A 1,003,388-nucleotide genomic window follows, 5' to 3' on the forward strand; every position below is an offset into this window, starting at 1 on the left:
ATTACCAACTTTACATTAAGTAACTATATACTGATACTTATTAATATGACTGAGACTAAACTTAACATGATTTAAACAAATATGAATTATTTCTCTAGCTACGTAGATAGGTGTCTATTTGTGTCTTCTCATGACATTCTATACCAAGATACCTTATATGTCATCCTCCTACACCAGAAACTTCCAGCAATACTCAGCTTTACAATCCTATCAAATCAATTGATCGAGGTCATTCACACATACTCTATTTATTATAACTAATCATAAAACCAAAAATGTTTTGCAAGCTTGCCATGAATATAATATAACACCTATAAGTGCCAAATTATGAATTTGGAATAATATTCCAGCAGCGGCTGCATTCCTTTTCTTTTTATGGCTTTTCCCCTCTGTTTTCCTCTGATCTGGCCAGTAACACCCCTCCTGTAAAAGCCTCAATCTGCACTATGAACCGCATGTGAATCGCACCACATTACACCAAAGAAGTGAATGCACCTTTTATGAGCCACACTCAACCATATCAAATCCCATCCCATCCCACCACACCACATATCACATCCCATCCCATCCCATCACATCACATCCCATCACATCCAACGGCACCAGATCCCATCCCACCCCACCACATCACATCACATCCCATCCCACCTCATCCCATCCCACCTCACCACATCACATCCCACCTCACCAGATCCCATCCCATCCCACCACATTCAATCCCACCCCACCACATTCCATCCCACCACATCACATCCCATCCCACCACATCCCACCCCACCACATCACATCACATCCCATCCCACCACATCACATCCCATCCCACCACATCACATCCCATCCCATCCCACCACATCACATCCCACAACATCACATCACATCCCACCACATCACATCCCACGGCACCAGATCCCATCCCATCCCACCACACCACATCACATCACATCACATCCCATCCCATCCCACCACACCACATCACATCCCACAGCACCAGATCCCATCCCATCCCATCCCATCCCACCACATCCCATCCCACAACATCACATCACATCCCACCACATCACATCCCACGGCACCAGATCCCATCCCATCCCACCACACCACATCACATCCCATCCCATCCCACCCCACCACATCACATCCCACAGCACCAGATCCCATCCCATCCCACCACATCCCATCCCACCCCACCACATCTCATCCCACCACATCAAATCCCACGGCACCAGATCCAATCCCATCACATCACATCCCATAACATCCCACCACATCCCATCCCCATCCCACCCCACCACATCCCATCCCATCCCCATCCCACCCCACCACATCCCATCCCACCACATCCCACCCCACCACATCCAACTGCACCAAATCCTATCCCACTCCACCACATCACATCCCATCCCACCCCATCCCACGGCACCAGATCCCATCACATCCCATCCCCATCCCACCCCATCACATCCCATCCCCATCCCACCCAATCACATCCCATTGCACCAGATCCCACCACATCCAATCCCCATCCCACCCCATCCCACCCCACCACATCCCCATCCCACCCCACCACATCCCATCCCATTCCATCCTATCCCCATCCCACCCCACCACATCCCATCCCATCCCACCACATCATCACATCCCATGGCACCAGATCCCACCACATCACATCCCACCACATCCCATCCCATCCCCACCCCACCACATCACATCCCACCACATCCCATCCCATCCCATCCCACCACATCACATCCCACAACATCACATCACATCCCACCACATCACATCCCACGGCACCAGATCCCATCCCATCCCACCACACCACATCATATCACATCACATCCCATCCCATCCCACCACATCACATCCCACAGCACCAGATCCCATCCCATCACATCCCATCCCATCCCACCACATCCCATCCCACAACATCACATCACATCCCACCACATCACATCCCACGGCACCAGACCCCATCCCATCCCACCACACCACATCACATCCCATCCCACCCCACCACATCACATCCCACAGCACCAGATCCCCAGGGCCGGTCCTAGACGGGGTGCACGGGGTGCAGTGCACCCAAGCGCCAGAGAGGTGGGGGCGCTGAAGCGCCAGAGTGCTCCCCTCCCTCCTCCTCCTCCTCTTGATTGTGTCCAGCGGCGCCTCTCTGCCGGTGTTCTAAGAAGAAAGGCGCCGCTGTATTAACTGCTCAAGCCGGAGATGAGAAGGGAGGCAGAGCGGCTGGTCTCTGTGTGGAGAGAGACCAGCCGTGAGTGATGTCGCGCGCGGGGGGGAGGGGGGAGGAGCGGTCCGTGCTGACACATTCTCCTCCTCTCTGTGTCTCTCACTCCTGCTGCCTGCTGTGTACACTTCTGTTCTCCACCCGGGCAGCGCGGCTGCACACTGTCCTCTCCTCTCCAGCTGCCGCCCGGGTGTTTTTATGTACTGTACCCTAATGGAGGGGGGGGTCTGTACTAATGGAGAAGGGGGGTCTGCCCTGGGGGGTCATTACTAATAGAGGGGGGTCTGTACTAATGGAGGGAGGGTCTGTCCTGGGGGGTCTGTAGTAATGGAGGGAGGGTCTGTCCTGGGGGGTCTGTAGTAATGGAGGGGGGGTCTGTAGTAATGGAGGGGGGGTCTGTCCTGGGGAGTCTGTACTAATGGAGAGGGGGTCTGTCCTGGGGGGTCTGTAGTAATGGAGAGGGGGTCTGTCCTGGGGGGTCTGTAGTAATGGAGGGGGGGTCTGTCCTGGGGGGACTGTACTAATGGAGGGGGGTCTGTACTAATGGAGGGGTGTCTGTCCTGGGTGGGTCTATACTAATGGAGGGGGGTCTGTCCTGGGGGGTCTGTACTAATGGAGGGGGGTCTGTCCTGGGGGGTCTGTACTAATGGAGGGGGGTCTGTCCTGGGGGGTCTGTAGTAATGGAGGCGGGGTCTGTCCTGGGGGGTCTGTACTAATGGAGGGGGGTCTGTCCTGGGGGGTCTATACTAATTGAGGGGGGTCTGTCTTGGGGGGTTTGTACTAATGGGGGGTCTGTACTAATGGAGGGGGGTCTGTACTAATGGAGGGGGGTCTGTCCTGGGGGGTCTGTACTAATTGAGGGGGGGTCTGTCCTGGGGGGTCTGTACTAATGGGGGTCTGTACTAATAGAGGGGGGTCTGTACTAATGAAGGAGGGGTCTGTCCTGGGGGGTCTGTACTAATGGAGGGGGGTCTGTACTAATGGAGGTGGGGTCTGTCCCGGGGGGTCTGTACTAATGGAGGGGGGTCTGTCCTGGGGGGGTCTGTACTAATGCAGGGGGGTCTGTCCTGGGGGGGTCTGTACTAATGGAGGGGGGTTTTCCTGGGGGGGGTCTGTACTGAGGAAGGTCTGTACTGAGGGAGGAGTTTATACTTAGTGCGGGTTCTTCACTGATGGAGGGGGTCTATACTTAGTGGAGGGGGGTCTGTACTGAGGGGCGACTATAGTTGGTGGAAGGGGGAGTGACCCCAACCCTAGTGATGCCAATGCAGCTGCGGGCTCTTCTTTCCCCCCTCTCCCCCCTCCCTCTCCCTCTCGCACACGCTGCTGTACTAGTGAGCAGTGCTTGCCAGCACAGCTGCCCACTATGTATCTTCCCCCGCCTTCATATGCCCAGGGAAGAAACAGAATAGAAAAAGGAGCAGAGAAGAGGATTGTGGGACATGTAGTCCCGAGAACTGGCAGCCCCACTGTAACACGGAAACTGGAGCTCACACAGCATGCTCAGCTGAATGGGAGAGAGAGAGCCAGGAGTCCGGGAAAGCTTTCAGGGAAGTACACCCAGGACTCCAGAGGGAGAGGACATTGCTGAGGGAACCCCATCAGAGAGAGAACCCCGCTGCCCTGCGCCACCAGAGGGAAAGCCACACAGCCTAGCACCATCCCTGGTGGAGAAAGGAATGGAGTCATTGTCAGAATACAGATCTGGGTGCTATCCAGCGGAGTCACCACGGGCAATTCAGAGTGAGCTGACTCCTGATCAGAGGAACCGTTGCTGTATCGCTGGGTCAGGTGAGAGGGTCGATTGGCCATTATTTACTAACGTCCATAGGAAATGCAGTCTCTGACTATCTCCTGTATTATGTCTGCAGTCTCTGATCATCTCCTGTACTATGTCTGCAGTCTCTGATCATCTCCTGTATCATGTCTGCAGTCTCTGATCATCTCCTGTACTATGTCTGCAGTCTCTGATCATCTCCTGTACTATGTCTGCAGTCTCTGACCATCTCCTGTAATATGTCTGCAGTCTCTGATCATCTCCTGTATTATGTCTGCAGTCTCTGACCATCTCCTGTATTATGTTTGCAGTCTCTGATCATCTCCTTACTATGTCTGCAGTCTCTGATCATCTCCTGTACTGTGTCTGCAGTCTCTGACCATCTCCTGTACTATGTCTACAGTCTCTGATCATCTCCTGTACTATGTCTGCAGTCTCTGATCATCTCCTGTACTATGTCTGCAGTCTCTGATCATCTCCTGTACTATGTCTGCAGTCTCTGATCATCTCCTGTACTATGTCTGCAGTCTCTGATCATCTCTTATATCCTGTCTGCAGTCTCTGACCATCTCCTGTAGTATGTCTGCAGTCTCTGATCATCTCCTGTACTGTGTATGCAGTCTCTGATCATCTCTTATATCCTGTCTGCAGTCTCTGACCATCTCCTGTACTATGTCTGCAGTCTCTGATCATCTCCTGTACTATGTCTGCAGTCTCTGATCATCTCCTGTACTATGTCTGCAGTCTCTGACCATCTCCTGTACTATGTCTGCAGTCTCTGACCATCTCCTGTACTATGTCTACAGTCTCTGATCATCTCCTGTACTATGTCTGCAGTCTCTGATCATCTCCTGTACTATGTCTGCAGTCTCTGATCATCTCTTATATCCTGTCTGCAGTCTCTGACCATCTCCTGTACTATGTCTGCAGTCTCTGATCATCTACTGTACTATGTCTGCAGTCTCTGACCATCTCCTGTAATATGTCTGCAGTCTCTGATCATCTCCTGTACTATGTCTGCAGTCTCTGATCATCTCCTGTACTATGTCTGCAGTCTCTGATCATCTCCTGTATTATGTATGCAGTCTCTGATCATCTCCTGTATTATGTCTGCAGTCTCTGATCATCTCCTGTACTATGTCTGCAGTCTCTGATCATCTCCTGTACTATGTCTGCAGTCTCTGATCATCTCTTATATCCTGTCTGCAGTCTCTGATCATCTCCTGTAGTATGTCTGCAGTCGCTGATCATCTCCTGTAGTATGTCTGCAGTCTCTGATCATCTCCTGTAGTATGTCTGCAGTCTCTGATCATCTCCTGTACTATGTCTGCAGTCTCTGATCATCTCCTGTATTATGTCTGCAGTCTCTGATCATCTCCTGTACTATGTCTGCAGTCTCTGATCATCTCCTGTACTATGTCTGCAGTCTCTGACCATCTCCTGTACTATGTCTGCAGTCTCTGACCATCTCCTGTACTATGTCTACAGTCTCTGATCATCTCCTGTACTATGTCTGCAGTCTCTGATCATCTCCTGTACTATGTCTGCAGTCTCTGATCATCTCTTATATCCTGTCTGCAGTCTCTGATCATCTCCTGTACTATGTCTGCAGTCTCTGATCATCTACTGTACTATGTCTGCAGTCTCTGACCATCTCCTGTAATATGTCTGCAGTCTCTGATCATCTCCTGTACTATGTCTGCAGTCTCTGATCATCTCCTGTACTATGTCTGCAGTCTCTGATCATCTCCTGTATTATGTATGCAGTCTCTGATCATCTCCTGTATTATGTCTGCAGTCTCTGATCATCTCCTGTACTATGTCTGCAGTCTCTGATCATCTCATGTACTATGTCTGCAGTCTCTGATCATCTCCTGTACTATGTCTGCAGTCTCTGATCATCTCCTATACTATGTCTGCAGTCTCTGATCATCTCATGTACTATGTCTGCAGTCTCTGATCATCTCATGTACTATGTCTGCAGTCTCGGATCATCTCCTGTACTATGTCTGCAGTCTCTGATCATCTCCTGTATTATGTATGCAGTCTCTGACCATCTCCTGTACTATGTCTGCAGTCTCTGATCATCTCTTATATCCTGTCTGCAGTCTCTGATCATCTCCTGTAGTATGTCTGCAGTCTCTGATCATCTCCTGTAGTATGTCTGCAGTCTCTGATCATCTCCTGTAGTATGTCTGCAGTCTCTGATCATCTCCTGTACTATGTCTGCAGTCTCTGATCATCTCCTGTACTATGTCTGCAGTCTCTGATCATCTCCTGTACTATGTCTTCAGTCTCTGATCATCCCCTGTACTATGTCTGCAGTCTCTGATCATCTCCTGTATTATGTCTGCAGTCTCTGATCATCTCCTGTACTATGTCTGAAGTCTTTGATCATCTCTTATATCCTGTCTGCAGTCTCTGATCATCTCCTGTACTATGTCTGCAGTCTCTGATCATCTCCTGTACTATGTCTGCAGTCTCTGATCATCTCCTGTATTATGTCTGCAGTTTCTGATCATCTCCTGTATTATGTCTGCAGTCTCTGATCATCTCCTGTACTATGTCTGCAGTCTCTGATCATCTCCTGTATTATGTCTGCAGTCTCTGATCATCTCCTGTACTATGTCTGCAGTCTCTGATCATCTCATGTACTATGTCTGCAGTCTCTGATTATCTCCTGTACTATGTCTGCAGTCTCTGATCATCTCCTATACTATGTCTGCAGTCTCTGATCATCTCATGTACTATGTCTGCAGTCTCTGATCATCTCCTGTACTATGTCTGCAGTCTCTGATCATCTCCTGTACTATGTCTGCAGTCTCTGATCATCTCCTGTATTATGTCTGCAGTCTCTGACCATCTCCTGTACTATGTCTGCAGTCTCTGATCATCTCTTATATCCTGTCTGCAGTCTCTGATCATCTCCTGTAGTATGTCTGCAGTCGCTGATCATCTCCTGTAGTATGTCTGCAGTCTCTGATCATCTCCTGTAGTATGTCTGCAGTCTCTGATCATCTCCTGTACTATGTCTGCAGTCTCTGATCATCTCCTGTATTATGTCTGCAGTCTCTGATCATCTCCTGTACTATGTCTGCAGTCTCTGATCATCTCCTGTAGTATGTCTGCAGTCTCTGATCATCTCCTGTACTATGTCTGCAGTCTCTGATCATCTCCTGTACTATGTCTGCAGTCTCTGATCATCTCCTGTACTATGTCTGCAGTCTCTGATCATCTCCTGTACTATGTCCCCAGTCCCTGATCATCTCCTGTATTATGTCTGCAGTCTCTGACCATCTCCTGTACCATGTCTGCAGTCTCTGATCATCTCTTATATCCTGTCTGCAGTCTCTGATCATCTCCTGTACTATGTCTGCAGTCTCTGATCATCTCCTATACTATGTCTGCAGTCTCTGATCATCTTATGTACTATGTCTGCAGTCTCTGATCATCTCCTGTACTATGTCTGCAGTCTCTGATCATCTCCTGTACTATGTCTGCAGTCTCTGATCATCTCCTGTATTATGTCTGCAGTCTCTGACCATCTCCTGTACTATGTCTGCAGTCTCTGATCATCTCTTATATCCTGTCTGCAGTCTCTGATCATCTCCTGTAGTATGTCTGCAGTCGCTGATCATCTCCTGTAGTATGTCTGCAGTCTCTGATCATCTCCTGTAGTATGTCTGCAGTCTCTGATCATCTCCTGTACTATGTCTGCAGTCTCTGATCATCTCCTGTATTATGTCTGCAGTCTCTGATCATCTCCTGTACTATGTCTGCAGTCTCTGATCATCTCCTGTAGTATGTCTGCAGTCTCTGATCATCTCCTGTACTATGTCTGCAGTCTCTGATCATCTCCTGTACTATGTCTGCAGTCTCTGATCATCTCCTGTACTATGTCTGCAGTCTCTGATCATCTCCTGTACTATGTCCCCAGTCCCTGATCATCTCCTGTATTATGTCTGCAGTCTCTGACCATCTCCTGTACCATGTCTGCAGTCTCTGATCATCTCTTATATCCTGTCTGCAGTCTCTGATCATCTCCTGTACTATGTCTGCAGTCTCTGATCATCTCCTATACTATGTCTGCAGTCTCTGATCATCTCATGTACTATGTCTGCAGTCTCTGATCATCTCCTGTACTATGTCTGCAGTCTCTGATCATCTCCTGTACTATGTCTGCAGTCTCTGATCATCTCCTGTATTATGTCTGCAGTCTCTGACCATATCCTGTACTATGTCTGCAGTCTCTGATCATCTCTTATATCCTGTCTGCAGTCTCTGATCATCTCCTGTAGTATGTCTGCAGTCGCTGATCATCTCCTGTAGTATGTCTGCAGTCTCTGATCATCTCCTGTAGTATGTCTGCAGTCTCTGATCATCTCCTGTACTATGTCTGCAGTCTCTGATCATCTCCTGTACTATGTCTGCAGTCTCTGATCATCTCCTGTATTACGTCTGCAGTCTCTGATCATCTCCTGTACTATGTCTGCAGTCTCTGATCATCTCCTGTATTATGTCTGCAGTCTCTGATCATCTCCTGTATTATGTCTGCAGTCTCTGACCATCTCCTGTACTATGTCTGCAGTCTCTGATCATCTCCTGTACTATGTCTGCAGTCTCTGATCATCTCCTGTATTATGTCTGCAGTCTCTGATCATCTCTTATATCCTGTCTGCAGTCTCTGATCATCTCCTGTACTATGTCTGCAGTCTCTGACCATCTCCTGTACTATGTCTGCAGTCTCTGATCATCTCCTGTACTATGTCTGCAGTCTCTGATCATCTCTTATATCCTGTCTGCAGTCTCTGATCATCTCCTGTACTATGTCTGCAGTCTCTGATCATCTCCTGTAGTATGTCTGCAGTCTCTGATCATCTCCTGTACTATGTCTGCAGTCTCTGATCATCTCCTGTACTATGTCTGCAGTCTCTGATCATCTCCTGTACTATGTCTGCAGTCTCTGATCATCTCCTGTACTATGTCCCCAGTCTCTGATCATTTCCTGTATTATGTCTGCAGTCTCTGACCATCTCCTGTACCATGTCTGCAGTCTCTGATCATCTCTTATATCCTGTCTGCAGTCTCTGATCATCTCCTGTACTTTGTCTGCAGTCTCTGACCATCTCCTGTATTATGTCTGCAGTCTCTGACCATCTCCTGTATTATATCTGCAGTCTCTGATCATCTCCTGTACTATGTCTGCAGTCTCTGACCATCTCCTGTATTATATCTGCAGTCTCTGATCATCTCCTGTATTATGTCTGGGGGCTCTTTCTAACAGACTCTCTAACAGAAGCCCTCTCTGTGTGCATCAGAGAGACCCCCCTCCAGGTCTTATTAGTGTACCCTCTTCCTGTATTTTCTTTATTAAAAGATCACAGGAGGATCCCAGGGTAACAAAGACTTCTTAGGGGAGCATCTCTGTGTTTGAGTCGTTGCCATAGAAACATTTGTAAAGGGGAGGAGTTGGTAAGATGACCACGCCCATGTGGGGGCGCCAAAAATATTTCTGCACCCAGGCGCCGGTGACCCTAGGATCGGCCCTGCAGATCCCATCCCATCCCACCACATCCCATCCCACCCCACCACATCCCATCCCACCACATCAAATCCCACGGCACCAGATCCCATCCCATTACATCACATCCCATAACATCCCACCACATCCCATCCCCATCCCACCCCACCACAACCCATCCCATCCCCATCCCACCCCACCACATCCAACGGCACCAAATCCTATCCCACTCCACCACATCACATCCCATCCCACCCCATCCCACGGCACCAGATCCCATCCCATCCCACCACATCACATCCCACCACATCCCATCCCCATCCCATCCCCATCCCACCCCACCACATCCCATCCCCATGTCACCCAATCACATCCCATTGCACCAGATCCCACCACATCCCATCCCCATCCCACCCCACCACATCCCATCCCCATCCCACCCCACCACATCCCATCCCCATCCCACCCCACCACATCCCATCCCATCCCACCACATCATCACATCCCACGGCACCAGATCCCACCACATCACATCCCACCACATCCCATCCCATCCCCATCCCACCCCACCACATCACATCACATCCAACGGCACCAAATCCCATCCCACCTCACCACATTCGTGAGGCTGTTGGAACTCTGTGTAAGTGGAACCAGTCTAAGTGGTGAGTTAAAACCAGAGTTTAAACAGGAGGTTATAACAGGGGTCATAGTACCTGTGTAGTGTGAGTATCTGAGTGTTGTCTGAGTAGTGTGTGTGGATCGTTAGTACTTGTATATTGTGTACTGTATACTTGTGTATTGCGAGTGCATGTAGGTCTGCAAGTGCACGTAGGTCTGCGAGTGGCCTGCGAGTGCACGTAGGTCTGCGAGTGCACATAGGTCTGCGAGTGGCCTGCGAGTGCACGTAGGTCTGCGAGTGCACATAGGTCTGCGAGTGCACGTAGGTCTGCGAGTGCACGTAGGTCTGCGAGTGCACGTAGGTCTGCGAGTGGTCTGCGAGTGCATGTAGGTCTGCGAGTGGCCTGCGAGTGCATGTAGGTCTCCGAGTGCATGCAGGTCTGCAAGTGCATGTACGTCTGCGAGTGCATGTATGTCTGTGAGTGGCCTGCAAGTGCATGTAGGTCTGCGAGTGCATGTAGGTCTGCGAGTGGCCTGCGAGTGCACGTAGGTCTGCGAGTGCACATAGGTCTGCGAGTGGCCTGCGAGTGCATGTAGGTCTGCAAGTGCACGTAGGTCTGCGAGTGGCCTGTGAGTGCATGTAGGTCTGCAAGTGCACGTAGGTCTGCGAGTGGCCTGCGAGTGCACGTAGGTCTGCGAGTGCACATAGGTCTGCGAGTGCACGTAGGTCTGCGAGTGGTCTGCGAGTGCACGTAGGTCTGCGAGTGCACATAGGTCTGCGAGTGGCCTGCGAGTGCACGTAGGTCTGCAAGTGCACGTAAGTCTGCGAGTGGCCTGCGAGTGCACGTAGGTCTGCGAGTGCACATAGGTCTGCGAGTGCACATAGGTCTGCGAGTGGTCTGCGAGTGCATGTAGGTCTGCGAGTGGCCTGCGAGTGCATGTAGGTCTGCGAGTGGCCTGCGAGTACATGTAGGTCTGCGAGTGGCCTGCGAGTGCACGTAGGTCTGCGAGTGCACGTAGGTCTGCGAGTGGCCTGCGAGTGCACGTAGGTCTGCGAGTGCACATAGGTCTGCGAGTGGCCTGCGAGTGCACGTAGGTCTGCGAGTGCACATAGGTCTGCGAGTGCACGTAGGTCTGCGAGTGCACGTAGGTCTGCGAGTGGTCTGCGAGTGCATGTAGGTCTGCGAGTGGCCTGCGAGTGCATGTAGGTCTCCGAGTGCATGCAGGTCTGCAAGTGCATGTACGTCTGCGAGTGCATGTACGTCTGTGAGTGGCCTGCAAGTGCATGTAGGTCTGCGAGTGCATGTAGGTCTGCGAGTGGCCTGCGAGTGCACGTAGGTCTGCGAGTGCACATAGGTCTGCGAGTGGCCTGCGAGTGCACGTAGGTCTGCGAGTGGCCTGCGAGTGCATGTAGGTCTGCAAGTGCACGTAGGTCTGCGAGTGGCCTGCGAGTGCACGTAGGTCTGCGAGTGCACATAGGTCTGCGAGTGCACGTAGGTCTGCGAGTGGTCTGCGAGTGCACGTAGGTCTGCGAGTGCACATAGGTCTGCGAGTGGCCTGCGAGTGCACGTAGGTCTGCAAGTGCACGTACGTCTGCGAGTGGCCTGCGAGTGCACGTAGGTCTGCGAGTGCACATAGGTCTGCGAGTGCACATAGGTCTGCGAGTGGTCTGCGAGTGCATGTAGGTCTGCGAGTGGCCTGCGAGTGCATGTAGGTCTGCGAGTGGCCTGCGAGTACATGTAGGTCTGCGAGTGGCCTGTGAGTGCACGTAGGTCTGCGAGTGCACGCAGGTCTGCAAGGGCATGTACATCTGCGAGTGCATGTACGTCTGCGAGTGGCCTGCAAGTGCATGTAGGTCTGCAAGTGCGAGTGCACGTAGGTCTGCGAGTGGCCTGCGAGTGCACGTAGGTCTACGAGTGGCCTGCGAGTGCACATAGGTCTGCGAGTGCACATAGGTTTGTGAGTGCACGCAGGTCTGCGAGTGCACGCAGGTCTGCAAGTGCATGTACGTCTGCGAGTGCATGTACGTCTGCGAGTGCATGTAGGTCTGCGAGTGCATGTAGGTCTGCGAGTGGCCTGCGAGTGCACGTAGATCTGCGAGTGGCCTGCAAATGCACATAGGTCTGCGAGTGCACGTAGGTCTGCGAGTGCACATAGGTCTGGGAGTGGTCTGCGAGTGCATGTAGGTCTGCGAGTGGCCTGCGAGTGCATGTAGGTCTGCGAGTGGCCTGCGAGTACATGTAGGTCTGCGAGTGGCCTGCGAGTGCACGTAGGTCTGCGAGTGCACGTAGGTCTGCAAGTGCACGCAGGTCTGCAAGGGCATGTACGTCTGCGAGTGCATGTACGTCTGCGAGTGGCCTGCAAGTGCATGTAGGTCTGCAAGTGCGAGTGCACGTAGGTCTGCGAGTGGCCTGCGAGTGCACGTAGGTCTGCGAGTGGCCTGCGAGTGCACATAGGTCTGCGAGTGCACATAGGTTTGTGAGTGCACGCAGGTCTGCGAGTGCACGCAGGTCTGCAAGTGCATGTACGTCTGCGAGTGCATGTACGTCTGCGAGTGGCCTGCGAGTGCATGTAGGTCTGCGAGTGCATGTAGGTCTGCGAGTGGCCTGCGAGTGCACGTAGATCTGCGAGTGGCCTGCGAGTGCACATAGGTCTGCGAGTGCACGTAGGTCTGCGAGTGCACGTAGGTCTGCGAGTACCTGTGTATTGTCTTGTTCTGTACCTGTGTATTGTCTTAAGTATTAGTACAGGAAGCTGTTAGGTAATTTGGACAGGGTATAATCCCCAATCCTCACTAAATTTAATAGGTACGATGCCCGACGGGTGTGGAGAGGCGAATCTTTGTACATCTTCCTGCATGTATGCGTTCCTTGATCATCCGATCGAGGGGGAATACTGCTGTGCAAAATGTAAGCACGTTGTTTCCCTGGAAGCCCAGGTTCTGAATCTGGGGAAGCAACTGTCAGCACTGAGAAGTCCCTCCATACTAAAGGAGAGCCAGGAACGTACACGGCAGGTGTCTGCAGGGGCCAGCACAGAGGCGGGTGGAAACAAAGAGGTGCAGGCACTAGCAAAGAGTAGATGGGTGACAGTCAGGAAGGGTAGAGGGGGAAGTGCCAGGGAGGCCAATCCAGGACTGGAGCATCCCAATAAGTATGCTCCATTGAGTGACATTGGTGAAACCAGTCAGGGACCAGCACTGCTGGAGCTGAGGGGCTCTCCTAGCTGCCGGGGAAGAACTCCTCCAGTGAGAGTGGGGGGGCAGCGAAGGGAAAGGAAAGACAGATTCTGGTAGTAGGGGACTCAATTCTTAGAAGGACAGAGAGGGCAATCTGTAACCAAGACCTGAAGCGCCGAACAGTATGTTGTCTACCGGGCGCTCGGGTTCGGCACATCACGGATCTTGTGGACAGATTACTGGGAGGGGCTGGGGAAGACCCGGCTGTCATGGTGCACGTTGGCACCAATGACAAAGTCAGAGGCAGATGGAGTGTCCTAAAGAACGATTTTAGGGACTTAGGAGCTAAATTGAGGAAAAGGACCTCCAAGGTAGTGTTCTCAGGAATACTACCGGTTCATCGAGCCACACCAGAAAGGCAGAGGGAGATTAGGGAAGTAAACAAGTGGCTGAAAAGCTGGTGTAGTAAGGAGGGGTTTGGGTTCCTGGAGGACTGGGCCGACTTCTCATTCAATAACCGGTACTATAGAAGGGAGGGACTGCACCTAAATGAGGAGGGTGCAGATCTGCTGGGAATGAAAATGGCCAAAAAGTTAGAGGGGTTTTTAAACTAGGCGATGGGGGGAGGGTCCAGAGGTAGAGATAGCCAGCGCGAAAGATATTCCAGAGGGTAGTATTGGGGGCATTAGTGGTAGGTTAACCAAAGCACAAAAACACAAGGCAAGTATAGTAGCAAGTCCTAGTTGCAATCTTAAAACACCCAATACGAGGACAATATGCAAACGGTCTAAACTATGTGGCATGTTCACCAATGCCAGGAGCATGGCGGACAAGATGGGTGAACTAGAGATACTGTTGTACGAGGAGGATTTGGATTTTGTGGGAATTTCAGAGACCTGGTTTAACAGCTCTCATGATTGGCTGGCAAACATTCAAGGGTATACCCTATACCGCAAGGATAGAGAGGGTAAAAAAGGGGGAGGGGTATGCCTATATATCAAGAATAATGTACAAGTGAATGTGAGAGATGACATCACTGAGGGAGCTAGAGAGGAGGTGGAATCTTTATGGGTAGAGCTCCAAAGGGATTAAGCTAAGGGGAAAATAATACTGGGAGTATGCTATAGGCCCCCTAACCTTAGGGAGGAAGTGGAGACAGATCTCCTATCACAATTTGGATTAGCAGCAAGGATGGGAAGTGTTATCATAATGGGGGATTTTAATTATCCAGACATAGACTGGGCGGAGGGAACCGCGCATTCATTTAAGGCTCGCCAGTTCCTTAATGTTTTGGCGGACAATTTTATGGGTCAGATGGTAGACGCACCAACTAGAAAAAAAAAACATTACTGGATCTACTGATTACCAACAATACAGACCTGATCACGGATGTGGAAATACGCGGCAATTTAGGTAACAGCGATCACAGGTCAATTAGTTTCAGTATAAATCACACAAATAGGAAACATAAAGGGAATACAAAGACACTGAATTTCAAAAGAGCCAACTTACCTAAACTACAAACCTTGCTAAAAGGCATAAATTGGGATAAAATATTAGGAACAAAGAATACGGAGGAGAGATGGGTTTGCTTTAAGAGCATATTAAATAAGGGCATTAGCCAATGTATCCCATTGGGTAATAAATTTAAAAGAGCGAACAAACATCCTGGATGGCTTAACTCCAATGTAAAAATGCATATAAAAGCAAAGGAGAAGGCCTTCAAAAAATACAAGGTTGAGGGATCATCCTCAGCATTCAGACTTTATAAGGAATGCAAGAAATGTAAGGGTGCAATTAGGACGGCTAAGATAGAACATGAAAGACACATAGCGGAGGAGAGCAAAAAAATCCCAAGAAATTCTTTAAGTATGTAAACAGTAAAAAAGGGAGGACAGACCATATTGGCCCCATAAAGAATGAGGAAGGACATCTGGTTACAAAGGATGGGGAGATGGCGAAGGTATTGAATTTATTCTTCTCCTCAGTCTTCACGAGTGAATCGGGGGGGCTTCAGTAACCAAAACTGCAGTGTTTATCCTCATGACACATCACAGGAAGCACCTCCATGGTTAACAGAGGACAGAATTAAAATTAGACTTGAGAAACTTAACATTAATAAATCACCGGGACCAGATGGCTTGCATCCGAGGGTACTTAGGGAACTCAGTCAAGTGATTGCCAGACCGTTGTTCCTAATTTTTACAGACAGTCTATTGACTGGAATGGTACCAGCTGATTGGAGAAAAGCCAATGTAGAACCAATATTTAAAAAGGGCCCAAAATACATTCCTGGGAATTACAGACCAGTTAGCCTAACATCAATAGTATGTAAACTCTTGGAGGGGATGATAAGGGACTATATACAAGATTTTAGTAATGAGAACGGTATCATTAGCAGTAATCAGCATGGATTCATGAAGAATCATTCTTGCCAAACCAATCTACTAACCTTCTATGAGGAGGTGAGTTGCCATCTAGATAAAGGAAGGCCCGTAGACGTGGTGTATCTGGATTTTGCAAAAGCATTTGACACAGTTCCCCATAAACGTTTACTGTACAAAATAAGGTCCGTTGGCATGGACCATAGGGTGAGTACATGGATTGAAAACTGGCTACAAGGGCGAGTTCAGAGAGTGGTGATAAATGGGGAGTACTCAGAATGGTCAGGGGTGGGTAGTGGGGTTCCCCAGGGTTATGTGCTGGGACCAATCCTATTTAATTTGTTTATAAATGACCTGGAGGATGGGATAAACAGTTCAATCTCTGTATTTGCAGACGATACTAAGCTAAGCAGGGCAATAACTTCTCCGCAGGATGTGGAAACCTTGCAAAAAGACCTGAACAAATTAATGGGGTGGGCGACTACATGGCAAATGAGGTTCAATGTAGAAAAATGTAAAATAATGCATTTGGGTGGCAAAAATATGAATGCAATCTATAGATTGGGGGGAGAACCTCTGGGGGAATCTAGGATGGAAAAGGACTTGGGGGTCCTAGTGGATGATAGGCTCAGCAATGACATGCAATGCCAAGCTACTGCTAACAAAGCAAACAGAATATTGGCATTAAAAGGGGGATCAACTCCAGAGATAAAACGATAATTCTCCCGCTCTGCAAGACTCTGGTCCGGCTGCACCTGGAGTATGCTGTCCAGTTCTGGGCACCAGTCCTCAGCAGGCCTGTGCTGGCCATCGGGACTACCGGGAGTTTCCCGGTGGGCCGATTGGCAGCGGGCCACTACACTTCAATGACTCTGACTGTCAGTGTCTCTCTCCGTCTGAGCGTCGCCGGGCGGCTCCGCTCCTGCACTCAGCGGGGGGCGCCGACGTCACACAAACACAGGCATCATCACTCCCCCAGGCACTCCCCCTAACATTATAGCCAGTTGGGCGGCCTCTTTGTCCCGGCGCCGTGACGTCACTCATGGCCGGAGGGCGGAGGCGGCCCGGAGGCATAGGAGGAGGCGGAGCCAGGGCGTAGTGTTGCAAGCAAGCCTGCAAGACTGCAACCTAGAGGAGCCGAGGCCGAGGAGGAGGATTCGGAATTTCGGAATCGGAACCATACCAGACCAAGTTGCAGGCAGCCACCAGCAAGTACAGAGTACAGAGTACAGTGACAGAGACCAAGTCTATAGTGTGAATTGTGATTCATCATTCATGTAAGCACTATACTAATAACTTTACTAATAATAATAGTAAGTAACTGAATATGCAGCATGGCGGGGGGGAGGGGGGGGGGTAAATCTGTACTGTAAATGTACTGCCACTGGTCATGGTTAAATTATTCATCAGTTACCATGGCCAGTGGCATTAAATTAATAATTGACCTGTGGCATTAAATTAAAAATTGACCAGTGGCATTAAATTAATATTAATGCCACAGTGGCATTAATATTAATTTAATGCCACTGGTCAATTATTAATTTAATGCCGCTGACCAGGGTAACTGATGAATAATTTATTGCCACTGGTCAATTATTAATTGAATGCCACTGGCCATGGTAACTGATGAATAATTTAATGTCACTGGTCACGGTAATTGATGAATAGTATAGTAATAGTAATAGTATATAGTATAGTTATATAGTAATAGTATAGTTTATATACTGTTTTTGTGTGTGTTTGTAAAATTAAAGTTGGCCGGTCTGGATGAAGTCCAGGGCAAAATTTTTGTCCCAGTCCAGCCCTGGTCCTCAGGAGGGATGTACTGGAAATGGAGCGAGTACAAAGAAGGGCAACAAAGCTAATAAAGGGTCTGGAGGATCTTAGTTATGAGGAAAGGTTGTGAGCTCTGAACTTATTCTCTCTGGAGAGGAGACGCTTGAGAGGGGATATGATTTCATTGTAGAAATACCGGACTGGTGACCCCACAATAGGGATAAAACTTTTTCGCAGAAGAGAGTTTAATAAGACTCGTGGCCACTCATTACAATTAGAAGAAAAGAGGTTTAACCTTAAACTACGTAGAGGGTTCTTTACTGCAAGAGCGGCAAGGATGTGGAATTCCCTTCCACAGGCGGTGGTCTCAGCGGGGAGCATTGATAGCTTCAAGAAACTATTAGATAATCACCTGAATGACCGCAATATACAGGGATATGTAATGTAATACTGACACATAATCACACACATAGGTTGGACTTGATGGACTTGTGTCTTTTTTTAACCTCACCTACTATATGTAACATCCCATCCCCACCCTACCCCACCATATCCCATCCCATCTTACCCCACCCCATCCCACCACATCCTATCACATCCCACCACATACCATCCCACCACATCCTATCCCACCACATCCCATCCCATCCCACTCACCACATCCCACCACATCCCACCCCATCCCACCCCATCCCATCCCATCCCATCACATTTCCCACCATCCCATCCCACCCCACCACATCCCATCCCATCCCACCACATTCCACCCCACCACATCCCATCCCATCCCACCACACCCCACCACATCACATCCCATCCCACCCCATCCCATCACATCCCATCCCATCCCATCCCATCACATTTCACACCATCCCATCCCACCCCACCACATCCCATCCCATACCACCACATCCCACCCCACCACATCCCATCCCATCCCACCACACCCCACCACATCACATCCTATCCCACCCCATCCCATCACATCCCATCCCATCCCACCCCACCACATTCCATTCCACCCCATCCCACCACATCCCATCCCACCCCATCACATTTCACACCATCCCATCACATCCCACCACATCCCATCCCATACCACCACATCCCACCCCACCACATCCCACCCCACCACATCCTATCCCACCACATCACATCCCATCCCACCCCATCCCATCACATCCCATCCCACCACATCCCATCCCACCACATCACATCCCATCCCACCCCATCCCATCACATCCCATCCCATCCCACCACATCCCATCCCATCCCATCCCATCCCACCCCACCACATCCCATCCCATCCCATCCCATCCCACCACACCCCATCCCATCCCACCACATCCCACCACATCCCATCCCATCCCACCACATCCCATCCCATACCACCACATCCCACCCCACTACATCACATCACATCACATCCCACCACACCCCACCACATCCCATCCCACCCCACCACATCCCATCCCATCCCACCACACCCCACCACATCCCAACCCACCCCACCACATCCCATCCCATCCCATCCCACCACATCCCATCCCATCCCACCACATCCCATCCCATACCATCCCACCCCACCACATCCCATCCCATCCCACCACACCCCATCCCATCCCACCACATCCCATCCCATACCACCACATCCCACCCCCCCACATCACATCCCATCCCACCCCACCACACCCCAACACATCACATCCCATACCACCACACCCCCACCCCACCCCACCACATCCCATCCCATCCCACCACACCCCACCACATCCCATCCCATCCCACCACACCCCCCACCCCACCACATCACATCCCACCCCAGCACATCACATCCCATCACACCCCACCGTTGTTTTGTACAATGCAATCCAATGCAGGTAAAGGCAGTGTCTATGTGACCTGTGTTTGGGGTGTTGGTGACTTTGTATTGACACTCTCTGCAGATCTCATGGGTTGTGCGATTTGCATGCGGTGTGGGAAAAGCACACAGATCTCTGTGTTTCCCACACCACATAAGTGTGAACCTTTACTTAGAGTGCCGCCACTCTGAATAGATAATCACAGGGGGCACCTTTGGACAGCAGAATTGTCAGTCTAGGGGGAGAGGAGTGTTTGGCCCCTTCCACATGAAGCGGATCCATTTAGCAGAGTCCACCAGCTCAGCAGGGAATCGATCCATTGATCTCTGATGAGCCGGCGGATGACAGGTCCATCTCTGCTTACTGAGCGGGGGAGGGGCCTGTCAGAGTGCCGCTGATTCCTATGGAGAGATCTGATGAAAAAAGACAGCATGTCCATCAGATCTCATCCAATCCGCCAGAGGGATGGGCGAACGTATCGCCATATGTCTGATTCCAGCGAATCGGAAGGCGAACACATCTCCGCTGACATCCGTCTCCCCATAGGAGTCAATGGACGGCCCACTCAGATCTTCCTGAAAAACAGACAGGAGGATCCGAGCCGGCTTGTCATGTGAAAGGGGCCTTAAATGGACTAGCAGATTTAGCTACACTAACAAATTGAAGCCAAACTCCAGATTTGAAAGCAGCACCAGCAGATCATTTATTTTTCTTTTGGGATGATGGCCAATCATTGTAATCACTCCTGTCAGTGGTATTGGTTTGTCTCTAACTGCTAGATCTGCAGGACAGCTTGTTCTTTTGAAAAACAACAGACTTACTGGCAGGATCAGCCAATGAAAATAGAAAAAAGAAAACCTAAAAAGAAAACAAATACAGCCATCGCATTTAAGAATTAGTAAGATGCAATATAATAAATGTTTGCTTTTGGGTTTAACCACTTCAGCCCCAGAAGATTTACCCCCCTTCATATTCAGGCCATTTTTGGCGATATGGCACTCTGCTACTTTACCTGACAATTGCGCGGTCATGTGACACGGAACACAAATAAAATCAATGTCCTTTTTTTCTAACAAATAGAGCTTTTCTTTTGGTGGTATTTGATAACCGCTGCGTTTTTTTTTTGCGCTATAAACAAACAAATAAAAAAAATTTTGAAAAAAATAAATATATATTTTTATTTTCTGCTATAAAACATCAAATTAAAGAATGTAAAAAAATAAAATGTCTTCATCAATTGAGGCCGATATGTTTTCTGCTACATATTTTCAGTTAAAAAAACCCCAAGAAGAGCATCTTGATTGGTTTATGCAAAATGTATGGCGTCTACAAACCTCGGGATATACAGTATAGTGGAATATTTATTTCTTATTTTTATACTAGTAATGGCGGAGATCACCGACTTATAGACAGACTTTGATATTGGGGCGGACAATCGGACACCCAACTGACACTTTTGACACTTTGTGGGGACCAGTGACACTAATATAATGATCAGTGCTAAAAATATACACTGTCACTGTACTAATGATACTGACTGAGAAGCAGTTAAACATCACGGGTAATAAAAGGGTTACATGTGTGCCTAGCCAGTGTTTTTGTGTAACCTTTACTAAGGAATGTGATGGATCAGAGGTAGTCTGATGTAACCAGAGAGAAGAGTACATTTACCTCTACAGGGATGTGCAATTCCTATCGCCTGACACCCGGGACTTGCAGTTCTGGTCGCTGGGCGGGTCATTTTTTTAACATTTATGCAGCAGGGCTTGTCAGGTGGAAGCATATGGGGGGCTTTGCTGCTTTTACACATCCCACTAAAGTGCCTGCCCCTCCCCCCATGCATGCCCATCCCCCACTATGTATCCCAGGCTCTGCTTACCTATCTGCAGGCCCGGGACCGTCATAGTGGGTGTGGCCAGGTAGAGGGGAGGGAGGAGGGTGGGTACACGTCATCTCTCCTCCCCTTCTTGTCCTGACCCAGAAGACACATGTATGATGTCACTTCCGGGTCCCCAATAACAGATTTCCTGCCCATCGATGGCGGGATGTACAATCTGCCCGGCATTCCCTTCAATGGAGCACAGGGGAGGCGGCATGTCTCCATAAAGAGGACCTGTCACCAAAAAATCACCACATACTCTCTGTCCCCTATGTAATGAAAAAATAAAAAGTTACACCCGAGGACATGAAGCCGATGTTCTCCATTCCCAGTATATGAATGGCTTTATGTACCTTCCAATCCATTTCTATATAATCAATGGGTGTGAATGTATTCAAAGCCATTCATAATCCGGGTGCACACTACAAGGTTTTTTTTTATTCAACCCAGCACGTTGTATGAAAAAAACCGCTCCGGTCACAGCCACTGTACTAACTATGCAATGTTAGTACAGCGATCTCCCCCGCTGAGCTGTTGTGTTCTGACAGAGGGGCGCCCCTCCCCCACCAGAACACTCCGATCAGCGATCTCCACCATTGGCTGATCGGGAGTCATCTGCTGCTTCTCCAGACTTTCCGATTGGCCAGCTTCTGTCGGACAGACTGACATACACATGTGCCCAATGTCTCCCAACAATCGGCCGTGTGTTGCACTGACAGCTCAGGACTTTGCAGGGGGTGTTTACCCGTCTTCCCACCCACATATTTCTTCTGTTATCTGCCCCCCGGCCCCCTCCTCCCCACACTGACAGCAGAAACTGCAATTAGGGGGTCTGGTAAGTGAACCCTGAAAAATGCCGATCAGTCAGTACAACTGTATATAGAAGCCGGCTCTCCCCAGTGCTGACCAGATCTGACAGTACAACTGTATATAGAAGCCGGCTCTCCCCAGTGCTGACCAGATCTGACAGCAGCCTCTGAGGGTATAGCCGGGTACACACAGCCCGATTGTTGGGAGACATTGGACACATGTGTATGTCAGTCTGTCCAACAGAAGCTGGCCAATCAGAAAGTCTGGAGAAGGAGCAGATGACTCCCGATCAGCCAATGGCGGAGATCGCTGATCAGAGTGTTCTGGTGGGGGAGGGGTGTCCCCCTGTCAGAACACAACAGCTCAGTGGGGGAGATCGCTGTACTAACATTGCATTGTTAATACAGCGGCTCTGACTGGAGCTGTCAGGTTTTTTTTTCAAACGCCCCCTATAGGTCATCAGTTTAGTGTTACGGAGGGGGTCTTGTGTTAGAATTATTGCTCTCACTCTGGCATGCGCGGCGATATGTAACATGTGTATCGTAATCAACATTTCCATGCATAAGCACCCCCGACACATGCGCTTACATTCATATATGTGGGGGGAGCAGCAACATTTTTGGGGGTATTTGATATGCTTGGGTGTAACTTTATTTTTTTGAAAAAAAAAAAATTTACTTAATGTTTCTTTCATCACATTAGACAAAAAAGTCCCCAATGTTCTGATTTTTAGGTGACAAGTTCTCTTCATTGAGACATTCCGGGTCTAGAAGTCCCCCCAATGTCTCCTCTGGGCTTCTCTGAATGTTTTGTGATGGAGATCGCATTACTTACCGGCTGAGCTAGCCGGGGACACCGAGAGGCTGACCCGGAAGTGACATCATAGACATCACTTCCTGGGTCAGGACAAGAAGGGGAGGAGAGTGGGTGTGTTTCCCTCTTCTCCTTCCCCTCCATCTCCACAATATATCCCCACCTCCGCCCATCATCATCCTCATCCCTCTCCACAATATATCCCCACCTCCGCCCATCATCATCCCCATCCATCTCCACAATATATCCCCACCTCCGCCCATCATCATCCTCATCCCTCTCCACGATATATCCCCACCTCCGCCCATCATCATCCTCATCCATCTCCACAATATATCCCCATCTCCGCCCATCATCATCCTCATCCATCTCCACAATATATCCCCACCTCCGCCCATCATCATCCCCATCCCTCTCCATAATATATCCCCACCTCCACCCATCATCATCCCCATCCCTCTCCACAATATATCCCCACCTCCACCCATCATCATCCCCATCCCTCTCCACAATATATCCCCACCTCTGCCCATCATCATCCCCATCCATCTCCACAATATATCCCCACCTCTGCCCATCATCATCCCCATCCATCTCCACAATATATCCCCACCTCTGCCCATCATCATCCCCATCCCTCTCCACAATATATCCCCACCTCCACCCATCATCATCCCCATCCCTCTCCACAATATATCCCCACCTCCGCCCAGCATCATCCTCATCCCTCTCCACAATATATCCCCACCTCTGTCCATCATCATCCCCATCCCTCTAGACAATATATCCCCACCTCCGCCCATCATCATCCCCATCCCTCTAGACAATATATCCCCACCTCCGCCCATCATCATCCCCATCCCTCTCCACAATATATCCCCACCTCCGCCCATCATCATCCCCATGCCTCTCCATAATATATCCCCAACTCTGCCCATCATCATCCCCATCCCTCTCCACAATATATCCCCACCTCCGCCCATCATCATCCCCATCCCTCTCCACAATATATCCCCACCTCCACCCATCATCATCCTCATCCCTCTCCACAATATATCCCCACCTCCACCCATCATCATCCTCATCCCTCTCCACAATATATCCCCACCTCTGTCCATCATCATCCCCATCCCTCTCCACAATATATCCCCACCTCTGCCCATCATCATCCTCATCCCTCTCCACAATATATCCCCACCTCTGTCCATCATCATCCCCATCCCTCTCCACAATATATCCCCACCTCCACCCATCATCATCCCCATCCCTCTCCACAATATATCCCCACATCCGCCCATCATCATCCTCATCCCTCTCCACAATATATCCCCACCTCTGTCCATCATCATCCCCATCCCTCTCCACAATATATCCCCACCTCCACCCATCATCATCCCCATCCCTCTCCACAATATATCCCCACCTCCGCCCATCATCATCCCCATCCCTCTCCACAATATATCCCCACCTCCACCCATCATCATCCTCATCCCTCTCCACAATATATCCCCACCTCCACCCATCATCATCCTCATCCCTCTCCACAATATATCCCCACCTCTGCCCATCATCATCCTCATCCCTCTCCACAATATATCCCCACCTCTGTCCATCATCATCCTCATCCCTCTCCACAATATATCCCCACCTCTGTCCATCATCATCCCCATCCCTCTCCACAATATATCCCCACCTCTGTCCATCATCATCCCCATCCCTCTCCACAATATATCCCCACCTCTGTCCATCATCATCCCCATCCCTCTCCACAATATATCCCCACCTCTGCCCATCATCATCCTCATCCCTCTCCACAATATATCCCCACCTCTGCCCATCATCATCCTCATCCCTCTCCACAATATATCCCCACCTCTGTCCATCATCATCCCCATCCCTCTCCACAATATATCCCCACCTCCGCCCATCATCATCCTCATCCCTCTCCACAATATATCCCCACCTCCACCCATCATCATCCTCATCCCTCTCCACAATATATCCCCACCTCCACCCATCATCATCCCCATCCCTCTCCACAATATATCCCCACCTCTGCCCATCATCATCCTCATCCCTCTCCACAATATATCCCCACCTCCGCCCATCATCATCCCCATCCCGCTCCACAATATATCCCCACCTCCACCCATTAATATCCTCATCCCTCTACACAATATATCCCCACCTCTAATCATGTGCTTTAAAATCACCCCCTCTGCTATAATTCAAGTGCCCTGCGCCCGAAAAGTGTCCGTGCCCCTTGAATAGAGGGTGGCAGTGGCAGCCATAGATAGATTGATGCAATGCATGAGTCTATGTATTGGTGATAGAGGGGTGGCAGGAGAGAGGGGGCGGCACCCGTGTGCCCTTAATGCCCGGGCCACCACTGATCACACAGAAAGCCGAACACACAGATCTACATTCCTACCTCTGTTCTTCTACAATCTCAGCTATTTAGCTGTAGGGAGGAATATTGTGAGATATTTGTACAGGTTTTTACTTGTCTATTGATGAATGTGTACAGGATAGAGATTCTTCATGGTCCAATCAGATGTCTAGGAGAACAAGGAGCAGAAATGTCTGGAATGAGCCATAGAAACACATTTACAGGACATCAAAGCCATCCATAAAACTCACCATACATGGTACAATCTCCATCAGATCTATCAACAAGTATGTAGTGGAAGGGCACACCTGATTGTATAGTGATTGGTTGTCTAGTTTAGGTGGGGCCTCATATTCTATAGATTTGGTAGATCTAAAGTGGATTGTACAGTAATGTCCGGTACAAATGATAAGATTTTCCCACAACAAAATCCATGTTTTTTTTCTGACGGACTTGTCTTGCATACAGATGGTGACACAAAGTTGGTCAGAAATTCGGAAAATAAAGAACGCGGTGATGTACAAGACGTATGACGAGCCGAGAAAAATGAAGTTCAATATCCAGTGCGGCTCTTCTGCATGATTCCGAGCATGCGTGGCACTTTGTGCGTCGGAATTGTGTACACACGATCGGAATTTCCCACAATGGATTTTGTTGGCATAAAATTTGAGATCCAGATCTCAAATTTTGTGTGATGGAAATTCCGATGAAAAATATCCGATGGAGCCGACACACGGTCGGAATTTCCGACAACAAGCTCCCATCAAACATTTCCCGTCAGAAAATCCGACCGTGTGTACGGGATGAGCCCAATGGGGGCCATACACACTTTGATGAGATTTCTTTTTCCAATTGATCTCTTCTGAAAGGAATAAACAATCTATAAATCACAGCTCATTCAGCGGATATACCACACATGGGGGAAATTATTCTAATCAAATATTAAAGTGGTTGTAAGTCTCAGACATGAAATATGAACAAAGCACATCCCTCTATAGTGTGCACTTGTCTCAATCCAGAGCACTAAGTGTCATTTCTGTCCACTGCCTCATTCCTCTGCTATCAGCATGAATCACTTCTGACAAGTTTTCCTGACACCAAGAGAAAAAAGGTGACAGGGGAGGGCACATCCTGTGAGTGACAGCCTCAGCTCTCTTCCTGTGTGCTGTGTGAAGGAGGCGTGTCCCTTTCCTCCAATCAGCTCTCAGAGCTCTTGTACAGAGTGTAACTGCAGCTCTCCACTCCCTGCTTTTCAGAGCTGAGAGATCCTGTGTAAATTCTGCACTTTACTATTATTATCATACAGGATTTATAGAGCGCCAACGTTACGCAGCCCTTTACAATATAAAAGGGAGATAGTACAGTTAAAATACAAGAGGGGTTATGGCACATAATACACAGAGCGCCCTGCTCATAAGAGCTTACAATCTAATAGGGTGGGGCAAGTGGTACAGAAGGTTGTAACTGTGGGGGAGGAGCTGGTGGAAGTGATAAAAGATTAGTTGGAGGAGCGATAGGCTTCCATGAAGAGAGGAGTTTTCAGGGGTCACCTAAAAGGCAGACAGAGTAGGAGATGATGACAAATTGGGATGACCACTTTGAATGGATGTAGGAGATAGACAGCTGTAGATAAACAGGTACAACTTATGTAGGAGGATTTGTTTCATGTCTGTGCATCACTTGAGGCCGGTCACTTCACTGAGTATATGGAAGAGTTTACAACCAATTTACACCAACGTTAAAGTGCTTGTACACCCTGTACACCCTGTACAACCACTTGTACCTACAGGTAGAGCCTATATTAAGTCTTATCTGTAGGTGCCGGAAATATCTCCTATATACCTCCACGGTTTACAATAAAGCCGAGCGCTGATGTCTACGACGCATGCGCACTTTAGAAAGGGGAGATGGTGTAATTTCTAAAGGGGTCATGCCGTGAATGGAGCCATGTGTCTGTTATATTGGGGGACAGCGGGATCCATTCACAAAGTGCGATCTACTGCTTTAACCACTTCACCTTCAGAAGGTTTTACCCCCCTTCATGACCAGGCCATTTTTTGCAATACTGCATTACTTTAACTGAAGATTGCACGGTCGTGCGACGCTGTACCCAGAGAACATTTTTGCCTTTTTTTTCTCACAAATAGTGCGTTCTTTTGGTGGTATTTGATCGCTGTTTTATTTTGCGCTATAGAAAAAAAAGACAGACAAAAAATAAAATAAAGTTTTTACTTTCTGCTAAAAAACATTCCAATAAAAAAAAATCTAAATAAAATTGAATGTTTTTGGCAAAAAATTACCCAATAAGAAAATATTGATTGGTTAGCGCAAAAGTTATAGTGTCTACAATCTATAGTATACACAGTGGGGAGGGAAAGTATTCAGACCCCCTTACATTTTTCACTCTTTGTTATATTGCAGCCATTTGCTAAAATCATTTAAGTTCATTTTTTTTTTCCTCATTAATGTACAAAAAGCACTCCATATTGTACACACAGCCCCCCATATTGTACACACAGCACCCCATATTGTACACACAGCCCCCCATATTGTACACACAGCACCTCATATTGTACACACAGCCCCCCATATTGTACACACAGCACCCCATATTGTACACACAGCCCCCCATATTGTACACACAGCACCCCATATTGTACACACAGCACCCCATATTGTACACACAGCCCCCCATATTGTACACACAGCACCCCATATTGTACACACAGCACCCCATATTGTACACACAGCCCCCCATATTGTACACACAGCACCCCATATTGTACACACAGCCCCCCATATTGTACACACAGCCCCCCATATTGTACACACAGCACCTCATATTGTACACACAGCCCCCCATATTGTACACACAGCACCCCATATTGTACACACAGCCCCCCATATTGTACACACAGCACCCCATATTATACACACATCACCCCATATTGTACACACAGCACCCCATATTGTACACACAGCCCCCCATATTGTACACACAGCACCTCATATTGTACACACAGCCCCCCATATTGTACACACAGCACCCCATATTGTACACACAGCCCCCCATATTGTACACACAGCACCCCATATTATACACACATCACCCCATATTGTACACACAGCCCCCCATATTGTACACACAGCATCCCATATTGTACACACAGCCCCCCATATTGTACACACAGCACCCCATATTGTACACACAGCACCCCATATTGTACACACAGCCCCCCATATTGTACACACAGCACCCCATATTGTACACACAGCACCTCATATTGTACACACAGCACCCCATATTGTACACACAGCACCCCATATTGTACACACAGCTACCCATATTGTACACACAACACCCCATATTGTACACACAGCACCCCATATTGTACACACAGCACCCCATATTGTACACACAGCCCCTCATATTGTACACACAGCACTCCATATTGTACACACAGCACCTCATATTGTACACACAGCCCCCCATATTGTACACACAGCCCCCCATATTGTATACACAGCACCCCATATTGTACACACAGCACCCCATATTGTACACACAGCCCCCCATATTGTACACACAGCACCTCATATTGTACACACAGCACCTCATATTGTACACACAGCACCCCATATTGTACACACATCACCCCATATTGTACACACAGCCCCCCATATTGTACACACAGCCCCCCATATTGTACACACAGCATCCCATATTGTACACACAGCCCCCCATATTGTACACACAGCACCCCATATTGTACACACAGCACCCCATATTGTACACACAGCCCCCCATATTGTACACACAGCACCCCATATTGTACACACAGCACCTCATATTGTACACACAGCACCCCATATTGTACACACAGCACCCCATATTGTACACACAGCTACCCATATTGTACACACAACACCCCATATTGTACACACAGCACCCCATATTGTACACACAGCACCCCATATTGTACACACAGCCCCTCATATTGTACACACAGCACTCCATATTGTACACACAGCACCTCATATTGTACACACAGCCCCCCATATTGTACACACAGCCCCCCATATTGTATACACAGCACCCCATATTGTACACACAGCACCCCATATTGTACACACAGCCCCCCATATTGTACACACAGCACCTCATATTGTACACACAGCACCTCATATTGTACACACAGCACCCCATATTGTACATACAGCACCTCATATTGTACACACAGCCCCCCATATTGTACACACAACACCTCATATTGTACACACAGCACCTCATATTGTACACACAGCCCCCCATATTGTACACACAGCACCCCATATTGTACACACAGCCCCCCATATTGTACACACAGCCCCCCATATTGTACACACAGCACCCCATATTGTACACACAGCACCTCATATTGTACACACAGCACCCCATATTGTACACACAGCACCCCATATTGTACACACAGCCCCCCATATTGTACACACAGCCCCCCATATTGTACACACAGCACCTAATATTGTACACACAGCCCCCCATATTGTACACACAGCACCCCATATTGTACACACAGCTCCCCATATTGTACACACAGCACTCCATATTGTACACACAGCACCCCATATTGTACACACAGCCCCCCATATTGTACACACAGCACCCCATATTGTACACACAGCACCTCATATTGTACACACAGCCCCCCATATTGTACACACAGCACCCCATATTATACACACAGCCCCCCATATTGTACACACATCACCCCATATTGTACACACATCACCCTATATTGTACACACAGCACCCCATATTGTACACACAGCACCTCATATTGTACACACAGCCCCCCATATTGTACACACAACACCCCATATTGTACACACAACACCCAATATTGTACACACAGCCCCCCATATTGTACACACAGCACCTCATATTGTACACACAGCACCTCATATTGTACACACAGCACCCCATATTGTACACACAGCACCCCATATTGTACACACAGCACTCCATATTGTACATAGCACCTCATATTGTACACACAACACCCCATATTGTACACACAGCACCCCATATTGTACACACAGCCCCCCATATTGTACACACAGCACCTCATATTGTACACACAGCACCTCATATTGTACACACAGCACCCCATATTGTACATACAGCACCTCATATTGTACACACAGCCCCCCATATTGTACACACACCTCATATTGTACACACAGCACCTCATATTGTACACACAGCCCCCCATATTGTACACACAGCCCCCCATATTGTACACACAGCACCCCATATTGTACACACAGCACCTCATATTGTACACACAGCACCCCATATTGTACACACAGCACCCCATATTGTACACACAGCCCCCCATATTGTACACACAGCCCCCCATATTGTACACACAGCACTCCATATTGTACACACAGCACCCCATATTGTACACACAGCCCCCCATATTGTACACACAGCACCCCATATTGTACACACAGCACCTCATATTGTACACACAGCCCCCCATATTGTACACACAGCACCCCATATTATACACACAGCACCCCATATTGTACACACAGCACCTCATATTGTACACACAGCACCTCATATTGTACACACAGCCCCCATATTGTACACACAACACCCCATATTGTACACACAGCACCTCATATTGTACACACAGCCCCCCATATTGTACACACAACACCCCATATTGTACACACAACACCCAATATTGTACACACAGCCCCCCATATTGTACACACAGCACCTCATATTGTACACACAGCACCCCATATTGTACACACAGCACCCCATATTGTACACACAGCACTCCATATTGTACATAGCACCTCATATTGTACACACAACACCCCATATTGTACACACAGCCCCCATATTATACACACAGCCCCCCATATTGTACACACAGCCCCCCATATTGTACACACAGCACCTCATATTGTACACACAGCACCTCATATTGTACACACAGCCCCCCATATTGTACATACAGCACCTCATATTGTACACACAACACCCAATATTGTACACACAGCCCCTCATATTGTACACACAGCACCTCATATTGTACACACAGCACCCCATATTGTACATACAGCACCTCATATTGTACACACAGCACCCCATATTGTACACACAGCACCTCATATTGTACACACAGCCCCCCATATTATACACACAGCACACCATATTGTACACACAGCCCCCCATATTGTACACACAGCACCCCATATTGTACACACAGCTCCCCATATTGTACACACAGCTCCCCATATTGTACACACAGCACCCCATATTGTACACACAGCACCTCATATTGTACACACAGCACCCCATATTGTACACACAGCACCCCATATTGTACACACAACACCCAATATTGTACACACAGCCCCCCATATTGTACACACAGCACCCCATATTATACACACAACACCCCATATTGTACACACTGCCCCCCATATTGTACACACAGCACCCCATATTATACACACAACACCCCATATTGTACACACTGCCCCCCATATTGTACACACAGCACCCCATATTGTACACACAGCCCCTCATATTGTATACACAGCACCCCATATTGTACACACAGCACCCCATATTGTACACACAGCACCCCATATTGTACACACAACACCCAATATTGTACACACAGCCCCCCATATTGTACACACAGCCCCCCATATTATACACACAGCACCCCATATTATACACACAACACCCCATATTGTACACACAGCTCCCCATATTGTACACACAGCACCCCATATTATACACACAACACCCCATATTGTACACACAGCTCCCCATATTGTACACACAGCACCTCATATTGTACACACAGCACCTCATATTGTACACACAACACCCAATATTGTACACACAGCACCCCATATTGTACACACAGCACCCCATATTGTACACACAGCACTCCATATTGTACACACAGCACCCCATATTGTACACACAGCACCCCATATTATACACACAACACCCCATATTGTACACACAACACCCCATATTATACACACAGCACCCCATATTGTACACACAGCACCTCATATTATACACACAGCCCCCCATATTGTACACACAACACCTCATATTGTACACACAGCACCTCATATTGTACACACACCACCCTATATTGTACACACAGCACCCCTTATTGTACACACAGCACCCCATATTGTACACACAGCACCTCATATTGTACACACAGCACCCCATATTGTACACACAGCACCCCATATTGTACACACAGCGCCCCATATTGTACACACAGCACCCCATATTATACACACAGCCCCCCATATTATACACACAGCACCCCATATTATACACACAGCACCCCATATTGTACACACAGCACCCCATATTGTACACACAGCCCCCCATATTGTACACACAGCACCCCTTATTGTACACACAGCACCCCATATTATACACACAGCACCCCATATTGTACACACAGCACCCCATATTGTACACACAGCACCACATATTGTACACACAGCACCCCATATTGTACACACAGCACCCCATATTGCACACACAGCCCCCCATATTGTACACACAGCACCCCATATTATACACACAACACCCCATATTGTACACACAGCCCCCCATATTGTACACACAGCACCCCATATTGTACACACAACACCCCATATTATACACACAACACCCCATTTTGTACACACAGCTCCCCATATTGTACACACAGCACCCCATATTGTACACACAGCACCTCATATTGTACACACAGCCCCCCATATTGTACACACAACACCTCATATTGTACACACAGCACCTCATATTGTACACACACCACCCTATATTGTACACACAGCACCCCTTATTGTACACACAGCACCCCATATTGTACACACAGCCCCCCATATTGTACACACAGCACCTCATATTGTACACACAGCACCCCATATTGTACACACAGCACCCCATATTGTACACACAGCACCCCATATTGTACACACAGCACCTCATATTGTACACACAGCGCCCCATATTGTACACACAGCACCCTATATTATACACACAGCACCCCATATTGTACACACAGCACCCCTTATTGTACACACAGCACCCCATATTATACACACAGCACCCCATATTGTACACACAGCACCCCATATTGTACACACAGCCCCCCATATTGTACACACAGCACCCCATATTGTACACACAGCCCCCCATATTGTACACACAGCACCTCATATTGTACACACAGCACCCCATATTGTACACACAGCCCCCCATATTGTACACACAGCACCTCATATTGTACACACAGCACCTCATATTGTACACACAGCACCCCATATTGTACACACAGCACCCCATATTGTACACACAGCCCCCCATATTGTACACACAACACCCAATATTGTACACACAGCCCCCCATATTGTACACACAGCACCTCATATTGTACACACAGCACCTCATATTGTACACACAGCACCCCATATTATACACACAGCACCCCATATTGTACACACAGCCCCCCATATTGTACGCACAGCACCCCATATTGTACACACATCACCCCATACTGTACACACAGCACCCCATATTGTACACACAGCACCTCATATTGTACACACAGCCCCCCATATTGTACACACAGCCCCCCATATTGTACACACAGCCCCCCATATTGTACACACAGCCCCTCATATTGTACACACAGCACCCCATATTGTACACACAGCACCCCATATTGTACACACAGCCCCCCATATTGTACACACAGCACCTCATATTGTACACACAGCACCTCATATTGTACACACAGCCCCCATATTGTACACACAGCTCCCCATATTGTACACACAGCCCCCCATATTGTACACACAGCACCCCATATTGTACACACAGCACCCCATATTGTACACACAGCCCCCCATATTGTACACACAGCACCCCATATTATACACACAGCACCCCATATTGTACACACAGCACCCCATATTGTACACACACCACCCTATATTGTACACACAGCACCCCATATTGTACACACAGCCCCCCATATTGTACACACAGCACCCCATATTGTACACACACCACCCTATATTGTACACACAGCACCCCTTATTGTACACACAGCACCCCATATTGTACACAAAGCACCTCATATTGTACACACAGCACCCCATATTGTACACACAGCACCCCATATTGTACACACACCACCCTATATTGTACACACAGCACCCCTTATTGTACACACAGCACCCCATATTGTACACAAAGCACCTCATATTGTACACACAGCACCCCATATTGTACACACAGCACCCCATATTGTACACACAGCCCCCCATATTGTACACACAGCACCCTATATTGTACACACAGCCCCCCATATTGTACACACAGCACCTCATATTGTACACACAGCCCCCCATATTGTACACACAGCCCCCCATATTGTACACACAGCACCCCATATTGTACACACAGCCCCCCATATTGTACACACAGCACCTCATATTGTACACACAGCCCCCCATATTGTACACACAGCACCTCATATTGTACACACAGCACCCCATATTGTATACACAGCCCCAATATTGTACACACAGCACCCCATATTGTACACACAGCACCCCATATTGTACACACAGCACCCCATATTGTACACACAGCACCCCATATTGTACACACAGCCCCCCATATTGTACACACAGCACCCCATATTGTACACACAGCCCCCCATATTGTACACACAGCACCCCATATTGTACACACAGCTCCCCATATTGTACACACAGCACCCCCCATATTGTACACACAGCTCCCCATATTGTACACACAGCCCCCCATATTGTACACACAGCATCCCATATTGTACACACAGCACCCCATATTATACACACAACACCCCATATTGTACACACAACACCCCATATTATACACACAGCACCCCATATTGTACACACAGCACCTCATATTGTACACACAGCCCCCCATATTGTACACACAACACCTCATATTGTACACACAGCACCTCATATTGTACACACACCACCCTATATTGTACACACAGCACCCCTTATTGTACACACAGCACCCCATATTGTACACACAGCACCTCATATTGTACACACAGCACCCCATATTGTACACACAGCACCCCATATTGTACACACAGCGCCCCATATTGTACACACAGCACCCCATATTATACACACAGCACCCCATATTGTACACACAGCACCCCATATTGTACACACAGCCCCCCATATTATACACACAGCACCCCATATTATACACACAGCACCCCATATTGTACACACAGCACCCCATATTGTACACACAGCCCCCCATATTGTACACACAGCACCCCTTATTGTACACACAGCACCCCATATTGTACACACAGCACCCCATATTGTACACACAGCACCCCATATTGTACACACAGCCCCCCATATTGTACACACAGCACCCCATATTGTACACACAACACCCCATATTATACACACAACACCCCATATTGTACACACAGCTCCCCATATTGTACACACAGCACCCCATATTGTACACACAGCACCTCATATTGTACACACAGCCCCCCATATTGTACACACAACACCTCATATTGTACACACAGCACCTCATATTGTACACACACCACCCTATATTGTACACACAGCACCCCTTATTGTACACACAGCACCCCATATTGTACACACAGCACCTCATATTGTACACACAGCACCCCATATTGTACACACAGCACCCCATATTATATACACAGCACCCCATATTGTACACACAGCACCCCTTATTGTACACACAGCACCTCATATTGTACACACAGCACCCCATATTGTACACACAGCACCCCATATTGTACACACAGCCCCCCATATTGTACACACAGCACCCCATATTGTACACACAGCCCCCCATATTGTACACACAGCACCTCATATTGTACACACAGCACCCCATATTGTACACACAGCCCCCCATATTGTACACACAGCACCTCATATTGTACACACAGCACCTCATATTGTACACACAGCACCCCATATTGTACACACAGCACCCCATATTGTACACACAGCCCCCCATATTGTACACACAACACCCAATATTGTACACACAGCCCCCCATATTGTACACACAGCACCTCATATTGTACACACAGCACCTCATATTGTACACACAGCACCCCATATTATACACACAGCACCCCATATTGTACACACAGCCCCCCATATTGTACGCACAGCACCCCATATTGTACACACATCACCCCATACTGTACACACAGCACCCCATATTGTACACACAGCACCTCATATTGTACACACAGCCCCCCATATTGTACACACAGCCCCCCATATTGTACACACAGCCCCCCATATTGTACACACAGCCCCTCATATTGTACACACAGCACCCCATATTGTACACACAGCACCCCATATTGTACACACAGCCCCCCATATTGTACACACAGCACCTCATATTGTACACACAGCACCTCATATTGTACACACAGCCCCCATATTGTACACACAGCTCCCCATATTGTACACACAGCACCCCATATTGTACACACAGCACCCCATATTGTACACACAGCACCCCATATTGTACACACAGCCCCCCATATTGTACACACAGCACCCCATATTGTACACACAGCACCCCATATTGTACACACAGCACCCCATATTGTACACACACCACCCTATATTGTACACACAGCACCCCATATTGTACACACAGCCCCCCATATTGTACACACAGCACCCCATATTGTACACACACCACCCTATATTGTACACACAGCACCCCTTATTGTACACACAGCACCCCATATTGTACACAAAGCACCTCATATTGTACACACAGCACCCCATATTGTACACACAGCACCTCATATTGTACACACAGCTTCCCATATTGTACACACAGCCCCCATATTGTACACACAGCACCCCATATTGTACACACAGCTCCCCATATTGTACACACAGCCCCCCATATTGTACACACAGCACCCCATATTGTACACACAGCCCCCCATATTGTACACACAGCACCTCATATTGTACACACAGCTTCCCATATTGTACACACAGCCCCCATATTGTACACACAGCACCCCATATTGTACACACAGCTCCCCATATTGTACACACAGCCCCCCATATTGTACACACAGCATCCCATATTGTACACACAGCACCCCATATTATACACACAACACCCCATATTGTACACACAACACCCCATATTATACACACAGCACCCCATATTGTACACACAGCACCTCATATTGTACACACAGCCCCCCATATTGTACACACAACACCTCATATTGTACACACAGCACCTCATATTGTACACACACCACCCTATATTGTACACACAGCACCCCTTATTGTACACACAGCACCCCATATTGTACACACAGCACCTCATATTGTACACACAGCACCCCATATTGTACACACAGCACCCCATATTGTACACACAGCGCCCCATATTGTACACACAGCACCCCATATTATACACACAGCACCCCATATTGTACACACAGCACCCCATATTGTACACACAGCACCCCATATTGTACACACAGCGCCCCATATTGTACACACAGCACCCCATATTATACACACAGCACCCCATATTGTACACACAGCACCCCATATTGTACACACAGCCCCCCATATTATACACACAGCACCCCATATTATACACACAGCACCCCATATTGTACACACAGCACCCCATATTGTACACACAGCCCCCCATATTGTACACACAGCACCCCTTATTGTACACACAGCACCCCATATTATACACACAGCACCCCATATTGTACACACAGCACCCCATATTGTACACACAGCACCCCATATTGTACACACAGCCCCCCATATTGTACACACAGCACCCCATATTATACACACAACACCCCATATTGTACACACAGCCCCCCATATTGTACACACAGCACCCCATATTGTACACACAACACCCCATATTATACACACAACACCCCATATTGTACACACAGCTCCCCATATTGTACACACAGCACCCCATATTGTACACACAGCACCTCATATTGTACACACAGCCCCCCATATTGTACACACAACACCTCATATTGTACACACAGCACCTCATATTGTACACACACCACCCTATATTGTACACACAGCACCCCTTATTGTACACACAGCACCCCATATTGTACACACAGCACCTCATATTGTACACACAGCACCCCATATTGTACACACAGCACCCCATATTGTACACACAGCACCTCATATTGTACACACAGCGCCCCATATTGTACACACAGCACCCCATATTATACACACAGCACCCCATATTGTACACACAGCACCCCTTATTGTACACACAGCACCCCATATTATACACACAGCACCCCATATTGTACACACAGCACCCCATATTGTACACACAGCACCTCATATTGTACACACAGCACCCCATATTGTACACACAGCACCCCATATTGTACACACAGCCCCCCATATTGTACACACAGCACCCCATATTGTACACACAGCCCCCCATATTGTACACACAGCACCTCATATTGTACACACAGCACCCCATATTGTACACACAGCCCCCCATATTGTACACACAGCACCTCATATTGTACACACAGCACCTCATATTGTACACACAGCACCCCATATTGTACACACAGCCCCCCATATTGTACACACAACACCCAATATTGTACACACAGCCCCCCATATTGTACACACAGCACCTCATATTGTACACACAGCACCTCATATTGTACACACAGCACCCCATATTATACACACAGCACCCCATATTGTACACACAGCCCCCCATATTGTACACACAGCCCCCCATATTGTACACACAGCACCCCATATTATACACACATCACCCCATATTGTACACACAGCCCCCCATATTGTACACACAGCCCCCCATATTGTACACACAGCATCCCATATTGTACACACAGCCCCCCATATTGTACACACAGCACCCCATATTGTACACACAGCCCCTCATATTGTACACACAGCACTCCATATTGTACACACAGCACCTCATATTGTACACACAGCCCCCCATATTGTACACACAGCCCCCCATATTGTACACACAGCACCTCATATTGTACACACAGCCCCCCATATTGTACACACAGCACCCCATATTGTACACACAGCTCCCCATATTGTACACACAGCACTCCATATTGTACACACAGCACCCCATATTGTACACACAGCCCCCCATATTGTACACACAGCACCCCATATTGTACACACAGCACCTCATATTGTACACACAGCCCCCCATATTGTACACACAGCACCCCATATTATACACACAGCCCCCCATATTGTACACACATCACCCCATATTGTACACACATCACCCTATATTGTACACACAGCACCCCATATTGTACACACAGCACCTCATATTGTACACACAGCCCCCCATATTGTACACACAACACCCCATATTGTACACACAACACCCAATATTGTACACACAGCCCCCCATATTGTACACACAGCACCTCATATTGTACACACAGCACCTCATATTGTACACACAGCACCCCATATTGTACACACAGCACTCCATATTGTACATAGCACCTCATATTGTACACACAACACCCCATATTGTACACACAGCACCCCATATTGTACACACAGCCCCCCATATTGTACACACAGCACCTCATATTGTACACACAGCACCTCATATTGTACACACAGCACCCCATATTGTACATACAGCACCTCATATTGTACACACAGCCCCCCATATTGTACACACACCTCATATTGTACACACAGCACCTCATATTGTACACACAGCCCCCCATATTGTACACACAGCCCCCCATATTGTACACACAGCACCCCATATTGTACACACAGCACCTCATATTGTACACACAGCACCCCATATTGTACACACAGCACCCCATATTGTACACACAGCCCCCCATATTGTACACACAGCCCCCCATATTGTACACACAGCACTCCATATTGTACACACAGCACCCCATATTGTACACACAGCCCCCCATATTGTACACACAGCACCCCATATTGTACACACAGCACCTCATATTGTACACACAGCCCCCCATATTGTACACACAGCACCCCATATTATACACACAGCACCCCATATTGTACACACAGCACCTCATATTGTACACACAGCACCTCATATTGTACACACAGCCCCCATATTGTATACACAACACCCCATATTGTACACACAGCACCTCATATTGTACACTCAGCCCCCCATATTGTACACACAACACCCCATATTGTACACACAACACCCAATATTGTACACACAGCCCCCCATATTGTACACACAGCACCTCATATTGTACACACAGCACCCCATATTGTACACACAGCACCCCATATTGTACACACAGCACTCCATATTGTACATAGCACCTCATATTGTACACACAACACCCCATATTGTACACACAGCACCTCATATTGTACACACAGCACCTCATATTGTACACACAGCCCCCCATATTGTACATACAGCACCTCATATTGTACACACAACACCCAATATTGTACACACAGCCCCCCATATTGTACACACAGCACGTCATATTGTACACACAGCACCCCATATTGTACATACAGCACCTCATATTGTACACACAGCACCCCATATTGTACACACAGCACCTCATATTGTACACACAGCCCCCCATATTATACACACAGCACACCATATTGTACACACAGCCCCCCATATTGTACACACAGCACCCCATATTGTACACACAGCTCCCCATATTGTACACACAGCACCCCATATTGTACACACAGCACCTCATATTGTACACACAGCACCCCATATTGTACACACAGCACCCCATATTGTACACACAACACCCAATATTGTACACACAGCCCCCCATATTGTACACACAGCACCCCATATTATACACACAACACCCCATATTGTACACACTGCCCCCCATATTGTACACACAGCACCCCATATTATACACACAACACCCCATATTGTACACACTGCCCCCCATATTGTACACACAGCACCCCATATTGTACACACAGCCCCTCATATTGTATACACAGCACCCCATATTGTACACACAGCACCCCATATTGTACACACAACACCCAATATTGTACACACAGCCCCCCATATTGTACACACAGCCCCCCATATTATACACACAGCACCCCATATTATACACACAACACCCCATATTGTACACACAGCTCCCCATATTGTACACACAGCACCCCATATTATACACACAACACCCCATATTGTACACACAGCTCCCCATATTGTACACACAGCACCTCATATTGTACACACAGCACCTCATATTGTACACACAACACCCAATATTGTACACACAGCACCCCATATTGTACACACAGCACCCCATATTGTACACACAGCACTCCATATTGTACACACAGCCCCCCATATTGTACACACAGCATCCCATATTGTACACACAGCACCCCATATTATACACACAACACCCCATATTGTACACACAACACCCCATATTATACACACAGCACCCCATATTGTACACACAGCACCTCATATTGTACACACAGCCCCCCATATTGTACACACAACACCTCATATTGTACACACAGCACCTCATATTGTACACACACCACCCTATATTGTACACACAGCACCCCATATTGTACACACAGCCCCCCATATTGTACGCACAGCACCCCATATTGTACACACATCACCCCATACTGTACACACAGCACCCCATATTGTACACACAGCACCTCATATTGTACACACAGCCCCCCATATTGTACACACAGCCCCCCATATTGTACACACAGCACCCCTTATTGTACACACAGCACCCCATATTATACACACAGCCCCCCATATTATACACACAGCACCCCATATTATACACACAGCTCCCCATATTGTACACACAGCACCCCATATTGTACACACAGCCCCCCATATTGTACACACAGCACCCCTTATTGTACACACAGCACCCCATATTATACACACAGCACCCCATATTGTACACACAGCACCCCATATTGTACACACAGCACCACATATTGTACACACAGCACCCCATATTGTACACACAGCACCCCATATTGCACACACAGCCCCCCATATTGTACACACAGCACCCCATATTATACACACAACACCCCATATTGTACACACAGCCCCCCATATTGTACACACAGCACCCCATATTGTACACACAACACCCCATATTATACACACAACACCCCATTTTGTACACACAGCTCCCCATATTGTACACACAACACCCCATATTGTACACACAGCACCTCATATTGTACACACAGCCCCCCATATTGTACACACAACACCTCATATTGTACACACAGCACCTCATATTGTACACACACCACCCTATATTGTACACACAGCACCCCTTATTGTACACACAGCACCCCATATTGTACACACAGCCCCCCATATTGTACACACAGCACCTCATATTGTACACACAGCACCCCATATTGTACACACAGCACCCCATATTGTACACACAGCACCTCATATTGTACACACAGCGCCCCATATTGTACACACAGCACCCTATATTATACACACAGCACCCCATATTGTACACACAGCACCCCTTATTGTACACACAGCACCCCATATTATACACACAGCACCCCATATTGTACACACAGCACCTCATCTTGTACACACAGCACCCCATATTGTACACACAGCACCCCATATTGTACACACAGCCCCCCATATTGTACACACAGCACCCCATATTGTACACACAGCCCCCCATATTGTACACACAGCACCTCATATTGTACACACAGCACCCCATATTGTACACACAGCCCCCCATATTGTACACACAGCACCTCATATTGTACACACAGCACCTCATATTGTACACACAGCACCCCATATTGTACACACAGCACCCCATATTGTACACACAGCCCCCCATATTGTACACACAACACCCAATATTGTACACACAGCCCCCCATATTGTACACACAGCACCTCATATTGTACACACAGCACCTCATATTGTACACACAGCACCCCATATTATACACACAGCACCCCATATTGTACACACAGCCCCCCATATTGTACGCACAGCACCCCATATTGTACACACATCACCCCATACTGTACACACAGCACCCCATATTGTACACACAGCACCTCATATTGTACACACAGCCCCCCATATTGTACACACAGCCCCCCATATTGTACACACAGCCCCCCATATTGTACACACAGCCCCTCATATTGTACACACAGCACCCCATATTGTACACACAGCCCCCCATATTGTACACACAGCACCTCATATTGTACACACAGCCCCCATATTGTACACACAGCTCCCCATATTGTACACACAGCCCCCCATATTGTACACACAGCACCCCATATTGTACACACAGCACCCCATATTGTACACACAGCCCCCCATATTGTACACACAGCACCCCATATTATACACACAGCACCCCATATTGTACACACAGCACCCCATATTGTACACACACCACCCTATATTGTACACACAGCACCCCATATTGTACACACAGCCCCCCATATTGTACACACAGCACCCCATATTGTACACACACCACCCTATATTGTACACACAGCACCCCTTATTGTACACACAGCACCCCATATTGTACACAAAGCACCTCATATTGTACACACAGCACCCCATATTGTACACACAGCACCCCATATTGTACACACACCACCCTATATTGTACACACAGCACCCCTTATTGTACACACAGCACCCCATATTGTACACAAAGCACCTCATATTGTACACACAGCACCCCATATTGTACACACAGCACCCCATATTGTACACACAGCCCCCCATATTGTACACACAGCACCCCATATTGTACACACAGCCCCCCATATTGTACACACAACACCCCATATTGTACACACAACACCTCATATTGTACACACAGCACCCCATATTGTACACACAGCACCCCATATTGTACACACAGCCCCCCATATTGTACACACAGCACCCCATATTGTACACACAGCTCCCCATATTGTACACACAGCCCCCCATATTGTACACACAGCACCCCATATTGTACACACAGCCCCCCATATTGTACACACAGCACCTCATATTGTACACACAGCTTCCCATATTGTACACACAGCCCCCATATTGTACACACAGCACCCCATATTGTACACACAGCACCTCATATTGTACACACAGCCCCCCATATTGTACACACAGCACCTCATATTGTACACACAGCCCCCCATATTGTACACACAGCCCCCCATATTGTACACACAGCACCCTATATTGTACACACAGCCCCCCATATTGTACACACAGCACCTCATATTGTACACACAGCCCCCCATATTGTACACACAGCCCCCCATATTGTACACACAGCACCCCATATTGTACACACAGCCCCCCATATTGTACACACAGCACCTCATATTCTACACACAGCCCCCCATATTGTACACACAGCACCTCATATTGTACACACAGCACCCCATATTGTATACACAGCCCCAATATTGTACACACAGCACCTCATATTGTACACACAGCACCCCATATTGTACACACAGCACCCCATATTGTACACACAGCACCCCATATTGTACACACAGCCCCCCATATTGTACACACAGCACCCCATATTGTACACACAGCTCCCCATATTGTACACACAGCCCCCCATATTGTACACACAGCATCCCATATTGTACACACAGCACCCCATATTATACACACAACACCCCATATTGTACACACAACACCCCATATTATACACACAGCACCCCATATTGTACACACAGCACCTCATATTGTACACACAGCCCCCCATATTGTACACACAACACCTCATATTGTACACACAGCACCTCATATTGTACACACACCACCCTATATTGTACACACAGCACCCCATATTGTACACACAGCACCTCATATTGTACACACAGCACCCCATATTGTACACACAGCACCCCATATTGTACACACAGCGCCCCATATTGTACACACAGCACCCCAACTTATACACACAGCACCCCATATTGTACACACAGCACCCCATATTGTACACACAGCCCCCCATATTATACACACAGCACCCCATATTATACACACAGCACCCCATATTGTACACACAGCACCCCATATTGTACACACAGCCCCCCATATTGTACACACAGCACCCCTTATTGTACACACAGCACCCCATATTGTACACACAGCACCCCATATTGTACACACAGCACCCCATATTGTACACACAGCCCCCCATATTGTACACACAGCACCCCATATTGTACACACAGCACCCCATATTGTACACACAACACCCCATATTATACACACAACACCCCATATTGTACACACAGCTCCCCATATTGTACACACAGCACCCCATATTGTACACACAGCACCTCATATTGTACACACAGCCCCCCATATTGTACACACAACACCTCATATTGTACACACAGCACCTCATATTGTACACACACCACCCTATATTGTACACACAGCACCCCTTATTGTACACACAGCACCCCATATTGTACACACAGCACCTCATATTGTACACACAGCACCCCATATTGTACACACAGCACCCCATATTGTACACACAGCACCTCATATTGTACACACAGCCCCCCATATTGTACACACAGCACCCCATATTATACACACAGCACCCCATATTGTACACACAGCACCCCTTATTGTACACACAGCACCCCATATTATACACACAGCACCCCATATTGTACACACAGCACCCCATATTGTACACACAGCACCTCATATTGTACACACAGCACCCCATATTGTACACACAGCACCCCATATTGTACACACAGCCCCCCATATTGTACACACAGCACCCCATATTGTACACACAGCCCCCCATATTGTACACACAGCACCTCATATTGTACACACAGCACCCCATATTGTACACACAGCCCCCCATATTGTACACACAGCACCTCATATTGTACACACAGCACCTCATATTGTACACACAGCACCCCATATTGTACACACAGCACCCCATATTGTACACACAGCCCCCCATATTGTACACACAACACCCAATATTGTACACACAGCCCCCCATATTGTACACACAGCCCCTCATATTGTACACACAGCACCCCATATTGTACACACAGCACCCCATATTGTACACACAGCACCTCATATTGTACACACAGCCCCCATATTGTACACACAGCTCCCCATATTGTACACACAGCACCCCATATTGTACACACAGCACCCCATATTGTACACACAGCCCCCCATATTGTACACACAGCACCCCATATTGTACACACAGCACCCCATATTGTACACACAGCACCCCATATTGTACACACACCACCCTATATTGTACACACAGCCCCCCATATTGTACACACAGCACCCCATATTGTACACACACCACCCTATATTGTACACACAGCACCCCTTATTGTACACACAGCACCCCATATTGTACACAAAGCACCTCATATTGTACACACAGCACCCCATATTGTACACACAGCACCCCATATTGTACACACACCACCCTATATTGTACACACAGCACCCCTTATTGTACACACAGCACCCCATATTGTACACAAAGCACCTCATATTGTACACACAGCACCCCATATTATACACACAGCACCCCATATTGTACACACAGCCCCCCATATTGTACACACAGCACCCCATATTGTACACACAGCCCCCCATATTGTACACACAACACCCCATATTGTACACACAACACCTCATATTGTACACACAGCACCCCATATTGTACACACAGCACCCCATATTGTACACACAGCCCCCCATATTGTACACACAGCACCCCATATTGTACACACAGCTCCCCATATTGTACACACAGCCCCCCATATTGTACACACAGCACCCCATATTGTACACACAGCCCCCCATATTGTACACACAGCACCTCATATTGTACACACAGCTTCCCATATTGTACACACAGCCCCCATATTGTACACACAGCACCCCATATTGTACACACAGCTCCCCATATTGTACACACAGCCCCCCATATTGTACACACAGCATCCCATATTGTACACACAGCACCCCATATTATACACACAACACCCCATATTGTACACACAACACCCCATATTATACACACAGCACCCCATATTGTACACACAGCACCTCATATTGTACACACAGCCCCCCATATTGTACACACAACACCTCATATTGTACACACAGCACCTCATATTGTACACACACCACCCTATATTGTACACACAGCACCCCTTATTGTACACACAGCACCCCATATTGTACACACAGCACCTCATATTGTACACACAGCACCCCATATTGTACACACAGCACCCCATATTGTACACACAGCCCCCCATATTATACACACAGCACCCCATATTATACACACAGCACCCCATATTGTACACACAGCACCCCATATTGTACACACAGCCCCCCATATTGTACACACAGCACCCCTTATTGTACACACAGCACCCCATATTATACACACAGCACCCCATATTGTACACACAGCACCCCATATTGTACACACAGCACCCCATATTGTACACACAGCCCCCCATATTGTACACACAGCACCCCATATTATACACACAACACCCCATATTGTACACACAGCCCCCCATATTGTACACACAGCACCCCATATTGTACACACAACACCCCATATTATACACACAACACCCCATATTGTACACACAGCTCCCCATATTGTACACACAGCACCCCATATTGTACACACAGCACCTCATATTGTACACACAGCCCCCCATATTGTACACACAACACCTCATATTGTACACACAGCACCTCATATTGTACACACACCACCCTATATTGTACACACAGCACCCCTTATTGTACACACAGCACCCCATATTGTACACACAGCACCTCATATTGTACACACAGCACCCCATATTGTACACACAGCACCCCATATTGTACACACAGCACCTCATATTGTACACACAGCGCCCCATATTGTACACACAGCACCCCATATTATACACACAGCACCTCATATTGTACACACAGCACCCCATATTGTACACACAGCACCCCATATTGTACACACAGCCCCCCATATTGTACACACAGCACCCCATATTGTACACACAGCCCCCCATATTGTACACACAGCACCTCATATTGTACACACAGCACCCCATATTGTACACACAGCCCCCCATATTGTACACACAGCACCTCATATTGTACACACAGCACCTCATATTGTACACACAGCACCCCATATTGTACACACAGCACCCCATATTGTACACACAGCCCCCCATATTGTACACACAACACCCAATATTGTACACACAGCCCCCCATATTGTACACACAGCACCTCATATTGTACACACAGCACCTCATATTGTACACACAGCACCCCATATTATACACACAGCACCCCATATTGTACACACAGCCCCCCATATTGTACGCACAGCACCCCATATTGTACACACATCACCCCATACTGTACACACAGCACCCCATATTGTACACACAGCACCTCATATTGTACACACAGCCCCCCATATTGTACACACAGCCCCCCATATTGTACACACAGCCCCCCATATTGTACACACAGCCCCTCATATTGTACACACAGCACCCCATATTGTACACACAGCCCCCCATATTGTACACACAGCACCTCATATTGTACACACAGCACCTCATATTGTACACACAGCCCCCATATTGTACACACAGCTCCCCATATTGTACACACAGCCCCCCATATTGTACACACAGCACCCCATATTGTACACACAGCACCCCATATTGTACACACAGCCCCCCATATTGTACACACAGCACCCCATATTATACACACAGCACCCCATATTGTACACACAGCACCCCATATTGTACACACACCACCCTATATTGTACACACAGCACCCCATATTGTACACACAGCCCCCCATATTGTACACACAGCACCCCATATTGTACACACACCACCCTATATTGTACACACAGCACCCCTTATTGTACACACAGCACCCCATATTGTACACAAAGCACCTCATATTGTACACACAGCACCCCATATTGTACACACAGCACCCCATATTGTACACACACCACCCTATATTGTACACACAGCACCCCTTATTGTACACACAGCACCCCATATTGTACACAAAGCACCTCATATTGTACACACAGCACCCCATATTGTACACACAGCACCCCATATTGTACACACAGCCCCCCATATTGTACACACAGCACCCCATATTGTACACACAGCCCCCCATATTGTACACACAACACCCCATATTGTACACACAACACCTCATATTGTACACACAGCACCCCATATTGTACACACAGCCCCCCATATTGTACACACAGCACCCCATATTGTACACACAGCTCCCCATATTGTACACACAGCCCCCCATATTGTACACACAGCACCCCATATTGTACACACAGCCCCCCATATTGTACACACAGCACCTCATATTGTACACACAGCTTCCCATATTGTACACACAGCCCCCATATTGTACACACAGCACCCCATATTGTACACACAGCACCTCATATTGTACACACAGCCCCCCATATTGTACACACAGCACCTCATATTGTACACACAGCCCCCCATATTGTACACACAGCCCCCCATATTGTACACACAGCACCCTATATTGTACACACAGCCCCCCATATTGTACACACAGCACCTCATATTGTACACACAGCCCCCCATATTGTACACACAGCCCCCCATATTGTACACACAGCACCCCATATTGTACACACAGCCCCCCATATTGTACACACAGCACCTCATATTGTACACACAGCCCCCCATATTGTACACACAGCACCTCATATTGTACACACAGCACCCCATATTGTATACACAGCCCCAATATTGTACACACAGCACCTCATATTGTACACACAGCACCCCATATTGTACACACAGCACCCCATATTGTACACACATCACCCCATATTGTACACACAGCACCCCATATTGTACACACAGCACCCCATATTGTACACACAGCACCCCATATTGTACACACAGCTCCCCATATTGTACACACAGCACCCCCCATATTGTACACACAGCTCCCCATATTGTACACACAGCCCCCCATATTGTACACACAGCACCCCATATTGTACACACAGCACCCCATATTGTACACACAGCACTCCATATTGTACACACAGCACCCCATATTGTACACACAGCCCCTCATATTGTACACACAGCACCCCCCATATTGTACACACAGCTCCCCATATTGTACACACAGCCCCCCATATTGTACACACAGCACTCCATATTGTACACACAGCACCCCATATTGTACACACAGCCCCTCATATTGTACACACAGCACCCCCCATATTGTACACTCAGCCCCCCATATTGTACACACAGCTCCCCATATTGTACACACAGCAACCCATATTCTTTTTTTTATCAAATAGTTTTTTATTAAAGGTTTTCCAAAAAAAGAAAAATATTTCACAAAATTATACCATACAAAGTATTTCCAGAAATGGCATAACAAGTTTACAAATCATTGGTACATCTCCAATCACTTTTTACATTCAAATCGCAGCTTCTGTATAAGCCATCGTGGATTGATTATAATTAAACATCTATGTTGTCAATCAGAATATTGAAATGGAGAGTATATATCCTAAACTTAAAGAATAAAAAAAAAAGAAAAGAAAAGTTTATTAATAAAGGAATTAGGGACTCTGGCTCCCTATAGCATATCTAAGAAAGGAAAAAAGGCAGAGAAAAGTATACAAGTGTAATTTTTATGCAATTTTTCTGAAACGAATCCAAGGATCCCATTGTTTATTTAAACGATGTGTGTTACCATGTATATTTGCCATCATCTGTTCATATTTAAAAGCCTCATCAACTTTTCTGATGACTTCACTAATATTTGATGAGCTGTTAGATTTCCACTTTCCAGTGATTGTCAATCTGGCTGCCATTAGAATTTGTATCACTATTGGTCTTAGAGCATGAGGGTATTGGTCTATGTTTATGCTTAAAATGGCTAGTTCTGCTTCACCTTTTCTAATGAAACCTGTAATTTTTGAAATTAGTTTGAATATTGCTCTCCAGAAACTCCATAGGTTAGGGCAATCCCATATCATGTGGAGAAGAGTACCTACTTTTCCGCAGCCTCGCCAGCATTCATTGGAGCTGCTGCTGGAAAATTTTGCAGTTAGGTAGGGGGTGTAGTACCATCGAAGTAGTCGTTTTTGGGCTGTTTCCCAATGGGCTGTAGATCTCGTGTAGCATTGGTTAGATTTAATAGCTTCCTGCCATTGTTTATCTGAAAAGGACGTGGAGAGTTCTAACTCCCATTTTTGGTGTGCTGGCAGTTTATTGTATGCATCTTTTTGTTGTATTAAGGTGTAAAATAAGGAAATCCCTTTTTTTGAGGAAGAGTTGTCAGTCCAGTAAGTCCATGCTTTTTGTGGAATTCTAGTAGGTTGCAGCTGGTGAGAGTTTAAGAATGATGAGATTCTTATGTACATATAATAATCAGAGGTAGGAAGAGAATATTTATGGGCTAGTATGTTGAAGGGAATGATTTTCCCTCGGTCAAACAAATCTGAGATTAGGGTTATTCCTTTATGTTCCCATTGAGTTGTTTGTAGATCTTTAACATGTGTGCAAATTGTATTAATTGGAGTGGGAATTTCCTTAAGGTCTGAATTTTGTCTTATATCGGAACGGAATTTCTGCCATGTATCTAGTACTAGTTGTATGATGGGGTGTTTAGATTTGAAGTGAGTATTTGAGAAGGAATTTGCTAGCAATATGGATTTCAGGGAGATGGGGTTCGACCAGGCTTGTTCTATAGTGGCCCAATGTTTAGAGGAATGGTTTTGGAACCAGTATTTTGTTTGATCCAGTAAGCAGGCCGCAAAGTAGTCTTTTAAAATTGGGAGTCCCATTCCCCCTGCTCTCCTATGTCTCGAAAGGGAAGACTGAGAGCATCTCGGTTTTTTATCTGCCCACACAAATTTATGAAGCTGCGATTGCGCTGTTGTAAAAAATTTTGCTGGAATAGAGATCGGAAGAGCTCTAAAGTAGTACAGTACTTTTGGTAATATAAGCATTTTGTATGCCGCCAGCCTTCCCATCCAAGACAAACAGAAGGATTTTAGTCTAGTGAGTTCTGATTGGATAGAGGAAATAAATGGAACTAAGTTCACTTTAAATAGATTGCTGCTGGGTGTCGTTAGTTTTATCCCTAAGTATTGGATGGGTTTGTCAGCCCATGGATATGGAAAGCGTGAGTGTAGGGATTTACGTGTAATTTCTTTAATGTTTATGGCAAGTATATTGGATTTTGATGCATTAATTTTGTAGTATGAAATTTGGTTAAAATGGTTCAAGATATTATGTACCGTTTGCAAGGAGGTGTTGGGATTGGAAAGCGATAGAATCACATCGTCTGCGAAAAGGGAGATAGTGTGTGCTTGTTTGGAGATTATGATACCAGAAATTTCTGGGTGTGATCTAATTTTTTCAGCCAGGGGTTCCATTAACAAAGCGAAAATGAGCGGGGATAGGGGGCAGCCCTGCCTTGTCCCATTAGTAATATTGAAGCTGTCCGAGAACATTCCCTCTGTGTATACCATAGCAGAGGGGTTAGTATATAGTGATAAAATGGCTGAGTTTATATTTCCCAAGATGCCAAATTTGTTCAAAACGAGTTTCAGATATCCCCAGTGGATCCTATCAAAGGCCTTCTCCGCGTCTAATGATAGAAGCAGAGAAGGAGTGCCCAAGGATTCCGCTGCATGAATTAAGTTGATAATTCTTCGTGTTGCATCTGGTGCCTGGCGGCCTGGGATAAACCCAACTTGGTCCTGTTTAATCAAAGTGGGTAGAAATTGTGCTAGTCTGTTGGCTAGAATCTTTGCGTAAATCTTCAGGTCTACATTCAGTAGTGATATAGGCCTGAAGTTTTGTGGAGTGTTGGAGGATTTCCCGGGTTTGGGTAAAGTCACAATTGTGGCTGTTAACATTTCTGAGGGGAATGAAGATGTTGATATGGCTGATGCAAATACATTTAAAAAGTGTGGGCCTAATATGGATTGAAATGTCCGATAGTATTCAGACGAAAAACCGTCTGGGCCTGGGGATTTGTTATTAGGGAGAGATAGTATTGTTTTGTTTAGTTCAGACAAAGAGATTGGTGCGTTGATAGATTGCAGTTGGTCTACGTTTAGTTTGGGCAGTGAGATAGAGTCTAGAAATGTTTGAATTAATTCCGGTGATGGTTGGTGAGTTGTATTGTCGTCTTTAAGATTATAGAGATTATTATAGTAGTCCCTAAAAGCATTAGCAATATCTTTGGGATTAGATAGTCTAATGCCTGTGGTCGGGTGGGAAATAAATGGAATCTTTTGTTTGATGGTTTTTTCCTTCACTTGATTTGCTAGTAATTTGCCTGCTTTATTGCCATGACTATAATAGTTTGCTTTCCATTTTTGAACCGTGTGTTTGTGTTGAGATATAAGTAGCAATCTAAGATCATGTCTGAGTTTATCTAGTTGAGAGCTAGTGGCGGGGTCTGGAGCTTTTTTATTTACCGATTCTAAGTTTTTTATCTGCTGGAGTAGATCAGTCAGTTGTTTGTTCCTTTGCTTTTTGGCTACACTGCTCATTTTCATGAGGATCCCTCATATGTAAGCTTTATGACAATTCCAGATTGTAAAGGGATCTGGCACCGAGCCGGCATTAGTGTTAAAGAATTCGTGCAATTCTTTAGTAATTTTATGCTTTTGGTCTGGATTTGTGTAAAGAAAGGTATCGTTTTTCCATCTGTTTGCCCTTGTCTCGGTGCGAGATCCCTCCACTACAATAGAGACCGGAGCGTGGTCCGACCATGTAATATTGTGTACGGTGGACATACTAACGTTCTGTAACAAAAACCTGTCTACCAAGAAGAGATCAATTCTTGAGTATGTGCGATGCACACTCGAGAAGTAGGAATAGTCCCGCTCTGTCGAGTGTTGACATCGCCACACGTCGTGTAGATTTTCTGAGGCCATGAAGCGCGAAAGGGTTACTCTTTCCCGACTTTTCGGGGTCTCGGCCGAGACATCTAGAGTTTTGTTTGGTATAGCGTTGAAATCTCCACAGATTATGGTGTACCCCTTTTGCACTGCACGTACTCGTTTCCAAATTTTGTTCAAAAAAGAGATTTGTTTCACATTAGGTAAATATACATTTACTATAGTGTATATTGTGTTGTTTATCTCACCAACCAGTATAATAAATCTACCCATGTCATCTACGTCCTTGTAGATTTGACGAAAAGATATGGTGTCCTTGATGAGAATAGCTACCCCCCTCTTCTTTGGAGCATTGGAGCAAATAATTTTTGGAAATTTCTGATGGGAGAATTTCGGAGGCTTGGATATAGAGAAGTGAGTCTCTTGAAGACAAAGAATGTCACTTTGCAGTAGTCGGGCTTCTTTCCAAAGCATCGACCTTTTTTGTGGGCTGTTCAGTCCGCGGACATTAAACGAGGAGATTTTGAACCCCATGTTGTTGATCTTGAAGGTTGATTGAAATAAAGTTCCTAGGATTAGTAACCTTGTTAAACTGAAGATTGAAGTACAGTTCCTTTGTTGAAGAAGTGTTTTAATAGTGAACCAGAGTCCATATGTTGGAAAGCTGTTTAGGTAATGTCTCAGAGGATAGTACAGCAGAAACGAAAAGTCTCTAAGTAAAAATATAGAAAAAGGAAGATAATAAAAACAAAATTATTCGATTCAACTGAATCTGTTGGGATATTATCCCGTAACTTCGGAGGAGCGAAAAGAGAAACCAATAAAGTTCCACGGGTGCACCGGAGCACAACTTTGTGTAATAGTGGTTGTAAATATCCTGAGCCTCACTCAATTGCATCTTGTGGCCAGGTGGGAGAACGTGGGCGAGGTGATGAGGCACTTGAAGGTGGATCTTCTATCTTGTCTAAGATATCCCATTCTTTCAGTAACCATATACCGTCTTCCACTGACTGGATAGGGAACGTTTTCCCATCTTTGGTAATGAGCAATTTTGCAGGGTAGGCCCATCTATAGGTAATATGGTGGTTTCTTAGAGGTTTGGTTATGGTGGCCAGATTCTTCCGTCTTTGCATTGTATATGCAGACAAATCAGTAAAGAATGAAAGGCCTTGGATGCATGGTAATGCGTTGTCAGGATTCCGCATGCATTGAAGAAATTTCTTTTAGTTTGATAGAAGTGAATCCTTGCAATTGTATCTCTGGGCAAATGGTCAGGAATGTGCTTGGGTTTCGGCAGTCTGTGGATCCTGTCGATAGAGAGATCTGTCACCGAAGCATCAGGAAGCATTTCTTGCAGGATGTTTTGGAAGTAAGCGTTCAATTCTGGTGGTTTAACCGACTCGGGTATTCCCCTGATTTTAATGTTGTTTCTTCTCGAACGGTCTTCGAGGTCGGCCATCTTGGACTTTAATTGGTGTATTTCGTCATCTTTCTCATTATGAGCATCAATCACTTCATTGATGGCACCCGCAAACTCTCCCATCTTGTGTTCAATATGGGTAACCCTGCTGTTGACAACCTTGACAATATGGGGTGCTGTGTGTACAATATGGGGGGCTGTGTGTACAATATGGGGTGCTGTGTGTACAATATGAGGTGCTGTGTGTACAATATGGGGTGCTGTGTGTACAATATGGGGTGATGTGTGTACAATATGGGGTGCTGTGTGTATAATATGGGGTGCTGTGTGTACAATATGGGGGGCTGTGTGTACAATATGGGGTGCTGTGTGTACAATATGGGGGGCTGTGTGTACAATATGGGGTGCTGTGTATACAATATGGGGGGCTGTGTGTACAATATGGGGTGCTGTGTGTACAATATGGGGTGCTGTGTGTACAATATGGGGGGCTGTGTGTACAATATGGGGTGTTGTGTGTACAATATGGGGTGCTGTGTGTACAATATGGGGTGCTGTGTGTACAATATGGGGGGCTGTGTGTACAATATGGGGTGCTGTGTGTACAATATGAGGTGCTGTGTGTACAATATGGGGTGCTGTGTGTACAATATGGGGGGCTGTGTGTACAATATGGGGTGCTGTGTGTACAATATGGGGTGCTGTGTGTACAATATGGGGGGCTGTGTGTACAATATGGGGGCTGTGTGTACAATATGGGGTGCTGTGTGTACAATATGGGGTGCTGTGTGTACATTAATGAGGAAAAAAATGAACTTAAATAATTTTAGCAAATGGCTGCAATATAACAAAGAGTGAAAAATGTAAGGGGGTCTGAATACTTTCCGTCCTCACTGTATATATATATATATATATATATATATATATATATATATATATATATATATATATATATATTATGTCATTATTTTTTTTTACTAGTAATGGTGGCGATCAATGACTCATAGTGGGACTGTGATATTGTGGCGGACAATCAGACATTAGCTGACACTTTTTTGGGGACCAGTGACAATTAGGCTATGTTTCCACTAGTGTGACTTTTCATGCGACTTGGGACTGAAAAGTCACATGACAAGTCGTACCCCATGATTTCCAATGAGTACCGTTCATATCTGTGCGACTTTAAAGTAGTCCCTGCACTACTTCGGTCCCACTTTGATGTGACTTGAGGTCCATAGACACAGATGTTGCTTCAAGTCGCGGCAAAAAATTGCAGTAAAATCACAGCAAAATCTCAACTTTGGGGACGCAATAGTGGAAACATAGCCTAATACAGTGATCAGTGCTAAAAACATGCACTGTCACTGTACTAATGACACTGGCTGGGAAGGGGTTAAACATCAGAGGCAATCAAGTGGTATAACGGTGTGCCTATCTGGTGTGTTTGTGTAGTGTGGGGGAGGTGCTTTTACTAGGGGAAGGCATTGATCCTCACATGCAGGAACACAGGATCCATGTCTCCTCTACTGACAGGTCACATTCGGCCTCTGTGCTGAACGATCGGCGGGTGCCGGTGGACATGGAGTCTGTGGTACCTGCAGATCAGCTCCCGCTGTGTGCCCCAGACCCAGAAGTGTTGGATGATGTAATCCAGGGGGGCGGGGCCACCTTGGCGCAGTATACTGGAAGGACGTTATACTGGCGCCAAGTGGTCGGGATCAGCGATAAAATATCTCAGCACTTTTCAGAGGTTTTTCTGCAATTCACTAAAAAATGCTTGTAAAATAAGACGTGTAATTCCATCAACATTTGCCGTATTTATCTCATGAAACTGTTCAGTATTTTATTACATGACAGCACATCCACTGGGATGGATACAGCAGAGAGGGGTTAGAACCCCTGTCAGTTTTTATTACTGTCTGTGGCCCTGTTAGGGAGATTCTCTCTCTCTATTCACAATGTTTCTCCTCATCACTCCCAGTCATAGGGAGAGCAATTCCCCACATCAGAATACAGAAGGAAACTCTCCCCAATGGGACACAGATGGCACAATAAAAACTGATGGGGGTTCTAACACCCCATTACACTGTCCAACATGAAAAAAAAAATAAAGTTTTGCCTTTAGTTACACTTTGAAGTGATTTTTATTGTGATATTTGGTGAAGTCTTTGCTTTATACGGGTCAGTTTCACGGTGTTAATTTTGTTGACTAAATGAATACTATTTTATTCTACTAAAATACGACTAAAACAATTGAGAAGACTAAAATACAAGTAAAACTAAAATGGCCTTTTATCCAAAAGACTAAAACTAGAAAAAAAATGAAATTTGTTGTGAAAATGAAGAGTGGTGTGTAGTCCATGTTCAGACCTTCATACCATCAATAATAACAGATTGGATTTTTCCCTCCAGTATATAATGAGATTGGAAATTGTAGAGAAATGATGAAATAATACATTACAATGTAACCCCTTCAGCCCCGGACCATTTGGCTGCCCAAAGACCACAGCACTTCTTTGGGATTCGGCGCTGCGTCGCTCTAACTGACAATCGCGTGGTCGTGTGACGTTGTATGCAAACAAAACCGACTAAATAGCGCTTTCTTTTGGAGGATATTTAATCGCCTCTTTTTATTTTTTACGCTATAAACAAAAAAGAGCGTCAATTCTGAAAAAAACACATTATTTTTTACTTTTTGCTATAATAAATATCCCCCAAAAATATAAAAAAAACATTTTTCCCCTCAGTTTAGGCCGATACGTATTCTTCTACATAGTTTTGGTAAAAAAAATCGCAATAAGTGTTTATTGATTGCTTTGCGCAAAAGTTATAGCGCCTACAAAATAGGGGATAGTTTTATGACATTTTTATTAATAATTTTTTTTTGGCGGCGATCAGCGATTTGTATGGTGACTGCGACATTATGGCGGACAGGAGCTGACAGGTGGGAATGGTGCTGCGCTAATCCATAAATAAGCCCCGATGCACAGGGCCAATCATGATAGGGTATTACTGGGATGAAAGCTGATCACCGGCACTCAGTATACAATATATATTAAATCTAAGCAGAAAATAAAGGTAGAAGCGCGCTCTGCTCAATCAAACAATAAAGGTAGAAGCGCGCTCTGCTCAATCAAACAATAAAGGTAGAAGCGCGCTCTGCTCAATCAAACAATAAAGGTAGAAGCGCGCTCTGCTCAATCAAACAATAAAGGTAGAAGCGCGCTCTGCTCAATCAAACAATAAAGGTAGAAGCATGCTCTGCTCAGTATACAATAAAGGTAGAAGCGTGCTCTGCTCAATCAAACAATAAAGGTAGAAGCGTGCTCTGCTCAGTATACAATAAAGGTAGAAGCGTGCTCTGCTCAATCAAACAATAAAGGTAGAAGCGTGCTGTGCTCAGTATACAATAAAGGTAGAAGCGTGCTCTGCTCAGTATACAATAAAGGTAGAAGTGCGCTCTGCTCAATCAAACAATAAAGGTAGAAGCGTGCTCTGCTCAATCAAACAATAAAGGTAGAAGCGCGCTCTGCTCAATCAAACAATAAAGGTAGAAGCGCGCTCTGCTCAATCAAACAATAAAGGTAGAAGCGCGCTCTGCTCAATCAGACAATAAAGGTAGAAGCGCGCTCTGCTCAATCAAACAATAAAGGTAGAAGCGCGCTCTGCTCAATCAAACAATAAAGGTAGAAGCGCGCTCTGCTCAATCAAACAATAAAGGTAGAAGCGCGCTCTGCTCAATCAAACAATAAAGGTAGAAGCGTGCTCTGCTCAATCAAACAATAAAGGTAGAAGCGCGCTCTGCTCAGTATACAATAAAGGTAGAAGCGCGCTCTGCTCAATCAAACAATAAAGGTAGAAGCGTGCTCTGCTCAATCAAACAATAAAGGTAGAAGCGTGCTCTGCTCAATCAAACAATAAAGGTAGAAGCGCGCTCTGCTCAATCAAACAATAAAGGTAGAAGCGCGCTCTGCTCAATCAAACAATAAAGGTAGAAGCGCGCTCTGCTCAATCAGACAATAAAGGTAGAAGCGCGCTCTGCTCAATCAAACAATAAAGGTAGAAGCGCGCTCTGCTCAATCAAACAATAAAGGTAGAAGCGCGCTCTGCTCAATCAAACAATAAAGGTAGAAGCGCGCTCTGCTCAATCAAACAATAAAGGTAGAAGCGTGCTCTGCTCAATCAAACAATAAAGGTAGAAGCGCGCTCTGCTCAGTATACAATAAAGGTAGAAGCGCGCTCTGCTCAATCAAACAATAAAGGTAGAAGCGTGCTCTGCTCAATCAAACAATAAAGGTAGAAGCGTGCTCTGCTCAATCAAACAATAAAGGTAGAAGCGTGCTCTGCTCAATCAAACAATAAAGGTAGAAGCGTGCTCTGCTCAATCAAACAATAAAGGTAGAAGCGCGCTCTGCTCAGTATACAATAAAGGTAGAAGCGCGCTCTGCTCAATCAAACAATAAAGGTAGAAGCGTGCTCTGCTCAATCAAACAATAAAGGTAGAAGCGCGCTCTGCTCAATCAAACAATAAAGGTAGAAGCGTGCTCTGCTCAGTATACAATAAAGGTAGAAGCGCGCTCTGCTCAATCAAACAATAAAGGTAGAAGCGTGCTCTGCTCAATCAAACAATAAAGGTAGAAGCGTGCTCTGCTCAATCAAACAATAAAGGTAGAAGCGCGCTCTGCTCAGTATACAATAAAGGTAGAAGCGCGCTCTGCTCAATCAAACAATAAAGGTAGAAGCGTGCTCTGCTCAATCAAACAATAAAGGTAGAAGCGCGCTCTGCTCAATCAAACAATAAAGGTAGAAGCGTGCTCTGCTCAATCAAACAATAAAGGTAGAAGCGCGCTCTGCTCAATCAAACAATAAAGGTAGAAGCCCGCTCTGCTCAATCAAACAATAAAGGTAGAAGCGCGCTCTGCTCAGTATACAATAAAGGTAGAAGCGCGCTCTGCTCAATCAAACAATAAAGGTAGAAGCGCGCTCTGCTCAATCAAACAATAAAGGTAGAAGCGCGCTCTGCTCAATCAAACAATAAAGGTAGAAGCGCGCTCTGCTCAATCAAACAATAAAGGTAGAAGCGCGCTCTGCTCAATCAAACAATAAAGGTAGAAGCATGCTCTGCTCAGTATACAATAAAGGTAGAAGCGTGCTCTGCTCAATCAAACAATAAAGGTAGAAGCGTGCTCTGCTCAGTATACAATAAAGGTAGAAGCGTGCTCTGCTCAATCAAACAATAAAGGTAGAAGCGTGCTGTGCTCAGTATACAATAAAGGTAGAAGCGTGCTCTGCTCAGTATACAATAAAGGTAGAAGTGCGCTCTGCTCAATCAAACAATAAAGGTAGAAGCGTGCTCTGCTCAATCAAACAATAAAGGTAGAAGCGCGCTCTGCTCAATCAAACAATAAAGGTAGAAGCGCGCTCTGCTCAATCAAACAATAAAGGTAGAAGCGCGCTCTGCTCAATCAGACAATAAAGGTAGAAGCGCGCTCTGCTCAATCAAACAATAAAGGTAGAAGCGCGCTCTGCTCAATCAAACAATAAAGGTAGAAGCGCGCTCTGCTCAATCAAACAATAAAGGTAGAAGCGCGCTCTGCTCAATCAAACAATAAAGGTAGAAGCGTGCTCTGCTCAATCAAACAATAAAGGTAGAAGCGCGCTCTGCTCAGTATACAATAAAGGTAGAAGCGCGCTCTGCTCAATCAAACAATAAAGGTAGAAGCGTGCTCTGCTCAATCAAACAATAAAGGTAGAAGCGTGCTCTGCTCAATCAAACAATAAAGGTAGAAGCGCGCTCTGCTCAATCAAACAATAAAGGTAGAAGCGCGCTCTGCTCAATCAAACAATAAAGGTAGAAGCGCGCTCTGCTCAATCAGACAATAAAGGTAGAAGCGCGCTCTGCTCAATCAAACAATAAAGGTAGAAGCGCGCTCTGCTCAATCAAACAATAAAGGTAGAAGCGCGCTCTGCTCAATCAAACAATAAAGGTAGAAGCGCGCTCTGCTCAATCAAACAATAAAGGTAGAAGCGTGCTCTGCTCAATCAAACAATAAAGGTAGAAGCGCGCTCTGCTCAGTATACAATAAAGGTAGAAGCGCGCTCTGCTCAATCAAACAATAAAGGTAGAAGCGTGCTCTGCTCAATCAAACAATAAAGGTAGAAGCGTGCTCTGCTCAATCAAACAATAAAGGTAGAAGCGTGCTCTGCTCAATCAACAATAAAGGTAGAAGCGTGCTCTGCTCAATCAAACAATAAAGGTAGAAGCGCGCTCTGCTCAGTATACAATAAAGGTAGAAGCGCGCTCTGCTCAATCAAACAATAAAGGTAGAAGCGTGCTCTGCTCAATCAAACAATAAAGGTAGAAGCGCGCTCTGCTCAATCAAACAATAAAGGTAGAAGCGTGCTCTGCTCAGTATACAATAAAGGTAGAAGCGCGCTCTGCTCAATCAAACAATAAAGGTAGAAGCGTGCTCTGCTCAATCAAACAATAAAGGTAGAAGCGTGCTCTGCTCAATCAAACAATAAAGGTAGAAGCGCGCTCTGCTCAGTATACAATAAAGGTAGAAGCGCGCTCTGCTCAATCAAACAATAAAGGTAGAAGCGTGCTCTGCTCAATCAAACAATAAAGGTAGAAGCGCGCTCTGCTCAATCAAACAATAAAGGTAGAAGCGTGCTCTGCTCAATCAAACAATAAAGGTAGAAGCGCGCTCTGCTCAATCAAACAATAAAGGTAGAAGCGCGCTCTGCTCAATCAAACAATAAAGGTAGAAGCGCGCTCTGCTCAGTATACAATAAAGGTAGAAGCGTGCTCTGCTCAATCAAACAATAAAGGTAGAAGCGTGCTCTGCTCAGTATACAATAAAGGTAGAAGCGTGCTCTGCTCAATCAAACAATAAAGGTAGAAGCGCGCTCTGCTCAGTATACAATAAAGGTAGAAGCGCGCTCTGCTCAATCAAACAATAAAGGTAGAAGCGTGCTCTGCTCAATCAAACAATAAAGGTAGAAGCGCGCTCTGCTCAATCAAACAATAAAGGTAGAAGCGTGCTCTGCTCAATCAAACAATAAAGGTAGAAGCGCGCTCTGCTCAATCAAACAATAAAGGTAGAAGCGTGCTCTGCTCAGTATACAATAAAGGTAGAAGCGCGCTCTGCTCAATCAAACAATAAAGGTAGAAGCGCGCTCTGCTCAATCAGACAATAAAGGTAGAAGCGCGCTCTGCTCAATCAAACAATAAAGGTAGAAGCGCGCTCTGCTCAATCAAACAATAAAGGTAGAAGCGCGCTCTGCTCAGTATACAATAAAGGTAGAAGCGCGCTCTGCTCAGTATACAATAAAGGTAGAAGCGTGCTCTGCTCAATCAAACAATAAAGGTAGAAGCGCGCTCTGCTCAATCAGACAATAAAGGTAGAAGCGCGCTCTGCTCAATCAAACAATAAAGGTAGAAGCGTGCTCTGCTCAATCAAACAATAAAGGTAGAAGCGCGCTCTGCTCAATCAAACAATAAAGGTAGAAGCGCGCTCTGCTCAATCAAACAATAAAGGTAGAAGCGCGCTCTGCTCAGTATACAATAAAGGTAGAAGCGTGCTCTGCTCAATCAAACAATAAAGGTAGAAGCGCGCTCTGCTCAGTATACAATAAAGGTAGAAGCGCGCTCTGCTCAATCAAACAATAAAGGTAGAAGCGTGCTCTGCTCAATCAAACAATAAAGGTAGAAGCGCGCTCTGCTCAGTATACAATAAAGGTAGAAGCGCGCTCTGCTCAGTATACAATAAAGGTAGAAGCGCGCTCTGCTCAATCAAACAATAAAGGTAGAAGCGTGCTCTGCTCAATCAAACAATAAAGGTAGAAGCGCGCTCTGCTCAATCAAACAATAAAGGTAGAAGCGTGCTCTGCTCAATCAAACAATAAAGGTAGAAGCGCGCTCTGCTCAATCAAACAATAAAGGTAGAAGCCCGCTCTGCTCAATCAAACAATAAAGGTAGAAGCGCGCTCTGCTCAGTATACAATAAAGGTAGAAGCGCGCTCTGCTCAATCAAACAATAAAGGTAGAAGCGCGCTCTGCTCAATCAAACAATAAAGGTAGAAGCGCGCTCTGCTCAATCAAACAATAAAGGTAGAAGCGCGCTCTGCTCAATCAAACAATAAAGGTAGAAGCGCGCTCTGCTCAATCAAACAATAAAGGTAGAAGCAGTGCTCTGCTCAGTATACAATAAAGGTAGAAGCGCGCTCTGCTCAATCAAACAATAAAGGTAGAAGCGCGCTCTGCTCAGTATACAATAAAGGTAGAAGCGTGCTCTGCTCAATCAAACAATAAAGGTAGAAGCGTGCTCTGCTCAATCAAACAATAAAGGTAGAAGCGCGCTCTGCTCAGTATACAATAAAGGTAGAAGGCGCTCTGCTCATCAAACAATAAAGGTAGAAGCGCGCTCTGCTCAATCAAACAATAAAGGTAGAAGCGCGCTCTGCTCAATCAAACAATAAAGGTAGAAGCGCGCTCTGCTCAATCAAACAATAAAGGTAGAAGCGCGCTCTGCTCAATCAAACAATAAAGTAGAAGCGCGCTCTGCTCAATCAAACAATAAAGGTAGAAGCGCGCTCTGCTCAATCAAACAATAAAGGTAGAAGCGCTGCTCTGCTCAATCAAACAATAAAGGTAGAAGCGCGCTCTGCTCAATCAAACAATAAAGGTAGAAGCGCGCTCTGCTCAATCAAACAATAAAGGTAGAAGCGCGCTCTGCTCAGTATACAATAAAGGTAGAAGCGCGCTCTGCTCAATCAAACAATAAAGTAGGAAGCGTGCTCTGCTCAATCAAACAATAAAGGTAGAAGCGTGCTCTGCTCAATCAAACAATAAAGGTAGAAGCGCGCTCTGCTCAATCAAACAATAAAGGTAGAAGCGCGCTCTGCTCAATCAAACAATAAAGGTAGAAGCGCGCTCTGCTCAATCAGACAATAAAGGTAGAAGCGCGCTCTGCTCAATCAAACAATAAAGGTAGAAGCGCGCTCTGCTCAATCAAACAATAAAGGTAGAAGCGCGCTCTGCTCAATCAAACAATAAAGGTAGAAGCGCGCTCTGCTCAATCAAACAATAAAGGTAGAAGCGTGCTCTGCTCAATCAAACAATAAAGGTAGAAGCGCGCTCTGCTCAGTATACAATAAAGGTAGAAGCGCGCTCTGCTCAATCAAACAATAAAGGTAGAAGCGTGCTCTGCTCAATCAAACAATAAAGGTAGAAGCGTGCTCTGCTCAATCAAACAATAAAGGTAGAAGCGTGCTCTGCTCAATCAAACAATAAAGGTAGAAGCGTGCTCTGCTCAATCAAACAATAAAGGTAGAAGCGCGCTCTGCTCAGTATACAATAAAGGTAGAAGCGCGCTCTGCTCAATCAAACAATAAAGGTAGAAGCGTGCTCTGCTCAATCAAACAATAAAGGTAGAAGCGCGCTCTGCTCAATCAAACAATAAAGGTAGAAGCGTGCTCTGCTCAGTATACAATAAAGGTAGAAGCGCGCTCTGCTCAATCAAACAATAAAGGTAGAAGCGTGCTCTGCTCAATCAAACAATAAAGGTAGAAGCGTGCTCTGCTCAATCAAACAATAAAGGTAGAAGCGCGCTCTGCTCAGTATACAATAAAGGTAGAAGCGCGCTCTGCTCAATCAAACAATAAAGGTAGAAGCGTGCTCTGCTCAATCAAACAATAAAGGTAGAAGCGCGCTCTGCTCAATCAAACAATAAAGGTAGAAGCGTGCTCTGCTCAATCAAACAATAAAGGTAGAAGCGCGCTCTGCTCAATCAAACAATAAAGGTAGAAGCCCGCTCTGCTCAATCAAACAATAAAGGTAGAAGCGCGCTCTGCTCAGTATACAATAAAGGTAGAAGCGTGCTCTGCTCAATCAAACAATAAAGGTAGAAGCGTGCTCTGCTCAGTATACAATAAAGGTAGAAGCGTGCTCTGCTCAATCAAACAATAAAGGTAGAAGCGCGCTCTGCTCAGTATACAATAAAGGTAGAAGCGCGCTCTGCTCAATCAAACAATAAAGGTAGAAGCGTGCTCTGCTCAATCAAACAATAAAGGTAGAAGCGCGCTCTGCTCAATCAAACAATAAAGGTAGAAGCGTGCTCTGCTCAATCAAACAATAAAGGTAGAAGCGCGCCCTGCTCAATCAAACAATAAAGGTAGAAGCGTGCTCTGCTCAGTATACAATAAAGGTAGAAGCGCGCTCTGCTCAATCAAACAATAAAGGTAGAAGCGCGCTCTGCTCAATCAGACAATAAAGGTAGAAGCGCGCTCTGCTCAATCAAACAATAAAGGTAGAAGCGCGCTCTGCTCAATCAAACAATAAAGGTAGAAGCGCGCTCTGCTCAGTATACAATAAAGGTAGAAGCGCGCTCTGCTCAGTATACAATAAAGGTAGAAGCGTGCTCTGCTCAATCAAACAATAAAGGTAGAAGCGCGCTCTGCTCAATCAGACAATAAAGGTAGAAGCGCGCTCTGCTCAATCAAACAATAAAGGTAGAAGCGTGCTCTGCTCAATCAAACAATAAAGGTAGAAGCGCGCTCTGCTCAATCAAACAATAAAGGTAGAAGCGCGCTCTGCTCAATCAAACAATAAAGGTAGAAGCGCGCTCTGCTCAGTATACAATAAAGGTAGAAGCGTGCTCTGCTCAATCAAACAATAAAGGTAGAAGCGCGCTCTGCTCAGTATACAATAAAGGTAGAAGCGCGCTCTGCTCAATCAAACAATAAAGGTAGAAGCGTGCTCTGCTCAATCAAACAATAAAGGTAGAAGCGCGCTCTGCTCAGTATACAATAAAGGTAGAAGCGCGCTCTGCTCAGTATACAATAAAGGTAGAAGCGTGCTCTGCTCAATCAAACAATAAAGGTAGAAGCGCGCTCTGCTCAATCAGACAATAAAGGTAGAAGCGCGCTCTGCTCAATCAAACAATAAAGGTAGAAGCGTGCTCTGCTCAATCAAACAATAAAGGTAGAAGCGCGCTCTGCTCAATCAAACAATAAAGGTAGAAGCGCGCTCTGCTCAATCAAACAATAAAGGTAGAAGCGCGCTCTGCTCAGTATACAATAAAGGTAGAAGCGTGCTCTGCTCAATCAAACAATAAAGGTAGAAGCGCGCTCTGCTCAGTATACAATAAAGGTAGAAGCGCGCTCTGCTCAATCAAACAATAAAGGTAGAAGCGTGCTCTGCTCAATCAAACAATAAAGGTAGAAGCGCGCTCTGCTCAGTATACAATAAAGGTAGAAGCGCGCTCTGCTCAATCAAACAATAAAGGTAGCAGCGTGCTCTGCTCAATCAAACAATAAAGGTAGAAGCGCGCTCTGCTCAGTATACAATAAAGGTAGAAGCGCGCTCTGCTCAGTATACAATAAAGGTAGAAGCGTGCTCTGCTCAATCAAACAATAAAGGTAGAAGCGCGCTCTGCTCAATCAGACAATAAAGGTAGAAGCGCGCTCTGCTCAATCAAACAATAAAGGTAGAAGCGTGCTCTGCTCAATCAAACAATAAAGGTAGAAGCGCGCTCTGCTCAATCAAACAATAAAGGTAGAAGCGCGCTCTGCTCAGTATACAATAAAGGTAGAAGCGTGCTCTGCTCAATCAAACAATAAAGGTAGAAGCGCGCTCTGCTCAGTATACAATAAAGGTAGAAGCGCGCTCTGCTCAATCAAACAATAAAGGTAGAAGCGTGCTCTGCTCAATCAAACAATAAAGGTAGAAGCGTGCTCTGCTCAATCAAACAATAAAGGTAGAAGCGTGCTCTGCTCAATCAAACAATAAAGGTAGAAGCGCGCTCTGCTCAGTATACAATAAAGGTAGAAGCGCCCTCTGCTCAGTATACAATAAAGGTAGAAGCGTGCTCTGCTCAATCAAACAATAAAGGTAGAAGCGCGCTCTGCTCAATCAGACAATAAAGGTAGAAGCGCGCTCTGCTCAATCAAACAATAAAGGTAGAAGCGTGCTCTGCTCAATCAAACAATAAAGGTAGAAGCGCGCTCTGCTCAATCAAACAATAAAGGTAGAAGCGCGCTCTGCTCAATCAAACAATAAAGGTAGAAGCGCGCTCTGCTCAGTATACAATAAAGGTAGAAGCGTGCTCTGCTCAATCAAACAATAAAGGTAGAAGCGCGCTCTGCTCAGTATACAATAAAGGTAGAAGCGCGCTCTGCTCAATCAAACAATAAAGGTAGAAGCGTGCTCTGCTCAATCAAACAATAAAGGTAGAAGCGTGCTCTGCTCAATCAAACAATAAAGGTAGAAGCGTGCTCTGCTCAATCAAACAATAAAGGTAGAAGCGCGCTCTGCTCAATCAAACAATAAAGGTAGAAGCGCGCTCTGCTCAATCAAACAATAAAGGTAGAAGCGCGCTCTGCTCAATCAAACAATAAAGGTAGAAGCGCGCTCTGCTCAATCAAACAATAAAGGTAGAAGCGCGCTCTGCTCAATCAAACAATAAAGGTAGAAGCGCGCTCTGCTCAATCAAACAATAAAGGTAGAAGCGTGCTCTGCTCAATCAAACAATAAAGGTAGAAGCGTGCTCTGCTCAATCAAACAATAAAGGTAGAAGCGCGCTCTGCTCAATCAAACAATAAAGGTAGAAGCGCGCTCTGCTCAGTATACAATAAAGGTAGAAGCGTGCTCTGCTCAATCAAACAATAAAGGTAGAAGCGCGCTCTGCTCAGTATACAATAAAGGTAGAAGCGTGCTCTGCTCAATCAAACAATAAAGGTAGAAGCGCGCTCTGCTCAGTATACAATAAAGGTAGAAGCGCGCTCTGCTCAGTATACAATAAAGGTAGAAGCGCGCTCTGCTCAATCAGACAATAAAGGTAGAAGCGCGCTCTGCTCAATCAAACAATAAAGGTAGAAGCGCGCTCTGCTCAATATACAATAAAGGTAGAAGCGCGCTCTGCTCAATCAGACAATAAAGGTAGAAGCGCGCTCTGCTCAATCAAACAATAAAGGTAGAAGCGTGCTCTGCTCAATCAAACAATAAAGGTAGAAGCGCGCTCTGCTCAATCAAACAATAAAGGTAGAAGCGCGCTCTGCTCAATCAAACAATAAAGGTAGAAGCGCGCTCTGCTCAATCAAACAATAAAGGTAGAAGCGCGCTCTGCTCAGTATACAATAAAGGTAGAAGCGCGCTCTGCTCAATCAGACAATAAAGGTAGAAGCGCGCTCTGCTCAATCAAACAATAAAGGTAGAAGCGTGCTCTGCTCAATCAAACAATAAAGGTAGAAGCGCGCTCTGCTCAATCAGACAATAAAGGTAGAAGCGCGCTCTGCTCAATCAAACAATAAAGGTAGAAGCGTGCTCTGCTCAATCAAACAATAAAGGTAGAAGCGTGCTCTGCTCAATCAAACAATAAAGGTAGAAGCGCGCTCTGCTCAATCAAACAATAAAGGTAGAAGCGTGCTCTGCTCAATCAAACAATAAAGGTAGAAGCGTGCTCTGCTCAATCAAACAATAAAGGTAGAAGCATGCTCTGCTCAATCAAACAATAAAGGTAGAAGCATGCTCTGCTCAATCAAACAATAAAGGTAGAAGCGCGCTCTGCTCAATCAAACAATAAAGGTAGAAGCGCGCTCTGCTCAATCAAACAATAAAGGTAGAAGCGCGCTCTGCTCAATCAAACAATAAAGGTAGAAGCGCGCTCTGCTCAATCAAACAATAAAGGTAGAAGCGCGCTCTGCTCAATCAAACAATAAAGGTAGAAGCGCGCTCTGCTCAATCAAACAATAAAGGTAGAAGCGCGCTCTGCTCAATCAAACAATAAAGGTAGAAGCGCGCTCTGCTCAGTATACAATAAAGGTAGAAGCGTGCTCTGCTCAATCAAACAATAAAGGTAGAAGCGCGCTCTGCTCAGTATACAATAAAGGTAGAAGCGCGCTCTGCTCAATCAAACAATAAAGGTAGAAGCGTGCTCTGCTCAATCAAACAATAAAGGTAGAAGCGTGCTCTGCTCAATCAAACAATAAAGATAGAAGCGTGCTCTGCTCAATCAAACAATAAAGGTAGAAGCGCGCTCTGCTCAATCAAACAATAAAGGTAGAAGCGCGCTCTGCTCAATCAAACAATAAAGGTAGAAGCGCGCTCTGCTCAATCAAACAATAAAGGTAGAAGCGCGCTCTGCTCAATCAAACAATAAAGGTAGAAGCGCGCTCTGCTCAATCAAACAATAAAGGTAGAAGCGCGCTCTGCTCAATCAAACAATAAAGGTAGAAGCGTGCTCTGCTCAATCAAACAATAAAGGTAGAAGCGTGCTCTGCTCAATCAAACAATAAAGGTAGAAGCGCGCTCTGCTCAATCAAACAATAAAGGTAGAAGCGCGCTCTGCTCAGTATACAATAAAGGTAGAAGCGTGCTCTGCTCAATCAAACAATAAAGGTAGAAGCGCGCTCTGCTCAGTATACAATAAAGGTAGAAGCGTGCTCTGCTCAATCAAACAATAAAGGTAGAAGCGCGCTCTGCTCAGTATACAATAAAGGTAGAAGCGCGCTCTGCTCAGTATACAATAAAGGTAGAAGCGTGCTCTGCTCAATCAAACAATAAAGGTAGAAGCGCGCCCTGCTCAATCAAACAATAAAGGTAGAAGCGTGCTCTGCTCAGTATACAATAAAGGTAGAAGCGCGCTCTGCTCAATCAAACAATAAAGGTAGAAGCGCGCTCTGCTCAATCAGACAATAAAGGTAGAAGCGCGCTCTGCTCAATCAAACAATAAAGGTAGAAGCGCGCTCTGCTCAATCAAACAATAAAGGTAGAAGCGCGCTCTGCTCAATCAAACAATAAAGGTAGAAGCGCGCTCTGCTCAGTATACAATAAAGGTAGAAGCGCGCTCTGCTCAATCAGACAATAAAGGTAGAAGCGCGCTCTGCTCAATCAAACAATAAAGGTAGAAGCGTGCTCTGCTCAATCAAACAATAAAGGTAGAAGCGCGCTCTGCTCAATCAAACAATAAAGGTAGAAGCGCGCTCTGCTCAATCAAACAATAAAGGTAGAAGCGCGCTCTGCTCAATCAAACAATAAAGGTAGAAGCGCGCTCTGCTCAGTATACAATAAAGGTAGAAGCGCGCTCTGCTCAATCAGACAATAAAGGTAGAAGCGCGCTCTGCTCAATCAAACAATAAAGGTAGAAGCGTGCTCTGCTCAATCAAACAATAAAGGTAGAAGCGCGCTCTGCTCAATCAGACAATAAAGGTAGAAGCGCGCTCTGCTCAATCAAACAATAAAGGTAGAAGCGCGCTCTGCTCAGTATACAATAAAGGTAGAAGCGCGCTCTGCTCAATCAAACAATAAAGGTAGAAGCGTGCTCTGCTCAATCAAACAATAAAGGTAGAAGCGCGCTCTGCTCAATCAAACAATAAAGGTAGAAGCGCGCTCTGCTCAGTATACAATAAAGGTAGAAGCGTGCTCTGCTCAATCAAACAATAAAGGTAGAAGCGCGCTCTGCTCAATCAAACAATAAAGGTAGAAGCGCGCTCTGCTCAATCAAACAATAAAGGTAGAAGCGCGCTCTGCTCAGTATACAATAAAGGTAGAAGCGCGCTCTGCTCAATCAAACAATAAAGGTAGAAGCGCGCTCTGCTCAGTATACAATAAAGGTAGAAGCGCGCTCTGCTCAATCAAACAATAAAGGTAGAAGCGCGCTCTGCTCAATCAAACAATAAAGGTAGAAGCGCGCTCTGCTCAATCAAACAATATAAAATAAATAAATGGATAAATAAGTGGAAGTAGCCGGACTACACAAAAATGATAATATATAAAAACATCAACATCCGTGTTATAAATATGCAGTGTAAAAACTTTGCATATAGTGCAAAAAATAAATAAATAAATATGTGAAGCATTGATCACATACAAACAAACTAGACCTGTAAAAGTGCAATGTTACAATGGATGTCCGGAGAGATCACAAGGTCTGTGACAGATGTAATAAAGTGTCCGGTGCCAACAATAGGCGCTCACAGTTGTATGAAAACAATATTACAGTTCAAGGAAAAGTGACTTGTGCGGCAGAAAACAACTCCAATGCTTCATCAAAGGTGGCAAACAGTGGAGTGGTGCAGACAGCAGAGAGATTCTCTCATCACTGGATGAAATAAGTGGAGAGTGTGAAGTGTGAAGAACAATCCTCTTCATGCAGCAATCCTATATTGGGAGGTAACGGCCCCTCATTACACTGAGGTTACAGCATAAGGCAGTCAGCTCTTGTGGTATCTCCTGTGGGGGTGGGGCCCGGGTCCCGGACTGTCATTCAATATACCTCAGGACCACAGGGGGCACAGCGGACAAAGGAGACACAAGGAGGACATATAGTGCAGTATTTTACAACATTAGAGCTTTATTCACAAATAATAAACAGGGGTTCTCACACAGCGAAGGGGCCGAGGATAAAATGTAACCAGACGAGCGGCGAGCTCATACACTGCTGACAGTGGAAGGTGCCTGTCCCTACGCGTGGCGTCACTGGGAAAATGGGCGTGGTTTACGCGGCGTAGTGGGTGTGGCTTAAATGGGCGTGGCTCAAGAGGGTGTGGTTAGAGTCTGAGATGAATGAGGGATGGAGAGGGAAAGGGGGAGAGAGGGAGAGAGGGAGAGAGGGGGAGGGGAATGACGGGACAGCAGCCCCAGATCCTACACAATAGAAATCTGTGTATTCTAGAAAGATTAACAATCAGCAGATAAAGATACTCCAAACACCTGGTGTTAGCACTTCAATCATCCCGGCACCATGGTTGTTATGGTGTCAGGATGATTGAAGCGCATTATTTCTATTATTACATTGTAATATAAAATGAAATCATTCAACTCACCATAATGCCGAATCAGAGGAATCCCTGAGCGTGTCACCTGCCACGTCGCCTGCCACCAGCAGAGTCCATCCTTACATCAAGTGCTCCCCTCACATCAGGTGTCCCCAGTGGAGCCCCTTACAAATTCCCACAGCGGTGCGGTGCGCCCCCCTCCCCTACCTCAGAGGTGCCCTAGTGTGTCTGCCGGCCGCATGGTTATAACCCCGCCCCTTTCCATAACAGACTTGCAGCGGGGCGGGGGTAGGCGGGGCGAGGCGGAGGGTGGGCGGCAATGGAGGAGCTCTGTCTAGCCCCCCCAGCCGTCTTCCTGAGCTTCTTTAAGATGGTGGCTGCAGACCTCTAGCGGCAGCGGCAGCGGCGGCAAAAATCGAGAACCGGATTCGGGAATGGAGTGTAAATCCCGGGAAATCCTATGCAATGGCTGGGCCTAAACTACCTCAGTCACCACAGCTGTGCGCCCACATTTCTCCTCCCCCCACACACGCTCTATACACACTCCTATACAAGTCAATGGCTGGGCCTAAACTACCTCAGTCACCACAGCTGTGCGCCCTCATTTCTCCTCCCCCCACACACGCTCTATACACACTCCTATACAAGTCAATGGCTGGGCCTAAACTACCTCACCACAGCTGTGCGCCCTCATTTCTCCTCCCCCCACACACGCTCTATACACACTCCTATACAAGTCAATGGCTGGGCCTAAACTACCTCAGTCACCACAGCTGTGCGCCCTCATTTCTTCTCCCCCCACAAACGCTCTATACACACTCCTATACAAGTCAATGGCTGGGCCTAAACTACCTCACCACAGCTGTGCGCCCTCATTTCTCCTCCCCCCACACATGCTCTATACACACTCCTATACAAGTCAATGGCTGGGCCTAAACTACCTCACCACAGCTGTGCGCCCACATTTCTCCTCCCCCCACACACGCTCTATACACACTCCTATACAAGTCAATGGCTGGGCCTAAACTACCTCAGTCACCACAGCTGTGCGCCCACATTTCTCCTCCCCCCACACACGCTCTATACACACTCCTATACAAGTCAATGGCTGGGCCTAAACTACCTCACCACAGCTGTGCACCCACATTTCTCCTCCCCCCACACACGCTCTATACACACTCCTATACAAGTCAATGGCTGGGCCTAAACTACCTCACCACAGCTGTGCACCCACATTTCTCCTCCCCCCACACACGCTCTATACACACTCCTATACAAGTCAATGGCTGGGCCTAAACTACCTCACCACAGCTGTGCACCCACATTTCTCCTCCCCCCACACACGCTCTATACACACTCCTATACAAGTCAATGGCTGGGCCTAAACTACCTCAGTCACCACAGCTGTGCGCCCTCATTTCTTCTCCCCCCACAAACGCTCTATACACACTCCTATACAAGTCAATGGCTGGGCCTAAACTACCTCACCACAGCTGTGCGCCCTCATTTCTCCTCCCCCCACACATGCTCTATACACACTCCTATACAAGTCAATGGCTGGGCCTAAACTACCTCACCACAGCTGTGCGCCCACATTTCTCCTCCCCCCACACACGCTCTATACACACTCCTATACAAGTCAATGGCTGGGCCTAAACTACCTCACCACAGCTGTGCGCCCACATTTCTCCTCCCCCCACACACGCTCTATACACACTCCTATACAAGTCAATGGCTGGGCCTAAACTACCTCACCACAGCTGTGCACCCACATTTCTCCTCCCCCCACACACGCTCTATACACACTCCTATACAAGTCAATGGCTGGGCCTAAACTACCTCACCACAGCTGTGCACCCACATTTCTCCTCCCCCCACACACGCTCTATACACACTCCTATACAAGTCAATGGCTGGGCCTAAACTACCTCAGTCACCACAGCTGTGCGCCCACATTTCTCCTCCCCCCACACACACTCTATACACACTCCTATACAAGTCAATGGCTGGGCCTAAACTACCTCACCACAGCTGTGCGCCCACATTTCTCCTCCCCCCACACACACTCTATACACACTCCTATACAAGTCAATGGCTGGGCCGAAACTACCTCACCACAGCTGTGCACCCTCATTTCTCCTCCCCCCACACACGCTCTATACACACTCCTATACAAGTCAATGGCTGGGCCTAAACTACCTCACCACAGCTGTGCGCCCACATTTCTCCTCCCCCCACACACGCTCTATACACACTCCTATACAAGTCAATGGCTGGGCCTAAACTACCTCACCACAGCTGTGCACCCTCATTTCTCCTCCCCCCACACACACTCTATACACACTCCTATACAAGTCAATGGCTGGGCCTAAACTACCTCAGTCACCACAGCTGTGCGCCCACATTTCTCCTCCCCCCACACACACTCTATACACACTCCTATACAAGTCAATGGCTGGGCCTAAACTACCTCACCACAGCTGTGCGCCCACATTTCTCCTCCCCCCACACACACTCTATACACACTCCTATACAAGTCAATGGCTGGGCCTAAACTACCTCACCACAGCTGTGCGCCCACATTTCTCCTCCCCCCACACACGCTCTATACACACTCCTATACAAGTCAATGGCTGGGCCTAAACTACCTCACCACAGCTGTGCACCCTCATTTCTCCTCCCCCCACACACACTCTATACACACTCCTATACAAGTCAATGGCTGGGCCTAAACTACCTCAGTCACCACAGCTGTGCGCCCTCATTTCTCCTCCCCCCACACACGCTCTATACACACTCCTATACAAGTCAATGGCTGGGCCTAAACTACCTCAGTCACCACAGCTGTGCGCCCACATTTCTCCTCCCCCCACACACGCTCTATACACACTCCTATACAAGTCAATGGCTGGGCCTAAACTACCTCAGTCACCACAGCTGTGCACCCACATTTCTCCTCCCCCCACACACACTCTATACACACTCCTATACAAGTCAATGGCTGGGCCTAAACTACCTCAGTCACCACAGCTGTGCGCCCACATTTCTCCTCCCCCCACACACGCTCTATACACACTCCTATACAAGTCAATGGCTGGGCCTAAACTACCTCAGTCACCACAGCTGTGCGCCCACATTTCTCCTCCTCAGGACCACAGGGGGCACAGCGGACAAAGGAGACACAAGGATGACATATAGTGCAGTATTTTACAACATTAGAGCTTTATTCACAAATAATAAACAGGGGTTCTCACACAGCGAGGGGGCAGAGGATAAAATGTAACCAGACGAGCGGCGAGCTCATACACTGCTGACAGTGGAAGGTGCCTGTCCCTACGCGTGGCGTCACTGGGAAAATGGGCGTGGTTTACGCGGCGTAGTGGGTGTGGCTTAAATGGGCGTGGCTCAAGAGGGTGTGGTTAGAGTCTGAGATGAATGAGGGATGGAGAGGGAAAGGGGGAGAGAGGGAGAGAGGGAGAGAGGGGGAGGGGAATGACGGGACAGCAGCCCCAGATCCTACACAATAGAAATCTGTGTATTCTAGAAAGATTAACAATCAGCAGATAAAGATACTCCAAACACCTGGTGTTAGCACTTCAATCATCCCGGCACCATGGTTGTTATGGTGTCAGGATGATTGAAGCGCATTATTTCTATTATTACATTGTAATATAAAATGAAATCATTCAACTCACCATAATGCCGAATCAGAGGAATCCCTGAGCGTGTCACCTGCCACGTCGCCTGCCACCAGCAGAGTCCATCCTTACATCAAGTGCTCCCCTCACATCAGGTGTCCCCAGTGGAGCCCCTTACAAATTCCCACAGCGGTGCGGTGCGCCCCCCTCCCCTACCTCAGAGGTGCCCTAGTGTGTCTGCCGGCCGCATGGTTATAACCCCGCCCCTTTCCATAACAGACTTGCAGCGGGGCGGGGGTAGGCGGGGCGAGGCGGAGGGTGGGCGGCAATGGAGGAGCTCTGTCTAGCCCCCCCAGCCGTCTTCCTGAGCTTCTTTAAGATGGTGGCTGCAGACCTCTAGCGGCAGCGGCAGCGGCGGCAAAAATCGAGAACCGGATTCGGGAATGGAGTGTAAATCCCGGGAAATCCTATGCAATGGCTGGGCCTAAACTACCTCAGTCACCACAGCTGTGCGCCCACATTTCTCCTCCCCCCACACACGCTCTATACACACTCCTATACAAGTCAATGGCTGGGCCTAAACTACCTCAGTCACCACAGCTGTGCGCCCACATTTCTCCTCCCCCCCACACACGCTCTATACACACTCCTATACAAGTCAATGGCTGGGCCTAAACTACCTCACCACAGCTGTGCACCCACATTTCTCCTCCCCCCACACACGCTCTATACACACTCCTATACAAGTCAATGGCTGGGCCTAAACTACCTCAGTCACCACAGCTGTGCGCCCACATTTCTCCTCCCCCCACACACGCTCTATACACACTCCTATACAAGTCAATGGCTGGGCCTAAACTACCTCAGTCACCACAGCTGTGCGCCCACATTTCTCCTCCCCCCACACACGCTCTATACACACTCCTATACAAGTCAATGGCTGGGCCTAAACTACCTCAGTCACCACAGCTGTGCACCCACATTTCTCCTCCCCCCACACACACTCTATACACACTCCTATACAAGTCAATGGCTGGGCCTAAACTACCTCAGTCACCACAGCTGTGCGCCCACATTTCTCCTCCCCCCCACACACGCTCTATACACACTCCTATACAAGTCAATGGCTGGGCCTAAACTACCTCAGTCACCACAGCTGTGCGCCCACATTTCTCCTCCCCCCCACACACGCTCTATACACACTCCTATACAAGTCAATGGCTGGGCCTAAACTACCTCACCACAGCTGTGCACCCACATTTCTCCTCCCCCCACACACGCTCTATACACACTCCTATACAAGTCAATGGCTGGGCCTAAACTACCTCAGTCACCACAGCTGTGCGCCCACATTTCTCCTCCCCCCACACACACTCTATACACACTCCTATACAAGTCAATGGCTGGGCCTAAACTACCTCACCACAGCTGTGCGCCCACATTTCTCCTCCCCCCACACACACTCTATACACACTCCTATACAAGTGAATGGCTGGGCCTAAACTACCTCACCACAGCTGTGCGCCCACATTTCTCCTCCCCCCACACACGCTCTATACACACTCCTATACAAGTCAATGGCTGGGCCTAAACTACCTCACCACAGCTGTGCACCCTCATTTCTCCTCCCCCCACACACACTCTATACACACTCCTATACAAGTCAATGGCTGGGCCTAAACTACCTCAGTCACCACAGCTGTGCGCCCTCATTTCTCCTCCCCCCACACACGCTCTATACACACTCCTATACAAGTCAATGGCTGGGCCTAAACTACCTCAGTCACCACAGCTGTGCGCCCACATTTCTCCTCCCCCCACACACGCTCTATACACACTCCTATACAAGTCAATGGCTGGGCCTAAACTACCTCAGTCACCACAGCTGTGCACCCACATTTCTCCTCCCCCCACACACACTCTATACACACTCCTATACAAGTCAATGGCTGGGCCTAAACTACCTCAGTCACCACAGCTGTGCGCCCACATTTCTCCTCCCCCCCACACACGCTCTATACACACTCCTATACAAGTCAATGGCTGGGCCTAAACTACCTCAGTCACCACAGCTGTGCGCCCACATTTCTCCTCCCCCCACACACGCTCTATACACACTCCTATACAAGTCAATGGCTGGGCCTAAACTACCTCAGTCACCACAGCTGTGCGCCCTCATTTCTCCTCCCCCCACACACGCTCTATACACACTCCTATACAAGTCAATGGCTGGGCCTAAACTACCTCAGTCACCACAGCTGTGCGCCCACATTTCTCCTCCCCCCCACACACGCTCTATACACACTCCTATACAAGTCAATGGCTGGGCCTAAACTACCTCAGTCACCACAGCTGTGCACCCACATTTCTCCTCCCCCACACACGCTCTATACACACTCCTATACAAGTCAATGGCTGGGCCTAAACTACCTCACCACAGCTGTGCACCCACATTTCTCCTCCCCCCACACACGCTCTATACACACTGCTATACAAGTCAATGGCTGGGCCTAAACTACCTCAGTCACCACAGCTGTGCGCCCACATTTCTCCTCCCCCCACACACACTCTATACACACTCCTATACAAGTCAATGGCTGGGCCTAAACTACCTCACCACAGCTGTGCGCCCACATTTCTCCTCCCCCCCACACACACTCTATACACACTCCTATACAAGTCAATGGCTGGGCCTAAACTACCTCACCACAGCTGTGCGCCCACATTTCTCCTCCCCCCACACACGCTCTATACACACTCCTATACAAGTCAATGGCTGGGCCTAAACTACCTCACCACAGCTGTGCGCCCTCATTTCTCCTCCCCCCACACACACTCTATACACACTCCTATACAAGTCAATGGCTGGGCCTAAACTACCTCAGTCACCACAGCTGTGCGCCCTCATTTCTCCTCCCCCCACACACGCTCTATACACACTCCTATACAAGTCAATGGCTGGGCCTAAACTACCTCAGTCACCACAGCTGTGCGCCCACATTTCTCCTCCCCCCACACACGCTCTATACACACTCCTATACAAGTCAATGGCTGGGCCTAAACTACCTCAGTCACCACAGCTGTGCACCCACATTTCTCCTCCTCCCACACACACTCTATACACACTCCTATACAAGTCAATGGCTGGGCCTAAACTACCTCAGTCACCACAGCTGTGCGCCCACATTTCTCCTCCCCCCACACACGCTCTATACACACTCCTATACAAGTCAATGGCTGGGCCTAAACTACCTCAGTCACCACAGCTGTGCACCCACATTTCTCCTCCCCCCACACACACTCTATACACACTCCTATACAAGTCAATGGCTGGGCCTAAACTACCTCAGTCACCACAGCTGTGCGCCCACATTTCTCCTCCCCCCCACACACGCTCTATACACACTCCTATACAAGTCAATGGCTGGGCCTAAACTACCTCAGTCACCACAGCTGTGCGCCCACATTTCTCCTCCCCCCACACACGCTCTATACACACTCCTATACAAGTCAATGGCTGGGCCTAAACTACCTCAGTCACCACAGCTGTGCGCCCTCATTTCTCCTCCCCCCACACACGCTCTATACACACTCCTATACAAGTCAATGGCTGGGCCTAAACTACCTCAGTCACCACAGCTGTGCGCCCACATTTCTCCTCCCCCCCACACACGCTCTATACACACTCCTATACAAGTCAATGGCTGGGCCTAAACTACCTCAGTCACCACAGCTGTGCACCCACATTTCTCCTCCCCCACACACGCTCTATACACACTCCTATACAAGTCAATGGCTGGGCCTAAACTACCTCACCACAGCTGTGCGCCCACATTTCTCCTCCCCCCACACACACTCTATACACACTCCTATACAAGTCAATGGCTGGGCCTAAACTACCTCACCACAGCTGTGCGCCCACATTTCTCCTCCCCCCACACACGCTCTATACACACTCCTATACAAGTCAATGGCTGGGCCTAAACTACCTCACCACAGCTGTGCGCCCTCATTTCTCCTCCCCCCACACACACTCTATACACACTCCTATACAAGTCAATGGCTGGGCCTAAACTACCTCAGTCACCACAGCTGTGCGCCCTCATTTCTCCTCCCCCCACACACGCTCTATACACACTCCTATACAAGTCAATGGCTGGGCCTAAACTACCTCAGTCACCACAGCTGTGCGCCCACATTTCTCCTCCCCCCACACACGCTCTATATACACTCCTATACAAGTCAATGGCTGGGCCTAAACTACCTCAGTCACAACAGCTGTGCACCCACATTTCTCCTCCCCCCACACACGCTCTATATACACTCCTATACAAGTCAATGGCTGGGCCTAAACTACCTCAGTCACCACAGCTGTGCGCCCACATTTCTCCTCCCCCCCACACACGCTCTATACACACTCCTATACAAGTCAATGGCTGGGCCTAAACTACCTCAGTCACCACAGCTGTGCGCCCACATTTCTCCTCCCCCCACACACGCTCTATACACACTCCTATACAAGTCAATGGCTGGGCCTAAACTACCTCAGTCACCACAGCTGTGCGCCCACATTTCTCCTCCCCCCACACACGCTCTATACACACTCCTATACAAGTCAATGGCTGGGCCTAAACTACCTCAGTCACCACAGCTGTGCACCCACATTTCTCCTCCCCCCACACACACTCTATACACACTCCTATACAAGTCAATGGCTGGGCCTAAACTACCTCAGTCACCACAGCTGTGCGCCCTCATTTCTCCTCCCCACACATCTTTCTAGTCAGGTAGTTGTGTGATGATTGCATAGTTGCCAACATTGAAAAAAAAATATGTGGGACACTTTTTTTTGCTGTAGGCGGAGCCAATCAATAATTAGGAGGCGGGGCATTCGTTTGTAGGCGTGGCCTAGCAAAAAATTATAGTTGCGGCGCGCGAAGCGTGCCGCGGCGAAAAATGGGCGTGGCTTACGCGGGAAAGTGGGCGTGGCTTACGCGGACAGTGGGCGTGGCTTACGCGGAAAGTGGGCGTGGCTCAAGAGGGTATGGTTAGAGTCTGAGATGAATGGGGGAGGGGGAAAGGGGGAGAGGGAAAGGGGGAGAGGGAAAGGGGGAGAGGGGAATGACGGGACAGCAGCCCCAGGTCCTACACAACAATAGAAATATGTGTATTCTAGAAAGTTTAACAATCAGCAGATAAAGATACTCCAAACACCTGGTGTTAACGCTTCAATCATCCCGGCACCATGGTTGTTATGGTGTCAGGATGATTGAAGCGCATTATTTCTATTATTACATTGTAATATAAAATTAAATCATTCAACTCACCATAATGCAGAATCAGTGGGATCCCTGAGCGTGTCACTAGCCACGTCGCCTGCCACCAGCAGAGTCTGTCCTTGCATCAGGTGCCCCCGCCAGAGTCTGTCCTTGCATCAGGTGCCCCCGCCAGTGCAGCCCCCCCTCAGTTAGTGCAGCCCCCCCTCAGTGCAGCCCCCCCTCAGTGAAGCCCCCCTCAGTTAATGCAGCCCCCCCTCAGTGCAGCCCCCCTTCAGTTAGTGCAGCCCACCCTCAGTGCAGCCCCACTCAGTTAGTGCAGCCTCCCCCCCTTAGTGCAGCCCCCCCAGTTAGTGCAGCCTCCCCTCAGTGCAGCCCCCCCCCAGTTAGTACAGCCTCCCCCCTCAGTGCAGCCCCCCCCCCTCAGTTAGTGCAGCCCCCCTCAGTGCAGCCTCCCCTCAGTGCAGCCCCCCCCCTCAGTTAGTGCAGCCCCCCCTCAGTTATTGCAGCCCCCCCTCAGTTAGTGCAGCCCCACTCACTGCAGCCCTCCCTCAGTTAGTGCAGCCCCCCTCACTGCAGCCCCCCCCCTCAGTTAGTGCAGCCCCCCCTCAGTTATTGCAGCCCCCCCTCAGTTAGTGCAGCCTCCCCCCCTCAATGCAGCCCGGCCCCCGCTCAGTGGAGGAGCGGCCGGTGTTCTGCCGAGAAAGTTCCCCTCGGCAATGGCGGACCCCCTGTACTGCGCAGGCGCAGCGCTTGCGCAGTACGGGGCTGGGGAACTTTCAGGAAGACACGGCGCCGGCGCCGTGTCTTCTGCTCGCTTCAGTGGAGAGGGGAGGGGCCGTGCAGCCAAAGAAGCCGCTTCATTGGCTGCACGGATCGAGCCCCCTTCCCCTCTCCACTAGAGGCAGCTAGAGCGGCAGCGCCGGCCGCCATTTTGCTGGAGCCCGCTGCTCCAAAAAAAAAAAAAAAAAAAAAAAAAAAAAAAAAAACAACATTCCCGATTTTCCTTATGGAAAATCCCGATTCGGGACACTCTCCAATCGGGACGAGGGTCCCAAAATCGGGATTGTCCCGGGAAAATCGGGACTGTTGGCAACTATGTGATTGGCGGCTGTGTGCGGCACCTGTGGGCTCCCTGGAGGGTGAAGAGGTCACATTTATACTACAGGAGTCCAAACAAGGCCACACCCTCTTATTATGGGATGTATGACATCATAATAGGGGGGAGGGGACATTTATACTACAGGAGTCCAAACAAGGCCCAAGACAAGAGAGGATGGCGCCCTCTAAGTGCAGCGTGTATCATACAACACATTTATTACAAGGGATTAAAATCAACCACATTGTAAGGTGAGGAGTATTTATTGATTTGTTAGGGTGTTAATACTACTACTACTACCCCTGCTCATATTACTACTCTACTAATACTACCTATACTACTAATACAGCTACTACTACTACATATACTACTATTCCTACTAATACTACCTATACTACTACTACCCCTGCTCATATTACTACTACTCCTACTAAAACTATCTACACTACTACTACCACTCATACTACTAATAATACTACCTATACTACTACTACTCATACAGCTACTCCTACTACTACATATACTATTACTATTCCTACTAATACTACCTATACTACTACTACCACTCATACTACTACTACTCATACAGCTACTACTACTACTACTACCCCTGCTCATATTACTACTACTACTACCTATACTACTACTACTCCTACAGCTACTACTACTACTAATATTACTACTACTGCTACTAATACTACTACTACTTATACTACTCCTACTACTCCTACCTATACTACCACTACCCCTGCTCATATTACTACTACTCATACAGCTACTACTACTCCTACTAATACTACTTATACTACTACTACTACTACTACATCCACTCATACTACTACTACCACTCATACTACTACTACTACTAATACTACCCCTGCTCATATTACTGCTACTAATACTACCTATACTACTACTCATACAGCTACTCATACTACTACTTATACTACTACTTCTACTAATACTACCTATACTACTACTACCCCTGCTAATTCTAACTATACTACTGCTACTACCTCTCATACTACTAGTACTACTACTACTACTCATACTGCTACCACTACTACCTCTACCCCTGCTCATATTACTACTACTCCTACTAATACTACCTATACTAATACTACTACTACTACTCATACAGCTACTCCTACTACCACTTATACTACTACTCCTACTAATATTACCTATACTACTACTACCACTCATACTACTACTACTACTACTACTACTACTCATACAGCTACTCCTCCTCCTACTACTAACCCTGCTCATATTACTACTATTTCTACTAATACTACTACTACTACTACTACTACTACTAATACAGCTACTCCTACTACTACTACCCCTGCTCATATTACTACTACCACTCATACTACTACTACTACTACTACTCATACAGCTACTCCTACTACTACTACTACTACCCCTACTCATATTACTACTACTAATACTACTACCACTCATACTAATAATGCTACTCCTACTACTTCTACTCATACTACTACTACTAATTCTACTAATACTCATACTACTACTCATTCTGCTACTACTACTCATTATACTCATTATTCTAATACTACTACTCATACTAACACTACTACTGCTACTCCTACTACTACTATTGCTCATTCTACTACCACTCGTACTACTACTACTGATATTACTACTACTCATACTAATAATACTACTCCTACTACTCATACTACTACTTCTACTCATTCTACTACTCCTCAGACTACTAATCGTTCTACTACTACTACTCATACTAATACTACTACTCATTCTATTACTACTCATGCTACTAATTATTCTACTACTACTACTCCTACTCATACTACTTCTCATACTACTACTATTGCTCATTCTACTACTATTACTCATTCTACTACTACTACTACTCCTCATACTACTAATACTACTATTCATACTAATACTACTACTGCTACTCCATACTACTTCTCATCCTACTACTACTTCTCATTGCTCATTCTACTTCTCCTCATTCTACTACTGCTACTCGTACTACTCCTACTACTACTCACACTACTTCTCATAATACTACTATTGCTCATTCTACTTGTCCTTATACTACTACTCATACTAATACTACTACTCATACTACTACTGCTACTCATACCACTACTCATCCTACTACTACCTTTCATACTACTACTACTACTACTACTACTACTACTACTACTACTATTGCTCATTCTACTTCTCTTCATACTACTACTTATACTACTACTACTCATACTAGTACTGCTACTGATGCTACTACTACTTCTCATACCCCTACTACTACTACTACTCATACAGCTGCTCCTACTACTACTACCCCTGCTCATATTACTCCTACTCCTACTAATACTACCTATACTATTAGTAATACTACTCATACAGCTACTACTACTACTACTACATATACTACTACTATTCCTACTAATACTACATATACTACTACTACCACTCATACTATTACTACTCCTACAGCTACTACTATTAATTTTACTACTACTGCTACTAATACTACCTATATTACTACTGCTCATATTACTACTACTCTTACTAATACTATCTAAACTACTACTACCAACTCATACTACTACTACTCATACAGCTACTACTACTACACTTGCTTATGTTACTACTACTCCTAATAATACTACCTATACTATTAGTACTACTACTCATACAGCTACTCCTACTACTACGTTTACTACTACTATTCCTACTAATACTACCTATACTACTACTACCACTCATACTACTACTACTCCTACAGCTACAGCTACTACTGCTACTAATACTACCTATACTACTACTTTACCCTGCTCATATTATTTTTTTTTTAATATTCTTTATTTATACCCAAGGGAGGAGTAAATAATCCATTCCATGCTGTAAGTTGTTGAACTTTCAATATATATACAATGGAGATATTTCTCTGCATATGACTCTGGAAATCTACATATTAAACTTTAAGCACCCCTATTATCTCCCCTATAAACCCTCTTCTCCTTTTCTTCTCTTTGTCCTCCTCTCCTGGCCACCAGGGTGTAACTCATTCCTCCCCCTCCCCCTCCTATACCCATCCTTCCCTACTCCGCTCTCCTCGTGGAGGGTCGGGAACCTCCATAATATTGTAAACTTCCAAGACAGGCGGACTCATTGCCCTGTAGTATCTCCCAACAATCTCTTTCCTTCCTCTGAATATACAAAGAAGTTCCATGTTGTCCACATTTCAATGTATTGCTCTTTTCTATCCTGTCCCGAGAACAGCAGATCTTCTATGGCCCCCACATTTCTTCCTTTATTCAGCCCATCCTGTAATTGATGGTGGTTTGGGGTCTTCCCAGCATCGGGCGATACACGCCTTGGCCTCGTTACCCAGATGACATAAGACCGACTTTTTATATGTCTGTAATGGGATTTGTGAGAGATGGAAGAAGGCCGGATCGTCCGGAAGTGGGAAGGGTGTAAACTTTTGGCCAATCCTTTGTACTTCCAACCAAAATTGCCTAATCTGAGGACACGCCCCAAATCTATGGAGTAGAGTCCCCCGTCCCCGGCTGTATCTCCAACATTGATCTGAGGCTTCAGGGAAAAACCTACGAAGCTTCACCGGGGGGTAATACCACCTTGTCAGGAGCTTATCATTGAGTTCTTGGGTTGGCGTACAGACTGATGAGTCCAACCAAAGATATCTTATCTTCTGACCTTCAACTGGCCGAAAAATCCTATTTAGGTCCCTTTCCCACTTTCCTATTCCTGGAATCTCAAAGTTATCTGGGGGGAGGGGCAATTACCATGGTGTATATCTTAGATATTGTTGGGGGAAGGGGCTCTTTCTCTTCTCAGTATAGTTCCAACCTTGTGGGTTCTCCTCTATAATTTATCGCTGGTCCCAATGACTCAAGGAAGGGGCGGAGTTGTAATGCCGGCCAAAAGTTTATTTCAAATCGGCCCCCCAGTTGTGTCAATGAGGGAACTGTAGGCCAAGCGTCAGATTGTAAAAAATGTGATACCTGAGTATATCCCCCTCCCCCAAATACCCTGGAATGCCCCTTTCTCCATCCCTGGCCCAAAACTTGGGTTCCCAAATATTGGAAACAATGGGGGATGTATTGAGGAATATTTGGGGTTCTGACAGATTGTAAAACCTATTCGCAGTGTTGGGCCTATAAAAGGGAGTTTTTTAAGGGAGACCGGAAGAGCTGCATAGCACCAAATTGCTCTTCGTAAGGGAACAGCACTAAATTCTTCTTCCAATTCTGTCCATAATTTATATTCTGTATGTCTACACCAATCAGTGATCCTCCCGACATGGACTGCCTGATAGTATTTACCTACATCTGGGACTGCCAGGCCGCCATATTGTTTCCGTATAGTCATACGGCTTCTACTCATCCTTGGTCGCTTATTTCCCCATATAAGTTTAGTAAAAAGCTTATCGACAAGGCAGTTGGAATATCTATCGGTAAGGCTTGGAAAAAATATAAAAATGTTGTCAGAATACTCATTTTAATAAAGTTACAACGGCCAAACCATGAATGGAGTCCATGTCGCCATTTATCTAATAGGGAGGGAACTGCCTTCTATAGCGGAGGGACATTTACCTCCAAGGTCTTCTCTATTCTTGGCGGAATGTTTGTGCCGAGATATTTTAATGCCGTCCCAACCCATTTAAAGTTACAATTAGGTTGTATGGTTTGCTGTACCACTAGGGGGAGAGCCACGCCCATCGCCTCTAATGTACCACTAGGGGGAGAGCCACGCCCATCGCCTCTGATGTACCACTAGGGGGAGAGCCACGCCCATCGCCTCTGATGTACCACTAGGGGGAGAGCCACGCCCATCGCCTCTGATGTACCACTAGGGGGAGAGCCACGCCCATCGCCTCTGATGTACAACTAGGGGGAGAGCCACGCCCATCGCCTCTGATGTACCACTAGGGGGAGAGTCACGCCCATCGCCTCTGATGTACCACTAGGGGGAGAGCCACGCCCATCGCCTCTGATTTGGCGTACTTGATTTTTAAGTTTGCTAATACACTATATCCTTCAACTTCCTTCATCAGATTCGGTAGCGAAACGCGTGGACTAGATAAAGAGAAGAACAGATCGTCTGCGTAAGCTGAGATATTATAATTACGATCCCCTATTTGGAGTCCCTGGATGTCTGGGTTTTGCCTGATTTTATAAAGTAGTGGTTCTAAAGATCGGGTGAATAACATCGGGGGAAAGTGGGTATCCCTGCCGCGTTCCGTTTGATATTTTAATCGGCTCTGAGTGTACCCCATTAACTTTAACCTGGGCCTGGGGGGTGGAATACACCCCGGCAATCCAACACAACATCTGCTCTCCCCGTCCCATATGCCTCAGCACACCAAACATAAATCGCCAACTGACCCTATCAAACGCTTTTTCTGCGTCGGTGCTCAGAAAAATAGAGGCGGGTTTTTGTCTTATCGGCATGATGGACCAGGTTGGGTACCATTAATGGTGTTATCCCTCGCCTCACGGGTACGGATAAACCCAACCTGCTCCAAATCTACCAACTGGTTCAATAGCGGCTGAAGACGTGGGGCGAGCAATTTGGTGAAAAGTTTTAAATCTCCATTCAGCAATGAGATTGGGCGGTACTCCACACTCCGCAGGATCCTTTCCTTCATTCGGAATAACTGATATGTGCGCCATAAGTGCGTCCGGGGGGAGAGCGGCCGCCCATCCAATCTCATTGAAGGGCTTTGTCATATATCTACCCAGTAATGGGAAAAAGTTCTTCTAATATTAGATTGTAAATCCATCCGGGGCCTGGCGCCTTCCCATGTTTGACTGTTTTTATCACTACGCTTAATTCCTCAATCGTTATGGGGGCCTCTAAGATATTCCGGTCCGGAGAGGACAACCTAAAGAGAGGTGCTGAGAAGAGATCCTCCTCCATACTATCTGGAGATGAGAACCTAAAGAGAGGTGCTGAGGAGAGATCCTCCTCCATACTATCTGGAGATGACAACCTAAAGAGAGGTGCTGAGGAGAGATCCTCCTCCATACTATCTGGAGATGACAACCTAAAGAGAGGTGCTGAGGAGAGATCCTCCTCCATACTATCTGGAGAGGACAACCTAAAGAGAGGTGCTGAGGAGAGATCCTCCTCTATACTATCTGGAGAGGACAACCTAAAGAGAGGTGCTGAGGAGAGATCCTCCTCCATACTATCTGGAGATGACAACCTAAAGAGAGGTGCTGAGGAGAGATCCTCCTCCATACTATCTGGAGATGACAACCTAAAGAGAGGTGCTGAGGAGAGATCTTCCTCTATACTATCTGGAGAGGACAACCTAAAGAGAGGTGCTGAGGAGAGATCCTCCTCCATACTATCTGGAGATGAGGGTATTGATGTCAGATTATAAAGTGAAGAGTAATACTCTGTGAATCTCTGAGCTATGTCTTTAGGTAAGGAGATCCTCTGTCCATTCTCACCCTTTATATGGGGTACGTAGGCTGACCTTCCCTTTTCTTTAATCTTCCCTGACAACATTTTACTCCATGTATCTCCCAGTTCATACAGAACTTTCTTCCCTGACTGTATTGCTGCTTTGGCTTTGTATGGAAGGAGGTCGGTCATTGGTCTCCTCAGATGTACAAAGCTCTTTCCCTACAAGCGGTGTCTGGACTTTCTTGTGTTGTGACTCCAAGATCTGAATTTCTTCTGATAATTTTACTATTTGTGCCTCCCGTGCTTTCTTCATTCGGGAACCATGTTTGATCAACACTCCCCTCGTTACTACCTTGTGTGCCCCCCATATCATGCCCGGGTCACTCCCCGGGGGGTCATTCCTCTTAAAGTATGCTTCCAATTCTTTTACTACATCTTCTCCGACTTCAGGGATCTGCAGCAAACTTTCATTCAAGCGCCACTTCGGGGAGGGAGCGGAGAGCCGGACAGGGAGATGTGGAGCATGACGGGGACCCATGATCTGACCACGTTATGTTTCCTATAGTCACTTCACATACCGAGGATAATAAATAGTGAGGCCCCAGGAAGAGATCTATGCAGGAGGACCGATGGTGCGGGTTGGAAAAGAAGGTGTAATCTTTCTCCCCTGCGTGTAACACCCGCCGTACATCCACCAGCTGCATCTCCTCTACCTTACAAACAATACTCTTCCTAGTGCCACTTGTAATGGAAGAGACCCCTGAGGATGTGTCTACACGAGGGTCCAATGGGGTATGAAAATCCCCACCCACCATCATTTTCCCCTCTGCAAATTCTCACAATTTACTCAAAGTTTTACCTCTAAAAATATCTTGGTGCGTATTTGGTGCATGGAATTGTAGGCTGCACTATATAACAATAAATAATCACACTACAACAGGTTGGAATAAAATTGGCAGCGGCACCTTTATTGGTATTAGAATTAAACAAATAACTTTTTTCAAATAAACCATGAAATATAAATAAATATTCTTTCAAATTAAAACCAATTCTAACTTGCTCAGTCATAGGACTCGAGCTGAAAAATTAAATTCATAAAAACAAGTCCCCACCAGCAGGGTTTTGAAAACAAAACCAGGCTACCCCAGCACCGCGGCCTGTTCAATGCAATTTTGAAGACCTAAATAGAAAATGTCAAGGCCAACATCTGAAAGATGTACACCATCTTGTCTGTAAAGACCAGGAAAACCTCCTTCCAAATCTACGTGACGGAAGGAGATGCCCCCGATTGATGGTAAAAATGTTTCAATTGAATGATTAATTCTCCGCTTTATCTTTTCCAATGGTCTGCTGTCTTTAGAATATAACCAATGCAGGCGAGACACCATTTCAGAGAAAACAACACACGTATTTGGAAACATTAATCTTAAACGATGCAAATCTTGCTTCATTAAAAACATTAAATCCAAAGTTTTTAATCTACCAACATCGTTACCTCCAACGTGTAAAATTATCATAGATGGATAAGGCCAAGAATGAAATAATTCAGAAATGTGAAGGAAAAGATGAGTCCATTGTAGACCACGAATACCTTTCCAAAGTATAACAAACTTATCAGAAGGCAAGGATAAGTTGTAACCATAGCAACGCTGAGCAGCTCTCTTATGAGCCCAGTAAATGTATGAATGACCAAATATCCAAATGCAAGATTTGTCACCTATAATCAAAGAGACAAGTTAGGACGGATGTAAATGCTAAATCTACTAGACTCCTATCTACCTAATCTCATAATAACTTCATCACTCAAACCCAATCTAGCAGCTTCTGTAGCGGCTCCAATTCTGAAAGAATGAGTAGAAAATTTGAAAAGGGAAAGGCCCAAATGAGTAAAACAACGTTTTAAGACTGCTAAAAACTGGAATTTTGTCATAGGAGATGAATCTATGTGAACAAAAAAATGCTGACCTGAATCTGGTCTGGCTGAAAGGCATTTTTTGAGAATTAATAAAGGACAGAGGATGGAGTCACCAAAAGCGAATAGATTGAGCCACTGGCCTTTACCCGATCTATCCATTTTTGATTTTCTGACAAAAACAAATACCTTATCGTCTGAAAAGGATACTTCTGATAAAAACAAACCTTCTAAACTGTGTTTGTTATTTGGTAACATCTCGGATATACGAAAGGCTGCAAAAAACATTAAAACGAATGCAGCATGAAATAAAATAGCTTCGTATTCCGAGATGCAAACAAAAGGAGTAGCCAAACACAGCTTTGACAAAATGTCTAAAGTAATTGGCCTTCGCTTATCTGGAGCCAACTTAACCTTCCGTAAACCCTTTAAAGCTTGTTTAACAGAAAAGAAACTGTTACAGGCTGGGAAATTATTCAGCTTCAAGAAAAAAGAAACTCCTGCTAATATTTTATTAATGTTATTAAAGGAAAAATCCAATTGAATTAATGAACAAAGAAATGCTAAGATCGAACTCTCAGAAGGTGGTAAAGCAGGAGAACCCAATTCCTTATTGAAATTCCACCACCTTTCCCATGCAACCAAATAATTGGTCCATGTTTTTTGAGCAATCAATTTCTTAATAACCTGGATTACTGGGTTTAAATTAGATCCCAAAGATGACTCGGGCAGCGGTACCCAACCAGATCTGCATGAGGCAATAGCTGACTGAAGCGAGCCACCTGGAATCGAGACAAGGCATCAGCGATGACATTAAGATTGCCAGGTATATGTTTTGCCTTAATCCAAATGTTTAATTTTAAACATAAGAGAACTAAATAACACAAGAGTTTTATGACCAGTAACGATTTTGAAGAAAGACAGTTTAAAGCGAATAATACACCTCTATTATCTGTATTGATAATGATTCTTTTGTTTGCTGATCGCCCCAAATTTCCAAAGCCACTAGAACTGGAAAGAGTTCCAGCAAAACTATGTTTTTTGTAAACTTGTTAACAATCCAAAGTGGGGGCCATAGGCCAGAACACCAATGAGAACGAAAAATAGCAGTAAAACCTTGAGAACCAGCAGCGTCTGTGAATAACTCTAAATCTGCTGCGAAAACAAAGTCTTCCTGGAAAAAAGATCTGCCATTAAAATCCTGTAAAAATTGGGACCATACCAGTAGATCATCTTTTAGAGCACAGGTCAACCTAATGTGGGAAAATGGGGATTTTAGACCTGACATAGCCAAGGATAATCTTCTAGAAAATATTCTTCCTATAGGCATAATGCGTGTAGCAAAAGCCAGAAGACCCAGAAATGATTGAAGCTCTTTTAATAAAATCTTTTTTCTGCGCAGGAAGAAGGAAATAAAGGATTGTAACCTGTAAATTTTTAGAGCAGGAAGTTCAAACTGGAATAATTGCGTATTAATTTTAATGCCTAAGAATTCAATAATTGGAGATGGAAAAGTTGTTTTTTCCATTGCTAGGGGGATACTGAAATATTTAGATAAAAGGAAAAATAACCTGAGGATTAAATCGCAAACTAAAGAATCTGGCGGACCAATGAACAGGAAGTCATCTAGATAATGAATTATCCCAGAATGACCCGATTCAAATTGTAGTACCCACTGAAGAAAAGAAGCAAAAACTTCGAAATAAAAAAACAGGACAATGAACAGCCCATTGGAAGGCATTTATCATAAAAGAAATAGCCTTCAAAACAAAAACCAAGGGAATTGTAAGATTCTGGAGCAATGGGCAATAATCTAAAGGCTGATTGGATGTCTGCTTTTGCTAATAAAGCACCCCGACCAAATTTTCTAATAATATGAATAGCATCATCAAATGTGGCATATTTGACTGCAGTAGATAATGGGTCAATTTCATCATTTAGGGATCGACCTGTGGGAAAAGAGAGATGATGAATGAGCGGATAAGAATTAGGCTCTTTTTTAGGTACTAAACCCAACGGGGAAACTCTAAAATTAATAAACGGTGGAGAGAGAAAAGGGCCAGCAATCCTATTGGCTAAAATTTCTTTTATTAATTTTTTCCTATTTCACTATGGAGGGAAACTGATTTCAAATTTTTTGATACTTGACAACCTGTACCCGTGAAAATAGGGAGTTTAAAACCTGTAGAAAAACCTTCAATTAGTAATTGTGCTTTCTCCTTGTCGGGGTACAACATTAACCATGGATGCATTTCTATTGGCCTCACAGGCGTGCAGGCTTTTTGTAGGATCCCTGAGGACTTGATTGCTAGATGTTCTTTTAAAGCATCTGGAGACTGGGTGGCTACCAAAACAAAAAGAACATTCGTAGCGACATGAATTCAACCATTTGTATTGATTTTCATTAAATGCGTAAAATGTTCCTTTCTTATAAACTGATGCTGACGCATTTGAGGTCAGATTTGACTGAGGTTGAGGTCTTGCATATACCGGTTTCTGAGGAGTAATTAAATTTAACCACAGCCCAACATCTTTGTTACCCCATTTTAAATTGGGGTATATTGCAATTTTTTGATGAAAAGATTCGTCATAGTTAAACCATCCCATGCCGCCAAAACTTTTATATGCCTCCAGAATATGCTCCAAATGATGAAAAAGTCCAGGACATTTCTCTGGATGCTTCTCACCCATTATCGCAGAGAATATACAAAACGCCTGCAACCAATTAAAAAAGGATCTAGCAACAGGTCGGCGTCTATCTTCAGCACTATCCTCAGATTTTGTATCCAATTTTATAATGAAATCTTTAGCAATAGGTAATAAAGATAATAAATCCAAGAATTCCCCTTTCCATATTTTTTCTTTTACTGATAAAGGCAAATGAAAACCTAACGGAGACATTTCACAAGGGAGGACCTCTTTAAAACATGTCTCAGAAATAGAATTAGGAATGCATACAGGAATGCTTGTATTTATAGGAATAGGATTAATATTAGCTACAGAGTTACCAGACCAAACATTAGCTGGAGAAGGAGATACGTTTGTAGAGACAGACGTGGAATTATTAATAGCTATATTCTCATTAAATTTATTTAATGACACTAATAATTGGTTAATTCATTCATTTTGAGCGAACTCACCAGCATGACTGTGTTCAGACTGACTGCATCTGACAAGAATTTGTATACCTGGTGCTGTTACTTGACTAATATCTGGACCTGTAAGGGAGGAAAGACATAGGGGCTCTCCCAGCATCCACCCTGGATGGCCTGGATGCGAGTGATGCCGCACTTGTTATCTGAGGTATCTGCCTGGCATGACAACCAGCATAATTTGGCGACTTTTGTATTGTGGATAAAGCCAAATTTGCAAGGGGAGAGTCTGAAGAAGCATCTTCTAAGCTAGGTATCGCTGATTCGTTCCTAATCTGAGATTCCCTGTGAGGAATGGATGAGCGCTGTGTTCTGCCTCTGCCACTGCTATTGCGGCTGGGAGAAGGAGATAAAAATCTTCTATTTCTTTTCCCCCTCCGGTTGCCTCTGTTAACCCCCTGAACTGATTCCTCTTGTTCAGCTATGGGAACAGTTCTCTCCTCACTCACTGCTGCTGTTTCTAGCACAGTACGTTCTGCTGGCGAGCTCCACTGAATGCTGCGAGCCGGTGAGCGCTCCGCTGAATGCTGCGAGCCGGTGAGCGCTGGGCTGAATGCTGCGAGCCGGTGAGCGCTCCACTGAATGCTGCGAGCCGGTGAGCGCTCCACTGAATGCTGCGAGCCGGTGAGCGCTGGGCTGAATGCTGCGAGCCGGTGAGCGCTCCACTGAATGCTGCGAGCCGGTGAGTGCTCCACTGAATGCTGCGAGCCGGTGAGCGCTCCACTGAATGCTGTGAGCCGGTGAGAGCTCCACTGAATGCTGCGAGCCGGTGAGCGCTCCGCTGAATGCTGCGAGCCGGTGAGCGCTCCGCTGAATGCTGCGAGCCGGTGAGTGCTGAGCTGAGGCAGAGGCGGCTGGCTGAGTTCCATAAAGCGGCTTCATAGCTTGCTGTTCCGCCGCTACAGACACCACAGGAGAGTCTAATTCAGAGAGGGCTAAACACCGCTGGAACCATTCATTACCTCCTTCAGCTTCAGCCCTTTCAAGGACTCTTCTTACTAGCGACTTCATGCCCAGATATAGCCTAAGCCAGCCAAGGAAGCGCAGCAGAGCTCAAACTTAGGCCACCTCAGGGCAAGTGTGAGCGGGTCTGTCATACAGAGGCCTATATAGCCTCTTAGTCTGAGGAGAAAACGTTTTTCCCGCTCCTTGCCTCGTGACCTTTTTTTTTTGAAAATTAAAACTTTATAAAATTATTTTTCTTGGCAACCACAATTCCATGATGCGGGCACTTTATTGCGCCCACAGTTCATTCACAGTGGTCAGTGTAACCTTCACACCCCCAATGTGTCCCTCTAAGAATAAGAAGCGTCTATTTATATCCAACTGTTTATCTATGAGAGAGACCAGGAAATATCACAATGTACCACAACCCTCTAGATGTCTGATTGTGGTGGGCGTGTCCGACTTCCGGTATGTGAGGAAGCTTTTCTCCAGAGCTCCGACCGCGTTAACATCCTGACGAATCCTGACGACCTCTAGGTTGTATTATTTGACCCCAAAATAACCGGAAAGGATAGCGGAACGCCTCAGGCACCCAGAGATAGTGAAATACGGGCCGAGTGTGGAACCTACGCCCGCAGAGAAGCTGGCGAAATATGCACATGAGGATTCCCAAGATGGCGCCCGGCTGGGGAGAGCGCGGCCTAGTACAGCAGCCCAGCCAGATCGTGAGTGGACCGAGGGGGATAGAGACTGGCTGGATCCGACAGACCTGCTGGCTCGTCCCCTGCCCTCTCCAGGATCGGAATCTGAGGAGAGTGGCTCCGGTACTCAGGGCGGTGAACTGACGCTGTTACAAATCATGGACACCATTAAGAGCTGCCATGCAGCCTTATCCTCATAAATTGAAACTATCAGAGTGGACTTTGCACTGCTCAAAGATCATGTGCAGAAGGTAAGGCAAAGGGTTACTCAAACGGAACACAGGATCAGTGCAGTGGAGGACGATCTTAACCCCCTATTGTTACAAGTCAGAGACCTGTCGGCGGACAACAAATCCCAGGAGGCCAAACTGGGAGACATAGAAGACAGGCTGAGAAGGAACAACCTTCGGTTCCTGGGATTCCCGGAAGGTACAGAAGGGAAAAACCCGGAGGAATTCCTGCTGTCCTGGCTTAAACAGGTATTTGGGGCGGAAAATTTCTCTCATTTGTTCACTATAGAACGTGCACACAGGATCCCACTGAGAGCCCCAGTCCCTGGGAGGTATCCTAGACCCATGCTGACACGATTTCTGTACTTCAGGGACAAGGAAACCATTTTAAGAAAGGCCTGCAATCTACCTGAGCTAATGCATTACAATAACAGAATCTCCATTTTCCCAGATTTTTCTGCAGCCACCCAGAAACAAAGGGCAGCATTTCAAAGTGTGAAACAGCGCCTGCGGGACCGCAGCTTACCATACAGTATGATTTACCCAGCTAAACTCCATGTGGTTCACAAGGGACAGACACAATTTTTTATATCACCTAGGAGGCGAATAGATGGCTTTTTTTTCTTTTTGGTTTTGGTGTTTTTTTATGCAACTACAGGGCACCATACATGGCTACTGCTGCTTAAGCAATGAGAAGCATGGTTTTAGATCAATCACATTGATCGCAAAATTGGGTTTCGCTCTTTTTGTTTATCTTTTTTCATTTTTGGTTCTAACGTTTGTTCAAGTTACTGCAGGGTACCTTACATATTTACTGCTGCTTAAGCAATGGGAAGAAAGGTTTCAGGGGAAAAAAAATCTATATCTGTATTCAAGATTACGGTATCAATCCATTGCACTCATAGATAAGAAGTATATACTCACATGTTACTCTAGGAGGAAAGATTTAAAGGATAAATGTGTTAAATACTCCCGTGGGGGTGGACATGATGGGGCAATATCGCTCCACATACCAAATTCTGATATTATTATGCCTTGTTTTTACTATGATGCAGTCCCTTAATATCCTCTTGTGGAATGTGAGGGGTCTCAATTCTAAAATTAAGAGAGCCCTAGTATTTAAATATATCCTAAAGCGAAGGCCACATATTATATTCCTCCAGGAATCACATTTAGTGGGGTCCAAAACGCTAGCCCTTCATAGGGCTTTTGTGGGAAGAGCATTTCACTCTACCTACTCCAGTTACGCCAGAGGGGTATCTGTGCTACTGGCTAAGTCCCTTCTCTATACCGTCAAAACGGTTAAATCGGATCCTATGGGTAGATATGTGGCGCTCGCTATAATTATTAATAACCAACCATATACCTTGGTGGCAGTATATATACCACCCCCATTTACAATTTAGGTATGGGAGGGGATGATGGCCGAGGTACTACAAATAGCGGAAGGTCCAATAATTCTGGCTGGAGATTTAAATGCTGTGTTATCCACGGAAAAAGATAGATTTAAGATGGCTGCGGTAGGAGGCTCACCACTAGAGGCATGTGTGAAACCGTATGACTTGGTAGAGGCATGGAGGTGGAAACACCCTGATGACAATGAGTACTCCTGTTTCTCCCCCACCTTTAATACACTTTCAAGGATAGATTTGTGCTTTGTGTCCAGGGACCTGTTACCAAGGGTGTTGGATGTTCAATATCTGCCGAGGGCCATCTCGGATCACTCTCCCATGCTTCTCTCCATAGATATGGAGAAGCCAAGGGGTTATGTGGTGTGGAGGTTAACTCCCTTATGGCTAGAGGAAGAGTGCTTCGAGAGGTCCACTGAGACATCCATTAATAATTTTTGGTTAGAAAACAGGAAGGAGGTCCCGATTGGGGTCACATGGGATGCATTCAAAGCCACACTCCGGGGGTCCATCTCAGGTTTAGTTAAACAACTGCAGTCAGATAAAGGATGGAAGGTTAGAGAGGCGGAACAGTTGGCCACTGAATCTGAAGTAGAATACATTAAAAACCCCAACTCAGACACCCATACGATATGGAGAGAGAACATTAGAAAACTAGACTTGGTGTTAATAGAAAAAACTCAGAAAAAATTACTTTACCAAACACAAAGGATTTTTGAATTTGGAGATAAAAACAGCAGACTAATGACGTATTTGGCGCACTCTCAGCAGGCTCCAACCTCTATCCTAAGAATCTGTGACACGAATGGTAAAATCTGTACATCACATGATGATGTCGCAAATGCATTTTTGTCATTCTATAAAGATCTTTATGAGTTGAGGGTAGACTATGGGTTGGAGGAGGTTCGGACATATCTCGCCCCAATACCCCTGACAGAAATTACAGGGGAGGTAGTAGAGGAACTGGATAGTCAGCTTACAATAGAAGAAGTGCTGTCAGCTATAAAGTCCCTGAAACCTAACAAGACCCCTGGACTAGATGGTTTCCCAGTCGAGTGGTATGGAGCGTATGCGGAAACTTTGGCCCCTAGGCTGGTTGAGATGTACGAAGATGCTTTTGAGGGAGGTATTTTACCAGAATCCATGAGAGAAGCATTGATAGTGCTGATTCCCAAACCGCACAAGGACCATAATTTATGCAAATCATATAGGCCTATATCCCTTATTAATGTTGACGCAAAAATTCTAGCTAAAATTCTAGCGAAACGACTGAATAAAGTGATAGCATCTATTATTCATCCTGATCAGACAGGATTCATTCCTGAGAGGTCGACTACCATAAATTTGAGACGCCTCTATACCATACTACAATCAAAAGGCCCTACTCCTGACACTCGGGTGGTGGTGTCACTAGACACCCATAAGGCGTTCGACTCAATAGAATGGCCGTACCTCATAGCGGTCCTTGAGCGGTTGGGTTTCGGCCCAAGATTTGTAAAATGGGTCAAACTCCTATATGCGGAGCCTCGGGCTAGATTACGGGTCAATAATTCCATTACGGGACTCTTTAACATAGCTAGGGGCACGCGGCAGGGGTGCCCTTTGTCGCCCCTGCTGTTTGCCCTGGCAATAGAACCGTTGGCGGCACTACTGAGGGTGGATAAACAGATCTAGGGATGCAAGATTAACGATTGGGAAGAAAAAACATCATTATACGCAGACGATATGCTTTTATATTTAGAGGAGGCTGAGGGGTCACTACCCATAGCATTAGACAGAATATCTGACTTTGGGAGATACTCCGGGTTCAAAGTGAACTGGAGTAAATCCGTAATACTCCCCTTTGACTCTGCGTGTGTTCCGACGCTCCCTCTGGGGATATCATTGTCCGTGGTCTCCAGGTTTCGTTACCTGGGAGTTGAGATACAGTTACTGATAAAATCGTATGTGTCAATTAACTTGGTGCCGGTATGGAAACGACTGAAGGAAAGTGCACAGACCTGAGCTAAATTACCCCTAAGCCTTTTAGGGCGAATCAATATATTCAAAATGATCTACCTGCCCAGGTTTTTGTACCTACTTTGGCATGCACCGGTATATATTCCTAAGAAATGGTTTATAGAAATAAATAAGACACTTGTCACTTTTCTGTGGGGACCTAAACCTGCTAGAATATCTATGGAGACACTTCACTTACCTATAAGGTCAGGTGGGCTGGCTTTACCAAACCTAAGATATTATTACCTAGCTGCCCAACTAACACATGTACACTGGTGGGGCTTCCCGCCGTTGAACATAGCATCAGTGGCCACTCAAGCGGCCCAGGTTCATTCGTATGAAGCACTAATCAATGTCCTATTTAGAAATGGGCCATACCCAAACAAGGGCTCTAATATTTTGAAACTCTCATATAAAATATTTTATATATGTAATCAGTTAATAGGGGGATCTAGCTTAGCAGAGTCTCCTAATGCGCCGCTGTGGCATAACCCTCAGCTCTTAGAAATAGCCAAGGTTCCGGATGGAGCATGTTGGGCCGTTTACGAGATAAAATATGCACATCAACTGTTTAGGAATGGAATCTTCAGATCCTTTATAAATCTGAAGACTGAATATAACATACCTAATACTTTTTTTTTAGATATCTACAGTTGAGACATACCGTTAGGGCTCAATATGGCGGGGTTGAGGTAAATCTCTCCCCATCAGCACTGGAAAAACTTATTGCTGAAGCCGATCACTCAAAATTGATCTCCAGATATTACTCAGTCCTGCTGCCATCTTCTTCTTTTGGGTTGGACAGGGTGGCTATACAGTGGAAAGCAGATATACCATCTCTTACAGAGGAAACATGGCAGGATGTACTGGACACTACGGTGTCATCAATGATCGCAGCTAAAGATAAAATGCTTCAATTTAATTATTTATATAGGATGTATTACACCCCAAAAAGACTGCACAGAATGGGAGGGAGGGATTCCCCGGAGTGTCCCCGCTGCAAAGCAGAGGTGGGAGATTTCTTCCATATGGTGTGGCGATGCCCCCAGGTGATGGCATACTGGGGGGGAGATCCTCACATATGTGGAGGAAAAACTTGAACTCCCTAATATATCTTCTCCGGCCAGGTGTCTTCTTGGAGACCTGGAGGAGGAGGATCTATCCGCATCACAGAAGACCCTTCTGCGCATATTATTTTGCTATGCCAAGAAGGCCTTGGCCCTCAAGTGGAGGGAGCAGAACCCCCCCTCTCTTGGGGACTGGGTGAAATTAGTTAACAATGCCCCACCAATGTATAAACTCACTTATCAAGCTAGAGGAAGTAATAAAAAGTTCAATAAAATTTGGGGGAAATGGATCACAAATATATCAGGAGAGATTGATGTATAGGAGCTTCCTGGTTATTAAAAATGTGTATGTAAAGGTGTGATAGTTTTGTGGCATGATCCAAACCTATGCTTAAGAAATAATAATAGAGCATACAAAGCTGATGGAAATGTAAGAGACCAACTAAAGACACAGTAAAATGATACATAGGAACAATGTTTATTTTATTTAATAAAAGTGCATTATTTTTATGATGACAAATATTGGATCTAGGTGAATGTTTCCAGTTTACTGTATACTGTAATATAAACGATTGTGCTGTAAAAGAAAATTGTGATACAACGATGTAAAATTCTGTGAACTTCAATAAAAATTTAACCTTTAAAAAAAAAAGGTCTGATTGTGTGCCTGGTATGTACAGGGAACACATCTACTCTGAGGATACTACAGGAGTCCGTCCGTCTTATCATGTGTTTACTACACCAATGTCACATACTGTGTGGGGTACCCTGCTCATATTACTACTACTACTACTACTACTACTACTACTACTACCACTCCTAATACTACTACTACTACTACTATCCCTGCTCATACTACTACTACTCCTACTAATACTACTACTACCATTCCTACTACTACTACTCATACAGCTACTACTACTACTACCCCTGCTCATATTACTACTCCTCCTACTAATACTACTACTACCACTCCTACTACTACTCATACAGCTACTACTACTACTTCTACCCCTGCTCATATTACTACTCCTCCTACTAATACTACTACTACCACTCCTACTACTACTACTACTCATACAGCTACTACTACTACTACTACCCCTGCTCATATTACTTCTCCTCCTCCTCCTACTACTACTACTACTACTACTACTACTACTACTACCCCTGCTCATACTACTCCTCCTCCTACTAATACTACCTATACTACTACTACCACTCCTACTACTACTCATACAGCTACTACTACTACTACTGCCCCTGCTCATGTTACTACTCCTCCTACTAATACTACCTATACTACTACTACCACTCATACTACTACTACTACTACTACTACTCATACAGCTACTACTACTACTACTACTACCCCTGCTCATATTACTACTCCTCCTACTAATACTACCTATACTACTACTACCACTCCTCCTCCTACTACTACTGCTCATACAGCTACTACTACTACTACCCCTGCTCATATTACTACTCCTCCTACTAATACTACCTATACTACTACTACCACTACTACTACTACTACTCCTACAGCTACTACTACTACTACTACCCCTGCTCATATTACTACTCCTCCTACTAATACTACCACTCATACTACTACTCATACAGCTACTACTACCCCTGCTCATATTACTACTCCTCCTACTAATACTACCTATACTACTACTACCACTCATACTACTACTACTACTACTACTACTCATACAGCTACTACCCCTGCTCATATTACTACTACTCCTACTAATACTACCTATACTACTACTACTACTATCACTCATACTATTACTTCTACTACTCATACAGCTACTACTACTACCCCTGCTCATATTACTACTACTCCTACTAATACTACCTATACTACTACTACCACTCATACTACTACTACTACTCATACAGCTACTACTACTACCCCTGCTCATATTACTACTACTCCTACTAATACTACCTACACTACTACTACTACTACTACTCATACAGCTACTACTACTACCCCTGCTCATGTTACTACTACTCCTACTAATACTACCTATGCTACTAGTACTACTACTCATACAGCTACTCCTACTACTATGTATACTACTACTATTCCTACTAATACTACCTATACTACTACTCATAATACTACTACTACTCATACAGCTACTACTACTGCTACTACCCCTGCTCATATTACTCCTCCTCCTACTAATACTACCTATACTAATACTACCACTCATACTACTACTACTACTACTACTACTCATACAGCTGCTACCACTACTACCCCTGCTCATATTACTACTCCTCCTACTAATACTACCTACACTACTACTACCAATTCATACTACTACTACCCCTGCTCATGTTACTACTACTCCTACTAATACTCCCTATACTACTACTACCACTCCTACTACTACTCCTACTACTACTACTCCTGCTCATATTACTACTCCTCTTACTAATACTACCTATACTACTACTACCACTCCTACTACTACTACTACTACCACTACTCATACAGCTACTACTACTTAACTAAAAACTGCAAAGCTGCTATGATGACCATGAAATCATTCACTCTCAATTAGTAGTTAGGTAGCATAACAATTAGATCTCTGCCCCTCCCCCAATTTTGAGGTTCTGGTTGTAGCCTATCACATATATCTGTAAAAATGGGTCTATTCCTAGGGGGGTCTATAGAGTAGACGCCCCCAGGAGAGGATAGACAGCTACTCGTGGTCAGAAGGGGCTCTCTACACCGTTATGTAGAAGAGTTTTATATCACATTTTATTGTGGTGATTTTCATCTATAAAACATGATGTTACTTTCCACTGAGGATAATGGATTGAAGTCCTCTGATAACATTTCATATAAAGTGATCCCTTCAATGTCTGACATACAGATAAAGTATCAATGTTACAAATGTCTGACATACAGATAAAGTATCAATGTTACAAATGTCTGACATACAGATAAAGTATCAATGTTACAAATGTCTGACATACAGATAAAGTATCAATGTTACAAATGTCTGACATACAGATAAAGTATCAATGTTACAAATGTCTGACATACAGATAAAGTATCAATGTTACAAATGTCTGACATACAGATAAAGTATCAATGTTACAAATGTCTGACATACAGATAAAGTATCAATGTTACAAATGTCTTAGATGTCTAACGCTCCTCCGGGGACTAATCGCTCGTCTGTCCCTCCACTGGAGGCAGGATGATTGTCTGACCACAGACCTTTACATAGTGAAGCCTCTGCTAACAAGTGTTAAGTCCCGGCAGCCAGATCACGGCTTGCACCGCCGCACTGCACAGCCGGTCACACACAAGCCGGATGGGGCAGCTAGTCGCTCGTAGTTTACACAATGCTCCCGTTCTGTGTTAGTTCATAATACTGGCAGCTCCAGTCGCATTATCACCTCATGTGCGATAAGTCACAGCCATGCCGCTCCTCCATTGCCTAATGATACTTCGGGGATTACTACACACCGCAGCTCCTCATGTAGTTAATGTCATGCAGAGCTGCGGTGTGTAGTAATCCCCGAAGTGTGTGTGACCGGCTGTGCAGTGCGGCGGTGCAAGACGTGATCTGGCTGCCGGGACTTAACACTTGTTAGCAGAGGCTTCACTATGTAAAGGTCTGTGGTCAGACAAGTATCCTGCCTCCAGTGGAGGGACAGACGAGCGATTAGTCCCCGGAGGAGCGTTAGACATCTAAGACATTTGTAACATTGATACTTTATCTGTATGTCAGACATTTGTAACATTGATACTTTATCTGTATGTCAGACATTTGTAACATTGATACTTTATCTGTATGTCAGACATTTGTAACATTGATACTTTATCTGTATGTCAGACATTTGTAACATTGATACTTTATCTGTATGTCAGACATTTGTAACATTGATACTTTATCTGTATGTCAGACATTTGTAACATTGATACTTTATCTGTATGTCAGACATTGAAGGGATCACTTTTATATGAAATGTTATCAGAGGACTTCAATCCATTATCCTCAGTGGAAAGTAACATCATGTTTTATAGATGAAAATCACCACAATAAAATGTGATACAAAACTCTTCTACATAACGGTGTAGAGAGCCCCTTCTGACCACAAGTAGCTGTCTATCCTATCCTGGGGGCGTCTACTCTATAGACCCCCCTAGGAATAGACCCCTTTTTACATACTACTACCCCTGCTCATATTACTCCTCCTCCTACTAATACTACCTATACTACTACTACCACTCCTACTACTACTACTACTCATACAGCTACTACTACTACTACTACTACTACTACCCCTGCTCATATTACTACTCCTCCTACTACTATTACCTATACTACTAGTACTACTACTCATACAGCTACTCCTACTACTACTACTCATACAGCTACTACTACTACTACTACTACCCCTGCTCATATTACTACTCCTCCTACTAATACTACCTATACTACTACCACTCATACTATTACTACTACTCATACAGCTACTACTACTACCCCTGCTCATATTACTACTCCTCCTACTAATACTACCTATACTACTACCACTCCTACTACTACTACTACTCATACAGCTACTACTACTACTACTCCTGCTCGTATTACTACTCCTCCTACTAATACTACCTATACTACTACTACCACTCCTACTACTACTCCCACAGCTACTACTACTACTACCCCCCCACTCATATTACTACTCCTCCTACTAATACTACCACTCATACTACTACTACTCATACAGCTACTACTACTACTACTACCCCTGCTTATATTATTCCCACTCCTACTAATACTACCTATACTACTACTACCACTCATACTACTACTACTACTCATACAGCTACTACTACTACTACTACTACCCCTGCTCATATTACTACTACTCCTACTAATACTACCTACACTACTACTACCAACTCATACTACTACTACTACTACTACTACTCATACAGCTACTACTACTACCCCTTCTCATGTTACTACTACTCCTACTAATACTGCCTATGCTACTAGTACTACTACTCATACAGCTACTCCTACTACTATGTATACTACTACTATTCCTACTAATACTACCTATACTACTACTACCACTCATACTACTACTACTACTACTACTCCTCATACAGCTACTCCTCCTACTACTAATACCCCTGCTCATATTACTACTATTCCTACTACTACTACTAATAATCATACAGCTACCACTACTACTACTACCCCTGCTCATATTACTACTACTCCTACTAATACTACCTACACTACTACTACCAACTCATACTACTACTCATACAGCTCCTACTACTACCCCTGCTCATGTTACTACTACTCCTACTAATACTACCTATGCTACTACTACTCATACAGCTACTCCTACTACTACGCATACTACTAGTATTCCTACTAATACTACTTATACTACTACTACCACTCATAATACTACTACTACTACTCCTCATACAGCTACTCCTCCTCCTCCTACTACTACTACTCATACAGCTACTCCTACTACTACTACTGCTACTACTACCCCTGCTCATATTACTCCTACTCCTACTACTCATACAGCTACTCCTGCTACTACTACTACCCCTGCTCATATTACTCCTACTCCTACTAATACTACTACTACCACTCATACTACTACTACTAATCATACAGCTGCTACTACTACTACTACTACTACTACTACTACTACCCCTGCTCATATTACTACTACTCCTACTAATACTACTATGACCACTCATACTACTACTAATACTAATAATGCTACTCCTACTACTTCTACTCCTACTACTAATTCTACTAATGCTCATACTACTACTCATTCTACTACTACTACTCATTCTACTCATTATTCTACTACTACTACTACTCATACTAATACTACTACTCCTACTACTACTATTGCTCATTCTCCTATCACTCGTACTACTACTAATAATATTACTACTACTCATACTAATAATACTACTCCTACTACTCATACTAATACTTCTACTCATTCTACTACTCCTCAGACTACTAATCGTTCTACTACTACTACTACTCATACTAATACTACTACTCATTCTACTAATTATTCTACTACTCATACTACTACTACTACTACTACTATGTATACTGCTGCTCATACAGCTACTCCTACTACTACTACTACTACTATCCCTGCTCATATTGCTACTACTCTAACTAATACTACCTATACTACTACTGCCACTCATACTACTACTAATTTTACTACTACTACTAATACTCATACTAATAATACTACTCCTACTACTTCATACTTCTACTACTACTCATTCTACTACTCATAATACTACTACTTCTACTCATACTACTAATCATTCTACTACTCATACTAATACTACTTCTCATACTACTACTGCTACTCACGCTACTACTACTTCTCATACTACTACTCATACTACTAGTTCTCATACTACTACTAATACTTTTGCTCATTCTACTTCTACTCATACTACTACTTCTACTGATACTACTACTACTACTACTTATACTTATACTCCTCCTCATACTACTACTACTCATTCTACTACTCCTTTCAGTACTACTTTCAGTAGTCTTAAACCCAGACACATGATTTAAACCACAGCCTGTCTGGGAGAATCTGGGACAGGTGGTACTCCTAGTTGTATGGAGGGAGGAGAGTATACATTCAACTCATACACAAATACACAACTCATCTGCAAATACAGAGATTGAACTGTTTATCCCATCCTCCAGGTCGTTTATGAACAAATTAAATAGGATTGGTCCCAGCACAGAACCCTGGGGGACACCACTACCCTCCCCCGACCATTCCGAGTACTCCCCATTTATCACCACCCTCTGAACTCGCCCTTGTAGCCAGTATTTGATCCATGTCCTCCCCCTATGGTCCATGCCAACGATCCTTATTCTGTACAGTAAATGTTTATGGGGAACTGTGTCAAATGCTTTTGTAGAATCCGGATCCACCACGTCTCCGGGTCTTCCTTTATCTGGATCCACCACATCTCCGGGTCTTCCTTTATCTGGATCCACCACGTCTCCAGGTCTTCCTTTATCCGGATCCACCCCGTCTCCGGGTCTTCCTTTATCTGGATCCACAATGTCTCCAGGTCTTCCTTTATCTGGATCCACAACGTCTCCGGGTCTTCCTTTATCTGGATCTACCACGTCTCCGGGTCTTCCTTTATCTGGATCCACAATATCTCCAGGTCTTCCTTTATCCAGATCCACCACATCTCCGGGTCTTCCATTATCCGGATCCACCACATCTCCGGGTCTTCCTTTACCTGGATCCACAACATCTCCAGGTCTTCCTTTATCCAGATCCACCACATCTCCAGGTCTTCCTCTATCTGGATCCACCACATCTCTGGGTCTTCCTTTATCTGGATCTACCACGTCGCCGGGTCTTCCTTTATCCTGATCCACCACGTCTCCGGGTCTTCCTTTATCTGGATCTACCACGTATCCGGGTCTTCCTTTATCCAGATCCATCATGTCTCCAGGTCTTCCTTTATCCAGATCCACCCCGTCTCTGGGTCTTCCTTTATCCGGATCCAACACATCTCCGGGTCTTCCTTTATCTGGATCCACAATGTCTCCAGGTCTTCCTTTATCTGGATCCACCACATCTCCGGGTCTTCCTTTATCTGGATCTACCACGTCTCTGGGTCTTCCTTTATCTAGATCCACCACGTCTCCGGGTCTTCCTTTATCTGGATCTAACACGTCTCTGGGTCTTCCTTTATCTGGATCCACAATATCTCCAGGTCTTCCTTTATCCAGATCCACCACATCTCCGGGTCTTCCTTTATCTGGATCCACCACATCTCCGGGTCTTCCTTTACCTGAATCCACCACATCTCCGGGTCTTCCTTTATCTGGATCTACCACGTCGCCGGGTCTTCCTTTATCCGGATCTACCATGTCGTCGGGTCTTCCTTTATCCAGATCCACCACGTCTCCGGGTCTTCCTTTATCCAGATCCACCACATCTCCGGGTCTTCCTTTATCTGGATCTACCACATCTCCGGGTCTTCCTTTATCTGGATCTACCACGTCTCTAGGTCTTCCTTTATCCAGATCCACCACGTCCCTGGGTCTTCCTTTATCTGGATCTACCACATCTCCGGGTCTTCCTTTATCTGGATCTACCACGTCTCTAGGTCTTCCTTTATCCAGATCCACCACGTCTCCGGGTCTTCCTTTATCCAGATCCACCACATCTCTGGGTCTTCCTTTATCCGGATCCACCACATCTCCGGGTCTTCCTTTATCTGAATCTACCACGTCTTCGGGTCTTCCTTTATCTAGATGGAACTTCCCTCCTCATAGAAGGTTCATAGATCGGTTTGATGAGATCGATTCTTCATGAATCCATGCCGATTACTGTTAATGATTCCGTTCTCATCACATTCCCACCAAACTCGGGCAGAACCTTTTTTATTGTCCACACCAGAATCGGATCGGATTGGGTGTTCACACCCATGAGATCCGATTCTGCAAATCGCACTGCATTTTACAAACCGATTGTGGGGTGTCATTAAATTACCATTCACTCCGCAATCAGTTCACATGAGCAGGTTTGCGATTTATCTCCCGTTCACATCGGGCCGGTTGTCAAATCACAGCCTATTGCTGGCAATGGCACCACCCGAATCCCACAAGTGGTTCCTGAACTACTTTTATCTATTTCGGGGGGCAATTTCAATAGACATCTGTGCATGAAGCCGCAGAGATGTCTCTCAAATCGCCCCCCGAAGTCACACTGAAATGCCGGTTTGAAATGGTGCGACTTCAGCTGAAACCCGCATTCAGTGTGACCCCCCCGCTTAGATGGGGGCGGATCTGCAGGAAATTCGCTGTGAAGTTGCACCACATCCAGTGTGAACCGGCCTCATCAAGTGTGAACCGGCCTCATCCAGTGTGAACCGTCCTCATACAGTGTGAACCGTCCTCATCCAGTGTGAACCGTCCTCATCCAGTGTGAACCGGCCTCATCTGGTGTGAACCGGCCACATCCAGTGTGAACCGTCCTCATCAAGTGTGAACCGGCCTCATCCAGTGTGAACCGTCCTCATCCAGTGTGAACCGTCCTCATCAAGTGTGAACCGGCCTCATCCAGTGTGAACCGTCCTCATCCAGTGTGAACCGTCCTCATCCAGTGTGAACCGGCCTCATCCGGTGTGAACCGGCCTCATCCGGTGTGAACTGGCAACATCCGGTGTGAACCGGCAACATCCGGTGTGAACCGGCCACATCCGGTGTGAACCGGCCACATCCAGTGTAAACCGGCCTCATCCAGTGTGAACCGGCCTCATCCAGTGTGAACCGGCCTCAGGGACTTTATTAAATGCAAAACTGTGATTTTTGTGTTTTTTGGTTCAATAAACTTCAATGGAGAAGCTGCAGAAAAGCGTGTTGTGCGTTTTTACCGCCTTTTGCCACGATTTGCATTATTAAATCTGCCCAACAGCAAATTATAAAAATAAAAATAAACAACTAAAAATTCAAATTGCCGTAAAAAAACGCAGAAATCTCAGCAAAAAGCTCTGCAGAAATGCTGAAAAGTGACATGAATAGCTATGAATGGAGCCGGAGCCCCGTTCACACCGGTGCGACTTGTCATGTAATTAGACAGTTCCAGATCACATGACAAGTCACATCCTATTGTCAGCAATGGAACCGATCGAATCTCTGCGACTCCGACTTTGTGCTGCCGCACTGATTGGAAGAAGAAGGTCCCTGCAGTATTTGTGGTGATTTCAGGTGCGATTTCCATAGACATCTGTGTATGAAGTAAATAATGATGTAACAGCGCTCAAGTCAGTGGATATAACAGTAAAATAGCATAGTCCAAAGTATCTGAATGGATTTCTCTCTCTATCTATAGGTAGATGGGTCAATTAATCCATATAGAGGGTAAGAAACAATAATGGTCCATAGAGAAAAAAGTCTATAATATGTGGATTATCCGTAGTATGGATGGATGTGGGAGCCAGGGAGGTCTGTGCAGCCAGGATACCAAGGGCAGCTTCCTGTAGAGTGAAGTCAGCTCTCCATGTGTACATAAAAAATCCAAAAAAGAAAGCGCCTCTTAAGTATCATAGGTTTATTTTGGTATTAAAAGCAATAAAAAACACTTACATAAAAGTTGACGAATTGCAGCTTCCATAGAGAACTGAACCCAGTGTGTGTCATAAATCCAATGGTGTGGGGCTGATGTATGCCGAGCGGACGGCCGCGGACCTCCGCTCGGAAACGCCGGCTGTGTAAGCGGTGATGTGGGGAAGTCACTTCCGCGTTCCAACAGATCACATGGGTGATGACGTCACTCGGGTCGTTCAGGTTCGCTGGGGATCACTACGCGTTTCTGAGCATGCGCGAAGCTCGTAATGAGCATGCGCGCTCCTTTGTCAAGTGTATTAAGGTACTAATACTACCTATACTACTACTACCACTCCTACTACTACTACTACTCATACAGCTACTACTACTACTACTACTACTACTACCCCTGCTCATATTACTACTCCTCCTACTACTATTACCTATACTACTAGTACTACTACTCATACAGCTACTCCTACTACTACTACTCATACAGCTACTACTACTACTACTACTACCCCTGCTCATATTACTACTCCTCCTACTAATACTACCTATACTACTACCACTCATACTATTACTACTACTCATACAGCTACTACTACTACCCCTGCTCATATTACTACTCCTCCTACTAATACTACCTATACTACTACCACTCCTACTACTACTACTACTCATACAGCTACTACTACTACTACTCCTGCTCGTATTACTACTCCTCCTACTAATACTACCTATACTACTACTACCACTCCTACTACTACTCCCACAGCTACTACTACTACTACCCCCCCACTCATATTACTACTCCTCCTACTAATACTACCACTCATACTACTACTACTCATACAGCTACTACTACTACTACTACCCCTGCTTATATTATTCCCACTCCTACTAATACTACCTATACTACTACTACCACTCATACTACTACTACTACTCATACAGCTACTACTACTACTACTACTACCCCTGCTCATATTACTACTACTCCTACTAATACTACCTACACTACTACTACCAACTCATACTACTACTACTACTACTACTACTCATACAGCTACTACTACTACCCCTTCTCATGTTACTACTACTCCTACTAATACTGCCTATGCTACTAGTACTACTACTCATACAGCTACTCCTACTACTATGTATACTACTACTATTCCTACTAATACTACCTATACTACTACTACCACTCATACTACTACTACTACTACTACTCCTCATACAGCTACTCCTCCTACTACTAATACCCCTGCTCATATTACTACTATTCCTACTACTACTACTAATAATCATACAGCTACCACTACTACTACTACCCCTGCTCATATTACTACTACTCCTACTAATACTACCTACACTACTACTACCAACTCATACTACTACTCATACAGCTCCTACTACTACCCCTGCTCATGTTACTACTACTCCTACTAATACTACCTATGCTACTACTACTCATACAGCTACTCCTACTACTACGCATACTACTAGTATTCCTACTAATACTACTTATACTACTACTACCACTCATAATACTACTACTACTACTCCTCATACAGCTACTCCTCCTCCTCCTACTACTACTACTCATACAGCTACTCCTACTACTACTACTGCTACTACTACCCCTGCTCATATTACTCCTACTCCTACTACTCATACAGCTACTCCTGCTACTACTACTACCCCTGCTCATATTACTCCTACTCCTACTAATACTACTACTACCACTCATACTACTACTACTAATCATACAGCTGCTACTACTACTACTACTACTACTACTACTACTACCCCTGCTCATATTACTACTACTCCTACTAATACTACTATGACCACTCATACTACTACTAATACTAATAATGCTACTCCTACTACTTCTACTCCTACTACTAATTCTACTAATGCTCATACTACTACTCATTCTACTACTACTACTCATTCTACTCATTATTCTACTACTACTACTACTCATACTAATACTACTACTCCTACTACTACTATTGCTCATTCTCCTATCACTCGTACTACTACTAATAATATTACTACTACTCATACTAATAATACTACTCCTACTACTCATACTAATACTTCTACTCATTCTACTACTCCTCAGACTACTAATCGTTCTACTACTACTACTACTCATACTAATACTACTACTCATTCTACTAATTATTCTACTACTCATACTACTACTACTACTACTACTATGTATACTGCTGCTCATACAGCTACTCCTACTACTACTACTACTACTATCCCTGCTCATATTGCTACTACTCTAACTAATACTACCTATACTACTACTGCCACTCATACTACTACTAATTTTACTACTACTACTAATACTCATACTAATAATACTACTCCTACTACTTCATACTTCTACTACTACTCATTCTACTACTCATAATACTACTACTTCTACTCATACTACTAATCATTCTACTACTCATACTAATACTACTTCTCATACTACTACTGCTACTCACGCTACTACTACTTCTCATACTACTACTCATACTACTAGTTCTCATACTACTACTAATACTTTTGCTCATTCTACTTCTACTCATACTACTACTTCTACTGATACTACTACTACTACTACTTATACTTATACTCCTCCTCATACTACTACTACTCATTCTACTACTCCTTTCAGTACTACTTTCAGTAGTCTTAAACCCAGACACATGATTTAAACCACAGCCTGTCTGGGAGAATCTGGGACAGGTGGTACTCCTAGTTGTATGGAGGGAGGAGAGTATACATTCAACTCATACACAAATACACAACTCATCTGCAAATACAGAGATTGAACTGTTTATCCCATCCTCCAGGTCGTTTATGAACAAATTAAATAGGATTGGTCCCAGCACAGAACCCTGGGGGACACCACTACCCTCCCCCGACCATTCCGAGTACTCCCCATTTATCACCACCCTCTGAACTCGCCCTTGTAGCCAGTATTTGATCCATGTCCTCCCCCTATGGTCCATGCCAACGATCCTTATTCTGTACAGTAAATGTTTATGGGGAACTGTGTCAAATGCTTTTGTAGAATCCGGATCCACCACGTCTCCGGGTCTTCCTTTATCTGGATCCACCACATCTCCGGGTCTTCCTTTATCTGGATCCACCACGTCTCCAGGTCTTCCTTTATCCGGATCCACCCCGTCTCCGGGTCTTCCTTTATCTGGATCCACAATGTCTCCAGGTCTTCCTTTATCTGGATCCACAACGTCTCCGGGTCTTCCTTTATCTGGATCTACCACGTCTCCGGGTCTTCCTTTATCTGGATCCACAATATCTCCAGGTCTTCCTTTATCCAGATCCACCACATCTCCGGGTCTTCCATTATCCGGATCCACCACATCTCCGGGTCTTCCTTTACCTGGATCCACAACATCTCCAGGTCTTCCTTTATCCAGATCCACCACATCTCCAGGTCTTCCTCTATCTGGATCCACCACATCTCTGGGTCTTCCTTTATCTGGATCTACCACGTCGCCGGGTCTTCCTTTATCCTGATCCACCACGTCTCCGGGTCTTCCTTTATCTGGATCTACCACGTATCCGGGTCTTCCTTTATCCAGATCCATCATGTCTCCAGGTCTTCCTTTATCCAGATCCACCCCGTCTCTGGGTCTTCCTTTATCCGGATCCAACACATCTCCGGGTCTTCCTTTATCTGGATCCACAATGTCTCCAGGTCTTCCTTTATCTGGATCCACCACATCTCCGGGTCTTCCTTTATCTGGATCTACCACGTCTCTGGGTCTTCCTTTATCTAGATCCACCACGTCTCCGGGTCTTCCTTTATCTGGATCTAACACGTCTCTGGGTCTTCCTTTATCTGGATCCACAATATCTCCAGGTCTTCCTTTATCCAGATCCACCACATCTCCGGGTCTTCCTTTATCTGGATCCACCACATCTCCGGGTCTTCCTTTACCTGAATCCACCACATCTCCGGGTCTTCCTTTATCTGGATCTACCACGTCGCCGGGTCTTCCTTTATCCGGATCTACCATGTCGTCGGGTCTTCCTTTATCCAGATCCACCACGTCTCCGGGTCTTCCTTTATCCAGATCCACCACATCTCCGGGTCTTCCTTTATCTGGATCTACCACATCTCCGGGTCTTCCTTTATCTGGATCTACCACGTCTCTAGGTCTTCCTTTATCCAGATCCACCACGTCCCTGGGTCTTCCTTTATCTGGATCTACCACATCTCCGGGTCTTCCTTTATCTGGATCTACCACGTCTCTAGGTCTTCCTTTATCCAGATCCACCACGTCTCCGGGTCTTCCTTTATCCAGATCCACCACATCTCTGGGTCTTCCTTTATCCGGATCCACCACATCTCCGGGTCTTCCTTTATCTGAATCTACCACGTCTTCGGGTCTTCCTTTATCTAGATGGAACTTCCCTCCTCATAGAAGGTTCATAGATCGGTTTGATGAGATCGATTCTTCATGAATCCATGCCGATTACTGTTAATGATTCCGTTCTCATCACATTCCCACCAAACTCGGGCAGAACCTTTTTTATTGTCCACACCAGAATCGGATCGGATTGGGTGTTCACACCCATGAGATCCGATTCTGCAAATCGCACTGCATTTTACAAACCGATTGTGGGGTGTCATTAAATTACCATTCACTCCGCAATCAGTTCACATGAGCAGGTTTGCGATTTATCTCCCGTTCACATCGGGCCGGTTGTCAAATCACAGCCTATTGCTGGCAATGGCACCACCCGAATCCCACAAGTGGTTCCTGAACTACTTTTATCTATTTCGGGGGGCAATTTCAATAGACATCTGTGCATGAAGCCGCAGAGATGTCTCTCAAATCGCCCCCCGAAGTCACACTGAAATGCCGGTTTGAAATGGTGCGACTTCAGCTGAAACCCGCATTCAGTGTGACCCCCCCGCTTAGATGGGGGCGGATCTGCAGGAAATTCGCTGTGAAGTTGCACCACATCCAGTGTGAACCGGCCTCATCAAGTGTGAACCGGCCTCATCCAGTGTGAACCGTCCTCATACAGTGTGAACCGTCCTCATCCAGTGTGAACCGTCCTCATCCAGTGTGAACCGGCCTCATCTGGTGTGAACCGGCCACATCCAGTGTGAACCGTCCTCATCAAGTGTGAACCGGCCTCATCCAGTGTGAACCGTCCTCATCCAGTGTGAACCGTCCTCATCAAGTGTGAACCGGCCTCATCCAGTGTGAACCGTCCTCATCCAGTGTGAACCGTCCTCATCCAGTGTGAACCGGCCTCATCCGGTGTGAACCGGCCTCATCCGGTGTGAACTGGCAACATCCGGTGTGAACCGGCAACATCCGGTGTGAACCGGCCACATCCGGTGTGAACCGGCCACATCCAGTGTAAACCGGCCTCATCCAGTGTGAACCGGCCTCAGGGACTTTATTAAATGCAAAACTGTGATTTTTGTGTTTTTTGGTTCAATAAACTTCAATGGAGAAGCTGCAGAAAAGCGTGTTGTGCGTTTTTACCGCCTTTTGCCACGATTTGCATTATTAAATCTGCCCAACAGCAAATTATAAAAATAAAAATAAACAACTAAAAATTCAAATTGCCGTAAAAAAACGCAGAAATCTCAGCAAAAAGCTCTGCAGAAATGCTGAAAAGTGACATGAATAGCTATGAATGGAGCCGGAGCCCCGTTCACACCGGTGCGACTTGTCATGTAATTAGACAGTTCCAGATCACATGACAAGTCACATCCTATTGTCAGCAATGGAACCGATCGAATCTCTGCGACTCCGACTTTGTGCTGCCGCACTGATTGGAAGAAGAAGGTCCCTGCAGTATTTGTGGTGATTTCAGGTGCGATTTCCATAGACATCTGTGTATGAAGTAAATAATGATGTAACAGCGCTCAAGTCAGTGGATATAACAGTAAAATAGCATAGTCCAAAGTATCTGAATGGATTTCTCTCTCTATCTATAGGTAGATGGGTCAATTAATCCATATAGAGGGTAAGAAACAATAATGGTCCATAGAGAAAAAAGTCTATAATATGTGGATTATCCGTAGTATGGATGGATGTGGGAGCCAGGGAGGTCTGTGCAGCCAGGATACCAAGGGCAGCTTCCTGTAGAGTGAAGTCAGCTCTCCATGTGTACATAAAAAATCCAAAAAAGAAAGCGCCTCTTAAGTATCATAGGTTTATTTTGGTATTAAAAGCAATAAAAAACACTTACATAAAAGTTGACGAATTGCAGCTTCCATAGAGAACTGAACCCAGTGTGTGTCATAAATCCAATGGTGTGGGGCTGATGTATGCCGAGCGGACGGCCGCGGACCTCCGCTCGGAAACGCCGGCTGTGTAAGCGGTGATGTGGGGAAGTCACTTCCGCGTTCCAACAGATCACATGGGTGATGACGTCACTCGGGTCGTTCAGGTTCGCTGGGGATCACTACGCGTTTCTGAGCATGCGCGAAGCTCGTAATGAGCATGCGCGCTCCTTTGTCAAGTGTATTAAGGAACTCAAACCAGGAAGCTTAAATAGCTGAATATTCAGCTATTTAAGCTTCCTGGTTTGCGTTCCCTAATACACTTGACAAAGGAGCGCACATGCTCATTACGAGCTTCGCGCATGCTCAGAAACGCGTAGTGATCCCCAGCGAACCTGAACGACCCGAGTGACGTCATCACCCATGTGATCTGTTGGAACGCGGAAGTGACTTCCCCACATCACCGCTTACACAGCCGGCGTTTCCGAGCGGAGGTCCGCGGCCATCCGCTCGGCATACATCAGCCCCACACCATTGGATTTATGACACACACTGGGTTCAGTTCTCTATGGAAGCTGCAATTCGTCAACTTTTATGTAAGTGTTTTTTATTGCTTTTAATACCAAAATAAACCTATGATACTTAAGAGGCGCTTTCTTTTTTGGATTTTTTATGTACACATGGAGAGCTGACTTCACTCTACAGGAAGCTGCCCTTGGTATCCTGGCTGCACAGACCTCCCTGTCTCCCACATCCATCCATACTACGGATAATCCACATATTATAGACTTTTTTTCTCTATGGACCATTATTGTTTCTTACCCTCTATATGGATTAATTGACCCATCTACCTATAGATAGAGAGAGAAATCCATTCAGATACTTTGGACTATGCTATTTTACTGTTATATCCACTGACTTGAGCGCTGTTACATCATTATTTATTTATGGTACTGTCAGAAGTCTTGTATTGCTGCTGGTCTTAGGGGATATAATTAGTAATATATAGTCATTCATGTGCATTCATTATATGCACCAATTTACATACGTGGTTGTTTTTTGATATTATTACCATTAGTAAATTGTATTACTCCTTTTCCCCACCTCCCTCCCCTTTAGATACATATATATATATATATACGTATTACTTTTTATAGATATAGATATATTTTTTCTTATATTTTGTTGTATTTTATTTATCATTGGTGCCATATAATATAGACCTTATTGAAGATATAGAATTTCATAAATACGAGACATTGGATACTTTATACACCAGTTTACCCCCTGAATTATTTTGTAATTCATCCAAACTTAATCGTCCTGATAGATATACCCTCTGTGGTAAATTTAAGAAATTAGAAAGACTTATCCACACAGCCAACACCCATTGGTGGGATCAATTTTTTCTTAATAAATATGTCAAGGAAAAGATTTCCCCTAGAGGTCTTAGGATTTTAAAAACTTGTTCTTTTTTAGATACTGCTCACAATACAGAATGGGAAAATTTAGCGGAATTCTGCACTACCAAATGGTTAGGAGTAATCATCAGTCAGAGGAATCTTAAATATAGTGAGACGGTACATCAGATACAGATGTTGACATCAGAAATCACCTCCTTTAACCTCAAAATTCCTCCCACCTGGTTAGAGACGCTCATAAAGAACATTAAAAACTAAGATAGGGAAATTCCATAGAGATTTAGACGATTATAGACTAAATAAAATATTTTCTTGGAAATTAAATGACAAAATACCTGCTCTTATGTCCTTGACACCTCACCCTACCACACCGTTTCCCAAGTTCAAAAGCGATAATGTTCCTTATCTATCCTCTCAGTCTGTTTCTGTTAGAGGTACATACAATAACAACAATAATAATAAAACAACATCTGTTTCACGCAGACTTCCAGAAAATAATAATACAATAAAAATAATTTAAAAAAAAGTCTTCAACCTCAAATAGAGTCTCCACACCTGGTTCTAAACCTCGGCCCCACTTATCTATACCCTCCATATCATTAAAACCTGATACTATCCAGATGAATAAACCGTTAATTGATAATAAGGATATTTTACCTATCATCTCTCAGTTTTCTGTACCTCTGATTGGTTCATCCTCGGTTTCCACTTCTACATCTGTAGAAGGCCAAAATTCTGTATCTTTACCACCCATCACTGGGGTAGCTATTCCTCCCCCCTCCTCTAATAATGACAACGCGCTCACATCTTCAGTTCCAGATACACATACCATTCATTCCATTAAATCCAGCCTCCTATTAGGAGATTTTCAGAGCGGTGAAATAGCTTCACACTCGGAGGCCCTCAGTTTCTCCTCTCCTTTTTTAGAAAAGGCCTACACCACAAACAACGTCAAAAAAGAAAACACATAGACGAGGATGTAGAGGAGGACGTAACAAACCTAAAATCCAACACAAAACTACAGAAACGATAAAATTGTTCAATCTATCCTCACATACATTATCTTTAGATGAAATTTCTTTACTTAGCAAAGGACTCACTTTTTCACCCACTACACTACCCAATTCCTTTCTTCTGTTCAAAGACCTCAATAAATTTATCAGGAACCTCACCCTTAAAAGATTTTATAACATCCAAACCACTAAGAATATACTTGCTGAGGGTACCTCTAATGTGAATTTGCCCGCAGTTATTCCCAGTGAGAACACTTGTGAAACATCTGACAGTTCTATCAGTGTTTATGATTCGGACCTCGAATCAGACCCCCTAGCTATAGGTATGGATCTAGAACTACTCACGCAACACCCTGATCATTCACCTCCAGTTAAACACACCAATTTTAAACCAAAATCAGTATTTTATCCCACAAGATCCAAAGGAACTTATATTGAGGCCTTTTACAGAGTAGTATACTCTGAATTACAGAAATTGTGTGAACATACTGACAACACACACAAATATCGTCCTCACAATCTCACTTCTGGAGAAAAGGCTGCACTCCACTCCCTCTCTAACAACTCTGAGATTATCATCAAATCAGCAGACAAGGGGGGTGGACTTGTGATTATAGACCGAACATCTTACATCATGGAAGCATCCAGACTATTGTCGGATCGCATAACATACAAAAAACTCTCCTCTGATCCCTTGCCCCAGTTCAAAGTTGAAGCAGAAATTTTGATCAATTCTGCATTATTAGATGGTGTTATTACTAAAAATGAAGCCTTCTTTTAAAAAAAAGAATTTTATAATACACCTTATTTCTATTATCTGCCTAAGATACATAAAAATCCCTCCCACCCCCCTGGTAGACCTATTGTAGCTTCAATGGATAGCATAACCAGCGGTTTCTCGCAATATGTTGACTCATTTTTACAGCCCCTGGCACAGAATCTTCCATCATACATTCGAGATTCTATACACCTCATGGAATTGTTGGCCCCCTATAGATGGCAAGATAGCTATTCTTGGCTCTCTTTGGACGTAAATTCTTTATATATGTCCATCCCTCATCAGATAGGCCTAATGGCAGTATAACATTTTCAGTCCCTCGATCCCTGTACTAATGGCAAACAAGCCGTTTTCATTTCTGAAGCTACTTTATTTTGTTTAAACCACAATTATTTCCATTTTAATGATGAGTTCTACCTACAGACCCATGGTACAGCTATGGGCACTAATTTTGCCCCCTCCCATGCCAATCTGACCATGGGTCTGTGGGAGGAAAAACACATATGGAACAATAACCCCTTTTCTCGATATATAATTTTCTTCGGCAGATTTATAGATGACATTATTGTCATCTGGGACGGCCCACCATCCTCTATAGAGAGTTTTGTCTCCCATTGTAATGCTAATGATCTCGGTCTGTCATTTACATCTGAACACAGCAAGGAGAGCCTTCCTTTCTTGGATTTAGAACTATTTCACGATCATAGCTCCATCCTTTCTCGCAATTACACCAAACCAACAGCGGGAAATTCTTATCTACATTATAACAGTTGTCACCACCCACAGTGGGTAAACAACATACCAAAGGGCCAATACTGTAGATTAAGACAAAACTGCAGTAGGGAGTCTGATTACATCACTCAGAGTATTCACCTTAAAAATAAATTTCTGGAAAAAGGGTTTCCTGAATCACTGGTTGACCAAGCGCAGTCCACTTATCTCTCTGGAAAAAAACCTAAAACCTCCAAACAGACTGATCATGGCACTGTTCGCTTTATCACCAGATACCACAATAAGCACAGAAAGATGGAACCTATATTCCAAAAACATTGGAAAATCCTTAAACAGGACCCCCTCCTTAATAATGACCTTGGCGACAAACCAAAGGTCACTTATAGAAGGGCCCCAACGCTAAAAAACAAACTAGCACCCAGTAGATTTAAAACCATCAAACCTGAGAGTACTCCTTGCCTTATTCCACTTACTGGCATGTATAGATGTAATAAAGCTTTGTGTAAAACCTGTGCTTTCATAAAACATGGCCAACGCAATTTCCAACATAAGGATAAAACATACCAATTGGAAGGCTTTTATAATTGTTCGACAGATTACGTTGTTTATTGTCTCACATGTCCGTGTAAATTATTGTATGTTGGATGCACCATTTGTCCTTTGCGACAACGATTCGGCAAACATCGCCGTTTTATAGAAAAAGGCTGTGATGAACACAGCGTCCCTAGACATTTTCTTGAACACCATCATCAGTCCACTGCCGGCCTACAGGTATGGGTAATTGAGTCCATTCCACGGAAATTATCTGAGGCTGAGCGTTTTTCTAAATTATATGAGCGCAAAACTTTTTGGATTTTTATTCTGGACACTTTAGCTCCCAATGGGTTAAACGAGGAATTGGAGGTTAATACCATTATTTAGAATGTATTTATTGATTCACTCTAGTTTTCAGTATTTATTCCTTTAATGTATCTAGTCACAGAAATAACATATTTCTGTATATATATGTATAATATATATATATATATATATATATATATATATATATATATATATATATATATATATATATATATATATATATATATATATATATATATATATAGTATTTTATATTTTATATATATATATTTTATATTGTATTTTATATTTTATATATATATATATATATATATATATATATTTTTTTTTTAACTACCAATCACATATGGTATACTTAGCCATTATATCTGCCTTTGGATCTTTTATGTCTTTTGAAAAATTAACATCAATGATTTTTTATTTTTTTTTTTTTATTTAATATATTTTTTATTTTATTTTAATCCGCATATAATTTTTCGATATATTTTTTTGATATATTTCCACACTAATTTGTAATCCATAGAGAATTTATCCTCATCACAGTCATTCAACCTTCCCAGACATTGTTCCTCTTTTCCTTCCCCTCCATTCCGATCGATTCTGATTGGTAATTGTCTTTTATATTCAGCTATTTAAGCTTCCTGGTTTGCATTCCCTAATACACTTGACAAAGGAGCGCGCATGCTCATTACGAGCTTCGCGCATGCTCAGAAACACGTAGTGATCCCCAGCGAACCTGAACGACCCGAGTGACGTCATCACCCATGTGATCTGTTGGAACGCGGAAGTGACTTCCCCACATCACCGCTTACACAGCCGGCGTTTCCGAGCGGAGGTCCGCGGCCGTCCGCTCAGCATACATCAGCCCCACACCATTGGATTTATGACACACACTGGGTTCAGTTCTCTATGGAAGCTGCAATTCGTCAACTTTTATGTAAGTGTTTTTAATTACTTTTAATACCAAAATAAACCTATGATACTTAAGAGGCGCTTTATTTTTTGGATTTTTTATCTGTGTATGAAGAGGCTCAGATCTCAGCCAAGTATCACCTGGAATTGTGCTGACCGGATACTATGAAATCCGGAGACTTCAAGTGAAATCTCACAATATGAAAGTCACATCAATGTGAACCACGGCTTAAAGTGATCGGAAAACTATTCATTCCAATTATACAAATCAAATCCAAAACATTTTCTGTATAGATAAAAAAAAACATTCTAAATACATTTTATTTCTTTTTATAAGTGATCACATTCCCTCTATTCTCAGCTGCAGAAGAGCTGGGGGAGGAGAAGCAGCAGCACACTGGTCTTCCCAGTGAATGACTGTGCAGGGGGAGGTGTCAGGACAAGTCTGATCATTGGAGGAGAGCACACTGAGCTCCCAGCATAGCTAGAGAACTGACCATGGTGAGCTCTCCTGCTTAGTGTGGTCAGTTTTTAAAGCGGTAGTAAACCACTGGCTTTTTTTTAAACCTGCAAGGCAATAGGGGGAAATAACGTGACTTTGTCCATGCTTCCTCTCAAGCAAACACCCGCTAAAAAGATTTATTATTATCCAATAGAAACAAAGCGGAAAGCCCCTCGGAGCCCGATGTGGGTGGGGCAGACACCGGTGCGATGTGGGTGGGGCAGACACCGGTGCAGCGTGGCCCCTCCCCCATAAAACGGACATGTCAGACAACTGTGCTAAATGGGAAAATTGTTCCAAATTCTCCATTGTTCTTTTTTTCCTCCCAGTAGAACACAGATCGGCCGCTTTCAGGTCACAAGATCTGCCGGATTTTATCACCAAATTGTACAAACACCGCGCATGTAATAATACAAAACGTGACTTCCCTTCCCCCACCAGACCAACGCCGGGCGTTCTCCTCTCCTCTCCTCTCCTCTCCTCTCCTCTCCGCTCTCCTCTCCTCTCCTCTCCTCTCCTCTCCGCTCTCCTCTCCTCTCCTCTCCGCTCTCCTCTCCTCTCCTCTCCTCTCCTCTCCTCTCTCCTCTCCTCTCCTCTCCTCTCCTCTCCTCTCCGCTCTCCCTGAGATCACCTTCCAGTCTGAAGGAGGGGTGTGGCTGAGCGATCGAGAGGCGTGTCCTCATCCCTTTATCTCTTTCATGGGAGGATTAGTCACAGCGCAGTGCCAGACTCCACCACTAGGGAGCAGCACTGAGCTCATTTCATACAATTCCATCAAATTCCTTCCAAATACGACTCCTGTGTAAAAGACGATCGCTCCTTGGAACATGGCAGTTTGCGGCGCTTTCCCTGAGCAGATTCCCCTCCCCCTTCCTCCTCCGCTCTCATAGAGCGTGTGTACACCAGAGAGATCACAGTGGGCGCTGGTAGAGGAGCGTTGTCAGGAGCAGCACTTCTGTATTTCTGAGTGACATTGGCGAGCAGCCGGCATGTGACCGTTATCAGAGGGGGGTGAACTCTGGCGGGCAGCGAGGGGCTCAGAGGCGGGCAGTACAGGGGCACCAATCAGTGACATGCCCTGTGTCTCCGCCCCTTTTGTCACACATAAAGACGGCTCTGATCTCCACTTTGAAGCTCGTATTGCATAGAGGGGCCGCCATCCACGTCTTCTGGGCTCACTTTGCCATCTGACTCCTCTTCTTCTTCTGATAATCCCCTCTGGTAAACAATCTCCCTATTTTTGTATCTTTGGGGATCGCTCCCTATTCCTTCCTTGTCTACAGACGTCACTAGAAGACTCGGTCCCGCCCCCGGCCCCGCCCCCGGCCCCGCCCCCGGCCCTCTACTCATTGGAGGAGATTCCCTGCAGCACAAGCCATTGGCTGTACTGAGCTTCATCTATGAAGAGCTGAGAAAACCATCAAGAGCATTATCAACGCCTGACTTCCAATGACTCCGCTATGTAACCCGCGCGTGCGTGGGCTCCGCAAATCATCCAATCTTTTCCCACCAATAAAGGTCTTCTAAATCTTGGAGTTTTTTCATCTTGATCCATCCAATGCTCCCCCCGGCCCCCAGTTTTACTACCAGAAACCACGGAACTCCCGGCCTCCTTCACGCCGCGCTTCTTCCCTCGCTGGAGGCGGATCGTCATTTATTAATACAGGTTTTCCAAGAAGAAGATTTACTGAGATTATTTTTATTTTGTTAGGAAATTCATGTTCTCTTTATTATTAGAATTGAGGATGTTCCTAATCTTAGAGAAAGATCATCAGCCTGGCACTGAGGAGCCGCCAGCGTTCCATAGAAATCCCCTGAGAAGGAAAAGAACGATTGAAAGTTTAGAAGAGGAAGATGATTGAGAGATTCTGATTGGTCACACAAGGTGGTGTTTCTGTGGAGAATGTCGGCCCAACAACAGAAGAATGGAAATGCTGCAAGTCATGAAATGAGGTGGAGTCTTTCTTCAGACATTGGACTTCCATGTGTAATAAACAAGGAAGAATCCAAGGAAAGATGTCCGACCAAAAGAATTCTTCTTCACCAAATCCACATGGAATCTGAAATCCTCACAAAGAGTCAATTCTCATGATAATCGCTAGATTTTACTTACTTTTTTATTTAACATTTATAAAACCCTTTTTACGCACTTGGCGTATTGCGGGCTCTATAGCGTTATAAATCGCGCCTTCAATACGCCCTCAAACATCCGATCCATTTCTCACAGTCCTGCCGGCACCATTTTTTGGAGCGTTGAAGGAGCGTTGTGTTTAATACCCCTCCCCCGCTCCTGCCCATTGAATTCTATGGGACAGTACGACTATACCGCTGGGAATGTACCGCTGCAGCAGCGCATTACAGGGGAGCTTTAAACCCTTTCTCCTCCGCTAGCGGGGGGGGCATTTAACCGCCACGCTGGCGACCAAAATGCGCCTCCTATCCGCCAATAACGTAGCCGTGGCCAATAGCGTAGTTTTACCGAGGACACTATGGGGGTCTCAGTGTGAAAGGGGTCTTATTATTGGAGAAAATCATCATTTTTATATTGTTTTTATAATAAACATGTTGTATTCTATTTTTCTTTATTTCAATAACATAACATGTATAAAATCATTATGCTTCATCTTTTATATGAAATGTTTACAATTATAAATCAAATAATAAAATGTCTATTTTGAAGCCCTTCTGGCCGGCTGTATGTAGAAAGACGTCGGGGGATGGGTTCTGTTCTGCTGATTGGACGTCTATTTTAGTCCATCATTATAACATAAGGGAGACGCAGCGCGGCCAAAGCGAGTGCCTAGTGTCAGTCGGACATCCCGCTCCTCAGATTGTGGTAAGAAGCCTCTGTCATCGCCTTATTGTCACGTGATTGGCTGTGACAAAGCGCAGTTCATCATCTCGTGGACCATGAGGTCCCGTTATACGCCATTTATCTTTTCACACTGACAGGGAGAGCCAATCGGATGTTCTCCCTATATGAGGGGGGTTCTCTGATCATCATCCTCACATTGACTATCAGCACAGCCCCTCCTATGTGACACACCCCCTTCTAAAAGTTATCAGTCAGCGGCCAATCAAATCACTGCTAATAGTCACCATCAAAGTGCCAATCAGTGCCGACCAGAGTGCCTGGAATTGCCCATCTCAGTGCCCTGCAGTAAAACATGTCAGGACTTCAACATCAGTGATGGGCATCAGTGATCACTAGGGATGAGCCGAACACCCCCCTGTTCGGTTCGCACCAGAACATGCGAACAGGAAAAAAGTTCGTTCGAACATGCGAACACCGTTAAAGTCTATGGGACACGAACATGAATAATCAAAAGTGCTAATTTTAAAGGCTTATATGCAAGTTATTGTCATAAAAAGTGTTTGGGGACCTGGGTCCTGCCCCAGGGGACATGGATCAATGCAAAAAAAAGTTTTAAAAACGGCCGTTTTTTCAGGAGCAGTGATTTTAATAATGCTTAAAGTCAAACAATAAAAGTGTAATATCCCTTTAAATTTCGTACCTGGGGGGTGTCTATAGTATGCCTGTAAAGGGGCGCATGTTTCCTGTGTTTAGAACAGTCTGACAGCAAAATGACATTTTGAAGGAAAAAACTCATTTAAAACTACTCGCGGCTATTGCATTGCCGACAATACACATAGAAGTTCATTGATAAAAACGGCATGGGAATTCCCCAAAGGGGAACCCCGAACCAAAATTAAAAAAAAAAAATGACGTGGGAGTCCTCCTAAATTCCATACCAGGCCCTTCAGGTCTGGTATGGATATTAAGGGGAACCCCGGCCAAAATTAAAAAAAAAAAATGACGTGGGGTTCCCCCTAAATTCCATACCAGACCCTTCAGGTCTGGTATGGATTTTAAGGGGAACCCCGCGCCAAAAAAAAAAAAAAAACGGCGTGGGGTCCCCCCAAAAATCCATACCAGACCCTTATCCGAGCACGCAACCTGGCAGGCCGCAGGAAAAGAGGGGGGGACAAGAGTGCGGCCCCCCTCCCTCCTGAACCGTACCAGGCCACATGCCCTCAACATTGGGAGGGTGCTTTGGGGTAGCCCCCCAAAACACCTTGTCCCCATGTTGATGAGGACAAGGGCCTCATCCCCACAACCGTGGCCGGTGGTTGTGGGGGTCTGCGGGCGGGGGGCTTATCGGAATCTGGAAGCCCCCTTTAACAAGGGGACCCCCAGATCCCGGCCCCCCCCTGTGTGAAATGGTAAGGGGGTACTTACCCCTACCATTTCACTAAAAAACTGTCAAAATAGTTAAAAATGACAAGAGACAGTTTTTGACAATTCCTTTATTTAAATGCTTCTTCTATCTTCCTTCATCTTCTTCTTCTTCTGGTTCTTCTGGCTCTTCTGGTTCTTCCTCCGGCGTTCTCGTCCAGCATCTTCTCCGCGGCGTCTTCTATCTTCTTCTCCTCGGGCCGCTCCGCACCCATGGCATGAGGGGGAGGCTCCCGCTCTTCTCTTCATCTTCTTCTTCATCCTCTTCTCTTCTTCATCTTCTTCATCTTCTTCATCTTCATCTTCTCTTCTTTTCTTCTCCGGGCCGCTCCGCATCCATGCATGGAGGGAGGCTCCCGCTGTGTGACGGCGTCTCCTCGTCTGACGGTTCTTAAATAACGGGGGGCGGGGCCACCCGGTGACCCCGCCCCCCTCTGACGCACGGTGACTTGCGGGACTTCCCTGTGACGTCACGGGGAATGCCACAGGGAAGTCCCGTCATGTCCCGTCATGTCCCGTGCGTCAGAGGGGGGTGAAGAAGATGAAGAAGATGAAGAAGATGAAGAAGAGAAGAGGATGAAGAAGAAGATGAAGAGAAGAGCGGGAGCCTCCCCCTCATGCCATGGGTGCGGAGCGGCCCGAGGAGAAGATAGAAGACGCCACGGAGAAGATGCTGGACGAGAACGCCGGAGGAAGAACCAGAAGAGCCAGAAGAACCAGAAGAAGAAGAAGATGAAGGAAGATAGAAGAAGCATTTAAATAAAGGAATTGTCAAAAACTGTCTCTTGTCATTTTTAACTATTTTGACAGTTTTTTAGTGAAATGGTAGGGGTAAGTACCCCCTTACCATTTCACACAGGGGGGGGCCGGGATCTGGGGGTCCCCTTGTTAAAGGGGGCTTCCAGATTCCGATAAGTCCCCCGCCCGCAGACCCCCACAACCACCGGCCACGGTTGTGGGGATGAGGCCCTTGTCCTCATCAACATGGGGACAAGGTGTTTTGGGGGGCTACCCCAAAGCACCCTCCCAATGTTGAGGGCATGTGGCCTGGTACGGTTCAGGAGGGGGGGTGCACTCTCGTCCCCCCCTCTTTTCCTGCGGCCTGCCAGGTTGCGTGCTCGGATAAGGGTCTGGTATGGATTTTTGGGGGAACCCCACGCCGTTTTTTTTTTTTTTTTTTGGCGCGGGGTTCCCCTTAAAATCCATACCAGACCTGAAGGGTCTGGTATGGAATTTAGGGGGAACCCCACGTCATTTTTTTTTTTAAATTTTGGCCGGGGTTCCCCTTAATATCCATACCAGACCTGAAGGGCCTGGTATGGAATTTAGGGGGACCCCCCACGTCATTTTTTTTTTTTTTAATTTTGGTTCGGGGTTCCCCTTTGGGGAATTCCCATGCCGTTTTTATCAATGAACTTCTAAGTGTATTGTCGGCAATGCAATAGCCGCGGGTAGTTTTAAATGAGTTTTTTCCTTCAAAATGTCATTTTGCTGTCAGACTGTTCTAAACACAGGAAACATGCGCCCCTTTACAGGCATACTATAGACACCCCCCAGGTACGAAATTTAAAGGGATATTACACTTTTATTGTTTGACTTTAAGCATTATTAAAATCACTGCTCCTGAAAAAACGGCCGTTTTTAAAACTTTTTTTTGCATTGATCCATGTCCCCTGGGGCAGGACCCAGGTCCCCAAACACTTTTTATGACAATATCTTGCATATAAGCCTTTAAAATTAGCACTTTTGATTTCTCCCATAGACTTTTAAAGGGTGTTCCGCGGCATTCGAATTTGCCGCGAACACCCCAAATTGTTCGGTGTTCGGCGAACTTGCGAACAGCCAATGTTCGAGTCGAACATGAGTTCGACTCGAACTCGAAGCTCATCCCTAATCTCGATAATGAATACACTGGATTCAAATGGTCATCAGACTACAATGCTTCAGATATGGCATTAGAATAATTATTTTATTAATAAATGTGATTTCTTAGTACATTCTTTCTTTAGCTTACAAACAGTTAAAAAATCATAATTGTTAATTTATTTTGAATAATATTTTTATTTCAAATGACCGTTTTTTTTCTAACAATTTAAAATTGTATTTATGTTTCTTTTTACAATAAATATATTTAATTTCAAATAAATAATAATGTCTTGTTTTTCCTTTTGAAATTTCATATAAATAAAAAAATGGGTCTATACACTGTGCTAATATTAATAATAAAAAAATAAGAAACATATTATAAGCTAAATATTCTTTATTATTATTTTCTTTTATCCATAAAATTATATATTAAGTTGCATTTAGAAGAAAAATGTAATTTTTTTCAATACATACAACATTTTAAATTGTATATTTAAACAGTGTAATCTTATATTTATATAATTACATTATAAAAAAAATCAATTATTAATTTTTAGTGGAAACGAGAAAGATATTTAGAGAGCAGTTGATGTTTTTCCGGAGGTGGAAATTCTGCGATGTTTTCTGAAACATTGACCTGTCTGGAATGTAAAATGTTTGATTCCGGCAGTATGGTCAATGACATCTTTGATCATCTCTTTCATGAATGATTGACTAGTTGCTTCATATACTTTGCCCACAACCCAGTCTTCTTCTTCTTCTTCTTCTTCTTTTTGTTGCCTTACTGAAGCCATACCGGTAACACAAAGCCCCTTTATTTTCAATATTTTTTTGGGGTTTTGAAAAACTGCTTACAACCTGTTTATGTTGTGATTGTGGTCGAGGGCAGCAAGTTGTGTTCTTACAACCATGCTGTCCATAGAGAAGCGATGCCGTTTTCATCTATTGATTTCAACACCATACTATGAAACACTTCAACTTCACCTGTATGGTAAAAACCAGAAATCTCATCAAGGTCCTTCACCAGTCTCTGGTCTATGAATTATGACATTTAAGTTCTGGTGAGCTGCAGATCCTTGTGTAAGCCCCTCATATTCCCTCTCTTCATCAGTAGGTATTGGCGTATGTGAACACTGATGATATAGGGAATTTCTATGCCATTCATCTACATTTGCTGCATGAAAACTCATTAAAATCCATTTTTCTTTTAGTAGAATAGGATTATCCTGACAAGTACTGGATGACCACCATCAATGATTTTTGGCTAAAGGAACCCGGCCAGCAAGTTCCCGAATGTTACTTTTTTTTACTTGCAGCCATAAGTTTGGCTCCGATTGATTTCGCCATATGCCAGACATCAAATTCCTGCCTAATTTGTGGGTATTTCTCCCTTATTATTTTTCGTATGGAGACATGTCTGTCCGTTGCAATGATTTTTACCTGCACTTGATCCCTTAAAACACGCTCCAAGGCCACAAGAAATGCCAAGTGACACTGAGGTACAACCAGTTTGCTCCACTTGGAAATCTAAGATGTAATCTGTTTCTGCGTCCATTAACGTATAGGTGCCGTACTTTGCATTGAAGCCAGAGGAATCACATTGTCCATCACCAATCAATGCTACACTATTATCAGCAATTTTTTCAATGTTCTTTGTTCGTTGATTTAACCAATGATGTTCAATAGTTGGGAAAATGAAATCTTTTTTTTGGTTATTATAATGTGTAGTTACAGAAATACCATGCATTTGTACCATATATACTCGAGTATAAGTCGACCTGAATATAAGCCGAGGGACCTAATTTTACCACAAAAAACTGGGAAAACTTATTGACTCGAGTATAAGCCTAGGGTGAGAAGTGCGCAGCTACTGTAAGTGGAAAAAGAGGGTCAACAATGCCCATTTGCAGCCTCACTGTGCCCATTTGCATGCCTCACTGTGCCCATTTGCAGCCTCACTGTGCCCATTTGCATGTCTCACTGTGCCCATTTGCAGCCATAGGTCCCTCGAACTTCAAACACGGTAGTTAAGGGTTCCTAGATGCCCCCTAGCTGCAGCCAAAATTTGGGGTCTCTGGACCCTAAGGGTCCCGAAATGACTGCTGCAGATGGACACAGTTGACCAAATCTGGGGCCCCATATCTCGGGGCCACTTAGTACTAGGCACCCCAACTTTGGTGTACAAACCCAGTGGAACTAACACCACAATATATCCAAAGCTGGGGTTCCTAGCATCAAGTAGCCCCAAGATACAGGGCCCCAAAAATCGGTTCAGAAAATGTCAAGCACTTTTCTGCAGCAGAGAATGACATTTTCCGAACCGAATTTGGGGCCCCGTATCTCGGGGCCACTTGGTGCTAGGAACCCCAGCTTTAGATATGTTGTGGTACTAGTTCCCCTGGGTTTGCACACCATATTTGGGGTTCCTAGCACCGAGGTGCCCTGAGATACAAGGCCCCAAATTCGGTTCAGAAAATTACATTTTTTGCTGCAGAAAAGTGATTGACTGGAGTATAAGCCGAGGGGGGCACAAAAAAGTGCTGAAAAACTCGTCTTATACTCGAGTATAATATAGAAAAAAAACTTTGAACCTTCAAATAATTGGACCCTCTGCATACTATTGTGGATGAAATAAGCGAGTTTCCAGCTGGCATTCGCCCTAAAAATGGTTGGCTTTTCCACCGTTTAAATGTATGGTGTTGACTGCACTCCGCATGTACTATTAAAGCAGAGCCTTTCATGAATATTTTTAAGAGCAATTATACTAGCAGTGCAATGAGGAACTTTTAAGCGATGAGATTGCATCAGTAATCGATCGAGGGATTCTTCAAACGCCAAAAATGTTTTCTGATTTGCCACATTGGCAGGTATTTTTTTTTCTTTGCGCACACATAAATATGAAAGATGTGGTTGCTTTAAATCAAAGTTTAAATGTTCTTCCTCCAATTCTTCCCAATAAATTTCCTCCTCTTCTTCTTGAAACGGATGATAAGATTTGTCTTGATCCTTTTTTTTTTCTTTGGGGAGCAAACGAAATATGAAAATCAATGTTTTCATGGTCAGGCAATGGTAGAGATTCTGGTCCGGTACTTTAATTGGTGATAATCCAAGAAGAAAAACATTTGGATCGTGATGTATTGTGGGCACATCACTTTTTTTTATAAATTCACTAATAGTTTTTAGTGTATAAGTTTCAGAAAACGATGATTGTAGAATATCTTCTTCACTTTGTTCAATTTGGAACAATCCTCGAATAGTACTTTGTGAAGTTGGTATTGGAGTCAATGGAGGTATTTCTACCAATCAGCAGTGTATAGGAACAGAGACTGTAGACGGAGGTATTGGAGTCAATGGAGGTAGTTGAACCAATCAGCAGTGTATAGGAACAGAGACTGTAGACGGAGGTATTGGAGTCAATGGAGGTAGTTCTACCAATCAGCAGTGTATAGGAGCAGAGACTGTAGACGGAGGTATTGGAGTCAATGGAGGTAGTTCTACCAATCAGCAGTGTATAGGAACAGAGACTGTAGACGGAGGTATTGGAGTCAATAGAGGTAGTTCTACCAATCAGCAGTGTATAGGAGCAGAGACTGTAGACGGAGATATTGGAGTCAATGGAGGTATTTCTACCAATCAGCAGTGTATAGGAGCAGAGACTGTAGACGGAGGTATTGGAGTCAATGGAGGTAGTTCTACCAATCAGCAGTGTATAGGAGCAGAGACTGTAGACGGAGATATTGAAGTCAATGGAGGTATTTCTACCAATCAGCAGTGTATAGGAGCAGAGACTGTAGACGGAGGTATTGGAGTCAATGGAGGTAGTTCTACCAATCAGCAGTGTATAGGAGCAGAGACTGTAGACGGAGGTATTGGAGTCAATGGAGGTAGTTCTACCAATCAGCAGTGTATAGGAGCAGAGACTGTAGACGGAGGTATTGGAGTCAATGGAGGTAGTTCTACCAATCAGCAGTGTATAGGAGCAGAGACTGTAGACGGAGATATTGAAGTCAATGGAGGTATTTCTACCAATCAGCAGTGTATAGGAGCAGAGACTGTAGACGGAGGTATTGGAGTCAATGGAGGTAGTTCTACCAATCAGCAGTGTATAGGAGCAGAGACTGTAGACGGAGGTATTGGAGTCAATGGAGGTAGTTCTACCAATCAGCAGTGTATAGGAGCAGAGACTGTAGACGGAGGTATTGGAGTCAATGGAGGTAGTTCTACCAATCAGCAGTGTATAGGAGCAGAGACTGTAGACGGAGGTATTGGAGTCAATGGAGGTAGTTCTACCAATCAGCAGTGTATAGGAACAGAGACTGTAGACGGAGATATTGGAGTCAATGGAGGTATTTCTACCAATCAGCAGTGTATAGGAACAGAGACTGTAGACGGAGGTATTGGAGTCAATGGAGGTATTTCTACCAATCAGCAGTGTATAGGAGCAGAGACTGTAGACGGAGGTATTGCATTCCTGTGTCTTCTTGGGTCTAACTTCCTTTGTACGGTGACATTGGACGCCTCAATGAATTCTTTTATATCTCGGTTTCTCTTTGATTTTCTGAGAATGCGAGTAAATAGTTCCGGTATTTGCTATTTCTACTTGATTATCAGATCGATAAACTCCGTTGGTTGATTAGCACCAGAAGTGTAAATGACACTGTCAGCCAATGTAGAGTCCACAGACTGAGGCCTTACCAGTTCACTGTCACTAACTTCTCATACAGAAACCCTCGACTGATCATTTAGTTCAGAAATAGATTCCATCAATGTTTGAGTTGATGAAGATCTCATATCTATGAAGATTATAGATGATTGTGAAGGAATCTTCCCAGATTCGGTTCTTCAATGTTTTGAGTATTTGTGTTCAGATTCCACATGACAGATTTTTCTGTGTTCTTCTAAGAGCAGAGAAGGGTAATCTGTACTCTTCAGATGTTCTTCTAAGAGCAGAGAAGGGTAATCTGTACTCTTCAGATGTTCTTCTAAGAGCAGAGAAGGGTAATCTGTGCTCTTCAGATGTTCTTCTATAAGAGCAGAGAAGGGTAATCTGTGCTCTTCAGATGTTCTTCTATAAGAGCAGAGAAGGGTGATCTGTACTCTTCAGATGTTCTTCTATAAGAGCAGAGAAGGGTGATCTGTACTCTTCAGATGTTCTTCTAAGAGCAGAGAAGGGTGATCTGTACTCTTCAGATGTTCTTCTATAAGAGCAGAGAAGGGTGATCTGTACTCTTCAGATGTTCTTCTAAGAGCAGAGAAGGGTAATCTGTGCTCTTCAGATGTTTTTGTACCTCTTATTTCATAATCTTCTTCAGAAAAATGTCTTTTGAACAAATTTGGAATTGGGAGAGTTTCATTTTAAAAATTGTTTCAACCAACAATTCTAATTCACCGCTTGGAATGTGGATTTTTTCAAGCCATGTTTTGATTCTCTCTCGATTGCGGGGAAATGAATGCAGTTTAATATTCTCATTTCTCGGGTTCAGAGAACAAGATTTCACAAAACAACTGGGCATTCTGAAATATTTTAAATCATAAATTGGTTAGTTTTTGATATCAAAAAATATAATAAAGTGATTAGGATTGAAGAAAATAACAAGAATTTAGCATGAGCAAGGAATTTGATGAATGGAAGGAGATGGGAGAAATAAGACATAGTAATGGATGAGCGAGGGATGTGATGAATGGATGGAGATGGGAGAAATAAGACATAGTGATGGATGAGCGAGGGATGGGATGAATGGATGGAGATGGGAGAAATAAGACATAGTGATGGATGAGCGAGGGATGGGATGAATGGATGGAGATGGGAGAAATAAGACATAGTGATGCGTGAGAAATATGTGAAGTATAGAAGTGTGTACAAGAAATGAGACAGAGGGATGGATGTGTATGAAATGGGTTTGAGGGATAGAAAAGGGAGAAATGTGAAGGTGGGATCCATGAAAAGATAATATTACAGCTTAGGCAATGTTGTGGGGGAGGGGTGTTTTTGTTGGTATTTTGTAGGAGGAGCCACACAATGCTTTTTATTGCATATAATAACGACAGCGATATAAATAGACATTACTAAGTTTATGTATAAATCTTACAATTTACAGTCATTGTAAAGTCAACTGTAAGGTTTTACTTTCCCTTGTTGTTTTTTTTTAAAAAATGTTGAGGTTGCTGCTCTCCTTTCCACCAATCTCCAGGCAGCAAGGGGGTGGAGTCCAAGCGGGGCAGTGAAGCTTAGTAAATGAAAGCCAAGGGAGGCGGAGCTGTGGTAGGACACGCCCACTAACCCATAGCTCTTTTCTCCGGCTTTGATGTAGAGAGGGTCCTGACGTTCTCCTGTAGTCCTAGGGAGGGGGCGGCACCACACTCCACACCAGGGAGAAAACCGCGCATGACAGGGGGGAGTTACACCCAGAAGAACAGGAAGTGAGGATTTCTAAGAAGAAATAAAGACATTTCCAAGACAAATGGAAGAATGAGATATGTGAAGGAGGACGGCACTGAGGTAAAGGAAGATATTAAGGAAAAAAAATTGTACCTTTACAACCACTTTAAGGCGATCGCACCTGAGCATCGTGGTTTTCAGCGTTTTTTCTGGCGTTTTGTCGCACTTTTGTATTTTTTTGTACAGGGTTTTCAAAGCATTTTTGAGCATTTTTTTATTAGCCATAAAATCTGTTGCATCATTTGTAACCAAATATTTGAGATTTGTAGCTTTTCCAATAGCTTTTATATATTTTTTGAATTATTATTCATTTATTATTATTTTATGTTATGGGAAGGGGTTAGAGTTATGGTTACATGTTGGTTTAGGGTTATGGATTAGGGTTCAATATTAGGATTACGGTTAGGGGTTAAGATTAGGGTTAAGTGTTAGGGTTAGGGGTTAGGATTAGGGTTAAGGGTTAGGTGTTATGCCCCGTACACACGGTCGGATTTTCTGATGGAAAATGTCCGATCGGAGCGTGTTGTCGGAAATTCCGACCGTGTGTGGGCTCCATCGGACATTTTCCATCGGATTTTCCGACACACAAAGTTGGAGAGCAGGAGATAAAATTTTCCGACAACAAAATCCGTTGTCGGAAATTCCGATCGTGTGTACACAAATCCGACGGACAAAGTGCCACGCATGCTCAGAATAAATAAAGAGATGAAAGCTATTGGCCACTGCCCCGTTTATAGTCCCGACGTACGTGTTTTATGTCACCGCGTTCAGAACGATCAGATTTTCCGACAACTTTGTGTGACCGTGTGTATGCAAGACAAGTTTGAGCCAACATCCGTCAGAAAAAATCCTAGGATTTCGTTGTCAGAATGTCCGAACAAAGTCCGACCGTGTGTACGCCCTATAAGAGTTAGATGTTGGGATTTGGGTTGGAGGGTTAATATTTTATTTTTGAAATAATGCATTTAAATTGAACTAAACCCATTCAATTTTAGGCGACTAAAATACGACTAAAACTAAAACAATTCAAATGACTAAAATCAGACTAAAACTAAAAATGACATTTTAGTCAAAAGACTATAACTAAAATGAAATCGAAATTTGATGTAAAAAATGAACACTGGTGACCAAAATGCGGTCCAGTAAAGTTTTCCCATTTGAAATATTTTCATAAACCTATACTGCATTTTGGCCACTAGATGGAGCTGACAACACAGGCATTGATATCTTCCTAACTTTACAGAGACTTTTTTCAGCTCGTACAAATGTTTTGGACATACATTCTGCAATTATTGAAACTTATATATTTTTTTTTCAGTGCGGAATAATTTCATGGAAGACAGACCCCTATACCCCTGCCGGACTGCCTCTTTAAGAAATTGGATAGTATTATCACCTCCTTTATTTGGAACGGCAAGACTGCTAGAGTAGCGAGAACAACCCTACAAGTACCCATTACGCTAGGTGGCCTGGCACTACCCTCTTTTATAAAATATTATTGGGCGGCGGTTCTGGTCACTGTTAAATGTTGGCTCTCTGAGGAGCCAGCCAACCCTGCATCTACCCTAGAGGTGGCACTACTTGGTTCATATTCTGAATTGAGTAACCTGATACATAGGGGTCCTAGGTCCAACCCTTGGGTGACCCCCCTATGTGTACAACTCTTCGAGTGTGGGATACTGTTGCCAGGAAACTTGGGAAACCCCATGCCTGGTGCCCACATACTCTACTCTGGGGAATCCCCCGTCTGCCCCACTTCCGTTCCATCCCGGATCCGATTATTTGGGCCAGATATGGGATCATGACTTTGGAGGACATAGTGTCCCAGGGGCAGTTGATTACTTTTGATGCTATAAAATGGGATCGGGGACTTCCGAATCAGATGTTCTTCCGATATATCCAACTGCGCCATGCTTTTCGCTCCCAATTCCCCTCCCCGGTGAGTTTGGAGATGTCTGAGGTGGAGGATACGCTCCGATCCCCAGATGGTGTGAGAACACTGTCTATCTTGTACCACAAGCTTGCTGTTCTCGACACATCCAAGGTATCTCAATTATTCTTGGTCTGGCAATGGGATGTTCCAGATCTAACGGACGATGACTGGGCGGAGGGAATTCAGCAATATCTACCCCTGATGATCTCATCACAAGATAGATTTATCCAGCTTAAATTCTTACACCGTGCCTATTACTCCCCGGCACGTTTGGCGAGAATCTACCCTGACCGAATGTCTAACTGCCTAAATGTAGCTCGGAAAACGCTGATCTTTATCATTTGGTCTGGTCCTGTCCTAGTGTAGTGGAATTCTGGAAGGCAGTCTTGGCTGACATGAACTCTATAGGTAAAATAAATGTTCCATATAGCCCTATCCCCCTCCTTATGGGCATATGCAACTTCTTAGAGGCCCCTCAGAGGAAAAAAATGTTTGTTTTCTACACAACACTGTATGTGAGAAAGGCAATACTCCGACACTGGAACCAGGCTCAACCGCCTACTAGACAACTTTTGCAGACAATGGTTAACACAGCCCTTCCACTATATAAATTAACTTACCTAGGTAGAAACTCCCCAAAGAAACTTGATAAAATCTGGGCAGAGTGGGTGAAGGCAAAACATCTGACCCTTGAATAAACAAACTAGGAGTCCTATTACCCCTTGAGTCGCTTAATATTCCCGAACCAACCGAAACCTAATCCTATTGTTTATGTCACTGGCTAGACAGGAGATGAGAGGTTGGCAACCCCCCTCTTTCCTTCTCTTCCCAAATAGCACTGAGCCTTTGAACTAGCTGTACCCATTTAGACTACTGTTAGAAATCAATATTTATGAATGGTTGGGTCTTTGAGAACAATGGACATGGATAAATTTATATCATTTATTACTCTTCTATGTACAGAAAAAATTAAGTTTTATATAAGATCTTTATATATACTTGTGAAAGTATATATTTTGTTATAAGCTTCATAAACAGTTCTATGTAGAACTCTCATGTGGTATCAATTAGTCTCACCTCCCCCATCGTAAGAGATAAGGCTACATCCTTTTCCAAAGACACAAAGTTCCAGTATGTTAAGAATAGAAGCTGTTTCTTTACATTACTATATTTCTTGATTAGGATATTAATAAGAACACTGCATTTTAAATGTATATATATACTGATATGTAGTAGGATTTTAGATGTTTAAAGGAAACGTGTATATTGTATAAGTTAAATGATTCTTATTTTAGCTACTCTCACATAGTTCATAGCCCCACCCTTAGGAATGTTAGATTGAGTGACACCCACCTTTTTAGAAAGGTGGGAGGGAAATTGCTCATTCAAAGTTCCCGGTTTTTCTGTGGGACTATAAGGAAAAAACAAACCTTTAAAGCAGCCTGAATAGGAAAAGGGTAAGAGTTGTTTTTTTAGGAGTAGAAAAGCTTGTAACAGGGGACAAAGGCAGACTTTCCCTCCAGCTCTCCACGAGGACACACTCACACACATACATCTCCAGACATTGCTGATATTTTTACACACAGACATATCTGATTTAATCTTCATTTTAGGAATATAACACATTATTGATACTTTGACATTGTTTTTGTAATATTTTGCTATTTTTATTATTAAATCAATTTTTGAGTTTTTACACGAGAATTGAACGGATTTTCTTGGAACTTTTCACATCAATATGAATTACTGAAATATCGTTAATTTTACAGTAATAACACAAATTCAACAACTACTGGAATACTTGTTTATGTCATTTACTGTTTATAATATGTACCTGTTTGGTTTATACCCCTGTTGCTGGATTTCTATCTGTGAAGATTTGTAACACTCTTCCAATGTCTGTTCATTTGAAAAAACTTGAACAAACTATTTGTTAAAAAAATTCATGGGAATTATAGCTTGATTCTATGATAATTGATTTTAACAGGATTTAAATCATTCACATAGTCACATATCACTTTACAGGATACAGACATTATGTATTTAGGGAAGGATCACTGTAGATGCTGAATGTAAAATCGATTGTATCTCTGGGAACATGGAGATGATTATCTATCCAGCTGCAGCCATCAGTCATGTAAAACTAGCGCTGGGCTCTCATATTAGACATCCCAGCATGCATTGGAAACCCCCTGACATTCATCATCACCCACTTCACTGGTATTACCATCCCCCAATCATCACCATGAGAAAATTATATGAACCCCTCCTCTCAGGACTGGCCCTAATCCCTCTTTAAAGAACAATGGGGTGGCCCCTAAAAGTTGCACATCTAGGTGTCCTGGAGTAGTGAATAGAGTGGTAACCTCAGCCTGGACTCCAACCAGGCCACGCCCCCAACTCATTTCACTCCGCCCCCCGGAGATTAGTCACAGGGAACCCATCCCTCTTTACTGTTTCTCTCCTTTCTCTCCCCCTATCCCCTGTTTCCCACTCCTCTCTCTCTCTTACAACTTTCTTATTCCCACTAGTTTTTATTTACTAGGAACCTATCTTTCTAGTGTAGCGCTCCCCCCACAGGAGCCGCTGGTGAATAAAGGTATCCTCCACCCTACACGGCCTGACACAGAATCTTCCACACATGCTGGAGACAAGAAATCAGTCCTTGCAGCTTTGGTTTATTTTATTAGGGGTCTTGAACTTGGATAGGATTGAGGGCAGTGGTGGCTGGTGCTCCATTTTTTTTCAGAAGGGGCAGCAAACAAAATGGCCACCATCCCCCATTCGGTCGGTCAGTCAAACCCCCCCACCCATCGCTTGCTTGTTCGATTGCCCACCAGCCCTTCACTTACCCCATCTAGGCCGCAGGCCACTTCGGCTCCTTCCTGCCTCTCCTCCTCGGAGGCTTCACCTTGTGTTTCCTCCTCGGTGGCTTCCTCCTCAGCGGCCAATATGGCTGCTTGTCCTGTTAGCCAATAGGGTCTTAAGACCTACTTGCTGATTGTGCGGGAGGAGAAGCAGGAAGACAACAGTGAATGTTAAAGTGGAGTTCCACCCACATTTTCAACTCCTCAGAATCCCTCACTAATCTGTGCACTGTAAATGAATTGGATTTTTTTTTCTCAGCACCATCTGTATATATGCTGTATTCATTTTTCACTTCCTCCTCCCTGGCCACAGCCCCGCGTGTCATTTCCGCTCTGCAATGCCTCCTGGGAGATGTTTGTCATCAGTAGGAATCACTGGCCCATAGCATAGTGTTATTTGCAAACCGGAAATGATGCAATGCAAGGCGGTGGCCAGTGACATTTTTAAAAAGGGTAACCAGGCTTTTGTTGCCATGGTTACCAAAGCTTCTTATACACAGTGATGGGCTGTGGGGGAGGCGGCTGGAACATCTCAGCTCTGATTACATACAGAGCCCGGGGGGGGAGGGGACAGACCATTACTAATCATTTATAATAGAGGAATATGATGGGGCACTTTTGGGGAAATTTGATGGGGGTAATAGGATGAGGCAATTTTGATGGGGCAGTTTTGATGGGGCAATAGGATGGGGCAGTTTTGATGGGGCAATTTTGATTGTGGCAGTATGATGGGTCAATTTTGATGGGGCAATAGGATGGGGCAGTTTTAATGGGACAATTTTGATGGTGGCATTTTGATGGGGCAATTTTGGTGGCAACGTTTTGATGGGGCAATAGGATGTGGCAGTTTTGATGGGGGCAATATGATGGAGCAGCTTTGATGGGGCAGTTTTGATAGGGGCCATTTCCACTTACCCTGTGAAGGGGTTAAATTCTCTGGCAATGAGCAGTCTCATAGCTTTCCCAAGCAAAACATCCCTCTTCAGACTCTATAAGAGGAACACACAGATGGGCATGACAGTATGTATCCTCTGATTTTCAGCTTCCAGCTGTGGCGGGGGAAGGAGACAGTTCTGGTGATGACCCCAAATTGGCCCGAAGGGGCCTTGGTACCCTCTGTTCATCCTTATGACTGTCAAGGATTGACTCCCTCTGCCAGTAAGATCAAATCTTCTCCAAAGTCCCATTCATCCAGCATCCGACAGGCTCAGACTGATGGCCTGGGTCTGGAGAGGCAGAGGTTAATGGATTTTGAATGCTCTGTGAAGATTGTGAATACTCTTATGAAGACAAGAAAGGACAGCGCTAACCGTGCCTATAGTAAAATATGTACTAAGTATAAAATTGATGCGCTTTAAATAAATAGTGCACAATATGCTGCTGCGACTAAGCTTAAATCCAGGAATAAAAAATGCATACATGTGAATAAAATAAATACATAATTATGGTGCTAATACATGTGTTAAAATTGCCAAAAAAAAAAAAAAATTGCCAAAAAAAAAAATGCCAAAAAAAAAATCTTCAAATTGGTGATGTGACGGTTAGTATTAATAAAATAATAATGACACTCTGAGTACAATGTCCAGGCCGAGATAAATAGTGGGAGAAAGTAAAAATAATTAAACAGTTCCTTCCCTTAATCCAGATTGATTGACTCACTGGGTTAGATCGTTTGTATCAGGATATTTAGTTTTTCTTGCATCCCACTTCAACAATTATACTGCTGGTGATTCGGCTCTCAGGATAAAGGTTTTATGCAAAGCAAGCAAAGAAAAAATAGATCATTGTGCAGTGAACTTACTAGATAGTACATAAGCAAAACAGAGACAAGAGATACACTCACAAACTCCCGGTCTATTAGAAGCATTCAAATAAGCAGATTGCAGTCAGCCGCTGTGGACGAGGTTTCCCATAGAGAAACAGCTGCTGTTAACCTTCAGGTGTATTGCAGCACTGAACGTCCTAAGCTCCTCCCACGCGTTACATCACTGACACGTGACTTTTTCAAGGATCTTTTTGATCTTATTGATAGCAGCTTTAATTTACTGATTTTTTTATAGCACTAACTATATTGGTATATATATATTTTTAAGCACAATTTATTTATATCACACATATCTATCCACATCAGCGCTTGGTTTTTATTCATTTTTTTATAGTAGAATATGGCATAAATTCCAAGTATTATTGCTGATCAAGATTTTACACTGGACTCTTCAGAAGTCTATTCTGAAATGTCTGCAGGCATGGCTTGATTTAGGTCTATGCGTAAGTATGCTATAGACACACATTTCAGCTATCTCTGCCTTCACCAGCATACAGTGGGCATCCAACACTTACTTATACTGTTTTTCAAGATGCAATTTTGTTGAAACCTTGAATTGTTTCCAAAATGAGATCTCCCATTGCTGTTGGACGTTATTGCATCAGATGCCTTTAATCACTCTGTGGTTCCTCTCACTGAAAACTGCTTTACTGGGGGCAATTACATCAGCCAGAAGAGAGTCAGCATTGGTGGCCTTGGAGTTTAAAGAACCCATACTCGCGTACTTCCCAGACAGGGTGGTACTCATGCCAATACTCAAATTTGTGCCTGAACTGACCTTCAGAGTCCATATCACACAAGAGGTTGTCCTCCTACGCTCCTTTTGGGGAGTTCTTAAGAAATTAGCTGATAGGATGTGGGCCAAGCTTTAAAATGTTTAATCAAGGCGACTTCTGCCATGAGGAAGTCAGAGCATCTGTTTGTCATTCCAGGTGGAACACATAATGATTTTACGGCTTTCAGCAAGATTATTGCCTCTTGGTTGGTAAAGCTCATCTCCTTGGCCTACAAGTTGAAAGGGTTGGCTACACCAGGAGAATCACGGCACTCTTCACTAGAAGGGTCTCGACCTTGAGAGTGTCAGCAGGCCGAGTGTCTGAAACTATCTGCAAGGCAGCTATGTGGGCACCAAAATATTCATATTCATGGCTTAATGACAGTTGAGTTTGGCAGAGGCATCCTGGCTTCTGTTTTTTAGTCAGAATTGAGGAGTGTGTAGTATTATCCCTCCCCTGTTTTGTCTAGTTAGTTCCCAGCTTTGCTGACATGGAGCCATCAGGAAAACGGAAAATTGAATTCAAATACTTACTGTAATTTTCCTTTCCTGACGAGCTCCATGGCAGCACAAATCCCACCCAGCTTGGTAGGACTAGTTACAGAACGCCTAGGCTGTAGGTGGGCTCAAATGTATATGAGTTATGTCCTGGAGGCATGGGGGGCGGAGCCTATACCCAGCTGTGCTGCCATGGAGCGCGTCAGGAAAAGAAAAATTACAGTAAGTATTTGAATTCAATTTTCCATTTTTTAATGCTGTGCTGCAAGTACGTGCCCCTGCATTTGGTTACTACCATTACCATTTTTTAACTTCTTTGGCTAGCCGCTCTTTTTCCGCCTTCTTTGTTATACTTAGCCATACTCAATGTAACGGTTCAGTGATTCTTAGAACTTCAGAATCGTGGCAGCTTTACTTTATTCATGTATTTATTGCATGCATATAATCCATGTTACCATTATGTTTTGCTGCTGTTTGCTTGCCAGTAAATTATCCAAAAAGTTGTTTTAAGCCTCTGTTTGTCTTTTTGACAAACAACACACCTCTTGAAGTGGTTGCAAACCCACAAAAAAACAAAAAAAAAACCTGCAAGACAAAGGCATAATGAGCTAGTATACATAGCATACTAGCTCATTATGAAATACTCACCTTAGATCAAAGCCCCCGCAGCAGTCTCGACACACTTCTCTGCCCAGCGACATGTCTCCAGAGTTATTTCTGAGTATCATGGCCTCCGGTGCTGTGATTGGCCAGAGCCGCAATGACGTCACTCCCGTGCATGTGCGCAGGAGCTGCCGGTAATGGCACGTCTGCTGAAGCAACGGCACGAATGAGCCGTTGCTTCAATGCACATGTGCCGATGATGTTGGCACATGCTGATACAAGGGATATCTCCTAAACTGTGTAGGTTTAGGAAATATCCATGGTAGCCACAGGTAAGCCTTATTATAGTCTTACCTGTAGTGAAAAGTGGTTTGTAAGGGTTTACAAGCACTTTAAAATCATGTACAGTCATTTCTGTGCCAGGGCCGTCCTCAGACAAATGATCCTTGTGATCGCCTGTCTGATTGATGGTGATGACATCACTGAATGGGCTCCCGATCACCTGACACCCTCACGCTCCTTGGATTGGTTATACCAATCACATGGATGTATCTCATACACCTTGCTACACACATATAAAGCAGTCAGTTTCAGACTGCAGACAGACTACCTGGAACTTGTAAGTGTTTCCCTTGATGACAGGACATACATTTCTTGTTAAATATATTTATTGAGTTTTCACAGAAGAAGAAATAAAATGATACAATACATGGATACATATCAATCATCAGAAGATCTTTGCAGTATGATAAAAAAGATAAATAAATAAGTTAATAAAATAAAGTAATTTTAGAGATATCTTACAACCATATTTACTATACACTAGTTGGGATTCTCGATGTAAGATTAGATAAATAAATCAAGTTATTAGACTAAGTATCCATAGGAATATTTTAGGAAATAATAAAAGAAAAGGAGAGGGAGGAGAGATAAAGATGGAAAGAAGGAAAGAAGAGGAAAAAAAAAAAAGAGAGTTTCCCGGGATGATGATCCAGCTCTCATTAGGTATACAAATATAATATATATTTCAGTAATAATATGATATATATCTTAGTGTGGTAACAACAGAGATTGGTCAAAATCTGTAGGGAGGTAGTTTTTAACCCATGGTTGCCAAATTTTGCGAAATGTATTTTTTTTATTTTCTTCAATAGCTGTCATCTTGGCGTATAAAAGTGCTCTGTTCATTCTGTGTTTAGCTTCAGCAAGAATTAGATTTTGGGACTTCCACGCCTTGGCAATCGTTTGTTTAGCTGCAGTGCTAAGTTGGATAAAGAATTGGAATTGAGTATGGGTGAGTATTGTGGGTTTAAGGTTTAGGAGTGCCGTTGCAGGATCTGGAGGAATTGTGATTTCCAGGGCTTTAGAAGCCATAAGAAATATATTCTTCCAGAATTCTTCAATTACGGGGCATTGCCACCATATGTGAAAATGTGTTCCTGCTGTGTCACATCCTCTAAAGCAATTAGGTGAATATGTGGGGACAAATCTAGCTATTCTAGCTGGTACAAGGTACCAGCGTGCTAGAACCTTGTAATTAGTTTCTACAGCAAAACAATTTGGAGAGGAAGTTTTGGCGGCTGACCATATATTCGACCAATCTTGTTTATTAAACACTCGATTCATATCTTGTGCCCATTTAGTTGTGTATGAGGGTAGAAACTCACTAGATATAATATTAAGTTGGAAATATAATATTGAGATAAGTCCTCTAATGTATGGATCACTTATACAAATCCGCTCAAATTGAGTCATTTGATTAAGAGTTGAGCCTGTACTAAGAAGTGGTTCATAAAAATGTTTAATTTGTAAATATCGAAATATTTCAGTTTTAGGTAACCCAAAGGTTTACATAGTACAGGAAAGGTATAAATAGCTTTAGTCGAGGAAAGATTGTATAAACGAGTCAGGTTCGTAGAGGTCCATGCAGAGAATGATCTTGGGAACTTCCAGGCAGGATAAAAGGCTGGATTATTAAGAAATGAAAGCAAGGAATTATGTGTTGATTGAAGATTATGTGCAAATTTACATTTATCCCATACTGCTAGGGTCTGTTTCGTGATAGGATTAGAAAGATGTATTCTATCAGCAGGACAGAGCCAAAACATATTTGCCACTGAGATAGGGTCACTTTCCACTGATTCAATAGCTACCCATAGGGGAGCATCTACAGAAGTATGATACTTGGGTATAAGTGCTAGCTGTGCAGCGTAGAAATAGGAGGAAAAGTTGGGCAATCCCAAACCACCACTCAATTTATTAAGGTAATAAAGGACATAACTCTACATTGAGTAAGTCTAAGAAAGTAAGATGGTAAAGAAATAGGGAGTACCCTAAATAAATATAAGAATTTCAGCAGGATTGACATCTTTACCGCATTAATCCTTCCCAACCATGACAATGATAGAAGAGCCCATTGTTTCAGGAAGCCGGAAGTTTGTTTAAGGAGGGGTAAGTAATTTGCCGCAAAAAGGTCGTTAAGAGAGATTGTGAGTTTTATTCCTAGGTATGGAAGCTGCTTTGGAACCCAAGTAAAGGGTAAGGAAGTTTGTGCCTGCTGAAGTTCTAATTGAGATAAGGAAATATTTAATGCATTTGATTTTGTTGGATTAACATGTAGTCCTGATATTTGGGCAAAATTATCTAGTGTTTTTAGTAGATTAGGGGTGGATATATGGGGATGAGGCAAAAATATGAGAATGTCATCCGCAAAGAGACATAGTTTATGGTGATAACCACCTAGTTCGATACCTTTAATGTCAGGATTGGTTCTAATAAGGTGTGCCAGGGGTTCTATTATTAGGGCAAAAAGTAGAGGGGAAAGAGGGCATCCTTGTCTAGTGCCTCTTTTGATATCAATCATTGTTGACTTATAGCCTGCATATTTGATATATGCTCTAGGATTATTGTATAAGGATGAGACCCAGGTTAAAAAATTGTTTCCAAATCCCCATTTACCAAGGACATATTCCATATAAGGCCCCGTAACCGATTCGAATGCTTTCCTTATGTCTAAATTACAAGGCAAGCTGGGATTCGTCTAGTTTTAGCCGCATTAATAAGTAAGAGTGCTCTCCTGATATTATCTCCAGCTTGGCGTTTAGGCATAAAGCCTGTTTGGTCTTTATGGATTAGTAGGCCAATAATATTATTCAGTCTAGTGGCCAAAATTTTAGCAATTAATTTTATATTGAGATTTAGGAGGGATATAGGACGATAATTAGTCCAGGAGGTGGAGTCAGAATGTGGTTTGGGGATCATTGCTATTATAGAGGTGAGAGTCTCTGTTCTAAATGAGTTACCTTTAAGGATCGAATTGAAGGCTTTAGTTAAGACAGGTTTTAAGATTGATGCAAATTGTCTATAATATGTTGCCAAAAATCCATCTGGGCCTGGTCTTTTATGTAATTTTAAAGATTTTATTGCGTTAAGGACTTCAGTATCTGTAATTGGACATTCAAGAAGATCTTTCTGTTGTTGATCAAGGTTAGGAAGCGTGATATTGGAGAACAGGGTGTCTGCTTTAGTTTTATCAAAATTCGAGGCAGAAGAATATAATTTAGATAACTTAGAGCGAAAAATTTCAAGTATTTTCACTGGGTTACTAGTGTAAGATTCCCGGGATACTTTCAATCTGATAGGTGTATGTATATGTTGTGAATTTTTTTAAATTCTGGCCATAGGTGTATCAGGTTTATTTGCCCTGCGATATTGAACATGCTGGCGTTTACTTATAAGTTTATCTGCGGTATCAGTAAGAAAAAGATCTAGATCCAGGCGGGCTTTTTCTAGTTTGGTACTGTTGGTAGCATTTGGGGAGGTTTGAAAAGTTTGATGATAGTCATTAAAGGTAGATTCAAGTTTTGCAAACAACAGTTTGCGTTCTCTTTTAAGGTTAGTTGCTTGTTGTATCAGTCTACCGCTAATGACTACCTTGTGCGCCTCCCATAATGTAATAGCAGAGACATCGTCTGTATCATTGGATTTTAGGTAATCAGAAAGTGCTTTTTCAATCTCAACACGATGAGAAGGGTGGGTCAGAATTGAATCGTTTATACACCAAGTGGTATCGTGTGATCTAGGAATTGTGGAAGCAATGTTAATGAATACTGCGCAGTGGTCTGTCCATGGAAAAGCAATGATTTTGGATGATAAGATTTCTGGTAACATACTTGACGGGATTAGAATATGATCTATTCGTGAAAAAGAGTTATGCGGATAAGAATAATGAGTGAAGCGCCTACTAATAGGGTTCATCTCTCGCCAAGTATCTACCAGGCTATGAGTGGTGAGTAGATGTTGAAAAGTTAGGTTTATTGAGTTTGTGGTAGGTCCAGGGGGAGATTTATCTAAGAATTGGAAAATAGTAGCATTAGAATCCCCACAAATAACAACAGTACCAAACTTATGTACTTCTATAAGTTGAAAAAGGTGGGATAAGAAAGCAGTTGGGCGTTTGTTAGGGCATAATAAGACACAATAGTAATAGGATTATCAGAAATAAATCCTGTTAGGAGAACATATCGTCCTTCAGGGTCTGTTATTTTGGATACAAGGTTAAACGGAGTGGAACGGTGAAAACCAATGAGAGTTCCACGCTGTTTAACCGTAGTTGAAGCAGTATAGAATTGTGGATATGATGATGAAAGAAATTTGGGATAAACTTTGTCAGTAAAATGCGTTTCCTGCAAACATATAATATTAGCTTTTTTCATAGCAAAAGAGCGTAAAGCCTTGGTTCGCTTATGTGGAGTATTAAACCCCTGTACATTTAATGACAAGATATTTATAGGAGCCATAAAACAACGAATGCGAATATTATAGCATAACAAGCAGAGTACTCACCGAGAGCCAGGATCACCAACCCGAGAGTCAGGAGGGAATAGCAAAGATTAAAGAAAGAAGCAATAGAATAGAAAAAGAAAAAAGGAGAGGAGAATCAAACAAACCCAATATGAAGACAATTTAGCAGTATATAAAGGCTAAATAATAGGGTGTAGGAGCATCTCAGGAGAGTATTTAGAACTCTCTGAGAGGGTCCGGGACCACCAATAGAGACCCCCATAACAATGGTAGGAGTCCTTAGGTGGAATAAAGGGCAACAAGAAATTCCTAAGGGATGTATAACATCGGAGGACCACAGGAACTATTCCATTACTATCGTGGAAAAATTTTGCTTAAATTGTTACAAAAAAAGAAAAAGTAAAGTTCAAAAACTTGAGAGGGAAAAAAAAACAGAAAAAAGTTAATATAAAAAAAAATATATATATTTTTGTAACATAACAGTAGTATGTAGCCATAACTCATTTTAGTCATGAATATGGCCAGTTAATTAACTCTGTCAGCATACTGTGCTGGAAAAAAGCAGCAAGGACAAATAACTAGTCTGGCTTAGATTGTCAGTCCATTGAATCCTCATTGTTTGGTGGTGAATGTTCATATCAACCTCGCTTGTTAAGATTTTGATGGGAAGATGTGGAATAGCTGGGTTTTGGGTCTTTGTTTTGCTGTGTAGAACGAAAAGCTGAGCGCCTATGAGACTGGTCATTTGGTAAGATTGCTTCGGCTAGGCCCATATCAAATAGGGCTGACTTCAAGTCCTCTGAAGAGCGACAAACATATTATGTTTCCAAATGAGTAAATCTGAGACAAAAAGGAAATCCCCATTGATAGGAAATTTGATTTCTCTGGAGTACCTGGAGTTGAGGTTTAAGTGCACGTCTTTTTGCAACCGTTAGTGGGGACAAATCTGTGAAGAGTTGATAGGTATTGCCCTGGAAGCTAAGAGATTCTCTCCCTCTGGCAGCTGTTAGTATCTGTTCTTTGGTTCTGTAAAAGTGCAATTTAGCTATAATATCCCTCGGGGGACCATTTATTTTGCGTGGGGCTAACGCTCTATGCACTCTATCCATTTCGAACCTGTCAATAGGGGTTCCAGGTAATAATTCTTGAAAGAGCGCCGTGATATTAGCCTGCAGGTCTAGAACAGATTCAGGGATTCCGATGATTCGCAGATTCGATCGACGATCTCTGTTCTCTTGGTCCTCTAAACGATTTTGTAATGTAAGGTTTTCCTCTTTTAGTACCTTCATCTCAGACATGTAGTTCTGTGTAAAATTATCAATTTCATCAACCCTCAGTTCTAAGTCAGCTGTTCTCTGACCTAGTTCTCTAATTTCTTTAGTCAGTTTGTCAGTTATATGATCAGAAGTCTGTTTGAGGGCTTTCTGAAGCATACATTCAAATGTTTTGAAGATGTCAGACTGTGTAGTAGCTTGTAATTCACAGTATTCATATTCAGACTCAGACTCACCGTTAGCAGCCTGTGTCTTCTGACTGTGAGGTAAAGATTTTCCAGTGTATTCACCGCTGTGCTGTGGGGGAGAGGATGCCACCGCCATTCCAGCCGCCAGCCTGTGTGCCGTTTCCTTCATTTTTCCTGCTTTAATTTTCGTTTTAGGAGCTCTCAAGGCCATTGTCAGTGAAGCTGACAGTATTAGGTAGGATTTTCTGCAGTTTGGGGATACTTGCTGGTTCACTGGGACCTGTAGTCCTTCGATGAAAACTCCTGAGGAGCGGAGCTCTAAGGTAACATTGTATATAATGGTGTTCCGCGCTTAGGACGGGCTTATAACCAAACTGCAGCCCCCCTAAAAGAGAAAGCACCAATGGTGCGATCCAATAATTGTGTAGTCTGAAGAAATAGGGGATTGGCGCTGTTCACTGATAGAGAATGATAATAAATAAATCAATAAACTATACAAACTCCTAACAAAAGGAAAACATAACACCTCAATGTTGGGTGAGTAAAACGTGTAACACAATATAAATAATTGTTAGAAAATGGATATATGTGCTAAAAATGGTCAAAGGATGTGCAGAGTACCTAAAATGCAAAAGTTGTTTTCACAAAATAAAATTAGTAAATAAAACACCAAGCATTAACAAAAGTGAATGATCAATCAGGTGTATATATAAAAAATACAAAGAGTATGTATGTGTGCAATGAAAGATATGAGTGGGTATACCTAAAAAGGGGGCAAAACACCGTGTTGCCCACTGGAAATTAGTATGTGTACTAGTGAAGCTGAATAGTGTTGAAAAAAATGTAAGAATATATATAAAAAATGTGAGATTATATATAAAAAGGGAGAACGATCGGCATGTAGTGTGCAGACAATCTGAGTGCACAAAAAAACAAAAAGGTGAAAAAACCAAAAAGAAAATCAGAGTCCAAGCAACCAGATCAATTATTTCAAAAAAATATATAAAAAATTATATCCATGAATAAAAAACAGTTCTTATGCAGCCAGCTGATATATCTTCAAAGGTTGCGGATAGGTCTGTCCCAATGGGTATATGCTGTCCCGTGTGGAGTCCCCTCTAGTGCCCCCACTCACCGGAGTGCCCAACCCCTGCAGGGGTAATGAGCATGTAGATGATCCGATGATCCAAGCGGTTGGTATCCCCTTCACCACCTAATTTCCACCTGTGTCACCCGATCGCATGGCTTCAACACACAGTATATAGAGTAGATATATTCTTTTAGGCTCTTTTTTTTAGTGGTCCATTACTTCACGTGGAATGCACGGTGTCAGGTGTCCATTCGGCAAAAAGTCCTATCGGTCCTGGAGGAGTAAAAAGAGCCATTCATCTGCCTGTTTGTTGAAGAAGAGTCAACAATAAGACAATAAAGGGGAGACCAAGAGCCTAAAAGAATATATCTACTCTATATACTGTGTGTTGAAGCCATGCGATCGGGTGACACAGGTGGAAATTAGGTGGTGAAGGGGATACCAACCGCTTGGATCATCGGATCATCTACATGCTCATTACCCCTGCAGGGGTTGGGCACTCCGGTGAGTGGGGGCACTAGAGGGGACTCCACACGGGACAGCATATACCCATTGGGACAGGCCTATCCGCAACCTTTGAAGATATATCAGCTGGCTGCATAAGAACTGTTTTTTATTCATGGATATAATTTTTTATATATTTTTTTGAAATAATTGATCTGGTTGCTTGGACTCTCATTTTCTTTTTGGTTTTTTCACCTTTTTGTTTTTTTGTGCACTCAGATTGTCTGCACACTACATGCCGATCGTTCTCCCTTTTTATATATAATCTCATATTTTTTATATATATTCTTACATTTTTTTCAACACTATTCAGCTTCACTAGTACACATACTAATTTCCAGTGGGCAACACGGTGTTTTGCCCCCTTTTTAGGTATACCCACTCATATCTTTCATTGCACACATACATACTCTTTGTATTTTTTATATATACACCTGATTGATCATTCACTTTTGTTAATGCTTGGTGTTTTATTTACTAATTTTATTTTGTGAAAACAACTTTTGCATTTTAGGTACTCTGCACATCCTTTGACCATTTTTAGCACATATATCCATTTTCTAACAATTATTTATATTGTGTTACACGTTTTACTCACCCAACATTGAGGTGTTATGTTTTCCTTTTGTTAGGAGTTTGTATAGTTTATTGATTTATTTATTATCATTCTCTATCAGTGAACAGCGCCAATCCCCTATTTCTTCAGACTACACAATCTAAGGTAACATTACCTTCACCTCAGGCTGCCGCACATGCGCCTGTGTGTTGTGTGTTTTATTCCTTTGCATTTACTGAGCACATATCTGGAAGGGTAAATATATGAATGAACCTAGGAATAAATGGAACACAGAATTGAACCCCTTGGTACAGCAGTGCATGTTATCTCAGCTTGCAGAGCTTGGATTCATTGAATGAGTTTTCCACAAATGTAAATCTTGCAGAATATACAGCCTCGTGCTACATAACTGAGCTCCATTTCATGCTGAATAAACTAAATTCATAATGGATCTTAAAAAGAAAACTCATTTTAGATTTCTACTCCAAAAGCATTTTATTAAAATAAATTTGATAAAAATACAAAAAAATCTGATTTAAATAAAACAAATCCTTGATGTCTCCCCCCGGGGCCCCCCAGTGATATAACAAGCATGTCTTACTACATATACAGACTGATTTCACTGTTGTGGATAAATTATCCACTTGTTGCCGACCGGCTCCCCCACATTTCCATCATCGAGGTGCTTCATTACCACAAAACAACATACTAGAACGTCGGCCTATTGAAGAGCCATAGCGGGTGTAGGTGCGCGTGCATGGCGAGGGACCCCATGTGCATGGTTGGCGGGCGTGATCACCGCCGGGGCCACCCACGATCGCGGGCACAAGAGCCAGAATGGGGATTTGTGTAAAGAAACAATTCCCTGTCCTGACGGGAGAAGAGACACATCTGCTGTCTGTAGTAATTAGGAACAGCGATCTGTCTTCTCCTCCAGTCAGTCCCATCCCCCCCACAGTAAGAAACACTCATGAGGGAACACATTTAACCCCTTGATCGCCCCCTAGTGTTGACCTCTTCCCTGCCAGTGACATTTACACAATAATCAGTGCCTTTTTATAGCACCGATCACTGTATAAATGTCAGTGGTCCCCAAAAATGTGTCAAAAGTGTCTGATCTGTCCGCCACAATGTCGCAGTACTGCTAAAAATCGCAGATCACCTCCATTACTAGTAAAAAAAGCCATAAAAATGCCATAAATCTTACCCATAGATTGTAGATGATATAACTTCTGCCCAAACCAATCAATATACGCTTATTGTGATTTTTTTTACCAAAAATATGTAGAAAAATACATATCGGCCTAAACTGATGAAGAACTTTGTTTTTTAAAAAAACATTTTTGGGATATTTATTATAGAAAAAGGTAAAAAATATTGTTTTGTTTCATCATTGTCGCTGTTTATTTGTTTATAGCAAATAATAAAAAAACTGCAGAGATGATGAAATACCATCAAAAAAAATCTCTATTTGTGGGGAAAAAGGACGTGAATTTTGTTTGGATACAGCGCCGCACGACCGCGCAAGTGTCAGTTAAAGTGACGCAGTGCCGTATGACAAAAAATGGCCTGGTCATTAAGGGGGGTAAATCTTCAGGTCTGTGGTAATGATATTTCAGACAAATAGTAGGACTGCCCTGTTCTATGACTTTTCTATGTCTTTATCTCAGCAGCTCTGCCAGTCATATTATACTCTATACAAGAGAACTTCCATAAGATGTGCCAAAAAGGAGAAATATGAGACATCATCTCAGAGCTTCTTCTGAATGAATATTCATTGTGAAGTGTTGATATTCAGAAAACCTCCTGATTGGACGGTAGATCTGAGGGGAGGATCTGAAATGAGGGGAAGCTCTGCTGACTTTATCATCCAATCATATACAAGTAAAAATGCTGTTTTGTTATTTCCTTGCCTGTCCCCCTCAGATCTCCAGACACTGAACTTCCAAGTTTACTTGTAGTGTAAAGTGGATTTTCCTTTAGTAAATAACCCCCCCCGTATCCTGACAGTGGGCTCTCCCAATCAGAATACAATAAATATCACTCACAGCCATTGGTGGAAAGTGCTGATCGAATGTTGGATCTCCAGCACGGCCAATCAATAGAAGGCGCTTGTTAGAGCAGCTTGTGATTGGACAGAAAGCAGAACAAACATCACCAAACATTGCCCACTTTGTGATTGGACGGTGGGGGTGGGGCCAGGTGGGTGTCGCCCACTTTGTGATTGGACAGTGGGGGGCGGGGCCAGGTGGGTGTCACCCACTTTGTGATTGGACGGTGGGGGTGGGGCCAGGTGGGTGTTGCCCACTTTGTGATTGGACGGTGGGGGTGGGGCCAGGTGGGTGTCACCCACTTTGTGATTGGACAGTGGGGGTGGGGCCATGTGGGTGTCGCCCACTTTGTGATTGGACAGTGGGGGCAGGGCCATGTGGGTGTCGCCCACTTTGTGATTGGACAGTGGGGGCGGGGCCATGTGGGTGTCGCCCACTTTGTGATTGGACAGTGGTTGGTAAACTCTTATTTGATTGGTAGAAGATATTGCCGATCGAGTCTTAGTGACAGAGGATGTCGATCTGTTATTGGTTATCAGTGGTTCTGTTTGGTATTAACCACTTCATCTCAGGAAGATTTACCCCCCTTAATGACCAGGCCATTTTTTTGTGATTCTGCGCTGCGTGGCTCTAACTGACAATTGCGCGGTGGTGCGACATTCTACACAAACAAATCTCATCTCCTTTCCCACAAATAGATTTCTTTTGCTGATATTCGATCTCTTTGGCGTTTTTTTATTTTTTGCGCTATAAACAAAAAGACAATTTTGAAAAAAGAAAAACAATATTTTTTTATTTTTTGCTAAAATAAATATCCCCAAAAAAATAATTTCTTCATCACAATATTTATTTTACATATTTTTGGTGAAAAAATTCACAATAATCGTCTATTGATCGCTTTGTGTCTACAAAATAGGCGATCGATTTCTGGCATTTTTATTATTATTATTATTACTAGTAATGGTGTCGATCTGCGATTTTTAATGGGACTGCGACATTGCGGCGGAGGGAGACTTTTCTGAAGATTGGTATATAGAGGGTTCCATATAATGGGGGATGGATCGATCGATAGTTGTGTGGAATATAAAGACCCCCGGCCAGCCTGTGAATGACAAGGAGCACAAGGGGGACCCTCCATGTATTATGGGGTACAAGGCCTACAAACACACAGCACAGAAGAAAGGGGAGGGGCCTAGAAAAGCTCTCATCTTATTGGATTGGAGATTTGGGGGTCAGAGGGGACAACCTGCCGAGGGGGAAGATCCAGGATGATCGACATTTACAAAGTATCTGATGCTTCTCCTCCAATCACCTCCATCCCCAAAACCCCTCCCCCCGAGTCCTGCCGGGTCTTTGTTGTGTGGATCCCGGAAGTGGCGGGGGAGGGGAACTTCTCTTTATTAGTGATGATCCCAAACTTGTGTTCTCCAATCCACAGGAGTCCAAACAAGGCCACACCCTCTTATTATGGGATGTATGACATCATAATAGGGGGGAGGGGACATCTCCATCCATGGCCTGTGTGGGGGATGGGCAGGCCTTCTGTGTATGGCTGTGCAGGGGCTCCCAGTGTACATCCCAATGGAGGGAAACCCTGCAGGTGAGCCGTGCTTTTACCACCCCTCAACTGCTTCCTCTTTTATCTGCAGAGGCCGCGGCCGGGGGGGTAAACATGCCATGAATTCTACCCAAGCTCACTTCCACCAAACACCACCCATTCAAGTGAATAGGACTGCAACCATGTGTAACGTATGAGGATGTGGGGTGCTAGTGTGGGGTCCAATCATCTCCTCCCCCGCCTGTCACATGACCTCTGAAGAGCGATCTGAATGTGGATCACTCATCAGAATGCAGAGCGATGTGAATGAGCCCTCAGGCTGCATTTATACCTGAGAACCGCAACTTTCATGTTTTATACAGAGATTGAGATCTGATGTTTTATTATCCAATAGAGAAAATTATCATCTGTTGTATCTTTTATTATCATTTCTTATCATTTGTTATCATTTCTTATCATTTGTTACTACGAGTGTCAGATTTATTATTATTATTAGTGTACGGGGGTTAGAGATAAGGTGAGGATTATTTATTATTTATTTGTTAGAGTGTTAATACTACTACTACCCCTGCTCATATTACTACTACTCCTACTAATACTACCTATACTACTACTACTACTACCACTCATACTACTACTACTATTCATACAGCTACTACTACTACTCCTAATAATACTACCTATACTACTACTACTACTACTCTTACAGCTACTACTACTAACCCTGCTCATATTACTACTACTCCTACTAATACTACCTATATTACTACTACCACTCATACTATTACTACTCATATAGCTACTACTACTACTACTACAACTACAACTACTCCTCATACAGCTACTCCTACTACTACTTATACTACTGTTCCTACTAATACTACCTTTACTACTACTCCTACTAATACTACTACTACTACCCCTGCTCATATTACTACTACTGCTATGAATACTACCTATACTACTACTAATCACACAGCTACTCCTACTACTACTATTACTACTTATACTACTACCCCTGTTCATATTACTACTACTCCTACTAATACTACCTATACTACTACTACTCATATAGCTACTACTAATACTACCACTACTCATACAGCTACTCCTACTACTACGTATACTACTAATCATACTAATACTACCTATACTACTACTACCCCTGCTCATATTACTCCTACTCTTACGAATACTACCTATACTATTACTACTACTATTCATACAGCTACTACTACTACTCATACAGCTACTACTACTACTACTCATACAGCTACTACTACTACTTATACTACTACTCCTACTAATACTACCTATACTACCCCTGCTCATATTACTACTACTTCTACTAATACTACACCTGCTCATATTACTACTACTCCTACTAATACTAGCACTACCACTCATACTACTACTACTCATATAGCTACTACTACTATCCCTGCTCATATTACTACTACTACTCCTACTAATACCACCTATACTACTACTACCACTCATACTACTACTACTCATATAGCTACTACTACTACTACTACTACTCATACAGCTACTCCTACTTATACTACTATTCCTACTAATACTACCTATACTACTACTACCCCTGCTCATATTACTACTACTCCTACTAAAACTATCTATACTACTAAAAAATGAAGGTATGGCTAGACGGGTTACATCAGATACAGCACCTCATCCCAAAATAACTTAGTAATTGATCAATAGTTACATAGTTACATAGTTACATAGTAGGTGAGGTTGAAAAAAGACACAAGTCCATCAAGTCCAACCTATGTGTGTGATTAGGGAGAGCAGGGGATTATAGCGGTGCCAGAGAGAAAAGTATGAAGATAAGATAGTAGATGTAAAATTACAAAAAATACTTTATTTAGCACAATTCAATACATACAAGAAACGATAAAATAATTGGCTGCAATTAACATATATATTGTACATGACCACAATGCAGTAGGGTGGGCCAGGTAGAGACGGCCTTCAAAGCAAGAGCTCAGTTTCCTACATGTTTCGCCAAGACATTGGCTTCCTCAGGCAATGGCAAGAGCTTGTTGCAATATATAAGAATCTATGCATAGAGATCCAAAAACAACATATAAACAAACAGATAAATAGACATTGGGATGTAGGCTGTTCTGAACAATGGTATGTGTTGGAGTACATGGCTGGACTGATTCACAAAGGGAGGTGACCATGCAAAGCCCCAGGATCCCGAACATACCTGGAAACCAGACACCCAGGGGAGGCCCGGCGGGGAGCCCCCAGCCAAGGAAAGACCAGACTGCACCGTATCTATGTCTGCAGGGGGCACATAAAAGACCTGCCAATCAAATGTATTAACCTCCCTGGCGGGATGATTCTGTCTGGAATTTTGTGCTGAAAGCGGTACAATTATTTTGCATGGAGATTTGATGCTATGTATTATAGGCCTGCAATTCTTAGTAATTACTTACTTAAACCTGACCAAACAAGACTCTAGTAGACATCCCAGATGTGATAAAGTTTGAAACACAAAATCATGATTTTAAATCTTTAAATAATATAATTTTATTCAATAATGTAATACAAACTAAAGAAATTTGTCAGACAAAGAGAATTCAATAAACATCCTGAGTGTGATAAATTATGAAGCAAGGTCCAGCACACAGTCCCACCTCACAATCCGGACAATAGAACCTGCTTTCTTTTCGGATTTTTCCCCTTGTCATCTCTGTGTGAACAGCAAACCACGCCCATCCTGGTAGGTGCTGCCTTTTTTGCGGTTGGCGGTATATAGTCCATAAAGTGCCGACCTGTTAGGCGTTCTGGGTTGGCGACACCAACAGCACGTCGTCCAGGTCTGTTCTCATCTACTGATGGCTTCTGGTGTTTGGCCAAAATCTGCTCAGCCGCCTTCCAGATAAAATCTGAATGAAGAAGAGGCCTGTCACTCCCTGCTCGGTACAAGATGTGAGCGTTCCAAAGGCATTGTTCCAGAAGATGCCTGAAAATCTTTTTGTAATATTTTTTCTGCTGTTTCCGCATAGTCGGATAAAAGGTCATTGCCTGATCGGCTCGGTCCACACCTCCCATAGTGCAATTATAGTCTATCACAGTCTATCATTACATCTTTCCCACCTTTTGTGTGGACCGTGGCAGTGGAGGTATTGTGCACAGTGCTCATGAGACACACGTCCTTCTTGTCTCGCCAACGTATTGCCATCATCTTACCCTTCTGCCAGGCAACCATTTCTCCGGGTTTTAGTTTTTTCTTTCCAAACATAGATGGCATGTCACGTCTGTTAGGCCTAACTGTACCATAGTCATCTGTCTTGTTTTGGATCAAAACCTCAAACAGTTCCGGCGACGTATAGAAATTGTCCATGGTCACACAATATCCCTGGTTCAGGAATGGCTCCAGCAGTGTAAGGACAGATGATGTGGCCATCCCATAATTGCTGTACCTGGGGTTGAACTTCGTGCCTTTACCGGTGTAAATGACCGCGTTCCGTATGTATCCGGTGGATGACTCGCAGAGCATGTATGATTTGATGCCAAACCGCGCCCTTCTGCATGCAATATACTGGATCCAGCTTAGGCGTCCTTTGTAGGCCATCAAACTCTCATCCACGCTGACGTCCCTTTCTGGCACGTAGGCCCGCTGGTAATTGTTCCCAATAATTTGGCATACCTCCCAGATTTTTTTTAGCTTGGGCGCAGGATGCGTGGCCTCATCAAACTCTTCATTGTTAGTGAAGTGAAAATATTTCATGATGAGGGAAAACCGGTATTCGGACATCACAGTACCAAAAAACGGAGTGGCCAATAACGTGTTGGTGGTCCAGTACCATTTCTGGCGCGGTTTCCCCACCACCCCCTGAAGAATAATGAGTCCGAGAAACAGCCAGATGTCCTCTTTAGTCACCGGTTCCCACCTTCTGCTTCGGGAATACCTGGCATGCAGCGTAGCGGATTTGCTGCTGTTGGTAGCGATTTGTCTCTATGACAATTTTTTCAATTACTTCCTCTGTGAGAAATAATTGCAGGTATGCCAGAGGGTTGTCCGCTCAACTTCGACCTTCATCCCAGGTGATCCAGTGAAGGGAAATCTTGGGGGCGCTACCTGGTCCGTATCACACTCAATAGGGCACCAAGTGCGCACATCGCTGATGTCAGGTGCAGGATCATCACCGCTGTCATCACTTGTCAGATCAGTGTCAGACGACAAATCTCCCCACGACTCACTATCGCTGAGTTCTGGGAGCAACTCCATGTCGCTGTCGCTGTCATTCAACTGCTCCAAAGGCGATTTTGTAGCGAAATGGAGCTTTTTGGATTCCATCTTCTCAATATTTTATTGGAGGCAAGGGGCACTGGGGCAAGGGGCACTGTATCAGTGAGATCTGAGATGATACAATGTAATCCTCTCAGATTACACGGTATCACCTCTTTTTATATGTGTGTTATTGTGTTTGAACTTTTGATCTTTTTGAATTTCCCGCCCAGTTCCGCTCCCGTGCGCCGCTGCTGCTCGCAGGGAACGGAAATAGGAAGTGAGATGCGGTGATCGTGCTGGCGATCACAGCCGAGGACAGTGGAGGGCATCGCTGGAACCCAGGAGAAGGTAAGGGCTCCGCTGGATGCTCTGCAATGTTACCCCCGAGCGTGACTCGGGGGTTACCGCTCCTGACAGTAAAAGTCAGACCCGAGTCACGCTCGGGATTACCACCAAGGAGGTTAAAGATTAAAAAATAATAATGGCTATACAGGGTTGAAGTGTATGTAATATACACAGTATTTTTAGGACATGAGTGAGGCCACAGACCGCACGTAAATTAAATAGGGCATCAAAGCCTCAAAAAGACTCCGACTTTAAAAGCAGATTGATTGATAAGACGAAAGCGCCTGGACATGGATTGGGAGACAAGCTTGGAAGACTAGTGAAGATAATGGATAGTAATCTGAAAAAATGCATAAAATAAGGAAAGGTTGAAAATAAGCCATTTGACCTTAAAAAAGAGGTAGTGGCCACACTCCTATAAAGGGCTAAGAGGTAATGATAGAAAAAAGCTCACCAAATGGACTATTTATGGGGCATGTAGCTAAGGAAGATGGTTGCTCATATTACATATGAGAAATGATAGTTGGAAAGTAGTCAGTGGCAGAGGGTTGATGCGTCCTGAAAGAGGGTGAATAAGGGCAAAGTTAGGAATAAGGAGGGGGATGGTTTAAAAATGCTGAGGGGTGAAAAGCAGTTGAAAATGACCTTGTCAATGTGTACAGAGCTTGTGCAGGCGCTTGTCATGTCCAGCTGATTGAATGGACAGGCCGGCTTATATATCCCCCCCACACCTGATCGAAGATCAATCAGGTGTGCGGACGCTGAGATGAGGCGTCCGCGCATGCGCACTAGGCGGCATCCTGGAGCCTACAAGGTCCGAAATGCACCGCGGGCGCACGCTCGAATCACCTGGCCTCAGTGCGGCCAATGGGAAGGTGGGAGTCGCTGTCAGAGAGGTCCGATGATGCTGCCAAAACCCCATCAGCTGATGGATAATGGGAGGCAGGGTGGCGCGAGCGGTGCGCAGACGCCGGGGGCAGACAGAAATTGTACTGCCCTGGGCGTCCATACAGACAACAACAGTGCAAGCCCCGCCCACCACCGCGGGGGACCAATGCCCGACCCCCCCCCAGGGATGAATGGGAAACAGGCACTGACGGGAATCCGGGGATGGGGCCCCCCCCAGTTGAGAAACATGACGTGGGGAGAGGCGCCGGGTGCGGGGAAATCTCCCCAAACATCCCAACGGCCCCCCGTGGGTCTGTAGGGGCGGAAGGGACGTCCCTGCGCCTCAGCCCACGTGATCCAGCCACATAAACCATAAGGTGTATAGAGAATAACAGGGTCCCAGTGGGGACATAAAAGGACAAATGAAACAAAAATCTGAAAAAAACTGATAAAGAATATAATAAACTGATATAAACCACAGGGCAGAGAGCAACAAAATATGTCAATTATACAGCATGAAGGAATTAGTGTGTTATACATCAATACTAAATGTCAATAAGAAGAGATACACAAGTCGTTGTTTGTTCTATGGTAGAATGACTAAGACTGTGTAGGAAGGACACAATATCAGACCATGGCAGGAAAATGGGGTAAGTCAACACAGAAAGAGAGGAAGAAGAAAAAAAGGCAAAAAGGAGAAGGAGAAAAAGGGAAGGAGGGAAGGAAGAGGGTGATAAAAGAACTAGAAATGACCTGAATAAGAAGGGAACATATAGCAGCTATGTTCATAGATAAGGATAATAGGACAGAAAGTGATAAGCGGAAGGATATCCAGACTCACAGGAAGGGTTTAAAGCTAATGTGTTCATTAAGCCCAGGAAATTTTGTAGCCTGTAAGGTATGGATCCATCTTGTCTCCAACTGTAGTAATGTGTTATCAATGCTCCCGCCTCTAGCATGTGACGGAACATGCTCGAGTGCGGAGAATTGAATAACGTGGGGATCAGAGTTGTGTTGGGTGGCAATATGCCAGTTAATAGCTGTAGTGGTAGTAGTTTTAAGTAGAGGTTTGATGTGGTCTCGAATGCGAACCTGGAAGGGTCGCTCGGTTTTTCCGATGTAGTACGAGCCACATCGGCATTGAGCCAAGTATACAACTCCCACGGTGGCGCAGGTGACTCCATGTCTAATGCTGTGAGTCAGTCCGTTGGGAAGGACTAGTTCCCTGGAGTTGCTAACAAAAGGTACAAACATCACATTTTCCACACTGATAGGTTCCCGTTGCTATTGGAAACATGCTGTGTATCAACCGAGTGGTGGCTTTTAATGAGTTGACCTCGAAGTGAGCGGGATCTGCGATAGGTGATGTCGGGATGGGCTTTGACATATTTAGAGATTGTGGAGTCCGCAGTTAATAGGGGCCAGAACTGGTGTAAAATATGTCTAATTTGGGTGTGTGGTTTGGAATATTGAGTAATTAGTCGTACCGGCTGTCTAGTGTCGGGGGGTTTGTCAGAGAAGACTAAATCCTTTCTGTCAAGTTTTTTGGCCTCGTTGAAGGCTTTTTTTCAGGAGAGAGTGGCTGTATCCTCTATCTATAAGTCTGCTGTACAGTTCCTGTGATGCTTGAAGGAAATCTCCTTCAAGAGTGCAGTTTCTTGTGAGTCTAAGATACTGGCTGAAGGGAATGCTTTTGAGGAGGGGCTTAGGATGGGCACTGCTGGCATGCAAGATGGTATTGCCCGAAGAGGGTTTGCGGTATAAGGCAGTTTGTATCTGACCATTGGAATGCAGACTGATCTGAAGGTCCAAAAAGTGGATCTGAGACTGGCTGCATTCCATGGTGAATTTGAGATTGTAAGAGTTCTGGGTTAGATGATCAATGAAGAGCGTCAATTCATCTCTGGGGCCTGACCAAAGGAGTAGTATATCATCTATATACCTGTATCAAGATGTTACCTTGGACAGAAGGGGAATGGAATTGGCCATGTCAAAAAGTTCTCTCTCCCACCCCCCCAGGTACAGATTGGCATAGGAGGGGGCACATTTGGTCCCCGTGGCCACGCCCTGTACCTGGAGGTAGTGGGAGGAGCCAAACATGAAATAGTTGCGTGTCAATATGAACTTGAGAAGTTCAAGGACAAAGTCTCCATAAGCCTCATACTTGGGGCCTCTCTCTCGGAGTTGTTTTTCAATAACCAGGATGCCTCTATTGTGTGGGATAATATTGTACAGACTCTCGATATCTAGGGCAACCAGACAAGTATTTTTGGGTAAAAAATTGCCATCAAGGATGCGGAGAAGATGGAGAGTGTCTTTTATGTAAGAAGGCAAAGAGGTGACATGAGGAGCTAAGTACTTGTCAACTAGTGCGCTGGCATGTTCCGTAAGACATTGCCGTCCAGAAACAATGGGGCGGCCTGGTGGATGGTCAGAGACTTGTGAAGTTTGGGTAAGGAATACAAAGTCGGGGTTTTTGGTTCCCTAAGAGCCCTTGCACACTGGGGCGGGGGGCGGCGTCGGCGGTAAAACGCTGCTATTATTAGTGGTGTTTTACCGTCAGTATGCGGCCGCTAGCGGGGCAGTTTTACCCCCCGCTAGCGGCCAGAAAGGGTTAAATACCACCGCAAAGTGCCTCTACAGAGGCACTTTGCCGGCGGTATAGCCGCGCCGTCCCATTGATTTCAATGGGCAGGAGCGGTAAAGGAGCGGTATACACACCGCTCCTTCACCGCTCCGAAGATGCTGCTGGCAGGACTTTTTTTACTGTCCTGCCAGCGCATCGCTCCAGTGTGAAAACCCTCGGGGCTTGCACACTGGGATGACAGCAGCGGCACTTTCGGGGCGGTTTGCAGGCGCTATTATTAGCGCAATAGCGCCTGCAAACCGCCCCAGTGTGAAAGGGCTCTTACATTCAAAAAATTCCATGTATTAGAATCAATCGTACCTTTTTGATATGCTGAGAAAATCAGAATAGAATATCTATACTACTACTACTCATACTACTACTACTACTACTACCTATACTACTACTACTTATACAGCTACTCCTACAACTAATACTACTTATACTACTACTCCTACTAATACTAGCTATACTACTACTACCCCTGCCCATATTACTACTAATACTACCACTTATACTATTACTCATACAGCTACTACTACCCCATCTCATATTACTACTACTACAGCTACTCCTACTAATACTACCTATACTACTACTACTCATACAGCTACTCCTACTACTACTTATACTACTACTACCCCTGCTCATATTACTACTAATAATACTACTACTATTCATACAGCTACTATTACTACTACTACTACTACTTATACTATGATTACTACTACTCCTACTAATATTAGCTATATTACTACTACTCCTACTAATACTACCACTACTACTACTACTACTCATACAGCTACTACTACTACTACTACTCATACAGCTACTACTACTACTCATACAGCTACTACTACTATTACTACTACTACTACTCCTACTAATACTAGCTATATTACTCCTACTAATACTACTACTACTACTCATACAGCTACTATTACTACTATTCCTACCAATAGCTATATTACTACTAATCCTACTACTACTACTACTACTACTACTACTACTACTACTACTACTCATACAGCTACTACTACTACTCATACAGCTACTACTACTACTACTACTCATACAGCTACTACTACTACTATTACTACTACTCCTACTAATACTAGCTATATTACTACTACTCCTACTAATACAACTACTACTACTCATACAGCTACTACTACTATTACTACTACCCCTACTACTCCTACTAATACTACTACTACTACTACTACTACTCCTACTACTACTACTCCTAATAATACTAGCTATATTACTACTACTACTCCTACTACTACTACTAATACTAGCTATATTACTACTACTCCTACTACTACTACTTCTCATACAGCTACTACTACTACTACTACTCATACAGCTACTACTACTACTAGTACTACTACTACTCATACAGCTACTACTACTATTACTACTACTACTACTCCTACTAATACTACTACTACTACTACTCATACAGCTACTACTACTACTATTCCTACTAATAGCTATATTACTACTACTCCTACTAATACTACTACTACTACTACTACTCATACAGCTACTACTACTACTCATACAGCTACTACTATTACTACTACTCCTACTAATACTAGCTATATTACTACTACTCCTACTAATACTACTACTACTACTACTCATACAGCTACTACTACTACTATTACCACTACTCCTACTAATACTACTACTACTACTACTACTACTACTACTACTACTCCTAATAATACTAGCTATTTTACTACTACTCCTACTACTACTACTAATACTAGCTATATTACTACTACTCCTACTACTACTTCTCATACAGCTACTACTACTACTCCTACTCCTACTACTACTACTCATACAGCTACTACTACTACTACTCCTAATAATACTAGCTATATTACTACTACTCCTACTAATACTACTCATACAGCTACTACTACTACTACTCCTACTAATACTAGCTATATTACTCCTCCTCCTCCTCCTCCTCCTCCTCCTACTACTACTACTACTACTCCTCCTCATACAGCTACTACTACTACTATTACTACTACTACTACTACTCCTACTAATACTAGCTATATTACTACTACTACTCCTAATAATACTAGCTATATTACTACTACTCCTACTAATACTACTACTACTCATACTAGCTATATTACTACTACTACTACTACTCATACAGCTACTACTACTACTACTACTACTACTCATACAGCTACTTCTACTACTACTACTTCTCATACAGCTACTACTACTACTATTACTACTACTACTAATACTAGCTATATTACTACTACTCCTACTACTCCTACTTCTACTACTACTCCTAATAATACTAGCCATATTACTACTACTCCTACTAATACTACTACTACTCATACAGCTACTACTACTACTCTTACTAATATTAGCTATATTACTACGACTACTACTACTATTACTCATACAGCTACTACTATTACTACTCCTACTAATACTAGCTATATTACTACTACTACTACTACTACTACTCATACAGCTACTACTATTACTACTACTACTCCTACTAATACTAGCTATATTACTACTACTCCTACTACTCATACAGCTACTACTACTACTCATACAGCTACTACTACTACTATTACTACTACTACTCCTACTAATACTAGCTATATTACTACTACTCCTACTACTACTACTCATACAGATACTACTACTACTCCTAATAATACTAGCTATATTACTACTACTCATACAGCTACTATTACTACTCCTACTAATACTAGCTATATTACTACTACTCCTACTAATACTACTACTCATACAGCTAATACTACTACTACTATTCCTATTAATACTAGCTATATTATAATTACTCCTACTAATACTATGACTACTACTACTCATACAGCTACTACTACTACTACTGATACAGCTACTACTACTACTACTCATACAGCTACTACTACTACTCCTACTCCTACTAATACTAGCTATATTACTACTACTTCTACTAATACTACTACTACTACTCATACAGCTACTACTACTACTATTACTACTACTACTCCTCCTACTAATACTAGCTATATTACTACTACTACTACTCCTAATAATACTAGCTATATTACTACTACTCCTACTAATACTACTACTACTACTCCTACTAATACTAGCTATATTACTACTACTACTCATACAGCTACTACTACTACTACTACTACTTCTCATACAGCTACTACTACTACTATTACTACTACCCCTACTAATACTAGCTATATTACTACTACTCCTACTACTCCTACTACTACTACTCATACAGCTACTACTACTACTACTCCTAATAATACTAGCTATATTACTACTACTCCTACTAATACTACTCATACAGCTACTACTACTACTCCTACTAATACTAGCTATATTACTACTACTACTATTACTATTACCATTCCCAAATACCGCTACAAAGCAAAGGGAGAACGAAGATTCGCAGTCCAAGGACCTCGACTATGGAGCGCTCTTCCTACCAACATCCGCAAGAAAACCACCAGGCCTTCAGAAAAAAACTAAAGACCTACCTTTTCTGAGAAGCTGACATCAGAGAATGCATCCAGCGCCTTGAGGCGATTCAGTTCGCTTTTGCAGCGCTTTATAAATCATTCATTCATTCATTTATTACTCATACAGCTACTCTTACTACTACTACTCATACAGCTACTACTACTATTACTAATACTACTCCTACTAATACTAGCTATATTACAACTACTCCTACTAATACTACTACTACTAATACTCCTCATACAGCTACTACTACTACTACTACTACTACTACTACTACTACTACTGCTCATACAGGTACTGCTTCTACTATTACTACTACTACTCCTCCTCCTCCTACTACTACTACTACTACTACTACTACTACTCATACATCTACTACTACTCCTAATAATACTAGCTATATTACTACTACTCCTACTAATACTACTACTCATACAGCTACTACTACTACTTCTCCTACTATTACTAGCTATATTACTCCTACTCCTACTAATATTACTACTACTACTCATACAGCTACTACAACTACTATTACTACTACTATTCCTACTAATACTAGCTATATTACTACTACTCCTACTAATACTACTACTACTACTACTCATACAGCTACTACTACTACTCATACAGCTACTACTACTATTACTACTACTACTCCTACTAATTCTAGCTATATTACTACTACTCCTACTAATACTACTACTACTACTCATACAGCTACTACTACTACTCCTACTAATACTAGCTACATTACTACTACTTCTACTAATACTACTACTACTCATACAGCTACTACTACTCATACAGCTACTACTCCTACTAATACTAGCTATATTACTACTACTCCTACTACTACTACTACTACTACTACTACTCATACAGCTACTACTATTACTACTACTCCTCCTACTAATACTAGCTATATTACTACTACTCCTACTACTACTACTCATACAGCTACTACTACTACTCCTACTAATACTAGCTATATTACTACTACTCCTACTAATACTACTACTCATACAGCTACTACTACTACTACTCCTACTAATACTAGCTATATTACTACTACTCCTACTAATATTATTACTACTACTACTACTCATACAGCTACTACTACTACTATTACTACTACTTCTACTCCTACTAATACTAGCTATATTACTACTACTCCTACTACTACTACTACTACTCCTACTACTACTACTACTACTACTACTACTACTACTATTACTACTACTAGTCTTACTAATACTAGCTATATTAGTACTACTACTACTACTACTACTACTACTACTACTACTACTTATACAGCTACTACTACTACTACTACTACTACTTATACAGCTACTACTACTACTACTATTACTACTACTACTCCTACTAATACTAGCTATATTACTCCTACTCCTACTAATACTACTACTACTACTACTACTCATACAGCTACTACTACTACTACTCCTACTAATACTAGCTATATTACTACTACTACTCATACAGCTGCTACTACTACTACTATTACTACTACTATTCCTACTAATACTAGCTATATTACTCCTACTCCTACTAATACTACTACTACTACTACTCATACAGCTACTACTACTCATACAGCTACTACTACTATTACTACTACTACTCCTACTAATATTACTACTACTACTCATACAGCTACTACTACTCCTACTAATACTAGCTATATTACTACTACTTCTACTAATACTACTACTACTACTCATACAGCTACTACTACTACTCATACAGCTACTACTCCTACTAATACTAGCTAGATTACTACTACTACTACTACTACTCATACAGCTACTACTATTACTACTACTACTCCTACTACTACTAGCTATAATACTACTACTCCCACTACTCCTATTACTACTACTACTCATACAGCTACTACTACTCCTAATAATACTAGCTATATTACTACTACTCCTACTAATACCACTACTCATACAGCTACTACTACTACTCCTACTAATACTAGCTATATTACTACTACTCCTACTAATATTTCTACTACTACTCATACAGCTACTACTACTACTACTATTACTACTACTATTCCTACTAATACTAGCTATATTACTACTACTCCTACTACTACTACTACTACTACTACTACTACTCATACAGCTACTACTATTACTACTACTAGTCTTACTAATACTAGCTATATTACTACTACTACTACTACTTATACAGCTACTACTACTACTACTACTCATATAGCTACTACTACTACTACTATTACTACTACTACTCCTACTAATACTAGCTATATTAATACTACTACTACTAATACTACTACTACTACTACTACTACTACTCATACAGCCACGTCTACTACTACTACTACTACTAATATTAGCTATATTACTACTACTCCTACTAATACTACTACTACTCATACAGCTACTACTAGTACTACTACTCATACAGCTACTATTACTACTACTACTCCTACTAATACTAGCTATATTACTACTACTCCCATTACTACTACTACTCATACAGCTAATACTACTCCTAATAATACTAGCTATATTACTACTACTCCTACTAATACTACTACTCATACAGCTACTACTACTACTCCTACTAATACTAGCTATATTACTACTACTCCTACTAATATTACTACTAATACTCATACAGCTACTACTACTACTGTTACTACTATTACTCCTACTAATACTAGCTATTTTACTACTACTCCTACTAATACTACTACTCCTACTAATACAGCTACTGCTACTACTACTATTACTACTACTACTCCTACTAATACTACCTATATTATTACTACTCCTACTAATACTACTACTACTCATACAGCTACTACTATTACTACTACTACTACTCCTACTAATACTAGCTATATTACTACTACTGCTACTAATACTACTACTACTCATACAGCTACTACTACTCCTCCTTCTAATAATACTCCCTATACACATAAAATGCGGGGGGGGGGGGTGGGTCACACACGGACGGTGTTTGCTGTACTCCTGGTCTAGGATCGTACTGCTCCCCATTCATTTTATGTGTTGTTGGTTTTTTACTTTTACAAGTGACTTGTTGTTGCTCTGGACAGGAAGTAAGTGGAAATGATTCCAGCAAATCTACAGAAACCCAACAGAGATTTGAACCTTCTTCACTCCTTCAGAAGAAGAAAGAAATATTTGGTTGGTTCCACTTTACAGAGGAAGTTCCTCTTTCTCCAGTCGGGTTCCTCCCGAGGTTGTTGGGGGTTCCTTGAGGAACACGAGAATTCTGCCTCTCCGATGAGTAACAAATCACCACAATACTCTTCTCTCTCTCTCTCTCTCTCTCTTTATATTTCCTGTTTATTAACATTTATTTTCATTACAAATCACAAAACAATCACACAAGATACAAAAATGTATTAAAAAACAATTTACAAAAATCCCCTCCCAAAATAATGCCCCCCCTTCCTGAGCCCCACATATGAATCCTACTACACACACATTACTATCTAATGTATGGATGTTTATTGATTATAGATGAATCCCCTGTATACTCCTCCCCTTTATCCTTTATCCCCCTCTCCACCCCTCCCCCCTAATTATGACTCTATTTTATGATGGCAGTTTTAGTAAATCTCCCCCATTGTCATTCTCTGATGTTCCTGAAAGTCTCCCTCTGGTCTCCATCTGACAAACCTTCACATTGATGACCCCGATCTCCTAACACATCCACTTCCACCCCTTAGTAAGAATCCTTCTCTATTCCTGACCCTCTACTATCTGTTGTAGTGATGTTCCCTTTATCAGACAGATGAGGCCACATGTGGAGTAAACAGCATTCTAAGTCATTGTCATGTAAAGGGTCCTTAATGTCCCCCATAGATGTGTTGGTCAGGCGTGGTGGAGACTTCTCTACAATGGTGGAGACTTCTCTACAATGGTGGAGACTTCTCTACAATGGTGGAGACTTCTCTACAATGGTGGAGACTTCTCCTCAATGGTGGACACTTCTCCTCAATGGTGGACACTTCTCCTCAATGGTGGACACTTCTCTACAATGGTGGAGACTTCTCTACAATGGTGGACACTTCTCTACAATGGTGGACACTTCTCCTCAATGGTGGAGACTTCTCTACAATGGTGGAGACTTCTCTACAATGGTGGAGACTTCTCTACAATGGTGGACACTTCTCTACAATGGTGGACACTTCTCTACAATGGTGGACACTTCTCTACAATGGTGGAGACTTCTCTACAATGGTGGAGACTTCTCTACAATGGTGGAGACTTCTCCTCAATGGTGGAGACTTCTCCTCAATGGTGGACACTTCTCTGCAATGGTGGACACTTCTCCTCAATGGTGGAGACTTCTCCTCAATGGTGGAAACTTCTCCTCAATGGTGGACACTTCTCCTCAATGGTGGACACTTCTCCTCAATGGTGGAGACTTCTCCTCAATGGTGGACACTTCTCCTCAATGGTGGAGACTTCTCTACAATGGTGGAGACTTCTCTACAATGGTGGACACTTCTCTACAATGGTGGACACTTCTCCTCAATGGTGGAGACTTCTCTACAATGGTGGAGACTTCTCTACAATGGTGGAGAGTTCTCTACAATGGTGGACACTTCTCCTCAATGGTGGAGACTTCTCCTCAATGGTGGAGACTTCTCTACAATGGTGAACACTTCTCCTCAATGGTGGAGACTTCTCTACAATGGTGGACACTTCTCCTCAATGGTGGAGACTTCTCCTCAATGGTGGAGACTTCTCTACAATGGTGGACACTTCTCCTCAATGGTGGAGACTTCTCTACAATGGTGGACACTTCTCCTCAATGGTGGAGACTTCTCTACAATAGTGGACACTTCTCCTCAATGGTGGAGACTTCTCTACAATGGTGGACACTTCTCCTCAATGGTGGAGACTTCTCTACAATGGTGGAGACTTCTCCTCAATGGTGGACACTTCTCCTCAATGGTGGAGACTTCTCCTCAATGGTGGAGACTTCTCTACAATGGTGGACAGTGGGGAGAAGGTTCTCCTCACAGGACTATGAGGTCCTTCTTCTTCCATAGGATAGTCAGCAGAGGTGTATAGAAAAGGGGGGTGTTCACTGTCATGGTTCTTGTCAGAGATACTGATACAGATTTTCACCTTCACCTTAAAGACGTTGTAAATCCTCCTGTTTTACATCCTATGTATTAAGGTGAAAAAACTTCAGTCCCCGGCCCCCCGGCCCCCCGTTTTCCTCACCTGAGCCCTAGAAAGTTCCACATTGAGGACGTGCGCTTCCTCTGCACGGGGGAGGGGTGGGAGTCCTGCATTGGCGGCTATAACCACCGAATGCTGGACTCGGGAGCGTGCCCACAAGGTGACCCCCTCAGGAGATCGCTTCCCAGAGGGGGTTATCTAATGGGGGAGGAGCCGAGAGAGCCCCCGGGGGGACCCCAGAAGAGGAGGTTCGGGGCCAATCTGTACAAAACAAACTGCACAGTGGAGGGAAGTGACATGTTTGTTATATAAATAAAAATCAAACCTTTAGTATGACTTTCAGGCTCCAATCACAGCGGACCGCGGGCAGAATCTCTGCAATTCCCAATCACTGCACAATGCTGGACGTGTTTACAATGTCATTACTTCTAATGGAACCCCAATTGTACCCCCATTTTACTGCGATTGTCGTGCTGTAAATTGTGCTGCAAATCACAACGTGTGACGCCGTCCTCCAGAAGATCAGGTTTGTTTTTTATTGCGGCGCGGTTCCCATGCGACAATCACCGCACAATTGGGACGTCATTAAGAAGCAATTTGAAATCCGCAATTCCTCCCGCAATCAGGTGTGAATGGAGCCTAAAGCCGGGGACACACCATCGGATTTTCCGCGGGCAAAGCGTAGGACTTTTCTCCGAAGGGCGTTGGCCAGGAACTCGTCTTGCATACAAACGGCAAAGAATTGTCGGACAACAAACACGAAACGACGTGGTTTTTCAGCTCTTTAGCTCCACCCTTTTTTTTGCAGCTTCTGATAATGTTGTGTTATGGTGAGCATTGCTTCTGAGCATGCGTGTTTATACTTTGGACTTTTGTCCGACGGACTTGTGTACACACGATCGGATAATCCCACAACACACATTTGTTGTCGGAGATTTTTAAAGCGTGCTATCCAACATTTGTTGGTGGAAAATCCAACAACAATTGTCCGATGGAGCGTACAAACGGTCGGATTTTTCGTCACAATTCCCATCAGGAGATCCGATGGTGTGTGGGGCCTTAAGACTAGAAAAACCAAAAGATTTGTGTTGATAATGAGGATACCGGATTCTGATTGGTCCAGCATATAGTAGATCCTAAAGATCTGATAATTGGGGTGTTTAGGGGGGTGTGTCAGACTGCCATGTGACACCAAACTTCCTTTTACATTTGATATGGGCGGCACAGTGGTATAGTGGGTAGCACTCTCGCCTAGCAGTAAGAAGGGTCACTGGTTCGTATCCCAACCACAACACTACCTGCTTGGAGTTTGCATGTTCTCCCTGTGCCTGCGTGGGTTTCCTCCGGGTACTCCGGTTTCCTCCCACACTCCAAAGACATGCTGGTAGGTTAATTGGATCCTGTCTAAATTGTCCCTAGTATGTATGAATGTGAGTTAGGGACCTTAGATTGTAAGCTCCTTGAGGGTAGGGACTGATGTGAATGTACAATGTATATGTAAAGCGCTGCGTAAATTGACGGCGCTATATAAGTACCTGAAATAAATAAAATAATCTGCACATTTCTGGTCTACCAATGATTGGCCTATTAACCAGTTCCCACCCGACCTATCACAATATAACGGCTGGGCGGAGCCTCTCGTCAATCAGGGTGGACGTCACATGACCTCCTCCTGAATCAGGGACATATCTGATGACTGATCAGTGTACCGGCTTGTTGGTCACATGACAGTTGTACCCAATAGGGGGCTTTCTTTTCATGCCATCCATTGTGTACAATTGTGCTGCTAGCTGTGATTGGTCCGTGTGATCACATGGTACAGAGAGGACCAATCACAGCCCATCAGCACCATGTGATTGGCCAATCACAGATAATCAAAACAAAGTGAAGGAATCAGTTTCATTCAGTAAAATGCTTGCTTATAGCAATTGAATGCCCTGTTATAAGCAATCATAACGTGTTAAAAAAATCCTGATCACTTCCCCGGAGTTCACAATGTTACTATCGGAACATTAGATTTTTCTGGTCACAGAGTATTAAAGAAAAAAAATAATTGTACAAAAAAGAAAAAAAAGTATTTGTATTTCCGTGGTGTCACCAGTCAGGTATATGATGATGCCGCTCTGCACCGGTGATCACATGTCAAGAAACTAAATCAGATTTTTTTTTCCATTTCTTCATGTCCCAAAAAAAGACAAAATTACAATAAAAAAAACTTTCCATGCCTCTAACTAAATACCTTGGAATGTCTATTTTCCAATAAAAGGGGTCATTTGGGGGGTATCTGTCCTGTCCTGGTGTTTTTGGGCCTCAAGAAATGAGATTGCCTGTCAGTACATCAGGATCGATCGATTTTCAGATATATATCCCATAGTTTGTGGACTCTATAACTTTCCTACAGACTAAATAATAGACACTGATTTGGGATATTTTCACCAAAGAAATGGAGCAGAATACATTTTGGCCTAAATGTATGAAGAAATATTATTTATTAACAACATTTTATAACAGAAATGAAGACAAATGTATTTTTTTATCAAAATGTTCGATCTTTTTTCATTTATCAAAAAATAAAAAAAACCCCCAGTGGTGATTAGATAGAAAAAAACTGTATTTGTGTGAAAGAAATGATAAGAATGTGATATGTGTAGAGTGTTGTATGACCGCACAATTGTCATTCAAAATGTGACAGCGCTGAAAGGTGAAGATTGGCCTGGGCAGGAAGGGGGGAAAGTGTCCGCTATTGAAGGGCAAAAAAAACCCATCAATGCTAAATAATGACAAAAATACCAAACAATATGAAGTCAAACATGTGAGTCCATCACAGTCCATTAGAGCTGCACGATTCGGGCTAAAATGAAAATCACGATTTTTTTGCTTAGAATAAAGATCGCGATTCTCGTGGCGTAACATCTTCTTTCACATTATACAAAAAAATTGGGCTAACTTTACTGTTTAGTTTTTTTTATTCATTAACCTCTTCAGCCCGGAAGTGTTTACCCCCTTCGTGACCAGAGCATGTTTTGTGATTTGGCACTGCGTCGCTTTAGCTGACAATTGCGCGGTCATGTGACGTTGTACCCAAACAAAATTTACGTCCTTTTTTTCCCACAAATAGAGATTTCTTTTGGTGGTATTTGATCACCTCTGCGGTTTTTATTTTTTGCGCTATAAACAAAAAAATAGCGACAATTTTGAAAATAAAGCAATATTTTTTACTTTTTGCTATAATAAATATCCCCAAAAAATATATAAAAAAACAAATTTCTTCCACAGTTTAGGCCGATATGTATTCTTCTACATATTGTTGGTAAAAAATATTGCAATGAGCGTATATTGATTGGTTTGCGCAAATGTTATAGCATCTACAAAATAGGGGATAGATTTATGGCATTTTTATTATTCATTTTTTTTAATAGTAATGGCGGCGATCTGCGATTTTTATCGGGACTGCGACATTGTGGCGCACAGATCGGACACATTTGACACTATTGGCATTTATACAGCAATCGGTGCTACAAATAGCCACTGATTACTGTATAAATGACACTGGCAAGGAAGGGGTTAAACACTAGGGGGCGATCAAGGGGTAAAGTGTAGGGGGGATTGTCTCACTACAACATGACAGAGATCACTGCTCCCGATGACAAGGAGCAGTAGATCCCTGTCATGTTGCTAGGCAGAACAGGGAAATGCCTCACCCACTCCTCTCAGGGATGCCTCTCAGCTGCAACACTCACCAGCCCATTTGTCTTCTCCTTTCCTGGAGATTTTCCTGGCAGTGTTCTCCTGTCTTTTACTTGCTCCCGTGCCTCTGGACAGGACAACCTCATGTACCATAAAGAAGGTTCCTTGCACAGCTATGCTCAGGCCCAAGGTCACCACCCAGACTAGAGGGGCACCCCTCCGGGGCCAACGACAGCCTAACACTACATCTCTATCTTCCACCTGAACTCCACACTGCCCCAGCTGGGCTGACCCAGAGTATTTGAGAGGGCCTTCCCCCTGACAACCAATCTGTTGGGGATTGGTCGGGGCCCTCATGAATACTCCAAACAGCTCCTCCTCCCCTCCATTCTCCCATTCTTCTAGAATCTTCCACCAGTTTCTAGAAATAGGGGAAGGTCTTAGAGATGCTGCCTGTGAGTCATACCAGCCTCCCTGAGTCTCTCCCCTGACCCAGATAAACCAAAACAACACAGGCTTGGCTGTCATCCAAACCCGACAATTTACCTACACTTAACAAAAAACCTATTCTACTTCTCGCCCACTAGAGGGTGCTACACTAGCATTGCCTCGCTAGTATATACTGTATATATCTGACAGGATGTCATCTGTGACAACTCTACAAGACCCATGGACCTACCTAAGGGTGGTGATCATCTCCCCTTTTCTCTGGTTTTATTCCCCAGAGATCTGAGTATCCTCATTGTTGCTTCACACTTGGCTTGTTCTCTCATGAGCTTTAATTAGTAAGAGGTTACACAGTGATCCTTCTACCATACCTATCTAATTATTCTACTCTGCTACCTATAGCTTTTTATATCTGTAAGAAATGAGATGTTGTATGATCCTCCTGAATGTCCCCCCACGCCAACCTTATTTCTTTAAGGGGTGCGTCCCTCTCATTGCATTATGGTAGATCCTGTCTTATCCTCTCTATCGATGGCAATTTTCTCTTTTGCTCCTTATCTATGTATACTTATTCTATTCTTCAATAAAATGTTTGAACAAGAGAAAATATATGAAAGATTCACCAAAATTCTAATCAGCCAATCAACTGGTAAGAATTATTACACCCCAGTACACCATGATAATTGTATTACATGTATGACCATCTCAGCCGCTTTATCTACTCCATAGGAATCCTCACATTACAGGGAGATGAGAAATGTCTTTATTTTACAATGTATCACCAGCCAGGTTCTTAGGAGTAAGGCCCCTTTCACACCATCAGAACCATCCCATCCACCTGTCCATTTTTCGGGCCTCTCATTGACTTCTATGGTGAGACGGATGTCAGTGGATCTGTGTCCTCTGACACCCACCTGGCATCCGATCCGACAAGATCTGCTGGAACCAGACGTATAGAGATACGTTCTCCATCCGTCCAGTGGGTTGGATGGGATGAAATGGACAGGCGGTCGGTTTTCATGGGATCTCCCCATAGAGGAGAGCGGGACTCTTACAGGTCAGTCTCTGCACAGTGAGCGGATCCCCCCGTGTGAAAGGGGCCTAAAAGTTCAAATGACATTTTATTTATTACAACTTTATTCCACATTAAATTGTATGAAAACCCCTGAATGTCCCTCTGATCTGATCTGCAGTATATGGTCTGCGCTCCATTAAACGTTCCTCAATAATATCACTGCACTAATAGCTGCTTCTCTATTTTCTATTCCATTAATATATAGAATGTCACTCAGTATTATAGAGAATGAAATCCCAATTCCTGCTATGTATGTAATGATCAATACATAGACTGATGATATACAGTAATAGTATCAGAAACTTCCATCCCATCCCCCATTGGGGTCCCCCCAGCACTCTTCAAGGGCTCCTCCCCCCCTGATTTGGGGGCTCCCAGGCTGATCGATCGTCTGATGAGTCCTCCTGTATTGTCCTCCTCCAGCACACAGCTTCATACAAACCCAGTTCTGATCTCTCCTGCAGGGATCAGTCCATGTGGGTGACACGGAGTCCGTGTGGAAAGGCCGGCAGTGACACATCGGGGGAGGGGAGACTCCATTCAGAGAACAAGGATCCCCCCACCATGGGGGAGGGGGAGACTCCATTCAGAGAACAAGGATCCCCCACCATGGGGGAGGGGGAGGGGAGACTCCATTCAGAGAACAAGGCTCCCCCCACCATGGGGGAGGGGGAGACTCCATTCAGAGAACAAGGATCCCCCCACCATGGGGGAGGGGAGGGGGAGACTCCATTCAGAGAACAAGGATCCCCCCACCATGGGGGAGGGGAGACTCCATTCAGAGAACAAGGATCCCCCACCATGGGGGGAGGGGGAGGGGGAGACTCCATTCAGAGAACAAGGATCCCCCCACCATGGGGGAGGGGAGGGGGAGACTCCATTCAGAGAACAAGGATCCCCCCACCATGGGGGAGGGGGAGGGGAGACTCCATTCAGAGAACAAGGATCCCCCACCATGGGGGAGGGGAGGGGGAGACTCCATTCAGAGAACAAGGATCCCCCCACCATGGGGGAGGGGGAGGGGAGACTCCATTCAGAGAACAAGGATCCCCCCACCATGGGGGAGGGGAGGGGGAGACTCCATTCAGAGAACAAGGATCCCCCACCATGGGGGAGGGGGAGGGGAGACTCCATTCAGAGAACAAGGATCCCCCCACCATGGGGGAGGGGAGGGGGAGACTCCATTCAGAGAACAAGGATCCCCCCACCATGGGGGAGGGGGAGGGGAGACTCCATTCAGAGAACAAGGATCCCCCACCATGGGGGAGGGGAGGGGGAGACTCCATTCAGAGAACAAGGATCCCCCACCATGGGGGAGGGGGAGGGGAGACTCCATTCAGAGAACAAGAAACCCCCCACCATGGGGGAGGGGAGACTCCATTCAGAGAACAAGGATCCCCCCACCACGGGGGAGGGGGAGGGGAGACACCATTCAGAGAACAAGGATCCCCCCACCATGGGGGAGGGGAGGGGGAGACTCCATTCAGAGAACAAGGATCCCCCCACCATGGGGGAGGGGGAGGGGAGACTCCATTCAGAGAACAAGAAACCCCCCACCATGGGGGAGGGGAGACTCCATTCAGAGAACTAGGATCCCCCCACCATGGGGGAGGGGGAGGGGGAGACTCCATTCAGAGAACAAGGATCCCCCCACCATGGGGGAGGGGAGTGGGAAACTCCATTCAGAGAACAAGGATCCCCCCACCATGGGGGAGGGGAGGGGGAGACTCCATTCAGAGAACAAGGATCCCCCCACCATGGGGGAGGGGAGACTCCATTCAGAGAACAAGGATCCCCCACCATGGGGGAGGGGAGGGGGAGACTCCATTCAGAGAACAAGGATCCCCCTCCATGGGGGAGGGGGAGACTCCATTCAGAGAACAAGGATCCCCCCACCATGGGGGAGGGGAGGAGGAGACTCCATTCAGAGAACAAGGATCCCCCCACCATGGGGGAGGGGAGACTCCATTCAGAGAACAAGGATCCCCCCACCATGGGGGAGGGGAGGGGGAGACTCCATTCAGAGAACAAGGATCCCCCCACCATGGGGGAGGGGGAGGGGGAGACTCCATTCAGAGAACAAGGATCCCCCCACCATGGGGGAGGGGAGGGGGAGACTCCATTCAGAGAACGAGGATCCCCCACTATGGGGGAGGGGAGGGGGAGCCGGCTGTGTAAGATAAATACCGGGATGACAGATAAATGGCGGCTGTGTTCCCTGAGTCAGGTTATATATGAAATGTTCAGTTTTTATCTTCTTCATTACAAAACAGAATCTCCCCATCCTGTCCTGGTGTATTACTTCATCTGTGATCATCCATTCTCCTCTTGGGTCGGGTTTGTTCAGATTTGTATCTCATCCTCATCCAGAGCAATGTCCCCCCCTCCTCCATTCACAGCAATGTCCCCTCCCCCCTCCTCCATTCACAGCAATGTCCCCTCCCCCTCCTCCATTCACAGCAATGCCCCCTCCTCCATTCACAGCAATGTCCCCTCCCCCTCCTCCATTCACAGCAATGTCCCCTCCCCCTCCTCCATTCACAGCAATGTCCCCTCCCCCCTCCTCCATTCACAGCAATGTCCCCTCCCCCTCCTCCATTCAGAGCAATGTCCCCTCCCCCTCCATTCACAGCAATGTCCCCTCCCCCTCCTCCATTCACAGCAATGTCCCCTCCCCCTCCTCCATTCACAGCAATGTCCCCTCCCCCTCCTCCATTCACAGCAATGTCCCCTCCCCCTCCTCCATTCACAGCAATGTCCCCTCCCCCTCCTCCATTCACAGCAATGTCTCCTCCCCCTCCTCCATTCACAGCAATGTCCCCTCCCCCTCCTCCATTCACAGCAATGTCCCCTCCCCTCTCCTCCATTCACAGCAATGTCCCCTCCCCCCATTCACAGCAATGTCCCCTCCCCTCCTCCATTCACAGCAATGTCACCTCCTCCTCCTCCATTCACAGCATTGTCCCCTCCCCCCTCCATTCACAGCAATGTCCCCTCCCCCCCATTCACAGCGATGTCCCCTCCCCCCTCCTCCATTCACAGCAATGTCCCCTCCCCCCTCTTCCATTTACAGCAATATCCCCTCCCCCCTCGTCCATTCACAGCAATGTCCCCTCCCCCCATTCACAGCAATGTCACCTCCTTCTCCTCCATTTACAGCATTGTCCCCTCCCCCCTCCATTCACAGCAATGTCCCCTCCCCCTCCTCCTTTCACAGCAATGTCCCCTCCCCCCTCCTCCATTCACAGCAATTTCCCCTCCCCTCCTCCATTCACAGCTGTAGCCGAGTCTCCTCCTCCATTCACAGCAATGTCCCCTCCCCCTCCTCCATTCACAGCAATGTCCCCTCCCCCCTCCTCCATTCACAGCAATGTCCCCTCCCCCTCCTCCATTCACAGCTGTATCCGAGTCTCCTCCTCCAGGGTTATATCATAGAAATCTTCATTTCTGATCGGAGCCTTTCCAGATTTTCTAGTCCTCTTCTTGATTCCTTTGACAAGAAGAAGTCGCTGATGCTAGAAGAGAGGATATAAAGAGTCATCAGATCTCAGCTTCATTTTTCTGATCGCTGTATTAGTGTCGCTGGTGACGCTAGTTAGGGAGGTAAATATTTAGGTTCGCCGTCAGCATTTTATAGCGACAGGGACCCCCATATACTATCTAATAAATGTTTTAACCCCTTGATTGCCCCCTAGTTAACCCTTTCACCACTGATCACCGTATAAGTGTTACGGGTGACGCTGGTTAGTTCGTTTATTTTTTATAGTGTCAGGGCACCCGCCGTTTATTACCGAATAAAGGTTTAGCCCCCTGATCGCCCGGCAGTGATATGCGTCGCCCCAGGCAGCGTCAGATTAGCGCCAGTACTGCTAACACCCACGCACGCACCGTACACCTCCCTTAGTGGTATAGTATCTGAACGGATCAATATCTGATCCGATCAGATCTATACTAGCGTCCCCAGCAGTTTAGGGTTCCCAAAAACGCAGTGTTAGCGGGATCAGCCCAGATACCTGCTAGCACCTGCGTTTTGCCCCTCCGCCCATCCCAGCCCACCCAAGTGCAGTATCGATCGTTCACTGTCACTTACAAAAGACTAAACGCATAACTGCAGCATTCGCAGAGTCAGGCCTGATCCCTGCGATCACTAACAGTTTTTTGGTAACGTTTTGGTGAACTGGCAAGCTCCAGCGCCCTAGTACACCCCGGTCGTAGTCAAACCAGCACTGCAGTAACACTTGGTGACGTGGCGAGTCCCATAAGTGCAGTTCAAGCTGGTGAGGTGGCAAGCACAAGTAGTGTCCCGCTGCCACCAAGAAGACAAACACAGGCCCGTCCTGCCCATAATGCCCTTCCTGCTGCATTCGCCAATCCTAATTGGGAACCCACCACTTCTGCAGCGCCCGTACTTCCCCCATTCACATCCCCAACCAAATGCAGTCGGCTGCATGAGAGGCATTTTTATGTCCTCCCGAGTACCCCTATCCAATGAACACCCCCCAAAAAGATGTTGTGTCTGCAGCAAGCGCGGATATAGGCATGACACCCGCTATTATTGTCCCTCCAGTCCTGACAATCCTGGTCTTTGCATTGGTGAATGTTTTGAACACTACCATATACTAGTTGAGTATTAGCGTAGGGTACAGCATTCCACAGACTAGGCACACTTTCACAGGGTCTCCCAAGATGCCATCGCATTTTGAGAGACCCGAACCTGGAACCGGTTACAGTTATAAAAGTTAGTTACAAAAAAAGTGTAAAAAAAAATATATATATATAAAATAAAAAAAAATAGTTGTCGTTTTATTGTTCTCTCTCTCTATTCTCTCTCTCTATTGTTCTGCTCTTTTTTTACTGTATTCTATTCTGCAATGTTTTATTGTTATTGTTATTGTTATTATGTTTTATCATGTTTGTTTTTCAGGTATGTAATTATTTATACTTTACTGTTTACTGTGCTTTATTGTTAACCATTGTTAACCATTTTTTTGTCTTCAGGTACGCCATTCACGACTTTGAATGGTTATACCAGAATGATGCCTGCAGGTTTAGGTATCATCTTGGTATCATTCTTTTCAGCCAGCGGTCGGCTTTCATGTAAAAGCAATCCTAGTGGCTAATTAGCCTCTAGACTGCTTTTACAAGCCGTGGGAGGGAATGCCCCCCCCACACCGTCTTCCGTGTTTTTCTCTGGCTCTCCTGTCTCAACAGGGAACCTGAGAATGCAGCCGGTGATTCAGCCAGCTGACCATAGAGCTGATCAGAGACCAGAGTGGCTCCAAACATCTCTATGGCCTAAGAAACCAGAAGCTACGAGCATTTCATGACTTCGATTTCGCCGGATGTAAACAGCGCCATTGGGAAATTGGGGAAGCATTTTATCACACCGATCTTGGTGTCATCAGATGCTTTGAGGGCAGAGGAGAGATCTAGGGTCTAATAGACCCCAATTTTTTCAAAAAAGAGTACCTGTCACTACCTATTGCTATCATAGGGGATATTTGCATTCCCCGAGATAACAATAAAAATGATTAAAAAAAAAAAAAAAATGAAAGGAACAGTTTAAAAATAAGATAAAAAAGCAAAAAAATAATAAAGAAAAAAAAAAAAAAAAAAAAGCACCCCTGTCGCCCCCTGCTCTCGCGCTAAGGCGAACGCAAATGGTGGTCTGTCGTCAAACGTAAACAGCAATTGCACCATGCATGTGAGGTATCGCCGCGAAGGTCAGATCGAGGGCAGTAATTTTTGCAGTAGACCTCCTCTGTAAATCTAAAGTGGTAACCTGTAAAGGCTTTTGAAGGCTTTTAAACATGTATTTATTTTGTTGCCACTGCACGTTTGTGCGCAATTTTAAAGCATGTCATGTTTGGTATCCATGTACTCGGCCTAAGATCATCTTTTTTATTTCATCAAACATTTGGGCAATATAGTGTGTTTTAGTGCATTAAAATTTAAAAAAGTGTGTTTTTTCCCCAAAAAATGCGTTTGAAAAATCGCTGCCCAAATACTGTGTGAAAAAAAAAAAATGAAACACCCACCATTTTAATCTGTAGGGCATTTGCTTTAAAAAAATATATAATGTTTGGGGGTTCAAAGTAATTTTTTTGCAAAAAAAAAAAACTTTTTCATGTAAACAATAAGTGTCAGAAAGGGCTTTGTCTTCAAGTGGTTAGAAGAGTTGGTGATGTGTGACATAAGCTTCTAAATGTTGTGCATAAAATGCCAGGACAGTTCAAAACCCCCCCAAATGACCCCATTTTGGAAAGTAGACACCCCAAGCTATTTGCTGAGAGGCATGTCGAGTCCATGGAATATTTTATATTGCGACACAAGTTGCGGGAAAGAGACAAATTTTTTTTTTTTTTTGCACAAAGTTGTCACTAAATGATATATTGCTCAAACATGCCATGGGAATATGTGAAATTACACCCCAAAATACATTCAGCTGCTTCTCCTGAGTACGGGGATACCACATGTGTGAGACTTTTTGGGAGCCTAGCCGCGTACGGGACCCCGAAAACCAAGCACCGCCTTCAGACTTTCTAAGGGCGTGAATTTTTGATTTCACTCTTCACTGCCTATCACAGTTTCGGAGGCCATGGAAAGCCCAGGTGGCACAAACCCCCCCCAAATGACCCCATTTTGGAAAGTAGACACCCCAAGCTATTTGCTGAGAGGTATAGCGAGTATTTTGCAGACCTCACTATTTGTCACAAAGTTTTGAAAATTGAAAAAAGAAAAAAAAAAAAGTTTTTTCTTGTCTTTCTTCATTTTCAAAAACAAATGAGAGCTGCAAAATACTCACCATGCCTCTCAGCAAATAGCTTGGGGTGTCTACTTTCCAAAATGGGGTCATTTGGGGGGGGTTTGTGCCACCTGGGCATTCCATGGCCTCCGAAACTGTGATAGGCAGTGAAGAGTGAAATCAAAAATTTTCACCCTTGGAAATCCTGAAGGCGGTGCTTGGTTTTCGGGGCCCCGTACGCGGCTAGGCTCCCAAAAAGTCCCACACATGAGGTATCCCCATACTCAGGAGAAGCAGCTGAATGTATTTTGGGGTGTAATTCCACATACGCCCATGGCCTGTGTGAGCAATATATCATTTAGTGACAACTTTTTGTAAATATTTTTTTTTTTTTGTCATTATTCAATCACTTGGGACAAAAAAAATAAATATTCAATGGGTTAAACATGCCTCTCAGCAATTTCCTTGGGGTGTCTACTTTCCAAAATGGGGTCATTTGGGGGGGGGTTTGTACTGCCCTGCCATTTTAGCACCTCAAGAAATGACATAGGCAGTCATAAACTAAAAGCTGTGTAAATTCCAGAAAATGTACCCTAGTTTGTAGACGCTATAACTTTTGCGCAAACCAATAAATATATGCTTATTGACATTTTTTTTACCAAAGACATGTGGCCGAATACATTTTGGCCTAAATGTATGACTAAAATTTAGTTTATTGGATTTTTTTTATAACAAAAAGTAGAAAATATCATTTTTTTTCAAAATTTTCGGTCTTTTTCCGTTTATAGCGCAAAAAATAAAAACTGCAGAGGTGATCAAATACCATCAAAAGAAAGCTCTATTTGTGGGAAGAAAAGGACGCAAATTTCGTTTAGGTACAGCATTGCATGACCGCGCAATTAGCAGTTAAAGCGACGCAGTGCCAAATTGGAAAAAGACCTCTGGTCCTTAGGCAGCATAATGGTCCGGGGCTCAAGTGGTTAATCACCAACATTGTCATTAATGCATTGGCCTTTTTTTGGGCCATCTATCTATTTTGATTGTTAATTTTTTATAATTTTTATCAAGTGTGGCACTTAAATAAGTATTTTTTGTTTTTTTGGTTGTATGCACTTTAAACTAGTACTTTCTAGCTTCTAGCGCCCCCTATCTATATATATTGATCCATATTGCCAGGACCCGACATTACATTAAACCCGCAAGCAGTTTTAAATGAGATTTTTTTCCTTTAAAAATGACATTTTGTGCAGGGACTGTTCTAAACACGGGAAACACGCGTCACTTTACAGGCATACTATAGACACCCCCCAGGTACGATATTTAAAGGAATATTTCACTTTTTTTTACTTTAAGCATCATTAAAATCACTGCTCCCGAAAAAACGGCCGTTTTTAAAAAAATTTTTTGCATTGATACATGTCCCCTGGGGCAGGACCCGGGTCCCCAAACCCTTTTTAGGACAATACCATGCAAATTAGCCTTTAAAATGAGCACTTTTGATTTTGAACGTTCGAGTCCCATAGACGTCAATGGGGTTCTAACGTTCGTGCGAATTTTCGCTCCGTTCACAGGTTCTGGTGCGAACCGAACCGGGGGGTGTTCGGCTCATCCCTACTCACAAGTCTCATTGGTGGGCAAAGTCTTTCAGATTCAGCATTAGCACTAAATTGTCCATAAGAAAAAGAAACCTTCTATTACAAGTATTAATGTGAATCTTTTCCTGTGTCCCTTCTCTCCTGAATGTTTATCAGAAGAAATTTGCGGTGTGATATGGAAGACAAACTGCCAACCAGATGAACATCTTTCATCTCTGTTCCAGAAACTTCCCCAATCTCCCTCCACCACAAATCCCCGTGCTGGTGCTTGTGCACGCCATCACGTGAGTGCGCTCTGGTGGCCAAAAAAGAGAATGACGTACCTGTACGGGATTTCACTCAGGGGAGCCATTCTGCCGCAAGTAGATCTGCAAGAGCCGGTTGGGAACCGGTTAATGGGACAGCCGGTGATGGGGCAGTGACACAACAAGGTGAGGGATGTGGTGACCGCAGGTGAGTGGATGTCCAGTGAGCGCTGCCATGATGGATCTGAAATGACAGGTGCTCTTTAAATGTAAGGACTCATTCTTGCTGGAACTGATTCAATCATACAGTTTGTAGTGCACATAGATTTGCAAAACAATGGGATAAATGGGATAAAGGAATATTCCTGAACTTTTTATTATCTTGTGGTTACTGTGAAATTATGTGAATGCATCAATGCAGTTGTAGTTCGGGGTCTATATTCATATATAACTTTAGTTATTGCATTACAAGAGACTTGGTAATGGTTTTATGGTGATTACTTATATATATAAATGTATGTTTCTGATCTCACAGACGGTCACTCACAGATGGTCACTCACAGATGGTCACTCACAGATGGTCACTCACAGAGGGTCACTCACAGAGGGTCACTCACAGAGGGTCACTCACAGATGGTCACTCACAGATGGTCACTCACAGAGGGTCACTCACAGATGGTCACTCACAGATGGTCACTCACAGATGTCACTCACAGATGGTCACTCACAGGGGGTCACTCACAGATGGTCACTCACAGATGGTCACTCACAGATGGTCACTCACAGATGGTCACTCACAGATGGTCACTCACAGATCACAGATGGTCACTCACAGATGGTCACTCACAGATCACAGATGGTCACTCATAGATGGTCACTCATAGATGGTCACTCACAGAGGGTCACTCACAGAGGGTCACTCACAGATGGTCACTCACAGATGGTCACATTGTCTCGGGACCATTATGGATAGTCTTTTGTTAGTACCGGATAAAACCAGCTTTTTCTCGCCTTTAGAAGGTCAGACAATAGAGAAGAGCGGTGGACCTCTCCCAGGACATGGATGTGAATGTTCCTGGGCTTTGAACAGACCATCGGCTTCCAGAACTTTCAGAAGTTGAGGGGTCCCCTGGAATTGAATACGCTGTATTTATCCCGTATCATACCATCTGTAATACATCTTTGGTCAAAGCCAAGTAAAACTTTGTATTCCATTCTTTGTGTTGTGTGTTTTAATCCTTTGCATTTACTGAGCACATATCTGGAAGGGTAAATATATGAATGAACCTAGGAATAAATGGAACACAGAATTGAACCCCTTGTTACAGCAGTGCATGTTATCTCAGCTTGCAGAGCTTGGATTCATTGAATGAGTTTTCCACAAATGTAAATCTTGCAGAATATACAGCCTCGTGCTACATAACTAAGCTCCATTTCATGCTGAATAAACTAAATTCATAATGTATCTTAAAAAGAAAAATCATGACAAAGGGGGACGTGGCTTGCGAGCGAGCGGAATGGCAGCATAGATCCGGAGCTCCGCTGACTCCAGGAGAAAAAGCGGCCCAAATCGTACCATCTAGCCCGACTTTTGATCCCCACTGCAGGCGATCTGTGTGAGGATACCACCGGGACAATGTCCAGAAAACGAAAGGAGCAGAGGAAGCCACAAAGACTGACAGACTTCTATGACATGAAGCAACATGACGGTAGGCAAGATGGCGCTGGGTCATCATCTACACCGCTAGGCTATTCCTCTAACAATCCTCTTAAAAAAACGGCTTACTCCCAAATAGATCCACAACAGAGACCCTACATCCACACTCTCCTTCTACCCCCTCAGGCAGCCCAGCTAAGGCTAAATGCAGGATGGATGGAGAGGGATCCCTCGGAGCAGCCAGCCCCGGCATGGATTCAGGGGATGATACACGTGAGCTCCCTGACTCCATTGAAGCCTTCCCCACCATGCACAAGCCCGTGTTAGACACTGTCCTGAAGGACATGCTTTTATCATTAAGAAGCTCACTACAATCAGACCTGACGACCTACATGCATAAGTTTAACACCAGCATACAGGCAGTGGAAACCCGGGTTGAGCATATTGAGCAAAAAATGGGAGAGTATGCTGTTACTATTAATGATTTGGTGGATTCACATGAGGAGAGAGAGGGAGATACTGAATGGCTAAAGGCTAAAATCGCAGACATTGAAGACAGAAATAGGAGGAACAATTTGAAAATTAGGGGGATCCCTGAAACAATATTGCAAGCTGATTTGCGATCTTATGCTTCCTCACTGTTTAAATCTCTCCTGCCTGACCTTTCTGATCTTGAGATCACAATCGATAGAATTCACCGCCTGCCAAAACCATCATACTTATCAGATCACATTCCTAGAGATGTAATCTTACGCCTACATTTCTATCACGCGAAAGAACAGCTGATGCTAATCATGCGTAAGAAAGAACAAATACCTGCACAATACCAACATTTACAGTTCTTTGCAGACCTTTCCCAATATACACTTCAAAAGCGAAAGAACTTAAATACTATCACTAAAGCATTGAGAAACCACAATATCGTGTACAGATGGGGTTATCCTACCAAATTGTCCATCACAAGAGATGGACGCACCCACGTGGTGAATTCCTTAGAAAAGGGACTTGCTCTTCTGGAGGAGTGGAAAATTATCCCTGAACAGGAATCGGGATCTATTCAGTCTCCCAAAGCAGTAGAGCCTGCATGGAAGACGATCACATCAAGGAATGCTAAATCGCACACTTGAGCTAAGATGGTTATCTCATAACCTACAAGTTCCTGGAGTTCAATGCTCACAAGTTTGAACTTTTCCCCCTACAGCCTGAACAGCAAGTGCTGTACACAAACTTCTCTAGTTATCAGTGTTTGGGGTCAACCCCTGTAAATGTTGATACCAGACAAAACTGATCTTTGCAGTATCTTCAAAGTTTTTGTTTGCTTTTATGTTTTCTTCCTTTTGTTTTTGTTCTTGGAAAATGCAGCAGTTGGATCCCATGAGACCACAGATAAATCAGGCTTCCCTTCAACACTCAAGACGATAGGAAAACAACAATCAACCTTCAAATTGAACTTAATCATACAGCATTATGGTCGCACAACAGTGAGTATGTCTTATGCTCCATTACACCATATGGAAAATTCTTCCTGCTATTCTGAAAAAAATCCACTAGAGGGCAATATCTCCTTAAAGTTGAATATCACACACAACTATATTCTTAGCATTACAACACCTTATATATGGGTATAAAAATCATATCCATCAATGCTAAAGGCCTTAATCATCCTGCCAAAAGGAAGTCAATGTGGAAAGAGGCCCTCTCCAACAACTCGGATATTATATGTGTGCAGGAAACACACTTCTCTGCAGATGCTGCTCCCTCTTGCACCCACAGGAACTTTCCTTATGTCTACACAGCCAAGGCCCATAACAAAACCAAGGGTGTTCTCACAGCCATAAGAGACTCAGTGGCATTTACACTTCATGACACCATTGAAGACCCTAGAGGTCGTTACTTAATCTTAGTATGTGACCTTAATTCAATCACATACACTATAGTAAATGTGTATACACCCAACCAACACCAAGTGCACTTCCTCCATAAAATTCTTCGCATAACTAAAAAACATCAAAGAGGAAGAGTGATAATTTGTGGAGACTTCAATGCTACTCCTGACCCAAGCCTGGACTCTTCCTCTCGCTCAAGGCGTTTAACCCCTTCTCTTTCAACCATATTTCACTCACAAGATCTCTATGACGCATGGAGATGCATGCATGCCGGCGAAAGGGACTATACTTTTTTCTCATCTCCACATAGGGTTTATTCACGCATAGACCTTTTCCTGGTAGACCAAGGTACTCTATCTCAAGTGACTTCTACAACAATCAACACCATCACATGGTCAGACCATGCGTCCATCACCCTCTCTTTAAATGATGACTCAATGTGTAACATACCTCACATGTGGCGTTTAAATACCTATCTAATGCAACAGCCAGATTTTAAAAATGTCATTAGTAAGAATCTAAGCGAATTCTTTAGCATTAACGCTTCCTCTGTACAAGATCATTTTGTTTTGTGGAACACACACAAAGCGTACATACGCGGTATCTTTATCCAATTGGGGGCTGGAGCTAAGAGGCAACGGCAACAACGCATAAAAGAGCTGAGAGACAAAATTTCCCAACTCGAATCTTGTAACAAACAAAATCCATCCAATCTAACCTCCCAACAGCTTACAAAACTGCACTATGACTTGAGGCTACTACTACTAGAAGATTTCGAAAAGGCTTCCAAAAAACTTAAAATGACATACTACGCCACAAACAACAAAGCTGGAAAAACACTATCACATAGGATAAAAGGACACAGACATAAAACAAAGATACCTTTCATATTGCACTCCCTTACCAAACACAAGCTATATCACCCCCAAGACATAGCTGATACCTTCAGCCATTACTATAGCTCACTTTACAACCTGAAAGATGACACAAATACTGTACAACCTAGTACCGACGCAATCACCTCCTTTTTACAACATCTAGACATACCTACACTCACACAAGAACACCTTCAGACCCTAAATCGTCAATTCACTATAGAAGAAATAAATAAAGCCATAGATTCCCTCCCCAGCAACAAATCTCCAGGCCCAGACGGATTCTCTGGGGAGTACTATAAGACCTTCAAACATTTATTGATCCCATATATGGAACGCACTTTTAGCGCTGCTGTTGCCTCTGCCTCTTTCCCACCAGAAATGCTATCTGCAACCATAGTGACATTGCCAAAGCCAGGGAAGGAACCAACTATCCCCTCAAATTTTAGATCCATCTCATTACTCAATTCCGATTTGAAAATTTATGCCAAAATTATTGCATCCCGCCTATTGCATATACTCCCTCTACTAATACACCCCGACCAGACTGGTTTCACGAAGGGTCGCCAGACATCTGACGCCACCCGGAGATTGATAAATATCATACATCTAGCTAAGGTGCACAAAAGGCCTTCTCTGCTATTGGCGTTAGACGCCGAGAAGGCCTTCGACCGCATCCACTGGCAATATCTCACCCAGGTCCTATATAAATTTGGTTTTACAGGCAATATATTATCAGCGATCCTAGCCCTATACTCCAAACCCTCTGCACGAGTATTCACATCGGGAGCACTATCCAAACCATTTAACATAACGAACGGCACAAGACAGGGTTGTCCTCTATCTCCCTTAATTTTCAACCTGCTTATAGAACCCCTGGCCATATATATCCGCACCTGCCCTGAAATAAAAGGTTTCACCATAGCTAAATCTACCCATAAGATTAGTCTATTCGCGGACGACATAATCATGATTTTAACCAATGTGGAGACTTCCCTGGCTTTGGTACATACAGCACTGGATATGTTCAATAAAGTATCTTACTATAAAGTGAATGAGAGTAAATCATATATAATGGGTTTAGGCATTGAAGCTAGCCTACAATCTAAATTAAGTTCACAATTCCCATACACATGGGAAAATAAAGGGATAAAGTACTTGGGTATTATCCTTACAGCAACAACGGACAACTTAGTAAGAGATAATTTCACTCATTTCCTAGAAACACTACAAAAGAAACTAGCGGAGCTAACTAGAGTGGAACTGTCATGGGCAGGACGACTAGCAGCATTCAAGATGATGATTCTGCCACAGCTGCTATATCTATTTAGAACACTACCAATTCCTATCCCCAATTCCTTTTTTGACAAAGCACAGGCCCAAATCAACAGGTATCTATGGCAAGGCAAGAAGGCTAGATGCTCCTTTAGGAAACTAACTAATTCTAGAGATGCTGGGGGCATAGGACATGTCATGTTAAAAGACTATTACATAGCGACAATTCTTTCACAAACAAAATTTTGGTTGTCCCAGTCACAGACTCACAGATGGCTAGAATTAGAAGAGGCGCAGACACCTGGATCTAAACTAGCAGATCTTCTGCTGTCCAACAATATCCAACCGCATACCCAGACATACTTCTCACCCACAATGGATGCTACACTAATGGCTTGGAAGCTGTTCACATCGCTAGAATTTCTGCACCAAGCAACCAAAAACATACCAATCACGTTAACCAGTCTCACCTTAGTCATACCAAATCTACACATAACACATTGGGCGCCTAAAGGCATACTAACACTCGAAGATCTCATGCTTGGCACAACACCCAAAACATTTGAGACCTTAAAAAAACAGTATGATCTACAGGAAAAAGACCACTATAGCTATCTCCAGATTTCTCATCTACTTCAAAAACTCACGAGCACGTCCATCAAAGTGCCGTGGCGAGTATACCTCTATTTCACAAATATAAACACCAACATAAAAGGTATATCTTTATTCTACAATCTGCTAAACAATAAAAACGTATTTGTTAAAACCAACAATATTATCGAGTGGGAACGTGACTTGGGTATAACCTTTACTGAAGACAAATGGCAAAAAGCCCTGCGCAACACATTTACCGCTACCAAGTGTGTAGGCTTATGGGAGACTACCTACAAGATAACACTAAATTGGTATTTAACTCCTTACCGAATATCCAAATTTGCTAAACAAGTCTCACCTCTATGTTGGAGACAATGTGGAAATATAGGCACACTATCACATATACTGTGGTACTGTCCAATTATTCGCCCACTGTGGCAAAAAGTGTTTGACTTAATCTCAGCGATAACTGGTTTTAAAGTTACTCCCGAAGCAGCTGTGGCAGTTCATTCATTGGAATTAGAGAGTTTTCCAGTCGTAACTAGGACTATAGTCATCCACATACTACTCAGTACTAGATTGGCACTATTGAGACACTGGAAAGACATTAAACCTCCCACTTTCCAAAAGATAGTTGAACTAACTAATACGCATGCATCTTATGAACTTATGTTTGCAGCAGCTCAAGGACAATATCAGAAATCGCAAACCAAATGGTCCAAATGGCTCTCATGGTATTCCATTCAACATAAAGATCGAAGCCCTTAATGTACCGAATACATGTATCTTGTATATTCACAAAGTACATATTGCTGCCCTTTTCATGTTTTGCTTTCCTTTTGTTTATATCTTGTATTTTCTATTCCTGCTGTTCCTCTTACTTGCCGTTCTCTCCTTTTTTTGAGAACACAATGGTCAAACTACACCCGGTACAACAAAGTTTTAGAGTGCCGGCACTTTCAGAATATCTGCTAGCACCCATTTGGTACAAAAACATGATATAAGTCCCATTGTACATCAAATATGTGTTACTGAGTACAACATGATTCTCACCAATGGTGCACACATACATATAGTAAGTTGAATATTAGTGAACCATTCTGAAATGTACAGTATGGAATTTACCAGTGATGCTACAGAATGTTCGTATGTTCCATAGAATGTTTATATGTTAGTATAAATAAATATGTAATGTTTTTATACATTAATAAAAAACTATTGAAACTAAAAAGAAAACTCATTTTAGATAGATTTCTATTCCAAAAGCATTTTATTAAAATAAATTTGATAAAAAGACAAAAAAATCTGATTTAAATAAAAAATAAAATCATAGATTTCTCTCCCCCCCGGGGCCCCCCAGTGATATAACAAGCATGTCTTACTACATATACAGACTGATTTCACTGTTGTGGATAAATTATCCACTTGTTGCTGACCGGCTCCCCCACATTTACGTCATCGAGGTGCTTCATTACCACAAAACAACATACTAGAACGTCGGCCCATTGAAGAGCCATAGCGGGTGTAGGTGCGCGTGCATGGCGAGGGACCCCATGTGCATGGTTGGTGGGCATGATCACCGCCGGGGCCACCCACGATCGCGGGCACAAGAGCCAGAATGGGGATTTGTGTCAACAAACAAATCCCTGTCCTGACAGGAGAAGAGACACATCTGCTGTCTGTAGTAATTAGGAACAGCGATCTGTCTTCTCCTCCAGTCAGTCCCCTCCCCCCCACAGTAAGAAAAACTCATGAGGGAACACATTTAACCCCTTGATCGCCCCCTAGTGTTGACCCCTTTCCCTGCCAGTGACATTTACACAGTAATCAGTGCCTTTTTATAGCACTGATCGCTGTATAAATGTCAGTGGTCCCCAAAAAGGTGTTAAAAGTGTCCGATCTGTCCGCCGCAATGTCGCAGTACCGCTAAAAATCGCAGATCACCGCCATTACTAGTAAAAAAAAGCCATAAAAATGCCATAAATCTCACCCATAGATTGTAGATGATATAACTTTTCCCCAAACCAATCAATATACGCTTATTGCGATTTTGTTTTACCAAAAATATGTAGAAAAATACATATCGGCCTAAACTGACGTAGAACTTTGTTTTTTAAAAATATGTTTGTGGATATTTATTATAGAAAAAGGTAAAAAATATTGGTTTTTTTTTCAAAATTTATGCTCTTTTTTTTCTTTATAGAGCAAATAATAAAAACTGCAGAGATGATGAAATACCACCAAAAAAATCTCTATTTGTGGGGAAAAAGGACGTGAATTTTGTTTGGATACAGCGCCGCACGACCGCGCAAGTGTCAGTTAAAGCAACGCAGTGCCGTATCACAAAAAATGGCCTGGTCATTAAGGGGGGTAAATGTTCGGGTCTGTGGTAATGATATTTCAGACAAATAGTAGGACTGCCCTGTTCTATGACTTTTCTATGTCTTTATCTCAGCAGCTCTGCCAGTCATATTATACTCTATACAAGAGAACTTTCATAAGATGTGCCAAAAAGGAGAAATATGAGACATCATCTCAGAGCTTCTTCTGAATGAATATTCATTGTGAAGTGTTGATATTCAGAAAACCTCCTGATTGGACGGTAGATCTGAGGGGAGGATCTGAAATGAGGGGAAGCTCTGCTGACTTTATCATCCAATCATATACAAGCAAAAATGCTGTGTGTTATTTCTTTGCCTGTCCCCCTCAGATCTCCAGAGACTGAACTTCCAAGTTTACTTGTAGTGTAAAGTGGATTTTCCTTTAGTAAATAACCCCCCCTGTATCCTGACAGTGGGCTCTCCCAATCAGAATACAGTAAATATCACTCACAGCCATTGGTGGAAAGTGCTGATCGAATGCTGGATTTCCAGCCTGGCCAATCAATAGAAGGCGCTTGTTAGAGCAGCTTGTGATTGGACAGAAAGCAGAACAAACATCACCAAACATCACCCACTTTGTGATTGGACGGTGGGGGCGGGGCCAGGTGGGTGTCGCCCACTTTGTGATTGGACAGAAAGCAGAACACACAGACTGAAATGTGACCACTTCCTGCTGAACCCCTCAGATTCTGATCTTTAACCCCTTCCTTACCGGACATTTTCCTCTTCTTCTTGAACAGCCAATGTTCACCTTTCAGTGCTGTCACACAAATAGAGCTTTTATTTGGTGGTATTTAATCAGCACTGCAGTTTTTACATTTTTTTCTAAAGAAACAAACAATACAGAAAATTTTGAAAGAATTTTTTTTCATAGTTCGTTATAAAATGTAGGAAACCAGAAATGTTTCTCCTTCATTGATGTGCACTGATGGTCACTATTAAGTGGCATTGATGAACACTGATAAGGTGGCACTGATGGGCAGTGATAAGGTGGCACTGATGGGCAGTGATAAGGTGGCACTGATGGCCAGTGGTAAGGTGGCACTGATGAGGTGGCACTAATGGCCAGTGTTAAGGTGGCATTGAGGGGCAGTGATAAGGTGGCACTGAGGAGGTGGCACTGATAAGGTGGCACTGATAAGGTGGCACTGATAGGCACTGATAAGGTGGCATTGATGGCCAGTGATAAGGTGGCACTGATAAGGTGGCACTGATGGGCAGTTATAAGGTGGCCTTGATGGCCAGTGATAAGGTGGGACTGATGGCCAGTGATAAGGTGGCACTGACGAGGTGACACTGATAAGGTGGCACTGATGGGCAGTGATAAGGTGGCATTGATGGCCAGTGATAAGGTGGCACTGATAAGGTGGCACTGATGGCCAGTGATAAGGTGGCATTGATGGCCAGTGATAAGGTGGCACTGATAAGGTGGCACTGATAAGGTGGCACTGATGACCAGTGATAAGTTGGCACTGATAAGGTGACACTGATAAGGTGGCACTGATGGCCAGTTATAAGGTGGCCTTGATGGCCAGTGATAAGGTGGCACTGATGAGCACTGATAGGCGGCACTGAAGGACCCTGAGAGGTGGCACTGATAGGCAGCACTGATTAGCAGCACTGGTGGGCAGATGTTGGGACTGATGTTCCTGTAACAGAAGCCATTTCCCGTCTTTTCTCCTCACACTGTCACCATGAGGAGAAAAAAAATCTGATCCCCGCCTTCTGTTTCCATCCAGGATCTGTTATCATTGGCTGACAGCTGATCACATGGTCAAGGGTTGTTGTGATTGGCCCTTTCCTCTGGTCTGTGGTCAGCTGAGTCGGAAGGACTTGACCATCACAGAGTACACGGTGTGCATGAGCAGAGCGATCACGGGGGGGACGTCTATGGACCCCCTTCCAGCACTGGAAGCCCGCGCTGTAGACGTATTTTGGTGGAAAGTGGTTAAACTCTTCCCCTCCCCCGATTTATAGTAACATGTATTTCAATCTACTGAAAATAATTTCTATTAATATCAGATGATTAAATCCCATCTCTGGTGATCAGAGAAATGTTTCCTCGTAGTGGGATCGCTCCGCACTGCAAGGGGGTCAATTCTCATTTAGGTCAAGGGGGGAGCAAAAAAGATCAGTTTTCCTTCTCCAACCCTCTGCTACCCCAACAGATAGAAGTCTCTTCTACTCCCCTACACTTCATCAATGGACTGTCCCTCAGTGTCCTCACATCCAATACAAGGCTATGGGACCTGCATTGTACATGATGATGTCAGAGGACCTGAGACCACCAGAACATCGGGGGAAATAGATTGCAGGGACGGGATTTACAGCCTGAAGGGAGATTTCAGGAGGATGAAGTCAGTAAATCTGATTTTTGTGACCCCCAAAGACCTAAATGAGCATTTAACCCTTACAGTGCAGGGGGCAGACCCCCCACAATGAATCCTTTTCCCTTCCCCCACAGCTCAGTTTTAGGCTTCATACATATTGGTGCTTTTCCCATGTAGTATAAAGTCTCTGCATATTTCTGCCCCCCCATGTCATACAACTGCTATGTAATCTTCCCTTTCCGGTCACACCGGTCTGTGAGACCATCTGGAATCTCTGAACACAAAAATAAAATGGAGAATTTGGGGAGGGGGGAGGGGAAGGAACTTCACTGCAACAGTTTCACTTTCACTTTACACAGAAAACACCAAATAACTCAGCAGATTGTCCCCGGATATCCAATAATTGTCTGCTGTAGAGCTCCCCTCCCCCATCTGTCAGGATAATACTCAATTCACAGAGAATTACCACCGAAATCCAGACACCCACCGCCGAGTTCCCAACACCCACCGCCTAGTTCCCTACACCCACCACCGAAATCCAGACACCCACCGCCGAAATCCAGACACCCACCGCCGAGTTCCCGACACCCACCGCCGAGTTCCCGACACCCACTACAGAGTTCCCGACACCCATCGCCGAAATCCATACACCCACTACAGAGTTCCCGACACCCACCGCCGAGTTCCCGACACCCACCGCCGAGTTCCCGACACCCACCGCCGAGTTCCCGACACCCACTGCCGAAATCCAGACACCCACTACAGAGTTCCCGACACCCACCGCCGAGTTCCCGACACCCACCGCCGAGTTCCCGACACCCACCGCCGAGTTCCCGACACCCACTGCCGAAATCCAGACACCCACCGCCGAAATCCAGACACCCACCGCCGAAATCCAGACACCCACCGCCGAGTTCCCAACACCCACCACCGAAATCCAGACACCCACCGCCGAGTTCCCGACACCCACCGTCGAGTTCCCGACACCCACCGCCGAGTTCCCAACATCCACCGCCGAGTTCCCGACATCCACCGCCGAGTTCCCGACACCCACCACCGAGTTCCCGACACCCACCGCCGAGTTCCCGACACCCACCGCCGAGTTCCCGACACCCACCGCCGAGATCCAGACACCCACCGCCGAGTTCTCTCTCTCCTCTCTCTCACTCTATGGCGCCGGCATCACAAGTGTGGGCACCTGGCTCTGACAGCTTGCGCCAGTCATGCTGCACCTCCTAAATGGCCAGGCAATCTTCTTGGACCTGTGACATGCCCCAGAAGATTGTAGGGAGGGAGGGGGAGAGGAGGAGTCACCTAGGCGGCTGCCTGAGTGGAAGTGGGAGCAGGTATCTGTCAAAACAAGGTACCTGCACCCCCCAAAAATGACATGCCAAATGTGGCCTAGTAGTGGGGGAGGAATGCTTAACCACTGCCCTACCCGCGTATGTACATATGACATCCACAGATGGGATCTCCCATCCTGGGTGGATGTCATATGACGACCTCGGGTTCCCGGCCATCTAGGGGGCACGCGCGCTTTCACTGCGTTGCTCGGGACCCGGTGCGTGTGCCCAGGGGCCGCGATGTCCGCCGGGCACCCGCGATTGCCTGTTAACCGGGCCGGACCGTGGATCTCTGTGTGTAAACACAGAGATCCACGTCCTGTCAGCTCAGAGGAGACCGATCTGTGTTCCCAGAACAGCGGAACACTGATCGGTCTCCTCCCCTTGTACGTCCCCACCCCCTACAGTTAGAATCACTCCCCTAGGAAACACATTTAACCCCTTGTGTCCCCCTAGTGGTTAACCCCTTCACTGCCTGTCACATTTACACAGTAATCAATGCAATTTTATAGCATTGATCGCTGTATAAATGTGAATGGTCCCAAAAATGTGTCAAAAGTGCCCGATGTGTCCGCCATAATGTCGCAGTCACGGAAAAAAATTGCGATCGCCGCTATTATTAGTAAAAAAAAAATAAATATATATTTTTTTTAAATGCCATAAATCTATCCCGTATTTTATAAATGCTATAACTTTTGCACAAACTAATCAATATACGCTTATTGCAATTTTTTTACCAAAAATATGTAGAAGAATACGTATTGGCCGAAACTGAGGAAAACATTTGTTTTGTTTTTTTTAAATTGGGGATATTTATTATAGCAAAAAGTAAAAAATATTGTGTTTTTTTCAAAATTGTCCCTCTTCTTTTGTTTATAGCGCAAAAAATAAAAACCGCAGAGGTGATCAAATACCACCAAAAGAAAGCTCTATTTGTGGGGAAAAAAGGACGTCAATTCTGTTTGGGTACAACGTCACATGACCGCGCAATTGTCGTTTAAAGTGCGACAGCGCTGAAAACTAAAAATTGGTCTGGGAAGGAAGGGGGTGAAAAGGCTCGGTATTGAACCGGTTAAAGTAAGGTGACCAGATTTTTAAAATGAAATCCGGGGACATTTTTTTTTAAATTGGCAAATGGTAAACTATTTTATAAGAATATTTTCCTCAAATGATATATGCAGCGTATGTATTATATATTCATGGAATGTTTGTATGATATATATGTTATTTCTCATAATTTCTTCAATGAGATCAAAAAAAAAAAATTTCTTGGGATATGACTACCAAATGTCACAAAGATAAGCTAGAGAAAAAACTTGGAGGGGGGATGGGGGGGCGCTACCTGTGCATGTGGCCAAAAAGTGGGTGTGACCAGCAAGTGGGTGTGGTCAACAAGTGGAGGTTTCTTCATGGTGTACAATGGTGATCAGTATATCCTGGCCTCTGTATACCAATAAAAAAGCCAACAAATGCAGCACAGCCCTACACTTCCTTTATACAATTCTAAAAAATGGACTTATAAGTGCAATAGTAACATCTATAAAATAATATCCAGTGCAAATCAGCCCAATGTATTGTAATATAGTAGTGATGGTGTCACCCCCTCTGCAAAAATATTTGAGAATCTGCAGAGCTGCAATATGCAAGAAATGATGAAACCCCCTACATACAATAATAACAGAGATGTAAATCAACTTGTGTATTTGAACATAGTAGTGATGGTGTCACCCTCTCTGCAAAATGTATGAAATATTGCAGAGCTGCAATGTGCAAATAGTGGTGAAACCCCCCTATATATAATCATAATATAATGTACAATTGATGTACATATTTTACATTATATTATGATTATAAATAGGGGGGTTTCACCACTATTTACACATTGCAGCTCTGCAATATTTCATACATTTTGCAGAGAGGGTGACACCATCACTACTATGTTCAAATACAATGGTTGATTTGCATCTCTGTTATTATTGTATGTAGGGGGTTTCATCATTTTTTGCACATTGAAGCTCTGCAATTTCTCAAATATTTCTGCAGAGGGGGTGACACCATCACTACTATATTGCAATACATTAGTTGATTTGCACTGGATGTTCATTTATAGGTTTTATCATTGCACTTATAAGTCCATTTGTAGAGTTTTATAGGTAAAGTGTAGGGCAGAGCTGCATTTTTTGCTTTTTATTGCTTTCGAGTTTTTTTAGTTACATGGTAGTTGTTTTACTTGATTTGTTATGTCCTCTGTATACTGGTAACCACTGGTCCTGCATATTGGTGGTCAGTGTGCCCCCTGTATGCTGCTGGTACGTGCAGGGTGCAGGAGGATGCTACGTACAGGGTGCAGGAGGATGCTACGTGCAGGGTGCAGGAGGATGCTACGTGCAGGGTGCAGGAGGATGCTACGTGCAGGGTGCAGGAGGATGCTACGTGCAGGGTGCAGGAGGATGCTACGTGCAGGGTGCAGGAGGATGCTACGTGCAGGGTGCAGGAGGATGCTACGTGCAGGGTGCAGGAGGATGCTACGTGCAGGTGCAGGAGGATGCTACATGCAGGGTGCAGGAGGATGCTACGTGCAGGGGGATGCTACATGCAGGGTGCAGGGGGATGCTACGTGCAGGGTGATGCTACGTGCAGGGTGCAGGGGGATGCTACGTGCAGGGTGCAGGAGGATGCTACGTGCAGGGGGATGCTACGTGCAGGAGGATTCTACGTGCAGGAGGATGCTACGTGCAGGGTGCAGGGGAATGCTACGTGCAGAGGAATGCTACGTGCAGGGTGCAGGAGGATGCTACGTGCAGGGGGATGCTACGTGCAGGGTGCAGGGGGATGCTACGTGCAGCGTGCAGGGGGATGCTACCTGCATGGTGCAGGGGGATGCTACATGCATGGTGCAGGAGGATGCTACGTGCAGGAGGATGCTACGTGCAGGAGTATGCTACGTGCAGGGTGCAGGGGAATGCTACGTGCAGAGGAATGCTACGTGCAGGGTGCAGGAGGATGCTACATGCAGGGTGCAGGGGGATGCTACACTACTACACTACATTTCTGTTCATGTCATTTCTTTCATATACCGTCCTGCATATCCACCATTGGAATCACCAAAAAATTGGATGGGATATCCATGCCTGCCTGTGGTCTGTAATTAATCACAAGCTGTATACCTTACAGCAGTAGGTGAGCTGCTTGCAGACACAGAGGTGTTTTCACTGAAGACTTCTCCCTTCTCTTGGAATTTTATATTATTTGGTGGCGGGACTGTTATACGCTGACCCATATGGATTTATCACATTCAGCTTTTTGTTTTGTCACCATGTGCTAGTTTTGTTACTAGTCCTTATCCACTTGGACTGTTTAGAGTGTTTTATCACTATTATTTACACTTATTATGTCATTTTAGTATTTCATTCTTTTAGTTATTCAGCCCATGTTGTTATTTCATGGTATGTTTGTTTAGTGCATCTGTGGCCACATCCACTTTGGCCGCTTTCACCTCTCTACTTTAGCCCCTTCCACCCCCCCTTTCCCTTTATCACAGTGCCATCATAGACATCTAATTTGTAAACTCTGCTGCCTCTCTGCATAGAAGCAGCCCCATCCATCTCCTTATCGGCTAGTTGCTGCTGTTCTGTCTGGCAATCCTCTACCTGACACGTCGGTATGCTCTCCAACAAGCAGCAGTGAGTATGCCGTGTTTTCACCCCGATCTTCTGATCTAACGGCACATCTCCTGGCCTGCGGACCGTGGCACTACTGTTCCCCAGACTCCTCTCACCCTCCCAGCATAGGCTGCCAACCTACCCCTCCCCCTCCCAGTCCTGCCGCCCCGTTTCACTACTTCTGAGGTGGTTCTGCCCCACTAAACTGGCGGTCCTCTCCACTTTACTCTGCCATGTCTTTAGAAGGACCTATACCCACCTCTCCCTCATCTCCGCCCCCCAGAACTGCTGCTACATCTCCTGGCACAGAAGTCCCTGCACTGTGCTCCTCCAGACTCCTCTCACTCCCTCCGGGATTAAAGGATAAGTTCACCTCTATGGAAAAATGAATAAATGCTCAGATTTTTGTAGAAAAAAAAGTGCATTTTTTCCAGCAGGGGCCTGGAAAGCCTTGCACCCACCATCGGTAAATCATGCATGCAATGGGGGCTGCTGGGACCTGTCCTCCGGCTTTCAGCCCACACCACTGATTGAAAGCCAGAATACATCAGACAGGCTAGATCTGGCCCTGCCCCTTCCTCCTGCCACCTCCCTGCTACGTAATGGCGGGTGAGGCAAACTAAAATGTCCATGCTGCGCCCGTAGAAGAGAGGGTGCAGTGTTAGGGAATGAAAGACTGGTATTTTAAAAATACAAATACCCAACAAGTGGCTGAGGATTTGGATTTTCAAAAAAGAAATTCAGGAATTAAAAATAAATAAATAAAAAGCGCACACCTTACATACGGAGGTGGATGTGGCATCACTCCGATACTGCATCTGTCCCCCGCTGGCTCCACACTGAGAACTGAATGACCAAACACAGCTGATCACTCCCCTCCACTCTGAGCAGAGAGCTGTGACTGTCAGTCGCTCTTTGCTCTGCCCCTCCAATGCTCCCCGGAGTGCTGGGCTGTGGAGGGGCGGGAGATCAGGTTTTTAGTGGAATATCAAGCCAGCTGCTGGTCAGGCATCTGGGTGGATCCTGACTTTAATCTTGGGATCTTCCTAGAGTTTGTAGCAGCTCTGCAATATCATCCAACAGCGGACTTCACCGGACTGAATCTGGATCACAGGAGGGCAGAACAAACTGTGATCCATAGGAGAAGTACAGCCAAATGAGCCCTGGCCATCCATCTCCTTTAGCCCTGGTTCACACTTGTGTGGGAAGGATAGTCCATTCATTTCAATGGGCTGCTGTGTCTGCATTTTCCACAAATAAGATGCCTGCACTCTTTTAAAAAGCCCAGTGGCAGGGAAATGCGTGGTCTTTTTGACCATTTGATTTTCCTGCGGTTACCACAAACTCAGTATGGGCTAAAATGTGGGGGGGGGTACCATTCAGAATGAATAGCAGCCCCCCACATCTCATAAGAGCAGTGCAAGCTGCAGGCAGGAACAGATGTGATTCCTGCACCTGCAACCAGCCTGCCCAGTGTGACCCAAAGTCTAATCTCATCTATTAGGGGTATAGAAGTGTGAACTGCAGACAGGACTGTTTTGGTACATCATTAGTTACCAGAGAGAGCAGTTGTAGGGAGCTGACAGTGATTGAGGGGGAGGGGGATGCCGAGGTATGCAGTCTGTGTCCTCCAGAGATGGTGAAGACCCTGCAGGTACAGCAGCAGATAGTTGAGATGGAGTGCCGATTGAAGAGTGAGCAAACCTGCTCCCCCTTCAGAAGTTGTGTCTCTATTTAGTAACTCGGAGGCAGTGCTGCTCCACCACCCTGGATCTGCCCTCCGCTCTGCTCCCCTCCTCGGTTTAGGATTTATTATGCCCCGGGTGCAGTGATTGGTTGGTACAGCTGGTCTCTCTATATGTGCTCCTTTGTAGGGGGAGGTCAGTAGCTCCCCAGGGAAGGATGCTGGACGGAGATGCTGATCTCCAATATGAATGTCTAAACACCCCCCCAGGGTTTGGGATTGTACTGCCCCCTCGGTTCTGGCACCCTAAGGCAGTGACCTGAGCAGTGAGAGTGAGTGGAGCTGTCAAGTCCAACCTCTGATGTCAGGGATGGGCGGGGATGATATGCGATGCTCCGCCCCCTTTGTCAGACAACCCTGCATTGACAAACAATGTTTATACTTTTGTGGGCGGGTAGGAAGGTGGCAGGGGGCGGGACCAATTGTAACTACTTTATGTGCACCCACAGCGGTGTATAATAAACCTGAATTATACACCGCTGCTGGCACACATACAGTAGTTACAATTGGACCCGCCCCCTGCCACCTTCCTCTCCGCCCACCAATGTATAAACACCAGCTTTTTGTCTATGCACAGGTTGTTTGACAAAGAGGGCGTGGCTCCACATATCGGCCCCGCCCATCCCCGACATCAGAGCTCTGATTTGACAGCTCCACTCACTTGTGGCCATATACGCCCCTGGCTTGCCCACCAATCCCTGCTATGCTGGATAGATATTCACATTGCTGCATGTCCTGCTAGGGCTAGGCTGTCAGCAATGGATATAGGTGCTGCCCCTGAATCCAGGGACAGAACCGGGGACAGATTTTGTCCAGGGACAGTGTACTCAATCCGGGGACTGTCCCCAGAAACCGGGGACGTCAGGTCACCCTAGCTTAAAGTGGAACTTCCCCATTTGGGTGGAGCTCAGCTTTAACTATATAAATCTTTATTTGTGTCATGTGACTGTAATTATCAAATCTCAGACCGGCATGTTTTATTTAACCTTTTCACTGCCAGAGACGTTTTTTTATTTTTTGCACACATGTTTAAAAATCATTTTAGGCCTGAAAATTACACAAAACCCCCAAATATTATATATTTTCTGAAAGCAGACACCTTAGAGAATAAAATAGTGGTAGTTCCAATTTTGTATGTCACATGTTATTAACACAAAGGATATACATTTCAGTAAATAACACACTAAAGTCAATTTTAGGGCAAACAAATGCAATAAACTACCCAATTTTTTGGTAAAATATAAAAGACGAGGTTGTACCGAGTGAATAGATACCCAACATGTCAGACCTTAAATTTGTGCGCGCCTGTGAAATGCCATCAAACTTCAGTACCCTATATTTTCTATAGGTGACGCTTAAAAAGCCCCCTATAGGTGATCAGTTTAGTGTTATGGAGGAGGTCTTGTGTTAGAATTATTGCTCTCACTCCGGCGTGTGCGGCGATATGTAACATGTGTATCGTAATCATCATTTTCCTGCATAAACACCCCGACACATGAGCTTCCATTCATATATGTGGGGGGAGCAGAAACATTTGGGGGGATTTTATATTCTTGGGTGTCATTTTATTTTTTTGCAAAAAACCCACATTTTATGACTTAATGTTTTTCTCATCACATTGGACAAAAAGTCCCCAATGTGCTGATTTTTAGGTGACAGGTTCTCTTTATGGAGACATGCCGGGTCTAGAAGTCCCCCCAATGTCTCCTCTGGGCTCCTCTGAATGTTTTGTGATGGAGATCGCATTACTTACCGGCTGAGCTAGCCGGGGACACCGAGAGGCTGACCCGGAAGTGACATCATAGTCATCACTTCCTGGGTCAGGACAAGAAGGGGAGGAGAGTGGGCGTGTTTCCACTCTTCTCCTTCCCCTCCCCCCGCCATGTAGCTCCCGGGCCCACAAATGGGCAAGCAGAGGCCGGAAAGCATGGCAGGGCATGGTGACGCGGGGGGTGGAGCCAGTATCGGGGGGGTGTGCGAGCGATCGGGCGGGAGCGCTGCCACTCGAATGCTTTCACCTGATAGGCAGGAGGCTGCCAGTCAGATTTACACCCAATCCTGATATCTGCAGCCCCCAGATTGTGTGTGATCCCCCCGCCGTCAGGTCCGGACCCCCTACATACCTGACAGAGAAAGATCCTTATCCCAATGTGAATGGAGCCATGTGTCTGTTATATTGGGGGACAGCGGGCTCCATTCACAAAGTGCCATGCTTTACCACTTCACCTGCAGAAGGTTTTACCCCCCTTCAGGACCAGGCCATTTTCTGCAATACAGCACTGCGTTACTTTAACTGACAATTGTGCGGTCGTGTGACGCTGTACCCAGAGAACATTTTTGCCTTTTTTTCTCACAAATAGAGCTTTATTTTGGTGGGATTTGATCACTGATTTTATTTTTTGCACTATAGAGAAAAAAAAAGACAATTTTGAAAAAAAATAAAGTTTTTACTTTCTGCTAAAAAACAATCCAATATCTATCTATCTATCTATCTATCTATCTATCTATCTATCTATCTATCTATCTATCTATCTATCTATCTATCTATCTATCTATCTATCTATCTATCTATCTATCTATCTATCTATCTATCTATCTATCTCTCTATCTATATTTTTACTAGTAATAGTGGTGATCAGCGACTTATAGAGTGACTGTGATATTGTGGCGGACAATCGGACACTAGCTGGCACTTTTTTGGGGACCAGTGACACAAATACAGTGATCAGTGCTAAAAATATGCACTGTCACTGTACTAATGACACTGGCTGGGAAGGGGTTAAACATCAGAGGCAATCAAGGGGATAACTGTGTGCCTATCTGGTGTGTTTGTGTAGTGTGGGGGAGGTGCTTTTACTAGGGGAAGGTATTGATCGTCACTTTGCAGGAACACAGGATCCATGTCTCCTCTACTGACAGGTCACATTCGGCCTCTGTGCTGAACGATCGGCGGGTGCCGGTGGACATGGAGTCTGTGGTACCTGCAGATCAGCTCCCGCTGTGTGCCCCACACCCAGAAGTGTTGGATGGTGTAATCCAGGGGGGCGGGGCCACCTTGGCGCAGTATACTGGAAGGACGTTATACTGGCGCCAAGTGGTCGGGATCAGCGATAAAATATCTCAGCTCTTTTCAGAGGTTTTTCTGCAATTCACTAAAAAATGCTTGTAAAATAAGACGTGTAATTCCATCAACATTTGCCGTATTTATCTCATGAAACTGTTCAGTATTTTATTACATGACAGCACATCCACTGGGATGGATACAGCAGAGAGGGATTAGAACCCCTGTCAGTTTTTATTACTGTCTGTGGCCCTGTTAGGGAGATTCTCTCTCTCTATTCACAATGTTTCTCCTCATCACTCCCAGTCATAGGGAGAGCAATTCCCCACATCAGAATACAGAAGGAAACTCTCCCCAATGGGACACAATAAAAACTGATGGGGGTTATAACACCCCATTACACTATCCAAAATGAAAAAAATAAAGTTTTGCCTTTAGTTACACTTTGAAGTGATTTTTATTGTGATATTTGGTGAAGTCGTTGCTTTATACGGGTCTGTTTCACGGTGTGAATTTTGTCGACTAAATGAATACTATTTTATTCTACTAAAATACGACTAAAACAATTGAGAAGACTAAAATACAAGTAAAACTAAAATGGCCTTTTAGCCAAAAGACTAAAACTAGAGAAAAAAAAAGAAATTTGTTGTGAAAATGAAGAGTGGTGTGTAGTCCATGTTCAGACCTTCATACCATCAATAATAACAGATTGGATTTTTCCCTCCAGTATATAATGAGATTGGAAATTGTAGAGAAATGATGAAATAATACATTATAATGTAACCCCTTCAGCCCCGGACCATTTGGCTGCCCAAAGACCACAGCACTTCTTTGGGATTCGGCGCTGCGTCGCTCTAACTGAGAATTGCGCGGTCGTGTGACGTTGTACCCAAACAAAACTGACGTCCTTTTCCCCCCACAAATAGATCTTTCTTTTGGAGGTATTTGATCACCTCTTTTTATTTTTTGCACTATAAACAAAAAAGAGCGTCAATTCTGAAAAAAAACGCATTATTTTTTACTTTTTTCTATAATAAATATCCCCAAAAATATATAAAAAAACATTTTCCCCTCAGTTTAGGCCGATACGTATTCTTCTATATACTTTTGGTAAAAAAAAAAAAATCGCAATAAGCGTTTATTGATTGGTTTTCGCAAAAGTTATATCGTCTACAAAATAGGGGAAAGTTTTATGGCATTTGTATTAATAATTTTTTTTGGCGGCGATCAGCGATTTGTATGGTGACTGCGACATTATGGCGGACAGGAGCTGACAGGTGGGAGTGGTGCTGCGCTAATCCATAAATAATCCCCGATGCACAGGGGCAATCATGATAGGGTATTGCTGGGATGAAAGCTGATCACCGGCACTCAGTATACAATATATATTAATCCTAAGCAGACAATAAAGGTAGAAGCGCGCTCTGCTCAATCAAACAATAAAGGTAGAAGCGCGCTCTGCTCAGTATACAATAAAGGTAGAAGCGCGCTCTGCTCAGTATACAATAAAGGTAGAAGCGCGCTCTGCTCAATCAAACAATAAAGGTAGAAGCGCGCTCTGCTCAGTATACAATAAAGGTAGAAGCGTGCTCTGCTCAGTATACAATAAAGGTAGAAGCGTGCTCTGCTCAGTATACAATAAAGGTAGAAGCGCGCTCTGCTCAATCAAACAATAAAGGTAGAAGCGTGCTCTGCTCAATATACAATAAAGGTAGAAGCGCGCTCTGCTCAGTATACAATAAAGGTAGAAGCGCGCTCTGCTCAATCAAACAATAAAGGTAGAAGCGCGCTCTGCTCAATCAAACAATAAAGGTAGAAGCGCGCTCTGCTCAATCAAACAATAAAGGTAGAAGCGTGCTCTGCTCAATATACAATAAAGGTAGAAGCGCGCTCTGCTCAGTATACAATAAAGGTAGAAGCGTGCTCTGCTCAATCAAACAATAAAGGTAGAAGCGCGCTCTGCTCAATCAAACAATAAAGGTAGAAGCGCGCTCTGCTCAATCAAACAATAAAGGTAGAAGCGCGCTCTGCTCAGTATACAATAAAGGTAGAAGCGCGCTCTGCTCAATCAAACAATAAAGGTAGAAGCGTGCTCTGCTCAGTATACAATAAAGGTAGAAGCGCGCTCTGCTCAATCAAACAATAAAGGTAGAAGCGCGCTCTGCTCAATCAAACAATAAAGGTAGAAGCGCGCTCTGCTCAATCAAACAATAAAGGTAGAAGCGCGCTCTGCTCAGTATACAATAAAGGTAGAAGCGCGCTCTGCTCAATCAAACAATAAAGGTAGAAGCGCCCTCTGCTCAATCAAACAATAAAGGTAGAAGCGCGCTCTGCTCAATCAAACAATAAAGATAGAAGCGCGCTCTGCTCAGTATACAATAAAGGTAGAAGCGCGCTCTGCTCAGTATACAATAAAAGTAGAAGCGTGCTCTGCTCAATCAAACAATATAAAATAAATAAATGGATAAATAAGTGGAAGTAGACGGACTACACAAAAATTATAATATATAAAAACATCAACATCCGTGTTATAAATATGCAGTGTAAAAACTTTGCATATAGTGCAAAAAATAAATAAATAAATATGTGAAGCATTGATCACATACAAACAAACTAGACCTGCAAAAGTGCAATGTTACAATGGATGTCCGGAGAGATCACAAGGTCTGTGACAGATGTAATAAAGTGTCCGGTGCCAACAATAGGCGCTCACAGTTGTATGAAAACAATATTACAGTTCAAGGAAAAGTGACTTGTGTGGCAGAAAACAACTCCAATGCTTCATCAAAGGTGGCAAACAGTGGAGTGGTGCAGACAGCAGAGAGATTCTCTCATCACTGGATGAAATAAGTGGAGAGTGTGAAGTGTGAAGAACAATCCTCTTCATGCAGCAATCCTATATTGGGAGGTAACGGCCCCTCATTACACTGAGGTTACAGCATAAGGCAGTCAGCTCTTGTGGTATCTCCTGTGGGGGTGGGGCCCGGGTCCCGGACTGTCATTCAATATACCTCAGGACCACAGGGGGCACAGCGGACAAAGGAGACACAAGGAGGACATATAGTGCAGTATTTTACAACATTAGAGCTTTATTCACAAATAATAAACAGGGGTTCTCACACAGTGAAGGGGCAGAGGATAAAATGTAACCAGACGAGCGGCGAGCTCATACACTGCTGACAGTGGAAGGTGCCTGTCCCTACGCGTGGCGTCACTGGGAAAATGGGCGTGGTTTACGCGGCGTAGTGGGTGTGGCTTAAATGGGCGTGGCTCAAGAGGGTGTGGTTAGAGTCTGAGATGAATGAGGGATGGAGAGGGAAAGGGGGAAAGGGGGGAGAGGGAGAGGGGGGGAGGGGAATGACGGGACAGCAGCCCCAGATCCTACACAATAAAAATCTGTGTATTCTAGAAAGTTTAACAATCAGCAGATAAAGATACTCCAAACACCTGGTGTTAGCACTTCAATCATCCCGGCACCATGATTGTTATGTTGTCAGGATGATTGAAGTGCATTATTTCTATTATTACATTGTAATATAAAATGAAATCATTCAACTCACCATAATGCCGAATCAGTGGGATCCCTGAGCGTGTCACCTGCCACGTCACCTGCCACCAGCAGAGTCCGTCCTTACATCAAGTGCTCCCCTCACATCAGATGTCCCCAGTGGAGCCCCTTACAAATTCCCTCAGCAGTGCGGTGCGCCCCCCCCCTACCCTACCTCAGAGGTGCCCTAGTGTGTCCGCCGGCTACATGGCTATAACCCCCACCCCTTTCCATAACAGACTTGCAGCGGGGCGGGGCGAGGCGAGGCGGAGGGTGGGCGGCAATGGAGGAACTCTGTCTAGCCCCCCCCAGCCGTCTTCCTGAGCTTCTTTAAGATGGTGGCTGCAGACCTCTAGCGGCAGCGGCGGCAAAAATCGAGAACCGGATTCGGGAATGGAGTGTAAGTCCCGGGAAATCCTATGCAATGGCTGGGCCTAAACTACCTCACCACAGCTGTGCGCCCACATTTCTCCTCCCCCCACACACAGAGCAGGAAGTAGAGTTCCCCCTTCTAGTGTTGTGTGGAATGTGTCCCCCCCTCTTCCCTCCTCTTATTACTGTCCAGTGTAGATTGCGGTGTATTCCCTGTCAGGGAGCCCCACACACTCTCCTATACAAGTCAATGGCTGGGCCTAAACTACCTCACCACAGCTGTGCGCCCTCATTTCTCCTCCCCCCACACACGCTCTATACACACTCCTATACAAGTCAATGGCTGGGCCTAAACTACCTCACCACAGCTGTGCGCCCACATTTCTCCTCCCCCACACACGCTCTATACACACTCCTATACAAGTCAATGGCTGGGCCTAAACTACCTCAGTCACCACAGCTGTGCACCCTCATTTCTCCTCCCCCCACACACGCTCTATACACACTCCTATACAAGTCAATGGCTGGGCCTAAACTACCTCACCACAGCTGTGCGCCCTCATTTCTCCTCCCCCCACACACGCTCTATACACACTCCTATACAAGTCAATGGCTGGGCCTAAACTACCTCACCACAGCTGTGCGCCCACATTTCTCCTCCCCCCACACACACTCTATACACACTCCTATACAAGTCAATGGCTGGGCCTAAACTACCTCACCACAGCTGTGCGCCCACATTTCTCCTCCCCCCACACACGCTCTATACACACTCCTATACAAGTCAATGGCTGGGCCTAAACTACCTCACCACAGCTGTGCACCCACATTTCTCCTCCCCCCACACACGCTCTATACACACTCCTATACAAGTCAATGGCTGGGCCTAAACTACCTCACCACAGCTGTGCACCCGCATTTCTCCTCCCCCCACACACGCTCTATACACACTCCTATACAAGTCAATGGCTGGGCCTAAACTACCTCAGTCACCACAGCTGTGCACCCACATTTCTCCTCCCCCCACACACGCTCTATACACACTCCTATACAAGTCAATGGCTGGGCCTAAACTACCTCACCACAGCTGTGCGCCCACATTTCTCCTCCCCCCACACACACTCTATACACACTCCTATACAAGTCAATGGCTGGGCCTAAACTACCTCACCACAGCTGTGCACCCACATTTCTCCTCCCCCCACACACGCTCTATACACACTCCTATACAAGTCAATGGCTGGGCCTAAACTACCTCAGTCACCACAGCTGTGCGCCCTCATTTCTCCTCCCCCCACACACGCTCTATACACACTCCTATACAAGTCAATGGCTGGGCCTAAACTACCTCAGTCACCACAGCTGTGCACCCACATTTCTCCTCCCCCCACACACGCTCTATACACACTCCTATACAAGTCAATGGCTGGGCCTAAACTACCTCAGTCACCACAGCTGTGCGCCCTCATTTCTCCTCCCCCCACACACGCTCTATACACACTCCTATACAAGTCAATGGCTGGGCCTAAACTACCTCACCACAGCTGTGCGCCCACATTTCTCCTCCCCCCACACACGCTCTATACACACTCCTATACAAGTCAATGGCTGGGCCTAAACTACCTCAGTCACCACAGCTGTGCGCCCACATTTCTCTTCCCCCCACACACGCTCTATACACACTCCTATACAAGTCAATGGCTGGGCCTAAACTACCTCAGTCACCACAGCTGTGCGCCCTCATTTCTCCTCCCCCCACACACGCTCTATACACACTCCTATACAAGTCAATGGCTGGGCCTAAACTACCTCAGTCACCACAGCTGTGCGCCCACATTTCTCCTCCCCCCACACACGCTCTATACACACTCCTATACAAGTCAATGGCTGGGCCTAAACTACCTCACCACAGCTGTGCGCCCTCATTTCTCCTCCCCCCACACACGCTCTATACACACTCCTATACAAGTCAATGGCTGGGCCTAAACTACCTCACCACAGCTGTGCGCCCTCATTTCTCCTCCCCCCACACACGCTCTATACACACTCCTATACAAGTCAATGGCTGGGCCTAAACTACCTCACCACAGCTGTGCGCCCTCATTTCTCCTCCCCCCACACACGCTCTATACACACTCCTATACAAGTCAATGGCTGGGCCTAAACTACCTCACCACAGCTGTGCGCCCACATTTCTCCTCCCCCCACACACGCTCTATACACACTCCTATACAAGTCAATGGCTGGGCCTAAACTACCTCACCACAGCTGTGCGCCCACATTTCTCCTCCCCCCACACACGCTCTATACACACTCCTATACAAGTCAATGGCTGGGCCTAAACTACCTCACCACAGCTGTGCGCCCTCATTTCTCCTCCCCCCACACACGCTCTATACACACTCCTATACAAGTCAATGGCTGGGCCTAAACTACCTCACCACAGCTGTGCGCCCACATTTCTCCTCCCCCCACACATGCTCTATACACACTCCTATACAAGTCAATGGCTGGGCCTAAACTACCTCAGTCACCACAGCTGTGCGCCCACATTTCTCCTCCCCCCACACACGCTCTATACACACTCCTATACAAGTCAATGGCTGGGCCTAAACTACCTCAGTCACCACAGCTGTGCGCCCACATTTCTCCTCCCCCCACACAGGCTCTATACACACTCCTATACAAGTCAATGGCTGGGCCTAAACTACCTCACCACAGCTGTGCACCCACATTTCTCCTCCCCCCACACACGCTCTATACACACTCCTATACAAGTCAATGGCTGGGCCTAAACTACCTCAGTCACCACAGCTGTGCGCCCACATTTCTCCTCCCCCCACACACGCTCTATACACACTCCTATACAAGTCAATGGCTGGGCCTAAACTACCTCAGTCACCACAGCTGTGCGCCCACATTTCTCTTCCCCCCACACACGCTCTATACACACTCCTATACAAGTCAATGGCTGGGCCTAAACTACCTCAGTCACCACAGCTGTGCGCCCTCATTTCTCCTCCCCCCACACACGCTCTATACACACTCCTATACAAGTCAATGGCTGGGCCTAAACTACCTCAGTCACCACAGCTGTGCGCCCACATTTCTCCTCCCCCCACATCTTTCTAGTCAGGTAGTTGTGTGATGATTGGCGGCTGTGTGCGGCACCTGTGGGCTCCCTGGAGGGTGAAGAGGTCACATTTATACTACAGGAGTCCAAACAAGGCCACACCCTCTTATTATGGGATGTATGACATCATAATAGGGGGGAGGGGACATTTATACTACAGGAGTCCAAACAAGGCCACACCCTCTTATTATGGGATGTATGACATCATAATAGGGGGGAGGGGACATTTATACTACAGGAGTCCAAACAAGGCCACGCCCTCTTATTATGGGATGTATGACATCATAATAGGGGGAGGGGACATTTATACTACAGGAGTCCAAACAAGGCCACACCCTCTTATTATGGGATGTATGACATCATAATAGGGGGAGGGGACATTTATACTACAGGAGTCCAAACAAGGCCACACCCTCCTATTATGGGATGTATGACATCATCATAGGGGGGAGGGGACATTTATACTACAGGAGTCCAAACAAGGCCACACCCTCTTATTATGGGATGTATGACATCATAATAGGGGGGAGGGGACATTTATACTACAGGAGTCCAAACAAGGCCACGCCCTCTTATTATGGGATGTATGACATCATAATAGGGGGAGGGGACATTTATACTACAGGAGTCCAAACAAGGCCACACCCTCTTATTATGGGATGTATGACATCATAATAGGGGGAGGGGACATTTATACTACAGGAGTCCAAACAAGGCCACACCCTCCTATTATGGGATGTATGACATCATCATAGGGGGGAGGGGACATTTATACTACAGGAGTCCAAACAAGGCCACACCCTCTTATTATGGGATGTATGACATCATAATAGGGGGAGGGGACATTTATACTACAGGAGTCCAAACAAGGCCACACCCTCTTATTATGGGATGTATGACATCATAATAGGGGGAGGGGACATTTATAATACAGGAGTCCAAACAAGGCCCAAGACCAAAGAGGACGGCGCCCTCTAAGTGCAGCGTGTATCATACAACACATTTATTACAACTGATTAAAAGCACTCAGCATTGTAAGGTGAGGAGTATTTATTGATTTGTTAGGGTGTTAATACTACTACTACCCCTGCTCATATTACTACTATTCCTACTAATACTACCTATACTACTAGTACTACTACTCATACAGCTACTACTACTACATATACTACTACTATTCCTACTAATACTACCTATACTACTACTACCCCTGCTCATATTACTACTACTACTACAACTATCTACACTACTACTACTACTCATACTACTAATAATACTACCTATACTACTACTACTCATACAGCTACTCCTACTACTACATATACTACTACTATTCCTACTAATACTACCTATACTACTAATACCACTCATACTACTACTACTACTCATACAGCTACTACTACTACTACTACCCCTGCTCATATTACTACTACTACTCCTACTAATACTACCTATACTACTACTACTCCTACAGCTACTACTACTAATATTACTACTACTAATACTACTTATACTACTACTACTCATACAACTTCTACTACTCCTACCTATACTACCACTACCCCTGCTCATATTACTACTACTCATACAGCTACTTCTATTACTACTCCTACTAATACTCCTACTAATACTACCTATACTACTACTACCATTTATACTAGTACTACTCATACAGCTACTTCTACTACCCCTGCTCATGTTACTACTACTACTACTACTACCTATATTACTCATACAGCTACTACTACTCCTACTAATACTACTTATACTACTACTCCTATCACTCATACTACTACTACCACTCATACTACTACTACTACTAATACTACCCCTGCTCATATTACTACTACTGCTACTAATACTACCTATACTACTACTCATACAGCTACTCATACTACTACTTATACTACTACTTCTACTAATACTACCTATACTACTACTACCCCTGCTAATTCTAACTATACTACTACTACCACTCATACTACTAGTACTACCACTACTAATCATACTGCTACCACTACTACCTCTACCTCTGCTCATATTACTACTACTCCTACTAATACTACCTATACTAATACTACTACTTCTACTACTACTCATACAGCTACTCCTACTACCACTTATACTACTACTCCTACTAATACTACCTATATTACTACTACTACCACTCATACTACTACTACTACTCATACAGCTACTCCTCCTCCTACTACTACTAACCCTGCTCATATTACTACTATTTCTACTACTACTACTACTACTACTACTACTACTCAGACAGCTACTCCTACTACTACTACTACCCCTGCTCATATTACTACTACTAATACTACTACTACCACTCATACTACTACTATTCATACTAATAATGCTACTCCTACTACTTCTACTCATACTACTACTACTAATTCTACTAATACTCATACTACTACTCATTCTGCTACTACTACTCATTCTACTCATTATTCTAATACTACTACTCATACTAATACTACTACTGCTACTCCTACTACTACTACTATTGCTCATTCTACTACCACTTGTACTACTACTACTGATATTACTACTACTCATACTAATAATACTACTCCTACTACTCATACTACTACTTCTACTCATTCTACTACTCCTCAGACTACTAATCGTTCTACTACTACTACTACTCATACTAATACTACTACTCATTCTATTACTACTCATGCTACTAATTATTCTACTAATACTACTCCTACTAATACTACTACTGCTACTCATACTACTTCTCATACTCCTACTATTGCTCATTCTACTACTACTACTCATTCTACTACTACTACTACTCATACTACTAATACTACTATTCATACTAATACTACTACTGCTACTCCATACTATTACTCATCCTACTACTACTTCTCATTGCTCATTCTACTTCTCCTCATACTACTACTGCTACTCGTACTACTCCTACTACTACTCACACTACTTCTCATAATACTACTATTGCTCATTCTACTTGTCCTTATACTACTACTCATACTAATACTACTACTCATACTACTACTCATCCTACTACTACCTTTCATACTACTGCTACTACTACTACTACTACTACTACTACTACTATTGCTCATTCTACTTCTCCTCATACTACTACTTATACTACTACTACTCATACTAATACTGCTACTGATGCTACTACTACTACTCATACCCTTACTACTACTCATACAGCTGCTCCTACTACTACTACCCCTGCTCATATTAATACTACTCCTACTAATACTACCTATACTATTAGTACTACTACTGATACAGCTACTACTACTACTACATATACTACTACTATTCCTACTAATACTACCTATACTACTACTACCACTCATACTATTACTACTCCTACAGCTACTACTACTAATTTTACTACTACTGCTACTAATACTACCTATACTTCTACTGCTCATATTACTACTACTCTTACTAATACTACCTAAACTACTACTACCAACTCATACTACTACTACTCATACAGCTACTACCCCTGCTTATGTTACTACTACTCCTACTAATACTACCTATACTATTAGTACTACTACTCATACAGCTACTCCTACTACTACGTATACTACTACTATTCCTACTAATACTACCTATACTACTACTACCACTCATACTACTACTACTCCTACAGCTACTACTGCTACTAATACTACCTATACTACTACTTTACCCTGCTCATATTACTTTTTTTTAAATATTCTTTATTTATACCCAAGGGAGGAGTAAATAATACATTCCATGCTGTGAGTTGCTTGAACTTTCAATATATATACAATGGAGATATTTCTCTGCATATGACTCTGGAAATCTACATCTTAAACTTTAAGCACCCCTATTATCTCCCCTATAAACCCTCTTCTCCTTTTCTTCTCTTTTTCCTCCTCTCCTGGCCACCAGGGTGTAACTCATTCCTCCCCCTTCCCCCTCCTATACCCATCCTTCCCTACTCCGCTCTCCTCGTGGAGGGAAGGGAACCTCCATAATATTGTAAACTTCCCAGACAGGCGGACTCATTGCCCTGTAGTATCTCCCAACAATCTCTTTCCTTCCTCTGAATATACAAAGAAGTTCCATGTTGTCCACATTTCAATGTATTGCTCTTTTCTATCCTGTCCCGAGAACAGCAGATCTTCTATGGCCCCCACATTTCTTCCTTTATTCAGCCCATCCTGTAATTGATGGTGGTTTGGGGTCTTCCCAGCATCGGGTGATACACGCCTTGGCCTCGTTACCCAGATGACATAAGACCGACTTTTTATATGTCTGTAATGGGATTTGTGAGAGATGGAAGAAGGCCGGATCGTCCGGAAGTGGGAAGGGTGTAAACTTTTGGCCAATCCTTTGTACTTCCAACCAAAATTGCCTAATCTGAGGACACGTCCCAATTCTATGGAGTAGAGTCCCCCGTCCCCAGCTGTATCTCCAACATTGATCTGAGGCTTCAGGGAAAAACCTACGAAGCTTCACCAGGGGGTAATACCACCTTGTCAGGAGCTTATCATTTAGTTCTTGGGTTGGCGTACAGACGGATGAGTCCAACCAAAGATATCTTATCTTCTGACCTTCAACTGGCCTAAAAATCCTATTTAGGTCCCTTTCCCACTTTCCTATTCCTGGAATCTCAAAGTTATCTGGGGGGAGGGGCAATTACCATGGTGTATATCTTAGATATTGTTGGGACAAGGGGCTCTTTCTCTTCACAGTATAGTTCCAACCTTGTGGGTTCTCCTCTATAATTTATCGCTGGTCCCAATGACTCAAGGAAGGGGCGGAGTTGTAATGCCGGCCAAAAGTTTATTTCAAATCCGCCCCCCAGTTGTGTTAATGAGGGAACTGTAGGCCAAGCGTCAGATTGTAAAAAATGTGATCCCTGAGTATATCCCCCTCCCCCGAATACCCTGGAACGCCCCTTTCTCCATCCCGGGCCCAAAACTTGGGTTCCCAAATAATGGAAACAATGGGGGATGTATTGAGGAATATTTGGGGTTCTGACAGATTGTAAAACCTATTCGCAGTGTTGGGCCTATAAAAGGGAGTTTTTTTAAGGGAGAGCAGAAGAGCTGCATAGCACCAAATCGCTCTTCGTAAGGGAACTGCACTAAATTCTTCTTCCAATTCTGTCCATAATTTATATTCTGTATGTCTACACCAATCAATGATCCTTCCGACATGGACTGCCTGATAGTATTTACCTACATCTGGGACTGCCAGGCCGCCATATTGTTTCCGTATAGTCATACGGCTTCTACTCATCCTTGGTCGCTTATTTCCCCAGATAAGTTTAGTAAAAAGCTTATCGACAAGGCAGTTGGAATATCTATCGGTAAGGCTTGGAAAAAATATAAAAATGTTGTCAGAATACTCATTTTAATAAAGTTACAACGGCCAAACCATGAATGGAGTCCATGTCGCCATTTATCTAATAGGGAGGGAACTGCCTTCTATAGTGGAGGGAAATTTACCTCGAAGGTCTTCTCTATTCTTGGCGGAATGTTTGTGCCGAGATATTTTAATGCCGTCCCAACCCATTTAAAGTTACAATTAGGTTGTATGGTTTGCTGTACCACTAGGGGGAGAGCCACGCCCACCGCCTCTGATGTACCACTAGGGGGAGAGCCACACCCATCGCCTCTGATGTACCACTAGGGGGAGAGCCACGCCTATCGCCTCTGATGTACCACTAGGGGGAGAGCCACGCCCATCGCCTCTGATGTACCCCTAGGGGAAGAGCCACGCCCATCGCCTCTGATGTACCACTAGGGGGAGAGCTACGCCCATCGCCTCTGATGTACCACTAGGGGGAGAGCCACGCCCATCGCCTCTGATGTACCACTAGAGGGAGAGCCACGCCCATCGCCTCTGATGTACCACTAGGGGGAGAGCCACGCCCATCGCCTCTGATGTACCACTAGGGGGAGAGCCACACCCATCGCCCCTGATGTACCACTAGGGGGAGAGCCACACCCATCGCCTCTGATGTACCACTAGGGGGAGAGCCACACCCATCGCCTCTGATATACCACTAGGGGGAGAGCCACGCCCATCACCTCTGATTTCATGTAATTGATTTTTAGGTTTGCTAATACACTATATCCTTCAACTTCCTTCATCAGATTCGGTAGAGAAACGCGTGGACTAGACAGAGAGAAGAACAGATCGTCTGCGTAAGCTGAGATTTTATCATTACGATCCCCTATTCGGAGTCCCTGGATGTCTGGGTTTTGCCTGATTTTATTAAGTAGTGGTTGTAAAGATCGGGCGAATAACATCGGGGGAAAGTGGACATCCCTGCCGCGTTCCCTTTGATATTTTAATCGGCTCTGAGTGTACCCCATTAACTTTAACCTGGGCCTGGGGGGTGGAATACACCCCGGCAATCCAACCCAACATCTGCTCTCCCAGTCCCATATGCCTCAGCACACCAAACGTAAATCGCCAACTGACCCTATCAAATGCTTTTTCTGCATCGGTGCTCAGAAAAATAGAGGCGGGGTTTTATCTTATCGGCATGATGGACCAGGTTGGGTACCATTAATGGTGTTATCCCTCGCCTCACGGGTAGGGATAAACCCAACCTGCTCCAAATCTACCAACTGGTTCAATAGCGGCTGAAGACGCGGGGTGAGCAATTTGGTGAAAAGTTTTAAATCTCCATTCAACAATGAGATTGGGCGGTAGCTCCCACACTCCGTAGGATCCTTTCCTTCTTTCGGAATAACCGATATGTGCGCCAGAAGTGCGTCCGGGGGGAGAGCGGCCGCCCGTCCAATCTCATTGAAGGCCTTTGTCATATATCTACCCAGTAATGGGAAAAAGTTCTTCTAATATTAGATTGTAAATCCATCCGGGGCCTGGCGCCTTCCCATGTTTGACTGTTTTTATCACTACGCTTAATTCCTCAATCGTTATGGGGGCCTCTAAGATGTTCCGGTCCGGAGAGGACAACCTAAAGAGAGGTGCTGAGGAGAGATCCTCCTCCATACTATCTGGAGATGACAACCTAAAGAGAGGTGCTGAGGAGAGATCCTCCTCCATACTATCTGGAGATGACAACCTAAAGAGAGGTGCTGAGGAGAGATCCTCCTCCATACTATCTGGAGATGACAACCTAAAGAGAGGTGCTGAGGAGAGATCCTCCTCCATACTATCTGGAGATGACAACCTAAAGAGAGGTGCTGAGGAGAGATCCTCCTCCATACTATCTGGAGATGACAACCTAAAGAGAGGTGCTGAGGAGAGATCCTCCTCCATACTATCTGGAGATGACAACCTAAAGAGAGGTGCTGAGGAGAGATCCTCCTCCATACTATCTGGAGATGACAACCTAAAGAGAGGTGCTGAGGAGAGATCCTCCTCCATACTATCTGGAGATGACAACCTAAAGAGAGGTGCTGAGGAGAGATCCTCCTCCATACTATCTGGAGATGACAACCTAAAGAGAGGTGCTGAGGAGAGATCCCCCTCCATACTATCCGGAGATGACAACCTAAAGAGAGGTGCTGAGGAGAGATCCTCCTCCATACTATCCAGAGATGACAACCTAAAGAGACGTGCTGAGGAGAGATCCTCCTCCATACTATCCGGAGATGACAACCTAAAGAGAGGTGCTGAGGAGAGATCCTCCTCCATACTATCCGGAGATGACAACCTAAAGAGAGGTGCTGAGGAGAGATCCTCCTCCATACTATCTGGAGATGACAACCTAAAGAGAGGTGCTGAGGAGAGATCCTCCTCCATACTATCTGGAGATGACAACCTAAAGAGAGGTGCTGAGGAGAGATCCTCCTCCATACTATCTGGAGATGAGGGTATTGATGTCAGATTATAAAGTGAAGAGTAATACTCTGTGAATCTCTGAGCTATGTCTTTAGGTAAGGAGATCCTCTGTCCATTCTCACCCTTTATATGGGGTACGTAGGCTGACCTTCCCTTTTCTTTAATCTTCCCTGACAACATTTTACTCCATGTATCTCCCAGTTCATACAGAACTTTCTTCCCTGACAACATTTTACTCCATGTATCTCCCAGTTCATACAGAACTTTCTTTTTTTTTTTTTTTTTTTTAACATCAAAAAGTTTATTTGAAAGTTTAATACAGCTTACAATCAAAGCCATTTACGAGTGACAAATCAGTACAAAAACATATTGCTAATCTTTACTACATTGTTATTTACCATTATTTCTAACTAGGTTTAGTCAGTGTATTTCTCGATTGTTTAATATTTAACTTGTATTATAGCATTACTATATATTATGTAGTATTACATAGTACTTATTATTCACACCTGAATTCTGCTTTTACAGTCAGCTTTGATTTGAAAACCTAGAAATGGATAGAACAGATAGAAGAATAGAAAGGGTATAGGGGTAATAAGGGGAATGTAGGAAGAACTTGTTATACATTATGTTATTATTTCTTATTCATTTGAACTGTGCAGTCTGGTGGAGAGTGGTCACCATGGCTTATCTTCCTCTTGTACTTCTATGTTCAGTTTAGTTTTCACTGTGTCATTAACTCTTCATATGTCTTAGAGAATTTAAAAGCGAACCACGGAGACCATGTCTTTTGAAATTTCTCTGCTCTGTCTGTGGATTGGGCCAGGGTGTCTTTCATCTACTTTTTTTAGCCAGTTTTGTATGGATGGGGGGCTCTTAGTTTTCCAGTTGAGCGGTATTAAAGATTTAGCCGCATTGAGTAGGTGTTTTGTCAGTGATTTTTTGTACCTTTTAAGAGGGAAATTTGATATGTGAAGTAGACAACAAGGTGCATTAAGTTCAAGACTCGTCTCCGTGATTAGCTTCACAAGTTCCATTACTCTGTGCCAGAATGGGCTGATTAGGGGACATCCCCACCAGATATGTAGCAGGGTCCCCCTTTCTTCCTCACACCTCCAGCACCTGTCTGATGTGTGAGGAAACCATTTCTTAAGCTTATCAGGTGTAGCATACCAGTGTGTCATTAGTTTGTATGATGTTTCCTGAGTTTTAGTACTTATTGAGCATTTGTGTGACATCATGCATGCTACTTTCCATTGTTTGTCAGTGATATCTACTTGTAATGCTTTAGACCAAACAGCTTTAAATCTGTCCTCTGTTGTCTCTTTAGACTCTTGCAACCAGGTGTAGGAAATAGAAGTCGCTCTGCTGAACTGTGTGCCTTGTAAGCAAATTTCCTCTAACTCTGATAATCGCCGGAAGAGTGTGGGTTTTCTTGTTTTGTTAGTTATATAGCTGCGCATTTAAAAGTATACCCGTAGAGGAAGCCCCTTGAGGTCATTATCTGTCTTGAGTGTAGCAAAATCCTTATGCCGCGTACACACGGTCGGACTTTTCACCTACAAAAGTCCGACAGCCTGTCCGACATACTTCGGCCTCCCCTTCGGCGGACTTGCGGCAGACTTTCTTACGAACGGACTTGCCTACACACGACCACACAAAAGTACGACAGCCTAGTACGCGGTGACGTACACCAAGTCCGACGAGACTATAAAACGGAAGTTCAATAGCCCGTACGACACCCTTTGGGCTCCTTCTGCTAATCTCGTGTTTATCTCGTGTTAGTAGAAGTTTGGTGAGAGACGATTCGCGCTTGTGAGACTCGTATTTTTCAGTTCGTTTTAACTGTTGTTCAGTCTGTGCTTGTGAGGTTTGTATCTGCTTTTCAGTGCGTTTGGTCAGTTGGCATTGAGAAATCTTTGTTTTATTGGCCGCTCGTTCCTGATTTTCAGGTCGTTCTTCACAGGCCTTGCTGTTCTTCAGTGCGTTCTGTTAAGTGCGTTCTGACCAGCCGACCGTTTTGAAACCATGTTACCTGTACGTACTCGTCGTCGAGCTCGTGCATTGTATGTGTTTGGTGCTGTAGTTTATTCTTCAGCCCAAGACCAGTCCATGAACAGGGCGAGGAGGAGTTCATGGACCAAGAATTGGTTGCTCCAGCGTGACCAGTTCTGTCACATGCCTTTGCTCCGTGAGATCCGTGAGAATAATCCTGAGGATTTCAGGAACTTTCTCCGGATGACGGACCCCGTTTTTGACCGTTTGTTGGCTTTGCTGACCCCCTATATCAGCAGGCAGGATACCTGCATGAGGCAAGCCATCACTTCGGAGCAGAGGCTGGTCGCTACCTTGCGGTATTTGGCCACAGGGAGAAGCCTGCAGGACCTTAAGTTCTCGACAGGCATCTCCCCCCAGGCTCTGGGTATCATTATCCCAGAGACCTGTTCTGCCATCATCCAGGTCCTGCAGAAGGACTATATTAAGGTAAGATATTTTTCTTTTATTAGCATCACATGTTCTTTTATGTAATCTTTGATAATGTAATGTATTTCTTGCTTCAAACACTACTTACCATCATTGCAATATAGTGTGAATGTCCCCTTTTTATCCTCACACATGCTGGATTTTTTTCCTGTTATTTTTTGTCACGCATATATATTTTCCTTCAATAACCTCCCCAGCATGAAGTGATGGGAACATATCCACCTAGTCTACTCATTTTGAATGTATTTTGTTTGAGTGTATTTAGTGTGCTTATACTTAGCAATTATCTAGATTTCCCAACCCCCCCCCACCCTCGTAAAAATTAGCTAGAATGTTCTGTGGTGTTGATTTGTCTAAAGCAAATATATGTTGAACTTTGCTAAATGCATGTGCACTCTACAAGTGCATTTGTTCCAGTGCTTTAGTAAATGAGCAGAAGCTCTGCTGATTTCCATCATCAAATCATATGCAAGCCTCAAAGTGTTTTCATTAATTGCCCTTGCATGTGATTGTGTACTCCTTGCAACATGAATGCCTTTTTACATTACCTCATTTACTGTAAGCTGGTTAGCAACTGCACCTGCAGAGTGCGACAACTGCAGTCTTGTAGCCTTTTTAGTCCCTAAATTCCTGCGTGTCCTAAAAGTAATCTTTTTTAGGGATTTCACAACCCCCTAAAATGTAATCAATGTTCCATCAGAGGGGGTGAGCAATCTGATAAGTGTGCCTTTCCATATTAGTTATTCCAGAAGAATTAAATTATTTAATGTTATACTGATGCTGGGGACTAATGTTTTTAATTGTCTAATTTTCTTGCAATGTTAGCTTACAAATTAATTGATTTTGGTTTTCTTGTTTGATTCCCCAGTTTCCTTCAACGCCACAGGAATGGCAGACTGTGGCATCCCATTTTGCCAGCCGTTGGGACTTTCCCAATTGTGGAGGGGCTATAGATGGGAAACATGTCCACATCGTGCCACCACCCCATTCGGGGTCATACTATTTCAATTATAAAGGGTTCCACAGTATTGTTTTAATGGCGGTGGTGTCGGCACACTATGATTTTTTATATGTGGACGTGGGGAAGAATGGCCGGATGTCGGATGGAGGAGTATTTGCCCAGACGGAGTTCTGCCAGCGTCTCCAGAGTGGTGGCCTGGGATTGCCACCTGATGCGGATAATGTGGAAGGACTCCCCTTTGTCTTCATTGCCGATGAAGCCTTCGCTCTGAGCAACCACCTCATGAGGCCATTCCCCGAAAGAACCCTCACCCCGGAGAGGAGGGTTTTTAATTTCCGGCTGGCCAGAGCTAGAAGAGTGGTTGAGAATGCGTTTGGAATTCTGGCCAGCCGGTTCCGCCTGTTTCAAACAGCCATTAATTTGGCGGAATACAAACTTAATTTTATAATTTTATCGTGCTGCATTCTGCACAACTTTTTAAACAAACATTCTCAGAATTATATAGGCACAGTTGGGCCTGAGGCCGGACTTATAGATGCCAACCTTACGGGCCTGGATACTGTCCGTACTGGCTTGGCCCCCCAAAGTGCCCGTCAAGTTAGACAGCAATATGTTAATTATTTTATGGGTAGGGGGGCCATTGCAATGGGCCAGGATATTTAATTTTTTACAATAAAAAAAATATTGATGAAATCTTGAATTATATTTATTGCTTGCCTTTCTTTTGGGCTGTCTCCTAGGTTATGGTCGAGCAGTTGTAGTGCCAACTGTATTTTCATTTTAAATGTCTAAATAAGCTCCATTGCCACTGTAAACAACTTTTTTACAATTATAACCAAACTGATACTGAGCATTGAAATAACAAACCACACATTTATTTAATTCCTATAAGGAGATGTTTTTATTAATGGTTGTTATGCATTCAGTTCTGCATTTAGTATAAAATGTTCATAGACAAAAATATAATGATCTCTTAATAATTTTGCAAAATATAATTATATTTAAATATTTCTACCTAATCCACAAAAAAATATTTTTGGCTTTTTGATTTTCGCAAACAGGCTTTTTTTTTTTTTTTTTTTTTTTTTTTGTTTTTAAAAATCAACTTTTTTTTTTTTTTTTTTGGGGTTTTTTAAAATCAAGTTTTTTTCTTTTTTTTGGGTTTTTTTAAATCAAGTTTTATTTTTTTTTGGGTTTTTGAGAAAATCAAATTTTTTTTTTTTTTTTTTTTAAACCAAGTTTTTTTTTTTTTTTGGGTTTTTTAAAATCAAGTTTTTTTCTTTTTTTTGGGTTTTTTTAAATCAAGTTTTATATTTTTTTTGGGTTTTTGAGAAAATCAAATTTTTTTTTTTTTTTTTAAATCAAGTTTTTTTTTTGGGTTTTTTAAAATCAAGTTTTTTTCTTTTTTTTTGTTTTTTTTAAATCAAGTTTTATATTTTTTTGGGGTTTTTAAAGAAAATCAATTTTTTTTTTTTTTTTTTTTAAATCAAGTTTTTTTTTTTTTTTTGGGTTCTTTAAAATCAAGTTTTTTCTTTTTTTGGGGTTTTTTAAAATCAAGTTTTTTTATTTTTTTGTTTTTTTTAAAATCAAGTTTTTTTTTTTTGGTTTTTTAAAATCAAGTTTTTTTATTTTTTTGTTTTTTTTAAAATCAAGTTTTTTTTTTTTTTTTTTTGGTTTTTGAGAAAATCAAGTTTTATTTTTTTGTGGATTTTTTAGGTATTTTCGAGAAACAGCCCTCCTTTTTTACATTAGGTTAAACAGCCATTTCTGTTCAGCCAAAAAAATAAAGAGAAGGCCCAGAATGGGGTCAGCAAAACAGGAAATGAAGGACATGATTGATGTTTTGGGGTTTCAAAAAGGGCATTTAGATTCGACCCAAAACATCAATCATGTCCTTCATTTCCTGCTGCATACGATCCAGCCGATTACGCATTTCATCGATGTCCTTATTCCAGGCCATTATTTGACCAATTAGCCGTTGGGCACTTTCTGAGGTGAAATAGTCACTTCTTGTTGTTGTACCTAAAGTGGAATGAAACCAAAAAATGTATTTAGAAATATGCACACATACATAGTTTACCTTACCATAATAAAGCTGTTGTCTCAGACACTGACCTGGTGGGGTGCCCATGTAGCATAATTCCTCCACATCCTCGGGGGTGGCACTATTGCTTGAATGAAGCACAACCAGATCCCCTAAAATAGAGTAGACAAATTACATTAAACAAAAGGCAGCCATGCATAGATTACCGTAAGCTGGTGTGTCAGACACTCACCTGGTGGGGTGCCCATGTCGCCCACCTCTCCTTCCTCCACATCCTCAGTGGGGCTTGGGCTGATTTCCCAATCATGTTTGGCTTGGGGTGGACTGTCTTCTTGTTGGCTGAGTGATTTTTCCCCTATGTGAAACAAAAAATTATTAATCTACTTAGCACACAGATATTTTAGTACATAGTAATTTTCAAACATTTGTAGTGAAGTGGTTTGTGTAGAGTTCCTATTTTACCTCAATATTTAAAATTATAAAGACATATCGGAGAGATAGATATCTAGATATCAATATCTCAAAATATAGTTAATAATCTTTTGATCTCTCTCTCTCTCTCTCTATATATCTGGAACAAAATCTCTAAATATCTAACTAAATGTAAAGAAAAAAAAAAAAGATAACTTAAAATATTCAAAAAGAATGTTTTACATTTCTATATCTATCTATCTACCTATCTCTATATTTCTCTCTCTCTCTCTCTCTCTCTCTCTATCTATATATAATATATATATAATATATATATAATATATATATATATATATATATATATATATATATATATATATATATATATATATATATATATATATATATATATATATATATATATATATATATATATATATATATATATATCTATCTCTATATATATATATATATATATCTATCTATCTCTATATATATATATATATATATATATATATATATATATATATATATATATATATATATATATATATATATATATATATATATATATATATATCTCTAATATATCTCTCTCTATATATATATATATATATATATATATACATATATATATATATATATATATAGATAGATAGATCTATCTATAGATATGTAATGAGGTTTAGTAAAAGATCGTTTAAAACGATGAACAAAAAAATCGTATAGGAAGGAAAAGCACATGGAGCAGTATATAAGGTAATAAACACAAGAGAAAAACACGACAAGTACTTACTTTTTTTCAGAACTTTCCGGATCCGTCTGTATTGATCCGGCTCCCTGAGTTTCAGGTCAGACCATCTTTTTCGAAGTTGATCTCGGGAGCGCTGTACCCCAAAAGATGCCTGCAAAGTGTCCACAACCTTCGCCATTATTTTGGCCTTGCGCAAATTTGGCCGTGCGTACGGCCCATACTTCCCATCATAGTCGTCTTTGTGAAGAATGGCCACCATCTCCACCATCTCTTTAAAACTCATATTAGAGGCCTTAAATCTAGGCCTCACAGATTTGGTTGACGTTCCAGCCTCCGGGCTGTCTCCACTACCTGAGGTCGTCAACATGTCAGGTGTCTCCGCCATTATTTACCCCACTACGCGCCGTAACAAAAAATGGGCGGAGAACATGAGTTAAAATCGAACGTCAGGGGCGGGCGACGCAGGCGGAGTTTCACACATGCGTAGTGTATAAAGAGGGCCCTTGCGCACGTGTCGTACGTACGTTCTGTGCGTCGAATTAGGGGGCGGAGAACATGAGTTAATTTCGAACGTCAGGGGCGGGCGACGCAGGCGGAGTTTCACACATGCGTAGTGTATAAAGAGCCTTGCGCACGTGTCGTACGTACGTTCTGTGCGTCGAATTAGGGGGCGGAGAACATGAGTTAATTTTGAACGTCAGGGGCGGGCGACGCAGGCGGAGTTTCACACATGCGTAGTGTATGAAGAGGGCCCTTGCGCACGTGTCGTACGTACGTTCTGTGCGTAGGTGATAGTGGACCAGGACGTTACAAAACAAAGGTAATTTTAAATATATTTTTTTTGGGTTTTATGGTCATGACTTTGTAGCAAGCGGCCTATATGGCTTGATAGATTGATGAGGCCTACATAGGGAGAAGATGATGAGGGGTTAGCAGAAACCTATAATAAAAGTGTTTTTTGTCTTGTGACTTCATCTTTTCCAGATATAATGAATCCCCTATTTAAGGATCCAGAGTTCCTTACAGCTTTTATTTCTAAATATAGAGAGATGAGGAATTTGTGGGAGGTGAAACACCCTCAGTATTATGCAAAGCATGTGAGGAAGTCAACGCTGGAGAGACTTCTGTCCTTTGTCCAGGCGACCATCCCGGAAGCAACAATGGAGACATTGCTCAAGAAAATTGGGGTCTTGAGGAATATGTATAAGAGGGAGCATAAGAAGATCCAGGAATCAAGGAGATCAGGAGCATCAGCAGATGATGTTTATGTACCCAGGCTGTGGTACTACAATCAACTCCATTTTCTTGATGACCAGAATGAAGCCAGGGCATCACTTTCATCCCTTCCCTCCACCCTTCCCTCCACCCCAGCAGAGGCTGATGAGGAGCAAGCTGGGTCTTCCATCCTGGATGAACCGGATATGACCATCTGGAGTCAGGTAAATTATTTTAACAAATATTTACTGTACTAATATTAATGATGTTAACTGGATGTTATAATTGTCTAAAATAATTTTGCACTCAAAATTGTGTATACATATCAATTGACAGTAGTGGCTAAATATGTTTGGCATCTGCTTGAAATAATTAGGGTGTCTGATTAGACTCTTTTATTAAAGAGATGTATTCACATTGAATTTGCTATTCATGAGAAGCAAACTGTGTGTCATTGATGAACCCAAAAAAATATACTCAAACTATTGTCCTTTTTTTATACACAGGATGAGTTCATCCAGGAGGAATGTGGGGAAAGTGGCAGGCAGGAGGAGACCGGGCCCATGGACAGCCTGGAGGAGGCCGGATTCACCATCATCCTGGAGGAGGCTGGGCCCAGTGTCAGGCAGGAGGTGGCTGCTCCCAGTGAGGTGGCTGCTCCCAGTGAGGTGGCTGGGCCAAGTGAGGTGGCTGGGCCTAGTGAGGTGGCTGGGCCCAGTAGGAGCATGACCCAATCACAAGTGCCTCCCCTCCACCTTCCCAAAAAAAGGGCCAGGAAGGGGATGGTCACACAGGACGCATCCCTGCGCCTCATGCAAGAGGCCACCCGTTTTTTAAGGAGCCCCCCCGAAGTGGAAGAATCCTATGGCTGCTACTTAGCCAGCAGGCTTCTTCAGATGGATTGGGAGCAGCGCCTCATTTGTGAGCGCCTATTTGGGGAAACAATTCATAAGGGGCTGCAGGGCACGCTAACACGAAACACCCAACTACATGAGGCAGCCCCTCCTCCTCCTCCTCCTCCTCCTCCTCCTCCTGCCACAACTGAAACACCAGAGCCACAGCCTCCAAAGAAGGCTACAGGGAAGGCTGCAGGGCAGCGTGGAGGAAAGGCTGCAGGGAAGAGAAGAAAGTGATGACCTGGGTTCAGTCTGGTCTGACAGAAGACGCAGGCTGTTGTAGGACCACAGTCTGGGGACATCTAGATCATCTGCTGGTGCTGTTGATCTCTGGGATTCTTGGACCAGATTGTGCTCCCTCTTATATGGACTCCGCAAGATCCCAATTTTCTTGTACACCGACTTTTGCCAGCGTTGACTTCCTCTTTATTTTATTTTGACCATGAATAAATGGATCTTTTTTGAGTTTAGCAAAAGACTTTATGTGTTTTCTTTGAAATCATTGATTTTACACACAATGTTAAATTAACAAGGGACAACAATCTCATTGAGTTTGAAAAAAACACACCAAAAATACATTACTAATGTTAATAATGTTCAAGTGGTAAGTCTTGAAAATAAAAAAATCTACATAACCAAAAACGGTGCTTTGGGTTAACTTTATCTAAAAACTAAAAAATAATCACTAGAAAAAAAAAATTGAATAATGGGTTCTTTGTGGTAACTTTACAAACCTAAAAAAAAAAAAAAAAAAAAAAAAAAAAAAAAAAAGGGAAAAAGTATTATTAGTATGGAAACATTGTTTTTAAAAAGCATACTATATCATTCATGAGATAAAAGAGAAAAAGAATCCAGAAATCTGTTTGGGAGAACTCTGATTATGAACAGCAAAACACCTTCGTTCTTTAGAGCATTCGTAAAGAAGAAATAAAATGCGCTGCATTCAACGATCACAGATTTTGCAGCGTGATGAATGTGCTACCTACAATACGAACACTAGTTTTACTAGACCGAGTGCTTCCGTTTAGTTTTTGCTTATGAGCATGCGTCGTTTTTTTGTCCGTCGGAATAGCATACAGACGAGCGGACTTCGGGGTCCGTCGTAGTTACGACGTAAAGATTTGAAGCATGTTTCAAATCTAAAGTCCATCGGATTTGAGGCTAAAAAAGTACGTTGAAAGTCCGGAGAAGCCCACACACGATCGGATTACCAGCCAGCTTTAGTCCGTCAGCGTCCGTTGGACTTTTGTAGACGAAAAGTCCGACCGTGTGTACGCGGCATAAATGTTGCCTTTATGTATACAATTCAGTGCTAGTAGAGGTGATCTACTAGTTGGGGTCTGAAGGGTCTTATTCTTAAGTCCTGGTGGAAAGTCAGGATTGTCCATCATTGGGGAAAGTGGACTGAGAACTGATGTCAATTCAGTAGTGTTAGCTATTTTCTGAAATAGGTTTAGTGTAGTACCTGTCAATGGGTGTTTTCTAATTTGCTTGTTGTGAGATTTCCAAGGTATACAAGGGGGAGAATTTCAAAGGGGTTTGGTACAGTGAGGCCTCCAACAAGACCCAGTCTTTAGATTCGGTATGGCAATGCCAATCTATCACCCTTGTGAGGTGTGAGGCAAGATAATAATTGTAAAAATTTGGTATGCCCATACCCCCTTGTTCTTTTGGTCTAGTGAGAAGTTGGAATTTGATTCTGGCTTTTTTGTGTCCCCAGAGGAATTCTAGCAGTACAGATTGCAAAGCCTTAAAGAAAGATTGTGGTATTTTAATAGGGAGGGATCTGAGTAAATACAGCAATCTGGGGAGAATAACCATTTTTAATATCGCCGCCCTCCCGAACCATGAGAAGTATTTGTTGTTCCATTTTTTTTAGGTCTTTCTTTATTTCTTGTAGTAAAGCAGGAAAGTTATGTTCGTATAGGGATGTTAATCTTGGTGTTAAATTTATTCCCAGATATTTGAGGGAGTGCGTTTCCCATCTAAAGGGGCAATTGGTTTTGGTGTTATTCAGGTTTTCGTCAGATAGGGAAATGTTCATTGCTTCTGATTTTGTGTAATTTATTTTAAAATTTGAGAGATAGCCGTAATCGGTAAATTGTTTCATCAGGTTTGGCATTGTTATATGTGGATTAGTTAAAAAAAACAGGAGGTCGTCGGCATATGCCACAATCTTGTATTCCTTATTCGCAACTTCGAATCCTGTAATAGATTTATCTTGATTTATCATTCTAATAAATGGTTCTAAGGAGAGGATGAATAGTAGAGGGGACAATGGGCATCCCTGTCTAGTACCATTTGTGATCAAGACCCTCTCCGATAGCGAGCCATTCATTTTCAACTTAGCTGACGGTTTGTCATAGAGGGCTGATATCCACATCAACATGCGAGGGCCTAGACCCACGTATTTGCACGTGTCTAGCATATAATCCCATGAGACTCTATCGAAGGCCTTCTCCGCATCCGTGGACAGGAGAAGGCCTTCACAGCCCCCATTGTGTGCTGCATGTGACAACAAAAGGGCCTTGATCACATTGTCTCTAGCCTCTCTATTGGGCATAAAGCCCACCTGTTCTGGGCCTATTAGTGAGGGCAATATAGACCTTAGTCTGTTTGCCATCACTTTAGCCATAATTTTCAGGTCTAAATTTAGTAAGGAAATAGGTCTGTAGCTTGTGCACTCCATGGGGTCTTTTCCTGGTTTTGGTATTACTGTAATATGGGCTGCTAGAAATTCATACCAGGGAGGTTGAAGTCAAGGCATTTAAAGCTTTTTGTAAGGGGGATGTTAAAATATTACTAAATGTTTTATAATAAATTGAGGTAAAGCCGTCTGGGCCCGGGCTTTTCCCTGGTTTGAGGTCTTTTATTGCTGACTCAATTTCTGTTTCTGTGATTTCTTCCTCTAAGGGGGATGTCTCCGTGTCTCCCAATTTGGGTATTCCACTCCTAATAAGGTAGTCTTGTATAGCTGTCCTTCTTATGTTGCGTAGGTAAGTTGTACAGTTCCGTATAAAATTGTTGGAATTGTGTCGCTATTGCTTCCGTAGTGACAGCTAATGTCCCTCCTCGTGATCTGATTCCTGCTATGTGATTTTTTGAGTTAGCTTCTTTCAGTGCTCTAGATAACAGCCTGCCTGTTTTGTCACCTGACTCATAATATATAGCTTTTTTGAAGAACAGCATTCTTTTAGATTTGTGCTCAAATATTTGTTGTAGTGTCTTGCGGGTGTCAAGGAGGTCTTTAGCTGATTGTAGCGATAGGGAATGTTTATGACTATGTTCCAAGGCATTCATTTTATTTATCAGTTTATTAATTTCTTGTTCCTGTTTTTTCTTTCTTTGGGCTCCTAGTTTAATTAGTTCCCCTCTAATACAACATTTGTGTGCCTGCCAGATTGTCATGGGATCCATTGTAGGGGTACAGTTGTGTCTGAAATATTCAGACAGTGTTGCAGTTATTTTGGGCATTAGTTCCATGTCTGTTATGAGTGAGGGGTTAAGTCTCCATATATTTGATCTGGGGGCTGGTGCGCTTAAATCTAACGTCAGGGATATCGGTGCATGGTCACACAGAACTTGAACTCCTATTTGGGCGTCTATTACGTTTGGTAAGTCCCTTTGAGTAATGAACAGTAGGTCTATACGTGAGTATCTGTTATGTGGAGCTGAATGATAGGAGAAGTCCCTAGTATCTGGGTGGAGGAATCTCCATGAGTCTATTAATTGTAATGAGTTGAGGAGTGTTTTAATTCTTTTGAGGGCGCTATACTTAATGCAGGATTTCCCCGAAGAGGAATCAACTGCTGGGTTTAGTGGTACATTAAAGTCTCCACCTAAAATGAGTAATCCTGATGTGAACCCTGTCAGTTCTCGTACTATTTTTTGGCAGAAGGTAACCTGGCCTGAATTAGGGAAGTAAACGTTCGCTAAAGTGATGGGTCTATCGAAGTATGTGCCCTACAGAAATATGTATCTACCCTCTGGGTCTATGAGACTTTCTCTTAGGGTAAATGGGGCATCTTTTACCCTAAGAGACTCGAGACTCCCTTGGTTTTAGCTGTGTCATTTGTTGCATGATATGCCTCTGTAAAGTAGGTATTGGTGAGTTTTGGGATGTGCCCTGTTTTAAAATGGGTCTCTTGGAGGAAAACAAAGTGTGGCTTACCCTTCCTTAGTTCCCCGAAGGAGTGTTGACCTTTTCTCTGGGATATTGAGCCCTCTTATGTTGTGTGAGATCACTCTGGGGGATTTCCCCAATGCTGAGTAGGCCATCGGTATAATTGGGTGGTTGAAGACAGTCTGTGAGTCCTGAAATACATTTTTCTGAGATATCTGTTAACGACCAATCTCCACCGTAGTGTGGTAGTTGTTAGCTGGGTGGTGAGAAGGGAGAGGTACAGAGAGAGAAAAGGGGGAAGGAAGAGAAGTTAGTAGATAAAAAAGTAAATATCAGAGGTGAATTCACCTCCTAACAGAGTAAGTATATATACTTTAGTCAATTAACACACTGCACTAAAGTGACTAAGTAGTGTACCGGAGCTTATAAACCTGGCTCAGATACACTTTTGTGGGTACGTGGAAAGTCAGCGCCCGAAAAGAAAAAATTGAAAAACTTGTTATAGACTAGTTAACTGGTAATTCAAATAAAACGGAGAAAAAAGAGAACGGCTCAGCCTCTTTAAGGCAACATTTGGGTTTGGGTCCAGGAAGAACTTCCCGTTCCAGAACCTGTCCCTTTAGTTCTCCTATGGATAGAGAGCATTGTCTGTAACATCCATGGACTCCCGTGTCAGGTAGCTGTCAACATTCAGGGAATAATGTCTGCATTTTCGTAAGTTGGAATAAACGAATCTGCTTGTCTGACCTGTGGTCTATTATTGCCTGTATCGCTTGATTTGTATTCCACCTTTTGAGAGTGTCCGGCATATGATACATAAATTTGTGGGTTATCTTTTGGTTTGGTTTCAAGTCGTGGCTTCTTAAGAAACAGTATGTAGTGAACTACTTCTAGGCCTTAATTGCAGTGTACCAAAGTTAACCAAACATATGAACTTCAACTTGGTTACGTTTGCTTTAGCCGTGAACTGCGATGATTGACGTGGATCTTGTTGTGTCCTTGTATCTCTATATATGGGGAAATTGGTCTGCAGTGAGCATGTAACTCACTGCTCAATCTTTGGTGTAGGAGACCATCGGGAAGGTCCTGGTAGGAAGGGCTCTAGATCAGTTCAGTTTGTGAAACCTGGATGGTGTGGAACGTGATGCAGGGGTCCCCGTTATTGTTCCTCCTCCCTTCCCATGCTTCATTTTCTTAGAAAGTTGTTTATCCGGAGTAGACAAGGGAGAACCTGGAGGGCTTCTGGTGTGAAGGGGCAGAGGGTACTCCTGGTACCATTCAGGTAGATCAATCAGATCTAAGTCCAGGGCTGCACAGAAATCAGGGAGATCCTCTGGTGTGCGTAACACAAGCTGTTTTCCTGAGATTGTGGTTACAAGTGCAAAGGGGAAACGCCATGTGTATCTTATGTCTCTTTCCCTTCATTTATCCAGGAGAGGTCGCAGGGCCCTGCGGTTCCTCAGTGTAATCTGTGAGAGGTCCTGATATAACATTATGTTTGCCCCATTAAAAATGATGTGGTCATTCCTCCTTGCTTTCCTCATGATATCCTCCTTAAGAGGAAAACTCTGTAAGCAGCATATTATGTCTCTGGGGGGAGCAGTATCCGGGCCTCTGGCTCTGAGAGTTCTGTGTCCTCTGACAAATTCTATGTCACAATCCTCCTGTCTCTCCAGCAGACTGTTAAACATTCGTTTCAGTGCAGGAATTATCTGCTCATTGTCTACCGACTCAGGAATCCCCCTCACCCTGATATTATTTCTCCTTCCTCGGTTATCCAGGTCCTCTATGTGCCGGTTCATTTCAATGTGTGTATCTGCAATCTTATCCAATCTGAATAGTTCTCTGTCTCTGTGCCTACCCTGCACTTCTACGGCCTCCATCTGGTCAGACAGCACTAGTAGATTAGACTTTAAGTCTGGAATGACTGCTGAGAACGTTGCTTTAATGTCTGCTGCAAAGCCAGACATGTCGGTGTAAGTGAGGGGTTTGTGAGAGCGAGTCCCGCTCCTACCTGCATCCTCCAGAGCGGATTGTGAGTCCTCGCTGAAGTCCTCTTCCTCCTGCTGAGCGCCCGCCATCTTGTGTCCCGCCATGCTGCCTCCATCCGCGGGTTTAGCTTTGAGTAGCTCTGAGATGCTTCTGGTTGAAGTAGAGGCTGGGGTACGGCGTGTTTTGGGGTGAGAGGTCTGGTGAGTCAGTCTGCCCATCTCCTGACCCAGGTAAGCTGGAAAAAATGCTGTCGGCTGTGTCCGTTCACGGAGCTCCGCTAGTGTGCTGCCATCTCGCTCGCTCGCTAAGCCACGCCCCATACAGAACTTTCTTCCCTGACAACATTTTACTCCATGTATCTCCCAGTTCATACAGAACTTTCTTCCCTGACAACATTTTACTCCATGTATCTCCCAGTTCATACAGAACTTTCTTCCCTGACAACATTTTACTCCATGTATCTCCCAGTTCATACAGAACTTTCTTCCCTGACTGTATTGCTCCTTTGGCTTTGTATGGAAGGAGGTCGGTCATTTGTCTCCTCAGATGTACAAAGCTCTTTCCCTACAAGCGGTGTCTGGACTTTCTTGTCTTGTGACTCCAAGATCTGAATTTCTTCTGATAATTTTACTATTTGTGCCTCCCGTGATTTCTTCATTCGGGAACCATGTTTGATCAACACTCCCCTCATTACTACCTTGTGTGCCCCCCATATCATGCCCGGGTCACTCCCCGGGGGGTCATTCCTCTTAAAGTATGCTTCCAATTCTTTTACTACATCTTCTCCGACTTCAGGGATCTGCAGCAAACTTTCATTCCAGCGCCACTCCGGGGAGGGAGCGGAGAGCTGGACAGGGAGATGTGGAGCATGACGGGGGCCCATGATCTGAGCACGTTATGTTTCCTATAGTCACTTCACATACCGAGGATAATAAATAGTGAGGCCCCAGGAAGAGATCTATGCGGGAGGAGCGATGGTGCGGGTTGGAAAAGAAGGTGTAATCTTTCTCCCCTGCATGTAACACCCGCCGTACATCCACCAGCTGCATCTCCTCTACCTTACAAACAATACTCTTCATAGTGCCACTTGTAATGGAAGAGACCCCTGAGGATGTGTCTACACGAGGGTCCAATGGGGTATGAAAATCCCCCCCGCCCACCATCATTTTCCCCTCCGCAAATTCTCACAATTTACTCCAAGTTTTACTTCTAAAAATATCTTGGTGTGTATTTGGTGCATTCACAGTGGTCAGTGTAACCTTCACACCCCCAATGTGTCCCTCTAAGAATAAGAAGAGTCTATTTATATCCAACTGTTTATCTATGAGAGAGACCAGGAAATATCACAATGTACCACAACCCTCTAGATGTCTGATTGTGTGCCTGGTATGTACAGGGAACACATCTACTCTGAGGATACTACAGGAGTCCGTCCGTCTTATCATGTGTTTACTACACCAATGTCACATACTGTGTGGGGTACCCTACTCATATTACTACTACTACCTATACTACTACTACCACTACTACTCCTGCTCATATTACTACTACTACTAATACTACTACTACTACTACTACTACTACTCATATTACTACTACTACTAATACTACTACTACTACTACTACTACTACTCATACTACTACCCCTGCTCATATTACTACTCCTCCTACTAATACTACTACTACCACTCCTACTACTATTACTCATACAGCTACTACTACTAATACCCCTGTTCATATTACTACTACTCCTACTAATACTGCTACTACCACTCCTACTACTACTACTACTACTACTACCACTCCTACTAATACTACTACTACCACTCCTACTACTACTCATATAGCTACTACTACTTCTGCTCATATTACTACTTCTCCTACTAATACTACTACCACTCCTACTATCACTACTACTCATACTAATACTACTACTACTACTACCACTACTTATACAGCTACTACTACTACCCCTGCTCATATTACTACTACTACCACTCCTACTACTAATACTACTATTATCACTCCTACTACTACTACTACTCATACAACTACTACTAATACCCCTGCTCATATTACTACTCCTCCTACTAATACTACCTATACTACTACTACCACTCCTACTACTAATACTACTAGTACCACTCCTACTACTACTACTCATACAGCTACTACCCCTCCTCATATTACTACTACTACTACTAATACTACCACTACTACTACTACTACTACCCCTGCTCATATTACTCCTCCTCCTACTAATACTACTACTACCACTCCTACTACTACTCATACAGCTACTACTACTACCCCTGCTCATATTACTACCCCTCCTACTAATACTACCTATACTACTACTACCACTACTACTACTACTCATACAGCTACTACTCCTCCTACTAATACTACCACTACTACTACTACTACTACTACTACCCCTGCTCATATTACTACTCCTCCTACTAATACTACTACTACCACTCCTACTACTACTACTACTACCCCTGCTCATATTACTCCTCCTCCTACTAATACTGCCTATACTACTACTACCACTCCTACTACTACTACTACTACTCATACAGCTACTAATACAACCCCTGCTCATATTACTACTCCTCCTACTAATACTACCTATACTCCTACTACCACTCCTACTGCTACTCATACAGCTACTACTACTACCCCTGCTCATGTTACTACTCCTCCTACTAATACTACTACTACCACTCCTACTACTACTACTACTACTACTCATACAGCTACTACTACTACCCCTGCTCATATTACTACTCCTCCTACTAATACTACTACTACCACTCCTACTACTACTACTACTACAGCTGCTACTACTACTACCCCTGCTCATATTACTACTCCTCCTACTAATACTACTACTACCACTCCTACTCCTACTACTACTACAGCTACTACTACTACTCATACAGCTACTACTACTACTACTACCCCTGCTCATATTACTACTCCTCCTACTAATACTACTACTACCACTCCTACTACTACTACTCATACAGCTACTACTACTACCCCTGCTCATATTACTACTCCTCCTACTAATACTACTACCACTCCTACTACTACTCATACAGCTACTACTACTACCCCTGCTCATATTACTACTCCTCCTACTAATACTACCTATACTACTACTACCACTACTACTACTACTCATACAGCTACTACTCCTCCTACTAATACTACCACTCCTACTACTACTACTACTACTACTACTACTACTACTACTACTACTACTACTAATACTACTACTACTACCCCTGCTCATATTACTACTCCTCCTACTAATACTACTACTACCACTCCTCCTACTACTACTACTACCCCTGCTCATATTACTCCTCCTCCTACTAATACTACCTATACTACTACTACCACTCCTACTACTACTACTACTCATACAGCTACTACTATTACCCCTGCTCATATTACTACTCCTCCTACTAATACTACCTATACTACTACTACCACTCCTACTACTACTCATACAGCTACTACTACTACCCCTGCTCATGTTACTCCTTCTCCTACTAATACTACTACTACCACTCCTACTACTACTACTACAGCTACTACTACTACTACCCCTGCTCATATTACTACTCCTTCTACTAATACTACTACTACCACTCCTACTACTACTACAGCTACTACTACTGCTCATACAGCTACTACTACTACTACCCCTGCTCATATTACTACTCCTCCTACTAATACTACTACTACCACTCCTACTACTACTACTACTAATACTACTCATACAGCTACTACTACTACTACCCCTGCTCATATTACTACTTCTCCTACTAATACTACTACTACCACTCCTACTACTACTACCCCTGCTCATATTACCACTCCTCCTACTAATACTACTACTACCACCCCTACTACAACTACTACTACCCCTGCTCATATTACTACTACTCCTACTAATACTACTACTACCACTCCTACTACTACTACTACCCCTGCTCATATTACTACTCCTACTAATACTACCTATACTACTACCACCCCTACTACTACTCATACAGCTACTACTACTACTACCTCTGCTCATATTACTACTCCTCCTACTAATACTACCTATACTACTACTACCACTCCTACTACTACTCATACAGCTACTACTACTACCCCTGCTCATATTACTACTCCTCCTACTAATACTACCTATACTACTACTACTCATACAGCTACTACTACTACCCATGCTCATATTACTACTCCTCCTACTAATACTACCTATACTACTACTACCACTCATACTACTACTACTCATACAGCTACTACTACTACCCCTGCTCATATTACTACTACTCCTACTAATACTACCTACACTTTTAGTACCAACTCATACTACTACTACTACTACTATTCATACAGCTACTACTACTACCCCTGCTCATGTTACTACTACTCCTACTAATACTACCTATACTACTACTACCACTCCTACTACTACTACTACTACTCATACAGCTACTACTACTACCACTACTACCCCTGCTCATATTACTACTCCTCCTACTAATACTACCTATACTCCTACTACTACTACTCATACAGCTACTACTACTACCCCTGCTACTACTACCCCTGCTCATATTACTACTCCTCCTACTAATACTATTACCACTCCTACTACTACTCATACAGCTACTACTACTACTACTACTACTACTACTACTACTACTACCCCTGCTCATATTACTACTACTCCTACTAATACTACCTACACTACTACTACTACTACTCATACAGCTACTACTACTACCCCTGCTCATGTTACTACTACTCCTACTAATACAACCTATACTACTAGTACTACCACTACTACTACTGCTCATACAGCTACTACTACTACCCCTGCTCATGTTACTACTACTCCTACTAATACTACTACTATTCCTACTAATACTACCTATAGTACTACTACCACTCATAATACTACTACTACTACTACTCCTCATACAGCTACTCCTCCTAGTACTACTACCCCTGCTCATATTAATACTATTACTACTACTAATACTACTACTACTACTACTGCTACTACTATCCCCGCTCATATTACTCCTACTCCTACTAATACTACTACTACCACTCATACTACTACTACTACTCATACAGCTACTACTACTACTACTACTACTACTACTACTACCCCTGCTCATATTACTACTACTCCTACTAATACTATCTATGCTACTAGTACTACTACTCATAAAGCTACTCCTACTACTACATATACTACTACTATCAATAGACAAGCTGCAGAAAAGCGTGTTGTGCGTTTTTACCGCCTTTTGCCACGATTTGTATTATTAAATCTGCCCGACAACAAATTAAAAAAAATAAAAATAAACAACTAAAAATGTAAATTGCTGTAAAAAACGCAGAAATCTCAGCAAAAATCACTGCAGAATCGCTGAGAAGCGACATGAATAGATATGAATGGAGGCGGAGCCCTGATCACACCGGTGCGACTTGTCATGTCATTAGACAGTTCCAGATCACATGACAAGTCACATCCTATTGTCAGCAATGGAAGCGATGGAATCTCTGTGACTTTGTGCCTCGGCACTGATTGGAAGAAGAAGGTCCCTGCAGTATTTGTGGTGATTTCCGGTGTGATTTCCATAGACATCTGTGTATGAAGAGGATCAGATCTCAGACAAGTATCACCTGGAATTGTGCTGACCGGATACTATGAAATCCGGAGACTTCAAGTGAAATCTCACAATATGAAAGTCACATCAATGTGAACCACGGCTTAAAGTGATCGGAAAACTATTCATTCCAATTATACAAATCAAATCCAAAACATTTTCTGTATAGATAAAAAAAAACATTCTAAATACATTTTATTCCTTTTTATAAGTGATCACATTCCCTCTATTCTCAGCTGCAGAAGAGCTGGGGGAGGAGAAGCAGCAGCACACTGGTCTTCCCAGTGAATGACTGTGCAGGGGGAGGTGTCAGGACAAGTCTGATCATTGGAGGAGAGCACACTGACTTCCCAGCATAGCTAGAGAACTGACCATGCTGAGCTCTCCTGCTTAGTGTGGTCAGTTTTTAAAGCGGTAGTAAACCACTGGCTTTTTTTTAAACCTGCAAGGCAATGTGATAATGTGCTAGTATGGAGCACAGAGTCCTGACCTCAGACCCATAGAACACCTTTGGGATGAATTGGAAAAGAGACTGCGAGCCAGGCCTTCTCATCCAACATCAGTGCCTGACCTCACAAATGTTCTGGAAGAATGGTCAAACATTCCCATAGACACCCTCCTAAACCTTGTGTACGGCCTTCCCAGAAGAGATGAGGCTGTTATAGCTGCACAGGGCGGAGCCAACTCCATATTGAACCCTCCGGACTAAGACTGGGAGGTCATTAAAGGTCATGTGTGTGGAAAGGCAGGCGTCCCAATACTTTTGGTAATATAGTGTGTGGAAAGGCAGGCGTCCCAATACTTTTGGTAATCTAGTGTGTGGAAAGGCAGGCGTCCCAATACTTTTGGTAATCTAGTGTGTGGAAAGGCAGGCGTCCCAATACTTTTGGTAATCTAGTGTGTGGAAAGGCGGGCGTCCCAATACTTTTGGTAATATAGTGTGTGGAAAGGCAGGCGTCCCAATACTTTTGGTAATCTAGTGTAGATTTGGTGAATCTAAGGTTGATTGTATGGACAGATTGTAAGGTGTATGGTCATCTTTAGATTTACCAATCGCCATGTAAGGTGAGGATTGGTATAAATCAGGATCTGTTTCCACTAATGTGACTCTAAAGTCGCACAATTATAAAATGTGAATTTCCGCTCTCGGAATCAAAGTATTGCGGCGCCTATTCAAAGTGGCAATGATTTGATCGGGTTCTATTGAAATCGAAGGGCTGTGACTTGTCACATGACTCGGGGTGTCCAAAGTCACATGACAAGTCACACTCGTGGAGACGAAGCCTCAATGTTACATTTCTATCCAATCAGACGATCTCTCGCTCTACAAAACTGATACTAAATCTATAAGAGATCGATCGATTGTAAAGTGTGTGATGTGCTGACATAGGGGGGAAATAACGGGACTTTGTCCATGCTTCCTCTCAGGCAAACACCCGCTAAAAAGATTTATTATTATCCAATAGAAACAAAGCGGAAAGCCCCTCGGAGCCCGATGTGGGTGGGGCAGACACCGGTGCGGCGTGGCCCCTCCCCCATAAAACGGACATGTCAGACAACTGTGCTAAATGGGAAAATTGTTACAAATTCTCCATTGTTCTTTTTTTTCTCCCAGTAGAACACAGATCGATCGCTTTCAGGTCACAAGATCTGCCGGATTTTATCACCAAATTGTACAAACACCGCGCACGTAATAATACAAAACGTGACTTCCCTTCCCCCACCAGACCAACGCCGGGCGCTCTCCTCTCCGCTCTCCTCTCCTCTCCCCTCCTCTCCTCTCCTCTCCTCTCCTCTCCTCTCCTCTCCTCTCCTCTCCTCTCCTCTCCTCTCCTCTCCTCTCCTCTCCTCTCCGCTCTCCCTGAGATCACCTTCCAGTCTGAAGGAGGGGTGTGGCTGAGCGATCGAGAGGCGTGTCCTCATCCCTTTATCTCTTTCATGGGAGGATTAGTCACAGTGCAGTGCCAGACTCCACCACTAGGGAGCAGCACTGAGCTCATTTCATACAATTCCATCAAATTCCTTCCAAATACGACTCCTGTGTAAAAGACGATCGCTCCGAGTTCACGCTTCTCCTCTGCGGTGCGTTGTGGCGTGTTGGCTCGCATGTTACCCCACATTACATGTGTTAGCGTGTTGTACCGCCCAACATACTAAGACAACACCCCCCCGACATTCCTGCATGGCAGCCCCCCACAGAGCACATGAAGTCACAGAACAAGCAATGCACCCGGACCCCGAGGTATGAATGAGCCCCTTAGTGAGCAGCGCACAGGAAAAGATCGGAGCGATCGTCTTCTACACAGGACGGGAATTCTACAGAAGCCTTAAAGGAGTTGTAAAGGCAGAAGGTGCATTCTATGTATGAAGATAAAATCCTTCTGTGTGTGGCACCCCCCTAATTCCTTTCATAGACCCCCATCTCTCTCCAGACATGTCCACCAGGGTTTAATCCCTCCGACACACTCCTCCTCAGCCATTGGCTCCCACGGCTGTCCATCAAAGTCAGTCAGCCAATCAGAGGAGAGGGGGGGCGGGGCTGGGTCAGGGCTCCGTGTCTGAATGGACACACGGTCATGTGACTCGGCTGGGGGGCCCCCCATAGAGAGCTGCTGGCTGTGGGGGCACTGAACAGGGGGAGGGGCCAGCGAAGAGGGACCTGAGAAGAGGAGGATCGGGGGGCCGCTCTGTGCAAAACCAACAGAGGAGGGAAGTATAACATGATTGTTATTGAAGAAAACAAGAACAAGCATAGTTCTCATGGACGCCGCTGTATTGTCAGAACGCATCGCGCATGCGCAGTGTGAAATTTCTGGCCACATGGAGCATTCTATGATGGGGAGTGGAATATGACACTACACCACCCCTAGTATACACCCATTCCCCCCTCCCCCGCCCCTAGTATACACCCATTCCCCCCTCCCCGCCCCTAGTATACACCAATTCCCCCCTCCCCCGCCTCTAGTATACACCCATTCCCCCCTCCCCCGCCTCTAGTATACACCCATTCCCCCCTCCCCCGCCTCTAGTATACACCCATTCCCCCCTCCCCCGCCTCTAGTATACACCCATTCCCCCCTCCCCCGCCCCTAGTATACACCCATTCCCCCTCCCCCGCCCCTAGTATACACCCATTCCCCCCTCCCCCGCCTCTAGTATACACCCATTCCCCCCTCCCCCGCCCCTAGTATACACCCATTCCCCCCTCCCCCGCCTCTAGTATACACCCATTCCCCCCTCCCCCGCCTCTAGTATACACCCATTCCCCCCTCCCCCGCCTCTAGTATACACCCGTTCCCCCCTCCCCCGCCCCTAGTATACACCCATTCCCCCCTCCCCCGCCCCTAGTATACACCCATTCCCCCCTCCCCCGCCTCTAGTATACACCCATTCCCCCCTCCCCCACCCCTAGTATACACCCATTCCCCCCTCCCCCGCCTCTAGTATACACCCGTTCCCCCCTCCCCCGCCCCTAGTATACACCCATTCCCCCCTCCCCCACCCCTAGTATACACCCATTCCCCCCTCCCCCGCCTCTAGTATACACCCATTCCCCCCTCCCCCGCCCCTAGTATACACCCATTCCCCCCTCCCCCGCCCCTAGTATACACCCATTCCCCCCTCCCCCGCCTCTAGTATACACCCATTCCCCCCTCCCCCGCCTCTAGTATACACCCATTCCCCCTCCCCCGCCCCTAGTATACACCCATTCCCCCCTCCCCCGCCTCTAGTATACACCCATTCCCCCTCCCCCGCCCCTAGTATACACCCATTCCCCCCTCCCCCGCCTCTAGTATACACCCATTCCCCCCTCCCCCGCCCCTAGTATACACCCATTCCCCCTCCCCCGCCCCTAGTATACACCCATTCCCCCCTCCCCCGCCTCTAGTATACACCCATTCCCCCCTCCCCCGCCTCTAGTATACACCCATTCCCCCCTCCCCCGCCTCTAGTATACACCCATTCCCCCCTCCCCGCCTCTAGTATACACCTATTCCCCCCTCCCCCGCCTCTAGTATACACCCATTCCCCCCTCCCCCGCCCCTAGTATACACCCATTCCCCCCTCCCCCGCCTCTAGTATACACCCATTCCCCCCTCCCCCGCCTCTAGTATACACCCATTCCCCCCTCCCCCGCCCCTAGTATACACCCATTCCCCCCTCCCCCGCCTCTAGTATACACCCATTCCCCCCTCCCCCGCCTCTAGTATACACCCATTCCCCCCTCCCCCGCCCCTAGTATACACCTATTCCCCCCTCCCCCGCCTCTAGTATACACCCATTCCCCCCTCCCCCGCCCCTAGTATACACCCATTCCCCCCTCCCCCGCCTCTAGTATACACCCATTCCCCCCTCCCCCGCCTCTAGTATACACCCATTCCCCCCTCCCCCGCCTCTAGTATACACCCATTCCCCCCTCCCCCGCCCCTAGTATACACCCATTCCCCCCTCCCCCGCCTCTAGTATACACCCATTCCCCCCTCCCCCACCTCTAGTATACACCCATTCCCCCCTCCCCCGCCCCTAGTATACACCCATTCCCCCCTCCCCCGCCTCTAGTATACACCCATTCCCCCCTCCCCCACCTCTAGTATACACCCATTCCCCCCTCCCCCGCCTACAGCAATATTATCTACAGCACAATGGGAAAGCTTCTGTATTTCCGAGTGACATTGGCGAGCAGCCGGCATGTGACCGTTATCAGAGGTGGGTGAACTCCGGCGGGCAGCGAGGGGCTCAAGAGGCGGGCAGTACAGGGGCACCAATCAGTGACATGCCCTGTGTATCCGCCCCTTTTGTCACACATTAAAGACGGCTCTGATCTCCACTTTGAAGCTCGTATTGTATAGAGGGGCCGCCATCCACGTCTTCTGGGCTCACTTTACCATCTGACTCCTCTTCTTCTTCTGATAATCCCCTCTGGTAAACAATCTCCCTATTTTTGTATCTTTGGGGATCGCTCCCTATTCCTTCCTTGTCTACAGACGTCACTAGAAGACTCGCCCCGCCCCCGGCCCCGCCCCTGACCCTCTACTCATTGGAGGAGATTCCCTGCAGCACAAGCCATTGGCTGTACTGAGCTTCATCTATGAAGAGCTGAGAAAACCATCAAGAGCATTATCAACGCCTGACTTCCAATGACTCCGCTATGTAACCCGCGCGTGCGTGGGCTCCGCAAATCATCCAATCTTTTCCCACCAATAAAGATCTTCTAAATCTTGGAGTTTTTTCATCTTGATCCATCCAATGCTCCCCCCGGCCCCCAGTTTTACTTCCAGAAACCATGGAACTCCCGGCCTCCTTCACGCCGCGCTTCTTCCCTCGCTGGAGGCCGATCGTCATTTATTAATACAGGTTTTCCAAGAAGAAGATTTACTGAGATTATTTTTATTTTGTTAGGAAATTCATGTTCTCTTTATAATTAGAATTGAGGATGTTCCTAATCTTAGAGAAAGATCATCAGCCTGGCACTGAGGAGCCGCCAGCGTTCCCTAGAAATCCCCTGAGAAGGAAAAGAACGATTGAAAGTTTAGAAGAGGAAGATGATTGAGAGATTCTGATTGGTCACACAAGGTGGTGTTTATGTGGAGAATGTCGGCCCAACAACAGAAGAATGGAAATGCTGCCAGTCATGGAATGAGGTGGAGTCTTTCTTCAGACATTGGACTTCCATGTGTAATAAACAAGGAAGAATCCAAGGAAAGATGTCCGACCAAAAGAATTCTTCTTCACCAAATCCACATGGAATCTGAAATCCTCACAAAGAGTCAATTCTCATGATAATCGCTACATTTTACTTACATTTTTTTTAACATTTATAAAACCCTTTTTACGCACTTGGCGTATTGCGGGCTCTATAGCGTTATAAATAGCGCCTTCAATACGCCCTCAAACATCCGATCCATTTCTCACAGTCCTGCCGGCACCATTTTTTGGAGCGTTGAAGGAGCGTTGTGTTTAATACCCCTCCCCCGCTCCTGCCCATTGAATTCTATGGGACAGTACGACTATACCGCTGGGAATGTACCGCTGCAGCAGCGCATTACAGGGGCGCTTTAAACCCTTTCTCCTCCGCTAGCGGGGGGCATTTAACCGCCACGCTGGCGACCAAAATGCGCCTCCTATCCGCCAATAACATAGCCGTCGCCAATAGCGTAGTTTTACCGAGGACACTATGGGGGTCTCCGTGTGAAAGGGGTCTTATTATTGGAGAAAATCATCATTTTTATATTGTTTTTATAATAAACATGTTGTATTCTATTTTTCTTTATTTCAATAACATAACATGTATAAAATCATTATGCTTCATCTTTTATATGAAATGTTTACAATTATAAATCAAATAATAAAATGTCTATTTTGAAGCCCTTCTGGCCGGCTGTATGTAGAAAGACGTCGGGGGATGGGTTCTGTTCTGCTGATTGGACGTCTATTTTAGTCCATCATTATAACATAAGGGAGACGCAGCGCGGCCAAAGCGAGTGCCGAGTGTCAGTCGGACATCCCGCTCCTCAGATTGTGGTAAGAAGCCTCTGTCATCGCCTTATTGTCACGTGATTGGCTGTGACAAAGCGCAGTTCATCATCTCGTGGACCATGAGGTCCCGTTATACGCCATTTATCTTTTCACACTGACAGGGAGAGCCAATCGGATGTTCTCCCTATATGAGGGCGGTTCTCTGATCATCATCATCACATTGACTATCAGCACAGCCCCCTCCTATGTGACACACCCCCTTCTAAAAGTTATCAGTCAGCGGCCAATCAAATCACTGATAACAGTGACCATCAAAGAGCCAATCAGTGCCGACCAGAGTGCCTGGAATTGCCCATCTCAGTGCCCTGCAGTAAAACATGTCAGGACTTCAACATCAGTGATGGGCATCAGTGATCGCTGTCAGTGTAAGTCAGTACCGCCCATCTGTCAGTCAGTGCCGCCTGTCAGTGCCCATCACAGCCGCCTGTCAGGACCCATCAGTGCCGCCTGTCATTGCCCATCAGTGCTGCCTGTCATTGCTCATCAGTGCTGCCTGTCATTGCCCATCACAGCCGCCTGTCAGGACCCATCAGTGCCGCCAGTCATTGTCCATCAGTGCAGCCAGTCAGTGCCCATCAGTGCCGCCTGTCATTGCCCATCTCTGTTGCCTATCAGTGCCCATCAGTGCTGCATACCATTGTGGTCTATTGGTGCCCATCAGTGCAGATTATCATTGCTCCTGAATTCTACATATCAGTGCCGACTCATCAGTGTCCATCCTTTGCTGCCTCATCATTGCCCATCAGTAAAGACTCATCATTTACCGTTATTCAATGCAAAATCAACTTTATTTATATCTAACAAATAACAAAATATTATTCCAAAGAATATAAAAATGTTTAAATTTTATCAAACAATAAAAGCATTGAAGGTGATGAAGTTCCATCATAAAATATCTCTTTGTGGGTAATAAATGATGAAATGTTGGATTGTGTGGAGTGTTACCTGACAATTGTCATCTGAAGAGCGACAGAGCGGAGAGAATAACATTGTCATGTGTGGGGGAGGGTGAAAGTTACTGGTATATAAGAGGTTCATATAAAAAATATTCATTTACCTCACAAGAATCTTCTATCACAATAATAAAGATACAAATATATTGATGTTCTATATGTACAATAGTAAAATATGTCATATTATTATTATAAAAGATGCCTGAGAAGAGGAACCTCCAGATCCTTCACAAATAAGACATAGTGATGTGTGAGCGAGGGATGTGATGAATGGATGGAGATGAGAGAAATAAGACATAGTGATGGATGAGCGAGGGATGTGATGAATGAATGGATGGAGATGGGAGAAATAAGACATAGTGATGGATGAGCGAGGGATGTGATGAATGGATGGATGGAGATGTGAGAAATAAGACATAGTGATGGATGAGCGAGGGATGGGATGAATGGATGGAGATGTGAGAAATAAGACATAGTGATGGATGAGCGAGGGATGGGATGAATGGATGGATGGAGATGGGAGAATAAAGACATAGTAATGGATGAGCGAGGGATGGGATGAATGGATGGATGGAGATGGGAGAAATAAGACATAGTGATGGATGAGCGAGGGATGGGATGAATGGATGGATGGAGATGGGAGAAATAAGACATAGTGATGTGTGAGCGAGGGATGGGATGAATGGATGAATGGAGATGGGAGAAATAAGACATAGTGATGGATGAGCGAGGGATGGGATGAATGGATGGATGGAGATGGGAGAAATAAGACATAGTGATGGATGAGCGAGGGATGGGATGAATGGATGGAGATGTGAGAAATAAGACATAGTGATGGATGAGCGAGGGATGGGATGAATGGATGGAGATGTGAGAAATAAGACATAGTGATGGATGAGCGAGGGATGGGATGAATGGATGGATGGAGATGGGAGAATAAAGACATAGTAATGGATGAGCGAGGGATGGGATGAATGGATGGATGGAGATGGGAGAAATAAGACATAGTGATGGATGAGCGAGGGATGGGATGAATGGATGGATGGAGATGGGAGAAATAAGACATAGTGATGTGTGAGCGAGGGATGGGATGAATGGATGGATGGAGATGGGAGAAATAAGACATAGTGATGGATGAGCGAGGGATGTGATGAATGAATGGATGGAGATGGGAGAAATAAGACATAGTGATGGATGAGCGAGGGATGTGATGAATGGATGGATGGAGATGTGAGAAATAAGACATAGTGATGGATGAGCGAGGGATGAGATGAATGGATGGAGATGGGAGAAATAAGACATAGTGATGGATGAGCGAGGGATGGGATGAATGGATGGAGATGTGAGAAATAAGACATAGTGATGGATGAGCGAGGGATGGGATGAATGGATGGATGGAGATGGGAGAATAAAGACATAGTAATGGATGAGCGAGGGATGGGATGAATGGATGGATGGAGATGGGAGAAATAAGACATAGTGATGGATGAGCGAGGGATGGGATGAATGGATGGATGGAGATGGGAGAAATAAGACATAGTGATGTGTGAGCGAGGGATGGGATGAATGGATGAATGGAGATGGGAGAAATAAGACATAGTGATGGATGAGCGAGGGATGGGATGAATGGATGGATGGAGATGGGAGAAATAAGACATAGTGATGGATGAGCGAGGGATGGGATGAATGGATGGAGATGTGAGAAATAAGACATAGTGATGGATGAGCGAGGGATGGGATGAATGGATGGAGATGTGAGAAATAAGACATAGTGATGGATGAGCGAGGGATGGGATGAATGGATGGATGGAGATGGGAGAATAAAGACATAGTAATGGATGAGCGAGGGATGGGATGAATGGATGGATGGAGATGGGAGAAATAAGACATAGTGATGGATGAGCGAGGGATGGGATGAATGGATGGATGGAGATGGGAGAAATAAGACATAGTAATGGATGAGCGAGGGATGGGATGAATGGATGGATGGAGATGGGAGAAATAAGACATAGTGATGGATGAGCGAGGGATGGGATGAATGGATGGATGGAGATGGGAGAAATAAGACATAGTAATGGATGAGCGAGGGATGGGATGAATGGATGGATGGAGATGGGAGAAATAAGACATAGTGATGGATGAGCGAGGGATGTGATGAATGGATGGAGATGGGAGAAATAAGACATAGTGATGGATGAGCGAGGGATGTGATGAATGGATGGATGGAGATGTGAGAAATAAGACATAGTGATGGATGAGCGAGGGATGTGATGAATGGATGGATGGAGGTGGGAGAAATAAGACATAGTGATGGATGAGCGAGGGATGGGATGAATGGATGGATGGAGATGGGAGAAATAAGACATAGTGATGGATGAGCGAGGGATGTGATGAATGGATGGATGGAGATGGGAGAAATAAGACATAGTGATGGATGAGCGAGGGATGTGATGAATGGATGGAGATGAAATGGTTTGAGGGATAGAAGAGGGAGGAATGTGAAGGTCGGATCCATGAAAAGATAATATTCGGTAATGTTGTGGGGGAGGGGCGTTGTTGGTATTTTGTAGGAGGAGCCACACAATGCTTTTTATAGCATATAATAAAGACAGCGATATAAATAGACATCACTAAGTTTATATAGAAATCTTACAATTTACAGTCATTGTGGAGACAACTCTCAGGTTTTATTCACCTTGAATTTGCTGCTCTCCTTTCCACCAATCACCAGGCAGTAAGGGGGCGGAGTCCAGGCGGGGCAGTGAAGCTTAGTAAAGAAACTAAGCCAAGGGAGGCGGAGCTGTGGTAGGACACGCCCACTAACCCCCAGCTCTTTTCTCCAGCTCTGACGTAGAGAGGGTCCTGACGTTCTCCTGTAGTCCTAGGGAGGGGCGACCACCACACTCCACACCGGGGAGAAAACCGCACATGACAGGGGGGAGCTACACCCAGAAGAACAGGAAGTGAGGATTTCTAAGAAGAAATGAGGACATTTCCAAGCCAAATGGAAGAATGAAGTAAGTGAAGGAGGACGGCACTGAGGTAAAGGAAGATATTAATGGAAACAATAATTGTACCTTTACAATCACTTTAAGGCGATCGCACCTGAGCATCGCGGTTTTCAGCGTTTTTTTCTGACGTTTTGTCGCACTTTTGTATTTTTTTGTACGGGGTTTTCAAAGCGTTTTTGAGCTTTTTTTTATTAGCCAATAGAGGAAACTATCATCTGTTGTATCATTTGTAACCAGATATTTGAGATTTGTAGCTTTTCCAATAGATTTTATATTTTTTTAAATTATTATTCATTTATTATTATTTTTTTGTTATGGGAAGGAGTTAGAGTTATGGTTACGTGTTGGGATTAGGGTAAGGATTAGGGTTCATTATTAGGATTACAGTTAGGGGTTAAGATTAGGGTTAAGGGTTAGGGTTAGGGGTTAGGATTAGGGTTAGGATTAGGGTTAGGGGTTAGGATTGGGGTTAGGGGTTAGGATTAGGGTTAGGATTAGGGTTAGGATTAGGGTTAGGGGTTAGGATTGGGGTTAGGGGTTAGGATTAGGGTTAGGATTAGGGTTAGGGGTTAGGATTGGGGTTAGGGGTTAGGATTAGGGTTAGGATTAGGGTTAGGATTAGGGTTAGGGGTTAGGATTGGGGTTAGGGGTTAGGATTAGGGTTAGGATTAGGGTTAGGGGTTAGGATTGGGGTTAGGGGTTAGGATTAGGGTTAGGATTAGGGTTAGGGTTAGGATTAGGGTTAGGGGTTAGGATTGGGGTTAGGGGTTAGGATTAGGGTTAGGATTAGGGTTAGGGGTTAGGATTAGGGTTAGGATTAGGGTTAGGGGTTAGGATTAGGGTTAGGGGTTAGGATTGGGGTTAGGGGTTAGGATTAGGGGTTAAGGGTTAGAAGTTAGGATTAGGGTTAAGGGTTAGGATTAGGATTAGGGGTTAGGAGTGAGAGTCAGGTGTTGGGATTTGGGTTGGAGGGTTAATATCTTATTTTTGAAATAACGCATTCAAATTTAACTAAACCCATTCAATTTTAGGCGACTAAAATACGACTAAAACTAAAACGATTCAAATGACTAAAATTAGACTAAAACTAAAAATGACATTTTAGTCAAAAGACTATAACTAAAATGAAATGGAAATGTGATGTAAAAAATGAACACTGGTGACCAAATTGCGGTCCAGTAAAGTTTTCCCATTTGAAATATTTTCATAAACCTATACTGCATTTTGGCCACTAGATGGAGCTGACAACACAGGCATTGATATTTTCCTAAAATTACAGAGACTTTTTTCAGCTGGTACAAATGTTTTGGACATACATTCTGCAATTATTGAAACGTATATATTTTTTTTTTCAGTGAGGAATAATTTCATGGAAGACAGACCCCTATACCCCTGCCGGACTGCCTCTTTAAGAAATTGGATAGTATTATCACCTCCTTTATTTGGAACGATAAGACTGCTAGAGTAGCGAGAACAACCCTACAGCTACCCATTACTCTAGGTTGCCTGGCACTACCCTCTTTTATAAAATATTATTGGGCGGCGGTTCTGGTCACTGTTAAATGTTGTCTCTCTGAGGAGCCAGCCAACCCTGCATCTACCCTAGAGGCGGCACTACTTGGTTCATATTCCGAATTGAGGAACCTGATACATAGGGGCCCTAGGTCCAACCCTTGGGTGACCCCCCTATGCGTACAACTCTTCGAGTGTGGGATACTGTTGCTAGGAAACTTGGGAAACCCCATGCCTGGTCCCACCATACTCCACTCTGGGGAAACCCCCGTCTGCCCCACTTCCGTTCCATCCCGGATCTGATTATTTGGGCCAGATATGGGATCATGACTTTGGAGGACATAGTGTCTCAGGGGCAGTTGATTACTTTTGATGTTCTTAAACGGGATCGGGGAGTTCCGAATCAGATGTTCTTCCGATATATCCAACTGTGCCATGCTTTTCGCTCCCAATTCCCCTCCCCGGTGAGTTTGGAGATGTCTGAGGTGGAGGATACGCTCCGATCCCCAGATGGGGTGAGAACACTGTCTATCTTGTACAACAAGCTTGCTGTTCTCCACACATCCAAGGTATCTCAATTATTCTTGGTCTGGCAATGGGATGTTCCAGATCTAACGGACGATGACTGGGCGGAGGGAATTCAGCAATATCTACCCCTGACGATCTCATCACAAGATAGATTTATCCAGCTGAAATTCTTACACCGCGCCTATTACTCCCCGGCACGTTTGGAGAATCTACCCTGACCGAACGTCTAACTGCCTAAATGTAGCTCAGAAAACACAGATTTTTATCATTTGGTCTGGTCCTGTCCTAGTGTAGTGGAATTCTGGAAGGCAGTCTTGGCTGACATTAACTCTATAGGAAAAATAAATGTTCCATATAGCCCTATCCCCCTCCTTCTGGGCATATGCAACTTCTTAGAGGCCCCTCAGAGGAAAAAAATGTTTGTTTTCTACACGACACTGTATGTGAGAAAGGCAATACTCCTACACTGGAACCAGGCTCAACCGCCTACTAGACAACTTATACAGACAATGGTTAACACAGCCCTTCCACTATATAAATGAACTTACCTAGGTAGAAACTCCCCAAAGAAATTTGACAAAATCTGGGCAGAGTGGGTGAAGGCAAAACATCTGACCCTTGAATAAACAAACTAGGAGTATAATAACTTCTCCGCAGGATGTGGAAATCTTGCAAAAAGACCTGAACAAATTAATGGGGGAGGGGCAACTACATGGCAAATGAGGTTCAATGTAGAAAAATGTAAAATAATGCATTTGGGTGGCAAAAATATGAATGCAATCTATAGACTGGGGGGAGAACCTCTGGGGGAATCTAGGATGGAAAAGGACCTGGGGGACCTAGTAGATGATAGGCTCAGCAATGACATGCAATGCCAAGCTGCTGCTAACAAAGCAAACAGAATATTGGCATTAAAAGGGGATCAACTCCAGAGATAAAACGATAATTCTCCCACTCTACAAGACTCTGGTCCGGCCGCACCTGGAGTATGCTGTCCAGTTCTGGGCACCAGTCCTCAGGAAGGATGTACTGGAAATGGAGCGAGTACAAAGAAGGGCAACAAAGCTAATAAAGGGTCTGGAGGATCTTAGTTATGAGGAAAGGTTGCGAGCTCTGAACTTATTCTCTCTGGAGAAGAGACGCTTGAGAGGGGATATGATTTCAATTTACAAATACTGTACTGGTGACCCCTCAATAGGGATAAAACTTTTTCGCAGAAGAGAGTTTAATAAGACTCGTGGCCACTCATTACAATTAGAAGAAAAGAGGTTTAACCTTAAACTACGTAGAGGGTTCTTTATTGTAAGAGCGGCAAGGATGTGGAATTCCCTTCCACAGGTGGTGGTCTCAGCGGGGAGCATTGATAGCTTCAAGAAACGATTAGATAATCACCTGAATGACCACAACATACAGGGATATACAATGTAATACTGACACATAATCACACACATAGGTTGGACTTGATGGACTTGTGTCTTTTTTCAACCTCACCTACTATGTAACTATGTAACTAGGAGTCCTATTACCCCTTGAGTCGCTTAATATTCCCGAACCAACCAAAACCTAATCCTATTGTTTATGTCACTGGCTAGACAGGAGATGAGAGGTTGGCAACCCCCCTCCTTCCTTCTCTTCCCAAATAGCACTGTGCCTTTGAACTAGCTGTACCCATTTAGACTACTGTTAGAAATCAATATTTATGAATGGTTGGGTCTTTGAGAACAATGGACATGGATACATTTATATCATTTATTATAGAAAAAGTGAAGTTTTATATAAGATCTTTATATATACTTGTGAAATATAGTATATATTTTGTTATAAGCTTCATAAACAGTTCTATGTAGAACTCTCATGTGGTATCAATTAGTCTCACCTCCCCCATCATAAGAGATAAGGTTACATCCTTTTCCAAAGACACAAAGTTCCAGTATGTTAAGAATAGAAGCTGTTTCTTTACATTACTATATTTCTTGATTAGGATATTAATAAGAACACTGCATTTTAAATGTGTATATATACTGATATGTAGTAGGATTTTAGATGTTTAAAGGAAAAGTGTATATTGTATAAGTTACATGATTCTTATTTAAGCTACTCTCACATAGTTCATAGCCCCACCCTTAGGAATGTTAGATTGAGTGACACCCACCTTTTTAGAAAGGTGGGAGGGAAATTGCTCATTCAAAGTTCCTGGTTTTTCTGTGGGACTATAAGGAAAAAACAAACCTTTAAAGCAGCCTGAATAGGAAAAGGGTAGGGGTTGGTTTTTTAGGAGTAGAAAAGCTTGTAACAGGGGACAAAGGCAGACTTTCACTCCAGCTCTCCACGAGGACACACTCACACACATACATCTCCAGACATTGCTGATATTTTTACACACAGACATATCTGATTTAATCTTCATTTTAAGAATATAACACATTATTGATACTTTGACATTGTTTTTGTAATATTTTGCTATTTTTATTATTAAATCAATTTTTGAGTTTTTACACGAGAATTGAACGGATTTTCTTGGAACTTTTCTCACCAATATGAATTATTGAAATATCGTTATTATTACAGTAATAACACAAATTCAACAACTACTGGAATACTTTTTTATTGCATTTACTGTTTATATTATGTACCTGTTTGGTTTATACCCCTGTTGCCGGATTTCTATCTGTGAAGATTTGTAACACTCTTCCAATGTCTGTTCATTTGAAAACTTGAACAAACTATTTGTTAAAAAAAAATCATGGGAATTATAGATTGATTCTATGATAATTGATTTTAACAGGATTTAAATCATTCACATAGTCACATATCACTTTACAGGATAAAGACATTATTTATTTAGGGAAGGATCACTGTAGATGCTGAATGTAAAATCGATTGTATCTCTGGGAACATGGAGATGATTATCTATCCAGCTGCAGCCATCAATCATGTAAAACTAGTGCTGGGCTCTCTTATTAGACATCCCAGCATGCATTGGAAACACCCGACATTCATCATCACCCACTTCACTGGTATTACCATCCCCCAATCATCACCATGAGAAAATTATATGAACCCCTCCTCTCGGGACTGGCCCTAATCCCTCTTTAGAGAACAATGGGGTGGCCCCTAAAAGTTGCACATCTACAGTGGCTTGCGAAAGTATTCGGCCCCCTTGAACTATTCAACCTTTTGCCACATTTCAGGCTTCAAACATAAAGATATAAAATTTTTATTTTTTGTGAAGAATCACCAACAAGTGGGACACAATTGTGAAGTGGAACGAAATCTTTTGGATTTTTGAAATTTTTTAACTAATAAAAAAATGAAAAGTGGGGCGTGCAAAATTATTCGGCCCCCTTGCGTTAATACTTTGTAGAGCCACCTTTTGCTGCGATTACAGCTGCAAGTCGCTTGGGGTATGTCTCTATCAGTTTTGCACATCGAGAGACTGAAATTCTTGCCCATTCTTCCTTGCAAAACAGCTCGAGCTCAGTGAGGTTGGATGGAGAGCGTTTGTGAACAGCAGTTTTCAGCTCTTTCCACAGATTCTCGATTGGATTCAGGTCTGGACTTTGACTTGGCCATTCTAACACCTGGATACGTTTATTTGTGAACCATTCCTTTGTAGATTTTGCTGTATGTTTGGGATCATTGTCTTGTTGGAAGATAAATCTCCGTCCCAGTTTCAGGTCTTTTGCAGACTCCAACAGGTTTTCATCCAGAATGGTCCTGTATTTGGCTACATCCATCTTCCCCTCAACCATCTTCCTTGTCCCTGCTGAAGAAAAAGCAGGCCCAAACCATGATGCTGCCACCACCATGTTTCACAGTGGGGATGGTGTGTTGAGTGTGATGAGCTGTGTTGCTTTTACGCCAAACATATCGTTTTGCATTGTGGCCAAAAAGTTTGATTTTAGTTTCATCGGACCAGAGCACCTTCTTCCACATGTTTGGTGTGTCTCCCAGGTGGCTTGTGGCAAACTTTAGACGAGACTTTTTATGGATATCTTTGAGAAATGGCTTTCTTCTTGCCACTCTTCCATAAGGGCCAGATTTCTGCAGTGTACGACTGATTGTTGTCCTATGGACAGACTCTCCCACCTCAGCTGTAGTTCTCTGCAGTTCATCCAGAGTGATCATGGGCCTCTTGGCTGCATCTCTGATCAGTCTTCTCCTTGTCTGAGCTGAAAGTTTAGAGGGACAGCCAGGTTTTGGTAGATTTGCAGTGGTCTGATACTCCTTCCATTTCAAAATGATCGCTTGCACAGTGCTCCTTGGGATGTTTAAAGCTTGGGAAATCTTTTTGTATCCAAATCCGGCTTTAAACTTCTCCACAACAGTATTACGGACCTGCCTGGTGTGTTCCTTGGTCTTCATGATGCTCTCTGCGCTTTCAACAGAACCCTGAGACTATCACAGAGCAGGTGCATTTATACAGAGACTTGATTACACACAGGTGGATTCTATTTATCACCATCAGTCATTTAGGACAACATTGGATCATTCAGAGATCCTCGCTGAACTTCTGGAGTGAGTTTTCTGCACTGAAAGTAAAGGGGCCGAATAATTTTGCACGCACCACTTTTCAGTTTTTTAATTGCTAAAAAAGTTTAAAATATCCAATAGATTTCGTTCCACTTCACAATTGTGTCCCACTTGTTGGTGATTCTTCACAAAAAATTAAAATTTTATATCTTTATGTTTGAAGCCTGAAATGTGGCAAAAGGTTGAAAAGTTCAAGGGGGCCGAATACTTTCGCAAGCCACTGTAGGTGTCCTGGAGTAGGGAATAGAGTGGTAACCTCAGCCTGGACTCCAACCAGGCCATGCCCCCAATGCATTTCACCCCGCCCCCCAGAGATTAGTCATGGGGAACCCATCCCTCTTTACTGTTTCTCTCCTTTCTCTCCCCCTATCCCCTGTTTCCCACTCCTCTCTCTCTCTTACAACTTTCTTATTCCCACTAGTTTTTATTTACTAGGGACCTATCTTTCTAGTGTAGCGCTCCCCCCACAGGAGCCGCTGGTGAATAAAGGTATCCTCCACCCTACACGGCCTGACACAGAATCTTCCACACATGCTGGAGACAAGAAATCAGTCCTTGCAGCTTTGGTTTATATTATTAGGGGTCTTGAACTTGGATAGGATTGGGGGCAGTGGTGGCTGGTGCTCCATTTTTTTTCGGAAGGGGCAGCAAACAAAATGGCCACCATCCCCCCATTCGGTCGGTCAGTCAAACCCCCCCCACCCGTCACTTGCTTGTTCAATTGCCACCAGCTCTGCACTTACCCCATCTAGGCCACGGGCCGCTTTGGCTCCTTCCTGCCTCTCCTCCTCGGAGGCTTCACCTTGTGTTTCCTCCTCGGTGACTTCCTCCTCAGTGGCCAATATGGCTGCTTGTCCTGTTGGCCAATAGGGTCTTAAGACCTACCTGCTGATTGTCTGGGAGGAGAAGCAGGAAGACAACAGTGAATGTTAAAGTGGAGTTCCACCCACATTTTCAACTCCTCAGCATCCCTCACTAATCTGTGCACTGTAAACGAATTGGATTTTTTTTCTCAGCACCTTCTGTATATATGCTGTATTCATTTTTTACTTCCTCCTCCCTGGCCGCAGCCCCGCATGTCATTTCCACTCTGCAATGCCTCCTGGGAGATGTTTGTCATCAATAGGCATTGCTGGCCCATAGCATCGTGTTATTTTCAAACCGGAAATGACGCGATGCAAGGCGGTGGCCAGTGACATTTTTAAAAAGGGTAACCAGGCTTTTGTTGCCATGGTTACCAAAGCTTCTTATACACAGTGATGGGCTGTGAGGGAGGCGGCTGGAACATCTCAGCTCTGATTACATACAGAGCCCGGGGGGAGGGGACAGTCCATTACTAATCATTTATAATAGAGGAATATAATGGGGCACTTTTGGGCAATTTGATGGGGGTAATAGGATGAGGCAATTTTGATGGGGCAGTTTTTATGGGGCAATAGGATGGGGCAGTTTTGATGGGGCAATAGGATGGGACAGTTTTAATGGGGAAATTTTGATGGTGGCAGTATGATGGGGCAATAGGATGGGGCAGTTTTAATGGGGCAATTTTGATGGTGGCAGTATGATGGGGCAATTTTGATGGCGCAGTTTTGATGGGGGAATAGGATGTGGCAGTTTTGATGGGGGCAATATGATGGGGCAGCTTTGATGGGGCAGTTTTGATGGGGCCATTTCCACTTACCCTGTGAAGGGGTTAAATTCTCTGTCAATGAGCAGTCTCAAAGCTTTCCAAAGCAAAACATCCCTCTTCAGACTCTATAAGAGGAATACACAGATGGGCATGACAGTATGTATCCTCTGATTTTCAGCTTCCAGCTGTGGTGGGGGAAGGAGACAGTTCTGGTGATGACCCCAAATTGGCCAAAGGGGCCTTGGTACCCTCTGCTCATCCTTATGAGTGTCAAGGATTGACTCCCTCTGCCAATAAGATCAAATCTTCTCCAAAGTCCCATTCATCCAGCATCCGACAGGCTCAGGGTGATGGTCTGGAGATGAAGAGGTTAATGGATTTTGAATGCTCTGTGAAGATTGTGAATACTCTTATGAAAACAAGAAAGGACAGCGCTAACCGTGCCTATAGTAGAATATGGCATAAATTCCAAGTATTATTGCTGATCAAGATTTTACACTGGACTCTTCAGAAGTCTATTCTGAAATGTCTGCAGGCATGGCTTGATTTAGGTCTATGAGTAAGTATGCTATAGGCACACATTTCAGCTATCTCTGCCTTCACCAGCATACAGTGGGCATCTAACACTTACTTATACTGTTTTTCAAGATGCAATTTGGTTGAAACCTTGAATTGTTTCCAAAATGAGATCTCCCATTGCTGTTGGACGTTATTGCATCAGATGCCTTTAATCACTCTGTGGTACCTCTCACTGGAAACTGCTTTACTGGGGGCAATTACATCAGCCAGAAGAGAGTCAGCATTGGTGGCCTTGGAGTTTAAAGAAGCCATACTCCCAGACAGGGTGGTACTCATGACAATACTCAAATTTGTGCCTGAACTGACCTTCAGAGTCCATATCACACAAGAGGTTGTCCTCCTACGTTCCTTTTGGGGAGTACTCAAGAAATTAGCGCATCGGATGTGGGCCAAGCTTTAAAATGTTTAATCAAGGCGACTTCTGCCATGAGGAAGTCAGAGCATCTGTTTGTCATTCCAGGTGGAACACATAATGATTTTACATCTTTCAGCAAGATTATTGCCTCTTGGTTGGTAAAGCTCATCTCCTTGGCCTACAAGTTGAAAGGGTTGGCTGCACCAGGAGAATCACGGCACTCTTCACTAGAAGGGTCTCAACCTTGAGAGTGGCAGCAGGCAAAGTGTCTGAAACTATCTGCAAGGCAGCTACGTGGGCACCAAAATATTCATATTCATGGCTTAATGACAGTTGAGTTTGGCAGAGGCATTCTGGCTTCTGTTTTTTAGTCAGAATTGAGGAGTGTGTAGTATTATCCCTCCCCTGTTTTGTCTAGTTAGTTCCCAGCTGTGCTGACATGGAGCCGTCAGGAAAACGGAAAATTGAATTCAAATACTTACTGTAATTTTCCTTTCCTGACGAGCTCCATGGCAGCACAAATCCCACCCAGCTTGGTAGGACTAGTTACAGAACACCTAGGCTGTAGGTGGGTTCAAATGTATATGAGTTATGTCCTGGAGGCATGTGGGGCGGAGCCTATACCCAGCTGTGCTGCCATGGAGCTCGTCAGGAAAAGAAAAATTACAGTATTTGAATTCAATTTTCCATTTTTTATAGTTGTGCTGCAAGTAAGTGTCACTGCATTTGGTTACTACCATTACCATTTTTTAACTTCTTTGGCTAGCCGCTCTTTTTCCGCCTTCTTTGTTATACTTAGCCATACTCAATGTAACGGTTCAGTGATTCTTAGAACTTCAGAATCATGGCAGCTTTAATTTATTCATGTATTTATTGCATGCATATAATCCATGTTACCACTATGTTTTGCTGCTGCTTTATTGCCCGTAAATTATCCAAAAAGTTGTTTTAAGCCTCTCTTTGTCTTTTTGACAAACAACACACCTCTTGAAGTGGTTGCAAACCCACAAAAAATAAAAAAACAAACAAACCTGCAAGACAAAGGCATAATGAGCTAGTATACATAGCATACTAGCTCATTATGAAATATTCACCTTAGATCAAAGCCCCCGCAGCGGTCTCGACACACTGCTCTGCCCGGCGACATGTCTCCCGGAGTTATTTCTGAGTATCGTGGGCTCCGGTGCTTTGATTGGCCAGAGCCGCAATGACGTCAATCCCGTGCATGTGCGCGGATGCTGCCGGTAATGGCACGTCAGCTGAAGCAACGGCACGAATGAGCCATTGCTTCAGTGCACATGCGCCGATGACGTTGGCACATGCTGATACAAGGGATATCTCCTAAACCATGTAGGTTTAGGAGATATCCATGGTAGCCACAGGTAAGCCTTATTATAGGCTTACCTGTAGTGAAAAGTGGTTTGTAAGGGTTTACAAGCACTTTAAAATCATGTACAGTCATTTCTGTGCCAGGGCCGTCCTCAGACAAATGATCGTTGTCTGATTGACAGTGATGCCATCACTGAATGGGCTCCCGATCACCTGACACCCTCACGCTCCTCGGATTGGTTATACCAATCACATGGATGTATCTCATACACCTTGCTACACACATATAAAGCAGTCTGTTTCAGACTGCAGACAGACTACCTGGAACTTGTGAGTGTCTCCCTTGATGCCATCACTGAATGGGCTCCCGATCACCTGACACCCTCATGCTCCTCGGATTGGTTATACCAATCACATGGATGTATCTCATACACCTTGCTACACACATATAAAGCCGTCTGTTTCAGACTGCAGACAGACTACCTGGAACTTGTGAGTGTCTCCCTTGATGACAGGACATACATTTCAATGCTGTCATTGCATTTGGTTACTATGATTACCATTTCTTTGGCTAGCCGCTCTTTCATTCTTGTATTTATTGCATACATATAATCCGTGTTACCATCATGTTTTGCTGCTACTTGCTTGTCAGTAAATTATCCAGGGAGTTATTTCAAGCTTCTGCTTGTCTTTCTGCCAAACAATACACTTTCTATAATCATGTATATTTTTTTATACCAGGGCCGTCCTCAGACAAATGATCCTTGTGAGCGCCTGCACAGCTACAGCAATGTTATTCATACTTTCTATATATTTTTTTTCATCTCGCCTGTCTTCACTTTTTGTAGAGTCTGTTTTTTGGACTTAAACTCTTCCACTCTACCTCTAGGGGCATTTCCCCTCCTGCTGGCAGAGCTCAGATACAACGTGACAATTTGGAGAGCTTTAACCTCATGATCCACGTTGTGTTTTTATATCTGTCAATGGTAGCCACCATGTGAGTATTTTTCAGATAGAAATGCCATTTTGATGTTATGTTTGCTATTTGTCTTGCCTGCTTTTACTTTCTATATACCATATTTTTTCTGATACGCTGTTATTATATTACCAGATTTTTTTTTTTTTTTAATTCTTTTATTTAAAATTTCACAAGTAAAATACAATGATAACATAAATCAAAAAGAATATGTTTGAACAATAAAATAAACATTGAGGTACATTATCAGACATGTATTTACAATATTTACATAACCCTCCCACCTCCCTCCCAAAACCCACCCACTTCCCTCCCAAACCCACCCACAAAAACCAAATTATACATAACAACAGTAAAGAAAATAAACATCTCACATCAACAACAATAAAAATATCATGAAAATAACAATAAAGATAACAAGAATAATAACAAAACAACCCACTCCCATCCCTCATAGCGAAAATGACAAACTATCCCTATTATATACTCTCCCTCCACCCTATCCCTACACAAACAAAAAACACTCCTAAATTCTTTCTCCACACTGTCCCTTTATCACCATCTGTGCTCACCCTGAAAAACAAAAATAAAAGGTTAATCGTTCAAAACATCAATAACATAATTCACATATTTACATTATATACACCATTGTTTCCACTCCTCCAATTTCCATAATTTCCTTGCATCCTTCTCCCCTAACTTTTTATAATCAAAATATGCGTAATTATAAATCTTTCCTCGGACCATGGCCACGCATTCTTTCACTTTAACTACTTCCTGCTTGAAAATCAAAATATTCCGAACATCCCACAAACACTCTTTAATACAACTCACAGCAATCCATAACAGCCTCTCCTCATTCCTCCCCAGATCACACAAACCATATAATACCATCTCATACGTTACCCTATTCACACCAGTCAACCCCTCAATCATCTTTTCCATCCTTTTCCATATTTTCTTCGCATAGCGACATTCCCAGAACACATGTACCACCCTTTCAATCCCCCCACACCCCAGCCTTGGACACACCTCACTGTCCACAAACCTTCTCCTTCTCTGAAACTCTCTTGTAGGCAAACACCCATGCACCCCCATCCATGCAATATCCTTCTGTCTATTATCCACTCCCTTACAGCACACATTCTTCCAGACTTTCTTACATTCGGCTACTCTTAAATCACCTATTCCTTCCATCTCTTCCCTTTCATTCAGTATCTGCATAACCTTTTTACTCTCACACATTTATCTCGTGTCACATCCTGCAACCCATACCTCCTCATACACCTTTCAATCCTCACATAAAACCAAGGTGCAATAAAACATACAGGTTTCCTCAAATCAACTTCACACAACTTATATTTCCGTAACACACTCCCACATGCATATTTTACCATACACCCTGCAACGTTCTCTTTCTCACTTAATCTCACACACATACTTACATACTTCACCACCAGAAATTTCTCAATACTCACCATACCTTTCCCGCCATTCATTACTCCTTTCATCACTTTCTCTCTTTTCAACTTCTCCATCTTAGACGACCAAAAAAAGGAAAAACACACTCTCATAATTTGTTTCATCACTCTATCTGGAGCCGGAAACACGTAGTATAAAAATAACAGAATCGGAATCACAACAGCCTTCACAATCAACACCTTCCCTTCCAACGATAAAGTCCTTAAAGACCAAAAGTCAATTTTCTTTTTAACTTTCACCAAAGCATCCTGCCAACTCTCTCTCCCATACAAATCAGAATCAAACTTGACACCTAAAATCCTCACTCCTCCCTCACAAAACTTCCAACCACACTGTTCAATCCCCCTCCATACACCAAACAATTTACACTCACTTTTCCCTATATTCACACTGAAACCACTTGCCATACAAAAAATCTCAATCAACAACTTCACTCTTTTCAGTCCTGCCATATCTCTACAAATCACTGTAACATCATCCATATATCCTATTACTTTCAAAACCCTACCACCACTCCCTGGTATTTCCACCCCTCTCACACACTTATCTTTATTCAACATCCTCAACAAAGGTTCAATCACACAAATAAACAACACGGGTGATAACGGGCAACCCTGCCTCACACCCGACCTAATGCTTATATCATTCGTCATCCATCCATTCACCAACACCTTACTTACCATACCTCTGTACAAACACTTAATCCACCCAATCAACACCTCAGGTAACCCCATTCTCCTTAATACTTTAAACATAAAATCATGCGACACTCTATCATACGCCTTTTCAAAATCCACAGCCAACACCGCCACTTCCTGCTTCCTCTCCTTACAGAACCATAACACATCCCTCAAGCTCACCAAACTTTCTGCAATAGACCTCCCAGGCACCGCACACGCTTGCTCCTCCCCCACCAATTTTTCCACCACTGCACGCAACCTATTTGCTAATACCTTTGCCACCACCTTATAATCTACATTCAACAATGATATAGGCCTCCAATTTTTCAACTCTTGCTTGTCACCTTTTTTATACAGCAAAACAATCACACTTTTTGACATAGATTCAGGCATCCTCCCCTCCTCCAAAACTTTCATCACCATCTCATACACACAGTCACCAATCACTTCCCAAAACGCACAATAAAACTCAACTGGCAAACCATCACTCCCAGGCGTCTTACCTTTTTTCATACTCCCCAGACATTCATCAACTTCACCTTTACTCACTTTCTCCCCTAACATACTCTTATCCTCCATCTCCAGACACATCTCCACCTGCTCCAACACTTCCTTCTCAACCTTCTCATCCCTCTTCTTTTCCATATATAAATCGGAATAAAACTTCCAGATTTCATCTCCCAACCTCTTTTTCCCACTTACCACCTGTCCATTCTCATCCAACACACTTGACAAATCCGTCTTCCCACCATATACCTTTTTAAAGAAAAACCGCGTACACTTCTCATCCTTCTCTTTCACCACCATCCTTGCTTGCGACATAATCTCTCTCCCCCTCCGCTCCATAAAGACTCTCAATTTTCCCCTTGCTTCCACTAATTCACACCCCACATTCTCTCCCCATTCCCTTAGTTCTTCCAAATATTCCAATCTTTTCAGCCACAATTCATACGCCTCACGTTCCTTTTTCGCAATCTCACACCCCTTTCTTACAAAAAACCTCTTAGTCTGACCTTTCACCCACTCCCACCACTCGATAACACTTAAAAAATTATTCCTCCTTTTTTTAAGTTTCCCAAAAAACTCACCATACTCTCTTTTCACACCCTCGTCTTCCAATAACTCCACATTCAACTTCCACACACCTTTACCATACGTTACCTCCGATTCCATACTCACAACACACTCGATCCGACCATGGTCCGAGAAAGGCTCCCGCTGAATCATAAAGGATTCCGGCTGCAAATTTTTGGAAATAAAACAAAAATCAATTCTTGATTTCACATTACCCTTATCGCTAAAATAAGAAAAACCACCACCTTCACCCACATCCCTTAACCCAAACAACCGCAAAATCTCACCCAACTCTTTCCCAGATTTATCAACATCCCCACCACCACCTCCCTCCCCACATCTATCCCCATTACGCAAAATACAATTAAAATCCCCCAACACAATAATAGGATCCCTCCCCCCCCAAAAAAACTTCATTTTTTCAAACAATTCCAACCTCCCCTTTTTATCCACCGGTGCATATACACAAAATAATTTAAAACAAACACCCCCATACTCCAAAATAACAAACAAACATCGTCCCACCTCCACCTCCACCTTCCTTAAAATCTTAATTTTTTTATTTTTAATAAGAATCCCCACACCACTATTCCTATTCCGACCCAATGACCATACTGCATCCCCCTGGGTCCATCTTGCAGTATGTGGTTCCTCCCTCATGTTGCAGTCCTGTAAGCAAAAAACATCATTAGCATAGCCAGACAAGATTTTAAAAATTGCTGCCCGTCTAGATGCCGTCCCAATGCTTCTGCAATTGAGGGAAGATACCCGTAAGGCCATAGAAGATTAGGAAGGGATCATGTTCCTGTCACGACTTTTTCTTTTTCCCACCTTTATCCCTGGCCCTAGTCCTTGGTCCCACCCCTGTCCCAAGGCTTACCCCGCCAGATTTTTTCTTTGCCTTCCCCTTTGGCAACCTGCAGTACCCTATCACCTCCTGCAGCTCGGACACCTGACCAGTGCTTACATAGGATGGTGCCTGCGAGGAGTCCGAGTCGATCACCACATCCGATGCTTCAGGGCCTGGAGAGTCCGGGAAGGAGCCTATGACCTGGGAGGACTCAGCCATCTTTCTTTTCAGGGACAGCTGTCCCACCTCCATCTCCTCCTCCTCTGAGTCCTCCGATTCCTCACCGCTCCCCTCCGACTCCCCCTCGGCCAGGAGGTGCCCAGGGACACTCTCCTCAGGTGCAGGAGAGGCCCCCTCCTCCCTTACAGCGTCAACAGGGGAGGGACCTGGCTCACCCTCCATAGGTAGGCAGATATCAGCCCGCACCACCACTTCCTCAGGTAGCACTATGGCCTGCTCAACGGAGTTCACCACGGTTGTTGGAACGGAACCCAGTCTGGCCACATCCGCATAGGACAACACCTGCTTGCCCCCCGCCTCCACAGCTTTTACCGCCACAGCTTCTGGAGTGGGCTCAGACGCTCTGTTTACCTTCGGGCACTGTCTCGCAAGGTGCGTCCTATTACCGCAGATGTGGCAGCTCTTCTTCTCTGGACACTGACCAGCTCCGTGACCCTGCTTGAAGCAATTGCGGCATGTCAACCCGGCCTCGCACTGGTCCTTGGTGTGCCCGAAAGCAAAACACTGCCTGCAAAAGAGGGGCTGACCAGAGTACCACAGGTAGCCACGATTCCTCCCAATGGAAAAGGACTGAGGGGGGTGCCTGACGCCACCGATACCCTCTGGATCCGCCCTAAAGGTTACCCAAAATTTACGCTGCCCATTGAAGGTACCTAGCACATTCGTCAGTTTCACGCCTGCTGAAACTGACTCGCAGTACCGGAACAAAAAGGCAGCGATTTCCCCATCCTGTACAAAAGGATTGTACATATGCACAGTGATGGGGACCCGCACTTTCGTCTCACTCGACAGGAACACGATCCCTTCCAGCATCTCGTCGCCTTCTTTCTCGCTCTTCCGTAGCAAAACTGTCTGCAGATCTTCCTTTTTCCAGAAAGTAACGTCATACATTCCAGTGGTAGGAAAACACTGCATGCAAAAAATAGCTTCTCTCGGCATCCCAAAAAAGTCTTCAATCAACTGCTTCTGAATGAAGTGCAAACGGACATCGTTCCTTCTAGGCTCGGCCACGACCAGCCTCAAAGTGTTTGGTGCGCTCGGCGGCCCCACCATACCTACGCCCACCAATCCCACAGCCAACTCATGGATGGTAGGGAAAGGCGATCACTCTCGTGCACTCACGGTGGCGTCCCCCCCAATAGCAGCATGGGATGCACCCGAAGGAAACACCCCAAGGCCGAGAGGGACTGGCACCGGTCCTTACCTAATGACAAGAACAAGGCAGAAACTACACTTGATCTTAGCCAAAAGGCCGCTCTTTTTCTGCCTTCTTTGTTATACTTAGCCATACTCAATGTAACGGTTCAGTGATTCTTAGAACTTCAGAATCATGGCAGCTTTACTTTATTCATGTATTTATTGCATGCATATAATCCATGTTACCACTATGTTTTGCTGCTGCTTGCTTGCCAGGAAATTATCCAAAAAGTTGTTTTTAAGCCTCTGTTTGTCTTTTTTGACAAACAACACACATCTTGAAGTGTTTGCAAACCCACAAAAAAATAAAAACAAACAAACCTGCAATACAAAGGCATAATGAGCTAGTATACATAGCATACTAGCTCATTATGAAATACTCACCTTAGATCAAAGCCCCCGCAGCGATCTCGACACACTGCTCTGCCCGGCGACATGTCTCCCGGAGTTATTTCTGAGTATCGTGGGCTCCGGTGCTGTGATTGGCCAGAGACGCAATGACGTCACTCCCGTGCATGTGCACGGGAGCTGCCGGTAATGGCACGTCAGCTAAAGCAATGGCACGAATGAGGCGTTGCTTTAATGCACATGTGCCGATGAAGTTGGCACATGCTGATACAAGGGATATCTCCTAAACCGTGTAGGTTTAGGAGATATCCACGGTAGCCACAGGTAAGCCTTATTATAGGCTTACCTGTAGTGAAAAGTGGTTTGTAAGGGTTTACAAGCACTTTAAAATCATGTACAGTCATTTCTGTGCCAGGGCCGTCTTCAGACAAATGATCCTTGTGATTGCCTGTCTGATTGACGGTGATGCCATCACTGAATGGGCTCCCGATCACCTGACACCCTCACGCTCCTTGGATTGGTTATATCAATCACATGGATGTATCTCATACACCTTGCTACACACATATAAAGCAGTGTGTTTCAGACTGCAGACAGACTACCTGGAACTTGTGAGTGTCTCCCTTGATGACAGGACATACATTTCAATGCTGTCATTGCATTTGGTTACTATGATTACCATTTTTTAACATCTTTGGCTAGTCGCTCTTTCATTCTTGTATTTATTGCATACATATAATCCGTGTTACCATCATGTTTTGCTGCTACTTGCTTGCCAGTAAATTGTCCAGGGAGTTATTTCAAGCTTCTGTTTGTCTTTCTGCCAAACAATACACTTTCTATAATCACGTATATTTTTTATGTCAGGGCCGTCCTCAGACAAATGATCCTTGTGAGCGCCTGCACAGCTACAGCAATGTTATTCATACTTTCTATATATTTTTTTCATCTCACCTGTCTTCACTTTTTGTAGTTTGTTTTTTGGACTTAAACTCTGCCACTCTACCTCTATGGGCATTTTCTCCTCCTGCTGGCAGAGCTCAGATACAATGGGGACAATTTGGAGAGCTTTAACCTCATGATCCATGTTGTGTTTTTATATCTGTCAATGGTAGCCACCATGTGAGTATTTTCAGATAAAAATGTCATTTTGATGTTATGTTTGCTATTTGTCATGCCTGCTTTTACTTTCTATATACCATATTTTTTCTGATACTCTGTTATTATATTACCAGATGTCACAGATTTCTCTGACCATCCCCCAAAGATGGAATTTAAATGTATATTCCGAAACATGTTAGGATTTCTTTTGCAGTTATGGCCTCTTACTGTGAGAATAACCGTGTATCATAGAATTCAGCTGTATATTATCCATATATGATTACCATTCATGTATAGTAAATGTGATATTCTCGTCTATTGTTAGACGGTTTTTATCAATAAAATTTGTACTTTTTATTATACTTCTTTATGCTTCTTTCTGGTTTCCAACCTATGCCTATAAAGTCTCAGGGGGCATCTCCTTTGTTTTTTTTTGTTAGTCCTTCCCTGGTTCAACCCCTCTGGTGGTTTTGGAACAAGGCACAGTTCTCTGCCTTGATGAGAAACTCTGGTTGCCAGGCACAACGGCCAGCAGTTTAACCATGGGCAGATATCCCGGACGACACCCCCATATGTAGCGCTACCCCCGCAGGAGCCTCTGATGAATAAAGGTATCTCCCACCCTGCACAGCCTGATACACAGAATCTTCCACACACACTGGAGACAAGAATCAGTCCTTGCAGCTTGGTTTTTGTATTTTATTAGAGGTATTGAACTTGGATAGGGTTGAGGGTATTTATGGGATGCCCACTTGATCAAGGTAGTAACAAAACTCTTCAGGGACACAATTATATACAGCCTGTATACACTCTTCTTCTTCTACCTGCAGCACATGCTTGTAGAACTACAACTCCTAGGACCAGCTGCCACCATTTGGATGATCTAAAAAAGGCTCAGTTAGATCTGTAGCAACCACCCTTTACGGGCAGGGACCAAGGGCCTCTCTAGTAGTGTAGCAAAATGTCCTAGTGCCCAGCTGTCCTCCTCTTCCTGTGGCTACTGATCCCAGTATCACCTCTTCAGGCACTGCCAGCCCACCTGGCTGCAGCTACCCCTTCCACTTGCCCTCCTGACTAAGACTTTACAGTCTTCCCAGACTGACTCTGCATCTATCCCAGACTTCTCTCACTCAGTCCTCTCATGGAATGCTTCTCAGTTCTCGTGGCTGCAACACTCACCAGCCCATTTGGCTGTCTTCATGGGACCCCCCATAATGGCAAGGGGGCGGGGTTATGTAATGGGTGACCCTGCCCCCCTCTGACGTCACGGGGAATGCCACAGGGAAGTCCCTGTCAAGTCCCCGTGTGTCAGAGGGGGGCGGGATCACCGGGTGGCCCCACCCCCGTTATTTAGGAACCGTAAGAAAAGGAGAAGCATCACACAGCAGGAGCCTCCCTCCATGCCATCATGGATGCGGAGCGGCCGAGGAGAAGAAGGGAAGAAGATGCCACGGAGGAAGATGCCGGACGAGAACACCGGAGGAAGAACCAGAAGAACCAGAAGAAGATGAAGATGGAGGAAGAAACCGAAGGAAGATAGAAGATAGAAGAAAGAAGATAGAAGATAGAAGAAAGAATATGGAAGAAAGAAGAAGCATTTAAATAAAGGAATTGTCAGAAACTGTCTCTAGTCATTTTTAACATTTCTGACAGTTTTTTTGTGAAATGGTAGGGGTAAAGTACCCCCTTACCATTTCACACAGGGGGGAGGGCCGGGATCTGGGGGTCTCCTTGTTAAAGGAGGCTTCCAGATTCCGATAAGCCCCCCACCCGCAGACCCCCACAACCACCGGGCAAGGGTTGTGGGGATGAGGCCCTTGTCCCCATCAACATGGGGACAAGGTGTTTTGGGGGGCTACCCCAAAGCACCCTGCCAATGTTGAGGGCATGTGGCCTGGTACGGTTCAGGAAGGGGGTGCTCTCTCGTCCCCCCTCTTTTCCTGCGGCCTGAAAGGTTGCGTGCTCGGATAAGGGTCTGGTATGGATTTTTGGGGGACCCCACGCCATTTTTTTTAGTGTTTGGTGCGGGGTTCCCCTTAAAATCCATACCAGACCTGAAGGGTCTGGTATAGATTTTGAGGGGGACCCCACGCCATTTTTTCTTTAATTTTGGCTGGGGTTCCCCTTAATATCCATACCAGACCTGAAGGGTCTGGTTTGGAATTTAGGGGGACCACCACGTCATTTTTTTTAAATTTTGGTTCGGGGTTCCCTGTGGGGAATTCCATTGCCCAATGCAATGCAATTCATTAATAGCCGCAAGTAGTTTTAAATGACTTTTTTTCCTTTGAAATGTCATTTTGCTGTCAGACTGTTCTAAACACGGGAAACATGCGCCCCTTTACAGGCACACTATAGACACCCCCAGGTACAACATTTAAAGGAATATTACACTATTATTGTTTCACTTTAAGCATTATTAAAATCACTGCTCCGGAAAAAACAGCCATTTTTAAAACTTTTTTTGCATTGATCCATGTCCCCTGGGGCAGGACCCGGGTCCCCAAACACTTTTTATGACAATAACTTGCATATAAGGATTTAAAATTATCACTTTTGATTATTCATGTTTGTGTCCCATAGACTTTAACGGTGTTCGCGTGTTTGAACAGGGGGGTGTTCGGCTCATCCCTACTAGGTAGAAACTCCCCAAAGAAATTTGATAAAATCTGGGCAGAGTGGGTGAAGGCAAAACATCTGACCCTTGAATAAACAAACTAGGAATCATATTACCCCTTGAGTCGCTTAATATTCCTGAACCAACCGACACCTAATCCTTTTGTTTATGTCACTGGCTAGATAGGAGATGAGAGGTTGGCAACCCCCCTCCTTCCTTCTCTTCCCAAATAGCACTGCGCCTTTGAACTAGCTGTACCCATTTAGACTACTGTTAGAAATCAATATTTATGAATGGTTGGGTCTTTGAGAACAATGGACATGGATACATTTATATCATTTATTACTCTTCTATGTACAGAAAAAGTAAAGTTTTATATCAGATCTTTATATATACTTATGAAAGTATATATTTTGTTATAAGCTTCTTAAACAGTTCTATGTATAACTCTCATGTGGTATCACTTAGTCTCACCTCCCCCATCGTAAGAGATACGGTTACATCCTTTTCCAAAGACACAAAGTTCCAGTATGTTAAGAATATAAGCAGTTTCTTTACATTACTATATTTCTTGATTAGGATATTAATAAGAACACTGCATTTTAAATGTGTATATATACTGATATGTAGTAGGATTTTAGATGTTTAAAGGAAACGTGTATATTGTATAAGTTAGATGATGCTTATTTTAGCTACTCTAACATAGTTCATAGCCCCATCCTTAGGAATGTTAGATTGAGTGACACCCACCTTTTTAGAAAGGTGGGAGGAAAATTGCTCATTCAAAGTTCCCGGTTTTTCTGTGGGACTGTAAGGAAAAAAACAAACCTTTAAAGCAGCCTGAATAGGAAAAGGGTAGGGGTTGTTTTTTTAGGAGTAGAAAAGCTTGTAACAGGGGACAAAGTCAGACTTTCACTCCAGCTCTCCACGAGGACACACTCACACACATACATCTCCAGACATTGCTGCTATTTTTACACACAGACATATCTGATTTAATCTTCATTTTAAGAATATAATACATTATTGATAATTTGACATTGTTTTTGTAATATTTTGCTATTTTTATTATTAAATCAATTTTTGAGTTTTTACACGAGAATTGAACGGACTTTCTTGGAACTTTTCTCATCAATATGAATTATTAAAATATCGTTATTATTATAGTAATAACACAAATTCAACAACTACTGGAATACTTGTTTATTGCATTTACTGTTTATAATATGTACCTGTTTGGTTTATACCCCTGTTGCTGGATTTCTATCTGTGAAGATTTGTAACACTCTTCCAATGTCTGTTCATTTGAAAACTTGAACAAACTATTTGTTAAAAAAAATCATGGGAATTATAGATTGATTCTATGATAATTGATTTTAACAGGATTTAAATCATTCACATAGTCACATATCACTTTACAGGATACAGACATTATGTATTTAGGGAAGGATCACTTTAGATGCTGAATGTAAAAATCTATTGTATCTCTGGGAACATGGAGATGATTATCTATTCAGCTGCTGCCATCAGTCATGTAAAACTAGTGCTGGGCTCTCTTATTAGACATCCCAGCATGCATTGGAAACACCCAACATTCACCATCACCCACTTCACTCGTATTACCATCCACCAATCATCACCATTAGAAAATTATATGAGCCCCTCCTCTCGGGACTGGCCCTAATCCCTCTTTAGAGAACAATGGGGTGGCCCCTAAAAGTTGCACATCTAGATATCCTGGAGTAGTGAATAGAGTGGTAACCTCAGCCTGGACTCCAACCAGGCCACGCTCCTAACGCATTTCACTCCACCCCCCCAGAGATTAGTCGTGGGGAACCCATCCCTCTTTACCGTTTCTCTCCTTTCTCTCCCCTATCCCCTGTTTCCCACTCCTCTCTCTCTCTTATAACTTTCTTATTCCCACTAGTTTTTATTTACTAGGGACCTCTCTTTCTAGTGTAGCGCTCACCCCACAGGAGCCACTGGTGAATAAGTCCTCATGCACATGGACATTTTTAAAAACGAGCTGTAAAGCTAGGTTCGACGCCTGGAAAAACCGGCGTTAAAAACGCGATGTTTACCGCGTTTTGCATTAGCGTTTTTCCGCGTTTTTCCGCGTTTTTCCGCGTTAGCGCTAAGTAGCATTTTTCAATGAAAAACACATCTCTCAGCTATATACACTCCCAAATTTCCCACAATGCCACAGAAACCAAAGAAAATATGTTAATGAGCATGTGTTGGTGCCATTTTGGTAGGAGAGAGAGAGGAGAGAGTGTTTCAGAGTGTTTCAGAGTTTTCAGTATATTTCAGTATTTTTCAGTATTTTTCTGAGAAATATGGATCCTGTCATGCAAAAGATCGATGAGGCAATCCTTCTGATTGTGTTGCGGAGGCAGAGGAGAATGAGACAGGAGGAGGAGAGAAGCAGCAGACGTCGATTTTGGGTGCATCCAATGGTATCCAATCGGTTTTCTACGGGGTACTTTGGCAATATTTATTCCCAACTGCGCTCATATCCAACAAAGTTCTTCAACTTTACAAGGATGTCAGTGCCGCTCTTTGATGACCTGTTGGAGAGGCTCAGGCCAAGGCTCACAAGGATGGACACTGTGATGCGTAGCTCTGTGTCACCGGAGGAACGGATGCTAGTGACACTCAGGTAAGTGAATACACATATGGGAAGAGGGGCTAGGGTTACGGTTAGGGGTTAGGGGGTTAGGGGTTAGGGGTTAGGGTTAGGGTTTAGGGTTAGGAGTTAGGGTTAGGGGTTAGGAGTTAGGGTTAGGGGTTAGGGTTAGGGGTTAGGAGTTAGGGTTAGGAGTTAGGGTTAGGGGTTAGGGTTAGGGTTAGGGTTAGGGGTTAGGGGTTAGGGTTAGGGGTTAGGAGTTAGGGTTAGGAGTTAGGGTTAGGGTTAGGGGTTAGGAGTTAGGGTTAGGAGTTAGGGTTAGGGGTTAGGGTTAGGAGTTAGGGTTAGGGGTTAGGGTTAGGGGTTAGGGTTAGGGGTTAAGGGTTAGGGGTTAGGGTTAGGGGTTAGGAGTTAGGGTTAGGGGTTAGGGTTAGGAGTTAGGGTTAGGAGTTAGGGTTAGGGGTTAGGAGTTAGGGTTAGGGTTAGGAGTTAGGGTTAGGGGTTAGGGTTAGGAGTTAGGGTTAGAGTTTAGGGTTAGGGGTTAGGAGTTAGGGTTAGGGGTTAGGAGTTAGGGTTAGGAGTTAGGGTTAGGGGTTAGGGTTAGGAGTTAGGGTTAGGGGTTAGGGTTAGGGGTTAGGGTTAGGAGTTAGGGTTAGGGTTAGGGGTTAAGGGTTAGGGGTTAGGGTTAGGGGTTAGGAGTTAGGGTTAGGGGTTAGGGTTAGGGGTTAGGGTTAGGAGTTAGGTTTAGGGGTTAGGGTTAGGAGATAGGGTTAGGTTTAAGGGTAGGGTTAGGACTTATGTTTATGCTTTACTCTTTCAATAACTAAATTTATTATGTTATCTTAGGTTCCTTGCCACGGGACAAAGTTATGCCTCCTTGCATCACTACTTCCTCCTTGGCCTCTCAACGGTCTCAAAAATAATAAAGGAAACATGTGTGGCAATATGGAAGGAATTGCATAACGTTGTAATGCCAGAGCCAACCGAAGACATCTGGGAATCAGTTGTGGACACTTTTTGGGGAAAAACTCAGTTCCCAAATTGTATAGGAGCCCTTGATGGGAAACACATCAGGGTGAAGAAGCCTCCCCACTCTGGATCTTCATATTTTAATTACAAAAAATATTTTTCGGTGGTCCTCCTGGCATTGTCCGATGCACACCTCAAATTTCTGTTTGTAGATGTGGGAGCATATGGAAGCCAAGGTGATGCCCGCATATTCCGCAAGTCGGCCTTCGGACGTCGTCTACATGAAGGACGACTCAATATTCCTGAAAGCAGGCCTCTACCCTGCACTGAAGAACCCAGCTTGCCATTAGTCATGGTGGCAGATGAGGCTTTTGGACTGGCTGAAAATCTAATGAGGCCATACAGTGGCACTGGTCTCAGCCGACAACAAAAAATTTTCAATTATCGGCTCAGCCGTGCACGCCGTGTTGTTGAATGTGCATTCGGGGTGTGCACGGCCAAATGGCGAGTTTTGCTGACAAGTATGCAATTGGATGTTGACAACGCCATTCAAGTCGTCCTGGCATGCTGCGTTCTGCACAATTTTCTGTGGGACAGTGACAGAAATAATGTTGAACAGGAGCCCATTAGACAACTTCAGAGGGTTCAATTTATGGACTTGCGTTCAACTGCACGTGTCATGAGCATTCTAAACCAATTTGCAGAATTTTTTGAAACACCTGATGGAGAGGTATCATGGCAGAATGATTATGTCTAAAAAATATTTGCAATACATCTACCTTTGCTGTCTTGTGTTTTTTGAAATAAAGCATTTCAAAATTGAAGTTTGTTATTTTTTGGTCCATTTGTCAACGATTGTTCTACAAGTCAATTTGACTCTGCCTTCGGGGTAAGCCTAGGCTAAGCCCAAAAAAGAGCAAGCTTACGCTTGTCCGAAGGCAGAGTACGATAGAGTCCTTTGCACTCTGCCTTCAGGGCAAGCAGAGTGCAAAGGAGTGCTGTTGTGCATCATATAAAAGACTTTTCAAAAAAAATAAAAACATAAATAAAGGATTGGGATCACAACTGGTATTTCAAGAAAAAAAAGATTTTATTTTGTGATTACAACTGGTGATAGGTGGTGGTGGATGGTTGATTGCATTGGGGATGTGGGGATTGGGGACGGGGTAACGGTTGGGCCTGGCGATCACTCCCAAAATCTTGCTGGTAGCGGGGTAGAGGATATGAGGGCTGAAAATGGGAGGTGGAAGGTGGACAATCAGCATACGCTTGCAGGCTATGGTATGAGGTCTGGGACGGCATAGGTGGTGGTTGGCGTGGAGGAGGGGGCTGATAGTGAGAGTGGGGTGCTAGCACTGCTGAGGTCCCAGGGGCCATTGGGGGATCATGAGAAACATTATATGGATCGCATGGAGGTGGCCCGCCACTCAATTTTGCATGTCTGTATTGCATTGCAATACCGTACATGCGATCCATACAAAGTTTCTCTTAGTCTCCCCCAATGTCCTCCAGGATGGAAGCAGGCGCGTGGGTTATTGGTGTCTAAAAAGACATCCATACTGCGCCTCTCCTGCCGCACTTCCTGCAGCAGTGCTAGCACCCTGTCATCGGCCTCGGGATTATAGCCGCCCCTCGCCTGACGTCCACGCCCACGGCCACGAACACCGCCACGACCGCGCTGCTCTCCACTTTGTAAACTGGCAGGAGACGGTGTTTCCACAGCCCTCGATTCCTGCAAAAGAACAAAAATGTTTACATTGACATGTACATGGACAGACAGACAATGAGATAGAAAGGCAGACCGAAGCAGTTACCTCATCTGTGCCCTCAACAACTCCCTCGCTGATCGGTCGTGGAGATCCCGAGGTGATCATTGGACTGTTTGGTCTCTGAAGCTCTGTATCTTCCTCATCCACCTCTCCAAGTCTAAAATTTGAAGTTGTCCTGCAAACAATACATATTGTATAAACGTAACTACTTTAGCCCCGACCATTTTTTTTTAGTAGTAATGGGGGAGATCAGCGATTTTTCGCATGACTGCGACAATACGGCCGACACATTGGACAATTTGGACACATTTTTGGAAAAATTTACATTTTTACAGCGATCAGTGCGATTAAAATTGCAATGATTGCAAATTTTTTTTATTAGTAATGGGGGAGATCAGCGATTTTACGCATGACTGCGACAATACGGCCGACACATTGGACAATTTGGACACATTTTTGGAAAAATTGACATTTTTACAGCGATCAGTGCGATTAAAATTGCAATGATTGCAAATTTTTTTTTATTAGTAATGGGGGAGATCAGTGATTTTACGCATGACTGCGACAATACGGCTGACACATTGGACAATTTGGACACATTTTTGGAAAAATTTACATTTTTACAGCGATCAGTGCGATTAAAATTGCAATGATTGCAAATTTTTTTTATTAGTAATGGGGAGATCAGCGATTTTACGCATGACTGCGACAATACGGCCGACACATTGGACAATTTGGACACATTTTTGGAAAAATTGACATTTTTACAGCGATCAGTGCAATTAAAATTGCAATGATTGCAAATTTTTTTTTATTAGTAATGGGGGAGATCAGCGATTTTACGCATGACTGTGACAATACGGCCGACACATTGGACAATTTGGACACATTTTTGGAAAAATTGACATTTTTACAGCGATCTGTGCGATTAAAATTGCAATGACATACTGTAAAAATTACACTGGCATTGACCTCTTCCTCTCCCTGAGACGATCGCCGGTGTGCCCGCGGACATTGAGTCCGCAGGACCCGCTGTCAGACTCATGGACCTCAAAATGGGAAAGCGCGCCGCCAAGGCGGCAACTTAAAAGGGACGTACAGGTACGCCCATTTGTGCTGCCGTGCCATTCTGCCGACGAATATGTACATGTGGCGTTCGGAAAGTGGTTACAATAGCCATGGAACATACTGCCTGAAAAGCAATGTACATAGGCAAATATATGCAAAAAACTTACGGTCTGGTATGGCTCTGCATATTTTGCCGGAGGAATTGGAGATTGGTGTGGTAAACGTGCTTTTTTTTGGTTGGCGCTGGTGCTCCGCTACGTGCCGCCTTGTCTTAGTCCGTGAGGTCCCTCCTGACACGGTCACGTAGGGACTTCCAGCGCCGCTGCATAATTTTACCTAAAATAACATGGAAAACAAAGGGTTAAATATGCAATCTTCATTTACATTACACACAAACAGATCATGCATTCAAGGAAAATAGACTTACTTATCTCCTTTCTTTCAGAATTTCTGATTTGTTCCCAGCCAGGGGTAATCGCAGCACATATGTCCCCCCAGGCTTTCACCTTGCGGATGTGGTCTCCATGCAGTGGATGTGCCACATCCCACAATTCTGGATGGGCCTGTACCGCATTGATTAATTCGACTTGAGAGACTGCACTAGCACTAGCCATCTTGGTGCCAATATCACCACAGTCACACGGCTGTGCAAAGGACTCTTGGGAAATCTAATGTCCAGACAGGAAATTCCTGTTTTTACAGAGATTACAGTGTCCAATCATCTCTTTTTAACCAAAAAACGCCGGAGTTAAAAAACGCGAAAAAACGCAGCGGTCGCGTTTTTTGCGCGTTTTTCCGCGTTTCGCGTTTTTACAGCTCTAGCGCCGCTCCTCGGAACGCACTGGTCCTGGGTTTTTTTTACAGCTTAAAAACGCCTAGGCTATTTGCAGCTCAAAAATGTCTAGGTGGGCATGAATCCATAGACTAATATAGACAGGCGTTTTTAAGCTGTAAAAATTGCTAAAAAACGCGGCTGTAAAAACGTCCGTGTGCATGAGGACTAAAGGTATCCTCCACCCTACACGGCCTGACACAGAATCTTCCACACATGCCGGGGACAAGAAATCAGTCCTTGCAGCTTTGGTTTATTTTATTAGGGGTCTTGAACTTGGATAGGATTGAGGGCAGTTGTGGCTGGTGCTCCATTTTTTTCGGAAGGGGCGGCAAACAAAATGGCCACCATCCCCCATTCAGTCGGTTGGTCAAACCCCCCACCCGTCGCTTGCTTGTTCGATTGCCCACCAGCCCTGCACTTACCCCATCTAGGCTGCGGGCCGCTTTGGCTCCTTCCTGCCTCTCCTCCTCGGAGGCTTCACCTTGTGTTTCCTCCTCGGTGGCTTCCTCCTCAGTGGCCAATATGGCTGCTTGTCCTGTTGGCCAATAGGGTCTTAAGAACCTACTTGCTGATTGCCCGGGAGGAGAAGCAGGAAGAAAACAGTGAATGTTAAAGCGGAGCTCCACCCATATTTTTAACTCCTCAGCATCCCTCACTAATCTGTGCACTGTAAGCGAATTGGATTTTTTTTTCTCAGCACCTTCTGTATATATGCTGTATTCATTTTTCACTTCCTCCTCCCTGGCCGCAGCCCCGCGTGTCATTTCCACTCTGCAATGCCTCCTGGGAGATGTTTGTTATCAATAGGCATCGCTGGGCCATAGCATCGTGTTATTTGCAAACCGGAAATGACGCGATGCAAGGTGGTGGCCAGTGACATTTTTAAAAAGGGTAACCAGGCTTTTGTTGCCATGGTTACCAAAGCTTCTTATGCACAGTGATGGGCTGTGGGGGAGGCGGCTGGAACATCTCGGCTCTGATTACATACAGAGCCCGGGGGGAGGGGACAGTCCATTACTAATCATTTATAATAGAGGAATATGATGGGGCACTTTTGGGGCAATTTGATGGGGGTAATAGGATGAGGCAATTTTGATGGGGCAGTTTTTATGGGGCAATAGGATGGGGCAGTTTTGATGGGGCAATAGGATGGGGCAATTTTGATTGTGGCAATATGATGGGGCAATTTTGATGGGGTAATAGGATGGGGCAGTTTTAATGGGGCAATTTTGATGGTGGCAGTATGATGGGGCAATTTTGATGGCGCAATTTTGATGGGGCAATAGGATGTGGCAGTTTTGATGGGGGCAATATGATGGGGCAGCTTTGATGGGGCACTTTTGATGGGGCCATTTCCACTTATCCTGTGAAGGGGTTAAATTCTCTGGCAATGAGCAGTCTCATAGCTTTCCCAAGCAAAACATCCCTCTTCAGACTCTATAAGAGGAATACACAGATGGGCATGACAGTATGTATCCTCTGATTTTCAGCTTTCAGTTGTGGCGGGGAAAGAGACAGTTCTGGTGATGACCCCAAATTGGCCGAAGGGCCTTGGTACCCTCTGCTCATCCTTATGAGTGTCAAGGATTGACTCCCTCTGCCAGTAAGATCAAATCTTCTCCAAAGTCCCATTCATCCAGCATCCGACAGGCTCAGGCTGATGGCCTGGGTCTGGAGATGAAGAGGTTAATGGATTTTGAATGTTCTGTGACGATTGTGAATACTCTTATGAAAACAAGAAAGAACAGCGCTAACTGTGCCTATAGTAGAATACGGCATAAATTCCAAGTATTATTGCTGATCAAGATTTTACACTGGACTCTTCGGAAGTCTATTCTGAAATGTCTACAGGCATGGCTTGATTTAGGTCTATGTGTAAGTATGCTATAGGCACACATTTCAGCTATCTCTGCCTTCACCAGCATACAGTGGGCATCCAACATTTACTTATACTGTTTTTCAAGATGCAATTTGGTTGAAACCTTGAATTGTTTTCAAAATGAGATCTCCCATTGCTGTTGGACGTTATTGCATCAGATGCCTTTAATCACTCTGTGGTACCTCTTATTGAAAACTGCTTTACTGGGGGCAATTACATCAGCCAGAAGAGAGTCAGCATTGGTGGCCTTGGAGTTTAAAGTACCCATGAGTAATAATTCTTCTAAAGGATACAAAACGAAGTGTTGGCTTATAAACAAAAGTGTCATAAATATCAAGAGAAAATTAATGTGCAAAAAGAAATAATACTAAATTATGAGTGAATCACCTGTGAGGTGAAATAGAAAGAAAGTGCAGAGCGTTCTAAAGTGCATATAAAATTGCATATACAAAAAATATATATATATATCATAGATATCTATATCTTAAAGGTGATCCCTATATATAAAAGTGCTTGGGGAACCAAATCCAATAAAATTAGTGTAAAAGGAATATATTTGATGATCCGCATAGACAATAATTAAAACACATCCAGAGTGGAAACCTCAAAAGGTTAAAAAACTTAATGTAGGAGAACCCCTGTAAGTGTGCAAACACAGTTACAATGAAGGCAATCAAAGCAAAACACTTCAAAGGTGTATAAACACAAAAAATTGATAAAAACAATCAATAATTAAATTCTTTGGAAAAATTTGCAGCAACAGTTCTAGAAGTGTGTCCCACTGGTGAAGGAGAAAAGTAGTCACAGCTTTCAACCGTTGGTGTTCCGACCTTCACTGCACCCCCACTCGTGTGTACACTTACCGGACTGCCTAACCCCTGCAGGGGTAAAAGGCATATGCAGACAGTCCTGCGATGGCAACAACGGAAAGTGGTCCTCCGTTCAAGGGTGCTATATCCTGCTCCGGCGTGAAGTCAATCCCAATGACAGGTATCCGTGCGAAGTGAAAACAGAAAACACTTCATAGTGTGAATCCATAAAAGGTAGGAATTTTATTGAAAATCCATAAAAATAAAAGTACAATCCATAAACTGGAGCTAAAAAACGAAGCTAAAAACACTGTGCAGATAACCGACTCACAGCCGAGGGGCAGCGTGGTGAGGCGTGCGTTCCACCGCCCGACAGCTGAAAGCGGAACTGACACAAGCTGGAAGAGAGCAGTGCTGACGTGTGCGTATCATGAGGCCACGCCTTACGCGTTTCGTCATCAAGACGTCATCTGAGGCGCGGCCATCTTGGTGCTCCACACGTCTAAATAGGGAAACGGAGGTGCCACTATAGCCAATCGGATGCTTGAAAGCCGCCCCTTTGTCTCCCCATACGAAACCATCCAAATTGCTGGTCTGGCGCCATCATGTGATAGAAATATATAATGGTTTTTGGGCGCCTCCGTTTAACAAAGAAAGATGTAACACAAAAAAAAGTTGGGCAAAAAACGATAAATAAGTGGGAGAATTGAGGTAAATACAAAACGTATTACTAAAAAATATAATATTAAGGACGTGTAAAAAATAATATTTTGTTATAAAAAATTTTTTATTATAAAAAATATATATAGAATAGGGGGTCTCAAAAATTCCTGTTAATATTTATAAACAAATCAGAAAGGGTGTAATGTGCCAAAAAAGATTTTTGGTTGGGGGCCGCAATAAAAATGCATATAAAAATACATATCCAAATCTATTACTATAAATCCACAAAAAATACATATATAATATAGGCCTACATAGAGAATATCTCAATTCATAATCAAGGCCTATGGAATATTAAAAATATTTAAAATTATTTAAATGCACCTATACATTGGTCCCCCGGGACCTTAGGGTTGAAGATGGAGTTATTCCTCAGTTCGGTATGGGTATAGCCATCAGTCACGGTGGTCGCGTTAACTTTTTTATTCAGAGCGTAGTACTTCTTAATCTTTAATTTCCTAATAAACTTTTGTAAATCGATGTATACCTCAAATTTATCAATCCCTTTTTCTGGTGCATATTTCAGTCCTAGATCCAATAACCTGATTTCATCATCCGTAAAGGTTGCATCACTTAAATTGTACGTACAGGATGCAGAGGTCGTATGGACATCGAGATCAATTTTCCCCACAACATCCACGTATGAATCCAGAGGATGGAAGGAATACGATCCTGGAGAGAGAGCCAGAACACCAATTCAGAGGTTACGAAAGAAACAGAGAGGGAAACGAGGAGGCAAGCAGAAAAAGAAGAAGGGAATACTAGGCCAGGGAATCTACAATTTAAGTGATGCAACCTTTACGGATGATGAAATCAGGTTATTGGATCTAGGACTGAAATATGCACCAGAAAAAGGGATTGATAAATTTGAGGTATACATCGATTTACAAAAAGTTTATTAGGAAATTAAAGATTAAGAAGTACTACGCTCTGAATAAAAAAGTTAACGCGACCACCGTGACTGATGGCTATACCCATACCGAACTGAGGAATAACTCCATCTTCAACCCTAAGGTCCCGGGGGACCAATGTATAGGTGCATTTAAACGGATGGTCGAGAATGACCTAGCCAAAATGAGCACAAGAAAATCTAGGAGTTCCCAGATTTGGAAGACGATCAAGGACATCGGTAAAAGGAAAGAGGTAGTAATAAGACCTGCCGATAAGGGAGGTGGTCTCGTGATCTTGAAAAAAGAGGAATACGAAGAGGAAATGAGGAACCTACTGGGAGTTGAAAACACTTATAAAAAATTAAAAAGCAACCCCAAATCACAATACCTAAGAAGTCTGAAAAGATTGGTGAAAAAAGGTGGCGATATGGGCATTTTGAATAAAAAAGAAGCTAGGTACCTGGTTCCGGACGCCACAAAAACTCCTGTTATTTATTATTTGCCCAAAATACATAAGCGGTTGAGTAAACCACCGGGTAGACCTATTATTAATGGATTGGATTCTCTGTTTTCAAGACTAGGAGAATACATTGATCAATTCCTGAAACCACTAGTAGCAAAGGGCAAATCCTACCTTAGGGATAGCACTCAGCTCATTAACGAATTGAGAACGGTCACTGGAATTGAACATTGTCTTCTGGCAACAATTGATGTCAATTCGTTGTATACCAGAATCACACAGAAGGATGGTCTAAGAGGGGTTGAGAAAGCCCTATACGAGGGTTTGGACCTCAAACATGAACAAATACAATTTATTCTGGAAGGTTTGGAATTGGCAATGGGGAGTAACTACTTCTGGTACCAAAAAGATTTTTATGTACAGAAAAAGGGGGTTGCTATGGGCGCCAAGTACGCACCGAGTGTGGCGAATTTATTTATGGATTTATTTGAAGAACGCTACATTTATAACAGCAGGAGACCCGAGATAAAGTTTTACCGACGGTATATTGACGATATAATTATCGTGTGGCAAGGGGACTCCGACTCCTTTGGGAGGTTCTTGGATGATCTCAACAGAAATGTATATGGGATCTCTTTCACTGGTAAGATAGATTGTGACTCGATTGAATACTTAGACCTACAGATTTTCAAACAGGGGGGAGAGTTGGCAACAAGAACTTTTTTTAAACCCACTGATCGCAATGGGTATATACCCACCTCGAGCTGCCACCACCCAAAATGGAAAAAGAATATACCCAAGGGGCAGCTCTTGAGAATACGGAGGAACTGCGATAATATTGAAGATTACCGAAAGCAGACGGACACCCTGATCAAGAAATTTACAGACAAGGGGTATGACCCAGAGGTTCTGGCTAACATAAGAAATGAGATACAGGAATGTGACCGGAATTCCCTGCTAACAGCAGGTAACAGGAAGAGAAGATCTCCAGTAGACGTCTCCTTTGTTACAGGGTTCAACAAACAATACAGATCTTTCGAGCACATTGTAAGGAAGTATTGGCCGATCCTAAGATCCGATAGAACTCTTGGAAACCTGCTGACAAAAAAACCCAGGTTTATCTATAGGAGGGCACCTACCCTCAGAAACCACCTGGTCCATAATGTTATTGATCCCCCCAAGAACGTGAAATTGTTCTCGGATATGAAGGGTTTTTATAGATGTCAAAAATGTTTGGCCTGCCGTGTCAGTAAAAGACAACCCAAAAAAAGAACATCTTTTAAGTCCAGGAGTGGCAAGGAATACGAGATTAGGGAACTGGTCACCTGCAACACCACCCACGTAACCTATATTATTGAATGCCCTTGCCGGCTGCAATATGTGGGCAGGACCACTAGACCCCTTTGTGTATGGATTAGGGAACATATTAATAACATAAAAAAAGGGTTCCCCAAACACAACCTCTCCAGACACTTTGATGAATTTCACCACAGGGACCCGTCAGGCCTCATCTTTTATGGGATAGATACCATAAAAAATCACTGGAGGGGGGGTAGTAAGAGGATACTGATATCGCAAAACGAAACGAGGTGGATACATCGTTTAGATTGCCTTGTCCCCAGGGGTTTGAATGTAGAGATAGATCTTAACTGTTTCTTGTCCAATTTCTAAGGGTCTCTCCTTCACTAGTCTTGTTCGGTCTCTGTATAAGCTTTCAATTCACCACTTTGTGATCGATCCCCGGGTTATATATTCTCATTTACAATTCCACTCAGATCCACTTCAACTATTTGTATTAGTACGTTAGTCCCTGCACTGTATATGGCTCACACTGTACCCCTCCATATGAATTATTATATAGGCCCTTGATCTATTCCTACTAGCGACTATGTTGTATTTTCCTCCCTATTTTTCACATAGATTTTGCATGGATCCCCATTGTCATTATGAATCCAATTAGCACCACAGATTAGAATACAGGCCTTTAATCAATTTTATGTATGTAGATTTTTTGCCCCCTTTTTAAAATAATTTTAAATATTTTTAATATTCCATAGGCCTTGATTATGAATTGAGATATTCTCTATGTAGGCCTATATTATATATGTATTTTTTGTGGATTTATAGTAATAGATTTGGATATGTATTTTTATATGCATTTTTATTGCGGCCCCCAACCAAAAATCTTTTTTGGCACATTACACCCTTTCTGATTTGTTTATAAATATTAACAGGAATTTTTGAGACCCCCTATTCTATATATATTTTTTATAATAAAAAATTTTTTATAACAAAATATTATTTTTACACGTCCTTAATATTATATTTTTTAGTAATACGTTTTGTATTTACCTCAATTCTCCCACTTATTTATCGTTTTTTGCCCCCCCTTTTTTATTTGGAGTCACACAATGTTGGGATATGTAATATTAAATGCATCTGGTATGAGGGGGCATCCCCTCGTTGACTGTTTACCCTTCAGACTTACTCATATTATTATTTTGTGTTACATCTTTTTTTTGTGTTACATCTTTCTTTGTTAAACGGAGGCGCCCAAAAACCATTATATATTTCTATCACATGATGGCGCCAGACCAGCAATTTGGATGGTTTCGTATGGGGAGACAAAGGGGCGGCTTTCAAGCATCCGATTGGCTATAGTGGCACCTCCGTTTCCCTATTTAGACGTGTGGAGCACCAAGATGGCCGCGCCTCAGATGACGTCTTGATGACGAAACACGTAAGGCGTGGCCTCGTGATACGCACACGTCAGCACCACTCTCTTCCAGCTTGTGTCAGTTCCGCTTTCAGCTGTCGGGCGGTGGAACGCACGCCTCACCACGCTGCCCCTCGGCTGTGAGTCGGTTATCTGCACAGTGTTTTTAGCTTCGTTTTTTAGCTCCAGTTTATGGATTGTACTTTTATTTTTATGGATTTTCAATAAAATTCCTACCTTTTATGGATTCACACTATGAAGTGTTTTCTGTTTTCACTTCGCACGGATACCTGTCATTGGGATTGACTTCACGCCGGAGCAGGATATAGCACCCTTGAACGGAGGACCACTTTCCGTTGTTGCCATCGCAGGACTGTCTGCATATGCCTTTTACCCCTGCAGGGGTTAGGCAGTCTGGTAAGTGTACACACGAGTGGGGGTGCAGTGAAGGTCGGAACACCAACGGTTGAAAGCTGTGACTACTTTTCTCCTTCACCAGTGGGACACACTTCTAGAACTGTTGCTGCAAATTTTTCCAAAGAATTTAATTATTGATTGTTTTTATCCATTTTTTGTGTTTATACACCTTTGAAGTGTTTTGCTTTGATTGCCTTCATTGTAACTGTGTTTGCACACTTACAGGGGTTCTCCTACACTAAGTTTTTTAACCTTTTGAGGTTTCCACTCTGTATGTGTTTTAATTATTGTCTATGCGGATCATCAAATATATTCCTTTTACACTAATTTTATTGGATTTGGTTCCCCAAGCACTTTTATATATAGGGATCACCTTTAAGATATAGATATCTATGATATATATATATATATTTTTTGTATATGCGATTTTATATGCACTTTAGAACGCTCTGCACTTTCTTTCTATTTCACCTCACAGGTGATTCACTCATAATTTAGTATTATTTCTTTTTGCACATTAATTTTCTCTTGATATTTATGACACTTTTGTTTATAAGCCAACACTTCGTTTTGTATCCTTTAGAAGAATTATTACTCATACATACACAGTAGGACAGTGCCAATTCCCCTGTTTAGAACAATTTTTCAGCTTGGATTTCACCTCGGTGATTTTCACTTTTAAGGGGGGCAGCAGTCCCGTTTTATTTCATTTCCTAAGCGCGGAACTTCTGTTACTCATTACTCTTAAAGTACCCATACTCGCATACTTCCCAGACAGGGTGGTACTCATGACAATACTCAAATTTGTGCCTGAACTGACCTTCAGAGTCCATATCACACAAGAGGTTGTCCTCCTTCGTTCCTTTTGGGGAGTACTCAAGAAATTAGCCCATCGGATGTGGGCCAAGCTTTAAAATGTTTAATCAAAGCAACTTCTGCCACACAGAATTCAGAGCATCTGTTTGTCATTCTAGGTGGAACACATAATGATTTTTTGAGGAGTGTGTAGTATTATCCCTGCCCTGTTTTGTCTAGTTAGTTCCCAGCTGTGCTGACATGGAGCCGTCAGGAAAACGGAAAATTGAATTCAAATACTTACTGTAATTTTCCTTTCCTGTTGCGCTCCATGGCAGCACAAATCCCACCCAGCTTGGTAGGACTAATTACAGAACGCCTAGGCTGTAGGTGGGCTCAAATGTATATGAGTTATGTCCTGGAGGCATGGGGGGCGGAGCCTATACCCAGCTGTGCTGTCATGGAGCTCGTCAGGAAAATAAAAATTACAGTAAGTATTTGAATTCAATTTTTCATTTTTTATTGTTGTGCTGCAAGTAAGTGTCACTGCATTTGGTTACTACCATTACCATTTTTTAACTTCTTTGGCTAGCCGCTCTTTTTCTGCCTTCTTTGTTATACTTCGCCATACTCAATGTAACGGTTCAGTGATTCTTAGAACTTCAAAATCAATGCAGCTTTACTTTATTCATGTATTTATTGCATGCATATAATCCATGTTACCACTATGTTTTGCTGCTGCTTGCTTGCCAATAAATTATCCAAAAAGTTGTTTTAAGCCTCTGTTTGACTTTTTGATGTCTTGAAGTGGTTGCAAACCCACAAAAAAACAAACAAACCTGCAATACAAAGGCATAATGAGCTAGTATACATAGCATACTAGCTCATTATGAAATACTCACCTTAGATCAAAGCCCCCGCAGCGATCTCGACACACTGCTCTGCCCGGCGACATGTCTCCCGGAGTTATTTCTGAGTATCGTGGGCTCCGGTGCTGTGATTGGCCAGAGACGCAATGACGTCACTCCCGTGCATGTGCACGGGAGCTGCCGGTAATGGCACGTCAGCTAAAGCAATGGCACGAATGAGGCGTTGCTTCAATGCACATGTGCCGATGAAGTTGGCACATGCTGATACAAGGGATATCTCCTAAACCGTGTAGGTTTAGGAGATATCCACGGTAGCCACAGGTAAGCCTTATTATAGGCTTACCTGTAGTGAAAAGTGGTTTGTAAGGGTTTACAAGCACTTTAAAATCATGTACAGTCATTTCTGTGCCAGGGCCGTCTTCAGACAAATGATCCTTGTGATTGCCTGTCTGATTGACGGTGATGCCATCACTGAATGGGCTCCCGATCACCTGACACCCTCACGCTCCTTGGATTGGTTATATCAATCACATGGATGTATCTCATACACCTTGCTACACACATATAAAGCAGTGTGTTTCAGACTGCAGACAGACTACCTGGAACTTGTGAGTGTCTCCCTTGATGACAGGACATACATTTCAATGCTGTCATTGCATTTGGTTACTATGATTACCATTTTTTAACATCTTTGGCTAGTCGCTCTTTCATTCTTGTATTTATTGCATACATATAATCCATGTTACCATCATGTTTTGCTGCTACTTGCTTGCCAGTAAATTGTCCATGGAGTTATTTCAAGCTTCTGTTTGTCTTTCTGCCAAACAATACACTTTCTATAATCACGTATATTTTTTATGTCAGGGCCGTCCTCAGACAAATGATCCTTGTGAGCGCCTGCACAGCTACAGCAATGTTATTCATACTTTCTATATATTTTTTTCATCTCACCTGTCTTCACTTTTTGTAGTTTGTTTTTTGGACTTAAACTCTGCCACTCTACCTCTATGGGCATTTTCTCCTCCTGCTGGCAGAGCTCAGATACAATGGGGACAATTTGGAGAGCTTTAACCTCATGATCCATGTTGTGTTTTTATATCTGTCAATGGTAGCCACCATGTGAGTATTTTCAGATAAAAATGTCATTTTGATGTTATGTTTGCTATTTGTCATGCCTGCTTTTACTTTCTATATACCATATTTTTTCTGATACTCTGTTATTATATTACCAGATGTCACAGCTTTCTCTGACCATCCCCCGAAGATGGAATTTAAATGTATATTCCGAAACATGTTAGGATGTCTTTTGTGGTTATGGCCTCTTACTGTGAGATTAACCATGTTTCATAGAATTCAGCTGTATATTATCCATATATGATTACCATTCATGTATAGTAAATGTAATATTCTCGTCTATTGTTAGACAATTTTTATCAATAAAATTTGTACTTTTTATTAGACTTCTTTACGCTTCTTTCTTGTTTCCAACCTATGCCTATAAAGTCTCAGGGGGCATCTCCTTTGTTTTTTTTGTTAGTCCTTCCCTGGTTCAACCCCTCTGTTTTTTTTGGAACAAGGCACAGTTCTCTGGCTCGATGAGAAACTCTGGTTGCCAGGCACAACGGCCGGCAGTTTAACCATGGGCAGATATCCCGGACGAAACCCCCATATGTAGCGCTACCCCCGCAGGAGCCTCTGATGAATAAAGGTATCTCCCACCCTGCACGGCCTGACACACAGAATCTTCCACACACACTGGAGACAAGAATCAGTCCTTGCAGCTTGGTTTTTGTATTTTATTAGAGGTATTGAACTTGGATAGGGTTGAGGGTATTTATGGGATGCCCACTTGATCAAGGTAGTAGCAAAACTCTTCAGGGACACAACTATATACAGCCTGTACACACTCTTCTACCTCCAGCACATGCTTGTAGAACTACAACTCCTAGGACCAGCTGACACTGTTTGGATGATCTAAAAAAGGCTCAGTTAGATCTGTAGCAACCCCCCTTTTACGGGCAGGGACCAAGGGCCTCTCTAGTAGTGTAGTAAAATGTCCTAGTGCCCAGCTGTCCTCCTCCTCCTGTGGCTACTGATCCCAGTATCACCTCTTCAGGAGCTGCCAGCCCACCTGGCTGCAGCTACCCCTCCCACTTGCCCTCCTGACTAAGACTTTACAGTCTTCCCAGACTGACTCTGCATCTATCCCAGACTTCTCTCACTCAGTCCTCTCATGGAATGCTTCTCAGTCCTCTTGGCTGCAACACTCACAAGCCCATTTGGCTGTCTTCTTTCCTGGAGATTTGCCTGGCAGTGTTCTTCTGCTGTCTTCCACTTGCTCCTGTGCCTCTGGACAGGATACCCTAATGCACCGTAAAGAAGGTTCCTTCTGCGCCCAAGACCAAGGTCACCCCCCAGACTGGGGGGCACCCCTCCTGGGCCACCGACAGCCTAACATTTCTTCTCCATCTTCCACTCAAACTCCACACTGCCCCAGCTGATCTGACCCAGAGTATTTGAGGGGGCCTTCCCGCTGCCAACCCATCTGTTGGGGATTGGTCAGGGCCCTTATGAATACTTCAAACAGCTCCTCCCCTCCCATTCTTCTAGAATCTTCCACCAGTTTCTAGAAATAGGGGAAGGTCTTAAAGATGTTGCCTGCGAGTCATACCAGCCTCCCTGAGTCACTCACCTGACCCAGATTAACCAAAACACAAGCTTGGCTATCAGCCAAACCTGCCAATTTACCTGCACTTAAAGTTTTACTAAACCCAGCAATATAAAAACAAATCATCCACCCCCCCCACAATGCACACAGCTTCTAAATCTTCTTTTTATATCCAAATACTGCCGTTATATACCTTTTTTTTCCTTTTTCTTCTGTATATCATGGTAAACTGCAGGGTCCCAGCGATACTAGAGTGTTCATGTAGGAGAAGATTCCACTCTCCTCTGACCAAACTTCCTCTGTATCAGTATACCCTCACCTGCGATCTAGCCAGCGCTGATTGCCACTGTGCCAATGACATGCTCAGTGCTAAAAAAAAATATATATTTTCAGCATAAAAGACACAACTGAACATGTGCAGGTTGGCCAATGCCTATGTGTTAGCTGGCCTTCCCAAGATAGACAATGAAAGAAGGGGAGGATATTTGAACACATGATAAAACAGACTTTTAACAGTGCAGAGAATTAACCCCTAAAGTTCCACAGTGAGTATAACAAGCATGCTATTCTGCATATACAGACAGGTTTTACTGTTGTGGTTTTAGTAAAAAACCTATTCTACTTCTAGCACACTAGGGGGTGCTACACTAGCATTGCCTCGCTAGTATACTGTATATATTTGACAGGATATCATCTACGACAACTCTACAAGACCCATGGTCCTACCTAAGGGTGGTGATCATCTCCCCTTTTCTCTGGTTTTATTCACTGGAGATCCGAGTATCCTCATTGTTGCTTCACACTTGGCTTGCTCTCTCTTGAGCTTTAATTTGTGAGAGGTTACGCAGTGATCCTTCTACCATACCTATCTAATTATTCTACTAAGCTACCTATAGCTTTTTACGTCTGTAAGAAATGAGATGTTGTTATGATCCTCCTGAATGTACCCCCACGCCAACCTTATTTCTTTAACCACCTCAATACAGAGCACACCCCCTTCCTGCCCAGGCCATTTTTTAGCTTTGAATGACAATTGCGCGGCCATGCCATACTGTAACCATGTCAAATTGTTATCATTTTCTTCACACAAATAGAGCTTTCTTTTGGTGGTATTTAATCAATCCAGGGTTTTTTTATTGTTTCCTAAAAAAAGGTCAAAAATTAAAAAAAATTATATTAGTAAATTTTGTAAATAAGCAATTTTTCTCCTTTACTAATGGGCGCTGATGAGGCAGCACTGATAGGCTGCACTGATGGGCACTGGTGAGGTGGCACTTATGGGCACTGATAATATGTGGCACTGATAGGCAGCACTGATGGGTGGCACTGGAAGGCACAGATAGGTGGCATGGGTGGGCACAGATAGGTGGCACTGGTGGGCACAGATAGGCAGCACTGGTAGTCATGGATAGGCGGCACTGATGGGCAGCAGTGATGGGCATTGATGGGCAGCACTGATAGCCAGCACTGACTGGCATCACTAATGGCCACTGATTGCTGGCACTTGTGGGCACTGATTGCTGGCACTTGTGGGCACAGATTTGTGGCAATTGTGGGCACTGGTTGGCACTGAATGCTGGCAGTGGTGGGTAATAATTTCTGGCACTGGTGGGCACTAATTGTAATCAGGGCACTGATGATCAGTGCCCTGATTTCATACCTAGCTGTCCCCTGTGTGGAGATGCCACTGATCGGCTCTCCTCTCCTCACACTCTGGCAGTGTGAGGCGAGGAGTACCGATTACCAGCCTCTCCGTGTTTGCATGTGGCCAGCTGTTATTGGACCCAGCTGATCACATGGTTAAAGAGCTGTGGCTCTTTACAAAGTTTGGGGTTGTGCCGTGGCCTAGCAACATGGTGCAGCCGTGATCGCCACGCTGCATGCCCCCTGGGGCACGTGAGAGCGGTCGTTTTGGGAGGACATCATATGACATCCACCCAGAATGAGAGTCGCACCGCCCAGCCGTCATTTGATGGTGGGTGGGCGGGCAGCAAGTGATTAAGGGGTACGTCCCTCTCAATGCATTATGGTAGATCCTGTCTTATCCTCTCAATCGATGGCAATTTTCTCTTTTGCTCCTTACCTATGTATACTTATTCTATTCTTCAATAAAATGTTTGAACAAGAGAAAATATATGAAAGCTTCACCAAAATTCTAATTAGCCACTCAACTGGTAAGAATTAGTAAGGCCCCTTTCACGCGATCAGAACGATCGGATCCACCTGTCCATTTTTCGGGCCACTCATTGACTTCTATGGTGAGACGGATGTCAGTGGATCTGTGTCTGCTGACTAGGGATGAGCCGAACACCCCCCGTTTGGTTCGCACCAGAACATGTGAACAGGAAAAAAGTTTGTGTGAACACCGTTAAAGTCTATGGGATACGAACATGAATAATCAAAAGTGCTAATTTTAAAGGCTTATAGGCAAGTTATTGTCATAAACAGTGTTTGGGGACCTGGGTCCTGCCCCAGGGGACATGGATCAATGCAAAAAAAGTTTTAAAAACGGCCGTTTTTTCAGGAGCAGTGATTTTAATGATGCTTAAAGTCAAACAATAAAAGTGTAATATCCCTTCAAATTTCGTAGCTGGGGGGTGTCTATAGTATGCCTGTAAAGGGGCGCATGTTTCCCGTGTTTAGAACAGTCTGACAGCAAAATGACATTTCGAAGGAAAAAACCCATTTAAAACTACTCGCGGTTATTGCATTGCCGACAATACACATAGAAGTTCATCGATAAAAATGGCATGGGAATTCCCCAAAGGGGAACCCCGAACCCAAAAAAAAATGATGTGGGAGTCCCACTAAATTCCATACCAGACCCTTCAGGTCTGGTATGGATTTTAAGGGGAACCCCGTGCCAAAAAAACCCCAAAAAATGGCATGGGGTCCCCCCAAAAATCCATACCAGACCCTTATCCGAGCATGCAACCTGGCAGGCCGCAGGAAAAGAGGGGGGACGAGAGTGCGCTCCCCCTCCTGAACCGTACCAGGCCACATGTCCTCAACATTGGGAGGGTGCTTTGGGGTAGCGCCAACCCTGGCCTGTGGTTGTGGGGGTCTGCGGGCGGGGGGCTTATCGGAATCTGGAAGCCCCCTTTAACAAGGGGACCCCCAGATCCCGGCCCCCCTGTGTGAAATGGTAAGGGGGTACTTACCCCTACCATTTCACTAAAAAACTGTCAAAAATGTTAAAAATAAAAAGAGACAGTTTTTGACAATTCCTTTATTTAAATGCTTCTTCTTTCTTCTATCTTCCTTCATCTTCTTCTTCTGGTTCTTCTGGCTCTTCTGGTTCTTCCTCTGGCGTTCTCGTCCAGCATCTCCTCCGTGGCGTCTTCTACCTTCTTCTCCTCGGGCCGCTCCGCACCCATGGCATGGGGGGAGGCTCCCGCTCTTCTCTTCTTCTTTTCTTCTCTTCTTCTCTTCTTCTCTTCTTCATTTTCTTCTCCGGGCCGCTCCGCACCCATGCTGGCATGGAGGGAGGCTCCCGCTGTGTGGCGGTGTCTCCTCGTCTGATGGTTCTTAAATAACGGGGGGCGGGGCCACCCGGTGACCCCGCCCCCTCTGACGCACGGTGACTTGACGGGACTTCCCTGTGATGTCACGGGGAAAGCCACAGGGAAGTCCCATCATGTCCCGTGCGTCAGAGGGGGGCGGGGTCACCGGGTGGCCCCGCCCCCCGTTATTTAAGAACCGTCAGAGGAGGAAACGCCGTCACACAGCGGGAGCCTCCCTCCATGCCAGCATGGATGCGGAGCGGCCCGGAGAAGAAAATGAAGAAGAGAAGAAGAGAGGAAGGAAGAAGAGAAGAAGAAGAAGATGAAGAGCGGGAGCCTCCCCCCATGCCATGGGTGCGGAGCGGCCCGAGGAGAAGAAGATAGAAGACGCCGCGGAGGAGATGCTGGAGAACGCCGGAGGAAGAACCAGAAGAACCAGAAGATGAAGGAAGATAGAAGAAAGAAGAAGCATTTAAATAAAGGAATTGTCAAAAACTGTCTCTTGTCATTTTTAACATTTTTGACGTTTTTTAGTGAAATGGTAGGGGTAAGTACCCCTTACCATTTCACACAGGGGGGGCGGGATCTGGGGGTCCCCTTGTTAAAGGGGGCTTCCAGATTCCGATAAGCCCCCCGCCCGCAGACCCCCACAACCACCGGCCAGGGTTGTGGGGATGAGGCCCTTGTCCTCATCAACATGGGGCAAAGTGTTTTAGGGGGCTACCCCAAAGCACCCTCCCAATGTTGAGGGCATGTGGCCTGGTATGGTTCAGGAGGGGGGGCGCACTCTCGTCCCCCCTCTTTTCCTGCGGCCTGCCAGGTTGCGTGCTCGGATAAGGGTCTCGTATGGATTTTTGGGGGGACCCCACGCCGTTTTTTTTTTTTTTTTGGCGTGGGGTTCCCCTTAAAATCCATACCAGACCTGAAGGGCCTGGTATGGAATTTAGAGGGACTCCCACGTCATTTTTTTTTTTGGTTCGAGGTTCCCCTGTGGGGAATTCCCATGCCGTTTTTATCAATGAACTTCTATGTGTATTGTCGGCAATGCAGTAGCCGCGAGTAGTTTTAAATGGGTTTTTTCCTTTGAAATGTCATTTTGCTGTCAGACTGTTCTAAACACGGGAAACATGCGCCCCTTTACAGGCATACTATAGACACCCCCCAGCTACGAAATTTAACGGGATATTACACTTTTATTGTTTGACTTTAAGCATTATTAAAATCACATGAGTTCGACTCGAACTCAAAGCTCATCCCTACTGCTGACACCCACCTGGCATCCGATCCGACAAGATCTGCTGGAAACAGACGTATAGAGATACGTTCGCCATCCGTCCAGTGGGTTGGATGGGATTGGATGAAAATGGACAGGCGGTCAGTTTTCATCCGATCTCCCCATAGAGGAGAGCGGGACTCTTATAGGTCAGTCACTGCACAGTGAGCGGATCCACCCCGTGTGAAAGGGGCCTAAAAGTTAAAATTTATTACAACTTTATTCCACATTAAATTGCATCAAAACCCCTGAATGTCCCTCTGATCTGATCTGCAGTATATGGTCTGCGCTCCATTAAACGTTCCTAAATAATATCACTGCACTAATAGCTGCTTCTCTATTTTGTATTCCATTAATATATAGAATGTCACTCAGTATTATAGAAAATGAAATCACAATTCCTGCTGTGTATGTAATGATGAAAACATAGACTGATGATATACAGTAATGCCCCGTACACACGATCGGAAATTCTGACCATGTGTAGGCTCCGTCAGACTTTCGCTGGCGGAACTTCTGCCAGCAAAAGATTGAGAGCAGGTTCTCTATTTTTCCGATGGAAAAAGTTCCTATCTGAAGTGCCGATCGTCTGTAGCAATTCCAACACGCAAAATTCCTACGCATGCTCGGAAACAATTTGACGCATGCTCAGAAGCATTGAACTTCATTTTCTCGGCTCGTCGTAGTGTTGTACGTCACCGCGTTCTTGACGGTCGAAAGTTCAGAGAACTTTTGTGTGACCGTGTGTATGCAAGCCAAGCTTGGGAGGAATTCCATCGCAAAAACCCATCCAAGGTTTTTCTGACGAAAATTCAGATCGTGTGTACAGGGCATTAGATTTTCCTAAACTTCCATCCCATCCCCCATTGGGATCCCATCAGCACTCTTCAAGGGTTCCTCTGTCCCCTGATTTGGCCGCTCCCATGTGGGTGACACAGAGTCCGTGTGGAAAGGCCGGCAGTGACACATTGGGGGGAGACTCCATTCAGAAAATAAGGATCCCCCACCATGGGGGAGGGGAGGGGGAGCCGGCTGTGTAAGATAAATAGCAGGATGACAGATAAATGCCGACTGTGTTCCCTGAGTTAGGTTATATATGAAATGTTCAGTTTTTTTCTTCTTCATTACAAAACAGAATCCCCCATCCTGTCCTGGTGTATTAGTTCATCTGTGATGATCCATTCTCCTCTTGGGTCAGGTTTGTTCAGATTTGTATCTCATCCTCATCCAGAGCAATGTCCCCTCCCCCCTCCTCCATTCACAGCAATGTCCCCTTCCCCCCTCCATTCACAGCATTGTCCCCTCCCCCTCCTCCATTCACAGCAATGTCCCCTCCCCCCTCCTCCATTCACAGCAATGTCCCCTCCCCCTCCTCCATTCACAGCAATGTCCCCTCCCCCCTCCATTCGCAGCAATATCCCCTCCCCCCTACTCCATTCACAGCTGTAGCTGAGTCTCTTCCTCCGGGGTCATATCATATAAATCTTAATTTCTGGTCGAAGCTTTTCCAGATTTTCTAGTTCTCTTCTTGATTCCTCTGACAAGGAGTCGTAGCCAATCCTAGAAGAGAGGATATAAAGAGTCATCAGATCTCAGCAGAATTCTCTCACACTATTTCCCAGCATCCTCCAGGATATCTATTAAGCTCACCACACACATTACAATCTGATTGTACAATCTCTGTTTGATCTTCCAACAAGTATGTAGAGTAAGGATCTGTCTGATTGTATGGAGACTGATATGATAGTTTAGGTAGGTCTTCATATTACATCGTTCAGGAAGATATAAAGCTGATTGTATAAAGATTGAATGGTCAGATTGTACTGTGTGTGATGGATCTTACACCATCCTGTCACCTTCCTGTAGGACTTTACCAACTAAGAAGTGACACTGCACAATGGAGGATGATGGGAGATATCAGATTATAGAACAGGAAATATTCCTCCTCATTGGTCATTTGTTCTGTGATGTCCCAAACCCACCAATCACAGTCACACTTCTCTTTCTTTCTCATCCAATGAGGGACACAGCAGTTCAGATAAGTTTGGGTTATACTGCCACCTACAGGAGAATCTGACACTGGCAAATGAAAAAATTGTGGGCCAGGCCAGGATAATCCCTCCTACTCCCAGCATGCCTCAGTTTTTTGCTAGTGTCCTAGGAGGATGGATATCTTTTCTCTACTCTGATGAGAAAAGTTGAAAGCGTTATTAAACCCATAAGCAAACATTTATTATATTGCAGCTCACCAATTCTTAGATGTGATGGCTGTAAAAGATTTCTTTTTTTGGCTTTCTTCTATTTTCATTTGGTGAACCAGCCAGCAGGTCTTTTCAAAAGCACAACATCTCCAGCAGAATGTATCAGTTTACATGGATGAGACAAACCATTTAACACTGGCAGTGGTGATTAATATGATCAGCTTTTATTTATTCATGAAAAACTTTTATCCCCAAAAACTGTTTGTTGTAACTGACTATAAAGTGTAATCTGGAGTTTGGCTTCAATTTGTTAGTGTATCTAAATCTGCTAATACATTTATCACAACCACTCAGCCGACTAAAAATGTTGTGTCTCACTAATACAGGAGATGTCTTACTGGCCAGACCACCCGGAGATAATAGAGGGAAAAAATACGAATGCAGCCATCACATCTAATGATTGGTAAGCTGTGATATGATATTTTTAGCTTTGGGTTTAATACCGCTTTAACTTTTTTGCATCTTTTTTCTTCCATTCAATAAAGATTAAAAAAAAAAAAACTAAAAAACACTGCGCTTACAAAAAAGACCCCTAAAAAAGTTGCAGTTCAAATCTGCAATATGCACAACAATACAAAAAAGAACAACGAAAAAACTGTGCTATACCATGAATAATATATGCATAGAGATGAATAGATGCAAATAAAAAAAATGTGGGAAAACATCAAATATAAATAAATACATTGAGATTATATAGCAAAATACATTAGACAAAAATTCAAAGAATATCTGAAAAATAATAAGTGCATATAAATCAATAGTGCAAAAACCAAAAATTTGTGAAAAACCATAAATAGTGATGATATATTAGTATCATGTGGCAAAGTCCATAGACCAGAAAATCGGAAAATCTTCTAGGGGAATGGAAAGAGTCCCCTGATAGCTCTTCATAGGGATTAGCGTGGAAAGGTAGGCAATTGAAAAACACCCCTCGCAGTGATCCTCCACCTCCTAAAATGCGCGCTTACCGGATAACAAGCTCAACAGGCTCGTAGACAAACCAGAGACTATGCAGCATGGCAGGTGGTAGGCAACCCAGGCACCTATAGGACCTTATACCCAGATATCCAACCAGCAATAGAGCATCCCTCTAGCAGCGTAGCCGCGGGCATGTATAGGTAGGTACCGCAACCCAAATCACAGACATAAGGACAAAGAAAAAGTGGCCATAGTGTAACTCCGATAAAACAATTTAATAGTTTATGGTAGAAAACTTACAGAATAGTAGTTAAAAAAGAGCGAAATCGCCGGCCGAGTGCCCATTCAAGATGAGATGCAATGACGTCAGAACGTCAACCTCCCGACGTAAGTTTTGTCTGTAACTGACGTCGTCTGGGGAATGGGGGACGCTCTGACTCATCGCAAATAAATAGACAAATGAAACCACGCCTCGTTGTGATCTCTCAAAGGCATAGAATGTGCGTGACAAATCCATAAGGAGAATCGGAGCAAGAATTATCCATGCAGCAGGAAGTAACCCTTGGGCTGCAAATGGTAATCATGTCAAATAGGATAAATAAAAAAGAAAAAACTAAAGACTAAAATGGGTATATTAAACCCATAAAGATATTAAACAGACTAAAATTAGTCCAATGGGTGTTCAGCCATTAGATAAAAACCTACATTCCCACATGATATTAGCAACATAAAACATGCTATAAAGCAGTATGGCCCATCTTGTGGGAAAAATTTAAATGAAGACAAAAATAAAATTAAAAATGAAATTAAAATAAAGTTGGATAGGTAAAAATTATAGAAGAAAAATAGAAAACACATACCCAACAGGGGAAAAGCGATTACATAAATAAATGAACGAACAGGGTGGATGGACACATCCACAGTGGCCATACCCACCATTTGTCATTAGGCTAAAACCACAGTGGCGCAAATATCAGAGTGGAGTATGTGCCACACACTACCATGCCATCTTGTGAGTACATGTGGAATTATCACTTCCAGAAAGAGATCTAATAAATTATCTTAAAAAATGAATGGATATCATTTCCTCTTTCTCCCTTTCCTTTCCTTTCCTTTTCCCTTTTCTCCTTCTGTATATAAAAAATACATATATCAAAATATATGTGTGAACATATTAAATAACGCCATTGAGACATCACAACAGGTTCACATAGACATAAGACTGGGCATCAAACTACAATATCAATAGATATAAAGTGTAAAAAATGGCGATATTAGGCATTGTCAATGAAAGCATTCAAATCTGTCTCTACATTCAACCCAAACGGTGTGTAGCGTACTTGCTCCTTCTATCCTTCTATTAGTGTGTCATTCAGGCTTGTGGATCAACCGATCCAGGTAGATGCTTGCGAAAAGGCATATGCGACAGGTTTAACTGGTTCCTTTCTGACAACCATAGGCAACCTAGGAATTTCGGATGTTCAGGAACTTCTGGTGTTCAGGATGTATATGTAGTCACCTTCCCGGCAGATAGATGACCAGAGGGTATAACTTTTACTCAGCAAGCGTGGAAACATGCAAAAGGAGGAAATCCCACATAGTGCTTGAATCCATAAAAACAGGTTTATTGCAAACCAAACAAAATACAAATCCGGACAGCAGCAGCAATGGTTAAAAGTGATCACAAAAAGAATAAAACAGCGTGGTACCGAAGGGCAAATGGCTAAAAGCAACCCGACATGTTTCGGACAAGAGGTCCTTCTACTGGGGCATATAGCCTATTGTCCGGTATCACGCTTAATATATGGGCACAGAAACAATTTCAAACTACGATCAGCTGTGAACACCGCTGTAGAGCGGACCTCACAGCCAATAAAGAGCCAGCAATGTGTGATTGGCCTGTCACCTAATCACATACGGCTTAGGTAACCAATCACAGTTCCCAGTGCCAGGTCACATGACGGCGCCGTGCGGGATGACGTCATCGCGCACTGGCTCTTGTGCTCCAAGCCTCAGTTCCATACCCGGAAGAGGCAGATGAATATACGAGGTGTAGGGCAGAATAACTCCGCCCAAAAACCCGACTGCAACGTCATTGCACAAGTGAGCCAGACGCTCGTAACCCGGCAGCTTCCTGTGTCAACGGAAGTGCCAAAAAAGCTGCAAATGTGCTAGCAAAGCGGGACAGGCTGCAATTGTATTATAAATAAATATTTGAACAAGATAATATTATGGACCATGGCATCAGACTGAAAATTCCCATCAAGGGAAAAGGTATGAAGTGGAAACATAAAAATATCTAAAAATCCCTAAAGAAAAATGTAAATAATATATAGGTATCATCGACAAAAGTATTTAAATTGTATATATGTTATAAACACATAGATGGTGGTATGCTTATTTAAACTGTATATACATTTAAAGTGTATATATGTTATAAACACATAGACGCCGATATACTTATTTAAACTATGCTCAATCTAGATGAACGAGGGAGGGTACCTTAGTGGAACAATAGACATGAATCAGATGTGAAGTAGGGGGCCAAGTCAGCAATGGATTATGATTTGTTGATGAACGCATTTAGGTCCCATTCAACATTCAACCCGTGGGGGAAGTAACTCTTTAGCTGGAATATCCAGAAGGTTTCGAGTTTGGATACCCCTCTAATCCGTGGACCCCCCTCCAATGTGGGACAAACTTGTCAATGATTTGAAACTTGGTGCCCCTCGGGTTCTTGTCATGATGCTCAAGAAAATGGCGGGGGACACTGTGGTTCGTACAACCTAGTTTAATGGCAGTAATATGTTCACTCACCCGGGTGCTAAACGCTCTTATAGTGCGGCCCACGTACTGTCTGTTACATGGACAGGTAATGAGGTACACTATAAAGCGAGTAGCACACGTGGTGAAGTATTTCATATGGTATATAGTGGAAGTAACCGCAGACTGGAATGTTTCAGATTTCTTGCGTCCGCAAAGATTGTGCATACAGACATTGCATCGTTTACAGGGGTAGTAACCCTTAGCTTCTGGAAAAAAGGATACTTTATTAGGCGGTTCAATGACATTGTGTGAAATATGGTCACGCAAAGATGGGGCTCCTCTAAAAGTAACACCTATGTTAGTAGGGAGCACTGGACCTAGAACCGGGTCATTCTTCAGAACTTTCCAATGACGATTCAGGATCTGTTTAATTTGTCTATGTTGGATGGAGAACTGAGTAAACATCGAGCGTGCCTATTGCAAAGGCCAAACAAAAGTCATAACAGCATAAATACAAAGAGAAGGACACTAGAGGGAGCCTTTCCTTTCTGAAGAACTTTACTTATTATAATACAGAAATTATTAAGCATGGCTACATACACAAAAATTCCTGTAAAAAATCTCATTAATCTGATGGCTGTATGAATTTTGTTCAAACGTATTTCAAAGTTCTGTATACTTTTTACCATTTCATTTTGGACTTCACTGAATGAAAATCACACACACTATTAGGAATTTGTTCATTCAAGAAATAAATTGCCATCCTGCTCCTTCAAATCTTCTTGTCACCACAGACATAAACAAATTTCTGTTTGAACCCATGCACACTGGATGATTTTGCTCCTAGGGGTGTCTGGCATTTTTTCCTGCCTTCTAATCTCCCCTCTATGTAATCCTATGTGTCCATTCACACATAAACTGTTATGCCCCATACACACGGTCGGATTTTCCGATGGAAAATGCCCGATCGGAGCGTGTTTTCGGAAATTCAGACCGTGTGTGGGCTCCATCGGACATTTTCCATCGGATTTTCTGACACACAAAGTTTGAGAGCAGGCTATAAAATTTTCCGACAACAAAATTCGATCGCGTCAATTCCGATCGTGTGTGGCCTGTCCTGACGCACAAAGTGCCACGCGTGCTCAGAAGAATTTCCGAGACGGAACAGCTCGGTCTGGTAAAATGTAGAAATTTGAGTTGTTACTGTATTAATAACTATATTTCAATAATTCATATTGATGAGAAAAGTTCCTAGAAAAATCCGTAAAATGTTACAAAAACAATGTCAAAATGTAGAATACAAAAATAGATTATTCTTAAAATGAAGTTTTAATCAGATATGTCTGTGTGTATGTCTTGAGATCTGTGTGTGTGTGTCTGTGTGTCTTTATGGAGAGCTGCAGTGCATCTGTCCCTCTTCCCACAGCCTGTCTGTACTCCTTCAATTAACCCCCACCTTTTCCAAAGAGCCAAAAAGCTTAAAAGACCGGGAAATTTGAATTACTCCAACATTCCTAAGGGTGGGGCTATATGAAGATACCTAAAATAAGAATCATTTAACTTACAATATATACATTTCCTTTAAACATATAAAATCCTACATATCAGTATACATATATTTAAAATGCAGTGTACTTATTAATATCCTAATCAAGAAATATAGTAATGTAAAGAAACAGCCTATATTCTTAACATACTGGAACTTTGTGTCTTTGGAAAAGATTGTAACTTTATCTCTTACGATGGGGGAGGTGAAATGGTCTATACTAAATTGTATCCATATGTGAGATGAATCTCTCCCAAGAAATGCATACTAAGCCTATACCAGCATTAACTTTCATGAGTATAAAAACCTATATATAACTTCACCTTTTCCATACATAGAAGATACCGGTATATATACATTTATATATATATTTATATATATAATTCAATTATCAGAAGAACTCAACCATTCATAAATTCTGATATTCTAACATTTCCCTCTCAAAATGATTGATTTAAACAATCTTATCATTTTAAATCTATATAAATCTGAAACTAACTCTAAATCCATTTATACCTCAAACGCATCACATCCGTATTCATTCATCCTCAAAGATTGTAAGATAATTGATTTAAATATATATTTTCAAATTTGATTCTGTATAAGGAAAAGTGAATTCATAACCCTTCATCTTCGTAAAAAATATTTTCACCCTTATTATTTTCTTTTTCTTTTACCAAATAAATCAATCCCCTTAATTTCATGATTCATAAATGTAACATTGTTGTACAATACTTTGAAATATAGATATCACTTCAGAAATTTGTTTCATATTTTCCCTCCAAATTGTGTTTAACATATATCTATAATCCATAAAACCTTTCTAATAACCTTTTCAAAATTAAACATAAAATATGTTCTTAACTTCAATTTGTTCATATAAGTGAGATGATTTCAAAACTAAATACATATTACAATGTAAAGTTAATCCTATCTTGTTTATGTATCATTCAGAAAAATGTACTCTGTCTTAATTAACAACAGATGTTCCCTCTAACTAGAATGACTCTATTGTAGGGATGTTTAACCCCTTCAACTCTGAAAATACACTATATATGAGTGTAAAAAATGATATGTAAAAAATATCTCATCTTGATATGATAAACATGTCCTGTCACATAAAAATGATATATAAAAACTGGAATATATATCTGATGGATAAATTATTTCATCAGTAGTAAAAAAAAATCAAAAGTCCATTGTTTTTAGAATGTCCTCTCTTATCAGAGGTTCTCGAGAATTTTTTTCTTCTTCTTCCTGCACTCTGTAAAGTTGGAAAAACTTTATTGAACATTAAAATGACAACAATAATTATAACGAATGAATCTTTTCTGTCAATTCTTCTCCCAGAACTGATATTCTTAAACTTCAAGATTTTGTTCCCATCTGGAAGGTCTAGAAATATTAAATTTCTTTCTTTTGGTGACTTACAAGTCAAATCCTAAAAAAGAATGCAGTATCATTATTGAGAATTTAAATACATGCAAAATATACCTTCATTTACTTATTCATTTTACATACCAAAATTCTAATATTTTATTATGACATACAAACCATATTTTAATAATAACATTTCTAATTACCTTACTTTGCTCTATTTTTCTTAAAATGACCTATACTCTAATTTATTATTCTGTGTATTTAAACGACAGGATGCAATTTCTCTTTTTTTAGTCATAATATAAAATCTTGTTTTCATAAACCAAATAAAAGATTTTAAATTACTCCAGAAGATAAAAGCAAATTGTTTATCCATTCACTTCTCCTCTATAATATTTCAGAGTAATGCGTGCTGTACTGTACTTCTAACATTTTCAATTCAGCATTTTCTGTAGAATTTGTGCTGAATAGTATAACCATTCTTTGGGTAACACCTAGAAAGACCTGTTGAACAATTATTAATATTATTGACAAATTCTGTCTCAAAGCATCTCTCAGCACTTGTTCTAACAATCCCATTTATAGGCTTTCTGAATAAATTTAGCTGAGAATGTTCTGTTATCACATCTACCTCTATGGGTTTAGATTTTAAAGTTTTAAAAAATGGGCAATATTTGTCATATAATTCTCCTGAATGAATTCTCTTAAAAAGAATTTTTAATGACAGATCAGGTGTCCGTAATATGATCATCCTAGATCTCACAATCTTTTCTGTTACTTTGACTGCAAAATAAACACTTAAAAATTCCTTCATATTTGTGTCAAAAGTCTTTTCCATATTTGTCAAACCTCTGGAGAAAAAATTATTATTTTCGGTTCACCATCTTTTACCTGAAATAAAATTACTGAGATGGAATTTTCAGATACCTTAGTAGACAATAAAACAGGCATAGATATTCCAATTTCAATTGTATGCAATGAAACAGCATTCTGCAAATCTTTTTTTAGCATTTCAAAAACATCTGTATGGGTTTGAGACCATTGATCAAACACAACATCTTTTTGTTTCAGGAAATCAAATAATGGTTTAACTTTATCATCATATTCCTGTAAAAGCTCTTTGCAAGAATTTACCTCACTCAAAAATTGATATAATGCCTTGTAAGATGTTGGAACTGGAATAGCAGAAATGTTCTAACTTTTTCCTGTGATAACTTTCTCTGTCCATGACTAATTTGCATATGAAGAAAATTAACTTTGTTTTTCATTAACTGAACTGACTCTGTGTTCAATTTCAACCCTGCTGTTTGTAACAGAGTAAATAACTCTGTCAACAGAGTGACATGTTCCTCTGTATTTTGGGTAGACAACAAAATTTTGTCCACATGTTGGAAAATACATTTTGGTCTAGAAAATTTTGATAAAACTTTCTCCAAGCACTCGTGCACTATTCCGTCACTGATTTCCATTTCTGGAATTATTTTGAAGGCATAAGTTTCTTTATTGAAACTGAAGGCAAGTTTATAATGACAGCTGTTTGTTACTGGTACTGAAAAATGACTATTGGAAATTTCCAGTACTGAAAATACTTTGGCCTTGGCATCCATTTGTGACATTAAATTTAAATTAGGAACAATAGGTTTGTTATTTGTAATGCATTTATTCAGTGATCTTAAATCAACTGATAAAGAATACGAATCATCAGCATTCTTGATAGGCCAAATACAATTATTTACCACTGATTGTGCCTTCTTTAATATTCCTTGTTGTAAAAATGATTGTACAATGTCAGAAACTGGACCTATTGATTCTTGTGGCAACTTATTTTGAATTTGGGGTTCAGGGTCTCGTCCCTCAATTTCTATCTCAATATCTTTAAACAAACCTGTATCCATTTTGTTCTGACTCCAAAGACTTTCATGTGCTCTTACTGATTGTTCCAATTCGAGATTGGTTCCTGTGTGTGGCCAATTAAGATCTGAAGAAATGTCAGCGACTGCTGTACAAATACTTCCAACATTATTGTACATGGAAGAATCTATTAACCTAGATTTGGGCCTAGATGAATCTTTCCATATAGTAGAATTACTTAAATCAATAATCCAATCTAATTTACTAATTACATCCATGCCTAAAATATTCTCTGTATTTTGGCAACACCAGATGTCTATTTTAGTTTTTAAAACTCCTGGAATCTCGAAATTCACACCAGAAACTTTAACTGCAACTGTATTTCCTTTTCCATTGAAACCAATTAAATTACATTTTGGAGAATCAATATTCACATGTAATTTGTTTTTAGTTAAACTTAGTTCAGATCCTAAATCTATTAACCATTTAGTATCCTTGCCCTTTAATAAACCATGTACCCATGGCCTTCCACTTTCATCTAATAAAAGTGAAGTCACATATTTTAATGTTGGAGATGACTCAGAACCTTTTTTCCTAAATCCTGATGGTGATGGAAGTAATCCATCCCTCTCATTTTCATCATTGTTTTTCATATTGATTGAACTGTCATTAACAGTCAATGTACTGATCTGTTTGACTTCTGAAGCATAAGGTAAATCAGTCAAACTATTGTTTGAAGAAGAAAGAATATATTGCTCAGAAATATGTTCTGTATTTTCTACTTTCAAAGTTTTCCTTTGTGTAGTATGTAGGGAAGTATTTCCTGTCTGCTCTGAAACATTAGTTCTGCCTGTGACGTGTATCTCACCATCTCTGGGTGTGGCCTTACACGTGGCACACTGAATGCCATTTTGCTTTTCTTTATCTAAACGGCATCTGCATTCATCAGCTTTATTCAGTATTTTTGTTTTAAGCAAAACTTCATGTTCCTGGCCTATAGACCGCATATCTTGTACAAAAGGCTTCTGCATAGAATCTGCAGTAACATTCATAGAGTCTACATTAACATTAATCTCTAAACTCTTGCTTGACTCTGCTTTAAACGTTACATTATTCTGTAACTCAGACAACTGAATATCCTTTATTTGAATTGCACTCTGCAAATCATCTATCCTTTCAGTCAAAATCTGACAATTAGTACATAGACTATTGTCCTTTGTTTCCTCTTTTGTACCAACTACATTGCTTTCAAAAACTCCTGATATCATTGTATCATAAACTTTAATTAACTTAATCAAATTCCTAACCTGTTTGCTGAATTTCTTAAATGTAAATTTTGACTTTTGTATTTTCATATTAGCCTGTAAGCATTCATTGAACATGTAACACCATAATTCATCACCTTTAACAAACTTTGACAGATTTTTAAATTCTAAATCACTCTCACTAGATAATTCATGAATTAAATCCATAACTTACCAATGTAAGACGGCTTTCTTCATGTAACACGCGTTCCCTCTCTTGGCGGGAAATTACGTCATCAAGAAACAGATTTTTCTTGCACGTGCGCAAACGTCTCACCAATTCTGATGTTTCTTTTCCTTCCAAGTTCAATTCAATGATGCCGAAAATTAGCTTTTTCAATTTCTGCTGAAAGCTTGTCTGAATAATCACTGTTTTTGCTGATATTCCCTCTCGACAAGCGGAAGGAGAAATTATTAAAAAAAAATTCGATATTCGGACAAAAAGAATCTGGCAAAGGCTCGCCACTGTAAAAATCGAGTTGTTACTGTATTAATAACTATATTTCAATAATTCATATTGATGAGAAAAGTTCCAAGAAAAATCTGTTAAGTTCTCGTGTAAAACCTCCAAAATTGATTTAATGATCAATTAGCAAAATGTTACAAAAACAATGTCAAAATGTAGAATACAAAAATAGATTATTCTTAAAATGAAGTTTAAATCAGATATGTCTGTGTGTATGTCTTGAGATCTGTGTGTGTGTGTCTGTGTGTCTTTATGGAGAGCTGCAGTGCATCTGTCCCTCACCCCACAGCCTGTCTGTACTCCTTCAATTAACCCCCACCTTTTCCAAAGAGCCAAAAAGCTTAAAAGACCGGGAAATTTGAATTACTCCAACATTCCTAAGGGTGGGGCTATATGAAGATACCTAAAATAAGAATCATTTAACTTACAATATATACATTTCCTTTAAACATATAAAATCCTACATATCAGTATACATATATTTAAAATGCAGTGTACTTATTAATATCCTAATCAAGAAATATAGTAATGTAAAGAAACAGCCTATATTCTTAACATACTGGAACTTTGTGTCTTTGGAAAAGATTGTAACTTTATCTCTTACGATGGGGGAGGTGAAATGGTCTACACTAAATTGTATCCATATGTGAGATGAATCTCTCCCAAGAAATGCATACTAAGCCTATACCAGCATAAACTTTCATGAGTATAAAAACCTATATAACTTCACCTTTCCCATCCATAGAAGATATATATACATTTATATATATATATCTATATCTATATATATAATTCAATTATCATAAGAACTCAACCATTCATAAATTCTGATATTCTAACATAAAATTAGCGTTCGGAATGGATACAGCACTTTCGTCATGCTGCAATGTTAAAAATGGTTTAATACAGCGCACTCTCTTCTTCTTTATAATGTGACAAGAATGAAGTAGTTTTGCTGCTCATATTCACACAAACTTCTTTCTTTACTATTTATCGGGATTCCCTCAATATATTTTGATTTGTCACATCTGACAACATTATTTTTGTGTTGTATTTTTTTTTTTTTTTTAGGCAGATTTTTTTTTTTTGGTTTGTATTTTTTTCAAGGCTGATCTTTGTTTTATTGTATTTTTAGTTTTACTCCAGAATATTTTTATGTGTGTTTTGTGTGTGAAGTTACCACAACACCATTGATATGTTGTTATATTTAATCTGTAGGAGATTGTTTGGTGTTGTTGCCTCTTGTTAATTTCACATTGTACTTTAGAAATGTACCTGAATCGTCACCAACAAACTGCCTTTTTTGAATGAAAACACACATAGGAGAGTATAATAAAAAAAATTCATTTATTAAGGGCTCACAACTAAGAGGGAGGCAACGCTGGAAAAACAGCAGAAATGGGTGAAGCCTTGGACCCCCAGGGCACACATCAACTATTTTCCAGCAAAATTGGTGGCCTGAGGAGCCCTTATCTAAGGGAGTGCAGTCTGGTCCAGAAGTCCCCAGAGACCTGGAAAGCAGCAGATGACATCTGTGTCCCCAGGCTGTGGTAATACAAGAGACTGCATCTTTGGCCAGACCAGACTGAACCCAGGGTCATCACTCTCTGGTCTTCCTTCCACACTTCCTTCCACGCTGTGGCTCTGGTGGTGGAGTTGTGGTAGCAGGAGGAGGAGAAGGAGGAGGAGGGGCCAACTCACTCAGGTGGGTATTGGGTGTTAGTTCCCCACTCACCCCCTTACTTAGGACTTTATACAGAAGGTCCTCACATATTTTGCATTGACCCTCCTGCATGCCCTGCAGTTTTGTGGCAGCCATGCAGGCAAAGGCCTCTTCAGGAATGGGTAAGGCTCGGAGGGGCGCAGAAGCCTCCTGAATGAGCCTGAGTGCAGAGTCCTGCATGTGAGTGGCCTTCCTCGCTCTTTTGTATGGAAGGCGGAGGGGAGGAACCTGCGATTCGGTCAGGCTTCAAATTGTCCCAGGCTTCTCCTGGCTGACACTTAGCCCCGCCCCCTCCTGGCTGCAACTTAGCCCCGCCTCCTCCTGGCTGCCACATTCCACGGCCTCCTACTGGCTGAGGTCTTCCTGTGTATGAAAAAGGGACATTGTTTTAGTATTTTTTTCATCAATCACATACAATTTTCACCTTCTGACTGTTGCAAATTGAATGTTAACAAATATAACAGACTATCATTCTGAGCCCAGCATTTTTCATTCTTGTCCCAATTTTGGGTGCCCACTACTGTCTATTCATATGTAAAACACTTTTTGCAATCAGCAATTAGTGATCAATAATAACATCTAGTAAACATCATTTATTTATTGACCAGAAATCTGTAGAAGAATGCTATACCTGGCTCCATCTGGGCTCCTCCACTTCTTCCTGGCTGGAAGACCCAGGTTGGACATTGGAAGCCTCAGCTGGGGTGGAAGGAAGAGTGGAAGGAAGAGTGGAGAGGGATTCCCTGACTTCAGTGTGGTCTGAGAGAAATCACAGTCTCTCATAGTACCACAGCCTGGGGACATAAATGTCATCTGCTGCAGCTCCGGATCTCTGGGAATCTGTGACCTTCTTGTGCTCCCTAAGATAAGTGCTCCTCAGGCCACCAATTTTGGTTTTTAAATAGGGGATGGTTGCTGTGAGGACCACCGGCTTCACCAACTCCAGCAGTTTCTCCAGCGCTGCCTGCCTCTTTTGTTTATGATTATAATGGGGATGTTTCACCTGCCACATACAGGGCAGCTCCCTGTACTTGTCTATGAACAGGGGGAGGAAATTGTGGTAGTTGAAGCCATCCATTTTCTCTGCAAGACACAACACAAGACAAACCTTAATGTCAGGCCAAACTCCCCTAATCTTGTTACAATATAGGCTTCAATATCGAAGCAGTATAGGCCCAAGTTTAGATCTTACCTTCGTTATCACGATCGGTGCCTCCGATGCTCCTTCCTCCGCTCACAGATCGTACGTAATACGCACGCGTGTTAAGCTTTATACACACTGCGCATGCGTGTAACTCCGCCCGCCCCTGACGTTGTTTCTAGTCTATTCCCCACCCCTTTTCCTTCCGCGCAGTGGGGGAAGAGCACATGGCGGGGACACAGCAGGTGCATGATAATTACAGCAACGAGGAGGAGGAGGAAAGCCCGGATCCGGAGACGTCCCGATCCAGAAGGAGAAGATTTAAGGCATCAAATATGTCCTTTGGGGAGATGTTGGAGATGGTGGACATCCTGAAGAAGGCCGACTATGATGGAAAGTATGGACCTTACCCCAACCCCAATGTCAGAAAGGCCAAGATCATGGCGAAAGTGGTCAAGAGTCTGCACCGGAATTTTGGGGTACGACGATCGAAAGATCAGCTCAGGAAGCGGTGGTCGGACCTCAAATTACGAGAACATGATCAGTGAAGAAGAAAGATCCGGAGAGTGCTGCAAAAAAGTAAGTAGTTGTGCTGTGTTCCTATTCTTTTTGTCTTTATTACGTTTGTGCTGCTCCATGTGCTTTTCTTAAACGTGTTGTACATTTTAAAATGTCAACTTTCATGTTCATGGGCACATTATTCGTTTGTATCAAACATTTTTCTTTCGGCCTATAAAACACCATTGTTTTGGCCATATGCATTTGGCCACATTTTTTACGCCCTACTTGTATGAAACTAATTTGGTTGTGTAGATGTGTTTGTTACTAGAATGAAATGCAAACTAGATTCTGTGTAAGGAGAGGACACTCACCAGCTGTTTTCACATCTGGACACTGGAGCACTAGTGTGGGACACCAGAACACCATTTTTATTAGGGGGGCCACAAAGGTGCTCCAGTTTATACTATAGGGGGGTCTCCATCTGTGAAGCTTGTACCAAACAGGTAAAGTAATGCAGCTTGACAAAGGACACTCAAAATGCTACATTTTGGAACTCTCCCAAAATATACAATTTTACCCCACTTCCAAGCAATGTTTCCTATTTATAGTTCTGCCATCAAATATCTGTGTGCTAAGTAAACCATTTGTGTTTTACGTAGGGGATAAAAGACTCGGAGGACACCCCTCATCCGAGGAGACCAGAGCCTCCCCTCTGGAAGAAGGGGAAATCCACCAAAGACAAGAAGAGCAGGAGAAAGAAGACGTGGTGAAACTAGTCACCACAACAGGTGAGTGTCTGCGATCACAGGCTCAGGTAAGAGATGGATGCCAGCATATTTTTTATACCTGTTTTTTTTTTTGGTTTCTCTTTTTAGGTGATCGTGATGTTGTGGATCCAGATCCTTTCACATCAGAAAGTGCACAGATCCTGATCGGGGAGATCATGGGGTGTAATTTAGCATTGGAAAACCTCAAGAAAAACATCAATGATGTTATTCAAAAAATAAGAACATCATTGATGTTTTGGGGAGAGTTTAAAACCCCTCCAAATCACTTTCTTTTTTGTGTGCTACAATGTTCAAAATGTTTTAGCTAATTGTAGAAAAGTCACATTTTGAAGAGGCACACAGTGTGTCAACATGTGGTATCTGCCATCACAGGAGATCAATGGACGTGTTTTGGGGGTGCAACCCCTTCCTCAATAATAAAGTAGCTGAGAGGAAGGGTCTTCTCCCCCAAAACACGTCCCTTGATCCCCCCGTGATGGCAGCTAGCACATGTTGACATTGGGAAATTTGTGTGCATCTTCCAAATTTGGCTTTTCCTGGGGTGACTTCACCCCATCTGAACGCAATATCAAACACAGTTCCTAAATACTCATGTCTGATATTGCCTTCAAGTTCTATCAAATGTGAACTTTGTAAGTTCAAGATTTGTGTCTTTCTTGTTGGTTTTACACATGCCTATTTTATCTTAAATGGACATTTCTATTTTTGATAATGCCACCCCAAAAATTGTTATACAACAAACATGTTGGTTTGTTTTAAAAACCTTTTCTAAATGCACATGTGATTGTGCAGGTATTAAAAAGATTGTTAATCAAGAATGTGTGGATTATTGTCTCAACGCTACAACACTTTTGTGGTGATGTAATTGCTATTTTCTGTGACAATGGGGGTTATTTCCTAAGGGCAAATTCACTTTGCACTACAAGTGCAGTTTCAGTGCAGTTTCAGGTGCACTTGTAGTCTTTGCCTTTAGTAAATAACACCCAACAGTGCTTTGTAAGGTTACACAATCACGCCATTTTCTGGACTCACCACATTTCTGTCAGGGTCAGCTAAAACGAACACAAGCAGTAAATGTCACCAAAGATTTGCAAATATTTTTTTTTATTGGATCAAGGTTTCGCAAATTGTCTGGCTTATTGATGGCCCCCCTACCCGCAAAGAACTCAAGGTATCTTAACCGGACATCACGGGCACTCAGGGAGGGCAAGCCAGGACGGCCACTTTCAAGCACCGTCAGGGTTGTTTCATTTATCATTCTGGCCTCAGGCCCAGCTGAGCTAGCATAGTTGGCAGAATGTTGATGTAAAAAGTTATGTAGAACACAGCATGCCAGGATTATATGATTCAGTTTATAGTCTGCCATATGGATGGGTGTAAGAAATAGGCGGAACCGGCTGGCCATGATTCCAAATGTATTCTCCACCACTCTTCTGGCTCCGGCCAGCCAGTAATTAAAAACCCTCTGTTCCGGGGTGAGGGTCCTCATCGGGAATGGCTGCATAAGATGGTCCCTCAGCGCAAATGCTTCATCCGCAATGAAGATGAATAGGAGTCCTTCCACATTGTCTTCTGGAGGTGGCAAGTCCAAGCTGCCATTCTGGAGACACCTGTAAAACTTTGTCTGGGCGATGACTCCACCATCGGACATCCGGCCATTCTTCCCCACGTCCACATACAGTAAGTCGTAATTAGCCGACACCACCGCCAACATCACAATACTATTGAACCCCTTGTAATTATAAAAGTACGACCCCGAGTTGGGTGGTGGGACGATGTGGACGTGTTTCCCATCAATTGCCCCTCCGCAGTTAGGAAAGTCCCACCGCTGGGCAAAGTGGGAGGCCACAGTCTGCCATTCCTGTGGCATGGAAGGAAACTGTTGAGGAAAACAAAAAACAAATTAGTATTTTTGCACATAAACATGGAAAGCAGATTAGACACAAACATTCTTGGCCAACATCCAGATAACATTTATTAAGGAGAATTTTACAACATCAAAGTATAAGGTACACCTATCATATTCCCCGTCCCCCCTCTCATGGGCCATTTTGAACATTATAGGGGGGAAATCTTGGACAGGTAACCCTCTCCACTCATTGAGAGATGAATGCCTAAATAATGGGTATTAGTTGGAACAGCCCCTCCCTAGTTACACTATTGGCAGCGCACTGGACAGGTAAGAAGTGTCATAATACAAAGATATAAATACACACTGTACACATTTGAGCACATTTGGACATTCTGATATTACCTATCAAGATAATAATAGGATACAAAAACTTGAAACAGTACCATTTGAAAGTATACCGGCAGGCCCTTGCGCTACATGCTTTGGGGAATTCATCCATACATCTGACCACAAAAGAGATGGGTATAGTGTGTATGGGTTTGACAAAGTCAGCAGATAGATGATTGAGGATAGATAGAGAATTGGGATCAGCTGACTTAGCAGTTGGGGGGAGGGAGGGTTAAAAATGATTTGGGGACACCACAAAAACAAGCCTCTGGCACTCTGAATTTAAAGCACAAATCACATTTCTAAACATTTTAGGGGTTGCTTGGGGTAAAGCACTACTATGGAGCTGACAAAATACATTGTTAAGTGACTACATGAGGTGAATATAGGGGCAGGAGAGCATGCTGGGGAGGTAAGTGAAGGCAAATATGTATGAAGGACAAAAAAAATAAGTACATAAAAATACAGCATGCATGAGGACAAAGGGGACATTCACAGCATATTCCAATAATGGTAATTAGGGAAAGAGGAAAGAAATAAAATATATTATCAAACATTAAATACAATAAAATGTGATATTAAAGGATAAAAATCTTACCTTCATATACTCCTTCTGCAGGACCTGGATGATGGCAGAACAGGTGTTTGGGATAATGATCCCCAGATCCTGGGGGGAGATGCCTGTCGAGAACTTCAAGTCTTGCAGGCTTCTCCCTGTCACCAAGTACCGCAGGGTAGCGACGAGCCTCTGCTCCAGAGTGATGGCTTGCCTCATGCAGGTATCCTGCCTGCTGATATAGGGGGTCAGCAAAGCCAACAAACGGTGAAAAACGGAGTCTGTCATCCTGAGAAAGTTCCTGAAGAGAACTGGTCATGCTGAAGCAACCAATTCTTGGTCCATCAACTCCTCCCCACCCTGTTCATGGACTGGACTTGTGTCAAGGTCAGGACCCCAACACCAAGCCCCCGCACAGCACGAACTCTACAAGGAGTACGTATACGCAACATGGCTAGAAAATGGTCGGCTGCTCAGAACGAAGTAACAGAACGCACTGAAGAAGAGCAAGGCCTGTGAAGAGCGACCTGATAAACAGTAACGAATGAACAAGAACACAATGACTAATTAAAGTCACGCGTAGCTTGCTTGCACGCACTGAAGAGCAGATACAAACCCACAAGCACAAACTGAACTGCAGAAAACGATCTGAAAGCCACGAGTCTGAAAAAGCGCTAATCGTCTCTCACCAAACTTTTACTAACACAAGATTAGCAAAAGGAGCCCAAAGGGTGCCGCGCTTGGTTCTGAACTGGCCTTTTTTTAGTCTCGTCATACGTGGTTGACGTCACCGTGTTCTTGGCGATCGGAAATTCCGACAACTTTGTGCGACCGTGTGTACGCAAAACAAGTTTGAGCCAACATCCGTCAGAAAAAATCCTAGGATTTTGTTGTCGGAATGTCCGATCAATGTACAACCGTGTGTACGGGGCATTAGAGGAGTTTAGTGACTGGAGAGTTTAGAGGCAGAAAAAACATCTCCAGTGTGTCCAGGAGCAGCAAAGTTTTGTCATAAAAACACTTAATGAATGTAAACACATGTAAATGTGTCTAAACTCGTGGTAATGCTAGGCAAGTTTAGCACTTGAGTGTTAATTTATTTCAATGGACATAATAAATGATTTATTCTGGCCAATGACATGAATGAATGCCCAAATGCTTGACACAGGTAAATGCTGCTAAATACATTACACACTTTTACAATTCGCCACGCGGCCCGCCTGCTCTGAGCATGCGCACGCGGTGCATCTTGGAACTTGTAGTTCCGTGACGCCGCACTGTGCGCAGGCGCGGACGCCCCCTACCCGCGTCTGCACACCTGATCATGATTTGATCAGGTGTGGGGGATATATTAGTAACCGGCCAGTCCCTCAGCCCACACGTTGGACGAGGGACGTGCCTGTAAACTCTCTACACACAGCAATAAGGTAACCCCTTTTTTCTTCATGACACTTAGCACTACTTTAAACTTTCTTTCTCCATAGTCCATCATTTACTGAGTCCCCAATCATTTCTTGTAGGAGTCACTTTGGATCTACTATTCATTTCTCGGCAATCCTCAACATTGATTGTCTATGAGTCACTCTCAGATATATGGCATATCAGGTAAATGTGTTTCCTGTCTCCCTACCAGCTTTATTATTTCCTCCAATATAGTCTGGGCCGCCTCAATTTTTCCTTTTATACCCTTCTTTGCCTAGGACGCACTGCAACTGCTGCCTTTCTAATAAAATAAATCTAAATATACCCCATCTTACGCACTTGATTGCACCAATATGAGATTTCCATCTGGCAGTGTACTCCACTAAGTAAGTTCCCTTCTGATTTTTTCTTCTTTGCTAAACCCATAACGATCATTAGTTTTACCTTTAAAGCAACCTATATTTTTTTCATTCAGGCCCTTTTTCCATTCGATTGCGGATTCCGTTAATTGTTTTGCTGTGTGCATGCATCCATCTACAGGCACTCTGTGCCCACTGCAATTCAGTGTTTTTAAAGAAAAGTGTGAGTCTCTGACATACCCTCTTAAAATAGATACAAATATATATATATTTTTTCGCTTTATGCAACTGATGCATAATTGCATCATTTCTAGTCCCTTACATGTAATGTTTTACATCTACTCACATATTCTCAATACATTCCTTTGTCAGGTTTACTGTGTGCCCCCTGCAGGCACAATACACGGCGCGGCCTGCCCGTTATTCCCCTGTGGTGACGCCTTCCGCGCCCCCTCCTTGGGTGTCGGCGTTTCAGGTACGTTTGCGCTGCCGTGACTGGTGGGGCCGCCTGGGTGAATGATTGTCCAGCCACAATATTGATTTATCTGAGCTTGTACCAAAATACTGCATTGCTTAAATGATTTTGCTCATTTGATGTTTTCCGTATCTCCATATACAGACCCTTTTATATTTTCAATTTCGAGCTCTTGTTCCCTGAGGAAGCCAATGCCTTGGCGAAACATGTAGGAAATTGAGCCCCCACTTCACCGGCCACCTCCATCTGGCCTATTCCACCATACCCTGGGTCATATGCAGTATACATATTCATTTTAAATGTTAATCGATCTAAGTGTATTTTTCTATGTATGTATTATTACCAATAAACTTTGTAATCTTGTGCCTTTTAAAACTTTTCCTTTTCTCTTTGTATTCCTTGACCTTAGCACCGTTATAATCCCCTGTCCTCACATCCACTAGTTATTTGATTATTTCGGGGATGAGGTGCTGTATCCTACGGTACCATCTAGCCAGCACTACACTTTTACAATCTTAAGGCTTTTTTTGGCTAAAATGCTGCCAGGAGGAAGACTTCTAGGAGAGTTAAAGCGGAGTTCCACACAAAAATGGAACTTCCGCTTTTCGGAACCCTCCCCCCCTCCGGTGTCACATTTGGCACCTTTCAGGGGGGAGGGGGTGCAGATACCTGTCTAAGACAGGTATTTGCACCCACTTTCGGCATAGACTCCCATGGGAGTCTATGCCTCTTCCTGTCCCTCCGCGCTGTCTCCTGGGAAACACACAGCTCCCAGGAGAGAGCGGGGACCACTTGGGACGCGCAGCATGACTCGCGCATGCGCAGTAGGGAACCGGGAAGTGAAGCCGCAACTCTGGGACAGGTAAGTGGCCATGTATTAAAAGTCAGCAGCTGCAGTATTTGTAGCTGCTGGCTTTTAATATTTTTTTTTTTTAGATGATGTAGGTGGACCCCAGCTTTAAGAAAACATCCAGTGTGCATGAGGCCTTGGAGATTACACATTTTATTTTGTTTTTAATTCAGATATTTAATTTCTTAATTTTATATCCAACTTTAACCACTTGCTGACCAGGCTATAGCTGAATGATGGCTACAGTGTGGCCAGCTAGTTCTGGGAGGCCGTCATATGACAGCCCCCTATGCTTGTGCTTCTCATGCACCCCCTGGGGAATGCATCCGGAAGTGTCCGTGATAGGTGTAAAGGGCCAATCACAGCAGAATTTTTTCTTTTATTTTTGATGATTTCTTTTATGTCCAGCACTGTGGGGCATCGAAGGGGGCTAGATTATCATCACCAATGGCAAATCTATATATGGGTTGGTGGGAGGAGCTTTGTATCTTCTCTTTGGACAACCCCTCTGCACACAATATAGTCTGGTATGTTCACTACATTAATGATCTGCTGATGGTGTGGGATTGGGATGACTCTTCATTGAATGAATTTGTCAGTTTCATTAACAATAATGAACTCAATCTTTAGTTCAGTCTTTTTTTAATTTCCAAACATTGACTTTCTGGATATCTCCCTGTGTGGGAATCCAGATACTAAATCTATACACACCTGCACTTACAGAAAGCCATGCCCTGGAAAGAATACTCTTTTTGCCACCAGTTGTCACCCATCCCACACCATCCGTGTGATCCCTGTTGGAGAATTCACTCGGACCCTAAGGAATTGCGCCCTTAAACATGACTTTTAACCACTTCAGCCCCAGAAGAATTTACCCCCTTCCTGACCAGAGTACTTTTTGTGATACGGCACTGCAGCGCTGACAATTGTGCAGTCGCACGACCATGCACCCAAAAAACACGTCCTTTTTTTTCCCACAAATAGAGCTTTCTTTTGGTGGTATTTGATCACCTCTGCAGTTTTTATTTTTTGCGCTATAAACAAAAAAAGAGTGACAATTTTGGAAAAAAAGCAATATTTTTTGCTTTTTGCTATAATAAATATCCCCAAAAAATATATAAAAAAATAAATTTCTTTCTCAGTTTAGGCCAATATGTATTCCTCTACATATTTTTGGTAAAAAAAATCGCAATAAGCGTATATTGGCTTGCGCAAAAGTTATAGCGTCTACAAAAAAGGGGATAGATTTATGGCATTTTTATTATAAATTTGTTTTATTAGTAAAAATTAGTTTGAACACATCAACACCGTTAAAGTCTAAGGGACACAAACATGAAAAATCAAAAGTGCTTATATGCATGGTATTGTCAAAAAAAGAGATTTTAATAATGCTTAAAGTGAAACAATAAAAGTGAAATATTCCTTTAAATGTCATACCTGGGGTTTCTATAGTATGCATGTAAAGTGGCGTATGTTTCCCGTGTTTACAGTGTTTACAGTCACTTCACAAAATGACATTTCTAAAGGAAAAAAAGTAATTTAAAAGTACTCATGGCTATAATGAATTGTCGGTCCAGGCAATACACATAAATGTCATTGAAAAAGACGGAATGTGATTCCCCACAGTCCATTACCAGACACCTATGAATACTAAGGGGAACCCCGAACCAAACTTTAAAAAAAAATTGCATGGGGGTCCCCCCAAATTCCATAGCAGGCCCTTCAGGTCTGGTATGAATATAAAGGGGAACCCCACCAAAATGTTAAAAAAAAGGCGTGGGGTCCCCCTCAAAATCCATACCAGACCCTTCAGGCCTTCAGGTCTGGTATGGATTTTAAGGGGAACCCTGTGCCAAAATAAAAAAATGGCGTGGGGGTCCCCCCAAAAATCCATACCAGACCCTTATCTGAGCACGCAACCTGGCAGGCCGCAGGAGAAGAGGGGGATGAGAGAGTGCCCCCCTCCTGAACCATACCAGGCCACATGCCCTCAACATGGGGAGGGTGCTTTGGGTTAGCCAAAGCACCATGTCCCCATGTTGATGGGGACAAGGGCCTCATCCCTACAACCCTTTCCCAGTGGTTGTGGAGGTCTGCAGGCAAGGGGCTTATCGGAATCTGGAAGCCCCCTTTAACAAGGGGACCCCCAGATCCCAGTCTCCCCCCTGTGTGAAATGGTAATGGGGTACAAATGTACCCCTACCAGTTCTCAAAAAAGTGAAAATGGTGAAAATGGTAAAAATGACATGACACAGCTTGGGGACAAGTCCTTTATTAAAAAATTAAAAAATAAAACTGTCCCACAAAGTCTTCTTCTTCTTCTCTTGCTCCGCCGACAGACTGAAAAAGAGAAAAAAAAAAAGCGGGACCGACCCGCCTCCATGGGAGTTACCCTCTTTTATAACTGAGGGCAGGGCCACCCGGTTACGCAACCGTGTAGCCCCGCTCCCCTCTGACGCTACGGGGAAGCCATAGGGATGTCCACATGTGTCAGAGGGGGGTGGTGTCACCCAGCAACATCACCATGTGGCCCCGCCCTCAGTTATAAAAGAGCTGTCACCTGAGAGGACGGTCATTACAGCAGGTGCCTCCCATGGAGGCGGGTCAGTCCCGTTTTTTTTCTTTTTTGGTCCGTCGGCGGAGCAATAGAAGAAGAAGAAGACTTTGTGGGAAAGTTTTATTTTTTATAAAGGACTTGTCCCCAAGCCGTGTCATGTCATTTTTTCCATTTTCACACTTCTTTTGTGAAATGGTAGGGGTACATTTGTACCCCGTTACCATTTCACACGGGAGGGAGGCCGGGATCTGGGGGTCCCCTTGTTAAAGGGGGCTTCAAGATTCCGATAAGCCCCCATCCACAGACCCCCACAACCACCGGGCAAGGGTTGTGGGGATGAAGCCCTTGTCCCCATCAACATGGGGACACAGTGCTTTGGCTACCCCAAAGCACCCTCCCCATGTTGAGGGCATGTGGCCTGGTATGGTTCAGGAGGGGGGCACTCTCTTGTCCCCCCTCTTGTCCTGTGGCCTGCCAGGTTGCATGCTCAGATAAGGGTCTGGTATGGATTTTTGGGGGGACCCCCATGCCATTTTTTTTTATTTTGGCACAGTGTTCCCCTTAAAACCATACTTTCAGGTCTGGTATGGATTGTGAGGGGGACCCCCACGCCATTTTTTTTTAAAAATTGGCGAGGGTTCCCCTTAATAGCCCTACCAGACCTGAAGGGCCTGGTATGGAATTTGGGGGGACCCCCACACAATTTTTTCTTACATTTTGGTCCGGGGTTCCCCTTAATATTCATACCAGACCCAAAGGGCCTGGTAATGGACTGGGGGGGAATCCCATGCCGTTTTTTTCAATGACTTTTATGTGTATTGCCGGGACCAACAATTCATTATAGCCACGAGTACTTTTAAATGACTTTTTTTCACTTAGCAATGTCATTTTGTGCAGGGGCTGTTGTAAACATGGGAAACATGTGCCACTTTACATGCATACTAAAGACACCCCCAGGTACGACATTTAAAGGAATAATTCACTATAGAAACAGACGGCTTCTAGGTAGGGAGACATGGTGGATATATAGGTTACAAACCAGGGTCCCTCAGGGATTAAACCTCAGATGGGACCTGGATTTACATTTAAGTTGATTCTCTTCTGCGCTACCTGCCTCTTCCCTTTTAGCACAATTTCTATTCTCCTACTGGGCATTTTTGCTATTTATTCATTTTTTGTTTTGTCACCTTATTGGACTTTAGACCCCTTTCATACTGAGGTGTTTTTCAGGCATTTTTGGGCTAAAAATAGCGCCTGTAAAGCTCCTGAAAAACCCCTCCCCTGCAATCCCAGTGTGAGAGCCAAAGTGCTTTCACACTGGGGCGCTGCACTGTCAGGATGTTAAAAAAAGTCCTGCAAGCAGCATCTTTGGGGCAGTGGAGAAGCGGTGTATACACTACTCCTCCACCGCTTCTGCCCATTGAAATGAATGGGCACCGCTGCTGAAGTGCCTGCAAAGTGCTTCAGCAGTGGCACTAAATGTGCGCATTTAACTCTTTATTCGTCTGCTAGTGGGGGTTAAAAGCTCTCCGCTGAATAGCACCACTAAAACTATGGTGCTTTACCGTCAACGCCTGCCTGCCCCAGTGTGAAAGCAGCCTTAATGTCTTTTTCTAACTATGTAACCAATTATGTTTGTGCTTTTGATTCAATTTACGTCTGTCCATGTATGGTGTTTCACCTCTCCAAGTAGCTTTACCGTATTTTTCGCTCCATAAGACGCACCTAGGTTTTAGAGGAAGAAAACTGGATTGGGCTCCTGGAGGACTGGGCCGACTTCTAAGTCGGTAACCGGTACTATAGAAGGGATGGACTGCACCTAAATGAGGAGGGTGCAGATCTGCTGGGAATGAAGATGGCCAAAAAGTTAGAGGGGTTTTTAAACTAGGCGATGGGGGGAGGGTCCAGAGGCAGAGCCAGCCAGCACGAAAGATATTCCAGAGGGTAGTATTGGAGGCATTAGTGGTAGGTTAACCAAAGCACAATAACACAAGGTGGGTATAGTAGCAAGTCCTAGTTGCAATCTCGAAACACCCAATACGAGGACAATATGCGACCAGTCTAAACTATGTGGCATGTTCACCAATTCCAGGAGCATGGCTGGCAAGATGGGTGAACTAGAGATACTGTTGTACGAGGAGGATTTGGATTTTGTGGGAATTTCAGAGACCTGGTTCAACAGCTCTCATGATTGGCTGGCAAACATTCAAGGGTATACCCTATACCGCAAGGATAGAGAGGGTAAAAAAGGGGGAGGGGTATGCCTATATATCAAGAATAATGTACAAGTGAATGTGAGAGATGACATCACTGAGGGGGCTAGGGAGGAGGTGGAATCTTTATGGGTAGAGCTCCAAAGTGATGAAGCTAAGGGGAAAATAATACTGGGAGTATGCTATAGGCCCCCTAACCTGAGGGAGGTAGTGGAGACGGATCTCCTATCACAAATTGGATTAGCAGCAAGGATGGGAAGTGTTATCATAATGGGGGATTTTAATTATCCAGACATAGACTGGGCGGAGGGAACCGCGCATTCATTTAAGGCTCGCCAGTTCCTTAGTGTCTTGCAGGACAATTTTATGGGTCAGATGGTAGACGCACCAACTAGAAATAAAACCTTACTAGATCTACTGATTACCAACAATACAGACCTGATCACGGATGTGGAAATACGGGCCAATTTAGGTAACAGCGATCACAGGTCAATTAGTTTCAGTATAAATCACACAAATAGGAAATATAAAGGGAATACAAAGACACTGAATTTCAAAAGAGCCAACTTCCCTAAACTACAAACCTTGCTAAAAGGCATAAACTGGGATAACATATTAGGAACAAAGAATACGGAGGAGAGATGGGTTTGCTTTAAGAGCATATTAAATAAGGGCATTAGCCAATGTATCCCATTGGGTAATAAATTTAAAAGAGCGAACAAAAGTCCTGGATGGCTTAACTCCAATGTAAAAATGCATATAAAAGCAAAGGAGAAGGCCTTAAAAAAATACAAGGTTGAGGGATCATCCTCACCATTCAGACTTTATAAAGAATGCAACAGGAAATGTAAGGGTGCAATTAGGACAGCTAAGATAGAACATGAAAGACACATAGCGGAGGAGAGCAAAAAAAAATCCCAAGTATGTAAACAGTAGGGATGAGCTTCGTGTTCGAGTCGAACCCATGTTCGACTCGAACATCGGCTGTTCGACCGTCCGTCGAATTGCGAACGATATGGGCCGTTCGCGCCAAATTCGTGTGGCGCGTCACGGCCCATAATTCACTGCGGCATCGCAGTGCATTGCTGGCTGATGATTGGCCAAGCATGCACTATGACCCGCATGCTTGGCCAATCACAGCGCCGTCAGTAGAGAGAGCTGTAATTGGCCAAAGCCAGGGTGGCTTTGGCCAATTATGGCTCAGGGGATTTAGTACACACCCCACACTATATAAGGCCGCCTGCACGGCGGCCCTGTGTAGTGTGTGTTCCGGTGTGCTGAGAGATAGAGAGAGAGAGAGACAGTGTCATTTGATTTGAGTTAGATAGATTAGGCAGAACAGTCAGTCAGTTAGCTGCACTTACAGTGTATTGTGTATATATATGCATCCCAGGTGTTGCATATATATATATATATACACTGTATTCAGTTTAGCTAGATCCGTTCCTGTTATCTTCTATCTAGACTATTTACATTTAGTGCAGTGCGTCCTGCTCACAGTGTTCAGCTAGATCCGTTCCTGTTATCTTCTAGACTATTTACATTTAGTGCAGTGCGTCCTGCTCACAGTGTTCAGCTAGATCCGTTCCTGTTATTTACATTTAGTGCAGTGCGTCCTGCTCACAGTGTTCAGCTAGATCCGTTCCTGCTATTTACATTTAGTGCAGTGCGTCCTGCTCACAGTGTTCAGCTAGATCCGTTCCTGCTATTTACATTTAGTGCAGTGCGTCCTGCTCACAGTGTTCAGCTAGATCCGTTCCTGCTATTTACATTTAGTGCAGTGCGTCCAGCTCACAGTGTTCAGCTAGATCCGTTCCTGCTATTTACATTTAGTGCAGTGCGTCCTGCTCACAGTGTTCAGCTAGATCCGTTCCTGTTATCTTCTAGACTATTTACATTTAGTGCAGTGCGTCCTGCTCACAGTGTTCAGCTAGATCCGTTCCTGCTATTTACATTTAGTGCAGTGCGTCCTGCTCACAGTGTTCAGCTAGATCCGTTCCTGCTATTTACATTTAGTGCAGTGCGTCCTGCTCACAGTGTTCAGCTAGATCCGTTCCTGCTATTTACATTTAGTGCAGTGCGTCCTGCTCACAGTGTTCAGCTAGATCCTTTCCTGCTATTTACATTTAGTGCAGTGCGTCCTGCTCACAGTGTTCAGCTAGATCCGTTCCTGCTATTTACATTTAGTGCAGTGCGTCCAGCTCACAGTGTTCAGCTAGATCCGTTCCTGCTATTTACATTTAGTGCAGTGCGTCCTGCTCACAGTGTTCAGCTAGATCCGTTCCTGTTATCTTCTAGACTATTTACATTTAGTGCAGTGCGTCCTGCTCACAGTGTTCAGCTAGATCCGTTCCTGCTATTTACATTTAGTGCAGTGCGTCCTGCTCACAGTGTTCAGCTAGATCCGTTCCTGCTATTTACATTTAGTGCAGTGCGTCCTGCTCACAGTGTTCAGCTAGATCCGTTCCTGCTATTTACATTTAGTGCAGTGCGTCCAGCTCACAGTGTTCAGCTAGATCCGTTCCTGCTATTTACATTTAGTGCAGTGCGTCCTGCTCACAGTGTTCAGCTAGATCCGTTCCTGTTATCTTCTAGACTATTTACATTTAGTGCAGTGCGTCCTGCTCACAGTGTTCAGCTAGATCCGTTCCTGTTATCTTCCTACTGACAGGCAGGCTTGTCTGGTTACAGTATATAAAGCTACCTGAAGAAAATTACAGGTGTTCTATTTGATCCTATTAGTACCACGGTCAGGCAGCTAGACTATTTACATTTAGTACAGTGCGTCCTGCTCACAGTGTTCAGCTAGATCCGTTCCTGTTATCTTCCTACTGACAGGCAGGCTTGTCTGGTTACAGTATATAAAGCTACCTGAAGAAAATTACAGGTGTTCTATCCCAGCTTAGTGCAGCTACAGGCCATTAGTATGTCTGGAAGGCCAAGAAGGAGAGGCAGACAGTCACAAGCCAATAAGAGAGGGCAAGCAGGCTCTGTGTCTAGTGCTGGTCGTGGAGACGGTGCATCCTCATCAGCACGTGGCCATGGGACACGCTTGGCCTTTTTTTCGGCAGCTGGCCGTGTTGAGCCGCAACATGCGGAAGACTTGGTCGAGTGGATGACCAAGCCGTCCTCATCCTCCTCATCCTCTCTCACCCATGCCCAGGGTGCTTTGTCTGGCAAAGCAGCGGCCTCTTCCCTCAGCTCAATGTCATCAGTGACTCCTTCCCTAGCTCCACCATGTCCTCATGAGGATTCCCTCGAACTGTTTGACCACAGTGTTGGGTACATGCTCCAGGAGGATGCCCAGCGTTTGGAAGGCTCTGATGATGATACTGAGCTCGATGAAGGCAGTAACATGAGCACGGACAGAGGGGGTGCCCAAGAAGGACAGCAATCTGGCAGTCATGCTCCCCCTGCTGCAGCATACTGCCAGGTTTGCTCCAGTGATGAGGAGGGAGGGGATGATGAGGTCACTGACTCAACGTGGGTGCCTGATAGGAGAGAGGAGGAGGAGGAGGAGGAGGAGGCGGCACATCACCAACGAGGCAGGATGCCCTCCAGGGGCCAGCCTAAGGGCAGCACATTGACTGCATCACACCCCAAAGCTCCACATGTGCAGGGCGCTGCAGTCTCTGCGCGTTATTCAAAAAGTTCTTTGGTGTGGGCCTTTTTTGAGACGAGTGCATCAGATCGCACCGCTGCTATTTGCAACATATGTCTCAAGCGTATCTCACGTGGCCAAAACATCTCCCGCTTGGGTACCACATGCTTGACCAGACATATGTTGACCTGCCATGCAGTTCGTTGGCAAGCGTATCTAAAAGACCCACACCAAAGAACAAAGAGGATCTCTCCTTGCTCCTCATCAGCTGAGATTTCCAACCCCACTAGACCTTCAGTCCTCTCTGAGACCTGCAGTGAGAGGAATGAAGGTGTAGAATTAGGTGTGTCACAGCCAAGTACTTGTGGGCAATCTGCTTTTGGTACACCGATGTCAGATTGTACCAGGCAAATTTCCCTGCCCCAGCTGCTGCACCGCCGAAAGAAGTTTGCTCCCAGCCATCCACATGCCCAGCGGTTGAATGCTAGCTTGGCAAAATTGCTAGCACTTCAACTGCTGCCTTTTCAGTTGGTAGACTCTGCCCCCTTCCGTGAGTTTGTGGAATGTGCAGTTCCTCAGTGGCAGGTACCCAAACGCCACTTTTTCTCACGGAAGGCGATTCCGGCTCTCTACCGGCATGTGGAAGGCAATGTCCATGCCTCGCTGGACAGGGCGGTCAGCGGTAAGGTGCATATTACCGCTGACTCATGGTCCAGCAGGCATGGACAGGGACGTTACCTAAGTTTCACGGCGCATTGGGTGACTCTGCTGGCAGCTGGGAAGGATGCAGGACAAGGTGCAGTAGTGTTGGAGGTTGTTCCGCCACCACGCCTCCAAAATGCTGATTGTGACACACCTCTCTCCTCCACCCCCTCCTCTTCTTCTTCCTCCATGGCCTCTTCCTCGGAACCAGCAGTGCTCCGTAGGCGTTCAAGGGGCTACGCAAGTACGCAGGCCAAAAGATGCCATGCGGTGCTTGAGCTGGTGTGCTTGGGGGACAGGAGCCACACTGGGGCAGAGGTTCTGTCAGCTCTGCAGGGGCAGGTTCAGAGGTGGTTGACGCCACGCCAACTTAAGGCAGGAATGGTGGTTTGCGACAATGGCACCAACCTCCTCTCTGCCCTCCGACAGGGACAAATGACCCATGTGCCCTGTTTGGCTCACGTCCTTAACTTGGTGGTGCAGCGGTTCTTGGGCAGGTACCCGGGCTTACAGGATGTCCTGAGGCAGGCCAGGAAAGTCTGTGTGCATTTCCGCCGGTCATATAATGCCAGTGCTCGGCTGACGGACCTCCAAAAGGAGTTTAACCTGCCCAAGAACCGCCTAATCTGTGACATGCCCACCAGGTGGAACTCAACGTTGGCCATGCTGCAGCGGCTGCACACGCAGCAGAGGGCCATCAATGAGTACCTGTGCGACTATGGCACCAGGACAGGGTCAGGGGAGCTTGTTTTTTTTTCCCCACGCCAGTGGGCCATGATCAGGGATGCATGCACTGTCCTGTCACCATTCGAGGAGGCCACGAGGATGGTGAGCAGTGACAGTGCATGCATCAGTGACACTGTCCCCCTTGTCCACCTGTTGGAGCACACGCTGCGTGGAATAATGGACAGGGCACTTGAGGCAGAACAGAGGCAGGAAGAGGAGGACTTCCTTAGCTCTCAAGGCCCCCTTTATCCAGACAGTGTTCCTGCGTGCCCGCCGATCACACAGGAAGAGGACGAGGAGGAGGAGGAGGAGGAGGAAGATTGTGTCAGTATGGAGGTGGAGCCTGGCACTCAGCATCAGCAGCAGTCTTTAAGGGATCAGTCCCAAGGAACACATGGACTTGTACGTGGCTGGGAGGAGGTGGCTGCGGACGTTGTTGTCCTTAGTGACCCAGAGGACTCCGGACCGAATGCCTCAGCAAACCTACGCTGCATGGCCTCCCTGATCCTGCAAAGCCTGTGTAAGGATCCTCGTATTCGTGGTATCAAGGAGAAGGACCAATACTGGCTGGCAACTCTCCTTGATCCACGTTACAAGGGTAAGGTTGCGGACCTTATCTTGCCATCGCAGAGGGAGCAGAGGATGAAACATCTTCGGGAGGCCTTGCAGAAAGGTCTGTGCAACGCGTTCCCAGAGACTGGGAGGTTACAAACTCCTGTTTCTGGACAACGTGTTGCTGAGGCTTCGGTCAGTCAAAGAAGGAGCGGTGGAGAAGGTGGCCGTCTGACCGATGCGTTCAGACAATTTTTTGGTCCGCAGCCCCAAGGTATGATCGGTTCCAGCAACCATCGCCAGCGTCTGTTTTACATGGTGCAGGAATACCTAGGGGCAAGATCAGACTTGGACACCTTTCCCACCGAAAATCCTCTGGGTTACTGGGTCTTGAGGATGGATCACTGGCCAGAGCTTGCACAGTATGCAATTGAGCTACTGGCCTGTCCTGCATCCAGCGTTCTTTCGGAACACACATTCAGTGCTGCTGGAGGCGTGGTAACTGATCACAGGGTGCGTCTGTCCACCGACTCGGTCGATCGGCTGACCTTCATAAAAATGAATCAGTCTTGGATCACCACCAGCTACCAAGCACCTGATGCTGATGTAACCGAATAATTTTTTTTGAAATCTCAGATCCCTTCAAAGACGGCCTATGCTGATGCTGAGTGACTATCCCTGAGTAATTATCCTCTTCCTCCTCAATCATCACGCTGATAGCTTGTAAGAACATTTTTGGTTCTGGGCGCCACCACCAGTGCCTAAGGCACAATTTTTCAGCCCCTGTTTAACAGGGGCGTGTAATTACAATTTTTGATGTAATACTTTGCAGCAGGGCTCGTTCCTGCATTCCAACTAGAGTGTCTGTGAGGGGTTGCAGTGTTGTGGCACCAGCACCAGTGCCTAAGGCCCAATTTTTCTGCCCCTGTCTAACAGGGGCGTGTAATTACAATTTTTGATGCAATACTTTGCAGCAGGGCTCGTTCCTGCGTTCCAACTAGAGTGTCTGTGAGGGGTTGCAGTGTTGTGGCACCAGCACCAGTGCCTAAGGCCCAATTTTTCTGCCCCTGTCTAACAGGGGCGTGTAATTACAATTTTTGATGCAATACTTTGCAGCAGGGCTCGTTCCTGCGCTCCAACTAGAGTGTCTGTGAGGGGTTGCAGTGTTGTGGCACCAGCACCAGTGCCTAATGCCTAATTTTTCAGCTCCTGTTCAACAGGGGCATGTAATTACAATTCTTGATCTAATATTTCACAGCAGGGCCCTGTGAGGGCTTACAGTGTTGTGGCCACAGCAACACCTAAGGCCCAAATTTCTGCTGAGTATATAGGGCAGGACCCTACTTTCAAACATCTAACTTACAAACGACTCCTACTTGCAAACGGAAGGAGACAACAGGAAGTGAGATGAAATCTACCCCTAGGAAGGGAAATTCTCTCCTGTAAGAGTTAATATGGGAAAACAATTTCTCCTTTCCACTGATGCTTTCCAATCCTTGTTCCACAAAAAAACCCAAATTTTCAAAAAACATTTTTCATTGGGACAAAAAAGTGAGGTGAAATCTTCTGAAGAGGAGGAAAGACAGCAAAACAAATGTCACAGGGGTGATAACCCTTCCCTATGTTTTCCAAAAAGCTTAGAAAAGATTTTTTGGCTGGAGCTAAACACGTTAAAAATGTTCAAAATTGGGGGGCGTGGCTAGCCGCGGAGCGGGATGGAAGCTTGAATCACGAGCTCCGCTCCATAGCTGGGATATACAGCAACACACAGCTACAAGCTTCTCCCCTCTCCCCGAGTAGCGAGGGGAGAACATCGGGACACGAACCGGCATGTCAGGGAGGCGTAATCCGCCGCCACAACCCCGCCGCCTGACTGAATATTTCGGCCTCATGGAACAGAGACACAAGCAAGATGGCGCCGGCCGCTCTCCGTTCCCAGCCGCACAGCACGGCCATACAAGCAGCGCTCAGCCACACCGCCAACAAAGAGCAGTGCTAACAGGATCGAGGGACACAGAAGACATGGATAGTCTCCCTCCTCTAGCATCAGATCCAACTGAGGCACAGCAGGACAGAGGTAAGAGACTCACCTCTTCTCCCTGCAACTCACCCACCAAAACTCCACAGGCCAAAAAACACCATGGGAACTCCTCAGAATCCACCTCTCTCAGCTCCACACTCCCATCCTCCTTAGCAAATATCCCTGTAACTGACAACCCAGTATCAGAAAGCATGCTAAAGTCGATGCTACTCACTCTACAAAAAGATTTACACAGGGAGCTGCAGCTATCTTTATCACAGGCACATGACAGGCTTGACTGTCTGGAAGACAGAGCTGACACCACTGAGGAACATATATCTGAAATGAGTAAAGCTCATAACGAGCTTCTCGATGCGCACGATCATCACACGGATGAGATCCAAAAAATTAAACTGAAGCTGGCAGACCTCGAGGACAGGTCCAGAAGAAATAATATAAAATTCAGAGGGATCCCCGAGTCAGTGCCACCCAATGAGCTCAAAAAATATCTACAGCAGCTCTTTCTCACCCTGCTTCCTAATCTCTCTCCTCACGACCTACTCATCGATCGTGCACACAGAATCGCAAAACCAGATCACCTGCCAGCGGAGATTCCCAGAGATGTCCTAGCCAGAATCAATTTTTTCCACATAAAGGAACAAATCCTTTACACGGCAAGGAATCTCAAACCCTTACCGGCACCCTACTCTAAAATAGCCCTTTTTGTGGATCTGTCACCAGCTACTATGGAACTACGTAGAGCATACACCCCGGTCACCTCAATCCTACAAGAGCATAAAATTATCTATCGCTGGGGATACCCCACCAAGCTTCTGGTCACATACCAGCAAAAAACAATCCCAATTCTATCACCTAAAGATGGATATAAGAAACTAACAAACTGGGGCCTACTACCCATCCCCGCGACGTCTCACCGACCACACAATCAGGATGCACCTCCGAATCCTCCTGCTCAATGCCAACCAAACAAGGCGGATAAAACCTAATGCTACTTTAGATCTACTAGTCCCCAGCTCAGATATATCCTGCTTGGGCGATTTATTAGTCTCCACCTCCCACCACTTTATAGTGTGCCGTGCACACTTAGTCAAACGCTTACTTATAATTTTTCACTCAATACATTATCTGAGAACTGTTTATATTGTTTTTCTTTTGTTCTTATTTCTAATAGTGTGCAATATCTCTAACGATATTCCATAATCTGTATTTGTCACACGCTGAGTTGCAATGGTTGTTTTACCTTCTTTCAGTTACTAAGAGCTATTAAGTTGTTTGTTATAACTCTCAATTCTTACTACTGTCCAATAGCCATTCTTTATAACAGCCAGCTGTATACAAGATTATAGTCGCGCTCAATTCCTGCAAACCAACCTCTAACGCCTACAATTATGACACTCAAGGTCACATCTATAAACGCCAAAGGGCTTAATTCCCCCTTTAAGAGAAATCTTCTTTGGAAAGAAGCGTGCTCCCAACATGCAGACATACTATGCATGCAAGAGACGCATTTCTCAAACACCAACGCCCCATCTTGTACACACAAAAAATACTCCCAGTACTTCCTTTCCAACAACAACAAAAAAAAAAGTGGGGTAATGATAGCCATTAGCACCAAGGTTTCTTTTACCCTACACCACGTAGTCACTGATGATGAAGGCAGATTTATAATTTTAGTCGCCACTATTGATAATCACATCATGACCCTGGTGAATGTTTATGTACCCAACACCTCACAAAAAAAATTCTACAAAAAACTCAAAAATATTCTAGAACCCTACAAGAGTAACACGTTAATCATCTGTGGTGACTTTAATGACACCCCCAACCCCACACTGGATTCTACCAACTCAGATAGAAGGAGGGCATCTGCTCTCTCCTCATTCATAGATAGCGAAGATTTATATGATCCCTGGAGGTGCATGCACGACGTTGAACGCGACTATACATTTTACTCTCACCCAGGGAATTCTTATTCTCGGATTGACCTTTTCCTCACAAACAAAAAAGCACTATTGGCAACCTCAGAATCAAATATAGGTCTCATCACGTGGTCAGACCACGCTCCAATATCCTTGAGAATATTCCCCCAAACCTGTCCAACGAATCGTTCTCTATGGAGACTGAACTCATCCCTCATAACCAATCCAAAGTATGAAATTGAAATAAAATCCGAGATTGAGAATTTCTTTAAACTTAACTGTGCATCTGTTGAAGATCAATCTATGGTATGGTTGGCCCATAAGGCTTTTCTGCGGGGTCTACTCATCAAATTTGGTGCCCAAGAACGCAGAAGACGCTTAGCGGAAATAGAGTCACTGCTACAAAAACTAAAGGCCTTAGAATTAACAAACAAAAATTCACCCAATCGGACAACTTTTGATGCAATTAGAGACTACAGACTCAAAATAAGTGAACTATTACACAACAAATTTGACTACTATGTCAAACGCTTAAAATTAAATTCATACTCCTTTAGCAACAAATCTGGAGCCTTCCTGGCCAGACAAGTTAAACGTCAACAAACGCGTACAAAAATCCCCTACCTTCTGAACTCAAAAGGAGTGCGCATGTCCAATCCACTGGACATAGCTAACACGTTTGCGTCCTTCTATACACAATTATACAATTTGCAAGAGCAGAGATCCACCTCCCCACCAGGTACCGAAGAAATAGAAGCCTTTCTCTCGTCCATACAACTTCCCTCACTAACTCCCACACAAGTAACCGAGCTGTCCACCCCATTCACACAAGTAGAAGTCTTTAACGCCGTCAAATCCCTTCCACTACACAAAGCCCCAGGACCAGATGGGTTCTCCAATGAGTATTACAAGCACTTTAACGACATCCTCTCTCCCCACTTATGCACCACATTTAATCAATATGCCTCTACAGGGAAAATCCCAAAAGAATGCCTCGAAGCCCTGATAGTAACTCTCCCTAAATCTGGTAAACCAACTGACACCCCAGGGAATTACAGGCCCATTTCCTTACTAAATACAGACACAAAACTGTATGCAAAAATATTAGCTCTCCGACTCTCCAAGGTTATGAATCAATTGATACATATAGATCAAGTCGGTTTTATACCGGGGAGACAAGCATCAGACGGGACCCGGCGATTTATCGACATCATACAATGGGTGGAACATAACCGAATGCCTTCTCTGCTCCTTTCTTTGGATGCAGAGAAGGCATTCGATAGGGTACAATGGACTTACATGGAGGCGGTCTTACGCAAGTTTGGCATATCGGGCACACTCCTATATGCCATACTCGGCCTATACACTTCCCCAAGTGCCAAAGTGTGGACTTCGGGCGTATTGTCCAACTCCTTCAACATTACGAATGGTACAAGGCAGGGCTGCCCACTGTCACCCTTAATTTTTGCCATGATCATGGAACCCCTGGCCCAAAAGATTCGCTCTGACTCCCAAATTAAAGGTATCAACATTGGTACCACTGAACACAAAATTGGTCTTTACGCGGACGACGTAATAATCGCCGTCACTGACCCAAAATGCTCCCTGACCGAGATTCAATATATCCTCGACCAGTTCAGTGCAATATCTTTATACAAAGTAAACCATAGCAAATCCTTTATGCTGGCGCTAGGCCTAGATAAACCAACCATACAACACATTTCAAAATACTCCTCATTCTCCTGGTCAAAAGACTCATCTTTAACCTATTTAGGAATCCGCTTGACCTCACCTAGCAAAAATCTGCTACGCACAAATCTGATAGACCTGGTAGAAAAGCTTAAAAGAATATCTAACGATATACATCATCCCTTTGTATCATGGGCGGGTAGAATTGCATTAGCTAAAATGTTCATGCTCCCACATATTCTCTATGTCTTCCGCACGCTACCAGTGCCATTCCTTTCAACGCAACTACGACATCTCCAATCTCTCATCAACTCCTTTATTTGGCAACACAAACGGGCCAGGATAAAACACCACAAGTTATTGACTCCAGCACGAATGGGGGGATTGGGAGCCCCTAACGTTAGCCTATACTACAAAGCTGTCATGCTAGACCAACTGAAATTATGGTGGCATCCATCCACTCCCTCCAATTGGACACAAATAGAATCAGCAATGCTAACCAACGACCCGAAACTATACCTCTGTGCCTCGCTTCTTGCCCCACACCCCAGACGCTTTCCTATGGACACAATAACAGCCTCCCTAAGAGTATGGACATCTATTTCTCAAATGCTACAGGGGTTACCTCAATCCATTCTACAATTCATCCCACTCAAAGCTTGCTCAATAATTCTACCTGATCTTCAACTATGTACATGGATAGGTATCCACACCATTGGTCAACTCTTCACTGCGTCCGGTCTAATCCCATTCAATGACCTTCAAACTACATACGGTCTCTCACCAAGAACGCTCCATATATACCTCAGGATCAGATCTCTCCTCAATAAAACACATTGGATAACACAAGACGAGATTTTATCTCCCATGATACAATATCTTGCCTCCACTAAAAGCATACGTAAGGGAATATCATATATTTATGGCTTGCTCTCTCAACCTGCTCAGAACTCAACTCAAACCCAAATCTTGCAGTGGTCTAAACACGTTCCTTCAGCCCCTCCGTCTAATCAATGGCACAAGGCTTTATCCTTACCATCTAAACTCTCTCACTGCACCACGCATTGGGAATCTTTACAAAAGCTCTTTCAACACTGGTACTACACTCCCACCAGAATTGCCAAGATGCACCCCAAAACATCTCACTTATGCTGGAGAAATTGCAGTCTTACAGGAACCCTACTCCATATTTGGTGGGAGTGCCCACACCTCAAAGTCTTTTGGAACCAAGTACTAAAAATGCTCCAATCATTAACATTCACAACAAATAATCTATCTCCCATTGACCTTCTCCTGGGTCTGATGATTTCCACATGGCCCAGGAAATTCCAAACAGTGGCCACCCACATCCTCATCGCTGTAAGATTGGCAATTGCAAGGAAATGGAAAAGTATTCATCCTCCTGACATCAAGGAAGTGATCATAATTCTAAACGAAAACTTCAAAATGGAATACGGCTTCTCCAAAGCCCATCTCACCACTGAAAAATTTTTCAAGAATTGGACTTTATGGATCAACGACCCTAGAAGTGTACAGCTTCACTGATCTTGGTAAAAAGCCTCCGGCGGAGGCTCTTTACCACGTGATCAGCCGTGTTCAATCACGGCTGATCACGCTGTCAATAGGAAGAGCCGTTGATCGGCTCTTCCTCACTCGCGTCTGACAGACGCAAGTAGAGGAGAGCCGATCGGCGGCTCTCCTGGCAGGGGGGGTCTGCGCTGATTGTTTATCAGCGCAGCCCCCCTCAGATCACCCCACTGGACTACCAGGAATGCCACTAGGACCACCAGGGAAGGGGCAACGTGGATGGCCAGGTATGTACCCCATGGCCATCCACATGTGCCCAATCAGTGCCCACAAATGGGCACTGATTGGCACTATTATGCCAATGATATGCCCAGCAATGCCCAGCAATGCCCAGCAATGCTATATCAGTGCCACCTGTCATTGCCCATCTTTGCCACCAGTCATTGCCCATCGGTGCCACCTGTCAGTGCCCATCTGTGCCCATCTGTGCCCATCAGTGCCCACCTATCAGTGCCCATCAGTGCCACACATCAGTGCCACACATAAGTACCCATCAGTGCCACCCATATATGCCAATCAATGCCACCTACGAGTGCCCATCAGTGCCGCCTATGTGTGCCCATCGGTGCCACCTATGAGTGCCCATCAGTGCCGCATACCAGTGCCACCTATCAGTGCCCATCAGTGCCACCTATCAGTGCCCATCAGTGCCGCCTATCAGTGCCCATCATCAGTGCCCGTTAGTGCCACCTCATCAGTGCCACCTCATTGGTGCCACCTCATCAGTGCCCATCAGTGCAGCTATATCAGTGCCCATTATTGAAGGAGAAAGCGTACTTATTTACAAAAAATTTAACAGAAACAAAGAAAAACTTGTTTTTTTTCGAAATTTTTTTATTTGTTGCGCAAAAAATAAAAACCGCAGAGGTGATCAAATACCACCAAAAGAAAGCTCTATTTGTGGGAACAAAATGATAAAAAAATTGTTTGGGTACAGTGTAGCATGACCGCGCAATTGTCATTCAAATTGCAACAGCGCTGAAAGGTGAAAATTGGGCTGGGCGGGAAGGTGTCTAAGTGCCTGGTATTGAAGTGGTTAAAAAGGGCCCAAAATACATCCCTGGGAATTACAGACCAGTTAGCCTAACATCAATAGTATGTAAACTCTTGGAGGGGATGATAAGGGACTATATACAAGATTTTAGTAATAAGAACGGTATCATTAGCAGTAATCAGCATGGATTCATGAAGAATCGTTCGTGCCAAACCAATCTATTAACCTTCAATGAGGAGGTGAGTTGCCATCTAGATAAAGGAAGGTCCGTAGATGTGGTGTATCTGGATTTTGCAAAAGCATTTGACACAGTTCCCCATAAAAGGTTACTGTACAAGATAAGGTCCGTTGGCATGGACCATAGAGTGAGTACATGGATTGAAAACTGGCTACAAGGGCGAGTTCAGAGGGTTGTGATAAATGGGGAGTACTCGGAATGGTCAGGGGTGGGTAGTGGGGTTCCCCAGGGTTCTGTGCTGGGACCAATCCTATTTAATTTGTTCATAAACGATCTGCAGGATGGGATAAACAGTTCAATCTCTGTATTTGCAGACGATACTAAGCTAAGCAGGGCAATAACTTCTCTGCAGGATGTGGAAACCTTGCAAAAAGACCTGAACAAATTAATGGGGTGGGCAACTACATGGCAAATGAGGTTCAATGTAGAAAATGTAAAATAATGCATTTGGGTGGCAAAAATATGAATGCAATCTATACACTGGGGGGAGAACCTCCGGGGGAATCTAGGATGGAAAAGGACCTGGGGGTCCTAGTAGATGATAGGCTCAGCAATGGCATGCAATGCCAAGCTGCTGCTAACAAAGCAAACAGAATATTGGCATGCATTATAAGGGGGATCAACTCTAGAGATAAAACGATAATTCTCCAGCTCTACAAGACTCTGGTCCGGCCGCACCTAGAGTATGCGGTCCAGTTCTGGGCACCAGTCCTCAGGAAGGATGTACTGGAAATGGAGCGAGTACAAAGAAGGGCAACAAAGCTAATAAAGGGTCTGGAGGATCTTAGTTATGAGGAAAGGTTGCAAGCACTGAACTTATTCTCTCTGGAGAAGAGACGCTTGAGAGGGGATATGATTTCAATTTACAAATACCGGACTGGTGACCCCACAATAGGGATAAAACTTTTTCGCAGAAGAGAGTTTAACAAGACTCATGGCCACTCATTAAAATTAGAAGAAAAGAGGTTTAACCTTAAACTACATAGAGGGTTCTTTACTGTAAGAGCGGCAAGGATGTGGAATTCCCTTCCACAGGCGGTGGTCTCAGCGGGGAGCATTGATAGCTTCAAGAAACTATTAGATAAGCACCTGAATGACCACAACATACAGGGATATACAATGCAATACTGACACATAATCACACACATAGGTTGGACTTGATGGACTTGTGTCTTTTTTCAACCTCACCTACTATGTAACTATGTAAAACAAGAAAAAAAATATTCTGAACCAGATGGTATACTAAAATATTTACCAGTGCCCATGAAATGCAGCCTTACCTGTGCCAACTCCACCTCGCACAGACTGACATTCCTTATCAATCCGCCTGTCACTCAGAAGACAGAGTGAATAGGCCACTCGGGCTACTCTGTCTTCTGTGAGTGAGTGACAGGCGAGAGATCACCCGGCGTTAGCCGCCGCCAGCCTGGTATTGTAATTGCCCACATTTATGCTTTTTACACCAACCTATGTTGGAGAAGTTATGGAAGCCTGGGGGAACATATTGTACATCTGGTGGGACTGTCAAACCCTTACTAAACTTTGGACTATGCTCTCCAAGCTACTTTTTTCCATCATACTAACTCCTATTCCACTCTCACCTCAAATAGTACTATTAGATATGGACATGGATACCCGGTTCCTGTCTTAACACAGAGTCATCTCCCACATATTCATAGCCACCCGCCTAGCCATTGCAAGAAATTGGAATCCCCCATATCACCTCCAACTCAGAATTTATATTTATTTTAAACAACCATTGCCTAATGGAATATATGTATGCCAAAGCCCACCTACAAATCCCTGCCTTCCAAAAACACTGGGACTCTTGGCTCAAACACCCCAAATACACACCGCTCTCATGATAGCATTATCACACCCCTGAAAGCCTTACACCCTGTCCATACTCCACCTACCACCCCTTTTGATAACGCTCTAACTACTCACTGCGTATTAATTGTGAATGTTTATATCTACTAAGCACATCCTAGAGACCTCTAAATGCATTCTAATGACCTAAGTACACCCTTTGTTGATACATATCCAGTTCTTTAACTGATTGTTCATTTGACAATCGACTGTTCAGCTTTGTGCTTTGTAATTTGAAAAGCTTATAATAAAATTAGGTTTAAAAAAGTAAAACAAGCATAAAAAATGCATTTTCATTTTCTTGACACATTTTCCAAAAACTTGTGGAAAAAAAATGACATATTCAAAAGACTAATTATGCCTCATAGAATATATGTTGGGATGTTTATTTTCCAAAATGGGGCCATTTTGTTAGCATTTCCATTGTCCTGGTGCTCCAAGGCCTTCAAAGTTGTAATAGGTATTCAAGAAATTAGATGTGTAATTTATGTCCCTAGAACACCTGATGGTGCTCCATGCATGTTGGGCCATACCTTGGAATGTATACTTTCCAAAAAGGGGTCATTTGGGTAGTATTTGTACTTTCCTGGCTTGTTAGTGTCTCAAGAAATGATATAGTCCATCAGTACATCAGGTGTGATCAATTTTCAGTGATTGGCACCAATGTAGACTCTATAACCTTCACAAAGAACAAATAATATCCACTGAATTGGGTTATTTTTTTGCAAATATTTGTAGCAGTATACATTTATGTCAACATGTATTAAGAAAATTACTAATTTGCTAAATTTTATAACAGAAATGAAGAAAAATGCATTTTGTTACAACATTTTTTTATTTAAAGTAAACAAAATAGAAACCCAGTGGTGATTAAATACCATCAAAAGAAAGCTCAATTTGTATGAAAAAAGGCAAAAATGTCATATGGGTACAGTGCTGGCCTTGGCAGGAAGGGGGTGACAATGCCCTGTGGGAGAGGGTAAATAAATTGGCGATATGTAGAGACAAACATGATATAAAATATATATCCATTATTATTTTTTGATTTAACTAGTTTGGACATAACAGTCCAGGATTAGATATTTATAGACAATTTGTAGAAGAGAAGAATATTATCAGAATAAAATGAATTTCTCCCCCAGAATGAAAGTAACTATTCTCTACATGAATGGAACCAATTTCTCTTTATTGGAATCATTAATATTAGATCACTTTATAAAACACAATCGATCATCTACACTATTGGAGGATTTCTCTTTTTGTGGACCCCAATTACTAAATGTGACATGAGAAGTGGATGAGGTGGTGTGATCCATTATTCCTGTATAGGGATTGGACCATACACACTCACACTGACCTCTAGGCTTTCACCTCCAACCTTCTGCTAAGTCTTGGATTCAGTTGTGGAGATTCACTTTGATGGTCACAGATAGGGATGAGCTTTGTGTTCGAGTCGAACCCATGTTCGACTCAAACATCGTCTGTTCGCCCGTTCGCTGAATTGCGAACGATATGGGCCGTTTGCGCCAAATTCATGTGGCGCGTCACAGCCCATAATTCATTGCGGCATCGCAGTGCATTGCTGGCTGATGATTGGCCAAGCATGCACTATGACCTGCATGCTTGGCCACTCACAGCGCCATCAGTAGAGAGAGCTATAATTGGCCAAAGCCACAGTGGCTTTGGCCAATTATGGCTCAGGGGGTTTAGAACACGCCCCACACTATATAAGGCCGCCTGCACGGTGGCCCTGTGTAGTGTGTTCCGGCATGCTGAGAGATAGAGAGAGAGAGAGAGAGAGACAGTGTCATTTCATTTGAGTTAGCTAGATTAGGCAGGACAGTCAGTCAGTTAGCTGCACTTATAGTGTATTGTGTATATATATGCATCCCAGGTGTTTTGTATATATATATATATATATATATATATATATATATATATATATACACTGTATTCAGTTTAGCTAGATCAGTTCCTGTTATCTTCCTACTGACAGGCAGGCTTGTCTTGTTACAATATTTATGGCTACCTGAAGAAAATTGCTGGTGTTCTTTTTAATCTATTAGTACCACAGTCAGGCAGCTAGACTATTTACAGTTAGTGTAGTGCGTCCTCCTCACAGTGTTCAGCTAAAGCTACAAGTTAGTTTGATGCGACCTCTGCACAGTGTTCAGCTAAAGCTACAAGTTAGTTTGATGCGACCTCTGCACAGTGTTCAGCTAAAGCTACAAGTTAGTGTAGTGCGTCCTCTGAACAGTGTTCAGCTAAAGCTACAAGTTAGTTTGGTGCGACCTCTGCACAGTGTTCAGCTAAAGCTACAAGTTAGTGTAGTGCGTCCTCTGAACAGTGTTCATCTAAAGCTACAAGTTAGTGTAGTGAGTCCTCCTCACAGTGTTCAGCTAAAACTACAAGTTAGTGTGGTGCATCCTCTGAACAGTGTTAATCTAAAGCTACAAGTTAGTGTAGTGTGTCCTCCTCACAGTGTTCAGCTAAAACTACAAGTTAGTGTAGTGCAACCTCTGCACAGTGTTCAGCTAAAGCTACAAGTTAGTTTGGTGCAACCTCTGCACAGTGTTCAGCTAAAGCTACAAGTTAGTGTAGTGCGTCCTCTGAACATTGTTCATCTAAAGCTACTAGTTAGTGTGGTGCGTCCTCCTCACAGTGTTCAGCTAAAACTACAAGTTAGTGTAGTGCATCTTCTGAACAGTGTTCATCTAAAGCTACAAGTTAGTGTAGTGCATCCTCCTCACAGTGTTCAGCTAAAACTACAAGTTAGTGTAGTGCGACCTCTGCACAGTGTTCAGCTAAAGCTACAAGTTAGTTTAGTGCGACCTCTGCACAGTGTTCAGCTAAAGCTACAAGTTAGTGTAGTGTGTCCTCCTCACAGTGTTCAGCTAAAACTACAAGTTAGTGTAGTGTGTCCTCTGAACAGTGTTTATATAAAGCTACACGTTAGTGTAGTGTTTCCTCCTCACAGTGTTCAGCTAAAACTACAAGCTAGTGTAGTGCGACCTATGCACAGTGTTCAGCTAAAGCTACAAGTTAGTTTAGTGCTTCCTCTGAACAGTGTTCATCTAAAGCTACAAGTTTGTGTAGTGCGTCCTCCTCACAGTGTTCAGCTAAAGCTACAAGTTAATGTAGTGCGTCCTCTGAACAGTGTTCATCTAAAGCTACAAGTTAGTTTAGTGCGACCTCTGCATAGTGTTCAGCTAAAGCTACAAGTTAGTGTAGTGCGTCCTCCTCACAGTGTTCAGCTAAAACTACAAGTTAGTGTAGTGCGTCCTCTGAACAGTGTTCATCTAAAGCTACAAGTTAGTGTAGTGTGTCCTCCTCACAGTGTTCAGCTAAAACTACAAGTTAGTGTAGTGCAACCTCTGCACAGTGTTCAGCTAAAGCTACAAGTTAATTTAGTGCAACCTCTGCACAGTTTTCAGCTAAAGCTACAAATTAGTGTAGTGCATCCTCTGAACAGTGTTCATCTAAAGCTACATGTTAGTGTAGTGCTTCTTCCTCACAGTGTTCAGCTAAAGCTATAAGTTGGTGTAGTGCGACCTCTGCACAGTGTTCAGCTAAAGCTACAAGTTAGTGTAGTGTGTCCTCTGAACAGTGTTCAGCTAAAGCTACCTGTAGAAGGTTGGTGGTGTTTTCCTGATCCTATCACTACCGCAAACAGCTAAAGTATTTACACATTAGTGTAGTGCGACCTCTGCACAGTGTTCAGCTAAAACTACCTGTAGAAGGTTGGTGGTGTTTTGCTGATCCTATCACTACCGCAGGCAGCTAAAGTATTTACACGTTAGTGTAGTGCGACCTCTGCACAGTGTTCAGCTAAAGCTACCTGTAGAAGGTTGGTGGTGTTTTCCTGATCATATCACTACCGCAGGCAGCTAAAGTATTTTTTATTAGAGGAGGACTTCCTTAGCTCTCAAGGCCCCCTTTATCCAGACAGTGTTCCTGCGTGCCTGCCGATCACACAGGAAGAGGAGGAGAAGGAGGAGGAGGATTGTGCCAGTATGGAGGTGGAGCCTGGCACTCAGCATCAGCAGCAGTCTTTAAGGGATCATTTAGAGTTCCAAGAAACACATGGACTTGTACGTGGCTGGGAGGAGGTGGCTGTGGATCATGTCGTCCTTAGTGACCCAGAGGACTCCGGACCGAATGCCTCAACAAACCTACGCTGCATGGCCTCCCTGATCCTGCAAAGCCTGCGGAAGGATCCTCGTATTCGTGGTATCAAGGAGAAGGACCAATACTGGCTGGCAACCCTCCTTGATCCACGTTACAAGGGTAAGGTTGCGGACCTTATCTTGCCGTCACAGAGGGAGCAAAGGATGAAACATCTTTGGAAGGCCTTACAGAACGGTCTGTGCAATGCGTTCCCAGAGACTGGGAGGTTACAAACTCCTGTTTCTGGACAACATGTTGCTGAGGCTTTGGTCAGTCAAAGAAGGAGTGGTGGAGAAGGTGGCCATCTGACCGATGCGTTCAGACAATTTTTTAATCCACAGCCCCAAGGTATGATCGGTTCCAGCAACCATCGCCAGCGTCTGTTTTACATGGTGCAGGAAAACCAGGGAGCAAGATCTGACTTTCCCACCGAAAATCCTCTGGGTTACTGGGTCTTGAGAATGAATCACTGGCCAGAGCTTGCACAGTATGTAATTGAGCTACTGGTCCGTCCTGCATCCAGCATTCTTTTGGTGGTGCTGGAGGCTTTGTAACCAATCACAGGGTGCCTCTGTCCACCGACTCGGTCGATCGACTGACCTTCATAAAAATTAATCAGTCTTGGATTACCACCAGCTACCAAGCACCTGATGCTGATGTAACCGAATATTTTTTTTGGAAATGTCAGATCCCTTCAAATACTGCCTATGCTGATGCTGAGTGACTATCCTGATTAATTATCCTCTTCCTCCTCAATGATCATGCTGATAGCTTGTAAGAACATTTTTGGTTCTGGGTGCCACCACCAGTGCCTAAGGCCCAATTTTTCAGCCCCTGTTTAACAGGGGCGTGTAATTACAATTTTTGATGCAATACTTTGCAGCAGGGCTCGTTCCTGTGTTCCAACTAGAGCATCTGTGAGGGTTTGCAGTGTTGTGGCACCAGCACCAGTGCCTAAGGCTCAATTTTTCAGCCCCTGTTTAAGAGGGGCGTGTAATTACAATTTTTGATGCAATACTTTGCAGCAGGGCTCGTTCCTCTGTTCCAACTAGAACACCTGTGAGGGGTTGCAGTGTTGTGGCGCCAGCACCAGTGCCTAAGGCCCAATTTTTCAGCCCCTGTTTAACAGGGGCGTGTAATTAAAATTTTTGATGCAATACTTTGCAGCAGTGCTCATTCCTGCATTCCAACTAGAGTATCTGTGAGGGGTTGCAGTGTTGTGGCACCAGCACCAGTGCCTAAGGTCCAATTTTTCAGCCCCTGTTCAACAGGGGCATGTAATTAGAATTCTTGATCTAATATTTCACAGCAGTGCCCTTTCCAGCGCCCACCAAGAGTAACTGTGAGGACTTACAGTGTTGTGGTACCATCACCAAAGGCCCAATTTTTCTGGCCCTGTTCAACAGGGGCATGTAATTACAATTCTTGATCTAATATTTCACAGCAGGGCCCTGTGAGGGCTTACAGTGTTAAGGCCACAACAACATCTAAGGCCCAAATTTCTGCTGAGTATATAGGGCAGGCCCCTACTTTCAAACATCCAACTTACAAATGACTCCTACTTGCAAACGGAAGGAGACAACAGGAAGTGAGATGAAATCTACCCCATAGGAAGGGAAGTTCTCTCCTGTAAGAGTTAATATGGGAAAAACTTTTCTCCTTTTCACTGATGCTTTATCACCAATCCTTGTTTCACTAAAAAACCCAAATTTTCAAAAAACATTTGTCATTGGGACAAAAAGTGAGGTAAAATCTTCTGAAGAGGAGCACAGACAGCAAAACAAATGTCACAGGGGTGATAACTGTTCCCTATGTTTTCCAAAAAGCTTAAAAACAGATTTTTTGGCTGGAGCTACATTTTAAAAATGTACCAGTTCAAAATTACAAACCGATTCTACTTAACAACAAATCTACAGTCCCTGTCTTGTTTGCACCGCCTGTATACTGCTGTTCAGAGTATATAGGGCCTGGGGGCCCAACACCTTTCCTTTTTTTAATTTAGGTGCAGGGTTCCCCTTAATATCCATACAGGACCCAAAGGGCCTGGTAATAGACTGGAGGGTACCCATGCCATTTGTCTCACTGATTTTCATCCATATTGCCGGGACCCGACATTACATTAAAGCCGCAAGCAGTTTTTAAATGACTTTTTTTCCTTTAAAAATGTCATTTTGTGCAGGGACTGTTCTAAGCATGGGAAACATGCGCCACTTTACAGGCATACTATAGAAAGCCCCCAGGTACGATATTTAAAGGAATATTTCACTTTTTTTTTTACTTTAAGCATCATTAAAATCACTGCTCCCGAAAAAACGTCCGTTTTTAAAAGTTTTTTTTGCATTGATACATGTCCCCTTGTGATGAGGAGTCTGACTTTTATGCCCCGTACACACGGTCGGATTTTCCGATGGAAAATGTCCGATCGAAGCGTATTGTCGGAAAATCCGACCGCGTGTGGGCTCCATCGGACATTTTCCATCACACAAAGTTGGAGAGCAGGAGATAAAATTTTCCGACAACAAAATCCGTTGTCGGAAATTCCGATCGTGTGTACACAAATCCGATGGACAAAGTGCCACGCATGCTCAGAATAAATAAAGAGATGAAAGCTATTGGCCACTGCCCCGTTTATAGTCCCGACATACAAGTTTTCCGTCACCGCGTTTAGAACGATCGGATTTTCCGACAACTTTGTGCGACCGTGTGTAGACAAAACAAGTTTGAGCTAACATCCGTCGGAAAAAATCCTAGGATTTTGTTGTCGGAATGTCCGAACAAAGTCCGACCGTGTGTACGCCCTATTATTGTTATATTGTCATATTTATATTGTGTGAATGTTATATACTAGTGCTGCAGTCTTCCATATTATACTAGATGTGATAATTCCACCAATAGGGATCAGATATAACAATTACATTCACTACAAAAATACACTTTCATACATGTGAGGAAGGGCAGATCTCCTCCAACCTATTCACAGATACTTCAATCTGTATAACATATGATGTGCAACAAATACATAAACATGAAGCACAACAAAGCTATCTTATAAAATTACAAACATCAAGGAGAAAGTTCATAAATATGAAAAAGCGGCTTTCCTACAACCCATTCACCATTAGTTCCGTCTCCAATCACCATACAGTGACATGTGTAGTAAGACCCCTTTCACACTGCAGAGCCACTAAAGCGTCAGTAGTTTTTGCGGTGCTTTAGTGGTGTTTTCGCTGGTATTTCATGCCCTAATGGGCCGGTGATAACGGGACCTTAACAAAATGAAAAAAGACCAGTTTTGCGGCACTTTCAAAGCGCTTTGGAAGTTCATTTCAATGGGTAGGGGCATTTTGGGAGCGCTATTTATAATGCTCATAACCTGCCCCAAAGATGCTGCTTGCATGACTTTTTCTAACGTCCCACAAGAGCACCGCCCCAGTGTGAAAGCACTCATACAAATAAATGGGAGGCAGTTTTCAGGCGCTATTTCTAGTGCTAAAATGCCTGAAAACTGCCTCAGTGTGAAAGGGGTCTAACAGAAATACCAGAGATTGATCCAGATGGATTAAATCAATGCTGATCATCTTCTACCTCTTTGCAGCAAATTCAATCAACCTCCACCACACCGGTGAGCAAACATGTCACTTACCAAAAGGTTTGTCCCCACAAGCAAGGCCCAGACATGCTTGTTTATATCTTTCCAGCAGCGCCACTCCGCTCAAGCCGGCTTCCGATGAGAACAGACTGCCACGGAATGTCAGACCTCCAGGTAGTATCTCCAATATCACCCGAGGTATCCAGACAATGGCCGCAATCACATTACATAGAAAAGAAAAAGCCTCCATAGTGCATAATCCTTAAATATATATAGAATCACATATTGTACACTTCCATCATATACACGAGTATACACAGAACTCAGAGCACACACCGCTCCGGACTGCAGCCGTGTATGATGGAGTCCAGGCAGTGACATGGAGGCTTTTCCTTTCTATGTAATGTGATTGCGGCCAATGTCTGGACACCTCGGGTGATATTGTATTTTTGCACATTATATGTTATACAGATTGAAGTAGCTGTGAATTTGTATTATTGATCACTATTGGTGGAGTTATCACATCTACATTAGAAGTGTTGGTATTCGGACACATTGTAGGTTGCAGATTTCTCATTTGTCTCATCACACATTTTGTCACTAATGCCCTGTACACACGGTCGGATTTTCCGATGGAAAAAGTGCGATCGGATTGTGTTGTCGGAAATTCCGATCATGTGTGGGCTCCGTCTGACTTTTTCCGTCGGAATTTCCGACACACAAAGTTTGAGAGCAGGATATAAAATTTGCCGACAACAAAATCTGATTGTTTAAATTCTGATCGTGTGTACACAAATCCGACACACAGAATACAGTGTTTTTTATGTGACATGTACTCTATGTTTATCGTGCTATATCTGATTGTTATACCGGGCTTCGCCTCTGGAGGGAGGCCTAGTTGGTTTGCAGGGTGGAAGTCACCAATCCACACCTCAGTCCCATAATGAGGCTTGGTTGTGATGGAAGCCATATAGCCACGCCTTGACTTCATAGTGAGGTTTGGCTAATAGACCTGATGCTGCAATACATGAAGTAAAGATATACAAAGAGGAAGTCACCTATCCAAGCCTCAGTTTCAAAATGAGGCTTGTTTAGTTTGAGATGACAGCCAGACAACCATGCCTCGATTTCACAACGAGGCTTGGTTTACAGACCGAGTTTTTTGGTGCATGGCGCACTGTGAGATGCATTCCGTTATGCCATTCGGAGGTGCTGGCTATTACTATCATGCAATCCATTCGTATGTACTAACTGTTCCTTGATTTTGTGTTTTGGATTTAAACATGGAGACAGGAAGTGATGTCATTTGGGATCACTTCCAGTGTCAAGCAAACTCTGGGGTCACTCTCTCCATTTAAGCAATGTTTTCTGGGGGGTCCACAGTCGAAACGCGTTGGGTGGACCTTCCGCTAACATCGCCTCATGCTTTTACATGCTGTATCAATTTCTTCCAAATGTGAGTGTTGAATTTATATTTTTAATAAACCACCTTCTTTTTAGACGGTATCACGCTATGTCAGCCCCCTTTTTCTATTACACGATACCGTTCCTGTGACAATAAGTTTTCATGCTCCTCGAGACTCCTGGAGCCTTCAGCTAACATCTCATGACCGTCTAAAGCTGATCGACTGATGGAGTTCCAAGATCTGCTGTCCCCCATTGGGTGGTTTGAACCCAACAAGCCTTGTTGACTTGGGTGGTATATGCCCCCCTAAGTCAATATTATCTGGTAAGCCTCCTCCCTCTTTCACGGTGGTGGTGTTTGCTTCCATTTTTTCACTCCAAGGTTCCCAGGAATGCCAGAAACTTCTCACATGTGTATTGGATCACAAACCTAATTGGACTGTATTTCATCATTTCATTCAATTTGGACATTTGTGTGTAGTGCAGTCACTATCTTAGCACATTGCTTAATATCCATTCACATCTATTATGTTAGAGTTTGTGTAATTTTGTCACATATATGTTTGAATCACATACAATTTTCCCCTTTTCTTGTAATCATAGCGCTGCACTTATTTATTTTCTACCTACTTAGCTCTGTGTCTACAGCTGTGCCGGCTGCTGAATTGTGGGGTCACAGCGCAGTATACACTTTTCATCATCCCAGTCTTAAGCCTCGTACACACGATCAGATTTTTGGACGACTGTTCATCCATTTTTTGTGACATGCTAGTCTCATATCGAAAGTGAAGAGGTTACTCACCATACGGAAATTCTTGTCCAACAGAACACAACTTCAGAAGTGATATAATATGTTGAATAGTTTTGTATGTATTCTTTTGTTCTGAGCATGAGTAGTCTTGCTCTTAAAATTTTTTTTGGACAAAAACCGTACTAATTAAACGAAAATCAGATGCTGAGTTCACGTATGATAAAAATTTTATAGTCTGCACATCCAGCTTTTGTCGGACGAAAAATCAGAATTGGCTATCAAAAGGACCATACTAACGGTCCAAAAATCGGCAGATTTTTTGTTCAGATTAACTTCCCATTTTCGTATTGTGTGTATGGGCCTTTTGTCCATAGGGTTCAATATTGAGTTGGCCCACCCTTTGCAGCTATAACAGCTTCATCTCTTCTGGGAAGGCTGTCCACAAGGTTTAGGAGTGTGTCTATGGGAATGTTTGACCATTCTTCCAGAATAGCATTTGTTAGGTCAGGCACTGATGTTGAATGAGAAGGCCTGGCTCACAGTCTCCACTCTAATTCATCCCAAAAGTGTTCTATTAGGTTGAGGTCAGGACTGTCTAGGCCAGTCAAGTTTCTCATTCATGTCTTTATGGACCTTGCTTTCTGCACTGCCCCAAATCATTTGGTGGAGGGGGTTATGGTGTGGGGTTGTTTTTCAGGGGTTAGGCTTGTTTTTCAGGGGTTGGGCTTGGCTCCTTAGTTCCAGTGAAGGGAACTCTTAAGGCATCAGCAAACCAAGACATTTTGGACAATTTCAAGCTCCTAACTTTGTGGGGACAGTTTGGGGATGGCTCTTTCCTGTTCCAACATGACTGCGCACCAGTGCACAAAGCAAGGTCCATAAAGACATGGATGAGTGAGTTTGGGGTGGAAGAACTTGACTGGCCTGCACAGAGTCCTAACCTCAAGCTGATAGAAAACCTTTGGGATGAATTAGAGCAGAGACTGTGAGCTAGGCCTTCTCATCTAACATCAGTGCCTGACCTCACAATTGTGGTTCTGGAAGAATGGTCAAACATTCCCATAGACACACTCCTAAACCTTTTGGACAGACTTCCCAGTAGGGATGAGCTTCGAGTTCGAGTCGAACTCATGTTCGACTCAAACATTGGCTGTTCGCAAGTTCGCCGAATAGCGGACAATTTGGGGTGTTCGCGGCGAATTCGAATGCCGCGGAACACCCTTTAAAAGTCTATGGTGAAATCAAAAGTGTTAATTTTAAAGGCTAATATGCAAGTTATTGTCATAAAAAGTGTTTGGGGACCTGGGTCCTGCCCCAGGGGACATGGATCAATGCAAAAATTTTTTTTAAAAACGGCCGTTTTTTCAGGAGCAGTGATTTTAATAATGCTTAAAGTCAAGCAATAAAAGTGTAATATCCCTTTAAATTTCGTACCTGGGGGGTGTCTATAGTATGCCTGTAAAGGGGCGCATGTTTCCTGTGTTTAGAACAGTCTGACAGCAAAATGACATTTTGAAGGAAAAAACTCATTTAAAACTACCGCGGCTATTGCATTGCCGACAATACACATAGAAGTTAATTGATAAAAATGGCATGGGAATTCCCCAAAGGGGAACCCCGAACCAAAATTAAAATGATGTAGGAGTCCCCCTAAATTCCATACCAGGCCCTTCAGGTCTGATATGGATATTAAGGGGAACCCCGGCCAAAATGTAAAAAAAAAAATGATGTGGGGTTACCCCTAAATTCCATACCAGACCCTTCAGGTCTGGTATGGATTTTAACCACTTAAGGACCGCCTCACGCCGATGTACGTCGACAAGGCGGCACGGGCAGGCAAAATCACGTACATGTACGTGATTTGCCTCCCGCGGGTGGGGGGTCCGATCGGACCCCCCCCGCCGCCCGAGGCGGTCCCGTTCTGTCCCCCGGCGATCAGAGACGAGGGGGAGGCCATCCGTTCGTGGCCCCCCCTCGCAATCGCCGCCGGCCAATGGGAACACTCCTTTGCTGCTGTATGCTAAACAGCAGCAAAGGAAGTGATGTCATCTCCCCTCGGGTCGGTAGTTTCCGTTCCGGCCCGAGGAGAGACGACAAGTATGTGAGTGCACCAACACACACACACACAGTAGAACATGCCAGGCATACAAAACACCCCGATCCCCCCCCCGATCGCCCCCCGATCCCCCCCCAATCACCCCCCCCTGTCACAAACTGACACCAGCAGTTTTTTTTTTTTTTTTTCTGATTACTGCTGTGTCAGTTTGTGACAGTTACTGTGTTAGCACAGTTACTGTTACCCCCCTGTAGGTCTAGGGTACCCCCCTAACCCCCCTAATAAAGTTTTAACCCCTTGATCACCCCCCGTCACCAGTGTCGCTAAGCGATCATTTTTCTGATCGCTGTATTAGTGTCGCTGGTGACGCTAGTTAGTGAGGTAAATATTTAGGTTCGCCGTCAGCGTTTTATAGCGTCAGGGACCCCCATATACTACCTAATAAATGTTTTAACCCCTTGATTGCCCCCTAGTTAACCCTTTCACCACTGATCACCGTATAACCGTTACGGTTGACGCTGGTTAGTTTGTTTATTTTTTATAGTGTCAGGGCACCCGCCGTTTATTACCGAATAAAGGTTTAGCCCCCCGATCGCCCGGCGGTGATATGCGTCGCCCCAGGCAGCGTCAGATTAGCGCCAGTACCGCTAACACCCACGCACGCAGCATGCGCCTCCCTTAGTGGTATAGTATCTGATCGGATCAATATCTGATCCGATCAGATCTATACTAGCGTCCCCAGCAGTTTAGGGTTCCCAAAAACGCAGTGTTAGCGGGATCAGCCCAGATACCCGCTAGCACCTGCGTTTTGCCCCTCCGCCCAGCCCAGCCCAGCCCACCCAAGTGCAGTATCGATCGATCACTGTCACTTACAAAACACTAAACGCAGCGTTCGCGTTCGCGTTCGCAGAGTCAGGCCTGCGAAAACTAACAGTTTTTTTGGTAGCATTTTGGTGAACTGGCAAGCACCAGCCCCAGGCGTCAGGTTAGCGCCAGTACCGCTAACACCCACGCACGCACCGTACACCTCCCTTAGTGGTATAGTATCTGAACGGATCAATATCTGATCCGATCAGATCTATACTAGCGTCCCCAGCAGTTTAGGGTTCCCAAAAACGCAGTGTTAGCGGGATCAGCCCAGATACCTGCTAGCACCTGCGTTTTGCCCCTCCGCCCAGCCCAGCCCAGCCCACCCAAGTGCAGTATCGATCGATCACTGTCACTTACAAAACACTAAACGCATAACTGCAGCGTTCACAGAGTCAGGCCTGATCCCTGCGATCGCTAACAGTTTTTTTTGTAGCGTTTTGGTGAACTGGCAAGCACCAGCCCCAGGCAGCGTCAGGTTAGCGCCAGTACCGCTAACACCCACGCACGCACCGTACACCTCCCTTAGTGGTATAGTATCTGATCGCATCAATATCTGATCCGATCAGATCTATACTAGCGTCACCAGCAGTTTAGGGTTCCCAAAAACGCAGTGTTAGCGGGATCAGCCCAGATACCTGCTAGCACCTGCGTTTTGCCCCTCCGCCCGGCCCAGCCCACCCAAGTGCAGTATCGATCGATCACTGTCACTTACAAAACACTAAACGCATAACTGCAGCGTTCGCAGAGTCAGGCCTGATCCCTGCGATCGCTAACAGTTTTTTGGTAGCGTTTTGGTGAACTGGCAAGCGCCAGCGGCCTAGTACACCCCGGTCGTAGTCAAACCAGCACTGCAGTAACACTTGGTGACGTGGCGAGTCCCATAAGTGCAGTTCAAGCTGGTGAGGTGGCAAGCACAAGTAGTGTCCCGCTGCCACCAAGAAGACAAACACAGGCCGGTCATGCCCATAATGCCCTTCCTGCTGCATTCGCCAATCCTAATTGGGAACCCACCGCTTCTGCAGCGCCCGTACTTCCCCCATTCACATCCCCAACCAAATGCAGTCGGCTGCATGAGAGGCATTTTTATGTCCTCCCGAGTACCCCTACCCAACGAACCCCCCAAAAAAGATGTTGTGTCTGCAGCAAGCGCGGATATAGGCGTGACACCCGCTATTATTGTCCCTCCTGTCCTGACAATCCTGGTCTTTGCATTGGTGAACGTTTTGAACGCTAACATGCACTAGTTGAGTATTAGCGTAGGGTACAGCATTGCACATACTAGGCACACTTTCACAGGGTCTCCCAAGATGCCATCGCATTTTGAGAGACCCGAACCTGGAACCGGTTACCGTTATAAAAGTTAGTTACAAAAAAAGTGTAAAAAAAAAAAAAAATATGAAATAAAAAAAAATAGTTGTCGTTTTATTGTTCTCTCTCTCTCTATTCTCTCTCTCTATTGTTCTGCTCTTTTTTACTGTATTCTATTCTGCAATGTTTTATTGTTATTGTTATTGTTATTATGTTTTATCATGTTTGTTTTTCAGGTATGTAATTATTTACACTTTACTGTTTACTGTGCTTTATTGTTAACCATTGTTAACCATTTTTTTGTCTTCAGGTACGCCATTCACGACTTTGAGTGGTTATACCAGAATGATGCCTGCAGGTTTAGGTATCATCTTGGTATCATTCTTTTCAGCCAGCGGTCGGCTTTCATGTAAAAGCAATCCTAGTGGCTAATTAGACTCTAGACTGCTTTTACAAGCCGTGGGAGGGAATGCCCCCCCCACCGTCTTCCGTGTTTTTCTCTGGCTCTCCTGTCTCAACAGGGAACCTGAGAATGCAGCCGGTGATTCAGCCAGCTGACCATAGAGCTGATCAGAGACCAGAGTGGCTCCAAACATCTCTATGGGATAAGAAACCGGAAGCTACGAGTATTTCATGACTTAGATTTCGCCGGATGTAAATAGCGCCATTGGGAAATTGGGGAAGCATTTTATCACACCGATCTTGGTGTGGTCAGATGCTTTGAGGGCAGAGGAGAGATCTAGGGTCTAATAGACCACAATTTTTTCAAAAAAGAGTACCTGTCACTACCTATTGCTATCATAGGGGATATTTACATTCCCCGAGATAACAATAAAAATGATTAAAAAAAAAAATATGAAAGGAACAGTTTAAAAGTAAGATTAAAAAAGCAAAAAAATAATAAAGAAATAAAAAAAAAAAAACAAAACACCCCTGTCGCCCCCTGCTCTCGCGCTAAGGCGAACGCAAGCGGCGGTCTGTCGTCAAACGTAAACAGCAATTGCACCATGCATGTGAGGTATCACCGCGAAGGTTAGATCGAGTGCAGTAATTTTTCCAGTAGACCTCCTCTGTAAACCTAAAGTGGTAACCTGTAAAGGCTTTTGAAGGCTTTTAAACATGTATTTATTTTGTTGCCACTGCACGTTTGTGCGCAATTTTAAAGCATGTCATGTTTGGTATCCATGTACTCGGCCTAAGATCATCTTTTTTATTTCATCAAACATTTGGGCAATATAGTGTGTTTTAGTGCATTAAAATTTTAAAAAGTGTGTTTTTTCCCCCAAAAATGCATTTGAAAAATCGCTGCGCAATTACTGTGTGAAAAAAAAAAATGAAACACCCACCATTTTAATCTGTAGGGCATTTGCTTTAAAAAAATATATAATGTTTGGGGGTTCAAAGTAATTTTTTTGCAAAAAAAAAAAACTTTTTCATGTAAACAATAAGTGTCAGAAAGGGCTTTGTCTTCAAGTGGTTAGAAGAGTGGGTGATGTGTGACATAAGCTTCTAAATGTTGTGCATAAAATGCCAGGACAGTTCAAAACCCCCCCAAATGACCCCATTTTGGAAAGTAGACACCCCAAGCTATTTGCTGAGAGGCATGTCGAGTCCATGGAATATTTTATATTGCGACACAAGTTGCGGGAAAGAGACAAATTTTTTTTTTTTTTTTTTTTTTTTTGCACAAAGTTGTCACTAAATGATATATTGCTCAAACATGCCATGGGAATATGTGAAATTACACCCCAAAATACATTCTGCTGCTTCTCCTGAGTACGGGGATACCACATGTGTGAGACTTTTTGGGAGCCTAGCCGCGTACGGGACCCCGAAAACCAAGCACCGCCTTCAGGCTTTCTAAGGGCGTGAATTTTTGATTTCACTCTTCACTGCCTATCACAGTTTTGGAGGCCATGGAATGCCCAGGTGGCACAAAACTCCCCCCAAATGACCCCATTTTGGAAAGTAGACACCCCAAGCTATTTGCTGAGAGGTATAGTGAGTATTTTGCAGACCTCACTTTTTGTCACAAAGTTTTGAAAATTGAAAAAAGAAAAAAAAAAATGTTTTTTCTTGTCTTTCTTCATTTTCAAAAACAAATGAGAGCTGCAAAATACTCACCATGCCTTTCAGCAAATAGCTTGGGGTGTCTACTTTCCAAAATGGGGTCATTTGGGGGGGGTTTGTGCCACCTGGGCATTCCATGGCCTCCGAAACTGTGATAGGCAGTAAAGAGTGAAATCAAAAATTTTCACCCTTAGAAATCCTGAAGGCAGTGATTGGTTTTCGGGGTCCCGTACGCGGCTAGGCTCCCAAAAAGTCCCACACATGTGGTATCCCCATACTCAGGAGAAGCAGCTAAATGTATTTTGGGGTGCAATTCCACATATGCCCATGGCCTGTGTGAGCAATATATCATTTAGTGACAACTTTATGAAAAAAAAAAAAAAAAGTGTCACTTTCCCGCAACTTGTGTCAAAATATAAAATATTCCATGGACTCAATATGCCTCTCAGCAAATAGCTTGGGGTGTCTACTTTCCAAAATGGGGTCATTTTGGGGGGTTTTGTGCCACCTGGGCATTCCATGGCCTCCGAAACTGTGATAGGCAGTGAAGAGTGAAAGCAAAAATTTACACCCTTAGAAATCCTGAAGGCGGTGATTGGTTTTCGGGGCCCCGTACGCGGCTAGGCTCCCAAAAAGTCCCACACATGTGGTATCCCCATACTCAGGAGAAGCAGCTAAATGTATTTTGGGGTGCAATTCCACATAGGCCCATGGCCTATGTGAGCAATATATCATTTAGTGACAACTTTTTGTAAATATTTTTTTTTTTTTGTCATTTTTCAATCACTTGGGACAAAAAAATAAATATTCAATGGGTTCAACATGCCTCTCAGCAATTTCCTTGGGGTGTCTACTTTCCAAAATGGGGTCATTTGGGGGGGTTTTGTACTGCCCTGCCATTTTAGCACCTCAAGAAATGACATAGGCAGTCATAAACTAAAAGCTGTGTAAATTCCAGAAAATGTACCCTAGTTTGTAGACGCTATAACTTTTGCGCAAACCAATAAATATACGCTTATTGACATTTTTTTTACCAAAGACATGTGGCCGAATACATTTTGGCCTAAATGTATGACTAAAATTTAGTTTATTGGATTTTTTTTATAACAAAAATTAGAAAATATCATTTTTTTTCAAAATTTTCGGTCTTTTTCCGTTTATAGCGCAAAAAATAAAAACCGCAGAGGTGATCAAATACCATCAAAAGAAAGCTCTATTTGTGGGAAGAAAAGGACGCAAATTTCGTTTGGGTACAGCATTGCATGACCGCGCAATTAGTAGTTAAAGCGACGCAGTGCCAAATTGGAAAAAGACCTCTGGTCCTTAGGCAGCATAATGGTCCGGGGCTCAAGTGGTTAAGGGGAACCCCGCACCAAAAAAAAAAAAAAAAACGGCGTGGGGTCCCCCCAAAAATCCATACCAGACCCTTATCCGAGCACGCAACCTGGCAGGCCGCAGGAAAAGAGGGGGGGACGAGAGTGCGCCCCCCCTCCTGAACCGTACCAGGCCACATGCCCTCAACATTGGGAGGGTGCTTTGGGGTAGCCCCCCAAAACACCTTGTCCCCATGTTGATGAGGACAAGGGCCTCATCCCCACAACCCTGGCCGGTGGTTGTGGGGGTCTGCGGGCGGAATCTGGAAGCCCCCTTTAACAAGGGGACCCCCAGATCCCGGCCCACCCTGTGTGAAATGGTAAGGGGGTACAAAAGTACCCCTACCATTTCACTAAAAAACTGTCAAAAATGTTAAAAATGACAAGAGACAGTTTTTGACAATTCCTTTATTTAAATACTTCTTCTTTCTTCTATCTTCCTTCATCTTCTGGTTCTTCTGGTTCTTCCTCCGGCGTTCTCATCCAGCATCTCCTCCGCGGCGTCTTCTATCTTCTTCTCCTCGGGCCGCTCCGCACCCATGGCATGGGGGGAGGCTCCCGCTCTTCTCTTCATCTTCTTCATCTTCTTCTCTTCTTCTCTTCTTCTTTTCTTCTCTTCTTCTCTTCTTCATTTTCTTCTCCGGGCCGCTCCGCACCCATGCTGGCATGGAGGGAGGCTCCCGCTGTGTGACGGCGCTCCTCGTCTGACAGTTCTTAAATAACGGGGGGCGGGGCCACCCGGTGACCCCGCCCCCCTCTGACGCACGTTGACTTGATGGGACTTCCCTGTGAAGTCACGGGGAATGCCACAGGGAAGTCCCGTCCTGTCCCGTGCGTCAGAGGGGGGTGCGGTCACCGGGTGGCCCCACCCCCCGTTATTTAAGAACTGTCAGACGAGGAGCGCTGTCACACAGCGTGAGCCTCCCTCCATGCCAGCATGGGTGCGGAGCAGCCCGGAGAAGAAAATGAAGAAGAGAAGAAGAGAAGAAGAGAAGAAAAGAAGAAGAGAAGAAGAAGAGAAGAAGATGAAGAAGATGAAGAGAAGAGTGGGAGCCTCCCCCCATGCCATGGGTGCGGAGCGGCCCGAGGAGAAGAAGATAGAAGATGCCGCGGAGGAGATGCTGGACGAGAACGCCGGAGGAAGAACCAGAAGAGCCAGAAGAACCAGAAGAACCAGAAGATGAAGGAAGATAGAAGAAAGAAGAAGTATTTAAATAACGGAATTGTCAAAAACTGTCTCTTGTCATTTTTAACATTTTTGACAGTTTTTTAGTGAAATGGTAGGGGTAAGTACCCCCTTACCATTTCACACAGGGGGGCCGGGATCTGGGGGTCCCCTTGTTAAAGGGGGCTTCCAGATTCCGATAAGCTCCCCGCCCGCAGACCCCCACAACCACCGGCCAGGGTTGTGGGGATGAGGCCCTTGTCCTCATCAACATGGGGACAAGGTGTTTTGGGGGGCTACCCCAAAGCACCCTCCCAATGTTGAGGGCATGTGGCCTGGTACGGTTCAGGAGGGGGGGCTGCACTCTCGTCCCCCCCTCTTTTCCTGCGGCCTGCCAGGTTGCGTGCTCGGATAAGGGTCTGGTATGGATTTTTGGGGGGACCCCACGCCGTTTTTTTTTTTTTTTTTGGCGCGGGGTTCCCCTTAAAATCCATACCAGACCTGAAGGGTCTGGTATGCAATTTAGGGGGAACCCCACGTCATTTTTTTTTTTAAATTTTGGCCGGGGTTCCCCTTAATATCCATACCAGACCTGAAGGGCCTGGTATGGAATTTAGGGGGACTCCCACATCATTTTTTGTTTTTAATTTTGGTTCGGGGTTCCCCTTTGGGGAATTCCCATGCCGTTTTTATCAATGAACTTCTATGTGTATTATCGGCAATGCAATAGCCGCGGGTAGTTTTAAATGGCTTTTTTCCTTCAAAATGTCATTTTGCTGTCAGACTGTTCTAAACACAGGAAACATGCGCCCCTTTACAGGCATACTATAGACACCCCCCAGGTACGAAATTTAAAGGGATATTACACTTTTATTGTTTGACTTTAAGCATTATTAAAATCACTGCTCCTGAAAAAATGGCCGTTTTTAAAAAAAATTTTTGCATTGATCCATGTTCCCTGGGGCAGGACCCAGGTCCCCAAACACTTTTTTATGACAATAACTTGCATATTAGCCTTTAAAATTAGCACTTTTGATTATTCATGTTCGTGTCCCATAGACTTTAACGGTGTTCGCGTGTTCGAACGAACTTTTTTCCTGTTCGCATGTTCTGGTGCGAACCAAACAGGGGGGTGTTCGGCTCATCCCTACTTCCCAGTAGAGATAAAGCTGTTATAGCTGCGAAGGGTAGTCCAAATCAATATTGAACCCTAAGGACTAAGACTGGGATGCCTTTAAACTTCATGTGTGTGTGTAAAGGCAGGCGTCCCAATACTTTTGGTCATATAGTGTAACAGTCCAGGTTTGGATATTTAGGCTCCATGCATACTGGCTTAAAAATTGCTGCCACTACATGAGTTTTGTGTTCTGCCTGTAGAATCAGCTCCATGTTATCCTATGTCTCCATACACATTATGACTAGGGATGAACTGAACACCCCCCTGTTCAATTCGCACCAGAACATGCGAACAGGCAAAAAATTAGTTTGAACATGCGAACAGCGTTAAAGTCTATGGGACACGAACATGAATAATCAAAAGTGATAATTTTAAAGGCTTATATGCAAGTTATTGTCATAAAAAGTGTTTGGGGACCTGGGTCCGCATCCATGGCATGGAGGGAGGCTCCCGCTCTTCTCTTCATCTTCTTCTCTTCATCTTCTTTTCGGGCTGCTCCGCATCCATGCTGGCATGGAGGGAGGCTCCCGCTGTGTGACGCTTCTCCTCTTCTGACAGTTCTTAAATAACAGGGGGGTGGGGCCACCCAGTGCTCCCGCCCCCCTCTGACACATGGTGACTTGACAGGATGCCCCCCGTTATTTAAGAACCGTCAGAAGAGGAGAAGCGTCACACAGCGGGAGCCTCCCTCCATGCCAGCATGGATGCAGAGCAGCCTGAAAAGAGGATGAAGAGAAGAAGATGAAGAGAAGAGCAGGAGCCTCCCTCCATGCCATGGATGCGGAGCAGCCCAAGGAGAAGAAGGGAAGAAGACGCCGCAGAGGAGATGCTGGATGAGAACACCAGAGGAAGAACCAGAAGAAACAGAAGAACCAGAAGAGGAAGAATATGAAGGAAGATAGAGGATAGAAGAAAGAAGAAGCATTTAAATAAAGGAATTGTCAAAAACTGTCTCTTGTCATTTTTAACATTTTTGACAGTCCCTTACCATTTCACACAGGGGGGAGGGCCGGGATCTGGGGGTCCCCTTGTTAAAGGGGGCTTCCAGATTCCGATAAGCCCCCCGCCCGCAGACCCCCACAACCACCAGCCAGGGTTGTGGGGATGAGGCCCTTGTCCTCATCAACATGGGGACAAGGTGCTTTGGGGTAGCTCTCAATGTTGAGGGCATGTGGCCTGGTACGGTTCAGGAGGGGGAGGGGTTTTTTTGTCCCCCCTCTTTTCCTGCAGCCTGCTCGGATAAGGGTCTGGTATGGATTCTTGGGGGACCCCACGCCATTTAAAAAAAAAAATTTGGTCGGGGTTCCCCTTAATATCTATACCAGACCTGAAGGGCCTGGTATGGAATTTAGGGGGACCCCTCTTACGTAATTTTTTTTATTTTGGTTCAGGGTTCCCCTGTGGGGAATTCCCATGCCGTTTTTATCAATTAACTTCTATGTGTATTGTATGACCGGCAATTCATTAATAGCCGCGAGTAGTTTTAAATGACTTTTTTTCCTTTGAAATGTCATTTTGCTGTCAGACTGTTCTAAACACGGGAAACATGCGCCCCTTTACAGGTATACTAGAGACACCCCCCAGGTACAAAATTTAAAGGGATATTACACTTTTATTGTTTCACTTCAAGCATTATTAAATCACTGCTCCCAAAAAAAGGCCGTTTTTAAAACTTTTTTGCATTGATCCATGTCCCCTGGGGCAGGACCCAGGTCCCCAAACACTTTTTATGACAATACCATGCATATAAGCCTTTAAAATTAGCACTTTTGATTTCTTCCATAGACTTTTAAAGGGTGTTCCGCGGCATTCGAATTTGCCGCGAACACCCCAAATTGTTCGCTGTTCGGCGAACTTGCGAACAGCCCATGTTCGAGTCGAACATGAGTTCGACTCAAACTCAAAGCTCATCCCTAATTATGACGATTACACACATATTGTGAGCTCAGCGTTTAGAGGCAGAAAAAATAACCCTTCTGGTTCATGTTTCTGAAAAAGTGTGTATAAAGGGCGCTATCTGGACAAAGGAAAAAAAATTTAATATTATAGTGAATTAATAAAAGTTGTATAAGTAAATCAATAAATTAAATAAAATGTGTGTAATCAGAAAGTGCACAATTCATCAATATACATAAAAGTCCATTAATTTCTATGATAAATGACTCTTTAATATACCGTATATACTCGAGTATAAGTCGAATTTTTCAGCACATTTTTTTATGCTGAAAGTGCCCCCCTCGACTTATACTTGAGTCAAGCACTTTTCTGCAGCAAAAAATTTCATTTTCCGAACCGAATTTGGGGCCCCGTATCTCAGGGCCACTTGGTGCTAGGAACCCCAAATTTAGTGTGCAACCCCAGTGGAACTGGTACCACAACATATTCAAAGATGAAGTTCCTAGCACTAAGTGGCCCCGAGATACGGGGCCCCAAAATCGGTTCGGAAAATGTCATTCTCTGCTGAAGAAAAGTGCTTGACATTTTCTGAACCGACTTTGGGGCCCCATATTTCAGGACCACTTGGTGCTAGGAACCCCAAATTTGGTGTGCAAACCCAGTGGAACTGGTACCACAACATATTCAAAGATGAAGTTCCTAGCACTAAGTGGCCCCGACATACGGGGCCCCAAAATCGGTTCGGAAAATGTCATTCTCTGCTGAAGAAAAGTGCTTGACATTTTCTGAACCGAATTTGGGGCCCCATATTTCAGGACCACTTGGTGCTAGGAACCCCAAATTTGGTGTGCAAACCCAGTGGAACTGGTACCATAACCTGAACTGATTTTTAGGGCCCTGTATCTCGGGGCCACTTGGTGCTAGAAACCCCAACTTTGGAAATTTTATGGTGCTAATTCCACTGGGTTTGCACACCAAATTTGGGGTTCCTAGCACTAAGTGGCCCTGAGATACGGGGCCCCAAATTCGGTCAACTGTGTCCATCTACAGCAATGTCATTTCAGGACCCTTTGGGTTCAGAGACCCCAAATTTTGGCTGCAGCTAGGGGGCATCTAGGAACCCTTAACTACCGAGTTTGAAGTTCAGGGGACCTATGGCTGCAAATGGGCACAGTGAGGCATGCAAATGGGCACAGTGATGCTGCAAATGGGCATTGTTGACCCTCTTTTCCACTTACAGTAGCTGTGCATTTTTCACCCTCGTCTTATACTCGGGTCAATAAGTTTTTCCCATTTTTTTTGTAGTAAATTAGGGCCTCGACTTATACTCGGAACGACTTATACTCGAGTATATACGGTATGCTCCAACACTGTGCTCCTGAAATATGTGCTCCAATACTCCAAACCAATAGTGCTTCACCAGGCATTTGTAAAAAAATCTCTCCAGTATCATATATCCTCCACAATATTCATCTCTCTCCTTCTCCCATCACAAGACTCTGTGGAATTGGCTCTGCCACAAAGAGCCACAGAAGGCAGGTATAGTGTAATAAAGTTTTATTTAGAAGAAAGCTGCACTTACATATGTCCAATATGATACAACCGGCACAAAGGCAGCTCAAGGGTCTGTAGAATCGATCCCACACCGCTGTGTGACTAGTGGCATGTGGCGTGCATATCAACTACCCAGCGGAAGTGGAGGGCTCCTGTCAGTTTGCATGTCAAGCCTCTCTTCTATGCATTTCATGTGTCATCGCGTTTCTGATTGGAGCTTTCTGGCAGAAAAAATGCAAAACTCTCCTAAACTCGTCCAAACTTTGTATAGTAAAATTTCTATAGGAACATTTTTTTCTGCCAAGGGAACTGACATTTTTTTAAGCCCAGTGTGCATGGAGCCTTATGGAGTCTAAAGATGGAATTTGATGACATTCTCATATTTCTATATTATTTATGTGATTTAGATATAAAACTGTCTCAGATCATTATTGTCTCAGTCAGTCCTGTTATACTCACTGTAATTTCTCTATCCGGCTTGTTGTCAGAGCTTCCATCAGATCCCTGAAATGAGGACCCTCCAGATTGTTCCCAGACAGGTTCAGCGTCCTCAGTGTCTGGTTATTTCTTATTCCAGATGCCAGGTGGGGGCAGGAACTGTCTGTCAGGTGATTATTATCCAATCTGTAGAATAAGAGAAGAATGTTACCAGAAGAAAATGAATTTCTCCCCAGGAATGAATGTAACTATTCTCTACATGAATGGAACTCATTTCTCTTTATTGGAATCATTAATATGAGATCACTTTATAAAACACGATCGATCATCTACACTATTGGAGGATTTCTCTTTTTGTGGACCCCAATTACTAAATGTGACATGAGAAGTGGATGAGGAGGTGTGATCCACTCATTATTCCTGTATGGGGATTGGACCATACACACTCACACTGACCTCTAGGCTTTCACCTCCAACCTTCTGCTAAGTCTTGGATTCAGTTGTGGAGATTCACTTTGATGGTCACAGAAGTCTCACTCATGTTGTGGAAACTTCATTGACTAAAAGTGACACCATTGTACTTTGAGATTTCCTTAGAACATCATGGTGGAGAATTTGATCTTATGGTGTGGAGAAGATTTTATTATTACCGTTCTTTATTTGGACCTTTTTTAAATATTTGTACTAATATTGCTGCACTAATTTTATATATGCTGATTATAAATTCTCTTCATTAGTTATCAGTGAAATAGTCTCCATACCATTGTTATATATACACTTATAGGGAGTTTTGTGATGAGGAGTCTCACTTTTATTGTTATATTGTCACAGCTATATTGTGTGAATGTTATATACTAGTGTACTAGTGCTGCAGTCTTCCATATTATACTAGATGTGATAATTCCACCAACAGTGATCAGATATAACAATTACATTCACTAAAAAAATACACTTTCATACATGTGAGGAAGGGCAGGTCTCCTCTAATCTATTCACACATACTTCAATCTATATAACATATAATGTACAAAAATACATAAACATGAAGAGCAACAAAGTTATCTTATAAAATTACAAACATCAAGAGAAAGTTCATAAATGTGAAAAAGCGGATTTCCTACAAGCCATTCACCACTACTTCCATCTCCAATCACCATACAGTGACTTGTGTAGTAAGACCCCTTTCACACTGCAGAGCCGATAAAACAGCCCTAAATCGCTGGTCATTTTTGCAGTGCTTTAGTGGTGTTTTAACTGCGCTTTTCGTGCCCTAGTGGGCCGGTGACAACGGGACCTTAAAGTGGAGCTCCACCCATATTCACCTACCAAAGCTTCTTATACACAGTGATGGGCGGTGGCGGAGGTGGCTGGAGCATCTCAGCTCTGATTACATACAGAGCATGGGGGAGGGGAGAGACACACCATGTACTGATTTATAATTGAGGAATATGATGGGGCAATTCTGATGGGGGCAGTTTTGTGGGGGCAATTCTGATGGGGCAATATGATGGGGCAGTTTTGATGGGGCAGTTTTGATGGGGGCTGTTTTGATGGGACACATTTGATGGGGCAGTTTTGACAGGGCAGTTTTGATGGTGACAATATGATGGGGCAATTCTGATGGGGCAGTTTTGATGGTGGCAATATGATGGGGCAGTTTTGATGGGGCAATTCTAATGGGGGCAATTCTGATGGGGAAGTTTTGATGGGGACAGTTTTGATGGTGGCAATATGAAGGTGCAATTTTGATGGGGGCAATATGACGGGGCAGTTTTGATGGTAGCAATATGATGGGGCAGTTTTGATGGGGCAGTATTGATGGGGAAATTCTGATGGGACAATTTTGATGGGGCAGTTTTGATGGGGCAGTTTTGATGGTGGCAATATGATGGGGCAGTTTTGATGGGGGCAGTTTTGATAGGGCAATTCTGATGGGGCAATTTTAATGGGGCAGTATTGATGGGGCACAATGACGGAGCATTTTTGATGGTGGCAATATGATGGGGCTGTTTTGAAAGGGGGAAGTTTTGATGGGGCAATTCTCAGGGGGGCAATTCTAATGGGGAAGTTTTGATGGGGGCAGTTTTGATGGTAGCAATATGATGGGCAATTTTGATGGTGGTAGTTTTGATATGGTAGTATTGATGGGGCAGTTTTGATGGGGGCTGTTTTGATGGGACAGTTTTGATGGGGCAATTCTGATGGGGCAGTTTTGATGCAGCAGTTTTGACAGGGCAGTTTTGATGGTGACAATATGATGGGGCAATTCTGATGGGGCAGTTTTGATGGTGGCTATATGATGGGGCAGTTTTGATGGGGCAATTCTGATGGGGCAGTTTTGATGGGGGACAGTTTTGATGGTGGCAATATGAAGGTGCAGTTTTGATGGGGGCAGTATTGATGGGGACAATATGATGGGGCAGTTTTGATGGTAGAAATATGATGGGGCAGTTTTGATGGGGCAGTTTTGATGGTGGCAATATGATGGGGCAATTTTGATATGGGCAGTATTGATGGGGCAATATGATGGGGCAGTTTTAATGGGGGCAATTTTGATGGGCCAATTTTTAATGGTGGCAATATGATGGGGGCAGGTTTTATGGGGGCAGTATTGATGGGGCAAATCTGATTTGGCAGCTTTGATGGGGCAATTTTGATGGTGGCATGTGATGGGGTGTTGTGATGTGTTTGGGGCAATGTGATGTGATTTGCTTGTGGTGTTGTGATGCGATTTGTGGGGGGTGCTGTGATTTGATTTGTTGGGGCAATGTAATTCCATTTGCGGGGGATGTTGTGATGCGATTTGCGAGGGTTGTTGTGATGCAATTTGCTGGGGGTGATGTGATATGATCTGCAGGGGTGTTGTGATGTGATTTGCGGGGGTGTTGTGATACAATTTTCTGGGTGCGATGTGATGCAATTTGCGTGGGGTGTTGTGATGCAATTTCCAGGGGGTGTTATGATGCAATTTTCTGTGTGTATTGTAATGTGATTTGTTGAGGGTGTTGTGATGCAATTTGCAGGGGGCGATGTGATGCCATTTGCGGGGGGCGATGTGATGCGATTTTTGGGAGTGTTGTGATGCCATTTGCGGGGGGCGATGTGAAAAAATTTGCGGGGGTGTTCGTTGTGATGCGATTTGCTGGTGGTGTTGTTATGCGATTTGCTGGGAGCAATGTGATGTGATTTGCGGGGGTTGTTGTGATGTGATTTGTGGGGGGTGTTGTGATGCGATTTGCTGGGGGCGATGTGATGCAATTTGCGGGGGTGTCCTGATGCAATTTGCGGAGGTTGTTGTGATGCAATTTGCGGGGGGGCGATGTGATACGATTTTTGGGGGGTGTTGTGATGCAATTTGCTGGGGGTGTTGTGATGTGATTCGCGGGGCTATGTGATGCGATATGCGGGGGTTGTTGTGATGCGATTTGTGGGGGTTGTGATACAATTTTCTCGGGGCGATGTGATGTCATAGAAATTCATCTTTACTTGGTCTACGCCATTTTCAGGTAGGCAATGCAAGAAATAATGCAATTGTAATTTATTTCCTGGTTCCTGGAGGGAGGAGGGGAGGAGAGGTTTGCATAGCTAAGGGGCAGCAACTTCCTCTTACACTGCCATTGCTATGGAAACCTGACCTGAAACCTATCACACTGCTTGTGCTGCACTGAGCATGTGCGAGATCAGCAAGGATGAGATCCAGGAAGAAATACATTCTGGCTTCAGATGCCCACACTTAAAATGGCCACGGCCTGCTGGAAGTTTATAAAATAACAAACTAATGCTATAAACTAACAAAACAGACCTTAGTTTACAGACTAACTTTACTAGAATACATTTAGCTTGTGTATTATAGGGGTATTTTTATTTAAAAAGTTTAAATTTGGCTGGAACACCGCTTTAACCACTTAAGGACCAGCCTCGTTTTGTGATTTAGTGTTTACATGTTTAACCACTTCCCACCCGGCCAATGTACATTAACAGCCGGGTGGGCGCTTTCTCCTTCTGAGTGGATGTTCAGGAGCATCCCTCAGAAGGAGCGGGATCGTGCACAGGCCTGCACAGTGGCGCTATCCCGATGCACTGGTGTCACCCGGACAAGGCGCATCTCCGATCGGCAGGAGTGCTCTGTGATTGGCCCTCCATGATCACATGTCCAATCACAGCCGTCATGTGATGTAAACACAGAGCCGGTTGCTAGGCAATCAGCTCTCCTCTCCTCACACGGAAGTTGTCGGTGAGGAGAGGAGAGGGGATCGCTGCAACCGGCTGGTGATCAGTGAGTATGAGCTGTTTTTTACAGCTTTTTACTCACTGATCATCAACCTAGTGTCACCACACATGTCCCCACACAATGTCCCAAAATAAAAAAAAACACCCGTCCCCCACATATGTCCCATTAAAATCACATGTCCCAATGATTATCTGCACACATATGTCTGTGATCACCTGCGCACATCTGTTCATGATCAATTGTGTACATCTTTGCGTGATCACACAAACCAATTATTATACACTTAACAGAAATTTTTTAACCAAAAACATGTAGCAGAATACATTTTGGCTTAAATTTATGAGAAAACTCGATTTTATTGGATTTCTTTTAAAACAGAAAAAAGGAAAATATTGTTTTTTTTTTCCAAATTTCTGCTTTTTTTTGCTTATATCGCAAAATAACAAAAAACAAAGTCGTGAATAAATACCACCAAAAGAAAGCTCTATTTGTGCGAACAAAATGATAAAAATTCCATTTGGGTACAGCATAGCATGACCACGCAATTCTCATTGAAAGTGCGAGAGCGCTGAAAGCTGAAAATTGGCCTGGGAAGGAAGGTGACGAAAATGCCCAGTATTGAAGTGGTTAAAACAGTTTTTTTTTGCTAGAAAATTACTTAGAACCCCAAACATTATATATTTTTTTTCTAACACCCTAGAGAATAAAATGGCGGTCATTGCAATACTTTTTTTCACACCGTATTTGCGCAATGGTCTTACAAGCGCACTTTCTTTGGAAAAAACACCTTTTTGAATAAAAATATAAGACAACAGTAAAATTAGCTCAATTATGTTTTATATTGTGAAAAATAATGTTACGCCCAGTAAGTTGATACCCAACATGTCATGCTTCAAAATTGCGCCCGCTCGTGCTATGGTGACAAACTTTTAGCCTTAAAAATCTCCATAGGCGACAGTTAAAAAATTCTACAGGTTGCATGTTTTAACCACTTCAGCCCCAGAAGAATTTACCCCCTTCCTGACCAGAGCACTTTTTGCGATTCTGTGCTGCGTCACTTTAACTGACAATTGCACGGTCATGCGACGTGGCTCCCAAACAAAATTGATGTCCTTTTTTTTCCACAAATAGAGCTATCTTTTGGTGGTATTTGATCACCCCTGTGGTTTTTATTTTTTGCGCTATAAACAAAGAGTGATAATTTTGAAAAAAATGCATTATTTTTTACTTTTTGCTTTAATAAATAGCCCCCAAAAATATATAAAAAAACTATTTTTTTCCTCAGTTTAGGCCGATTCATATTCTTCTACATATTTTTGGTAAAAAATTCGCAATAAGCAATTATTGATTGGTTTGCGCAAAAGTTATAGCGTTTACAAAATAGGGGATAGTTTTATGGCATTTTTATTAATTTTTTTTTTAAATGGCGGCGATCAGAGATTTTTATCATGACTGCGACATTATGGCGGACACATTGGATATTTTTGACACATTTTTGGGAAGATTGTCATTTATACAGGAATCAGTACTAAAAAAAATGCACTGCTTACTGTGTAAATGACACTGGCAGTGAAGGGGTTAACCACTAGGGGGCGGGGAGGAGTTAAGTATGTCCTAAGGAATGTTTCTAACTGTGAGGGGGTTGGGCTGTGTGTTGGACATCACTGTTCTCTGCTCCGATGACAGGGAGCAGAGAACAGTGCCACTGCCACTAGGCAGAGTGGGGAGATGCTTGTTTACGTTAGCATCCCCCTGTTCTTCCTCCCCGTGAGGTGATCACGGGTATCCCTGCAGTGATCGAGTCCATGGGACCCACGACCCAACTCACGGAGCTTGCCACAGGCACGCACGCGCCGCTGACTGCCTCTTAAAGGGGAACATACAAGTACGTGATTCTGCCTGTACCTGCCCTTCTGCTTATGTATATCATCATGAGGCGGACAGCAAGCGGTTAAGTTACAGAGCAGGTCTAAGGCTGGAATTGTTGCTCTTGCTCTACCGATTGCAGCGATACCTCACATGTGTGGTTTGAACACCATTTGCATATGCGGGCGCTACTCCCGTGAGCTCGCTGGGACGGGGCGTGTTTAAACATTTTTATTATTATTTATTTTACTTTTTTTTACACTGTTTAAAAAAAAATGTCACTTTTATTCCTATTACAAGGAATGTAAACATCCCTTGTAATAGAAAAAAAGCATGTCAGGACCTCTTAAAGCGGGAGTCCGGCGACCAATCTTTTTTTTTTTTTTTAGGTCATTGAGACACTTTGCTAACCCCAAAATAATACTCACAGTTTGGGTGTAATATTTCCGCCTCTGTCTGTTTTCGTACTAAAGAATAACTTAAAAAATGTGATGCTGGCTGTTTCCATCTTGCTTGTGGACATGTGAAGCCCACAAGCTATGATTTCCTGGATGCGGTGAATGCTGTTCATTCACAGCTAATTCACACGCATGATCATTGTTTTCGCACTGAATCTTGGGAAGCCTGACACTAAGCTACCAGGAGACAGTGTGGCACCAGGGAAAGGCAATAAACATGCCTACTCCCATGGGTGGAGAGACAGGAAGTGGCACAATAAAGTATAATATAAAGGTAATTTCTTTGTGCTGCATTTGAACATCTATGCAATTAAATGAAGGGGGTAAGAATAAGTAAAAAATTTGAGTGGAACCCCGCTTTAAATATGAGATCTGGGGTCAAAAAGACCTCAGATCTCATATTTAGACTAAAATGCAATAAAAAATAGTAATTTAAAAAAATTATTTAAATAAAATGTGCCTTTAAGAGCTGTGGGCGGAAGTGACATTTTGACTTTGCTTTTGCCCAGCAATTGTGTGGAGACGGGTGGGGGCCATCTTCCCCTCACTTGTCTCTATACCTGACAGGAGACAGGACACGATCGCCTCCGCCGCTGCCGATTGCTCCGGTAAGCGGTGGCGGGCACCAGATCACGGTGGGAGGGGGGCCCTCTCTCTGCCACTGATAAAAGTGATTTTGCAGTGAATCTGACACAGAGACCACTTTTATTTTGTAGCGGACTGCCTGCTGAAGATGAGGATACCGGGGTTATGGCAGCTAGCTGCTGCCATAACAACAATATCCTCCTTCAAACAGCCCCCATAAAACTGCGGTGGGCGGTTCGTAAGTGGTTACAAAAAGTAAAAAGACCAGTTTTGTGGCTCTTTCAAAGCGCTTTGGAAGTGTTGCCCATTCATTTCAATAGGTAGGGGCATTTTGGGAGCGCTATTTATAATGCTCATAACCCGCCCCAAAGATACTGCTTGCAGGACTTTTTCTAACGTTCCACAAGCGCACCGCCCCAGTGTGAAAGCACTCATACAAATAAATGGGAGGCAGTTTTCAGGTGCTATCTCTAGTGCTAAAATGTCTGAAAACTGCCTCAGTGTGAAAGGGGTCTAACAGAAATACCAGAGATTCATCCAGATGGATTAAATCAATGCTGATCAACTTCCACCTCTTTGCAGCAACTTCAATCAACCGCCACCACACCGGTGAGCAAACATGTCACTTACCAAAAGGTTTGTCCCCACAAGCAAGGCCCAGACATGCTTGTTTATATTCTTCCAGCAGTGCCACTCCGCTCAAGCCGGCTTCTGATGAGAACAGACTATGCCACGGAATGTCAGACCTCCAGGTAGTATCTCCAATATCACCCGAGGTATCCAGACAATGGCCACAATCACATTACATAGAAAAAATAAAGCCTCCATAATGCATAATCCTTAAATATATATAGAATCACAGATTGTACACTTCCATCATATACATGAGTATACACAGAACTCAGAGCACACACCGCTCCGGACTGCAGTCGTGTATGATGGAATCCAGGCAGTGACATGGAGGCTTTTCCTTTCTATGTAATGTGATTGCAGCCATTGTCTGGATACCTCAGGTGATATTATATTTTTGCACCTTATATGTTATACAGACTGAAGTAGCTGTGAATTTGTATTATTGATCACTATTGGTGGAGTTATCACATCTACATTAGAAGTGTTGGTACTCGGAAAAATTGTAGATTGCAGATTTCTCATTTGTCTCATCACACATTTTATCACTAAGTGTAGGGCTCTATACATAGAATTAGATTATACTATTTGTACTTCTATATCAGACTTCCTGCTGGCGGCTGGTTTTCATTCATTAGATTTTCACAAAGTTGTTCATGTTTTTTAGTGCAGATATTAAATGTTTTATATTTTTTTATCCAGCTTTAGAGAACTGTCTGATATTGGTGATATATAGAGACAACCAGGAGATGAAATATATCTCCATTATTATTTGATTTATGTAGTTTAGACATACACTATATTATCAACAGTATTGGGACGCCTGCCTTTACAAGCACATGAACTTTAATGGCATCTCAGTCTTAAGCCTCGTACACATGATCAGATTTTTGGACGACTGTTTGTCCATTTTTTGTGGCATGCTAGTCTCATATCGAAAGTGAAGAGGTTACTCTCCATTTTAAAATTCCCTTCCGACAGAATACAACTTCAGAAGTAATGTAATGTGTTGAATAGTTTTGTATGTATTCAATGGGGAATTATTAGCATGCGTAGTCTTGCTCTAACAATTTATTTTGGGTGAAAACTGTACTGATTAAACAAAAATCAGATGCTGAGTTCACGTACAATAAAAATGTTATAGTCTGCACATCCAGCTTTTGTTGGACGAAAAATTGGAATTGGCTGTCAAAAGCACCATACTAACGATCATGTTGGATTAGAAGGCCTGGCTTGTAGTCTCCGCTCTAAATAATACCAAAGGTGTTCTATCGGGTTGAGGTCAGGACTCTGTGCAGGCCAGTCAAGTTCCTCCACCCCAAACTCGCTCATCTATGTTTTTATGGACCTTGCTTTGTGCACTGGAAAATCATTTGGTGGAGGGGGGATTATGGAGTGGGGGAGGGGGATTATGGTGCGGAGGTGTTTTTCAGGGGTTGGGTTTGGCCCCTTATAGGGATGAGCCGAACACCCCCCGGTTCGGTTCGCACCAGAACCCGCGAACGGACCGAAAGTTCGCATGAACGTTAGAACCCCATTGACGTCTATGGGACTCGAACGTTCGAAATCAAAAGTGCTCATTTTAAAGGCTAATTTGCATGGTATTGTCCTAAAAAGGGTTTGGGGACCCGGGTCCTACCCCAGGGGACATGTATCAATGCAAAAAAAACTTTTAAAAACGGCCGTTTTTTCGGGAGCAGTGATTTTAATGATGCTTAAAGTAAAAAAAAAAAGTGAAATATTCCTTTAAATATCGTACCTGGGGGGTGTCTATAGTATGCCTGTAAAGTGACGCGTGTTTCCCATGTTTAGAACAGTCCCTGCACCAAATGTCATTTTTAAAGGAAAAAATCTCATTTAAAACTGCTTGCGGGTTTAATGTCATGTCGGGTCATGGCAATATGGATGAAAATCAGTGAGACAAACGGCATGGGTACCCCCCAGTCCATTACCAGGCCCTTTGGGTCTTGTATGGATATTAAGGGGAACCCCGCACCCAAATTAAAATAAGGAAAGGTGTGGGGCCACCAGGCCCTATATACTCTGAACAGCACTGCACTAAATGTAAATAGCAGGAACGGATCTAGCTGAACACTGTGAGCAGGACGCACTGCATTAAATGTAAATAGTCTAGATAGAAGATAACAGGAACGGATCTAGCTAAACTGAATACAGTGTATATATATATATGCAACACCTGGGATGCATATATATACACAATACACTGTAAGTGCAGCTAACTGACTGACTGTTCTGCCTAATCTATCTAACTCAAATCAAATGACACTGTCTCTCTCTCTCTCTGTCTCTCAGCACACCGGAACACACACTACACAGGGCCGCCGTGCAGGCGGCCTTATATAGTGTGGGGTGTGTACTAAATCCCCTGAGCCATAATTGGCCAAAGCCACCCTGGCTTTGGCCAATTACAGCTCTCTCTACTGACGGCGCTGTGATTGGCCAAGCATGCGGGTCATAGTGCATGCTTGGCCAATCATCAGCCAGCAATGCACTGCGATGCCGCAGTGAATTATGGGCCGTGACGCGCCACACGAATTTAGCGCGAACGGCCCATAACGTTCGCAATTCGGCGAACGATCGAACAGCCGATGTTCGAGTCGAACATGGGTTCGACTCGAACACGAAGCTCATCCCTAGCCCCTTAGTTCCAGTGAAGGGAACTCTTAAGGCATCAGCATACCAAGACATTTTGAACAATTTAATTCTCTCAACTTTGTGGGAACAATTTGGGGACGGCTCCTTCCTGTTCCAACATGACTGTGCACCAGAGCACAAAGCAAGGTCCATAAAAACATGGATGAGCGAGTTTGGGGTGGAGGAACTTGACTGGCCTGCACAGAGTCCTGACATCAACCTGATAGGACACCTTTGGGATGAATTATTGCAGAGACTGCGAGCCAGGCCTTTTCATCCAACATCAGTGTCTGACCTCACAAATGTGCTTTTGGAAGAATGGTCAAACATTCCCATAGACACCCTCCTAAACCTTGTGGACAGCATTCCCATAAGAAATTAAGCTGTTATAACTGAAAAGGGTGGGCCAACTCAATATTGAACCCTACGGACTAAGACTGGGATGCCATTAAAGTTCATGTGTGTAAAGGCAGGTGTCCCAATACTTTTGGTAATCTAGTGTAATAGTCCAGTATTGGATATTTAGGCTCAATGCACACTGGTTTAAAACATTGCTGCTACAACAGGAGTTTTGTGTTCTGCCTGTAGAAGCAGCTCCATCTTCTCCTATGTCTCCATACACATTGGGACGATTACAGACATATTTTGAGCTCAATGTTTAGAGGCAGGAAAAAAAACCTTTTGGTTCGTGTTTCTGATTGGAGCTTTCTGGCAAAAAAATGCAAAACTCTCCTAAACTCGTCTAAACTTTGTACAATAAAATCTCTATATGAAAGTTTTTTTCTGCCAAGGGAACTGACATTTTTTTAAGCCCAGTGTGCATGGAGCCTTATGGAGCCTAAAGATGGAATTTGATGACATTCTCATATTTCTATATTATTTATGTGGTTTGAATATAAAACGGTCCCAGAATATTATTGTCTCAGTCAGTCCTGTTATACTCACAGTAATTCCTCTATCTGGCTTGTTGTCAGAGCTTCCATCAGATCCCTGAAATGAGGACCTTCCAGATTGTTTCCATAGAGGATCAGTGTCCTCAGTGTCTGGTTATTTCTTATTCCAGATGCCAGGTGGGGGCAGGAACTGTCTGTCAGGTGATTAGAGGACAATCTGTAGAAGAAGAGAAGAATGTTACCAGAAGAAAATTAATTTCTCCCCCAGGAATGAATGTAACTATTCTCTACATCCGGGATATGTGATTAGCGGACCTCCAGCTGTTGCAGAACTACAAATCCAATGAGGCATAGCAAGACTCTGACAGCCACAAGCATGACACCCAGAGGCAGAGGCATGATGGGACTTGTAGTTTTGCAACAGGTGGAGGTCCGCTAATTGCAGATCCCTGCTCTACATGAATGGAACTCATTTCTCTTTATTGGAATCATTAATATGAGATCACTTTATTACTAAATGTGACATGAGAAGTGGATGAGGTGGTGTGATCCATTCATTACTCCTGTATGGGGATTGGACCATACACACTCACACTGACCTCTAGGTTTTCACCTCCAACTTTCTGCTAAATCTTGGATTCAGTTGTGGAGATTCACTTTGGTGGTCACAGAAGTCTCACTCATGTTGTGGAAACTTCATTGACTAAAAGTGACACCATTGTACTTTGAGATTTCCTTTGAACATCATGGTGGAGTATTTGATCTTATGGTGTGGAGAAGATTTTATTATTACCGTTCTTTATTTGGAACTTTTTTGAAAATGTTGTACTAATATTACTGCACTAGTTTTATATATGCTGATTATAAATTATCTTCATTAGTTATCAGTGAAATAGTCTCCATACCATTGTTATATATACACTTATAGGGAGTGTTGTGATGAGGAGTCTCACTTTTATTGTTATATTGTCACAGCTATATTGTGTGAATGTTATATACTAGTGCTGCAGTCTTCCATATTATACTAGATGTGATAATTCCACCAATAGTGATCAGATATAACAATTATATTCACTACAAAAATACACTTTCATATATCTGAGGATGGCAGATCTCCTCCAAGCTATTCACAGCAACTTCAATCTATATAACATATAATGTACAAAAATACATAAACCTGAAGAGCAACAAAGTTATCTTATAAAATTACAAACATCAAGAGAAAGTTCATAAATGTGAAAAAGTGGATTTCCTATAAGCCATTCACCACTACTTCCATCTCCAATCACCATACAGTGACTTGTGTAGTAAGACCCCTTTCACAATGCAGAGCCGATAAAACAGCCCTAAATCGCTGGTCATTTTTGCGGTGCTTTAGTGGTGTTTTAGCTGCACTTTTTGTGCCCTAGTGGGCCGGTGACAACGGGACCTTAAAGTGGAGCTCCACCCATATTTTTTAAATTTCCCTCCAAAACCGCTGTGTGTGCTGATAAAGAATTGACATATTTTCCCCTTAAACTCACTGTTATATACTGTATAGTAGTTGGCACGTCCTGTCCTCGGCCGCAGCCCAGCATTTCCTCCCCTCTCTGCAATGCCTCCTGGGAAATGTTTGTCATCAATCCCAGGAGGCAATAGGCACCGCTGGGCCGTAGCATCGTGTTATTTCAAAACCAGAAATTACAAGATTGCAAGGCGGCCAGCGCCATTTTAAATAAGGGCAACCAGGCTTTTGTTGCCATGGTTACCAAAGCTTCTTATACACAGTGATGAGCAGTGGGGAGGTGGCTGGAGCATCTCAGCTCTGATTACATACAGAGCCCGGGGGAGGGGACAGACACACCATGTACTGATTTATAATAGAGGAATATGATGGGGCAGTTTTGATGGGGCAATATGACGGGGCAGTTTTGATGAGGCAATATGACGGGGCAGTCTTGATGGGGGCAGTTTTGATGGGGCAATTCTAATGGGGCAGTTTTGATGGGGGCAATATTATGGGGCAGTTCTGATAATGGCAATATGATGGGGCAGTTTTGATGGGGTAGATTTGATGGGTTAATTCTGATGGGGTCAATTTTGATGGGGCAGTATGATGGGGCAGTTTTAGATGAGGCAATTCTGATGGGAGCATTTTTGATGGGGCAGTTTTGATGGTGGCAATCTGATGGGGCAGTTTTGATGGGGGCAGCTTTGATGGGGCAAATCTGATGGGGGCAATTTTGATGGAGCAGTTTTGATGGGGGCAGTTTTGATGGGGCATTTTTGATGGGGCAGTCTTGATGTGGGAAGTTTTGATGGTGGCAATATGATGGGGCAGTTTAAAAGAGGGCAGTTTTGATGGGGAAATTCTGATGGTGGCAATATGATGGGGCAGTTTTGATGGGGCGATTCTGATGGGGGCAATTTTGATGGGGCAGTTTTGATGGTGGCAATATGATGGGGTAGTTTTGGTGGGGCAATTCTGATGGGGCAGTTTCGATGTGGGCAATTCTGATGGGGCAGTTTTGATGTGGGCAGTTTTGATAGGGGCAATATGATAGGGCAGTTTTGATGGTGGCAATATTATGGGGCTGTTTTGATGGGGTAGTTTTAATGGTATCAGTTTTGATGGGGGCAATATGATGGGGCAGTTTTGATGGAGGCAATTTTGATGGGGCCGTTTTGATGGGGGCAGTTTTGATGGGGCAATATGATGGGGTAGTTTTGATGGGACAATTCTGATGGTGGCTTTACGATGGTGAAGTTTTGATGGGGGGCAGTTTTGATGGGACAATTCTGATGTAAAATAGATGGACGCATTATATTAGCAGTTTTAATAACCATATTTTCTAAAATTTCATTTAAATTTCTCTGTATTTTAATCCCGTTACTACCCACTAAACCAGCTGTCTCAAGATCAGACTTTAAAGTATTAATATCCATACTATTAGTTATACTCCCAATTGTGCCAATCCCTCCTAAAATACCTTCAACAATATCACGCTTATTTCTGTTATGATTTCTACTATTAATTCCAAACCATCTTTCAATACCCAATTCCATATTAACCAAATGTCCTTGACATTGTGGAAACCTTGTAGAAATTTTCCATTCTGAAACATTAAAGTTCCACAATATAATGACAAACTTTCCCTCTCTCAAAAGAATTCTGGATTGGAAATGGTTAATCTGAAATGGATTTGCTGAGACACTTTTCTTACCAACACAGAGTTTTCCTAGGAGACATTACAACAACACTTGCCTTCGCACATTTCATTGGATAATTTACTATTGTTATGCAACATTCATATATACCAGTATTATTCAAAGATACTCTCATTTGTTGATAAACAAAAGTATTATTGATCCAATTCACACTACCATAAATTCCTTTATGAATTATCATAGTAGAACTGTGAAGAAAACTTCCCAAAAATTCATCGTTCCTTTTACAAGTTACCAATGAATCTTGAGGTACATATATTTTTGTTTTACATATCAAATGCAAACTATCTTTATCTTCAAAAATGTTTAAAGATTGTGGGAAAATATACATTTCTGGAATAATCATTTTGACCACAGAAATACTAACTTTAACCCTTATTTGTGTTAATTGTCTTGTTACTTTAAAATCCCATGTTCTTACAACATCCCCTTTTTCATCTCTAATTATATTTAAATGTTCTGGATCTAATATTTTTACGAAACTTTGAAAAAGGTAATAAAAGTGATCTAAGGGATAAAATACTTTCCCAGATCTTGACATAGTATTAGTATCATCTCCAGACCAAATTGTTGAGTCATTACTAGGGATGAGCTTCGAGTTCGAGTCGAACTCATGTTCGACTCGAACATTGGCTGTTCGCAAGTTCACCGAACAGCGAACAATTTGGGGTGTTCGCGGCAAATTCGAATGCCGCGGAACACCCTTTAAAAGTCTATGGAAGAAATCAAAAGTGCTAATTTTAAAGGCTAATATGCAAGTTATTGTCATAAAAAGTGTTTGGGGACCTGGGTCCTGCCCCAGGGGACATGGATCAATGCAAAAAAAAGTTTTAAAAACGGCCGTTTTTTCAGGAGCAGTGATTTTAATAATACTTAAAGTCAATCAATAAAAGTGTAATATCCCTTTAAATTTCGTACCTGGGGGGTGTCTATAGTGTGCCTGTAAAGGGGCGCATGTTTCCTGTGTTTAGAACAGTCTGACAGCAAAATGACATTTTGAAGGAAAAAACTCATTTAAAACTACCCGCGGCTATTGCATTGCCGACAATACACATAGAAGTTCATTGATAAAAACGGCATGGGAATTCCCCAAAGGGGAACCCCGAACCAAAATTAAAAAAAAAAAATGACGTGGGGGTCCCCCTAAATTCCATACCAGGCCCTTCAGGTCTGGTATGGATATTAAGGGGAACCCCGGCCAAAATTTAAAAAAAAAAATGACGTGGGGTTCCCCCTAAATTCCATACCAGACCCTTCAGGTCTGGTATGGATTTTAAGGGGAACCCCGCGCCAAAAAAAAAAAAAAAAAACGGCGTGGGGTCCCCCCAAAAATCCATACCAGACCCTTATCCGAGCACGCAACCTGGCAGGCCGCAGGAAAAGAGGGGGGGACAAGAGTGCGGCCCCCCCTCCCTCCTGAACCGTACCAGGCCACATGCCCTCAACATTGGGAGGGTGCTTTGGGGTAGCCCCCCAAAACACCTTGTCCCCATGTTGATGAGGACAAGGGCCTCATCCCCACAACCCTGGCCGGTGGTTGTGGGGGTCTGCGGGTGGGGGGCTTATCGGAATCTGGAAGCCCCCTTTAACAAGGTGACCCCCAGATCCCGGCCCCCCCCTGTGTGAAATGGTAAGGGGATACATAAGTACCCCTACCATTTCACGAAAAAAGTGTCAAAAATGTTAAAAATGACAAGAGACAGTTTTTGACAATTCCTTTATTTAAATGCTTCTTCTTTCTTCTATCTTCCTTCATCTTCTGGTTCTTCTGGCTCTTCTGGTTCTTCTGGTTCTTCCTCCGGCGTTCTCGTCCAGCATCTCCTCCGCGGCGTCTTCTGTCTTCTTCTCCTCGGGCCGCTCCGCACCCATGGCATGGGGGGGAGGCTCCCGCTCTTCTCTTCTTCTCTTCTTCTTTTCTTCTTTTCTTCTTTTCTTCTCTTCTTCTCTTCTTCTTCATTTTCTTCTCCGGGCCGCTCCGCAATCCATGCTGGCATGGAGGGAGGCTCCCGCTGTGTGACGGCGCTCCTCGTCTGACAGTTCTTAAATAACGGGGGGGGCGGGGCCACCCGGTGACCCCGCCCCCCTCTGACGCACGGTGACTTGACGGGACTTCCCTGTGGCATTCCCTGTGACGTCAATCCCTGTGACGGGAATTTAAAGGGACATTACACTTTTATTGTTTGACTTTAAGCATTATTAAAATCACTGCTCCTGAAAAAACTGCCGTTTTTAAAACTTTTTTTTGCATTGATCCATGTCCCCTGGGGCAGGACCCAGGTCCCCAAACACTTTTTATGACAATAACTTGCATATAAGCCTTGAAAATTAGCACTTTTGATTATTCATGTTCGTGTCCCATAGACTTTAACGGTGTTCGCATGCTCGAACGAACTTTTTTCCTGTTCGCATGTTCTGGTGCGAACCGAACAGGGGGGTGTTCGGCTCATCCCTAGTCATTACCCTTTAAGTATATAGCCCAGTAGCTCCTCAACAATATATTACATTCAAAAGTTCCAGTTTTGTTGTTTAGTCTATAAGATCCCTGCATTTTAACAAAATTTGTTTTAGATTCTATTTTAACGTTTACCTCAACATTATTAATACGAATGAAATATAATTCCATACAGAAATCATATCTCTGTCCTACACATACATATCCATAAAATTCTTCAGCTGTATTAATATCAACGTATCTAGAATTATATTCTGTCATTTGTATTAAGATCAATATCTTTATCACTCTTGTCCTCTGTATTAATATCAATGTCTTTATCCCTTTTGTCATCTATAATGATATCAGTATCTAGATCTCTTTTGTCTCTGAATAATGTAATGACTTTGTTGTGTAATTCTTCAATCCTGTTAACCTCTGCATAGCTGGAACAGTTTGTGATATATTTTACCACAGATAAAATTGTCACTAGTGAAAAGATGCATCCTGTGATGATGATAAATCTCTCTTTAACACTTTCTTTGTTGAACTGACATCTTTCTTCTTTTTTTTGAATCCATTATTCCTCCAGGTTAATGAAATATAATTCATTACTAGGAGAAATAAAAGCAGCTTCATTTATCTTAGAATATTACATTTGTTATACCCACATTTTTATTTATACATGCTTTTTCACTAAATTGAGAAATCCTTGTACTAGTACCATTGTCCCTTGAACATCCAAGATGTCAAATGGACCTTCCCAATTACTTTGCCATGGTCCACTTCTCCTGAAACTTTAGTTCCGCCTGTGACATGTATCTCACCATCTCTGGGTATGACCTTACACGTGGCAACTCTTTGATCACCATATTTCTTTCTGTATAAACTTGTGCTAACAGCATCTAGTTTTTGATTTAAATAAATCTTTCCATTCTTAATATTATCAATCTTGGTAAACCGTTTATCTTGAATAAAAGATAATTTTGGTTTTAATAATAAAATAACAAAATGTTACAAGAATCAGATATGTGTGTGTGGATGTAACAACAGTTCTCATGCTGTGTATGTGTCTTGTGTATACTGGAGTGAATGTCTATTGCAGCATCTGCTGGAGTGCATGTCTGCCAAAAAACTCTGTTACAGGCATTCTACTCCTAAAAAAACAAACCCCCTCCTTTCTTATTCAGAAAGGTTCATTTCTGTCTTGTAGTCCCACAGATGCAGGCTCTCAATGAGTATTCCCCCTCCTTTTTAAAAAGGTGGGTGTCATTTCACTCTCAAATTCCTAAGGGTGGGGCTATGAACTACGTGAGTAACCATTTAACTTATACAATCTACAATTTTCTTTAAACATCTAAAACAAATACTACATATCAGTATTAGGGATGAGCCGAACACCCCCCAGTTCGGTTCGCACCAGAACCTGCGAACGGACCGAAAGTTCGCACGAACGTTAGAACCCCATTGACGTCTATGGGACTCGAACGTTCGAAATCAAAAGTGCTCATTTTAAAGGCTAATTTGCATGGTATTGTCCTAAAAAGGGTTTGGGGACCCGGGTCCTATCCCAGGGGACATGTATCAATGCAAAAAAAACTTTTAAAAACGGCCGTTTTTTCGGGAGCAGTGATTTTAATGATGCTTAAAGTAAAAAAAAAAAAAAGTGAAATATTCCTTTAAATATCGTACCTGGGGGGTGTCTATAGTATGCCTGTAAAGTGACGCGTGTTTCCCGTGTTTAGAACAGTCCCTGCACCAAATGTCATTTTTAAAGGAAAAAATCTCATTTAAAACTGCTTGCGGGTTTAATTTAATGTCGGGTCATGGCAATATGGATGAAAATCAGTGAGACAAACGGCATGGGTACCCCCCAGTCCATTACCAGGCCCTTTGGGTCTTGTATGGATATTAAGGGGAACCCCGCACCCAAATTAAAATAAGGAAAGGTGTGGGGCCACCAGGCCCTATATAATCTGAACAGCAGCATACAGGCGGTGCAAACAAGACAGGGACTGTAGGTTTGTTGTTAAGTAGAATCTGTTTGTAATTTTGAACGGGTACATTTTTAACGTGTTTAGCTCCAGCCAAAAAATCTTTTTTAAGCTTTTTGGAAAACATAGGGAAGGGTTATCACCCCTGTTACATTTGTTTTGCTGTCTTTCCTCCTCTTCAGAAGATTTCACCTCACTTTTTGTCCCAATGAAAAATGTTTTTTGAAAATTTGGGTTTTTTTGTGAAACAAGGATTGGAAAGCATCAGTGGAAAGGAGATTTTTTTTTCCTATATTAACTCTTACAGGAGAGAATTTCCCTTCCTAGGGGTAGATTTCATCTCACTTCCTGTTGTCTCCTTCCGTTTGCAAGTAGGAGTCGTTTGTAAGTTAGATGTTTGAAAGTAGGGTCCTGCCCTATATACTCAGCAGAAATTTGGGCCTTAGGTGTTGCTGTGGCCACAACACTGAAAGCCCTCACAGGGCCTTGCTGTGAAATATTAGATCAAGAATTGTAATTACATGCCCCTGTTGAACAGGAGCTGAAAAATTAGGCCTTAGGCACTGGTTCTGGTGCCACAACACTGCAACCCCTTACAGACACTCTAGTTGGAACGCAGGAACGAGCCCTGCTGCAAAGTATTGCATCAAAAATTGTAATTACACGCCCCTGTTAGACAGGGGCAGAAAAATTGGGCCTTAGGCACTGGTGCTGGTGCCACAACACTGCAACCCCTCACAGACACTCTAGTTGGAACGCAGGAACGAGCCCTGCTGCAAAGTATTGCATCAAAAATTGTAATTACACGCCCCTGTTAAACAAGGGCTGAAAAATTGGGCCTTAGGCACTGGTGCTGGTGCCACAACACTGCAACCCCTCACAGACACTCTAGTTGGAATGCAGGAACGAGCCCTGCTGCAAAGTATTGCATCAAAAATTGTAATTACACGCCCCTGTTAGACAGGAGCAGAAAAATTGGGCCTTGGGCACTGGTGCTGGTGCCACAACACTGCAACCCCTCACAGACACTCTAGTTGGAATGCAGGAACGAGCCCTGCTGCAAAGTATTACATCAAAAATTGTAATTACACGCCCCTGTTAAACAGGGGCTGAAAAATTGTGCCTTAGGCACTGGTGGTGGCGCCCAGAACCAAAAATGTTCTTACAAGCTATCAGCGTGATGATTGAGGAGGAAGAGGATAATTACTCAGGGATAGTCACTCAGCATCAGCATAGGCAGTCTTTGAAGGGATCTGAGATTTCAAAAAAAATTATTCGGTTACATCAGCATCAGGTGCTTGGTAGCTGGTGGTGATCCAAGACTGATTCATTTTTATGAAGGTCAGTCGATCGACCGAGTCGGTGGACAGACGCACCCTGTGATCGGTTACCACGCCTCCAGCAGCACTGAATGTGCGTTCCGAAAGAACGCTGGATGCAGGAAAGGCCAGTAGCTCAATTGCATACTGTGCAAGCTCTGGCCAGTGATCCATCCTCAAGACCCAGTAACCCAGAGGATTTTCGGTGGGAAAGGTGTCCAAGTCTGATCTTGCCCCTAGGTATTCCTGCACCATGTAAAACAGACGCTGGCGATGGTTGCTGGAACCGATCATACCTTGGGGCTGCGGACCAAAAAATTGTCTGAACGCATCGGTCAGACGGCCACCTTCTCCACCGCTCCTTCTTTGACTGACCGAAGCCTCAGCAACACGTTGTCCAGAAACAGGAGTTTGTAACCTCCCAGTCTCTGGGAACGCATTGCACAGACCTTTCTGCAAGGCCTCCCGAAGATGTTTCATCCTCTGCTCCCTCTGCGATGGCAAGATAAGGTCCGCAACCTTACCCTTGTAACGTGGATCAAGGAGGGTTGCCAGCCAGTATTGGTCCTTCTCCTTGATACCACGAATACGAGGATCCTTACGCAGGCTTTGCAGGATCAGGGAGGCCATGCAGCGTAGGTTTGCTGAGGCATTCGGTCCGGAGTCCTCTGGGTCACTAAGGACGACATGGTCCGCAGCCACCTCCTCCCAGTCACGTACAAGTCCATGTGTTTCTTGGGACTGATCCCTTAAAGACTGCTGCTGATGCTGAGTGCCAGGCTCCACCTCCATACTGAGACAATCTTCCTCCTCCTCCTCATCTTCCTGGGTGATCGGTGGGCACGCAGGAACACTGTCTGGATAAAGGGGGCCTTGAGAGCTAAGGAAGTCCTCCTCTTCCTGCCTCTGTTCTGCCTCAAGTGCCCTGTCCATTATTCCACGCAGCGTGTTCTCCAACAGGTGGACAAGGGGGACAGTGTCACTGATGCATGCACTGTCACTGCTCACCATCCTCGTGGCCTCCTCAAATGGTGACAGGACAGTGCATGCATCCCTGATCATGGCCCACTGGCGTGGGGAAAAAAAACAAGCTCCCCTGACCCTGTCCTGGTGCCATAGTCGCACAGGTACTCATTGATGGCCCTCTGCTGTGTGTGCAGCCGCTGCAGCATGGCCAACGTTGAGTTCCACCTGGTGGGCATGTCACAGATTAGGCGGTTCTTGGGCAGGTTAAACTCCTTTTGGAGGTCCGTCAGCCGAGCACTGGCATTATATGACCGGCGGAAATGCACACAGACTTTCCTGGCCTGCCTCAGGACATCCCGTAAGCCCGAGTACCTGCCCAAGAACCGCTGCACCACCAAGTTAAGGACGTGAGCCAAACAGGGCACATGGGTCATTTGTCCCTGTCGGAGGGCAGAGAGGAGGTTGGTGCCATTGTCGCAAACCACCATTCCTGCCTTAAGTTGGCGTGGCGTCAACCACCTCTGAACCTGCCCCTGCAGAGCTGACAGAACCTCTGCCCCAGTGTGGCTCCTGTCCCCCAAGCACACCAGCTCAAGCACCGCATGGCATCTTTTGGCCTGCGTACTTGCGTAGCCCCTTGAACGACTACGGAGCACCACTGGTTCCGAGGAAGAGGCCATGGAGGAAGAAGAAGAGGAGGGGGTGGAGGAGAGAGGTGTGTCACAATCATTAGCATTTTGGAGGCATGGTGGCGGAACAACCTCCAACACTACTGCACCTTGTCCTGCATCCTTCCCAGCTGCCAGCAGAGTCACCCAATGCGCCGTGAAACTTAGGTAACGTCCTTGTCCATGCCTGCTGGACCATGAGTCAGCGGTAATCTGCACCTTACCGCTGACCGCCCTGTCCAGTGAGATATGCTGGTAGAGAGCCGGAATCGCCTTCCGTGAGAAAAAGTGGTGTTTGGGTACCTGTCACTGAGGAACCGCACATTCCACAAACTCACGGAAGGGGGCAGAGTCTACCAACTGAAAAGGCAGCAGTTGAAGTGCTAGCAATTTTGCCAAGCTAGCATTCAACCGCTGGGCATGTGGATGGCTGGGAGCAAACTTCTTTCGGCGGTGCAGCAGCTGGGGCAGGGAAATTTGCCTGGTACAATCTGACGTCGGTGTACCAAAAGCAGATTGCCCACAAGTACTTGGCTGTGACACACCTAATTCTACACCTTCATTCCTCTCAGTGCAGGTCTCAGAGAGGACTGAAGGTCTAGTGGGGTTGGAAATCTCAGCTGATGAGGAGCAAGGAGAGGTCCTCTTTGTTCTTTGGTGTGGGTCTTTTAGATGCGCTTGCCAACGAACTGCATGGCAGGTCAACATATGTCTGGTCAAGCATGTGGTACCCAAGCGGGAGATGTTTTGGCCACGTGAGATACGCTTGAGACATATGTTGCAAATAGCAGCGGTGCGATCTGATGCACTCGTCTCAAAAAAGGCCAACACCAAAGAACTTTTTGAATAGCGTGCAGAGACTGCAACGCCCTGCACATGTGATGCAGTCAATGTGCTGCCCTTAGGCTGGCCCCTGGAGGGCATCCTGCCTCGTTGGTGATGTGCCGCCTCCTACTCCTCCTCCTCCTCTCTCCTATCAGGCACCCATGTTGAGTCAGTGACCTCATCATCCCCTCCCTCCTCATCACTGGAGCAAACCTGGCAGTATGCTGCAGCAGGGGGAGCATGACTGCCAGATTGCTGTCCTTCTTGGGCACCCCCTCTGTCCGTGCTCATGTTACTGCCTTCATCGAGCTCAGTATCATCATCAGAGCCTTCCAAACGCTGGACATCCTCCTGGAGCATGTACCCAACACTGTGGTCAAACAGTTCGAGGGACTCCTCAGGAGGACATGGTGGAGCTAGGGAAGGAGTCACTGATGACATTGAGCCGAGGGAAGAGGCCGCTGCTTTGCCAGACAAAGCACCCTGTGCATGGGTGAGAGAGGATGAGGAGGATGAGGACGGCTTGGTCATCCACTTGACCAAGTCTTCCGCATGTTGCGGCTCAACACGGCCAGCTGCCGAATATATATATATATATATACTGCAGCTAGCAAAATCAACTGCCTGCCTGTAGTATGAGAACACCACCAACCTTCTACAGGTAGCTTTAGCTGAACACTGTGAGGTGGACGCACCTCACTAACTTGTAGGTTTAGCTGAACACTGTGAGCAGGACGCACTGCACTAACTGTAAATAGTCTAGCTGCCTGACCGTGGTACTAATAGGATCAAAAGAACACCAGTAATTTTCTTTAGGTAGCTGTAAATACTTTAACAAGACAAGCCTGCCTGTCAGTAGGAAGATAACAGGAATGGATCTAGCTGAACACTGTGAGCAGGACGCACTGTACTAAATGTAAATAGTCTAGCTGCCTGACCGTGGTACTAATAGGATCAAAAGAACACCAGTAATTTTCTTTAGGTAACTGTAAATACTGTAACAAGACAAGCCTGCCTGTCAGTAGGAAGATAACAGGAACGGATCTAGCTGAACACTGTGAGCAGGACGCACTGCACTAAATGTAAATAGTCTAGCTGCCTGACCGTGGTACTAATAGGATCAAAAGAACACCAGTAATTTTCTTCAGGTAGCTTTATATACTGTAACAAGACAAGCCTGCCTGTCAGTAGGAAGATAACAGGAACGGATCTAGCTGAACACTGTGAGTAGGACGCACTGCACTAAATGTAAATAGTCTAGAAGATAACAGGAACGGATCTAGCTAAACTGAATACAGTGTATATTAGGGATGAGCCGAACACCCCCCGGTTCGGTTCGCACCAGAACCCGCGAACGGACCGAAAGTTCGCACGAACGTTAGAACCCCATTGACGTCTATGGGACTCGAACGTTCGAAATCAAAAGTGCTCATTTTAAAGGCTAATTTGCATGGTATTGTCCTAAAAAGGGTTTGGGGACCCGGGTCCTACCCCAGGGGACATGTATCAATGCAAAAAAAACTTTTAAAAACGGCCGTTTTTTCGGGAGCAGTGATTTTAATGATGCTTAAAGTAAAAAAAAAAAGTGAAATATTCCTTTAAATATCGTACCTGGGGGGTGTCTATAGTATGCCTGTAAAGTGACGCGTGTTTCCCATGTTTAGAACAGTCCCTGCACCAAATGTCATTTTTAAAGGAAAAAATCTCATTTAAAACTGCTTGCGGGTTTAATGTCATGTCGGGTCATGGCAATATGGATGAAAATCAGTGAGACAAACGGCATGGGTACCCCCCAGTCCATTACCAGGCCCTTTGGGTCTTGTATGGATATTAAGGGGAACCCCGCACCCAAATTAAAATAAGGAAAGGTGTGGGGCCACCAGGCCCTATATACTCTGAACAGCAGTGCAAACAAGACAGGGACTGTAGGTTTGTTGTTAAGTAGAATCTGTTTGTAATTTTGAACATTTTTAACGTGTTTAGCTCCAGCCAAAAAATCTTTTCTAAGCTTTTTGGAAAACATAGGGAAGGGTTATCACCCCTGTGACATTTGTTTTGCTGTCTTTCCTCCTCTTCAGAAGATTTCACCTCACTTTTTTGTCCCAATGAAAAATGTTTTTTGAAAATTTGGGTTTTTTTGTGGAACAAGGATTGGAAAGCATCAGTGGAAAGGAGAAATTGTTTTCCCATATTAACTCTTACAGGAGAGAATTTCCCTTCCTAGGGGTAGATTTCATCTCACTTCCTGTTGTCTCCTTCCGTTTGCAAGTAGGAGTCATTTGTAAGTTAGATGTTTGAAAGTAGGGTCCTGCCCTATATACTCAGCAGAAATTTGGGCCTTAGGTATTGCTGTGGCCACAACACTGTAAGCCCTCACAGGGCCCTGCTGTGAAATATTAGATCAAGAATTGTAATTACATGCCCCTGTTGAACAGGAGCTGAAAAATTAGGCCTTAGGCACTGGTGCTGGTGCCACAACACTGCAACCCCTCACAGACACTCTAGTTGGAACGCAGGAATGAGCCCTGCTGCAAAGTATTGCTTCAAAAATTGTAATTACACGCCCCTGTTAGACAGGGGCAGAAAAATTGGGCCTTAGGCACTGGTGCTGGTGCCACAACACTGCAACCCCTCACAGACACTCTAGTTGGAACGCAGGAACGAGCCCTGCTGCAAAGTATTGCTTCAAAAATTGTAATTACACGCCCCTGTTAGACAGGGGCAGAAAAATTGGGCCTTAGGCACTGGTGCTGGTGCCACAACACTGCAACCCCTCACAGACACTCTAGTTGGAACGCAGGAACGAGCCCTGCTGCAAAGTATTGCATCAAAAATTGTAATTACACGCCCCTGTTAGACAGGGGCAGAAAAATTGGGCCTTAGGCACTGGTGCTGGTGCCACAACACTGCAACCCCTCACAGACACTCTAGTTGGAATGCAGGAACGAGCCCTGCTGCAAAGTATTACATCAAAAATTGTAATTACACGCCCCTGTTAAACAGGGGCTGAAAAATTGGGCCTTAGGCACTGGTGGTGGCGCCCAGAACCAAAAATGTTCTTACAAGCTATCAGCGTGATGATTGAGGAGGAAGAGGATAATTACTCAGGGATAGTCACTCAGCATCAGCATAGGCAGTCTTTGAAGGGATCTGAGATTTCAAAAAAAATTATTCGGTTACATCAGCATCAGGTGCTTGGTAGCTGGTGGTGATCCAAGACTCATTCATTTTTATGAAGGTCAGCCGATCGACCGAGTCGGTGGACAGATGCACCCTGTGATCGGTTACCACGCCTCCAGCAGCACTGAATGTGCGTTCCGAAAGAACGCTGGATGCAGGACAGGCCAGTAGCTCAATTGCATACTGTGCAAGCTCTGGCCAGTGATCCATCCTCAAGACCCAGTAACCCAGAGGATTTTCGGTGGGAAAGGTGTCCAAGTCTGATCTTGCCCCTAGGTATTCCTGCACCATATAAAACAGACGCTGGCGATGGTTGCTGGAACCGATCATACCTTGGGGCTGCGGACCAAAAAATTGTCTGAACGCATCGGTCAGACGGCCACCTTCTCCACCGCTCCTTCTTTGACTGACCGAAGCCTCAGCAACACGTTGTCAAGAAACAGGAGTTTGTAACCTCCCAGTCTCTGGGAACGCGTTGCACAGACCTTTCTGCAAGGCCTCCCGAAGATGTTTCATCCTCTGCTCCCTCTGCGATGGCAAGATAAGGTCCGCAACCTTACCCTTGTAACGTGGATCAAGGAGGGTTGCCAGCCAGTATTGGTCCTTCTCCTTGATACCACGAATACGAGGATCCTTACGCAGGCTTTGCAGGATCAGGGAGGCCATGCAGCGTAGGTTTGCTGAGGCATTCGGTCCGGAGTCCTCTGGGTCACTAAGAACGACATGGTCCGCAGCCACCTCCTCCCAGCCACGTACAAGTCCATGTGTTTCTTGGGACTGATCCCTTAAAGACTGCTGCTGATGCTGAGTGCCAGGCTCCACCTCCATACTGACACAATCTTCCTCCTCCTCCTCTTCCTCCTCGTCCTCTTCCTGTGTGATCGGCGGGCACGCAGGAACACTGTCTGGATAAAGGGGGCCTTGAGAGCTAAGGAAGTCCTCCTCTTCCTGCCTCTGTTCTGCCTCAAGTGCCCTGTCCATTATTCCACGCAGCGTGTGCTCCAACAGGTGGACAAGGGGGACAGTGTCACTGATGCATGCACTGTCACTGCTCACCATCCTCGTGGCCTCCTCGAATGGTGACAGGACAGTGCATGCATCCCTGATCATGGCCCACTGACGTGGGGAAAAAAAACCAAGCTCCCCTGACCCTGTCCTGGTGCCATAGTCGCACAGGTACTCATTGATGGCCCTCTGCTGCGTGTGCAGCCGCTGCAGCATGGCCAACGTTGAGTTCCACCTGGTGGGCATGTCACAGATTAGGCGGTTCTTGGGCAGGTTAAACTCCTTTTGGAGGTCCGTCAGCCGAGCACTGGCATTATATGACCGGCGGAAATGCACACAGACTTTCCTGGCCTGCCTCAGGACATCCTGTAAGCCCGGGTACCTGCCCAAGAACCGCTGCACCACCAAGTTAAGGACGTGAGCCAAACAGGGCACATGGGTCATTTGTCCCTGTCGGAGGGCAGAGAGGAGGTTGGTGCCATTGTCGCAAACCACCATTCCTGCCTTAAGTTGGCGTGGCGTCAACCACCTCTGAACCTGCCTCTGCAGAGCTGACAAAACCTCTGCCCCAGTGTGGCTCCTGTCCCCCAAGCACACCAGCTCAAGCACCGCATGGCATCTTTTGGCCTGCATACTTGCGTAGCCCCTTGAACGCCTACGGAGCACCGCTGGTTCCGAGGAAGAGGCCATAGAGGAAGAAGAAGAGGAGGGGGTGGAGGAGAGAGGTGTGTCACAATCAGCATTTTGGAGGCGTGGTGGCGGAACAACCTCCAACACTACTGCACCTTGTCCTGCATCCTTCCCAGCTGCCAGCAGAGTCACCCAATGCGCCGTGAAACTTAGGTAACGTCCCTGTCCATGCCTGCTGGACCATGAGTCAGCGGTAATATGCACCTTACCGCTGACCGCCCTGTCCAGCGAGGCATGGACATTGCCTTCCACATGCCGGTAGAGAGCCGGAATCGCCTTCCGTGAGAAAAAGTGGCGTTTGGGTACCTGCCACTGAGGAACCGCACATTCCACAAACTCACGGAAGGGGGCAGAGTCTACCAACTGAAAAGGCAGCAGTTGAAGTGCTAGCAATTTTGCCAAGCTAGCATTCAACCGCTGGGCATGTGGATGGCTGGGAGCAAACTTCTTTCGGCGGTGCAGCAGCTGGGGCAGGGAAATTTGCCTGGTACAATCTGACGTCGGTGTACCAAAAGCAGATTGCCCACAAGTACTTGGCTGTGACACACCTAATTCTACACCTTCATTCCTCTCACTGCAGGTCTCAGAGAGGACTGAAGGTCTAGTGGGGTTGGAAATCTCAGCTGATGAGGAGCAAGGAGAGATCCTCTTTGTTCTTTGGTGTGGGTCTTTTAGATACGCTTGCCAACGAACTGCATGGCAGGTCAACATATGTCTGGTCAAGCATGTGGTACCCAAGCGGGAGATGTTTTGGCCACGCGAGATACGCTTGAGACATATGTTGCAAATAGCAGCGGTGCGATCTGATGTACTCGTCTCAAAAAAGGCCCACACCAAAGAACTTTTTGAATAACGCGCAGAGACTGCAGCGCCCTGCACATGTGGAGCTTTGGGGTGTGATGCAGTCAATGTGCTGCCCTTAGGCTGGCCCCTGGAGGGCATCCTGCCTCGTTGGTGATGTGCCGCCGCCTCCTCCTCCTCCTCCTCCTCCTCCTCCTCCTCTCTCCTATCAGGCACCCACGTTGAGTCAGTGACCTCATCATCCCCTCCCTCCTCATCACTGGAGCAAACCTGGCAGTATGCTGCAGCAGGGGGAGCATGACTGCCAGATTGCTGTCCTTCTTGGGCACCCCCTCTGTCCGTGCTCATGTTACTGCCTTCATCGAGCTCAGTATCGTCATCAGAGCCTTCCAAACGCTGGGCATCCTCCTGGAGCATGTACCCAACACTGTGGTCAAACAGTTCGAGGGAATCCTCATGAGGACATGGTGGAGCTAGGGAAGGAGTCACTGATGACATTGAGCTGAGGGAAGAGGCCGCTGCTTTGCCAGACAAAGCACCCTGGGCATGGGTGAGAGAGGATGAGGAGGATGAGGACGGCTTGGTCATCCACTCGACCAAGTCTTCCGCATGTTGCGGCTCAACACGGCCAGCTGCCGAAAAAAAGGCCAAGCGTGTCCCATGGCCACGTGCTGATGAGGATGCACCGTCTCCACGACCAGCACTAGACACAGAGCCTGCTTGCCCTCTCTTATTGGCTTGTGACTGTCTGCCTCTCCTTCTTGGCCTTCCAGACATACTAATGGCCTGTAGCTGCACTAAGCTGGGATAGAACACCTGTAATTTTCTTCAAGTAGCTTTATATACTGTAACCAGACAAGCCTGCCTGTCAGTAGGAAGATAACAGGAACGGATCTAGCTGAACACTGTGAGCAGGACGCACTGTACTAAATGTAAATAGTCTAGCTGCCTGACCGTGGTACTAATAGGATCAAATAGAACACCTGTAATTTTCTTCAGGTAGCTTTATATACTGTAACCAGACAAGCCTGCCTGTCAGTAGGAAGATAACAGGAACGGATCTAGCTGTACACTGTGAGCAGGACGCACTGTACTAAATGTAAATAGTCTAGCTGCCTGACCGTGGTACTAATAGGATCAAATAGAACACCTGTAATTTTCTTCAGGTAGCTTTATATACTGTAACCAGACAAGCCTGCCTGTCAGTAGGAAGATAACAGGAACGGATCTAGCTGAACACTGTGAGCAGGACGCACTGTACTAAATGTAAATAGTCTAGCTGCCTGACCGTGGTACTAATAGGATCAAATAGAACACCTGTAATTTTCTTCAGGTAGCTTTATATACTGTAACCAGACAAGCCTGCCTGTCAGTAGGAAGATAACAGGAACGGATCTAGCTGAACACTGTGAGCAGGACGCACTGCACTAAATGTAAATAGCAGGAACGGATCTAGCTGAACACTGTGAGCAGGACGCACTGCACTAAATGTAAATAGCAGGAACGGATCTAGCTGAACACTGTGAGCAGGACGCACTGCACTAAATGTAAATAACAGGAACGGATCTAGCTGAACACTGTGAGCAGGACGCACTGCACTAAATGTAAATAGCAGGAACGGATCTAGCTGAACACTGTGAGCAGGACGCACTGCACTAAATGTAAATAGCAGGAACGGATCTAGCTGAACACTGTGAGCAGGACGCACTGCACTAAATGTAAATTGCAGGAACGGATCTAGCTGAACACTGTGAGCAGGACGCACTGCACTAAATGTAAATAGTCTAGAAGATAACAGGAACGGATCTAGCTGAACACTGTGAGCAGGACGCACTGCACTAAATGTAAATAGCAGGAACGGATCTAGCTGAACACTGTGAGCAGGACGCACAGCACTAAATGTAAATAGCAGGAACGGATCTAGCTGAACACTGTGAGCAGGACGCACTGCACTAAATGTAAATAGCAGGAACGGATCTAGCTGAACACTGTGAGCAGGACGCACTGCACTAAATGTAAATTGCAGGAACGGATCTAGCTGAACACTGTGAGCAGGACGCACTGCACTAAATGTAAATAGTCTAGAAGATAACAGGAACGGATCTAGCTGAACACTGTGAGCAGGACGCACTGCACTAAATGTAAATAGCAGGAACGGATCTAGCTGAACACTGTGAGCAGGACGCACTGCACTAAATGTAAATAGCAGGAACGGATCTAGCTGAACACTGTGAGCAGGACGCACTGCACTAAATGTAAATAGCAGGAACGGATCTAGCTGAACACTGTGAGCAGGACGCACTGCACTAAATGTAAATAACAGGAACGGATCTAGCTGAACACTGTGAGCAGGACGCACTGCACTAAATGTAAATAGCAGGAACGGATCTAGCTGAACACTGTGAGCAGGACGCACTGCACTAAATGTAAATAGCAGGAACGGATCTAGCTGAACACTGTGAGCAGGACGCACTGCACTAAATGTAAATTGCAGGAACGGATCTAGCTTAACACTGTGAGCAGGACGCACTGCACTAAATGTAAATATAACAATGAATAAATATAGAGGCTTGTCTTGAGACATGTATATAATACCGTGACCTAAACCTTGTGGTTGCCTACCAACCCCTATAGTCAGCAAACCAAAGAATATGTCCCAGACAGATGGGGACCAAGAGAACAGCGGGGCTTATTGGAAAGGCAATGAAAAGGATGTATATATCAAAAGAAATAATTTATTGTGGGTACACAGTAGAAAAACATGTAGAAATATACATTAGCTTCACCATAGAGTGACCTTGCCCTAGTAAAATATGACCAAAGCCTAGATTGATCAAAAAACGAAAGACACACAGACATGGGGAACAAGTAACAAGACATACAAAAAACCACCGTCCGGACGTCAAAGCTTATTGATGTCTGCGCAAACCCACAGTGAGGAGTATACAGCAATTGCTGAATGAGGTTTTGCTGGAGCAGACATCAATACCCCCGGGGGAGGGGTGGCTCAAATTGTGGGGTAGGGGTGGGGAAGGAGGGGGGGAGGGGTGGTGGAATGGGTAGGGAAGGGGCGAGGGCTGTGGGGGAGAGAGGTTAATGACCGTGGGCAGGGGTGCCGGGAAGAGTCCTAGGGCATCAATTGATGTAAATGGCGAAAATATGCCGGCCTTCCATGTGAAATAGATGGGTTGTGATAACCAGGATTCAAAGTAGTATACAGCTATGCTGTTGTCATATACAGTACTTTCCGGAATGGTGTGGGTACTCCTACATATAGCCTCCCTGTGGTTGGAACAGACAATACTGTGCATGAGCTGCACTACATATACAGATGGCTGTGTACGTTACCACTCCCGGGTCCCAGTTGGGAATCCTTATGTAATGCCGGGTAGCGGTAGCCTCTGTATGTTTTAGCTGCTCCACTGGTCGCTATGAATGGTACCAAGCGCTGTCCCGGTATGGTTGATCACACACCCCTGGATCAGAAGTGTAGTTCGTAGGGGTAGATGGACGGCCGTGCAGCTGCATCTATTTCCTTCCCCACGGTTCGTTCACAGCATGGAGCGGAACGTCCTCTCAATCGGTGAGCCGGCTAGCCCCAACGGGGGATGACAGCAGGCATGACGTCCGGACGGGATGACGTCAACGCGTTTCACAACATAGACTTGTGTAGCTTCGTATGTCTTGTTACTTGTTCCCCATGTCTGTGTGTCTTTCGTTTTTTGATCAATCTAGGCTTTGGTCATATTTTACTAGGGCAAGGTCACTCTATGGTGAAGCTAATGTATATTTCTACATGTTTTTCTACTGTGTACCCACAATAAATTATTTCTTTTGATATATACATCCTTTTCATTGCCTTTCCAATAAGCCCCGCTGTTCTCTTGGTCCCCATCTGTCTGGGACATATTCTTTGGTTTACTAAATGTAAATAGTCTAGAAGATAACAGGAACGGATCTAGCTGAACACTGTGAGCAGGACGCACTGCACTAAATGTAAATTGCAGGAACGGATCTAGCTGAACACTGTGAGCAGGACGCACTGCATTAAATGTAAATAGTCTAGATAGAAGATAACAGGAACGGATCTAGCTAAACTGAATACAGTGTATATATATATATGCAACACCTGGGATGCATATATATACACAATACACTGTAAGTGCAGCTAACTGACTGACTGTTCTGCCTAATCTATCTAACTCAAATCAAATGACACTGTCTCTCTCTCTCTCTCTAAGCACACCGGAACACACTGCACAGGGCCGCCCTGCAGGCGGCCTTATATAGTGTGGGGCGTGTACTAAATCCCCTGAGCCATAATTGGCCAAAGCCTCCTTGGCTTACGGCTCTCTGTTCAGGCGGCGCTGTGATTGGCCAAGCATGCGGGTCATAGTGCATGCTTGGCCAATCATCAGCAAGCACTGCACTGCGATGCCGCAGTGAATTATGGGCCGTGACGCGCCACACGAATTAAGCGCGAACGGCCCATATCGTTCGCAATTCGGCGAACGACCGAACAGCCGATGTTCGAGTCGAACATGGGTTCGACTCGAACACGAAGCTCATCCATAATCAGTATATATACAAATTGTCTCTTAATAATCTCCTAAACAAGGAATATTGTAAAATAAAGAAATTATGATCTTTTAACTCAAACTCAAACTTGTGTGGAGGGACCATTTTGAGGGACAATTTTTTCATACAAGCAACTGCATGTAACAAAATAAATTCTGTTCAAATTGTCCTGTATCATCGATAACCAAAACACTGTTGTGCAAAAGGAGCACAATATACCAAAAAGAAATATCATTTTCTGAATGGCATTCAATACATTTTAAATAACATCCTAGTATCCCTTCTCAAATCACAAGCATTTCAGTACAATACACTTCAGAGGGACACTAACAATCCTTGCTGTGTACTGCCAACAAAAGTTAATTGTAAAACACAAATGACAAAGTAATTTCTTCCTGTCATTAATTCAAATGAAGAATACTTTGTAACTGAAAAAACTGTACCTGCAAACTGTGAATGATATGATACATGAAATCTCTGTCCTATTCCCAAGATTTTACACATTACCTGCATGATTTTACCTATAAAATGGAATCCTCTGTCACTACTAGGGATGAGCCAAACATCCCCCGTTCGGTTCGCACCAGAACATGCAAACAGGAAAAAAGTTTGCTCGAACACGCAAACACCGTTAAAGTCTATGGGACACGAACATGAATAATCAAAAGTGCTAATTTTAAAGGCTTATATGCATGGTATTGTCATAAAAAGTGTTTGGGGACCCGGGTCCTGCCCCAGGGGACATGGATCAATGCAAAAAAAAAGTTTTAAAAACGGCCGTTTTTTCAGGAGCAGTGATTTTAATAATGTTTTAAGTCAAACAATAAAAGTGTAATATCCCTTTAAATTTCATACCTGGGGGGTGTCTATAGTATGCCTGTAAAGGGGCGCATGTTTCCCGTGTTTAGAACAGTCTGACAGCAAAATGACATTTCGAAGGAAAAAAGCCATTTAAAACTACCCACGGCTATTGCATTGCCGACAATACACATAGAAGTTCATTGATAAAAACGGCATGGGAATTCAACACAGGGAAACCCCGAACAAAAATTAAAAAAAAAATGACGTGGGAGTCCCCCTAAATTCCATACCAGTGCCTTCAGGTCTGGTATGGATATTAAGGGGAACCCCGGACAAAATTTAAAAAAATATGACTTGGGGGTTCCCCCTAAATTCCATACCAGACCCGAAGGGTCTGGTATGGATTTTAGGGGAACCCCGCACCAAAAAAAAAAAAAAACGGCGTGGGGTCCCCCCAAAAATCCATACCAGACCCTTATCCGAGCACGCAACCTGGCAGGAAGCAGGAAAAGAGGGGGGATGAGAGTACGCCCCCCCTGAACCATACCAGGCCACATGCCCTCAACATTGGGAGGGTGCTTTGGGGTAGCCCCCCAAAACACCTTGTCCCCATATTGATGAGGACAAGGGCCTCATCCCCACAACCCTGGCCGGTGGTTGTGGGGGTCTGCGGGCGGGGGGCTTATCGGAATCTGGAAGCCCCTTTAACAAGGGGACCCCCAGATCCCGGCCCCCCCTGTGTGAAATGGTAAGGGGGTACAAAAGTAACCCTACCATTTCACTAAAAAACTATCAAAAAATGTTAAAAAGGACAAGAGACAGTTTTTGACAATTCCTTTATTTAAATGCTTCTTCTTTCTTCTATCTTCCTTCATCTTCTTCTTCTTCTGGTTCTGGTTCTCATCCAGCATCTCCTCCGCGGCGTCTTCTATCTTCTTCTCCTTGGGCCGCTCCGCACCCATGGCATGGGGGGAGGCTCCCGCTCTTCTCTTCTTCCTTCTTCTCTTCTTCATTTTCTTCTCCGGGTCGCTCCGCACCCATGCTGGCATGGAGGGAGGCTCCCGCTGTGTGACGGCGTCTCCGCGTCTGACGGTTTTTAAATAACGGGGGCAGGGCCACCCGGTGACCCCGCCCCCCTCTGATGCACGGTTACTTGACGGGACTTCCCTGTGACATCACGGGGAATGCCACAGGGAAGTCCCATCATGTCCTGTGCGTCAGAGGGGGCGGGGTCACTGGGTGGCCCCGCCCCCCGTTATTTAAGAACCGTCAGATGAGGAGACGCCGTCACACAGCGGGAGCCTCCCTCCATGCCAGCATGGGTGCGGAGCAGCCCGGAGAAGAAAATGAAGAAGAGAAGAAGAGAAGAAGGAAGAAGAGAAGAGGATGAAGAGAAGAGCGGGAGCCTCCCCCCATGCCATGGGTGCAGAGTGGCCCGAGGAGAAGAAGATAGAAGACGCCGCAGAGGAGATGCTGGACGAGAACGCCGGAGGAAGAACCAGAAGAGCCAGAAGAACCAGAAGAAGATGAAGGAAGATAGAAGAAAGAAGAAGCATTTAAATAAAGGAATTGTCAAAAACTGTCTCTTGTCATTTTTAAAATTTTTGACAGTTTTTTAGTGAAATGGTAGGGGTAAGTACTCCCTTACCATTTCACACAGGGGGGGGGGCGGGATCTGGGGGTCCCCTTGTTAATTTTTTTTTTTTGGTGCGGGGTTCCCCTTAAAATCCATAACAGACCTGAAGGGTCTGGTATGGAATTTATGGGGAACCCCACATCATTTTTTTTTAAATTTTGGCCGGGGTTCCCCTTAATATCCATACCATACCTGAAGGGCCTGGTATGGAATTTAGGGGGACTCCCACGTCATTTTTTTTTTAAATTTTTGTTCGGGGTTTCCCTGTGGGGAATTCCCATGCCGTTTTTATCAATGAACTTCTATGTGTATTGTCGGCAATGCAATAGCCGCGGGTAGTTTTAAATGGGTTTTTTCCATCAAAATGTAATTTTGCTGTCAGACTGTTCTAAACACGGGAAACATGCGCCCCTTTACAGGCATACTATAGACACCCCCAGGTACGAAATTTAAAGGGATATTACACTTTTATTGTTTGACTTTAAGCATTATTAAAATCACTGCTCCTGAAAAAATGTCCGTTTTTAAAACTTTTTTTTGCATTGATCCATGTCCCCTGGGGCAGGACCCGGGTCCCCAAACACTTTTTATGACAATAAATTGCATATAAGCCTTTAAAATTAGCACTTTTGATTTCTCCCACAGACTTTTAAAGGGTGTTCTGCGGCATTCGAATTTGCCGCGAACACCCCAAATTCTTCGCTGTTCGGCGAACTTGCGAACAGCCAATGTTCGAGTCAAACATGAGTTCGACTCGAGCTTGAAGCTCATCCCTAGTCACTACTGAGGTTTGCTGGTATACCCCAAACTAGAAAAACACGATTAATCAACATCCTAGCAATAATTAAAATATCTTTGTACACAGATCAGACAAGATTTAATTACTCTGTCTACTGTCTTTTCCATTTTGTCCAAATAGAATTTCTCTTTAAGAATTTCAAGCAATTTTTGCTTACCAATGTGATCTAAACTGTTATAGTTAAATTTAGTGAATTCCACCTGTAGGTGTTGTGGTACATTAAAATATGGAAAATCCGTCTAAGTCATGATATTAGATCCAGTTTTCATATACCAAAATATAGATCTTATACCAACCGATGAGAACTCAAAAGATTTGTCACTTTTCAATTCTATGAAAACAAAGGAAAATCTTACATTTGTTTTTTCCACAACATAATTTTGTCCATATTGAGGTTGAAATCACTAATTCTCCAAACAAATCTGCCTTGTTTGCTAATTGAGTACAAAGCTGTTAATTACCCCCTTTTCAGGTGAACTAAACCTCTCAATGTTCCATCTGAACAAAACAAAAAATGAAAATCATAATAATCATAACTTGGAAAAATTAATAAAAAATTAATAATCCAAGGGATTATCCTTGAAAATACTAAAAATATACCAAATAAAAACCACATCTCTGAACCTCAAATCATAACCTTATTATCCATAGCAAAAAATCAATAACCAGAAAATCCTTACCATCCATGCAATTTATTTAAGGACTGCTAACATTGTTTTTCACAGTGTTATATGGTACATATTGATACCTTTCCTGTCTTAATGAACTATTTGCAGTGTGCAATCTTTGCATTTGGGTCTTAAAAGGGAAATTAGTTTGATTATTATGGCCTCTATACCTCAAATTACTACACCAGCGCACAGAATACACTGCATAGTGCCTTGGCATCGTTTTCGGATAATACAACCTCTTTTGTATATCGTTATTATCAGCCATCACACAAAACCTAGCTATGTGACCCTCTCTTTTGCAAACTAAACATTAATGCCGCGTACACACGGTCGGACTTTTCAGCTACAAAAGTCCAACGGACGCTGACGGACTAAAGCTGGCTGGTAATCCGATCGTGTGTGGGCTTCTCCGGACTTTCAACGTACTTTTTTAGCCTCAAATCCGACGTACTTTAGATTTGAAACATGCTTCAAATCTTTACGTCGTAACTACGACGGACCCCGAAGTCCGCTCGTCTGTATGCTAGTCCTACGGACAAAAAAACGACGCATGCTCATAAGCAAAAACTAAACGGAAGCACTCGGTCTAGTAAAACTAGTGTTCGTATTGTAGGTAGCACATTCATCACGCTGTAAAATCTGTGATCGTTGAATGCAGTGCATTTTATTTCTTCTTTACGAATGTTCTAAAGAACGAAGGTGTTTTGCTGTTCATAATCAGAGTTCTCCCAAACTGATTTCTGGATTCTTTTTCTCTTTGATCTCATGAATGATATAGTATGCTTTTTAAAAACAATGTTTCCATACTAATAATACTTTTTCCCTTATATTTTTTTTTTTTAGGTTTGTAAAGTTACCACAAAGAACCCATTATTCTATTTTTTTTTTTCGAGTGATTATTTTTTAGTTTTTAGATAAAGTTAACCCAAAGCACCGTTTTTGGTTATGTAGATTTTTTTATTTTCAAGACTTACCACTTAAACATTATTAACATTAGTAATGTATTTTTGGTGTGTTTTTTTCAAACTCAATGAGATTGTTGTCCCTTGTTAATTTAACATTGTGTGTAAAATCAATGATTTAAAAGAAAACACATAAAGTCTTTTGCTAAACTCAAAAAAGATCCATTTATTCATGGTCAAAATAAAATAAAGAGGAAGTCAACGCTGGAAAAAGTCGTTGTACAAGAAAATTGGGATCTTGCGGAGTCCATATAAGAGGGAGCACAATCTGGTCCAAGAATCCCAGAGATCAACAGCACCAGCAGATGATCTAGATGTCCCCAGACTGTGGTCCTACAACAGCCTGCGTCTTCTGTCAGACCAGACTGAACCCAGGTCATCACTTTCTTCTCTTCCCTGCAGCCTTTCCTCCACGCTGCCCTGCAGCCTTCCCTGCAGCCTTCCCTGTAGCCTTCTTTTGAGGCTGTGGCTCTGGTGTTTCAGTTGTGGCAGGAGGAGGAGGAGGAGGAGGGGGGGCTGCCTCATGTAGTTGGGTGTTTTGTGTTAGCGTGCCCTGCAGCCCCTTATGGATTGTTTCCCCAAATAGTCGCTCACAAATGAGGCGCTGCTCCCAATCCATCTGAAGAAGCCTGCTGGCTAAGTAGCAGCCATAGGATTCTTCCGCTTCTGGGGGGCTCGTTAAAAAACGGGTGGCCTCTTGCATGAGGCGCAGGGATGCGTCCTGTGTGACCATCCCCTTCCTGGCCCTTTTTTTGGGAAGGTGGAGGGGAGGCACTTGGGATTCGGTCAGGCTCCTACTGGGCCCAGCCACCTCACTTGGCCCAGCCACCTCACTTGGCCCAGCCACCTCACTGGGAGCAGCCACCTCCTGCCTGACACTGGGCCCAGCCTCCTCCAGGATGATGGTGAATCCGGCCTCCTCCAGGCTGTCCATGGGCCCGGTCTCCTCCTGCCTGCCACTTTCCCCACATTCCTCCTGGATGGACTCATCCTGTGTATAAAAAAATAAAAAATAACTAATAACTAAATAACTAAAAAATAGTTTTAGTATATTTTTTTGGGTTCATCAATGACACACAGTTTGCTTCTCATGACTAGCAAATTCAATGTGAATACATCTCTTTAATAAAATAGTCTAATCAGACACCCTAATTATTTCAAGCAGGTGCCAAACATATTTAGCCACTACTGTCATTTGATATGTATACACAATTTTGAGTGCAAAATTATTTTAGACAATTATAACATCCAGTTAACATCATTAATATTAGTACAGTAAATATTTGTTAAAATAATTTACCTGACTCCAGATGGTCATATCCGGTTCATCCAGGATGGAAGACCCAGCTTGCTCCTCATCAGCCTCTGCTGGGGTGGAGGGAAGGGTGGAGGGAAGGGTGGAGGGAAGGGTTGAAAGTGATGCCCTGGCTTCATTCTGGTCATCAAGAAAACAGAGTTGATTGTAGTACCACAGCCTGGGTACATAAACATCATCTGCTGATGCTCCTGATCTCCTTGATTCCTGGATCTTCCTATGCTCCCTCTTATACATGTTCCTCAAGACCCCAATTTTCTTGAGCACTGTCTCCATTGTTGCTCCCGGGATGGTCGCCTGGACAAAGGACAGAAGTCTCTCCAGCGTTGACTTCCTCACATGCTTTGCATAATACTGAGGGTGTTTCACCTCCCACAAATTCCTCATCTCTCGATATTTCGAAATAAAAGCTGTAAGGAACTCTGGATCCTTAAATAGGGGATTCATTATATCTGGAAAAGAGAAAGTCACAAGACCAAAAACACTTATTATATGTTTCTGCTAACCCCTCATCATCTTCTCCCTATGTAGGCCTCATCAATCTATCAAGCCATATAGGCCGCTTGCTACAAAGTCATGACCATAAACCCCCCCCAAAAAAAAAAAAAAAAAAAAAAAAAATAAAAATTACCTTCGTTTTGTAACGTCCTGGTCCACTATCACCTACGCACAGAACGTACGTACGACACGTGCGCAAGGCCCCTCTTTATACACTACGCATGTGTGAAACTCCGCCTGCGTCGCCCGCCCCGACGTTCGAAATTAACTCATGTTCTCCGCCCCCTAATTCGACGCACAGAACGTACGTACGACACGTGCGCAAGGCCCCTCTTTATACACTACGCATGTGTGAAACTCCGCCTGCGTCGCCCGCCCCTGACGTTCGAAATTAACTCATGTTCTCCGCCCCCTAATTCGACGCACAGAACGTACGTACGACACGTGCGCAAGGCCCCTCTTTATACACTACGCATGTGTGAAACTCCGCCTGCGTCGCCCGCCCCTGACATTCGATTTTAACTCATGTTCTCCGCCCATTTTTAGTTACGGCGCGTAGTGGGGTAAATAATGGCAGAGACACCTGACATGTCCTCAGGTAGTGGAAAAAGCCCGGAGGCTGGAACGTCCACAAAATCTGTGAGGCCTAGATTTAAGGCCTCCAATATGAGTTTTAAAGAAATGGTGGAGATGGTGGCCATTCTTCACAAAGACGACTATGATGGGAAGTATGGGCCGTACGCACGGCCAAATTTGCGCAAGGCCAAAATAATGGCGAAGGTCGTGGACACTTTGCAGGCTTCTTTTGGGGTACAGCGCTCCCGAGATCAACTTCGCAAAAGATGGTCTGACCTGAAAATCAATATAGACGGATCCGGAAAGTGCTTAAAAAAAGTAAGTACTTGTTGTGTTTTTCTCTTGTGTTTATTACCTTGTATACTGCTCCATGTGCTTTTCCTTCCTATACGATTTTTTATGTTCATCGTTTCAAACGATCTTTTACAAAACCTCGTTACATATCTATAGATAGATCTATCTAAATATATATATATATATATATATATATATATATATATATATATATATATATATAAATATATAAATATATATATAAATATATATATATATAAAAATATATATATAAAAATATATATATAAAAATATATATATATAAAAATATATATATATCTATATATATATAAAAATATATATATATATATATAAAAAAAAATATATATATATATATATATATATATATAGATATATATATATTTTTATATATATATATATATATATCCATATATATATTTTTATATATATATATATATATATATATATATTTTTAATATTTTTAGATATATATATATATATATATTTTTAGATATATATATATATTTTTTTAGATATATATATATATATATATATATATATATATATATATATTCTATATATATATATATAAAAAAATATATAGATATAGATATAGATATAGATATAGATATATAGATAGATAGATATAGAAATGTAAAACATTCTTTTGGAATATTTTAAGTTATCTTTTTTTATTTACATTTAGTTAGATATTTATAGATTTTGTTCCAGATATAGAGAGAGAGAGAGAGAGATCAAAAGATTATTAACTATATTTTGAGATATTGATATCTAGATATCTATCTATCCGATATGTCTTTATAATTTTAAATATTGAGGTAAAATAGGAACTCTACACAAACCACTTCACTACAAATGTTAGAAAATGACTATGTACTAAAATATCTGTGTGCTAAGTAGATTAATAATTTTTTGTTTCACATAGGGGAAAAATCACTCAGCCAACAAGAAGACAGTCCACCCCAAGCCAAACATGATTGGGAAATCAGCCCAAGCCCCACTGAGGATGTGGAGGAAGGAGAGGTGGGCGACATGGGCACCCCACCAGGTGAGTGTCTGACACACCAGCTTACGGTAATCTATGCATGGCTGCCTTTTGTTTAATGTAATTTTTCTACTCTATTTTAGGGGATCTGGTTGTGCTTGATTCAAGCAACAGTGCCACCCCCGAGGATGTGGAGGAATTAGGCTACATGGGCACCCCACCAGGTCAGTGTCTGAGACAACAGCTTTATTATGGTAAGGTAAACTATGTATGTGTGCATATTTCTAAATACATTTTTTGGTTTCATTCCACTTTAGGTACACAAAGTGACTATTTCACTTCAGAAAGTGCCCAACGGCTAATTGGTCAAATAATGGCCTGGAATAAGGACATGGATGAAATGCGGAATCGGCTGGATCGTATGCAGCAGGAAATGAAGGACATGATTGATGTTTTGGGTCGAATCTAAATGCCCTTTTTGAAACCCCAAAACATCGATCATGTCCTTCATTTCCTGTTTTGCTGACCCCATTCTGGGCCTTCTCTTTATTTTTTTGGCTGAACATAAATGGCTGTTTAACCTAATTTAAAAAAGGAGGGCTGTTTCTCGAAAATACATAAAAAATCCACAAAAAAATAAAACTTGATTTTCAAAAAAACAACAAAAAAAAAAAATTGATTTTAAAACAAAAAAAAATAAAAAATTGATTTTAAAACAAAAAAACAAAAAATATTGATTTTCTCAAAAACACAAAAAAAAAAAAAAAAAAAATTGATTTTAAAACCCCCCCAAAAAAAAAAAATTGATTTTAAAACCAAAAAAAACAAAATATTGATTTTCTCAAAAACCAAAAAAAAAAAAAAAACTTGATATAAAAAAAAAAAAAAAAAAAAAAATTGATTTTAAAACCCCAAAAAAAAAAAAAAATTGATTTTAAAACCAAAAAAAAAAAAAAATTGATTTTAAAACCCAAAAAAAAAAAAAATTGATTTTAAAACCAAAAAAAAAAAAAAAAATTGATTTTAAAACCAAAAAAAACAAAATATTGATTTTCTCAAAAACCAAAAAAAAAAAAAACTTGATTTAAAAAATAAAAAAAAAAATTGATTTTAAAACCAAAATAAAAAAAAAACTTTATTTGCAAAAAAAAAAATAAAAAAAATAAAAAACTTGATTTTAAAAAAAGCAAAAAAGTAAAAAACTTGATTTAAAAAAAAAAAAAAAAAAAAAAAAAAAAGCCTGTTTGCGAAAATCAAAAAGCCAAAAATATTTTTTGTGGATTATGTATAAATATTTAAATATAATTATATTTTTCGAAATTATTAAGATATCATTATATTTTTGTCTATGAACATTTTATACTAAATGCAGAACTGAATGCATAACAACCATTAATAAAAACATCTCCTTATAGGAATTAAATAAATGTGTGGTTTGTTATTTCAATGCTTAGTATCAGTTTGGTTATAATTGTCAAAAAGTTGTTTACAGTGGCAATGGAGCTTTTATTTAGACATTTAAAATGAAAATACAGTTGGCACTACAACTGCTCGACCATAACCTAGGAGAAAGCCCAAAAGAAAGGCAAGCAATAAATATAATTCAAGATTTCATCCATATTTTTTTATTGTAAAAAATTAAATATCATGGCCCATTGCAATGGCCCCCTACCCATAAAATAATTAACATATTGCTGTCTAACTTGACGGGCACTTTGGGGGGCCAAGCCAGTACGGACATTATCCAGGCCCGTAAGGTTGTCATCTATAAGTCCGGCCTCAGGCCCAACTGTGCCTATATAATTCTGAGAATGTTTGTTTAAAAAGTTGTGCAGAATGCAGCACGATAAAATGATAAAATTAAGTTTGTATTCCGCCAAATTAATGGCTGTTTGAAACAGGCGGAACCGGCTGGCCAGAATTCCAAACGCATTCTCAACCACTCTTCTAGCTCTGGCCAGCCGGAAATTAAAAACCCTCCTCTCCGGGGTGAGGGTTCTTTGGGGGAATGGCCTCATGAGGTGCTTGCTCAGAGCGAAGGCTTCATCGGCAATGAAGACAAAGGGGAGTCCTTCCACATTATCCGCATCAGGTGGCAATCCCAGGCCACCACTCTGGAGACGCTGGCAGAACTCCGTCTGGGCAAATACTCCTCCATCCGACATCCGGCCATTCTTCCCCACGTCCACATATAAAAATTCATAGTGTGCCGACACCACCGCCATTAAAACAATACTGTGGAACCCTTTATAATTGAAATAGTATGACCCCGAATGGGGTGGTGGCACAATGTGGACATGTTTCCCATCTATAGCCCCTCCACAATTGGGAAAGTCCCAACGGCTGGCAAAATGGGATGCCACAGTCTGCCATTCCTGTGGCGTTGAAGGAAACTGGGGAATCAAACAAGAAAACCAAAATCAATTAATTTGGAAGCTAACATTGCAATAAAATTAGACAATTAAAAACATTATTCCCCAGCATCAGTATAACATTAAATAATTTAATTCTTCAGGAAAAACTAATATGGAAAGGCACACTTATCAGATTGCTCACCCCCTCTGATGGAACATTGATTACATTTTAGGGGGTTGTGAAATCCGTAAAATAGATTACTTTTAGGACACGCAGGAATTTAGGGACTAAAAAGGCTACAAGACTGCAGTTGTCGCACTCTGCAGTTGCAGTTGCTAACCAGCTTACAGTAAATGAGGTAATGTAAAAAGGCATTCATGTTGCAAGGAGTACACAATCACATGCAAGGGCAATTAATGAAAACACTTTGAAGCTTTCATATGATTTGATGATGGAAATCAGCAGAGCTTCTGCTCATTTACTAAAGCACTGGAACAAATGCACTTGTAGAGTGCACATGCATTTTGCAAAGTGCAACATATATTTGCTTTAGACAAATCAACACCACAGAACATTCAAGCAAATTTTTACGAGGGTGGGGGGGGGGTTGTGAAATCTAGCTAATTGCTAATTAGCAGCACACTATTTGGAGTGAGTTTAGGTGGGGGGGGGGGGTTGGGAAATCTAGCTAATTGCTAATTAGCAGCACACTATTTGGAGTGAGTTTAGGTGGGGGGGGTTGTGAAATCTAGCTAATTGCTAATTAGCAGCACACTATTTGGAGTGAGTTTAGGTGGGGGGGGGTTGTGAAATCTAGCTAATTGCTAATTAGCAGCACACTATTTGGAGTGAGTTTAGGTGGGGGGGTTGGGAAATCTAGCTAATTGCTAATTAGCAGCACACTAAATACACTCAAACAAAATACATTCAAAATGAGTAGACTAGGTGGATATGTTGCCATCACTGCATGCTGGGGAGGTTATTGAAGGAAAATATACATGCATGACAAAAAATAACAGGAAAAAAATCCAGCATGTGTGAGGATAAAAAGGGGACATTCACACTATATTGCAATGATGGTAAGTAGTGTTTGAAGCAAGAAATACATTACATTATCAAAGATTACATAAAAGAACATGTGATGCTAATAAAAGCAAAATATCTTACCTTAATATAGTCCTTCTGCAGGACCTGGATGATGGCAGAACAGGTCTCTGGGATAATGATCCCCAGAGCCTGGGGGGAGATGCCTGTCGAGAACTTAAGGTCCTGCAGGCTTCTCCCTGTGGCCAAATACCGCAAGGTAGCGACCAGCCTCTGCTCCGGAGTGATGGCTTGCCTCATGCAGGTATCCTGCCTGCTGATATAGGGGGTCAGCAAAGCCACCAAACGGTCAAAAACGGGGTCCGTCATCCGGAGAAAGTTCCTGAAATCCTCAGGATTATTCTCACGGATCTCACGGAGCAATGGCATGTGACAGAACTGGTCACGCTGGAGCAACCAATTCTTGGTCCATGAACTCCTCCTCACCCTGTTCATGGACTGGTCTTGGGCTGAAGAATAAACTACAGCACCAAACACATACAATGCACGAGCTCGACGACGAGTACGTACAGGTAACATGGTTTCAAAACGGTCGGCTGGTCAGAACGCACTAAACAGAACGCACTGAAGAACAGCAAGGCCTGTGAAGAACGACCTGAAAATCAGGAACGAGCGGCCAATAAAACAAAGATTTCTCAATGCCAACTGACCAAACGCACTGAAAAGCAGATACAAACCTCACAAGCACAGACTGAACAACAGTTAAAACGAACTGAAAAATACGAGTCTCACAAGCGCGAATCGTCTCTCACCAAACTTCTACTAACACGAGATAAACACGAGATTAGCAGAAGGAGCCCAAAGGGTGTCGTACGGGCTATTGAACTTCCGTTTTATAGTCTCGTCGGACTTGGTGTACGTCACCGCGTACTAAGCTGTCGTACTTTTGTGTGGTCGTGTGTAGGCAAGTCCGTTCGTAAGAAAGTCTGCCGCAAGTCCGCCGAAGGTACGCCGGAAGTATGTCGGACAGGCTGTCCGACTTTTGTAGCTGAAAAGTCCGACCGTGTGTACGCGGCATAATGCCGCGTACACACGGTCGGACTTTCCGGCATACTTGGTCCGGCGGACCAGAGTGTGCCGGACAATCCGCCCGTGTGTGGGCGCCGGCGGACTTTTCTGGCGGACTTCTTCCCAAAAGCCCGCCGGACCTAGATTTGAAACAAGTTTTAAATCTTTCCGTCGGACTCAGTTTCGGGCGGAAAGTCCGCTCGTGTGTGTGCTGGTCCGACGGAAAGCCCGCTCGTGTGTATGCTGGTCCGACGGACCAGATACGACACGAGGGCAGGGTATTGCATCTCGCGCTCGCTGCAATAGGAAAAACAAATTTTCCTATTGCGGCGAGCGCGGGGCATACCAGGCCCTTAGGTCTGGTATGGATTATAAAGGGAACCCCCTACGCCGAAAAAACGGCATGGGGTCCCCCCTAAAATCCATACCAGACCCCCGATCTGAGCACGCAGCCTGGCCGGTCAGGAAAGGGGGTGGGGACGAGCGAGCGCCCCCCCTCCTGAACCGTACCAGGCCGCATGCCCTCAACATGGGGGGTGGGTGCTTTGGGGGAGGGGGGCGCTCTGCGCCCCCCCCAAAGCACCTTGTCCCCATGTTGATGAGGACAAGGGCCTCTTCCCGACAACCCTGGCCGTTGGTTGTCGGGGTCTGCGGGCGGGGGCTTATCGGAATCTGGGAGCCCCCTTTAATAAGGGGGCCCCCAGATCCCGGCCCCCCACCCTATGTAAATGAGTATGGGGTACATGGTACCCCTACCCATTTACCTAGGAAAAAAGTGTAAGTAATAAAACAAACTACACAGGTTTTTAAAATATTTTATTAAACAGCTCCGGGGGGGGGGGATCTTCCTCCGGCTTCGGGGGTCTTCTTCCGGCTTCGGGGGTCCCTCCGCTTCATCTTCTCCCGGCGTCCGGTTGGTTCTTCTCCGCTCTCCGGCCTCTTCTCCCGGTGTCCCAGGTCTTCGGCCGGCCCCTCCGCTGTCTTCATGTAGCTCTATTGCCAGCGGAGGTCTTGGCTTCTTGGCTTCTTGGCTTCTTGTCTTCTCTTCTCTTCTCTTCCCCCAGATGTTGACACGACGCTCTCTCCGGCTGGACTGGTCTCTGAGGGCTGCGTTGTGACATATAGGCGGAGACCCCGCCCCCATATGATGTCACAGTCCCAGCATGCCCAGGGACTGTGACATCATATGGGGGCGGGGTCTCCGCCTATATAAGTCACAACGCAGCCCTCAGAGACCAGTCCAGCCGGAGAGAGCGTCGTGTCAACATCTGGGGGAAGAGAAGAGAAGAGAAGACAAGAAGCCAAGAAGCCAAGAAGCCAAGAAGCCAAGAAGCCAAGACCTCCGCTGGCAATAGAGCTACATGAAGACAGCGGAGGGGCCGGCCGAAGACCTGGGACACCGGGAGAAGAGGCCGGAGAGCGGAGAAGAACCAACCGAACGCCGGGAGAAGATGAAGCGGAGGGACCCCCGAAGCTGGAAGAAGACCCCCGAAGCCGGAGGAAGATCCCCCCCCCCGGAGCTGTTTAATAAAATATTTTAAAAACCTGTGTAGTGTGTTTTATTACTTACACTTTTTTCCTAGGTAAATGGGTAGGGGTACCATGTACCCCATACTCATTTACATAGGGTGGGGGGCCGGGATCTGGGGGCCCCCTTATTAAAGGGGGCTCCCAGATTCCGATAAGCCCCCGCCCGCAGACCCCGACAACCAACGGCCAGGGTTGTCGGGAAGAGGCCCTTGTCCTCATCAACATGGGGACAAGGTGCTTTGGGGGGGGGCGCAGGGCGCCCCCCTCCCCCAAAGCACCCACCCCCCATGTTGAGGGCATGCGGCCTGGTACGGTTCAGGAGGGGGGGGGCGCTCGCTCGTCCCCATCCCCTTTCCTGACCGGCCAGGCTGCGTGCTCGGATCGGGGTCTGGTATGGATTTTAGGGGGGCCCCCACGCCGTTTTTTCGGCGTAGGGGTTCCCCTTTATAATCCATACCAGACCTAAGGGCCTGGTATGCCCCGCGACGGGGCTCGCAAGGTGTCAATCTCGCCGATAAAAGCGGCAAGATTGACATCCTTTTCTAGTCCCGTCGCACCTGAATCACGTTCAAAATGAACGGACTTGTCCGTGTGTGGGCAAGTCCGTTCATTCTGAAAGTCCGCCGGAACTCCGGCGAAAGTCCGTCGGAAAGACGGGCGGACTTAGCCCGCCGGAAAGTCCCGGCGTGTGTGGGCAAGTCCGTCCGTTTTAAAGTCCGGCGCATCTGGCGGACAAAGTCCGTCGGAAAGTGTGCCGGACCAAGTAGGATAGAAAGTCCGACCGTGTGTACGCGGCATAAGAGTTGTTTTTTTTGCATATACCTTTCTTTGAGTATATGGCGATGAAAATTTACATTTCTGTTGAATATTACTATTATTCAAATCAACAGACTTCACAGTCAACTCCAGAATCAGCATCATTATCCCTCGCCTCTGACTTTGTCACGTGTTCATAAGCTAAACACTGAGCATGTGCAGAAGACTGAGCTTGCAATAATTGTTAAAAAAGCAATACAACTTTCTTTTTCTTTAAACGATTCCAATAATGCATTCATTTTATGTTCTAATGCATCTTTTTCAATCATTAATTGTTCAATATATAAATTCTCCTGTGTTTGTGCAATTTCTGTTACACTTTGCCTTTGTTTTCCTGGCATATCAAAAACCATTGCATTGAAAACCTTAACTAGTTTCATGACATTACTTAATTTTCTCTTAGATTTAGCTAATGAAAATCTATTCTTCTCAATTTCTTTATTTGCCTGTAGGCATTGATTATACTTTGATTGCCATAACTCAGTGTCTGAAATATAACTGGCTAAACCTTCAAATTCTAAATTACTTTCTTCGGCTATCACATTAATACAATTCATATTTTGGTACTCACCGAATATAAAACTTTTCCGTTATCCGCTGGACTCTAATTAAACCATCTGTCAAGACTTCTGTATTTCCAAAATCCTCTGGTCTTCACACAATCAAACATCAAAAACATCAATCGAGCGATTCTAGGTTCTTTCAATATTTTGCGAAGTATTCCTGTTCGTCACTTTTCTCCCCTCTGATCAACGGAAGAAGTGGCAAAAACTTCTGATGATTGAAACTGGCTGGCGTTCGCAAGAATATAACAAGGTCCTGTATGGCTATAAAGGGGAACCCAGCGCCAACATTTTTTTAAAAAATGGCGTGGGGTCCCCCCTAAAAATCCATACCAGACCCTTATCCGAGCACGCAACCTGGCAGGCCGCAGGAAAAGAGGGGGGACGAGAGAGCGCCCCCCCCCTGAACCGTACCAGGCCACATGCCCTCAACATTGGGAGGGTGCTTTGGGGTAGCCCCCCAAAACACCTTGTCCCCATGTTGATGAGGACAAGGGCCTCATCCCCACAACCCTGGCCGGTGGTTGTGGGGGTCTGCAGGCGGGGGGCTTATTGTAATCTGGAAGCCCCCTTTAACAAGGGGACCCCCCAGATCCCGGCCCTCCCCCTGTGTGAAATGGTAAGGGCCTACCATTTCACTAAAAAAACGTCAAAAATGTTAAAAATGACAAGAGACAGTTTTTGACAATTCCTTTATTTAAATGTTTCTTCTTTCTTCTATCTTTTGTCTTCCTTCATCTTCTTCTTCTTCTGGTTCTTCCTCCGGTGTTCTCGTCCAGCATCTCTTCCGCGGCATCTTCTTCCGTTCTTCTTCTCATCGGGCCGCTCCGCATCCATGGCATGGAGGGAGGCTCCCGCTCTTTTTTTCTTCTTCTTCTCTTCATCTTCTTCTCTTCATCGTCTTCTCTTCATCATCTTCTCTTCATCTTCTTGTCTTTATCTTCTTTTTGGGCTGCTCCGCATCCATGCTGGCATGGAGGGAGGCTCCCGCTGTGTGACACTTCTCCTCTTCTGACGGTTCTTAAATAACGGGGGGCATGGCCACCCGGTGTCCCCACACCCACCGCTGATGCACGGTGACTTGACGGGACTTTCCTGTGGCGTCACAGGGAATGCCACAGGGAAGTCTTGTCATGTCCCTGTGCGTCAGAGGGGGTGGGGTCACCAGGTGGCCCCACCCCCCCATTATTTAAGAACCGTCAGAAGAGGAGAAGCATCACACAGCGGGAGCCTCCCTCCATGCCAGCATGGATGGGGAGCGGCCCGGAAAGAAGATGAAGACAAGAAGATGAAGACAAGAAGATGAAGAAAAGATGGAATGGAATTTAGGGGGACCCCACACATCATTTTTTTTTTAAATTTTGGCCGGGGTTCCCCTTAATATCCATACCAGACCTGAAGGGCCTGGTATGGAATATAGGGGGACCCCCACGTCATTTTTAGAAAAAAATTTGGTTCGGGGTTCCCCTGTGGGGAATTCCCATGCCATTTTTATCAATGAACTTTTATGTGTATTGTCGGACCGGCAATGCATTAATAGCCGCTAGTAGTTTTAAAAGACTTTTTTCCTTTGAAATGTCATTTTGCTGTCAGACTGTTCTAAACACGGGGAAACATGTGCCCCTTTACAGGCATACTATAGAAACCCCCAGCTATGAAATTTAAAGGGATATTACACTTTTATTGTTTCACTTTGACCATTATTAAAATCACTGCTCCCGAAAAAACGGCCGTTTTTAAAACTTTTTTTTGCATTGATACATGTCCCCTGGGGCAGGACCCGGGTCCCCAAACACTTTTTATGACAATACCATGCATATAAGCCTTTAAAATGAGCACTTTTGATTTCTCCCATAGACTTTTAAAGGGTGTTCCGCGGCATTAGAATTTGCCGCGAACACCCCAAATTGTTCGCTGTTAAGCGAACTTGCGATCAGCCCATGTTTGAGTCGAACATGAGTTCGACTCGAACTCGAAGCTCATCCCTAGTGGCAATATGATGGGGCAGTTTTGATGGGGACATGTGATGGGTGTTGTGATATGCTTTGCTGGGGGCAATGTGATGCGATTTGTGGGGGGTGTTGTGATGTGAATTGCGGAGGATGTTGTGATGCGATTTTTGGGGATCAATGTGATGCCATTTGCTGGGGGTGTTGTGAAGCGATTTGCGGGGTGCTATGTGATGCGATTTGCGGGGGTGTTGTGATGCGATTTGCATGGAGCGATGTGATGCCATTTGTGGGGGGTGTTGTGATGCGATTTGTGGGGAGCTGTATGATGCAATTTGTGGGGGGGGTGATGCGATTTGCGGGGGTTGTTGTGATGCAATTTTCTTGGGGCGATGTGATGTCATAGAAATTAATCTTTACTTGGTCTAGGCCATTTGCAGGTAGGCAATGCAAGAAATAATGCAATTGTAATTTATTTCCTGGTTCCTGGAGGGAGGAGGGGAAGAGAGTTTTGCATAGCTAAGGGGCAGCAACTTCCTCTGACACTGCCGTAGCTATGGAAACCTGACCTGAAACCTATCAGACTGCTTGTGCTGCACTGAGCATGTGCAAGATCTGCAAGGATGAGATCCAGGAAGAAATACAGTCTGGCTTCAGATGCCCACACTTAAGATGGCCACACCTGCTGGAAGTTTATAAAATAACAAACTAATGCTATAAACTAACAAAGCAAGCCTTAGTTTACAGACTCATTTTACTAGAATACATAAAGCTTGTTTATTATAGGGGTATTTTTATTTAAAAAGTATACATTCGGCCGGAACACCGCTTTAAAAAAAGAAAAAAGACGAGTTCTGCGGTGCTTTCAAAGCGCTTGGAAGTGCTGCCCATTCATTTCAATGGGTAGGGGCATTTTGGGAGCACTATTTATAATGCTCAAAGCCCGCCCCAAAGATGCTGCTTGCAGGACTTTTTCTAATGTCCCGCAAGCGCACCGCCCCAGTGTAAAAGCACTCACACAAATAAATCGGAGGCAGTTTTCAGGCGCTATTTCTAGCGCTGAAATGTCAGAAAACTGCCGCAGTGTGAAAGGGGTCTAGCAGAAATACCAGATATTCACCCAGATGGATTAAATCAATGCTGATCAACTTCCACCTCTTTGCAGCAACTTTGATCAACCTCCCCCACACCGTTGAGCAAACAGGTCACTTACCAAAAGGTTTGTCCCCACAAGCAAGGCCCAGACATGCTTGTTTATATCCTTCCAGCAGTGCCACTCCGCTCAAGCCAGCTTCCGATGAGAACAGACTGTGCCACGGAATGTCAGACCTCCAGGTAGTATCTCCAATATCACCCGAGGTATCCAGACAATGGCCGCAATCACATTACATAGAAAAGAAAAAGCCTCCATAGTGCATAATCCTTAAGTATATATAGAATCACAGATTATACACTTCCATCATATACAGGAGTATACACAGAACTTGACTTAGATTTGTCTACCCCTGACATGCTCATCGTGTTTTAGTTCCTTGATGATGTACATGTGACCTGTTTTCATGCCCTGCAGTTGTTGGATTTCTCATTGCCATGTCCGGTTATGGCGCACTATATGTTCGGGTACATCTGTTGGCCCCTCTTTGCCCTGCCCGGCGCAGGGGGGCCTCCCAGGGACTCTGTTTCCTTTTTGGGGGGCCTTTTCATGTGGCGTCCTTGCGGGCATCTAGATGCATGGCTCGGCTGCCCTCTCTGCATCGGTGGGTCGCCACTGCATGACCCACCTCTCAGGCCTACGCCTGTGGGGTGCGCCGTGCAGTGATGGCTCGGGGTCCCCCCGTCCTGTTTGACATCTTTTACATATTGCCCCCTTCTTCCAAAAGATCTGAATATACAGTAGGTCCCCTTTTTTGTTTAATATGTTCACATAATAAATATGGAGAACCATGGATGCATCTGTGCTTGACATGATCCTCCTATCCTGTGGTCTTACTATGTAGCCGGCTATTATATTGTTACGATGCTCCTGGCTGCTAAGATACAGTTGGCTGCGCTTCTGTCTCCTCTCACAGAAGAGTGGGAGGAGTTCTGGGCTAATCCTGGCTGGAGTGAGAATGTGGGGATGCCGCAGAGAGTTCGGTGTCACTGCAAAATCACTCTCACCTGGAGGTTACTTTTTCTTTGAGCTCTTCCATGCTAATTGACGTGATCCATGCTAATTGACAGATCAGTGTCAAGCCCGACCCCTCCCCTCTCAGTCTTTTAAATGCTGCAGTGATCAGTGTCAGTCTGTCATTGCCCTGAACGGAGGCGAACCGTTTGGCCATAGATGCTGCAAGATCTGACGCCCACTAACTAAAGAGCCTTATACCGGTATGTAAGCTTTTGCCTTGTCGCTTTATATAAGTCCAGGCACTTTACTTACTTCACATTGATTTACCTTCTCTCACACAGCACTCTCTCTGTTTGTTTGCAGACTCTGCTGGTGTGAAGATCAATGTTCATGTGAGCTAATCAATGACCATTCAATGGGTACCCCACACTCCCTTCATATAGCCCTTTTTTCTGCTCGCCCTAGATTCACCACTGTAAATTTTCTAGCACTCAGGTACGATACTATTTACTGAGCTGACTATGACCCTTGGACTGACATTTTTGACTTAGATAATCTTTAATTGAATACCATATTTTTCATTATCCTTTTCAGACATCCACTTGGGTCTGTGCCTTCCTGACACAGTACCCTCTTGGACGGGCTCTGTGATTCGGTGTCTCTTTTTTTGGGGGTGGATCAGTGTGGGCAGAGTGGGGCCAGCCACACACACCCAGGCTCCGGTTTTTGGATGCATGGTTGGTTATGACATATCCAGCACCGTGATTTGGGCAATGGGTGCTCCAACACTGTCATGTTTGGGTAGGCTGTTTCTCTTGTTTTGGTTTCATAGACTTCATGTTCTCTATGCAATGCTATGACAATATTATGTGGTAGAAAATGTTGTATTTATTTATATTTTTTCCAATCTTGTATTTCACCATACAGTAAGAGCTTGTCCCACGTCAGTTTCAGTCCCAAAATGTGTAGCCTTCGTGGAAGACATTACAAACATCCTTATCCAATGCACATCAGTACAGCCGTGTTTCAGCTTTTTATTGTGTTCATTGTGTTATGTTTATTAACTATGCTAATGTTTGGTATACATATATAATTTTTTCTATGGAATAAAATTGTTTTTACATTACGCTGTTGCCGTTAAAGTTCCACAACCTTATTTGGGGGTATTTTTTTCACCATACACAGAACTCAGAGCACACACCGCTCCGAACTGCAGCCGTGTATGATGGAGTCCAGGCAGTGACATGGAGGCTTTTTATTTTCTATGTAATGTGATTGCGACCATTGTCTGGATACCTCGGGTGATATTGTATTTTTGCACATTATATGTTATACAGATTGAAGTAGCTGTGAATAGGTTGGATAAGATCATCCCTTGCTCACATGCATAAAAATGCATTAGCAAGACATTTTGGACAATTTCATGCTCCCAACTTTGTGGGAACAGTTTGGGGACAGCCCCTTCCTGTTTCAACAGGACTGCACACCAGTGCACAAAGCAAGGTCCATAAAAACATGGATGAGTGAGTTTGGGGTGGAGGAACTTGACTGGCCTGCACAGAGTCCTGGCCTCAACCCGATAGGACACCTTTGAGATGAATTAGAGCAGAGACTGTGAGCCAGGTCTTCTCGGCCAACATCAGTGCCTGCCCTTACAATTGTGGTTCTGGAAGAATGGTCAAACATTCCCATAGACACACTCCTAAACCTTGTGGACAGTCTTCCCAGAAGAGATGAAGCTGTTATAGCTGCAAAGGGTGGGCCAACTCCATGTTGAACCCTACGGACCAAGACTGGGATGCTATTCAAATTTATGTGTGTGTAAAGGCAGGCATCCCAATACTTTTGGTAATATAGTGTAATAGTCCAGTATTGGATATTTAGGCTCCATGTACACTGGCTTAATACATTGCTGCTACTGCAAGAGTTTTGTGTTCTGCCTGTAGAAGCAGCTCCGTGTTCTCCTATGTCTCCATACACATTGGGACAATTACAGACATACTTTGAGCTCAACGTTTAGAGGCAGGAAGAAAAAACCTTCTGGTTCGTGTTTCTGATTGGATCTTTCTGACAGAAAAAAAATGCAAAACTCTCCTAAACTCGTCTAAACTTTGTAAAATAAACTCTCTATATGAAAGTTTTTTTCTGCCAAGTGAACTGACATTTTTTTAAGCCCAGTGTGCATGGATCCTTATGGAGTCTAAAGATGGAATTTGATGACATTCTTATATTTCTATATTATTTATGTGGTTTAGATATAAAACTGTCCCAGAATATTATTGTCTCAGTCAGTCATGTTATACTCACTGTAATTCCTCTATCTGGCTTGCTGTCAGAGCTTCCATCAGATCCCTGAAATGAGGACCCTCCAGATTGTTCCTAGACAGGCTCAGTGTCCTCAGTGTCTGGTTATTTCTTATTCCAGATGCCAGGTGGGGGCAGGAACTGTCTGTCAGGTGATTATCATCCAAACTGTAGAAGAAGAGAAGAATGCTACCAGAAGAAAATTAATTTCTCCCCCAGGAATGAATGTAACTATTCTCTACATGAATGGAACTCATTTCTCTTTATTGGAATCATTAATATTAGATCACTTAATAAAACACAATCGATCATCTACACAATTGGAGGATTTCTCTTTTTGTGGATCCCAATTACATAATGTGACATGGGAAGTGGATGAGATTCAGTTGTGGAGATTCACTTTGATAGGCTCACAGAAGTCTCACTCATGTTGTGGAAACTTCATTGACTAAGGCCCCTTTCACACTGGGGCGGTTTGCAGGCACTATTGCACTAAAAATAGGGCCTGCAAACAGATCCAAAACAGCCGCTGCTGTCTCTCCAGTGTGAAAGCCCAGAGGGCTTTCACACTGGAGTGGTGCGCTAGCAGGACGGGAAAAAAAATCCTGCTAGCAGCATCTTCGGAGCAGTGAAGGATCGGTGTGTATACTGCTCCTTCACCACTCTTGCTCATTGAAATCAATGGGACAGCGCGGCTATACCACCGGCAAAGCGCCTCTGCAGAGGCGCTTTGCGGTGGTTTTTAGCCCTTTCTCAGCTGCTAGTGGGGAGTAAAACCACCCCGCTAGCAGCCGAATACCAACAGTAAAGCACCACTAACAATAGCGGCGCTTTACCGCCGACGCCACCCCCTCCCCAGTGTGAAAGGGGCCTAAAATTGACACCATTGTACTTTGGGATTTACTTAGAACATCATAGTGGAGGATTTGATCTTATGGTGTGGAAAAGATTTAATTATTACCGTTCTTTATTTGGACCTTTTTTGAAAATTTGTACTAATATTGCTGCACTAATTTTATATCTGCTAATTATAAATTCTCTTCATTAGTTATCAGTGAAATAGTCTCCATACCATTGTTATATATACACTTATAGGGAGTTTTGTGATGAGGAGTCTCACTTTTATTGTTATATTGTCACATTTATATTGTGTGAATGTTATATACTAGTGCTGCAGTCTTCCATATTATACTAGACGTGATAACTCCACCAAGAGGGATCAGATATAACAATTTCATTTACTACAAAAATACACTTTCATACATGTGAGGAAGGGCAGATCTCCTCCAATCTATTCACAGATACTTCAATCTATATAACATTTAATGTACAAAAATACATAAACATGAAGAGCAACAAAGTTATCTTATAAAATTACAAACATCAAGGGAAAGTTCATTAATGTGTAAAAGCGGATTTCCTACAACCTATTCACCACTACTTCCATCTCCAATCACCATACAGTGACTTGAACACAGCTTTAAAAAAGGAAAAAAGACCAGTTTTGTGGTGCTTTCAAAGAGCTTGGAAGTGCTGCCCATTCGTTTCAAATGGGTAGGGATGTTTTGGGAGCGCTATTTATAATGCTCATAACTTGCCCCAAAGATGCAGGACTTTTTCTAATGTCCCACAAGCGCACCGCCCCAGTGTGAAAGCACTCATACATGTAAATGGGAGGCAGTTTTCAGGTGCTATTTCTAGCGCTAAAATGTCTGAAAACTGCCTCAGTGTGAAAGGGGTCTAACAGAAATACCAGAGATTCATCCAGATGGATTAAATCAATGCTGATCAACTTTCACCTCTTTGCAGCAACTTCAATAAACCTCCACCACACCGGTGAGCAAACATGTCACTTACCAAAAGGTTTGTCCCCACAAGCAAGGCCCAGACACGCTTGTTTATATCCTTCCAGCAGCACCACTCCGCTCAAGCCAGCTTCCGATGAGAACAGACTGTGCCACGGAATGTCAGACCTCCAGGTAGTATCTCCAATATTACCCGAGGTATCCAGACAATAGCCGCAATCACATTACATAGAAAAGAAAAAGCATCCATAGTGCAAAATCCTTAAATATATATAGAATTAGCCCCCTTCCAATTGGTCCAAAATAAAATACTCGGTGGCAGGACACAGACGCCTATCCCCCTTGTTTGAGGAGGTAGGCTGTTTACACTGGATGGATACAAGATGATATGATGTTATAGAGACTCAGAATATGAATCAAACTGATATAATAATTTTGATGAGAAGTTGCCTTACTCTGCGGTGACGAGTTATATGGTTTTAATTATATATTAGTTAAAGAAAGAAAGCAGGAAACACCCCCCCACTGTTTAAGGGGGAGAGGTACCTCTACACCGCCCGATTGTCCGCTTAAGGGCCGGGAGCCGGGTAGGGGTACAAAGTACTAAAAGGACACACTTACTAATCGTAGAAAATATGAGATAAGGCTGAAATTGGTATAGATATGTAAAGATTTGTCTTCATAGGTCGATTGTAAGCTTATATATACCATAATATTGTAGGAAACATAAGCCGATTGTTTACACATCTGGATAATAATATGTCCTTGGCAATGTAATTTGATGTATGTTTTTGTTTTTGTTTTTGTTTTAAGGAAGAGTCTTTTCTCTTCCTAGGTTGTAAAAATTTAATAAAAAGAATCTGATTTAAAAAAAATATATATATAGAATCACAGATTGTACACTTCCATCATATACACGAGTATACACAGAACTCAGAGCACACACCGCTCCAAACTGCAGCCGTGTATGATGGAGTCCAGGCAGTGACATGGAGGTTTTTTCTTTTCTATGTAATGTGATTGCGGCCATTGTCTGGATACCTCGGGTGATATTGTATTTTTGCACATTATATGTTATACAGATTGAAGTAGCTGTGAATTTTTATTATTGATCACTATTTGAGGCGTTATCACATCTACATTAGAAGTGTTGGTATTCGGACACATTGTAGGTTGCAGATTTCTCATTGGTCTCATCACACATTTTATCACTAAGTGTAGGGCTCTATACAGAGAATTATATTATACTATTTGAACTTCTACAGTACCTGACCGCGAGATTGTGTTTCCAGCGCGATACCATTGCGCTGGTTCTCGGCGACAGGGTACTGTGAATGTCGCGCTGGCTCGCTCATCGGGAAAGGAAAACTTTGTTTTCCTTCCGCGATGAGTGACAGGCAGCGCTGACAGCTGTCTGATATGAATCCTGAGGCGGGAACACCGTGCCAAATTTTAAATGAAAAAACCGGCATGGGTTCCCCCCTCGGAGGCATACCAGGCCCTTAGGTCTGGCATGGATTGTAAGGGGAACCCCCTATGCCGAAAAATCGGCGTGGTGGTCCCCCCCCCAATCCATACCAGACCCTTATCCGAGCACGCAGCCCGGCCGGCCAGGAAGGGGGGTGGGGACGAGCGAGCGCCCCCCCCTCCTGAGCCGTACCAGGCTGCATGCCCTCAACATGGGGGGGTGGGTGCCTTGGGGGAGGGGGCGCCCTGCGGCCCCCCACCCCAAAGCACCTTGTCCCCATGTTGATGAGGACAAGGGCCTCTTCCCGACAACCCTGGCCGTTGGTTGTCGGGGTCTGCGGGCGTGGGGCTTATCGGAATCTGGGAGCCCCCCTTAATAAGGGGGCCCCCAGATCCCGGCCCCCCACCCTGTGTGAATGAGTTTGGGGTACATGGTACCCCTACCCATTCACCTAGGGAAGTGTCAATATAAAAAAAACCACACTACACAGGTTTTAAGAGTAATTTATTAGTCAGCTCCGGGGTCTTCTTCCGACTTCGGGGGGTCTCCTTCCGACTTCTCCCGGTGTTCGGCCTCTTCTCCCGGTGTTCGACCTCTTCTCCCGAGCCCCGCCGCTATCTTCTTCCAGCTCTATTGCCAGCGAGGGGCCCGGTCTGCTGCCGCTGTCTTGTCGCCGCTGTCTCGTCGCCGCTGTCTCGCCGCCACTGTCTTGTTGCCGCTGTCTCTCCGCTTCTTCTCTTCTTTTCTTCTTCCCCGATGTTGACACGACGCTCTCTCCGGCTCGAATGCTGTGTGCGAGCTGCGGAGCCATTTATATAGGCGGGTAACCCCGCCCCCTTACGACGTCATGGTCCCAGCATGCGCAGGGACTCTGGGGCCACGCCCTCTTATGACGCCAGAGTCCCTGCGCATGCTGGGACCATGACGTCGTAAGGGGGCGGGGTTACCCGCCTATATAAATGGCTCCGCAGCTCGCACACAGCATTCGAGCCGGAGAGAGCGTCGTGTCAACATCGGGGAAGAAGAAAAGAAGAGAAGAAGCGGAGAGACAGCGGCAACAAGACAGTGGCGGCGAGACAGCGGCGACGAGACAGCGGCGACAAGACAGCGGCAGCAGACCGGGCCCCTCGCTGGCAATAGAGCTGGAAGAAGATAGCGGCGGGGCCCGGGAGAAGAGGCCGAACACCGGGAGAAGAGGCCGAACACTGGGAGAAGTCGGAAGGAGACCCCCCGAAGTCGAAAGAAGACCCCGGAGCTGACTAATAAATTACTCTTAAAACCTGTGTAGTGTGTTTTTTTTATATTGACACTTCCCTAGGTGAATGGGTAGGGGTACCATGTACCCCAAACTCATTCACACAGGGTGGGGGGCCGGGATCTGGGGGCCCCCTTATTAAGGGGGCTCCCAGATTCCGATAAGCCCCCCGCCCGCAGACCCCAACAACCAACGGCCAGGGTTGTCGGGAAGAGGCCCTTGTCCTCATCAACATGGGGACAAGGTGCTTTGGGGTGGGGGGCCGCAGGGCGCCCCCTCCCCCAAGGCACCCCCCCATGTTGAGGGCATGCGGCCTGGTACAGCTCAGGAGGGGGGGCGCTCGCTCGTCCCCACCCCCCTTCGTGGCCGGCCGGGCTGCGTGCTCGGATAAGGGTCTGGTATGGATTGGGGGGGACCCCCACGCCGATTTTTCGGCATAGGGGGTTCCCCTTACAATCCATGCTAGACCTAAGGGCCTGGTATGCCCCTGGGGGGGGAACCCACGCCGGTTTTTTCATTTAAAATTTGGCGCAGTGTTCCTGCCTCAGGATTCATACCAGACAGCTGTCAGCGCTGCCCGTCACTCATCGCGGAAGGAAAACAAAGTTTTCCTTTCCCGATGAGTGAGCCATCTCGGCGCTGGCTCCTGCGATGGGGCTTGTAGGTGTCAAATCTCACCGAGAAGTGCGGCGAGATTGACACAATATCGCGGTCACCTACTGTATATCAGACTTCCTGCTGGTGGCTGGTTTTCATTCATTAGATTTGCACAAAGTTGTTCATGTTTTTGGTGCAGATATTTAAATGTTTTATTTTTTTATATCCAGCTTTAGAGAACTGTCTGATATTGGTGATATATAGAGACAACCAGGAGATGAAACATATCTCCATTATTATTAGCTTTATGTAGTTTAGACATACACTATATTACCAAAAGTATTGGGACACCTGCCTTTATAAGCACATGGACTTTAATGGCATCTCAGTCTTAAGCCTTGTACACACAATCAGATTTTTGGACGACTGTTCATCCATTTTTTGTGACATGCTAGTCTCATATCGAAAGTGAAGCGGTTACTCTCCATATGAAAATTCCCTTCCGACAGAATACAACTTCAGAAGTGACGTAATGTGTTGAATAGTTTTGTATGTATTCTTTCGTTTCTTAGCATGCGTAGTCTTGCTCTCACAATTTATTTTGGGTGAAAACTGTACTGATTAAACAAAAATCAGATGCTGAGTTCATGTACAATACATTTTTTTTAGTCTGCACATCCAGCTTTTGTCAGATGAAAAATCGGAATTGCCTGTCAAAAGCACCATACTAACGATCATGTTGGATTAGAAGGCCTGGCTTGCAGTCTCCGCTCTAAATAATACCAAAGGTGTTTTATCGGGCTAAGGTTAGGCCTCTGTGCAGGCCAGTCAAGTTCCTCCACCCCAAATTCGCTCATCTATGTCTTTATGGACCTTGCTTTGTGCACTAGCAAATCATTTGGTGGAGGGGGGATTATGGTGTGGGGGGGTTATGGAGTGGAGGAGGGGGGTATTATGGTGTGGGGGGTGTTTTTCAGTGGTTGGGTTTGGCCCAGTGAAGGGAACTTTTAAGGCATCAGCATACCAAGACATTTTGGACAATTTCATTCTCTCAACTTTGTGGGAACAGTTTGGGGACGGCTCCTTCCTGTTCCAACATGACTGTGCACCAGAGCACAAAGCAAGGTCCATAAAAACATTGATGAGCGAGCTTGGGGTGGAGGAACTTGACTGGCCTGCACAGAGTCCTGACCTCAACCCGATAGGACAACTTTGGGATGAATTAGAGCAGAGACTGCGAGCCAGTCCTTCTCATCCAACATCAGTGCCTGAACTCACAAATGTGCTTCTGGTAGAATGGTCAGACATTCCCATAGACACACTCCAAAACCTTGTGGACAGTAGGGATGAGCCGAACACCCCCCGGTTCGGTTCACACCAGAACCTGCGAACGGACCGAAAATTTGCACGAACGTTAGAACCCCATTGACGTCTATGGGACTTGAACGTTCAAAATCAAAAGTGCTCAGTTTAAAGGCTAATTTCATGGTATTGTCCGATTGGGGACCTAGGTCCTGCCCCAGGGGAAATGTATCAATGCAAAAAAGTTGTAAAAACGTCTGTTTTTTCGGGAGCAGTGATTTTAATGATGCTTAAAGTAAAAAAAGTGAAATATTCCTTTAAATATTGTACCTGGGAGGTGTCTATAGTATGCCTGTAAAGTGGCGGTTGTTTCCCGTGTTTAGAACAGTCCCTGCACAAAATGTCTTTTTTAAAGGAAAAAAAGTCATTTAAAACTGCTTGCGGCTTTAATGTAATGTTGGGTCCTGGCAATATGCATGAAAATCAGTGAGACAAACGGCATGGGTACCCCCCCAGTCCATTACCAGGCCATTTGGGTCCTGTATGGATATTAAGGGGAACCCTGCACCCAAATTAAAAAAAGGAAAGGTGTTGGGCCACCAGGCCCTATATGAACAGCAGTATACAGGCGGTGCAAACAAGACAGGGACTGTAGGTTTGTTGTTAAGTAGAATCTGTTTGTAATTTTGAATGGCTACATTTTTAACGCGTTGAACTCCAGCCAAAAAATCCTTTTTAGGCTTTTTGGACAACATCACCGCTGTGACATTTGTTTTGTTGTCTGTGCTCCTCATCAGAAGATTGAACATCACTTTTTGTCCCAATGACAAATGTTTTTTGAAAATTTGGGTTTTTTTGTGAAACAAGGATTGGTGATAAAGCATCAGTGGAAAGGAGAAATGTTTTTCCCATTTTAACTCTTACAAGAGAGAATTTCCCTTCCTAGGGGTAGATTTAATCTCACTTCCTGTTGTCTCCTTTCGTTTGCAAGTAGGAGTCGTTTGTAAGTTGGATGTTTGAAAGTAGGGGCCTGCCCTATATACTCAGCAGAAATTTGGGCCTTAGGTGTTGTTTTGGCCACAACACTGTAAGCCCTCACAGGGCCCTGCTGTGAAATATTAGATCAAGAATTTTAATTACATGCCCCTGTTGAACAGGGTCAGAAAAATTGGGCCGGTGGTGGTGCCACAACACTGTAAGTCCTCACTCGCTCTTGGTGGGTGTAGAAATGGGCCCTGCTGTGAAATATTAGATCAAGAATTGTAATTACATTCCCCTGTTGAACAGGGGCTGAAAAATTGGGCCTTAGGCACTGGTGCCACAACACTGCAACCCCTCACAGATACTCTAGTTGGAACGCAGGAACGAGCCCTGCTGCAAAGTATTGCATCAATAATTGTAATTACACACCCTTGTTAAACAGGGGCTGAAAAATTGGGCCTTAGGCACTGGTGCTGGTGCCACAACACTGCAACCCCTCACAGAAACTCTAGTTGGAATGCAGGAATGAGCCCTGCTGCAAAGTATTGCATCAAACATTGTAATTACACGCTAAACAGGGGCTGAAATATTAGATCAAGAAAAATTGGGCCCTAGGCACTGGTGGCGGCGCCCAGAACCAAAAATGTTCTTACAAGCGATCAGCGTGATCATTGAGGAGGAAGAGGATAATTACTCAGGATACTCACTCAGCATCAGCATAGGCAGTCTTTGAAGGGATCTGAGATTTCAAAAAAAATTATTCGGTTACATCAGCATCAGGTGCTTGGTAGCTGTTGGTGATCCAAGACTGATTCATCTCTATGAAGGTCAGTCGATTGACCGAGTCGGTGGACAGACGCACCCTGTGATCAGTTACAAAGCCGCCAGCAGCACTGAATGTGCGTTCCGAAAGAACGCTGGATGCAGGACAGGCCAGTAGCTCAATTGCATACTGTGCAAGCTCTGGCCAGTGATTCATCCTCAAGACTCAGTAACCCAGAGGATTTTCGGTGGGAAAGGTGTCCAAGTCAGATCTTGCCCCTAGGTATTCCTGCACCATGTAAAACAGACGCTGGCGATGGTTGCTGGAACCGATCATACCTTGGGGCTGCAAACTAAAAAATTGTCTGAACGCATCGGTCAGACTGCCACCTTCTCCACCGCTCCTTCTTTGACTGACCAAAGCCTAAGCAACACGTTCTCCAGAAACAGGAGTTTGTAACCTCCCAGTCTCTGGGAATGCGTTGCACAGACCTTTCTGCAAGGCCTCCCAAAGATGTTTCATCCTCTGCTCCCAAGATAAGGCAAGATAAGGTCCGCAACCTTACCCTTGTAACGTGTATCAAGGAGGGTTGCCAGCCAGTATTGGTCCTTCTCCTTGATACCACGAATACGAGGATTAGGGATGAGCTTCGAGTTCGAGTCGAACTCATGTTCGACTCGAACATTGGCTGTTCGCAAGTTCACCGAACACCGAACAATTTGGGGTGTTCGCGGCAAATTCGAATGCCGCGGAACACCCTTTAAAAGTCTATGGGAGAAATCAAAAGTGCTAATTTTAAAGGCTTATATGCAAGTTATTGTCATAAAAAGTGTTTGGGGACCCGGGTCCTGCCCCAGGGGACATGTATCAATGCAAAAAAAAGTTTTAAAAACGGACGTTTTTTCAGGAGCAGTGATTTTAATAATGCTTAAAGTCAAACAATAAAAGTGTAATATCCCTTTAAATTTCGTACCTGGGGGGTGTCTATAGTATGCCTGTAAAGGGGCGCATGTTTCCCGTGTTTAGAACAGTCTGACAGCAAAATGACATTTTGAAGGAAAAAACTCATTTAAAACTACCCGCGGCTATTAATGAATTGCCGGTCCGACAATACACATAAAAGTTAATTGATAAAAACGGCATGGGAATTCCCCACAGGGAAACCCCGAACCAAAATAAAAAAAAAAAAAAATGACGTGGGGGGGGTCCCCCTAAATTCCATACCAGGCCCTTCAGGTCTGGTATGGATATTAAGGGGAACCCCGGCCAAAATTTTAAAAAAAATGACGTGGGGTTCCCCATAAATTCCATACCAGACCCTTCAGGTCTGGTATGGATTTTAAGGGGAACCCCACGCCAAAAAAAAAAAAAATGGCGTGGGGTTCCCCCAAAAATCCATACCAGACCCTTATCCGAGCACGCAACCTGGCAGGCCGCAGGAAAAGAGGGGGGGACGAGAGTGCGGCCCCCCCCCTCCTGAACCGTACCAGGCCACATGCCCTCAACATTGGGAGGGTGCTTTGGGGTAGCCCCCCAAAACACCTTGTCCCCATGTTGATGAGGACAAGGGCCTCATCCCCACAACCGTGGCCGGTGGTTGTGGGGGTCTGCGGGCGGGGGGCTTATCGGAATCTGGAAGCCCCCTTTAACAAGGGGACCCCCAGATCCCGGCCCCCCCGTGTGAAATGGTAAGGGGGTACTTACCCCTACCATTTCACTAAAAAAGTGTCAAAATAGTTAAAAATGACAAGAGACAGTTTTTGACAATTCCTTTATTTAAATGCTTCTTCTATCTTCCTTCATCTTCTTCTTCTTCTGGTTCTTCTGGCTCTTCTGGTTCTTCCTCCGGCGTTCTCGTCCAGCATCTCCTCCGCGGCATCTTCTATCTTCTTCTCCTCGGGCCGCTCCGCACCCATGGCATGAGGGGAGGCTCCCGCTCTTCTCTTCATCTTCTTCTTCATCCTCTTCTCTTCTTCATCTTCTTCATCTTCTTCATCTTCATCTTCTCTTCTTAATTTTCTTCTGCGGGCCACTCCGCATCCATGCATGGAGGGAGGCTCCCGCTGTGTGACGGCGTCTCCTCGTCTGACGGTTCTTAAATAACGGGGGCGGGGCCACCCGGTGACCCCGCCCCCCTCTGACGCACGGTGACTTGACGGGACTTCCCTGTGACGTCACGGGGAATGCCACAGGGAAGTCCCGTCATGTCCCGTGCGTCAGAGGGGGGCGGGGTCACCGGGTGGCCCCGCCCCCCATTATTTAAGAACCGTCAGACGAGGAGACGCCGTCACACAGCGGGAGCCTCCCTCCATGCATGGATGCGGAGCGGCCCGCAGAAGAAAATTAAGAAGAGAAGATGAAGATGAAGAAGATGAAGAAGATGAAGAAGAGAAGAGGATGAAGAAGAAGATGAAGAGAAGAGCGGGAGCCTCCCCTCATGCCATGGGTGCGGAGCGGCCCGAGGAGAAGAAGATAGAAGACGCCGCGGAGGAGATGCTGGACGAGAACGCCGGAGGAAGAACCAGAAGAGCCAGAAGAACCAGAAGAAGAAGAAGATGAAGGAAGATAGAAGAAGCATTTAAATAAAGGAATTGTCAAAAACTGTCTCTTGTCATTTTTAACTATTTTGACACTTTTTTAGTGAAATGGTAGGGGTAAGTACCCCCTTACCATTTCACACAGGGGGGGGCCGGGATCTGGGGGTCCCCTTGTTAAAGGGGGCTTCCAGATTCCGATAAGCCCCCCGCCCGCAGACCCCCACAACCACCGGCCACGGTTGTGGGGATGAGGCCCTTGTCCTCATCAACATGGGGACAAGGTGTTTTGGGGGGCTACCCCAAAGCACCCTCCCAATGTTGAGGGCATGTGGCCTGGTACGGTTTCCTGCGGCCTGCCAGGTTGCGTGCTCGGATAAGGGTCTGGTATGGATTCTTGGGGGAGCCCCACGCCGTTTTTTTTTTTTTTTTGGCGCGGGGTTCCCCTTAAAATCCATACCAGACCTGAAGGGTCTGGTATGGAATTTAGGGGGAACCCCACGTCATTTTTTTTTTAAATTTTGGCCGGGGTTCCCCTTAATATCCATAACAGACCTGAAGGGCCTGGTATGGAATTTAGGGGGACTCCCACTTCATTTTTTTTTTTTTTTAATTTTGGTTCGGGGTTTCCCTGTGGGGAATTCCCATGCCGTTTTTATCAATGAACTTCTATGTGTATTGTCGGCAATGCAATAGCCGCGGGTAGTTTTAAATGGCTTTTTTTCCTTCGAAATGTCATTTTGCTGTCAGGCTGTTCTAAACACAGGAAACATGCGCCCCTTTACAGGCATACTATAGACACCCCCCAGGTACGAAATTTAAAGGGATATTACACTTTTATTGTTTGACTTTAAGCATTATTAAAATCACTGCTCCTGAAAAAACGGCCGTTTTTAAAACTTTTTTTTGCATTGATCCATGTCCCCTGGGGCAGGACCCAGGTCCCCAAACACTTTTTATGACAATAACTTGCATATAAGCCTTTAAAATTAGCACTTTTGATTATTCATGTTCGTGTCCCATAGACTTTAACGGTGTTCGCGTGTTCAAGCGAACTTTTTTCCTGTTCGCATGTTCTGGTGCGAACCGAACAGGGGGGTGTTCGGCTCATCCCTAACGAGGATCCTTACACAGGCTTTGCAGAATCAGGGAGGCCATGCAGCATAGGTTTGTTGAGGCATTCGTTCCAAAGTCCTCTGGGTCACTAAGGACAACATGGTCCGCAGCCACCTCCTCCCAGCCACGTACAAGTCCATGTGTTTCTTGGGACTGATCCCTTAAAGACTGCTGCTGATGCTGAGTGCCAGGCTCCACCTCCATACTGACACAATCCTCCTCCTCCTCGTCCTCTTCCTGTGTGATCGGCGGGCACACAGGGTCACTGTCTGGATAAAGGGGGCCTTGAGAGCTAAGGAAGTCCTCCTCTTCCTGCCCCTGTTCTGCCTCAAGTGCCCTGTCCATTATTCCACGCAGCGTGTTCTCCAACAGGTGACAAGGGGGACAGTGTCACTGATGCATGCACTGTCACTGCTAACCATCCTCGTGGCCTCCTCAAATGGTGACAGGACAGTGCATGCATCCCTGATCATGGCCCACTGGTGTGGGGAAAAAAAACAAGCTCCCCTGACCCTGTCCTGAAGCCATAGTTGCACAGGTACTCATTGATGGCCCTCTGCTGTGTGTGCAGCTGCTGAAGCATGGCCAATGTTGAGTTCCACCTGGTGGGCATGTCACAGATTAGGCGGTTCTTGGGCAGGTTAAATTCCTTTTGGAGGTCAGCCAGCCGAGCACTGGCATTATATGACCGGCAGAAATGCACACAGACTTTCCTGGCCTGCCTCAGGACATCCTGTAAGCCCGGGTACCTGCCCAAGAACAGCTGCACCACCAAGTTAAGGACGTGAGCCAAACAGGGCATATGGGTCATTTGTCCCTGTCAGATGGCAGAGAGGAAGTTGGTGCCATTGTCGCAAACCACCATTCCTGCCTTAAGTTGGCATGGCGTCAACCACCTCTGAACCTGCCCCTGCAGAGCTGACAGAACCTCTGCCCCAGTGTGGCTCCTGTCCCCCAAGCACACCAGCTCAAGCACCACATGGCATCTTTTGGCCTGCGTACTTGCATAGCCCCTTGAACGCCTACGGAGCACTGCTGGTTCCGAGGACAAATCACAGGAAGAGGCCATGGAGAAAGAAGAAGAGGAGAGGGTGGAGGAGATAGGTGTGTTACAATCATTAGTAGTGGCATTTTGGAGGCGTGGTGGCAGAACAACCTCCAACACCACTGCACCTTGTCCTGCATCCTTCCCAGCTGCCAGCAGAGTCACCCAATGCGCGGTGAAACTTAGGTAATGTCCCTGTCCATGCCTGCCGAACCATGAGTCAGCGGTAATATGTATCTTACCGCTGACCGTCCTGTCCATCGAGGCATGGACATTGCCTTCCACATGCCGGTAGAGAGCTGGAAGGGGGCACAGTCTACCAACTGAAAAGGCAGCAGTTGAAGTGCTAGCAATTTTGCCAAGCTAGCATTCAACCGCTGGCCATGTGGATGGCTGGGAGCGAACTTCTTTCGGCCATGCACCAGCTGGGGCAGGGAAATTTGCCTGGTACAATCTGACGTTGGTGTACCGAAAGCAGATTGCCCACAAGTACTTGGCTGTGACACACCTAAGTCTACACCTTCATTCCTCTCAGTGCAGGTCTCAGAGAGGACTGAAGGTATAGTGGGGTTGGAGATCTCAGCTGATGAGGAGCAAGGAGAGGTCCTCTTTGTTCTTTGGTGTGGGTCTTTTAGATACGCTTGCCAACGAACTGCATGGCAGGTCAACCTATGTCTGGTCAAGCATGTGGTGCCCAAGTGAGAGATGTTTTGGCCACGCGACATATGCTTGAGACATATGTTGCAAATAGCAGCGGTGCGATCTGATGCACTCGTCTCAAAAAAGGCCCACACCAAAGAACTTTTTGAATAACGCACAGAGAGAGCAGCACCCTGCACATGCGTAGCTTTGGGGTGTGATGCAATCAGTGTGCTGCCCTTAGGCTGGCCCCTGGAGGGCATCCTGCCTCGTTGGTGATGTGCCTCCTCCTGCACCTCCTCCTCCTCTCTCCTATCAGGCACCCATGTTGAGTCAGTGACCTCATCCCCTCCCTCCTCATCACTGGAGCAAACCTGGCAGTATGCTGCAGCAGGGGGAGCATGACTGCCAGATTGCTGTCCTTCTTGGGAACCCCCTTTGTCCGTGCTCACGTTATTGCCTATATCTAGCTCAGTATCATCATCAGAGCCTTCCAAATGCTGGGCATCCTCCTGGAGAATGTACCCAACACTGTGGTCAAACAGTTCTAGGGACTCCTCAGGAGGACATGGTTTGGCTAGGGAAGGAGTCACTGATGACATTGAGCTGAGGGAAGAGGCCGCTGCTTTGCCAAAGTACCCTGAGCATGGGTAAGAGAGGATGAGGAGGATGAGGACGGCTTGGTCATCCACTCGACCAAGTCTTCTGCATGTTGCGGCTCAACACGGCCAGCTGCTGAAAAAAAGTCCAAGCGTGTCCCACGGCCACATGCTGATGAGGATGCACTGTCTCCACGACCAGCACTGTTGCCTCTAGACACAGAACCTGCTTGCCCTCTTTTATTGGCTTGTGACTGCCTCTCCTTGTTGGCCTTCCAGACATACTAATGGCCTGTCTGCACTAAGCTGGGATATATATATATATGAATTGATACTGCAGCTAGCAAAACCAACTGTCTTTAGCATGAGAACACCACCAACCTTCTACAGGTAGCTATAGCTGAACACTGTGCAGAACTCGCAAAAAAATAACTTGTAGGTTTAGCTGAACACTGTGAGAAGGACGCACTACACTAACTTGTAGCTTTAGCTGAACACTGTGCAGAGGTCACACTACACTAACTTGTAGTCTTAGCTGAACACTGTGAGAAGGAACCACTAAACTAACTTGTAGCTTTAGCTGAACACTGTGCAGAGTTCGCCCTACACCAACTTGTAGTTTTCGCTGAACACTGTGAGGAGGACACACTACACCAACTTGTAGCTTTAGCTGAACACTGTGAGCAGGATGCACTACCCTAACTTGTCGCTTTAGCTGAACACTGTGCAGAGGTCACACTAAACTAACTTGTAGCTTTAGCTGAACACTGTGAGGAGGACGCACTACACTAACTTGTAGCTTTAGCTGAACACTGTGCAGAGGTCTCACTACACTAACTTGTAGTTTTAGCTGAACACTGTGAGGAGGACGCATTACACTAACTTGTAGCTTTAGCTGAACACTGTGCAGAGGTCGCACTACACTAACGTGTAGTTTTAGCTGAACACTGTGAGGAGGACGCACTACACTAACTTGTAGCTTTAGCTGAACACTGTGCAGAGGTCTCACTACACTAACTTGTAGTTTTAGCTAAACACTGTGAGGAGGAGACACTACACTAACTTGTAGCTTTAGCTGAACACTGTGCAGAGGTCACACTACACTAACTTGTAGTCTTAGCTGAACACTGTGAGAAGGAACCACTAAACTAACTTGTAGCTTTAGCTGAACACTGTGCAGAGGTCGCCCTACACCAACTTGTAGTTTTCGCTGAACACTGTGAGGAGGACACACTACACCAACTTGTAGCTTTAGCTGAACACTGTGAGGAGGATGCACTACCCTAACTTGTCGCTTTAGCTGAACACTGTGCAGAGGTCACACTAAACTAACTTGTAGCTTTAGCTGAACACTGTGAGGAGGATGCACTACACTAACTTGTAGTTTTAGCTGAACACTGTGCAGAGGTCTCACTACACTAACTTGTAGTTTTAGCTGAACACTGTGAGGAGGACGCATTACACTAACTTGTAGCTTTAGCTGAACACTGTGCAGAGGTCTCACTACACTAACTTGTAGTTTTAGCTAAACACTGTGAGGAGGAGGCACTACACTAACTTGTAGCTTTAGCTGAACACTGTGCAGAGGTCACACTACACTAACTTGTAGTCTTAGCTGAACACTGTGAGAAGGAACCACTAAACTAACTTGTAGCTTTAGCTGAACACTGTGTAGAGGTCGCCCTACACCAACTTGTAGTTTTCGCTGAACACTGTGAGGAGGACACACTACACCAACTTGTAGCTTTAGCTGAACACTGTGAGGAGGATGCACTACCCTAACTTGTCGCTTTAGCTGAACACTGTGCAGAGGTCACACTAAACTAACTTGTAGCTTTAGCTGAACACTGTGAGGAGGACGCACTACACTAACTTGTAGCTTTAGCTGAACACTGTGCAGAGGTCTCACTACACTAACTTGTAGTTTTAGCTGAACACTGTGAGGAGGACGCATTACACTAACTTGTACCTTTAGCTGAACACTGTGCAGAGGTCGCACTGCACTAACGTGTAGTTTTAGCTGAACACTGTGAGGAGGACGCACTACACTAACTTGTAGCTTTAGCTGAACACTGTGCAGAGGTCTCACTACACTAACTTGTACTTTTAGCTGAACACTGTGAGGAGGACGCACTACACTAACTTGTAGCTTCAGCTGAACACTGTGCAGAGGTCACACTACACTAATTTGCAGTTTTAGCTGAACACTGTGAGGAGGACGCACTACACTAACTTGTAGCTTTAGCTGAACACTGTGCAGAGGTCTCACTACACTAACTTGTAGTTTTAGCTGAACACTGTGAGGAGGACGAACTACACTAACTTGTAGCTTTAGCTGAACAGTGTGCAGAGGTCATACTACACTAACTTGTAGTTTTAGCTGAACACTGTGAGGAGGATGCACTACCCTAACTTGTCGCTTTAGCTGAACACTGTGCAGAGGTCACACTAAACTAACTTGTAGCTTTAGCTGAACACTGTGAGGAGGACGCACTACACTAACTTGTAGCTTTAGCTGAACACTGTGCAGAGGTCTCACTACACTAACTTGTAGTTTTAGCTGAACACTGTGAGGAGGACGCATTACACTAACTTGTAGCTTTAGCTGAACACTGTGCAGAGGTCGCACTACACTAACGTGTACTTTTAGCTGAACACTGTGAGGAGGACGCACTACACTAACTTGTAGCTTTAGCTGAACACTGTGCAGAGGTCGCACTACACTAATTTGCAGTTTTAGCTGAACACTGTGAGGAGGATGCACTACACTAACTTGTAGCTTTATCTGAACACTGTGCAGAGGTCTCACTACACTAACTTGTAGTTTTAGCTGAACACTGTGAGGAGGACGAACTACACTAACTTGTCGCTTTAGCTGAACACTGTGCAGAGGTCACACTACACTAACTTGTAGTCTTAGCTGAACACTGTGAGAAGGAACCACTAAACTAACTTGTAGCTTTAGCTGAACACTGTGTAGAGGTCACCCTACACCAACTTGTAGTTTTCGCTGAACACTGTGAGGAGGACACACTACACCAACTTGTAGCTTTAGCTGAACACTGTGAGGAGGATGCACTACCCTAACTTGTCGCTTTAGCTGAACACTGTGCAGAGGTCACACTAAACTAACTTGTAGCTTTAGCTGAACACTGTGAGGAGGACGCACTACACTAACTTGTAGCTTTAGCTGAACACTGTGCAGAGGTCTCACTACACTAACTTGTAGTTTTAGCTGAACACTATGAGGAGGACGCATTACACTAACTTGTAGCTTTAGCTGAACACTGTGCAGAGGTCGCACTACACTAACGTGTAGTTTTAGCTGAACACTGTGAGGAGGACGCACTACACTAACTTGTAGCTTTAGCTGAACACTGTGCAGAGGTCTCACTACACTAACTTGTACTTTTAGCTGAACACTGTGAGGAGGACGCACTACACTAACTTGTAGCTTTAGCTGAACACTGTGCAGAGGTCGCACTACACTAATTTGCAGTTTTAGCTGAACACTGTGAGGAGGACGCACTACACTAACTTGTAGCTTTAGCTGAACACTGTGCAGAGGTCTCACTACACTAACTTGTAGTTTTAGCTGAACACTGTGAGGAGGATGAACTACACTAACTTGTAGCTTTAGCTGAACAGTGTGCAGAGGTCACACTACACTAACTTGTAGTTTTAGCTGAACACTGTGAGGAGGATGCACTACCCTAACTTGTCGCTTTAGCTGAACACTGTGCAGAGGTCACACTAAACTAACTTGTAGCTTTAGCTGAACACTGTGAGGAGGACGCACTACACTAACCTGTAGCTTTAGCTGAACACTGTGCAGAGGTCTCACTACGCTAACTTGTAGTTTTAGCTGAACACTGTGAGGAGGACGCATTACACTAACTTGTAGCTTTAGCTGAACACTGTGCAGAGGTCTCACTACACTAACGTGTAGTTTTAGCTGAACACTGTGAGGAGGACGCACTACACTAACTTGTAGCTTTAGCTGAACACTGTGCAGAGGTCACACTACACTAACTTGTAGTCTTAGCTGAACACTGTGAGAAGGAACCACTAAACTAACTTGTAGCTTTAGCTGAACACTGTGTAGAGGTCGCCCTACACCAACTTGTAGTTTTCGCTGAACACTGTGAGGAGGACACACTAAACTAACTTGTAGCTTTAGCTGAACACTGTGAGGAGGACGCACTACACTAACTTGTAGCTTTAGCTGAACACTGTGCAGAGGTCTCACTACGCTAACTTGTAGTTTTAGCTGAACACTGTGAGGAGGACGCATTACACTAACTTGTAGCTTTAGCTGAACACTGTGCAGAGGTCTCACTACACTAACGTGTAGTTTTAGCTGAACACTGTGAGGAGGACGCACTACACTAACTTGTAGCTTTAGCTGAACACTGTGCAGAGGTCTCACTACACTAACTTGTAGTTTTAGCTGAACACTGTGAGGAGGACACACTACACTAACTTGTAGCTTTAGCTGAACACTGTGCAGAGGTCGCACTACACTAACTTGCAGGTTTAGCTGAACACCGTGAGGAGGACACACTACACTAACTTGTAGCTTTAGCTGAACACTGTGCAGAGGTCTCACTACACTAACTTGTAGTTTTAGATGAACACTGTGAGGAGGACAAACTACACTAACTTGTAGCTTTAGCTGAACACTGTGCAGAGTTTGCACTACACTAACTTGTAGTTTTAGCTGAACACTGTGAGGAGGATGCACTACCCTAACTTGTTGCTTTAGCTAAACACTGTGCAGAGGTCACACTGAACTAACTTGTAGCTTTAGCTGAACACTGTATGGAGGACGCACTACCCTAACTTGTTGCTTTAGCTGAACACTGTGCAGAGGTCACACTGAACTAACTTGTAGCTTTAGCTGAACACTGTGAGGAGGACGCACTACCCTAACTTGTAGCTTTAGCTGAACACTGTGCACTACACTAGCTTGTAGTTTTATCTGAACACTGTGCAGAGGTCATACTAAACTAACTTGTAGCTTTAACTGAACACTGTGAGAAGGACGCACTACACTAACTGTAAATAGTCTAGCTGTCTGACTGCGGTACTAATAGGATCAAAAGAACACCAGCAATTTTCTTCAGGTAGCTGTAAATATTGTAACAAGACAAGCCTGCCTGTCAGAAGGAAGATAACAGGAACGGATCTAGCTAAACTGAATACAGTGTATATATATATATATATATATATACAACACCTGGGATGCTGTCATGAGAGGGTTTACCCGTTGGTGGCGCTATCGGTCTCTTGGATCGCAGTACCAGTGTCCACCAGCGGGTGTCTCTCCTGCTGGTGGCACTGTTGCATCCCTGGGCCGTAGTACCGGTGTCCACCAGCGGGTGCACTCCGGCAGTGTGGAGCAAACAGCACACACGGCGCTCAGCTGTGACATGAGTTCAATTACCACAGCCTTATAAATACCCAGCAAGCCCTCATAGGCTTGCCTTGGTATCTCTCTCCCTGTATTCTGACCTTGCTGCCTGTTATTTTTACCTTGAGCCTGCATCTGCCTTGTCCTGACCTGATCTGATCCAATCCCTATCCTGAGGCCTTCCTAGTCCTGTCCCTTCTGTTCCTGGTTACCTTGGAGCCCTGCCCTGAACCCCATCCATCCATCCTCTCCCTGTCCTGTTCAGTTTCCCGTCCTTACCCTTCTGCTGACTTCCCTGTGTATGACCTTGGCTTGGCTTTGTTTACGATTACGGTATCTCCATTTACTTGTATATATTGTTGTTTGTAGTGGGTTGTTGTGTTGGTTTTGCACTGTTTATATATATTGTTGTTTGTAGTGGGTTGTTGTGTTGGTTTTGCACTGTTTATATTCCTTTTACTTATCACTTGTTAATAAACACCATTATTTCACTTACATGTGTTTCTGGTCTCCTCTGTGCAGTCCACACAGTCTGGTCAATTAGATACCCTGACAGTATACCAAGGCCATCCCTGACCAGACGTGGCTGCACTGAGAAACCGTCCTGTTACGGTGGGCGCGCAAAATGGACTTTGATGAAATTGTCTATTATTCTCTGCTGGCGGCAGAGGATAATGAATATTGTTGTCAGACTCTTAAAGATTGGACCCGTGACCAACTGCTGGAAACGATACAAACAGCCCATTTACTTGTAGATCAAGGTCATGCATTATTTGAGGATGTTCAGCCTTTGATCCAATTATGTACAAAGTCAGCCTTGTCATGCACTCCCGAAGGTAGTGACGATTTCTCCCCTCCTTTCAGTTGTGACCAGAGAGAAATCTTGAAGCTTGCCTTCCAGCCTGAAGTCCCGGTGCCCGCTTTTCAGTCTGTGCCCGCTCCCCAGTCTGATGTCTTCATGCCTGCCTCCCCACCTGATGTCCCGAAGCTTGCCTTTCAGCCTGATGTCTTGGTTTCTGCATTTCCACCTGATGTCTCGATGCCTACCTCCCAGCCTGATGTCCGGGTGTCTGCCCTCCAGCCTGATGTCTGGGTGTCTGCCCTCCAGCCTGATGTCCGGGTGTCTGCCCTCCAGCCTGATGTCTGGGTGTCTGCCCTCCAGCCTGATGTCCGGGTGTCTGCCCTCCAGCCTGATGTCTTGCAGCTTGCCTTCCAGCCTGATGTCTTGATGCCTACCTACCGGTCTGATGTGCCAGCTTCCCAGTCTGATGTGCCAGCTTCCCAGTCTGATGTGCCAGCTTCCCAGTCTGATGTGCCAGCTTCCCAGATTGATGTGCCAGCTTCCCAGATTGATGTGCCAGCTTCCCAGATTGATGTGCCAGCTTCCCAGTTTGCTGTACCAGCTTCCCAGCCTGATGTCTTGCAGCTTGCCTTCCAGCCTGATGTCTTGATGCCTACCTACCAGTCTGATGTGCCAGCTTCCCAGTCTGATGTGCCAGCTTCCCAGTCTGATGTGCCAGCTTCCCAGATCGATGTGCCAGCTTCCCAGTCTGATGTGCCAGCTTCCCAGATTGATGTGCCAGCTTCCCAGATTGATGTGCCAGCTTCCCAGTTTGCTGTACCAGCTTCCCAGCCTGATGTCTTGCAGCTTGCCTTCCAGCCTGATGTCTTGATGCCTACCTACCAGTCTGATGTGCCAGCTTCCCAGTCTGATGTGCCAGCTTCCCAGATTGATGTGCCAGCTTCCCAGATTGATGTGCCAGCTTCCCAGATTGATGTGCCAGCTTCCCAGTTTGCTGTACCAGCTTCCCAACCTGATGTCTTGCAGCTTGCCTTCCAGCCCGATGTCTTGATGCCTACCTACCAGTCTGATGTGCCAGCTTCCCAGTCTGATGTGCCAGCTTCCCAGTCTGATGTGCCAGCTTCCCAGTCTGATGTGCCAGCTTCCCAGATTGATGTGCCAGCTTCCCAGATTGATGTGCCAGCTTCCCAGTTTGCTGTACCAGCTTCCCAGCCTGATGTCTTGCAGCTTGCCTTCCAGCCTGATGTCTCGAAGATTGCCTCCCAGTCTGATGTGCCAGCTTCTCAGTCTGATGTGCCAGCTTCCCAGTCTGATGTGCCAGCTTCCCAGTCTGATGTGCCAGCTTCCCAGTCTGATGTGCCAGCTTCCCAGTCTGATGTGCCAGCTTCCCAGTCTATTGTCCCAGTGCCTGCCTTCCAGCCTGATGTCTTAGTGCCAGCTTCCCAGACTGACGTGCCAGCTTCCCAGACTGACGTGCCAGCTTCCCAGACTGTTGTGCCTGCTGCCCAGCTCGAAGTGCCCATGCCCGCTGCCCAGCCTGATGTGCCTGCTGCCCAGCTCAATGTGCCTGCTGCCAAGCTCAAAGTGCTCGTGCCTGCTGCCCAGCCTGATGCCCAGCTCGAAGTGCCCGCTGCCCAGCTTGGTGTATTCCTGCCCGCTGTCTTCTCGGATGTGCCCGCTGTCTTCTCGGATGTGCCCGCTGTCTTCTCGGATGTGCCTGCTGTCTTCTCAGACGTGCCTGCTGTCTTCTCAGACATACCCACTGTCCAGTTTGATGTACCCGATGCCCGGCCTGATGTGCCCTCATCTGTTCGGTTGGAGGCCATGAACTTTGGACAATCGCACCTTGTTGGAGCGTCCGGAGGCCGCTCCTTTAGGGGGGGTACTGTCATGAGAGGGTTTACCCGTTGGTGGCACTATCGGTCTCTTGGATCGCAGTACCAGTGTCCACCAGCGGGTGTCTTCCAACACCTGGGTCCTGCAGTAAGAAGTCTCTCCTGCTGGTGGCACTGTTGCATCCCTGGGCCGTAGTACCGGTGTCCACCAGCGGGTGCACTCTGGCAGTGTGGAGCAAACAGCACACACTGCGCTCAGCTGTGAAATGAGTTCAATTACCACAGCCTTATAAATACCCAGCAAGCCCTCATAGGCTTGCCTTGGTATCTCTCTCCCTGTATTCTGACCTTGCTGCCTGTTATTTTGACCTTGAGCCTGCATCTGCCTTGCCCTGATCTGATCCAATCCCTATCCTGAGGCCTTCCTAGTCCTGTCCCTTCTGTTCCTGGTTACCTTGGAGCCCTGCCCTGAACCCCATCCATCCATCCTCTCCCTGTCCTGTTCAGTTTCCCGTCCTTACCCTTCTGCTGACTTCCCTGTGTATGACCTTGGCTTGGCTTTGTTTACGATTACGGTATCTCCATTTACTTGTATATATTGTTGTTTGTAGTGGGTTGTTGTGTTGGTTTTGCACTGTTTATATATATTGTTGTTTGTAGTGGGTTGTTGTGTTGGTTTTGCACTGTTTATATTCCTTTTACTTATCACTTGTTAATAAACACCATTATTTCACTTACATGTGTTTCTGGTCTCCTCTGTGCAGTCCACACAGTCTGGTCAAGTAGATACCCTGACAGATGCATATATATACACAATACACTGTAAGTGCAACTCACTGACTGTCCTGCCTAATCTAGCTAACTCAAATGAAATGACACTGTCTCTCTCTCTCTCTAAGCACGCCGGAACATACTACACAGGGCCGCCGTGCAGGCGGCCTTATATAGTGTGGGGCGTGTTCTAAACCCCCTGAGCCATAATTGGCCAAAGCTACCCTGGCTTTGGCCAATTACAGCTCTCCCTACCGATGGCGCTGTGATTGGCCAAGCATGCGGGTCATAGTGCATGCTTGGCCAATCATCAGCCAGCAATGCACTGTGATGCCGCAGTGAATTATGGGCCGTGACGCCCATATCTTTCGCAATTCGACGAATGATCGAACAGCCAATGTTCGAGTCGAACATGGGTTCGTCTCGAACACGAAGCTCATCCCTGTTGGACAGCATTCCTAGAAGAAATGATGCTGTTATAGCTGAAAAGGGTGGTCCAACTCAATATTGAACCCTACGGACTAAGACTGGGATGCCATTAAAGTTCATGTGTGTAAAGGCAGGCATCCCAATACTTGTGGTAATATAGTGTAATAGTCAAGTATTGGATATTTAGGCTCCATGCACACTGGCTTAATACATTGCTGCTACTACAGGAGTTTTGTATTCTGCCTGTAGAAGCAGCTCCATGTTCTCCTATGTCTCCATACACATTGGGACGAATGCAGACATATTTTAAGCTCAATGTTTAGAGGCAGGAAAAAAAAACCTTCTGGTTCGTGTTTCTGATTGGAGCTTTCTGGCAGAAAAAAAAAGCAAAACTCTCCTAAACTCATCTAAACTTTGTACAATAGAATCTCTATATGAAAGTTTTTTTTCTGCCAAGGGAACTGACATTTTTTAAGCCCAGTGTGCATGGAGCCTTATGGAGTCTAAAGGAGGAATTTGATGACATTCTCATATTTCTATATTATTTATGTGGTTTAGATATAAAACTGTCCCAGAATATTATTGTCTCAGTCAGTCCTGTTATACTCACTGTAATTCCTCTATCCGGCTTGTTGTCAGAGCTTCCATCAGATCCCTGAAATGAGGACCCTCCAGATTGTTCTTATACAGGTCCAGTGTCCTCAGTGTCTGGTTATTTCTTATTCCAGATGCCAGGTGGGGGCAGGAACTGTCTGTCAGGTGATTAGAGGACAATCTGTAGAAGAAGAGAAGAATGTTACCAGAAGAAAATTAATTTCTCCCCCAGGAATGAATGTAACTATTCTCTACATGAATGGAACTCATTTCTCTTTATTGGAATGATTAATATGAGATCACTTTATAAAAGACGATTGATCATCTACACTATTGGAGGATTTCTCTTTTTGTGGACCCCAATTACTAAATGTGACATGAGAAGTGGATGAGGTGGTGTGATCCATTCATTATTCCTGTATGAGGATTGGACCATACACACTCACACTGACCTCTAGGCTTTCACCTCCAACCTTCTGCTAAGTCTTGGATTCAGTTGTGGGGATTCACTTTGATGGAAACAGAAGTCTCACTCATGATGTTGAAACTTCATTGACTAAAAGTGACACCATTGTACTTTGGGATTTCCCTAGAACATTATGGTGGAGGATTTGATCTTATGTTGTGGAGAAGATTTTATTATTATCGTTCTTTATTTGGACCTTTTTTGAAAATTTGTACTAATATTGCTGCACTAATTTTATATATGCTGATTAGGGATGAGCTTCGAGTTCGAGTCAAACTCATGTTCGACTTGAACATTGGCTGTTTGCAAGTTCGCAAGTTCGCCGAACAGCGAACAATTTGGGGTGTTCGCGGCAAATTCGAATGCCGCGGAACACTCTTTAAAAGTCTATAGGAGAAATCAAAAGTGCTAATTTTAAAGGCTTATATGCAAGTTATTGTCATAAAAAGTGTTTGGGGACCTGGGTCCTGCCCCAGGGGACATGGATCAATGCAAAAAAAGTTTTTAAAACGGCCGTTTTTTCAGGAGCAGTGATTTTAATAATGCTTAAAGTCAAACAATAAAAGTGTAATATCCCTTTAAATTTCGTAGCTGGGGGGTGTCTTTAGTATGCCTGTAAAGGGGCGCATGTTTCCTGTGTTTAGAACAGTCTGACAGCAAAATGACATTTCGAAGGAAAAAACCCATTTAAAACTACTCGCGGCTATTGCATTGCCATCCGACAATACACATAGAAGTTCATTGATAAAAACGGCATGGGAATTCCCCACAGAGGAACTCCGAAACAAAGTTAAAAAAACAAATGACGTGGGGGTCCCCCTAAATTTCATACCAGGCCCTTTCATTTTCATAAATTTCAAATCATTTTCATAAATTTCATTTTCATAAATTTCATACCAGTCCAAAGGGGGCAATTTGGATGAAGCAGTTTTGATGAGGGCAATATGATGGGGCAGTTTTGATGGGGGTGGTTTTGATGGTGGCAATATGATGGGGCAGTTTTGATGGGGCAGTTTTGATAGGGGCAGTTTTTATGGGGGTCAGTTTTGATGGGGGCAGTTTTGATGGGGTCAATGTGATTGGGCAGTTTTGATGGTGCAATTCTGATGGAGGCAATCCTGATGGGGACAATTCTGATGGTGGCAATATGAAGGGCAGTTTAGCTAGGGGACGTTTTGATGGGGGCATTATTGATGGGGGCAATATGATGGGGCAGTTTTGCTGGTGGCAATATGATGGGTCAGTTTTGATGGGGGCAGTATTGATGGGGCAATTCTGATGGGGCAATTTTGATGGGGCAGTTTTCATGGTGGCAACATGATGGGGCAGTTTTGATGGGGCAATTCTGATGGGGCAGTTTTAATGGGGCCAATAAGATGGGGCAGTTTTTATAGGGGCAGTATTGATGGGGCAATATGATGGGGCAGGTTTGATGGGGCAATTCTGATTGGGGCAATTTTGTTGGTGGCAATAGGATGGGGCAGTTTTGATGGGGCAATTCTGATTGGGGCAATTTTGATGGGGCAGTTTTGATGGTGGCAATATGATGGGGCAGTTTTGATGGGGCAATTCTGATAGGGCAGTTTTGTTGGGGGCAGTTTTGTTGGGGGCAGTTTTGATTAGGGCAGTTCTGATGGGGGCAGTTTTGATGGGAGCAATATGATGGGGCAGTTTTGATGGTGGCAATATGATGGGGCAGTTTTGATGGGGCAATTCTGATTGGGGCAGTTTTGATGGGGACAGTTTTGATGGGGGCAATATGACGGGGCAGTTTTGATGGTGGCAATTTGATGGGGCAGTTTTGATGGGGCAATTATGATGGGGCAATTTTGATGGGGCAGTTTTGATGGTGGCAGTTTTGATGGGGGCAATATGATGGTGGCAGTTTTGATGAGGCAGTTTTGATGGGGCAATTCTGATTGGGGCAATTTTGATGGGGCAGTTTTGATGGTGGCAATATGAAGGGGCAGTTTTGAAGGGGCAATTCTGATGGGGTAGTTTTTATAGGGGCAATATGATGGGGCAGCATTGATAGTGGCAATATGATGGGGCAGTTTTGATGGGGCAGTATTGATGGGGGCAACATGATGGGGCAATTCTGATGGGGCAGTTTTGATGGTGGCAATATGATGGGGCTGTTTTGATGGGGGCGGTTTTGATGGATCAATTCTGATGGGGCAGTTTTGATGGGAGCTGTTTTGATGGGGGCAGTTTGGATGGGGGCAGTATTGATGGGGCAATTTTGATGGGGCAGCTTTGATGGTGGCAATATGATGGGCCAGATTTGCTGGGGGCAATGTGATGCGATTTGCGGGGGGTGTTATGAATGCGATTTGCGGGTGTTGTGATGCAATTTGCTGGGGGTGTTGTGATGCAATTTGCTGGGGGCGATGTGATACAATTTGTGGGGGGTGTTGTGATGCGATTTGATGGGGGTATTGTGATGCGATTTGATGTGGGTGTTGTGATGCAAATTGCGGAGGGTGTTGTGATGCAATTGGGGGGTGTTGTGATGCAATTTCCAGGGGGGCAATGTGATGCCATTTCCGGGGGGTGTTGTGATGCGATTTGCGGGGGTTGTCGTGATGCAATTTGCTGCGGGTGATGTGATACGATTTGCGGGGGGTGTTGTGATGCGATTTGCTGGGCGCAATGTGATGGGCCAATTTTGATGGGGCAATTTTGATGAAGCAGTTTTGATGGGGCAGTTTTGATGGTGTCAATATGATGGGGCAGTTTTGATGTTGACAGTATTGATGGAGGCAATTTTGATGGGGTTGTTTTGATGGTTTCAATATGATGGGGCAATTCTGATGGTGCAATTTTGATGGTGGCAATATGATGGGGCAGTTTTGATGGGGCAATACTGATGGGACAGTTTTGATGGGGCAATACTGATGGGACAGTTTTGATGGGGCAATACTGATGGGGCAGTTTTGATGGGGCAATACTGATGGGGCAGTTTTGATGGGGCAGTTTTGATGGGGCAATACTGATGGGGCAGTTTTGATGGTGGCAATATGATGGGGAAGTTTTGATAGGGGCAGTATTGATGGGGCAATTTTGATGGGGCCAGTTTTGATGGAGGCAATTTTGATGGGGGTAATAAGATGGGGCAGTTTTGATCGGGGGCGGTATTGATAAGGCAATTCTGATGGGGCAATTTTGATGGGGGCAGTTTTGATGGTGGCAGTTTTGATGGGACAGTTTTGATGGGGGCAGTTTTGATGGAGCAATTCTGATGGGGGGAATTTTGATTGGGCAGTTTTGAAGGGGGCAATTTTGATGGGGCAGTTTTGATGGTGGCAGTTTTGATGGGGGCAATATGATGGGGCAGTTTTGATGGGGCAATTCTGATGGGGCAGTTTTGATAGGGGCAGTTTTGATGGTGGCAGTTTTGATGGGGGCAATATGATGGGGCAGTTTTGATGGGGCAGTTTTGATGGGGCAATTCTTATGGGGCAGTTTTGATGGGGGCAGTTTTGATGGGAGCAGTTTTGATGGGGACAGTTTTGATGGTGGCAATATGATGGGGCAGTTTTGTAGGGGCAGCATTGATGGGGCAATTCTGATGTGGGTAATTTTGATGGAGCAGTTTTTATGGGGGCAATATGATGGTGGCAGGTTTGATGGGGCAGTTTTAATGGGGCAATTCTGATTGGGGCAATTTTGATGGGGCAGTTTTGATGATGGCAATATGATGGGGCAGTTTTGATGGGGCAATTCTGATGGGGCAGTTTTTATGTGGGCAATATGATGTGCTACGATTTGCGGGGGGTGTTGTGATGCAATTTGCTGAGGGCGATGTGATGCAATTTGCGGGGTTTTGTGATGCGATTTGCTGGGGGTGTTGTGATGCGATTTGCTGGGCGCAATGTGATGCCATTTGCTGGGGGTGTTGTGATGCAATTTTCTGGGGGCGATGTGATGTGATGTCATAGAACTTCATCTTTACTTGGTCTACGCCATTTGCAGGTAGGCAATGCAAAAAATAATGCAATTATAATTTATTTTCTGGTCCCTTTCCTGGAAGGAGGATGGGAGGAGAGGTTTGCATAGCTAAGGGGCATAAACTTCCTCTGCCCACACTTAAGATGGCCATGGCCTGATGGAAGTTTATAAAATAACAAACTAATGCTATAAACTAACGAAACAGACCTTAGTTTACAGACTAACTTTACTAGAATACATAAAGCTTGTGTATAATAGGGGTATTTTTATTTAAAAAGTATAACTTTGGCCAGAACACCACTTTAACCACTTAAGGACCAGCCTCGTTTTGAGATTTTGGTGTTTACATGGTTAACCACTTCCCACCTGGACAATGTACATAAACGGCCGGGTGGACGCTCTCTCCTTCTGAGTGGATGTTCAGGAACAGAAGGAGCGTGATCGTGAGCACGCGTGCCCGAGCAGCGGCCCAATCCCGATGCGCTCGTGTCACCCAGACACGGCACATCTCCGATCGGCAGGAGGGCTTTGTGATTGGCCCTCCTCATCACATGACGGCCATGTTCAATCACAGCCATCATGTGATGTAAACATAGAGCCGGTTGCTATGCAATCGGCTCTCCTCTCCTCACACAGAAGTTGTCGGTGAGGAGAGGAGAGTGTATCGCTGGTGATCAGTGAGTATGAGCTGTTTTTTACAGCTTTTTACTTATTGACCACCAACCTAGTGTCACCACACATGTCCCCACACAATGTCCCCAAAACACATGTCCCCAAATAAAAAATAAAAACACCTTTCCCCCACATATGTCCCACTAAAATCACATGTCCCAATGATTATCTGCACACATATGTCTGTGATCACCTGCACACATCTGTACATGATCATTTGCGTACATCTGTCCGTGATCACACAAACCAATTATTATACACTTAACGGAAATTTTTTTACCAAAAACATGTAGCAGAATACATTTTGGCTTAAATTTATGACAAAATTCGATTTTATTGGATTTCTTTTAAAACAGAAAGAAGAAAATATTGTTTTTTTTTTCAACATTTATGCTCTTTTTTCGCTTATAAAAACGAAGTCATGAATAAATACCACTAAAACAAAACTCTATTTGTGCGAACAAAATGATAAAAATTTCATTTGGGTACAGCGTAGCATGACCGCGCAATTTTCATTGAAAGTGCGAGAGCCCTGAAATTGGAAATTGAAATTGGCCTGGGAAGGAAGGGGCAAAAGTGCCCCGTATTATATAAGTGGTTAAAACAGTTTTTTTTGCTAGAAAATTACTTAGAACCCCCAAACATTATATATTGTTTTTTTTCTAACACCCTAGAGAATAAAATGGCGGTCATTGCAATACTTTTTTTCACACCGTATTTGTGCAACGGTCTAACAAGCGCACTTTTTTTGAAAAGAATCACTTTTTTAAATAAAAAATAAGACAACAGTAAAATTAGCCCAATTTTTTTATATTATGAAAAACAATGTTACGTCGCATAAATTGATACCCAACATGTTACGCTTCGAAATTGCGCCCGCTCGTGGAATGGCGACAAACTTTTACCCTTAAAAATGTCCATAGGCAACAGTTAAAAAATTCTACAGGTTGCATGTTTTAAGTTTTATTATTATTATTTATTTTAAGTTTTATTTTTTATTTTTACACTGTTTAAAAAAAAATTGTCACTTTTATTCCTATTACAAGGAATGTAAACATCCCTTGTAATAGAAAAAAGCATGTCAGGACCTCTTAAATATGAGATCTGGGGTCAAAAAGACCTCAGATCTCATATTTAGACTAAAATGCAATAAAAAAATTGTAATTTAAAAAAATATTTAAATAAAATGTGCCTTTAAGAGCTGTGGGCTGAAGTGACGTTTTGACATCGCTTCCGCCCAGAAATTGTGTGGAGACTGGTAGGGGCCATCTTCCCCTCACTCGTCTCCATACCTGACAGGAGACAGGACGCGATCACCTCCGCCACTGCCGACGGCTCCAGTAAGCGGCGGAGGGAACCGGATCACGGCGGGAGGGGGCTCTCTCCCACCACTGATTAAAGTGATCTTGTGGTGAATCTGATGCAGAGACCACTTTAATCTTGTAGCAGACTGCCTGCTGAAGATGAGGATACCGGGGTTATGACAGCTAGTTGCTGCCATAACAACAATATCCTCCTTCAAACAGCCCCTGTAAAACTGCGGCAGGCAGTCCGTAAGTGGTTACAAAAAGAAAAAAGTTTTGTGGCGATTTCAAAGCGCTTTGGAAGTGCGGCCCATTCATTTCAATGGGTAGGGGCATTTTGGGAGCGCTATTTATAATGCTCATAACCTGCCCCAAAGATACTGCTTGCGGGACTTTTTCTAATTTCCCACAAGCGCACCGCCCCGTGTGAAAGCACGGGAGGAAGTTTTCAGGTGCTATTTCTAGTGCTAAAATGTCTGAAAACTGCCTCAGTGTGAAAGGGGTCTAACAGAAATACCAGAGATTCCTCTAGATGGATTAATTCAATGCTGATCAACTTCCACCTCTTTGTAGCAACTTCAATAAACCTCCACCACACCGGTGAGCAAACATGTCCCTTACCAAAAGGTTTGTCCCCACAAGCAAGGCCCAGACACGCTTGTTTATATCCTTCCAGCAGCGCCACTCCACTCAAACCGGCTTCCGATGAGAAGAGACTGTGCCATGGAATGTCAGACCTCCAGGTAGTATCTCCAATATCACCCGAGGTATCCAGACAATGGCCACAATCACATTACATAGAAAAGAAAAAGCCTCCATAGTGCATAATCCTTAAATATATATAGAATCACAGATTGTACACTTCCATCATATACACAAGTATACACAGAACTCAGAGCACACACCGCTCCGGACTGCAGCCGTGTATGATGGAGTCCAGGCAGTGACATGGAGGCTTTTTCTTTTCTATGTAATGTGATTGCGGCCATTGTCTGGATACCTCGGGTGATATTGTATTTTTGCACATTATATGTTATACAGACTAAAGTAGCTGTGAATTTTTATTATTGATCACTATTGGTGGAGTTATCACATCTACATTAGAAGTGTTGGTATTCGGACACATTGTAGGTTGCAGATTTCTCATTTGTCTCATCACACATTTTATCACTAAGTGTAGGGCTCTATACATAGAATTATATTATACTATTTGTACTTCTATATCAGACTTCCTGCTGGCGGCTGGTTTTCATTCATTAGATTTTCACAAAGTTGTTCATGTTTTTTAGTGCAGATATTAAATGTTTTACATTTTTATATCCAGCTTTAGAGAACTGTCTGATATTGGAGATCTATAGAGACAACCAGGAGATGAAATATATGTCAATTATTATTATTTGATTTATGTAGTTTAGACATACACTATATTACCAAAAGTATTGCGACACCTGCCTTTACAAGCACATAAACTTTTAGTGCATCCCAGTCTTAAGCCTCGTACACACGATCAGATTTTCTTTTTTTTTTCAAATAGAATGTCAATGAACAAAAATAGAATTAAGTTACATTCTCCAGCATGTCATTCATTATACACAGTTGAAAACATATCTGAACGATAACAGTACACTGGTATTTGTGTTTAAATATTTAAAATTGTTAATTGACAGCCAGCTAACAGAATCCGTTTTTGCAGGCCTTTGAGTCATCGCCTTCTATGTGCCATATACATTTCGTTCCTGAAAAGTTTTAAGATTTCTGACTCGCAATACCAAAACATTAGGAAACCCCAAATAAAATAAGGGGAACAAATAGGTTCCAGTAAAGAACTCTACAAAGTTAAGAACCAGTGAAGGACAAAGAAAAGAGTAAAGGAGAGAGGGAGAGAAGAAAGACGGGAAGAAAATATTAGGGAGATGGGGTGGTGTGAAGGGGGAGGGGTGGGGAATTTGACCCAGTTGTATCGATTGCTATTGTGTTATTTTGTTCTATGTGGCCATAAGGGCTACTCCTTCGTCTGAGAGTATGAATATATTCCACAGCCTCCATGTCTGTGAATGTCGATCTTGTTTGTTTTGCGCCATTTGAACCAGATCCTCCAATCTTCTGTTCTCTTCCACCCTGCGTAGCCACATCCCAATAGTCGGCGGGAGCGTTTTCTTCCATAAAAGGGGATGCACGCTTTAGCTGCGTTCAGTAAATGCTGTACTATCGACTTTTTATACTTTCGTGGCGAGATTGTAGTTGCATGAAGCAAAATTAGGGCTGGATCATCACTTATTGTGTAATCCGTGAATTTTTGCGTTATTGTACGTACTGTCGTCCAAAAGTGAGACAGGAGTGGGCAAGACCAGAAGATATGGAGGAGCGTCCCCTTATTTGTTTGGCATCTCCAACATTTGTCAGATGTATCCGGGAAGTACTTGTGAAGTCTGCTAGGCGTGTAGTACCATCTAGTCAAAATCTTATAGTTAAGCTCTTGTATTTTGGTACATATAGATGTTTTTAGGGAGAATGTGATAATCTTTTGTATTTGGGCACTAGTAAACGTACGTTGTAGGTCAGTTTCCCATGCACGTATAAACGTCAGGTCAGGTTGTTCTGAAGGAGAATTAACCAAGGCATAAGTTTTGGACAGAACTTGAGATAAAGTTCCCTCGTCATTACAGTAGCTTTTGAAAGTCGTCAGGTCACGGTTAAACCATGATGGGTTGGGTATCGTACATAGAAAGTGATGTAACCGTATTGCTGTCCAGAATGGAAGTTGAAATTGGCCACTATCTAGTGTCAGGGACTGTATGGATGGCCATTTATTATTTATCAAGAAATGTGAGGCTCGATCTCTTCCTGTTGATCTAAGTGATCTAAATTCTAATCGTTCCAGACCCGGGGGAAAACCTGGGTTACCCAGAATTGGGTATAGAGGTGTGCTATCTGTGGATAAGGAGTTTGCGATTATCGTGGCGTATCCCACTCGGAGTGATGTGCCAATTAGAGGGTGCGATTTCAAAGTCACTGGTAGTTTATCAAAGCACCAGACCGCTCCCTTCAGTGATGTCTCAGATTGTGCCTGTTCTAGTTGTATCCATAGTTTGTTTTCGCTGTGTCTGTTCCAATCTATTATTCTTCCCAGGTGTACTGCCCTATAGTAGTTTTTCAAATCTGGGAGGGCCAATCCTCCATAATGTTTGGGAAGTGTGAGATAGTTTCTACGCAGTCGAGGTTTTGACTTCTCCCATATAAATTTGATGAAAATGGAGTGTATCTGCTTAAAGTATTGGGGCGGGATTTTGATTGGCAATGTTTGAAACAAATATAAAAATTTCAGAAGTATGGCCATTTTAATTAGATTGCACCTGCCAAACCATGAATGTATCCCCTTATTCCATTCTTCTAAAAGTATTTTAGTTTTGGTCAGTAGAGGGGGGAAATTAAGGTCGAAGGTGTGTCGCAGGTCACTGGGAATCATCCATCTGAACTTGAATTGTGACTTTATAGAGCTCAGTCTATTTGGTGCTATATTAATTCCCATGGCCTCCGATTTATCAAAATTGATTTTTAGATTGGAAAGGTTGCCATATTTTTCAAATTCTCTCAAAAGGTTCGGAAGTGACACTATAGGATTGGTTAGGGAAAACATAAGGTCGTCGGCATAAGCAGAAATTTTGTATTGTATATCCCCTATTGTTATGCCTGATATATTGGGATTCAATCTTATATTACAAAGAAAAGGTTCTAAAGTTAGGGCAAAAAGGAGGGGCGACAGCGGGCATCCCTGTCTAGTATTGTCTAGTCTAGTATGATATTGGGAACGCATCTGAGAGGATTCCATTTGCCTTAATCTGTGCTGTGGGCATAGAGTATATGCTAGAGATCCATTGTATCATTTTGTGGCCTAGACCAATATGCTTAAGGACAGCCGACACGAATACCCAGTTAAAACGGTCGAACGCCTTCTCAGCGTCTGTGCTGAGAAAGACGGACGGGATACTTTGTTTGTTTACTTTAAGGATGAGGTTGAGTACCTTGGTGGTATTATCCCTTGCCTCTCGAGAGGGGATAAATCCCACTTGATCTAAATGAACTAGCTTTGGCATAAACTGGGTCAGTCTGTTGGCTAAAATTTTTGTGAAAAGTTTGAGGTCCACATTCAAGAGCGATATAGGCCTGTAGCTGCCACATGCCGCTGGGTCCTTGTCTTCTTTAAGTATAAGTGATACGTGTGCCCGTAGTGTGTCCCTGGGTAGTGAATTTCCCTCACTCAACCCATTAAACATCTTCACCATATGGGAGCCCAAAGTGGTCAATAATGTTTGATAATATTGTATAGTCAACCCATCTGGGCCTGGAGCCTTGCCCGGCTTCATCCCTCCTACCGCTCGCTGCAGTTCCTCTATTGTGATGGGATCTTCCAATCCTAATTTAGCTTCTAAAGACAGTCTGGGCATTTGGGAAGCTGTAAGGTAGTCATTGACCGTGTCATCTGTTGATGGTTTGGTTGGGAGGTTATATAATGAGGTGTAATAATTTTTAAATACTTTCGCAATTTGGGTTGGTGTGGTCTTTTTTTGCCCCTCTAGGTTTCTAATCTGGTGAATGTACGTGTTAAGTCGGTGCTTTTCGAACTGATCGCGCTAAAAGTTTCCCGCATTTGTTCCCCGACTCATAAGATAATTTCCTGCACACTTGTAGGGCCGCTTTAGATCTATATTGCAGCAAATCAAAAATTTGCTTCCTGAGGGATGTTAGATCTGCTTCTATCGATTTGGTCGGTGTTTGTTTGTGTTTAGATTCCAAGTCATGTATCTTGTCAAGAAGATTCAGCAGCAATTGTTCCATTTCCTTCTTAATGCGTGCACCGTGTTTTATGAATATGCCTCTTATAACAGTCTTGTGGGCTTCCCACACTATACCCGGGCCACATTCTCCTGTGTCATTAAGTCAAAAGTAATGTGTAAATTCATTCTGTACATCTGTCAGGACCTCCGGTGTCTGCAAGAGACTTTCATTCAGTCTCCAAAATTTGGATCTAGTTGTCAAGGACGATGACAGACAGTAACACACGGTGATGGGTGCATGATCCGACCATGTGATGTTGCCTATTTCCACCCTGTGGATTGCATCCAGTTGGCAATGGGGGACAAAAAAGTAATCTATTCTCGAGTACACTTTGTGTGGGGAGGAGTAGAAAGTATAATCGCGTTCCCCAGACTGGAGCAATCGCCATGTGTCAATCAGTCGGGCATCATGTAAGTCTCGAGTTATGCGTTTATGTACACTAGATTGTATGGACGAGGAGCCAACGATCAGATTTTCTGATGACCGCTTGTCCGTTTTTTGTGGCATGCTAGTCTCATATCGAAAGTGAAGAGGTTACTCACCATACAAAAATTCTCATCCGACAGAATACAACTTCAGAAGTGACGTAATGTGTTAAATAGTTTTGTATGTATTCTTTCATTTCTTAGCATGCGTAGTCTTACTCTCACAATTTATTTTGGCTGAAAACTGTACTGCTTAAACAAAAATCAGATGCTGAGTTCACGTATGATAAAAATTTTATAGTCTGCACATCCAGCTTTTGTCGGATGAAAAATCGTAACCGGCTGTCAAAAGCACCATACTAATGATCATGTTGGATTAGAAGGCCTGGCTTGCAGTCTCTGCTCTAAATAATACCAACAGTGTTCTATCGGGTTGAGGTCAGGACTCTGTGCAGGCAAGTCAAGTTCCTCCACCCCAAACTCTCTCATCTATGTCTTTATGGACCTTGCTTTGTGCACTGGTCAAAATCATTTGGTGGAGGGGGGATTATGGTGTAGGGGGAGTGGGGATTATGGTGTGGGGGTGTTTTTCAGGAGTTGGGTTTGGCTCCTTAGTTCCAGTGAAGGTAACTCTTAAAGCGTCAGCAAACCAAGACATTTTGGACAATTTTATGGTCCCAACTTTGTGGGAACATTTTGAGAATGGCCCCTTCATGTTCCAACATGACTGCACACCAGTGCACAAAGCATGGTCTATAAAGACATGGATGAGCGAGTTTGGGGTGGAGGAACTTGACTGGCCTGCACAGAGTCCTGGCCTCAACTTGATAGGACACCTTTGGGATAAATTAGCAGAGACTGTGAGCCAGGCCTTCTCATCCAACATCAGTGCCTGACCTCACAAATGTGCTTCTGGAAGAATGGTCAAACATTCCCATAGACACACTCCTAAACCTTGTGGACAGTCTTCCCAGAAGAAATGAAACTGTTATAGCTGAAAAGGGTGGGCCAACTCAATATTGAACCCTACGGACTAAGACTGGGATGTCAGTAAAGTTTGGGGGTGTGTAAAGGCAGGTGTCCCAATACTTTTGATAATATAGTCTAGTATTGGATATTTAGGCTCCATGCACACTGGCTTAATACATTGCTGCTACTACATGAGTTTTGTGTTCTGCCTGTAGAAGCAGCTCCATGTTTTCCTTATGTCTCCATACACATTGGGATGATTACAGGCATATTTTCTGATTGGAGCTTTCTGGCAGAAAAAAGTGCAAAACTCTCCTAAACTTGTCTAAATTTTGCAAATAAACTCTCTATATGAAAGTTTTTTCTGCCAAGGGAACTGACATTTTTTAAGCCCAGTGTCCATGGAGCCTTATGGAGTCTAAAGATGGAATTTGATGACATTCTCAAATTTCTATATTATTTATGTGGTTTAGATATAAAACTGTCCCAGAATATTATTGTCTCAGTCAGTTCTGTTATACTCACTGTAATTCCTCTATCCGGCTTGTTGTCAGAGCTCTCATCAGATCCCTGAAATGAGGACCCTGCAGATTGTTCCCATACAGGCCCAGTGTCCTCAGTGTCTGGTTATTTCTTATTCCAGATGCCAGGTGGGGGCAGGAACTGTCTGTGAGGCGATTAGAGGACAATCTGTAGAAGAAGAGAAGAATGTTACCAGAAGAAAATGAATTTCTCCCCCAGGAACGAAACTATTCTCTACATGAATGGAACTCATTTCTCTTTATTGGAATCATTAATATGAGATCACTTTATAAAACACGAACGATCTTCTACACTATTGGAGGATTTCTCTTTTTGTGGACCCCAATTACTAAATGTGACATGAGAAGTGGATGAGGTGGTGTGATCCATTCATTATTCCTGTATGGGGATTGGACCATACACACTCACACTGACCTCTAGGCTTTCACCTCCAACCTTCTGCTAAGTCTTGGATTCAGTTGTGAGGATTCACTTTGATGGTCACAGAAGTCTCACTCATGTTGTGGAAACTTAATTTACTAAAAATGACACCATTGTACTTTGGGATTGACTTAGAACATCATGGTGGAGGATTTTATCTCATGGTGTGTAGAAGATTTTATTATTACCGTTCTTTATTTGGAACTTTTTTGAAATTTTGCACTAATATTGCTGCACTAATATTATATCTGCTGATTAGGGATGAGCTTCGCGTTCGAGTCGAACTCATGTTCGACTCGAACATTGGCTGTTCGCAAGTTCGCCGAACAGCGAACAATTTGGGGTGTTCGCGGCAAATTCAAATGCTGCGGAACACCCTTTAAAAGTCTATGGGAGAAATCAAAAGTGCTAATTTTAAAGGCTAATATGCAAGTTGTTGTCATAAAAAGTGTTTGGGGACCCAGGTCCTGCCCCAGGGGACATGGATCAATGCAAAAAAAAGTTTTAAAAACGGCCGTTTTTTCAGGAGCAGTGATTTTAATAATGCTTAAAGTCAAACAATAAAAGTGTAATATCCCTTTAAATTTCGTACCTGGTGGGTGTCTATAGTATGCCTGTAAAGGGGCGCATGTTTCCTGTGTTTAGAACAGTCTGACAGCAAAATGACATTTTGAAGGAAAAAACTCATTTAAAACTACCCGCACGGTGACTTGACGGGACTTCCCTGTGACGTCACGGGGAATGCCACAGGGAAGTCCCGTCATGTCCTGTCTGTCAGAGGGGGCGGGGTCACCGGGTGGCCCCACCCCCCATTATTTAAGAACTGTCAGACGAGGAGCGCCGTCACACAGTGGGAGCCTCCCTCCATGCCAGCATGGGTGCGGAGCGGCCGGAGAAGAAAATGAAGAAGAGAAGAAGAGAAGAAGGAAGAAAAGAAGAAGAGAAGAGCGGGAGCCTCCCCCCATGCCATGGGTGCGGAGCGGCCCGAGGAGAAGAAGATAGAAGACGCCACGGAGGAGATGCTGGATGAGAACGCCGGAGGAAGAACCAGAAGAGCCAGAAGAACCAGAAGAACCAGAAGATGAAGGAAGATAGAAGAAAGAAGTATTTAAATAAAGGAATTGTCAAAAACTGTCTCTTGTCATTTTTAACATTTTTGACAGTTTTTTTGTGAAATGGTAGGGGTAAGTACCCCCTTACCATTTCACACAGGGGGGGCAGGATCTGGGGGTCCCCTTGTTAAAGGGGGCTTCCAGATTCCGATAAGCCCCCCGCCCGCAGACCCCCACAACCACCGGCCAGGGTTGTGGGGATGAAGCCCTTGTCCTCATCAACATGGGGACAAGGTGTTTTGGAGGGCTACCCCAAAGCACCCTCCCAATGTTGAGGGCATGTGGCCTGGTACGGTTCAGGAGGGGGGGCGCACTCTTGTCCCCCCCTCTTTTCCTGCGGCCTGCCAGGTTGCGTGCTCGGATAAGGGTCTGGTATGGATTTTTGGGGGGACCCCACGCTGTTTTTTTTTTTTTGGCGCGGGGTTCCCCTTAAAATCCATATCAGACCTGAAGGGCCTGGTATGGAATTTAGTGGGAATCCCACGTCATTTTTTTTTTAAATTTTGGTTCGGGGTTCCCCTTTGGGGAATTCCCATGCCGTTTTTATCAATGAACTTCTATGTGTATTGTCGGCAATGCAATAGCCGCGGGTAGTTTTAAATGAGTTTTTTCCTTCAAAATGTCATTTTGCTGTCAGACTGTTCTAAACACAGGAAACATGCGCCCCTTTACAGGCATACTATAGACACCCCCCAGGTACGAAATTTAAAGGGATATTACACTTTTATTGTTTGACTTTAAGCATTATTAAAATCACTGCTCCTGAAAAAACGGCCATTTTTAAAACTTTTTTTTGCATTGATCCATGTCCCCTGGGGCAGGACCCAGGTCCCCAAACACTTTTTATGACAATAACTTGCATATTAGCCTTTAAAATTAGCACTTTTGATTATTCATGTTCGTGTCCCATAGACTTTAACGGTGTCCGCGTGTTCGAACGAACTTTTTTCCTGTTCGCATGTTCTGGTGCGAACCGAACAGTGGGGTGTTCGGCTCATCCCTACTGCTCATTATAAATTCTCTTCATTAGTTATCAGTGAAATAGTCTCCATACCATTAAATAACAATAGTTCCGCGCTTAGGAAAGAAAGGAAAAAAAGGAGAACTGCAGCCCCCCATACAGTAATTTCACCTAGGTGAAATTCAAATCAACAGATGTCCTAAGAAAGGGGAATAGGCGCTCGTGATACGCATACGTCAACCTCTTGTCTGGTTTACATGGAGTCTTCAGGCAGGCGGGCAGTGGAACGCACGCTCAACCACGCTGCCCTCAAGGCTCTGAACCGGCTTGTGGAGCACTGTTAGCTCCTGTTTTAAAGTTTTTTGATTAATAAATCCATTTTTTACGGACTCACGCTATGAGATATATCTCTTTTTTGATGCATATGGATGTTTAACACTGGGGATACCGTAACACCATAGAAGGATATACCACAGTGGGCTGAGGACCGTTTTCCTGGATTCAACATCGCTGGAGTCTATCTGCATGCCTTTTACCCCTGCAGGGGTTGGGCTGTCCGGTGAGTGAGAGCACGAGTGGGGGTGTAATGGAAGACGGGGAACACTTGCTGCAACAATTTTACAGTCTTTCCATTAGAGGGACACATTCAAGAATTTTTTCTGCATACAAATTTTTTGGGGACAAAAAAATTTTCTTTGGGACATTGTTTTCACTTTGTAAAAAATTCTTTCATATTGTTTTGTCACTTGATTTGTAATTTGGACTTTTTTACGTATTTACGTTGGGGATTCTACAAAAATGGTTTAATAAGTATATCACTAGTTTTTCATACTTGGAATGTTTATAGATTTCAATTTTTGGGTACACACACACACATATATATATATATATATATATATATATATATATATATATATAATATATATATATATATTAGCACATTGCACTTTTATTGTATAGCATTGGTTGGTGGAGCTTTTTTGCACTGAATTATAGCTCTTTATGAGCACATTGGTTGCACTCACATACAATTCTTTTTTATATATGTGTTTTATATATGCATTTTCTTTGGAACCACATTTAATGCACATATAGCAGAACAGCGCCAATTCCCCTTTCTTAGGACATCAGTCTCCATACCATTGTTATATATACACTTATAGGGAGTTTTGTGATGAGGAGTCTCACTTTTATTGTTACATTGTCACATTTATATTGTGTGAATGTTATATACTAGTGCTGCAGTCTTCCATATTATACTAGATGTGATAATTCCACCAATAGGGATCAGATATAACAATTATATTCACTACAAAAATACACTTTCATACATCTGAGGAAGGGCAGATCTCCTCCAAGCTATTCACAGCTACTTCAATCCATATAACATATAATGTACAAAAATACATAAACATGAAGAGCAACAAAGTTATCTTTTAAAATTACAAACATCAAGAGAAAGTTCATAAATGTGTAAAAGCGGATTTCCTACAAGCCATTCACCACTACTTCCATCTCCAATCACCATACAGTGACTTGTGTAGTAAGATCCCTTTCACACTGCAGAGCCGATAAAACATCCCTAAATCGCTGGTCATTTTTGTGGTGCTTTAGTGGTGATTTAGCTGCGCTAGTCGTGCCCTAGTGGGCCGGTGACAACGGGACCTTAAAGTGGAGCTCTACCCATATTTTAAAGTAATTTCCCTCCAAAGTCGCTGTGTGTGCTGATAAAGAATTGGCATATTTTTCCCTTAAACTCACTGTTATATACTGTATAGTAGTTGGCACTTCCTGTCCTCAGCCGCGGCCAGCATTTCCTCCCCTCCCCAATGCCTCCTGGGAGATGTTTGTCATCAATCCCAGGAGGCAATAGGCATCGCTGGGCTGTAGCATTGCGTTATTTCAAAACGACGCAATGCAAGGCGGCCAGCGCCATTTTAAATAAGGGCAACCAGGCTTTTGTTGCCATGGTTACCAAAGCTTCTTATACACAGTGATGGGCGGTAGGGGATGCGGCTGGAGCATGTCAGCTCTGATTACATAGAGCCCAGGGGAGGGGACAGACACACCATGTACTGATTTATTAGAGGAATATGAGGGGGCAATTCTGATGGGGACAATTTTGATGGGGCAGCTTTGATGGGGCAATTCTGATGGGTGCAATTTTGATTTGGCAGTTTTGATGGGGCATTTTTCATGGGGCAGTTTTGATGATGGCAATATGATAGGGCAACTCTGATGGGGGCAATTTTGACGGGGCAATTCTGATGGGGGTAATTCTAATGGGGGCAGTTTTGATGGGACAGTTTTGATACAAGGACAGGTTTGATGGTGGCAATATGACGAGGCAGTTTTGATGGGGGCAATATGATAGGGGTAATTTTGATGGGGCAGTTTTGATGGGGGCAATTTTGATGGGGCAGTTTTGATGGGGGCAGTTTTTATGGGGCAGTTTTGATGGTGGCAATATGATGGGGCAGTTTTGGTGGTGCAATTCTGATGGGGGCAATTTTGATGGGGCAGTTTTGATGGTGGCAATATGATGGGGCAATTTTGATGGGGCATTTTTAATGGAACAATTCTGATGGGGCAATTTTGATGGGGGCAATATAACGGGGCAGTTTTGATGGTGGCAGAATGAGGGGCAGTTTTGATGGGGGCAGTTTTGATGGGGCAATTCTGATGGGGCAGTTTTGATGGGGGCAATTCTGATGAGGCAGTTTTGATGGGGGCAGAATTCATGGGGCAGTTTTGATGTTGGCACTATGATGGGGCAGTTTTGATGGTGGAATTCTGATGGGGCAATTTTCGTGGGGCAGTTATGATGGAGGCAATATGATGGGCAGTTTTGATGGTGGCAATATGATGGGGCAGTTTTGATGGGGCAGTTTTGATGGGGAAATTCTGATGGGGCAGTTTTGATGGTGGCAATATGATAGGGAAGTTTTGATGGGCAATTCTGATGGGGGATATATGATGGGGCAGTTTTGATGGGGCAATTCTGATGGGGCAGTTATGATGGGGGCAGTTTTGATGGGGCAGTTTTAATGGGGGCAATTTTGATGGGGCAATTCTGATGGGGAAGTTTTGATGGGGCAATATGATGGGGCAATTTGATGGGGAAGTTTTGATGGGGCAATATGATGGGGCAGTTTGGATGGGGCGATTCTGATGGGGCAGTTTTGATAGCGCAGTTTTGATGGGGCAATTTTTAATTTGGGAATATGAACGGGCAGTTTTGATGGTGGCAATATGATGGGGCAGTTTGGATGGGGACAGTATTGATGGGGCAATTCTGATGGTGCAGTTTTGGTGGGGGCAGTTTTAATGAGGCAGTTGTGATGGGGCAGTTTTTGATGGAGGCAGTATTGATGGGGCAATATGGCGGGGCAGTTTTTATGGTTGCAATTCTGATGGGGTAGTTTTTATAATGGCAATATGAAGGGGCAGTTTTGATGGTGGCAATATGATGAGGCAGTTTGAATGGGGACAGTATTGATGGGGCAATTCTGATTGGGCAGTTTTGATGGGTCAGTTTTGATGGTGGCAATATGATGGGGCAGTTTTGATGGGTGCAGTTTTGATGGGGGCAGTATTAATGGGACAATTCTGATGGGGCAATTTTTGATGGGGCAGTTTTGATTGGGGCAGTTTTGATGGGGGCAATATGGCGGGGCAGTTTTGATGGTTGCAATTCTGATGGGGCAATTTTTATGATGGCAATATGAAGGGACAGTTTGATGGTGGCAATATAATGGGGTAGTTTTGATGGGGGCAGTTTTGATGGTGGCAATATGATGGGGCAGTTTTGATGGGGGCAGTATTGATGGGGGCAGTATTGATGGGGGCAATTTTGATGGGGCAATTTTGATGGGGGCAGTTTTGATGGGGCAGTTTTTATGGTGGCAATATGATGGGGCAGTTTTGATGGGGCAGTATTGATAGGGCAATTCTGATGGGGGCATATTTGATCGGGCAGTTTTGATGGGGTAGTTTTGATGGTGGCATGTGATGGGGTGTTGTGATGCAATGTGCTCGGGGAGATGTGATGCTATTTGCTGGGGGTGTTTTGATGCGATTTGCGGGGGTAGTTGTGATGTGATATGTGGGGGTTGTTGTGATGCGATTTGCTTGGGGCAATGTGATGCCATTTGTGGGGGGTGTTGTGATGCGATTTGCAGGGGTTGTGATGCAATTTGCTGGGGGTGTTGTGATGCGAATTGCGGAGGGTGTTGTGATTCTTTATTGGGGGGCAGTTGTGATGAAATTTGCAGGGGGTGTTGTGATGTGATTTGCTGGGGGCGATGTGATGCGATTTGCAGGGGGTGTTGTAATGCAATTTGCGGGGGGCGATGTGATGCCATTTGTGTGGGGTGTTGTGATGCAATTTGCGGGGGGTGTTATGAGGCAATTTGCGGGGGTTGTTGTGATGCAATTTGCTGGGGGTGTTGTGATGCGATTTGCGGGGGTTGTTGTGATGCAATTTGCTGGGGTGTTGTGATGCAATTTTCTGGGGGTGATGTGATGTGATGTCATAGAAATTCATCTTTTCTTGGTCTACACCATTTGCAGGTAGGCAATGCAAGAAATAATGCAATTGTAATTTATTTCCTGGTTCCTGGAGGGGAGGGGAGGAGAGGTTTGCATAGCTAAGGGTCAGTAACTTGCTCTGACACTGCCGTTGCTATGGAAACCTGACCTGAAACCTATCACACTGCTTGTGCTGCACTGAGCATGTGCGAGATCTGCAAGGATGAGATCCAGGAAGAAATACAGTCTGGCTTCAAATGCCCACACTTAAGATGGCCACGGCCTGCTGGAAGTTTATCCACCTCAATACCGGGCACTTTCACCCCCTTCCTGCCCAGGCCATTTTTCAGCTTTCAGCACTGTCACATTTTGAATGACAATTGTGCAGTCATGCAGCACTGTACCCAAATTAAATTGTTATCATTTTCCCCCCCACAAATAGAGCTTTCTTTTGGTGGTATTTGATCACCTCTGCGATTTTTATTTTTTGCGCTATAAACAAAAATAGCGTCAATTTTGAATAAAACGCATTATTTTTTACTTTTTGCTATAACAAATATCCAAATTTTTTTTTAAACAATTTTTTTTCCTCAGTTTAGGCCGATATGTATTCTTCTACATAGTTTTGGTAAAAAAATTGCAATATGCGTATATTGATTGGTTTGCGCAAAAGTTATAGCGTCTACAAAATAGGGGATAGATTTATAGCATTTTTATATATTTTTTGTACTAGTAATGGTGGTGATCTGCGATTTTTATCGTGACTGCGATATTTCGGCAGACATATCAGACACTTTTGACACATTTTTACATTCATCCGTGCTATAAAATTGCACTGATTACTGTATAAATGTGACTGGCAGGGAAGGGCTTCACACTAGGGGGTGATTGAGGGGTTAATTGTGTTTCCTAGGGAGTGATTCTAACTATAGGGGGAGGGACTCACAAAGGGGAGGAGACTGATCGAAGTTCCTCTGTACTGGGAACACACTATCAGTCTCCTGACAGGATGAGGATCTGTTTACACACACAGATCCATGGTCCTGCTCTGTTACTGGGCAATTGTGGGTGTCCGGTGGACATCGCAGAAGCCGGGCACACCCATCGGGTCCCCAGTGACACGGTTGCTGCTGATGGTGTGTGCGTACCCCCTGGTGGGCCGGGAAGGCGAGGGCGTCATACGACGCCCTCCCAGAATGAGAGCCGCGCAGCCTGGCCATCATATGAAAGCAATATGTGGCAAGCGGTTAAAAAATAACAAACTAATGCTATAAAGTAATAAAATGGACCTTAGTTTACAGGCTAACTTTTTGTAGAATGCATTAAGCTTGTGTATTATAGGGGTATTTTTATTTAAAAAGTATAAATTAATCCGAAACACCACTTTAAAAAAAGAAAAAAAAAAAGGCTTCCCATTCATTTCAATGGGTAGAAGCATTTTGGGAGCGCTATTTATAATGCTCATAACCCGCCCCAAAGATACCGCTTGCAGGACTTTTTCTAACGTCCCACAAGCGCACCACCTGAGTGTAAAAGAACTCATACAAATAAATGGGAGGCAGTTTTCAGATGCTATTTCTAGTGCTAAAATGTCTGAAAACTGCCTCAGTGTGAAAGGAGGCTAATGCCCCGTACACACGGTCGGATTTTCCGATGGAAAATGTCCGATCGGAGCGTGTTGTGGGAAATTCCGACCGTGTGTGGGCTCCATCGGACATTTTCCATCGGATTTTCTGACACACAAAGTTGGAGAAAATTTTCCGACAACAAAATCCGATCGCGTCAATTCCAACCGTGTGTAGCCTGTTCCGATGCACAAAGTGCCACGCATGCTCAGAAGAAATTTCAACACGGAACAGCTCGGTCTGATAAAATGAGAGTTCGCAATGGATACAGCACTTTCGTCACGGTACAATGTCAAAAAAAAGGTTTAATACAGCGCACTGTCTTCTTCTTTATAATGTGACAAGTATTAAGTAGTTTTGCTGCTCATATTCACACACACTTCTCACAAACTTATTTTGTTGTTTTTTTTCTTGGGATTCCCTGAATATATTGTTATTTGCACATCTGACATAATGTTTTTTTTTTTTGCTTTTATTTTTTTTGTGCTTTCAAGCCATTTTTCCTTTAGATTTTATGTTTGTATTTTTTCCAAGGCTGATCTTTGTTTAATGTTATTTTTAGTTTGACTCCAGACTATTTTTGTGTGTGTTTTGTGTGTGTCAAGTTACCACAACACCATTGATATCTTTTATTATTTAATCTCAAGGAGATTGTTTGTTGTTGGTGTCCTTTGTTAATTTCACATTGTATTTTTGAAATGTACCTGAATTCTCACAAACCAACGGTCCTTTTTGAAGTAAAACACACATAGGCAAGTATAATTCAAACCAAAAATCCTTTATTAGGGCTCAGAACCAAACAAAGAAGGGGGCAACGCTGGATCAACAGGAGAAATTAGCGAAGCCTGGGACCCCCAGGGCAGACAACAATTCTTGAACATCAAAATTGGTGGCCTGAGGAGTCCATATGTAAGGGAGGGCAGTCTGGTTCAGAATTTTCAGAGATCCGGAAAGCAGCAGATGACTTATGTGTCCCCAGGCTGTGGTACCACAAGAGGCTGCATCTTTTGGCCGACCAGACTGGATCCAGGGTCCTCACTTTCTGGTCTTCCTTCCATGCTTCCTTCCTGGCTGTGGCTCTTCTGTTGGAGATGTGGCAGGAGGAGGAGTAGGACCTGGAGGAGGAGGAGGGCTGGGAGGACATGGAGGAGAAGGAGGAGGAGGACCTGCAGGAGGAGGAGGAGGACCATCTGTGAGTTTGCAAAGGTGTGTCTGAGATGTAATTTGGCCCCTCATACCTTTATTAAGAGCCTCCAATATGAGCAACTCATACATGAGTTGTTTTCCCTCCTTCATCCTCTGAATTTTTGAGGCAATGATGGCAGTGAAGTCATCCTCCACGGTCTGTGGTGCTCCCAGGGCCTCTGTAGCCCTACAAAAGAGTCCTATGGCAGCCTCCTCTAAGGCACTCCTCCTCCTGCCACTTTCTCTTTCCAGGGGGAGGTGAGGGACCTGCAGATCAGTCAGCCAGCTCGGCCCAGCCACCTCCTGGCTGAGACTTTCCTGTGTATGAAAAAGGGACATGGTTTTAGTTTTTGCTTCATCAATCACAATCCTAAATTAGTTAAAATAAAATAGAAAATGATTTTGCGCTTTAAAATCTATCACCTCCTAATAAAGTGCATATGATAATTCCAGATATATAAACGTGCAATATCTAAAGGTGCTCCATAGTGCAAGAATACATCAAAGTGCTATGTGCATCAAATACAAATCTATACAAATAAATACAAATTGATCATAATTAATGCAAAGTTCATATAGTGAATCAATATTAAAAGTCTATGTAGTGCTGTTCCACTGGGGTCATTTGATAAGGGTGAAAAAGTGAAAAAGTGGTCTTAGATTTTGTGATCCGGTGACACCGGGCTCTCTGGACTCTCACCTTGGATAAAGTTGATAAGGGCATCAAAACCAGATTCTCTGTTCTTGGTATAAGAATGGTGTAGAAATGGGACTTCTCTGGTGCTGTAGCGATCCCTCTGCTTAGCAGTACCTGTGAGATGTAGGGATAGAGGGGGGGGTTGGCCCACCTGGGCTCCACCAGTCCGGTGGTGTGAACAGGAAGGGGAGAGAGAAAAGATGCCTCCAATGGTGTAGTAGGTTTAAACAAGTGACTATTTATTAAAAGATGAAGTGGTCTCTTACATATAAACAATGCTAAAAACAGCCTTAGAGGTAAAAGAGTTGAGGAGCGGCGTTTGAGACGCCTCCTTACTAGTTTCTGGTTTCGTCTGTGCTCGGCCACGCCCTACGCGTTACGTCACCGCCCGTGACTTCAACTGGGGATCCCTACATCTCACAGGTACTGCTAAGCAGAGGGATCGCTACAGCACCAGAGAAGTCCCATTTCTACACCATTCTTATACCAAGAACAGAGAATCTGGTTTTGATGCCCTTATCAACTTTATCCAAGGTGAGAGTCCAGAGAGCCCGGTGTCACCGGATCACAAAATCTAAGACCACTTTTTCACTTTTTCACCCTTATCAAATGACCCCAGTGGAACAGCACTACATAGACTTTTAATATTGATTCACTATATGAACTTTGCATTAATTATGATCAATTTGTATTTATTTGTATAGATTTGTATTTGATGCACATAGCACTTTGATGTATTCTTGCACTATGGAGCACCTTTAGATATTGCACGTTTATATATCTGGAATTATCATATGCACTTTATTAGGAGGTGATAGATTTTAAAGCGCAAAATCATTTTCTATTTTATTTTATCTTGTTGAGTGAAAGTGAACACTTTAGATTTTGCTGCTATCTATTAAGATATCATCACCACTCATTCGCACTATTTTGCACATATATTAGTTTAGTTTACTACTGTTACATCTACACCACCTATTTACTCTACTTAGCGCGAGGAATTACACCATACCAAATCCTAAATTAGTACTCTCCACTAACATCTAGTTAACATCATTGATTGGACAAGCAGAAATATTTAGAGGAATGCTATACCTGGCTCAATCTGGGCTCCTCCACATGTTGTTGCCTGGAAGGCCCAGGTTGGGCGTCAGAAGCCTCAGCTGGGGGGGAAGGAAGCGTGGAAGGAAAACTGGAGAGGGATGACCTGGGTTCAGTCTGGCCTGCCAGAAAATGCAGCCTGTCATAGTACCACATCCTGGGGACATAGATGTCATCTGCTGCTCCGGATCTCTGCGAATCCTGGACTTTCTGGCGCTCCCTTACATATGTGCTCCTCAGGCCACCAATTAAGATCTTCAAATATGTGATGTCTGCCGTGGGGATCACCTGCTTCACAATTTCCAACAATTGATCCAGCGCTGCCTTCCTCTTTGTTTGGTTCTTGTAATGTGGGTGGTTGATCTCCCACAGACATGGCAGCTCCCTTAACATATCAATGAATATTGACATGAAGTCATTGTCTTTTAATAAGATATCCATGTTCACTGCAAGACACAACACAAGACCAAGCCTAATGTCAGACCAAACTGTACTAATCTTGTTACAATATAGGCCTCAATCTAGAAGCAGTATAGGCACTAGTATGTCTCTTACCTTCGTTCTTACGATCGGCGCGTCCAATGCTCCTTCGTCCGCTCACAGATCGTATGTAATACACACGTGTGTTACGCTTTATACACACTGCACATGCATGTAACTCTGTCCGCCCCTGACTTTCTTTCTAGTCTATTCCCCGCCCCTTTTCATTCTGTGCAGTGGGGGAAGAGCACATGGCGGAGACACAGAAGGTGCGTGCTAGTTACAGGAACGAGGAGGAGGAGGAGGAAAGCCCGGATCCGGACACATCCCGATCCAGAAGGAGCAGATTTAAGGCCTCAAATATGTTCTTCGGGGAGATGTTGGAGATGGTGGACATCCTGAAGAAGGCCGACTATGATGGAAAGTATGGGCCTTACCCCAACCCCAATATCAGAAAGGCCAAGATCATTGCGAAAGTGGTCAAAAGTCTGCACCGGAATTTCGGGGTACGACGATCGAAAGATCAGCTCAGGAAGCGGTGGTCGGACCTGAAATTAAGAGAGCCCGAGCAGTACAGAAAGATCCAGAGAGTGCTGCAAAAAAGTAAGTAGTTGTGCTGTGTTCATATTCATATATTTCTTTATTACGTTCGTGCTGCTCCATATTGTTTTCTTAATTGTTGTACAGTTTAAAATTGAAATTTTAATATTCATGGGACCATTTGAATCGTTCGTATCCAACATTTTTCTTTCGGCCTCTAAAACACCATTGTTTAGGCCCTATGCATTTTCCAATTTTTTTTAGGGCCTACTTGTCTGAAAAAATTTTGGTGTGTAGATGGCTTTGTTAACAGAATGAAATGCAAACTAGATTCTGTGTAAGGAGAGGACACTCAGCAGCTGTTTTCACATCTGGACACTGGAGCACTAGTGTGGGACACAAGAACACAATTTTGATTAGGGTGGGCACACAGGTGCTTCAGTGTATACTATGGGGGGTCTCCATCTGTGAAGCTTGTACAAAACAGGTAAAGGATTGCAGGTTGACAAGGGCCAGTAAAAAAGATACATCTTTGAACTCAGCTAAAATGGACAACTGTACCCCAATTCCAAGCAATGTTTCCTATTTATAGTTCTGCCATCAAATATCTGTGTGCTAATTATACCATTTTTGTTTAACATAGGGGAGAAAAGACTTGGAGGACACCCCTTATCCGAGGAGACCAGAGACCCCTTACCTCTGGAAGAAGGGAAAATACCCCCAAAACAAGCTGAGCAGGAGGAGGAAGAAGATGTGGTGCAAATTGGCACCACAACAGGTGAGTGTCTGCAACCACAGGCTCAGGTAAGAGATGGATGCTGGCAGATTTTTGATACCTGTTTTTGTTTGGTTACTCTCTTTTTAGGTGATCGTGATGTTATGGATCAAGATCCTTTCACATCAGAAAGTGCACAGATCCTGATTGGGGAGATCATGGGGTGTAATTTTGAATTGGAAAATCTCAAGAAAAAAATCAATGATGTTATTCAAAAAAATAATAACATCATTGATATTTTGGGGCGAATTTAAAACCCCACAAAATCACTTTATTTTATTGTGTGCTACAATAGGAAAAACTTTAGAGCAATGTTTTGAAATTACAAATTTGGAGGATGCACACAGTGTGCCAACATGTGCTATCTGCCATCACGGGAGATCAATGGACGCGTTTTGGGGTGCAACCCCTTCCTCAATAATAAAGTAGCAGTGAGGAAGGGCTTGCTCCCACCAAACACGTCCCTTGATCCCCCGTGATAGCAGCTAGCACATGTTGACATTTGTAAATTGGTGTGCATCTTCCAAATTTGGCTTTTCAAGGGGTGACTTCACCCCATCTGAACGCAATATCAAACACAGTTCCTAAATACTCATGTCTGATATTGCCTTCAAGTTTTACCAAATGTGAACTTTGTAAGTTTAAGATTTTTGTATTTCTTGTTGGTTTTACACAGGCCTGTTTTATTGTAAATGGACATTTCTATTTTTGCTAATGCCACCCCAAAAAATGTTAGACAACAAACATGTTGGTTTGTTTAAAAAACCTTTGGTAAATGCACATGTGATTGTGCAGGTATTAAAAAGATTGTTAATCAAGAATGTGTGGATTATTGTCTCAACGCTACAACACTTTTGTGGTGATGTAATTGCTGTTTTGTGAGAAAATGGAGGTTATTTCCTAAGGGCAAATCCTCTTTGCACTACAAATGCAGTTTCAGTGAAGTTTCAAATGCACTTGTAGTATAAAAAGTGTCTTGGCCTTTAGTAAATAACACCCAACAGTGCTTTGTATATGGTTACACAATCACGCCATTTTCAGGACTCCCCACATTGCTGTCATGGTCAGCTAAAACAAACACAAGCAGTAAATGTCAACAAACATTAGCTTTTTCTTTTTTATTTGATAAATGCTTCACAAATTGTCTGGCATATTGATGGCCCCCCTACCCACAAAGAACTCAAGGTATCTTAACCGCACATCACGGGCACTCAGGGAGGGCAAGCCAGGACGGCCACTTTCAATCGCCGTCAGGGTTGGATCATGTATAATTCCGGCCTCAGGCCCAACTGAGCCAGCATAGTTGGCAGAATATTTGCGTAAAAAGTTATGGAGAACACAGCACGCCAGGATTAGATGATTAAGTTTATACTCCGCCATATGGATGGGTGTAAGAAATAGGCGGAACCGGCTGGCCATGATTCCAAATGTGTTCTCCACCACTCTTCTGGCTCTGGCCAGCCAGTAATTAAAAACCCTCTGTTCCGGGTTGAGGGTCCTCATCGGGAATGGACGCATAAGATGGTCCCCCAGTGCAAATTCTTCATCCGCAACGAAGACGAATAGGAGTCCTTCCACATTGTCCTCTGGAGGTGGCAAGTCTAAGCTGCCATTCTGGAGACCCATGTAGAACTCCGTCTGGGCGATGACTCCACCATCGGACATCCGGCCATTCTTCCCCACGTCCACATACAAGAAGTCGTAATTAGCCGACACCACCGCCAACATCACAATAATATTGAATCCCTTATAGTTGAAATAGTGCGACCCCGAGTTGGGTGGTGGGGCGATGTGGACGTGTTTCCCATCAATTGCCCCTCCGCAGTTAGGAAAGTCCCACCGCTGGGCCGAGTACGAGGCCACAGTCTCCCATTCCTGTGGCGTGGAAGGAAACTGTGGAGGAAAACAAAAATAATTTACTATTTTTACACATAAACATGGCAAGCAGATTAGGCACAAACATTCTTGGACAACCTCCAGATAGCATTTATTAAGGGGAAATTAACACCAAAGTATAAGGTACACCTATCATATTCAACCTCCCCCCTCTCATGGGCCATTTCTAACATTATAGGGGGGTATCTTGGACAGGTAACCCTCTTCACTTCATTGAGAGATGAATGCCTAAATAACGGGTATTACTTGTAACAGCCCCTCCTTAGTTACACTATTGGCAGCCCACTGGACAGGTAAGAAGTGTCATAATACAAAGATATAAATACACACTGTACACATTTGAGGACATTTGGACATTCTGATATTACCTATCAAGATAATAATCAAATCCAAAAACTTTAAACATTACCATTTGAAAGTATACAGGCAGGCCCTTGCACTACATGCTTTGGAGAATTCATCCATAAATCTGACCACAAAAGAGATTGGTATAGTGTGTATGGGTTTGGCAAAGTCAGATAGATGATTGAGGATTGATAGAGAATTGTGATCAGCTGACTTAGCAGTTGGGGGAAGGAGGTTTTATAAAACTGATTTGGGGACACTACAAAAAAAGCCTCTGGCACTCTGCCTGAATTTAAAGCACAAATCACATTTCCAAACATTTTAGGGTGTCTTTGGGGTAAAGCACTACTATGGAGCTGATAAAATACATTGTTAAGTGACTACATGAGGTTAATATAGGGCACGAGACACCATGCTGGGGAGGTTATTGAAGGGCAAATATGTATGAAGGACTAAAAAATAATTACATAAAAAACCAGCATGCATGAGAACAAAGGGGACATTCACAGCATATTCCAATCATGGTAATTAGGGAATGAGGAAAGAAATACAAGATATTATCAAACATTAAATACATTAAATACAATAAAATGTGATATTAAAGGATACAAATCTTACCTTCATATACTCCTTCTACAGGACCTGGATGATGGCAGAACAGGTCTCTGGGATAATGATCCCCAGAGCCTGGGGGGAGATGCCTGTCGAGAACTTGAGGTTCTGCAGGCTTCTCCCTGTCGCCAAGTACCGCAGGGTAGCGACCAGCCTCTGCTCAGGAGTGATGGCTTGCCTCATGCAGGTATCCTGCCTGCTGATATAGGGGGTCAGCAAAGCCAACAAACCGTGAAATACGGGGTCCGTCATCCTGAGAAAGTTCCTGAAATCATCAGGATTATTCTCACGGATCTCACGGAGCAAAGGCATATGAGAGAACTGGTCACGCTGAAGCAACCAATTCTTGGTCCATGAACTCCTCCCCACCCTGTTCATGGACTGGACTTGTGTCAAGGTCAGGACCCCAACACCAAGCCCTTGCACAGCACGAACTCTACGAGGAGTACGCATATGCAACATGGCTAGAACAGAACGGCTGCTCAGAACGAAGTAACAGAATGCACTGAAGAACAGCAAGGCCTGTGAAGAGCGACCTGAAAAACAGTAACGAACGCACAAGAACACACTGACAAGTCAATGGTACTTGCTTGCATGCACTGAAGAGCAGATACAAACCCAAAAGCACAAACTGAACGTCAGAAAACGATCTGAAAACTACGAGTCTGAAAAAGCACGAATCGTCTCTCACCAAACTTTTACTAACACGAGATTAGCAAAAGGAGCCCAAAGGGTGCCGCGCTTGGTTCTGAACCGGCCTTTTCTAGTCTCGTCGTATGTGCTTGACGTCACTACGTTCTTGGCGATCGGAAATTCCGACAACTTTGTGCGACCGTGTGTATGCAAAACAAGTTTGAGCCAACATCCGTCGGAAAAAAATCCTAGGATTTTGTTGTCAGAATGTCCGAATAAAGTCCGACCGTGTGTACGGGGCATAACAGAAATACCAGAGATTCATCCAGATGGTTTAAATAAATGCTGATCAACATCCACCTCTTTGCAGCAACTTTAATAAACCTCCCCCACACCTGTGAGCAAACATGTCACTTACCAAAAAGTTTGTCCCCACAAGCAAAGCCCAGACACGCTTGTTTATATCCTTCCAGCAGCGCCACTCCACTCAAGCCGGCTTCCGATGAGAACAGACTGTGCCACGGAATGTCAGATCTCCAGGTAGTATCTCCAATATCACCCGAGGTATCCAGACAATGGCCACAATCACATTACATAGAAAAGAATAAGCCTTCATAGTGCACAATCCTTAAATATATATAGAATCACAGATTGTACACTTCAATCATATACACAAGTATACACAGAACTCAGAGCACACACCGCTCCGGACTGCAGCCATGTACGATGGAGTCCAGGCAGTGACATGGAGGCTTTTTCTTTTCTATGTAATGTGATTGCGGCCATTGTCTGGATACCTCGGGTGATATTGTATTTTTGCACATTATATGTTATACAGATTGAAGTAGCTGTGAATTTTTATTCAAACAAAAAGGAGACAATACGCCCTACTCCAATCCTCCTATCTCAGCGCTAAAGGATATTCAGTATATGAAGATGGAAAATAATGATTGCAATAAACCGCAGTGATTTAACCTGATGTCACCATATTCTGAGTGAGATATCTCTCAGCAGCCACTTAATAAAAAATAGAAATATAAATATGGATGAATGAATGTACTATATGAAACAGCAATTAACCCATCAAAGCAGCGCTATTTTCAGTCCTCAATGCTGACTGATAAAACAAAGTCTTTGTAAATGCAAGCAAAACACATGCAGGCAGGTAAATTCCAACAAAGACACAGCGGTAGGAGCTCGGTCTGGATTCCCTTATATGAATAGTAGATCTGATGGGTGCACCTTTCACCATCTATTGGGACACCTTGTGCTGCACACACCCCATAGGGGTTCAAACTCACCGGAGCCAGGAGGTTAACAAGCCTTGGATCAAATCATCTCTCAGTTTACTCCCGAAGTCCTCCAGGGTTGATGATCAAATAACAGCAGCAATGTCCACATGTAAAAAAAGAGACCCCGAATAGTCCAGTACCGTTTTGATAATTTATTGTAAGTCACAAATCAGAGAAGAAAAAAAAAAAAACTAATAAAGTAAATACACTGTAAAAATCAGTGGGCGCAGTTCCTTACAAAGGATAGCCTTCTAGCTTTCAGTTGGTTGGTAATAGTGGATAACTCAAACTGCTTCTCTCAAAGCACAAGAGTACTGGTTGCAGACTGGATGGATGTTACACACTCACAGCTGATCAGTCCTTCATTCCACTAGTATACAACTACAAGCTTGGAGCGCACTGCGTGTCAGCCAGGCACAGCTGATCCGCACTTCCCCCCTCTCGTGTCTGAAGCTTCAGGCTAAAAGCACATTGCTCACGTGATAACGGTTGCCGTGGTATCGTGCTCTGACTAGTTTCGTCAGGAAGACTTTTTCAAAGAGCATGACTACACGGCTTGTTGAACAAAATTTATCTGAAAACCAGGGGGTGGGGCACAACCAACACTCCACCCTAATGAGTTAATACTTGGCAAGCACTAGGTCTGATTGGAAGGTGCGTCCCTATCTTAAACTGGGAACGTATCCATACTCCAACCAACCAAAAGTTGCAGGCTGCACATTTAAATGACACCGCAGTCTATTTATACCAGAATCTTGCATTACATCTGCAAACTCCCAACTCCTTGTGAGAAACAGTGCCTATGTCCTGGATTAAAACTAAACATCTCCTCTTCCATATATTCCAGGTGCAACTGAAGAGAGAGAGTCGCTTAACCCCCAAACATTATTAGGCTATATGGATGTCGCAGTGTAGTGACCAAGTAATTAAAATACCCATAGTTCCTCACCCAATATAATTATCATATTAAATCAGATAAGTTTATCACATTGCGACATAAAATTGACATAAAATTAACAAAAAATAAAAATGTTACATACAAAATCGCATATAATCACATATAATCGCAGCAACATCGGAACTTGTGATAAAATCACGAAAATAATAATGATTAAAATCTAATCAGATTAAAATTACCTGACATACCTATTGACATAAAATTAACAAAAATTAAAATGTTACATGCAAAATCGCATATAATCGCAGCAACCTCGGAACTTGTGATAAAATCACAAAAATAATAGTGGTTAAAATCCAATCAGATTAAAATTAACTGCACAATCTAAAATTCTACATAGATAGAAAGCGGAAGTTGATAAAAGATTCTCCGGTACCGCTCTGTATCACATAGTTCCATATTGTACATACACAATAAAAAAATATATGTAATCCAAACGGGGCATAGTTATTAAGTTATTAAGTTATCTATACAGAAAACAGATCAAAATCTCAGAGTGAGGAACCCCTCCATTAAAACTCTAATACATTGTGTAATCGTCCACTCTAGTGAACCTAAAAATCGCTGATAAAGCAATTAATATCGAGTTCAATATTTAACCCTTTTGGGCTAAGAGTGTCAGTTAAAAAAATCCATTGAGTTTCTTTTTTTGATAAATTCCTTATTATATTACCCCCCCTCCAAGATTGTTTGATGTGATCAATCCCCCAAAATAACAGTCCAGCAGGATCTTGTCCGTGATGTAATTTGAAATGCAGGGATACGTTATGGTCTTTATAGCCAATAGTAATGTTGTGCACATGCTCAGCGATTCTCACTCTTAAAAGACGCTTAGTGCGACCTATGTACATTAATCCACATGGACAACGCAGGGCATACACTACATGTGATGTATTACATGTTATAAAGTGCTTAATTTCAAATTCCCTATTGTTGGAAGTTGCAGTGAATTTTTCTATTTTTCTCATAGGTCTCGCCACCATTCTGCACGCTTTGCACTTCCGGCACGCAAAAAAACCATTTTGTTCCCAGAAGGTTGGATTTCTCCCGGGGGGATCAATAATCTTTTTGACTATAACATCCCCAAAGCTTGGCGCCTTACAGTAAATGAACTTGGGTTTGTCAGGTAGAACACTTGCCAGTGTCCTATCCAGACAAAGGACATGCCAATGCTTATGGAAAATATTCTCCACCTCCTTGTACTGTGAGTGGAAGGGAGATATGAAACTCCATTCATGATCTAAGTTTTTTTCCATCCTGGGTGCATCTCTTAAACAATGATCTTGAGGGAGAGACCTAATCTCCTCAATAATAGGGTCTAAAAACTGAGGTTTATACCCTTTTTCCACAAACCTATTTTTTAATACTGTAACCTGTTGGTCAAAATCCTCTAATTCGGAGCAATTTCTCCTGACCCTCAATATTTGGCCCTTGGGCACATTCTTCAACCATAGCGGATGGTGGCCACTATGCACTGGAAGATAACTATTTCTGTCGGTGGGTTTGAAGAACACTTTCGTTTGTACTCTGTCACCAACTCTGTAGATGTTCACATCTAAAAAGTGTATTTCCTCAGTGCTCCACTGGCTCGTAAGTCTGATATTATGAGTATTGTTGTTCAAATGAGACATATAATCTTGAAGTGCCAGTTCTGAACCTGCCCATATCAATATCAGGTCATCAATATAGCGTTTGTAATATAAGAGTTCTGGTCGTCTGTCTCTAAAAATCTCTTTATCCTCCCATTCACCCATTAAGAGGTTAGCGATGCTGGGCGCGAATTTCGCGCCCATTGCAACGCCCCTCTTCTGGGTGAAGAAATGATGGTCAAACCAGAAGTAATTGTGAGAGAGACAGAAGTCTAACGCATCTCTAAGAAATATTTTTTGTCTCAGAGGCAGATCTTCCCTTTTACTCAATGCCCAATTGAGTGCTAGTAGAGCATCCTCATGTTGGATAATAGTGTATAAGCTGGTCACATCAGATGTGACCAGATACACCTCATTTTTCCCTGCTAAGCTGATTTCTTTCAGATCCTGTAATAAACTCTTAGTGTCTTTCAAATAGGCTCTGGTTGTGGTTACACTTTTTTGTAGGAATATGTCTAAATACTGTCCTAATCTTGAGGTGACCGAATCAATCCCATTAACTATGGGTCTAGGGGGGGGATTGGTCGAATCCTTGTGGATTTTCGGAAGGGTGTAAATAGTAGGGGTGCGACTACTGCTGGGGAACAGAAATCTTTTTTCTTTGTCCGTAAGGACATGTGAGCGATAGCCAAAATCAATCAGCGTTTTTAATTCGGCTCTGTACTGAGGGGTTGGATCCTTACCTAGCATCTCGTATGTATCTTTATCTGACAACAATTCAGACAGCTGAGTGGTGTAGTAGTCCTTTGACATAATCACCACTCCCCCTCCCTTGTCAGCAGGTCTGATTATTATGTCCTTTCTCGCTTCAAGTGACTCAATGCCTTCCTTAATATATCTCGGGTTCACTTGTTTTTTTGGTTTTAACTGATCTAAATCTCTTAAAATAAGACTTTTAAAAACCTCCAAATGGTGGGAGCCATTGTTGGGGGGATTGAATAAGGACTTGTTTTTTAACCCACTATCCACCGCCAGTGCTGAGACCCCGCTCAGACTGGTTGGGTTCGAGTTTTTATTTAAAAAATGTTTTTTAATACTCAGCCTCCGCACATATTTATGTACATCTATATAGGCATCGAACTTGGTGAGTGGTCTATTAAGGCCACATTTTAGTCCCTGATGTAGGATGTTAGTTTCTTTATGTGTAAGGGGTGTATTACTAACTTACGGTGTATTACTTACTTTTTCTATTGTGTATGTACAATATGGAACTATGTGATACAGAGCGGTACCGGAGAATCTTTTATCAACTTCCGCTTTCTATCTATGTAGAATTTTAGATTGTGCAGTTAATTTTAATCTGATTGGATTTTAACCACTATTATTTTTGTGATTTTATCACAAGTTCCGAGGTTGCTGCGATTATATGCGATTTTGCATGTAACATTTTAATTTTTGTTAATTTTATGTCAATAGGTATGTCAGGTAATTTTAATCTGATTAGATTTTAATCATTATTATTTTCGTGATTTTATCACAAGTTCCGATGTTGCTGCGATTATATGTGATTATATGCGATTTTGTATGTAACATTTTTATTTTTTGTTAATTTTATGTCAATTTTATGTCGCAATGTGATAAACTTATCTGATTTAATATGATAATTATATCGGGTGAGGAACTATGGGTATTTTAATTACTTGGTCACTACACTGCGACATCCATATAGCCTAATAATGTTTGGGGGTTAAGCGACTCTCTCTCTTCAGTTGCACCTGGAATATATGGAAGAGGAGATGTTTAGTTTTAATCCAGGACATAGGCACTGTTTCTCACAAGGAGTTGGGAGTTTGCAGATGTAATGCAAGATTCTGGTATAAATAGACTGTGGTGTCATTTAAATGTGCAGCCTGCAGCTTTTGGTTGGTTGGAGTATGGATACGTTCCCAGTTTAAGATAGGGACGCACCTTCCAATCAGACCTAGTGCTTGCCAAGTATTAACTCATTAGGGTGGAGTGTTGGTTGTGCCCCACCCCCTGGTTTTCAGATAAATTTTGTTCAACAAGCCGTGTAGTCATGCTCTTTGAAAAAGTCTTCCTGACGAAACTAGTCAGAGCACGATACCACGGCAACCGTTATCACATGAGGACGCAGTGTGCTTTTAGCCTGAAGCTTCAGACATGAGAGGGGGGAAGTGCGGATCAGCTGTGCCTGGCTGACACGCAGTGCGCTCCAAGCTTGTAGTTGTATACTAGTGGAATGAAGGACTGATCAGCTGTGAGTGTGTAACATCCATCCAGTCTGCAACCAGTACCCTTGTGCTTTGAGAGAAGCAGTTTGAGTTATCCACTATTACCAACCAACCGAAAGCTAGAAGGCTATCCTTTGTAAGGAACTGCGCCCACTGATTTTTACAGTGTATTTACTTTATTAGTTTTTTTTTTTTCTTCTCTGATTTGTGACTTACAATAAATTATCAAAACGGTACTGGACTATTCGGGGTCTCTTTTTTTACATGTGGACATTGCTGCTGTTATTTGATCATCAACCCTGGAGGACTTCGGGAGTAAACAGAGAGAGGATTTGATCCAAGGCTTGTTAACCTCCTGGCTCCGGTGAGTTTGAACCCCTATGGGGTGTGTGCAGCACAAGGTGTCCCAATAGATGGTGAAAGGTGCACCCATCAGATCTACTATTCATATAAGGGAATCCAGACCGAGCTCCTACCGCTGTGTCTTTGTTGGAATTTACCTGCCTGCATGTGTTTTGCTTGCATTTACAAAGACTTTGTTTTATCAGTCAGCATTGAGGACTGAAAATAGCGCTGCTTTGATGGGTTAATTGCTGTTTCATATAGTACATTCATTCATCCATATTTATATGTGAATTTTTATTATTGTTCACTATTGGTGGAGTTATCACATCTACATTAGAAGTGTTTGTATTCGGACACATTGTAGGTTGCAGATTTCTCATTTGTCTCATCACACATTTTATCACTAAGTGTAGGGCTCTATACATAGAATTATATTATACTATTTGTACTTCTATATCAGACTTCCTGCTGGCGGCTGGTTTTCATTCATTAGATTTTTACAAAGTTGTTCATGTTTTTTAGTGCAGATATTAAATGTTTTACATTTTTATATCCAGCTTTAGAGAACTGTCTGATATTGGTGATATATAGAGACAACCAGGAGATGAAATATATCTCCATTATTATTAGATTTATGTTGTTTATACATACACTATATTACCAAAAGTATTGGGACACCTGCCTTTACAAGCACATAAACTTTAAGGACATCCCAGTCTTCAGCCTCGTACACACAATCAGATTTTCAGAGGACCATTTGTTTATTTTTTGTGGCATGCTAGTCTCATATCGAAAGTGAAGAGGTTACTCTCCATACGAAAATTCTTGTCCAACAGAATACAACTTCAGAAGTAACGTAATGTGTTGAATAGTTTTGTATGTATTCTTTCGTTTCTGAGAATGCGTAGTCTTACTCTTATCATTTATTTTGGGCGAAAACTGTACTGATTAAACAAAAATCAGACGTTGAGTTCACGTACGATAATAATTTTATGGTCTGCACATCCAGCTTTTGTCGGATGAAAAATCGGAATTGGCTGTCAAAAGCACCATACTAACGATCATGTTGGATTAGAAGGCCTGGTTTGCAGTCTCAGCTCTAAATAATACCAAAGGTGTTCTATCTGGTTGAGTTCAGGACTCTGTGCAGGCAAGTCAAGTTCCTCCACCCCAAACTCGCTCATCCATGTCTTTATGGACCTTGCTTTGTGAACTAGTCAAAATCATTTGGTGGAGGGGGATTATGGTGTGGGGTTGTTTTTCAGGGGTTGTGTTTGGCTCCTTCCAGTGAAAGGAATTCTTAAGGCATCAGCATACCAAGACATTTTGGACAATTTCATGCTCCCAACTTTGTGGGAACAGTTTGGGAATGGCCCCTTCCTGTTCCAACATGACTGCGCATCAGTGCACAAAGCAAGATCCATAAAGACATGGATGAGCAAGTTTGGGGTGGAGGAACTTAACTGGCCTGCACAGAATCCTGGCCTCAACCCGATAGGACACCTTTGGGATGAATTAGAGCAGAGACTGCGAGCCAGGCCTTCTCATCCAACATCAGTGCCTGACCTCACAAATGTGCTTCTGGAAGAATGGTCAAACATTCCCATAGACACACTCCTAAACCTTGTGGACAGTCTTACCAGAAGAAATGAAGCTTTTATAGCTGAAAAGGGTGGGCAAACTGAATACTGAACCCTACGGACTAAGACTGGGATGCCATTAAAGTTCATGCGTGTGTAAAGGCAGGTATCCCAATACTTTTGGTAATATAGTGTAATAGTCCAGTATAGAATATTTAGGCTCCATGCACACTGGCTTAATTCATTGCTACTACTACAGGAGTTTTGTGTTCTGCCTGTAGAAGCAGCTCCATGTTCTCCTATGTCTCCATACACATTGGGACGATTACAGACATATTTTGAGCTCAACGTTTAGAGACAGGAAAAAAAACTTCTGGTTCATGTTTCTGATTGGAGCTTTCTGGCAGAAAAAAATGCAAAACGCTCCTAAACTCGTCTAAACTTTGTACAATAAAATCTCTATATGAAAGTTTTTTTTCTGCCAAGGAAACTAACATTTTTTTTAAGCCCAGTGTGCATGGAGCCTTATGGAGTCTAAAGATGGAATTTGATGACATTCTCATATTTCTATATTATTTATGTGGTTTAGATATAAAACTGTCCCAGAATATTATTGTCTCAGTCAGTCCTGTTATACTCACTTTAATTTCTCTATCCGGCTTGCTGTCAAAGCTTCCATCAGATCCCTGAAATGACGACCCTCAAGAATATTATCAGACAGGTCCAGTGTCCTCAGTGTATTATCAGAAGAAAATTAATTTCTCCCCCAGGAATGAATGTAACTATTCTCTACATCAGTGTTTCTCAACCGGGGTTCCGCGGCGATCTGTCAATCCAATCACAGAGAGCTGACGGGTAGATCGAGTCTTGGCCAGCATGCAGAGTAGCACTGTAATAACAGCTCTCTCATAGCATGATCCTTCCAGCCAGCCCCTCCTTTCCTCCCATCCATCCCAGGTGATGTCATATACAAGCACCTCGGGTGAATGGGAGGAAAGGAGGGGCCGGCCAGAAGGATTGCGCTATGAGAGAGCACTTATTACAGCTGCTTCCCGCGCTACTCTGCATTTGAAAAAACTCCTGTACCCTGATGCTGGATTCCCTGCTATGTGACCTGTACCATGTTGTGTGACCTGTATCGTACCCTGTTGAATGCCCTGTACCATGTTGTGTGTGTGTTTCAGAAGAAAAAACGCACATGTTTCACATAAAATAGGTAAATTCTAATATTTATTTCTATTTAATGTTATTTCTAAAAATAATTCATGTTATATCACATCTCACTAATCACACCAATGTTCTGTGAGCTGTAGATCTGAACGCTATTTTACGGGTTCCGAGATATCAAGCCTTTTGCCAGGAGTTCCTCAACGGTAAAAAGGTTGAGAAACACTGCTCTACGTGAATGGAACTCATTTCTCTTTATTGGAATCCTTTACTAAATTTATCGGCGTATAACATGGACCCCAAGTTTAGGAGGGAATTTTAAGGAAAAAACTTTTAGGAGGGAAGTTTAAGGAAAAAAAAACTTACATTTAAATGCCCATCAATGCAGCCTTATCAGTGTCATTGCAGCCTTATCAGTGCAGCCTTACCCCAGTGTCCAGTGCAGCCTTGTCAGTGCAGCCTTGTCAGTGCAGACTTGCCCCATTGTCCAGTGCAGCCTTGTCAGTGCAAACTTGCCCCAGTGTCCAGTGCAGCCTTGTCAGTGCAGCCTTGCCCCAGTGTCCATTGCAGCCTTGTCAGTGTTACTAACTGGATGGACTTAAAATTGGGGCCGCTGAGAACGCAGGGACTGGGCAGAGCGGAGCGAGCACCGCCGAGATTGCAGGGACAGGGCGGAGCGTATCAATCGCTGCCGAGTGCACTGGGCTCCACTCACAGTCATACCCAGTCCCGCCCTATGATGGACATTACACAGGTCCAATGGCAGGACTGGGCGTGACTGTGAGCGGAGCCGAGAGTAGCCAAGTACACTCGGCTATGTGTAAGTAGCCAAGTACACTCGGCTATGTGTATCTCGGCGGAGATCGCTCAGCTCACAATCAGCAGAGATTGCCGGGGATCGACGTATGACATGCAACCCACGATCTTCCCCTGATTTTAAGGGGAAAAAAGTGCGTGTAATACGCCGATAAATACGGTATATTAGATCACTTTATAAATGACGATCGATCATCTGCACTATTGAAGGTTTTCTCTTTTTGTGGATCCCAATTACTAAATGTGACATGAGAAGTGGATGAGGTGGTGAGATCCATTCATTATTCCTGTATGGGGATTGGACCATACACACTCACACTGACCTCTAGGCTTTCACCTCCAACCTTCTGCTAAGTCTTGGATTCAGTTGTGGGGATTCACTTTGATGGTCACAGAAGTCTCATTCATGTTGTGGAAACGTCATTGACTAAAAGTGACACCATTGTACTTTGGGATTTCCTTTGAACATTATGGTGGAGGATTTGATCTTATGGTGTGGAGCAGATGTTATTACTGTTCTTTATGTGAACTTTGACAATTTGTACTAACATTGCTGCACTAATTTTATATATGCTGATTATAAATTCTCTTCATTAGTTATCAGTGGAATAGTCTCCATACCTTTGTTATATATACACTTATAGGGAGTTTTGTGTTGAGTCTCATGTTTATTGTTATATTTTCACATTTATATTGTGTGAATGTTATATGCTAGTGCTGCAGTCTTCCATATTATACTAGATGTGCTAACTCCACCAGTAGTGATCATATGTAACAATTACATTCACTACAAAAAAACACTTTCATAAATGTGAGCAAGGGCAGATCTCCTCCAACCGATTTACAGCTACTTCAATCTACATAACATATGTTGTGCAAAAACACATAAACATGAAGAGCAACTTATCTTATAAATTGCAAAGAACAAGAGTTTATACATGTTAAAAAAGCTGATTTCCTACAACCCTTTTACCACTACTTCCATCACCATACAGTTACTTGTACAGTAATAGAAAAAGGAAGTCCCAGAGATTCATCCAGATGGTTTAAATCAATGCTGATCAGCTGCCACCTCTTTTCAGAAAATTCAGTCAACCTCCACCACACCGATGAGCAAACAAGTCACTTACCAAAAGATTTGTCCCCACAAGCAAGACCCAGATCAGCAGGCAGGAGTGTAGCTGGGACACAAGCCAAAAGGTCTTTACCAGCTGGGCAGCGAAGGTACAGGAACATAAGATGGAAGCAGAATCAGGATAGAGGCCAGAGTCGGTACACAGTCAGGCAGCAAGGCAGAGAAGCACAAGACAGGAAAAGAGTCAGAGTACAAGCCAAGGTCCCAATAGGCAGGCAGGAATACAGAGATTGGTCAAGGGCAAGCCGGGTCAAGCATGTAGGCAGATATAGAAGGTCAAGGCATTTAAACAGAAACTAGCTGAAGACCACTCAGCAATCTGTTCATGCCATAGTTCAGCTTAAATAGGCACCCGTGCACACACTTGTACATGTACGTGTGTGCGTGCTCATGCGCATGCACATTTATTCTTGTGTGCATGCTAATACATTTACACATGCGCGCTAATGCCCATTCTGTATTGAGCCTTTGCTCATAATTATGAGCATGTAATGGCCTTATGGTTCCAACTAAACTTCTTGACAAACTTCAATATACTGCAGTAAAACTGCACGGAAACACTACACTGACACTATTGTAAAACTGCATGGACACACTACACTTACGTTGCACTATCAATATATTCACACTACACTGACACTCTACTCTCACAACAGAATCACAATAGCAAACTATAGCACACTAACTCGCTAGTAGCAATAAACAGTGCCCTGTTCTATATCTCGCCACTCCAAAATCGCACTGCAAATGGCTCCCCTGGGCAGGAACCTTTTATAGTGTGGGGTGAGTCTATGAGCAATGAGCCATGATGGGGCTAAGTCATCATGACTTTCTCCAATCATGGCTCTGACAATGCTCTGTGCCCTTATTTGGCAAAGCCTTTATTGCTCTGTGCCCTGATTTGGCAAAGCCTTTATTGCTTCAGCCAATCAGGGCTTAGAATTCACCATGCGGTGTGCAGTGCATTGTGGGATATATGGTGGGTGGAACAAACAGTTGAACGCCCTGCCAATATGGGTGATCACCAAATGGGTGAATAGCCAATGTTTGGGCCAAACTTTTGCCCAGCCCGAACCATTTGCCCAACACTAGTCTTTTTCCTCTTTCTCTTTCTCCCTTTCACCCCTTAGGAATATCCATAAGCCAACTTTTTTTATGACAGCAGGTATTCAGCCAGTAACTGTTATGCCCTGTACAGTCGGACTTTCCGATGGAAAATGTGCGATCGGAGCTTGTTGGCGGAAATTCCGACCGTGTGTGGGCTCCATCGGACTTTTTCCATCAGGATTTCCAACACACAAAGTTTGAGAGCTGGCTATAAAATTTTCCGACAACAAAATACGTTTGCGTAAATTCTAACCGTGTGTGGACAATTCCGGCGCACGAAGTGCCACGCATGCTCAGAATAAATTCCAAGATGGAACTGCTAGCGTTCGTAATAGATATAGCACTTTCGTCACGCTGCAATGTTTTAAATTGTTTAATGCAGTGCACTATCTTCTTCTTTATAATGCTAGAAGAATGAAGTTGTTTTGCTGCTTATATTCACACAGAGTTCTCACAAACTTCTTTCCTGACAGGCTCCATGGCAGCATACGTGTGGGGGTAGGCTCCGCCTCCATAACTACCCAATAGGACCCCTCTCCCATAAATCTTTGCTCTAGGCTGCTATCCATGTTCCTTTTTTATCCTCCTCCATAGGACCAGGTGTTGGTTCTCCTACCTGAAGGTAAACTCCCTACGATCGATTCAGCCGAGTGCCAAAGATTCCTCCATAAGGCCCTGACTGTTAAGCAGGGTATGGAGTATATAGCAGAGTAGCGCTGAAGATTGGATCGGTTCATCTGTGCACATGGTCTGTTTGCCTAATGTTTCAGGCGACCATTATCTGCTGCCAAGTCCGGTGTTTGTGGATGACGGTTCCTCGGCCCAGGTGATCGTAGGTGGAGGGGTAAGTTTTTTAATTTATATACATGGCAGCATTGTTTATGTGTTGTTGGTACCTTTTCTGTGTGTATATTTCAGATCACTGGTGTCCAAGCTGGTACAGTCGCTTCCTGCGTTCCAGCAGCCGCTCTCTTGTTTCATTTCTGGGTAACGACGTGCGCTCTGTGCATGCGCGGATCGGATACGAAGTCGAGGCTTGGTTCGTGCATGCGCGCGAGTGTCTCGTGTCTGACGTCGGCGATGATGTCACGGGCGCCACTTTTTTAAAATCTGTGGAAAGCTTACAGAGCCCCGGGAATGATCGTTGGGGATATGACGACTTCCCGGGGCAACTATCTTGGTGGTTCAAGGTAAGACAATCTCTATTGTGTGGGGGGTTGAGGTCTTTTGTCAGCCAGCTGATGTGTGAATCTGTCTCTGCAGTTTCCTATTGTGTTGACTCCATGGACTCCTCACTGCCCCCTAGTGGCCAGCCCGCTTGTAGCAGATATGTTTGCAGTTATGCTTTTCTACCTGTACAAGGATTGAGAGTAGGATTTTAGGACACCAGCTGATTTATGTCTCTATCTTTTCTGTGCTTCTTTCCTCACAGCCCTCCTACGTCTGATCCACACCATAGTTCCCATAAGGGAAGTGGATCATCAAAATCACACCACTGGCAATCTTCCTCCAGGTCTAGCCATCATAGATCTCCTTCCAGATCTGAACAGTGCTATAAAGATCCTTCTCACCCCCCTTCATCTCACTCTAGCAAGAGATCAGGAAAATCATGCTGGAGATGCAGGATGCCTGTTCCAGGAGACAAATCTCTCTGTGATCACTGCTTCTCTAAAGCTGTAGATGAGAGGGATGGTGCAGACCAGCATTTAGAATCTATGGTGAGACGGGTTGTGAAAGAATCTCTACATTAAAGAGAGGCTCAACAGCCCCGTAATTCCCCATCAGACCCATTATGCCCTCCAGTGGGTGAAGGTTCTGTACATGAGACATGGGAGTCTTTCCAGCCAAATCACGCTTCTGCTCCTGTTTCAGACAGCGAATCGGATCTGTAAGATCCTGGCGTGGGGTTTGAATATGCTTTAGTTCCTTCTTTGGTGAAGGCAGTAAAAGAGGCCCTGAAGTGTGAAGATCCAGTTACTTCCCCCCCAAAACAGAGAAAGTTTTTCAAGCAGCTCAATAAGGAGCGTCAATATTTTCCTTTTCTCTCTGAGCTGGGCGATGTCATTTCTGAGGAATGGAGCAAGATGGACAAGAAGAGTTCCATGCAGTCAAAGGTCTTGAACTATATCCTTTTAAGGAAGAGGAAGTGAAACACCTTGAATCTGCTCCTTTAGTGGACACAGCACTGATGAGACTAGCAAGATATGTAACGCTCCCCTTAGAAGATACTGTATGTTTTAAAGATCCTTTGGAAAGACGAATTGATTCGGTTTTATAAAGGGTCTACCTGATGTCAGGAATGGCATGTAAGCCAGTACTTGCGATAGCTGCAGTCTTCAAAGCTTTGGAAACTTGGTCTGATAATGTAGATGAGTTCCTAAGAGGTATTTCTACTGAAACAGCGAAAGATTCTCCTATCCAGGAGATCAGGCTGGCATCAGCCTTTCTTGGGGAGGCCTCTATTGAAGTCTGGTTTCCTCCCTCAAGACAGACGTCTACAAAATCAGAAACGCAATTTTCCTAGAAGACAAAATTCTGATCGCGCTAGGGAAGCACGCAGCTACAGACCTGGTCGGGAGTTTTCAAGGTCCTGGAAATCCAGGCAGTCCTCCTTTAAGAAACTCACAAAAGGTGGTTCCTCTGGCAACCAGGACTCCACTAAGTCCTTTTGAGATTGGGCCCGCTCAGGCATGCCAGGTGGGGGCTCGTCTTCGCCACTTCAGGCATGTCTGGGTGGCCTCAATCCGGGATTACTGGACCATCAGGACAATCTCTCCTCCGGTCACAAGTGGGTCTTCAACAATACCCCAAGACTCAGATTTGTTCCCACATCTCTTCCAGGTTCAGAAGAGAAAAAGCAGGTCCTGTTAACCTACGTGAATTGTTTATTGGATCAAGGCGCAGCCGTCCCTGTTCCAGAAAACGAACGAGGCAAAGGCATGTATTCTCCTCTGTTCATGATACAGAAGAAAACGGTACATCGAGGCCAGTAATAGACTTAACCCATCTCAATTCCTTTATCCGAAAGGAAAAATTCAAAATGGAATCTTTACTTACGATTCAACAATCAGTACATCTGGGGGATTGGATGATTTCAATAGATCTAAAAGATGCGCACTTTCACGTGCCAGTGGCAACAGATTTCCAACAATTCCTCCGCTTTTGCGGTAGGCAACCAGCATCTGCAGTTCACATGTCTACCCTTCGGCCTAACAACATCACCTCGGGTCTTCTCCAAGGTCCTTTTGTCTGTTGTAGCTCTACTTCGCATCAAGGGGGTTTGTCTCCACCACTATTTAGACGACCTACTTCTCCTAGCTCAGAACAAAGATCAACTTTTAGAGCACAAGAGCTTAGTCATCTCCACCCTGCAGGAATTTGGGTGGCTTCTGAATTTAGAGAAGAGCCATCTAGAGCCAACTCAATCCCTGGTGTTTCTAGGGGCACACTTCAACCCATTGGAAGGCACCATCTCCCTTCCAGAGGAGAAGATTGGAGTGATTCGAGACAGAATACACACAGCCCTTGCGCCATCTCACCTCTCTGCTCTCCAATGCCTGAAAGTAATTGGCACGATGGCAGCCACCATTCCTATGGTGAAGTGGGCCCAATGGCATACTCGACCCTTCCAAAAAGGGTTCCTTCAACAATGGGATTCTTCCAGCCAAGTCCAGCGCATACACCTTACTCCAACCATGAGAATGTCTCTCCTTTGGTGGCTTCAAGGGAAAAATCTGTGCAATCACCATTCAATCATTCCCATCTCATGGGTCACAATAACATCCGATGCCAGCAATCGGGGTTGGGGCGCTCACTGCCTTTCAGAAGTGGCTCAGGGCCAATGGATTTTCCCTGCTCGAGGGATTGTCTCCAACATTCAACAGGCACTCCTGTCATTTCGCCATCTAATAAAGGATTCATCAGTAATGCTAAGGTTGGACAATACAACCGCGGTGACTTACATAAAGAAGCAAGGTGGAACTCGCAGCAGGTCTCTGTTACAAGAGGTGGAGCCAATAATGAGCTGGGCTCAGAAGTATGTGTCTAACATCTCGGCAGTTTACATTCCGGGGATTCAGAATGTACAGGCGGACTTCCTCTCGCGGGTTCAAATGGACAACAATGAGTGGTCTCTCCACAGAGAGGTGTTCAAGTGGCTTCTGACCCTGGGAGTACTTCCAGAGGTCGATCTGTTTGCTTCCCCATGCAATCACAAAATGCCCAGATACTATTCAAGGTTCAGAGACCCTCAGGCATATGGAATAGATGCTCTCTCAGATCAGTGGAGGTTTCAGAGGGCTTATGCCTTCCCTCCGGTACCGGTGATTCTTCAATTTATCTGGAGGCTCAGAACAGAGAAGGTGGAAATCATTGCAGTGATTCTTTTCTGGCCCAACAGGCCGTGGTTTCCTCTGTTATTGCTCCTCAGTTATCAAGACCCAGTTCCCCTACCTCTCAGGCCAGATCTACTGTCTCAAGGCACAACGTTACACCCATGCCCATCCTGCCTACACCTCAGGGTGTGGTTCTTGAGAGGGAAAGGCTTAAATCTCTAGGTTGTCCTGAAGAAGCTATTCCAACTCTTCTTAGTGCCAGGAGGGGAAGTACTAATAGGGTATATGAACATATATGGTCTAAATTCACTGATCATATGTCTTCCAGGTCAAATCCTTGTAACTCTCCAGCAGTACAGGACATTCTAAGTTTTCTCCAGTCAGGGCTTGACCTATCTTTAGCAGTCAGCTCACTAAGAGTTCAAGTTTCAGCTATCTCGGCCTTCACAGGAGTATCTTGGGCAAATCACGCATTAGTTCGTCAATTCTTTAAAGGAGCTATCAGGCTTAAACCTCAAAGAAGACCTAGGTTTCCCAAATGGGACCTCCCTATTGTCTTGGATTTTCTCTCCAATCTCGGATCAGATCCTGACAAACCTCTTTCCATGAGAGACCTCACGCTCAAGACCACCTTCTTAGTAGCTGTGACTTTGGCTAAAAGAGTGTCGGAGATTAGAAATCTAGGTTCTGAAGAACCTTTTCTGACCTTCTTTCTAGACAGGGTAGTGTTGATTCCCATGCTAGGGTAAAACCCTAAAGTGACCTCAGTCTTTAATGAAAACCAAGAAATTGTACTTCCTACTTTCAGAACAACGGATAATCAGGATGTTCATCCACTTGACGTAGGCCACACTCTAAAACAATATCTGGAGGTCACGACTCCATTCAGACAAACAGAATTTCTTTTCGTTCGTCTCCATGGTAAAAACAAGGGAATGTGAGCTTCGGTCAGATCAATTTCTTCTTGGATTGTGCAGACCATTCAGAGGGCATACAAGGCAAAGGGCTTGGCTCCTCCAGAGGCAGTGACAGCTCATTCGACCAGGAGTAACTTGACCTCGTGGGCAGCTTCTCGGCAGGTCACGCCTGAAACCATTTGTAGAGCGGCTTCTTGGACTTCTATTAACACATTTGTCTCCCTACTGTGTTGAGCCTTCTGCTCTGTCTTCCATTAATTTTGGTTTACAAGTATTGTCGATTGACAATGTAAAATAAAATTTGGTTTCTTTGCTCAAACATTTTTTGCCCACCCGGGTGTGTTTTGGCGAGTTATTTCCCACACGTATGCTGCCATGGAGCCTGTCAGGAAAACGGAAAATTTATATCAAATACTTACCGTAGTTTTCCTTTCCTGATAGGCTCCATGGCAGCAGGAGTCCCTCCCAAATGTCTGGAGTAGGCTAGTTACGGAACATGGATAGCAGCCTAGAGCAAAGATTTATGGGAGAGGGGTCCTATTTCGTAGTTATGGAGGCGGAGCCTACCCCCACACGTATGCTGCCATGGAGCCTATCAGGAAAGGAAAATTACGGTAAGTATTTGATTTAAATTTTCCGTTTTCTTTATTATTTCTCGTGATTTCATGAATATATTTTTGTTTGTCACATCTACCGAAAAAAATTATATTTTTTATATTTATTTATCTTGTATTATTTGTTTTTTTTAAAATCCAGATCTCCTTTTTTTATCTCTAGAATTGTTTTGGGTGTGTTTTGTGTGTCAAGTTACCACAACACCATTATTATCTTGTCTTGTCTCAAGGAGGTTGGTTGTTGTTGGTGCCCCTTGTTAATTTCACATTGTATTTTGGAAATGTACCTGCCTACTCATAAACAAACTGTCCTTTTTGAAGGAAAACAGATAGGCAAGTATTAGTTAAAAAATACCTTTTATTAAGGGGTCCTAACCAAATAAAGAGGGAGGCAACACTGGAGAAACAGCAGAAATTGGCGGAGCCTTTGGCCCCCAGGGCAGACATCAACTATTTTCAGGCAAAATTGTTGGCCTGAGCAGTCCTTATCTAAGGGAGTACAATCTGGTCCAGAAAACCAAGAGATCATGAACAGCAGCAGATGACATCTATGTCCCCAGGATGTGGTCATACAAGAGCCTACATCTTTTGTCAGACCAGGCTGAACCTAGGCCATCACTTTCTTGTCTTCCTTCCATTCTTCCTTCCAGGCTGTGGCTGTGGTGTTGGAGGTGTGGCAGGAGGAGGAGGAGGAGGAGGATGCAACTCACACAGGTGGGTATTGGGTGTGATTTGGGCCCTCAACCCCTTATTTAATGTTTTATAAATTTCCTCACACATGAGGCATTGGCCCTCCTCCATGTCCTGCAGTTTGGTGGCAGCCATGGAGGCAAAGGCCTATTCACAAGTGGGGGTGGCTCTGAGGGATGTAGAAGCCTCCTGAATCAGCCTGAGCGCTGACTTCTCCACGTTCCTCCCCTTCCTGGGTCTTTTGTTTGGAAAGTAGTGGGGAGGAACCTGCAATTCTGTGAGACTCCTACTGGGCCCTGCCACCCCCTGGCTGCCACTTACCCCTGCCTCCTCCTGGCTGCCACATTCCACAGCCTCCTCCAGTGTGCCACATTCTACAGCCTCCTCCTAGCTGAGGTATGAAAAAAGGACATAGTTTTAGTTTTTTCTTCATCAATCACACACAATTTTCATTTCATGACTGTTGCAAATTGAATGTTAATAAATAGAAAAGACTATCATTCTGAGCCCAGCATTTTTCATTCTTGTCCCAATTATTTTTGCCAACTACATCATTTATGTTTTGCCAAGAAATCTGTAGAACAATGTATACCTGACTCAAGTTGGGCTCCACCACTTCTTCCTGGCTGGAAGTCCTAGGTTGGACATTGGAAGCCTCAGCTGGGGTGGAAGATAGAGTGGAAGGAAGGGTTGAGAGGGATTCCCTGACTTCAGTGTGGTCTGACAGAAAACAAAGTCTCATATTACCACAGCCTGGGGACATAAGCATCATCTGCTGCTGCTCCTGATCACTGGAAATCCTGGACCTTCTTGCGCTCCCTAAGATATGTGCTCCTTAGTCCACAAATTTTGGCTGTTAAATAGGGGATGGTTGCCGTGGGGACCACTGGCTTCACCAACTCCAGCAGTTGGGTGTTTCACCTGCCACAGACAGGGCAGCTCCCTGTATTTGTCTATGAACAAGGGGAGGAAGTTGTGATCATTGAAGCCATCCATTTTCTCTGCAAGACACAACACAAGACAAACCCTAATGTCAGGCTAAACTCTCCTAATCTTGTCCCAACATATGCCTCAATCTAGAAGCAGTATAGGCCCAAGATAAAATTGTACCTTCGTTATCATGATCGGCGCTTCCGATACTCTTTCCTCTGCTCACAGATCGTATGTATGACGCATGCATGCTACGCTTTATATACACTGCACATGTGTGAAACTCCGCCCGCCCCTGACATTCTTTCTAGTCTATTCTACACCCCTTCTCTTTCGGCACAGTGGGGGAGAGCACATGGCGGAGACACAACAGGTGCATGATAATAGCAGCAACGAGGAGGAGGAAAGCCCGGAGTCAGAAACGTCAGGATCCCGCAGGCGATCAAATATGGCCTTTGTTGAGATGATGGACATCTTGAAAAGGACCGACAATGATGGGAAGTATGGACCTTACCCCAACCCAAATGTCAGAAAGGCCAAGATCATGACTAAAGTTGTGAAGAGTCTGCACAGGAATTTTGGGGTACGTTGATCCAAGGATCAACTGAGGAAACGGTGGTCGGACCTCAAATTAGGGGGAGCACGATCAGTATAGAAGGATCAGGAGAGTGCTGCAAAAAAGTAAGTAGTTGTCCTGTGTTCCGATTTTTTCTTTTTATTATGTTGATGCTGCTCCATGTGCTTTTCTTTACTGCTATACAGTTTAAAATGGCAACTTTCATGCTCATGGGCACATTAATCGTTCGTAGGAAAGATTCTTCATTTGGCCACTAAAATATGATATTTTGGCCACATACCGTTCAATACCGTTTTTCTGGCCTACTTCTATTAAAAAAAAATTGTTGTCCAGATGGGTTTGTAACTAGAATGAAATGCAAACTAGATTCCGTGTAAGGAGAGGACACTCAGCAGCTGTTTACACATCTGGACACTGTAGCACTAGTGTGGGACACCAGAACACCCTTTTTATTAGGGGGCCCCACACAGGTTCTCCAGTGAATACTATAGGGGTGTCTATATCTGTGAAACTTGTACAAAACAGGTAAGTATTCAAGCTTTACAAAGGACATAAAAAATTCTTCAGCTTGGAACTCTGTCATAACAGACAATTGTACCCCACTTCCAAGCAATGTTCCATATCCCTATTTCTGCCATCAAATAGCTGTGTGCTAAGTATACCTATTTTTGTTCACATAGGGGAGAAAAGACTCAGAGGACACCACTCATCAGAGGAGACCAGGGACCCCCTCCTCAGGAAGAAGGGGAAATCCCCCAAACCCAACCAGAGGAGGAGGAGGGAGGCGTTGTAGAAATTGTCACCACAACAGGTGAGTGTCTGCGACCACATCTTCAGGTAAGAGATGGATGCCTGCATATTTATAATACATGGTTTTTGTTTTTGTTTTTTTGTAGGCGATCATGATGTTGTGGAAGAGGAATGTCATTTCACCAGTGAAAGTGCCCTGATCCTCATCGGGGAGATAATGGGGTGTAATCGAGATTTAGAAAACATAAAGCAAAACATCAATGTTGTTCAAAACAAAATGAAGAACATCATTGATGTTTTAGGGAGAATCTAAAACACCCAGATATCACTAAATTTCTTCTGTTTTTTTATGACTAAAATTTTTTTACGAATGTTAAAAGCCAAATTTAGAAGATGCACACAGTGTGTCAACATGTGCTATCTGCCATCACAGGAGATCAATGTATGTGTTTTGTGGGTGCAACCCCTTCCTCGATAATAAAGTAGCTGAGAGGAAGGGGTTGCACCCACAAAACACATCCATTGATCCCCATTAGGCAATTTGTGTGCATCTTCTAAATTTGGCTTTTACAGGGGTGACATCACCCCATCTGCTGAACGCAATATCAAACACAGTTTGTACATACTCATGTCTGATATTGCCTTCACTTTATAAAAGTTGAACTTTGTAAGTTCCACAGTTGTGTATTTTTTTTGTTTTAAACATGCCTGTTTTACCTTAAAAGGCAATTTCTACTTAATGTGACCTAAAAAAAATGTTATACAAACAAACATGTTGTTTGTTCAAAAACCCTTTTATAAATGCACATGTGATTGTGCTTTGATTAAAAAGATTGATAATCAACAATGTGTGGCTTCTTCTTTTAATGCTCAAAAGCATTTTTTGGAGTAAAGTTGGTGTTTTCAGTGACAATGGGGGTTATTTACTAAAGGCAAATCCACTTTGCACTACAAGTGCAGTTTCAGTGCAGTCTCAAGTGCACTTGTAGTGCAAAGTGTATTTTCCTTTAGTAAATAACACCCAACAGTGCTTTCTAATTTTACACAATCACACCATTTTCATGACTCCCCAAATTTCAGTCATGGTGCTGAAAAATATTAATATTTTTGTCAGTAATGCATTACATACATTAACAATAAAAACAAGGTGTGTGTGTAGCAGACCCACAACATAATAATAATAGTTAGCCGAAAAAGAGATGGTCACCTCATGTGTCAATGAAATTTTGTTTGCACTGTTGAAGAAAAAGGCCAAAAAATAACATTAATAAAAGATAACTGAGGAGACAGCTAAAAGAAAGCTAAGCAGTAAATCAAAGCAAATATTTCTTCAGTTTCAAATATATTTTTATTTAAAAAATGTCTCAGACATTGTCTGGCATATCGATGGCCCCCCTACCTGCAAAGTATTCCATGTATCTTATACGGACCTTGCGGGCACTCTGGGGAGGCAAGCCAGGACGGCCACTTTCAAGCGCCGTCAGGGTTGGTTCATTCTGAATTCTGGCCTCAGGCCTAACTGAGGCAACATAGTTGAAAGAATTTCTCCTTAAAAAGTTGTGGAGAACACAGCAAGACAGGATGATGTGATTGCGTTTGTAATCCGCCATGTGTATCGGTGTAAGTAATAGGTGGTAATTAAAAACCCTCTGGTCCAGGGTGAGGGTCCTCATAGGGAAGGGTCGCATAAGATGGTCCCCCAGCGCAAATGCTTCATCCGCAACAAAGATGAATGGGAGTCCTTCCACATTGTCTTCTGGAGGTGGCAAGCCCAAGCTGCCATTCTGGAGACTTCTGTAGAACTCCATCTGGGCAATGACTTCACCATCTGACATCCGGCCATTCTTCCACGTCTACATGCAGGAACTTGTAAGTAGCTGACACCACCACCAACATCACAATACTATTGAACCCCTTGTAGTTGTAATAGTATGAACCCGAGTTGGGGGGTGGGACTATGTGGATGTGTTTCCCATCAATTGCCCCTCCGCAGTTGAGAAAGTCCCACCGCTGGGCAAAGTGGGAGGCCACAGTCTGCCATTCCTGTGGCGTGGAAGGAAACTGTGGAGTCAAACCAGGAAAAAAAATTAGTCATTTTGCACATAAACATTGAAAGCAGATTAGACACAAACATTCTTGGCTAACATCAGTATAACATTTATTTTAGGGAGTATTTAAAGACAAAAATATAAGGTCCACTTATCAGATTAATCACCCCCTCTAATGGCCCATTTTAAAAAAATTTAGGGGGGAGGGGGAGATGTTTTGGACAGGTAACCCTCTCTACTTCATTGAGAGATAAATGCATACATAATGTGTGTTACTTTGGCCAGCCCCTCTGTCAGGAAAGGTCTTCTCCACTGGTAATATCGATCATTTGGCATGCAGTATTGATGTTCACCAGCAGGTATCTCCTGGCAGTTCGGAGCTGCTCTTTCCTGCAAGTATTCTCTCACCTTTGCGCCGCAGTACTGGCGTCCACCAGCGGTGGAATCCTGGCAGTATGGAGCAGGTATTCCCCTCTGCAGACAGGTATCACCTGACCTTAATTAGCAGAGCTGCAGTATAAATACCCAGCAATTGCAGACTTATGTTGCCCTGGTATTGTCCTTGAGCCCTGACCTGTATCCTGTTACTCTGATTCCTGATCCTGTAGCCTGAGCCTAAGCCTGAGCCTGTACCTGAAGCCTGATTCCTGGAACCTGTTGATCCTGTTTCTTGTCCGTTACCTGAACCCTGGACTCCGGACTCTGAGCCTTGTACCTGACCCGTCCCTCCTGTGATCCATCCATCCTCTCTTGTTCTGTTTATCTCCCTTCCCAGCTACTGATTCCCTGTTTATGACCCCGGCCTGGCTTGACTGCGATTCTGGTCCTCCCTCTTGCTACATATGCTGGTTGGTTTTATATCACTAATTGTTTGGTTGTTCACTCTGTATTGGTGGTGTGTTCACATATGCATTTTCCTTAATAAACTTACTTTCACCTATTTATGTCTGGTTCACTCTGTCGCAGTCACACAGTTCTGGTCACATCTGGTTTATGACAGAATACCAGGGCCATCCCTGACCAGAAGTGGCTGCACAGGGGAACCATTTTGATTCAGTTGGTTGCAAACATGAATGCTGATGAGGTTATTTATTTTTCTCTGCTGGCATCTGAAAGTGCCTGCCACCAGGCTTTGAAAGGATGGTCTAGTGACCAGTTGTTTGCCACTATACGTTTGGCTCACTCCCTGGTCGATCAGGGTTATATATTGTTTGGGGAGGTGCAGCCTTTGATCAAGATCTGTACTGAGCTGGCCCTGCCCTGTATTCCAGAGGGTCATGATGATTTCACTCCTCCTTTTGATATGAATCAGGTTGTATCCCTAGTTTGGCTTTTTGAAGATGATCCAGCCGATTTTTGTGAGCACTATTCAGCCTGTTCCTCACAGGTGATTGCGGAGTGCATTGTGTCTGCTCAGTCGTTTGTTAGACAGGGAGATTTAAAAGCACAGTTTGTACAACCTATACTTTCAGCATGGTCTGACATGATGCAAGCAGCTCCAGCCAAACAAACCACCTCTGCTACCAAACACCAGCCTACCCAAATGTATGTTTCCCCATCACCCATGTCAACCGCAGTTGCAGCTCAGTATATGCTGCTGCCAACCAAATACTCATATCCAGTCTCTGCTCCCTGTACCTATCCTGCATGCAACCCACCTGCCTCTTCTCAGCTGCCTACAAACCCACAGGAACTTCCCCCGGCTACGGTTACCTCTTCTCTGCCATATCCCAATCCTCCTTTGCAGTCTGCTGCACCCCCCACCTACAGAGCTTCAGTGGCTAAGCCAAAGAAAAAATGAAAGTTTTTTCCAACCAGGACGATCCTGCCAGTAACCCAACCTGCCTCCGCACCAGCTAATCCAACCCAGTCTGACATCCCAGTGCCTGCCTTCCAGCCTGATGTCTTGGTGCCTACCTTCCAGCCTGATGTCTTGGTGCCTGCCTTCCAGCCTGATGTCTCGGTGCCTGCCTTCCAGCCTGACGTCTCGGTGCCTGCCTTCCAGCCTGACGTCTCGGTGCCTGCCTTCCCGCCTGACATCTCGGTGCCTGCCTTCCAGCCTGATGTCTCGGTGCCTGCCTTCCAGCTTGATGTCTCCGCTTTCCAGTCTGATGTCTCGGTGCCTGCCTTCCAGCCTGATGTACCTGCCTTCCAGCCTGACGTGCCTACCTTCCAGTCAGATGTGCCTGCCTTCCAGCCTGACATCTCGGTGCCTGCCTTCCAGCCTGACGTCTTGGTGCCTGCCTTCCAGCCTGACGTCTTGGTGCCTGCCTTCCAGCCTGATGTCTCGGTGCCTGCCTTCCAGCCTGATGTCTCGGTGCCTGCCTTCCAGCCTGATGTCTCGGTGCCTGCCTTCCAGCTTGATGTCTCCACTTTCCAGTCTGATGTCTCGGTGCCTGCCTTCCAGCCTGATGTACCTGCCTTCCAGCCTGACGTGCCTACCTTCCAGTCAGATGTGCCTGCCTTCCAGCCTGACGTCTTGGTGCCTGCCTTCCAGCCTGACGTCTTGGTGCCTGCCTTCCAGCCTGACGTCTTGGTGCCTGCCTTCCAGCCTGATGTCTCGGTGCCTGCCTTCCAGCTTGATGTCTCCACTTTCCAGTCTGATGTCTCGGTGCCTGCCTTCCAGCCTGATGTACCTGCCTTCCAGCCTGATGTGCCTACCTTCCAGTCAGATGTGACTGCCTTCCAGCCTGATGTCTTGGTGCCTGCCTTCCAGTCTGATGTCTCGGTGCCTGCCTTCCAGCCTGATGTCTCGGTGCCTGCTTTCCAGCTTGATGTCCCGGTGCTTGCCTTCCAGCTTGATGTCTCTTTGCCTGCCTTCCAGCTTGATGTCTTAGTGCCTGCCTTCCAGCCCAAAGTCTTGGTGCCAGTGTTCCAGCTTGAGGTGCCAGTGTTCCAGCTTGAGGTGCCAGTGTTCCAGCTTGAGGTGCCAGTGTTCCAGCCTGAGGTGCCAGTGTTCCAGCCAGAGGTGCCAGTGCCTGCTCTCCAGCTTGATGAGCCCGCTGCCCAGCTTGATGAGCCCGCTGCCCAGCTTGATGAGCCTGATGCCCAGCTTGATGAGCCCGCTGCCCAGCCTGATGAGCCCACTGTCCAGCCTGTTGGGCCAGCTCTCCAGCTTGAAGTGCCCATGCCTGCTGCCCAGCTTGGAGTGCCCATGCCTGCTGCCCAGCTTGGAGTGCCCATGCCTGCTGCCCAGCTTGGAGTGCCCATGCCTGCTGCCCAGCTTGGAGTGCCCATGCCTGCTGCCCAGCTTGGAGTGCCCATGCCTGCTGCCCAGCTTGGAGTGCCCATGCCTGCTGCCCAGCTTGGAGTGCCCATGCCTGCTGCCCAGCTTGGAGTGCCCATGCCTGCTGCCCAGCTTGGAGTGCCCATGCCTGCTGCCCAGCTTGGAGTGCCCATGCCTGCTGCCCAGCTTGGAGTGCCCATGCCTGCTGCCCAGCTTGGAGTGCCCATGCCTGCTGCCCAGCTTGGAGTGCCCATGCCTGCTGCCCAGCTTGGAGTGCCCATGCCTGCTGCCCAGCTTGGAGTGCCCCTGCCTGCTGCCCAGCTTGGCGTGCCCCTGCCTGCTGCCCAGCTTGGCGTGCCCCTGCCTGCTGCCCAGCTTGGAGTGCCCCTGCCTGCTGCCCAGCCTGGAGTGCCCCTGCCTGCTGCCCAGCCTGGAGTGCCCCTGCCTGCTGCCCAGCCTGGAGTGCCCCTGCCTGCTGCCCAGCCTGGAGTGCCCCTGCCTGCTGCCCAGCCTGGAGTGCCCCTGCCTGCTGCCCAGCCTGGAGTGCCCCTGCCTGCTGCCCAGCCTGGAGTGCCCCTGCCTGCTGCCCAGCCTGGAGTGCCCCTGCCTGCTGCCCAGCCTGGAGTGTTCCTGCCTGCTGCCCAGCCTGGAGTGTTCCTGTCTGCTGCCCAGCCTGGAGTGTTCCTGTCTGCTGCCCAGCCTGATGTGCCCGCTGCCCCGCTGGACACCATGGACTTTCCCCAGCAACGGCTAGTTGGAGCGTCCAGAGGTCGCTCCTTTGAGGGGGGGTACTGTCAGGAAAGGTCTTCTCCGCTGGTAATATCGATCATTTGGCGTGCAGTATTGAGGTCCACCAGCAGGTGTCTCCTGGCAGTTCGGAGCTGCTCTTTCCTGCAAGTATTCTGTCACCTTTGGGCCGGAGTACTGGCGTCCACCAGCGGAGGAATCCTGGCAGTATGGAGCAGGTATTCCCCTCTGCAGACAGGTATCACCTGACCTTAATTAGCAGAGCTGCAGTATAAATACCCAGCAATTGCAGACTTATGTTGCCCTGGCATTGTCCTTGAGCCCTGACCTGTATCCTGTTACTCTGGTTCCTGATCCTGTAGCCTGAACCTGAAGCCTGATTCCTGGAACCTGTTGATCCTGTTTCCTGTCCGTTACCTGAACCCTGGACTCTGAGCCTTGTACCTGACCCATCCCTCCTGTGATCCATCCATCCTCTCTTGTTCTGTTTATCTCCCTTCCCAGCTACTGATTCCCTGTTTATGACCCCGGCCTGGCTTGACTACAATTCTGGTACTCCCTCTTGCTACATATGCTGGTTGGTTTTATATCACTAATTGTTTGGTTGTTCACTCTGTACTGGTGGTGTGTTCACATATGCATTTTCCTTAATAAACTTACTTTCACCTATTTATGTCTGGTTCACTCTGTCGCAGTCACACAGGTCTGATCACATCTGGTTTATGACACCCTCCTTACTTACACTATTGGCAGCCCACTGGACAGGTAAGAAGTGTCATAATACAAAAATATAAATACACGATGTCCAAATTGGAGCACAATTTTAACATTCTGCAATTACCTATCAAGATAATAATAGGATACAAAAACCTTAAACAGTATCATTTGGAAGTATTCAGGCAGGCCCTTGCACTACATGCTTTGGGTAATTTATACAGAAATCTGACCACAAAAGAGGTAGGTATAGTGTGTATGGGTTTGGCAAAGTCAGCAGAGGGGGGGGAGGGAGGGTTCCAAATGAGTTTGGGACCCAAAAAAAAGCCTCTGGCACGTGGCCAGAATTTAAGGACATAAATAACATTTTTACACATTTTAGGGGGTGTTTAGGGTAAATCACTACAATGGAGCTGACAAAATACATTATGTAAAATAAAAAAGGGGTATATAGGGAGCACAGGACTAGCATGATCCAGAAAAAGTCTCTACTGAAATTAGGCAGTCCAAAATAACAAGAATGGTGTTGGTAAGTATGATGGGATGGTGAAGTAATCTTCAGCAGAAAGGGCTGCAACTTTAAAAGACTGAAGCAGACTCTATAATGATACAAAAAACAAAACAAAAAGGCGCCTCTAAGTGCAGAAGATTAACAATTTTAATTCCCCAAAAAGGGTTAAAAACACTTACAGAATGGAAGTGGTGATCAAGCACATCATAAATAAAGCTGCATTGGAAGGGAGGGCGGTCAGAGGAAGCCTTCAGATGGGATGGATGTGATCACTGAACACAGCGGTGAGGGACACAGGAAGCCGCTGTGAAACCGGCGTCATCAGCTGGAAGGGAGACGAACCCGGAAGTGATGTCATCCACAGGGCGGCTCGGTAACCAGCCTGAACCGCAAACAAACAGCCTGGACGGGGATGTGATGTCATCAGAAAGGGACGCGTTTCGGAACCATCAATCGTTCCTTTTTCAACCTATGGCCATACTGATGACTTGAAAGGAATATATACACACCCACTGACAGTGGATTGGCCAGTGGGCGGGGGCAGCAAGGGAACATTTATTAAGTTGTAATCGGTACGTTTTGTGCATGTAAATAAAGGGGAACAAATAGATACCTGCTACAGCATTATTAAAACCATTATAAAAGACATTTAAAAAACGTTAAAAACAAATGTGAAAACGGGATAAAAAGAAAAGAAAGAAATGGGATGTAATGGTGCAATATGTAAAACAGCAATATATAAAAAATAGCAATATATAAAAAATATATATAATATAAAAAACAGCAACCAGTCATGGGGCCCGCAAAACACATGACAGAAGGGAAATGGTGTAAGCGGGCAGGATGATGTCGAAATTAAGCTACAGGCTACTATCAATAATTGATCGATTGATTAATAATTGATCATTAATCATTAAAATGAAAATAATAATGGGGGTAGTGGGAGGAGCCTAGAATACTATCTACAAAAAGGAAGTATCATGTTAAAGTATGGCGCTAACTTCAAAATCTTCATTTAACCCTCCGGGGGCTAGAACATTAAGTAAAAATATCCAGTACATTTCTCTGTGGCATAGGCGTCGGTAACGTTCAGCAGCGGGGAGGTCTTTTGGCATTGCCTCAATAATCCATACTTTAAGGCCATTCGTGGATTTGTTATGGGTGTGAAGGTAGTGTCTGGGAACACTATGGTTATCTAGTCCACCTTCAATTAAACGGCGATGTTCGCCAAACCGTTTCCGTAGTGGTCGAATAGTGCGCCCTACATAAAATAGACCACAGGGGCATGTGAGACAGTAAATGACATGGTCAGAGGAACATGTGTGAAAACCCTTTCTTGGATATGTTTTGCCTTTTGACATAGAACTCTTTCTGGCCATGTGTCACAAAGCTGCAAGTCTTGCAGAGGGGCTTACGGCACTGATACATCCCAGAAATAGCTAGAAACGTGGGCATATGGTGGCCCGGGGGCAAAGGTTTGGCCCTAAGTTTGCTGGTTGCTACCTTGCTTTTAATGTTAGGTGCCTTTCTATAAGCAAACTGAGGTCTATTAGGCAGGGTAGGAAGAAGATGTTCATCTTGTAATAACAAAGACCAATGTTTTTTGATAATTTTTTCCATATGTTTATGATGAGTGTGGAACTGTGTGATAAATCTTAGATTATCTTTCTGGGTATTGGGACGTGAATGAGAGTTCTTGGTGGGCAATGTGGTCTTATATTGTTGATAAGCTGAATCAACAAGATCTACAGGGAAACCTTTTTCAAGGAACTTGGCTTTCAAAATTTCACCTTCAGTGTCATAGTCACTCTTCAGAGTACAGTTCTTTTTAAGTCTACAGAACTGACTCTTGGGTACATTGTTTAGCCACAGAGGGTGATGGCAACTTTTGTAATGGAGGAATGAATTTCCAGCTGTGGGCTTGGTGAAATTTTTTGCATGGATCTCTTTGCCTGTCCAAAAGAGTTCAAGGTCAAGGAAGGCTAACTTATTTTGGTCAATGACTGAGGTGAAAGTGAGGCCCATGTTATTGGTATTGCAATATGACACAAAGTCCGTAAATGTTGATACATTGCCATCCCAGATGATGATCACGTCATCTATATAGCGGCCATAAAAAACAATGTGAGGAAGAAATGGGTTGTTGTTCCATATATATAAATGCTCCCAATGCCCCATGGTAAGATTCGCATACGAGGGTGCAAAGTGCGCCCCCATAGCTGTCCCTTGTAGTTGCAGATAAAAATTATCCTCAAATTTAAAATAGTTATGAGTGAGACAGAAGGAGGTGGCTTCAACGATAAAGGAAGCCTGTCTGGGGTTCAGCATCGGATCCTGGCAAAGAAAAAACTGTAGGGCATTGAGGCCTACTTCATGAGGTATGGATGTGTATAAAGATTGGACATCTAAAGATGCCCAGTGGTAATTATTTTCCCAAGAGTATGGGGTTAAGGTTTCCAATAAGTGAACCCCATCTCTTATGTGGGACTGGAGGGATTGGGCCAATGGCTGAAGGAATTGATCTATGTATTGCGACAGTCCGCTGCTGATGCTATCCATAGATGCCACAATCGGTCGCCCTGGTGGTGTTTTGGGGTCTTTATATCTATACCTCATTTTTCTCATGTAGAGTACAAATCTCTCTGCTCACTATTCCGCAAACTAGAGAAGTTAATTATTTCCGCCAACCAGCAGTGGTGGGATGAATTTTTCCTTCTTAAATATTTGTCTGCTCACATCACCCCTAGAGGCCTTAGAATTCTAAAAACATGTTCCTTCCTAGACCCAGAGTCTCAAAGAGAATGGTCCTCTATATCTGAATTCTGCACGAATAAATGGATCAAAATTATCTCTGCACAGAGACATACTAAATATGAACAATGTATTCAGCAAATAAAAATAGTATTTTCCCAAATTTCAGGCCTCACCACTCATTTACCATCTTTATGGCTGTCTATCCTTACCAAATTAACCCATAAGAAGGAAGACATCCTGATCAAACATAAATTGGGGAAATTTAGCAGAGATTTGAAAGACTACAGCAGCAATAATATATTCTCTTGGAAACGCAAACCCGCTCACGATCTTCCATCCCTTATGGACATCAACCCTTTTGCCCCTATTGTCCCTCGTAAAATTATTCCTCAACATAAAATATCTACTTCCAATTCCACAGCTAATTCTCAGTCTTGTAAACAGAATCAGGGAGGTAGTACTGTAGCTTCGGCACCCACGCCGCCATGTACCATTGATACTTTGGGTCTTGCCCAGCCCACACAGACAACACCTCATACCCCCATCCATATTGCACCCCAGACCTTTGATCCCTCTTCATGTCCAACCACCGTTGAAGATAGTCAACAGAACACCACTGTCAACAATACAAGTATTCCATCCAGAACATCTTCTGGCCCTTTGGTATCCTTTGGCCCCAACTCCTCACTCATGACACCTTTGGCCACCACTCCATCTTCAGAGCCAGCTGCAGTTCCTTTTTTAGTGTTCGACCCTGTTCGGACAAAACCACAAAAAAGAAAACACGCAGAAGAGGATGTAGAGGTAGAGGCAACAAGCTCCACCCCAGACCCGAGCAAAAAGAGAGTACTGTTAAAATCTTCAATCTCTCCTCCCATGTCTTAACTGAAGACGAAATTTCCTTATTAAACCGTGGTTTGAATTTTGCTCCATCAGCTGCACCTAACCCCTTCCTTCTCTTCAAGGACCTGAATAAATTTGTCCGCCTCCTTACCTTGAAGAGATTCTTCAATATCCAATCTAACAAACGTCGATTACATAATGATCCCAATACATCTGATGTGTCCCATAGTACCACTGATGCCCATACAGATAGTGACCCTCTTTCCATTCCAGAAGATTTATTCAGTTATCCCCCCATCTCATTATCTCCTTCAATAGATTATGATAATGACTTTGTGTTGTACACACAACACCTTATGACCTCTCCACCCATCCAAAACACCACTTTCAAACCCTCTTCGGTTTTCTATCCTACCCAGTCCAAAGGCTCATGCATTGATGCCTTCTATCGCATCGTCCATGCAGAAATACAGGCACTGTGCAAAAACAATAAAAAATCCACCTCCAATCTCACCCATCATGAACTAAGAGCTCTCGATACACTCACCAACAATTTAGATCTGATTATAAAAAGTGCTGACAAAGGGGGAGGTATAGTGATACAAAACAGAGCTGACTATGTTTCTGAAGCTATCCGATTATTATCCGATACGAACACATATATTAGACTTCACAAAGATCCCTTACCTTTATTCACCATTGAAGCCTCTTCTTTAGTAAAAAGGGCATTAAATGACAACATCATTTCACAGCAAGAGGCCTCTTTCTTAGTTAAAGAAATACATTTTACTCCTTATTTCTACCATCTACCGAAGGTGCATAAAGACCCCAAAACACCACCAGGGCGACCGATTGTGGCATCTATGGATAGCATCAGCAGCGGACTGTCGCAATACATAGATCAATTCCTTCAGCCATTGGCCCAATCCCTCCAGTCCCACATAAGAGATGGGGTTCACTTATTGGAAACCTTAACCCCATACTCTTGGGAAAATAATTACCACTGGGCATCTTTAGATGTCCAATCTTTATACACATCCATACCTCATGAAGTAGGCCTCAATGCCCTACAGTTTTTTCTTTGCCAGGATCCGATGCTGAACCCCAGACAGGCTTCCTTTATCGTTGAAGCCACCTCCTTCTGTCTCACTCATAACTATTTTAAATTTGAGGATAATTTTTATCTGCAACTACAAGGGACAGCTATGGGGGCGCACTTTGCACCCTCGTATGCGAATCTTACCATGGGGCATTGGGAGCATTTATATATATGGAACAACAACCCATTTCTTCCTCACATTGTTTTTTATGGCCGCTATATAGATGACGTGATCATCATCTGGGATGGCAATGTATCAACATTTACGGACTTTGTGTCATATTGCAATACCAATAACATGGGCCTCACTTTCACCTCAGTCATTGACCAAAATAAGTTAGCCTTCCTTGACCTTGAACTCTTTTGGACAGGCAAAGAGATCCATGCAAAAAATTTCACCAAGCCCACAGCTGGAAATTCATTCCTCCATTACAAAAGTTGCCATCACCCTCTGTGGCTAAACAATGTACCCAAGAGTCAGTTCTGTAGACTTAAAAAGAACTGTACTCTGAAGAGTGACTATGACACTGAAGGTGAAATTTTGAAAGCCAAGTTCCTTGAAAAAGGTTTCCCTGTAGATCTTGTTGATTCAGCTTATCAACAATATAAGACCACATTGCCCACCAAGAACTCTCATTCACGTCCCAATACCCAGAAAGATAATCTAAGATTTATCACCCAGTTCCACACTCATCATAAACATATGGAAAAAATTATCAAAAAACATTGGTCTTTGTTATTACAAGATGAACATCTTCTTCCTACCCTGCCTAATAGACCTCAGTTTGCTTATAGAAAGGCACCTAACATTAAAAGCAAGGTAGCAACCAGCAAACCTTTGCCCCCGGGCCACCATATGCCCACGTTTCTAGCTATTTCTGGGATGTATCAGTGCCGTAAGCCCCTCTGCAAGACTTGCAGCTTTGTGACACATGGCCAGAAAGAGTTCTATGTCAAAGGCAAAACATATCCAAGAAAGGGTTTTCACACATGTTCCTCTGACCATGTCATTTACTGTCTCACATGCCCCTGTGGTCTATTTTATGTAGGGCGCACTATTCGACCACTACGGAAACGGTTTGGCGAACATCGCCGTTTAATTGAAGGTGGACTAGATAACCATAGTGTTCCCAGACACTACCTTCACACCCATAACAAATCCACGAATGGCCTTAAAGTATGGATTATTGAGGCAATGCCAAAAGACCTCCCCGCTGCTGAACGTTACCGATGCCTATGCCACAGAGAAATGTACTGGATATTTTTACTTAATGTTCTAGCCCCCGGAGGGTTAAATGAAGATTTTGAAGTTAGCGCCATACTTTAACATGATACTTCCTTTTTGTAGATAGTATTCTAGGCTCCTCCCACTACCCCCATTATTATTTTCATTTTAATGATTAATGATCAATTATTAATCAATCGATCAATTATTGATAGTAGCCTGTAGCTTAATTTCGACATCATCCTGCCCGCTTACACCATTTCCCTTCTGTCATGTGTTTTGCGGGCCCCATGACTGGTTGCTGTTTTTTATATTATATATATTTTTTATATATTGCTATTTTTTATATATTGCTGTTTTACATATTGCACCATTACATCCCATTTCTTTCTTTTCTTTTTATCCCGTTTTCACATTTGTTTTTAACGTTTTTTAAATGTCTTTTATAATGGTTTTAATAATGCTGTAGCAGGTATCTATTTGTTCCCCTTTATTTACATGCACAAAACGTACCGATTACAACTTAATAAATGTTCCCTTGCTGCCCCCGCCCACTGGCCAATCCACTGTCAGTGGGTGTGTATATATTCCTTTCAAGTCATCAGTATGGCCATAGGTTGAAAAAGGAACGATTGATGGTTCCGAAACGCGTCCCTTTCTGATGACATCACATCCCCGTCCAGGCTGTTTGTTTGCGGTTCAGGCTGGTTACCGAGCCGCCCTGTGGATGACATCACTTCCGGGTTCGTCTCCCTTCCAGCTGATGACGCCGGTTTCACAGCGGCTTCCTGTGTCCCTCACCGCTGTGTTCAGTGATCACATCCATCCCATCTGAAGGCTTCCTCTGACCGCCCTCCCTTCCAATGCAGCTTTATTTATGATGTGCTTGATCACCACTTCCATTCTGTAAGTGTTTTTAACCCTTTTTGGGGAATTAAAATTGTTAATCTTCTGCACTTAGAGGCGCCTTTTTGTTTTGTTTTTTGTATCAAAATACATTATGTGACTAGGCAAGGTGGATATAGGCCCAGGAGAGCATGCTGGGGAGGTAAGTGAAGGCAAATGTGCATGAAGGACAAAAAAAACATTAAAAAAATCCAGCATGCATGAGGACAAAGGGGACATTCACAGCATATTACAATCATGGTAATTAGAGAATGATGAAAGAAATACAAAATAGATTGGCAAACATTAAATACATATAATGTGATGTTAAAGGATCAATCTTACCTTCTGCAGGACCTGAATGATGGCAGAATAGGTCTCTGGGATAATGATCCCCAGAGCCTGGGGGGAGATGCCTGTCGAGAACTTGAGGTCCGGCAGGCTTCTCCCCGTCACCAAGAACCACAATGTGGCGACTAGCCTCTGCTCAGGAGTGATGGCTTGCCGCATGCAGGTGTCCTGCCTGCTGATATAAGGGGTCAGCAAAGCCAACAAACAGTGAAAAATGGGGTCCGTCATCCTGAGAAAATTCCTGAAATTGTCAGGATTATTCTCACGGATCTCACGGAGCAAAGACATGTGACAGAATTGGTCACGTTGGAGCAACCAATTATTGGTCCATGAACTCCTCCCCACCCTGTTCATGGACTGGGCTTGTGTCATAGTAAAAACCCCAACACCAAGCCCCCGCACAGCACGAACTATACGATGAGTACGTACACGCAACATGGCTTCAAAACGGTCAGCTGGTCAGAACGAAGTAACAGAACGCACTGAAGAACAGCAAGGCCTGAAAAGAGTGAACTGAAAAACAGCAAGGAGCAGACAAGAACACACTGAATAAACCAATTGGAACTGACTGCACGCACTGAAGACCAAATACAAACCCACAAGCACAAACTGAACAGCAGAAAAACGATCTGAAAACCACGAGTCTGAAAAAGCACGAATCATCTCTCACCAAACTTTTACTAACACGAGATTAGCAAAAGGAGCCCAAAGGGTGGCGCGCTTGGTATTGAACTGCCCTTTTATAGTCTCGTCGTACATGGTGTACGTCACCACGTTCTTGACGTTTGGAAATTCCAACAACTTTGTGTGACTGTGTGTATGCAAGACAAGTTTGAGCCAACATCCAATGGATTTTGTTGTCTGAATGTCCGATCAATGTCTGATCATGTGTACAGGGCATTACCATCTCTTCACTTATGTGGGGTAAAATGCAGATTAGAAGAGTTAGTTTTCACATTTTTCAAAACAAATCCATTTATGCTATACATATAGTGGATGTAATGGGGTCTATATACTAAAACTGGAGAGGGCAAAATCTGGTGCAGCACTGAATGCCAGCCAATCATCTTCTAACTTCAGCTTCTTCGGTTAAGTTTTGATACAAAAAACTAGAAGCTGATTTGTTTCTATGCAGAGCTGCAGCAGATTTTGCACTCTCCAGTTTTAGTAAATCAACCCCAGTGTGTTCTGGATGAAGCCGTTTCTATGCAGTGTGATCACAAAGGCTAACCGCCTACTGCAGTCTCTGCCGTTTGACAGTTCTTTTTTTTATTACAAACGATTTTTATTGTTTAAAGAAATAAACAAAATAATAAAATATACAGTCTGGTATCAATGTACATCATAAATAATGATCTCCAAAGCATAATAACATAAAAGGTTGTGACAAAAGAATACTTCCAGAGCGTACAGAATATATCATGAAAAAACCCATACATGAAGGTATTATCTATTCATGGTCTAGGTACTTCATGCAGTCCCTAGCTTTATGTCAGTAAAATGTGCTTATGGGATTTCCAAGCCTCCCATCTACGATCAAATAAGTGCATTCTGTCCTGTAGAGTATACAAAATCCTCTCCATAATCATTATCATATCAATTCTATCTTGGATGGAGGTTAGGGGGACAACTGGGGATTTCCAGTGAAGGGCAACGACCCATAGGGTGGATATACATATCGTGTGTATAAGACATTCCTCTTTGCGGAGGATTCCTGGGATAGTTGCTCCAAGTAAGCACATCGGGAGCGTGAGCCTCAGAGGGGTTCCGGAGATTGCAGAGGCGACCGCAGTCACCCTGTCCCATACCGGGGTTAGAATTCTACAATCCCAAAATATGTGTTTGAATGTCCCCAGCAATTGGCAGCCTCTGAAGCACAGTCCCGAATTTCCAGGGTACATTATTTGAAGTCTGGAGGGTGTGTAGTACCATCTAGTGAGGACCTTATAGGCTGTTTCCCTAACCGCTAGTGATTTAGTGGCTTTACGAAGGTTTGCTAGCATGGTCTCCCAGTCCTCCTGAGTAAATTATTCATTACAGTCAGTTTCCTATTTGGTCCTATATAGAAGATCACCTGAAAAACCCAATACTAATGTAGTTTTATAAAGGGTAGAAATGAGACCTTTACCGCTTTACCTTATCTGCATAAAGCGGAGATATTCCCGCAGTGGTATTTGTTTATGTGTGCGGAGGAGTTCAAATGTGGCAAATGCATTTCCAAGTTGGAGGTCTGCTAAGGTAGTCAAAGAGTTAGATTTCCACCAAGCAAAGTTCTCAGGGTGATGAAATGCTGGGGTAAATAATGGTTCCCCAAGGAAGGATGAGGTTGGAGGGGCTGGTGAAATCAATCCAAGTCTAGTTTTATAGCGGTGCCAGAGTGTGAGAGATTGGGAAACTATCGAGTTGAGGGGAGTAAGCTTATGTGTAACATTAGAAGGTGACCACAATATGGACTGGAGGCAGGAGGGTAAAATGGAAACGGATTCAAATCTTACGCATGGAACCTTTGAATCCAGAATGTTCCACTGCGCTATCTGTGAAAATTGTGCTGTCAAGAAATAGAACCAAAGGTTGGGTAAACCCAGACCTCCAGTGGATTGGGATTTATACAGAATGTGTTTTGAGAATCTGGGTCGTTTATTCTGCCAAATAAATTTATTAACCTCCCGCTGTAAGTGTAAGTTTTTGGGATATTGATAGAGAGGGAACGGAAAATAAATAATATCTTTGGTAATAGGGTCATTCTTACTGCCATGACTCTGCCCAAAAATGATATACGGTACGAACTCCAGGTTTTAAGTAGATTTCGTAATCGGGTTACACATGTGGGATAGATAGCAGTGAAGAGAGACAAAAAGTGTGGAGTGATGAGGATACCAAGAAATGGGATTTTATTGTTCGACCATTGGAAAGGGAAGGATCCTCGGAGCAATTCACACTGGGCAGGGGGTATATTAATGGGGAGGGCTGTGGATTTGGTCATATTCACCGTAAGTCCAGATATAGAGGCAAATTTATCCAGTACAACGAATAAGTTAGGAAGGGAGATTTGGGGCTGGGCCAGAAATATCATAACATCATCTGCATACATACAGAGTTTGAAATGGGAAGAACCAAGGGGATAACCAGATATATCTGGGTGCTGTCTAATGGCTATTGCCAGGGGCTCTAATGCAAGGGCAAATAATAAGGGAGATAAAGGGCATCCCTGGCGGGTGCCCCTGCCCAGTGTGAAAAAATCAGAGTTGCATCCCCGTAATTTAATTCTAGTTTTAGGGTGATGATAAAGGGCCTGCACCCCACTGAGAAATTCGTCCCTGAAACCCATCTGTTGTAGAATTGAAAGCATATAAGACCAGAGAACACTATCAAATGCCTTATTGATGTCAAGGCTCAAAAGAAGGACCTGTTTTTTGTGTAGGTTAGCGTCTTGCTGAACATTCAGGGCTATGCGGATGTTATCTGTGATAAGCCTATGTGGAATGAAGCCTGATTGATCGGCCGAAGTCAAGGTTTCAATGATAGTAGCTAATCTATCTGCCAGAGCACGACTAAAGATTTTAAGATCATTGTTAATGACCAAAATCAGCCTGTAGTTCTGTGGGAGAGTATGGTCTTTGAGGGGCTTTGGTAAGAGCGACATGTTGGCTAAGGTCATTTCAGTCGGGAAACATTCGCCTTTGAGGATATTATTAAACATGGTGGTTAATTGTGGAGTTAGAATGGAGGCATAGTGTTTATAGTAAATGGCTGTAAACCCGTCGGGACCTGGGGTGACTGATCGTTTCTGGGATTTAATTACTTTCAATATTTCTTCCTCTGTGAAAGGAGCATTCAGAGCTTATATTTGAGAGGGTGATAAAGACGTTAATGGTAATGAGGAAAGCCAATCATGGGATGTTTGCGTTGGGAAGGAGGGGGGATGGGAGAGTAAGTTGGAATAGAATTGTTCAAACACAGTCAAAACTTCTTTAGGGTGAGAGACCATATGACCTGTGTTATTGCGGAGTTTGTATAAATGTGGAGGATGTATAGTTTGATTCAATTTGCGATCAAACATGGAGAAAGCCGAACTGCTATGTAGGAGAAATTTAGCTTTGGACCAAAGAGCTTTCTCTGTTTTTGCTGACAAAAGGGTATCTAGCTCAAGCCGTTTTTGCGCTACCGATTGTGCGTTGGCCAATGTCGGATTCCCGGTTTGTAGTTTATGTAATTTATCTAGTTCTGTTGTAAGAGTGTATGTTTGGTGCCATCGTTCTCTATTTGTCTTAGAGGCTATGCTAATGAGTCTACCCCACAGAACAGCTTTATGTGCTACCCACAAAGTACTAGAAGATATATCAGGGGTGGCATTCAACCGAAAGTATTCCTGTATAGCAGTGAAAATTTCTTGTCTTGTGATGGGATCAGCAAGTTGGGAGTCATTCAGACGCCAGGAGTAAGGAGTGTCTGACAGGTCAATGAGGGTGGTAGTCAGGGTTACGATATTGTGGTCCGACCATGGACAAGCCAGAATGTCCGAGTTAACAGAATTGGCCAGAATGATGGGGGTGCAAAAAATATAATCCAGTCTGGCAAAGGAATTGTGGGGGTGAGAATAAAAGGTGTAGTTTCTAGCCCCTGTATTATGTGAACGCCATGCATCAGCTAGTTGAAAGGACTGTAGAGATTTAGACATGGATTTGGGAAAAGCTGCCGAGGTGTGAGATGTGGTGTTTCTATCTAATTGGGGGTGGGCTACAAGGTTAAGATCTCCCCCCACAAACATATGTGTTGAAGAGTATCTTTCCAGAGTCCTGAAAAAAGTGGCAAAGAAGGAGGCTTGTGCTACATTAGGTGCATAAACATTTGCAATTGTTATATCCCTTCCTGTTATCAACCCTTTAATGATAAGGAATCTACTATCAGGATCCTTGTAGACTTGTTGTACTTCTAAAGGGAATGTGTTATGCAACAATATAGCTACACCTCTACTTTTGGTCTGATAATGAATGAAGAAAGTCTGTTTGTATGATCTATGAAAAAAAGTAGGGTGATTATTTGTAGCAAAATGGGTCTCCTGTAGCAAAACAATTTTGGCTCCCAATTGTTTGTAAGTAGTAAAGGACTTTTTCCGCTCGTGGAGAGAATTAAAGCCCCGCACATTGTGCGTGATGCAAGTAATTACCATCTATGAGAGATGATCCAATGGAGTTCACCTGAATAGTATAGTGATATCGTTTGTGCTCCGCCCAAATTCTCCACCACAAGGGCAACGCCATATATGAGACATCCCACAACTTGTATGCTGTATTGCTTAATATATAAAATGCCTTGAATGATAAGTTTCAGACCATAAAAAAAGTACAATAAGGACAATGTAGTGTAAAAAAAGGTAAAAGACCATAAAAAAGTAAACTGAATTAAAAAGTATAGAGTAAAAAAAAAGTAACAAAGAACCAGCACAACTAGAAAGAGCTGGTAAAACATTGGGTCAGGTTGCAAACTGCATAATTCTGAAACTGAGACAATAAAACTGTAAGAGGCGAAAATGCCTCTAACTCCAAAAGTCATATCCAGACTTCAAAGAGAAGTCAAGATATGAGTGGAGTGGGGTGACATGGTAGCGACATCCGTCGGAATAGCCGACAACTATTTATGAAACAATGTAAAGCATGTGCATGCTTGTATCATACTTATCAGGGGACTTAACACAGAAAGCACCCTCAATGTCCACGATCAGAGCCTAGACTTAAGCCTCTGGAGATACCTGGAAGCGTGCTCTACCCATTTCTCCATCCAAATGCACATAGATCATAACGTCCACCTAAACACACAAACAGAAGAGAAAAAAAAAAAGGGGGGGTTTGGAGAGTGGTCGTTCTGGTGTTCATCTGTATGCCTGTGGTCCCGTGGGTGGGAATCCAGGAGTCAATTCAAAGGAATCCAGAAGTCCTCAGGCGTGAGTGGGTGTCATCAGTAAGGGAATAAACTAGAAGGTAGTCGCAGGTGAACAGGAAAACAAAGGTTGTTGCGAGGGACATCCAAGAACGGGCAGTAGGTGGCGATCTATCCATAGGAGAGAGCAAGCAAAGTCAAACAAGGCTAAATGGTGAGAACCGAGTCAGCATCCAGAAAAAGACAGGTGTAGGTCAGACTTTCAATTATGGTTAAGAGCATTGTCCTGCCTGACATTCCTTCTATTGCGTCTAGGAGAAGGTGTGCGCCAGATTGGGGTCGATCTTGGGGTAGCGGGTGGGCGAGGCACAGCAGCAGCATCCAGCAAACCCAATTTCACCAAAATCTCCTGCCCTTCCAACAAGGTAGTGGCTGTATATGTAGTTCCATTATAAAGAATGGAGAGTGTAAAGGGGAATCCCCATCGGTAGCTTATGTGGGCAGCTGCTAACACTGTGGTCACCTCTTTCATCTTGCGGCACCTATCCAGGGTCGCTGGAGAAATGTCAGGATATATTTGCACTGGTGTGCCATCCAAGGTGATAGACTGGGAGTTGCGAGCAGCCCTGAGGATCTCCTTTTTGATAAGGAAGTCTTTTAGGCAGAGTACAATGTCTCTAGGGGGTTTATCTGGAGGTGGTTTTGGACGCAAAGCACGATGAATGCGGTCGCAAGTGAATGATTCCACCTCATGGTCTGGAAGCAATTATTGGAATAGCTTGCAAATAGCAGGGATCAAATCAGTGTTAGATTCAGGGATCCCCCTAACCCTGAGATTATTATGTCTGTTACGATTGTCGAGATCTTCGACCTGTGATTGCAGCTGCGTAACTGTTGAGGCTAAGTGTTCATATTCTCTGGAGAGCTCATTATGGGCATTACTGAGCTCATCATGCTTTGTTTCCAAACGATCTGTACGAGATCCCAGAGCTGCAATCTCCAGAGTTAAGGTATTGGTGCTTTTGTGAAGCTCTGTTTGAAATTTACTGTATATTGACTCTAGCCATTTTTCTAAATCCTCTTTTGAGAGAGGGGCAGAGTACTCACTGTCATAAGTTGGATCAGAGTCTGCCTGTGTGTGCCGTGAGGAAGGAGAGGCAGGGCTGCCGGCGCCATCTTGAGCCTTCCGTACCTTTATTGTGATTGCAGCAGATAGTTGGTTAGGGACCTCTGCGCCGTCCGATCCGTTTTTTTCCGCTTTGAAGGCATGCACAGCTTGTTCCTGGGGGTGTTAGGGATGTTTGTGCTAAGTTTCGCCGAATTCTGGCCCCAGGGAGCAGGCTAACCGGATTGAGTAGTACGGAGCTACTCAGACATGCAGCTGATCCCACAGAAGTCGCCGACAGTTCTTATATAGATAAGGGGCAGATCCACCTGGTGACGTCACCTGTTGCCCCCCTTGTGACGTCACTGATCCAGCATGCATCAGTTGGTGACATTTCAATGGGGCAGGGTCACCCGCTGATATCATCAAGTGACTCTGCCCATTAGCTATTTAAGAAATATCAAGTGGAGAAGCTGGCATTCGACAGGGAGCATTCAACAAGGCCAGAGGTTTTTTTTCTTTATTTGGGTCCATCGTTGCTGTGAGCGGCATGATTGACAATGGAGCTACATCGGGGGACATTGTTTTTTTATTTTTTTTAAATAAAGGTATTGTCAAAACCTTTTGTACCGTCTTTATTCTCTTTTTGCACTTTTTTGGTGAATGGGTAGGGGTAAGCGAAGTTAATTTGTGAAACAGGTCAACTCCTGCTGTGGTTTGTCTGTACCTGTGTTTGTCATGAACTGTTCATCTCTTCAATAAAGCAATTTGTTTATCCTCTATGTTGTGGAGTGTGGTCAATACATTTTTTGAGGGGTACTATGTACCCCATACTCATTCACAATGGGGGGAAACAGGATGTGGGGCCCCCCTGTTAAAGGGCCCCTGCTCCAAAACACCCTCCATGTTGAGGGCATGTGGCCTGGTATGGTTCGGGAGGGGGGTGGTCACTCATTCATCCCCCCTTTCCTGACCTGTATGCTCAGATAAGAGTCTGGTATGGATTTTTTTTTAAAAAATGGTGTGGAGTTCCCCTTAAAATCCATGCCAGACCCAAAGGGGAGGGACCCCACATTTTTTAAAAAATGTTCTATTGTTTTGTTTACATTTCAGCTGTCAGTGGGGAAGCCTGCTGACAGCTGATGAGTCATTGGTTGTTAAGGATGCAATGGGCGTCTGCTTAAAGCGGACCTTCAGTCATTTTTTCAACTTTCCATCTATTAAATCTTCTGCCCTTGTTGTTTTAACTTTGGATGGTAAAACTTTTTGCCTGTAAATACCTTTTACAGCCCACTTCCTGTTTCTTGTCTGATAAAAAGCCTAGGCTTATGGCATCATGCACAGCTCTCCCTCTCGTGAGAGTTTACCAGGAAGGGAGGGATAAGTCATAGAAGGGACAATGAGAGCTGCAGGGCTGCAGAGCTGTTGGTGTGCCTCTGTGTGTCTGTGTAAATCCAGGAAGTGAACAGTTAGCAGCTTCAGCTGCCCACAGTTAAAATGGTTGCAGCCAGACTAAAGCCTCATACATACGGTATGATTGTTGGCAGGCGATTGTATGTTGACAGACTGTTGTCCTAAAATCTTACCATTAGTACACTCCTTTTGACAATTGTTGTCCAACTTTCGGCCAACAAATGTTGGATAACGATTTGACATCAGATTTTTGTATCGTCAGTAGACAAATCCGTCACACAAAAGTTGAAAGTAAAAACAAGCATGCTCGGAATCAATGCTCACCAAACACAAAATTAGCATAAGGGGCCCAAAGGGTGGCGCTCAAGAGCTGAAATTCCTCATAGTACATCACTACTTTCGTGTTTGTTGCACTACAATTGTGTACCATTAGTATGCAAGACAAGGTCTTGGCACACACCCCTTTGACAAAAATCAGACGCTCGGCTGGCCAACAATCGTACCGTGTGTACAAGGTTTTAGTGGAGGGAGATTACTAATTGCAGATGACAAGTTATTAGCATTTTTTTCTGCTCCAAGAAGCTAAATAGTGTTACCCTATGTGTCCATGCACACTTCATTAGGCTTATCAGCATTTTTTGAGCTTCAGCATCTAGGAGCAGAAAAAAATAATGATTTTGTAGAGTGTTTTTCCAGCAGAAAAAACTGAATGTTCCTAAACACTCCCAAATGCTCCTAACTGCTTTTAAATTCTACTAACAACTTTTTTATGAGCTTTTTTCCTTCATGTACTGCAAAAATGTTAATTGCTCTGCTAAAAGCTACTAAAATGCTACTAGAAGCTGGCACAAAAATGCTATTATCAGCATTTTTATCAACCGTTTTTTCCTAGCTTTTTTGAGCTTATGAACAATGCTAGTGTGCATTGAGCCTTAAAGAGTAACTTCACTTTCGGTGGAAAAAATAGCAATTAAAAAATAATATAGCATATATAATTGTGACTCAAATCATAATGTAATTAAAAATTACCTTTCCTTTTACAAAAGGTTTATTGACAGTAAGCAAACTGAATATACAAAGAAAGCAAACAGGGCCATTTCAACATTCCAAATAGTAGAAAATGTACACATCCACTAAATAAAATATTAAGGGCATAACCATAGATAGGCCACTACAATCAAATAAAAGGCTGCCATGTAGGATTCAGTGCAAAAAACACAAGGCGGTCAAATCAGCACCCAGGTGTAAATGGCATCAGAACGTCTCCATCACAAAAGGTAGGGAGAGACTACTTCTATTAAATTGGTAGCCTAAACTGGCTGATACCTAGGAATAGGCCGAATGACCCCCTGTTCGGTTCACACCAGAACTTTTGAACATTGCAAATGTTTGAATGGAATAACAAACCCCATTGAAGTCTATGGATCCGAACTGGAAATATCAAAAGTACACATTTTGAAGGCTTATATGCAAGTAATTGGGCAGTGGGCATACAATGATTATGAGGGTCCGGGTACTGCCCTGGGGGACATTTATCAATGAAAAAAGTTTATAAAAAACATCATTTTTAAATGAGCAGTGATTTTCTGATGCTTTAAGTGAAAGCATAAAAATGAGAAATAACAATAGAAATGAAAAATTCCTTTTAATATAGTGCCTAGGGAGTCCACTTAGTCTACCTGAAAAGTGGCACATCTGTACTGTGTATAGAAGCTGCTGCAGCAATAATTGAGTTTATAAAGCCAAAAAAATGACATATTCCCTGCAAGCTTTCTTTAATTTATAAACAACGGCTTGGGGAGCCAGTCTATATGATGAGGCCACAATATAGTGCACTGGAAACAAGATTAGAGATTTTTGGATAAATTCTGGTGTCTCTTCCGCAGACTTTGGATAGAAGTAACAGGTGCAGAAAAATTGGTCTTTGGGTGCCTTCACACCATAACCCTACAGAGGTACTTTTGATGAAAGCAAGAATTACCTTGCTGTCACAAATTGAAATGATATGAACCTGTCAACCAGGTTTTGAAAATTGGCCTTTAACCACTTCAGCCCTGGAAGAATTTACCTTCTTCCTGACCAGAGTACTTTTTGTGATTCGGCACTGCATCATTTTTAACTGACAATTGCGCGGTCATGTGACGTTGCTCCCAAACAAAATTGACGTCCTTTTTTTCCCACAAATAGAGCTTTCTTTTGGTGGTATTTGATCGCCTCTGCGGTTTTTATTTTTTGCTCTATAAACAAAAATAGAGCGACAATTTTGAAAAAAACACATTTTTTTACTTTTTGCTATAATAAATATCCCCCCAAAAAATATAAAAAAAACATTTTTCCCCCATATTAGGCCAATACGTATTCTTCTACATGTTTTTGGTAAAAAAATCGCAATAAGCGATTATTGATCGGTTTGCGCAAAAGTTATAGCGTTTACAAAATAGGGGATAGTTTTATGGCATTTTTATTAATATATATATTTTTTTTAAATGGCGGCGATCAGCGATTTTTATCATGACTGCGACATTATGGCGGACACATTGGACATTTTTGACACATTTTTGGGACCACTGTCATGTTAAACAGCAATCAGTGCTATAAAAATGCACTGATTCCTGTGTAAATGACACTGGCAGTGAAGGGGTTAACCGCTAGGTGGCAGTGTAGGGGTTAAGTGTGTCCTAGGGGCATGTTTCTAACTGTCAGGGGGATGGGCTGTGTGTGTGACATCACTGATCTCTGCTCCGATGACAGGGAGCAGAGATTGAGTGACACTGTCACTAGGTAGAATGGGGAGATGCTATTTACATCAGCATCTCCCTGTTCTTCCTCCCCATGGGGCGATTGCGGGTATCCCTGCAGCGATCGAGTCTGCGGGACCCGCGACCCGGCTCATGGAGCTTGCCACGGGCCACCTCTTAAAGGGCAACGTACAGGTACGTGGTTTTGCCTGTACGAGCCCTTCTGCTGCAGTATATCTGCATGAGGCGGTCGGCAAACGGTTAAGGGTTAATTGTGCCCATGAAACCTATACCAAAAATTTCTTCCAGATGAAATCAACACCCACAACACTAGGCAGCTTAGAAGTCTTGCAGAGCTTCCACATCCCAGAAACACTTAATCAGTGACATCGGCATCAGGGGCTTCATAGCTGCTGGTAATCCAGGACTGCTTCATTTTGATAAATGTCAGCCGCACAGTCTGTGGACAGATACGCTCTATTATCAGTAACAAAACCTCTGGCAGCACTGAATGCCTATTCGGAAAGCACGCTGGATGCAGGGCAGGCCAGGATCTTAATATTAGGCAAGTTCTGGCCAGTGGTCTATTCTCATGACCCAGTAACCCAGGGGATTTTTTTTCTCTTCTCCATGTGATTGAGCTTCTATAACAAGTGATCCGACCATCCCACCAGCAAACACATCCAGTGTGTTGTATCCCATGGGGAGATCCGGAGCCACAGATGATCCATTGATATATGCTTGTATTCCAGCTTGATCTGGTAAGATTCCAATGCATACCGAGATTTAGGCCCCTTTCACATGATTGGATCGTTTAGGTCCGCCTGTCAGTTTTGACGGCGGACCTGAACGGGGGCTCCATGTTAGTCTATGGACCGTCGGATGTCAGCGGAGACATTTCCGCTGACATCCGACCCGGTCCGATCCGCTAAAAGCAGACGGATGGCTCTACGTCCAGGTCCATCGCTGGCGGATCGGATCGGGTGAGATCTGATAAAAACGGACATGCTGTCCGTTTTCATCTGATCCCTCCATAGGCGGCAGCGGTGCCTGACAAGCCCCTCCCCGCTCAGTGAGCAGAGAGGGACCTGTCATCCGCCGGCTCAGCAGAGATCAACGGACTGGCGTAAAAACGGAGTCCGCATCGTGTGAAAGAGGCCTTATTCTCTGTTATCCAGGACCATATATTGGAAGAAGGATTGCATAATTTATGTGACTGCTCTCACTCCTGGGATTATCAACACCAATTGCTCATTGATTATTGTATTATGAACTGTGATACCTACACTTTTGGCTACATTTAAAGGGACTATTTTCTTTTCATTTTTAATTATTCATGTTTTAATTCTAATTTTTTAACTGTTAGTTGACTATTCAGTTGACTACAGTTTTACATTCACCTTGAACATTCAGTTGAGTGTTTACATATCTAGCGCTGCTCACACAGAATATGTTTTTTGGTAATGAACCATAGATATATTTTGTATATATAATGGTTGAAAATGTAGCGCATAACAATTATACATAAATATTGTGATATTTGTGTAAAAAAACATTTTTTGGGTGTATTAACAATAAACTAAAAATCCATATGAAATAATAGTCCATCAACCAAACATGTATTGAGCAAAATGGTTGTCTATAACTAAAATACATAAAAAAGGTGAATGTCCGACTGTTTAAATAAAGAAAACAACCACCAAGTGGTGTAGATCCCAGAATGATGAAATTGGGTATACAGATCGGTCCGTGGAAGTAAAATCAAGGAGGAAAAACATCAGCGACTAAATAGCAAGTGTATGCTCTTACCGGATTGGGTGGACTCTACTGTCAGTGACATAGAGTCATCAAGGCAGTATGCCACACAGGGCAGGTGTGTAGAAATCCAGGTGGTTCAAATCTCTAGGATGCAATCTAGGGAAAAGCCAGGGGAAACTTCCGAATCCACAGCCAAGTCAGGAACATCAAGGTTGGATCAGATCGGGTGGACTCTACTGTCAGCGACATAGAGTCATCAAGGCAGTATGCCAAACAGGGCAGGTGTGTAGAAATCCAGATGGTTAAGATCTCTAGGATGAAATCCAGGGAAAAGCCAGGGGAAACTTCCGAATCCACCGCCAAGTCAGGAACATCAAGGTTGGATCTTGGAAGGTAGATATACCAGGGCAGGATCCCCACTCACATCAGGATAATATGTGGAGAAAAGAAAATTGCTTCCACATGGTGCAGGTAAAAAAGGGGGGGTTTATTTCTAAAAAAAACGATAACAATAAAAAGTGATCACAATAAAATGAGGGCAACATGGAGAGTGATAGAGCATCCCTACGCGTTTCAACCGAAGGATCTTCAACAGGGGCATAAATCACCTCTTCCACATTGCCTATATATATATAAATAAAATAAATAATGCAGGACCAATCATCAAGGAGTATGGTGATCACCTGACTAAAAAATCAGGAACTAAATCACATGAACCAATGGTATACTAAAAATGTGAGATATGTGAGTCAAATAGCCAACCAACATGCAGACCAACAGGTCATATCCCTGTGGCCACAGGCTCACATGGCAACAAAAGGAAATGACGTCAAGTCACAAAGCCTGCAAAAAAGCGGGTCTGGAGTCACGTGGCACACGGAGACTGTAGCACGTGACCGCACAAGTTTAAAAAAAGCCAGCGAAATGTAGCCATATGGGCATGTGACACACCCCGGCATGTGTCCACACTAAACCCATGTGACCGGAAACAAATGTCATTGAGGAAAGTACTAATACTGGGGATTGTATAAAGATCTATGATGATAGCTATAACATAGACCTAGAGCTAATTAACAAAACCCAAGTAAAGATACAAAGAAAAACATTTTTTTTCCCTTTTCTCTTTTGTTTAGGAAAGGGGCAATTTCCGTGGTATGGGAACACCATGGGTGGCAAATTCAAGGAGCTGCATAATAAAGTTACGTTGTAATGATGGAAGCCTAGCATCATTAGACAGATGATTCTCCACAGCGTCAAAGCCCAAACCATGAGGTATGCATGTATAAAGTGCAGCCACGTCTGCTGTGACCAAAATCATTCCTTCTCAGAATTCAACTGACTCAAGCAATTTAATAGTATCTCTAGTATCCTCTAAATATGATGGAGTGGAACGAACTAAAGGTTGGAGATAAAAATCGACATATCTTCCTATGTGGGCCGTAACAGAGTTGATCCCGCTGACTATAGGTCGGCCAGGGTGACAAGGGGGTCCTTGTGGACCTTTGGGAGGTAATAGATGGCCGGAATGCGTGGAACAAGGGGACTAAAAAACTTCTCTTTTTCTTGTTGAGAATCCCCAATGAAAAACCTTCATCAACCAATTCAACTAAAGTCTTTTTATAACGGACCATAGGATCCATGGGAATGGGGCTATATGTACAGGAATCATTCAGAATCCTGTTAATTTCTTTTAAATAAATCTCATTATCTAAAATAACAATCCCCCCACCTTTGTCAGTGAGACGAATAACAAGGTTTTTCCTTTCACATAATTGCTTTAATCCAACTTTGATGTTGGGATTAGTATAAACTTTTTTCTTAGGTTGGGATAATTTATCTAAATCTTGTAAAACAAGGCTTTTGAAAACCTGAATTAGATAATCCCGAATGTACAAAATCTTCATCTCTAGATAGAGCTGTAATTGGCCAAAGCCAGGGTGGCTTCGGCCAATTATGGCTCAGGGGATTTTGTACACGCCCCACACTACAAAAGGCTGCCTGCACGGCAGCCCTGTGTAGTGTGTTCCAGCATTGAGAGACAGAGAGACAGTGTCATTTGATTTAAGTTAGATAGATTAGGCAGGACAGTCAGTCAGTTAGCTGCACTTACAGCGTATTGTGTGTATGTATGTATATATATATATATATATATATATATATATATATATATATATATATATATATATATATATGCATCCCAGGTGTTGTGTGTGTGTGTGTGTGTGTGTGTATATATATATATGTATATGTGTGTGTATATATATATATATATATATATATATATATATATATATATATATATATATATATATATATATATATATATATATAGGGATGATGAGGTCACTGACTCCACGTGGGTGCCTGATAGGAAAGAGGAGGAGGAGGAGGCACATCTCCAGGGGCCAGCCTAAGGGCAGCACACTGACTGCATCACACCGCAAAGCTCTGCATGTGCAGGGCGCTGCTGTCTCTGCGCGTTATTCCAAAAGTTCTTTGGTTTGGGCCTTTTTTGAGACGAGTGCATCAGATCGCACCGCTGCGCTGCTATTTGCAACATATGTCTCAAGCGTATCTCGCATGGCCAAAACATCTCCTGCTTGGGCACCACATGCTTGACCAGACATATGTTGACCTTGCAGTTCATTGGCAAGCATACCTAAAAGACCCACACCAAAGAACAAAGAGGACTTCTCGTTGCTCCTCATCAGCTGAGATCTCCAACCCCACTATACCTTCAGTCCTCTCTGAGACCTGCACTGAGAGGAATGAAGGTGTAGAATTAGGTGTGTCACAGCCAAGTACTTGTGGGCAATCTGATATCGGTACACCGATGTCAGATTGTACCAGGCAAATTTCCCTGCCCCAGCTGCTGCACCGCTGAAAGAAGTTCGCTCCCAGCCATCAGTTACACGCAGAAACCTTCGCCACCTCAACCCTTCTCTTCTCTACTCTGCTACTGATCACCTCTATGACAAAATCTCCCCCCTGTCCTGCCCCAACCTAGCTACTTTCATTTACAACAGCTCACAGTCTTCCTCCCTAGACAAGCTGTCCCCCCTCACTACACGCAGAATTAGGCCCCGACTGCTACAACCCTGGCAAACAGATGACACCAGAAGTCTCAGAAAACGTAGCCGCGCTCTTGAGCGCCTGTGGCATAAGACTAAGACCCAGGAAGACTTCACACAATATAAATCTGCCCTCCTAAAATACTACTCCTGCCTTCACACTGCCAAACAGACCTACTTTATCACACTCATCAACACCTTCTCATCCAGTCCACGTCAACTCTTCTCTACCTTCAACACTCTACTCTGTCCTCCACTGCCTCCACCCACCAACTCAATCACTGCCCAGGAGATTGCCAATCACTTCAAAACTAAGATTGATACAATTCATGAGGAGATCGCCAATGCGCAAAAACCTCCCCCATGCAACACCCCATGTCCACAGATACAGTCATTACTTCCCTCATTCAACCCTGCTACTACTACTGAGGTTGCTAAACTTTTATCTAGCACTCATCTAACCACTTGCCCCCTGGATCCTGTTCCCTCGCAAATGCTACGCTCACCCTCTGACTCGATTCTACGCTCTCTAACTCACATTTTCAACCTCTCCCTCTCTCTTGTGGCATCTTCCCAAACTCTCTAAAACATGCGCTAGTCACCCCCATACTAAAAAAGCCCTCACTGGATCCCACCAATCTCAACAACTTACGTCCCATCTCCTTACTCTCCTTCTCCTCCAAACTTCTTGAAAGACTGGTCTACAACCGATTAAGCGACCATCTGACCATGAATAAACTTCTTGATCCCCTTCAGTCCGGTTTTCGCCCTCAACACTCCACGGAAACTGCTCTCCTTAAACTCTCAAATGACCTACTAATGGCTAAAGCCAATGGACACTATTCTGTACTACTTCTCCTGGATCTCTCTGCTGCCTTTGACACAGTGGACCACCCCCTCCTCCTCGAAAAACTCCACTCCTTTGGTCTCCGTGACTGTACTCTTCGCTGGTTCTCATCCTACCTATCCCACCGCTCCTTCAGTGTCACTTACAACTCTACTTCCTCCTCTCCTCTTCCTTTTTCCGTTGGGGTCCCCCAAGGTTCTGTTCTCGGACCTCTCCTTTTCTCAATCTACACCACCTCCTTGGGTCAGTTGATTGCCTCCCACGGCTTTAAATATCATCTCTATGCTGATGACACCCAAATCTATCTCTCCACCCCCCAGCTCTCTCCATCTCTCTCCTCACGCATTACCAACTTATTAGCAGACATATCAGCCTGGATGTCACATCACTTTCTCAAACTCAACCTATCCAAAACCGAGCTCATGATATTTCCTCCCTCAGGTGCCACCTCCCCTGATCTCCCGGTCAAGATCAACGGCTCAACTATCAACCCATCTCCCCACGCCAAGGTCCTAGGTGTAATCCTGGACTCTGAACTAACCTTTCGACCCCACATTCTATCACTATCCAAAGCTTGCCGCCTCTGTCTTCGCAACATCTCCAAGATACGCCCCTTCCTAACCATTGACACCACAAAGCTTCTAATCCACTCCCTGGTCATCTCCCGCCTTGACTACTGCAACTCCCTCCTCATTGGTTTACCTCTAAATAGGCTATCCCCACTTCAGTCCATCATGAACGCTGCGGCCAGGCTCATCCACCACACAAACCGCTCAGCGTCTGCTACACCCCTCTGCCAATCCCTCCATTGGCTGCCACTCAGTCACCGAATTAAATTCAAGATACTAACTATAACTTACAAAGCCATCCACAACTTGGCCCCTAGCTACATCTCTAACCTAGTCACAAAATACCAACCTAATCGTTCTCTTCGCTCCTCCCAAGACCTCCTGCTCTCAAACTCCCTTGTCACCTCATCCCATGCTCGCCTTCAGGACTTCTCCAGAGCCTCCCCCATCCTCTGGAATGCTCTACCCCAATCCGTCCGATTTTCTCCTACTTTATCCACTTTCAGACGATCCCTGAAAACTCATCTCTTCAGAGAAGCCTATCTGGCCCCCACCTAACAACTGTACATTTATCTTCTCCATCAGCACATCACCCACAGTTATTACCTCTTGTATCTCTTGACCTCCCCTCTTAGATTGTAAGCTCTAAGGAGCAGGGCCCTCTGATTCCTACTGTATCAAATTGTATTGTATTTGTACTGTCTACCCTCAAGTTGTAAAGCGCTACGTAAACTGTTATATAAATACAGTATAATAATAATAATAATAATAATAATCCACATTCCCAGTGACTGAATGCTAGCTTGGCAAAATTGCTAGCACTTCAACTGCTACCTTTTTAGTTGGTAGACTCTGCCCCTTCCGTGAGTTTGTGGAATGTGCGGTTCCTCAGTGGCAGGTACCCAAACGTCACTTTTTCTCCGGCTCTCTACCTGCATGTCTAGGGCAATGTCCATGCCTCACTGGACAGGGCGGTCAGCGGTAAGGTGCATATTACCGCTGACTCATGGTCCAGCAGGCATGGATAGGGACATTACCTAAGTTCCACGGTGCATTGGGTGACTGCTGGCAGCTGGGAAGGATGCAGGACAAGGTGCAGTAGTGTTGGAGGTTGTTCCGCCACCATGCCTCCAAAATGCTACTAATGGTGATTCTGACACACCTCTCTCCCCCACCCCCTCCTCTTCTTCTTCCTCCATGGCCTCTTCCTGTGCTTTGTCCTTGGGAAACCAGCGGTGCTCCGTAGGCGTTCAAGGGGCTACACAAGTATGCAGGACAAAAGATGCCATGCGGTGCTTGAGCTGGTGTGCTTGGGGGACAGGAGCCACACTGGGGCAGAGGTTCTGTCAGCTCTGCAGGGGCAGGTTCAGAGGTGGTTGATGCCACGCCAACTCAAGGCAGGAATGGTGGTTTGCGACAATGGCACCAACCTCCTCTCCGCCCTCTGACAGGGACAAATGACCCATGTGCCCTGTTTGGCTCACGTCCTTAACTTGGTGGTGCAGCGGTTCTTGGGCAGGTACCCGGGCTTACAGGATGTCCTGAGGCAGGCCAGGAAAGTCTGTGTGCATTGCTACCGGTCATATAATGCCAGTGCTCGACTGGCTGACCTCCAAAAGGAATTTAACCTGCCCAAGAACCGCCTAATCTGTGACATGCCCACCAGGTGGAACTCAACGTTGGCCATGCTTCAGCAGCTGCACACGCAGCAGAGGGCCATCAATGAGTACCTGTGCGACTATGGCACCAGGACAGGGTCAGGGGAGCTTGTTTTTTTTCCCCACGCCAGTGGGCCATGATCAGGGATGCATGCACTGTCCTGTCACCATTTGAGGAGGCCACGAGGATGGTGAGCAGTGACAGTGTATGCATCAGTGACACTGTCCCCCTTGTCCACCTGTTGGAGCACACTGCATGGAATAAAGGACAGGGCACTTGAGGCAGAACAGAGGCAGGAAGAAGAGGACTTTCTTAGCTCTCAAGGCCCCCTTTATCCAGACAGTATTCCTGCATGCCTGCCGATCACTCAGGAAGAGGAGGAGAAGGAGGGTTGTGTCAGCATGGAGGTGGGGCCTGGCAGTCAGCATCAGCAGCAGTCTTTAACCACTTGCCGACCGCCTCCCGTCTATATACGTGAGCAGAATGGCACGGGCAGGCAAAATCACGTACCTGATACGTGATGCCTTCCCGCGGGCGGGGGGTCCGATCGGACCCCCCCGGTGCCATAGGCGGTCGGCTCTTGTTTGCGGGCGATGAGAGGTCAGGGGGAGGCCATCCATTGATGGCCACCCCCTCCCGATCGCTCCCAGCGAATCAAATTCTTCCTCTCCCTCTGTAATGTAAACAGAGGGAGAGGAAGTGATGTCATCTCTCCTCGAGCCGGTCTTTTCGATCCGGCACCGAGGAGAGAAGACATCCAAGTAAGTTGCACCAACACTACACTTCCAGTAGAACACGCAGGCACACTTTTCACCCCCTTCACCCCCTGATCACCCCCCTGTACCCCCTGTCACACTGACACCAATAGCAGTTTTTTTTTTGCATTGGTGTCAGTTTGTGACAGTTATAAGTGTTAGGGCAGTTAGGTTAGCCCCCTTTAGGTCTGGGGTACCCCCTTTAGGTCCAGGGTACCCCCTAACCCCCCTAATAAAGGTTAACCCTGTGATCACCCCCCGTCACCAGTGTCGCTAAGCAATAGTTTTTCTGATCGCTGTATTAGTGACACAGGTGACGCTAGTTAGGGAGGTAAGTATATAGGTTCGCTGTCAGTGTTTTAGAGTGACAGGGACCCCCATATACTACCTGCTAAAGGTTTTAACCCCTGATTGCCCCCTAGTTAACCCTTTCACCAGCGATCACCGTATAACTGTTACGGGTGACGCTGGTTAGTTTTATTTTTTTATAGTTTATTATAGTTTATAATAGTTTTAGGGCACCCGCCGTTTATTACCTTATAAAGGTTTAACCCCCTAATTGCCCGGCGGTGATATAAATTACGTTTTTAGGGTCAGATAAGGTCTGCGTCGCCCCAGGCAGCGTCAGGTTAGCGCCAGTACCGCTAAAACCCACGCACGCAGCATACACCTCCCTTAGTGCTATAGTATCTGAGCGGATCGATATCTGATCCGATCAGATCTATACTCCCCAGCAGTTTAGGGTTCCCTGAAACGCAGTGTTAGCGGGATCAGCCCAGATACCTGCTAGCACCTGCGTTTTGCTCCTTGGCCCAGCCCAGCCCACCCAATTGCAGTATTTTTATATCACGTTTTTATATCGTTTGTTGATTATTGGTTATATCAAATAAAATACGTAATTTGATTTGCACTATTGGCATTCTATCTATCTTTTTGGGAACCATCCATGCTCTGGAGACTTGTTTGTGGCGGAGAATTCCCTCTCGGGCTTCTGAACGGACAGTCGTGACGTGGACCATAGAGGATAGATCCCCCTTGAGATCCGGGATTTCCAGGACCAACCATCGTCCAACCATCGTCCATTAAGGATCTCAGGGCCTGTTTGATTCGGTGTCACCGGCATCCGAATCCACTCCTGCTGGTAAGCGTATTCCATCCATTCACTTCCCATGATCGTACAACTCATGATATACAAGAGAAGATTTCTACATCAGTCCAACATTCATATTTAGCCTATGTTTGGGACTCTCTTGTATCAGATTCATAGCCATACATTGGGACTTTACTATATCCCGTCTAATATTCAATTTTTTGGTATTATGCTTCATGTGTTTCAGCTATGCATATATTGGTAATGGTCACCATGTCTGATGTGCATTTTACCATTGGTTATCATTTTTAGCGCTGCATTTCACTTTTACTTCTGTTTACAATATTGGTCATATTTTATGTAGCTGCTTTTCACATTGGGTTAGCGCAGTGTTATTTATATTTTTTTAATACGGGAGGGGTGGACCTCAACGACCAGTTGTTGGTGCCGTACCTAATTGCCCATAAGGCCAGACGCTGGTACAAAAAAGTGTCTGTTTATTTATTTCAATTGGCTTTGCTGAACGCTCATGTGCTATACAGAGCTTCAGGACAGACTGGATCCTTCCTTAAATTCCAGGAAGAGATCGTCAGAGCCCTTCTGTATCCAGACGGTGCTCCACCTCACCATCCCCAACCAAATGCAGTAAGCCGGCTGCATGAGAGGCATTTTCCTTATGCCCTCCCGAGTACCCCTACCCAAAAAAACCCCAAAAAAGATGTTGTGTCTGCAGCAAGCGCGGATTTAGGCGTGACACCCGGTGTTATTGTCCCTCCTGTCCTGGCAATCCTGGTCTTTGCATGGGTGAATGTTTTGAACGCTACCATACACTAGTTGAGTATTAGCGTAGGGTACAGCACTGCACAGACTAGGACACACTTTCACAGGGTCTCCCAAGATGCTGTCGCATTTTCAGAGACCCAAACCTGGTACCAGTTAAAGTTAAAGTTACAAAAAAAGTGTAAAAAAAAAACAAAAAAAAGTAAAAAAAAAGAAAAAAACACAAAAAAATATATAAAATAAAAAAAACAAAAATAGTTGTTGTTTTATTGTTCTCTCTCTATTCTCTCTCTATTGTTCGGCATTCTATACTGCAATGTTTTATTGTTATGTTTTTATCATGTTTGCTTTATAGGTATGCAATTTTTTTATACTTTGTTTTTTTATTGTTAACCACTTTTTTGTTTTCAGGTACGCCATTCAGCTGCAGAGCGGATTTATTTATCTTGACAGCAACAGCATTTGCTCCCACGATACATAAAGCCGTGACTCCAGCGCTGTCGGAGGTGATTTCACCACCACAGTTACATACTTCAGCATATGTGCCAAAGCGTGGGGGCAGCAGTGGGTGGAGGAGCGATTTGCTCCTGCCTTTTGCGGGAGGATGCCCCCATGCTTCGGCATATATATATTTTAGGTAGGCACAGGTTGCGTTAAATGTTTTATTTTTTACTATGTTTTTTTTTGTATTTTGCTTTGCAGGTATGGTAAGTATTACTGTTATACTGTAATGTTACTTTGTTTTTTGTTAACCATCATTTGCTTAGCAGGTACGCCATTCAGTTGCAGCACGGATTTATTTATCTTGACAGCAACAGCGTTTGCTCCCACGATACATAAAGCCGTGACTCCAGCGCTGTCGGAGGTGATTTCACCACCACAGTTACATACTTCAGCATATATGCCGAAGCGTGGGGGCAGCAGTGGGTGGAGGAGCGATTTGCTCCTGCCTTTTGCGGGAGGATGCCCCCATGCTTCGGCATATGTATACGGTGCATGTATGCCCATCATTAGAAGTGGGTGGATGAAGGGAGGTATTCTAAAGGTGGGCATACCCACCGATTAATATCTTTTTTTCGTTCAGCCTACAGGCTGCATGAAAAAAAGTTTACAATGTATGCCCAACAAGGACCAGCAACGTACTGGTATGTTGCTGGACTTTGAGTGGTTATACCAGAATGATGCCTGCAGGCTTAGATATCATCTTGGTGTCATTCTTTTCAGCCAGCGGTCGGCTTTCATGTAAAAGCAATCCTAGTGGCTAATTAGCCTCTAGACTGCTTTTACAAGCAGTGGGAGGGAATGCCCCCCCCACCGTCTTCCATGTTTTTCTCTGGCTCTCCTGTCCCAACAGGGAACCTGAGAATGCAGCCGGTGATTCAGCCAGCTGACCATAGAGCTGATCAGAAACCAGAATGGCTCCAAACATCTCTATGGCCTAAGAAACTGGAAGCTACGAGCATTTCTTGACTTAGATTTCGCCGGATGTAAACAGCGCCATTGTGAAATTGGGAAAGCATTTTATCACACCAATCTTGGTGTGGTCAGATGCTTTGAGGGCAGAGGAGAGATCTAGAGTCTAATAGACCCCAATTTTTTCTAAAAAGAGTACCTGTCACTACCTATTGCTATCATAGGGGATATTTACATTCCCTGAGATAACAATAAAAATAATTTAAAAAAAAATGAAAGGAACAGTTTAAAAATAAGATAAAAAAGCAAAAATATAATAAAGAAAAAAAAAAAAAAAAGCACCCCTGTCCCCCCCTGCTCTCGCACAAAGGCGAACGCAAGCGTCGGTCTGGCGTCAAATGTAAACAGCAATTGCACCATGCATGTGAGGTATCACCGCGAAGGTCAGATCGAGGGCAGTAATTTTAGCAGTAGACCTCCTCTGTAAATCTAAAGTGGTAACCTGTAAAGGCTTTTAAAGGCTTTTAAAAATGTATTTAGTTTGTCGCCACTGCACGTTTATGCGCAATTTTAAAGCATGTCATGTTTGGTATCCATGTACTCAGCCTAAGATCATCTTTTTTATTTCACCAAACATTTGGGCAATATAGTGTGTTTTAGCATATTAAAATTTAAAAAAGTGTGTTTTTCCGCAAAAAAATGCATTTGAAAAATTGCTGCGCAAATACTGTGTGAAAAAAAAAATGAAACACCCACCATTTTAATCTGTAGGGCATTTGCTTTAAAAAAATATATAATGTTTGGGGGTTCAAAGTAATTTTTTTGCAAAAAAAAAATTTTTTCATGTACACAAAAAGTGTCAGAAAGGGCTTTGTCTTCAAGTGGTTAGAAGAGTGGGTGATGTGTGACATAAGCTTCTAAATGTTGTGCATAAAATGCCAGGACAGTTCAAAACCCCCCTAAATGACCCCATTTTGGAAAGTAGACACCCCAAGCTATTTGCTGAGAGGCATGTCGAGTCCATGGAATATTTTATATTGTGACACAAGTTGTGGGAAAAAGACACACTTTTTTTTTTGCACAAAGTTGTCACTAAACTATATATTGCTCAAACATGCCATGGGAATATGTGAAATTACACCCCAAAATACATTCTGCTGCTTCTCCTGAGTACGGGGATACCACATGTGTGAGACTTTTTGGGAGCCTAGCCGTGTACGGGACCCCGAAAACCAAGCACCGCCTTCAGGCTTTCTAAGGGCGTAAATTTTTGATTTCACTCTTCACTGCCTATCACAGTTTCGGAGGCCATGGAATGCCCAGATGGCACAAACCCCCCCAAATGACCCCATTTTGGAAAATAGACACCCAAAGCTATATGCTGAGAGGTATAGTGAGTATTTTGCAGACCTCACTTTTTGTCACAAACTTTTGAAATTTGAAAAAAGAAAAAAAAAAACGTTTTTCTTGTCTTTCTTCATTTTCAAAAACAAATGGGAGCTGCAAAATACTCACCATGCCTCTCAGCAAATAGCTTGGGGTGTCTACTTTCCAAAATGGGGTCATTTTGGGGGGTTTGTGCTATCTTGGCATTTTATGGCCTTCGAAACTGTGATGGGTAGTGAGGAGTGAAATCAAAAATTTACGCCCTTAGAAATCCTGAAGGCAGTGATTGGATTTCGGGGCCCCGTATGAAGCTAGGCTCCCAAAAAGTGCCACTCATGTGGTATCCCCGTACTCAGGAGAAGCAGCAGAATGTATTTTGGGGTGTAATTCCACATATGCCCATGGCATGTTTGAGCAATATATCATTTAGTGACAACTTTGTGCAAAAAATTAAAAAAAATAATAAAAAAATTGTCACTTTCCCACAACTTGTGTCAAAATATAAAATATTCCATGGACTCAACATGCCTCTCGGCAAATAGCTTGGGGTGTCTACTTTCCAAAATGGGGTCATTTGGGGGGGGTTGTGCCATCTGGGCATTTTATGGCCTTCAAAAATGTGATAGGTAGTGAGGAGTGAAATCACAACTTTACGCCCTTAGAAATCCTGAAGGCGGTGCTGGGTTTTCAGGGCCCCGTACGCGGCTAGGCTCCCAAAAAGCCCCACACATGTGGTATCCCCGTACTCAGGAGAATCAGCATAATGTATTTTGGGATGCAATTCCACATATGCCCATGGCCTGTGTGAGCAATATATCATTTAGTGACAACTTTGTGCAAAAAAATAAAAAAATTGTCACTTTCCCACAACTTGTGTCAAAATATAAAATATTCCATGGACTCAACATGCCTCTCGGCAAAAAGCTTGGGGTGTCTACTTTCCAAAATGGGGTCATTTGGGGGGGTTTGTGCCATCTGGGCATTTTATGGCCTTCAAAAATGTGATAGGTAGTGAGGAGTGAAATCACAACTTTACGCCCTTAGAAATCCTGAAGGCGGTGCTTGGATTTCGGGGCCCCGTACGCGGCTAGGCTCCCAAAAAGTCCCACACGTGTGGTGTCCCCGTACTCAGGAGAAGCAGCTGAATGTATTTTGGGGTGCAATTCCACATATTCCCATGGCCTGTGTGAGCAATATATCATTTAGTGACAACTTTTTGTAATTTTTTTTTTTGTCATTATTCAATCACTTGGGACAAAAAAAAAATAAATATTCAATGGGTTCAACATGCCTCTCAGCAATTTCCTTAGGGTGTCTACTTTCCAAAATGGGGTCATTTGGGGGGGTTTTGTACTGCCCTGCCATTTTAGCACCTCAAGAAATGACATAGGCAGTCATAAACTAAAAGCTGTGTAAATTCCAGAAAATGTACCCTAGTTTGTAGATGCTATAACTTTTGCGCAAACCAATAAATATATGCTTATTGACATTTTTTTTACCAAAGACATGTGGCCGAATACATTTTGGCCTAAATGTATGACTAAAATTGAGTTTATTGGATTTTTTTATAACAAAAAGTAGAAAATATCATTTTTTTTCAAAATTTTTGGTCTTTTTCCGTTTATAGCGCAAAAAATAAAAATGGCAGAGGTGATCAAATACCTTCAAAAGAAAGCTCTATTTGTGGGAAGAAAAGGACACTAATTTCGTTTGGGTACAGCATTGCATGACCGCGCAATTAGCAGTTAAAGCGACGCAGTGCCAAATTGTAAAAAGTGCTCTGGTCAGGAAGGGGGTAAATCCTTCCGGGGCTGAAGTGGTTAAGGGATCATTTACAGTCCCAAGAAACACATGGACTTGTACATGGCTGGGAGGAGGTGGCTGTGGATCATGTCGTCCTTAGTGACCCAGAGGGCTCCGCACCGAATGCCTTGGCAAACCTACGCTGCATGGCCTCCCTGATCCTGCAAAGCCTGCGGAAGGATCCTCATATTCGTGGTATCAAGGAGAGGGATCAATACTGGCTGGCAACCCTCCTTGATCCACGTTGCAAGGGTAAGGTTGCGGACCTTATCTTGCCATCGCAGAGGGAGAAGAGGATGAAACATCTTCAGGAGGCCTTGCAGAAAGGTCTGTGCAACGCGTACAAACTCCTGTTCCTGGCCAACGTGTTGCTGGGGCTTCGGTCAGTCAAAGAAGGAGCGTTGGAGAATGTGGCTGTCTGACCGATGCGTTGAGACAATTTTTAAGTCCGCAGCTCCAAGGTATGATCAGTTCCAGCAACCATCGCCAGCGTCTGTTTTACATGGTGCAGGAATACCTAGGGGCAAGATCTGACTTGGACACCTTCCACGCCGAACATCCTCTGGGTTACTGGGTCTTGAGGATGGTTTACTGGCCAGAGCTTGCACAGTATGAAATTGAGCTACTGGCCTGTCCTGCATCCAGCGTTCTTTCGGAACACACATTCAGTGCTGCTGGAGGCTTTGTAACTGATCACAGGGTGCGCCTGTCCACCGACTCGGTCGATCGACTGATCTTGATAAAAATGAATCAGTCTTGTATCACCACCAGCTACCAAGCACCTGATGCAGATGTAACCGAATATTTTTTTTTGAAATGTCAGATCCCTTTAAGACTGCCTATTTTGATGCTGAGTGACTATCCTGTTATGCTGAATGACTATCCTCTTCCTCCTCAATGATCATGCTGATAGCTTGTAAGAACATTTTTGGTTCTGGACACCACCACCAGTGGCTAAGGCCCAAATTTTCAGCCCCTGTTTAACAGGGGTGTGTAATTACAATTTTTGATGCTATATTTTGCAGGAGGGCTCATTCCTGCGCTCCAACTAGAGTATCCATGAGGGGCTGCAGTGTTGTGGCACCAGCACCAGTGCCTAAGGCCCAATTTTTCAGCGCCTGTTTAACAGGGGCGTGTAATTACAATTTTTAATGCAATTCTTTGCAGCAGGGTTCGTTCCTGCGCTCCAACTATAGTATCTGTGAGGGGTTGCAGTGCTGTGGCACTAGCACCAGTGCCTAAGGCCCAATTTTTCAGCCCCTGTTTAACAGGGGCGTGTAATTACAATTTTTGATGCAATTCTTTGCAGCAGGGTTCGTTCCTGCGCTCCAACTAAAGTATCTGTGAGGGGCTGCAGTGTTGTGGCACTAGTACCAGTGCCTAAGGCCCAATTTTTCTGCCCCTGTTCAACAGGGATATGTAATTAGAATTCTTGATCTAATATTTCACAGCAGGTCCCGTTTCTGCGCCCACCAAGAGTACCTGTGAGGACTTACAGTGTTGTGGTACCAGCACCACCACCACCACCAAAGGCCCAGTTTTTCTGGCCCTGTTTAACAGGGACATGTAATTACAATTCTTGATCTCATATATTTTACAGCAGGGCCTTGTGAGGGCTTACAGTGTTGTGGCAACACCAACACCTAAGGCCCAAATTTCTGCAGAGTATATAGGGCAGGACCCTACTTTCAAACATGCAACTTACAAACGACTCCTACTTGCAAACGGAAGGAGACAACAGGAAGTGAGATGAAATCTACCCCTAGGAAGGGAAATTCTCTCCTGTAAGAGTTAATATGGGAAAAATGTGTTTCCTCTCCACTGATGCTTTATCAACAATCATTGTTTCACTAAAAATCCCAAATTTTCAAAAAACATTTGTCATTGGGACAGAAAGTGAGGTGAAATCTTCTGAAGAGGTGCACAGACAGCAAAACAAATGTTACAGGGGTGATAACTCTTCCCTATGTTTTCCAAAAAGATTAAAAATAGATTTTTTGGCTGGAGCTACACTTTAAAAATGTACCAGTTTAAAATGACAAACAGATTCTACTTAACAACAAACCTACAGTCCCTGTCTTGTTTGCACCACCTGTATACTGCTGTTCAGAGTATGTAGGGCCTGGGGGTCCCACGCCTTTCCTTTTTTAATTTGGGTGCGGGGTTCCCCTCAATATCCATACAAGACCCAAAGCAGCTGGTAATGGGCTGTGGTGGGGGGGTACCCATGCCTTTTCTCTCACTGATTTTCATTCATATTGCCAGGACCGGACATTACATTAAAGCCGCAAGCAGTTTTAACCACTTGCTTACAGGGCACTTAAACCCCCCTCCTATCCAGACCAATTTTCAGCTTTCGGCGCTGACGCACTTTGAATGACAATTGCGCAGTCATACAACACTGTACCCAAATGAAATTTTTATCATTTTTTTCACCACAAATAGAGCTTTCTTTTGGTGGTATTTGATCACCTCTGCGGTTTTTACTTTTTATTAAAAAAATGTAAAAAACTGAATTTAAAAAAAAAAAAAAAGTTTATTTTTTTTATATTTTGTTATAAAAAATTTTAAACGGGTAATTTTTCTCCTTCATTGATGTACGCTGATGAGGCGGCAGTGATGAGCACTGATGGGTGGCAGTGATGGGCACTGATGTGTGGCAGTGATGGGCAGCACTGGCAGGTGGCACTGAATGGCACTACAAGTGGGCATTGATAGGTGGTACTTGTGGGCATTGATAGGTGGCACTTGTGGACACTGTTAGGTGGCACTGTGGGCACTGTTAGGTGGCACTGTGGGCACTATTAGGTGGCACTTTTAGTGGGCACTGATGAGGCAGATGTGCCTCTTCCACTTGGGGACCGATGTCCCTCACATCCGATCCGGTGATCGGCTTTTTCTTCTACTCGCGCTGTCAGCGTGAGTAAAAAAAAAAACGATTACCGATCTTTTGTTTACATCATGTGATCAGCTGTCACCGGGACCGGCCCCTTACACAGATCGGTGATCAGCCGAGTCTCAGTGACTCAGTGATCACAACGCGCCCGGCGCGCGCTCTACAGGGCGCACGCAGGGAGCGTGCACAGGGGAGGCCATCATATGACGGCCTCCCGGGCATGTAGGTCCGCGCTGTGGCCGTCATTTGGCTATAGCGCGGATGCCAGGAAGTTAAATTACTTTTATTCCTTTAAAAATGACATTTTGTGCAGGGACTGTTCTATGCACGGGAAACACGTGCCACTTTACAGGCATACTATAGACACCTCCCAGGTACGATATTTAAAGGAATATTTCACTTTTTTTCACTTTAAGCATCATTAAAATCACTGTTCCCAAAAAAATTGACGTTTTTAAAACTTTTTTTGCATTGATACATGTCCCCTGGGGCAGGACCCGGGTCCCCAAACCCTTTTTAGGACAATACCATGCATATAAGCCTTTAAAATTAGCACTTATGATTTCAAACGTTCGAGTCCCATAGACTTCAATGGGGTTCTAAAGTTCGCGCAAATTTTCGGTCCATTCACAGGTTCTGGTGCAAACCGAACAGGGGGGTGTTTGGCTCATCCCTATTCACCAGGCCAGAGATACTCAGTACCTCCCTCCCCGACGGCCTAACACATGGTAATAGCTGGACCACTGATACCAGCCAGTCCAAGATTGCAAACACTGTGTTCCCTGGCCACATCATTTCTCACTACTCTCAAAGATCCTCTTATAATTCTTCAGCACTGACCTCCTTCAAAGTACAAGTCCTGTGTTCCCCGGTCACAGCAGCTTGACTTTAGCTCTGCCACTTTCCTCCTGACTCTTTACTGCTACTTCTTCTTCACCAACCTTCATCTGTGTTCAAGTCCTATGTTTCGCAGTCACAGCAGCCTGACACCAGCTCCTTGATGAAGATTCCTATGGCTCCTCTAGCCCTCCTCTGCGCTCAGCGCACCCCCCACATGGGGATGCCCGGAACACCAACTTAGCACTCCATTCTATCTTTTCCTGCTCTCAGAACTTCTCCCTGATGGCATGTGATCTCAGCTTATATGGGAGGCCTGCCCCCTGCCAATACCAAGAGGTAATTGGTCAGAGCTCCTCACATAAGCTGCCTGCGACTCAGACCTTAGGTCCAACCCCCATTCCAGAAACATCTTTCTGAAAATAGTGGAGGCATCTCTGAATCAAAGTACAGGTGACCACACCCACCACTGCACTGTACACTCTCAATCCCAAAATCAAAACAGACAGGCCCAGTGCACAACATGATCCTGCCTAAATTTACCTGCACACATCCCTAAACTTAGGAAAAATCCTACTCTAGCACCTACCTTCAGGTAGAGGGTGCTACACTATTGTTGGTAGTTGGGTTTTTCAAGTTTGTTCTTTCAGATATCCTAAATCACTGTCACTTTCGATCTCCATTTCCACTCTTGATTGGGTTAATGTATTTTGGCCCCCCTTTATGTTAGCTTGTCCATTTTTAACATTCTATGTTACTTGTCTGGCCCGAGTTCCCAGAAGATTCTCTGTTACTGACTTGTCATAGCACTCTCCTTGAGACTTTTTTTTAATAGTCCCTGAGCTTGCACTTATTTTTGGCAATTTTGCTGTTTCATATGCTTTTGCTGATCTCCCCTTCATTGTTGTTATGTGCCTTTCTTCTCCTCTTTAATCCTCTTCTCCTGCCACACACACTTCCTCACTGCAACTTTATCTTCTGTCTTTTCCTGACACCTTCCTTATCTCATAAAGAGAACACTTGACCTCCTTAGTACTTTTAGCCCAACTGTAAAAAAAATAGAAATTATGGTGCCAGAAATTCCTGGATGGTCAAATGTTAGAAGGGGAGAAGAACTACTGGAGGAGAGAACACTGGCACCTGATCTCAAAAAAGACAGAGAAACAAGAATTGCTTGGACTGGTGGAGGTTGGGCGGGACAGTGGGGGTGGTAGAGAGAAAATAAGTTAAATTGTTGGGAATCCTGACTATCCGGTGTGCTCCGAGCCTCTGCCCCTAGTGAGAAGGGAGGGAGAATTAATGCAGGTGCCGGTTAGAGTCCTACCCTAAGAAGGAAGAGTAGACGAGGTGAAGGCCCAAATGGAGAAGGAAGAAGTCTACTCAAGGACCAAGAATAGGTCAAAAGCTCTAATAAATAAGATCTTTAGTATTAGAAAGGGAGTGGAGGAGGGTAGAGAGGGAGTTTAGGAGGGTAGAGAAGGGTGGGGGAGAAGAATATACTGTGCCAGACACCTAGAAGATCTCTTTGCTCTCATACCTTCTCTCTCGATCTTGGTTCTCATCTGCCTTAGAGGGAAGGTATGATAGCATAACATTTTTTATCATAGCGGGTGTGACCAAGATGGCAGCAGTGTAGGACGCTTGTTGAGGAGCTCTGCATCCATCAGGGGAATTTTATCCTGTTCTCGCAACCTGAGACTTCTAAAAACTGCTACAAAACCCCCAGATCATACTCGACAGGGAATGAGACGGACCCAGAACAGACCGAAGGGACAAAAACAAGGGAGTGCTTCGAAATCTGCCAAGACTCCTGGAGGAGCGGCAGCACACGTGGCCACCAAGTACAGCATGGCGTCCCAGACAGAGGCCTCGGATCCTGTGCTCTTGAAGCAAAGTAAATTTAATGCTCTCATGCGGTGATCACTGGCTGCCAGCAGGGCCGGACTGGGAATAAAAACCAGCCCTGGAAATAATTTCATACCAGCCCCATAGTATTTTTATACCAGCCCAACCGCATAGCGTCGTTATTTTCTTGTTCACAAAAGGGAAAACCATGTATTTTAAAGCACATTTGAAGAGTGTATTATATATAGATAAGAGAGACATGGAATTTACAAACAGCAGCAATTTTTTCTGGAAAAAATCATGCCATTTACTGGCACATTTTTTATTGACACTGCAAAAAAAAGTGCCGTAAATGGCAGGTTTCAGTGCAAATATCAATATTTAAGCTATAAACTGCTATTAGCAATGTGTTAAGTTAAACAAAAGTCAAAAACCATATTTCTCCATTTACATGAAAGTCAGATTAATATAACCCAACACAGAGTTCCCCCAATACATCAGGAGGATTCCCCTTTACAGTGCAAGGGAACTCTGACATAAAGGGGAACATTGCAGATCATGATCTAAGCGGGAACTCTGATATAAAAGGGGGGCACTGGTGACCAGAGACCCCACTTATATCAGAGTCCACTGCATTCCCCTTTACATCAGAGTTCCCCCTTGCACTGTAAGGTGGAATCCTGCAGACTATGATGTAAAGGGGAACTCTGGGAATGTGGGGAGGACTCTGGTGACCAGAGACCACCTTCCGCAGAAAGAAAACACTAAGGTAAGGGGGTTTACTGATATAAGGGGTAAACCTTTATATCAGTGCCCCCTTACAATATTGTATTGACCCCCCCCTCTCAGGTAGGCCTGGCGGCGCTGTCACTGACCTCCTCTCAGGTCCACCGTACAGGGCTCAGTCAGTCGGCTCCAGCTCGGTGGCTCTGGTTTTATCCCATAGTTTCCTCTCCACAGTCCATACATGTCTGACTTCTCCCATGACCCCCATCCCTGCAGCACTCCCACTCTTGACTCCACTCCAGACTGCAGACGTGATATAAGACAAGAGATGGTCAGAGGCTGTGGATGATACAGGAGAGGTCAGAGGCTGCGATTGTTCAGGGGAGGTCAGAGGCTGCGGATGGTACAGGGGAGGTCAGAGGCTGCGGATGGTGCAGGGGAGGTCAGAGGCTGCGGATGGTACAGGGGAGGTCAGAGGCTGCGGATGGTACAGGGGAGATCAGAGGCTGCGGATGGTACAGGGGAGGTCAGAGGCTGCGGATGGTACAGGGGAGGTCAGAGGCTGCGGAGGGGACGACAGGAGGGGTCAGAGGCTGCGGGGGGCGACAGGAGAGGTCAGAGGCTGCGGAGGGGATGACAGGAGAGGTCAGAGGCTGCGGAGGGGATGACAGGAGGGGTCAGAGGCTGTGGGGGGGCAACAGGAGATCAGAGGCTGCAGAGGGGACGACAGGAGAGGTCAGAAGCTGCGGAAAGGACGACAGGAGAGGTCAGAGGCTGCGGGGGATGACAGGAGGTCAGAGGCTGCGGAGGGGAGGGGGCAGACAGGAGGTCAAAGGCTGCAGGGGGGGCAGGAGGTCAGAGGCTGTGGGGGGATGACAGGAGGTCAGAGGCTGCGGGGGGATGACAGGAGGTCAGATGCTGCAGGGGGGGACAGGAGGTCAGAGGCTGCGGGGGGATGACAGGAGGTCAGAGGCTGCGGAGGGGAGGGGGGATGACAGGAGGTCAGAGGCTGCGGGGGGATGACAGGAGGTCAGAGGCTGCGGGGGGATGACAGGAGGTCAGTGGCTGCAGGTGGGGGACAGGAGGTCAGAGGCTGCAGGGGGATGACAGGAGGTCAGAGGCTGTGGAGGGGATGACAGGAGGTCAGAGGCTGTGGAGGGGAGGGGGGCGGACAGGAGGTCAGAGGCTGCAAGGGGGACAGGAGGTCAGAGGCTGCGGAGGGGATGACAGGAGGTCAGAGGCTACAGGGGGGATAGGAGGTCAGAGGCTGCAGGGGGTGACAGGAGGTCAGAGGCAGCAGGGGGGTGACAGGAGGTCAGAGGCTGCGGGGGGATGACAGGAGGTCAGAGGCTGCGGAGGGGAGGGGGGATGACAGGAGGTCAGAGGCTGAAGGGGGGGACAGGAGGTCAGAGGCTGCAGGGGGGGACAGGAGGTCAGAGGCTGCAGGGGGGGACAGGAGGTCAGAGGCTGCAGGGGGGGACAGGAGGTCAGAGGCTGCAGGGGGATGACAGGAGGTCAGAGGCTACGGAGGGGAGGGGGGACAGGAGGTCAGAGGCTGCAGGGGGATGACAGGAGGTCAGAGGCTGCAGGGGGATGACAGGAGGTCAGAGGCTGCAGGGGGATGACAGGAGGTCAGAGGCTGTAGGGGGATGACAGGAGGTCAGAGGCTGCAGGGGGGGCAGGAGGTCAAAGGCTGCAGGGGGGCAGGAGGTCAGAGGCTGCAGGGGGGGAAGGAGGTCAGAGGCTGCAGGGGGGGCAGAAGGTCAGAGGCTGCAGGGGGGGCAGAAGGTCAGAGGCTGCGGGGGGGCAGGAGGTCAGAGGGTGCAGGGGGGGCAGGAGGTCAGAGGCTGCAGGGGGGGCAGGAGGTCAGAGGCTGCAGGGGGGTAGGAGGAAGAGGCCACCAGACGAGTACTCACTGTGGCGAGCGCTGTAACTGTTTTACTTTTAATTATGGCACTGCTCTGTGCCCTCGTGTCACTGCACATGTGCCCGCATTTCTGAGAATTGCCGAGTATGTACGGACTTTCCCGAGCACGGCTAGCTCGGGAAAGCCCGTACACACTTCCGAGAACAGCGCTGGTGCCTGCGCAGTTGCATGTCAGCCCGGAAGCCCTGCAGCCATATTTCTTTCAGGCGCCGCTGCCCTCACAGCGGCCCCAGGGGCAGCCAGACAGCTGGCCCAGTGGGGGATTTACCTGGTATCCCGGTAGGCCAGTCCAGCCCTGGCTGCCAGTCCTTACTCTCGGATCTTACCACCAAGATTGATACGGTTCAGCTGGAGGTCAGGCGGATCTGACAAGACTTTGATAATGGCCTGGAGGAGTGGCAGCACACGTGGCCACTAAGTACAGCATGGCATCCCAGACAGAGACCTCGGATCCTGTGCTCTTGAAGCAAAGTAAATTTGATGCTCTCATGCAGTAAACACTGGCTGCCAGCCCTCACTGTCGGATCTTACCGCCAAGATTGACACGGTTCAGCTGGAGGTCAGGCGGATCCGACAAGACTTTGATAAGATTCGCCAGAGGGTGACGGAGACTGAGCACCGGCTTGGAGATACTGAGGACATGGTCCATGATCACACAGCCTCCCTGAACACATTTCAGGTGAGGGTGAGATCCCTCGAATCTAGAGCCGAAAACACGAAAAACCGAAATCGGAGAAACAATCTGAGGATTTGTGGGCCTCCCTGCAGGATTGGAGGGACCTGACCTGGCTGCGTACATGGAGCGGCTGCTCCATACAATTTTTCCCCAGACAGCCTTCTCGTCCTTCTTCACGGTGGAGCGAGCACACAGGATGCCATCACAGCACGGACCACCTGGCTCCTCACCGCGCACATTTATATTCAGGCTTCTAAACTTCCGTGACCGAGACCTAATCCTCAGGGAGGCCAGAAGGATGCAAGAGATCCGCCATGAGTCTGCTCGTCTGATGTTCTTTCCAGACTTCTCGGTTGACACCCAGAAGCTCCAGAGATCTTTTGATGAGGTGAAACAGGCTCTGAGAGCCAAAGCCATCAACTATAGCATGTTATTCCCAAAGCGCCTTCAGGTGTAAGATGGAGAATCCACACGGTTTTTCACCTCACCAGCTGAGGCCTCTTAATGGCTGAACAGCCTGCCACCTCGCTGACTCAAGAGACCTCCTGCACATTCAGATGACCGTGACCGGGAATCGTGAGTACTTAGTTGTTCCCTCTCTACCACTTACCCTGTCTGATGCCATTCATAAATAAGAACTGTGTGGATGAGTTACTATCCCCCTGCATAAGCCCAGGCACGTGTGAAGGATATGAATCTATCCCTAATTAAGGCATGCGGATGCTGCCAATGTTATGCTGCTGGCACACATGGCATTAATTCTACACTCCTGCTCCCATCAGTCCCCTTCTTTGGAGGTACTGGACTTACCCCCTTCAGTGATTACTTTCAGTTGATGACTTATATATGAACCTGGTTCTCTACTGGGGTATAACAACTTACTGATGGACCTGATGATTGCAGTTTCCTACGTGATCCCTGTGGATTTTGGCTGCTTCATGTCCCAAAGAACTTGCATTGGAAATCTGTGCCCTGGACACTATGCAGAAGTCCGTTTAACTGTCTCCCAACCGTTGGAGGTATCTCCTCTAGACATGGTGTAACTGCACATCCTTTGTTCTGCCCCCCTATAATTTCTAATTCTTTTTCCATCTATAAACTGTTGGCTGCTCTCTGTTCATGACCCAGGTAGCCATTGACTATGGTTTGGTTCGGGATAATAGCATACCCTGGTTTGGGTGAGTGTGCAGGGTGGGGGGAGGGGGGTGTTGGAACGGGTTGAAATGTTTATTGGTTCAAAAGAAGGAATGTTTTAGGGGTATTTGTGTTGCTGCAGAAAATGCTTGTGTTCTCTCTGAGTGCTATAAGGAGGGAGGGTGGGGGGGGGGGGGTGGTGTTGCCTGCTTCCCGGGGCCCAGATGCTTTCCTGTCCCGGCTGTCTCTACAGTGCCTTATTAACTTCCATCCTCATCTATGGCTCCCTTAATAATTATATTGTGGAACGTCCGGGGCCTTAACTCCCGGATCAAACGTTCCCTAGTATTTAACTTTCTAAAATCCCATTGCCCTGACATATGCATCTTTCAGGAAACCCACTTGATGGGTAGCAGAGTACTTGGGCTTAAAAAACCCTGGGTGGGACATTATTATCATGCTACTTACTCCTCATACGCCAGAGGGGTGAGCATGCTTATCCACAAGTCCCTGTCTGTCTTTCACTTTAGTAGATTTGCATCTGGACCCAGGGGGAGATTTGTTAAATTACATGCTGTAATTGTGAATGTACCTATGGTGGTGGTGGGGCAATATATCCCGCCCGCATCTTGACCCTTTTAAATAAGATTACCCAGTATCTTGCTAATATTTCGTGGACAATGTGGTGCTGGCGGGAAATTTTAACATGCCTCCCTTCCCTGCATTGGACAGGCTGATGCCGTGGGGGCCGTGGACTCTCCTCTGTCTCGCTGGGCGTCCACCTTTGTACTCACTGATGTCTGGCGCTGGAAGAATCCCCTCCAGAGAAGGTATACATGTCAGTCTGCCACCTATGTGGCCATGTTCAGAATAGATCTTATTTATGTCAGAGGACCAGTCTTAGCAAAAGTTCAGGAAATATCTATATTATCAAGGTGTATATCTGATCACACACCTGTCCTGCTGCATCTGAATGTTTTGCCAGGCCCCCACGACTGCTTGTGGCATTTATCTCACTTCTAGATCTCAGATGAAAGGGTTGCCCTGCTGCCGAGGCAGATATCACTAGATACTGGAATTCTAATCCCCCTGCAAATGACCCACCTTCTGACTGGGATGCATTTCAAGCCCATGTAAGAGGTTACTACCAGCAGAATATAGGACAGGTTAGACGGCAGTCAGGGTGAGACTTGGTTATGGCAGAACAGAGGGCTACCACACTTGAACAAAACTATGTGAACACCAGAGATGAAGTGATGCGTGGAGACCTGCAGTGTGCTCTGCTCAAAGTAATGCTACTGAGGACTACGTCAGCTAAAAAACTCCTACTTCACCAGTCACAAAGGGTCTTCGAACTGGGTGAGCGGACTGGCCGTCTCCTGGCGTGGCTGTCCAGGGAACAATCGGCCGTGACGGGAATTGCCAACATTAAGAATTCTGATGGACAGTTGGTGTCTGACTCTGGGGGCATAAATGCTTGCTTTGCCTCCTTCTACAGAGACCTATATTCCTCCAGGGCTAGACTCCATGGCTGAACTTCAGGCTTTTCTGGAGGGTGTTCAGCTTCTGGCCCTGACGGAGGTGACCTGACGAAAGACTGGATGCCCGCTCACCCTCAAGGAGCTACAGCAGGCTACTGGCTCCATGCAGGCAGGGAAATCACCGGGAGACGATGATCTTCCAGTAGAGTTCTATAAAGCTCATGTGGAAACACTGGCCTGTAGGTTATTGGAGGTGTTGTCGGCCTCATTTGAGACAGCTTCTCTCCCCCCTCGATGTTGGCAGCTGTTATAGTGGTAATACATAAACCTGGTAAAGACCCCAAGCTATGCTCCACCTATAGGCCCATTTCACTGCTCAATGTGGATGCAAAGATTCTTGTGAAGGTACTGGCTAATCGCCTTGGCAAGGTTATTTTGTCTTTGGTCCACAGGGATCAGACTGGGTTTATGCTGGGAAAGGGCACTGATATCAACCTGCGGAGACTCTATACTGTGGGGATCCCGGCTGGGGTAGATGCAGGAGTGGTTGCCTCACTAGACGCAGAGAAGGCCTTTGACTTGGTGGAGTGGGAATACTTGTGGCTTGTCCTCCAAAAGTTTGGGATTTGCGCCCCAATATATTTCCCAGCTGAGGATGCTCTATTCGACTCCCTCGGCCAGAGTTCGGGCAAATGGTGTACTTTCACCCTCCTTCCCACTCAACCGAGGCACCAGGCAGGGCTGTCGTCTCTCCCTGACTCTTTTTGCATTGGCAATTGAGCCGCTGGCAGAGCTTCTGAGCACCTCTGGAGAGGTCCGGGGTATTTCCTTTCCCCCTCTGGTCGAGAAAGTGTCACTATACGCAGACGACATGCTGTTATATCTACAGGATGTGAGAAAGTAGATGCGCAACTCAAAAGGAAATTTTGAAAATCAAATGTGTGAAAAATAAAAACACCAATAAATGTAATGTCCTGTCAGGACAAATCAACTAACTAGGATCATATACCAGCAAAAAAATACATTATCCTAATGAAACCTGTGTCAAATTGAATGATACATATATGCTGACATAAAAACACAGAAAAAAGTCTATAAAGTGTTCTAAAATCCAATATAGGATGCAGATAGAAAACCCCCACAAAGTCCTTTCCAGAATGGGAACACACACTGTAGCCATCAGATGATAAATAATAGGGAATGCCAGATGGCCGCTTACCAGAACCGTGGGACCTCTATTACAGAGGTCTAATGGGCACAGACAGGAGGAAACACTCAGGCAAGGGCAGTGGGTTTAAACATCCATCCAGCTTTTACTCCTCCAGCGGTAAACACCCGGCTCCACTAAGCCCCATAGGACCCACACAGACAAGCAGGAATGGGGGCTTCCGGAATGTATATCATAGGAACAAAGAAGAGCGCTTCATAGTGCAGTCCATTTAAAATCAATTTATTAAAATGTCCACATGCATATAAACAAGCAAACGGGTAGACTCTTCAAAAACGAAAGGAAAAAACACAGCCGCGGCTCACGCCAGCTGACTGGTATGCAGTGACGTCAAATCCTCTAGCTCTGCCCGACGCTGCGTTTCTCCATACAAGCGTCTACGGGGAAGGAGGTGCATCTACTTTCTCACATCACATTTCCAAACTGAATATTCAGTTTTTTTTTAGATCGCAGCACCCGTCACATAAGCATAAATATTTACTGTAAAAAAAATTTTATAACATTTTTATATATTGGTTTCATTAATATTCTTTGGGAGTAGCGCGGATTAACCACTTTACACATATCTACAGGATACCTGTTGCTCTCTCCAAGCGGCTTTAGCTATCATTGACAGATTTGGATATTTCTCCAGAGTATAAGTGAACTGGGACAAATCGATCCTGTTCCCGCTATCAGCGGGAAATCAATTAGTAAGCCCACAAACTCCCTTGCAACAGGTATCCCGGTTCAAATATCTGGGTATTTATATTCAGAGGGACCCAAAGAAGTACGGTGTTTCCCCGAAAATAAGACCTACCTGAAAATAAGACCTAGCGTTATTTTCCAGGAAGGCTGCAATATAAGCTCTACCCAGTAAATAAGCCCTAGTTTAAAACGCTTGTAAAATCCTATAATCCAATCTATTACAGTAGTATATAATGTACAATGTGTGTGTTTCTGTAATATAATTGCGGAGAAGAGAACTCCGGTGGGTAACAGAAGCGCAGAGCGGTGCTATAACGAAGGTATTTGGCACAATTATATTACAGGAACACACACATTGTACATTATTTACTACTGTAATAGAGTGGATTATAGGATTTTACAGGCATTTTAACTTGGTTCACACTGGGGATACCTTTCAGGTAGGGATGAGCTTCGTGTTCGAGTCGAACCCATGTTCGACTCGAACATCGGCTGTTCGCCCGTTCGCCGAATTGCGAACGATATGGGCCGTTCGCGCCAAATTCGTGTGGCGCGTCACGGCCCATAATTCACTGCGGCATCGCAGTGCATTGCTTCCTGATGATTGGCCAAGCATGCACTATGACCCGCATGCTTGACCAATCACAGCGCCGCCTGAACAGAGAGCCATAATTGGCCAAAGCCAAGGAGGCTTTGGCCAATTATGGCTCAGGGGATTTAGTACACGCCCCACACTATATAAGGCCGCCTGCACGGCGGCCCTGTGTAGTGTGTGTTCCGGCGTTCATTGAGAGAGAGAGAGAGACAGACAGTGTCATTTGATTTGAGTTAGATAGATTAGGCAGAACAGTCAGTCAGTTAGCTGCACTTACAGTGTATTGTGTATATATATGCATCCCAGGTGTTGCATATATATATATATATATACACTGTATTCAGTTTAGCTAGATCCGTTCCTGTTATCTTCTAGACTATTTACATTTAGTGCAGTGCGTCCTGCTCACAGTGTTCAGCTAGATCCGTTCCTGTTATCTTCTAGACTATTTACATTTAGTGCAGTGCGTCCTGCTCACAGTGTTCAGCTAGATCCGTTCCTGTTATCTTCTAGACTATTTACATTTAGTGCAGTGCGTCCTGCTCACAGTGTTCAGCTAGATCCGTTCCTGTTATCTTCTAGACTATTTACATTTAGTGCAGTGCGTCCTGCTCACAGTGTTCAGCTAGATCCGTTCCTGTTATCTTTCTACTGACAGGCAGGCTTGTCTGGTTACAGTATATAAAGCTACCTGAAGAAAATTACTGGTGTTCTATTTGATCCTATTAGTACCACGGTCAGGCAGCTAGACTATTTACATTTAGTACAGTGCGTCCTGCTCACAGTGTTCAGCTAGATCCGTTCCTGTTATCTTCTAGACTATTTACATTTAGTGCAGTGCGTCCTGCTCACAGTGTTCAGCTAGATCCGTTCCTGTTATCTTATAGACTATTTACATTTAGTGCAGTGCGTCCTGCTCACAGTGTTCAGCTAGATCCGTTCCTGTTATCTTCCTACTGACAGGCAGGCTTGTCTGGTTACAGTATATAAAGCTACCTGAAGAAAATTACTGGTGTTCTATTTGATCCTATTAGTACCACGGTCAGGCAGCTAGACTATTTACATTTAGTACAGTGCGTCCTGCTCACAGTGTTCAGCTAGATCCGTTCCTGTTATCTTCTAGACTATTTACATTTAGTGCAGTGCGTCCTGCTCACAGTGTTCAGCTGGATCCGTTCCTGTTATCTTCTAGACTATTTACATTTAGTACAGTGCGTCCTGCTCACAGTGTTCAGCTAGATCCGTTCCTGTTATCTTCCTACTGACAGGCAGGCTTGTCTGGTTACAGTATATAAAGCTACCTGAAGAAAATTACTGGTGTTCTATTTGATCCTATTAGTACCACTGTCAGGCAGCTAGACTATTTACATTTAGTACAGTGCGTCCTGCTCACAGTGTTCAGCTAGCTCCGTTCCTGTTATCTTCCTACTGACAGGCAGGCTTGTCTGGTTACAGTATATAAAGCTACCTGAAGAAAATTACTGGTGTTCTATTTGATCCTATTAGTACCACGGTCAGGCAGCTAGACTATTTACATTTAGTACAGTGCGTCCTGCTCACAGTGTTCAGCTAGATCCGTTCCTGTTATCTTCCTACTGACAGGCAGGCTTGTCTGGTTACAGTATATAAAGCTACCTGAAGAAAATTACTGGTGTTCTATCCCAGCTTAGTGCAGCTACAGGCCATTAGTATGTCTGGAAGGCCAAGAAGGAGAGGCAGACAGTCACAAGCCAATAAGAGAGGGCAAGCAGGCTCTGTGTCTAGTGCTGGTTGTGGAGACGGTGCATCCTCATCAGCACGTGGCCATGGGACACGCTTGGCCTTTTTTTCGGCAGCTGGCCGTGTTGAGCCGCAACATGCGGAAGACTTGGTCGAGTGGATGACCAAGCCGTCCTCATCCTCCTCATCCTCTCTCACCCATGCCCAGGGTGCTTTGTCTGGCAAAGCAGCGGCCTCTTCCCTCAGCTCAATGTCATCAGTGACTCCTTCCCTAGCTCCACCATGTCCTCATGAGGATTCCCTCGAACTGTTTGACCACAGTGTTGGGTACATGCTCCAGGAGGATGCCCAGCGTTTGGAAGGCTCTGATGATGATACTGAGCTCGATGAAGGCAGTAACATGAGCACGGACAGAGGGGGTGCCCAAGAAGGACAGCAATCTGGCAGTCATGCTCCCCCTGCTGCAGCATACTGCCAGGTTTGCTCCAGTGATGAGGAGGGAGGGGATGATGAGGTCACTGACTCAACGTGGGTGCCTGATAGGAGAGAGGAGGAGGAGGAGGAGGAGGAGGAGGCGGCACATCACCAACGAGGCAGGATGCCCTCCAGGGGCCAGCCTAAGGGCAGCACATTGACTGCATCACACCCCAAAGCTCCACATGTGCAGGGCGCTGCAGTCTCTGCGCGTTATTCAAAAAGTTCTTTGGTGTGGGCCTTTTTTGAGACGAGTGCATCAGATCGCACCGCTGCTATTTGCAACATATGTCTCAAGCGTATCTCACGTGGCCAAAACATCTCCCGCTTGGGTACCACATGCTTGACCAGACATATGTTGACCTGCCATGCAGTTCGTTGGCAAGCGTATCTAAAAGACCCACACCAAAGAAAAAAGAGGATCTCTCCTTGCTCCTCATCAGCTGTGATTTCCAACCCCACTAGACCTCCAGTCCTCTCTGAGACCTGCAGTGAGAGGAATGATGGTGTAGAATTAGGTGTGTCACAGCCAAGTACTTGTGGGCAATCTGCTTTTGGTACACCGACGTCAGATTGTACCAGGCAAATTTCCCTGCCCCAGCTGCTGCACCGCCGAAAGAAGTTTGCTCCCAGCCATCCACATGCCCAGCGGTTGAATGCTAGCTTGGCAAAATTGCTAGCACTTCAACTGCTGCCTTTTCAGTTGGTAGACTCTGCCCCCTTCCGTGAGTTTGTGGAATGTGCGGTTCCTCAGTGGCAGGTACCCAAACGCCACTTTTTCTCACGGAAGGCGATTCCGGCTCTCTACCGGCATGTGGAAGGCAATGTCCATGCCTCGCTGGACAGGGCGGTCAGCGGTAAGGTGCATATTACCGCTGACTCATGGTCCAGCAGGCATGGACAGGGACGTTACCTAAGTTTCACGGCACATTGGGTGACTCTGCTGGCAGCTGGGAAGGATGCAGGACAAGGTGCAGTAGTGTTGGAGGTTGTTCCGCCACCACGCCTCCAAAATGCTGATTGTGACACACCTCTTTCGTCCACCCCCTCCTCTTCTTCTTCCTCCATGGCCTCTTCCTCGGAACCAGCGGTGCTCCGTAGTCGTTCAAGGGGCTACGCAAGTACGCAGGCCAAAAGATGCCATGCAGTGCTTGAGCTGGTGTGCTTGGGGGACAGGAGCCACACTGGGGCAGAGGTTCTGTCAGCTCTGCAGGGGCAGGTTCAGAGGTGGTTGACGCCACGCCAACTTAAGGCAGGAATGGTGGTTTGCGACAATGGCACCAACCTCCTCTCTGCCCTCCGACAGGGACAAATGACCCATGTGCCCTGTTTGGCTCATGTCCTTAACTTGGTGGTGCAGCGGTTCTTGGGCAGGTACCCGGGCTTACAGGATGTCCTGAGGCAGGCCAGGAAAGTCTGTGTGCATTTCCGCCGGTCATATAATGCCAGTGCTCGGCTGACAGACCTCCAAAAGGAGTTTAACCTGCCCAAGAACCGCCTAATCTGTGACATGCCCACCAGGTGGAACTCAACGTTGGCCATGCTGCAGCGGCTGCACATGCAGCAGAGGGCCATCAATGAGTACCTGTGCGACTATGGCACCAGGACAGGGTCAGGGGAGCTTGGTTTTTTTTCCCCACGCCAGTGGGCCATGATCAGGGATGCATGCACTGTCCTGTCACCATTCGAGGAGGCCACGAGGATGGTGAGCAGTGACAGTGCATGCATCAGTGACACTGTCCCCCTTGTCCACCTGTTGGAGCACACGCTGCGTGGAATAATGGACAGGGCACTTGAGGAAGAACAGAGGCAGGAAGAGGAGGACTTCCTTAGCTCTCAAGGCCCCCTTTATCCAGACAGTGTTCCTGCGTGCCTGCCGATCACACAGGAAGAGGAGGAGGAGGAGGAGGAGGAAGATTGTGTCAGTATGGAGGTGGAGCCTGGCACTCAGCATCAGCAGCAGTCTTTAAGGGATCAGTCCCAAGAAACACATGGACTTGTACGTGGCTGGGAGGAGGTGGCTGCGGACGTTGTCGTCCTTAGTGACCCAGAGGACTCCGGACCGAATGCCTCAGCAAACCTACGCTGCATGGCCTCCCTTATCCTGCAAAGCCTGCGTAAGGATCCTCGTATTCGTGGTATCAAGGAGAAGGACCAATACTGGCTGGCAACCCTCCTTGATCCACGTTACAAGGGTAAGGTTGCGGACCTTATCTTGCCATCGCAGAGGGAGCAGAGGATTAAACATCTTCGGGAGGCCTTGCAGAAAGGTCTGTGCAATGCGTTCCCAGAGACTGGGAGGTTACAAACTCCTGTTTCTGGACAACGTGTTGCTGAGGCTTCGGTCAGTCAAAGAAGGAGCGGTGGAGAAGGTGGCCGTCTGACCGATGCGTTCAGACAATTTTTTGGTCCGCAGCCCCAAGGTATGATCGGTTCCAGCAACCATCGCCAGCGTCTGTTTTACATGGTGCAGGAATACCTAGGGGCAAGATCAGACTTGGACACCTTTCCCACCGAAAATCCTCTGGGTTACTGGGTCTTGAGGATGGATCACTGGCCAGAGCTTGCACAGTATGCAATTGAGCTACTGGCCTGTCCTGCATCCAGCGTTCTTTCGGAACGCACATTCAGTGCTGCTGGAGGCGTGGTAACCGATCACAGGGTGCGTCTGTCCACCGACTCGGTCGATCGGCTGACCTTCATAAAAATGAATCAGTCTTGGATCACCACCAGCTACCAAGCACCTGATGCCGATGTAACTGAATAATTTTTTTTGAAATCTCAGATCCCTTCAAAGACTGCCTATGCTGATGCTGAGTGACTATCCCTGAGTAATTATCCTCTTCCTCCTCAATCATCACGCTGATAGCTTGTAAGAACATTTTTGGTTCTGGGCGACACCACCAGTGCCTAAGGCACAATTTTTCAGCCCCTGTTTAACAGGGGCGTGTAATTACAATTTTTGATGTAATACTTTGCAGCAGGGCTCGTTCCTGCATTCCAACTAGAGTGTCTGTGAGGGGTTGCAGTGTTGTGGCACCAGCACCAGTGCCTAAGGCCCAATTTTTCTGCCCCTGTCTAACAGGGGCATGTAATTACAATTTTTGATGCAATACTTTGCAGCAGGGCTCGTTCCTGCGTTCCAACTAGAGTGTCTGTGAGGGGTTGCAGTGTTGTGGCTCCAGCACCAGTGCCTAAGGCCTAATTTTTCAGCTCCTGTTCAACAGGGGCATGTAATTACAATTCTTGATCTAATATTTCACAGCAGGGCCCTGTGAGGGCTTACAGTGTTGTGGCCACAGCAACACCTAAGGCCCAAATTTCTGCTGAGTATATAGGGCAGGACCCTACTTTCAAACATCTAACTTACAAACGACTCCTACTTGCAAACGGAAGGAGACAACAGGAAGTGAGATGAAATCTACCCCTAGGAAGGGAAATTCTCTCCTGTAAGAGTTAATATGGGAAAACAATTTCTCCTTTCCACTGATGCTTTCCAATCCTTGTTCCACAAAAAACCCAAATTTTCAAAAAACATTTTTCATTGGGACAAAAAGTGAGGTGAAATCTTCTGAAGAGGAGGAAAGACAGCAAAACAAATGTCACAGGGGTGATAACCCTTCCCTATGTTTTTCAAAAAGCCTAAAAAAGATTTTTTGGCTGGAGCTAAACGCGTTAAAAATGTACCCGTTCAAAATTACAAAGAGATTCTACTTAACAACAAACCTACAGTCCCTGTCTTGTTTGCACCGCCTATATACTGCTGTTCAGAGTATATAGGGCCTTTCCTTATTTTAATTTGGGTGCGGGGTTCCCCTTAATATTCATACAAGACCCAAAGGGCCCGGTAATGGACTGGGGGGTACCCATGCCATTTGTCTCACTGATTTTCATCCATATTGCCATGACCCGACATGACATTAAACCCGCAAGCAGTTTTAAATGAGATTTTTTCCTTTAAAAATGACATTTGGTGCAGGGACTGTTCTAAACACGGGAAACACGCGTCACTTTACAGGCATACTATAGACACCCCCCAGGTACGATATTTAAAGGAATATTTCACTTTTTTTTTTTACTTTAAGCATCATTAAAATCACTGCTCCCGAAAAAACTGACGTTTTTAAAAGTTTTTTTTGCATTGATACATGTCCCCTGGGGTAGGACCCGGGTCGCCAAACCCTTTTTAGGACTATACCATGCAAATTAGCCTTTAAAATGAGCACTTTTGATTTCGAACGTTCGAGTCCCATAGACGTCAATGGGGTTCTAACGTTCGTGCGAACTTTCGGTCCGTTCGCAGGTTCTGGTGCGAACCTAACCGGGGGGTGTTCGGCTCATCCCTACTTTCAGGCAAGGAGAGAGAGGGGGAGAGAAGATGCATTACATGGTAAGACCTACCCCAAAAATAAGCCCTACTGTGTCTTTTGTTGCCAAAATTAATATAAGACTGGGCTTATTTTCTGGGTAACATGGTACCTAGACAACAATCTATAGCCTGTCCTCCAGCAGCTTGCTCATAAATGCAGGGTGTGGAAGAACCTTCCGCTCAGTCCGGTAGGGAGAGTTAATCTTATTAAAATGTCCTTTCTCCACAAATTTCTCTACGTGTTCCAACACTCTCCAGTCCCTGTACCTGCAGTCTTCTTTGCTAAACTTGATCAAATAATCTCATTTATCTGGGCAGGTTCAGTCCCCAGGGTGGCTAAAATAAAGCTGCAAATGTCCCTAACTGAGGGCGGGTTGTCCCTCCCAAATTTCAAAGAATATTACTGGGCTGCACAACTGGTCACAGTAAGATGGTTGTTTACCCAAGATAGTTCAAACCCAGCAGTAAATTTTGAGGCAGCCATCTTGGGATCCTACTCTGAACTCAGCAACCTTGTCTACCGAGGACCTAGGTATAGCCCCCAGGTGACTGCTCCCATGAAGACACTGCTGGCCTGGAAGCAGGTTACTAAATGGCTTGGCTTGGTGAGGTGGGTACCATCTCTCCTTACACTCCGCTCTGGGGAAACCCCTCTTTGTCGCATCTTAAATCTATGCCAGACCCCCAGGTCTGGGCTAGATTCCAGATTACCAAGCTAAACCACATTGTAACCGAATTCCCTCCCTGGCAGAGCTCAAGCAGCAATTCCATCTGCCTCCAGGGATGTACTTCAGGTACATACAACTTAGGCATGCTATGAGGGTGCAATTTCCTGATGGGGTTGCTCTTGCTGTGCACTCGGTCGAGTTCCTTCTAACAGCAGCTGAGATTGACCACACATTATCCTCCATATACTTGAGACTCACCTGCAGAGCCGTCTCGAGTACAGCTAAGCTGTTTGAGGTATGGCAAAAAGATATCCCCGCTCTAACGGAGGAGGACTAGACCTAGGCCTTACAGCAATGCATTCCACTTATGATATCGGCCAGGGACCGATTTGTCCAGCTCAAATTTCTACACTACTACACTCCCTCCATACTGTCCAGAATTTCCCCATAGGTGGCAGATACTTGCCCTAAATGCAGGCAGTCATGGGTATCTTTATTCACATGGTGTGGGAATGTCCTCTCATACAAACGTTCTGGCGGGCAGTCATGGCTGACGTGAATAGGGTTGCAGGTCTGTTTCTAGACAGTGATCCTTTGATATTTCTACTGGGCATTACTGACAATTTGAATACTACCAAGCACACTGGACCATTTCTTCTTTATGCGGCCTATTATGCTAGGAAAACAATGCTGTCCAAATGGAAGCTTACAGAGCCCCCTCAACTTCCGGCACGGAAGGCACTTATTATCTTGGTGCTGCCCTTATATAAACTTACGTATATGGAACGTAATTGCCCCCCAAAATTTGAAAAAATCTGGGCGCCCTGGGTGCAGGCTAGGCATATTACGTTCTAGATAGATCTGGTCAAGATGAGTAGTGTCGAAGTGTGGGTGACAGCTAGAACTACACTACAATGACCACTATACTGTCCTACCTACAGTCTTCCTATACTGACACTACATATATGGTGCTTCTCTCTTCTCCCCCCTGTTTATCTATTCCTCACCTTCTTGTCCTGCCTCAGTCCAGAGGATAGGAGGAAGAGGAGAAGACAATGGCCCCGGCGGCTCACACTTTCTAGTGCTTGTCTCCCCCGTGCTCTGGCCGCCATGTTCAGTGTTTCCCGGCGCACTGTGATTGGGCGTATGGGGGGTCATAGGTGGAGGCGGGACTTCAGGAGCAACCGTGATCGCGGCTAGGCTAGCCCCACATGACCCCCATACGCCCAATCACAGGGCGCCAAACACTGAACATGGCAGCCAGAGCGCGGGGGACACAGGAAATTAAAATTAGGAGGAGGCAGCCAGTAGTGACACTACTGGAACGAAATTGCACCCCCCTAAATGTCGCGCCCGGGGCCACGGCACCCCCCACACTACGCTACTGGGTGTATAGCTTTTATAGGTACCGTTCTATCCTTAATTGCTAAGCGATTCCCACTGAGGACTGTAATAGGAGGCTGAGATGCTGGTATTTGTGGATAATATGCAGCAAGAGGTGAATTAATAATTAACCTGTACGGTTTTAGGGGAAAATAAATGTCAGTATTATCTCTCCTGAGAGGATAACTTTTGTAATGTTAAAATATTGTTTTCGTGTATAATGTTTTACTACTTCAATAAACATTCCTTCTGTTAAAAAAATATCACATAATGTAAGAGGATTAAATAATCCAGTAAAAAGGCATAAGATCTTGAAAGAAATTAAAAAAAGACATGCCGCAAGTATATTCTTCCTACAAGAGACGCACATAGCACAAGATACAAATATTAAATTGTATTCTAAACATCATCCCATATGGTATTATGGAGACTCCCCAACTAAAAAAGCAAAAGGAGTGGCAATAGGAATGGCAAGAGAAGTGAAGTTCTCTTTAGAAGATAGAAAGGTGGACCTAGATGGACAGTTTATATTCCTGGGGGGGAAATTATAGGATATGGAATGTACACTAGTAAATATATATTGGCCTAATAAGAATCCGAGCAAGTGCTAGGAAATCTGATTGATTATAAAAGGGGTTTATTGATCATGGCAGGAGATCTGAACTTCTGTATGGACCCCAGGGTCGATAGTTTGTCACATGCACTGGGGGCTAGAGACTATCAACTCAGGATGATAAAAAATAAGTTACAGGCAGTCCCCGAGTTATGAACCTCCGAACGACTCCTACTTACAAATGGGGGGTGGCGTGACGTTCTGTGCATGCTCGGCCACTTTGACGGCAGGCAGCTTGGAAAACATCGAGAAAACGCCAGAAAGTGACGTCTGCGCATGCGCGGCTACTTGACAGAACATCGGAAAACATCAGAAAACTATGTCTTTGCCGTTCTGTACATGTGGTTCCGACTTACAAACATTTCTGAGCGAACAAACCGGCAGTCCCTAACCCGTTCGTAGCTCGGGGACTGCCTGCATATCAATGTCAAATGGTAGATATATGGGGAGCCCAACACCCTGAGATAAAAGATAATACTTTCTACTCCCCAGTGCATGGGACGCACTCTAGGCTGAACGATATAATGGTGGAGCATAGACTGCTAGAATTAGTAGGAAAAACAATAGAAATAATGTCATTATCAGACCATGCCCCAGTAACAATGAAGTTGAAATTAACAGGAAACCAAGGGAATAGGAGTACTTGGAGATTGAAAGACCTTATACAAGAGAAAGAAGTGGAAGATAAAATAAAAAAGAAATAGAACAATATTTTCACTTAAATTAAACCCCAGGAATAGCAGTGGCCATGATATGGGAAGCACACAAAGCATATATTAGGGGTATACTAATTTCTATAGGGGTTAGGAAAAAAAGAAAGCAGATTTAGATGTACAGTATGCTCTAGTGTTAAAGAGAGAGAGGCTAAAAGATTTAATGGAACAGGAAACAAGAAAAGTCTTAAATAGAGTGGCCAAGGGTAGATATAAATGCAGAGATAAACCAGGAAAATACCTAGCAAGAATATAAAAAAATAAAAAAGCCAAAGGTCTTTTTCGCATAGGACATTTCTTTAATTCAATGGGACCGATTTGACGGGGATATTGTCAAACTGGAAATGCCCATTTCAGAGAAATTCAGATTCTCTCAAATTAGACATTTCCTCAATTCTATCTTCATAGATAAGACTGAACCCCCTAAGTCCACACCTTATGAATACGGATGAGCTTCGAGTTCGAGTCCAACTCATGATTGACTCGACCATTGGCTGTTCGCAAGTTCGCAGAACAGCAAACAATTTGGGGTGTTTGCGGCAAATTCGAATGCCGCAGAAGACCCTTTAAAAGTCTATGGGAGAAATAAGTGCTAAGTGCTAATTTTAAAGGCTTATATGCAAGTTATTGTCATAAAAAGTGTTTGGGGACCTGGGTCCTGCCCCAGGGGACATGGATCAATGCAAAAAAAAGTTTTAAAAACACCCGTTTTTTCAGGAGCAATGATTTTAATAATGCTTAAAGTCAAACAATAAAAGTGTAATATCCCTTTAAGTTTCGTAGCTGGGGGTGTCTATAGTATGCCTGTAAAGGGGCGCATGTTTCCCGTGTTTAGAACAGTCTGACAGCAAAATGACATTTCAAAAGAAAAAAGCCATTTAAAAGTACTCACGGCTATTGCATTGCCGGTCCGACAATACACATAGAAGTTCTTGGATAAAAACGGCATGGGAATTCCCCACAGGGAAACCCCGAACCAAAATTTAAAAAAAAAATGACGTGGGGGTCCCCCTAAATTCCATACCAGACCCTTCAGGTCTGGTATGGATTTTAAGGGGAACCCCACGCCAAAAAAAAAATGGCGTGGGGTCCCCCCAAAAATCCATTACAGACCCTTATCCGAGCATGCAACCTGGCAGGCCGCAGGAAAAGAGGGGGGATGAGAGAGAGCCCCCCCTCCTGAACCGTACCAGTCCACATGCCCTCAACATTGGGAGGGTGCTTTGGGGTAGCCCGTGCCAGCCTCATCCCCACAACCCTGGCCGGTGGTTGTGGGGGTCTGCGGGGGGGGCTTATCGGAATCTGGAAGCCCCCTTTAACAAGGCTATCCCCAGATCCCGGCCCCCCCTGTGTGAATTGGTAAGGGGGAACAAAAGTACCCCTACCATTTCACTAAAACACTGTCAAAAATGTTAAAAATGACAAGAGACAGTTTTTGACAATACCTTTATTTAAATGCTTCTTCTTTCTTCTATCTTCCTTCATCTTCTTCTTCTTTTGGTTCTTCCTCCGGCATTCTCGTCCAGCATCTCCTCCGCAGCGTCTTCTATCTTCTTCTCCTCGGGCCGCTCCGCACCCATGGCATGGGGGGAGGCTCCCGCTCTTCTCTTCATCTTCTTCTCTTCTTCATCTTCTTCTTCATCTTCTTCTTTTCTTCTCTTCTTCTTTTCTTCTCTTCTTCATCTTCTCCGGGCCGCTCCGCATCCATGCTGGCATGGAGGGAGGCTCCCGCTGTGTGATAGCATCTCCTCTTCTGACGGTTCTTAAATAACGGGGGGCGGGGCGCACGGTGACTTGACGGGACTTCCCTGTGACGTCACGGGGAATGCCACAGGGAAGTCCCATCATGTCCTGTGCGTCAGAGGGGGGGCGGGGTCACCGGGTGGCCCCGCCCCGTTATTTAAGAACCGTCAGACGAGGAGAGGCCGTCACACAGCGGGAGCCTCCCTCCGTGCCAGCATGGATGCAGAGCAGCCCGGAGAAGAAAATGAAGAAGAGAAGAAGATGAAGCAGAGAAGAAGATGAAGAAGAAGATTAGGAAGAGAAGAAGATGAAGAGAAGAGCGGGAGCCTCCCCCCATGCCACGGGTGCGGAGCGGCCCGAGGAGAAGAAGATAGAAGACGCCGCGGAGGAGATGCTGGACGAGAACACCGGAGGAAGAACCAGAAGAAAAAGAAGATGAAGGAAGATAGAAGAAAGAAGAAGCATTTAAATAAAGGAATTGTCAAAAACTGTCTCTTGTCATTTTTAACATTTTTGACAGTTTTTTTAGTAAAATGATAGGGGTACAAATACCCCCTTACCATTTCACACGGGGGGATCTGGGGGTCCCCTTGTTAAAGGGGGCTTCCAGATTCCGATAAGCCGCCCGCCCGCAGACCCCCACAACCACCGGCCAGGGTTGTGGAGATGAGGCCCTTGTCCTCATCAACATGGGGACAAGGTGTTTTGGGGGGCTACCCCAAAGCACCCTCCCAATGTTGAGGGCATGTGGCCTGGTACGGTTCAGGAGGGGGGGCGCTCTCTCATCCCCCCTCTTTTCCTGCAGCCTGCCAGGTTGCATGCTCGGATAAGGGTCTGGTATGGATTTTTGGGGGGACCCCACGCCATTTTTTTTTTTGGCGCGGGATTCCCCTTAAAATCCATACCAGACCTGAAGGGTCTGGTATGGAATTTAGGGGGACCCCCACGTCATTTTTTTAAAACATTTTGACCGGGGTTCCCCTTAATATCCATACCAGACCTGAAGGGCCTGGTATGGAATTTAGGGGGACCCCCACATCATTTTATTTTAAAATTTTGGTTCGGGGTTCTCCTGTGGGGAATTCCCATGCCGTTTTTATCAATGAACTTCTATGTGTATTGTCGGACCGGCAATGCAATAGCCGCAAGTAGTTTTAAATGGCTTTTTTCCTTTGAAATGTCATTTTGCTGTCAGACTGTTCTAAACACGGGAAACATGCGCCCCTTTACAGGCATACTATAGACACCCCCCAGCTACAAAATTTAAAGGGATATTACACTTTTATTGTTTGACTTTAAGCATTATTAAAATCACTGCTCCTGAAAAAACGGGCGTTTTTAAAACTTTTTTTTGCATTGATCCATGTCCCCTGGGGCAGGACCCAGGTCCCCAAACACTTTTTATGACAATAACTTGCATATAAGCCTTTAAAATTAGCACTTTTGATTAGTCATGTTCGTGTCCCATAGACTTTAACGGTGTTCGCGTGTTCGAACAAACTTTTTTCCTGTTCGCATGTTCTGGTGCGAACCGAACAGGGGAGTGTTTGGCTCATCCCTACTTATGAACAATGGTTCTCCAATATCATGGATCAGAGGGGAGGTATCTCAATGATCTATTACTCCCTGGTGTGTAGTATTGATTTACCTGCCTATGTCCAGGCTTGGGAGCTAGACATGGGACATACATAGAAGCAAAACAAATGGTTTCAGGCTTTTCAGCGTTCTTATAAAGGTGGTACTACATTCCCTCTCGATTGGAGGATGTCATATGGTGGGCTCAATGTTCCATATCTGGTGGTCATGTCCTCTAATCAGGTCATACTGGAATAAGGTCTTCTGCATGTTGAAGAAATTAACGGGGGACCGCAATCTCGCAAGATCCCACCATAGCCCTCTTGAATCACAAAGTTACAAAGATTCCCAAGCATGTGCCGGCACTGGTCTTCTTCATTCTCCTGGGAGCCAAAATAAAGGCTAGCAGGGGCATGGAAAAAACCTTCTATATCATTTTTAGCAGCAAAGAGGAAAATATCATGGATCATGTTACAAGAACAAATAGTTGCTAAACTGCAGGATAAACTAGTGAAATTTGAGGCCATATGGGAGCCCTGGGCAAGTTATAGTAAATTATCCCTCGGCCCGGGTATCGCAAACACTGTTTAAACCACTTCAGGCCTGGAAGATTTTACCCCCTTCCTGACCAGAGCACTTTTTGCGATTCGGCACTGCGTCGCTTTAACTGACAATTGTATGGTCATGCGATGTTGCACCCAAACAAAATTGGTGTCCTTTTTTTTCCCCACAAATAGAGCATTCTTTTGGTGGTAGTTGATAACCTCTGCGGTATTTATTTTTTGCGCTATCAACAAAAAAGCGACAATTTTGAAAAAATGCATTATTTATAATAAATATTCCTCAAAAATATATAAAAAAACAATGTTTTTCCTCAGTTTAGGCCGATATGTATTCTTCTACATACAGTGGAACCTCGGATCACGAGCATAATCCGTTGCAGGAGTATGCTCGTAATCCAAAGTACTCGCATATCAAAGCGAGTTTTCCCATTGAATTAAATGAAAATGAACATTTTTTCCACATTGACTTCAATGGAATGCAATACTGCATGTGGCCAGAGGCGGGGGGCACCGGAGAGATTCAGAAACGGACAAAAGCACACTTTGGCGGACCTCGGCAAACCTTGAAAAGACTCCATTCACAGGCCTTTCCGAGGTTTGCCGAGGTCAGCCGAACTGTCCTCGGGCCTTTCCGTGCATTTCTGAACGCTCACAATTGGCGACTTTTGGCTCTGCTCGGCTCCGGTCGCGGTACTGCACACCACTTTTGGCCCGAATCCTGCTCATTTTGCGAGACAACACTCGCAAACCGAGTTAGGATTTTTAGAAATACAGTGCTCGGTTTGTGAAGCGCTCATTAACCGTGTTACTCGCAAACCTAGGTTCCACTGTATTTTTGGTAACAAAAAAAAACGCAATAAGCATATATTGATTGGTTTGCGCAAAAGTTATAGCGTCTACAAAATAGGGGATAGTTTTTTATTTATTTATTCACTAGTAATGTCAGCGATCTGTCAGGACTGCAACATTATGGCGGACACATCGGACAACTTTGAAACATTTTTGAGACCATTGGCATTTATACAGCGATCAATGCTATAAAAATGCATTGATTACTGTAAAAATGTCACTGGCAGGGAAGGGGTTAACACTAGGGGGCAATCAACGGGTTAATTGTGTTCCCTAGTGTTTGTTCTAACTGAAAGGGGGAGGGGAATGTGTAGGGGAGATGACAGATAGCTGTTCATACTCTGTATGAACAGACAATATGTCTCTTCTCCCCTCAGAGAACCGGAAACTGTGTTTACGCACACAGATCCCGGTTCTCGATGTGCCGCGATCAATCGCGGGAGCCTGGCGGTGATCGCAACCGGCGGGCACTTGCATCGGCTCCGTGGGTGTGTGTGCCCCTAGTGGCCACAGGGCAAAGCAATGTTACATAATGTCATTTCACCCAGCCATGCCATTCTGTACAACTGCGGCGGCTGGTCGGCAAGTGGTTAAGACACTCCTGGACTCCCACTTCTTCCCTTTTTCCTCTTCCTTTCTCTCTCTTTTTCTCAGGGATACCTCAAACTCCCTTCCCCTACTTCCTTTCCTCTTTTCTTTTTAGTCAACAGTCTGCCTAGGAGGGGGGCTACTTATACCTCCTCTCAAGAGCCAGAAGACTAACCAAGTTGATTAGTTAATTACAGGTTTATAAAAAGAATAGTTTTTTTTAATCTAAACTCTAGACTCCTCTGGGCTATACATGTCTGCAGCTTTACTGTTCTGAGCTGGAGATTATGGGTCACCGATTAAAAATCTGGGGCGTAGTGGCTTAGAGTTTTGTGCTCCATGAGTGACACTGCACACCTACAGCTTGATCCAACGGGGTGGTGTGTTGTTACCTACTCAGGTTTAGGAGCCATGCCTATCGGGTCACTCAGACATTTACAATAGTTTGGGACCTTTTGGACCCGAGATTATTAGCGAGGTGCAACACTGATAGCCACAGAGGTATTGCCTTTTACTCCAAGCCGAAAATGTTCTAATGCATAATGCGGGGGGCGTGGTCTCGGCATGGAGGAGTAAAGCCGTGTTTTCACAGGGCACCCAGTCTGCGGCTCCCTAATAGACCACCCGCACAGCCTTAACGTCTATTTCGGCTTCACAGCGCTACCCACACAGCTGGGAAGGCTGCATCTCTGTATTTCTTGCCTTAGAGCGCAGATGGAGCATTTCCTTATAGACATGTGCAATCAGTTTTGTAACGAATCGAAATTCGGCCGAATTTTGCATCTTTCGGACATTCGGATGCATCCGAATGTCCGAATAAAAAAAGTAACGAATTTCAACTAATACAAAAGAAATTACAGCGAATATAACGAATGAATTCGACATGATTCGGTAATCCGTTAAAGATCTATTGAAACAAAAGGTCAACTCAAAGTAAATCTTAAAGTCCAATCAGCTGATTCATTTTGTGCTGGAGGTTGGATTACTGGCAAAGTGCATTCCTGAGAACTGAGTGAGAAGGGTGTTGTATTGTATTTGAGCAGAGGAGAAGAGATATTGTCATTGCGTGTGTTAATGGATTCAATAAACAAACGACTTTCCAAACTACGAATCATTATTACGAATATATATACATGCATAAATATCGAATTTCAACTTATACGAAAGAAATTAGAGCGGATAAATCCAATGAATTCAACATGATTCGAGATTCAGTATAACGAATATCGACACTCTACGAATAATAACAAATTATCCGAAAACAACTTAACGTAACATAACGAATATAACAGAACGAAATTATGTATTTTACGAATGACAACGAACCGAAACAAAACGAAATTTCCCGTTGTGCACAAGTCTATTTCCTTATACTGAAAATGCAGGCGGCGCCAACCCCGGATCCTGCCAAGATGGCGATGGTATCTGCCACGAGGACGGAGCCTGATGTACCTGCAGTAAGAGGAGAGGGTCACGATCACGGTAATGACATGCTGTTGTTCTCTCCATCTAGTGACCTCTCCCCCTGCCTCCCCCATTCTCTGTCTCTCACATCTCTAGGCAGTCCGGGAGAGGAACCCAGCGGCTCATTACAATGAGCTTCACAGGGCATCCAGCACTCTCAACAACAGAGCTCCATAATTGGTGTGCCTCTGCCCCTCTCACTACAAGCTTCTATGAGTGCAGCCCCACTGACTTTGCCCTTACATGAGCCCCCACCCGCACTCAATGGAGAGCAGGCACTATGGGCGCTCTTACAAAAACTGCCCACCAGAGATGACCTGGACTCTGTGGCATCCAGAATGGAGGCAGCACTCCGTGGAGAGATCACGGGAATTAATCAATCAGTGGCAGAGGTTTCCACACGTGTCACATCGTGGAAACTGACACGGCTACCCTTCACCAAGATGTTACTGCCTTACATGGCACACAAGAGGAAGTGACAGACCAAATCGCACAACTACATTTGTTGTTAGACGATCTGGAAAATCGCAATCGTAGGCACAACATCAGAATCCACAGCTTGCCAGAAGCAACCCAGCAAGCAGACCTCAAGTTGACGGTGACTACTATATTTAAAGACTGCCTGGAACGCCCGGCGGAAACACCTATTGCCATCAACAGAGTTCACAGAACCCTCGGTCCCAGAATCGCAGCAGGGGACAGACCTAGAGATGTCCTCTGCTGCTTGCATAATTACTCCATCAAAGAGTATATTCTTCAATATGCTTGGCATAGAGGGCATATTGACTTTGACGGAGCCCAGGTTTCTCTTTTGCCAGATGTCTCTCGGAGGACCCTGCAGATGTGCCACTGTATGAAACGTCCACTGGGGACGAACAGGGAATCACATATAAGTGGGGTCACCCTTTCCACGTGATCGCAAGGAAAGGAGGACGCACATACACCCTCCAGCAGCCCAGGGAGGGTGCTGAAGAAGATGAAGGAAGATAGAAGAAAGAAGAAGCATTTAAATAAAGGAATTGTCAAAAACTGTCTCTTGTCATTTTTAACATTTTTGACAGTTTTTTAGTGAAATGGTAGGGGTACAAATACCCCCTTACCATTTCCCACGGGGGGGCGGGATCTGGGGGTCCCCTTGTTAAAGGGGGCTTCCAGATTCTGATAAGCCCCCCGCCCGCAGACCCCCACAACCACCGGCCAGGGTTGTGGGGATGAGGCCCTTGTCCTCATCAACATGGGGACAAGGTGTTTTGGGGGGCTACCCCAAAGCACCCTCCCAATGTTGAGGGCATGTGGCCTGGTACAGTTCAGGAGGGGGGGCGCTCTCGTCCCCCCCCTTTTCCTGTGGCCTGCCAGGTTGCATGCTCGGATAAGGGTCTGGTATGAATTTTTGGGGGGACCCCACACCTTTTTTTTTAATTTTTTGGCGCGGGGTTCCCCTAAAATCCATACCAGACCTGAAGGGTCTGGTATGGAATTTAGGGGGACCCCGTCATTTTTTTTTTAAATTTTGGCCGTGGTTCCCCTTAATATCCATACCAGACCTGAAGGGCCTGGTATGGAATTTAGGGGGACCCCAACGTCATTTTTTTTTAAATTGTGGTTCGGGGTTCCCCTGTGGGGAATTCCCATGCCGTTTTTATCAATGAACTTCTAAGTGTATTGTCGGACTGGCAATGAAATAGCCGCGAGTAGTTTTAAATGGCTTTTTTCCTTTGAAATGTCATTTTGCTGTCAGACTGTTCTAAACACGGGAAACATTTTCTCTCACATCTCTGGGCAGTCCGGGAGAGGAACCCAGCGGCTCATTACAATGGGCTTACAGGGCATCCAGCACTCTCAACAACAGAGCTCCATAATTGGTGTGCCTCTGCCCCTCTCACTACAAGCTTTTATGAGTGCAGCCCCACTGACTTTGCCCTTACATGAGCCCCCACCTGCACTCAAGCAACCCAGCAAGCAGACCTCAAGTTGACGGTGACTGCTATATTTAAAGACTGCCTGGAACGCCCGACGGTAACACCTATTTCCATCGACAGAGTTCACAGAACCCTCGGTCCCAGAAACGCAGCAGGGGACAGACCTAGAGATGTCTTCTGCTGCTTGCATAATTACTCCGTCAAAGAGGATATTCTTCAATGGGCTTGGCATAGAGGGCATATTGACTTTGACGGAGCCCAGGTTTCTCTTTTGCCAGATGTCTCTCAGGGGACCCTGCAGATGTGCCGCTGTATGAAACATCCACTGGAGAAATTCAGCGAACAGGGAATCACATATAAGTGGGGTCACCCTTTCCACGTGATCGCAAGGAAAGGAGGACGCACATACACCCTCCAGCACCCCAGGGAGGTTCCCACCTTCCTTAATTCCCTCGGACTGCCATTGATGTCACTACCCAACTAGCTAGCATTTTTCCTGCCTCCCAGCATCAACAACCCAGCGGTGAACCCTTCTGATAGGCCTCAAAGGCTTTGAAGTAACCGCCGATCACAACGCAAAAGACCACAGGTTCCTAAGGACAATGAATTATGAGCCCTTGGAACTGAGTTGCTCTCAAGCAGGAAGATCGTTTCAAATTTTTCATGTTGTCCACCTACACATGTAAGTGTTGCCTCTCATAGTTTTGGTTGTACTTCACCATCTACATTTGACCGGCCGACCGGAAGACCCTTTTAGAAAATGGTCCTTGGTCCTCCTGTACTGTCTTCCCTGTGCTCCCCTGGCCCGTTGGCCTTATGGAAATACACCACGTTTCTATTATTCCGGACTCATGTTGTACAGTGGGAGAGAGGGGAAAGACACATGGTCCTAGTTACCAGACTCACATGAGGATTTATTTTAGGGAGGGTCAGACACATTTGGTCCTACCGCCATAATCTGAGATGACAGAATGTATAGTTATCTACCTAGGGTCCTCATAACTGTTAGATCTCTATACTCTAAGTAGCGCTGCACTACAAAGAAAAAAAAATAGTACACCTAGGTCGCAGTGCCTTTTAGCTCTGATGCCCGGGACTGGAGTTGAGGTGGTTTTTGTGACGGGGGACTGGGTGGTGGCGAGCTGGGGGAAGATGGAGGTTCCCCTGCTGATGGCTCGGCCCTGGCTCCTTCGATGCAACCCCCTTCTGCCTGCCTGGAGTTCTGGTGCAGTGACTGGTTTGTGAAAGCTCCATTATAATAACATCTAGAAATATGTATCTGCTTAGAGATGATGTTCTGTTACAACTGGCCCCTTCTTTACTCTCCCTCTTCCTCCTCCCCTTCCCCCCTCCGCCCCTTCATCCTTCCCCTCACCCCCCTCCTTTTTTGGGGACCCATGGGACAGAGTAACAATTTTTCAATACAAATGCTGTCTAGATATGTTGCTATAATACTAATGGTCCCCCCACCCTCCCCCACATCTGCCTCCTTCTATCTCTCCTCACCCCCTCCCTCATCCACCCCCCCTTCTTATCAACTAACCTGTCTTGGGACCCAAAGGTTGTTCTGGTTGGAACTTGATCCCTTCAGGTGTGTTGACTTGGGTAAGGGACTATGGATCGCTCTCATTGGGCTTAGACCCGGTGGGAGTAAGCGATCCATTCAATAAACAGAGCTGATAACAGGAGATCAGAGATTGATATAGTTTTCTCAATTTAGGTATTACTGAATGTCTTATTTTTGCCTGTTATAATGTTAAGACGTGTTATGTTAAACTGATTGTCACAAAGTTATATATTATGTGTCTTTAAGGAGCTATCTCATTTAAAAGAAGCCTAATGTAATAATGCGGTTCCTGACAGGACCGCTCTTACTGAGAAGTGGGTTGGGGGGAGACTCGTGCTCCGGGAGTCCGAACTCTGAAGTGCCTTACCTCTTCCCCCACTAGGCCCTAGCTTCCCAAATAGGCAGTAGTCCTCCGTTTGGAGACTTAGTTTATTCTTTATTTTCCCTTCTTGTCCTCCTTTTCTTCTTTTTCTCTTTTCTTGTCCTTCTCTGTGCCCCTCCCCACTCGTTCACTGTAACTCTCTTACTCTAATCTGTCTTCCTCCTCCCCCCATCCCCCCACAACGCCAGCAGCTCTGGTTTCTGGCGAGGCCTGGCGACCCGACCCCATTCTATCCGACATGCCTCTGAAGTTTGTATCTTGGAATGTGAAGGGCTTAAATGCTCCAGAGAAGCGTTCCAGTTGCCTCTCAGATCTTTGGAGGCAGAGACCTCAGATAGTGTTTTTACAAGAGACCCATTTTCGGGTGGATAGTATCCCTAAACTCTACAGTAAGCATTTCCCAACAGTGTACCACAGTGCTTCACCCTCCTCAAAATCTAAAGGGACAAGTATCCTCCTGGCTAAAACTTTGCCCTGGCAGCTGGGGGACCACCACGCTGACCCTGAAAGTAGATACCTTTTCGTCAAAGGTACTCCTCAGTCGCAGATGTTCACCTTTGCGAACCTGTATTTGCCAAATGTGGACCAACTGCCGGTACTTGAATCATGCTTGGTAGCCCTGGCCTCCTTCACAGAAGGAACATTGGTGTTGGGGGAGACCTTAATCTTATCATTGATCCCCGCAAAGACACGTCGTCGGGCTCTTCAGCCCTATCTTTGAGGTACTGGAACCGAATCAGGGACCTGTTGCATTCCCATTGATTAGTTGACATATGGCGGATTCTCCATTCGCAGGAGAGAGACTACACCTTTTTATCAGCAGTTCATAACTCATACTCCAGGATTGACCTCTTCCTGGTCTCCCACGCTACGATCCCACTTGTATCGGGGGCTCAGATTGGGCACATTGTGCTCTCAGACCATGCTTCGATCTCTCTGACCCTAAATTTGCAACGCCCAGCTCCCAAAACAGCCACTTGGCGACTAAACAAATCTCTTATCCAAGATCCTGAGGTGAGAGCAGACATTTTGCGAGAACTGAGTCTCTTTTTCGAGAGTAACAAACAATCGGTCCCCAATCCTCTAACTATCTGGTCAGGGCATAAATGCTACATAAGAGGAATATTCATTAAACATGGACACAGACTCAAAGTAGCCAGAGAAAAAAAGCTGAGTTACTCGCAAAACTACATGATTGTGAAAAACGTCACAAAAACCGCCCAGACAGGGCCACAGAGGCAAAGGTAACCAACCTCCGGGAGCAAATCAGGGAGCATTCTCTTTTTAATGCTAAGAATAACCTCTTGAGGATACGCAGAACCTTTTATGAGTTCGGAGATAAGTGCAGCAGAACACTAGCAAATGCGGACCCAACGCAACCTTTCCTACATCCCTGCCTTATCTTCCTCCACATGATCCAAAATTCACAACTCCGCAGAAATGGCGGAGTCCTTCAGGGTATTCTATGAAGCCCTGTACAACCTACATTCTCCTCCCTTGGGGGAACGGAACCAGAATAGTTTAGAATCCATAGAAACGTATCTTGTGGCTGTGGACCTACCTTCCTTCAATGAGGAGGAGATAGATTTGGTCTCACAGCCTATTACCACGGATGAGCTCACAAACGCGCTAGCCAACACCCCGACAGGAAAAGCGCCCGGCCCCGACGGTTTCACCATCACTTATTATAAAACCTTCCAAACTCAGCTGGCAGCTCACTTTGTTACTGCTTTCAATGCCATATTAGATAACCACGCCATACCTACAGATATCCTGCAAGCCAGCATATCTGTTATCCCTAAGCCTGACAAGGACCCGCTTCTGTGCGCAAGTTACAGGCTTATCTCCCTTCTTAATTGTGATATGAAATTATTCACGAAAATCCTGGCTGAGCAAATAGGCTCTGTTCTCCAATGCATAATCCCTCTAGACCAAGCAGGTTTTTAACCATAACAAAGAGGCACGAGACAACACTATTAGGACGATATATGTGGTGGCAAGGGCCAAACGCCTTAACATCCCATTCATTTTGTTGTCTACAGACGCCGAAACGGCGTTTGACAGGGTAAATTGGACTTTCCTCTTGGCCACCCTGTGACGCCTTGGCATGCCAGCTCCCATGTTATCCTGGATATCTGCCATATACTCTTCTCCCACAGCAACAGTTAGAGTAAATGGGACAACCTCTAGCTCCTTTTAAGATAAGCAATGGTACGAGGCAGGAATGTCCACTTTCCCCGCTCCTTTTCATAATTTCACTAGAGCCTTTATTACAACATATAAGGCTTAACCCGGACATCAGGGTACTCAAAACGAGCACTTACCACCATTAAATTGCCGCCTATGCGGATGACCTGTTATTTTATATCTCGGATCCTCACACGTCTCTCCCAATCTTACTATCGGCAATACGTCAATACGGGGAGTTACCGGATTTCAAAATCAACCTCCAAAAGTCAGAGGTGCTAAACATCACTCTTACCTAACCTCTGTTGGCCTCCATTAGCGGCAATTTCCCCTTCCGGTGGTCTCCCCAGGCCATTAAATATCTAGGCACAAAAAACCTTCTGACTTACACCTTATTTATCAACTCAACTTTCAACCACTCCTGAGCATCTTCTCCTTAGACCTAGACAGATGGAAGGGCCTGGCGGTCTCCTGGTTTGGTAGATGCAATGTTTTAAAAATGAATATTATGCTGAGACTGCTCTACCTCCTCCAGGCACTGCCTGTTAGGATACCACAGGACTTCTTCCATAAGTTACGCTCAGTATTTATTAGATATGTCTGGCAGAGCAAACCCCTGAGGCTCAAGAGATCCCTCTTACAAAGAACAAAATTGAGAGGAGGCGTTGGCCTCCCTGACCAAGCTCTATATTACACAGCTGTCCACATGAACAGAGTTGTAGACTGGTGCAGGCACTCATCGCATAAGCTGTGGATCGGGTTAGAACAGGAAACAGTCCCATTTCCCATTGAAGGTCTACCCTGGAGTGGAACTCATTCTTCCAGATCCTTACCTTCCCACCCATTGCTTGAACCCACCCTACAGGAACTTTGCAGATATTTCCAATTGGCAGAGACGCCCAATTATCCTTCCCCACTGACACCCATAATTAGACACCCAGATTTCCAACCAGGCCTCTCTGATAGGTCCTTTAGGCTCCACTCAGATCGGAGTCTAGTTAGAGCCTCCTCTTTTTGTGGGCCCTCGGTATGGAGTGACCTTTCTAGCATATACCCTAGTTTTAACTCCTCCATATTGGGTAGATGGAAGATCTTACAATTGTCACACTTTCTCATATCCCTTCCAGAGGTCAGCGGTTTCTGTAGACAACCAACACCCTTTGAGGAGTTGTGCATGGGCGAGGAGCCAATTCGGAAATCTCTTTCTCATTCTTACAATATCTTACTGACCCATACGTCCCAACAGGACCTCCCATACTTGAGGAAGTGGGAGAGAGATCTTAACATTACGTTTACAGATGATCAAAAAACCCAAATCCTCTTCTTTGCACATAAATCCTCTTTATGTAGCAAATACCAAGAAGTTAAAAGTATTAAGGGAGGGGGCGTGGCTTGGCGCGCAAGAGCGATGGACGCTTGAAACAAGAGCTCCGGCATCCAGGCAGCCTTAGCCCGTCACCTTGCACCCAAAGCACTCGATAATGAGCAGGAGGAACACAGGGACACCCCGCACGAGATCCCGCCGCACATCGGCAGCTTATCAGGGAAGGAACATTGAGGATTTGTTCCGGAATCCCCCGCCAGCATGAGAAGGCCTGATAGGAGCCAAGATGGCGCCGCCGCATGTAGCGGAGGATGACTTCAGTGAGGACTCTCAATCTGCGGCTGAGGAGAACGGTAGGATTACCCCTCACCCCGACCTCCCCCTGACATATGCCGGCATGTCAGGCTTTGCAGCTGACATAAAAGCCACCTTTTCGGCGGCGATAACGGATCTAAAATCCAGCATGTTGATCCTCACAGACAAGATGGCCACGGTAGAGCATGCAGGCAAATGCAGGGATAAGGCTCTTCATCGCCTGGACAGAGTTACCCATACACAGTCCCAACAACTTATAGAGATTAACAAACACCTCGAGGATTTAGATAACAGAGGCAGAAGAAATAATATTAGGGTGAGGGGGATCCCAGAGACTGTGGAGGCTGATCAAATAACCCCAGCTTTACAGAGGGTTTTTAACAGCTTGCTAGAAAGACCAGAGGAGACAGACATTGAATTTGTAAGAGCTCACAGAGCACTCAGAGCAAGAGGCCCTGACAATATGCCACCACGTGACATCATATGCTGTTTGCAGAGCTTTGCTTTAAAAGAAGACATCATGCGTAAAGCACGCAGGAATGATCAGATAGTCTTCAATGGAGAAACCATCATGCTCTTTCATGATCTGTCTCAGATCACTCTAAAGAACCGCAGAGCTCTTAGACCATTACTAGACAAGCTGAGAGAAAAGGATCTCCGCTACTCATGGCGATTCCCGTTCGCACTCATGGTAAATCACAATGGAAGACAGCATACTTTGCGATCGCCAGAAGATCTCCCAGATTTTTGCCAAGCGTTACATCTGGAACCGGTTGAACTGCCAGAGTGGTACCAGGAATTTATGCTACCTCCATTGGAAAGATCCCCCTTCTCATCGCCCGACAAACGCCTCTCCAAGAAGATGAAATCAGCACGCCCTGGAGGTTCACAGGCGGGAACCCCAAATAACAGACCTCATGCTTCCAGGGGCTTTGAAGAAGCCTGATACCATGATTGCTGACCCCAAAGTTTTTTTTTTTTTTTTTTTTTTATACCAACAATCTAAGACACTTTGGCTGGGTTCGTCTTATCTGGTCGAATGGAACTCCACATCAAGAATCAACAACACACTAAGTGCCAGTTCCTGTAGCCCAGCAGTTTTAGATGGAGTTTATGTTTACGGGGACTGTTGCTTTTACCCCCCATGATGGCTCAGGCCAATTCTATAGATAGAATACGGTCGTAGGGCAAATAGAACAGAATAGATGATACTAGCAGGAATGTGCGGTTCTTGAAGCAGCAAGCATTGAGTATGGAAATTTCGATGAAAGAAATATCTTTAAACTCAAAAAAAAAAAAAAAAAAGAAAGAAAAAAAAGGAAAAGAAGGAAAGGGGAAAAAAAAAAAAAAAAAAACCATAGCAAAGTAAAATGCAAGTTATAGGTTTAATTTAAAACCATCTCTAAGGGGAAGACAACAGGATGATACCCCCGCTTGGAGGGGGGCCCTGAAATCTCCCAGGAGAACAGAGACATAACCAAACAATTCATCGACATCTCTACATGTAAAGTCAAATGAGTCAAAGAGATCAGGGGTGGTAGTAAGTTCCTTCATTGTTGCAATTAGGGTGCATTGTTGACCATTAATGTTTACAATATGTTTATTATGGCTGCTGCCGGTTTTTGCTCACAAATTGAGTGTTATATATTTAATTCAATTTAATCTAATTTGATTAGTTGAGTTAACCAAAGTGATTGGGCGGCTGCCAAATCGCGCTCCGACAAAGTGCCTCTTGACAGGAGAGGATTTTCCTGGCAGGAGGTACTAACATTTTACCTTGGCCCCATTGGGTTTCCAAGGAGATCACATTATCTCTATCTTACTTTCTAAGTGCTCTCACTTTCAAGGTACTAATTCTTCGCTTTCTTTTCCTCATTTCTTTTTACCTATACCTTTTGAGGGTAAAGTATAATTTTTTGGAAACTTCAGTTATCTCTCCAGTTGTTGCCTCGACAGCTCTCTCTGGGCCCTCAAGATGGCGTACTCATCCCTAGGACATGAGCCTACAGTGATCTCTCACAACACAAAGGGCCTGAATATTCCTGAAAAGCGCAAGACCCTCTTAAAGGAACTCAAAAAAGGTAAACCTTGTTTTGTGTTTTTGCAGGAAACACACTTCAAAACTCAACAAGTCCCCAAACTGACAGACTCTTTCTTCACACAGGCATACCATGCAACGAATGATTTAGCAAAATCCAAGGGAGTATCCATACTTATTAGTAGGGATGCTTCCTTTGAACTAACTGACAAACTCATAGATCCAGAAGGAAGGTTCATATTCCTGAAAGGGAACTGCTGCGGTACGCCTATTACGCTAGCAAATGTTTATTTTCCCAACACAGCACACCTAACCTTCTGCCGTAAAATTGTTGGACAACTCAAAGATTTTGGTTCGGGATGTATCATTCTAGGGGGGGACTTTAATGTCCCATTGAATCCTCTCAGTGATATGTCCACAGGCAAAACCTATATTACGTACAAAATACTCAAACAAATCAAAACACTACTGAACTCGCTTCAACTAATAGACTCTTGGAGATTCATTAATCCCGAGGGAAAAGATTACACCTTCTATTCCATACCCCACAGCAGATACTCAAGAATAGATTATGTCTTTGTTTCACAAAGAGACTTAGATATAGTCTCAGGAGCTAAAATAGGGATACAGACCTTTTCAGATCATGCCCCAATCTCAATGACGTTGAAGTTCACAGAACACCGACCCAAAACAAATACTTGGAGATTAAATTCAGCACTGTTAACAGACCCAACTACACTCCCTCAAATAGCGACATCACTATCAGACTACTTCAAAACCAACTCTACACCAGACATCAACCCCCTTTCAATATGGGAAGCACATAAATGCACAATTAGGGGAGAACTCATTAGAATGGGCGCTCACCGCAAAAGAGAGAGGGAAAATGAAATTAAATCCCTGACAGAGAAGATTCACGCCCTAGAATCCCTACATAAACAATCCCTGACAGAACATACGGCAATTGAACTCTTAAATCATAGAAAAACACTTCAACAGATCTTCGACACAAGGGCTAAAAGATTCCTATTTTTAAAAAAAAAAATTTACTACGAACATGGCAACAAAACAGGAAGCTTACTAGCAAGAGCCATAAAAAACACGAAAACACAACAAAATATCTCAGGCATACGAACAAAAGAAGGGAAACTAGATATCACTACCGAAAAAATTGCACACCACTTTCATAATTATTACACAACCTTGTATAACTTACCCAACCCACAGAAACCTAGCTCAATTCAAGGAACGAGATTACATGCCATACGTCAATATCTGATAGACTCTAAACTTCCCACATTGTCAACTGAAGATATTACCCAACTAGAAAATCCCATAGAAGCTTATGAACTACAACAAGTGATCAAACACCTAAAGACAGGGAAAAGTCCGGGGCCGGATGGCTTCACAGCAATTTATTACAAAACATTCCAGGAAACTCTGCTGGGACCGTTACTAAGGGCCCTGAACCACTTGTCTGAGCCCAGAGAGATCCCGGCGGATTTCCTTAAGGCACATATTACAATTCTTCCCAAGCCAAACAAGGACCTGACAGAATGTGCAAGCGAAAGGCCAATCTCGCTATTGATGTGAAATTGATTTAAAAAATAATAGCAAATAGATGGAAACCTTTACTTCACGGATTGATAGGAAGCGAGCAAGCAGGATTCATGCCAGGAAGAGAAACCAGAGATAATGTTATCAAAACGCTCAATTTAATGCATGCTGCAGGAGTGCGGAAATTCGAGGGCCTTCTCCTGTCCACGGATGCGGAGAGGGCCTTCGACCGCGTAGCCTGGGATTTTATGCTAGAAACATGCAGGTTCATTGGCTTGGGAAACAATATGATGTCTTGGATCTCTATGCTCTATAAAAACCCATCTGCGCAGCTGAAGATCAATGGCTCCCTTTCAAGTACGGTTGAGATCAAAAATGGGACGAGACAGGGTTGCCCCCTCTCGCCCCTGCTGTTTATCCTAACCTTAGAGCCATTTATCAGACGGATTGTAGCAGAGAGGGCAATACAGGGTTTTGAGGTAGGAAAAAAAGAATACAAGGTGGCGACATATGCGGATGACTTGTTGTTCTTCATAACGAACCCCCATATTTCACTCCCCTCCTTGATAAAAGAATTCTCTATCTTTGGTTATCTCTCAAACCTTAAAATTAATTATGCCAAGTCGGAAATTTTAAATGTCTCGATCCCCACAAATAAATTAGATCTCATCCAGTCAAATTGCCCCTTTAAATGGGTAAGCACAGCGCTTAAATATCTAGGGATATGGCTGACCCTCAAATTATCTCAAATTTTTGAATATAATTTCACTCCCCTATTGATTAACCCAGACTCAGTAAGCCTTGTTTAACACACATAGGAGGTATCATCATCATTTTTCTTCTAACCTGCAAAGGAATCACCTCTTTAAGAGAGGTGTATGGGAATTCACACAATTATAATCCTTTTATAATTGTTACAAACTACATATTTATTTAATATATCTTTTTAATATATTTTTTTCATTATATATTTCTTCACCACCTTTTTTCCACAAATTTTGTTTGTTTATTATTTCTCAAGAACAATGGTGAACTAATTTTTGGATTTGTATCCCGGGAGGTCTAATTAGACTATCACAGTAGACTTTTCAACACATTGTATTTATATTTATTTATATTATGCTATTCACTGTTTCAAGTTTTTGTATAGTTTGTAACAAAGTATCCACATGTTGAATGTGACCTGTCAGCACATTGAATGAGTAGGATATCCCATAGATATTACGAGCGCATCACTTTATCTATTTAATACCAAGAAGTTACCTACAAAATTCTGACACGATGGTACAGGATACCCTCAGTGCTGCCATCCATATTCCCGGAGCACAGTCCCCTATGTTGGAGATGTGGCACACAGAACGGCACATTAATTCACATCTTCTGGGATTGCTCGTCCTTGACTCCTTTCTGGAGACAGGTTTTGGGAATCATTCACAAACTCACTGATGTGGCTCTTCAGAACAATCTAGCGGCAGTACTCCAGAATCTGACTCCGATGTCCAGTAAGCGTTACTGCAAATCTTTGCTGAAACACCTTTTGAATGCAGCTAGGGTGTGTGTCCCCAGCATGTGGAAGCAGCAGTCCCCTCGGACAGTGACACAATGGTTTAGCAGGGTCTGTGATATTCAGCGAATGGAATGCCTTACAGCTGCTCTCAGGGAAAAGGAGGAGGAACATGGCACCTGTTGGACACATTGGGATCTGTTTCGCTTTTCAGATGAATACAACTTTTATACATAGGTATCCAGTCCCTGAATGCATTGGGGCCGCGGGTCGTCGGCCTTGCCGGAACCCTATACCAACCCCCCTTCCTTCTTACTTTCCCATTTCTGTTCCTCCTTATTTCTATCCCTTTCTTCCTCATTTGGCACTACTAGTGTCCTTTACCTTTTTCCCCCATTAATAAGGGGGAAAAAATAAAAAAACCCAGATTGCAGTGTCCCATTTTGGTACCACCCCTATGTTCATAGGATTGAGAACCATAATTTTTATATAATGCAATGCAGAGAATTAATTCACCATAAGATAGAAGAGCGCTATTTGGCCAATAAGGATAGACTGGTATTACACCTCGGGAAGTCAATTAGTTAGTTACATTGCATTGTTGGTGCACCCTCATTTGAATTATCCTTAGTTTATGTTTATTATTTAACTTTGGATAGAGGGCACTCTCTTCTATGCTGATGGAAAAATAAAGCTGGAATCGTTAGCCTATGACTTCCTGCCTCAATAGCACATTTCAATGGAACCATGTCTGCTTTTCAACCAATATATACTTGAATTTCTTTTATTTTTTTGTGTGAAAAACTACTAAAAGAAACAGATAACTGTCATGTTGTATTCTTGGTTTAATTGTATAATCTGCACTCCTTAAATAAAGATTTTTAAAAAATAATGCATAATGCTGTGTTTTAGCTTACGATATGGTGACAACTGACTTACCTTTCCATGATTGTTAATATTTTTCATTCTCTGATCAATAGCATGCAGGCTGATGTATTGATTGTTTACAATTATTTTTCTAACAAAAATACAATAAACATATTGAAAATAAAAAAAAAATAAAAAAGCAACAAATTTAATAGGAAAAATTAAAATGGAAAAGGAAAGTTAGTACATTCAACAACTGAAATAGCCAAGACCTTTTAAAGTCATAGTGCCCTATATACAGTGAGGCAAAAGGGTACATAAGAGGCCAAGTATAAAAGGATTAAACAAATACCTAATGGAAGAAAATCTACCTATCAGAGGAATGATTGCAAGCCTTAGAAGACCCAATAACACAAGAGGAGATCAGCCTAGCATTAAAAAATACAGCAATAGGGAAGAGTCCAGGACCAGATGGGCTAACGATTCGCTATTATAAAGTTTAAAGAGCAATTAATTCCAAAATTATGTACCTATATGAATGGGCTGGGAGAAGGAAAAGGAATGAGGAAAGAATCATTGATGCCTTTTGTTACAGTCATACTTAAAGAAAGGAACAATGCAACTCTGTGTTCCAGCTGTAGACCAATAGTTTTGTTTAATGCTGACACTAAACTGTATGCAAAGCTATTGGCCACCAAAATGAAAGAACTGATGTCTGAGGCTGGGTTCGCCCTGTAACCCGCTGCGGATCGCACAGGAGCGCTGTGTGTCCCTGTTCCCTGTTTCAAAATATAAAAACATACTTGGGGGCACACCCTAAAATGCTTTACATTCTAGATGGTGCTGCTATAAGGCCCCTTTCATGCATTTAGCGCTAAAATTACTGCCTAAATACCGCATGAAAAACGCCCCCCATGTATCTCAGTGTAACATTTCATACTGAGGCGTTGCGCTGGCTTTTCATTGGAAAAAATCCTGCAAACAGCTTTTTTGGAGCATCTTTGAGGCGCATAAAATAGCGCTGTAAAAATGTCTATCCCAATTGAAATGCATGGGAAGCGCTGTAAAACCACTGTAATACCGCTTTAAAACTGCCCAGAAGCTGTGGGGAAGGTCACATGACCTCAGTAAAGTGGAGGATGCTGGGATTCCAGGAAATCCTGTTGAAAAGGGGAGAGGAGATCAGACAGAGCAATACAGAGTATCATGGAGGAGGAATCTGTAGAGATGCAGCCTACAGCTGCAAAAGTCATAGCAGAAAGAACCTCTGGCAGTGGAGATCCAGAGGAATTCATTGACACAATGCGGAGGCACCCAGAACTTTGGGACAAGAAACATGACTGGTACTCCAACTGCTTGAAGAAAAGTGCTGGATGAAATGCTGTTGCCAACCTACATATAGAAAACTGGAATTCACTATCAGGAAACCAAAAAGCTGAGAAATGTAAGTTGAAATCCCAATCTAGTTCCTATTCCCAATGCCGGTATTCTTTATCCTATTCCATGTCTCTGTAGTCCCAAACCCCCAATCATAACCCTAATCCCACCCCTCCTAGTCCCAAACCCCCAATCATAACCCTAATCCCACCCATCCTAGTCCCAAACTCCTAACCCTAATCCCACCCCTCATAGTCCCTAACCCCCAATCCTAACCCTAATCCCACCCCTCATAGTCCCAAACTCCTAACCCTAATCCCACCCCTCCAGGTCCCAAACTCCTAACCCTAATCCCACCCCTCATAGTCCCTAACCCCCAATCCTAACCCTAATCCCACCCCTCATAGTCCCAAACTCCTAACCCTAATCCCACCCCTCATAGTCCCTAACCCCCAATTCTAACCCTAATCCCACCCCTCGAAGTCCCTAACCCCCAATCCTAACCCTAATCCCACCCCTCCTAGTCCCAAACTCCTAACCCTAATCCCACCCCTCCAAGTCCCAAACTCCTAACTCTAACCCTAATCCCACCCCTCCTAGTCCCAAACTCCTAACCCTAATCCCACCCCTCATAGTCCCTAACCCCCAATCCTAACCCTAATCCCACCCTTCCTAGGATTGGGGGTTAGGGACTATGAGGGGTGGGATTAGGGTTTTAGGGTTAGGAGTTTGGGACTAGGAGGGGTGGGTTTAGGGTTTTAGGGTTAGGAGTTTGGGACTAGGAGGGGTGAAATTAGGGTTAGGATTGGGGGTTAGGGACTATGAGGAGTGGGATTAGGGTTAGGAGTTTGGGACTAGGAGGGGTGGGATTAGGGTTAGGATTGGGGGTTAGGGACTATGAGGGGTGGGATTAGGGTTAGGAGTTTGGGACTAGGAGGGGTGGGATTAGGGTTAGGATTGGGGGTTAGGGACTATGAGGGGTGGGATTAGGGTTAGGAGTTTGGGACTTGGAGGGGTGGGATTAGGGTTAGTGTTAGGAGTTTGGGACTATGAGGGGTGGGATTAGGGTTAGAATTGGGGGTTAGGGACTATGAGGGGTGGGATTAGGGTTAGGAGTTTGGGACTAGGAGTGGTGGGATTAGGGTTATGATTGGGGTTTGGGCCTACAGAGACATGGAATAATGTAAAGAATACCGGCTTTGGGAATAGGAACTAGATTGGGATTTCAACTTACATTTCTCCGCTTTTTGGTTTCCTGATAGTGAATTCCAGTTTTCTATATGTAGGTCGGCAACAGCATTCCATCCAGCACTTTTCTTCAAGCGGTTGGAGTACCAATCATGTTTCTTGTCCCAAAGTTTTGGGTGCCTCCGCATTGTGTCAATTAATTCCTCTGGATCTCCACTGCCAGAGGTTCTTTCTGCTATGACTTCTGCAGCTGTAGGCTGCATCTCTACAGATTCCTCCTCCATGATACTCTGTATTGCTCTGTCTGGTCTCCTCTCCCCTTTTCAACAGAATTTCCTGGTATCCCAGCATCCTCCACTTTACTGCAGTCATGTGACCTTTCCCACAGCTTCTGGGCGGTTTTAAAGCGGTATTACCGTGGTTTTACAGCGTTTCCCACTCATTTCAATTGGGATAGACGTTTTTACAGCGCTATTTTATGCGGCCCAAAGATGCTCCAAAAAAAGCTGTTTGCAGGATTTTTTCCAACACACAGCCAGCGCAACGCCTCAGTATGAAAGGTTACACTGAGATACATGGGGGGCATTTTTCATGCGGTATTTAGGCAGTAATTTTAGTGCTAAAACGCATGAAAAACGCCTCAGTGTGAAAGGGGCCTTATGGCAGCACCATCTTGAATGTAAAGCATTTTAGGGTGTGCCCCAAGTATGTTTTTGTATTTTGAAACAGGGAACAGGGACGCACAGCGCTCCTGTGCGATCTGCAGCGGGTTACAGGGTGAACCCAGCCTCAGACATCAGTTCTTTCATTTTGGTGGCCAATAGCTTTGCGTACAGTTTAGTGTCAGCATTAAACAAAACCATTGGTCTACAGCTGGAGCACAGAGTTGCATTGTTCCTTTCTTTAAGTATGAATTTACCAGATAACCGACCACTGCCCAGAACAGAGGGACCCGAAATGCCATTTGTGTTTGTAGCCGATGATGCTTTTGCTATTCATGAACATCTCATGAAACCTTATTCGCTGAGAAATCTAGATACACGAAAGAGGATCTTCAATTACAGGCTGTGTCGGGCACGTAGACTTGTAGAATGCACTTTCGGTATACTGGCGAACAAGTGGCAAATTTTTCTAAAACCAATAAACCTTAATGTTGAAAACGCATGTAAGGTAATTAAGTCTGCATGTATATTATATAATGTGGTGAGAGAGAGAGATGGAGTTAATTTTGAGGATACTCTGTCACACAATATTGAACCTGCCGATTTTCTGCATGTACGTGGACCAATAGTAGGATTCACAATTAGAGATGCTTTTGCAGACTATTTTATGAGTCCGGCTGGTGCACTGAGTTGGCAAGAAAACATGATCTAAACCTTCAATTTATAATCTTTATTGTATTTCAGACTAAATACTTCCTTTGAATAGTTTGATGTATGTTTATTAAAGCCATGTATCTATTCGCTTCTGTTACATGTTATAATAAATTCACTTGTTAATATGTTTAGTGAGTCAATTATATTAAATTACTACATTACATAATAAAGTTACGAATCATATTTCATAAATAGATTAAAGTCACATGTACAATGATGGGATTAGGTGGGTGTTTGGGACTAGGAGGGGTGGGATTAGGGTTAGGATTGGGGTTAGGGACTATGAGGGGTGGGATTAGGGTTAGAGTTAGGAGTTTGGGACTAGGAGGGGTGGGATTAGGGTTAGGAGTTTGGGACTAGGAGGGGTGGGATTAGGGTTAGGATTGGAGGTTAGGAACTACGAGGGGTGGAATTAGAGTTAGGATTGGGGGTTAGCGACTAGGAGGGGTGGGATTAGGGTTAGGGTTAGGAGTTTGGGACTTGGAGGGATGGGATTAGGGTTAGGATTGGGGGTTAGGGACTAGGAGGGGTGGGATTAGGGTTAGGTTTAGGCGTTTGGGACTTGGAGGGGTGGGATTAGGGTTAGGGTTAGGAGTTTGGGACTTGGAGGGGTGGTATTAGGGTTAGGAGTTTGGGACTAGGAGGGGTGGGATTAGGGTTAGGAGTTTGGGACTTGGAGGGGTGGGATTAGGGTTAGGAGTTTGGGACTAGGAGGGGTGGGATTAGGGTTAGGGTTAGGAGTTTGGGACTAGGAGGGGTGGGATTAGGGTTAGGGTTAGGAGTTTGGGACTTGGAGGGATGGGATTAGGGTTAGGATTAGGGGTTAGGGACTAGGAGGGGTGGGATTAGGGTTAGGTTTAGGAGTTTGGGACTTGGAGGGGTGGGATTAGGGTTATGGTTAGGAGTTTGGGACTTGGAGGGGTGGGAACTGGCTCCCTATGAAGCCGGTTCACATATATCCGGGGCAGCTGCGGAGCACACTGCACAGAAACGCTGGCTCCTTTTCAGGGCCAAATTCAGGCATAGAATCGGCCCTGATTTGTCCCTGAAATGGGGAACAGGACAAAACAGATTACAGCGCACACATACATAAATGACATTTATCCTGCAAGGCTAGTTAAAAACACCTGAACATATTCAAAAATACAGGGTTTGGTCTCACTATATGGTCATATAGTGCTAAGCCCACCCTTTAGAATGCAAGCTCTACGAGCAGGGCCCTCCTGTACTTTTGTATTGAACTGAACTGTAATTGTGTTGTCCCCTATACATTGTAAAGTGCTGCGTAAACTGTTGGCACTATATAAATCATGTATAATAATTATAATAATAATAAAGCCTACTTACTGTGACAATTCAGGGTACTTTGTCGCAGTAAGTGGGCTTAGCACTATATGACCATATAGTATGACCAAACCCCCGTATTTTTGAATATGTTCAGGTGTTTTAACTAGCCTTGCAGGATAAATGTCATTTTTGTATGTGTGCGCTGTAATCTGTTTTGTCCTGTTCCCCATTTCAGGGACAAATCAGGGCCAATTCTATGTCTGAATTTGGCCCTGAAACGGAGCCAGCGTTTCTGTGCAGTGTGCTCTGCAGCTGCCCCGGATATATGTGAACCGGCTTCATAGGGAGCCAGTCACATTCTGCTGCTATGCAAATTGGATGCCGGGAAACCCGCATTTAATTTGCATAGGTGTGAACCCGGCCTGAATGAGTTCATGCAGACCAGTCCAGATTTATACCAGTGACAGAAGGGAAAGACAATGGGATAAGAACACTACTCCTATTGCATACAATGAAAGGTGGATAGTCCCCAGGTCTACTCCTGTCAATAGATGCTGAAAAGGCATTTGACAGGGTAGACTGGGACTTTATGATGAGCATAATTGTGAACCTGGGAATAAGTCCTAAGATGTCAGGATGGATTAAAGCATTATATATAATCACCCTACGGCATCAGTAAAAGTTAATAAGAGCTTGTCTCCATCTTTTGAAATGTTCATTGGAACAAGACAGGGATGTCTGCTCTCGCCCCTCCTGTTTGTACTGTCATTAGAACCCTTACTTGCAACAATAAGAAACAGTGCAGATGTAGGAGGGGTGAGGATTGGGAATTAAGAGCATAAAGTAGCGACATACGACGATGATGTCTTGTTCTATTTAATTAATCCTGGAATAACAATACCAAACTTAATAAAAAAAACTAAAAATATATGGAGAACTGTCCAACCTAAAGATTAATCCAGTAAAATCTGATTTTTTTTAATATAAACTTGAGTAAAAAGGAAGAGCAAGACCTAGGAGAGGAATTCCCTTTCATATGGGCAAAAATGGGTTTAAAATTACCTGGGATAAAGCTAACTCCATCTTTAGGAGAATTATACCAAGCAAATTATATCCCACTATTAAAACAAGATTAAAATAGAATTGAATAAAATGGCTATTAGACCTCTCTCCTGGATTGGACAAATAAACACCTTAAAGATAGTAATACTACCGAAAATCCTGTATAAATTCCAGCTGTTGCCAATAGAATTACTGTAGACATATTTTAGAACATTAAAGTCAATGATATTAAGGTTCATATGGCAAAAAAAAGAAACCGAGAGTTCAATACTCAGTATTAAGTAGAGGGAAAATACATGGGGGTTTAGCTGCACCCGACATTAAAAAATACTATGATGCAGTAATATTAGCACAAATGGTAGAATGAACAAAGACTAGGTCCTTATGCACACAGGGTGTTTTTACAGCCACTTTTAGCAGCATCAGACTTTTTTTACAGCTTAAAAACTCCTCTCCATGTTATTCTATGGCCTCAAGCACACACAGGCTTTTAGGACCTGTAAGTGGCATAGGCATTTTCAAGCTGTAAAAAAAACAGAGCCAGCACGTTCTGGAGCAGCAGTGTTAAGCTGTAAAAACACTTGATGCGGCTAAATGCGTGTTAACGCTGTATACTGCATCAAGCATTTTTAAGTTGTAGTAATTGGACTTGAGACTGGAAAATAGAAGAGAAAGGCTGCTAAACGCACATTAACGCCAATGCAAAATGCTTCTAAAAGCATGTTTTTAACAGCTGCTTTTTCCTGGCATCAGAACTGGCTTTGCAGCTCGTTTTTCAAATGCCCTGTGTGCATGAGGACTAAAAGTGATAAAAGGTGGGTGGGGATTGATAACACAATAAGGAACAATTAAAAAATATTTGGATTCCACAAGGATATAGAAAGTTGGATGCAGATACCCATGAATTAACTAAAAATGTATTTAGGACGTTGGATAAAATAAATAGGCAAGGAAAATGGGAATATAACTCACCACTTATTTAGTTAACAGGAACAACATTTTTTCCTGGCCATAACTCACATCGGCACACAGTGGGTCAAGGCCTCATCTGGCGCCCCATGGGACCACCTCTTCATAGCTAAATAAAAGACAGACCCTCCCCCACTGACATGTTCTTTTTTTTTTTTTTTTGGTCATGCTCAGGCCACCTGTGGATCACAGTGGTAAGTACTTTGTTTGCTGCAAGGATATTTCCCCTACCGCACCGCCCCTCCATGTTCAGCCTCTTATGGAGTTGGAAGTACCTAAATGTTGGACGGTAAAGCATCCTGAAACTGGGTGTGCCTTGTGCCAGGTTGCGGGCAATGTTGCTTAGATAGCAGAAATATTCTACAGGTGTGGTATCAGTAAGCTCTGCAATGTCACAATTGGGATTTTTCTCATCTTGTATAGGCAGCATGCCACTCTCCTGGCTTGTTTTCAGTCTGAGATAGGGGGTGGATAATATCACAGAGGGCAGGGAAATGGGCGGCATGGGTTAGTGACTGCCAGTCACCAAGCAGCTTAACCACTTGCCGACCGGCTCATGCCGATATACGTCTGCAAAGTGGCACGTTCCCGCAAATTGTTGTATCAGTACGTCTTCCCCTTTAAGAGCTATAGCAGGCATGTGCCCGCTGTACAGCGGTGGACCCGATGCACGTGGCCATGATCGCTGCCGGCCACCCGAGAGAGTGTAGTAATTACAAACAGCGATATGTCTCCTCCCCCATTCTGTCCCTTCCCTCCACAGTAAGAAACAGTCACACAGGAACACATTTAACCCCTTGATCGCCCCCTAGTGTTAACTGCTTCCCTGCCAGTAGGGATGAGCCGAACACCCCCCTGTTCGGTTCGCACCAGAACTTGCAAGCATTCCAAAAATTTGCTTGAACATGCAAACACTGTTAAAGTCTATGGGACACGAACATTAATAATCAAAAGTGCTCATTTTAAAAGCATATATGCAAGTTATTGTCATAAAAAGTATTCGGGGACCCGGATCCTGCCCCAGGGGACATGGATCAATGCAAAAAAAAGTTTTAAAAACTGACGTTTTTTCGGGAGCAGTGATTTTAATAATGCTTAAAGTGAAACAATAAAAGTGTAATATTCCTTTAAATTTCATACCTGGGGGTGTCTATAGTATGCCTGTAAAGGGGCGCATGTTTCCTGTGTTTAGAACAGTCTGACAGCAAAATGACATTTCAAAGGAAAAAAAGTCATTTAAAACTACTCGCGGCTATTATTGAATTGCCGGTCCGACAATACACATAAAAGTTCATTGATAAAAACGGCATGGGAATTCCCCACAGGGGAACCCCGAACCAAAATTTAAAAAAAAAAATTACGTGGGGGGTCCCCTAAATTCCATACCAGGCCCTTCAGGTCTGGTATGGATATTAAGGGGAACCCCAGCCAAAATTTAAAAAAAAATTGCGTGGGGTCCCCCTCAAAATCTATAGTCTGGTATGGATTTTAAGAGGAAACCCCGCGCCAAAATTTTAAAAAAATTGACGTGGGGCCCCCCAAAAATCCATACCAGACCCTTTTCCGATCACGCAACCTGGCAGGCCACAGGAAAAGAGGGGGGGACGAGAGAGCACTCCAACTCCTGAACCGTACCAGGCCACATGCCCTCAACATTGGGAGGGTGCTTTGGGGTAGCCCCCGAAAACACCTTGTCCCCATGTTGATGGGGACAAGGGCCTCATCTCCACAACCCTTGCCCAGATCCTGGCCCTCCCCCTGTGTGAAATGGTAAGGGGGTACAAGAGTACCCCTACCATTTCACAAGAAAACTGTCAAAAATGTTAAAAATGACAAGAGACAGTTTTTGACAATTCCTTTATTTAAATGCTTCTTCATTCTTCTATCTTCTATCTTCTATCTTCTATCTTCCTTCGGTTTCTTCCTCCTTCTTCTTCTTCTGGTTCTTCTGGTTCTTCTAGTTCTTCCTCCAGTGTTCACGTCCGGCATCTCCTCCACGGCATCTTCTTCTCTTCATCTTCTTCTCCAGGCCGCTCCGCATCCATGATGGCATGGGTGTACGGGGCCTACTATAGGCCCCGTACACCCCTGTATGATTCGGTGATTTTATAGCCATAATTCTACAATGTCTGAAGATCTGGTCATCTGGCTCTTTTTATCAGGCGAGATTTACACCCCGCTATGCAAGATATGGTGTCTACGCTCTGCATACTTCTTCATTTTCCCCTGACCTTCATCTCTACGTTCTCTCCTGCGCAGGTGCTGTTTGCAACTCCTGGAAACTTGCATGCCAGAGTAATCAACATGGCAATCTCTTCCACACGAATGAACAGACCTAGTTTTTTACACAATTCTTCACATTTCCCCTACCCATTAATTCATACATATCCAGATTTTTCACTATTTATTTTTTTCAATCAGATCTCCTTTTTATTATACAACCTTCACTGCATTACCTACGAGCACTTTCCAAACACGGGCATCTCTGGAAACATTATTTATATTATTTCTCAATGTAATTTGCTCTATTTTAATTAATATATAATTATACACCACTTCCAATATTCATTCCCAGATATTCTTTTCTGACAAGCTATGCCCCATTATTATTGTCACAATTATTCCCTTAACCAGATCTCCTTTATTATATGACTTCTATTGTATTACTCATCAGTAATCTTCATATACAAGTACCTTTGTATACATTATTTATACTATATAATACTCAATATAACCTACTCTGTTTCGAACGAATACTGATATACTATATTTTTTAACATTTATCCTCAGGTATCTCTACTCTCTGACAATCCATGTTTTATCATTGCTGCCACATGGAGATCATTTCACTACCCATACATTGTTATTTTATTACCTGATGTCCTCCAGACATTACATGCTGCCTCAGCTCCCGCCACGGGGTTTGTTGTCCCTGGCCCACTCCATGCCATCTGCCATGCGCCACGCTCAGTGTCAGGGTTGGTAAGTGCATATCTGGCCAAATTTTTCCAGCATTTTGTTTTATTCCTCTCTATACGGATTGAGGTTGATTATACGTATATATCCTACAGGATTATTATGCATCAGCTCCTGATGAGTGGACAAAATCATCCACGAAACGCGTCGAGCTACAATTGATGCCAGAACTCTATCCGTTGTTACCTTGATGTCATTAATTTAATAATATCATGACTATATCATTTTGTTATGCAATTTTATTATCAGTTACCGGATATGCCATCCCTGGCACCTATAGGCTATATGTTATCTTATACTAACATTACTTTGACCATGATCTATCCAGTGTAATTATGCATTCTACTGCTTGTACCTTTCCATCGAATATGCCTATAATTTTGTGCCAATTATATATGTATATATGTATGTCTGTATATATACATGAAATTTCTTTACTATATACTTACTAATATTAATAAAATTACAATTTTAATCCTCCGCATTTCAAATCGCTTCATTTAAAGTCCCAAACTCCCTGTTATATAAAAAACTGTCAAAAATGTTAAAAATGACAAGAGACAGTTTTTGACAATTCCTTTATTTAAATGCTTCTTCTTTCTTCTATCTTCTATCTTCTATCTTCCTTCGGTTTCTTCCTCCTTCTTCTTCTTCTTCTGGTTCTTCTGGTTCTTCTGGTTCTTCCTCCGGTGTTCACGTCTGGCATCTCCTCCACGGCATCTTCTTCTCTTCATCTTCTTCTCCAGGCCGCTCCGCATCCATGATGGCATGGGTGTACGGGGCCTACTATAGGCCCCGTACACCCCTGTATGATTCAGTGATTTTATAGCCATAATTCTACAATGTCCAAAGATCTGGTCATCTGGCTCTTTTTATCAGGTGAGATTTAGACCCCGCTATGCAAGATATGGTGTCTACGCTCTGCATACTTCTTCATTTTCCCCTGACCTTCATCTCTACGTTCTCTCCTGCGCAGGTGCTGTTTGCAACTCCTGGAAACTTGCATGCCAGAGTAATCAACATGGCAATCTCTTCCACACGAATGAACAGACCATGCATCCTTCATCAGGACACGATCAAAGGGGAATTTTTGTTTTTTTCTCTGTCACCAGTTGGGAGCCTCACCAGATCCCACGTTACCCTCTTACCGGCTTGTGGCGAGGCCACGGTACAGTTTTTGACTTCCACAGTTTTCTAGTTAGGAAGGACTTTCAGTTTAGGGATCCAAAGCTTGCTATGTTTGGGATGGCTGAGCGGGGTGGGGGGCAAAAAGGTTTAAGGGGAGTTGTTGCTGTTTTTTTTATGTTTTTTTTTCTTTTTCTTCTTTTTATCCCTTTTTCAACACATTTCTACCATTTGTCAAAAGAGAGTCATCACTGGCCTATCAGGTCACCCCCTATAGTGGTTTGTTAATACCTCTGTTTTTATCCTTATTTTTTATTTTTTTTTTCTAATACAAAAAAAATTTATTTGGTCCATACCACCATGCAGGCAGATCCACGCACTTTTTTGTCATGTGCTTGTATGTGCTTTAGGTGGCGCGGCCTATCCGCTTATATTGGTACTAGTTCAAAGGTTCACCTATGTTTCTTTATTACTACATGTTCTAATATGGCACAGTCCCTTAGGATAGTCTCCTGGAACACTAGAGGTCTGAATGCACCTCAGAAGAGATCCCTGGTCTTTTCTGTATAAAAAAAAGTGTCACCCTCACATTATTTGCCTCCAGGAGACTCACCTAACGGGTTCTAAGACAAGGGCCCTAAAGCGCCCATGGTTATCTAAGCTATACCATGCTACTCACACTAACTATTCAAGGGGAGTATCTATCCTCCTGGCTAAATCTCTCCCAGCTGAGATGATCAGTGTTAAAACAGACCCAGAAGGGCGGTTTATTGTTCTTACCTTACAAATTTCCACCATAACCTTTACGCTGGTGAACATTTATATTCCCCCCCATTTTCAGTGGAAGTACTCTCCAAATTATCCCTCCAACTACTGAATAGGCCCCCCGGCCCTCTGCTTTATGTAGGAGATTTTAACGTGGTCCTGGACCCAACAGTGGACCGCCTGAGAGGGGGAGGTAGGTCTTTCCCCTCTTTTGTAGATTGGGCCCGGGTCCATGATCTGACAGAGGAGTGGCGCTGGAAGCATCCGGATGAACGCCATTTTTTCTGTCATTTGGATTCTTTCCATACTATGTCTAGACTGGACATGGCATTTTCACCGGCGGAGACCCTTCCTGTTGTCTCCGCTGTTTCATATCTGCCCAGGGGAGTTTCAGATCATGCCCCTCTATCTGTGTCCCTCCTCCCAGGCTCGGGACCTGCTTTATGGCGCCTAAACTCGTACTGGTTGGAGGACGAGGTGGTACAGGGAGAATGTAGGATGAGCATTTCTAACTACTGGAAACATAATTTAGATAAAGTGGACCCCTCCACGGAATGGGACGCATTCAAGTCTACATTGAGAGGTACCTTTATGTCTATTACGGGGATCTTACGAAAAAATAACCAGATGCTTACTGAGGAATTAGAAACTGCTATGGTACACGCGGAGTCTGATTATGCCTCTAACCCTGCCTCTGACACTAGGGAGGCATGGTTACAGAGCCGTAGGGAGTATGAACTCTGTCTGCTAGATCTCACACAAAAACGCATGTTGCATGTCTCCCAAAAGTCGTTTGAATATGGTAATAAAGCAGGACAGATGTCAAAAATCAGGTATATAGAAAATCCACCCCTTCCTACACCCAAAACGCTGAGCTGATGGAAAATAGAGCTTAAGTCTAAGCTGCTGCTTAAATAATAACAACCATAAATGCAAAAAATTGATTCATCACAATCTCACCCCAATTGAACTCAAAATAGCAGCGCTAAATAAATCCTAATCATAAATAAAATAAATAAAATAAAAGAGTCATGAAATAAATAAATCCACCGGTGATATACCGTATTTATCGGCGTATAACACGCACCGGCGTATAACACGCACCTCAATTTAGGAGGGAATTTTAAGGAAAAAAAACTTTTAGGAGGGAAGTTGAAGGGAAAAAAACTTACATTTAAATGCCCATCATTGCAGCCTTCTCAGTGCAGCCTTGTCAGTGCAGCCATGTCAGTGCAGCCATGTCAGTGCAGCCATGTCAGTGCAGCCTTGCTAGTGCAGCCTTGTCAGTGCAGCCATGTCAGTGCAGCCATGTCAGTGCAGCCATGTCAGTGCAGCCTTGCTAGTGCAGCCATGTCAGTGCAGCCATGTCAGTGCAGCCATGTCAGTGCAGCCTTGCCAGTGCAGCCATGTCAGTGCAGCCATGTCAGTGCAGCCTTGCTAGTGCAGCCTTGTCAGTGCAGCCATGTCAGTGCAGCCTTGCTAGAGCAGCCTTGTCAGTGCAGCCATGTCAGTGCAGCCATGTCAGTGCAGCCTTGCCAGTGCAGCCATGTCAGTGCAGCCATGTCAGTGCAGCCTTGCTATTGCAGCCATGTCAGTGCAGCCATGTCAGTGCAGCCTTGTCAGTGCAGCCTTGCTAGTGCAGCCATGTCAGTGCAGCCATGCCAGTGCAGCCATGTCAGTGCAGCCTTCCCCAGTGTCCAGTCCAGCCTTGCCCCAGTCCAGCCTTGCCCCAGTGCAGTCTTGCTGAAGCCTCTGAGCTTCAAAATCGCCGACCGCGATTTGAAAATGGCGCCGCCGGCGCCGAAATACACAGAGCCGGTCCTCGGCTCTTCTCGGCGGCTCTCGTTTACTTTCGGTTCCACTCGGACGGTGAGCGGAGCTATCCGAAACTAGCCGAGTATACTCGGCTAGGTTCGGGCGGCGCTCGAGTGAAACCGAAAGCCGCCGAGAAGAGCCGAGGACCGGCACTGTGTATTTTGGCGCCGGCGGCGCCATTTTCAAATCGCGGTCAGCGATTTTTTCGTTCTGACAGGTCAGGATCGCAGGGGATCGGCGTATAACACGCACCCGCGATTTTCCCCTGATTTTAAGGGGAAAAAAGTGCGTGTTATACGCCGATAAATACGGTACTTATATACTCACTCCGTCCTACTACTGTGCATCAAATTAATGTAAATTCACAAATATAGTGCGCGTAACCAATTAGGTGAATAATATAACTGTACACAAAAATATATATAATGACAATATATATATATATATATATATATATATATATATATATATATATAAACACCAGTGAAAATAAGTCCACAAATGTGTAAAAAAAAGTCCAAAAAATATTGATCCGTGACGTGATACAGTGTAGATCTCCACTTTAAGTAACTCTTCCACCGCACCTCTGTGACTGTGAATCCACTCCCCTTAGGTTAATACACTCACCAGCTCCTTTCGCCCACACTCTCGTGTTGGGCCACAAAGCTTTATCCCACACAGAAAGGGGAAATAAATGGTCTCCAGTGGCTCACCTTTACATATCCAGAGTGTAATGCTAAAGAGCTCTCTCCACATGAAAAAAAGAAAATGATCCAATAGTGCAATAACGTAATGATATTTATTAAAATAGCACACTCCTCCACCATTAAACTCACATCTTTAAAATTCACTGCAAGCTCAAAACAGCACAGAACAGCAAGCTGTAACAGCACAAACTCCAAACAGCAAAACCAGTGTATGGTGGTTGCGGCGGACCCAGGTACTGCGCTCTCTAATACCCATCTCACCCGATCCCTGGTGTTGCTAGGACCCACTTCCGCACTTCCTCGTATGGCGCTCCCTGTCACAGCGTCCTATGTCACAAGCATTCGATTGCCGTGTAGCCACTGGTGTTTATATATATATATATATTGTCATTATATATATTTTTGTGTACAGTTATATTATTCACCTAATTGGTTATGCGCACTATATTTGTGAATTTACATTAATTTGATGCACAGTAGTAGGAAGGAGTGAGTATATAAGTGTATCACCGGTGGATTTATTTATTTTATCACTCTTTTATTTTATTTATTTAATTTATGATTAGGATTTATTTAAAGCTGCTATTTTGAGTTCACTTGGGGAGAGATTGTGGTGAATCAATTTTTTGCATTTATGGTTGTTATTATTTGAGCAGCAGCTTAGACTTAAGCTCTATTTTCCATCAGCGCAGCGCTTTGGGTGTAGGAAGGGGCGGATTTTCTATATACCTGATTTTTGACATTATTGCTATTTATTTAAACGCGTGCAGCCATGGAAGTCCTCAATTTTCTCACAAACAGACAGATTAATCCAGAAAATATCTTCTCAGCTAATTATGAAATGACGGATTATGAGGAGGATATATCTGGCATGTTAAAGAATTTGGAAAACTTATTGGAAAAACAGGTGAAAACCTGGTGGGTTGTGTTTACTTTTAATCATTATCAGAAAGGGAAGCTGATTTTTAGGAGCCTGAGGTGGGATATCCCTCCCCAGGATGGTCTAGATGACCAATGTTTTATGGACGAGTGGTTAGAATTTTTTAATAAAGTAGGAAGGGAGTTACAAGATTTAGTTTTAAGTAGAAAACAGAGGAAATTAAGTAGAATTAATGAACAGATAAATACGTTACGCAGTAAATTAGAACCAATGAATGAGTCAAATCAGATTAAAGAATTTAATAATACTATGAAAAGAAAGCTCGAAAAGGTGGATAGAGATACACAAAAGAAAAAAGTTAGGAAGTACAACAGGGATGCAGCTGATTTTAAGAACAACAAGATTTATGCATGGCAGAATCCTGTTGTGAAATCTAAGGAGACTCCTATGCAGGATAAAAATAGTATGAACGCAAGTACTGGTCCTAAAACTGACCAGGAAAAAAGAGTGAGGGTGAAGAGTGGTACTGGCAGAAGTGAACAAGGTGGGAGTGGACAAGCATTTAATAATGCTCCTCCGCAACAAAGAGGAAATCAATATAATGACCACCACTACTCACCTAGGCCAAACCTACCCTGGAGAGGAAATTATCAACAAAATCCTAATCAGGGGGAATAGCGGGAATCCCAGTCATCCCGAATGAACTATCCTGGTGGATATTACCCACCACAAGGTCATGATGTATATCAAAACTACCCACCTTTAAACTATGGGGATGGTAGGAGCCCCACTCCCTTATACAATAGATATCTCCCCTTGGATGAGGAGTATCAGGGACAGTAACATCACCAACAAGGCCCTGGAACTTTTTTAGGACAGCAAAGGAGGAGGGGGAGGGGGGACACCGAGAGGAAAGAGTCACCTGATGAGCAACAGGGGAGGGAGGAATAACCTACAGCAATATGTGAACAGGGGAATGGGACCACCACCAAGAAACGAAGGGGATGTCGAGCAGGACAACGTCGACATTCCAAGAAAAAGAATGAGAACACATAAAAACTTGCATACACAATCTAAGTAAGGTAAAATTAAATCCGAAAGAGCAGAACATTTTGAATTTGGGTCTTAAATGTGCACCCAAAAAAATGCTTAACAAATTTCAAGTGTATATTGATACACATAAATTTATACAGACTCTGAACATTAAAAAATATTTCTTGAGCCATCCGCTAGCCCCCAGGAATGATGCTGTATCATCTTTGGGGAAAGTGGATAGTGGCTTAAGGAATAAGTCCGTATTTAATCCCCAAAACTCTAGCAATCACTGTATAGAGGTTTTAAAAAATCTGGTGTTGAATGATATAGAACAATTAACTGTGAAAGAAAATGTCAATCCAAAATATATTAATGAGTGAATTTGATACTTGGAAAAGAAGAATATTATTATTATACGCCCAGCCGAGAAGGGAGGGGGGGTCGTTATCATGGATAAGATCTTTTACCATGAACAACTCACTGATATGCTTGGGGATTGCTCAACTTATGAGAGACTCACCAGTGACCCCACGGAGAATTACAAGGATCAACTCAGCTCATTAGTGGAGTGGGGGTATGCTATAGGAGCCCTAAACACGAGAGAAAGGAGATATCTGGTCCGGAGCGCCTGTAGGATTCCAGTAATCTACACGTTACCTAAAATCCATAAGGATGCTAAATCACCCCCAGCACGCCCCATCGTGAGTGGGATAGGATCGGTAACGGTGAGGCTTGGAGAATATTTAGATAAATTTCTCCAGCCCAGTGTGAAGATTACTAGGGCATATCTTAGAGATACTACTGACCTTCTCCAACATTTGAGTGAGATTCACCTTAACCCCACGGCCGAGACCTATTCAGCACGAGGATGCATCCCTATCGCTGAATTGGGCATTAAGTAGGAGAGAGGACATTCCTGGCATGCAGAAGCATTTTTTGGGTCAGGCCTTGACCTTCTGCATGTCGCATAATTATTTTTGGTGGAATGGCCATTTTTTCTCTCAGCAGGTTGGCCTGGCTATGGGAGCTAGATATGCTCCCAGCCTCGCCAACCTGTTTATGGCTGAGTGGGAAGACAGATACATATTCAGTAGGCGATTGTCCAAACTCAAACTCTACCGAAGATTCATAGACGACTTCCTATTCATCTGGGAGGGGTCTAGGGAATCTTTGGATGAATTTCTAGGCTACCTGAACACCAATGGAAATAATATTAGATTGGAAGCACAAGTGAGTGACATGAGTGTTAACTTCCTGGATGTAACAACTGAGAAAAGAGGGAACACTCTAGGCACACGTGTATTTTTTAAACCAACGGATCAAAACAGCTTTTTGTCCATCAGGAGTGGTCACCACCCTGCTTGGATAAAAAATATTCCAAAGGGCCAAATGCTGAGGATCCGTTGTAAATGCTCTGAACAGGAAAAATATTACACACAGGCCAACATATTAAAGGAGAGGTTCCTACAAAAGGGATATTCGGAAGGATCCCTGGATAGAGTTATAGAGCAGGTGGCCAGTATCCCAAGGGAAGAGTGTTTAAAAAGTAAAGAAAAAGAAATGACTACCTCCAATGAACAACACCAGTGGGGATTTATTTCAAATTATCATTACCAATACAAAAAAATTGAAGATATTTTTAAGAAATATTGGTATATTCTTTGTAGGGATCGCCATTTGGGGGAGGTTCTGCCGGAACTCCCTAGGTTTATTTATAGAAGGGCTCCCAGCTTTGGAGACAGGGTGGTGAGAAAGATCCTTGACCCACCTGGTCGCCCCTCTATAAAAATAGATTTAAATGTTTTTTTCCCATGCAGGAAGTGTGTATGCTGTAGAACAGCTAGGACCAGCAATAGAGGGAGGAAGAGCATCACTAATTATGAAAATGAGACCTTCGAAATAAGAGAGTTCATCACTTGTAACTCGTCGTATGTGGTGTATCTAATGTGGTGCCCTTGTGGCCTGTTTTATGTTGGGCGCACTAATTGACTTCTAAGGGTGCGAATTTCTGAACACATGTCTAACATTAGAAACGGATTTAAGTATCACAGTGTGTCCCTTCATTTTAAAGAAAAACATGATCAGGATCCCAGTCTCCTACAGTTCTGTGGGATTGATATAGTTTATGCTACCTGGAGAGGCTCAAATCAGGTGAGGGATTTATCCCAACGAGAGACTCAATGGATATTCCTGCTTAAATGTCTTTTTCTGAAAGGCCTAAATATAGAATTAGATCTTAACTGCTTCATCAATAATTATTAAATGTATTATTTTTTATTTTTCATTTTTATTTTTATTTTTATTTAATTAATTTTTTAATTTTAATTTTTAATTTAATTTTATTTTATTTCATTTGTTCTGTTGATGATTCAGTAAGATCTATCTTTGGTTGTAGGTTAACTATGTACAGCACTTTAGGGGATACACTGGTATTTTTAAATTTTAATTATTGGGTGAAATGACCTCTAAATAAAATATAAAACAAAAATAAAGAATATTCAGAGTGAATCTCGGGAGATGAGGAGGATATAGGGTTCATATATACAAGTGTGAATGTTTGTCACTGAGAAGTAACAAACCACTGTCCCTCTCAGGTTGTAGGAAGGATATAAATATATATTTTTTAAGGGCAATTTTGAGGTATTTACTGGGTTAATGATTTAGATCCATTCATTGATAGGGTAGTATTGAAGGATCTTTATTTTTATTTTATTTTAATTTGCCATATCTAACCACTGGTTCAAGGGAATGTTGTCCCACAGTTTTTATGTAGTTTTAATCCATATGATGGAGATTTAGCTGTTTTTAAGACTGTGTGTGGAGGAGAAATCCTCATTTTAATATTAGTAATATTAGTGTTGGTATTATTGGATTAAATGTTTTGATATTTATATCAATATTATGATTAATGGAACCTTATTTGCTCTGCTGCATTGTAATAGCGATGTATGGTGCGAGCGGGGACACAGGGAGCTCGCAGGCGCAGTAAGGTTACTTCCGCTCAGATCGGGAGCGGAGGGTATAAAGGAATGATTGCTGTGCCGTGTAGCCAATCCCATGATTAAGTCTTCATGACAAAACATGTCGGGGCGTGGCTACACGGCAATCGAACGCTTGTGACGTAGGATGCTGTGACAGGGAGCGCCATACGAGGAAGTGCGGAAGTGGGTCCTAGCAACACCAGGGATCGGGTGAGACAGGTATTAGAGAGCGCAGTACCTGTGTCCGCCGCGACCACCATACACTGGTTTTGCTGTTTGGAGTTTGTGCTGTTACAGCTTGCTCTGCTGTGCTGTTTTGAGCTTGCAGTGAATTTTAAAGATGTGAGTTTAATGGTGGAGGAGTGTGCTATTTTAATAAATATCATTACGTTATTGCACTTTTGGATCATTTTCTTTTTTTCATGTGGAGAGAGCTCTTTAGCATTACACTCTGGATATGTAAAGGTGAACCATTGGAGACTATTTATTTCCCCTTTCTGTGTGGGATAAAGCTTTGTGGCCCAACACGAGAGTGTGGGCGAAAGGAGCTGGTGAGTGTATTAACCTAAGGGGAGTGGATTCACAGTCACAGAGGTGCGGTGGAAGAGTTATTTAAAGTGGAGATCTACACTGTATCACGTCACGGATCAATATTTTTTGGACTTTTTTTTACACATTTGCGGACTTATTTTCACTGGTGTTTATATATATATATATTGTCATTATATATATTTTTGTGTACAGTTATATTATTCACCTAATTGGTTATGCGCACTATATTTGTGAATTTACATTAATTTGATGCACAGTAGTAGGACGGAGTGAATATATAAGTATATCACCGGTGGATTTATTTATTTCATGACTCTTTTATTTTATTTATTTTATTTATGATTAGGATTTATTTAAAGCTGCTATTTTGAGTTCACTTGGGGCGAGATTGTGGTGAATAAAGCAGGACGTCTCTTGGCATACCTAACCAGACCTGACCATTCCCCCATTTCCATACCACGTATCATTACTGCTCAGGGTACTATTAGTGATAACCCGGGGGATACCCTAGATTCTTTTCTGTGTTTTTACAAAAAGTTGTATACTTTTAGGGTTGATTATGATGACTCCCAGCTGTCTGACTACTTGGCTGACATATCTCTTCCCTCCTTGTTGGATGAGGGATGGGATATGTTAGAGGCACCTATTTCAGTCGAGGAGATTGTTGCAGCAATCTTCCAAATGCCTGCACATAAGACTCTGGGACCGGATGGTTTCCCGACTGAATGGTATGTTAAGTTCAAGGACCTTCTATCCCCTTTCCTCCTGTGGACTTATAACAAAGCCCTAGAGGCTGGGATCCTTCCCCCAACGATGCAGCAGGTTTTGATAGTACTCCTATTAAAACCCCGAAAAGACCCACTTACCTGTGAATCTTGTCGACCAATTTCCCTCATAAATGTGGACGTTAAGATTCTGGCCAAAATATTAGCAAATCGGTTGAATACTGTGGTCACATACTTGGTTAATAGTGACCAGGGTGGTTTTATCCCTGGTAGGTCTACTAGAATGAACATTCGCAGATTGTTTCACAACCTGCAGTATTCACATGACTGCCCTCCTACACGCGCCATTGTGTCCTTAGACACCTGTAAAGCATTTGACAGTGTAGAATGGCTGTACCTTTTTCAGGTGTTACAGAAATATGTACAAGAGAATAAGAAAACACTGCGCTCTAATAGCAAAAATAAAATATATGTGAGCCAGCAGCTGCATACATTGTGACAAACAATAACTGGTAAATGGGAAAAAAATGCAGCGCTAAGAAGTAATAGGAAGTTAGGGTGTAGTGAAACAATTAAGTAAGAGATGCTGTACTGAACAGTAAAGCATATGTGCAAAAACCATAAGTGAAATGAAATGAACAAACACAGTATAAAGTGTCCACATATGGTAAATGGATGATTCCAAACTCAAATTATTAAGAGGAACTGGTATGGACCAAAAAATGATGTGAAACTGGAAAATAAAGTCAATGGTGCACGGTGTGGATCTGCATTGACTTTATTTTCTAGTTTCACATCATTTTTTGGTCCATACCAGTTCCTCTTAATAATTTGAGTTTGGAATCATCCATTTACCATATGTGGACACTTTATACTGTGTTTGTTCATTTCATTTCACTTATGGTTTTTGCACATATGCTTTACTGTTCAGTACAGCATCTCTTACTTAATTGTTTCACTACACCCTAACTTCCTATTACTTCTTAGCGCTGCATTTTTTTCCCAGTTACAGAAATATGGCATCGCCCCCCTTGTGGTAGTATGGATAAAACTACTGTACACTTCCCCAACAGCTCGGGTATGGGTCAATTCATCTATCACGGATCCCTTCCTGATCACCAGGGGCACTCGACAGGTGTGCCCATTGTCGCCCCTATTGTTTGCCCTAGCCATGGAGCCGCTTGCAGTTCGCATTTACTCCTCTCCCAAAATTAAAGGACTCCCAATTGCGAATATAGAGGAGCGCATTTCACTTTACGCGGATGGCACTCTGGTGTACCTGGCACATGCAAATAAGTCTCTGCAGGCTTTGCTGGAGGAGATCAATACTTTTGGGGACTACTCTGGATTCTGGGTTAACTGGGATAAATCCAGCCTTGTCCCCTTAGATGTGAATGACCCTCCTCCACCCGGCCTCCAAGCTCAAGGTGGTGTCCTCCTTTAGATACCTTGGAGTATTGGTCCAGGCCCCCTTATCTTTATATGCCACTAATAACCTAGATCCTTTGCTGTCCCACCTTCAGGAACAAACTAAACAGTGGATGGATTTACCTTTAGACCTCATGGGGAGGGCCAATATTCTTAAAATGATTTATTTACCTAGATTGCTTTATATCCTTACTAATTCCCCAAGTAAAATACCAAAAGCTACCTTCAAACGCATAGATATGATGTGTACTACTTTCCTGTGGAAGGGTGGATCCCCCAAAGTGGCACTTGAGATGCTGAGGCTGCCAGCCCATCTGGCGGGTCTAGCATTCCCTAACTTCTTTCTCTACTATATGGCATCCCAACTGGTGCACATACATGACTGGATGAATCCAGATCCAGCTAATGCCTGTACAACCACGGAGGGAGCTATTGCATCTTCCCTTGAAACTCTACATAACATAATATATAGAGGACGGGTCCCTGACCACCCTAGAACCTTTGTACTCTCCACCTCCCTTTCATTGATTAAATATATTACTATGAAAATATCAAAACATTCTTGGCTGAAATCCCCTAACAACCCCTTGTGGTTTAATCCCAATCTGCAAGAATTGTACTCTCTTCCAGATGCCAACTGCTGGTATTCTAAAGGGGTTAAATATCTATGTCATTTATATACTACACAGGGCTTTAAAACTTTCTCACAGTTACGCAGGGACTTTAACTTACCAAGATCACACTTATTTTATTACTATCAGCTCAGACATGCCATACATGCCCAATTTGGTACCCTAGATGATATCACTGATCTGCCCCCGTTGGAGAGAATGCTCAGGCAACCAGAACCCTCTAAATTAGTATCCACTTACTATGCAGCCTTAATGACTGACTTTAATCCCAGATTTTTATAAAGCACAAGAGAAGTGGGTTTCAATGGATATCTCCATGGTGAATGAGGATTGGTCAGAATTTAGTGACACATATAAAACTTCTGTCATTTCTTCCCGAGACCGCATCATACAAGTTAAAATCTTTCATCAGACCCACCTTACCCCAGCCAGACTGCATAAAATGGGTCTTTTACCATCGGCTGTCTGTTTCCGAGGATGCGGCCAAGAGGCAGACTTCTTACATTGCTTCTGGTCATGCCCGATAGTTAGTGACTTCTGGGAGGAAGTGGGTGCCTTTATATCGACTGTGTTGGGCCTTTCTAACATAATTCACCCGAAGAATTGCCTGTTGGGTGTATATGGTGACTTGTACATATCATCACATGCCAAGAGACTGCTCCGTATACTTTATTTTTATGTTAAAAAATCTATTCTACTGTCCTGGAAGGGTGCACAGACCTCTTTGAAATGCCTATGGTTAAAACTTATTAATGACTCTATTCCATTATATAAATTAACCTTTGAAATTCGGAAAAGGAATAAAACCTTTCATAAAATTTGGGGTAAATGGTTGGTTAGCCCGTTAACTCTCTCTCAACATTGAACATAATTGATCATTGATGGGCCGTGCTCCAGAGACCTTCACTACAAGACCCTTTAATATGGTTATGTCATACAGAGGTCCCTATATCTGCTATTTTTATTATTACCAATATCTCAGACCTTTTGTAACAATTTTTGTCTATAATGACTTGTGTGATCTAATTGCATGTTGGATACCACTTTTGTATGACTAGTGTATCAGATACTCTTGTGTGTTTTTTTCTTTTCTCTTTTATTTGTGATTGTTTTGTGTTTGTTGGTTTGTGCTGAACCTAAAACCAATAAAAATATCTTTAAATAAAAATGTCATTTTGCTGTCAGACTGTTCTAAACATGGGAAACATGCGCCCCTTTACATGCATACTATAGACACCCCCCAGGTTAGAAATTTAATTGAATATTACACTTTTATTATAAACCGAATTCACCAAAGGAAAATTATAGATGAAATAGTGGCGCTTATCCCCAGGTGGGGAGATGCCAGACCCTCTTATCCAGCCAGTGAGCTGAATACAGACGTGACTAGAGAAAAAGTGAAAAAACATATATTGCTAAATATCCCAAAAAGTAAAAATTAATATTAAATAAAATGAATTAATCAATGAATTCAATATGAGCTAATATAAATTATAACACTCAGTGAAAGTGATATACAAATATATAAATCCCCAAAAAATATATAATGAAAATTGAACACAGTAAATATCTATAAAGTCCAGAAACCAATCAATCGTGAAAAAATAAACGTGAAAATAGTTGAAGAAAGTCCTAAAAAAAGTGAGGGTGACTCCAAAACTGCTCAGCTGTGTTTTCAAACGTCCACCACACCTCTGTGACGTGAGTCTACTCCCTGCTGAAATTCAAACTCACCAGCTGTTAAGGCCTCTCACTCTCGTGTTTGGCCTGACAGAGCCTCTAACCCACTTACATGGGGGTTAACATGCGAGCATACACCTCCACTGCTCCATAGGAACACCGCTTTTCTCAGGTTGGTAGTATGACATAAAAATAAAAGAAGCTCCAATAGTATAATCTTGTTTAAAAGATTTAATAACATATAAAACAACTTGAAATGAACTCACATTTAAAATAAAATAACAGGCAAGTCACTTCACGGCAAATGGAGAACTCCCACAGCACAGCAAGCAATAGCAACTGAAATAACAACAGGCAGGCCACGGCGGACCCAGGAGGTGTGTGTGCTCACGTTCTTCTCACCTGTCTGCAGCACTCGTCCCTTCACTGGAGCTCCACCCTGTCCCCCTTCACTCCCTCCTCTAGCACTCGTGTGAGATCGCCGTGTAGCTACGCCCCGACATGTTTCATCATAAAGATTTAATCATGATTAAATCTTTATGATGAAAAAAAAGAGTGAGGGTGACTCCAAAACTGCTCAGCTGTGTTTTCAAACATCCACCACACCTCTGTGACGTGAGTCCACTCCCTGCTGAGATTCAAACTCACCAGCTGTTAAGGCCTCTCACTCTCGTGTTTGGCCTGACAGAGCCTCTAACCCACTTACATGGGGGTTAACATGCGAGCATACACCTCCACTGCTCCATAGGAACACCGCTTTTTTTAGGTTGGTAGTATGACATAAAAATAAAAGAAGCTCCAATAGTGTAATCTCATTTAAACATCCAATAGTGTAATCTCATTTAATCATGATTAAATCTTTATGATGAAACATGTCGGGCGTAGCTACACGGCGATCTCACAGGAGTGCTAGAGGAGGGAGTGAAGGGGGACAGAGCGGAGCTCCAGTGAAGGGACGAGTGCTGCAGACAGGTGAGAAGAACGTGAGCACACACACCTCCTGGATCGGCCGTGGCCTGCCTGTTGTTATTTCAGTTGCTATTGCTTGCTGTGCTGTGGGAGTTCTCCATTTGCTGTGAAGTGACTTGCCTGTTATTTTATTTTAAATGTGAGTTCATTACAAGTTGTTTTATATGTGATTAAATCTTTTAAACTAGATTACACTATTGAGCTTCTTTTATTTTTATGTCATACTACCAACCTGAGAAAAGCGGTGTTCCTATGGAGCAGTGGAGGTGTATGCTCGCATGTTAACCCCCATGTAAGTGGGTTAGAGGCTCTGTCAGGCCAAACACGAGAGTGAGAGGCCTTAATAGCTGGTGAGTTTCAATACCAGCAGGGAGTGGACTCACGTCACAGAGGTGTGGTGGATGTTTGAAAACACAGCTGAGCAGTTTTGGAGTCACCCTCACTCTTTTTTTGGACTTTCTTCAAATATTTTCATGTTTATTTTTTCACGATTGATTGGTTTCTGGACTTTATAGATATTTACTGTGTTCAATTTTCATTATATATTTTTTTTTTATTTATATATTTGTATATCACTTTCACTGAGTGTTATAATTTATATTAGCTCATATTGAATTCATTGATTAATTCATTTTATTTAATATTAATTTTTACTTTTTGGGATATTTAGCAATATATGTTTTTTCACTTTTCCTCTAGTCACGTCTGTATTCAGCTCACTGGCTGGATAAGAGTGTCTGGCATCTCCCCACCTGTAGATAAGCACCACTATTTCATCTATAATTTTCCTTTGGTGAATTCGGTTTATATACATTTTATTGTTAAGTGGCAGCTTTGGTAGGGTTTTGACATTTATTAACATAGCGCGGAGGTGGTAATACAGGTCAGGGGTGGCATAATTTGCACCTGGTTATCTCCGGTTTTCAACATTACACTTTTATTGTTTCACTTTAAGCATTATTAAGATCACTGCTCCCGAAAAAACGGCCATTTTTAAAACTTTTTTTTGCATTTAACCATGTCCCTTGGGGCTGGACCCGGGTCCCCAAACACTTTTTTTGACAATACCATGCATATAAGCCTTTAAAATTAGCACTTTTGATTTCTCCCATAGACTTTTAAAGGGTGTTATGCGGCTTTTGAATTTGTTCGCTGTTTGGCGAACTGACGAACAGCCGATGTTCGAGTCGAACATGAGTTCAACTTGAACTCGAAGCTCATCCCTACCTGCCAGTGATATTTATACAGTAATCACTGTATTTTTATAGCTCTGATCGCTGTATAGATGTCAATGGTCCCAAAAATGTGTCAAATATGTCTGATCTGTCTGCCGCAATGTCGCAGTACTGCTAAAAATTGCAGATCACCGCCATTACTAGTAAAAAAAGCCATAAATCTTTCCCATAGTTTGTAGATGCTATAACTTTTGCGCAAACCAATAAATATATGCTTATTGTGATTTTTTTTAACCAAAAATATGTATAAGAATACATATTGGCCTAAACTGAAGAAGAAATTTGTTTTTTAAAAAACTTTAGGGATTTTTTTTATAGCAAAAAGAAAAAAATCGTTTTTTTTTTTTTAATTTTTGGGGTTTTTCGTTTATAGCACAAAGAATAAAAACCGCAGAGGTGATCAAATGCCACCAAAAGAAAGCTCTATTTGTGGGGAAAAAAGGACGTCAATTGTGTTTGGGTACAGCTTCTCACGTCCGCGCAATTGTCAATTAAAGCGATGCAGTGCCATATCGCAAAAAATGGCCCGGTCAGGAAGTGGGTAAATCCTTCTGGTCCTTAAGTGGTTAAACAGTCTTAGAGGTGGCAGATGAATTGGTTTCTCTCCTATCTGCAGTTCAGCCAGTTTTCTCCTGTGAGGTAATAACTTGTTGCTGTTTGCTCCCCTGCTGTGCTGTGTTCCTGGGGGTTAGACAGTCTGACTGGTTTTGTCTCAGATTCTGTGTCTCCTACCTGCCTCTGGAAGGTGGCCTGCTGCTGCTTCTGAAGTAAGTGGATGAAAGCAAATGGGTCTTAAAGAGACTAGGTACCTATTTTTTCTTGGTGACAGAATTATGTTTTTTTTCCCATATTTTTTTACAGATATGAGCTCCCCACACCTGTAAGTGGCACAGAATATTAGCAAAGGTACAAGGGGGTGGCGTGGAACATGTCTTCAAAAGAGTGCTCAAGGAATGCAAAGTATGATGTTTTGCATGACTTTAGGAGCAGAAGCCCTAAACGCAAACACTACAGAAAACATAAGACTCGCCACTGGTCATCTGCTGACCAGGACAATCTGCATTCCTCACATTCCCACACAGGGCGGCTTTCATGCTCCTCAAGCAGCTCACGTGGCAATGGCTCACAAGTGTTTAAATTAGCACGAAGAAAATGCCTTGCCCAGCCCTGGTTGAATGCTACACTGCATGTGCAGTGACGGTAAGTCAATTGGCATTGATTGCCTCAAATGACAATGGATAAGGAAGTGGATGCACAAATTTCAAAGCCGAGAGGCTGTAGCGGAAAGTATGTGACAAATATCTATGTCACAGGTAAGACGCAGGCACCACCATTGCAAACGCATGCAGATATTTCCAAATGTGCAAAGGAAGGACTTTTTTCCCCATAATGACAGAGTTAAAAGCTCATTGATAAAGAACGGGAGAGATGTGACAAGAAGACCAATTTACAGTAAAGGTCTCCAAGCTTTATCCAATGAAGCTGGCTGATACATGTTTAAGCAATGCACTTCCAGGAGTGGATGGGGCCTGCCAGCATCTGGTGCGCACGTGTCTGCCTTTCAATACCCTTAAGGATCCTATGGATTGAAAGGATGACTTAAGGCTGGTTCACACCAGATACAGTGCAATGCATTATTATTCAAGTCAAAAATGCATGAACAGTGTTTACCATGGATTTCATTGGCCTATGCCACACCAGTGCAGTGTTTTCTAGTACAGTTAACTAAAGGAGAACATGTCACATTTTTTTCTCTATGGAACGCATCTATAACATGGCAAAGTGCATTGAAAAAGCACCTGAACACCTTAAAAATGTGCATGCAGAAAGACCACTTCAACTCAGAAATTGTGGTAAACTGGACCGCAGACTTGCAGAAAATCTATACTGTGGCAAGTTTTTTGCCTGTTGACTAGCAACAGCATTAATGTGATTTTGAAAGCATTAGGAAATGGCCTTTAATTCAAGTGGAACCTGCAGGAGTGGGCATGGTTCTGGAGGACTTGAACCTGGCTGCTGACTTTTGACCGAGGATTCAATAGATCTGGTTCTAGGGCTAGAGAATTCCGGCACAGCCATGAGAGCCTTATGGTGGTGCCACTGGAGGGTGTATGAAGCTTCCACACAAGCCCTTTGTTACATTCCCCATAATGGGAGGTTGTTGTTTGGCAAAACATTGGACAAAGCGAGTGACAGAATAAATGTCCAGAGTGTGGCCACAGTCTAATAAGAGGAAGCAGCCATCATTGCTCAAGTTGGTTGATCTGCAGAAGGGTTCAGGAGGCCAAATCTTGTAGGCCAGTCTGAAATTTTCCAGATCACAGTGCAGGGGGCTCAAATTCCTGTTTACATGGAATCAAACCCAGAGCAGGTTGCTAGACATGTGGAATGTCTTTGAAGCTGGGCCCAACCAGTGTCTTCCAGTGGTTGCCAGGATAGCCTCCTTTTTTTGGAGGGTTTGGGCGACAAACATCAGAGAGTTAGCTGGGACCACCAGATCTCAAGAAGACAGAATTACCGCAAGATTACTTATAAGAATTATACTGCAACAAGCCCATAGTGCTGGTGCCACCAAAAGAACAAATCGGGAGTTTTTCCCCATTCTTTCTAGTACCCAAGTTATCAGGAGCTTTGCCTACTGTCTGGGTTTGAAGAAATTGAATGGGTAAATACATAACAAAAGGTTCAAGATGGAGTCCGTGCAAACAGTTATGGCGATAGTTCAGCATGAGGACCGGTTAAGAGTCAATCGACCTGGCTGATGTATACTTCCATATAATGCAAATTATAAGATGAAACAATCAGCGCCACAAGTAAAAAATATTGTGATGTTTAAATAAGATAACCTAATAATAAATGTGCACAGCTGCTAAACATTCCAAGTGGTACACCACACTAATTTCAAAATGGATTGTAAATAAATAAATGTAGCACTGTGTGTAAAATTATAATTGTAAAGTGCAAATCTCTAAAATAAATAAATGTTACATATAAATGAATAGTCCATAAAATGAAAAAATGAAGAAATAAAACATGAAAAACTCTTCTTATGATCAGTGTATCCACACAATTCCACAACAGTGATTGTTCGTCCCCAAAGGGAGTGCACACCACCACTAGTAAAAATGCGTGCTCACCTCCCAGATGAGTCAAAACTCATACTCAAATCACATAAAAACCTCCAGAGTAGCACCACTGTGTCCACATACACAGTGCCTGGCTGGACGTGACTATCAGCTCCTCCCTTCTAGACACGTATCGGCCAATCACAGGCCTGGAGGTTTTTACGTGATTTTAAAAGTTTTTATCTTGCAACTTGTCTGTTTGAGGGCTTTGAATAAATTTGTATAAGGAGAACACTATGCTCTCTATACTTATTATTTACATCTCCTGAACTCATGGAATCTTGAGCCAAGCTGGGAGATGATCCGCTTCTTTGGATATTATTGAGCTGAGTTACCATTAAGAAAAGAGTCATCTGGATTACCCATCATTGATTGGGAAGAGGACGTGAGAGCAAAGAGCTCGTAGAAGGGGAAACGGCATATAAGTTTTGACTCATCTGGGAGGTGAGTGGGCATTTTTACTGATGGTGGTGTGCACTCCTTTTGAGGATGAACAATCACTGTGGTGGAATTATGTGGATACACTGATCACAAGAAGAGTTTTTCATGTTTTATTTCTTCATTTTTAAATTTTATGGACTATTCATTTATATGTAAGATTTATTTATTTTAGAGATTTGCACTTTACATTTATAATTTTACACACAGCGCTACATTTATTATTTACTAGTATACTTCCATATACCAATCGGTGCGTAACACCAGAGACATCTAGAAATCCTTTTTCAGAGTTTAGTTGACTAGTGAGCAAACATGAAAAACAGTTAGGGCTCAGATGCCTCTACTGTCACTGAGATGGGAGAGGGAAGGGAAATGCGGCTGTGAGGAGAATACATATCAGGAATACACGGCTCCCCTCCCCCCACTGAGCCAGATACCCTATGGTTCAGTGTGCCACAGAAGAGGTGATCAATCTGGATATCGCAACTAAACCTGACTACATGCGCTTTACCCCTGTAGAGGTATAAGGATCTGGTGAGTGTGGAACTGAGGGGGAGCACGAGTGTCACTTCACTTCCCACACAGGATTCACGATTAAGTGTATGCACAAGTCACTTTGGACACCTGCACAAGTCAGTGGCATAGCGTGGGGGGTGCGAGGGGGGGAGACCCCGGGCGCAACATTTGGGGGGGCGCAATCCCATGTCAGTGTGTGTCACTCTGGCTCTGTCATCCTAATTTCTATATACTGTGTCCCCTGCGATCCGGCCGCCATGTTTAATGTCAGCTGGGCGCCCGGCGCCCTGTGATTGGGTGAATGGGGTCATGTGAGGCGTGGAGCTGACCTGTCCTTAATGCTCCTGGAGTCCCGCCTCTGCTATCTTCTTTTCCGCCTCCTCTCCTCCTGACCGCAGCATCTGGGACTTGAATCATTCCCTGTTGGTTGGCAGACAGCCAGTGAGTCTGGCAGTGTGGCAGACAGAGGTCAGATCGATGGTGAGCAAAAAAATAGCAGGTGAGACGAGGGAGCAGCCGTTACTGCAGCTAATCATCCTCTCCAAGGTAAAGCCAGCACTGTGAGTTCTGCCTCTCTCCTCACAAGAAGTGCATGCCTACTTTCCTGGCTTCCTATTGGCTGTGAGACTTGGGACACTGAGCTGCTTCCAGTCCAATGAGTCCATGCAGCATACTGCTCAGAGCTCCTCTGCTGTTCCATGGACATGTGTGCTGCTGTACCCAACATGGACATCTCTGGGTCACTTACTGTGGTATGTGACACTCAGCATGTTTAACACAGTCACATAGGACAAGCTACACTTACAGTCTACACAGTACTACACACATACACAGAGCATCACCCTCCCCCCCCCACTTATTCCAAATGTCCCTCCTCTCCCCCCCACTTATCCTCAATGTCCCTCCTCTCCCCCCACTTATCCCAAATGTCCCTCCTCTCCCCCACTTATCCTCAATGTCCCTCCTCTCCCCCCACTTATCCCCAATGTCCCTCCTCTCCCCCCACTTATCCTCAATGTCCCTCCTCTCCCCCCACTTATCCCCAATGTCCCTCCTTTCCCCCCAATTATCCCCAATGTCCTTCCTCTCCCCCCACTTATCCCCAATGTCCCTCCTTTCCCCCCAATTATCCCAGATGTCCCTCCTCTCCTCCCAATTATCCCTGATGTCCCTCCTCTCCTCCCACTTATCCCCGATGTCCCTCCTCTCCTCCCACATATCCCCAATGTCCCTCCTCTCCCTCCACTTATCCCCAACATCCCTCCTTTCCCCCCACTTATCCCAAATGTCCCTCCTCTCCTCCCATATATCCCCCACTTATCCCCAATGTCCCCCTTCCTCGTCTACGCATCCCCAATGTCCCGCTTCTCCCACTTATCCCAAATGTCCCTCATTTCCCCCCACTTAGCACCAATGCCCCCCTCCCCCCCACTTAGCAACAATGTTCACACTCTCCCCCAAGTTAGAAATTAGCACATTGACCCCCCATTTAGCACCAATGCCCCATTAACATAGCACCAATGTCATCCCCTATCCCCTCTCTTTGCACTAATGACCCCTCTCTCCACTTAACATTGCACTACTACTGTAAGTTGTAGTTGCTTTTGGTGGGGAAGAGATGATTTAGGAGTGGAAGGAGAGCTCTGTACTGGAAGGGGGGTTGTAAACTGTCCTGTGAGATATGCATTCCTGATCCTTGCAATCTGTTCGTAGCACAATCATGAACTCTGCACTCTGTATGCAGTGTACTCCTGAACTCCGCACTCTGTACGTAGTACAATCTTGATCTTTGCATTTTGTATATAGCACACTCCTGATCTTTGCATTCTGTACGTAGCAAACTCCTGAACTCTTCACTCTGTGCAGAATGCATAAGTGGTATTTAACAATGCCCCATTAAGACTCTCCCACTGTTAGGTGGTGGTTGTGGCATGGTTAAGTTCCTGCACCTATTATCTGAGGAAAATAGCCCTGCATATACTATGTCTGCAGTCTTTCACTGTATCTCCTGTATTATGTCTGCAGTCTCTGACCATCTCTTGTATCATGTCTGCCGTCTCTGACCATCTCCTGTATCATGTCTGCAGTCTCTGACCATCTCCTGTATCATGTCTAGAACTACATATTATGCACAACCCTTAAATCTGGGTTATTATTAGGCAGCCAATCAGAGGCTCAGGCTGTGAGTGGGGAAACCCTTTGTGTTTTGACAGCCACAGCACGTAAGCAGCAGCAGAGCAGTCCCTGAGCCCCCCTTCTTAGGTGCTAAAAGTTCACAGGTTAGGGGGCGCAAATTACTTGCCCCGGGTGCTGACAACCCACGCTACGCCACTGGCACAAGTCACTTGGAAATATTGCAATTTGAATTAAAGACTGGACGTTTTATTTTTATTTTTCATTTTTATATATTCACACTTTCTTATTTTCACACTAGTGTGTTGGACTTATTTGTATATATTTTAAACTTTTTATCTTCACGCCAGTGTGTTGGACACATACACAATTTTTTTTTGTTTTTTATGCCTGTATGCACCATCAGGTGTATCATTAATAGGATTGTCACTTTTCAAGCATATGTGTTTGGTATTATATTATGCACTTTTAGAATTTTTAATACTTTGATCACTGGTTCTACACAAATTCCTTTGTTTATATATATATATATATATATATATATATATATATATTATTGTTAGTTATAATAGCACTTGCACTTTTATATGTGAAGTATGATTCACCTTTAAAGGTTCACTTTGATGGGCAGCGCCACTTACCTCTTTCTACTATTTATAAACATTCGCTCCATTATTGGAGTTTCCCGGGGGAGGCAGCAACCCAGCCCATTCCTAAGCGCAGAATCTTACAAATTATATAGGAAAAACAGTTAACCCCCTCTTAATCTGTGAAGGATCTTGGAGTAGTTTTTCATGCCCGAATATGTTAAGTGGTTTTTCAAAACTGCAAAGTTTGCAAAATTAAATTCTGTGTATGAAGAGTCATGGAGACATTTATGTCAGCGAGGGATTGCATTGTCCCCATTGGGACATTTTACAGTGGCCATTCCAGTGCTGACTTGGGCCAAGTGGCACATGGGAGCTTTTCAATTTGCCTTCCTCAGTCAATAGGATGGGCTGCCTATGGATCAAAAGGTCTTTGTGTCTGCACAAATTAGCAAGAATGTATGTTTTGGACACCAGTGTGCCTCTTTTGTGGCATGCCTCTCAGCCCAGGAGATGGAATAATTCTACAGTCAAATGCCAGTCTGCCTCCAGTCTGAGGAGACAGGTGCAAGGGCATTGAAGCCTAGTGGAATGCAGATGCTCTGACTGAAATATATTAAGGCAGTTTTTTCTAGCCTTGTAAGCCTTTCAGGATCTTTTCTCCAAGAGGCCTGAGTGAAGTTGATGATTGACACCAGGACAGCAGTAGCTTACATTGCCCATCAAGGGGGCACCAAGTGTCTGTCTTTTCCTGTTACTTTTCATAACAAACTTTTCACTGGATGGAGAGCCACTTACAGACAATTAACGGCAGTCTACTTAGCGGGAGAGCAGGATTCAGTTAGGCAAATTATTTTCCAATGGACAGAACAAATTTATGCCATACAGGGGCTTTCCACCTGTCGAGGAGGCCTTGGTTTTCATTGCTTCCCCAAATGTCATCAGCACCACCAATACCGTTTCTGGTCAAGCAAGATCTTTTATGCCAACATCAATGGCAGCACCCCAATCCAGTGAGACTCTTAATAGCCTGGCTATTATATCAGCCGGACTAGTGGTGCAGGGATTCTCATCCAAGGTGGTTCAGACCTTGGTGAAGACCACAAGACCATGAACGCTACATATAAGAGGATATGAAGGAAGTTTGTGCTGTTTGCTTAGCAAAGTCTTCTCTCCTGTGTCTCCAGCTCTAGCCAATATCCTGGACATTTTTACAATTGACGCTTGAGGTTGGTCTGGCATACAACTTAATTAAAGTACAGGTCTCTGCCTTTATCCTCTTTTTCAGGCTGCAGATGGGTGGAAGAACCATTGAACAAATACTTCATGTAGGCCATAATCCATATAGGACCACCAAGGAAATCCTTGTTTCCTTCATGGGACTTGGGCTTGGTTCTGAAAGCACTAGTACAGGCATCCTTTGCTCCAATAGCTTCATTTCCATTGCAGTTTCTAGTGGTAAAACTAGTTCCTCTGACAGCGGTTGCTTCAGACAGAAGGATGTTGGAGATTGCAGCACTTTCCTGCAAAGATCCCTTTTGTGTCTTTTTACCAGAAATAGTCATACTATGTCCATCTCCAAAGCTCAATTCTAAAGTGGTATGCAGTTTTCAGGAAAACTGGGGGCAGTCCCTCCAAGTATTCACACAGGGTCACTGAATACACAGCAGGAAGACTTCAAGTACTTACACAAGTTGCTATCAGTGTACATACAAAGGTAAAAAGACGTGAGGAAAGTGGACAATCTTTTAATTTTGCCGTCAAGTTCTTGAGTCCTTTTCTATTAGTGATTAGATTGGCATGCAGGAAGTTGGCCTTTCTGCCCAGGAACAGGTGCAAGCTCATTTGACCTGAGGGATGGCAGCCTTTGGGGCAGTTATGCCAGGATTTCAGTGGAAGATATATGTGAGACAGCTAGCCTTTCACTCGACTTTACAGCCGTGCAGTCAGCAAGTTCTGCAAGGTTTGGAATCAGACATATACATATTTTTTGTCTTTGGCAGCTTTTCTTTGATTGTCAGTGTTGCTTTTCATGTGTTCTCTCTCACCCATTTATTCAGCTAGTTATATCCCGTTGTCTGCTGATGTAAGGTATGACCAGGAATACAGAAAATTGCTTTCAAATACTGTAATTTTACTTTTTTGGCCTGTCCTCACGTCAGCATAGGACTCCCTCCCAAGTGGCCTGTCACAGGCTAGGTTATTGAACACTTCAGTGTCTTTTATTTAGCTATGAAGAGGTGGTCCTATAGGGTGCCAGATGAGGCATTAACTCATTGTGTGCTGATGTGTGGACAGGCCAGGAAAGGAAAATTACGGTAAGTATTTGATAACAATTTTCTGTATTCTCACCAGGGAATGGGACATAATTTGGGGAATGAATTGTCACTATTGAAGTGACACTAAAGATTTGAATATATTTTTTAAAAATAACAAACATGTCATACTTACCTCCACTGTGCAGCTCATTTTTCACAGAGTGACCCCGATCCCCATCTTCTGGGGTCCCTCGGCGGCTGTCTTAGCTCCTCCCCGTCTCTGATAACCCCCTCTGGGAAGCGCTCTCCAAGGGGGTTACCTTGCTGGCGCACTTCTGAGTCCTGTATTCGGCGTCCATAGCTGCCGACTACAGGACTCAGCCCCGCCCCCGACCCTTGTGTCATTGGAGTTGATTGACAGCAGCGCGAGCCAATGGCTGTGCTGCTATCAATCTATCCAATGAAGAGCCAAGAAGACCGAGCAAAGAAAGAGCACGTTCACAACGCTGGACTTTCCAGGGCTCAGGTATGTAAAACGGGGGGCTGGGGGGCCAGTGATCGTAAGATTTTTTACCTTAATGCATAGGATGCATTAAAGTGAAAAGAGATGAACCTTTACAACCCCTTAAGAATACACAGTTGAAAGATATAATAAAAGAAGAAAAGATCTGCCCATATCAGGAATTAAAACACAGGGGTGATTGAATGACACTGAATGAATGGAGGTATTTACAGCTAAAACATTTTGTATCAACTCTACCACAGCCAATTAGAAAGGAAGAGGATCTGCATTTAATGGAACATCTTTGTAATGCACAGGAGACAGTGAAAAACTCTGTAGCACAGATTTATAAAATACTCACAGGCTTGGAAGAGCTGAGAATCCCTCCATTCATTAGAAAATGGGAAAGGGAACATTATTAGAAGAATGACAAAGGGGGGCGTGGCTTGGACATGGCCAAGTGAGGAAGCAGAACTCCAGAGCACATCACATACAGCAGCTGAAACAGCCTGAGCCAGCGGACACCTTGCTCCAACACGGACCACACAGCTAAGAAACAGGGGCACTTCACAGCATGGCACCGGCTCCATAGGAGCATATTTCAGCGGCGGATGGCAGCCACTTGGCGGGACACCTAAGAGGGCGGCCGGGAAGGGCAGCGGGATGGACGATACGGCAGAGACCCGAGTGCAGCCAAAACCAGCTATGTCCCCCATCCAGACTCCACAAATTGTAAGGGACACTGCCCCCCTGACTCCTCTGGCTTTTCAGCCTCACTAGACCAGGGCTCGGACATCTCAGAGCTGGTGGGGGACAGAGACTTAAAACAGCACATATGGTCTCTCCCCGCAAGAGAGGACCTGGACCGCTTTGCCACCAAGGTAGAAAAAGCCTTTAAACAAGACATAGAGCAGCTGAAAGTGGACACCACTCAGCTAGGCAACAGGCTGGAAACACTAGAACAGAAAGAGGAAGAAGCATTGCCTGCCATCACACAGCCAAGGGACAAATGCACAACCCAGGGATGAGCCGAACACCCCCCTGTTCAGTTCACACCAGAACATGCGAACAGGCAAAAAAATTGTTCAAACACCCGAACACCGTTAAAGTCTATGGGACTTGAACATGAATAATCAAAAGTGCTAGTTTTAAAGGCTTATATGCAAGTTATTGTCATAAAAAGTGTTTGGAGACCTGGGTCCTGCCCCAGGGGACATGGATCAATGCAAAAATTTGTTTTTAAAAACGTCTGTTTTCTCAGGAGCAGTGATTTTAATAATGCTTAAATTGAAACAATAAAAGTGTAATATTCCTTTAAATTTCATACCTGGGGGGTGTCTATAGTATGCCTGTAAAGGGGCGCAAGTTTCCTGTGTTTAGAACAGTCTGACAGTAAAATGACATTTCAAAGGAAAAAAGTCATTTAAAACTACTCGCAGCTATTAATGAATTGTCGGTCTGACAATACACATAAAAGTTATTTGATAAAAACAGCATGGGATTTCCCCACAGGGGAACCCTGAACCAAAATTAAAAAAAAATGGAGTGGGAATCCCCCTAAATTCCATACCAGGCCCTTCAGGTCTAGTATGGATTTTAAGGGGAACCCCGCTCCAAAATTTAAAAAAAATGGCATGGAGTCCCCCCAAAAATCCATACCAGACCCTTATCCGAGCAACCTGGAAAAGAAGGGGGGATGAAAGAGCGCCCCCCCTCATGAACTGTACCAGGCCACATGCCCTCAACATTGGGAGGGTGCTTTGGGGTCCCCAAAGCACCTTGTCATCATGTTGATGGGGACAAGGGCCTCATCCCCACAACCCTTGCCCGGTGGTAGTGAGGGTCTGCGGGCGGGGGGCTTATCGGACTCTGGAAGCCCCCTTTAACAAGGGGACCCCCAGATCCCGGCCCCCCTGTGTGAAATGGTAAGGGGTTACCCCTACCATGTCACAAAAAAGTGTCAAAAATGTTAAAAATGACAAGAGACAGTTTTTGACAATTCCTTTATTTAAAGTCTTCTTCTTTCCATCTTCTTTCTTCTATCTTCTTTCTTCTATCTTCTTTCTTCTATCTTCTTTCTTCCTTCATCTTCTTCTTTCTCTGGTTCTTCCTCTGATCCTCTGCTTCTTGCTCCTGTGTTCTCATCCGGTATCTTCCTCCGCGGCGTCTTCTTCCCTTGCCAGACGAGAACACTGGAGCAAGAAGCAGAGTATCGGAGGAAGAACCAGAGGAAGAAGAAGATGGAGGAAGAAACCGAAGGAAGATAGAAGAAAGAAGATGGAAAAAAGACTTTAAATAAAGGAATTGTCAAAAACTATCTCTTGTCATTTTTAACATTTTTGACACTTTTTTTGTGACATGGTAGGTACATCCTTACCATTTCACACAGGGGGGCCGGGATCTGGGGGTCCCCTTGTTAAAGGGGGCTTCCAGATTCCAATAAGCCCCCCCCGCCCGCAGACCCCCACAACCATCGGGCAAGGGTTGATGGGGACAAGGTGCTTGGAAGGGACCCCAAAGCACCCTCCCAATGTTGAGGGCATGTGGCCTGGTACGGTTCAGGAGGGGGGGCGCTCTCTCATCCCCCCTTTTCCTGTGGCCTGCCAGGTTGCGTGCTAGGATAAGGGTCTGGTATGGATTTTTGGGGGGACCCCATGCCATGTTTTTTTAAATTTTGGTGCGGGGTTTCCCTTAAAATCCATACCAGACCTGAAGAGTCTGGTATGGATTTTGAGGGGGACACCCACGCCATTTTTTTTTAATTTTGGCATGGGGTTCCCCTTAATATCCATAGCAGACCTGAAGGTATGGAATTTAGTTGGACCCCTACGCCATTTTAAAAAAAAATTTGGTTCGGGGTTCCCCTGTGAGCAAATCCCATGCCGTTTTTATCAATGAACTTTTATGTGTATTGTCGGACTGACAATTCATTAATAGCCGCAAGTAGTTTTAAATTACTTTTTTCCTTTGAAATATCATTTTGCTATCAGACTGTTCTAAACACGAGAAACATGCGCCCCTTTACAGGCATACTATAGACACCCCCCAGGTACAAAATTTAAAGGAATATTATACTTTTATTGTTTCACTTTAAGCATTATTAAAATCACTGCTCCCGAAAAAAACGTCAGTTTTTAAAACTTTTTTTGCATTGATCCATGTCCCCTGGGGCAGGACCCAAGTCCCCAAACACTTTTTATGACAATAATAATACGAAAAAGGGGGGGTTGATGGTGCTTCCTAGTTTGGGTAAGGGTGCCAGATAATGGTATAACTAACCTTAACGGTGAAAAAATTTTTTTATAAAAATATATTACTCAGTGAGCTGTCAGTACGTGACTGGTAAATAGGCTGTTATTCACTTAAGCAGGACGATCCTGCCAGAAACATGGCTCATCTTCACTCAGTGAGCGTTTACCACTAATAAATATACCCTAATGTGTAAACCTCTAAGTGCATGCTAGGTTACTATCGCTCCAAATTACCAATCCTATATATTAGTGAAAACATAAGTGAATGTGTAAGATGATGCACACTTGTATAGACCTTATTAAAGCACATAAACCTCAATTAGAAACCATATAAGAAAATATACAATAAAAGAATATATATATAAGTGCACAAATGCTTAGTGGTAGTCCATAAATATATGTAGAAACCCCACTCAGGGTTAGCACCCCAATTAGTGAATACGAGTGTTCCAACAGGTCTTGGTGCACCTGTGTGTAGCTAATAGTCCATCAGGTAGATTAAATCTCCATTCATAGTAATTGACATAAAAATGTTGGCTGTGAGTGTTCAGAAATTCCACTTGTGACTTCCTGCTCCCCCTCAAGCATCCCCACTCACCAGATCCCCTCACCCCTACGGGGGTAATGCGCTTATCTTTAGGCCCACCACGGTTGCTCCATCGGTCTCGTCCAAAGGTCTGGGATATTTCACCTTCCTGTAGATGTTATCTCTGTGGTTGGCTCCTCATAGAGGAAAAAAGATATAGGCTCCCATAGTGTAGTAAAAAACGCTAGGTTTTATTTAAGAAACAGCAACTTGATCCAAACAATAACAACTAATTAAAAAATTATATGTATAAAAAATATATTTATAAAATTCCTGGATAGCCTTGAGGCCCTGAAGGGCCTGGTATGGAATTTAGGGGGACCCCCACGTCATTTTTTTTTCTAATTTTGGTTCGGGGTTCCCCTGTGGGGAATTCCCATGCCGTTTTTATCAATGAACTTCTATGTGCATTGTTGGACCGGCAATGCAATAGCCGTGAGTAGTTTTAAATAGTTTTTTTCCTTCGAAATGTCATTTTGCTGTCAGACTGTTCTAAACACAGGAAACATGCGCCCCTTTACAGGCATACTATAGACACCCCCCAGCTACGAAATTTAAAGGGATATTACACTTTTATTGTTTGACTTTAAGCATTATTAAAATCACTGCTCCTGAAAAAACGGCCGTTTTTAAAACTTTTTTTGCATTGATTTTTGCATTTTTTCCTGTTCGCATGTTCTGGTGCGAACCGAACAGGGGGGTGTTCGGCTCATCCCTACTCCCCATCTTCTTACCTCTGTGTTTATTACCAAGAAGGAGGAACCACACTTACCCTCACCAGATTTTACAGATCCCGGAATGTCGCCTGGACAAACCCCTCTAATGCAACATGGCCACAATTAAGGTAGTGTCATACAATGTACGTGGTATGTGCTCTCCCAACAAATGAAATAGGCTGTGGTTAGAATTAAGAAGACTGGGGGCGCAGGTATTATTCTTGCAGGAGACCTATTTCACATACGCTTCACTCCCAAAGCTACCCACTCACTTATTTTCACAATGGTACATGCGCAACTCCCCAAAACCCAAATCAAGGGGTACGGCCATAGCTATACACAAAGATTGAAAATTCCAACATTCAGATAACAGAATAGACCCCCAAGGTCGCTATGTGTTCCTGAAGGGTACTATAATGGGACAATCATACACATTTGCTACATTGTACGCCCCTAATACCCAGCAACTCACATTCATAGACCAAGTTTTCTCTAAGCTGGCAGACTTTCGGGAGGGTAGATTAATCCTAGGTGGGGACTTCAACGTTAGCCCCGACCCCGTGTTGGATACCTTGGCAAATAGATTAACACACTCTCACACCTTTTTTAGACACTTCCAGAGGTCCCTCCAGGGATATATCTTGGTGGACTGCTGGAGAGCACTACATGCGTCTGAAAGGGACTATAGCTACTATTCTAGTGTGCACAAGGTGTAAACTAGAATTGATCTATTACTAGTGGATCAAGGTTCTCTTGACTTGATATTAGGAGCAACCATAGACCAGATAACGATTTCTGATCATGCACCAGTGACACTCTCACTATCCCAAGCCCTGACTAAAGCGAGAACCTGGAAACTGAACAAGAACCTGTTAGATGACCTGGGAGTGGTGACAGGGGTACAGGAGACTCTGACATACTATTTCGCAGATAATGCAAAACTTAATAAAGAGAGGCAGGTGGATTGCCAGAGGGTACTGCAGGCTTTACAGCGCCAAGCTCAGTCATAAACGAACGACGAATCCTGAGGAATTTCGACGCCTGACTGAGCTACGACAGCTTTTCTCTAAATTGCTAGATCGCAAAATAAACCGCAAACTACGCTACCTGGCCCATACCTATTACAAAAATGGTAACAAGTGCGGCAGGTTACTGGCGCGAGCTCTCCGTAAAAAAAGACTCCCAGCACACATGCATAAGCTCCACTCCACTACGGGAGTACCTGCACAACAAACATGAAAAATAGCATCTATGTTTCGTGACTACTACGCAACCTTGTACAATCTGGACTCCACCTCCTCTCCAGCAGATGTAACCAATAAACAGTCTCGTATAAAAACCTACCTCTCTTCAATAGGGCTCCCCACCCTATCCCCGGAACAGGCGACTGACTTGGAATGCCCAATCACTACAGCTGAATTACTAGCCACGATTAAGTTTCTGCCTACTGGCAAAAGCCCCGGACCTGGCAGCTTCACTAGGGCATACTACCTAAAGTTTTTTGACAAACTACAGGCCCCTCTCTGTACCCTCATTAACTCCTTAGCGACCAATGGATTTCTACCACAGGAGTCTTTGCTCGCGCACATTACAGTGCTCCCAAAAGATGGGAAAGACCCCACTCATCCACAAAGTTATCGCCCAATTTCCCTACTGAACACGGACCTTAAAACCTTCTCTAAAATTATTGCTAACCGTTTGAATCATTTATTACCTGAATTGATACACGCAGACCAGACAGGCTTTATAGTGGGAAGGGAAGCTAGAGACAACTCCAACAGAGCCCTCCAGCTTATTCACTGGGCACGTACACATGATCGGATGCCTCCATACTTGATTCTGTCCACAGACGCAGAGAAGGCGTTTGATCGTGTGGACTGGGACTTCCTGAGCGCTGTGCTTGAGGGCACTGGTTTGGGCTCACACATGCTGCGATGGATTTCGGCACTTTACGTGTCTCCCACTGCCCAGGTCAAGGTGAACGGCGGCCTCTCCTCAACGTTCCCCATCTGGAACAGCACGAGACAGGGATGCCCGCTCTCGCCCCTTTTGTTTGCGCTGGTCCTTGAACCGTTATTGCAGAAGGTCAGAGCCAATCAAAGCATCAAGGGGGTGCAGGCGGGCTCCCTCGAGCACAAACTCTCTGCATATGCGGATAACATATTGTTCCACGTGGTGGATCCCCAGGTCTCATTGCTGAATCTGATGGGAGAACTGACTGCATATGGAGAGGTATACAATTTTCGGATAAATTACACTAAGCCAGAAATATTACCAATAACTATTCCATCAACCATGGCGGTCTCCCTGAAAGGATCTTTCCCTTTCACGTGGGCCACCCCCTCCATGAAATATATAGGCGTTCAGCTCACGGACCGACCAGACTCCCTTTATACACACAATTATATACCCCTACTCAATAAGATCTCTCATGATTTACTGACATGGGACAAGGCACTGGATTTATAGCTTATGTACACCATACCCCCTTCCAGCTTGGAGGGGAGGCCTGTCCATATATGGTTCAATAAGTTTTTTATTGATTTTTTCAACAAGTATGTAAACATATAAAAAAAAGAAAACAGAAGGAAGGAGTGTAAACAGTGCCAGTTACCTGACAACAGGCCTCCTGGTATACAAATATTTCTTACAAATGCTGAAATAGTGCAATCGTGTACAAGTGCAAAGGTCACTATAAATAAAGCTTTATGTGAAACCCGTAACCGAGTGTCTGTTGACATGTAAACATTAACTACCCTGGTCAGGGGTGCCCCTTTGGGAGCCTGCTGCACCCCGAGACCCAGGGAGTCTGAAAAAACCAACTAAAACATAGATTGTCAAGAGTATAATTAGTGACAAGATTTCCGATATCTATTTAAATAAAAGGAAATCTTATGGGTTATGTTGCAGCTAAAGGAGAATACAGGAGACATAGTAGAGGAAGAGAAGAAAAACAGAGTAGAAGGAGGAGTAAGTGTAGGATAGAAGAGGGAGGGAGGGGGAGGGGGGAGGGGGGGTGGGGAGACAGCGAGCCTCAGTCTATAGACGTGGCCATAGTTTAAGTCTATGGTCCGGTGAATGTGGAATTTTTTTTTTTACCTCCTATGTGGAGTTCTTAGCCAAGAGTCTCTGTTTGAGTTTGTCTGAGGTAGAGTAATTCCTCCAGATACTCCAGACAAAAGAAAACTTAGCTTGTTTGTCCAGGACTTTGGTCTACATTTCTTCCATGAGCATAAAACTGTTTACCTCACTTACCCATTCTATTAGAGAGGGGGGTGTAGTGGTTTTCCAATGCCTGGGTATGAGTTGTCTACCTGCACTAACAAAAAATTTCAATAGACTGTTTTTTTGTGACTTGATGGTCCCTGGTAAGATGGATAGGAGGGCAATGGAGGGTGATGGCATCAGTGGCTTATCATAGATGTCTGAATAAATCTGGAAAATTTGAGTCCAAAATTGGAGAAGCACATCGCATTCCCACCAAATATGAATATATGTACCTTTCATCGAGATGCATCTCCAGCACACGTTTGAGTTGGATGGGAACATGACCCTGAGAGTAGTTGGGACCCGATACCACCTCGATAGCAGTTTATAGTTTTTCTCCTGTGTATAGCTTGATATGGAGGTTTTGTTCTTAAAAAGAAAGGCTTTACTCCACTCTGCCTCAGTTATTTCTTTCCCGACCTCCACTGACCATTTAGTAGTATAGCTAGGTAAAGCTTCGTGGGTATGGTCTAAGATTGATTTATATATCAGTGATAAGGTGTGTCGTGGAGTCTCAGAAAGTGCGCACAGTTGTTCGAACCCAGTCAGGGGTCTTGAATTTGTCTGGATTTGTGAAGTTTCTTACAATAGGAATTTAGGTGTCCACGAGTGAGCCATGTCACCTTGGAAATAACGTCTGTTGGGGTGGATATAAATGTGCCTAAGGTGTTGTCTACAAATTGACGTGCCATGGGCCATAAGTCTCTGTTATAGATGTCTATCGAGTGGGTTGAGTGGCCTTCCGGAAGATTTGGGTTATCAAACAAGGGGGTGAGGGGGCTAGGTTCAGAGGATAATGAGTGGCTATCTCTCCTATGGTACCAAATCGCCAGGGCATCTCTAGTAAGGGGGGACAATGTTAATAATGATTTGTATGACTTATCATAGCCCCAAAGAAGCGCTCGTAGATCATATGTAGATAGGTCCTGTTCCACAGTTGTGGCGGCTTTGGTCATAGGGCGAGGGAACCACTCAAGGATACGGGATACGACTGCTGATGTGTGATATAGCTCAAAGTCAGGTAGGCCTAAACCACTCTTTGTGATAGGAGAGCATAAGAGTTTATGTTTCAGTCTCGGGTGGTTGCCCTTCCAGACAAATCTGATAGCCATAGATCAAAGGGTGCGTATCAGAGTCCTGGATGTGAGGCCGAATTGCAGAGGGGGTGCCCCTTGCGGCTAAGTGCAGCGTAACCCTGGGAGTGAGACAGGGAGTACGATGCCCAAAGGTGCACGGGTTGCCAGAGCGCTGTTGCTGAGTAGCAGATAGCAGGGAGCTGCTGGGGTGCGCTGGTAAGGTTGAAGGGCAACCGTGCAAGGAGGGATTCCAGGTATGAAGCCGTGGAGCAACCGGGAGCGGAGTCAGAGCCAGGCCAATGGTCATTCAGCACAGGAATCAGTCCAAAGTGAGGTACAGCAGGATAATCAGGAACAGAGAAGGTAGCCGAGCCGGGGGTCAAACACAGGAGGAGGATCAAGGTACAGATGCGGAGCCAAAGAATAGTCAGGTCCAAGCCGGGGTCAATGCAGGCGGAATACTGGAGCAGTCAGGCAAGCCGAGTAGTAACAGGAAGCAGATATCACAACAGGAACAAGGAGCACAGGAACAAGAAACACAGGAAGCTGATGATAATCCAGCAACCAGCATGCACCAGCAGCAGGCTTAAATAGGCAGAAGGGCGCCACCATGAGGAATACTGGCAGAATTACCTGTCCTACGGTTATCACCCTGACAGTGCGGAAATACGCAGAAGGGAGGGCAATGGGTAGGGCTTGGAATAGGTATAACAACTTAGGGAGTATATCCATTTTTAACGTGTTGATACGTCCTACCCAGGACAAAGGCAAATCCATCCGTTCCTCCGTCAACTTTCTAAGTTTTTGGAGTAAGGGGCTAAAATTCAGGGAATATATGTCTGAGGTGGCTCCTTCCACGCATTGCATCACAGTCACGTGACTTTTTCAATCCTTGAAAAAGTCACGTGACTGTGATGCAACGCGTCACGTGACTTTTTCAATCCTTGATAGGAGCCAAGGACGCTCTGTGCAGATCAGCAGTATCACACAGTGTACTGCAGTGAATCTGCTCCTGTCTAAGGCGGCTGACTGCTATAGTAAAACCTGCATATGCCTTATCATTATAAGGCACACGTGAGTGGATTGAAGTTTGCCTGTGTACCTTGGTATCCTAACTATTGCACAATGATTGTTTTTTTCTCTTATCTGCCTGTCAAATGAGATCTGTTTATGATTCTCACATTGGTTGTGAACAGAAGCAAAAGAAACATTGTTACTATAAATGTCAATGAGCACCTTAATTAAGCAAGTGTTTTTAAACAGCTTTGCTAGTGGGACCGGATCAAAGCTCTATACCAATCAGATTCTACACTTGTATAATTGAACCTTCTGAATACATCCCTATATATTTGTTTTTATGTTGATTTTTTATGTGAATTTGTTTTACACATTTGGTGGCACTAATAATTTTACACTTTTTTGATTGCTGGATTTTTTAGGAATTTTACTCACCGCTGGATTTATTTGAGTATTTATATTTATTTACATTTATTCATATATACTCATTTTTATGCACATTGTGAAGCGCTTCAAATATCATTATTTATTCTTTTTAAGTGACTCTGAAAACACTCTCTTTTGATAGCAGCCTCACTTGGTTTTATGTGTAATTATCAGCTATTTAGCATCACAGCGCTTTGTGTTTTATATATTCCTTTTCAACTATAAATATATGTCAAGATGGTATATAACACACAAGAAGGCACAACAATATCAACCAGAGAAATCACCATTGTGTTGGAGAGGTTGTAATATGAAGGGCACTATAATTCATATATGGTGGGAATGTCCTAAAATGCGAGAGTATTGGCAAGAGGTGGAGAAATGTATTGAAGAGGTTACAGGAATTGGAATACCAGACAACCCGTGGTGCTGTCTATTTCATTGTACAGATAAAACAATAAAGGAGTACAGTATTGCCACATTTGGTAAATGCGGCAAAGGGAGTTATCCCAAAAAAATGGCTAGACCCAGAAAGACCCTCAATAAGGGAATATTTTAAAAGAGTCAAGTACATACAGTATATAATATGGAGTACGTATGTAGTAGGGAAGAAGACAGGACAGAAAAATTTGCTGGAATTTGGGAAAAGTGGACAGACTTTAAGAAAACCAACAAATATGTAGAAATATGTGTGGAGTAAGAAACGAGTGGGAGGTAGATGGCGATGAGGAGGAGAGGGAGGAGGAAGGGGAGTCTGGTACAGGAGGGGGAGGGAGGTGGTATAGGGCAAAATAGTAATATATGTTTTTGGTACTTGTGATTTGCTGCTATTTCATTTTCTGTAAATATTTTATATTGAGAGAAAAAAGTAGAGCCTCATATGAGTTTCTTTTTAAATTGGAGTAAAGTGGTGTACATAGTAACACGTATACCTTGATCCACAGTCTGCTCACTCTTGGACATGTCCACCAAATGTGCACCATTGTGCTTGTTTGAGCACAACCATGGAAGCATAATGGAGAATACTGTGGAATAATGCATGCAGAACAGTCTGGAGTATAGTACCAGCTGTACACTATTTTGTATGCTTTTTCTAACATTAGTACATTCTTGGAACGTTTAGCAATATTCTGTGTCATGACCTGCCAGTCCTCTGGAACCAGCGCAGCCCCTAGCTCACTTTTCCATTGACCTCAATAGTTAGTTACTGGAGGTTTTCTCTGTGAGACAATAGTGGAGTATACGAGCGAGATGATACCTGAAGAGTATGAGCATGATTTGCAGATACTTTTTAAAAGAAGTCGGGCTGTAATGTGGAGTTTGCAAACAAAGAAGTTGAAAAACAAAATGTCTAAGCTGCAGGCAGCAACAATGCTCTTGCAATGGAATATTGTGGGAAGATCTGAGAGAATTGAATAGGAGTATCCGCATAGGGAACCTTTCCTTTTCAATCTGCAGTGCTGTCATTTTCTCAAAAATGCAATATGGCAACCTGGAGGTGTTCTTTATACAAATGGTATAGAGCAGGGGTAGGCAACCCCCGGCACTGGCGCCACAAGCAGCACTGGAAGCCCCTTTTGCTGGCACTCAACTCCCTCCCCATCTGCAGAGCAGTGCAGGGAAGTGTCAGTGAGACACTAATGCATTCCAATTTCATAATTCCCTACCTGCACTGAGGGGGAGGCACTGTGCCCCCACACATTGTAAAAGATGGGAAACATTGTTGGGTTATCTTTGCTGTAGGTGCGATCATCAGCTTTTGTGATGGGAAAGATTGGGTGCTTTTTTGCTAGGGGGGTCCCTGTTTACAGGAGGAGGAGGACTGTCATTGGCCACTGCTAAAGCCAATCACAATCCTGCTAGCCCTGTCCACCATCTGGAGGAAGATTATGCGCTTGGTTGCCACTACTGATCTCAGAAAGAAGATATTTCACTGTGATTGAGAAAACCCCAATCAGGTGACAGTTTGTAGAATTACTGTTGAGCTTCTGGGAACTTTGTTGAAATTATTCCTAAACCTTTGCGTCACTTACTACTGAACCCCTCTGCACTCTGTGTCTCTTTAAGCTACAGCCAGTATTCAGCGCAATGAAAATCAAACTCAACTTTTGCTGTGGTGCACTTTTTCTCAGCTGCAGGGGCCCATCTTATGATCCTGCACACAGGCCCACTGCTTTCAGAAAATACCCCTCACCTGAGCTGCTCATTGTGCATCCTATCCATATGCTTGTATGTGACATCACATACATCATACATCCCATACATCCCATACAAGCACGTGGGCTGGATGCAAGAGTTGAATCCAGCAGGATGAGTGTGTCAGGACAGTTAGATGTCTCTCATCTGTGCTTCCTTTCTGCACTCTGCATATCACTCATGTCATAGATGAGAAGGGAGTACAGCGGTGGAGCAGATGAGAAGAAGGGTACAGCGGTGGGGAAAATGAGCAGAAGGGGTTCAGAGGTGGGACAGAAGAGCAGGAGGGTACATCGGTGGGGGAGATGTGCAGGAGGTACAGTGGTGGAAGAGATGATAAGGGGCTTCAGCAATGGGACAGAAAAGCAGGGGGCTACAGTGATGGGGCAGATGAGCAGGGGGGTTAAGTGTTGGGCCAGATGCAAAGGGGGTTCAGTGGTGGGAAAGAAAAGCAGGAGGGTAGAGCAGTGGGGCAGATGTGAAAGGAGGTGTATTGGTGGGACAGATGAGCAGGGGAAACAGAGGTGGGGCAGAAGAGCAGGGGGTACAGAGTTGAGACAGATGTGCAGGAGGTACATTGGAGGGGCAGATGAGAAAGCGGGTTACAGTGGTGGGGCAGATGAGCAGATGGGTTCAGTGTTAGGACAGATGAGAAGGTGATACAGTAGTGAGACAGAAGAGCATGGGGATACATCGGTGGAGCAGATGTGCAAGGAGGTACAGTGGTGGGGCAGATGAGAAAAGGGGTACTTTGATGAGGTAGATGAGCAGCAGGGTAACAGTGGTGGGACAGAAGAACAAGGGGGTACAGTGGTGGGGCAGATGTGCAGGAGGTACAGTAGTGAGAAGGATGAGAAGGGGGTTCAGCAGTGGGACAGAAAAGCAGGTGGTACAGTGATGGAGCAGATAAGAAGGGGGTTCAGCAGTGGGAAATATGAGCAGGGGTTTCAGTGTTGGGGTAGATGAGAAGGGGGTTCAGCGGTGGGAGAGAAGAGCAGGGGGGTAGATCAGTGGGGCAGATGTGAAAGAAGGTGCATTGGTGGGACAGATGAGCAGGGGGTTACAGTGGTTGGGCAGAAGAGCAGGGGGTACAGAGGTGGGGCAGATGTACAGGGGGTACAGTGGTGGGGCAGAGGAGAAAGGAGGTACATTGGTGGGACAGATGAGCAGGGGATTACAGTTATGGGACAGAAGAGCAGGGTGGTACATGGGGCAGATATACAGGGGGCTACAGTGGTGGGACAGATGAGCAGGTGGGTAAATCAGTGGGGCAGATATGAAAGGAGGTGCATTGGTGGGACAGATGAGAAGGGGAACAGAGGTGGGACAGATGTGTTGGAGGTACAGTGATGGGGCAGATGAGAAAGGGGGTTACAGTGGTGGGACAGATGTGCAGGGGGTTACAGTGGTGGGGCAGATGTTCAGGGGGTTACAGTGGTGGGGCAGATGTTCAGGGGGTTACAGTGGTGGGGCAGATGTTCAGGGGGGATAATGATCTGAGGTGTGAAGGTGCATGAACTGGAGCTGATCTGAGGCGTGAGTGCAGGATGTTAACTTCTCACTACTACTCAAGTCATTTACAGCATTTACTTTATAAAAAATCCTTTTTGTGATTGAGAGTGTGAAGTTGACATTTTTTTATTATAAAATTGGCACTCTCAATTGTGCTCAAAAGGTTGCCTACCCCTGGTATAGAGAGATGGTGTACACAGATGGTGTACTGAACGCCCCCTGAAAATGTCATGTCCTGCTTGTGTGATTGGCTCACTAATTTTCCCAGAAGTCTGCACTAAGATACAAGTCAGATTTTGGGCATCCCCGCAACAAAAATGTCATTTTTGGTGAGAAACTGCCAAGGAAATCAGGGAAATCACGTCTAAAGAGATGCAGACCCTGCCACTTTCCTTATTAGAGCCCTGGAAGTGCAGCAGCTGATTGATAATTATAAAATTTCTCCCATTCACATTCACTCTCCACATGAACTAACAGCAATTTCTTCAGAATAACAAAAGCTATGAATCTGCAACAAAGTTTGTTACAATCCCTGCAATGTACATAGATCAACCAGAGCGGAGGATTTTTTCAAAGGGTTGAATGAAGGATCCAGGGAAGGCTCCAAAATCGCAGCTGTATCAAAATCAGTGGATGAAGGATGACCAGGAGGAGAGGTGAGAGTTAGAAAAACACTCATCCATCAAAGTGTATAGGAATGCTTATCTATGCTGATGTGACTTTTGTGACATAACATAAAAGGCTATGGGGCTGAATTCACACTGAAGTTCACTAGGAACCTTTTCCAAAATTGCACTATGCTGAGATTATCAGAGGGACATCATTGACTATAATGCGATTTCCCTTGTCATGCAATTTGTGGACTTCTAAAGTAGCACTGAAGTTGCATCAAAGTCACATCAAACGTGCAAGCAAGCAGCACTGCATAGTCACACTGGAAATTGCATTTGGATAGTGGGAAAACACAACACAAACGTGGCAAAAACACATCATGTGTTATGTTAAATGTAACAATACAGGAAAACCACTGCAAAAATGCAGCAAAAACTCATATGCATTTTTTGTACATTTTTGATACAGAGCAGTGTGAAAGTAACCTAAAGCACACTGGTTTATTCACATATATTCATTCACACCCACTTTATAACATGCACTGAACCCACCCTAATCGGTTTTCTATCAATCAAAAGGTAAAAACCAACTTCATTCATCTCTTCTTTCTGGGTAAGATTCAAAATTTCATAAGAAATGTATTTCTCTTTTGGTTACAACGACCTACCACATGTTACCTTCAGAGGGCGTTGTAGGGCCAAATTACAGTACATAGCTGTCAGCATTAGATGGAGAGGGTTGTTGGTGGTATTCCCACCATTTAAAGCGGAGTTCCACCCTAAAGTGGAACTTCCGCTCATCAGATTAACCCCCTCTCCGGTGCCACAATTGGCACCTTTCAGGGGGATGGGGTGCAGATACCTGTCTAATACAGGTATCTGCACCCACTTCTGGGCATAGATAGCCACAGATTAGCCTCAGATACCCGCCCCCATTGTGTTCTGGGAAACACAGTTCCCAGAACACAACAGGGACCAGTGAAGACGCGCAAGGCGACTCGCACATGAGCAGTAGGGAACCAGGCAGTGAAGCCGCAATGCTTCACTTCCTGAATCCCTGACAGAGGATCAGAGGATGGCAGCAGGGGCAGCCGATCGATCGCTCGTCTCTCGGCTTCGGCTGCTGACATCGCTGGACCGACATCACTGTATCCATTTATTAAGTGTCAGCAGCTGCAGTATTTGTAGCTGCTGGCTTTTAATATTTTTTTAAAGGTGGAGCTCCGCTTTAACCTACCTTTACTCTATCCAAAAATAAAAAAAATAAAAGGTTTTGCCTTTAGTTCTTCTTTAACCACTTGACCACTGAGCACTTAAACCCCTTATCTAACCAGACCAATTTTTAGCTTTCGGTGCTCTCACATTTTGAATGACAATTACTCAGTCATACAACACTGTACCCATATGAAATTTTTGTCCTTTTTTTTCACACAAACAGAGCTTTCTTTTAGTAGTATTTAATCACTGCTGGGTTTTTTATTTTTTGTGCTATAAAAGAAAAAAGACTGACAATTTGGTAAAAAATTGAATTTTTCTTTGTTTCTGTTATAAAATTTAGCAATTTATTAATTTTTCTTTGTACATTTTGGCCAAAATGTATCCTGCTACATATCTTTGGTAAAAATAAGTACAACTTGGTGTATATTATTTGGCCTTTGTGAATGTTATAGAGTCCAAAAGCTATGGTGCCAATATCTGAAAATTGATCACACCTGAAGTACTGATGGCCCCCCGAAAGAAGACATTCCAAGGTATTTAGAAAGCTGCATGGTGAGTTTTTCTGAAGTTGTAATTTTTTCCCACAATTCTTTGCAAAATCAAGATTTTTTTTCTTTTTTTTTCCACAAAATTGTCATATTATCAGGTTATTTTTCACACACAGCATATGCATACCACAAATTACACCCCAAAACACATCCTGCTGTTACTCCCGAGTATGGCGATACCACGTGTGAGACTTTTACATAGCGTGGCCACATACAGAGGCCCAACATGCAGGGAGCACCTTCAGGCGTTCTGGAGCACCCAGGCCAATTCTGACATTTCTCTCCTACATGTAAAAATCAACATTTATTTGCTAGAAAATTTCATAGAACCCCAAAACATTATATGTTTTTTTTAGCAAAGGCCCTAGAGAATACAATGGTGGTTGTTGCAACTTTTTATCTCGCACAGTATTTGCGCAGCAATTTTTTGAACGTTTTTTATGGAAAACTTTAAAAAAAAAAAAAAAACAGTAAAGTTAGCCCAATGTTTTTGCATAATGTGAAAGATGAAGTTACGCTAAGTAAATAAATACCTAACATGTCACCCTTCAAAATTGCACATGCTCGTGGAATGGTGCCAAACATCGCTACTTAAAAATCTCCATAGGTGACACTTTAAAAACTTTTACTGGTTACATGTTTTGAGTTACAGAGGAGGTCTAGGGCCAAAATTATTGCTCTCACTCCAATGTTCACAGCAATACCTCACATGTGTGGTTTGAACACCGTTTTCATATGTGGGCGGGACTTACGTATGTGTTCGCTTCTGCATGCAAGCACACGGGGACAGGAGCGCTTTAATTTTTTTTTATTGTTCATTTTACTTTATTTATTTTAGTTTGACACTTTTTTCCCCCAAAACATTTTTTTGATCACTTTCATTCCTATTACAAGGAATGTAAACATCCCTTGTAATAGGAATATGGCATGACAGGTCATCTTTACAGTGAGATATGGGGTCAATAAGACCCCACATCTCACCTCTAGGCTGGGAAGCCTGAAATAAAAAAAAACAATCCTGGCTTTGATCGTAGCGGTGAGTTGGTAGAAGCACCGGAGGGGGGACGTCCCCTCTTGCCTCCCGTAAGAACGATCAAGCAGTGGAACAGCCGCTATGATCATTCTTATGGTGTAGGGAATCTCCGGCTGAAAAAGCTGATATCTGAATGATGCCTGTAGCTGCACCTATCATTCAGATATCCCTGCACAAAGTCAAGGACGCCATATGACGGCCATCAGGTGGGAAGTGGTTAAAAATTGCAGAGTATTGTGGGGTATTTCAGAGTATTGTGGGGTATTGCAGAGTATTGTGGGGTATTGCAGAGTATTGTGGAGTATTGCGGGGTATTGCGGAGTATTGCAGGGTATTGTGGGGTATTGCAGAGTATTGCGGGGTATTGCAGAGTATTGTGGAGTATTGCGGGGTATTGCAGAGTATTGCAGAGTATTGCAGGGTATTGCAGAGTATTGCAGAGTATTGCGGGGTATTGCAGAGTATTGTAGAGTATTGCAGAGTAGTGCAGGATATTGCAGAGTATTGTAGAGTATTGCAGAGTATCGCGGGGTATTGCAGAGTAGTGCAGGGTATTGCAGAGTAGTGCAGGGTATTGCAGAGTATTGCGGGGTATTGCAGAGTAGTGCAGGGTATTGCAGAGTATTGTGGGGTATTGCAGAGTAGTGCAGGGTATTGCAGAGTATTGCAGCATTGCAGGGCATTGCAGGGTATTAGAGTATGGAAGGATGGCTGAGCATGGATGGATGGATAGCTGGATGTGACTGCAATTGTCACAGAGCAGCGCTGTGGGTACTACAGATCCAGCCCACAGAGCTGCTGCCATCCGATCTCTCCCCCTCTCCTCTCACACTGTAACGATCGGTACACAGAGGGGAGGGAGGAGCCGGCGTCATGACATGACGCTGGTTTGTTTAAATGTGATCGCTCCATCATTTGATGGAGCGATCGCATGGTAAACAGCCGTGATCAGCATGATGCGCTGGGTCCTCTGGACCTGGCGGTCATGGAAGTTCTCAGGTGCACGCCCCAGGGGGGGCGCGAGAGTGGGATTCTGGGAGGATGTCCATGGACACCCACCCAGAATAAGCCGACCGTGCTGCAGCTGTCTTTCGGCTATGGCCCAGTTGGCATGTGGTTAAAGTGGATGTAAACCCCATTCCTGAAAATTAACCTGGGCACATATATATGTAGTGTTTACTTATCTCCAATGCCCTGTGTGCAGTGTCTTTCTGCTGCTTTGTTCCTCTGTTATCAGCATGATAACTTCTGACAAGCTCTTTGACAGAAGCTCTGACAAGCTCTTTGGAGATAAAAGCACCTGGAGATTTGTGTCAAAGTGGGTGCTATTAATAGATTAACAGAAAGCTTGTCTATTCACAGAAAAGCTCTGCATGTTTCTTCCTTCCTCTGCCTATGTGGAGGGGGGTGTGTGCCTTTCCTCCAATCATCTCACACACAGTGTATGCCCAGACTCCACACCCAGTGCTGGAACAGGAAGAAAACAATCTAACACAACGTTCCCTTTCTAAACAGTGTATAAAGCTGGAGACAGCAGATATACATGTACAACGTATGTAGGAGGATTTGTTTCATCTCTGTGTATCATCTGAGGCTGTTCCCTTCACTGGGTATATATGAGGGTTTACATTCACTTTAAGTCTTATCTGATGTATTCAGATAAAGAGATGTGTACAGTCTGCATATAACAGAAAACAAATCACACCGATAATTAGTCATTTCTCTGGAAAAAACACCTGAAAATACCAAATTATTACAGCAATGTGATTATTCAGATTAAATATTTACCCCAAACTCTTGATATTGTGTAGAGCCGGTATAAGTTTCCTCAATCCTTCACTCTGAATATTACATGAATATAGATCTACTTCTGTCTCTCTGCAGGATTGAAGGATAAAAGACAGCACAGAGCAGTCCAGAGGGCTGAGGGGGACCTTAGAAAAGTCAACTTTGTTTGATCCAATACATTGTGTCACCAGAGCCTTATTCCTGCTCTCATAGAGATAGTAGAATACATTAAGAAGATCTCTTTTGTCAGATCTTTGGTCTGAGATTTTCTTCTGGATCCAGGTGATGACATGTCTGGCAGCCTGAGTAGACAATTCTCCCACATGAGACTTTAACATGGATCTAGTAGAAGAGTCTGAGAGACCGCAGAGGAAACGGAGGAATATTTCAGCACGGTCGTCTTTGTAAGATTCAGCCTCATCAAGTGTTTTCTGTAATCTTTCAGGATTATTGTTCATAAAGTGGACAAAAGCAGCAAAAAACTCCTGAAGAGTGAGATGTAAGAAGGTGTAATCCACATCGGGAGGCTGACCAGATTCCATCATGAAAGATGAAAAGACATGATTATCATTTCTCACACTGAATGACTCCAGATGACGATCATCAAATACAATCATGTGATTCATGACTCCATGTTCTGCCATCCACCCAATAGATGTCAGCAGTTCCCGGGCAGTGTGACCACCATCTTTATTCTGGTTGTGATTGGCCAGAATGTTGGAGACAAAAGTCACAAAGAGTTGTGTCACGGTTTTGGGTAATGATGTCATCAGCTGATCGGTGATTGTTGGTTGGGATCTGAAGCACATTGATAACACTGTGCAGATGATCCAGCAGTATGATGGGATATAACAGAAAGTGTACAGCGTGTCATTCTCCTCCACATAATGAAAAGCCTTCTCTGATAATTCCTCATTTCCAAAGAAATTATTGAAGAAGATCCGTCTGTCTCCATGGAGAAATCCCATGATCTCAGCTATTCTCTGGAAAACACGGGTATCCACTGATGCCACTCTGGTTGGACGGCTGGTTATCAGTACAGAGCAACCCTTAAGAAGACTCTGCCTCACCAAACTGACCACAATCTCACCAAAATGTGATCTCTGTTTTGGATTGGACAATTTACTTGATCTGAAATCCATTTGGTGAATACTTTCATCTAATGCATCAAATATAAACAGAAGTCTCTCTGGATCTTGTAAAATATCTCTAATCTGACTCTCCAGATATGGATACTGATGAAGAATCATCTCCTCCAAGCTGACCTCTCCCAGTCTATTAAGGTCCCGGAATCTGAAGAGGAAGAGAAAGGCAAATCTCTGGTAGTGTTTTCCGGTCACCCAGTCATAGACAAACTTCTGCATCAGTGTGGTCTTCCCTATTCCTGGCACTCCGCTCACCATTACTACATGTGGTACACATTGTGACTGGGGGTTCCATCGGAACAGCTTGTTGGGGGAAATGTGTTCCAGTCTAGTTTGTGTTTCCTTCAAGCATTTCTCATGTTTTACCCCAGTCTGTATTATCTCATTCTGGGAACGTTCCCTGAACTGATCGGTGGAGACTACAATCAGATCCACATAACGATCATTGATGAGGAATCTTTGTGGTTCCAGGGTAGTTCCTGGGGGTCTATGCTCCACCAGAGTCTCAGTCTTCTCCATTAGATATTGCTTGTGCTTTTCCTGAATATCTGGGAATATAATGGAAATATTTTATGGATCAGGAGAAGTCAAGAATGTTGATATCATTTTCTTCTGTATTGATCATAATATTAGTATGGTTTTATCATTACTACATTTTTATTACAAATGATTACAATACAGATTACTTTGTGTGGTCATCCATATTACTGGAGAACAGAGATTTATTTTCTCAGCAATATATAAACACTTTTTATCCTTATAAAGACATGACAAGTACAGAAAAATACCGGATATACTTGTCCCCTAAATACCTCTTATGACAGAGAACACACAGCCCTAGACAGTTCAGGTTTTCTATACTCTATTACCTGAAAACCATGAAAGAAAGGAAATGGCGCTCACAGTGATAAATAAATATCTTGATTTGGTTACAGATATAAAATGATGTCTTCAGTGGAAAAACATAATAATAGATTTCCAAAATCAGTAACAAAAAACAATACAAAGCAATATAGAAAGTCCGATGTGACAGATCCCAACACCAAATAAGAGCTTCAATATAGAGATATCTTCTAGTTCTTCTCACCACTGGTGATCAAAGGATAGATGGCAGTTTTCATGGGGCAGTTTTAATGGAGGCAGTTTTGATGGTGCAATTTGATGGGGCAGTTTTGATGGGTCAATTTGATGAGGTCAGTATGATGGGGCAATTTTGATGGGGCAATTTGATGGGGCAGTTTTGATGGGGGCAGTTTTGATGGGGGCAATATGATGGGGCAGTTTTGATGGGTCAATTTGATGAGGTCAGTATGATGGGGCAATTTTGATGGGGCAATTTGATGGGGCAGTTTTGATGGGGGAGTTAGATGGGGCAATATTGATGGTGACAGTTTTGATTGTGCAATTTTGATGGGGGCATTTTGATGGGGCAATTTTGATTGAGCAGTTTTGATGGGGCAGTATGATGGGGCAAGATGATGGGGCAATTTTTATTGGGGCAGTTTTGATATGGGCAATATGATGGGGCAGTTTTGATAGGGCAGATTTGATGGGGCAGTATGTTGGGGCAATTTTGATGGGGGTAATTTTGATATGGGCAATATGATGGGCAGTTTTGATAGGGCAGTATGATGGGGGCAGTTTTGATGAGGCAGTATGATGGGGCAATGCAGTTTTGATGGGGCAGTATAATGGGGCAATTTTGATGGTGGCAGTATGATGGGGCAATTTGATGGGGGCAGTTTTGATGATGGGGCAGTTGTGATGATGGGGCAGTATGATGGGGCAATGCAGTTTTGATGGGGCAGTATAATGGGGCAATTTTGATGGTGGCAGTATGATGGGGCAATTTTGATGGGGGCAGTTTTGATGGGGCAATTTTGATGGGGCAGTATGATGGGGCAGTAGAATGGGGACAATTTGATGGGGCAGTTTTGATGGGAGCAATATGATGGGGCAGTTTTGATGGGGCGGTGTGATGGGGCAATTTGATGGGGGCAATATGATGGGGCAGTTTTGATGGGGCAGTGTGATGGGGGCAATTTGATGGGGCAGTATGATGGGGCAATTTTAATGGTGGCCCTATGATAGGGGCAGTTTTGATGGAAGTAGTTTTGATAGGGGCAGTATGATGGGGCAATTTGATGGGGCAGTTTTGATGGGGCAGTATGACGGGGGCAATTTGATGGGGCAGTATAATGGGGCAATTTTGATGGGGCATTTTTGATGGGGGCAGTTTTGATGGGGGCAGTATGATGGGGGCAGTATGATGGGGCAGTTCTGATGGGGCAGTATGATGGGGCAGTATGATGGGGCAATTTTGATAGTGGCAGTATGATGGGGCGATTTGTTGGTGGCAAATTGATGGGGACAGTTTTGATGATGGGGCAGTTTTAAAGGGGCATTTTTCATGGGGGCAATTTTGATGGGGCAGTATGAGGGGGCAGTATGATGGGGGCAGTATGATAGGGGCAGTATGATGGGGCAATTTGATGGGGGCAATTTGATGGGTCAATTGCGATGTGACAATTTTGATGGTGGCAGTTTTGATGGTGCAATTTTGATGGGGGCATTTTGATGGGACAATTTTGATTGGGCAGTTTTGATAGGGCAGTATGATGGGGCAGTTTTTATGGGGCAGTATGATGGGGCAGTATGATGGGGCAATTTTTATGGTGGCAGTATGATGGGGCAATTTGATGGGGGCAGTTTTGATGATGGGGCAGTTTTGATGATGGGGCAGTTTTGATGGGGCAGTATGAGGGGGCAATTTTAATGGTTTCAGCATGATAGGGCAATTTTGATGGGGGCAATTTTGATGGGGCAGTATGATAGGGGCAATTTTGATGGAGCAGTATGATGGGGCATTTTTATGGGGGCAAGTTTTGATGGGGCAGTTTTGATGGGGCAGCATTATGGGGGCAATTTTGATGGTGGCAGTATGATGGGGTAATTTTGATGGTGGCAGTATGATAGGGCAATATGATGGGGGCAATTTGATGGGTCAATTTCGATGGGCAATTTTGATGGTGGCAGTTTTGATGGGCGTTTTGATGGGGAAATTTTGATGGGGAAATTTTGATGGGGCAATATTGATGGGGCAGTATGATGGGGCAGTTTAATGAGGCAATTTTGATGGGGGCAATATGATGGGGCAGTTTGATGAGGCAATTTTGATGGGGGCAATATGATGGGGCAGTTTTGATAGGGCAGTTTTGATGGGGCAGTTTTGATGGGGCAATTTTGATGGTGGCAGTTTTGATGGGGCATTTTTGATGGGGCAGTATGATGGGGCAATTTTGATGGGGCAGTATGATGGGGGCAGTAGGATGGGGCAATTTGATGGGGCAGTGTGATGGGGCAATTTGATGGGGCAATTTGTTGGGGGCAAATTGATGGGGACAGTTTTGATGGGGGCAGTATGATGGGGCAATTTTGATGGGGCAGTATGAGGGGGCAGTATGATGGGGGCAATTTTGATGGGGGCAATATTATGAGATAGTATGATGGGGCAATTTGATAGGGGCAATTTGATGGGGCAATTTCGATGGGGCAATTTTGATGGTGGCAGTTTTGATGGTCCGGTTTGGTTGGGGCAGTTTTGATAGGGCAGTATGATGGGGCAGTTTTGATTGGGCAGTTTTGTTGGGGCAGTATTGATAGGGCAGTATGATGGGGCAGTTTTGATGGGGCAGTTTTGATGGGGCAATTTTTATGGTGGCAGTATGATGGGGCAATTTGAGGGGGGCAATTTGATTTGGGTAATTTAGATGATGGGGCAGTTTTGATGGGGCAGTTTTGATGGAACAGTATGATGGGGCAATTTTGATAGTGGCAGCATGATGGGGCAATTTTGATGGGGTAGTTTTGATGGGGCAATTTTGATGGGGCAGTGTGATGGGGCAATTTTAATGGGGCAGTATGATGGGACAGTTTTGATGGGGGCAGTATGATGGGGCAATTTGATGGGGGCAGTTTTGATGGGGGTAATATGATGAGGTAGTTTTTATAGGGCAGTATGATGGGGCAATTGAGAGGGTGGCAGTTTTGATGGTGGTAGTTTTGATGGGGCAGTATTGATGGGGCAGCATGATGGGGGCAATTTTGATGGTGGCAGTATGATGGGGCAATTTGATGGGGGCAATTTGATGGGGGCAATTTCAATGGGGCAATTTTGATGGTGGCAGATTTGATTGTGCAATTTTGATGGGGGCATTTTGATGGGGCAATTTTGATGGGGCAGTATGATGGGGCAATTTTGATGGGGGCAATATGATGGGGCAGTTTTAATGGGGCAGTATGATGGGGGCAATTTTGATGGGGCAATTTTCATGGTGGCAGTTTTGATGAGGCAATTTTGATGGGGCATTTTTGATGGGGGCAGTTTTGATGGGGCAGTATGATATGGCAGTTTTGATGGGGCAGTATGATGGTGCCAGTTTTGATGGTGTAATTTTGATGGGGGCCTTTTGATGAGGCAATTTTGATTGGGCAGTTTTGATGGGACAGTTTTGATGGGGGGCAGTTTTTATGGGGCAGTATGATGGGGCAATTTTTTTGGAGCAGTATGATGGGGCAATTTCATGGGGGCAGTTTAAATGATGGAGCAGTATGGTGGGGCAATTTTGATGGTGGCAGCATGATGGGGCAATTTTGATGGGGCAGTTTTGATGGGGCAGTGTGATGGGGCAATATGATGGGGCAGTTTTGATGGGGGCAGTATGATGGGGCAATTTGATGGGGGAGTTTTCATGGGGGCAGTTTTGATAGGGGCAGCTTTGATGGGGCAATATGATGAGGCAGCTTTGATAGGGCAGTATGATGGGGGCAATTGAGATGGTGGCAGTATGATGGGGCAGTTTTGATGGGGCAATTTTGATGGGGCAGTTTTGATAGGGCAGCATGATGGGGGCAATTTTGATGGTGGCAGTATTATGGGGCAATTTTGATGGTGGCAGTATGATGGGGCAATTTGATGGGGGCAATTTGATGGGGGCAATTTGATGGGTGCGTTTTGATGGGGAAATTTTGATGGGGCAATGTTGATGGGGCATTATGATGGGGGCAGTTTTGATGGGGCTGTATGATGGGGCAATTTTGATGGGGGCAGTTTTGATGGGACAGTATGATGGGGCAATTTTGATGGTGGCAGTTTTGATGATTCAATTTTGATGGGGCATTTTTGATGAGTGCAGTTTTGATGGGGCTGTATGATATGGCAGTTTTGATGGAGCAATTTTTATGGGGCAGTATGATGGGGCAATTTTGATATGGCAGTAGGATGGGGGCAGTGTGATGGGGCAATTTGATGGGGCAGTATGATGGGGGCAATTTTGATGGTGGCAGTATGATGGGACAGTTTTGATGGGGGTAGTTTTGATGGGGGCAGTATGATGAGGGCAGTATGATGGGGACAATTTGATGGCCCAGTTTTGATGGGAGCAATATGATGGGGCAGGTATGATGGGGCAGTATGATGGGGGCAATTTCATGGGGTAGTATGATTGGGCAATTTGATGGGGGCATTTTGATGGGGCATTTTGAGGGAGCATTTTGATGGGGGCAGTTTTGATGGGGAAATTTGGATGGGGCAGTATGATGGGGCAGTATGGTGGGGCAATTTTGATAGTGGCAGTATGATGGGGCAATTTGATGGGGGCAAATTGATGGGGACAGTTTTGATGATAGGGCAGTTTTGATGGGGGCATTATGATGGGGCAGTTTTGATGGGGGCATTATGATGGGACAATATGATGGGGCAGTATGATGGGGCAACTTGATAGGGAAAATTAGATGGGTCAATTTTGATGGGGCAATTTTGATGATGGCAGTATGATGGGGCAATTTTGATGTGGCAGTTTTGATGGGGCAATTTTGAAGGGGCAGTTTTTATGGGGCAGTTTTTATGGGGCAGTTTTTATGGGGCAATTTTGACGGGGCAGCATGATGGGGAAATGTTGATGGTGGCAGTATGAAGGGGCAATTTAATGGGTACAAATTGATGGGGGCAGTTTTGATGGGGCAGTATGATAAGGCAGTATGATGGGGCAATTTTGATGGTGGCAGCATGATGGGGCAGTTTTGATGGGGCAATTTTGATGGGGGGCAGTTTTGATGGGGCAATTTTAAAGGAGGGCAGTTTTGATGGAGCAATTTTGAAGGGGCAGTATGATGGGGCAATTTTGATGGGGCAGTATGATGGGGCAGTAGGATTTGACAGTTTTGATAGGGGCAATATGATGTGGCAGTATGAAGGGGCAATTTTGATGGGGGCAGTTTTGATGGGACAGTATGATGGGGCAATTTTGATGGGTGCAGTTGTGATGGAGCTGTATATGGCAGTTTTGATGGGGCAATTTTTATTGGGCAGTATGATGGGGCAATTTTGATATGGCAGTAGGATGGGGGCAGTGTAATGGGGCAATTTGATGGGGCAGTATGATGGGGGCAATTTTGATGGTGGCAGTATGATGGGACAGTTTTGATGGGGGTAGTTTTGATGGGGGCAGTATGATGAGGGCAGTATGATGGGGACAATTTTATGGGGCAGTTTTGATGGGAGCAATATGATGGGGCAGTATGATGGGGGAATTTCATGGGGTAGTATGATTGGGCAATTTGATGGGGGCATTTTGATGGGGCATTTTGATGGGGGCAGTTTTGATGGGGAAATTTGGATGGGGCAGTATGATGGGGCAGTTTTGATGGGGCAGTATGGTGGGGCAATTTTGATAGTGGCAGTATGATGGGGCAATTTGATGGGGGCAAATTGATGGGGACAGTTTTGATAATAGGGTAGTTTTGATGGGGCCATTTTGATGGGGCCATTTTGATGGGGGGCAGTTTTGATGGGGCAATTTTGATGGGGGGCAGTTTTGATGGGGCAATTTTAAAGGGGGGCAGTTTTGATGGGGTAATTTTGAAGGGGCAGTATGATGGGGCAATTTTGATGGGGCAGTATGATGGGGCAGTAGGATGGGGCAGTTTTGATGGGGGCATTATGATGGGACAATATGATGGGGCAGTATGATGGGGCAACTTGATAGGGGAAATTAGATGGGTCAATTTTGATGGGGCAATTTTGATGATGGCAGTATGATGGGGCAATTTTGATGTGGCAGTTTTGATGGGGCAATTTTGAAGGGGCAGTTTTTATGGGGCAGTTTTTATGGGGCAGTTTTGAGGGGGCAATTTTGATGGGGCAGCATGATGGGGAAATGTTGATGGTGGCAGTATGAAGGTGCAATTTAATGGGTACAAATTGATGGGGGCAGTTTTGATGGGGCAGTATGATAAGGCAGTATGATGTGGCAATTTTGAAGGGGCAGTATGATGGGGCAATTTTGATGGGGCAGTATGATGGGGGCAGTAGGATGGGGCAGTTTTGATAGGGGCAATATGATGGGGCAGTATGAAGGGGCAATTTTGATGGGGGCAGTTTTGATGGGGCAGTATGATGGGGGCAATTTTGATGGTGGTAGTATGATGGGACAGTTTTGATGGGGGTAGTTTTGATGGGGGCAGTATGATGAGGGCAGTATGATGGGGACAATTTGATGGCCCAGTTTTGATGGGAGCAATATGATGGGGCAATTTTGATGGGGGGCAGTTTTGATGGGGCAATTTTGATGGGGGGCAGTTTTGATGGGGCAATTTTAAAGGGGGGCAGTTTTGATGGGGTAATTTTGAAGGGGCAGTATGATGGAGCAATTTTGATGGGGCAGTATGATGGGGCAGTTTTGATGGGGGCATTATGATGGGACAATATGATGGGGCAGTATGATGGGGCAACTTGATAGGGGAAATTAGATGGGTCAATTTTGATGGGGCAATTTTGATGATGGCAGTATGATGGGGCAATTTTGATGTGGCAGTTTTGATGGGGCAATTTTGAAGGGGCAGTTTTTATGGGGCAGTTTTTATGGGGCAGTTTTTATGGGGCAGTTTTGAGGGGGCAATTTTGATGGGGCAGCATGATGGGGAAATGTTGATGGTGGCAGTATGAAGGGGCAATTTAATGGGTACAAATTGATGGGGGCAGTTTTGATGGGGCAGTATGATAAGGCAGTATGATGGGGCAATTTTGAAGGGGCAGTATGATGGGGCAATTTTGATGGGGCAGTATGATGGGGGCAGTAGGATGGGGCAGTTTTGATAGGGGCAATATGATGGGGCAGTATGAAGGGGCAATTTTGATGGGGGCAGTTTTGATGGGACAGTATGATGGGGCAATTTTGATGGGTGCAGTTTTGATGGGGCTGTATATGGCAGTTTTGATGGGGCAATTTTGATATGGCAGTAGGATGGGGCAATTTTGATATGGCAGTAGGATGGGGGCAGTGTAATGGGGCAATTTGATGGGGCAGTATGATGGGGCAATTTTGATGGTGGCAGTATGATGGGACAGTTTTGATGGGGGTAGTTTTGATGGGGCAGTATGATGGGGACAATTTGATGGGGCAGTTTTGATGGGAGCAATATGATGGGGCAGGTATGATGGGGCAGTATGATGGGGGGGATTTCATGGGGTAGTATGATTGGGCAATTTGATGGGGGCATTTTGATGGGGCATTTTGATGGGGGCAGTTTTGATGGGGAAATTTGGATGGGGCAGTATGATGGGGCAGTTTTGATGGGGCAGTATGGTGGGGCAATTTTGATAGTGGCAGTATGATGGGGCAATTTGATGGGGGCAAATTGATGGGGACAGTTTTGATAATAGGGCAGTTTTGATGGGGGCATTATGATGGGGCAGTTTTGATGGGGCCATTTTGATGGGGCAATTTTGATGGGGGGCAGTTTTGATGGGGCAATTTTAAAGGGGGGCAGTTTTGATGGGGCAATTTTGAAGGGGCAGTATGATGGGGCAGTTTTGATAGGGGCAGTAGGATGGGGCAGTTTTGATAGGGGCAATATGATGGGGCAGTATGAAGGGGCAATTTTGATGGGGGCAGTTTTGATGGGACAGTATGATGGGGCAATTTTGATGGGTGCAGTTTTGATGGGGCTGTATATGGCAGTTTTGATGGGGCAATTTTTATAGTTCAGTATGATGGGGCAATTTTGATATGGCAGTAGGATGGGGGCAGTGTAATGGGGCAATTTGATGCGGCAGTATGATGGGGGCAATTTTGATGGTGGCAGTATGATGGGACAGTTTTGATGGGGGTAGTTTTGATTGGGGCAGTATGATGAGGGCCGTATGATGGGGACAATTTGATGGGGCAGTTTTGATGGGAGCAATATGATGGGGCAGGTATGATGGGGCAGGTATGATGGGGCAGTATGATGGGGGAATTTCATGGGGTAGTATGATTGGGCAATTTGATGGGGGCATTTTGATGGGGCATTTTGATGGGGGCAGTTTTGATGGGGGCAGTTTTGATGGGGCAGTATGATGGGGCAGTTTTGATGGGGCAGTATGGTGGGGCAATTTTGATAGTGGCAGTATGATGGGGCAATTTGATGGGGGCAAATTGATGGGGACAGTTTTGATAATAGGGCAGTTTTGATGGGGGCATTATGATGGGGCAGTTTTGATGGGGGCATTACGATGGGACAATATGATGGGGCAGTATGATGGGGCAACTTGATAGGGGAAATTAGATGGGTCAGTTTTGATGGGGTAATTTTGATGATGGCAGTATGATGGGGCAATTTTGATGTGGCAGTTTTGATGGGGCAATTTTGAAGGGGCAGTTTTTATGGGGCAGTTTTGATTGGGCAATTTTGATGGGGCAATTTTGATGGGGCAGCATGATGGGGAAATGTTGATGGTGGCAGTATGATGGGGCAATTTAATGGGTACAATTTGATGGGGGCAGTTTTGATGAGGCAGTATGATAAGGCAGTATGATGGGGCAATTTTGATGGTGGCAGCATGATGGGGCAGTTTTGATGGGGCCATTTTGATGGGGAAATTTTGATGGGGGACAATTTGATGGGGTAAATTTGATGGGTCAATTTCGATAGTGGCAGTTTTGATTGTGCAATTTTGATGGGGCAATTTTGATGGGGGCGTTTTGATGGGGAAATTTTGATGGGGAAATTTTGATGGGGCATTATGATGGGGGCAGTTTTGATGGGGCTGTATGATGGGGCAATTTTGATGGGGGCAGTTTTGATGGGACAGTATGATGGGGCAATTTTGATGGTGGCAGTTTTGATGATTCAATTTTGATGGGGCATTTTTGATGAGTGCAGTTTTGATGGGGCTGTATGATATGGCAGTTTTGATGGGGCAATTTTTATGGGGCAGTATGATGGGGCAATTTTTATGGGGCAGTAGGATGGGGGCAGTGTGATGGGGCAATTTGATGGGGCAGTATGATGGGGGCAATTTTGATGGTGGTAGTATGATGGGACAGTTTTGATGGGGGTAGTTTTGATGGGGGCAGTATGATGAGGGCAGTATGATGGGGACAATTTGATGGCCCAGTTTTGATGGGAGCAATATGATGGGGCAGGTATGATGGGGCAGTATGATGGGGGGAATTTCATGGGGTAGTATGATTGGGCAATTTGATGGGGGCATTTTGATGGGGCATTTTGAGGGAGCATTTTGATGGGGGCAGTTTTGATGGGGAAATTTGGATGGGGCAGTATGATGGGGCAGTATGGTGGGGCAATTTTGATAGTGGCAGTATGATGGGGCAATTTGATGGGGCAAATTGATGGGGACAGTTTTGATGATAGGGCAGTTTTGATGGGGGCATTATGATGGGCAGTTTTGATGGGGGCATTATGATGGGACAATATGATGGGGCAGTATGATGGGGCAACTTGATAGGGGAAATTAGATGGGTCAATTTTGATGGGGCAATTTTGATGATGGCAGTATGATGGGGCAATTTTGATGTGGCAGTTTTGATGGGGCAATTTTGAAGGGGCAGTTTTTATGGGGCAGTTTTGATGGGGCAATTTTGATGGGGCAGCATGATGGGGAAATGTTGATGGTGGCAGTATGAAGGGGCAATTGAATGGGTACAAATTGATGGGGGCAATTTTGATGGGGCAGTATGATAAGGCAGTATGATGGGGCAATTTTGATGGTGGCAGCATGATGGGGCAGTTTTGATGGGGCCATTTTGATGGGGCAATTTTGATGGGGCAATTTTAAAGGGGGGCAGTTTTGATGGAGCAATTTTGAAGGGGCAGTATGATGGAGCAGTATGATGGGGCAGTAGGATTTGACAGTTTTGATAGGGGCAATATGATGTGGCAGTATGAAGGGGCAATTTTGATGGGGGCAGTTTTGATGGTACAGTATGATGGGGCAATTTTGATGGGTGCAGTTTTGATGGGGCAATTTTTATGGGGCAGTATAATGGGGCAATTTTGATATGGCAGTAGGATGGGGGCAGTGTAATGGGGCAATTTGATGGGGCAGTATGATGGGGGCAATTTTGATGGTGGCAGTATGATGGGACAGTTTTGATGGGGGTAGTTTTGATGGGGGCAGTATGATGAGGGCAGTATGATGGGGACAATTTGATGGGGCAGTTTTGATGGGAGCAATATGATGGGGCAGGTATGATGGGGCAGTATGATGGGGCAGTATGATGGGGGGAATTTCATGGGGTAGTATGATTGGGCAATTTGATGGGGGCATTTTGATGGGGCATTGTGATGGGGAAATTTGGATGGGGCAGTATGATGGGGCAGTTTTAATGGGGCAGTATGGTGGGGCAATTTTGATAGTGGCAGTATAATGGGGCAATTTGATGGGGGCAAATTGATGGGGACAGTTTTGATAATAGGGCAGTTTTGATGGGGGCATTATGATGGGGCCGTTTTGATGGGGCCATTTTGATGGGGCAATTTTGATGGGGGGCAGGTTTGATGGGGCAATTTTAAAGGGGGGCAGTTTTGATGGGGCAATATTGATGTGGCAGTTTTGATGGGGCAATTTTGAAGGGGCAGTTTTTATGGGGCAGTTTTGATGGGGCAATTTTGATGGGGCAATTTTGATGGGGCAGCATGATGGGGAAATGTTGATGGTGGCAGTATGATGGGGCAATTTAATGGGTACAATTTGATGGGGGCAGTTTTGATGGGGCAGTATGATAAGGCAGTATGATGGGGCAATTTTGATGGTGGCAGCATGATGGGGCAGTTTTGATGGGGCCATTTTGATGGGGCAATTTTAAAGGGGGGCAGTTTTGATGGGGCAATTTTGAAGGGGCAGTATGATGGGGCAATTTTGATGAGGCAGTATGATGGGGCAGTAGGATGGGGCAGTTTTGATAGGGGCAATATGATGGGGCAGTATGATGGGGCAATTTTGATGGTGGCAGTATGATGGGGCAGTTTTGATGGGGACAGTTTTGATGGGGGCAATATGATGGGGCAGTTTGATGGGGCAGTATGATGGGGGAATTTGAGGGGGCAGTATGAAGGGGCAGTAGGATGGGGCAGTTTTGATAGGGGCAATATGATGGGGCAGTATGATGGGGCAATTTTGATGGTAGCAGTATGATGGGGGCAGTTTTGATGGGGGCAATATGATGGGGCAGTTTGATGGGGCAGTATGATGGGGGAATTTGATGGGGCAGTATGATGGGGCAATTGTGATGGTGGCAGTTTGATGGGGCAATTTTGATGGAGGCAGTTTTGATGGGGTAGTATGATGGGGCAGTTTTGATGGGGCAATTTTGATGGATCAATTTTGATGGGGCAGTATGATAGGGGCAATTTTTATAGTGGCAGTATGATGGGGCAATTTGATGGGGACAGTTTTGATGATGGGGCAGTTTTGATGGGGGCAGTATGGTGGGGCTATTTTGATGGGGCAGTATAAGGAGGGCAGTTTTGATAGGCCAGTATGATGGGGCAATTATGATGGTGGCAATTTTGATGGTGGCAGTATGATGGGGGCAAGTTTGATGGGTGCAATATTATGGGGCAGTATGATGGGGCAATTTGATAGGTCAGTATGATGGGGCAATTTTGATGGTGGCAGTATGATGGGACAGTTTTGATGGGGCAGTATGATGGGGCAATTTGATGGGGCAGTTTTAATGGGGGCAATATGATGGAGCGTTTTTGATTGGGCAGTATGATGGGGGCAATTTTGATGGTGGCAGTATGATGGGGCAATTTTGATGGTGGCAGCATGATAGGGCAGTTTTGATGGGGCAATTTGATGGGGGCAGTTTTGATGGGGCAATTTTGATGGGGCAGTAGGATGGGGCAAATTGATGGGGCAGTTTTGATGAGGGCGATATGATGGGGCAGTATGATGGGGCAATTTTGATGGTGGCAGTATGATGGGGCAGTTTTGATGGGGCAATATGATGGGACAGTATGATGGGGCAATTTTGATGCTGGCAGAATGATGGGGCAGTTTTGATGGGGACAGAATGATGGGGGCAATTTGATGGGGGCAGTATGATGGGGCAGTTTTGATGGGACAGTATGATGGGGGCAATTTTGATGGTGGCAGTATAATGGGGCAATTTGATGGGGACAGTTTTGATGATGGGGCAGTCTTGATGGGGGCAGTATGATGGGGCAATTTTGATGGGGCAGTATGAGGGGGCAATATGATGGGGCAGTATGATGGGACAATTTTGATGGTGGCAGTATGATACGGCAATTTGATGGGGCAGTTTTTATGATGGGGCAGTTTTGATGGGACAATTTTGATGGGGCAGTTTTGATGGGGCAGTATGATGGGGCAATTTTGATGGGGCAGTATAATGGGGGCAGTTTTGAAGGGGGCAAGTTTGATGGGGGAGATTTGATTGTGGCAGTATGATGGGGCAATTTAATGGGGCAGTTTTGATGGGGGCAATGTGATGGGGCAGTATGATGGGGGCAATTTGATGGGGCACTATGATGGGGGCAATTTTGATGGTGGCAGTATGATGGGGCAATTTTGATGGTGGCAGTATGATGGGCCAATCTCGATGGGGCAATTTTGATAGGGCAGTTTTGATGGTGACAGTATGATGGGGCATTTTGTTGGGGGCAGTTTTGATGGGGGCAGTATGATGGGGCAGTTTTTATGGGGCAGTATGAGGGGGCAATTTGATGGGGCAATTTTAATGGGAGCAATATGATGGGCAATTTTGATGGTGGCAGTATGATGGGGCAATTTGATTGGGGCAATTTGATGATGGGGCAGTTCTGATTGGACAAGTTTGATGGGGCAGTATGATGGGGCAATTTTGATGGGGGCACTTTTGATGGTGGTAGTATGATGGGGACAATTTTGATGGTTGCAGTATGATGGGGCAATTTTGAATGGGGGCAATTTGATGGGGGCAGTATGATTGTGCAGTTTTGATGGGGAAAATTTTGATTGGGACAATTTGGGGCAGCTCCTGCAAAAGGTCATTACTTTTTTAAAAGATGCTAATTGTAAATGATATCCCTTGTTTCTGTGCAGATATATCAGATATATATATATATATACACACATTAGGGATGAGCTTCGAGTTCAAACAGCGAACAATTTGGGGTGTTCGCAGCAAATTCGAAAGCCGCGGAATACCCTTTAAAAATCTATGGGAGAAATCAAAAGTGCTAATTTTAAAGGCTTATATGCATGGTATTGTCATAAAAAGCATTTGGGGACCCGGGTCCTGCCCCAGGGGACATGTATCAATGCAAAAAAAACTTTTAGAAATGGCCTATAATGAATTGCTGGTCCGACAATACACATAAAAGTTCATTGATAAAAACGGCATGGGAATTCCCCACAGGGGAACCCTGAACCAAGATTTTAAAAAAAACTGGCGTGGGGGTCCACCTAAATTCCATACCAGGACCTTCAGGTCTGGTATGGGTATTAGTGAAGTAAGAAGAAATCCTGGATAGCCGCACCTGGGATAAGGACATCTTTATTGAAGTAAAATCCAACAATACAGTCAAATTCAGAGGAGTACAGGGTAGTAAACTGTAGTTTACTACCCTGTACTCCTCTGCATTTGACTGTATTGTTGGATTTTACTTCAATAAAGATGTCCTTATCCCAGGTGTGGCTATCCAGGATTTCTTCTTACTTCACTGCAACCCAAGCAAAGCCAGCACCTGGAATTAGTTCTCACCAGGGCGGTGTCATCTCAGAACCAAGAGTGTTTGCGAGCTGCATCTCCTCCTTCCTTGTATGGGTATTAAGGGGAACCCCGCGGCAAAATTTAAAAAAAAAATGACGTAGGGGTCCCCCTCAAAATTCATACCAGACCCTCCAGGTCTGCTATGGATTTTAAGGGGAACCCCATGCCAAAATGCCTGAAGGGTCTCGTATGAATTTTGAGGGGGGCCCCTATGTCATTTTTTTTTTAAATTTTGGCACGGGGTTCCCCTTAATATCCATACCAGACCTGAAGGGCCTAGTATGGAATTTAGGGGGACCCCCACGCCAGTTTTTTTTAAATTTTGGTTCGGGGTTCCCCTGTGGGGAAATTCCATGCAGTTTTTATCAATGAACTTTTATGTGTATTGTCGGACCGGCAATTCCTTATAGCCGCAAATAGTTTTAAATGACTTTTTTCCTTTGAAATGTCATTTTGCTGTCAGACTGTTCTAAACACGGGAAACATGCGCCCCTTTACAGGCATACTATAGACACCCCCCAGGTACGATATAAAGGAATATTTCACTTTTTTTTACTTTAAGCATCATTAAAATCACTGCTCCCGAAAAAACGGCCGTTTTTAAAAGTTTTTTTTGCATTGATACATGTCCCCTGGGGCAGGACCCGGGTCTCCAAACCCTTTTTAGGACAATACCATGCAAATTAGCCTTTAAAATGAGCACTTTTGATTTTGAACATTCAAGTCCCATAGACGTCAATGGGGTTCTAACGTTCATGCAAAGTTTTGGTCTGTTCGCAAGTTCTGGTGCAAACTGAACGGGGGGTGTTCGGCTCATCCCTAATATACACATAACAAGAGATTGAATATTTCTATCTACATCTATATCTGAACAGAAACAAGGGATATCATTTACAATTAGCATCTTTTAAAAAGTAATTACCTTTTTCAGGAGCTTTATTGTATTTCTAGATTTATAATCTTTATAAATGTAGATAAACTTTCTGTTTCCTGGAGGGGGAGGGGAGGTTTCCATAACTAAGGGGTGGCAACTTCCTCTTACACTACTGTTGCTATGGAAACCTGACCTACAACCTATTACACTGCTCGTCCTGCTCTGAGCATGTGCGAGATCTGGAGGTGCATGCTGGGAACCAGCATGCATGGAATACAGGAAGAGATACAGTCTGGCTTCAGATGCCCACACATGAGATGAGGGTACGGACCTCTTTTCTCCCTCTCCTATAATCTTATAGTCACTTCAATGACATAATCTTATATCAGAATTGTTCAGAAGACTCTACTGAACAATTCTATAACTCTGATCAGTGGATTACAACCCACTGATCAGAGTTATTAACCCCTAATGTGACCCCCCTCCATGCTGCCACTTCCCTTTCCCCAGCCTCTCTACCTCCCGCACCTCCCTTCCACCTAGAACTACTCCATTCACTCTCCTCTCCCCTTCAACCCCCTTCTCCCTTCCCCAGCAGTGACCCCCCCACACCCAATCTGACCCCCCCAAATTTGATCCCCTGCAGCCACCATCATATTCCGGCATCCCTCCTCTGCCGCTCCCGCTGGCTTCAGGTGCTGCTGGGTGCTTAGGGGGTCCAGATGTGTCCCCCCATCACTCAGATAGCCCCCCAATACCACCCCCACACACCCCGATCCATCCCTACTCTGGCGGCATCTCTCCTTCCCCTCCCACAGCCTGCAGCTTCTGCTCCGGTAAGCTGACAGGTTGGGAATCACAGCGGGGGGAGGGGGAGCGATAGGGGTGATGTTTGGGCTTAGGGGGGCTTGGTAAACATGTGTTTACCATCCCCTAAATGTCGCACCCTGGGCGCATGCAGCGATCACTGTAATTGCTCCAATATGCCCACTGCAAGAAAGATCGTGTGTACAGGGTGTAAGTCTTCTTAATGTTTTTTAAAGAAGATCTCTCTAGTTTGAGAACCCAATGTAGGTATTCCAGGTAGTTGATTGTGTTAGGGAAATTTGTCTGTAAGCTCTGCACACAGCCATATCTCCTGTGCTAATGAGCACCCATCTCCGTCCTAATGATATAACATACCTTTTGATCGTATGTCTCCCCTCTGGTTCCCCATTCCCCAGTAATCAGACATCACCACATTCTTACGTTCTCAACTCCGCATCTCTGCCTCTCTTTGCAGTCTGCCTTGCTTTATTTCCAACATCACAAAAGCTATGACAAACAGGAAGTGATGGCTACAACAGCCAATCACTCCCTCAATACATAATAAATTGAGAAATAAATCCATGGATTTTGTTGTCGGAATGTCCGATCGTGTGTACAGGGCATTACTATGTATCAGACTGTCAGTTTATGAACGAATGGAATCTCTATACAGATTCCATTCAAGTAAAGTGATACAGAGAAAAGGACTATCTTCAGTCCCTTTCTCTGTCTCAAAAAATAGATATGGGGTCTGTTTAGACCTCTGCTATCTCACCAAAGACCCCCCCCAAAAAAAAAAAAATATATATATATATATAAACATTTTTTGTCATTTTAAAAAAGTAAAAATGTTTAAAAAAAAAACACATTAAGACCCCCCAGGTCCTCTCGCACTCACCCCTCCATGGTGACGCCCCCCCGCACTCACCCCTCCATGGTGATGGTCTCCCTCGCACCCCCCCTCCATGGTCTCCATGGTGACGGTCCCCCCATACTCACCCCTCCATGGTGACGGTCCCCCCGCACTCCCCCCTCCACGGTGACGCCCCCGCACTCACCCCTCCATGGTGACGGTCCCCCCGCACTCACCCCTCCATGGTGAAGCCCCCCCTGCACTCACCCCTCCACAGTGACGCCCCACGCACTCCCCCCTGCACGGTGACGGATCCCCCTGCACTCACCCCTCCACGGATACCTCAGCTTCTCCTCCTGGCAAACCTGATCCATCCTGATTGGCCAGAAGGAGAAGCTGGAAGACGAGGGGGTGGGTTTGGGGTGCAATGTTCTGCACCCCGAGCCCAACCTTTCAAGCCAATTAGAGCCTTAGGCTCTAATCATGTGGCTTGAAAAAAAACACATACAAACATATGAGTCTGGCGCCCTGCAGCGGGGTGGTGCCCCTAATGGACCGGCTGCTCTTGGTAAAACCCCTTTCATATGGAGAAAGACTCTGTCAAGCAGATCTTTCTGCTCTGCGGGGGGATCTGTCTGCCGATCTCCGCTGAGCAGGTGGATGACAGGTCCGCTCCACTAATGCAGAGCAGACACGGACACAGCCTGCTGTTCTCTATGGGGCGGTCAGATGGAAATAGACCGCCTGTCCATTTCCATTGGATGCCATCTGATCTGATCTGCTAGATGGATGGAGAATGGAATCCCCATCTGTCAGTTTTTAGTGGACTGGATCGGATGCAGGTGGGTATAAACAGACACATGTCCAATTACATCAGTCTCTCCATAGAGAACAATGGGTGGTCTGATTTGGGTCGCCTGAAAAACGGACAGGCAGACCCAATCAGTGTGCTTGTGTGAAAGGGGCCTGATGCAGTGTACACACGAGCAGACTTTTCAAACCGGACTGGTCCAACGGACCAAGTCCGGCGGACAATCCGATTGTGTGTGGGCTTCATCGGACCTTCAGTGGACTTTTCCAGTCGAAAATCTGACGGACTTTAGATTTGGAACATGCTTCAAATCGTTACGTCGTAACTCCGCCGGACCCAGAAATCCACTTGTCTGTATGCTAGTCCGATTGACAAAAAACGACACTAGTGCAGCTATTGGCTACTAGCTATCAACTTCCTTATTTTAGTCTGGTGTACGTCATCACATACAAATCCATAGGACTTTGGTGTGATCGTGTGTAGGCAAGTCCGGAAGTCTGTCAAAATCCACTGGAAAGTCTGTCGGACCAGTCCGGTCGAAAAGTCTGCCTGTGTGTACACGGCATAAGGCTTTGTTCACCCAGGGCATACACAGCGTACCTTTACAGGGATGTACAGGTGTTCCGTGCCTCTCTGTGCAGGCAGTCCCAATGATGTAATTTGGGATGTAGCAACTGCACCAAAAGAGCCATTGCTCTCAATTTTACATCCATGTAGGTCCGCATGCATGTCCCTGAGCTCACACTGCCTGCATTCCCACCCACACGGATGTCAGATTGGGAACAGCAGCTAAGTGAGGCCCGGAATGATGGAAAGAAGAGGAATAGTGCAGGGTCGGGCATGACAGTGTGTCTAGTGACACACATAGGGTTAATGTTTCAAGGAAAAGTATGGGAGGAGATAACAGGAAAGTAGAGAGGAGTGGCCATATAAAAGGGGGAGGAGCAAAAATGAGGCAGTGTGCTGGGAAGGAGACACGAGGAGGCAGAATTTCTCTGCTCCTCAGACACAATGGCCGACGTCGAGGCGATTTTGGCACGTTTGCGGCAGGCGGCGGTGGTGAATGGATCCGAATGGCTTCACAGCCAGGTCGCAGCGATGCTCGGGGGAGAAGCAAGCCATGCAGGGGGAGAGGGTGAGCCGTCTGCGCGTGCGCGGAGATCGCGGCCTCCGGGCCGTTATTCCCCGGGGTCAGAAAATGGAGCGGGCCGCCTGGCACGGAGCCCGAGGAGGGAGCACTCGACACCGCCAGCCAAGAGGAGCCATACGGTCGATTCAGCGGGGCCCGGGCGAGTTACACGCCGCTTCCCCGCATGCCGGCACTGCACGGAGGGTTCCGAACAGCCCCTTGGCAGCTTTGCACGAGTGTGAGAGGGTGGACAGAAGGGGGAGAATGGAGCCAAGAGCAGCAACGTCCGGGTCATGTGGATCGAGCGGCACCGTGGGTGGGCGGAGCTTACTGGGCGGGGGAGACGTGTCCCAAGATGGCGATGGAAACAGTGCCCAGGCTGGCCCGGTAGCTGGAAGTTCAGGGCAGCGGGGATCAGCAGTGACTCGTCACACAGTGCAGGCCTCACACCAACGTGGGCTTCTGGCCTCCAGGAGGGCTTCTCCTGGGGGGCTACCTCTGACGCCAGTCCCAGTGCAAGGAGAACAGTCCGAAGATGGGGTGTCCGAGGAGGAGGATGAGCCACGGCAGCTGGAACCAGCAAGGGAGAGCAGCACGGCGGCTGTTGGGAGGACTCCTGGTCAGCCCGGTAAGTCTAGCGATAACTTATCCTTTACTAATGCTTTGCAGGGTTTGCTGGGGGGGCTAGCAATGACTGCAGGAGGGATGGTGACACCTTTGCAGAGTGGTGTGGGTCAGGCTCCTGACCAACAACTGGCGAGTACGGCACCCACCAGTTCGGGGTCAGGGGGACAGCTCCAGGAGCTATTGGAGGGTTTAAGGGTCCTGGTTGGTCGCTTTGGAGAGGGAACAGGGCAGGCTCCGCAAGGGGACGCACAAAGGGGACGGGGGGCTGCGGTCACAGAGGTGCCAGCTACCACAACGCCAGAGAAGGTGGCAGACAAGGAAACAGCAGGTGAGAAGGGGACTGCAGAAGCTAAAGGCAGGACTGATGTGGTTAGGCTGGCAGATGCTGCGAAATGCGAGATATATGTTTGTTTTGAAGGCCCGTTAGGGGCCCACTTGAAACCGGAAGTGCGAGAAAAAATTTATAAAGGTGAGTACGTGGAAATTTTCTCCTTGTTGCCATTGGAAAAGTTTAACCTGGATAGGGTTAATCCTGATGATTCCAAGAAGGAGGATGAGGAGAAGAGGAGATATAGACTGATACCGCGGACGTTTGTGAATTGGTTGCAAGCGTTCGCTATCATGGCTAGTGTCATTGGCGAAAAGAACCCCGAACATTGTTCGGGGTTATTTTGTTATATGGATGCTATAGGTGAGGCACATAGAGTGTACGGGGGGACTGCGTGGTTACGTTACGATGAGCAGTTTCGTCAAAGCAGAGCGGTGCGTCCGGCTCTGCGTTGGGACCATAAGGATATTAGCCTGTGGATGAAACTGATGTCATCGGCTCAGTTATTTCAAGGGGGGCTGGGGGTAATAACTCCTCAGGACTACCGGCCGGCAGAAAATGGGGGGTATGCTGGCAGTACAATGAAGGATCCTGTAAGTTTGGGGGGTCATGCAAATTCAAACACGAGTGTTCAGGATGTGGGGGAGCCCACACCCTGGCTCGGTGTTTCAAAAAAGGTAAGCGTGCAGGGGAGTCTGCTAACAAAAGGGAGGACGCCGGTGAAGGTGGAAAGTATGCAGCCTTTCCTAAGTAAGTATCCGGATAGGAAAGCGGCGTTACTGATCACTGAGGGTTTTAGAGAGGGGTTCAAAATTCCGTGTTCACTGGCGGTGGTTCCTCCAGTAGCAAGGAATTTAAAATCTGCATTGCAACACCCGGGGGTGGTGGGGGAGAAATTGGAAAAAGAAGTGGCTTTAGGACGGATGGGGGGCCGTTTGGTGCAAAACCATTGAAAGACTTGGTGGTGTCTCCATTGGGGTGGTGCCAAAGAAAGAACCGAATAAGTTTCGGTTAATTCACCACTTATCATTTCCAAAAGGGGGATTGGTTAACGATTTCATTGACCCGGACGTCTGCACCATGTCATACACCTCATTTGATGCGGCAGTTCGATGGGTCAGGCGCTATCAAAAAGGGGCACTGATGGCAAAAGCTGATATTGAGGCAGCGTTTAGGCTGCTTCCAGTACACCCGGACAGTTTTTGGCTGCTGGGTTGCCAATGGCAGGAACAATTTTATGTGGACAAATGCTTACCTATGGGTTGCTCCATTTCCTGCGCCAGGTTTGAAGTTTTCAGTTCCTTTTTGGAGTGGGTGGTAAGAGAGGTGTCCCGGCTTGAATCTATGATACACTATTTAGATGATTTCCTATGCATAGGCCCACCTTCTTCCAGTGTGTGTGCAATTTTATTGTCAACGTTGCAACACATGGCAGAACGTTTTGGAGTTCCTCTGGCCGCTGAAAAAACTGAGGGCCCCACCACAGAGATTAGCTTTTTGGGCATTGTTATTGATTCAATGGTAATGGAATGTAGGTTACCGCAAGAAAAGTTAGTGGACTTGCAGACGGAAATACGGCGGATCCATGGGATGAAGAAAATACAGCTGCGGGATCTTCAATATTTGCTTGGTAAGTTGAACTTTGCTTGTAGAATCATACCCATGGGTAGGGTTTTTTGCCGACGTCTGTTAGCGGCTACAGCTTGGGTAAAAGCACCGGCCCATTTCATTAGGCTGACTAAGGAACATCTTGAGGACCTAAAGGTATGGTATCAATTTTTGTCGGAATACAACGGGAGGTCGGTGTGGATGTCTGGTCCGGTAAGTAACTTTGATGTGGAGTTGGTTACTGACGCAGCGGGATCTACTGGATATGGGGCATTTTTTAAGGGGCAATGGAGCATGGAACCATGGCCAAAATCCTGGGTGGAAGCAGGTTTCCTTCGTAACTTGGTACTACTGGAATTGTTTCCAGTAGTACTGGCTATGGAATTATGGGGAAGGGCCTGTCAGAATTTAAAGTTGAGGTTGAACTGCAATAATATGGGAGTGGTGCAGGTAGTCAATCGCTTGTCAGCGTCTTCTCAACCTGTCATAAGACTATTACGACAGTTGGTATTAAGGTGAATATTTTCATATACGCTGTGCATATACCCGGGATTAAAAACAAGCTGGCTGATTCACTGTCTCGCTTTCAGTGGGACAAGTTCAGGGAATTAGCTCCGGCTGCAGAAAAGGAGGGGATTCCTTGCCCGGATTGGATCTGGGAGCTGGCCTTGGAGTTGCCACAGAATGGATACAAAAGTCAGTGAGTGAGTCCACATGGTCGGCCTATGTGAAGGTATGGCAGGAATTGTTGGGACTGGTACGGGAAGCCGGAGCAGAGAATGACAGGGGAGAGATGAGATTATTGATCCTTTATTTTGTGTCCAGGAACATGGAAAATGGGGTGGCGGTATCATCTATTGGTAAGAAGTTGGTGACACTGTCATTTCTGTTTAGGTTGCAGGGGACGGAGGTTTGGACGAAGGATTTTTGGGTACGGCAGGCATTAAAAGGGTACCAGAAGGGGCACAAGAAAAAAGACAACCGTAGACTGGTCACTTTTGCCAACCTGTTGGCAATTTGTGAACAGCTAGGGTCGGTGTGCAGCTCAAGTTATGAATGTTTACAGTTTACAGCGGCTTTTTCGCTGGCATTTTTTGGGGCGTTTCAGGTAGGGGAGTTGGTCAGCCCGTCCAAAAAGGAAGCGGGGGGTATTTTGGTACAGGACGTGCGGTCATGCATGGATTGGGTGTGTTTACGGCTGAGGAGGTCAAAAACAGATCAATTAGGAAAAGGCATAGATGTGTGGCTGCATGCCTTGCCGGGATCGCCAGTGTGTCCGGTGAGGACGGTTGGTGATTTCGGGAAGATTAGACTGGTAGGTGGGGGACCATTTTTATGTCATGAGAATGGTGCTTACTTATCAAAGTTTCAATTTGTGGCAGTGTTTCGGAAATGCTTATCGATGATCAGTTTGGATGAGAAGGCATACGCCTCACACTCCTTCCGCATTGGGGCGGCTACAGAATCTGCCAGATGCGGGTTGGATGAGGCAGCTGTGCGGAGGATCGGTAGATGGGAATCAAAGAGATTCCGTTCATACATTCTCCCTCAATTAGCAGTGGAATAAAAAAATACATAAATAAATAAATAAAAACCGTATGTTGTATAAGTTTGGTTGTCACACATAGGTAGTGGGGTTTTTTGTTTGCTGCGTTGGTGATATCACCCTGCCTTGTTGTCTTTTTGTTTCGGATGGAGTGTCTCCACGCCTCGTCTGGATACTGGGACACTCCTACGTTTGTTGGGGGCAAGGAGAGGTGATGTGAGACCAGACGGGCGCCAGTTAGGCATATCGCGAAGGGAGGCTTTTATCAGGTGGCTGGGGAGACCAGGAATGATGTGGGGCAGAGTGGTTTCAGAGGTGGAACGATTTGCGTGGCTAGATAGACCTCCGGATGTGCTGGTCATACACGCTGGAGGTAACGATTTGGGAGTGAGGACGGTCAGGGAACTGATAGAGGATGTAAAGGCGGATCTTTTGCACTTGCACACTAATTATCCGAACACTTTGTTGCTATGGTCTGATATTGTGGCACAAACTTCGTGGTGCAATGTTAGGTCTGTGGTAAGAATCAACAAGGCTCGTATACGAGTTAACAAGGTGGTGGGGAGGTTTTTGGTTCAGCAAGGGGGCATGGTAATTCGCCACAGAGAGCTCGAGATAAATGTAGGCCTTTACTTGAGAAGGGATGGGGTTCATTTCACGGATGTGGGGACGGATCTATGGACCATGGGGTTGCAGGAAGGAATACAACGGGCCTTGAGGGTATGGAGGGGCCCTTAAGGATAAGGTTTCATCCTTTCGGGCTGTGGCTGGTTTGTTGTTGTTGGTCGGTGATGGTAGCGGTAAATAAAAGGTTAAAAGGGGTGGGGGGTCAGCAATAGTATGGCCCCTCCTGTGTATTCCTGAAAGGAATACCGGTATGTTGCACTGCAGGAGGGGGTTGTCTCCGAGCGGCACAGCTGGTGGCCTTATCAGTTTTTGAAACATGTTCCTGCAGTGTACTTTTTTGGATATGTGGTGAAACTGGGGTAGCTCCGTCATTGACCAACAGATTGTTTAAAACATGTTGTTTTATCTGAGGTTATATGTTATTTATATATTTAAGTTAATATTGGAGGTATTTTATACAGTTGTTTAATAAAAGGCTGTTATGGCCATTTATACTCCAGATGAAAGGTGTGGTCTCATTATTTAAGTTGGTAAGAGGGTGGAGTATGGGTGGCTAACATTATGGTATAAAATGGGGTACATCTGGATTACACTAGTCAAGTGAGGCCCGGAATGATGGAAAGAAGAGGAATAGTGCAGGGACGGGCATGACAGTGTGTCTAGTGACACACATAGGGTTAATGTTTCAAGAAAAAGTATGGGAGGAGATAACAGGAAAGTAGAGAGGAGTGGCCATATAAAAGGGGGGAGGAGCAAAAACGAGGCAGTGTGCTGGGAAGGAGACACGAGGAGGCAGATTTTCCCACCCTCCCTCCCTGTGTAATGGTGTTGTTAGTGTTGTTAATGTGTGTGTTTATTTTTCAGGATCGGAAGCAGTTGGTCGTCATGACAGCTGGGTGGTTGGCTGGTTTGTTGTTGTTGGTCGGTGATGGTAGCGGTAAATAAAATGTTAAAAGGGGTGGGGGGTCAGCAGTTAATATTGGAGGTATTTTATACAGTTGTTTAATAAAAGGCTGTTATGGCCATTTATACTCCAGATGAAAGGTGTGGTCTCATTATTTAAGTTGGTAAGAGGGTGGAGTATGGGTGGCTAACAGTATGGTATAAAATGGGGTACATCTGGACTACACTAGTCATGCCTGTGTAGTCATTGCATCCCAATTGATATAAATGGGACTGAATCAAAAAGAATCAGAAATGGGACTGCCTGCACAGGGAAGCATGGAACACCTGTGTATCCCTGTGCGGGTAAACATGGCCCCTCATGAGCGAACACTTTAGTATGCCACATGTGAACGATGCTTTAGTACTAATTTAGCAGGGATTTTGTAAGTTACGTTGTGTTTATGTGCAATATTAATGATTTTAGTGTATTTTTAGTGAAAATAGCGACATGATGAACATTTGCGCAAATATTGCGGGGCCCAAAAAATCCATAGCACTTTTTTTATTCTACAGGTCATGTGCTTTTAGAAAATGTCTAGTTTGAGGGGTCTTTTCAAATTCTGAAAGCTGTAAGTGAAAAATGAAAACCAGGGGGCGTGGCTAGCCGGCGCTGAAGATGGCCGCCTGAATACACAGCTCCTCAGCAAGGGAGAACACCGGAGCGCATAGGACCCGACAAACTCCAAGGAATCACCCCAAACACGCCACACAGCTCCCCCGGGTGCCGACCGACGATGTTCCGCAAGCGGATGGGCGATCACGGCATCAGAAAGCTCACCACCTTCATGTTCCCTCAGGACAAGGTCAGTGTGATCCAAGATGGCGCCGGCAGCCTGACGGAGCAAAGGGAGGCATACACTGATCTCCCAGACGCCATCCTCACAGAAATGGGCACTGCTCCACTGCCCTTATCCCCCACACAAGACCCAGGCTCTGACCCTCTTACCTCCAGCCCAGCCAAAGCTCGGATGCGGATGGATGCACCACACCAGCAGCCTCCTCCTGCTGTGATGATAACACAGGCCCAGGCCTTTACTCCATTCATATCCAATCAGGCCCTGCATAATTCTATGGCATCCTTCCCCACATCTGGTCTCCCAGTTATTGACACCACTCTCAAAGAGATGCTCATGTCCCTACAAACCTCTCTGATGACGGATCTGAGATCCATGTTCACAAAAAATCTCCACAGACATGCACTCTATGGGCAATAGAATATCTACCATAGAGCGGGGCATGACAGACTGCTCCACCACAGTTAATGACATAATTGACGCAGTGGATGAAATTAAAGGGGAACAAGACTGGGTCCGGGCCAAACTGGCCGATTTGGAAGACTGTTCGCGACGTAATAACATCAAGTTGAGGGGGGTCCCTGAAACAGTTCCCCCGGGAGATCTTCTGAAATACGCCAAAGATCTCATATATACTATCATACCTGATGCAGCTCCCAGAGATATCATCATTGACAGAATCCATAGGATTGCAAAACCTTCACACCTCGCAGCATCAGTCCCAAGAGATGTTCTCATGAGAATCCATTTTTTTCATATCAAGGAAAAGATGATGTCAGAAGCCAGATCCAAAGGTCCGCTACCCAGACCGTATGATGGAATCCAGATCTTCCCTGACCTGTCCAAATACACGCTACAACAGAGAAGAAAGTTGAACCCCATCACCAAAGGCCTGTTTAACCACAACATTCAGTACAAATGGCGATATCCCGCGACTTTGCTTATCGCAAAAAATGGCACCACTCATGTCGTCAGCGACCTCATGAAAGGACTGCGTCTACTCCATGATTGGGGTATCATTCTTGAACCCAAAGTAGAAGGACTATCACCTCTGCCGCAACGCACACCCCCTCACAGGCGCACCAACCAGGCCTCAAGAGCGCACCAACCCCAAATTAATGCCTGAACCTGTCGGGTCACAACCACCACCACACTTCTCCCTTGCTACCTTGTATGAATCTTTTTCTTTGGTTCCATTACCTACAAATTGGTTTCCCCCACTTGCGGCATAGCTATACGTAGCATCTTGTTACCCACGCCGCCACAATTTTTGTACCACCAATTTTTGTACCACTCATTTATAGCATACCAGAAGATCTGCTACAGTTTTTTTTTCTCAGTTTCTTTTTTGATTGTTGTCTTGAGGTATCAATCTCACATTTTTATCGTCTGGCCTGCTGACTTGTTGTTTTCCCCCCAACCATCTCCCACGGCCTCAACTCCAGGACATCTACTCCATGACGACGCGCAACAGGATCTCTCCCTCCCCCGTAGCGGAAACACCTACGCTCACATCCTTGAATCAACTAACTGTAAGTGCTATTCATTTCTCTGCATCTCCACCACTCTCTACAAGATACCATGCCATGCAACATCTTGTCCCTCAATGCCAACGGTCTCAACCATCTGGCAAAGCGCCACTCGCTATGGCACACAGCAGTCAAACTGAACAGCGACATCTTATGTGTCCAAGAAACACATTTGCTTCCCACAGCTATGGATCTCTGCTCCAATAGTAAATATCCCCAAATCTTTCACGCCACATACAACTCCAAGAAACGGGGAGTCCTCATTGCCATAAAAAATGGTCTAGACTTCCATCTGATACAGGAAATCCCTGACCCCAATGGCCGTTATCTAATTTTAATATTCACCCTCAACAAGATCACCTACACCTTGATGAATATATATGCCCCCAACACCCGCCAGATGTGTTTCCTTAGAAGAGCTTTCCTCAAAGCACGAGAAGCACGACAAGGACACTTGATCATTTGTAGAGACTTCAACATGGTCGCAGACATACACATGGACTCTACTTCAGCTGCAAAAAGAAGAGAGTCACCCCTGGGGCAATTCCTCACGTCACAGGATGTCTTTGACGTGTGGAGGTGCCACCATGGGTCTGAAAAGGACTATACTTATTTTTCTCCACATCACAAATCGTATTCCAGGATTGATATGTTCCTCACGGACAAGTGGCTACTACAAAACATTGGTGCATCTGTAATCCACACCGTGACGTGGTCAGACCATGCTCCAATCACCATCTCCATCAACGACACTGCACCCCAGCGGAATACGTTCCTATGGCGTGCGAACAATTACATTCTGCAACACCCAACCTACTCCCAAGATATCAAAAAACAACTGCAGGAATATTTTGATTTAAACAAGGGTTCGGTGGGGGACCCCATCACGGTGTGGAACGCACACAAAGCGGTTCTAAGAGGTACGATTATGAAATTAAGTGCAATATGCAAGAGAAAGAGGACGCAGCAAATAGACACCCTTACATCCCAAATTACAACTCTTGAATCCCAACACAAGACCAAACCAAACCCGACACTTCTAGCCCAGCTACTGACCCCCAAACGCGACCTACGCTCCCTACTTCTATATTCCTACGAACAACTCCAACGCAAACTCAAAGCCAACATTTACTCCACGTCCAACAAAGCGGGCAAGAGATTGGCCCAGCGCCTCAAGGGACTTAAAATCAAGTCCAGAATAACCCACTTATTCCACCCCCGCTCTAATGTTAAACTGACTAACCCCCAAGACATAGCGAATGCATTAAGTGAATATTATAGTAACTTGTACAACATCAAACATGACCCCGACACCTACCAACCGTCCTCTGCTGACATTATTGACTTTCTCCACCAAATTAAGCTCCTGACAGACTCCCAATTGGCTTTTCTAAGCAAACCATTCACAGACCAGGAAATCCTAAACACAATTTCTTCTCTGCCTTTGAACAAAGCTCCCGGACTTGATGGGTTCACGGGAGAATACTACAAGCAATTTTCCAGCCACCTAATTCCTCATCTGACAGAATACTTCAATATTGCTGCCTCCTCTTCCAAGCTCGCAAATGAATCTCTCAATGCTATTATTATTACCATCCCGAAACCGGGAAAAGATCCAACCTCCCCTCCAAACTTTCGTCCAATATCTCTGTTAAATCTAGACGTTAAAATATTTGCCAAAACAATTGCCAGACGCCTGATGACGGTAATGCCGGATCTCATCCACAAAGACCAATCCGGGTTCATTAAAGATAGACAGGCTCCTGACGCCACAAGACGGATGATAAATCTGATACACCATATTGAGTCTAGTGGAACGCCTTCTCTGCTCCTATCTTTGGATGCAGAGAAGGCATTCGATAGGGTCCACTGGTCCTACCTACGAGAAGTATTGACCAAGTTTGGGTTTAGGGACTTCATATATGACGCTATAATGGCACTATATACTACCCCATCAGCACAGGTCTACTCTGCAGACATGTTATCACGACCTTTTCACATAACGAATGGCACTCGTCAGGGTTGCCCGTTATCTCCACTGATTTTCAATATGTTAATAGAACCCTTAGCAGAACACGTCCGCTCAAACCCCCTCATTACTGATCTAACGATAGGCAAAATCCAACACAAGATTAGTCTTTTCGCGGACGACGTCATACTGATACTCACCAACCCTAACTCCGCCCTCCCTGCAGCCCAAAAACTGCTAGAGTGGTTTGGACGAGTCTCGTACTACAAACTGAATGTAACTAAATCACACATTCTGGATATTAAAATAGACGCCACCTCCAGACACCTTTTACAGGCGCAATTCCCCTTTGCCTGGGCAGTAAACAGTATATTCTACTTGGGAATTCATTTAACTAAATCAACCAAACAACTCTTCACAGCAAATTTCAAACCTCTCCTAGCCAAATTAAAAAGTGAAACACTAAACCTAACTAAACACAACCTCTGGTGCGGGAGACTGGCAGCGTTCAAAATGATCCACTTACCACAAATACTCTATCTGTTCTGAACTATCCCCATCCCCATTCCTAAACAAAATTTCAAATCCCTACAAACTATGTTTAACAAAGCAATTTGGAACGGAACTAAGCCCAGATGTGCACACGCTATACTCAGACACCATAGATCGGCCGGGGGCTCGGGCACAATCGAATTTGAGGACTATCACACAGCGGCAATCTTGGCCCAAATGGACGAGTGGTTCCAGTCCAGTCCTAGCAAGCTCTGGAGTTCCATTGAGAACTCGACCTTAATCCATCCAAATTTAAAATTTTGGGCGATGAGCATACCCTGGTGCCCAAAAATATCGTCGGCCTTACCTCCTACGATGTTAGCAACAATCACAGCTTGGAAAAAAATACTACACAACGGTCGCGCTGTCCCTGACACCCTTTCCATACCTATCCCGATAGAAGCTCTCCAACATATATCACCCGATCTACACTTAGGCCAGTGGTCCAAAAAGGGTATCAATACCTTACAGGATATCCTTCACAATGACAGTCCGAAACACTTCTCCTGTCTTCAAAGCGAATTCAACCTGCCTCCTTCAGATCTATTCACCTACATGCGCGTCACCCACTGCCTTAAAGCCATCCAATTTCCTCTCTACACATTACACTCCAGTGCCTGGGATTATCTCACGAAACCCTCCCCAAAACTGAAAGGCATATCTCTATTTTACAATATCCTAAACCACAAACTACAATTTACTAAAAAAAAACCCCCACGTACACTGGGAAAGTGACCTAGGACATTCATACACGGAACACCAATGGCAAAGAGCACTTAGGTCTACCTATGTGGTCACAAAATGCTCCTCACTTTGGGAGATAACCCAAAAACTGTCCCTCAGATGGTATCTCACCCCCTCGAAGCTAGCTAAGTTCAGCTCTCCTACGAGCGACCAATGTTGGCGATGCAACTCAGCCAAGGGAGACTTGCTCCACATTTTTTGGTCCTGTCCTCGACTACAGAAATACTGGCAAAAAATATTTCTCATACTGACAGACATTACAAACCAAACCTTACTCCCTTCCCCTGACCTGGCACTACTAAACCTCAATATTGATTCTGTTCTTCCACAATACAGACATGTCCTGACACATATCTTACTCGCAGCGAGACTGTGCATAGCAAGGTCGTGGAAGTCTGACAAACCCCCAACAATAGAACATGCTCTTGACACGGTGAACCTTCATTACAATTCCGAAATAGTGATGGCCTCCAGTGTAGGTCGCTTGAATAAAGAATGGACAAAGTGGAGGCCGTGGGAGTCCTGGACTGGGGCCGAGGCATTCCTCTAAAGTAACGGTAACCTGATATTCTATCTTGACATACAACAATCACCTAGAGTTATGTTAGTTATCAACATTCATACTTACTGCTGATTTATGCTATCGGATTTGCTTTTATTAGATCCTGTCCACAGGAGCAGCTCCCCCTCGGGCGACAAACAGTTCCCAATGGGGTCCCCGAGGGCGACGCTCTAAGCATTTATAAAACATTAGATAATCTCTAACTCGCATATGACAGATCCAAATCTCTGTTCTGTTTTTTTTGTGATATTGATGAATAACTGCTGAGTAATCAATGCATACATTTCTGATATTACTTATTGTCATTGATATACAGTGTACACACTACAAAAACTATTGAAACGAAAAATGAAAACCTCCAGATTTCTTTCTCTTTTGGGTACGTTCAATTTTTACCATTTTACAAACAGGCGCAATTTAAAATTTACAAAATATTTGTTATTTATTAACTCCATACAGGTTAAGCTTTTATATTTAGTAAGGATTTAGTAGGAATTTTGTAAAATTTGCCGTGTTTTTATCTGCTAATAAAGATTTTAGTGCATTTTTTGCAAATATATTGCTTTGATAAACATTTGCACAAATACCGTGGGGTATAACAAATAAGTAGCACCTTCTTTTTATTCTACTGATTGTAAGGATATTTTAGCTTGCTGTCCTTTATTTTAGCTATAAGAATATGTATCCATCTTAGAATAATATGTATATGTGACATCTATCAAAAGTTAGTTTCAAATCCTTGTAAATAACATGATTTCCCCGAAATGACGCATGAAGGTTTTCGCTTGTTTATAGTTTCTGTATGAAGAAATCATGTCTCATTTTTAGGTGGTTTTTAATCATCTGATGTATACGTAATGTCTATATATTAATGAAAGGGTTGAACTTTTTTTGTGATGTTGTTTTGATTATATAAGTGATTGTCTACGGAAGTAAAAAGCAGAACATTCCAGACATTTGACTGTTGTGTCATTATTTTCTCACTGGAATGGTCTCCGGGCCTGATTTGGGTTTGAAAGAACACTCTAGGCAGATATGCTAGAGAAGAGGTTCACTTGCTCCTAGAAGAAGATCGTTAGCCCCCTAACAGAGTTTTGGTGGCAGCGTGTGGGGCGGTCATTGTTCATGAGATGATCATCATCCAAGATCATCATCCAAGTTTCTAAAGTCCGGTGAGTCTGATTTAATTATTATTATTTCTTTCACCGTGACTTTAGTTTAAAAGACCGTTTCCTTATATGGGGTTAACAGAAGGTGTAGTGTTAAAAACATTTATGTAAATGTATGAATCTCGCAGAGATCCGTTCGGGTGACGGAAAAAAGGACTCTGAGTTAGTCCAAAGGACTCTGAGTTAGTCCAAAGGGCTCTGAGTTAGTCCAAAGGACTCTGAGTTAGTCCAAAGGACTCTGAGTTAGTCCAAGGGGTTCTGAGAAACCCAAAGTAATATAATACAGTACTGTAAGAAGTTTTATAAAGATATCTGATAGAGTGTCCCGGAAAAACCCAAACCTCTTTGCTTACCTTATCTATCGCTAATCGCTTAGATTTTTCATATATATAAAGTAAGATAAGATAATGTGTATTGTGTGGATTTTGTCGGACGCTGCAAGGTGAGGTGGAGTCCACCACTGTATTGTTATGGGTCAATCATCAGGGAAAAAAATTCCCCTTCCAGATGTAGGAGAGACATGCACCGTATATACTCGAGTATAAGTCGTTCCGAGTATAAGTCGAGGCCCTAATTTACCACAAAAAAATGGGAAAAACGTATTGACCCGAGTATAAGACGAGGGTGAGAAATGCACAGCTACTGTAAGTGGAAAAGAGGGTCAACAATGCCCATTTGCAGCCTCACTGTGCCCATTTGCATGCCTCACTGTGCCCATTTGCAGCCATAGGTCCCCCGAACTTCAAACTCGGTAGTTAAGGGTTCCTAGATGCCCCCTAGCTGCAGCCAAAATTTGGGGTCTCTGAACCCAAAGTGTCCCGAAATGACATTGCTACAGATGGACACAGTTGATCGATTTTGGGGCCCCGTATCTCGGGGCCACTTAGTGCTAGGAACCCCAAATTTGGTGTGCAAACCCAGTGAAACTAGCACAATAAAATATCCAAAGCTGGGATTTCTAGAACCAAGTGGCCCCGAGATACAGGACCCCAAAAATCGGTTCAGAAAATGTCAAGCACTTTTCTGCAGCAGAGAATGACATTTTCCGAACCGATTTTGGGGCTCCGTATCTCAGGGCCACTTAGTGCTAGGAACTCCAGCTTTGGATATGTTATGGAACCAGGTCCACTGGGTTTGCACACCACATTTGGGGTTTCTAGCACCAAGTGGCCCTGAAATACGGGGCCCCAAAGTTGGTTCAGAAAATGAAATTTTTTGCTGCAGAAAAGTGCTTGACTCAAGTATAAGTCGAGGGGGGCATTTTCAGCACAAAAAAAGGTGCTGAAAAATTCGACTTATACTCGAGTATATACGGTAAATATTATGTAGCCAGAATATGTGGAACTGATTATGTGTATATTAACCCTTGGGTAGATAATCTGGCGGGATGGACTGAAGGCATGAGGAGTAGTGACCCGTTTCCCCGACAGGGTGAGAATGACATTTTTCATATGGACATGGTCAAGGGACTTTGTTTAGGAGATAGGGAAGCTTTCCCATATTATACGGGAGACCCCCAATGGGATAAGAAAATAAGAAAGAGAAGTCCAAATCCAAGGGACAAGGAAGTTCCGGGGTTACATGCTTGTGAGAAGAGACTTAAATTAGGTTTCCCGTCCTTAGTTCCATGTGTATCAGCTCTCCCAGTAGCTCCCTCAGTTGATCCCCCAGTTGTTCCATCACCTCCACCTTATATACTGCAGCCAAATAAGGGACCACCAAAACAAATATACCCCTCGTTCTCAAAAGAGGACATTGAGTTTTTGGCTGCAATTGCAGCAGTTCGTCCATTTGAGAATAGAGTGTCACCTGCAGAGGCATCTGCTTCCTCTGTATCCATTCCACAGCAAGGTGCAGTGGTGGGTCAGGCACTGCCTGTGGTCTTACCAGAGTCACAGGTTGCTGTCCTATCAGATCAGCCACTGCCTGTAGTTTCACAAATGCAACAGCCGATGGGTGCTGCCTCCTCCACAATGGATGAGGAGTTACCTGAAAAGACACCTGCGGGGGAACATAAAATAAAGATGCCCCGTGGACCTTTTAGGGAGGATCCGGCTCAAACCAGGAGTACAACTCAGAAATTAAAACAAGCTGCAGAGAGTGAGATCACACAACACGCAGTTTCAAAACAAACAGCTGACAGAAAGAAAGAGGAAGTAGCTACGCAGCTAGCAATGCAAAGCTTTCAGTTTCTGACTGTCGGTGACATAATGGTGATAAAATGTATCGATATTGAAGATATCAATAGTATTGTCAAACATTGCCCCAAACCTTCCACATCAGCTTTGGGGGCAATAGCTTATTTAAAGAAAGCTTGTAAGGGTAGAAATTATACACAGGAAGATATAAGGATTATTATAGATAGTTTGGTGGGAACTACCTCAACATGGGATTGGACTAAAGTGCCCACCATAGATGTCCTAGAGGCACCCACTACCAAAGCAGAGGCTTATTTACTAAACACTGTTGAAGGAAGGAAACTTATGTGGGAAGAGCTAGAGAAGGAAATGAAGAGAGTTTTCATTAACAAGTCGTCACTCCCTACTGTAGTAGTTTGCAAACAGAAATCATCAGAGTCAGTTTTGGAATTTTGGAAAAGATTTCAGGAGGTCTGGACACAGGATGCCGGACTCAATACTCAGGATGGAATACACAGTCTTTTAATACAGACTTATCTTAGCAACATGGCCCCTAAATATGCCCTTGTTGTGAGACAGCAGATTTCAGATTGGGCGACAAGCAGTATGACTGACTTTCAAAAAAAATTGACTGAAAAAGACGCAGTGGGGTGTTTTGACATTCCCAAGCTAAAACCAGCACCGATACATTACCAGGATAATTTCCCAGGAAATCAAAGGGGAAACTTTTATAAGATAAGGGGACAGGATAGAGGGGGTTATAGAGGTGGATATAGGGGAAGAGGACAGCCACAAAGAGGGGACTTCCAGCAGAGACAACCTAAACCAGGGTGTTTTAATTGTGGGGACCCCGGACATTGGAAAGCTCAATGCCCCTGGTATGACCGAGAGTGTACAAATTCAGGGCCACCGGCTGCACCTACTCCCCCTCAGGCACCACCCTCAGTACAGCAGCAGCATGGTGTTAAGTACCCCATTTCTTGGAAACAACAGCAGTCACAATGAAGCTGCCCAGAAGGTAGTATCCTGGCATTTCCACTTGTCTCTCATTCTTATCATGAACAGCCTATAATTTCATTGCTTGTAGACGGGCATGAGGTACCATTTGTGCCTGATTCAGGAGCAACATGCAGTACCATTAGCAAGGATTTTTATAGGGGAGAGATTGTGGAGGCTGAGCCTTCAATGGGAATAAATAGGATACTCACCAAAACTTTTAAAACACCCCCGCTTTCACTAAGCACCCGTAGTGGTGCCGATTGTAATCTGCAACATTGCTTTAGAATTATTCCTGGTTGTCCCGTGAGTCTCTTGGGTAGGGACTTGCTGGGAAAATTGGGCATTACAATGAAAATTACTGCAAAAGGAGGATTATATGTAAAATCTGACAGGGTTCACCTTTTTACATCGCTCTCACACCCAGAAGAGAAAGATGTCAAATTGAGTGAGGAGGGAGTATGGGCAGTGAATCCTCTTGATGTAGGGTTCATTTCCTGTACGCCCTATAAAGCCACTTTGAAACCGGGAGCTTTACCTGTGTATCATAAACAGTACCCCATATCCAGAGAAAAAGAAGAGGGTATAGAGCCCATTGTGGAAGATTTCTTGAAGAAAGGTATTTTGAGAGAAATCATTTCTCCTTATAACACTCCTATCAATCCTGTTAAAAAGCCGGATGGCAGTTACAGGTTTGTACAGGACCTTAGAGCCATAAACAACTTAGTGGTACCAATTGCCCCAATAGTGCCTGATATGCCATCATTGCTCACCTCCATACCATCCGATGCTGAGTATTTTTCTGTAATTGACCTCTCAAATGCGTTTTTTTCAATTCCTGTGGACGAAGAAACACAGCCACTCTTTGCCTTCCGATTTAAAAATCGGACGCTGACCTGGTGCAGATTGCCCCAGGGCTATATAGACTCACCTGTTGTCTATTCTATTGTCCTCCAAACCACTCTTAGAGCTTGGACACCTGAACATGTTTCAGTCTTGCTGCAGATTGCGGATGATCTGCTACTCTGCAGCTTGACAAGGGAGGCCGCCCTGGAGGATGGGAGAAATCTTTTGAAATGTCTTTTTGAAAGTGGTCATAAAGTGTCAAAGAAAAAGTTGCAATGGTGTCAGAAAACAATTGAATATCTAGGGTTTGTTCTCACAAAAGGAGAAAGAAGAGTCAGTCATAAAAGAGTTACGGCTCTGATGGGTCTGCCCCGCCCACTCAACAGGAAGGACATGCTCACCTTCCTAGGTATGATTGGTTACTGCCGCCAATGGATACCTGTCTGCTCTTACTATGACAATCTCCTGAGACAGGCCACAGGTTCAGATATGCCAGACTGTGTTAAATGGACAGATGAAATGTGTAATGCTTTTGTGTATTTGAAAAATGCTATGGTAACAGCTCCAGGACTCGGCCTTCCTAAATATAATGTGATGTTTTATTTGTATGCCAGGGAAAATTGTACAACGATGGCAGGTGCCCTCGCTCAGGAGCATGGAGGCAAGCTTCGCCCTGTTGCTTTTTTTTCAAAGGTGGTACCAGTACCAGTTCAGGGCATGCCCGCATGTTTCAGAGCTTTAGTGTCTTGTGCTATGTTGGTTGACATGGCTGCAACTTTCACTTTGGGCCATGATACTACTTTGTATACTACTCATAATGTGTCCACATTACTGAGAAATATACATACGCAACATATGTCCGCCCAGAGGTTGAGTGGCTATGAGGTGATACTGTTGTCAAATCCAAAACTGCATATCAAATATGCTTCCCCTAATGCAGGCCCAGCTCCAATTTTAAATGCACTGCTAGGATTAAAAGGAGAGCAGGATGAAGTGGTGCCACAACATGACTGCACCAACCTCATCCACCAAGACACATCTCCCAGACCTGACTTGTCCCCTACTGCTTTGCCAAATGTGCAAAATGTGTATGTGGATGGATCTTGTTCTAGGCCAAATGATCACAAATATCATGCAGGATATGCGGTTGTGCAACTTCCAGATGTTATACTTGGGGCCAAACCTATCCCATATCAATCAGCCCAAGCTGCGGAATTGATTGCTCTCACCAGGGCATGCCAAATGTTTGAGGGTCAAGATGTGAACATTTACACTGACTCCAAATATGGGTATGGCGTGGTATATGATTTCGGCGTCATATGGAGTAGGCGTGGCTTTATTGCAGCTGATGGAAAAAGCATCTCTCATTCCTCTCTGGTAGAGTCATTGTTAAAAGCTATTCAGTTGCCCAGAACTCTTGCCATAATACATTGCAGAGCACATACAGGCCAACAAACAGAAGTAGCTCGAGGAAATGCTCTAGCTGATTCAGCAGCCAGAAAAGCAGCTATCTCTCAACCAGCTCAAATCCAAATGCCAATGTTACAGCCTGAACTATCTTGTTTTGACCATGTACTGTCTGACCTACAAGATTATGCCTCAGAGGCCGACATGAGAGATTGGGAAAAAGTAGGTGCACAAATAGATCCAAAAACAGGACTTTTGTGCAAAGAGGGGAAGGTATGTATTCCAATGGCAAGTGCATCACTTTTTATTGCCTAGTATCATGGAATAGGTCACAGAGGCTGGAAGGCAACTTGTAAGTTACTAGGCAAGGATTTTTACATTTCAGATCTCCCTTTGTTGACAAGGGATTACGTGTCCAGGTGCATTACTTGCATTAGGAACAACCCAAATAACCCAAACAAAGCGAAACACGAACATTTGATATATCCCAGTACACCTTTCACCCACCTACAAGTTGATTTCACACACATGCCCAAGTTAGGGAAAAGACAGGAATATTTTTTGGTGGTCTTGGACATGTTTTCGAGATGGGTTGAAATTTTTGTAACTACAAAGGAAGACGCACAAACAATAGTGAAAATTCTCACACAGGAAATTATTCCTCAATGGGGATGTCCACTTCAGATAAACTCAGACAGAGGTCCTGCATTCACCTCAAAAGTATGTCAGGACTTGGTACACTCACTCCAAATAGAATGGAAGTTTCACATTCCATATCATCCCCAAAGTTCAGGGATAGTGGAAAGGGTAAATAGGACCGTGAAAGATAAAATAAGGAAGGCCACAGGAGGAACCTTTGTCCATTGGAAGAGGGTTCTCCCAGCGGTTTTGGCAGAGATAAGAAGTACTCCCTCCAAAACTACAGGCTACTCTCCTTTTGAAGTGTTGATGGGTCATCCCTTTCCTACTCCCTGGGCTAGAGCACCTCTTATGATAGAGCAGGGGGATTTAGATCTAGTACAGTCAGAGTATGTGAGGAAACTAATTAAAACTTTGGATACAGTTGAGAGAAATGTTGCTCGCACCTCTCCTTTTTCTTCACAGGAACCTACCCACCCTTTTAAAGTAGGAGACACAGTGGTGGTCCAACAGTTGAATAGAAGTAAGAAACAGGAATATCCTTTTGGACCTCCTACTACGGTGATTGCAGTGACCAGAACAGCTATCCTGGTGGAGAATTGCCAATCCTGGATCCATGCCAGCCGAGTGAAAAAGGTTGCCCAAAGCCCCAAGAGCAGGAAGGAGATCTTAAATACAGGAGGCCCTCAAGCAGAAGTCCAAGCAGATGAAGGAGAAGTTCCTGGAAAAGCAGGTCCGGCCAGAGAAGATGACCTCGCTTATTCCACCACAGACTTCTGGCAAGGCATTCTGCCTCCTGTTCCTGATCACCCTGATAGTGTTCCCGCCCATTTGGATCATCACTAACTGTATCTTCCACCCTGAAGATTTGGGTGCGATTAAAAGTATTTGTGGTAACACATATACACAGAAGAACATTACAGTGATACAAGTTAGAAATAAGAGAGACATTGAAGATAATTTTGCTGATAAAATGCTTTTGTTAAAATTTAAATATGCTTATGCTCGGAAATCAGGATTTCAAAAATGTTGGATCTGTAGTAAACTGCACCCTAGCACTGTTAGGATACCCCTAATGGCTATACCTTTAAATATTACTCCCCTGTTGAGAGAAGAGATTCTCCTTGACCTTCTGAATGTCAGCAGAAGAACTAATGACACCATTTCCTTTCACATCATCAATAGAAGTCATAATCCTACCTGGTGTTTTAATTTAGGGAATTCTACTAGAAATGCTCATATCTGTAGTCAATCGGTTTTGAACATTTCTAGTTGCTATGCCCCTAGTGGGAAGTTTTGTTCTCTATATCAAACACACCACGATGAGGTCAGAGTACGGGCTGATTTTGAAAAGATTCTTGCCTCGGAAGATGAAAGTAGTAAACCTGTACAGCATTTGTTTCAGGTTTTAGCAGCAGTTACAGCAGTAGATCAAGAGACTGCTGTGAATACGCCCTTCTCGTTTGGTAACCACACTTATGTTTGTTGTGGAAAGACTTGTTATCCCTGGGATTCCACAAGAGGTCCAAGGCTGGTGTTACCTGGCCTCACTGGTGCCCATAATGGGGGTGATAGTGATGGGAGTCATTTGCTTGAAGCTAGTATACACCCAAGGTATCCATTGAAACATCGTAACAAGAGAGAGTTATTCCTTGAGAAGGATATGGCCTGGGCATGGTTCCCTTCCTGGACAGGATGGGGAATAGATTTGATGAAAAGGTTAAATAATTATTCAGGAATTATTGATGAGATGATGGAAAAGAATTCTGATGACATTTCTAAACTTAATGTTGAAACTAGGGCTATTAGAAAACAACTAGAATTGCATGACTTAGCCATTGAAAGCATGAGTTCAGCCCTTACAGGATTATGTGAAATGACTGAGGATTATGAATGTTGTACTTGGGTACACAATACCAGTATAGAGGTACCAGACTATTATGATGTGATAGCTCAGCATAGAAAAGAGGTGGCCAAGCTGCAACAAGAGGCTCGCAACATAGCCCAGACCTGGAGTCCTTTTGGAAATGTTGATTTTGGATTTGGAGGGATATTCTCTTGGATAAGGGATATTGCCATAATTTTAATTATTGTCGTGTTCTTTTTCCTTTTCCTTTATCTTGTGTACAAGCTTATTATGTGCCTTATTAATAGAGCCACTCGCATTTCAGATTCCTCATCTCCCAATAAAACTTATCTCAGTATGTATCATCAGAAGCAAGCTGAGAATATCGCCATGATAAGGAAGTGAGATCATACATATATATATACATGTGTGATCAAAGAGGGGATTGTAAGGATATTTTAGCTTGCTGTCCTTTATTTTAGCTATAAGAATATGTATCCATCTTAGAATAATATGTATATGTGACATCTATCAAAAGTTAGTTTCAAATCCTTGTAAATAACATGATTTCCCCGAAATGACGCATGAAGGTTTTCGCTTGTTTATAGTTTCTGTATGAAGAAATCATGTCTCATTTTTAGGTGGTTTTTAATCATCTGATGTATACGTAATGTCTGTATATTAATGAAAGGGTTGAACTTTTTTTGTGATGTCGTTTTGATTATATAAGTGATTGTCTACGGAAGTAAAAAGCAGAACATTCCAGACATTTGACTGTTGTGTCATTATTTTCTCACTGGAATGGTCTCCGGGCCTGATTTGGGTTTGAAAGAACACTCTAGGCAGATATGCTAGAGAAGAGGTTCACTTGCTCCTAGAAGAAGATCGTTAGCCCCCTAACACTGATCATGTGCTAAGTGAAAAATAAAAAAGCAAAGGAAAAGGTGCAAAAATGGTCTGGCCACCTGAGTGTACTAAATGGAGCACAGGGCCTGGCAGTGAAAGGGTTAAAGTGACCTTGTGCTTAAAGGGGTTGTAAAGGTAATTAAAAAATAAAAATAAATAACAAACATGTTATACTTACCTTCACTGTGCAGCTCGTTCTGCACAGAGTAGCCCCAAACCTGCTCTTCTGGTGTCCCTCGGTGGCTGTTTCAGCTCCTCCCCGCAAGAACTAACCACCTTAATGCGAGCTCCCTCGCATGGTGGTCAGTTCTTGTGGGCGTGCTCCCGTGATACAGCCGGCGGCTATAGCCGCTCACTGTATCACTCGGGCCTGCCCCCAGCATGCTGCGTCATTGGATGTGATTGACAGCAGCGCGAGCCAATGGTTGTGCTGCTTTCAATCCATCCACTGTAGCCAATCAGCGGCCAGACTGAGCGGCGAAATGGATGTCGGGGGCGAGCGGCTGACTTTTGAGGTAAGTAAAACTGGGGGCTGGGGCGGCGGTATTGTCGGAAGTTTTTTCACCTTAATGCATAGAATGCATTAAGGGGAAAAAAGTTTTACCTTTACAACCCCTTTAACTGAATCAGATAATGCATGTTTCCTGCAAAAAAGAGGGGATTTCTACCTTTCCACACTGTAAGATGGGTGAAGAGAAATTGCCCCTGTAGACTGCAGCAGGCGAGGACTGGGCAAGGGGCATTTCATACCAATCCAGGGCTAATGAGATATGATGGGCTGGTGGATCAAAGACTTTTTATACAAATGATAACAAGTAGTTGACTTTGAACCACACTGGCTCCTTGCCACACTGAATATATTTTCCTTATATACCTCAATACCAACTGAGTCAGGATCAAGGTGGTGGAACACTTTCTGCAGAAACAAAACAGATCATCCATTACCCAGTGTATATATTCTGGAGGCCTGGGACTATCAATAATAAATACTTTCATTTTGAACACAGGTTGTTAAAACAAAGTAACCACTTTTTGTCCTTAGGCCTTTTATAAATGGCCTACATTGAAGTGGGTATACCGTGTTGCATCCCAGCATCATTTTTTTTCAACTGGCGTTTGTCTTTTTAGTAAAAGTAATTGGAACGTCTATACAGCTGCTGGATTACTTTTACAGGTGGGGGAAGGGGGTCCCCCTCCTGCCACCACCTTTACCGGGCTCTGATCAGAGAATCCAGTAAGGATACGACCAGCGGCATACAGCTCCGAGCACACAGAGAGAGGAGTGGGACATCAGAATCCAGAAGCAATGAGGATTTTGTCACTTTCAGTTTCAGTTCTGTTTTTCCTGGTTGGTTACCAGTCTGTGAAGCAGCTGATCAGACCAATCTGTGTCTGATTACCTGCATTGAAGGCCAGAGAAGGGATATGGGTAGGGCTTTTTTTCAGCAGTACGCGGGGGAACGCAGTTCCGGCGCCTCCAGGACCTCCAGCACTAAATGTATGTAATAGCATGGGGTGTGGGGTGTGCTGGAGGGTCTATTAATGTTGGCTGCTGGGGGATCTATTGTCACTGGTGGGGGGTCTTATGTTGCTGGAAGGGATCTACTGTTGAGGGAGAGGTCTATTTTTACTGGCTGTTGGGAGATCTGTTGTTGCTGCTGGGGGGGTCTAATGTTGCTTGGGTGGATATTTTGTTGTGCGTGGTTCACTGTTGCTGCAGGGAATCTATTGTTGTTGGGGTGGAGTCCATTGTTGCTGGGGGAGTCTATTGTTGTTGGGGTGGAGTCCATTGTTGCTGGGGGAGTCTATTGTTGTGTGGGGATCTATTGCTGGGATTCTATTGTTGCTGGCTGCAGGGGATCTATTTTACTGCTTTTCTTTTTATCATTAACATGTTCCATATAAATGATTTAGCACCACAAAATGATACTTGGTTCTGTATTCTCTAAAAGGTGCAATACTGGTAGGTGGGTAGGGGGTGAAATCAAGGGACGGTGGTCAGAGGTGGGTAGGGGGCGGAGACAAGGGGTGACTCAGACGGGGGGTTTTCCTGCACCTATTCTCTGAGAAAAAAAGCCCTGGATATGGGGTCTAATAGATCTCTCCATAAAGAAAACCTGCCATGGCCCACGCTATCACAAGGTATGTTGTTCATCCCTTGTGAAAGCAATAAAGTTGATAAAAAAAGAATGTAAGTACAGTGAAAAGAAATAAAATATATAATCAAATATAAAAAATAGTTTTTAAAGAACCCCGTCCCCTGTGCTCACATGCAAAGGTACACATGTGCACACATTCCCGCACACATATATGTAAACATCAATTTCACCACACATGTGAGGTATTGCCACCAATGTCAGAGTGAGATCTATAATTCTAACATCAGACCTCCTATGTAACTCTAAACTGGTAACCTGTACAGGCTTTTAAAGTGTCACCTATGGAGATTTTTAGGTACCGTAGTTTGGCATTGTTCCACGGGTGTACGCAATTTTAAAGTGCAACATGTTTGATATCTATTTACACAGTGTAACATCATATTTTATACTTTACCAAGCAATTGGGTATTATATTTTGTTTTTGCACACTAAAATTCATTAAAATGTATTTTATCTAAAAAAATGCAATTAATATACTGCTGCGCAAATATTGTGTGACATAGAAATATGCAACACCCACCATTTTATTCTTTAGGGCCTCTGCTTAAAAATATATAATATTTGGAGGTTCTAAGTAAATTTTTAGCAAAAAATTATGATTTTTTTTCATGTAGGAGAGTAATATAATTGGCTAGGACTGGAAATGGTTAAAGGCACAGCTATGGGCGGTTCTGCTGTATCAGCGTTTATTCATGTGTTTGTGTTTTTTTTTTTATAAGAACATTTAATCTGTTCTTCTGCTCTATTTCCATCTTTGTCTATATGTGGGTACACTATATATGTAGATGATGTGTTTGTCTTTGCTCTCTGAATGTGTAACCTTATTGAATGGTATTTTCAATGACGCCGTATTCAGCCCTGACATTTCACACACAGTATTACCTTTCTTGGAGTAAATGATCAAAAACTGAACAGCTGACTTTACACAAATCTGTTGTAATATGTTGGCCAATTTATGTATAATATTGTATTGGAGTGCAATGTTGAGCAGAAATTCAGTTGAATTGTCTTAGTCAACTGAATTTTAACATAGCAAGGGGACACCTGAAGACCCTTTGATGTGTTAATCTTATGCAAGTCTATTTGAACATCTCAAAGGGTGTTCAGGTAGTATCTGTTAATCCAATCTAATTACACATATCTAAGGGGTGGTTTATGACTGCAGCTGTTCACAGCTGGGAGTTGTTGTCTATCTGAAAGACTAAAGTTTATAAAAGACCTGAATGGAGACGGCCAATCAAATTGCTCAGCCATTCAATATCTAGGGAATATAACACGGCATTCAGTCTATAGTTTTAAGTGAGGCTTGTCTGTGTATGGACACACAAACCTAGGAGATGGGTCTCTGAATTATATCTACTCTGTCGGATTTTTCTGTCATCTGTGGACTTAGGACTTTGTTCTGTGTTGGAAGTCAATAAAGTGCATCTCTCTGGAAGAATTGGGTTGCTGCGGAAGAGTACTTACATCATCATTATAATAACCACTAATTGATTAGCGTACCCACTCTACATCATACCACTATCCATCCGATATTATTAAATCACTACATTGGTGCCGTTCAAGTGACCAGAAGAGAATTTTCGGACTTAGTAACAGAAGTCGGTGGTGACAACAATCCTGTGAGGTGGACAGAAGTCTGATGAAGAACCAAGAGCTGTGCTGTGACTCTAATGTCTGGTTGTGACATAAGAGAGTCTGATCTACAAATTTAACCACTTCCCTACCCGCCCATAGTCATATGACGTCCTGGGATGGGATCTCCCATCCTGGGTGGGCGTCATATGACGTCCTGGGATTCCCGGCCACCTAGGGGGCGCGCACGCGCCCGCCGCGTTCCTCGGGACCCGGTGCGTGTGCCCGGCGGCCGCGATGTCCGCCGGGCACCCGCGATTGCCCGTTAACCGGGCCGGCATGTGGATCTGTGTGTGTAAACACACAGATCCACAGCCTGTCAGCTCTGAGGAGAGCGATCTGTGTTCCCAGAACGGAGGAACACTGATCGGTCTCCTCCCCTTGAGCGTCCCCTCCCCCTTCAGTTAGTAATCACTCCCTAGGAAACATATTAACCCCTCCCCGCCCCCTAGTGGTTAACCCCTTCACTGCCTGTCACATTTACACAGTAATCAATGCAATTGTATAGCATTGATCGCTGTATAAATGTGAACGGTCCCAAAAATGTGTCAAAAGTGTCCGATGTGTCCGCCATAATGTCGCAGTCACGAAAAAAAATCGCGATCGCCGCCAAAAAAATAAATAATTTTTTTTTTTTTTAAATGCCATAAATCTATCCCCTATTTTGTAGACGCTATAACTTTTGCGCAAACCAATCAATATACGCTTATTGCGATTTTTTTTTACCAAAAATATGTAGAAGAATACGTATCAGCCGAAACTGAGGAAAAAATTTGTTTTTTAAAAAAAAAATTGGGATATTTATTATAGCAAAAAGTAAAAAATATTGTGTTTTTTTCAAAATTGTCGCTTTTCTTTTGTTTATAGCGCAAAAAATAAAAACCGCAGAGGCGATCAAATACCACCAAAAGAAAGCTCTATTTGTGGTGAAAAAAGGACGTCAATTTTTTTTGGGTACAACGTCGCATGACCGCGCAATTGACGTTCAAAGTGCGACAGCGCTGAAAACTAAAATTTGGCCTGGGAAGGAAGGGGGTGAAATTGCCCTGTATTGAACCGGTTAAACAAGTTGGGAACCCTAGGATTATTCTCTGGAGACTGGAAACAACAAAAAAAGGACTGTGTCGTGTACCAGAAGACCTGAAGTGGAAGATGAAGAGTAACTAATGCGGTGAGTAAAATATTTCCTTTTTTTTTTTTAATTATTAGTAATATAGTCAAAATGCTTACTCAGTGTGAAGCTATTGTCAGTTCTGATAAAGTTAACAGATGGGTATTAAAATGTATTAAGCGCCATGGCGGTCCTTATGAAATTCCATAAAAATGTAAGCAGACGTGGACGATGAAGGAATTTTTAGAGGAAAATGTTTTTGATAGCAAAATTTCAGAAAGTAAAAGAAAAGGTTGTATTATACAGGGCTTGTTATCTTGCTGTTTAACAATGGAAAGTTCTTTGAATAGTAAGGTTGAGGAAATTACCCAGTTACAGAATGCAGTTGATAATAGCAACAATGTTTATGAGAGGTTACAAAACCAATCAGACACTGAGATAGTAAATTTAAAATTGCATGCGGTTACCATTGGAGAAGTTTCACTTGAGAAATGTAAACGTTGTGATGAATTATCAGAGGAAAATGAGAGATTAAAATTAAGAATTATGGAATTAGAGAAGAGATCTCAGGAATGCAGACATGCATCAAATCTTGGATTCCGCAATCTGCAACAAACAGAACCTCATATTAAATCTGATAATTCATTACCAGCTGCCCCCACTGTGACTACCACAGTTTAAAACAATAATAATAATACAGGTGAAGTTCAGCTTGTAATGAAGCCTTTGAAACCAAAATTATTAGACGCAATTCTTAAAGAAATAGGAATGGTTCCATACCATGATTTAAACAGATTTTTTAAATGGTTTTGTGACGTGCAGCAAGTCAGAGATATGTACAATCTCAACCCATCTGACTTAGAAAGAGTTTTGCAACATTCTGTAGGAAGTGGTATTTGGATGAGAATTAAACAGATCTGTATTCAGCCTCTGAGGACAAGGGACATATTACTGGAATTATTATGTGTTTTGTATGGAGTACGTTCTGATGTTACTATTCATGGGAAGATCCAACAAATGCAAAATGAATCTCCCTATGAATTGTCACACAGGATAGCAACTATTATGGAATTATTGGTCGGTAATAATCTTGCATTTGAGCGTGGGGGCTTGATACATATGAGTATGTTTCTAGATGCTTTGCATGAAGATATCAAACAAAATATTTTTTTAGTTACCCCAAATCCTCATGATTTAAAAGACATATTATTGAGAGCAGACCATTTATGGAGAAAGTCAAATGAGCAGGCTGTCAAAATTGATTTAGCCACATTGTTTAGGACAAATACTGAGCATAAAGATCAGAAGATAACATCCTATGATAACACCCAGGGAGGACACTCCGGGTCAAAAATAGGTGATATTAATATGAAAAACGGAGCTGAACAAAATAATAAGAAGAAAAGGTCCAAGACTTGGATACCATTTTATCAGTTAAAACAGAAATATGACCACCTGAAGATTGAGTATGACAAGATGAGAGGGTAACGTGATAAATTATTAGAGCAGTTGAAGGAGGTACAGGGCGTCCTGAATGAATAAAATGTACATTCTCCAGATCTGTTTTTGAATGCAAATGACACTTCTCTAGCAGTGGGGGGTGAATTAGCTTCAAACTGTAAACGTGTAAATAATGCTTTGTTTTAACTACAAACAACGTTTAAGGACCTGGCTAATTAGTTTTGTTGGAGAGTTTTGTCTTTCAGGGACGTCTGAAGATGCTTGCATGTGAATAGCAGAAGCACAGTCTAAAATTGCTGGCTAGTGGGGGAGAATTATGGGAGAAATGCTGAATAGACAATATATCACTATACATGGAATTATAAAGTATTCATGCACTCTCTCGAAATTCATCAAGCAATGGACCTTTTTTTTTTCTTTTTTCTTCAACGCCCTAATTTTTAATTTTTCTCCCTTTTCCTGATATATTTTGCTTTTCATTATTTTATTTTTTTTTTATGTTTTATTTCTTGAACTTTATCTTAAAACCAAAGAGAAGCATTTAAACCTAAAATAATTTTCATAACATCTGTACATATTACACAATGCACATTGATCAATATATTTGACATCTAAGGTGAGATGTTGCAAAATGGCTTGGCATAGCATAAATCATAGTATGTTGGGTTTTTCTAAATTTATAAGAGGGGTGAGTGAAATTCATCACTCTAGTCATGATTTGAAACTTTGTTGATTCAGTTGTTTATAATATGCTAAAGGCTATGACATATATGGATGAAAAAGACCTTTCTACCTTTCATGGTGAAGATACTGGCAAGAATTTCCACTGCCGCTTTGTCTGGATAGAAGATCTGATAAACACTGATGTCAAGCTGATTCTATCTGAACCATCATGTGGGGGCATATGTATATGTTGGTATACCATTCAAGTGTAATTGTGGACTGAATGATCCAAGTAACTGCTTTATTGAAGGCAATGAGGGGTTGGCCTACAGCAAATTACAAAAGCAAATTGTGACTGGCAATCAACAAAGATGGACTCATGAATGTCAAGTGCAAGGAAATAGTTTGCAGCACAGTTTTTACTGCCGTATCCAAACCTTTTCTACCTTGAAAGTGAGTGCTGGTACATTGATAGTTCTTCTTACTATAAAGATGAAAGTAAAGTGTTTGCGTAAAAGCATCTTTAAAAATGGAAAGCTTGAGCCTGGAGATGAAAAAAATCCTGGACTTATGTGGATTGGAGTTCCCAGAGCATACCAAGTTTACTTTCAGTGAGATGGTGAGAGATGTGATGAAGTCAGACCGAAGAATGGACTGTGACATCAGCTTGTCTTTGCGCAATAATCAAGATCTTGATGTGATATAATAAGGCCTAACAGCTATATGGGCCACTGATGTTTACCAAATCCTTTTCTAGTCATGGTCTAAAAGTTATATTATCTAATAACTGTTCCATGGGGATATTTTAGAGGCTGGCAAAGAGAGATGTAACCAGTTTCAACTTCATATTTTATATGAGCCATTATAAAGCATCCAGTACCTTAAATCGTAATGATATTTTTTGTTGTTTGATTTATGGGTCAGTTCTAGTAGTTAGAACTGACCCAAGTGGGGGTATATGTTGTAATATGTTGGCCAATTTATGTATAATATTGTATTGGAGTGCCATGTTGAGCAGAAATTCAGTTGAATTGTCTTAGTCAACTGAATTTTAACATAGCAAGGGGACAGCTGAAGACCCTTTGATGTGTTATTCTTATGCAAGTCTATTTGAACATCTCAAAGGGTGTTCAGGTAGTATCTGTTAATCTAATCTAATTACACAAATCTAAGAGGACTTGTTGATGTTGATATACGGGAGTGCAAATTGGGGTGGTTTATGACTGCAGCTGTTCACAGCTGGGAGTTGTTGTCTATCTGAAAGACTAAAGTATATAAAAGACCTGAATGGAGACGGCCAATCAAATTGCTCAGCCATTCAATATCTAGGGAATATAACACGGCATTCAGTCTATAGTTTTAAGTGAGGCTTGTCTGTGTATGGACACACAGACCTAGGAGATGGGTCTCTGAATTATATCTACTCTGTCGGATTTTTCTGTCATCTGTGGACTTTGGACTTTGTTCTGTGTTGGAAGTCAATAAAGTGCATCTCTCTGGAAGAATTGGGTTGCTGCGGAAGAGTACTTACATCATCATTATAATAACCACTAATTGATTATTGTACCCACTCTACATCATACCACTATCCATCCGATATTATTAAATCACTACAAAATCCTCCTGACAGGAACACCATAATTCACTATAAAAGTGCTCATCCTGAATACCTCATCCAAGGTCTCTCTGTGTCACAGTTCCTTAAAGAGGAGTTCCAGTCAAAAAAAAAATAAAATAAAAGTCAGCAGCTACAAATACTGCAGCTGCTGACTTTTAATTGGACACTTACCTGTCACTGGGTCCAGCGATGCGGGGGATCGAAGCCCCGCTCGTCTCCCCCTCCGTTCGGCAGCGCCGGCATTGCAACTGTGGGCGCCGGGCTGTGGCTTCACAGCCTGGCACCCACTGCACATGCTCGAGCGGCGCCAAGCGCCGTGATTGGCCGCTCAGTCACCTGGGACCTTTAATGGGTCCCAGATGATTGACAGGAGGGAGGGAGTAGAGCTGAGCCCTTCCTGTGCCAAGAGGGAAGTGATGTCACCAGCCCAGGCACTGGAAGAGGCAGACTACGAGGGACCCCCTAGCAACAGGCATTTAGAGGTGAGTAAAAAAAAAATATATACAATTTTTTTGGGTTTTTTTTAGGATTTTTCATGTAGTTTTTTTTTTTGGGTGGAACCTCACTTTAAGCCTCGTACACACGGTTCCATTGTTGGAAGGGGATTGTCTGTTGACAGACTGTTGTCCTAAATTCTTACCATTAGTATGCTCCTTTAGACAATTGTTTTCCAATTTTCAGCCAACAAATGTTGGATGACAGGCTAGTAAATTTTTGGCGGATGAAATTAGCAGAAGGGACCCAAAGGGTGGCGCTCAAGAGCTGAAATTCCACGTAGTACGTCACTACATTCGTGTTTGTGGCACAACAATTGTGTAACATTAGTATGCAGGACAAGATCCTGGCACACATCCTTTTGACAAAAATCAGACGCTCGGTTGGCCAACAATCATACTGTGTGTACGAGGCTCAAGAGTAAAAGCATGGCAGGGGTATGTGCGAGGGTGATTGGCACTTATTGGGGTATGTGGAAATGATTGGGCAGCCACACAATCATCAGATCACTTCCATCTGACCAATAACAGCTGGATTGTCAGATTTACACACACTCCCAGGGGCTGCAGCCACTGAAGTTTGTGTAAACCCTCCATTGCCATGGATCAGTGGTGTTGCTAGGGGGTGCGGGGGTGCAGTCCACACCTGGGTGACACCTTCTAGAGGGGTGACACCATCCCAACTCTCCCGAGGGTAAGTATACCGTTGTTTTTTTTTCAGCTGTCCCAGCCAGAACATCTCAAGTGCCGCAGCCGCGCTGCTCTGGTCTGTGTCCTTTTTCCTCCTCCTACTTCCCTGCTGCTGAGCCTGTCACATGTGTCACTATCTCTGCCTGGGTGGTGTGGCTGCACACTATTCTATCCACTCCAGCTACCACTCGGGATGTGTGTACTACAGTTTACCTAACTGCCTGCCCTGCCCTGGCCCCGAGCTGGTGCTATAACAGTTGGGAGGGTGTCAGCTTGCATTGAGGGGGTAACCACTGACAGCCCAAGGTGAGGTGGGGGGTTGCCATGGTGTCGGCACACCACCCAGTTACACCTGAGAGCTAGTGTGAGACTGGGAGGAGTGTATATGTCTAGTGCCCTGTGCTGGTCTGATAACCAAGGGAGGGGGGTTTGGAGCTGGACACAGATTATATATATATATATATATATATATATATATATATATATATATATATATATATATATATATATATATATATATAGCCTGGGGGTTCTATGGGAGGGGAGAGGGGGGACTACTAGCACAAGTGGAGAGGGGGTCTGCACTGAGAGGATCTATGCATGTGGAGTGGGGGTCTGCACTGAGGGGGTCTATGCTGATGGAAGGTAGGTCTGCACTGAGGGGGATCTATGCTTTTTGGAGGTGGGGTCTAAGCTTATGGAGGGTGGTCTATGCTTATGGAGGTGGGTCTATGCTTATGGAGGGGGGTCTGCACTGAGGGGGATCTATGCTTATGGACGGTGGTCTATGCTTATAGAGGTGTGGTCTATGCTTATGGAGGGGGGTCTATGCTTATGGAGGGGGGTCTATGCTTATGGAGGTGGGGTCTATGCTTATGGAGGTGTGGTCTATGCTTATGGAGGGAGGTCTATGCTAATGGGGGGTCTGCACAGAGGGGGTCTATGCTGATGGGGGGTCTGCACTTAGGGGGGTCTATGCTGATGGGGGTCTGCACTGAGGGGGGTGTCTATACTGATGGAGGGGGGTCTGTACTTAATGGAGGGGGTTATACTGAGGAAAGGGATTCTGTACCTGGGTGGTCTGTACCTAATGGGAGGTTATACTGAGGAAAGGGGGTCTGTACCTAATGGGGGGTCTATACTTAATGGAGGGGGTCTGTACTGAGGGAGGGTGGTCTGTACTGAAGGGGGACTATAGTTGACTGAGGGGGTGACAATTTTTTTTTGCAACGGGTGACACCAACCCTCATGACGCCACTGCCATGGCTATAATATATATTGTGGTGATGGTAAAAAGGTTACAGTCTGATTGTTCGTCTTGGGCCTTGGACCTGATTTTCCTTGGTTGTTTAAAAGAGAAGTATGTTTTTTTTATTTTTTCTGCTTAATCCTAATCCTTATGAGCTGCTAGTATCTACTCTGTATAGGAGTACAGGAGGTAGGGATGATGGAACTGTTTAGGAGTACTGGGGATGAACGGCACTGTATAGGAGTACAGGGGATGGGGATAATGGGATTGTATAGGAGTACTGAGGATGGGGATGAACGGTACTGTATAAGAGTACAGGGGATGGGGATGATGGGACTGCATAGAAGTACAGGGGATGGGGATGATGGTACTGTATAGGAGCATTGGGGATGATGGGACTGTATAGGAGCACATGGGATGGGGATGTAGGGACTGTATAGGAGTACAGGGGATGGGGGTGATAGGACTGTACAGGAAATTAGGGGATGGGACGACAGGACTGTATAGGAGTACAGGGGATTGGGGGATATTGATGACATCAGTGGAGGTGGTGATGGGGGATAGGGATGACATCAGTGGTGGAGGTGGTGGTGACAGGGGATAGGGATGACATCAGTGGTGGTGGTGATGGGGGATAGGGATGACATCAGTGGTGGTGGTGGTGACGGGCAATAGGGATGACATCAGTGGTGGTGGTGGTGACGGGGGATAGGGATGACATCAGTGGAGGTGGTGACGGGGATAGGGATGACATCAGTGGTGGTGGTGACGAGGGATAGGGATGACATCAGTGGTGGTGGTGATGGGGGATAGGGATGACATCAGTGGTGGTGGTGATGGGGGATAATATAGAGAAAGTACTAATGCGCTACCAAAAATCAAGTGTATTGATAACAGATAAGGTGCTAATTATAAAGTGTGTGATATAAAGTGCTTAATGAGGCAAAAAAGCAGCTAAACTTCTGTAGTGTTGCCAACACCCCTAGGTATGTTTAAATATGATAAAGTAGCCCTAATTAATAAAACACATCACTAAAGTGCTAAATATGTAAAAAATAATAATATGAATCAAGGGATCTCTCAAATACTCCTCGTAAAGAGAGACACATATATGTGTGTTCAATATCCTGTAAAGTGCATCACATCCAAGTAATTAAAATCATATATAGAAAAGGTGTAGCGCTAAAGATTATAAACATCACCTCTATTCGTGTACAAAGTTATGCAACTTATATGTGAAATATAAATGTACAACACACTCCTTATAAAACTGTACACAATATATCCATAATGTGAAGGGAAGTATTAGTGGTACTTCTCTCAAAAATAAAAAGTGGAAAATAAAAAAAATTAAGAAGTCCTCAAAGGGTTTAGAGAGTCCTTAAGAAATATTTAACACCCAAAGATTTGTGACAAAACTTTATGTGTGTTGATAGAAGATCCACCACCTTTAAGCTGGAGGCTTACCGGAGGGATTGGACACAACTGGGTGTACACCCACTGCGTCAATCAAGCTTTAAATAGTGGGGACCCACGTTGGTATCTGTGCTCTATACGGGTTAATCCAGGTACCACGGATGCTTAGATGTATTAAATAGAATATGGGAGGTAGATCCACTCAGACATCCAATACGTATATAGAAGAAATGTAAAGATACATAGCGTAATACTGTATGGATAATTTAAAACTAATTTATTGAGAAGTAAAAACACTCACATTTGTGAGGAAAATACAGAGCTTTGTAAAATTGCAAATCTCTGGCAATGTTGGTGGTGTCAGCAGTAGTCCCGACGCATTTCGTCCAAGGGGACATCATCTGGGGTGCTGCACCACCCCAAACATTGCCAATATATATATTCCAGGGCCCCCTTGTTAAGCCGTGGCTCCAATGAGCTCCGTCGCTCGACTGGAGCGACTTCCGGGTTTCCGCAAGATGGCGCCGGTCGCGTGCACTCCAAACCTCACTCTAGAATAGAGGGGATGGAGTGCACGGGTCACAGCGTCTATAACGTGACTTCCGGGTGACGCAAAGATGACGAGAATCACGGGCATCTCGAGCGTCGTTCCTGAACAGAGGGAGTGGAGCGCACGAATCAAAACGTCATGCGCTCCACAGCTCACTGGGAGGTGCCAGCATGAACCGCAACCTCCATTATGGACAGCGTGTGAGTAGAGACAAAGTGTCGTGACGTCATGACGCTGTATCTCGGGTCTAATAACGGGGAAAATTTTGTGTGTGAATACAAAGGAAAAAAAGGGAGAAAAAAAGCCTTATTGGTAGTTAAAAATCTCTCATACAGCATGAAACATAGATTCTTATGTCATTTAAACTATTAATAAATAGAATGTACATCTGGTATGTCACCTATGTCGGGTATTAATAAATGTATGGCACTCATAGGCACCACATCCGACATATACAGAGGGGAAAATAGCAACGAAATTGTTGTAACAAATATTGATATATGCAAATTGGAACCACGGCCCAACACGAGGCTCCAACATAACTAAACATCAAAATTGGCCTATAAATATCATGAAGTCATATTATGAATATTAGTTGGAACTACAAGATACATAATAACAGACATAAATTTGTAAAAAATATATAGTGAACAGGTATACATAGATACGCTATGTATCTTTACATTTCTTCTATATACGTATTGGATGTCTGAGTGGATCTACCTCCCATATTCTATTTAATACATCTAAGCATCCGTGGTACCTGGATTAACCCGTATAGAGCACAGATACCAACCCGGGTCCCCACTATTTAAAGCTTGATTGACCCAGTGGGTGTACATCCAGCTGTGTCCAATCCCTCCGGTAAGCCTCCAGCTTCAGGCTCGGTTCACACTGGGGCGACTTGTCAGGCGACCTAGTCGCCTGACAAGTCGCCTCCCGTTCTGTGCTATGGAACCGTTCTAATTGGAGCGACGCAAGTCGCTCCGACTTAGAAAAAGGTTCCTGTATTACTTTGGGGGCGACTTGGGGCGACTTGCATAGACTTCTATGCAGAAGTCGTCTCGCAAGTCGCCCCGGCAGTCGTTTGCAGGTCGCCTCGCTGAGGCGACCTGCAAGTCGTGCCGCCCGTGTGTGAACCGGGCTTAAAGGTGGTGGATCTTCTATCAACACACATAAAGTTTTGTCACAAATCTTTGGGTGTTAAATATTTCTTAAGGACTCTCTAAACCCTTTGAGGACTTCTTAATTTTTGTTATTTTCCACTTTTTATTTTTTTATTTTTATTTTTGAGAGAAGTACCACTAATACTTCCCTTCACATTATGGATATATTGTGTACAGTTTTATAAGGAGTGTGTTGTACATTTATATTTCACATATAAGTTGCATAACTCTGTACACGAATAGAGGTGATGTTTATAATCTTTAGCGCTACACTTTTTCTATATATGATTTTAATTACTTGATTAGGTCACTTGTATGTGTTAGCTGCTTATTTACATTTCCTTTGACAGCGCAATATTTATCTATATATTTTACACATCCAAGTAATTAACAACTAAACATTAGTGCAATAAAGTCCAATAAAGTGCATCACATCTAAAAAAAATAAGAAAAACTTGAAATAAATAATTTTGTGGGAATAATCAATTTAAGATAAAAAAGCAACCAAAATGAATCTGGTGATTCAGAGAGGTGGTCAGTCCCATATTCAGAGTGTAGACAAAGATGATCCTATGTAGACAAATAGAGATGAGGGGGAAAGGGACGAGTGTGGGAGTCCAATTTACAGATGTAAGATGGTAATGATAGCTTTCTGCAATCCTCCCTGAATAGTGCTAGCCTCTCACCTTGTGGAAAGACCCCAAATGGTCTTGATTGGCTGACCAACATATATAGCAATTAAACACACCAAATAAAATCATTGAATCACAAAGTGTGTAAAAACTAGACTTGAAAAGACTAGAATAATGAAGATAGAACAAAGAGTACAATATGAGGAAAAATGTATACATAATAAAGATCCCCACTGTAGGTGACTGTGGGATAGGGATAACATCAGTGGCAGAGGGTCGACATCAGTGGCAGAGGGATGGCGGTGGGGGGATGGGATCAGTGACAGAGGGATGATTTTTTATGTACAATAAGCCCTGGTTCACACTGATAGCGGGAATGAAATCATACAAGTTCAGCTGAACTCGCACAATTTCATTCCCGCATGTCAGTCCTGACTTTGAGGGCAATTTCAGAGACATCTGTCACAAATGCGGCACCAATTTGGACGGTGCCATTGCCGCTGATTTGGCATATGATTTGACATGTCATAATTGGGGTCTAAACAGAAATATTTCACTTTCGATGTGGGGGAGTGGCATAGCTGCCAACTGTCCCGAATTTCCCGGGACATTCCCGGGACTTGGACTTCATTCCCGGATTTGTGGCGTCCCGGCAAATGTCCCGAAAAATTCGGTTCCGGTTTTTGAAACCGCCGCCGCTGCCGCCGCCGCCGCCGCTAGAGGTCGGCGGCCGGCGGAGACATTGTCTCCGCCGGCCGCCATTTTGTTGGAGTTCAGGAAGACGGCTGGGGGGGGGGGCTAGACGAAGCTTCTGCGTCGCCGCCCACCCCCTGCCCCGCTCCGCCTCGGCCCGCCCCGCTCCGCCTCGGCCTGCCTCGGCCCGCCCCGCCTCGGCCCGCTCCGCTCCGCCTCGCCCCGCCTCGCCTCGGCCCGCCCCGCTCCGCCTCGCCCCGCCTACCCCCCGCCCCGCTGCCAGTCTGATATGGAAAGGGGCGGGGGTTCTAGGTGGGGGGTGAGCGCGCGCACCGCTGTGGGACACGATGTGAGTGGGGGGGGGCACTGGGGACACCTGATGTGAGGGGGGGACACCTGATGTGAGGGGGGGGGGGCACTGGGGACACCTGATGTGAGGGGGGGACACCTGATGTGAGTGGGGGGGGGCACTGGGGACACCTGTGATGTGAGGGGGGGGCACTGGGGACACCTGATGTGAGGGGGGGACACCTGATGTGAGGGGGGGACACCTGATGTGAGGGGGGGGCACTGGGGACACCTGATGTGAGGGGGGACACCTGATGTGAGTGGGGGGGGCACTGGGGACACCTGATGTAAGTGGGGGACACCTGATGTGAGTGGGGGACACCTGATGTGAGAGGGGGGACACCTGATGTGAGTGGGGGGGGCACTGGGGACACCTGATGTGAGGGGGGGACACCTGATGTGAGGGGGGGGCACTGGGGACACCTGATGTGAGTGGGGGGGGGCACTGGGGACACCTGATGTGAGTGGGGGACACCTGATGTGAGTGGGGGACACCTGATGTGAGGGGGGGACACCTGATGTGAGTGGGGGGGGCACTGGGGACACCTGATGTGAGGGGGGGACACCTGATGTGAGGGGGGGACACCTGATGTGAGGGGGGGGCACTGGGGACACCTGATGTGAGTGGGGGGGCACTGGGGACACCTGATGTGAGGGGGGGCACTGGGGACACCTGATGTGAGGGGGAGCTCCGCCGGGGACTCCTGATGTGAGGGGGGGCTCCGCCGGGGACTCCTGATGTGAGGGGGGGCTCCGCCGGGGACTCCTGATGTGAGGGGGGGCTCCGCCGGGGACTCCTGGTGTGAGGGGGGGCTCCGCCGGGGACTCCTGGTGTGAGGGGGGCTCCGCTGGGGACTTCTGATGTGAGGGGGCTCCACTGGGGACTTCTGATGTGAGGGGGGCTCCGCCGGGGACTCCTGGTGTGAGGGGGGCTCCGCTGGGGACTTCTGATGTGAGGGGGGCTCCACTGGGGACTTCTGATGTGAGGGGGGCTCCGCTGGGGACTCCTGGTGTGAGGGGGGCTCCGCCGGGGACACCTGATGTGAGGGGGGCTCCGCCGGGGACTCCTGATGTGAGGGGGGCTCCGCTGGGGACTTCTGATGTGAGGGGGGCTCCGCCGGGGACTCCTGGTGTGAGGGGGGCTCCGCTGGGGGCACCTGATGTGAGGGGGGCTCCGCTGGGGGCACCTGATGCAAGGACGGACTCTGCTCGAACATCTGAAGCAAGGACGGACGGCTGGTGGCAGGCGACGTGGCAGGTGACACGCTCAGGGATCCCACTGATTCTGCATTATGGTGAGTTGAATGATTTCATTTTATATTACAATGTAATAATAGAAATAATGCGCTTCAATCATCCTGACACCATAACAACCATGGTGCCGGGATGATTGAAGCATTAACACCAGGTGTTTGGAGTATCTTTATCTGCTGATTGTTAAACTTTCTAGAATACACATATTTTTATTGTGTAGGATCTGGGGCTGCTGTCCCGTCATTTCCCTCTCTCTCCCCCTCTCCCCCCCTCTCCATCCCTCATTCATTTCAGACTCTAACCACACCCTCTAGAGCCACGCCCATTTAAGCCACGCCCACAATTTCGCGTAAACCACGCCCATTTTTCGGCGCGGCGCGCTTCGCGCGCCGCACTTGTCTGTTTTTGATAGGCCACGCCTGCTGGTGAATGCCCCGCCCCCTAATTATTGGACAGCTCCGCCTACAGCCACAAAAGTGTCCCACATTTTTTTTTTACAATGTTGGCAACTATGGAGTGGTCAGTCTCCCTCTCCCCTGCACACCTCCTATGTACCGGACATGAGAAGTGTTCAGTGACATTCTTCCCCATCATATGGAGGAGACACTGACACAGACTTTGATCTCCCCAGAGTGAGGGGAAGGGGGGAGGGAATTCGTAGGACACAGGAACATCAAAGCCCACTGAAGGAGGTGTTGGAGGCTTGCTGCTGGGAGAACACTTCACTGCTTGTGTCACGCTGCCTCTGCTTCCAGGTTTTAGCTGGGGACACGCTACCATGGAAACAGAGGCATGTGAAGAACGTACTCGCTCTAGATAGCAGCTTGGGTGGTCACCTCTTCACCAAACACACCCACACATCCAAGAGAATGAGGAACTGAAGGAGGGGCTGGATTGAGGAGCAGTATCTACCCCCTGGAAACTTTTGAACTGAGTGAGAACGTAAGAGGCTGATTCTGGACTCTTCAAAGACTGTACTGCAAAAACTAAAGGACTGGGGAAAGAAAGTAATGCAATGCAGGTATGAGGGTAATCTGTACTACCTATTTGAGCATCCCCATACTTCTCCTTTGAAAAATATATTTTTGTTCATTTATCAGATTCTACTTAACCACTTCAGCCCTTGAAAATTTGGCTGCTTAATGACCAGGCCATTTTTTGCGATACGGCACTGTGTCGCTTTAACTGACAATTGCGTGGTCGTGCAAAGCTGTAACCAAACAAAATTGACGTCCTTTTTTTCTCACAAATAGAGTTTTCTTTTGATGGTATTTGATCATCTCTGTGGTTTTTATTTTTTGCGCTATAAATAAAAGGGTGACAATTTTGAAAAAAAACACAATATCTTTTACTTTTTGCTATAATAAATATCCCACATTTAAAAAAAAAATGTTTTCTTCACTTTAGGTGAATATGTATTCTTCTACATATTTTTGGTAAAAAAAATCGCAATAAGAGTATATTGACTGGTTTGTGCAAAAGTTATAGCGTCTACAAAATAAGGGATAGATTTATGGCATTTTTATTATTATTTTTTTACTAGTAATGGCGGCGATCTGCGGTTTTTATCGGGACTGCAATATTGCAGCGGACAAATTGGACACTTTTGACACATTTTTTGGGACCATTGACAATTATACAGCAATCAGTGCTATAAAAATGCACTGATTACTGTATAGATGTCACTGGTAGGGAAGGAGTTAACACTAGGGGGCGATCGAGGGGTTAACTGTGCTCTCTCACTATGTTCTAACTGTAGGGGTATGGGACTGTCTAGGAGGAGAGAGAGAGATAGGTGTTCATACTTGGTATGAACACATGATCTGTCTCTACCCCCCTGAAAGAACCGGGATTTGTGTATTTACACACACAGATCCCAGTTCTCACTCTGTCACAAGCAATCGCAGGTGCCTGGTGGGCATCCTGCCCACCGGGCACTCACATCGGCTCTGGGCACACGCTGTGGGCATGCCCCTAGTGGCCAAAAGGAAAAGCGGCGTAGTCACTGTCGACTGAGAGCAGAGCTAGCGGTCTGTGTGCTCTCGCTGGTCAAACTGGGGTTACATGACTGTTGATAGACGATCTCTACATGCCAAAATACCAGGAAAAGAAAAGGAAAAAAATAAGAAAGATATAAGACCACAAGTCCCAGCATAAAACAATACAACCATACTGCTGGCACACAGCACAATGACCGGAGGTCTATAGTAGAGAAGGGGTTTTAAGTCCAGGGAAGACTGTCCATAGGAGGTGTGATGATTTAACACCAAGAATAGGCAGACAGCAAGAGCTTTAACATGAGCCTGGCATTTATTCAGCAGCATCCATCTTACAGAACTCTCCACAGTTCCCCGCCCCCATATCACATGACCAAAACTATTAACGGTTTCCTAACATGCATAAGAGACTAGCATAACAATTGAACTTGAATTATAACATAAAGCATACACATCATTACATCTTCCCTCTCAAGTATGAAGCATTTAAAATGAGACAAAGTCCCTCCATATCTTTGGTTTAATAGCTCGACCATAGCGAGAGAAAGTAATCGCTGGCTCATTATCTGTAGGATTGGTGTCCAGTTGAGAGTCACTCCCAGGATTATCACATGCTGATACGTTTATACTATCCTCGGTATCCTCAGTAGACTCAATATCCGTGTTTAGGACTTCTGTGCCATCATGGACTTATTCATTATCTCCATTGTCACCCGGTTCCTCTAATGATGTATCCGCAGCAGTGTCTGGACGAAGATGACGCCTGTTTCATTTCAGTTTCTGTCCACACTTGGTCTCGATTATATATGATTTTGGTGAATTGGCTTCTTTGACAATTCAAGCAAGTTCCCATGTATTCCCAGTGACTCTGTGTCACACAGCTTGCCCAGCAGAGAGTGGACGAAGGGATTTTGAAGATTTATCAAAATACAGTTTTTGCCTTTTCATGTTTATGATCCTCTGAGCTGTTACTCGATCCTGTGGAATAGACTGAGGCAGCAATTTCTGTGGTGCAATAGGCACTGTGGTCCTCAGTGTTCTACCCATTAGCGGCTGTGCAGGTGAGCATAAACCATCAATAGGTGTTGCACAATAGTTTAATGCCCCGTACACACGGTCGGACATTGATCGGACATTCCGACAACAAAATCTTCGGATTTTTTCCAACGGATGTTGGCTCAAACTTGTTTTGCCTACACACGGTCGCACAAAGTTGTCGAAATTTCCGATCGACAACCACGCGGTCACGTACACCACGTACGACGAGACTAGAAAAGGCCGGTTCAGAACCAAGCGCGGCACCCTTTGGGCTCCTTTTGCTAATCTCGTGTTAGTAAAAGTTTGGTGAGAGACGATTCACGCTTTTTCAGACTCGTGGCTTTCAGATCGTTTTCTGCCGTTCAGTTTGTGCTTGTGGGTTTGTATTTGCTCTTCAGTGCGTGCAGTCAGTTCATATCGGAGTTTTCTGTGCGATCTTGTCCGCTCGTTGCTGTTTTTCAGGTCGCTCTTCACAGGCCTTGCTGTTCTTCAGTGCGTTCTGTTACTTTGTTCTGAGCAGCCGACCGTTTTCTAGCCATGTTTCGTATGCATACTCCTCGTACAGTTCGTGCTGTGCGGGGGCTTGGTGTTGGGGTCCTGACCTTGACACAAGTCCAGTCCATGAACAGGGCGAGGAGGAGTTCATGGACCAAGAATTGGTTGCTTCAGCGTGACCAGTTCTCTCATATGCCTTTGCTCCGTGAGATCCGTGAGAATAATCCTGATGATTTCAGGAACTTTCTCAGGATGACGGACCCCGTGTTTCACCATTTGTTGGCTTCGCTGACCCCCTATATCAGCAGGCAGGATACCTGCATGAAGCAAGCCATCACTCCGGAGCAGAGGTTGGTCGCTACCTTGCGGTATTTGGTCACAGGGAGAAGCCTGCAGGACCTCAAGTTCTCGACAGGCATCTCCCCCCAGGCTCTTCTTTGTGGACATTTACTGCTTGTGTTTGTTTGAGCTGACCCTGACAGAAATGTGTGGAGTCCAGAAAATGTTGTGATTGTGTAACCTTATACAAAGCACTGTTGGCTGTTATTTACTAAATGCAAAGACACTTTTCACTACAAGTGCACTTGCAACTGCACTGAAACTGCACTTGTAGTGCAAAGTGGATTTGCCCTTAGGAAATTACCCCCATTTTCTCATAAAACAACAATTACATCACCCCAAAAGTGTTGTAGCGTGAGACAATAATCCACACATTCTTGATGAACAATCTTTTTAATACCAGCACAATCACATGTGCATTTACCAAAGGTTTTTCTGACAAACCGACATGTTTATTGTATACCAATTTTTGTGGTGTCATTATCCAAAATCAAAATGTGCATTTTATAGAAAACAGGCCTGTGTAAAACCAACAAGAAAGACACAAATCTTGATCTTACAAAATTCCCATTTGGTAGAACTGGAAGGCAATATCAGACATGAGTATTTAGGAACTGTGTTTGATATTGCGTTCAGATGGGGGGAAATCACCCCTGGAAAAGCCAAATTTGGAAGATGCACACAAATTTCACAATGTCAACATGTGCTATCTGCCATCATGGGGGATCAAGGGACGTGTTTTGGGGGAGAAAGCCCTTCCTCACCGCTACTTTATTATTGAGGAAGGGGTTGCACCCCCAAAACGCGTCCATTGATCTCCCGTGATGGCAGATAGCACATGTTGACACACTGTGTGCATCCTCCAAATTTGGCTTTGGGAAAAATCACAAAAACATTTAGCACATTGTAGCACACAAAAGAAGAAAGTGATTTGGAGGGGTTTTAAACTCGCCCCAAAACATCAATGATGTTTTTATATTTTGGAATAACATAATTGATGTTTTGCTTGATGTTTTCCAATTGTAAATTACACCCCATGATCTCCCCGATCAGGATCTAGGCACTTTCGGATGTGAAAGGATCTTCATCCACAACCTCACGATCACCTAAAAAGAAAGGAAACCCAAAATAAATTAGGTCTAAAAAAAATGCCGCCATCCATCTCTTATCTGAGCCTGTGGTCGCAGACACTCACCTGTTGTGGTGACTACTTCCACCACGTCTTCATCCTCCTGCTCAGCTTGTGTTGGGATTTCCCCTTCTTCCAGAGGGGGGGGGCTCTGGTCTCCTCGGATGAGGGGTGTCCTCCGAGTCTTTTCTCCCCTGTGTAAAACAAAAATGGTATCATTAGCACACAGATATTTGATGGCAGAACTATAAAGATGAAACATTGCTTGGAAGTGGGGTACAATGATCTATTTTAGCAGAGTTCCAAGATGTAGCTTTTTTAGTGTCCTTTGTCAAGCTGCAATACTTTACCTGTTTAGTACAAGCTTCACAGATGTAGACCCCCCTATAGTATACACTGGAGCACCTGTGTGGCCCCTCTAATAAAAAGGGTGTTCTGGGGTCCCACACTAGTGCTCCAGTGTCCAGATGTGAAAACAGCTGCTCAGTGTCCTCTCCTTACACACAATCTAGTTTGCATTTCATTCTAGTAACAAAGCCATCTACACAACCCAATTCTTTGAAGACAAGTATAAGGCCTCAAAATGGTGGCCAAATGCATATGGGCTAAACAATGGTATTTTATAGTCCGGAATAAAAATGTGTGATCCGAACAAATAATGTGCCCATTAACATGAAAGTTGCCATTTTAAACTGTACAACAGTTCCTAAAAGCAAATGGAGCAGCACGAACGTAATAAACACAAGAACAATAGGAACACAGCACAACTACTTACTTTTTTGCAGCACTCTCCGGATCTTTCTGTACTGCTCATGTTCTCGTAATTTCAGGTCCGACCACCGCTTCCTGAGCTGATCTTTCGATCGTCGTACCCCGAATTTCCGGTGCAGACTCCTGACCACTTTCGCCATGATCTTGACCTTTCTGACATTGTGGTTGGGGTAAGGCCCATACTTTCCATCATAGTCGGCCTTCTTCAGGATGTCCACCATTTCCAACATCTCCCCAAAGACATATTTGAGTCCTTTAATCTCCTTCTGGATTGGGACGTTTCAGGCTCCAGCCTTTCCTCCTCCTCCTCCTCCTCGTTGCTGTACTTAGCACGATCCTGCTGTCTATCCGCCATGTGCTCTTCCTCCACTGCGCCGAACGAAAAGGGGCGGGGACTAGACTAGAAAGAACGTCAGGGGCGGGCGGAGTTATACGCATGCGCAGTGTGTATAAATCGTAACGTGCGCGTGTTACGTACGATCTGTGAGCGGAGGAAGGAGCATCGGAGACGCCGATCGTGCTAACGAAGGTAGGATCTAAACTTGGGCCTATACTGCTTCGAAATTGAAGCCTATATTGTAACAAGATTAGGGGAGTTTGGCCTGACATTAGGGTTTGTCTTGTGTTGTGTCTTGCAGAGAAAATGGATGGGTTCAACGACCACAATTTCCTGCCCCTGTTTATTGACAAGTACAAAGAGCTGCCCTGTCTGTGGCAGGTCAGACACCCCCACTATAACCACAAACAGAAGAGGCAGGCAGCGCTGGAGAAACTGCTGGAGTTGGTGACGCCGGTGGTCCCCACAGCAACCATCCCTTATTTAAAAGCTAAAATTGGTGGCCTGAGGAGCACTTATCTTAGGGAGCGCAAGAAGGTCACAGATTCCCAGAGATCCGGAGCTGCAGAAGATGACGTTTATGTCCCCAGGCTGTGGTACTATGAGAGACTGCGATTTCTGTCAGACCACACTGAAGTTAGGGAATCCCTCTCCACTCTTCCTTCCACGCTTCCTTCCATACCAGCTGAGGCTTCCGATGTCCAACCTGGGCCTTCCAGCCAGGAAGAAGTGGAGGAGCCCAGCTGGAGTCAGGTATAGCATTCTTCTACAGATTTCTGGGCAATAAAGAAATGATGTTTACTAGATGTTATTATTGATCACTAATTGCTGCTTGAAAGTGTTTTACATATATATACACAGTAGTGGGCACCCAAAATTGGGACAAGAATGAAAACTGCTGGGCTCAGAAGGATAGTCTGTTATATTTGTTAACATTCAATTTGCAGCAGTCAGGAGGTGAAAATTGTGTGTGATTGATGTAAAAAATACTAAAAAAAATGTCCCTTTTTCATACACAGGAAGACCTCAGCCAGGAGGAGGCTGTGGAATGTGGCAGTTAGGAGGAGGCGGGGATTAGTGGCAGCCAGGAGGAGGCGGGGCTAAGTGTCAGCCAAGAGAAGCCTGGGACAAGTCGCAGCCTGACTGAGTCTCAGGTCCCTCCCCTCCGCCTGCCATATAAAAGGCCAAGGAAGGCCACTCCCAGTCCTGTGCAGGATTCAGCGTACAGGCTGATCCAGGAGGCTTCGGTGTCCCTCAGAGCCTTCCCCACTCCTGAAGAGGCCTTTGCCTGCATGGCTGCCACCAAATTGCAGGGCATGCAGGAGGGCCAACGCAAGATTTCTGAGGACCTGATTTATAAAGTCCTTCGTAAGGGGGAGAGTGGGGAACTGACACCCAAGATGGATGTCATTGAGATGGACCATCCTCCTCCTCCTCCTCCTCCTGCTGCCACAACTCCACCACCACAGCCAAAGCCTGTAAGGAAGCGTGGAAAGAAGACCTGAGAGTGATGGCCCTGGGTTCAGTCTGGTCTGACAGAAGATGCAGTCTCTCGTATGACGACAGCCTGGGGACACAGATGTCATCTGCTGCTTTCCGGATCTCTGGGACTTCTGGACCAGACTGCCCTCCCTTATGATATGGACTCCTCAGGCCACCAATTTTGCTTTTAAATAATTGATGTCTGCCCTGGGAGTCCAAGGCTTCGCCCACTTCTGCAGTTTCTCCAGCGTTGCCTCCCTCTTTGTTTATAGTTGTGACCCCTTAATAAAATATTTTTAGGTAAATTCTACTCTCCTGTGTGTGTTTTCATCAAAAAAGGACAGTTTGTTGGTGAGTATTCAGGTACATTTCTAAAGTACAATGTGAAATTAACAAGGGACAACAACACCAAACAATCTCCTCCTACAGATTAAATAGAACAACATATCAATGGTGTTGTGGTAACTTGTCACAAAAAACACACAAACATTTTCGGGAGTATAAATCAAAATCACCAAAAAAAATAAAAAATAAAAAGAGAAACACAAAAAAAGATTCTACATTAAAGTAAAAAAAAAAAAAAAAAAATATGTTGTCAGATGTGAGAAATCAAAATATATTGAGGGAAACCCGATAAATAGTAACGAAAAAAGTTTGTGAGAAGTGTGTGTGAATATGAGCATCAAAACGACTTAATTCTTGTCACATTATAAAGAAGAAGAGAGTGCGCTGTATTAAACCATTTTGAACATTGCAGCGTGACAAAAGTGCTTTATCCATTACAAACGCTAAGTTTACCAGAACGAGCTGTCCCGTGTCGGAATTTCTTCTGAGCATGCGTGGCACTTTGTGCGTCGGAACAGGCCACACACGGTCGGAATTGACGCGATCGGATTTTGTTGTCGGAAAATTTTATCTCCTGCTGTCCAACTTTGTGTGTCGGAAAATCCGATGGAAAATGTCCGATGGCGCCCACACACGGTCGGAATTTCCGACAACACGCTCCGATCGGACAATGTCCATCGGAAAATCCGACCGTGTGTATGGGGCATAACAGTCCTAGGTACACATCCTGCGCTGTGCTTTCAGTATAATGAGTAGTTCAGGACACAGCTTCTTTCGTTTTTCTGGCCAGCCATTGCACATGACACAAGTTAGTTTTTCTAGGACTTTATCCTGTTTGGTGTCTTGTCTTATCTTCTCCAGCCATACATCCCATATTGGAATGTTCGCTAATACTTTAAGTGCCTGTTCTTCAAATTCAGGTTCATCTCGTGCTTCATGTCCTTCTAGAAACACCCTAGACAGGGTATCTGCCCTGGGAATTTCGTTTCCAGGCTTATACTTTACTGTGAGATCATACTGCTGTAATTTCATAACCATCCACTGCAGACGTGGAGGTGTAGAAGCTAGTGATTTCTGTAGAATGTACTGCAATGGCTTGTGGTCTGTTTCCACAACTACCGGGCAACCATATATGTCCTGGTGAAATTTCTCACATCCATTCACAATAGCCAGCATCTCTTTCTCAATTTGGGCATAATTGGCTTGGGTTGTGGTCAATGCTTGTGAAGCATATGACACAGGATGTCCTTGTTGAGTCAGTACAGCACCTAACCCAAACAGGGATGCATTCACTTGAAGTACAGTGTCACAGTTTACATCAAAATATTTCAGTATTGGCCCTGGATGTTTAGTGATCAGTTTTTGCACTTTGTCGAAAGTCTTTTCCATGTTTACATCCCAACACCAAACAGCATCCTTCTGTAGCAGTGCATGTAGCGGTGCTATCTGTTGAGCAAGGCCCTGAGAGAATTTGGATAGATTGTTTAAAATACCTAGTGATGTCTCCAGCTCCTTTTTAGAGGTTGGGGCCTTCATGTTAAGAACTGCTGTAATCTTCTTCGGATCAGGCTTCAAGCCCTCTTTGGTTAGTAGGTGTGCAAAATATGTAACTTCTTCTACCCCAATTTGCATTATGTTTGGATTGAGTGTAAGATTCTTCTCACGACACCAATTGAGCAAAGCAGTAAGGTTTTTGTCATGTTCCATTTGATCCTTTCCATAGACCAGCAAATCATCAACTATTACTTCAACACCCTGTAGACCAGCGATCAATTTGTGTGATTTCTTTTGAAATATTTCCTGTGCAGATGCTATGCCGAAAGGTACCCTTGTGAAGCGCCATCGAACAAAGGGGAGTTAAAAGTGGTCAAGTAACTGCTGGCTTTATCAAGATGCAATTGCCAGTAACCCAAATGGGCGCCTAGTACACTAAATACGGTTGCTCCTACTAGCTTGTGCACTATATCCTCTATGGTGGGGAGTTTGTAGTGTTCTCTCATTATGACTTTATTCAAATCACATGGGTCAATGCATATACAAATTGCACCTGTGTTCTTCTTCTCCACCACAACCATAGACCTGAGCCATTCCGATGGTTCTGTGACCTTTTTTACTACTCCCAGCTTCTCCATTCTAGTGAGTTCTTGTCTGACTTTATTCACAAGAGTTAAAGGTATTCTGCTTGGGGCATGAATGACATGCTGTGCACCCTCTTTTATACGTATGCGGCTTACACCCGGGAGGCACCCCAGGCCCTTGAATAGATCACAGTACTCACGTTTAATGTCAGCCTCTGTCAGACCTTTGTGCCCACTATCCACAGTCATTATGATCTTCACAAGTCCAATCTCTTTACTTGTTCTGAGACCTAGCACAACTGGGGCTTGTGTTTCTATCACAAACAATTGTAAAACCTTTTCAGATCCCTTGTATGAACATTTTGCATAACAGTGACCCATTACTTTCAGCTTATCACCACCATATCCCATTAGTTTCGGTAGGTCCTGAGTCTCTAAGGGGGATTCATTACTGAGGTGTTCCAGGTATATGTGGCTTGGCACACAATTTACTTGTGCTCCTGTATCTGTTTTGAATGTGATTGGAGTTTTGTTAGCCCCTATCTGTAATGTTACAGTTGCTTCATCTACAGACTGATGTGTTTTTTGTACTGCTGCAAGATATATTGGGGTGAAGTCTGAATCTGACCCTGCATTGTCATCATTGTCCTCTATGGCACTTCCGGTTTGTGAAGACAATTTACACGCCCTGGCAAAATGTCCTCTTTCCTTGCATGTATTGCATATCTGCCCCCTTGTCGGACAGACACTATTTTTATGGTGCATGTTTCCATAATATCCACACGCTTCTTGTGTGTTACTTGTCCCAGTGCCATAGGTGTTCTTTATTCCTTTGTGTGTTCTTTCTTGCCCATATCTGCTGCTGTGATGTTCTATAGCATTAATCTGGAGCTGTGTTCCTTCCAGTAGCTGCATGTCCTTTCTTGAAATTTCATATGCTCTGGCAATTCTTATGGCTTTCTCAAGATTTAAGTCTTCTTCCTGCAGCAGCTTTTCCTGAACTTTTTTAAACTTACTGCCCATCAGAATGCGTTCTTTTATCATATCTCCAGCATCATAGAAAGCACAGTCTTTGGCAAGCAAGAGCAGCTGTGTTACCCATTCATCCACAGACTCACCTCCACACTGCTTCCTCTGATAAAACAGTTTCCTTTGCACTGTGGAGTTTCTCCTTGGGTTGCAGTACGCCTCAAACTTTGCAAACAGTTCCTCTGTTTTCTTTTTGTCCTCTGCAGTGATCTCCCCACTTGCTTGCCAGGCTTGGCAACATCATGTCCTTTTTGTCCCACACATATCAGAAAGTGAGCTGCTTTCTGCTGATCAGACCATTTGTCTGCATCTGGTCCTGCAAACACAAGCTCTATTAGCTCCCTCCATTGTGACCAGTTTTCAGATACATTCCCTGATTCCAAATCCAGGGATGGAATGTTCTTTGTGTTGCTGTTTGCTGCCATAATTCTTCTCACCCCACTTCTGGTACCATGTGATGATTTAACACCAAGAATAGGCAGACAGCAAGAGCTTTAACACGAGCCTGGTGTTTATTCAGCAGCATCCATCTTACAGAACTCTCCACAGCTCCCCACCCCCAGATCACATGACCAAAACTGTTAACTGTTTCCTAACATGCATAAGGAACTAGGCATAACAATTGAACTTGAATTATAACATAAAGTATACACATCATTACAGAAGGTGCCAACATTTTTTCTTCCTAGTGTTCTACTCCTGTAGGTGTTGCTATAAAACCCTGTTTGGTCATGGATAAAGAAGAGGCTGTGTGTCAATGAACATAAGAAATCTTCCTTTATCTTCATAGAATGCAAGAAGGTAAACAAAATCTTCAGCCTTTAGAACCACTTTAAGTGATATTACATATAAGAACTAGGAATATATACATCTTTGTATGTTTCTGATTATTAATTGACAACCACCAAATCTCCTCTATCATTCAGGAACAAATCATCATGATTCCCAGTCCTGTGATCACTATGAAATCTCTGACATGGTGATCATATAGTATTATTCACAAACACATCTGTTGGGTTATGATGTCACAATACCTCCCACAGATAGAAGCATTTTGACATATGAAGTTGGCAGGCCACAGTTTTTAAAGGGCAATACAGTAGTCCATTGGTGAGAACACGTTTTATAGATCCATTTCCTGCAATGAGCTTCTGGCCGTGGAATAAAATGGAATACAATTTAGTGTTCAAGAACTATGAACCTGGTAACAGAAGACAGACCCCAGATCCAGTATAATCGGTGTACATAGATCATCATTTTAATTTCTAAAGATTCAGATCTAGAAGTCCTCAGTGGAGTAGATGTACAAATGAAGTGTAATTATTCCAACACCATCTCCGCACCTTACACAAAGTGATTCCTGTGATAGATACACTACGGGTTTTATTTACCTTTCAGCTCCGGAGTCAGGGAATGTCCGAGTTCATCCAGCAGAATCTGATCCGGCAGACCCTCACCTATAGAGAGGAATATAAGATGATGGCTCTGAGTCATGTATGATTGAAGCCAACTATTCACATACACCAAGCTACACATTACAATTATGTCCAAGCAGCAGAATATAATGATTCCTATGTTACATGTAACATGTCAGAGTAAAGTTCTCCATATTCTGAGCATATATAAATATACAGAAGTGATCTGATTAAGATTGTGTTCTGAATAAGTGTAAAAAATAGAGTTGGAGTGTGATATTGGAGTAGAGAGAGATATAAAAGGGTTCTCTTCATTGCTACTAGCAAGTTAGTGTGCTATAGTGTGCTACAGTGTAGAATGATAATAGTGATAGTTTAGTGTTTCAGGCCGTGTTTACTGTAGTATATTAAGGTGAATTAGCGCACGTTTACTGCAGTATATTGAGGTGGGTTTGTGTATGTTTACTGCAGTATATTACATTTTTACACACAGTACCTGACCGCGAGAATGTGTCTCCAGCACGATTCCATCGCACTGGTTTTCGGCGACAGGGTACTGTACATCTCGCACTGGCTCGCTCATCAGGAAAGGAAAACTGTGTTTTTTCCTTTCCCGATGAGCGACAAGCATTGCTGACAGGTGTCTGGTATGAATCATGAGGGGGAACGCCGCGCCAAAATTTTAAATAAAAAAACGGCATGGGTTCCCCTCCTGGGGCATACCAGGCCCTTAAGTCTGGTATGGATTTTAAGGGGAACCCCCTACGCTGAAAAAACAGCGTGGGGGTCCCCCCAAAATCCATACCAGACCCTTATCCGAGGACACAGCCCAGCCGGTCAGGAAAGGGGGTGGGGACAAGCAAGTGCCCCCAATCCTGAACCATACCAGGCTGCATGCCCTCAACATGGGTGTGGTCGCTTTTGAGGGCTTATTGGAATCTGGAAGCCCCCTTTAGTAAGGGGGCCCCCAGATCCTGGCCCCCCACCCCATGTGAATGAGTATTGGGTACATCGTACCCCTATCCATTCACCTGGGAGAAAAAGTGTCAATAAAACAAACACACTAGACAGGTTTTAAACTAATTTATTAGGCAGCTCCGGGGGTTTTCTTCTGACTTTGGGGGTCTTCTTCTGACTTCTTCACTCTCTTCTCCCAGTGTCTGGCTTTTTTCCCGCTCTCTGACCTCTTCTCCTGGTGTCCAGTTCTTCTCCCGCTCTCCGGTTCTTCTGCCAGGCTCCTCCATAATCTTCTGCTCTTTTGCTGCTCTTTTGCTAGTGGTGGCCCGGTCTTCTCTGTCGTTTTGTTCCCTCTTCTCTTCTTCTAATGTTGACACAACGCTCTCTCCCACTGTAATGCTGTGTGCGAGGTGCGCAACGACTTATATAGGCATGGGGCATGGTCACTGGGTGATGTCACCTGGTGACCCCGCCCCCTTATGACATCACAGTCCCGAGGCATGACACAAACAAATGTAGGGTGCCATCAGACCTGAGGAGCAATACTGCTGTCTGCAGGCGATATCCTCATGCCTTCTTACATTCACCTGATGCCCTCAACATTGGGATGGTGCTTTGGGGTAGCCCCCAAAACACCTTGTTCCCATGATGATGAGGACAAGGGCCTCATCCCCACAACCCTGGCCGGTGGTTGTGGGGGTCTGCGGGCGGGGGGCTTATCGGAATCTGGAAGCCCTCTTTAACAAGGCCCCCGCCCGCAGACCCCCACAACCACCGGCCAGGGTTGTGGGGATGAGGCTCTTGTCCTCATCATCATGGGGACAAGGTGTTTTGGGGGCTACCCCAAAGCACCCTCCCAATGTTGAGGGCATGTGGCCTGGTACGGTTCAGGAGGGGGGGTCGCACTCTCATCCCCCCCTCTTTTCCTGCGGCCTGCCAGGTTGCGTGCTCGGATAAGGGTCTGGTATGGATTTTTTGGGGGACCCCACGCCGTTTTTTTTTAAATTTTGGCCGGGGTTCCCCTTAATATCCATACCAGACCTGAAGGGCCTGGTATGGAATTTAGGGGGACTCCCACATCATTTTTTTTTTTTAATTTTGGTTCGGGGTTTCCCTGTGTTGAATTCCCATGCAGTTTTTATCAATAAACTTCTATGTGCATTGTCGGCAATGCAATAGCCGCGGGTAGTTTTAAATGGAATTTTTCCTTCGAAATGTCATTTTGCTGTCAGACTGTTCTAAACACGGGAAACATGCGCCCCTTTACAGGCATACTCTAAACACCCCCCAGGTACGAAATTTAAAGGGATATTACACTTTTATTGTTTGACTTTAAGCATTATTAAAATCACTGCTCCTAAAAAAACGGCCGTTTTTAAAACTTTTTTTTGCATTGATCCACGTCCCCTGGGGCAGGATCCAGGTCCCCAAACACTTTTTATGACAATAACTTGCATATAAGCCTTTAAAATTAGCACTTTTTATTATTCATGTTCGTGTCCCATAGACTTTAACGGTGTTCGCGTGTTTGAGCAAACTTTTTTCCTCTTCGCATGTTCTGGTGCGAACCGAACAGGGGGGTGTTCGGCTCATCCCTAGATTCTACCTATAACATACTTTCTAGGATGCCAACCCCTGGACTTACACCAGGAAACATATGCTTTCCAGACTCTAAAATAAAATGACTCTGGAAGCTGGCTTCCTTGCATTAACCACTTGCTTACTGGGCACTTAATCCCCCCTCCTGCCCAGACCGATTTTCAGCTTTCAGCGCTGACGCACTTTGAATGACAATTTTGCGGTCATACAACACTGTACCCAAATGAAATTTTTATAATTTTTTTCCCACAAATAGAGCTTTCTTTTGGTGGTATTTAATCACAGCTGGGTTTTTTTATTTTTTGCTAAACAAACAAAAAAGATGGAAATTTTTGAAAATAAAATCATGTTTAATAGTTTGTTATAAAATTTTGCAAACAGGTAATTTTTCTCCTTCATTGATATGCGCTGATGAGGCGGCACTGGTGGGCACTGATAGTCTGCACTGATGGGCACGGATAGGCACAGATGAGGCGGCACTGATAGGCACAGTTAAGGTGGCACTGATAGGCACAGTTAAGGCGGCACTGATAGGCACAGTTAAGGCAGCACTGATGGGGACAGATAAGGCGGTACTGATGGGCACAGATAAGGCGGCATTGATGGCCACTGATGGGCACTGATGGGTGGCACGGATGGGTGGCACGGATAGGTGGAACTGATGGGCACTGATAGGTACCACTGATGGGGGGCACTGATGGGCGGCACTAATGGGGGGCACTGATGGGTGGCACTGATGAGCAGTGATGGGCAGCACTGATGGGCACTGGTAGGTGATACTGATGGGCACTGATAGGTGGCACTGATGTGCAGCACTGTTGTTGCACTGAAGTGGGCGCTGATGGGTGGCACTGTGGGTACTGATTGATAGCACTGTGGGCACTGATGGGTGACACTGGTGGGCACTGGTAGGCGGCACTGCTGCCTATTGCTGTGTCACATTAGATCGCCGTGATCATGACTGATGTCTCGATCACGGCCTCCGGTGGTCAGGTTTTTTTTCCTCCTCACGCTGTCAGCACGAGGAGGAAAAATAGCCGATTACCGGCTCTGTTTACATCACATGATCAGCTGTCATTGGCTGACAGCTGATCATGTGGTAAGGGGTCGGGACTGACCCCTTACTCTGATCTGTGATCAGGCGAGTCTCATAGACTCGCTGATCAGAGAGCGCACCGCGCACGCCCTGCAGGGGGTGCGCAGGCCGCTCGTGAACGGGACAACGTCAATAGATGTAGTCCTGGCAATTTAGATCTGCGCTGTTGCCGTCATTTGGCAATGGCCCTGATCTGAAGGGGTTAATCAAGGTAGATATCACTGAGCCTGAAAGCCCATGATTCTTCAGAATGTGAGTTTCAATAGCCAAACAGTTAAATTCAGCAATTGTAAGGTAGGATGGAACACCAGTCCCTGCGTTAGCAGGTCTGGACATGGTGGTAGGTTCCATGGGGCCGCTACCGCCATCTTTAGGATTTCTGCATACCAAAATCTTCTGGGCCACGCTGGGGTCACAAGAACCAACAACTTCCTTTCTTGCTTGATCCTGCGAAGAAGTCGTGGTAGCAGCAGAATAGGAGGGAATGCATAAATCAGTGAGAACTGATCCCACGGGGTCACCAATGCATCTGTTCTGTATGTGAGTGGATCCCTTGTTCTTGACACAAAGTTGCTGACTTTGTTTTTGAACCTGGACACAAACAGATCTACATCCAGGATCCCCCATCTTTGGCATTGGCCAGGAGGATGTTTGGGTGAAGGGACCAGGGACAACTGCTAAAGACTCAAGTAGTCTGCATGACAATTCTCTACCCCTGGAATGAAGATTGCTGATATGCATGGCACATGCTTTTCTGCCCAGGTTAGGATATGGTTAACCTCTCCCTGGGCTACATGACTTTTGGTGCCCCCTTGGTGATTGATATAAGCCACTGCTGTGGCATTGTCGGATTGAATCCTGACAGGACAAATCTGCAATCTGAATATCCAGGCCCTTAGGGCTAGGCGTGCCGCCCAAATCTCTAGAATGTTGATGGGCAAGGTCCTTTCAGTTCTGGACTGTTTCCCTTGGACAGTCGCCTCTTTCAGGACTGCTCCCCAACCCGCAAGGCTGTCAGCTGTTGTTACCACTTTCCAGGTAACTGGTAAGAAGGATTTCCCCTTCTGCAGATTCTTGGATATCCTCCACCAACTGAGGCTCTGGCGCACCCTTTGGCGACAGACGCATTGGAAAATCTAGTGCTTGGACCTTCTTGTTCCAGGTAGACAGGATACTGTTTTGCAGCAGTCTTGAATGAGACTGAGTAGAGGAATCGCTTCAAATGAAGCCACCATCTTTCCCAACAACCTCATGCAAAGGCGAATAGAAGGACCCTTCTTTACCCTGACCACCTGAACCAGCTCCTTTATGGAACTGGTTTTTGCCTGGGGTAAAAACACCCTCTTCTGGGCTGTATCTATAACCAGACCCAAGTACTCTTATGCCCTGAACACACGGTCAGACTTTCCGACGGAAAATATGCGATTGGAGCTTGTTGTCGGAAAGACATCACCACATTCTTACGTTCTCATCTCCACATCTCTGCCTCTCTTTGCAGTCCGCCTTGCTTTTATATCCAACATCACCGAAGCTATGACAAACAGGAAGTGATGGCTACAACAGCCAATCACTCGCTCAATACATAATGACATCACAGGAAATGACCATATAAGGACATGACCAAATAAAGACATGACTTTCAACACAGGAAAATACAACAACCAATGAACAATGACTACAGGAGTCTTGTGGGCGTGTCTGAGCAGAGACAGGGTGCATGCATGTTTTTAGAAGCCACATGGCTTTCAAACATGGACTCCGTCTCCGACCATAACAACTCAAAAGACTCCCGTATTTCCGTTGATAGGAATCCCTATTATACATTGTTCCAGAGAACAATGTATACCTGGATTATTCTACTGTCTTTGTGGATGAGAGATTATCGGCAGGTGTACACTCATTGGGCCACAAATATGTTGATCAGGCACACAGGGGCAACATGAGCGCACACTCGTTAAACCGATAATGTCTTTGCAGAGCGAACACACCCCCACCAGACGATCATTCTGTGCATTGCACAGGGGCCCTTAGCTGGCAGACATGTCCCCACTCCGCAAACATTTCTCTACATCCCCAAAGAGCTTTTCACTACCAAACGGATCTCAACCAACATCAGTCTGCCCCAGTAAGCTCTTTAGAGCGGCCTGCGAGAGAACGTACACTGGGAGACCCTTATGAAGATACATTAAAATACATCTTCATAAAATTTTCCACAACAATTGTGGTGACCATACTTTGATCTAAGCGGGCTACCGACCTGTCTATCAAGAGCAGGTCCACTAGGTATGCTACAATTGTTATACCTTGAGTCCTTAATCTGGCCAGAGGAAGGGCCAGAAGTTTTGTAAACACCCGAGGTGCAGTAGCTAGACCGAAAGGCAGGGCTACAAACTGAAAATGGAGCCTTTCTACTTTGAAACGCAGATATTTCTGGTGAGCGGGGAAAATAGGCACATGCAGGTATGCATCCCTGATGGAAGCCAGAAGTTCTCCTCCTTGTAGGATGGAGACAACAGATCGGATTGACCCCATGTGAAAAGAGCGGATATTTAGGAACCAATTTAGATCCTTGAGATCTAGAATGCGTCTGACATCCCCATTTGATTTTGGCACCGTGAATAGGCTTGAAAAACCCGAAACCCTGCTCCTTCGTGGGTACCGCCATGATCCCCTTTTTGAGACAAAAATTTGGTCTAATGCTTGAAAGAGAGACTTCTTTTTCTCTGCATCCTTGGACATTTGACCTGAGGAAAACAAGGAGACGGGCTCAGAACTCTAGTCTGTAACCTAGAGCTATTGTGGAGACCACCCATCTGTCTCGAAATTCTTCCTACCAGACCCTTGAGAACTGCAGAAGTTTTTCCCCCACTTGAACGAGCAGGGGCGCCCCTTCATAAAGAGGCTTTAGCATTCTGTCTTGTAGGTTTCCTCCCCCAGGACTTCTTTTGTCCCTGGGGTTGACCCTAAGGTTTACCTCTTGAACCTGACAGTGGAGGCTGTCATGACTGCCTGGAGGCTGATGCCCCTGGCACTAGAGAAAGATCCCGTTTAAATGAGGGACATTTACTCCTTTTCTTAACTGGCAAAAGGGTACTTTTCCCACTTGATATCCTTTGGAAATATTTGTCCAAATCATCCCCAAACAGCTTTTCACTGCGGAAAGGAAAACCAGCCAGGAGCTTTTTGCATGGCACTTTGACTGACCACTTTTCAACCATAAGATTCTACGCATATGCACCAACCCAAGCATCGAGAGGTTTGAAGAATAGAATCTTTGATTGCGTCAATTGCAAAACACAAAGCTGCTGGCAGCTTGGCTAAATCCTGGGCCTGCTGTTCAGGGAAAGCCTTGAGCACCTCTTTCAAATGGTCTCTCAAGGATTAGCATACCTCAATTGCCACCAATACAGGTTGAGCTACTGAACCTGCCAAAGAAAAAATGTTTTTTAACAGGAATTCAATTTTTTTATCAGTTGCATTCCTAAGCATTTGTGCATTGTCAACCAGACAAGTCAAACCTATATTTACAGAGGATATAGCAGTGTCAATTGCTGGTATACTTTACCTCTTAGTAATTTTTTTCCTCCATAGGATAAAGTGTTAAAAAAAATTTTAGGAGGGAAAAATGCTTATCTGGGTGATCCCACTCAGAATACATAAGCTTTTCCAGCAATAAATGGACAGGAAAGGCACGCAAGCTTGAGGAGGCTTTTAGTGACCCAAACTTTAAATGTGGAGCGGACCATTTCAGTAAGAGATTACATCAGCAATTTCTCAGCTTGTGAAGCTTAAGAAGGTCCTTCCCCACCTTGATCCCTTGGAAGAGGAGTTATCAGTCTCATCACGGTCCCCTGAGGGGGATTCATCTTCCCTCTCCCACTGTTCCTCTGTTTGAGGGTCCTGGTGGTAGAAGGGGACCTAATGTGTTTTCTTCCACACTGTGTAGATTTGAATAAAACCGCTAACCTTTCCTTTAATCCAATCAATATCTGAGGTTAAAACCTCCTCAGTAAAATAGACAGGGGCTGAAATGTCGGAAGCAATTGCAACCCCTGACGACCCCGACGGCTCACTCTGACCAGCCTTCCTAGGCCCTAGGGGGGATGGCGTTGCAGAGGGAGGCCTTAGAGCCTGAGGGCGAACCCTTTAAGCCCTTGTTTTTTGGGGTACTTGTACCTCCCCTTCTGACCATAGTGCTAAGCACAAATGCAGAGATATTACCAGAAAATGCACCTACCGCTGAGCAAATAGTCCAGCAACTGCCGCTGCTATCAAGGCTCAGCCTGATGCTTAAGTAAAAGTGTCCTGGAGATGCCTGTGTCACCAACACTTACATGCCCCCCTGCTCTGTGTCCCTCCATCAGCTCAATGCACCTGCAAAAAGGTGCACTTATAGTCTGCACAGCCCCACGTTGTGGACGTTGAAGCATGCCAATGCCACGCTAAGCCACTCCCCCCCTCCGACTTCCCACTGTGCCCCCCCTTCACTTTTTTCAAAAAAGAATGCTTTCCCGCAAAAGCGGGACTCTGATCTGACTGGATCGGCATGCAGGGGGGGGGGGGCTGGTGTGTAGGAGAGGAGGAGAGCTGCTGGAAGAAAAACCACCATTCTATTGCAGTGGTGGTGGGCCATACAGCCGACTGACCCATGCTCCCTCGGCCTCCTGGAGAAAGAAATACTAGTCCAGTTGGGGGATTCCAAAAGAAAAGCCCCCCCTTCCAACTTCTTACCTGAGGCTTGGGCTGGAGGAAGCGTACAGCTTGTAATGACTAGGGATGAGCCGAACACCCCCCTGTTCGGTTCGCACCAGAACATGCGAACAGGAAAAAAGTTCGCTCAAACACGCGAACACCGTTAAAGTCTATGGGACACGAACATGAATAATAAAAAGTGCTAATTTTAAAGGCTTTTATGCAAGTTATTGTCATAAAAAGTGTTTGGGGACCCGGGTCCTGCCCCAGGGGACATGGATCAATGCAAAAAAAAGTTTTAAAAACGGCCGTTTTTTCAGGAGCAGTGATTTTAATAATGCTTAAAGTCAAACAATAAAAGTGTAATATCCCTTTAAATTTCATACCTGGGGGGTGTCTATAGTATGCCTGTAAAGGGGCGCATGTTTCCCGCGTTTAGAACAGTCTGACAGCAAAGTGACATTTCGAAAGAAAAATTCCATTTAAAACTACCCGCGGCTATTGCATTGCTGACAATACACATAGAAGTTCATTGATAAAAACGGCATGGGAATTCAACACAGGAAAACCACGAACCAAAAAAAAAAAAAAATGACGTGGAATTCCCCCTAAATTCCATACCAGACCCTTCAGGTCTGGTATGGATTTTAAGGGGAACCCCGCGCCAAAAAAAAAAAAACGGCGTGGGGTCCCCCCAAAAATCCATACCAGGCCCTTATCCGAGCACGCAACCTGGCAGGCCGCAGGAAAAGAGGGGGGACGAGAGTGCGCCCCCCTCCTGAACCGTACCATGCCACATGCCCTCAACATTGGGAGGGTGCTTTGGGGTAGCCCCCCAAAACACCTTGTCCCCATGTTGATGAGGACAAGGGCCTCATCCCCACAAACCTGGCCGGTGGTTGTGGGGGTCTGCAGGCGGGGGGCTTATCGGAATCTGGAAGCCCCCTTTAACAAGGGGACCCCCAGATCCCGCCCCCCCTGTGTGAAATGGTAAGGGGGTACTTACCCCTACCATTTCACTAAAAAACTGTCAAAAATGTTAAAAATGACAAGAGACAGTTTTTGACAATTCCTTTATTTAAATGCTTCTTCTTTCTTCTATCTTCCTTCATCTTCTTCTTCTTCTGGTTCTTCTGGTTCTTCCTCCGGCGTTCTCGTCCAGCATCTCCTCCGCGGCGTCTTCTATCTTCTTCTCCTCGGGCCGCTCCGCACCCATGTCATGGGGGGAGGCTCCCGCTCTTCTCTTCATCTTCTTCTTCATCCTCTTCTCTTCTTCCTTCTTCTCTTCTTCATTTTCTTCTCTGGGCCGCTTCGCACCCATGCTGGACTGGAGGGAGGCTCCCGCTGCGTCTCCTCATCTGACGGTTCTTAAATAACGGGGGGTGGGGCCACCCGGTGACCCCACCCCCCTCTGACACACGGTGACTTGACGGGACTTCCCTGTGACATCACGGGGAATGCCACAGGGAAGTCCCATCATGTCCCGTGTGTCAGAGGGGGCGGGGTCACCGGGTGGCCCTGCCCCCCGTTATTTAAGAACCGTCAGACGAGGAGACGCTGTCACACAGCGGGTGCCTCCCTCCATGCCAGCATGGATGCGGAGCGGCCCGGAGAAGAAAATGAAGAAGATAAGAAGGAAGAAGAGAAGAGGATGAAGAAGAAGATGAAGAGAAGAGCGGGAGCCTCCCCCCATGCCATGGGTGCGGAGCAGCCTGAGGAGAAGAAGATAGAAGACGCCGCGGAGAGGATGCTGGACAAGAACGCCGGAGGAAGAACCAGAAGAGCCAGAAGAACCAGACGAAGATGAAGGAAGATAGAAGAAAGAAAAAGCATTTAATAAAGAAATTGTCAAAAACTGTCTCTTGTCATTTTTAACATTTTTAACAGTTTTTTAGTGAAATGGTAGGGGTAAGTACCCCCTTACCATTTCACACAGGGGGGGCCGGGATCTGGGGGTTCCCTTGTTAAAGGGGGCTTCCAGATTCCGATAAGCCCCCCGCCCGCAGACCCCCACAACCACCGGCCAAGGTTGTGGGGATTAGGCCCTTGTCCTCATCAACATGGGGACAAGGTGTTTTGGGCGGCTACCCCAAAGCACCCTCCCAATGTTAAGGGCATGTGGCCTGGTACGGTTCAGGAGGGGGGGTGCACTCTCGTCCCCCCCTCTTTTCCTGCGGCCTGCCAGGTTGCGTGCTCGGATAAGGGTCTGGTATGGATTTTTGGGGGACCCCACGCCTTTTTTAACTTTTGGCCGGGGTTCCCCTTAATATCCATACCAGACCTGAAGGGCCTGGTATGGAATTTAGGGGGACTCCCACGTCATTTTTTTTTTAAATTTTGGTTTGGGGTTTCCCTGTGTTGAATTTCCATGCCGTTTTTTTATCAATGAACTTCTATGTGTATTGTCGGCAATGCAATAGCCGCGGGTAGTTTTCAATGGAATTTTTCCTTCGAAATGTCATTTTGCTGTCAGACTGTTCTAAACACGGGAAACATGCGCCCCTTTACAGGCATACTCTAGACACCCCCCAGGTACGAAATTTAAAGGAATATTACACTTTTATTGTTTCACTTTAAGCATTATTAAAATCACTGCTCCTGAAAAAACTGACGTTTTTAGAACTTTTTTTGCATTGATCCATGTCCCCTGGGGCAGGACCCAGGTCCCCAAACACTTTTTATGACAATAACTTGCATATAAGCCTTTAAAATTAGCACTTTTGATTTCTCCCATAGGCTTTTAAAGGGTGTTCCGCGGCTTTCGAATTTGCCGCGAATACCCCAAATTGTTTGCTGTTCGGAGAACTGGTGAGCAGCCGATGTTCGGGTCGAACATGAGTTCGACTCGAACTCGGAGCTCATCCCTATTTAGGGATATTAAAAGTTTTAATTCTGCACTTAGAGGCGCCTTTTTTTCTTTTATTTGTTTTCTATTAGAGATTGCTTCCCTCTTTGAGTGCAGCCCTAAGTGTTTAAAGACCACTTCATCCATTCAACAAAGACACTAAGTGCCTGGTCCTGACATTCTGAGCGCCCCTGACATGCGTTTTATCAGATAAGTATTAGGGAGCTGAGGCACATAGGTTTTTTTTTATCTTAATGCATTAAGATCATGGAAAATTGTTATCAAATACTTACCATAATTTTCCTTTCCTGGCCCATCCTCAAGTCCACACTTAACGGGTTAACACCTCTTCTGGAGCCCCACAGGACCATCTATTCCTAGGTAAATAAAAGACAGCCCCTCCCCCAACTAAGGTGTTCGATAACCTAGCGTGCGACAGGCAACTAGGGTGGGAGTCCTGTGCTGAAGTGAGGATGGGCCAGGTAAGGAAAATTACGGAAAGTATTTGATAACAATTTTTCATTTTTTTTTGCATTGATCCATGTCCCCTGGGGCAGGACCCAGGTCCCCAAACACTTTTTATGACAATAACTTGCATATAAGCCTTTAAAATTAGCACTTTTGATTATTCATGTTCGTGTCCCATAGACTTTAACGGTGTTCGCGTGTTCGAGCGAACTTTTTTCCTGTTCGCATGTTCTGGTGCGAACCGAACAGGGGGGGTGTTCGGCTCATCCCTAACCTGCACCTCTAGTCTAGCCTATTCCATAGCCAGGCTATTAGTAGTCTCATTGAATTGGGGTGCTGTCACTGACCTTGCCATGAAAGATTTAATTTGACCCAAAATGGGTTTGGTGGTGCTGATGATATCTGGGGGAGCAGTAAAAGCCAAGGCCTTCTCAGTAGGCGAAAAGGACCTGTACTGTCCAAATTTTCAGAAGCACCTTTATATTCAAGGACACCAGAGAGAGACCACAATCAAACAGGAAATTCCATGGCACTGTGAACTAATCTTGTATGATGGAGTCTTTGCATTGGTATCCTGTTGCAAATATCAGAAGCTGCGTGTTCAGCGAAGTCTCCCTGAGAACTACAGCTCGAACGCCCCATAGGGCCAATATTGGTTTGAAGCACTTGTTGAAAAATATTCTGCCTAACTGAACTAATAGCTGATTTTGCTTCCCTGACAAGAAGACCAGCCTTAACTGACTGTAAGTGGTTCTCTGTCCTGTGAAAAATTTCTTTGCAAGATGTAACAGTAAAAGACTTTTGGTGTCCCCTTGTCAGGGAATGTAGGCTACTACTGTCATGTTGTCAATCAACCTTACTCAGGCCCCCTTGAAGATCCTGAAAGGCTTGCAATTCTATAAAAGGCTTCCTTCCATTCAAGATACTTGGGGAGTCTGCACTCCACCGCGCTCCAATGGCCTTGCATTTGTTTCTTCAGATTGTGGACTCCCCAGCCCCAGAGACTGGCATCTGGCTTCAGAATCATCTCCTGGGCTGAAAGGCATGCCCCGAAAGAAGCACAGTGGTGATGTCCAAAATTCACGTTCTTGATGAATTTGTATAGGCACAGATTTTCTGATCCATAGACAGCCCAGCTCATAGACTAAAGAAGGTAAATTGAAATGCCCTCATGTGCCACCTGGCCCAAGGTACCACCACTGAAAGATCTTCAAAAGATTACTGGGGCTGTGCCAATTCTGTAAAAGGCAGACACCTGAACTGGAAGTGACATCTGGCCACTGCAAATCTCACATGCCTCTGGTGCTTGGCATTGATCGGTACATGGATGAAGGTCGATTGATACCAACTGGTCCTCCTGCTGAACTGTCCCTGTGATTGTCTGCATGGACTCCATCTTGAAACTCTTGGTGTTTATGAACACATTTGATTGATTCAAACTGAAACAGGCCAGAAGGCTCTAGCCTTAGGTACTAGAAAAACTGGGGAGAAAAGGCCCCAATGATTCAGCATAACTGGCATGATGGCCTTGTAGCAGTATACATTTTTATACCTAATCTTGCAAACATTTTGTCTTCTGAGATCTGTTGGTCATAAATTAAATGGATTCAGTAGTAAACTTTGTAATTTTCCATTGTACAGCCTCCAAACTGTCTTCTGGACCCACTGGTCTTTAGTGATTGTCATCCAAACCTTCCAGAATGAGGTTACAATCATCAACTTCACTCAGGCCTCCTGGCCCCAACTCGAAGAACCTTATTGGATGCATCTTTAAAAGACTTTCCAGCCATCTTAGCAACTTGCTCTGGACTTGATTACATGTAAAAAAATAACTTTGAGGCACCTCCACTGTGATCTGTTAAACCTGCAGCCTATCCTATAAGATTTAGCCTCCTGCACCTTAAGTTCAATAGGCTTGAGTGAAAGATGGTGGCTTCCTCTTACTAGTCTGTGGCCACAGTCCAGACTTTTTCTCCTGTCATTTACGCTGGGACTATAAATGGGGCAGTGGCCAATAGCTTTCATCTCTTTATTTATTCTGAGCATGCGTGGCAGTTTGTCCATCGGATTTGTGTACACACGATCGGAATTTCTGACAACGGATTTTGTTGTCGGAAAATGTTATATCCTGCTCTCAAACTTTGTGTGTCGGAAAATCCGATGGAAAATGTGTGATGGAGCCTACACACGGTCAGAATTTCCGACAACAAGGTCCTATCACACATTTTCCGTCAGAAAATCCGACCGTGTGTACGGGGCATTACTGTACAAAATAAGGTCCATTGGCATGGACCACAGGGTGAGTACACGGATTTAAAACTAGCTACAAGGGCGAGTTCAGAGGGTGGTGATAAATGGTACTATGGTGTATAAATGGAGTACTCGGAATGGTCAGGGGTGGGTAGTGGGGTCCCCCAGGGTTCTGTGCTGGGACCAATCCTATTTAATGTGTTCATAAACAACCTGGAGGATGGGGTAAGCAGTTAAATCTCTGTATTTGCGGACAATACTAAGCTAAGCAGGGCAATAACTTCTCCGCAGGATGTGGAAACCTTGCAAAAAGATCTGAACAAATGAATGGGGTGGGCAACTACATGGCAAATGAGGTTCAATGTAGTAAAATGTAAAATAATGTGTTTGGGTGGTAAAAACCTGAATGCAATCTATACACTGGGGGGAGAACCTCTGGGGGAATCTAGGATGGAAAAGGAACTGGGGGTCCTAGTAGATGATAGGATCAGGAATGGCATGCAATGCCAAGCTGCTGCTAACAAAGCAAACAGAATATTGGCATTAAAAAGGGATCAACTCCAGAGATAAAAATGATAATTCTCCCGCTCTACAAGACTCTGGTCTGGCCGCACCTGGAGTATGCTGTCTAGTTCTGGGCACCAGTCCTCAGGAAGGATGTACTGGAAATGGAGCGAGTACAAAGAAGGACAACAAAGCTAATAAAGGGTCTGGAGGATAATAGTTATGAGGAAAGGTTGTGAGCACTGAACTTATTCTCTCTGGAGAAGAGACGCTTGAGAGGGGATATGATTTCAATTTACAAATACTGTACTGGTGATCCCACAATAGGGATAAAACTTTTTTCGCCGAAGGGAGTTTAACAAGACTTGTGGCCACTCATTAAAATTAGAATAAAAAAAGTTTAACCTTAAAGTGGAGGGCCACCCTAAAAAAAAATTGCATCAAAAATCTTAAAAAAATAAAAAAAAATGTGAAAAAAAATATTAACTTACCTGAAACCCTTGTTGCTAGGCATTCTTCCTAATCTGCCTCTTCCTATTCCACAGCGTGTCCTGCTCCTCGGTGAGCGGCCCCGTTGCCTTCTGGGAACTGTGTGTGTTCCCAGAAAACCACGGGGGCCAGTCACAGAGCGCTGCTCGCGCGTGTGCAGTAGGAAACTGGCAGTGAAGCCGCAAGGCTCCACTGCCTGTTTCCCTTAGTTAGGATGGCGGCACTGGCAGCCGATCCGATGGACGGGTCGGCCTCGGGGGGGGGGGGGCGACATTGTGGGCTCGCTGGACAGGTAAGTGTCCTTATTAAAAGTCAGCAGCTACAGTGTTTGTAGCTGCTGACTTTAAAAAAAAAAAAGGCCGGACCTCCTCTTTAAACTAAGTAGAGGGTTCTTTACTGTAAGAGCGGCAAGGATGTGGAATTCCCTTCCACAGGCGGTGGGCTCAGCGAGGGGGCATAGATAGTTTCAAAAAACTATTAGATAAGAACCCGAACGACCGCAACATACAGGGATATACAATGTAATACTGACATATAATCACACACAGAGGATGGACTGGATGGACTTGTGTCTTTTTTTAACCTCACTTACTATGTAACTATGTACAAGCCTGATGGCCAGATCGCTAAAATTTCTGCTTTCCAGATGTGTCTCTACATGGGTGTTTTCGATGCATTCTCAATGCCTTTTGCCACTTTCCAGATGTGTTCCATACAGAAACAATACAACATTCTACTTTTGTTGACTGCACTAGAATGTGCTGCACTGGTGTGAACTAGGTAATTGTTATCAAAGTTAAACACTGTCCATGCGTTCTTGATGCAGAATAAAAATGCATTGGACTGCATCTGGTGTGAACAAGTCTGCTTTCTCATCCATAGGATCTCTGAAGGCAACTGAATTATAAAAAGGCAGACACTTGATGCGCCCGACATTAGAGGGTAGCATCCACCCCTGGAAGTGCAGGGCATAAACATACATCAGCCATTTTATTTGGATAAAACTTAGAGAACCTGTTACTGTAAATTGGTTTTCTGATGAAGTCTCTGCCATCCTTCATCTACGAGTGATTTACGCTCTGCCATTATAGGTGTTGCTTGTAGCGTGGACATCCTTGTGAGGCAACCTGTGCAATTTCATTTCTCTGCCAATGCAGACTGCATGCAGGCCCAAAATGCCCCCCGAGCTGGGCGAGGCATTTCCTATCAAGCTGGCATAAACGCATGTGAGCCCGTGCCACATGGAGTGCCTGGCCAATTTCCTGGATTCTGTCCCTTCACAGGGTAAGTGGAAACAACTCCTTTAGAGTGTATTGACCACATGCTTAATGAATGTGACAACCTGTTAGTTGTCGTCATCCTTGTAGGATATGCTGATGGTTGGCAGGTTTTTTGGAGCGTTTGCGTTCAGGGTTTCTGCTCCTAAAATAATGTAAAACACCTTAATTTGTATATTTTCCTTGAACCCTCTTTTAAGAACCATGTCCCACATTGCCCCTTCTACCTTTGCTAATCTTCTGTGCCACTAACAGGTGTGGCAAGCTCATATTTGCACAAAATATATGGAGAAAAGCGTATTACCTCTCACCAAAAAACAGGTGTACTGTCACTTTAAGACCCATCTGCCCTCATCCCAGTGTTGCCAACCGCCCGTTAATTTACAGGCAGCCCGTAAAAATCACCCCATTTTCAGGGCGCCTGTGAATGTCTGTTACGGGCAGCCGGTGCCCGTAAAAAAGATGGCTGCGGGCCGGCCATGCAACTGCGCATGCGCCGTTCTGAAGCCTGCAGGACTCGGGAAAGATCGTACAAACTCGGCAGGCCGGCGCATGCGTAGTAATGTAATGACGCCGCCTGGCGCCATTTTTAAACAGAAGCCACCGGCCGCCGCTCGTTCTTCTCGGCGGTTCAGCGGGGGGAGCAGGAGGAGCCATGTTACCAGGCCCGGGCACGGCAGGACATTACGGGGGGGTGAAGCCAGCCCGGACCCAGTAGAGGACTGGGAGGAGGACACTGTGACTGTCACTGGAGAGATGAAAGGGTCACAGTGAGTGACAGAAGTGACAGCCTCTGACCATCCCCTGCCCACAGCCTCTGACCATCCTCTGCCCACAGCCTCTGACAATCTCCTGCCCGCAGCCTCTGACCATCTCCTGCCAGCAGCCTCTGACCATCTCCTGCCCGCAGCCTCTGACCATCCCCTGCCCACAGCCTCTGACAATCTCCTGCCCGCAGCCTCTGACCATCTCCTGCCAGCAGCCTCTGACCACCTCCTGCCCGCAGCCTCTGACCATCTCCTGCCCACAGCCTCTGACCATCTCCTGCCCACAACCTCTGACCATCTCCTGCCCACAGCCTCTGACCATCCCCTGCCCAGTGCCCACAGCCTCTGACCATCTCCTGCCCAGTGCCCGCAGCCTCTGACCATCTCCTGCCCGCAGCCTCTGACCATCACCTGCCCACAGCATCTGACCATCCCCTGCCTAGTGCCCACAGCCTCTGACCATCTCCTGCCCAGTGCCCACAGCCTCTGACCATCTCCTGCCCACAGCCTCTGACCATCCCCTGCCCAGTGCCCACAGCCTCTGACCATCTCCTGCCCACAGCCTCTGACCATCTCCTGCCCAGTGCCCGCAGCCTCTGACCATCTCCTATCCGCAGCCTCTGACCATCCCCTGCCCAGTGCCCACAGCCTCTGACCATCTCCTACCCACAGCCTCTGACCATCTCCTGTCCAGTGCCCGCAGCCTCTGACCATCTCCTGCCCACAGCCTCTGACCATCTCCTGCCCACAGCCTCTGACCATCCCCTGCCCAGTGCCCACAGCCTCTGACCATCCCCTGCCCAGTGCCCGCAGCCTCTGACCATCTCCTGCCCACAGCCTCTGACCATTTCCTGCCCACAGCCTCTGACCATCCCCTTCCCAGTGCTCACAGCCTCTGACCATCTCCTGCCCACAGCCTCTGACCATCTCCTGCCCACAGCCTCTGACCATCCCCTGCCCAGTGCCCACAGCCTCTGACCATCCCCTGCCCAGTGCCCACAGCCTCTGACCATCTCCTGCCCACAGTCTCTGACCATCTCCTGCCCACAGCCTCTGACCATCTCCTGCCCACAGCCTCTGACCATCTCCTGCCCAGTGCCCGCAGCCTCTGACCATCTCCTGTCCGCAGCCTCTGACCATCTATTATCCGCAGCCTCTGACCATCTCCTGCCCAGTGCCCACAGCCACTGACCATCCCCTGCCCACAGCCTCTGACCATCTCCTGCCCACAGCCTCTGACCATCTCCTGCCCACAGCCTCTGACCATCCCCTGCCCAGTGCCCGCAGCCTCTGACCATCTCCTGTCCGCAGCCTCTGACCATCTCCTGTCCGCAGCCTCTGACCTATTCCTACATCATGTCTGCAGTCTCTGAGGGGGAGTCTGGAAAGGAGTCAAGAGTGGGAGCACCGCCGGGATCATGGGGTCACGGGAGAAGTCAGACGTGTGTGGACTGTGGAGAGGAGACCATAGGAAAACCAGAGCCTCCAAGCTGGAGCCATCTGACTGAGCCCTGCACGATGCATCTGAGAGGAGGTCAGTGACAGCACCGCCAGGCCAGTCTAGGGGGGTTGCTGATGTAAGGGGGAGTGAATACAATAATGTAAGGGGCACTGATATAAAGGTTTCCCCCTAAATTAGTAACTCCCCTTACCTTAGTGTATTCACTCTGCAGAAGGTGGTCTCTGGTCACCAGAGTGCCCACCACATCAGAGTTCCCCCTTAGATCATGATCTGCAGCATTCCCCTTTACATAAGAGTTCCCTTTCACTGTAAGGGGGATCCCTGCAGACTCTGATGTAAGGAGGGAACCTAGTGCTAGCTGGGTTATAGTAACCTGACCTTCATGTCAATGGAGAAATATGTTTTTTGACTTTTGTTTAGCTTAAACACATTGCTAATAGCACTAACTATATGTTTATAGTTCAAATATGTATCCTTGCACTGTTTAGCTCTGAAAATAGTAATTTTAGGTACTTTTTTGCAGCGCCAGTAAAAAATGCGGATCTGCCAGTAATTTTCATGATTTTTGCCAGCAAAAAGTGGTGTTGTTCGTAAATTTTGACATCCTGCCAGTAAATTTCACTTCAGGGGGTTGGCAACACTGCCTCATCCACTCACTTCAGAAGCAGCCACAGCTGAGCTCAGGCAGCACTTCTGAAGGCAGATGACAGACACAGTCAGAGTCTGAGACAAAAAACAGTCAGACTGTCAAACACACAGAAGGAAACAGCATAGAAGAGGAGCCAAGACAGCACATCCAGAGGCAGACAAGGGACTCAGTCAGAATCTGAAGGAAGTCCTTTACCTGGCAGGACTGCAGAGAGAGAGGGAGAGAAGCCCTCCCAACTGCAGACCCCCAAGACCATTTACACCATTGCATGGCGACTTGGGATTCCCATCCCGTGCTGCACATCTCCTGCCCCCTGTGACATCATTCACAGATGCTCTCAGACTGTCAGAAAAGCCAGGAGAGCAGTGCGGTGCACTGCATATAAAAAGACAGGAAAATGATGCAATGATGACATTGCAGAGCTTTTATAATGCCACACCAGTACAATGGCAATGTTATTTAACCACTTCAGCCCCGGAAGGATTTACCCCCTTCCTGACTAGAGCACTTTTTGTGATTCGGCGCTGAGTCGCTTTAACTGACAAGTGCGCGGTTGGGCGACGTCGCACCCAAACAAAATTGATGTCCTTTTTTTCTCCACAAATAGATCTTTCTTTTGGTGGTATTTGATCACCTCTGTGTTTTTTTTTGCGCTATAAAAAAAAGAGCGACAGTTTTGAAAAAAATGCAATATTTTTTACTTTTTGCTATAATAAATATCCCCTAAAAATATATAAAAAACTTTTTTTTTCCTCAGTTTAGGTCAATATGTATTCTACATATTTTTGGTAAAAAAAAAATCGCAATAAGCGTATATTGATTTGCTCAAAAGTCATAGCATCTACAAAATAGGGGGTGGTTTTATGGCTTTTTATTATTTATTTTTTTTACTAATAATGGCGGCAATTTTTATCAGGACTGCGACATTATGGTGAACAAGTCGGACAATTTTGACACATTTTTGGGACCATTGGCATTAATACAGAGATCAATGCTATAAAATTGCATTGATTACTGTAAAAATGTCACTGGCAGTGAAGGGGTTGAATGTGTCCTAGTGTGTGTTCTAACTGAATGGGGGAGGGGACTGTGCAGGGGAGATGACATATCGTTGTTCATACTCTGTATGAACACACGATCTGTCTGTTTTCCCCTCAGAGAACCGGAAACTCCATTTTTACCTACAGATCCCGGTTCTCCATGTGCCCCGAGCGATCGCGGGAGCCCAGCGGAGATCGTGACCCCCAGGCACGCACATTGGCCGTCTATGTTACCGACGTAACATGACGGTGATTTGCGCAGCCGTGCCATGTTGCCACAGCACAAATGCGGCGGCTGGTCAACAAGCATCATTTTGCCCATGGCCCTGGCACACATGGCACATAGTTTTTAGGAGGGTTTACCATCCAACATTCAGCCCTGGTTCACATTGATGCTACTTTGAAATCGCGCTACTTCACTTGATGTAGCGCGATTTCAAAGTAGCAAGGTCAGTGCAATTTCAGGTGCTACTTGATAGACATCTGTGTCACTTCATACGTCACTTCATACACAGATGTCTATTGAAGTCGCAAATGAAATCAGCAAAAGTAGTGCAGGAACCACTTTTGCAAATCGGTGCGGCACCCCAAAATCAGTGTCGCACAGATTGGAACGGTGCCATTGCCAGCAATAGGCTGTGACTTGTCATGCGATTTGATCTCTCAAAACGCTCCAATGTGAACCTAGGCTCAGCCCTGGGTCACACTGATACGATTTAACATGTCAAATCGCATGTCAAATGGGCGGCAATTGCACCATCCTAATCGGTGTGACAATGCATTTATGGCACCGCACCGATTTAAAAAAGTTTCTGTACTACATTTTGCGATTTCGGGCTGCGATAAATCTGTGATATAAATCATTTATATCTGTGCAGAAACCTGCACAGAGTCTCTGAAATTGCGGCCAAAATCAGGACTGACATGCGGGAGTAAAATCGTGCAAGTTAAGCTGAACTTGTGCGGCTTCATTCCCGCAGCTCAGTGTGAACCTGGGCTCAGGATCTTCCAACTCCATGAAGGCTGAACATGGAGGGGGAGGTTCGGCAGGGGAGGATGCAGCAAACAAATTACTTACCAACTGCAATCAACAGTTGGCCTGGAGCCGACCAAAACAGAACACCTTAGTTGGGGGAGGGGCTGTCTTTTATTTAGCTAGGAACAGGTGGTCCTGTGGGGCTCCAGAAGGGGTGTTAACCTGTGCTGATGTGAGGTGGGCCAGGAAATGAAAACGGAAAATTGTATACACACCTTTCCGTAATTTTCCTTTCCTGACGCCTTTCCATGGCAGCACACGCTGGGGTTGTGACTCCGCCCCCACAACCTGACAGGATTGGTTAGCTATAAGTTTGAAGGGGAGACACCCCGCTGCATTCTCTGTAAATATATCACCATAAAACGGGGTGGGAATCTGTGTGCTGCCATGGAAAGGCGTCAGGAAAGGAAAATTACGGAAAGGTGAGTATACAATTTTCCGTTTTCCTGACGCCTCCATGGCAGCACACACTGGGAAATAACTCGCCAGTCGGGTGGGTGCAAGAAAATAATATTTATTCCTTATAATGCGGAAGAATTGGCTCTAACAACTGATCTACCGAAGTCTGCCATAGCCAAATGAGCAGAATCTACTCTATAGTGAGAAATAAACATATGTCTGGAGGACCAAGTTGCTGCTTTGCAAATAGTCTCCGGTGAAACCCTGCAATACGCTGCCCAGGAGGTAGCCACTGCCCTGGTCGAGTGAGCCCTGATGCCTTCAGGAATTGCCATATGCCGCATGGAGTATGCCTTCTTGATGGACTTGACTAACCAGGAGGCGATAGTACGTGAAGTAGCCGCTTGACCTCGTCTGTTTCCATGTGGGATGACCATGAGGGTATCCGTCTTTCTAAAAGAATTCGTAGCCGTCAGGTAACTAATGATGGTAGTTTTAACATCCAGGGGATGAGGTTCACCCTGATCATTAGTGAAGGATGGTAAGACAATATCTTGGTTGTAATGGAAGGAAGTTGCTACCTTCGGGATGAAGTGGTCTGAAGGTCTTAGTACTACCTTATCAGGAAAGAATACCAAGTAAGGTTCTGATGCCATCAGTGCTTGGATCTCAGACACCCTCTTTGCTGATGTGATTGCAATGAGAAAGGATAGTTTTAGAGTCAGATCCCATAGAGATATTGATTCAGATGGAGTAAAAGGAGGATTGGTGAAGGCTTCAAGAACTATTGAGAGATCCCATGATGGAAAAACTGATTTCTTAGGAGGTTTGATTTTCAGGCAGGCTCTCAGGAATTGGATAACCAGCGGATGTAATGCCCATCTGGTGCCTGTTTTGGCCGACAAGGCAGATACTTGTACCTTAAGGGTACTTGAACTTAGACCTTTGTTGATTCCTGATTGGAGGAATTCTAGGATTTGAGAAGGTTCTGGAGCAATAGGATCCCATCCCTTCTGCTGCGCCATTCTAAAGAATTGGTTCCAAATTCTTGTATAGGTGGTGTTGGTGGTGCTCTTCCTGGCTTGCATCAAAGTCGATATTACTTCCTGTGAGCAGCCTTGTTCCCTTAACCTAACCCTTTCAACTTCCATGCTGTCAGATGTAGTTTCTCTGGAGCTGGATGTAGGAATTGGCCTTGAAATAGCAGATCCGGAGTTACCGGAAGGAGGATTGGAGGTTGAAGGCTGAGCTGCAATAGGGTCGTGAACCATGGTCTTCTCGGCCAAAGAGGGATTATCGCGATTACCGTGGCTGAAGATCTCCGAAGCCTGGACAGGAATCTCGCAATTAGCGGAGTTGGCGGGAATATGTACCCCAACTTGAAGTTCCAGGGGTGAATTAGACAATCTATCCCCTCGGCTGAAGGGAAAGATGCTCTGGACAGAAACCTCCGACACTTCGTATTCGCCGGAGTAGCTGCTAAGTCGATCTCTGGTACTCCCCATGTCTCCATAAGAAGAGAAAAGGCCTGGAGACTCAGGGACCATTCGTTGTTCGAAAGAGTTTCTCGACTCAGGTAATCGGCTAACATGTTCTGTGCCGCAGGAACATATATTGCTTTTAGATCTGCTAGGTGTGCCTGTGCCCATTCCAAGATAGGGCGGACTTCCTCCATCAATGTGAGACTCTTGGTACCCCCTTGCCTCTGGATGTAGGACACTGCCACCTTGTTGTCCATCCGAATAAGCACGTTCTTCCCTCTGAGGACTGGTGCAAATGCCATGAGGGCCTGGAAGGCTGCTCTGAGTTCCAGTATATTCGATACTAAATCCTGGCCCCGGAACTGCCATCGGCCCTGCGCTGCTTGATCTTGACAGTGAGCTCCCCAGCCGCTCTGACAGGCATCCGAGGTGACTATTATCAGATCTGGGGGAACTATCAGTTTGTATTTCCTGAGGTTGGTCAAGTGTGTCCACCACCACACTGATTGCTTCATTGGTCTGGAGATGGTAATGGTCTGACGCATCGATACTCCATCCCACTGCCTCAGAAAGGAGTTTTGGAGGATTCTCATGTGCCATTGTGACCATTGCACCATGGGCAGGGTTGCAGCCATAGACCCTAGCACACTTAAGCAGATTCTGGCTGGAAGATGCCTTGCTGATAGTAATCTCCACATCTTCTGTACTAGAGGCTGAATCTTCTCCTGAGGAAGTTGTACCATGTTCAATTGGGTGTTCAGATCTGCTCCCAAGAATAACATGTTTTGAGTGGGTTGTAAGCTGCTCTTTTTCCAGTTGACTAGCCAGCCGAAGTCTTGGAAAGTCGTGAGTAAGATCTTCTGATGGCATAGCAAGGTTTCTTGATCCTCTGCCAAGAGCAGGATGTCGTCCAAATAATGGTGGACTCGCAGACCCTTCTCCCTGAGGAATGCAACCAAGGGTAGAAGGACCTTGGTAAATGTCCTGGGAGCCGACGAGATGCCGAAAGGAAGGCACTGAAATTGGAAGTGGCTTTTGTTGATGGCAAATCGGAGGAATTTTTGAAAGGCGGGATGAATTGGAATATGTAGATAAGCGTCTGATAAATCTACTGAGAGCATCCTGTCGCCCAGGTTCACTGCCAGAAGTATAGACTGCAGACTCTCCATTTTGAAGGCCTCTGTTTTTATGTTCCTGTTGAGATTTTTTAAATCCAATACAGGACGTAAGTCTCCGGTCTTCTTCTTTACCAAAAATAGTGGGGAATAGAACCCCCTCCCCTTTTGGTCTGACGGAACTTCCAGTATTGCCCCTTTCTCCTTCAATTCCACTATATATTTTAATAGTAACTTCCTTTTGACTAGTGAAGATGGCAGTCTTGTTGATTGGAAGTGATTTTTTGGAATTTTGCCCATAAACTTCCACTTGTGTCCAAATTTGATCGTGGAAAGAGTTCACTGGTCCTCTATATGGCTTGACCAAATCTGTGCGAAGTCCTTGAGCCTGGCGCCCACCTGTACTGAGTGGGCAGGCGAACTTTCAAAAAGACTTCTGCTGCTCCCCTACCGGGGTAGGCTTGGACTTCTGCATCCTTAGGAAGGAAGGTCTTGTGTTCTTCCAGTCCCTTCTAAACTCCCTACCAGGACGGTAGGATCTAGCTTCCCTATATTTCTCAGGAAGGTTGCGCCTGAAGAAGGAACCCTTTTGGGCCTTGGGTCTTCTATCTGAGGGAATTAATCCCGACTTCCCTCCTGTTACCTTTGAAATAGCGGTGTCCAATTTAGACCCGAACAGGTTTGAGCCATCATATGGAATTCTGCACCAGTTTGTTTTGGATGCAGTATCGGCCATCCATGGTTTCAGCCACAAGGCCCTTCTTGCTGTGACTGAGGCTGGCATTGATCTCGCCGAGGATCTTATAACATCCACTGAGGCTTCTGCCACGAAGTCACCTGCCAACTTGATCTCCTGAAGAGAAGATATTATTTTATCTATTTCAGTACCGTCTTGCAGATCCTTCTCCACCTTGGTTGCCCAACCTGCATGCGCCCCCAGCAGTGGAGTATGCTTTCTTCAATTCTAGATCCAATTTCCGATCCAGAACATCCCGAAAGGAAACTGCGTCTTCAATAGGCAGAGTGACATGCCGTGCAAGACGCATCAAGGAGGAGTCGACTACTGGAGCGTTCATCAATGTTTTGACTTTTGACTCCTTCAGAGGATACATTTTTGTCAGTCTGTTGGTGAGACTGGCCCGCTTATCAGATCTTTCCCACTCATCTTTAATTAGATCCTCCAGTTCACCTATAAAAGGGAAATTCTCTGGTTCTTTCCTTAAATTTGGGAAATATTTCCGGACTTTCTGCGGTTCCTCTTTATCTTCTTCCCAGCCTATCGCTTCTTTGACTGACTTTGCGAAAGGCTGTACCAGGGAAAAATCAAAACCTGCTGACATGTCCTGGTCCTCATCTCCTGAGGAGGGTTCTGATGCCTGGGGTTGGCGGTCATCCGCCACCGATGTGCTAGGCGTAGGCCTATCGATTAGTGGTGCTGTTGTCTCCCTTATGGATTCCCGCACAGATTCTCTTATGAGCTCCGTAGCCATTGCTGCGTCTAGCTCTTTGTCCTTTGCTGCTTCATTGAAGCAGGATCTGCAGACTAGCTTATCTGGCAAGGCTGGTGCGCCGCATACCCAGCAAGCGTTTGCTGCAGGACGGGTGTGGCGGCTTTGGCGGTGCGATGAAGGTGACCGTCTGCGGTGTGACCGACTGTGACGGGAGCGGCTGCGTCTTGAGCGGCTGTGACGTGAGCGGCTATGTCTTCGGTGGCGAGAAGAGGATCTTGAGCGGCTTCTGCGGGACTTCTTGCTTGACCCATGACTTGATCTCCTCTCACGCCTGGAACTTGCGGCTCTTGACCTGGTGGGGCTGCCAAAAACGCAGCGTTAGTGGTTGGCTCTCTTTTTTCTCTCCCCTTCTTCAATACTTACCAATGACGAATAGCCCCTTACCTCGTTTGCTGATGGTGGTCTGCGCGGGCAGTGGTCTCCATAGTGATAGTAGACAGTGTAGACTGAAGGAAAATAAGAGAAAGGAAAAAAATTTTTTTTTTTTTTTAAATCTTACTCTTTCTTTTATTTATTTATTTTTTTTTTAAAAAGGCTAAATCGAATAAATTGACTTACCTGGTCTTGTTGAGTCGTTTTCTGGCAAAGCAGTTGAACGCCGGTGAACATTCAGGTATTTGTGATACTGCTCAGCAAAAACACTGAAATGCCTGTGTTTTTAAATCTGCTGCCGCCGTCGCGGCAAAATGACGCTCCCGCGCATGCGCAGAGCCTCCCGAGCGCCTCGGCGCCATCTTGGAGAAGGGCATTACCTTCCCAAGGCAGAACTAGGCCCTGAGGCCAATTGCAGAGTGGAGGAGGCGGCCTCGGCGGCCATGACGGTTCCTACAGCGGTGGACAGCAAGTGCCAGCAAGCCCCCTAAGCAGAAGAAACACCATAAGCAAGCTACAGGCAAGGTACAGGCAAAAAGGAAAAGGAGACCACTGCAAAAATATGAAGCTTCTTTAAAGCTTACTGTGCCAGATGTCCAGATGCCCCCTGAGACCACCAGACCGGGGGTTCCCTCCATAGAAGCTCCTTTAGAGACTGTACAGGAGGGACTTCCAAACAGGAGAGGCTTGAACCTGCTGGGGTGAGTGCGGTAAGAGGCTTTTTTCTTTATCTTGACAACAGGAGCAAGCTGCTTATCCCAATCTGTCAGGTGAGAATAAAATGAGAATGCAGCGGGGTGTCTCCCCTTCAAACTTATAGCTAACCAATCCTGTCAGGTTGTGGGGGCGGAGTCACAACCCCAGCGTGTGCTGCCATGGAGGCGTCAGGAAAATGTCTTTACAGCCACTTTGAAGTATATTATCACTTCCACTGTCACATTTTGTATCTCCCAAAAAAAGAGACTCTGGCAATAAAAGTTGGTGGGTTAATTTTTTTAATGTCACATGATATTAGTCTAACAAGTTTATAAAATGCACATTTTCAGTAAAAAAAAGATTTTTAGTGAACACAAATACAATATATTGCTCATTGTTAAGTTTGTGGTTATGACATCCAATAGGGTGAAGCCTTAAAGTTGCTCTCCAGCCTAATTTTCACTTGAACTGGTTTGTTTGGACCAAGTTGGCCCAAATGAACTTTCTCCTACACTAGCAGGTACAGTAGGTGACCGCGATATTGTGTCAATCTCGCCGCATTTATCGATGAGATTTGACACCTGCAAGCCCCGTCGCGGGAGCCAGCGCCGAGATGGCTCACTTTTCGGGAAAGGAAAACTTTTTTTTCCTTTCGTGATGAGTGACAGGCAGTGCTGACAGCTGTCTGGTATGAATCCTGAGGGGGTTTTAAATGAAAAAAACAGCGTAGGTTCCCCCCCCAGGGGCATACCAGACCCTTAAGTCTGGTATGGATTATAAGGGGAACCCCCTACACCGAAAAATCGGCGTGGGGGTCCCCCCAAAATCCATACCAGACCCTTATCCGAGCACGCAGCCCGGCCAGCCAGGAAAGGGGGTGGGGACGAGCGAGCGCCCCCCCCCTCCTGAGCCATACCAGGCCGCATGCCCTCAACGCTCTCTCCGGCAGGAACTCTTTGTGGGAGCTGAGGAGCCATTTATATAGGCGGTGACCCTGCCCCCTTGTGACGTCAAGGTCCCAGCATGCGCAGGGACTCTGGGGTCATGCCCCCTTATTACTCGAGAGTCCCTGCGCATGCTGGGACTGTGACGTCACAAGGGGGCGGGGTCACCGCCTATATAAATGGCTCCGCAGCTCGCACAAAGCATTCCTGCTGGAGAGAGCGTCGTGTCAACATCGGAAGAAGAGAAGAAGAGAAGAAGCGACGAGACAGCGGCGAGACAGCGGCGACAAGACAGCAGCAGCAGACCGGGCCCCCGCTGGCAAAAGAGCTGGAAGAAGATAGCGGCCCGGGAGAAGTGGCGGAACACCGGGAGAAGTCGGAAGAAGACCCCCCCGAAGTCTGAAGAAGATCCCGGAGCTGCCTAATAAATTACTCTTAAAACCTGTGTAGTGTGTTGTTTTTTTATTGACACTTTTCCCTAGGTGAATGGGTAGGGGTACCATGTACCCCATACTCATTCACATAGGGTGGGGGGCCAGGATCTGGAGGCCCTCTTATAAAGGGGGCTCCCAGATTCCGATAAGCCCTCCACCCGCAGACCCTGACAACCAACAGCCAGGGTTGTCGGGAAGAGGCCCTTGTCCTCATCAACATGGGGACAAGGTGCTTTGGGGTGGGGGGGCCCACAGGGCGCTGCCCCTCCCCCAAGGCTCCCACCCCCCATGTTGAGGGCATGCAGCCTGGTACGGCTTAGGAGGGGGGTGCTCGCTCATCCCCACCCCCTTTCCTGGCCGGCCGGGCTGCGTGCTCGGATAAGGGTCTGGTATGGGTTTTGGGGGGACCCCCACGCCAATTTTTTGGCGTAGGGGTTCCCTTTACAATCCTTACCACACCTAGGGGCCTGGTATGCCCCTGGGGGGAACCCACGCCAGTTTTTTTCATTTAAAATTTGGCGTGGTGTTCCCCCTCAGGATTCATACCAGACAGCTGTCAGCACTGCCTGTCACTCATCGTGAAAGGAAAAAAAAGTTTTCCTTTCCCAATGAGTGAGCCAGCGCGACATGCACAGTAACCTGACGCTGAGAACCAGCGCGATGGTATCGCGCTGGAAACACAATCTTGCGGTCAGGTACTGTACATCCGCTGGGCATGCTGTATAAACTGTACACAGGCTATGGGACAAGAACATCATCCACCCAACTCTCCACTTCAGCCAATCAAAGTAAGCTGTGTATTCATTCAAAGAATACAAAGTTGCTTATGAATAGCTGAGCACCCCTTAGCACTCAGCCTGACTCAATTGTGTCCAATGTGTGATACATGGTGTCCATATCTCACAGACAGAATGAACTGCTGTTTATTGTATGTACCTTGTTTATACAGTGCTTCCAGTGGGTGCATCTGTTAGTGTATGAAATGGTTTGGTTGGACCAGCTTGGCCCAAATCAACTAGTTAAGGTGAAAGAAAAGCTAGAGATCAGCTTTAAAAGGTTAAAGTGGAGTTTCACCCAAAAGTGGAACTTTCGCTCATTGTACTCCTCCCCCCTCCGGTGCCACATTTGGCACCTTTTGGGGGGAGGGGGGACAGCATACCTATCTTTCACAGGTATGGTTTTCCCACTTCCAGGAGCCTTAGTGTGGATATTGATGTCACGGCTAGGGCTCCCTCCTCCTCCCACAGCGACCGGGCCAGTAGGAGAAAGGAGTGGAGCCACGAGCATGCGCAGCCAAAAGACTACACTGCCGGGTTCCCTAACTCGCAATGGAGGCGGATTTCACCCGACAGCTGATGGAAACATCAGCTGTGGTGCCGACATCGCTGGACCTAAGGACAGGTAAGTGTCCAATTATTAAAAGTCAGCAGCTGCAGTATGTGTGTAGTATGTGTGCAGTATGTGTGTAGTATGTGTGTAGTCGGTGTGCAGTATGTGTGTAGTATGTGTGTGGTATATGTGTAGTAGGTGTGCAGTATGTGTGTAGTATGTGTGCAGTATGTGTGCAGTATGTGTGCAGTAGGTGTGTAGTAGGTGTGCAGTATGTGTGTAGTATGTATGTAGTATGTGTGCAGTATGTGTGCAGTATGTGTGCAGTATGTGTGTAGTATGTGTGCAGTATGTGTGTAGTATGTGTGCAGTATATGTACAGTATGTGTGCAGTATGTGTGTAGTATGTGTGCAGTATGTGTGTAGTATGTGTGTAGTATGTGTGTAGTATGTATATAGTATGTGTACAGTATGTGTGTAGTATGTGTGCAGTATGTGTGCAGTATGTGTGTAGTATGTATGTAGTATGTGTGCAGTATGTGTGTAGTATGTGTGCAGTATATGTACAGTATGTGTGCAGTATGTGTGCAGTATGTGTGCAGTATGTGTGTAGTATGTGTGTAGTATGTATGTAGTATGTGTACAGTATGTGTGTAGTATGTGTGCAGTATGTGTGCAGTATGTGTGTAGTATGTATGTAGTATGTGTGCAGTATGTGTGTAGTATGTGTGCAGTATATGTACAGTATGTGTGCAGTATATGTGCAGTATGTGTGCAGTATATGTGCAGTATGTGTGCAGTATGTGTGCAGTATGTGTGCAGTATGTGTAGTATGTGTGCAGTAAATGTGCAGTATGTGTGTAGTATGTGTGCAGTACATGTGCAGTATGTGTGTAGTATGTGTGTAGTATGTGTGCAGTATGTGTAGTATGTGTGTAGTATGTGCAGTATTTGTGTAGTATGTGTGCAGTGTGTGTGCAGTATGTGCAGCGGTGGGTGGACCTCCGCTTTAAAGAGGAGCTCCACCTAAAAAAAATATTAAAAGCCAGCAGCTACAAATACTGCAGCTGCTGACTTTTAATAAATGGACACTTACCTGTCCTGGAGTCCAGTGATGTCAGCAGCCGAAGCTGATCAATCACTCGGCTCTCAGCTGCTGCCACTGCCATTCTCTGTAAGGGAATCAGGAAGTGAAGCATTGCGGCTTCACTTCCCGGTTCCTTACTGTGCATGCGTGAATCGCGCTGAGCATCCTAAGTGGTCCCCGCTATCTCCTGGGACCTGTGTGTTTCCCAGGAAACAGCGGGGGGCGCGGGAAGGGGTGTGACTCCCACGGGAGTCTTTTCCAGGAAGTGTAGTAGACAGGTATCTGCACCCCCCTCCCCCCTGAAAGGTGCCAATTGTGGCACCGGAGGGGGGGAATCAGATGAGCGGAAGTTCCACTTTTGGGTGGACCTCCGGTTTAAGTTCAAAGAAAAGAAAACAAGCCAAGCAGGCTTCTAAAGAGGCTTCAATATGGAACTCACAGCGGCATAGATATAAAGTTTATTCATAGAAAAGAGACACAATTCTAATAATGTATGGCTATTAGCCACAATAACACTTTTATTGTGACAACGTTGTCATGATTTTTTAATATTGGTGAAGGTTTTACTGTTATTGTGGCTAATAGCCATACATTATTGGAATTGTGTCTCCTTTCTATGAATAAACTTTGTATCTATGCCGCTGTGAGTTCCATATTGAAGCACCTTTACAAGGCTGCTTGACTTGTTTTCTTTTCTTTGCATATTCTATTTGGCTTTGGGAATTCCAACCTACTAAGTTGAGTCGGTAAAATAAATCCCATCTAAACTTTCAGTGTTGATATTTTCCCTATTTTATCATGTAATTTTAAAGGTTAAGTTCAATTTTTCTACAGAATAGTCTATGCGGTCATGGGCTCCAGTACATAATAAAAAGCCTTGCAGCTTTGTAAAACATTTATTATAATTATTGTCCTTCCTGTAGGCCATTTGGATCCCTCCAGAAACCGGGCTGAATACCTTCCAGTTATCAAACCCCATGTCCTGGCTTGTTGCTAGGATGCAAAAACTGTTGGATTTGCTCCTGTAATGCTATTATGCTAATAATTTTCACATCCTAACATAGCAGGATGTGGGGGTTACTAACTGGGAGTTTTCAGTGAAACCTTTGGGGGGACCCCAATGGCTTATAGACATGACAATAAAGCTCATGAACATTTTATAAAGGTGCACAGTTCTATAATAACTACTGGGATCCCATGACTGCATAGACTATTTTCTGGAAAAGGGGAACTTACCCTGCTACAGAGAAAGGGGGGGGTAATGTGGTCACATGGTTTACAGTCCACAAAAAGACATTAGTAGAAAAATCACACATTCCAAACTGATAAGGAGGATTTGTATGGTAATATATACAAGAGCAAATCTACCAAAGAGAAAGAGAGATCAATAATAGTGGAGAGGAGTGCTATAAATATGTACTGTGTTTATCACTGATAATGGAGTTACATTTGGGATAATTAGTATCAATCATTAATTTATCACATTGTTGTCTGAAAACACAAAGTCCTGTTACCTGTCTGTGTGATCTCATCCAGAACGGCCAATAAATTAGGATGACGATGATCTTTCTGTAGTTCATAGAGACATTTCCAGAGTCCAATCACAGCTTCTCTTCCCTGATCCCGAATATCTTGTAACAAGGTGTGAGAGAAGGAAGACGGGTCTTTTGCCATTGATCGGTATTCCTGGAAAATAGATCTTATTATTGTTCCATATCTGCAGGTAAAATGTAACTTCAATTTTTTTAGTTAAATACATAAAAAACATTCTGGGTGCTTTGAACACTCCATTCAGAAAAGAAAACATTGTCACCAGGAAGTTATACTGAGTGCTGCTGACACATGCCTGAACTCTGCCTGACTTTTGTGTGCTTTTGCTTTTAGTAATAGGACACTACCAGAGCTGCAGGCAAGAGAAAGACAACAAATCTGATTTGTACTATTAACCTTGGCTTCAATCTTTACAACTTTGGCATCCAGTGCAGACACTCCCACTGTCAGCCTGATCTAAAATATCAGTTGGTGTGCAGGGGATGATAGGAATTTAAAATAAAAGAGATTTGTGGAATTTCACACAAGACATTTAAAAAACATGATTGTTTTTCAATAAGAGGTCTAATGAGAACTTTTAAGGTTTATCTGTTTAGTGCTCTTCTTGAAGAATATTACTCTGAAGTACAGACTATGAAGCACATGATTAGTTTCCTCCAGTGGTTCTTCAGACGTCTCATTTTTTCACTTTTATACTGCAACTCTAATTCATGTTATTGCTGTTCACTTCTGAGACCCCCCTGTACATCAGAACTATACCTCTCCGATCTGTAGGGAGGGTGAACTTTGTTGACTGGAGAGTTCTAGATATGACTCGGCATAGGCTATGCCTGACCTCTGCGGACATACCACTGCTTCCACACAGATTGGAGGGGTACTTGTCTGCAGACAAATGTGCAAAGAAAGGTTGTTGTAGAGGGGCTACATCTGCGGTATAAACAAATATGAACAGTAAGGCTGTGCATACTTATTATATTTAATAAAATCGCATTCAAGGGGGCGTGGCCTGGACGGTGACCAAGACGGCAGCATAAGGAGAGAGCTCCTGCGATCCGGGGACTGAAAAGTGCTTTTTAGGGGAGCCTACACCCCATAACCGCCATGAACAGATCCACCCAAAGCTCCTCTACATCCCGAGCTGTAAACGACTCAGGTATGCAGCTCAGCAGAAATATACCGGAGCTGTTCCGGACCCAACGCATGGCCGCACATGCGGCCTCTCAGGCCCCATCTCAGGCCTCGCCTAACATGGAACCCGACACACTGAATCCAGGGGCTTCTGGTATTAATACAGGGCGATCCCAACCCCCAAGCTTACTGGACCTAGAAACAGTTGCTGCGGATATTAAAAACACCGTTACAATGGCTATTGCTGATCTCAAAACTGAAATCTACACGGTGGCACATCGGATACATGAGGTGGAACAAGTCACTCAGACTCACGCTGCCGCCATCAGGCAGGTGCAATCCACTTTTGACTCCCACCTTTCTCAACTTCTGGATTTTCACAGACATGTTGAAGACCTCGACAACCGCGGTCGGAGGCACAACATAAGAGTGCAGGGACTCACTGAAAATATCGATCCAGGCGCTCTGCAACAATCTATATGTACAATCTTTAATGATCTGATCGACCGCCCAGCTGACTCCCCCATAGACATGGAGACAGCCCATCGGGCCTTGCGACCGCTACCCCTGGAAAATGAACCACCAAGGGATGTTATTTGCTGCATAGTAAATTTCCCACTCAAGGAAGAAATTCTTCGTAAGGCCAGAGAGAAAGGCCGTATTCTCTACAATGGCGGGGAAGTCAAGTTATTTCAGGACTTATCCCAGATAACATTGCAGAACAGGCGAGCCCTTCGCCCCCTGCTGGAACTTTTACGTGTCAGAAACATACAGTATCAATGGAAATTCCCGTTTGGTCTTTCAGCATCCACTAGAGGTCGATCCGCATTACTCCGCACACCAGACCTGCTAGGGTTTTGTGAGCAACTTGACATCCCCCACGTCGAGCTTCCGGATTGGTACGCTCCATACTTCCCCTCTGAACCCTGGCGTCCGGTCTCTCTCCATCCATCGCCAAAGACCCAAAGGCACAGATCCCGCAGAAACAGAGCCGATCAATCTTCTCCGGGCAACCGGATGTCTCGCCGGTATCAACATCAACGGAGCCCGGATTCTCCGTCCACACCATCCAGGAGAAGAGATCGTATGGTGAGCTAAATCCTCTTACTTCTTTCTTACCTGCCAGATGTCTCCATACCCGCATCTCAGTTGCACAGCCCAGTCAAGCGGACTTTGCACCGACACCAAGGCTACAGTTACCATGTCTCCTGGGGACCATCTCCCGCACCACTCCTTGCTACATGCAAAGCGCGGCTTTATACATGCACCGAAGCGAATACCAACTCCTTCAAACAGGATTTCTACACCACCTTCTAAGAAACTTCTTACTCCCAGATGAGAAAAGTAAACCCCTTATTTTTGGACTTGATAACCCTCGTTTCTTCTTGCTCCCCCTTGCTGGACCTTTTTTTTTTTCTGTGTGCTTTCCACCTGTACGTGGCCTAGGATCCTTTTCCATCCCTGTACCCTTCGCACTCAGAAAAGCCCTCTGGCAAATAGTAGTACCCCGGGTTCAGACATGCCACATGTCGGTCATGGGTTTTTTTATTTTTTTTTTCCTTAGGTTATCATAGATACATGAGCATTATATTTGTATTTGTTTTATTGTGTTCGTCTTTGTTGGCCTGGGTTGTCAGTCGGAACCTCCCTTGAATTGCAATTGAAAATGAAGAGGTAATCTTCATACACTCAACCACTACTTCCTCAGGTAGATGGTACCTACATCTCTTGGGTCTCCTATCCTCCCCTGACACCCCGGGCCCTCAAACAAACGAAAACATAATTTTGTGACTTCAATCGGCCTCCCCTGAATGCATGTATTTTCCCCTTTTTTTTTTTTTTTGCATTGAGAAGTCGCACTCAGTGGAGGCACTTGGCAGGATTTTCTGCGATACTTTCTGTGATATCTTTAGGATATCTCTGTGTTACTCGACATGTTCAAATTATGGTGTCCAGTTCCTCAGGACACTCCGGTTCTTAGTTTTTTTTTTTCTTTTTTTTTTTATGCTTCCCTTTTACACGCTGGTTAAAATGTTTCTATTGCACTTTAGATAGGCTCCCCACTGTACTCACCATATCCTAAACACGGTTCAATTTTCTCTCCCCGAATCACAACTTACCCGTGGTTTCAGTCCTCGTTCACGTTCCCGCACAGCGGTTCCACTGGGATTTTCTCTGAACCTCCAGGCTTTTCCTCTTCTTAGGTGACGTGGCCAAATTACCACCACCTCTGGTTGAACTACTACCCTCCTGCTCCTCCTTTTTCTTTTCCTCCTCGTTCTCACCTTTCCTCTTTTTATCCTTCCTAATTTCTTCTATGCTCCTCTCTTCTTCTTCACTTTCTTCTCCCCTTTCTCTCCCCCATCTTTTGTTCCCACTCTAGGCTCTCTTCCCCCTCCCCCTTTTTTTTCTCCCTCCCTCGCTGGTATATACCTTTCGTGTCCTTCTCCTACCCTCCTTTGCTTTTTTTTTTTTTTTTCTTTTTTGGTTCTCCTCTTTTGTTCCTTTTGACTGGGTCCGCCCCTGTCCCTCTTAGTGGTGCTCTTTGATTATCCATCCCGTTTTGTGTGTGACATCCCTTAGAAGAGGTGACACCGCCACCTCGCAGCACTTTAACAAAGAAAGCCTTGCAGCCTCTGACCCAAGCCATGTCCTCCCTGACCTTGAAGTGCCTTTCACTAAACGTGAAGGGCCTTAATTTACCAGAAAAAAGATCACAAGTCTTATCTTCCCTCACTAAACACAAAGTCCATTTCATATTCCTCCAAGAGACACACTTCCGTTCTGATGCCGTCCCCAAACTGTCCAACCACATCTACCGAACAGCGCTCCACTCCACCAACCCTGTCTCCAAAACAAAGGGGGTATCCATCCTTATATCGAAAAATGCTAATTTTCAGCTCTCTGACTCACTTGTAGACCCAGAAGGTAGGTACATCTTTATTAAGGGATCTTATGCCTCTAAGCCGATCACATTGGCCAATATCTATTGCCCTAATGAACACCAAATTTCTTTCTTTAAAAAGACGTGTGACCTTCTGGCTACTTTCCAAACAGATATAGTACTTCTAGGAGGGGACTTTAATGTCCCATTGAATAACTTACTGGATTCCTCTACAGGTACCTCTACCCTGACCTACAAAGCGTTACGCGAGATTAACCTACAGCTTCAATCTCTAACTTTGCACGACACCTGGCGCACTTTGTTCCCTTCAGATAAGGAGTATACCTTTTTTTCAGCGCCGCACCAAAAATACTCCAGAATTGATTACTTCTTTCTCTCTCAGTCAGACCTCCCATTCCTTCTACAGTCCACTGTTGAACTGATGTTTCTGTCGGACCACCACCCGATCTCAGTGACCCTGACCTTCCCTGAATCCAGCTCCAGGACCAAGTCTTGGCGCTTAAATCTCTCCCTTTTCAAAGATCCTGCAGCAATTGACCATATTCGCACGAGGATCCAGCAATACTTCACGGAAAACTCCAGTCCGGAGATTTCCTCAATCTCCCTGTGGGAAGCACATAAGTGCGTGATTCGAGGTGAACTCATTGCCCTAGCCACAAAAGCTAAAAAACAACATCAGTCCTACATAAACTCCCTCATCAAGAAAATCAGTTCCCTCGAGACTACACACAAACGTACCCATGCGCAAACTACCCTACAGGAATTAATATATACTCGTTCCTTACTCCTAGAGGAGGAGCTAGGCAAACGCTCACGAAGACGCTACATTCTTGGCCAGAGGATTTTTTATGAACAGGGTAACAAATGTGGACGCCTACTAGCACGCGCGGTCCAAAAATCCAAACTCTCCTCCACAATTCACCATATACAGGACCCTGGGGGAACTCTTCTGGTCAAGAATGAAGACATCACTGGGGCATTTGAAAAATTCTATTCTAAATTATACAATTTACAGTCCATCGGCACTACACGAGCCAAAACCCTCACATGCCCTGCTTTAATCAAAGAATTCCTATCCAAATATAGCCCGAAGCCAATATCTCCTCAACAATCCCGAGATTTGGAGGACCCTTTTTCAGCACCTGAAATAGTCTTAGCCATGAAGCAAATGAAAACGGGTAAAGCCCCGGGCCCAGATGGGTTCTCCCTTCAATATTATACGGCCTTCACGGATTTATTAGTTCCCAAACTCCTTGATACATATAACGCCTTATCTAACCCCCAGGTAAAACCTGACAGAATGCTTGCAGCTCACATAGCAGTAATACCTAAAGAGGGCAAGGACCCCTCCACAGTAGCTAACTATCGACCGATATCACTCCTGAATGTTGATATCAAAATCTACGCAAAAGTATTAGCTAATAGAATTCTTCCCCTGGTACCCGACCTTATCTCGTTAGATCAGGTTGGTTTTGTTCCTGGCCGTGAGGCGAGGGACAAGACCATCCGCACACTGAACTTGCATCATTGGATCACTTTTTCCAAAACACAAGGATTCCTTCTTTCCCTGGACGCTGAGAAGGCGTTCGACAGAGTGGCCTGGGATTATATGCAGGAGGTACTCGCTGCTGTAGGTTTGGGGACCCGCATGCTATCATATATCATGGCGCTTTACACAAACCCCTCCGCAGCTGTATCAATGGCCACCTGTCGAGCGCCTTTCCTATCAGTAACGGCACCCGTCAGGGGTGTCCACTTTCACCTATAATTTATATCTTAACCCTGGAACCCTTCCTTAACAGACTGAGAGAAAATTCAAACATCCAAGGAGTCACAGTAAAGAACAGAGAGTTTAAGGTAACAGCTTTTGCTGATGACATCCTGCTCTCTCTACAATCACCCATTGTATCCCTGCCCAATCTCCTTAAGGACATTGAATACTTTAGCAACTTATCTAACCTCAAAATCAACTATGCCAACTCTCAAGCACTGAATATCTCCCTCCCATCCCAGGTAGTGTCACTTTGCCAAATGTCTTTCCCTTTTCGTTAGGAGCAAGAAACATTTACTTACCTCGGCATTCGAGTTCCCACTCGTCTGTCTGAACTATACTCGAAAAACTTTCACCCGGCCCTTCTCCAGACCCAAAAACACCTAAAAGAATGGAGTAGTTTAAACATATCTTGGTTTGGCCGCGCGGCCCTGATTAAAATGATTATCCTACCTCGTCTTCTCTATATAATGCAATCAATTCCCATTTCTTTACCACAAACCTTTTTTAATTCCTACCGGAAAGCCTGTTCTGCTTTTCTGTGGAGGGATTCTTCGCCTCAAATTAAATTTACCAGACTTATATTACCCAAACTCAGAGGAGGAATAGGCTTACCAGACCTTCATAAATACCACAAGGCATGTCTCTTCACGAGGATCGCTGATTGGAACATCCATGCACATAAAAAATCATGGGTCTTCCTAGAGAAATCATTCTCGTCAGGACCTCTACACCTCCTCCCATGGATATCCTCCAAGAATTGGCCCCACAATCTCTTAGCTCATCCGCTTATCTTCCCTACACTCCTGGCTTCCAAAAAGAGCTTGACACACGGTTTATTTACTCCTCTACCGAGCCCCTTAACCTCTCTACGGGGAAATCCTGATTTCCCACCAGGGACCTCTGAGAACTTTCTGTGTCAGGAATGGCCTTTCGAGGACGTCCTCGCTCTACAATTTTATTCTAATGACAGACCCTTATCCTTTGAATCCCTACAATCTATCTCTAGGACATCTTCTTTATCATTCTGGACATACAGACAGATTAGACATTTTCTTACAACCCATGCTAATCAATCTGTTTGGACACGACAACTCACGCCCTTTGAGTCCTTGTGCCACCGTAAAACACTGCAAAGACACCTAATCTCCTTTCTTTTATTTCCCTTCTCTTAGAATCCCCGGCACAGGCTATTGCTCCCTCATTAAATTCATGGAATAGAGATCTCCAAACCCCCCTATCCTAAGAAGATTGGAAAATAGTATATGAATACGCCCACAAAGGCTCGCTGAATGTGGCCATCCAAGAAAATAGTTATAAAGTAATCACCAAGTGGTATAGAACCCCTTCGCGTCTTCATAAATTTTCAGCTAGCATTCCTGACACTTGCTGGAGATGTGGCTCTGGTGTGGGAACAATGCTCCATATATGGTGGGGTTGAAGAAATATCCAACCCTTCTGGAAGGAGGTTCATAGCCTCATTGCGCACATAACGACCTACACCTTAGACTATTCTCCATCCCAATTTCTCTTACACCACACAACATTACCCAAAAAGGCCTATTACAAATCTCTGGCCATGCATATGGTGAATGCCGCCAGACTTTGTATACCCAAGCATTGGAGGTCAACTGTCACCCCAACAATCAGGGAGTGGTTTGCACGGCTTTCCTCTATAAAAGAAATGGAAGAACTGATCTATACTTCGCAAGATAGGATACATAAATTCTCGGCGACATGGGCCTGCTGGTCCCATTTCATTACCACTGATCGCTACCTTTAGTATGTACACTAGGACTGTCTGGGAAAATACAGAACTGCCTCCCAGACTGAGGTGGGAGGAGGGACAGGTGCGGACCCACTCGTTTCCTCATCTCCCCCTTATGTCCCACCCCCCCTTTTTTTTTATATATCTTTGTTTTATTTTTCCCCTCTCCTCTCCCCCTCTTGCCTTACCCTCTACCCCAATTTCCCCCTTCTTCTTTTATTCCTCTATTCTTCTCTCTTGCTATATTCTCTACATGGAGGGATACCCTGTCTGTGTCCGGTTGGGATACACTGAACATTACTGATTGAACACGTTTGAGATATTGTACCTTCTCTCGCCTTTCAACTTGGTGAGGGGAGGGATGGGGGGAGGGGACAATAGAAAGTACGATCCTCCGCCCTTCTCCGCAAATTTACACCTATATGATTCGATTGTGTTCATTTTCTGTTAATATGCTTTATACTGTATCATGACATAGATACCCTCCATGTTATTCTATCGACTGCTGTCTCAAGACAAAATTCTTGTTTTGTATGTTTTATTCTTTAAATACGAAATAAAAAAATTTTTTGTGGAAAAAAAAAAAAAAAATCGCATTCAAAACGCTGCGATATCAAAGGTATAAAAAAGCCTTTGATCTGGTAAAAATATATCCTCTACACCATGGTAATAATAATGTATAAAATATATAGTGAAAAATATATAAAATTACACATGCTTAATAGCTGCAAGCAGTAAACATGTCTCATAAACCATAATATAATTCTCAGGGGGGTGACAAAATTCCCTTGTATCGACACATGTAGGGGAAGGGGACAGGACAGCACACTTAGCAGATCAGCTGTTAGGAACGATCAGCATATACCATCCCGTTATCATCCGGTTTCAACCATTCATTATTTTCCTAATGTAGAATGGCGCACTGAAGCGCCTGGATATTGTGAGTACCCTGTGTGGGACCTGTTTATTTTTGGTTCAATAAATTGCATAAACATACTACGTTATGAGATCCTTTTTTCATTGATTTACTGAGGCACATTGGCGATTTATTCAGGATCCTGGATGCACTGTTGAACCCTGTAGTGGTTCCAAAGCGTGTATTGACCAAGCTTAACAGCAAGGTTACACACCTTAAGGTGAGCCTTCATTACATGGGGGGAGCACCTGAGTAAGAACAGTGTCTGATTATCGCATCACTTTCACACCATACTGAATCGCATGGAGTGTGGAGCACCTGTAAATTGGATCAATTTGAACTTTGCACAGTGCACTTAAGCACTTTTATAATTCCAGTATTTGGATTTTTTTACATTTCCACAGACTTATTTGCTTTATAAAAAAAAAAAAATATCACTATATGAATGCACATTGTCACTTTATTATTTGGTTATTAAGCACGTGTCATTTTATACAGTTTTCATTATATATTGTATACATTATTATTACCACAGTGTAGATCAGGGATATGCAATTAGCGGACCTCCAGCTGTTGCAGGACTACAAGTCCCATGAGGCATAGCAAGACTCCGACAGCCACAAGCATGACACCCAGAGGCAGAGGCATGATGGGATTTGTAGTTTTGGAACAGCTGGAGGTCCGCTAATTGCATATTCCTGGTGCGGAGGATATATTTTTACCAGTTCAGAGGCTTTTTTTATACTTTTGATAGCGCAGCGTTTTTAATGCGACTTTAGTACTTTTACATGGTTTATGAGACATGTTTATCGCTTGCAGCTGATTCAAAGGGAATTTATTGGTTTATTATTGTTAGTGGAGGCTCACAGGACGTTCTATATAATTTTATTATATTTATTTACAGCATTTGATAGGATGGTCCACCTCCCAATGGTCACTTAAAGTGGTTGTATACCCGCACAAAAAAAAACCTGTAAGGCAAAGGCATAAGGAAATACTTACCTTAGAATGAGGCATCGGCAGCCTTTCCCGGTCACTGCTGAGGGAGCTGACATTTTTCCCTCGGCGTGTCTTCCGGGTTCGCAGCTCTGGCGCTGTGAGTGCCCAGAGCTGCAATGTCGTCACTCCAGCACATGCATGCTGGAGACTTCTTTCTGGCAAGGTATGGCAGCGTCCGCCGGACCTTCACAGCGCATGCAGTGGCATGCATGCAAAGTGAATATCTCCTAAACTGTATAGGTTTAGGAGAAAATATTTATTTATTTATTTTTAACAATCAAAGGTGCTTTATTGTTGTCATATCGGGCAAACAAAACATACAGATTGACATAAAACAAAACAGAGATTGTTGATCATAGACATTAGCATGACCTATGAAGGACATACCTCAGTCTTCCAAGCTACCCCTTATCATAATTAAAATACTCCCACAAATGACGTGACAAGGTGTTGGAGTAAATGGCCTTGCCGGCCTTTTATTAATAAATTATAAATCAATAAATAACATTTTAAAATAACTTTTTTAAATAACTTTTTAAATAACTTTTAATAATAATTTCTCAGAACTTATTGGAGTCTGGAAGGGGAACACACCCACAGGTCACTGCGTAAAACCTCGTAAACTTTTTGGCCTCCAGTCGCTAACCCCAGACTGTGAGACAGTACCCAACCTTCTCAGTGACCTAACTCTTCCCCTTCCTGGTTAACCACTCGTAACCGGAAGGTACAAAAAACAGCCCATATTATATATGGGTACCAACCAGATTATATCACCATACCATAACTCTCCTCCTCCTCACAGACCCAAACCACTGCCACCACGCGCAAGGGGTAAAACCTTACCCTTGCGCACACCTCCACACCTTCAAAGCCCGCTGTACTCCTTCCTGCAATCCAAGTGCCCAAAGGTCTGTGCCCACATCATTAAGGTGCACTCCATCACTCCTAAGGTACCTCCAAGTATCCACCTCCAACTCCCTGTGCCTTATGGTCACGCCCCCATTCCGCATAACAAACCTGCTAACCTCCTTATTAACCTTTACACGGGCCCTGTCAACCTTTTTATCAGACAAAGCCCAGTGCCATGACCTCCTCCCCACCATGTCTGACCATACTATCACCATCCCAGGAAATGCAGCCTGCAGGCGTAAAACATCGCATTTTATATCTCGGATGAGATCCCTCATGGACCTAACCCCCATGTCATTCCCCACCACGTGAAGCACTAGAACATCTGGAGCCCTGTCCCACCTAGCAAACTTAGGAACTTCCGACCTTACCCTGTTCCACAGCATCCCCGATAACCCAATCCACCTTACCCGTGCTTCCTGCCTTGGGATACCCAGCTGCCTACCATTCGGCCGAACATCTGCTCGTTTGGCCCCCCAGAAAACGAATGAGTGGCCCAATATCCAAACGAGGGCCACCGATTCACCTGCAAAGCAAGATTAACAAAACACCACAATAAATTACCTAACATGAACCCTGAACCCCCCTGAATTATAAGAAAAAACTACCCCTTTTTAACAAGCCTGAACTAAATGTGGGCGGATATAAAGCTTAAATCTATCTGAGTCCCACCTGCCAATGCGCTTTACTGCCTCAGAACTGAGCCCTGCCCTGGCCGCTTCCGTGGCCGCACCTATACGAAAAGAGTGGGACGAATAACTAGTGGGGTCATAGCCGGCCGCAGATAAACACTTCTTGAACACAGCTATAAATTGAAATTTTGACAAGGACGATCCGTCTGCATGAATTAAAAATGACCCCGGACATCGTGGGTGCATATCCCTAAATGCTGCCACCGCTGCTACTGGGCATATGTGTGATTCCGCAATCCGGAACACCTCCAGCTGTACTCCCTTCCCCTCCTGATCGGTTTTTGACCGTTTAATATAAATCCGAACTGAATTCTTTGAATACTCCAGATCCTCCCACTGAAGTCCCCCTTTTGCACGCTTAGACGGACTGACCAATTCGCTTATCCGCAACGCCCCAAAGAATGCTAATGCGAAAGCCGCACAAAATAAAGCGCTTTCAAACTTTGAACAGCAAATCAGTTCTATCTGCCTGAATAGGCCATGCAGCATGTCAAAAGACACCGGGCGCCGACCATCCCTACTCTTGTGTGCTTTTCTATAACCTTTCACTGCTTGCCTCACCCAAAAATCTTTGGTATGGTCCCGCAGCCCTTGTAGCTTAAAAAGAAAGGCCAAACCCGCCATTTTCTTATCGATGGCAGCTGCCGAGATGCCCCGCTCAAATCCCGTATTAATAAAATACAGCATCGCCTGAGGTACCTCCCGACTCACAGGTTCGATTTCTAGCCTATTTAAGCAAGCCAGCCATTCTTGCCATACCTTGGAGTAAGCATCCCAAGTGGCCTTACTCACTGAGTTCTGGATCCACCTGGCCGCGTTCCCAATGCAACGGTCCACATCCAGTCCGGGCAGGTAACCCCCTGCTGCTCTGCGTTTGGTGCCAATTCCCGAAACCTGTCCCACTGAAAACGAGACAGTGCATCAGCTAAGGTGTTTTCCACTCCAGGTAAGTGCACAGCATAGATGAAAACATTCAGTTTCAAACAGCGCAATCAGCGCCTCAGAAACCTAACCACTGGCAATGACTTGGCTGACAAACGGTTAATCACTTGCACAACACCTAGGTTGTCGCAGTTGAGCCGCACTTTCAAGTTGCGAAAGGATTCCCCCCATATTTCCATTGCCACTACAATTGGAAACAATTCCAGCAGGACCAGGTTCTTCAAGAACCCCGCCTCCACCCACGTTGTGGGCCAGCGTGCTGCGCTCCACTTCCATTGAAAAATGGCCCCGTAGCCCGTAGAACCTGCCGCATCTGTAAATAATTTGAGATCCCAGTTACTGATGACCTGACATCCACAAAGCATGCCCATTGAATGATTCTAGGAACTCCTGCCATACCCATAAGTCCTCTCTGTGTTCCTTGTTAAGCGTCACAAAGTGAGTGGGGGCCGTGACCCCCGCAGTCGCTGCCGACAATCGCCGGCAAAAAAACCCTGCCCATGGGAATTATTCGGCAAGCAAAATTTAGTTTGCCCAATAAAGATTGGAGCTGCCTCAATTGCACCTTACGCTTGCCAATGGTCCCACACACTTCTGCTTTGAGATTACCCAGCTTGTCTGCCGGCAGTCGTCACTCCATACTCATGGAATCTATCTCAATTCCCCAAAAAAATGATAGAGGACGTAGGGCCCTCCGTTTTTTCCGGTGCTAACGGGACCCCAAAGCGTTTTGCTATGTGCTGTAAGGTCCCTAAAAGGACTGCACAAATGTTGGAACCCGCTGGGCCAACACAAAGGAAATCGTCTAGATAGTGGATCACTAATTGGATCCCTGAAACGTCCCTAACCACACATTCTAAAAATGAGCTAAACTTTTCAAAGAAAGCTCATGAGATAAAGCATCCCATCGGAAGGCAGCGATCCACGTAATACGCCCCATTCCATGTGCAGCCAAGCAAACGGAAACTATCCGGATGAACCGGCAAAAGCCAGAAAGCAGATTTAATATCCGCTTTTGCCAACAGTGCCCCCTGCCCATAGCGCCGCACCCATGATACTGCTGCATCAAAGGAAGTATACGTCACCGCACACATTTCCAGCGCAATCGCATCGTTGACTGAAGCACCCTTCGGAAAAGAAAGATGATGAATCAACCTAAATTTATTGGGCTCCTTCTTCGGGACAACTCCCAAAGGAGAAACTACCAATCCCAGAATTGGGGCCGAGGTAAAAGGACCGACCATGCGCCCTAATTGTACCTCTTTTTCCAGTTTACTAGCAACCACTAACGGATGCATGAGGGCCGACCGTAAATTCTTAGCTAAAGGAGGTGCTGTATCCAATGAACATGGTATTTTAAAACCATGCTCAAATCCTGAGCCTAATAACTGTGCTGCCTCTCTGTCGGGGTATCTACTGAGAAAAGGACGCATCCTTTCCACCAGCACTGGAGTCGTCCCTTTTGTTCGCAGGCTCTCCCCCACGCCCCTTTCCTCTTCTGAAGCACTTGGACAGGGGATGAGATCCCCCGCAACCCGAGCATGTGTGCTTGAACCGGCAGGTTGCACCAAACTTACAGGTGCCTTCATTAAACTGCCAGGAAAAGCCCCATTTTTTGTCGGTCAGTTGTCCTGGAGCTGCGTTACCTCCAACCCCTGCCTGAAAAAACTGGTTCGGACCCCTCGCTGCCATCATAAGCTTCATCCACAGGCTGATATCCTTATGATCCCAGCGAAGTGAAGGCCGGACAGCCATCCGTTGCCTAAACTGCTCATCATATCGCAGCCACGCCACTCCTCCGTATGTCCGATGTGCCTCGCTAATGGCATCTAAATACACAAATAAGGCCGAGCAGTGCTCGGGGGCCTTTTCCCTAACCATGCTCGCCAGGATAGCGAACGCCTGTAGCCAATTTGAAAAAGTACGCGGAATCAGCCGATACCTGCGTTTTTCTTCATCCTCTTTCTTGCGTTCTTCAGGTTTCAATCTATCCAGATTGAATTTCTCTAACGGTAATAATGTGAATATCTCCACATATTCCCCCCTGTTTTCTCCTGGCTGTCCGAGACCGAAACGCCAGTTGACATCCCGGGCTGCTCAACCACAGCCGACCCCGTACCATTTGTCGTTGTCTCCGCACCTCCACTAACCGTGACCGCCATAACCGGCGTACTTACCACAGCAGTCTCCTTTTCTCGTGGTGTGGCCCACGCCACGCTGGTGACGAATTGTCCCCTGTGGTTGATTCAAAACGCTGTACACAATCCCGCAAACCAGCCAAAAAGTCCTGCAAGCCCTTATTGCTCGCCCCCTCACTTGCCTCCCTAGGTTGCGCTACCAGTGACCTGACCACACTCACCCCCACTGAACTACCCCCCCGGAGGAAACACCCTGTCTGCCCTGCTCTAATAATTTTTCTAACAAAGAAGAAATAGCAAAAGTAGAGCTGGACTCACCGGGCTGCCCAGGACTGGGCCCAACAGCCACCACTCTGGAATCCACCGCTGCCGAATGTCCCTGGTCCTCATCCCTCTCCGACCCAGACACGTCGCCTTCCGATCTGTCGCTGACCTCTTCCTGACGAACGACTGCCGACTGCACCCCAGAGGTTCCCGCGCTGGCTGCCGGGGGTCTCCGCTGTTGCTCTCTTCCCACCCGCTGCGCAGCAACACCAGACCCATGTCCTGGCCTCTTAGATGCACTTCTGTTCCTCTGACCGTACTGGGCCTCTGTTGTTCTCCCTCTGCCTCTGTTCACTACCGAGACCACGCTCCTCACGGTTTTTCCTCTGTCTGGCATAGGGCTGCTGGCCGCCTCGGCCGCCTGGCCAGCCCCCCGATTGACTGAAGACGCCTGTCGGTCTGACTGACCGCTCACAGCCCCCCGCGGCTCACCATCTGGCTGTTCCTGACATCTGCGACGCACTGAGGGGGGGGTGGGTTGCATCGGTCTCCCCCATCCCTGCACTCCGACCTCTTCGCTGTGACTGCTGGCCATCACCTCGTCGGGCTCCCCGAGCCTGCTGCGCACTGGGGGATGGCTGGCTCGATCGTCCTCTGAGCTGGATCTGTGGCCTCTGATCCCCAGGAGCAGAGTCAGGGCTGAAGCGCTCAGGCGGCCTGGACCGGCGCGCACGTGGAGTTCCTGGTGCCCCCCTGCTCGGTGCCGCTCCGTCCTCAATTAATATGGCTGAGACCTGAGCCTGCAGCCAGTCTGCCCCTTGTGCTGCGGCCGCCGCTCGTAGCTGCTTGAGCATCGCCGCCGCCGTTACCGCCGCCATTATAGACAAAGTTTGTGGAGAGATGTGGGAGCGTGTGCAATCTTCTTCCCCCGTCGCTCTCCACTGACGTCACTTCCCCCTTCTTCTTCCACTAACTTACCTCAGGAAACCTCCCTTGCTACAGCCACTCCCCCTTTCTTAAAGGGGAAAAATAAAGCACCTAATCCAGCTTTACTGTGAAGTCCACACAGGTCATGCTGTCCCTACGCTGATCCCCTGCCTTTCTCTGCTCTGGGACCCTCTGGAAAAACAAAATGGTATTTCCAGTAACATATATGACATTCAGAATGCACTGTAACAAAAAAGTGAACATATGGCTTGGACATGTAAAGGAAAATTGTAGAAAAAAAGGACAGTGCAAGCATGCCGTATGCAGCTTAGGTAGAGGTCCATGGAGCCCATACCTTGTCATATTTCCACTGACACCCTCTATTTATATATGTAATTCTGTACATAAGCAAGGCGGTGTCAATCAGTGCTTCCCAGGAGGAGAGGGATAGGGGGAATGGTGAGATCCATTTTAGGAGAATCTTTGTTTTGCATAGAATAGGAGGTAGGAGATCAGTAGCTTTTGACAATGAGACCACTGTGCGTCATCATGCACCTCCAGCAGTGCTAATTCCAGGACCACCGGAAGGGACAGCTGTTACCTAAGATTAATTTGACCAAACACTGCTGATCAATAAGATGATATAACCAGGCAGTCCCAGAACATATGGAGAAAAGTCCCCACCCATGTTTTACATCTAGGGCAATTGGGGTCCTGGTCTGGGAAAATGTGGTGCAATCTCTGAGGTGTGTAATAGATCCTGTGGAGGAATTTTACCTGGATGAGCTGATCCCTAGAAGAGATGATCAATCTAGGACCCTGATCCAGACAGTACTCCCAGTCCTCCTTGTCTAAGGACTGTATGTCCCCATGCCATACCTCCCACAACCTATCCACTTTAGGGGAGTCAGTGCCCAGGAGTGCAGCCTATAAAGTTGAGAGAGGCTTGTCTAGTTTATCGGGAGATAGCTGTTCTTCAATAGGATCTGCTGGGGGACAGGCACCTGAGGAAATTGTGCCCTAGCAGCATGGCACAACTGTAAGTATCTAAACCACATCCACTGGGGTAACTTAAATTTAAGAGAGAGGTCAGAAATTGAAAGTAAAGCACCTTGAGGCATAACATCACCCAAAGTGGCGATGCCATATCTAGCCCACACTTGTGGGTCTGGCAGGGTGCAAAACTGTGGCAGACTGGGGTTTCCCCACAGGGGATGGGCCGGAGACCACTGGTTAGGGCATATAAACTGCCACCTCGCCACCACCTACATAGCCTGTGTTGGACCTGGAACTCCTTGATAAGGCCTCAGGCCTCTGTAGATAAAGTTACATATATCAGTCAAGGACCCCAACCAACTCGCTTCTAGGCAGGTAGCAGCATTTAATTTGGAGCCCTCAAACCACCACTGGACTATCACCAGCATTGTAGCCCAGGAGTAGATCTGAAAATTGGAAAGGCTAGCCCTCCAAGATGGGCCGGAAGCCACAGGGTGGTGCATGCCAGTCGAGGTGTCATTCCATGCCACAGAAAGGACCCCACACATTTCTCAATATCTTTAAATAAGGAAACAGGGACCCATGTCAGACAATTTCTGAAGAAGTAATTGAACTTAGGAAACATCACCATTTTAAGGAGATTTATCCACCCCCAACAGATTAAAGGGGAGGCTAGTCCAGGAGGAACATTTCGTCCTCAAGGTGGCCATCAGGGGGAGAAGGTTCTTCTGCAGGTAGTTAGTTGGATTTTTGGTCTCTATAACACCAAGGTAACGGAATTTGTCTACCCAGCATAGAGGGGAGGGGCGGCAGTTTTGGCAGCATTATCATCAATGGGGAACAGAACCGATTTGGACCAGATAATTTTTATGCCTGAGAAGTTACCAAAACTTTGAAAAATCTGCAAAGCAGCCAACAGTGAGGGTCCAGCATCATTTAGATATAGCAATGCGTCTTCCGCATACAGGGACAGCCACTCTCCGAACTTTCCCAGCCAAAGGCCCAGGACATCCAGCGTCTCCCTGATTAAAATGGCCAGGGATTCCAGAGCCAGAGCAAACAAACTGGGGAAGAGAGAAAAATATTCCCCCTAGCACAGGATTTAGAGGAGTCCCACAGCACAGGTGGAGAGGCAGTATCCTGGTTATCTGTCCAATAGTTATAAATAGAAGCAGTTATCGGTTCCTGTAGGTGTTCATCATTCACCCGAAATCTGTATAGTCTCCAAAGTCGGGATTCAGGGGGGTGGTCAGGGCAATGGAGAGACACAGGTGGGCATGATCAGAGATACCCCTGGGAAGCACAGATATACCACGGACATACGGCAGGGCAGCTTTAGATGCAAAAACCAGGTCTATTTTAGACAGGGTCTTGTATGTGGCAGAGTGGCAAGTGAATTCTCTTAAATTTGAGTGCATGTGTCTCCATACATCCGGGAGGGCAAAGGTATCAGCCCACAAGGTCAGGAGTAGGGATGAGCTTCGAGTTCGAGTCGAACTCATGTTCAACTCAAACATCAACTTTTCGCTAGTTTGACGAACAGCAAACAATTTGGGGTGTTAGCGACAAATTTGAAAGCCACGGAACACCCTTTAAAAGTCTATGGGAGAACTCAAAAGTGCTAATTTTAAAGGTTTATATGCATGGTATTGTCATAAAAAGTGTTTGGGGACCTGGGTCCTGCCCCAGGGGACATGGATCAATGCAAAAAAAGGAAATGGTATGGGATTTCCCCACAGGGAGACCCTGAACCAAAATTTTTTTAAAAATGGCGTGGGGGTCCCCCTAAATTCCATACCAGGCCCTTCAGGTCTGGTATGGATATTAAGGGGAACCCCGCGCCAAAATTAAAAAAAAAAGAAAATCCATACCAGACCCTCCTCACTACCTATCACAGTTTAGAAGGCCATAAAATGCCAAGATGGCACAACCCCCCCCAAATGACCCCATTTTGGAAAGTAGACACCCCAAGATATTTGCTGAGATGCATATTGAGTCCATGGAATATTTTATATTTTGCCACAAGTTGCTGGAAAACGACAAACCTTTTTTTTTTTTGCACAGTTGTCACTAAATGATATATTGATATAATGATATATTGCTCACACATGCCATGGGCATATGTGGAATTGCACCCCAAAATACATTCTGCTGCTTCTCCTGAGTACAGGCATACCACATGTGTGGGACTTTTTGGGAGCCTAGCTGCGTACAGGGCCCCGAAAACCAAGCACCGCCTTCAGGATTTCTAAAGCCCCGTACACACGGCCGGATTTTCCAATGGAAAATGTCCGATCGGAGCGTGTTGGAAATTCCGACCGCGTGTGGGCTCCATCGGACATTTTCCATCGGATTTTCCGACACACAAAGTTTGAGAGCAGGCTATAAAATTTTCTGACAACAAAATCTGGTCGCGTCAATTCCGAACGTGTGTGGCCTGTTCCGACGCACAAAGTGCCACGCATGCTCAGAAGAAATTCCGAGACGGAACAGCTCGGTCTGGTAAACTTAGCGTTCGCAATGGATACAGCACTTTCGTCATGTTAAAAATGGTTTAATACAGCGCACTCTCTTCTTCTTTATAATGTGAGAAGAATGAAGTAGTTTTGCTGCTCATATTCACACAGACTTCTCACAAACTTCTTTCTTTATTATTTATCGGGATTCCCTTAATATATTTTGATTTGTCACATCTGACAAAAATATTTTTATTTTTATTTATTTTTTAAAAGGCAGATTTTTTTTTCTTTTAGGTTTGTATTTTTTTCAAGGCCTATTTTTTTATTTTTAGTTTTACTCCAGAATATTTTTGTGTGTGTTTTGTGTGTCAAGTTACCACAACACCATTATTATCTTGTATTATTTAATCTCAAGGAGATTGTTTGGTGTTGGTGTCCCTTGTTAATTTCACATTGTATTTTTGAAATGTACCTGAATCCTCACAAACAAACTGTCCTTTTTGAAGGAAAACACACATAGACAAGTATAATTGAACCAAAATATCCTTTTTTAAGGGCTCAGAACCAAACAAAGAGGGAGGCAACGCTGGATAATCAGTAGAAATTAGCGTAGCCTGGGACCCCCAGGGCAGACATCAATTCTTGAACATCAAAATTGGTGGCCTGAGGAGTCCATATGTAAGGGAGTGCAGTCTGGTCCAGAAGTCCCAGAGATCCGGAAAGCAGCAGATGACATCTGTGTCCCCAGTCTGTGGTACCACAAGAGGCCGCATCTTTTGCAAGACCAGACTGGATCCAGGGTCCTCACTTTCTGGTCTTCCTTCCACGCTTCCTTCCTGGCTGTGGCTCTGCTGTTGGAGATGTGGCAGGAAGAGGAGTAGAACCTGGAGGAGGAGGAGGACTAGTAGGACCTGGAGGAGGAGGAGGAGGAGGAGGAGGAGGGGTAGTAGGACCTGGAGGCAGAGGAGAAGGAGGACCATGTGTGAGGGTCACAAATGTGGGTCTCAGATGTTATTTGGGCCCTCAACCCCTTATTGAGAGCTTCCAACATTAATGACTCTCACATGAGTTGTTGGCCCTCCTCCATCCACTGCATTTTACAGGCAATTATGGCAGCAAAGTCCTCCTCCACGGTGTTTGGTGCTCCCAGGGCATCTGTAGCCTTCCAAAAGAGGCCTATGGCAGCCTCCTCTAGGGTACTCCTCTTCCTGCCACTTTCTCTTTGCAGGTGTAGGGGAGGGACCTGTATATCAGGCAGCCTGCTCGGCCCGGCCACCTCCTGGCTGAGACTTCCCTGTGTATGAAAAAGGGACATGGTTGTAATGTTTTGCATCATCAATCACAATCATAAATTAGTACTCCAAACTAACATCTAGTTAACATCATTGATTGGACAAGCAGAAATATTTAGAGGAATGCTATACCTGGCTCAATCTGGGCTCCTCCACATGTTGCTGTCTGGAAGGCCCAGGTTGGGCATCAGAAGCCTCAGCTGGGGGGAAGGAAGTGTGGAAGGAAGACTGGAGAGTGATGGCCTGGGTTCAGTCTGGCCTGCCAGAAAATGCAGCCTGTCATAGTACCACATCCTGGGGACATTGATGTCACCTGCTTCTCTTGATCTCTGCGAATCCTGATGTCAGGAGACGCAGGTCGCCTCCGTCCGCCAGGCTGCGGGGCGCATGCGTAGCGGGCTAGTGGTGAGACGTGCAACCGTTTGTGGCCCAATGGTGCGGCGCGAGCGGGTGCACGGCGGTCCCCGTGTGCGCGCCGTCGCCCATGCAGGTGCCCGGTAGCGCGTCACGCTGACGCGCTCGCCGGGAGGTTACTTTAGACTACTCCAGTGCCCAGTCGGGTTGCTGGTTTGTCGTCAGCTGCTGCTGTTTACTTGAAGCCCTGAGAAGTTACTTGTTTCTGTCTGCCTGATACCCCTGACCACTGCTACCATAAAGATTACTCTGCCTGTTTGCCTGATACCCCTGACCTCGGCTTGTTAAATGGACTATTCTATTTGCCTGCTTGATACCCCCTGACCTTGCTTGTTAAAGAGACACTCCATCTGCCTGCCTGATACCTCTGACCTCTGCTTATTAAAGATTTCTCCACTTGCCGGATACCCCAGTCCTAACCTCTGCCGGCCCTACGGACTTCCTGCTCTCAGTCTCCCGGTCCTGCACGGTACCCGCCGGTACCTTCCAATACCTACTGTGACCCCTAGTCAAACCTTCCTATATCCTGCAACTACCGGAAGCCCGTGCCTCCGCATGCCTCTGATCCCCTGTATCACCCTCGGGGTTCGGGTGCGTGTGGTCGTAAGGGCGAGCCGCTCTCGGCATCTCGGCCTTGGTGAGTATTGGAGTGACACCTGGACTTTCTGGCGCTCCCTTACATATGTGCTCCTCAGGCCACCAATTAGGATCTTCAAATATGTGATGTCTGCCGTGGGGATCACCTGCTTCACAATTTCCAACAATTGATCCAGCGCTGCCTTCCTCTTTGTTTGGTTCTTATAATGTGGATGGTTGATCTCCCACAGACAAGGCAGCTCCCTGAACATGTCAATGAATATTGCCATGAAGTCGGTATCGTTCAAGATATCCATTTTCACTGCAAGACACAACACAAGACAAACCCTAATGTCAGCCAAAACTCTCCTAATCTTGTTACAATATAGGCCTCAATCTAGAAGTAGTATAGGCCCAAGTTTGTCTCTTACCTTCGTTCTTACGATCGGCACCTCCAATGCTCCTTCCTCCGCTCACAGATCGTACGTAATATGCACGCGTGTTACGCTTTATACACACCGCGCATGCGTGTAACTCCGGCCGCCCCTGATGTTCTTTCTAGTCTATTCCCTGTGCCTTTTCGTTCAGCGCAGTGGGGGAAGAGCACATGGTGGATACACAGCAGGTGCGTGCTAATTACAGGAACGAGGAGGAGGAGGAGGAGGAGGAAAGCCCGGATCTGGACATGTCCCAATCCAGAAGGAGATGTTTATTACGTTCATGCTGCTCCATGTGCTTTTCTTAAAAGTGTACATTTTAAAATGGCAACTTTCATGTTCATGGGCACATTATTCGTTCGTATCAAACAATTTTCTTTCGGCCTATAAAACACCATTGTTTTGGCCATATGCATTTGGCCACATTTTTTACGCCCTACTTGTATGAAACTAATTTGGTTGTGTAGATGGGTTTGTTACTAGAATGAAATGCAAATTAGATTCTGTGTAAGGAGAGGACACTCAGCAGCTGTTTTCACATCTGGACACTGGAGCACTAGTGTGGGACACAAGAACACCATTTTTATTAGGGGGGCCCACACAGGTGCTCCAGTGTATACTATAGGGGGTCTCCATCTGTGAAGCTTGTACTAAACAGGTAAAGTATTGCAGCTTGACAAAGGACACTGAAAATGCTAAATTTTTTAACTCTGCCAAAATAGACAATTGTACCCCACTTTCCTATTTATAGTTCTGCCATCAAATATCTGTGTGTTAAGTATAGCATTTTTGTTTTACATAGGGGAGAAAAGACTGGGAGGACACCCCTCATCCGAGGAGACCAGAGCCCCCCCCTCTGGAAGAAGAGGAAATACCTCCAACCCAAGAAGAGCAGGAGGAGGAAGACGTGGTGGAAATTGTCACCACAACAGTTGAGTGTCTGCAACCACAGGCTCAGATAAGAGATGGATGCCGGCATATTTTTGATACCTGTTTTTGTTTGGTTTCTCTCTTTTTAGGTGATCGTGATGTTGTGGATCCAGATCCTTTCACATCAGAAAGTGCCCAGATCCTGATCGGGGAGATCATGGGGTGTAATTTACAATTGGAAAACCTCAAGAAAAACATCAATGATGTTATTCAAAAAAATAAAAACATCATTGATGTTTTGGGGCGAGTTTAAAACCCTTCCAAATCCCTTTGTTTTTTTGTGTGCTACAATGTTAAAAATGTTTTAGCGATTTTTAGAAAAGCCAAATCTGGAGGATGCACACAGTGTGCCAACATGTGCTATCTGCCATCACGGGAGAACAATGGATGCGTTTTGGGGGGTGCAACCCCTTCCTCAATAATAAAGTAGCTGAGAGGAAGGGGTTTCTCCTCCAAAACACGTCCCTTGATCCCCCGTGATGGCAGCTAGCACATGTTGACATTCGGAAATTTGTGTGCATCTTCCAAATTTGGCTTTTCCTGGGGTGACTTCACCCCATCTGAACGCAATATCAAACACAGTTCCTAGATAATCATGTCTGATATTGCCTTCAAGTTCTACCAAATGTGAACTTTGTAAGTTCAAGATTTGTATCTTTCTTGTTGGTTTTACACATGCCTGTTTTATCCTAAATGGACATTTCTATTTTTTATAATGCCCCCCCAAAAATTGTTATACAACAAACATGTTGGTTTGTTTTAAAAACCTTTTCTAAATGCACATGTGATTGTGCAGGTATTAAAAAGATTGTTAATCAAGAATGTGTGGATAATTGTCTCAACGCTACAACACTTTTGTGGTAATGTAATTGCTGCTTTCTGTGAAAATGGGGGTTATTTCCTAAGGGCAAATCCTCTTTGCACTACAAGTGCAGTTTCAGTGCAGTTTCAAGTGCACTTGTAGTGCAAAGTGTCTTTGCCTTTAGTAAATAACACACAACAGTGCTTTGTATAAGGTTACACAATCACGCCATTTTCAGGACTCCCCACATTTCTGTCAGGGTCAGCTAAAACAAACACAAGCAGTAAATGTCAACAAAGATTTGCTTTTTTTTGGTTTTTACTTGATAAAGGCTTCACAAATTTGCTGGCATATTGATGGCCCCCCTACCCGCAAAGAACTCAAGGTATCTTAACCGGACATCACGGGCACTCAGGGAGGGCAAGCCAGTATGGCCACTTTCAAGAGCCGTCAGGGTTGATTCATTTAGAATTCTGGCCTCAGGCCCAACTGAGCCAGCATAGTTGGCAGAATGTTGGCATAAAAAGTTATGTAGAACACAGCACGCCAGGATTATATGATTAAGTTTATACTCCGCCATATGGATGGATGTCAGAAATAGGCTGAACCGGCTGGCCAGGATTCCAAATGTGTTCTCCACCACTCTTCTGGCTCTGGCCAGCCGGTAATTAAATACCCTCTGTTCCGGGGTGAGGGTCCTCATCGGGAATGGCCGCATAAGATGGTCCCCCAGCGCAAATGCTTCATCCGCAACGAAGACGAATGGAAGATGCCTGTAAAACTCCGTCTGGGCGATGACTCCACCATCAAACATCCGGCCATTCTTCCCCACGTCCACATACAGGAACTTAGGTAATTAGCCGACACCACCGCCAACATCACAATACTATTGATCCCCTTGTATTTATAATAGTACGACCCCGAGTTGGGTGGTGGGACGATGTGGACGTGTTTCCCATCAATTGCCCCTCCGCAGTTAGGAAAGTCCCACCACTGGGCAAAGTGGGAGGCCACAGTCTGCCATTCCTGTGGCGTGGAAGGAAACTGTTGAGGAAAACAAAAAAACTTAGTATTTTTGCACATAAACATGGAAAGCAGATTAGACACAAACATTCTTGGCCAACATCCAGATAACATTTATTAAGGGGAATTTTACAACACCAAAGCATAAGGTACACCTATCATATCCCCCCCTCTCATGGGCCATTTCTAACATTATAGGGGGGGGTCTTGGACAGGTAACCCTCTTCACTTCATTGAGAGATGAATGCCTAAATACAGGGTATTACTTGGAACAGCCCCTCCTTAGTTACACTATTGGCAGCCCACTGGACAGGTAAGAAGTGTCATAATACAAAGATATAAATACACACTGTACACATTTGAGCACATTTGGACATTCTGCTATTACCTATCAAGATAATAATATAATACAAAAACTTTAAACAGTACCATTTGAAAGTATACAGGCAGGCCCTTGCACTACATGCTTTGGGGAATTCATCCATAAATCTGACCACAAAAGAGATGGGTATAGTGTGTATGGCTTTGGCAAAGTCAGCAGATAGATGATTGAGGATAGATAGAGAATTGGTATCAGCTGACTTAGCAGTTGGGGGGAGGGAGGGTTAATAAAAATGATTTGGGGACACCACAAAAAAAAAGCCTCTGGCACTCTGCCTGAATTTAAAGCACAAATCAGATTTCTAAACATTTTAGGGGGTGTTTGGGGTAAAGCACTACTATGGAGCTGATAAAACACATTGTTAAGTGACTACATGAGGTGAATATAAGGCCAGGAGAGCATGCTGGGGAGGTTAGTGAAGGCAAATATGTATGAAGGACTAAAAACATAATTACCGTATTTATCGGCATATAACACGCACTTTTTTCCCCTGAAATTTTCAGGGGAAAATCGTGGGTGCGTGTTATAGGCCGATCCTCGCCGATTTTGTGTGATCGTCGGAGCCGAGATACACATACCCAAGTGTTCTCGGCTTTTTTCGCCGCTCACAGTCACGCCCAGTCCCGCCCTATGATGGACATAACACAGGTCCAAGGGCGGGACTGTGCATGACGGCGGCGCCGAAAAAAGCCGAGAACACTCGGGTATGTGTATCTCGGCTCTGACTAATCCCTGCAGTCTCGGCACCATATTTGAATCTACACACAGCTGTGTATGTCGGCGGCGAGTGCACAAAGCTGCACTGACATGGTTGGACTGGGGCAAAGCTGCACGGGCAAACCTGCACTGACAAAGCTGCACTAACAAAGCTGCACTGGGGCAAGGCTGCACTGGGGCAAAGCTGCACTGACAAAGCTGCACTGACAAGTCTGCACTGACAAAGCTGCACTGACAATGCTGCACTGACAAGGCTGCACTGACAAGGCTGCACTAACAAGACTGCACTGACAAGGCTGCACTGGGGCAAGGCTGCACTGACACTGAAAAGGCTGCAGATGGACAGATAAGGCTGCATTGATGGGCATTTTAATGCAAGTTTTTTTCCTTAAACTTCCCTCCTAAAAGTTTTTTTCCTTAAAATTCCCTCCTAAACTTGGGGTGCATGTTATACGCCGATAAATACGGTACATAAAAATCCAGCATGCATGAGGACAAAGGGGACATTCACAGCATATTACAATTATGGTAATTAGGAAATGAGGAAAGAAATACAATACATTAGCAAACATTATATACAATAAAATGTGATATTAAAGGATAAAAATCTTACCTTCATATACTCCTTCTGCAGGACCTGGATGATGGCAGAACAGGTCTCTGTCATAATGATCCCCAGAGCCTGGGGGGAGATGCCTGTCGAGAACTTCAAGTCCTGCAGGCTTCTCCCTGTCGCCAAGTACCGCAGGGTAGCGACGAGCCTCTGCTCCGGAGTGATGGCTTGCCTCATGCAGGTATCCTGCCTGCTGATATAGGGGGTCAGCGAAGCCAACAAATGGTGAAATACAGGGTCCGTCATCCTGAGAAAGTTCCTGAAATCATCAGGATTATTCTCATGGATCTCACGGAGCAAAGGCATATGAGAGAACTGGTCACGCTGAAGCAACCAATTCTTGGTCCATGAACTCCTCCCCACCCTGTTCATGGACTGGACTTGTGTCAAGGTCAGGACCCCAACACCAAGCCCCCGCACAGCACGAACTCTATGAGGAGTACGTATACGCAACATGGCTAGAAAACAGTTGGCTGCTCAGAACGAAGTAACAGAACGCACTGAAGAACAGCAAGGCCTGTGAAGAGCGACCTGAAAAACAGTAACGAACGAACAAGAACACATGACAAGTCACGGGCACTCGCTGCACTTACTGAAGAGCAGATACAAACCCACAAGCACAAACTGAACCGCAGAAAACGATCTGAAAGCCACGAGTCTGAAAAAGCGCGAATCGTCTCTCACCAAACTTTTACTAACACGAGATTAGCAAAAGGAGCCCAAAGGGTGCCGCGCTTGGTTCTGAACTGGCCTTTTCTAGTCTCATCGTACGTGGTGTACGTGACCGCGTGGTTGGCGATCGGAAATTCCGACAACTTTGTGCGACCGTGTGTACACAAAACAAGTTTGAGCCAACATCCGTCGGAAAAGATCCTAGGATTTTGTTGTCGGAATGTCCGATTAATGTCCGACCGTGTGTACGGGGCATAAGGGCGTACATTTTTATTTTACTCCACACTACCTATCACAGTTTTGAAGGCCATAAAATGCCAAGATAGCACAAAACCCCCCAAATGACCCCATTTTGGAAAGTAGACACCCCAAGCTATTTGCTGAGAGGCATGAGGAGTATTTTGCAGCTCTCCTTTGCCTATAACTCCCAGTATTATTTTCCCTTTAGCTTCATCCCTTTGGAGCTCTACCCATAAGGATTCCACCTCCTCACTAGCTCCCTCAGTGAGGTCATCTCTCACATTTACTTGTACATTATTCTTGATATATAGGCATACCCCTCCCCCTTTTTTTACCCTCTCTATCCTTGCGGTATAGGGTATACCCTTGAATGTTTGCCAGCCAATCATGAGAGCTGTTGAACCAGGTCTCTGAAATTCCCACAAAATCCAAATCCTCCTTGTACAACAGTATCTCTAGTTCACCCATCTTGTCTGTCATGCTCCTGGCATTGGTGAACATGCCACATAGTTTAGACCGGTCGCATATTGTCCTCGTATTGGGTGTTTCAAGATTGCAACTAGGACTTGCTACTATACTCACCTTGTGTTTTTGTGCTTTGGTTAACCTATCACTAATGCCCCCAATACTACCCTCTGGAATATCTTCCGCGCTGGCTATCACTGTCTCTGGACCCTCCCCCCCATCGCCTAGTTTAAAAACCCCTCTAACTTTTTGGCCATCTTCATTCCCAGCAGATCTGCACCCTTGTTTTTGAAAATGAAGAAAGTAAAGAAAAATGTATTCTCTTTTCAATTTTCAAAACTTTGTGACAAAAAGTGAGGTCTGCAAAAATACTCACCATAACACTCAGCAAATAGCTTGGGGTGTCTACTTTCCAAAATGGGGCCATTGGGGGGGGTTGTGCCATCTGGGTATTCCATGGCCTCCGAAACTGTGAGGAGTGAAATCAAAAATTTACACCCTTAGAAAGCCTGAAGGCGGTGCTTGGTTTTCAGGGTCCCGTATGTGGCTAGTCTCCCAAAAAGTCTCACACATGTGGTATCCCCGTACTCATGAGAAGAAACAGAATGTATTTTGGGGTGTAATTTCACATATGCCCATGGCATGTTTGAGCAATATATCATTCAGTGACAACTTTGTACAAAAAAAAAAAATTGTCTTTTTCCCGCAACTTGTGTCCAAATATAAAATATTCCATGGACTCGACATGCCTCTCAGCAAATAGTTTGGGGTGTCTACTTTCCAAAATGGGGTCATTTGGGGGTTTTGAACTGTCCTGGAATTTTATGCACATTTAGAACCACTTAAGCCCCGGACCTTTTGGCTGCCTAAAGACCAGAGGACTTTTTACAATTTGGCACTGCACTGCTTTAACTGGTAATTGCGCGTTCATGCAGTGTTGTACCCAAACAAAATTTGCATCCTTTTTTTCCCACAAATAGAGCTTTCTTTTGATGGTATTTGATTTCCTCTGCGATTTTTATTTTTTGCGATATACACGGAAAAAAATGAAAATTTTGAAAAAAAATTATATTTTCTACTTTTTGTTATAAGAAAAATCCAATAAACTCAATTTTAGTCATACATTTAGGCCAAAATGTATTTAGCCACATGTCTTTGGTAAAAAAAAGTCAATAAGCGTATATTTATTGGTTTGCACAATAATTATAGCGTCTACAAACTAGGGTACATATTCTGGAATTTACACAGCTTTTAGTCTATGACTGCCTATCTCATTTCTTGAGGTGCTAAAATGGCAGGGCAGTACAAAAACCCCCAAATGACCCCATTTTGGAAAGTAAACACCCCAAGAAAATTTCTGAGATGCATGTTGAGCCCATTGAATATTTAATTATTTGTCCCAAGTACAAAAAGTTTTCACTAAATGATATATTGCTCACACATGCCATGGGCATATGTGGAATTACACCCCAAAATACATTCTGTTGCTTCTCCTAAATACGGAGAAGCCTAGCTGTGTATGGGGCCCTGAAAACCAAGCACCGCCTTCAGGATTTCTAAAGGGCATAATTTTTTTATTTCACTCCTCACTACCTATCACAGTTTAGAAGGCCATAAAATGCCAAGATGGCACAAACTCCCCCTAAATGACCCCATTTTGGAAAGTAGACACCCCAAGCTATTTGCTGAGAGGCATGTTGAGTCCATGGAATATTTTATATTTTTGCCACAAGTTGCGGGAAAATTACAAACTTTTTTTTTTTTTTTGCACAAAGTTGTCACTAAATGATATATTGCTCACACATGCCATGGGCATATGTGGAATTGCACCCCAAAATACACTCTGCTGCTTCTCTTGAGTACAGGGATACCACATGTTTGGGACTTTTTGGGAGCCTAGCTTCATATGGGGCACCGAAAACCAAGCACCGCCTTCAGGATCTCTAAGGGCGTAAATTTTTGATTTCACTCCACACTACCTATCACAGTTTCGAAGGCCATAAAATGCCAAGATAGCACAAACCCCCCCAATGACCCCATTTTGGAAAGTAGACACCCCAAGCTATTTGCTGAGAGGCATGAGGAGTATTTTGCAGCTCTCCTTTGTTTTTGAAAATGAAGCAAGTAAAGAAAAATGTATTTTTTTTCTTTTTTCGAATTTCAAAACTTTGTGACAAAAAGTGAGGTCTGCAAAATACTCACCATACCACTCAGCAAATATCTTGGGGTGTCTACTTTCCAAAATGGGGCCATTTGGGGGGGTTTTGTGCCATCTGGGTATTCCATGGCCTCCAAAACTGTGATAGGCAGTGAGGAGTGAAATCAACAATTTACACTCTTAGAAAGCCTGAAGGCGGTGCTTGGTTTTCAGGGTCCCGTACGTGGCTAGTCTCCCAAAAAGTCTTACACATGCAGTATCCCCGTACTCAGGAGAAGCAAGAGAATGTATTTTGGGGTGTAATTTCACATATTCCCATGGCATGTTTGAGCAATATATCATTTAGTGACAAATTTGTGCAAAAAAAAAAAAAAAACTTTTTCCCGCAACTTGTGTCACAATATAAAATAGTCCATGGACTCGACATGCCTCTCAGCAAATAGCTTTGGGTGTCTACTTTAAAAAATGGGGTCATTTGGGGGGGTTTGAACTGTCCTGGAATTTTATGCACAACATTTAGAAGCTTATGTCACACATCACCCACTCTTCTAACCACTTGAAGACAAAGCCCTTTCTGACACTTTTTGTTTACATGAAAAAATATTTTTTTGCAAGAAAATTACTTTGAACCCCCAAACATTATATATTTTTCTAAAGCAAAGACCCTACAGATTAAAATGGTGGGTGTTTCATTTTTTTTCACACAGTATTTGCGCAGCAATTTTTCAAACGCATTTTTTTGGAAAAATAGGATTTTTATAACAGATTACCTGTAAAATCCTTTTCTTTTGAGGTACATCACGGGACACAGAGCCTCAGTAATTACTGATGGGTTATATGGGTATCACAAGGTGATTGGACACTGGTCACACCCTAGACAGGAAGTTCAACCCCCTATATAACCCCTCCCCTTACTGGGGATACCTCAGTTTTGTAGCAAAGCAATAGAAGAGGGGCGGGACCTCTGTGTCCCGTGATGAACCTCAAAAGAAAAGGATTTTACAGGTAAGCTGTTATAAAAATCCTATTTTCTTTCCCGTACATCACAGGACACAGAGCCTCAGTAATTACTGATGGGATGTTCCAGAGCAATGCTATTTGAGGGGAGGGGACCACACAACGTAGGGTGTAATCAGACCTGAGGACCTCGTACCGCTGCCTGCAGCACACTACGCCCAAAGGCGATATCCTCATGCCTTCCCACATCCACCTGAGAAAATCTGATGAATGTATGGACTGAAGATCAGGTTGCGGCCTTGCAGATTTGAGCCATAGAGGCCCGGTAATGCACCGCCCAAAAAGCACTAATAGCCCTTGTGGAGTGTGCCTTGATTTGAAAAGGTGGAATTTTCTGTTTCAAACCGTAAGCTTGAATAATCATTTGTCGAATCCATTTTGAAATGGTAGACTTTGACGCTGCCTGTCCTCTATTGGGACCTTCTGGCAGTACGAACAAAACATCAGTTTTGCGAATTTGAGCAGTTGCTTCCAGATAGGCCTTGACTGCCCTTACTACATCCAAAGAATGTAGTGACCTTTCTTCCGTAGAACAGGGATCTGGGAAAAAAGAAGGCAGAACAATATCTTGGTTTAGATGGAAATCTGAAACCACCTTCGGTAAAAAGCTAGGATGAGGGCGCAATACCACTCTATCCTTATGCAAGATTAAATAAGGCTCTTTACAGGAAAGAGCTGCTAATTCTGATACTCTTCTAGCAGAAGAAATGGCTACCAGAAAAATTAACTTTCTTGTCAACAAGACCAAGGGAATTTGATGTATTGGTTCAAAAGGCTGTTTTTGTAAAACTGACAGAACCAAGTCCCAGGGGTTTAGGGGCGCCTTAACCGGAGGATTAAGACGCATCACCCCCTGCATAAAGTTTCGGACCAAAGAATGTGAAGCAAGTGGCCGTTGAAATAATACTGATAAGGCCGAGACCTGGCCCTTGATGGTACTCAAGGCCAGCTTCATTTCTAATCCCATTTGTAGAAAGTCAAGAATTCTACCTATGACATGTTTTCTGGGATGCCAACCCCTGGCTTCACACCAGGATACATAAGTCTTCCAGACTCTATGTTAAATTACTCTGGAAGCTGGCTTCCTTGCATTGATTAAGGTAGAGATCACAGGACCTGAAAGCCCACGATTCTTCAGAACATGGGTTTCAATAGCCAAACCGTCAAATTCAGCATTTGTAAGGCAGGATGGAACACTGGACCTTGAGATAACAGGTCTGGACGTGACGGTAGAGTCCACGTGGAACCCACTGTCATCCTTACTATTTCTGGATACCAAGCTCTCCTGGGCCAAGCTAGGGCCACCAGAAGTACCGACTTCTTTTCCTGCCTGATCCTGCGAAGGAGTCGTGGCAGTAGCAGAATAGGAGGGAATGCATAAATCAGTGAGAACCGATGCCACGGAATCACCAACGCATCTGTCCCCCATGCAAGAGGATACTTTGTTCTTGCCACAAACTTGTCAATCTTTTTGTTGAATCTGGATGCAAAGAGATCTACATCTGGAACCCCCCATCTTTGTCATATGGCCCAAAAGACGTTGGGGTGAAGAGACCATTCCCTTGGGACTAAAATAGTCCGCCTGCCAGTTCTCTATCCCCGGAATGAAAACTGCCGATATGCATGGCACATGATTTTCTGCCCAGACTAAAATCTGGTTCACTTCTCCCTGAGCTGCACGACTCCTGGTGCCTCCTTGATGATTGATATAAGCCACTGCTGTGGCATTGTCGGACTGGATCCTGACAGGGCAACCCTGTAGCCCGAGAGTCCAGGCCTTTAGGGCTAGATATGCCGCACGGATCTCCAGAATGTTGATGGGTAAGGTCCTCTCGATTTTGGACCATTCCCCTTGGACCGCAGACTGTTCCAGAACTGCTCCCTAACCTGAAAGACTGGCATCCGTTGTTACCACTGTCCAGGTAACCGGTAAAAAGGATTTCCCTTTTTGCAGGTTTTCGGGAATTAACCACCAACTGAGGCTCAGACGCACTGTAGGAGACAGACGCATCGGAAAATCTAATGCCTGCACTTTCTTGTTCCAAGCAGACAGAATACTGTGTTGCAGCAGTCTCGAATGAAACTGAGCATAGGGAACTGCTTCGAATGAAGCCACCATCTTTCCCAGCAGCCTCATACAAAGGCGAACAGAAGGACCCTTTTTTGTCCTGACTACCTGAATCAGTTCTTTTAAGGCACTGATCTTTGCCTGAGGTAAAAATACCTTCTCTTGGCTTGTATCTATGACCAGGCCCAAATACTCTAGTCTTCTTACTGGTTTTAAGAAAGACTTTTCTAAGTTGAGAATCCAACCTAGGTATTCCAAGTAGTTGACTGTGGTGACCAAGTTCTGGTCCAGGCAGGCTACCGACCGGTCTATCAAGAGCAGGTCATCTAGGTATGCTATGACAGTTATACCTTGGGCCCTTAATCTGGCCAGAGGAGGAGCCAAGATCTTTGTAAACACCCGAGGTGCAGTGGCTAGCCCGAAAGGCAGAGCTATAAACTGAAAGTGGCGTTTTTCTACTTTGAAACGCAAGTACTTTGATGAGCAGGGAAAATGGGTACATGCAGGTACGCATCCTTGATGATGCCCATCCTTGATGTCTATTGACGCCAGAAATTCTCCTCCTTGTAGGATGGAAACAAACGAATTGATTCCATGCGAATGGATCAAATCTTTAGGAATCGATTTAGATCCTTTAGATCCAGAATGGGTCTGACATCTCCATTTGGTTTTTGAACCGTGAAAAGGTTTGAATAAAACCCCAATCCCTGCTCTTCCGCGGAAACCACCATGATGACCTTTTGCGACAATAGTCGCTCTAAAGCTAGAAGGAGAGACTGCTTTTTCTCTGGATCTCTGGGGGCATTTAATCTGAGGAAACAAGGAGAGGGGAATGCTCGGAACTCCAGTTTGTAACCTAGAGTTACTGTGGAGACTACCCATCTGTCCTGGAAATCTTCCTGCCAGAGCTTTGAGAACTGTAGCAGTCTTCCCCCCACCCGAGCGAGCGGGGGCACTCCTTCATAAAGAGGCTTTAGCGTCTTGTCTAGTAGGCTTCTTCGCCAGGACTTCTTTTGTCCCTGGGGTCGACTCTGAAATGTATTTCTTGAGCCTGACGAAGGAGGCCGTCGCGACTGCCTGGGGGCTGATGCTCCTGGCACTGGGGAAAGAGCCCATTTAAAAGAGGGACGTTTGCTCCTTTTCTTAACTGATAAGAGTGTGCTTTTCCCACTAGAGATCTTTTGGATATAATTGTCCAAATCCTCTCCAAACAGCCTTGCACCACGAAATGGAAATCCAGCCAGATGCTTCTTACATGGTGATTCGGCTAACCAATTTTTCAACCATAAGATTCTACGCATATGCACCAACCCAAGCGAAAGGCGAGAGGTTTGGATAATAGAATCTCTGATTGCGTCAACAGCAAAACAAACAGCCGCTGGAAGGTTGGCCAACCACCAGGCTTGCTGTTCAGGTAAAACTTTGAGGAGCTGTTTAACATGGTCTCTCAAGTATTGACAGACTCCGATTGCTGCCACTGCAGGTTGAGCTACTGAACCTGCTAAGGAAAAAATATTTTTTAACAGGAATTCCATTTTTTTATCAGTTGGATCCCTAAGCATCTGAGCATTGTCGACAGGACAAATCAGACTTTTATTTACGGAGGAAATGGCGGCGTCAACTGCCGGTATACCCCACATTTTTCTAAATTTTTCCTACATAGAATAAAGTGTTGAAAACTTTTTAGGCGGAAAAAAATGTTTATCTGGGTGATCCCACTCAGAATAAATGAGCTTTTCTAGTAAACTATGAACAGGAAAAGCATGTGTTGTTTGAGGAGGCTTCAGTGAACCCAAAGAAGAGAAGGGTTCTTTGACTCAGATACGGGCAACCTAAATGTGGAGCGGACCAATCCAGCAAGAATTTGCACTAACACCTTCTCATCCTGAGAAGCTGAAGAGGGCCCTTCTCCACTTGATTCCTCAGAAGAGGAATCATTAGTCTCATCCCGATCCTCTGAGAGGGATTCCTCTCCTTTCTCCCAGAGTTCCTCTGCTTAAGGGTCCTGGGTAACAGAGGGAGACCTAGTGCCTTTTCTTCCACTGAGTGAAGATGCGATTAAAGCCATTAGTCTTTCCTCTAATCCATTAATGGTTGAGGAAAAAACCTCCTGCTAATGTATACAGGGGCTGAAGTGCCAGAAGCAGATGCAGCCCCTGACCCCGACGGCTCACCCTGGCCAGCCATCCCAGGTCCTTCAGGGGGGGAAGGTGCTGCAGAAGGGGGGTCCTCAGAGCCTGAGGGAGATCCCCTAGAGCCTCTGGTTTTCGGGGTATTTGTACCTCTTCTACTCATAGTGCAAAGCAACAAAAGGTGGAGATACCACAAAAAAACACTGACTGCTGAGCAATGTAGTTCAGCAACTGCTGCTGCTACCAATGCCCAGTCTGGTGTTTTAAGTAAATGCTGCCTGGGAGAATGCCAGTGTCCCACCTCACATGCGCCCGTCAGCTCTGTGTCCCTCCATAGGCTGTGTGCACCTGAAAGAGAGTGCACTTTATAGCCTGTGTAGCCAGCGATGTGGGCGTCTAATCAAAAACCTGGCATAAACAAGTAGAATTGTACAACATAGTCCCCCATACAGGGCAAGTCATATCATGGAATCTCATAAATGGTAAAACCAATTAAAAATTGTCGTTAAGTGTTGGATGCATCAAGGTGGGCTTGATGCATTTCATGGACTTCTAACCACTCATCAGGAGCCGGCAGCATGACTATTCTATAAAGAAATGTATAAGAACTATTGTAATCTGGTATAATTACCTATATGGGGAGGGTAAGGGAATGAGTTATAAAATAATTGGCGATGCCAGGGAAATACTCACATACAGCCGATAATATGATCATGCAATGCCCACATGCCTAGGGTCGGCAAGAATAAGCCTGGTCTGGGAGCTGAGAAGGGAACCCAATGGAAAATCCAGGACCACACATGCCATCCCCCATAAATGGATAGGGCTTCTAAAATGTATAGAGTAAGATCAATCGTATGTATCTGTAACAATATGTGTCAAGAAACAAGGAGTAAAAATAAGGAGCCCATGGCCAAGGTGGTAAAATACAAATGTGTTGGTTTACCTTAAGAATCCAAAATGGATTACGGAACCACACTAGCTGAAAAGCAGGGGTCTGGAAGTACAGGTAATGTATTGGCATAGCAGTGGAATCCCAATAGGTGGGGAGTGTGGTGTGAGCCCAACATCAACATCACATCGGAAACCCTCCAGCATCACGCTCGCTCGACACAGAAAGGGGGGGAGAGCAACAACCCGGCCAAACACCAGAGTCACTCCCCCTGTGTCAGCAAAGCTGATATAACAGCCGCACGCGCAAAAAGATGCCCACAGGATGTCACACACACAGGGCTAGAGGCGTGGCGCCGATGCACGGTGGAAGCACCCGCCCATTCCCCCACATCCCAATTATGGAAAGGAGGGGAGAGGGAGGGCGCACAGCCTGCATCGCAACTCCCGTACAATCAGGCAAAAAAGCCAGCCCACCGGCTGTGGAACACACAGACAACAATCGGGTGCAAGGAGCAGCACCAGTATTAAGAGTAACAAATGTATATGCAAACTAGATATTGTAAGTGAAAGACTAGATTACGATCTGACCCTGTGGAGGACAGTCATAAGAAAATGATGGGTTCCAAACACATAGCACACCTCCATCCCTAATCTGTAAAAATAAAAAGGAACAATGGGACTTTAAATGGGACGCAAGGGAAGGTTCACTCCCCCATCCCTATCAACGTGAAAGGGATGGAGGTGTGTGTAAACGTGTCGGTGCGACCATAAAATTTCCGGCATGTGCGCTCTGCCACAATGTCATGCTTTTTGCAATGGAAGTGACGTCAGTGGTCGGGGCCTTGGACTTCCGGGATGCCGAGGGAACCACACGGCCGCACCTTTTGCGGCCATGACACCACATCCTGTGGGAGGAGGGAGGCGACACCTGCACTTAGTGATCCCACCCAATTAAGCCTACTAGATAAATACCAGTGTAGCAATAACTCACGGTGGAGCTGCTTAATATTGGGCCTGTCCTCTATTCTCTTCACCCCTCTTAAATTGTTCAATCCCCTTGACACAGCTGTAGTGCAGTGTTGTAATGATATTAGTACCAACTTTAACCCACAATAATACACTTACATTTATATTTACCTCTACCTGGGTGCTTGTAGCTCCACCTGCAGGAGAAATAACAACACTGCACACAAACTTCTGTAATAACCAAAATAACTTATTTCTTTGGGTAAATGATATATTTATATAAAGAGTTATTATAGTGACTACACTATCACACCAACGTAGTGCAACAGTATAGTAAACAGTTATGACAGTATTGGTAAAATTCACAAATATACCTAAATATATATTTGTACCAGGGAGCTCCCCCTGCTTTAAACCGTAAAGTAACTACCCTTTGTAACTAGATGCAGGGCCCTGCAATAAAAGAGATTGTCTTTACGTCTTCAATCTTCGCTAGCTATGAAATGGTAATTGTAATCCACAGAGAGTTCTTCTGAGGTGTTGCGCAGTGTAAGGTAATACACAAGGGCAATTATAATCCAGCAAACTGATTAAGTGTTCTTATAAAAAGAAGACAGACATCTAGTGTCAGCTCTTGAATATTGTAGTCTATGTAAATGTAATATTCTGCAACTCAACTTGTTCCTTGGGACTATCTGTCCTAGTAACTATCTGTAAAAGTTCTAAATGTGTGTAGTATTGAACAAACTTCCGGGTGTTAACCCTCTCACCACACGGGATCTGGGCGGATGGATGTCTCCATCTCAGCAGTTCTCAGTCCGTATTGAGCTGCCACCATGCCGTCACACTGTTCCGTTTACTAATGACCAGGAGTCCTCGGTTACCTCCTCCACGGGTCTCCGGAACAAACACTTCTGCTGCTTCAGCACACTGTGATGCAATGACAGGATCCTTGCTGCTGCTCCGCTCTCTCACAAGGTAGGCCTCAGCCCTGTGGGACATACACACACCCACAGAGCTCTGCTGGCAGGCCACGCTTCCCAGGAACAAGAGACTTAAGATGACCCCTCCCAGCCCTTTTATATCCTCCCACAATGCAGTTCAGTTCTCCTCTTGTCCTGGAGCATTGTGGGTAGGTCATAGTTAATGTTCAGAAGTAAACAATCAATCACTTCCATGTCACTTCTCTTATGAAACATAAAAGTGTTGTACCTTTTCAATTGTCCACTAGATGGCACTAGATCAACTTATACCTTTTTAACACACATATGACTAAAAACAAAAGTTGTCAGCGCTACATACTCCCCCTGCTTTAAATCTTTGGTCCCCAAAGATATGTAAGACCCTGTTTCTGCTACACATCTTACCCTCTAAACAAGTACACAGGACCGACAGAGGAGCCTCCCACCAATTCGCAGGTGTTGGAAAGCTATTCTGTGTACCCACAACTGTCACCTTAGTATCAGATACAGATGTGTCAAAGGGGGGGGGAACAGGGCTCTCATCTTCCAGATTGACTGAGGAGGAACTAGGCTCATCGACATTCCTTTTGCTGGTAACCTTTGTTATCTCAGAACACTCACCCAATGTATCATATGTTAGTCTCTTGGGTGGGCGAATGCTCCTCTTTCCCCTTTGTTCTTTTGGTGTGTCCTCTTTTTCTGAATGAACACTGTTTTCTTCTATTTCAGTGGGTAATAAACACTCTTCAGCCCTTTCAGACAATGGTACAAACTCTGAAACTTCTGGCCTAAGAGCCTCACTATCTTCCCTGGTTGTTGGGAATGAAACACTCTTTTCAGCTTCGGGTATATCAGATGACCACAACCAGCTAATGTCCATGTCTCTCTCCTCATTATCTTCAGTTGTTAAAGTCCCAGACAGAGACCTAGTTACAGGCCGTTGTGCAACCTCTGATGTAGATGATAACTCCTCCTCGGGGACTATCCTGACTGCATCAGTAAAAGGCAAAAGGTGATTCCGATGCCAAGTCTTAATTGGTCCATCACTTCCTTCTGGCCTGATTTCAAAGGCTGGAAGTCCTGGGAGCTGTTTACATACAATGTATGGCTGTGACCACCAGCGATTTGCCAGCTTGTGTTTCCCAGGTCACCAGGTTGTATAGCTTGAACCCTTACTTTGAGGTCAAAGTTACTCTTATTTCTACTCCATCTGTTGTTTGACATAGTCCGAGCCTTCTCATAAGCAATCTTCAGACTCTCTCGCAGCCTGTTTGTATATCCTCGGTGAGAGGTCTCTGAGGTGTGGTCCAGAGAAGTTCTGAAAGCCAGGTCCACTGGTAATCTAGCCTCTCGCCCAAACATCAACACTGCACTTCAGTATTAACTACTACCTTCTCCTGTTAAGGAGCAGCCAAACTATAATAAAGTGCTAAGTGCTGGTTGCCATTCCTAGTAAGAATATATGAATAAATCATCCAGTGTGCACATTCTTACTAGGAATGGCAACCAGCACTTAGCACTTTATTATAGTTTGGCTGCTCCTTAACAGGAGAAGGTAGTAGTTAATACTGAAGTGCAGTGTTCATGTTGGAAAAACATACACACTGGTCTATGGTTATTATTTGTAGATGCTTATTGGTTGCTACACCAACTATAGGCATTACGCGCATTGTGAATTAAGGAAGTATTTAGATTCATGCTACTTTGAGATTTTCCTTCCAGTATTGTGAGGGGTACACTTAGATAGATTAGCGCCACATACCTTTTTACCATTAATATGCTTACTCCAGTTGGGCTTTTGCTCAGAGGTCAGTGTCCCCAACATATTGAGAAGAGTTCTATTAAACCTCTCTGGCTGAGGGTCTCCTTGCGGATGATAGGGTGTAGTTCTAGACTTCTGAATTCCCAGCAGATCCAATAATCTCCTGATGAGCGTACTCTCGAAGTCTCTTCCCTGATCTGAGTGAATCCTCTGTGGTAAGCCATAATGGACGAAGAACTTCTCCACTAATGTCTTGGCCACTGTGACTGCCTTCTGATCTTTTGTGGAGAAAGCTTGAGCATGGTAAAATGGTCTGTGACTACCAGAATATTTCCTTGCCCACTCAAGTCAGATTCTAGACACAGGAAATCTATGCAAACTAAATCCATGGGGACCTTGGCTTGATAAATGACCCATCGGGGCTGCCCGTTGCGGCAAAGTCTTTCTCTGGATACACCTATGGCAGGAATGACAGTAACTCTCCACTTCTTTCCTCATGTAAGGCCAATAGAATCTATCCCTTATCAATTGAAGAGTTCTTTCTGCCCCCCAGATGTCCATGACAATCATACAGAGCGATTAACACTGTCTCTCTGTGTTTCTCTGGCAGAAACAGTTGCCACTTCTCCTCCAGATCTTCAGAGGGGCCCCTTCGGTAGACCACCCCTTGTTGCAACTGCAACCGACTCCACTCTTTATGTAACAACATAGCTTCTTTCCGAGCACTTTTCAAAAGTAAATCAGGGTGCTGACTCTCCAGAGCTTCTAATATCAAGCTGCCAAGTGGATCTTCCTGTTGGTCACTCCTAAGGTCTTTTCTCGATAACTTAGGTAGACCTTCCGCTGCAATCTGAGAGACTTTACAGTAATACCTAGGTACCCCTGCTGTAGTCACTCCAATCTCTTCAGCTCTGGCTCCACCTTTCTCCTGCTTTTCTGCTCCTTCACAAAGGGCTCTTACCCCTACGGGGGCAAGCTGAGTCCAATCCTCTTGAGAGCTCAGGGGACTGTGGGATTTTCTTGATAGCGCATCTGCATCTCTGTTGCCCACTCCTGGTCTGTATTTCAAGCTGAAGGAGAATGTTGAAAGAGCAGCCAACCACCTATGGCCTGTGGCATCCAACTTCGCGGTGGTAAGCAAGTATGTGAGGGGGTTGTTATCCGTTTTGACTACAAACTCTGCACCATAAGGTAATCTCTCAACTTGTCTACTCCGACCCACTTCAAGACCAGAAACTCAAGTTTATGAGTGGGGTAGTTCTTCTCAGCAGGAGACAGGCTCTGGCTCACATAAGCAATGGGCCTTAAATGTCCATCATGATCTTGGTAGAGTACTCCACCTAGTCCATCTTGGCTAGCATCCACGTGCAGTTCATAAGGCTTGGTAGGATCCGCATAAGCTAACACTGGAGCAGTGGTAAGGCTCCACCTCAATTGTCTGAATGTCTCCTCACATTGCAGAGTCCACTGATCCAGGATAGACTCCTTTTTCTTCCGAGGCCCTTCCTTTCACCTCGCAGGTTCCTCCGAATCCACATCAGCCCCTTCCTGATTCTTCAGTAGCTCTGTGAGTGGGTGGGCTATCTTCACAAACCCCTCCACAAACCTCTGATAGTATGAGCAGAATCCTAGGAATGACCTGAGCTCAGTCACATTCGTGGGCTTGGCCCAAGAAGTAACAGCTTCCAACTTCTCAGGGTCAGTTGCTATCCCTTCCTCAGACACAATGTGCCCCAAATAGTTCACCGAAGATTGATAGAACTGACATTTCTCCATTGAAAGTTTCAAGCCCTCATCATGTAATCTCTTCAGAACCTTTTCCAATCTCTCTTTATGCTCTTCAAGAGTTCGGCCAAATACTATGATATCGTCTAAGTATACTAAGACCTCAATCAAGTTCATGTCGCCTACCGTCTTCTCCATGAGCCCCTGGAAAGTTGCTGGGGCCCCAGACAAACCCTGTGGCATCCAAGTAAATTCATAGAATCCCACGGGGGTAATGAAAGCAGTCTTCTCCTTATCCTCAGGACTCATGGGGATCTGATAATAACCACTTATCTAATCTAATACAATGAACCACTTCGCCCCTGACAGGCTCTGTAGGGCATCTTCTATACGAGGGGTAGTGTATTGATCAGGAATGGTCCGTCAGTTCAGGGTCCTATAGTCAATACACAGCCGTAGTGACCCATTTTTCTTCCTCACTACCACTATCGGGGAGGCATATGGACTCCTGGACTCCCTGATAATCCCAGTCCTTTTCAGCTCATCCAGCTGTTCTCGAAGGTCCTCAAGATCTCCCAGTGGGATCCTCCTAACCCTTTCTCGAAAAGGTTTGTCTTCCTCCAGCCGGATCTTGTGCTCTGCACTCTTGGCATACCCCACATCAAACTCACTCTTTGAAAAACCTCTTTCCATTTCCTGAGCTGGGCTTTGGCCCTCTCCATCCAAACAGGCGTAAGGGAGGTGTTCTTCGGGTAGAAGTTCTCTATGGGAATCTCCTCTTCGGGTCCTCTTTTGACATCACTTGGCGAGACCGGGGTTGCTTGATTCGCCTGCCCCAGCAATATTCTTGCTGGTATCTTCACAGGCAAGGCTGTCATGTTCCAAACACTGACTGAAACCCTCCCTCTGCTTCTCCTAAGCACCTTAGTTGATAACACTTTTGGGAGTATTTCCAGACCCACATCCTCTTCTCGAGTGTCCGTCTCCAAGACAACGAAAGGACCAGGCTGTCTCCAACTCAACTTGACAGAGGCCCTCATGCATATCACTTCACCCGGTTGTAGCAGTTCTTCACCTCGGTCTAAACACCAAACTTTTCCCACCCCTTCTGGTGGGGCCTTCTGTTTGTGTACTATATCCTTGTACACTTGGGTTAGCATGGATGTACCTTCATGGCCGGGGCACTTTCCTTCTGTACAAGCGATGTCAGGAGTCTTCTGACTAGATCAGTATTTGTTCCGATGATAAGGAAACATCTATGAGCCCCAGGGGGCCGAGGACACACAACTGCCAGGGTGTCGAAAGTCTCCGCCTTTCCAGCCACACTCGGGTCAAAGGTAAGTTTGACAGGGATATATCCCTCATAAGGGAAGTTCTGGGTGCCTAGACCCCATATCTCCAATTTTTCCAACTTTTGCAAGGGCAGATGCTTGAGATGCTTCATGTAGAAATCTTTATATAATAAGGTCACTTGGGCTCTGGTATCCAGCAGTGCCTTGGCGTAGATTCCTTCTACCTGGATGGGGATGATCAGAGAGGGTCCCACTGGGTTGAGGGGAAATTCACCATGAGTGTTTGGCTTCTTTTGCTTGTTAGTGCGCATCTTGACTCCACGTTTCCAGTACACTCACTCAACTTTATTCCTCCTCTTACTTTCAAAACTTTGTGAACCTGGGTTTCGTTGGAGTTGACGACTGTTACAGGGCACCCAGTTGACTCCTTCACTGGGGCCCTTTGAAGTTTTCCGCCGTCTTTTGACGTTGTACTGCTGCCCTTGGGCTTGGGCACACTTTCCCAAAATATCCAGCCCCTCCACAGTTGAAACAAAGTTCAGATTCCCTTCTGAATGTGAAGTCTGATACTTTTTTTATTTTTTTAGCTCCTCCATTGGGCGGATTAGGGGATCTTGTGGTCAGCAAAACCATCATCTCCATTAGCTGGGCCACCTGAGTCTTAAGAAGCTCAATCTGGGGATCATCATCCATTACACTAACTGTCCTGACTCCAACAGTGTGTTTTGATTCTTGAATGTTTTCCTTCTTCCTTTCTAGAATAGCTTCTTCCTCCCGTACAATCCGAATTAGATCTGGGTACTTCAATATGCCTCCATCTTGATGAGTTCTTAACTGGAGGGTGAAGGGATCCAAAGGCTGGGCACCTCTTAAAACTTGTTTGGCTCGAATTTCATCCACCTTACTAGGACCTAATCCCTTCTTCAACAATATCTGGTGAATGACCTTGTCTAACCGTCTCATATATTCCGACAACTTCTCTCCTGTTTCTTGATAGGTGTGTTCTAATTGATAAATTAGATCAGAAACCTTTTCGGTACGTCCGAACACATCTTGCAGGATATCTAAGTAAAATGGTAATAACTACCTACTTGCGCATATGGAAAAATAAATTAATTGGTGAGCAGCACATTATAATAATGAAAAAGCAAGAAAATAATTAACGAGTTAATTACAAACCGTGCTCCTATTAAAGTGCAAGTGCAAAATCACTCTATTGTGAAACCAGAATATTGTGAAAACAAAATTATGAAAATGGTGAAATAATGTTGGTGATAATGTCTACCAGCTAAATGAAACATTAAATCATCATAGTGAAAAATTCATAAATAAATTACTAAATAGTGAAAATGATCAAAATGTACAAGGTGAGAAATTAAAAAATAATATTTTAAGGAAAAGTCTGCAAATGGTTTCCAAATATCAATGTGTTCAAAAAATTATAATGAATCAATCATGAATAAAAAAATGAAAAACAGAACTTCTAAGTAAATTGAGCTTCTGGGCGGGTCAGATAAAATTTGGTCTTGTCAGCGAGTTCAACACTTGCACCCTTGAAATTTTCCGTAACCTCCTTTCCTCCACTCTAACAATTCATAAGTGCGGAATGTCTCATGATTGGGTCTTACTGCGACCACCTTGGCTCTTTGTTCTGGGGATAGTGTTTTTACCACTCGGTTAATGTGTTCTTTCTCCCAGATATCTCCCCAGAGTTCCATGGCCACGCTCGCTTCTGAGCAGGTGCCTTCCCCCTCACACCACTGTGCCACAGTGGGGGGATCCATTCTATGGTTCTTAAGGGGGTGCTTGACTTCAGAGTGACAGTTATCCCGGACGAGCCCCCACATGTAGCAATAACTCACGGTGGAGCTGCTGGTTTAATATTGGGCCTGTCCTCTATTCTCTTCACCCCTCTTAATTTCAATAAATTTTTATTGGTATGAGAGCAATAAGGAAGTTACATACACCTTTTATGTAGACAATGTATACATATATTAATATGCCATAAGTACAATATGCATGTGTTACAATCAGCTGAATTAGTACAGTTGGTGCGTAACTTAACGAGACTAGTGCTAGGACATGTTGTCCCGTTACTGGGTATGTTTACCTTATTTAAATAATATGAAAATAATATAGAAATTGTGAGCTAAAGAAACTAAGCTCCAAAATAAATAATCAATAATCAAATAAAGAAATAAGGAGATTAAGAAATAAAGAGTATGCAGCAGTTTAACATCCTGTATAATCTAGATTGTGTATAATCAGGGTACTGATTTCCTGCTTTTATATTCATGTGTGTACCATTCAAACCACTTGTGCCACTTTACGTATAACTTGTGGTAATTACCTTGAGCTCCAGCGAACATCAGCTCGTAGGTAGCATGTGTGTTGGTCACTTCAACTATTTCTTTAAGTGAAGGAGGTGATGCGTCTTTCCATTTTCTTAATAATGTCAATCTCGTACTCAGTAAAATGTGGGTAACTATGGTTCTAGTATTAATTGGTATATTTTCTATCCCTATTGACAAAACTGCTAAAGCTGCATCTGGAGTTACTAATGAGCCTGTGAGTTCTGATATTAGGTTGAATACTTTTTTCCAAACTACATGTAGAACCCGACATTCCCATAGTATGTGATGTAATGTACCTCTGCTTCCACAAGCTCTCCAGCACAGAGGAGAAGCCTGTTTCGTAAATTTGGATATCCGTTGTGGAGTTAGGTACCATCTGAGTGCTTTTTTATGTGTTGTCTCCCATAGTTTAACGCATTTAGCTGCGATAAAGGTATTGCGGAGTGCTTTTTGCCATTGCTCATCTGTAAATGATATACCCAGATCTCGTTCCCACGCCACTATGTTATTAGTCTTTTTGAAATCTTGTTTGTTGTTAAGTATGTTGTAAAAAAGTGAGATACCTTTTATGTTGGTATTAGGGTTCGTGAGATATAGATACACCCTCCACGGAACCTTTATAGATGTTGCTGGAGCTCTATGGAGATAATGCTTTATTTGAAGGTATCTATAGTGGTCAGTAGGGATGAGCCGAACACCCCCCTGTTCGGTTCGCACCAGAACATGCGAACAGGAAAAAAATTAGTTCGAACACGTGAACGTCGTTAAAGTCTATGGGACACGAACATGAATAATCAAAAGTGCTAATTTTAAAGGCTAATATGCAAGTTATTGTCAATAAAAGTGTTTGGGGACCCGGGTCCTCCCCCAGGGGACATGAATCAATGCAAAAAAAAGTTTTAAAAACGGCCGTTTTTTCAGGAGCAGTGATTTTAATAATGCTTAAAGTCAAACAATAAAAGTGTAATATCCCTTTAAATTTCATACCTGGGGGGTGTCTATAGTATGCCTGTAAAGGGGCGCATGTTTCCCGTGTTTAGAACAGTCTGACAGCAAAATGACATTTTGAAGGAAAAAACACATTTAAAACTACAGCGGCTATTGCATTGCCGACAATACACATAGAAGTTCATTGATAAAAACGGCATGGGAATTCCCCACAGGGCAACCCCGAACCAAAATTAAAAAAAAAAATGATGTGGGAGTCCCCCTAAATTCCATACAAGGCCCTTCAGGTCTGGTATGGATATTAAGGGGAACCCCAGCCAAAATTTAAAAAAAAAATTGACGTGGGGTTCCCCCTAAATTCCATACCAGACCCTTCAGGTCTGGTATGGATTTTAAGGGGAACCCCGCGCCAAAAAAAAAAAACAAAACGGCGTGGGGTCCCCCCAAAAATCCATACCAGACCCTTATCCGAGCACGCAACCTGGCAGGCCGCAGGAAAAGAGGGGGGGACGAGAGTGCGGCCCCCCCCCTCCTGAACCGTACCAGGCCACATGCCCTCAACATTGGGAGGGTGCTTTGGGGTAGCCCCCCAAAACACCTTGTCCCCATGTTGATGAAGACAAGGGCCTCATCCCCACAACCCTGGCCGGTGGTTGTGGGGGTCTGCGGGCGGGGGGCTTATCGGAATCTGGAAGCCCCCTTTAACAAGGGGACCCCCAGATCCCGGCCCCCCCCCTGTGTGAAATGGTAAGGGGGTACTTACCCCTACCATTTCACTAAAAAACTGTCAAAAATGTTAAAAATGACAAGAGACAGTTTTTGACAATTCCTTTATTTAAATGCTTCTTCTTTCTTCCTTCATCTTCTTCTTCTTCTGGTTCTTCTGGCTCTTCTGGTTCTTCCTCCGGCGTTCTCGTCCAGCATCTTCTCCGCGGCGTCTTCTATCTTCTTCTCCTCGGGCCGCTCCGCACCCATGGCATGGGGGGGGAGGCTCCCGCTCTTCTCTTCATCTTCTTCTCTTCTTCATCTTCTTCTTCATCTTCTTCTTCTTCTTCTCTTCTTCCTTCTTCTCTTCTTCATGTCTTCTCCGGGCCGCTCCGCAGCCATGCTGTGGCATTGAGGGAGGCTCCCGCTGTGTGACGGCATCTCTTCGTCTGACGGTTCTTAAATAACGGGGGGCGGGGCCACCCGGTGACCCCGCCCCCCTCTGACGCACGGTGACTTGACGGGACTTCCCTGTGACGTCACGGGGAATGCCACAGGGAAGTCCCGTCATGTCACCGTGCGTCAGAGGGGGGCGGGGTCACCGGGTGGCCCCGCCCCCCGTTATTTAAGAACCGTCAGACGAAGAGACGCCGTCACACAGCGGGAGCCTCCCTCCATGCCACAGCATGGCTGCGGAGCGGCCCGGAGAAGACATGAAGAAGAGAAGAAGGAAGAAGAGAAGAAGAAGAAGAAGATGAAGAAGAAGATGAAGAAGAGAAGAAGATGAAGAGAAGAGCGGGAGCCTCCCCCCCATGCCATGGGTGCGGAGCGGCCCGAGGAGAAGAAGATAGAAGACGCCGCGGAGAAGATGCTGGACGAGAACGCCGGAGGAAGAACCAGAAGAGCCAGAAGAACCAGAAGAAGAAGAAGATGAAGGAAGAAAGAAGAAGCATTTAAATAAAGGAATAGTCAAAAACTGTCTCTTGTCATTTTTAACATTTAACGTTTTTTAGTGAAATGGTAGGGGTAAGTACCCCCTTACCATTTCACACAGGGGGGGGGCCGGGATCTGGGGGTCCCCTTGTTAAAGGGGGCTTCCAGATTCCGATAAGCCCCCCGCCCGCAGACCCCCACAACCACCGGCCAGGGTTGTGGGGATGAGGCCCTTGTCTTCATCAACATGGGGACAAGGTGTTTTGGGGGGCTACCCCAAAGCACCCTCCCAATGTTGAGGGCATGTGGCCTGGTACGGTTCAGGAGGGGGGGGGGCCGCACTCTCGTCCCCCCCTCTTTTCCTGCGGCCTGCCAGGTTGCGTGCTCGGATAAGGGTCTGGTATGGATTTTTGGGGGGACCCCACGCCGTTTTGTTTTTTTTTTTGGCGCGGGGTTCCCCTTAAAATCCATACCAGACCTGAAGGGTCTGGTATGGAATTTAGGGGGAACCCCACGTCAATTTTTTTTTTTAATTTTGGCTGGGGTTCCCCTTAATATCCATACCAGACCTGAAGGGCCTTGTATGGAATTTAGGGGGACCCCCACATCATTTTTTTTTTTTTAATTTTGGTTCGGGGTTGCCCTGTGGGGAATTCCCATGCCGTTTTTATCAATGAACTTCTATGTGTATTGTCGGCAATGCAATAGCCGCGGGTAGTTTTAAATGAGTTTTTTCCTTCCAAATGTCATTTTGCTGTCAGACTGTTCTAAACATGGGAAACATGCGCCCCTTTACAGGCATACTATAGACACCCCCCAGGTACGAAATTTAAAGGGATATTACACTTTTATTGTTTGACTTTAAGCATTAATAAAATCACTGCTCCTGAAAAAACGTCCGTTTTTAAAACTTTTTTTTGCATTGATCCATGTCCCCTGGGGCAGGACCCGGGTCCCCAAACACTTTTTATGACAATAACTTGCATATAAGCCTTTAAAATTAGCACTTTTGATTTCTCCCATAGACTTTTAAAGGGTGTTCCGCGGCATTCGAATTTGCCGCGAACACCCCAAATTGTTCGCTGTTCGGCGAACTTGCGAACAGCCAATGTTCGAGTCGAACATGAGTTCGACTCGAACTCGAAGCTCATCCCTAGTGGTCAGTGTCATCTATACCATATTGCACTTGAAGAGTCTCAAATGATTTGATTGAGGAGCCATCTCTGAGGTCTTCTAGTGTTAAAATACCTTTGGCTATCTAGTGTGATATATATAAGTGTGGAATGTTTAGTGGAAGGCTAGATGTGGCGATCGGTATGGACTTAGTCATCTGACTAGAAAAGTCTGATGTTGAAAAGGACCTCCATGTTGTTAGTGTAGCTACCATTGTGGGATACATATGTGAGTGTAAGTATGGCCGGGCATATCAGGTCAATAGGGTGTCAGCTAGGTTGCCTCTCGGTATTTGTGCTTCTTCCAGTTCTACCCATCTGTGGGTCTGGTCTGGATTTAACCAGAATTTTGCTTGTGATAAGATTGTTGCCGTATGGTAATCTTTTAATATAACATGACCTATTCCTCCCGCATCCCTGGTATTAGTTAGTTTCTTAAAAGCACATCTGGCCCTTTTGCCTTGCCAAAGATACCTATTTATCATAGTTTGGGCTTTAGAGAAAAATGTGTTGGGAACAGGGACTGGCAGTGTCCTGAATAGGTAGAGTAGCTGTGGCAGGATGATCATCTTAAACGCTGCCAGTCTACCTGTCCACGAAAGTTCCATTTTGTCTATATCTAGAAGTTTTTTGTTCAATGATCCCAGGAATGTAGTGTAGTTGGCTGCGACTAAGTTACTTGTCAATGCTGTAAGTGTTATCCCTAGATATTTTATCCCTCCGTTTTCCCATGTGTAGGGAAATTTTTCACTCATTTTCTTTTGAAGGGATGCGTCAATGCCTATTCCCATGATATAGGATTTGCTCTCATTCACTTTATAGTAAGAAATCTTATGAAACATGTCTAGCGCTTTATGTACCGAAGCCAGGGAAGATTCCACATTAGTTAGAATCATGATTATGTCGTCAGCAAATAGGCTGATCTTGTGTATTGAGTTATTTATACGGAAACCGGTAATATTGGGGTATGTTCGAATGTATATAGCCAAAGGCTCCATTAGCATGTTGAAGATTAGAGGGGATAGGGGACACCCCTGTCTAGTTCCGTTCGTGATATTGAATGGTTTGGACAGTGTTCCAGATGTGAGCACTTGAGCAGAAGGTTTAGAATATAATGCTAATATTGCATAGAGTATAGTACCAGAAAAACCAAACCTACTCAACACCTGGGCGAGGTATTGCCAGTGAATGCGGTCAAAGGCCTTCTCTGCGTCCAGAGCTAGGAGCAGAGAAGGCCTTTTATGTTTTCTCGCCAAGTGTATAATATTTGTCAGTCTTCGGGTAGCGTCGGATGTCTGACGTCCCTTGGTAAATCCTGTTTGATCAGGATGAATGAGAAGTGGGAGGAGATCTAATAATCGGGATGCTATAATTTTAGCGTAAACTTTCAGATCTATGTTAAGTAGTGAGATTGGTCTGAAGTTTGGGGGTGTATTGGGCTCCTTCCCTGGCTTAGGCAGTGTTACTATTATTGCGTTTAACATTTCTGGAGGAAAAGAGGCAGAGGCAGCAGCAGCATCAAAAGTTCGTTGTAGATATGGGCTTAATATGTGTTTGAAGGCTTTATAATAGTCCCCTGAAAATCCATCAGGGCCTGGGGATTTGTTACTCGGTAGGGAGTCAATAGCAGCATGTATTTCTTCTATGCTAAATGTTTGGTTTAGAGTTTGAAGTTGTTTTTGTGACAATGAAGGAATGTCTAGTTGTTGTAAAAATGCATTAATTGCTTCAGTAGTGGGTTGAGGGGTGTTCATGTCATCTTTCAGATTGTACAGGTTGCTGTAATATTGACTGAAGGTGTCTGCTATGTCCTGTGGATGGTAAAGTTTGTGTTTGGAAAGGGGATGTAGAATGTATGGAATTTTTGTTTTGTATCTAATACCCTTAATCCTATAAGCTAAGATTTTACCTGCTTTGTTACCTGTGGCGTAGTATGTCATTTTAAGCTTTTTTGAGGACTTTTCAAAATTTTCTAGTAATAACAATCTCAAGTAATATCTTAATTGTGTAAGTTGATGTGAGGTTGAGTAGGAGGTATTTTGTTTGTTGCTGGATTCCAGCAGGGAAATTTTGTCTGTCAACTCTTTTATATGCCGCTGCCTCTGCCTTTTAACCCTCGCCCCCAGTTGTATAAAGACACCTCTTACATATGCCTTATGGGCATTCCATAAGGTAAAATGGTTTTGCACAGAGGGTGCGTTAATGCTAAAGTACTCTTTCATCTGATCCGCTATGGTTTTCCTGAAGTCCGGTTGTTGCATTAGGTAGAAGTTTGATCTCCACACGTAGGATGTATTACATGTGGCATCTTCTTTTAGAGATATGGTAATGGACGCATGGTCTGACCAAGTAGTGGTATTGATATCTGTGGATACTACATGGGCTAGTGTACTTTGATCCACCAGAAAGAGGTCGATTCGGGAATAGGAGTTGTGAGGGGAAGAGAAGAAGGTATAGTCCCTCTCTCCTGCATGCATGCACCTCCATACGTCAAATAGTTCCTGTTTATGTAGGGTGTTCATGAGGGATGGGTTTGAACGCCTTGCTCCGGAAGATGAGTCCAGATGTGGGTCTGGGGATGCGTTAAAGTCTCCACATATGATCAGTCTCCCTTTCTGGTGGATCTTCGCTTTTTGTAGCATTTTGTTAAGGAATCGTAGTTGATGTTTGTTGGGGACATAGACGTTAACGATGGTATAAGTGATTGAATTGATGTCGCATATTAATAGAAGATACCTTCCTTTTGGGTCTTTAACTTCTTTGTGAAACGTGAAAGCCACAGAGTCTCTTATTGCTGTAAGGACCCCCTTAGTTTTGTTATGGGAGTTAGCGGAAAAAATGAAAGGGAAGCTCCTGTGGGTACAAGAGAGTGCTGCTGTGGCAGAGAAGTGTGTTTCCTGCACACAAACTACATCAGATTTGTGGGTGATTGCCTCTGATCACATGGATTTCCGTTTGGCTGGATGATTCAAGCCTTTGGAATTAATAGAAAGAATTTTTATACCCATGGTTGTAGGGAAAGTAAGCTAGAGCATTTGATGATGAAGGGACATTTTTGAGGTCTTGCTGCCCTCATGTGGTGTTTTCTGGTATTGCAGAGAAAAGCTTCTTTCAGTGAAATAAGACAGAAAAAGTACTCACGTATGCTGCTGAGGTTGTTTTCAGTTTGGAGTGACAGGAAGATTGTGTTATTCCGGCTGCGTCTTTGTGTATCCAGCTGCTGCAACTTCAAAAACGTTAAAAAGAAAACATAAAAAACAAAGTGAACTGTTAACGTTGCAGAATCAACTTTGGTATAAAAGATTAACTTCTGCATGGGTCAATCTTAGTTTAACAGGCAATAACTGGTATACAGCAGTTTGCTGTTTAAGGTTAGGTGGGGAAGAAAGTTCAGGCTTATGAGCTCCTGGTCAGTGCACTGAAACTTGAAAAAAGCAAAAAAAGAAAAATACCATCTGGGTTTAATTATGCGATTTAGCATTTTTTGTGGTGACCGTTTTCCACACTGGATCCACAGGTTTTGGGGACCTATCGCTTGCTGGTTCTTGAGCAGGTAAGATATCCCACTCTTCCAAAAGAGAAAGGCCTTTCTCTAGGGAGTTCACCACGTGGGTGCGTCCCTCTCTTGTAACAGACAATTTGGTAGGATATCCCCATCTGTAGGTGATATTGTGGTTTCTCAATACTTTAGTGATGGTGTTCAAATTTTTTCTTTTTTGTATTGTGTACTGAGAAAGGTCTGCATAAAACTGCAGGTGCTGGTATTGAGCAGGAATGTGTTCCTTCTTGCGCATAATCAGCATTAGTTGCTCCTTAGATTGATAAAAATGTAATCGCAGAATTACATCTCTGGGGATATGCTCTGACAGGTAAGAGGGTTTTGGAAGGCGGTAAATTCTGTCAATCGTAATCTCCAGGTCGGAGAGATCAGGAAGGAGAGATTTAAATAAAGAGGAGACATAGGTACGCAGTTCAGCTTGCTGTACAGTTTCAGGAATCCCTCTTATCTTTAAATTATTTCTCCTGTTTCTGTCTTCGATGTTCGATGTATCATATTCAGTATCTCCCTCTCTTTCCTCATGTGAATCCACCAGATCGTTGATAGTGGTAGCATATTCCCCCATTTTTTGCTCTATGTGCTCAACCCTGGTCTCAACAGCCTGCAGATTGTTGTTAAACTTGTGCATGTATTTCATTAAGTCAGATTGCAGTGAGCTTCTTAGGGATAATAGCATGTCCTTTAAGACAGTATCGATCACGGGCTGGTGAGAGGTAGGAAAAGTTTCTATGGAGTCAGGTAATTCACGTGTGTCATCCCCTGAATCACTCGCGGGACTAGCTGTGTCGGTGAATCCCCCGCCATCCATCCTGGGTTTTGCCTTGGCTGGGCTGCCTGAGGGTGGAGAGGGAGAGTATTGCTGTGGGCTCTTATGGGTGCTTGTATTGTGATTGTACCTGCTTGTCATAGGGAGAATGGTAGTGGATTTGTTTGCTGGGGTGGATGATGACCCAGCGCCATCTTGCCTACCATCATGTTGCTTCATTTCATAGAAGTCCGTCAGGCGCTGAGGCTTCCTCTGGTCTTTTTGTTTTCTGGACATGGCACCAGACTCTTCTCTGAGGTATTCTGCTACTGCGGGTGTAGAAAACGGGACCCGATGGGATGATTTGTGCCGCTATTTCTCAGCTCAGTACCGGAGCTCCGGAATTATGCTGCCATTCAGTACGCTCGCAAGCCACGCCCCCTCTTCACCCCTCTTAAATTGTTCAATCCCCTTGACACAGCTGTAGTGCAGTGTTGTAATAATATTAGTACCAACTTTAACCCACAATAATACACTTACATTTATATTTACCTCTACTTGGGTGCTTGTAGCTCCACTTGTAGGAGAAATAACACTGCACACAAACTTCTGTAATAACCAAAATAACTTCTTTCTTTGGGTAAATGATACATTTATATAAAGTTATTACAGTGACTACACTATCACACCAATGTCGTGCAACAGTATAGTAAACAGTAGGGATGAGCCGAACACCCTCCGGTTCGGTTCGCACCAGAACCTGCAAACAGACCGAAAATTTGCACGAACGTTAGAACCCCATTGACCTCTATAGGACTCGAAAGTTCAAAATCAAAAGTGCTCATTTTAAAGGCTAATTTGCATGGTATTGTCCTAAAAAGGGTTTGGGGACCCGGGTCCTGCCCCAGGGGACATGTATCAATGCAAAAAAACTTTTAAAAATGGCCGTTTTTTCGGGAGCAGTGATTTTAATGATGCCTAAATTTTAAAAAAGTGAAATATTCCTTTAAATATCATACCTGGGGGTTGTTTATAGTATGCCTGTAAAGTGGTGCGTGTTTCCCGTGCTTAGAACAGTCCCTGCACAAAATGTAATTTTTAAAGGAAAAAAAGTCATTTAAAACTGCTTGCAGCTTTAATGTAATGTCGGGTCCTAGCAATATGGACGAAAATCAGAGAGACAAACTGCATGAGTACCCCCCAGTCCATTACCAAGCCCTTTGGGTCTTGTATGGATATTAAGGGGAACCCCGCACCCAAATTAAAATAGGAAACAGCAGAATACAGGCTCTGTACTCTGAACAGCAGTATACAGACGGTGCAAACAAGACAAGGACTGTAGATTTGTTGTTAAGTAGAATCTGTTTGTAATTTTGAACTGGTACATTTTTAACGTGTTTAGCTCCAGTCAAAAAATCTATTTTAAGCTTTTTGGAAAACATAGGGAAGGGTTATCACCCCTGTGACATTTGTTTTGCTATCTGTGCTCCTCATCAGAAGATTTTACCATACTTTTTGTCCCAATGACAAATGTTTTTTGAAAACGTGGGGTTTTTTGTGAAACAAGGATTGGTGATAAAGCATCAGTGGGAAGGAGAAATGTTTTTCCCATATTAACTCTTACAGGAGAGAATTTCCCTTCCTAGGGGTAGATTTCATCTCATTTCCTGTTGTCTCCTTCCGTTTGCAAGTAGGAGTTGTTTGTAAGTTGGATGTTTGAAAGTAGGGGCCTGTCCTATATACTCAGCAGAAATTTGGGCCTTAGGTGTTGTTGTGGCCACAACACTGTAAGTCCTCACAGGGCCCTGCTGTGAAATATTAGATCAAGAATTGTAATTACATGCCCCTGTTGAACAGGGGCAGAAAAATTGGGCCTTTGGTGGTGGTGGTGGTGCTGGTGCCACAACACTGTAAGTCCTCACTCGCTCTTGGTGGGCGCAGAAATGGGCCCTGCTGTGAAATATTAGATCAAAAATTGTAATTACATGCCCCTGTTGAACAAATAGGCCTTAGACACTGGTGCTGGTGCAACAACACTGCAACCCCTCACAGATACTCTAGTTGGAACGCAGGAACGAGCCCTGCTGCAAAGTATTGGATCAAAAATTGTAATTACACGCCCCTATTAAACAGGGACAGAAAAAATGGGCCTTAGGCACTGGTGCTAGTGCCAAAACACTGCAACCCCTCACAGATACTCTATTTGGAACGCAGGAACGAGCCCTGCTGCAAAGTATTGCATTAAAAATTGTAATTACACGCCCCTGTTAAACAGGGGCTGAAAAATTGGGCCTTAGGCACTGGTGCTGGTGCCACAACACTGCAACTCCTTTACAGATACTCTAGTTGGAACGCAGGAACGAGCCCTGCTGCAAAGTATTGCATCAAAAATTGTAATTACATGCCCCTGTTAAACAGGGGCTGAAAAATTGGGCCTTAGGCACTGGTGGTGGCGCCCAGAACCAAAAATGTTCTTACAAGCTATCAGCGTGATAATTGAGGAGGAAGAGGATAATTACTCAGGATAGTCACTCAGCATCAGCATAGGCAGTCTTTGAAGGGATCTGAGATTTTTAAAAAAATTATTCGGTTACATCAGCATTAGGTGCTTGGTAGCTGGTGGTGATCCAAGACTGATTCATTTTTATGAAGGTCAGACGATCGACCGAGTCGGTGGACAGACGCACCCTGTGATCAGTTACAAAGCCTCCTGCAGCACTGAATGTGCGTTCCGAAAGAACGCTGGATGCAGGACAGGCCAGTAGCTCAATTGCATACTTTGCAAGCTCTGGCCAGTGATCCATCCTCAAGACCCAGTAACCCAGAGGATTTTTGGTGGGAAAGGTGTCCAAGTCAGATCTTGCCCCTAGGTATTCCTGCACCATGTAAAACAGACGCTGGCGATGGTTGCTGGAACCGATCATACCTTGGGGCTGCAGACTAAAAAAATTGTCTGAATGCATTGGTCAGAAGGCCACCTTCTCCACCGCTCCTTCTTTGACTGACCGAAGCTTCAGCAACACGTTGTCCAGAAACAGGAGTTTGTAACCTCCCAGTCTCTGGTAAAGCATTGCACAGACCTTTCTGCAAGGCCTCCCGAAGATGTTTCATCCTCTGCTCCCTCTGCGACGGCAAGATAAGGTTCGCAACTTTACCCTTGTAACGTGGATCAAGGAGGGTTGCCAGCCAGTATTGGTCCTTCTCCTTGATACCACGAATACGAGGATCCTTACACAGGCTTTGCAGAATCAGGGAGGCCATTCAGCGCAGGTTTGCTAAGTCATTCGGTATGGAGTCCTCTGGGTCACTAAGGACGACATGGTCTGCAGCCACCTCCTCCCAGCCATGTACAAGTCCATGTGTTTCTTGGGACTGATCCCTTAAAGACTGCTGCTGATGCTGAGTGCCAGGCTCCACCTCCATACTGACACAATCCTCCTCCTCCTCCTCCTCTTCCTGTGTGATCGGCGGGCACGCAGGAACACTGTCTGGATAAAGGGGTCCTCCTCTTCCTGCCTCTGTTCTGCCTCAAGTGCCCTGTCCATTATTCCACGCAGCATGTGCTCCAACAGGTGGACAAGGGGGACAGTGTCACTGATGCATGCACTGTCACTGCTCACCATCCTCGTGGCCTCCTTAAATGGTGACAGGACAGTGCATGCATCCCTGATCATGGCCCACTGGCGTGGGGGAAAAAAACAAGCTCCCCTGACCCTGTCCTGGTGCCATAGTCGCACAGGTACTCATTGATGGCCCTCTGCTGCGTGTGCAGCCACTGCAGCATGGCCAACGTTGAGTTCCACCTGGTGGGCATGTCACAGATTAGGCGGTTCTTGTGCAGGTTAAACTCCTTTTGGAGGTCCGCCAGCCGAGCACTGGCATTATATGACCGGCGAAAATGCACACAGACATTCCTGGCCTGCCTCAGGACATCCTGTAAGCCTAGGTACCTGCCCAAGAACCGCTGCACCACCAAGTTAAGGACGTGAGCCAAACAGGGCACATGGGTAATTTGTCCCTGTCGGAGGGCAGAGAGGAGGTTGGTGCCATTGTCGCAAACCACCATTCCTGCCTTAAGTTGTCGTGGCATCAACCACCTCTGAACCTGCCCCTGCAGAGCTGACATAACCTCTGCCCCAGGGTGGCTCCTGTCCCCCAAGCACACCAGCTCAAGCACCGCATGGCATCTTTTGGCCTGTGTACTTGTGTAGCCCCTTGAACGCCTACGGAGCACCGCTGGTTCTGAGGACAAAGCACAGGAAGAGGCCATGGAGGAAGAAGAAGAGGAGGGGGTGGAGGAGAGAGGTCTGCCACAATCATTAGTAGTGGCATTTTGGAGGCGTGGTGGTGGAACAACCTCCAACACTACTGCACCTTGTCCTGCATCCTTCCCAGCTGCCAGCAGAGTCACCCAATGTGTGGTGAAACTTAGGTAACGTCCCTGTCCATGCCTGCTGGACCATGAGTCAGTGGTAATATGCACCTTACCGCTGACCACCCTGTCCAGCGAGGCATGGACATTGCCTTCCACATGCCGGTAGAGAGCCGGTATCACCTTCCGTGACAAAAAGTGGCGTTTGGGTACCTGCCACTGAGGAACCGCACATTCCAAAAACTCACGGAAGGGGACAGAGTCTACCAACTGAAAAGGCAGCAGTTGAAGTGCTAGAAATTTTGCCAAGCTAGCATTCAACCGCTGGGCATGTGGATGGCTGGGAAGAAACTTCTTTCGGCGGTGCAGCAGCTGGGGCAGGGAAATTTGCCTGGTACAATCTGACGTTGGTGTACCAAAAGCAGATTGCCCACAAGTACTTGGCTGTGACACACCTAATTCTACACCTTCATTCCTCTCAGTGCAGGTCTCAGAGAGGACTGAAGGTATAGTGGGGTTGGAGATCTCAGTTGATGAGGAGCAAGGAGAGGTCCTCTTTGTTTTTTGGTGTGGGTCTTTTAGATACGCTTGCTAATGAACTGCATGGCAGGTCAACATATGTCTGGTCAAGCACGTGGTGCCCAAGCGGGAGATGTTTTGGCCACGCGAGATACGCTTGAGACATTTGTCCCAAATAGCAGCGGTGCGATCTGATGCACTTGTCTCAAAAAAGGCCCACACCAAAGAACTTTTTGAATAATGCGCAGAGACTGCAGCGCCCTGCACATGTGGAGCTTTGGGGTGTGATGCAGTCAATGTGCTGCCCTTAGGCTGGCCCCTGGAGGGGATCCTGCCTCATTTGTGATGTGACTCCTCCTCCTCCCCTCTCCTATGAGGCACCCACGTTGATTCAGTGACCTCATCATCCCCTCCCTCCTCATCACTGGAGCAAACCTGGTAGTATGCTGCAACAGGGGGAGCATGACTGCCAGATTGCTGTTCTTCTTGGGCACCCCCTCTGTCCATGCTCACGTTACTGCCTTCATCTAGCTCAATATCATCATCAGAGCCTTCCAAATGCTGAGCATCCTCCTGGAGCATGTACCCAACACTGTGGTCAAACAGTTAGAGGGACTTCTCAGGAGGACATGGTGGGGCTAGGGAAGGAGTCACTGATGCCATTGAGCTGAGGGAAGAGGCCGCGTTGGCAGCTGCTTTGCCAGACAAAGTACCCTGAGCATGGGTGAGAGAGGATGAGGAGGATGAGGACGGCTTGGTCATCCATTCGACCAAGTCTTCCGCATGTTGCGGCTTAACACGGCCAGCTGCCGAAAAAAAGGCCAAGCGTGTCCCACGGTCACGTGCTGATGAGGATGCACCGTCTCCACGACCAGCACTGTTGCCTCTAGACACAGAGCCTGCTTGCCCTCTTTTATTGGCTTGTGACTGTCTGTCTCTCCTTGTTGGCCTTCCAGACATACTAATGGCCTGTAGTTGCACTAAGCTGGGATATATATATATATATATATATATATATATATATATATATACTGATACTGCAGCTAGCAAAATCAACTGCCTGCCTGTAGTAAAAGAACACCCCCAACCTTCTACAGGTAGCTTTAGCTGAACACTGTGCAGAGCTCGCAAAAAACTAACTTGTAGCTTATTTAGCTGCCTGCGGTAGTGACAGGATCAGAAAAACACCACCAACCTTCTACAGGTAGCTTTAGCTGAACACTGTGCAGAGCTCGCAAAAAACTAACTTGTAGCTTATTTAGCTGCCTGCGGTAGTGATAGGATTAGGAAAACACCACCAACCTTCTACAGGTAGCTTTAGGTGAACACTGTGCAGAGCTCACAAAAAACTAACTTGTAGCTTATTTAGCTGCCTGCAGTAGTGATAGGATCAGGAAAACACCACCAACCTTCTACAGGTAGCTTTAGGTGAACACTGTGCAGAGCTCGCACTACACTAACTTGTAGTTTTAGCTGAACACTGTGAGGAGGACGCACTACACTAACTTGTAGCTTTAGCTGAACACTCTTCAGAGGACACACTACACTAACTTGTAGCTTTAGCTGAACACTGTGCAGAGGTCACACTACACTAACTTGTAGTTTTAGCTGAACACTGTGAGGAGGACGCACTACACTAACTTGTAGCTTTAGCTGAACACTGTGCAGAGGTCACACTTCACTAACTTGTAGTTTTAGCTGAACACTGTGAGGAGGACTCACTACACTAACTTGTAGCTTTAGCTGAACACTGTGCAGAGGTCGCACTACACTAACTTGTAGTTTTAGCTGAACACTGTGAGGAGGACGCACTACACCAACTTGTAGCTTTAGCTGAACACTGTGAGGAGGATGCACTACCCTAACTTGTGGCTTTAGCTGAACACTGTGCAGAGGTCACACTAAACTAACTTGTAGCTTTAACTGAACACTGTGAGGAGGACGCACTACACTAACTGTAAATAGTCTAGCTGCCTGACTGTGGTACTAATAGGATCAAGAGAACACTAGCAATTTTCTTCAGGTAGCTGTAAATACTGTAACAAGACATGCCTGTCTGTCAGTAGGAAGATAACAGGATCGGATCTAGCTAAACTGAATACAGTGTGTATATATATATATATATATATATATATATATATATATATATATATATATATATATATATACAACACCTGGGATGCATATATATATATATATATATATATATATACACAATACACTGTAAGTGCAGCTAACTCACTGACTGTCCTGCCCAATCTAGCTAACTCAAATGAAATAACACTGTCTCTCTCTCTCTAAGCACGCCGAAACACACTACACAGGGCCGCCGTGCAGGCGGCCTTATATAGTGTGGGGCGTGTTCTAAACCCCCTGAGCCATAATTGGCCAAAGCCACCCTGGCTTTGGCCAATTACAGCTCTCTCTACTGACGGCGCTGTGATTGGCCAAGCATGCGGGTCATAGTGCATGCTTGGCCAATCATCAGCCAGCAATGCACTGCGTTGCCGCAGTGAATTATGGGCCGTGACGCTCCACATGAATTTGGCGCGAACGGCCCATATCGTTCGCAATTTGGCAGACGATGTTCAAGTCGAACATGGGTTCGACTCGAACACGAAGCTCATCCCTAGTAAACAGTTATGACAGTATTGGTAACATATACAAATATACCTAATATATATTTGTACCAGGGAGCTCCCCCTGCTTTAAACCGTAAAGTCACTACCCTTTGTAACTAGATGCAGGGCCCTGCAATAAAAGAGATAGTCTTGACGTCTTTAATCTTCGCTAGCTACGAAATGGTAATTGTAATCCACAGAGAGTTCTTCTGAGGTGTTGCGCAGTGTAAGGTAATACACAAGGGCAATTATAATCCAGCAAACTGATTAAGTGTTCTTATACAAAGAAGACAGACATCTAGTGTCAGCTCTTGAATATTGTAGTCTATGTAAATGTAATATTCTCCAACTCAACTTGTTCCGTGGGACTATCTGTCCCAGCAACAATCTGTAAAAGTTTTAAATGTGTGTAGTATTAAACAAACTTCCGGGTGTTAACTCTCTCACCACACGGGATCCGGGCAGATGGATGTCTCCGTCTCAGCAGTTCTCAGTCTGTATGGAGCCGCCACCACGCCGTCACACTGTTCCGTTTAATAACGACCAGGAGTCCTCGGTTACCTCCTCCACGGGTCCCCAAAACAATCACTTCTGCTGCTTCAGCACACTGTGATGCAATGACAGGATCCTTGCTGCTGCTCCACTCCTTCACAAGGTAGGCCGCAACCCTGTGGGACACACACACACCCACAGAGCTCTGCTGGCAGGCCATGCGTCCCAGGAACAAGAGACTTAAGATGGCCCCTCCCAGCCCTTTTATATCCTCCCACAATGCAGTTCAGTTCTCCTCTTGTCCAGGAGCATTGTGGGTAGGTCATAGCTAATGTTCAGAAGTAAACAATCAATCACTTCCATGTCACTTCTCTTAATCATGAAACATAAAAGTGTTGTACCTTTTCAATTGTCCACTAGATGGCACTAGATCAACTTATACCTTTATAACAAACATATGACTAAAAACAAAAGTTGTCAGCACTACACCAGGTTGCAGAGGGATCAATACATGATCCCTTACACAACCTGAACCAGCACTTCCCAGATAGGATAACCGGCTTTCTTGTCGTAATAAGCTTCAAGTCGATTAAGGCTGTAATAAGTACATTTAATCAAAAATTAACAAAAAATGTACAATTATACCCAATACTTCATTTGGCTCTTTTCTCTGTCCATAGATCCTTCACTTAACATGCATAACTGCAGTTAGGTCACATACTCTATTGTTATTGATAAACCTATTTCCACTTACACTTAAGGTAATAAAACCTGCTTATTTACTTTTCACCCAATCCACTTTCAAGTTTTTTATGGTCGCACTGACACGTTTATACACATACACACACACAACATACAATTTTTGTCACTATCTAATTGTTTTTTTCTCCCTTCACCATTGTTTTTTCCCTGACACACAATGGTGTGTCACCACCTATCACCACTATTTTAATACTTGCTTACCATCTTCACTGTCCAATCCCACACATCCTGCTCACTTAGCACCTACATTTGTTATACAACATCACCCCTTTCATCATAAAGTAATTATCATTACATTGCTTTACTCCTTATAAGACACTTGTTCCTATGTAACAAACTTGTGCATTGATAAGAATATCTATAGTGGATGCACATCTTGATATGAACACTAATTAGACATTTAATAGTGTCAGAAGTTCAATCATTTCTGATTCCCATTTGCTGCAGGTGCTGCTTTTCCCTTTCCTTCCCCTGGGGGGTGTCTCACAGTGTGGTTTCTTGTAAGCCTTTTGGGCCATATTCCTCCTCCTGGAAAGGCCAGGACAGCCATGGAGTCCACTGGATCATCCAACGGATTTTAAAATAAAATTTCTGGTTGCGAGGTCTTTCATTTCACTCTTCAGCGGTAAATATAATAGCATTGTGCTCATGATAATTGATGCATAATGTATGATACTTCTTATAACTGAGATGTTCAAAATATATTTATTTAGGAGTCAACCATTCCCCAGAAGAAGACCATGATATAATAGGTCAAAACGTCAGGATTCGCATGCAGCTCAAACCACTGTTATGCTGTATGAATATATGGTTGCTTGGCTGTATTATGTAATGATTATTGAATTCTTTCAACCAGAGTCTAACATTTTAACACTGACATGTATTTGTAACTTATTAAATAAAGACCCTTTTATATAATTTTCATACTCTGACTGACCTGTTTCGCTGCATTAAAACCCCCCTATAGGAACCTTCCCATATTATTTCTATGCATCTTGGGGTGCGCAGCCTGAACTATCATATATGTGTGTTTCTTACTTTTATGTTCCATGATTGTGAAGTCTATATAGTGCCATATCATAGACCACTATGGGGAAGTCAAATTGTAACACATTCACCTTCAACTTTATTAAAACACTGTAAACAATGGCTCAAAAGTGATATGGTCCAGAAATATTTAGACAGAATAAAGGTGGATAAAGCACCTGGACCAGATGACATCCACCCACGGAGAGAATTGAGCTCTGTCAGTTCAAGGCCATTGTTTATAATATTTAGGGACTCATTAATGACTGGAATGGTATCACTGGATTGGCGCAGGGCCAATGTGGTGCCCATATTTAAAAAGGGATCAAAGTCCTTACCAAGTAACTATAGACCCGTTAGTTTAACTTCTATAGTCGGGAAGATACTGGAGAGTTTAATAAAAGACCACAGATTCTTGCTGAAAAAATATATTTTAAGCAACAGATAGCATGGGTTCATGAAAGACAGAAGTTGTCAAACAAATCTGATTTCTTTTTATGAAGAGGTAAGTAAAACCTTTGAAAGAGGGGACGTGGTATACTTGGATTTTACAAAAGCATTTGACACAGTTCCCCACACACAGCTCATGTGTAAGGTAAAGTCTACAGGCTTGGAAATATCAGTTTGTAAATGGATAGAAAACTGGCTAAAAGACCAAATTCAGAGAGTAGAGGTTAATGATTCTTACTCTGAATGGTCTAAGGTTATCAGTGGTGTACCCCAAGGTTCAGTGCTGGGACCTTTACTTTTTAATACCTTTATAAATGATATTGGGTCTGGGATTAAACGTATAATTTCCCTCTTTGCAGATGACACTGAGCTATGCAGTGGAATAACTCCCTTACAGGATGTCTCCAATTTACAAGCCAACCTCAATGCACTGTCTAATTGGGCAACTAAGTGGCAAATAGGGATGAGCTTTGAGTTCGAGTCGAACTCATGTTCGACTCGAACATCGGCTGTTTGCCAGTTCGCCGAACAGCAAACAATTTGGGGTGTTCGCGGCAAATTCGAGTGCCGCGGAACACCCTTTAAAAGTCTATGGGAGAAATCAAAAGTGCTAATTTTAAAGGCTTATATGCATGGTATTGTCATAAAAAGTGTTTGGGGACCCGGGTCCTGCCCCAGGGGACATGAATCAATGCAAAAAAAGTTTTAAAAACGGACGTTTTTTTGGGAGTAGTGATTTTTAATAATGCTTAAAGTCAAACAATAAAAGTGTAATATCCCTTTAAATTTCGTACCTGGGGGGTGTCTATAGTATGCCTGTAAAGGGGCGCATGTTTCCCGTGTTTAGAACAGTCTGACAGCAAAATGACATTTAAAAGGAAAAAAGTCATTTAAAACTACTCGCGGCTATACTGAATTGCCAGCCCGACAATACACATAGAAGTTCATTGATAAAAACGGCATGGGAATTCCCCGCAGGGGAATCCCGAACCAAAATTTTAAAAAAATGACGTGGGGGTCCCCCCAAATTCCATACCAGGCCCTTCAGGTCTGGTATAGATATTAAGGGGAACCCCGGACAAAATTTTTTAAAAAAATTGGCGTGGGGTCGCCCTCAAAATCTATACCAGACCCTTCAGGTCTGGTATGTATTTTAAGGGGAACCCCGCACCAAAATTAAAAAAAAAATGGTGTGGGGTCCCCCCAAAAATCCATACCAGACCCTTATCCGAGCACGCAACCTGGCAGGCCGCAGGAAAAGAGGGGGGGCGAGAGAGCCAACCCTTGCCTGGTGGTTGTGGGGGTCGGCGGGCAGGGGGCTTATCGGAATCTTTAACAAGGGGACCCCCAGATCCCGGCCCTCTCCCTGTGTGAAATGGTAAGGGGGTACAAAAGTACCCCTACCATTTCACAAAAAAAATGTCAAAAATTGTAAAAATGATAAGAGACAGTTTTTGGCAATTCATTTATTTAAATGCTTCTTCTTTCTTTTATTTTCTATCTTCTTTCATCTATCTTCTTTCTTCTATCCTCTATCTTCCTTCGGTTTCTTCCTGTCAGGTCTCTCACTTACCAGACCGGAGAGTCCACTTGGGCAGAGGGTAGGCTCCCTTACGTATCCGACTTGCGGCCCCTGGTAGAGCAGACAGGAAGCACACAAGTGCGGAGTGGTATGAGAGCCTGTGCAGGAGTCCGTATTTCGGAAGCTAGCAGTCTTCAGACAGCAGGTGATGGTTAGAGGCACAGGCAACGGATGCTAGGCAGAAGCTAAAGACAGGTCAATGCACAGGCTGGGTTTGGCAACAGGCGGGCAGCAGAGGTACAGGAGGAGCAGGCAGAAGCAAGGTCAAAACAAGCCGGGGTCAGATGCAGGCGGAGGTCAGAAGAATCCAAAGGCAAGCCGGGTCGTCAACAGATCAGGAACTCAGGAACTCAGGAACACAGGAACTAGGAACAGGAAACAGGAAACAGGAAACAGGAAATAGGAACTAGGCACAGAGCTGTTGATCAGGCAGCACTGATCAGAGATAACAGCAGACCTAAATAGGCTGATTGGCGCTAAACGTCGCGCTCGTGCACGCGCCGATACGCACAGACGCCCGCGCACCCGCACGTGCCCGAGCGCGCCCCCGGACATCGGCGCGCACACCAGCACCACCATGCACAACGCGGCCAGCCAGTTTAGACGTGCCAGTGCCCCCAGAAGCACGCGCCCCAGCATGCACAGGAACGCGCGCACCAACGCGCCCCGGCGCGCACCAACACCCAACCAGGTAACCTCTCTGACAGTGCTCCTTCCTCAAATGCAGACTCCGGATGCCCAGCTGGGCCAACTTTGAGGCATGAGAAACTTTGAATGACTGCAAGAGCTCTCTGGCATGCAAGTTGCTTTCTGGCTCCCATGAGTTGTCTTCAGGCCCATAGCCCTTCCACTTTACGAGGTATTGGGTTTGGTTGCGTCTTCTTCTGCAATCTAAAATTGCCTCCACCTCAAACTCCTCTTCGCCGTCAACTAGGATAGGCTTGGGTGGACCGATACTACGGCCAACAAAGGAATTGGGAGTAACCGGTTTCAAAAGAGACCCGTGGAAGACTGGATGTATCTTCAGGGAGTTAGGCAGGTCAAGTTCATAGGCCACGTTGTTAATCTTCCTCTTAACCAAGAAAGGACCCAAGTACTTAGGGCCTAGTTTTCTGGACGGACAGGCCAACTTCAGGTTAGCGGTGGATAACCAAACTGGGTTGCCGGGTTCCAAGACAAGCTCTCCACGCCTCTTCCTGTCGAACATCCTCTTGTAGTATTCCTGAGCCTTGGCCATGGTGTCCTGTAGTAGTTTATTGTTTGTTGAAAAGAAATCCAAAGTTTCAGACACTGCAGGGACGGAGCACTCGGGTATTGACCCAGGCAAAAAGGACGGATGGAAGCCGTAATTAGCATAGAATGGTGTTTGATTGGTAGCTGATTGCAATGAATTATTGTAAGAGAACTCTGCGATAGGGAGCAGGGAGGCCCAATCATCCTGGGAGAATGCAGAAAAACAGCGGAGATATTGCTCCAAGGTCTGATTCGTCCTTTCAGTTTGCCAATTTGACTGGGGATGATAGGCCGAGGAGAATGCTAATTCAATTTCCAAGGAGCCGCAGAGGGCTTTCCAGAATCTGGAGGTGAACTGGGCACCATGGTCAGAAACTATGTTCGTTGGTACTCCATGTAATCTGATAATTTCTCTGATAAAGATAGTAGCTGTTTCCATAGCCGAGGGGGTACCCTTCATGGGAAGGAAATGGGCCATCTTAGACAGCCTATCTACCACAACAAAGATGGAAGAAAACCCTTCTGATGGGGGGAGTTCAACGATGAAGTCCATTGAAATCATGGTCCACGGCCTCTCTGGGACCGGTAAAGGTTTTAACAGACCCCACATCCTTGCCCGGCTATTCTTGCTTCTGGCACAGGTATTGCAAGAATCAACATACTCCTTGCAATCTTTAACAAGATGAGGCCACCAGAAGGTACGTTGTACTAGATCGATTGTTTTTCGTGAGCCAAAGTGTCCAGTCAACTTGTGATCATGGCAAAGTTCTAACACCTGTACTTTTAGCTCCTCAGGGACCACAATTTTGTTTTCATACCAAAACAGCCCATCTTTGGCACGAGCTTCAGCAGGTGGTGTCATTCCCATAGAGGCCCGTCTAATTTGAGAGACAAGATCTTCTTGAAGCAGCAGGAAATTCCCAGAAGGGAGGATGGTGTCTGGAGGTAGGGCTTTTTCGGAGTCGTGGAACATGCGAGAGAGTGCGTCAGACTTGACATTCTTGGATCCGGGTCTATAGGTAATGTGGAATTGGAATCGCGAAAAAAAAGTGCCCATCTGGCCTGCCGAGGTTTTAGTCTCTTAGCCGTTCTCAGGTATTCTAAATTTTTATGGTCTGTGTAGACCAAAATGGGGTGAGCAGCACCCTCCAGAAGATAATGCCATTCTACTAAAGCTGCTTTGATGGCTAGGAGTTCCCGATCTCCCACGTCGTAATTCCTTTCTGAAGATGAAAGTTTACGTGAGAAAAACCCCACAGGGTACAGGAGAGCTTTGACGCCTTGTCTTTGCGAGAGCACAGCTCCTACCGCAATTTCGGATGCGTCAAATTCCAATACGAAAGGTAGGGCTGGATTGGGATGTTTAAGAATGGTGGCTGAGGTAAACAAAGCCTTGAGTTCTTCAAAGGCCAGCTGCGCCTTAGGAGTCCAGCAAAACCGGGTCCCTTGTCTGATGAGTTCAGTGATGGGGGTTATTATCGAAGAAAATCCTTTGATGAACTTCCTATAGAAATTGGCGAAGCCAATAAAGCGCTGTACTCCTTTCTTATCTACAGGTGCAGGCCAATCCAGAATAGCGGATACTTTTTGAGGGTCCATCTTGATACCCTCGGGAGAGATCACCAGGCCTAGAAACTGAATAGATTGGAGCTTAAACTCACATTTTTCGAGTTTGGCATAAAGCCCATGTTGCCTGAGTCGGGTAAGTATGTTTCGTACATGTCTGCGGTGGTCGATCAGGGAAGCGGAAAAAAACAGAATATCGTCAAGATAGACTATGACGTACAGGTCCAGAAAGTCACGGAAGACATCATTAATGAAGTGCTGGAAGGTGGCTGGTGCGTTACACAGGCCAAAGGGCATGACGAGGTACTCGAAGTGCCCGAATCGAGTACGAAAAGCCGTCTTCCACTCGTCCCCCTCTCTTATGCGGATCAAATTGTAGGCACCGCGGAGATCCAACTTGGTGAAAACTGTAGCGGACCCCAATCTTTGAAACAGTTCAGGTACTAAGGGTAGCGGATATCTGTTTTTTATGGTAATTTTATTTAATTCCTGGTAGTCGATGCAGGGACGTAGGGAGTGATCCTTCTTCTCAACGAAGAAGATGCCCGCACCTGCAGGAGATGTGGAGGGGCGAATGAATCCCTTCTTTAGGTTTTCATCGATATAGGATTTCAGGGTGCCCAGCTCCTGCTCAGTTAAAGGAAAAATCCTTCCGAAGGGAACTTCAGTTCCGGGTAAGAGTTCTATTGGGCAGTCATAGGGCCTGTGTACCGGGAGAGTCTCTGCCCCTTCTTGCTGAACACATCCAGGAAATCCCGGTAGGGCTCGGGAAGGGATTGGTAAAGCTTGGTATCGGAGTCTAAGCAAAGGCACTGAGATGGTGTAATGGGTGTTCCCAGTAGACAGTGTTGTTTGCAGTAATTGGAGAGAAACTGAATCTTTCCTGTGGACCAGTCGATGCTGGGATTGTGAGCTTGCAGCCAAGGCATTCCTAGGATAATTGGAAAGAGGGGAGAGGAGATGACATCCAGGCGTAAGAGTTCCTGATGTTCCGGGCCAATAGTGGCCAGTAAGGGAACGGTCTCCTGGGTAACTGGTCCGGAGCTGAGGGTGGAACCATCTGCTAAGAATACTGCAAGTCCCTGGGCCTTGGGTTGGAGAGGAATACTATGGTTATCAACAAAGGTTCGGTCAATGAAGCCGCTGCATGCTCCTGAGTCAATAATGACCGGTACTGGGATGTTCCTTCCAGGAAGCTGTAACATAAAAGAAAGTGTCAAATGGTTACCAGATCTGGGTAAGACAGGTGCACATAAAGAAGAGGACGGCAGGCACTTACGTCTCTTGTTGGGGCAGGCCCTCACACAATGTCCTTGTTCTCCGCAGTACAGACACAAATTGAGCTTACGTCTGCGCGTCTTTTCTTCTAGGGTCAGGAATGGACGGAGCAGACCGAGCTGCATGGGTTCTGGAGCTTCTGTGGCTGGAACAGAAGAGGCGGGAGGAACTTGATTCGGAGCACTAGGAACCCTGGGCAACATCCAAGTGGGACGTGGGTGGCTAACGGACCTCTCTGAACGTCTCTCTCTCAGACGGCGGTCAATCTGGATTGACAAGTTTATGAGTTCATCCAGCGTCTGAGGTATCCCAACACGTGCCAGTTCATCTTTGAGGGGATCAGATAACCCCAACCGATATTGGTGATGCAAGGCCGCGTCATTCCACTCTGTATCAGAGCTCCAACGTCTGAACTCTACGGCGTAGTCTTCGGCCGCTCTGCGACCTTGCTGCAGGGAGTGCAAGGCGGCTTCAGCAGTAGCCGTTAGTTGGGGGTCCTCGTATAGCTGAGACATTGCTAGGAAGAGGTCATCCAAAGAATCCAGAGATCTGGTTTTTGCTCCAGTAAACGGTGAGCCAAAGTTTGAGGCTCACCGGTCAGTAGCGATTAGGGATGAGCCGAATACCCCCCGGTTCGGTTCGCACCAGAACCTGTGAATGGACCGAAAGTTCGCACGAACGTTAGAACCCCATTGACGTCTATGGGACTCGAACGTTCAAAATCAAAAGTGCTCATTTTAAAGGCTAATTTGCATGGTATTGTCCTAAAAAGGGTTTGGGGACCCGGGTCCTACCCCAGGGGACATGTATCAATGCAAAAAAACTTTTAAAAACGGCCGTTTTTTCGGGAGCAGTGATTTTAATAATGCTAAAAGTGAAAAAAAAAAGTGAAATATTCCTTTAAATATCGTACCTGAGGGGTGTCTATAGTATGCCTGTAAAGTGACGCGTGTTTCCCGTGTTTAGAACAGTCCCTGCACCAAATGTAATTTTTAAAGGAAAAATCTCATTTAAAACTGCTTGCGGGTTTAATGTAATGTCGGGTCATGGCAATATGGATGAAAATCAGTGAGACAAACGGCATGGGTACCCCCCAGTCCATTACCAGGCCCCTTGGGTCTTGTATGGATATCAAGGGGAACCCCGCACCCAAATTAAAATAAGGAAAGGTGTGGGGCCACCAGGCCCTATATACTCTGAACAGCAGTATACAGGCGGTGCAAACAAGACAGGGACTGTAGGTTTGTTGTTAAGTAGAATCTCTTTGTCATTTTGAACGGGTAAATTTTTAACGTGTTTAGATCCAGCCAAAAAATCTTTTTTAAGCTTTTTGGAAAACATAGGGAAAGGTTATCACCCCTGTGACATTTGTTTTGCTGTCTTTCCTCCTCTTCAGAAGATTTCACCTCACTTTTTGTCCCAATGAAAAATGTTTTTTGAAAATTTGGGTTTTTTTGTGGAACAAGGATTGGAAAGCATCAGTGGAAAGGAGAAATGTTTTTCCCATATTAACTCTTACAGGAGAGAATTTCCCTTCCTAGGGGTAGATTTCATCTCATTTCCTGTTGTCTCCTTCCGTTTGCAAGTAGGAGTCGTTTGTAAGTTAGTTGTTTGAAAGTAGGGTCCTGCCCTATATACTCAGCAGAAATTTGGGCCTTAGGTGTTGCTGTGGCCACAACACTGTAAGCCCTCACAGGGCCCTGCTGTGAAATATTAGATCAAGAATTGTAATTACATGCCCCTGTTGAACAGGAGCTGAAAAAGTAGGCCTTAGGCACTGGTGCTGGTGCCACAACACTGCAACCCCTCACAGACACTCTAGTTGGAATGCAGGAACGAGCCCTGCTGCAAAGTATTGCATCAAAAATTGTAATTACACGCCCCTGTTAAACAGGGGCAGAAAAAATGGGCCTTAGGCACTGGTGCTGGTGCCACAACACTGCAACCCCTCACAGACACTCTAGTTGGAACGCAGGAACGAGCCCTGCTGCAAAGTATTGCATCAAAAATTGTAATTACACGCCCCTGTTAAACAGGGACAGAAAAAATGGGCCTTAGGCACTGGTGCTGGTGCCACAACACTGCAACCCCTCACAGACACTCTAGTTGGAACGCAGGAACGAGCCCTGCTGCAAAGTATTGCATCAAAAATTGTAATTACACGCCCCTGTTAAACAGGGGCAGAAAAAATGGTCCTTAGGCACTGGTGCTGGTGCCACAACACTGCAACCCCTCACAGACACTCTAGTTGGAATGCAGGAACGAGCCCTGCTGCAAAGTATTACATCAAAAATTGTAATTACACGCCCCTGTTAAACAGGGGCTGAAAAATTGTGCCTTAGGCACTGGTGGTGGCGCCCAGAACCAAAAATGTTCTTACAAGCTATCAGCGTGATGATTGAGGAGGAAGAGGATAATTACTCAGGGATAGTCACTCAGCATCAGCATAGGCAGTCTTTGAAGGGATCTGAGATTTCAAAAAAAAATATTCGGTTACATCAGCATCAGGTGCTTGGTAGCTGGTGGTGATCCAAGACTGATTCATTTTTATGAAGGTCAGTCGATCGACCGAGTCAGTGGACAGACGCACCCTGTGATCGGTTACCACGCCTCCAGCAGCACTGAATGTGCGTTCCAAAAGAACGCTGGATGCAGGACAGGCCAGTAGCTCAATTGCATACTGTGCAAGCTCTGGCCAGTGATCCATCCTCAAGACCCAGTAACCCAGAGGATTTTCGGTGGGAAAGGTGTCGAAGTCTGATCTTGCCCCTAGGTATTCCTGCACCATGTAAAACAGACGCTGGCGATGGTTGCTGGAACCGATCATACCTTGGGGCTGCAGACCAAAAAATTGTCTGAACGCATCGGTCAGACGGCCACCTTCTCCACCGCTCCTTCTTTGACTGACCGAAGCCTCAGCAACACGTTGTCCAGAAACAGGAGTTTGTAACCTCCCAGTCTCTGGGAACGCGTTGCACAGACCTTTCTGCAAGGCCTCCCGAAGATGTTTCATCCTCTGCTCCCTCTGCGATGGCAAGATAAGGTCCGCAACCTTACCCTTGTAACGTGGATCAAGGAGGGTTGCAAGCCAGTATTGGTCCTTCTCCTTGATACCACGAACACGAGGATCCTTACGCAGGCTTTGCAGGATCAGGGAGGCCATGCAGTGTAGGTTTGCTGAGGCATTCGGTCTGGAGTCCTCTGGGTCACTAAGAACGACATGGTCCGCAGCCACCTCCTCCCAGCCACGTACAAGTCCATGTGTTTCTTGGGACTGATCCCTTAAAGACTGCTGCTGATGCTGAGTGCCAGGCTCCACCTCCATACTGACACAATCTTCCTCCTCCTCCTCCTCCTCCTCCTCCTCCTCCTCCTCTTCCTGTGTGATCGGCGGGCACGCAGGAACACTGTCTGGATAAAGGGGGCCTTGAGAGCTAAGGAAGTCCTCCTCTTCCTGCCTCTGTTCTGCCTCAAGTGCCCTGTCCATTATTCCACGCAGCATGTGCTCCAACAGGTGGACAAGGGGGACAGTGTCACTGATGCATGCACTGTCACTGCTCACCATCCTCGTGGCTTCCTCAAATGGTGACAGGACTGTGCATGCATCCCTGATCATGGCCCACTGGCGTGGGGAAAAAACCAAGCTCCCCTGACCCTGTCCTGGTGCCATAGTCGCACAGGTACTCATTGATGGCCCTCTGCTGCGTGTGCAGCCGCTGCAGCATGGCCAACGTTGAGTTCCACCTGGTGGGCATGTCACAGATTAGGCGGTTCTTGGGCAGTTTAAACTCCTTTTGGAGGTCCGTCAGCCGAGCACTGGCATTATATGACCGGCGGAAATGCACAGGCTTTCCTGGCCTGCCTCAGGACATCCTGTAAGCCCGGGTACCTGCCCAAGAACCGCTGCACCACCAAGTTAAGGACGTGAGCCAAACAGGGCACATGGGTCATTTGTCCCTGTCGGAGGGCAGAGAGGAGGTTGGTGCCATTGTCGCAAACCACCATTCCTGCCTTAAGTTGGCGTGGCGTCAACCACCTCTGAACCTGCCCCTGCAGAGCTGACAGAACCTCTGCCCCAGTGTGGCTCCTGTCCCCCAAGCACACCAGCTCAAGCACCGCATGGCATCTTTTGGCCTGCGTACTTGCGTAGCCCCTTGAACGACTACGGAGCACCGCTGGTTCTGAGGAAGAGGCCATGGAGGAAGAAGAAGAGGAGGGGGTGGACTAGAGAGGTGTGTCACAATCATTAGCATTTTGGAGGCGTGGTGGCGGAACAACCTCCAACACTACTGCACCTTGTCCTGCATCCTTCCCAGCTGCCAGCAGAGTAACCCAATGCGCCGTGAAACTTAGGTAACATCCCTGTCCATGCCTGCTGGACCATGAGTCAGCGGTAATATGCACCTTACCGCTGACCGCCCTGTCCAGCGAGGCATGGACATTGCCTTCCACATGCTGGTAGAGAGCCGGAATCGCCTTCCGTGAGAAAAAGTGGCGTTTGGGTACCTGCCACTGAGGAACCGCACATTCCACAAACTCACGGAAGGGGGCAGAGTCTACCAACTGAAAAGGCAGCAGTTGAAGTGCTAGCAATTTTGCCAAGCTAGCATTCAACCGCTGGGCATGTGGATGGCTGGGAGCAAACTTCTTTCGGCGGTGCAGCAGCTGGGGCAGGGAAATTTGCCTGGTACAATCTGACGTCGGTGTACCAAAAGCAGATTGCCCACAAGTACTTGGCTGTGACACACCTAATTCTACACCTTCATTCCTCTCAGTGCAGGTCTCAGAGAGGACTGAAGGTCTAGTGGGGTTGGAAATCTCAGCTGATGAGGAGCAAGGAGAGGTCCTCTTTGTTCTTTGGTGTGGGTCTTTTAGATACGCTTGCCAACGAACTGCATGGCAGGTCAACATATGTCTGGTCAAGCATGTGGTACCCAAGCGGGAGATGTTTTGGCCACGTGAGATACGCTTGAGACATATGTTGCAAATAGCAGCGGTGCGATCTGACGCACTCGTCTCAAAAAAGGCCCACACCAAAGAACTTTTTGAATAACGCGCAGAGACTGCAGCGCCCTGCACATGTGGAGCTTTGGGGTGTGATGCAGTCAATGTGCTGCCCTTAGGCTGGCCCCTGGAGGGCATCCTACCTCGTTGGTGATGTGCCGCCTCCTCCTCCTCCTCCTCTCTCCTATCAGGCACCCACGTTGAGTCAGTGACCTCATCATCCCCTCCCTCCTCATCACTGGAGCAAACCTGGCAGTATGCTGCAGCAGGGGGAGCATGACTGCCAGATTGCTGTCCTTCTTGGGCACCCCCTCTGTCCGTGCTCATGTTACTGCCTTCATCGAGCTCAGTATCATCATCAGAGCCTTCCAAACGCTGGGCATCCTCCTGGAGCATGTACCCAACACTGTGGTCAAACAGTTCGAGGGACTCCTCAGGAGGACATGGTGGGGCTAGGGAAGGAGTCACTGATGACATTGAGCCGAGGGAAGAGGCTGCTGCTTTGCCAGACAAAGTACCCTGGGCATGGGTGAGAGAGGATGAGGAGGATGAGGACGGCTTGGTCATCCACTCGACCAAGTCTTCCGCATGTTGCAGCTCAACATGGCCAGCTGCCGAAAAAAAGGCCAAGCGTGTCCCATGGCCACGTGCTGATGAGGATGCACCGTCTCCACAACCAGCACTAGACACAGAGCCTGCTTGCCCTCTCTTATTGGCTTGTGACTGTCTGCCTCTCCTTCTTGGCCTTCCAGACATACTAATGGCCTGTAGCTGCACTAAGCTGGGATATATATATATATATATATATATATATATATATATATATATATATATGTACTGATACTGCAGCTAGCAAAATCAACTGCCTGCCTGTAGTATGAGAACACCACCAACCTTCTACAGGTAGCTTTAGCTGAACACTGTGAGCAGGACGCACCCCACTAACTTGTAGGTTTAGCTGAACACTGTGAGCAGGACGCACTGCACTAACTGTAAATAGTCTAGCTGCCTGACTGTGGTACTAATAGGATCAAAAGAACACCAGCAATTTTCTTCAGGTAGCTGTATTTACTGTAACAAGACAAGCCTGCCTGTCAGTAAGAAGATAACAGAAATGGATCTAGCTGAACACTGTGAGCAGGACGCACCCCACTAGCTTGTAGGTTTAGCTGAACACTGTGAGGTGGACGCACCCCACTAACTTGTAGGTTTAGCTGAACACTGTGAGCAGGACGCACCCCACTAACTTGTAGGTTTAGCAGAACACTGTGAGCAGGACGCACTGCACTAAATGTAAATAGTCTAGCTGCCTGACTGTGGTACTAATAGGATCAAAAGAACACCAGCAATTTTCTTCAGGTAGCTGTATTTACTGTAACAAGACAAGCCTGCCTGTCAGTAAGAAGATAACAGAAACGGATCTAGCTGAACACTGTGAGCAGGACGCACCCCACTAACTTGTAGGTTTTGCAGAACACTGTGAGCAGGATGCACTGCACTAAATGTAAATAGTCTAGCTGCCTGACTGTGGTACTAATAGGATCAAAAGAACACCAGTAATTTTCTTCAAGTAGCTTTATATACTGTAACAAGACAAGCCTGCCTGTCAGTAAGAAGATAACAGGAACGGATCTAGCTGAACACTGTGAGCAGGACGCACTGCACTAAATGTAAATAGTCTAGCTGCCTGACTGTGGTACTAATAGGATCAAAAGAACACCAGTAATTTTCTTCAGGTAGCTTTATATACTGTAACAAGACAAGCCTGCCTGTCAGTAGGAAGATAACAGGAACGGATCTAGCTGAACACTGTGAGCAGGACGCACTGCACTAAATGTAAATAGTCTAGAAGATAACAGGAACGGATCTAGCTAAACTGAATACAGTGTATATATATATATATATGCAACACCTGGGATGCATATATATACACAATACACTTTAAGTGCAGCTAACTGACTGACTGTCCTGCCTAATCTAGCTAACTCAAATGAAATGACACTGTCTCTCTCTCTCTCTCTCTCTAAGCACACCGGAACACACTGCACAGGGCCGCCGTGCAGGCGGCCTTATATAGTGTGGGGCGTGTACTAAATCCCCTGAGCCACTATTGGCCAAAGCCTCCTTGGCTTTGGCCAATTACGGCTCTCTGTTAAGGCGGCGTTGTGATTGGCCAAGCATGCGGGTCATAGTGCATGCTTGGCCAATCATCAGCAAGCAATGCACTGCGATGCCGCAGTGAATTATGGGCCGTGACGCGCCACACAAATTTGGCGCGAACGGCCCATATCGTTCGCAATTCGGCGAACGACCGAACAGCTGATGTTCGAGTCGAACATGGGTTCGACTCGAACACGAAGCTCATCCCTAGTAGTGATAGGACGAACACCACCTTTGTGGCTTCCAGAGAAAACGTGCGGGGTTGTAAGGCAAAATACAGCTCACATGCGTTGCGGAATGCCCGATACTTGCAACGTTCTCCAAAGAACTTTTCGGGTGTGGGTACCCTGGGCTCCGGGGGGAGCATTACTACAGAGGGTGCTGTGGAAAGGCCGGCAGACGCTGCTCCTTGAGGAGATTCTGAGAGGGCCTGGACTTGTCCCTCTAATCTGGTATAGCCTTCTTGTAGGCTTTTGACTGCCTGGGTGAGGCCCGCTAGGTGCCTACAGAGTTCATCCATGGGGGAGGCCCCCTGCCCGGACTCGGTCATGGCTGCCTGATACTGTCAGGTCTCTCACTTACCAGACCGGAGAGTCCGCTTGGGCAGAGGGTAGGCTCCCTTACGTATCCGACTTGCGGCCCCTGGTAGAGCAGAGAGGAAGCACACAAGTGCGGAGTGGTATGAGAGCCTGTGCAGGAGTCCGTATTTCGAAAGCTAGCAGTCTTCAGACAGCAGGTGATGGTTAGAGGCACAGGCAACGGATGCTGGGCAGGAGCTAAAGACAGGTCAATGCACAGGCTGGGTTTGGCAACAGGCGGGCAGCAGAGGTACAGGAGGAGCAGGCAGAAGCAAGGTCAAAACAAGCCGGGGTCAGATGCAGGCGGAGGTCAGAAGAATCCAAAGGCAAGCCGAGTCGTCAACAGATCAGGAACTCAGGAACTCAGGAACACAGGAACTAGGAACAGGAAACAGGAAACAGGAACTAGGCACAGAGCTGTTGATCAGGCAGCACTGATCAGAGATAACAGCAGACCTAAATAGGCTGATTGGCGCTAAACGCCGCGCTCGTGCGCGCGCCGATACGCACAGACGCCCGCGCACCCGCACGCACCCGAGCGCACCCCCGGACACCGGCGCGCACACCAGCATGCATGCACAACGCGGCCAGCCAGTTTAGACGCACCAGTGCCTCCAGGAGCACGTGCCCCAGCACGCACAGGAACGCACGCACCAACGCGCCCCGGCGCACACCGACGACCAACCAGGTAACCTCTCTGACACTTCCTCCATCTTCTTCTTCTTCTGGTTCTTGTTCTTCGGGTTCTTCTTGTTCTTCTGGTTCTTCATCCAGTCTTCTCGTCCAGCATCTTCCTCAGCGGCGCCGTCTTCACTTCATCTTCTTTCCTCTGGCCGCTCTGCATTCACGATTGGATGGGAGGCTCCCGCTGTGTGACGCTTCTCCTCTTCTGACAGTTCTTAAATAACAGAGGGTGGGTGACCCTGCCCCCCTCTGACGCAGGGCGGGTGACCCCGCCCCCCTCTGTCATCACTGGGAATGCCAAAGGGAAGTCCCTGTGTGTCAGAGGGGGCGGGGTCACCCGCCCTCCATTACTTAAGAACTGTCAGAAGAGGAGAAGCGTCACACAGTGGGAGCCTCCCATCCAATTGTGGATGCGGAGCGGCCTGAGGAAAGAAGATGAAGTAAAGACGGCGCTGCTGAGGAAGATGCCGGACAAGAAGACTGGATGAAGAACCAGAAGAACAAGAAGAACCAGAAGAACAAGAACCAGAAGAAGATGGAGGAAGAACCAAAGGAAGATAGAAGAAAGAAGATAGAAAATAGAAGAAAGAAGCATTTAAATAAAGGAATTGTCAAAAACTGTCTCTTGTTATTTTTAACATTTTTGACATTTTTTTTGTGAAATGGTAGGAAGTACCCCCTTACCATTTCACACAGGGGGAGGGCCGGGATCTGGGGGTCCCCTTGTTAAAGGGGGCTTCCAGATTCCGATGAGCCCCCTGCCCGCAGACCCCCACAATCACTGGGCCAGGGTTGTGGGGATGAGGCCCTTGTCCTCATCAACATGGGGACAAGGTGCTTTGGGGGACTACCTCCAAAGCACACTCCCAATGTTGAGGGCATGTGGCCTGGTACGGTTCAGGAGGGGGGGCACTCTCTTATCCCCCCTCTTTTCCTGCGGCCTGCCAGGTTGCGTGCTCGGATAAGGGTCTAGTATGGATTTTTGGGGGTACCCCACGACATTTTTTTTTTAAACTTTGATGCGGGGTTCCCCTTAAAATCCATACCAAGCCTGAAGGGTCTGGTATAGATTTTGAGGGGGACCCCACGCCAATTTTTTTTTAAATTTTGGCCAGGGTTCCCCTTAATATCCATACCAGACCTGAAGGCCCTGGTATGGAATTTAGGGGGACCCCACATCATTTTTTTTTTTAAATTTTGGTTCAGGGTTCCCCTGTGGGGAATTCCCATGCCGTTTTTATCAATGAACTTTTATGTGTATTGTCGGGCTGGCAATTCAGTATAGCCGCGAGTAGTTTTAAATGACTTTTTTCCTTAGAAATGTCATTTTGCTGTCAGACTGTTCTAAACACAGGAAACATGCGCCCCTTTACAGGCATACTATAGCCACCCCCCCCAGGTATGAAATTTAAAGGAATATTACACTTTTATTGTTTGACTTTAAGCATTATTAAAATCACTGCTCCCGAAAAAACGGCCGTTTTTAAAACTTTTTTTTGCATTGATACATGTCCCCTGGGGCAGGACCCAGGTCCCCAAACACTTTTTAGGACAATACCATGCAAATTAGCCTTAAAAAAGGGGGATTTTTGATTTGGAACATTCAAGTCCCATAGACTTCAATGGGGTTCTAACGTTCGTGCAAAGTTTTGGTCTGTTCACAAGTTCTGGTGCGAACCGAACCGGGGGGTGTTTGGCTCATCCTTAGTGGCAAATGAGGTTTATTGTTGATAAATGTAAAGTTATGAACTTGGGGCTAAGAATATGCAGGCATCATACATACTAGGGGGAGTACAACTGGGGGAATCCATAGTGGAGAAAGATCTGGGGGTTTTAGTAGATCATAAGCTCAATAATAGCATGCAATGCCAAGCTGTGGTCTCCAAAGTGAGCAAAGTCCTTTCTTGTATTAAGAGAGGTATGGACTCCAGAGAGATATAATTTTGCCCCTGTACAAATCATTAGTGGAATATGCAGTTCAGTTTTGGGCTCCAGTTCTCAAAAAGGATACCGGGGAACTGGAGAAAGTGCAGAGAAGTGCAACCAAACCGATAAGAGGCATGGAGGAGCTCAGTTATGAGGAAAGATTAGAGGAATTTAATCTATTCCCTCTTGAGAAGAGGAGATTAAGGGGGATATGATCAACATGTACAAATATATAAGTGGTCCATATCGTGAACTTGGTGTTAAGTTATTTACTTTAAGGTCATCACAAGGGGGCACTCTTTACGTCTAGAGGAAAAAATATTTCATCTCCAAATATGAAAAGGTTTCTTCACAGTAAGAGCTCCCTCCAGAGGTGGTTCTGGCAAGCTTAATAGATTGCTTTCAAAAAGGCTTGGATTCTCAACTATGGGTGAAGGATTGTGTATATGGGATTGTATTATTATATTTTTTTTGATTGAACTAGATGGACTTGTGTCTTTTTTCAACCTGACTAACTACGTAACTATGTAAACATTGTATAAGCCATCTCTGATGACATTTAGACTTACATATACAGTGGGGGCAGAAAGTATTCAGACCCCCTTAAATTTTTCACTCTTTGTTATATTGCAGCCATTTGCTAAAATCATTTAAGTTCATTTTTTTTCCTCATTAATGTACACACAGCACCCCATATTGACAGAAAAACACAGAATTGTTGACCTTTTTGCAGATTTATTAAAAAAAAAAAACTGAAATATCACACGCAAAAACAAAAAGAAAAAAGAAAAAATACTGCGCTATCCCTTAAATCAAATAATCTACAAATGTGTTTAGAAAACGGAAAAAGAAAAGAACTGAAAAAAAACCTAGGTGCTGCTGCAGCCTTAAATGTGAGACAACCCCCACCTCAATAGCTATACAAAACGATAGGCTGCGCTGCTAGTAAATGAACGTGATCATAGTTAATACAACCAACCCTGTGACAATCATGCGTAAACAGAATACAAATGAATAAGAGATATTAATAACTGGGAAACTTGAATCACACAAATAGAATAATAAATGATGGTGAATAAGGATTCAGTAACCAGAAAAATTATGAGTCCATATAGTCTTTGCTGCGCTGCTAGTAAATGAACGTCCTAAGTATTCAGACCCTTTGCTCAGTATTTAGTAGAAGCCCCTTTTAATCTAATACAGCCATGAGTCTTTTTGGGAAAGATGGAACAAGTTTTTTACACCTGGATCCTCTGCCATTCCTCCTTGCAGATCCTCTCCAGTTCTGTCAGTTTGGATGGTAAACATTGGTAGACAGCCATTTTTAGGTCTCTCCAGAGATGCTCAATTGGGTTTAAGTCAGGGCTCTGGCTGGGCCATTCAAGAACAGTCACAGAGTTGTTGTAAACCAATCCTTCATTATTTTAGCTGTGTGCTTAGGGTCATTGTCTTGTTGGAAGGTAACCCTTCGGCCCAGTCTGAGGTCCTGAGCACTCTGGAGAAGGTTTTCATCCAGGATATCCCTGTACTTGGCCACAGTCGTCCTGTTCCTGCAGCTGAAAAACACCCCCACAGCATGATGCTGCCACCACCATGCTTCACTGTTGGGACTATATTGGACAGGTGATGAGCAGTGCCTGGTTTTCTCCACACATACCGCTTAGAATTAAGGCCAAAAAGTTATATCTTGGTCTCATCAGACCAGAGAATCTTATTTCTCACCATCTTGGAGTCCTTCAGGTGTTTTTTAGCAAACTCCATGCAGGCTTTCATGTGTCTTGAGCCAAGGAGAGGCTTCCGTCGGGCCACTCTGCCATAAAGCCCCGACTGGTGGAGGGCTGCAGTGATGGTTGACTTTCTAAAACTTTCTCCCATCTCCCGACTGCATCTCTGGAGCTCAGCCACAGTGATCTTTGGGTTCTTCTTTACCTCTCTCACCAAGGCTCTTCTCCCCCGATAGCTCAGTTTGGCTGGATGGCCAGCTCTACGAAGGGTTCTGGTCATCCCAAAGGTCTTCCATTTAAGGATTATGGAGGCCACTGTGGAACCTTAAGTGCAGCAGAAATTTTTTGTAACCTTGGCCAGATCTGTGCCTTGCCACAATTCTGTCTCTGAGCTCTTCAGGCAGTTCCTTTTGACCTCATGATTCTCATTTGCTCTGACATGCACTGTGAGCTGTAAGGTCTTATATAGACAGGTGTGTGGCTTTCCTAATCAAGTCCAATCAGTATAATTAACCACTTAGCAACTGGACCATAGCCTAATGATGGCTACAGGGTGGTTGCTTAACAATGGAAGGGCGTACTATGATGTCCTCCCAGAATCCCGCTCTTGTGCGCCCCCGAGAACATCCATGACCGCCCGGTCCAGAGGACCTGGCGCATCGTGGATAACGGTAAATTTCCTACACCATAAGACTGATCATAGTGGCTGTTCCACTGCTTTATCGTTCTTACGGGAGGCCAGAGGGGATGTCCCCCCTCCCACCACCCTCAGGTGCTTCTACCAACTCACCGCTACGATCGAAGCCAGGATCGTTTTTTTTATTTCAGGCTTCCCAGCCTAGAGGTGAGATGTGGGGTCTTATTGACCTCACATCTCACTGTAAAGAGGACCTGTCATGCCATATTCCTATTACAAGGGATGTTTACAATCCTTGTAATAGGAATAAAATTGATCAAAAAAAAATATTTTTTTGGAAAAAAGCATCAGACTAAAATAAATAAAGTAAAATGAACAATAATAAAAAAAAATTTAAAGCGCCCCTGTCCCCGTGTGCTCGCATGCAGAAGCGAACGCATACGTAAGTCTCGCCCACATATAAAAACGGTGTTCAAACTACACATGTGAGGTATCGCTGTGATCAGTAGAGCGAGAGCAATTATTTTGGGCCTAGACCTGCTCTGTAACTCAAAACATGTAACCAGTAAAAAAATTTAAAGCGTCGCAGGATTTTTAAGTAGCGAAGTTTGGCGCCATTCCAGCGTGAGCGTGTGCAATTTTGAAGGGTGACATGTTAGGTATCTATGTACTCGGAATAACTTCATCTTTCACATTATGCAAAAACATTGGGTTAACTTTACTGTTTTTTGTTTTCTTAAAAACTGTTTTTTTCCAAAAAAAGCGTTCGAAAAATTGCTGTGCAAATACCGTGCGAGATAAAAAGTTGCAATGACCACCATTGTATTCTCTAGGGTCTTTGCTAAAAAAATATATATAATGTTTTGGGGTTCTATGTAATTTTCTAGCAAATAAATGATGATTTTTACATATAGGAGAGACATGTCAGAATTGGCCTGGGTGCTCCAGAATGCCTGAAGGTGCTCTGTGCATGTTGGGCCTCTGTATGTGGCCATGCTGTGTAAAAGAATCACATATGTGTTATTGCCATACTCAGGAGTAATAGCAGAATGTGTTTTGGGGTGTAATTTGTGGTATGCATATCTTGTGTGAGAAATAACCTACTAATATGACAATTTTGTAAAAAAAAATCTTGATTTTGCAAAGAATTGCGGGAAAAAATGACAACTTCGAAAAACTCATCATGCATCTTTCTAAATACTTTGGAATGTCTTCTTTCCAAAAAGGGGTCATTTGGGTGGTATTTGTACTTTTCTGGCATGTTAGGGTCTCAAGAAATTAGATGGGCCATCAGTACTTCAGGTGTGATCAATTTTCAGATATTGGCACCATAACTTTTGGACTCTATAATATACTTTCACAAAGACCAAATAATATACACTAATTTGGGTTATTTTTACCAAAGATATGTAGCAGTATGAATTTTGGCCAAAATATATGAAGAAAAATTACAAATTCGCAAAATGTTATAACAGAAACAAAGAAAAATGCATTTTTCTACAGAATTTTTGGTCTTTTTTCTTTTATGGCGCAAAAAATAAAGAACCCAGGGGTGATTAAATACCACCAAAAGAAAGCTCTATTTGTGTGAAAAAAGGACAAAAATTTCATATAGGTACAGTGTTGCATGACTGAGTAATTGTCATTCAAAATGTGAGAGCACTGAAAGCTGAAAATTGGTTTGGTTATTAAGGGGGTTTAAGTGCCCAGTGGTCAAGTGGACTCAAATGAAGGTGTAGAAGCATCTCAAGGACAATCAGAAGAAATGGACAGCACCTTAAATATATGAGTGTCACACAAAGGCGGATCCAGAGTCTAGTCTCGGGAGGGGCACTGCCAGAAAATAAGGACATCAATTTTATTTGGGTACAACATTGCACGACCGTGCAATTGTCAGCCAGTTAACGTAACACAGTGTAGTATCGCAAAAAGGGGCCTGGTCATAAAGGGACGTAAAACTTTTTGATTAAGACTGAACAAGTCAAGACTAAAGGCATTTTTTCACACATAATGGCACACATGTATTTTGCGATTTTACACATGACATTTATTCATTCTTTTACTCACTTTTAGTCAATAATTTTTGGTGCTCTGGTGAGGGGAGGGGCTCCCATGCAGGAACAATGGAGTGGAGATGGATCGGATGGATCCAGTAATCTTCTCAATAAGTCTTCTGTATTCATGCCGCTCTGCAGACTGCACAAGGTGGAGAAGATGGAAGAGGTGGGTGGAGCCAACACACACTCAGGGATGAAGGCCTGCAGTCAGTCAGTGTGGACAAGATGGAGGGAGAAGGTGCCGGTGGGTGGGGCCAACACAGTCAGGGGCAGAGAAGGAAGAATGCTGGTGCTCTGCTGCCCCTGTCTGTGGACGCTGGACATCATGTTAGTGCAGTTAGGTTGGAACAGAACTGATTTTATCACACACAGTCTCTGTCTCTCTCTACTCTAAAGTTTAAACTAGACTAAACTGCAACTGTACTCCTCCTATTTGGCTGGCTATTTGAGGCTCCAGTCCAGCTCCTGTTACCAGCGTCACGTCGGCTCTGTGACTCGAGTCCGATGTAAATCACTGATGTCACTCATTGATAGACGCCAGGTGGCCCAAGCGTTAGCAATGAGTGCAGGGAAGAGGCTCCACCCACCCCCTCCTCCTAGTATCCTGGTCAGTCAGTGCGCAGTGCGGCCGTAACTACATTAGACAAGTCTCTCTCTCGGCACCGCTGATCGGCTGATGTGAGAGGGATAGACTTGGGCAGCGGCAGCAAGCAAGTGAGTGTAACAATGACATGTCAGTGTGATTATTTTGGGGGGGTTGCCCTGTTGCCCCCCCCTCGATCCGCCCCTGGTGTCACAGCAAAGGGTCTGAATACTTTGGACCATGTGATATTTCAGTTTTTCTTTTTTAATAAATCTGCAAAAATGTCAACAATTCTGTGTTTTTCTGTCAATATGGGGTGCTGTGTGTACATTAATGAGGAAAAAAATGAACTTAAATGATTTTAGCAAATGGCTGCAATATAACAAAGAGTGAAAAATTTAAGGGGGTCTGAATACTTTCCATCCTCACTGTAAATTAGCCATACAAGCAGCAGGCACACTTTAACAAGCAGCAAGTAATCTCTGATTTCCATTGTAATAAGATTCGCCTACCTCTTTGATATACAAATATAACTTTGTGTATAGTTACATTCTGATGGGAGCAGTTGTGTAAATGGTTTTAATAGATTTATGGGATGTAATGAAGTTTTGATATGGTCACTTTTATTGTGTGTAGTCATTATATATTCAGCGTTTTATGATCAGTATGGAGTGATATAGTGTTCAATTATAAAGGACTGGGGTAATCCATGTTTACAACTACAACATGTATTTACTCTGAGTTCCCTTTGCATATTATGCTGTAGGTAAGTTAGAGATATCTTTTTCTTACCTTTGTGTTTAAGACTTTCTGAGACGTTAGCTTTAACAGGACAATATGAGAGTTCAGGTTCTCCAGGATGTAGATCAGATCATCTTTATAATACTCATATATCCTCCTCAGTGATGGATCATCATATGACGACAGCTGGCGGTGGAACTCATTGTTATCCTCTAGAAAAAAACACAAATAAATACATTTTCTGTTTTGTAAATGTTGTGACTTAAGTTCAGCATGGACTTTTGTCACTGTGGATCAACCCTCTGCAATTGGGGAAAGGAGCACTGGAGGTTAGAATCCCTATAAAAATCAATACAATAATACCCCTGTGATTGGGGATTTATATTTGCGCATACAAGCTAACTTGCTTTAAAGTGGAGTTCCAGGCTTTTTTCCTTTATTAAAAGTCAGGTGCTACAAAAAGTGTAGCTTCTGACTTTAATAAACAGACACTCACCTGTCCCATGGTCCAGCGATGCGGCCGCACGGAGCCTTGCTCCTCTCTGCGGCGCCTCCAATGAAACTGTGGGCACCCGGCTGTGACAGCTTGTGGCTTCACAGCCAGGCACGCACTCCGCATGCACGCATCGCGTTGTGCTCTCTGAGTGGACAGGCAATCTTTTCGGACCTGTGATGTGTCCAAGAAGATTGCAGAGAGGGAGAGGCCACCTAGGGGGAGAGGAGAAGTCGCCTAGGTGGCCCGTAGTCAGAAGTAGGAAGTGGGACAGGAAGTCCCACTCAAATCTAGTCACCCACTCCCCCCCAAAAAATGACATGCCAAATGTGGCATGTAAGGGGGCGAGGACTGCTTACAGTGGAAGTTTCACTTTTGGGTGGAACTCCGCTTTAAGGCCTCACTGAGAACAAGCCTAACTATGGATTAATAAGAAAAGGAAAACAAAGTTAAAATGTCTAAAGTTAACCACTTCAGCCCCAGAAGATTTTACCCCCTTCCTGATCAGAGCACTTTTTACAATTTGGCATTGCGTCGCTTTAACTGACAATTGCGTGGTTATGCAATACTGTACCGAAACAAAATTTGCGTCCTTTTTTCCCCACAAATAGAGCTTTCTTTTGGTGGTATTTGATCACCTCTGCATTTATTTTTTGCACTATAAAGAGCGACAATTTTGAAAAGAAAAACAATATTTTTTAATTTTTGCTATAATAAATATCCCCAAAAATGTTTTTAACCACTTTAAGACCAGGTGTTGTGTTACACTATGTGATTTATAATGCTCTGTGTCTTTAAGATCTGTTCCCTCTGTCTATCTGAACTCTTTCTCTCACCGTAGTTCTGTATATTCTCCTCCCCTTCCTCTCTCTGATTCATTGTGCTCAGTATACCTCATGCTGTAACATCTTTATGCCGCGTACACACGGTCGGACTTTTCGTCTACAAAAGTCCAACGGACGCTGACGGACTAAAGCTGGCTGGTAATCCGATCGTGTGTGGGCTTCTCCGGACTTTCAGCAGACTTTTTCAGCCTCAAATCCGACGGACTTTAGATTTGAAACATGCTTCAAATCTTTACGTCGTAACTACGACGGACCCCGAAATCCGCTCGTCTGTGTGCTAGTCCGACGGACAAAAACCCACGCTAGGGCAGCTATTGGCTACTGGCTATGAACTTCCTTATTTTAGTCCGGTGTACGTCATCACGTACGAATCCGTCGGACTTTTGTGTGGTCGTGTGTAGGCAAGTCCGTTCATTAGAAAGTCTGCCGCAAGTCCGCCGCAAGTCCGCCGAAAGTCCGCCGGAAGTCTGTCGGACAGGCTGTCGGACTTTTGTAGACGAAAAGTCTGACCGTGTGTACGCGGCATTACATGTGGCTTACAACTGCAACGTTTTTCTACCTATGGATACCCATCATTAAACGGAACATTTGAGAGGATTCATCGTCTGTGTTTCCATACAGTGAGTTATCCATTGAGTTAAGCTGTCTGAATTGATGCAAGGGATAAATAGATAATCAGGTCATGTAAGTTCTATGTGAAGCTGAAGATAAAGTTATTGCCTTGTAGTTGAGTCAGAACAGTAGAAAAACTGAGTTCCACAGCCTAATTACAAGATTTCTGCATACAGTACTGTTACAGACAAGATTTACTGCTCTCATTGCAAGAAAGATTGAGACAGCAGCACATGGAATCTTCATAACCTGAGACCAGTCTGCAGGGTGTCATATTACAGCACACAGATCCTGCCTGCTTATCACTGAGACATTCTCTGCCTGTGTCAGCATGAGTTACCACAGCTCTCAATATGAATACACAGTCACTCCAACACAAGACACCGAGCCAACTGACTTACCCAAATGCTCAGTCAAACCCACCTGGAAAGTGATGGAGAATTATGAAGCCTTTAGAATTGTTTAATAGCTTGAAGCTATTTTGGGAAAAGATTGCTTCTGAATCAAATACAGTGTCTGTTGAACGTGAATTACTGACACTAGAGGGCGCCATTAAACAACTCTCTATCTCTTATGAGCTCTATCAGCTTACCAGTGACAAGTTCATTAATGTCTTACAAAATATGAACACAGAACTTTCACTCGAGGAATTAAAGAATTTCAAGGCTCTTAATCTGGAAAGAGACAGTTTTATCCAGCAAACCAAATTAAAGGCAGAAGCAAAGTTAAAGCTGCTACAGGACACTGTATCTCACAGATCTGTTTCCACCAGACATTCTAAAAGGTCTTCCAGAAGTCATAGTTCAAGATACTCAACACTCAGTGAGTGACTTATTAATGCCCACGCTGAAGCGGAAGCCAGCAAGGTGCAGGTCGCATATGCAGAAAAGAGAGCAGAGTTGGAAGCTCCCATAGCACGTCAAAGAGCAACTATAGAAATCTTAAATGAACAATGTAAACATGACACAGCTATGGCAAGGCTAAGGGTTCTAGAGCAAGCTATCAGTGCAGACGAAGGTGCAAGTGAGAAAGACAACATCAACCTAAACATAGCAGATATGGAAGATCCCCTCAAACACACTAAAGACTATGTCCTAAGCCACTGCAGTATACACTCCATTGTCTTCAAGCAAGCAACTCACCTGAACGCACCTGCTGCACCATATTTACCTGTGTCCTTTAACAATAATGTAAAAATAATGTCAAATTCAGCCAACAACATCTCACATAAAGGCAGAGACAACTGAGACAGCAGAGTTTGTGAGGTACATACTTCGCAGAGAGCTCACAAAGACTGGTCTTACAAGTTTTGATGACCAACCTGAGAACTACAGAAGTTGGAAATGTGCTTTCAGAACTGTAATCAGCGATCTTGGCATTACAGCGGCTCAAGAATTGGATCTGCTGATTAGATGGCTTGGTCCTCTATCTGCTGCACGTGTTAAGCCATTAAGATCAGTTTTCATGGACAATCCTACAGCAGGCCTCATAGCTGCATGGGAGCGACTAGAGCAAAGTTATGGCAGTCCAGAAGCTATAGAAAATGCCTTGTTCATGCATCTGGAAACCTTTCCAAAGATATCTGGTAAGGACAACAAGGAGTTCCAGAGATTGAGTGACCTTCTCCTTGAGCTTCAGCTAGCCAAGGCAGACCCAAAACTACCTGGACTCAGTTACCTTGACACTGCAAGAGGGGTAAACCCAATTGTCTCCAAGTTCCCGTATGGTGTGCAAGAGAAATGGTCTGCACTAGGATCATCATACAAAAAATAGAACAAGGTTTCCATCCCTCCATTCTCTTTCTTCTGCAACTTCATCAGGAAAATCGCAGAGACCTAGAATGATCCAAGTTTTTCCTACGGTGAGTACAGTCTCTTCTCACCATTTCTTAAGAGTACCAGTCTTCAGGGCAACTATAGAAGCCGTAGAGGCCCAGTATCCGTGAAAAAGACTGACATCCTTCACACTCCTACCACAGTGGTGGCCACGGACAGACAGAGCAGGAGGATTGAAAATCCTAACAGAGAGTGTCCCATTCACAAGAAGCCACACCCCCTCAAAAAATGTATCGGCTTCAGGAAAAAGCCTCTTGAAGAGCGTAAGGAGCTTTTAAAGACATTTAGGGTATGTTTCAGGTGCTGTGCTTCTACCAAACATTTTGCAAGGGACTGTAATGTATCCATCAAGTGCATAGAGTGTGGCTCCGAGGAGCATGTGCAAGCCCTACATCCACTTGAGCCCAGCTCTACACAAACTGCTAACGCTCCTCCCAGGTTAATGCATGGCGGGGAGAATACAGACCAAGTGCCTAATTCTACCATCATTTCTTCATCCTGCACTGAAGTTTGTGGAGAAGACCGCTGTGATAAGTCCTGTGCTAAAATATGCTTGGTGAACATATACCACAAGGACCAACCAGAAAAGACTCTAAAAGCCTATGCTATCCTAGACGATCAGAGCAATAGATTGCTTGCAAAATCAGAACTGTTTAATCTATTTGAAATAAAAGGCGAAGCTCATCCTTACACTTTGGGTACCTGTAGTGGAACTACAGAGGTTTCTGGAAGAAGGGCTCATGGACTCATGGTATCTTCTCTCAAAGGTAACTTGCAATTACCCCTACCTACACTTGTCGAGTGCAATCAGATACCTGCTAACAGGGAAGAAATCTTTACTCCAGCTGCTGCTTTTCATCACCCTCACCTGAAGGTAATAGCAAATGAGATACCGCCGCTTGACAAAGATGCTCAGATCCTTCTTCTGTTAGGAAGAGACATTCTAAGAATTCACAAGGTACACAGACAAGTCAGTGGACCCCCAGATGCCCCATTTGCTCAGCGCATGGATCTAGGGTGGGTCATCATAGGCAACGTCTGTATAGGCAAAATGAAGAGACCTTCCAACATTTCGTCATTCAAGACAAATGTTCTGCCAAATGGCCGAAAAACACTTACTTTGAGCCATGCCCACATCACTACTGGGTGAAAGAGAAGATAGCCAGCCACGGATGGCAACATGATATCTCAGGTAACACAAGCCCTTTCTCCTGCCACGATGACAACTTCGGCTCTACAGTGTTTAATACAACCAGTGAAGATGACATACTGGCTCCTTCAACGGAAGACAAAGAATTCATCAAGGTAATGGACAATGAGTTCTTTCAAGACAACGCCAATAACTGGGTAGCACCCCTACCTTTTTGTCTCCCAAGAGAGAGACTGCCCAACAACTTGCAACAGGCCATCAGTAGATTCTCCTCCTTAAAATGCAACTTAAGCAGGAAACCAGGGATGCAAAGACACTTTGTGGACTTTATGCAAAATATATTTGACAGAGATCATGCAGAACCTGCACCCCCACTAAAGGAGGAAGAAGAATGCTGGTACCTTCCATCCATTGGTGTGTATCACCCACATAAACCAGACCAAATCAGAGTTGTCTTTGATTCCAGTGCTCAGCATGAAAGTGTTTCTCTCAACAACATACAAGAGCCTGTAGCAGTTATGGCAGACATTCAACAGATGATTCACTGCTTCCTTGTTAAAGAAGACAACAGAAACTACCTCAGGTTTCTATGGCATAAAGACAATGACATCCACAAGGAAGTTATAGACTTTCGAATGAAGGTACATGTCTTTGGTAACAGTCCTTCTCCTGCAGTGGCAACTTATGGGCTAAGGAGAACAGCTCAGACTGGAGAAGAAGAATATGGATCTGATGCTCAGTTTTTTGAAAGAAACTTCTATGTTGACGACGCACTCAAGTCTTTTTCAACCGCTAAAGAAGCGATTGATCTCCTCACCAGAGCAAAGGAGATGCTGGCTACAGCAAACCTTAGACGGCACAAGATTATATCCAACAGCCAGGAACTTATGAATGCCTTTCATTCTGAGGACTATGCCACCAGTCTAAAAAACCTTGATTTGGGTACAGATGTGCCTCCTGTACAGCAAAGTCTGGGTTTGTTGTGGAACATCGAACAAGACACATTCACCTTCCAAGTGTCAACTTATGATAAACCCTTCACTGAGAGAGGCGTCCTTTCGGTGGTGAATAGCATCTATGACCCACTCGGTTTCCTTGCTCCAGTTACCATTCAAGTTAAGATTCTGCTAAGACAGTTATCTACTGAGAACATAGACTGGGATACTCCCTTACCTAGTGAGAATCAACACAAGTGGGAAAGGTGGAGACATTCTTTGAAGTCACTAGAAAAACTTCAGATTTCCTGTTGCTATGTTCCAGGTTCTATTTCAACTGTTTACCAGAGGGAAATTCTTATTTTCTCTGATGCATCAGTTGAAGCTATTGCTACAGTAGCCTATTTGAAGACCTCTGAAATGAATGGGGAATCACACTGTAGTTTTGTCCTAGGCAAGGCAAAACTCATTCACAAACCTGCACATACCATACCAAGACTTTAACTTTGGGCAGCCGTGCAGGCAGTAGAAATTGCCGAAGTCATACGAACTGAAATGGACACTAGAATTGATTCTTTCACCTTCTATACAGACAGTAAGGTAGTACTTGGTTACATATACAACCAAACAAAACAGTTTCATGTTTATGTCAGCAACAGAGTTGAACGTATTAATAGATTCTCCCCACCAAGTCAATGGCATTACGTTCCCACTGAACTCAATCCAGCTGACTGTGGGACCAGAGCCGTGTCATCTGATGTTCTTCAGGACAGCTTATGGCTGTCACCTCCAAGCTTTTTGTGTGAGGAGTCATACTCACCCCCTGTTGACTCCATGTTGCAGATTCCCAAGTCTTTACCACTCACCCATGATACTTTGTCTACCTTTCTCGCTGAAGTGTGTGCTATAGAGAACGCAAGACCTTTAGTATTTTCAGATCCTGATGCTTCAGTGATCCTTACTCCAGATTCACTCCTTACTTAAAAGATTGGGACTGCTGTAATATCTTCAAGTGAGATTGAACCCAAGGATATCTACAGACTTCAATGGAAGCAGGTGCAGCATCTCACCAATGTGTTTTGGCATCGCTGGAGGAAGGAGTATCTTCATCACCTTCAAGGTCGTAACAAATGGCAAACATCTAAGCCTAATCTTAACGTTGGAGATCTCATCCTTCTAAAAGACAAGGAAGTTTGTCGGAATGAGTGGCCTATGGGTCTTATTACCAAGGTTATGCCCAGTGACGATAACAAGGTCCGGAAGGTAGAAGTCAAGGTAACCAAGGGAGGATCCACACGAACCTTCACTCGACCAATTACTGAGTTAGTACTCCTTTTGCCAGGTGAGTGACTTATGCAAGGATTAGCCATGCTGTTGGCACGGCGGGGAGTACATTGCTGCTATCTACAGGTTCTACCTTGAACTTTGGAATTCTTTGAAGAGGTCATACGTCGGACTACATGTTCTTCAATCCTGTTGGACTTATGTTTATACTTGCTTGTTGCATGTTTTTCATTACAGGTTCCAGGACATTTAACAGTATTGGACTTATTGAATATATATATATAATTGTTTATGGTTATGAAATCTAAAGATTTCAGACGGTGAGTGTTGTGTTACACTATGTGATTTATAATGTTCTGTGTCTTTAAGATCTGTTCCCTCTGTCTATCTGAACTCTTTCTCTCACCGTAGTTCTGTATATTCTCCTCCTCTTCCTCTCTCTGATTCATTGTGCTCAGTATACCTCATGCTGTAACATCTTTACATGTGGCTTACAACTGCAACGTTTTTCTACCTATGGATACCCATCATTAAACGGAACATTCAAGAGGATTCATCGTCTGTCTTTCCATACAGTGAGTTATTCATTGAGTTAAGCTGTCTGAAATGATGCAAGGAATAAATAGATCACCAGGTCATGTAAGCTCTATGTGAAGCTGAAGATAAAGTTATTGCCTTGTAGTTGAGTCAGAACACCAGGCCTATTTTTCAAACTTACTGTTACTTAGAACCCTAAACATTTTTTTTCTAACACCCTAGAGAATAAAATGGCGGTCGTTTCAACACTTTCTGTCACACCGTATTTGCGCAGCGGTCTTACAAGCACACTTTTTTGAATAAAATAGACTTTTTTGAATTAAAAAATAAGACAAGAGTAAAGTTGGCCCAATTTTTTTATTTTGTGAAAAGATAATGTTACGCCAAGTAAATTGATACCCAACATGTCACGCTTCAAAGTTGTGTCTGCTCGTGGAATGGTGACAAGCTTTTACCCTTACAAATCTCCATATGCGACTTTTAAAATATTCTACAGGTTGCATGTTTTGAGTTACAGAGGTAGTCTAGGGCTAGAATTATTGCTCTCGCTCTACCAATCGCAGCGATCCCTCACATGTGTGGTTCGAATACCATCTTCATATGCGGGCACTACTCACGTATGTGTTTGCTTCTGCACGCAAGCTCGGGAGGATGGGGCGCGTTTAATTTTTTTTTTTTCCTTATTTATTTTACGTTTCATTTTTTATTTTGAAACTGTTCTTTTAAAAAAAATGGTGTCACTTTTATTCCTATTACAAGGAATGTAATCATCCCTTGTAATAGAAAAAAAGCATGACAGGACCTCTTAACCATGATATCTGGGGTCAAAAAGACCTTAGATCTCATATTTACACTATATTTACACTAAAATGCAATAAAAAAATAAATAAAAAAATGTTTGAAAAAAATAAAATAAAAAAATTTAGCTTTAAGAGCTATGGGACGAAGTGATGTTTTGATGTCGCTTCCGCCCTGCATTGGAATGGCATCTCCATACCACACAGGACACAGGAGTGGGAGTGGGGGGCCCTCTCCTGCTGCTGATAAAAGTGATCTTGTGGCAAACCACAGAGACCACTTTTATCTGAACATGGACCACCCACTAAAGAGGACACCGGGGTTATGGTAGCTAGCTGTTGCCATAACAACGATACTCCTCTTCAAAGTACCGCCGTATAAGAGCTATGGGCGGGAGAGAGTGTTCTGAGAGGGAAGGAGTCTAGCAATGGTGCTGGCAAGGTGCACGCTGTAAGGAGTCCTCGGTCTTGCCTCCCACTCCTAGGAATGGATTCTGACTAGACCTGCCTCCCCCTGTCCTCTCCCCTCGCTTCCTCATGAAAACCAGCTAAGATTTCCCCCTGTAGGAAAGAAAGCCGTGGCGTGGTGTGGTACTTTTGTTGAGCTTGGTGATGGGGGGATTGCAGGTCTGATCACTTAGCGTGATCTGTGTTCCCACTGCTGTGAAATCAACTACTCCCTTGTTTTCCTCCCTTACCTCTTACCTTTCTTGTGGGAGGACGAGGAGCACAAGAGTCTCTCTCCTCCCCCCTGCCTGCCTGCTGCTTGTCTCCCATTGGGATTGGAGAGAAAATGGGGCGTCCCACGGGACCTGGAGACACTCAGGCGCCCGGCGCTTGGTCACTCAGAAGAGGTCGGAGGAGGTTGCTGGGGAGTGAGCGATGAGCTTTGCGTTACCGAGGGGAGCCGAGTATTATGAGGCAGATCCAAGGAGAGACTCTGTGGGGTGAGTCCCCCCCCTTCCAGATAAGTAAATTAAAAAATTTTTCTTTCCCTTTTTATCTCTGCCTGGCAGAATGTAAAACAAAAAAAAATATTTTTTTTTGTTTGAGAAACAAAGCCGAGGAAAGAACTGGTGAAAGAAAGTTGGAAGAAATCATCTAGAGTACACCCAGAAAACCTGGCATTTAACACTGTTCACATACTGAATACTGGAGGCAGAAATATATATAAATGAATGAATATTAAGAAACATCTGACTAATGAATTATCTGACTAATGAAATAGTATTCATAATATACTGAGTGTTCATAGTATACTGACTTATTTGAGGGACTGAGTGTACAAGGCTGTATGGAAAACAAATAAAACTGCACATATCTGTGGCATTATATTTGAGGTTTTCTTTTGTTCTGAATTTTTGGACTGTTTTAGACTGTTTAGTTCTGACCGCGCCCCTCCTTGCAATTATAAAACATACAAGTGATTAGGGATGAGCCGAACACCCCCCGTTCAGTTCGCACCAGAACATGCGAACAGGCAAAAAATTCATTCGAACACGCGAACACTGTTAAAGTCTATGGGACATGGGGAATGCCACAGGGAAGTCCCCGTCAAGTCCTCGTGCGTCAGAGGGGGGCGGGGTCACTGGGTGGCCCCGCCCTCCATTATTTAGGAACCGTCAGAAAGGGAGAAGCGTCACACAGCAGGAGCCTCCAATCATGCTGGATGCTGAGCGACCCAGAAGACGAAGGGAAGAAGAAGCCGCGGAGGAAGATGCCTGATGAGAACACTGGAGGAAGAACCAGAAGAACCAGAAGAAGAAGATGGAGGAAGAAACCAAAGGAAGATAGAAGATAGAAGAAAGAAGATAGAAGATAGAAGAAGCATTTAAATAAAGGAATTGTCAAAAACTCTATTGTCATTTTTAACATTTTTGACACTTTTTTTGTGAAATGGTAGGGGTATTTTTGTACCCCCTTACCATTTCACACAGGGGGAGGGCCGGGATCTGGGGGTCCCCTTGTTAAAGGGGGCTTCTGGATTCCTGATAAGCCCCCTGCCCGCAGACCCCCACAACCACCGGGCAAGGGTTGTGGGGATGAGGCCCTTGTTCCCATCAACATGGGGACAAGGTGTTTTGGGGGCTACCCCAAAGCACCCTCCCAATGTTGAGGGCATGTGGCCTGGTACAGTTCAGGAGGGGGGGTGCTCTCTCACCCCCCCTCTTTTCCTGCGGCCTGCCAGGTTGTGTGCTCGGATAAGGGTCTGGTATGGATTTTTGGGGGGACCCCACACCATTTTTTTTTAATTTTGGTGCGGGGTTCCCCTTAAAATCCACACCAGACCTGAAGGGCCTGGTATAGATTTTGAGGGGGACCCCATGCCATTTTTTAAAAAAATTTTGGCCGGGGTTCCCCTTACTACCCATACCAGACCTGAAGGGCCTGGTATGGAATTTAGGGGGACCCCCACGTCATTTTTTTTTTTAATTTTGGTTCGGGGTTTCCCTGTGGGAAATTCCCATGCCATTTTTATCAATGAACTTTTATGTGTATTGTCGGACCGGCAATTCATTATTAGCCATGAGTATTTTTAAATTACTTTTTTTCCTTTGAAATGTCATTTTGTTGTCAGACTTTTCTAAACACTGGAAACATGCGCCCCTTTACAGGCATACTATAGACACCCCCCAGGTACGAAATTTAAAGTAATATTACACGTTTATTGTTTCATTTTAAGCATTATTAAAATCACTGCTCCTGAATAAACGGCCGTTTTTAAAACTTTTTTTGCATTGATCCATATCCACTGGGGCAGGACCCAGGTCCCCAAACACTTTTTATGACAATAACTTGCATATAAGCCTTTAAAATTAGCACTTTTGATTTCTCCCATAGACTTTTAAAGGGTGTTCCGCGGCTTTTGAATTTGCCGCGAACACCCCAAATTGTTCGCTGTTCGGAGAACTGACGAACAGCCGATGTTCGAGTCGAACATGAGTTTTTTTATTCCATTACTTCTTTATTCAACATTTTCTTATTTACCGGTGTTACAATATCTATACATACAGCAATTTTAACACTGATTTTACAAAGCATATGTTTTTAAATTCTAATTTCTTATTTCCCTCGATTCCCAGCAGTGACTATATACTACAAGTAGAATTACCTGCACAAACCATTCATAACAAAACAAAAAGCCAGAAAAAACAAATAAGAAAACAAAAAGGGGAAGAAAAGAAAAAATAAATAAATAAATAAAACAAGCCCCCTCCCTCTCCTCCTCCACCTCCTCCTCCCACACTGCTCAACACTTCCCATACAGCCTATACTTTTCCTATCTACTCTCTCTTCTTACATTCTTTACTATTATAGTTGGAATCCAAGAGAATGAGGCCAGACCTGGTGTTATTAACCAGGGACCCCACAACTTAGCTAATATATCCATTGTACCCCTTTTCTGATAAACTGTCGCTCCATTAATATTGCCTCATTTACCTGGGAGCGCCATTCCTCAAATACTGGTACACTGGAAGACATCCATTTTCTAGCTATTAGTTTACGGGCTGTAAATAATAGTCTACCAATTGAAATTGACATTTCCCTCGGGTATAACTCTTCATTAAGATAACCCAGTAAACATATTTTGGGGTCTAATTCTATCTGGCTGTTATAAGCCCCATTAATTGTAGACACCACTTCTCGCCAGTACCTAACCAGTTTAGGACATTTCCAAAGCATATGAAGCAAATCTGTCTGGGGTTGCTTACATCTTGGGCAATCCGAAGTTTCCCTCCGCCTCCACTTATATATAATTTTACTGGAGTCCTATATGTCCTATAGATAATGAACAGTTGTGATAGGCATTGTGTAGATGATAAAGAAACCATCGGTGCCCTCTTCAAAATATTTTGCCATTCCTCGTCCAGTATAACCCCCAGATCCATCTCCCAACCCTTTCTGCCTGGGCTATCCAAAATATCTTGATAATTTGCCATAAGTTGACTATATACTAGAGAGGTTAAACCTTTTTTTCTCCCTGCACCTGATAATAAAGATATCAATGGCATTGGTCTTATCTTCATCCCTCCTCCTTTAAACTGGGAATAGACTGCATGTCGTAGTTGTAGATATTTATAAAAGTTATTATGCGGCAATTTATATAATTCCTGTAGCTCCTGAAAAGACCGTATAGCGCTTTGAGCATAAAGCTGAGGAATATATTGTATTCCTTTAGAACGCCAATATTCAAACCCCTCTAGTTTACATAGTTCTCCAAAGTACCTATTCCCCCATATTGGAGAGAATTCTGACACCCCTTCATATTTCATTGTACGCCTCGTTTCCTGCCATACTTTATTTATTAACACCAATGTTGGACTAGAGTGAGTGCAGGCAAATGATCCAGATTCTAGTTGGGCCGTAAGGTTATAGCTTGAACATTGACTTAATAACATAGCCTGTATTGGATCTCTCCAATCCAACGTCCCCCACCCCGCAAAATGCTGAAATTGGGAAGCTATAAAATACACTCTTGGCTATGGCACCGCTAGACCCCCTCCTTCTTTAGTTCTCTGAAGGGTAGGGATGAGCCGAACACCCCCCGGTTCGGTTCGCACCAGAACCCGCGAACGGACCGAAAGTTCGCACGAACGTTAGAACCCCATTGACGTCTATGGGACTCGAACGTTCGAAATCAAAAGTGCTCATTTTAAAGGCTAATTTGCATGGTATTGTCCTAAAAAGGGTTTGGGGACCCGGGTCCTACCCCAGGGGACATGTATCAATGCAAAAAAAACTTTTAAAAACGGCCGTTTTTTCGGGAGCAGTGATTTTAATGATGCTTAAAGTAAAAAAAAAAAAGTGAAATATTCCTTTAAATATCGTACCTGGGGGGTGTCTATAGTATGCCTGTAAAGTGACGCGTGTTTCCCATGTTTAGAACAGTCCCTGCACCAAATGTCATTTTTAAAGGAAAAAATCTCATTTAAAACTGCTTGCGGGTTTAATGTCATGTCGGGTCATGGCAATATGGATGAAAATCAGTGAGACAAACGGCATGGGTACCCCCCAGTCCATTACCAGTCCCTTTGGGTCTTGTATGGATATTAAGGGGAACCCCGCACCCAAATTAAAATAAGGAAAGGTGTGGGGCCACCAGGCCCTATATACTCTGAACAGCAGTATACAGGCGGTGCAAACAAGACAGGGACTGTAGGTTTGTTGTTAAGTAGAATCTGTTTGTAATTTTGAACATTTTTAACGTGTTTAGCTCCAGCCAAAAAATCTTTTCTAAGCTTTTTGGAAAACATAGGGAAGGGTTATCACCCCTGTGACATTTGTTTTGCTGTCTTTCCTCCTCTTCAGAAGATTTCACCTCACTTTTTTGTCCCAATGAAAAATGTTTTTTGAAAATTTGGGTTTTTTTGTGGAACAAGGATTGGAAAGCATCAGTGGAAAGGAGAACTTGTTTTCCCATATTAACTCTTACAGGAGAGAATTTCCCTTCCTAGGGGTAGATTTCATCTCACTTCCTGTTGTCTCCTTCCGTTTGCAAGTAGGAGTCGTTTGTAAGTTAGATGTTTGAAAGTAGGGTCCTGCCCTATATACTCAGCAGAAATTTGGGCCTTAGGTGTTGCTGTGGCCACAACACTGTAAGCCCTCACAGGGCCCTGCTGTGAAATATTAGATCAAGAATTGTAATTACATGCCCCTGTTGAACAGGAGCTGAAAAATTAGGCCTTAGGCACTGGTGCTGGTGCCACAACACTGCAACCCCTCACAGACACTCTAGTTGGAACGCAGGAACGAGCCCTGCTGCAAATTATTGCTTCAAAAATTGTAATTACACGCCCCTGTTAGACAGGGGCAGAAAAATTGGGCCTTAGGCACTGGTGCTGGTGCCACAACACTGCAACCCCTCACAGACACTCTAGTTGGAATGCAGGAACGAGCCCTGCTGCAAAGTATTACATCAAAAATTGTAATTACACGCCCCTGTTAAACAGGGGCTGAAAAATTGTGCCTTAGGCACTGGTGGTGGCGCCCAGAACCAAAAATGTTCTTACAAGCTATCAGCGTGATGATTGAGGAGGAAGAGGATAATTACTCAGGGATAGTCACTCAGCATCAGCATAGGCAGTCTTTGAAGGGATCTGAGATTTCAAAAAAAATTATTCGGTTACATCAGCATCAGGTGCTTGGTAGCTGGTGGTGATCCAAGACTCATTCATTTTTATGAAGGTCAGCCGATCGACCGAGTCGGTGGACAGACGCACCCTGTGATCGGTTACCACGCCTCCAGCAGCACTGAATGTGCGTTCCGAAAGAACGCTGGATGCAGGACAGGCCAGTAGCTCAATTGCATACTGTGCAAGCTCTGGCCAGTGATCCATCCTCAAGACCCAGTAACCCAGAGGATTTTCGGTGGGAAAGGTGTCCAAGTCTGATCTTGCCCCTAGGTATTCCTGCACCATGTAAAACAGACGCTGGCGATGGTTGCTGGAACCGATCATACCTTGGGGCTGCGGACCAAAAAATTGTCTGAACGCATCGGTCAGACGGCCACCTTCTCCACCGCTCCTTCTTTGACTGACCGAAGCCTCAGCAACACGTTGTCCAGAAACAGGAGTTTGTAACCTCCCAGTCTCTGGGAACGCGTTGCACAGACCTTTCTGCAAGGCCTCCCGAAGATGTTTCATCCTCTGCTCCCTCTGCGATGGCAAGATAAGGTCCGCAACCTTACCCTTGTAACGTGGATCAAGGAGGGTTGCCAGCCAGTATTGGTCCTTCTCCTTGATACCACGAATACGAGGATCCTTACGCAGGCTTTGCAGGATCAGGGAGGCCATGCAGCGTAGGTTTGCTGAGGCATTCGGTCCGGAGTCCTCTGGGTCACTAAGAACGACATGGTCCGCAGCCACCTCCTCCCAGCCACGTACAAGTCCATGTGTTTCTTGGGACTGATCCCTTAAAGACTGCTGCTGATGCTGAGTGCCAGGCTCCACCTCCATACTGACACAATCTTCCTCCTCCTCCTCTTCCTCCTCGTCCTCTTCCTGTGTGATCGGCGGGCACGCAGGAACACTGTCTGGATAAAGGGGGCCTTGAGAGCTAAGGAAGTCCTCCTCTTCCTGCCTCTGTTCTGCCTCAAGTGCCCTGTCCATTATTCCACGCAGCGTGTGCTCCAACAGGTGGACAAGGGGGACAGTGTCACTGATGCATGCACTGTCACTGCTCACCATCCTCGTGGCCTCCTCGAATGGTGACAGGACAGTGCATGCATCCCTGATCATGGCCCACTGGCGTGGGGAAAAAAAACCAAGCTCCCCTGACCCTGTCCTGGTGCCATAGTCGCACAGGTACTCATTGATGGCCCTCTGCTGCGTGTGCAGCCGCTGCAGCATGGCCAACGTTGAGTTCCACCTGGTGGGCATGTCACAGATTAGGCGGTTCTTGGGCAGGTTAAACTCCTTTTGGAGGTCCGTCAGCCGAGCACTGGCATTATATGACCGGCGGAAATGCACACAGACTTTCCTGGCCTGCCTCAGGACATCCTGTAAGCCCGGGTACCTGCCCAAGAACCGCTGCACCACCAAGTTAAGGACGTGAGCCAAACAGGGCACATGGGTCATTTGTCCCTGTCGGAGGGCAGAGAGGAGGTTGGTGCCATTGTCGCAAACCACCATTCCTGCCTTAAGTTGGCGTGGCGTCAACCACCTCTGAACCTGCCCCTGCAGAGCTGACAGAACCTCTGCCCCAGTGTGGCTCCTGTCCCCCAAGCACACCAGCTCAAGCACCGCATGGCATCTTTTGGCCTGCGTACTTGCGTAGCCCCTTGAACGCCTACGGAGCACCGCTGGTTCCGAGGAAGAGGCCATGGAGGAAGAAGAAGAGGAGGGGGTGGAGGAGAGAGGTGTGTCACAATCAGCATTTTGGAGGCGTGGTGGCGGAACAACCTCCAACACTACTGCACCTTGTCCTGCATCCTTCCCAGCTGCCAGCAGAGTCACCCAATGCGCCGTGAAACTTAGGTAACGTCCCTGTCCATGCCTGCTGGACCATGAGTCAGCGGTAATATGCACCTTACCGCTGACCGCCCTGTCCAGCGAGGCATGGACATTGCCTTCCACATGCCGGTAGAGAGCCGGAATCGCCTTCCGTGAGAAAAAGTGGCGTTTGGGTACCTGCCACTGAGGAACCGCACATTCCACAAACTCACGGAAGGGGGCAGAGTCTACCAACTGAAAAGGCAGCAGTTGAAGTGCTAGCAATTTTGCCAAGCTAGCATTCAACCGCTGGGCATGTGGATGGCTGGGAGCAAACTTCTTTCGGCGGTGCAGCAGCTGGGGCAGGGAAATTTGCCTGGTACAATCTGACGTCGGTGTACCAAAAGCAGATTGCCCACAAGTACTTGGCTGTGACACACCTAATTCTACACCTTCATTCCTCTCACTGCAGGTCTCAGAGAGGACTGAAGGTCTAGTGGGGTTGGAAATCTCAGCTGATGAGGAGCAAGGAGAGATCCTCTTTGTTCTTTGGTGTGGGTCTTTTAGATACGCTTGCCAACGAACTGCATGGCAGGTCAACATATGTCTGGTCAAGCATGTGGTACCCAAGCGGGAGATATTTTGGCCACGCGAGATACGCTTGAGACATATGTTGCAAATAGCAGCGGTGCGATCTGATGCACTCGTCTCAAAAAAGGCCCACACCAAAGAACTTTTTGAATAACGCGCAGAGACTGCAGCGCCCTGCACATGTGGAGCTTTGGGGTGTGATGCAGTCAATGTGCTGCCCTTAGGCTGGCCCCTGGAGGGCATCCTGCCTCGTTGGTGATGTGCTGCCGCCTCCTCCTCCTCCTCCTCCTCCTCCTCCTCCTCCTCCTCCTCCTCTCTCCTATCAGGCACCCACGTTGAGTCAGTGACCTCATCATCCCCTCCCTCCTCATCACTGGAGCAAACCTGGCAGTATGCTGCAGCAGGGGGAGCATGACTGCCAGATTGCTGTCCTTCTTGGGCACCCCCTCTGTCCGCGCTCATGTTACTGCCTTCATCGAGCTCAGTATCGTCATCAGAGCCTTCCAAACGCTGGGCATCCTCCTGGAGCATGTACCCAACACTGTGGTCAAACAGTTCGAGGGAATCCTCATGAGGACATGGTGGAGCTAGGGAAGGAGTCACTGATGACATTGAGCTGAGGGAAGAGGCCGCTGCTTTGCCAGACAAAGCACCCTGGGCATGGGTGAGAGAGGATGAGGAGGATGAGGACGGCTTGGTCATCCACTCGACCAAGTCTTCCGCATGTTGCGGCTCAACATGGCCAGCTGCCGAAAAAAAGGCCAAGCGTGTCCCATGGCCACGTGCTGATGAGGATGCACCGTCTCCACGACCAGCACTAGACACAGAGCCTGCTTGCCCTCTCTTATTGGCTTGTGACTGTCTGCCTCTCCTTCTTGGCCTTCCAGACATACTAATGGCCTGTAGCTGCACTAAGCTGGGATAGAACACCTGTAATTTTCTTCAAGTAGCTTTATATACTGTAACCAGACAAGCCTGCCTGTCAGTAGGAAGATAACAGGAACGGATCTAGCTGAACACTGTGAGCAGGACGCACTGTACTAAATGTAAATAGTCTAGCTGCCTGACCGTGGTACTAATAGGATCAAATAGAACACCTGTAATTTTCTTCAGGTAGCTTTATATACTGTAACCAGACAAGCCTGCCTGTCAGTAGGAAGATAACAGGAACGGATCTAGCTGAACACTGTGAGCAGGACGCACTGTACTAAATGTAAATAGTCTAGCTGCCTGACCGTGGTACTAATAGGATCAAATAGAACACCTGTAATTTTCTTCAGGTAGCTTTATATACTGTAACCAGACAAGCCTGCCTGTCAGTAGGAAGATAACAGGAACGGATCTAGCTGTACACTGTGAGCAGGACGCACTGTACTAAATGTAAATAGTCTAGCTGCCTGACCGTGGTACTAATAGGATCAAATAGAACACCTGTAATTTTCTTCAGGTAGCTTTATATACTGTAACCAGACAAGCCTGCCTGTCAGTAGGAAGATAACAGGAACGGATCTAGCTGAACACTGTGAGCAGGACACACTGTACTAAATGTAAATAGTCTAGCTGCCTGACCGTGGTACTAATAGGATCAAATAGAACACCTGTAATTTTCTTCAGGTAGCTTTATATACTGTAACCAGACAAGCCTGCCGGTCAGTAGGAATTTAACAGGAACGGATCTAGCTGAACACTGTGAGCAGGACGCACTGCACTAAATGTAAATAGCAGGAATGGATCTAGCTGAACACTGTGAGCAGGACGCACTGCACTAAATGTAAATAGTCTAGAAGATAACAGGAACGGATCTAGCTGAACACTGTGAGCAGGACGCACTGCATTAAATGTAAATAGTCTAGATAGAAGATAACAGGAACGGATCTAGCTAAACTGAATACAGTGTATATATATATATGCAACACCTGGGATGCATATATATACACAATACACTGTAAGTGCAGCTAACTGACTGACTGTTCTGCCTAATCTATCTAACTCAAATCAAATGACACTGTCTCTCTCTCTCTCTATCTCTCAGCACACCGCACACCGGAACACACACTACACAGGGCCGCCGTGCAGGCGGCCTTATATAGTGTGGGGTGTGTACTAAATGCCCTGAGCCGTAATTGGCCAAAGCCACCCTGGCTTTGGCCAATTACAGCTCTCTCTACTGACAGCGCTGTGATTGGCCAAGCATGCGGGTCATAGTGCATGCTTGGCCAATCATCAGCCAGCAATGCACTGCGATGCCGCAGTGAATTATGGGCCGTGACGCGCCACACGAATTTAGCGCGAACAGCCCATAACGTTCGCAATTCGGCGAACGATCGAACAGCCGATGTTCGAGTCGAACATGGGTTCGACTCGAACACGAAGCTCATCCCTACTGAAGGGTAGACAGTCTAATCCTAGAGCTCTTACCTTTCCATAATAGCTTACGAAACAAAAAATCTATTTTTTTAAACCATTTTAACGGGATCCATATAGGTGAATTATGTAAAACATATAATAATTGGGGGGCCCATATCATTTTTATGAGGTTTGCTCGGCCCACAACTGATAGGGGTAATTTGGACCATGCTATACTCTTTTGTTTAAATTTCTCCAGGATGGGAGTTAAATTATACTGCAAATAATCTTTCAACCTTGGGTATATCCATATTCCTAAATATTTAAAAAACTTCACAACTTTAATTTGTTGGGCCTCCTTCGGTTTATCAAAACTGAATTCATCAAGTGGGAATAGGACCGATTTGTCCCGAACATGAGTTTGACTCGAACTCAAAGCTCATCCCTACTGACCGTAATAGATAGTGGGGAATTGTTTGCGGCATCAGTACTACCGCAATTGAAGGTACTGTTCGAACCTGTTGGCACACTAAAAAAAATTGAAATGTAAATAAAAATAGTTTGGTTATAAATATAAGAAAAGTAATAATGTACAAAGCTTGCTTATGATTAGGGGAATCTCTGGTCATAAGGAATGCTTATTGGCATTTTGCAAAGAAAGGAAAAAAAACTGAAAAAAATAAACTATTAAGAGACTATAGAGTATCTATTTAGAATGTTTAGAAAGAAAAATAAATATGTATGGTGTGGAGATCGGCTGGACCGAGGCTCCCTATAGTATCCTAGCCCATACATTGTTCACGATGGGTTTAGCAGAGTCATGGGATGGTAAATTAAGGATTAAATCAACCTTCTCTATGCTTGTACCATGTGCCCTAGTTCCCTGTGCCCCGCCACCTCCATCTTAAATACCACAACGCAGAAGTTAAAACAAGCTGCAGAGGCTGCACACGTTGTAGAGGGTCAGAGTACAAAACACACAGTTTTAAAACAGGCAGCAGACACAGAGGAAAAAGAGGAAGTAACTACGCAGTTAGTTATGCAAAGTTCTCCTTTCATGACTGTGGGCGATGTCATGGTAATGAAACCTATAGATATTGAAGACATAAATCGTATTATTAAACACTGCCCCAAACCCACAACGTCAGCTTTGGGAGCTATAGCTTATTTAAAGAAAGCTTGTAAGGGTAGAAATTACACGCAAGAAGACATAAGGCTCATTACAGATAGTTTGGTGGGAACTACCTCCCCTTGGGATTGGACTAAAGTGCCTGCCATAAATGTCTTGGAGGCACCCACCACCGAGGCAGAGGCTTATTTACTAAACACTGTTGATGGAAGGAATACTATGTGGGAAGAGTCAGAGAAGGAAATGAAAAGAGCTTTCACTAACAAATCATCACTCCTCACTGCAGTAGCTTGCAAACAAAAATCATCAGAGTCACAGTGTTGGAAATTTGGAAGAGATTCCAAGAAGTCTGGACACAAGACGCCACACTTAAAACTCAAGATGAAATGCACAGTCTTTTAATACAGACTTATCTCAGTAACTTTGTCCCTAAATATGCACTCACTGTGAGACAGCAGATATCAGACTGGGCTACAAAGAGTATGACTGACTTAAAAAAAAAAAAACTTGACTGAAAAAGACGCAGCGGGATGTTTTGACATGCCAAAACAAACACCAGTACCAACACATTATCAAAATGATTTCCCAGGAAATCAAAGGGGAAACTTTTATAAAAAAAGAGGGAGGGGGCAAGGACAAAGAGGGAGTTAGATACAGATAAAAAGAGGATTTCTTAAAGACAGGAATCTTAAGGGAAATTGTCTCGCATTACAATACTACCATTTACCTGGTAAAGAAGGCAAATGGTGACTATAGGTTTGTACAAGACCTAAGGGCCATCAATAGCCTAGTGGTACCGATCATCCCAATAGTGCCTGATGTGCCATCAATACTTAGCGCCATACCATACGATGCAGAGTATTTTACTGTGATTGATTTAAAGAATGTTTTTTCCCGCCCCTGTAGACGAGGAGACATGGCCACTGTACTCCAAGTCACCCTCGGGCCCTGGACTGCCCCTCATGGTTCTGTACTGTTGCAGTATGTTGATGATTTTTTGATTTTTAGTTCTTCAGAGGAGGACTGCCGAGCTGATAGCCTATCTTTATTGAAATGGTTACATGTATGTGGTCACAAAATGTCTAAGAAAAAGTAACAATGGTGTAAAAAAAAAAAACAGTTGAATATTTGTGCTCACAAAAGGAGAAGGAAGAGTCAGTCACAAAAGAGTTGCGGCTCTGATGGGTCTGCCCTGCCCACTTAACAGGAAGGACATGCTCACCTTCCTAGGTATGATTGGTTACTGCCGCCAATGGATACCTGACTGCTCTTTCAATGACAATATATTGAGACAAGCAACCCTCTCTAAAAATGTTTGATACTGTAAAACGGTCTGATAAAATGTTAAATGCTTTTGCCATGTTGAAATGTGCAATGGTTACCAGCCTGAGCCTCGGCCTCCTTGAATATGGCAAAATGTTTCACTTGTTTGCCAGGGAAAATTGCAGAACCATGGCGGGAGTACTGGCCCAGGAACATAGTGGGAGACTGTGCCCTGTAGTTTTTTCCTCAAAGATGGTCCCGGTGCGCTCTAGCGTCCTGTGCCATGGTGGTTGAGATGGCCACTTCTTTCACTCTGGGATACGACACCATACTTCACACCACTCACAATGTGTCAATCTTGTTGGAAAATGTACATACACAGCACATGTCTGCTCAGAGGTTGAGCGGGTATGAGGTAATTTTGCTGTCCAATCCAAAATTGTACATCAAATATGCTTCTCTCACTGCAGGCCCAGCATCAATTTTAAACGCCCTTTTAGAATTAAAAGGAGAACAGGATGAGGTTGTGCCACAACATGACTGCATAAACTTCATTCACCAAGACACATCACCCAGGTCTGTTTTACCTTCCACAGCACTACCAGACACACAGAATGTTTTTGTGGATGGTTCTTGTTCTAGGCTATAGTACACTGCAGAGCACACACAGGCCAACAGACAGAGAGCCAGGGGAAATGGCTGACCTTGCTGCTAAACAAGCTGCTATCTCACAGACAGCAGACATCCAAATGGCTATGCTGATACCTGACCTATCCCCATTTAAACTGTCACTTGCAGATCTCCAGGATTATGCAAATTATAAGTTAAGGGACTGGAATGGAAAGGGTGTGCCAAGAGATCCAAAGGCTGGACTTCTCTGCAAAGAGGGGAAACCATGTATACATGCAAGTGCATTCACAGTACCACGGAATAGGCCACACAGGTATACAAGTCTTGGCTGATCTCACACACATGCCCAAACTAGGCAAAAGACAGGAATATCTTTTGATAATTGTGGACATGTTCTGCCAGGACTTGGTAAAAACTCTTAAGATAGAATGGAAATTTCACATTCCCTACCACCCTCCAAGTTTAGGAATAGTAGAAAGAATGAATAGAATAATAAAATAGAATACAAGATAAGAAAGGCCATAGGAGGAACCTTTGCCAACTGGAGAAAGGTCCTCCCAGCAGTCCTGGCAGAAATAAGTTTTTTGACGTTTTGATGGGTAGACCTTTCCCCACCCCATAGGTCAGAGCAGCTTTAATGGTAGAAAAGGGAGATTTAGACTCAATACAGGAAGAATATGTAAGAAAACTGGTTGAAACATTGGATACAGTCGAAAGAAATGTTGCTTGCACCTCTCCTTTTTCTTTACAGGAAGCTACTCACCTCTTCAAGGAGGGAGACACCGTGGTGGTCCAACAGCTGAACAAAAATAAGAAGCAAGAGTATCCCTTTGGACCTCCTACTATGGTGATTGCAGTGACCAGAATGGCTATCCTGGTGGAACATTGGCAGTCCTGGATCCATGCCAGCTGAGTGAAAAAGGTTGCCCAAAGCCCCAAGAGCAGGAAGGAGATCCTGAACACAGGAGGCCCTCAAGCAGAAGTCCAAGCAGATGAAGGAAGAGTTCCTGGAAAAGCCTTGCTTATTTCACCACAGACTTCTGGCAAAGCATTTTGCCTCCTGTTGCTGATCACCCTGATAGTGTTCCCGCCCACTTGGATCATCACTAACTGTATTTACCACCCTGAAGACTTGGGTGCCATTAAAAGTATTTGTGGGAACACACATACATGGGAGAACATTACAATGATACAAGTTAGAAACAAGAGAGACATTGAGGATAATTTTGCTGATAAAATGCTTTTGCTAAAATTTAAATATGCTTATGTTCAGAAATCAGGATTTTAGAAATGTTGGATTTGTAGCAAATTGCACCCTAGCACTGTTAGGATACCATTAATGGCCATGCCTTTGAATATCACCCCCCTTTTTAAAGGAAAGACTCCCCTTGATCTCATAAATATCAGTAGAAGAACAAATAATACCATTTCCTTTCACATTATTAGTAGAAGTCATAATCCTACTAAGGAAATTCCACTAGCAATGCTCACACTTGTAGTATGTATTACCAGAAACGGACTGATTGCACCATCATGACAAGGCAGTAAATTCATACAAATATGATCAAAGAGGGGATTGAAGGGATATTTTAGCTTGCTGTCCACCATTTTCAATTTCTTGTAAATGGCCTCACTTTTTTTAAATGACGTGTAAGTCCTTGTTAGCCTTTTCCTGTTGTTAGTTTCTATATGAGTTATTAATATTCTATTTTGCTTGTTTTAAAACATCCTGTATGTCTGTATCTTTACCATATATTAATAAAAGGGTTGGACTTTTGTTATGATGTCATTTTCATTATATAAGTGGAAACACGGAAATAAACCAGCAGATCATTCTAAGAACTGCATGTCTTGTATGCGTGTCAAAATTTCCATCAGAATGGTCTCCAGATCTGAATGGGTTTGAAGGAACACTCTAGGCAGGATATCATACGAGGGTTCATTTGTTTTTAGAACATCCCTACACCCCTTCAATGAGACAAAATGTGGAAACAAATCCAGACAATCACATTGTCTGATTTTTGAAAGAATTTATTTGCAAATTATGGTGGAAATGAGTATTTGGTCACCTACAAACAAGCAAGATTTCTGGCTCTCACAGACCTGTATCTTTTTCTTTAAGAGGCTCCTCTGTCCTCCACTCATTACCTGTATTAATGGCACCTGTTTGAGGTTGTGAACAGGTGTCTTTTATACTGATAACAAGTTCAAACAGTCACACTCCAAACTCAACTATGGTGAAGACCAAAGAGCTGTCGAAGGACACCAGAAACAAAATTGTAGACCTGCACCAGGCTGGGAAGACTGAATCTGCAATAGGCAAGCAGCTTGATGTGACAAAATCAACTGTGGGAGCAATAATCAGAAAATGGAAGACATACAAGACCACTGATAATCTCCCTCGATCTGGGGCTCTACACAAGATCTCACCCCGCGGGGTAAAAATGATCACAAGAACGGTGAGCAAAAATCCCAGAACCACACGGGGGGACCTAGTGAATGACCTGAAGAGAGCTGGGACCAATGTAAAAAAGGCTACCATCAATAACACACTATGCCGCCAGGGACAGAGAACATGCAGTGCCAGATGTGTCCCCCTGCTTAAGCCAGTACATGTCCGGGCCTGTCTGAGGTTTGCTAGAGAGCATTTGGATGATTGGGAGAATATCATATGGTCAAATGAAACCAAAGTAGAACTGTTTGGTAGAAACACAACTCGTCGTGTTTGGAGGAGAGAGAATGCTGAGTTGCAACCAAAGAACACCATACCTACTGTGAAGCATGGGGGTGGCAACATCATGCTTTGGGGCTGTTTCTCTGCAAAGGGAACAGGACGACTGATCCGTGTACATAAAATAATGAATGGGGCCATGTATCATAAGATTTTGAGTGCAAACCTCCTCCCATCAGCAAGGGCATTGCAGAGGAAACCTGGCTGGGTCTTTCAGCATGACAGTGATCCCAAACACACCGCCCGGGCAACGAAGTAGTGGCTTCATAAGAAGCATTTCAAGGTCCTGGAGTGGCCTAGCCAGTCTTCAGATCTCAACCCCATAGAAAACCTTTGGAGGGAGTTGAAAGTCCATGTTGCCCAGTGACAGCCCCAAAACATCACTGCTCTGGAGGAGATCTGCATGGAGGAATGGGCCAACATACCAGCAACAGTGTGTGACAACCTTGTGAAGAATTACAGAAAACGTTTGACCTCTGTCATTGCCAACAAAAGATATATAACAAAGTATTGAGATGAACTTTTGATATTGACCAAATACTTATTTTCCATCATAATTTGCAAATAAATTCTTTCAAAAATCAGACAATGTAAATTGTCTGGATTTGTTTCCACATTTTGTCTCTCATAGTTGAGGTATACCTATGATGACGATTACAGGCCTCTCTCATCTTTTTAAGTGGGAGAACTTGTACAATTGGTGGCTGACTAAATACTTTTTTGCCCCACTGTATTTCAAATTTAAAGATTAATTATAATAAATCATTTGCATTGAATATCTACTTGCGCCCAGAGTCAGTCAACCAGTGCCAACTTAACTTTCCCTTTAAATGGAAGTCAGATGCCATTCATTACCTAGGGACTCAATTACCGGACCACCTATCACAATTATACAACAGGAACTTCCTGACAGAACTACAAAAGATAACACAGGACACTCAAAAATGGGACAAGTCGAATATCTCCTGGTTTGAGCGATTGTCCATTTTCAAAATGATAGTCCTCCCACGCCTTCTATACAAAATTCAAACCTTACCAATTCACCTACCCTCCTTCTTCTTTGGCATGTATAAATCCATCTGTCGTGCCTTCATCTGGCATAAGAAAACTGCGAGAATAAGTTGGGCCAAGTTGACACTCCCGAAAGGAGGTGGAGGCATTGGCCTTCCAGATATGCAGCGATACTATACCCCGAGAAACTTAAACGGGAGCTTTTCTAGCTTGCTGTTGGTTTGAACTCTATTCATTAGCAGACTTAGGCCCAAGAGCAAAAGGATCAGAGATAGATTGTGACACACTTGGTTCGTGCGTGTGCACGCTTATGTTCTCTTTACTGTTTCCTGTTTTTACTGAGCTTTGCCCAGACAACTATTGTTCTGTATGTGATTGATATAGATTCATGTAATTTGCTTCTTTTTGTATAATTTGCATACATTAAATAAAATGTTTGTGAAAAAAAAACAATACGGAAAAACGTTAATACCAGTATTGCTGAATGCCGCAAAAAGATTAATCCCAAAGAAGTAGATGAATACAGAAAAGCTGGACTTAAGGGAATGGTTTAAGACAATAGAGTATTACAACAAAATGGAGTACCTAGGCAGCAGAGAAAAGGGGCAACCAGGAAGATATAATAGTATCTGGGGAAAATGCAAAATTTTTAAAACATCTGAGAGATATCTGGAAAATATGACAGAACATAGAAGGGAATGAACAGGTTATGGAAGAAAAGAGGGTAGAGAACAGACCAAAGGGGAGGGTGGAGGGAGGATGGGAGGACAAGATATTAAAATGAATTAAGAGGATTAGAACACAGGTAGTGGAATAATAGAAATTAGTTGGAAGAAAGGTATAAAATTAAGGTATTGAATAAAGATTTTAAAATATTTAAGTGTTGAGATACCAGAAAATGAAAGAATGAAAAACATAAATAAAACAACTGTAATAATGCCACTATGATGTGAAACCGAGAAGGAGCCAGCTTGATGAACGAAAAGCTCAATAAGATTCTCGATAGTTGTAGCTGAAGTGGTTACGAAAAAAAATAGAAAAAAAAGAGTTATGGGCGCAAGTGATGTTTTGATGTCGCTTCCACCCTGCATTGATATGGAGCCGGGTGGTGGTCATCTTCCCCTCACTCATCTCCATACCACAGGACACAGGATCCGATAGCCTCCGTCACTGCCAGCAGTTCCGGTAAACAGCGGAGAGCACCGGAGTGCGGCGGGAGTAGGGAGGCCCTCTCCTGCTGCTGATAAAAGTGATATTGCAGCAAATCCACCACAGAGACCACTTTTATCTGAATGCGGACCACACGCTGAAGAAGGAGATACCAGGGTTATGGTAGCTAGCTGCTGCCATACCACGATATTCTTCTTCAAAGTACCGCCGTTATTATGAAGTGGTTAAAAAAGTCTTCATCAGTTTAGGCCAATATATATTCTTCTACATTATTTTTGGTAAAAAAAATCACAATAAGCGTATATTGATTGGTTTGCACAAAAGTTATAGCGTCTACAAACTATGGGAAAGATTTATGGCTTTTTATGGCATTTTCATTATTTGTTTTTTTTTACTAGTAATGGCAGTGATCTGCGATTTTTAGCAGTACTGCGACCTTGCGGTGGACAGATCAAACACTTTTGACACATTTTTGGGACCATTGACATTTATACAACGATCAGTGTTATAAAAATGCACTGATTACTGTGTAAATGTCACAGACAGGGAAGGGGTTAACTAGGGGGCAATTAAGGGGTTAACTGTGTTCCCTAGTTAGTCTTTCTAACTGTGGGGGGAGGGGACTGACTGGGGAGGAGACATATCACTGTTCCTACTTAGTAGGTACAAAAGATATGTCTCCTCTCCCCTGACAGAAAGGGGATTTATGTGTTTACACATACAAATCCCAGTGCTGGCGCTCGTGCCCATGATCGCGGGTAGCCGGTGGCGATTGTGCCCGCCGACCCTGTGCATCGGGTCCCCCTGGCGGCTCTTAAATGGGAACAATGTACCCATACAGGGTTTCGCCCAGGAGAGCCATTCTTGCGAAGTAAATCAGCGTGAGCCGCTTGCCGACCAGCCGCCTCAGTTATACGGCAGCAGGTTGGCATGGCTGCGCAAATCGCCGTAGCTATAAATCGGCTCTTTAAGACACTATAGCAGGCGCAAGTGCAGCATGTCCCCGGAGCCAATGCACGTGCCGGGCACGCGATGGCACCTGTGATCACTCTTGACAGAACGAGAATGTGTGTGTGTAAACACACATATCCTGGTTCTGTCAGGGGAGTAGAGACAGATTGTGTGTTCCTACTAAGTAGGAACAACGATCTGTCTCCTCCCCCAGTCAGTCCTATCCCCTCACAGTTAGAACACACCTAGGGAATACACATTTAACCCCTTGATCACCCCCTAGTGTTAACCCCTCCCCTGCCAGTGACATTTACACAGTAATCAGTGGCTATTTTTAGCTCTCCATTGTCAATGGTCCCAAAAAGTGTCCGATCTGTCCGCTGCAATGTCGCAGTCCTGATGAAAATCGCAGATCGCTGCCATTACTAGTTAAAAATTAAAAATTACATAAATTTATCCCCTATTCCCCTATTTTGTAGACACTATAACTTTTGAGCAAACCAATCAATATACGCTTATTGTGATTTTTTTTACCAAAAAATATGTAGAAGAATACATATCGGCCTAAACTGATGAAGACATTTTTTTATTATTTTTTTGGGGATATTTATTATAGCAAAAAGTACAAAATATTGTTTTTTTCAAAATTGTCTCTTTTTTTTGTTTATAGCGCAAAAAATAAAAAACGCAGAGGTGATAAAATACCACCAAAAGAAAGCTCTATTTGTGGGGAAAAAAAAGGACATAAATTTTGTTTGGGTACAACGTCGCATGACCGCACAATTGTCAGTTAATACGACACAGTGCCATATCGAAAAAAATGGCCTGGTCATTAAGGGTGCAAATCCTTCCAGGGCTGAAGTGGTTAAGATGCCCATTGTCATTCATCCAAGGACCCGCCCCCTGGGGAGTGACATAGGGCTGCCTGTGTACTTTTATGAGAATGCTGCAGGGAGCTCTCTCCTTAATTCAGAACCTGTCCACCACTGAGGACAGGAGAGGACCAGGACTGGACCATAGACCCCGGGAAAAACAAATATATAAATTATTTTAAAAATAAGGGGCGTGTAGAGTAAGTTGGGGGGGTTGAATTAGGCTTTAAGTTTTATTACTCTAATGGATATGAGGAAATGTTTTAATAACTATGCATTCTACATTTAAGGCCGGGTTCACATTTATGCGGCTGTGGTTTTCAGTCTTGAGACTAGTGCGCTTCTGTTCACCGGTTCAGGTGCACATTTTTCCCTGAATTTGCAACTGAACTGTACCCAAGAACGCACAGGACCCCTTTTCAAAACCGCACCATAGCCGCCCCGCCCATGTGTGAAATGGCTTAATTGAAAGCTGGTCACATTCCTGTTTCTAAATTTGCTGCTGTGCAGAGGAGAAGAGGGAAGCGAGAAGGACTGCAGGTGGTGCAACACAGGAGGAAGCCCAGGCAGTAAGGAAAATCAGCATTGCACAGAGTAATTAGGGTGTGCCCAGGCACACCTTGCACACCCCCTGTGCATGCCTATAGATTTACTTTAAATTATAATCTAACATTACTTTCCATGCAGGGTCACTCTATTAAAGCCTCCCATCAAAAGCTAACATACAGTTGTGCTCAAAGGTTTACATACCCTGGCAGAATTTATGATTTCTTGGCAATTTTTCAAAGAATATGAATGATAACACAAACACATTTCATTCACTCCTGGTTAGAGTTTGGCTGAAGTCATTTATTATCAATTAACTGTGTTTTCTCTTTTTAAATCATAATGACAACAGAATCTACCCAAATGACCCTGATCAAAAGTTTACATACCCTGGTGATTTTGGCCTGATAACATGCACTCTAGTTGACACAATGGGGTTTGAATGGCTAATAAAGGTAACCATCCTCACCTGTGATCTGTTTTCTTGTAATTAGTGTGTGTGTATAAAAAGTCAATCAGTTTCTGGACTCCTGACAGACGCTTGCATCTTTCATCCAGTGCTGCACTGACATTTCTGGATTCTGAGCTAGGGATGAGCCGAACACCCCCAGTTCGGATCGCACCAGAACATGCGAACAGGCAAAAAATTTGTTCGAACACGTGAACACCGTTAAAGTCTATGGGATACGAACATGAATAATCAAAAGTGCTAATTTTAAAGTCTTATATGCAAGTTATTGTCATAAAAAGTGTTTGGGGACTTGGGTCCTGCCCCAGGGGACATGTATCAATGCAAAAAAAGTTTTAAAAACAGCCGTTTTTTCGGGAGCAGTGATTTTAATAATGCTTAAAGTGAAACAATAAAAGTGTAATATTCCTTTAAATTTTGGTACCTGGGGGTGTCTATAGTATGCCTGTAAAGGGGCGCATGTTTCCCGTGTTTAGAACAGTCTGACAGCAAAATGACATTTCAAAGGAAAAAAAGTCATTTAAAACTACTTGCGTCTATTAATGAATTGCCGGTTCGACAATAAGCATAAAAGTTCATTAATAAAAACAACATGGGAATTGCCCACAGGGGAACCCCGAACCAAAATTTAAAAAAATGACGTAGGGGGTCCCCCTAAATTCCATACCAGGCACTTCAGGTCTGGTATGGATATTAAGGGGAACCCCAGCCAAAATTTTTTAAAAAAATGGCGTGGGGCCCCCCTCAAAATCTATACCAGACCTGAAGTCTGGTATGGATTTTAAGGGGAACCCCGCGCCAAAATTTAAAAAAAAAATGGCGAGGGGTCTCCCCAAAAATTCATACCAGACCCTTTTCCGAGCACGCAACCTGGCAGGCTGCAGGAAAAGAGGGGGGGACGAGAGAGTGCCCCCCTCCTGAACCGTACCAGGCCACATGCCCTCAACATTGTGAGGGTGCTTTGGGGTAGCCCCGCAAAACACCTTGTCCCCATGTTGATGGGGACAAGGGCCTCATCCCCACAACCCTTGCCCGGTGGTTGTGGGGGTCTGCGGGAGGAGAGCTTATCGGAATCTGGAAGCCACCTTTAACGAGGGACCCCTAGATCCCAGCTCCCCTGTGTAAAATGGTAAGGGGGTACAAAAGTTAAAAATGACAAGAGACAGTTTTTGACAATTCCTTTATTTAAATGCTTCTTCTTTCTTCTATCTTCTTTCTTCTATCTTCTATCTTCCTTCGGTTTCTTTCTCCATCTTCTTCTTCTTCTGGTTCTTCCTCCGGTGTTCTCGCCTGGCAAATTCCTCCGTGGCACCGGCGTCTTCTTCCCTTCGTCTTCTGGGCCACTCCGCATCCAGCATGGTTGGAGGCTCCCGCTATGTGACGCTTCTCCTCTTCTGACGGTTCTTAAATAATGGAGGGCGGGGCCACCCGGTGACCCCGCCCCCCTCTGACGCATGCTGACTTCCCTGTCCGCCCCTCTGACGTCACAGGGAATGCCACAGGGAAGTCCCCGCGTGTCAGAGGGGGCGGGGTCACTTGGTGGCCCCGCCCTCCATTATTTAAGAACCGTCAGAAGAGGAGAAGCGTCACACAGTGGGAGCCTCCCACCATGTCATCATGGATGCGGAGCGGCCCTAGGAGAAGAAGAGAAGGAGATGCTGCGGAGGAAGATGCCGGATGAGAACACCGGATTGTTGTGAATTCATGAAGAAATATATTTTATATTTCCTGGCAGAAACATGAGAGATGCTTAGGCCTCAAAAAGCAGGTGAACTGTTGCCCTTTCGTCGACCTTTAAGGACAAATTATACGCTCTCATGTTTTCCAAGTTTTACTACTTCTTTAAATATTGAAGACTTTTACAAGCATGTATTGCAAAGGAAGCTGTTGGAACAAAGACTGTTCTTGTCACAAAACAAGGAGATATTTACATGGTATTGTGAATAAGCAAAAGCTGCCACAGGACACAAGGGTATATAAACTTTTCTCGCATAGAGATAACCTCACTTATTGTGTTCGAGTGAAGAACTGTTTAAATAGCTAACACCTTGGCTAACAGAACCCATTGTATGAACTTTTAGGATGGTTTAGACAAACAAGTCAGTTCTAAACACCCAGTGAGAATGTTCAAGGTCCCTCTCAACACATTAGAGAAAGTTGAATATTGTGCTAGTCAAAAATAATATAAGGTATCAATAAGGTTATCATAAGTCATTTTAAACTATCTCTGACATTGTAGGTCACAGAGACATTATAATGTTGGCGTCTGCGGACCCAACAACTTTGCTATGAAGAAAATGTATATGAAAGTGTGATTTTATAAGTAGAAGTGTTTTAAGTAATGAATTAGTATTAGGAAAAACATATAATCATGATTATAATCTCATAAGATTGTAGCCTACACTTAAGATAAACAAATGTTCAGTGGAGATACCAGAAGTTATACAGGTATCCATATAGATAGTCATTTTTATGTAGTATTGATGAAATATATAACAATGTGTGTATTTCCTAGATAGACCAGTTTTACAGATATGCATTTATAGAGATACAGTTATATAACCAAGTTATGTAATGATGATTAATCAAACTTATACTGAGCGTATTTTACATTAGACCGAGTACCAGAATATTTAAAGGTATATACTTATCCTTACCATTATACACCTTATGAAAATAGAACGTGTTAATTTAAAAGGATGGACTCAAAACACGTGTGAGACACCTGGTGGTTGAAGGTGGTATTATTTGAACTCACTAAATTTCCAGAGGAAGTTAATCATTACGTCTCCTAACCCAATGGGAAGTGAGCCACCTCCTTTTGGGCAGAGCCATCATAATTTTTATGGTCTTATTATCTGAAATGGTATTTAGAGGCAAGGAAGATGGGAGACAGGGACCAACAAACGGAGGGAAGGAGGAGAGAGCTCAGGGGGAGAGCTCAGGGATCCACCCTGAGGGGGGACACTGGGACACACACACACACACACACTCCCAGACTGACACTCATGCACCATGCATGAATACATATCTTTACATTCATGAAGATTCCTCAACACCTAATACTTAGAACTCGGAGGTCACAAGAAGTAAAATCCTCTTTAGGAGTATCCATTTTGAAACTACGGCAGCCATTTTAACTCTGGTAACCAGCCCATAGGAACTGCAGCCATCCTGGAATGGGTAATTATGTCATGTTGATTTTATCTTGTATGTTCTCTCAAATATTGATATGTTCTCACAGATATTGATGTATTGAATATTATACACCGCCTTGTAGATTTTTCTCTAAAGATTCAGATTTTTCATTATATTTTTCTTTTTGCATAGTTGCCACATTTATTGACAAAACAAACATCTAATTTATTTCACAATTTTAACCACTTACTTACCTGCAGTATAGTAACGATTGCACATGTGAAATACAGATGTTCTGTTTAAGTGTCAAGTTCACAAGGTTATTGATTCTACTGAGAAGTTATCATGGTGGTATTAGGTCAAAGGGACGGTACGCCCATTTTTGCAAGTGTTTTTATTGATTTTCAAGACGTTCATGTAATGCAATCGGTATCTTAATTTCATGTGATTATTTGTGTTTGTTTACCAATAAATAACTTTTTCGTATGACCACACGTCTCCGTGAATAAGTTTCACAAGTATAGACTGTGTCATATTGATTGATTTTGTATCTTAAAAATATCTTCGTTAAAAATTACTCAAGGATAATTATTGTGCGGGAAACCTGTCCTTAAAAAGGCACAACTTATTTTGAATGAAAATTCACGACAGGAGGAAGAACTAGAAGAAGAAGATGGAGGAAGAAACCGAAGGAAGTTGGAAGATAGAAGAAAGAAGAAGCATTTAAATAAAGGAATTGTCAAAAACTGTCTCTTGTCATTTTTAAAATTTTTGACACTTTTTTTGTGAAATGGTAGGGTAAAGTACCCCCTTACCATTTCACATAGGGGGGAAGGCTGGGATCTGGGGGTCCCCTTGTTAAAGGGGGCTTCCAGATTCCGATAAGCCCCCCGCCCGCAGACCCCCACAACCACCGGGAAAGGGTTGTGGGGATGAGGCCCTTGTCCCCATCAACATGGGGACAAGGTGTTTTGGGGGGCTACCACAAAGCACCCTCCCAATGCTGAGGGAATGTGGCCTGGTACATTTCAAGAGAAGGGGTGCTCTCTCTTCCCCCCTCTTTTCCTGCGGCCTGCCAGGTTGCATGCTCGGATAAGGGTCTAGTATGGATTTTTGGGGAGACCCCACGCATTTTCTTTTTACATTTTGGCACAGGGGTTTCCCTTAAAATCCATACCAGACCTGAAGGGTCTGGTATAGATTTTGAGGGGGACCCCACGCCATTTTATAAAAAAAAATTTGGCCGGGGTTCCCCTTAATATCCATACCAGACCTGGAGGGCCATGTATGAAATTTAGGGGGAAACACGGGAAACATGCGCCCCTTTACAGGCATACTATAGACACCCCCCAGGTACGAAATTTAAAGGAATATTACACTTTTATTGTTTCACTTTAAGCATTATTAAAATCACTGCTCCTGAAAAAACAGCTCTTTTTAGAACTTTTTTTTGCATTGATCCATGTCCCCTGGGGCAGGACCCAGGTCCCCAAACACTTTTTATGACAATAACTTGCATATAAGCCTTTAAAATTAGCACTTTTGATTTCTCCCATAGACTTTTAAAGGGTGTTCTGCAGCTTTCGAATTTGCCGCGAACACCCCAAATTGTTTGCTGTTCAGCGAACTGGCGAACAGCCGATGTTCGAGTCGAACATGAGTTTGACTCAAACTCGAAGCTCATCCCTAATTCTGAGTCATGGGGAAAGCAAAAGAATTGTCAAAGGATCTTTGGGAAAAGGTAGTTGAACTGTATGAAACAGGAAAGAGATATAAAAAGATATCCAAGGAATTGAGAATGCCATTCAGCAGTGTTCAAACTGTAATCAAGAAGTGGAAAAGAGGGGTACTGTTGAAACCAAACCACGGTCAGGTAGACCAGCAAAGATTTCAACCACAACTGCCAGGAAAATTGTTTGGGATGCAAAGAAAAACCCACAAATAACTTCAGGTGAAATACAGGCAGTGGCAGCCTGTCCATAGGGGGCGCTCGAGCACCGCCCCCAGCTGTAAAGAAAAAAAAATTTAAAAAAATGTCACTTTAAGAATGACCAAGCTCCGGAAATGTGACGGTCTATGGGAAGCTTCCCAGCCTACAATCAGCTGATTGCAGGCTGGGAAGCTGATTTGCCCATGTTTAGGGCTTGTGCAGGGCGCAAGCTGTGCGCCCGCACACACTCCCACTGTACTTTGATTTGTCAGTATGCGTAGTGTCTCATGAGATTGGCGTGGTGGGGACTGGAGGAGAGGACAGTGGGCGTGGGCAGTGCCATTTTTTTACATCACTGCCGGCCACAGTGAGGGTGAGTCGACTGGAGTGCATGTGGTGGCGTCAGAGAGGAGCGGCGCCATTGAAGGTAAGGGTGGCTGATCATACCCGACTCCAGCCCCAGCGATAGCTCCAGCACCCCCTCCCCGCAGCTGAATCTGCTCTCCAGAGTCCTGCCAGCCCCCCGCCAGTGCCAGCACCACCACCAGTCCCGCCCCCGAATCCATTCCCTCCGCTCTCCAGAGTCCCGCCGCCCCACTCTGCTCCTGTTGCAATGCTGAGTGCACTGCACACACTCTCCCGTGTTAGCAGCCAACACCTTCAAGTGCCCCCGCTCTGAGTCCCCTATTTTTGGTGGTGGTGAGCAGAGCAGCCCCCGTCCCCCCACCTCAATGTGCCGATTGGCAACTGCATAGGATTCGGCAACTGCACTCTCTCCCACCAGCAGCATGCTCCCCCCTTCCGCCGCTCCAGCAGGGCTAATGGTGCAGTGGCAATCGGTCCCGTTCTGGTCCCCCTTTCCCCTGGGCCCTGTCAATGCAGCACCACTAGGCTAATAAAGCCTGGATGCTGCTCATGCTCACACTGCACTCCAGGAAGGGTCTTTTTCTCACACTAATGGAGGTTTCCATTGGGGAGTATGCTGATACATATAGGGACTCACTCAGAGCTAATGGGGTCTCTAAGGGGGGGTGCTGCTAATATTAAGGACTCACTCCAATCCAATGGGGGTATCACTTTGTAAGAAGGGTTGCTGATCAGTGGCATTGCTACAGGAGGGGCTCATTCACTCCATAGTTGCCATTGGTGCCGCTATAAGGTGACTCTGATCTAATGGGGATGCTGTCTGCTGATTTTACCACCATTATATCAGAGTCACCTTATATCATTTATATCAGCACCCCATCCCCGTCCGCTGTCAGCATTCTCCCAAACCACGCTGCTGTGATCACTGATTCACTGGAGGAAGCCATGGGTGGGAAACTCCAGTGAACTGTCAGATGGGCTGTCAGCCTGTGACCAATCATGGCATTTCGGAGGCTTAACCACGCATCCAGGAGTTCCACACAGCTCTCTCTATCCTTGTAATGGCTTCCTCCTGCGATTCAGTGATCAGAGCAGCGTGGATTGGGAGAATTCTGACAGCGGACTTCACAGAGACTGTGATCTATTCCTACTGCTCTGTCACATGTGTGAGTGTAATACAGATTGTTTTCAAACATTTAAAATAAGAAAACCTTCTGCACCAGCGGCTACCTGGCGCCTCTCTCTCTCTTTTTCCCCTCTGTAATTGTCCACTGCTCTGCCGCACCAATCCCCCTGCTGTCCGGGTCCCCCTGTGTGCTGGGGGGCCCCCTACAGGAGGCCCGGTGGTACCCCCTGTCAGAAACCCCCCTGCACTGACACTGATCCCATCCCCACAGCACTGACACTAATCCCATCCCCCAGTACTGACACTCATCCCACCCACCCCCAGCAGGGGTGTATGTACAGGAGTTGCAGTGGTCACAATTGCATGTTCCAGGTTTCCTGTGCAACCCCCTGTACACCAGGATAGGAGGGGTGGCATATAGAGGAAGCAATCCCCTTCATTTTCCTCCTGCAGCCTTTCAGCTGCTGCAGGAGGAAAATGAAGGGGAACAGTTCCTCTATATGCAGCCCCCGCACTATCCACCAACTGCTGCCCCAAGCTCTTCTGTACTGTTTGGCCCCCTCATCCCCCACAGTGCTGCCAAGTTCCCCCCTCCCCTCTCCTTCCCGGCTGCTGTGGGGGAATGCTTTCTGGATGGAGAGTGGGGAAGGGGCCGGTTAAGTTTGCAGTGATTTTTTTATGTCTTATTTCAGCGTGATGTGTATTATATGTGACTTTACATACCACAGAGACCAGTACTGTGGTGACTTTTTATTGAGATTTCCATACATTAGAGAAGGGCTCGGCAACCCCTGACACACATGCCAGATGTGGCACATGGTCACCCTTTGGATGGCACTCAAGAGCGATCCGGGGAGACCCACCTCGCACACGTGAAAAGGTCCAGCTCAGCCAGTCAGCAGCAGTATAGAGGAGATTTAGCAGTGGGGCTGGTCCCCACCCACCTCTCTTCCCGCCAGCATCAGTGAGCACGTTCTATTGCTTCCAACTGTGCAGTGAGGGAATGGAGTGCCCTGGGGCCAGCAGCGCTGCTCATGGTGGTAATTATGCATTTTTTTCCCTCTGTGGCAGTCTCCTAATCAGCAGGCTTATGGCTGGGCTTTTCCATGTGTGCACCTGCTGTCTCTGAACCCTCCTCTGCTTGAAGTGTAAGTTCACCTTTACAGAAAACTCTGTAAGGTGAACTTACACAGGTCCTCCTCCTCGCCCTGTCCCGCTGACCTGGACTGCCGCAATCCCTGGACTGACCTGGACTGCCGTCCTCCTCCTCGCCCCATCCCGCTGACCTGGACTGCCGCAATCCCTGGTTCTAAGCCCCGGTATATCCGTGTCAGGAGCCCATGGCTTAGAAAGCCTCTGAGCTAAATGTCCAAAATGTCCCTCATCAGAGGAATGTTTTGGAATTCTAATTGGTCAGCACCATCACATGGGCGGCGCAGAACAATCAGCAGCCACATAGCCCATCCTCTCAGCTATGCAGAAGACGCAAGGATGGAGAGAGGATTTCTAAGCCCCAGACACCTGATGTGGATATACTGGGGATTAGAACCAGAGATTGTAGCAGTACAGGTCAGCGGGACCGGGGGTGGGGGCCTGTGTAAATTCACCTTTTCTGTAAAGGTGAAGTTACACTTTAAGTAGCCATGCGACAGACTCAAGCAGAAGAGGAGACCAATGAGAAATGCTATATACCAAGCTTTGTGGGAAATGCTATATACCAGGTTTTGTGGGAAATGCTATAAACCAGGCTTTGTGGGAAATGCTATATACCAGGTTTTGTGAGAAATGTTATATACCAGGCTTGTGAGAAATGCTATATACCAGGCTGTGTTAGAAATGTTATATACCAGGCTTGTGAGAAATGTTATATACCAGGCTTTGTGAGAAATGTTATATACCAGGCTGTGTTAGAAATGTTATATACCAGGCTTGTGAGAAATGTTATATACCAGGCTTGTGAGAAATGTCATATGCCAGGCTTGTGAGAAATGTCATATACCAGGCTTGTGAGAAATGCTATATACCAGGCCGTGTTAGAAATGTTATATACCAGGCTTGTGAGAAATGTTATATACCAGGCTTTGTGAGAAATGTTATATACCAGGCTGTGTTAGAAATGTTATATACCAGGCTTGTGAGAAATGTTATATACCAGGCTTGTGAGAAATGTCATATGCCAGGCTTGTGAGAAATGCTATATACCAGGCTGTGTTAGAAATGTTATATACCAGGCTTGTGAGAAATGTTATATACCAGGCTTTGTGAGAAACGTTATATACCAGGCTTGTGAGAAATGCTATATACCAGGCTTGTGAAAAATGCTATATACCAGGATTTGTGGGAAATGCTATATACCAGGATTTGTGAGAAATGCTATATACCAGGCTCGTGAGAAATGCTATATACCAGGATTTGTGAGAAATGCTATATACCAGGCTTGTGAGAAATGCTATATACCAGGCTTGTGAGAAATGCTATATACCAGGCTTGTGAGAAATGCTATATACCAGGATTTGTGAGAAATGCTATATACCAGACTTGTGAGAAATTCTATATACCAGGCTTTGTGAGAAATGTTATATACCAGGCTTTGTGAGAAATACTATATACCAGGCTTGTGTGGAAATGTTATATACCAGGTTTTGTGAGAAATGTTATATACCAGGCTTTATGAGAAATGCTATATGCCAGGATTTGAGGTCTGATGGGGCAGCAATTGGGACTGATCTGAGGGGTGAAGGGACAGGAATTGGGATTGATCTGAGGGGTAAAGGGACAGGAATTGGGACTGATCTGGGGGGTGAAGGGACAGGAATTGGGATTGATAGGATTGGTGAAGGGACAGGAATTGGGACTGATCTGAGGGGTGAACGGACAGGAATTGGGACTGATCTGAGGGATGAACGGACAGGAATTGGGACTGATCTGAGGGGTGAAGGGACAGGAATTGGGATTGATGGGAGGGGTGAAGGGACAGGAATTGGGACTGATCTGAGGGGTGAACGGACAGGAATTGGGACTGATCTGAGGGGTGAAGAGACAGGAATTGGGACTGATCTGAGGGGTGAAGGGACAGGAATTGGGACTGATCTGAGGGGTGTAGGGACAGGAATTGGGACTGATCTGATCGGTGGAGGGACAGGAATTGGGACTGATCTGAGGGGTGAAGAGACAGGAATTGGGATTGATGGGAGGGGTGAAGGGACAGGAATTGGGACTGATCTGAGGGGTGAACGGACAGGAATTGGGACTGATCTGAGGGGTGAAGGGACAGGAATTGGAACTGATCTTAGGGGTGAAGGGACAGGAATTGGGACTGATCTGAGGGGTGAAGGGACAGGAATTGGGATTGATCTGAGGGGTGAAGGGACAGGAATTGGGACTGATCTGAGGGGTGAAGGGACAGGAATTGGGATTGATGGGAGGGGTGAAGGGACAGGAATTGGGACTGATCTGAGGGGTGAACGGACAGAAATTGGGACTGATCTGAGGGGTGAAGGGACAGGAATTGGGATTGATGGGAGGGGTGAAGGGACAGAAATTGGGACTGATCTGAGGGGTGAACGGACAGGAATTGGGACTGATCTGAGGGGTGAAGAGACAGGAATTGGGACTGATCTTAGGGGTGAAGGGACAGGAATTGGGACTGATCTGAGGAGTGAAGGGACAGGAATTGGGACTGATCTGAGGGGTGAAGGGACAGGAATTGGGATTGATGGGAGGGGTGAAGGGACAGGAATTGGGACTGATCTGAGGGGTGAAGGGACAGGAATTGGGACTGATCTGAGGGGTGAAGGGACAGAAATTGGGACTGATCTGAGGGGTGAAGGGACAGGAATTGGGACTGATCTGAGGGGTGAAGGGACAGGAATTGGATTGATGGACACAGTAAGGCTGCATTTAATGAGCACATCTTGATGAAATAGACACTTGCATTTGGCAGCGCACTACCTATCTCTCTTTTAAACTTAACTTACCCAGATTGTCATTTGGCTCATAGGTACTGAATTCATCATTGTGGAAGCAAACACAATTTCTCTGCGTGATAAAAGTGAAAAGCAGACTAAATAAAAATATATATATAAGTAAAAAAATATATATATAAGTAAATTCTATTATGTGTCAAGGTGTAACCCCAAAAAAATATTTTTAAGTAGAGTGATAGCTCACTATCCTGTGAGGGGCTAGTCACTCACACAGCACAAAAAAGCATCATAAAAAATATTTATAGTGAAAAGTAAAAACATATATAAATAAATAAATATCAACAAAGAAATTATAAGTTGGTAATAGCAAATGTGGGAGTGCCAACTCCTAATAAAGTGCAAAGAGAACACTATGTGAGCGAATTGCAACGTGCATCAAGCATGCAACACATAAAGTGACTGTGTGCAGCAATGCAGCAAAAAATGCAGCACCATAAATGTCCAAACAATCCAAGTGCTTCAAAATAAAGGTTCTTCCTTCATAAAGTGACAACAGCATCCTAACATGCATCAATTGCAGTGTAGTGCTCGGATAAAAAATAGTGCACCTCTTTGTGTTCACACACACAGGTAGGTAATGGCACCTTACTTTAAGGTAATAGGGCAAACGCATATGACCAGACTTGGGGGTACCATCCTTAGGATTCCACAGCTATCCTCACAGTCCTAGTCCCAGGGCGTAGTTCCCTCAGATGTTTAGGGGGGAGTGATGAAATGACAAAGAGGAGGATCCCAAATAGTGTAATACAGTATTGTTTAAAAGCGGCTTTTATTAATAACATAGGGTACTCACATAAAAAACAAAAGTACTGTGACTTTTAATCCAAAGAGCGGCGAGCTCGTAAACCTCGATCAGCGTGAATGCCTGTCCTGTCCCTACGCGTGATGTCACACCTCACGTGACTTCATCAGGGGATGCATACAGGCAAAAGAAGTGTCTTTAAATAGCTGTATCATGAGCGGCCATTTTGTTGAAGTCTCATTTGTAACTATATGGTGGTCATTTTCTTAGGGATGGCAGGGCGCAGCCATTATAATAGTATTCTATGGCGCGGCGCACATGCCGACACCCAGCACCAGCTGACTAGCAGGGCCAATGGGCGGGGTCGAGCACCTCCAACTGTCAGCAGAGGAGGATGAGCACAGATGCTCAACCCGAGTGTCATTTTACGCCGACATTTTAATAGATTAGCAAACACCTGAGAGGAAGGGGAAAATTTAGGGAAACCCCCCAGCCATTTGAATAGGATATTCGGTGGGAGAAAAAATAAAATGGTTGGAAATTATAGATAAACATAAAATAAAAACCAATGGGAAAAGAAAGACAATCATGCTGATAAAGGCAGATTAACCGCGCAGAGATAGAAGGACATATCTTTGAGTGTGTATGCATATAGTGAATGAACAAATATCTAGCATGGAATAGTCATCATGAATTACATATCATAAAATCTATAAATGGATAAGTTATTATAAAATATTAAAAACAAAAGAAACAAAATAGTACAGATAATGTATAGAGAACCCCAGATATGTGGATATTATAAATAATATAAATACATAGTCAGATGCAAAAAACAGGCTATTTAGTTGTACTTTAAAATGAGATCACTTAGATACACCCAGTAGTCCATTAGCAGTAGGACTACATAGGTTGTGAGAGGAGTAAATGATGGCTAAATAGGGGCAAGGGAAACTCAGAATGGAGATAAAATGCATTTAAAATATATAAAAGTGTAAAAAAATATTAAATAAAGCTGAACATTAAAAGTCACTGAGGAAACAATTAAGATCAAATTCAATATCTAGGCCGCAGGGCGAGAATGTGTCCAAGGTAAAGATCCGTTTGGATTCCATCTGGCTTAGGGTCCTCACCTTATGGCCCCCACGCCAGTGTTTAATGTATGGTGTGATACCCCAAAACTTCAGGTGGGCGGGTTCTTTGTAATGACACATCAGAAAGTGTTTGGACACATTATGTTTGTCATAGCCCTTGAGAATGTTTTGGACATGCTCTTTAATATGCACTCTCAGCGGTCTTTTAGTGTGGCCCACGTATTGAAGGCCACAACTGCACTCCAGGGCATACACTGCTCCTTCAGTATTGCAACAAATGACGTTTTTGACTTCATAGGTATCTCCCGTGCTTGTCAAAGTAAATTTGAACACTTTTTCATTTGGACGTTTTGTCCCCAGGCATGCGAAGCATCTTTTGCACGGAAAAAATCACTAAATCACGAATCGTGGGTGCTCTTTTATATATAAACTTCGGGTCCTTAGAAAGGGTATCCTGTAACTGTAACTTTTCTATCCGCCAGCAGAATATGCCAATGACGTCTGATAATCCTTTTCAATTTTCTTATGTTGTACATTGAAGTCTAGGATAAGCAGTATTCCTTCTATTGAACTTTTCTGTGTCACCTTCTCTTTAATCAGTTCTTTCCGGTCCATCGTGGATACTTCAATAATCTTAGTATTAATAAATTGGCGATCATAGCCTTTCGAAGTGAATCTCTCTCCCATCTTCTCAGTTTGTTCAAGAAACATCTCTATTTTGGTACAATTTCTTTTCAGGCGCATAAGTTGGCCTTTTGGGATGTTGAAGAGCCAATTGTTATTGTGACAGCTAGGGATGAGCTTCGTGTTCGAGTCGAACCCATGTTCGACTGAACATCGTCTGTTCGCCCGTTCGCCGAATTCGTGTGGTGCGTCACAGCCCATAATTCACTGCGGCATCGCAGTGCATTGCTGGCTGATGATTGGCCAAGCATGCACTATGACCCGCATGCTTGGCCAATCACAGCGCCGTCAGTAGAGAGAGCTGTAATTGGCCAAAGCCAGGATGGCTTTGGCCAATTATGGCTCAGGGGGTTTAGAACACGCCCCACACTATATAAGGCCGCCTGCACGGTAGCCCTGTGTAGTGTGTTCTGGCATTGAAAGAGAGATAGATAGACAGAGAGACAGTGTCATTTCATTTGAGTTAGCTAGATTAGGCAGGACAATCAGTGAGTTAGCTGCACTTACAGTGTATTGTGTATATATATCCATCCCAGGTGTTGTGTGTATATATATATATATATATATATATATATATATATATATACACTGTATTCAGTTTAGCTAGATCCGCTCCTGTTATCTTCCTACTGACAGGCAGGCTTGTCTTGTTACAGTATTTACAGCTACCTGAAGAAAATTGCTGGTATTCTTTTGATCCTATTAGTACCACAGTCAGGCAGCTAGACTATTTACAGTTAGTGCAGTGCATCCTGCTCACAGCGTTCAGCTAGATCCGTTCCTGTTATCTTCTTACTGACAGGCAGGCTTGTCTTGTTACAGTATTTACAGCTACCTGAAGAAAATTGCTGGTATTCTTTTGATCCTATTAGTACCACAGTCAGGCAGCTAGACTATTTACAGTTAGTGCGGTGCGTCCTGCCCACAGTGTTCAGCTAAAACTACAAGTTAGTGTGGTGCGTCCTGCTCACAGTGTTCAGCTAAAACTACAAGTTAGTGCGGTGCGTCCTGCTCACAGTGTTCAGCTAAAACTACAAGTTAGTGCGGTGCGTCCTGCTCACAGTGTTCAGCTAAAACTACAAGTTAGTGTAGTGAGACCTCTGCACAGTGTTCATCTAAAGCTACAAGTTAGTGCAGTGCGTCCTGCTCACAGTGTTCAGCTAAAACTACAAGTTAGTGCGGTGCGTCCTGCTCACAGTGTTCAGCTAAAACTACAAGTTAGTGGGGTGCGTCCTGCTCACAGTGTTCAGCTAAAACTACAAGTTAGTGTAGTAAGACCTCTGCACAGTGTTCATCTAAAGCTACAAGTTAGTGCAGTGTGTCCTGCTCACAGTGTTCAGCTAAAACTACAAGTTAGTGTAGTGAGACCTCTGCACAGTGTTCATCTAAAGCTACAAGTTAGTGCAGTGCGTCCTGCTCACAGTGTTCAGCTAAAACTAGTGTTCAGCTAAAGCTACCTGTAGAAGGTTGGTGGTGTTCTCATACTACAGGCAGGCAGTTGATTTTGCTAGCTGCAGTATCAGTACACATATATATATATATATATATATATATATATATATATATATATATATATATATATATCCCAGCTTAGTGCAGCTACGGGCCATTAGTATGTCTGGAAGGCCAAGAAGGAGAGGCAGACAGTCACAAGCCAATAAGAGAGGGCAAGCAGGCTATGTGTCTAGTGCTGGTCGTGGAGACGGTGCATCCTCATCAGCACGTGGCCGTGGGACTTTTTTTTTTGGCCTTTTTTTCGGCAGCTGGCCGTGTTGAGCCGCAACATGTGGAAGACTTGGTCGAGTGGATGACCAAGCCGTCCTCATCCTCCTCATCCTCTCTCACCCATGCCCAGGGTACATTGTCTGGCAAAGCAGCGGCCTCTTCCAATGGCTCAATGTCACCAGTGACTCCTTCCCTAGCCCCACCATGTCCTCCTGAGGAGTCCCTCGAACTGTTTGACCACAGTGTTGGGTACATGCTCCAGGAGGATGCCCAGCATTTGGAAGGCTCTGATGATGATACTGAGCTCGATGAAGGCAGTAACATGAGCACGGACAGAGGGGGTGCCCAAGAAGGACAGCAATCTGGCAGTCATGCTCCCCCTGCTGCAGCATACTGCCAGGTTTGCTCCAGTGATGAAGAGGGAGGGGATGATGAGATCACTGACTCAACGTGGGTGCCTGATAGGAGAGAGGAGGAGGAGGAGGAGGAGGAGGCGGCACATCACCCACGAGGCAGGATGCCCTCCAGGGGCCAGCCTAAGGGCAGCATATTGACTGCATCACACCCCAAAGCTCCACATGTGCAGGGCGCTGCAGTCTGCGCGTTATTCAAAAAGTTCTTTGGTGTGGGCCTTTTTTGAGACGAGTGCATCAGACCGCACCGCTGCTAATTGCAACATATGTCTCAAGCGTATCTCGCGTGGCCAAAACATCTCCCACTTGGGTACCACATGCTTGACCAGACATATGTTGACCTGCCATGCAGTTCGTTGGCAAGCGTATATAAAAGACCCACACCAAAAAACAAAGAGGACCTCTCCTTGCTCCTCATCAGCTGAGATCTCCAACCCCACTATACCTTCAGTCCTCTCTGAGACCTGCACTGAGAGGAATGAAGGTGTAGAATTAGGTGTGTCACAGCCAAGTACTTGTGGGCAATCTGCTTTTGGTACACCGACGTCAGAATGTACCAGCCAAATTTCCCTGCCCCAGCTGCTGCACCGCCGAAAGAAGTTTGCTCCCAGCCATCCACATGCCCAGCGGTTGAATGCTAGCTTGGCAAAATTGCTAGCACTTCAACTGCTGCCTTTTCAGTTGGTAGACTCTGCCCCCTTCCGTGAGTTTGTGGAATGTGCGGTTCCTCAGTGGCAGGTACCCAAACGCCACTTTTTCTCACGGAAGGCGATTCCGGCTCTCTACCGGCATGTGGAAGGCAATGTCCATGCCCCGCTGGACAGGGCGGTCAGTGGTAAGGTGCATATTACCGCTGACTCATGGTCAAGCAGGCATGGACAGGGATGTTACCTAAGTTTCATGGCGCATTGGGTGACTCTGCTGGCAGCTGGGAAGGATGCAGGACAAGGTGCAGTAGTGTTGGAGGTTGTTCCGCCACCATGCCTCCAAAATGCTAATGATTGTGACACACCTCTCTCCTCCACCCCCTCCTCTTCTTCTTCCTCCATGGAGTCTTCCTGTGCTTTGTCCTCGGAACCAGCGGTGCTCCGTAGCCGTTCAAGGGGCTACGCAAGTACGCAGGCCAAAAGATGCCATGCAGTGCTTGAGCTGGTGTGCTTGGGGGACAGGAGCCACACTGGGGCAGAGGTTCTGTCAGCTCTGCAGGGGCAGGTTCAGAGGTGGTTGACGCCATGCCAACTTAAGGCAGGAATGGTGGTTTGCGACAATGGCACCAACCTCATCTCTGCCCTCCGACAGGGACAAATGACCCATGTGCCCTGTTTGGCTCACGTCCTTAACTTGGTGGTGCAGCGGTTCTTGGGCAGGTACCCGGGCTTACAGGATGTCCTGAGGCAGGCCAGGAAAGTCTGTGTGCATTTCTGCCAGTCATATAATGCCAGTGCTCGGCTGGCGGACCTCCAAAAGGAGTTTAACCTGCACAAGAACCGCCTAATCTGTGACATGCCCACCAGGTGGAACTCAACGTTGGCCATGCTGCAGCGGCTGCACACGCAGCAGAGGGCCATCAATGAGTACCTGTGCGACTATGGCACCAGGACAGGGTCAGGGGAGCTTTTTTTTTTCCCCACGCCAGTGGGCCATGATCAGGGATGCATGCACTGTCCTGTCACCATTTTAGGAGGCCACGAGGATGGTGAGCAGTGACAGTGCATGCATCACTGACACTGTCCCCGTTGTCCACCTGTTGGAGCACACGCTGCGTGGAATAATGGACAGGGCACTTGAGGCAGAACAGAGGCAGGAAGAGGAGGACTTCCTTAGCTCTCAAGGCCCCCTTTATCTAGACAGTGTTCCTGCATGCCCGCCGATCACACAGAAAGAGGAGGAGGAGGAAGATTGTGTCAGTATGGAGGTGGAGCCTGGCACTCAGCATCAGCAGCAGTCTTTAAGGGATCAGTCCCAAGAAACACATGGACTTGTACGTGGCTGGGAGGAGGTGGCTGTGGACCATGTTGTCCTTAGTGACCCAGATGACTCTGGACCGAATGCCTCAGCAAACCTACACTGCATGGCCTCTCTGATCCTGCAAAGCCTGCGTAAGGATCCTTGTATTCGTGGTATCAAGGAGAAGGACCAATACTGGCTGGCAACCCTCCTTGATCCACGTTACAAGGGTAAGGTTGCGACCTTATCTTGCCATCGCAGAGGGAGCAGAGGATGAAACATCTTCGGGAGGCCTTGCAGAAAGGTCTGTGCAACGCGTTACCAGAGACTGGAAGGTTACAAACTCCTGTTTCTGGACAACGTGTTACTGAGGCTTCGGTCAGTCAAAGAAGGAGCTGTGGAGAAGGTGGCCGTCTGACCGATGCGTTCAGACAATTTTTTGGTCCGCAGCCCCAAGGTATGATCGTTCCAGCAACCATCGCCAGCGTCTGTTTTACATGGTGCAGGAATACCTAGGGGCAAGATCTGACTTGGACACCTTTCCCACCGAAAATCCTCTGGATTACTGGGTTTTGAGGATGGATCACTGGCCAGAGCTTGCACAGTATGCAATTGAGCTACTGGCCTGTCCTGCATCCAGCGTTCTCTTTCGGAACGCACATTCAGTGCTGCTGGAGGCTTTGTAACCGATCACAGGGTGCGTCTGTCCACCAACTCGGTCGATCGACTGACCTTCATAAAAATGAATCAGTCTTGGATCACCACCAGCTACCAAGCACCTGATGCTGATGTAACCGAATATTTTTTTTTGAAATCTCAGATCCCTTCAAAGACTGCCTATGCTGATGCTGAGTGACTATCCCTGAGTAAAATTATCCTCCTCCTCCTCAATGATCACGCTGATAGCTTGTAAGAACGTTTTTGGTTCTGGGCGCCACCACCAGTACCTAAGGCCCAAATTTTCAGCCCCTGTTTAACAGGGGTGTGTAAATACAATTTTTGATGCAATACTTTGCAGCAGGGCTCGTTTCTGCGTTACAGCTAGATTATCTGTGAGGGGTTGCAGTGTTGTGGCACCAGCACCAGTGCCTAAGGCCCAATTTTTCAGCCCTTGTTTAACAGGGGCATGTAATTACAATTTTTGATGCAATACTTTGCAGCAGGGCTGGTTCCTGCGTTCCAACTAGAGTGTCTGTGAGGGGTTGCAGTGTTGTGGCACCAGCACCAGTGCCTAAGGCCTAATTTTTCAGCCCCTGTTCAACAGGGGCATGTAATTACAATTCTTGATCTAATATTTCACAGCAGGGCCCATTTCTGCACCCACCAAGAGCGAGTGAGGACTTACAGTGTTGTGGCACCAGCACCACCACTACCACCACCAAAGGCCCAATTTTTCTGCCCTTGTTCAACAGGGGCATGTAATTACAATTCTTGATCTAATATTTCACAGCAGGGCCCATTTCTGCGCCCACCAATAGCGAGTGAGGACTTATAGTGTTGTGGCACCAGCACCACCACCACCAAAGGCCCAATTTTTCTGCCCCTGTTCAACAGGGGCATATAATTACAATTCTTGATCTAATATTTCATAGCAGGGCCCTGTGAGGGCTTACAGTGTTGTGGCCACAACAACACCTAAGGCCAAAATCTCTGCTGAGTATATAGGGCAGGCCCCTACTTTCAAACATCTAACTTACAAACGACTCCTACTTGCAAACGGAAGGAGACAACAGGAAGTGAGATGAAATCTACCCCTAGGAAGGGGAATTCTCTCCTGTAAGAGTTAATATGGGAAAAACATTTCTCCTTTCCACTGATGCTTTCCAATCCTTGTTCCACAAAAAAACCCAAATTTTCAAAAAACATTTTTCATTGGGACAAAAAGTGAGGTGAAATCTTCTGAAGGGGAGGAGAGACAGCAAAACAAATGTCACAGGTGTAATAACCCTTCCCTATGTTTTCCAAAAAGCTTAAAAAAGATTTTTTGGCTGGAGCTAAACACGTTAAAAATGTACCCGTTCAAAATTACAAACAGATTCTACTTAACAACAAACCTACAGTTCCTGTCTTGTTTGCACCGCCTGTATACTGCTGTTCAGAGTATATAGGGCCTGGTGGCCCCACATCTTTCCTTATTTTAATTTGGGTGCGGGGTTCCCCTGAATATCCATACAAGACCCAAAGGGCCTGGTAATGGACTGGGGGGTACCCATGCCGTTTGTCTCACTGATGTTCATCCATATTGCCAGGACCCGACATTACATTAAACCCGCAAGCAGTTTTAAATGAGATTTTTTCCTTTAAAAATGACATTTTGTGCAGGGACTGTTCTAAACACGGGAAACACGCGACACTTTACAGGCATACTATAGACACACCCCAGGTACGATATTTAAAGGAATATTTCACTTTTTTTTTACTTTAAGCATCATTAAAATCACTGCTCCCGAAAAAACTGCAGTTTTTAAAAGTTTTTTTTTGCATTGATACATGTCCCCTGGGACAGGACCCGGGTCCCAAACCCTTTTTAGGACAATACCATGCAAATTAGCCTTTAAAATGAGCACTTTTGATTTCGAACGTTCGAGTCCCATAGACGTCAATGGGGTTCTAACATTCATGCAAATTCTCAGTCCGTTCGCAGGTTCTTGTGCGAACCTGTGTGATCTCCAAGTCCAGGAAATTTATTTTATTTTTACCGATGTCCCAGGTTAATTTGATATTTCTATCATTATTATTCAATTTTTCGAGGAATTCTGTTAACTGGCTTACTTCCCCATCCCATAATAAAAATATCATCGATATATCTTTTGTATATCACTAGCCCTTCTGGTCGGTCATCAAAAACGTTTTCTTCCTCCCACTGTGCCATGAAGAGGCCAGCTATGCTCGGGGCAAATTTTGCTCCCATGGCAACTCCAGTCTGTTGATGGTAATACATCTTATTTTTCTAAAAGTAGTTGTTCTTTAAACTAAATTCCAGGCATTTGATCAGAAACTTCCTCTGCATACATGGTAGTTTGGTGTATTTCCTCAAACCCCATTTGGCAGCCTCACATGCTCGATCGTGAGGAATCACCGTGTATAGAGATGACACATCTGCAGTAGCCAGAACCCATGATCTATCTTCTCTTGGAATATTCTCTATGATTTGCAGAATTTGTTTAGTATCTCTAAGATACTTCTGTATTTTGAACAGCTGGCTGCATAAAGACATCAATGTATTGGCCCATCCTAGAGGTCAGTGAATTGATACCGTTTACTATCGGTCTTGGTGGTGGATCTGTTCTATTTTTGTGAATTTTAGGTAATGAATATATGATTGGTGTACGGCAGGAGTCTGGAATAAGGAATCTGGCTTCTTTTTTTATTAAGTATGGATTTTTTCACCCCTAGGTAGACAACCTGTCCGAGTGCCTTACGGCACCCGAACATGGGGTGCCTCAGTAGCTTGGTATATGTATTAGCGTCATCCAGCATATTCATCATCGAATTGTGGTATTGATCTTTTGAGAGGATCATGATCCCTCCTCCCTTGTCCGCTGGCCGGATAACGATATCTCTCCTTTTCCTCAGCTTCCGGATACCACTTCAAATATAGTTAGGTTCTTCTGTCTTTTTAATCTTCAGATTTTTGATCTCTTCTAAAACAATTTTCTTAAAAACATCAATATGTTTGCTATCTTTAGTCGGGGGATTAAAAACTGATTTGTTCCTCAGTGAACAATGTAAAATGTCATCATTTATTTACTCTACCACTCTAGGTATCAGAGGATTTCCTGCTATATATTTTTGAATATTCAACTTTCGCACAAATTTTTGGATTCCAATATAGGTCTGGAATTTGTCGAGATTCTTAGTGGGTGCATATTTCAACCCTATAACTAATACCCCGACCTCTTCATGTGTAAGTTCCTGACCGCTAAGGTTGAAGATGCCCTCTCCTTTTACTCTCTCTTTTTTTTGTTGTCTCTTGCCGGATATTCGTCCTCTCTTCTTTCTGGACTTTTTCTGGGAATTTGCATCTCGTCTGGGTTTCTCACTGGGTGATTTTCTCTGCTCCGATCTAAAAAAGGTCTATTGTACTCTTGATCCCCATATTGTGAAGGGTATGGTCTGGCTGATCTTTCTTCTCCTTCTCTATTCATCAGAGGGGCATAGTATATATACGTGGGAAATGGACTACGTTCCTCCTGCCGGTAGTTTCTCTGAGGTGGGCCCCTTCTATCTTTATATCCATAGTCCTGGATGGGGCTCCTATCTCTTGGTCTATAATATTCATATGCCGGTTCTCTGTTATCCCTATATTTTTGTGTGGGTCTCCTCTGATCTCTATAGTCATATGGTGGTCCCCTATACTCTCGCTCGGCATATGGTGGTCTATGCCAATTTTTCTTATTCTAGGGTTTTCTACAGTTTTTCCAATAATATGGCTCTCTTCCTCCATTTTGAGGTGTTCGATTGTTCTGTTGAGGTCTCTTATCATTCCGGTATGGAGTATTCGGATGATACTCAGTGTTTCTCTCATCATAGTCTCTATGTCTTGGGGTCATAACCCTATTTCCCTCTCTGGGGTCCTGGTACCTTGTGTTTTCCATAATTGGCCTCGGTTGTTCATTCGATTGTTGGGAGTCCATTCTTACTATTTTTTCTGGTGTGGAATATGTAGATGGATTTTCAGTTTTACCTAATTGGCTCTGCCATTTAAACACTTGGTCATTGCGGAAATCATTAGTGTCCCTAATGTGTTTCTTGCTCTTCCTCTGTTGGACTTCTCTGTCTTTTTTACGTAACCCCGCCCCCTTCTGATGTCACGGGGAATGCCACAGGGAAGTCCCCGTCAAGTTCCCGTGCGTCAGAGGGGGGCGGGGTCACTGGGTGGCCCCACCCCCCGTTATTTAAGAACCATCAGAAGAGGAGAAGCGTCACACAGCGGGAGCCTCCCTCCATGCCATCATAGATGCGTAGCGGCCCAAAAAGAAGATGAAGACAAGAAGATGAAGAGAAGAACATGAAGAGAAAAAGATGAAGAAAAAGATGAAGAGAGAAGCGTCACACAGCGGGAGCCTCCCTCCATGCCATCATGGATGCTGAGCGGCCCGAGGAGAAGAAGATAAGAAGATGCCGCGGAGGAGATCCTGGACGAGAACACCAGAGGAAGAACCAGAAGAAGATGGAGGAAGAAACCGAAGGAAGATAGAAGAAAGAAGATAGAAGAAAGAAGAAGCATTTAAATAAAGGAATTGTCAAAAACTGTCTCTTGTCATTTTTAACATTTTTGACAGTTTTTTTGTGAAATGGTAGGCCTTACCATTTCACACAGGGGGGAGGGCCAGGATCTGGGGGTCCCTTTGTTAAAGGGGGCTTCCAGATTCTGATAAGCCCCCCACACGCAGACCCCCACAACCACCGGACAAGGGTTGTGGGGATGAGGCCCTTGTCCCCATCAACATGGGGACAAGGTGTTTTGGGGGGCTACCCCAAAGTACCCTCACAATGTTGAGGGCATGTGGCCTGGTACGGTTCATGAGGGGGGCGCTCTCTCGTCCCCCCTCTTTTCCTGCGGCCTGCCAGGTTGCATGCTCGGATAAGGGTCTGGTATGGATTTTTGGGGGGACCCCAAGCCGTTTTTTTTTTTTTATTTTGGCGCCGGGTTCCCCTTAAAATCCAAACCAGACCTGAAGGGTCTGGTATAGATTTTAAGGGGGGACCCAATGCCATTTTTTTTTTTCATTTTGGCCGGGGTTTCCCTTAATATCCATACCAGACCTGAAGGGCCTGGTATGGAATTTAGGGGGACCCCCACGTCATTTTTTTTTAAATTTTGGTTCGGGGTTCCCCTGTGGGGAATTCCCTTGCCATTTTTATCAATGAACCTTTATGTGTATTGTCGGACCGGCAATTCATTAACCACTTGCTTACTGGGCACTTAAACCCCCCTCCTGCCCAGACCAATTTTCAGCTTTCAGCGCTGACGCACTTTGAATGACAATTGCGCAGTCATACAACACTGTACTCAAATGAAATTTTTATCATTTTTTTTCCCACAAATAGAGCTTTCTTTTAGTGGTATTTAATCACAGCTGGGGTTTTTATTCTTTGCTAAACAAACAAAAAAAGATGGAAATTTTTGAAAAAAAAATCATGTTTAATAGTTTGTTATAAAATGTTGCAAACAGGTAATTTTTCTCCTTCATTGATATGCGCTGATGAGGCGGCACTGGTGGGCACTGATAGGCTGCACCGATGGGCACGGATAGGCACAGATTAGGCGGCACTGATAGGCACAGTTAAGGCAGCACTGATGGGGACAGATAAGGTGGTACTGATGGGCACGGATAAGGCGGCACTGATGGCCACTGATGGGCGCTGATGCGTGGCACTGATGGGTGGCATGGATGGGTGGCACGGATAGGTGGCACTGATGGACACTGATAGGTACCACTGATGGGGGGCACTGATGGGGGGCACTGATGGGCGGCACTGATGGGTGACACTGATGGGCACTGATAGGTGGCACTGATGTGCAGCACTGTTGTTGCACTGATGTGGGCACTGATGGGTGGCACTGATGGGTGGCACTGTGGGCACTGATGGGTGGCACTGTGGGCACTGATGGATGGCACTGATTGATGGCACTGTGGGCACTGATGGGTGACGCTGGTGGGCACTGGTAGGTGGCACTGCTGCCTATTGCTGTGTCACTGGCAGGGGGCAGATGATCGTTGTGATCAGGACTGATGTTCCGATCATGGCTGCCGGTAATCGGGTTTTTTTTTCCTCCTCACGCTGTCAGCGTGAGGAGGAAAAATAGCCGATTACAGGCTCTGTTTACATCACATGATCAGCTGTCATTGGCTGACAGCTGATCATGTGGTAAGGGGTCGGGACCGACCCCTTCCTCTGATCTGCGTTCAGGCGAGTCTCATAGACTCGCTGATCACCGTGCGTGCCGCGCGTGCCCTGCAGGGGGCGCGCAGGCGGCTCGTGCACGGGATGACATCAATAGACGTAGTCCCGGTAATTTAGATCCGCGCTGTTGCCGTCATTTGGCAATGGCCCGGATCTGAAGTGGTTAATAGCCGCGAGTAGTTTTAAATGACTTTTTTTCCTTTGAAATGTCATTTTGCTGTCAGACTGTTCTAAACACGAGAAACATGCGCCCCTTTACAGGCATACTATAGACACCCCCAGGTACGAAATTTAAAGGGATATTACACTTTTATTGTTTGACTTTAAGCATTATTAAAATCACTGTTCCCGAAAAAACGGCCGTTTTTAAAACTTTTTTTGCATTGATTCATGTCCCCTGGGGCAGGACCCAGGTCCTCAAACACTTTTTATAACAATACCATGCATATAAGCCTTTAAAATGAGCACTTTTGATTTCTCCCATAGACTTTTAAAGGGTGTTCCGCGGCACCCCAAATTGTTCACTGTTCGGCGAACTGGCGAGCAGCCGATGTTCGAGTCTAACATGAGTTCGACTCAAACTCCAAGCTCATCCCTAGCCTTCATATCTGTTGGCTCCCTGAGCATCAAAAATGCATGAAACTTGATATATTTACTAAGAATGTTTTGCCCATGTGTATGGAATTCTGAGAAATTATGCATTCAAAAAGACTGAAACTGATCTACCTTTATAACTTAAAACTGAACTTTTTAAAGGTTGCAATCTGCAACATTTAAAATCACCAGTTTTAAGTTATGAAAGGAGATCAGTTTCAGTGTTTTTGAAACCATAATTTCTCAGAACTGTATACACATGGACAAGACATTCTTAGTATAAATATGTGAAGTTTAATGCATTTTTGATGCTCAGGGTGCCAACAGAGATGAAATTGACATTTTGTCATCATTACCAAATTTTTGTTTTTTATTCTATAGGTCTGTGATACCATATTGGTACACACCAAGGAACGCTTCTCCTTCACAAACCACCTTGTTAGTGCCACCTTGCTTCAAGCAGACAGGTTTCAACACTACACAGTGGCGTTTCCTGAGGATGCACTGAGCAAGACTTTGCAGGCCTATCCGGTGCTCAATGGTAAATTGAAGACATTGCTTAGTCTCATCTACAGAAAAGAAGATTTCAGGAAGTGTGTTGGTGCTGTGGACCTATTCCAGTTATTTATGGAAAACAATCTTGAAGAAATCTTTGGAGAGACTGTCACACTCCTAAAAGTCCTCATCACCACACCCATGACCACAGCAGAAGCTGAGAGGTGCTTCTCAACATTGAAAAGAATAAAGACTTTTCTAAGAAATAGGATGACCCAGGAGAGGCTGAATGCATTGGCCATGCTGTCAATGGAAAAGAGAGTGGTGACTGAGATGACTGACTTCAATCAGAAGGTCATTAAAAAATTTGCAAGCCAGAAAGAACGGAGAGCAAAATTTATTTTCAAATAGTACTACTGCAATGGGAATGGGGCGTGCATTTGTATTCGGTTACCTTTACTCCAATTCAGAGTTTTTTTGTTGTTGTTTGTTGTACAATAAAGTTTGTTTACTGTTTAAAAAAAAAAACTGATTTGTGGCACATTTATTACATTCTTTAACAGTTGACTTAAATATTAACATTTTCTATATTTTATCTAGCAGCAATGATACATAATCACCTGATAAATGGCTATTTACAGTTCTGCATTACTAACAGTTTAATTTTTCAGCTTGTTTGCGCCCCCAAAAAAATTTTGAGCACCAGCCGCCACTGAATACAGGACTCTGAAAACATGTGGTGTGGCTGTTTTAAGATGCACAATAAGGGGGCACTTGAAGAAAGATGGGTTGCATGGTCGAGTCGCCAGAAGAAAGTCATTACTATGCAAATTCCACAAAGTATCCTGCTTACAATATGCCAAACAGCACAGAGACAAGCCTCAAACTTTCTGGCACAAAGTCATTTGGAGTGATGAGACCAAAATTTAGCTTTTTGGCCACAACCATAAATGCTACATTTGGAGAGAGAGTCAACAAGGCCTTTGGTGAAAGGTACACCATTCCTACTGTGAAACACGGAGGTGAATTGCTGATGTTTTGGGGATGTGTGCGCTACAAATGCACAGGAAATTTGGTCAAAATTGATGGCAAGATGAATGCAGTCTGTTATCAAAAAATACTGGTGGAACATTTGCATTCATCAGCCAGGAAGCTGCGCATGGGATGTACTTGGACATTCCAACATGACAATGATCCAAAACACAAGGCGAGGTTGCCCTGTCAGTGGCTACAGCAGAATAAAGTGAAGGTTCTGGAGTGGCCATCTCAGTCTCCTGACCTCAATATCATTGAGCCACTCTGGGGAGATCTCAAACATTAATGCAAGACAGACTAAAAATTTACAGGAACTGGAGGCTTTTTGCCAAGAGGAATGGGCAGCTTTACCATCTGAGAAGATAAAGAGCCTCATCCACAAATACCACAAAAGACTTCAAGCTGTCATTGATGTTAAAGGGGGCAATACACAGTATTAGGATCTGGAGTATGTAAACTTTCGATCAGGGCCATCAAGGCCAAGAAATCATAAATTCTGCCAGGGTATGTAAACTTATGAGCACAACTGTATATCCCTATATGTTTTACAATGGGAGAGAATTTGATCCTCAGTCAGGAATTTATCATGCATTAGACTCAATTCACAAAGCGCTCACACAAGGATAAAGCTCTCATTTATAGCCAGGACTCAGCTAAAAATAACTTGCTTAAAAAAAAATCTACTTATATGGGTGTTTTAGCTTTGAAAATTGAACCTATTGTGTCCCTGTTGGGAAGACTTGCCCTCAGTTTCACCCCAACAGAAGAGTTAGGACCTCTCTCAGGTTTTTATCACTGTCTGATTATTGCTCACTGTGTCCCTATTTACTACACTTTTTAAACTTCCTTTTCTGATGACTTGGGGTCCCTTGGACAGGAAGTCCAATCACGGGGTAAGTGAATGGGCAATTCAAAAACAAAGCCAGGAGAAACAAAGGGTGAAAACAATATGCACTAATACAACACTAAGAGGCATATACACAAATGCTAGCAGTCTACCTAACAAAATAGTGGATCTGGAGCTGCTATTACACAAGGAGGACTTTGTGGGAATAACTGGCACTTGGTTTGACAGCTCACATGATTGGCTGGCCAATATACAGGGGTAATCCTTGTATCGTAAGGACAGGGAAGGTAGCAGAGGGGGAGGGGTGTGTCTATATGTCAAAAGTGATGTAATGGTGGTAGAGAGGAGCAACATTATGTATGGGGCTAGGGGGAGGTGGAATCAGTGTGGGTAGAATGAGTGAGAAATTAATAGTGGGGGTATGCTATTGGCCACCCAACATGGAGGAGAAAGAGTAGCTGGAATTACTGTCTCAGTTAGAAATGGCTGGGAAACAGGGTAATGTAATCATAATGGGGACTCCAATTATCCCGATATCGACTGGGCAGGGGGAACAGCTTGCTCACTAAAGGCCCGTCATTTCATAAAAGTTTTAGAGGACAACTTCATGTCCCAAATAGGGATAAGCTTCAAGTGGAACTCATGTTTGACTCGAACATGGGCTGTTCGCAAGTTCGCCGAACAGCGAACAATTTGGATTTTCGCGGGAAATTCGAATGCCGCGGAACACCCTTTAAAAGTCTATGGGAGAAATCAAAAGTGCTAATTTTAAAGGCTTATATTCATGGTATTGTCATAAAAAGTGTTTGGGGACCTGGGTCCTGCCCCAGGGGACATGGATCAATGCAAAAAAAGTTTTAAAAACGGCCATTTTTTTCAGGAGCAGTGATTTTAATAAAACCTAAAGTGAAACAATAAAAGTGTAATATTCCTTTAAATTTCATACCTGGGGGTGTCTATAGTATGCCTGTAAAGGGGCGCATGTTTCCCGTGTTTAGAACAGTTTGACAGCAAAATGACATTTCAAAGGAAAAAAGTCATTTAAACTACTCGCGGCTATTAATGAATTGCCAGTCCGACAATACACATAGAAGTTCATTGATAAAAACGGCATGGGAATTCCCCACAGGAGAACCCCAAACCAAAATAATAAAAAAAAATGATGTGGGGGTCCCCCTAAATTCCATACCAGGCCCTTCAGGTCTGGTATGGATATTAAGGGGAACTCCAGCCAAAATTAAAGAAAAATGGCGTAGGGTCCCCCTCAAAATCTATACCAGACCCTTCAGGTCTGGTATGGATTTTAAGGGGAACACCGCGCCAAAATTTAAAAAAAAGACGGCGTGGGGTCCCCCCAAAAATCCATACCAGACCCTTATCCGAGCACGCAACCTGGCAGGCCGCAGGAGAAGAGGGGGGATGAGAGAGCGCCCCCCCTCCTGAACCGTACCAGGCCACATGCCCTCAACATTGGGAGGGTGCTTTGGGGTAGCCCCCTAAAACACCTTGTCGAAATCTGGAAGCCCCCTTTAACAAGGGGACCCCCAGATCCCGGCCCTCCCCCCTGTGTGCATCATGGATGTAGAGCGGCCCGAGGAGAAGAAGGGAAGAAGACTCCGACGCCGCGGTGGAAGATGCTGGACGAGAACACCGGAGGAAGAACCAGAAGAAGAAGAAGAGGAAGGAAGATAGAAGACAGAAGAAAGAAGAAGCATTTAAATAAAGGAATTGTCAAAAACTGTCTCTTGTCGATTTTAACATTTATGACAGTTTTTTAGTGAAATCGTAGGGTACCCCCTTACCATTTCACACAGGGGGGAGGGCCGGGATCTGGGGGTCCACTTGTTAAAGGGGGCTTCCAGATTCCGATAAGCCCCCGCCCGCAGACCCCCACAACCACCAACCAGGGTTGTGGGGATGAGGCCCTTGTTCTCATCAACATGGGGACAAGGTGTTTTGGGGGGCTACCCCAAAGCACCCTCCCAATGTTGAGGGCATGTGGCCTGGTACGGTTCAGGAGGGGGGCACTCTCTCTTTTCCTGCAGCCTGCCAGGTTGCGTGCTCGGATAAGGGTCTGGTATGGATTTTTAGGGGGACCCCACGTCGTTTTTGTTTTTTAAATTTTGGTGCGGGGTTCCCCTTAAAATCCACACCAGACCTGAAGGGTCTGGTATAGATTTTGAGGGGGACCCTAGGCCATTTTTTTTTATTTTGGCCGGGGTTCCCCTTAATACCCATACTAGACCTGAAGGGCCTAGTATGGAATTTAGGGTGACCCCCCACGTCATTTTTTTTTTAAATTTTGGTTTGGGGTTCCCCTGTGGGGAATTCCCATGTCATTTTTATCAATAAACTTCTATGTGTATTGTTGGACCCGCAATGCATTAATAGCTGCATGTAGTTTTAAATGACTTTTTTTCCTTTGAAATGTCATTTTGCTGTCAGACTGTTCTAAACACGGGAAACATGCGCCCCTTTACATGCATACTATAGAAACCCCCCAGGTACGAAATTTAAAGGAATATTACACTTTTATTGTTTCACTTTAAGCATATTGAAATCACTGCTCCCAAAAAAATGGCAGTTTTTAAAACTTTTTTTGCATTGATCCATGTTCCCTGGGGCAGGACCCAGGTCCCCAAACACTTTTTATGACAATAACTTGTATATAAGCCTTTAAAATTAGCACTTTTGATTATTCATGTTCGTGTCCCATAGACTTTAACGGTGTTTGCGTGTTCGAACAAATTTTTTGCCTGTTCGCATGTTCTGGTGCGAACCGAACAGGGGGGTGTTCGGCTCATCCCTAGTCCCAAATGGTAGATTCCCCTACTAGAAAAAAATGCCCTGTTAGACCTATCAATTAAGAATGATCGAAGTCTGATCTCAGATGTTGAGATACGCGACAACTTGGGATCTAGCAATCATAGGATGATCGCGTTTACCATAAATCACAGGAAAGGGAGGAATATGTGTAGTACAAAAACACTACATTTCAAACGAGCCAATTTTCCTGAACTACGGTCATTGCTACATGACATTAATTGGGAGCAAATTCTGGGGACATTGAACACAGCAGAGAAATGGGAATGCTTTAGGAGCATATTAAACAATGGTATCAAACAGTGCATTCTAATGGGCAATAAATATAGAAGAGCAAAAATTAAACCTAAGTGCTTAAACTGTAATCTGAGGCATCAAGGAGAAAAGTATGGCCTTTAAAAAGTATAAAGGGAATGGGTCACCACCAGCATTCCTGCACTACAAGGAATGCAATTAGAAATGTAAAATCGCAATCACGGTGACAAAAAAAGATTAGGAGAGACACATAGTGGAAGAAAGTAAAAATAACCCAAAAAAGTTTTTTTTAGCTATATTAACATTAAAAAGACAAAAACGGAGCGCATTGCACTTAAAAGATGAGGATGGTTACATATGACACAAAAAAGGCAAATGTACTAATTGCCTTTTTCTCCACAGTTTTTATGCAAGAAAAAGAAGGGTTTATGAACAGCGACTTTAGTGTTAGTAACACAACACAAAACATATCCATGTGGCTAAGAGGCCGGAGTCAATGATAGACTTAGCAAACTCTACACAAATAAATCACCGGACCGCATGGCTTACACCCGCGAGTCCTCAGAACTCAGTCAAGTTATAGCCAGACCATTGTTCCTGATCTTTGTGGCAAGCATAATGACAGGATTGGTACCAGATGATTGGAGAAAAGCCAACATGATACCAATATTCAAAAAATATCACAGACATATTCCTGGGAATTATAGGCCAGTCAGCCTAACATCAATAGTGGGTAAATTATTGGAGGGGATGATTAGGGACTATAAACCAAAGTTTTACTGAAGAAAAGAATATCATTAGTGGTAATAAGCATGGATTTAAGAGAGGACATTCCTGCCAGACCAATCTGCTAACATTCTATGAAGAAGTGAGCAGCCATCTAGATAGAGGGAGGCCTGTGGTGTATCTGGACTTTGCAAAAGCATTTGATAAAGTCCCCCATAAACGCTTAATTTACAAGCTGAGGTCTGCGGGCTTGGACCATGGGGTTTGTGCTTGGGTAAAAAACTGGTTACAGGTACGGGTCCAAAGGGTAGTGATAAATAACTTGTACTCAGACTGGTCTGAAGTGGTGAGTGGGTACCCCAAGGTTCTATCTTTTGACCAATTCTATTCAACATATTCATAAACGATATAGAGGATGGTATAAATAGTTCAGTTTCAGTTTTTGCAGATGACACAAAGATAAGCAGAGTATTAAACTCACATCAGGACATAGAAATTTTGCAGAATTACCTGAATATAATAAAAGAGTGGGCAGACAAATTGGAAACAATGTTTAATGAGGAGAAATGTAAAGCAATGCACTTGGAGGTGCGTGACCGGCACGCACTCAGCATGGACGGCTAAAAGCAGAGCTCCAGGAAAGACTTGGGAATTCAGTGACCAGAAGCGTCTAACGGCATTGATTTCAACACCTGCAGCTAGATAAGGTGATGGAAAACCGGAAGACATGTCCCTTAAAAGGAAAGAAAATAGACAACCGAAAAATCTCACTGCTCTCTTCCTCCAGCCTGCACGAGGGAGCAGGAAAGATGGCGCCGGCGATTGACCCCAATCCCTCACAGCATAATACTGCACACTACACAGATCTCCCTGATGATATTTCCACAGCTGAGGGGAATACAGGGGAACCCCGGTCTCCATCCAAGACTAATCCATCAAGCCCACTCTGCAACAGTCCTGCAAAGGCTTGCATGAGGCTGGATCAGGACTCTTCAGACCCTGAGGTAAGCCAAGAAAGCACAAATACACCTTCCACTGCCTCCATGATGTTGCCCATAGCGTCCTTTCCAACATCTAACTAGTCTGTGATGGACCCTCTCCTTAAGGACCTTTCCCTCCATAACTCCTTACAGGCTGAATTTCTTAAAGTGTCCAAACAATTCGCCAGTGAGATCCACTCACTAGGTGACTGAGTACACCATATTGAGAATTCCTTGGAGATAATTACTACTACAGTAAATGACTTAGTAGAAGCAAATGTTGATGCAATGGAGGAATGTAAATGGATCAAGGCTAAACTCGCTGATTTAGAAGATCGCTCGGGGTGTAACAACCTCAAACTTAGGGGAATACCTGAGTCAGTACAAACAGCTGACCTCAGAAAATTTGCCACCAATCTCTTCATCACTCTTCTCCCAGAGACAGAGAGTCCCTAGCAACAGTAGTTCCTGGAAACAATGGTTCCTAGCAGCCTGTCAGCTGTGTCCTCTACTCAGAGTGGTTGTAAGCACTGAGGGCTCCAGGCCTGTGTTGGCTGACTTTGTTCAGAGTCTGTACATCACTCCAGTGCTGGATTCTACATCCTCTGTATTTGGGAGGACAGAACTCAGATCATGGAGCACTGGCTGTATGATCAACCAGTCATTTTTTGATAAAAAATATGAATGTCTGGGTTTTCTCTTTAAGAGAAGACCAGCCCGTTATATCTGAGCACATACATATGTACACCTGGCTTATAATAGTATGCATGCTTATGTGGGTGTAGTAGATGATCACATAAACATGCACACTTGGCCAGTAAGGTTGTGATTTTTTTATGAAGATATATATATAACTAGCAATGCCATGGCTGTTTTATGTGTTTTTAGGCCTGAAGATTACGTATAATATATATTTTTTTTCTAAAAGATGATGTTAGTGCAAAGGTCTATCAAACACAAAATTTCAATAAAAATACACTTGGGTAAATATATCCAAAGTGTATGTTAGCCCTAACAATTTTTGCATCTTTTTGCTCTGTTAAATGTACAATTGAAAGTGTATTGTTTATATCTGTTCGATATGTGCAAAACAAAATATTGATTTTTTCTTTCATAAATCGTGTGAGTTGATAACTTCCTGTGTACTCTAAGCATTTGCTGTGCACTTATGTTATAAAGAGTATATTATATAGATTTATTATATACACACATTATATACACACACACTGTATATACACACATACACGCATCCACTTACTGTATATACCAGGAATTGTATGGATAAGAGCAATGAGATATTTGGCATATATTTTGCAGGCCAGAGGAGAAGCCAAAGTTGATGTCTGAACAGCTGTAAACTGAGTAATGACTTGTGATGAAGTCTTTTAAGCATAAGAGGTCTGGCTGACCTTGATTATCTACTTCTGCTCTAGAGCAACTTTTTCATTTTTTGCACACATTTAAAAATCTGCATTTTTGGCCATAAAATTACATAAAACCCCCCGGAGCATTATATTATTTCTGAAAGCAAAGGCCTTGTAAAATAATTATAATATTTGACATTTTTTTATGTTGTAATATTTGTGCAACTGTTTATCAAACATATGTTTCCATTAAAAAATATAAAATTTATTTCAGTGCACAGAAACACAATACAATGCCTAATTTTTGGTAAAAATATAAAAGATGGAAGCTTGTTGCATAAATATATGTAGCACTAACTCACGATGGAGCTGCTGATTTAAAGCGGGCTGTTTCCGTCACCTTTTTACCTGTAGTTTCACCAACACCAGAGTTCACGTTGAACTTATCAGCTAACAATGTAGGCAACAGTCACTTTAGTACTTTCCCAATGCTTTAATAGGAGATAACTGGAAGAAGTAGCAGGAAAGAGGTAGAAGAAGAGTTGCAGGGAAGTTCAAATACCTTTTCTTGGTGTAGCACTAAGGAATTGAAATCTCAGGGATGAATGTATCTTCAGTTCAGGATTAAATCTTTGCCTGCCCACTAACCTAGCAGCCGGTGCGCAGCACGAACAGAAAGTCTCTGCCACAGACTTGAGTGAAACAAACTGTACGATCTTCTGCCACAGGATGTAGTAGTTTTCAGTGAACAGCAACACAGTACCAGAACCTTTAAGCCAACCCGGCAGTACTATGTGGTAGGTTAACTTAAGATGCGTCCTCCAATTGAGTCACCAGGCCCCTCTCCAGACCAGCGCTCCGCATGATCCTTCCATGACGGGTCCTCCCCTGGATTCTTCTCAATTGTCCAGCTTCTTCCCGCAGGACAGACAGCACAGGACCATCTCCACAGCCACTGTAGTATTCCCCAGACAGACTTCTGGGCCCACCCACATGCTGCAGCATTGTGGTCCTACCTGCCGGAGGACCACGAGTTAGGACTAGTATCACATACCAGTTGGCCAGGAGGGCCAGCAGGTGGAACAAAAAGGACCCAGAAATATGGCGTCTGTCCCTTAAATACCCCCTCCCAGAATGCACCGCAGGGCACAACCTCTGCCAAGTAACTTCTGAGAAAGAAGAGCACTCAATCCACCTCAGTCTGCTGCTTTCCAGCTCCGGTCTGTAGTGACATCGACATCTACAGGCGACGGAGTGGAACTGCACGCAACACAACCAAGGTTGGAACAGAAGCTAATTTTGCTATAGATTAATCTGAACTATGCACAGAAAAGGTGACCCACTAAATTTAAATATAAGGGGTAGATTAAAAATCTACCAGCGCTACATATATATAGAAAAAAATGCCTATTCTCAAAATATTGTGTCCTTGAGATATTATAAAAAAAAACTATGGTACCCAAAAAATCTCAATAGATGACACTTTATAAGTCTTTACTACTAATTCTCTACTAACCATGAGCTATGGCAATAGAATTATTGTTCTCACTCTGACATTCTCAATGATACCTCACGTGTGTTGTGCATTTGTGGTTTACATATACAACACCATGTGTGCATGTTTGCATTTGCGGATGTATGCAGGATGATGGAGCTTATGGTTCTTTTTTTGTTTTTAATAACATTTATTACAATTTTGTTTGTTTTACCTTTTTTTTATTTATTGTACTTTATTGCTTTTAAAAGGGGATGACAAACGAATGTGATAGGTTACAGGTACCCTTTATGGAGACACTGAGGGCTAACCAAGCACAGATTTGATTGGTTAGCTCCTTTCCTGGTTGTGCCAGCCAGAGAACAACAGTTGTGAAACCAGAACTGATGAAATCATCATTGCTTCTGGCTTCATTAACTGTAGGGGAGATTGAGGACTGGAAGTTCATTGGTTTCCTCCCACTCCCCATCCTGTGTAATATATATGGTCCTGGGCTTCTAGTAAGAAAGGAAGAGCCCAGTAACCATGGGGTTGGGTGCCAACAGGTGCGACCGCATCACAATCATTGTGAAAGTGGTCAGGTGGCTATATAGATACCGGATTCATTTTCACTTTACAGATGCCATCCAGCTGAAAAAAACAAGAACAAGTTTGTGGCTCTTGAGCAAAGAGCTCCTCCAGCCAATGCTTCATTCTCCGCCTCCCGACTCCGGTGACCAAAGTTGGTCATTCATCCGGTTGATAAGATACTTGCCTTCTGAAGTCTGGCATCTGGTAAGCAGGCTTTTCATGCGGTGTGGGTGCACTTATTACCCCTTCACTGGTAGAAATTCGGTTGATATTTCACACGACTACAGGATTCACTACTTGTTATTTACCATCTGGTTAATTTTTCGTGGATTCAACGCATATTCAACGTGGGTGAAAATTGCTATACCCCACTGTGACCAGTTTATATCAAGGCCCAGGCTGGGTTTAAGCCACCTGCTTAATTTGGCCTACAATCTTGTAAGCATGCTATTCAACAGTTGGGACTGCATTTTGCCTCATGCCTCATGAAATATCAATCACTGAGTGCAATTAATTGGACAGCTGGATTATTTTTCTTTTTGGACTTTAACTAGTTTCACAATCACTAACAATTTCTCATAGAGTTTATTATATTTATGTTTTATACTGAATTTTTAAGCGTGGCATTTCTATTTTTGTAGAAATATAGAACAGGCCAAACACAAGAGTATCAAAACTTTAAATATGCCTTTGGGAACTAAACTGACACTAGAACTTATAGAAAAAAAACTGCAACATTTTATTACTTTAAGTATTTACTGTAAAAGACATAAACACTTCATTAGGTATACCATACAGTAAAGAATTACAAAGGGTAAAATTGGTACAGAGCTGGAGTTGAGTTGATCAGCAATTGCATAGTAAGTTCATCTGGTCTATGCATTTCACGGGAGCCTAGCTTCTTCAGGACCATGTAACATGAATTACATCTATAACTCTGACTACACATGTCTAACAACGAAGAGAGAAAGAAACCATAAACATATCATAAAGCAAATATCCATCATAATATAAATAAATAATTACGAAATCTGAATAAATGAAATAAACTCAATGACTTGCCTGGATTGCAAAAAGGGGGACATTATACAGGAAACCTATATTAATATAGAGACTGTAAAAATAAATAAATAAAAAGGAAAAGCCTCCTACTCACACCAAGAGATTTTTGCTTTCTTTCAATGTGGACATTATGTTGTGGTGGACATTATTTACCACTACAGGTAAGGTTTATTTGTATCTGACTTTTGTTTGATTATATCATGATGAACAAACAGATCTGATCATCTCCCATTGTGCGATTTTGTGCACATATGGATGTATCCATGTATAGGTATGCGCACTTGACATGCATAGACATGTTTTTTTTTACAATCTCTATATAAATATAGATTCAAAATGTTCCCCTTTTTTCCCCCATCTAGGCAAATCATTGAGTTTATTTAACCACTTGAGCCCCGAACCATTATGCTGCCTAAGGACCAGAGGTCTTTTTCCAATTTGGCACTGCGTCGCTTTAACTGCTAATTGCGCGGTCATGCAATGCTGTACCCAAACGAAATTTGCGTCCTTTTCTTCCCACAAATAGAGCTTTCTTTTGATGGTATTTGATAACCTCTGCGGTTTTTATTTTTTGCGCTATAAATGGAAAAAGACCAAAAATTTTCAAAAAAAATGATATTTTCTACTTTTTGTTATAAAAAAAATCCAATAAACTCAATTTTAGTCATACATTTAGGCCAAAATGTATTCGGCCACATGTTTTTGGTAAAAAAAATGTCAATAAGCGTATATTTATTGGTTTGCGCAAAAGTTATAGCGTCTACAAACTAGGGTACATTTTCTGTAATTTACACAGCTTTTAGTTTATGACTGCCTATGTCATTTCTTGAGGTGCTAAAATGGCAGGGCAGTACAAAACCCCCCCAAATGACCCCATTTTGGAAAGTAGACACCCCAAGGAAATTGCTGAGAGGCATGTTGAACCCATTGAATATTTATTTTTTTTTGTCCCAAGTGATTGAATAATGACAAAAAAAAAAAAAAAAAAAAATATTTACAAAAAGTTGTCACTAAATGATATATTGCTCACACAGGCCATGGGCCTATGTGGAATTGCACCCCAAAATACATTCTGCTGCTTCTCCTGAATATGGGGATACCACATGTGTGGGACTTTTTGGGAGCCTAGCCGCGTACGGGGCCCCGAAATCCAATCACCGCCTTCAGGATTTCTAAGGGCGTAAATTTATGATTTCACTCTTTACTGCCTATCACAGTTTCGGAGGCCATGGAATGCCCAGGTGGCACAAAACCCCCCCAAATGACCCCATTTTGGAAAGTAGACACCCCAAGCTATTTCCAGAGAGGCATATTGAGTCCATGGAATATTTTATATTTTGACACAAGTTGCGGGAAAGTGACACATTTTTTTTTTTTTTTTTTGCACAAAGTTGTCACTAAATGATATATTGCTCACACAGGCCATGGGCATATGTGGAATTGCACCCCAAAATACATTTAGCTACTTCTCCTGAGTACGGGGATACCACATGTGTGGGACTTTTTGGGAGCCTAGCCGTGTACGGGACCCCGAAAACCAATCACCGCCTTCAGGATTTCTAAGGGTGAAAATTTTTGATTTCACTCTTCACTGTCTATCACAGTTTCGGAGGCCATGGAATGCCCAGGTGGCACAAAACCCCCCAAATGACCCCATTTTGGAAAGTAGACACCCCAAGCTATTTGCTGAGAGGCATGGTGAGTATTTTGCAGCTCTCATTTGTTTTTGAAAATGAAGAAAGACAAGAAAAAACTTTTTTTTTTTTCTTTTTTCAATTTTCAAAACTTTGTGACAAAAAGTGAGGTCTGCAAAATACTCACTATACCTCTCATCAAATAGCTTGGGGTGTCTACTTTCCAAAATGGGGTCATTTGGGGGGGGTTTGTGCCACCTGGGCATTCCATGGTCTCCGAAACTGTGATAAGCAGTCAAGAGAGAAATCAAAAATTCACGCCCTTAGAAAGCCTGAAGGCGGTGCTTGGTTTTCGAGGTTCCGTACGCGGCTAGGCTCCCAAAAAGTCTCACACATGTGGTATCCCCGTACTCAGGAGAAGCAGCAGAATGTATTTTGGGGTGTAATTTCACATATTCCCATGGCATGTTTGAGCAATATATCATTTAGTGACAATTTTGTGCAAAAAAAAAAAAAAATTGTCTCTTTCCCGCAACTTGTGTCGCAATATAAAATATTCCATGGACTCGACATGCCTCTCAGCAAATAGCTTGGGGTGTCTACTTTCCAAAATGGGGTCATTTGGGGGGGTTTTGAACTGTCCTGGCATTTTATGCACAACATTTAGAAGCTTATGTCACACATCACCCACTCTTCTAACCACTTGAAGACAAAGCCCTTTCTGACACTTATTGTTTACATGAAAAAGTTTTTTTTTTTGCAAGAAAATTACTTTGAACCCCCAAACATTATATATTTTTTTTAAAGCAAATGCCCTACAGATTAAAATGGTGGGTGTTTCATTTTTTTTTTCACACAGTATTTGCGCAGCGATTTTTCAAACGCATTTTTTGGGGAAAAAACACACTTTTTTAAATTTTAATGCACTAAAACACACTATATTGCCCAAATGTTTGATGAAATAAAAAAGATGATCTTAGGCCGAGTACATGGATACCAAACATGACATGCTTTACAATTGCGCACAAACGTGCAGTGGCAACAAAATAAATACATTTTTAAAAGCCTTTAAAAGCCTTTACAGGTTACCACTTTAGATTTACAGAGGAGGTCTACTGCAAAAATTACTGCCCTCGATCTAACCTTCGCGGTGATACCTCACATGCATGGTGCAATTGCTGTTTACGTTTGACGACAGACCGCCGCTTGCGTTCGCCTTAGTGCGAGAGCAGGGGGCGACAGGGGTGCTTTTTTTTTTTTTTTTTTTTTTTTCTTTATTATTTTTTTGCTTTTTTATCTTATTTTTAAACTGTTCCTTTCATTTTTATTTTTTTTTAATCATTTTTATTGTTATCTCGGGGAATGTAAATAACCCCTATGATAGCAATAGGTAGTGACAGGTACTCTTTTTTGAAAAAATTGGGGTCTATTAGACCCTAGATCTCTCCTCTGCCCTCAAAGCATCTGACCACACCAAGATCGGTGTGATAAAATGCTTCCCCAATTTCCCAATGGCGCTATTTACATCCAGCGAAATCTAAGTCATAAAATGCTCGTAGCTTCCGGTTTCTTAGGCCATAGAGATGTTTGGAGCCACTCTGGTCTCTGATCAGCTCTATGGTCAGCTGGCTGAATCACCGGCTGCATTTTCAGGTTCCCTGTTGAGACAGGAGAGCCAGAGAAAAACACGAAAGATGGTGGGGGGGGGCATTCCCTCCCACGGCTTGTAAAAGCAGTCTAGAAGCTAATTAGCCGCTAGGATTGCTTTTACATGAAAGCCGACCGCTGGCTGAAAAGAATGATACCAAGATGATACCTAAACCTGCAGGCATCATTCTGGTATAACCACTCAAAGTTGTGAATGGCGTACCTGAAGACAAAAAAATGGTTAACAATAAAGCACAGTAAACGGTAAAGTATAAAAAATTGCATACCTGAAAAGCAAACATGATAAAACATAATAACAATAAAACATTGCAGAATAGAATACAGTAAAAAAGAGCAGAACAATAGAGAGAGAATAGAGAGAGAGAGAGAGAACAATAAAACGACAACTATTTTTTTTTATTTTATATATATTTTTTTTTTTTTTTTTTTACACTTTTTTTGTAACTAACTTTTATAACTGTAACTGGTTCCAGGTTCGGGTCTCTCAAAATGCGATGGCATCTTGGGAGACCCTGTGAAAGTGTGCCTAGTCTGTGCAATGCTGTACCCTACGCTAATACTCAACTAGTGCATGGTAGCGTTCAAAACATTCACCAATGCAAAGACCAGGATTGTCAGGACAGGAGGGACAATAATAGCGGGTGTCACGCCTATATCCGCGCTAGCTGCAGACACAATATCTTTTTTGGGGGGGTTCGTTGGGTAGGGGTACTCGGGAGGACATAAAGAAAATGCCTCTCATGCAGCCGACTGCATTTGGTTGGGGATGTGAATGGGGGAAGTACGGGCGCTGCAGAAGTGGTGGGCTCCCAATTGGGATTGGCAAATGCAGCAGGAAGGGCACTATGGGCACGACGGGCCTGTGTTTGTCTTTTTGGTGGCAGCGGGACACTACTTGTGCTTGCCACCTCACCAGCTTGAACTGCACTTATGGGACTCACCACATCACCAAGTGTTACTGCAGTGCTGGTTTGACCACGACCGGGGTGTACTAGGCCGCTGGCGCTTGCCAGTTCACCAAAACGCTACCAAAAAATCTGTTGGCGATCGCAGGGATCAGGCCTGACTCTGCGAACGCTGCAGTTATGCGTTTTAGTCTTTTGTAAGTGACAGTGATCGATCGATACTGCACTTGGGTGGGCTGGGCTGGGCCGGGCGGAGGGGCAAAACGCAGGTGCTAGCAGGTATCTGGGCTGATCCCGCTAACACTGCGTTTGTGGGAACCCTAAACTGCTGGGGACGCTAGTATAGATCTGATCGGATCAGATATTGATCCGTTCAGATACTATACCACTAAGGGTGGTGTACAGTGCGTGCGTGGGTGTTAGCGGTACTGGCGCTAACCTGACGCTGCCTGGGGCTGGTGCTTGCCAGTTCACCAAAATACTACCAAAAAAACTTAGCGATCGCAGGGATCAGGCCTGACTCTGCGAACGCTGCAGTTATGCGTTTAGTGTTTTGTAAGTGACAGTGATCGATCGATACTGCACTTGGGTGGGCTGGGCCGGGCCGGGCGGAGGGGCAAAACGCAGGTGCTAGCAGGTATCTGGGCTGATTCCGCTAACACTGCGTTTTTGGGAACCCTAAACTGCTGGGGACACTAGTATAGATCTGATCGGATCAGATATTGATCCGTTCAGATACTATACCACTAAGGGAGGTGTACGGTGCGTGCGTGGGTGTTAGCGGTACTGGCGCTAACCTGACCCTGCCTGGGGCTGGTGCTTGCCAGTTCACCAAAATACTACCAAAAAAACTGTTAGCGATCGCAGGGATCAGGCCTGACTCTTTTGTAAGTGACAGTGATCGATCGATACTGCACTTGGGTGGGCTGGGCGGAGGGGCAAAACGCAGGTGCTAGCAGGTATCTTGGCTGATCCCGCTAACACTGCGTTTTTGGGAACCCTAAACTGCTGGGGACGCTAGTATAGATCTGATCGGATCAGATATTGATGCGTTCAGATACTATACCACTAAGGGAGGTGTATGCTGCGTGCGTGGGTGTTAGCGGTACTGGCGCTAATCTGACGCTGCCTGGGGCGACGCATATCACCGCCGGGCGATCAGGGGGCTAAACCTTTATTCGGTAATAAACGGCGGGTGCCCTGACACTATAAAAAATAAACAAACTAACCAGCGTCACCCGTAATGGTTATACGGTGATCAGTGGTGAAAGGGTTAACTAGGGGGCAATCAAGGGGTTAAAACATTTATTCGGTAGTATATGGGGGTCCCTGACGCTATAAAACGCTGACGGCGAACCTAAATATCCTAACTAGCGTCACCAGCGACACTAATACAGCGATCAGAAAAATGATCGCTTAGCAACACTGGTGACAGGGGGTGATCAAGGGGTTAAAACTTTATTAGGGGGGGTTAGGGGGGTACCCTAGACCTAAAGGGGGGTAACAGTAACTGTCCCAACACTGTAACTGTCACAAACTGACACTATGCAGTAATCAGAAAAAAAAAAAACTGCTGGTGTCAGTTTGTGACAGGGGGGGGGGTGATTGGGGGGGATCGGGGGGCGATCGGGGGGGGGGATCGGGGTGTTTTGTGTGCCTGGCATGTTCTACTGTGTGTGTGTGTGTTGGTGCACTCACATTGATGTCTTCTCTCCTCGGGCCGAAACGGAAATTACCGAGCCGAGGAGAGATGACATCATTTCCTTTGCTGCTGTTTAGCATACAGCAGCAAAGGAATGATTCGATTGGCCGGCGGCGATCGCGAGGGGGGGGCCACGAACGGATGGTCTCCCCCTCACCACCGATCGCCGCTGGACAAAAGACGACCGCCTCGGGCACCGGGGGGGGTCCGATCGGACCCCCCACCCGCGGAAGGCAAATCACGTACCCTGTACGTGATTTTGCCTGTCCGTGCCACTTTGCCGACGTACATCGGCGTGAGGCGGTCGTCAAGTGGTTAACCACTTACGGACTGCCCACCGTCATTATATGGCGGTACTTTAAAGAGGAATATCGTTGTTATGGCAGCAGCTAGCTACCATAACCCCGGTATCCTCTTCTTTAGTGGGTGGTCGGCTTCAAGATAAAAGTGGTCTCTGTGGCGGGTTCCTCCCGCCGCGCTTCGGTGCCCTCTGCCGCTTACCGGAGCCTTCAGTAGCGGGGAAGGCAATCGGATCCTCTCCCTAGCCAGACATGGAAATGAGTGAGGGGAAGATGGCCCCCACCTATCTCCATATCATTGCAGAGTGGAATCAAGGTCAAAATGTCACTTCCGCCCATAGCACTTAAAGGGCCATTTTTTTTTTCAAATGACAAAATTATTATTTATTTTTTTTAATTGAATTTTAGTGTAAATATGAGATTTGAAGTCTTTTTGAACCCCCAGATCTCATATTTAAGAGAGCTTTTTTTCTATTACAAGGGATGTTTACATTCCTTGTAATAGGAACAAAAGGGACACATTTTTTTTAAAAGCACAGTGTAAAAATAAAAAATAAAAGTAAAATAAATAATAATTTTTTTTTAAACGTGCCCCTTCCCGCCAAGCTCGCATGCAGAAGCGAACACATACGTGAGTAGCGACCGCATATGAAAACGTTGTTCAAACCACACATGTGAGGTATCGCCGTGACTGGTAGAGTGAGAACAATAATTCTAGCCCTAGACCTCCTCTGTAACTCAAAACATGCCACCTTTTTTTTAAACATCGCCTATGGAGATTTTTAAGGGTAAAAGTTTGTCGCCATTCCACAAGCAGGCGCAATTTTGAAGCGTGACATGTTGGGTATCAATTTACTCGGCGTAACAATATATTTCACAATATAAAAAAAATTGGGCTAACTTTATTGTTGTCTTATTTTTTAATCCAAAAAAGTGTATTCTTTCCAAATAAGTTGCACTTGTAAGACTGCTGCGCAAATACGGTGTAATAGAAAGCATTGGAACGACAGCCATTTTATTCTCTAGGGTGTTAGAATATATATATATATATATATATATATATATATATATATATATATATATATATGTATATATAATGTTTGGGGGTTCTAAGTAATTTTCTAGCAAAAAAAAACTGTTTTTAACTTGTAAACAACAAATCTCAGAAAGAGGCTCGGTCCTTAAGTGGTTAATTTATTCAGATTTGGTAATTACATATTTATATTATGATGGACATTTGCTTCATGACATGTTTATGGTTTCTTTCTCTCTTCTTTGTTAGACATGTTTAGTCAGAGTTATATAGGATATGCATAAAAAACCTTTAAGCAAAATAAAATTTAGCTCATCCAGCGCGTCTGGAAAGATGATCTATAGTAGAATTTAGCAGCTGCTATGATAAAATAAAAAATTAAACACATAAGGAAACAGAGAAGGAATCTTCATAGCATAAAACTGTTTTTATTTTTAAAAAGAGGCAATCCCTCTTTTAAGAAATATGCTTACAACAAAAAAAGTAAAATAGCATCTCATAATATTCTGGTGAGCGAGTATCGTTATAGGCTGCAAATGATACGAATATTATGAGATGCTATTTTACTTTTTATTTGATGTAAGCATATTATAACATTGTTTTGGTGAGTGCATTTTTTGAGGGGAGCGGTCTCACGTGGTGCGGTGAAGGTTTCTTATTCTTTGGAAAAACACCATATGAATACCTTTAGGATCACCTGATGCACTTTGGACTCACTCTTCAGAGGGCATATTATCACCATTGGACATTGTTGTTTTTATTTCCAGAGCACTGCTATAGCTTGTGAATTACATATATGATATTTATACTACATGTAGGGATTGACCGATTATCGGTATGGCCGATTTTTGCAGCATTTTCAAGAAAGTCAGCATCGGTTGCAAACTAGACTGATTTTACCAATATTGGTCTCCGCGGGCCACGACGATCTTTTTTGCGGTCCAGAAGCCTGAAGAGTGCAGACCCAGTGCGCAGAGGCATGCAGGACACACACACAATGTCATTATGCCTGTGCACACTGAGCCTATTAAGTCTGACAGGCCTCCCTCGCCTCGACACTTGGATGGACAGACATGCCAGCCAGGCCAGCAGCCACCCATCATACCATTGTGCACTGCAGACAAAGAATGTCCGTTTTGAAATCTGTGTGTGTTTTACTGTTTTTCTCCCATCAGTTTTCATGCAGGTATGGTGTGAAAAACGAACTCTTAATGTTTAATTTTTAATAAACATTAACCACTTGCCAACCAGCTGCCGCAGTTTTACTTTGGCAGAATGGCACAGCTGGGCGAAATGACGCTACCTTACGTCGCTTTGCCTTTTGGCCACTAGGGGCGTGGGCACACCGCTGGAGGTACACACCCACACCCACGGCGTGTGCCCAGAGCTGATGCGAGTGCCGGGCAGCAGCGATAACCGCCGGGCTCCTGCGATCACTCGTGACAGAGCGAGAACCGGGATCTGTGTGTGTAAACACACAGATCCCGGTTCTTTCAGGGGAGAGGAGATAGATCATGCATTCATACTATGTATGAACACTGATCTCTCTCTCTCCTCCTAGACAGTCCCATCCCCCCATAGTTAGAAACACACACAGAAAACACAATTAACCCCTTGATCGCCCCCTAGTGTTAACCCCTTCCCTGCCAGTAACATTTATACAGTAATCAGTGCATTTTTATAGCACTGATCGCTGTATAATTGTTAATGGTTTCAAAAATGTGTCAAAAGTGTCCGATGTGTCCACCATAATGGCGCAGTCCCAATAAAATCACACATCGCCACCATTACTAGTAAAAAAAATAATAAAAATGTCATAAATCTTCCCCCTATTTTGTAGACACTATAACTGTTGCGCAAACCAATCAATATACGCTTATTGCAATTTTTTTTACCAAAAATATATAGAAGAATACATATTGGTCTAAACTGAGGAATTTTTTTTTTTTTTTGATAAAAAATGTGGGATATATATTATAGCAAAAAGTAAAAGATATTGTGTTTTTTTCAAAATTGTCGCTTTTCTTTTGTTTATAGTGCAAAAAATAAAAACCACAGAAGGAATCAAATACCACCAAAAGAAAGCTCTATTTGTGGGAAAAAAAGGATGTCAGTTTTGTTTAGTTACAGCATCGCACGACCGCACAATTGTCAGTTAAAGCGACACAGTGCCAAATCACAGCAAATGGCCTGGTCATTGAGCAGCCAAATCATCCAGGGCTGAAGCGGTTAACATGTTCAGTTTATTCCAGATTTGTGCATAAAATTTGAAAAGTTTAAATGTACAAAATATTGGCAAATAATATTGGCCATTGGCAGGAGAGGTGGCCAAAATATCGGTATTGTATCGGCACTGAAAAAGCGATATCAGTCGATCCCTAGTTACATGGTCCTGAAGAAGCGGAGCTCCCATGAAACTTGTAGATCAAATAAACTTACTATGCAATTGCTGATCAACTGAACTCCAGCTCTGTACCAATTGTTATCCTTGTAATTCTATACTGTATGGTATACCTAATGAAGTGTTTATGTCTTAAATATTTAATGTAATAAAATGTTGCATTTTTTTATACAAGTTCCAGTGTCGGTTTAGTTCTCAAAGATATATTTGTTTGGCCTGTCCTACACTGACTTCATTGCACCCCTGTAGATATAATCTATGTAAACTATTATATATATAGCAATGGAAAAATATAGATTACCTTGCAGGAAATATATAACAAGTTCATAAATGGGTGAATAGATGTATTCAGTATTTGATGCTTCATAAAATTTGTCATATTTCATTAAAACTGATAAGAGGAATAAAAGACAAAAAGTGATTACCGGGGCTACTAGGTCTTCTCTTTGTCTTAAACAATCTTTTGAAGGATTTTGATAATCTCTCCGCCATCTCTTTGCTCAGTCTTAGTTCTTAGTTCTTCTACATCTGAATCCCAGTCATGTCACTGAACACCTAGACACAGAGATACATTGTCACTAATGGTTACTATGTTCTCCAGATTTCTTTATTTTTTATAACAATATTTACAAAACTAAGACCTAGAGCCACATAGGCAGCTTTTATCTAACTCCATACATATATCATTGATGCAAATTATTGCAAGTCTTTCAAAATAATACATTATTAAATGTATTTTTATAAAAGCAGTGCAAGTACCTGAATCTGCCCTGGTATTATCCTCCTGCAATCTGTTGAAGGCTCCACCCACACAGACCCATCATTCATTGAAATAAACTGAAATAAAAAATAGATGGTGCCCAGGTGAATGAGACACAGGATCCAAAGTGACAGCCTGAGTGGTGATGATGATGGTGAAACAACGGACTGGATACAAGATGGCCATGGATAGAAGGCATGTTGGGGTTGGGCTCAGCCCTTCCTTCTCATAGCTCTGTGCTCAGCTGTCGGTTAATTGCCAAAGACACTTCCTTCCACAGTGACCCACCTGGTCTTCATTTCCTGCTTGTCAGCTAGAGCTGCTGGTTATATAAATTCCTTGGATCAGATCTTCTGTACCTTTGCCTTGGTCAACATATCCGGACTCTCTCTGCTGTGTTTTCCTGTGAAAGACTTTTGCTTGGCTGACTTCCCTTCTGGTTCCTGATCCTGTTGCACCCGACTTCGCTGATCTCTGGACTCCCGTTTCTCTGGCTTGTTCTGACTACCCATCCTGGTTACCAAACTCTGGCTATGTTTTGACTACTTTGCTCTGTTTATACCATTTTATTAAATAGTGTGATTTTTACTGCACTTCTGTCTCAGTCTGATTCATGGTTCCTGACAAGGCAGCTCCCAGGAGATGAAGCAATCTCTATGCAGCATAAAAACAGAAACAAAGGAGCGCCACTCTAGGTGCAGTATGCAAAAAAAAAAAAAAACAAGTCTATTTAGACAAATGGCAACTTAAATGGGAATAGTGCTTGATAGGTCATTTTTACAGTGATAGGTCATTTTTACAGTGAGATATGGGGTCAATAAGACCCCACATCTCACCTCTAGGCTGGAAAGCCTGACATAAAAAAAAACAAAAAGACAATCTTGGCTTACCAGCCGAGGCAGCGCCATTTTTTTTTAAATGCAGAAGCTTGGCGTGATGTCACAACATTGCACCCAGCCTCCCAACAATCGTAGAGACTCTGGGACCATCTGACCCACTGGAAATCTCTATGGTCAGCATCCAGGGCTGGTTGATTCCTTTTCCGGTTCTCTGATGGCAGGGTCAAGCCCAGAGAGGCACCTGAGGGCAGTGGGAGGTTGGGCAACCCCTCCCACTGCCTGTAATAATGATCAAGTGGCTGAGCCACTATGATCATTCTTATGGTGAAGAAAATCACCGGCTCTAAAAAATGATATCTGAATGATGCCTGTTAGCTGCAGGCATCATTCAGATATCACCACTAGGGATGAGCTTTGAGTTCGAGACAAACTCATGTTCGACTCGAACATTGGCTGTTCGCAAGTTCACCGAACAGCGAACAATTTGGGGTGTTCGCGGCAAATTCAAATGCCGCAGAACACCCTTTAAAAGTCTATGGGAGAAATCAAAAGTGCTAATTTTAAAGGCTTATATGCAAGTTATTGTCATAAAAAGTGTTTGGGGACCTGGGTCCTGCCCCAGGGGACATGGATCAATGCAAAAAAAAGTTTTAAAAAAGGCCATTTTTTCGGGAGCAGTGATTTTAATAATGCTTAAAGTCAAACAATAAAAGTGTAATATCCCTTTAAATTTCATAGCTGGGGGGTGTCTATAGTATGCCTGTAAAGGGGCGCATGTTTCCCATGTTTAGAACAGTCTGACAGCAAAATGACATTTCAAAGGAAAAAAAGTAATTTAAAACTACTCGCGGCTATTGCATTGCCCTCCGACAATACACATAAAAGTTAATTGATAAAAACGGCATGGGAATTCCCCACAGGGGAACCCCGAACGAAAATGAAAAAAAAAAAACGGCGTGGGGTCCCCCCAAAGATCCATACCAGACCCTTATCCGAGCACGCAACCTGGCAGGCCGCAGGAAAAGAGGGGGAGATGAGAAAGCGCCCCCCCTCCTGAACCGTACCAGGCCACATGCCCTCAACATTGGGAGGGTGCTTTGGGGTAGCCCCCCAAAACACCTTGTCCCCATGTTGATGAGGACAAGGGCCTCATCCCCACAAACCTGGCCGGTGGTTGTGGGGGTCTGCGGGCGGGGGGCTTATCGGAATCTGGAAGCCCCCTTTAACAAGGGAACACCCAGATCCCACCCCCCCGTGTAAAATGGTAAGGGGGTACCCCTACCATTTTACTAAAAAACTGTCATAAATGTTAAAATCGACAAGAGACAGTTTTTGACAATTCCTTTATTTAAATGCTTCTTCTTTCTTCTATCTTCCTTCATCTTCTTCTTCTGGCTCTTCTGGTTCTTCCTCTAGTGTTCTCGTCCAGCATCTCCTCCGTGGCATCTTCTATCTTCTTCTCCTCGGGCCGCTCCGCACCCATGGCATGAGGGGAGGCTCCCGCTCTTCTCTTCTTCTCTTCTTCATCTTCTTCTCTTCTTCATCTTCTTCTCTTCTTTATCTTCTTCTCCGGGCCGCTCCACATCCATGCTGGCATGGAGGGAGGCACCCGCTGTGTGACACGTCTCCTCTTCTGACGGTTCTTAAATAACGGGGGGCGGGGCCTCTGACGCATGGCAAATGACGGTACTTCCCTGTGGCATTCCCTGTGATGTCACAGGGAAGTCCTGTCAAGTCACCATGCGTCAGAGGGGGGTGCCCCCCCCGTTATTTAAGAACCGTCAGAAGAGGAAACGCGTCACACAGCGGGAGCCTCCCACCATGCCAGCATGGATGCAGAGCGGCCCGGAGAAGAAGATAAAGAAGAGAAGCAGATGAAGAGAAGAGCGGGAGCCTCCCCCTATGCCATGGGTGCGGAGTGGCCTGAGGAGAAGGAGATAGAAGACGCCGCGGAGGAGATGCTGGGCGAGAACACCGGAGGAAGAACCAGAAGAGTCAGAAGAAGAAGATGAAGGAAGATAGAAGAAAGAAGAAGCATTTAAATAAAGGAATTGTCAAAAACTGTCTCTTGTCATTTTTAACAGTTTTTTAGTGAAATGGTAGGGGTACCCCCTTACCATTTCACACAGGGGGGGCAGGATCTGGGGGTCCCCTTGTTAAAGGGGGCTTCCAGATTCCGATAAGCCCCCTGCCCGCAGACCCCCACAACCACCGGCCAGGGTTGTGGGGATGAGGCCCTTGTCCTCATCAACATGGGGACAAGGTGTTTTGGGGGGCTACCCCAAAGCACCCTCCCAATGTTGAGGGCATGTGGCCTGGTACGGTTCAGGAGGGGGGCACTCTCTAGTCCCCCCCTCTTTTCCTGCAGCCTGCCAGGTTGCATGCTCGGATAAGGGTCTGGTATGGATTTTTGGGGGGACCCCACGACGTTTTTTTTTTACATTTTGGCACAGGGTTCCCCTTAAAATCCATACCAGACCTCAAGGGTCTGGTATGGAATTTAGGGGAAACCCCACGTCTTTTTTTTTTTTTTTTTTTAATTTTGGCCGGGGTTCCCCTTAATATCCATAACCGACCTGAAGGGCCTGGTATGGTTTGGGTTCGGGGTTCCCCTGTGGGGAATTCCCATGCTGTTTTTATCAATGAACTTCTATGTGTAGTGTCGGACCAGCAATGCAATAGCCGCGAGTAGTTTTAAATGAATTTTTTTCTTTGAAATGTCATTTTGCTGTCAGACTGTTCTAAACACGGGAAACATGTGCCCCTTTACAGGCATACTATAGACACCCCCCAGCTATGATTTTTTTTTTTTTTTTTAATCAGAAAGGTTTTTATTTTGCATAAGAAACACATACATATAGCATACAGGTAGAAGTATATAGCGTATACATATGTCAGAGTTCTCTCATAGCATTTTATGAAAACATTTATCAGCGAGGGAGATGGGCGGAGCCTAGCAGAGCAGACATGCATTGTTAGAGCTCTGCACCGCTGAGGAGAGAAGAGAAGGACAAAGCGGAGCCTGCAGGCTCAAAAGGTATCCATTTGAACCTTTTTACCCCAGGGAACAAACTGTGAAAGTTTGGGCAGGAAATATGGTACTGGGAGGAAACCGTGGCAGAAATAAAAATCACCTCACAAAGAGCTCACAGGCACTCACTGCAGCTGAAGCAGCTCCAGTCACCTCACAAGATACAGCATCAGGGCGCTCTCACAGACAGAAAATGTCACAGCAAGACTCTCCATTTGAGTCAGATACAGAACAAATCCTCTCACAAACTTCTCCACAAGCCTCCTCAGCATCCCCAGTAATATTATTACAATTTGAAAAGATGCTTCATAAGGCTTTAAAACAAACCTCAGACCAAATAACAAAAAGCCTAACCAAAGAAATAAGAGAGCTGGGAAACCGCACCGCAGCCTTAGAAATAAAAATGGATGAAATTGAAATTACAACCCAAGAAAATATAACAGAATTGGAACAATTAAAAGAAGAGAATTTAATACTTCAAACTAAGCTCGAAGATTACGAAAATAGAGCCAGACGTTCAAACTTGCGCATAAGGGGAATACCTGAAACCGTGACAGACCTGCAATCTACTATTACTGCTCTATTACAAGAACTAAAGCCAGATATTCCTATTGAACGTTTAGAACTGGACAGAGTACACAGAGCCCTCACAGCCAAAAAGAAAGATGGACCCCCACGTGATATAATCACAAAATTTCATTATTACAGAACGAAAGAACAAATACTAATTGCTGCAAGAGAAAAAAAGGAACTTAATTTTCAAGGACACAATTATCAAATTTTTGCTGACCTATCCCAACTTACTATTACTAAAAGACGATCCATGAAACCCCAACTAATGAAACTGCAATGCCACAACATTATGTATCAATGGGGCTTCCCCTTTTCAGTCAGATTTAACTACCAAGGTACAATTTACAGAAGCAGATCAGCAGATGAACTACAACAAACCCTTTTAAAATTAATTCTGACAGAACCCATAAGCAGCAACTCTCCCACACGCAGAAGAATGGCATCATCTTCACCTTCAGGCAGCACCCAGAAAATTTCAGAACAAAATGGGAATCATCATTCTCACAAAAGAGGCCGTTATGCCACATCATCCATGGACCAAGAAGATTCAATGGACTGACATCCTAATTCCTGATATCTCTTCATTTATTATACTAAGAGATGGTTCTCTATAAAAAAACCTGTATTTATAACTGAATGTAACTGCATTCTAATAGTCACACACTGTGTGGGATCATGTTACATTCCAGTTATATTTCTTATTACTTCTGATTCATATAGCCTTAGAATATATAAGTGAAATAAGGAAATTCTTGTTCAGTTATATATTATCAGGTAATAACAATAGATTTATTACTTTTTAGGACAAATATGTTCAATAATCCAGAAGTAATGGAAGCTTTTTCTTTCTTTTCCTAACTAGTTCCTAGAATTATGTTTTTGTTTATTCTAATCTGAAGCAATACAACCTCAATTTTATGAGTTAACATATCTAAACAGTTACATATGAATAAAATATGTAATTGTTTACTCTAAAAGGGTTAAAATCCCAAAATAATTCAAGCTATCTTCATCAATACCAAAGTTATTAACAGTACCTTTCTAACTGAATTATTTAGCCTAGGGCAAGACTAACCATATACAACCACCCTGGAATAAATAATTTCAACAAAAACTATATTCTGCACTCCAATTAATGAAACATCATTTTGATGTCTTTTGACATAGCACTTCTCTCCTGTAAGCGGAAGATCTGTGTACCCCCATTAGCCCTCCTCATTCTCCCAACCATATTATGTGGGAGTGTGACGAAGGCACTTATTCCCCTGAGAGAGATATTTATTCTCTTTCATGGGTAAATTGTGATTACTTGCAAAAAATAATTTATACAATGTATCAACTAATCTCATGTGTTTTTTGTTTACTCTTTACTCCAGAATTCACTGGTTTCTTTTCTATCTATTCATCTCTTCAGTCCACACAGGTTGATCTGCGCAGTCAGCTCTGCATAACAAAAAGTAAGTCAAAACTATTTGATCTGTTGACATGGCACCACTGAATATACTTTCCCTGAATGTTCAGGGAATAAATGTCCCTCAAAAAAGGACCAAAGCCTTCCGTACTTTTCATAACAAGAAGGCTCACATAGTATGCCTCCAACAAACACACTTCACCAAAGATTCTACTCCAAAATATATTTCTCCTTTTTATCAACAAATTTACACGGCTTCTGCCTGTACCAAGCAAAGGGGAACTCTAATTGCATTTCACCGATCCACACCATTCACCTTATCATCAGAAATTAAAGACCCAGAAGGTAGATACCTGATACTCATGGGTTATATAATGGATACAGCAATCACGGTGATTTCCTACTACGCTCCTAACAAACAACCTACACCATTCCTCTCACATATATTAAAAGTGATTAATACACACAAAATAGGAACAGTGATAATGTGTGGGGATTCGAACCAGGTCCTCCTCCCATTTCTAGATAAATCACCTTTTACACCATCAAAAATAACCTCTAGATTACCTTTTTCTCAACTTCTTTCCAAATACAATCTGGTAGATTCGTGGAGAGAAAGTAACCCAATGAAAAAGAAATTCACTCATTTCTCGCACCCTCATCAAACCTTCACCAGAATAGATCATATTTTTCTAACAATAGGAATGATACCAGAAATTATTGCATCAGATATAATTCCGATTCCGTGGTCTGACCATAATGCAGTATACACTACTATAGCCTCATCCATACCAAAAGCGCATGACCCAACGTGGTACTTACCAGACATAATGCTCAAACACCCACTACATCAGATGGCCATTGAACAAGCTTTAAAGGAATACATATCAATTAATAATACAACAGACATCTCCCCAATAACACTGTGGGAAGCTCATAAGCCTGTCTTGCGTGGTACAATACAAAGACAAATGGCACTATTTAAACGGGAACGCAAAAATCTAGCAAAAAAACTAGAACTCAATTTTAATGCAGCCTACATATCATTTCAAGATAATCCATCTCAGAGTACAAAATCTCATCTGGAAAAATCTAGATTGGAATACGATCTATTTCTCACTGAGTCAGTTGATAAATCCCTCAAACTCTCCAAACACAATTTCTACATGAATACAAACAAACCAGGTACATATTTGGCTCGGGCATTAAATTCAACTAACAAATCTTTCAAACCAATACGTTTGAAATTATCAAAAAATGTTTACACTTGTAATCCAGTTAAAATAGTCCATAAATTTCACTCACATCTCGCAACTTTATACAAGAAAAACAATGAATTTAATCCTACAGAGGCTGAATCCTTCTTCTCAAAAATAACCTTACCTGAGTTATCTCAGAATCAAAAAAGCAGTTTGGATGAGCCTATAACTATAGATGAAGTTGCTAACGCCATAAAAGACCTAAAACTTAACAAAAGACCAGGCCCAGACGGCTACTCGGCTTTATACTATAAAACATTCTCAGAAATACTCTCTCCCATTCTCACTGAAACTTTTAACAAACTTCTAGATGGACATTCTTTTCGGCAAGAAACACTAATGGCAATTGTTTGTATGATCCCAAAACCCCTTTCTGATGATACTTCCTGTGTGAATTATCGGCCTATCTCTCTGTTAAACCTCGATATTAAATTATTAGCAAAAATAATAGCAAAATGCCTCAATAGCATTATAGGAAAATTAATACATAGAGATCAAGTAGGCTTCATGCCAAATAGACAGGCAGGCGATAATATACGCAGGGCAGTGTTATTGGCACATATTGCTAAAAAACTGAAAATCCCTTTATGTTTTCTATCTCTCGATATTAAGAGGGCATTTGACACAGTATCCTGGCAATATATGCAATATTCATTACAAAAATGGGGTTTTGGACCCCACTTTTTAACATGGATCAAAGCATTATATAATAAACCCAAAGCCTATATAAAATATGCTGGATACAAATCTGAAGCCTTTAATATCGAAAGAGGTACCCGACAGGGTTGCCCATTATCTCCCTTATTATTTGCCCTTATACTCGAACCCATGGCCCAATACATCAGAACAAACCAAACTATAACTGGCATTGAAGTAGGAGGTATTACACACAAATTATGTATATTTGCAGACGATATATTACTTTTTCTTTCATCACCACAGGTCTCTGGTCCTAACTTAATACCAGCTCTTGATGGATTTGCAGCCCTATCCGGCCTTATGATTAATCCTAAGAAATGCCTAGTGCTTAATATTTCGCTCACAAACATGGAATTGATCCCGGCTAGGGCTGCACTCCCATTCACATGGGCAGAAAAATCAATCCCATATCTTGGAATTCATTTAACAGCATCTCATTCTGACTTATTCTCAACCAATTATCCTCCTGTATTAAGACAGATCACAAATCTAATAAAAACAATGGTCGCAACTTCCTTTATCCTGGATAGGGAAGATTAATGCAATCAAAATGACTATTCTACCCAAATTGCTTTATCTATTCAGAGTCCTCCCTATTCCAATTCCTTCCTATTTTTTGAGAATAGTACAAAAAAGAGCAACTTCGTTTATATGGGGCTCTTCTAAACCACGTATACCTATACACACACTACATCTTTCCAAAAATAAAGGAGGCCTGGGATACCCTAATTTTACTAACTACTACAGAGCAGCACATTTGGCCAGTCTGTCCAAATACCATGCAAAACAGGAAATCCCATTATGGGTATTTATAGAGGCTTCAGAAAATGACCCTCTATTAATATCAAATTTATTATGGCTTGATCCTAAAGACCGCTTTAAAATTCATAATCCCATAACTAAACACTTCTTATCTCTCTGGGATAAACTAAAAACCAAATATCAGTTACAATCTCCACACAATCCTCTCCTTTCTTTTATCAGAAATCCAGCCTTTTATCCGGCATGGATCTACCCAAATTCTTTTAAAGCTTGGACAACATTCAGACACTAAATGACTTCATAGCATCTAAATCATTCCTTTCATTCCCATCGCTTAGAGAAAAATATGATCTACCAAACTCTGAGATATTTAGATATCTCCAAATCAAAAATTTCTATACACCATTCCTAAAGGGGGATACACCATTATCCCAATTATCCATTTTTGAATCAATCTGTACAAAAGATCCATTTGCTAAAGGTACAATTTCATCACTTTATAATCAATTATATGGAGTAGCAAATCTTAATAGACCCTCTTACGTTCAGAGGTGGGAGGAGGACCTGGGACGAACTTTAGAAGACACGGACTGGTCTAACATATGGCTCACATCTAAGTCATCTTCACCCAACATCTTAGCACTGGAGACAAATTATAAAGTCCTAACTCGCTGGTACCTTGTACCCGCTAGAGTGGCAAAATATTCACCTAATACCTCAGCTCTTTGTTTTCGAGGATGCCCAGAAATAGGCACATATTTACACATATGGTGGACGTGCCCAATAATCCAAACCTTCTGGAAGGAAGTCTTCGTGATTGCATCTAAAATATTTAAAAAAATAATACAACCAGATCCATATTTAACCTTACTTAATCTAAAACCGGAATGGTTAACACTCTCTCAATTCAAACTTATGATCCAACTAATAACGGCTGCAAAACAAACAGTGGCCAAGGCATGGAAATCTCCTACATTGGTACTAGCAGAAACAATTCACAGAATGAATAATACAATGTCCCATGCTAAGATGGTAGCCATCGATCAAAATCAAATTCCAAAATTTGAAAAACTTTGGCACCCTTGGATAAAACAACAGTTCCTGTCAAACTTCAATGACTCTGTCCTGTTGCCATGGTAACAGATTAAATGACTTACAGAGACACCCATTCTAAGGCTTCAAAGAGAACTAAAAAGAATAATAAACTGACGAGCGGGACAACCTTGTGGACCATACCTCTACCTTTCAACCCTTTTTCTTCTTTCTCTTTCCTTTTCTCCACCTTACGATTAAAGCTCATTATCAGAATTTATTTGACCTATATACACTCTACTTGTAAACAATATGTATAGTAGGTATAAATCATTTAAATACCTACAAAAGTAACTAAGGAAATGATATATATCTTTAATTTAGGTTTACGTGAACCCAATGTTTAATATTTGAAATTTCATGATATTTACCTATATAAACCCTACTGTAAAACATTGAGCTTACTTTATAGATCCTTGTAAACTTACTTTATGTATCTTTATAATATTGTATACTCAATAAACTTCTTTTGACAAGGAAAACATTTATCAGCTACCTAAGATTATTATAAGACGGTTCTGATTACATTCTATCAGGAATATAACCTATCATACCATTATCTTTTAACAATAATAGATCTATCATGTAATGTAGTTCGCAAGGAGTATATATCCAAATAAAATACAATTTAAGCAAGTACCAGATATAATAATATTACCCTTATATGCTGAAAGCTCTAGTGATCTCTGATAACCTTAGAGTATAAAAATAGAAAACACGTCGTTCATTTAACAGTAGCATTGAAATCAACTCTACTACCTTATAATTCCATCAACCTTGTTTAAATTCGTTATGTTTAATTCAATATAATATTCATCGGTGGAAGAGAAAGTAAAATAGAAGAGAAAGAAGAGAAGAAAGAGAAGAAAGGAGAGAAAGAAAAGGAGATAGGAGCAGAACAGAGCAAAACCTTGCTATACAGTACCATATCACATATACTGCCATATATCCCACAGGGAATGTCCCTTCTTATAACTCCCGCTTCTTTGCATGTGTACAGTTTCCATACAGTAATCGAGTCTACATCAACCCAAGAGTAACCTATCTTTAATTAATTGGTGTGGGGCCAAACCAGGAACGTCTAACCATGCCTGCCATATTGAAAGGAACTTTTGTGGGGCCTTCCTATGTTGGTAAGTAACTTTTTCTCTTATTAGAAGCCTGTTCACGCTGTCTATCCATTGCCTCCTGGTGGGAACTCGTGGGGTGATCCACCACTGGGCAATTAGTCTCCTCGCTGTGTATAATAAACGGATAAGCGCTATACGTGTAGGTTTGCGGTGCTAACTCTTCGTCTATTCCCCCCCCAGTAAACAGACCATTGGAGTTCTCTCAAGAGGTATCATATATACTTCCGAAATCGTGTCCAGTACTTCCTTCCAATATCTGAATAGCTTGGGGCATTTCCATGTCATGTGGAGCAAGTCTCCATGATCGCGTTCACATTTTGGGCACAGGGGTGACTCTCTAATTCCCCATTTATAAAGTTGAAGGGGGGGTTCTGTACGCCCTATGTAGTAAGTAGAGGTGTGAGAGTTTCTGGGACGCAGATATTGATACCAGGGGGGCATTCATAAGGCATATATTCCAACTGTCTCCATCCATTTCTCCTATATCCTCCTCCCACCGCTGTCTGCATGGTATTCTAGAGGGATCTTGTATTCGTGCTATAAGAGTATTATAGCATCTAGATATCATGCCTTTTTTAACTTCATCCATAAAAAACATCCTGTATAATCGGATGTTCTGTTTGTTGGGTCCTGACAGTTCTATTCTGGGTTTGTAAGGCATGACGCAGTTGGAGATATTTATAAAAATTATTATGTGGGATCCCAAACTCTATTTGAATCTGCTGAAATGATTTAAGAGTGTTATCTTGGTATAATTGTGAGTAGGGATGAGCCGAACACCCCCCTGTTCGGTTCGCACCAGAACATGCGAACAGGAAAAAAGTTCGTTCGAACATGCGAACACCGTTAAAGTCTATGGGACACGAACATGAATAATCAAAAGTGCTAATTTTCAAGGCTTATATGCAAGTTATTGTCATAAAAAGTGTTTGGGGACCTGGGTCCTGCCCCAGGGGACATGGATCAATGCAAAAAAAAGTTTTAAAAACGGCCGTTTTTTCAGGAGCAGTGATTTTAATAACGCTTAAAGTCAAACAATAAAAGTGTAATATCCCTTTAAATTTCGTACCTGGGGGGTGTCTATAGTGTGCCTGTAAAGGGGCACATGTTTCCTGTGTTTAGAACAGTCTGACAGCAAAATGACATTTTGAAGGAAAAAACTCATTTAAAACTACCCGCGGCTATTGCATTGCCGACAATACACATAGAAGTTCATTGATAAAAACGGCATGGGAATTCCCCAAAGGGGAACCCCGAACCAAAATTAAAAAAAAAAAATGACGTGGGGGTCCCCCTAAATTCCATACCAGGCCCTTCAGGTCTGGTATGGATATTAAGGGGAACCCCGGCCAAAATTTAAAAAAAAAAATGACGTGGGGTTCCCCCTAAATTCCATACCAGACCCTTCAGGTCTGGTATGGATTTTAAGGGGAACCCCGCGCCAAAAAAAAAAAAAAAAACGGCGTGGGGTCCCCCCAAAAATCCATACCAGACCCTTATCCGAGCACGCAACCTGGCAGGCCGCAGGAAAAGAGGGGGGGACGAGAGTGCGGCCCCCCCTCCCTCCTGAACCGTACCAGGCCACATGCCCTCAACATTGGGAGGGTGCTTTGGGGTAGCCCCCCAAAACACCTTGTCCCCATGTTGATGAGGACAAGGGCCTCATCCCCACAACCCTGGCCGGTGGTTGTGGGGGTCTGCGGGCGGGGGGCTTATCGGAATCTGGAAGCCCCCTTTAACAAGGTGACCCCCAGATCCCGGCCCCCCCCTGTGTGAAATGGTAAGGGGGTACCCCTACCATTTCACGAAAAAAGTGTCAAAAATGTTAAAAATGACAAGAGACAGTTTTTGACAATTCCTTTATTTAAATGCTTCTTCTTTCTTCTATCTTCCTTCATCTTCTGGTTCTTCTGGCTCTTCTGGTTCTTCTGGTTCTTCCTCCGGCGTTCTCGTCCAGCATCTCCTCCGCGGCGTCTTCTGTCTTCTTCTCCTCGGGCCGCTCCGCACCCATGGCATGGGGGGGAGGCTCCCGCTCTTCTCTTCTTCTTTTCTTCTTTTCTTCTCTTCTTCTCTTCTTCTCTTCTTCTTCATTTTCTTCTCCGGGCCGCTCCGCAATCCATGCTGGCATGGAGGGAGGCTCCCGCTGTGTGACGGCGCTCCTCGTCTGACAGTTCTTAAATAACGGGGGGGGGCGGGGCCACCCGGTGACCCCGCCCCCCCTGACGCACGGTGACTTGACGGGACTTCCCTGTGACGTCACGGGGAATGCCACAGGGAAGTCCCGTCAAGTCACCGTGCGTCAGAGGGGGGCGGGGTCACCGGGTGGCCCCGCCCCCCCGTTATTTAAGAACTGTCAGACGAGGAGCGCCGTCACACAGCGGGAGCCTCCCTCCATGCCAGCATGGATTGCGGAGCGGCCCGGAGAAGAAAATGAAGAAGAAAAGAAGAAGAGAAGAAGAGAAGAGCGGGAGCCTCCCCCCCATGCCATGGGTGCGGAGCGGCCCGAGGAGAAGAAGACAGAAGACGCCGCGGAGGAGATGCTGGACGAGAACGCCGGAGGAAGAACCAGAAGAACCAGAAGAGCCAGAAGAACCAGAAGATGAAGGAAGATAGAAGAAAGAAGAAGCATTTAAATAAAGGAATTGTCAAAAACTGTCTCTTGTCATTTTTAACATTTTTGACACTTTTTTCGTGAAATGGTAGGGGTACTTATGTACCCCCTTACCATTTCACACAGGGGGGGGCCGGGATCTGGGGGTCACCTTGTTAAAGGGGGCTTCCAGATTCCGATAAGCCCCCCGCCCGCAGACCCCCACAACCACCGGCCAGGGTTGTGGGGATGAGGCCCTTGTCCTCATCAACATGGGGACAAGGTGTTTTGGGGGGCTACCCCAAAGCACCCTCCCAATGTTGAGGGCATGTGGCCTGGTACGGTTCAGGAGGGAGGGGGGGCCGCACTCTTGTCCCCCCCTCTTTTCCTGCGGCCTGCCAGGTTGCGTGCTCGGATAAGGGTCTGGTATGGATTTTTGGGGGGACCCCACGCCGTTTTTTTTTTTTTTTTGGCGCGGGGTTCCCCTTAAAATCCATACCAGACCTGAAGGGTCTGGTATGGAATTTAGGGGGAACCCCACGTCATTTTTTTTTTTTAATTTTGGCCGGGGTTCCCCTTAATATCCATACCAGACCTGAAGGGCCTGGTATGGAATTTAGGGGGACCCCCACGTCATTTTTTTTTTTAATTTTGGTTCGGGGTTCCCCTTTGGGGAATTCCCATGCCGTTTTTATCAATGAACTTCTATGTGTATTGTCGGCAATGCAATAGCCGCGGGTAGTTTTAAATGAGTTTTTTCCTTCAAAATGTCATTTTGCTGTCAGACTGTTCTAAACACAGGAAACATGCGCCCCTTTACAGGCACACTATAGACACCCCCCAGGTACGAAATTTAAAGGGATATTACACTTTTATTGATTGACTTTAAGTATTATTAAAATCACTGCTCCTGAAAAAACGGCCGTTTTTAAAACTTTTTTTTGCATTGATCCATGTCCCCTGGGGCAGGACCCAGGTCCCCAAACACTTTTTATGACAATAACTTGCATATTAGCCTTTAAAATTAGCACTTTTGATTTCTCCCATAGACTTTTAAAGGGTGTTCTGCGGCATTCGAATTTGCCGCGAACACCCCAAATTGTTCGCTGTTCGGTGAACTTGCGAACAGCCAATGTTCGAGTCGAACATGAGTTCGACTCGAACTCGAAGCTCATCCCTAATTGTGAGATATATTTGATGCCTGCGTCCTCCCAACTCTTGAAGCCTTTTAGTTTTTGTATTTCTTTCAGTTGTCTATTTCGCCAGAGAGGCGTGCTGGATAGAAAGCCCGTGATGCCTATTAGTTTCTTGACATAGGACCAAAATAAAATCAACAATTTAATCGTAGGAGCTTCCGGGTCTAAATGCAAGAATCCCGCCTCCAAATTTGCCAGCGCTGAATAATTGTTGTCTTCTAGTGTTATAAGTCTACGAATCAGGTCTTTTGGATCCAGCAAGCCCCGTCCTCCTAGTTGTTGTAATTGGGAAGCTAAATAATACATTCTGGGATGAGGGACTGCAAGTCCCCCCTCCTCTTTGCCATGCTGTAGTGTTGATAGTTTTATCCTCGCTATTTTTTTCCTCCATATGAGTTCTCTGAATTGGGTCTCTATTCTGTCAAACCATTTTTTAGGTATCCACACCGGGGAATTATTAAAAATATATAACAGTTGTGGTGCCCAGACCATTTTAATAAGATTAATTCTACCAACAACAGACAGGGGTAGTCTACACCAGGCCCTACTCTTTTCACGGAATTTAGTTAACAAAGGTGTTAGGTTCTGGTCAACATAAGTGGCTGGATTAGGGGTCACCTGGATCCCCAGGTAGCGGAATGAGCGTACTTGTTGTATCATCTCTGCGCCTAGGGGTAGTGGAGTATTCAGGGGGTCGAGCGGCATCAACACTGACTTATCCCAGTTAATGGAGAAGCCCGATAATTCCCCAAAATCCTTAATGAGAGACATGACTGTTTGTAGTGTATCTTTTGTGTCCCCTAAATAGAGCAAGGTATCATCTGCGTACATGGACACTATGTCTTTATTCATGCCTCTTTGGAATCCTGCTATTCTAGCGTCACCTCTAATTTTTGCTCCCAGGGGTTCCAGGGCCAAGGCAAACAGTAGGGGCGACAATGGGCACCCCTGCCTGGTGCCTCTAAATAAAGGAAAAGGTTCTGAAAGTTCCCCATTAATCCGTATCCTGGCAGTGGGCGCGGCGTACAAAAGTTGTACCCACCGAATAAAGGTGTCTCCCAGTCCCATGTTCTGCAGCGTTTTCCACAGATAAGGCCACTCGACACTGTCGAAGGCCTTAGCTGCGTCTAGTAAAAAAATTGCCCTATTGCCTGTGTTGTCCACTGGGAGTTGTAGATTCAGGAATAGTTGTCTTATATTTTGCGCCGTGGATCTCGTGTGGATGAACCCGGATTGGTCTCTATGTACTATTTTATTAATTACTTTGGCCAATCTGTTTGCCAACATCCGAGCCAGCAGCTTGATATCGGATGTGAGCAATGAAATGGGTCTATAGGATCCAGGGGAATTTGCATCTTTACCCGGTTTTAATATAACAATAATGATCGCCTCGTTCATCGAGCTTGGCAATGAGCCCTCTCTTAGTGCCTCATTGTAAACTTTCAGTAGTGTGGGAAGCATGGAGTCAGCGTAGCATTTGTATATCTCTGATGGGAGACCATCTACACCTGGCGATTTATTATTTTTAGTTTGAGATAGGGCAATGTCTAGTTCTTCTGCTGTTAAAGGGGCATTAAGCATGGTCCTATCTTCTATTGGCAGACTGGGGAGCTCACAGCTATTTAAAAAATCTTCTATTGCACTGTCAGTGGGTGTAACTTTAGAAGTATAGAGGTCAGCATAGAAATCACCAAAAACTGTCAGGATATCAGGAGTAGAGCATTTCAGAGCGCCCTGTGCGTCACAGATGGCGGAGATGAGAGAGGATGATTGCTGAGACCGTGCCATTACTGCAAGCATATGACCAGTCGTCTCCCCTTCCTCAAAGTGTGATTGTTGCAGAAAAAAACGTTTGTTCTCCGCCAGCTGCAGCGCCAACTGCCTAGACATTGTCTGTGCACTCAACCATGCTCTCTTAGTGTCTCCTGTGGGGTCATTAATATAATTGTTTTCAGTTTCGGTGACTCTATTTCGTACCAACAATTCCCAAGCCTTGGTGTCAGTTTTAATCTGTGATATTGTTTTGATAAGTTGTCCTCACAAAAAGGCCTTCGCTGCATCCCAGACCACCCCCAGCTTAGCCGTATTGATATTATCCTGTAAAAACAGCTTGAGTGCACCACTTATAGGGTCTGGTTCAGTAAACAGCGAGAGCCAGAAGGGATTAAGTTTCCATATTGGACGTCTGTACCTACTTGGTAATGAAATGGTCACCCAAAAGGTCGAGTGGTCAGATATATGCCTATCTGCATATCCTGATTCCTCTATTAAGTGAAGCATCTTGTCATTCCCAAGGCCCAAATCTATTCTAGATAATCCGTCATGTGAGGCTGAATGACAGGAGTATTTTTTATCGTTAGGATGTTTAGACCTCCAGACATCTATCAGCCCCAATTCTTCAAGTATTCTGGCAAAGGGGGTACTACCTTTTACCTGACATGTGCTAGCAGTAGGTACAGGTAATTTATCCTTAAGAAAATTTAAAAAAATTATTGTAGTCCCCCATTGCCAGTAAGGGTACTTCTGGGTATTGGGCCATAAAACTTGCCAGGTGCCTGATAATCTCTGAGTTATACGGTGGGGGTATATAAATGCTAGCAAGAATGCATCTTAGGCCTGTAATTGTGCATAAAAGAAAGACATATCTGCCAGCCAGGTCAATGCGTTTTCTAATGCAATTGAATTGAACATCCTTCCTGATTAGTATACTTGCTCCCCTTGAGTAAGTGGAGTGGGTTGCATAAAACTGGTTTGTATATAATCGTGGGCTAAGACTGGGAGGGGGGTCCACAGAGAAATGGGTCTCCTGTAAGCAGACTACCCCCGCATTCAGCGACTTGAGATGTCTAAGGACCGCCACTCGTTTTACTGGATTTCCCAGTCCTCTGACATTCCAAGCCACAATGGTCAATTTAGTCATCCCCATCTTGTTTCAGAAACATTGACCAGGCCAGCATAACTCTCATCAGACCTCCTAGGTTATACAATAGCATAGCATCTGGAAGGAGAGAGGGACCCGCTCTCCCCATATCATACTTGATTTCTCCTTTCTGAAAACATTTAGGTATCTGTAGACATGAAATCATGTTGCAAGGCAAAGAAACATATTCTAGCAGGTTAGCATATAAGTACAGAAGGCAGTAAATTTTTGGCTTAATGCATGTTGCTCTGTATGGCATAATTCTAAAGGTTGGCAGTTCGCACAGCCACATGGCTGCAGTGTTAACTTTTCCCACACAACAGGTGTGGGGGGGGGTAAAAGCCTTGAAAACTCCTAGTTAACCAGTAGGTTAATTCTCGTAGGGGTTTCACAGCCACGGTAGGCACGCATTTCTTCCTTAATTGCAATCAAAAATGTGGAAAAAAAGCAAAAGAAAAAAGGGGGAAGGGTGAAACAAACAAACAGTACTCCTCAGCCGCCTGAACATCGGATATGAGTATAGAAACTGTCCACCTCAATCAGCAAACTTAAATCTTAAGACCTCCTCACAGCCCAGGCATCTATCCCAGTAAAAATAAACCGGGTCTTGTCATGACTTAGCACTTAAGCAGGGACATCTCTTTGTGGTCTAGCAGCTTTAAGGGCCCTATCTTCACGATCTAGCCATTGAGCCGCCATGTCCGGGCGCTCAAAAAAGCGAGTTTCCCCTAGTGCGAACACACGGAGGCGGGCAGGATATAGCATCGCATATGGCAAGTTAAGGTCTCTTAATCTTCGTTTGACATCCATAAACTTTGCTCGCTGCTTCTGGAGTTCAGTCGAGAAATCCGGAAACAGGGAAATTTTGGAGTTTTCAATATTCAGCTTACCTCCCATGGTTCTGGCTTTAGCAAGAATGGCATCTCTGTCTTTGTAGTTTAAGAGCTTAAACAGAAAAGCACGAGGGTGATTGCCAGGGGGTAGTGGACGCGATGGCACTCTATGCGCTCTCTCCACCGCAAATAGTGGAGAGAAAGCTTCTTTTCCAAATGTAGTGAGGAGCCATTGTTCTATGAAAGTGACCGGGTCTTTACCTTCTATCCTTTCTGGGAATACTAAGGCGTGGACATTGTTGCGGCGCATGCAATTTTCCAAATCATCTAAGCGCGCTGCATGCTGATCTGCAAGATGGCAGTTATACTTTAAATCTCTCTGCATGGGTACTAAATCATCTTCAATTACACTGACCCTGCTCTCTATTGCAGCTGTGCGCTCTCTTAGCTTTTGCATGTCCTGTCTCACAAAGGATATCTCAGCTTTGACACCTTTAACTTCATCAGTCAGGGTTGAGATGGATCTGTTGCATATAGTCACTCCTGAGAGTATGTCTCTGAGAGGGGGTTCAGCATTATCCGGGGGCAGGATTGATGTCTGAGTGCCCTGATAGGAATGTGAAACTGTACTCACTGCGGCCCAGTCAGCAGGGGATCCAGTGCCATCCTCCAGTGGAATAGTATTATCCATCTCCAGCTGACTTCCTTCTTCTTCACTAAGGTCAGATGTGGGTGATGGTAGTTCTTTTGATGCTTTATTGCCAAACAGGAGCTTTTGGGCAGCCTCCTTATATTTCTCCTTTTGTGATCGCTGTGGCAGAGCGCCATCTTGGGCCTGAACTGCGGGCGGGCCGCCACCATCCTTGCCCCGTTTTGGCATGTTCTGCAGCCACAAATCGATCGGGTGAACGGGTCGGCTGAGGCCCAGATACTATGCGGTTCCGATCGGGGGTATCAGCGGGCTGGATGAGTGATCCAGAGGATAATTGTCAGGATTTTCGGCGGAGCTGAGGAGAAGTGCGTCCTGCTACATGCGCTGCCTGGCCACGCCCCCCAGCTATGAAATTTAAAGGGATATTACACTTTTATTGTTTGACTTTAAGAATTATTAAAATCACTGCTCCTGAAAAAACGGCCATTTTTAAAACTTTTTTTGCATTGATCCATGTCCCCTGGGGCTGGACCCAGGTCCCCAAACACTTTTTATGACAATAACTTGCATATAAGCCTTTAAAATTAGCACTTTTGATTATTCATTTTCGTGTCCCATAGACTTTAACAGTGTTCACGCGTTCGAACAAACTTTTTTCCTGTTCGCTTGTTCTGGTGCGAACCGAACAGGGGGGTGTTCAGCTCACCCCTAATCACCACTTAAAGTTAATGTGCTGACAAGCAACCTTTACATAACCTATCCTCCCTTCAGACCATCATGAATGCTGCTGCCAGGCTCATCCACATTACCAACCACTCAATGTCTGCCGCCCCTTGCTGCCAATCTGTCAAGGAAGACGTTCTGGTAATCCAGCTGTTTGTGGAAGACCTGTGCGCAGAATCCCCGTCAGAGGAGTTAACGGGTGCACGTGTGTGCGCAATGGTGCGAGCTGACACGCACGGGCTGTGCGTGGGTGCACGCGGGGTGCACGCAGACGCACAGTGTGACAGCACTTAGTGCCAAGAAGCTCATTTAAAAGGAGTCTGTCACCATGCCTTTATGCTGTCCAGTCTATAGCATTTTCTAAAACCCTGGCTACTTGTTACCTGCTTACCTGATTTCTGTCTACCTGGCCTGTTCCTGACTATTCCTGTTTGCTGCCAGTCTCCGACCCCGGCTTGTCTTGACATAGCTTTTTTTACTGGACTTCCCTAAACGATCCTTTCCTGAGTCTATTGCTTTCTCTGGTGCAGTACTCCCAAGTTGAACAGAAGGCATTATTCTGAATAATTCCCCTTGCTTGACTGATAGAATTCCTTTTGGGTATTCATGTTAGAGTCACAGGCCATCACTGCCTATTTCCATAACACCCATCAGTCTCTGAAAGTTACAGTCCTTATAGTTTATACTGTAGTCCATAGGCTCACAGCATGTCCCTTGACTCACTCTGACACTTGCTTCTCTGGGTTTTCACTGACCTGATTCTCTCACAACCAACAGTCTATGTTTCCCACAGAAAGTTAATCACCCAGTCTTCTTCCTCCGCTTCACTCCTACTTCCTCCTCATTCGTCCGGCACATCCCCGCATGGGACTGACCGGCCCTTTCCCCAGCATTACATGCTGACTCTGCTGTACTCCAGGCGCCCGGTTTGGACCTCCTGGAACACTTCTCGATCCTGGCCCCAGGCTTTCCTCTCTGTCTCCTGGGCCCCAGACCCTCCTGTTCTTTCCTGGGCCCCAGACCCTCCTGTTCCTTCCTGGGCCCCAGACCCTCCTGTTCTTTTCTGGGCCCTAGGCCCTCCTGTTCATTCCCGGCCCTAGGCCCTCCTCCCCTTTGAAAGCATGTGACCCCCCTTGATTGAGAGACCTCTTCTCGACCAAACAAATTAATGATTGGTCAGGAGTCTCACATGAGTTTCCTGCCACTCAGGTCTCAGCCCATCCTCTCCTTCTGGAACAATTCACAGTCAGGCAGAGGAGGTATCTCTGAGCCCAAGTGTAGGTGGCCACACCTCCCACTATTCTGACACTCCCAAACCTAAATCAAAACAACCAGGCCTGGTAAAAAACCCACAGGCCTGGCTAAATTTACCTGTACTAAATCCTATGCTATTAAATCGTACTCTATAGTAGAGGGCACTACCAGGGGCATAACTAGAAACCTCAGGGCCCCGGTGCAAGAAATCATGAAGGCCCCCCCCCCGAAAAGCATGATTTTGATACTATGCCTGCCTGCCCCTAGTCCCCCCCAGCTGAGAGAAGACAATTGCTTGGCAGGACGGATTCCCCTGTCAGCACTGTGTGTTGATGGCGGAATCAATGGGAGTCTATGACATCGACACATGAATCTGGTACAGATATTGGCTCATCATACCTGCAAAGCTGCCCGTTGCAAGTCTTCGAGCGGCTTGTGAGGGTCCACCTTAACCTCCCACGTTGTTTGGAAGACCACCAGAAAGGCGAAGTTCTAGCTGACCTTCCAGGAATTCTAGACAGAAATTTTGCAGTTGGTTACTTGAGTATATGTAAACGATCACCTTGTAAAACTACCCATTCAGTTTAAAATGGAAATTAAAAGCAAAAAACATTTGTATATACAGGGCTCAAAATTTCAAATCCTGAGCTAGTAGACAGGCCTCAAGGGTTACTTGTCATCTGTGGCCCCACCCAACCCCTACCATGCCCCATCCCTAATTCCACCCCCAAACACGCCCTCATAACTTATCTAATGAAATTACACTTAAATGTTTTATGCAGAATTAAGTTATGAAAATAAATATTAACAACAACTTTATCCGTGCCCAAAAATGTAGCCTGCCCATGTCCACCAATGCAACCTCTGTCCCCAGTGCAGCCTGTGTCCTCAGTGCAGCCTGTGTCCCCAGTGCAGCCTGTGTCATCAGTGCAGCCTGTGCCCCCAGTGCAGCCTGTGCCCCCAGTGCAGCCTGTGTCACCAATGAAGCCTGTGTCCCCAGTGCAGCCAGTGTCACCAGTGCAGCCAGTGTCACCAATGCAGCCAGTGTCACCAATACAGCCTGCCTGTGTCCACCAGTGCCAACTGTTTCCCCAGTGCAGCTGGTGTCACCAATGCAGCCTGTGTCCCCAGTGCAACCTATGTCCCCAGTGCAGCCGGTGTCCCCAGTGCAGCCAGTGTCCCCAGTGCAGCCTGTGTCCCCAATGCAGCCTGTGTCCCCAATGCAGCCTCTGTCACCAATGCAGCCTGTGTCCCCAATGCAGGCTGTGTCATCAATGCAGCCAGTGTCCCCAGTGCAGCCGGTGTCCCCAATGCAGCCAGTGTCACCAATGCAGCCGGTGTCACCAATGCAGCCTGCCCGTGTCCACCAGTGCCACCTGTGTCCCCAGTGCAACCGGTGTCCCCAATGCAGCCAGTGTCCGCAGTGAAGCTGGTGTCACCAGTGAAGCCGGTGTCCCCAGTGCAGCCGGTGTCACCAATGCAGCCGGTGTCACCCGGTGTCACCAATGCAGCCTGCCCGTGTCCACCAGTGCCACCTGTGTCCCCAGTGCAACCGGTGTCCCCAATGCAGCCAGTGTCCGCAGTGAAGCCGGTGTCACCAGTGAAGCCAGTGTCCCCAGTGCAGCCGGTGTCACCAGTGCAGCCGGTGTCACCCGGTGTCACCAATGCAGCCTGCCCGTGTCCACCAGTGCCACCTGTGTCCCCAGTGCAGCCTGTGTCACCAATGCAGCCAGTGTCACCCGGTGTCACCAATGCAGCCTGCCCGTGTCCACCAGTGCCACCTGTGTCCCCAGTGCAGCCTGTGTCCCCAATGCAGCCTGTGTCACCAATGCAACCGGTGTCACCAATGCAACCTATGTCCCCAGTGCAGCCGGTGTCACCAATGCAGCCGGTGTCCCCAGTGCAGCCAGTGTCACCAATGCAGCCAGTGTCCCCAGTGCACCCAGTGTCCCCAGTGCAGCCGGTGTCACCAATGCAGCCGGTGTCACCAATGCAGCCTGCCCGTGTCCACCAGTGCCACCTGTGTCCCCAGTGAAGCCGGTGTCCCCAATGCAGCCGGTGTCCCCAGTGAATCCAGTGTCCCCAATGCAGCCAGTGACCCCAATGCAGCCAGTGTCACCAGTGCAGCCGGTGTCCCCAATGCAGCCGGTGTCCCCAGTGAAGCTGGTGTCCCTAGTGAAGCTGGTGTCCCCAATGCAGCCGGTGTCCCCAATGCAGCCGGTGTCCCCAATGCAGCCGGTGTCACCAATGCAACCGGTGTCCCCAGTGCAGCCGGTGTCACCAATGCAGCCGGTGTCACCCGGTGTCACCAATGCAGCCTGCCCGTGTCCACCAGTGCCACCTGTGTCCCCAGTGCAGCCTGTGTCCCCAGTGCAGCCTGTGTCACCAATGCAACCTGTGTCACCAATGCAACCTGTGTCCCCAGTGCAGCCGGTGTTACCAATGCAGCCAGTGTCCCCAGTGCAGCCGGTGTCCCCAGTGCAGCCGGTGTCACCAATGCAGCCTGCCCGTGTCCACCAGTGCCACCTGTGTCCCCAGTGCAGCCTGTGTCACCAATGCAGCCAGTGTCACCCGGTGTCACCAATGCAGCCTGCCCGTGTCCACCAGTGCCACCTGTGTCCCCAGTGCAGCCTGTGTCCCCAGTGCAGCCTGTGTCACCAATGCAACCGGTGTCACCAATGCAACCTGTGTCACCAATGCAACCTGTGTCCCCAGTGCAGCCGGTGTCACCAATGCAGCCGGTGTCACCAATGCAGCCGGTGTCCCCAGTGCAGCCAGTGTCACCAATGCAGCCAGTGTCCCCAGTGCACCCAGTGTCCCCAGTGCAGCCGGTGTCACCAATGCAGCCGGTGTCACCAATGCAGCCTGCCCGTGTCCACCAGTGCCACCTGTGTCCCCAGTGAAGCCGGTGTCCCCAATGCAGCCGGTGTCCCCAGTGAATCCAGTGTCCCCAATGCAGCCAGTGTCACAAGTGCAGCCGGTGTCCCCAATGCAGCCGGTGTCCCCAGTGAAGCTGGTGTCCCCAGTGAAGCTGGTGTCCCCAATGCAGCCGGTGTCCCCAATGCAGCCGGTGTCACCAATGCAACCGGTGTCCCCAGTGCAGCCGGGGTCACCAATGCAGCCGGTGTCACCCGGTGTCACCAATGCAGCCTGCCCGTGTCCACCAGTGCCACCTGTGTCCCCAGTGCAGCCTGTGTCCCCAGTGCAGCCTGTGTCACCAATGCAACCTGTGTCACCAATGCAACCGGTGTCACCAATGCAGCCAGTGTCCCCAGTGCAGCCGGTGTCACCAATGCAGCCAGTGTCCCCAGTGCAGCCGGTGTCACCAATGCAGCCTGCCCGTGTCCACCAGTGCCACCTGTGTCCCCAGTGCAGCCGATGTCCCCAATGCAGCCGGTGTCACCAGTGCAGCCGGTGTCCCCAGTGCAGCCGGTGTCACCCGGTCTCACCAATGCAGCCTGCCCATGTCCACCAGTGCCACCTGTGTCCACCAGTGCCACCTGTGTCCCCAGTGCCACCTGTGTCCCCAGTGCCGCCTGTGTCCCCAGTGCTGCCTGTGTCCCCAGTGCAGCCTGTGTCCCCAGTGCTGCCTGTGTCCCCAGTGCAGCCTGTGTCCCCAGTGCAGCCAGTGTCATCAATGCAGCCTGCCCCTGTCCACCAGTGCCACCTGCATCCCCAGTGCAGCCTGTCACAGGTGCAGTCTGGAGGGGGGTGGTGGTGGTACTGGAGGGGGGTGGTGGTACTGGAGGGGGGTGGTGGTGGTACTGGAGGGGGTGGTGGTGGTACTGGAGGGGAGTAGTGGTAGTGGAGGGGGTGGTGGTGGTACTGGAGGGGGGTGGTGGTGATACTGGAGGGGGGTGGTGGTGGTACTGGAGGGGGGTGGTACTGGAGGGGGGTGGTGGTACTGGAGGGGGGTGGTGGTGGTACTGGAGGGGGTGGTGGTGGTACTGGAGGGGGTGGTGGTGGTACTGGAGGGGGGTGGTGGTACTGGAGGGGGATCTCTTACTGATCCCATCCCCCACCACCACCACTGATCTCATCCCTATCCCCCCACCCCCCATCTCCTCTGTTGTAGAGGTGATGGGGGGTGGGGGGATAGGGATGAGATCAGTGGTGGTGGGGGGATGGGATCAGTAAGAGGCAGAGCCGCAGAGGTGGTGGAGGTTGGGATCGATCGATTGGAGTGCAAAATGGGGACTTACCGCCAATCAATCTATCGATTCCCCCTCCTCAGAAATCAGAAACAATCCTTCGGCGTGCCTCCTCCAGCCCAGGATGCTTGCCTCAGGTCAGGTCACAAGCCGTCGTAGGTACTCCACACTGCGCAGAAGCAGAGGGGAGAGCTCCTCCCCCACCTTCACTGAATTGGTGTGCTTCAGTGTCCGCCCCGCCTCCCTTACAGTCTCTCTTTCTGGATAGGCAGGGGCGGAGCCCACACAGTCTCACAGCTCAGAGCTTCTCTCTCTCCCCTCAGTGCAGGCGTAGCGGGTGAAAGCCCCCCTCCCGACACAGTGAAACATGGACACAACACCTCTGGACAGTCAGGTGGGCCCCTCACACGGCGGGCGGGAGGGCGGCCGCTGGGCCCCCTGAAGTGGCGGTGAAGTACAGGGCCCAGTCGCACTTGCGACTGTTGTGACCCCTATAATTCCGCCACTGGGCACTACATCTGTAACCTAAAAAGACTTCAGTCTATGGAATCATTCAACATTACATAACAGGTTATGTTGAGCACAAAATTTGAAATACAAAAATAACAAAAAAAGACTTTGCATGAGTTCCTCTCTAAAAAAAGGTCAACAAATAAACCAAACACAAAATGACAGTACAGCCATGTAATAAAGTCATGTGATCCTGCTGTAATTAATCAGACAATGACAGTGATGTGGACAGGGCCAGGTGGTTGGTACCCTAGTTGGAAGATTTGAAAAGCAACCTTTTTTGTGTATGTGTGCATGATTCTCTGTGGTTTAATGTTTATATTGGTCTTTATAGCAGCACCAACCTTAGAAATGTATGTTTAGAGCAGTGGTTCTCAACCTTTCTAGTGCCGTGACCCCTTGATAAAATTTCCCAGGTTGTGGGGACCCCAACAGTAAAATTATTTTCATAGCCTGTGTTGTCAGCACCCAAGGCAAGACAAGTAATTTGCGGCCCTAACCGTGGAATGTAGCGCTCCCTGAGTCCCTTCCACTCGTACAGTATTAAAACCCCTCATAGTACATTTTAGAATGTACCACTGTTTCTCTTTGTTTTCCTTTCTTTTCCTTTTATCCCTCTCTATCCTAATTTCTTGTTTTTTTCCCAATCCCTCTCTCTAGCCATCTTTCTTGTTCTTTCTCTTATTCTCTTTTTCTTTGTCCCCCCTCTTTTCCTCTCCTTTCCATGTATTCTCCCTTTTTTTTCATTCTCTTTGTCAGGGCTGGGCTCAGCCCTTCCTTCTCAGAGCTGGCCGCTCAGCTGTTGGCTAATTGCCAGCTCCCATCTCTCCACAGTTACTCAGCTGTTGATGATATCCTGCTCGTCAGTTCTGCCTACTTAAGCCATTCAGCCCAGTGGATCTCTGCCTTTGCCTTGGTCAACTTCACAGAGACTATCTTCTGCGTTCCTGTTTAAAGACTTGCTTTGCTGACATCCCTTCTGGCTCCAGATCCTGCTTGCTGTTCCAATCCGTTGATCCCTGACTTCTGGCTTGTCTGACTATCCGTTCCGGTTACTGTACTTTTAGCTATGTTTTGACTACGTTTGTTCTTTTTACTTTTATTATTAAACAAGTGTGATTTAACTGTACTTCTGTTTCAGTCTGATTTCAAGGTTTCTGACAGTAGGCGAGGGCCATGAATTCAGAAGATGTAGTCAATCCACTTGTTGGTAATATTTTTTCCAGATTGGATGAACTGGATCACCGCATGGATCAGTTTGCCATGGCATTCCAAACGCTCCTGAGTCGCATGGCTCACCTGGAATCTCCCACTGTGGCCGCCACAGTACAACCTATGTTGCAGGCCATCCCTGCTGCTGCTCCAGTCTCTGTGCAGGCACCCGCCTTAAATATTACCTCTATAAGAGGTATGTCTGGTTCCACTCCGCTTCCCCAGTGATTGGGGGGTGATCCAGTCCAATGCAGAGAGGATTTTTCAACCAGGTTGAGATATACTTTGAGATGCTGCCCCAGGCGTTTCCCACAGACAGAAGCAAAGTAGGTTTTGTGATCTTTGCTTTCTGAGAGAGCCTTGGCCTGGTCAAACCCTCTATGGGAGACACAAAAAAACTGTTGTCTTGAGCTACCCTGAGTTTGTGGCTTTGTTTAAAAGGGTATTTGACGTTCCCGCATGCTCTGCTTCTGCTGCCAAGTGCCTCATGTCCATCGAACAGAAGACAAGAACTGTTGCTGACTGCGCTATTTAATTCCGTACTCTGGCAGCAGAGGTTGTGTGGAACAATGAGGCCCTGGTGGCTGTTTTTTCTCATGGTCTCTCGGATACCATCAAGGATGAGATAGCAGCCTGAGATATACCCACTGAGCTGGAGAAGTTGATCAAGTTTGCCATCCTCATTGACTCCAGACTCAGAGAAAGAGTCTCTTTTAAGGAAGCGCTTGCGGGAAGCCTCCTGTACGTTTGTCTCAGAGCTTTGCAGTCCCACCCATGCCTCCCTCAACTCCCATGCCTCCTGGTACCGAGTCAGTCAGTGAAGATGAACCCATGCACTTGGGTTTCATGTGTCTCTCTGCGGATGAGAGAACCTTTAGGAGGAGGAAGAGATTGTGCCTTTTTTGTGGCCAGGCAGGTCACTATTTGAAGTCTTGTCCTACCCCTCCAGAAAACACCCGAACCTTGAGGTCCTGTCATGGACAGACCTTAGGTAGTGTTGTTTCATCCACAGTTATCCAGAAGGATAAGCCTCTGGTTTCGGTCACCCTTTCTTGGGCTGAGTTGTCCATCGAGATACAGGCTCTAATCAACTCTGGGGCTGCAGGCCTGTTCATTGATGCTGCCTTTTTATCGAAGCACTCGATTCCGCTGAAGCTGCGTGACACTCCACTTGCCATTGAGGCTCTTGATGTGAGACCTCTGCAGCCTGCCCATGTGACTCATAACATGGTTCCATTGTCCATGGTCATAGGGGCTCTTCACCATGAGATAATCCAATTCCAAGTTATTTCCACACCTAAGTTTCCGCTGGTTATTGGTTATCCTTGGGTACAGAGGCACAACCCCACTTTTGATTGGCTTCATGCTGAGGTTCTCTCCTGGTCACCACCATGCAGTGAGACATGCTTCTAGAAGGAAGCCAAGGTCCTGTGCACCTCTTCACTCTCCTCCCTGCCGGAGGAGTACCGTGATTTTAGCGATGTCTTTGACAAAGGTCAAGCCAGTAGTTTGTCTCCACTCCGGCCGTATGATTGCGCAATTGACATTCAACCTGGTGCCATACCCCCTTGTTGCCAGGTTTACCCTTTGTCGGTCTTGGAGGATAAGGGCATGGAGGAGTATGTTGCAGACGTACTTTCTCTAGGTTTCATCGGCAAATCCTCATCCTCTGCTGGTGCTGGTTTCTTCTTTGTGAAGAAGAAGAGTGTTGAACTAAGACCTTGTATTGATTATAGGGGTCTCAATTGTTTCAGGATTAAGAATGCTTATCCGATTCTGTTAATTACAGAGTTATTTGACTGCCTCAAGGGAGCAACGGTTTTCACAAAGCTTGATTTGAGAGGGGCATACAATCTCCTGAGGATTAAGGAGGGTGATGAGTGGAATACCAGAAAAGGCCATTATGAGTACCTTGTAATGCCTTTTGGCCTTTGTATTGCCCCAGCAGTTTTCCAGGAATTTATTAACAATGTTCTCCAAGATTTATTGCAGTTATGTGTGGTGGTTTATCTCGATGATATCCTCATATTTTCCAAGTCCCTGGAGAGCCACCACACAGATGTTTGTCGTGTGCTTCATTAACTAAGAGAGAACAATCTCTATTGTGAACTGGAGAAGTGCGAGGTCCATCGTGAACAGGTTAAATTCCTGGGTTATGTCATTTCCACTTCTGGTTTTTCGATGGACCCAGAGAAATTTTCGTCAGTCCTACAGTGGCCCTGACCCGTGGGTTTACGTCCTCTGCAGCGGTTTTCCTGAACTTTGCCAACTATTATCGGAAGTTTATTCGTAACTTCTCGTCTCTGGTCAAGCCCCTGACTGATATGACCAGAAGGGACGGTAACCCACAGAGTTGGTCTCCAGATTACATTAAGGCCTTTGAGAGTGTCAACGCTGCCTTTGTTTCTGCTCCTGTGTTGGCATAGAATGCCAACACATAGAATGCAATAAGGTGAAAAACCTTGAGGAGTTACAACCCCTTTAAATGGGATTTAACAGCAAAACCCTAAAAAGAACAACAGTTTATAATATAGCAATGTAGGCACCTTGTTCGTTTACAATATTCACCTGGAAAACAACTGATGCAGGTGCTAAAGAGCGATGCTGGCTTGTAATTGCAAATTAATGACAATCTAACACAGTACAGCAATATAAATGGTATTTGCAATGGCAATACAGCCTACCTACTACCTGCTGCCCTGCCCAACCACTGGCCAGTGGGACTATGTGGAGAGTCTAAGGCCTCATTCACACCTAAGTTTAGTGATTTACTGGCATTTTTTGGGCCCTTTTTCAAGTGTTTTTGCCGCTTTTTACAACCTTTTTTAACCACTTGCTGACCATCCATTGTATATATACAGCGATAGGTTGGATCTATTGCGCAAACCACTGTACCCATACAGTGGTCCATGCGTGTGACACTGTGGGCATGCACTCGTGGTACACAGAGGCAGAATGGGGATCTGCCTATGTAAACAAGGTGAATCCTTCTGACAGGGGACATCATAGAGATTTAATGTTCCCAGTGATCGGGAACGGCGATCTCTGTGGTGTTCCAGTGAGCCCATCCCCCACAAAGTTAGAACACACCCAGGGAACACAGTTAACCCCTTGATCACCCCCTAGTGTTAACCCCTTCCCTGCCTGTGACATTTAAACATTGATCAGAGCATTTTTATAGCACTGATCAATAATGTAATAATGTCACTGGTCCCCAAAAAGGGTCACTTGGGGTCAAATTTGTCTGCCCCATGTCGCAGTCCCACTAAAAATCACAGATTGCCACCATTACCATTAAGAAACATGAAAAAAAATAAAAGTACATAAATCTTTCCCATAGTTTGTAGAGCCGATAACTTTTGCGCAAACCAATCAAGATACGCCTATTGCAATTTTTTTTTACCAAAAATATGTAGCAAAATATATATCGGCCTATACTGATGTATACATTTTTTTTGGATATGTATTATAGCAGAAAGTAAAAAATATTATTTATTTTCAAAATTGTCACTTATTTTTGGCTATAACACAAAAAAAAACACAGAGGCGATCAAATACCACCAAAAAAAAGCTCTATTTGTGGAAAAAAAGGACGTCAATTTTTGTTTGGGTACAGTGCCCCACGACCACGCAATTGTCAGTCAAGCGATGCAGTGCCGAATCTCAAAAAATGGCCAGGTCATGAAGGGGGGTAAATCTTCCGGGTCTGAAGTGGTTAACAATAATAAAATGTGGCAATATTGTGATATGATGACCATGTACAAATACATAAGGGGGGATATGATCACCATGTATAAATACATAAGGGGGATATGATCTCCATGTATAAATACATAAGGGGGATACGATCACCATGTATAAATACATAAGGGGGATACGATCTCCATGTATAAATACATAAGGGGGATATGATCTCCATGTATAAATACATAAGGGGGATATGATCTCCATGTATAAATACATAAGGGGGATATGATCTCCATGTATAAATACATAAGGGGAGTATGATGTGTGTCCCTTAAGTGAATATACCCCTACGCATGTGCAAAAATACAAAAATAAATAAATAAAGTTTAGGTGTTTGGTGAAAAATATATATAGTATATGACCCTTTAAAGGGTGAACGTGCAATGGGTTTACACTTGCCCAACCTCCATTATAAATCTTTGCATTTGCAGCAAACCAAAAATTTCTAAAGTAGTGTGTAGCCTCCTTTTGAAATTATTGGGGTCTGTGAAAAAGCACACTATTTGGGGGCTACCAACATCCGTATAAGGTTACCACATATCCCCAATTTGTATAGTGACTGAAGTGCACTGTGTAAAAAAGTGCTAAGACTCTATATTACAGTATATTAGACTTCCCCAAAATTCATATATAAAAATAGGAAACCAAACATCAGTTAAATTAAAAACAGCGTATATGAATGCAGCATCTGTAAAAAAAGTCCCTGTGATGGACCCAGGCAAAAGTAAAATGTCTTATTTGCAGAGACAGGAATATTAAGAACACCAGGATCGGTTGACATGCAGTTAAAAATGCCCAAGGAGTAATAAGAGGTGACTTCCATGCATGTAGAAGCTGGTGACTCCAAGTGCTCCCCCCGGTGCTCCCCCACTCACCAGAATCCGTCACCCCCTAAGGGGTACTAGGCAGAGGAGTGGGTGTCTTTGAGTAGCTGCCTCTGATGGATGTCTCTCTTAGCCTTCACTGCTCCGTGAGGTTCCTCCGTTGATCCGGTTATAAGGGTCCCCTTATAATGATTCAGGCCCGGGTACCTCCACTATTATCCACCTCCGTACTGCTAGATCTTGCAAAGCTCTCATCAAGTCCTTTCCTCTTACACGCACTTTTTGTCACTTGTCACTTTTATTTCTTGATTTTTAAGTAATATACACTGTTTATAGGGCAGCGCCAACTCCCCAGATTTCTCCTTTATATACTTCCAATTAACTCCTATTTAGGAATTAATTAAGGGGAGGCTGCAGCCCTTCTGATTACTTTCCTAAGCGCGGACTTCCAATTAAGTATAAGGGGGGTACGATCACCATGTATAAATACATAAGGGGGATATGATCTCCATGTATAAATACATAAGGGGGATATGATCTCCATGTATAAATACATAAGAAGGATATGATCTCCATGTATAAATACATAAGGGGGGATATGATCACCATGTATAAATACATAAGAAGGATATGATCTCCATGTATAAATACATAAGGGGGATATGATCTCCATGTATAAATACATAAGGGGGGATATGATCACCATGTATAAATACATAAGGGGGATATGATCTCCATGTATAAATACATAAGAAGGATATGATCTCCATGTATAAATACATAAGGGGGGATATGATCTCCATGTATAAATACATAAGAAGGATATGATCTCCATGTATAAATACATAAGAAGGATATGATCTCCATGTATAAATACATAAGAAGGATATGATCTCCATGTATAAATACATAAGGGGGGATATGATCTCCATGTATAAATACATAAGGGGGATATGATCTCCATGTATAAATACATAAGGGGGGATATGATCTCCATGTATAAATACATAAGAAGGATATGATCTCCATGTATAAATACATAAGGGGGGATATGATCTCCATGTATAAATACATAAGAAGGATATGATCTCCATGTATAAATACATAAGAAGGATATGATCTCCATGTATAAATACATAAGGGGGGATATGATCACCATGTATAAATACATAAGGGGGATATGATCTCCATGTATAAATACATAAGGGGGGATATCATCTCCATGTATAAATACATAAGGGGGATATGATGATCACCATGTATAAATACATAAGGGGGATATGATCTTCATGTATGTATACATAAGGGGGATATGATCTTCATGTATGTATACATAAGGGGGGATATGATCACCATTAGGGATGAGCTTCGTGTTCGAGTCGAACCCATGTTCGACTCGAACATCGGCTGTTCGCCCGTTCGCCGAATTGCGAACGATATGGGCCGTTCGCGCCAAATTCGTGTGGCGCGTCACGGCCCATAATTCACTGCGGCATCGCAGTGCATTGCTTGCTGATGATTGGCCAAGCATGCACTATGACCCGCATGCTTGGCCAATCACAGAGCCGCCTGAACAGAGAGCCGTAATTGGCCAAAGCCAAGGAGGCTTTGGCCAATTATGGCTCAGGGGATTTAGTACATGCCCCACACTATATAAGGCCACCTTCACGGCGGCCCTGTGTAGTGTGTGTTCCGGCGTTCATTGAGAGAGAGAGAGAGACAGTGACATTTGATTTGAGTTAGATAGATTAGGCAGAACAGTCAGTCAGTTAGCTGCACTTACAGTGTATTGTGTATATATATGCATCCCAGGTGTTGCATATATATATATATACACTGTATTCAGTTTAGCTAGATCCGTTCCTGTTATCTTCTAGACTATTTACATTTAGTGCAGTGCGTCCTGCTCACAGTGTTCAGCTAGATCCGTTCCTGTTATCTTCCTACTGACAGGCAGGCTTGTCTGGTTACAGTATATAAAGCTACCTGAAGAAAATTACTGGTGTTCTATTTGATCCTATTAGTACCACGGTCAGGCAGCTAGACTATTTACATTTAGTACAGTGCGTCCTGCTCACAATTCTCTCCTGTAAGAGTTAATATGGGAAAACAATTTCTCCTTTCCACTGATGCTTTCCAATCCTTGTTCCACAAAAAAAAAACAAATTTTCAAAAAACATTTTTCATTGGGACAAAAAGTGAGGTGAAATCTTCTGAAGAGGAGGAAAGACAGCAAAACAAATGTCACAGGGGTGATAACCCTTCCCTATGTTTTCCAAAAAGCTTAAAAAAGATTTTTTGGCTGGAGCTAAACACGTTAAAAATGTACCCGTTCAAAATTACAAAGAGATTCTACTTAACAACAAACCTACAGTCCCTGTCTTGTTTGCACCGCCTGTATACTGCTGTTCAGAGTATATAGGGCCTTTCCTTATTTTAATTTGGGTGCGGGGTTCCCCTTAATATCCATACAAGACCCAAAGGGCCTGGTAATGGACTGGGGGGTACCCATGCCGTTTGTCTCTCTGATTTTCATCCATATTGCCATGACCCGACATTACATTAAACCCGCAAGCAGTTTTAAATGAGATTTTTTCCTTTAAAAATGACATTTGGTGCAGGGACTGTTCTAAACACGGGAAACACGCATCACTTTACAGGCATACTATAGACACCCCCCAGGTACGATATTTAAAGGAATATTTCACTTTTTTTTTACTTTAAGCATCATTAAAATCACTGCTCCCGAAAAAACGGCCGTTTTTAAAAGTTTTTTTTTGCATTGATACATGTCCCCTGGGGTAGGACCCGGGTCCCCAAACCCTTTTTAGGACAATACCGTGCAAATTAGCCTTTAAAATGAGCACTTTTGATTTCGAACGTTCGAGTCCCATAGACGTCAATGCGGTTCTAACGTTCGTGCGAACTTTCGGTCCGTTCGCAGGTTCTGGTGCAAACCGAACCGGGGGGTGTTCGGCTCATCCCTAATCACCATGTATAAATACATAAGGGGGGATATGATCACCATGTATAAATACATAAGGGGGGATATGATCACCATGTATAAATACATAAGGGGGGATATGATCTCTATGTATAAATACATAAGGGAGATATGATCACCATGTATAAATACATAAGGGGGATATGATCACCATGTATAAATACATAAGGGGGGATATGATCACCATGTATAAATACATAAGGGGGGATATGATCACCATGTAAAAATACATAAGGGGTCCATATAGTGAACTAGCCAGTGAGTTTTTCACAGAGGACAAGGGATCACGTCTGGAGGAAAAAAGATTTAATCTCCAAATACGGAAAGTTTTCTTCACAGTAATGCCCCGTACACACGGTCGGATTTTCCGATGGAAAATGTGTGATAGGACCTTGTTGTCGGAAATTCCGACCGTGTGTAGGCTCCATCACACATTTTCCATTGGATTTTCCTACACACAAAGTTTGAGAGCAGGATATAAAATTTTCCGACAACAAAATCCGTTGTTGGAAATTGCGATCGTGTGTACACAAATCCGATGGACAAAGTGCCATGCATGCTCAGAATAAATAAAGAGATGAAAGCTATTGGCCACTGCCCTGTTTATAGTCCCGACGTACGTGTTTTACGTCACCGCGTTCAGAACGATCGGATTTTCTGACAACTTTGTGTGACCGTGTGTATGCAAGGCAAGTTTGAGCCAACATCCGTCGGAAAAAATCCATGTATTTTGTTGTTGGAAAGTGTACGGGGGCATAGGAGCTGTGAACATGTGAAATAGACTCCCTATAGACTCCCCCCAGAGGTGGATCTGGCCAGCTCAGTAAATTGCTTAAAAAAAGGTCCAGATTCTTTCCTAAATGTACATAATATAACTGGGTACTGACATTTATAGGTAAAGTTGATCCAGGGAAAATCTGATTGGCTCTCGGGGGGGATCGGGAAGGATTTTTTCCCCTGCTGTACTACAGTACATTGGAAAATGCTTTGCTGGGAATTTTCACCTTCCTCTGGATCAACTGTGGGTATAGGATTGTGTATATGGGGTTGTTTGGGGTTTTATTTTTTTGGTTGAACTGGATGGACTTGTGTCTTTTTTCAACCTGATTATCTATGTAACCCGGAAATAAAGACAAGTGATGCATTATTCTGTGTCTGTGGTTTGATTTCAATCTGCATTGCTCCCATAGGTCTGTGTGTGTGTGTCTGAACGTGTGGAGCAGAGAGAAACAGCAGAGGTTAGTATAGATCATATAGATTGGTGATATGGGAGGATTAAATCCCTAAGATTGATGGGTACTGTTAACTTGTTACAAATCTGGGATAACCTTTTAGTTAGTATAGAAGTAATATACAGGGAGTACATCATTAAGATATAAAGGTACTATTAACTTGTATGATATTTGTAGGATCTTTTCAAGCTCTATTTGTGGGGAAAAAAGGACATACATTTTATTTGTGTACAGCGTCGCACGACTGCGCAATTGTCAGTTAAAGTAATGCAATGCCGTATTGCAAAAAATGTCCTGGTCATTAAGGGGGGTAAATCTTCCAGAGCCAAAGTGATTACCCACTTCAGCCCCGGAAGGTTTTACCCCCTTCCTGACCAGAGCACTTTTTACAATTCGGCACTGCGTCGCTTTAACTGCTAATTGCGCGGTCATGCAATGCTGTACCCAAACGAAATTTGCGTCCTTTTCTTCCCACAAATAGAGATTTCTTTTGATGGTATTTGATCACCTCTGCCGTTTTTATTTTTTGCGCTATACACGGAAAAAGACCGAAAATTTTGAAAAAAAATGATATTTTCTACTTTTTGTTCTAAAAAAAATCCAATAAACTCAATTTTAGTCATACATTTAGGCCAAAATGTATTCGGCCACATGTCTTTGGTAAAAAAAATGTCAATAAGTGTATATTTATTGGTTTGCGCAAAAGTTATAGCGCCTACAAACTAGGGTACATTTTCTGGAATTTACACAGCTTTTAGTTTATGACTGCCTATGTCGTTTCTTGAGGTGCTAAAATGGCAGGGCAGTACAAACCCCCCCCCAAATGACCCCATTTTGGAAAGTAGACACCCCAAGGAAATTGCTGAGAGGCATGTTGAGCCCATTGAATATTCATTTTTTTTGTCCCAAGTGATTGAATAATGACAAAAAAAAAAAAATTACAAAAAGTTGTCACTAAATGATATATTGCTCACACAGGCCATGGGCATATGTGGAATTGCACCCCAAAATACATTTAGCTGCTTCTCCTGAGTATGGGGATACCACATGTGTGGGACTTTTTGGGAGCCTAGCTGCGTACGGGGCCCCGAAAACCAAGCACCGCCTTCAGGATTTCTAAGGGCGTACATTTTTGATTTTACTCCTCACTACCTATCACAGTTTTGAAGGCCATAAAATGCCCAGATGGCATAAACCCCCCCCCCAAATGACCCCATTTTGGAAAGTAGACACCCCAAGCTATTTGCTTTGAGGCATGTTGAGTCCATGGAATGTTTTATATTTTGACACAAGTTGCGGGAAAGTGACACATTTTTTTTTTTTTTTTGCACAAAGTTGTCACTAAATGATATATTGCTCACACAGGCCATGGGCATATGTGGAATTGCACCCCAAAATACATTTAGCTGCTTCTCCTGAGTATGGGGATACCACATGTGTTGGACTTTTTGGGAGCCTAGCCGCTTACGGGGCCCCGAAAACCAATCACCGCCTTCAGGATTTCTAAGGGCGTACATTTTTGATTTTACTCCTCACTGCCTATCACAGTTTCGGAGGTCATGGAATGCCCAGGTGGCACAAACCCCCCCAAATGACCCCATTTTGGAAAGTAGACACCCCAAGCTATTTGCTGAGAGGCATGGTGAGTATTTTGCAGCTCTCATTTGTTTTTGAAAATAAAGAAAGACGAGAAAAAAAATTTTTTTTTTCTTTTTTCAATTTTCAAAACTTTGTGACAAAAAGTGAGGTCTGCAAAATACTCACTATACCTCTCAGCAAATAGCTTGGGGTGTCTACTGTCCAAAATGTGGTCATTTGGGGGGTTTTTTGCCACCTGGGCATTCCATGGCCTCCGAAACTGTGATAGGCAGTGAAGAGTGAAATCAAAAATTTACGGCCTTAGAAAGCCTGAAGGCGGTGCTTGGTTTTCGGGGTCCCGTACGCGGCTAGGCTCCCAAAAAGTCTCAAACATGTGGTATCCCCGTACTCAGGAGAAGCAACAGAATGTATTTTGGGGTGTAATTTCACATATCCCCATGGCATGTTTGAGCAATATATCATTTAGTGACAACTTTGCGCAAAAAAAAAATAAAAAAAATAAAAAATTGTCTCTTTCCCGCAACTTGTGTCACAATATAAAATATTCCATGGACTCGACATGACTCTCAGCAAATAGCTTGGGGTGTCTACTGTCCAAAATGGGGTCATTTGGGGGGGTTTTGAACTGTCCTGGCATTTTATGCACAACATCTAGAAGCTTATGTCACACATCACCCACTCTTCTAACCACTTGAAGACAAAGCCCTTTCTGACACTTATTGTTTACATAAAAAAATAAATTTTTTTTGCAAGAAAATTACTTTGAACCCCCAAACATTATATATATTTTTTTTAAAGCAAATGCCCTACAGATTAAAATGGAGGGTGTTTCATTTTTTTTTCACACAGTATTTGCGCAGCGATTTTTTAAATGCATTTTTTGGGGAAAAAACACACTTTTTTACATTTTAATGCACTAAAACACACTATATTTCCCAAATGTTTGATGAAATAAAAAAGATGATCTTAGGCCGAGTACATGGATACCAAACATGACATGCTTTAAAATTGCGCACAAACGTGCAGTGGCGACAGACTAAATACATTTTTAAAAGCCTTTAAAAGCCTTTACAGGTTACCACTTTAGATTTACAGAGGAGGTCTACTGCTAAAATGACTGCCCTCGATCTGACCTTCGCGGTGATACCTCACATGCATGGTGCAATTGCTGTTTACATTTGATGCCAGACCGACGCTTGCGTTCGCCTTAGCGCGAGAGCAGGGGGGACAGGGGTGTTTTTTTTTTTTTTTTTCTTTATTATTATTATTTTTTTATCTTTATCAGCATTTTGTGATGTGTTTTGAAGAGCGTTTTTACAGCTGAAAAACTCTTATGCCGTGTACACACGGTCAGAATTTCCGACAACAAATGTTCAATGGGAGCTTGTTGTCAGAAACTCTGCCGATGTGTAGGCTCACAAATTCCGTCGGAATTTCCGACAAAAAAATTTGAGAGTTGGATCTCAAATTTTCCGACAACAAAATACGTTCTCAGAAATTCTGAGCGTGTGTACACAATTCTGACACACAAAATTCCACACATGCTCTGAATCAAGCAAAAGAGCCGCACTGGCTATTGAACTTCATTTTTTTCGGCTCATTGTACGTCTTCTACATCACCGCGTTCTTGACCTTTGGAATTTCAGACAACATTTGTGTGACCGTGTGTATGCAAGACTGAGCCAACATCCGTCTGAAAAAAAAACAGATTTTGTTGTCGGAATGTGCGATCGTGTGTACCCGGCATTAGAACTCACTCGTTTTGAGGTTTTTTAAAGGCAAAAAACCCCTGAGTCAAAAACAGTCGATAACAGACTATGTGTCCATGGACACATAGGATAACATGGAGACATAGGATAACATGGAGACATAGGATAACATGGACACATAGGGTAACATGGAGACATAGGATAACATGGACACATAGGATAACATGGACACATAGGATAACATGGACACATAGGATAACATGGACACAAACACATAGGATAACATGGACACATAGGATAACATGGACACATAGGATAACATGGACACATAGGAGAACATGGACACATAGGATAACATGAACACACAGGATAACATGGACACATAGGATAACATGGACACACAGGATAACATGGACACACAGGATAACATGGACACATAGGATAACATGGACACATAAGATCACATGGACACATAGGAGAACATGGACACATAGGAGAACATGGACACATAGGAGAACATGGACACATAGGAGAACATGGACACACAGGAGAACATGGACACATAGGAGAACATGGACACATAGGATAACATGGACACATAGGATGACATGGACACATAGGATAACATGGACACATAGGATAACGTGGACACATAGGATAACATGATGGGGAGTTTATTGACTGTAGAAAAAATGTAAAAATGTCCGGTGTACATGAGGCCTAAAGGGGAGATTAGATGAGGAATACAAAGTATAAGAAAAGTATCTGATGGAAGTTTATTAATAACAGACATGAAGACAGAGTGACTGATCGTCCTCCATACAATCGTTCATCACACATCTACACCCTCCATCCCCCGTCCTAACACTCAGTAGTATCACTCGGCATCACTCATTATATTAGATCGGGTTCTATGTAATCTTACCTTTCCGGTCACACGGTCTGTGAAGAGACGATCGGGAAGCTCTGAACACAAACAACAAAATGAAGAATTTTGGGTGTGGGAGAGAAAGAATTGTGACAGAGGAAGATTCACTTTTTCTGTTTTCACCGAGATCCTCCCATCTACAGATATTGTACCCTGTGAGTGTCATGCCGCGTACACACAAGATGATATTCCGTCAGAAAAATCTTGGATGGTTTATCCGACGGGATTCCTCTCAAGCTTTGCCTTGCATACACACGGGTCACACAAACGTTCACTGAACTTTCGACTGTCAGGAACGCGGTGATGTACAACACTACGAGCCGAGAAAATGAAGTTCAATGCTTCCAAGCATGCGTCAAATTGTTTCTGAGCATGCGCAGGAATTTTGCGCGTCGGAATTGCTACAGATGATCGCATTTTCGGATAGTAACTTTTTCTTACCGAAAAATTGAGAACCTGCTCTCAATCTTTTGCTGGCTGGAATTCAGCTAGCAAAAGTCTGATGGAGCGTACACACGGTCGCATTTTCCGACCAAAGGCTCTCATCGGTCTTTTGCTGGCTGAATTTCCGATCGTGTGTACACGGCATAAGGCAAAATCCCATTCATTTCAATGGCACCTGTTCACATCTGAGCATTTTGTCACCTGAAGCAAAACGCTTGAAAAATGCCTTAGGGACAGTTCACACCAGATGCAGTTCCATGCGCTTTTTTTTCTGCACTAAAAATGCATGCACAGTGTTTTCCATGTATTCCAATAGCTCTAGTTCACACCATGCAGTCAGTTTACAGTGCAGAAACTGACTGGAAACTGACTGCATGGTGTGAACTAGAGCCATTGGAATACATGGAAAACTGTGCATTCATTTTTAGTGCAGAAAAAAAGTCCATGGAACTGCATCTGGTGTGAACTGGCACTAACAATGCATGCAGTGTTTTCCATGTATTCCAATGGCTCTAGTTCACACCATGCAGTCAGTTTCCGGTGCAGAAACTGGAACTGACTTCATCTGGTGTGAACTGGCCCAAGCTCAAAGAACATAAGCTTCTTTGGGGCAGATTACAGGCGTTTTTCTGTTTTTAACATTGGTGACCTTTTGACCTGTACAAAAACGTGATATTTTGTTGTGATGTTTTATTCAAAGCCGCAATAAACCCAACGCTAGAAATGTCATATATTGCAGCTCATATACACACACTGTATATCTATATCTATATATAAAACAATAGGACAATGGACAGTGTCACTAGAGCAGAGGACAAGGTCAGTAGGTTTGTGTCAGTCGTTTATATTTTTATTCTTATTTATTATTTGCTACATTATTTGTTTTACAATCATTTTTTATTATAGATTTTTACAATTTCACCAAAGCCCTTTGGGGGCTTTGGTGAAATATCTTGCGTCTAAATAGACCCCCGATGTCTCACATTTGAGACAGAGAAAGGGACTGAGGACAGAGATTTCTCAGTCCCTTTCTCTGCAGCCAAGCAGCAAGGGGAATCTGCACAGCACAGGGTGATTAGGGTGTGCCCAGGCATACCTGGCACACCCCGTGGGCATGCTTATGTGCAGCTCCAATCATTGGATGTGGCAGCTGCATTCCTTTTCTTTTTATGGCTTTTTCCCCTCTGTTTTCCCCTGATCTGGCCAGTAACAACCCTAAAATCCTCCTGCCACATCACACCGCAAATTTCTTCTGATAAACATTCAGGAGAGAAGGGACAAAGGAAAAGATTCACATTAATACTTGCAATATAAGGTTTCTTTTTCTTATGGACAATTTAGTGCTAATGCTGAATCTGAAAGACTTTGCCCAGCAACGAGACTTGTGAAACATTTTGCCGGAGTCTCTCCTGTCATTTATGAATGTAAAAGTACTGTGAATACAAGTGTAATGGGTTGGAGGTTGGGGAAGGAATAGAACCTATCCAATCCTTCACAACAAGAAATGGAAAATAGGTTTTTGTTGGAGGGAGGAATTGAAAGAAGGAAATCATGTTTTTAATGTGTGACATGTATTGACATAACTGAATTAATATGGTGCAGGTACCCAGGAGGTTGGCACTTATGTATAATAAGGTGTCTGTTGGCCAGACTAGAGGGTGCCAGGTGACACATTAATGGGGTGAACATTTCCTTGTAGGGGTGATGTCTCAATCTTAGCAGTCCTACAGAGAGGTTCTCCATTACTGGACATGGGGGACACCAGAGCTGGATATGGGGGAGATATGTCTGGTTGATGTCTCCCCTGAGAGGTTGGAACCTTGCACAGGTAATGCCAGTGACTACACACAGGAGCTCCATTAGATAAAGGGAACAAACGTGGGCACACATAAGGGAAGTCGTCCCTTTTTGCTCTTGGCTCTTGCCTGATTGTTCTCTGAGCCTCATGGCTCTCTGTTACCATCCTGAGCCCAGCTGATGAGACCGTGTCTAGGGGGGCAGCCTTGCGATAAGTATCTTTGATGTTCTTTTGTTATATGCTTTGTAATATCTTCCTTTAGTATTTTCATGTTAACATTTTCCTATCTTCTTGGGTAATAAATAAGATGTTGTTTTACTGAGCAGTGTGTTTGTTTTCATAGCTAACCTTATATCATTATGCTTATCAACAGTGACATTATTAGAGTTTTAATAGACTAGCTAACTATAGGAATAGACAAGTCAATACATATATGCAATACATAGAGGGAATCCGTAACCACCCTCAGAATATATTTATTGTAGAAGTTATTTCAGAAGTGCTGCCCATTCATTCCAATGGGCAGGGCATTTTGAGAATGCTAAATACAGCGCTCCCAACCTGCCCCAAAGATGCTGCTTGCAGGTCTTTTCCCAACATCCCACAAACGCACCGCCCCGGTGTGAAAAGTCACACTGAAATGAAGGGGAGGTGGTTTTCAGGCGCTTTACAGGCGCTATTTCTAGTGTGAAACGGGTCTAAGGCTTATATACACTATACAACTTTTGTTGTCAGATGTCCTTTAGATTTACCAAAACCATGTAGTACAAGGGCTGGCCTGATTGCACACAAATTGAAACTCCTGAGGTTTGATCTCATATTATATGGTTTCGGTAAATCTGAAGGAAAAAATCTACAGAAAATTGGATAGTGTGTATCCAGCTTTAATGTACACGGGACACTTCAAAACCTCTCCTGAATGAATTAACTTGACAGATAGTAACCGATGTTTAAAAACGTCAGTTTTGCCATGTGTACAGTACATGCCGTGTTCAGTCTCATTTGCGCTTAGAAGCGTTTTTTTTTTTCAAGTCAAAAATGAAAAATGCCTGTTAATGAAATGTGGCTAAACGCAAATTACCACGTTTACAAGCTGTTACAGGCATTTGGTGTTTCAAATTCCTCCGACCATCCGTCCTGAAAGCTTTTTTTTGCTTTCCCAAAAAAATGCTTCTAAACTCAACTGCCTAGAAATGACTATAAGGCCTCATGTACACTATACGTTAAGATAACGTTATAAAAACGACAGTAGCTTTTTTTTTTTGGATCAAAAACGTCAAAAACTGGTGAGCCACGTTTTTGAGCATCTATTAGTGTTTTGTGATGTTAGAGTGTTTTTACAGCTGAAAAACTCCTCTCAGAACCCACTAGTTTTGTTATTTTTTAACAGCCAAAAACAGTTGATAACAGACTATGTGTGCATGGACACATAGGATAACATGATGGGGAGTTTATTGACTGTAGAAAAAAAAAATGTAAAAATGTCCAGTGTAGATGAGGCCTAAAGGTGAGATTAGATGAGGAATAAAAAGTATAAGAAAAGTATCTGATGGAAATTTATTAATAACAGACATGAACACAGAGTGACTGATCGTCCTCCATACAATCATTCATCACACATCTGCACCCTCCATCCCCCATCCTAACACTCAGTATTATCACTCGGCATCACTCAGTATATTAGATCGGGTTCTATATAATCTTACCTTTCCGGTCACACCGGTCTGTGAAGAGACGATCGGGAATCTCTGAATACAAACAACAAAATGAAGAATTTTGAGTGTGGGAGAGAAGGAAATGTGACTGAGGAAGTTTCACTTTTTCACCGAGATCCTCCCATCTACAGATATTGTACCCAATGAGTATAAGGCTGCATTCACACCCGGGCATTTTCAGCTCATAAAGCGCTCATAAAATGACCAACAAGCAAAATGCCATTCATTTTAATGGCACCTGTTCACATCTGAGTGTTTTGTCACCTGAAGCAAAATGCTTGAAAAACGCCTTAGGCCCAATTCAAACCAGATGCAGTTCCATGTGCTTTTTTTGTGCACTAAGGGCCAGTTCAAACCAGATACAGTTCCGTACAGTTCCATGCGCTTTTTTTCTGCACTAAAAATGCATGTGCAGTGTTTTCCATGTATTTCAATGGCTCTAGTTCACACCATGCAGTCAGTTTACAGTGCAGAAACTGACTGGAAACTGACTGCATGGTGTTGACTAGAGCCAATACACTGTGCATGCATTTTGTGCAGAAAAAAGTGCATGGAACTGCATCTGGTGTGAACTGGCCCTAAAAATGCACACACAGTGTTTTCCATGTATTCCAATGGCTCTAGTTCACACCATGCAGTCAGTTCCAGTTAGTTTCCAGTGCAGAAACTGACCAGAAACTGACTGTTACTGACTACATCTGGTGTGAACTGGCCCAAGCTTGAAGAACATGGGATTGCACTTTGCACCCTTTCCTCCCATCTCCAAACACACTCAATAAATAATGGACACGACACTCAAATATTGGCATAAATTGGCGCCTTTATTGGTTTACAAATAAATTCATCACTTTTCATAACCATATCACAATTCTAACTCAAATCAAATTATCATTCTCAAAATTGCTCAGCCTTGATGACTCAAGCAAATTATATTTCATCAACTTTATAATAACCAGTCCCCTTTATATGTAAGGTGACATACCACATAAAGTGCACATGATTATTCTCTTCTTTACCAAACCTTCATCCTGTCAGCAAAACTCCTCGGACAGTGGGCCCTTTATATAATGAGCCCCACTGCTTCCAGGGAGTTACATCCACTCTCATTGGCCCATTCCTACCTGCCCCAGGTGAGCAGGGAGGACCAAACATCCCTTGATTACCTGCCTAATCTGACCATCCTAATCAGCTAAAACCTGGGGGGAAGGCAGAGGAAACCCCATTCAGGTGCACCCAAATAATTGTGCCCTATTATTACATGGGATTGCACTCTGTACCCTTTTCCCCATCACCAAACAGACTCAATAAATAATGGGCGCAAAACTCAAATATTGGCATAAATTGGCCGGAGCAACGTTATTGGTTTACAAATAAATTCATCACTTTTCATAACCATATCACAATTCTAACTCTAATCAAATTATCATTCTCAAAATTGCTTAGCCTTGATGACTCAATCAAATTATATTTCATCAACTTTATAATAACCAGTCCCCACAAAGTCAGGGCTTTGCCCATCAATGATCAAAGCACCGACCTACCCCAAACCCGTTGCCATTTCAATCATGTCCTGCAGACCCCAGTTAAAAATGTCCAAGCCCACCTTGGAGAGATGCACAAAATCCTCCCGATACAGGCCTGAAAAACCACCCTCCAAATTGATATCTCGAAACGATAACCCCCCGATAAGAGGCATACATTTCTCAACAGAGTGATTCACCCTCTTCCTAATTTTCGCAAAATTCTTTAACTCTGGATGTGATAACCATAGTAGTCTGGGAATGATATCAGAAAAAACAATAGTTGTGTTTGGAGATGATATACTCAAATGGTGCAGGTCATGCTTGATCCTGTCGATCAAATCTAAAGTCTTCGTATGACCCACATCATTCCCACCCAGGTGAAGAATCATCACCGAAGGTGATGGCCACAGTAAATACAATTCAGAAATATAATAAAATAAATTCAACCAACGCAATCCTCTTACTCCTTTCCACCGAATGGTGCAAGTTTCGGGGTTGATATTTAAATTAGGAGCTACGAAGTGAATGTGACCTTTCTCAACCTTTAATCAGACACCGACATGCCTCCATCCCTGAATATATATGTTAAAAGAGAAGGGGTGATTGGGACTTTAATTGAGGCATGTGGGTGTATTTAATAATTTGTATGGAATGTAAATAAATTGAGTGTCTCAAGCCCAGGGGGTAGTTCATAATAGTGATATTAATACACATGATTCAATAGTATAATAAAGCATTTATGATGTAGAAATACAATCATAAAAAGGTTCAGCATAAGTTGATATAATAATAATTCATTTATTCATACAAGGTTATTCACTAAACATGATTTGTGACACATATTACATTTCATAGCAGAAAACAAATAAATACAGATAAAAAATATGAAAATATAGAATATTAGGGATGAGCTTCGTGTTCGAGTCGAACCCATGTTCGACTCGAACATCGACTGTTCGGTCGTTCGCCGAATTGCGAACGATATGGGCCGTTCGCGCCAAATTCATGTGGCGCGTCACGGCCCATAATTCACTGCGGCATCGCAGTGCATTGCTTGCTGATGATTGGCCAAGCATGCACTATGACCCGCATGCATGGCCAATCACAGCGCCGCCTGAACAGAGAGCCGTAATTGGCCAAAGCCAAGGAGGCTTTGGCCAATTATGGCTTAGGGGATTTAGTACATGCCCCACACTATATAAGGCCGCCTGCACGGCGGCCCTGTGCAGTGTGTTCCGGTGTGCTTAGAGAGAGAGAGAGACAGTGTCATTTCATTTGAGTTAGCTAGATTAGGCAGGACAGTCAGTCAGTTAGCTGCACTTAAAGTGTATTGTGTATATATATGCATCCCAGGTGTTGCATATATATATATATATATATATACACTGTATTCAGTTTAGCTAGATCCGTTCCTGTTATCTTCTAGACTATTTACATTTAGTGCAGTGCGTCCTGCTCACAGTGTTCAGCTAGATCCGTTCCTGTTATCTTCCTACTGACAGGCAGGCTTGTCTTGTTACAGTATATAAAGCTACCTGAAGAAAATTACTGGTGTTCTTTTGATCCTATTAGTACCACGGTCAGGCAGCTAGACTATTTACATTTAGTACAGTGCGTCCTGCTCACAGTGTTCAGCTAGATCCGTTCCTGTTATCTTCCTACTGACAGGCAGGCTTGTCTTGTTACAGTATTAACAGCTACCTAAAGAAAATTACAGGTGTTCTTTTGATCCTATTAGTACCACGGTCAGGCAGCTAAACTATTTAGATTTAGTACAGTGCGTCCTGCTCACAGTGTTCAGCTAGATCCGTTCCTGTTATCTTCCTACTGACAGGCAGGCTTGTCTTGTTACAGTATATAAAGCTACCTGAAGAAAATTACTGGTGTTCTTTTGATCCTATTAGTACCACGGTCAGGCAGCTAGACTATTTACATTTAGTACAGTGCGTCCTGCTCACAGTGTTCAGCTAGATCCGTTCCTGTTATCTTCCTACTGACAGGCAGGCTTGTCTTGTTACAGTATATAAAGCTACCTGAAGAAAATTACTGGTGTTCTTTTGATCCTATTAGTACCATGATCAGGCAGCTAGACTATTTACATTTAGTACAGTGCGTCCTGCTCACAGTGTTCAGCTAGATCCGTTCCTGTTATCTTCCTACTGACAGGCAGGCTTGTCTTGTTACAGTATATAAAGCTACCTGAAGAAAATTACTGGTGTTCTTTTGATCCCATTAGTACCACGGTCAGGCAGCTAGACTATTTACAGTTAGTGCAGTGCGTCCTGCTCACAGTGTTCAGCTAAACCTACAAGTTAGTGGGGTGTGTCCACCTCACAGTGTTCAGCTAAAGCTACCTGTAGAAGGTTGGTGGTGTTCTCATACTACAGGCAAGCAGTTGATTTTGCTAGCTGCAGTATCAGTACATATATATATATATATATCCCAGCTTAGTGCAGCTACAGGCCATTAGTATGTCTGGAAGGCCAAGAAGGAGAGGCAGACAGTCACAAGCCAATAAGAGAGGGCAAGCAGGCTCTGTGTCTAGTGCTGGTCGTGGAGACGGTGCATCCTCATCAGCACGTGGCCATGGGACATGCTTGGCCTTTTTTTCGGCAGCTGGCCGTGTTGAGCCGCAACATGCGGAAGACTTGGTCGAGTGGATGACCAAGCCGTCCTCATCCTCCTCATCCTCTCTCACCCATGCTCAGGGTGCTTTGTCTGGCAAAGCAGCGGCCTCTTCCCTCAGCTCAATGTCATCAGTGACTCCTTCCCTAGCTCCACCATGTCCTCCTGAGGAGTCACTCGAACTGTTTGACCACAGTGTTGGGTACATGCTCCAGGAGGATGCCCAGCGTTTGGAATGCTCTGATGATGATACTGAGCTCGATGAAGGCAGTAACATGAGCACGGACAGAGGGGGTGCCCAAGAAGGACAGCAATCTGGCAGTCATGCTCCCCCTGCTGCAGCATACTGCCAGGTTTGCTCCAGTGATGAGGAGGGAGGGGATGATGAGGTCACTGACTCAACGTGGGTGCCTGATAGGAGAGAGGAGGAGGAGGAGGAGGAGGAGGAGGCGGCACATCACCAACGAGGCAGGATGCCCTCCAGGGGCCAGCCTAAGGGCAGCACATTGACTGCATCACACCCCAAAACTCCACATGTGCAGGGCGCTGCAGTCTCTGCACGTTATTCAAAAAGTTCTTTGGTGTGGGCCTTTTTTGAGACGAGTGCATCAGATCGCACCGCTGCTATTTGCAACATATGTCTCAAGCGTATCTCACGTGGCCAAAACATCTCCCGCTTGGGTACCACATGCTTGACCAGACATATGTTGACCTGCCATGCAGTTCGTTGGCAAGCGTATCTAAAAGACCCACACCAAAGAACAAAGAGGATCTCTCCTTGCTCCTCATTAGGGATGAGCTTCGAGTTCGAGTCGAACTCATGTTCGACTCGAACATTGGCTGTTCGCAAGTTCACCGAACAGCGAACAATTTGGGGTGTTCGCGGCAAATTCGAATGCCGCGGAACACCCTTTAAAAGTCTATGGGAGAAATCAAAAGTGCTAATTTTAAAGGCTAATATGCAAGTTATTGTCATAAAAAGTGTTTGGGGACCTGGGTCCTGCCCCAGGGGACATGGATCAATGCAAAAAAAAGTTTTAAAAACGGCCGTTTTTTCAGGAGCAGTGATTTTAATAATGCTTAAAGTCAATCAATAAAAGTGTAATATCCCTTTAAATTTCGTACCTGGGGGGTGTCTATAGTGTGCCTGTAAAGGGGCGCATGTTTCCTGTGTTTAGAACAGTCTGACAGCAAAATGACATTTTGAAGGAAAAAACTCATTTAAAACTACCCGCGGCTATTGCATTGCCGACAATACACATAGAAGTTCATTGATAAAAACGGCATGGGAATTCACCAAAGGGGAACCCCGAACCAAAATTAAAAAAAAAAAAATGACGTGGGGGTCCCCCTAAATTCCATACCAGGCCCTTCAGGTCTGGTATGGATATTAAGGGGAACCCCGGCCAAAATGTAAAAAAAAAAATGACGTGGGGTTCCCCCTAAATTCCATACCAGACCCTTCAGGTCTGGTATGGATTTTAAGGGGAACCCCGCGCCAAAAAAAAAAAAAAAAACGGCGTGGGGTCCCCCCAAAAATCCATACCAGACCCTTATCCGAGCACGCAACCTGGCAGGCCGCAGGAAAAGAGGGGGGGACGAGAGTGCGGCCCCCCCTCCCTCCTGAACCGTACCAGGCCACATGCCCTCAACATTGGGAGGGTGCTTTGGGGTAGCCCCCCAAAACACCTTGTCCCCATGTTGATGAGGACAAGGGCCTCATCCCCACAACCCTGGCCAGTGGTTGTGGGGGTCTGCGGGCGGGGGGCTTATCGGAATCTGGAAGCCCCCTTTAACAAGGTGACCCCCAGATCCCGGCCCCCCCCCTGTGTGAAATGGTAAGGGGGTACTTGTACCCCTACCATTTCACGAAAAAAGTGTCAAAAATGTTAAAAACGACAAGAGACAGTTTTTGACAATTCCTTTATTTAAATGCTTCTTCTTTCTTCTATCTTGCTTCATCTTCTGGTTCTTCTGGCTCTTCTGGTTCTTCTGGTTCTTCCTCCGGCGTTCTCGTCCAGCATCTCCTCCGCGGCGTCTTCTGTCTTCTTCTCCTCGGGCCGCTCCGCACCCATGGCATGGGGGGGAGGCTCCCGCTCTTCTCTTCTTCTCTTCTTCTCTTCTTCTTTTCTTCTTTTCTTTTCTTCTCCGGGCCGCTCCGCAATCCATGCTGGCATGGAGGGAGGCTCCCGCTGTGTGACGGCGCTCCTCGTCTGACAGTTCTTAAATAACGGGGGGGCGGGGCCACCCGGTGACCCCGCCCCCCTCTGACGCACGGTGACTTGACGGGACTTCCCTGTGGCATTCCCCGTGACGTCACAGGGAAGTCCCGTCAAGTCACCGTGCGTCAGAGGGGGGCGGGGTCACCGGGTGGCCCCGCCCCCCCCCGTTATTTAAGAACTGTCAGACGAGGAGCGCCGTCACACAGCGGGAGCCTCCCTCCATGCCAGCATGGATTGCGGAGCAGCCCGGAGAAGAAAATGAAGAAGAAGAGAAGAAGAGAAGAAAAGAAGAAAAGAAGAAAAGAAGAAAAGAAGAAGAGAAGAAGAGAAGAAGAGAAGAGCGGGAGCCTCCCCCCCATGCCATGGGTGCGGAGCGGCCCGAGGAGAAGAAGACAGAAGACGCCGCGGAGGAGATGCTGGACGAGAACGCCGGAGGAAGAACCAGAAGAACCAGAAGAGCCAGAAGAACCAGAAGATGAAGCAAGATAGAAGAAAGAAGAAGCATTTAAATAAAGGAATTGTCAAAAACTGTCTCTTGTCATTTTTAACATTTTTGACACTTTTTTCGTGAAATGGTAGGGGTACTTATGTACCCCCTTACCATTTCACACGGGGGGGGGCCGGGATCTGGGGGTCACCTTGTTAAAGGGGGCTTCCAGATTCCGATAAGCCCCCCGCCCGCAGACCCCCACAACCACCGGCCAGGGTTGTGGGGATGAGGCCCTTGTCCTCATCAACATGGGGACAAGGTGTTTTGGGGGGCTACCCCAAAGCACCCTCCCAATGTTGAGGGCATGTGGCCTGGTACGGTTCAGGAGGGAGGGGGGGCCGCACTCTCGTCCCCCCCTCTTTTCCTGCGGCCTGCCAGGTTGCGTGCTCGGATAAGGGTCTGGTATGGATTTTTGGGGGGACCCCACGCCGTTTTTTTTTTTTTTTTGGCGCGGGGTTCCCCTTAAAATCCATACCAGACCTGAAGGGTCTGGTATGGAATTTAGGGGGAACCCCACGTCATTTTTTTTTTTACATTTTGGCCGGGGTTCCCCTTAATATCCATACCAGACCTGAAGGGCCTGGTATGGAATTTAGGGGGACCCCCACATCATTTTTTTTTTTTAATTTTGGTTCGGGGTTCCCCTTTGGGGAATTCCCATGCCGTTTTTATCAATGAACTTCTATGTGTATTGTCGGCAATGCAATAGCCGCGGGTAGTTTTAAATGAGTTTTTTCCTTCAAAATGTCATTTTGCTGTCAGACTGTTCTAAACACAGGAAACATGCGCCCCTTTACAGGCACACTATAGACACCCCCCAGGTACAAAATTTAAAGGGATATTACACTTTTATTGTTTGACTTTAAGCATTATTAAAATCACTGCTCCTGAAAAAACGGCCGTTTTTAAAACTTTTTTTTGCATTGATCCATGTCCCCTGGGGCAGGACCCAGGTCCCCAAACACCTTTTATGACAATAACTTGCATATAAGCCTTGAAAATTAGCACTTTTGATTATTCATGTTCGTGTCCCATAGACTTTAACGGTGTTCGCATGTTCGAACGAACTTTTTTCCTGTTCGCATGTTCTGGTGCGAACCGAACAGGGGGGTGTTCGGCTCATCCCTACTCCTCATCAGCTGAGATTTCCAACCCCACTAGACCTCCAGTCCTCTCTGAGACCTGCAGTGAGAGGAATGAAGGTGTAGAATTAGGTGTGTCACAGCCAAGTACTTGTGGGCAATCTGCTTTTGGTACACAGATTGTACCAGGCAAATTTCCCTGCCCCAGCTGCTGCACCGCCGAAAGAAGTTTGCTCCCAGCCATCCACATGCTCAGCGGTTGAATGCTAGCTTGGCAAAATTGCTAGCACTTCAACTGCTGCCTTTTCAGTTGGTAGACTCTGCCCCCTTCCGTGAGTTTGTGGAATGTGCGGTTCCTCAGTGGCAGGTACCCAAACGCCACTTTTTCTCACGGAAGGCGATTCCGGCTCTCTACCGGCATGTGGAAGGCAATGTCCATGCCTCGCTGGACAGGGCGGTCAGCGGTAAGGTGCATATTACCGCTGACTCATGGTCCAGCAGGCATGGACAGGGACGTTACCCAAGTTTCACGGCGCATTGGGTGACTCTGCTGGCAGCTGGGAAGGATGCAGGACAAGGTGCAGTAGTGTTGGAGGTTGTTCCGCCACCACGCCTCCAAAATGCTAATGATTGTGACACACCTCTCTCCTCCACCCCCTCCTCTTCTTCTTCCTCCATGGCCTCTTCCTCGGAACCAGCGGTGCTCCATAGTCGTTCAAGGGGCTACGCAAGTATGCAGGCCAAAAGATGCCATGCGGTGCTTGAGCTGGTGTGCTTGGGGGACAGGAGCCACACTGGGGCAGAGGTTCTGTCAGCTCTGCAGGGGCAGGTTCAGAGGTGGTTGACGCCACGCCAACTTAAGGCAGGAATGGTGGTTTGCGACAATGGCACCAACCTCCTCTCTGCCCTCCGACAGGGACAAATGACCCATGTGCCCTGTTTGGCTCACGTCCTTAACTTGGTGGTGCAGCGGTTCTTGGGCAGGTACCTGGGCTTACAGGATGTCCTGAGGCAGGCCAGGAAAGTCTGTGTGCATTTCCGCCGGTCATATAATGCCAGTGCTCGGCTGACGGACCTCAAAAAGGAGTTTAACCTGCCCAAGAACCGCCTAATCTGTGACATGCCCACCAGGGGGAACTCAACGTTGGCCATGCTGCCGCGGCTGCACACGCAGCAGAGGGCCATCAATGAGTACCTGTTCGACTATGGCACCAGGACAGGGTCAGGGGAGCTTGTTTTTTTTCCCACGCCAGTGGGCCATGATCAGGGATGCATGCACTGTCCTGTCACCATTCGAGGAGGCCACGAGGATGGTGAGCAGTGACAGTGCATGCATCAGTGACACTGTCCCCCTTGTCCACCTGTTGGAGCACACGCTGCATGGGATAATGGACAGGGCACTTGAGGCAGAACAGAGGCAGGAAGAGGAGGACTTCCTTAGCTCTCAAGGCCCCCTTTATCCAGACAGTGTTCCTGCATGCCCGCCAATCACACAGGAAGAGGACGAGGAGGAGGAGGAGGAGGAAGATTGTGTCAGTATGGAGGTGGAGCCTGGCACTCAGCATCAGCAGCAGTCTTTAAGGGATCAGTCCCAAGAAACACATGGACTTGTACGTGGCTGGGAGGAGGTGGCTGCGGACGTTGTCGTCCTTAGTGACCCAGAGGACTCCGGACCGAATGCCTCAGCAAACCTACGCTGCATGGCCTCCCTGATCCTGCAAAGCCTGCGTAGGGATCCTCGTATTCGTGGTATCAAGGAGAAGGACCAATACTGGCTGGCAACCCTCCTTGATCCACGTTACAAGGGTAAGGTTGCGGACCTTATCTTGCCATCGCAGAGGGAGCAGAGGATGAAACATCTTCGGGAGGCCTTGCAGAAAGGTCTGTGCAACGCGTTCCCAGAGACTGGGAGGTTACAAACTCCTGTTTCTGGACAACGTGTTGCTGAGGCTTCGGTCAGTCAAAGAAGGAGCGGTGGAGAAGGTGGCCGTCTGACCGATGCGTTCAGACAATTTTTTGGTCCGCAGCCCCAAGGTATGATCGGTTCCAGCAACCATCGCCAGCGTCTGTTTTACATGGTGCAGGAATACCTAGGGGCAAGATCAGACTTGGACACCTTTCCCACCGAAAATCCTCTGGGTTACTGGGTCTTGAGGATGGATCACTGGCCAGAGCTTGCACAGTATGCAATTGAGCTACTGGCCTGTCCTGCATCCAGCGTTCTTTCGGAACGCACATTCAGTGCTGCTGGAGGCGTGGTAACCGATCACAGGGTGCGTCTGTCCACCGACTCGGTCGATCGACTGACCTTCAGAAAAATGAATCAGTCTTGGATCACCACCAGCTACCAAGCACCTGATGCTGATGTAACCGAATAATTTTTTTTGAAATCTCAGATCCCTTCAAAGACTGCCTATGCTGATGCTGAGTGACTATCCCTGAGTAATTATCCTCTTCCTCCTCAATCATCATGCTGATAGCTTGTAAGAATATTTTTGGTTCTGGGCGCCACCACCAGTGCCTAAGGCACAATTTTTCAGCCCCTGTCTAACAGGGGCGTGTAATTACAATTTTTGATGCAATACTTTGCAGCAGGGCTCGTTCCTGCGTTCCAACTAGAGTGTCTGTGAGGGGTTGCAGTGTTGTGACACCAGCACCAGTGCCTAAGGCCTAATTTTTCAGCTCCTGTTCAACAGGGGCATGTAATTACAATTCTTGATCTAATATTTCACAGCAGGGCCCTGTGAGGGCTTACAGTGTTGTGGCCACAGCAACACCTAAGGCCCAAATTTCTGCTGAGTATATAGGGCAGGACCCTACTTTCAAACATCTAACTTACAAACGACTCCTACTTGCAAACGGAAGGAGACAACAGGAAGTGAGATGAAATCTACCCCTAGGAAGGGAAATTCTCTCCTGTAAGAGTTAATATGGGGAAAAAAATTCTCCTTTCCTCTGATGCTTTCCAATCCTTGTTCCACAAAAGCAGCAGGTACGATATTTAAAGAAATATTTCACTTTTTTTTTTTTTACTTTAATCATCATTAAAATCACTGCTCCCGAAAAAACGCCCGTTTTTAAAAGTTTTTTTTGCATTGATACATGTCCCCTGGGGTAGGACCCGGGTCCCCAAACCCTTTTTAGGACAATACCATGCAAATTAGCCTTTAAAATGAGCACTTTTGATTTCGAAAGTTCAAGTCCCATAGACGTCAATGGGGTTCTAACGTTCGTGCGAACTTTCGGTCCGTTCGCAGGTTCTGGTGCGAACCGAACCGGGGGGTGTTCGGCTCATCCCTATAGAATATATATGTAATTCACATAATGAGTACAAATAGAAACCATGATTGGTTAGAGTTATTGGAGCAAGCATAGCTTGGCATCCCTGGATGAACACTCTACGCGTTTCATGGCCTTGTGCCAATCGTCAGGAGTTGGATGCAGATATTATGCTATAAAGTAAGGGAATGACTGATGGATTTAATAGCTAGCTATGCATTTTATCCTAAAGGTGAAAAAATAAAAATAAAAAGGGTAATTCCTTTACTACTTACAAAGTAGCCCAGGAATGAATTTCAGCTCCAGAAGGTGGTCTGGTGTAAGTAGTCTCACCCGGGGCTGAGGCGGAGAATAGCCAGACAGAAACCAGGGTAGAAAACCAAACCCCTGGACCAGGTCGACGATCACTATATGAAAGTGTATGATACATGTTGTGCGCATATCAAGCACCTACCAAGTGCTCTATGGCAAACAAAGAAAAAAAAAGAATAAATTAATTTAAAAATGAATGAAAAAGGGGGGGGGGGTGAGAAATAATATGAAAAAGGGTATGAAAAGGTAATGTGTGTGTAGTGATAATGAAGGTGCTGGCAATGGGGAAAAGTGAATGGCAAGACTGTGTGAATGTGTGAGGATAAAGATGTGAATAAATGTAATTATATATACATACCTAGCAATAGGTGTAGTTAATACACATATAGGGTGATTGATACAAGTAAAATAATTATTATCAAATTAAAGTAACTGAGTTACATTGTATGAATGTAAATGTGTGTGTATAAATGTGTGGTTTGTGTGAATTTAAATGTTAGTGTCAGTGTGTGGGATCATGTTTGAAGAAATTTATATATGTATGTTTGTGTGTGTTTGGGTGAGTGTGAGTTTGAATGATTTGGGGTGAAAGAGATGGATGAAAAGGAAATGTGAAATGGTTCTGAGTTACCTGGATTGAGAGGGAGTGAGATATGGGGAGCATAAATAATGGTAAAGTGAGACGTCGGTCTGCTCTAGGTCTCTGACCCCCTGGCTCTTGCTGCATAGCCCTGCCAGCGTCATATATACCTTGTGATGGCAGGGGGGAGGGACGGCAAGGCTCCACGGGTGGTTTGGTGAAAAAATAAAAAGGTACTTCCTTTACTACTTACAAAGTAGCCCAGGAATGAAATTTCGCTCCAGAAGTGAGGTTAAAAGGTGGTCTGGTGTAAGTAGTCTTACCCGGGGCTGAGGCGGGGAATAGCCAGACAGAAACCAGGGTAGAAAACCAAACCCCAGGACCATGTTGATGATCACTATATGAAAGTGTATGATATATGTTGTGCACGTATCAAGCGCCTACCAAGTGCTGTATGGCAAAGAAAGAAAAAAAAACAAAATTTAAATTAGCCATATAACAATGATGAGATGCCTGTTTATGCGCCCAGAAAATGTAAGAATGCCGATTATCCAAACATATTTTTTCTGACCTAAAATTCAATGCAAAAGGTTAGGCGGACATAAATACTATAACGCTAATGCCCCGTACACACAGTCAGACTTTTTGACCCGACTGGTCCGACAGACTTTCCAAAGTCCGATGGATTTGTACGTGATGATGTACATCGGACTAAAATAGTAAGTTGATAGCCAGTAGCCAATAACTGCCCTAGTGTCAGTTTTTGTCAGTCGAAATAGCATACAGACAAGCGGATTTCTGGGTCTGGTGGAGTTACAACGTAAAGATTTGAAGCATGTTCCAAATCTAAAGTCCGTCAGACTTTCGACAGAAAAAGTCAGCTGAAGGTCCGATGAACCCCACACACGATCGGATTGTCCGCCGGACTCGGTCCGTCAGGCCAGTCTAATAGAAAAAGTCTGCTCGTGTTAGGATTACTCTTCTCTTGTGATCAGTCGAACTCCAGATGTATTGAAAAGCAGACAATTTATTTCAGATGTGTCACACAAAAGGATGATGCTTACAAGCCAAAATATGCAGTAAGGATCACACAAAGATGTACATCCCCCCTCCTAATACGTACAATAATATAGCTATAACGCTTCTATTGGCTGAGGACACACAGATAGCGTGCCTGGTACAAAATGGTACTTTATTTGGCTAATTAGTGTTTCCTGTACAGTCTTATTCTACCATATATGGTTAAGCCTAATCATCCTACAACTTACTATGGAGTTAGTTAAAGCAAACAATATAGCAAGTTAATACAACATCATGGTCAGAAGTCATCTTAAAAATCAGTCTCAGGGTTATTGTTTTTCTAATAGTTATTCTAATAGTCACACAATAAACATTTAAAACTTTTCTAACATTCCCTCCTCTTGTGCGACTATTTTATCTCAACACATTTCGATGATAGTCCCTGTGTTATACACTTTTGGTCTGTATGTCATTAAGTTCAGTTGAGCTTCAATGTCCACATAGGTCTCCTCAGAGGTAGGAAGGGCTTGATACATCCTTCTTGAAACTGCAGTTTTAATCAGTTTTTGTGAAAGTCCTCGAATACTGGGAATGCAGCAGTATCCGCAAGTGACCAAAACGGCCAAAGCCACAGCAATTGAGATCAAACATGATGTGATAAGTTCAGTCCACTTACCGAACCATCCTTCAAGCCAATTTGTAAATGGATCATTAATACCTGAGTTTTCCGCTAATTCATTCAAGTGAGTACCCTCACCATTGTTTTAATAAAAACCAACCTCTGATTGAAATACTACACTATCTGGCCTCTTCTTTCCTTTAATCCCCCTCCTGCTCCACTGAGAGACAAAGACCCACTAACAGCTCCATCCAGCCCAGGAATCCAAGTGAGAGGCAGTTAGGAGTACAAGGGAGAAGCAGCCATTACCAGCAACTTTATGCGGTTACCTCTTTACCTCAAGATGGATTGTTAGAACCACCGATCCTGCATTGTACCCTTGGTTTTGGGAGACCATAATCCCTATGCTGGGCGAGACTGCCGTTATAGCAGTCATCGCCATCCGGTAAGCAGATTCTACTCACACACGCCTTGGTGGATAATATATAGGCACCTTTCTTGGATGGGTGTTCTTTATTTATTTGTGGATTTATCAAGAACTTTTGGACTTCTTTTTCTCACATACACTTGTGATTTTAGTTTTGTTCATTATTGATTGAATTTGAAATATGTTTTCTCACTGATTGTTTTATATGTCACTTGGTGAAACTCATTTGTATTTTCATATATTATATTAAGCGCTGCACTTTGCTGTTTATTATTATACGATCAATCCCAGTGTCGGCAATTACAACACATTAAACCACAATCAAACAGAAAGAGAAGAAGAGACTTTTAGAAAGAATTAAGAATAATTTAAGTTATCTTACCTCTCAGACACTAGGAGGACTGGATCACGAAGTTCGAAACCAGACAGTGGATCTGGGTCTCAGGCCCCCGCCCCTATTTCACCACTAATGTTGAGTGGGGGGACTTTATTTCTCAGTGAGCTTTGAAGTCCAATACTCACCGAAGTTTTTGTCGGGACCATCTGACCCGAAATACACTTGTTGGTTCCGGCTCGAAGGACCAAAAAAATGCTAGGATTACTCTTCTCTTGTGATCAGTCGTAAAAAGGGAAGTGCAGCGCTAAAAAATAAATAATGGCTAACATTGATATGTGATTTACAATGTAAATATATCCCATATATATAATATATCCCTATCTAACGTGTGCATAAGTTAGATTAATAGATATATATAGTAAACATTCAAAATGACACATCTATTGAGAGTTGAGTCCCAAGGAACATCCACTTAGATGTACATATATCTAACACAAACTAATATGCAAAAGTGAGTCCAAAAAATGTCCGTTGAGGTGTATATATGTTAAACACCCAAAAGTGTAGAGAAATAATAAGGTGTTGATAGCAGATCCACCACCGTATGTAAAAGTGGGGGGCTTACCAGAACAATTGGACACAGGTGGGTATACACCTACTGCACCAATTAAGCTTGTATAGATGAAGATCTCTGGAGATGTAGTGAAGATAACCAGGGTACTTGTAGAGAGTATATATGACAGGGGCAAATCCAGTCAAATATCCACAGCATATAAGGAAAAAATATGAGAGCACATAGCGTGATACTGTATAAAAAGCTATGAAGCGTATTTATTGAAGGTAAAACACTCACATTTGTGAAGATAAAATACAGCGCTGAAAGTTGATAAAATATGGCAGTGTGGTAGTGTCAGCAATCGGTCCCGACGCGTTTCGTCCTAAGGGACATCATCTGGGGTGCCACACCACTCTACACACTGCCCCTTATATATAGTAAATGACCCCCTTGTTGAAATCTGGCTCCAATCCGTGATAATGTTACGTTATCAGTCGAACTCCAGATGTATTGAAAAGCAGACAATTTATTTCAGATGTGTCACACAAAAGGATGATGCTTACAAGCCAAAAGATGCAGTAAAAAATCACACAAATAGATTTTTCATCCCCCTCCTAATACCTACAATAATATAGCTATAATGTTTCTATTGATTGAAGCACTGGAAACACAATCTCGTGGTCAGGTACTGTAAAACATTTTTTCCCCCTCGTTCCACCCCCTTCACCAACATCGAGCAGAAAGCGGTCTGCTGCTGCTGCCGCTGTCTTGTCCCCTCTTCTCTTCTTCCAATGTTGACACAACGCTCTCTCCTGCTGGAATGCTGTGTGCGCGCTGCAGAGCCATTTATATAGGCGGTGACCCCGCCCCCTTGTGACGTCACGGTCTCAGCATGCGCAGGGATTCTGGGGCCACGCCCCCTTATGACGCCAGAGTCCCTGCGCATGCTGGGACCATGACGTCACAGGGGGGCAGGGTCACCACCTATATAAATGGCTCTGCAGCGTGCACACAGCATTCCAGCATGAGGGAGCGTTGTGTCAACATCGGAAGAAGAGAAGAAGAGAAGAGGGGACAAGCAGACCGGGCCCCCGCTAGCAAAAGAGCTGGAAGAAGATAGTGGAGGGGCCCAGGAGAAGAGGCAGAACACCGGGAGAAGAGGTTGAACACCGGGAGAAGAAGCCGGAGAGAGCAGAGAAGTACCATGTACCCCTACTCATTCACATAGGGTGGGGGGCTGGGATCTGGGGGCCCCCTTATTAAAGGGGCTCCTGGATTCCGATAAGCCCTCCGCCCGCAGACAGACAACCAATGGCCAGGGTTGTTGGGAAGAGGCCTTTGTCCTCATCAACATGGGGACAAGGTGCTTTGGGGTGGGGGGCCCGCAGGGCGCCCCCCTCCCCCAAAACACCCACCCCCCCATGTTGAGGGCATGCGGCCTGGTACGGTTCAGGGGGGCGCTCGCTCGTCCCCACCCCCTTTCCTGACCGGCCGGGCTGCATGCTCCGATATGGGTCTGGTATAGATTTTGGGGGGGACCCCCACGCTGATTTTTTTGGCGTAGGGTGTTCCCCTTACAATCCATACCAGACCTAAGGGCCTGGTATGCCCCTGGGGGGGAACCCACGCCGTTTTTTTCATTTAAAACCTGGCGCGGTGTTCCCCCTCATGATTCATACCAGACAGCTGTCAGCACTGCCTGTTGCTCATTGCAAAAGGAAAAAAAAAAATTTCCTTTCCCAATCAGCGAGCCATCTCGGCGCTGGCTTCCGCGACGGGGCTCGCAGGTGTCAAATCTCACCGATAAATGTGGCGAGATTGACACAATATTGCAGTCACCTACTGTATCTCTTGCTAAACACATGTTTATATATATATATAGGGCTCTTCTTCCACACTGGGCTTGGCTTGGACTACTTTGACTAGATGAGTTACTCCCCCCCATACTGCTAATTATACGCCCAAAGGATTCCCTCGGCTCCCCCCGGGCATATAGGACAACAGTGTGGAGGAATGCCTGTCTTCTATAGTGTATCAGTGCTTAGTGGAACCTGTTTACGCATATGTGAGACTGTTAATTCCAGTTTAGCATTTATTGTTCTGCCTCATGTGCTTACCACGATTACCCCCACTTAGGACCGATAGTGCATGTATATGCACTGTACTATTGTTAGTTTGTTTTACATTTTAGCATTGCCAAGTTATTTAACTGTTGGTTTAATGTTGCCACCTAATGGCCGGATAATTTCTTTCTTTCTCTGTCTACAGTGGTTGGTCCCATCTCCCGCTACATCAGTGCTTCATGCTCTCATACCCTGGAGATGGACCCTACCCACCCCCTCTAATCTCATCTTTACCTCACTTCTTACTCTGTTCTACCCCCCACTTCTTCCCTCACCCCCTCCTTTTCCCCCCTTGTTGAGCAGACTCTGGTGCACATACAACTCGGTGTCGGTCGCTATAGGGAGATTTAGTGTCCTCTCCTCTCAATATATCACCATTAGGGATGAGCTTCGTGTTCGAGTCGAACCCATGTTCGACTCGAACATCGTTTGTTCGGTCGTTCGCCGAATTGCGAACGATATGGGCCGTTCGCGCCAAATTCGTGTGGCGCGTCACGGCCCATAATTCACTGCGGCATCGCAGTGCATTGCTTGCTGATGATTGGCCAAGCATGCACTATGACCCGCATGCTTGGCCAATCACAGCGCCGCCTGAACAGAGAGCCGTAATTGGCCAAAGCCAAGGAGGCTTTGGCCAATTATGGCTCAGGGGATTTAGTACACGCCCCACACTATATAAGGCCGCCTGCACGGCGGCCCTGTGTAGTGTGTGTTCCGGCGTTGAAAGAGATAGACAGAGAGACAGTGTCATTTGATTTGAGTTAGATAGATTAGGCAGAACAGTCAGTCAGTTAGCTGCACTTACAGTGTATTGTGTATATATATGCATCCCAGGTGTTGCATATATATATATACACTGTATTCAGTTTAGGTAGATCCGTTCCTGTTATCTTCTAGACTATTTACATTTAGTGCAGTGCGTCCTGCTCACAGTGTTCAGCTAGATCCGTTCCTGTTATCTTCTAGACTATTTACATTTAGTGCAGTGCGTCCTGCTCACAGTGTTCAGCTAGATCCGTTCCTGTTATCTTCTAGACTATTTACATTTAGTACAGTGCGTCCTGCTCACAGTGTTCAGCTAGATCCGTTCCTGTTATCTTCCTACTGACAGGCAGGCTTGTCTTGTTACAGTATTAACAGCTACCTAAAGAAAATTACTGGTGTTCTTTTGATCCTATTAGTACCACGGTCAGGCAGCTAGACTATTTACATTTAGTACAGTGCGTCCTGCTCACAGTGTTCAGCTAGATCTGTTCCTGTTATCTTCCTACTGACAGGCAGGCTTGTCTTGTTACAGTATTAACAGCAGTTTTAAATGAGATTTTTTCCTTTGAAAATGACATTTGGTGCAGGGACTGTTCTAAACACGGGAAACACGCGTCACTTTACAGGCATACTATAGACACCCCCCAGGTACGATATTTAAAGGAATATTTCACTTTTTTTTTTTACTTTAAGCATCATTAAAATCACTGCTCCCGAAAAAACGGCCGTTTTTAAAAGTTTTTTTTGCATTGATACATGTCCCCTGGGGTAGGACCCGGGTCCCCAAACCCTTTTTAGGACAATACCATGCAAATTAGCCTTTAAAATGAGCACTTTTGATTTCAAACGTTCGAGTCCCATAGATGTCAATGGGGTTCTAACGTTCGTGCGAACTTTCGGTCCGTTCGCAGGTTCTGGTGCGAACCGAACCGGGGGGTGTTCGGCTCATCCCTAATCACCATGCAATCACTTGACCATAAAGCTTTATCATCCTTTAACTGCAGGGGCTTTAACACTATAGAGAAAAGAAGCCAGATATTATACCATTTCCACAAAGCTAAAACCCAAATCTTGCTCTTACAGGTGACATACTTTAGGAGCTTGGCCGTCCCGACCCTAAATAACCCTTATTACCAGCAGTGGTATCACAGCACAAACCCTCAAGCGAAGTCCAAAGGGGTATCAATAGCATTTCACAAATCGTTCCACCCAGAAGCTCTACACTAGTTCCTAAAATTGAAATCTAACTCCTCTATTTTTACAGTGGCTTACGTGTATGGACCAAACCAAGACCGGGGGGGGTTCTTATCCATGGTCCTGAACAAATTACCGTACTCTTTTGGCAGTCCCTGTTTCATTTTAGGTAGAGATCTCAATGTGACCTTTTGTCCGGCCGTGGACACCTCCTCCGGTAAGTCCTCCATCCCACACTCCACTCACATAAAATAACTCTTGCACTCCGCTCAACTGGTGGATGTTTGGCGAGTGCAACACCCATTTGAGAGTTGACCGGGTCAACTGGCAGTTTTTACGCCTTTCCCTAGAACAGATAGGACTTGGTCCCACCTTTGTGTCCAAGGTTATGGCATTATACTCCCATCCCTCAGTATTCGTCTTAGTCAATGGCTCCTCATCTTCTCTGTTCCACATCTCTAACGGTACCCACCAGGGACTAGGGTTGCCCCCTATCTTCTCTACTTTTTGTCCTAGTGATAGAACACCTAGCAAGGGCCATTATAGTGGGGATCTAGACACCCTCCTCCGACCACAAACTCTCACTCTACGTGGATGATCTCCTAGTCTACATTCAGCAACCTAACACATCCCTACCCACCTTGATGCATGAATTTCACAGATTCTGAGAATTTAGCAATTTTAAACTAAACATATCCAGAAGCAAGTCCTTAATATCTCCCTACCACCCACCACCCTTGCCCAAGTGCAGGCCAACTTCCCATTCCAATGGGGTTCCAGAGGCATCTCCTATCTGGGGATAATGATTCCACCCAACCTTTCAGACCTTTATACCCTTCAACTATCTCCCTTTACTGACCCATCTTCAGAAGGAACAAGACACATCAAACTTATCCCCGCTGCCCTGGTTTGGTCACATTAACACACTTAAAATGGACACCCTCCCTAAGCTACTCCATTTATTCCAGACAGTGCCTATTACATTCCCAAACACTTCTTCAAATCCCTATGATCCATGTCCATACGCTTCATCTGGCACCAGGGACTATCCTGTATCCATCATACTCTACATACCCCAAAACTCAAGTTGGGGTGGGCCTCCCAGTCTTCGAACTATACCACAGGGCAGCACTGTTGTCTAGGATCTTGGAATGGTTCCCCCCGACCCTTCCCCAAAGCATCCACCATGGTGGAACAAGATCTTTCCACCCTTGACCTCCGGGCATTACTGTGGAGCTATGGGCAGAATCTGCACCTCCTATCCACTTCCTCCCATTAACAACTGCTGCACTACACCTATAGTACAAAAATGGACTGTCATCGTTGCTGTCCACAGATCCCTCACCACTCACATCATTATTTGACCACCCCACTCTCCCTCAGGGTATGGGATCCAGCAAAGTAGGCCCATATCTCCGCTCAACAGGGCCTATAGCAAGCTCATTTGTGAACCCAACCTCAGGTACACCTGTTGTACCGAGAGACCAGGGCAACTGGCTCACAGCCCTGCATATATCCTCCTTTTGCTTGGACCTATTTTCCTCTTCCCAAATCCACAGACCCCTAACGGGTTGCGAACAGCTGTGCTCGCTCTCAGAAACACCTAGACACCTGCTCTCCACCATCTACAAACTGCAACACTCACTGATACACGATCAACCCCCCTCTTACACCAGGAGGTGGGCCACAGACCTGGGAAGGTAACTCTCTATAGTTGACTGGCAAAAGTCATTCCAGTTAACGCACAAATCCTCTATCTCCCAGGAAAAGAACTTAAAACTCCTATCCAGATGGGACCCTCAATCTCTTCATAAATTTTTCCCATCTGTACCTCCCTCATGTTGGAGATGCAGCTCAGCGGAGGGAAACTAACTCCACATATGGTGGAATTTCAAGGCCATACAGCCCCTCTGGTCACAGGTTTTCACCCTATACCGTGGTCTATATGATCGGCCAATGACACCCACCCCAGAGATAGCTCTATTATCTATGCTCCCTGACTCCATAGCCTCCCAAAAACTTACCTTGTTATGTTTTTTCCTGTCAGCTGCCAGACAACTTATCGCCTATTCTGGAAGACCATTACCACCCCCCTTGTTCTCATGGGTCTCAGTGGTCGACAACATTATGCACATGAAAGAGATGATAGCTCTAGACAAAGACACCTTCAACAAATTTAAAATCCTCTGGCTCACTTGGATTGACTACTCTACTTCTGACTCCCTGAAAGCGATGTTGACACCTCATAGATAATCCGGACACACCTCCTGACCCTGTTTTTCCGGTTTGTTGCACCGGGGTCTGCTCACCCCCTTCTAACCTACCTTTCCCCCTTTCTACATCTATGCCTTTCCCCTTCCTAATCTCCATATTCCTTCCCCCTTCTCCCGCTCCCTCTTTTTCTCTTTCTCCCCCCAATCCTATGTCTCCTTAACAGCTACCCAGATGTTTTCCTCCCCAACCCTTATAATTCATCTTGCAATACACAACGGTTTCAACTGCTACTTCCTGAAAGACAGTTGTGCTTGCATACCCCACTGGATTACATCCTAAAGTGTATTAGACAAGACCTACATTGTATTGTCTCTTGTACTGAACATCTGGTCATTACCTATGTTATGATGTTTTATCTTGTGTAACCTGGGGGACAGGTAGCAGGTACAAAGCTCTCTGGGATGAGCAGTCTTTCAGGCACAGACCCCAAATCCAGGGAAATAGTGACAAACAGTGCGGTGTTTATTTGTGATATATACAAGTCTATATACAGATGCTGTACAGTGTTCCAAAAAAAACAAATAGGAACAAAAATAGCCAAAACAAAACCTAGCCGTGTCTCGGCACTAACTAAACAATATTTACAGATCCTAACTACCAGGCTGAGCAAGCCTACAGCTTGTCAGCTTCCACATACCTTTTTGCTCTCCTACACAGAAGTTGTCTGAGTATCCCAGGCCAAGAGCAAAGGCTGTCTGCTCAGGTGAGCTTAAATTAGCCTGGGGGAGAGGACCAAGACCTGAACTGGACCATGGATCAGAGATCCCTGAACGTGTATGAGAGGAGCCTGGGAGATGTATAAACCCTGAACAGGACTTTTCCTGGCTCTCTCTGGGACGCTCTGCTACATATCCCCCCCTTGTTTCAACCCCAGGGTTGGAACACCTGTAGCCCAACAGGAGTGAACACGGGACAGGGCATCTACATTTCCCATCTCAACGCCTGGCCTGTGTTTTACAGTGAACGAGTAATCCTGTAGAGCCAAAAACCACCAGTTCACCCTTCTATTAGTCTCCTTCTTTTGGGCCATCCATTTCAGGGGAGCATGGTCAGTTATTAACTCAAACTGGTGTCCTAATAAATAGTACCTGAGTGCGTCAACAGCCCACTTTATGGCTAAACATTCCTTTTCAATGACTGCATACTTTTTCTCATGGTCATTGAGCTTTCTGCTTAGGTACACCACAGGGTGTTCTTCCCCATTGTGTACCTGTGACAGTACTGCCCCGATACCAACATCAGACGCATCTGTCTGAACCAAAAAATCTTTGGAGAAATCGGGGGAGTACAGTACTGGCTGTGCACAAAGAGCCTTCTTCAGGACTTGGAAAGATTCCTCTGCTACTGAGGACCATTTCACCATTACACAGTCTTTCCCTTTCGTAAGGTCTGTCAGTGGGGCAGCTATAGTTGCAAAATTTGGTATAAATCTTCGATAATACCCCGAAATGCCAAGAAAGGCCCTGACCTGCTTTTTGTTTGCAGGACGTGGCCACTCCTGGATGGCTTCTATTTTATTCACTTCAGGTTTTATGACACCACGGCCAATAGTGTAGCCCAAATACTTGGCTTCCTCTAGACCAATGGCACATTTTTTTGGATTCACCGTAAAATGTCGCGGGGGCATTTTGCAACCCAAAAGGCATTTTTTTGTATTGAGAGGAACCCTCCGGGGTCACAAATGCGGTCTTCTCTTTTGCGCTACCAGTCAGAGGTATTTGCCAATAACCTTTTGTCAAGTCCAAAGTGGTCAGATAGCGAGCCTTGCCAAGTTGGTCTATAAGTTCGTCCACTCTGGGCATTGGGTACGTGTCAAACTTTGTCACTGCATTAAGCTTCCTGAAGTCATTACAGAACCTCCAAGTGCCATCCGGTTTTGGGACCAACACGATGGGGCTAGACCAGTCACTATTGGATTCCTCAATGACATCTAGCTCCAACATTCTTTTAACCTTCTCGCTTATGTCCTTTCTCCTTGCTTCAGGAATTCGGTACGGTTTGAGCTTGACACGGACCCCTGGTTCAGTAACAATATCATGCTGAACTGCTGAAGTCATGCCAGGTAAAAGGGAAATTTCTCTCTATTTCTTATCAGGAATTCTCTAGTTTCCTGCTTTTGGGAATATGACAGGGTGTCTGGAATAGTGACCTCTGGGATCAGAAGGGACTCAGCACCCTTAGGCGTTACCGGGAGGGACCTCGCAGTTAATGCCAGTCTATCCTTTCAGGGCTTTAACAGGTTTATATGGTAAATCTGTTTGGGCTTCCTTTTCCCTGGTTGATATACCTTGTAATTGACCTCCCCAACTCTTTCAAATACTTGAAAGGGACCCTGCCACTTAGCCAGGAACTTGCTCCCAACAGTGGGAACTAACACCAGGACCCTGTCACCAGGTGAGAAAACACGGATTTGGGCTCCCCTGCTGTATATCCTCTTTTGGGCTGCTTGGGCCTGCAGTAAGTGTTCTTTTACCATCAGCATGATTGCTGCAATCCTGTCCTGCATTTGAGCGATATGCTCAATGACACATTTATGGGGTGTCTGCTCCCCCTCCCAAGTTTCTTTGGCTATGTCTAAGAGTCCCCGAGGGTGTCTCCCATAAAGCAACTCAAATGGAGAGTACCCCGTGGAGGACTGGGGAACCTCCCTGATGGCAAACATCAAGTATGGTATCAGGAAGTCCCAGTTTTTCCCATCCTTGTCAACCACCTTTTTTAACATGCTCTTTAATGTCTTATTGAAGCGTTCCACCAATCCATCCATTTGAGGATGGTACACCGAGGTTTGCATTTGCGACACCTTAAATAACTTGCACAGCTCTCTAGTTATTCGTGACATAAATGGGGTGCCCTAGTCTGTAAGGACTTCTTTAGGGATCCCAACACGACTGAACACCATAAACAGCTCTCTGGCAATGTTTTTAGCAGACGCGGTGCGTAAGGGAATGGCCTTGGGGTAACGGTTAGCATAATCCATGATTACAAGGATATGCTGATGACCTCGGCAGACTTGGGGAGTGGACCCACAAGGTCCATGACAATCCTCTCAAAGGGCACTTCAATAATGGGCAAAGGCACTAAAGGACTTCGGAAGTGTTGTAGTGGGGCTGACATCTGACACACAGGACAGGATTGACAATAATTCTCAATATCCTTCTGTATCCCGGGCCAATAAAACCTGCGCAACACCCTTTCAGTAGTTTTCTCGACCCCTAAATGACCTCCTAGCAAGTGCCCATGGGCAAGTTCCAACACCACCCGTCTGTATGGCTTGGGGACCACCAACTGTTCAACCACTTCATCATTTTTTTTACATACACGATACAGTAAATCCTCATTGCTGCTAAAATAAGGAAAACAGAGCCTGTCCCCTGATTCGACAGGTACATCATTAATCACCATTACATTTTCCCAGGCCCTGGCAAGGGTTGGGTCTTTTCTCTGCTCAGTACCAAAATTTTCCTTGTGTACAATAAGGTCAGCAAACTCCAACGTAGGCTGAGATTCAGCAGATGGCTGTCCAGCTCCACTGGTTGTGGGGACCTCCTCAGGCTCCTCCAGCTCTCATGCCATAACTGAGAAAGGAAAACCCGGGGAGCCCCGAGAAGAGTCCCCTGAACCCACATTGTCAGTAGAGGCCAGGAGTTCTGGCTCTGTCACTGAGTCAGCTACTGCGACCGGGTCGGGATGATCCCATAGTTCCCAAAACTTAGGGAAGTCCCTACCAACGATGGCCTCATGCACCAAGTGGGGCACAAGTCCAACCGCATGGGTCACCGTACCTAAGCCAGTTTTAAACTGAACAGTGGCTATAGGATACTCGCGGGTATCCCCATGTACACAGATCACAGCAACTTTTTTAGCATGCAAATTCACAGTTTCAACCATCTCAGCTGTAACCAAAGTCAATGGACTTCCAGAGTCCAGCAAGGCCGTAATAGGCTTATTATTAACAGTCATTTGGCACATGTGCTTTCCCATACTTGGTGCTGCAGCGCATGAACTAACAGCAAACAGACTGCCTTCTAATAGATAGATCACACTGCATTGGTTCATCTGTCAATGGACAGTTTGCTGCAACATGTCCTAGTTCTTGGCAACAAAAACACCTGATGTTTCCCCAGTTGGGTTTGCTGACAGGCAGTAGCTTCCCTTGTTTGGGACGCCAAACTTCAGCCCTGGCACCAAAAATCCTCCCCCCTATTTCCTTGCCATGCTTACCATCCACTTCCCCTGGAACAGTCTTACCGGTTGCCTGGGGAGACTGTGGCTTTGGGTGGAAAGTCTGTGCGGCTGTAGGAGTGGGGACCAGGCTCTCTGCAGCAAAGTACCTTTCAACGAGTTCCACGAGGTTGTCCGCTGAGTTGGGGTCTCCTTGACTCACCCCCTTCTGCAGGGGAACTGGTAGTGACCTCAGGAACTGGTCCATGACCAAACGCTCCACTATTTTTGGCCCAGACAGGGACTCTGGCTGTAGCCATTTCCTCACCAAGTGAATTAGGTCGAACATCTGCAATCTTGGGGGCCTCTCTTCTTGGAAGAACCAGCTATGGACCCGCTGTGCTCGAACTGCCAAGGTGACACCAAGTCGCGCCAGGATTTCCCGCTTGACCTTTTCATAGTCTCCTGCTTCTGCTGACTCCAAATCATAGTAGGCCTTCTGCGATTCTCCAGACAGCAAGGGGGCGACCAGTCCTGCCTACTGGGTTTTGGGCCAACCTTCCCTCTCAGCGGTCCGTTCAAACGTTAAGAGAAAGGCCTCTGGATCATCATCTGCAGTAGGGATGAGCCGAACACCCCCCGGTTCGGTTCGCACCAGAACCCGCGAACGGACCGAAAGTTCACACGAACGTTAGAACCCCATTGACGTCTATGGGACTCGAACGTTCGAAATCAAAAGTGCTCATTTTAAAGGCTAATTTGCATGGTATTGTCCTAAAAAGGGTTTGGGGACCCGGGTCCTACCCCAGGGGACATGTATCAATGCAAAAAAACTTTTAAAAACGGCCGTTTTTTCGGGAGCAGTGATTTTAATGATGCTTAAAGTAAAAAAAAAAAAGTGAAATATTCCTTTAAATATCGTACCTGGGGGGTGTCTATAGTATGCCTGTAAAGTGACGCGTGTTTCCCATGTTTAGAACAGTCCCTGCACCAAATGTCATTTTTAAAGGAAAAAATCTCATTTAAAACTGCTTGCGGGTTTAATGTCATGTCGGGTCATGGCAATATGGATGAAAATCAGTGAGACAAACGGCATGGGTACCCCCCAGTCCATTACCAGGCCCTTTGGGTCTTGTATGGATATTAAGGGGAACCCCGCACCCAAATTAAAATAAGGAAAGGTGTGGGGCCACCAGGCCCTATATACTCTGAACAGCAGTATACAGGTGGTGCAAACAAGACAGGGACTGTAGGTTTGTTGTTAAGTAGAATCTGTTTGTAATTTTGAACATTTTTAACGTGTTTAGCTTCAGCTAAAAAATCTTTTCTAAGCTTTTTGGAAAACATAGGGAAGGGTTATCACCCCTGTGACATTTGTTTTGCTGTCTTTCCTCCTCTTCAGAAGATTTCACCTCACTTTTTTGTCCCAATGAAAAATGTTTTTTGAAAATTTGGGTTTTTTTGTGGAACAAGGATTGGAAAGCATCAGTGGAAAGGAGAAATTGTTTTCCCATATTAACTCTTACAGGAGAGAATTTCCCTTCCTAGGGGTAGATTTCATCTCACTTCCTGTTGTCTCCTTCCGTTTGCAAGTAGGAGTCGTTTGTAAGTTAGATGTTTGAAAGTAGGGTCCTGCCCTATATACTCAGCAGAAATTTGGGCCTTAGGTGTTGCTGTGGCCACAACACTGTAAGCCCTCACAGGGCCCTGCTGTGAAATATTAGATCAAGAATTGTAATTACATGCCCCTGTTGAACAGGAGCTGAAAAATTAGGCCTTAGGCACTGGTGCTGGTGCCACAACACTGCAACCCCTCACAGACACTCTAGTTGGAACGCAGGAACGAGCCCTGCTGCAAAGTATTGCATCAAAAATTGTAATTACACGCCCCTGTTAGACAGGGGCAGAAAAATTGGGCCTTAGGCACTGGTGCTGGTGCCACAACACTGCAACCCCTCACAGACACTCTAGTTGGAATGCAGGAACGAGCCCTGCTGCAAAGTATTACATCAAAAATTGTAATTACACGCCCCTGTTAAACAGGGGCTGAAAAATTGTGCCTTAGGCACTGGTGGTGGCGCCCAGAACCAAAAATGTTCTTACAAGCTATCAGCGTGATGATTGAGGAGGAAGAGGATAATTGCTCAGGGATAGTCACTCAGCATCAGCATAGGCAGTCTTTGAAGGGATCTGAGATTTCAAAAAAAATTATTCGGTTACATCTGCATCAGGTGCTTGGTAGCTGGTGGTGATCCAAGACTGATTCATTTTTATGAATGTCAGCCGATCGACCGAGTCGGTGGACAGACGCACCCTGTGATCGGTTACCACGCCTCCAGCAGCACTGAATGTGCGTTCCGAAAGAACACTGGATGCAGGACAGGCCAGTAGCTCAATTGCATACTGTGCAAGCTCTGGCCAGTGATCCATCCTCAAGACCCAGTAACCCAGAGGATTTTCGGTGGGAAAGGTGTCCAAGTCTGATCTTGCCCCTAGGTATTCCTGCACCATGTAAAACAGACGCTGGCGATGGTTGCTGGAACCGATCATACCTTGGGGCTGCGGACCAAAAAATTGTCTGAACGCATCGGTCAGACGGCCACCTTCTCCACCGCTCCTTCTTTGACTGACCGAAGCCTCAGCAACACGTTGTCCAGAAACAGGAGTTTGTAACCTCCCAGTCTCTGGGAACGCGTTGCACAGACCTTTCTGCAAGGCCTCCCGAAGATGTTTCATCCTCTGCTCCCTCTGCGATGGCAAGATAAGGTCCGCAACCTTACCCTTGTAACGTGGATCAAGGAGGGTTGCCAGCCAGTATTGGTCCTTCTCCTTGATACCACGAATACGAGGATCCTTACGCAGGCTTTGCAGGATCAGGGAGGCCATGCAGCGTAGGTTTGCTGAGGCATTCGGTCCGGAGTCCTCTGGGTCACTAAGGACAACAACGTCCGCAGCCACCTCCTCCCAGCCACGTACAAGTCCATGTGTTCCTTGGGACTGATCCCTTAAAGACTGCTGCTGATGCTGAGTGCCAGGCTCCACCTCCATACTGACACAATCTTCCTCCTCCTCCTCCTCCTCCTCGTCCTCTTCCTGTGTGATCGGCGGGCACGCAGGGACACTGTCTGGATAAAGGGGGCCTTGAGAGCTAAGGAATTCCTCCTCTTCCTGCCTCTGTTCTGCCTCAAGTGCCCTGTCCATTATTCCACGCAGCGTGTGCTCCAACAGGTGGACAAGGGGGACAGTGTCACTGATGCATGCACTGTCAGTGCTCACCATCCTCGTGGCCTCCTCGAATGGTGACAGGACAGTGCATGCATCCCTGATCATGGCCCACTGGCGTGGGGAAAAAAAAACAAGCTCCCCTGACCCTGTCCTGGTGCCATAGTCGCACAGGTACTCATTGATGGCCCTCTGCTGCGTGTGCAGCCGCTGCAGCATGGCCAACGTTGAGTTCCACCTGGTGGGCATGTCACAGATTAGGCGGTTCTTGGGCAGGTTAAACTCCTTTTGGAGGTCCGTCAGCCGAGCACTGGCATTATATGACCGGCGGAAATGCACACAGACTTTCCTGGCCTGCCTCAGGACATCCTGTAAGCCCGGGTACCTGCCCAAGAACCGCTGCACCACCAAGTTAAGGACGTGAGCCAAACAGGGCACATGGGTCATTTGTCCCTGTCGGAGGGCAGAGAGGAGGTTGGTGCCATTGTCGCAAACCACCATTCCTGCCTTAAGTTGGCGTGGCGTCAACCACCTCTGAACCTGCCCCTGCAGAGCTGACAGAACCTCTGCCCCAGTGTGGCTCCTGTCCCCCAAGCACACCAGCTCAAGCACCGCATGGCATCTTTTGGCCTGCGTACTTGCGTAGCCCCTTGAACGCCTACGGAGCACCGCTGGTTCCGAGGAAGAGGCCATGGAGGAAGAAGAAGAGGAGGGGGTGGAGGAGAGAGGTGTGTCACAATCAGCATTTTGGAGGCGTGGTGGCGGAACAACCTCCAACACTACCGAACCTTGTCCTGCATCCTTCCCAGCTGCCAGCAGAGTCACCCAATGCGCCGTGAAACTTAGGTAACGTCCCTGTCCATGCCTGCTGGACCATGAGTCAACGGTAATATGCACCTTACCGCTGACCGCCCTGTCCAGCGAGGCATGGACATTGCCTTCCACATGCCGGTAGAGAGCCGGAATCGCCTTCCGTGAGAAAAAGTGGCGTTTGGGTACCTGCCACTGAGGAACCGCACATTCCACAAACTCACGGAAGGGGGCAGAGTCTACCAACTGAAAAGGCAGCAGTTGAAGTGCTAGCAATTTTGCCAAGCTAGCATTCAACCGCTGGGCATGTGGATGGTTGGGAGCAAACTTCTTTCGGCGGTGCAGCAGCTGGGGCAGGGAAATTTGCCTGGTACAATCTGACGTCGGTGTACCAAAAGCAGATTGCCCACAAGTACTTGGCTGTGACACACCTAATTCTACACCTTCATTCCTCTCACTGCAGGTCTCAGAGAGGACTGAAGGTCTAGTGGGGTTGGAAATCTCAGCTGATGAGGAGCAAGGAGAGATCCTCTTTGTTCTTTGGTGTGGGTCTTTTAGATACGCTTGCCAACGAACTGCATGGCAGGTCAACATATGTCTGGTCAAGCATGTGGTACCCAAGCGGGAGATGTTTTGGCCACGCGAGATACGCTTGAGACATATGTTGCAAATAGCAGCGGTGCGATCTGATGCACTCGTCTCAAAAAAGGCCCACACCAAAGAACTTTTTGAATAACGCGCAGAGACTGCAGCGCCCTGCACATGTGGAGCTTTGGGGTGTGATGCAGTCAATGTGCTGCCCTTAGGCTGGCCCCTGGAGGGCATCCTGCCTCGTTGGTGATGTGCCGCCTCCTCCTCCTCCTCCTCCTCCTCTCTCCTATCAGGCACCCACGTTGAGTCAGTGACCTCATCATCCCCTCCCTCCTCATCACTGGAGCAAACCTGGCAGTATGCTGCAGCAGGGGGAGCATGACTGCCAGATTGCTGTCCTTCTTGGGCACCCCCTCTGTCCGTGCTCATGTTACTGCCTTCATCGAGCTCAGTATCATCATCAGAGCCTTCCAAACGCTGGGCATCCTCCTGGAGCATGTACCCAACACTGTGGTCAAACAGTTCGAGGGAATCCTCATGAGGACATGGTGGAGCTAGGGAAGGAGTCACTGATGACATTGAGCTGAGGGAAGAGGCCGCTGCTTTGCCAGACAAAGCACCCTGGGCATGGGTGAGAGAGGATGAGGAGGATGAGGACGGCTTGGTCATCCACTCGACCAAGTCTTCCGCATGTTGCGGCTCAACACGGCCAGCTGCCGAAAAAAAGGCCAAGCGTGTCCCATGGCCACGTGCTGATGAGGATGCACCGTCTCCACGACCAGCACTAGACACAGAGCCTGCTTGCCCTCTCTTATTGGCTTGTGACTGTCTGCCTCTCCTTCTTGGCCTTCCAGACATACTAATGGCCTGTAGCTGCACTAAGCTGGGATAGAACACCTGTAATTTTCTTCAGGTAGCTTTATATACTGTAACCAGACAAGCCTGCCTGTCAGTAGGAAGATAACAGGAACGGATCTAGCTGAACACTGTGAGCAGGACGCACTGCACTAAATGTAAATAGCAGGAACGGATCTAGCTGAACACTGTGAGCAGGACGCACTGCACTAAATGTAAATAGCAGGAACGGATCTAGCTGAACACTGTGAGCAGGACGCACTGCACTAAATGTAAATAGTCTAGAAGATAACAGGAACGGATCTAGCTGAACACTGTGAGCAGGACGCACTGCACTAAATGTAAATAACAGGAACGGATCTAGCTGAACACTGTGAGCAGGACGCACTGCACTAAATGTAAATAGCAGGAATGGATCTAGCTGAACACTGTGAGCAGGACGCACTGCACTAAATGTAAATAGTCTAGAAGATAACAGGAACGGATCTAGCTGAACACTGTGAGCAGGACGCACTGCACTAAATGTAAATAACAGGAACGGACCTAGCTGAACACTGTGAGCAGGACGCACTGCACTAAATGTAAATAGCAGGAACGGATCTAGCTGAACACTGTGAGCAGGACGCACTGCACTAAATGTAAATAACAGGAACGGATCTAGCTGAACACTGTGAGCAGGACGCACTGCACTAAATGTAAATAGCAGGAATGGATCTAGCTGAACACTGTGAGCAGGACGCACTGCACTAAATGTAAATAGTCTAGAAGATAACAGGAACGGATCTAGCTGAACACTGTGAGCAGGACGCACTGCACTAAATGTAAATAGCAGGAACGGATCTAGCTGAACACTGTGAGCAGGACGCACTGCACTAAATGTAGATAACAGGAACGGATCTAGCTGAACACTGTGAGCAGGACGCACTGCACTAAATGTAAATAGCAGGAACGGATCTAGCTGAACACTGTGAGCAGGACGCACTGCACTAAATGTAAAATTGCAGGAACGGATCTAGCTGAACACTGTGAGCAGGACGCACTGCACTAAATGTAAATGGCAGGAACGGATCTAGCTGAACACTGTGAGCAGGACGCACTGCACTAAATGTAAATAGCAGGAACGGATCTAGCTGAACACTGTGAGCAGGACGCACTGCACTAAATGTAAATAGCAGGAACGGATCTAGCTGAACACTGTGAGCAGGACGCACTGCACTAAATGTAAATAGCAGGAACGGATCTAGCTGAACACTGTGAGCAGGACGCACTGCACTAAATGTAAATAGCAGGAACGGATCTAGCTGAACACTGTGAGCAGGACGCACTGCACTAAATGTAAATAACAGGAACGGATCTAGCTGAACACTGTGAGCAGGACGCACTGCACTAAATGTAAATAGCAGGAACGGATCTAGCTGAACACTGTGAGCAGGACGCACTGCACTAAATGTAAATAGTCTAGAAGATAACAGGAACGGATCTAGCTGAACACTGTGAGCAGGACGCACTGCACTAAATGTAAATAGCAGGAACGGATCTAGCGGAACACTGTGAGCAGGACGCACTGCACTAAATGTAAATAACAGGAACGGATCTAGCTGAACACTGTGAGCAGGACGCACTGCACTAAATGTAAATAGCAGGAACGGATCTAGCTGAACACTGTGAGCAGGACGCACTGCACTAAATGTAAATTGCAGGAACGGATCTAGCTGAACACTGTGAGCAGGACGCACTGCACTAAATGTAAATTGCAGGAACGGATCTAGCTGAACACTGTGAGCAGGACGCACTGCACTAAATGTAAATGGCAGGAACGGATCTAGCTGAACACTGTGAGCAGGACGCACTGCACTAAATGTAAATAGCAGGAACGGATCTAGCTGAACACTGTGAGCAGGACGCACTGCACTAAATGTAAATAGCAGGAACGGATCTAGCTGAACACTGTGAGCAGGACGCACTGCACTAAATGTAAATAGCAGGAACTGATCTAGCTGAACACTGTGAGCAGGACGCACTGCACTAAATCTAAATAGCAGGAATGGATCTAGCTGAACACTGTGAGCAGGACGCACTGCACTAAATGTAAATAGTCTAGATAGAAGATAACAGGAACGGATCTAGCTAAACTGAATACAGTGTATATATATATATGCAACACCTGGGATGCATATATATACACAATACACTGTAAGTGCAGCTAACTGACTGACTGTTCTGCCTAATCTATCTAACTCAAATCAAATGACACTGTCTCTCTCTCTCTCTATCTCTTAGCACACCGGAACACACACTACACAGGGCCGCCGTGCAGGCGGCCTTATATAGTGTGGGGCGTGTACTAAATCCCCTGAGCCATAATTGGACAAAGCCACCCTGGCTTTGGCCAATTACAGCTCTCTCTACTGACGGCGCTGTGATTGGCCAAGCATGCGGGTCATAGTGCATGCTTGGCCAATCATCAGCCAGCAATGCACTGCGATGCCGCAGTGAATTATGGGCCGTGACGCGCCACACGAATTTGGCGCGAACGGCCCATATCGTTCGCAATTCGGCGAACGACCGAACAGCCGATGTTCGAGTCGAACATGGGTTCGACTCGAACACGAAGCTCATCCCTAATCTGCAGTCATCTTAGAAAGAAAGCGACCCACATGGATGGCTGAGGGCTTGTCTCCAACAACATTAACTTTAGCAGGTGATCACTGTGCTAGCGTCTCCACAACCGCAGCCAAGGTTTTCCTATCCTCTTTTGCATCAGTGGCTAGCTGTTCAAACAGCCTCTGCGATAGCTCGTTTGTTTGTTGCTGTGCAGCATTGGATTGTTGCTGTGCAGCCTTGGATATCACCAATTGTTTTAGGATTTCCTCCATGTTTAGTCACTCTAGGTACTGGCCTTTTAAGTAGTAACTTACTACAGCTGGTCGCAGTCTCCACCATATGTAACCTGGGGACAGGTAGCAGGTACAAAGCTCCCTGGGATGAGCAGTCTTTCAGGCACAGACCCCAAATCCAGTGAAATAGTGACAAACAGTGCGGTGTTTATTTGTGATATATACAAGTCTATATACAGGTGCTGTACAGTGTTCCAAAAAAAACCAAATAGGAACAAAAATAGCCAAAACAAAACCTAGCCGTGTCTCGGCACTAACTAAACAATATTTACAGATCCTAACTACCAGGCTGAGCAAGCCTACAGCTTGTCAGCTTCCACATACCTTTTTGCTCTCCTACACAGAAGTTGAGAGGAGCCTGGGAGATGTATAAACTCCGAACAGGACTTTTCCTGGCTCTCTCTGGGATGCTCTGCTACACTTGTTAAACGCAATAAAAAACATATTTGACTCTAAATAGTGGACAATATTGTCAAAACCTGACTCAAAACTGACCATCCAGTGCAAGAAGTTCGAGAAGTTTTCAAAATAAGAGCACAACAGGGAACAACCCATTGGCAAACACATATCATAAAAGAAATATTTTTCAAAGAAAAAAACCCAAGGAACTATACGATCTGGGGGATACTGGATGCAATCTAAATGCAGACTTAATATCAGCCTTTGCCATTAGAACCCCCTGGCCAAAGGACCTGATTTTGACTATCGCCTCCTCAAACGAGGAATATGAAACCGAAGCAAAGGAATCATCAATCTCATCGTTAAGGGAGGACCCTTTCGGATATGACAGGTGATGGATGATTCTAAATGAATTTGGTTCCTTTTTAGGGACAACCCCTAAAGGCGAGATACACATGTTTTTGAAATGGGGAAATGGGAAAGGCCCCGCCATGCGGCCCTCTGAGATTTCTTTTTGCACTTTTTCCCTAACTACTTCTTGGAATTCAGCAGCTGACTTCAAATTGTCCACCACCAAGCAACCTATTTCTGAAAATGTACGCAGTAAAAACCCGTACATAAACCCCTCAATTAAGAACTGTGCCATCCTCCCATCTGGGTAAAGTTCCAACCATGGGACCATGTTTGTTATCCTCAGTGGTGTGAACGCTTTTGGCTTGAAAACTATCCCGCTGTTGCCCTGACTGACTGCTCCTTTTGAAGCATTTCAAAACTGAATGAAGACCCGAGCAAAAGGAACACTCGTGCCTATATTTACACAATGCACCCCACTTGCACTGGTTCTCATTAAACGCATAGCATACACCTTTCCTGTATGAGGAAACATTACTAATGGAATGCTGCTGTTTAGAAAAGGGGGGCTTCTGAGGAACAATCAAGTTCAGCAACGTCTTTCATTCCCCATTTTAGATTGGGATAAATGGACATTTTTTGCCTAAAAGACTCATCGTATTGATACCAACTATTCCCCCCAAAACTCCTGTAAGCTTCCAACACATTCTCCAAATGCTGGAACAACCCACCGCATTTCTCTGGATATTTTTGCCCTACGATGCTAAAAAAAATACAGTATGCCTGCAACCAATTATTAAATGACCTTGTAATGGGCCTGCGCCTATCCTCATCCCCTTTCTCTTCAGCTTTGCTATCCATTTTTATTAGAAATTCCTTAGAGGAAGGTAAAAGGGACAGCATTTCCAAAAATTCACCTTTCCATATTTTCTCTTTCACAGTTGCGGAAAGACGAAAGCCCATTGGGGATAAATCACAGGACAATGCCTCTTTAAAACAGATTTCCGGCACCACAGGGTTAACCATTACATGTGAAAGAGATTCAGCAACATACCAGAATACTGTACATTCCAAAAAATATAACAAGAGAAGGTATATTCAGTGAATCCGTTGACATTACCGAGGGACCCCCAGATGCCAAGGTGTTAACTGCCGCAGCTGCTGGAGACCATACGAAAGTAGGAGCAGCAACATTCCCATTAGATGACACACAAATTTTAGCTATATTAGGCAATGATGATAACAATGTGTTAAGCATATGCAACTCACCAGGAACTCCAGCCGGTGGCGCCAAGGCAGCATTGGGATTCTGCTGATGCTGACTTCCCATAGAGGAATCGGGAGGAGTGGCTACCCGTCCATCACAATCTTCGGGCACCTTGCGCCTCCCCATTCAGCTCCTCGGAGGGGGCAGATCACCTTTGGCTACTGGGGCAGGACCTGGTGTTCTGAAAGAGAGTCACTCACCCCGACCCTGCCTCTGTCGCTTCAGATGGGAGATGGAGAAAAGGCCCGCCTCCTTCTCTTGTCCCAGGAGCCGAGTCTTCCCCCAGCGCCGCTTGCTCTTTGTCCCACAGCGCCGATTGCGCCATGTACTATGGTGCCAACTGCGCCAATCTCTCCCTCACCAACTGCTCCATGCTCCACGGCTCTGCTCCTTTCATGCTCCTCCGCATTGTCTGCTGCCACCAACACTGGACCCACAGCATTTTCACGCTCCAGGGGCCGGCTGTGCTGTAGCCTAGTAGACTGCCGAGATTCCCCTGCTGATGCTGCCGCCGCTCTCCTCTGCCACCTGGCCAGCTTTGGAGTAGATACAGACGTGCCGATCTCCTCTGCGATAGCAAACTGCTGCGCTTCTCCTGTTGTTTCTTCCAGACAACTCCTCGGCCATTCCTCTCCACCGCTGGCTTCAACCTTCTCCAAAAGCTGCCTGAGGATCGTCTTCATGTCCTGAGGTAGGTGATGAACCTCTTCTTTACCAAACCTTCAGCTTGTCAGCAAAACTACTGGGACAGCGGGCCCTTCATATAATGAACCCCACTTCTTCCACTTTAATTGGCCAATTCCTACCTGCCCCAGGTGAGCAGGGAGGGCCAAACCTCCCTTGATTCCCTGCCTAATCTGACCATCCTAATCAGCCAACACCTGGGGGAAGGCAGAAGAAACCCCATGCAGGTGCCCCCAAATAATTGTGCACTCCTATTACATGAGGTCCCTTGGGGCAGATTACAGGCGTTTTCTGCTTTTTACATTGGTGACCTTTTGACCTGTACAGAAACGTGGCAAAAAAACGTGGTAATAGTTGTGCCAAAAATCGTAGTAAAAACACACAACTTGGAAATGCTCAGGTGTGAATGCAGCCGAACTGTCACATTCCCGACTGTCGTGTTTTATTCAAAGCCGTAATAAACCTAACACCAGAAATGTCATATATTGCAGCTCCATAGGTGTGCACCCTAAAGCTTAAACATTTGTGTGTTTTATATATACACACACATTTATATATATATATATAATGTGTGTGTGTATATATAAAACACACAAATCTTTGAGCTTTAGGGTTCACACCTATGGAGCTGCAATATATGACACTGGAATATTGCTGGTTTACACCAGATTTTGGAGAGAAAGGCACGCTGATTGCACAGGTGTGTGTTGGGCTATTTAGTTGTGACCTGGCTATGGCTCAGGGCCCCACCCGACAGACAGGAAGTCTGTGTATGGAGACAGATGGGCTCCCATTCCTCTGCAGGAGTCAGAGACTGCATGGGGTGCAGCCAGAGCATGCATGTCTGCAGGAGGCAGATATACTTTGTGACAGAGCAGCAAGGCGCTGATCAGGAGTAAGCTAGGAGAGAGCTTAACTCAAGGAAACTCTTTTGTTCTAAGGAGCAGACCTAAGGCCCAGGCTACAGGCCTGAAGCAGCCGTGTGGCAATAACATAAGCCAGGAAGCTGTGAGAGAGAGTGTCACCAGAGGTACAGTGTGGGTACCAAACAGGGACACGGTTACAGGATCAAGAGGACCGAGGTCAATGCCTGAACAGCAGTACTGACCAGAGAGCCAGGTGGCTCAGTATTTTTCATTTATTTCATTATTGCTTTGTGGAAGAAACCCCTGCGTGGGAATCCTGGATAAACTGCTTTTCTTTTACTTTAATAAACATGGGACAAAAAACAGTTAAACTGCATATCTGGCGTAGACTCAGCTCACTGGTAAGCTCTACACTGAAGCTAAATAAACCAAATACCACAAGTGGTGTTCGAATGCGGGCATAACGGAAGAGTTCCAGATCCTCGCATACCAAAAACAGTGAGTAGCAAGAAACTTTGTTTTGCAGCAACACTGAGGATCAGATAATGTGAACCAGTGGAGTCTGCATGTGAAAGTGTGCTGCTTGCCAGTCTTAAAGAGACAGTACACCAAATTTTCCTGTAATAAAAGGAACTGTGTTAAAAAGCATTGTGGGCCTGACTGCAGAGATGGGGTGGTCAAAACGCAAAAAAAGGAAGCAATGTTTGCTGAGATGAGAGACAGAACCCTGTGGCTGGAGGGGTTGTTACCGACAGAACAAGCCCCAGACTGGTGCAAGATGCACTTGGCCTCACTGGAGCAAAGGAAAAAGGAAAGCAAGCCATCACGTCTTAGTGCAAAGAGTGAGCAGATGGGTGCGGTTGCCCATGGCAACAAAGCAGAAATCTGTACAACTGACTTCATACAGCCTATGTTGCCTTCTGAACATGTTTAAGACTTTTTTGGCTGAATTTGCGATGATTGCTTCCTCCCAAGGGTGGCCCAGAATCCGCTGGGCTGAAGTGGTGCAGCCTTTTCTGATGCAAGAGTACAAAGAGGTGTACCGTGGGATGTGTTATAACCAAGATGACTACAATTACCTGGGAGCAATCCAATCTAGAGAGCGCTGGAAAAATTCAGCAGGGAGGATGTGGTCTCCCATAGCAACCAGAGAAAGTCTGTTTGCAGAAAGGAGGAGCTACAGCCGAGAAGTGGCTCAAATTCTGAGTGAAGAGGTTTGTGCAAAAGTGTCTGTTGTCACCCCTGGCAACCGTGAAGGAAATTTTGTTCAGCCTGCAGGGGGTGATGGAGAGCACAAGAAACCAATGGTTTCACGTTATGGCTGCTTGTGTGAAGCGGTCAGCCCAGAGAAGAGGGCACAGTATCCAGCATTCTGCAAGGGGTGTGACCATGTGTGTGGGTCTGCTGTTACCCCTGGCAACAGGAAACCTGTTTGGCCTGCAGGGGATGTTGTAAAATCCAAGAAGGATGCAATGTTGCCCCATGTCCATGTGGGGGCATTAGCTTGTGAGAGCAAAGCAAAGAAGAGACACCACCCTCAATTGAACCTTTCCACACCTGTCAACTGGAATGGTAAGACTGTTACAAATGTGAGAGAAGACGGGTCATGGGACTATTCCCTGTGAAGTGGGAGTAATGTTGGCCATACACTATACGAAAAATCATTCGTATAGACACTTCGTTCATTTTTCGGCAAGTTAATGGGCACAAATCGATAATCGTTTGTGACGTTTTTGTGGGAAAAAAACGAACTGGAAGTTTGGAAAATTTCTGCCGAACGTACGATAAATTGTAAGGTTAATGTGTTTCCCGTCCGAACTGTCTGCACTAGGTATATGTAAAAAAACGAACAAAAAATTATTTATTCATGTCCACTGAACAATTTATCGGTCATTACATGATGGCACGATCGTTTGCGGTCACGGTTGAACGTTCGTTTTTCGAAAATGTGTTTGGCCGATTTTTCGTATAGTGTATGGCCAGCATAAGTCCAGTGAGAAAATCTGCTTTCAGAGACTTGATGCAAATGAATACCCTGTCTAGTAGCAAAGCAGTTTGAAGCAGAACCTGCAGCAAGCTTGAGGACTGTTAAGGAATTGTCTCCATGCAATGCCCTTTGTAGCAGAGAGACAAGGGTTAAATCTAAACCTAATGATGTGGTGTGCACCAACAATTCTGAAAATTGTGATACATTTCCCTCTATGTTGGTGTTTAAAAGGGAAAATGGTTCTGTACAAAGGACAGGAGTGATTCAGCAGAGTGCTGAAGTATATATATCAGGGGTGGACCACTGAGAGATATGTGCCATTGCCCCTAGCAACCATGACAGGTGCAACAGGGTTGTCCCTGGAGACCTCCCAGGAGCTCATGGTGTCTGAGCTTTAGGTCTCCCAGTATGACCGTGTAGCCACCCCGGCGGGTGAGAGAGAGTCTTATAAAGCAAAAAGTGATATAATAAATATCCCACAGGCTCAAGCTGGTAATGAGCTGGGACAGCCTATGAGAGTCAGGAATAATAATGAGGAATGTATTTCTGAAAATGTTGATGAAGGTTTTCCCATGGCAACCACAGGCAGTGCCGCAGAGTTGTCCCTGGAAATCTCACGAGGACTCCCTGTGTTGGAGTCGGCAGGGCTCCAGGACAGCTCTGATACTGCTCAGGTGGAACACAATGGGAAAATAGCTCAAATGATAGAGCATGAATTATCACAATCTGATGTGGGTGACAGTGACTGGTGCAGGATGCCTGCTTTTATACCTCTGTCCACCAGTGGCATCTCCAGATTTCATATTTAGGGGGGGCACATGGGGGGACAGGGACAAAAGTAGGGGGGCAACTATAAAATGCAAATATATATATATATCTTGGGGCCCTTTACTACGACCCCACAATAGCCCTTTCACATGTTCTGCAGTGAGCTCCCTTCCTACTGTATTGGGCCCCCCAGGGTGGCAGAAAACAAGAGATATATGTCACCAGCATACCAAGAATATATAAGGGTCCAAAGCAGTGGGAGAACTATCAGGGTAGCAAAGGTTGTCTTCCCACCGGGCCCTGGTGTTCTGCCACTGTGGGGTTCCCCAGCCTCCTCTTGCTGTCCTGCCATTGCTATTGACAGTGCTGGTCTGGCATCTCTTGGAATGTACAGGCTGGTTCTCCTGTCCTAAGGATGGGAGAAATCAGTCTGTTTTTTCAGTAACTGAGAGTCCTGGTGGAGTCCTTCCTGCAACTCGCTCTTCTCCCTGCCAATGAGGATGCAGGGCAAGGAGCAGATTGGGCGGCCGTGGTTGCGTGAGCGCTCGCATTATGCAGTGTCAGTGAGCAGAGGGAGGGGGGAGGAATCACCCGCAGGAGCTAACTGGGGACTCTCTCCCTCTTAGACATTGATTTTTTGTAAAAAAAAAAAATATTGGGGGGGGGCACATGGTGGAGCACAGCATAATGTTGGGGGGGGGGGGTCAGGGCCCCCTCTGCCCCCCCTAGGGACGCCATTGCTGTCCACCTGTGTCTCCATGGGCAGAGGGAGCAGTACTACGGAGTGCTGGTGACTGGAGCACAGACAGGATAGACTGGGATAATCTCGCCATAAAGGTGTAGGAGTGGTGGAAAGAAATTTCTGAAGGTAATAGTAAGGTGGACACTATTGCTGATGTGACAAATGGAGAGGCTGCAGGGCCAGTAGACACAGGTGCGTTGGCTATTGCAGAAGTTAACCCTCTCTAGTTGGAAAAAGCAGAGGTTTTGTCCACAGCAAAAGAGATGAATGTTGAGTGTGAGGATGGTGGGATAATGGATAAAGACTTGGAAGGGCTCAGTGTTGCTGAAAATGAGAGGATGACACATGCGTTTTGCAGTGCTCATGGGGAGCCTCATGTCAGTTGCCTCTGAGGTGGAGGTGTCTTTGAGTGTCTCGGCCTCTCAAGCCTTAGCAAATGAGCCCCTTCACGTCGTTAGTAAGGGAAAAGTTCCTAGAGTTCTGTGTTTAGATGTGGCATGTCTAGAAATAACTGAGATGTTGTTGAAAATCTTTCCGCTGTACACCTTCATGTATCCACCTCAGATGGGCGACCCGGTTCTGCGTAGTACCAATCAGTGGAGACAGGTGGTACAGGCGATGTTAAGCAATGTTGATAAAAATTGGTTACTGCAATGTTGGTGAATTTTGTGGAAAGTGGTGTCACAGTTCTCGGTGAGAGTGCTTCCAGTGACAGTTATGTGTGTGTGTGGAAGGCGCTCAGGGGAACTGCTAGAGGAATCAGAAATGATAGACATAGTGGAAGTCTCTCCGTATGCTGGTGTGATGAGATGCATTCCTGCTGGTGCGGTCCGAGGTGCAGCTGAGCAGTGGTTGGTACATGGTGCATGTGCTGTCTCACCCGCTGGACCTCATGTAAAGAAAGGGCCCGGAACAGTCACAGCGGTAGTGGGAATTCAATCCATCACTCGCAGAGAGGTGCAGGTTGAGGTACCAATGGACACAGAAATGGTTAAAGAGATTGGTGTGGAAAAATGTGGCAAAAAACGTACATTGGTAGGACAGTCGCTATTGGAGTGTTAGACAACAGGGGGCGATGTGAGACTGCGGGAATGTCTCATAGGGAATAACTTTTTTTTTTTTTTTTTTTTTAAAACCCCACCTAATTCAGCTATGTAAGGTCCTGTCTATGTGGATATATGTGTTTTTTTTTTTTTTTTTTTTTTTTTTTTTTTCTCAGTACTGCTCAATCTGATGCACAGTTAATACTAGACCACATAAGACTTGATATCCCATCAGTAGCTTACTCCATGTAATGTTTGGTGCAATACTTTTTTCTTTGGATTCAAATGGACACTGCATGCGTTTTTGGCCTGCAGGCACGCTCTGCAGTTTTATTCATCAATGTTGCAGCATGGTTTTTAATTTTGGTTTAGTGTAGTGAGACGGACTGTGTTATTTAGATACATTGTTTATCTTACATATATTTGGAATTTTTTGTATATGTAAATATCCCCACCCCCCCTACCCTTAATAAAGCCTTTTTGCATTTTTGTACCATAAGCCGTAGTTGACCATTCCCCTTTTTTGCTTTCTGGGGACTCCCTTGTCTCCTCTTTCTGTTGTTGACATAGGGAATAACTGCCTGCCTGAAGATGGTCCCTCCATAGACACTGTCTTAGCAAACAAGGTGACAAGAAGTCCTGATGACAATGATAATATTGAGTTGAATAACCGCTTGTGGAACATTGCTATTGAGGTTAAACAGAAGAATGTGGTGTTGATCTCAGATGGTTTGGTTGCCAAGGGTAACCACACAGGGGTTAGTGAACCTGGGAAACGGATGTTGTAGGTCAGTGTTGCGTTAGATAGTGAGAGGGGTCAGTCCCTGAAAGGTTTCATGGAAGTGGGTCCCCAACAGTACCGGGAGAGTAGGTCTATGGAAAAAAAAAGAAAGGGAGGATCCCGTGGCCAGAAGGTATAGAGAGGTTAGTGGGAGTCCACGGTTCAGGAAGAAGTACTGGTGGAAGCACACCCGGAAGAAGATGTGGGTGGAGTGCACCTTTAGAAAAAAGGTTGGGCAGATTAGGACTCCTGCTGCTGATAGTTGGCACACAGGTGCCAAGGTGAAGTGCTGGTGGAAACATACCCAGAAAAAGAAATGGGTCTACGCAGCTAATGGCTGGCACAGAGGTGTCCCATTCATAGTGACGGGTTTATGTGTTCCTCCCTCCGGTACGAAACAAGGGGGAGGATATGTGGCCTTGGGACCCTGTGCTACCTGGAATGTTGCTGGTTTACACCAGATTTTGGAGAGAAAGGCACACTGATTCCACAGCTGTGTGTTGGGCTATTTAGTTGTGACCTGGTTATGGCTCAGGGCCCCACCCAATAGACAGGAAGTCTGTGCATGGGGGGTCAGGTGGACTCCCATTCCTCTGCAGGAGTCAGAGACTGCATGGGTTTTACAATTACAATTTTCTATGAGCCCTATTGGGGCTTTGGGGCTATATTACGCATCTAAACAGACCCCCTGATGTCTCACATTTGAGACAGAGAAAGGGACTGAGGACAGAGATTTCCCAGACCCTTTCTCTGCAGCCAAGCAGCAAGGGGAATCTGCTCAGAACAGTGTTATTAGGGTGTGCCCAGGCATACCTGGCACACCCTGTGCGCACACCTATGTGCAGCTCCAATCATTGGATGTGGCGGCTGCATTCCTTTTCTTTTTATGGCTTTTTTCCCCTCTGTTTTCCCCTGATCTAGCCAGTAACACCCCTCCTGTAAAATACTCTATCCGCACTAAGAACTGCATGTGAATCGCACCACATTACACCAAAGAAGTGCATGTACCTTTTTTGAGCCACACTGAACCACATCACATCCCATCCCATCCCACCACACTACATCCCATCCCATCCCATCACATCCCATCCCATCACATCCCATCCCATCACATCCCATCCCATCCCATCCCATCCCATCACATCCCATCACATCCCATCCCGCCCCATCACATCATATCCCACCACCCCACAGCATCGTTTTGTACAATGCAATCCAATGCAGGCAAAGGCAGTGTCTATGTGACCTGTGTTTGGGGTGTTGGTGACTTTGTATTGACACTCGCTGCAGATCTCATGGGTTGTGCTATTTGCATGCGGTGTGGGAAAAGCACACAGATCTCTGTGTTTCCCACACCACATAAGTGTGAACCTTTACTTAGAGTGCCACCACTCTGAATCGATAATCACAGGGGGCACCTTTGGACAGCAGCATTGTCAGTCTAGGGGGAGAGGAGTGTTAGGCCCCTTCCACATGAAGCAGATCTGTTTAGCGGAGTCCACCAGCTCAGCAGATAATCGATCCATTGATCTCCGCTGAGCCGGTGGATGACAGATCCGTCTCTGATCACTGAGCGGGGGAGGGGCCTGTCAGAGTGCCGCTGATTCCTATGGAGAGATCTGAGAAAATCGGACTCGGCACATATAGGGTAACAGGTTTTTATCAACCATTGAGAGATGTTGAAGCTCCATGTGGTGAAGGTATATTGTGCCCTGGTAGCCAGTGTATGTTCCTTTTATCTAATGGAGCTCCTGTGTGTAGTCACTGGCATTACCTGTGCAAGGTTCCCACCTCTCAGGGGAGACATCAGCCAGACGTATCTCCCCCATATCCAGCTCTGGGGTCCCCCATGTCCAGTAATGGAGAACCTCTCTGTAGGACTGCTAAGATTGAGACATCACCCCTACAAGGAAATGTTCACCCCATTGATGGGTCACCTGGCACCCTCTAGTCTGCCCAACAGACACCTTATTATACATAAGTGCCAACCTCCCGGGTACCTGCACCATATTCATTCAGTTATGTCAATACATGTCCCACATTAAAAACATGATTTCCTTCTTTCAATTCCTCCCTCCAACAAAAAAACCTATTTTCCATTTCTTGTTGTGAAGGATTGGATAGGTTCTATTCCTTCCCCGACCTCCAACCCATTACACTTGTATTCACAGTACTTTTACATTCATAAATGACAGGAGAGACTCCAGAAAATGTCTCACAAGTCTCATTGCTGGGCAAAGTCTTTCAGATTCAGCATTAGCACTAAATTGTCCATAAGAAAAAGAAACCTTCTATTACAAGTATTAATGTGAATCTTTTCCTGTGTCCCTTCTCTCCTGAATGTTTATCAGAAGAAATTTGCGGTGTGATATGACAGACAAACTGCCAACCAGATGAACATCTTTCATCTCTGTTCCAGAAACCTCTCCAATCTCCCTCCACCACAAATCCCTGTGCTGGCGCTTGTGAGCGCCCTCTGGTGGCCAAAAAAGAGAATGATGTACCTGTATGGGATTTCACCCAGGGGAGACATTCTGCCGCAAGTAGATCTGCAAGATCCGGTTGGGAACCGGTTAATGGGACAGCCGGTGATGGGGCAGTGACACAACAAGGTGAGGGATGTGGTGACAGCAGGTGAGTGGATGCCCGGTGAGCGCTGCCATGATGGATCTGAAATGACAGGCGCTCTTTAAATGTAAGGACTCATTCTTGCTGGAACTGATTCAATCATACAGTTTGTAGTGCACATAGATTTGCAAAACAATGAAATAAATGGGATAAAGGAATATTCCTGAACTTTGTATTATCTCGCGGTTACTGTGAAATTGTGTGAATGCATCAATGCAGTTGTAGTTCGGGGTCTATATTCATATATAACTTTAGTTATTGAATTACAAGAGACTTAGTAATGGTTTTATGGTGATTACTTTATATATAAATGTATGTTTCTGATCTCACAGATGGTCACTCACAGTTGGTCACTCACAGAGGGTCACTCACAGAGGGTCACTCTCAGAGGGTCACAAAGGGTCACTCAGAGGGTCACTCACAGATGGTCACAGAGGGTCACTCACAGAGGGTCACTCACAGAGGGTCACTCACAGAAGGTCACCCACAGATGGTCACTCACAGAGGGTCACCCACAGATGGTCACTCACAGATGGTCACTCACAGTTGGTCACTCACAGAGGGTCACTCACAGAGGGTCACTCACAAAGGGTCACTCAGAGGGTCACTCACAGAGGGTCACTCACAGAGGGTCACTCACAGAGGGTCACTCACAAAGGGTCACTCACAAAGGGTCACTCACAGATGGTCACTCACAGAAGGTCACTCACAGAGGGTCACTCACAGAGGGTCACTCACAGAGGGTCACTCACAGATGATCAATCACAGATGAACAATCACAGAGGGTCACTCACAGAGGGTCACTCACAAAGGGTCACTCACAAAGGGTCACTCAGAGGGTCACTCACAGAGGGTCACTCACAGAGGGTCACTCAGAGGGTCACTCACAGAGGGTCACTCACAGAGGGTCACTCACAGTTGGTCACCCACAGAGGGTCACTCACAGAGGGTCACTCACAAAGGGTCACTCAGAGGGTCACTCACAGAGGGTCACTCACAGAGGGTCACTCACAAAGGGTCACTCAGAGGGTCACTCACAGATGGTCACTCACAGAGGGTCACTCACAGAGGGTCACTCACAGTTGGTCACCCACAGAGGGTCACTCACAGAGGGTCACTCTCAGATGGTCACTCACGGATGGTCACTCACAGAGGGTCACTCACAGAGGGTCACTCACGGATGGTCACTCACAGATGGTCACTCACAGAGGGTCACATTGTCTCGGGACCATTATGGATAGTCTTTTGTTAGTACCGGATAAAACCAGCTTTTTCTCGCCTTTAGAAGGTCAGACCATAGAGAAGAGCGGCGGACCTCTCCCAGGACATGGATGTGAATGTTCCTGGGCTTTGAACAGACCATCAGCTTCCAGAACTTTCAGAAGTTGAGGGGTCCCCTGGAATTGAATATTCTGTATTTATCCCGTCTCATATCATCTGTAATACATCTTCAATCAAAGCCAAGTAAAACTTTGTATTCCATTCTTTGTGTTGTGTGTTTTAATCCTTTGCATTTACTGAGCACATATCTGGAAGGGTAAATATATGAATGAACCTATGAATAAATGGAACACAGAATTGAACCCCTTGTTACAGCAGTGCATGTTATCTCAGCTTGCAGAGCTTGGATTCATTGAATGAGTTTTCCACAAATGTAAATCTTGCAGAATATACAGCCTCGTGCTACATAACTAAGCCCCATTTCATGCTGAATAAACTAAATTCATAATGTATCTTAAAAAGAAAACTCATTTTAGATAGATTTCTACTCCAAAAGCATTTTATTAAAATAAATTTGATAAAAATACAAAAAAATCTGATTTATATTAAAAAAACAAATCCTTGATGTCTCCCCCCCCGGGCCCCCCAGTGATATAACAAGCATGTCTTACTACATATACAGACTGATTTCACTGTTGTGGATAAATTATCCACTTGTTGCTGACCGGCTCCCCCACATTTCCGTCATCGAGGTGCTTCATTACCACAAAACAACATACTAGAACGTCGGCCCATTAAAGAGCCATAGCGGGTGTAGGTGCGCGTGCACGGCGAGGGACCCCATGTGCATGGTTGGCGGGCGTGATCACCGCCGGGGCCACCCACGATCACGGGCACAAGAGCCAGAACGGGGATTTATGTAAAGAAACAAATCCCTGTCCTGATGGGAGAAGAGACACATCTGCTGTCTGTAGTAATTAGGAACAGCGATCTGTCTTCTCCTCCAGTCAGTCCCATCCCCCCAACAGTAAGAAACACTCATGAGGGAACACATTTAACCCCTTGATCGCCCCCTAGTGTTGCCCCCCTTCCCTGCCAGTGACATTTACACAGTAATCAGTGCCTTTTTATAGCACCGATCGCTGTATTAATGTCAGTGGTCCCCAAAAATGTTTCAAAAGTGTCCGATCTGTCCGCCGCAATGTCGCAGTACCGCTAAAAATCGCAGATCACCGCCATTACTAGTAAAAAAAAGCCATAAAAATGCCATAAATCTCACCCATAGATTATAGATGATATAACTTTTCCCCAAACCAATCAATATACGCTTATTGAGATTTTTTTTTTTACCAAAAATATGTAGAAAAATACATATCGGCCTAAACTGATGAAGAACTTTGATTTTTAAAAAACATTTTGGGGGATATTTATTATAGAAAAAGGTAAAAATATTGTTTTTTTCCAACATTGTCGCTTTTTTTTTGTTTATAGCGCAAATAATAAAAAAACTGCAGAGATGATGAAATACCACCAAAAAAACTCTATTTGTGGGGAAAAAGGACGTGAATTTTGCTTGGATACAGCGCCGCACGACCGCGCAAGTGTCAGTTAAAGCAACACAGTGCCGTATCGCAAATAATGGCCTGGTCATTAAGGGGGGTAAATGTTTGGGTCTGTGGTAATGATATATCAGACAAATAGTAGGACTGCCCTGTTCTATGACTTTTCTATGTCCTTTATCTCAGCAGCTCTGCCAGTCATATTCTACTCTATACAAGAGAACTTTCATAAGATGTGCCAAAAAGGAGAAATATGAGACATCATCTCAGAGCTTCTTCTGAATGAATATTCATTGTGAAGTGTTGATATTCAGAAAACCTCCTGATTGGACGGTAGATCTGAGGGGAGGATCTGAAATGAGGGGAAGCTCTGCTGACTTTATCATCCAATCATATGCAAGCAAAAATGCTGTTTATTTCCTTGCCTGTCCCCCTCAGATCTCCAGACATTGAACTTCCAAGTTTACTTGTAGTGTAAAGTGGATTTTCCTTTAGTAAATAACCCCCCCTGTATCCTGACAGTGGGCTCTCCCAATCAGAAGACAGTAAATATCACTCACAGCCATTGGTGGAAAGTGCTGATCGAATGCAGGATTTCCATCACGGCCAATCAATAGAAGGCGCTTGTTAGAGCAGCTTGTGATTGGACAGAAAGCAGAACAAACATCGCCAAACATCACCCACTTTGTGATTGGACGGTGGGGGCGGGGCCAGGTGGGTGTCACCCACTTTGTGATTGGACGGTGGGGGCGGGGCCAGGTGGGTGTAACCCACTTTGTGATTGGACGGTGGGGGCGGGGCCAGGTGGGTGTCGCCCACTTTGTGATTGGACAGTGGGGGTGGGGCCAGGTGGGTGTTGGCCACTTTGTGATTGGACAGTGGGGGTGGGGCCAGGTGGGTGTCACCCACTTTGTGATTGGACAGTGGGGGCGGGGCCAGGTGGGTGTCGCCCACTTTGTGATTGGACAGTGGTTGGTAAACTCTTATTTGATTGGTAGAAGATATTGCCGATCGAGTCTTAGTGACGGAGCATGTTGATCTGTTATTGGTTATCAGCGGTTCTGTTTGGTATTAACCACTTCAGCCCCGGAAGATTTACCCCCCTTAATGACCAGGCCATTTTTTTGTGATTCGGCGCTGCGTCGCTCTAACTGACAATTGCGCGGTCAAGCGTCATTCTACACAAACAAATCTCATCTTTTTTTTTTTTTTTTTTTTTTTCTATTTCAAAATATTTATTGGGTTTTTCAAAAAGTAAGTTGTACAGACAATGAATCATAAATGCACATTGGTCATATCACATACAGTTCGACCCCAGTGGGGTAGGTATTTCAAAAAGAAGAGGAATCACAAGCGAAACATAGACAATAAAAGAAAACAATAATAAGTGTGAGGGGTTAGGTTCCGGCCTGTGGTTTTAACAGATAATCCGAAAGAACAACACCGTTTACCATAAGAAAAGAGCTATAGAGAGGATAAATCTCTAGGCTTTCCATGGGGTAGTTGTAGGAGGCCAGAGGGATTCCGTCGGCACCCCAAAAGGGAACTCACTGTGACCGACGAAACCTCCAACAGCCCCCCCAACCGCCCAGTAAACATTGCTGAAAAGTGAATATCCAGCTAGTGAAACAACATCATATTATTTGAACCCCTTATAACAGGAACCAACAGGGATCAAAAGTGGCACTAAGACCATCAGACTGTCTGTGATTTGAAACTTTAAGACAAGTAAAAAGCGAGAAAGAACAGAGTGTGAAAAGGAGAGGGGAGGGGGAAGGCGAAAGAAGAGAGGAAAGGGAGCCAGCCCGCGGGGAGATGTCCCGCAACCCCGAAACATCCAGCTGAGTTATGGTTGCACGCCCGGAATCAGGGAGACCCCAATGAAACTTGCCCAGGGTTCCCAAGTAGCCTCAAATTGGTCTTTTGAGTTGTCGAGAATGCTAGCGAGCTTCTCTTGGGCCATGATCCAGGAAATTTTCCGGATCGTCGCCATAAGGGATACTTTGGGTTTCTTCCAGGCCTTGGCTATGGTGAGCTTAGCACCCAGGAAAATAAAATGGATAAGTTTGCAGGCAAGCTTCGGGACCCTGGGCCAATTGTCATTTAGGAGAGCAATCGATGGTATTTTCGGGATATGGGCCTTGGTAATTTTCTTTATCAGGAGGAAGATCTTATTCCAGAATGTCCTCAGTCTTGGGCACTCCCAGAATATATGGACCAGCGTACCCCTAAGTAAACATCCTCTAAAACAACTAGGGTCAGCCGAGGGGAACATTTTGGCTAATCTGTCAGGAGATAGATACCACCTGGTGAAAACCTTAAGACTAGACTCTATCATGGAAATATTCTTAATGCCCCTGTAAGCCCTGAGAAAGGTGATCCTCCATTTATCAAGGTCCCACTGCATAGATAGGTCTGACTCCCACGCTAGCATATATGGAGTCTTGGTTGACTGATTGGCGAGTGACTGATATATGACGGTGATGCCTCCCCTCTGCTCAGAAGACCTGCCGCACCAGAGTTCTTATGGCATGAATGAGTGGGGGGCCAATTTTGCCTCCCCGTTGTGGGCGAGGAAGTGACGAATTTGGTGAAATCTGAATCGCTCCGAGGTAGGCATCTCCAATTGGCTCACACAAAAGGCCAGGGTAATAGGGCCTAAACTCGTATAGAAGTGTCCGATCCGGTACAACCCCTTATCCAACCACCAACGGAATGCTTTGATGTCAAGACCTGGAATGAAGTCCGGGTTATTAAATATGTGAGCAAGTGGGTGGCAATTTGAGATCAAGCTCCGATTGTTTCTTAGAGAGTCCCATAATTTAAAGGATTGAGAAAGAGTTGGTGAGAGAATCGAGGGGCGTTTTCTAGGGGGGACCCACAGTAGGAAATCTAGGGTGTATGATGGTGCAGCCTGTCTCTCTATTTGGATCCAATCCGGTTTTTCTGTCTTCCCGTACACTATTGATAACTGGGCGAGTCTAGCAGCTTGATAGTACCAGAAGAGCTGAGGGAGACCTAAGCCCCCCTGTGATCTGGACAAGTATAAGGTATTTTGCTGGAGTCTGTGCCCCTTGTCTCCCCAGATAAACCTGATGATTTTCCTTTGGAATGCAGATAGATGATCTTTTACAATGCTTATCGGGAGGGCCCTGAAAAGGTAGAGGAGTCTAGGTAGTAAGGTCATTTTAACTGCATGAACTCTACCTAGCCAAGAGATACCTCCCTTTGGCCCAGTTGCCTAGGTCTGACTCCAGTTTGCGATATGTGTGAGGGAAGTTGGCCGAATAGAGTAGCTCTGTTTTCGCGGTGAGCCTGATCCCTAAATAGTCAATAAAAGTGTCGCTCCATCTAAACTCGAAGGCATTCTGGAGGGAGGTGACCACATGTGGTTTGAGGGAAATGTTCAGTGCGGATGATTTTGAGTAGTTTACCTGTAGGCCCGAACAAATCTCATCTTCTTTCTTCCCACAAATAGATTTCTTTTGCTGATATTCGATCTCTTTGGCGTTTTTTTATTTTTTGCGCTATAAACAAAAAGAGCGACAATTTTGAAAAAAGAAAAACAATATTTTTTTATTTTTTGCTAAAATAAATATCCCCAAAAAAATAATTTCTTCATCACAATATTTATTTTACATATTTTTGGTGAAAGAATTCACAATAAGCGTCTATTGATCGCTTTGTGTCTACAAAATAGAGGATCGATTTCTGGCATCTTTATTATTATTACTAGTAATGGCGGTGATCTGCGATTTTTAGTGGGACGGCGACATTGCGGCGGACGGAGACTTTTCTGAAGATTGGTATATAGAGGGTTCCATATAATGGGGGATCGATCGATAGTTGTGTGGAATATAAAGACCCCCCGGCCAGCCTGTGAATGACAAGGAGCACAAGGGGGACCCCCCATGTATTATGGGGTACAAGGCCTACAAACACACAGCACAGAAGAAAGGGGAGGGGCCTAGAAAAGCTCTCATCTTATTGGATTGGAGATTTCGGGGTCAGAGGGGACAACCTGCCGAGGGGGAAGATCCAGGAAGATCGACATTTACAAAGTATCTGGTGCTTCTCCTCCAATCACCTCCATCCCCAAAACCCCTCCCCCGAGTCCTGCCGGGTCTTTGTTGTGTGGATCTCGGAAGTGGCGGGGGAGGGGGAACTTCTCTTTATTAGTGATGATCCCAAACTTGTGTTCTCCAATCCTCACCCCTAGAGGGCGACGTACAGGAGTCCAAACAAGGCCACACCCTCTTATTATGGGATGTATGACATCATAATAGGGGGGAGGGGACATCTCCATCCATGGCCTGTGTGGGGGATGGGCAGGCCTTCTGTGTATGGCTGTGCAGGGGCTCCCAGTGTACATCCCCATGGAGGGAAACCCTGCAGGTGAGCCGTGCTTTTACCACCCCTCAACTGCTTCCTCTTTTATCTGCAGAGGCCGCAGCCGGGGGGGTAAACATGCCATGAATTCTACCCCCGCTCACTTCCACCAAACACCACCCATTCAAGTGAATAGGACTGCAACCCTGTGCAATGTATGAGGATGTGGGGTGCTAGTGTGGGGTCCAATCATCTCCTCCCCCGCCTGTCACATGACCTCTGAAGAGCGATCTGAATGTGGATCACTCATCAGAATGCAGAGCGATGTGAATGAGCCCTTAGGCTGCATTTATACCTGAGAACCGCGACTTTCATGTTTTATACAGAGATTGAGATTTGATGTTTTATTATCCAATAGAGAAAATTATCATCTGTTGTATCTTTTATTATCATTTCTGATCATTTCTTACTACGAGTGTCAGATTTATTATTATTATTAGTGTAGGGGGGTTAGAGATAAGGTGAGGATTATTTATTATTTATTTGTTAGGGTGTTAATACTACTACTACCCCTGCTCAAATTACTACTACTCCTACTCCTACTAATACTACCTATACTACTACTACTACTACCACTCATACTACTACTACTATTCATACAGCTACTACTACTACTCCTAATAATACTACCTATACTACTACTACTACTCATACAGCTACAACTACTAACCCTGCTCATATTACTACTACTCCTACTAATACTACCTATACTACTACTACCACTCATACTATTACTACTCATATAGCTACTACTACTACAACTACTCATCATACAGCTACTACTACTACTACTTATACTACTATTCCTACTAATACTACCTATACTACTACTCCTACTAATACTACTACTACTACCCCTGCTCATATTACTACTACTGCTATGAATACTACCTATACTATTACTACTCACACAGCTACTCCTACTACTACTATTACTACTTATACTACTACCCCTGTTCATATTACTACTACTCCTACTAATACTACCTATACTACTACTACTCATATAGCTACTACTAATACTACCACTACTCATACAGCTACTCCTACTACTATGTATACTACTAATCATACTAATACTACCTATACTGCTACTACCCCTGCTCATATTACTCCTACTCTTACTAATACTACCTATACTACTACTACTACTATTCATACAGCTACTACTACTACTCATACAGCTACTACTACTACTACTCATACAGCTACTACTACTATTTATACTACTACTCCTACTAATACTACCTATACTACCCCTGCTCATATTACTACTACTTCTACTAATACTACACCTGCTCATATTACTACTACTCCTACTAATACTAGCACTACCACTCATACTACTACTACTCATACAGCTACTACTACTAACCCTGCTCATATTACTACTACTCCTACTAATACCACCTATACTACTACTACCACTCATACTACTACTACTCATATAGCTACTACTACTACTACTTATACTACTACTACTACTACTACTACTCATACAGCTACTCCTACTTATACTACTATTCCTACTAATACTACCTATACTACTACTACCCCTGCTCATATTACTACTACTCCTACTAAAACTATCTATACTACTAAAAAATGAAGGTATGGCTAGACGGGTTACATCAGATGCAGCACCTCATCCCAAAATAACTTAGTAATTGATCAATAGTTACATAGTTACATAGTAGGTGAGGTTGAGAAAAGACACACGTCCATCAAGTCCAACCTATGTGTGTGATTAGGGAGAGCAGGGGATTATAGGGGTGCCAAAGAGAAAAGTATGAAGATAAGATAGTAGATGTAAAATTACAAAAAATACTTTATTTAGCACAATTCAATACATACAAGAAACGATAAAATAATTGGCTGCAATTAACATATATATTGTACATGACCACAATGCAGTAGGGTGGGCCAGGTAGAGACGGCCTTCAAAGCAAGAGCTCAGTTTCCTACATGTTTCGCCAAGACATTGGCTTCCTCAGGCAATGGCAAGAGCTTGTTGCAATATATAAGAATCTATGCATAGAGATCCAAAAACAACATATAAACAAACATATAAATAGACATTGGGATGTAGGCTGTTATGAACAATGGTATGTGTTGGAGTACATGGCTGGACTGATTCACAAAGGGAGGTGACCATGCAAAGCCCCAGGATCCCGAACATACCTGGAAACCAGACACCCAGGGGAGGCCCGGCGGGGAGCCCCCAGCCAAGGAAAGACCAGACTGCACCGTATCTATGTCTGCAGGGGGCACATAAAAGACCTGCCAATCAAATGTATTAAAGATTAAAAAATAATAATGACTATACAGGTTTGAAGTGTATGTAATATACACAGTATTTTTAGGACATGAGTGGGGCCACAGACCGCACGTAAATTAAATAGGGCATCAAAGCCTCAAAAAGACTCCGACTTTAAAAGCAGATTGATTGATAAGACGAAAGCGCCTGGACATGGATTGGGAGACAAGCTTGGAAGACTAGTGAAGATAATGGATAGTAATCTGAAAAAATGCATAAAATAAGGAAAGGTTGAAAATAAGCCATTTGACCTTAAAAAAGAGGTAGTGGCCACACTCCTATAAAGGGCTAAGAGGTAATGATAGAAAAAAGCTCACCAAATGGACTATTTATGGGGCATGTAGCTAAGGAAGATGGTTGCTCATATTACATATGAGAAATGATAGTTGGAAAGTAGTCAGTGGCAGAGGGTTGATGCGTCCTGAAAGAGGGTGAATAAGGGCAAAGTTAGGAATAAGGAGGGGGATGGTTTAAAAATGCTGAGGGGTGAAAAGCAGTTGAAAATGACCTTGCCAATGTGTACAGAGCTTGTGCAGGCGCTTGTCATGTCCAGCTGATTGAATGGACAGGCCGGCTTATATATCCCCCCCACACCTGATCGAAGATCAATCAGGTGTGCGGACGCTGAGATGAGGCGTCCGCGCATGCGCACTAGGCGGCATCCTGGAGCCTACAAGGTCCGAAATGCACCGCGGGCGCACGCTCGAATCACCTGGCCTCAGTGCGGCCAATGGGAAGGTGGGAGTCGCTGTCAGAGAGGTCCGATGATGCTGCCAAAACCCCATCAGCTGATGGATAATGGGAGGCAGGGTGGCGCGGGCGGTGCGCAGACGCCTGGGGCAGACAGAAATTGTACTGCCCTGGGCGTCCATACAGACAACAACAGTGCAAGCCCCGCCCACCACCGCGGGGGACCGATGCCCGACCCCCCCCAGGGATGAATGGGAAACAGGCACTGACGGGAATCCGGGGATGGGGCCCCCCCAGTTGAGAAACATGACATGGGGAGAGGCGCCGGGTGCGGGGAAATCTCCCCAAACATCCCAACGGCCCCCCGTGGGTCTGTAGGGGGCGGAAGGGATGTCCCTGCGCCTCAGCCCACGTGATCCAGCCACATAAACCATAAGGTGTATAGAGAATAACAGGGTCCCAGTGGGGACATAAAAGGACAAATGAAACAAAAATCTGAAAAAACTGATAAAGAATATAATAAACTGATATAAACCACAGGGCAGAGAGCAACAAAATATGTCAATTATACAGCATGAAGGAATTAGTGTGTTATACATCAATACTAAATGTCAATAAGAAGAGATACACAAGTCGTTGTTTGTTCTGTGGTAGAATGACTAAGACTGTGTAGGAAGGACACAATATCAGACCATGGCAGGAAAATGGGGTAAGTCAACACAGAAAGAGAGGAAGAAGAAAAAAAAAGGCAAAAAGGAGAAAAAGGGAAGGAGGGAAGGAAGAGGGTGAGAAAAGAACTAGAAATGACCTGAATAAGAAGGGAAGATATAGCAGCTCTGTTCATAGATAAGGATAATAGGACAGAAAGTGATAAGTGGAAGGATATCCAGACTCACAGGAAGGGTTTAAAGCTAATGTGTTCATTAAGCCCAGG

General features: G+C 44.6%; 2 protein-coding genes across 4 annotated transcripts; one reads left to right on the forward strand and one right to left on the reverse strand.

The window, feature by feature from the left end:
* Positions 1-300,617: 300,617 nt before the first annotated feature.
* Positions 300,618-946,874, reverse strand: LOC141117755 (NACHT, LRR and PYD domains-containing protein 3-like). Its single transcript, XM_073610770.1, has 14 exons — positions 946,790-946,874; positions 942,839-942,879; positions 924,325-924,438; positions 902,627-902,756; positions 826,174-826,334; positions 741,322-741,493; positions 709,285-709,350; positions 637,256-638,948; positions 458,622-458,786; positions 445,490-445,654; positions 421,529-421,693; positions 377,617-377,781; positions 366,268-366,432; positions 300,618-300,754 (listed from the first exon to the last, which is right to left on the reverse strand). The coding sequence occupies exons 4-14, from the start codon at positions 902,691-902,693 to the stop codon at positions 300,664-300,666; spliced, it is 3,075 nt and encodes a 1,024-aa protein (XP_073466871.1). The 5' UTR covers positions 902,694-902,756; positions 924,325-924,438; positions 942,839-942,879; positions 946,790-946,874; the 3' UTR covers positions 300,618-300,663.
* On the forward strand, positions 669,634-679,575 carry LOC141117756 (uncharacterized). Of its 3 annotated transcripts, XM_073610773.1 has the most exons (3): positions 669,634-669,762; positions 670,084-670,146; positions 677,428-679,575. In XM_073610773.1, exon 3 carries the CDS (start codon positions 677,669-677,671, stop codon positions 679,211-679,213), a length of 1,545 nt encoding a protein of 514 aa, XP_073466874.1. In that variant the 5' UTR covers positions 669,634-669,762; positions 670,084-670,146; positions 677,428-677,668; the 3' UTR covers positions 679,214-679,575. The 3 variants fall into 3 exon arrangements, with proteins under 3 accessions (XP_073466874.1, XP_073466872.1, XP_073466873.1); XM_073610771.1 differs by lacking the exons at positions 669,634-669,762; positions 670,084-670,146 and adding an exon at positions 670,685-670,939; XM_073610772.1 differs by lacking the exons at positions 669,634-669,762; positions 670,084-670,146 and adding an exon at positions 671,114-671,378.
* Positions 946,875-1,003,388: the final 56,514 nt, after the last annotated feature.

This window comes from Aquarana catesbeiana, linkage group LG13 (genome assembly GCF_042186555.1).
Source record: "Aquarana catesbeiana isolate 2022-GZ linkage group LG13, ASM4218655v1, whole genome shotgun sequence".
In the NCBI taxonomy this organism is placed as follows: domain Eukaryota; kingdom Metazoa; phylum Chordata; class Amphibia; order Anura; family Ranidae; genus Aquarana; species Aquarana catesbeiana.

Excerpts from the sequence above, each read along its gene's own strand:
- LOC141117756 (XM_073610773.1), top strand. The coding sequence starts at position 677,669 with ATGAAGGAGAAGTTCCTGGAAAAGCAGGTCCGGCCAGAGAAGATGACC.
- LOC141117755 (XM_073610770.1), bottom strand. The coding sequence starts at position 902,693 with ATGGCGGAGAGATTATCAAAATCCTTCAAAAGATTGTTTAAGACAAAG. Across the intron at positions 709,351-741,321 it reads GGATGAGATCACACAGACAG|GTGAGGGTCTGCCGGATCAG; the intron begins GTAACAGGACTT and ends TCCTCTCTATAG. Across the intron at positions 458,787-637,255 it reads CACAATATCAAGAGTTTGGG|ATTGTCCTCTAATCGCCTCA; the intron begins GTAAATATTTAA and ends CTTCTTCTACAG.